This window comes from Saccopteryx bilineata, chromosome 3 (assembly GCF_036850765.1).
Source record: "Saccopteryx bilineata isolate mSacBil1 chromosome 3, mSacBil1_pri_phased_curated, whole genome shotgun sequence".
NCBI classification, from domain to species: Eukaryota; Metazoa; Chordata; class Mammalia; order Chiroptera; family Emballonuridae; genus Saccopteryx; species Saccopteryx bilineata.
This window is the reverse complement of record NC_089492.1, coordinates 282,976,246-284,085,303: the sequence shown is the minus strand read 5'-3', so window position 1 is coordinate 284,085,303 and position 1,109,058 is coordinate 282,976,246. Positions and strand designations below refer to the sequence as shown.

Here is a 1,109,058-nt window from a genome sequence, read left to right as displayed (position 1 = left end):
CCCAGGGTATCGATTATTTAGGAAAAGGAATGGAGCCCAGGTGGCCAGGCAGCTGCCTTGTTAGAGATTCTGCTCCTGTCGCATTTCACCCAGAGGGGAGAGGAGGCACGAACCTGCAGCAGGGAAGAGGCACTGTCCCCGTTGGATCTGGTCTGTGTCTCGCAGATAGCGAGCCAGCTGCTCTGATTCACCATTTTTGATTCATCGAGTCCTCTTCATTCCCGGGGCGGGGTGGGGGGGAAGACATCCACTGTCACCCTGGGGCTCCTTGGGAGGAATCACTGTTCTTTGCCAATTACACTCAGTTGCTTCTGTGTTGTGCTCCTCGGGATGATGGAAGTGGAGCGCACGTCTCTGCTGGCTGCGCGTGGGCGAATTCGCACTTGGCCAGAGCACGGTATTTCTCTGACTAAGCCGGTGGGTTTGTTTCCTCCTCCCCACCCGGCCCCCCTCCTCGTTCTGAGGTTGTTTCTTCCATGCTAATGAGCCTGGGAACCCTGGGGAGGAGTTTGGGGCTCCTCTGCATTCAGGAAGCACTTGGTTGTCCCATTGCAGTCCCAGTTCTGAGGGGCCAGCCCAAGAGAGAGGAAAGGAGGACCTGCGGCCGCACCGACCCCACCGTGGGCAGCAGCCCAGCTAATGCCCGCCCTTGATGCGCTGAACGGCCCCCACGACCCGTGGTGGCCGTGTCCTCGTGGGAGGGGGGCAGGCAGACCCCAGAGCTCTGTCAGAACCTGGACCAGTGGCCGGCTCTCTCGGACACGGCTGACCCTGTGAAAGGGGAGGATTGAACTCAATGAGGGTAGCAGTCTGCTTGGGCTGCTGTAACGCAACACCACAGACTGAGTGGCTTAAGTGGTAAAGATATTTTCTCACAGTTCTTGGGACCAGAAGCCCAAGATCAGGGTGCCTGTGGTTTGGTTTCGGTGAGCCCTTCCTTCCTGGTTTACAGACGGCCTCCTCCGGGGCCCTCCATGGCCTTTCCTCCATGGTGTCTCTGCCTCCTCTTACGAGGGCATCAGTCCTATGGAATTAGGGGCATGCCCTTCTGATGTCATTTAACCTTAGTTACTTCCTCTAAGGCCTTATTTCCATATATAGTCACAGTGGGGGTTATGGCTTCCGTGTGTGATTCTGGTGGGGGAAACGCAATTTGGTTCCTAACAAGGAGGAACTTGCAAACCAAAAAGGGTGGTTGAGAGGAGGTTTTTGACTCCTTTGCAGGGTTATTAGTTATTGGGTGAGGGAGAGGACTGTGCCCCATTCCTGCTTAGAATACTCACGCCATAATGAGCCGCTATGTCTGACAGCCCTGTCGCTTCCCTTCCGTGTGTGCAGTTAGTTGTACAAGCTCAACTGGTTGCCCATCGAACAGGATTTTACCCCCTCTCCTCTGCTTGCAAAGGTGTCTACCCAGGGCTGCACTGTAACTTATGAGTCCTAGGCACTGGGGACCCTTCCTCTAGAGCAGTGGTAGTCAACCTGGTCCCTACCACCCACTAGTGGGCGTTCCAGCTTTCATGGTGGGTGGTAGCGGAGCAACCAAAGTATAAATAAAAAGATAGATTGAACTATAGTAAGTTGTTTTATAAAGATTTATTCTGCCAAACTTAGTGAAAATCCGACATAAAGTACTTGGTAAGTAATTATTATTATATGCTTTAACTTGCTGTAACTCTGCTTTATAAATTTTATAAAGTAAAGTTACTTCCCTACTTTATAAATCACCATTACTGTGGAACCAGTGGGCGGTTAGAAACTTTTACTACTAACAGAGTTACAAAAGTGGGCGGTAGGTATAAAAAGGTTGACTACCCCTGCTCTATACAAATATTTTAAAATTATACAAATGACCGTTGAATTACATAACACACTTACAAAACTTTTCTTTTTGTGACCCCCTAACAGTATTGTTGGCTCTAGGCCCTGTGTTTACTCTGCTTAATGGATAGGTCGGCCCTGTGCCCACCCTTCCCCCACCTTCTGCCGGGAAGGGGGACCTTCCAGCTAGTTCCACAGGGAATCCGGAGTGGGAGAACCGTTCCTATTCCCAGTGACCCTCGCCATGGGACGCTCTCTGACTGGCGAGATGGAAGGGGAGTTTCCCTAGGAAGCTCCTAGAAAGAATTTCATTTCTCTGCATGACAGACATGAGGGAGAAGCAGCTCTTCTTCTCCTGGGCCTTCTCAGGCCTGTTGGTGGCAGCCCTTTTGTGATCATGAGGCAAAGCTGACTCCCTGAGGGTGGCAGACAGACGGAGAAAGAGACCTGGGGCCCAGACGGTGATGCTGAGCTGTGGAGTCAGCCAGCAGTGGAGTTACTCTATTGCCCTTGTTCCCTGGGCCTACATCACAGTGCACACAGAATGGAAGAGTCAGCCACAGACGCGTGCGGTCTTACGGTGCTGAGGCCAGAAGTCCAAGAACGCGGGGTCGGCAGGTCTGTTCTTTCTGAGGGCTGTGCGGGGGAGCCTGTTGTCTTCTCGTTTCTGGTGGCTTGCTGGCAATCTTTGGCAGCCCTTGGCCTATGGAAGCATCATTCCAATTATTCCAATTTCTGCTGTCATGTTTACAAGGTGTGAAAATCTGTGTCCAATGTCCCTTTTGTTGGACATCAGTCATATTGGACTAGGGCCCACTCTAATGATCTCGTCTTTAACTTGATTGTCTCTGTATAGACTCTGTCCCCAAATAAGATCACATTCTGAAGTACTGGGGGGTCAGGATTTGGATATATGAGTTTCCGGGGTGGGGGTGGGGGAATTCTGTTTGTAATATGTACACCTTGAGGCTAGTTATAAGATAAGTCCCCTCATTGTTCAAGCCTCTTGAGGTGGGTGGTTGTCACCTGCCGTCCACCTGAACTGCTGAAAGAGATCTCAGTCGGGCTGCCTGCTCTAACCTCTGGCGATGTGGGCTTCCCTTCTCCTTGCCCGGTCCTACTAGGAACTATCCTGGTTCACTTTCTTGCTGTTGAAGATTTTCACGTGTAGACACAGGAACTAGATTCCCCGGTGCCAACATCCCCGTCCAGGGAAGGAACAAAAGAAATGAGCTAGTGCTGACATCTGCTGGGAATAACCAGTCCCTTCTCCGTGGTGGTCACACGCTCCTGTCCTCAGAGTGGCTCTTTCCACTGTGTCCCCAGCTGTTCTGTGTACGGCAGGTGATTGCTGTCACTGTGGTGAGGTGAGGAAGAAGACTTGCTTCGGAGCCTGAGGCCCGGGTCTGGTCTGTGCTTAGACCACATGCAGGGTACGGACAGCTTATCCCATTGATCTCAGGGGACAGGAGGCTTGGGGCCAAGTGGGGACAGACCGGTGGCCTGAGGGTGATAAGCACAACTTCAGGGTCTGGTGAGAGGAAGGGGATGTGGTGGGGGGAACAACCTGTGAGCCCCCCTGAACACAGGTAACACTGGGCATGTTTTTCTGAGGAAATTAGAAGGCAGGCTAGGACTCTGTGGGCCGTGTTGTGGTTGGGGTGCTGGTCTGCACAGTATGCAGGATGCTGTCTCTGGTTGTACTTGTTTAGGATTCAGATCTCCAGGCGGGTGTCGGCTGCAGCTGAGTCAGCGTGGTGCCCTAGGAGTCCGGTGCACGCTCGGGTTGGTTAGAGCTCAAGGTGGATGCACACCAGGTGGTCCCTAGCCAGGAAGAACCTATATCCGTGTCCCCTAGAACAGTGGTCTCCAGCCTTTTTTGGGCCACGGACCAGTTTAATGTCAGAAAATATTTTCACGGACCGGCCTTTAGGGTGGGACGGATAAATGTATCACGTGACCGAGACAAGCGTCAAGAGTGAGTCTTAGATGGATGTAACAGAGGGAATCTGGATATTAAAAAAAAAATAAAACATCGTTCAGACTTAAATATAAATAAAACGGAAATAATGTAAGTTATTTATTCTTTCTCTGTGGACCGGTACCAAATGGCCCAGGGACAGGTACTGGTCTGCGGCCCGGGGGGTTGGGGACCACTGCCTTAGAAGACAGTATGGCCTAATGACTGATTAAATTCCCTGTCAGTGCTAAACCTACATTTGATTCTGAGCTCCTCCCCGACGAGCTATGAAAACATGGGCAAACCAGTGTTTTTTCCTGAAGAAGTTTTTTTCATGTTTAAAATGGGAGTAAAATATATAGTTTTACCCAGGATGGTGGTGAGGATTAAATACGATGATGCCTATGAAGGGCTCGGTTGTGTGCTTGGTACCCAGTGTTCCAGCGCAGTGTTGCAGGTGAAGGATGGGCAGTGGGGTCTAGAGGCCATCGGCCCGTGTTGGAGCCTTGCCTCTGCCCTTGACCTGCTAGTTGTACGGGACTGGGCCGTGCTTCAGTAGTTACATCTGTCAAATGGAACCACAATGCCTTATTGCAGAGCTGCTCAGATTATTAGTGCTGATATGTATGTGAGGCCTGGCTCAAATGATTCTTCTGTCACAGATGTGGGCATTACACTTGAGTCAAGCTCTTGTGGAAGGGACTGTATTAGTTGCCTCTTGCTGCTGTAACAAATAACCCCAAACTTACTGATGTAAAGCAACACATTTATCCTCTCACAGATATGGAGGGCAGAGGTCCAAAATAGTTCCCCTGGGTTGGGTGTTAGCTGGGCCGCTCTCCTTCCAGAGACTCTGAGGGGAGGGTCCATTTCCTCGCCTCTCTCGGCTTCTGGGGAGCACCACATTCCTTGGCGCGTGGCCCCTTCCTCCATGTTCAAAGCACATCACTCCAGCAGTCTCTGCTTCTCTCCTCACACTGCCCTTCTTTTATGTAATTACATTGGGCTCCCCTGGGTAATGCCCAAGGGTCTTTGCCAATGTTTTTAATGCAATCACATCTGCGAAGTCTTTTTTCTTTTTGTCATAGAAGGTAACCTGTTCTCAGGTCCTGGGGATTAGGACATTGGAGATCTTTAGGAGCCATCCTTCAGCACAACACAGAAGAAGGTTAGGCTGTATTGAGTTTTTTTGTGGTTTTTTTGTAGCGCAATGGCTGCTTCCCTGCCCATTTCTGCTCCTGGCGTAGAAGTGATTCTTTCTACTCCCTGGAGATGAGGTGGAGGTGGGACGTGGGGTCAGCATACAAAGCTGTGGTCCTCACAGCGTGGCTCCTGGTCAGCAGCATGCGCAGCCTCTGGGGGGCCTGTCAGAAATGCACATCCTCCGGCGCCTGTGCTCCTGCCTTGACTTTAAATTTTGACATGGCATTTGTCCTGAGATTTTTTTTTTTTTTTGGCATTCATTTGACTTTTTACAAACACATTGCAGTAACCTGTTATTTGTCTGGATTCTTGAGGTTTTCGGTGCCTCCTTGACTTTGGCGTCTGAGGTGAGTGAGGCCCCCGGGGGGAAACGAAAGGTCATCAAATCTCGCACTGAAATCGGAGTCATCACAGAAGGTTCGAGGACTGTAACAGAGACACCTGACCTACTGGCCTGGTAGGAGACAGGCACCTCAGGCAATAACGTCAGAGCTGAGAGCGGGGCCGGGAGGGGTCAGCTCAGTGGGGACGGGGTCAGAGTGTTTCAGGCACAGGGAACAGCGAGGCCCCTGGAGGGGACATAGCAAACAGAAGGAACCTGGAGAGACATTGTGCCATGTATTTCCTTGACAAAGGACAAATGTTTCCTACGCTCCTGCAGCTAGCCCCGGAGCCCTCTGGGCTGTATCCACCCTGGATTTCAACCCGCATGTTGACCTGGGGGAGCCGGAGAGGCAGCCAGAACAGAGGTTAGGTCTTGGCATGCCTGCCTGACGCTGGTTGTCACAGAAGCGTGCCGCAGGCGGTCCTTCTCCCAGATACAGTACTTGGCGCCCAGCAGAGGAGGCAGGGCAGGACAAAAGGCCAGCACAAAAGGTGCATTTAGCCTGGGTTTCCATTTCAGACCTCATAAGGTGAGCTGTAAGGTAGAAAGTAAAACACAAGGACCCCGTTTTTTTATAACAACTGGGCTGAGGACACAGCTCTTGTCTGGGGTGGGGGGGGGCTTGCTTTAGGTTGGGAAGTTTCTCTACCCAGTGAGGTGTTGGTCCCAGGCTAGCTTGTAACCTTACATCCCAGTTTGCCTAGAAGAGTGGTACCAGTATCGTTGTTAATGGTCTCCCTTTCATCTTCAAGTGCTCCAGTCTGGGCAGTAAATGACACGGTCCCCAATCCCCGTGCTGAAACAGGGATGAGGAATCTAAGCCCAGACTTGATGGGCTCCCCACCAGTTCCTTACAGAAATTTACCCTGCCCAACCCTGCAAAACAAAGAAAATAAAAAAACAACCACCAAATCTCAAGACTGGATCTATTTGCCCCTTAATGTTTGAGGGCTTGCTCATGCCAGGCACTGTTCTAAGAACCAGACAGAAAGACCTCCTAGGAACTAATACTGCAGTTTTGATTGTACTCGGGGGAAAAAGCTTAGGTAGAACAAGGGGACACAAAGACATCGCTAAGATAACATGGCGTCCATTTCATGTAACAGCTCACGTCTCCAGTGTTCAGCTTTCCTCCAGTAACGGCGGTTGGGGAATAGAAATCCTTCTCAGTGAAAACTACTCTCTTGCCCCAATTCAGTGTTTAAATATAAATTAAAAAAAAAATATATATATATATATATACACACACAACCTTACAGCTTAGTGCTAAGCAATTGTCCTACTGCTTTATGGTGAGAGTCGTTCAGTTTGATGTCTGTACACCTAGGCTTTGAAAAGTGAGTTTTATCAAAGTATAACCACAACAACAGAGCTCAGAATCTACAGGGGAGCTCCCTTCTCCGCGGAGAGAACATCACAAACCCCCCAGGAGGTCCACCAGGGTCCTGCCGACCACTCGCCCCTTCCTCCCCAAAGACTACCGCCACCCTGACTCCATCTGCCGATGAGTGTGCGAAAGTACACAAGTCAAAACAAAGGGAGCCACCCACGTGTTTAACGTCTTGCTCTTCCTTTCAGCCTTGAGAATCATCCGTGTTGTAAGTCTCCTGTCCACGTTCGTTCCTGTGTCTATCTTGTAGGAATATACTCATTTATCTCGTCCTGCTGATGAAACTCAGGGTTGTTTGTAGTTTGGTTCTGTGACTATTCTGTACCATCCTGGGGCACATGCACATGTGTCTGTACATGCCTAGGAGCAGAAGAGCTTGGTTAGGGAGTGGGTGGATAGAACGCCAGACTGTTTTCTTTTTTGTGTGTGACAGAGACAGACAGAGGGACAGAGACTGGAACAGATAGGGACAGACAGACAGAAAGGGAGAGAGATGATAAACATCAATTCTTTGATGTGGCACCTTCGTTGTTCATTGATTGCTTTCTCATACGTGCCTTGACCAGGGGGCTACAGCAGACCGAATGACTCCTTGTTCAAGCCAGTGACCTTGGGCTTCAAGCCAGCGACCTTTGGGCTCAAGCCAGTGACCATGGGTCATGTCTATTATCCTACACTCAAGCCGGCAACCCTGCATTCAAGCCAGATGAGCTCATGCTCAAGCCGGTGACATTGGGGTTTCAAACTTGTGTCCTCTGCATCCAAGTCTGATGCTCTATTTACTGTGCCACTGCCTGGTCAGGCCAGACAGTTTTCTAAGGTGTTCATACCACTTCATTCATCACCACCAGTGTATGCGAGCTCCTGTTGCTCTATAGATTGCCAACACTTAAAATTGTCAATCTTAAGTTTTGGCTATTATGGTGGATGTGTGTTAGTATTTCATTGTGGTTTCAATTTGCGTTTCCTGTTTGAAACACACTCTTTTTTTTTTTTTTTTTTTTTTTTTGTATTTTTCTGAAGCTAGAAACGGGGAGAGACAGTCAGACAGACTCCCGCATGCGCCCGACTGGGATCCACCCGGCACGCCCACCAGGGGGCGACGCTCTGCCCACCAGGGGCAATGCTCTGCCCCTCCGGGGCGTCGCTCTATCGTGACCAGAGCCAGTCTAGCGCCTGGGGTAGAGGCCAAGGAGCCATCCCCAGCGCCCGGGCCATCTTTTGCTCCAATGGAGCCTCGGCTGCGGGAGGGGAAGAGAGAGACAGAGAGGAAGGAGAGGGGGAGGGGTAGAGAAGCAGATGGGCGCCTCTCCTGTGTGCCCTAGCTGGGAATCAAACCCGGGACTTTTGCACTCCAGGCCGACGCTCTACCACTGAGCCAACCAGCCAGGGCCGAAACACACTCTTTTAATGAAGTGCTTCTCTAAATCTCTAGTCTGTTTTAACTGAGTTCCTTGTTTTACTGATTTGAAGGAATTCTTTCTATGATGAGAGTTGTAACGTTTTCTTGTCTATAGGTAATTTGTAGTTCTCCCTTTCACCAAGAGACGCTAATGAGGAGTGTGAAGACAAGCCACAGAGTGGGGAAATGTTTAACTTTGACGTCTATCAATCTTTTCCTTTATCGCTAGTGCTTTTTTTGCATTCCATTTAAGAAGTCATTGCCCGCCCCAAGGTCATAAAGATATCCTCTATTATAATAGAAAAAAATTTGTTTTAATCTCACAGTGAAATTTACAACCTACCTAATAATTGATATGAGTGTGGTGTGAGACTGGAATCAAGTTTTACTCCCCTCCGCCAATAGGATTTTCAGTTGGTTGAGCATTACCACTGCTCTGCAGGGATACCTTTGTCAGAATGCACAGTTTGTTTCTGGACCTTTATTCTCATCTGTGGGTCTATTTGTGTGTCCTTGAGCCAATACCCTCTTCTCTTAATCACTGAAACTTAAACTGGATAATCTGGTCTAACATATCCTCTCCTTTTTGGTTGTCTTTGAGAAGTTTTGGCCCTTTGCCTTTCCAGTTAAATTTTAAGAATCATTTGGTCAATTTTCACAGAAAACAGGATCAAATTTTAACCAGAGCAACTCTGTAGACCAACTTGAATAGAATTGAAACTTGTACAACATCAAATAATCGAACCCATGACTCAATGGTGCATTTCTTCATATATTGTATATTTAGATTTCTTTTTATCTTTTATAGTTTTTTGTACAATGGTTTTTCTTGAGTGTTTTTCATTAGATTTATTCTTGGTTATTTAATGTTTTGATGCTATTATGTTCTATCTTTAAAACTGCATTTTCAGTTTCATTTATTGAAATACAGAAAATACAATTTATTCTTTTATGTATGCCTGCTCTATAGCATCCTTGCTGAATTTGTTCTAATACTTGACCATAGGGTTTTCCTTTTGAATTTTCTATAACAATTATGTCATGTACAAATAGGGAACTCTCTCCCCATCTCATAAATTAACTCATTCAATAAACAAGTAAACACTGAATGAAGGTATTATTTTCCTAAAAAGTAGGCTAACAAATTAGCTGATTGAAACCCAGAACTGGGATTCTAATAAAAGACTATTTCAAAGCTGTTATCCCCTCTACTTTAGTGTGAAAGGAGGAACCTGAGCCCTCCTTTGAGGTGAACGTTTCTTTGCTGCCTCATCCCCTAACTTTCTTTGCCTCAAATTTCTCTTTTTTTTGTACTTTCAGGATAATGTTGAGTCGAGGGGATGATAGCGATCATTTTTTATCTCATTCCTCATCTTAGGCAGAAACTTCCAATACTTCACTATTATGAGTCAGGTTTTCTGTAGACTTTTTGTTGTTGAGTTTTGACTATGTGGCCCATTTATTTATTTGGCTATTTATGTCTCTATTCTGGCTGGGAGGAGACCGGTTACATTTCTTTTTTTTAATAGATTGGGTTTTTTTTAGAGTGGTTTTAGGTTCACAGCCAAATTGAGAGGAAAGTACAGAGAGTTCCCATCTGCCCTCTGCCTCTGCACACAGCCTCCCTCCTCACCGACATCCCCCGCCGGCCTGGCGCGTTTATCACAGACGCTGACGAATCTACACTGACCCATTGTTATTGTCCAGAGTGAATAGTTTACATCAGGATTCGCTCTCCGTGTCGTACATCCTGTGGGTTTGGACAACCTTATAATGACATGTATCTGCCATACAGAGTATTTTCACAGCCCTCAATCTCCTGTGCTCCCCTAGTCCTTCTTCCTTATAGACTTTTTAATACAAATTATTTATCAGATAAAGGAAGTTCTTTTTTACTCTTTTGATATTTTCTTGAGACTTGATTTAAAATCATCTAGGGACAATTTTTGCAATGTTTTGCGCTTAAAAAAAAAGCATGTATATTCAGCAGTTGTTCGGCACAATGATCTATGTATGTGCCTTGGTGAATGTGTTTATTATGTTCAATTTTTCTATAATTTTTGCTTTTTATTTAGTTTTTCTATTTTTTTTTTACTTATTATGGGTTTATTTTTCCTTGTAATTCATCAGTTTTTTTTTTTTGTTGTTTCATGTTTTGAGGCTTCTTGAATTGATCAGTTTGTTAATATGAAGAACATTTTTGGTTGCTAGAACTGGTTTTTAAAATTTTTTTATTTAAGTTTACTTAGGTCATAACAGAGGGACAGCAACTTTTTCAGTTCCTTTTTTCCCCCCTTTTCCAAGGGAAAGGAGATAGACAGACTCCCACATGCGCCCCCACTGGGATCCACTCTGCACCCCCATCTGGGGTGCCCATCTTGATCCACGCTTGAAACTGAGCCATTTTAGTGCCTGAGGCAGAGGCTCCATGGAGGCTATCCTCAGTGTCTGGGGCTGATGCACTCAAACCAATCCAGCCATGGCTGCGGGAGGAGAAGAGAGAGAGAGAGAAAGAAAAGGGGAGGGTGGAGAAGTAGATGGTCACTTCTCCTGTGTGCCCTGACTGGGGACTGAACCTGGGACAGGCTGACACTCTACCACTGAGCCAACCGGCCAGGCCCTCTTTTCAGTTCCTTTCTTACTCCTTTCCTGAATTATTTTGGCTTATTTTTATATTCCTTTCCCTCTTTCATTAGTCTGGTGATGGTATACTCTTTTACTATACGTTCAGTGGTTATACTATAGCTCAGGACTGGTCAACCTTTTTATACCTACCGCCCACTTTTGTATCTCTGTTAGTAGTAACATTTTCTAACCGCCCACCGGTTCCACAGTAATGGTGATTTATAAAGTAGGGAAGTAACTTTACTTTATAAAATTTATAAAGCAGAGTTATAGCAAGTTAAAGCATATAAATAATAATTACTTACCAAGTACTTTATGTTGGATTTTCGCTGTTTGTCAGAATAAATCTTTATAAAACAACTTACTATAGTTAAATCTTTTTATTTATACTTTGGTTGCTCCGTTACCGCTCACCATGAAAGCTGGAACGCCCACTAGTGGGCGGTAGGGACCAGGTTGACTACTACTCCTCTAGATCATGACATGCATTCGTGGCTATCAAGGTCTAATATAACTTGATACCCCTGTTTCTTTTCCTGGACAGTATAAGAATCTTATTCCATTTAACCTCTTTCAATTTCTAAGCTATTTCTACTTAGTATTAATTTCTGAGCTGTTTTTACTTAGTATTTTATTTCTGTATCTACTTTAAACCCTATAAGTGCACTATTGATATAATCACATATAATAAATGATTAATAATTATAAATTTGATTGTATAGTAATAATGCACATTAATATTAATTTAGATTTAGCTACGATTAGCCTTATTGCTGCTCTTTGTTGCCTGGGGTCACTTTTCTTCTCCCTGTAGAAACTCATTTTAGTATGTTTTTTGAACTGGGTCAGCTGGTGATAGATTTTTTTTCCTAGATTTCTTTAGTCTGAAGATGTCTTCATTTCACCTTCATTTTTGAAGGGCTGTTTTCAGTGGGTGTAGAATTCGATGTGGCCATTATTTTCTTTCAGCTCTTTGAAGGTATCATCTCATTAACCTACGGCTTCTCTAGCCTGTGTTGCAGGCAGAGATCAGTCTCCGCTGTGCCTTTGAAGGTCACCTCTTTCCTTCCCGCCACCGCCAGCTGCTTGTAAGACTATCTCTGTTTTTGGTTTTCAGCGTATTGCTGCGATTTGCCTAGGTGTGCTTTTATTTTTTACTTATCCTGCTTAGGGTTCATTGAGCTTCTTAAATTTTAACTTGAGCTTTTCCAAATATTATCAGCAGTCTTTTCTGATAGAATTTCTACCCATTTTCTCCTTTCTGTTGTTTTTCTATGCTTCATTCTGACTTCCTTTTGTTTTTCCAGTTCAGGATGTGTCTAATATTCGTTTGGTTACCTCCTTCTCTGGTTTAGTATCTTTTTATGGTTTCCATTGCGCTGCCAAAATTCTTACCCTGTCCCATTGCCCTGAGCATGTTTAGCCAATTTCTTATAGTTTGTATCTAATACAAGAGTTATCTAGATTAGCCCTGGTTTATTTTCTGTCCTCTCTTTGTCTTGCTTTTTGATCATGTTGCCTTTTGTTTGGTTATTTCTCTCACACCTACAGAGAAGTTGCAAAGCATAATACAAAGAACTTTTCCTCTACATGCCTTTTGAAAGTATGTTGTGGATGCTCCATTAGTCCCAAATAGTTTTGGGAATTTTTCCGACACATCAAGGGCTCTCCTCCTTAACCACAGTATAGCCATCAAGCTCCAGGAATTAACACAGATCCATCACTACCATGTGTAATCCACAGACGCCATTCAAGTTTTATCGGAACGATTCAGGATCACAGAGGTTGCATTTGGTTGTTTTCAATCTGGAATACTTCTCAGATTTTCCTTAACTTTTATGACCTGGTAATGACTGCAGATTACGGAACAGTTATTTTGTAGGCTATTCCTCGGTTTGGGTTACTCTGATTTCCTCCTGATTAGAGTCCTGTAATAGATCTTTGTTAGGGATATTATATAAGTCATTATAGATCTGTCTTACTGCATCCTAGTCTATGATTCTTGATTTTGATTGATCCTATAACTAGTCATGTTAACTTTGGCAATTGATGAAGGCGGTGGCTTAATCACACTTCCCTCCTGTAAAGCCACTGCTTTTCATCTTGGTAATTAATACATAGTTTGTAGGGACATAGTTTGAGGCTAAAATCTATTGTTTCTCACGTAACTGTCATCCACTTGTTTTGGCATTCATTGATGTTTCCTGTCTGACATAACTTTGAATGGCTGTCAAAGGGCAATTTTCTAATTACATTTTTTTTGAATTCGTTTGCTGGTTGGCATTCTAGAAAGAAGAGCTTTCTCTCTTATCTACTTATATATTTATTTATGTGTTTATGTGTGTAAGTAGGTATCCATCCATCCATCGATTGATTCATTCATTCATCTATCTATCTATCCACCTGGATACATAAGTTTCTATTTAATGGGTTAAATTTATTATCAGCATTTTTTATGCTCAAATTATTTTTGATTTGGCCAGTGCAAGCCCTGTTAAACTGGCTTCTGTGTCTTTTTGGAACCTCTCCATCCATCTTTGAGCATTTCTTACTTTCTGGCTAAATAAGATGTTAAGCTTTTAAGTTTTCTTTGTCTCAGCCCTGGAACCAACCGACTCGGGGTCCTCCAAGGGAAGAATGATAGTTCAAGCCTAACCTCGGTTTCTGTGAGTGCTCATTGCTGTGGGCTGTCACTGCTCCCAGGCCTTCCCAGTGGACAGAATTGGGGAGCCTAATGGGTGTATACTGACATACCACACACATACACACGCGTCTAAATCTAGATTTACTTCTCTAATATAGAAAACTACGGGTTCACACCAATACTCACCATTCCCATCTAACACCATACCTTTTATTCTAGCTTTCCCCTCTTCTCAAACAGTGAGAAATCTGACTTTCATCACTTCAGTGTGCTGGCTTATTTGCTCAGTACCCCTCTGTGTGGAGCCAGTCTCCCGTTGATGTCCCATGTGGATGCCTTCCTCACAGCCCTGGCGCTCTTACCCTCCTATCCCCCCCCCCCAACTTACAGCCCCCCCCCCCCTGGCTTGGGTTCTAACTTGGCACTGGGATCCACCACCCACACCTTGGGCATGGACTTCCACTCATCTGCCTTGTCCCATCTTTTGGATTGAATTGAATTATTCAGAAAGGAAGGAGGGAAAGTAGATAGTTGGCTGTTTTTGATTCCAGGTGGGAAAGTATATACGAAATGACAGAAACAATTTAAGACCTCGCATTTATGAAGTTTAAGTCCTATTCCTCCAGGCAAACATTATGTTTACTTCTGCAGGTTCTATTTTGACAGAATAAATAGGGCAATATTATCTCTTTTTGGCCTGAATTTACTGATCAGTGATTTCTGTAACAAAAGAAAGGGTTACCCTTCTAAATGAACCTCTTTAGAAATTGAATTAAGATCCTTTGGAGCAAATTACTCTTTTAGCCTTTGCTACCTTTAAGATTACTAGGATATAGCTTAGTACCTAGTACTGCATCCAGACATGACCGTGTCACATGTGTTCTGTGGGTCTGTTCACGTGAAAATCCCAGATAGGGACATTTATGGAGACGTTAGTCGATTAATGGTTGCTTAGGTGGGACGGGGCGGGGTAGGTATGTAGGAGCTGATAGCTAAACGTGTATAGGCGATGAAAATGTTCTAACAGTGACTGTGCGCATGGCTACACATATTTGTGCCACTACTAAAAGACAGTGAACTGTACACTTTAAGTGGGTGAATTGTGTGGCATGTGACTTATACCCTGTAAAGCCAGAAGCCATGGCCAGGGCCACCATCAGAGCAGCCCGGCCCATGCAGGTTCGCATTGGATTCGGACAGTTGGTAAAGAAACAACGGAGCCACAAACTGGTGGGCCATAGTCTTTAATTCTAGCTTGCACCCGGCGGGCAAGTAAAAACACACACTGGGCTCCAAAACCCACTCACATTCAGTGCTCACAAAGCCACTGACTTATCCGAGTTTCCTAGAATCAAAGGTTTCTAGCTCACCAGCCTTATTCTCCTCAGTTCCCCATCTCCTTCCTTATCCCAGATACAAACTCGGCACAAACTGGCATCTCACTCAGCACTCCGCCATCTTGGCTGCTTCTCCTGGCCACATGGCCTTTTTCTGCTCTCTGCTCTGCTCCCTCTGCTCTCTCATGCTAATCATCCCAGGAACCAAGAGGGCCAACTCCTGTTCTGCCCCCACTTTATACTGTAGCTTCACAACCTCTAATCCAATATACAAAATAGGGAAGTCTCTAATACAAAGTCACTTCTCTGAGGCATGATTGGATTGTACCACCCCACATCAAAAAGGGTGGGAAAGGCTTAATCCCAAAACCAAGCCCCAGGCTACAAGGATTCTCAACACACATTAATATCACCTGGGCGATGGCCTCACGTGGGCAGCGGAGCCATCTTTAACAAAGTGAGCATAATACATTTTATCTGCCCAACATACCCTAACAAAGCTGTTGAACAGTTTTGTAAAAATGAAGATAGTGATTGTGACATGCTGGGAACCTTGAGTCCATATGGAAAACTTTGTGGAATGTGAACCAACACCATGACGACTGACAGGAGCAGGTGGCAGCCCCTCACGGAGCACGGAACCCACAGAACCCTTCGTCCGGCTGGTCAGCCGTCCGTGGCTACATTGTCCTCTGGCGAGTAATCTTGGGCAAAGTGCTCGACTGTCCCTAAGCCCAGGTTTCTTCATCTGGGCAGGGGGCGGGTTAGTACTTGTTATTAAATAGGAATGTCTGTGGACATAGTACAGCTCAGGGCACTTAGCAGCCTGTACTCAGCAGTCTTGGCTCCGAGCTCGGTGTCACGGTTCTCTGAGTTGCCTCCACGTGCCTATAACGCCTGGCACTCTGCACCTTTTGGGAGCTGTGGGTGATAACAGCTGGTGGATTGAGCCTGATCAGTCAGAGAATTGGCTCTCAACTCCTCTGGGAGTAGGAGTCTGAGCAAAGTTAAGGGAGCTCCCCGGGGCAGGTCAATTTAAAGTTTACAGGACTAGAAATGTACCAGGGGAGAGCTTAAAAATATAGCAGTGACCATTGATTTGAAATAGAGAAAAATTGATATCCTTCCCATTCTAAAGAGCCCTAAGTAGACTTTAAAACCTTTTCAGTGTAACTAAGCATTTAGACTAGCCTCACCCAGGTGGCCAGCCTGTCCCAAGCCCCCACCCCCAGCCCAATCTTGCCCTTCTACTGACGCAAATCCCAGGTATCTCCTTAGAGCCAGCTCTGGCACTCCCTCCCTTAAAGGTTTCCCTAAAGGCACTAGCCCTCATCTGGGTTGGAATGACAGGAACTTTCATGACCCTCCTGTTTACAATGTAGAATGAGTTCCCACTTGTTTGGTTATCAGTCGTTGTGTTTATCATGAGTATAGAGATTACCTGTTGTTTTTCCCACTATCTCCTCATCACTCCATTCCTGCCGCTTTCCACGTCCTCCTATTCAGTCTACTGTGGTGGAGGGGCAGGTACCAAACAGATCTTTAGTGAATGATCTTTATCAGCACAGCTGCAGCAAGAGTCCAGTAAGTCAGTTAATGTTGTCTCTTCTGTGGGGTATTGCCTGTGTATGTGAGGTGAGAGAGAGAGAGAGAGAGAGAGGACAGACAGAGAGGAAAGGAAAGATATGAGAAGCATCTACTCATAGTTATGGCACCTTAGTTGTTCATTGATTGCTTCTCATATGTGCCTTGACCCATGTGCTCCAGCCCAGCCTGTGACTTCTTGCCCAAGCCAGCGACCTTTGGACCAGCAACCTTGGGCTTCAAGCCAGTGTCCTTTGGGCTCAAGCCAGTGACTGTGGGGTCCTGTCTATGATCCCACACTCAAGCTGGCAACCTCACCCTCAAGCTGGTGAGCCTGTACTCAAGCTGGATGAGCCTGTGCTCAAGCTGGTGACCTTGGGGTTTTGAACCTGGGCCCTCAGTATCCCAGGCTGATGCTCCATTCACTGCGCCACCACCTAGTCAGGGTGTGGTTTTCTTTTGACCTTTACCTTTGGAGATGTTTCTATACCTGACCACATCTCTATGGGGAACAGGCTTGTGTTGTAAGGTGTTGGGCAGATAAAATGTATTATGCTCACTTTGTTAAAAATGGCGCTGCCCACGTGAGGCCGTGGCCCAGGTGATATTAATGTGTGTTGAGAATCCTTGTAGCCTGGGGCTTGGTTTTGGGATTAAGCCTTTCCCACCCTTTTTGATGTGGGGTGGTACAATCCCATCTTGACTCAGATAAGTGACTTTGTATTAGAGACTTCCCTATTATGTATATTGGATTAAAGGTTTGGATTTCTACACTATAAAATAGGGGCAGAACAGGAGCTTGCTCTCTTGGTTCCTGGGATGATTAGCATGAGAGAGCAGAGGGAGCAGAGCAGAGAGCAGAAAGAGGCCATGTGGCCAGGAGAAGCAGCCAAGATGGCGGAGTGCTGAGTGAGATGCCAGTTTGTGCCGAGTTTGTATCTGGGATAAGGAAGGAGATGGGGAACTGAGGAGAATAAGGCTGGTGAGCTAGAAACTTTTGATTCTAGGAAACTCGGATAAGTCAGTAGTAGCTTTGTGAGCACTGAATGTGAGTGGGTTTTGGAGCCCAGTGTGTGTTTTTACTTGCCCGCCGGGTGCAAGCTAGAATTAAAGACTATGGCCCATCAGTTTTTGGCTCCGCTGTTTCTTTACTGACTGTCCGAATCCAATGCGAACCTGCATGGGCCAGGCTGCTGTGATGGTAGCCACGGCTGCTGGCTTTACATAAGGATACAGGCTGGGTTTGGTGTAATGGGAGGGCACAGGTCCCAGAGAAAGGGGTCCCCTGCCGTTCTAGCTGATTTTGTGTGAGACATACAGGCTCAACTCCGTCAAATCAGACTTGTCCTGAAAGATCTGAAACCCAGACTTCTGAAAGTGTTGGTCACTCACTCTAGAATGTTAGCCCTGACAGCGTGGTACAGGGAAATCGGCAGTCCCGGGGCGAGCTCAGGAACAGGCCCCTGTCTGTGGGCACTTGATCGATAACGACAGAGGGGCCGCAGGGGGAAAGGGTGGGCTGGGAAAACAGGGTACTGGTAAAACTGGTTCATAACTATTGGTCAAATAAGTTTTTAAATATGATATCTATGTTTGCTCACTTATAGTTCGTATTGGGTGTGGGGGACAGGCTATAGGCAGGCTGGGTCGTTATAGCCTAAGGCTTAGTTTTAAGACTAAGCTTTTCCCTACACCCTTGACTGATTGAATGATGTTGGGTGGTGCACTCTCATGAGGAATCCCATTATGCCTCAGATAAGTGACTTTGTATCAGAGACTTCCTTGTTTGTATATTGGATTAAAGGTTTTGATTTCTACACTATAAAATGGGGGCAGACCGGGAGCTTGCTCTCTCTCAGTTCCTGAGAGGAGAGCAGATAAAGGCCGCATGGAAGAGAGGAGAGGCAGCCAAGATGGCAGAGTGCTAAAGGAGAAGCCAGTTTGTGTAGAGAGAAGGAGATGGGGAACAGAGGTTGTTGGGCAGATAAAATATATCATGCTCACTTTGTTAAAGATGGCGCTGCCCACGTGGAGGCCGTCACCCAGGTGATATTAATATGTGTTGGGGGCGGGCTGTGGGCAGGCAGAATCCTTGTAGCCTGGGGCTTGGTTTTGGGATTAAGCCTCTCCCACCCTTTTTGATGTGGGGTGGTACAATCCCATCATGTCTCTGATAAGTGACTTTGTATTAGAGACTTCCCTATTTTGTATATTGGATTAAAGGTTTTGATTTCTACACTATAAAATAGGGGCAGAACGGGAGCTCTCTCTTGGTTCCTGAGATTAGCATTAGAGAGCAGGGAGCAAAGAAAGGCCACATGGAGGAGGCCAGGAGAAGCAGCCAAGATGGCAGAGTGCTGAGTGAGAGGCCAGTTTGTGCAGAGTTTGTGCAGGGAGAAGGAAGGAGATGGGGAACAGAGGTGCATAAGTCTGGTGAGCTAGAAACCTTTGATTCTAGGAAACTCGGATAAGACAGTAGCTTTGTGAGCACTGAATGTGAGTGGGTTTTGTGGCCCAGTGTGTGTTTTTACTTGCCCGCCGGGTGCAAGCTAGGATTAAAGATGACAGCCCATCAGTTTTTGGCTCCGTTGTTTCTTTACCGACTGTCCGAATCCAATGTGAACCTGCATGGGCCAGGTGGCTGTGATGGTGGCCCTGGCCTTGTATACTGGCTTTACAGAGGTGAATAAGGCTGGCGAGCTAGAAACCTTTGATTCTAGGAAACTCAGATAAGTCAGTAGCTTTGTGAGCACTGAATGAGTGGGTTTTGGAGCCCAGTGTGTGTATTACTTGCCTGCCGGGTGCAAGCTAGGATTAAAGGTAATGGCCCACCAGTTCCTGGCTCCGTTGTTTCATTACCGTCTATCTGAATCTAATGCAAACCTGCATGGGCCAGGCGGCTGTATAGTGGTGGCCATGGCTACTGGCCTTACAGTAACCTTGAGAAAAACAAAGCTGGATCCTACCTTATGCCAGATCCACCAGCAGGCTCGGAGAGGTAAGGACTAGGGGTGAAAGGTAATGCTTACAAAGGAAGCTGACTTCGCAGCCTGGGAGTAGAGTAGGATGTGTTAAGCAGGACCCTCAAAACAGACTGTAAGATGAAAGAGCCACATATAAACAAAGTCCTTCTAGTCAAGAAAAGACACCAGGGGCACAGTTATTAGTTGGATGACTGATTGAGAGACGATATTGGCCCGGTGTAAACGACTATCCGGTGAAGTCAAGGAATCTGTCTGTGCAAAAGGAACAGGAGTCAGAAAATAGAAAAATGACTGGGAAATTGGGCAAAGGCTCTGAGCAGGAAATCTCCTACAGAGGAGATAGCAATGGTTAATAAGCTTTTTCACAGCATGCTCAATTTACTAGTAATTAAGAAAAGGCAAATTAAAACAATGATATAACTTTGTGCCTATTCGATCACCCAGCTTCCTAATTTCTGCCAACAACAGTCCTGGGCAGAGATGTGAGAAAGTGGGAATGCATGTGCTGTCCCAGTGGGGGTGGGCACCAGCACAGCCATTCTGGGGTGTCATCTGGCAGTGTTGAATGAAATCAAAATTTGCATAAGCCTTTGAATAACTCCTCTCCTGGGTATGTAGCCAAGGGAAATTCTTGCATGTAGCCTTTCCTCCCAGTCGATGCTCACTTATCCTGGTGTCATTATTCATAGTGGTTCTGTTTGTTCACTCCAACGTGGGTGACATACTGATGACTCACCATTAGGTGGCGTCGAAACTGCTGTTGACAGTAGCAGGGCATAGGCCAGAACCCCGGAGCCTGATGCTAAGGCAGGAGAGCGAAATGTTGCCGATTCGGTCTATGGGACACCCAAGTAGCAGGGAGAAGCAATGGCCTCACTGTGCAGAGAAGGGAGAAGAAAAACTACGGGTTTTCCGGACCAGAGACATTTGCAGGTTGAATTAGTGTAGAAAGGTTTAGCTTGAATTCTTTTTTTTTACGAGCAGTTTTAGGTTCACAGCAAAATTAAGAAGGAGGTGCAGAGATTTTTCCCTTATAACCTTTTCTCTCCCACAATGCACAGCCTCCCCCTGTCATCAGATGGTACATTTGTCACAGTCCTTGAATCTACACCAGCACATCATTATCACCCGAGGTCCACAGCGTACGTTAGGGTTCGTGTTGTACATTCTGGGGGTTTGGACAAATGTGTGATGACAGGTATCTATCATTATAGCTATACAGACCATACAGAGAATTTTCACTGCCTGGAAAGCCCTCTGTGCTCCCCCCATTCCTCTTACCTTCTCCATAACTGGACTCGGATTTTTTTTAGAGTCCATTGCTAGGGTGCATTAAAACTCACCTAGTCACCCAGATGTGGGAAGCCAATCCATTTTCCAACCTGCGTGGGGTTTCTGCGGTTACCAAGAGACCTGTCTTCTCCTGACGTTAGTCCTTGATTGCCTTAGACCGACAGGCAGAATGGTCTCTGATGTCCTACAATTTTAGGACTTGGAGGAAAACCTCATTCCATTCAAGAAAAGGGCTCAATAGTTCAAACTGCTTTAAAACATGAAGTAGTAGATAGACGTCACTTGACTCTTGGAAGCATTTTCAGTCTTCCTCTTCACTTTGCCTTAACCATCCCAGATAACCCAACAAATACCCCTGAGCTGCAGCCCTTGCTGGCAAAGAGTTCGAATGGGAAGAGCTTGGGTTTGAGAGCCTTCCGGCCCCCAGATCAGTTGGAACTTAACCTTCTGTATCTTATATACAGAAGAGGCAAACGGCTTTTCCACCAGATCCTCCCGGGGAAACAGATGTGGGTCTTCTGACTGCTTGCTGCTGCGCTGGGTCACCTTCTCCCTCCCCTGGTGGCTGTGCTGCTGCCAGCATCCTGCCAATGGGGCAGCCACACCCCCCAAAAAAGTACCCCAAATGCGGGATGGAGACACTGCAGCGTCTCTCCGAAGTTAGCATCGCTGTGATCAGCAGACAGGTTAGTCAAATAAAGACGCAGCCCCCACGGAAACAGCTGTTGTAATCATGTGAAAGGCTTCTCCCTCCCTTCCCCCCTTGCCAGGGGAACTGCCCCTTTTGGTTGGAGCCTCAGACTGATTGTTCTATGCTCAGAACAGGTCTGCGCTGGATAAGAGGAAGCCCCCCTTCCCAGACCATCTCTGGGTCACAGGAGCGCTGTGGGGGATGCATGGCCTTTGGCGTCTCTTTGGCAGTTGATCTTTGATTTCGTGGCTGGCACTCGCCCTGCCTTCCCTCTGTCTGGCACCTCCTGGGTTGTGGGCATGAAGAGGTTACAGCAGCCAGGAGCCTGCTGAGCTGAGTTAGCACTTCCCTCGGCATCCAGAGGCTCTCCAAGTAAAGGCCCTTTTGCATCATGGCAAAGGGGTGGTGGCGTGGGCTGGGGGGCCCGCTGCAGTAGGCCCCCGCAGGGGCTCTCTAACCGCGTCTCATTCCCCTCCCTACAGCCTGGCGGCGAGGAGGGGGCCGCGGGAAGAGAACGGCATCCGGAGTGAAGGATGAACCAGGGACACCCTGTTCCAGAGCTGCAGAGTGCCCGTGCTGTGCTCGCCGCCTCTCCCGCTCTCCTGTCTGCAGCTGGCCGCCCAGGGGTGCGCGGACCCTGGACAGCGGCGCTCACGCCCCGGGAGGACGAAGACCCGTGCTGGGGCTGCCCGAGCCGCCAGAGCGCTGGGCCTCTGTGGCCAGCTCCCCGGGGAATCCAGCCGCGCTTTTCCTGCAGCAGGCGCTGGGGCCCCAGCGCCCTCCAGCCAGCGGCCGGGCTGAGCAACCGCGTGGACCCTGGGAAGACTGAGTGGGGGACTGGGTCCCTGTCACCCCTCTTAGACAAGAGAAAGCAACTCCTGCTGGGTAAAACTTAAGATTTTCCTTTTGCATTAAACTCCTGTAGCTGAGCGGGCTCTGCTGAACCCTGTGGGGTTTCATTTTCCACTTGGTTGGTGTTTGAAGAAAACTGCAAGGAGGGGTGACAACAGGAAGAGGCGTTATAAACTTTGGGGGCAGGGACATTTTCTTGGAAGGGACGAGTAGCCCCAGACCTACAGGTCCTGAGCCAGTGACGTCGTCATCCTTCTCTTGGACGCTCCGAAGGGTCTGGGCTCTGCCCTGTGACCAGCACCAGAGATCCCGGAGGAGCCATGGAAGCCACACTGGCGACGTCCAGTTCCGCCACAGGCCCGGTCACCTTCTCCCACGTCTTCGGTCAGCAGTGCCAACTGATGGAAGCAGGTAGGAAGCGTGTCCTGTGGGTGGCGGAGGCCCGTGCCCCTGCTCCGTCTCTCCTTTGGCATTTGGAATGTGAGGTTCAGCTAGCCAGTGACGTGATCGTCTGGCATATTTACTGTAAAGTTTTGGGGACATGCCCTGAGACTACATGTGCCCTTTGGGCAGGATGAGGGAGCGCCCCACCCCATTTCTCTCTTGTCATCTCTACCTATGTCTGTCTAGATGATGAGGAGGAATCTGATGATGTGTTGGCTGGGGTCACTATTTGGGGGGCAGGTGCCAATCCTAGACTTGTCGTCTTTCTGCCAGCTTGCCCTCTGTGCTGCTACAAGTCGCATTTAAGCCATGCCTGTCCAGTCATCGCTGGAGTAACTTAGACGCTCAGGGTCGCGTCGCCCCGAGCAGCTTCTCCCAGCCTCTCCCAGCCCTGAGCTCTGCGGTGGGGACTCCTCACTAGTCTGCGCTCATGACTTCGTCTTCCCAAAGGCTCGCTTGGAGTGGGCTGCAGCCTTACCCGGGGCCAGCCATCTTGCTGGGACTGCGTTTGGTCACAAACAAAACCAGGTGAGGGTGAGTGGCTTGGCACAAACGGTCACTGTGGCGGAGCCTGCAGACTGATGCTTGGCACATGGTTACAATTATGCTGGAGTCACCCCAAGAAACAGGGTGCCTGCTTCCCTGCTCTCTTGGCATTCGCTCCTGTCGTTGGGGAAGGGGTGATGTGTTTCTCCCATGGTTTCCTGGGTGTTAATGTGTTAATTGCGTGTTTTGGCTGTGAGTTCTGGAGGAAGGGCACCATACTGAGTGGGTGTTAAATGCTCTCATTTGGTGGCTACAGACCCTACACCTTTCCCTTGGGAACCATCTTCAGCTGGGAAACAAGAGAACTAGGCTCCAGGCGGCCTGGGCCCTCGAGGCCTTAGCTTCTATGAGCTCAGAGGAGCCTGGTGCAACAGGGAAGACAGACGTGAGCTGCTGCACAGGCAGGCAACTCGCGGGGTGGGTAAGTGAGGGCTCTCTTACTGGACTCCTTGGGTTTGAGTCCCAGCTTCACCTGTTATAGGCTGCGTCACCTCAGACAAGCTGCATAGCATCTCTGTGCCTCGGTTTTCCTCATCTGAAAAATGGGGATAATTAAGTGCCACTCCATAGGGTCATTGCAGAGATTAAATAAGTTAATACACGGAAAGCATTAGAACATTAGTGCCTGGCACCTAACCAGCGCTGCTTTGAGTGTCAAGCGTGTATTACTATTTCTAGAAGATGTGGGGGATGCTGGGCTCGATCTCTCCATGGGCCAGCCAAGACATCTCCGCAAAACCCTGGCTGGCCAGCTCAGTTAGTTAGAGCATTGTCCTGATACACCAAGGTTGTGGGTTTGATCCGTGGTCAGGGCACGTACAAGAATCAATGAATGAATGCATACATAACTGGAACAACAAATCAATGTTCCTCTCTCTCTCCTTCTCTAAAAACAAAACAAAACAAAACAAATCTCTGCAGAGTAGTGTAGCTGCCTTCAGGCCTAGAAGGTCTGCACCCACAACTGGATTCTGGCTCGTCTGGAAGGTGGAGAGTCTCCTGTTCCATAAAGCTGTGGAATATGTGGTCTTCCATGTCTCAGCTGCCTCTACTTCTACACCAGAAGGAGCACTTGGGGGGTTCTCCTGGGTCGAGGCTTTTCACGCCTTTCTACTTCTCTGACGTTATTGTGGGAAAGCAGATTGGACTTCTAAAGTGCCCCGTGGCTTTATTCTCTATGCTTTTTTTGGTGGCATCTAAGCTTAAATCAGGCTGTAAAATCCTGTCTCCTTTTTTTGTAAATAAAAATGCCCTTGATGTCAAGAGACGCAGGCAACATGGAATAACAATGACCAGCGGTCTCAAGGGAGAACACGGTCTCCGGAGAAACGCAGAGAGCAATCATTCACCTTGAAGTCTAAGGAGCTCACTCAACTAGGAGGTGGAAGGGACCGGCAGCAAACATGGTTATGTTTCCAGCCAGACTTCTGCGGTCCGATTATACAGCGAAGGCGATCTCTGATGCAGGGCTGGGCAAACGATCCCACAACCCCAGGGGCTTAGAGCTGTGTTACTCAGTTTTTTCCCCACCTGGGAGGCAGTGGTTGTCTGTATTCACTGAGCACCTTTGTAATTTTCAAAAACCCTAACCAATTTCTACAGGAGAGGGAAACATTCAGGGGGTGCCTGCGTGCCCAGTTTCATACAGCTGGGACACAGCTATAGGGGAGGTTGAGCCCTGGTCAGGTGCCCCAGACTGTGCCTTTGACCTCTAGAGCAGGGGTCCCCAAATTTTTTACATAGGGGGCCAGTTCTCTGTCCCTCAGACCGTTGGAGGGCCGGAGTATAAAAAAAAACTATGAACAAATCCCTGTGCACACTGCACATATCTTATTTTTTAAGTAAAAAAACAAAACGGGAACAAATACAATATTTAAAATAAAGAACAAGTAAATTTAAATCAACAAACTGACCAGTATTTCAATGGGAACTATGCTCCTCTCACTGACCACCAATGAAACAGGTGCCCCTTCCAGAAGTGCGGTGGGGGCTGGATAAATGGCCTCAGGGGGCCGCATGTGGCCCGAGGGCCGTAGTTTGGGGACCCCTGCTCTAGAGCCTGTGGTCTCTGGTGGTGACTTGGGTTAATCCTTTGCATCTGTTTCATGTCGTAGGAGAAGTTGACTCCTGAGAGATGGAGCATGCTTAGTGGGGTGCAGGTGGGGGGATGAGCATAAAAGGGCATATTGAATTGAAGGGGGCAGGAGTAGACCCCTGGTCGCTAGGCTGTCACTGGGCATGGGTGGGGCCATCAAAGACTAGAAAGATCTTTCTCCTTCAGAATCAGTTCAGTTGTTTGCTGTCTGTGTAAACTTGATAAACTCCAATTCCCTATACTAGGGTTTGCAAACTATAGCCCTGGGGCAAAGTCTGGCCTACTGCTTGCTTTTGTAAATAAAGTTTTATTGGTACACAGCCATGTCCATTCATATACATTTATTTTTGTCCATGGCTGCTGTGTGCTCTAACAGTAGAGTTGGGTAGTTGTAACCAAGACCATGTGGCCTGAAAAGATGAAAATATTTACATATTTTGGCCTTTACAGAAAAAGGCATGCTGAGCCCTGCCCTAGACCAATGTACATAGCATAGAATGGGGGTAGACAGACTCTGTGGGCCAGGGTAAAAGGGCTCAAGCCTGGGAACTGGGCTCTCCTCCTGCCTCCTTGCAGGCACCTCCGATGCTACCTGGTGCCTCACTTTTCTCATACCCTACCTCATACACTTGTACATTCGGAGTTGCTTCAGGAAGCATTTAGAGAAGATCTAGAAGTCCTCGTAAGAATAGAGTTCCCACCATGGGCCCAGATCTGTAGCACCTGAGCTGGGCAAGGTCACATCGACCTCCTCTTCACGACCACCCTGCAGATAAATGGTTCACTTCCTATTCAATAAGTCAAGTTTAGATGTGGGCAGAAGTTTAGATGTTCAACTTCAGTCAGCTAACCTCAAAGTCTGTACTGAAAAAATAGCCACAGGGATGTAAAGTACAGTGTAAGAAATATGGTCAGTGATATTGTAATAACTCTTCATGGTGCGAGGTGGGTACTATCCCACTTCCGAATAATTAGTGCTATGAAGTTAATTCTCCTCTTTTTTCTACCCCTATCCCCAACCTAAATTTCTTCCCCTTTCCTTTGACCTCTGCTGTAGCGCGAAATGGGAGGTGCCGTGTTAGCCTGGCCGGGCAAGTGAGACGGACGGAGGCCACCTTCTCGCGTCTTCCTGCCCGAGCTCCCCTCCCTCAGCTGCGGGCCTGAGGCCTCATTCCTGGGCAGGCCGTTGGCTGACTTCACAGAATCCTGCATCACTCTGGTTTCTGGCTGTTTCTGGCATCTTTCTGAGGATGTTGGGGGAGTCCTGGGGGGATGGGCAGCATGAACTCAAGCTGTTGGGTACTGTTGGGCCCCAATACTTGAATGACGCCCTTGCTCATCTCCTTCTTGGCCCCCGAAATGTTTGACCATTTTGACCTGGTGTCTGATTGTGTCTCTGCTGACTCATCTTGACCATCTGGTGGTTGGGGGATCCCGGCTTGCAGCCATCGCTCCTGGGGACTTGATCTCTTGCTCTGACTTCCTAAGCTGTCCCCATGTCATCCTAATTGATTTCCAACGTGTCCCGTTGGAGCGGAAAGCACTCCTGCAGGGTTCCTTTGCTGGATCAGTGTGCCAAAAGTCATTCTGTCCAACATGTCCTGCCGACACTGCATGGCTCCAGGCGCAGCTCCGGGGGGAGGGTGGCTGAGGGGACAGCACAGTGAGGGGACAACATGGAGCCCCTAGACTGCTCCTGTTTGGCCCCGGGTCCTGGCTTGCAGCTCAGAAGCCACCGCAAGCTTCCCTATTTGCATCACCCATTTTGGATCAGTCACCAGCTCCACGTCACGTAAAAACTCAACTATATGTAAGCTGTGTCTGTCTGTCTGGTAAATCAGGCTGATACCTGGAGCCAGGGTCTCATCATCTTTTGACTTTATTACCTTGTTCCTTCTGATGGCTGCCAGCTGAACCCCTTTTCCTGCCTTTTGAACAATGGGGGATCCATCTGAATAGATGGGCTGTCTGTACTTGGAAGGCACTTGCCTTATTTAGAACCAGGAGAGGAGACGGCTAAGATTTATGGCTTTAGCTGTGAGCTGAGCAAATTGGGTACTTCTGCAAGATTCCAGTGGGTGAAGATGAACAGAGAGGAAAGAGCCTGCTTCCCGGCTTCCATGTATGAGACAGGAACCTGGTTTTATGGTTTCCTTTTAGATCCCAGACCTGTTTCTTGCCTGGAGGTTTCTCCAATGGGAACAGAATGTTTGAACATTCTGGGCAAGGAAGGATTGTAGTGGCCATTGGCAACTGAGCCTAACCGCAGCTGACACTTATACTGAGATGGCTGTTGTGTAAGTACTAACATGTTAACTAATTTCGTCCTCGTTACATTCTTGGAAGGCAAATAAAATCACCCCTATTTTATAGATGGGAAAACTAAGGCCCATAAAGGGAATGAGTTCTCTTCACTAGTTAGTGGTTGAGACAAAATTCAAAGTCAAGCCATCTGGATCCAAAGGCTCTCCTTATGTCTGTTCTTCTGTCTGGATCTCGTCAAATTTCCTAGCTCCTCCAGGAATTCAGCAATGTTTGTCGAACATCTGTGCCAGCAAACGATTGTTTGCTGAATGTGGAATCCGCAGTCACCAGAGATACCAACAACAATGTCCATCCCGAGGAGTTTGTTGCTTAGAGGAGGCGTGACCGATATCTTCTCGGCTTTCACATTATTCATCACGTGCTGTATTGAGTTGAGTTTCCTGAGGTCAGAAACTATACCGTTTTGGTCATGTCTGAGTCCCCCAAACTCTGTAGGGTGCTGGCAACATTGCTGTGTTCATCCGTGAGATGTTGACGGGTTTGTTTTAAACCAAGTCATTTGTCCTTTCACAGGACGACCGTCATCCCCACGAGGAGCTGTTAGCATGACTTAGATGTTAGTGGAGTCTGGCAGAGCCCAGTGCGGTGATGTCCATTCTCATTCTCAAGACCAGCTCCTCCCAGCCCTCGGGTTAGCTTGCGGAACCAAGGGCAGCGGGGGAAACCGTTTATCCCGATGGTCCCTTGGGCTGCTCAGTAAATGACTCTTCTCTCCAGGATCGAAGGGTACGAGGTCTACTTCTTGGGCACAGTGGACGGAGAGGTGGGCATAGCTGTTTACTGCCCTTTTCCTGCATCTCCCTGCCCATTTTTTGTCCCAGCAGAGGGTTTTCTCAGCATACTGGTCATCTTCTTAGATGCAGGTACTGCCCCAAAATCCCCTGGACCATCCCCGGACCTCAGAAGTTCCCACTGGTACTGCCCCCAAATCCCCTGGACCATCCCCGGACCTCAGAAGTTCCCACTAATGGTGCTTGTGTGAGGGAAAAGCTGGGTCCTTATATCATACTTGCAGTAGCCCCGGCTTGGAAGTAGCAGTCATCACAGGTCATTACATCAGGAGCAGCGGCTGGTTTCTCATTGACTTACTTCTCCAGAGACTGACTTGTCAGAGGCAGGGGCACATGGTTATTAGTAGGGACTGTGAGCTCAACTGCTTGGGTTCAAATCCCCATTCTGCTGTTCACTAGCTGTGTGATCTTAGTAGGTGAGTGCCTTAGTCTCTCTGTGCCACAGTTTCCTCACCTATAAAATGAGGATAATAGTGTTTACCTACTGCATAGGGTTGTGCTGAGTCAGACAATACATCGATATGCGTAGAGTGTTTATCACAGTGACTGACATGGAATGCATGATATATAACATTTGCTGCCTGTCTTGTTTGCTCAGGCTGCTCTAGCAGAATACCATAGACTGAGTGCTTAAGCAAAAAACATTTAATCCTCACAGTCCTGGAGGCTGGGAAGTCTGACATCAGGGTGCCCACAGATCCGTCGTCTGGTGAGTCCTCTTCTTCTCTTTTCACGTGTCCCCATGGGGCAGAAAGCAGAGAGAAAATTGTTCCTTGTGGCCATGTCTTTCCCACCAGTAAGAAGTTGCTACCTTTTTTTCCCACTTGGCTAATCATTGTGCTTCAAAAAATCCCCCCTCCAAACTCAACATTTGTTCTTTTCTGGACTCCCAGTGCCAGGAAACACCACTACCTCTAGGAAAATTTCCATCTACCAAACACAAAGTGTGTGCAAAGAAGGTCCTCATGGGACCCAGCTTACCTAGGATGGGTCCGGTTCCTGTCTCTCTTCCCAGTATGATAATCAACAGCACCTGCATTCAGTCTCAAGCATGTCCTCGTTTGTACAATACACCAGGTGGTCAGCCTTAATAAGGGCCAGCTGAGTAAGTGAAACTCAAGTGTTATTAATCAAAATGTGGAACATCTGCTTCTGGAAGCAGTTGTTAAGGTCAAAAGTTAGTGAGTGGAAGAAGCGAGTATTTGGTTTGGATCAGGGTCCGGGCGGGCCAGGTGAGCGGGGCTCCAGTTCTCCGTGTGCTACGAGAGTGTTGAGTGTTGCTAGGTCTTACTCTCCGAGAGAAGAGCTCCGCTTTGCATTCATAGAGATGCCCGCTATATTTTGAATGTTTGGTGGCATTTTCCAGTCCCCTGTATCCCTTGAAAAAAACAAAACAAAACACCAGTCTCAAGGCCAGAGAGAGAGGGAGAAATGCACAACTCACCCCAGTGTGCTGCAGCCCAGAGGCCTGGAGGTGGAAAACGTCCAGGAGCGCTATCGACCTGTGCCAGGAAGGGGCCTTCTGAAGCCCTGTGGGGCCGAGGCTGGGCTCAGCTCATGCTGACAGGACGCTGCTGTCTGACATTGTTGCACTGGCCCAAGTGCCCCCCGCCACCTCTTCCCAGTGTCCAGTTTGCTTTGGACCATTCCTGACTTTGCCTCTTGGTCTTCATATGTGTGGATGATCCTGGTTTCTGCACCCTTTTGACCCTTAGCATGGTCCACGCTGACCACCAGTAACAGACCGTGGGTGTGGTCCTCACTATCCCCTTTGCTAGAAGGCCCGGACCAGACGCTCACCCCGTTGTGTTTCAGGAGCTCACACTGTGCCGGATGGAAACCGCCAAAGCCCGAGTGCGCAGGACCGGAAATGAGCGATACCGCTGAGTCCGCCTCCTCTGCAGCCAGGGGCAGCCCGCCCACGGGAGGGGGCTGAACGCATTAACGGAAATTCTCTCCTGGTGAAAATTTTCATTCCTAGGGACCGCTGGGCAAAAGGACCAAGAGATTGTATCATGCTTCTTGAAACTCTTTGGAAGCCAAGACTCACCAGCTTGTGTGAAGACCGTTGCAAAGAGAACCAGCCAGTGCCCTTTGGTAATGTGGGGCCTCCCGGCTCCCTAACCCAGGGAAGTCAGAGCCTACGTGGGCGGTTTTGTTCCCACCTCTCTTGAAATCATGTCCCTGTCCTCCGTTAGAGGCTGGAATCTTGATGAAAAGTATTTTTTTGAGCTGGATTTTCCCCACCTGAGAGGTCATCACCATGAAAGGGAACTTTCTAGGACTACAGGGCACCCCCTTTCAGACCCAGGGTTCCACCGGAGGCCAAAAATGTGCTCTCTGTTTTTCCCACCAGTATCTGGGACCAATTTGCTATGCCCTCTGCAATGCAATCAAGTGATGCCCAGGGAACCCCCCTGGGAGTGGGGCTGGGAGCATGGCAGGGTGGTCTCTAGGGCCTCAGTTCACTGTCAGACAGCAGGGGCTGGCAGGGAAGACCCCTTCCCAGGACTCCAGGCCCAGACCTGGCAGAGGGATGCCAGGACTTAGCACCGGGTCTTCCGAGGGGGGATGTCCTGGAATGATATAGGCTGGCATCACCTGAGTACCTGCCACCCTCAGGTCCGAGCCCCCATCTCCTGGTGGAGATTCTAAAGACAACCAGTCCCTGGAGGCATCAATGTCACCTCCTTGTCCAGCAGCCCTTCCGCCAGCAAACAGAACTTCCGCTGTTCTCACCCGGTTTCAGAATGTTTTCTGGGAAACACGAGGCCGGGTTGGTCTGGCTGCCTTCAGGTTGGGTTCCAGTGAAATCTCAGTCTCCCTATGAGAAGTTTCTAAATGGGGTTGGGAGGTAACTTCAGCTGTAACACGTTTTGACTTATATGTGACTAGTCTGGTGGCCCAAGCTGGGTGACATTATACGACTGTACAGTTCGTAGGGAACAAGAGGCTGTGCCCGTCTTACACGATAGTTGGTTCTATCAGAGATTCACCGGGGTCTGAAGAAAGCGGTCCCCATCCACAAATGTAGACTCCAGATTAGCAGTGGTAGAGACAAGAGGAGCCCAGGCAAAAGGCCGTTGCTCTCAGCGGGCCTGCAGAAACAGAATAACGTAGATTAAAGAAAGCTCTGGCTACATTTCAGCAGCAGGTCAGTCTTTTCCCGCTTGGAGCCAGTTCCTGGACTTTGTTGTAGACGTAGTTGAAGACGTAGTTGATGTTTAGATCCCCAGGGAGCCTGCGACATGGGTCGTTTGGAAGGCTGGACTGCCGACGAAGCGCCGGCCCCAGAGATGTGTCTCGTGGTCTAGGAAGGCTCTCTTGCCTGCTCTAGCATGAAAGGCCAGCCATTTGCCTTTGAGGTTAACGAGAAAGGTCACGAGAAAGTCAAAGGGTTTTAGAGGAGCACAGCTTTCTTGCACAAAGCCTATTGCCGCTGGCTCAAAGTGTAGCTCTTTGGCCTTGACGACTGGTTGGCTAAGAAGGCTCCCGCTGAAATAGCTCAGTTCCCCTGAGTACCAAGTGTTCATTAAAACTCCAATTGGCCAGGTGCTACCGCCCTTGGTTGTCCCCGATTTAAACAAAAGTTCCTTTGTGTCCACTGGCCCTTGGGACTGGAAAGTTGGAGCCGTGTTGGGGCCAGAAGGCAGCCGGCGGAGCCTTCACAACTTTCCTCGGAGAGGAGTTGATCCCTGATAAATGAGGCCCGGGTGGCTCAGGAAGAATGCTTTGCTATTTTCTTGTCTCCTGGTAGACTTGAAGAATTGTGAGGCTTGCGCATCACTTTCAAGAGTCATCAGCTTCTCAAGGGGTGAGACAGGCAGGCTGAGCCAGGACGCTGAGCCGCAGACGCTGTTGTGTTCGCAGACATTGGGGGTAAGGGGACTTGACCCTCACCCCAAAGAGCATCGTGGCAGAGCCGCTCAGGATGTCTGTGAGCCGGACAAGAACGTAGTGTACACACGTGTCTTTTTAGACCAAAGAGAGAAAGGCAGAGGCCACTGCTTGGGCTGCCGTCTTTTGCAGAGTGGGTAGAGCTGGAGAGTGTGCTCTTCTGGGTCTGGAGACCTGGAGACAGGTGAAACCTACCAACTCAGCACGGGGGTAGGGGCTCGCTCCTCCCATTGAGACCGCTCTGGGAAGGAAGGTGGGCACTGGGGGAGCTTAGGTGTACCAGTTTCTTTTGCAAATACAAAGAGACTGAGGATTCTAGTACCCACCCTGAGTTGTGGGATTGGTCGATGTACCATTGAATTGCACCGTTTCTTTAATAACAACAAGAACGTGTCTGCAAGAGAGACAACGGTCTGGGCGATGTTGGGGTAGTTTCAATTAATGACTCTTTGGGTCTTTTTCCCTGCTTGGATGCCTGCCAATAAAAATGTCTGTAACCTACCACAGGCTGTATGCTTCTTTCGGGCAGGAGGGGAAGGAGGGAGGTACCGACGTCCCTCTCTTTCCAAGTGGGGAGGGGCAGTGGAGTCTAGGCTTGGAAGGTGGGAAGGTTGTGAAGGAGGGAGACTGCCCGGATTCTCTTTAACCTCGGCCCACCCCGCCCCCGTGCTTTTGCACCTGTTTTATCTCCCACCTGTTCCCGCACCCACATTTTATAAAGAGAATCACAAATCAATATTCAGTATTTGGGCTTATTTAGGATAAGATGTTTTTTCTTGGCTTCCCATGATGAAAGCCTGGTTTGAAAAATGGAGCAGGCCTAATTAAGCATTTATGAAGGGAGGGGAATCCTTCCTTGTCAGCCTTATTGAGTGATTCAGTCTGAGCTAAAAACCTGTAAGAGTCAGGGGAGGGGTGGAAGGGAGACCAGAGGCGGCTCTGGCCCCTGCTTTCTGGGTTGGCTTTAGGAAATTCATTTCAGAGACTGGGATGCCTCATTCCAGCCTAGATGGTGGTTGTCAACTTCACCCCTGTGAGTTGGGATGGCTGCTCAGGACAGGCCCTGGATCTACCCCAAGAAGTGGGCATTCAGACTGCCCCCTTTAGGTGGGTACTAACCCCCGCCCCAGGACTGGGGCACTTCCGTAATGAGATGAGGTCATCTTCCTCCTTGGCTGGCCCGGAAGTGCTGGAGGTCGGCTTTCTGACCGTCGCTGCTCTCGAGGGCTAGCCTAATTCCACTGTCTTTGGAAATCTCGCCTTAAAATCTATCCCATGACTTCCAGCACCTGGAAGCCCGGGCAGAAGCATTTTGACTAGAAAGTTATGTCCTCAAGAATTTATAAAGCACGATGCTACCCCGCAAAAGGGGAAGGTGTGACTGGTGAAGACGACCGTCTGCCAGAAGTCGGGGCTGGGGTTGGACCTCCAGAAGTCCTGTCTTGGTGATTTCGCAAGAGCAGAGAAGTTAAGGGCAAGGGTTTGCTGTAGGATAGGAGTTCAAGTCATGCTCTGCTAATTGACTGACTAGGTGACTTTGGATAAGTTGTTTCCCTCCATTGCTATTGTTTTAAATCTCTCCAAACCACAGCTTTTTTAAAATGTAAAATAGTGATGGCATCTTCGTAGGTAGGAACTCTGAGGATTATATAAGAATGCACAGGGAAGTGTTGGAGGACCACGTGCTTGGAGTCGCGCAAAGATGGCTGTCGTTGACTAAAGGCAGCATGAGGTGCCTGACCCTCACCGGATGCCCCCCTGCCCCAAGTGCATGGACCAAGAGTCACTGTTGGTGAGCACCTAGGGTGTCAGTTCCTCCACGTCAGAAGAGAATCCACTCCCTCCTCCCAGTTTCAGGAGCCCAGTGAAGTTCCTCATCAAAACTCCTGTTTATTTGGGCTGCTTCAGTGCCTGTGGGGTTGGCAATTCGTTCCAGTTGTGTGTGAGCACACACTCTAAAAAAGACCCCCTGAGTCTGTCACTAGATAGGATCAACAGGCACCATCTAATTCCCTCCCCTCACCTGTAGAAGGCCAGGACCAGGGCGGAGCTCCTGCTCCTCCCAGTGGAGGAAGAGGCTGAGACCTGAGGGTGAGGCTGGGGTTAACCCCACACTGTCACCTCTTATCTCGGGGAAAGGAGGACTTGTGTTGGGGGAAAAAAATCAGATGGTGAAATTGATGAGCTGTTGACTGGCGTTTCTATGTGCGTCTGTAAATGAAATACGATCGCAAATTCTGTTATTCCACCCACGATGTACCGACTGGCCGGGCATCGCAGAGAAACCGAGGGGAACCCAGCTGCGTTCAGGAGTGGTGTTCTGACAGGCAAGAAGTGGCTGGAATGGAATTGGATCTCTCTCGCCATTCTGCTGGTCCAGGCCGCTGAGGCCAGGGTGCTGGACCCTCCTCTACTGTTAACATGAGAACGATGAGAGGCACTTGTTAAGCTCCTGAGTTTCCCCCAAGCCAAGGTCTTGTGAGCAGTGGTCCCCAACCCCCAGGCCGCAGACCGGTAATGGTCCGTGGGCTATTTGGTACTGGTCTGCAGAGAAAGAATAAATAACTTACATTATTTCCATTTTATTTATATTTAAGTCTGAACAATGTTTTATTTTTTAAAAATGACCAGATTGCCTCTGTTACATTCGTCTAAGACTCACTCTTAATGCTTGTCTCGGTCACGTGATACATTTATCCTGAAGGCTGGTCCATGAACATATTTTCTGACATTAAACTGGTCTGTGGCCCAAAAAAGGTTGGGGACCACTGTTGTAGAGCATACGGAAGAGGCACCGTGCCTCGACCTCCCGGCTCAGCTCAACAAACACTGGAAACCACGTGAGAGGGGAGAGGTGGCCAGCTGTAGGAACTAAGGGAATGTTCTGCGTGGCCTCTGTCTGGTCGGGCAGAGGAGACTTGCGGGAGGTGGAAGGCCTTGAGGTTCATCTTTCTGGACTCTGTGTGCTGTGTATTTGATCTCTGGGTAGGAATCTTAGGCTCCTTATTGCCTGGAGTGCTGCTCCAGGCAGGCAGCTGGCCCTGCGAATACAAAAAGGGTTTGGTTAGATCCGAGGAGAGTTCTGGGCCGTGTGAGGTCAGGATTGATTGTATGGCTGCACTGTTCCCCTCAGGGACTTCTCCCCTTCCAGCCAGGCACTTCTCGCAGACTGGCACGTGGCCTGGTTTTCTTCTGATGTTTGGGGAGCTAGCCGCCAGTGCCATTCAGGGCTCTGCTCTCTGCTCTCCGATTGGCTAGGACCCCTCACACTTTTCCAGTGCAAGCCTACTGTGGTCAAGCAACAGAGCTTGGAGGCGAGGACCATTTTTTGGAGTGGATTCGTGACTTTTGTGTTTTTGTAGTCATTGGGAAGTTTGTGTAAAACACAGGCTCACAGCCCCACCCCAGGGTCTCATGGCTGGTTTGTTTTATCTACTCAATGAGAATGCAAATCAGCCTGTGGTGGCACAGTAGATAAAGCATCAACTTGGAACACTGAGGTTGCTGGTTCGAAACCCTGGGCTTGTCTGGTCAAGGCACATATGGGAGTTGATGCTTCCTGCCCCTACCCTGCTTCTCCCTCCCTCCCTCCCTCCCTCCCTCCCTCCCTCCCTCCCTCCCTCCCTCCCTCCCTTTCTCCTCTCTAAAATGAATTTTAAACAAACAAACAAACAAAAAAAAGAGTTCAAATTATACGTGGCCAGCATCACTTGGGAACTTGTTAGATGTTCACATCCTCGGGCCCCACCTCAGACCTGCTGAGTGAGAAAGGGGGGTGGGGTTGCTGGGCCCTCCTGGTGATTCTGACGCCCACTGAGGCTTGAGAACCAGTGCTCCAGGGTCTGCAGTGACCCAAGCCGTGCTGAGTGCATTTCAAGGCCACTCATGCACCACGTGCTCCTGGGGATAGGGCACCCCACAGCAGTAGCAGCAGGTGAGGTATAATTTCTATCAGGTACAAATCTGGTATCATTAGAAAATCCCAGGGAAACTAAAAATTAGAGGGAAACTTGTACGTGCTCAGAAGTTTCACTGTCGACCTCCTGTATTCCTGGGAGTGTCCCTGTGCACTGTCAGCACTGGCTTGCGAGCCTGGGCAAGTTACCGGGCCCTCCAGAGTGTTCCTTTTCTCAACTGGAACATGGGGGTGACGTAATTACTGTTCATCTTGAAAGGGTGACGACATGTATGAATGGCAGAGGACAGGGCCTGGCGTAGAACAAGCCAATGCAGCTACTAATACATATTTGCTAAAGATCTTGTGGTAGGCAGAGTTCCAAGGTGACCCCAAGGTCCCCACCTCCTGGTGGGTGGCATCTATCAGTATAATGAGAGGTCGCTTTCTTTTTTTTTTTTTTTTTGTATTTTTCTGAAGTGAGAAGCAGGGAGACAGTCAGATAGACTCCTGCATGCGCCTGACCGGGATCCACCCAGCATGCCTACCAGGGGGCAATGCTCTGCCCATCTGGGGCATTGCTCCATTGCAACTGAGCCATTCTAGCACCTGAGGCAGAGGCTACAGAGCCATCCTCAGCGCCCTGGCCAACTTTGCTCCAATGGAGCCTTGGCTGAGGGAAGGGAAGAGAGAGATATAGAGGAAGGAGAGGGGGAGGGGTGATGAAGCAAATGGGCGCTTCTCCTGTGTGCCCTGGCCGGGAATCGAACCCAGCACTTCCACACGCCAGGCTGACGCTCTACCACTGAACCAACCGGCCAGGGCCGAGAGGTCACTTTCTTGATTAGGTTATGTTATCTTGCAAGGGTGATAGGATGTTACTGTGTGATCACATTAGGGTTAGTCTCCTGCTGACCTAGAAAAGTAAACAGCTGTGTTGTGGGAGGGCCGTGTGGCAAGGACCCGGGAGCAGAGGGGGATCTCTGAGTGGCATGTAGCATGAAAACAGGGATCTCAGTCATACAGCCATTGCAGTTGGAATGAGCTTGGGTGCAGAGTCCTGCTTAGAACCCTCGAGTTGAAGCACAGCCTGCTGACACCCTGCTGCAGCCTCACCAGCCCTGAGCAGAGGACCACGTCATGCTGCACCTGGACCTCGGCTCTATGGAAACAGCGAGGAGAAGTCGGTGTTTCCTCAAGCTGCTAATTTTGAGGACATTTACTACACAGTAATAGAAAATACACACAATTGTGTGCATGTACTAACGTATATATACATGCATAAAAGAGACATGCACATATGTGCGTATAAATGTGTATGTAAATACACACCCCCACACCCTCACACCCCAGTCAGCAGTTTTCCTACAGTGGAATCAGATGAACGTTAGCATCTCCTTGGGTAGACAGCAGATGCCACAGGACCTGTGGACCACAGTGCTTTTAGGAGCTAACAAAATTGTTTTAAATTTCTTTTAAAGTCAGAAGGAAAAAAAGTACAGGCCAACCAAAATGTTTCCATCTATAATATAATATTAAACATTAAACTATATTTACCTTCAAATACTGAAACAGTTGTGAACTATGATTTTCAGTATTTTTATGGACGATGGGACCTGAAAGGCAAATGTGGCTAATGTCCACGGAAGTCATCACGTAGCCCCTGGTGGACGGTGTGGTCCTGTCCTTTCTGTGAAGCGTCTTGTTACTACTTCCCGCTTCCCCCTCACCCCCGCCCTGGCGCTGTGTGCACTAGGGTTGCCTCCCCACCCCCTGGCGCTGGGCTATATGCCTGGCTGGACTGTCCCTGATCCGGTGCCCATTCTACTCGATGAAAGGGGAGTGTGGGAGAGGACCCAGTGCTTGAGGTTGCATGCCTCAGTGTGGCCTTCTGAGCACTGGGGTGGGGACTGCCCCTGGCCTTGGCTCCACCTCCCTTTTCTCTGAACGCCTTTGCTGCGTGCTGCGTGGCACACGTGTCAGCGCTTTCTCTTCCCTTTGGTTAGGATTGTTTGGTTGTTAGCGACATAAAAACTTTTGGATGGAGAGAATGAATCAGGAGCCATTGGGGAGGTTTCAGAGAATTCAAGGACAGGTGTAGAACCAGGCCTTGGAAAGGGGGTGGGGGGTACCTCAGAGCAAGGCCGGTGCCGCAGGGTCTGGGGGTTCCCCAGCGGGGTGGGCCGCCCCACTGCTGCTCTCAGTGCTGCGGGCCAGACGTGGGTTTCCGGGAGCCAGGGGCTCCGTGGCTGAGCTTTGGTCCTGAGCTCACCTTTCCTGCTGGGAAGGGAGTGTCCCTGGATGGAGAGTCCCCGGAGCTGCACGCGACAGACCGGGGCGTTAGAGCTTCAAGTGGAGGTGGTGGGAATGTAGTCAGAGTACAAGCCAAGAGTGGGGGCCAGGATGCCAGGCAGAGGAGAATTTGGGCATTGTAGACATGCGAGGGTGTTTAAAGCCGCATTTCAAACTCTTTCACAAAGGGGAATGTGCTCAGTGTGATGGACGCCTTGATTCTGGCATTTTCCTCATGAGCTTCTTGTGTTCAAGTGTTTTTTTTTCTCCCCCTTTTGGAATAAGATTGAGATGAGATAGTGGGCTTTTCTCACGTTCTTACTTAGCAAAGCAAACAACGCGTCACCTTTGTCCACACAGGTGATGATGAAATTTTACGAATTGAAGTAAAATGTGAACAAAAATGTGCACAAATTTGAAGGGCAGTGCGCTACCACAGAGTGAACACGCCTGCGTAACCGCTGCTCAGCTCACACTGTATAACGTTGTCTACGCGTGGACACTCCTCCTCCCTTCTTTATGTCACCTCCCCACCTCTTCCCAAAGGTGACCTCTGTCCGGGCCTCTCCCATTATAGCACAGTTCTGCCTGCTTTTGAACTTCTACAAATGGAATCACAGAGTATGCTTTCCTTTCTGTCTGGCTTCTTCTGCTCACCCCATTGTGGGATTCTTCCATTGTCATGCAGCAATAGTTGGTTCTTTTGCATCACTATATAATATTCTGTTGTAGGAACACATCACACTTAATATGTTCTGTTGATGGTCCTTTGGGTTGTTTCCAGTATTTGACTTTTTTTGCGTGTGTGACAGAGATAGAGACAGAATTAAACAGAGAAAGGGACAGAAGGGGAGAGAGATGAGAAGCATCAACTCATAGTTGTGGCACTTTAGTTATTCTTGATTGCTTCTCATACGTGCCTTGACCAGCAGGACCCAGCCGAGCAAGTGACCCCTTGCTCTTTGAGCCAGAGGCTTCTGGCCTTAAGCCAGTGACCATGGGATCATGTTGATGATCCCATGCTCAAGCTCATGACTCAGTGCTCAAGCTGGTAAGCCTGCGCTCAAGCTGGTGAACTCAGAGTTTCAAACCTGGGACCTCAGCATCCCAGGTCGATGCCCTATCCACTGCGCCACTAATGGTCAGGCAAGTTTTTGAGCATTTTGACAGTGCCTCTGTGCTTTCTTGCACGAGTCTTTCGGTGTATAGTGCACACAAACGTCTAAGACTGGCTGTGCCTGTGTTCATCTTTAGAGGCTGATGACCTTCCAGAATGTGCCAGTTTACACTCTCAGCAAAAGTGTACGAGAGTTCGTTGCTCTGCATCATTTGTCAACACTTGATATTGTCTTTTACATTTTAGCCGTTCTGGTGGGTGGCCATACAGTGGTAGGTCATTGCTCTTTCCATTTGCATTGCCCTGGTGACTAATGCGGGTGAATGTCTCTTTTTATTGGCCATCCAAATATCTTCTTTTTCTTTTAATTTTTATTTATTGATTTCAGTGAGAGGAAGGGGGGGAGAGAGAGAGAGAGACAGACAGACAGACAGACATACAGAAACATTGAACTATTCCTGTGTGTGCCCTGACCAGGAATCAAACCAGCAACCTCTGTGCTTTGGGATGATGCTCTACCAACTGAATTATCTGGCCAAGGCTGAATATCTTCTTTTGTTGGAGTATTTGTTCAAAGCTTTTTGTCCATTTCCTTATTGGGTTAGCTTTTTCTTATTGAATTGTAGGAGTTTACATGTAATATAGATAGCTGTCTTTGGGTCAGATATGTTTTCCCACTGTGTGACTTGCCTTTTCACCCTCTTACTAGTAGAGTCTTTTGATGAGCAGACATTTCTAATTTTAATATACTCCACATTGTTGCCTGACTAGGCGGTGGCGCAGTGGATAGAGCGTTGGACTGGGATGCGGAAGGACCCAGGTTCGAGACTCCGAGGTTGCCAGCTTGAGCGCGGGCTCATCTGGTTTGAGCAAAAAAAAAGCTCACCAGCTTGGACCTAAGGGCTCTAAGACTCTCAGTCTGCTGAAGGCCCGCGGTCAAGGCACATATGAGAAAGCAATCAATGAACAACTAAGGTGTCGCAATGCGCAACGAAAAACTGATGATTGATGCTTCTCATCTCTCTGTTCCTGTCTGTCTGTCCCTGTCTATCCCTCTCTCTGGCTCTGTAAAAATAAAAAAATATATATATATATATACTCCACATTGTTAATCCTTTCTTTGATGGATACTGCCTTTTGTGTCCCATTTAAGAAATCTGTGCCCACCATGAGGTTTTCATATTTGGTTCTAAAATATACCTGAAATTGATTTTTGTGTGTGTGTGTGTGTGTGTGTGTGTGTGTATGGTATGAATTATGGGTCAAGATTCCTCTTTTACAATGTGACTATCCTATTGACCTAGCACCATTTATTGAAGAGATCATTCTTTCCCTCACGCCCTGCAGTGCTCTGTTTGTCATGAATCAAGTGTCTACGTGGGCGGTGGGTCTTAGACTCTCTATCCCGTTCTCTTACTCCATTTGTTTGTCCTTGTTGACACACTGACATACCAATACGCCACATTGTCTTAGCTACGGTGTGGCATGGGTCTTGCCCTATGGGCGTGAGTCCTCCCGCCTTGCTTGGAATCCCACTAGTGAGCTTAGCCAGGTGGACAGGCCAGCTGCACAGCTGAGAGGAATGCGACCAGCACACCTGGAATGGTGAAAGCTAACTTTCCCGCATGCCTGCTGCACAGAGACCCACGCCGAACCCCCTATGTGCACCATCTCAGTTAGTTTTTGAGGGTCGTGGTCCTCTGAGGATGGCCGATACTGAAAAAGCTTTCTCAAAGTTAGAGTGGCTTGGTTGTTCTTGGCCCTTTGCTTTTCCATTCTACATTTTACAATCAGTTAATCAGTTCTCACAATAAAATCCTGATGTGATTTGATTGGGATGTTCTAGATTCACAGTCAGTTTGAGGAGAATAGGTGTCCTTTCAGGACAATCTTCTAATGCAGGGGTTTGGCAAACTTTTTCTATAAAGATCTGACAGTAAATGTTTTGGGCTTTGCAGGACAAGTGGTGTCTGTTGCAGCTACTCAGCTCTGCTCATGGGGAATGAAAGCAGCCATAGACAATATACAAATGATTGAGTGGCTGTGTTCCAATAAAACTTTATTTATAAAAAGAGGCTGTGGGCCAGATTTGACCGTGGGCTGCAGTATGCTGACTCCTGACTCCACGAGCACCTCCTCCAAGTTCTTTCACCTCTTCCTGCTCTGCGAACTGCAGACTTCTGGGGACCGTGTCCTGTTACCTGTCGCCACACTGTGGAATCCCCTCCTCACGCTTCTGCCTGGCACTGTAGTTTATTTATAGTTTTATTGGAGTTGCTGATCAGGTCGTGAGCCATTTGAGACGAGGGACTGGGTTTTCCCCCATTTCTCTTATTTCCATGCTGTCCTGCCCGAGACCTGGCACGCAGACTGGTGTGGTAAGTTACTTGGACGTGAACGTGAGGTTGAAGAGGAAGTGGAGGCAGAGGGTTGAGAGGCTCACCCTTGGGACCCTGGCTTTCTCTGACTTTTCTATGGTGTTTTAGGGGAAATCCGAGTTTCTACCATTTGGCTCTGTCCCTCCCTTATGGCTTATCCGCGTCCCTCCTCTTGTAGTCTTCCAGGAAAATTCCAGGTCCTTTGGACATGCAGAAACAAACACACGTGTATCCGATTTTGGGTGCTCGTTTATTTGTCTCCTGGCCCCTACCTTGGCACGCCAGCTTTGGAACAGACGGATGGACTGATGGAAAGAGGTGGAGCTGCTATTTCTGTTTCCCATTGGAAACCCTTGGTCAGATCTCCAGGGATCACATTGCCATCAGAATGGGGGCAGCCCGCACCTGGCTTCCTCAGCAGGGTCTGTTTGGGGCTGCTCTCTCAGCGCCACCTGGCAGGGCCCCTTGGGCACCCACTCTGCACTCTGGGTTTTGCTGTGGTGTGACCTGAGTGGGCAGGAAGAGAGCGGTGCCTGAGCACAGCCTGGGTGACCTTCTCTCCCTAATTCGTGCAGGATCGCTGGCACAGCTGCTGGTCACCCAGAGGAGATGTGACTCAGCAGATCACAGCCCTAGAGGCCGATGGGGCCCTGGGGACATCTGTCACCAGGACGCCCTGTATGGCCTGAGTCAGTTTTTCACTGTTAGAGTGAGTGGCAGGCCACGATCCCGGACTTCCCAGCTCAGGTCAGAAGTTGGGCTGTCTTGGAATGTTCTTTTCCTTTTTTTTTTCTTCTCCTTTTTTGGTTGTTTTTAACATTGTACCGTTTTACTTCTCTAGTTTAGTGCTTAGAACATTGATTAGCACATCGTAGTTGCTCAAAGACTTTGGCTCTAACTAGTGAGGTGTGGGCAAGCCAAGGGGATGGCTCAGGGGAGTAACAGAGCATCTGGGAGGTCAGTAGCTAATGTGTTCCTGTGTGCTCCCTGCATGTGTTCCAGGCCCATGCCACACCCTCCACATGCCCCGCCTCCAGTACTCTGTGTCAGTCAAATGGCTGAGACTGGAAAAGGCCCCTCAAAGTAAATCCATGTAACTGAGGACAAAAGTTGCAAAGTGAATACTGGTGATGTTGATGGGGGGTGGGGGTGGGCAGTGGTTTGAAAAGATTTAGGTCTTTCGTGTTAAAACTACAATGAAAAACTTTAAAAAGAAATTCCTTTGATGTGACTGAGTTCAAGTTGGGGAGAGGGTATGGAGGAGACTTCATGTTCATTAATGCTTTCTCTTATTAAAGGAAATCTGAAACAAATATGGCAAAGTGATCCTTTATACATTGTGAGTGATATATTCCATTTTGTTTGTTTATTTATTTATTTATTTATTATTTAGTGAGAGGTGGGGAAGGTAGGGTGGCAGGGAGACAGACTCCCGCATGCTCCCTGACCAGGATCCACCCGGCAAGCCCCCTGCCAGGCGATGTTTTGCCCATCTAGGGCTGCTACTCCGTTCGTTCGTTGCTCAGCAGCTGAGTTATTTTAGCATCTGAGGCGGAGGCCATGGAGACATCCTAGCGCCTGGGGCCAACTTGATCAAATCATTCAAGCCATGGCTGCAGAAGAAAAAAGAGGTATGTGTGTGGGAGACATAGAGAAGCAGATGGTTGCTTCTCCTTTGTGCCCTGACTGGGAATTGAACCCAGGACTTCCACACGCCAGGCTGATGCTCTACTGCTGAGCCAACTGGCCAGGACCCCCCCCTTTTTTTTTAAATCACTTTATTGAGATGTAACTTATATACCATACAATTCACCCATTTGAAGTGTACAAGTCAGTGTTTTTAGTATAGGCACGGGTTTGTGCCACTGTCACCAAAGTCAATTTTAGAGCCTTTTCCTCACACAAAACCCCATCATACGCTTTGTTAATTACTCCCCTATTCACCCCAGCCCTAATTTGTCAACCACTAATTTGCTTTCTGTCCCCAACCACTAATTTGCTTTCTGTCCCCATATATTTACCTGTCCTGGACATTTTTATCAATAGAAGTACATAACGTATGGCCCTTGGTGTCAGACGTGTTCCGTTTTGCGTATCGCTTCCCGGGTTCTCGCTTGTGGTGGGCCAGTCTCAGTGCTTCCCGTCATTTCATAGCTGGTGGAGTTCTTCATACTTTTCTTAGTTAAGGAAGTTGCCCAGCCTGGCAGGATGATCTGTGGTGGGTATGTTGAAGGCGTGTTCTCAGGTGTGAAAGGTAAATCAAGCAGGGAGGTAGGAAGGCTGGGGAGTGTGAGGGGTTGGGTTCAGCTGCCAGTTGGGTGGTTGGAGAAAGCCTCGGAGCAGAGGTGACATGTAGCTAAAGCTTTGAAAGAGGTAGAGGACCTTAGAGAGGGTGCGCAGAGGTGTGGCAGGTGTGAAGACCACAAGATGGGAGCCTTGTCTGGTGGGCAGTGGACAGGTGGGCAGCAGTGGCAGTGAGGTTGGCGAGGTAGCAGAATGTGTGTGTGTGTGGGGGGTATGGAGCTCACTTGGGACCTGGTAGACTGGTGGGAGAATCTGGCTTTTCTTCTGTGTGAAATGGGAAGCCGTGAGAAGGCTTTGACAGGAGGAGCGGCTTTATTGACAGACAAGTTCAAGGACCCCTGTGGCTGCGGGGTTGGCAGTGGACCTCAGGCCTGGAGGGCACGGATGGGGAGTCCAGTCAGGAAAGAGTGAGTGTGGCCATGACTTGGATTCTAGCACAGGGAGGTGTGACCGGACGCGGAATATATTTTGAAAGTGGTGCCCCCAGGATCTGCTGATAGACTGAATGTTGGCGTGGACGGACAAGAGAAGAGACGGTGCTGACCTAAGGGTCTGCCCCCCGTGGCCACAGGAAGGGGTGGCCATTGGCCAAGACGGAAGAGACTTGAGAGAGGCTGGTGTGGGTGATAGGGGAAGGTCAGTGGAAATGGCTTTGACAGTGTTCTCTGTCAACCTTTACGTCTTCATTTTATAAAGTCTAACTCTGACCTAGCCTCTTCAACATTGTTGAAACTGCTAGGCTTGGTCTCCACTTAGAAGTCATTTTTTTCCCAGGAAGCTTACACCCATTCCTCCTAAAACTGGGTTAGGGTCCTGCTGGTTCTGACAGCCACGTGCTTCCCTGTGGTCCTGCGCTTACGGTGTTGCTATTGCACAGGCGGGCAGGCCAGGTGTGACCCTCTGCCCTGTGCTGGCTAGGACCACCAGCAAACATGGCGCATGCCCACTGGAAGCATAGAGGATGCTTACTGTTAGTTTGGTGATATCCCTGCCTCTGTCGCAGGAGGGCACTTCCCTTTCTCTCTCTGAAAGTCTCTTGTTCAGTGTTTAGGACAAGAATGAAACAAGGTACAGTCCTCAGTCGAGTTTCTAGGTCTCCCAAAAACTTTCTTCTCCATTTCCTCATCTTTTTAAAGCTATTTTTGGTTCTGCTCTGGGCGAAGACACGCACACCCGGGAAGAGACGTTGGGTACTGATTAAAGGGAAACTGACAGCTCCCCGCTATTAATGAGTAAAAATAACCAGACACTGAAAACGAGAGAGGAAGATTTATCTTTGTTTTAAGAGTTAAAAATCTCTTGGGAACTTCAGTACATTACTGAAATAAATGGTTGTAAATTTTCCTGAGCACAAATCAGTATTTTAAGGTGACAAAAGGCTGGCGAGGGTGACAGATTTTATTTAATATTGAGGTGACAGGTGAAATAGCATCCTCCTCATTTGCTATTTTTCCAAGTTAGGGTTTCCAAGGGAATAAGTGAGGAAGACAAGAAACATTTGTCATCTCGGTTTTCAGTTTCCTTTTCAAAGGTTAATGTTGCTGTTGTGCTTTATAAAGACCCTGCAATAATACAGGTCTTAATTATGCATTTGTTTTAAAGTGGCAAAAAACAAACAAACCCTGTCACCCCTTTATTTTTCACGAAAACCCTTCTGCAGGGCTTTGTCCTGGTAGCCTGGTGGCTGAACTGATGAGAGGCCAAGTTTTCAGTGTTTTCCAGCTGGGTCCTTTATTTGCCAGGTGACCCCATTTTCCTGGTCCGTAAATCCCAGTTCGAAGCCTTCTAAGGTCAGTGCTGCAGCCTTGGGTTTTGTTCACAGAAGTATGATGCCAAGGTGCATGTGCTAATAGACCCACCAGGCAGGTCCAGCCACCTTACTTGGGATGAATCTAGTCCCAGTCACATCAGCAAAGAAGGACGTCCAGGAACTGGAGGGTCATGCAGGGACCTAGAGGCAGGTCCTGGACCCTTTCTGTCTGAGACACAGCAGCGCAGACCTCACCTGGGGCCTCCGAGCTGTTTTCAGGATCCCGAGAGGTGTCCAGCCAGGGGAGGTCATTTGTTCCTCACATCTTCTCAGAAGTGGGGTCACAGCAGCTGGAGAAGAGCCAGAGGGGGTGGTGGTGGTGGGGAGCTTGGTCTCAGCACCGAAGGGGCTTAGATCTAAGTCCAGACTTCACAGTTTCCTTCCGCAGCTCTTACTTTTATTTAAATGTTTATTTATTGATGAGAGAGAGAGAGAGAGAGAGAGAGAGAGAGAGAGAGAGAGAGATTTGTTGTTCCGTTTATTCATGCATTCATTGGTGGATTCTTGCATGTGTCCTGACTGGGGATTGAACCTGCAAACTTGGCATACTGAGACGACACTCCAACCGGCTGAGCTACCCGGCTAGATCTTGTATTCAGCAGCTCTTGGTTGAGAGTCTGTTTTGAAGCAGGTACTTTTCCAGGCATGGAGAATACAGTGGGCATGGAGCAGAGAAGGACCTTGCCCTCACGGACCATCCATCTTAGTGGGGAAGGCAAGAAAGAAATCCAAGTTCAGATGCTGAGAAGGTGACATAGTAAATACTATAACAGGATGGTTTTGAGAAAACTGGGTGTGTGTGTGTGGGGGGTGGTGGAAGAGAGCACTGTGTTCCAGGTGTTCAGAGGCCGCTCTACCCGGGTCATCATCTGGGCTGAGAACTGAACTATGACAGGGAGCCCATCACAGGGAGGTGGAGGGGAAGGGCGCCCGTCACAGGGAGGTGGAGGGGAAGGGCGCCCGTCACAGGGAGGTGGAGGGGAAGGGAGCCCATCACAGGGAGGTGGAGGGGAAGGGCGCCCGTCACAGGGAGGTGGAGGGGAAGGGCGTCCGGCAGCGGCAGGATGAGTGCAGACACCTTGGGGGGAGGCGGCCTGGTGCTCAGAGTTCAGACTCAGAACCACAGGCTGCACTGCTCACACAGGGAGCCATGAGGGATGTGTTCCTGTGGACCGGTCAGAGGTTGCATCGCTCTGGCCGCTGTGGAAGGGTCAGCTTCATGCGGTGCGGAGTAGGGGCCCGTCATTCCAAATTCCTGCAGCGTCTGAGTTTCTTCTGAAAGGGCTCACCTGGGGTGTCACTGACCTGGGTGGGGACCCCACTGTGGGTTCTGGACAGGTCACAGATAATGATGATGATGACAAGGATGACAACTACAGCTGTCACCCAGCTTACTCTGAGGACTCTTATACACTTGACACGTGGTGTGTCTCCTTGAGTCCCTTGAAGTTATTTCTGTTCCCCTATTGTTCTGGTGACACTGAGGCTTAGAGAGGGCAGGCGGCTCGCCCCAGGTCGCACAGCGTCAGCCCTGCTCCTAGCACCGTGCTTGTCATTCGTCCTCGGAACTGCACACCAGGAGGAAGTAGAGCTTAGAAACTCACCGTGTCCAGGATGCCCTTGTCTGTGCTGCGTGTGACTTAACAATAAAAGGAGATTGGAAAACAATTCTCATCATGAATAAAATAGTCATGCAGTGATCTACACAGCAGTGATGGTTGGCACAAATGTGGGCGTGTTTTTTTGGGGGGGCGATTGGCCTTTCAGATGGGAGAATATTATGATCTTTAATGTTTGAATGAACATATGCCTTGGGGCAAAGAAAAGCTCCATTTGAGGAAATCGTTTTTCCTTTTTCTCCCCCCCTGCCCCATATCTTTTTTTTTTTTTTTTGTATTTTTTCTGAAGCTGGAAACAGGGAGAGACAGTCAGACAGACTCTTGCATGCGCCCGACCGGGATCCACCTGGCACGCCCACCAGAGGCGACGCTCTGCCCCTCCGGGGCATCGCTCTGCCGGGACCAGAGCCACTCTAGCGCCTGGGGCAGAGGCAAGGAGCCATCCCCAGCACCCGGGCCATCCTTGCTCCAATGGAGCCTTGGCTGCGGGAGGGGAAGAGAGAGAAGAAGGAGGGGGTAGGGGTGGAGAAGCAAATGGGCGCTTCTCCTGTGTGCCCTGGCCGGGAATCGAACCCGTGTCCCCCGCACACCAGGCCAACGCTCTACCGCACACCAGGCCAACGCTCTACCGCTGAGCCAACCGGCCAGGGCCCCTGCCCCATATCTAATTGCGCTGGAAGAGCCAAAGTAGGGAACAGATTCTATTCCTTTTCCTGCCCCCAAACTAGCTGTGTGACTGTTGACACTTCCCCTGGGAATTAGCTTTCTAGATTGCAAAATTGTCTGGGTCTGTTGTAACCCAGACTGGCTCAGCTGCCATGCTCTTTAATTCTAATTACGGAGACCAAGGAGTGGCACCTGACGGGCACCTGCCCGTGTTTTATCTAGAACATCTTTGTCTCAGTCCAACCCGGCTCAAAGCTCAGGCTGCAGACATGCCCCATGCATTCCTGTGGGAGTGAAGTTGGCTCCCACCCTGTGCTCTTATCTCCAGGGCTGCATTCTGGCTTCCAAGGAGGAGATGGATTATCCAGGAGGCGCACTGCGGCTCCGAGCCTGCAGCCATCCATCACCGAGACACCTTCTTTACGGGCGGAATGACTTTGGTGACACGCGCATCAATGTCAGCCTTGGGCTCTGGTGCCTGATGCGAGCCTGGTGTCTGGGGCCATTTTGAGCAGCTGCTGAGGATCCACTCATGGTTCAGAAAGGAATCTTATTCATGAGATAAACTGTGCCAGCTGATTGCAGGGGCAGCTGGGGAGCCCGGCCGTAGGAGGGTTGGCATGGGTAAGAGATGGGGGCTAGGACGTGACTGGGGTTTCCTGGGAGAAGATCAAATAGACCAGTGCGTGAAACTAATACATACGTTTACTAAGCACTTGCTGTGACTAGACCCTATGCTAAATGCTTTCTTTGTAGGGACTGTTTTTATTAAATCCACATGGTAACCCTTGGAATTAGGTATTATTGTATGTCTGTTTGACAGATTAGGAAGCTGAGGCAGGGAATGAGTCACTTCCCCAAGGGCTCAATCGTAGTGAGGTGGAATAAAAATTTGTGTTTAAGCAATCCAATTTTGAAGTCTAATTTTTTTTTGATGGGGGGGAGAGGGAGAGGGGGAGAGAGAGAGAGAGAGAGGAAGAGACAGATAAGAAGGGAGAGAAATGAGACGCATCAACGCAGAGTTGCAGCTCCTTAGTTGTTCATTGATTGCTTTTCATATGTGCCTTAACTGAGGGAGCTCCAGCCAAGCCAGTGACCCCTTGCTAGAGCCAGTGACCTTGGGTTCAACCCAGATACTTTGGGTTCAAGCCAGCCACCATAGGGCCATGTCTAAGATCTCATGCTCAAGCTGGCGACCTTGGGGTTTCCAGCCTGGGTCTTCAGTGTCCCAGGCCAACAACTCTATCCACTGCACCACCGCTTGGTCTGGCTGAGGTCTGATTCTTAACCATTACCTTCTGCTTACCTGCTTCTTCACTCCATCCTTGTGTATTACATATCCACACTTGTTGCCAAGTGACTTTGCTGTACATCTCAATATCATTCCTCCTCCCCCCATTATTTCATGTTGAACTTGGCCATGTGACTTGAGTTAGCCAAAGACATATTAGGGAATGAGATTCCAGCAAAGGCTTGAAATGTGCTGGTATGATTTAGCTTGGATTCTCACAGTTTTTCCTGCTGTGATAAGAATATGACCCAGAAAGCCACTTCTTGACGTGTTGGACCTAAACCCAACCTGCAGCCTGAAGCTGAACTGAGCCACAGCAGCAGAACACAGCCTACCCACCAAGAAATCTGTGCTTCTCAGGAATCACTAGGTTTGGAGTTGTTACACAGCATTACCATAGCAATAGCTTGCAGATACAATGGGATCTGCTCAATCATTTTCTTTTTCTCCCTTTTTTCTTTTCCTCTCTTCCATTGAACAGATACTGTGTGGCAGGCACTCTGTGAGGGTTGGGGAAATCAGACACAGTGCGTGTCCTACAGATCTCAGTCCTGTGGGCAGATGAACTGAACTGCTACACTCGAAACACAAGCAAAGCATGAGAGTCATTGACTCAGCCTGGGAGTTTGGGGGACGTCTCGCCTAGATGAGAACATTTGGCCTGGGCTTTGAAGGATTCATAGGAGTTTCCCAGAACTGCTCTTCTAGAGTAAAGGAAGTGCTTTATATACTAGTCTCTGCATCCCTGGGGTCTGGTATATGACAGCCACCCAGTCATGGGTTGGAAGGAGAAAATCCTGAAGGTCGTCAGGAAGGTCTGGCCTGACCTGCTCAGCCAGCCTAGATGACTCCAGCAGATCTGTCCCAGTACCTTGTGGGTCTTGAGCTCTATCCCTTTACCCCTAGGAAGACTCTCTTATTTGTTTGAACTAGAATGAAGCGCAAAGCAGCCCCGTCAGGTTTGCAATAAAATCCTGTGGTCAGAACATCTGTGTCCAGGGCCTTTGGTTTTTGCCTGGTTAAATAATGAAGCACCGTTCATCTCTGTTCACGCTGGAAGAGTCCAATTCTGCCAGTTAATGTGGGTGAATTGCAAAATCTAAGGGGTGCAACAGTTTCTGCAAAATAAAAGCAGTCACCGTATTTGTATGCTGCAACTGTAATGGTCCAAGAACATGGCCGTGACTGGGTCTGTGAACTGTGAGCACACATTAGTGATTCTCCTTCCAAATGCCAGTGCGACTTCCCTGGCACATTTTAATTGCCGTGCTCTGTGGTGCAGGAAAGCCCGGCAGGGTGTGCCTGGAGCAAATCATTTCTTTAGGGATTGCCCATGTACTTCAGCTAGAGGGGCATGTGTGTACGTACGTGTGTGCACACACAGACACCTGTCTCTTTCTTGAAAGGTGCTGGGTTGAGGCCTAACGTTGCGGTCTCAGGAAGCTGAAGCCGGAAGCAATCACATACTACACGGTGTCTTGACTTCCCCATTATCCAGCCTAATGAGGGAAGATCAGGGGCGTGGATCATCGAAAACAGGGACCATCCCCTGCGATTGTCATTTGTGTGTGTGGGTTTGGCTCCTGGCCCTGCTAATGTTAATTATTATGGATGGCTTAGACTGAGCCAGTTCAGAGCCATAAATCAGGATGCAGATGTCTCAGGATTAAAATTTCCGATTGGTTGATGTATTTATGAGAAACACCTTACAAAGGTTAACTTTAGCGTTGAACAACTCAAATCAACAAAAGAAGGAATTAGATTAGCTGGCTCATCTTTAATTCCATGTCCCAGACACAATTCCCAGCTTTCTAGACAGATTAACTGAAATAATTCTTATATTATTCCCATGACATGGGCACTGTTTATATCCCAATGTTATAGATAAGGAAGTGGAGGTCCAGAGAGGATGAGTTATTTGGCCTCAGTAACACAGCTAGTGAACGGGAGAGTCGGGATTCGAACCGAGGTAGTCTGGCTTCGGGGCCAGTGCTCAGGATTCCCAGCAGTATGCACTTGTTGACTCGGGTTTGACAACAGGACTGTCCCACTATCTGGGAAGAATGACGCTGTGCACACGCCTTCTGGTTCTCCTTGAATCCTTCCCGTTACTGCTGCCATAATCATTGCAGTGGAGCCTCAGCTACTTAAAAAAAAAATTATTCCAAAAATAAGAAGTTTATTTTAAAAAGGTGCTGGAGCCCTGGCCGGTTGGCTCAGTGGTAGAGTGTCGGCCTGGTGTGCAGGAGTCCCGGGTTCGATTCCCGGCCAGGGCACACAGGAGAGGCGCCCATCTGCTTCTCCACCCCTCCCCCTCTCCTTCCTCTCTGTCTCTCTCTTCCCCTCCCGCAGTTGACCCAGGTACTGAGGATGACTCTGTGGCCTCTGCCTCAGGTGCTAGAATGGCTCTGGTCGCAACAGAGCAACACCCCAGATGGGCAGAGCATCGCCCTCTTGTGGGTGTGCTGGGTGGATCCCGGTTGGGCACATGCGGAAGTCTGTCTGACTGCCTCCCCGTTTCCAACTTCAGAAAAAATACAAAAATACAAAAAAAAAAAAAAAAAAGAAGGTGCTGGGAAAGATACTATTTTGTTTTTGTAAGTAAATAATTGTAAGGAATAGTTTTAGATTTACAGAGAGGTTGCCAAGATGGTACAGAGTCCCCGCATGGCCCTCACCGCATCTCCCAATGTCATCTCACATGACCAGGATACTTAGACTGAAAAACCAGCACTGGCATGTTACCATTATGTGATCTTGAGGCTTTATTCAGATTTCACCCGTGTTGCCAGCAGTGTCGTCTTTCTGCTCTGGAGACCTCCACATAGCATTTATTTTCCCCTTTAGGAAAAGTATCCATCCACTCTGACAGGGTCTGGCATGTACTGAGGGCTCGTTCATTCATTTTGTCGGGGTCCACTGAGCCCCCGCTCTGTGCCTGGCTCAGCTGCAGCACTGGGAACACCGCCACAGATGGGACACACCTGAATCCTGCCCTCCCGGCACTGCCATGAAACGACTTGTTGAATGATCCCTTTTGTGATGAGAATAATGGCTGAAGGTTCACTGAGCACTCGCTGTGGGACAGGCTCACTGAACTGATGATGTTCTGACCCAGTGAGGTGACCCACGTTCAGAAAGGCCAAGCCCGCTTCCTAGAGTCATTTACCTGGGTCGTGGCAGATTAGGCTTTCTGCCCCAGGGTCTGTCTGCCTTGAAGGCTAATGCCCTTAACCACTGTTTGGGAATGGAGGAATGAATAACTCCTTAAAGAATGCCACTGGAGACCAGCATTGTATTGAATGCCAAGAGGCAGCTAATCTGCAGTCAACTCCCCCTCCAGAAACAAAACAGAAAGACTTCCAAGAACATCTCCCCACCCCTGTCTCTGGATAAAGAGCAGTGGATTGTACTAATCCATTTTAGGGACGTAGGCATTTCCCCCTGGTAAGTAGTCCAGAACAGATGAGTAGAAGATCAGAAACAGCAATGAATTGTTGCTAGAGTCACAAGAGCAAAAGCAGTGATTGTGTGTGTGTGTGTGTGTGTGTGTGTGTGTGAGTGTGAGTGGGTGAAGAGCCCCCACCTCAAGACTTCACTCCTGAAGGGAGTTTCTAGATGAAGCTGCCAAGAAAAGGCAGTGTGAAAGAGAAGACTCTCCCTTGGCTGGTGGCAAGTCATTATCTATGAATGTCATGTCGGCTGTTCTTCTGCCAAAGACCATGAACTTCCTGTGTGGGGGATAAATGAGCAAGGTGTCGCATGCCACTGGGAGCATCTTCCTGCATTGATACCAGGAGGAGGGCACGTTTCCCATCTAACCCCTGCCCTCCAGGCATGCCAGCCTCTCATTGACCTGTTCAGATGTCCAGTTTTATGTGATTGTGACTTTTGTTTGTTGTTTCCCTCTTTTTTCCTTCTTCCTTTTCTGTCTTCTGAGACCCGATGTGGGAAGGAGTGACTCTCACCCCTGGGCTCCTATTGAGTTCAGGCTTTGAGCAAGACTCACCCTGTCCCCTTGGGTTCTGTTCACTGCCCTGGCTTCCCTGAGGGACCGAGCACACCTTGAAGGGGGAAGCTGGGTCTTGCTCAGTAATCTTGTCCCCAGGCCTAGCCCAGGGCTTCCCTCAGCAAACAGTCAGTGAATGTTTTCACTTTGAGATGAAGTGGAATTGAATTAGTATAATAATAATCAGCCTTCAGTACTTACTTATGCTAAGCATTTTACATATATTCTGTTATTTTACCCTCCCAACAGGCTGAACTATTTTAATTCTCATTGTCTGATGCTGGAACTGAGGCTTAGAAGGGTATCAGAGACCTGCGACAGGTGCCGGAGCTAAGGCCATCTGGCAACAGAGCCTGTACTCTTCTTTTTTTTTATGAGAGGAAGGGAGGTAGAGATAGACTCCCACATATGCCCTGACTGGGATCCACCTGGCACATCCACTAGGGGGTGATGCTCTGCCCATCTGGGGCCCTTGCTCCGTTGCAACTGGAGCCATTTTTTAGCACCTGACATGGAGGCCATGGAGCCATCCTCAGTGCCTGGGGCCAACTTGCTGTAACTGAGCCATGGCTGCAGGAGGGGAGGAGAAGAGAAAGAGAAGTAAGAGGGGGGAGGAGTGGAGAAGCAAATAGGTGCTTCTCCTGTGTACCCTGACCAGGAATTGAACCTGGGACATCCACACTTCAGGCCAACGCTCTACTACTGAGCAAACTGGCCAGGGCAGAGTGTGTACTCTTAAAGGCTGCCCTGTGCCACCACCAGTCTACTCAGGAGAACTTACTGGATTTTATCTAAGAACCTTGTCTTTGGGGATGTGACATTTCTAGCAGACAGAACCAGTGCTGGTTTTTAATCCCTAAACAAGTATGCAGTAGCACCCTGAATTAAGAAAGCCCAAGATGAGCCTACCCTGTGGTGATGCAGTGGATAAAATGTCGACCTGGAATGCTGAGGTCGTTGGTTCAAAACCCTGGACTTGACTGGTCAAGGCACATGGGCCAAGCAAAACCAAAGCAATACACAACTAAAGTGAAGCAACTATGAGTCGGTACTTCTCGCTTTCCTCATCTGTAAAATCAATAAATTAAAATAATAATAATAAAAAAGAAAGCCCAAGATGTAAATATCAGAGCCCCATTCTCCCATCTAGTTTTCTGATTGCATATACATATCAGGTATAATCTATAAAAAAGAATCAATGACAACTCTATTACTAAAAAATATTGTAACTAAGATTAAGTCAATATCTGAAACAGCAGAAAATAAGGTTAGTGACCTGAAAAGTTAATAGAAAAAACAGGTAGTCCTTGAATGTGATTAGAGTTGATAGAATTTCGGCTGTGATTCTTAATGGAGGATGATTTGGATTCAATTTATTTTTAAGAAAAAATTTCAGAACGAGTTGTTACAAAAATTCTTAAATGGAATTTATCTGAAGTAGCTGATTAATATGAATTTTATTTATATCCAACAGGTCTGAAATGCATCTCTGATATTAAGTACATTTCCCCCCTTAATATCTGCACGGTCAATCACTACTATGCAGGGAAAATTGAACTTCTTCATACCCGCTCTTTCAAACACCCTTCTTCCCTTCATCAAACATTTACTGAGTATCTACTATGTGGATAGGGCACAGCTCAGGAAACTGGAGGTCATCCCGTTGCCCATGGTCACCCCCACAGCGATTCTTGTTTAGGTGAGACGGGCTTCCTCTCTGCTCAGCTCTCACATGGCCAGCCCAAAACTTGCCACGTCAAGTCAGGGCAAAGTCATTGCTTGGCAAGTGCCGAGACAGAGCAGCTGGGACTTGTGGATTCTTTCCCAGGAAGCACCCTCTTCTGGGGGCTCTATGTCCTGGAGTTTTGGCAGCAAGTGACACTTTAGAACATACACAGCTGTGCTTCAGATTTTCTTTCTGGTAATGGAAAAAGAAACTTACTGCAGAAAAATGTTCCCACTGAGAACAGCTAGAAAAACTAGCCCTGAATAAAAACAAACAAATACCCCCCCACACACAAAAAAAACCCCAACCACCATTGCCACCACCAGCAACCAAACTCGTGCATTTGAGAACTTCAAAAAGCCACCAAGGCCATAACTTAGGGAACCTGGAGAGAGGAGAAGCCCAATGATGTTAGTCCAGTATTCTTCTGTGTCTTCCCCCGTAAGGCACTAGACAATTGCAAGGTGCGTAGAGTTGAGAGGATGAATAAAAAACTGGGTAGAAAGAAAGCAGTGGTCAAAAGTCTGGAAGACCAAGCAGGATGTGTGGAAGTCTCATGGGTCAGGGAAACAAATATTGAAATTCGGGTCTGCTGAGGAAGAGGGTTCCTGGTAAACACTCCGACTTCCAGTTAGTGCATTGGAATGGCTGCATTTTAAGACTTAGAATAAATTGAAAATAGAGCAGCCCTCAGAGAAGCTCAGCTTCAAATTCCTCAGTCCTCACCTGGACTCAGGTCATTCACCTCTACCCCAAAGCAAAACAAATCCTTTCTGAAGGAAGATAGAATTCATCAGGACCTCAAGTTATCTTCATACTTTTTCATCCACAATATCTTGCATTCAATATAAAAAAAAAATCCAGGCATATTAGAAAACAGGATCAAATAACCAGAAACCAAGACAAAGACTTGGAGTTACTTTTAGACATGGACTTAAAAATAACTGTGATTAATATACCTAATAAAATTTTTAAAAAATGGAGAATTTTTTAGAGAACTAGAATCTATTAAAAGCATATGGCAATTCTAGAACCGAAGAATACTTGGGCTGAAATTAACTCAATCTATGGGTTTAATGACAGATTAGACACAGTAGAAAAGAGGATTAACGACCTGGAAAATAAGGCACCCACTGAAGCATGAAGAGAAAAACTGATGGCAAATGCAGAAAATTGTGTAAGAGGCACATAATGCACAGGGAAAAGATCTAATATGTGCAATTGAATTCTCAAAATGAGAAGAGACAGACACTGGAACAGAAGCAACATTTGAAGAGACACTGGTCAAGAATTTTTCAAAACTGGTGAACATCAGGCCATAGACCTAGGAAGTTCTATAAACCCCAACCAAAGTAAGTGCAAAGAAGACTATTCAAGGTACAATATCATAAAATTTATGAACATAGATGACGAAGAGGAAGTCAGAGTCTTCAGATGAGCAACCAGATGAACATCTATCTGACTTCTTTAAAGATGTGGTGACAGTCAGAGATGATGCAACAATATCTTTGAAAAAACAATATCTTTAAAGAACAAAAAGAATAGCAACTTAGAGTTTCATATCTAGAGGGAATAACCTTACAGCCCAATGGGCAATAAAGGTGTTTGAGGGCAAACTAAACCTAGAAAATTTGTTGCCAGCAGATCATGATAAAAGAAATGCTACCCCACAAAACGAGTGTTTTTAGGCAGAAGAAAAATGATCCCCAAAAGAACAGAAATGCTGGATGGGATTAAGAGCAACTCCAAGGGTAATTATGGGTAAATCTAAACATATGTTGATTTTGTAAATAAATAATATATACAAAGACAAACAATCCAATCAGAAAAAGAAGCCTATATGTCCTATAAAAGATAAATACAAGTGGCTAATAAGCACATGAAAAGGTAGACAACATCGTTAGTCCTTAGGGAAATACAAAATCAAGTCACAATGAGATACTATTTTTTTCTTCTTCTTTTTTGGTGAGAGGAGGGGAGATAGTGAGGCAGATTCCTGCATGTACCCTGACTGGGATCTACCCAGCCTCCCTGTCTAGGACTGATGATTGAGTACTGAGCTATTTTTAGTGCTTGAGGCTGATGTGCTTGGACCAGCCACCAACTGAGCTATCCTCGGTGCCTGGGGCCACACTCGAACAAATTGAGCCGCTGGCTGCAGGAGGGGAAAAGGGAGAGGGGGAGAGGGAGGAGAAGAAAAGCAGATGGTCGCTTCTCCTGTGTGCCCTGACCAGGGATCAAACTTGAGATGTCTATACACCAGGCTGACTCTGTATCCACTGAGCCAACATCCACCGAATGGCATATGGCCATTCTAATAAATGAGACAGGCAACAACAAATGTTGGTAAGGATGTGGGGAAATGAGAATCTTCATGTAGTGCTGCTGGTCAGAATGTGAAATGGTACATCTACTTTGGAAAACAGTTTGGCGGTTTCTCAAAAAGTTCAACAATTTCACTTCTAGGTATCTAGCCAAGAGAAATAAAAACAGACATCTACCCAAAGACTTTCGTGCAGATGTTGATAGCCGCATTGTTCATAATAGTCAAAAATATGGAACTACAGAAATGCCTACCAGCTGGTGGAATAGACAGTTGTGGTGTATCATATGATGGAATACTATTCAGCAGTAAAAAAAAGAACAAACTATCGACACACGCTGTGTCATGGAGAACCCCCAAAAACATGTTAAGTGACAAAGCCAGACACAAGAGACCACACACATTGTGATTCTTTTTTTATGAAATGTCCAGAAAAGGCAAATTTATAGAGTCAGAGCAGATGAGGGGCTGCCTGGAGCTAGGAAAAGGAATGAGGAATGGGGTTTGGCTGGGGGGATAAAATGCTCTAAAACTCATTTATGGTGATGGTCGCCCCACTTAACAAAATTTATGAAGAATCATTGAATTTCATCCTCGAGATAAGTGAGTTTAATGATAGGTAAAATAGACCTGACTACAGTTGTTTAAAATATAGGGGAAATTAAAATACATAACCACAATGACACAAAAGCAGGTCCAATTAAAGGGTTTACAGTTAAAAATATCTTGAATTGGCCACAAAGTGGTAAGAGTAATAATTTACATTAGACTCTAATAGAAAAGTCAAAGGTATGTGTCATTATCTCTATGGTAACCACTAATAAAGGAGTGAAAATGTGTCACTAAAAAGCTGAGAGGGATACATATAATAAAAATACTTGAATAATCAATGAGAAAGCAATCAATGAACAACTAAAGCATTGCAACTACGAGTTGATGCTTCTTATCTCTCTCCCTTCCTGTCTGTCTCTTGCAAAAAAAAAGAGAAAAACAAATTTGAATAATTAAAAAGAAGTAAAAGAAAAGATAGAATAAGCAACATGAAACAGTTTGACAAATAGAAAACAGATAGGAAGATAGTCGATTTAAACCCAGAAATGTCAGTGATTACATTATATGTGTAAATAGACAAGATAGTGGAATTAATAAAGAAAAATTCAACACTATGTTCTTACAAGAGATATACCTTAAACACAAGCTACAGAAAAGATTTACAGGAAAGAGAATAAAATATACCAGGCAAATACCAGCCGAAAGAAAGCTAGGGCCATTTCGTTCACAGAAGACGAAGACAGCCTTAAGACAAGAGACATTACTAGATATAAGGAGAAATGTTTCATTAGGATAGTAAAGACAGGCTCAGTCTACCTGAAAGATGTAAAATCTGAAAGATAATGAATTTAAAAATTCACATGCACGTATTAACATCATCACACACGATACACACACACACACACACACACACACACAGATCATAGAACTCAAAACAGTGGGAATTCTTAACACAGCTGTGCCTCAGGATTACTATTTTTTACACAGCATTTGCCGTCAGTGGTGTAGACTACGAATGAATGAGTGTTCGTGGCAGGGGGTGGTGGTGAAGGAGAGACCGACCTCACCGAGAGTCACTTAGACAGATGAAACTCCTCTATTTTTATATAAATCCGGAGCTAGCCTTTCTGCATTCTTTCCCTGGTCAGCAATTTCTGGTCCTTTTCTATCAAGAGGAACATTCTTTTGGCCAACCTGAGTCCCTCCTGTCATGATTTAGGTGCCTTTCATCTGCTTACCACAGTCTTACTGACAGAATAGGGGGAGCCTCCGAGAGCTGCCTTTGGAAACTAGGTTTTATTTCTTGGATCATAACATGCATCACGGAGTGAGGCAGAGTCCAGAGCCTGGAGCCAGTCTTCCTGGGTCACAACGTAAGATGCCGCTCTTATCGGCTGTGTGATCTGGGGCAAATGACTGCTCCTGAACACAGAAGTCTGCCAACATGGTGGGTAACAGCGATAGTTGTGCTTGTAGTCAAAGCATTGTGATGATTTCACCTGTCTCCCCGGCACCGAGGCTAATTCTCGCCATCTAGTATGCTTTTCATAGACGGTTGTTGAACCAATATTCCGAAAGGACCATGCTCTCTGTCTCCGTGTGCCGTAGCACATGCCAAAGACCCTGACTGGCTGAGGTTGATATTCCTGGAGGTAATGTACCACTTTCTTCATCTGTCTGGATCCAAAACCCTATTTGCTAGGACTGGAACCGGTCCCAGCTAAGAAGCCTCATATTTTAAAATTAGGCAATGTATTAATTTCCTGGGGCTGCAGGTGACCACAAACTTGGTGGCTGAAAAATGACAAAAATGTATTCTTTCACAGTTCTGGAGGCCAGAAGTTCAAAATCAAGGCCGAGCTCCCCTCTAAGACTCCAGGGGAGAACCCCTTGCTGGACTGTTCCAGCTTCTGGGGGCTCCAGATGTTTCTTGGCTTGTGGCAGCATCACCCCAGTCTCTGCCTCTGTGATCACATGGGCTCCTCCTCTTTTGTGTGGATTTGTCAAGAATCCCTCTGCCTCTCTCTTATAAGGACACTTGGGATGGCATTTATCACTTACCCAGGTAATCCGGGCTAATCTCCCCATCTCAAGATCTTTAACTTGAATCACATCTGTGAAGACCACTTTCCCATGTAAGGTAACAAACATCCAGAGGGCCCAGGCATTAAGAACTGATTTCTTTGAGTAGCCCTCATTCAGCCACTACAGGTAGGGAATGGAAAGCGCAAAGGACTATGGGAACATCAGGTGACTGAAAGTCAGCCTGCTTGGGGAGGAAGTGCAGGTGGAAACATTTTGTGCAAGATGGATGGAGCCTTCTAGCATTGAAATCCAGTTGGCGTCTTGAGCCTTACCCCCAGAACCTCACTGGAACCTTGAATGTCGTGGAATAGTTCTTTCTGGAAACAATCTCTTTTCTGTGTCAGTGATCCGCCCATGGTCTCCTGGTCTCCCCTCGACATCCCGGAAGCACTGCTGGCTCCCGTTTGTTAGGCTGCCACTCTTGGAACTGCAGGTGTGGTTCACGTTCTGCCCCAGGCCCTTTCCCATTTTGCAGAGGGGAAAATGGAGGCGTGGAGAGCCACGTGACTTGCCCAGAGTCACTCAAGTAGCAAGAGGCAAAAATCTCAATGGGACTTGGTGTGTGACTCAAATGTCCCAGCTCCGTGGCAATGCGTGAGCTGCCTCTCTGGTTTAACGTATTATAGCACCCAGCATGTACTAGATGCTCAATAAATATTCCAATAAGTGCTGAGTCAGGCAGAACAACAAACATAGGTCTTCTGGATCTAATTTCGTTTTCTTCCCTGCCAACATTTTGGAAAGACAGGAGGATCACCCCCCCCCCTCCCCAGGGAGTAGCTGTCCCTGAAATTGCAGTTCCTCTGAATTTCATTTTCAGCAGCTCTGATTTTTATGTTCCGGGACCATACTTTATTATTGCAAAACATCTGCCAGGACTAAATGCCGTCTTGTTCCTGAATCATTCCCAAGAACGCCCCATGTGTTCTTGTACTTGGAGACAGAACTTCTGCAGTGGCCCCGGGCCAGCGGAAGCACCTCCTACTTCAGTGGCAGCAGGAGACCCAAGGTCGGCTGGCTTGGAGCACGATCATTAATTAGATTACTCGGGGCTTCGTAAAAAGATGAACTTTCTGAACAGCAGGCAGTGGTCCTTACTAAACATTTAATAACGTCTGCATGGCTTTTCACGAGCCATCTCTGATGGAGACACCATTAAGGTGGGATTTCCTCCCCCCCCATGCCTTTCTAGGGGACTCCATAATGATCGAAATAGCTCGCATGTACCGAGCCCTGTCCCCATGCCAGTGTCTGAGCACTCCTTGACCTTGATTGCATTCCCATCCCCCCACGATGTCCTCCAAGGTCTGGGCTGTTACCACCCCCGTTTTACAGAGAAGAGATCGGGGTCACTGAGTTGCCTTGCCCAGGCTGACCCAATTGGTAGTGGGAAAAGGATCTGGACCCAGACAGGCTGACCCCAGACCCTGCATGGTCGGCTTCCGGCCTCCAAAGTCCAGGCAGTGGGGACCTGCCGCTCAGAACACAACTGCAGCGACCCGCGATTGGCAGCTCGGAGGATTCCTACCACGGCCGTTCAGCGCAAGGCTGGGTTTAACATCAGGACGAGGTAGGTTCGTGGCTCAGAAGATTTTGAGTTGCTGGGACCTGTGAGGTCCGAGAGCCTTTGACTGGCTCGTAGGGGCCAGTCATCCCAGCCTTGTCTTCAGCCCCACCGTCCACTGCTCCCCACCCCGCAGACGGGCTCCCGAGCGCCGGTCTTTCCCAGGACTCCGTCTTCGCTTTTACACGCGCCTTTGCCTTGATGGTCGTTTCTCTGCCCTTGGGTGGAATTGAGTTCCGAGGCCTCCCTGCTCCCCCAGGGGCTCTACCATGGCGTGCTGGTGTCCTTATGCCTTCCTGAGCTCCGGGTGGCCAGTGCTGGCCTTCCCCCACAGCTCCCTGCACCGCCCCCAACCTGAGCCCTTAGTGCTGGCATTTTGCACCTGTCCCTGGAATGTGATTGTCAGCCCCGCCAGGCTGTAAGCTCCCTGAGGACAGGGACTGTGCCTATTCTTCCTTACTGCAAGTCCCAGCCTTCTGCACAAGGCTGGGTACATAGTTCAAATTCAAAGTCATTTTTTGAATGACTGACTCTTCTACTTACACGTTGGCCTCCCCAAGAAACTGACAGGAGCCCTGACCGGTTGGCTCAATAGTAGAGGGACAGCCTGGCGTGTAGAAGTCCCAGGTTTGATTCCTGGCCAGGGCACACAGGAGAAGCACCCATCTGCTTCTCCACCCCTCCCCCTCTCCTTCCTCTCTGTCTCTCTCTTCCCCTCCCGCAGCCAAGGCTCCATGGGAGCAAAATTGGCCCAGACGCTGAGGATGGCTCCATGGCCTCCGCCTCAGGTGCTGAAATGGCTCTGGTTGCAACAGAGCAACGCCCCCTGGTGGGCATGCTGGGTGGATCCTGGTCGGGCGCACGTGGGAATCTGTCTCTCTGCCTCCCTGCTTCTAACTTCAGAAAAATACATAAAAAAAAAAAAATTAAAAAAGAAACTGACAGGAAGGCATCCGCGTGTTCAACTGGGGTTTCGGCGCTCGTAAAGACGGTGTACAGAGGTGGGGGCGGGATGAAGGGTGACCACACGGGAGCGCGCAGGGCTGTGGGCTTGTGCAGACGGAGGCATTACAGCCCCCAGGCTGGAGTGGCAGGGGAGGGGAGGGGAGGGGCCAGCCCACGGCCACCCGAGGGGAGGGCAGAGGGAGGAATCCCCACACCCCCCTGACACCACCGCCTCTCATTCTCTGCCCTCCGAACCTGCTTCCCATTGGCCACTCACTGAGCCGCCATAGGACAAGGGGGTCCGCTTGTGCAGTCGGCATGGGTCTCCCTCTGGGGCTGTACCCAGGGTGACGTTGTCTATCCAGAACCGTGTTAACTGGATATGGGAAGGAGCGAATGGCCTTCCCAAGAGACATGATGGTGTGGAGTTCTATGGAAATTAGGAGAAGAGAGAACAGGAAGTCGCTGCCTGCGCTTGTGGGGAAGTGACCTGCCTGGCGTCTACAGGCTGTCTCTGACTTTCAGCCTTTCCTGTCTATACCGTGTACTAAGATTCAGATTTAGAATTAGCAGCAACAAAATAGCATTGCTGGGTGTAGAGGAGGGAACATGGTGGTGTGAATCCGGTGCCGCTTTGGGGATCAGCCCCATCTGTGTGTGCATCCTGGCTCCAGGAGAGTCAGTATCATAATGGTTAGGGCGTGGGGCCTGCAGCAAGGCTGCTCAGGTTCAAATCCTGGGTCTACCACTTCACCAGTGCATGCCTTGACTCCCCCATCGGTGAAAGGAGGACAATGACATTTGAGGATGAGATGACCTACCACGTGTGATGCACTTCGAACCATACCGCACATCATTGGGTGACCCCCTTCCTGGTGAGCACGGGGCAGCCCCAGAGCATGCCTGCTCTCCTGGCATCGTTATTGTATTAATTACACGCTTAATAACCACAGCAATTATTATTATTAGCCTTTTACTCTCAAAGGAGTTCTGATTTGGAAATTACTCATGTGTTCTTACACCCAAGAAGATGTTATTCAGGCTAACTAACCGCTTGACCAAACTACTGAATTGCTCTGAGTCTTAGTGCAAGAATGGGGGTCATGATCATACTTTGTTGGGCTGATTTGGGGGTGACGGATGAGACAGCATGTCTGGTACAGGGCGGGTCTCAGTTATTGTGATGCTGTCTGTGGTCCTTCAGACCCCGCGTCCAGACAAGAGTATAAGATCTTTACAGCCAACGCAGCACGGGGAACAGCACACCCAAAGCCCTCCAGCCTCCTGAGGGGAGGGCGTGGCCCACAGCCCTGGTGGTTATCTCACCTGGGTGCCTCCTCCATTCATGCTCAGCGGGCAGTGCTGGCGTCGGTTCCCGGGAAACGTGAACCAGGTCAGGCCCATTTGCTGTTAAGTCGAGCGATGTCTTAACCCAGATTCCCCCGCGGGCCTGTGGGAGCTGCTGATTGTTTGAGGGTTGATATGTAATCTTCTACTTTCCAGCAGTTTATTACCTGAATGGGAGAAGGGGTTTCATGGCTCCTTAGAGCTGCTGCCTTTTTATTTTCCCCCCAAGACGCCTTTTGTGCTCCAAATACCCCGTGCCGGGCCTCTTTGTAGGGAGGCAGAGAACAGACAGCAGCAAGCTGGGGCCGTGTCTTCAGGGAGCAGACACCACCCCAGATCCCTTTCTGGGGCAGCAGAACCTTCAACTCAGGGCACTCTATCTGCCAAATCAGTCTCTGGACTGCAGTGTGAAGTGATGTCCCACTTTCACTGCTGTGACCATGGCCTGAAACTTCTCTCCCTTAGATCATCACAGAAAGCGCCCCGCTGAGCATGAATGTTTCTAGGCCACTGGCTAACCTGTGTGCAAAGATTGAATTCCAGCAGTGACCACTGACAGGCAAGGCTGCTCTGTGACTTTGGGGGGTGCCTCTTTCCCTTTCTGGACCCCCACGTCACCTTCATCAGGAAGGGATGAATCAACGCGATCTTGACTTCCCTCCTAATTATACAGTTCTTTTATTCCTATGATATAAGGAGATGAACGTTTAGCTCAACATAAAGGACTCTCCAATAGCCCAAACTGCCAGCAACCAATGCGATGGGCTGTCTCGGGGTAGTGAGAAGCCCGTGGTTGGAGGCATTCAAGCAGAGGTGACGGAAGTCTGTGGGGAGCTATAGGAAAGCTTTCTGCCTTGGCTGGGCCACTGGCTGGGGGCCGGGGCTCACAGCTGCTATGAGTCTTTCTGTTCCTCTCTCCCCTCTCCAGTGTTGGAGGTGGGTGTTGGGTACCTGGACTCAGGGAGGCGCCATGGCTACTCCAAGGAGCCTGGGATGCTCTACGTTGGTCCTTAGCTCTGAGAACCTGGAAATTGTGTTTGGCCAATGGAGTGCCAAGCCTGACCACGGGAGAGAGAGTGTGGCGAAGATTTTAGAAAGGGTCTCAGGCTGACCTTTCTGAGTAGTGATATGCCCACATTTTATGTTCATTGCAACATTGGACAATACCTGTCTGCGTCCAGGATTCCTGATTCAAAATAACATTTCTTCAGAAATAGACCCTTTGTCTCCCACACTTGGTGTTGCCAAGGACATGTCTGGTCTCGGTTGGATTTTCTTTGCTATGTTGGCAATTTTTTTTTTTTCCCCTGGAAGCCTTTAGGGTTTTTCTTTTATTTTGTTCTGAAAGTTCACTGCTGTATTTTTAAATATGGATCTAGTGTCGTGAAGCCCATGGCTTTTTGACTCTGAAGATTTCTGTCTTCAGCCTCTCTCTCCCTCCCCTCCGACGTTCAAACCACTCTCTCCTTCTACACTTCCCGTTAGACCTGTGCCGTCCGGTACCGTGGGCACTCGGCCTGTGCCTTTTCAGCACGCGAAGTGTGGCTAGTCTGAACTGAGATGTGTCGTAAGTTAACCAATACACTCCAGATTTCTAAGACTTATTTTAAAGAAAAGAATAGAAAACATCTCATTTATTTTTTTTAATCCAGTGAGAGGCAGAGACATGTGCCCTGACTGGGATCCACCTGGCAAGCCCACTAGGGGGCGATGCTCTGCCCACCTGGGGCTATTGTTCCATCGCTCAGCAATGGAGGCATTTTTTTAGCGTCTGGGGCAGAGGTCACAGAGTCATCCTCAGTGTCCAGGGCCAAGTTTCTCCAATTGAGCCATGGCTGTGTGAAGAGAAGAGAGAGAGAAAGAGAGAGGGAGAGAGAGGGAGAGAGAGAGAGAGAGAAGGAGAGGGGGAGGGGTGGAGAAGCAGGTGATTGCTTCTTCTGTGTGCCTCGACTGGGATTCAAACCCGGGACTTCCACACGCCGGGCCAACGCTCTACTGCTGAGCCAACCGGCCAGGGTTTCATTTTTATATTGATGACATGTTTAAATAGTGATATTTTATATAATATGCCAACATGTATTGTCAAAATTAATTTCACTCATTTCTTTTTACCTTTGAAGTAGCTACTAGGAAATGTAAAAGTTACACGTAGAGCTTGCATTTTATTTCCATTGGTATAAGACACCTATTGGGACCTCTAGGGTTTTCCTTTGCATGTCTTTCTTCTCTCTTACACTTTCTATAACTTTTGTGTCTTTCTCTCTGCTACTTTATATCTCTAAGATTCTTGAAATGAATTTTTTTGGGGGGGGACTTCCTGCTTCCTGAGCTCAGTCTTCTAAGTTGCTCAATTAATTTGCCGATGTGTCTATTTTGCTACTCTTCCTCCTACTGGATTTTTACTTCAGACGGCCATGTTCTCAAATATTGACCATTTCTAATTGCTTGTGACTATAAAACTTGGTTCTTATTTTAAAGATTTAATAGACTCTGTCATTTTGAGGCTACTAATTATACTCATTTTTTTTTAAAAAAGTCATGCTTTGCTTTGTTATTTCTACTTCTTCGGGTGTTCATTCCTTTCTTAGTTCAATTCGGAGCTGCTTTTCCCAGTTCCCTTGGGGTGTGGGGTGAGTCTCGCCTAGGCCTTCTCCTCGGGTTGGAGATTCCCTGTTTCTCCCCGCGACTGTCCTCTCTGTCCACCGCAGTCCGTGTCCGGGGGTTGTGAAAGACGGTGGGGACGTGCGACTTGGTGGGTAGGCCGGTCAGTTTATCTCCCAGGGGTGGGACTCTGACCTTGCAGGAATCTGTTGGCACGTGGCCAGCTCACTGGCCCGGGGCCCACACTTACAGTGCGGGTTAGGAATGCTGTCCTCTGCCCGCAGAGCCGAGGTGCTGGCGGGGCTGGCTGCCCGCATGCCCTTTATTCACGTAGGGACTGCCCTGGGGCCCCGCCCCCCCCCCCCCAGCGCTGATGTGGGGCTCGAGCCTCATGCACCAGCTTCTCCCTCCGCAGCGGTCCTGACCCGAGTGAAAGCCTTGGGCTGTGGCTCTCTCTCTCGTGTTAAAGTCTTCTCGCTCATCTGAGCTTCTCTTTCTGCAGCTTTCCAAACATTTTGGCTTGCTGGTAAAATTTATTTTTATCCTTCAGAGTTTTATGAATTCTTTCTTTAAGAAATTATTTCCTGGATGTGAGGGCGATCTGGCTGCGACATCTGTCACCCCATTGATAGCCAGGGTTGATTCGGCTGATCTGGCTGGCTAGGCGTGTGTCCCCTTCCTCCCTCACCGCTCCATGTGCGTCCCTCCCGAAGCTGCACGCTCGGTGGAAGAGGACGACCTTCCCCGCTAGAGGAGAGGACCATTCTTTGGTCAAGGGTATACGAGTAGCTGCGCTCCCCTGCTAGAACCCCAAACAAGTCTCAAGCTCCATTTGTAGGAGAACATAGGGTAGTCAAGCTTCCAAGACTCCAGACACATCCAAGTGAGGCGCTGCATGTGGCAGTCTGCCTTTCTTTAAAAAAAAAAAAAAAAAGAAAGAAATTATTTCCTGTTTCTTTCAATAGCATTGGGGAACAGGGACAGGGAGGGCGGAAGCAATAAGCACACGGTTTTAATCTGTGGTCCTGTGCCAGACTTTCCACAAAGAAATGAGAAACTTCTAAGTGATCCTCACTACACAAGTCTCTTTGTACCAATTATGATTCCACTGACACCTCATGGAAGTGCTCTGAGGAGGACCCTCGGGAGGGGGCAGGAGGCAGCGGAGAACTCACCAAGGGGGAGAGAGCTGACTCATTGGGCCTTCGCCCTTCATCCCAAGAGGTGGAGGGGGTGCTGTTCCCGAGTTCAAGTCCTGGAGCCGTGCGCATCCCACAAAGGTGTTCTCCAAGTCAGGAAGCCGGGGAGGAGAGGGGCGTGGGGAGACCTGAGATGGGTCTGTGTGAGCACGGTTTTCATGAAAGTTTCCCACTGCGTTGGGGCTCACTGGAACTTCTGTTCTAGTGGGAGACCTTGCTATGATTAGTATTCTGTCTCAAAAGGGAGTATATTTCTCCGATGTGAGCACAACCTCTCTAACTCCAAACTTTAGGGTAGGCTGGAGAAGGGGCTCTGGAGCAAGGTCCAAGGATCTTTTTACTGTCCCTTCACTGGGATGGGGCAGCTTTCCTGCCAGGGGCTGGAATGTGCTGTCCACAATGCTGGGTCATACCAGGACATGTTTTCCCAGGGGACTCATCACTGGCCCTTCTTCCCAGAACCTAGGGAGACTCGGGGTAAAGGTTCTGGAAGGCTGTCAGATGAATGAGCGATAAACGAATCAACCCCAATTGGGATCGGACAGTATGTTCCCTGCTGAGACCAGCTCAGCAGTGGTGTGCACGAAAGGAAGGCGCTGCAGGACTTAAGAAAAACACACAAGACACAACATACAGAAAAGATGGGTCCAGGGGACTCCCAGCCTCGAGGACCAAGAGCCTAGCTCTTTACAGCCTCATCATATTTATTGGTCTCTTTGCTCATCAAGCAAATTAGCAGAGCCTGGGTTCAGGTGCAGAGAAAGGTAATTAACTAATACTTTTCAGGTATGTAGGGAAAAGGCCATAGGGATCAGCTGTTTCCTTTAAACCAGTGGTCCCCAACCTTTTTTGGGCCACGGACCGGTTTAATGTCAGAAAATATTTTCACGGATTGGCCTTTAGGGTGGGACAGATAAATGTATCATGTGACTGAGACAAGCGTCAAGAGTGAGTCTTAGATGGATGTAACAGAGGCAATCTGGTCATTTTTTAAAAACAAAACATCGTTCAGACTTAAATATAAATAAAACGGAAATAATGTAAGTTATTTATTCTTTCTCTGCAGACCGGTACCGGTCCATGGCCCAGGGGTTGGGGACCACTGCTTTAAACAATCTTATCCGGGCTTGCAGGGCAGCGTTCTGCCCCCGCAGGACTTGGTGTTCCAAAGTCCTCACCAAAGACTTGTCTCAGGTCCACAGTCTAATTCCCAGCCATGTTCCTACAGTTCCCATTTTAACTAATGGAGCTGAAGTTTGCTTTGCATGCGTTCTGTCTACACAATCAGTCTGTGTTTTCCATGGCTGGCTTTCTCTTTGCTCTTGTCGTCCCTAACTGTACGCCTTGCAGGCTGGCTCTTGCCTGGCACATCAACCTGCAAGAATTTTTAATGGTATCTGCAGGTGTCACCCCGTCATTTCTGTTCTCCATCATCTCTAGAAGCATCACGTCGCTCCAGTTCCAGCTCTGGTTCCCTGAGTGGATTTACTGGGTGCAGCCGTCTACTCAAAGACATGTGTATGTGTCTCTGCCCTTTCATTCCTGCCTGTCCGGGGCAACGACGAAGCAGTCCTCCGGGTCCCCGCCAGCGTGCATTTTGAAAGGAACTTCTGGGAGAGGTGTTCACCTGACTAGGTGTGGCGTCCTCACCAGACCCTCCGCGTATTCACTCACTCCCACTCCGGGAAGTTGCCAAACGAAGTCAGCCTTTCTCACCAGACTGGGAGCCCCTTGAGTACAAGTCCAGGGTCAAATTCACTGTCTTGGCCCTGCTGCCTGACACTCATCCTTTATTCAGTGCTTTTAAAAGCACCTAGTAAATAGCCATTAGAAAATAATTTGTTAGAGGCCCACTATGCACCAGGCACTGCCCCGAAAGCTGGGGAGGAAACAGTGACCAGAAAAAGCCAATACAGGCAACTTCTTCTCCTTTCATGTATAGTTGAAATTGTTTTATCATAGAAAGTTTTTAAAAAAACTGTCCTTGCTTTCATGGAAGTTACAATCTAATGAGAGGAGGGAACCATTAGTATTATAAAAGTTAAATAATTACAAAAGTTACCATTAGAGATTATGTTGGAGATTTGGAAGAGAAGTGATTATTTGTAGTTAACTTGGACAGCTCTGAAGACTGTGCTGGGCACTGTCCTCAGAGTTCTGTGCACATCACTCATTCCATCCTCACAAAACGTCTATGAGGAGAGCACTGCTGTTATCTTATTCTGCACAAAGGGAAACTGAGGCAGAGAGCTTTGCCCGAGGTCCCAGAGGCAGATGCGGCTGGAATTCTATTCCAGGTACCTGATCTTTAGAGCCCACCTTTGCTTGATCAAGTCCATCACATTTATAAAGACACACTCAGGTCCTGTATGGCCGAGCAATTCTGGAACCAGTCCCGAAGTTGTACTTATGGAGTGCATTTCCCTACTTGCCCTGGCCACAAGGACAAGTGAAAATCAGAACTGACTTCAGTCCAACTGGTCAATCTCTTGTGCTGTGTGCAGCCACAGTGACCTCTTGTGGTCAAAATGTGAATGGCCTGAATACACAGCATGCATGGAATGGATGCTTGTGAAGTAGGTTTGTATCTTTTGGAGTCAGTTTGTATTTCTCACCAGGGTGTACTTGTGCGGGTGTCTCCAAGGACCTGTGGAAGGATAAATCTTCTAAGGTGGATTTTTCCCAAGCTGCGCATTGCCTGGGGCTGTGGACGGGGACTGTGAGATGTCTCTGCCCCCTCGTTTTGTCCAGGCCTGCGGAAAGCCCTGGAAGTGGCTCATCCCAGCTCCCTCTCCTGGTGACTCGGGTCAGGACTCTGTGGGCTGTGACCTGGGAGGTTGACTTCAGCCTGGCTCACGTAGTCACAGCTTTTGTAGGCATGAGTCCTGGCTGAGAAAGGACCAGCTTATTAGTCATTCACCCATTTGACCAGGTATTTATTGAGCACCTACTATGTGTGGGGCATGTCCCAGGTCCTGAGAGTAAAACAGAGAATAAGAGAGACAAGAGTACTGCCTCCTTGTCCCCCAGGTTAGGAGGAAGAGGTCTCTTTTCTTGTTCTCCCTCCACTCATGACCCCACCCCTCTCCTTACTTACAACACTGTGTAACAATTTAATTCTTAGGGCTTGTATGTGTGCAGAGTCTGCGCACATGTTCAGAGAAAGGAGCCTGGCTTCTACCCCACTGAAAATAAAGAATATGAACCAGAAAGCCATCACACACACTCTCTCTCTCTCTCTCTCTCCACCTTCATGATGTTTACCTTCTAGTAAAGAAAGACAGACAGACAAGTCGATGATGATATACGTCACAGAGAGAAGTAAAGTCAGTTGAGGGTAGAGCAGAGTGTTGGGTGGGTGCCATTTTATGTGGAGGGGGCTGGAAATCTTGCTCATAAGACAACATTTAAGAAAGGTCAGAGTTTCCTGGGGGCAATGCAATTTTTTTCTCTCTCTCTCCCTCTCTCTCTTTCTTTCTCTCTCCCCCCTTTCTCTCTCCATCCCCTTCCCCCTTTCCCCTTCCCATGGAATTACCCAGAAATGGTGTTATTTTTTGTTTTATTGTTTTTGTATTTTTCCAAAGTTAGAAGTGGGGAAGCAGTCAGACAGACTCCTGCATATGCCCAACCGGGATCCACCCGGCACGCCCACCAGGGGGCGATGCTCTGCTCATCTGGGGCATCGCTCTGTTTCCACCGGAGCCATTCTAGTGCCTGAGGCAGATGCCATGGAGCCGTCCTCAGCGCCCGGACCAACTTTGTTCCAATGGAGCCTTGGCTGCGGGCGGGGAAGAGAGAGACAGAGAGAAAGGAGAGGGGGAAGGGTGGGGAAGCAGATGGGCACTTCTCCTGTGTGCCCTGGCTGGAAATCAAACCCGGGACTTCCACACGCCGGGCTGATGCTTCCGCTGAGCCAACTGGCCAGGGCCCAGAAATGGTGTTTTTATTTGTTTGATAGTCAGCAGATCTAGAGGTAGTGAGTCAGGGCAAAACTGAAGTTAAAATTTCCCCGCTGGACTGTTTGCCTCGCAGGACTGCATGCTTCCCCGCCCTGCTGGTGCGGGGCCCCTGGAGTTGGACGGAGGGATGTGGGTAGTGGACATCTGGAAGAGCATCCTGGGCAGTGGGAACTTGTGCAAAGGCCCTGAGTGGGAGCTTGAGGAGCAGCCAGGAGCCAGTGTGTCCGCTGGAGACCAGGGAACAGAGGGGGACAGGAGGTGAGGCCAGAGAGTTGGGGGAGGGAGGTGAGTGACCGTTCTATGGGGCTTTAGGGGTGCATGGCCTGCACTGTTGGTGGGACTCATTTAGGCTGTGTATATAAAGGCAGCACCTCCTCAGAACGGTGAGTGCTGACTTTGCCCACACAGCAGGGAGCTGTGAGACCAGCCCAAGGCTCAGGTGCCCGGACGCCATGTGGGGTTCTCAGGGGCTGGTCATGGTTTGGAACTATTACCTATATTATTTCCACTTGATTTTTTACAACAGCCTGGTGTGATGGGTGTCATCCTACACATTTTCTAGATGAGAAAAATTGAGGCACAGAGAAATGTGGGGGGAGGGAGAGTTCCAAGTGGCCGGAACAGCTCATGCAAGGGCACGGTGAATGGAGGGTCTGGGGACATCCCAGCGATGGGGAGAGTGCCTGGTGGGGGTAGGGCTGCGGGGAGGAAGCTGACGAGACAGTCTGGGGCCACTCTGCAGGGACTTGTGGGATAAGCTTGGAAGTTAGAACTTGATCTTGATGTGGGCAGGAAACTGAAGGAGGGGGGCCGTGATCATGTCTGTGATTTAATAATCACTGTCATGTCAGTTTTGGTGGCGGGCTAGAGAGAGGCGGGCAACGGAGTGGAGGGCTTAGAGGGTCAGGGAGACAGATGGGAGGTTCTGGCTCGAGTCTAGGAGAAAGCTGTTGACCAGCTAGAAGAGATCGAGGGCTATTTTCAAGAGAGAGACAACTTGATTTAGAAAGAGATCAGAAGGCAGGGAGGGAGGTTAAGGGAAAGTATGTAGTTTTTATCTTCTGTCCTCATCTCCAGATGGGCCATAAAGCAAGCAACATCTTTTGTACCCTGGACAGTTTGTGCTAGAAGATGTTGCTTTAGTTACTCCTCTGGCCCCTTTAGGAATGAGCCTATCATGTAGGCAATGAAATATGTTTCTAAGTAAATAACAACTATCTCTTACCTCTATTAAAATTCTATTCATGCTTTGAAGTCTAGCTCAACTACTATCCCCTCCATGAAAATTTATTTCTCTCTCTCTCTCTTTCTTCTATGCTTTTTAAACTGGTTAAACCTTTCTGTTCTGGGCTCTGTGTGTATGTTTGGGGAGGGGGGTGATGGCAGGACAGTAAACTACGTGGGCATTGACGTCAGACACCTGGGTTCTCATCCCAGCTCTGCCACTGGCCTGCTGTGCAACTTTAAGCTGGTTGCTTAACCTCTCTGAGTCTTAATTTCCTTATTGGTAAAATGGGGATAAGAGCACCTATCTCATAATGTTTTGAATAAGATCATTAATCACAGAGTTTGGCACAAGGCTTATTTGTTAGGTGCTCACATAATGGTGGTGGGGGTTATTAGTATTCATTCATTCATTTGTTTATTCTCCAGTTATTTAATAAGCACACATTGTTCTGGGCCCTTGGGGCTGCATCAGAGAGTAAAACACATATCTGCCTTCAAAAGGGTATAATTCTGTATAGTCTAGTTGAGGGAGAAATAGTAGATAAACAATGAGAACAGCAGATAAGTATATTTCATATTGTATTAGAAGGTGCTAAGTGCTGTGGGAAAATATATAATGCAGGGTAAGGTGGTTGGCAGTACTTGGTGTAGGCATATCAGTTAGCTGCTGCTGCGTAACAAATAATCCCCCAACTGATGACTTGTAAACAAGCACTCTGTGGTCCAAATTTGTATGCTCTGTGAGTCTGCAGGTGAGGCGGGGCCCAGCTGGGCACGTCCCTGCTCTTGGGTCTGCTCACCTGCTGGTCCAGGATGACTTCAGTTAGGACAATTCTGTTCTGTGCCACATGGTCTCTTATTCTCTCGCAGGCCAGTCCAGGCTTGATCTTATGGCAGAAGCAGGGTTCAGAGAGAAAGAGCAGGTGCACTCAAGGCCTTGACCAGGAGGCATGTGTCATTTCTGCTGCATCCTAGCAGCCACCTCTTAAAGGAAGGAGCTGAAAAGTGACAGTGCAAAATGTATGGGCATGGAGGAGGGAGGGATAGACCGCTGCAGCCATTTCTGTAAACAAACCACCTCCATGAAGAGCTGCAGTTTGCAGCATAGAGGAGAGTGATGAGAAAAGGTCTCTCTGAGAAGGTGACACTTGAACAAAGACTTGAAGCAAAGGAGGGAGTCAGTAGGCAGGAAGTCTAGAGAGGTGTGTCCCAGCCATTAGGTGCAGCTGGAGCAAAGGCCCTGGGGCAGGTGTGCGCCTGGGACATCCCAGGAGGAGCAGACTGGGAGGCTGGAGGGCAGAGAGAGGATGGGGGAGATGAGGACAGAGAGACCACCAGGGACCTTTGCCACTGAGTGTCATGAGTGGGGGCACTGGAGGGTTTTTAGTGGAGAAGGGACAGGACCTGACTTGCATTTTCAAAGGGTGATTCTGAGTTGCTATTTGAGACTAGGTTGCAGGGGACAAGAGTCACAGAGCGAGTTCTGGGAGGATCATGAAGTGACAGGGAGAAGAGATGGCAGCTTAGGCCAGGGGACAGTGACAGTACCTGCCTCCTAGGTATGGTGGGGATGTTCGCCTCCTGGGACTGTTTTAACACTTGAATGGAATGTGGAGTGTGTGCTCGGTGCTCAGACGTGACCGGTGTTCAGTAATGGGAGGTGGTGGAGGTTTCCGTTATGGTGGGAGCTGTTAGTTATTGTTAGTTCAGAAGGAATCACTTCTGATACTTTGGACCTGCCTGCGTGGCCCTGACCACCTTGCAGCATGACCATATTCTGCCCTGCTTCTCTCCAGCGAGACTCCAGCGAGCGCCCAGAAGTCAGAAACTATGTCTGCACAGACTTCCAGCTCGGGGCACAATAGCCAACCTAGGGCGGGCTCCTGGGCAGGTGAATGGATTCACTGCTGTGAAATGCAGGCAGCCAGAGCTGTGTCTTAATTACCTGTTTCCACAGGGCAAAGTCCCCTCGTAACCAGAAGGTCCACCCCATCGAAGGACACTGCTCTCACATCTTCTGTGTATGTAACATGTTTCCCTCTGAAGTAGCTCTCCCGGGCCACCCAGGGTTCCTGATTCCAGCTGGTGCTCTGCCCAGCTGCCGGTCCCCTGCACCGGAGCTTAGGAGATCCTGACTCTTTGATGCAGGACTGTTTGATGCAGAGCCAGGAGAGGGAGGCAGAGTACAGGAGTACAGAGGACAGGAGACCGGAGCTGGCGAGGGAGCCGCTGTCTGTCCTAGTGTTTGCCATTTTCAATCAGGCCCTTTGGGGGCAGTGCTGCGGACTTGGACCTGAAGGCAAAGTCAAGCTCTGCCAAGCCTCTTCTGTCTCCCCCCAAATCCTGCCCCTCCCCCCACCCCTTTCCCTTCTTCTCCTGCCCCTTCCCCTTCTTCTGCCCCTTCCCCTTCTCCTCTTGCTACCTCCTCCCCTCCTCTCCCCTCCCCCCTCCTCCCCTCTCTTTCTGCCCTTGCGCCCCCTCACAGCCCCTTTCTCCTGCCTTTCTGTCCCTCATCCCTCCTCTTTCTGGGAGGCCCCGGTTGCTCCTCAGCACACCTGAGCTGCTCTCCTGCCAGGGCTGCTGAGGGACCAGGTGAGGACCAGTAACGGGATGGAGAAGGGGAAGGGCCATCTTCCCCGGGACAGTGATGGGGCGAGGGGCAGGGGACCCCACTTCCTCCCTTGGACCCCGCAGCCCCTGGCTTGGGCTTCTCTTCGCCCTGGACCTGGCCTGCCCTGGGTAGCAGTTGTCCTAGCAGCAGCGCCAGCTCACAGCCCTCTCGTCTCTGGGTCCTGGGGCGGTTGACATGTGAAGGTTGTGTCATCATCCTTGTGGGGACCCGTGAGGTGGGAGCCGAGGCTTAGAGCGGTGACAAGGCCTCCCCAGGGCCACACAGCTGGCGAGAGGTGAAGCCAGGGTGGGAGTCCGGGAAGTGTCCGTGCAGACCTGTGCCCTGCGCTGTCCGCCTCCGGCCCCTCGCCGCCTGTTGGGCACTTGCGGGGTGGCTAGGCTGAACTGAGGTGGCTGTCAGAGTGAATATACCCCCGGCTTGGAAGAGTTACATGGACAACAGGGTGTAGAAGGTCACATTTGTCATTGTTGATACTGAGACTACCTGCTGATATGATTTTTTTTGGGGGGGTAATTGGGTCAAATAGGTTCATTAAAATTATTATTATTATTATTTTTTACTTTAAACGCACTAATAGGAAAGTAGAAATTATGTATGTTGTTCACATTATAAAATAGTTTGGTTAGATGTTAACTTTTAAATCACTGTGTCATCCTGGGTCTGTATAGCTGCCCCCCCCCCCACTCCCCAGCCCCCAGCCCTGGCCTCAGGTAACCTCTAAGCTTCTGGAAGGCAGAACCCAGGATGTATTCACTCTCATTTTTTTATGGCACCTTAGGTGGGGTGTGGTGTAGACTAGGTTTCTGTGTCTGGTGTTTTTTTTTCTTAATTTTAATTTTTATAAAGTATAGTTGGTACACAGCATCGTGACTCAACGTGTATATCCCTTACGGCAGGCTCACCACGATATGTCCAATATCCATCCATCACCGTGCAGAGTGATTACGGTACTATTGACTGTATTCCCCACGCTGTGCTTGACACCCCGGGGATTGAACAGCCAAGTTGTAGCAGCCATCTAGGTGTTCATCAGCAGATGGATGGATGAAGAAGATGGGGTGTGTGTACATATATATATATATATTATTATTATTCTTCAGCCATAAAAAAGAGTGAAACCTTGCCATTTGTGACAACATGAACCTAGAGCATATTATGCTAAGTGAAATAAGTTAGACAGAGAAAGACAAATGTCATATGATTTCACTTGTAAATGGGGAATCTAAAAACAAAAGGAAACAAATGAACAAACATAGTAAGACGAGCACAGACTCAGGAACTGAGGACAGAGGGCTGCCGGGGCGGAGGGGGGTGTTGAGGGGGTAGGGGGAGGTGGAGGGGGGATGGGCGAAGAGGCGGAGGGGTGTAAGGCACAGAGAGGCACTCGTGTTGTGCATTTTACTATGTCTTTTGAAAGCAGCATAAGCTCTCAGGAAGTTGCAAAAGTTGTGCAGAGGGTTGCGGGCGCCCCTCACTCCGCTCCCCCAGCGGAGTGAGGTGGTGGAGAGGTTGGGGATGGATGTGTGTTGATTGGCTCAGGCCTGAATGAAGTTGGCACCTGCTGTTGTCTACCCTGCAAGGAGTGTGTGCCGCCCAGGACTGCAGTCAGGACGCGGAGAAGGACTCTGCAGCTGCCGCTTGGGAAGGCTCCCCGTGGGCCCCAGTCATACGCTGCGGTGACCCTGCGGAGAGTGCTCTGGTGGCTAGCGTCTGGCGGTAGAGACGTGGACACCGTGTGGCCTGGAGGGGAGAGGGAGAGGTCAGGGGCCAGCAGCCCGAGTCAAGCTCCTGCTGTCACCACTTAGGCCCGGTGACCTCTGCACTTCACTCCCAAGCCTCGCTCTCCCATCTGTAGAATGGGGCCAGTGATAGCACCTTACCCCGTGGCCCATTGTTTGCACTGACTGAGGCAGTGTGGGCTAGGTGGCAGCATGCCCTCCCTGCTGGTGGGGACTGTGGTCAAGGGTGAGGTGGTGGCTTCCCTAGCTGGCCGGACTGAGATCCCAGTTGAGACCTGCAGGTCCTGTTTCCCTAAGAGCCCAGCCGGGGCTTCACTCAGCAAGGGTGTGTCTGTTCTCAGTTGCCAGGAACAGATGCAGCTGGTACCCGCACCTGCCAAGCCTGGCTCTGCTTTTCTCCCACATGGCCTTGAACACAGATGGGCCAGTGACCTTGGCATCGAAGCACGCGCCTCTCGGTGGCTTTCGGCGGGGTCGGGTGTGGTGAGGAACATGGAGGCCTCCCTGTGCTCTCCTGTGCATGGGCAGTTCCCAAGGCAGCAGGGAGGAAACCACGGAAACCGTGGAGCTGGGGCAGGAGGCTCCTCTCCCTCTGCCTCTGAGCAGCACTCCTCCTGGGGCTGCTGGTCCTTGGTCCTCATCCATGGGTGTCCCCAGGGGTCTCCCCTGCCCCCCAGCGCCGTTACTCCAGGGTGTGTATTTCCCGCTGTGATTTCTTGGGAGAGAAAACGACTGGTTTAGGGATGAGGTTTTTTTTTTGTTTTGTTTTGTTTTTTGTATTGTTCTGAAGCTAGAAACGGGGAGAGACAGACAGACTCTCGCATGCGCCCAGCCGGGATCCACCCAGCACGCCCACCAGGGGCAATGCTCTGCCCACCAGGGGGCGATGCTCTGCCCCTCCGGGGCGTCACTCTGCCGTAACCAGAGCCACTCTAGCGCCTGGGGCAGAGGCCAAGGAGCCATCCCCAGCACCCGAGCCATCTTTGCTCCAATAGAGCCTCGGCTGCGGGAGGGGAAAAGAGAGACAGAGAGGAAGGAGGGGGGTGGAGAAGCAGATGAGCGCCTCTCCTGTGTGCCCTGGCCAGGAATCGAACCCGGGACTTCTGCATGCCAGGCCAATGCTCTACCACTGAGCCAACCGGCCAGAGCCAGGGATGAGTTTTAAACTGCTCACTGGAGGCTCTGGCTCTGAGGAGCACGTTGCCCTGCAGACACTCAGCGGAGGTAGCAGAGAAAGCAGAGTGGTTTAGGGCAGCCGGGGACTTCAAGTCACTTCTTAGGGAACCTGCAAGGCCGTCACTGAGGGAACTGAGATGTCTGAAGGGGTGATTTTAGCCAGGATGGTTCCCAGCAAGTGGCCTCTGACTTTCCTGAACTGAGGGGACAGCCTTGCTGGGTTTGTGAGGGGGTCTGGAAAGAACCAGGTCTTTGGAGCTTGTACGGCGCACCCTGAGATGTAAAATGGGCCAGAGCTGTGAAGAGCTTCCTCCTTCCTCAGTTTTTTAAATATTTTATTTATTGATTTTTAGAGAGAGAGAGAGGAGAGAGAGAGAGAGAGAGAGAGAGAGAGAGAGAGAGAGAGAAGGGGGAGGAGCAGGAAGCATCAACTCCCATATGTGCCTTGACCAGGCAAGCCCAAGGTTTCGAACCGGGAACCTCAGTGTTCCAGGTCGGTGCTTTATCCCACTGCACCACCACAGGTCAGGCCTTCCTCAGTTTTTAATCCTAGCTGCCAAAAGTCTGTCTTTGACCTAGTCTGCCACTGCCCTCTCTTCCCCATTCACAGCCAAACTCCTCAGAAGTCTCGTCTATCCTTCTTGCCTCTACATCGCCACCGTCCGCTTTCTCTTCAGCTCCTTCCAGTTGGATCTCGTCCCATCTGTCAAGGACATTAATGACCTTCTTTTTCCCAAACTCCATGGGTGGCCTTTCTACCTGGCCTCTGAGCAGCACCTGACACTGGTGATCACATCCTCCTGGAAATGCTTTTGTTTTCTGGTTTATGAGACACTAGACTGTTCTGGCTTTATTTCCTGACCATGCTCATCATTTGTTCCCAGCCTCCTTTCCTGGATCCTCGACTTCTATTTGAGCTTTGAGTGTTGGACCATCTTGCATCTCTCTCTCTCTCACAACTGCTACTCTGTGGGTATTCTCTCCTCAGTGAGTGTCATCTAGTCTCATGGCTTTAAGAGCCACACACTTGCTGACGATTCCCAAATCCGCAAGATTCTATATTCAATTGCCTGCTTGATGTCTCTGCTTGAATTTCTAATAAGCCTCTCAAACAAGGAGTCTAAAGTGAGTTATTTGATTTATACCTCTACACATTCTTCCCTCAATCTTCTCTATTCATTCATTTACCCAATAATACTTTTTTTTCCAGCATATGCTATGTGCTAGGGAGTCTTCTAGATACTTGAGATATGGCAGTAAACAAAAAACAAGTTCCTGCCCTCATCGAGTTTATAGTCTAGTTGTGTGTGTGGGTGGGTGGGTGGATGTTACGGGTTGAATTTTTGTCCTTGAAAAATTTCTATGTTGATGTCCTACTGCCCAGTACCTCAGAATATGAAATTATTTGGGAATAGGGTCACAAATATCATTAAAGTTAAAATGAGGCCGTAGTGGAGTAACATGGGTTTCTGATCCGATAGGACTGGTGTCCTTATGAAAGAAGATTTGGAAACAGACGTGCACACATGGAGAACGCCACATGAAAATGAATAGTAGCTAGTGATAAATAACAGCTATTGACTACTGACTCTTAAAAAACAATCCTGGGAGACAGGCAACTCCCATTTCATAGAAGAAGAAACCAAGGCTCAGAATGCTTAAGTAGTTTGCCTACAGATACACAGCTGGTAAATGCCAAAAACAGGTATAAGCCTCTGCTCCTTTGGTGCCAAGGAAAATTCCACTTGTCTGAGTGAATTAATATTCCTGTGCATTTGTCAGCCATGTGCCAGACTCCAGGAATATTTAATCTAGAAGAGAAGGAGGCTTAAAAGTCAAATAATTATATTCTTGGTCTTTAAGCAGAAGGAAGATGAATTCCAAGTATCATCTGTTGCTGGTCTCTCTTCTGATGGGAGAAAGTGATATCTATGGGTGAATGATGAAGGTGTTAAAATATCAGCAGAGTGCCGATGAAGGCTACCCATCGCTGACATTGATGAGGGTGTTCCCCATGCGAGGCCATGTGCTGAGCCCGTCCACGCTTCCCCTAATCTTATGATGACTTTGGAAGGACAGGCGGATGTGTTCTCACTTTACAGGTGAGGAGACAGGCTCAGAGTGAAGTCACAGCCTGTGCTCACATGGCCTGCTCATGGGAGAGCCATAGTATGAACCCAGAGCATCTGACACTCATGTGTTTACTCATTAATAACAGAACAGGTGGACTCTAGGCTGAGGTGCAGGATCTGCTACTGTGTGTCTGCGGTGGGTTAGAAGGGATTATGTTCAGAGGTTGGGGAGGGGGCAGTGGCAGATATGATCTTTTCCTTGATCTAAATATATATCTTTTGTTCCAACACCAATGCCTATCCTTAACAATGACTTTCTTTGAGAGACAAGAGCTGTAAGGCTTTGCCTGATATATACCTTTACTCTGATTTGCTGTCATGGCCTCCTGACCTGCTTCTTCAAATCTTGATCTAAAACAGGCTATCCCAGTCCTCTTACAGAATTGTAGCTTCTGTCTGAGCCAATCTATATACTCAACAATGAACAAAAGGGCATAGAGATGTTCCGATTCTGATGACGGTAATGAGAACTGAAAATGGCAGTGCTGAACTCAAACCTCTATAGGTTTGTGTAAAAGTGAAGAATGTTATATTGTGTGTGTCCATTACCTGTTGCCACAAACCATCCTAAAAACTCTGCCTTAACACACAAGGTTTGTTCAGCTCACTTCGGGTGGGTAATTTAGGCTGAGCTCAGTGGGGAGGTTCTTCTGCTCTCTGGTGGACTCCTCATGTGTCTGGGAGCCAGAGGCTGGTGGCTGATCTAGGTTGGTTTTGGTTTGAATGACAACCAGCTCTCCTGCCATGACTCTCACATCTTCCACCAGGCCAGCTCAGACATGGTTAGGCAGGTACCCTCTGTCTATACCATGTACCAAAATTCCAGACTCTCATAAGGAAAGTAGGCATTCAGAATAAACCATATTGTTTGTATACACAGTCTAGGCACAGTGAGATGCCATTACCATTTAGAGGAATTCTTATATCAGTGCACAATTCTAGCACTCAGGTGCCCGCTGAAGTGGATCGAATGATATACCCCTTAAAGATCTGTCCATGTCTAATTCCTGGAATCTGTGAATGTGACCTGGTTTGGAAAAGGGTCTTTGCTAATGAAATGAAGAATCTGGAGATGAAAACATCATCCTAGATTATCTAGATGGGCCCTAAATCCAATGACATGTGTCCTGATGAGAGGCAGAGGAGAAGACACAGAGACAGAGGAGACCACGTGAAGACGGAGGCAGAGACTGGAGTGATGCTGCCACAAGTCAAGGACCCTTGGAGCCACCAGAAGCTTGAGATAAGGAACAAGATTCTCTTGTAGAGTTTCCAGAGGAAGCAAGGCCCTGCCAGATTCAGGACTTCTAGCCTCCAGAACTGTGAGAGAATAGATTTATGTTGAAATAAGCCACCCAGTTTGTGATCATTTGTTATGGTAGACCTGGGAAATTAATACACCAGCCAAGGGCCAACCATGCACAGAGGCTGTCTGAGGATAGCCATCTCAAGTCTTCAAGTTCACTCTTTTTTACACTCCCACCCCGACCCTGGCAATGTTATTTGCCACCATAGGACCGATCTGCTATCTTTCTAGCACTGTCTTACCCTAAACATATTGTTGCCTAGTTACTCATGTAATGCATATTTACTGATTATGTGTTATGTTCTAGGCATTGTGCTAGGTTGTGAGTATACAGTGACAAGAACAACAGGGGTTCTGCCCTGATCGATTATACAAAGAGAAACTATAACAGAAAGATGGACCACCACATTTTGGGCTAGTGGCCGAGTCAGCTGCTTTCATCCCAAGTGTGTCTTAATTAAGTTTATCGCCTTCCTGCTATGATTCAAAAGGCAGGTGGGGCTGAATTGTTTGATTGTTTGGCACATGGAGATCCAGGTTGTTACTTCATCATAGCCCATATGAAAAGGGTCTCTTTCTTCTAAGAGCATCTGAGTCAGACGGGAGCATGAGCTATCACTGGGCTTTGGGGCAGTGCTCCACCAGGGTCCAGTCTTTGCTCTGGGCTCAGGCCCATGGGCTGCAGAGAAGTGCTGCACGTGGACATTTCCCTGTGCCTGTGTGTAGCTTGACCCACAGTGTGGACTTTGTTTATGTACGTATGCATTTATTCATCACATGTCTTCTCTACTAAAATTATAGCTACTTGAGGATCCTCATATGTCCCCATTGCTCGGTATGGAGCTTGGCACATTGTAGGTACTCATTAAATATTGATGAAAGAATGAATGAACTACACAGTCCCTTTTCATAGGATTTACCACACCACCAGATCATGCAATTATTGTCAATTTATCTGTCTTGCTGCCAGCTTGTGAGTTCCTTGGGAGCACCAATCATGTGTTAGCATTTTTTGTGGTCCTAGCACAGAAGGGGTCAGTCAAGGCTTAAAAAAATAAGCAAATGAATTTGGTGAGTATAAAAGCACATGTGCAACAAAACCCAGTTCTTTTTTTTTTTTTTTTTTTTCTTTTTTCTGAAGCTGGAAACGGGGAGAGACAGTCAGACTCCCGCATGCGCCCAACCGGGATCCACCTGGCACGCCCACCAGGGGCGATGCTCTGCCCACCAGGGGGCGATGCTCTCCCCTCCGGGGCATCCAAGGAGCCATCCCCAGCGCCTGGGCCATCTTTGCTCCAATGGAGCCTTGACTGCGGGACGGGAAGAGAGAGACAGAGAGGAAGGAGGGGGGGAGGGGGGGAGAAGCAAATGGGCGCTTCTCCTATGTGCCCTGGCTGGGAATCGAACCCGGGTCCCCCACACGCCAGGCTGACGCTCTACCACTGAGCCAACCGGCCAGGGCCAAAACTCAGTTCTTGAAAAGCATTTTGATGAAAAAAAGAACAACGTCAGAGCGCTTGGGAAGTCTCTCCAAAACTCGGGCCACTTTTCCTCTGCATTTTAGATGTAGGGTACAACGAATGTGGTCCAGCCCATCACAGTGTGCCCTGAATCCAGAGGCCTGAGTGACTTTTTTTTTTTCTGGAACTTTGGCCATTAATCTCATGAGACTGGTTCCCACAGTCTCTGCTCTCTGTATTGCCTGGTGCGGCATCTTCGAGTCGGCCTCTAGGACCTTAGCTTCCAGACTATTTTCCCACATGTAAGAATGACCGTCCTGTCTCACTTTTATCCTTAGTATTTCCTGATGGACTTTCCAAAATCCATTCACGCATTTGATCTTTGAAAGGAGCAAACGTGAAATGGACTAATAAAGATCTGTAATGTAGCAGTTTTAATACGTCAACCTGTGCTCCGCATTCCCAGAACGAAGCTTTCATTGCACCATTCAAATACTCATCAGACGAAATGACCTCCCCGTCAAGAAAAATTACTCCGTATGGTAATGCAATCACAAAGGAGAAACATTATTTTCCTATATATTATTTCCTGAAGAAATTGGAGTAAGAAAGCCATCATATTAAAAATATCTGGGATGCCGAAATTTCCTGTTTGCCAGCCCGGAGTTTCATTTTCTTTATGGGAGAGGCAAGCTCAGTTCTCATTGGCAGCGTTTTATTTGAAGGGTTCATTAGGCAATTGTACATTACATTTGGACACCTGTGGAAGTGTAGATTATATCTACATGAATATAAATGCCTTTGTTATGACTCACACGATTACAGTCAATAACAGATGCCTTTTTAAGAAGAGACACTTAAAATGAAGTGTGAATGGATGCATCCACATATCTCCCTTAAAATGCTAGGGGCAACGTTGTATGTTTTTTAAATTTAGGAAGTCGGTATGAGGAGATACGAAAGTAGCTCTACTCTATTAAGCATCATCTTCTGCTAAAAGTGTTTTACTAGTCAGAAAAATGTGTCTGTGTAAGTGGCATCTTACTTAATGAATCCTCTCTTTGAACCACATTTACTGCACAAGAAAAATATTTTTCCTCATCTTAGTAGGGCCATGGAGACAATTCATCCAAGGTTGAGTTGAGCTAGGAGCCCTCCTGTCTTATGAATTATTCAGTAGTATCCCACTTCATAAATATAGATCAGCTCTCTGTTGCTGGCGAGGAGCTGAGGAGAGGTAGAAAGAGCTCTGCCTTTGCAGGAGAGGGGCATAGTATAGAGAGAAACCATCCTTTATCCCTGTTTTTTTTTCTGAATGCAATTAAAAAAATTTATTTAGACAACTAATTTTAATGGGTTGACATTGATCAACTAGAGTACATAGATTCAGAGAGAACATCTCCAGATCATTTTGACATTTGTTTATGTTGTATCCCCATCACCCAAAGTCAAATTGTCCTCTGTCACCTTTCATTTGGTTTTCTTTAAGCCTTTCCCCTCCCCCTACCACCTCCCTCTTCTCCCTTCCCCTCCCCCTGGTAACCACTGTACTCTTATCTATGTCCATGAGTCCCAATTTTGTGTCCCACCTATGTATGGAATCATACAGTTCTTAGTTTTTTTCTGATTTACTTATTTCACTCAGTATAATGTTATCAAGGTCCATCCATGTTGTTGTTATCCTTGGTGTTTTTTTTTTTAACTGAGCTCTTTTGTTCCACGTGTTACCCAAAGAGAGAGTGGGTGGGGAGATATCAGTGGCCGATGGGGAAGAACGTGGAACTTGAAGGGAAACTTAGCCCTGCTACTTGAATGGCTTCTCCTGTTAAATAATTGAAACCCTCTGTGCCCCAGTTTTTCATCTGTGAAACAGGGATAATTGTATCTACTGTACAGGATTGTTCTGAGGTTTTAAAGAAGTAATATAAAACACTGGATTCTACTGAAGTACCCTGGATAGACTAATCCTCCCCTCCTTGTGAAAATAATGATAAAACCAAATAAAATACACTAAAGGGGAGGGGAACGCTCTGAAGGTATCAGAGAACAACCAAGGTCACCAGAACCTGAGAGGCTGTGTCCTGAAGAGAAGAAAATCTCATTCAGGTAAGCCCAGAGGCATTTCCTGATTCACAGCAAGAGGGGATAGAGTCTCATTCAGGTAAGCCCAGAGGCATTTCCTGATTCACAGCAAGAGGGGATAGAGTCTCATTCAGGTAAGCCCAGAGGCATTTCCTGATTCACAGCAAGGGGGGATAGAGTCTCACTCAGGTAAGCCCAGAGGCATTTCCTGATTCACAGCAAGAGGAGATAGAGTCTCACTCAGGTAAGCCCAGAGGCATTTCCTGATTCACAGCAAGAGGGGATAGAGTCTCATTCAGGTAAGCCCAGAGGCATTTCCTGATTCACAGCAAGAGGAGATAGAGTCTCACTCAGGTAAGCCCAGAGGCATTTCCTGATTCACAGCAAGAGGGGATAGAGTCTCATTCAGGTAAGCCCAGAGGCATTTCCTGATTCACAGCAAGGGGGAGATAGAGGTTCAACAGAAAGAGAGGATGTGGGCTGCAGCAGTCTTGACAGTTTGGGGAGACAGAGAAGGGTTAGAAATTGTTGATACCAAGACAGTTGAGATGTCCTAGAAAGAAGGAAATGACAGAAAAATGAGCTCAAAAGCCTATGTACAATTTCACATCGATTTAGTTGGTGAATTGTTAAGTTGCACACCTGTGGGGCAAGACTCAGACATTAAACAAGGGCCAAGCAGCTGCTAGGAGACTCACAAGCTAAGCTGCAGTTAAATAGATGTCCTCCCATTTTTATATTCACAGTGTCTGGCATCTAATAAGTGACCACACAGATAACAAATAGGACAAAGTGACTAGAAACCACAAGAAAAACAGATTATTGGGTTATCCAAATATTAGAGTTTTCAGACACACACTTTAAAATAAGTATGGTTTATTTGTTCAAGAAAATAGGAATAATTTCACCAAAATAGTAGAATATATTTTAAAAAACTAGATGGAAATGCTGTACCTTAAAAAGAAAATATATGAAGTTAAGAATTCAATAGATAGGTTTAACAGTAGATTAGACACAGTAGAAAAGAAGACTAGTAAACCAGAAGGTAGATGTGTAGAAAATATCCAGATTGAAGTACAGAAAGAAAAAAGGACGGGCAAATGCTGAGCTAAGAGTTTAAAAGACACATAAGACATGCTGAAAACTTGAACATATGTGCAAATACCATTCTGTAAACAGAGGAGAGAATGAATGGAGTTGAAGAAAATACTGACTGGAAAATTTTTATAGTCATCAAAGGCATCAAGCCCCAAATTTAAGAAACTACAAACCAAGGATAAATACCAAGAAAATCACTCTAGGCACATCATAATAAGTGATGATAGTTAAATAGTACAAGGGGCATCTAAAGAGCATAAAGAGAAAAAGATGCATAACCTTCAAAGAAGCAACAGTAAAGCCAACAGCCAGTTCCTCAGCAGAAATAATAGAAACCAGATGATAATGGAAAGGCATTTTTAAATCACTGAAAGACGTCAATGCCCACTTATTATTCTACATACAGAAAAAAAAATCAAAAATTTTGAAAAAGAAAAAATTCAGAAAACAAAACAACTGTACTAAAAAAATACTTAAGTCAAAAGGACAGTGCTTCTAGATGAAACATGGTTATCCAGGACAGATTCAAAAGCGTATATTTATGGTAAATCTAAGTGAAATCTATCAACTTAAATAATAATAGCAATGTCTTCTGAGTTTTAAAATATACATAAAATTAAAGTTTGTGACAAAAGTGGCCAAAAAAGGCAGAAGGTGGGTAAAATGTTAGAGGGTCTTGGCATTGTCCAAGAAATGGCAATGTTCCAATATAGGTAGATTTTAATAAGGAAAACATGGATATTGTAATCTCTATGCTAACCACCAATATAATACTAAATATATATAAATGAGAATTGGATGGGAGGAGGAAAGTAAAATAATAAAAAGTACTTGAATAATTCAAAAGATAAGAAACCATAATAAACATCGAATAAAAAACAGAGAAGACAAATATTAAAAAATAGTGAGAAATTCATTTTATGCATCAAAAATTACACTAAATATAAAGGGACTAAATATTTCAATTCAAAACAAATATTGCCGGACAAGATTTTAGAAAGATAATACCTGTATACTGCTTATAAAAAATATCCCTTAAATACACAGATATTCAAAAACTAAATGTAGTAGGGTGGAAATTGAGAATTCTATAAGAATATCAGACAAAGTAGACTTTAAGACAAAAAGTTATTAGACACGAAGAAGTATTTTTATAGTGATAAAAGGGAATATATAACATCTAAATTTGAGTGCAGCCTGAAAATATATAAAGCATTATAAACATAATTAAAAGGGGAACTAGATAAATGTATGACCATAGTTAGAGACTTTAATTTTTATTTACTTATTTTTACAGGGACAGAGAGAGAGTCAGAGAGAGGGATAGATAGGGACAGACAGACAGGAACGGAGAGAGATGAGAAGCATTAATCATCAGTTTTTCATTGGGACTCCTTAGTTGTTCATTGATTGTTTTCTCATATGTGCCTTGACTGTGGGCCTTCAGCAGACCGAGTAACCCCTTGCTCGAGCCAGCGACCTTGGGTCCTCGCTGGTGAGCTTTTTTTTGGCTCGAGCCAGATGAGCCCGCGCTTAAGCTGGCAACCTCGGGGTCTCGAACCTGGGTCCCGAACCTGGGTCCTTCCACATCCCAGTCTGACGCTCTATTCACTGCGCCACCACCTGGTCAGGCCATAGTTAGAGATTTTAAGTCAGGGTTCCCCAAACTACGGCCCGCGGGCCGCATGCGGCCCCCTGAAGCCATTTATCCGGCCCCCACCACACTTCCAGAAGGGGCACCTCTTTCATTGGTGGTCAGTGAGAGGAGCATAGTCCCCATTGAAATACTGGTCAGTTTGTTGATTTAAATTTACTTGTTCTTTATTTTAAATATTGTATTTGTTTCCGTTTTGTTTTTTTACTTTAAAATAAGATATGTGCAGTGTGCATAGGGATTTATTTGTTCATAGTTTTTTTTTATAGTCCAGCCCTCCAATGGTCTGAGGGACAGTGAACTGGCCCCCTGTGTAAAAAGTTTGAGGACCCCTGTTTTAAGTACTTCTGTAATTGATACAACAAGGAGATAAAAGAATCAGGAAGGAAGGACAAAATATTTGAAAAGCGCAATGAGTAAACTTCACATGATTGAGATGTATAGAATACTGCAACGAGAAACTGCAGAATACATATTCTTTTCAAGAGCACCCACAACCTCAACCAAAATAAGAAAAATATTTACCCATTAAGCAAATCTCAGTAATTTCACTGGTTTCAAATCATACAAAATATATTCTCTGACCACAGTGGAATTAAGCAAGAAATGAATAATGAAAAGATAAATTTCCGAGTGCTTAGAACTTACGCGATACACTACAGAAAAAACCATAAATCAAAGAAAACATTACAATGAAAATTAGAAGCTATTTGGAACTGAATGACAATGGAAACATGACATCCAAGCTGTTAAAATGCAAGTAAAACAATTTTTTTAAAAACACAGAAAGCACACATTAGAAAAAGAAAAGTTGAAAAAAATAAGCAGTTCAAGTTTTCATCTCAAGAAACAGAAACTAAACTCGGGTCGGGAAATGAAGAGACTGTGATGTTTAAAGCACATGGAGTGGTTCTCTGGTTTCAGCTCCAGCTGAACTTCAACTCTCTTGTCAAATAATCAAATCACCGGCCCTGTTTAAGCTTCTTCATTGTCTCCTCTTTATCTTGAGGATAAAGTCAAAGCTGTCTCGGAATAAGTAACGAGGCTCACGACCTCCTAGCTTCCACTCACCAGTCTCTAGCTTCCTTCCCGACCCCACCCCCACCCCCGTTTTAAAGTGGAGGCTGTTTCAGAAGAACCAGGGTGGTGAATTGCTCACCTTGACCCCCCCCCCCCCCCCCCGCCACACACACACATGCCCAAATTCCTGCAAATCACTGGCAATTTCCTGAATGCCCTGCACTCTTGTTTGATTTTGCACAGGTATACAGGTATTGTTCTGGAATATCTACCCGCTGTCTTTTCTTTTTGGCTAAGTCCTCTTCTCCCCTTTTAGACCTCAGGTCAAGGGTCACATTTTCTAAGAAGGCTTCCTCGTCTTCCTCCTGCCCCCACCCCTGCAACTTGTGTGACCCATGGAATTCTGGGCTTTATCATAAGTCTTACCACACTGAACTGATACCATTTAACCCCTCTGTTAGATGGCTAGCTCCTTGAGAATAGGAGCTATGACTTTTCATTTGTCTTGGTATCCCCAATGCTTAGCATAGAATGGTACCTGGCAGATAATGATTAATAAATGCTTGTTGGATAAAAGAATGTATAAATGGGTATTATGATGGGTAGAAGAACCAAGGAAGGTTATGGCTGGAAGGAACCATAGAGCAATGGTTCCCAAGTAATATGCATCCCTCCATTTCTTCTTGGATGAGCTACCAGAACCGAATTCATCTGTGGAATGTATTTATACTTACTGCCTACAGTGTTGTGAGGGTTACATGAGTTAATAAGTGTGGAATTCTCAGGACAGCTCTTGGCACATTGTATGTGTTCCAGTTATCTACTGTTGGGTAATAAACCATTTCAGAGCACAGTGGTAATTTATTTGATGTTCTTTCTTTGGTTGTCTCTAAGCAGGTCTGGCTTGGGATCTCTAATGTGATGGAGTCAGACAGTTACTGGAGCTGGGGTCCTCTTGAAGGCTTCTTCACTCAATGTCTGGAGCCTAGACTGGGGAGGCTCAAATGACTGATGGTTAGAATAGCTGGGCTGATCGGGTGTCTGTCTGTGTCTGTTGTCTTTCCAGATGGTCTGATCAGCAGGGCAGCCTCTGGCTAGTCAGACTTTAGCGGCCCTGGCCCATGCATTTTCAACAGACATGTATTGTCCTCTGGGGATGAAAGTTGGTGCATGGGGAGGTGTGAAAAATACTATTTTTTTTAATGTAAAGAAAACACTGATGCACATACAGTAGAAGAAATATAAGTGTGGGCCCTGGCCAGTGTGCATAGTGGATAGAGTGTCAGCCTGGCGTGTGGACATCCTGGGTTCAATCCCCAGTCAGGGCACACATGAGAAGCAACCATCTGCTTTTCTTCCTCTCCTTGTCTCCCTTTTCTCCCTTTCTTCCTCTCACAGCCAGTGGCTCAATTGGTTTGCATGTCGGCTTATGGTGCTGAGAATCGCTTGGTTGATTCGCGATCATCAGCCCCAGACGGGGGTTGCTGGGTGGATCCCATTCAGGGTGCATGCAGGAGTCTGTCTCACTATCTTCCCTCCTCTCACTTAAAAAAAATATAAGTGTGGGATAAAATATTATGGAAGTGAGGAAATAATTAGTTAAAAAAAAAATGTCTAAAAGGCTTTTTAGAGATGCCATAACGAATATGAAAGACACAATGACCTGGTCTGAGAAGCCCCAGAGTGTCAATTCAGATATATAATACTCTGTTGCTTGAAGCCTTTGCAAGCCTGCCCAGACTCAAGACCCCATGTGAGAAATGTAAAAAATTTTGCTGCTGTATTTAAATCTGCCAGAGTAAACATCCTGTAGATTCCCGCAATTATGGAGCTCTGTCAAGAGCAAAGAAGTGAGGAGAGGGAACCTATTCAGAGGCAGAGTTAACCTGAACCTGTGACAAAGCAAGCGGTCTTGTATATAAGCTCACATGAGAGCTGAGGCCTCCCTTGTGGGGAGGAAGGGAAGGCCAGGGAAGCCAGAAGTCTCCACTGCTAGCCTCAGAGTCCAGAAGGGGCCCAGGCAGGAGGACGCAGCGACTGGGTGCTTCTATGGATATCGGGAGGTGCTGTGATAGGTCACAGTTATGACCGGGTAGTAGTTATTGCTGACTTGAATATCCCTATCTTAAATATTATTGGGTAGGACCTCCTTATTTGACCAACCAGAAGACTGACCTAGAGGACAAAATCAGCTTGGCTGAAGTCACACACAGAGGTGCAGGCGCGTGACCCTGCTTTGCTAGGTTCCCACTTTAATGTTGAGTCCCATGCCTTAGACTCAGAATAGTTAGAGGAATCTTTGGTTACGGATTGACTGCAGTTGTCACAAGGCAAAGAGCCAAAGCCTGGGGGTGGGTGGAGGACTCCAGTCAGACCAGGGCTGACTCTGGGCAGGGGACAGAGCCACGGGCTCTGCTCAGGGGACTGTGGACATACTCCCCCTCTCAGCGAGGATGGCTGCCTTGTGCCGCCCTTCTTGTGGGTACCTCCATTTGTGTTCTTGAACTTAGTGCACTCATTTACCTTTCTTTTCGCCCTTCCACAACTCATGCCTTTCATTCATTATTTCAAAAGTAACACATGTTCATTTTTGGACACCGTCTTTCCTTTTCAAAACTTAAACTGGCATGTGAGTTGAAGGCACAGGGTTAGAAGGTGGGTGTGCCAAGTGGAGAAGTCCTTATAATTCTTAACTTAAATTTCGTCCAGCCTCAACATGTTTGGGAATGGTGTTAGAAGTAACATGTCCTGGGCTGCCTCCCTTTGGATTACCCTGTATCAGGCAGCCGAGGAATCCTCGGGGGAATGAGCGATGGGCTGTTCTTGTATGGGTGAGAAAGACCAGACTGCCAGATTATTCGTATTGCAGCAAGAAATACTAGAAATAAGAATGCCTAATTCTGCTCTATTAGTCAGGGCAAGTATTGCTAGTGGCTATAACACACAACTCAAAAATTATGGTGGTTTAAATTTTAAACTTTAAAACATTATGATTTTACCTTTGCTTACATGAGAGTCCAAATAGGTGTTCAACAGACAGCTTTCTGTGTGGCAATGCATGGGTCTCAGCTTCACTTGTCATAGGCGATTTTTCTAGGACCTCTCTGGATTGCCCTGGACAGGACAGACAGGGGAGGGAGGAGAAAACACACGGAGTATCAGCCGCCAGGTTCCAGGGCTCAGGTGAGGAAGTGGCAAACCTCACTTCCCCACATTCCATTGGCGGGAGCTCGGTCACGTGGTCTCATTTACTTGCGAGGGGAGCTGGAGAATGCAGTCAAGCTGTGTAACCAGGAAGACAAAGAAATGGACATGGTGCTCATGTAAGCAGTCTCTGCCAAGTCCTTGACTCATAAGAAAAGCAAAAGCAGCTTTGGTTAAAATATACCTCGGTGAGTTTTTATTTTTTTTTTGTATTTTTCTGAAATTGGAAATGGGGAGGCAGATTCCCGCATGCGCCCGACCGGGATCCACCCGGCACGCCCACCAGGGGGTGATGCTCTGCCCATCTGGGGTGTTGCTCTGTTTCAACCAGGGCCATTCTAGTGCCTGAGGCAGAGGCCATAGAGCCATCCTCAGTGCCCGGGCCAACTTTGCTCCAATGGAGCCTCGGCTGCAGGAGGGGAAGAGAGAGACAGAGAGGAAGGAGAGGGGGAAGGGTGGAGAAGCAGATGGGCGCCTCTCCTGTGTGCCCTGGCCGGGAATCGAACATGGGACTCCCGCATGCCAGGCCGTCGCTCTACCACTGAGCCAACCGGCCAGGGACCTCAGTGACTCTTTACATGCCGTGGGCCACTGGTCCCTCTGATAATATGTTAAGCTGCTTGCTCTAAAACAAATATACTTGTGCAGACGTTGTGCGGACAGTCTCAGGAATTCAGGATACTCCTGCCATGTGAGGGTCCCAGGTTAAAAACCCTGGGTGTATGTGGACAGCAAAGGCCGTGTTGACATGTACTGAGCAGCTACTATGTGCAAAGCCCAATACTGGGTACTGTGGGGGTTACACTGCTGAACTAGATGGAGTCTCTGCCCTAGGCCTCCCACTCCTCAGGTGGGATTGGAGAAGGAAGTGTCACCTAGATCAAGTATCAAGTATGATCCCTGCGATGCTGACCCCCTAGAGACCTTGAGTGTAGGCCTCCATAACTCTAGGCCAGCATAGAGAAGTCAGTTCTTCAGGGTTAGCTGACAAAGTAGAAATGGGACTAGCCATTCATTCATTTGTTCCTCCAGTTCCCACTCCGTTCTGGGCATCGCTAACTCAGTGAGAGGGAGCAGGGGGAGCCTGCTGTCAGGGGAGCTTGCAGTCTAGCTGGGGAGGCAGGGAAGGAGGGAGGGGACACTGATAAAGACAGATGTTTTCAAGTGGCCCAGTGCCTGAGGTCTGGGGTGAACCTCGTCAAGTATCGACTCAGGGTTGATTCCGAGGAGAAAGATCAGCAGGAAGAGCTGCCTGTCAGACTTTACGGCCACCTTGTCCCCATCCTTGGAGAGGACCTGGCAGAGCTGGGCAGGCTGCTGTGGCCCTAGGCAGGGCATGCCTCACCAGATCCAAATGGCTGGGACCATCTGAGCCTTTTCCCTGGTAAGAAAAAGCACTTCAGTGACAAACTGCAGAGAGGATGTTCCAGATGTGGGGTTAAAATAATAAGATGTGAAGCCAAAAGAAACTTTTCTGAACCATCAGTAATAATAATAATAATGATAATAAAAGGTTCACCTCAGAAAACAACAACAACAGCAGCAACAACAACAACTGGATGTTTGCTATTCAGCTAAGCCTACAGCTGCTCTTTGACCAAGCATGTCCAGTTTCAGGTGTCTGCCCAGGAGAAATGCAAACCTGTAGCCCCAAAAGGATTTGTACAAGAATGTTCATAGCAGCTTTATTCAGAAGAGCCACAAACTGGAAACAGATCAAGCGTCCATCAACAAGAGGATGGATAAACACATTGTTGTATGTTTATACAAAGGAATGCTACTCAGTAATAAAAAACACCACACTTCTGACATGGTCAACGATGCAAAAGAATTTCATTAACATTATACTGAGTGAAAAAAAAAAGCTAGATAAAAAAGAGAATATACTATATGATTTGCTTTTTATTAAGTTCTGGACTGGTAAAGCGAATCTAGGGTAGAAAAGAAGGTTAGCGGAGTGGTTTCCTGCAGAGGAGCGGGGGCAGGGATTGACGGAGAGGGGACCCGGATCTTTCTGAGCAACGGTAAGGCTCTGTATGCTGTCAGTGGTTTGGTTTTCACAGGTGCATGCGTTTGTCGAAACTCACAATGGTCCCCTTAGGATTTATGTATTTCATTTTATGTAAATTTTATCTCAAAAGAAAAATAATAAGTTGATGGTATGCAGGCAGAAGTGTTTGAAGTAAAGTGTACTGATGCCTGCAACTTTGAAATACATAAAAATGAGACAGATGGACAAATGGGATAGATGCGTGATAAAGCAAGAATAGTGAAATGTTAATTGTAGAATCAAAGAGGTGGATAGTTGAGTGTTTATGGTATGGTTATTTCAATTTTTCTTTATGTTTGCAGGTAGTCATAATAAAATGTTGGGAAGAAAACAATTATTGCTGAATAATAAACCACCCAAAAATTTGGTGACTTAAAACAACTATTATTTCTCAGAGTTCTGGGATGTGGACTGGTTCTGTGATTATTCTGCTTTATATGGTGTCGGTTGGGGCACGAAGATAGCGGGAAGGTTCCAAATAGTCTCACTCGCCTGGTGTTGGGGCTGGCTGTCAGTTGGGAGTTCAGTGGAGGCTGTTGGCGTGGGTCCGAGTTCTCTCCCATGTGGGCCTCTCCGAGTGGCTATTTGAGTTTCCTCACAGCATGGTGGCTATGATTCAAGAGGGAAGTTTCAGAAGGAAAAAAGCAGAAGCTGCCTGGACTGGGAAATTCCACAGTATAATTTTTGCTGCATTTAGATTCAAGGGGAGGGAAAATAGAGTTTGTATCTCAGTGGGAGGAATGACAAGAATTTGCAGCCATCTTTAATCTACCCCCAAAATTTGACCAACCATCCCGCCAGACAGCTTGCCTTATTTACTTTACATTTTCTATTATATTATAAAATCATTATTAAATGTGGAGTCAATCAAGGGAGACTATTGTCAAAATGTGTAGGGAAAAAGGATTGTGAAGGTATGTTAGGAAGTTAATTGATAATATTATTATGTCATTTTTCCAGATTTTTAAAGATTTTGTAACATTTGTGTTATTTACCGGCTTCTAAGAATGGTTTATAAATCATTTCTTTTTCTTTCTAAACAAATGTGTATTTTTAATCTCATTTCAAATTCACAATTTTAAGTTCATTTTCTTTAAAAAGGTCTCCGAACTGTACATGTTTCACTCTAGGCAAACCTGGATTCATCTCTGGGTCAGAGTAAGATATTAATTTTATTTATCTTTGCCATCGAGCAGCTACACATGCTCTGCTCTAGGTTTATGGCTAAAGTCCAAGTAACTTAATAGCATCATAATTACACAATTCACGCCTGTTCTAGTCGGGTTGCCTCCTTACAGACATTTTTTTTCCCCAGTAGTGAATATGCCCATTTGAATGATTAGTGCTTTATTCCAGGCTGATGGTTTAGAGTGTTTAGGTTTCAGATCAGAGCACTGGAGGATAGTTTATCAGTGTGAGGACCGTGTCCTGGGGTGCTTGGGACTGTCCTGGTTTATGCATGTTGTCCTAGTCCAGTGATGAGCAATCTTTTGAGCTTTGTGTGTCAAAATTCGCCAAAACACTGAGCATAACTCGGGTGGTGTGTCACTTCGAGAAAAAAAACCCCCATAATTTCACAATATTTATAGTTTAAATAACAAAAATGTATAATTATAATATATAACTGTATTTACTAAACCAAAAACTAATTATTTAACTTATCTGCTTAGTGACTTCTTTGTTCATCTGTCAGTCGGTTTCTTTTGTTGGTCTTGATATTATTTAACTTGTATGGGGTGCCGTGAAGTAAGCTAAGTGTGTGTGGGGGGAATTCTTTAACTAACCTGCCTATTAGTGACATTTTTTTTTGAAGTTTTTTTTTTTTTTTAATTTTTATTTTTTTTGTATTTTTCTGAAGCTGGAAACGGGGAGAGACAGTCAGACAGACTCCCGCATGCGCCCGGCTGGGATCCACCCGGCACGCCCACCAGGGGCGACGCTCTGCCCACCAGGGGGCGATGCTCTGCCCCTCCCGGGTGTCGCTCTGCCGCAACCAGAGCCACTCTAGCACCTGGGGTAGAGGCCAAGGAGCCATCCCCAGCGCCCGGGCCATCTTTGCTCCAATGGAGCCTTGGCTGCGGGAGGGGAAGAGAGAGACAGAGAGGAAGGAGGGGGTGGGGGTGGAGAAGCAAATGGGCGCTTCTCCTATGTGCCCTGGCCGGGAATCGAACCCAGGTCCCCCCGCACGCCAGGCTGATGCTCTACCGCTGAGCCAACCGGCCAGGTATTAGTGACATTTTTGTTGCTGAATTTCATTGGCTAAATCTTCAATTGAAGGTTGGTATTTTGTACACTTCAAGCCCAAGCAAGAGCTACTAACTTCATCTGTCAATCTGTTTCTTTTGTTGGTTTTGATATTATTTAATGCTGAGAATAAGGTCTCACAAAAGTACGTAGAGGGAAAAATTGTGAGTAAAGTCATTGCTATATTTTTCAGGGTGCTAAACGTGTCTGGTAATTGGTTCCAGGCACTCCAAATTTCCTGTTCGTAGTGGTACTCCTCTTGATTCTCCAAGCGGCACCTTTCCAGATTCTCAAGCTTTGATCTCAAGTCGACAAACACCTGAGCCCAGATGCTGTCTTGAAATTCTGCAACTTGCATCTTATGTAAATTAAGATGGCTGCCGCTATTTCTAATGGCGGGAAACGCTACCCATAGCACAGGCCCTCGCCTCTGCCAGCCTCCCCTTCACTTATCTCAGTAATGATGGTCAATTAGAAATCCACGACACCCCAGAACAGTAGATTGGATGATGGTTGCTGTGGTTATGTGGTTGCTGGTAATGGCGATCACAGGGCCCCCAAAGATGCGTCCTCCACGGCATTCTGCTGCTCCCTGCTCTGCCGGCCGGAAGTGAGGTCAAATTCCCTAATGGCCTAACCGGAAGTCCCAGAACTAGAGGCTCTGTGCTGGAGTTCTGTTGTTTTGGCCTACAGACCTCCAGCACAGAGTGTCTACACTACAGCAAATGTTTTATCCTCGGCTACTGCACCTGGCCATGGAGGAGCCGAGGACGAAACGTCCTTCTCGGCATGCGGCCCCATACTTCTCTGGTATGCGGCCACATGTGGCTGTGTGTTGTCGAAAATGGCTATGCGTGTCAGTGCTGACACACATGTCATAGGTTCGGTCCTAGTCTAACCATGCAGCTTCCCTCTGTAGAATGCCCGGCTTCGGATGATTTATATACGATACCTCTGCCTCTGGAATTCTTTTTTCAGAAGTGCAGTTGTCCTTATGCGAGGGGTGGCTCAGAAATACCTGCGTGCCTCAGCCTTTCAACCAGAGGTTCATATATATGTTTTTCAGCTTAGGTGAATGTATAATTTATTTTTTAATTATGTTTGTATTGAATTTATTGGGGTGACATTGGTTAATAAAATTATACAGGTTTCAGGTGTACAATTCTATTGATATAATACATCATCTATATATTGTATTGTGTGTTCACCACCCAAGTCAAGTCTCCTTCCATCACCATTTATCCCCTTTTGCCCTCTTCTACCTCCCCCCACCCTTTCCTCTCTGATAGTCATCGTACTGTCACCTGTGTCCATGAGGCTTTTTTTGTTTTGTTTTGTTTTTGCTTCATCTCTTCACCTTTTTCAGCCAGCCCCTCAACACCCCTTCTTTCTGACAACTGTTAGTCCATTCTCTTATCCATGAGTCTGTTTCTACATATTTGTTCGTCAGTTTATTTTATTCATTAGATTTCACATATAAATGAAATCATATAGTACTTGTCTTTCTCTGAATGTCTTATTGCACTTAGCATAATGCTGTCCATGTCCATCCATGCTTTTACAAAGGGTAAGATTTTCTCCCTTTTTAATGGCCAAGTAGTATGCTATTGTGTAAATGTACCACAGCTTTTTAATCCACTCATCTACTGATGGGTACTTGGGTTGTTTCCATAGCTTGGCTATTGTTAATAACACACTACAATAAACATAAGGGTGCACATATCCTTTTGAATTAGTGTTTCAGGTTTCTTTGGGTATATTTCCAGAAGTGGGATCACTGGGTCAAAAGATAACTTCATACTGCTTTCCACAGTGGCTGCACCAGTCTGTATTCCCACCAGCAGTGCATGAGGGTTCCTTTTTCTCCACATCCTTACCAATACTTATTATTTATTGGTTTTGTAAATGATAGCCATTCTGAAAGGTATGAGGTAATATTTCATTGTGGTTTTAATTAGCATTTCTCTGATGACTATTGACATTGAGCATTTTTTATATTGTCTGCTGATCATCTGTATGTCCTCTTTGGAGAAGTGTCTATTCAGGTCCTTTGCCCATTTTTTTTTTTTTTAAATCAGGATGTTTGTTCTTTTTGGTGTGGAGTTTTATACGTTCTTTATAAATTTTGGATATTAACCCCTTATCAGATGTATCATTGGCAAATATCTTCTCCCATTCAGTGGGTTGTTTTTTCATTTTGTTAATGGTTTCCTTTGCTGTGCAAAACCTTGTAGTTTGCTGTAGTCTCATGTGTTTATTTCTTCCTTTGTTTCCCTTGCCCAAGAATATATATATATTATTGCTATAAGAATGTCCAAGACTTTACTATCTATATTTTCTTCTAGGATTTTTATGGTTTTGAGTCTAACATTTAAATCTTTAGCCCAGTTTGAGTTTATTCTTGTCTGTAGTGTAAGAAGGTGGTCTGGTTTCATTTTTATGCATGTATCTGTTCAGTTTTCCCCAATTGTTATGTTCCTGCTTCCTTGGTCAAATATTAATTGACCATAAAGGCATGGGTTTATTTCCTGTGTCCTTTCAGAGTAGAAGGTTCTTTCAAAAGATCATGCCCATTCTACTCTTTGGTTATTTAGGATTTCTGTTAATCTGTTTAATGTTGATTTTATTGTAGTTGAGGTAAATCCTATTTCTGAAAATCATGACTACCTATTAGGGTTTATATGTATTTTTGCTGCTTTTTTGATTTTTCATTTTTGAAATCTTTAAAATGGGTAACGCTGTTACTTCGAAACAGAGATGAACTAACGGACGGTGCTTAGGGCAGTAGTAATGACAACGTCAATGATGGATTCGGCAGCCTGGAAACTGACGCAGGGAATGCTTGGGTAACTTGCCAAAGGTTACACAGTAAATATGTGGTAAAATGGGCACAGGTGGCATCTTCCTTTTTTCTAATGAAAGATTTTAACTGTTTTAATTCAATAAAGTGTTTTAGGGGCAGTATGTTAAGACAAGGGTTTCCCATTCATTATAGTCCCTTTGAAATTTTCTTATCCAGCTCTCCCATTTTATAGATGAGAAAACTGAGGCATTGTTATTATTGGGAGCACAGCAACTCAGGGCTTAAATTGTACGTCCTGGAATTTATTCATGAGGAAGGGGGAAGAATACAGTATATTCCAGAACAAAGATGTGCCCTTGATCTGGAGAGACTTGGGAAGGTAGAGAGATGGGATTTGTATGTATCCATGTGTACGTGATGTGTGGCTTGGCGGGATGAACGTGGAGATGGGGTAAAGAGCAAGAACCAGGAAGGGAGGGACAGGTAGTGTGTTGATTTAACATAGCCTGTGAAATCAGTGCTCTGCTGGGGAATATTAACAAGCAGCTCTTGGTGGGAGGAGTGAGGGGTGGGTGGGGAGGACTGATGTGCAGCATTTGCTAATTTCCATGCTGTGCCTACTCTCACAGTGACTGATGGCCTGCTGCCACTGTGACGTTACTGCGCATGGAGTGGGAGCCATAATATTTCTACCACACAGATAAAATAAACGTAAATCTAATATTTCTACCGCGCACATAAAATAAACGTAAATCTTCTCAAGGACAAAGACAGCACTAAAATGTAAAATAACTAATGCGTTCCGAGTATTTACTATCTTTGTTTTTAATGTAATTTATTTAAATGCAAATTTATATCATTATGTGTAACTACTGGCTCACAGGATTCCTGAGCGTGTAGTAAGTGCAAGCTGGTGAGGGCCATCTTCAGCATGCCACTGCGGGGACCCACCGAGCCGGTTCAGGATGTCCCAGACCAGGAGTGTCTTAGATTCTGGGCAGCGTGTGCCCGGAGAGGTGGAAAACCACAGCAATGCCACGTTCTGTTTTGGAAGGGACCCTCTGATCTTGCCAGGAGCAGAATACAAGTTGACATCTCAGAGAGAGAAAGTTTATTGGGTTTAATGTGGAGCAAATATTCTTTCCTTTTGTGCTTTCTTAGTGGTCAGCCGTTCCTGTAGCTGTGCTTGGAGTCTGACGGAGAGAAGGTGCCAGCTAATTGCTTCCACTTGGGATGGCAAAGATGGGATCATTTTTAATGACCACGAAGCAGAACATCTCTCAGTCTTCTGGAACCCCCTCTCACACTCACCTCCTTCTCCCCGCCCAGTTTCCTTCAGCGAACATTATGGCTGACAAGGCCCTCCTTGAGGGGCTTCCCTCTGCAGGCTCGCCGCCCCTGTGTGTGCTCAGAGCCCAGCGCTGTGAGCTGGGGGTACAGGCTGCACAGAGCTTATTCCCAGCCCTCAGCCTTCCTCGGCCTGTCCCCTCTTCCCAGGTGCCTTTCCCCCATAATGGCCACCCCCATCCCACCAACCACTGCTCCGAGTCCCCCCCAGCTAACTCCTACTCATTCTTATCTCTGAATTTAACACCTACAGGTCACCCTCAAATTGTCCCAGCTGGACGAGTAATTATTCCACTTCAGAACAACCTCACATTTTACCCTTCATGGAGAATATTTGTTGTCTTCCTGCTGGACTGTGGGCAACCCCAAATACTTGGGTTGTGCCTTTCAGACCTGTTTTCGGGGCATCAACACTACGTCATTGCACACAGTCAGAGTTTCATCGATGCTGCTGAATTTGGGCATCTTTATTTCTTGGTCTCACCGTGATGACTCTCTTCCCAAGTGCTTCCGTCCATCCCATTGACGCAGCTTGAAGTCGGGCGTCTTGAACTCTCCTGTCTTCACGCTTCTTTTCTGGCATCCCGTCTTAGTCTCTGAGAAGACATTCTCTCCTCCTAAGCAATGAGTCATAGGAGGGGAGAAATAATTTCCCGAAACTGGTGGCTCAGAAGAATACCTTTCACTGAAAGGTTGTTCCCACAAGCTGGCTGCTTAGCCACACCAGCCCGCCTTGAGATAATGTCACTGAGAATTGAAGGCATGCAGGTTCCAGAATCGTGCCTCTCGATTAGAGGCATGTTGTCCATGAAGGTAAAGGGGAAGCCTCCAGGAAGGATGCTGAGCTCTTGGGGAAGCGGAAGAGAAGGGGCCTGATAAGCAGTTACTTGACTGATGCTGCCTCCTGGTTGGAAGCGGGCTAAGTGGTCCTCAATCAGAGGGCTGCTCTGAGTGTGTCTGAGGAGAAGTATCATCTCCTCTCCTCTGTGTCTACAAGTGCAAACTACTGGCACAGTGTGGTCCCAGGTGGCTCTCAAAGGTAGAATGAGAACAGCTCTTCTTTATTTTTGTTTTGAGTATGGACCTGGAATTTCCCCATTGTCCTTTCTCTTATCAGCTCCCAAAGCTGAAAACACAGTGTGATGGAGTGTGTAACTGGTCAACCAGAAATCTAGCTCCATTCCTATAGGGTTGCACCATGCCAGTGGTGTCAGGTTAGACCAGGGGTCCCCAAACTACGGCCCGCGGGCCACATGAGGCCCCTGAGGCCATTTATCCGTCCCCCGCCGCACTTCCGGAAGGGGCACCTTTTTCATTGGTGGTCAGTGAGAGGAGCACATTGACCATCTCATTAGCCAAAAGCAGGCCCACAGTTCCCATTGAAATACTGGTCAGTTTGTTGATTTAAATTTACTTGTTCTTTATTTTAAATATTGTATTTGTTCCCGTTTTGTTTTTTTACTTTAAAATAAGATATGTGCAGTGTGCATAGGGATTTGTTCATAGTTTTTTTTATAGTCCGGGCCTCCAACGGTCTGAGGGACAGTGAACTGGCCCCCTGTGTAAAAAGTTTGGGGACCCCTGGGTTAGACCATGTGATTTGCTTTGGCCAAGGCATGTGAGTGGAACTAACTTGTGTCATGTCAAAGCCCAAGTTTAAAGGGTGAATGCCTGGCTTGCCATGATCTCTATTCCTTCCACCATGGCTGGCAATGTCCCCCGTAGAAGCTGCTCCATCTACGTGAGTCTCAGCTTGAAGACAGCATGGGGTAGGGCCATGGTTGACCTGGGGGTTGGGGGAAATGTATGGCATAAATGAGAATGAAGTCCTTATGGTCATTAAGTCTTTGTGGTGTGGGGGTTGTTTGTTACTGCAGTGAATCTTATCCTAGGCTGATTGATACACAGTCAGTAAAAGGAGTTTACCAGATAACCAGATTTCATAAAGAAATAAAGGGAAGGAGTTTAACTTAAAAAAAAAGGCTTTAGTCAACATTAATTTATTCAATGTTTATTTTAGAGACAAGTGAATTATTACATAGCAAACATTTCCACTTAATATACATAGTTGTTTCTAACCCAGCGTTTTCTTTTCCATTTCTGTAAGTTGATTGGTAGTTGGTCTGGTTATTTTTTTGCATGAATATGGATCAAGTGCCTTCTGTCAGCCGAGCATTGTGGTAGGTCCTGGGTCACAGTGGTAAACAGAGCAGATAAGGTCCTGGCCTCCATGAAGCTTTCACTTTTGTTGAGTTAGGCAAATGAGAAGCAAATGATCAAATAGTAAACATGATCGTTGCAGAGACTGATTAGCTCACAAGAACGATAAAGCCGGGTAAAGTGATGGAGGCTAACTGTGAGGTCAGGGGAAGGGCTGGGGCTACTCTAGGGCGTTTTGATCCATCATGTGGATGTACCTCTTTTTACACTAGACAGAAATTGAACTGACGTGTACAAATGACTTGTTTTCTTTCTAATGGAGTCATCGCTTTATGTCAATCCTTTAATCAAAGCACAGGGAGAATTTTAAGCTGAGAGCCATTTTGTTTTACAAATGAGTCACACTGTGATGTAAACATTCCTCTTCTAATTTATCTGGAGCTCAGTCTGAATGTTCAGCCCTCAAAGGAGCTCCTTTCCAACGTTGAAGAGAACTCTTCCCGGGTGCCTCGTAAAGGACTCAGTCTCTGAAGCAGGCAGAGCAAATCCATGAAAGGGCAGTTAACTTTCATTTGGTTCCAGAACATGGGCCCCATGTGCCCCGTAAAGCTCTGAGCTAGGGCATTCCATTTTCTGACAGCAGGGCTCCCCTGTGGACCGGTTCCACCATCTGTCTCCAACAAGGCTGAGATGAACTCAGAGTGCTAACGGTCACAGTCACAAAAGCGCACCAACTGCCTTTTATGTTTTCAAGTTCAGCAAAGCCAGCGGAACCAGGAAAGTAGAGAAGAGTTTGTTCACGCTCATCAAAAGTTGACTCATATCATCTGCCGCAATTCTGTTCTCCGGTCAGAAACAGAACATGTTGAAGGTAAAAGATGCGAAGCTTCTAATTTTACAAGTGTGGAAACCGAGGCCAGGAGTGATTAAAACGAGTTGTCTGAGTTGGTTTGTTTATTCTAATTCATTTATGCATTCAGCAAGTATTTATTCAGCACCAGCTCACTTGGCACTGGGGCACTGAGCTGAACTCTGGGATTATAATGGGGAACAAAATAGTCTTTGTTCCTAGGAAGTTTACGGTGTACAGCGAGTCTAGTGGCGTTGAGAGTTGTGAAGGAAAGGCAGATGGTCCTACGAGAATTTATCCTTTAAGAGCCTGATCTGAAAAAAAAAAAAAAAAAAAAAAAGAGCCTGATCTGGTCTTTAGGGCAGTGACCAGCAGAGGAGACTCTGAGGAGATGATCCTCCCTCCAGCAGAAGTTTGAAGGATGAGTAAGGTTTACCAAGGAGACGGGCATGTAAAGAGGGCGCCGTGAGAGCCTTCCAAGGCAGGGGAAAGGCACCTGCAAAGGAACTCTGGTGATGGGAGTGTGTCGTGATGGCCAAGAAACGGAAAGTAATCCAGGTTGGAGAGGAGAGGGCAAGGAGCACAGTGTAAGGGAGGCTCTAGAAAGGGTCATGGACACAATCAAAACCTATGAGGAGCCTGACCAGGTGGTGGCGCAGTGGATAGAGCATCGGACTGGGATGCAGAGGACCCAGGTTCGAGACCCCGAGGTCACCAGCTTGAGCGTGGGCTCGTCTGGTTTGAACAAAAGCTCACCAGCTTGGACCCAAGGTCGCTGGCTTGAGCAAGGGGTTACTCGGTCTGCTGTAGCCCCATGGTCAAGGCACATATGAGAAAGCAATCAATGAACAACTAAGGTGTCGCAACGAAAAACTGATGATTGATGCTTCTCATCTCTCTCCGTTCCTGTCTGTCCCTATCTATCCCTCTCTCTGACTCTCTGTCTCTGTAAAAAAAAAAAACAAAAAAAACAAAACCTATGAGGAAGGAGTGATATGACAAACTTTCTATCTGAAAAGAACACACCACCTAGGAATAGAAAAAGGGCACTCTGTCAATACAATAAAAATCGACGAGAAACCAATAGCAAACATCGTTCTTCCTGGTGAAGCATCGAAAGCTTTTCTCCTGGACACCAGGAATAAAAGAACCAGGATAGTCACTACTTTTTAGAAGTCCTAGATAGTGCCATAAGGGTAAAAAAAAAAAAAAAAAAGTAATGATTGGGATAAAAAGGTCTGTTACTATTTGTGGGTGAAAATGATGGCGTGTTAGAAAATCCCAAAGAATTTACAGACAGACTATTAGAAGAAATGCAAAAACTAGGCAAGGTTACTGGATACAAGAGCAGTATACAGAAACAAACTGTTTTATATGCGAGCAGATGTAAAACAGTAAAGTTTTAATAAAGATATGTACATGGGCATGAAAATGGAATACTGATAAATAGATTTGACAAATATTTTTCTGAAAAAGTGAACCATGAATGAAATTTAGAGACAAATAAATAGATGGATTCATCATATTTGTGAACCCCCCAAAATGCAATATTGTTAAAATATCAGTTTTACCTAAATTATACATTCAAGGCAATCCCCGTCAAAACCTCCCAGATTCTGGGGGTAGGAATGGACACTAGATGATTCTAAAATCTATGTGGAAACGCAAAGTGCGAAGAGTAGTCAAGGCAATCTAGAAGCAGAAAAAGTAGGTGTAGGACTTACACTACTAGACCCAAGAACTACTCACAACTCTATAATCGTGCCCGTGACGTCCTGACAGCTGTATGGACAAAACGGACCACTGGAACAAAATAGAGGACCCAGAAGCAGACCCACACTGATATAGACACTTGAATTATAAGGTAACCCCCACAGTGTGGTTCAGAAATGATATTTAAAAAAGATTTTTGCTGAGTCAGTTGAACATTCTTATGAAAAAAAAAAGAAGCTAGGGGTTTTCTAGACCTGAACTGTGAAAGGCAAAGCAAGCAAAAACACCAAGCCAAAACAAAAAACAAAGCTGTCTTAGAAGAAACTGTGGAAGGGAAGCTTTATGATCCTGGGGTGGGCAAAATAATTGAAAATAGGATACAAAGTCTCTAACCATCAAGGGGAAAAGAATCAATAAATTGGACTACATTAAAATTAAGAGCTTCTGTTCTTCAACAGACACCTTAAGGGTGTGAAAAGGCAGTCCATGGAATGAAAGAAGATATTTGCAATGCACATACTTGACAAAAGACCATTTCCATAATATATAAAGATGCTTATGAATCAGTCTTAAAAGGCAGGTGGCCCTGGTCAGTTGGCTCAGTGGTAGAGCATTGGCCCAGCATGTGGATGCCCTGGGTTCAATTCCCGGTCAGGGCACACAGGAGAAGCGACTATCTGCTTCTCCACCCCTGCCTCATCTCTCTCTCTCTCTCTCTCTCTCTCTCTCTCTCTTTCTTTCTCTCTCTTCCTTTCCCATAGCCGTGGCTCAAATGGTTTGAGCAAGTTGGCCCCAGGTGCTAAGGATGGCTCCATGGCCTCACCTCAGGTGCTAAAATAGCTTTAACTGCTGAGCAACAGAGCAGCAGGCCCAGATGGCAGAGCATCACCCTGTAGGGGCTTGTTGGGTGAATTCCAGTTGGGGTGCATGCGGTAGCCTGTCTCTCTGCCTCCCCACCTCTTACTTAATAATAATAATAAAAAGGCAGGTAACTTAGAAAAACAAGCAAAAGATTTTAACACCCCACAAAAAGAAGAGATCTAAATAGCAAAAAAAAAAAAAAAAAAGTTCAGTGTTATTAGGAACCAGGGAAATACAAATTGAAAGTACAATGATATATGACTGTACCCTCACCAGAATGGCTAAATTGAAAATGACAGACAGTGTCTAATAATGTTGAAACGAATGTGGAACAACCAGGACATGCATTCACTGCTGGTAAGAGCATAAATTGGGGCCCTGGCTGGTTTGCTCAGTGGTAGAGTGTCGGCCTGACATGTGGATGTCCTGGGTTTGATTCCTGACCAGGGCACACAGGAGAAGCGCCCATCTGCTTCTCCACCCTTCCCCTTCTCCTTCTTCTCTCTTTCTTCCCCTCCCACAGCCAAGGCTCCATTGGAGCAAAGTTGGCCCAGGCGCTGAGGATGGCTCCATGGCCTCCACCTCAGGTGCTAGAATAGCTCCAGCTGCAGTGGAGCAATGTCACAGATGGGCAGAGCATAGCCCCCTGGTGGGCATGCTGGGTGGATCATGGTTGGGCGCTTATGGGAGTCTGTCTGACTGCCTCCCTACTTCTAACTTAGGAAAAAAAAAAAAAAAAAAAAAGAGTGTAAACTGGTACAACTATTTTAGAAACTGGTGGTGTCCACAATGTTGAACGTGTCCCCAGGCTATGTATGACCCTGCACTGCTGCCCGCGGGTCTAGACATACCCATCAGAAATGCATACATATCAACACCAACGAAAGAATAAATAAATTATGTTCTTTTCAGTTAATAGACCACTGTAACAGGGAGGGTGTTGGTGACCAGAAGAGTCACCCTGAGGGTTCTGTAGGGGTCTAAGTGGTGGTCTGTTTCTTAACCTGGGTGCTGGTTTTGTGGGTATGTTGACTACATGAAAGCTCATTAAGCTGTACCCTTATGATTTGCATAATGATTTTGTGCATAATGTTATATTTGAATAAAAATTTCACTTTACAAAATGAATGTAATTACTGCAGAGTACAGAGGATAGTAGACTCGGCATGTCTTGCAAGAGGAGTCCAAGCTGATGGTAATAAAGAAACAGCAAAATAGGTTCCAGAGGGATTGAAGAAGAAAACCAAGAAGCCTTGGTAGTGAATTGGCTGAGAGGCAGCGTGAGAGGCAGGTGCCTGGGAGGCAGGTGTCAAGGCTGACTCTCAGAGTCTGACCTGTGTAACCAGAAGAAGGGTGTTCACCTTTCCGGGGGGAGGGGAACATTGACGAGGACGAGAATATCATGAAGAGCAGATGTTTGGCGTCAAGGTTCAGAAGAGATAATCTAATAGACTTACGGTGTGGATAGTTGGGTCTGTAGGTCTGGAGTCCAGAGGAATGGCCAGGGCTTGTTGAAACACTAAGCTGTTAATAAATTGACATCTAAGAAATCGACTTTGAACTGAATATTTTGGGTAAAAAAACCAATTATCTTTTTGCCAGGCACCATGGGGCTCAACACCTTACCTGCATAACCTCATTCTGTTTCTATGTCCATGGTAATACTATGAGTGTGCAAGGGTGCCGGAGAGAGAGCAAGGTAAGGTTCAGAGACATGACGTCGATGTGTTGAGCTTCAGGCAGAGCTAGGAAGAAGGACGGTGGGGGTTTTCAGAGTCAGATTTTCTGAGTTAAAGTTCTGAGTGTCGCTGCTGAGCCACACTGCTCCATTGGGTGGGTTTGTGGTGCCATGGACCCCAGAGGAGCAAACAAGGGCAGTGGTAGAATTTCCACTGGAGCCCTGGTCGGCAAACCGCAGTTCACGAGCCACATGCGGCTCTTTGACCCCTTGAGTGTGGCTCTTCCACAAAATACCACGTGTGGGCGCTACCTCGATAAGGAATGTACCTACCTATATAGTTTAAGTGAGTGGTAGTCAGTCAACCTGGTCCCTACCGCTCACTAGTGGGCATTCCAGCTTTCATGGTGGGTGGTAGTGGAGCAACCGAAGTATAAATAAAAAGATAGATTTAACTATAGTAAGTTGTTTTATAAAGATTTATTCTGCCAGACTTAGCGAAAATCTGACATAGAGTACTTGGTAAGTAATTATTATTATATGCTTTAACTTGCTGTAACTCTGCTTTATAAATTTTATAAAGTTACTTCCTTACTTTATAAATCACCATTACTGTGGAACTGGTGGGCAGTTAGAAAATTTTACTACTAACAGAGATACAAAAGTGGGTGGTAGGTATAAAAAGGTTGACTACCCCTGGTTTAAGTTAAAAAAAATTTGGCCCTCAAAAGAAATTTAAGTCGTGGTACTGTTGATATTTGGCTCTGTTGACTAATGAGTTTGCCGACCACTACACTAGAAGAAATCTTCAAGAAGAGACTGCATATATCCATCAGTCAGTCTGGAAAGGAGCTCAGAGATTTGAACTCCATGATTATCCCATGTCAGGTTTAGAAGATAAACTGCCCGTGTTCAAGCCTAATTAAGCCACCTGTCAGTTAAGTGATGTTGGGCTGGCAAAGCGATACTTAAAATCACTTAACTCGTCCATGCCCGTGTTAGCTCTTTATTGCTGCATGAAATATCACCACAATGTCACACAGCACATGTTTCATCTCCCGGTTTCTGTGGTCAGGAGTCAGGGCACCGTTCAGCTGGGCCCTCTGCTCAGGGTCCCTCACAGGCTGCAGCTCAAGAGGTCGTCAGGGCTGCAGTCTCATCTGAGGCTTGTCTGCGGAAGGATATGCTGTCAAGCTCACTCGGTTGTTGGCAGGATTTCAGATCGAGGGCGTCAGCTCCTTGCTGGCTGTTAGGTGGAAGTCAGCCTTAGGTCCTTGAGATGTAGATCTCTCAGTATGATGGTTGACCTCATCTAAGCCGGCAAGGAGGGTCAATAAAAAGAATCTCCTAGCAAGATGGGAGTCTCCAATTATATCTTGGAAGTGACAGCTTATCACCTATGTTGTAATCTATTGATTAGAGCAAATCTCAGGTCCTTTCCAAACTCAAGGGGGCACAGGATGTGAACACCAGGAGTTGGGGTTTATTAGGAGCCGTCTTGGCATCTGTCTGCCCTAACACCTTAGTGTCCTCCTCTATAAGATGGGAATGTCACTGGTACCTTCCTCACAAGTGGTTGCCTGCTGTAAATGAGATAACACAGGAGACGCTCTTAGCACAATCCCTGGGACATAGCTTGTGCTCCAAAAAAATAATTAGCTGCTATTCTTATTATCCTAACTCTGCAATCACAGGGCTGTATGAAAGGATTCTTTATTTATATAAATAGATTCACTGTGGATGGAAAGCTCCCTCTGGTGCATTTGAAATATCCATTTTCAAGCAATCATGCACACACCCCTGGGCAGAAAGAGATGTGGGCCGCAAGGTGAGGCTGACCCCTAACTGTCAGGTGGCATGGAAAAGAAGGGAATGGGATCCAGGTCTGACATTTGGCATGAAGAGCTAGTGCCCCACTGTCTGACGGAGTCTCCACTCACCTTTCTGTGGATGTATGAGCCACGGTTCTATCCCCTTAGTTTCCAGCTCTGTAGCAGCGTGGAGATGATGTTGATTCTTGCTCATCCGTGTGCAAGTATCGGTATCCGTTTGTCAGAGGCGAGTAAAACATGTGTTCTACTAGCTAATGCAGATCGGCAGGCTTACACAAGTCCTTGGGATAATGGTTTTAATGGTAAACCATCAGGAGGTAAAGGAAAGAGGCTGGGCCACAAGTCCGGCATCTGGGGTTTGAATCCTGACTCTACGGACAGTGACCCGTGTGCCTTCGGCCCAGTTACTATCCTGGCCCTCAGTTGCCTCACCTGTAGTATGAGAGGTGTATATTGTTTTGTTTCCATGTGTCACTTGGCTGGTGCATTTCTTTGACTTTAAATTTGAATGTCACGTTAGACTTGTAGTTCGGCCAGAGGTAGTAGGAGATGGGGCCTGTATCTTCTTCTGTAAAAAAGATCAAGGCTTGTGCTTCTCCCAGTTCCTGTGTTTAATGTTCATTTGCTAACCCGAAATTTAAGATGGTCATGCAGGAGCCTCTTGTGCCTAAACGCTTCTGAGGATGAAAATAACTTCCAGTGAGTTCTCCCCAGGGGTGAGCAATTTCCCCGTGCACTAGTACCCTGAGCCGCCGCACAACTTCTCGCCATCCTTCTGATCTCCCAGTGTAAGGAACGTCTTCCTAGAGTGCTAACATGTTTTATGGAAGGGAGACCAGGGCTGACATAGCAAGCCTGCTAGTGCCATTATAGTAACAGTGGACTTTACACAGAATTTTGGGTGGGGTTCACTTGTTCATTCATTCAAATATCAACCGAGAACTCAGTAAGTCGCTAATGTGTGTTGAACCAGAGTACCAGATTATGGTTCGGAAAAGGGGGTTCAGTCTTAGGAAACAAAAGTTTAGTGGGACAGGCAAATGAAGAGATAACTACATAGACATATAACCAGATGGGTGATGACCTTATTGCTTTAAAGTTTTGCTCCCTTTTGGTTGAGGGTGAAGATGTGGATGAGGAGGATGAGGGCCTGGTGCTGCTGATGTAGCCAGGCACTATTCTAAGTGCCTTCCTTGTATTAGCACATTTAATTTTAACAGCCACCCTTTGAAGTAGGTGCTATTTCAATTCCTAAGTCCACTCATTGAACACCTAAATGTGCATAGCACATGCTAAGTGTATTATTATAGGTATTACCTAACTTAGATGAAGAAGTTTGAGGCAGAGAGAGTTCAAGTCACACACTTGCTCAAGGTCACACAGCCAATTAAGAGCCCATCACAGGCAGTCTGCTCTTGATTACTCTCCATACTGATGGAGATGTTCATTCAGTGGGCGTTACCGTCCATTCACTATGGGCTAGGGCGTGGGTGCACCAAGGATATGTTTTCTGTCCTGGAGGACTGCACCGCCCACCGTGCACAGGCTCATCAGGAGAGGAGGCACAGAGTGCTCTGGGGTCAGACCGGAAGGGGACTCTACACCCGTACAGGAGGGGGCGTGTGTGTGAACACTGGTGCCCCACGTGTCCATGCCGAGGTGAGGGAGCAGTTTCCCTAATAACCAGAAACACCCCTTACCCCCTATGTACTTTTTAAAAAAATTTTTTTAATTTTTCTATTTTTTGGTATTTTTCTGAAGCTGGAAATGGGGAGAGACAGTCAGACAGACTCCCGCATGTGCCCGACCGGGATCCACCCGGCATGCCCACCAGGGGCGACGCTCCACCCACCAGGGGGCAATGCTCTGCCCCTCCGGGGCGTCGCTCTGTTGCGACCAGAGCCACTCTAGCGCCTGGGGCAGAGGCCAAGGAGCCATCCCCAGCGCCTGGGCCATCTTTGCTCCAATGGAGCCTCGGCTGAGAAAGGGAAGAGCGAGACAGAGAGGAAGGAGAGGGGGAGGGGTGGAGAAGCAGATGGGCGCCTCTCCTGTGTGTCCTGGCCGGGAATCAAACCCGGGACTTCTGCACGCCAGGCCAACGCTCTACCACTGAGCCAACCGGCCAGGGCCCCCCTATATACTTTTGACCCAACATGTAGCACAGGATGATTGCAGACAAATCTCAGAGGTTCAAGAAACATCTGAACAGAGAACAGACTGACAGCTGTCGGGGTTGGGGGTTCAGGGGCTGGGTGAAAACGGTGAAGGGATTAAGCAAAGAAAAATGTTATAGACACAGCAGCGTGGGGACTGCCAAGGGAAAGGAGGATGGGGAGGGGAAGGGGGGTGGGTGGTGATGGAGGGAGACTTGACTCGGGGTGGTGGGCACACAACGCAGTATACAGCTGATGTATTGTAGAACTGTGCACCTAAAACTCATATAATTTTATTAACCAATCTCACCCCTATAAATGCAATAACAAAAAACAAAACAACAAAATTCCTCAAAAAGCTAGTCGACTCCCTCCCCCCCCCCGCCCCACAGAAACACTTGAATGGCTTTGTTGGTGACGCCTTCCTTGTCAGGATTGTCTATATTATCACCTGAATAATGATTTTTAAAATACGACTATAAAGAAATTATTTTTACACTCATCTAGCTTGCAGAGCTAGCCATATTTCTTCCCGATATTATACATAAACATAGATGCACACCAGTTCAAATAAACACCATCCACGCTCCTTACAAAAATCACCTGTGACTTGCCACGGAGGAGCCGCTTGCTGTGTTCTGGGCTTATTTTTGTTGTGATGCAAATGAGGTGCCATCTTCTGGACTTCTACTGTTTTCCAGGAACAAGGGCTGGTGCCACCTTCGAATACGAGAGTGCTGACTTCCCGACACAGGGCTTTCAGTTACTGTCGGAGTGGTGTTTGGGGTAAAGGCTCAGGGATGGAGGAATGCAGGGTGGGAGGCGTCCACCGTGGGAGGCGGCCCTCGCTGGCTCAGCTATCGTTCCCAAGTCTCGCCACCCTTTGTAGTCAAGAGCGGCCTCTCCGCATGCAGCCTGCCCTCCGCCTCGGCCTGAAGCTGGCATTTCAGGCTTTGTCCTGCCCTTTTAGGAGCAGGGTGGACTCCTGTGGCATTGTCAGGCAGTATTTGTTACGTGTGTTCCCGATGCTTTGAAAGGTGTGCTTTGACTCCCGGCTGACAGACATGCATTTAGGGGGTAGACAGCAGACGTGCTGAAGGCCATAATTATCAGAGAGAGCCTGGCAGCCTCACCGAAAAGACCCTGCTCCTCAGGTCAGGGGAGACACTACATGCCCAGAGGAGAAACATCAGGCTAGGCAGGACCACTTCTCTCTCTCTCTCTCTCTCTTTTTTTTTTTTTGTGGCAGAGACAGAGAGACAGAGGGACAGATAGGGACAGACAGAGAGAGAGAGATGAGAAGCATCAATTCTTCATTGTGGCACCTTAGCTGTTCATTGATTGATTTCTCATATGTGCCTTGACCGGGGGGCTACAGCAGAGTGAGTGACCCCTTGCTCAAGCCAGCGACCTTGGGCTCAACTTGCTCGAACCAGATGCGCCCGCACTCAAGCCGGCGACCTCGGGGTCTCAAACCTGGGTCCTCCAAGTCCCAGTCCGACGCTCTGTCCACTGCGCCACCGCCTGGTCAGGCTAGACAGGACCACTCTTAAGAACATATCCCTTCACCACGGGCCGGAACGTCCTGGTGGCGGTCCAGCCTTCAGCCATGCTCCCCCTTTCCCTCCAACCTCACCTCCTTTCCTAATCTCCTCCCCCCACCCCTCCATGTGACCGTCTCGTCCCCTGCTCCCCCACTGACCTCTGCCCTGCCATTCTACCTCCCTTCTTTGTCATTGAAACTCCAGCTGAGAGGCAAGAAGGTCTGTCTCACTCTGTCACTGTCGGGAGGGTGTGACATGTGCTCTCGGTGTCCCAGGGTGGGATTGACAACACAGGAGAAAGCTTGAGTTGGGAAACTTCAAGTTCCTGCCCGCGACCTGGGAGCCCCTCCTGGGTCTGGTGGCCGCCCTCCCTCCGGCTCTATCCTGCATCCTCTCTCTGGCTCATCGTGCTCCAGCACCGGGTCCTCGCACTCCCCCTCGATGCCTCGCTCACATCTCTGCCAGTGGTCAACGCCTCTGCTAGGGTCCTCCGCCAGTCTCCGCCTGGCCACTTCCTGGGCATCATTCCGGTCTGACCCCTGATGAGAACCCTCCCTGTCCCCTCTGTCTAACAGAAGTCCTCCTCACCTCGCTCCCTCCCATCAGTCTTACTTCTTTCACCACTTCTTCTTATCTTCAAGTATCTTTTCTAATTGTCTTTCTTCTGTGTGTATTGTTTATCTTACCGGTCAGCATGCCTCTGGAGGGCAGAGACCTCTGTGCTGTTTCCATATATATATCCCTGGCGTCTAGAATAGGACCTGGCTCAGATCGGTCTGCAAGTACTTTTTGAATGAAAGAATGGATTTTCCCATCTCTCGCACATCTTGTGAACCATCTGATGTCAAATGTTTACGGTGGTAAAAAAAAAAAATAAAGATTTATAGGTCTGATTGTAATTTTTTTTTTTTTTGCACGGTTGAATTTACACTGAATTTGCAAGGAATACAATTCCATGCAATTAGAGGAAAGACCATGGCGTGTTTTATTTGGAATTTTACTAGGCAGTATTCCCCACTTTGAAAATATCCCTGGAAGGTACACACGCCTCACGGTGTGTGAGTCCTGCAAACAGCCACCTCGAACCAGTGTGCCCCTGGTAGCTGTCGGGGTGAATCTTTACACATGCCACCAACAAACTGACTTCTCATTCCAGAGTGCCGAATGTGAAAACAGTGTCAACAATATTCAACTGCTTCTCCCCCTGACTCCAAATGAAGTGAGTGATCTTAGAGTTGTCCCGCCTGAGAACTTACTTTTTAAAATACAGGTTATTTTTTACCATATGCATTCCTTTCACTTTGTTTCTCCTTTGCAATTAGACGGGGGAAGTGAAAGGGGAAGTCCAATGTCTGTTATAAAAAGAGGACTCGGAGTCTGGCTGAGGTCAGCTTCCCTGCCCTAGGGCGCCTCTCCGTTGCCACGAGGTCTGCTTCCTAACTCCCTTTCCCCATGACAGCTCTTCAGAGATTTAGAGATGGTGGCTACATTCACCTGCTCACCACCCGCCCCCCATCCCTGAGTCTTCACTTTTCACCAAAATACACATCTTCGTTTTCCTGAACCGCTGGCACCACGTCCCTGTCCTTACCATATTTCTGTGGCCCCACAATCAAGTGGAAGCTCTGCTGACCCGTGTTGTCCCGGTTGAGACGGAGGCTCTCCCACAGTGCGCGCGTGCCGGGACCAGCCCTGGCCGCAGGCCTCCCGCTCTCGAAAGGGTCCTCTCCAGACAGGCAAGACTCTGACTTGACCAGGCCACAGATGTGCCGGAAGCTTCCAGATCATGATGATGGTAGCTCTGGGGTTTTCAGGGCCCTTTGCCAACCTGGGGTTGGCCCAGGGAATTCTGGTCTGAACGTGACATCTGTAGCCCAACAAAGGCAGTCAGCGCGGCTCTCCCAGCCCCCACCTCCCACCCCCGCAGGTCCTCGGGAAGAGTGCATTCTGGGCCTCTGCAACCCGTAGCCCCAGGGCGCTCTGCTTTGAGAAGTATTGCATGCTTGCTTTGTAATTTTCCCACGTCATGTCATGGACTCATGACAACTCCACACCCCTGCCAGCCTACCATTGATGTCCTTTTCACCACACCAAAATGAACCACTGGCATTTTACACCAGAGAAAGGCTTGGTGGCATGTGGCTATGTCTGCTACAATTTTATTCAGCGTAATCTGGGATTTCCTGGCCAACTGAGTCAGCCAGGAACAGAGTCTTTCTCAGAAGTCTCAGTTACCTGCGCTAGGGCACTTGAGCAAGAACATGGAAGTGACATTATTCTCAGTCAGATAAGAGAGAATCCCCCTCCAGAATGTCAGAGAGGAAGGAGGACACTGAGCCGCCCCAGGACCCAGGGTTAAGAAGGAGAGAATGCCGGGATGATTAGCTCCTGATGCTTCTGCCAGGGCCGGAGCAGAGACCACGTCAGAAGACAGAGTGAGAGGCAGTGAACTCTGGCCGGGGCTTCAAATCCGGCTCACAACCCCGTTTCCTTCAGCCTTCAAGCTGAGAATGGTTTTTACATTTTTAAATAGTTGGGGGGGGAGTCAAAAGAAGAATATTTTATAATTCATGAAAATGATGTGAAATTCAAATATCAATGCCCATACAAATATCCTTGTTGGAATGTCTGGGATGCAACATCTAAATAAAAATGATGTCTTGCAGAAAAGTCTGAGACAGTGGAGCCATGTTTAAAATGAGCTCCCACCATGTTCGTAAGATAACGTCGACGGACTGGCGCTGCCCCGATCTGATTGGCCCTGAATCCCAGGCCGAGACGCATTCTTTGGTTGAAAGAAAATGTAGCCTCAGTAATGCTAATAATTTGGACAATTTACCAAGTGATAAGACTAATGTAATTTATTTTAATTTTACGATGAGATATCTTCCCTCAGCTTGAGAAGGGTTTTTATTGCCTCTAGCCCCACGATTTCACTCTTGTTAATATTGATTTTGCTATAATCTCTATCCCCCCCCCCCTTGTTTTTAACACTATTCAAGTTATTTCTTGATTTGGACAGAATTCACATTTTAGCACAGTTGGAGATATAAAAACCAATCTCCGAGAAAACGTATTATGATAATCATATTTTCCTACTGCTGGCCCCGTATGTGTGTGCTCACAGAGAAAAATGTGTTTTTAGGTTGCTAGACTTTTCTCTCTGCTTTGTTCATTTTCTGGCTTAGAGGAGGAGCCCGAGTGGACAGGAATGCCCCCACGGGGGCCCCATGGATCAGGAAGAGCTTTGTGAAGGTACCTGGGAGCTGGAGACCTGCATACCCTCTGAAGGCCAACACATGGCTGGCAAAATTCTTTAGCGGTTCCCTATTATCCTGAGTTATTGAATGAGGCAAAGTGGGTTACATCTGTAAACCTGGGAGGCAGGTGGGATTCATGGCGGAAGGTTACAGAGGAGAGAAATCGGGTTCATAGAGCTGACGTACTTAACCCGGGCTCCCACAGCGGCGGCAGGACACAGTGAGCCGTCACGCCCCGGCCCATCCCAGTGTTCCGTGATCTGTCCACCACGCTGGGACTCAGGGCCTCCTCCCTAGGAGGCACCGCCACGTGACCCGAAACCCTGGACCTCAGAGGCCTGGAATGCAAGGGCCACATGCACTCAAACCCGCACGTTCAGTGTCTCTTTAAGAGCAGGATCGTTCTCAGCCCCGTTGCTTGGCTAGCTGTTTCCAGGCAAACTAATGAGAGCATCTCTCAGTTCCGCACATTTCGGGCTGGGCCGTGCACGTCTCTCCTCTCCCGAGGCGGGAAGCAGTGCCAAAGCCTGGTGTTAAATAAAAAGGGCAGTTTGGGGCCCCGCGATGAACTGCTGCGGTATTGATTAAACATTGCGCACACGTTTCACGTGCTTTAGGGAAGATGCAGGGAAGCCCCTCCGCCCGTGTGCGTATGTGAGGTCCAGTGCGTGCTCACGTGAGCCCAGGGCCCCGCTGCTCACAAAGCACTTCCATGCACGTGACCCTAGGAAAGTCCCTCAGGTGAAATATTACATCTCTGTCACAGGCGAGGACATGGAGGACCAGCTGACTGAGGTAATGTCCCCGAGTTGCATAACTTTGCACGTTGATGAGGTTGTGCCTGACCCCTGGGAGCTCTTGAGCATCTCAGAGATGCTCCCTCGGGGGACACTGTCCAAATTTCCTTTTTTTTTTTTGGGTCAGGCTTCCACTAGCTGTTCCCAAACAGACTTTTTTTGTGGTTCTGCTTCTCTTAGACCCTCATCCTCGTGTCGATGGTCTTTATTTCCCACTAGCTGTTCAGAGTCGCCATGTCATGCAGACCTCAAAGAAACCTGCCGTTTTTCTTGAAGATCTAGAAAGAAAAGAGATGCTGGGGTGTCCCCTGGTGTCGCTCCAATTGCACGAAAAAATAAGTGCCGTAATCTCTGTGTGCGCATTGGGGATTTTATTTTCGAGGTGAATTCTAGGGCCATTCCCATGAATAAACATGCTTTTCCTGCTTTGGCAGAGTTTTGGAACTAGTTTATCTTAATCAAGCTCGTCTCTTACAGGTTCTTTAAAAAAATGTCTTTTTTGAGATTAGTTGGCAATGGTTCTTGGTCTGTTTCCTGTCCGTCTGGCGGAAGGCAAGCAGAGCACGTGTCTTCCCTGCTCGTCTCGGTAATAGGTGTATGTTCGCAAAAATAGATCACATCTCTTTTAGTTTCTTGTGAGCACATCTGGCCAATTTGAGGCAGAGGCTGTCCCTGACATGTTTCCACCCGCTTTTTGTGTCTTTACTCCTTCGTTTCATTTATTTCTTTACAAAAGACGCAATAGCCATGGATACATGCCTGTAAACATTTGCCTTCTGATTCAAGCCTGGATTCATGAAGTACCTGGTACAGGTTTGCAATGCCAATATAGAAACGGACTTCTCCTTCTTAAAAAAGGCAGCGGGGCTGGGTGGGTGGGTGGGTGGGTGAGGGAGGGCAACCTACATTAACTGAGCACTTACTATATTCCAGTGACATGCGTTTGTTCTCGCCATAAACCTCTGTGTTCTCTGAGCTTATTTTTACAGGCTTGGGGAGAAGATGACTTGCCCAAGTCACTTTACCAAGTACATGGTAGACTAAGATTTACCCAGGCTCATCTGACCACAGGGTATATAGTCCATTACACTCTGACGCCTCAGAGGCTCTCTGTTAGGTTAAATGCAATTCTTACTCTCTTGACTAAAATCTTCCATTGTGTCCTAAGCCTTCCTCCCCTCCTCCAACTTGACAAAGCGTTCATACATGCCGTGTGGAATTTTTCCTGCGTGGGAGACAACCATTGGTATTCTGCTCCCACTTGTCGAGCATAAGCAAAGCGTGATTTATTTCCACCCAGAGCTGTTGTGCCTGGGTGCATGGGTGCCAAGCACTGTCGCCAGCACTTCGCGGAAGCCACATGTTGTTGCTACGCTCTGGACACCTGAATGCCGGTGAGCGGCCGGGATAATGGTCACAGTAAGAACGGCTGACGTTCACTGAGCATGTCTGCCTGGCACTGACAAACGCTTTCTGTGAATTAACTCGTTAGACTCTGGCAACATTCCTGTGGTCACCTTCCTATCCCCGTTTGCCAGATGAGGAAACTGAGGCGCAGAGAATTTAAGTTAGCACTGATCACTGGCAAACCTACACTTGTTTTATACTTGACTTATGTATCTGTCACTCCCTGTAGAATGTAAACTCCACGAGGGCAGTGTAAACTCCAGGAGGTCAAGCTGTTTGTTTCTGGTTTGTTCACTACTGTAGGAAGATGCTTGGCACATAGTAGATGCTCCATAAATAGTGGAGGAATGACCTCACCTAGACGAGGGACGGAGGGAAGCCGTGCAGGCTGCAATAGAATGTTCTCTAGAACCTCCATGTTTTCATTTGTTCACTGGCCAATGAGCTCAACTGACCTATGGTCCAGGGGCATCCAGAGAAGGTGAGTCAGGTACTTCCCCATAGCTGCCTCTACCTGGGACAGTTGTGACTTCCCAGGTTCTGTCTGGTGCCAGGTGCAATGCCTGGGATTTAGCAGGAATGAACAAATAACTAATCCCAATGGCAGGAAACCCTGTGAGTGGAAATGTACCAGAATGAGTCTGGGGTGGGGATACTGAGACTGGGTGGCTGCTCCTTAGAGGAACGTGGTCACTTGTGGGCTGTGGTGTCCACTTGCCGAGGAACGTCTGTCCAAATAGGCGTGCCACTCAGCTTTGGTTAATTTCCTGCACGGCATTGTGTGTGGTAGAGAGGAGAATTACACTTGAGGCAAGGAAATAGATGAGACTCTAGAGGAAGAAACAAACAAATGGAAAAACCTGAAACAGAAAGCCTTTTTCTTGGGAAACGTTCCTATCTTGCCTCTCCCCGCCCCCACCTTCTTTCCAACCACCTCTATCCCTCCCTTGATCCAGCCTGAATCAAGCTGTCACACGTTCTGATGTACATTTCCCCAACAGATGTTTCTATCTCTTTTTCCTAAATCATTTAGATCGTGTGTGTTTTCCTACCTGTCAGTTGGTTTTGACCAATTAGCAAACCACTCAAAAACAAATACCAATAAAAAAAATCCTCCAAACAACACGGAATGAGCTTGCTGAAAGCCCATATTGACATTTCTATGTGCAAGATTTTTTTTTAAAAAACAGCAAACCGGGCTGTGTTTAGATTGTACATGGAATTGGGAGGGGCTCGGCTCATCACATGGATTAATGCCTCGTAGGAGAGTTTCCCCCGAGGGTCTCTGAGAAGACTCATTTCAACAGGTGAGCCCCGTTTTGATCACTTCACCCAGGATATTCTCATAGGAATAAAATTTCACTTGTGGGGGAATTTGAGGCAACAGGGCTCCCCCTTCCTTCTCCGTCCTTCAACCTGTGCGCACACGCACACCAACACACACATCCACAACATCTCGTTCCAAGACAGATGTGTGTAAAATGTGCCCGTGAGATGTTGAACCCACAGTGGAGGGGAGAGGAGGGATTGGGCTTTGGCGCAGCTGGGCAGATGTTGTCTGGTTAATGAATTCAGCAAAAAATTAAGAGCTCTTCGATGTGTCTGAGCTGGTGAGGCGCCTGGCCTTTCTTGCCAGATGTTGTGGTGCCTGTCTGCAGTGTGAAGTTTGTTTTGATAGCTTGTGGCCCACCACATAGTGGGTAAATTAGTACCATCGATGTGGTGATATTTGTTTCTAGGCAAAATATACTGACAAGCGAGACAAAAGTCAGACAGAGAGCTTGTTAGTCTCCAGATGTAGACCGGGTGATCTTAGGCCTTCTGGGTGACATTGTAGCCCCAACAATAACTGCTATAATTCGATAGTCACGATAATCTGTGCATATGTGGCACTTAAACTTTCAAAAGCTCTTTCTTGTAAATAGAATTAATTAGTACTGACTCACATAAGGCCGATAGAAACTTAATTCCTACTTGCGAGTGTAGTGTTTAGAAATGATTTGCTTTATTTAACATGATTTTAAATCTATATTAGATGTTTGAAAATGCCACACCCCCCCCAAACAGTTTATAACTGCAGTGTTCCCACCATGTTGCTGTAACTGGAACCACCTCTCCTGATGATGGTGGGCTGCTGTTTTCATAAAATTCGATTGCGTTTCTCCATGCATCTGTTTTGGACAAAAGGGCAAAGTATATCAGCAAACAAAGATCCCAGTGCACAGTTGGTTAGAACTGACAGTTCTCCTCTTATCTGAACCCCCGCTTCTTGCTTCGCAGCCTGTGGCTAAGATCAAGGGAACCCACTTGCTTAAGTTAAAGGTTGGTTCAGTGGCCAAATGGTGAGGACTGTCGGGCCCATTTATTCATTCAGTGGCATGGTGTCTTGGGGAATGCCAGTTGCTCCTAAATCTTCAAGTGACAGTGTGAGGACTTGGTGGGGTGGCTGCCCTGGCCGATTTGAATGTAGCTCAGGGTTTTGAGTGGCGGGCCCGCAGCTGCTGGCAAGAGGAGCATGACTAGATCTTGCCTTGTCTCGGGGTCCTCTAGAAGCACCCCAGTGGATTGGAGTGCATTACTCTGGGTCCTATTCAATGTAAGCATAACCCAAACTGGGTTAAGCAGACAAAAGAGTTACTGGTTCAAAGCAGAGGTCTCTCATGAGACTGTTCAGGTTTTCGGGAATCACCAGCCTCTTAGGACTTGGTTTCTCTTCTGCTCTGTCCTGCTCCACACGTGCTTCGCCTTCCGACAGGTTCTCCATGGTGAACACCCCTCACAGTGACATCCTCATTGACGGCAACCTCTGCAGACAGAGGCCTTCCAAGGAAACCCAGAATGAAGGCTTGCTGACCTGACTCAGATTAAGGGGTCCATGTCTGAACAATTACTGAGCCTCTGGGGCTGGGCTGTCCTGATTGGCCGGGTATAGGTCACGTGCCCACTTCTGAGCTTTAGAGGGAGGAGTCAGTCTCTCCTGGGCCCGATCACCAGAGAGCTGGGTGTTCTTCAAGAGGAAAATGAAGCACTGGAGGACGTAGACACTTGAGATTCTCCAGAGAAGCCAGTTTGTTCCAAGGGCTGCCTTCCAAATGGAAATTCCGAAAGCATTTATAATTATGAGATGCACACCGGGAATGGTTTGTTCTGGGGTCAACATTCTTTAAGAAGAAATGGGAAGTGGATAAATATGCTCTTTCTGGGGGTAAAGACTCCTCAAGTGCAGTGTATCTGTCTGTTATGTGCTCAATAAGCATCAGTGTCAGCCAGAATTTCCATGCTGTACCAGGTAACTAGAGAATGACAATTGATTTTCTATCCTGTTGTGTGATAGTGGGGGTAATGGGGTCTGCACAGTAAGTAGAATCCTTGGATTTGGTGTGTGTGTGTGTGTGTGTGTGTGTGTGTGTGTGTGAATACTTACTCTTTCTAGCCTATTCTTTATACAGGACAAAAACCTGATTTCTCTTTTTCTTCAGCTCATTAAATTCAGTTATGGTGTTTATATCTAATCTGAGTGGTTTAAAATCTTTTTCGATAACTTCACCTGTGCAAATTCATGGTAAGCTTTGTATAAATGTGAGCCCAAAGGCTGCAATTATAAGGGAACGGCAAGAACAGGATGAACTATAACAAGCTTGATTATTAAAAAGCCTTTGACGTATATACACTACAGCTCTCAAAAAGAACAGAGTGCATGACAGCACTCTCTTTTATTTAAAGCAAAAAAAAAAAAAAAAAGCAAACAAAACTAACTTGTACTTCCTGTGTTATGCGATGTAACATTTCTAGGTTATTGTGTTAGGATCTGGAGAGCAAAGACTGTCAGTAGTCCTTATTGATACTGTGAACACATCTCCCAAGCTTGTCCTGTTTCCAGTCTTGCCCTTTCTTCTTCCAAATGGCTTAAATGGTTAGACAGTTTAGCACAATAAAGATTTCCAGATGTTATTGAGGGCGAAGTGGGCTAGTCTGGTGGAAAGATACTGATTATTTTTGGGCTTGTGATTGGCTTGGGTTTAAATCCCATTTCCACCATGAAGTATTTTTGGTAACTTTTGAGCAGGTCCTTTCACTGAATTCCTGCGAGGTGGTTTTGTTAATGTCATCATTCCATCCCACAGATGAGGAAGTGCTCCTCTCCGGGCCTGCGATACCCTGCCGACCTGGGTGACACAGCTGGAGAATGACACCGTCAGGATTCGGACCACAGTGCTCTAGATTTGGGTTTGCGATCTTCACTCATAGGCTGTGTTGTGTCTCTTGGGTGGATCCTGGCTGGAAAGTGACCTGCCTAAGAGAAGATGCTGGAGGGAGGGGTTAGTGGAGGTAAAATTAAGGAAAGGTGAAAGGCAGAGGGGTCCTTTCAACAAGCAATGGCTGGTAGACTCGAGTGGCAGGAAGAAAAACTCAGTCCTAGGAAGAGAAGTGGGGAAATGAGGATGCAGGCTCCCGCTCGGGTGGCGATTGTGGCTGGTGCTACGTGTGTGGTCGAGTCTTGCCACCTCTTCTGTTGATATTTCCTCTGAGGAACTCTGACCAGAGTCTGAGAAATCAAGACAGAGACTGATGGGCAAACCTTCAGAGGTCACACAACTCCGGCTTCTTAGATCACTGGGGGCTTTGGGTTGTCATGATAACTGAGGGACATAATTGGTATCTAACGAACAGGACAGAGATGCCAAGCTTCCTACAGCACGTAGGGAAATCACACACAGTCAAGCATCAGCCCAGTCAAATACCTGTGGCACCCCATTAAAAAATCATAGGTGATGCAGCTTTGGCTTGCCTGGGTAGGGATCTCACCGCAGAAAGTCTCTCACTGCAGCCTTATTGATCAACAGCAACATACGGAGGCAACCCAACTGCCTGACAACATGGAAGTCAATCACGATTAATCATCTCAATGAAAGTTTATATAGACCGACAGACTTTTAAAGTGATGGCCATGAAAACTATGTGGTATCATGGGGAAATGTTGCTGATATAAAACTCTTGCAAAATATCAGCATTCTTTGAAAGATTGTATGTATTCATGCCTAAGGATAAAGAGGAAACAAAAATTAAAACAGCAAATTCCTGCCTGACCAGGCGGTGGCGCAGTGGATAGAGCGTCGGACTGGGATGTGGAGGACCCAGGTTCGAGACCCCAAGGTTGCCAGCTTGAGCGCGGGCTCATCTGGTTTGAGCAAAAGCTCTCCAGCTTGGACCCAAGGTCGCTGGCTTGAGCAAGGGGTTACTCAGTGTGCTGAAGGCCCATGGTCAAGGCACATATGAGAAAGCCATCAATGAACAACTAAGGTGTTGCAAAACGCAATGAAAAACTAATGATTGATGCTCCTCATCTCTCTCTGTTCCTGTCTATCCCTCTCTCTGACTCTCTCTTTAAAAATAAAAAAAAAACCCCAGCAAATTCCTTGGTGGTGGTCAAGTTATTGGACGATTTATTCCTTCAAACAATAATCCAGTTGGTATCGTGTCATTCATGTAGAAAAACCGAGGGATACATTCACTCCCTCTCCCTGTGACGTGATCATCGGGCAAGGGGCAAGGACAGGGAGAGGGTGTCTCTCCCCGGTTGTCAGGGCGCAGATGGAGCAGGTGTGAAGCTCAAAGCCAGTTAGACCCAGGCTGTCCGTGCAGGTGCAGCTGAACATGGAGTCAGGGTGTGGGACACGCCCAGGGGAGGAGCCACACGTTGGTACAAGGGGGCTGGCTTTCAGAGCCCGGGAATCTCAACCCTGGCTGCCCATTGGAACAAACAGGAGAGTGCCTGGGCTCTACCCACGACCAAATAAACCAGCCGCTGGAGGTGGCGAGGAGGCATGAGTACTTTTAATAACGTCTTCAGCTGATTATAATATGCACTTGGGGACTGAAAGCCAGGGGTTCAGAGGGGGAAGGAACAGCCTCAGAAAGTATCCCAAATGAGAGTTTTGGTGAAGGATGCAAAGAAAATGAGGTCAGATCAAAGCATACCTTCTTTGTCTTAGAGGTTAACAGCCTTTGGAATATCTTCCGTGTCCCCTTCAGAATTCTAAACCCTGCAGGCCACTGGCGCGTTGGCACGTGGGGGAAGACACTTCTAGGATTTGGATTTGGATAGCCCAGGGTGGTCAACATGGTGACTGTCACACGTCTCACTCAGCGGGCATCCCTGGATGCCGACTGCTCTTCTGAGGACTCCACTCCCATTACTTCCCAGCAGACGATCCCTGGGCAAGTGCCCAGTGAGCCACAGTTTATACGGAAACTTGGCTCAGGCCCATCTTAATCAGATTTGGAAATCCCTTATCTTTCCAACCCTGTGTGTCCATGATGACAGTCGATCTTCACTCAAAGTGTGGTTGGTAGACCAGCAGCGTTAGTATCACCTAGAAGCAGAAATGCAGAATTCTGGGCCCTACTGCAAACCTACTCTGTTGAGATCTTCATTTTAACAAGATCTCAGGACTTTCACGTGCACACTGACATTGGAAAGAGTTGGCCATAGCCCAACGCTATCCAGTTAAACTTTCTGCCGTGATGGCAATGTTCATATCTGCACTGTCCTATATGGTAGCCGCTAGCCCCATGTGGCCTTTGAAATGTGGCTAGTGCAACTGAGGAACTGAATTTTCTATTTAATTTTAATCATGTTAAATGTCAATAGCCCATAGGGCTAATGGCTACCATATTGAATGGCTTCATCGTACCTCTCCAATGGGCCATCTGCACTATGGCTAAGCGTCTCTCTAAAGAGAAAAGAAAAGAAAAAGCACGCTGTCTAGCCATCGACTCTTTAGCTGAGGGCAAAGAGTGTGGAGCTGTGCTCTCTCTGTGTGTGGGGGCAGGGATCTCCACTGTCACTCTCTCCCCCCTGCTGAGCTCACCTTCGCCTTATGCCACTAAGACGGACCACAGCCATGACTGTAAAATTCTGTTTGGGGAAGAAAAGCAAATGTGTCTGTATGAAGAAGAAGAATATTTAAAGAATGTTAGAGAATAATAAGGATAAGGTGTAGACTCTTTTCTGTGTCCCAGGCTAAGTTCCTTATATGCATCTTTCTTTTAATCCTCACAATAAGAGGATAGAGATTTTTGAGGTTTTGGTCACTGTGGGTTCCCAAGTGCTTGGAAAAGTGAGCGGCACATGGTTGATACTCAAGTGAAAACCGTCGAATGAATAAACTAACATCCCCATTTTATAAATGACAAAATCGAAGCACAAAGCAGTTAAGTGACTTACCTGAGTCCATAGAGCGGCAGAGCACGGATTTAAGTCCCTGTAGTGGGGACTACGTATTCCACCTCAGCACCATGCATGGGTAATCGGCCTGTCTTGTTGCATTAATCAATGATGGCCCAGCTGCCAGAAGTTGAGATATAAAAGGAAGGTTCAACCTTAAAATATCTATTGAGTGCCTGCCTTTGGCCACACTCAAGGGAGGCAGTGGTGTGTAGCCGCATTTAGTCTTTAATGTATTTATGAGTATCTTGCTAAAATGCGGATTGGTTCAGTAGGTCGGAGGTGGGGCTTGAGATCCTGCGTTCCCAGCAAGCTTCCCTGAGAGGCCAGTGCTGCTGGTCGCTGGGCTGACAGTGGAGAGTGAATCTCGCAGCCCTTGCCCTCAGGGAACTGGCTCATCAGTTAGGGTGGGGGGAGGGGGAGGGAGTTCACAATGACATTGCACAGTGACTTTGCTCTGATAGGATACAGGAGGGCTTGTGGGGCTCATGGAGGGCTGGGCAGCCTGGCAGAAGTGACATTGGAGCTGAGACTTGAAACAGGCGTGGGAGGCGAGGCAGGTGAAAAGAATACCGGAAGAGTGCTCCCGGGAGAAGGAACAGCACGTGTAGTGAATGGATGGGAGGCTTACGCAAGGATGGGGCGTATGAAGACAGCCTGGACCTCCTATGGGGCACCTGCTTCTACTTTATCTACAGGATGGTGTGTTAGGTTTCAAACCCAGACTTTCCTGGGCTGCAGGCTGGGTGGAGCCCTCGTGGCCTGCAGGTGAATAGCTTCTGCTGAGTTCTATCCTCAAAGCACTGCTTGGTTCTAGTTGATAGTTCTGATTTCCCGTTTGATGTTTGGAATCCTCTTGCCCACTGCTCCTTAGACCCATGCAATGAGCTGGCCTCCCCTGGAAACCTAATGAGGCAGTTGCTGTGGCAACCGGGTGACATCCCTGTCGCTGATGCTAATGCCACAGCTCCCCAGACCCTGTGCCTGTTTCTCTCTGTTTGGTGAACTAATAACATTTAAATGAAACATATTAATTTATTTCATGTCAATTAATTTGTATGTTAAGCTGCGAGCTGGCATCACCCTCCCCACCCCCCTCCCCAACACCCATTAATTAACTCCAGCCAAATTGGGAGCACATCAGAGAAGGTTGCAATAGCTTCCAGCAAGCTGCAATTACAATACTCTGCTCCTCTGTGGAAAGTAATCAATGTCAAACTAATTGCTTTTCACAGGTCCACAGTCAGCTGTCTTGTCAGATACTTAACTTATAATTATAAGCATTTGAATTTTTAAAGTAAAATATGTTGCCGAAATATTGGAAAGACAAGAGGTGGCAGCTATATGAGGACTGTTGAATATCTCAGTATCTCCCTTTTTGCATTCCCCCCCTCAACATCCCACCCTCCCTTTCTAAGGCTGGCAATGACTCCCCACCCCACCCTGCCCCCACCGCCCAGGGAATTTGGCAGTGTTAGTTTTAGGGACTGGGGTTCCCAGCGCATTTGTCATGGAGAGGAGTCGGACATGTCAGGGGTGCAGCCGGCACCCAGTGAGCCTGCTTTTGCTCTTTATTTTCTGTCTTTGTAGAGACAGTGGAAAAACTGGTTCCTCCCAATGAGACTATGTGCCTAGAATCTGCTGCTCCCTGGAGGGGCACGGGCGCTGCTACTGCGCCTAGTGTGAACCAACTTGGAGTGGCTGTTCCCGCCCTGAACTCTCTCTGCAAAGCTCTGAGCACGCACTGGCCTCTTTCGCCAAGTTCAGGGGCCCAACTCCTTATGGTTACAGACTGATGTCTGGGCAACGGCATGTAAGTGAGCGCCACCGACATTCCCAGCAGCTTGTCGGCAGGTTGATGGGCATGCACAGACCTCTAACCATGAGCCAATGCTGCGCTTTTTCAGATCGGGTGTGCCAGGGGCCTGCTCATGGCGTAGCCTAAGGTATGATGCGTGACCCCCTGGGGGATCCTGCGGCTCCACGCACATCCGGCCAGCCTCTGGGTGTTCACCAGGTATATCCTTGCCCACGCCTGCCTCTGTGTTCTGCTCTGGGGACTGTGAGGTAAGCAAGGGGCGTCTGCCCAGAGCCCACCCATGTGAAAGCTGAGACATGACCCTCTTCTTTATTGCTGGGATGGAGATATATATATTAAATTAAAGAGCAAGACAGATTTATCTGCTGTTTCTGCTATCAATTTTTATACATTCATCAAAGACATTTGTCTTTCGAAGTCAAATGTTTTCTCTGCCCAAGCTTGTTCCTGTCTGCAGTTTCCAGAGGTTTGTCTTGGGATGTGAATGAAGGGAAAACCCTGCAATGTCTGTACTACATGCACACGCACCTCAGCCCGTCCGTTTTCCTTGAGTTACGACGGCCTCTTCACCAGCCTGGGCAGACAGATGTTTATGACCCGGGTGAAGAGTCGCAGCAGACGAGGGTGCCACAAGTTACTAAAGATTTAAGGACAGGGTGCTAAAAATAATGACGCGTTAGGTTTTACAAGTGCAGGGGAACTACCTGTTTTATGTATGCAGGGAAATTGAATTCTCAATCTCCTCTAATGCAGCAACTGTGGCTCTTGACCTGGGGACTGCTGCACGTCAGGACGTCATGAATATTTATTTTAAGGATCTGTATTTCTTTATGTCTTTGTACAAACCTCTAATCTATTTTGAGCCAGCTGTTTCTCCTGATTTAAGAATAGATACAATACATCCCTTCTTAAAGATGCATCAGGAGTTGGTTGAAAAGCCATCGTAGGACATCCCCGGCCACCTGGCCTGCCAAATTGTAGCACTCACAACTGGAGACTGGACTACTGTTCACTCCTAATCTAACTGGGATTAACAGGCATTTGTTTTGTAGGGTTGGGTTTGGAGGCACATGAAGAGGTATAGTTATGTCCAGAGACCTCGTGTGAATCAGGAAGTTGACTTTATTATGTAACTATAATTATATGCAAAAGAAAAAAATGAAGTCGATCAGCAGGACAGGGAGGTTTCCCAGGACAAACAATTTCTGTTTCTTTCCTCATCAAGAGGCTCCACGAGCATGTTCCTACCAAGCGGCCCGTTATGGCCAGATGAAGGATGCTCAGTGTGGATGTTGCAACTGACCAGTACCAACACAGTGCCTTTTCCCAGAGACAGAATGAATGGCTCTCTTTGTTCTAGAAACACTTGGGGAAGTTGTTGCTTTGGCCTTGTCTGACGTTCGAAGAGGATGAGAAGATACATTTCAGGACATGCCCTGCTCTCCTCTGTGAATAAGAGGCAGAAAGCTTCCTTTCTGTTCCATGGAGGGCTAGATTTTTTGCCATAAGATTTGGAAAATAATGGAATCGGGTTGTCATGACAACGCATCTCATGCCGTCGATTTGATATTGTGGCTGCTTCCCCGACACTACTTTTATTTCCAGAATTGCTGGAAGTTTCCTGAAAGCCTGCTTCAAGGGCATGAGGGCGGACGGCTTTGGATGTCAGGGGATGAAGCAAGCAGGTGGCTTGCTTGCCTTCCTGGGGCCCCGTCTACAGGGCAGCATCCTTGAGACTGTGCTACAGAAAGCAGGGTAAAGAAACTGGATTTTCTTATTTAACAAAACTGCTTTTGTACACGGAACATCTGTCTGAAGTGCCGGGCCAAATATTTTTTCTCCAAACATGATCATTTCTACTTTGGGAATGTGTGTGTTAGTGTCTGATGGCTGGTGGCTATCAAACCATTACTGAGTCCTTCTGGTCTGTCTACGGGGTCCCTAAGCCCTGTTATTTCTTGGAACAAGAAACAATGTGTTGAGTGCTATCTCAGTGTTAGACACCGTGCTAAGTGCTTCACACGCATGAACAAACCACCTGACATCCACCTTGTGAGCTGGTAACATTCCTCATTACCTTTGCTATGTAGATAGGAATACTGGGGTGGGTGGGTCAACTTACTTCTCAAGGTCATGTAGAGCAGGAATGGCAGGGTCAGGGTTCAAATCCGAAGCTGGTGCTCTTGACCCCTGTGTCTGCCTCTGGCTCCTCATCTGTCTCCTCCACGCCTGTAGGATCCACCAACCTCTGTCCTTGCCCATCACCAGCATCTCAGCCGAGAGCCCCGTCTCTTGCTGATAGGGTCTGCAGCCTCCTGAACTTGTTCCCCTCTCTCAGTCTGGTTCGCCAGAGTGAGGGTTCGGAAGTTCCATTGTAGTTACACCCCTTCCCATCCGGGCTCAGCCCTTCCCATGCAGCCTAATTCCTTAATGAGCATATGACGACTGTGTGTGCCAGCTCCTGCCTAAAATAACAGTGAAACTGTCCATGGCGTTGAAGACGACGGGAGCTGATACCTACTAAGCATGTGCAAAATGTCGGATGCATTATGGGGACCATGTTGCTGGATCCTCTCAACAATTCTCACTGGAACTGGAGTGGCTTCAGACGAGGACAAGGTGACTCCCGGCCCTGGACTCTTAGCCTTCTCATCTGCTCCCCGTCCTGGGCCTTCCACACCCCGGTCTACCCAGCAACTTAGAGTCCCCCCGAGAGCCACGTGTTTTCTTACCTCTGTCCCTCTGCCCTGAGCCTCCCTCAGCTTAGCACTGTGCCCGGCACATAGAGACTTCTTGTTGAATGAATGGAAGAGCTTTCTAGAATACGTCGTATTATCCAGAACTCACTGTTGCCACTAATGAATCAGAAGGGAAACGACCCCGATGAAACAGGACAGCGCCAAATGAGAAGCCAGTTGAGTGAAACCAGGGGTGGGCAAGGGTGGCACTCACGAGCCACAGGTGGGCAACTAGTTTTGTCTCCCACCTGAGAGGTAACATTGGAAGTAGACAGCGAGGTGACCAGTGGTCAAGAGTCACCCCAGGAGGCTCTGGACGCCACAAGCCTGGGGTGGGGGGCCACTGAGAAGTTCCTGGAGACAGTAAAGCAGCATTTCTGAGCTTGAGGACTGGCTTCCCTCCCACCTACCGAGTTACGGGTCCCCCCCCCCCCGCACCCTGGAGTGCAGGTACCACGTCAGGCGCAGGCGAAGGCTGAGGCGAAGACTTGTCACGGGCCTTGCCAAAGAGCCTGCGGTTTTATTTGCAAGCTGTGGAAAGTAACTTAAAGCACAACAGTTCTCCCCAGCCGACCAGCATTCAGGTTAATACCTAAGTTGCCAAAACTTCTAGAAGTCCCCGTCAGTCAAGCAAAGCAGGTAAAATGGACGTGGGCATCTCCTCCCAGCAAACCTGTTTCTCTCCATTCCCGCCCCAAATCTCTGCACAGCGGGCTCCGAGGCTGTACGGGGAAGCATACCGGGGAAGCAGTGTTTAGTTCTGTTCACCGGGCTCAGGCTTGGTCGGGGATTCACACCCCCACCCAAGTGGGGCGGGACAGTCGGAGGGAAGAGTAGAGAGGCTCTGGGCTGTGTGGGGTCGGGCCCAGCAAGGCTCTGTTTCCATTGAGAATGTCACCTGAACATAGGTCTCTCCCTTTCTCCCTTGCTTAACAGATCAACACCTCTTCTTGCCTTGATTGTTCAAACAACCTCTATCAGGTGATTGTACAGAATGGTGAAGCCAGACCTGTACCCACCGCACAAAAGAAAAAAATAACTCTGTGATTGCAAGCCGATTTTAGCGATGTTGGAGACACGTGGTCTTTTCTGTCAGCTAACTATTTTTTTTCCTCCTATGCTTTTGCAAAAACTTTCTGAGGGCCCTGGGAGACATCATCTAGCATGGCTGTTGACAAAAGAATGTGAACTAAGGACAGAATGGACTAATTCTAATATTTCATCATTAAGGGAAGCCATTTCTTTTCTTGTGGAGCCAAATTGAATTAATTATATGCATGCAGAGTATACTTAGCAAACAGCATAATTCAAAGGTCCAGAGCTGGGTCATGAACAATTTGGTTCTTTGTTTTCCTACTGAACAAGGCATTTGCCATTTATACTCTGAATTAAAAGTGCTGGATTTTAAGATTCTAGTGGCCATTAATGTTGGTCTATGGGCTTCCGTGCAATTTCTTCCCTTCAAGGTCAGCGATTTTCAGCTGGTGTGCCACAGGGATTTTTTTTTTAAAACATTCAGTAGCTGACTACTCAGGGGCACTGACCTCTTTCTCTGTAGGTTGTCAAATAAAGAAATAACAACAGTCAATGCAACTAGCTGTCTGGTGTGAATGAATCAAACTGATACTTTTTCTTTTGTCAGATTGGCAAAAAAAATATCTATTTTTTGGTGCACCGCAGAATTTTAGTAATTAGTTTATGTGTGCCACGAGATGAAAAAGGTTGGACACCACTGCCCTAGATGACATGCAGAAAGCCACAGACGACCACCGGCACGGTCGAAGCTCCGGGAGCGTTCATGGTCCATTGGGCACGTTTAGCGTCTGATCAGAATGCAGAGTGCCCTCAGTCCAATTATTCTTTGATTAGCAGCCTGCTCCATGTCGTTAAGGGAGCCTGGCTCACTGCCTTTCTTCACCCCGTAAGGACTGGTTGGGGGCATTAAGGACAGAAGACAGAGTTGGCTTTGTGGTGACAATCCTCATGTTACTTACCGGGCAGGTGAGGATGGTGGGGGAAGGCTCTGCACCCTCAGCATGGCACGGGGGGCATGACAAAGCTCTCATTAGGTGACAGAGAGGCAGTGTTCTCAAGTTTCTTCCTCTTATACCCTCCTCCCCCCCACCAGGCTGAGTCTTGATGAAGCAATAAAGTGTGTCCCACATTTCCCCTCTGTCCCCAACATGTACCTTCTTCTGTTCTTTCTGCAGGGACACCAGGAGGTGTAACCACACCGAGGTTCTGGTCTCTGAAGTGGTCTTAAGGCTTATGGAGAGGGCAGGCTGGCTGCAATTTTCACTACAGTGTGATGGGCAGCTATGGGCGGTGTCTCTGGCTGCTAAATGGAATTATATTGTGATTGACAAACATTTGCCAATAGGCAGCATTAGAGGATGTACCCTTTCCTTAATGCCAAAGGCTATGGGTTCATAAGGCAGGAAATAACACAGAGTTCTCCCTATTGGGGGGACAGCTTCTCAGGTCTGCCCAACGGCCCCTGGGGAATCACAGCTGAAGGAGACTCACTTGTCGCACCGCAAGGGTTTGGCCAGATAGGAGGTTTCTTTTGCCATTCTCGTGTTGACCTTGTGACTCTCTTTCCCACCCTCTCTCTCACTAGAGTTTCTCACTATGGGTCTGCCCACTTATCAGATAAAGTATCTTTTGGGGGGAAAAAAAGGGTTCCAATGTATTTATTGTGAGATGGAGAAGAACCATTTACTAGAAGCATCCTTCAGCAGGCTCAGGAGGTGATTGAGAGAATCTGGGAAGGCTTCTTAGAGGAGGTGTCATTTGCGCTGGTCTTAGACACATGCCAAGAAGTTTTCTAGGCACACCTTGAAAGAAAAGAGCATCCCTGGCAAGGAAACCAGTCCATGCAAAGGAGAGGAGGAGTATGCCGTTGGGACAAATTTCAGTTTGGCGGGTGGAAAAGAAGCTGAGCTAGACAGAGGGCTTCGTGTCCCAACCTAGGTGGCCTCAGTCAAAGGCATGCGAGGACTTCAGCAGTTTCGGGTGGAAAGACGGAAACAGGGATGGACAAGACCCGTACTGGGAGGAACAGACTCAGTTCCAGAGGCCAAAGCCTGTGGCCACCCCAGCTCAGTGTGGTTCAGCGGGCAGAGCACCTGCAGGTTCTGACCATGCTGGGTGAGTGTGCTGTCCCGGGTGTGGGCATGTTCCTAATTCCGGGGATTAGCCTAACGTCTGAATGTCAGACTCTTTTTTTTTTTTTTCATTTTTCCGAAGCTGGAAATGGGGAGGCAGTCAGACAGACTCCCGTATGCGCCCGACCGGGACCCACCCAGCATGCCCACCAGGGGGCGATGTTCTACCCCTCTGGGGCGTTGCTCTGTTGCATCCAGAGCCATTCTAGCGCCTGAGGCAGAGGCCACAGAGCCATCCCCAGCGCCCAGGCCATCTCTGCTCCAATGGAGTCTCAGCTGCGGGAGGGGAAGAGAGAGACAGAGAGGAAGGAGAGGGGGAGGGGTGGAGAAGCAGATGGGCGCTTCTCCTGTGTGCCCTGGCCGGGAATCGAACCCGGGACTTCTGCACGCCAGGCCGACGCTCTACCACTGAGCCAACCGGCCAGGGCCAGACTCTTTTTTTGACAAAGTTATCCTCGTTGTACAAAATTTAGAAAACACAGTAGCATAATATTTGAATCCTCTATAACCCCATCATTTATAGGTAACTACCGGTAAACTTTAGGGGTTCATGGTTTATATAAACACATTTTCTGAACAAAATAGGATCACATAGTAGGGATTCTTTAATGTATAACCTGCTTTTCCCACTGAGTGTATCGTCTATGTCTTTCTCTGTCAATATGTTCAGTTCTACCAGACTAGATTTAACCACAAACGGAACTCCCTTGACAAGATGTGTGGTCATTTACGTATCCAATTGCCGACGGTTTGACATTCAGTTGGCTCGCCAGCCCTGTATCCCTCTACCTGCCTTCACTGCGCCCACCCCTTCTTCTCTAAGTCCCCCGAAGGCTGTTCCCGCTGGTGTAGAAACACCATTTCCCAAGTTGTTCCTTCTTGCTGTTTGTTCTGTCTCCACGCCCCTTGCCGGCCAGTGGAGGACAAGGGGCCGGATTTAGAACCCCGAGTCCGGCGATGCATGGCTCCCGCAGCCCTGGCGATGGCTTGGCGTGGAGGGAGACAGACTCTGTGATTTAGGAGTGTCCGTCTCCCTCCTCCCGCTGCTTCTAAGGACCACAGCGGAGAGGCAGCTGACAGCTTGTCATGGTGCGTTTGGCACGGTGGCAGGCTAGCCAGAAACAAGTCACCCACGTCGTGGAGAAATGAGGTTCAATTAAGCTTCTTACGTCTCCCAGCCGTTGGTTTTTTTCATTTGCGTCCATGTGCTGCAGAGTCTGAGTAGGGCAGCGTTTCTGCCCCAGGGAGTTTCCTCAGGCTGCTGTCTGACGGGCCTGTGTGGGGTGCAAAGCTGGGCATCCACTGCGTGTGTGTGCTGGTGTGTGTGTGTGTGTGTGTGTGTGTAGATGTCATAGTGTGTGTGCACCCTGGTGTGTGTGTGTGTGTGTGTAGATGTCATGGTGTGTGTGCACCCTGGTGGGTATGAGTGTGTGCACCCTGATGTGTGTGTGTGCACCCTGGTGGGTATGAGTGTGTGCACCCTGATGTGTGTGTGTGTGTGTGTGTGTGTGTGTGTAGATGTCATGGTGTGTGTGCACCATGGTGTGTGTGTGTGTGTGTGTGTGTGTAGATGTCATGGTGTGTGTGCACCCTGGTGGGTATGAGTGTGTGCACCCTGGTGTGTGTGTGTGTGTGCATGTGCATGTTTCTATGTGTTTAAAGAATGGCACCTGGGACCCAGGACCCTGGCAGAATGAGCCCGGGGAACAGAGCAAAAGGAGGCAAGGTCTGAGCAGGAGGCTGCAGCTTGTCCTTCCCCCTCAATATACCTTTTCCTGTTACCAGGAACTTGAGCACAGCGAAGGACAGCAGTTGGGTCGCGGGAGTGGGACAGTGAGGAGCTAAGTGCCAACTGCAGACATGAGCACCTTCCATGCTGGGCTCCCTTGAAAAGATCCTAGGGGGCAGGGTCTTTGTAGACCTGCCCTTGGTCAGGAGTAGGATGGAGTGCAGGTGGAGCCAGGAACCTGCAGCGGGAGGCAGCGTAGGCAGAGCACGGGACTGGGAGTGAGACCAATGGATGTGGGTTTCCACTCAGTCTCACCATCTGTAAAGGTGGGGATTGCAGTAATTGTTGCTATTTGAGTGCAGTGTATCTACGAGAGGAAACTGAACCTGCTACATTCATACCAGCCGCAGTTGAACGGGCTCTGTCTGCCTCGGAGTTCCACCATTCCTTCCCGCCTCTCCTGCGCTCCTCAGACAGGCGGGGAAGACTAAGCCAGCTAATATGGTATTTGTAAGAGGCTGGCAGATGGTCAAGTGCTGGATAAATGCACGTTGTCATTGTTATTATAGACGGGGCATGGGTTAAGTTCTGCGATGACCCTGGCATCCAGCAACTGGAAATTGTCCATATTAGTTGGCAGTGGCCTTAGAGTGACAGCTGAGCCTTCTGCCACTGAAGGTCACAGAGGCACTCAGCCCAGCTGAGCCCGGTTAATAGGTTGTATCATCATGTTTTGCACTTAAAACTATTATTTACACAGTATGGTTTAGCAGTGGCTGCCACATGTACATTTTGCTAATTGATTTATGTTAACTTTCACACGGGCTTTTGGTCAATGCAAATGCCTTATGCTGTGGCATCCTTGGAGATTTGGAAGGAAGCTCTCTCTCAGTGCACTTGGCATGCTGAGCGACCTCTCCGGTCCTCTCCTGCGCAAGGAAGAGGAGTGCAGATAACTGGATTATCTAGATTTCCCCACATTGCCATGTCTGCCTGTTTCCAATCCATCCAGATAGACAAGCTTGTCCTGCTAATCCAGTTCAGCACCAAACTGCGGGGAACAGTACTGCCATGCCTGTCACCTGCAGGGATGCTTACGAAAACCTGTAGGAAATATTTGGGCAATAAATTCAGTTGGCTGGACTTGGTGGAAAGTGTGTATGTGTGGGGGGATTGTTTGTTTTGTTTTTGTTTTTGCCTGTGATATTTGAACTGGACAGTTCTTATGTTTACCTGGGTCAGGCCATAACCTGCCTGAATCATTTTCACCAAATATGCGTGCCCAGAAATAGCACTCATACCTGATCTTTTCTGACTGAAAATATCTGACTCTGAAGCTGGAAATTAAAGCTCATGGAAGAGAGAGAGGCCAGGCTGGGAGCCTTCAGAGCTCCAGCGCACGCTGCTGGCGGGGGGTGGGGTGGGGTGGGGCGGGCATCTCCTTCCAGCCCACTTCAGAGCGCTCACATCCTGGCTGAGGTCCCTGAGGGTCCTTAAGGCAGCTGGCTGTTCTTGCTCACTTTAGACCCTCTTCTGATATATTGAGAGTTAACATAATTGCTATGAAAATCAAATTCTATTTTTACAGTGTAGAAAGAAGCTATTTTTTATTTTTGAAATTAATGTCATTACAGCGCAAAGCATATGTGTAGTTAAGCCTCAAAGAATGCTGAAAGGCTTCCTAAGGAAAAGACAGCGGAGCCTGGTCCCTGCAACGCCCTCCTCCATCCGGCTCCCGGGAAGCGGCCGCCTCCGCCTTCCTCTCACCGTGTCTTCACCACGTCTTCACCTTCCCCCCTTCTTTCTGAAACACATCAGCCTCTTAGATCTTGAATGATCAGTTTTGCACCTTGTCCGCTGTTCTTCTATTCTGCATAGGTGAAGATTTCTGAATGTTTTTATACAGCTCCTTCCTTTCTTCTCCCTATGCCCTCAACAGTATAATTCCGTATTTTATACTTGTTTTTTCTAGTATTATTACGACGTAAATATTGTTTATGGCTTTAGTCAGGGAGAATATTAGGATTAGACTTTTATGATTACATTTCATTTTTCCTTAAATGCATTTAACTTAATATATATATATATATATATATATATATATTTTTTTTTTTTTAAATTGAATTTAGGCCCTGGCCGGTTGGCTCAGCGGTAGAGCGTTGGCCTGGCGTGCGGGGGACCCGGGTTCAATTCCCGGCCAGGGCACATAGGAGAAGCGCCTATTTGCTTCTCCACCTCCCCCCCCCCCCTTCCTCTCTGTCTCTCTTTTCCCCTCCCGCAGCCAAGGCTCCATTGGAGCAAAGATGGCCTGGGCGCTGGGGATGGCTCCTTGGCCTCTGCCCCAGGCGCTAGAGTGGCTCTGGTTGCGGCAGAGCGATGTCCCGGAGGGGCAGAGCATCGCCCCCTGGTGGGCAGAGCATCGCCCCCTGGTGGGCAGAGCGTTGCCCCCTGGTGGGCGTGCCAGGTGGATCCCAGTCGGGCGCATGTGGGAGTCTGTCTGACTGTCTCTCCCCGTTTCCAGCTTCAGAAAAATACAAAAAAAAATTGAATTTATTGGGGTGATACTGGTTAACAAAAGTATGCAGGTTTTAGCTGCACAGTTCTACAGCACGTCTTCGGTACACTGTACTGTGTGTTCACCCCCCCAAGTCGAGTCTCTGTCTATCACCATTGATCCTTCCATCCCCTCCTCCTCTGCCTCCCACCCCGCTCCCAGCAATCACCACGCTGTTTTTCTCAACCTACTAATAAAATCCTCATTCTTCCATTTTCTGGATTTATTTTGAATCTTTGTCACAGTCTTCTTGTATTTGCCAACAGCTATGAAATGCCTCTCAGTACAGCTTCTGCTTGGTCAAACCTGTCAGGTAATCTAACAGTTCCGTTTCTTCCCCCCTTGATCTCTGTTCTGGAGCCTCCCCTGGCCCCCTTCCTCTGCTCTCACCTGGGCCGTTGCGCAGATTTCATCCTGTGGCTTCTCTTCTGTTATCCTGGGCTTCTCTTTGCTCTCTTGCAGAATTCTGTGTTTCCTTGATCTTTCTAATTTTTTTAAAGCTGATATCCCCATTTTAATGCCATTCCTTCTCCAGGACTTGCCTACAGAGTATATGAGACTTTGTGACCCTGCATATCTAAAACTGTCTTATTTTGCCTGACCTGTGGTGGCACAATGAACAAAGAAAGCATGGACCTGGAGTGCTGAGGCTACCGGTTCGAGACCCCAGGCTTGCCCAGTCAAGGCACATACGAGAAGCAACTAGGAGTTGATACTTCTCGTTCCCCTCTCTCCTCTCTCTGTAAAAATCAATAAATAAAATCTTTTAAAACTGTCTTATTTTACACACACACACACACACACACAGACACACACACTGATGAATAGTTTGGCTGGGTATGAAAAATCTACCTAGATTTTTTTTCCTCTTAATTTTTTTCAGGTATCAATTATATTCTGGCTTCTGGTATCATTTTTGAAAATTTCTGTGCCACTTGGTCCCTGATCCTTTGTATGTGACATTTTATTCCTCTCTAGACGTTTTTAGCATCTTCTTGATCTCTGGTTCAGGAATTTCATGACGACGAGTTTTAGTGTGGGTTTTCTTGCATTCATTCCCCTAGGGCTCATATCTGGTATAGGGGAATTTTCTTATACTGTATCTTTGTTAGTTTACTCCCTGTTTTCTCTGTTATCTCCTTCTGGAAACTTTTTAGTTACCAGTAGGGCTTCCTAGATCAATCTTCTAACTCTTTAATTTTTTATTTCTTCCTTTTTCCTCCCATTTTAGGACATTTCCTCAGGAAAACTGTCTACCTTTTATACATACATATATATATATATATATATATACACACACACACACACACACATATATACATATATATATACACACACACACATATATGTATATATATAGCATTATGCTCTTGATTGCAGAACCCTTCTAGTTCAGTTTCTTCAGAAAATGCTCCTGCATCTCCTAAGCATCAAGGAGGAGTAGTCACTTCTCTATGCTGGGTTGGAGGTGGGCAGGAAGGCTTGGAGTCTAGCAGCTCCTTAGCCAGACTTTCCCTCAGCCTCTTGTTTTCAGCCCTCATCTAAGCCCATCTATTTTGTACCTGGTGCCTCAGAAACCCGAGTGTTTCTAGGGTTTGCAGGGAAATTCAACTCACTTTTCAATGAAGTGTTTCCCTGCCAGGACTTAAGTTAAACTCTCTTCTGCTCCCTCAGTCTACTTTCTCATTTTATACACTGCAATCTAGTTTCACCCAAGCTGCCCCTGGGTCTCTCTCTCTCTCTCTCTCTCTTTTGTTCTCCTTTTGGTTGTAAATAGATTTGTGAGAGGACAAGGGATAGAGGCTTCTCTAATCAATGACCTCAAAGTTGGAAGCTGACTATGGAAAGAGTTCTTTAAGGCGCTCCTTTGGATAGTAAAATGAAAGATTATTCGATATGTGACTGACCGTGCCTTGTACACTTTATTAGCATTTCAATTTTCCTTAAATAACAAAAAATGCCCCCGAAGTATCATCCCTTCAGGATTTTTTTGTATGTTACTAAACTTTAGCAGTGAATGAAAGTGCTATTCCTGCTCGCTTAACCGGCTTCAACTCTCTCTTACTGTAATGACTGTAACCAACTCTTTCTCTTTCTTTCTTTCTTTCTTTCTTTCTTTCTTTCTTTCTTTCTTTCTTTCTTTCTTTCTTTCTTTCTTTCTCTCTTTCTCTCTCTCTCTCTCTCTCTCTCTCTCTCTCTCTCTTTCTTTCTTTCTTTCTTTCTTTCATTTTTCTTAAGTGAGAAGTGAGGAGGCAGAGAGACAGACTCCCACATGTGCCCAACCAGGATCCATATGGCATGCCTACTAGGGGACGATGCTCTGCCCATCTGGGGCTGTTGCTCCATTACTTGGAAACTGAGCTATTTTAGCACCTGACGCGAGGCCATGGAGCCATCATCAGCACCTGGGGCCAACTCACTCCAACTGAACCATGACTGCAGGAGGGGAAGAGAGAGAGCTAGACTGAGAGAAAGGGGAGGAGCAGATGGTCGATTCTCCTGTGTGCCCTGACCAGGAATCAAACCTGAGATATCCACATGCTCTACCACTGAGCAAACTGGCCAGGGCCTGTATCAACTCTTTAAAAACTATTTTAAAATAATTGTGGCAAAATGTACATAATGGAAAATTCATCGTTTTTAATCTTAAGCGTGTAGTTCAATGGCATTAAGAGCATGTATATTGTTGTGTGATCACTGCCGCCACTCTCTCTGGAACTTTTGCATCTTCCCAAACCGAAGCACCGTACCTATTGACCAGTACCTACAACAGGGCTGAGATGAGGAGCAGGTGAACTAAGATATGTAAGCGCTGAGAATAGTGACTGGCGTTTAGTAAAGGTTCACTCAGTGGCAGCTTCTATTACTGTTACTATTATTATCATTACAGACTGATGAGTACCATAGGTTAAACCAGGAGACTCCCTGAACGGGGAGTTAGTAAGTGAGCCTCCCCTGTCTCCGTTTCCTGTGGAGCCCCTGAAGCTGATGAATATACTCTCAGTCTAGAGATGAGGTCATGTTATGGCAATGCTTGGCTCCTCCTCTCAGGAGCAGTGATCCCACTGCTCCCCCCCCCCCCCCCCCGCCCCGGAGCTGAGCTAGCTGTAGTGATTGGCTCGACAATCACGAAAAAGGGATGTGATGGGATTTCCAAGGCTAAGTCAGAAGGCTGGCACTGTCTGTCCTGGTAGCTTGAATGCAATGCTCTGGGGGAATCCAGCCACCATGTAAGAAACCTGTCTACCCTGAGACCATCATGTGGAGAGAGTTCCTGGACAAAGAGGGGCCATGAGGGAAGAGACAAGCCAAGGGGCACTGTGGGCCGGCTTTATAGGTGACACAGCCATCTCGGAAGTGGACCTCCCAGCCCCCCAGCCGCCTCTGCTGATCCCACATGCCTCCAAGGTGAGCAGCCCTGCAGAGTTCTTCCTGAGCTCCTGACCCTCAGAACCCAATAAAAGGGGTAGTTTGTAACAGCACTACTGTAGACGACTGGAGACAGGAAATATTTCCAGTGGGTGAGTGTTTGTGCAGAAGGGATTCAGTCACGTGGGTGTGAATCCAAGCTCTATCATTTGCTAATTGAGCAAGATCCTTACCCTGAAGCCTCACAATCTGGTTGCAAGAATTAAATGAAATACTGGTAATACATTTGCAAATGACTGGCCCACAGTAAACACTCAGTAAATGTCTACAATGACTATTACCAATGCTAACAGATAGGAAGTCAGGATCCATGTTTCCAGAGTCCAGTATGACACATTCCTGGGGAGCTAACACCCAGAGAGAGAGAGAGAGAGAGAGAGAGAGAGAAATCAGGGAGCTTTCCATCCAGACTTTGTCATTTCCTACTTTGCATTTCCACAAGCAGGGTGCTTATCATCGAGCCTTAGTTTTCTCCTCTATAAAATGGGGATTATGATAGCAGGGTTGTTGTTGAACAGGTGAACTACGACAGCTGCTGTTTTCCTGCTCATACCAGGTGTGATATGAAATTGTGGGGGCAGACAGGAAGACGTGCCATTGGAGGAGAGCGGGAAAGTTTCATCTCATTGTGCAGAGAAAAGACAAGGTCCACTGGCCCCGGTTTTTCTATTTCTAGAGAAGCGCTTTTTCTGTAATGTCTCCCTCCCAAAATTAGTTTCAATTATCTAGTTGGAAATCGCCAGCAGTTTGATAAAAAATTTAATAGGAATCACGAATGGTGGGTTCATCATGAGTGTGCCGTGATAGCATCTGCTAGAGCTTCACCGAGAACCATTTTCAATATGACACACTCCTTCTCACCAAATGAAAAATTAATTAACCCCCCTCCCCACCCCGTCCCAGATGCAGCCATAGCAAACATTCCTGGAGCCAAAAAAAAAATGGGGAAAATACATCCAAACTATAGAAGGAGATGGTGCCCTTGTCGTTTTTTATTTAAATTCATGTCTGCTGTTGGAAATTTCAGCAGAAATAGGCATACACACACACACACACACACACACACACACACACACACTTATTTGTTACTATTTTTTTAATCCAGAAAATAAAAAATAAAAAGGAAGGAAGAAAGAAGCCCCAGGGTGTATATGTGAGGTCCAAATAAACTATAGCATCCCTCCTTGTTTGCTGGCTTCTGACATGAAATGGAAGTCATTTTTCCTCCCATTTGGAATTTTGCTTGCAGAGATTACTGAAGACAGCTGCACGGGTCAGACCCAACAAGTGGACCCGCAGACGGTCTCCCTGCACTGTTTTTACAGTAGATGCTGGAGGCTTGTTTACCAAGATATGCATGGCCAGTGTCCAGGACTAGCCAAGCTCCTTTTCCTCACTATCACCAAGTTTCCCAGGACAAGAGTGTGCTCAGGGCCTGGGGCTTGGCCCTTGCTTCTCTCAGGGTCAACTGGCCACAAGCCCTGTGTGTTATTGTTGGCCTCAGAACTGCCCCATTAATTCCTGAGCAAACATTAACTAAGGCAGCTGTTGTGCCAGGACGTTCATTCCTATCAGAGGCAGATGATCTGAAATGACCTTGTAATCTTTTGGGATGTACCTGGCTAGGAATTCAGATGCCAAGGATATTTGTACAAGCTTTCTATGCCCAGTGGGTCTATTTTACTTGTTTCTTTGTCCATCTGTTCATTTGTCCACTCCTCCCTCCCTCCATCCTTCCCTCCATCCATCCATCTGTCCATCTCTCCCTCCCTCCACCCATTTATCCATTTATCCTTCCATCCATCCATCCATCCATCCATCCATCCATCCATCCATCCATCCATCCATCCATCCCTTCCTCCATCTATCCATCCATCCCATCCCTCCCTCCCTCCCTCCCTCCCTCCACCCATTTACTCATCCACTCACCTACCCACCCACCCACCCACCCATCCACCTACCCACCCATCCACCCACCAATCCATCCATCCATCCATCCATCCATCCATCCATTTTATATTCATGTTTACAAGTAGAACTGATGAAATTGTACACTGCAGCCTGGCGCTCTGCCCTGACAGAAGTGAAGGTGGGAAACATAACACCTCTTACCTGCTCCCATCCCCAGCTCTTGAAGCACCTCTCCTGAACTCTCAGCTCTGAGGAGCTCACCTTGAGAACCACTGACCTTGGCCATTTTGTCTAACCCTCTACTTTCATTCCCAAGTTTATCAACCAAATATCTATCTAGGTTCTTTTCGAACTTGGGCTTGAATATCCAGTGGCCCATTGAACATCCCCCTGGATGACCCCACCATTGCTTAAACACAACAACTTCCAGTGAGACCCATCACCCTCAAACCTCACTCCATACAGGCAACCCTTCTTCTACTTTTAATTAATGGTACCACAGATCACCCTTCGTTCAAGCCTAAATTTAGACCTTTTATTAAAAAACAACAATAACAGTATTTCTAGTGCTTATATAGAAAAGGTTTAAAACACTGGACTGTGAGCTCCATGAAGGGATACAGAACTCACATCCTGGGTGACTCTGTCTCATGGGTGTCTCTTTGATCTAGTGGCTAAAGGTTTGGGTCTGGAGCCCTCTCTACCAACCTCTAACTGTGTGATTTGCCCAAATCACTTAACCTTTCTCTGCCTCATTTTCCCCATGCACATGAAGGGAGAGTACTTACCTTGGGCATTTGAAGATTTAATGGTATAGTATTTGCTACTCCTTTGGCATAATGGTTGGCAGAGAGGAAATGTTTGGTGAATACCTGTCTCGTCAGGTCCCAGTCAGCAATTCTGGCCAAATGATTCTCAACATTTCTCAGTTCCATCCCCTCCTCTGCATGTCTGCTGTCACTGTCCTCTCTACTGTCCTGTCTGGACTATTTACCAGCATCCTGCTCTGAACAGCAAGACTGACTCTCTAAAATACTATCTGACCACATCACCTCCTCCTTCCTGTTTAAAACCCATCAGTGACTCTCAATGAGCTTCACTCCATCAGCAAGCAAGGAGCATTACATCATCCATAATCTCTGGGGGTACCTCTGCTGTCTTCTTTAGCCTCAGTACCCGTTACTCCATGCCAGTCCTCTGTTCTCCCCTCCCCTCCCCTCCCCTCCCCTCCCCTCCCCTCCTCTCCTTCTGTCCTTCCTTCTCTGGCCCAGCTGAGGTTTGCTGAGGCCTTCAGTGTGCAGGGACCTCGGCCTGGAGCCAGGTGTGATGGCGAGAGAACACACACGGTGTCCCCACTCTCGGGGGGCTCACATGATAGGTAGATGGAGATGCAGACCCTGATGAAAGAATCATGGGACAAGCGTCCAGCTGTAGCTGTGACAGTGCCTCCCTGGAGGGCCTGAAGTGGTAGGGACGTAGACCTGGTCGAGGATATCAGAGACGGCATCCTGGAGGCAGTGGCCCTGCCTTAACTGAGGAGTTAACCAGGCAGAAGCAAAGGGGGAGGGGCTGTGCGTATTTTTGTGCTGCATCGTAATGTGAGGTCCTGGCCACTGCTGTAAAGGCCAGCCCCCAAACTGAGTTAGGTCCCCCGAGCCCAGCACCACTTCCACCTTCCCCTCTCCCCTCTGCGATGGCAGCCAGCGCCGTGGGCAGGCCGACCGATGTGGCAGTGCAGAGGGCAGGCGTGTCCTTGGCGAGCCTCCCGTCACCACCACAGCCCGGGCCCACCTTCACAGCCTCAGAACAGAGCAGGAGCTTAGGGCTCTATCTGGAAAACCCACAATAGGACATTACAACAAGCATCATTTGGTTGAAATGATCTCAAAAGGTATTGGGCTTTTTTCTTTTCTTTTTTGCCTTGTTTTGTTAAAGAGAAATAGAGCTGGATACTAGTTGAAGGTGATAGACAGGTTTTATTCAGGACCATCTCAATAGGGAAGAGGCTCCAATAAAACCGAGCTCAACCTCACGTGCAGATGCGGACACACACACACACACACACACACACACACACACACAGCTGGGGACTCACAGCCAGGTGCAGCGTGTGGACGGAACACTGCTAACAAGAGACCCCAAGGATAGAGGGATTCTTGCCAAGCTGGCCTCACAGGATTTGTGTGGAAAGACAGGCAGACAGGCAGACAGGCAAGGGACTTAGATATCAAAAGTGAGGGATGGGGGACGTGCTCAGGTGCTGAGGGTGATCAGCTTGTCAAGGGTGGTGGGATTGTTGCTAAGTGGACTCAGCAGGATGCTTGCTGAAACTGAAACGGGCTGGGCAGGCCAAGGACAGGGTCCAAGGACGAGATCCTAGTGGAGAAGAGCCCAAGTTGGGTTGGGGGAGAGTTTTGGTCAGTCTGTTGTTGTTGTTTTCTTCTGTGCGGCCATTAAGGTAAACGGAGCACACAACGGGGGGGGGGGGGGGGATGACGTTGGCAGCGTGCACCGTGGCCTGCCGATCTCTGTTTCTCTTCAACTGGAAGGTAGGAGGTCCAGGAAGAGCCAGTGTTTATTAAGTGCGCCCGCCTGCAGGAACTCTGCCAAGCCTGTGTCCGCTCACCGGCGCGTGGACAGGCACAGCACGGAGGCTCGCAGCACACTCCGGGTGTCGCCGTGGTCCCTGGATGGGCTGTTTGGCCCTGGTTGGAGTGTCAGGTACCTGTTCTCCCCCTGCTGGGGTGGGGGCCGCTTCCATGCAGAACCTGACTCTCCACAAACAAACAAAACAAAACAGCGAGTCCTATTCTATACCTGCTTTGCTATAAAAATGAGTAGAATCCGGCCGGATTTCATTGTTATATGTGTACTATTTACATTTCTTCTGATAAGAAACATCCCATTGTTTTCACGGGTCCTCAGCCTGCATCCACGACGCCGGATGCGTTAACCACCCTGGCCACCACCTCCCCAGCTTGTCGGCCGCTTTGGAGTATTCAGGAGATGGGACGCGTAAAGGACGACGGGAGGAGAATGGGATGGAGAGGTGGAGAACGGGCAGGAGAGGAAGAGATGGAGCACACTGTATCTCCATTAATAGTCACGGAAGCTCTCCCGTGGGCTCAGGGCTGGAGCTACGGAGGCCACAGGGAGGCGTGAGGCTGTGTTTGCCTTCTGGAGCATTCTGTTGTAATAGTGGGAATGAGACAAATATCCTAATGATGATGAATTCAAGATAGAAAATGATAAAGGTCAAGGAGGGGAGAGGATGCACCATTCATGGAAGGAGGAGATTCTGATTCTGGGAATTACTCATTCATTTGTTGGTTGGTTGGTTCATTTACTTAGCAAACCTATATTGAGTTGTAGGTCATGCATGAGAAATATGTGCAAATGTCTATAAGAGGTGGTCCCTGCCCTTGAAAAACTCACAAACTAGGGAAGGAGACAGATGATTTTAATACCGTGTAGCGAGGGATGGCAGGAGAGCCTGTCCGAGAAGGCTGCCCGGGTGTGGAACCTGGTTTCAGTGCGGGGATTCTCAGCCTTGGCACTCTGGACACTTGGGCCGGATGATTCTGTGTTGTGGGGCTGTGCTGTGCATTGTGGGATGGTGAGCCGCATCTGTGGCCTCTAGTCTCTAGATGCCAGTAGTAGTCTTTATTGAGTGAGAACCACTGTTTTAATTTTTTTCATTTTTCTTTTTTTTTTTTAAGTGAGAGGAGGGGAGGTAGACAGACAGACTCCCACATGCGTCTGGACTGGGATCCATCCAGCAATCCCCATCTGGGGCCAATGCTCAAATCAACTAAGCTATCCTCAGTGTCTGAGGCTGATGCTTGGACAAACTGAGCTATCCTCAGTGTCCCTGTTCAATGCTCGAACCAATCAAACCACCTGCTGCTGGAGGGGAAGAGAGGGAGAAGGGGGAGTGGGTGGGGGAGAGAAGCAGAAGGAGATGGTCACTTCTTATGTGTACCCTGACCAGTGATGAAACCCGGGATGCCACATGCTGGGCAAACACTCTATCCCCTCAGCCAACTGGCCAGGGCCAAGAACCACTGTTTTAAAATTGACTGTGTAACCTAGGGTGAGTTGTTTAATTTGTAGGTGCCTCTGTTTCCTTATCTGTAAAATGGAGGACAAAAATAGGACCTGTTTCACAGGCTCATAGCAAGGATTAAACAAGATACGTGTAAAACGCTCAGGACACCGACTGGCACAGGGTAAGTCCTCTCTAAATGTAAGTGGCAGTTGGCATCATTGTTGCAAGGAGAGGCTCTGGCATGCGGTTTGGAATGGACCACAGCCTGCATTTCACAAAGATGTGGGTGTTCACTACACGGGTTGAGAAGCCTTGCGGTGTAAGACACGTACGGGTCAACTGGGTTGGGTGAGTGAAAGTTCTGGAGAGGCCCCACCACCAAAGGAAGACACCCGTGCTCTGTGTCAGGAGAGACAGTGATCCTGAGAGTTCGGTGTTTAGTGAGGAGTGGAGATTATTCATGCATCCATACTGGGGGGGCCCCGGTGCCTCTGCTGAGTCACCAGAGAAAGGGTTAGCTAACAGTTCCCTGTAAACCTAAACCAGGGGTCGGGAACCTTTTTGGCTGAGAGAGCCATGAACACCACATATTTTAAAATGTAATTCTGTGAGAGCCACACAACGACCCGTGTACGTTAAGTATTATCCAATAAAAATTTGGTGTTATCCCGGAGGACAGCTGTGATTGGCTCCAGCCATCCGCAACCATGAACATGAGCGGTGGGAAATGAATGAATTCTAATACATGAGAATGTTTTATATTTTTAACGTTATTATTATTTTTATTAAAGATTTGTCTGTGAACCAGATGCAGCCATCAAAAGAGCCACATCTGGCTCGCAAGCCATAGGTTCCCGACCCCTGACCTAAACTATTCAGGGCCACCCAAACCAGAAACCATGCCATGGCTCTGCAGCAGGCAGGCTTGGGGATCTTCCGCCAGGAATGGGATGAATGAGATCGTGGTGGGCCCAGTGCTGCTTCCTGGAAAGCCCACATGGTTAGTCCACGGGACAGAGGGGAGGGGATGCCACTGTTTCCGAGGGAAAGCCCGCCTCGAGGGTGTGCCCTGGATTGGACTCTGCAAGAGAACGTTCGCTCCTAACTTCCTGGGGGAAAACGCTACTGGGTCTATTTTCTTTTCCCAGGGTCTGAGTCACCCCTCCTGGTCAACCTGGCTGCTTTCTACCCCTTCCATCCCCACCCCGATCCCAATTCAGAGTTTTTACACTTTGCTCAGTGACTCATAACCCACCTTCTCCTTGGCCTCAAGTTCCAGTTTCCCCCAAAGCCTTCTGCACTAGGAAAGCAACTCACCTTCATGGGGCCCCTGACATGTGCCCGGTGTTTGCACCACTGTGGTGGGCTGAAGAGTGCCTCCCCTACCCTCCCAAGATGTCTTACTCTATACCTGGAATCAGGGACTATGTCACCTTACATTCACTGGGGATTGGGAAGGATGGAGAGGGGAATCCACCCATTGGTTGGTCTCTAGCAGGCAAGTAACAAAGGAAAACTAGTAGTCTTTCAAATTTGATTCTATGCCCCTGGGTTGGTGTGAAGCCTGGCTCTCTACACCATGAAGGCTGCACGATTAGTCTATCTGTTAGAGCTGTTTGGATGCAAGCAATGGAACCAATTCTGGCTAACTTAATAGAATAGTATTTATTGGAAGTGTACGTGAGTAGCTCACAGGGGGAAGGAGAAGCTGAGAAGGCTTTGGGAAGAGCAGAAACCATGGAAACTGCGAAGATCCAGGAAGCAGGAACCGGTGGACACTCAGGTGCGTCCATCCAGGGGGCCACCACAGGGTGATGCATCTCCAGCCATCGTCTGCCCTGGCTTTCAAATGGTCAGAGGTGGGGGGGGGGTGTCTTTTCTTTTTTTAAAATTTTATTTACTGATTTTAAAGAGAGGAGAGAGAAAGAGAAAGGTGAGGGGGAGGAGTGGGAAGCATCAACTTGTAGTTGCTTCTAGTATGTGCCTTGACCTGGCAAGCCCAGAGTTTCAAACCAGTAACCTCAACGTTCCACGCTGATGCCCTATCTGCTGTGCCACCCCAGGACAGGCGCTGGGTGTCCTGATGGACAGTAATACCAGGACTTTTTGTGATGGAGAAACAATATATTCTCAGTGGAATATCAAAGGACTGTTACCATCAACCAATGCCCACCTGAATTGGCCAGCACGCTTTGCCAGACCAGCAGCCGATTCAGTTCCCTCCGCTGTTGTCTCCCCAGAGCCCTGGGCAAGGGGGACCCATGCCGAGAGCCCATGCTCCAGAGGGCCCTGCTGGTCAGACCACCAATGGAAAGACTTTCTTTATTTGGTTGGTTTTGTAAGGAGGCATTTTCCATGCTGGTCAACCATTTGAGCAAATGGGCATTGTGGGCAGGAACTGGGATAGCTGGATGGGGTTCCCAGACCAGAGGATGCGGAGCTGAGAGCGAAGGGGTGGGGCGGGGCAGGGAGGGTACGGACAGGAGACAACTGGAGGCCCAGCCTGGGGCAGTGGGGGCCATGTTGGTGCTTTTGCATTCCGTGGCCTGCCCCAAATCACCCCGACTGGGGCCCCCAGATGACTGGGTCTGCCCCTCCCCTCTGCTTGGACGGTGTTGTATGGGAAGTATGTACAACTACCGAAATCCCCGGGAGGCAGAGAGGAACCTGTACACCTGGCTCCCTGGGGAGCTGGCCCAGGTCGGTCCCTGGCCCAAGTTGGGTTGGGTCTAGTCACCCCCAGGAGTCCTGGCCCCTGGCCCAGCTTCTGTCCTGCCCGTCCTTACCTCCACTTAGCTTCCCGGTCAAGAAGGTGGGTCTCAGGGAGTAGGCTGCGGGCCCTGGGTGGACGGGTCTTGTTTGTAACTTCTAAATGTTTAGACATGACGTGTCTCGGACTCCATCTGTGCTCTTGCCCTGGGCTCTGCAAATGCTCTGGTGAGACGTCCGCTGACAACACGGCCCTTTGGCTGGAGTGCGTGCAGGGTGGTGAGGAATATGGCAGAAATTCTCGCCAGGGGCAGTCTTTCAGTGTCAGCTTCTGTTCTGATAGCTTGTGAAGACACACAAACGGCAAAGGGACAGGGGATTTGGAAGAGATGAGCTGGGGTGAATGTGGCATGGTTTCTGTTCCAGAAACCTTAGAACAGAAGGCATGTTCACATGCATGCACACACACACAAACACAGGCATGCAGACGCACACACACAGGCATGCACGCACATGCACACACCCACGCACATGCACACACACACCCACATGCACACGCCCACACAGGCGCACACACACACACACACACACGCAGAGGCATGCATGAGAACAGGAAGAGCAAACAGCGTTTTGGGGGTAAAAGAGGCTAATGCATTTTGAAAGGGGCACTGCCAGAAAGATTGCTCGCCTTTGAAAGCTAAAAGGCACGATTTGAATCTTTTGTGCTGCTTTTCCTATTTTCCTAAGCACATGTAAGCTACTGTCATTCTAAGATCCTGGGCCAAGTCAGGAATGCCTTGAAGAAGGAAGCCCGGGGGAAGAGCTCCAAACAGCACAGAAGAGGCGATGTCTGATCTCCCCACTACCTGAGCAGGGTCCAGCCGGGCGCCTAATCCATACTGCTCCTGACTGGTTTGAGAATCGATGCACAAGACAGGGGCCCTTGACATTTCCTGACGGTCTAGGGCAGGGGTCCCCAAACTTTTTACACAGGGGGCCAGGTCACTGTCCCTCAGACCGTTGGAGGGCCGGACTATAAAAAAAAAAAACTATGAACAAATCCCTATGCACACTGCACATATCTTAAAGTAAAAAAAACAAAATGGGAACAAATACAATATTTAAAATAAAGAAAAAGTAAATTTAAATCAACAAACTGACCAGTATTTCTTTTTTAATTTTTTTATTGATTTGTTTATTTTTTTACAGAGAGTGATTCAGAGAGAGGGATAGACAGGGACAGACAGACAGGAACGAAGAGAGATGAGAAGCATCAATCATTAGTTTTTCGTTGCGACATCTTAGTTGTTCATTGATTGCTTTCTCATATGTGCCTTGACCATGGGGCTGCAGCAGACTGAGTAACCCCTTGCTCAAGCCAGGGACCTTGGGTCCAAGCTGGTGAGCTTTGCTCAAACCAGATGAGCCCGCGCTCAAGCTGGTGACCTCGGGGTCTCGAACCTGGGTCCTCTGCATCCCAGTTCGATGCTCTATCCACTGTGCCACCGCCTGGTCAGGCCTGACCAGTATTTCAATGGGAACTATGCTCTTCTCACTGACCACCAATGAAAGAGGTGCCCCTTCCGGAAGTGCAGTGGGGGCCAGATAAATGGCCTCAGGGGACCGCATGCGGCCCGCGGGCTGGGCTATAGTTTGGGGACTCCTGGTCTAGGGGCTCCGCTGCAGGCCTGCCAGGGGCTTTTCTCAAAGTGGGAGGGGAAGGGCCATCCTTCTCTCGTTCTTGCTTCTGGGGAGGTTCTGGTCATTGGTCCAGTGATGATGAGTCTTTCTTTACTTTCCTAGGCAGGAGAACAAGCTGTGTATTGTATTGTGTGGTTGGGACATGTTTTTGGCCCCGTAACCACCAGAAGAAAGCCCGTCCCTGCACCAGGGCCCTGAGCTGTGCCCTGAGGAGCCCTCAGGGTTGGTCCCTCAGCCTGCCCCCAGGTGCTGGATGGCAGTGGGACCGCTGGGCTCTCTGAGCAGGTACCAGGGACTGGCAGGCAGAAGCTTCGTGTCCCGGCCCCTGCTCCATCCTTACTAGTGGTGATGTCACAGGGAAGCAGGGGTCAGACGAAATTCTCCCCGTGCACAAAAACAGACCAGCCATCAGGCCCCGAGGCCCCGGGAAACCCATGCCTAGACACGCACTGAAGTCCTGGCTTTCTGTCTGTCTGGCGGGGGTCCCACAAGGACCTGCGTCAGTGGAAGGAATCATCATTTTGACTCATCTTACACGTCATTTGCTCTGAAATGCCTTCCTTGACTCTTGGCGTTCTAGTAGCTTCCCATCCCTCCAACCCCAGTAACTGGTGACAAGCACATTACCCAGTTTTATTTCAAAAATATATAAGACATGAACACGGGGATCTGTCTGTCTTGTTAACTGGTGTATGCCCAGAGCCTAGCTCAGTGCCTTGGTTCATGGTAGGCACTGAGTACATGGTTGTTGAATGAATAAAAGAACTCCTTCATGCTCCTTTCCTTTGCTGGCGTTACTGTCTGGGTACGACGTAGAGTGTGACGCTTTCCCCCATCCTTTGGGAAAAGAGACAAGAGCTATGTTAACTGCACCAGTGGGGAGACGACTAAAGCTCGGACGTTATTTCCTGGCCTTCCCCACGATTGCAGAATAGAACTGTGGGTTCCCTACCAGCCCCTCCCCCCCCCCAGCAGTGAAGTCCGCAAACCCCCAGTCATCTGACTGTGTCCCATGCTAGACGCTGGACTTCTCCAGAGCGGGGACCAGAGTTTATTTATTATTGTATTTCCGGTGCCTGACACATTACCCAGTGTCTGTCGTTCCTGACATAGTGGCTGGTGGGCGCTCTTGTTCAATAGTTTTGGCTTCTTCCACCTTCCGCCCAGGGTCCTCACACTGCTCCCCGGCTTCTGGGCTTGGCCTGTTGTATTTCCTGGGATCTTTTTTTTGTATTTTTCTGAAGCTGGAAACGGGGAGAGACAGTCAGACAGACTCCCGCATGCGCCCGACTGGGATCCACCTGGCACGCCCACCAGGGGGCGATGCTCTGCCCCTCCGGGGCATCGCTCTGTTGTGACCAGAGCCACTCTAGCGCCTGGGGCAGAGGCCAAGGAGCCATCCCCAGCGCCCGGGCCATCTTTGCTCCAATGGAGCCTTGGCTGCGGGAGGGGAAGAGAGAGACAGAGAGGAAGGAGAGGGGGAGGGGTGGAGAAGCAGATGGGTGCTTCTCCTGTGTGCCCTGGCCGGGAATCAAACCCGGGACTTCTGCATGCCAGGCCGAGGCTCTATCACTGAGCCAACCGGCCAGGGCCTCCTGGGATCTTTTGATTGACAAGAATCAAGCTCAAGCTTGGTACAGGGTCAAGGAATAAAGAAAGGGAAGGGGGAATTAATTTCTTTAGTATCCTGAGAGTTCTGGAGCAACCACAGTGGGCCCGGGGCTCCACCAACGTGATCGGTCTCCCTGTGTCAGACAAAGCCACCCGAGGGGGAGGCCCTCTTCCCGGTAATCCCCGCAGAAAGAGGAGCGGTCAGTCCCTCGGGTGCTGGGAAAATTGGGATGGGCCTAACTGGTTACCCACGCATCCCCGAACCAGTTAGGGCAGTGTTTCCCAACCTTTTTTGTGCCATGCCCCACCTTAACCTTTCTAAAATTTTTATGTCCCCCCCTATGTAACATACATAATTTTTAACATTAAAAAATTGATTTGCCTGACCAGGCGGTGGCGCAGTGGATAGAGCGTCGGACTGGGAAGCTGAGGACCCAGGTTTGAGACCCTGAGGTGGCCAGCTTGAGCACAGGCTTATCTGGTTTGAGCAGAAAGCTCACCGGCTTGGACCCAAGGTCTCTGGCTCAAGCGAGGGGTTACTCAGTCTGCTGAAGGCCCGCGGTCAAGGCACATATGAGAAAGCAATCAATGAACAACTAAGATGTCGCAATGCGCAGCGAAAAACTAATGATTGACTGCTTCTCATTTCTCTGTTCCTGTCTGTCTGTCCCTGTGTATCCCTCACTCTGACTCTCTCTCTGTCTCTATTAAAAAAAAAAATTGATTTGTTCACTTAATAAACATAAATGATAGGTTCTAGGAAGAAATCACTATGAAATTGTTAACAAAACACAGTAAGTAAAATTTCAAAACATATAATGAAAAACAGAAATTTAAATTCCAAATAATTTTAATACAGATTTTTCTATATTAATTTATTATTTTAATTTAGTGTGATCCTTGCGCTTTGCACAGAGATTTTATATTAGGTTCCAATTTGGTTAGCTTTAGTCTCAAGTCTCCACGTTGTGTTATATCTAGCCGATTTCTTTTTTTTACCAGTAAATCATTTACAGCACTAAATCCACATTCAGCTAAAAATGAAGATGGAAATGGTAGCAATAGTTTTCTTGCACATTTGGTTGAATTTGGGTATTTGATTTCTGTTTCCTCACAAAGCCATGCCATCACTCCTTTGATATTAAATAAAGCTTTAACTGACTCATCATTTTGCAATTCTGCGAGTTCTTCTTGATACTGCATATTTGATATATCAGACAAATCCACTAACATTGGCTGCATCATCCATGTTGGGAAATCAATTTGTTTTAAATCAGAAAATCTTTCTTTTAAATCAGCCAATAGAATATTCAAATGATTGACAATAACAAGTAAAGCGGTATCAGTTACTTCACATTTTTGGAGCCAATGAAACTGTTTAAAATTTTTATTGTTAATATGTTTCTGACATAACTCAATATTGGTAATGAAACCAAATATCTTTGCTTTTGCATCGACAAGAGTTTTATTTGTTCCTTGAAGTTGCTTATTTAATATATTTAGTTTTTCAAAGATATTGGCTAAATAACTCACAAATGCTTTACCATCTATTGTTAACAGATACTTCATTTCAGGTTTGTCGCTTAAAAAATCACCAGGAGTATCAAACAGTTCCATAAATCTTTTCAAACAGTTTCCTTTAGATAGCCATCTTACTCCAGTATGAAGTATATAAAAGTCTCACATGGTCTTCATTTTGTTCTTCACAAAATAGCTTGGAAAGACGCTCACATTTGGCATTAGCTTTAATAGCATTAACACACTTTATTACTGTATGTAATACTTCATTCAGAACAGGTGAGATGTTTTTAGCTACCAAGTTTTCCCTATGAATAACACAATGCACAAGAATATATACATTTAAATATATATACATTTAAATATATATACATTTAAATATACATCAGAAAGATTCCAACATGCAGCCAGGTGAGGAAACCACTGGCCTAATCCAGGAATCCAGGACTTTCTGTAGCTGCGTAGGGGGAAGGTGAGGGAGAAATTGGAGGGTTTCAAGGACTTCCACTGCCCATCCAATCCTCTTACAAATGCAGCTGTCTGTTCCCTCCGCAGCGGACAAGGCTTGCTCTGACCGTATTCTTCAAGGTATCATGTCTGACACGGGGGGAGTGGGAAGTTGCTGAGTTCTCACCCAAGGTCTTCAGCTAACTGTCCACCGAAGGTTCTCGTAATTGGCCTCGAAGCTGATTAGAGTCCACGAGGCAGGGTGGACCCTAGTGAGTAGATCTGTAGCTGCATCCCAGCGGGTGGCTTCGTGGGCTAAGTGCGGGGAGGGACAGCTTGTCCTCAGGCTTTGCCGAGCGGAACAGTTCCGTGGAGTTGGTAGCAGGGTTTTGTGGTGAGAAGTACTCATCCTGTGGTGGCTCCTTCTGGAACAACTACAATGATCCCATGGATAAGGGTGGCCAGAGGTCTTCAAAGCCAGTCACTGATAACGCCTCGGGACTCAGGAAGCTTTTACTCAAGCTAAAAATGTAAGATCTGTTTCTTTCCAAGCCAGTGTAGCTACACTTACCAAGTCAGCTCTGCTGGACAGATACAGCCTAATGAGAGTGACCTGGGGACACTACCCAAATGGGGACCCGTCGGGCCACATTTCTGCCCGGGGTCATGAGGAAAGCCCCACATCTTGTCTAGTGTACCTCAGCTTTTTCTCATCTCTCATTTTCGTTTCTGAAAAACGTGCCTTGGGTTTGATGAGAGGCAGGAGGTGTTCGGCAGGAAGGGAGGAAGCTAAGGCCACCCTGAGAGAAACCGGGGGACCCTGTAGATGTGTCCACTCCCTGTTGCTCTTTGTGTGTGATTAGGAGGAGGGGAAGGAAGGGAGGTGGGGTATGCCAATGAAGACATGACTTTTTTTTTTTTTTTTTGTATTTTTTCTGAAGCTGGAAACGGGGAGAGACAGTCAGACAGACTCCCGCATGCGCCCGACCGGGATCCACCTGGCACGCCCACCAGGGGCAACGCTCTGCCCACCAGGGGGCGATGCTCTGCCCCTCCGGGGCATCGCTCTGTTGCGACCAGAGCCACTCTAGCGCCTGGGGCAGAGGCCAAGGAGCCATCCCCAGCGCCCGAGCCATCTTTGCTCCAATGGAGCCTTGGCTGCGGGAGGGGAAGAGAGAGACAGAGAGGAAGGAGGGGGGGTGGAGAAGCAAATGGGCGCTTCTCCTATGTGCCCTGGCCAGGAATCGAACCCAGGTCCCCCGCATGCCAGGCCGACGCTCTACCGCTGAGCCAACCGGCCAGGGCTGACTTTTTTTTTTTTTTTTGCGACAGAGAGAGGGACAGATAGGGACAGGCAGGATATGGGAACACCCTCCATGTTGCTGGGGATTGTACCACTGACCGGCTTGGGGGGGGGGCATGAGCAGGAGGACCTCCCTGACATTCTGAGCGACTGTTCACTCCTCTAGAAAGTGGGATAATACTGAATAGTCCTTGTCTCTTAGGGCGGATGTGAGGATTAAGTGTAGAAAAAACATGTGGCACACTTTATAGTAAGAATTGCAGAAGCCCCAGTACCCACCCACCCGTGAGAGGCAGTCCAGGGGGCCAGGAAGAGCATGAGGGCCCACGTCAGACAGACAGAACCGGGTTTGAGTCCTGGCTCCATGACCTCTTGGCTGTGTGACCCACGCAAGATGTGGAACCTCTCTGGACTCTCGTTTCCCTCTCCTGCAAACTGGCACAATGACACCTCCCTCCCAGGGGGTGTCGGGAGGAACCGAGATAATGTGTGCCCCAAGCGCCAGAACCTGGTGGGCGCCGTAAATACTTTCTCCTCACCTACCCAGGCCGGGACCGCTCGCCTCCCTGAAGTCACTCCTGCTAGGCAAAGGTCGTGGGTTCTAGAGGCCGTTTTCCCACTGGGCAGGCACACTGCCCGGAGCCGTTCCTGACCAGGGCTGGTCCTGAATGGTCAACAGTAACTCTTCTACAGCTCTGGGCAGGAGGCGCTCACAATGCAGTGAAGGACGCAGTATTAACATAATGGAGGGAGGAGAGAGAGAGAGAGAGAGAGAGAGAGAGAGAGAGAGAGTCAATATTTATAATGCTTTCTGAAATCTGAGAACCCAAGATGCAGGTTCTTTGTGAAGGACCGGCCGTGTGTGTGTGTGTGTGTGTGTGTGTGTGTGTGTGTGTGTCCTCAGAGCTGAGGGCTAAGCAGTCGCCACCAACTAGGGCCCCCACAATAAATGCTTGCGGGGAGCGCTGTGGAAATGAGACCTAAAGACGTTCAGATGGTTTGCTATTTCATTGCCGTTCATTGCCTTTCCTTTCATTTCACCTTATTATCTATCTGCTTATTTTGGCAAATGCTCTGAAAATGGAATGAAACACTCCTGCTGGTCCAATCCAGCCCTTGAGCACCTACTGTACCTCCAATTAATTTCACTCCTAACGTTCGTGGCACCCAGGACAATATTGCAAAGGAAGACCCACCCAATCTGTCTAAATATTTAGAAGTGATCAATCAAGTTAATGAACTGGTAAGTTCAATCTGCTCCGGCACCCTCCCTTGCAGATGCAGCTATGTACTGACCTGGAGAGGCAGGTTCCGAGGTAGGCTCTGGGTTGCTCTGTGCTGGGATAGGCTGGCTCCTTGGCCTCTGCCCCCCAACCCCTAGGCCCCTCTCCCCTGCCCAGGCTCTGTTCTGCCCCATAGGGAGACTCCAGCATTGCACAGGGACATACTAACCTGCCTGCCCACAGTCCATCCACATCCTCCGCAAACAACGGCCCTTCATCCCTCGGGCTGGGGTATACACCAGCCACGTGACCTTCTCCCGGGGTTGAAGCAGTGGAAGAGCCTGCCGCAGCCACAAGGGCTTAGGGTCGTTTGGCAGGAATTCTAACATCCCAAGTACTTTGAAGGTCTGGACAGCTGGGGACCGCGTGCTCTGAGTGGGCACATCCCCATAGTCCTGTGGACTCTGTGCCCCGTGGAGGGGCTCTGCTGGGGCGGGGGGAGGACCAGAGCAGCGCCCCTCTCCCCCAGGTCTAAGGGCAGAACTGGTCTCAGACGTCTCTGGGGGCTTCTAGGCACGCACGCGATGTCTGAAAGAACCCCGGCTGCACAGCCTGGCAGCGGACTGAGATGGGGGGTGGAGCGCCAGGCAGTCTCTGTGGCTGTCTCCACGTCTTTGGACAAATTGCTTCTCCGCGGGCCTCCGCCGCACGTTCTCGTTAAGGAAGTGAAGGTGCCGCGCGGAGTCATCTGTCTGTCACGTGCTTTTCCACCCGCTGAGTCTTTCCAACGCGTTTGCTTTCCTTTGCATCGACTCATGATGAACTTCGATTCCATGCACAAGTTAGGAGAGAAAGTCATTCCTCCATCTGCTGTTTTATTTCTCATTTGAGAACGGTCTCCTCGTGGTTCTGGTCACTCAGGAGAAAAGAAGTTGGAGGAGGGGGAACGCCAGCAGTGAAATAATTGCTAATTACTGGTCACCATAAGCGGTTCTATAATGGGGAACTTGAATAGAAACCCGTTCTCTTTTTAGTCGCACACTTAACCACGTGACCAACAAAAAACCCTCAGCCGCAAGAGTTCATTTAAATGATAATTTTGATATTTTTGGTAACCCCTTGGTCTCCCTGCTGAAATACACATAAGTCAAGGTGACTATAGCCAGGGTCCCTCCTGAGGCCGCCCGCGGGGCTCAGGCTCCAGCAAACGGCTGTTTCCTGTGATTTATTTCTCTGGAGTATCACCTTTGTGGTGAGAGAGGAGAAAATGAATTCCTTTAGAAGTAGAATTAATCTACCTCTGCCCACATCAAGGTGTAGAAAATAAAACTCCAGCAGTGCTTGCTGAGAATTTTGAAGCAGGACAGATAAAGATTGGAAACGGAACGTGAAGATGGTAGAAGGAATTGACTCTTTTAAAACATTAATTTGGGTAGACCTTAAAAAAAATTATCAAAGCTTTTGAACACAGGCAAGCTCAGAACAAAAACCTGTAAATGTCTTTACAAGCAGTTATTTTGCCCTCACCCTGTAAGCAGTCCTACCTTGGACAACTCTGTGCCAGGGAGTCTCAGCCTTGGCGAGTTCGACATTTGGGCAGAGTAGTTTTTTGCTGGGTGGCTGCCCTGTGTATTGTAGGATGTGTATCAGCATCCCTAGCCTTTACCCAGTGGATGTCAGCAGCTCCCTGTAATGGGTTGAACTGTGACTCCTTCCCCATTCATACATCAGAGTCCCAACCCCTGGTATCTCAGAACATGACCTTTTTCAGAAACTGGTTCATCACAGATGGGAACGTTAAGAGGAGGTCATTGGGGTACACCCCAATCCCATATGACTGGTAACTTTATGGAGAGGGGGAATGTGGACATAGGCTCCCAGGAAGGACGATTTGTGAAGCTGGAGACAGAGATCAGTCTGGGGCACCTGTAAGCCAAGGAACGCCTAAAATTACCAGCACAGTGCCAGAGGTTTGGAGACAGGTATGGACCAGATTTCCCCTCATAAACCTCAGAAGGAGCCGACCCTGCTAACACCTTGATCTTGGACTTTTAGCCTCCAGAACTGAGAACACATTTGTTGTTTAAGCCCCGCCCCCACCCCGGCATGTGTGACTTTGTTACAGCACTGTAGCAAACGAACACAAAGCCCCTAATTGCGACGTCAGCCCTAAACAGTCCTGAAGATACAGAAGGCACATTCCTTGAACTCACCATGCTTGTCACCCTGGGAAAAGCTAATGGACAGAAACATATTGATGTGTTAACAGTTTGAGACCTTTCTCCTAAGAAAATCTTTTAGCTAGCCAGGGCTCATACACCTTAATTAAAAATTACCCAGTGGATACATCTCCTTCCATCACTCTGTGGGAACACATGGAATTTGGGGTTGCTTTTTTTTTTTTTTTTAAGGAAATAACATTTTAAAACTCATCCTTCTTCAAATAAAACCTTCATTTGCTTTATTAGGCAGGAAAGCCTGTTGGCTATTCCTTGTCAGTTAAATGTAAGTGTTCATTAAAATGGGGCTGTCCAAACCCTCCTAAAACTCAACCTGTCACTTGGGGCCCCCATGTGGAAGATGACCCTTATCCACCACTGGGTACCTATTTGAGACACAAGAAAGAAGACTCAAGATTGAGTTTGCGGCCCTGGTCAGTTGGCTCAGCGGTAGAGTGTCGGCCTGGCGTGCGGGGGACCCGGGTTCGATTCCCAGCCAGGGCACATAGGAGAAGCACCTATTTGCTTCTCTACCCCCCCCCCCTTCCTCTCTGTCTCTCTCTTCCCCTCCCGCAGCCAAGGCTCCATTGGAGCAAAGATGGCCCGGGTGCTGGGGATGGCTCCTTGGCCTCTGCCTCAGGTGCTGGAGTGGCTCTGGTCGCGGCAGAGCGATGCCCAGGAGGGGCAGAGCATCGCCCCCTGGTGGGCATGCCGGGTGGATCTCGGTCGGGCGCATGCGGGAGTCTGTCTCTCCCCGTTTCCAGCTTCAGAAAAATACAAAAAAAAAAAAAAAAAAGATTGAGTTTGCTGTGAAAGAATTGTACCACTCTTCTTTTTTACTTTTAAGGTGAGTTGCCTTTTTAAGATGATTTAAACCAAGTGTATTGCTCACAGGTCACAAACACTGTCCTCTCCCTGATTTGGTATGATCTTTGTGAGCTAAGAAGTGTTTTATATTTTTGAAATGGGTGAAAATAACCCAAGTGGAGTGACAGCTTTCACTATTTCATGGTACGTGAAAATCATATAAAATGGAAATCTCAGTGTTCCTTGAATCAAGTTTTATGAGGACACGGCTATGACAATGTATTAATGTAGCGTCTGTGGCCCACTCGTGACTTAAATGATCACTGTGACGCCTGAGCTGAAGTTGAGTACACACACATATGCTCACATGTACACTTACACATGCATGTGCACTCGCCGTCTCGTCTCCTCAACTCTCTCCCAGAAGGCTGCGTGGACACCAAACATTCCATGGCGTGTATATCCCTTGGAGTGGTGATGCAGTGCGAACCGTAATGGAGACTCACCTGTGAGCCTGTGAGAAGTGAGCTTGGCGCATGGACGCTGATCCTCGAGGTGTGCTGGGACCCACTTCCACCTCTCAGAGCTGTGTGCACTCGCACGTCGTCATCCCGAAGGAGGGATGCTGGGACCCACTTCCACCTCTCAGAGCTGTGTGCACTCGCACGTCGTCATCCCGAAGGAGGTGTGCTGGGACCCACTTCCTACCTCTCGGAGCTGTGTGCACTCGCACGTCGTCATCCCGAAGGAGGTGTGCTGGGACCCACTTCCTACCTCTCAGAGCTGTGTGCTCTCGCACGTCGTCATCCCGAAGGAGGTGTGCTGGGACCCACTTCCTACCTCTCGGAGCTGTGTGCACTCGCACGTCGTCATCCCGAAGGAGGTGTGCTGGGACCCACTTCCACCTCTCGGAGCTGTGTGCACTCGCACGTCGTCATCCCGAAGGAGGTGTGCTGGGACCCACTTCCACCTCTCAGAGCTGTGTGCTCTCGCACGTCGTCATCCCGAAGGAGAGGAAGACCAGCCCTTCCCCCCTGCAGTCCAGGCAAGGAGTGAGAATGGGGAACCCGGAGGGGCCCAACGTGGGGCAATGAACACCTCTCCTTGTCTTCCGAGAAGGGTCAGACAGTCTGGGATAGATTTACTTCCTACACAGCTGTCCTGGAACACAAGTCAGCCTCTGGCTGCATGCTGTGGGGAGACTGGATGGAGTGTTCCAGGCATCAGATAACAAAAGTACAGCTGATGCCTCAGGGACTGAGTCTTGGGTCAACTCAGAGCAACCTGGTGAGGCAGGCAATATGTGACCTTGCTAAACCCCCAGGCACTGGGCCTCGCTCCTCTAAACACCTGCTTCTTCCTGCGCTTGCCCGGCTGACCTGAGGTTTCCCTGCCACCGCACAGACACTGATGGTTGGGGGGGGGGATCTTTTCTGGGAGGACCAAACCCAACTGTTCTCACCCTCGCATAGCCTCCTGCTGTTTCCAGCCTCCCCAGGATCTCTGCGTCTTAGTTCTTCTGTGCCTGTAGCATTTTCTCGTAACTATCAGTTCAATGGAACTATGTGACAATAAATAACATTGATGGGTAGGATAAGGATACATTGTAGTATAAAGCCCATGTGGAAAGCAATATGCTGAAGAAATTGAGTGTGCTCTGGAATCAGCTACCTGGAATCAAATTCTAACTTCATCCGGTACTTGCCAGCCATGTGCCTTAGGCAAGTTCTGAACGTCTGGGAGCCTCAGTTGTCTCTTCTTAAAAGTGGGAAGAGGAACAGCACCTGACGGCATGACACTGAAGGGTACGTGGTTGGTGTGGACGCCCGGCACCATGCCCGGCTTGGAAGAAGTGGTCTGGAAGTGGCCGATGAAAATGGCGCTACAGTCCTGTCCAGGCAACAAAGAACTTTTCTATCAGTTTGTCCAGGAGTGAAAAGCATCTGAGCAACTTAGACCTAGCAACCTCTCCCTGTTTTGGTATGATCTTTGTGTGCTAAGAAGTGTTTTATATTTTTGAAATGGGTGAAAATAATCCAAGTGGAGTGACAGCTTTCATTATTTCATGATACGTGAAAATCATATAAAATGGAAATCTCAGTGTTCCTTGAATCAAGTTTTATGAGGACACAGCTATGACAATGTATTAATGTAGCGTCTCGTCTCATTAACCCTCCCTGTAGGAGGGTTTCGGGAGCCATCTCTGTCCTCCGCCGGAAATACATGTCTGCATCGAAGTCCTTCCCCTGAGCCCAGGGTGGCTGGAGTGACAGCTTCACATCAGCCGACTCACGGCCTTGCTGGGGCTGACGTGGGCCCAGCTGTTGTTTTCCACATCGTTCCTCCTTTCCCTTTATCTTCATGAAATCGAGCCATCTTCCCACACTGCCCTCGTTTAGCCAATGGTGATTTAAGGCCAGGAGCTGCTGCGGTGGCCATGCAGGTTTGCATTGGATTTGGGCAGACGGTAAAAGAACCATGGAGCCAGAGGATGGTGGGCCATTCCATTTATTAAAGTCTCAATAGGGCAGATGAGCAAACAGGCAGGGAAGACTGCTTCCCTCTCACTTGGGGTTCCCAAAGCCCTGACTCATTCTTTGGATTCTTCCGGACTCAAAGGCCTCCACCCAGCCTCAGCACCCTCTTTCTCTCTGCTCTCTCTCTCTCTCTCTCCCTCTCCCTCTCTCTCTCCGCACTCTCTATCAAAACAGGCTGGGGAAGAAACCCCTTCTTCAGCACACCATAGCAAACAATCACCCCTCCCAAGCAGGAAGGCAATCTGCAATTTGCAATCTTCCGCCCTGAGGGCAAGCACCCCGCAGCCTTCCATAGACTTCCATACACTTGTGGCACTGGCCCAATACAAGCTAGCAAAGTTAGAAAACATTTGTTTACCCAACAGTTACCAATCACCCGCTTGTCTGGAATTGTACTAGGAACCGTGAGCAGAACAGATATGGTCCGTTCTACCGTCCAGTAGGAAAGCGGATGGACATGAATCACATCGTCACACATGCATTCACATTTTTAAAGACTCATCTGGCCACGGTGAGGAGAGTGGATGGAGGCAGGAGACCCTGCAGGGGACTAGCTCAGCCCCTTAGGAATGAGACGATGGTGGATCAGACGGAGTCGTGCAGCAAGGTGCTGAGCAGTGGCCACGCCCAGGAATGCTCAGAAGGTACAATGAGAAAGGCCAGGGCGGGGTTAGATGTGGAGTTGGAGTGGGTCAGGAGTGATCATCTGGTTTCTGGCTTGTGGCCCTGAGTGAGGGGTAGGTGGAGAAAACTCCAGAAGAAGGCCAGGTCGAGGGCAGAAGGTATGAGTGCCACTGGGGTAACTGGGTGGGGGTGCTAGTCCGGTGTGGCTCTATGAGCCCCAAAGGCATTCTCTTTACTACTATATGTGGCACAGGAGGGATGAGTAAGAGAAGGCATCCCTGAATCTCTTGATCCCACACGTGTGCACCTGTGTGTGTTGCACATCTTTCAAATACTGTGCACATGACAAAAGAAGTCAGCACTGACACCCTGGGGCAGCCAGGATGTGGGTGTTGACCATCAAGGAGCAAGAAATTGGATCCTGACCAAAAAGAGAGGCTCCCTGAAACTCGGGGGGCCTCGTCTAAGTCCCAGAGATGATCCCTGGGTCTTTCATTCAAAGATTCCCAATGCTCCCTAGTAGATTGCCCTGTATTCCCTCGAGCAGACAGCCCCACTGACCGTGTTTGAGTGAGAGTCTGTTCATCTCCGAGAACCACAGTGGCTTGTATGAGGAACATCATTTTGCTCTCTCTGTAATTAGGTAGTTCTGAGCAAATTGGACGACGATTTTTTTCAGTGTGCTTTTGTCACTTTTATTGAGGTGTCATTTACATGCAATAAATCAGTCGATTTTCAGTGTACGACTCGGCGAGTTCTGGCCATGTGTGTAGTCTTCTAAGCACCACTCACTGCATTTGGGATGTAGAGCATCCCGTTATCCTGAGCTCTCTTGGGACCCTTCACACTCGGTCCCTTCTCCCTGACCACCCTTGACTGCTTTTTAACAGGCTTGCCCACTGGAGAATTTTGTATCATTGAAATTGCTCTGCGTGCGTGTCAACGTGTATGCCTAGCTTCTTTCCCTCAGCGTGATGCTTCTGAGAGTCGTTCATGTTGGACCGATACAGCACTTTGTTCCTTGTGATTGCTAAGTAACACGCCGTCTTATATGGCTGTATTACAGTTCACAACTGACGGACATTTGGGGTTCTTTCCAATTTTAGACAATTAGGAATAAAGCTGCTGTTGACATTCACCTACCAGTCTTTCTATGGACTGTCGTTTCTCTTTAATACACACCAGGGGTGGGATTACTAGCTCACAGGACCAGTATGTGTATAACTTTTATAAGAGGTTCTCAAACTGTTTTTAAAGTGGCTGTAGGAACATTTTGCTTGTGCCTTCAGCCACGTATGAGAATTTTAGTTTTTCCGTACCTTCTGCGATACTTTTTAATTATAGCCATCCAAAGGGTAAAGGGGTGGAATTGCCTAGTGGTTTAAATTAAAATATTCCTAGTGATGACTGCTGTTGAGCATCTTTTTATATTTTTATTTGCCATTATCTATATCTAGTTTGGGGAAGTGCCCGTTCAAATCTCTGGACTATTTTTTATTTGGTCTCTTTTGTTCGTTTTTCACTCCATATAATTCAATGTTAAGAGGTCTTCATGAATTTTAGATACAAATCTTTTCATAAATACATTTTATAAATATTTTCTCCTTGTCTGTGGCTTGCCTTTTCATATTTTTAACCCAGTCTTTTATTATTATTATTATTATTATTATTATTATTATTAAGTGAGAGACAGTAAGGTAGGGAGGCAGACACAGACTCCCACATGCACCCCAGATCTACCCAGCAAGCCCCCGAGGGGGCGATGCTCTGCACGTCTGTGGCCGCTGGTTTGGTGTTTAGAACTGAGCCATTTCAGTGCCTGAGGCGAGGCCATGGAGCCATCTTCAGTGCCTGGGGCCAACTTGCCTGAATCATTCAAGCAATGGCTGTAAGAGAGTAGGGGAGAGAGAGAGAGAGAGAGAGAGAGAGAGAGAGAGAGAGAGAGAAGGGGAAGGGGAAGGGGTAGAGAAGCAGATGGTCACTTCTCCTGTATGTCCTGACTAGGAATTGAACCAGGACAGCCACACACTGGGCTGATGCTCCACTACTGAGCCAACCAGCCAGGGCCATTTTATATATTTTTTAGTTTTTATTTATTAAATAATTTTTTTAAATTAAATTATAGTAAAAGACACATAACAGAAAATTTACTATCTTACCACTTCTGTCGATGGGTTGTATCTCCCCATTTCTTTTCTTTTTTTTTTTTTTTTTTTCATTTTTCTGAAGCTGGAAACGGGGAGAGACAGTCAGACAGACTCCCGCATGCGCCCGACCGGGATCCACCCGGCACGCCCACCAGGGGCGACGCTCTGCCCACCAGGGGGCGATGCTCTGCCCATCCTGGGCGTCGCCATGTTGCGACCAGAGCCACTCTAGCGCCTGAGGTAGAGGCCACAGAGCCATCCCCAGCGCCCGGGCCATCTTTGCTCCAATGGAGCCTTGGCTGTGGGAGGGGAAGAGAGAGACAGAGAGGAAAGCGCGGCGGAGGGGTGGAGAAGCAAATGGGCGCTTCTCCTGTGTGCCCTGGCCGGGAATCGAACCCGGGTCCTCCGCACGCTAGGCCGACGCTCTACCGCTGAGCCAACCGGCCAGGGCTCCCCATTTATTTTCATTCCTCATAATTTTTAATTGGATGTCTGCAGTGTGACAATGACATTGGCAGCTGCTGGATTTTATTGTAGTCCTTTTGGTTTTGTGGGATGTTGCCTTGGAACACATTCAAGTTACTTGAAATCTGTTTGACTGTTTTGAGATTGGCTTTTAATTCTAGTTAGGGTTGGTCCAGGGAAGCCTTTAATTTAGGGCTAGTTTGCCTCTACCACTGAGGCAATGCCTACCCGGGAGTTCTACCCAGTGCTTCATGTTTGCACCCTGGCTGTTGGAAGCATAAATTATCCTCAGCCCCCTGGGCACAGAGGTTTGCTCTGTCTACTCCTCTGGTGTTCTTCCTTGACCTGGAGTACTCTCCTCCCATAGGCACACTGATCAATACTCAACCAAAACCAGAGGGAACCCCCGACAGATGTTTAGAGTGCTTTGCCTGTGTAGTACCCTCCTCTTTGGGATCTTGTCATTGCAAATCCAGCCACCTTGACTTCCCCCAAACTCCAAACTCTGTTTTGTCAACTTAGCAGGGTCACCAGAGGCTGTTTGGTCCTCCCTTCATGGGACTGTGGTCTGAAAACTCTCTCCAAAAAGGAAGCTAAAGAAATGGTAGGGCTCGCCTTGTGTATTTCTCTTCTCTGACAGGTAATTCTCCTGTGCTGCTTGTTGTCTAATGTCTGGGGGAAAAGAAATTCTTTTTGTGCTTGACCAGGTGGTGGCGCAATGGATAGAGCATTGGACTGGGATGTGGAGGACCCAGGTTCGAGACCCCGAGGTTGCCGGCTTGAGCATGGGCCCATCTGGTTTGAACAAAGCTCACCAGCTTGGACCCAAGGTCACTGGCTCGAGCAAGGGGTTACTTGGTCTGCTGAAGGCTCACGGTCAAGGCACATATGAGAAAGCAATTGATGAACAGCTAAGGTGTTACAACAAAAAACTGATGATTGATGCTTCTCATCTCCATTTCTGTCTGTCTGTCCCTATCTATCCCTCTCTCTCTGACTCTTTCTCTGTCCCTGTAAAAAAAAAAAAAAATTCTTTTTGTTAGTCAACAACAGTTAGGAAGGCAGATGTTGCCTGGGGTGCTCCAGCATAGGGCAGAAGTAGAAGTGATGCCTATTACTTTACTTGCATATATCTATATAGCTACAGGTAAAAGACATCGATTATTACACATCTTACTGTCATATGTCTTAAAATGTCAAAACATTTTGTTAATGTCTACATCTTGCTAATGGCAAACTCATAACTATTTCTTTTTCTATTTCAGTGGTTCTTAACTTTGGGGGATTTATGGATTAGAGAATCCATGGACGCTTTCATCTGAAAAATGCCCATTGCCATGCATATAGATATTAGCATGCAAATTAAAAACTGCATGAGAATCCCTGAGGCTCCCCGTGGACCTTGGGAGACTATTTAGACTCCAGGTGAAAAAGTCTTCCCGATTCACGTTAGCTTTGCTTGTTACTTTGATAATCAGAAAATTTATAATTTCTTCCTAGTCGTACCTTGGAAGGCTATTGTGAAAGATCACACTGGCTATGTCAAAATACTTTAAAAGGGTATGGAAATATACCTTCCTTTTTTTTTTCTTTTGGTGATGATTATTGCTACTATTGTTACCATCATTATCATTTATAATGCCTTTAGGTAGCTTTTAAAATGTTATGGTTAATTCTTGTAATAGTTTAGTTTTTTTTCCCTTAACTTTACAGTAAACTTGTACACATACACACACATCGCTTTTGTTTTTTTAAGTGTTTACAAGAGGGTAACTATCTATTTGCTCAAAAACACGGTTCCTGTCCTCTTGTTTTGTCCCCTCAACTTTGTATCTCCTGGTTGAGTAGTCATCTGACAGATTTATACGGTTTATGCATTGATTTACAAGTAAGTGTTGTGTAATGTACTTTGTGAAATTCATTTCTCTATGCTATTAGAATCAATAAAAATGCAATTTGTGGAATAATCTTTTTTAGGTATCTTGCTGAACTAGTTATGTTTTGTTCTTCGGGGCTGGCTCTGCATGTTCTGTGATGACGCAGGCACTGACCTGGGTTCCAGCCGGCCCTGTGCTGGGCTTTCCCCCTCTCCCCCTCTGTTAGCAGGACGGAAGCCGCGACTGCGTCCACCCTCTAATGTGGTGCATGTGTTTCCTCTGTGCCCGTCTGCATGTTGCCACTTCTCTCTACCCTCCTCTGCTTCCTGTCCCTTGCCATCCATACCTGTGCCCCCTTCCCAGGCACCACCCACCCGCATTCTGTTCCTCCTCCTCTCTGGTAACTCAATCACTCCCATCTTTTAGATTCAGCTTGGGGCGCACCTGCTGTAGGAGGGCTTCGTGACCACCTGGACCCATGGCCATCTCCCCTCCTCAGAAGCCCCGACCATGAACTGCTCTATTGGCTTATTGTGGTTCTCATGTTCAAAGTTTAAAATTTGCTTGTGGAAGAGATTGTCAACTCTTCCGGGGTAGGGGCTGTGCCATCTCACTGGGACGCCCCTCCAGAAATGTGATTGCTTTATAAGAGACACTAAATACTTACTGAATCTAATTTATTTGAACAAATTTCTTCCCTCTCTGCCTGATATGGCAGATAAGTATTCCCAAGACCTCTGAATAACTACCCAGGAAAAGTGCAGAGACAGCTGCGATGTCCTCAGACACCGTTGGTGAGCACAGAAGTTAGTTAGTTTGGCTGTTGTGCAGGGTAATCTGGCAGGCTCGGCTAACATTATAAAGAGTTGTCTCAGCAATTCATCACCTGGGGAAATGCATTCAGGAGAGTCAAAAATTCAAGGACAGAAATTCTCCCCTGACATATTGTTTGTGATTGAAAAAAAAAAAGAAAGAAAGAAAGAAAAAAAGCAACATCTAAATGTCTGTCAATATGTAAAGGTAAGTACAGTTTATTCAAACAATAGGCTACTATGAAGCTGTTAACAAGGCTTAAGTAGATCCTTATCTACTGGACATAGTAATAGACAAAGTCTCCTATACAGGTTTCAAAAACAGAAATAACATGACTAGACTATACCATTTACAATTTGAAAACAAATCCCCCCAAATCTATAAATTTCTATGTGTTTGTATTGATGGAACCTTTCTATTTTCTTCTAGTAGGATGGAATGTCACAAGGGAAAGAGGTTGTAGATAAGTCAGTAAGCAAGGTGACAATTGGAAGCAGTCAAAATGGATTTGTACGACTCCTTCGGGAGGTGCTGTTTGGGGGCAGGTCCGACAGTCTGTGACTGAGTCGACACAGTTTGCTATTGTTTCTGGCCGTGTTGCAGCCAGTGACTGTTCCTCCAAGCACCAGATGGAAATGGCAGCTTGCATTTAGGGGGGCCACATTGTTCAAGCAAAAAGTATTTTGGAGCTGCTGCCACCATGACAGGCCCTGTGAAGCCGAGCCCCAGCAGTGTTTCCCTGCAAGGCCACCTAAACATTTAGGGCAGGACAGCTGGAGTGGGGTGGCGCTGTGCATTCAATTTCTCTACCTCACTGCCACGGGTGTTTGGGTTTTGTTTTGTTTTGTTTTAGATTTTATTTCTTGATTTTTAGAGAGAGGAAGAAGCAAGGGATGAGAAGCAGAAAGCATCGACTCATAGTAGTTGCTTCCTGTATGTGCCTGGACTGGGCAAGCCCAGGGTTTCGAACCGGCGAACTCAGTGTTCCAGGTCAACGTTTTATCCACTGCACCACCACAGGATAGGCATGGGTGTTTTTTTTTTATCACCATCCCCTTCATTGCACAATGATATATTCTTCCAAATATTTCTAAATGTCCCCTAGGGGGCAGTATTGCACCTGGCTGAGACCCCCAGGAGGTGGATCCTCCTGTCCCAGCTCACTCTGGCTCTAGTCTAGGCAGATGCTCCCTGAATGCAATGGCCATTGAGGTGAAATCACCTGCTCTGTTTATTAACTAGGATCTAGCTTTCACTTTTTTTTTTCCTTCCTGAGCCTACCTAGTTGAATTCACATAAATATTTATTTAGTTACCTGTTAATTTATGACAAACCACCTAAAACATAGTGTGGCCTAAGGAAGCCCTGTTTTATTATGTTCCTAGCTTCTACATATAGATCAAGAGTTCGGAGAGGACCCAGTGTGAGCCTCTGCTCCACAGTGGCTGGGGCTTTGGGTCTAAAGACTTGAAAGGCTGGCTTGGACCGAATGGCTGGGGGCTGGAATCATCTGGGGGCTTCTTCACTCACTCGCTGTCTCCTGGGATCCTGGGCGTTTTAAGGATAACTCAAAGGCTGGGTGCGGGTGGGGCTGTCAGCCTCACCCGGAGGGGTCTGGAGCATCTGCACGTGACCTTGTAGGGGAGGGAAAACTCTTCTCCTCTATCCTTTTAGGTTCAGTGGCTGTGAACCCTGCAAATTAAGCTGACGGAAGACAGATTAACAAGAAAAACAACAACAGTTTATTAACACATACAGTGCATATACACCTGGGAGAAACTCAGTGCCAAGTAACTCAAAGGGGTGGCGGGAACTTGAGGCTTATATGGCATATTAACAAAGAAGAGTGCATGTATAGAGAAGCAAACTGATGGAGGAAAAGAGGTTTGGACTTCTAGGGGCTGCAGACTGTGGGAAGGTAAATATATGGGCACACTGATGGAAGATAAAGGCTATTTTAGAAAGGTTTGTTACGTAGGTGCCTCTCAGCGCCATCTCTGGGCAAAGAGTCTAGAGTTGTCTCTGGTGTTTAAGAGTGTAAACATGTTTTTTATACAAATGGGGGTGAGGGGAGGCAGAGAGTTTTTGTGTTTGTTTTGTTTCTGCATCTACTGTTCCTCAGTTGTCTTTAACGTGGTATATTCTGGAGGACTAGATCCTGAATAGCTTCCTCAAGTGGCTTGGGGTTCTTCACAACATGGCAGCCTCAGACTTCTCACTCAGTGGCTTCTGGGCTCTAAGGACAGGTGTTCCAGCTCACAGGCAAAAGGTTCATGGCCTCTTATGACCTAGCCTTGAAAGTCGGTGGTGTGGTGGTATTTATGCAGACTCTACAAAGTAGATCAGCTGCTCTGGTTCAAGGATTTTCTACCTACCCGGAAGGCACTGATATTGTTCAGAGAGCGACAGAAGTAAGCAACATGCACCACCACCCTCCCCCCGTTACAGAGTGATGCGTGTGTGTGTTGATGTGGAGGGAGCTTTCTCTGAGGAAGGTCTGATTCATTCCTAAGTTTGTGAACTGAGCCTGGAGTTTGAAATGCCTCATCCCTCCCCTATCCAGTCATTTGGCTAAAGCTCGCTTTCAGATGTGTTTATCTTGGCCAGCATTTTGTGTTACTATCCAGGGGCGTTCGGTTAAGCTGGTGGAAGCCATCAGTAAACTCAGGCGGAGAAGTTCAATCAGCTCCTCAGAGGAGTCGAGACCTAATCGTCTTCCTTGCATCTCCTTGGACATAAACGTGCTCTCTTCAGGGGGGTGGGGGTATGACGACAGTGGCAGGAGTCTTGGCAGCTATGAAAACAGTGACAACCAGCATTTGTTGACTGTGCGGAGGCATTTGGAGAGCCTTACGTGCATTATCTTGTTAGATCCCCACCACGATCTTATAAATGGCCATTTCTATTATCCCCATTTAACAGAAGAGGAAACTGGGACTCAGAGGGGTTAAGTTGCCCAAGCACTCCCCCCACCCCCCCAGCCAGTATAGAGCTGGGGCGTCTCACCTGCTGTGTGTGCCCCCTGCCTTACCTGAGGCCCTCACACCACCTGCTGATTGCAGTCTCTTCCACGCAGTTGGCGTCTTGGTGTCCCTGGCTACAGACCAAGCCTGTGACTGTGAGCATGACCTGAGGGTGTGGCTAGCTGAAGGGCACCTGCCCATTGAAGCTCCCTTCCAACCAAAACAGGGCTTTTTACTCCTGTTCAAGTTAAGTAGGTGAGATGAAATGGGTTTTCTTCTGCCAGTGGTTAATGAGGGTTGAATTAACCTAGGTAGTTTGTTTCTTTGAGGCTGGGTCACCCCTTGTGATAGAAGGCAAATAGCGGTGACAATTGCAACATTATGTAAGTGACCGCAGGGAAGCGGGTTGCCGTGGGCAACGGGGGAGTTTAAGGAACTGGCTCAGTTCTCCCTGTGTTTCTGCCGCTGGCTGCCCTGGAAATGCCCCCCAGCGTCGCCTGCCCAGATGTGTACACTCTATCTCTTCTTCACCTGATTTGTTCCTTCCTCCCTCACTGCTCTCGGGCTGTAGCCCTTTGACCTCCCTTCTTGCCGCTAACATGATCTGAGACTGTGCCTTTAAGATCTAACAAGCATCTCCGTGCATTCTGGATACCACAGAGCTTCCCTGAGGCTTCCAGCTGCCTCATTACCCAAGACCTGTCTTTGATTTACTTCAATTTATAGTCCCGTGTATAAACCTTCTGCTTCCAGCCTCTCTGGGGAATGCACGGGGCTGCAGTGGGAGTGGGAGTGAGCGCGGTGATAGCGACTGCGAGCTGGGTAGCCATGCCACACACACACAATTCAAAAGGCATGGGAGGCAGATTTTCCTATCTGCCCATTGGCCCCCAGTGGAGGGGTTTTTAACACCTTCTGCTGACTGGGGTTTGGTGAGTGTGGCTCAGGCTCAGGCTTGGGGAGAGGAGGGGTCTCGATCCCGCTTGGGATTTGATTGGGTAGTCGGTCTTATTGTGACAGCTCTCCAAGAATTGTGGCGTGAAGTACACCCCTGTGAAGCAGAGGTGAACACAGGGGAAGCCAGGGCCCTTTGCTGGTTGATGGGGGCTTTAATCTCAGGATATCCCTCCTGTTAGATTCTAGAAACATCTGTGTAAGGACAGGGTAGGAGTCAAAAGTTTAAAAAGCCACGATTGATCCTTTTTTCTCCTCCCTCCCTCTTTCCCTTCCTTCCTTCCTTCCTTCCTTCCTTCCTTCCTTCCTTCCTTCCCCCTTCCCTCTCCCTCTCCCTTCCCTCTCCCCTCCCCTCCCCTCCCCTCCCCTCCCCTTCCCTCCCTTCTCCTTCCTTCCTTCCTTCCTTCCTTCCTTCCTTCCTTCCTTCCTTCCTTCCTTCCTTCCCCCTCTCCTTCCAGAATTAGTCATTTGGAAATGGCTATAAAGTAAAGGAGAAAACAGTCACGTGAAAACCACATCGACAGCCAGCATACTGAGAGTAATAATGACCAGCCCTCCTCCTGGCCACCACCATTTCACCAGTGCTAGCAACTGGCCCCCAGTAGCTCCAGGATATGGCACTATTCCCTGTTGGTTCCCCTCAGCCCTGCCCACACCTTAATGAGTAACCTTTTATTAAAGGCTCTTTAAACCCCCCACTTGAGGTGGCCACCTGCGTCCCTCTGGGACCTGAATGATTCAGAGTCAGTATGTGGTAGAATTGGGATTAGACCCCAGCAGCCCAACTCCAGAGAGATGCCCTGATGTCGGGAGGCCCCAGCTCCACCCCTAGGTGCAATGGTTCGGAGGAGGACTCGCAGGACCCTGGCTAGGCTGTATCACTGTGAAAGGCTGCCAAGCAAAGTCACAGGGAAATGGTTCATGGGGGAAGGTCTGGGGGAAACCAGGAGCAAGCTTCCGAGAGTCCCTGCAGTGGGCACTCACAGCACAGGCTCAGTTCCCCAGGAACGAGTTGTGACAACACGTGGGAAGTGTTGCCAACCAGGGAAGCTCATTAGAGACTCAGTGCCCGGGGTTGCATTGGGGCTGTTCTTGTAAGCACCCTCCTGCCTGGCATGTGCCCAGATTCCCACCTACCCGAGGGAAAGCAGGTGCTTGGCCTAAACTGCATTGTTTACACAGACACTCTAGGCACAGAGAGCCACTCTGACCACTCAGGAAATGTTGGAACTCTCCCCACATCTAAGTGCCCGGGCGCCGGCCAAGGGCCAACTCTGCAAGCTGGCCTTTCGTACAATAGCCGTCACGCCTGCTTGTTAACTCTCTTCTGCACAGCTCACAACCAGGACACCACCGCTTACTACGTGTTTAACGCTTGCAAGGCGCTGCATTCAGAGGATAACACCTGTCGTCTCCATGACTGCTGGCCCACAAACTCAGTACTGATTTTATCCCCTTTTACAGATGAAAAATTAGAGCTGGACTGCCTTGCTCAAGGTGACACAGCAAGTATATGGTGAAGGCAGGATTAGAACTGAGGTTAATCTGACTCCAAATGATATAGAAGGCAGGTGGGGGAGGGGAGGAGGGAGGGGTTGGAGGGGTGAAGGGAGGAGAGAATGTGGACATTAGTTCTTCCCAGGTGGTGGCATGATGGATGATTACTGGTTTCTTCTTTGGTTGTTGGTATTATCTAATCCCCTCCCCCCATAAATGTCCATTGTTTCATCAGGAAAATTAAAAATAATTTATGTAGAATTTTTGGTGAGCTTCCTTTAATATATATAAATAAACCCAATTACAAAGGCAGATGGACTGTTGGATACAAATGAACACTGCTAAATTACTTGAAGCCAGTCTGTTCTCTTAAGCAGGTTAAACATATTCCTGGGGATACTGTTTACACATCGCATTTGCTTAGCTAAACCTTTTTCCTAGACCGGGCAAAGGTAACCGTCGGCCGGCCCAGCGGAATGAGTCCAGAGGGGAAAGCGCTTGATTAATACTCATTGCAAGTCAAAGATTCGTCTCCCAGCAATCCTTCAAACCTCCCAAACTGGGAAGGCGCGCAGTAGATATTTTAAAATAATTGAACTATAAAAAAGGACGGAGTTTAATTCTCACCGACTTCACGGAGTGATTTCCCAGTGTCCCTACGGATGGGGTCTTCTTTCACGGGGCTTTCACAAGGATGTCAAGGAGAGAAAAACCAGCTGGACCCAAAGCCAACTTTCTTTTTTATTTTTATTTATTCATTTTAGAGAGGAGAGAGAGAGAGTCAGAGAGAGACAGAGAGGAGAGAGAGACAGGGGGGATGAGCTGGAAGCATCAACTCCCATATGTGCCTTGACCAGGCAAGCCCAGGGTTTTGAACCAGCGACCTCAGCATTTCCAGGTCGATGCTTTATCCACTGCACCACCACAGGTCAGGCCCAAAGCCAACTTTCAAAAGCACAATATCCAGGATCCCAGGGAAGCCACACTGGGAGCCCTGGCATAGACTCACCTGGCCACAGGGCCTCTGTGCCACTCAGAGGAATCAGGACCCACTGACCCTTGTTAACTCAGACAGCCAGAGCCTCAGAGGGAACTGGGTGGTCCCACTTCCGGCTGTCTGACCACCGGCCCCCATGCCTTTGGTGCAAACCACTGCTGGCATCCTCTGTCCAGGGGCCAGAGTGTTCACCCGGGCTGCCTGGCCTGGTTGGCATCTCACAGACCCTTCCTTTAGGATAGTGTTCTCCCATCCAAGTTTTAGGGGGCATCCCAATATTAGCTTCCTAGGGCTAGTGGGATAATCTGCTGAGGCTGCCATGATCAAGTACCAGAGAATGAGCGACTTAAACCAGGGAAATGTATTGTCCTACCATTCTGGAAGCTGGAAGTCCAACATCAAGGTGCCGGCAGGGTCAGTTTCTTCTGAGGCCTCTCTCCTTGGCATGGAGATGGCCATCTTCACCCAGTGTGCTCGCGTGGTGTTCTCTCTCTGTGTGTCTGTGTCCCAATCTCCTCTTCTTATAAGGACACCAGTGAATGGATCAGGGTCTACCCGAGTGACCTTGTTTTACCTCTTTAAAGACCCTGACTGCAAATGTGGTCACATTCTGGGGTGCTGAGGGTTCGAACGTCAGTGTATGAAATTTGGAGAACAGGAGACACAGTTCCTAACAGCTGCTCTAACAGATGACCACAAATGTATTATTTCATAGTTCTGTAGCATTCACTATGGGCCAAGCTCTGTGCTAAACAGGAGACACAATCCCTTGCCATCTAGGAGGGTCAGCCTGGCACAGAAAGAAGGATATAATTTACACAAACACATAAATGAGCTCATAGTTACAGATCAAGAGAACCAGCTTGAAGGAAGAAATGGGGTATTTTGAGTGTATATAATAAAAAGAAACCAGCCTGACTTTGGGGTGGCTGGAAAGGGTTCGAGAGGGCTTCTACTTGGCCAGGGATTGGAGTGTGAGCAATGTTGAGCAGAGGAAGCATAATCTATACAGTTGGAATAGCATGTGCAAAGGCCCTGGGGTGGAGAGGAGACTTGGTATGTTTGTGGAACCGTTCTGTTCCTTCTGGCTGTCTGGTTCCTGACTCAGATGTTACTGTGACTCACCTTGCCCTGGAAGCCCTATATTTCTGGGTCCCATCCATATCTTGCCAGGACATTATATCCTGAACCCACTTTTTTGAAGAGTGGCTTTATCTGGGAACTCTTATCCAACAGTGACCTCAGTAGAACACAACCAAAAAGACAAGCATCTGCCTGGTTTTCCCAGTCTGATCTATGACCACAAACACTTCTCTGCTTCTTCCAAGGAAGACAATCACCTAGGGTTTCATGACTTGGTACCTCAAGGGACTGCCATCGAGATCAACTGAGTTGAGATGTTTGAACTACTTGGAGGACTCTCTCGAGCCACACAAGTTTGTTGAAGTATGCTTCTGGGGACAGAGTCCCTTTTGGAATGCCAGATAAGTACATCTCCCAAAAAGGAGCTGCGAGAAATTGATTTCAGAGTTGGATTTGAAGTGATGGGAGGGATATATTTAACCCAATAGATGACATCCTTCTGTTCCCCTTGCAACGATCTCTTGATATAAAATATTTGAAATTGACTTAGTCCCTATGACATTGCCACATCATGTTTGGGAGAGAAAAACAACAGACGATTGGAAAATTAGGGGAGACTGCGTCCTGTTGAATTCTCTATCCTGCCATCAGTGAAACCAGAAGGGGAGAGTAGCCGGAAAACACCAACACTCATGCTGTTGGCAAGTCTTAGGAGTTTCTGGGGATTCTCCAAACCTCCTGACAAAACCCAACACGACTCTGCCCCACGCTCCCGCTCCTTCCCGGTGTTTGCAGAGAAAACAAACAAAGGGATGCGGTCTTTACAATCCCCAGGTGGCCCTAGAAAATGGATGTAACAGCTGTGGTAGGAGGCCCGGCTCAGCCAAAACTTGTTACATGTTTATAACAAATAGTCTCCAGGAAAGCTAGCCTGTGTCCCGATGTGGCTGCTCCATGTATTCCCGCTGGGGCCTGCCTCCAGCCAGTTGTCCCCTGCCCCTGCCCTGGCCCTCCAGGACTGCTTCCTCCTGCTCAGAGCCTCCTGGGGGCTCCAGGAAAGCTAGCCTGTGTCCTGATGTGGCTGCTCCATGTATTCCCGCTGGGGCCTGCCTCCAGCCAGCTGTCCCCTGCCCCTGCCCTGGCCTTCCCGGACTGCTTCCTCCTGCTCAGAGCCTCCTGGGGGCTCAGCCTCCCCAACACCCTCTTCCTCCTCTGCTCCCTCCATGTCCACATCCCCAGTGTTTGGTGGGGTCCACCTAAGAGTAAAACTTATTTTTAAATCAACATCACCGGGGTTGAATGATTGCTAACCCCATCATTCACAGAGAGGCGTTTTTATTTTGGCTAAGTCGGTTGACCCAAGTGAGGCTCCATTCGGTGGGGTCCCAGAAGGTGTGGGACTGTGATTTTGAGATAGGGAACGTTCCCTGGTCGCCTGAAAATGGGAACGTTGCCGCGCCTGCCTGTGCGTAGGTGTCTGGCTACCACTGGAGGGGGCGGCGCACGCAGAAGAAATCCTTCTCTCCCGTGTTCTGTGAATTCACTCAGTCTTTTCTCCTTTCCTCTCTTCTTGACATCCCATCCTCGCTACCTGTTCTCGAAAGTGTGTGTGTGGGGGCGGGGTGGAGGGTGGGGGTGGGGACAGGGTAGGCTCGTCTTCATTGGAGAGCTCTCTCCGCAGGTTCATTTGGAGCCCGGGTGCAAGGGCTGGCATTTTCTGAATCTAAGGAGTGCCTGGCCACTGACACCAGTCCCCACCGTCTGAACTCAGCCCCTGGATCCGGTGTGGACCGAGGGTGGCAGGAGCCAGCCACGTGGGTCAGAGCCGTGCCGACGTTCTTGTTCGCCCAAGAGCTTCTGCCTACTTTGTTTTTTTGCATCGAGATCCTTCCCTATGGTGGGAAGGACCTCGTTAGAGTAATCTAATGGGCCCAGCCCCAGGCACAGCCGCATTTGTGGGTAGGAGAGCGGCTGCGATGAACACATGTCAAGGACCGGGGAGGCCTCGCGGAAGGAGGGCAGATGATGGCATGCGTTTCCACGTGTCGGCATTGCTGTTCTCAGACGGGCTTCCACGTCAGGCCACTGGGGTTGATTTCCCACCTCGTTCAGGGGTGTGAACGATGAGGATGCGTCTGCTTAGGAAGGGTGGGTGGAGATCCTCGGAGACAGTGTGGGTGGAAGCCCTTTCTAAACTGGATTGTGGCACATAAACTCCCGAGCTCTCTATGTTGGGCTGGGTGCTTCAGGGAAAACTGCACCTGTTGGTGACTTTCCAAGTGGAAAGGGGACCCGGGAGTCCCTCGGCTCTCTAAGGCAGCCCCCTCACCTGGATGCAAGAAACCTACCCGGCCTGCTTCCGCAAGCCAGCTTTGTGTGTTCGAGCAAGGGTGTTCTCTCTGTGTGCGCCTTAGTTTTCTTTGGCAAAGCAAGGGCGTTGGGCAAGATTTCCGAGACCCTCTCTCTGCTCAGTTTCTGAGTCTGTCTATACGGGACCGACCTCCATTAAGTCTCCTCCTGCTCGGCCGCGAGAGTGTGCACTCTGAAACACGCGTGACCCAGGCTCTCCCTTGCCTGAAACACATCTGCTGTTCCCTGTTGTCTTCAAGGTGAAGTCTGAGTTTCTTAGCCAGGAGTCCGTGGCCCTTTAAGACCTGGCCCCTGTGGTTTTCTGTCCTGTTGCGTCCTGCTGTCACCTGCATTTTGGACCACACGAAGCTCTGGAAGCTTGCCATGGCCCCCAGCTCCTGGCAAATGCTGCTTCCCCCGCCTGGAACCCCTCCAGCCCCACCTCTCCTTCAACCGGCTGCATCCTACTCACCCTTCAGGTCTTAGCCTGAGAGCCACATTTTTTTCCTGAGAATCATTCTCACCACCCCCTCCAAACCTGGCAGGGGCTCGTGTCCAAGGTGTTCCTGGGTCTGCTGTCATCACAGTCTTTACTATGGACCAGTGTGACTTCCTGTTACCCCTCTGTCTCTACCACCTAGAAGGACGGGCTATGCCCGGCTTGCATTGAGCTCCTAGTCCCCAACACAGTGCCTGGCACATGGCGGATAAGCAATCAATATTTGTCACCTCAACCGTTCTTAGGAGGCTGTGCTGCTGCCCAGAACATGGCACTGTGCCCGCACATCGCTTGCTCCCAGGAGGCGGGCAGTGGGCCACATTTCCAATGCTCCCTGGTGAACCCATTCAAGCTGTATATTTGTAAACGACGGCCATTTCACTTTGCGAAACATCCAGCTACTTCCTAAGGTAGATTGGACACTGTGTGTGCCCCGTCCTCTCACGTTCCCCCAGAGTGGCCCTTTATCTCTAGAACGAGCTGGGAATCAAGTGGACTTGCTTCTTTTCTTCTTTTCCTTTTTTGAAGCGCAACGTTCACGCTCCGCCAAGCACGCTTGTCCCGTTTTAGACACATCCTGGCAAGCTGATTTCCTGTTCCCATTCAGTCAGTCATCTCCCATCTCTGGCAGGAAGGCAAGAGCACACAGCTTTGCATGTGCCAACCCCAACATATTTCTAATTCCATCAGGCACGGGCGGCTACGTGCCGCCGCCTTTGCAGTTAGGGTTTTAAGATGCTTTCAAAAAACCGTGCGTGTGTGAGCGTTTCACAGCCCGGGTTAGGAGCGTTCAGGCCAAGCCAGGAACGCACCGTGGCCAGCGATCTAGGAAGAGGCTCTTGTACCTCGGCCTCTGTGGAGGACCGAAGTCCCCTGCGGCAGTAGGCACGAGGCCACACTGCTGAGGGTTGCTGCCGTGGAGCGGGCGGCGGGGGCCTGGGCGGCAGAGTCTCCCGAGGGAATGATTTACAAGTGAAGCGCATCGAAGGGCAACAACCTCCAGTCCGGTGAGGTCATGGAGAGTCGACAGGTGTTCCCGGTTCATTCTGCGCAGGAAAGAATGCACCCGGCGGGGGGGGGGGGGGGGGGGGGGGGGGGCACCACGGGGGTTTGTGCCGGGGCGGGCTGGTGGCCTTCACTGTTGGTGACGGTCCGGTTATCCATTTCAAGTACTTAGGATGCTGTGAAAACCGGCCCTCCTTTTGAAGTTCCTTCTGACCACAGATGAGTCTAGAATAGATCCACCTCTTGAGGACTTTGCTGTCTATCTGAAGAGTGTGTGTGTGCGCGTGTGTGTGAGTGTGAACCTTCTTTATCACTTTCTTAGCCTTAGGTTTCTGCAAGCGCTTCCCACAATGCATCATAACCTGACTTCTTCCTCGTCCTTGACTCTCTGCTAGAATCCACCATGTCCTTTCCGCCCTGTGCAGTGACTTTGACCTTTATTTACCCTTCTTCCTCCACGCGCTGATATTTTTCTTCCTTTTTTTTCTTTTTTTTGGACATAAATTTGATTTTCTTCTTGCATGGCCCCGCACGCAGCTGATGGCAATTACTCTCATTTGCAGCCGCATCGGAAGGGTGACGGGCGAAGACCAGATTGGCGATTTCCATTCACCTCAACCCCGTCCGTCACCTTCGGGCCTCCCCTCCCAGCGCCAGCCCTGCTCAGAAAGTCAGGAGCAGAGAGTAGTAGCTGCAGGAAGATCTTATTCACGTTCCCCTTTAAGCTCTCTGATGGCTGTGAATATCTGCTCTGGGGGGACAGAGGAGGCTTCCCCCCTTTTCCGCTTCTGTCTGTGTTGATTTTGCTCTTTTCTCGGCGTCCACTCACGGGTTCTTCGGTTCTGTTCTCCGCCGGATCCTGGTGTTCCACACCCCACATTGAACCAACCAGCGGAGCGATAATATGTTATGATTAATAAGTGGCTTGGCAGGCAGGGGAAACTCAAGTCCTATTCATTGCGCTGGTGGCACTGTGCAAATTTGCTTTTTTTTTTTTAAATATGTTTCATTAGCAGGATGGTTTTTATCTGGCTCCGGGGCCCTCAGTCCTCCCATCCCCCAGTGTTGGCGGCATGTTCCGTTTCTTTTCACCTGCAAACTCCGGGCCTGTGGTGCTCAGGGGTGAGTTCGGGCAGTGCTGAATGCCTTTCCCTGCCGGGGTCCAGCCCCGGCGGTGATCCAGGGGTCCCACAGGAGGAGACGGCGTCGGCGAAAATGGAGTGAGAGAGCCGAATTCTTTTCTTTCTCTTTATTCTCCGGTTAGCATTTACTGCCAGGCATCTCTACCAAATGCTAGTATAGCTCCCTTTTTATACACGCACACCGAGTTACAATCACATGGTGTTAATTATTACTTTTGTTTCACTATGTTTTCATGTTTCCGGATAACAGTTAATTTACATTTATGAGTCACAAATCAGGTAGCAAATCATTCAAAATACAAAATAACTTGAACAGCGATAACAACATCAGTAAAAGCTTTTAGAGTATTAGTTCTAAAAGTTAACTAACTTTACTACTGTTGTGAGTTAAGGGGCAGAGAGAGATTAGCAGACGACAACAATGGACCACCGCTTGCTCAGGTAAATGGCCTTGGGTTTATGTAGTGTCCTACTTTTTCTCAAGATTCTAAAAGGCTTGCCTCTAAAGAAATTAACATAACATCAAGAATAGCTTTCATCCAAAGATATGCAGAGTGCACTTGCAAGATAGCCCAACAGCAACACAAGACATTCCATGGATTTCCCTACATGTTTAAATCTCATGAAAACATCTCATTGAGAAAGCCTAGCAATTGCCTTTAGTCAAAAGACAATTCTCTTAGTAAAACCTTCTTATCTTGCTGACTACGCTCTCATCCTAGGCCACACAATGGGCCATTCTACTATACCTTACCTAAGATACTATTGTCTAGTCAAATATTACTTATTTATTATATTTAAACACTAGTTAAGTTCTGACTCTATTCTTCTCAGAATATACCACTATTTGCAAATCAAAGAAGAAAGGAATGTTTCTCTACTTACCACCATGAAAAGGCTAGGGAGGAAAATGTTAAGTGAAGGCCTAAGGGTGCTCTGTGCACAGCCACTGCTTCCTACCCATTCACAAGTCACAATCTATTCTTTTTAACATGATTAAAAAGGAATTCTTCTACAAACTTAACCCTTTATGAGGGATATCATAGCCAGCCTCTTATGTCTATGAGCCCAGTTCAGGGGGCTTACAGGCTTTTCTGTGGAACTTACACCCTCTGTCTCATATCCAAAGAAATCACTACGAATCTACAGGGAAAGCACGGTACTATTATCCCTGTGCCACAAATAATAGCACACACCCAGAAAAAGGGGGGATATAAGGCCAGATTAATTCAAAAAGTCAAAGGGGGGAGTATCGTTGTGCCTATCTTTTGTGGTGACTTTGTCACCCCACAGCCATTGGTCTTCACTGCAGTGACTTTGTCACTCCGCAGCCATTGGTCTTCTCTGCTGTGACCTTGTCAATCAGCAGTTTTTGGTCTTCTTCTGCTGTGACCTTGTCAGCCAGCAGTTGTGGGTCTTCTCCTGCTGTGACCTTGTCAGCCAGCAGTTGTGGATCGGCTCCCGACATTTCCCTACCTGAGGGACCCCTGTGGCTGGAGGCTGCCTCCCACATCGCAGAAGCTATGCTCACACACATCCACGCCCCACTCTACGTGTGGTTTTGTATAGCTACGGGAGAATTCAGACTCGAGTTGCATGGGACGGGTTGACACAGTAGATCTTAACTGTGTACCAGCTCCTCTCCTGGGCCGGTGTGAATAGGGCTCCCCCAACAACCCACATCAACGCAAGGAGCTAGATGCTCTGAGGACCAGAGTAACTTTCTATTGTGTGGACCTCGCTGCTACGCTTATCCATTTCTCTTAGGGGGTTTTATTTGAATGATTTAAAATTTTTAAAAAAATTATTTTTTTTAGGTCTCAAGAATTATTTCCCCCCCCCCCTGGAAATCAGAGGCTCTAGATCTGCTTTCTCTAATATGAGAGCCATATGTGCACTTGAACTGTGCCCGTGAGTGTAAAACACACCCTGAGTTTCAAAGACTTAGAACAGAAAAAACAACAACACTATAATGTCTTATGAATTAACCATATTGATGTCTTTTAATGCGGACGATGCGACAAGACAATAAAGCTACAGTTTTGGTGATGTTGGTTAAAAGCAGTAAATGCATTAATAATGTTAATATGTCACCTGTGTTTGCTCCGCCAATGAGGCTACTAGAAGGTGTAGATGGCATCCACGGCTCACGTGCTTCTGCCACGCAGCGTTTCTCTGGACGGGGTGCTGACGGGCATAGGGGTGAAAATGGCCTCGTTTGGTTCCTGCCTTCCCAGGAAGGAGCCAACGCTGCTAGGGAAAGCTAGGGGTACATCCGGTCTCCACCCATGTCACAGCCATCCACTGAGGACCTGCTCTGCACCAGGTGTCAGGCAACGTGCCGGGGATGGGGTGGGAAGGGCAGGACCCACAGCGTCTGTGCCCCGGCCTCTGCACCCGGGGCCAGCCCAAGGGCTCATGGGATTGCAGCCTGGTCCATGCCTTTCCCATGACCCTGGGAGTCTGGGCAGACTTGCTGCACTTGAAGGAAGTGATTCCTTCTCCCTGTCACACAAAGGGGCAGTTTCTCTCCAAACCATGTCCCTTGGAGGCTGCATTCGTCCATTGGGGCACCTTGAATAAGAACCTCTATGGCAGAGGCCCCCAAACTTTTTACACAGGGGGGGCCAGTTCACCGTCCCTCAGACTGTTGGAGGGCCAGACTATAAAAAAACACACAACTATGAACAAATCCCTATGCACACTGCACATATCTTATTTTAAAGTTAAAAAAACAAAACGGGAACAAATACAATATTTAAAATAAAGAACAAGTAAATTTAAATCAACAAACTGACCAGTATTTCAATGGGAACTATGCTCCTCTCACTGACCACCAATGAAAGAGGTGCCCCTTTCTGGAAGTGCGGCGGGGGCCGGATAAATGGCCTCAGGGGGCCGCATGCGGCCCGCGGGCCATAGTTTGGGGACCCCTGCTCTATGGGCATCACCAGCCCTGTCTTTGCCCACACAGAGCAGGTGCACTGAGAGTCATGGGCACCTAAGTGGCTGCGGGAGCCCCATGCCTGTTGCCCTAACTCTTGGCCTGGACCCTAACCTCTCGTGTGAGTCCCCGAGCCTGATACCCTCCAGGCCTCCGGGCTCTGTGGCTGTTCTGCCTTGTCTGACCGTGAACTTGCGACATAGGCTAGTCAGACCTCGCTGCGTGATCTGCCCCTGTCAGCCAGCAAGGAGTCTCCTTTGTCCTCTTTCCGTGTCTAAAGCTCTCGTGCTCTTGACTGTTTTCCTGATTCCTCCTCTAGAATGCGAGCGCCTGACCTGCGTGTTCATGAGTTGCCCCCGCAGCGCCGAGGGCCCTGCAGGCGTGGACAGCATGCTCCGTGACCCCGTGGTGGTGAGTGCCAGCCGCGGCACCTTCACCTCCCTGCGGCCACTGTGTCTTCTCGTCCGTCTCAGTTCCAAGATTTGATGGCCCAACTTTTAGGAGCAAAGACTTTGCTATGAGCGTGGTGCATCCTCTCCCCTCTGAAGCCTTGAGGACAGAGCTGCACCTACGACTCAGTCTGCTGGTTCCCTTGTGTCTGCCGTCCCCTTAGCCGTGGTCTCTCTCTCCACCTTCCCTAAGCAGCCTGCTTTTTACAGCAGCCCAGCCCCTAGCCCCGTGCCGTGCCTGGCATGCAGAAAGTTTTGGGCAACTGTGCTCACACTGAGCACCACTGTGGCCCTAATGGGGAGTCCCCAGGGCAGAGGCCACGCGCAGTGCTGTGCCGACGAAGGCAAAGCCTGCCTGTCACTCACAGTATCCCTGCATTCCCTGGACCCAGACTTTCACCAGGTGTCTGAAAGCGATACATTGTTTCCTCTCCTCTGGGTGTTCCTTAAGAGTTTCTCTTTGAGCTACTCTCCTGTGCTCCAGGATCCTGAACTCAAACTTTACTTTTCGCCTCCTGTTTAGGGCAAGGGTTTTTCAACTGCCCCTCCGTGGATCGGTTCCGCCCAAAATGTCATGCCTGTCTACGAAAGAATGAACCACCCTGATGTATGAGGATTATAGACCCAATGATCTTAGTTGGATTCACTTATGTTCAGGGTGATTTCTGCTGTAGCGGTCCCCGAAATAATGCTTCTATTTTCACTCATCTCCAAGCATAAATAGGTTGAAAACCATTGATTTGGGGAGAATTCTCCCCTCACCTGGGGCATTATTTCTCTTTTTGTGGTTGCTCCCAGGTTGGCTGCTAATGGTATTTCCACATCCTTGGATGGTGCGTCCGCTTTCACATTGTTCTCAGCGGGTGTGGTAGAGGGCTCTGAGCTCTGTCTGCATGGGGGACATGGAGGCCACCATTCTGGCCTTGGGATTCCATTTCTGACCATTTATAAGGCACCATGTATTCACTTACTGGTCCTGTGCTGGATACTGGGGGTTCAACCAAAAAGAGACAGAAGACTCCTCAAGTCGGGGGAGCCTTATAACCCTATAGTCAGGAAACGAGGGGATTGTGCAGCAGACGTTTATGAAGGGCCCCCGCCACACGGCGCTGCACAGCCCACGGGCAGAGCTCAGAGGAGTGAGTGGCCAGGCTTCAGTATCGCCTCCGTCAGGGAGTAAACCCACCACGGAGGGTGCCCGAGAAAACACTGCTTTCACGGACCAGGGTGTGATTCACAGCAGTGCCCCCAACCCCGGAGATTTTCCATTGGCGTCATTAAAAGCAAAATCTATACCCGGACGGCTCTCTGAGCTTTCCTATCACTTTATTTATTTTTGGTTCTGTTTTGTTTTTAAAATGGAACACGCAGCCGGTGACGAGATTCGTGATGAATGGGAGAGGCATTTAGCTCAACTCTAGCTTGCCCCTGCCGGTGTAAGTGGCCCTCTGGAGAGTGTGGCAGAGTGGGGACGGGAGAGGCAGCTGTCAGCAGCAGGGAGTCAAAGCCGAGCTCTTTGCATAGGACGAGGACATCATTTCCCGTTTCACAGCATCCCTCCCTGTGCCTGTCTCTGCCTCCTCACGGTCTGTCTCTCAGAAGTGACTGCCTGTTCCTTGGAGCGTGTCTACAGATCTCACGCGTGTCTGGTTTGAGCACCTCCACAAAGAGGCGGATGTAACGGCGGGCACACCAGGTGCGCGCCCTGAGCCCCGACTTCTGAAGGGCCCCGCAAAACCCCAACTTGACACTCTTTTCTAATGACATCAAGCTTGGTTTCATATGTACAATTTTAACATTAATAGTACACAATATTTTTTACCTATTTGAAAATATGGTTAACATGTATTTTTATTTTCCCTCTCTCTCTCTCTCTCTCTCTCTTTTTAAGGGGCCCAATATTTTCTTCTGCACCCGGGGCCTCAACCAACCTTAATCCGCCTCTGGTTTGAGGACACTATGGAGATCAGACCTGTCACTCTCCTGAGTCAACCCTCCGTGGGTGCCCGTCCTAGGCAGGTGGCATCCACACTCAACCGCCCTGGCTCTGGGGTCCTAAGTTATCGCGGTGCCTGCCCAGCCTCAACCGTGGCTGCCCCTCCCCCCACTCACCACCTCTGCTCTCTCTTCTCCGCCGGGACACCCCAAGTTCATTCTTGCCTCAGACCCGTTGCACCAGTGGGTCCTCCTGCCCAGAGCACTCTTCCTTTTGTTACCCACTTCCTTCTCAGCTCTTTTTCAGGTGGTTGAAAGTCACTTCTTCAGAGACAGCTTCCCTGACCACCTCCTCTAAAGGAACAACCTCCTTCCAAATAGCCTCCGTGACAGCCCCCTTTGGATTCCATGTCCTTCAGGGGACTCATAATGAGCTCGAATGATCTTATAAAGTTTTTACTTGTGTGTGTTAGTCTGGGCTGAGGATTGCTAAACTATGTCCTGCAGGCCCGGTGTGGCCCACCACTTGTTTTTATAAATAAAGTTTTATTGGGACGCAGCTACTCACATGCATTTACTATTGTCTGCAGCTACTCGCTTGCTATCATGGCAGAGTCAAGTGGTTGCTACAGAGGGCGGCAAAGCTGGGAATGTTTGCTCTCTGGCCTTGTACGGGAACAGTGTGCTCACCCTGCTCAAGGCTGTATGGTCCTGGACCTTATTTTGTAGAACTTGCTCACTGCTGCATTACCAGGGCCTGGTGTGTTTCCCAGTAAGAGTGAACAGGAAGGAAGGGAAGAAGGGGAGAGGGAAGGAAGGAGGGAGGGAGGGAGGGAGGGAGGGAGGGAGGGAGGGAGGGAGGGAGGAAGGAAGGAAGGAAGGAAGAAAAAGGAAGTCTAAGATCAAGGTTCCGAGTAATTCAGTTTCTGGTGTCAGCTCTCTTCCTGGTTTGTAGGTGGCTACCTTCTCCCTGTGTCCTCCCGTGGTCCTTCCTCTTTTTATAAAAACACTGATCCCAGCAGGAGGGTCCTGCCCTGGGGAGGACCCCACACATACTGGGGGTTAGGACTTCTGTGTATGGATCTGGAAGACGCAGTTCAGTTTCTAGTGACCTTGCTGCATGGAAGAGGTTCGACAGACCTCATCAGCAGGTGGGGAGGTGAAGAAGAGAGATGGTCTCTCCTTTAGACCAACCTAACCTGGTTCTGAGTCCCAGCTCTGCTCTTAGGAGGCAGTGACTTTGGCCAAGTCACTAAGTCTTTCCTAACTTTTATTTCTTCCTCCAACGAACAACTGGTGATGAGGCTGGCATGCACCTCATGGTGGTAAGGGGGGCTCTTTGCAGGGAAATTACTGACTGTTGCCCAGCCATGATAAGCACACAAATGTTAGCTAATTAGCAATGGAGACAGGCTGCTCCTGCTCAGTCTCTGCCAGCTGGACGGTAATAAGAATTTGTCATCGGTGTGTACTCTTTTCCCAAACGAGAGCTCAGCATGGAATTGTGTCGCCCACTCTTCTGATGTTAGAACCGTACCCCAGGGCCAAGGACGTGAGGTCAGGACACATGAGCGACAGCTGTCTGGTGAGATCACAATGGGAACACCCAGTTTGCAAGGAGAGCAGACAGGGATGTTCTCCTCTTCAATTTTCCAAAGTGTTGGAAATGCAAGCTTTAGATTCAGAACGACATGTATTGCCTACTTCCCGAGAATCAAGGTCCATGCTGGGTCCTTTTTAACACCTAAGATCTTATTTAATGCTTACAGCGAGAAACCAATCCATAGCATGGGTTGAGGTTCCACGGTCAAGCCCCACGGTCAGACAGGTACGGGTTATTCCTGCTCCCCTGCCCCTTTGCACCACCCTGGGGTCTGGTACTTATCCTAAAGGCAGTGTGGTTAGATGGCTGGGTGCCAGCCTACAGACATACCATTGGCTCCTTTCTTTGTCTTGCTCGGTGATTCTCAAATTCTGGAGTGCATAAAACTGGAGGCCCCGGGCTGAGTAAATAAAACCCAAAGCCAGGTTCCTGGTGGGCAGTTCTTTGTGAGGGTAATTTTTGCCTTAGGTGCTGACTATGGATGCTGACCTTTCCTTAGCCACAGAGCATCCATGTGCATGTGCCATATCCGAGTTCATCTGGTCAAATGTCCCCATTTTTCAGATGGGCAGACCCAGCGGCAGGGGAAATACACGGGTTGTGGTGGGCTGCAGTAATCGCTGGGGACTGGGCTGAGCTGGGGTGCTTTAAGGGAAATAGATTGTTTGCTGATTGAACCTCGGACCTGGAATTTGACTCAAAATGCTCAGGGTTTTTATTTTTATTTTTTTTTTATGTGACAGATTGGTTTTCTGGCTTCTCTCCCCAAGTTGTTGGAAGAACAGTTGGCTTTAGATTTGCCAGGGTAACCAGAGAGGTACCCATCACTGGTAGACTTAGGGTCCTCCTGTGTCCAAATCCTTTGCTGAAACCAATCTCTTCTAAAGAAAAACACAAGGTAAGATGAGTCACCCATGAAAAACATTCAGTTGTAACCCCTCTTTATAAAAATGTCTTCTTCCCCATAGGCTCAGATTTGGGGTTTTTGTGATGAGAAGGCTGTGTGTCTATCCCAGGGATTAGCAGGGAGCAGGCTGACCCTTCCTCACTGGCGATGTGGAGAGCACTTCCTCCCCGTCCCCAGACTTTTTTTTTTTTTTTTTTTTACCGAGACAGAGAGAGTCAGAGAGAGGGATAGACAGGGACAGACAGACAGGAACGGAGAGAAGCATCAATCATCAGTTTTTCGTTGCGACACCTTAGTTGTTCATTGATGGCTTTCTCATATGTGCTTTGACTGGGGGGCTACAGCAGACCCAGTAACCCCTTGCTCGAGCCAGCGACCTTGGGTCCAAGCTGGTGAGCTTTGCTTAAACCAGATGAGCTCGTGCTCAAGCTGGTGACCTCGGGGTCTCAAACCTGGGTCCTCTGCGTCCCAGTCTGATGCTCTGTCCACTGCGCCACCGCCTGGTCAGGCCCGTCCCCAGACTTTTATCAAGAGTCACAAGCTCAGCGCAGAAGCTCGGGTGTCCCCACTGCTGTCTGCGCCACCGATGTCCAGAGCTTGGACCTCTGCCCTCATCAGAGTCTGCAGATGCTGAAGGCAGGTCTGAGATTTAAGCTGACCCCATCCCCATCAGGGTGGCCTTTTCCCCTGCCCACAGAGTTGATTATCGGACACTAAGAGGTCCTGAGTGGTTTGCAGCAGCCTGGCCGGTTCATGTGCACATGTGGTCTTTCGTTCTACCGCACTTGGATCAGTGACGAGAGTCTCCCCCCCGCCCCCCGTCGTCTTCGCCTTTGCTCACCTCAGCCCCCCCCCCACACACACACACTCTCTGCCTCCTTTCTGTTAGTGGTCAACAGGCAAGGGCTGGAGCAATTTACCGACTCGATGGGTTCTCTTTCTCTTGAACCCAATCCGGTTTGGGACGTGCTTCGAGGTGAACTTGTAAATGTCCCCGCGGCTGACACTCCAGGATAGCATTCCCCTTGTGGAGACAGAAGGGACTCTCAGGCCAAGTAACATTGCACACATGTGTCCTGTGCCACGAGACCTACTTCTGTACTAAGCTGGTTACTCACCTCTGGCTAATAATAACAACAACAATAATAATAAGAGTTGTGAATAATCACTGAGTCGTTGCCGTGGGCCAGGCGCTATCCTATGGGCTTTGCGCGTATAACCCAGGTTCATCTCCACGGCAGCCCCGTTGGGTGGTAAACACAGGACGCCCATTTCCGAGGTGAGGAAGTTGAGGCATGGGTGCTCTAAGTAGCTTGTCCACAGTCACAAGAGTAGGCAGTAGAGGAGTCAGTTCATAATGGATAGGCTATTCACTCCTGTATATGTAGTTTTCTTCTGAGGTTCAGGTTTCGTGTCAGTAGATGCTAGACCCTCCTCTTTCTTCCCAGGACCAGGGGTACCTGAATCTGTGTTCCTATGGAGCAACTCCGTGGTGGACTGTAAATACGTGATGGAGGTGAGGAGGAAGGCCATGCCGACGGGCACCGGCAGTGTTGTTGGGACAGAGGGCACGTGCTGTTCTGGACTGTGGTACCCATGCATCCTTCTGCTGAGAAGGGTGTCTGACCTCGCTTTCTCTCACGCTCAGCCTGTGTGCCCTCAGAGGGGCTTCATCTTTGACTTAAGACACATTTTTTTTATGTCATAGTACAAGCAGTAGTCTCCTGGTTATAAAGTAGCTAACTGCACCTACCATCCTCAGTTGCGTCATCCACATGGTCTGCGCCGTGAGCACATTGAAATCCGTGAAACGGATTGTCCTTCTGAAGCTTCTCTTTCCATTTTTGTACCTTCCTGCAGCATCACTGCCTTAACACCTGCTGGGTTGGCCCTTGCTTCTGTGCAAAAATGTGCGCATGTTACGTTCCAGGGGAGTCGCGTGCTTGCCTTCGCCGCTGTCGTCTGCTTTCTGGTTGTGGACGCTGCGGTGTCGCTGACTCTGGTCCCAGCAACATGGTTAGTGATCTCTGAGAAGTCAGGTGTGCCCGCCTTCCTAGTATTTTTTTATAAGCAAAACTACGTTTGACAGCAAAGCTGGGGAATGGGTGGTGGCTGGCCAACTGGTGCTTTTAAAATCTTGAAAAGATGCAAAAGTGACTTGGGAGTGTGCGCCGCATACCAAGCCAGCTGCTTTTTTTGGAGTTTTTGTCATGACTTCTATGCCACCAGTTGGGCAACCAGATGGAGGGACAATTGTTGGGACAGTTTCCGAGCTGGGGTTGTCATTGCCATTTCCCTGCAGAGGATGAAGCCTCCCCCCACCCCACCCCAGTTTCTGCACCCTGACTCTACTCTGAATGCATAAAATGAAACACAAAGGTGTGATTTTCTTTTTAAAAAGCTGCATCCATGAAACGATCAGGCCACAGATGTAAACTAAGTCACGAAATACGGATGTAGAGGTTTCCGTGAGGGAGAGGATGGTCCCGGCGGTTGTCAGCCTTGTGACCGTGTGCACACCAGACGCTCCAGCAACAGCGCTCAGTCATCCCTCCCAGCACACCTGGGACTCCCCCCACCCTTTTTTTTTTGGCAATGGAAATAAATGCACTATTGTGCAAAAGAGAATCACTCTGAGCAGTGGAAATGCAAACGAGAGAGGCTTGGAGGGAAAAGCAGGGAGGGTTGGGGAGGTTCAGGCATCAGCTTAGGAAATAAATAAGCAACGCCCATGGCGCTAACCACTTCATGCCCGGATTGTGGCCACAGCCTGCGAGCAGGGCTGCTGTCTCCCGCCGTAGTCCCCCTCCCATCTCCTGGCCGTTCTCTCTCCCTGAGATTAATCTCCCTTCATTGCTGTGGTGCTCTCCCATCAGCCAAGCGTTGGAAGGATGAATAGACAGAGCACAGAGGGTTTTAAGGCGGCGAAACTACTCTGTGTGATCCCGTAATGATGGAAAATGTCATTACACATTTGTCCAAGCCCGTGGAATATACGACATCAGGAGTGAACCCTGATGGAACCTGTGGACTTTGGTTGGTAATAACATGTCAGGGTAGATTCATCAGCAGGAAGAAATGGACCGCTCTGGTGGGGGGTGTTGAGATGCTGACAATGGGGGAGGCTGTGCGTGTGCTGGGTCAAGGAGTCTACGGGAAGTCTCCGTACCTTCACTTCAATTTGTTGTTGTTTTTTTTGTGAACCTAAAACTGCTCAACAAAGCTAAAATCTTTTTTAAAATGCCTTGAGTGACCCCTGATACTATCTTTGCATGATACAAATACTCTTAATTGCAATGGTCAAGGGCAAGATGTAATTGGACTCCACCTCAAACCATCCATACTGCTACCCTCTGCTGGGGCCTCCACGTTACCAACTCCCAAGTGGCCTAGGCTTCTTCCTTCATCTTCCAAGGACTACTCTTTTTTTTTATTATTCATTTTTTAGAGAGAGAGAGAGAGAGAGAGAGAGAGAGAGAGAGGAGAGAGAGACAGAAAGAGAGAAGGGGGTAGGAACTGGAAGCATCAACTCCCATATGTGTCTTGACCAGGCAAGCCCAGGGTTTCGAACCGGCAACCTCAGCATTTCCAGGTTGACGCTTTATCCACTGCGCCACCACAGGTCAGGCTCAAGGACTACTCTTATGGGGCTGCCCCTTAGGAAGACTCTCCCCCAAGACTACCCCTCCCCACCCACCCAGACCCAGGCCAAGGTCATGGTCTATTTCTTCTATGATGGATTTTTTTTAGCATTTGCTATGACTTGTTTGTATCTTCCAAAGTGATACGTTGAGGTCCTAACCCCCCCCCCCCGCAATATGATGCTATTAGGAGGTGGGGCTTTGGAAGGCGATTAGGTTTAGATGAGAGCATAAGGGTGTGGTCCCCATGATGAGATTAGCACCCTATAAGAAGAAACATGAGAAAGCATGCTTCTTCTCTCTCTCTGCCCCCTCCTCCATCTCCTCCTACCCCCTTCTCCCCTCCACCCTCCCTCCTGCTCTCCCTCTCTCTCCCTCCCTCTCTCTACCTCTCCAATATGAGGACACATCAAGAAGATGGCCATCTGTAAACCACGAAGAGAGTCTTCACCAAAACTAAATCTGCTGGCACCTTGACCTTGAACTTCCCAGCCTCTAGAACTGTGAGAAATCAGTGTTCTTTAAACCAACTAGTGTGTGGTGATTTATAACAGCAACCTAAGCTGACCTAAGATTGCATTTCGCCCTTTTCTGTGTAGCAGCTTGCTTTCTCTGGCCACACTTTGCCTGCCACTCGTCAAATATTGTCTTATCAATGTTTAGTTTTATCTCCTCTCTTCCGATCTAGGCTTGGTGAAGATAGGGATAGCGCTTTCAACTTTATTTATAACTATCATGGCGTTTACAATCCTGAGCACAGACTAGACATGCATTAAACCCTGGTGTTGACGTAAACTTGCCAGAGGGAGAAGAAAAATATGTTCTTATTGTCTGAGATCATTGGAAAAGTCGACCTCAATATATCCACTGGCATCCCTCTCTCAGTCTCTGAAGCCCCATCAGCACCTCGAAGGGCACAACCACATTAGAAAGTTGCAGGAGATGGTTAGCAGGAATGGTGTATCTGGGTACCACCCCCTTCTTGAGTATCCACTTGTCCATCCATCCTCCATCAACAAGAGTTTAGGGCATCCGTTCTGTTCTCAGCACAGAGGTACGGTTCTGAAAGAGACTAAGTCCTGTTCTCCTGGAGCCTGTGGTCAGGCTGGTGTGCATGCGTGTGTGTGTGTGTGTGTGTGTGTGTGTGTGAGAGAGAGAGAGAGAGAGAGAGAGAGAGCCTAACAAACAAGTGAACAGAGGTGATGTCCATTAAAGACACCTGCTCTGAAGGAAACTCAGCGTGGGGTCGCAGAGGTGAGTGGCAGCACTTTGGACAGGGTGATCAGGGATGGCTGTGGTAAGGCTTCTGTCACAAGACAGGGTCGCCTGTGGGCACGTAGAGTGGGAGAGCCTCTGAGGAAGAAGGAGTGGCCGGTGCTAAGGCTCTAAGGCACCGCTGCCCAAGCTCGGAGCTATTGGCATTTGGGGCCGGAATAATTCTGTGTGGTGAAGCGGCCCTGTGCATTGTAGGGTCATTAACAGCGTCTCTGGCCTCTATCCACTAAATGTCAGCGGCATACTCCTCCCCTTCCCTCGCCAGGTCACGAGAGTCAAAAATGTCTTCTGACACTGACTAAATGGGAGTAGGGGCTGTAGTGGGTGCAGTGGTGACCCCTAAAAATATATGTCTATGACCTAACCACTAGAAACGGTGAATTACGCCTTTTTTGGGGGGGGGGATATTCACAGATGTAATTAAGTTAAGGATTTTGAGATGACTTCATCTTGCATTATCCGGGAGGCTTAAAGCCAAGGGCAAGTCGAGGCAGAAGAGGGCAGACAGGTGCGGAGGAGAGGTCACAGTTAATGGGCAGAGGCTCGCGCGATGTGGCCACAGGGAACACCCAGGAGCTGGAGGAGACAAGGAATGGATTGTCCTCTGGAACCTTGGAGGGAGCAAGACCCTGCTGACACCTCGATTTCAGACTTCTGAGCCCCAGAGACTGGGAGATAATCAATTTCCGTCAAGTCCCAAGTCTGCAGGGATTCGTGACAAGCAGCCGCAGAACAGGGGCGCAGGGGACGGAATCACCTCTGTTAAGGGTCCTTGTTTCAGGTGGAGAAGACCAGGGCCGGCGTGAAGGGCTTCAGAGCAGGTGTGATTTGGAGTCTCAGTGAGTCCAGCCTCCGGGGTGAGGAAGTCAGAGTTTTGGGATGGGTGTTAGCGCTGAAGGCTTCCAGAAGCCAGTGAGATGCTTCAGTTTGCATATTCAGTGGATGTAGCAAAAATTTCCCCGCCAGCTTGTGACGGATAAAAGTAAAGTTGGGACTCCTCAGGAGGAGGCTGCAGTGGGCTTTGACCAGGTGAGCCACGACAGGCTGTCTTTATTAGCACAGAGCAGGGCATTTACCAAATTTTACAATCACCTGTAAGATCTATAGTGTAACTATGTCACCCTTATTTTATATACACAACAATTTAAATAAATAAATAAGGAAGATCAGAGAGGTGAGGCAATTTCCCCAAGGTCTCACAGCTTTAAAACGACGGATCTGTCTATCTGTCTTAGCCAACCCCGGGTCTGACATCCCTGCCCAAAGGGAACCCACCGTGACCCCTGCTGGGTCTTAGAGAGTGCGGACAGCAGCCTCAATCTTAAAGTCTTCTACTGTGGTCGCTGCCTCCGGCGGCCTCTTTCCAGCCTGCCAGTTTTCAGTTTATGATTACATGTGGTCCCTTGCCCTTCAGGCAAGTTTCGATTTCATTGTCCAGCTGCAAAACTGTTTCACAGCGAAGGCGACAAGGAAGAAGGATGGGGGTGGGGGGTGGGGGTGGGGAAGGAGTTCATATAGGACATGCTGCATCTGAAAACAGTTTTAGCGGTAATGTGGGGTCCGTGAAGCCCATGTACGTTTCCTTAGAGCCGAGGCAAGCATTCCCCCGAACTGTTTTCAGTCCCAGGGTGTGTGCTTTGTGTCACATAAAAGTAAAAGCTCACGTATCCTGTCGCGGAAGCTGTGGGGAAACCGGAGGGCTGGGAGATTGGATGCTAATAGCGACAGGGTCCTTCTCACTCAGGGGAAATTAGCTGCGCCTGCTGTGCTGTCATCCGAATCTGTGTTCGATCAGAAGGCGCTCCAGGGTCTTCTAAGCGTCCCCCTTCTTCCTTGATAAGAGAGAAACTATATTCTGAATAAATAATCTGAAATGCTATCGCTTGCCTCTCCAGTCCAGCCTTTAGAAGCGTGCACTCAGGTATTAAACACTGTTCGTTGTCTAGCCGGCCTGCACATCTGATCACGGAACAGGTCTATCCTCAGCACCCACACTGCGTGCCAGGCTTTGTGTGGGCGCTGGGGGCGCGCTGGCCAAAGGGAGACCCATGCTCTCCGCTCATAGAGCGGTTCAGTCGGGAGAGAAGGGAGCTTTGGAAGAGCGTGTGACACTGTGACATGCACAGAAGACCCCCGAGTTCGCTTGTGGGGCCGGGAGGGCCCCAACACCGAACACTGAATACACCCGGGGGCAGGAGGAGAAGGGGTCATGGATCGGGTGGCATGATAGGCCCAGATCTGAAAGCCCCCAGGGAGGCTGACCCGGCACGGAGGGGCTGAATGAAAACATCCACATTATACGGAGTGAAATAAGTAAATCAGAAAAAACCAGGAACTGCATTTTTCCATACGTAGATGGGACATAAAAGTGAGACCAAGAGACATTGATAAGAGTGTGGTGGTTACGGGGGGAGGGGGGAGAGGGAGAGGGAAGGGGGAGGGGGAGGGGCACAAAGAGAACTAGATAGAGGGTGACAGGACAATCTGACTTTGGGTGATGGGTATGCAACATAATTGAACTTTAAGATAACCTGGACATATTATCTTTGAATATATGTATCTTGATTTACTGATGTCACCCCATTAAAAATAAATACAATAAAAAAAAAAAAGGAAAAAAAAAAAAAAAAAAAAGAAAACATCCACGAGTAAGCAGCTCAGTGGAAGTTGCTTCCCATGGGGCTGAGCGAGGGCTGGCCCGGCGCTGTGCTCCCGCTGATGGTGCGTTCCGTGGAGGGGCTGTGAGCTCCTCAGGGATCAGCCCAAGCGAACCACCGCAGTCAGCGCGTCCTTCAGGCTCCTGGCTTGAGGATGGAAGGCACGCGTAGAGGGAAGGATGCTGTCTTAGTCTGACCTGCCTCCCCGGACTCTACCATAGCCACAGACAGTCCTGGAGGCAGAAGTCCAAGGCCAGGGTGCTGCTGGCAGGTTGGTTTCTTCTGAGGTCTCTCTCCCTGCCTTGTAGATGGCCACCCCCTGGCTGCCTCTTCACGTGGTCATCCCTCTGTTGTGTGCACGTCCCTGGGGTCTCTCTGTGTGTCTTGATCTCCCCTTCTTATAAGGACACCAGGGTTAGGGCCCACCTTAACAGCCTCATTGTCATTCTCTCAAGGCCTTGGTTCCCCACAAGGCCACGTTCTGAGGACCTAGAGGATTAGGATAGCTACGTGTGAATTGGAGTGGAGGGCACGGTTCAGCCCACCACCGATGACTTTTGGAGAGCGGAGGCTGGAGCCCACGTGGGAGGGAAGCAGTGTATTAACCACAGCATTAGGAGAGCTCAATTTTTGTCTTCAAATCTGTCAAGACAGCCCCATGAGATCCCGCATTTAGTGCACACCAGCCCTCCTGGTGCTCAAAATACAAATCAGGCTGTATTTCTAGAATTACCCTAGAACTTAGCCCTGCCGTCTTCCTGGGGATTGCCGCGTAAGCCTAGCAAGTGATAATGCCGACGCATTTGTTTCCTAACTATTTATTGACGGACCTGCTTCTCTTGCTAAACCATGGGCTCCTAACAGACAGGGACTGTGCTTTGCTCTCGTCCTAACCTACCACCCAGAACCGAGCCCTGTGCCCTGGAGGGCTCTACCTGTGGAGCTGAATTGGTTGAAGTCCCATTCAGAGTTGAGCGGGTCTCTGGACCCAGAGAGGAGGACCTGAAAAGGGATGTTTAATTGGAGGCCAGATGATGGAGATGCTGGACACACGTTCGCCTTTGGACCCTGGTGTTGTACTCCACCATTACCCTGATGCTCTGGTCCCCGTGAGCCTGTCAGTTAGTTAAATGGGACGTGAAAGGCGGAACAGCCATGCGCCTCGACCTTCTCCCCAGATCCTCCGCTGTCCATGGGGAGAACTGGCAACAAGGGCGGCTCTGGGCTGGCTGCCCGCCCGTCTGGGGAGCCGTGCTGTGTCTTTGCAGAGCTAACCCTAGTCTGGGGCTGCAGCTCGGGGCAGGGAGCATCCTTCTTGGGGCTCACTTAGCTCACTCACCCAGCCTCTCCGTACTCCTTGAGACAGGTACTACAAACCACTTCATTTTCCCAGCAGCCCCCGGGAAAAAGAGGTCCTTCAGTTGGAAAAGGAGAGAGAGAGAGAGAAACGTGTGCTTCCATCCATTTGTGTTTCCCGAAATGCTGGCCTTTGTCCAAAGGCAAACATTTTACATTTCCGCTGCCTGGTGGATGAAACTCATCAGATCAGAAAAATAAATTGAAAGAGAGGCAGGCCTTGTCACATTTTATGCCTGCAGATAATGGAAAGAGAGTGAACAGACTGAGCACTCGGCTCCTGGAGCAGCTTACGGGACAAGACTTCCTTCTTTAAATAAGCAAGATTCAAAAACCATGTCAATTATACTTTGAGACAGTCAGTCTGTCTTTTATTTTTAGTTTCTTTCTGCGTGCCATAACTGAATTAGTGCTTTCTGATGAGAAGCTTGCGTGCCTCGGGCCAAGAATTTAAAGAGAGACTACCTATCCCCCGGTTTCCTATCTTCCCTCCTGTTAGCTCTGAGCACAGCATTGTGGTCACTCCTTCCAAATGTGGGACAAGCGGCTGAACCCCTCCATCCAGTCCTTCAGTGAGGACGTGGTGTCACCTGCTCCTGCCAGCCATGCCCGACAGCTCATTCTGTATGCAACGCAGAATGGTGCCTGTTAAAACAAGAGCCTCGTCATAGAGTTTTCACCATTAATAGGTCTATCATTTTCTTATTTAAAATAAAAAGTTCTGAGACCAGTTATTTCCTGCTGCCTGACTCGTTTGATTCATGCGTGCTAAGCCTGCAAAAATAAATATTAATGCAGCTTACCTTGCTGGAGCAGGTCTTTGGGGGAGATTGGGGAACCTGTGTAGAGCACATCTGAGCCTTCTGCCATCAAGATGATAATTAGGTTTACCTTGAGTGGAAGACGTGGCTTGGAGTTATTATTGAAATGTAGCCGGAAAGTTGTGAATCTCCCTTTCACTGCCTCTGGGGTCAGATGATTCTTTCTCAGTGAAAGCATCTTTTTGTATGTGGGGGGTCCCTATATTAATGCTTTGTGTGCTGATTGTCCTGTCAACCCCGTGATAGAGAATGGAGCACTTCATGCATCTGAACAGAAGATCTTTTTTTTTTTTTTTGTATTTTTCTGAAGTGAGAAGCAGGGAGGCACTCAGACTCCCACATGCGCCCAACCAGGATCCACCTGGCATGCCCATCTGCTCCATTGTGGGCGGAGCCATTCTAGTGCCTGAGGCAGAGGCCATGGAGCCATCCTCAGCGCCCGGGCCAACTTTGCTCCAATGGAGCCTTGGCTGCGGAAGGGGAAGAGAGAGATAGAGAGAAAGGAGAGGGGAAAGGGTGGAGAAGCAGATGGGTACTTCTACTGTGTGCCTGGACCGGGAATTGAACCTGGGACTTCCACACAATGGGCTGATGCTCTACTGCTGAGCCATCCGGCCAGGGTCTGAACAGAAGATCTTTTAATAAGAGTCAAAAATCCAAATGGCCAGAAGGTAGGGAAAGGGTAGGAGAAACAATGACTCAGCAATGAAATGTCATTGGTTGTTGACAATAGAAAAATGGTAGTGTGACAGTGTGACGAATAAGGAAGGTCAGAATAAGAAATACTGTCACTTGGTCTCTTCTTAGCCAGCTAGCTTTGCACAAATTCATTCATTCATTCATTCATTCATTTTTATTAGCCAATTGGACTATAGAGTATAAAGAGATCTTCAAGTTTGTGTCGTTTTGCCTCCCAAATGCCTCAAGACTAATTCATTGTGGAAGGAAAACCTTCCCTAACATCTCAGGTGGATGTTTGATTGTGTTTTACTTGAATCTCAACAACCACGAGGAGTTTAACACTTTGCAAGGCAGGCTTGTAGAGTGCTAATAATAGTTTGAAACTTACCTCTTTATGGTCTTAGTTTAGAATCTTTTGGTTCAAAGGGTAGGGAAAGAATTACTCAAACTAATGACACTAAAAAGGGGGCCTAACCTTGAAGACTCCAGTTAAGATGGGCTTCAGGTGTGGCTTGATTCAGGACACAATGCGTATTGCCAGACCCCATCTCAGCTCTATTTCCTCCTGGTCGGCTCCCTTCTCAGCCTCTGTTTAGTGACTTCTGACAAATTCAGGTTCATTTACTTTTCATGACACTAGACCCATGGTTCCTTCTTCATTTAGGGAATTTTTATTCTCTCATTGGCCCAAATTGAATAATATATCTACTCTTTAATGACTTAGTTTGGGTCTCCCCTGACCCACAGAGCCTGAGACTAGGACTTGAGTGCAAGTAGTTAATTTGGGAGGTGAATGAGGGAGGGAGGGAAGGACGACAATAAAGATTACATCATTGAAATGGTTATTGCTGGGGACAAACTCAGGTCTGTCCCATTGGGGACTCTCTGAGAAACTATATAGGATGTGTCTCAGAATTGTTCCTCTGAATGAGAAGACAGTGGATCATCCCCAGGACCCCTTGCTTTAGGATTATCCTTAGGGACCATTTGTACCCTTTTCCTATTTCCTTGAAATCACACTGAAGGAGCAAGGGTAGGAGGTGAGCCCTGGCCGGGTAGTTCAGTTAGTTAGAGCATCGTCCTGATACACCCAGGTTGCGGGTTCAATCCCTGGTTGGGGAACATACTGATTGCAGTAAATGCATAAGTGAGTGGAACAACAGATCGATGTTTCTCTTCTCTCTCTCCCTTCCTCTCTTTCTAAAATCCATCAATAAAGAAAACACAAAGAAACATGGTTGGCACTCAAGGAGCGATGCTACAGTGTCTCGGGGACTGGGCACCACAGCTCAGCCAAAATCACAGAGACTGTCGGCCACCACCAACTGGAAACTGCAGCCTGGAGACTGTATTGAACTGAGTGGCCGAAACCCTGATCATGGGCTATGTCCTTGCAGCTGGGAATGGAAACCACTCAAGTTACATGTAATGAGATGGAAGAAAGCATCTTCCAAGAACAAATCCAGAATGCTATTGCCACAACAATGCATGTTGGGAAATAAAATAGAAAAATATCCACCGTACTTCTGATGCATGTCTCCAATCCAGGACAGATACAGTTGCTTTCTTTCACTGTCCTTTATATGCCATGGTTTCTAGACCCTCGATGGTCCTACTCAACCCCCACCTGATACCCTGTTTGTTATACTTCCTTCCCTGTCACTAAGATGGGGTCTGCTCTACCACAGTAGGGCTAGACATGCACCAAGATGACCCTGGGGTCAGGGTAGTGTAGATGTCCTGTGACATGACAGTGAATATTTTATTATATTCCGGGTATTTGACAATAGGTAAACTATGGATAATTCTCTGTTAGCCAGAAACTGATTTGCTTCTACATTATCCTGTGATGGCTAACTCCCGGCTATTATTGATGCTTAGAGTGGTACTGACCCACTTTGTAAAGTATTCCTCGGTGGACCAATATTGGTTAGGTTTACCTGGCATCTCTCTCCCTTCTTCTGGTGCCAGAATCCTGAATGGCCTCTGTGGGGCCAGGCCCACATCTGTGCTCAACTGGTGAGGTTTAGATGGACCATTGGTGAATATGTGATTTGTTCTTGTACAGGGTCTCTATGCCTGCTCCAAGGGTTTGTTGAGAGGCGGCTCTCTGGCCTGGCTAATTGTCACAATCCTATCACTGGCCACTATGATGGGTTCATGGATGAGCACATGGACCCAAGATGGAATGTCTCTTGAAATATAGGCCTGTAGATACGGGCAGCCATTTGCTCCCATGTGGAGCCTCAGGACAAAGCCACAAGGAGAAGCATTGGATGACAAGAAACCAAATTAATCACACCATTTTGGCTTCTGAGTCCTCTGCGGTTGACAGCCTAGTGTGGACTATTCGTTACATGTGACAATACATCTCTTATTCCTGCTTTTGTTATAAAATGAAGCCTAATTAATAGGTTGGTGACAATAAGATAGTGACTAGAGTGCATTCAGCAGTGGGAAAGGAAGTCAGAAGTTCTAGGATGTAGCCCGATGACACACCACTCTCCAGCGAGGGATGGAGTCTGGTCCAACCTCCTCACCTCTGCACCCAGGGTTCCACGTCAAGAAGATCAAACCTGGATAATATAAAGTGGTAAAAATGAAGAAAATAACAAAATATAGGTATCGCTGCCTATTTTTATTAAACGACATAGTTGAAAAAAGAAATCCCATGAGTCAGAATGGTTAGATCAATAGCTCCATGAAGACACAGCCCCAAAAGGATCATCCCCAGATGTTGGGACAACTATGGACATTCACAGAATGCTTCCCATCTGCACCCTGCAAGGCCTTTTTAGGGGGTTCTCTCGTTTAATCTTAACAGCCCCATGATGCAGGTACTGCTCTTATTCTCAAATCAAATAAGAGGAAACTGAAACTCAGGAAGGCCAAGTGACCTGCCCGAGGTCATGCAGCCAGGACGCAGTAGAGTCAGTGTCTGACCCCCGACAGGGCACCTCCAGCGCAGGTGGGCTCGGCCACTGTTGTAGCGCACGGTTGCGTCTCAGCAAACATTCCATTAGTGGTGGAAATCTGTGTCTTTTCTAGTTGGCGTGCCCACAGCCTATAACGTTGGCGAGTAAAGGTGAGGAATTCATGACTTTGTTTTCAAAGTAAGATAGTAACTACACGTTCTTCCCCATGCGGTGCACCCTGCGCTTCCGGTTTCCGGGCCTTTGTCTCGGTGGTGTCTCGGGTCACTGGCCTTCGTTGCCTGCTTGTCGGCCCCAGCTCGACTGTTATTATTAATTGCACAGAACAATTTGACAGCAATAAAAAGGAGAAAGCAAAAAAAATGGGAAATTGGCTTGTTTTAAGTCCGAGATTAAATGCTGCCTTTCCAAGAAATTGTCCTTGGAGTGTCCTGTTTCCCGCACACGCGTGCGTGCATGCACACGCACACACACACACTCTTATTATATATTAGATAGCATTGTGTCATCTTTCTCTCACTGACTCGCAAAGTCACTGCCCATGCCTGCTTCACCTCTGCGTCTCCCTTAGCACCCTGAAAGGGGGCCACGCCCATATGTTACCTGCTCAGTCCTTACTGCTTGAGGTCTACGCAGGAGATAGTAAACTGTTACAGTGAGCACAGTGAGTAATTTACACAGGTTTAAAGTCAGCCGAGTTAGCTGGTCTCTGGCTCTTGGTCTTGGCAAGGCTCTGGGTGTTTCTCAAAAGTCACCGTTCTTCCCGAACGCACCGTCTGGCTGCACGGGCCCCTCGGGGAATAAAAATTAGCCTGCTGTCTGAAATATTTATGAAAACAGCTCAATGTAGGCGATCAAGGGGTTCAGGAATCCTGGAGCCCTTGAGGTGGAAGACTGTGCTGTTATTCACAAGCATCCTGGACAGCAAAGATTCTTCTCCAAGACCGTTTCCTTCCAAGGGGTTGAGTGTCTTCGTTGGAAGCCGTTTTAATTTCTCATTAGTGGGCGGAAATAAAGCAAGACCTCATTGGAGCAGATGACTGGGGCATTTCACTTTTTCTTTTTTAATCATTGTTATTCCTAACTTTTAGAGACAAGGAGTGCTGCTTTCGATGAACCGGGAATGACTTCCAAAGGGGAAGCAGGTCTGTGGCTCCAGTAGAATGCGTGGATTCACTTGCCAGCTCGAATCAGAATGGAGCCTGCTCAGAGGAGCTCCAAAGGGTGTGTTTGCCGCAGTTTAGCTGAAATCTGGGGAGGGGGCTGACGGCACGGAGTGAGGAGACCTGCTCTAAGGAACGCGTGCATGGCAGAGAGCCACTAATAGAAATTTAGTTCAAGCCGGGGGAGGGGGGGGGCTGGTGTTACTTTGGCTGGTACCTCAGCAGTGAATCTCTTCAGGAGCCTTTGCAGGATAAGGGGAGGGACAGGGGATGCTGAGGGGAGGAAAGGTGGGAGTGGGGATGAAGTTCTTTGTGTAACCAGAGCAAAGTGGGGAATGCTGCTGGTGAAAAGGGGGCTCTTTGGCAGGGTCACAAGAAGAGCATTTCCAGGGACCCACGGATGGCAAGGTGAGGTTTAGGGGGAAGGTTTAGTATAGAATTAAAATCAGAGACCGGTCCTGGGTTCAGCCCATGTGTCTCATCTCTGTCTGCTCCACTATGGGAAAAGCCCAGCCTTGTCTTCATTAAGCCCAGAATACAGACCAGTGTCCAAAAATTCTGAGCCGTTGGTTCAGTCCAGTTCAGTCCCTGTTCCCATCCGGCTGGCTTAGTCTGTATTCCCGGCTGCACTCTGGCTAGCGGTATATATACCCAGGCCCCTACTTGGAGCCCGTGTGGCTGCCGGCCCCCAGGCAGCTGTCAGGGCTGCTGGGCTGCTATGGAGAGAAAATGCCAGCACATGGGTGAGCCCGTTACAGAGAGAGAGCACACACACTTTGTTAAGATTAGAGTCCTATGTTATCTCAGGCTTGGGAAGGACCAGACCTTCCTTCAGACTAACCAATCCATTTCCCAATTTTTCGTGGGCCTGCACTGGGTCCTTCCCCTAACCAATCTATTTCCTAGAGCTTCCGAAATTCTGTGTCCCTTATCCAATCCAATTCTTTTCCCAGGCTAGGCTCCGCCTCTTATGGTCACCGCCTTAATTCCTACTGCACACGTGCTTACCTCCACCTGAGCCATCTTGAATTCTACTGGGCATGTGCCCAGGAGAGGAATTTCTCCTTTATCGTTTTCTTTCCCTGGGTAATCTGGGATCATTGCTGGTTGAACCCCCAGGATATTGGAAAGCTGGTCCTTCCTCCCTACAAGGGGGAGGGAGGAGTGTTAATCCCCATGACTGGACAATGCTGTGATCCCCTGGGGTGTCCGAAGCTGCAGCTTCCTGGTGAAGCAGGCTTTGTAATGTCTGCTTCCCTTTGCTCCCTTCCTTATTAATATCTAGCTACCTACACTCACAGGAAGGTAAAATTGCCGGTGTGCCTGTTTCCAAGGTGGCTGTGGTTTGCACTGCATGTCTGTTGGGGCAACGAGTGTTTTTTTTTAGGTTTGCTCGCTTATATTGGAGCAGCACCATGTGTGTAGAGTCTATGGAAGGCTGCAGGTGCTTGCCCTCAGGCCGGCAGATTGCAAATTGTGGATTGCCTTCTGCTTGGGAGGGGCCGTTGTTTGTTATTGTTTGCTAGAGAAGGGGTTTCCCCCTCCAGGGCTGGTTTTGGCCGAAGAGTTCAGACAGAGGCAGGGAGAGAGCTGAGGGGCTTGGGAGCCCTGAGATTTTGGCCCAGCCTGTTTTGCTGGGAACTGCTGAGGCTGGTGGGGGCCTGTGTGTCCAGGAGAGTCCAGAATGCTGAGGGGCTTGGGAGCCCCGAGTGAGAGGGAAGCGGTTTTCCCTGCCTGTTTGTTCGTCCGCCAGTACGAGACTTTAATAAACGGAATGGCCCACCGTTTTCTGGCTCCACCATTCTTTTACCATCTGCCGGAATCCTGTGGGAACCTGCATGGTCAAAGGACTGGCCCTACAATGTCCTTCTGGGGAAGGGGTTTGAGGCGTTACTGGGAGCTCCGGCTCACTGGGCACAGCGCGTCCTTCTCTGGCTCTCCCGGTGCCTCCATGAACGTGGGCAAACTGTTCAGCCTCGCTGAGCCTCTCGCTGCCTCACCTGGAATGACGAGAATGACCCCTCAGACTGTCCAGGGAACTAAACAACCCGATGCACGTAAAGCTTATAAGGGGCTGACACCGGGCCTGGCACATTCGTATGAAACTTCTGCAAAGCGTCTGAGAGAAAATGCCAGTGGGACGGTTTGCTGAAATGTAGTGACTTGGCGGCAAGGTCCTCCTTAGTCACGCCAATAGGACAGAACGCTGTGGAAGGCATTCTTGCTTGAATGAGTCTGTCTCAGCTGACGAAGGACCCAGGTGCCCAGAGCACTGGCAGGAAGCACGTAAGATGCTACACTAAAAATGCTGCTGCCTCCGGACTCCCTGTCTATAGGGGTAGCTGCTTTGTAAACAGAAAGCTCCAAATTGCCATCTTCTGCCAATCCCCTGCCCAGATGGGAAGGCCCTCTAAAGAGCCTTCTTGTTACAGCCCTGGCCGGTTGGCTCAGCGGTTGAGCGTCGGCCTAGCGTGCGGAGGACCCGGGTTCGATTCCCGGCTAGGGCACACAGGAGAAGCGCCCATTTGCTTCTCCACCCCTCCGCCGCGCTTTCCTCTCTGTCTCTCTCTTCCCCTCCCGCAGCCGAGGCTCCATTGGAGCAAAGATGGCCCGGGCGCTGGGGATGGCTCTGTGGCCTCTGCCTCAGGCGCTAGAGTGGCTCTGTCTGCAACATGGCAACGCCCAGGATGGGCAGAGCATCGCCCCCTGGTGGGCAGAGCGTCACCCCATGGTGGGCGTGCCGGGTGGATCCCGGTCGGGCGCATGCGGGAGTCTGTCTGACTGTCTCTCCCTGTTTCCAGCTTCAGAAAAATGAAAAAAAAAAAAAAAAAAAAAAGCCTTCTTGTTACAGATCACTGCTGTGGACAGAAAAAAATAAAGGCGGGGGGGGGGGGCACATATGATACTAACCCTGCCGAGCTCAGGGGAGGCCTGCGTGGTAGCCTCACAAACTCAGAGACTGAAAGTAACCAGTAGTCATGTCCTAGGGCAGTATCTTACCTGACAAAGATCATATTCTTTACCACCATAACTGAGCCCATTTAAGGTCTTTTTGCACCCATGACAATATACCTTTGGAATGTCAGGGCAATTTCCTTTTTCCCAGATCCCTCAGGGCACAAGCACCCACCAGAGCAGAGACCACAGGCCCCTGTCATTGTTACTGTTATTATATTAACTGTCCACTGTTAACTGTCCAGCAAATATAATAGATAAGAAGTGTATGTCTACTCCTTTTCCTTTTGATTCAGTCCCAGAGATTTCCCCACTTTGCTCTCTCCCCTAATCTATCACCAATGGATTTCATAGACCCCCCCGAAAGGAAAGGCTTCCCCTTTGATTTCGAGGTAGAGAATAAGTGGGGAAACTGCCATTTTCCGGAACATTTTCTCAATCTGTTGAGACTTTGCTTCCTGGCAGTTGTCATCAGTTTGGCTCGAATAAACTCATAAGAATTCTCTGCAGGTTCGAGTGTGTCTCACAACAACACTGACGTGACTGAGGACAAGGGCTGGAAGAGGAGGGGGCAGACTAATCATCAGGGGACAGAGTTGAGGTCCAGGCCAGGAGCCACTAAAAGCCGCCCAAAGCCAAGGGACAGAAAGCTCTGGTGGCCAACCAGGCCACTCTCTTTGGGGCCGGGAGTTTCCCTTGAGGCTCTGGAAGGAATTTCTCCTCTTGGTTATCTGAGGATGGAACTAACTTGTCCCTGGTTTGTTCAAGAGTTTGCTTGGGAGTGATGAGAGCAGGGGAAACTGTCCGCAGATGTGAGGGAAACACCTCTGTCACAGAGATCCAGCCCAGCCCGGCCCAGCCCAGCCCTTAGGCATTTTCTGGGGGGGGGTGTCATTCATACCAGATGAGATGGATCATGCAGGTTCAGACCCAAGGGTTTCTCTCTGGCCTTCAAAGCAGCCAAGAGCTATACTTTTTTTTTTTAAATGAAGAATTCAGTGTTTTATTATAGCAGATTTCAAGGATCTACTTGTCTTGCAAGAGTATGCTTTTATTTTTGTTATTGACTGTATTGGGGTTACATTGGTTGACAAAATTATATAGGTATATGTTGGTCAAATAAGTTTGCAAATATGATATATATGTTTGCTCGCTTATAGTTTGCATTGGATGTGGGGAACAGGCTGTAAGCAGGCAGGGTCCTTATAGCCTAAGGCTTAGTTTTAAGACTAAGCTTTTCCCCACACCCTTGACTGTTGCATGGTGGTGGTGGTGGGGGGTGCTCTCTTGTAAGGAATCTCATTTATGCCTCAGATAAGTGACTTTGTATCAGAGACTTCCTTGTTTGTATATTGGATGAAAGGTTTTGATTTCTACACTATAAAATGGGCAGAGGAGCCCATACTGGAAAAGAGCAGAGAAAGGCCACGTGGAGAAGAGGAGAAGCAGCCAAGATGGCGGAATGCTGAAGGAGAAGCCAGTTTGTGCAGTTTGTGCAGAGAGAAGGAGATGGGGAACAGAGGTGAATAAGGCTGGTGAGGTAAAACCTTTGATTCTAGGAAACTCGGGAGCCCAGAATGGAAAGGGAAGTGTTTTCCTACTGTGTGTATTTCTTGCCCGCCGGGTGCAAGCTAGGATTAAAGCTAATGGCCCACCAGCTCTTGGCTCCATTGTTTCATTACCATCTGTTCGAATCAAATGCGAACCAGGCGGCTGTGATGGTGGTCGTGGCTACTGGCTTTACAGTATACTTCTGAAACCCAGAATGTACGTTCCAGTAAGAGACAAGATGAGATGGTTGCTCTGGGGGTACCAGCCAGCAAGCCCTGCCGCCCTGACCCTTCCAGGCACGTGCTCAACCACCTACTGTCACAGCTGGAGATGTCTGGTGGGCAGGATCCTCGCCGGGAGCTTTGGGGTCAGGCCGCTTAAGTTCAGATCTTAATTGCTACCACCTCTCAGCTGAGCGTCTTTGGGCAAGTTGCTCAACCTTTCCATGGCCTGGTTTCCTCACCTGCAAAATGGGTAAATATAATACTTATCTTGTAGGACCACTGTAGGGATCGCATCCGTCCAGGTGTATAAAATACCAACAGAATCCGGCACAGGGTAAGCCTTGGACCAAAGTGAGCTATCCTTGTTATTCTCCAAGCAGCTCATTCCCAACAAGGTCAGGCCTAAATGGTTGGGGAATTCCTTCTTCAGGAGGGCATTGGTGTGTATCTGGGCTGTACCACATCACAGGTATGTCAGTTTGCACCAGGGAGTTACTCTTTTCAAGCTGTGGCTCCCCGTCTATAAAATCGGGATGACATTAGCGTGGGTTTTGCAAGGTTGTTGGAGAGATTCTGTGCGATGCTCCATGTCAAATGCTTTGTCCAGCCTTAAATAAGCCTTGCGTTGGTGGCGCGTGTGTATGCATGTAACTTATCTGTTCAAGATGCCTGTAATTGCCAGTGATAGTAGAAAATGTGCCTGAATCCGGCTTAAACAAGACAGAAATGTGTTCTAGCATCCGACAGGAAGTTCCAAGGCAGCAAGGCAGAGTGAGCGTCAGGGCTGGTTGATTCAGAGGCTCAGTGATGTCATTTAAGGACCCAGGTCCTTCCCATTCTGTTGTCCCGCTGTCCTCAGGCTGATAGACAAATATCTTACACAGATCTAGGAGTCATACAGGTAGGACCACAGATAAGGTAGAAAAATAATGAGGTCTCTTAAGAGCAGGGGAAATGCCCTAGAAGTGCCCTACCCCCAGCGGAATTTCCCTACTGTCTCACTGACCATATTTGTGACTCATGCTTATTCCGGACCCAGTGACTAGAAGAGTCAATGCGATTCCCTCTGATCAGTCAGCCTCCCCTGGTGCCAACCTGAGGTTCTTCCCGTAAAGTGGGGGTTTGGGATTGTGCTAGGAATGAAGAAGGGGGAGCAGATACTGGGAAGGCAACAGTTCATCAATTAGCAAGCATGATTTCGGACAATCTCTCTCTGCCTTAGTTTTCTTATCTGAAAAACTAGGATAATACGAGGATTATGCTTGGTAATGTACCTAAGGTATCTCTTACAAGGATTAAATCAGATAATCTGTCTGAGGCATGCAGCATAAGGCCAGGCATATAGACAGTGAAATAATAATAATAATTATTATTAGTGAACATCTTGTTAGACACGAAGATGAAAACACTCAAATGGGAATCTCTTAGGTAATGTCTGTATGACTTCCGTTCCCTTCTGGGAATACACACACTTTTAGGGTTCTGGTACAAGAGAAGAGGCAACCCTCTCTTTTTTGCTTTCGTATATTTTTTTCCCCATTCCTTCTCGACTTTTAAATGAAAAATAACTCAATTCTTCGTTTTAAGTTTTAAACACATTTTTATCGCTACATAACAGGTTTTTAAACCCACTCCACCGGTGGTTCTTATAGATCCTCTCCGGAAGTTCTGGGTTTCTTTTGATGTCCACCCTCATAATGACTTCCAAGGACAAGCAGCCCAAGCCTGTGCCTGCCCAGGTGATGGGAGACTGGCTGAGAAGATGCCTTCACTCTCCGGGAAAAAAAATGCATCCTGTCTAATCCTTGGCAAGCAGTGGAGGAGAGAGGATGCTTGCAGACCGGTGCCTCCAGGATCTCGCCTGCCAAGAATGAGTGGCATGTGAATGAGGCCCCGCTCCGCAATTCTGGGCAGATGCCCAAGTCCGGCTAGGAGGGTCCCTACGGCCCTGGAGGAGTGATGCCAGGAATCTGTGCACTGCCAAATAGCTCTCCACCTCGGGCGCCGTTCTGGCCACGCAGCTCTCCTGCCAAGCTGTTTCTAGATTGCTCTCCGAAACTTCCCCAGAAAATTCCCAGACAAGCCATCGGAAAACCTGGAAATTGCGGGAAAGCACTTGGATGTGTTTCCATGGCACTATTGAAATGATTACTGTTAAAAACAAACAAAAAAAAAACCCCAACAACTAAAAATAGTGGCTTAGAGAAAATGACGACTTGCCACCAGGGGTCTCAGGAGCCCTCGCGTGGCTCCGAGAAACCTGGCCTCTAGCTCTCATGGCTCGTGTGCCTGGTTTGTTTCCTGGGGGCTGGAGGGGAGGCATGTGGGCTGCAGGTTTCCAGGGCAGCCCTCCTGTAGACACCAACCCTCTCTGGGAGTCAGACCCATGGGGCTTCTTAGGGAGGTAAAATACCTCTTGCTGATGGAACAAGACACAGAAAGGGTTGACTCACGAAAAATTCCCGTAGCTCCATAGTTCCTTCTGATAACCCTGGTTATACCAGAGGTCTAAGATGGGGAGGGTGCTGATGCTGGCCCTGGGCCTCGGAACACTGAAGTTAGAGGCGAAACCACCTGGAAGCCAATTTGGTTTCGATGATTTGAGACCCAGCGGGGGCGAACTCATCTCGGGACTGTCAGTGAGTGGTCTGAGCCCGTGACAAACTGAGGGAAAGTAGGAAGAAGAACACGCACAGCTTGGCAAGGATACATGGCGGAAAGCAATCGTTTGAAGTCCTGCAGACAATTCTTTGTGTTGTGAGGTTACACCTGTGCACGGGTAATGGCGTATTTGTGTGTGTGTTACCACGGCGTGTTTCAACGTCTCAGCCATTACTGAGATGATGGAAAATCGCCGGATGCTGTTAAGTGTGAGGCTGTGAGTGAAAATGAAAATGTTAAGAGATGGAGCCTGCAGGGAATGGAGTTTGTTTTTTTTTTTCTGTCTCATTATATGTTCTCTTATTGTAAAGGGTAAACTTTGGATAGGAAGTCCCTGTAAGTTTATTTAACTACTCTAGAAACAAGATTTTTTTTCCCTCCCCTCTCCCTTCTTCATTTTCTTTCCCTGTCTTTCTTTCTTTCCTTTTTATTTCCCCCCCCTTTGGCTTGCTTTAAAACCAGACGGAGGTAGATTTACAGGCTCAACCTGAGACCGCGGCGTGTCCCCATCATAAAGTATAATTCAGGAAAAGGCCGTCTTCTACTGAGGCGTCTAGCTGTGTCTGCTTGAAGTCTTTAAAATCTCTGTGTTCAATCCCTCCCCATGCATTCACAGTTAGCAGTGTTTAAAATTCCAACAAAGTACACAGTCCAAAACATGTCTCAGCTCTAGCTACCAGGTTATTCCTAACAGAAAGCGTAAATAGATGGAGAGCCATAGCTTCCTAACAATGACTCTGGGCCACTTGTCAACATCATTGCACGCACCAGGCAAGCGTTTTCTCTTTTTAAGAGCCACGGTGCGTTTTGCACGGTGTACAGCACACACACATTTACCTGCTATGCGGGGCGGCTGCCACTCATGGCTGGGGGTGGGGGGAAGTGCCAGGTGTGTGCATCTCTCCCATTCCTGCCAAGTCTCAGGCATGAAGAGGCACTGGAGTTTGAAGGACTGTAGCCCCCGGCACTCGCTGTTTGCTCTTTGGAGAGCGGGAGAGCTTTCCAAATTAGATTTGTCTTAGCTCATTTTCATGGCCGCCATCGTGGGGCCTGCTCTAGCTGGAGGGATCTCTTGTGTGCATTGAAGGTAGTGAAAATCCCTTCTCCACACCGCCGTGGCCCCTCAAACCCGACAGCCGTTGCACAAAGTGTGTTTGCGCAGAGCACTGAAGTGCAGGAGTTGCCTCTGTAATTAAGCTGTTAGGAGAAGCCACTCTGAGCTGCACATCCAGGCTCTCGGACAGACGGGCCCACATTTCTTCTCAATTGTTTAGGTCCTCTGGCTGGACTGCCACCATGCAGTGGTGACCCGGGAAGGAAGGACATGTCTAATTGAGGTCAGCATGAGTCACTGTTCACAGTAATTATCTTGGGGATGGAGCAGTTAGAGAGGCGACGCCACCTAATGAGGGTTTTGAGGCTGCCCTCAGCTTGGCCCCACGACAATCAACGGACTAATGCCAGGGCCAGGGAGCACCGCTTGAAACAGCGGTTCCTAAATTTCACATATTTAGGTGAACCTAGCATTGTTGCTTGAGCCATAGCCATATAATAATTTTTAATCTAACTTTTGGTTGTATTTTAGGGTGTATGCTCGTACATAGTTTTTAAAGTCAAATAACTCTCTGAGTTGTGTAATGAAAAACCCCAGCTTCCTACCTACTCTTCTTCTCACAGCAATACTGCTCCCCTAGGAGACCACTGTCAAGCCCAAGCTGATTTTTTTTTTCAGGTACGTACGTCCATATTTCTATTTATTTATTTATTTATTCATTTTTAGAGAGGAGAGAGAGAGGGAGAGAGAGAGACAGAGAGGGAGAGAGAGGAGAGAGAGAAGAGGGGAGAGCTGGAAGCATCAACTCCCATATGTGCCTTGACCAGGCAAGCCCAGGGTTTTGAGCCAGCGACCTCCGCATTTCCAGGTCAACGCTTTATCCACTGCGCCACCACAGGTCAGGCCCGTACATCCATATTTCTAACAAACATACTTACATTATGTTTTTGTTATTTGGGGGATTTACATATTACATATTAATTGTTAATGAGGATTCAGATCTTGGATTCTCCTTGCCCCTCCATACATACACTGTGGGGCAGATAAAATATATTACACTCACTTTGTTAAAGATGGCGCTGCCCACGTGGATGCCCGTCACCCAAGTGATAATATTAGTTGCTCTTCTTGCTTGGGATGGGCGTGATTATACTAATGTGTGTGTGTGGGGGAGAGATCACGTTGTTCCGGGGAAGAGTGATTACGTTCTAGGAAGAGCCCGTGGAGGCAGGGCAGGGAAGCCACGTGGAGGAGGCAGCCAGAATGGTGGATTAGGAGAAGGAATGGGGAACAGAGGTGAATAAGACTGGTGAGGTAGAAACCTTTGATTCTAGGAAACTCAGATGAGTCAGTGGCTTTGGGAGTCCTGAATAGAAAGGGAAGTATTTCCCGCTGTGTGTATTTCTTGCCCCCGCCCCCGGGTGCGAGTCTAGAATAAAGGAAAAGAAACACCAGCTTTTGGCTCAACTGTTTCATTACCATTGGTCTGAATCAAACCTGAACCTGCGTTGGCCAGGTAGTTTTGATGGCAGCCATGGATACTGGCAACACACACACACATGCGCACACACGCGCACACACGCACATGTCCTCACTGCCTTGATTCATCCAAAGTGATTACGGTGGTACCTTGAGATACGAACAGACCAACATACGAATTTTTTTTTAAGATACAAACTGCGACTCGGTCCATATTTTTGTTCGAGAGCTGAGCGAAATTCCGAGATACGAGTCGTGATTCGGGAAGCTGCTGCTAGTTGGCGCATTGGCGCATGGCTCCAGTATCAGCAGATTGATATATGAGTTGACTGACTTATGAGCTCGGTTACAGAATGAATTAAATTCGTATCTCAAGGTACCACTGTATATCCAAATTCTGGTGAAATGGCTATTCAGGGTTTCTGTTAATATAAGAGAATATATATTTTATTAACATCTGAGTCTTCATTGTACTCCTTGTCATCCATATATTTGTTTTCCCTGAAGTTTATAATTGCCTCTTTTTTTTTTTCTTCTTTCGTTTGCTATGTATCTATCAGCCGTTCATACTGGAACTCTCTGTGTTTGTAAGTCTCCTCCAGATTTGTTCAGGCACATCAGGTAGCCTCTCATTTTCATTTTTCCAGTTGGATGTAAGAGTCCTTTATCCTCCTCCCACCTACTCAGACCAGCGACCCTTGACACCTGCTCCCTCGCCATTGCCCTGGGGTTTCCCTTCATCATCACTCTAGACATTCCCTTGGCCTTGTGCTCTGTGTCGGATCCCGCACTTCCTGAGGAGCAGCTCACCATCTTGTCCTTGTGTATTCTCTCCCTGTACTAGATCACATTTTCCGGAACTTCCCAGAGAGAGGGTAACTTTTCCTTGAGACTCTGGATATTTGGACATCATAGATATGTCCCTTTTAGCTTCTCTCTTGGTTGCTTTTGCATCATATCTATCTTTCTTATTCTTTCTGATAGATAAAATGGCTACTCAGCCACCATTTTTCTTAAGAACAATGCAGGCCTGAAGGAGGAAGAAGGGCTGGCCTATTCAGTAACCTGGCTCAGACCTCACCTTGCAGCTGGATGCTGATAAGGGACGATTGAATTAAGGTGCAGACAATTTTGAGGAACTGTGGTGCCACTCCCAACCACAAACAGAAGGAGTTATCTTGCAGCTGACTTTGCCAAAGGCCCTTTGATGAATCCTATAACTCCTATTTCAACCCTCCCTTGGGGCTGACACCCTTTACTGGTCTCAGCCCACCTGCACCCAGGTGTTTTTAAAATAAACTTTCCTTTTGGAACACTAGCCTCGTGTTTTTGGTTCGGCCTGCAGTTTCTGCCTTTCTCTTTCTTTTTTTATAAATGCATTTGAGACTGTGTCTCATAAAAGGAAGCTATTACCTTAAGGCAGGGCTCGGGAACCTATGGCTCATGAGCCAGATGTAGCTCCTTTGATGGATGCATCTGGCTCGCAGACAGATCTTTAATAAAAATAAAAATAACGTTAAAAATATAAAACATTCTCATATATTACAATCCATTCATTTTCTACTGCTCATGTTCATGGTTGTGGGTGGCTGGAGCCAATCACAACTGTCCTCTAGGACAACAAAAAATTTTTATTGGATAATACATAACGTACACGGGTCATTGTAAGGTCAGGAAGTAGACTTCCCTCCTTTTAATCAAGTCGTCAGCTAGCTAATTGCAGAAACCCTTTTGATGAAGAAGATGGCTAAAAGAAAAAAAGATGAGGAGTATCGTACTTTTCAGCAGGAATGGAGAGGAATTTGCCTTTGTGGAGAGAGCAGGTTCTGCAGTGTGTTTAATATGCAATGATAAAATTGCATCGATGAAACGATCAAACATATTCGATATTTGCATCGAAATATCCAGCAGGGGACAGCAGGAAGAATGCATGTCAAGAGCTACTGTGCAGAGTGCAAGCTAGTCAGCAGCAACTCTGTGTTTGGACCCAACAAGGTGATTGGAATTCGGCTAGCTTTGCTGGTGCTTTAGCAATTGTGAGAAACGGAAAGCCATTCACAGATGGGGAGTATGCCAATACATTAATGCTTGATGTTAACAATGAACTTTTTGATGACTTTTTGGATAAAGACAAGATAATCAAATGAATAAAAGACATGCCTCTGTTAGCAAGAACTGTTCACGATGTACCATCATGATGGCAAATCAAATTGAGGCAACACAAGTGAAGGACATAAATGCAGCACCATTCTTTTCTCACTCTTTGAATGAGTCAACAAACGTAAACCATTTATCCCAGTTCAGAGTGATTGCAAAGGATGCTGTCAGTGACACACTAGGTGAGGAAAGTCTTGCTGTTTTTCCTATGAAAGAGACAACAAGAGGGGAGGATTTGTTCAAGTCTTTCACTGAGTTTACTAAAGAAAAAAAATCTATTGATGGATAAACTTATTTTGGTGTGTACTGATGGTGCTCCGTGCATGGTGGGGAAAAACAGAGGATTCGTAGTGCTTCTTCATTAACATGAGACCCATCCTAAGTTTTCACTGCATCCTACATCAGGAGGCGCTTTGTGCTCAGATATGTGGCAAGCAGCTTCGTGAGGTGATGTCGCTGGTCATTTGGGTGGTCAACTTTATGGTTGCCTGAGCTTTAAGTGGTCATCAGTTTAAAACAATGCTGGATGAAGTTGGGAATAATTATCCTGGTCTGCTTCTGCATAGCAATGTGCGTTGGTTGTCAAGAAGGAAGGTGCTCAGCTGTTTCGCGGCTTGTCTGAGTGAAATCTGGACTTTTCTTGAAATGAAAAATGTCGAGCATCCTGAGTTAGCTAACACTGAGTGTCTCCTGAAGTTCTACCATCTCATGGACATGACTGAACATCTGAACCAGCTCAATGTGAAAATGCAAGGTGTTGGAAATATAGTCTTATCCCTTCAACAAGCAGTGTTTGCATTTGAAAACAAGCTGGAACTCTTCATCACCAACATGGAAACAGGTCATTTACTACACTTAGAAAAACTGGGAGAGTTTAAAGATGCATGCACAGCAAGTGACCCTGCTCAACATCTTGAGCTCCAGCAGCTAACAGGCTTCACATCTAATCTCCTGCAGTCATTCGAAGCGCGCCTTGGAGAATTTCATGAGCGCACTCATCTTTTTTTTTTTTTTTTTTTCATTTTTCTGAAGCTGGAAACGGAGAGACAGTCAGACAGACTCCCGCATGCGCCTGACCGGGATCCACCCGGCACGCCCACCAGGGGGCGATGCTCTTCCCACCAGGGGGCGATGCTCTGCCCATCCTGGGCGTTGCCATGTTGTGACCAGAGCCACTCTAGTGCCTGAGGCAGAGGCCACAGAGCCATCCCCAGCGCCCGGGCCATCTTTGCTCCAATGGAGCCTTGCTGCGGGAGGGGAAGAGAGAGACAGAGAGGAAGGCTCAGCAGAGGGGTGGAGAAGCAAATGGGCGCTTCTCCTGTGTGCCCTAGCCGGGAATCGAACCCGGGTCCTCCGCACGCTAGGCCGACGCTCTACCGCTGAGCCAACCGGCCAGGGCCCGCACTCATCTTTTTAAGTTCATCACCCATCCACACGAGTATGCAGTGGACAGCGCCAACCTGAGTTACATCCCCGGTGTCTCCGTCAGAGATTGTGAGCTACAAGCTGCTGACCTGAAGGCCTTAGACATGTGGGTGAATAAGTTCAAGTCACTGAATGAAGATTTGGAAAGATTTGCATGACAGCAAGCAGAGTTGGCGAGCAAACACAAGTGGGGAGAAATGAAAAAACTTCAACCCGCAGACCAGCTGATTGTCAAAACTTGGAATGCACTTCCTGTCACATACCACACTGCAGCATGTGAGTATTGCTGTACTGACAATGTTTGGCTCTATGTATGCACATATGTAGTCTTTCTCACATCTAAAGAATGTTAAGACCAACCTATGATCACATTTAATGGATGGAAGTCTCAATGCCTGCATGAAGCTTAACTTAACCATGTATCAACCAGACAACAAAGCCATCAGCAAAACCATGCAGCACCAGAAGTCACATTAATGGTAAGAAGTACTTTATTCATCATTGGTTAGCAACAGCATAACAACGGTATTAAAAAGAATTCAGAGACTTATTGTACTTTAAAAGTGTTGGTCTTACATAAAATGCACACATTTACTTGTATTTAGTGTTAAACATATTTTATGGCTCTCACAGAATTATATTTTAAAATATGTGGCATTCATGGCTCTCTCAGCCAAAAAGGTTTCCGACCCCTGCCTTAAGGTTATGTTATAAAGTACCGCACCCCAAATGCTGAAAGGTACTGTACCTTAATTCCATAGGTTTACATAGAGACACCAAGTCCAGATGAATTTTGAAGAGTTTTATTAAAGGAGGAGATTTATTAAATATGCTGGCTGCATATAGCTGACATGGGGCAGTATGGAAACCCGAATCATGTGCCCCCAAAAACATTTCAAGGGCTGTTTATATACCCTTGATCACACACAGACCGGGGAGAGCATGACATCATGGCATAAACTTACAACATTTCTTTAGGGGATACACAGAAACATTAAGACTTTTAAGGTAACACAATCAAAGATGTTTACAAATCTTTTAGGGTTTATCTTCCCTCACTAGCCTAAAGGTATTTTACTCTCAAGATTCCAGGAAGAGGGGAGGAACTTCATTCAATGCAAGGTGGTATGTAAATTCTGTCTCCTATTGAAAAAGAAGAAATTTCTTGGTTAACCTTTATTTTAGATTTAAAACTAAATGGCCCATTGTTCTTGCAAGCCAGAAACTTCTACATTCTTCTCCTTCCCCTCCCCAAAGGAAGGATGGGACAGGAAAGCCTGACCTTTCTTCCCAGAACATCAATATTAATTTTGCAGCTTTTGGTACCTTACAACAGTTATTACCCCTCCCCTTCCCTTCAAAATGGTGGCTCTTCTACTGCCAATGTTATCTCTCTCTATTTCTCTCTCTCTCTCTTTGTTTTTATTGAGAAATTAATTAAATGGGGTGACATTGATCAATAAGAACACATAGGTTTCAAGTAAACATCTCTATAGCATTTGAACAATTAATTGCATTGTGTGCCCATCACCCAAAGTCAAATCATTTTTCCTGCACCATATATTTCTTCCTCTTTACTCTCCCCACCCTCTGATAACCACTTTACTTTTATCTGTGTCTCTGAGTCTCAGTTTTATATCCCACTTATGTGTGAAATCATACAGTTCTTAGCTTTTTCTGATTTACTTATGTCACTCTTATGTCACTCAGTATAACGTTCTTAAGGTCCATCTGTGTTGTAAAGGATAGTATGTCACCATTTCTTATGGCTGAGTAGTGTTCTATTGTATATATTTATACATATGTGTCACATCTTCTTTATCCTCTGCTGAGGGACACTTTGATTGTCTCCATGTCTTGGCCACCATGAATAATGCTGAGATGAACATGGGGGGTGCATGTGTCTTTGCATACCAATATTTTTGATACTTTCACAGTAAAACCTTTCTGGATACACAGTAATTAACTCTGCTTAGCATATAGCTTTACAACATTGTGGGTAAATAGTTTGCCTTGCTTACATGTGCTTTCTTTTTTATGTAGCTTTTTCCACTATCCCTTTGGAATTATTTGTTATCTTTTTTTTTTTTTTTTTAGTCTCTTAACCTCCCCCTTTACTTCTTTCTGGATAGCTTTCCCTCAGGACCCCTTCCTCCCCACTTCCCTGCTCTAGTCTTTCTGCTCACCTGGATGACCGTGACTTCCCTTCGATAGTCTTCTAGTTGCGATCACTGTTTCCTGAATCCCACAGACTCTCTCTAATCTTCCTCCTCCTTTGCTGGAGCAACCCCTAAATAACTTTTCAAGAAAGAGGATGCCGAGGTAACCTTTCTAAAACATCTTATTTTGTCCTCAGAGTTGACTGATAATTTGAGTGTGGGATTGTAGATCAAAATTAGTTTTTTCCTGAAAACTTGGAAATTACTGCTTCATGGTCTTCTAAATCTTACTGGATGCTGAGAATGATGTAATATCAGTCTACTTTTCATTCTCTTATTGGTAACCTTTTTTTTTTTTTTTTAATTTCCCCTGGAAGATTTTGGGATATTTTCCTTATCCTTTGTCTTTTTGAATTTCAAAATGCTATGTCTAAGTGAGGGTGTTTCAGGACTACTTAAAAGTGCGGGTTATGGATCCATGCATGCCCGAATCTAAATTTCAGTGGTCCCAACTGCTATTGTGGGTAAGTGTCTTAACTGGTCAATGCCCTAGTTTCTCAGCGGCAACATGGGGATAAGATCATAGCTGCCTTGTAGATTTATTGAAAGGGTTAAATAAGTCACTCCATGTAAAACCTTTGAAAATGGTGCCTGGCACATAGCAGGTTCTCAGTAACTTTTAGCTAGTATTACTGTGATGGCCACTTATTATCACGGTCTCTTTGAAGGTCAGGTTCATTCCTGCCATGCTGAGGTGAGCCACCATTATTGTTTCACGATTGTCTTTCTCTCTGCCTTTCCTGTCTCCACTGCTCTCTTCCTCTGACTTCCGGCATATTCTCTCTGCTGCTGCTCTTTCCCCCCGATCTTTCCCTTGACTTTTTATTTTCCTTGCTGGACAAGAACCTTCATATTGAACACCAAGTCTCTAGATCGAACTGTTCTTTTGACAATAATAGTTTTAATTTCCAAGAGCTTGTCATTCTTCTCTGATTGTTCTTTGGCCACACTCCCCCTTTCCTGTTTTATGGAGAAAATAGAATCTGGGTTCTCTGTTTTGTTATTGTTTTTGTTGTTTGCTTGTATGTTGTCTTCTGCTCTTAAATGCTTTGTTTCATTTTGTGAATGTCTCTCATGTTTCAGACTGTCCTTCAATGTCAGGAAACTAGTGCTGCTCTGTTTCTGCTTAAGATTGAGGAGATAAAAACGCGGGTGAGTCTGACCAGGCGGTGGTGTAGTGGATAGAGCGTTGGACTGGGATGCTGAGGACCCAGGTTCGAGACCCCGAGGTTGCCAGCTTGAGCACAGGCTCATCTGATTTGAGCAAAGCTCACCAGCTTGAGCCCAAGGTCGCTGGCTTGAGCAAAGGGTTACTCGGTCTGCTGAAGACCCACGGTCAAGGCACATATGAGAACGCAATCAATGAACAACTAAGGTGTCGCAATGAAAAACTGATGATTGGTGCTTCTCATTTCTCTCTGTTCCTGTCTGTCTGTCCCTCTTTCTGTCTTACACACACATACACACACATAAAATAATAAAGAAAGAAAGAAAGAAAGAAGAGAAAGAAAGAAAGAAAGAAAGAAAGAAAGAAAGAAAGAAAGAAAGAAAGAAACCGCGGGTGGGGAGCCGCATACACATCTGGCCTGACTTGGCTCTACGGTCCCCAGGTGGGGCCAGTTGTCATGCCAGGGTCCCCCAGATGCCAGGACCTCTGCAGCGTTGCCCCCGGGTGCCCATACCCACATCACATGCCCTTACTCTCCCCAGAGAGTTCATTTCTTTCCTTTGACAAAGAGCGCCCCTCCGTGTGCTTGTTGGATTTGTTTCGGCCTTTATTCTTTGGTCTGCTTGGGTGAGTCCCAGCTGCAGAGCACTGGGTAGTTGGGGGTAGAGGTATGAGCTGAGGTTTCCCCGCACAACGCTTCAGTGACCCTCCCTGCCGCAGGTGCATCCTCACTCTGTCATACCTGACATTGCCAGGTCCCACGTCACTCCAGAGCTCCACAGGGCACAGGGGCTGCTGCTTTCACTCAGTTCCTCCCCCTTCCAGCCCACCATTACCGGGGCTCGCGCGATGCTACAGTCCTCAGGCATCCTTTGATGGACACCACTCTGTCATTCGGTCTACAGCCCACGGAAGTGTGTTGGAAGCTACGCTGCTGAGAGCCTCCGTTTTACGACAGTGGGTTTCTGCTTGTAAAGCCAGTAGCCACGGCCACCGTCACAGCTGCCTGGCCCATGCAGGTTCTCATTAGATTTGAACAGATGGTAATGAAACAACAGAGCCAAGAACTGGTGGGCCATCATCTTTATCCTAGCTTGTACCCGGTGGTCAAGAAATACACACAATGGAAGAACACTCCCCTTTCCATTCAGGGCTCCCAAAGCCACTGACTTATCTAAGTTTCCTAGAATCAAAGGTGTCTACCTCACCAACCTTATTCACCTCTGTTCCCCATCTCCTCTCTGCACAAACTGGCTTCTCCTTCAGCACTCCGCCATCTTGGCTGCTTCTCCTCTTCTCCACGTGGCCTTTCTCTGCTCTCTCCTCTATTGCTAATCTCAGGAACCGAGAGAGAGCAAGCTTCCAGTCTGTCCCCATTTTATAGTGTAGAAATCAAAACCTTTAATCTAATATACAAACAAAGAAGTCTCTGATACAAAGTCACTTAGGGTGGGAAAGGCTTAGTCTCAAAACTAAGCCTTAGGCTATAATGACCCTGCCTGCTTACAGCCTGTCCCCCACACCCAATGCAAACTATTAGCGAGCAAACCTATATATCATATTTACAAACGTATTTGACCAACACTGCTCCTTTTACGTCCCTACTTCATTGTAATGAGCAGGGTGAGGATGTAAGTAAATATGAGCCCATGTCCTTGATGGAAAGCCATGATTTTTTTTAAAAGCCTAATTGAAGAGCTAGGATATAACGTGGAAGGGCAATATATTGTTTTTAAAAATGCTCATTATTTGGGGGCTTGATTTGCATGTGGGGCAACTCACAGCTGCAACGGAGGAAAACTCACCTCGCTAATGACTAAAACACTACATTCTGAAAACCCTTGAATATTTCTCTGTGGGTTCAGAAAACGAGGATGCCAGCACAAGAGTCACAACAGCGGCAACACCGTGTTTTGTATTCCCCAGCGTTTCACGGTTTCTCTCAAAGCACTTGCACAAGCAGCGTCTCACCTCACCCCGGTTTCTTCCTGGAAGCACTATTCCCCTAATTTTTTCCCAGAGACTCCGGTTCTGCCAACGCTTGCGCAGCAAGCCTTGTTGACTGTTCCTTCCTGCGTGACTTTCCCCCAACCAGAGCGCGGCCCTCTGTTCCTCAGGGATTTACCCTGCGCTAGCTAGCTACACGGCTGGCTCAGCTCCAGACTGGTTGGTGCCCAATAACTTGTATAACGTGATACAACCTGAAACCTCTACTTCTCAGCCTGGTATCTCAGGGGCAACTTAATCCTCCTCGGCGGGACAAGGCTTCCCAAACCAGAAGGCATTGTCTCTGTGTGAACCAAACCTCTGCTCTTTCACTTGGCCCACAACAAAGAGCCGTGTGCCCTCTGAGCGTTCAGACTCCACCCTGCCACCCGAAATCGATCCTTTCCAATCTGCTCCTTTGTTTCCCTCCAAATTATCACCTGAGAAACAGTCCCTACATCGTGTATGTCCATTGGTATGCTAATACAACGGGGCCTGTGAAAAGATGCTATCAGGTCCCGGGCCAGCGCACATATTATTGGTTCCCTGTCTGGAGAGCGAAGCTCTCACGTTCCCATCGCTCGGTCCTCAGACCGCTGAGTTGCGACCGCGGGCTCTGGCCTCACTTGGCGATAACTAAGGAGATAGCATCGAATGCAGGCATGCTTTTGTGCTTTCTGATAATTCCTGGCACTGGCTCCATTTTTATTTTTTTTAATACAGTCAATAAAGAACTATCATCTAATTGCATAGCATAACTAATGTAAAATCAATGAGGGAAATTAAAAATAAGGACACAGAAAAGGAGAAGATCTGTCACAAGGAATAGCGTCAAGTAGCAATAAACCCTGCTAACATTTATATATATTATATTTATATATAATTTATATGTTATATAGAGAGATAAATATTCTATGTATATGTATATATATCTACTTATGTACATATATACTTTATGTATTTATATGTAAATATATCACAGAACCGTGTGAACAGGGAATTCTGTTCAGTTTGATTACGAACTGAGGTCACACTGCTCACATTTTGATATATTTCCTCATGACATACTATCTTCTTCTACAACATTATTTAAAACGGGATCATAGGAACTCATCTTCACTTACTAATTTTACCTCCTATTAGTTATCTATTGCAGAATAAAAAATGAATAGCTTAAAACAAGAGCCAATCTTTATCGTCTCCCAGTGTCTTTGGGGCCAGAATTCTACATGGCTTACTAGGGTGGTTCCGGTTCTGTCGTCATGTGGGCTGGAGTCGTTGGGTAACTTAACTATTGACCGAGGGCTCTGTTTCCAAGATGGTGCCCTCGCAGGATGCCCTGACAGCTGGTTCTGGCTGTCAGCAGGAGGCTCAGTCCCTCACCACACAGACCTTTTCATAGACTTAACTTCAGGGCTCATAACAGGGACTTCCCACAGAGTGAGTGACCAGAGAGAGAGCAAGGTGGGGGGCCTCAGGGACTCTTATGATCTAGCCCTAGAAGTCAGATGCCAACATTTCTATAATATCCTGCTATTATCACAGGTCCACACTATTCTGTCTAGGAGAAAACCTATAAGGGTGTGAAAACCAGGGGGAGAGAATCATTGGATGCTATGGTGGAGGCTGGCTCTCTTGATCCACCTTGTGCCCCCTAACAATTCACATGCAACATATACTCCCTCCCTCGAAGATGCCCCCATCTAAATGTCACCCTGTGAGCATCAGCTCAAATCTTGTCATCTCGGTCAGGTCCAGGTATATAACTATAATCCCTAAGCACAGTTTGTCAGTACCATTCTTCTCAACCTGAAGACCTGTGGACTAAAGAGGCAAGTCACCTTCTTCCCACACGTACAGTGGTGGGGCAAGCATAGACGACTACTGTGGACACCCCTGTTCACCAGGGGAAGTGCCAAGCACACAGGAGTCACTGGGCCATACAAACACTAAGACGCGCCAGGCACAGAACAACAGGTCCTTGTTAGGACTCAAGGAGTGGGAATAATTCCTCACGGCTTTGGGTCTCCCCTCTGAGCTCTCAGTTACGCCTCTGAATCACTGTTCTTTTTACATAAACGATAGATCTTGGCCCTGGCCAATTGGTTCAGTAGTAGAGCGTCGGCCCAGCGTGTGGAAGTCCTAGGATTGATTCCAGTCAGGGCACACAGGAGAAGCACCCATCTGCTTCTCCACCCCTCCCCTCTTGCCTCTCTCTCTCTCTCTCTCTGTCTCTCTCTTCCCCTCCTGCAGCCATGGCTCAACTAGAGTGAGTTGGCCCCAGGCACTGAGGATGGCTCCAAGGCTTCCACCTCAGGAGCTAAGAAGAGTTAGGTTGCTGAGCATGTTCTTCATCTGACTTTTGCTGGTAGAACTTGGGATCCACAGACAGACATTTTTTTTTCTTCATATTGTCTCTGCCCCTCACAGTCCAAGCTGATAGTGCATCTACCAGAACTGCTCCCTCTCTCCTTTTTTTTTTTTTTTTTTTTTTAAATTGAGTGAGAGGAGAGGAAGCAGAGACAGTCTCCCGCATGTGACCACCTGGATCCACCCAGCAAGCCCACTGAGGAGATTCTCTGCCCACCTCGGGCGTTGCCTCATTGCTCAGCAAGAGGGGAAGGGGCGGAGAAGCAGATGGGCACTTCTCCTGTGTGCCCTGGCCGGAATCAATCCTAGGACATCCACACGCTGGGCTGACGCTCTACCACTGAACCAACTGGCCAGAGCCAAGACCGCTCTCTTAAAACATCATGAGTCTACTGTGAATCTCACTAGAGTTTTTTCCATGAGAAAACACCACTTTCCACATATTGTGATAATGCCCTTTTCTACCCTGGGTTTTTACTAAAACTGTTGGGGGACAACCTTAGCCTTCTTAGAAGCCCTATTGTTCGACTGATGATTCTAAGGCACCACCTTGAATATTTCTAAGGTCTGAACAAAGGATTTTTATAACCATACCCTTGGCTTTATCTTTATATAGAAACTATGGTTTCCTGGAAGAGCCCTGAAGTTGCTCTTTGCCCCAGAACCATTTCTTAATTTTAACCCTGTTTGGCCTCTGGAGGAAATGGAATTTCCAGAACCAGTAAAGTCTTGGATTTTTCTTTCTTTCTTTTTTTAATTTCAGTATAGGCTATATATAATAATACATTAGTTTCAGGTGTAGAATATAATGACTAACATATATATATGTGATCACCTCACTAAATCTAGTAATTTTCTGCCACCTTGTAAACTTATCATAATATTGCTGACTATAGGCTCCTTCGCCTTTTCTACCCACCTCCCCACCTCCCTCCCTTCTGTAAACCATCAGTTTGATGTCTGTTTCTGTGAGTCTGGTGTTGTTGTTTATTAGCCACTTCACCATGTGACCTGCTTGAGTATTCTCATGACATGGCAACTGGCATCCCTTAGAGGGTGTGATCTAAGAGAGAAAAATACAACGTCTTTCTTTTAGATCTGGCTTCAGAAGAAACACTCTCCGGTCTCCACAAACCCACTGGCCACACAGATCAGCTCTAAACCATGTGAGAGGATATTACCCAAGGCTGGGAATGCCAGGGAGGCAGGCATCATTGGGAATTCTTAGAATACGGCTTTCTGTGCCATTTTGGACTAGTAGGTGTGAAATTCAAATTCCTGAGACCCATACATTAGCAATCACTTCTTAAAAGCACAACGTTGAGACGAACTGTGTATCCAGAGGCAAGCACTCTCAACTCTCTCTAGTTGTGTATTCAAAATTTTTATCTCTAGATGTCAAAATCCCATGTCTGTAATGTTCCCTTGATTTTCCATTTTTGTAATGTGTTGATTACAGCTAAGGAAGAGGAGTATTTAGCTCTTCTGTAACCCCCTCCCCGAATACACACATCTGTACATGAGTTGGTCAGCTCAGTACGCAGTGCTTATGTTATGACTGTGTGCGTACAACCATGGTGGTCCTGAAGTGTATTCATTCCTGTTACTTTCTTGCACTTATTTTTATATTGCACCTTAGTGTTAAACATTGCATTTTTTTTTCTTGTTTAATTTTCTTTGATTCTAAGAATAACTTATCTCTGAACTTTTCTCCTTGTCTAAAATCTTCTCTTGCTCTGGCTGGGTAGCTCAGCTGGTTAGAGCATTGTTCCAATACACCAAGGGTGTGGGTTTGATTCCTGGTCAGGGCACATACAAAAATCAACCAATGAATGCATAAATAAGTGGAACAACAAATTGATCTCTCTCTCTCTCTCTCTCTCTATATATATATATATATATATAATTATATTATATTAATAATTTCAAACACACTAGGTATTTCATCAGCACCAACCTATGGCTTAACTACAACTTCATGAGGGACCCTGAGCCTGAGCCACCAGCTAAGCCACTCTCAGATCCATGACCCTCAGAAACTGAGATAATAAATTTTGCTGTTTTATCCTGCTAAGCTGAGGATTAACTTTTGATGCAGCAACAGATAACTAATACATGAGGCATTTTCCCATCTTCTCTCTCTCTCTCTCTCTCTCTCTGATGGCTTATAGGATCATCTCTTTGTTTCTTAATGTCTAAAATTTTATGATGATATGCCCTCTGTGGACACCATGAGAATTTTAAACTTTTTTTCTGTTCTTTCTGCTTTCCTTTTTTCTTTTCTTCCTTTTCCTTTACCTCCTCCCTCCCTCCCTTCTCTCTCTCTTTTCCTCTCTGTTTCTTTTATTTCTCTCTCATTGAAGATTTTCCTCATCTATCTGGGGATCCTTTGCTCTCTGCTTACATATTTCAGGGGAGATACTCCATAGGTCCTCAGTTCTAAGCACGTGGGGCAGCTTGTGGACTGTGGGCCTTTGTATGGTTATCTGGCCGGGCTGTGTCATCAGAGAATCCATAACGACTGCATCTCACATCTCTGGGGCCGGTTCATTCCCCAGGAGACCTGTCAGCCCCGTACTCTGAGCATAATCTTCCCGTCTGCTGTGGACCTGAATTAAAACCCTGATTTGACCTCTTAATGTATGATCTTGGGGAAGTAAGTTAATCTCTCTGTACCTCAGTCTCCTCTTATGCAAAATGGAGGGTATTTGTAGAATCTAACCTCTGCCTAACAGTAGCATTGTTGTCAGGATGAAATGAGTTAATCTACATACATAAAGCACTTAGCAGAGTCCCTGGCACATAATAAGCACCAAGTAGATGTTAGATGGTGCTGTCATCGTCGTTAATGTCATCTTCATCAGCGCTGAGTGAGAAAGGAAGACTGTGGTTCTCAACAATTTAATATGTTAGCCAACTTTTATAAGGTGACCAACTTTTTTACAATGACAAGGAGGACAAAAATAAATAGAAGAAAACAATATCGTAAATAAAAGAAACGTTTTATTCATTGCAACAATAATACACTATAATATGATAAATGCATAATAAAAAACATTTGTAATATTTTATATTGTAATTATGCTTACATGCCTATTAATTTTTAATAATAATTGTAAGAAAATGCACTCATTTAGTAAAACTAAATATCAAACAAAACCACTAATGTGGAGTGATATTTGGGTATATTTATCATTTTCTAATTTTAAAATGTCTGTTTTATGCAACTATTTAATCAAAATGCATTATTGATAGATATGGTTTGAGTTTAGATTTCCACTTTAAAACTCAAATTTCGGGAAAATATTTGTAAATAAAATTATATGTATTTGGAAATTATTAAATAGATAATGAATTAATAAAACATGAATTGTGCTTACCTGTCTATGATTGAATGTTCACTGAGAAAGATATAATCGTGAGTCTACAATGTCGTATGTGCCGTGTCGTGTTTCAGTAAGAAGTACACAAAGCCATTTGCCCGCTCAGTATATCGTGTGCTTTCTCAAAGCCTCCCGTGCGGAGTGCATGCGTCTCATAATCGCGTCTCTCGTGGCACTATACTGTACTGATCCTTGACGAATTGTCATGTCAAATACAAATACGTCACATCACATGCAATGGATCGACTCTGCATTGATCGAATACGGACATTTACAGATTAGTCCTCCAATATCAAAAAGGAGGACATGTAGGAGGACACTTTTTGAGGGAGGACGGAACTTATAAAAGAAGGACTGTCCTCCTTAAAGGAGAACGATTGGTCACCTTAAACTTTTATTGAGCCCCTTATTTTTCATAAGGTACCCCTTGCGTTCGACTGTGCCTCGTGTCCCCAAGTCCAGAGACTCCCTGTCTTACCCTTTTCAGAGGGTAAGTCTCCAGTGTCCAGCCTGGGCTGGGGACAGCCGTCTCCTGGCGGTGTGGACACAGGCAGACGTGGAGTCAGACTACCGTTCTCTGGCCTGACTTCCCTCTGACTCCCCAGGTGTCTGACTGTCTGACGCTGTCACTGGGCTGTTTCTCAGCCTCCTCCTCGCCTGGCGTCGGCGTCTGGTGTTCTAGGCCTGCCTGTCTTTCTGCTTCAAGCTTCTACATTTTGGTTTTTCTAACCCCTTTATCCTTTTCCTTTATATTGTAGATTTTATTAAATGTATTATTTTAACTGGCTGTTGGGAGAGCGAGCAGGAAAATTCATGGGTTCCACCTCTCAGTCTCTGGCTGAAAGTCTGAAATAGGTCTATTAAAGAAATATTTTCAAAAGCACTAAAAATTAGGTGGGCTTCAAGCTCAATTTGGAATTCTTGGCACTGCAGACAGGAGCAGGTGCGCCCTAGGAAACCATCATGGGAGGTAATAAACAGTTATCCGTGTGGGCCTGGGGGATGTTTCAGAGCCGGGTCTGCATGTGGGTGTGCCCTCTAGTCCTGTGCCTCTGTCCTCTGGGTCTCAGGACCTCCTCACACTTCAATCACCCGTTCACTGTCTGTCTCCCTTTCCACGCTAAGCTCTGTGAGGGCAGAGGCCATCTTCATCTTGTCTGGCGCTCTATGATATGGAACTTTAAAAATAACCTTGGAGTAGTAGTCATTATTATCTTCCTTGAATTAGTAGCACCTGTAGTAGTAAAAACACTCTAAGTTCACTGAGTCCCTGCGGTGGGCTGGGCACTATTGTAAGGCATTGATAGTAACTCGTTTAGTCCTCACAGCAACCCTGGGAGGTAGGTGGTATTTTATCTCCACTGTACAGACAAGGGAACTGAGGCTTGTGAAGGTTTCCGAGGCCTGTAGTTAGCAAGTGGAAGAGCCCCAATTTAACTTTCCATGACTTTGGCCAGATGGCTCAGTGGATACACTGTCATCCTGGCACACCGAGGTTGTGGGTTTGATCCCCGGTCAGGGCACCTACAAGAAGTAATCAATGAGTGCACAACTAAATGGAACAACTAAGTGGAACAATAAGTTGATACTTCTCTTTCTTTCTCTCTTTCTTCCTTCACCCCCTCCCTTTCCCCCTCCCTCTTTTTCTCTCTCAAGTCAATGGAAAAATTTTTTTAATTAAAAAAATAATAAAATTTCAAAGCTTGCCTTTTAACTATAATGGCACTATGTTTGTTGACTGAAAAATTAAATGTGGGGTCTTTCAATCAAAACAAATTTATCTGGAAAGAAAAAAAGAGGTTATTCTCACTAACTGGTTTCTTCATTGTTTCTATAAATCTCTAAACAGCCCTAGGCTAAAACCAGAATTTATTTGATATGCAAATGATTTCCTGATGAACTTTAGAATACAGGTGAGGATATAGTGAAATTAAATGTATTTAAAATACTAACAGACCCAAAGTAATTGAATAGTATAGGGAGCAATTAAAATCAAGAACAAGATTTTCTTTCTTTTTTTGTGTGACAGAGACAGAGAGACAAAGAGAGGGACAGATAGGGACAGACAGACAGTAAGGGAGAGAAATAAGAAGCATCAATTCTTCATTGCAGCTTCTTAGTCTCCTTAGTTGTTCATTGATAGTTTTCTCACGTGTGCCTTGACTGGGGGCCTACAGCAGAGTAAGTGACCCTTTGCTCAAGCCAGGAACCTTGGGCTCAAGCCAGCGACCATGGGGTCATGTCTATGATCCCATGCTCAAGCTGGCGACCTCAGGGTTTTGAACCTGGGTCCTCCACATCCCAGTCTGACGCTGCATCCACTGCGCCACTGCCTGGTCAGGCAAGATTTCCTTTGATAGAACTTTGCTCCTAGTGAAGAATTAGCAACAGTTTTTAAAATTAATTAATTAATTTTTACTTTATTATTATTTTTTTAGTGAGAGGAGGGGGAGATAGTGAGACAGATTCCCACATGCTCCCCAGCCAGAATTCACCTGGCAACCCTTGCTTGGGCTAATGCTCAAATCAACTGAGCTATTTTTAGTGCCTGAGGATGATGCATTCAGACTAACCCAGCTATCCTCAGCACCTGGAGCCATTGCTTAAACTGATGAAGCCACTGACTATGGGAGGGGAAGAGGGAGAGAAGGGGGAGAGGGAGGGGAGAAAAGCAGATGATCTCTTCTCCTGTGTGCCCTGACAGGGGATCGAACTGGGACATCTATACACCGGGCCGACACTCTTCTACTGAGCCGACCGGCCAGGACCTTTTTTTCTTTTTGTTTTTTAACAACAATTTTTAGGAATTTAAATAAAACAGTACAGAATCTCCAAATTCTTTTTTCATTTCTTTAGTTCACACTTTTTTTTTTCAGAGAGCTGTGGGTTCATAAATTACACCTTCTGTTTGGAGAAGGGGAGACCCCATTAACTGTTGTCTTTTTTTCTTGAAAAGGATATAAAAAATATTTATTGAACGCTGACACTCCCAGTCTCACAACCATATACAGACAATGAGATGACCCTTAAATTGACTATAGTTCTTGTGGGTGAGATTGAGTCTTGCAGTTCTTGAAAGTTGGCCCAGGTGCTAGGTAGGAGCTTAATAAGTATTTGTGGGTCAGTTTGTCCATTGCAAGATCAACCTCTGCTCGGGCTCTTATTAAGAAGGCCGCATTAACGTAAAATGATCTGTGGGAAGAGGCAAGCCTGTCTGGAAGCACATTGTGTTAGAATTCACGCCATCTCATGGACATAGAGACCTTGAGTTCCCTCTTAAAATAGAGAAAGAAGACTAGGTGTGGGGAGTGTTTCATTTCTAAGGATATTCATTTTGATATTTTGGAAGTAGCTCTCTCTGACTGAAATCAACTGTCAACAGGGAACACTGTAGATTTTTTCCCAAGCTGTTGGTCTTCCTAAGGGTTGATTCAGATTTGGAAGCACAATTGTATGATAAATTGTGGCCAAAGGGTCATCGTCTTTTCTCTTTACAAATTTCTGTCTCGATGATGTCTTTGCAATTTTTAATTTCTCAGTGGTCACCGAGTACCGGGAATTGTGTGTCACATTTGCATAGCTACTTTTATGTATTGTTGAGAGGTCAGGACTGTACTTTTTAGTTATGAACCTTTCCTCCACTTTTGGTCATAGGGAGGCTCATGTGCCACCACTGAGCCCTGAGTCCTGGTCATGCTGTGCGTAGGTCACGGATGGCCCGGGAAGACTATCCTTCCCAAGGAAAGCCAGGCTTCCAGATAATGTGGCCTGGCCCCCACCCCAACCCCAGTGCAGGTCTCCCCATGAAAACGCAGAAGTCACCGGAGCTATTTAATATGCGGGCTGCATCTCCAGATTCGGGCTTGCCACCTCTGGCCCGGGATTGCTGGCAGGAAGCCTCCTGTTCACAGCTCACCCAGTGAAATTCTGCGAGTTTCTAAGTCGCATTTGCATGCAGATTGTGTCCTTGAGCTCCACAAAGCTGTGTCTGGCCTCGCATAATAAAATGTCAACAGCCCCTTGACATCAGGTGTTGACGTTACACTGCCTCCCAAAGTGACGGGAGCCTCTCAGGGTGGTTTCTCTCTCGATTCTTTCTGGAAAGAAAAAGAACAGTCTGCGTCACCCACGCGGTCTCGGAGGGGTTCCCATCGCCTGCCTTCCAGGAGCGCCTGGGATCTTGGGTTTGAGCGCACAGTTCCCAGCTTAGCCTCTTCAGGGGAAGCTCCTGACAGGGCCCCGCGAGAGGGACAGGCAAACCGCTGGTGCCAGGCAGAGAGGAGCCGTGCAGCTGCTGCCCACGGCCTCCAGGGGCGGCGCCTGTTGTCCTGCTGCAGGCTCTCCAGCGCTCTCTGGCAGACGGTGCCGGGAGCTAACATAGGGTGGGGTGCGGGCAGGGCCAGAAAGGAGATGCTTAGCCTCCCCAGGTAAAAATAATTCACAGGGGGCACACACCTCACGTCATAATCTGAAAGCAGGTGACTTGGCTGATGCTGTCACGTGCTGGTCCACCAGGGCCTTGGAGGTGGACAAAACGGGGTTTGAATGCCAGCTCTGCCCTTGAGTGCCTGTGTAACCTTGAGCAAGTCATGTCCCCATCTTCAGGTTCCTCTTCGATAAAAAACAGGTCACCAGGCCCTCACCAGGTTTTCATCAGAATGAGGACATCACACACAGGGAGTACGGCTCCTGAAACACAGCGAGTACTTGGTGAACAAGGACTGTTGTTTTTATTCTGACAGGAAGTTGGTGCTAGTAGGAGTGTTACTACGAGTCAGTAAGAGTTATGTGTTGTTATTATTAGGAAGTGTTCGGTAAATACATTTATACTGCATTTGAAGTGCACCAGAGTTCAATATTTCAGTACCAGCCCAGCATCTTAGTAGTACTTATTTAGGTACAACTGATATGCCAATTGCAAATAGGATGTTATTAAAAGTGGGTCCCCTGGTTTTATTCACTTATGTTTGATTTACATTGAGTTTTACATACTTGGAAACATATTCGCCTTTTCAATTTATTTCATTTAGACTTAAAAAAAAATCTCTTCGGTGCTCAGTTAGCAGCTAAAGATGAAGTCGCCCAGTCTGTATGACGAGGTGAAGGGCCACGGCCCACTCTACGCTATGTGAAAGGGCCACGGCATGCCCGGACTGGAGGTTTACCACCTCCAGGAATCTCAAACTTGCCCATCAAAATACAGCCGACGGAGAGGAAAGAGAACTGAAACGCCCTTCCCTTCCCACTGTGTCAGGACAGAGCAGGGAGCTTCTTTGACATTCTGCATTTTGTTCTAAAATTCCATGTCAGTTTTGCGCTCCCCTTCCTATTCCGTTGTGCTTGTGTTATCAGAGAAAACAGGGCCGGCCTCCCCCCGGTCCACCCAGCCCCTGGGCCCTGGGAGAGAGAGCCAGCCACGTTCATCCTGGGCCAAGACCCCAGCAGTCTCATTTGAAACGCGAGGCTAAGCTATTGCCATCAACGCAGAGGTGAAATTTGGGAACACGTGGAAAATAGAATTTAGAGAAATAAGAAGGAATAAAGGAGGGAAAGGGTGAAAGGTCCTGGGGGTGGGGGAGGTCCAGGCTGGAACTGGGCACAGAAGGACTAGGGCGGCCGGACCTGTCAGCCCCCTAACCCGTCTTAGGATGCCGACCAAACAGAAACGGGACAGGACGGGATGAGAGCGTCCGCCGAGCACGGGCCTCTCTGCTTCTTTTCAGGAAATTAATTGGTTCCAGGAGTGAGGTTAGCCTCTTGCCAATGGAGAGCAAGTTCCATCAGGACCACAGTTACAACATTCAATCTCCTGTCACCATTCGGGTGACACGTCCTTGGCTCCGTTTCCGCCTCCTCCAGCCAGCGTCCGTTTTTCCGTTGCAGTCTGCGCCCCCGCCCGCCCGCCCGCCCGCCGGGGCAGTGACATCCGAGCGAGAAGCCGTGAGTTCTGCCCCCGGGGCCAGGTCGTCTGGCGCAGCGATTCTGCCACAATCCATTTCTCCCAGAGCGATTTGATTGTCGTTTATTCCCTTGCAGTTTCTATTAGGTCGGAGTGGAGTTGGCCTTGGTAACTGGGAAACCTGCACCTGAAGGGAAGGGCGGCATTTTTCCGAATGCCGGGGGAACAGTGCACGGTTGGATCCTGTCTCGGTGTGACCGCAGAGTGATGGAGAGTTCTTGAGCTCTGTTCAGCCCCGCGGAGGGAGGGAGACCTGAGAGAGAAAGCGCCTATTATTGTAGCGCAAACTGGTGCTCGTGTGCTGCTTGCCTGCGTGAGTGTGCTCCGGGCCCTGTTCCGAGGGAGGGACCCTTTCTGTGTTAACTCTGAAGGAAGTGGGGGACATTGGCAGGCTCCCTGCTTTGTCATTGCTCCCGCGGAGGGAGGCGCCACCAGGTACAGGCCATGGGACTGTGTGGCCTGGACATTAAATTGTTGGGATCTTGGGACTCGTCCTTCATGGATTTTAGTAAAGCAACAGATTGCTGTATTTCTCCTTCTACCTGGAAGCATCTGCCCAGCGCAGTGGGAGAGCCAGAGGGCCATGGGGGCTCTTCACAGCGTGTGGCTGTGTGGCTGGGGCCAGTTTATCAATACCGCCGAGCCTCAGTTTCCCCAGCAGAGGGGCGGAGCCGATAGTGCGTACCTAAAACGTATGAGTTACACGAAGACGAAATGCGGTGACGCACGTAAAGTATGTGCCTAATCAAGGGCGCCTGCCATTGCTGGCGGCGGCGGCTGAGAGGTTGCGGTCATTATTGCCACCATCCTCTGAGCAAGGCATGGGAAACACCAACCTAGCGGGGGAGCACAGCCCCCCTACAGGCGGGAAGCCTTGAGGAGTTACAGGCAGCTGGTGTCGGTGGTGCGGAGACGCTCACATGTGGGGCCTGCGTTAGTAGGGATCTCTTCACATAGAAACCGCTTCAAGCAAGCAGAAGGGAAAGGAGGGAGTTTGTCGGGAGGTGTCAGGATGGTCTCAGAGTGGTCTGAAACCCAGGATGAGAAGGGTGGTGGCCTCGCTCCTGCTCCGTGTCTCTCCCCTCCCCCCACTGTCTTTGCTTCTCTGGCTGCCTTTCCGCATCCAGACTGTGCACTGGGATTCGCCCGTCCATTCAAACAGAGCGCCCCTGCTGGGTGTCCAGCCCGCCCCTTACCTCCCTTCAGGTCTCAGCCCCTATTTCAGAGCCCTGGACGGTGTTGGTCAGGGACAGTGGCTATGAGTGGACCGGAAAGGGTGTCTTGGTAGGCTGGGCAGATGGCACTGTGAGAGTGGTCAGGGTCGATTCCCAGCAAGCCTCCAAGGCTACCGGGGCGGTGACCCCCGAGAGCACCCCTCTGTGGCAGAGTGGACTCAGCACCAGACCAGGACTAGGCTGGCTCGAGGCTCATGGAGATTAGGCAGTGGCCACAGTAGTGATCATGACGCTGATAGCTGAGTATTATCACCGAATACTAACAGGCCAGGCACTGTTCTAAGAACTTTATTAGCTTGAATCTTCGTCACTGTGACATAGACATGGCTTTCTATCCACGTGACACGTGAGAAGAGCGATGTCCAAGGACATGCAGTCCCTTCCTCACATTTACCCGTGCCTCCTGGAAGATGTGCCCCCTCCAGTGGGCTGTGGCAGGATGGGCTTTGCCCAAAGAGGGACCTTCCCTCCGGCCACAGGCGTGGGTTTCTAAGACTTGGGTCACATTTATCTTCCAAGACGTCCCGCTTCCCCTCGGCGGGGTGCACGCCAGCTCCTCCTGGACGTGCAGTCCCTCAGCTCTGAAGCCCCTGCTGGCTCCCTCAGTGCCCGCTTCCGTCACCGCCTGGCCTGGACCTCCTCCACCTGGCTGCACACGTTGTCACGGCTCTTGTCTCAGCCTGTGTTGTCACTTCTGCTGCGTCCCTGCTCTGCCTCTAGAGCCACCTGCATTTCTCAGCTCCCACCGCGCACTTCTGGGTCTCTAGCAAATCTACCCATTTAAAGAGGTTGGAGGTAAATCCATTATTAACATGTCAAATCCTCGCTTCTAAGGTTTTATCTTGGCGCTTACTGTTGGGCCCGACCGGGTATGTCACTTACATCTTTTCCGTTGGTGCCAACGTAACATATGTATGGGGTCCCGCGTTCCTTTTGCCGAAAGGCAGAGCCCAGTTGTAGGGGCCACGGAGTCACCCTTACATCCTTATAGACGACTCAACTGTCTGGTTCGGGGAATACGTTCCAGTATTGATTTTTTTTTTTTAAGTGTATAATCTTGAATTGGTCACCCAGCTTTTGGTGTGTGTGTGTGTGTGTGTGTGTGTGTATGTGTGTGTGTTGTAAAGTGGAAATTACATAAACCTTAGCATTTAACCATTCTATAGTGTATAATTTAGGAGGATGTAGGACAGAGACAGTTCTGTGTGATCCCTCACCTCTGCCTCGTGTCAGAATACCGTTATCACCGTGAAGGGACGCTCTGCACCCATTACGAGCAGTCGCTGTCCCCCACCTTCTCCTTGTCCCGTCAACCACGGCTCCGGCTGTTTCTGGGGGGTTGCCTACACTGGACGTTTCGCACGCACGGACTCACGCCATGTGGAGCATTTGTGGCTGGCTTCTTTGGCTTAGTATAATGTGTTCCAGGTTCACCCATGTTGTAGCGTGTGCCAGCCCTTCCTTCCTTTTCATGGCCAAATAACAGTCTACCGTATGAAGCCCGCGTTAGGTTGACTCATTCATCAGTGGAGCATTCGGGTTCTTCCCACCTTTGGCTACGGTTAGTAGGGTTGCTGTGAACATTCATGGACAAGTGTTTTCTTGGACACCTCTTTTCAATTCTTTTAGTTACATACCTAAGAGTAGAGTTGTTGGTTCGCATGGAAATTCTATGTGTAGCTCACTGAGGGGACGGCCGGACCATGTTCCACAGCAGCTCCACTGTGTTCCGGTCCCACCAGCAGTGTATGGAGGCTTCAGTTTCCCCACATCTTCACCTCTGGTATCAACTTTTGACTTACAGAATGAGTTTTATTATAATAGTTGGGGGAAATAATACCTGAATTGTTTAGGCTTTATTTATTTAACAAGACCCTATTAAAGCAAGAAGTAGAAAATGCGTGAGCATTTTAATGCAAGATGAAACCTAGAATTTGAGCTACGTGGAAAGCAAAGGTTGTTTAACATGTAGGGGTGAATTTGATCATTAGTTCATCTGTATGGACCATATACATGACAAGATCATAAAACCCACAGAGCTTCTTGTGGCGAGGCGTGACTCCATGATGTGGTTGGTTTGCTATACTTTTCTATAAAAAAAGGTACAATAGCCCATCTCAGTGACAGCTGGACTTGTCTGCATAAAATGAGTGTTGAGGGTCATATTATTATGTCATAGTCTTTACTTAATCTGACCTAGAAAACAGAGACCCAGTGTGGTGAGCTGCTATTCCTCTTCCGAAAACATGAAGACATTTTATGTGTGCCTTCTATTTTGGCTAATGACATAAAATGTTGAAACTTGTTAGTTTTCTCTTCCATCAAACTGTGAATGTGCCATCCTTATCTGAGACCCAAATAAATACTCATTAATGTACAGCGAAATTCAAATGAGCCCTTCACGTCAATAAGCCAGCTATAGAAATATGTGTTTCCTCAGATTTATAGACCAAAATAACATGAAATACATTTGGCATCATTTCACATTCAGTACCACCAACCCAATAAAGCATGTTTTTATGACTCAATATCTTAAACTCGTGTAGGTAAGAAAGCGTATAAATGGCTCTTCATCCCGTAATCCATCAAACAATTCAAAACCAGTATTATTTGGTTGAAATTTTTATAGGCCAAATGGAGAAGAATGTGCCTAACACCTGACTCTGGGGGGATCGGATGGCGGAGGGGACAACGTGGTGTGAACTCGGCTTTTCCCTTCACTTACTCATTCTTTCTGTCCCCCATTGGACAACTGTTTATGTACTTAAGGACTACGATGTGTCAGGTACCATGCTTAGACCTGGGTAGTGGTGGGATTTAGCTGGCTCGCTCCGGTTCGGCAGAACCAATACCTAATTTTTTTTGCTGAGTTCAGTGAACCAGTTGTTCAAATGGCACTTGTCATCAGGGTTCTCTCCAAGGTGGGCACCTGGGCAGCCGCCCCATGTGGAAATCACACATTTACACTCCTTACTCTTTTTTTTTTTCTATTTTTCTGAAGATGGAAAACGGGAAAGACAGTCAGACAGACTCCCGCATGCGCCCGACCGGGATCCACCCGGCACGCCCACCAGGGGCAAAGCTCTGCCCACCAAGGGGTGATGCTCTGCCCCTCTGGGGCGTCGCTCTGCCACGACCAGAGCCACTCTAGCGCCTGGGGCAGCGGCCAAGGAGCCATCCCCAGCTCCCGGGCCATCTTTGCTCCAATGGAGCCTTGGCTGCAGGAGGGAGAAGAGAGACAGAGAGGAAGGAGGGGGGAGTGGAGAAGCAAATGGATGCTTCTCCTATGTGCCCTGGCCAGGAACCGAACCCGGGTCCCCCGCACGCCAGGCCGACGCTCTACCGCTGAGCCAACCGGCCAGGGCCTCCTTACTCTTTTTTAACATTCATCTGCACAACAGCGTATTCTAAGCGCCCGTAGGTTGTGTTTATCCCGTCCATAGGTGAAAAAAATTATAAGTGAGGATGCCCATCAAGAAGCAATATGGAACTATCTTACATAACCGTTTTATTGTTTGATGTCAGGTATTAATATTTTTTTCATTAATAGTTTAAAACTCATGACATAATGTAGTTTTGTGTGCCTCTTTTATTGTTTTTATTTAAGTCTTCAGTGCATGAACTAATAAGCTACCTTTTGGTGTATCATTTTTTTCATACTTAAAGCGGTCATTAGGGCAGAGAACCGGCTGTGAGATTATTTGAGGCTCACCGCTGGAGCTGGGGATACGGTATGGGCGGGAAACACGCTGGTGCTGGTTTCCTGGGACTCGCAGCGAGGGAAGGTGGGATGGTTACCTACTGCTGTGTGACAGACTGTCCCAAAGCTGAGTGGTGAAGAGCAGCACCTCCCTGGGCTGGTGATTTGAGGGTGCTCCAGAGTGACTGAAGCCCCATCTGGGGAGACTTGAACTTGAAGGTGGCTGGGGCTGTGGGTCAGGAGCCTCAGTTATGGCGATGGCTGAGTCTTTGGCTTTTCTCTGCATGGCGTTCTCTGCATTGCCATGTCTGGGATGGCTTCTTCACTCCCGTGCCTGGAACCTAGGCTGGGTGGATGGTGGGAAGAGCTGAGGCTGGCAGGGCATCTCTCTTTCTCTCTCTGTGTGTGTGTGGTCCAGGCATGTGGGTTTCTTCAAAGCTTTGTGGGCTCAGGGTAGTCAGGCTTTTTTATATGGAGGCCAGCTTCTCCCAAAGTAAACGTTCCATGGTATGAATAGAATCTGCAAGGCCTCTTACGACCTAACCTTAGAAATCCCAGAATGTCACTTCTGCCCCTTCCTGTTGGTCCCCCACGTCATTAAGGCCAGCCAGACTCAGAGGGAGGAGATTTCTGTTCTACTTCTCTCGATGGGGAAAGTAGACAAAATACGAGATCCTCTTTAACCTGCCACTGCAGGAGACAGACACGGAAGAAATAATCACATGCATAACTCTTGCGAAGAAAAAGTACACGCTTTTAGGATTGCAAATGACAGAAACCCAACTCACACAGGCTAATGAAAAGATGGGAATGGACTGACTTGCCTCAGAAGCCTGTGGCGGAACCCTGATGCTGTACCAGGACGGATAAGAGTCGCCTTCCCTGTCTGTCAGTGATGGCTGCCTCTTTACTCAGTGGGCTTTGTTTTCAGGTTGGGCTCCTCAAATGACAGCTACAAAGGCCACCGGCAGATGTACACATGACCTGTTTAGCAATCTCGACTGAAAGAGTGGCACTTTCTCACTAGCTCTAGCCAGTGGTCCTGGGCTTAAATCTTATTGGCTGAGTTTGGGTCACATGCCTTAGGACCTAAACCAACCGCTGTTGCTGCGCAGATAAAATTCTTGGATTGGGCAGACCTGGATTCTACGCCCACTTCTGGGACCTAGGAGGGGCATCAGCTCTACATGAAACCCAAGGGGGGGATGGGTGTTTCCACAGAAGGGAGGGTTTCTTTCATTAGAAGAAGAGGAAAAGAGATGCTAGCCAGAGAAATGCGCAAGTACCTGTGACACAGCTGGACACAGGTGACAGGCCTTGAGGATGAGGTCCACACATAGACACACGGGGAGGGCATTCCTCCCTGCTCCTGTTACTTGTAACTCTTCAACTTGCAGTTACTAGGTTTTTCTTGCAGGTGAAGCAGCTTAACTGGGGATCCAAAATAAGTAGACAAATGACTAATGGAGGGGAGGATTCAAGGGACCTGGAAGCTAACTCATCAAAGAAAAAGATATGACCACTAGGTGGCAGTAGCACACACAGGCTTTCTTGGGTGACCTTTGACAGATTTGTCTGGAAGTTCAGGGTCAGACATTCAGAAGGGGAGGAACGCAAGGGAACTGACTCCTAGGGGAGGGGAGGACCCCAGAGAAGACTTATAAGTCTAGGTGCTGTCACTCAGCAGCACAGCAGGGAGTCTCTGGGTCAGAGAGCAGCCAGTGACTAGGAGTCTTTATTTCCCAGGGCCAGCAGATACTGGGCACAGTTTTGTGGGGTATGCAAAGCAGAAAGTCTCTAAATTGGTCTTTTCCAACTGTCAGTTTGTGGACGGCTGCCAGAAACTTCTTGCAGGTCCGCAAAAGAGTTAACCACCCTGATGTATGAAGATTATAGACCCAATGATCTTAGTTGAATTTGCTTGTGCTCTGGGTGATCCTGCCTTAGTGGTCCCTGAAATAAGTCTCCTATTTTCCCTGGTCCCCAAGTGTAAACAGATTGAAAACCATTGCTCCAGATAGCTAAAAATCTGCTTATTTGGGCTATATTGTAAACAATGTGTAAAAATTTGAGTTTGGCACTAGTGGGCTTTTGAGCTAATGGGTCTCAGCACACAGTGAAGAAATAAACAACCTACCAGCCAAGAACCTCAGGCCATCTTTGGCTTCTTTATATAAGAAGGAGTTCACAACCAACCCCAATTACAAACAAAGCAATTGGTTAATATCAGCAAGTTAAAAACTTGAGGTACAAACAACTAAACATTTAAGTAACTCACCCAAGGTTATACAGCCAGCTGGAGGAGCAGACAGGATTGAGACCCAGGACGGCCATCTCCAGGATCCATAGTCTCACACTGACTGCCTCAGCATCTCAGAGAGCTGAGTAATCTTTCTCAGTTTCCCTACCTGTACAGAGGGATGGCCAGGTGGGTAGTCTGGCACTCTGGACTCGTAGGATTGCCCTGTGTGGCCCGGGCTCAAGTAGTGTGCGGGCGAAGGAGTTCCATGCAGGGGCTCTGCCTAGGTGTGAACCCTGCTGCTCTCACTGACTCGGGACATCATCTTGGGCAAGCCAGCCACTTGATCCAAGTGTCCTTCATTTGTAAAATAGGAACATTCATCACGACACTTTCTTTAATAGAGCTGTTGGGGTGATGAAATGTGGTAATGCCTGTTAAACATGTGGTGCAAGGCTTATCCCATAGTGAGTCACCCATAGATGTTTGCTATCACATTATTATTAATCATAATTATTGTAATCAGTGAAGGAACTATGAAATGGGCAGAAGAGGTTCAAGAAATGTAGGTAGGGAAACAGCAGGGAACGGCTTCAAATCTTCACCATTTTTAGAACATGCAGTGTTTACTATCTGCTAGGAACGCTGCAATCTGCTTGTTTTTGCAAAAAACTAAGTCTGGATATGTTCTCTTCTCTTACTTTTATTGCATCCCACTTGGCTGGTGTTGGTGGTATATCATCCGACTCATGTTGTCTCTAAGTAGACATTATTCTGGGTCAGGAGTGTGGTGTTATGACAAGATCATGAAAAGTGGCGTTGGAGAATCATGGCCGTGAGTCTCACCTCTGACGGGCAGACCTCTCTTAGCTACGATTCCTCATCTATAATAGATCATTACCAATAACAACAGCTAACACTTATTGAGCGCTCACACTGTGCCAAGCACTGTGGAGTGTAGAGCAACTTGTGTTAGGTTCACCCAGTTAGAAAATGGTCAAACTGGGTTTGAACTCAGGCTTCTGACCCCAGACCCATGTTATTAGTGATTCATCATTCTGTATAAAGACTTTAAAAGCCCCTGGCATATGATAGGCACTCGATAAACTATAATTCTTGTCTTTATCCTCATTACAGCTAGTCCGAGGGGCAGACAGGATTGGGACCCAGGCTGTCTAGCTTTAGGATCTGTACTGTCAAACCAACTATTTATTTATTGAATACACATTTCCTAATTGTCTCTTTTTTGTTGAACACCATGATACACGGGGAACAAAATTCCATTTTTGCTTGCAGTGAAGTTACCATCTAGCCCAGAGACTGTGCAACAGTCAGCATTTACTAGCCTATGCTTCAGTAACAAGCATGCCAACACCCCCCCCCGCTGCCATCTTGCTGCTTTATAGTAGCAATGGTTGGTTCTTCACTTACGTATCTTCTTTATTGTAAGATCTGGCTGTCCTCATGACAAAGGAAAAGAGATGGTTGTGAACCCACCTGATGGCTCTGAGAGCTTCTGCTTAGACATGGTATAGCTCATGCCTACTCACATTTAATTGGCTCAATCAAATCATGTGACAAAGCCCAACAACATTTAAGGCAGGAAGTATGTTGCTATACCAAGAAGGGTCACTCAGAGGGATCTGTAGGTTCAAAGAGGAGCAGTTTTGGAACCAATCATTAAGTTGAACAATTTCAATTGAATATGGTAAGTCCTCTGATGGAATTTTCTACTCTTTAAGCATAGGAAGATAGTGCTTAACTCCTTTTTTTTTTTAAGAGAGAAAGAGAGAGAGAGAGAGAGAGAAAGAGAGGAGTATCAACTCATTGCTCCACTTAGTTGTGCTTTGATTGCTTCTCGTATGTGACTAGACTGGGGGTCAGACTGATGACCTAGGGCTCAAGTTGAGCCAGAGATCTCAAGCTGGCAACCTCAGGCTCAAGCCAGTGACCTTGGACTCAGTGGGTGACTCCAGGCTCAAGGCACCGACCTTGGGTTTCCAGCCTGTGACCTCAGCATTCTGGGTTGACACTACCCACTGCACCACGGCCAGTCAGGCAGTGCTTAATTCTTTTAATTTGTCTTATAAATGTAGAAGAAACTTAAATTTAGAGTAAATTTTAGTTACTGAGTCTCAATTTTCTGGAACAGGAATAGACGCAGCTGTAATAGATGCATTTTGAGAACTGCAACTTCACTAGTTTAGTGAGAATCAAAATCATTGACAGTAACTCTTCCGGAAACCAGAAAAATGAGCTCCAGGTCTGGCTGCCTGTCGCCATGAGAACCAATTACGTGACACAGGTGCTAGCACGGTGAGAAGGAAAGAGGTCTATTCAAGTGCCAGCCACTTGAGGAGATGGGGGGGGGGGGAGACTCCTGTCCTCAAAAACCCATCTGCCCCTTCGGGTACAGGCATGGGTTTTTATAAGGAGGGAGAGGGAGAGGGAGAGGGGAATACGTGAAACTCAAACAAAAGGATCAAAAGGAGGGGGATTGAGAGCTCTTTGCTGAGGGTATTTAACACAGCCTGTTCAGATAAGTGGATGAGGGTCCCATATCTCTCGAATGTCGCTGGCATGTGTGAAGGTCGGAGCCTGTTGGTGCAGGAACTGGAGCCAGCAAGTAACATAAATTAGGATTTTTGTCTCCTGTAGCACACGTCCACAGATTCCCGCAGTCAGGCCGACCTCTTTGGCCTTGAATGAGAATCAGAATCGCAGGCCCTAGCTTGGTGGGGTGAGGGGAAGTGGTGATTCTTCTTGCTTGGATGTTAACCCTTCATGTGCGTCAGCCGGGGAGGAGCAGAGTGGTTTTCACGGTCGTGAGAGCTTGGCCAGACGTGGAAGTACAGGGCTGATTATATACTTTTGATTTGTTACAGAATATATAACTGTGATTACCAAAAACTAGTAATATCGGATCACGGTTATAAGAGCAACAGGCTGGATTTAACATTTTACAAGAATCCTTTGATAAACGTACTTTGTTAGTATGTTCTTATTTAGCTCTATTTTAGGGCTAGTCAGACTATAGTCAGTAAATCAGTAGTCTAGCATATGTATTCCTGGCTACCTTCCCTTCTAAGAAGTGAGATGAGGAATTTTGTTGATAGCAGTCTCTATGTGTTTATAGGCACAGGGCTTGGGAACTAGAGTATCCTCAGAATGACTTAGGAGGAAAGACTTGTTCTTGAGAATATCATGTCCGTGGATTGGGAGGAAAGGGAAGGGAAGGTAGGATTGTCGTGGAAAATATGACAGGAATCTTCCAGAGATTGGCCCTAGAGCCTGGGCCTGTTCAGTTGTTCTCTTTATGGTTCATTGTGCCCCAAGCTTCCTATGCCAAGCTATATAAGCAGGATATATAGAGAGATAAAAGCTTACAGCCACAAAGTTATTTGTTGCTGTTTTTAACTCTCTTTAATGGAAGTCAACCTAGATCTGGAACCTACAGTTTCACTGATGGTAACCCAGTTACTTCTAATTGAAAAGTTAGTAGCTGCTGGATAAATATAAAATCAAATCAAATTGCCTTTTCTTTCTCTTTCCCTTCTATTTGGGTTCTTGGGAAGCTTACGTATCGTCCTATCTCAGGTATGTGCACCTGGTCCGTGAGTATGTCTCTCTGGATGTTTCTGGACTCCGTGGAGGTATCTCCAGCCCCAGGGGTGCGCGTGAGCCTGGGCGTGGCTGGACAGTAGAGCTACCTCCGATCTTCTTTGACTTACAATGCCACGTGGCTACCATTTCTACCCTCAAGTTGGCTGCCTTGAGAGACTAGCCCACCCACCTTCCCAGGACAGGATGTAAGACATTAACTCACTCGTGCTTTCAGATCCCCAATCTGTGTGGATTTTTCCCACCATCTCCTTTGGAGAATATGGCTTTGGGGTAGGCAGGACTCAGGCACATTCTCTCTTGTTCATCTTTCTCTGTCTTAGCCAAGCTCCACCTCCAGTCCATGAAAGCTTTTAGCATCTTCCTGTGCAATGAGAAACTGCTCTGCTGTCATATCTTGTGCCCTTCTCCTGTATGGCTTGTTGTTGCAACTCTATGCTCAGTCCTCCGAGTTTGATTCTCCATGAGCCAAAACCACCATTTATTTATTGATTATTTGTAACATTTACTGGAGTATTTACAATATGCATATTTAACAGGGCCCACCTTCACATAACATGCCACTGTATGCATAATCTAGAAACCTCACAAGAAAATACTTCCTTTCGCTCCCTCTCATTCTTTACGCTGTTGTCCTTTTGCTTTTATGTGTGTAATCCATACCACATTGTTGTTGTTTTGCCTTAAATCATCTATTTTTTAAACTAATTAAAATATGTTTTCATGGCTCACATATTCCGTCTTTCAGCATCCCTTTTTTCACTTTTTTTTTTTTTTTGGTAAATAAAAGTTTCCCGGTAATATCTTCTACCTTCTGCCTAAAGAAATTTCTCTAACATTTCTTTTCATGAGAGTCTGCTGGTGATGGGTCTTCTCTGCTTTGGTTGACCTAAGAGACTTTATTGCACCTTTACTTTTGAAAGGTGTTGTTGGTTATAGGATTCTAGGCTGACAGGTCCTTTTTCCTTCAGAACGTAGAAGACGCACAGATTGTCTTCCGGTTTGCATAGATTCTGCTGACAAGTCTGGCGCGCTCCTTGTCTTTTTCTCTCGAGGCAGCGTGCCTTCTTCCTCTGGCTGACCTTACGATCTCTTTCTCCTTGTGTGGTTGTTTGTTTCCACGGATTAGAACCATCATGGTGGGCCAATCGTGGTGCCGCCTGGTTGCTCCGCTACCGCCCACCATAAAAGCTGGAACGCCCACTAGTGGGCGGGAGGGACCAGGTTGACCAGCACTGCAAAAGTGGGCGGTTTTTATAAAAAGGTTGGCCATCACAGGATTAGAATATGCTGTAGTGTAGTTTTCTTCGTGTTTATACTGCTCGGCATTTATTGAGTTTCTTGGATTTGTAGGTTTGTAATTTTATCCAACGTAGAAAGAATATTCTCTCCTGTTTTTTGAAATATTGTTTCTGCTCCTACCCTGACCCTACCCCCAGGCTCCAACTGCATGTATGTCAGACAGCTTTACATTGTCAAAGATCTATATAGTTTTATTCCTGTAATTTCAAATTCATTGTCTTAATTTTTTTTTTTATTGATTGACTTTTAAAGAGAAAGGAAGGGGGAGAGAGAGAGAGAGAGAAAGAGAAACATTGATTTGTTCTACTTATTTATGCATCCACTGGTGAGCCTTGTATGTGCCCTGACCAGGATCAAACCCGCGACCTTTGCATATCAGGATAATGCTCTAACTAACTGAGCTACCTGTCCAGGGCTGAGTTCATTGCTCTTTTCTTCTGCATTGTTTAATCTATAATCTCATCCAATAAAGTTTTATTTCAGATAATGCATTTTTCCTCCTTAGAAGTCCCATTTGGTTCTGATTTGAATATTCTGATTTTCTTTTCATTATAATTGTGTTTTATTTTACAACCTGGAACACGGAAAACATATCTATAATAGCTATCTTAATAGCCATGTTTGCTAGTACTGTTGCTTGTTATTTCTGGCTGTGTTTCTATATACTGATTTTCCTCAGGGTCTGAGTCACACTTCCTTGCTTCTTTACAAGTCTGGTTATTTTTGTTGACTATTGAGCATTATGAAGTTGGTATTTTGGGGCACTTGATTTCTTTTGTACCCCTGCAAAGAAATAATACTCAATGTTTCTTCTGGTAGGTATTTAGTTACTTGCAGATTAGTTCAATCCTTTCAAGGTTTACTTTTAAACTCTTTTAGACTGACCTAGAGTAGCCTTTTTTTTTTTTTTTCTTCTAGGAATCACTTAGTATCTAAAGCCCGTCCCTTCTAGAGTCCTCACTGAACATGCCCTGCGTTCCAACAAATCTCCACTTCAGCTGGTGGACGGATAAGCGACCTGTGGCCTTGGGAGATCCCCTGGGCTTATTTGATTTACGGCTCCCCAATCTGTAACTGTCCTGCCCAGGAATATTTTCTTGCCAGGTCACGTAGGATTTCCCCTTGCCCACATGCAGGATTGACATGCAGCCCATGATTCAGTGAACCCCTGTGCCAGTTTCTGAAGATCTCTCTGTAACTAACACTCGCCCCTGTGGTATTCTGTCTTGAGAATTTTTAGCAAGCGTATGCTTTTCCATCACTTTATCCTCAGTTCAGTGAGATTACTGGGCTCTCCTTTGGGTTCCTTTGCCCCAGCTGAAGTCTGGAGAGAGATTTATAATATATATTATATATTTAATATATATTAAATTTATGTATATATATTTATTTTTCAGAATGCCTGGTGTTGATAGAACTCAATTTGTGGTTTTTTGTTTGTTTGTTTTTGGTTTTTTTTTGTTTGTTTTTACCCTCTTTTCTAAAGAACCCAGTTGTGCTGTCTGTTGTTCAATGTCTACACGTAATTGTTTCTAAGACATTGTGCAGTTTTCTACTTACTCGCCGCAAGAAGCTGATCTGAACCTTTTACCCCTTGTGACCAGAAGCAGAAGTGCTCTGTCATTTTATTGGGAACTAGTTTTTGAGACGTATTTTCACCCTCAGAACGGCGGTCAGTGGGCTTCCATGCTCGGAATTGTGCAGGGGCTTTCCTGAGTATCCCCCAGGGTGACTTATTCTTAGCTTGAAAGGAATAAATTTACCCGAACATTGTAGAAATTCTATAAGAACAGAAAATTGTGATTCAAGGAAGCGTAAGGAAATTAATTCAACAATATTTATCGAGCACCTTCCATTTGCTAGGTGTTGTTCCAGTTGTTGGGGGATATAACCATAAACAAAGAGATTTAGAAAAACATCTCTGCTGTTCTTGAATGCATGGCGGAGAAAGAGGCAGCAACAAGCATGACAAATAAGCAGGATCTTCAAATTACGTAGATGGCAATGCTGCGTGAATGACAGAGAACTAACCCTCCCGGCACGCACGTGGCACTGATCAGCAACCCCGACCACTGTCCCTTCATCAACCTTAATGACGGAGGCCATCTGTTTAGAGGTAAAATAGCCAACTCTGTCACGGCAGGTGTAAATCTCATCTAAGGGCTGTCCCTTTGTGTCCTGTGACTCCCTGTAATTCACAAACACGCTCGTTGCAGAATCATCTTCCTAGACGTGTTTGCATAGACCTTGCTTCTCCTGTTTCCCCAGCACAGCTGGCCACTCCGTGAGTGCAGGCACAGGCACCCAGTCTGGCTTTGTTCAGTTCTATCTCCAGGCACCCCATGTCCACTTGGCCACTGAGAAGGTGCTCGGTAAACATTTGTTGGCTGTTAAATGCATGCATCGAGGAGATCAGTAGACGAATCGGGTTCCTGACCGCTGCCTGGTTTTTATCGTAGCTTTCCCCTTTAAAATGACGAGAACCTTGCTTCCCTTTGAAAGTTACCTGTTGCGATTCCACTTGGCTCTTTTCTCTCTCTCTCTTTTTTTTTGCAGCGGTGCAATCATTGCACACCCTCAATGACCAGATATCCCATTTTATTGTCACCAAGTCAAAGGCGCTGGAGGAGGACAAAGACCCCTTTCTGCCCGCGGAGAAGGAGACCCTGAGGAGTTCCATGAGTCTGATGAGGCACCTCCTGGTGGACGCCCAGGTACCGAGATCAGCTGAGACATCTGTCACCGGGCGGGCGGTGGGTGGCTGGAATCCTTTTACGTTTTTTTGGTGTGAGCCGTGCAAAAATGTCCAACTACTACCACACGAATTTAAAACCGCCGTTGTGATGAACAGACATTCTATTTTGAGAATAGAGCGTATTGGATTTCTAATAGGGTATTAGTTGGGATTTGGTATTTTAAAATAGCTTGTTTTTAAGTCAAAGTCATCGGGCTTAAAAATAATGCATGTGTTGTCTCTGAGAATTGAACAGATCTCCCATTAGCCTTGGAAAAGTGAAACCCCATTAACATACAAGCTTGGCAGGCGTCAAAGCTGGCAGAGGCTTTGGAGGAGAGCGGTGCTTATTCCCAGCAACATCGCCGAGTAACTAATGAATATTTTGGTCCATGTGATATGTGCCATCCATGAGTGAATCAGCACTGGGTTGGGGTTTGTTTTGTTTTGTTTTGTTTTGTTTAATGCTAGCAATAAATTAATTACAAAAAGTATTTAGCTCATGACACACTATTGTTGAGATGTTATCCTTCAAGGTTTCTCCTTGTGTACTCTTCTACTGAAATATTTAAAAAATAATCTATTTATTCCATCTGGCTTTGTTGGTGGGTCTCTCCAGACATGTTGATAAGCAAACACCAGGTGTTTTAAGAGCTTTGCTGGTTTTCTTTGTTAGTGAAGGTAAGCTGAACTAGATTTTATTGTCATGCCTGCCTCTTCAGTATCTAGAAATGCTTCCGAAAATGTCCTTTGGGGTTGGGGATCTGGTGTCAGCTTTCCCTGGAGCGTTCTCCGAGAGCCGGTTTTCCGTGCAGGAATGGTGAAGTCGGAATGGCTGGTGAGTTCCCGCCTTTAGCTCCGCATTCGAGTTTGAATTGGGGTTTCTTTGCCTTTGTGTCTACCATGGTGGTGTTTGATGTTTTATTTCTTAAATCAATTCTGAAGCCTGGATCTTGTACCAATAAGACTTTAATGGGTACGGCTTTTGTACCCTTTTCACTTGTCTGTGTTTGAAGCCTCCCTGCGGGACTGCTGAGCCCCGATGCGGAGATGGCCCGGATTATGCCAAGCCATTCATTTCGCTGTCCCCATCACGATGAGTGGCCCAAGTGTCTCCTTTCTCCCCGGCCCTGTCTGGTGGGAAGAGGAAAGATTCTGAAGCTGGCAACAGCCAATTTTAAAAACACAAAAGAAAGAGAAATGTAAAACAATTTACTAAGTAAAAGAAAGCAAATGGTTCTGGAAAGGGTTGGGTTTCCTCCATGCCTGAACCCAAAGCCACAGCGAACACCCCAGCCAAGGACACTGTCCGAATAAACCCCCAAAGATACTGTGTAAACTCCAGTTTTGCAAAATCGAAGGAAATAAAATTCATTCACCCTTTCCTTCTTCTTCACAAGTATGAACAGACACTCGTGCCTAGACCTGGACGGCGAAAAGGTCCGACATTGCTCAAGGACGCATCGGCTCCCTCCACACGCCGAGTCCGTCTGACAACTTTTATCCCTAGTGTTGATTCCCAGTCTTTTCCTTTCTGTTTGTCTGATGGGACTAAAACAGTCAATACAATGTGGTGACTGCATAGGAACATTTTACCTGCTTCTCTCCTGATCCCAAATCTGTGCCTCCTAGAAGTTTCTCGTTTAAATAGTTAGAAAAAAACATTAGCAGAGTAGGGTGGGTCTCCCCCTACCTTGTACTGTCTGAAAGGAAGGTGGCTTGGGTCTCCTCCCAGAAGGAGAAAGAAACATAGAAAGTCAGGTAGGAGAGTAGTGTGGTCTCTGGGAACAATGTTTCCTTTCCCTCCTACTGTTCAAAGATTTCCTCCCTTTTGTCTCTCAGACTAATACAGAATGAGGGGGGCTGTGATTAGTTTAATCTAATCAGGCCACCCTGGTTTCTTTTCTTCTAAAACCCCTAGCTTTTTGAAACATTGTTTGTGGTTATGAGTCTAGGTCCCACGGCTGGTTAATTAGAAGCACATTACCAAGAAGACTCGCAAGGCTCAGAGCACCTCTGAAATACCTCTCTGTACAATCAGCGGTTGCTACACACATATAAAATGCTAAGGAACCCCTCCACGTGGGGGAGGGCCAGGGGGGGACTGTGTTTTCAGTTTTTGGGTAGACATTTAGAGATCCGTTCCTTTTGATGAGAATCTTTATTCAGCCTTTTTAGAAATTCAGCTACTTTCCATTCATTTTTGACAATAATTTTTTGACATGACTTCTTACCTCAGTCCCGAAGATGAATGAATGTACTTATTGCATATTCTAAGTCCATCAATAATGGGAGGGCCACAGAATGTAAATAGCAAGTTCTAGGTAGCGCCTTGCTGTCGGGCTGCATTTTGTGATATTAGTAGATGTCTGGTAGGCTTGTGTGTTGCAGGATGTATGAACTCCTCAAGGGGGGTAACCGCACCCCTTGCTTTGGTTGGGTCCATCCTTTTTTTTTTTTTTTTCAGAGACAGAGAGAGAGTCAGACAGAGAGATAGACAGGGATAGACAGACAGGAATGGAGAGATGAGAAGCATCAATCATCAGTTTATTGTTGCAATACCTTAATTGTTCATTGATTACTTTCTCATATGTGCCTTGACCGTGGGCCTTCAGTAGACTGAGTAACCCCTTGCTTGAGCCAGCGACCTTGGGTCCAAACTGGCGAGCTTTTTGCTCAAACCAGATAAGCCCACGCTCAAGCTGGCGACCTCAGGGTCTCGAACCTGGGTCTTCCGCATCCCAGTCCAACACTCTATCCACTGCACCACCGCCTGGTCAGGCAAGTTGGGTCCATCCTTAAAGGACTCCAGATGGTGTTCGTGTAATGATGAAATACTCTGACGTCAGCTTACAAGCTGAATGAAGTCAGACCAAAGGTCTTCCAGCGAACCCGGGGGCTGCTTCCAGAGTGACTGCTCCAAAAGCCATAATCGATTCAAGTCACATCTGTCTTGGAAGCAATAAATCCTGCTTAGGAGAATGTCAAAGGAAAAAAAAAAAAGAAAGAAAGAAAAAAGCATCGCTGGGGTATGAAATTCCACTCTGAGGATTATAAAACGGTGTGCACAGAGCAAACGCATCTCCCAAGTATGACAGGGTGCCGGGGATGATTGACAGGTCTGACAACCCACCTCAGAGCGCAGAATCGAGAACTCTGGGCACACACACAGGCAGCCAGAGGCCTGCAATTATTTATTCTTTCCCTAAATGTTTCCACGTGGGGGTGTCCGAAAGCGGCAGAGTGCCTCTATTTGCATTCCATTCCCTTTGTCCTTCGCAGCCCCTACCCCACCCCACCCCCCAATTCAATGAAGTGTACCACCATTCAGATCGCCTTGAAACCCGAGCTGTAGCTTTTCTCCCTGAGAGCTCTGGCTAAGCCCAAACTGCCGACTCAGCCCCGTGAGCGATGGGATTCATAAAGCGGGCGAGGCCATTCTTTCTGGTAGAGATTAATTCTTTTACGCGTACTGTGTGACTCCGCATGCTAAGAGGGGTTGATTGCAGCAAATTAAATCTCCTATTGGCAGTTTTCTCCTTCTCTCCCCCCCACCCCGCCCCCCTGCCGAAGACCGAAGGTCATTATTTATCAAAGGCTGAACAAATGCTTGGGCAAACAATGCTGGCAGTTAGGGCCTCCTCTCTCCAAGGCTGAGTACTACGGGAAAGGCAGAGACGTTGGTTCCACGCTCTGTGGGGGCCCCTCCAAGGCAGGCCCTGTGTCCCCCTGCCCCTCGGGGCTGCCCGGCCCGGCAGTTAGTGAGGCTTCTTGTTTGAAATGCGCTTTGCCTGGATTCAGAAGGGGGAGTGTTTTTTTTTTTTTTTTAAAGAAGTCTTCATCTTTTTATTTTTTTAATTTTTATTCATTTTAGAGAGGAGAGAGAGAGACAGAGAGAGAAGGAGGGGAGGAGCAGGAAGCATCAACTCCCATATGTGCCTTGACCGGGCAAGCCCAGGGTTTCGAACCGACGACCTCAGCATTTCCAAGTCGACGCTTTATCCACTGCGCCACCACAGGTCAGGCAGGGAGCATGTTTTAAGTGAGGCCAAGTCACTGGTGCCCCCTTCCCAGAGGCCCAGCTCTAGGAATGAAGTACCATACCTTTAGGGACACAGAAGTAAACTGCACCACCATCCCCGCTAAGCATGTCTGTGCTCTCAACCTGACAAAGTCAGATGTGTTGGGAGGAAAAGAAACGAAATCCACTTTCTCTTCCGCGGGGTCCTCGCCTTCCCCAGCCAGCCTCTTCCTTTGTCTTCTGCTTTCCTTTTTCTTCTCCTGTTCTTCCCATCGCCCTGCCCCCGCCCCCACCCCCAATGCACCAGCATGTCCCCTCCTTCCCTCTTACCCTCTCTTCCTTTCTTTCTGCTCTGGACTGACGTGTACGCCTCCCGCCCAGCCGCCTGTTTGTCCCCTTTGCAAAATAAATGTCTGTATGGAGTGGGACTCGGCCCTTCTGCTCCCTTCCCTTCCCTGCTCCTTTCTCATCTGTCTTCCTTCCTGTTATTTATGTTCAGGGAACTTGAAAATGTCTTTGCCAAAGACCTGCGTTCCCCTTGCCAAGCAGGAGGGAGGGCCGTGATGGGCAGGGGGCGAGCCCGGCATCGGGCAGGCGGATGGGGTGGAGGGGGCACTACCAGGGTCGAAGCTGCAATATGATTCGGGTGACTTCATTTTCTTTTCTAGAATGGTCTTAAAAAAAGTCCTCTGGATGATTATGCCTTCGGATTAATTTCTGACCAAAACAAAATAAAACAAAACAAAACAAAAAACCAGACTGATATGATATGAATAGATCGGCCGTTTGAGCTGCCTGGACACTCTCGCTGCCTAGACTGACCTCACATGGCGAGGTGTGGTTGGGAGCTGACACCCCACCAAGAGGAAGCCTTGGCTCGGGCTCCCGACAAATAGGAGGGTTTGCTCTGCACAGTGGATGTGATCTTGTGCCCTGATGGGGACCTTGAGGCCCAGGTAGTTTGCGTACTCATCACAGCTGTGCTTCAGGGTGCTTTCTCCCATGACTAGCGTTTTCCATTCTTCATGTTGTCTGAAGCCAGCCCCTGCTCAGGAACGGACGTGTGGTTATTACCAGTACACTTGTGGGGTGCCTTTGAGCTGCGGTGGGCTTCAGTGTCCTGTCCGTGAGTCTGACCTTGTTGGCAGCCCTAGAGAGTGCCTAGCCCTCACATTGCACAGATGGGGGCACCTGGAGGGGGCTTGATTCCTCAAGGTCACAGGCATTGGCTGTGGCTCTGAGGAGGACCCCAAGTGTAGATTTTTCCTACTCTCTTTTGAAATGTGACACATGGCCAGAGCCAGGGTAGACCTCTCTCCCTCAGTTGTGACAAGCAGAGAACAAACTCTAAAATTAGAAGAAGAACAAAGAGGCAAAACTTTCATCCTAAGGAAATGACCCTGGGGTATTTTCATGTCTATTCATACCATCAGGTTTGTGCCTCTTAAAGGCCACGGGAGAAGGAAAGAAATAGATGCTGAAGGATGTTGCTCCCCTAATTACAGAGCTCCCAGGGTAAAGCAGATTGGTCCAGGGAGCCTCAGCTCACACCCTCCAGCAACGGTGTTTGAAAAGACCTTGCTTATTTTTCTTCTCAGATGCAAAAAGTATAAAAACAGCAGGCCTGAAGCAGGCACCTTATATAACTTGTGCAAGCCCACTTCCCATTCTGCCATGGTGGTTTTGATTTTCTGAAGTTGTTGTTGTATCTTTTTTTGAATGAATGAATGAATGAATGAATGAATGAAAGAAAGAAATTCGGCCTGCAGGCATCGCCAGAGATGCCATCCCATTAGTTATAGAGCTCCAGTTATCGCCTTTCTCATACAGAAGAAATAGAGGGTGAGACGTGAAATTGCAATGCCGTTCCCCTGGCAGGCTGATGTTTAGGTAAATTTTTTTATTTTAGGTTCATAAAAAAAAAGCAGCCTCTCCTGAGACCTCTGCCACCTTTGTAAAATCCGTAAGACAGAATGTTAGAGGAAATTCTGAAATATTAAAAGTTCTTGGCCCTGGCTGGTTGGCTCAGCAGTAGAGCGTCGTCGGCCTAGCATGCGGGGGACCCTGGTTCGATTCCCGGCCAGGGCACACAGGAGAAATGCCCATTTGCTTCTCCCCCCCCCCATCCTTCCTCTCTGTCTCTCTCTTCCCCTCCCGCAGCCAGGGCTCCATTGGAGCAGAGATGGCCCGGGCGCTGGGGATGGCTCCTTGGCCTCTGCCCCAGGCGCTGGAGTGGCTCTGGTCGCGGCAGGCCCTGGAGGGGCAGAGCATCGCCCCCTGGTGGGCGTGCCAGGTGGATCCCGGTCGGACGCATGCGGGAGTCTGTCTGACTGTCTCTCCCCATTTCCAGCTTCAGAAAAAAAAAAAAAAAGTTGTCTGTGTTTACTGTGCAACGATCCAGGGAAAGAATAAACTCCTGTCCATTGCTTTATTCTGGGAGGAAAGAAGAGGAGCATCTCTTAGGACGGGTCACATCTGGATGACATAGTCTCTGTCATCGGGTAGCCTCCCTGGGTCTGTACAGCGCCCCAGAGCCATTTGTGACTTTATTTTCACACCCATAGAACCTTTATGTGACACTGCGAGAGGTCAATGGTTATTGTTATGATATACATTTTCAAATGATAACAAAATAGAATTTCTGTCGTTCTAGTAGCAGCCCATGGGACATGTTAAGGTGAGGGGGATCTGACGCAGTTACACAATCAGGGAAGGACGTTTAGGGGTGAGGAGAGGCTGGGGCTCTTCTGTTGTCAGCCACAGAGACCAGCTCTGGTTGATGCAACCGGGGCGCATGTTTAATGGAAGCCGACAGAGGCACGTGCAGGAAAAGCCAAAGAGCCTGTCTTAGGCAGGACAGGGAGGAAGGCAGCTACGGAGACTAAGCTATCAAGAACTAGGGAGCAGTTTTGTTTCAGGGTGTTTATTTTATTTTTTTTTAACATTTTTTTTTAAATTTTCTTTTTAGATTTTATTTATTCATTTTTATTGGAGAGAGAGAGAGAAGGAGAGAGAGAGAGAGAAGAGGGGAGGAGTAGGAAGCATCAACTCCCATATGTGCGTTGACCAGGCAAGCCCAGGGTTTCGAATCGGTGACCTCAGCATTCCAGGTCGACACTTAGGGTGTTTATTTTAAATAAATAAAAATAAATAAACAGTTTGCTGTTTAAAAACTATTCTTTTTCATTTTGCAAGAACTATGCACACTGAAATCCTAGACAGATGAAAATGCTGAGTTTGAGACCTTTTGGGGGGTGGGGAAGGGAGATACAGATATCCTGTGTTGGGGATAAGTCGGCTCCCAACATTTCCCCTCTGTGTGTCCCTTGGATCAAAAGCCCAGTTCTTAGAAGAGTTTGGCTGGTCTGTCTTAGATCATTGGGCGCTCCTCCCCCTTGACTGTGGGGGAGTGTGTTCGCACCCACCTGAACCACAGGCAGTGTGGGAAGAAGCGTCGTTACCACAAGAAGGGAGAGTGGACGCTGAGCAGATGGAGGCAACAATGAATCTATCGTGCATTCCACACACATGAACTTGGTGTTCGGGTCCCAAAGCAGAGCTTGGCACCCCACGCAGCTCTGGGGCTTGCCCTAGACCAGGGGTAGTCAACCTTTTTATACCTGCCGCCCACTTCTGTATTTCTGTTAGTAAAATTCTCTAACCACCCACCGGTTCCACAGTAATGGTGATTTATAAAGTAGGGAAGTAACTTTACTTTATAAAATTTATAAAGCAGAGTTACAGCAAGTTAAAGCATATAATAATAATAATTACTTACCAAGTACTTTATGTTGGATTTTCGCTAAGTTTGGCAGAATCAATCTTTATAAAACAACTTACTATAGTTAAATCTTTTTATTTATACTTTGGTTGCTCCACCACCGCCCACCATGAAAGCTGGAACGTCCACTAGTGGGAGGTAGGGACCAGGTTGACTACCACTGCTCTAGAGGGACTCAGGACTTAATGGGGTGGGTGGCCAGACATCAATGTGCCCTGTGGTGACTACTGATGAAGCCACGTGTGGAGGACTGTGGGAGCTCAGAGAAGGACCCAGCTGATATTTGCAGATCTCTCTACTGTTGACAAAGCATTTTACTAGCATTTCCTCCTCTTTCTCTCTCAGCCATGAGTGCTACCGGAGGTTTGGGTGTTATTATCTCTGCTTTTGAAAACTGGCTATTGAGCTATAATAAAATAGCCTTTTTTTAATATTGTTCCATCTGGCCCATCACAAAGCTGGCACAGTTGATTTCCATCTTGCAATGGGTGACGCCAGAGTGTTTGTGTCCTGAAGGAGGTCTTAATACAGGAGAAAGGAAGATGTAACTGGGGGGAGGGCGTACTAAAACCTGGCTTCAGATGTACAACAGCACTCATGATTCAAAATGTTTTTTTTTTTTTTAATTTTTAATAAATACACAATACATCTCTATAGCTAAGCTTTACCTTCTCAGATTCCTAGAAAGCTTAGGGTTCCGAGAACGTGGTTTTCAAACATCTTTAAATAGAATAAGGAAGATATTCCATTCTCTCCCCTCCCAAATAGTTTGTCCTCCTCATAGTGCCCTATTATCATTTGTCAAATATGTGGCTCCCAAAATAATACCCAGCCCCATGGTCACCCTTTCGATGAGTGTTTCTCAGACGAGAGAGGAGGAGAACAATTTTTCTCTCCACCCCCAGGGGCATTTGGCAATGTCTGGAGATATTTTTGATGGTCACAACTTGTGTGGGTTGGTGGGAAGGGGAGGAGGTACTACTGGCATGTGGTGGGGAGAGGCCAGGCATGTTGCTAACTTCCCACAATGCACAGGATGGCCCCTCAAAGCACCTGTCCAGCCCCCGATGCCAGTAGCCTCAGGGTCAAGAAACCCCGCTTTTAGATCCCGAGGCTGACTCTCTCATGGGTCATGGAACTCCTCCCACCTCAGAACAGTTCCCGTCGGAGCCCCAAAGTTGATCATAATTGGTGTTGAGTATAGGTCTTAGTTACCTCTTCATTCATTTTCTCACTCCCTTTCGGAGCCTCTACGGTGTGCCTAGCACCGTGCTAGCCTGTGACGCAGTAGATAAGGGTTCTCACACTTTTCCTTTGACAGTGACATCCATGCTGAGATCTGAAGAGGGTGCGAGGACAAGAGCAAGGGAGGAAGTATGACTTCCGGTCATGCTGTACTGCCCCTGTCCTTTAATTTAGTTGCGTGTATTTAGTGCTACTCTGTTGCAGTGACTGGAATCAGATCCCCTGGGATGTTGAAAAGATCGAGGCAAATTATTTATTCTGGACATTTACATTTAACTTAGAGAAAAATAAGAAACCCCAGGGAGCAGAGACTCCTTTTATCCTTCGCCTGCGGGTATGCGCAGAACTGGGGTCCTTGTCTCTTTTTTTTTTTTTGCTAGATGCTAGGTGGCTATAGAGACACACACAGGGAAGGCTCGCCCGAGCTCTGTGGGACCTGGAAGGCAGGTGGGTAAAGGGAACGCAGGGGTGTGCAGACTCATTGTGGACAAGACGATACCGACGTGAGGTTTGCAGTTCCTTAACCGAATCCTGCCAGGCAGAACCTGGCCAACAGTCAATTCTCAGTCACACACTTGTAGGTCAGGGACTTAATGGGTCATCTGTGGACAAAGCGTACCTTCTCCGGTGGCGTGCACTCAGGAAATGTAAACCAATGTTAGCCTGGAGGAGACAAAATTATTGACTTGTCAATATAGGTATTTTTTACCATAATGGAATTCAATCAGAAACTTAGTATTGGTCACTTGGTTGTTGTTTTTTGTTTGTTTGTTTTTTTAATGCTGTGGTTCCCATCCATTAGTCAGATAATAGAGAACCCAAAGTTTGCCGTGTAATTATTACCCTAATTTAACTTATGCTTACAGCAGTAATTCTTATACAGAACTCGTGGGGCCTCCTGGGTCACGTTGAACTCTCGCAGTCCCTGTAGAACAGCCAGGTAAATTGAGGCATGGCTTTGCTAAAGTGTCTTCATTCAAATCTGATATGGGAACAGAGCCAGAAAATCTCCTTGGTGCCAATGCAAGCCAACAGTCCATGTGCCTCCAGTCCCTGGCCCCTGAGTAAAGCACAGCGAAAAGCAGTTCCACGGTGAGACCGTAAGTTGACTGCCAAGGACTCATGTGCTCCTGTGGGACTTGAAACCGACTCGCCCACTTTGGCCAGCTTCGAAGGCCAGATAGTTAACTCCAGCATGGGTCTTCTTGTCTTGGCTTATGGATACAACCTTCTTTTTATTCCCTCCTAAAGTATATATAAGACAAAGAGAAGGAAGCTTGATAGAATTGATCCTGAGGATCATGGCATGGATTTGTGTCAGGTGACGACCGCCGCGTAACAAACCATCACAAAACCGAGTGCTTGGAAACAACCGGCTATTTCTACAGGTCAGTGGACTGAGTAATTCTGCTAATGCGGACGGGCGTGGCTGGTCTTGACTGGGTCCCACTCAGATCTCTGCGGCCTTGGCTGGAGTGACTCAGCTCTCCTGCAGATAGTGTCTCTATCCTTCCAGCAGGCTAACTCTGGGGTCTTTTCACAGTGGTGACAATGGTCCATAAAAACAAGAAGTAGACAGAGAAATCATTTTTACAGCTCATGTTTGTTTGCTATTATTTAAAGGGTCTCAGCAAGGTCAGGTTACCAAGCCCAGAGTCAGAGGGTGGGAAGCGACCACCAAAGGGAGGCGTAATACAATGCCATTCATGCAATCGATCACACACACACACACACACACACACACTGAATCAGAAGAAGACTTCTCAGCATGGCTCTCGGCGATCTTTGATCTCTTGGAAAGGGGGGTTTGAAAGTGATTAGCAGGCACCACGCACGTTCTCGTTCGGAACGACTGCTCCAGCCAGTTTATTTAGAGGGACGTGGATTGTGCTCTCCTGCCCTCACACAGGCACAGAGAGCGGACTGTGTTTGAACATCTGGTGGGTAGATTTTAAGAGGGCTCTATGTCAGGCTTGGACGGGATGATTTCAAATGGGCCTGTGACCAACTGTGACCAAGCGTGAGAGGCATGGGCTTGTGCTAGCTCCAGAAACATGAGGAGCCATTAAAAGACCATTGTTCTAGCTGGTTGTTCAAGCCAGGTGCATGGTTAATTTGTTCAATGAATGATTCCTGAGCTTATACCAACCACATGAAAGGCGTGAGGGTAAACACTGCAGAGAGATATGAAAACTAAAAGTGGTGAAGGACCAGTGAGTACTTGCCGTGTGCCAAACACTCTGCCAGGGACTTCCCCTTACCTCCATGCCTCATTGGTGAGTGATGTGTAATCACCTGTTTCACGGGTGACGAAACAAGGCTCAGAGAGGAAACTTATTTAAGGTCACTTGTCTAGTGAGTGGCTGCACTAATTTAATTCCAAAAAAAAACGTCTGTAATTCTTTACTTCTTCCCTTTGCAATATGCATCTGTAGCCTTCCTCATCAAGAGCTAGAGTCTGTCTCTCCACCCCTTGTATCTGAGCTGGCCTGTGATGTGCTTTGGACAAGAGAATGTGGCAAGTTGGTAGCTTAGTCCAGAGCCTGGACCTCAAGATGCCTTGCGTGTTTCTTCTCTCTCTCTCTCGAAACCTTGCCTCTCCTATGAGAACAAGTCTGGGCTAGCCAACTGGCAGGGGCGAGACCACATGGAGTCTCCCTGCTGAGCCCATCATAGACCAGGCAGCCCCCAGCTGACGTGGTCAAGTACCCATGCAGGACCAAGCCCAGCTAAGGTCAGTTGATCTCAGCCCAGAGCAACAGTCCTTCTGTAGACCTGTAAGAAATAATGAGTGGCTTATTTCAAGCTTCTGGTTTTAAGGTCATTTGTTACACAGCAAGAGCTAACTGATAGAATAGCAGAGTCAGGTCTGACTGATAACCAAGCCCTATAACTGGAAGAGAGCCTGGGAAATGTGGTCTAGCCATGTTCTCAGGAGAAAGAGAAAATGGATTTGGTGAGTTTTCAGTCCGTCTCTGCCACATGTGCCTTCTAGTTTTATTATTTATTTATTTATTTTTGTATTTTTCTGAAGCTGGACACTGGGAGAGACAGTCAGACAGACTCCCGCATGCGCCTGACCGGGATCCACCCGGCACGCCCACCAGGGGCGACGCTCTGCCCACCAGGTGGCAATGCTCTGCCCCTCCAGGGCATCGCTCTGCCGCGACCAGAGCCACTCTAGCGCCTGGGGCAGAGGCCAAGGAGCCATCCCCAGGGCCCGGGCCATCTTTGCTCCAAGGGAGCCTTGGCTGCGGGAGGGGAAGAGAGAGACAGGAAAGGGGGGGGGGTGGAGAAGCAAATGGGCGCTTCTCCTATGTGCCCTGGCCGGGAATCGAACTCGGGTCCCCCGCACGCCAGGCTGACGCTCTACCGCTGAGCCAACCAGCCAGGGCCATGCCTTCTAGTTTTATACCACACACTTGTCCACTTGAAACCACAATAATGGTGGGGGACCCATTTGATGTTTTCCGGCAAAGGGATGACAATATGTAGTTGGGTGTTTGAAAGGTTACCATGGAGGAAGCTGGAAGAATGGGTTGACCGGAGTGAAACTGAAGACAGGATACGGTTTTTCTTGGCCAGAGATGGTAAGGCAGGAAACTGCAGTATGGGGAAGGAGGATAAAGAAGAGGGCACACGTTCAGGGAATGTTTAAGAAGTAGGACTGTCACTAATTGAAACTTGGGAGGGAAAGAAGGAGACAAGTCTCAGAGGAGTCTCCAACTTGAGTGGGTATCTGGGGACATGATAGTGTTTGATAAAGGAAACGGGAACAGCAGACTTGAAGGGGGACATTACAGGTTGGGTTTGAAGTCTCTGAAGATTGAAGGACCTGTGGGACATCTGGGTGGGGCTGTCCGTGACACCGTCCAGTGTCTGTCTTCAGCTTCAGAGAGCTCAGGCTGTAGGGACAGACCTCAGAGTCATCAGCACACAGACTGGTATATTGGAGTCAAGCTGCATTGGTCACAGTGATCAGTGGCAGTCAACAGAATCTAATTTAAGGAGAAAGGCCTTTAAAAGTCGTTTCAGAGACTTCTGAGAGTTCACAGATCATCTTGAAAACCAGGTTTGGAGGCTACATAGCCAGGAACCCCACCGCAGTCATGAGAAATCGGGCAACTGCCCTACAAGACTGTTCATGGAAAGTAAACAGCTACGTGTCACAGCACGGACCCCGAGGACCCCCTCCAGAGCTACTCTGAAGGACCAGGTGCTCCTGCCTCCAGCTTGCTCAAAGTGCCTGTTTCCCCCGCCTGGCGGCAGCTACCTCAATGCCCACTTGCATCTCATTCGGGAGGAATTTAGGCTAACTGGGGAGTTTAGCCACAGGGGTCTCTGGGAAATGTAGTTTTAGCTTTCTATGCTCCGCAGTTCAGGAAAGTGGGCTAGAGGGTGTTAGAGTGAATGTGTGTGGATGAGCCAATTACCAAGTGGCCCTACCACATATGAGTGTTTAGGAAATGGTACAGGAAACCAGGACAGTGAGGACCAGAAGGGAGTGCTCTGTGGAGTGGCCTACAAAGTCCCCTTTTTGCTTCAACTGGATTGACATCGGTTCCTGTCACTTGCAAACTGAGGAAGCTTGACTGATAGGGTGTCCAAACTTGACAGAAATATCAATAGTATCCTTGCTACCCAGGGTCATCCTGTCACTATGTCATGTGTTCCTTCATGGTTCCTTTGTAAAAAAAGGGACCAGCTGAGCCAAGTGTGAGCCCTCTCTGAGCAGAGGCACCCGGACACTTGTCACGGAGCTCCAGGAACCTTCTTGCCCGTGCGTTTATACACCTCGGCAGCCCTGCACGCTCACTTAGGCATGAACGCCGTCAAGCAAGGGGTCTGAATTCGAAGAAGACCAGTCTCAAGTGGCAATCGTTTTAAATCAGTAACCTACTAAGAGGTTTGACTATATGCACAGAAGGGGCCCACAGAGTTTTATCCCTGGGCCTGGACAAACATAAATAAGTAAAACAACACAACTTTTATTCTGGAAGCACAAGCTATATACGCTGGTCTTCCTTAGGGATGTGTACCACACTGGAGTCTATGTGATAGGTTTTCAATGTATTTTTGAAGTGAAATTTGAATCGATGCTTGCAGAGCCCTTGAACTCCCCTCGACAGAACCCCGCAGCTCACGCAGGACACGCCTGAGCATGGGTGCCCCTATGCTGCGTTTTCTCTGGCTGCTTCATGAAAGGGGACCCACTCCTTTGTTGCGCATTGAATCACATCCTCCGTAAAAGGTGTGTTGAAGTTCTAACCTGCAGAACCTCAGCATGTAGCCTTATGTGGACATGGGATCTTTACAGGGGTAATCAAGTCAAAACGAGGCCATGAGAGCGGGCTCCTCACCTGATAGGATGGTTGTATCCTTCTAAAGTTGGAAACGGGGAGGCAGTCAGACAGATTCCTGCATGCGCCCGACCGGGATCCACCCGGCATGCCCACCAGGGGGTGATGCTCTGCCCATCTGGGGCATTGCTCTGTTGCAACCAGAGCCATTCTAGTGCCCGAGGCAGAGGCCATAGAGCCATCCTCAGCGCCCGGGCCATCTTTGCTCCAATGGAGCCTCGGCTGCGGGAGGGGAAGAGAGAGACAGAGAGAAAGGAGAGGGGGAGGAGTGGAGAAGCAGATGAGCGCTTCTCCTGTGTGCCCTGGCTGGGAATCGAACCTGGGACTCCTGCACGCCAGGTCGACACTCTACCACTGAGCCAACCGGCCAGGGCTAGAACAAGATGTTTTTATTTATTTATTTTTATTTTTTTTATTTATTTATTATAGAGAGGAGAGGGAGAGACAAAGAGAGGGACAGAGAGAGAGAGAGGAGAGACAGAAGGGGGGAGGAGCTGGAAGCATCAACCCCCATATGTGCCTTGACCAGGCAAGCCCAGGGTTTCGAACCGGTGACCTCAGCATTTCTAGGTTGATGCTTTATCCACTGCGCCACCACAGGTCAGGCTAGAACAAGATGTTTTTATACCAGGCACAATGTGGTTTTAGTAGGGGTGTATTTCTTCCTTTATTTAATAGAATCAAAACGATTGCTATTGAAAGCCAACCTGTATGTTCTATTTTTTTTTTTTTTTTACTCTCCAAAGAGTAACAGCCTTGAATGCTGAAACAGCCTTGAGAGGTGTGTATTTCATCCAAGATTAGTGAAGGGTCCTGGAGGAGCCCGGGTGGCCTAGCAGGTGGCTGTGTTTTATCAGCAGTCGCTGTAGGTGGCACCACGGCTGTTTATGTCGCGGATGCCGACACGGCACGTAATTTGTTGATTCCCTATTGTTGGTTTCTCTGTGTGACGGGGAGTTGTCACCTGGCTTATTCCTTTCTTTTCATCCTACTTACCGCCTCCACTCTGTCATCCTTCCAACTCTAAATCAAAAGGAAGTGTGTCTTCTCTCATCTGGGACAGATCCTGGGCGCGTATTTTTAGAACAGAGGAACGTTTGACATTTCAGATCGTCATTAGGGCTTCTTCATCAGGTTCCGCTGCAGCTCTCCGCAAGTAAACAAGCGGGCTGGAGACCGATCGGAGTTCACCGGCAGTGGGCGCCCTCCTCGGACAGAGTCAGGCTGCTCCCCCGAGAGGGACAGGTCTCTCCTGGCCTCCAGCATCCGGCTCAGTGTGGAGAAGCTGGTTGGCACCCTCCCTTCGCCCTCTCCTGCCTTCGGGGGAATCATGGAGCAGGTTCAGAAAAGTCACCGCCCCTGTTACCCCTTCTCCCACCTGAGGCTTCTGTCTCCCTGGCCCAGGTCTCTTGCTGCGCCCCCCTCAATCAGGTGTGGCCCCTCCATGCTGTGTTCTGTGCCCCCAGGAGCACCGTGTCGCACCAGGCCTGGGGAAGGCTGCAAATACCCTCTCCTGTTTGCACCTGGAAAGTGCGGTTTTTATTTGGGGTCCGTTCAGGGCTCATAGTGCATCTGATGGCGAGGCTGCCCGTTCTCCTTAGCTCTGTGGCGGGGTGAGGAGTACAGCCGGCCAGAGGAGCTGGGATGCTGGGGGGGAGGGCAGCGAGCTGAAATCAGCACAGCAGCGGCAGGAAGGGGTAAAGGACCCCGGCCAGTACTTCCAAACGGAGTCACAGGGGACAGAGATGTGTCATAGAATTGGGCACCTGGAATCTGTGTAACTATGTTAACCGGTGTCACCCCAATAAACGCAGTGAAAAATACTGTAGGCCCTGGCCGGTTGGCTCAGCGGTAGCGTGTCGGCCGGGTGTGTGGAAGTCCTGGGTTCAATTCCTGGCCAGGGCACACAGGAGAGGTGCCCATCTGCTTCTCCACCCTTCTCCTTCTCCTTTCTCTCTATCTCTCTCTTCCCCTCCCACAGCCAAGGCTCCATCAGAGCAAAGTTGGCCCGGGCGCTGAGGATGGCTCCATAGCCTCTGCCTCAGGTTCTAGAATGGCTCCGATTGCAGTGGAGCAACGCCCCGGATGGGCAAAGCATCGCCCCCTGGTGAGCTTGCCGGGTGGATCTCAGTTGGGCACATGTGGGAGTCTGTTCTCTGCCTCCCCACTTCTAACTTTGGAAAAATACAAAAAAAAAAAAAAACCCAAACAATAAAAAAAAAAAAAAAAAAAAAAAAGGAGGAGTAAATCTGGAATGGTTGGGCAACACTAAAGTCTGGTAAGAATAGAGACTTGGGGTTTGAAATCCCCACCACTTTAAGTGACTGCCCACTCAGTCTAGCTGTGGGACCACTGTGTGCCTCTTGTGCTGGTGACCCCTCTCTGGATCTTGTTGGCATTTGCGAGTATAGCTTTTATTTCAAATGGAACGCAATTACACTGTTGGCACAGCTGACCGGGAAATGCATTCTGGCCAAGGCGGTTGGCCCTTTGGGAAAGGACTAATAATGTCTTAGAGAAATTTTCTATAGAAACAGTGTTTTCCAGAGGAAAAAAAGAAAGAAATCTTTCTTTTATAAGCACATCTGAATTTCTTTTCATTAATTGAATGCCTGTTTTTTATTTCCCACCATGGGCAGTTTTCTTTTTCCAAAGCCAACTGATTGGTATCATTTTGTGTCACTGGACCTACTATTTTCTCCCGTCTGGGCATCCAGGGACCTCACACACTTTGCTTTGACCCTATGTGACCGACAGCTCTTTGTCTGTGCCCAAGTGTTCCTTAGGATTTGGTCCCAGAAGCCCAGAGAGGAGACGGTAGAGGGACAACTGGCCTGTCTGGAGTGGCCCATCTAAACAAAACCAGAGAATTATCTGTTGGGGGGTTTCAATTACAGACATGACTCACAATTTTTAAAAATCACCAAACATTTAAAAACCGTTGACAACAAAATAAGACAAATGATAGAATCTGAGACTCAATACAAAGAAAAGATTACATCTGAGAAAATAGTTAAAAGAGCAATTGGAACAGGGTTTTACAATAAGTATAATTACTATCCTCCGAGGGATAACGTAGAATCCCGCATCCAAGAAATCAGAGCAGAAGTCCTCCGTTTTCCCCTCATTGATGCCCCCGGTATTTGGGGAGTTCCTACCACTACGTGTCAGGCACAGCTCAGGCACTGTGGCAGCAACAGTAAGTAAAGCTCAGCCCCGGTCCTCACAGAGCCTAACATCTAGTCTAGGGGAGACAAGAACACCCCGTGAAACAAGGAAACGTATCAGGTGTCAGGTGATTCCGTGGGGAGAAATCAGGCAGAGCTAGAGGTGTAAGAGCTGCGGGAATGGACACTGTGCATACCGGATGGTCAGAAATGGCCTCAGGGATGGGAGGGGCTGGATGAGCCAACTGGATGTAAAAGGGAAGAAAGTTCCAGACAGAAGAAATGCAGGCGTCAGATCCCTGAGCCAGGAGGATGTCTAAACTCTTCAAGGAACAAACCCGGAGACCTCCCTATGTGGTTGGGGTAGGACAGAGTCGGGAACCTTTTTGGCTGAGAGAGCCGTGAACGCCACATAATTTAAAATGTAAATCCATGAAAGCCATACAACGACCCATGTATGTTACGCATTATCCAATAAAAATTTGGTGTTGTCCCAGAGGACAGCTGTGATTGGCTCCAGCCACCCGCAACCATGAACATGAGCAGTAGGAAATAAATGGATTGTAATACATGAGAATGTTTTATGTTTTTAATGTTATTATTATTTTTTATTAAAGATTTGTCTGCAAGCCAGATGCAGCCATCAAAAGAGCCACCTCTGGCTCGCGAGCCATAGGTTCCCGACCCCTAGAGTAGGATGAGCAAACATGTGAGTCTTTTTTTTGTGTGTGTGTGACAGAGACAGAGAGAGTCAGACAGAGGGACAGACAGACAGGAAGGGAGAGAGATGAGAAGCATCAGTTCTTCATTGCAGCACCTTAGTTGTTCATTGATTGCTTTTTTATATGTGCCTTGATGGGGGGGGAGGGCTACAGCAGGATGAGTGACCCCTTGCTTGAGCCAGTGACCTTGGGCTCAAGCTGATGAGCTTTGCTCAAACCAGATGAACCCACGCTCAAGCTGGCAACTTCGGGCTCTCGAACCTGGGCCCTCAGCTTCCCAGTCCAATGCTCTATCCATTGCGCCACCACCTGGTCAGGCGAATGTGTGAGTCTTAAGAGAATAAGTCAGAACAGCTTTGAAGGACTTTGGCTTTTACTCTGAGCAACAGAGGAAGAGGCCATGGAGGGTTTGGGGCAAAGGCACTCTGTGAAGTACCAAGCACCAGTCTAAACACGGTGCCTACGACAATTTACTCCATCTTCACCAGGACAGACGGGGACATGCGTGAACAGGGAGGTTAAGTAGGTTCCTGTAGGTCTCCCAGCCAGGCGGTGGCTGGGCCGGGATGAGAACCTGGGTAGTCTGGCTCCAGAGCACGCGCCCTTCAATCAGTGCCCTCTGGGTCTTGGGACGAGCACAGAGATGATCGAGAAGGTAGGGAATGGGTTTGAGAGGAGTATGGAGGCAGCACGAACAAGGGGACAAGGGTGAGAAATGATTCAAGAACGATTCCTGCATCTTTGCCTTGAACAGTTGGTGGTGCTTGTATCGTTTCACGTTGCTGCAAACTCTGACTGCTCCCCACTGAATCTGGAATAAATCCACATTCTCTTCCGTGACTTGCAAGTCTCTGAGTTAAAAAACCCTGCCGGAAAAGGTGGCCGATATTCAGTCTGCTCAGGACCACAGGGTTCTAAGGACACAAGACTTGCGATTTAAAGCTGGGAAAGTCCCAGGCAAACCAGGATGAGTCCATCACCCTCCCGCCACTTCCCTGACTCACATCTTGCCCAACCCACACTGTTGGTCATTTAGGTGGGCGGGACTCTCCCTCCCTGGGCCTTTGCGTGTGTCATTTCCATATGTCGTGAGCTTTCGGTCTGGTGGTTTACATAACTGTTTCTTCTAGTCCTCTGCTCTTAGCTTAAACGTCACCCCTCGAAGTGGCCTTCCCGACTACCTGACCTTATGTAGCCCACAACCAGCTCTCCCCCCGCCACCCCCAGAACTTATCACGGGGTCGTCGACTTTACTGATTTACCTGATTACTCCTGGGCTCAATTACAAGCTCCATGATGGCTGAACTCATGTCGGTCTTATTTACCTGCATAAAGCAGGCGCTTGGAACATACTTACTAAAGAGAAATCAACCACCTTTGCAGCTGGGGACATTTGACTGGGGCATCAGGGAAGACTTCCTTGGTCCTGGCTGGGTCGTTCAGTTGCTTAGAGCATCGTCCCTATAGACGAGGGGTAGTCAACCTTTTTATACCTACCGCCCACTTTTGTATCTCTGTTAGCAGTAAAATTTTCTAACCACCCACCGGTTACACAGTAATGGTGATTTATAAAGTAGGGAAGTAACTTTACTTTATAAAATTTATAAAGCACAGTTACAGCAAGTGAAAGCATATAATAATTACTTAGCAAGTGCTTTATGTCAGGTTTTCACTAAGTTTGGCAGAATCTATCTTTATAAAACAACTTACTATAGTTAAATCTATCTTTTTATTTATATTTTGGTTGCTCTGCTACTGCCCACCATGAAAGCTGGAACACCCACTAGTGGGCGGTAGGGACCAGGTTGACTACCACTGCCTTATACCAAAGTTGCGTGTTCAATCCCTGTTCAGGGTACATCCTAGAACCAACCTCCTAGAACCAACCAGTGAGTATATACATAAGTAGAACAATGAATCGATGTTTCTCTTTCTTTTTCCTTTCTCTCTACAATCAATAAATTTGAAAAAAAATTTTTTTTAAAGACTTCCCGGAAGCATCTAGAAAAGAAGCTTATAGCAAAAATGCATGTAGAAATTAAGGCTTGTCATTATGTTCTTAGTATCTCCCCCCCCCCACCTCTGCCCTCTGTCCTGCCCTTGTGCCAGTACAGAGCGAGCTCAGAGCCCCACCCAAGTCTTGGGCTCAGTGACAGGACAGATGATAAATCCTGCAAGCTGTTTTCTACCTGACACCTTCCTTCAAGTTGTTCCTACTAGAAAGAGCACAGCTGAAATTTGGGGAAGCTACCGCTTGGGGTTACCCATGTGACTGACTATTCCATTCCTTCACATCACGGACAAAAGTGGGCAGTAGTAATGTACTGTTATGTTTCTCTGACACATGTCCTAGCCAGTCTTATTTTGTTGTTAGATTTTATATATTTATTTTTAGAGAGAGAGAATGGGGGAGGAGCAGGAAGCATCAACTCCCATATGTGCCTTGACCCAGCAAGCTCGGGGTTTCAAACCAGCGACCTCAGCGTTCCAGGTCAATGCTTTATCCACTGTGCCACCACAGGTCAGGCCCAGTCCTGTTTTTATACACTTTTAAAAGTTAACCCTCGCTCATAACAGTGAAAAATCAGAAACTGAATTCAAACCCAACACTATTTGATTGGGTAAATGAATTTGGACTCATCCCTCAAGTGGGAATACTCTAGAACCATTAAAGACAGGTAAGTAGATCTATGTTTACTGACATGGAAACATGTCTGTGATAAATAAAAGAAAAAAAGACAGATGGAAATGAGCAGAAATGTTCACAGATGTGATCTCTGAGTAGTGAGATGGTAGATTTTATTTTCTTCATTTCGTTTTTTTTTTTTTTTTATTTCTACAGCGAGCATATATTAGTTTCATAACCAGTAGGGAAAAGATCTTTGCAATATGGAAAAAAATAGAACTTTAAGAGAAAATAAATGTATCTCATTAATATTTATTATCCTATGGAACTACCTTTAGTCTCCTAAGAATTCAGCACGAGCCTGGTTCATCCATGTATATAAATATGTAGTATATATGCCTTTTGTAATGTAGTTCAGACCATGTATATGCAAGTGTGGAAAACATACTATTAAAATGTATTATAGCCCTAGCCAGTTGGTTCAGAGGATAGAGTGTTGGCCTGATATGCGGACGTCCTGGGTTTGATCCCTGGTCAGGGCACACGTGAAAAAAAAAAATCTATAATACTTCTCTCCCCCTCCCTTTTCCCCTCTCTCTCCCCCTTCTCTCTCTCTCCCCCTCCCACAGCCAGTGGTTTGATTGGTTTGTTTGGTTTGTTGGCCCTGGGCACTGAGGATAGCTCAGTTGGTCTGGGTGTCAGCCTCAGATGGGGGTTGCTGGGTGGATCGCAGTCAGGGCTCATACGTGAGTCTGTCTCTCTACCTCCTCTCCTCTCACTTATAGAAATAACTAAATAAAATAAAACAAAACAAAATAAAATAAAATGTATTATATGACACATGCTTCATGATATAGGCATGTTTATATAAATAAATCTCTTGCTATGTATAATTTATTTTATTTTATATATAATTTATCTACATATATCTTCTCCTTAATTCTGTATATGTTTTGCTGGATTTACTTTTCAAAGTGAAATACTTAATGCACATCCTATCCAGATAATCAACTCATAGTCTTATTCTGCTTGTCACACCTGTGCTACAAGTGAACACCCACCTACAGTCTTGGGTTACATTCTTTTCTTTTTAAAGGAGACATGATTGAAAGATAAAACACCCAGCTAGCTGCTTCTTCCAAGGACCATGGAGCACCTGGTGGCATCATTGGTGTTTGTGACTCAAATACAAGCTTTTCTTCACACACCTGGGTTTCCTTTATTCAATGGGCATGTGGCCTCCCCAGCCCAGTATATCCTGGGGTAGGAGTGGGTGGCGTTGGGTTAGATAATGAATGATGAGCAAAGTTGGCTGTTAGAAATCCAGTTTTGCACCTTGACTATATTCTCGCCTCCCAATGCCTATAATTAGTATTTTTAAGGCATTTTTTAAAGATTTTATTTATAAATTTTGAGAGAGAGAGAAAGGGGGGGGGGAAGAAGCTGGAAGCATCAACTTGTAGCAGTTACTTCCTGTATGTGCCTTGACCAGGCGAGCCCAGGGATTCGAACTGGTGACCTCGGCATTCCAGATTGACGCTCTGTCCACTGCTCCAACACAGGTCAGGCTGAGGCATTTTTTTTTTAATTTTTTTTTTTAGGTCAAGCTCTGGCCTTTTCTCTTTTCCTTTCTTCTTTTCCTCCTTCCTTCTTCCTTTCTCCAACTCCAAGTCTCCTTCTCTCTCTCTCTTTCTCTCTCTCTCTCTCAAAGGAGTACAGTGCATGCTCATCAGTCAATGTCAGTGGTTGAGGGATCCGGAGAGCTTCGATGGCACCGAGCTCCCTAGCTCAGGGGCCTTGGCAGGACCCAGCCGCTCAGACAAGATGCTGGTTGGCATTGGGCCCTGGTTGCCCCGGAGCAGCTGGCAGAGTCTGGCAGCTGTCCTACAGGACTGGCTGCCCTCCCCTACCAGCACGCCCACCCCGGGCTGGCCTGGCTGCCCCTGAAAGTCACCTTTGTGCGTGGGCTCCCAGGACAAAGCCCCGGCACACGCTCCTCTCGTAGCTAATTCCCTTTAACACCAACTCACGCCCAGAGCAGTTCCCCGCCCTGGTACATTGCTCCTCTCTTGTTTAATCATTTTCTTTTCACAAATACAAAGTGCTTCCTAAATGCCAGGCCCTGTTCTCAGCACCTTTATATATTTAATCCGATGAACAACTCAGTGAGGTAAGCATTAAATTTTCCCCATATGATGGTTGGACAATAGAGGGGAAGAGGGAAGTTAGTGTCCTGGCCAAGACAATGACACACAATAGTGTGGGAGGGAGGATTACAATAGAATCAAGGTTCTGGATGCAGGAGCTCCTGCATGTAACCTACGTCCTAGGTCCTTTTCATCTGGGTCAGAACCGCACAGGAGACGTGACTGCCTTCGGCTCCAGCTGGGTCTGATTCGGAACCACCATGGGCTTCCGTTCATTCTACCCCCCAGAGGTGTTCGGGGCAGGCGTCCTAAATGTGGGACTTGCTGAGACAGCATGTCTGACCTGAGCTTGCCCGGCGTAGGGAATTTCACTGGGAACAAGCTTGTTCAGAAGGGGAGCTTCTCCCCTATTGTTTCAGAGCTCCTGACCCCCCAGGCACTTGGGGATAGCACAGGGAAGGGGTGGGGAGAGAAAGCTGCAGGTCTAGTCCAACTACCAACTTGCTAGGGGACTTTCTGAAATGCCCTTTAATTTCTAGGGCCCGTGGTCATGTCTGCCATGATGGGGACAGGGTCATTTTAGCTGGCGGCCGCGGGAGTGCAACAAAGGAGGCAGCTAATACTGTGCCCGGCATACTCTGCTGCAGGTTGCAGGAATTGGCACATATTCCCATCCGAAGTTTGCTGTGACCATCTAAGGATAAAAATCATGATCACAGATGGGAAACTATTGTACCAAATTAAGTGCTCTGCAAACATAAAGAATTATTCTGATAGAAAAGTGTTACATTATGCTAAAAAAAATGCATCAAGCGGATCTTGGGAGAATGCAGGGCAGGAGGAAGCTTCCAGCACCCGAGCATAGTAGGTGGGGTCAATAAGTACTTAATTAGAAGTGGGTAACAGGGAACAGCTTCGGGGCACGGCCAACTTCAGGAGTTTTGACCTTTCCCATCTGAGTATGGACTTTAGGGCTGAAAGCTACACCCTGACACCCTGCAGTCATCTGTCTTCGCTCCTGCGTCTTTTTCTTTGAATTTGGTTTGTGTTCCTTGCCCTCTTCTGGGATCTGACATCCTTCAGGCTTAGGTTTGGGTATCAGAACATGTTAGGGACTTGAAGAAATGAAGGTATTTCAAGCAGAGGAAAGAGACGGAGGTTTTGATCTACAGCAGAGATTCACGTGCCTGGATTTGATGAAGGGATAACTGACTCAGAGTCCGGGGCCTTCTGGAATGACAGGCCTTCACTAAAACCAAAATGTTGTCCCATAACCCAATAAACTCAGAAACAATTCAATATGCGCTAAAGTAATTTGAGAAGCCATCATTCCACTTCAGCAGTAAATGCCGCTCAAAGTGGTATGAATGTCCTATTAAGGTGATGTGGTTGGGAAAGTGAAAGGATCTTTTGGTACAATCAATTTATTTTAGTGTCCTGAATGTGCATAGCAACAGGAGCAAGCACAGTGGCAGCTGCCATTGTGGCCGGTGTCCTGTCACAGAGGGAGACGAATGGTCCTCTCCTTAGCCACCAACCAGCACCCCTGCCTTCCCCCAACAGAGGCCCCATCCATTTTCTCTGGAGAATAGAACTCATATTTGGGTATGTTGCAAATTAAACTTTTAATAGAAAACCGAAGAAAGCAGCATCGCTCATCTGTTTTCTGGGTTGTTGCTTTTGAACGGAGGAGGGAGGTTGGGAGTGGGAACGGCACAGGTGAGCCTCCTTGAGCCATCCTTTGAAATTTTTCCTTTTGAAACCTTCGCTGGTTTTATTCAGCTTGGGGTCGCTTTCCCATTTCACTGTTGTTGTTTTTCTTTTCATTATTTTTTAAACAATCACTGGCAGCAGCTTCTTTGCTGTTCTTCTTTCTCCTCATAAACAAGGAGAATAATTGCTGATCTGCATCTTGCATAGGACGTGGCAGGATCCATTTGTCACACCGTCCCCTGGAGAGGAATCTCGGAGCAGAGAAAGGTTAGTGCAGGGATTTCGCCTTCAAAGGAGGAACGGCCCCCCTGATGGCTTTTCAACTGCTAAAGTCTGTATTTTCAAATAGTAAGTAAAACTGAGGTGAAGTTATGACATGTTAGAAATGGAGCAAGATTTTTTTTTTAAATGTATTTTCTTGTTCCACAAATAGAAACAGAAATTTATCTTATATTTCCTCTCTTTCTTTTCCTCTTCCATACTCATGTCCATGTAAAAGGAGCAGTATCCTGTTTAGTCCCATGCTGTTACAGTTTTTGACAAGTGCTAAAAGAAATGTAAAATAATGGCTCAACTTCTGGCACAATAAGAAAAAAATTATTTACACACATAGAATTCCATAATTACAGAACTGACAAAGCATGGATGAACTCATTGTTTTTGCTGAGGCACAGAAAGTAGCAGATTTATGGCATTTTAAAGATGGCATAGCTCACATGATCGATGAGACCTCTTGGGGAAAACGCACTGTTGAAGCTCTCGGCCATCAGCCTTTTGAGGACCCACGAGAAGGGAGAAGAGCTGAGTGTATCAGACAGTGCTCGCTGCTGTAACACACAAACCCGGAAATCTCGGCGACTTCATCAGTAAAAGCAGATTTCTTGCCAACAGGAAGTCCAAAACAGGAAGGTGTGCCTGATTTCTTGGAAATCCAAAATAGCGTACAACCTTCCTTGTGGTCGTTCAGGGACCCGAGTGCCTTTCACAGCCCCCACCCTCCATGCCGCCTACTCTGCGGCATTATATATCTATAATATTCAGTAATATTATAGATGGGAAAGAGGCTGGACATTGCGTGCGGGAGACCCAGATGGACCGTGCGTGGGTGTCAGTCACTTAGACCTACGTGTCACTGGCTGGCACTTAGCCACTTGGCTGTGATGCTGCTGTGTTCTCAGGACTAGGAGGCAGTGTAGCCAGCTAGCCTAGTCTCTGCCACAGAGGAGGAAGTTCTTGAGGATGAGGAATGGAAAGTCGGGGTTTGAAAGAAGATGCAAGAGTTGGGTCAAGCTAAGGGGAGAGGGACTTATCAAGAGGTAGTGAAGGGGCCTAGCATTGCCATGCAGCTGATGTACAGCCCTGCCCATGGGGCCAAGGTCCCTGACAGCATCTTCATTCTTTCTAAACAGAAACTTCCTGTTTAATGTAAAGATTTTTTTTAATGGAAATTATACCTTGCGGTGGTGGACACAGGATTTTCTCTAGAGCCAACATTGCTCCAACACATTATCCTACTGGTGAATGCATAGATCTGATTATAATTCCCTCCAAGGACAGGTATTATTACTACATGGACAGTATAGACTCATCCCTCAAATCAATGAGAAAGAATGGAATAATTCTAGAAGCAAGTTCCCACCCACATCTTTCTTCAACTTTTCAATGATGTGACTGTATAAAAGAAAATTTGGAATATACAAGTGGTTGATATTTCATCCTATCTATTTTGTAATTCATCTATTATAGTCAGTTAAAAATATTTTTTGAAGGCACATACGTACCTGCAGAAAGGAGGCAGAGCTGTATTTATATTTGGCCTGCATTTTGGGTTTTTGGTCAATAATAAGAGAATAAATTATAGTTCTTCCTCATCACACCAGTAGAGGAAAGGAAATCTTGGAGGACTGCACTATTCTCTTTGTGGGCTGTTCGGAGATTTGGTGTGAACCCCCCCCCCGAATGTTATAGTCACCATGGCAGCGATCAGACACCCCCACTTCATCTCAGTTAAACACCCTTTGTGTATCCGTATAGACTTTGTAGGGCGCTTTTGCAAGCTAACGTTACTCCATGAGCATTTTCCAGTGCCGCGAAGCCTTCTTCAACATTGAGTGGCTAACAGCTTCTGTGACGTGGTAGAAAATAGATGGTCCCTATCCCCCAGTTTGGGCACAGGCCTGACACCCCTGTGGTCTCCTAAGTGATACGAACACCAGCGACGTCTTCTGTTGTGAGAGTTGGTCTTAGACCCTGTCCCTCTCACAGAGCTCCTGACACCCTTGGACTTCCCAGGAGTTCTAATGAGGCGACACAGGGTAGCTCCTGGATGGGGGCTGGCCACCAGACAGACCAAGCTGTGCTTAGAAACTTGCAGTTTTCAGCCCTGCCCTCCACCCCCAGCCCATTCTCGGGAGAAGAAAGGGTTGAAAATGGAGTTAACAACCCACCATACCTTCATGGTGAGGCCTCCATAACATCCCAATGGCATGGAGACAGAGAGCTTCTAGGTTGGTGAACACATCCGTGTACTGAGCGGGTGATGTACCCCAACCCGGCGGGGACAGACCTCACCCTGTGTGTCCCTTCACCTGGTCATTCATCGTGTCCTTATCACATCCTTTAATAAACTAAGAATGTGTTTCCATGAGTTCTGTGAGCTGTTCTAGCAACTTCATTGGCTCTGAGGAGGGCTGCAGGGGAATCTCTGGTTTTGTAGCCAAATCGGAGAACAGACGCTGCGGGGAACCTGGGGACCTACGCCTTGCGGCTGGCGTCTGACGTGGGCGGCAAGCAGTCCCGCGGGACCGAGCCCTTCACCTGTGGTACCTGACGTGGTCACCAGGTACAGAGTGTCAGAACTGAGTTCAATCACAGGACACTCAGCTGGCGTCACAGAATTGGATGGCGTGTGGGAAACCCTCCGCACGGGGTGACCAGAAGCGAAGTGTTCTGTGTGAGGAGTGAAGGAGGTACCCGGGCAAAGGAGCCCACAGGACGGGAGAGCCGGGCCGTCCCTCCCAGGAGGAGCACTGTGGGTGTTTGCTAAGACCACAGCCGCGTATAACGCACCTCCGCACATGTGCATGCGCGCGTGTGTGTGTGTGTCTGTGTGTGTGTGTGGGGGGGGGTCAGCATTTAATTAAGTATTTCTTTCTGACTGGACTCAAAGGCTGTTTCCAGGTTTGTCTTTTCTATAAATAACTCTAAGATAAATGTCCCTGTAAATGAATCTTTGGGTCCATTTATAGATTTCTTCTCACAATAAATTGTTAGAGGTTATACGAAGATGTCGGAGAGAATGAACACGATTGTAGAGGATTCGATGCTTATTGCCAAGGTCCCGACCTCTAGAATATGGAGCCCATTTGCTGGTGGCGGCTGTGACTGTCCTCTCCACACCTGAGCATCATGTATTTCAAAACTTTGCCAGGACTGCGAAAATATCGAAAACAGGAATCCAGACTGCACCCAACCCGCCGCTGCATTTTTTTGAATTCACTCAGCCCACTGAATCCTGACCACATCAGATCCTGTCTGTATTTCAGATGCTGATCTTTTGTACTTTATAGATTGTTCTCACACGAATCTTATTTATTTATTTATTTTTTAAACTGTACTGAAATATTTATCTTGCTCACTGAGCTTTCTGGCCTGCCACCCCCCGCCCCCCCGCCCTTCTGTTTCACACGGAAAGGTGAGTGCCTCATTCACCTCGCTCTCACCCCAGCCTCGGCGACTTGATCCCAGGCCCCGCACCAGGCATTCTGATGTGCCCAGGGACATTGTAGTACCCGGGAGGGAGCATCTTCGTGCCCAGGTGATAGGCTGAGGCAGAGATCAAACCCAATCAAACACGGGAGCTCTGTCCGAGCCCTCCTGTGGGGTGGTGTGCACACCTAGTATTTCTGAGTGGCTGGGAACACGCAGGCTGAGGAGGGGCCCCTCTCGCTGATGGCAGGAAATGGCCATATCAGAGCTTGCAAACATTTGAAGCTTTAGCGAACACTCCATGCGGATCCCTCCTGAGACCCCCATCTCCCTCCCCCCCCCATCAGTTAGAAATATCGTTTGCCAGAGCCGTGTGCCCTATTAGTTTTGGCTTTGATCTTTTTGAATCTAATTACACACTAAAAGTGTCCATGCTGTTTGTGCTGATTTAACACCAAGGCAAACAAGGATTATCTGCTGGATCCGTAATGACAATTCTCCGTCCCCTGGGGTGGCGGAGACAAAGGCTAATGGTTGGCAGGAAGGTGGCAACTGGGCATGTCCTGCTGGCTGGCTGTGTTTAGGAGTCAAGTCCCCGTTGTAATCCCGGTGTGTCTCCCACGTCAACGTGCACACGGTCGTCGGCGCTCGAAGCTGAATAGAAACAGCTTATGGGCAAATTTTCCAGGAAGACAATGCATGGGACAGTAAATAATAACTCCTTGCATTCAGTCATTCATTCAAATTTTTTTTTTGTATTTTTCTGAAGCTGGAAACGGGGAGAGACAGTCAGACAGACTCCCGCATGCGCCCAACAGGGATCCACCTGGCACGCCCACCAGGGGGCGACGCTCTGCCCACCAGGGGGTGATGCTCTGCCCCTCCGGGGCGTCACTCTGTCGTGACCAGAGCCACTCTAGCACCTGGGGTAGAGGCCAAGGAGCCATCCCCAGGGCCCGGGCCATCTTTGCTCCAATGGAGCCTCCCTGCGGGAGGGGAAGAGAGAGACAGAGAGGAAGGAGAGGGGGAGGGGTGGAGAAGCAGATAGGCGCCTCTCCTGTGTGCCCTGGCCGGGAATCGAACCCAGGACTTCTGCACGCCAGGCTGATGCTCTACCACTGAGCCAACCGGCCAGGGCTCATTCATTCAAAATTTATGGAGCACTCCTTACCTGCCGGGTACTGTGACCAGTGTCTGGGCAGGCAGGAGCGAACCCAATAGCTGCTGGTCTCCAAGGCTGGAGAGTTCACAGTTGGTTGAGAAAGAAGGAGACAGTAAACAAACACAAGAATCAATTCGTGATCACCGTGAGTGTGAGGGGAGAGCGGAGTGCCGAGTGCCTTCTAACTGCCCGCACACTGCCGCGCGGGGCTTTGTCTTATGCTCAGAATAATGCTGCGACGTGGGTGTAATTTTCTGCATTTTCACTGATGAAAAAAATAAAGTCTGGGGCAGACCAACAACGTGCCCTGGCTGTCAAGAGCTAGGTAAAAGCAGGGGGTGGGTATATAACCTGGGGGGGGGGGCAAGGGGGCAGCATTGGACCTCGTCCCGTATCTCTCTGCCTCTTCAATCATTTGTTAGCAACCCCCAACCCCTTGTCCATGTGAGGTACTCATAGGCTTGTGAATGACACTCCTGCTTTCATCTCTTGGAGTTTGGAACCGTTGTGAGAAGTAAACATGGCAGCCTAGCAGGTGGACAACTCAGCACCCCGTTTGGATAAAGCTGTTTGGAGAGCATGGCTTTGCTGGGCAACTGCAATGCTGTTCATCCTCTCTGTTCCACCCACGCTCTGCCGCCCCCACCTGCTCTGGGACCCAGGGAGCCTATCCAGGGAAACTGGAACCTTAGGGGGATGAAGGTAGGCGGCTGACCACTGTCACAGCCCCCTGCCGACCCATCGGAGAGGGAAGAAAAGAGAACCCTTGCTGAGTGCTCACAGATTCTTTTAGATCAGCTCTACCCCACCAAGAGACAGGAACCAGAAGCCACGGGCTGTCGCCCATGGGCTAGGTGACCTGCTCGCTGGTCCATGGTGCGGCATGGAGAGAGCTAGCTCATGAGGCCTGGAGGTCCCTGCATGTGGAAATAGAAGAGTCCGGGAGGTGTTTGTCCCAACATACACCCATTTCCATCTATGCCTTTCTTGGTCACAGTAAGTAAAACCCTCTATGGTTTTTGGGTGACTGTACCTTCAGAAAATTATCTGCCCGCTGTTCACAAATGCTTCTAAAATTTAGGCGTGTTTTCTTTTATAGAGATAAGGATGATGATAAATTAAGGCACATGCACGGCTTTAAACGTGCAGGCGATTACTTGTAGATTAACTGTAGGGCAAGTACAACCCTCATAAACTCACCACTGACCCTTCATCTGTGGACGGAGACCCAGGTCCCAGTTTTCTAGGCAGGTGACTATCGGGATGTCACAGCATGTCTCTAAAGCTGGTCATTGTCGTTTTCTGGGTAGCAGTCCAATACCTGTTATCAATATGCATTTGGCTGGGGGTACCCGTGCAGAGGCGACCTGGACAGAGATGCTTTTGTCCCAAGAGATGCACGAAGATGAGGCCATGGACTGCACTGTGAGGCCAGTCCCACTGCTGGTCCCGCCTTTCAGATGAGGGAGGGGTGCTGGGATCATAGGTTTGATGTCTCCCTCTGGTGTGACTTGGTTCTCTCCCTGCCAGTGATGCCTTCAGTAAACATTCACATCCTGGCTCTGGGCCAGCAGCGGCGCTGCTTCCTGTAGCCTCATGAGCGCGGGAGGCCCATTGACAACCGTCTTCCAATGGGAAGCCAGCTGTAGTGGAGCAAGACACCTGTGGGCAAGAGAATCTGAAGCTTTTCTCTAGTGAACACGTTAGTTGGACATGCATGCTCGTACGGCGGTGGTTCTCAGACGCGCTGGTCTCAGAGCAGAGCCATCCCTACTGTGCCGCTGACATTTGTGTTTACTAAGGACCTGTAAGTGTTTTTTACTTTATGTGTGTTAAAGCTGTCCATAGTGGCTATAATAGCGCTTAAATCTGAGGAATTTTGAAATTACTAATTCACTTCAAAGCAACAAGAATAAGTCCACTGTTATCTGTTAACATAAATAATATTTATGGAAAATGACTATATTTTACTAAACATAAAATACGGGGAGGAGTGGCATTATGTTACATTTCTGCAAATCTTTTTAATGTGTGGCTTAATAGGAGACAATTGGAGTCTGACATCTGCTCCTGCAGTTAATCTATTGTGATGTCTAGGCCCTGGCTCAGTGACTTAGTGGATAGAGCATCGGCCCAGTGTATGGGTTCGATTCCCACTCAGAGCATACAGGGAAAGTGACCATCTGCTTCTCCTCTCTCCCTCTCCCCCTTCTCTTCCTCTCCCCCTTCTCTCCCTCTTCCCCTTCTCTCCCTCTCCCCCTTCTCTCCCTTTCCCCCTTCTCTCCCTCTTCCTCTCCTGCAGCCAGTGTCTCAATTGGTTTGAGCATGGCCCCAGGTTAGCGCTGTTGGAGCACATCAGCCTCAGGCACTAAAAATAGCTTGGTATTCGAGCATTGGCCCTAGATGGGGCTGCAGGGTGGATCCTGGTTGGGACACATGTGGGAATCTGTCTCTCTATCTCCTTTCCTCTCACATAAATAAATAAATAAATAAATAAAAATTTTTAAAAATCTCACATCACGTAGCCACTGAAAACTCCACTGTGCCATCATAAAAGAATAAGAGTGAAAAGATAAATCATATCTTGAATTATTATAAAAATACTTTTGTCCTCCCAGGGGACAGGCAGAGTTTCCCAGGTGACATTTTGAGAACCCCTGTTACATAGTGTTTTGTTATAGGTGTGCATGTATTAAAGGCACTCAAACACCCAAATCTGATATGATTCTTCAGAACTCAGTCACAGGGTTCAAATATTTGTCTAAAATTCAAGCCTGAATTTTTTATTTTCATTGTGAAGACAGGGCAAATAAGATTGGGCAATACATTGATGGCAAAGAACTAGAGAGTCAGTGGTGGTGTTCTGGAACTGGTTTATATGAGCTCAAGAAATCTAGTTTTTGAATATTCCGGCATTTTGCCAGTTACTAAACTCTGACTAGTCTGAAACTGGCCATGGTGGGGATATTTACACCATGGAAATAGGCAAGGCTATACACATCAGGGCTTTTTATTTTCAGAGAGCTTGTTTATCAGCCCACCCACCACTAGATTTTACACCAGATTCAGCGCAAGACATGACCCACTCCATGTGCTTTTTTGTGTGTGTTTTGGTATAGTGAGAAGTGGGGGGAGGCAGAGAGACAGACTCCCGCATGCGCCTGACTGATATCCCTCTGGCATGCCCACCAGGGGGCGATGCTCTGCCCATCTGGGGCATTGCTCCGCTGCAATCAGAGCCATTCTAGCGCCTGAGGTGGAGGTCATGGAACCATCCTCAGCACCCGGGCCAACCTTTCTCCAATGGAGCCTTGGTTGCGGGAGGGGAAGAGAGAGATAGAGAGAAAGGAGAGGGGGAGGGGTGGAGAAGCAGATGGGCACTTCTCCTGTGTGCCCTGGCTGGGAATCAAACCCGGGACTTCCATACACCAGGCTGACGCTCTACCACTGAGCCAACCAGCCAGAGCCTCCATGGGATTTTTTTTAAAAAATGTACAGTATTATTTTAAAACTTTATTTATTTATTTATTTTAGAGAGTAGAGTGACAGAGAGAGAGAGAGAAGGGAGGAGGAGCAGGAAGCATCAACTCTCATATGTGCCTTGACCAGGCAAGCCCAGGGTTTTGAACCTGCAACCTCAGCGTTTCCAGGTTGACGCTTTATCCACTGCGCCACTACAGGTCAGGCAAAAAAATGTATTATTTTAATCTGGATGCACTGACATAGGCAGGCACGCTCTATATTTCCATGCCTCCCTTTACCCAGTGCTATTTGTCCTGACCCTCAGCGTGACCCATGTTTTAATCCGGACTCTTTCACACAAGCCTCGTCCCCATAGGCATTTGACATTCGTGTTCATCTCTGTGGATCCAGGTCATCCTCCTTTGCGCTGGGGCTGGAAAGTTTCTTCTGAAAAATCCATGGTTTTCACTCCTGCCCGTGATACTGTAGGATGGCGTTTGCCACCAATGTTTTGGTGAAATTATTTAAGAACAGCAACCAGTCCTCTTCTCTGGAAGACCAAGTAGCCCCAGCACCTGGCAGGAAGGATGACACGCAGACCGCTGGCATTATCCCCTGCGTCGATTTACTATTATTCGGAAGTTAATGACGGCTCCGTATTTTCGGGAGCAGGTTGGGGAGCTGTAATTTATGACCCTCCCTCTCACCATCTGTTCACCTGCTTCACTGCTTTTCACAGCCTTAAAAGGGGAGTTGTATAATGTTAAACGGTCGTACATTTTCTTTCAAGTTGCATTGTAAAGGGAAACAGGAAAGGCTTGTTTGTAGAAGACACCTCACTCTTTTTCTGTAGGTCAGTATGCCACAGATGACCAACTAGGAGAAAAGAGCAAAATGGGCGTTTGTTGGGCTTTGTATTTAATTAAGACCTACATCATGATTCTCTTTGAATGGAATGGAGAGTGACACCAGCTCGGAGACCTATTTGATACATTTTGTAATATCCCGGACTACCAGCAGGGAGCTGAGCACAGGCAGGGGTGTGCAAAGGGGTCTCTTACATCCAGCTGTCAGACGCCAACACCAGCACCAGACAGGAAATCTCACTGTCTCCAACTTCCTGCCTCAGGGAAGGAAGCAGATTATACTTGTCTGTCCCCGCTCATCAAACCTTTTAAGAATCTTGCCTTTAAAAGTTCTCTGCAGGCCCTGGCCAGTTGGCTCAGCGGTAGAGCATCGGCCTGATGTGCAGGAGTCCCGGGTTCGATTCCCGGCCAGGGCACACAGGAGAAGCGCCCATCTGCTTCTCCACCCCTCCCCCTCTCCTTCCTCTCTGTCTCTCTCTTCCCCTCCCGCAGCCAAGGCTCCATTGGAGCAAAGTTTGCCCGGGCGCTGAGGATGGTTCTGTGGCCTCTGCCTCAAGCGCTAAAATGGCTCTGGATGCAACAGAGTGACGCCCCAGAGGGGCAGAGCATAGCCCCCTGGTGGGCATGTCGGGTGGATCCCGGTCGGGCACATGTGGGAGTCTGTCTGACTGCCTCCCTGTTTCCAGCTTCAGAAATATGAAAAAAAAAAAAAAAAGTTCTCTGCAAACCCACCGCCTTGCTAATTCTAAGGACTCTATGCCCGGATAGTATGCAATTCAAATACATGGAAGTCCAGTTTTATATGTGGAGTTAAAGAAGTTACTAATGATTTACTCTATACTGGGATTTTTGTAGGATCCCTTCCAGTAATAAACTCTTGTAGTGAATTAAAAAATGACATCTGGTCTTCGGAAATAAAATGTATGCTCCGCTTTTCTGGGCTGTGTTTATTTTATAAAGCCGAGCACACACCCCTGCATTTAACAGTCTTTTCTTGGGAAGATTTTCTTACAGGTAAATTTTAGATATTTGTTTAAAGTTGGCTTTAACAGATTATTATTTTTTTAAGTAGATATAAGAAGAGCATTCATTTCTGCAGCACTTGTATCTTTTTTTTAACAGTGTCTGATATGCAGGGTTGACTGTATCATATTCCTCAGTTGCTGGCTCAGTGTCATCGCTGGTCCATGCAGGTCCCCTCCGTTGTGCTTCTAATATATTTATATTTATATATATATATATATATATATATATATATATATATATATATATATTTTTTTTTTTTTTTTTTTTTTTTTTTTTTTACCTGCTTCTCCTTCCATTCCCTCCTGCCCACACAGGAAGATAGAGCCAGGAAGCATAACGGAATATGCAATGGAGTAGGAGTTGCAGTTTCCCATAGGATGATCTGGGAAGGCCTTTTTGGAACATAGACCTGAAAGAAATAAAGGAGTGATTTATGGAGTTATATGGGGAGGAGTTTTCAGGACCAAGAAAAGCAAGTGCAAAGGTCCTGGGGCCAGAATGCACCTGCTGTGTTTGAGAAGCAACATGGAGAATGCTGTGGTTGAAACAGTATAAGCTGGGGAATGCAGGTGAGCCAGTTGAAAAGGGAACTTTTGGGCCCCTGTGAGGAGGTTGGCTTCTACTCTGGCAAAGAGGGTCATAATTAGAAGGAACACTATAATAGTGTGCGTGGAGACTCTGTGGGAGCAATGAAGATCAGAAGTGGGATGACTGGCTGAGAGGCTACTGTGGGGATCCAGAAGAGAGATGGCGGTGGCTTGGAACAGCACAGTAGCAGTAGAGGTGTTCAGAGTCCACGTGTATTTATTAAGAACCACCCAGATTTGGTGGATCCTATGTGGGAGGTGAAAGAGCAAAGAACGAAAGGAAGTGTGGGTGGAGGTGGCCATTTGCTGGGGGAGTGAAGATATTGGTATAGAGTCCAGGGGTTCAGATTTGGATTTGCCAAATTTGAGATGCCTGTCAGACTTCTAGGGGGTGATGCTGGAGTAGGCAGTTGGCTATGCAAGTCTCAATTCAACCTGGAGGTTGTCATCAGTGTATAATTGGTGCTTAAAACTGTAACATTGGATGAGATCATCACAACTGTGAATGTCAGTGAATAAAGAAATGGTCCAAGGACCTTGCTCTGGCACACATTCCCACCTCAGGGCCTTTGCACTGGCTGTTCCCTCTGCCTGGACCACTGTTTCTTCACATAGTTGCCTGGTGTCCCTCCACACTCCATTCAGATTTGTGCTTACCTTTCACCCCATTAGAGAGTGATGCTTTGGCCCCCTTATCTGGAAAGCAGCCCCCCATCCCCATTCCATCTCACCTCACTCTACCTTTGGTTTCCTTCAGAGCGCATATCATTAACTGTCATGGTGCCATGTTATGTGCATATGCCCACTTGCTTGTCTCCCCCCCACCCCAGGCAAGGTCACTCGGGGTGGGGGGACTCTGTTGTTTATGTGCTTTAGCCCAGCACCAGAACAATGTCTGACACAGTATGGTCAATAAAAAACTGAATATAGAAATCCCACGGTCATCTTCACCAACACTCTCAACCTGCTCACTCTACCTCTTCCAATACAGGCTTGTTAGAACAATAAGTAGCAAGTTGTACTGGTTCTACTTTCAAAATATACGATTTCTTATCTTACTTTCCCAGAGCCACGTGAAAATAGTTGTATTACCTAAACACAATGGGAGAGAAACAGAGGAGGAGGTGCAGAAATCTGAATAACCGGGGAAGAAAGTGGACCCAGTGATTTGCTCCATGAGCATTGACCGTCAGCACCTCGCGTCCGAGGCCCTGCGCTAAGGACTAGAAAGCCAAGCTGAGCCGCGTGCAACCCGCATCCTCAAGAACGTACGGCTGGGAACGGGACTCTTTCTGTTCCTTTCCTGCAGCACGACCAGGATACCCTGACCGCCTCCCTTCCTTCCAGTGCCCCGTTAGTGTCTGTGGGCTGCTCTTTCCGCCCCATGGTTATGCTCACAGCTTGTCCCCTCTCCAGTCCCTTGCCTTGACCTCATCTGACATCCCCTGCACTGTTGACACTGAACTATCTAGCAGACTGTGGCCCTGTCGGAGCCTGAGACACGTGCTCCTGGCTCACTGCTCATCCCTTCCGGGTGGCCATCTGTCACCTCCAAACTTGTCACCTCTAAATTGACATGCCCAAACTGAACCCATTTTCTTACCCAAACCAAATCTCCCTCCTGGCTTTGCCAATTCAGTTAATAGCTTCTACACCTTCCTGCTCTTGACTTAGAATCTTTGACTCATCCCTGGCCGCCTCGCAGTTGGATGGTAGGACTTGGGAATCTTCTGTTTTCTCTGTGTCCAGCTTACTTATGAACTCTTTGAAACTTCCACGTGTGTCGAAATGGACTTCATCCAAACCCAGCGAGAAGGCTCCCTGTGGTGGCTTGGTTGGCAAAGTCCACCCTCATCCTCTGCTGGATCCTGTTACCTCTGCATGCCATTTGATGACAGCATTCTCAGGCTCTAGACCAACACAAGGCACTTTATTCCGCTAACTTGGGTGATGAGCACAGAGGTGACATGGCCACGGGCACGCTCTAACTCGCTTAAGATGAGCCAAGTTGCAGGTGCTTCCTCTGTGGAGGTGGGGGCTGTCAGTGTGGGCGGCCCACGGTTAGCCCCCAGCGCTCTGCTCCTGACCAAACTTACGCACACGTCAGGTTATTTTTATTTCTGCTGAAGAAATAGTCTAAACTTACATTGATTGAAAAAAATGAGGTTATTACTGGCATGACAGCTGTTGTTGTTTGTGCCTGGAGGTAACATTTAGGTTGAAACAGTTTCATCTATTTATCCATTTGTTTGTTTATTCAAAAAGCATTACTGAATGCTGACCATGGTGGTGGGTGCTACCCTTAAAGGGTTTACATTCTAGGTCATGGTTATACTACTTCGGTTCGCTTGCTTAATGTTAATTGGCCATAAGAAGCTGGTCACTCCATCCATCTATCCTTTCATCCATTTATCCTTCCTTCCTTCCTTCCTTCCTTCCTTCCTTCCTTCCTTCCTTCCTTCCTCCCTCCCTCCCTCCCTCCCTCCCTCCCTCCCTCCCTCCCTTCCTTCCTTCCTTCCTTCCATCCATCTATCCATCCATCCACCCATCTACCCACCCATCCATCCATCCACCCACCCACCCATCCATTCATTCACTTCCATTCCAACCTCCTCCTCTCCTATGTTCCTTTGCAAATAAGTTTCAATGTGCTTTGGATTCCTTCACAACTATATTCAGCAGATAATTACTAAGTTCCAAACATAATACGGGTTCTGAGTTACAGCCTGAAAATATAGTAGTAAACCACCAGCGGGACCCCTGCCCCATGGGTCTTCTGTTAATATTATCCATGTTTCCATACTAGCCTTGTCCTCTAGGAATTTGTTAAAAATCACCATGGTTGTAATCACGGTCAGCCTAAATGATTGTAGTTGTGTCTTTTTGCATCGACAAGTTGCTTCCAAGAGGGGAAATGATATGTTGCATAAAACCTCTCCTTAGAAACAGGCATTTTAGGCACTGTTTCCATAGGAAGAGTTTTCCAGCTAGGATTTTTTTCTGGCAAATCACAGCTCTGATACTGTTCAATGTTATTGCAAAAGTGTTGTAAACAATACAGCCACACAAACAAGACAGTAATCACATATTACTGAGTGCCATGTAATTTCTCTACTTTTTATCGAACTTTAGGAAAGGGGGTGGAGAAAGAATTTCTTAAGTGCCATGGGTAACCAAGAGTGTTTTTCAAATGTGCCTCTTAAATATATGCCCAGCTTCCCTTAAATCTGTCACGATAAAACATCTCTTGTTAGTTGATGTATGACAAGGCAGCAATCACAGTTAATCAGAGTGACACATTTCCATTTCCTTTATGGAGGAGAAGGTAGATGAAGGTCATGAACAAGAAAACACAGCAGCCTGTGGTCCGTGATGTTCTGGGTTTCTTTTAAAATTCATTTCCTCAGGAAGTTCACAATCTGCCTTTTTCTTCTCCCGGAATCATTCTCCCAAATTACCTGAAGTCCTTGTTAGTGAAGGCAGAAGAATCGTGTCTTCTCTCCTGAGTAGTGAAACAGGTTCATTTGCTCTAGGTTCTTTGACAAATTGAAAGGTGTAAAACCTCAGAGTTTCTGGCTCCAGAAATTTCTGGCTCTTCAGGGGATATCATTTCCATCCTCTGTGTCATAAAAGTTTTCCTGCAAGGTGAACGTTCCAGCTGGTCACAGCCGTGTCCGTGACAAACAGGGAGGAGAGGGCCAGAGGTGTGGTCTTTGTTAGAAACAGACATCGAAAGCTTCTCTCCGATCGCCCCTCTCTGTATTTTATCACAGATAACTATTCAATAGAGTGCCTGGCAGTTCCCAGGTGCCTGGCTGAACCTTGACCTCCCTTGGATGCCGCCTTTTGAAAAGGAACACATTTTTCTGATTTGGGGGCTGTGGTTGGAGTAAGATGCGGTGGGATTATGGTTGTGAATCATAGTCCTGGTGCCATTAGATCTGGCTTCATGCTCAAATACTTATAGAACCTTCTAGAAGTCAGCGTGATACCCCGCTGTGCTTTGGAATGTTCTCAGAGATTGGTAGTGTTTATCCCTGGAATTAAAATAGAATGCGATATTAGGGGACATCTTGGTGTTGAGGTTCCAATACAGCTCTGTCAAGGGGACTGTAAGTTTATTTGTTCTGAAATCTGAGTATGACACTCTTCAGCTAACAGATTGCGTCTGTGAATCCATGATGCCTCAGGATGCTGAATCTGCAAATATCATGATGCCTAGGCATCCTGAGGTCATTTTATGATCCAGTAGTTAACTATTCCAATATCTGTTATTGTTATTATTGTTATAGTTATTGTTATTTAAACTGGGGAAGTTAAAGAACTGTGGAGCAATGGTATCAGGCATCCCCAAACTACGGCCCGCAGGCCGCATGTGGCCCCCTGAAACCATTTATACAGCTCCCGCCGCACTTCCGGAAAGGGGCACCTCTTTCACTGGTGGTCAGTGAGAGGAGCACTGTATGTGGCAGCCCCCCAATGGTCTGAGGGACAGTGAACTGGCCCCCTATGTAAAAAGTTTGGGGACCCCTGGAAGATGCTAATTATAAAGATGTAAAAAACCCTAAAGGGAGTACTAGGGTCCAGGGACGGTGCCCAGGGAAAGGCCAACATGGAAGTAGGCCCCTTCCCCAGATGGGCCCCTGCAGCCCTCATCGGAGAAGGTGGGATTGCGACCACTGATGGTGGAGACGCTCTCTGGGCTGCTTGGTGCGGAGGTGGACCCCAGTCATCAGAAAAGCAAAAACAGCCGCTAAGGCCCGGAGAGCTTCTTGTCCTGCGGAAGCCAAGATGGCAGCCTGGAATGGTTGCCTAGCAGCAGGCTCTTTGGAATATGCTTCCTTCCCTGAGCTTTGAAGAAATCAAACTCTAGCAGGCTTTTTTTCTGGCATGAGCTGTGTGCCCCGTGCCAACGCCTGAGGAACATATGCAGTGGCTACTTGGGGTCTGTGTAAAGCCAAGCTTTACAAGCCCTGTCATCAGCGAGCCACTTGAGAGAGACCCCCCTCGGTGCCACTTGATGCTGGCTTGCCCACCCTGTGCGTGTCCTGCCCAGGCCCCTTTGGTGTGGCACAACTCCGTAATCTACAGTTATAATTTTCGTTTTGTGTTTCTCCTTCCTTGTGTTCTTTGAACAGTCCTTTTTTATATACAAGAAGAAAAAAAAAAAAAGCCAAACTTGAATGTTCTCAAAAAATTGCTGTTTTTTTCCCCCCAAAATATTAGGCCAAATTTGACCAGGAAATCATGCTTAAATTGCTGTTAAGCTTCTTTGAACTGATTTTTCAGATAATACAAGAAACTTGACCATGAAACTGGTCCAAGAGGAAAAATTCTGGGTCGGTTAGGACTGTGTGCATACGAGGAAAATCTCATCGATTCGGCTGGAGGGATCAAAAGGGAAGGGGGGGTCTACAAAGTGTCCCACGGAACCCGGCCTCAGCCAGAGCCTGAACCCGCGCTCTGGGAAACACTGGCTCCCTCTGTCTGCTTCTCATTCATGCCTCTTGCGGAATGTCTGACCTATTCCTCTGTCTCATAGTCTTTGCATTTACAATATTTTTGCTCAAGTGGACTAGCCCCCAAATGCACTAAAATCTTATTGATCTCTTAGGACTAATTTGGAGTTCACTGAAGAAACACTGTCATGGGTCCAGCCTGGTCATCAAAAAAAAAAAATTTTTTTTATTGATTGATTTTTAGAGAGAGAGAATGGGCAAGAGAGAAAGAGACAAATGGATTTGCTGTCTCACTTAATTCATGCTGTTATTGGTTGATTCTGGCATGTGTACTGACCAGCGATTGAACCCACAACCTTGGGGTGTCAGGACGATGCTCTAACCAACGGAGCTATCCAACCAAGGTCAACCCTGGGTCCAACCTGCTTTGGCCAGAGGGGCAGGGCCATTTTTGGTAGAGACAAGGCTGTTGGAAGCCCACCTTGGCACGAGAAAGGGAGATAATCAGTGTGAGGTAGGAAGACACCCCGAAAAGGATCTTCAACAAACACTGAGGGGGGCATGTGCCATTGAGAATTTATGATGGCCGGGGCATGAGCACTGACTCTCTCAAATAAGATCTGTTACTTTTTTATATTTTAGCATGGCAGACTTTTTAAAAATACACTTCTATAGATAGATCTTTAAGACTCCAGGGTAAATGACTGTCAAAAATGAATTTCTGATATCACTCCCCCCACCCCAACTGCCCCTGCTTCTGATGTGGGAGTGAAAATGTATCTTAGTGTAATGTCTGGGATGCGTCCGACAAGCTCAGACTTGATAAGGCTAAAAGGAGCAGGACGTGTTCAAGGGGGAATACAGGTTGGGAACAGATGGGAAGAAAGGCAGACCAAAGCAAAGAATAAAGAGTAAGATATGTTAAGGGCCACCAAAGTAGAAACCATTTGGATTTTAAAGGTTATACCAAATTAAACATTGAAGAATAGAAGATTCATCCCTGGACAGTTGGCTCAATGGATAGAATGTCGGCCCGGCATATGGATGTCCAGGGTTTGATTCCCAGTCAGGGCACACAGGAAAGATGACCATCTGCTTCTCTCCCTCTCCCTCTCCTCCTTCTCTTCCTCTTCCCCTCTCTCAACCAGTGACTCGATTGGTTCAAGCATCAGCCTCAAGTGCTAAAAATAGCTCAGTTGATTCAAGCATCAGCCCCAGATGGGGGTTGCTAGGTGGATCCCGGTTGGGTGCATGCAGGAGTCTGTCTTAGTATCTCCCTCCTCTTATTTGAAAAGAAGAAGACAACGAAGAAGAAGATTCTAGGAGAAACCAAAAGAAATTGCATTTGACTTTTAATGGTTATGTCAGGAGCAAGAAGATAAAAATGGAAGAGGATACTGAGTAAGCCACTGAATGCTAGAGAAAATGCAGCTTTGCCTAATTTCTTTGGGTTTCATTTTCTCTCAAGGAAAAAGAACAGTCTGTAGGGGTTAGAGCTAAACTGGATGTCCTAGTCAAGTCCCCTTGTGTTAAAAGAAACTGCCAAAGCCAGCCAAGAAAAAGTGATTACAAGAAGGCTCCAACAATCTTGTGAAACTGAAGGAATGAAGACCAAATCCAGCCAGATCTCAGAAGAACCAGACAGATGCTAATGGAATTGACAACCCTGCCTGGGTTTCAGGGGGAAAAAAGTACCTAACTCAGTGGTTTCAACCTATCAGACCCCATGACCTGTTTCTATAACAAATACTTTTTCAACGTCCCTTATCCTATCTTGAAATAAACTTCATAGTTAATGTAATTTATGTAAAAACTTTTTGTGTGTGTGTGAGAGACAGAGAGAGACAGAGAGAGGGACAGATAGAGACAGACAGGAAAGGAGAGAGATGAGAAGCATCAATTCTTCGTTGTGGCACCTTTGTGTTGTTCATTGACTGCTTTTTCATATATGCCTTGACTGAGGGGCCACAGCACAGCAGAACAAGTGACCCCTTGCTCAAGCCAGCGATCCTGTGCTCAAGCCAGTGACCCTGAGCTCAAGCTAGTGACCTTGGGCTTCAAGCCAGCAACCTTTAGGCTCAAGCCAGCAATCATGGAGTCAGGTCTATGATCCCACACTCAAGCCGGTGACTCCGCACTCAAGCTGGATGAGCCCGTGCTCAAGCCAGCGACCTCAGGGTTTTGAACCTGGGTCCTCTGCATCCCAGTCCGACGCTCTATCCACTGCACCACCACCTGGTCAGGCTAATTTACATAAACACTTAATTCAAAATAACATTGGTAGAATGCCCAAACTGAAACATGAAAGAAGACTATAGGGAAACTAATTTTCCTAAACAAAAAGACATCGATTCATATGTAGAAGTTCAGACAGAAGAATTAGTGAAGCAGCCAGGCATTGGACCTGTACATAGAATCGCCATGAATGTGACAATTACAGACACACCTGGACTGAGTCAAAGTGTGACGGCCAGGGCCTCAGCGAGGGGGGACTCCAGAAGCTGGCCCTGGGGCAGCTGATGCTAAGAATGACTTCCAGTGTGGCTATGCTTCCCTCACTTGCCTGGACTCTGTGCTGGGAGGTTGGAGACCAGGCTGCCTACATATGGTGATCCTTCATGGTCATCTCAGGGTGGACGTGAGCTCAGGGCTCCAAGGCCCAGGGTCCCTGCAGAAGCTGCACAACCTTTTATGACTTAGCCTCCGAAGTCACACAGCATCCTTTCCGCTGTCCTCTTAGTCAAAGCAGCCGTATGGGGTGGGGATGGGAGGTGGGAGGTGGGAGGTGGGAGGTGGGAGGTGGGGAGGGTCTCAGTACCTAGATCCCGCCTCTTGATGGGAAGGACTGTTAGAGAATTTGCAGTGATGTTTGAAACCACCACAATGCCCAGCTCTTAGCAAATTTCCAACCAAACAAACTGGCCGGTTTGAATTGGAATTCAGAGTATATTGAAACCTCGTCAGCCATATGCCGTGTGTATATATCATACGGAGTTAGATTTAAGCTTGGTCTTTAATACACATTTGTCCAGCAGGACTTTTGAAAGCCACGAGGACGCAGGATGCTTCTCTGTTGTATACGATACTCCTGTATGTTGCAGGCTGCTCAGCATGCTTGGCTTGTGCCCACTGAGTGCCAGGACTGCCCACCCTGGTCATTTATCTCTCTCTGTAGGTGGTTTCCTCTACTTACTCAGTGCATTGCTTATAGGCCCAAATGGCATTTTCAACCACGAATCTACGAGCCTTTGAGCTTCTCTCTCCCGCTCGACTGGGCGCTGCTGATGGCGATGATGGTGGTGATGATAACGATGACAGTGATGATGATGATATTGATATTGGCAATGCTGGTGATGACAATGATACTGATATTAGTGATGATAACAGTGGCGACGATGATGATATTAACGATGACAGGACACCAGCAGCTAACATTACCAAGTGCTTCCGTTTTGCCAGGGGCTGCATTATACGAGGTGTCACCTCACTCTGCACCAACGACAACTTTAAGGCGAGTACAGTTGTCTTTGGTTTTCAGATGAAGAAACGGAGGCTTAGGAAGCTTAAATGACCTATATGAGCTCACACAGCTAGAAACTGGAGAACCAAGAGGTTCAATTTCTCTTCCAAGCTTCTGGACTGCTTCAGATGACACTGTGCCTCCCTCCAGTTAGCTTTGGCCGAGGGGATGTCCTGTGTGTATCTGGGAGCCCTTCCTCAGGAGAGGGCTATGGGCAGGGGGCAGGTGCGATGATCAGCATCTCTGGAAGAACGGATGAGAGGCAATGGAAGTTCAAAATACATAGATGCGCAGTCATAGAACATTAGCCTGCTCTCTGGGCCAGCTTAATTACTACTTCCCAGTCTCCGAGGAAAAGTGGCAGAATCACTACTCATAATCTTTGGGCGTCCCAGAGAACAAAGCAAACATGATCCTCATTTTTGAACGAAATTTTCCCCTTTTCAATTTTAGCCTAAAATGTTGAATCACCTTATGAGCAAGGAAGCTGGCCTATCCATGGCTTTCTTTTCTAGGAGGTATCTGCATTGTTTCCTCCACCCCATTAGGGGCCCAGGTGTCCCTGCCTTGGCCACCCTTTTGGTCTCCACTGGCCCACATTTCCAGAACACTTGGGTGCTACCCATGTGACTCATCGAACTACACAGTTCCATGCTGGTGGGAGAGCTTGGAAGATCTGTGGTCCCGCTGAAGAAAATCCGAAGCCTTGGAAATGCTTCATGTCCCTGTGTATCTACTAATGAGTTGGCTTCGTTCAGCAAGAAAGTAGTTTATAAGGCTCTGTTTTATGTGATCTTTAAAAATGGGAAAAATAAAATCGCACCATGAACTGTGAAAAGACAAGGAAGAAAAATAGCTTGCTGTTTCTTAACTCAATTGCAGCCAACTGGATTTCTCTCCTTAGCTTTCTTTAAAAAAAAAAAAAAAAAGCAAAATGAATTTATAATATAAATCCTTTTTTTTTGGCACATAACATATCCTGCTTTAACGACAAATATCTGTTTTATAAAATTATGTTTATAAAAGCCTTTGAGTGCTTCTTGGAAATACAACAACATTTTTGGAAGGAAGTGTTATTGATGTGTTATTCTCTGAATTAAAAAAAAAAAAGATTGACTATAACATATTTTATGGCCATGTAACATATTTTATATAAAAATATGGTCATATTGGTGGGGGAAACGCAAAAGATAGAACAGATGTGAAGAAAATACATATTCCTGTTTGCGTTCGGACCATTAATTTTACGACAATGTCTCTAATGTTTTAACACAGCAGCTACAAATATCTTATTCGGGGACCCCCTTATGATGTCCCTTGCTATATCTCAGTAGTCACTTGGACCCTTGCAGGGTCCGAGCGCTGGACATGAGTCAAGTACTTAAGGGATGCCAGCCTTAGTTTGAGATTTCCTGTCCTGGGGAACCTGCTGTCATTATTTAAGAAATATCCACACAGGAAGATATTCTGAGTGATTAGCATCTCTCCAAGGAGCAGTAGCTTCTCCTAGATACAGAAAGACCCCAGTGGCTCCTGTGGTCCACCGCCTGCTCCCAGCAGAGCTGCCTGCTAATGGCCCCAGGCAGGTGAGTGGGTGCCCCGTGTTCTTTCTGACACCGCTCTCCCCCTAGACCCATGGTGTCCGACAGAGCCTTCTGCAGTGATGGGACTATTCTGCATCTGCTCTGTCCAGCGGGGTAGCCACTGACGTCATGTGGCTGTTGCATACTTGATATGTGGCTAGTGCAACTTAAATTTAAAATTTAAATAGCCTCCTATCTAGTGGCTATCATACTGACCTATTGACCTATTGACCATGCAGTTCTAGAAATTGGCAATAGTAATGATACTGATAATGATAATAATAATAATAATATAAAAATAATAAAAACAAAAAATCACAAAGGTGAAAATAATCAGAGTTTGGTCTGATTTGAATAATAATCTTCCAGGATTACTTTATACAGGAACGTAATAACACTTGAAATAAGCCATACTGTTTATTAGGCACCACAGCTAAGAGCCAGACAAGGTGCAAGCTAAGAGCTTTAGCAGCATTATTTTATCATTTTATTTAACCCTCATGGCCTCCTGATGAGGTATCTCCACCTGCCTTTTTTATTAGCAGATTAAAAAAAAATGTGACTTAGGTTAAAGCTACAACCTGTTGTTAGCAGAGGGAAGCTTTGAACTCACGACTGAGTCCAGTGCCTGTGTGTGGTTTTGCATTTTGAAAAATATTTTATTTTCAATTGCAGTTGACATAGAATATTATTTTAGGTTCAGGTGTACAATGTAGTGATTAGACTTTTTTTTTTTTTTTGTATTTTTCTGAAGCTAGAAACGGGGAGAGACAGTCAGACCGACTCTTCTCGCATGCACCCGACCAGGATCCACCCGGCACGCCCACCAGGGGGCGATGCTCTGCCCACCAGGGGGCGATGCTCTGCCCCTCCGGGACGTCGCTCTGTTGCGACCAGAGCCACTCTAGCGCCTGGGGCAGAGGCCAAGGAGCCATCCTTGCTCCAATGGAGCCTCGGCTACGGGAGGGGAAGAGAGAGACAGAGAGGAAGGAGAGGGGGAGGGGTGGAGAAGCAGATGGGCGCCTCTCTTGTGTGCCCTGGCCTGGAATCGAACCTGGGACCCCTGCACGCCAGGCCGACGCTCTACCACTGAGCCAACCGGCCAGGGCCTGATTAGACATTTATATATATAATGTGTGAAGCGATCGTCCCATAAGTCAGGTGCCCATCTGACACCCTGTGTAGTTATTACAATATTATCAACTCTATCCCCTATGCCGTACTTTACACCCCATGACTGGTTTTGTAATGGGAAACTTGTACTTCTTTTTGGTTTTCAGTTTCATTCATCTGGGTGACACTGGTTAACCCAATTGCACAATGTTCGGGCGCCCAGGTGAACACAGAGTTTGTACTTCTTCATCCCTTGCACCTTTTCCCCCGGCCCCCAACCCCACTCCCACTTGGGGTCCATCACTGCGTTCTCTGGGTCTATCAGTTTGTCTTGGTTCTGTTTGTTCACGTTCTTCCTAAATAGCTCGTCAGAACCCACACTTCCTCCTCACTGGAAATCTGGAAGGCAGTGCTGACTGAGAAACATGGAGCTTCTTACTGGCAAGTTCTCTTTCCACCTGAGACCCTCTGACACGATTATTAGCTCTGCCACAGAAGGTGACCTCTAAGACACCTGAATTGTCCACTAGCCCCTTGGCGGCCCTATTTTTCCATTATAAAAATGATTTATGATCTCTTGAGGTGCTAGAAAACATTGCATTTGCATTTTTATATAGTCACGTGACGGTCCAGCTTGCTGTATTAGATCACCAATTATGGCCTCAAAGATGTCTAAATGTATAAGGGCATCGTATAACCTCAGACATCTTGCTTCATCCTGAGGACCTCTGCTTTGTCGTCATTAAAACAGGCGTAATAATAGTTCCCACTTCTTGAGTCCCTTTCTGTGTGTCAATGAAAGAATGTATTTGAAGTATTTAGCACGGAGCCTAACATAAGTGAGTAAATGTTAATATGATTGTTACTGTTACTGCTGTATGTCCACTTCAGCTCGTGCAGATTAAAACCACAATGAGGTATCACCTCACAGCTATCAGAATGGCCATCATCAATAAATTACCACCCTGGCTGGGTAGTTCAGTTGGTTGGAGGATCATCCTGATATGCCAAGTTTGCAGGTTCAGTCTCCAGTGAGGGCACATGCAAGAATCAACCAATGGATGCATGAATAAGTGGAATAACAAATCAGTGTTTCTCTTTCTCTCTTTTTCTCTCTCTCAAATCAATCAATCAATAAATTTTTTAATAAAAAATAAGTCAACAGACATCAAGTGTTGGTGAGGATGTAGAGAAAGGGGGAACTACAAGCACTTTGGGTGGGGATGCAGATTGGTGCGGCCACTGTAGACAGCAGATGGACCTGTAGGTGTGGTGTCCACGTCTACAACAGTTGTGTATTCAAATGACAAGACTCCCTTCTAGCTTTCTTTTTTTTAATTCACTAATTTTTCTCAATTAGAGTTTGTAATTTAATATTATTTTGTTTTGGTTTCTGGTGTCCAGCATAGCGGCTACCCAATCGTATTCTTTACAAAGTGTCCCCCCTGATATTTCCAGTGCCCACTGGGGCCATGCGTAGATGTCACAGTACTGCGCTTTACATCCCCGTGACTATTCCATACCTGCCAACCTGCGGTGCTCAATCCCTTCATCTCTGTCACCCAGTCTCCCTTCTGGCTTTCAAGCTGAAAGCAACCCCCTTCACAGTCAGCTCCTGTCTGCCTTCCGTTTTGCCGTCCTGTGGTTTTATTATTTATATTTTTATATTTATTGGATTTATTGGGTAATGCACAATGAAACATCATCTGCCCAGTGCGTTATGCGCCCATTGCCCCAAGCAAGGTCGCTTTCCATCCCCATTTTCTCCCCCTTTGCCCATGTCCACCGAGCCCCGCCCCCTTTCCCTCTGGTGATCACCGTTCTTTTCTGTGTCGATGTGTTATACGCATGTTCTTTAGCTTAATCCCTCCTCCTTCTTTCATCCAGTCCTTCCCTTCTGACAGCTGTCAGTCTGTCCCATGTCCATGCTCTGTTTCTACTTTGTCACTTTATCTTGTTCGTTAGATTCCATATATAAGTGAGTTCATATGATAGTTTTGTGATGGGCATTTGGGCTGTTTCCATTTCTTGGCTATTGTAAGTAATGCTGCAGTGAACATAGGGTGCACATATTCTTTCAAATTAGTCTTTCGGATTTTTTATGCTATATTCCCTGAAGTGGGATTGCTCTATATTTAATTTTTTTGAGGAAACTCCATGCTGCTTTCTGCAGTGGCTGCACCAATCTGCATTCCCACCCACAGTGCTGATAGAGTCCCCTTTCTCTACATCCTCACCAACACTTGACATTTATTGACATTTTTTATTAAAATTTTCTATTTATTGATTGATTTGAGAGAGAGAGAGAGAAACATTGATTTGTTGTTCCACTTATTTATGCATTCATTGGTTGATTCTTGCATGTTGCCCTGACTGGGAACTGAACCTGGAACCTTGTCATATCAGGATGATGCTCCAACCAACTGAGTTACCTGACCAGGGTGGTGATTTATTGATGATAGCCATTCTGATAGCTGTGAGGTGATACCTCATTGTGGTTTTAATTTGTATCTTTGTGATGATTAGTGACATTGAGCATCTTTTTTATATCTGTTGGCCATCTGTATATCCTCTTTGGAGAAGTGTCTATTCAAATCATTTGCCCATTTTTAAATGGATTGTTTGTCCTCCTGATGTTGAGTTATACACTAATAATAAACTATCAGAAAGAGAAATTAAGAAAACAATCTCATTTATTATTGCAAAAACAACAACAACAACAACAATAAAAGGAAGTAGGAATAAATTTAACCAAGGAGGTAAAAGACCTGTACTCGGAAAATTATAGGACACTGAGGGAAGAAATTGAGGAAGATACAAATAAGTGGAAGCATATAACATGTTCATTGATTGGAAGAATTAACATCATTAAAATGATAAAAGCTATAGGTTCAGTGCAATTCCTACTAAAATACCAATGGAATATTTCACAGATCTAGAATAAATATTCCAAAAATTTATATGGAACCAAAAAAGACCTGAATAACCTCAGTGATCTTAATCATGAGACAGAACAGAATTGTAGGAATCATAATACCTGATATCAAGCTATACTACCAGGCTATTGTAGTCAGAACAGCCTGGTACTGGCATAAGAACCGGCATACAGATCAATGGAACAGAACAAAGAGCCCAGAAATAGGCCCTGGCCGGTTGGCTCAGCAGTAGAGCGTCAGCCCGGCATATAGAAGTCCCAGGTTTGATTCCTTGCCAGGGCACACAGGAGAAGCACCTATCTGCTTTTCCACACTTTTCTATCTCCTTCCTCTCTGTCTCTCTCTTCCCTTCCCGCAGCCAAGGCTTCATTGGAGCAAAATTGGCCCCGGGTGCTGAGGATGGCTCCATGGCCTCCACCTCAGGTGCTAGAATGGCTCCAATTGCAGTGGAGCAACCGTCCCAGAGGGACCAAACATTGCCCTTGGTGGGCATACCAGGTGGATCCCAGTCGGCGCATGCGGGAGTCTGTCCATTAGCTTCCCCCCACCACTATTTCTCACTTTGGAAAAAAAAAAAAGCCCAGAAAGAAACCCATGCTTTTATGATCAACTAATATTTGGCAAAGAAGGCAAGAGCATACAATGGAGTAAAGACGGTCTCTTCCATAAATGGTGCTGAAAAAATTGGGCAGGTGTGTGCAAAAAACTGAAACTAGACCCCAACTTACACCATACACCAGAAGGAACTCAAAATGGATAAAAGGTTTACTGTAAATATAAGTCACAAAACAATAAAAATTCTAGAAAATATAGGCAGGAAAATCTCAGACATCTCTCGTAGCACTATTTTTGCCAATATAGCTCTTTGGACAAGGGAAACAAAGGAAGAAATAAACAGATTGGACTACCTCAAACTAAAAAGCTTTTGCACAGCAAAAGAAACCATCAACAAAATGAAAAGTGAACCCACTTGAATGGGAGAACATATTTGCCAATGATACACCGGATAAGGGGTTAATTTCCAACATCTATGAAGAACTGTTACAACTGCATGTGGTTTTATCAGGGGAGGGAGGTCTTAGAGACCCCGCGGTGCTCTCTGAATCCTCTAGATACGTCTACAACTGGGAATCAAGGCCCAGCTCACTCTCAGATCCCAGGAGAGAAGGGATGGTTTTCCTTCTCTTTCTCTTCCCGTGATGGCGAACCTATGACACGTGTGTCAGCATTGACACGCATAGCCATTTTGATGACACGCAGCCGCATGCAGCCGCATACCAGAGAAGTGTGGGGCTGCATACCAAGAAGGATGTTTCATCCTTGGCTCCTGCACGGCCAGGTGCAGTAGCCGAGGATAAAACATTTGCTGTAGTATAGACACTCTGTGCTGGAGGTCTGTAGGCCAAAACAACAGAACTCCGGCACAGAGCGTCTAGTTCTGGGACTTCCGGTTAGGCCGTTAAGGGATCTTTGACCTCACTTCCGGCTGCCCCCAGAGTCTTCCCCTCATGTACTAGGGTTGATCTCTTCTGAAGATAACTAGGAAGAGATTATCACCCTCCCCTCACCCCAGGGGCGTGGCTGCTCTCAGTCCCTTTTCCCCAAAGTGGGTTATTAACTTGATGCTTGGGCTGAAAACAGACCAGAGTTAACACCCTACTCAGCTAATCCGGTCCCATTTCAGGTACTTTCTTCATCAAAGATCTAGCAATTTGGGATCAGTCCCATCCTCTGCCAGAGTTTATAATGAATATGTATTAACACAAGGATATGTTATTGAAATCATGTGAAAGAAACAAAATAAACTAATCTATAAGCTAACACTAAAAATAAGCTATCTACAGAGGGAAATGTCCCAGCAAATACCTTTCTTTTTACTGCTCTGCACGCATTTCCTCACCAGGCGAGTCCTGGGCGGGAGCCCACTGAAGGTTCAGTTTTAGGGGGATGGGGAATGTGAAGATGCTTGAATTGGGTGAGGCTTCGGTGGGAACCCCGTTCAGCAGGGAAGCAACGCACGGGAGGAAAATGTTGACGAATCTTTGGAGTGTTCTGGACTGGCTAGTGTCTTTTCCCATTAACACGATCCCTAATTAGCTGAGCAGCAAGCCAGGCCCGGAGAGCCCCGAGGACCGACTACTTAGGACACTAACTGCAAAGAGCTCTGACCTTTTGCTTTCAACCTTTTCCGAATCCCAAGAGATCATTTTTAACACTCAGTGGTCTTCGGCCTCTTCCACCTCCAGGTCCATTTGGCAAGTTCAGTTTGTGGGAACTTTTCTGTGAATGTCCGCAATTTTGGGCCGCCCTCTTCCTGGGGGTGAGCCCGGACCCTCTGGGGATGATGCAGTGTACAATGCAAGTCACCCAGAGCAGCGGCGGGGCCCCTGACGAGAGGATGGATCGGGGTATCAGTGCACTAAAATAATCCATGCAGGTAACTCAGTGTGAGGCCGTGGAGATACGCAGATGAATGCTGAACCCTGGGCTGCACACTGCCTCTGGGAGCTCATGATTGGTCGAGACACAAACAGTGTATGGTCTGTAAGAACACCAGTGATGAGGCCAGAGAAACCTACTTGGGTTTCCAGCTCTGCCACTTACAAGCTGAGTGACCCTGGCAATGGGAACATCGTCTGTCTCAAACGGTTCTTTTTCCAACTTATAATGTCTGGGATGGAGCTCATTCATTTTCAGCCTTCCTTGTTTTCTTTTTTTGTTTTGTTTTGTTTCATCTTTTATTTTATTAGAAAATCAAATTTAACATAGTGACATTGATCAATAAGAGTGCATATGTTTCAGGTAAACATTTCTATAGCATTTGAACTGTTGATTATGTTTATATACCTATCACCCAAGATCAAATCATTTTCTGTCACCTTATATTATCCTTGCTTTCTAGCATGCAAAGTTAAGGCACTACATGTCTCTCTTTAGCAGCTTCCATTTTTTGTTTTTTTCCTGAAATGAGAAGCGGGAGGCAGTTAGACAGACTCCCGCATGCGCCCGACAAGGATCCACCCGGCATGCCCACCAGGGGGTGATGCTCTGCCCATCTAGGGCATCGCTCTGTTGCAACCAGAGCCATTCTAGCACCTGAGGCAAAGGCCATGGAGCGTCCTCAGTGCCCGGGCCATCTTTGCTCCAGTGGTGCCTTGGCTGTGGGAGGGGAAGAGAAAGACAGAGAGGAAGGAGAGGGGCAGGGGTGGAGAAGCAGATGGATGCTTCTCTTGTGTGCCCTGGCCGGAAATCAAACATGGGACTTCCATACACTGGGCCAATGCTCTACCGCTGAGCTAAATGGCCAGGGCCAGCAGCCTCCAACTTTTATTTAAAAAAATATAAATAAATAAATAAATAAATATATATATATATATATATTAACATCTTTAGTGAGACATAACACACCTACCCGACAAGGCACCCATTACCGAGTACAACTCCACAGTGCTGAGCTGTGTGGCCATCCCCACAGTCAGTATAGTACCTGCCACACAGGGTCAGTTTGGGGGTTAAATAAGATCAAGCGAATCCACCACTAGACACAGTACGGGCGTTTTGTAGGCATTTTCCGCTGGTGTCTTTTGCTCCTGCTGATGGGGTTGGTGCTGGGGCTTGTGTCAGGGAAGAGATCTGCTGTACAAGGTAATGTCTAGAGTTAGTAACACATATCATGTACTTCAAAGCCTGTTAAGGGATAGACCTCATGTTAAGTGTTCTTACTACAAAACAAAACAAAATAAAACAAAAAACCAAAAGGACATAAGGAAACTTTGGGAGGTGCAACTACGTCTATTTTCTTGATGTTTGCCTATGCCTGAACTTCTCCAATTGTATACGTTAAATATGTGCAATTCCTTGTCTCTCGATTACACCTCAATAAAGCTGCTTCAAGAAAAGACTGATGAGGTGACCATCCATTGGCTTCAAGGGCACTGGGAGCCCTGGCTGCCCTGCCTGGTTCTCCACCTTCTACTGGTCCTGAGAAGCCCATGGTGTCACTTGTGGGTCAAAGCACTGAAAGTGACTCCTAAACACACGTCCGATTTGGAAGACAGAGCAGCCCTAGACTAGGAATAGTGAACGTAGCCAGTATTCATTCTTTCACCAAGTAGTTCCTGCGTGTCTGCCGTGAGCCCTTTCCTTAGCTCGCCGAGCTTCCGTTCTTCCCATTTGACAGATGAGGAAAGAGAGGCTCAGAGGGGGGACTTGACCAATGCTACAAGGGCAAGAGGAGATCTCTGGAACCAGGAAAGGATGCAAGTGAGCTCTGAAAGAAACCTTGAATTCCTGGCAAGAGTCAGTAAATAGAAGAACTTGATTTTTCATAACATCGGTCTTTTAACAGCAACCCAACTTTTCAAAAGCGTGTGTGATGTTTGCTTTTTATTATCCATCTCCTTGTACCCGCTGTGTACCCCAAAGTGTGCCAGACTTCCTTCCTTGTTGGGGACAATTTGGGGTCTTCCATAGAGCGGCTGCAGGGGAGCCCTGGAATCCCATGCACAAAGCGTTTGCTTGATGTCACTCTGCTCTCTTTTCTGACCTGTTGCCTGCGAAGTAAGTGCCACCTAAATGATGCTCCCCGGAAAGCGTGGCCCAGGACCACACGTTCCTTTGGCAGGAAGGCTCGGATTCTCCCCTGAAGACGTGTCCTCCTCAGATCCTTAACACTTATGTGAGGTGGAGGAAAACAAAGTACAGCTGTCCCTCGCCATATTGCGGTTCACTTTTTGCAGTTTCACTGTATCGTGAATTTTTAAATTGTATATATCTAATTTCATATCATGGATTTTTTGCTATATCACAGGACTTTGCGGTATATAGGTATTTTTATGTATTTATCATTTCAATTCTTTATGTGGTAAAATAAGCAAAATAAGTGTGGGAAAGGTTGATAAGTGTGTGGAGAGGGTTTATAAACCCTTAAATATATATATATAAGAAAATAAAGATAAGGTTGCTACTTCGCGGATTTTCACCCATGGCGGAGGGTTCTGGAACCTAACCCCGGCGATAGACGAGGGACCGTTGTAGGTGCAAAGATGATGAACTGTCCAACCAAGAGGAGAATGACACGGATAGAGGAGGATTAAGGTCGGTTGAGGCCCCAGGCACAGAAGAAAATATTGGGCCCCTTAAAAAAAAGAGAGAGAGAGACAGGGAAAATAAAAATACATGTTAACCATTTTTTTTTTCTTTCTGAAGCTGGGAACAGGGAGAGACAGTCAGACAGACTCCCGCATGCGCCCGACCGGGATCCACCCAGCACGCCCACCAGGGGCAATGCTCTGCCCCTCCGGGGCGTCGCTCTGCCATTACCAGAGCCACTCTAGCGCCTGGGGCAGAGGCCAAGGAGCCATCCCCAGCGCCCGGGCCATCTTTGCTCCAATGGAGCCTTGGCTGCGGGAAGGGAAGAGAGAGACAGAGAGGAAGGAGGGGGTGGGGGGTGGAGAAGCAAATGGGCGCTTCTCCTATGTGCCCTGGTCGGGAATCGAACCCGGGTCCCCCGCACGCCAGGCTGACGCTCTACCGCTGAGCCAACCGGCCAGGGATGTTAACCATATTTTTAAATAAATAAACAATATTATGTACTATTAATGTTAAAATTGCACATATGAAACCAAACTTGGTGTCACTAGAAAAAAGTGTCAAGTTGGGGTTTTGTGGGGCCCTTCAGAAGTTGGGGCTCAGGGCGCGCGCCCGGTGCACCCGCCATTAAATCTGCCTCTGGACACAGGTAAGTGGGTGGTACCTTGTCTGGAGCAGCCAGTGTGGAAAAAAACAAGCGATAATAGATGTAAAACCTATAAAAACCACCGTGTGTACAAGGAGGGCAAACTCAGAGAGGTTGTCCGAGGTTTTCTCGGGGAAGCCCAGCCAGCGTGAAGAACCTCTCCCGTGGAGAGTCTCTTCCAGTGCGTGTGACCCCGTTTCTCAAGGTGAGAAGGGAAGAAAAATCCCTGAAAAGAAATTGCATACTTATTTGAACAACCACTATTTACTGAGTTGCCGTGTTGTACCAGCTGGGATTAGGGCAGTGAACAAAGCAGAGGAAGGCCCTGCGCTCCTGGGGGTGGGGCTTCTATTTGGGTGAGGGGACAAAGGGGAAGGAAGACAAGAAGTTCAAGTGCACTATCTCAGGGATGATGAGCACTAAGAAGGAAAAGCAACTATCGACCCAGAGGCCTCTGCCTAATGCAGACCGGTGTGGCTGAGGCACGCAGCTGGCTTGACCTTGGACTTGTTTGCTAGTTCACATGCTCCCCAGTCTTTGCTGCCTGGGTTTCAGAACCGTCTCACCTCCACACCTCCTGTGCTGTACCCGATCTGTCCAGTGTAGAACGCGGGCCCTCCCTCTTTATCTCCCTAGGCAGGTACACAAAAACCCAACCGCGCAAGCCAACAAGCAAAACAAAATTAAACAACAGTGGTACGTGGCCGCCAACAACCCCCAAAATGATATCAAACAGTTAAAAGTCCCCCAGTCACATCCCGCTGGGCCCCCTGCCGCATGGCTGAGAAAACACCCTCCCTGCCTTCACCTCACCACCACACCCACCAGGCCCACGCATTGCGTTTCTGTGTTCTGTTTGGTTCTCTGGTTTGTAATTGTTCCTGCTCTGGGGCCGTCCCCGGAAACTCAGCATCTATCACTTTTCTTTGAGTGCACATCTGTCCCCTCACCTCTGGGCACCTGCACACACACCTGAGAGATTTTTCAGGCAGGTGCTCTGCTGACCTGGGGAGTCCTAGGCTGCACCCCACTTTCCCACAGACCGAGGTCCATTTCCTTCCTCTGTCTTTTCCCCGAGCTCTGAGTGGAGGGGGAGAGATGGGGAGATTATCGTAACGTGGACAAATGAATTGTGCTCCTTCGCTCGGAATGGAAGAACAGCTACCTTTGGCTTGGGTTTCCCAGAGCACTTCCCCTCCTGCACGGTTGCTCTCAGCTCTCCAGATAAAGTATGAAGCAGGGAGGGAAGCAAGCCGTGAAAGTAGTGTTAAAAATTTGCATGTAGTCAACAGTACTGTATTGGGCGCTTAAAAATTCGTTAAGAGAGCAGGTCTCATGTTAAGTGCCCTTGCCACAATCAACATAAGCAAAGGAAATGAAAGAATTTGACAGCCTGTGAAACAGTTTGTAAAGGAGTGTCTGCAGCTGTTGCTAGGGGCAACCTTATATAGATCTGTGTAAATTTATGACAAGGTCTGTGCTGGTAAGAAGAGAAAAGAGGCTCTAATCTCACTCTGGGGAGAACGAGGAACAACACATGGAAGGAACAATGCATGTTTCGAACTAGTTGGGGTGTGGGGTCCCGAAGTCCCCACCGTACAGAGGACAGACATTGGTGACCGTGATCACAAACCGCACGGCTGCGTGTGGGCCAGGGAAGGCAGGGCTTCCTGACTCCACCCAAGCCAGATGTGTAGAACCGAGCTCCCAGTTTTGCACAGTCCGTTCATGTTTGTTGTTCAGATAATAGAAAAAAACATCAAACAGAGAAAAAGAATCATTAAAAATCACCTGCAAGGCGGCCCCCGTAGGAAACACGATCACCTCTTGGGGTATGTCCTTTAGTTCCTATGGTTTTTAGTTCCTTGGACGCTTTTAATTTTTTTTAAAAAATTCATTGATTGATTTTTTAGAGAGAAAGGAAGAGAGAGGGAAGGCCTGGAGGAGGAAGAGCATTCGAGGCAGAGAGAGCATGTGCAGAGGCCCCGGGGCAGAGGTATACTGAGGAGACTTATAGAAAATTGAGAAGTCAGGGTGGTTGGATCAGGGTGAGCAAGTGGGGATGTCAGACAAACAGGAGGAGCCAAGTGAGGTCTGACGATGCAAGGCATTGGAAGGCACTGCAGAGTCTGACTTGCATTCTGAGTGACACGCAGGCAGTGGAGCATTTTAAATAAAGGCGTGCCACAAGCTGGCCTGTGTTTTCAAAGGTCCATTATGGCTGTCGTGTTAAGAATGGGCTGCAGGAAGACAAGGACAGGAGAATGTTCTGGAGGCTTTGGCCTTTACTGGGGAAGAGAAGGGGAGGCCGGGGTCATGTTGGTGGCACATGCTTGGAAGCGTTTATGCGCGCATGCACACACACACACATACACACACACGCTCACTCAACAGAGCGAATTTGTATTCATATATTCTATTCCATTTCTGCACTCCTTACTTAACAATATGTCATCCGCATCTTTCTATATCAATAAATATGGAGCTACCTCATCATTTTAATGTGTTTGTATTATTCCCTTGCATGGATGCACCGTAATCTATCTAGCCAGCCCTGAACTAAACACTTCGGTAGTTTCAACATGTTTTTAGTGATAAACAATCCTGCTGTGAACCGGCCCTCCTGAACACTCACTTGTCCAAGTGTTTCTTTGAGATGGAGTTCGAGTCTATAAATGCTTGGAGGCTTTGGGGACACATTGCCAAGTTGCCGGGAAGAAAAGAAACCACGTCCCCACCTGCTCTGTGCTGCCTCCCCCACCCCACCCAGTTTTACGTGTTTGTTGCCAATCTGATAGATTCAAATGTGATACTATAGTTGTTATTTATTGCCAGTTTATGGCTTTGCTCATATATTATCTGGGCTATTGGCCCTTTTTCTTATCCATTTTTAAGAGTGTGCAACATATTAAGACCTATTTTCATTAACGCCACAAATGTTTAAGGATTTTCCCCATGTTATCTTTTTCTGTTTTAGAAATTATGATATATAATGTCCATGCAAGATATATAATACACTTATGAAAAGTATAAAGAATTACCGGTAAGCAAAACAAACAGCTGGGTCCCCAGCTCATGGATGGAGTGTTTCCAGTACTTTCAATAGCTTTCTCCCGCTTCCTCCCCTAGTCAAACTCATCTCTTTCTACCGCAACCAAACTAATCACTCTCCTGGACTTGAGGGGGACGATTTCCTGGTTGTTCTTTAGTAGACTTAGCTAACACTAAGTCTTCCCAAACAATGTGGTTTCCGTTTTACAAGGTGGTTTTGCGCTTTGTGTTGATAAAATCATACCGCATGCATGAGTTCATGATCTGGTTTTATTTTTGCAAACAATGCATGTGTCTGTTTTCTTCCCTCTTGAAGCCGAGCTGCGGTTCACCCCTTTTCCTGGTGGTATGGGGACCGGGTTCCAGTTCCGTGCCCTTGACTCACACATTCTCTCACACGTGGGCTCTTTCTGGTGCTGCCGAGAGCCCTGTCGCTCATCTTTCCCAGGACGACTGTGCAAGAACTTCTCTAGTAGTAAGAGTTCCGAGACCCAAGGAACGCATATCTTAAAATCTGCTAGTTCCTACCAAATTATTCTCTGAAGTAGTACTTACTGATTTATATTCTGGTAAGCACTATATGAGATTTCCCTTTGTTTACAACTTTGCAAAGACATGGTATTGTCAGACTTTTTAACTTTCTTTTCCTAGTCCAGGGAGCATGTGATGGGAGTAGACAAGCAACACATTTTTTAAAAAATTATTTTTATTTTTATGGTATTTTTCCAAAGTGAGAAGTGGGAGGAGTCAGACAGACTCCTGCATGCGCCCAACCAGGATCCACCCAGCATCCCCACCAGGGGGCGATGCTCTGCCCATTTGGGGAATTGTTCCGCTGCAATCAGAGCCATTCTAGTGCCTGAGGTGGAGGTCATGGAGCCATCCTCAGCGCCTGGGCCAACTTTGCTCCAATGGAGCCTTGGCTGTGGGAGGAGAAGAGAGAGAGACAGAGAGGAAGGAGAGGGGGAGGGGTGGAGAAGCAGATGGGAACTTCTCCTGTGTGCTCTGGCTGGGAATCAAACCTGGGGCTTCCACATGCTGGGCCGACGCTCTACTGTGGAGCCAACTGGCCAGGGCCAGGAACACTTTTGATTAAAAAAATAAATATAAGCTCTTTGAAGAGGTGGCTAGATTTTTAAAAATATGTGATTTTAAAAAATTTACTTTTTTGTTCGCTCCTCAAATATGAAGAAGGCACGCTAACACTTATCTCTGATTAGGCTGGAAATGATCAGAACTTACATTTGAAATTGAGGGGATATTAAAGCCAGAAAAATAGACTATCTGGTAGATTATTTCCAGGAGGAGATGCTTGCATATTAAAAGGTTGCCGACCTGGCAGGTTAGCTCAGTTGGTTAGTGCACCATCCCTATATACCAAGATTGTGAGTTCAATCCCCGGTCAGGAGACATATAGAAATCAACCAATGAATGTATAAATAAGTGAAACAGCAAGTTGATGTTTCTCTCTTTCTCTCTCTGCCCCCACCTTCTCTCCCCTTAAAATCGATAAAGAATAAAATATAAGAGGTTGACAGCTCTCCTATTTGGGAAGTGATCAGTGTTAGAAGGCACTAATTTCTGGACTGACATTTGTAAAACATTTGGTTTGCTTTGGTACACAAAGCAAAGTGGGCAGGTCAGTAGGTCAAGAGAAGCACTATTCTCTAGGAAGTACGTGCTGCTCAACAATACCTATGACACGACATCGTGTGGTGTCTAAATCAGGGGTCAGGAACCTTTTTGGCTGAGAGAGCCATGAACACCATATATTTTGAAATGTAATTCCGTGAGAGCCATACAATATGTTTAACACTAAATACAAGTAAATGTGTGCATTTTATGTAAGACCAACACTTTTAAAGTACAATAAGTCTCTGAATTCTTTTTAATACCGTTGTTATGCTGTTGCTAACTAATAATGAATAAAGTACTTCTTACCATTAATGCGACTTCTGGTGCTGCATGGTTTTGCTGATGGCTTTGTAGTCTGGTTGATATGTGGTGAGGTTAAGCTTCATGCAGATGTTGAGACTTCCGTCCATTAAATGTGATCGTAGGTTGGTCTTAATGTTCTTTAGATGTGAGAAAGACTGCTCACATGCATATGTAGAGCCAAACATTATCAGTACAGCAATATTCACACACTGTAGTATGTGGTATGTGATGGAAAGCACATTCCAAGTTTTGACAATCAGCTGGTCTGCGGGTTGAAGTTTTTTCATTTCTCCCCACTTGTGTTTACTCGCCAACTCTGCTTGCTGTCGTGCAAGTCTTTTCAAATCTTCATTCAGTGACTTGAACTTATTCACCCACATGTCTGAGGCCTTCAGGTCAGCAGCTTGTAGCTCAAAATCTCTGGCAGAGACATCAGGGATGTAACTCAGATGGTGCTGTCCACTGCACACTTGTGTGGGTGGGTGATGACCTTAAAAAGACAAGTGCGCTCACAAAATTCTCCAAAGTGCACTTTGAATGACTGCAGGAGATTAGATGTGAAGCCTGCTAGCTGCTGGAGATCAAGATGTTGAGCAGGGTTACTTTCTGTGCATGCATCTTTAAACTCTCACAGTTTTTCAAAGTGTAGTAAACAACCTGTTTCAATATCAGTGACAAAGAGTTCCAGCTTGTTTTCAAATGCAAACACTGCTTGTTGAAGGGATAAGACTGTATTTCCAACACCTTGCATTTTCACATTGAGCTGGTTCAGATGTTCAGTCATGTCCATGAGATAGTAGAACTTCAGGAGCCATTCAGTGTTAGCTAACTCAGGATGTTCGACATTTTTCATTTCAAGAAAAGTTCAAATTTCACTCAGACAAGCCGCGAAATGGCTGAGCACCTTCCCTCTTGACAACCAATGCACATTGCTGTGCAGAAGTAGACCAGGATAATTATTCCCAACTTCATCCAGCAGTGTTTTAAACTGGCGATCATTTAAAGCTTGGGCAACAATAAAGTTGACCACCCAAATGACCAGCGACATCACCTCACCAAGCTGCTCGCCACACATCTGAGCACAAAGCGCTTCCTGATGTAGGATCCAGTGAAAACTTAGGATGGGTCTCTTTTTATGTTCATGAAGAAGTGATACGAATCCTCTGTTTTTCCCAACCATGCACGGAGCACCATCAGTACACACCGAAATAAGTTTATCCATTGGTAGATTGTTTTCTTTAGCGAACTCAGTGAAAGACTTGAATAAATCCTCCCCTCTTGCTGTCTCTTTCATAGGCAAAACAGCATGACTTTCCTCACATAGTGTGTCGCCAACAGCATCTCTTGCAATCACGCTGAACTGGGATAAATAGCTTACATCTGTTGACTCATCCAAAGCGAGAGAAAAGAATGGTGCTGCATTTATGTCCTTCACTTGTGTTGCCTCAATCTGATTTGCCATCATGATGGTTGATCGTGACAACCGACAGAGGCATGTCTTTTATTCATTTGATTATCTTGTCTTTATCCAAAAAGTCATCAAAAAGTTCATTGGCAACATCAAGCATGAATGTTTTGGCATACTCCTCATCTGTGAATGGCTTTCCATTTCTCGCAATTGCTAAAGCACCAGCAAAGCTAGCCAAATTCCAGTCACCCTGTTGGGTCCAAACACGGAGTTGCTGCTGACTAGCTTGCACAGTAGTTCTTGACATGCTTTCTTCCTGCGGTCACCCCTGGATATTTTGATGCAAATGTAGTATGGTGTGTGTCGAAGTGCTGCTTTATATTTGACCGTTTCATCAATGCAATTTTATCATTGAATATTAGACACACTGCAGAACCTGCTCTCTCCACAAAGGCAAATTCCTCTGGCCATTCCTGCTAAAAAGTACGATACTCTTCATTTTTTTTCTTTTAGCCATCTTCTTCATCAAAAGGGTTTCTGCAATTAGCTAGCTGACTACTTGATTAAAAGGAGGGAAGTCTACTTCCTGACCTCACAAGGACCCATGGATGTTATGCATTATCCAATAAAAATTTAGTGTTGTCCCGGAGGACAGCTGTGATTGGCTCCAGCCACCCACAACCATGAACATGAGCGGTAGGAAATAAATGGATTGTAATACATGAGAATGTTTTATATTTTTAATGTTATTATTTTTTTTATTAAAGATTTGTCTGAGAGCCAGATGTAGCCATCAAAAGAGCCACATCTGGCTTGTGAGCCATAGGTTCCCAACCCCTGGTCTAGATTTTGTTCAGAATATTTATATGCAGAATTCTTTGATAAGATAGAGTTCTGCATTTGTGACAGGTTCCTGGAAAGGGAAGCTAAGCTGTTCACAATGTTCTCAAACTCTTCAGAACAACCGCTCACCTTTCTGTTTTGGTTTCTCGCTGGCGGTTGGTCCCCTTGGATGTTGGCCTGCCGAGCATCTGGCCTCTGTGTGTGGGCAGCCGGGGTTCCTGCCCCGCACACCTGGCGCGGAAGTGCAGAGCCCGCTGACCAAATGCATAAGCTAATGAGGCGCACACTGTGCAGTCGGCCCCCGTTTCTGCAGCTGTCGGATGCCGCTCCCAGTCTACAGTTTTCTTCCCAGGTTGAAAGCATCACAAATTAGTAGCGAGTTTGGAACGCCACAGGTTTCCATGGCGGAGGTTGATGGCACAGGTGCTCCTGGGCTGGTGACCACCATAGGCAAGCCTCCCTGAGTGCCCACTTGGGGCTTTATGTTTGAAACAACTTGGTGGTGTAAGGGGAGTGACACGGGCATTTCAGACAGGACGTGTGCATTCTAGACTCCTATCAATGAGCACGGGACAATGAACTTCCCTTCCTGGGTCGGTGCTTTCTCATTTGCCAAGTGAGAAGTTGGATATTTACACTAAGTATGTTTTGTTTTGTTTTTGAGAGAGAGAGAGGACTGAGAGAAAGAGAGAGAAACATCAATTTGTTGTTTCACTTAGTTGTGCCATTGATTGCTTTTCATATGTGCCCAGACCGGGGCTCAAACTAATGACCTTGGGGGTCAAGCTGGTGTCCTTGGGATCAAGCCAGCACCCGTGGGGTCAAGCCCTGACCAGGGCTTGAACTGGCAACCTCAGGGGTCAGCTGGAGCCCTTGGGATAGAGCCGGTGACCCTGGTCTGAAACCAGCAACCTCTGCACTCTAGGCCAGGGTTTTATCCACTGTGCCACTGACCAGGTCAAGCACGTATTTTTTTTTAGCATCTTCTATGTGCCAGGCATCAAAATAATAACTGTGATAATAAAAAGCATGGTTTATGCTTCTTTGGATATCCATAATTTGGAGACAAGTGACCAAGAAGCATAAGACAATTCCAATGTGTAGAGAGACAGGCAGAGCAAACTGACCCTGAGCCCTGAGTTCGGAAGTTAGGAGATTCTTCAGGAGGTGCCATGCTACAGAGCCATGGAGGGTAAAGAGAGAGTAGCTGGGAGGACAAGGGTGAAGGGAGCACGGGACCTGACAGGAGCAATGTGCAAAACCACGGAAGTATGAGGTTAGCATGCTGCATGCTGGTGCTGCTAAAACATGGCCCCAAATTCTTTGATACTCCTTCTATGCTAGCTGGGCATCTGTGTCCCCTCCCCTGAATCTGGGAAGACTTGGAAGCCTGGTGGAGGGTATGCGATGTGAGGCTAGACCGTGAAGATCTGCTTCAGTCTTGTTCACTGGGACATTCATTCTCAGAGCCTTGAGCTGCCATGGAAGAAATCCAGCTATCCCTACTCCATGCCGTGAGGAAGCCCAAGCAGCCACAGGGAGCGGCCATGGGTGGTTGCTCTGTTCAGAAATCCTAGCCTTTGTATCATGACTTCCCAGACACCAGATGTGTGAGCAAAAATATCTGTCTGATTCCAACCTCAGAGGATTCACATCTTGCCTGCAGAGATCCTTGCCATCACAGAGCAGAGACAGACCGCCCCCACTGTGCTCTCTGACCCACAGGACCCGTGGGCAGTGTACTATGGTTGGTGCTTCACACCATTACATTTCTGAGGGCTTTTCTGTGCCACTTTAAAAGATGGGAACAGGTCCCTTTCCGCTCTCAAATGTGCTTATCCTTTAAAACCCAACTATATCCTCCTCGTCTTCAAAAAGAAATCTCTGAAGACATGAACAGTTGGTTTGAAGAAAAAAGGCTGCAAGAACATCGAGACTGACGCTGAATTCTTCAGAGAAGTCCTAGTGAACATACTCATCAATCGTATAAGGAATTTATGGTTTCACACAACTGGGAAGGTCAAGGTGTGAGTCCCTTAGATCAGGATCCGGGTGATCGCGGGGTGATTGGCACCTGAGTCTCTCCACTTCTGCGAACCACTCAGCTCTGTGGGGCCTTCATTTCAGGTGCCCCCCCCAGGTGGAGGCGAGATGGCCACCATCGGCACCCACAGAAAAGGAGTGTCTCTTTCCCAACATTTCAGCGCATCTCTTGGGGGTGGCTGGTGTCCCCTGGCCTTGACTGGACCCCAGTTCAGATTTCATACCCACCTCTGACCCATGACTATGAACGGCCATGGGAGAGCAGCACCCTGAGTGGCCAGGCCTGGGCCTTATTTCTACTTTTTGAGACAGAAAACAGTGTGCATGAATGCCTAACAGCAGAAGGTCCTCACTTCTTGTCTCATTACAGTCTCCGAGAGACAGATGCTCACTAAATGAAGAACAGAACCACCCTCTAGGCAGAGACCTCCTGTTCTGTCCACAGCCACCCATTTGGCATTAGCTGACACCACTCAGTTTTCATAGAATGACCCCTTGTACAAGTCTCCTTAACACCAAAGCGAGAAAGCGGATATTTCCCAGACTTACAGAGTTTGGGGGCTTCCTAATACTCATCCATTCATTTGTCAGTCTTTCTTTCTGTAGTTATTAATTAATAAACCTTCCTAAATTTTAATGATGGGTTCATGTAGGCACCCTTTTATTTATCACTAAAAATTAAGACAGTGTCTTTGAATTTCCTTCAAGATAATAGCCCGTTGTTGAAAAGCAGTAAATACTTAGCTTCATGGACCTTCATGGATTGTTATGTTTTGCTCAAGTAATACAATAGAAAGCCCCACGCTCCACAGACGCAGTCCTTTCTGCATGTTCTTTGGCTTCAAAGTCTTCCTGTTGCAGCTCGCCGTGGGCTGCGGGCTTCTGAGACACACATGCGTGGGATCTAGGACTTTTTCCTGGGGCTCATCAATAAAAGGGAACAAAGAGAGAACAGGAATCAAGACTCAGCAAGGCATTCAGAAGATCCCTTATACACCTGGGACAAAAGGTGGGGAAGACACACAGCTATCTAAAGAGGGAGAAAAACAACTTGTATCATAAGAAATCTTATTATGAGAGTTAAAAACAAAAACAAACACCCACACCCTGTCCCGTTAGTTCTCTCCCACGTCCCCCTTTGGTTTCCTTCCGAATGCGGAAGAGCAGGGGTGGCTATCTCACTGGTGTTTTTACTCCCCGTCTGCTTGTTCTCCCGCCCCTGTGACAAGGTCAGGTCTGTGCATTCGATCTCCGATTCTCCACTGTGTCTGCCCCTGTACCCGGCACAGCGCCTGGTACACAGTGAGCACTCCATAAATCTACATTAAGTGTGTGACTCCATGACAAAAGGGTCCAGGCAAGGACCCCAGAGAAATGTGTCCAGTGTGAGGTGCTGCTTTGGTTGCGTAGCAAAGCCCCCGAACAGTTACTGAGGGCCACGGGAGCGACCTGCAGCCTCCCTGGGGGTTCAGTCAGGCCCCTTGTGTGCAGACTGGGCTCTGTGATCGCGGAACGGTGGCTCTCTCGCCAGCTCTTTACACTCCTCTTCGGGACCTATCACGTACGCAGTCCTGTGCACGTGTACAAACATCCCGTGGGGGGCATGTGCCCTCACCCCCCGCTTCTCAGGTGATGACGCAGAAGCTACATGTCTTGGCAGAGGGGTCACAGTCAGGCTGTGAATGTCTCAGGGTTGGCACCCACTTCTGTCTGCTGCTAAAGCCCGTTCCCTCCTCCAGTACGACACGGCCCCGGTCCACAGGGCCTCCGGCCCCCTCGTGCAGCTTGGGAAGCTTGTGAACTTTGCCATCTGTAACACCCCCACACACACACACTCCCCCCACCCCCCACCCCACCTCTATACACTTTCTCTTCTGCTTTGTTTGCAGCCAGTTTCTTTTATTCTCTGGCTGGCTGGTCTTGGGCACGTTACTTAACTTCTCTGGGCTTTGATTTCCTTACCGACAGAAGGCAGATGATAACAGCACCTAAAACGACGGCTATTGTAGGGATTCAAATCCTTAGACAAATCCTTCGACACCTACCCGGATGGGCATTAGCTATTGATATAATGATAGCTACTATATTAGTCAGGGTCATAATGTTAGTTGTGTCAACAAATAGACCTCAAAATCTCAAGGGCTTAACCCAATGAAAGTTCACTGCTCACCTTGTAATTCAGTGCAGGTCAATGGATGGACGCGGTGTCCCCGAACACTGGGGCCCCAGGCCCCTCCCCTTGTTGGGTTCTGTCATCTTCAGCAGCTCAGAATTCACCCCCCCCCCCCAGCTGTTGAGCTGTCTGCATCTGTCGGTAGTCGAGAGGGGGAGGGGTAAGGATTGAGCGGGAGGTTTCACAGTCTGGCCAGAGAGTCTGCCCCGTGGTGGCCCCGGCTGACGGATGACCTGGGGGTGGGGACGTGTGGTCTAACGGTGCTCCTAGGAGAGGAGCCCACGGTGTCGGTGAGCACCGTCTCTGCTGCCGTGTTATAATCCAGCCATTGTTTCCAAGCCCTGAACCCGTTTTAGCAAGCCACCTGGGCATGACTTCCCTAAAACGTACCCCCCACCCTGCCCGAGTTCCCTGCCTACCCCTTGATACCTGTCTGTCCAGGGGTCATATTTCTTCAGAACTTCAGAACCACGATGGCAGAGAAGTATTCCCCACAGCAGAATACTTCTTCTTTTTAAGCCCTTTGATCTGAGCTCATGGCTGGTGATGGGCTCCTGGATCTTTGTCCTTAGCACTGTGTGCATTTTGAAGTAAGTTGCTCAGAGGGAAGGAGGAACCGAGTTAGTAGGGCGAGATAGTCAGGACTTGACAAAGGGTGACCTGGTGACCTTGTCTTTTCAGGGAAAGCCCAACTGGAGACCTTGATGGGAGCCTGGTTTTCTTTCTGTCCTTTGTAGGTGTAATGGTCACTTGTGGGCAGGGCAGGCCACCTGCTTTCCTATGGATACTGGGGCTTTCTGCCGCCCACAGCGTGGCTTGCTCCACTCTCCCCTGTTCAGACAGCCAGCAGAGGGCTCAGCACACGGAGCAGAGCTCACGCTCCCTGTGGGCGCTGCCTCCGTTCCTCCGGCCGTCCCTGACCCGGCCGTCCCTCTGCGGCATGAGGCGCCCCAGCATTATCAAGCCCCGAACACCCAGCACGTGTTCCATGCGTGGTTTTGGTGAGCAGGGAGTCATTCTGTTTCTGTAATAGGGGGGAAAGGCACATATTTCTGGGTTAAGCGATTTTTTTTTTTTTTTTGAGTTTATAAAATGTCTTAACTGGCAAGTCACTCCGTGAAAATCTGTCCCCCGATCTGATCCACTTTCATGCATTTTTCTATGCTTCTGGTTTTCTAATTAGGAGGAAAGAAGAGGACGCCTCTCCCCTGTGCCCGCTGTAGCACGTGACCATGTTTCAAATATGCTTTTCTGTCGGCTGGATAAGGATAATGAATAGATCTTTATCAAATAATTTGATAGACTTCGTTATTTCCAGCCACTGGTGCTAACAAGAGGCGCTCGGGATCTCGGGAGGTGTGCGAGTGTCGCGCTGATGCCCACGGGAAGTCCGGGAGGGTGTCTCGGAGATCAACCCCAGTGTCTGTGACCTGCGTCTCCTCGCTGTCCCCCGCCTGGTTTCACAGAGGTCGAAGCCGCTCGTGGCCTTTCCTTCTGTCAGCAAATTTGAGCCAATGGTCAAATTTGGCCCCCAATGGTCTTCTGAACGAAAGAGCAGTGATAACAACTACAGAACAGTAGGGTGAGGTTTGGAAATGAGTGAATAAGATAGAAGTGTCTAAATGGTTGAAATCCAGTCCTTTACAAATGCCCAGACAGTACATAATGTTGTCCCCCCCCCGAGAACTAGCAAAGATGGCTCTTCTGTGGGTTGTAAGCGCCCAGTGACAGAGTGAGGACTCACGTCAGGGGCTTTCATATCTTATATGAACCTGTCATATAATCAAACATAGTCAGCCCCACAAGCAGAGACTCACACAACCTCAGACCCATAAAGGAATCGCGTATCCGGTTCTGCCATCTCCCATTCTTCATCCGACGCATGTCGAGTGGGGTGCTGGGCAGTTACCTGCCCTGTCGGAACGGCCCACACCTCCATCGGTCCATGTTGGATCTATCTACACTGGTGAAGTCGCCCCCAGCGAATGGGGTGCAGTGCGACTTTCCCAGTGGATATTCACTGTGTACTACCAAGGGGGCAAACCCTTTATGAGTGTTGGTATCATTGTATTTTTCTAAGAACTCGGTGAGTGAGCTGGTTTTATGGATGGGGATATTGTATCACTGGGAAGTTAAATCATTTGCTCAAGGTAAAAAGCAGTGAGCACAATGAATTTGAACCAAGGTCTGGCTGCCTCCGAAATGGGAGCCCCTGGGCTATACCACCACGTGGGTCATCACTGAATACCTCATGCTGGACAAGAAAATGGCTTGAGCCTGACCTGTGGTGGTACAGTGGATAAGGCATTGACCTTAAATGCTGAGGTTGTCAGTTCAAAACCCCGGGCTTCCCTGGTCAGGGCACCTGTGGGAGTTGATGCTTCCTGTTCCTTCCTCCCTTTCTCTCTCTCTCTCTGTCTTTCCTCTCTAAAATGAATAAATAAAATCTTTAAAAAAAAAAAAAAGAAAGAAAGAAAACAGCTGGAAAGAAAGATGGTGTTTCTTTTCCTGTGTGAACTGGACTCTCCCTGCTCCGGTCTCCCTCACCCCAGCTGTCTACACACACTGGTTCTAAAGAGAAGGCTCTTCGCCCGTTGGTTTCTAGTTCGAGCGTTCCTCTTTCCCTGACTCCAGAGCCTCTTCTTTCCTTCTCTTCAGCGCTGTTCTGCACCTGCAGCTCAGGAAGGATGAGGGCTCCAGCCCTGAACCCGCTAGCTGGTCCCGGCTCTTCAGGCCTTTGCAACACGTGTAATCAGACCTCACGTGGGTGTTTCCTGGGCCCACAAAACTGAGCCGCATGGCTTTGGCCACAGTTAGTATTGAATATGCACACGGATACCCCGTCTCACCTCCCTTCCCCTTCAACTTCTCTGTTTGGAAGTAATGGTCTCATCCTCACATGAAAAGGAAGGGAAGGGCCCTGGCCGGTTGGCTCAGTGGTAGAGCGTTGGCCTGGTGTGCAGGAGTCCCAGGTTCAATTCCTGGCCAGGGCACACAGGAGAAGTGCCCATCTGCTTCTCCACCCCTCTTTCCTCCTTCCCCTCTGTCTCTCTCTTCCCCTCCCGCAGCCAAGGCTCCATTGGAGCAAAGTTGGCCCAGGCGCTGAGGATGGCTCTGTGGCCTCTGCCTCAGGCACTAGGATGGCTCTGGATGCAACAGAGCAACGCCCCAGAGGGGCAGAGCATTGTCCCCTGGTGGGCATGCCGGGTGGATCCCGGTCGGGCGCATGTGGGAGTCTGTCTGACTGCCTCCCCGTTTCCAGCTTCAGAAAAATGCAAAAAAAAAAAAAAAATAGGAAGGGAAGAGAGGGATAGAGGAAGGGAGGGGGGAGGGAGGGAGGGAGGTAGACCGAGAGCACTGTGTTGCTCACCTGTCCCCCGACAGCACCCTCCGGGTGATGCTAGGACAAAATGGCAGGGAAGGAGGCATCGGCTTCCACGTCAGGACACCTCGGGGCGGGTCCCTTCTTGACAATGCGATCAGGCAACTCATTCACCTCTCCTGAACCTTGGCTTTGTCTTCTGTACAGTGGTAAAAGTATTGTATGCACCCCACAGAATTGTTACAAGACTCAAATGGGGTGACATATTTACTAGATCAGGTGTACCCACTCCCTCCCCACCCCCCCACCCTCCACCCCACTTCTCAGTTTAGTTCCTTTCCCCAGGAAGGGCTTTGAGTCTTCCCTGCTCGCCAATTCCTCACCGAACTACAGGATCTGGAAAGGAGCAGAAGTGCCCCGTTTCTCTAGTAGCTCTTCCTCTGCCCACGCCCCGCCCCACGAAGTACGGCGGGAATCCCTGCTACGTGTCCAGCACCTGACAGTCAGCGTCTGACTGCCTGATTTCCTTGTTCCAAGGCCATGTCAGTGCTTACTGACCCTGTTGATCAGAAAATCCCTCCTTATCTCATTTGTCTCTTCTGCTATAAAATTCTTTGTGTGTGTGTGTGTGTGTGTGTGTGTGTGTGTGTGTGTGACAGAGAAAGACAGAGAGAGGGACAGATAGGGACAGACAGACAGGAAGTGAGAGAGATGAGAAGCATCAATTCTTCATTACAGCTCCTTAGTTGTTCATTGATTGATTTCTCATATGTGCTTTGACCAAGGTGCTACAGCAGACCGAGTGACCTCTTGCTCAAGCCAACGTCCTTGGGTTCAAGCTGGTGAGCTTTGTTCAAATCAGATGAGCCTGTGCTCAAGCTGGCAACCTTGGGGACTCAAACCTGGGTCCTCCACATCCCAGTCCGATGTTCTATCCACTGCACCGCTGCCTGGTCAGGCTAAAATCCTTATTTCTGCTTGTTTAGTTCTGAATGCGGGATATGTCTTTATTTTTCCAGGCAACACTGAAAAGAAGAGGGAGCAGGGTAAGTAAGAAAGTAAACAAACAAACAAACAAACAAACCAAAACAAGGCCGTTTAATGGGCGCCTAGACATTTCTGTGAAGCGCCAGGACCTGAAAGGAAAGGGAAGGGAGGGGAGACTGAGACCCTCATGGCAACGTCTCACAATGAGCCATCCTTAGTCCCAAATTATACTTTGAGGAACATTTCAAGATTATTACTTTCTCCCCGCCCCCCTTTTCAGACAGAGGTCCACTGCAATGCTGAGAGAGGGACCTCTCTTGCCATTGGCTTAATCGAGACTCCTTCCCGGGGAGAGCCCAACGCGCTGGCTGGCTGAGCTGGTTTGACTCAGAATATTAAATTCATTTCTCAGGAGTATGGGTTTACGGCAGCAAGTGGTTGGTTGTTAAACCACCCCGGGTTTACATCATGCAAGTTGCTTTTGATTCCGGGATCTCACATGAAAGGCCGCTGAATGACCTCACAGGACTGTGTGAGGATGAGCTGACGTAGTGGAGAAAAGGAGACCCTGGCGCTGCTGTCTTCACGGGAAATGTGCGACACATGTTTATTGTGCTGGAGTTTAGATTTTGAGAACAGAGGTCGGAATAGCTTTACGTATGGGGGTGGGGGTGGGAGGGTCAGGGGAGAGGTAATATCCCTGCTGGGAAGGTAGGGAGACCCGAATGTCTCCGGGGTTATTGGCACAGGAGAGGAGACACAGAGCAGGTGAGTGACAGGCATGCCTTCCACGCAGAGCTGGAGTCACAAAAGCAAATGGTTTCTGTTTAGATGGTTCCTGCTGTGCTGGGCGGGACAGTTTGTTCCAGATGCACACAGCTGTGAGCCCCTGAGCGCCGAGGGCCCAGGCTTTCTGTAGGAGGAGTATTGTGTCCCCCCCTGTCCCCGATGGGCCCGGCACAGGCTCCCACTGTTCAGAGCTGGGACAGCGGCCACACCACGAAGAAAGGCACATGATGTCCCCAGGAGCCCCGGGGGACAAGATCTCCTTTTTAACTGTCCAACCCTCTCCCCTTCAGCCTTCGGAACATTCTAGCCCTCCTCCCTGAGTGTCCTGGCAAGACCTCCATCCATCACGTTGACCTGGCTCTGGTTCAGGAACCATCTGGAAGAAGCACCATTCATCACGTTCATCTGGGGTGAATCAACCTCTCCAAAGGAGATGTCAGAAACTCCGGACATGCGACAGACTCTGCTCCCTTTTCTGTCCCCTCCTCTCAGATTAAGAAATCATAGAGGTGTGAAAGGAATCTTTATGACACGAGACTAGACAAGACAGTGGCCTCTACTCCTTGAGAAGGCTTTGGAAGAATTAAGAGTGTCCTCTCTGAGCCCCAGAAATTCTCAGTGACTTAATCCTCCTCTTTGTGACTCTGACCTCGAGTGACCTCGAGCCTTTTGACAAGGTCTGGGAAGCGTGCATGTGGATGAGATGTTGTTGTTCACCCTCCCTCCGGGCGTATAAGTGTGCTGTTACCAAATGGTGAGGTTTTACAGAGGAACAAAGCAAGTGGATCTTCCTTTTGAAAATGGAATGATACTGCCAACTCCCTTTTTATTTTGTTTTCTGCGTCGGCTGTTACCACCGTTTCTGATTCACGTCCTCCTGAAGTCGGGCCTTCTTGTGTCTTGACAACTGACTCAGGGAAGCTCCTCCTTTCTTGGCTTCCTTTACTTCTTCATTCATTCAATGAATGTCTGCTAAGGTCCTATGATGTGCCAGGCACTTCTCTAGACACTGCGGATACAGCAGTGAGCAAAGAAGGCATCTATCCCACCCTCTTGGAACTGATATTCTAGTGAAGTAGGCAGGCAACGAACAAGAGAAACAAGTAAAAATATACAGATTGTATGGAGAACAGAAAGGCATACAATGGACGGAGGGTGGTTTGGACATTTGTGCCAAGATTTGAGGAGGAAAGAGAACCACTCATAGAGCACTCTAGGCAGACAAAAAAGCAAGTGCAAAGGCCCTGAGGCAGGAGCATTCAGGTGTATCTAAACTCAGCCAGACAGCCAGTATGGCTAGAGCAGAGTGAGCCAAGGGAGCAGTAGGAGAGTGGTCAGCGGGGCTGGGGGAGGTAGGTTAGCAGGGCTGGGGGCGGCGGGTTAGCGAGGCTGTGGCAGAGGATGTAGAATGACTGAGTGATACAGGAGCCAGGGGAGGGTTTGCGTCTTCCTTACATGTTAAAACACATCCTCTGGCTGCTGTTCTGAGAATACACCACAGAGTGACAAGGATGGAAACAGACTAGTTAGGAAGCTCCGGCTGTACAGGGGCTGGGAGAAGAAGGGGGCTGGACCAGGATAGTAGCAGTGGACATGGCAAGAAATATTCAGAAGCCAGAAAGATATTAGGGAGGCAAAATGGACAGGATTGGAGGGAGGAGAGAGGAATGTATAGTCATGGTCAAGTTTCCAGCTGGATGGAGGTGTCACTTGCTATGACCCCTTGAAGAGGACCCGACCCTGGCATAGCTCAGGTTTCCACAAGCTGGCAGGTGGCAGGCTGCTCGGCCGGGCACACCCGCAGGTTGTCTTCACAGCAGTCACTATGTGCCAGGCACTGGCGATGCCCTGTGCACACCGTAATGAATTGAACCCTCATCGCACACTTGTGAGATGAGCACTGGGATCGTCCCGTCTTGCACATGAGGACACGAAGGGCTGCAGATGTTAAGTCACGGGTCACAGGTTGCACAGCTGGTAAAGTGAGGCATTGAAATCCATAGGAGGCAGTCAGCCTCCAGGGTGTGTGTTCCTGCCCCGGGGCGGGGGCGGGGGCGGGGAGGCAGGGGGAATGGAGCAAGGCTACCTCTCTGCTGGCTTGGCGGTGATGTCTGTCATACTAAATGCTCCTTACATGTGAACATACACATTTAGTGTGCTGTTACATGTATGATATGTTCTGGTTTTAATACTGCTCTCTGGGAAGGAGGGAAGCAAGACAGTAACTATCTGCAAGACATTGTGGAACTCAGGTGAGACTCTTCAATGGATAGGTTTTTAAATATCTCTAAGTCCATTTGGGCACTTATAACAAAATCACCATAGACTGGGTGAGATGTCCAAGATCAAGTCACCTACAGATTCAGTGTCTAGTGAGACCCACTTCCTTAGTTCATGGACGATCATCTTCTTGCTGTGTCCTCACATGCAGAGAAGGAGGGAGGAAGTTCTCAGGGATCCCTTCCCTAAGGGCACTAATCCCATCATTAGGGCCCCATCCTTATGATCTAATCACCTCCCAAAGGCTCCCCCTCTAAACACTCATGAAGCAGAGGTTAGCTTTCAGCATATGAATTCTAGAGGGACACAAATATTCAGTCCACAACACTGTTTAAGAAGGTAGAGTGGGGAGTTGAACTTCCTGGGTTCAAATCTTGGCTTCGTCACTTACTGTTATGTGACCCGGATAAGTAACCTCACCATTCTGCACATGGTGGTATGGATTATATTGTGGTTCCCCCTCCACGATCCTCAGTCGATATATTGCAGCCCTAAATCCCAGTATCTAAGAAGTAGGGTTATTATGATAAATATAATTAAAGTTAAGGTCACACTGGAGTAGAACAGGCCTCTAATAAGCCATTACAATAGTGTCCTCATACAAGGGGGGAATTTGAACCCAGACACGTACACACACAGAACGCTATGTGAAGATGGAGGCTGAGTTTGGGGCGCTGTGTCTACAGCCCACAGAATGCCAGGGATTGCCTGCAAACCACCAGAAGCTGGAGGAGAGGCCGCAGCCCCTGTGTCACAGGAGGAACCAGCCCTCGTTGCCTTGACCCTTGAACTCTGCCCATAGAACAAGATGATAGCTCTGTTGTTTAAGCTCCCCTGTGGGTGACACTTTGTTTGAGCGACCCTTGCAAACTCATACAGATGGGGCTAACCAGAGTGTGAACTTCCCGAGATATTATCAGGTTAAATAAGATCATGTATTTCAATATCCTCGCACCCAGTAATAAATTAGTGTATTTCGGCTCTGAACACCACCATCAATTTCTTACTTGGAGGGCAACAGTTTACAGTTGTGAGTATGCAAAATAGTTTATTCTTGTATTACCATATTTTTCATTCCATAAGACACACCTGACCATAAGACACACACACCTAGGGTTTTAAGGAGGAAAATAGGAAAAAAAATATTCTGAACCAAAAGGTGTGTTAAAATATTTAATAAAATACTGTATTTTTTGCTCCATCAGATGCACTCCTCCCCCCAAAGTGGAGGGGGACATAAATGCCCGTGCATCTTACGGAGTGAAAAATACAGTATATATTTTTTTCTTTTCTTTTTTTTTTTTTTTTGTATTTTTCTGAAGCTGGAAACAGGGAGAGACAGTCAGACAGACTCCCGCATGCGCCTGACCGGGATCCACCTGGCACGCCCACCAGGGGCGATGCTCTGCCCACCAGGGGGCGATGCTCTGCCCACCAGGGGGCGATGCTCCGCCCCTCCGGGGCGTCGCTCCGCCGAGACCAGAGCCACTCCAGTGCCTGGGGCAGAGGCCAAGGAGCCATCCCCAGCGCCCGGGCCATCCCTGCTCCAATGGAGCCTTGGCTGCGGGAGGGGAAGAGAGAGACAGAGAGGAAGGAGGGGGGGTGGAGAAGCAAATGGGCGCCTCTCCCATGTGCCCTGGCCAGGAATCGAACCCGGGTCCCTAGCACGCCAGGCCGACGCTCCACCGCTGAGCCAACCTGCCAGGGCCAAAAATACAGTATATATTTTTTTCTTACAAACAACTGTAAACCGACTGTTGGCCACCCCTGTATTATTGTTATACTCTTGGCCCAGGGTGCTCTGCACCATGCGTCAGTGCCCAGGACATGGGCTGGGCTGGGGCAAGCCAATGGAAGCCGGGCGGTTCCCACCAGCCCCACAGGAAGGGGTCTGCTTTCTCTGCTGCTGATTGGCCACATGGCTTTTCCTCACGTTGCTTCACCTTCCCTCGTACTTGTTTTCTACCCATGAGGCACTCAACCCTTCCAGAAGGACACGAGGAGATGGAGTAATCATTTGCAAGATCACTTTGACATTTGGGGAGTGGAAGCGGCCCTGTCACCACGAGGCAAAACTTCTTCCTTCCAGTCACCCTGCAAGCCCGATGGCTACTCCTCTTGGGAAAGTCACCTGTCTTGGTCTAAGGGTTTCCTGTGATGCTTGAGTGGCAGCTTCAACAAATTGTTCTAGAAGTTCTGTCTTGGGCCACGCAGCTACCTCTGTCTCCTTACTTGCTCAAGAAGTTGTGAAATTCAGTAGGAAGACTCGCAAGAGCCCCGCCTCCCATATTTAGTCATTTATCCTAAATGTCACGGTCCCCAAATGGTGAAGGGTTGATGACCGCTGTACATGGGAGGCTTTTAGCGCTGGAAAACTAAGGTTTTAGTATTCATGTACTTAGCCCATACATATGAGAAGAGATATAACCAATATATCAAGCCAGTGATATAAATTTTTAAAATTAAATTTGCATAAGAAAAGTGAGTTTCTTTTCTTCTGTATGTGCAGAAAAATTATTTTTTACTTTTTAAAATTTTTCATTGAACTTATTGGTGTGACACTGGTTAACAAAATTATACAGATTTCAGGTGCCCAATTCTGCAATACATCTTCATGCACCCATTCCCCCAAATGTGAGTTCACTCCCTCCCCCGTCAAGCCTCTGTCCATCACCATTTATTCCCCCCCCCCCCCCATGTCCTTGTCAATATTAAGCAAATCATCCAAATATATAGTACAAAGCGAGGGCAAAAAATCATCAGCATGATTCTTAAACGATTACCATCTGGAAAAACATACGAGGCGCTGGATAACCCGTATTGGTCCCCTGGGTACAGAGAAGGGCAGCTTTGACACCGAGGGCTTTGGAAAGGTGAGGCTTTCTGCGGATGGCCTGTCCTGTTGGCCTCTTCCCCTCCGCTTGCCCCCCTCACTCGTTCTCCCCGGGCCTGGTTTGGACGCGCTCATTTCATACTGTGGAGTTCAGACTCGTAGGATGGGTTGCCTGCTTTGGATGCTCTCCAATGTCATTTAATAACTGGGAGGACCCCCATGATAAAAAAAAACAAAAAAACAACACTTTAAATCTGTTCAAAAACCTTGTTAAGCCTTCTTTTCAAATTTATTGTTGTAAACTGTTCTGTAGTAAAGAATACAGGCCTTTCGGAGGGCCGTTGCTCAAGCCGGGAGGCCGTTTGCAGGAGCTGTAAATCACTCTGCCCTTGCTCCGAGTGGTAGGTCGGCGAAGCCTCCAGCAGTGCCATGGGGCCTGTGGCTGGAGCTGAGGGTGGGGGTCCAGAGGCGGGTGTTTCGTTCTTCTTTAAAACCAGAGGGAAATTGTGTCCCCTTCTGCTCAGCCTCTGCCTGTTGCCACTGAGTGATCCATGAGTTATATTTCTGGGTCAGACCATGAAGGGATGTGTGTGTGTGTGTGTGTGTGTGTGTGTGTGTTCGATTTGCAAGCTGATTCAAACATTACTGATCACCATTTACAACGTTTATAATTGTACCCCGAGGTTCTGGGGCTAACCCAAGTCGTATTCTGTGCACTTTGCAAAACTCTTTGAGCTCAGCTTGACCACCCAGGGCTTCTTCCCTTCTCTCTCGGCTCCTCTCGGCCTCATCTGTGTTGGGTGGAGAAGATAAACCGATGCCATCCGAACAACAGCTAATTACAAAAATCAGTCCTTATAGCGACTCGAAAGAGGAGCTGGTTCTAAAATGAGGAAAACAAGTGGGTTGCGTGTCCCTCATGTTTAGATGGCACACTGAAATGTCACAGGGGGTGCCCTCAGCTGTCAGCTTCTAATCTAATTAGACAGGATAATTGTGGAGGCCGAGCCTGTTTACGGCTGACAAACATATTAGTCTAATTCTGTGCCCTCTAACACGACGCTGGTGATGCGAAGCTTCTCTTGTCATCACATCAGCCCCGGCTGGCCCCTATCACCTAGAGAAGGGTTCTGAACTCAAAGACCAAACTCTGGTTTGCTCTAGGGGTGGTTTTTGGGTATAGAGGTCATTGCTAGGGGCTCTGGGAAAGTAAGTGTGTGTTGGGGAGTTCGGTGTGCGCAAGATTATTATTTTTTAGAATTTTATTTTACTTATTTTAAAATTTTTATGTCTTGATTTTAGCAAGAGAGGAAGTGAAAGAAAGAAAGACACAGGGACATCAATCTGTCCCTGTATATGCCCTAACCGGGGATCGAACCAGCAACCTCTGCATTTTGGGATGATGTTCTAACCCAGTGATCCCCAACCTTTTTTGGGCCATGGACTGGTTTAATGTCAGAAAATATTTTCACAGACTGGCCTTTAGGGTGGGATGGATAAATGTATCACGTGACAGAGACAAGCGTCAAGAGTGAGTCTTAGATGGATGTAACAGAGAATCTGGTCATTTTTAAAAAATAAAACATCGTTCAGACTTAAATATAAATAAAACAGAAATAATGTAAGTTATTTATTCTTTCTCTGCGAACCGGCACCAAATGGCCCACGGACCGGTACCAGTCTGCGGCCCGGGGGTTGGAGACCACTGCTCTAACCAACTAAGCTATCCGGCCAGGGCATCAAGCCAATCTTTAAAAGCAAACTAACAGTGAAGACAATTTTTGATTGGATGAGGTAGAAAGCTAAACCAAATCGCTAGTTGCTAGCGAGGACTATTTCTTTGATGACTTTTAAGGACATGCCACAAACAGAGCTGAAGTTTATAGAACATTGTTACCCAGGAGTCCCTTTTAGAGACCTGTTGCATGAATAGCTAAGGGTGATTTTTTGCCACCTTGTCAGTTCTTCACCTGCAAGGCCACTCTCCAGTACTCAGGACTCACTGGGTGGGCCTTCGGGTCATTCCGACCAGTAGGCCATTTTTTTCTGGCCACGTTGGGTACTAAATATTTTTAATTACAGCCAGCCTGCTGTATTAATTTTCTATTACTGTGGTTACCAGCTACCATGGATTTATTGGTATGTAAAATGACATGCATTTATGACCTCACAGTTCTGGAGGTCAGAAGTCTGGGTGCAGCGTGGCTCAGCTGGGTCCTCTGCTTTGAAGAGACCAAAGCTAAGAAAGTATCAGCAGGGCCTTGTCCTTTCTGGAAATTCTAAACACGGACCTGCTCCCAAGCTTGTGCGGATTGTTGATTAAATTTCGGTTCTTTGCAGTTGGACTGCGGTCTCTGTTCCCTTGCTGGTTGTCAGCGGGATAGGTCTTTGCTCCTAGAGGCTGTCTGCCTCCTTCTCCCACTTCCTGTGCATCCTGTCTTCCAGCAACAGTGGGTGAGTCCTTTTCATGCTCCAAATCTCTCCAATTCCCTCTTCTGCCTTATTGCTCTGACTCCAAAGTTCTCTGTCTTTTCTTGTAACTAGATTGGGACACTCCCAGATAATACTGGAGAATCTCCCTATATGGAAGTCTATAACCTTAGTTATGCCTGCAAAGTCCCTTTGCTGTGTAATAGAACACACCCACAGGGTCCAGGGATCGGGACATGGACATCTTTGAGGATGGGGGATAAATCAAGTGGTTTCCACATGATCATACATACATGATCTTCTTAAAGTGTCTTCCGCTAGGTCTTATCTACATTAATAATTTCAACTTGGCAAGTGCTTCCTTTTTCATTGATAGTACCAAGTTCAACTGTGGCCCAGGCAGTATTCCAGCTGCCACTCATTTTGAACTATTGGGGTTCAAAGTGAGGAAGGCTCACAAAGGAAAAGAGGAGGTCTGATATCATTGTGGCTAAAGGGGTCTGCCTGGCCTCCTTGTAAACTCTCAGTTTTGTGGGTTCAGAGGTGCTAACACTTTGGGGATCTAAGCATTGGTTTAATTAAACAAATGTGAAAGGTCCGTTCAATGGAAAATGGCTATAAAAAACCACAAAGATATTATGCCACCCTTACTCCCATCAAAACCAGAGTAGGTATGGTGGGGACTGTGCAAACTTGAGAAAAAAGGAGCATCCACGGCTCCTGACAACATGGTAACACACGCAGAAGTGATGAAAACGGGAAGAGCTCTGGCCTCAAGCAGGCACCTCCAGGTCTGCTCAGGTGACCATGAGGGTCGTTTGGCATGGTCAGCAGGAGGCTTCCTTACAGCTCTGTTTGACCCAGGTTTGGCCCCAACAGGTCAGAGAGGCAACCACTTTGCCCCCACTCCGTGTCAGCAAATCAGAACTGTAATCCTCAGTGTGGAAGTTTTCTGCAATCCCTCCACCCCCACCAAATCTATTTTTATATGTGCCTATGGTCTTCTGTGACTTAGGAAGGAACAGATGTAGGTAGTGATTAAGTAATTCATCAAAGATGACACCATGGCAGAAATGGGACCAGGACTTAGAACTCCTGATTCTGGCCGGTGGCGGAGGCTCTCTTGTGAGTTACCAAGCAGGTGGTGATTTGCATTTTTCCTTGACTTTTACTTTTATCTCTTAGTGAATCAACCAGAAAGTAACTAACCATACATGACTCTGCAAAGAGAATAACTGACAGGTGTTTCAGTTGGGGACTTACCTGGATTGGACACTCCCTGGAGTGTTGCTCCTTTTAAATCAAAGATGACAAGTTTGGAAAAAAAAAAAGACAAGTTTGAATACTGCCTCCACTTGATGTAAATAGCTTCTTTTTCCTCAGTGCCCAATGTCTAGCAATATGGATGGATGGAAGAATGGATGGATGGATGAAGGATGGATGAGTGGATGGATGGATGAATAGATGAAGGATGGATGGATGGGCAGATGGATGAATGGACAGATGAATATAATGGATAATTATGACTTGATGTGTCTTTACCTATGTGTGCCTGTGATATTAAACTTAACTAGGCAGCCAAGATGCAACTACATCAAAATTATGGGCATTGCTATTGCACTATAAAGACATAGATTAAAATGATAGCACTTTTGCTTTAAGGAGAAATATAAAATATATATATAATCATGATAAAAAGAATAAACCAAGCTATACCTAGAAAATCTACCAAGGCCTGACCAGGCGGTGGCGCAGTGGATAGAGCATCAGACTGGGATATGAAGGACCCAGGTTCAAGACCCCGAAGTCTCCAGCTTGAGCGCGGGCTCACCTGGTTTGAGCAAAGCTCACCAGCTTGGACCCAAGGTCGCTGGCTCGAGCAAGGTGTTACTAAATCTGCTGAAGGCCCACAGTCAAGGCACATATGAGAATATAGTTGTTATTGATATAGTTCATTGATAGTTGTTCAGCAATCAATGAACAACTAAGGTGTCACAATGAAAAACGAATGATTGATGCTTCTCATCTCTCTCCATTCCTGTCTGTCTGTCCCTATTTATCCCTCTCTCTGACTCTCTCTCTGTTTCTGTGAAAGAAAAAAAAAAGAAAAGGAAATCTACCAAGTATATGGTGCCTTAATTGTTTCTGACAGATAATCATTTTTGTGTTCTTGGAGCTACAAACTCTTCTCATGGAGTCAGCACCCAGAATACACTACACTGTTAGATGTTAATGATCAGATTAGTGCTGGAGGTAATCAGCAATTGTCTTTCTTTACCTTCTTTGCCATCTCACTCAAACATGTGCACATTCTTGGTATGGTAAGGAGCATGCTGTTCCATCATGTTCATCACATCTTTGTGTCGATTTTGAATGTTAACTAACCACTTTATTGAGCTCTTGTGCAAGAATAAACAGAGGATAATTCTTACTGTGAAAAGGTGGTTGTTAAATGCTGCTGGTTAAGAATCAGAACTCATGTCTCTACCCTGGGTGTCTCTTGGCAACACCATTTCCTTCCACTGTAAATTCCTTTATTGTGGCTCCTTGGTCTAAGGGGCTCCCTGTCCAAATCATGTCTTCCCGATTCACAAAGATGAGCAAGTGGGAGTGTGGGAAAGGGTGGGGGGTGCTTGGTGGGGAGCCATGAGTTCCCTTGGAGTCCTTCTCAAGGACAGCAGTGGCACCTGCGACGAATACCTTCGGAAGTTAGTGTGTCTCATCACAACAACTTTTTCAAGTAGAAGTTGCCACCCCCATTTTTCAGATGAGAAAATCTGATCAAGATGCCAAGTTAAGCTGGAAGCCAGCTCACATGTCACAGCCTTGGAGTCTACCAGTCCCTTAGGGTGGGTCACCTGCTCATTTCTTGGTGATGTCTCAATACCCTGTGCGCCTCTCCATGAGAGCACAGGGATGATGGGATGGCACCTGTCACCTAGCCTGAGTCATCCTTTTGATCTGTGAGCACAGGGATGCAGGGCTTTGCCCAAATCAGCCTGACAGCACCGTTTTCGGAATGACTGGATGAGGCTCTTGGAGAGCACAGGGCTGTATTTAAAGGGTTTCTCCTCCTCTGAGGACGTAGGAGAAGAGCCCCTCCTGAGGAGGGGCCACCCCAACCTATTCTTTACTCTCACACACCCGACACGTTTTCCTTAAGTGGCTTTCTTAAAAATAATGTTTTCGTTTTCTTATATTTTCACACGCGTTTTATCACCCACCACTACTGCTCAGCGATGATAGCACCTATTTTTAAATAGTCTACGTTAATTTTGCAACATGACCAAAATGAAACTGGAACTAGTCCTTTGGCGTTTCCCTGCCGCTTCCGGGTGAGCTTCATGAACAAAGGCCCCGGATTGCTAGATGTGGTCGTTGGTTTATTAAAAACGACGAAGGAGGCAGAGTCTGTGGCCAGGCCCTCAGTGTGCAATGGAGTGTTTGTATTTTACCCATTTGAGTGAGGAGAGCAGCAGTTTATGCAAAAGGTTTTGTTTGTTTCTCAGATGTAAACTAGCAGAGAGGGCAAGTCCAGAGGCCGGCAGTTCTTTTTTTATTTTTTTATTTTTTATTTTATTTTTTTTTTATTTTATTCATTTTAGAGAGGAGAGAGAGAGGGAGAGAGAGAGAGGGGGGGAGAGAGAGAGGAGAGAGACAGGGGGGAGGAGCTGGAAGCATCAACTCCCATATGTGCCTTGACCAGGCAAGCCCAGGGTTTCGAACCAGCGACCTCAGCATTTCCAGGTCGACACTTTACCCACTGCGCCACCACAGGTCAGGCGAGGCCGGCAGTTCTAAGGTGCCCTCAGGGACTCGGGTCTCTGGGCTTTTGGATAAACTGATTTCAGAACAGGTCTACCAGAAAGTTCTGTCCGTTTCCATCACAACAAGTTTCGACACGTAAGCACGTTTATTTGGCGCATGTGTGCCTCTCTATTTTTATCACTTAATGTATACATACTGACGTAGCAAATTAACTAAAACAAAGTTGATTCACGTTAGTCTTATGTGTGAGGCCATAGTGTACCCATGGCTACTGATAAAGTTCATTTACGCCACTGTCATTTTTACGAATTTCAACAAGGAAGAAATACTACAGAAGCATGTCTGTCGCATCCACCATATTCCCCGGACTTAGCACCCTCCGACTATCACTTGTTTTTGTCCTTACAAAATTTTTTGAAGGGCAAAAAATTCAAAAATGAAGAAGATATCAAACAAGCACTGGTTCAATTTTTCGCATCAAAAGATAAAACATTCTTCAAAAATGGGATATACAAATCGCCCTCACGCCGGCAAGAAATCATTAATAATAATGGCAACTATATTATTTAATAAAGTTTATTGACGGTAAGAAAAATTTGTATTTTGTTTTATTCCAAAAACGGACAGAACTTTCCGGTAGACCTTATATTTTCATTCTCAAGGTCACCTTATTATCTGCAGGTGGCACTGAAGCTTCTGACTGCGAGAGCGTTTGATAGAACAGAAGTATGTCACAGGACCCCTGCACACAAGGGAGGCCGCGCCATTTAATTTTTCAAGCCGAGCACATTGCCATATCAGAATAGACCTGAAGTTGTATTAGTCAGGAAATAAGAAAAATGGATAGTAAGTCTACAGCCAATATAGTCTACCACACAGGTATTGGCCATAAAATAAGTCAATAAATACAGTGATGAAATTTTAGAAAGAGCCCCTTTTCCCAGTGCTACCTCTTTAGGATGTTAATATTGAAATAAAACTTTGTATCCAAATAAACAGAAAGACCTATTTAAGAGATAGAAACGTTTCGAAAGATAAAAATAAGAACAACAAAAACATGAGGCCCTATAGAGACTAAGATTTTAACCAGAACTCATAAATGTGCATTGAAAAAAAAAACATTAAAAATTCCCCAAAACAATGGAGTGTTTTGTGGCACCTCATTTACTCCCGTCCAGGGCGCGTCTGAGCCAAGGCACAGGTGCCGAGTCCCAGTGCACCTGCGTTACAAGCCTCATCACTCCCCCTTCATTCAGGACTTAGTTACTGGGGGACAACCTCTGTTTGGAAAAGCTCACCTCTGTTTTTGAAGGTGACACATCACCTGTGGGTGATTACTTCCATCTCCTGTGGGCAAAGGAGATTTAGAACCTGCCCTCACAGGGCTCACAGGCCAGGGGAGGCGGGACTTGTGAAAAATGAAAATATGGGTCCCCTTGTTCAAAAAGGAGAGAAATTTCAAGATAGCAACCATCGAACATTAAACCAAGCACGGGACCCTGCTCAACGTGGGGCCCATGTGACCACACAGGTTGCGTGCCCACACGGCTGGAGACAGATATTAACATGTAGACAGATATTAACATGTATATGCATCTCTAACCATGGCTGTGGTCAGCACAGGTGCTATGAGAGAGCCACCAGAACCTCCTGGATTTCCCACAATGACTACGTTATATCTTGCACGGAGCATACTCAAAAATGGACTCGTTGATTGACAGCTCCCAGGGTCCTGATGTTGCAGGAAGGCTCCCCATGGGAGGCCGCGGAGACTGTGATGGATTATTACACTGATAACAGCTAAACCGATGGACTGTGGTTGGCAGCACTGCCTGTGCCACGCACTGCATTGGGCCCTTCTTCCTTTCTCGTCGACTCACCACCTACATGGTCCTGTGTGTTAGGAATGATGTTGTCATCCCTGTTTTTCAGATGAGGAAACAAGCTCTGAAGAGCCTAGGGAACTTCCCCCCACAGTTCACCCAGCTGATAAGGGACGGAATCTGGAAGCCAACCGCTCTTTGCCTGACATCTAAACCTGTTTTGTTTGTTTTTTTAACCACCGTGCTACATGTCTCTTCAAGGCCAAAAGCAAATATTTGGATGTCTCTTCATTATGTCCCACCTTACCCCACTCTTTGAGAGGTTCTCAAGCTTATTTTGCTTCCAGTTAAATCAGATCGGCCAACATCTAAGGAACCCAGACCCTGCTCTGTGTGAGGCAACGAGAACCCTCCAGCTACCTGCAACCAGGCTAGGCAAATGCTGCTAGTTCCACTAAGTAGCAAACATCCAGGGGTCAACAGCTAGGTCCGGTCCATCAGAAGGGGTTGCAAAGACGAAAGAAGTTAATATTTGTAAAGAGATTTGTGTAGTTCCTAATCCATAGTGCTCTGCGAGAGCTAACTATACTGTTAATGTTCTTCTCATTGTATCCCAACATCCACTGTCGATAGAACCAAGCACCTGGCAACCACTCGCAGTCTCAAATGAGTGGATGGAAGTTAGGGAGGTGGAAGAAAACCCCAGGAGTTATTGTATAATACGGTTTGAAAACCAGAGGACTTTTTGTATGGGATGAGAAGGACGATGCTACCTACCATAATGGAACTGCCAGTATGTATAAAAGGAGGGAGAAATTAAATAGCACAATGAGAGGAAGGAGTTAACCCCGAGAGGGGGTGGGGAGGAAAGGAGAAAATCTTACACTGGGCTCTCACCTCTGTTTTCAAAGGTGACACATTACCTGTGGGTGATTACTTCCATCCCCTGTTGGCTTTCAACTTGAAGTTTAATAGGATGATGATAGATATGTATATAGAAGACCATGAAACCAGAATTTGACCTGCTAGGTTAATCAACACTAGCAGCGACTGTAAGTCACAAATTACAGGCCCCAATTTTCACAGCTGGGTTGCAGGCATTAATTAAAACTGGTGTTGCAAATCACAGCATTGCAGAATGCCTGCAATGTTTAAATTATCCATGGTGTTGCTACCTTAATTTAAAAAAAGCAACTTCCATCATTTTTCAAAGGAGAGTACCCTAAGCCCAGTAAGTCTGTCTCTCATGCTTGCTGAGTCATTAATGTTCTAGAAGCAAATGAAGTTTTTAATGTCTTTCAATATGTTTGGGTACAAATGACCAGACTTCTTGCTCCTGAGGCCAACTCTGCATATTATAGAGTATAGAATAATTAAAGAGGTATTGCTAAGCGTAAGATTTTGGTTTGGCTGGGTTCTCTCTCTCTCATGCATTTTCATTAGGGGCAATATTGCCCCCAAAGGGGTAAAAATTCATTCTTGGAGAAGGCACTTAGATATAACAGTTTCATGGCCTTTCTAAGGGCCACAATATGCATAAACAGATATGCAATGTATTTATGGCATTAAAATTTCATGAGATGAGTTAGTAAATAGGAAAAAATATACTTAAAAAGACTCCTCAGAGAGATGATAATGATTTTTTTTAAAGTTTGAGAACTCTACTAATAGAATGGCTTAGGTATACTTGATTTCAAACCACCCACCCACTTGTGAGAGTGAATATATCTTAATATTTTCAAATGGCACTGAAATGGACTGAATGTTTCTTCCCACCCCCCAATAATTCCTATGTTGAAATCCTGTGACCCATATGATAGCATTAAGAGGTGGGGCCTTTGGAAAGTAATTAGGTCATGAGGGTAGAGCCCTCATGAATGGGATTAGTGCCCTTATAAAAGGGACCTTGAAGAACTCTCCTGTCGTCTTTCAACCATGTTAAGACTCAATGAGAAGGAGGCCATCTGTGACCCGGAAGAGATCCCTCACCATAACCCAACTATGCTGACATCATGATCTTGGACTTGAGCTTCCAGGAGTGTGAGAAATAGGTTTCTGATGTGAGTAAGTCCCCCAGCCTATGGTGATATTTTATAGCAGCCCAAACTATCTGAGGCATTATAACAGACACGTGAAGAAGTTGACTTCTAAAAACACAGAGATAAAAGGTGTCGTTTGTTGATATAAATGGTGAACATCCTGCTAGAGAACCGGGAACACCTGAGGCTGAGAGAAAAGAATAAATGACAAGAACCTAGAACTGGAGGACAGTGGCCAAATCACAGGGACTGGGTCAGGGGCAGAAAGTGATGAGGGTGGGGAAGAGTTGTGAAAGCCACAGAGAGTGGGTTTGTGGGAAAAATGGTTGGAGGTGACAGCAGGGAAGCTGAAGGACATATGGCATCAGGTAGAGGGTAGAGGTTAACAACCTAACAGACAAGACCATGAGGCTGAGCTAAGGCCGGGCCAGGACAGGGCATTCGCACACATGATCTTTAGAGGATGGAGCTCAGCTGATGGGTGAGCTAATGGCTCCCAAATCTCTCTGGTTTGTCCAAAGGGTGAGGTGCACCTCCCACGGGATCAGCTTGAATCGTGTGCGCATGCCTGATCAACCACTCTGGAATACCCAGCCCTGGGTCAGCGGCAGTGGGACACAGGGAGGTGGAGGAAGGGGGCATCTCCAAGGAAAATGAGAATGTGTTACTGCCAAAAAGAACGAAGAATGCATGTTGGGGGAAAAGCAACTGACATTGACGATGGTGTCACCCAGAGCTGCTTTCCAATCCCGGCTCGAGCACCTTGGACAAAATACTTCTTCACATCCCTGAGCCGCAGTTCTGTCCCCTACAAGAATGTGGTTGGTAACAGAACCTGCTACATAGGATTACTGTGGGGCTGAGTGATAGGAGGGAGGTCATGTGCCTGGCCCCTTCTCAGTTCTCAGGGAGTGTGACTCTTTTACCTCATCACTGAGGAGTTCTGTCCTACCAGACAAGTGTGGCTTGTGCTGAGTAGCATGTATCCACACTAATCAATTGAATGCATTGGATCAGTGATGAAATTCATAGTTCATTAACTGTGCATTCAGTGAGCTTATGAACCCGCTAATTCTCCACAGGGTTCTTTTTCCTTCTCTTTCCATCTCTTTGTTTATTTGTTTTTCTTCTGGACCTGACAAGGCACTGATACACTCGCATCTTCCTTTCAATGTGTTGCCTTGCTCTACTTTTGATATTTTCCCCTTCCATGCTCATTTGAATAGTGCCTGGTAATGACATGGTGTGTTGAGAAGCGGGGTACAGAGCCTGAGGAGGGAAGAATCCCCACGGGCAGCAAGAAAGCGTCTGCCACTGTCCTTGTCCGCTCAGGTTGCTGTAGCAAAGGACCGCACACTGGGAGGCTCTGCTTCCGGAGGTCTGAGATCACGGGATTGGAGGGTTGGTTTCTGCTGAGGTCTCTCTCCTTGGCTTGTAGATGGCCGTCTTCTCCCTGCATCCTCACGTGGTCTTCCCTCCGTGTGTGTCTGTGTCCTAATCTCTCTTTATTAGGACACCAGTCCTAATGGACTAGAGTCCACCCTAATGAAATCTTTTTTAAAAAGATTCCCAACCTCCCACCCTCCTTGCCTTTGGTGACCATCAGCTTGTTCTCTCTATCTATGGACCTATTTCTCCTTTGTTTTGTTTTGTTTTTAGATTCCACATATAAGTAAAGTTATATGGTATTTGTCTTTCTCTTCTGACTTATTTCACTCAGCATAATGCCCTCTAGGTTTATCTTGTTGTCACAAAAGGCAAGATTTCATTCATTTTATTGCTGAATAATATTTCATTGTATGTATGTGTGCATATACATATGTGCGAGTGCACGTGTGTGTGTGTGTGTGTGTGTATCATATCTTCTTTATTTATTTGTCTATCACTGGACACCTAGGTTGCTTCCTATCTTGGCTATTACTAGTAATGCTGCAATGAACATAGGGTGCATATATATTTTCAAATTAGCATTTTTGTTTTCTTCAGATAAATATCCAGAAGTGGGATCGCTGGATCATATGGCAGCTCTATTTTTAGTTTTTTGAGGAGTCTCCATACTGTTTTCCACAGTGACAGCACCAGTCTGCACCAACCCTGCACGTGGGTTCCCTTTTCTCCACACCCTCGGCAACACTTGTTTTTTGTGATTTATTTATTGATGAGCGCCATTATGACAGGTGTGAGGTGCTATCTCATTGTGGCTTTAATTTACATTTCTCTGATGATTAGTGACATTGAACATCTTTTCACATGTCGGTTGGCCATCTGTATGTCTTCTTGGAAGAAATGTCTATTCAGATCCTCTGCCTGTTTTTTAATTTGGTTGTTTGGGTTTTTTTATGTTAAGATGTATGAATTCCTTATATAATATAAATATCAATCCCTTTCAGATATGTCATTTGCAAATATCTCCTCCAAGTTGGTAGGTTTTTTTTTTCATTTTGTTGATGGTTTTCTTCACTGTATAAAAATGTTTAGTCTGCTCTGGTCCCATTTGTTCATGTTTCCCTTTTTGGCACTTGCCTGAGGAGACAGATCCAAAAAGATACAGCAAAGAGAGATGTCAAAGAGTTTGTCACCTAGGTTTCCTTCTAGGAGCTCCTACTGGCTTCTTTAAAGACCCCATCTCCAACATAGTCACATTCTCTGGGATTGGGAGGTTGGGTTTCAACATATGAATTGTGACAGGGGACATAATTCAACCCATAATAGCCACTTATGGGCTTTGAGCCTGTGAACAAGGCTCCTAATCACTCTCTGTGACTAAAGCTCTTTTGAATGCAGGGCACTGAAACCCACTGAAGCCAGCGCAAGTGAAAGGCATGTTTACTGAGGAGTTGCAAGGTGTAATCTCCCAACTCAGTAACTGAAAACCAGCCATCCTCTCTCATTTCTCAGGACGGACAACATGGCTGTCATCTCCTCTTTATCACACACTCTCTTTCCTCCTCATCTTTAACTCTATTTTCAAATGATCCTGAAAGGCAATTAATTCCAAGTTCATATGACCTTTTGTCACAAAATAGTTTTATTGCCTAAGTCTTCATTCAGATTCTCAAGAGAAAATCTGATTGGTTATTGGCCAGCCCTGATTGGTTGATCTTGAATCAGTTGCTGATTGCTGGTCCAATCAGCTGGGTCTCAGCCGTAGGCAACAGAGCAGGACTGTGTAATACAGAAGGGGTTTCCCAGGCCAGCCCATTAGCAAGTACTAAGGCAAGGGAATTCTCATGTGTGGGGCTGACATCCCAAAGTCTGGGGCGACCAATGTCCCAAATTATGTCCACAGCATAAAGTAAACCTCAGCATTTTCATTTGTGAAGTAGCCATGATAATACACAGTTAACCGTCATTCTGAAGAATAAATGAGATAATAAGTTGCAGAATTCTTTGGTGACATGCAGCAAATGAAGATTCTGTTGAATTGAACAAGAGCCTATTAATCACATTGCTAAGTTCCTGTATCAGTTAGCTCATGACACAAAATTGCTGTATAACAAATCACTCTAAGCATCAGTGACTTAAAATAACATTCATTTATTCTCATGGATCTGTGGGTTATCTGCTGTTGACTGATCTAGGCTGGGTGACTGTGCTCCAGATGTCTCTCACCTCCTCCTGGGACTAGTGGACTAGCTGGGATATGTCTTCCTCATGGTAATGGCAGAAGTACAAGAATGTAAGCAGAAGCTTCCAGGCATCTTAATGCCTAGGAATCTGTCTTGAGTTTGTTTGTGTGTTTTTTCCCTATTTAAATGTGATACCATCCTAGGTGGGCCATTTGGGTCACAGCTTTATTAGTGTCACATATGTAGCAAATCAATCATTTATACTATCATGGTCAGTATGAAATATATTTGGAACTCATGTTTTGAGTTCCTATTAGTATATGATTTTCACAAGGACCCCATACTACCAAGAGCAAGGTATATAATCTCAGCATTCTTGTCAATTCAATCAAATGCTACTTATTCCGTGATCTTTACGCTGAATTCTTTACTTATGCTATAGAACTCAAAAACATTCAAGCTCCGAGACTTAGGACAGACCTAATATTTCTCTTTTGTCTCACAGTTAGGGGGACTGAAGTTTAGAAAGAGATGAGATGACTTATCCAAGGCTTCAGAACAAGTTCCAGATACATACATTATTGGGCTCAAGGAAATACGGATCCGATGAAGTCTGGAGATTCTGATGCTACCAGGGAATTGCAGATTAATATTAACACCTCTGAGAATTTGTTACTGTTTTTGTTTGAGTTAGCCCTAACTGGGTTTTACTGAAAGACCATCACCATTGCTTCTTAGATTCTATCTAGAAGTCTAGGAACCAAACAGAAAAGTAGGGGTTGTCAGGTGTGAGGGGAATGCAGGGACCATGCAGTCGCCAAGTTGGGAAGGATCACGTTCTGCCTGCCCTCCAGGTTTGCACCAGCGTCCTGGCCCTAAAACTGCCGCTGAGCCAACACTGAGTGGCGTATGTGTATGAACCTCTAACTTTTAAATTGCTTATTTGTGTTTCTCTGCTGTGGGGATTTCATTATTAATCATGACAGTATTACTGGTAGGGGAATCAGAGGTTAAGAAAATGTTTGACAATCGCCTAATTTAAAAATTATACACTTTCTATTCAAAGCTCAGCACAGACTTAAGGGCTGGAAAAAAAAAATGCTAGGAAATATACAGAAAAGGAAAAACACATTCTAATATCCTCCGCCGCCTTAAAACACATGGAAGATGCCGGGTCGTCTTCCTCCCCAGGAGCCCTTGATAGTTATGTCCTGTTCCTGTCTTCTTCTTGATCTTGACCAACATTATCCTTAGAAGCAAGATTTTTCTCCAATTCTGAAAGCTGGGGAAACTATTTTTATTATTCTCTCAGGCCGTTGGTGAAAATGAAAAAGATCTTCCAAGTGAAAAGCGTTTGGATAAAAGTAACAGATTCGAAATATGCAAATGATGCAACCCTCATTCTGTAGTCATATCAGGAGCCAACTCCTGCTGCTGTGAAATGAGGTTCTCCCATCTGGGAGGCCTGGAGGTCTGCTTCTGCTGTTTATGTATTCCTTTCCAAGGTAGCCTGTGCGAGGGACAAAGGGCTGCAGCCCCTAATATGATTCTGACGTTTTTGAATATTAAGGAGGATGCCGGTTGTGAGCTATAATCATTGCCTCAGGATTAGTATCATGGAAATGTGCACATCTCCAATTATTATGACTCTTAAGTAGGAACACTGTCTTGTACAAAGTCAGAAAGCTCCTTTGCTGATGTCATCACTGTCTTACTCGTTTACATCTCTAGTCTTCCTGGCTTCTCTTGTTGAGTATATGTGACCAGTCACACCCCTTTCCACCCCGACTCTACCCTGCCTTCATGTGGACACATTCTTTTTTTTTTTTTTTTTTTTTACAGAGGCAGAGATAGACAGGGACAGAAACAGAGAGAGATGAGAAGCATCAATCATTAGTTTTTTGTTGCGTGTTGCGACTTCTTAGTTGTTCATTGATTGCTTTCTCATATGTGCCTTGACCGTGGGCCTTCAGCAGACTGAGTAACCCCTTGCTGGAGCCAGCGACCTTGGGTCCAAGCTGGTAAGCTTTTTTTTTTGCTCAAACCAGATGAGCCCGCGCTCAAGCTGGCGGCCTCAGGGTCTCGAACCTGGGTCCTTCCGCATCCCAGTCCGACGCTCTATCCACTGCGCCACCGCCTGGCCAGGCTGGACACATTCTTTACAATACACATGTCCACCTCTCAAGAACAGGCAGAATGAGGCTGGCCAATGATCTGATGAGTTCTGTCATCCATCACAATCCGGCAAAGCACTGGTCCCGATTCTGGCTTCATTTATACATGAGCATCCCCAAGGAGCTTGATCCAAAGCAGATTCCAAGGCCCACCCGCACAAAGCTGACTAGGATAGGCGGACTCGAGCCTTGAGAGTCTGATTCATCAAACACTTGGAGCAGTTTTGAGGCAGGCGGTCTGTGGCTAAGACTTTGTGAACCACAGTGTGGTCGCGGAGAAGGGGGCTCTCAGCCACCCAGCCTGAGTTTGAGTTCCAGCCCCTACGTGGAATGATGTGAGAACAAGTTACTGCTCACTTTGTCCTTTGTTCCTCTCATCTGCAAAACAGGCTGATACCACACACACTGCAGCACCGTCTTCAGTGGGGAGTTCCGGTATCTGGGTGGGACTCAGTGCATGTTCCTTTTTTTTTTTCTTTTCTTTTTTTTTTTTGGTTCTGTCTTTAATATTTTTTAAGATTAACCCAGTTGTCCATGACTCATTTCTAACTCAAGAGTATGACTCAACACAGGAAAGTCAGCATTGAATAGAATGGTTGCATGAGACCTTTATCTTCTCTCCTTGTTTTTGAAGTGTTTACATTTTTAAATTATAAAATAGATTATGTTTACAAAAGTGTGACTATAATGCATACGTATGTTTTAAGGAATAATTTTTAAAAGATCACTCGTGCCAAATAACCAGGCACCCGCCGCCCATTCAGTAAACAGGTCACCGCCCATATCTTTGACATCTCCCCTACCACCTGCTGACCACACCTTCCTCCCACGTCTGCGCAGCCGCAACCTGGTATTTGGTATGTATCATTCCCGTACATTTCTCTAAAATAGAGGTTTGCAAAGTATAATCCCTCAACCGGCAGTATAAAGATCATCTAGAAATGTGCTAGAAATACAGGGTCTCAGGCCCCACTCCCAGACCCCAGACCCATGGAATGGGAAACTCCAGGTGAGCTCCAGGAATCCAGGTTATAAAATTCCTCCAGGTGATTCTGACACACACTGATGACCTCAGCTCTGTGGTCCGTACAGCGTGTGTGTATGTGTGTGTGTGTGTGTGTGTGTGTGTGTATTTGCGCATGCGCGTGCATGCCCCTAAGTAATCAACACTTTAATTTTCCCTGATTTTGACCTTTGACTCAATATATTCATTTGCTCATTGGTGTTTCCCCCTGTATTGTGTTTCTGAAGTTCATACATATTCACACGTGTATTTATAGGGCCTTTCACCTGACAGTGATGGAGTGTCAGAGTTGAATACATGAGAATTTATTTAAACATTTCAGAGCCAGTAGGCAGTTGGGTTTGTGCTGAGGTGTTGCTATTTTGAGCACATGCCACCATGAACATTCTTGAATATTTAACTGATGCACCTGTGCAAAAGCGTGTCTCCAGGGAAGGGTTTCCTGGATTGTTTTTCATGGCAGAGTGAACATGGAAAATGGAAATATTTGTAAACAGGAATAAACAGTCTTCTCAGGGTCCACAGTGGGTCTTTAGGTTTGGTTCTCTGAACGGCAGTTCAGTCATCCTTCTATGTAGAGAAGATGGAAATCGAAACAAAATCTCGGACTGCCTCATAGCTAGGTTTCTAGAGGCAAATGAGATCTTTCCAATTAAACACAAAATGGAGAAGGACTTAGAGGGGCCAAAGCCCCCCACAGACCTCCCGCTGCTCCTGGCGGAGGTTCTCTGTGCCCTCCTTCATGTGCTGGAGTGACAAGAAATACCGGCAGGGGAATGCAGATGACAAGCGCCCATCGATGGACGAGTGAACAAAGAAGAGGTGGTACATATATACAATGGAATATTAGTCAGCCATAAAAAGAGTAAAATCTTTCCATTTGTGACAACATGAATGGACCCAGAGGATACTATGCTAAGTGATATAAGTCAGACAAAGACAAATGCCATATGATTTCACTTGTATGTGGAATCCACAGAACAAAATAAACAAACAAAACAGAAATAGATGCAGAGATACAGAGAACAAACGAGTGGTTGCCGGATGGGAGCAGGGCTCGTAAGCTGGGTAAAAAAGGTGATAAGAGAAAGAAGTGCAAACCGGTAGTCACAAAATAGTTATGGGATGGAAAGCGCAGCATAGGGAATATCGTCAGTAATGTTGTAATGACTGTGTGTGGTGCCGGGTGGGTACTAGAATTGTCAGGGGGGGTATCACTTTTGGAATTACATAACTGTCTAACCACTATGCCACACAGTTTATATAAAATAATATCGAATACCAGATGTAAGTGGAAAGAAAAAGGTCTGGGGGGAAAAGAGACCACAGTGAAACTGCCACTGAATACCCACTAGGATAGCTCCAATCAAAAAGATTGACAATAGCAAGTGTCGGCAAGGATGCGATTGCTGTCAACTCACGGCCGATTTTATTTCGTTTCAACTTACAACTGTTGCCCCCTCCAAGTTATTTTGGAGTAACTCCTAGGCATTATATAATTCTAATTTAAAATTTTTTCAGTGTGTACGTCCAAATGACAAGGATTCTTTTCTCTAATGATGCTACAGAACTTTGCCATGCTTCAAAACGAACAGTTCCTTAATCTGACTAATTAATCAGTGTTCAAGTTTCCTACATCGTCTCATAATTTTTTTTCAGCTGTTGATTTATTGGAATCAGATGCAAACCCCACAGGTGGCATTGAACTGATTTGCCTCCAGATTTTTTTTTTTTACATCTAAGGTGTTCCTTTCTCTCTTTATTTATTTCATGTGGGCTGCTGATTTCTTGAAGAATTTAGGTCGTTTACCCTTATCCTGTTCCCACATTCTGGGTGTTTTTGAATCCACACATGGTGTCAGTTAACACTTTTTCTCTTCTCCTGTGTTGTTCATCTCCTTGTGCTAGTTAGACCTAGAGACTAGAGACCTGATCCGGTCCAGCTTCATTTTGGGGGCGGGACTGGTTCCTGGGTGTCCCTGGTGACTGCACAGTGCACCAGTCAGAGGGCACAGAGTGTCTGCAACACTGCATCTTCCCACAGATTCTTTTTTTTTCTTCTTCTTCTTTTCTTTCTGAAGCTGGAAACGGGGAGAGACAGTCAGACAGACTCCTGCATGCGCCCGACCGGGATCCACCCGACACGCCCACCAGGGGCGATGCTCTGCCCACCAGGGGGTGATGCTCTGCCCCTCTGGGGCGTCGCTCTGTCGAGACCAGAGCCACTCTAGCGCCTGGGGCAGAGGCCAAGGAGCCATCCCCAGTGCCTGGGCCATCTTTGCTCCAATGGAGCCTTGGCTGCGGGAGGGGAAGAGAGAGACAGAGAGGAAGGAGGGGGTGGGGTGGAGAAGCAAATGGGCGCTTCTCCTATGTGCCCTGGCCGGGAATCGAACCCAGGTCCCCCGCATGCCAGGCCGACGCTCTACCACTGAGCCAACCGGCCAGGGCCTTCCCACAGATTCTTAAAGCGACCATATAATCTGTATCTATCTCTGTATCTATGGTAGGTTTAGGGAATTTTAAAAGATGTAACATCTAGTATATTATAAATGTTGACACGTTATTTGTTTAAATGTATCCAAGGTCATCTAAATATTCAAGTAATTTTATATCCCCTCCCCCACCTTCCAGTCAAGAACCCCCATTGCCTGGCAGGGGGCAGACAGACTGTGAGCTCTTTCTTAGCAGGCAGACCAGGGAGCTAAGGGGAGGAAGAGGGAGGAGGGAGGGGCTAAGCCAGGCACGCCCAGTCCTTCATCCCAGCTCACCAATCAGCGAAGATACTGAATTAGGGATGGAGAGAGGCTAGGGGTGTTTCTAAACTACTGTTCCTCCAGAGGAAAACACGAAGTCAAAAGAAAAGAGGGCCTGACCAGTGGTGGCGCAGTGGATAAAGCGTCGACCTGGAAATGCTGAGGTCGCCGGTTCGAAACCCTGGGCTTGCCTGGTCAAGGCACATATGGAAGTTGATGCTTCCAGCTCCTCCCCCCTTCTCTGTCTATCTCTCTTTCTCCTCTCTGTCTCTCTCTCTCCCTTTCTCTCTCCTCTCTAAAATGAATTTTAAAAATTTAAAAAAAAAGAAAAGAGGTTCCTGCCCTCTCCACCGTCCTAGTTGTAATCTTTAGGGGAGTGTTCCCAGATGAAACCAGTCTCCTTGGAATCACAGGAAAGCAGCAGAAGCACAGGGACACCAGGAGAGTCACACTCAGAGGTTCATGGAGGGGCCTTGAAGCCTATGAGGCAGACACATCTGGTTAGTCCGGTACTGGCAGGGGTCTGGAATGGTCTAGAAAACCAGCAGTTATATGGATGGTACCTTGATCCAAAGACAATAGCTTCGGGCATAAACAAAAAAAATTTTTTTAATCATAAAACAAGATAATGATGCTTATCTCCTAGAGTTGTTTGAGGATTAAATGAAATGGCACATCTGTTCACTCAATAAATATTTATGGAGGGTCTATATTGTGCGAGGCGGTGTCCCGGACTCAGATGGGCAGGGAGGGAGGAAGATGAAGTCCCTAAACCAGCAGGAAACAAGGACGTGGGATGGAGGCTGGCAAGCGGAGCAGGAGGTCTTTGCTGGTCTACCAGGTGGGGGCAGTACAGGCAAAAAGCGCACAAGTCTAGAAGGTGGATAACTGTTCTGGGCTAGATTCTATCTCCTAAAAACTCATATAGGCATTCCCTAACCCCCAGCACCTCGGGATGTGACCTTATTTGGAAACAGGGTTGTTGCAGATATAATTAAAGTTAAGATAAGGTCAGACTGGAGTGAGTTACAACCTCATCCAATACGCCTGCTATTCTTTTTTTTTTTTTTTTTTCTGAAGCTGGAAACGAGGAGAGACAGTCAGACAGACTCCCGCATGCGCCCGACCAGGATCCACCTGGCACGCCCACCAGGGGCGACGCTCTGCCCACCAGGGGCGACGCTCTGCCCACCAGGGGGCGATGCTCTGCCCCTCTGGGGCGCTGCTCTGCTGCGACCAGAGCCACTCTAGTGCCTGGGGCAGAGGCCAAGGAGCCATCCCCAGCGCCTGGGCCATCTTTGCTCCAATGGAGCCTTGGCTGCGGGAGGGGAAGAGAGAGACAGAGAGGAAGGGGGGGGGGTGGAGAAGCAAATGGGCGCTTTCTCCTATGTGCCCTGGCCAGGAATCAAACCTGGGTTCCCCGCACGCCAGGCCGACGCTCTACCGCTGAGCCAACCGGCCAGGGCCTGCCTGCTATTCTTATAAAAAGGGGGTAACTTGGACACAGACACATGCATCTGTGTGACTGTGAAGGCGGAGTTCAGGGTGATGCTCCTACAGATCAAGGAACAGCAAGGATCGCCGGGAAGCCACCAGGAGTTGTGAGAGAGGCTGGAACAGATTTGTTATCACAGTCCTCAGGGGAAACTGACCAGCTGACATCTTGGCCTTGGACTTGTTGCCTCCAGGACTGTGAGATCCGTCTCGGCTGTTTAAGCCACTCGTATAGCAGCCCTAGAAAGCACATAGTGTCACATATAGACATTCACTGGGTAAAATGACAATATTCCATCTTTACTGAGTGACTACCTGCATACATGGCAGGTCTGCTACCTGCTTTGTCTCATTTATGCCTCATGACAACCATAGTGGGTAGGTACTAATTATTATCCCCATTTTACAGAGGTTAAAACTGAGGCCTGAAGGTTAAGAAACCCGTCTGATGGTCACACCGGCAGGATTCAAACCCAGCAGGTCTGTGGGGCCCGTGCTCTAAACCTCCAGGATCCCACTTCAACTGAGAGCACTGGACAGTTGTCCACAGGCATCAGATAAACCCATTTCACTGGATATTTCTGAAATGATTTCTGATTGTTCTGAGCTGGCACAACACCACGTGGAGGCCACGGATTTCACTTGGCCTCCTTTGATCTGGCTGTGGTCAAAACAAAAGGCCACGAGCCACTCCGGTTGGGTTTCTTGAATGAGCTGTGTTTGTCCCCAAGTCTGCAAATCCCCAGCCCTGTTTCTCCACCAAACCTGAGGGGCAGAGGCCACTGAGGTGCACACTGTCCTGCAGCAGCCGTAGCCGTAGCCGTGGGGACGACTGCACACGTAGACCGAGTCGGTTGGACTGGCATGGAAGGAACTTCGGGGCTGTCGAGCAGAGTGGAAGTCCCAGGACAGCCATCACCCAACACGACCCAGGACCCAGGGGACAGCTATGTCCCCGAGTCACTGCGCATGGCCCCGCGTGCAGCATGAGGCTGAGTCCTCTCTCCTGCCTTCCCAACTTGAACCGTACCAGGCATCCATCCCCCAGAACTGTACACTTTTGTCCGGGGCTGTGCGGAGCCTGGCCCCCAGCTGTGGATTTGGACTCTGGGATTTTGTTCCGAAGCAGGTCTCATCCGGAGCCAGAAGTGATTGGGCGCCTCCAAGCCCTGGAGTGGATGGTGGGTGGGCAGCAAAGGCACGTGTCACTGAACAGTGTCCTGGCCAGTAGTCCCGGCAGGCGGCAGGGAATCAGAGCCAAGTCAGCCCATTGAGAGGAGGGTAACCCGAGGCGTGTGTGGAAGGTAGCAGGGAAGGTGGGGATTTTGAGGGGTCCCCTTGAGACACACAGGGTAGAGTGGCAGGCTCAAGGGTGCTAGAACAGACACCTCTGCGTTATGGTCCCCACTCTCACGCCAACTCATTTTCTTATGTCTGAATTCTAACTCATGGGTTTCCTGAGGTAATGCATATGAAGCATCTGGCCCAGGGCCTGGAACATTCTAGAAGCCTGCTAGATGTACCTCACCTTCCCCCCTTTTCTTCCTGGCATTTCTTGTATGACAAGTGGTGTTTAAAGTAGCTTCTGAAGTCTTATGTCATTTCAATCGAGGCAAAATTTATTAAGCGCCTTCCGTAAGCAAAGCACAAAGCTTGGCTCAAGGAATAAAGCAGTGGATAGCAGAGACCCTGGTTCCTACCCTCATGCCACTCACTGGAACGAGGCTCCCACGGAAAAGCCAGTGAGCAGAGTTCCTACAAGGATGGCTGACTGTCCCAATTTGCCCAGGACTGAAGGGGTTCCGGGACCTGTTAGAAAAGTCCTGGACAGACCAGGAATTGCTGGTAGCCTTCATTCCAACACCTCAGTCCCCAATTCCCCCCCCCCACACACACACACACATACACATAAACAATCCAGTTTAAGTAATCCACTAGGGTCAGCTAAATTCTTTTATCTCTTGTCTGTGGTGAATTTCCAATGAATATTTTTGTCTGAAAGAAGTTTCTGGTACCTTAAAGGAAATTTTGTTTGACACCTTCGCCTTTGTGCTCTGTTCTGTGGCTGCTTCTTGCTCAGACAAGGGGCTCACACCATGCTGCAGACCTAATTCAAACGGTGGACAGGACACACGGCCGAACTACTCGCAGTCTACAGAATGGGATGAATGGCGCTCGCTTGGAATACCACCCAGGGAACGGCTCACATCGATTCAGACTCGAAAACTGGCCCCGTAAATACAACTCCAGCCTGAAACAGGTGTCTGACGGCAGGAAGTCCTCGCATATCAACCGCATACCTAAACTATGCTTTATTCCGTATTCATTATTATGGAAGGAAACCTTATTCCTGAGAATACAGAAGCCACAGTCTACCTCTGCCACCCTTTGTGCCTGAGTGTATTTAAGCATCTTGCTTTGCAAGGCTATTACTAAGCATCTCTGTTGTTCTGGGGATCCAGGCCAATGGTCCTCATTAAAGAATGCTCTAATTCCTTCCAAGACACCGACGCCCTTCTCTCGGCAAAGACACAGAGGCTCCCGGGCTCTGAGCATTCCCGTGTGCGTGGAGACAGTCTCACCAAGGAAACGGGAGCTCCGTGTGGTGCGAAACCTCCAGCTCCTGAGACTTGTCCCACTGCAGAAGTCAGAGCGGCTTGGCACCCACCCCCACCTCTGTCCGCCAGGTTTCCTTCCTGCCTTTGCCAGGGGCTCATGCTTCCTTCATAGTGTTGCCTTTTCCTTGATACTGGCAGCCACCTAGGGATGCCTTGTGCCCTTTAGGGAAGAATCCAGCCAGGAAGATAATAGATGCTAATGTCAGAAGTGGAGCCCTGGAGGGGGGGGGGGAGGGAAGGATTAGAGAGGATCACCTTGGGAGAAGTGGAGAGCTGTGTCTGTAATTTCCCCGGAGAATTTCCATCTGCCCTTGCTGGGGAATGAGGTCAGACGCGAGGTTTATTTATTCTCTAGGGTGACTGACACAATGGAGAGGGTCGTGGCGTCAAGGCGGACTTAGGGAGCAGACCACAATTACCAATATTACCCAGAACTTGGTGCTTCTGAAAAAAAAAATTATTTTCAGCTCTCACAGACTATTAACTGGGCTGCCGTTTTTCAGACAAAACAATTCCCCGACGTCTGAACCTTCCCTTCTGGAGTTGCAGACTCTATCAAGGCATTTTTGTCAAGTCCCCAGGTTTTAAATTAATGTTTTAAGGCCAAACTCTTGCCTATCACGAAAGGCACGTGCCCTTTATTCTAAGAGGAAAAGCCTCGTTTTCCTGGGGTTTCTCTTAAAGAGGCTGTTGATAGCAGCCTTCTGACTTCAAGAGGAAATCACTCCACTCTGTTAAAAAACGGGCACAGGATCTGAGCAGACATTTCTCCAGAGAAAATAAACGAAGGGTGAATAAACATATGAAGAGACGCTCAACATCATCAGCTATGCAGAAAACGCGAATCGAGCACCACAAGGAGATGCCAGTCCACGCATACTTAGTCGGCTGTGGTCAAAAAGTCATAATAACACGTGCTGTTGAGGATGTGGAGAGATTGGAACCCTCCTACGTGGCCGATGGGAGGGGGAAACAGTCTGGCCATTTTTTAAAAGGTTGAACGTAGAGCTACCACGTGGCCCAGGAATTTCACTCCTTGCAATATATTCAAGAGAATTAAAACCATGCATCCTGTGAGAGTATTTCTGGGCGAAGTTCGCATGTGAATCAATGGATTCAGGAAGTCAGTTTGCCCTCCCCAGTGTGAGTAGGCATCATCCAGTCCATCGAGGGTCAAAATAGAACAAAAAGGCAGAAGGAAGAAGAACTTGGCTCTTCCTGCCTATCGAAGTGCATCATCTGTCTTCTGCCCTCCATGCTCCTGGCCCCGAGGCTTCCAGACTCAGATTCCATCGCATCTCCCGCCCTCCCGGGACTCCAGCCCACAGACAGCAGGTCACGGCTCTTCCCAGTCTTCATACGTGCATGAGCCCATGCCTGATCGTAGGCCTCTTCCCTCACAGATCGCCAGAGAGGACCTGCTCGTTCTAGAGCTCCCTGACCAGTACAGGGGAAAACACAACTCAGGCTGCAACAATGTCTCAGGGACAAAGACTGCTTCTTAATAAGAAGGCAGTGTGGATGTGACACCCTGGAACCTTGAGATGGTAGCGTGTGTGTGTGTGTGTGTGTGTGTGTGTGTGTGTTCCCACAAACCTTCACACAAAGGCTTCACTCTCAGACTTGGACACAGGTCTGCCAAGCCCACATTAATTCCTGCTTTTCCACTCTGCTCAGCTCCCACCCTGCTTCTGTTCCATCCAGCAAAGCACCACGTGCGTGGCACTAAAAGCACAGGGGATAAAGGGCACACCCGTCATCCCAGCTCTCACTAGTCACACCTGTAGAAGGGGATATTCTCCAGGACACTGCAAGGGTGATATCCGATAGCTCATGTAGAACACTTAGCGCAATCACACTCGATAAATAATCACTGCTGACCGCTCTCTGCGGCGCTCAGGTAGCCCTGAAGGACCCAGACGCGCCATCTTGGAATTATGGATAAGTTAGCTCTCAAGAGCAGGGAAGCTTCCAGGACAGAATTTTAATCCTACTTTATGGATCCACCAGAGCCCTAGACTGACATTCCTGGGTAACCAAATCCCTGGTGTGTAGCCCAGAATCCACCTGACATTCTTGACAAAGAGCACTCATCGCTTGAATTTTCTTTATCTTTGTCTTGATTTTTAGTCTTCAAATTCATGGACCTGTGGTTATGATCATAATCTTGGCTGCGCATATGTATATGAACTGCGCTAATGGATCTTGACCTCTTTGTGTGTGATGTGCATGGGGAGAGACAGTAAGAATTGAGGGAAAATTAAATCCGACGTTGAGGAGAGTAATTGGAATATGACTGAGTATTACCTATGTTAATATTTACATAGTGTTTGCAAAGCCAGCCCATGACTTTGAAAGTGAATGAGAATTTCATGCTGTCCAGGTGATCCTGGGATAACAGGAACTTTTAGAGATCTTAGATTTTACTCCCCTGACACAGGCCTCCGGGTTATGGGCAGATACTGTAGGTCTGCTCGCCCAGGGCCCGTGGCCACCCCCAACCCTCTTCCCATGCACCCCCATCCTCTGCTCCAGCTAGAGGGAGTCATGTGACACTATTTGGACCAGGGAGACCTAAGAAGATGCCTTTGGAAGGGGATGATACCAGAACACATTTTCATTTCTGAATGAAAAGAAACAGAAGATTCTGGTACCAACAGTCCCCCCCCCCATTTCATCCTGTTACCCTTCAATGCAGGTGTCAGGTGTGGGGCTGCAGCAGTCACCTTGGGGCCATGAGTCATCAAGATGGTGGGGACGGTAGACAGCAGAGACAGAAGCCTTGGGCAGTTGAGCCAGTGCTGAACTCCTTGTTATGTGAGAAACACAGACCCTGATTTGTTTAAGCCCTTGTTGGTGGGTTTTCCAATATTTGTAGTCACATGCATTCCTTTTATTTTTCCTTTTATTCAGTGAGAGGTGGGGGGAAACAGAGACAGACTCCCGCATGTGCCCTGACTGGGATCCATCTGACAAGCCCACTAGGGGGTGATGCTCTGCCCATCTGGGCCATTGCACTGTTGCTCAGCAACCGAGCTCTTCTTAATGCCTGAGGTGGAGGCCATGGAGCCATCCTCAGCACCCAGGGCCAAATCGCTCCAATCGAGCCATGGCTGCAGGTGGGGAAGAGAGAAAGATAGAGAAAGAAAGAAGTGAGAGGGGGAGAGGTGAAGAAGCAGATGGGCGCTTCTCCTGTGTGCCCTGTCTAGCAATTGAACCCAGGACATCCACACAGTGGGCCAATGCTCTACCATGGAGCCAACTGGCCAGGGCCCTCACATGCATTCCTAATGGCCATGTGGTTCAGTGGACTTCCTCAATGCCTTACAGAACACCCTGGTAGAATTTTTTAAAATATATAATCCAAAGAAACCCTGCATGAGAGATCACTAGCCCCCAAGGGGAGTAGCTTGGGCAGCTACCTAAGGGCACCCAGCCCAAACAGAAGCAGTTGGACTTACGCAGTGAGAAAGCAAGAAGAGAACTCTGGGGCTGGGGGTGGAGTAGGGGGTAAGGCAGGAAGGAGAGCCCAGGATGGCTGCGGAAATCCCCTTTCCTCTGTGCGGGCATCTCAGCCGTGCTGGAGCAGAGTGGGCCGCCTCGTCCCTGCCTGTGTGTACTGTCCGGTCTGCTGACAGGCCCCGTGCTGCCATGTCACAGGAGCAGCGGAAAAAGCCGGACGTGCGCATCGCTCTGCAGTTTGCAGAGTGTTTTCTCATTTCTTTTATCTTCTGAGCAGACCAGCTGTTCCGTGCTCTAGCGGTTTGAAGGGGAAGGGGACGTGAAGGAGATGGATGGGCTGAGAGGCTGGGTGGCACCCCGAGGAGGGGCCTCTGGAAGAGTCACCCAAATGGCTGAGGCCTCCCGTGCTTGGAGGCTGGGAGGAGGCGAGGCTGCAGGACAAGGGGGCCGGCAGAGTCTCACGGCAGATGCAAGCTGGCGGAACGATCACTCCCCCGTGAGTCAAGGCAGGGGCGCAGCTGCTGTGCGGCCTCCCCGTGAGCATCCGCCTCTCCGGAAGCGGCCCGCCCGGCCTCCCTTCCCCTGCAGAGGCACAGAGGAGGGGCTGGCAGGCCCGGGTGATGAATGGGCTCCAGCTTCCCCACCTTTCCTCTTCTCTGTGTGTCTGTGCACCGGGGGCACCATTCCTCATGTCAGCCATGGGCTCATGCTGATGAATGAGCAGAGTGCTGCTCCTCTGTGCACCTGTCTCCTCCACCCCCCCATCCCTTCCCCATCCCTCCTGCATCCCTCCCCACCACCACCACCACCGCCACCACCAGGGCAGAAATCATGGCCTCTGCTTTCATTCTGACCAACGTGAAGATCTTGGTAGAACCAAGGGCAGCTTCGCCAGGCCGGAAGAACACCACAGGGCGTGCCGTTAAATGCCATTAGGCAGAATGAACAGATCCTGGTGACCTCTGAGCAGTGCTGGGAGGGGTAAAGGCTCAGTGAATATGCATGGCGCCAACTGTGAGACAGGTGATGTGCAACCTGGTCATCTTCTCTAAGACTCACACACTCGGACAGCTTCAAGGCCCATTCTGCAAACAAAGAGACGGTCTCAAAGCAATTGCACCATTTATTCGAGTATCAGGCATATATAGCTGCTACTAAAGGGGGACAGCCAGGATGTAAGCCCATTTCTCCAGCCCTGAAGTGAGCCACGGGGTCGACGTAGTGTTCATGAATACCGTTTGAAGCTAAGGCTCTGTGTTCCAGAGCCATCAGGGAGGCTGCAAATTGGTTTTCATACCTGTCGTTGGCTTCTGCATCTCAAAAGCGGAAGCGCCCACTGCGGCGGATCTCCGTCCCTGCACATCGTGAGGGTGTGTGATTGATCTGCGCTCCACTCACCACACAAAGGTCCTTGAGCTCAGGGTTCTCTGTCCAAGGGTCTGAGACCTCCTGTAGGTTCACCACAATGGCACCAAAACCAATAGCTTCTGCCGTGGTTGTCACCTGCCGTGGGCCCAGCACCATGCCCGACCCTGCAGATAGTTATTTTGTTTAAAGCCCACAGCATCCCTGCAGGCTGCTGCTCTGCCCTTTCAGAGATGACGCCATGGAGGGTCAGAGAGTTTTCATGACTTACCCAAGCTCGGGCAGCTGGTAAGAGAGAGACCTTGAATTCACACCCAGCTGTGCCTGGCCCCATCTGAGAGGTGGGAAGGGGGTCTTACAGGGAAGTCGCACAGGCACTGGTTTTGTATTTCTGGAAAGTCACGCCAAGTAGATTCTTATCCATCAATAGAAGATGTCTGCCAATGCCAGCACATGTGTGCTTCACCCACGAGTGCTTTATGAGGCAGCTCTCTGTGGGAGTAACTTTTCTGTACCAACCCAAGTGCCCAGGTCACAGACAGTGCTCTGGAATCATAGCTCCTTGGCCAACCTGGTTCAGATCTTCCTTGAAGAGCCCAGGACACAGAGTTCTCGGTGGGTGTGGCCACGCTCAATGGGATAGGAGGAGAGGGAGTTCTGGAGTTCGGCAGACCTGGGCTTATGTTCGGGCTCAGTCGCCTGCAGCCATGGGGCCTTGGACAAGTTATTTAATCTCTCTGAGCCTCAGTTTCCTCATCTGTCAAATGAGGATAATGCTATTTAACTCTCAGGGTGGGTGAGGGTGTAGAGAAAATGATTATCCTTATTGGGTTGCAAAGCTGTGCCGTTGGGTCCTCGTGACCTTCCTCATCCCCCAAGCCTGTGCCAGCATGCTGGTCTTCAATAATTTTTATCCAGTTATTCAAAGATACAGTTTGTTGTCTTCACTGCTCAGTTATTTTTTATATGCTGCTTCTACTGCCCATACCCTGCCTAAACATAGACCCTCCCAGCTTCTCCCCCACCAAACATACACATGTGCACACAGCACACAGAAACACACGCACACACACATACAGAAAGACTCACAGATACACTCCACAGAGAGAGACACACACACAGACACATACACACATGTTCAGGACACACACGTGCTGCCTGGTTAACCCTTGCACGTTCTCTAGCTCTCAGTTCACTTCCTTGAGGACCATTTCCTGACGTTATTTCCATTCACCTGTGTGCATTCCTGCACTGCCCTGGGCACTGCCTGCTTCCCCACGTAAGAACCCCATCTGCACTTGCTCACCACCGCCGATGACTCCAGGTGAAATCCTGACTCCCTCACTTACTGTCTGAGTAACCGGAGCAACGTCACTTCTCTGTGCCTCAGCTGCCCCATGTGTGAAATGTAAAGCCCACCTCACAGGGCTGTGTGAGCATTAAGTGAGTTAACACAGAATGGCACTTAAAACGGTGCTGAACTTAGAGGAAACACTATGCAAGAGTTGGCTATTATTATTTGATGAGTGAATAAATGAATGTAGGTATGTATGACATAGAGAAGACAATAAATGATAGCTATCATCATCATCATCATCATTATCACACCATCATTATCACACCATCATCATCACACCATCATTATCACACCATCATCACCATCTTCATCATCATCATCCTCATCACCACCACCACCATCACCATCATCACATCACCATCATCACCATCATTACCACACCATCACCATCATCACCATCACCATCATCATCACACCATCATTATCATCACCATCACCACCACCACCACCATCACCATCACCACCATCATCACACCATCACCATCATCACCACCATCATCACCAATACGATCACCATTACCCCCTCCCTGTATGTGGGCTGACTTTAGGTAAGTGCTGCAGTGATGGGTCCGTTTCTTTGCTCGCTGTCATGGATGTGTTACTATATACTATAGCATTATTTCCACCCCTCAGTGGAAAGGCATGCACATGCAGTGGGTGAGAAATTAGCCTCCACATAGGTCTGGGTCTACACCCCATGCCCATCACTCCCAGTCGTGTAGCCAGTGCTTCAGTCTCTGCAAGCCTCAGTGCCTTTCCCCCAGGCTCGCGTTCTGAATGAGGTAACACCTGGACTGTGACCGGCTTGGCTCTTGTCTGTGCCTTGCTGATGGCCAGCACTCAGAGAACACAAGCCCCATTACTGGTAATGACCATGAAGTATTACCCTTGTTCTCGCCGTACATCTTAAGAGTATATACTCCTTGGGAATAAAGTGGGGCTGAGTTTTTACACTTTATCCTCAGCTTGAGTTGTGTCATCGCTGCATAAAAAGAAGAGCTCAGTTCCATATATGTGTGCATGCATGTATGTATACATGTGTATGTGTGTGGGTATGCATGCACGTATGTATATGTACATGTGTGTGTGTGTTTATGTGTGTGTCTGTGTAGCATGCCACACCACATTGGAATCATCTGGAGGCAAAGGCCCTCTGGCTTTAGTCATATCAATTAGCAATGATTTCATTTGCAAGAAATAGAAAACCTGCCTCTGGGACTCAAGCAGGGGCCTTACTTGTCCCTCCCTAACAGGAAGGCAGGTCGGCAGTGGCCAGCAGGGCTTGTGTCCCCTCCCCGTGGGGGCCGCTGTCCTACGGTTTTCCCGATCTTTCCCCAGAGTGTTGCTCCATTAAAAGGTAAGGGTTGGATTAAATGCCAACATCATGTTCACCTCAGGCCAGGAAAGGGCAGAAAGGTTGGCATGAGCATGTCATCCTCTCCTGTCAGAAAAGCAAATGCAGATTTCTGCCGGTGTCTCATTGCCAGAGCTGTAAGTTTGGGAAAAACACTTGCAGTGCTGCGGGGCTCAGGTGGCTCCTGCCTCCCCCCCCACACACACACACACATACAGGGCTTCCTCCACCCTCCCCACTCCTCCCAGCAGTGGCCTGGTGACAGAATTCTTTCTCGCCCACCATCCAGCTGCAGAGATCCCTGGGAAGCAAGCACACCCCGTCCCCCATCACGAGCTACAGCTCTGTCTCCCCTTTCACTCTTGCTCGTTATGAAACAAACAATATGAGGAATGGCCATCAACTTGCTCACATTTATGTTAAAAACGTAAGTCTTGTACAGACCGAAGACTTTATCATAAGTGACAAATGATCGGAGACACCTCCTAGGGTTGTGATGCCGAGGTTGGCAGTTGCCGCTCTGCAGAGCAGATTGATGCGGCCAGCACGCAGGAGAAACCAATTCGAAACAGGTTAGAATCGGCTCGGTTTGAAAGGGGGCCATTTTATATGGTCTTCCCTGTACATTGTCCAAAAATCAGCCCAGTGCCCGTGTCACTGGTTGAATCACCTCCGTGTTGCTGTCTGTCTGCTCCCTGGTGAAACCTCAAATGTCTCGTGCATACAAATTCAACAGACCATGTTGAAGATGGAAGATACTCCTTTGATTTATGTTTAAGGGAACGTAATTCTTTCTCTTTATGAGTTTAGATTTATGAACCTCCTCCCCTCTCTCGCCTCACACACACATAAGTTTGATGTTCTTTTGATAGATATCTAGGTATGTTCTCCATTCCTCTTATTTTCCTTTAATTACTCAACAGATGACTGGTAGTCCGCAGATTAAAATTTTAGAAAAGAATAAAAGTTGCCCCCGGCACACAAAGCCCACGATGTCTGCTTGCTGCTATTTCTCTGTACAGATCTCCGGATATTTGGAAATGGGTGGAGGCAGGGGGTCAAGCTCCCCCTTGTTTTAGTATAAAGTAGAGAAGTAACTTTACTTTATAAAATTTATAAAGCACAATTACAGCAAGTTAAAGCAAATAATAATAATAATTACTTACCAAGTACTTTATGTCAGATTTTCGCTAAGTTTGGCCAAAGAAATTATAAAACAACTTACTATAGTTAAATCTATCTTTTTATTTATACTTTGGTTGCTCCGCTACTGCCCACCATGAAAGCTGGAACGCCCACTAGTGGGCGGTAGGGACCAGGTTGACTACCACAGTTATTATTGAAACAATGTTGCATCACAAGCCCCTCAGGTCGGAAAGCCCAGGGGTTTACAATAGCAGGCTCTTGTTTCTTACTCCCGGTCTTCAGGGAAGCCATGGGTGGGCCTGTTGGTCTCAGCCCGGCTTGGCCTTGGACCACAGGTCAAGTTAGGTTTGCAACACAGGACTCTCATCCTCCTTGACCGAGGGGCACCTCGGAGGCGTTCTTCTCATGGCGAATAGCAGGCGTGCAAGAAGGCAGAGACGGCCTTCCGAACACATTGAAAGCTTCTGCTCAGATCACATTTGCTATAGTCCATAATTAAAACACATCACATGGCCAAGCCCAGAGTCAGCAGGGCAGGGAGTACGGGAAGAAGAGGACTAATACTTCCCACAGGTTAATCGAGTCCACCACAAGCATTAAGGAGAAGGAAATGACTCTGATGGGGGTAGGGAGGCTGTTTTATGTGACATGGTTAGGAAAGGTCTCTTTGCGGGGACTTGAAGGACATTGGAGCTGAGAAGAAATCTACTCTGTGAAGAAGGGGAAATGGTGCACTCGGCAGACAGAGACCATCTGTGCAAAGGCCCCGAGGTAGGAAAGTGCTTGCAGTCATCCTGGGGTAAAACTAGAACAAGGTGCTCAGAGCCTGGAGAGCCAGGGGAGTGGGAGGCGAGAGAGATAAAGAAGTAGCCTTGGGTCAGCTGCTGAGGGATTAAGAATTTGGCTTTTATTCCAAGTTCAGTGGTTTTAGGTAGTGGAGTGATGTAACCTGATTTGTCTTTCCCGAGGCCCCTGTAGCAACACTGAGGACCACGAACCAGAGACAATGGTCTTGACAAATATGGTGGCATCGTCATTGGAGAAGAGCCGATAGGTTGGCCACACAGGCAAGAGGTTTGATAGCCCGATACCACAACACCATTTCTTTTTTTTTTTTTCTGAAGCTGGAAACAGGGAGAGACAGTCAGACTCCTGCATGTGCCCAACTGGGATCCACCCGGCACGCCCACCAGGGGCGACGCTCTGCTCACCAGGGGGCGATGCTCTGCCCCTCCGGGGCGTCGCTCTGTTGCGACCAGAGCCACTCTAGCGCCTGGGGCAGAGGCCAAGGAGCCATCCCCAGCGCCCGGGCCATCTTTGCTCCAATGGAGCCTTGGCTGCGGGAGGGGAAGAGAGAGACAGAGAGGAAGGAAGAGGGGGGGTAGAGAAGCAAATGGGCGCTTCTCCTATGTGCCCTGGCCGGGAATCGAACCCGGGTCCCCCGCACGCCAGGCCGACGCTCTACCGCTGAGCCAACCGGCCAGGGCCACAACACCTTTTCTTGAGAAACCCAAAAGGATGGCTCTCCCATAAATTCCTCTGATAGGTGATAAAATCTGAGTACACCTCAGAATCTGGTGTGTGTCACCCTGTGAATGCCCGCTGTCACCTGAATTGGGGAGGGGAAGTTGGAGCGTATATCTGACCTGGATGTGGAGGTCCACACCCCACTGGAGTCTGGCCCCATATTGCAAGCCTGCAGCTTTCAGCATCTCGGGAAAGCAACCACATTTGTACGATGTCAGGTCAGCCTTGGGGGCGGGGGGGGGGGGGCTGATACAACTCACATGTTGGGCCAATGAAGCCTTCCACATGAGAACCCCTGGAAGCATCTTGGACCAGAAGCTCGGCCTCCCAGCCCAGTGAACCCAGGAGGTTACACACTCAGACCACGGGTCATTCACAGCTGGGATTGACGTTTCACTCAGAAGGTTGATGATGGCCACATGGACACCCCTGCTAACCCGCATGTCCGGTAGCTTTTTTCATACCTGCCAAGTGGAGAAGGGGTGGCCGTGGAAACTCTCGGCAGAGTCACTGGACGGGCTTCAATCCGAGTGGCCACTAGCCCGGTGGCTCTGTAGACCCACGGCTCTCCCTTCCTCACCCCTGCCCGCTCACCGCACCTTCCTCCAGACCCATCCGCTTGGGGAAAACATCTGTACAGGTTTCCATCCCAGAAGGGCTCTTGGCTGCTCTCTAAGCCAGCCCACTGGGGTCGTGTGGATGCACCCCTTCAGAGCGGACTGGGCCTGACCCCACGAGGATCTGTCTCTTCCCCTGATTCACACCAGGCTCTGAGCACCCCCCTTCACCCTCTGACAAGACTGCTCTTCCCATCGGGAAACTTGGCTTGACGTGTCCCAGGACTGTGAGCAGATGAAGCGAGACATATGCCAGCAGCAGGAAGCACGCATGAAACACAGCCGCCCCTTCAGATCACTATGTACCGCCCTGCTCCGTATAGCAGACACTTGCAGGCCTTCACGTGGGCCACGTCCCAGGCACGGAGAATCAATCCAGTGCGAGACAGTCATTCCTTTCCAAGGCTGGGGGCCCTTCCTATCTTCTGGGTCTCAGCTAGATGTCACCTCCACCAGGAGGACTTCCTGGAGTACTCATGCCAAAGTCAGGACCCCTGTGTCACTTACATCACCTTGTTTTCTCTTTGTGGCACTGGAACGGACCTTGCTTATTTGTATACTTGCTTATCACCTGTCTCTCCCAGTTAGACTATAAGCTTCATGCGGACTGGGCTCTCTTTCTATCATCACTGTATCCTGCTATCTAGCCTGGGATCTCACACTTGGACATTCAATGGATGCACATATACATGAATGGGAAAAAAAATGGGATGGGCACAGAGAAAAACAATGACTTCTTATCAATAATATCTTTGTCTATTTCACAACTGACAGGCATCCGCTGGAACATTTCCAACTCAATGCTGTGATTGTAACGAGTGACACATTTGGGATCTGAAATCTCTGGAGTCACAGCAGAGAGTTGGAGAGAGCAGACAGGTCTGTAATGAAATTGTCACTTATTCTCAAATCAGGGCAGATGGTACTGTGGAAGCAGGTATGACACCTCTCATCTTGCACCAGGAAGGACTTGAGAGAGTGAGTCAACATCAACAGGCAAGTAGGAATCTCAGATGGAGGTTCGTGAACGTTTCCTCGGAATCCCAGAGAAGGCTGAAGACACGGGCAGATTCACCCAGAGGTTGCGTGGATAGAATTGGTAACATTGGAGGAACTGGATAAATAGAGGTCAGGCCCCTGGGTCTAACGTGAATGCTTTAGTTGACCATTCCTATTGGAATCCATGAAATTATGTGCCGAATGGCGTGTACAAGTGTTCCTATACCGTTAGCTGGGTCCAGGGACCATACTTTTCTCAAAAGGGTCTATGATCTCTAAAAATGGTTAAAGATTGCTACTCATAGGTCCCTTATGGAAAAGGTTGTATTGGTAATAAGTCTATAGAACCTAAAGGTAAAAATGTATCTTACTTCTTGGTCACCAAAAATCACCCCTTGCTTTGATTTGCTGGTCACCGCAAACAGCCTGAGTTGGAAGGAGTTGGTTCAATGGGGTTTGGTGTCAGCTATGATGTGGCTGGACTCTGTGAATGGTGGCTGCAGTATGGTGGGGACAGGTAGAACCTGACATTGGCTAGGACACTTTTGGATATGTCTTGACCTGCGTGCCTTGGTCTTCCACTTCCCATCAAGTTGAGCTCTTCAGAGTACATTTCACTTTAGGTTGTAGATTCAGGATTCTTAGGACCATATCCCTGCTTAGTTTTTTCAATGATCAAACAATGGAGCCGAAAGGAAGTAGATGTCAGCGTTTCGCAAGGTGTGGCCTATGGACTACCTACATCGGAATCATCTGGGCCACTTGCCAGAAATGCAGATCTCAAGGCTCAAGCCCAGGCCAACTAAATCAGGGACTATAAGAGTAGGGTACAGGAACACCCACTTTTTTTTGTTTAGATTCAGTGAGAGGAGGGGAGGCAGAGACAGACTCCCGCATATGCCCTGACTGGGATCCACCTGGCAAGCCCACTAGGGGATGATGTGCCCATCTGGGGCATTGCTCCATTGCTCAGCAACAGAGCTCTTCTTAGCACCTGAGGTAGAAGCCATGAAGCCATCCTCAGTGCCTGGGACCAACTCACTCCAACTGAGCCATGGCAGCAGGAAGGGAAGAGAGGGAGAGAGAAGGAAGAGGGTGAGGGGTGGAGAAGCAGATGGGTGCTTCTCCTGTGTGCCCTGACTGGAAATTGAACCCAGGACACCTACATACTGGGCCGACGCTCTACCACTGAGCAAACCAGCCAGGGCCAGGAACCTACACTTTTAAGAGGCTTCCCATGTTCCAGGTGTAGCACCTCAACATGTTAGCATGCCCATTTCAGATTCTGCCAAATAGAAACCAAATAGTCTTAGGTTGCCAACTTCAAGTAGCAATGGTGGGAGTGTCATGCCATTTGGAAACCCGACTATCCTCCTGCTATTTCATCTAGTTTCCCAAGGCTGCCCCTCCTGTTGGTATTTCCTCTTGAAAGGGTAGGAAATGGGACCTGAAGAATTTGAATTACATTCTTCAGTGCAAAGAGTTGGTGCAAAAAACTGGCTGGCCACAATTGTTTGCAAAGAGCTCACAGCCTTTTCCCTACCCATGTTTGACTTTCGTCCAGCACCTCAACAGGACACATTTCTTTGAGGCTCAAAGACTCCAAGAAAAAGGTGTTAAGCTCAGCATTTTGCTGAGGACTCAGGTGACCTTGAGAAGGGGACTGTCTTCGAGGCTCAGCCAAAATGCGCCCAGGATGGCTGCTCGTCCGCATGCTTTTCCTACCTCGATTTCCATCACTCCAGGCCTGGAGATCTTCAATAAGCTTCAAAGAGCATCTGGAATTTTGGAAGCTTGTTAAAATCACATTCCATTCTGAGAGAGTTGGGTTCATTCCCCAGCCTCATGTCAAACACGGCTATTTTTCTTTCAGAGGTCATTCGAAAGGGACTGGACAGTGGATTCATTTTTGTGCATTTCAATCATCTGGTGGGCGTCTGAAACCAGCGGGCTTAAAGTATCTTCCCAAGGGTACATCTACGCTGTATAAAACCGTTCCAAACGTCCTTTCTAGCGCGTGCGGCATTATCACAGCACAGTCTTAACACATGACATAATTTACTTTTGCATTTTCCTTTCATTCTTGAACAATTGGCCTGGTAGCTGCTCCTGGAACTCATAACAGAGATGTCAACTGCGGAGGTTGATGACGCCCCAGGACTGTGTCATCTTTCATCAGAACGTTCTTTTTGGAAGCCTTAAGAGGCACTATTGCTCTGCAGCCAAAAGTTTTTTGTGTTTGTTTGTTTTGTTTTTACATAAGAAGATAGATCTATGGGCCTTTGAAAGAAGGATTTGCATTTTAAAAATTAATAACACACCCAACTTGGCTCTTCTCTTTTCCTGCGTCTCCACACACACCCCTACATTTTGGAAAGGATAGACGTCGGCTGCCTTTCCATCAGCCTGGGTCCGCGAAGAATTTGCAACTTGGATCAAACTGAGCACTGCCTAGCTAGAAGGCAGCTGGCTGAGGGAGAGGCTTCCGTCTTCACTTCCATAATGCGCGACCCCATAGAATCCAGGTTGGGCGCAGAATCGGCTCCCACAGTTCGGGAAACAGTACCCCAGCCGTGGCATCAGCATTATACTGCACAGTGTGTCCGTAAAGTCATGGTGCACTTTTGACCGGTCACAGGAAAGCAACAGAAGATGATAGAAATGTGAAATCTACACCAAATAAAAGGAAAACTCTCCCAGTTTCATACCTATTCAGTGCAGTTCGATGTGGGCTCACGCACAGATTTTTTGGGGCTCCTTAGGTAGCTATCCCGTATAGCCTCTACAGACTCGTCACTGACTGATGGCCTACCAGAACGGGGTTTCTCCACCAAACTGCTGGTTTCCTTCAACTGCTTATCCCACCGAGTAATGTTATTCCTATGTGGTGGCGCTTCATTATAAACGTGCCGATATTCACATTGCACTTTGGTCACGGATTCGAATTTAGCGAGCCACAGAACACACTGAACTTTCCTCTGTACCGTCCACATCTCGACTGGCATGGCTGTGGGCTGCTCCGCTGTATACACGGTGTTACATCACCATCTGCGCATGTGCATATGCTGCCACATCATCCTGCAGAAACTGGGAGGGTTTTCCTTTTATTTGGTGCAGATTTCACATTTCTATCATCTTTTGTTGCTTTCCTGTGACTGGTCAAAAGTGCACCATGACTTTACCGGACGCACTGTAGAAGCGGTTTGTGTCTTGGCGTTTATGGATATTTAGGAGGCTCTGACGCCTCCAGGAACTGAATGTGAAACAACTGCAAATGTGTATGCAAACTTGAGTCTCAATGGGGAGAGGGTCTCTAACTCTCATCCTATTATCTGCAATCCTGGAGAAAAGGTTGAGAACACAAACCCGACGCTGCATTCAAGACCAAGTGTGTGCATTTGGCGAACCCGACAGCAGGCCGCCTCACCTGTCAAAGTGATAGGAATTCTGAAGACCGTGGAAAAAACATCTGAGGTAGAAGTTCCCCCCGATCGTGTAGGGTAGTCCGTTGGTTGTCTGACCGCAGAACGATGTAAGCAAGGAACAGGAGTCAACTGTTGTATCTTTTAAATTCATAAAACTCCCCAAACAAATGGGCAGCAGGGTCTCTGCTGGTAACCCGAATCTGAAGATGAATTGACCTCAGCTCTGTTTTTAACAGGCTCACAGTCTATAGTGAGAGGCAAAGCATCCTCCTTTGCTTCCAACATTATGGCTCTCGTGTCTTTGCTCTGCCGTAGGAGGAAAAATCCAACAGGAGCACCTTGGGTTCAGCGGCAAGGAGCTCCGACGTTAATGGGAGGGACGGGGGAGAATCTCTTGCTGCTTTTGGAAACCTGACAAACGTTCAGAAAACATGAGCTCTCTCCCTCCCTCTGAAAAGCACACTCATCCTGCCTGTCTGCTCCGTGTGCCTTCTCCCCATCAGGGGAGGAAACATAACAGTCTCTGTTTTGAGAGATTAAATTGCTTGGCCGACTGTTGCAGGCCTGGTGGGACGAAGGCAGACGTTGCTAATGGAATGCGTAGCCACATTTTTTGGTGGATCATTTCGGAAAGTATTTAAGTGGAGAACATTAGCACAGCTTGGGCAAAAGTGCTTTGTGGGAAAATTAAATCCCCATATTTCTTCATCTCTGCAACTGCTCCCCGAGCGTGGCTTTTAAAGGGGGCTTTGGCGAAGGCCAAACCCTTGCAAAACCCTCGCGGGCTCCCGCGGCCCGTGGACCACGCCCACGCTCAAACCCAATTGGTCGTTGCTTTGTGGTCCTCGCCGCTCACGTCCAACTACTCAGAGGCACTCCGCCTCTGCGACAGGCCACCTAGAAAGACTTGAGAGGGATAATTCGGTAGAAAGGAAGTGAATTTGGGGTGGAAGGGGCTCTGGCCTCCCTCTTCAGCCCTTCCTGAGTCTAACCTACCTGGACCTATGACTCTGCTACTGAAAACTGCCCAGCCCACCCTCGCTGTAAAAGTAAGCCTTTCTTGGCCACTTCTGGAAAATGAGTGCCTTGTTTTACACCGCCACATGGGCTGGTCCCACCCCCTGACTACAGCGCATGGCAACTAGGGTAAGCAGAGTGACCAAGAGCAGCCAATCCCAGGCCAAGAAATGATGGGTGAGCTGCTGGGATGAGCTCTCCCAGACAGGGTTTAGGGTGCCAAATTTAGCTTCAAAATAGCAGCACCTAAAACCTCTTGTGCTCTACCTACAAGGTCATGTTCATAATCAAAGTTCATTCTTTGAAGCACAGGTTAAGATTTGCTTTCTTGGCATTTGGCCCTATTGGAGGCTTGGGGGTGAAGTTAGCAAAATTTGACCTCCATGTTCCCAATTGTTTTTATTTCATTCCATGTTAGGAGCAAGGGGCCCACGGCTACCACTCGTGCCAATTCACTTGCTCTCTGGGATCCGCTCACCTTGCCGTGTTGAACCCTAAAGCACGCAGCAGAAAGCAGAACCACAAAGGGGATTTAATAAGTGGCCCCACAAGTCCATATGCTGCCACCTCCTCTGTGAAGTCCTCCCTGATCCTGCTGCTGCAATAAATCACTGCTCCCCTCCCACACTTGCCAACCTCTGCACGTGTCTGGCAAAGCACTCTACACAGCCAGGGCATGACTTCCTCTCTCAGATGGGACCCCCATTCGGCATTCTCCCAGTGCCACGGGAGACTTGCAATAACTGGCGTGAACATTCTGGTTCATTATAAAATCTACACAGCCCTGCTGTTTGGGGCCCCCTTTCCCTTTGGTGATAATCACGCAGTGATCGCTGGCACCTTTGTGGTCCAGGCACCCTGTCGACATGTCATCTATCCACTCCTTGCTGCAACTCTCTGGAGGAAGACATTGTCCTTATCCTCTTTTTCAGGTGAGGAAACCGAGACTCAAAGAGATTATGCAGCTTTCCCTGAGACCATTTGCTATTTTAATGCCAGAACTTGAACTCCAGCCTACTCAACCACAAAGACTGTGCTATCAACCCCCTTGGGACAGAGCCTGTCCTCAGGTGTTAAGTTGGAAAACAAACCCTACATACAAGAAAGCAATAACATATAGTTGGTTGGCCACGGGTGGATGCTAACGCAGAAGGTGAAAGTTCGATGTGAAACAGTGGCATGTGTATACAGCCTCCCAAAGCATCGCCACATCAATTATTTTTTAAATTACAAATGGAAATATCGTAACTTGACACTGGAGAAATAGGCGGATATGACGGATATGACCTTAACCGAGTGATCAAAGCCAACACCATCAGGATTGGCACAAAAGGATACCTTGTGACTCCTGGTATGATGCGCTGTGAAGGACACATCACTCTGGTCTTTCTGCCAAAAATAAAGAACTCGAATCTAGTTATGAGGAGCCACTAGAAGCATGCGCCACAAAACGGGCTGCATCAAGGAAGCTCAGAGAAAGGCAGAGGCGCGGCTCCCCACAGAAGGGCATGGCAAGTGCCAGGTGAAAGGCAGCCAAACCCAGTCCCTGCTCTTGGATTTGACCCCCAAAATAGCTATAGCTCACATTCCTGAGACAATGTACGAGATTAGACTATGGCCCATGAATTAGATAAGTGTCATATCAATATTAAATTCTCTGGTTTTGGTAGCTGTACTGTGATTATAGAGGAGAGTATCCTTAGGAAATGCACACTGTAGTAGTTAGAATTATAGGGGCGCAATTATCTGCAACCTAGTGGCTCAGGAAAATATAATATGCCCGTGTGTGTGAACTACATAGAAAGAATAAGGCACGTGAGACAAAATAGAGAATAAATGAATCTGGGTAAAGGCATAGAGGAGTTTAATGTATAATTCTTGCAATGTTCCTGTGATTTTCAAAGTCATATCAAAATTAAAAGTAAAATAGCCCCTGGCCAGCTGGCTCAGTGGTAGAGCATCAGCCCAGCATGTGGAAGTCCTGGGATTCAATTCCTGGCCAGGGCACACAAGAGAAGCACCCATTTGCTTCTCCACCCTTCCCCCCCTGCTTTCTCTCTCTCTCTCTCTCTCTGCCCCTCCTGCAGCCAAGGTTCCACTGGAGCAAAGTCGCCCGGGCACTGAGGATGGCTCCATGGCCTCCACCTCAGGCGCTAAGAAGAGCTCAGTTACTGAGCAACAGAGGAGTGCCTCAGATGGGCAGAGCATTGCCCCCTGGTGGGCATGCCAGGTTGATTCCAGTCAGGGTGCATGTGGGAGTCTGTCTCTGCCTCCCCTCCTCTCACTGAATAAAAAATAAAAATAAAATAAAGTTGTATAATGTTTTAGATTACTTGTTGAAAAGACAAGCTCTGGAGTTGGACTATCTGGTCTTCAATCCTGGATCTGCCAAGAATGGGCTGTGTGACCTTGGGCAAGATACCCAACCTCTCTGTGTCTCAGTTTCCTTGCCTGCAAAAGGGAGCTCAGGGAGGATTTATTCTTGGGATTTCCTGATATGTAAATGGACTACTTCACATGGAGGACAGCCTGGAGCCTTATAAGCACTCACCAGGTGTTAGCGAAGATTATCGGTCAGCCGTACCACTCGCTTTGGTATTGCCCTGGTATGGATGGATTCCTGGCTTGTCAGCCTGTCTCCAGGGATGCAGTTCTAAAGCAAACTGTCACTAGATTTGGAGGCTATTTCATCAAACACATGCTGTCCTTGAAGGGCTTAAATGAGGTGCCGTTAACAAGAATTAATGAGAAATTGGCAGCCTTGCATTTTTGGCCCAAAGTGTGTGGACTCTGGTTGCTAATTAAGTTTCTGCATTTTTCCCAGAGCAAAGCCACCTGTAGATTTGCCTGATTACATATTTATTTTTCTAAACGGCAACAACCTGAGAGTTTCAGGAACCTAAGAAAAATAACTAGAATTCTGAAAAATAAATAAATAAATAAATGGGTTCTCTCCAAGAGGTAAAAAAAAAAATAGACCCTTTATAATAATAATAATAATAATAATAATAATGGTTAGATTTTTGTGTTACGCCATTCATTTGTCTGCACCTTCAATTGTAAGCCAGAGAGTTGTTATCCAATTCATAAACATTGAATTACACCACTATTTACAAGGTATTGTGAATGGCACTATTGAGGGCTTGAAGGTAGGTAAACTATGACCCTGTCCCCAAGCTATAGAGCGGAGGACCTGAGAGACTGGAGCAAAGTGACCAGAGTGATGGAGTGGAATGAGATAAGGCAGAACCAGGGCCCAGGACCAGGTATCAGGGCCTTGGGGGCCCTGGGAAGGAATTTGGAATTGATGTTAAGTGCCTCAGGAACTAACTAGAGGGTGCTAAGCCTAGGAGTGGCATTAGCTGATTTGCATTTTGAATATATACATATTCCAGGAGTTGTATGGGCCAAGTTCAGAGAAGGCAGATCTGAGAGCCACTTTAGTTCTTCAGACAAGAGACCACGGGGCTAGACAAGGGTGAGGACAGTGGCGAGACACCCGTTCCCCATCAACACTTATTTTGCAGATAGAGTCATCCGGGACTTGCCAGCGAGATCGGGTCGGGTTGGAGTGAGGGGCGGCGTGGGAAAGCCAGGAGCCTGGGACGATCCTGGTTTTTAAAGAAGAATGGGGTTTGAGTGTGCAGGGGATAGGAAAGATATTTATTTATTTATTTATTTATTTATTTATTTATTTATTTATTTATTCATTCATTCTAAAGTTAGAAGCAGGGAGGCTGACAAGACTCCTACATGTGCCTGACTGGGATCCACCCAGCATGCCCACCAGGGGGCGATGCTCTGCCCATCTGGGGCGTTGCTCTGCTGCAACCGGAGCCATTCTAGTGCCTGAGGCAGAGGCCACAGAGCCATCCCGAGCGCCCGGGCCAACTTTGCTCCAATGGAGCCTTGGCTGCAGGAGGGGAAGAGAGAGACAGAGAGAAAGGAGAGGGGGAAGGTTGGAGAAGCAGATGGGCGCTTCCCCTGTGTGTCTTGGCTGGGAATTGAACCAGGGAATTTCAAATGCTGGCCCAATGCTCTACCACTGACCCAACTGGCCAGGGTCTAAGGATAATACTCTAGGCAGGAAAGTGTGAGCAGAAACACATGAGGTGAGAAAATACAGCCTGTGCCCAGGGAAGTAGGAGTAATTGAAATTTTTATGGAGAATAAGGTGCCAAAAGGAAGGAGGAGGGAAATGTGGTTGGACAAGACCGGAAAACGCCAGGCTGGAGAAAATGAATTTCTTTCTGCAGGACATACGGAGCCACCACAGAACCATGAACGAACCAGAAAATTCCCAGCCGGCCCACACCGGCCAGCACGAGTCCACCAGCTTCCCAGTTACATTCTTCTGCTCAGTAGCTTCAAGAGTGTTTTATGTGTAGCATAAATCTCTCTATTGGTTCCATGGAAAACACCCACACCTGCACGTTGCCTACCTCGCTGGTTTTTAAAACGGTTCCAATTGCCTTTGAAGGCTGCTGGTGGGCCGGCATGTTTACCAGGCTATTGGCAATTTCACACGTTCAAATTACGAACTCCGACTCCTGCAAATAAAAGAGCTTTATGTTCCCCAGTTGTGAGATTTACTCGCCATCTCTATGCAGAGCTTTCCATCTGCATCTGCCTTCGGAGCGGGCGAGCCCGTCAAAAAGAGAGTTTTGTTGGAAAAAGGACCGGCAGCCCCAGTTCTTTCCAAAGGACGCCTCACAGACACTGGGCTGAAGTGGGATTGTCCCAAGAGAGGCACCAACCCTGATGGTGTGGCCAACACATTGGAGAAGCACAACACCAAAGGAAGCCCGTAGTGAGATTCATCAAGCTTTTGTGTGTGTGTGTGTGTGTGTGTGTGTGTGTGTGCACGCATGCATGTGTCCTGTTTGGGGCTTCTGTGGGTCATTTCTGACTCTCGGTAAATATTTAAAATAGTGGATATGAAAAGCCTTTGTACCTATGGTGAGAAATTAAAGGTTAGAAGCTGTTCTCATCACTTCTTGAGTTGAGGTCCAACACTCTATGCTCCATCACAAGAGGAAGAGTGAGGTATGGAATGAAGGTTATGAGCAGGGGGACTTGGCAGTCAAACAGACCTGGGTTGGAGTCCAGCCTGTAGCGTTTAGTAGTCACGAGACATTGAACTTGTGGAGTTGTTCGGATCATTTGATAAAAGTTATTTGTATACAGTTTTTAATCCTATTAAAACCTCAACTTTAATCTTTTAAGCTCTAAAAATCCCTTTCTCTTTTCACTACGTTGAGGGCATTTTTTTCTGCATGAAGCCATTAGAGCAGGGGTAGGGAACCTATGGCTCATGAGCCAGATGTGGCTCTTTTGATGGCTGCAAAAAAACAAATCTTTAATAAAAAAATAACATTAAAAATATAAAACATTCTCATATATTACAATCCATTCATTTCCTACCACTCATGTTCATGGTTGTGGGTGGCTGGAGCCAATCACAGCTGTCCTCCAGGACAACACTAAATTTTTATTGGATAATGCATAATGTACACGGGTCGTTGTGAGGTCAGGAAGTAAACTTCCCTCCTTTTAATCAAGTAGTCAGCTAGCTAATTGCAGAAACCCTTTTGACGAAGATGGCTAAAAGAAAAAAAGAGGAGTATCATACTTTTCAGCAGGAATGAACAGAGTATTCGCCTTTGTGGAGAGAGCAGGTTCTGCAGTGTGTCTAATATGCAATGATAATATTGCATTGATGAAACGGTCAAATATAAAGCGGCACTTTGACACATGCCATACTACATTTGCATCGAAATATCCAGCGGAGGACAGCAGGAAGAAAGCATGTCAAGAGCTACTGTGCAGAGTGCAAGCTAGTCAGCAGAAACTCTGTGTTTGGACCCAACAAGGTGACTGGAATTCGGCTAGCTTTGCTGGTGCTTTAGAATTGTGAGAAACGGAAAGCCATTCACAGATGGAGAGTATGCCAAAACATTCATGCTTGATGTTGCCAATGAACTTTTTGACAACTTTTCAGATAAAGACAAGATAATCAAATGAATAAAAGACATGCCTCTGTCGGTAAGAACTGTTCATGATTGTACCATCATGATGGCAAATCAGATTGAGGCAACACAAGTGAAGGACATAAATGCAGCACCATTCTTTTCTCTCGTTTTGGATGAGTCAACAGACGTAAGCCATTTATCCCAGTTCAGCGTGATTGCAAGGTATGCTGTCGGTGACACACTACGTGAGGAAAGTCTTGCTGTTTTGCCTATGAAAGAGACAACAAGAGGGGAGGATTTATTCAAGTCTTTCACTGAGTTCACTAAAGAAAAAAAATCTACTGATGGATAAACTTATTTCAGTGTGTATTGATGGTGCTCTGTGCATAGTTAGGAAAAACAGAGGATTCATAGCGCTTCTTTGTGAACATGAAAAGAGACCCACCCTAAGTTTTCACTGCATCCTACATCAGGAGGTGCTTTGTGCTCAGATATGTGGCAAGCAGCTTGGTGAGGTGATGTCGCTGGTCATTTGGGTGGTCAACTTTATTGTTGCCCAAGCTTTAGATGATCACCAGTTTAAAACACTGCTGGATGAAGTTGGGAATTATTATCCTGGTCTGCTTCTGCACAGCAGTGTGCGTTGGTTGTCAAGAGGGAAGGTGCTCAGCCATTTTGCGGCTTGTCTGAGTGAAATCCGGACTTTTCTTGAAATGAAAAACATCGAGCATCCTGAGTTAGCTAACACTGAGTGGCTCCTGAAGTTCTACCATCTCATGGACATGACTGAACATCTGAACTAGCTCAATGTGAAAATGCTAGGCGTTGGAAATACAGTCTTATCTCTTCAACAAGCAGTGTTTGCATTTGAAAACATGCTGGAACTCTTCATCGCTGACATTGAAACAGGTCGTTTACTACTCTTTGAAAAAGTGGGAGAGTTTAAAGATGCATGCACAGCAAGTGACCCTGCTCAACATCTTGATCTCCAGCAGCTAGCAGGCCTCACATCTAATTCCTGCAGTCATTCAAAGTGCACTTTGGAGAATTTCGTGAGTGCACTCATCTTTTTAAATTCATCACCCATCCACACAAGTATGCAGTGGACAGCGCCGACCTGAGTTACATCCCTGATGTCTCCATCAGATATTTTGAGCTACAAGCTTCTGACCTGAAGGCCTCAGACATGTGGGTGAATAAGTTCAAGTCACTGAATGAAGATTTGGAAAGACTTGCACGACAGCAAGCAGAGTTGGCGAGCAAACACAAGTGGAGAGAAATGAAAAAACTTCAACCCGCAGACCAGCTGATTGTCAAAACTTGGAACGCACTTCCCGTCACATACCACACACTGCAGCATGTGAGTATTGCTGTACTGACAATGTTTGGCTCTACGTATGCATGTGAGCAGTCTTTCTCACATCTAAAGAACATTAAGACCAACCTATGATCACATTTAATGGATAGAAGTCTCAACGCCTGCATGAAGCTTAACCTCACCACGTATCAACCAGACCACAAAGCCATTGGCAAAACCATGCAGCACCAGAAGTCACATTAATGGTAAGAAGTATTTTATTCATCACTGGTTAGCAACAGCATAACAACGTTATTAAAAAGAATTCAGAGACTTATTGTACTTTAAAAGTGTTGGTCTTACATAAAATGCACATATTTACTTGTATTTAGTGTTAAACATATTGTACGGCTCTCACAGATTTACATTTTAAAATATGTGGCGTTCATGGCTCTCTCAGCCAAAAAGGTTCCCAACCCCTGCGTTAGAGGGACAGTGATGGTAATGGGGCTGTAGACATTGAAAGAGGGGCAGCCCTGCTGCTGTGGAGTAATCCGGAGGGCGTGTGGAGGCCAGATGCTGTAGCTGGCAATGAGCCACAGGGAGCATGTCCACCGGGCTTCGTCGTTCTCTCCTGTAGAATTTAACACAACACATTTCAGTTGAGATATGACTGACTATAAAGATCAGGGGCCATGCCTGATTCTTCCTTGGGGTAGTTCCAGTGCTTAGCACAATGCAAGATGTCCAGAAATGGATTAGTAAATATTGGATAGATGAATGGATGGATGGATGGATGGATGGAGGGATGGATGGATAGATGTTGACTAATGAATGGAAAACAGATGGATGAGTGGATGGATGGATGAGTAGATCTAAAGAAATAATATAATATAATATAATATAATATAATATAATATAATATAATATAATATAATATAATATAATATAATATCCTAAAGAAGAGGAACAGCAATGTAATGTACGGAGAGTTATGACCTCTTTTGGCTACTAATTTGATGCTTGAAAGAAGGGATGTATGATAGGGAACTGCAGGAAATTAAGTGCCCCAATATTATAATGAAATTCAGGGCCCTGTGTATGCTGGAAAGAGAATGTTAACCTGATATGGATGTCAATCGGGGTGTCTTTCACAGAAGAGTGTCAAATGAAGAAAGAGATGTCAGAAGGGTTCACCTTACAACCATGCAAAAAATACCCTAGAGGGGACAGAAATAAGAGGGCAAAGCCAGTCAGTGGCTACTACAGGGAATCAGAGAGTGTAGGGAATGAAAATGACTTTGGAGCCGGCAAGCCCAGGTTCAAATCCGGGCTCAGCGGTATGACCTTAGACAAGTGGCCTAACATCTCAGAATCTCTGTTTCCTCAAAATGTCTGGCCTTATAGCTCTTTTCCCTTCTCCCTCCCATTTAAATTACTTTGGGATTATCTGTTAAATAATAATAAATAACTGAGTACTTACTTTGGGACAGGCCCTGAATCTGGGCTTTGCAGGAATTGTCTGCTTTCCTTAACTGAATAGTTACAACAGTTCTAGGAAATAGTCGTATTATCCCCATTTCTTAGATGGAGAAACTGAGATTTAGGGCAGTTTAATGACTTCAACATTCTCTCTTAGCTAGTGGGAAAGGCATGCCTGATGTCTGAGCTTGTATTCATCATTTTAAAAATTTTACTTTTATGTGAGTGATGAGTAGCCTTCTAAAATGACTCCCAATGATTTCTCCCTCCTGGTCTTCACAGCCTTTGAGTTTGGACTGGGCCTAGTGATGGGATTCTAAGGAATAGACTATGACAAGTGATGAGATGTCACTTCCACGATTAGGTGGCCAGTGACTGTAACTTCCATCTTGGTAGCACCCTCTCTATTTCCTTCTTGGCTTGTACGCCTTAGTGAAGCAAGCCGCCATGTGGGAGAGGCTCATGTGACAAGGATGGGCTCTGGCCTACAGCCAGCCAGCAACTGAGGAGGCTTTAGTCCAACAGCTCACGAGGTACTGAATCCTGCCCACGACCACATTACAGAGTGGGAAGCAGAGCTGCCTCGGTTGAGCCTTGAAATGAGACCACAGCCCGAGCCAACAACTTGCTTCAGAAGCAAAGGGCCCAGGTCAGCTATGCCTGGATTCCTGACCTATAGGAGCTGTCAAATAATGAATGCTGTTGTTTTCAGCACCCATGTCTTGGGGTAATATGTTAGGCAACAATAGATCATTAATGCAACATACCTAGAGAAAAGTTTGTAAATCACACTTGTCCAGCTCAATGAAATTTTCACCAAAAAAAAGCACACCTGGAGCACTGTCACTGAACTCACTGATGAATCAGTATAACCAAGAGAGAGGCCATCGCCAGCACCCCAGACGCTGCACTCATACACCCCCCTCCCCAGTCCCCATGACCCTCCACTCCAAAGAACATCTCTCTCCTGATGTAGAGCATCATGGTTTTGCCTGACAGTGAACTTTATTTATTTATTTATTTTATTCATTTTAGAAAGGAGAGGGAGAGACAAAGAGAGAGAGAGAGAGAGGAGAGACAGAGAGAGAGAAGGGGGGAGGAGCTGGAAGCATCAACTCCCATATGTGCCTTGACCAGGCAAGCCCAGGGTTTCAAACCAGTGACCTCAGCATTTCCAGATCAACGCTTTATCCACTGCGCCACCACAGGTCAGACAGTGAACTTTATATAAGTGTCACCCTGAGGCAAGTGCTCTCTTCTCTCTGACTTCTCCCCCCCCCCCCCAGTCCGTCTTCTCAATTACTCCCACAATCTCCTCATCAATGAAGCAAATGAACTTCGGTATTAATCTTACCTTGCTATAATTCTCATCTATCCCCTATAATCAATCCTGTGTATTTTGATCATCCCATATAAGTAATTCTGTGCATGTATTTTGTATAACCAAATACCCCCAAAACATAGCTGGAAAAAGAGCAGCTTTTCCTGCCTGCAAAGATGTGATACTTGTACTTTTTTACAAACCTTTTGAAGAACTTGGACTACCTGACAGGGATGGTCTATCCTTGTCCTTATCTGCCCTACATTCACTAGGAGCCCCTGGGCAAGTCACTTCACTTCTCATCCTAGGCAAAAGGAGGGAGTGTGACCTAAGTTGAAGTTTCAGCTGTGGAGTCCTGAACTTGTTAAGAACTTCCAGTCTAGATCAGTGGTCCCCAACCCCTGGGCCGTAGACTGGTACCGGTCCATGGGCCATTTGGTACCGGTCCGCAGAGAAAGAATAAATAACTTACATTATTTCTGTTTTGTTTATATTTAAGTCTGAACGATGTTTTATTTTTTTAAAAATGACCTGATTCCCTCTGTTACATTCGTCTAAGACTCACTCTTGACAGTTGTCTCAGTCACGTGATACACTTATCCGTCCCACCCTAAAGGCCGGTCCGTGAAAATATTTTCTGACATTAAACCGGTCCATGGCCCAAAAAAGGTTGGGGACCACTGTTCTAGATCATGACACACCCCATGCTGTCACCCTTGTTACTCAGACACGTTGATGACTTGAAGTAATCTTCCAAATCTAGTTTAACTTTAATTATCCCCCAAACACACTCAGGGTGGAGAGAGATTATGAAACACAACAAATATTACGTAGGATGTGAATTCTGAAAGGATTGGGAGTCATGGGCCCAGGGAAAAAGCCTGATGGCCAGGCTTTTTCAAGTGGAAAATGAGGCCAATAAAGACAAATTGCTGTGATAATTGCCTACTTCTGATCAGCAGCAAATTATGGGTAAGTAGGTAACTGGGCAGTTAGTCCCAGAAAAAGCCATTTGCTCTGTGACAGCAGAAACAGCTTTTGAAAATTGAGCCCTGAATAAAAACACTTTCACTTGCATGGGCGATTTCTTTCCACATCTGTACATGTAAATACTGTCTGTGGTTATTCAGAGAGTGTACAGCCCTGTGCCTGACTGTTCCTACCCCAGGAAGAAACTGTACTCCTTCTAACCAGGGCAGCAAGATCTCCGGGGTGTGTTGTGCCTTGAACCTGGGGCATCCACTCGGGTGCTTTGCGGCTGCATTCACCGACAAAGTCTACGATAGCTTGTTACTTCAAGCTGACCAAATTGGGAACTGTAGACTCTCGACACCTTATTTACCAAATCACTTTATTTTATTATTATTATTATTATTATTATTAAAGCAAATGAAAGAGCATCATCCAAGCTTGTTACTCTGATGCCCCGCTTATCAATGATTTTCCTTTCTGTGGTTTTGGTGACTCGTAGTCAACAGCGGTCCAAAAATATTAAATGGAAAGTCCCAGAAATAAATGATGTATATGGTGGAAATTGCATGCTGTTCTGAGTCGCACGATGCCACCCTGGTTGGGACGCAAGTCTTCTCTTCGTCCAGCATCTGCGTGCTGTCTGCACACCCCACCCCTTACGTGGTAACCAACTCGGTTACAGTTGTCGGGTCGATTGTCACGGTAGCACAGTGCTTGTGTTCGGGTAGCCCGGACTTTATGTAATAAGGCCACATTCGCACAACTTTTATTACAGTATCTTGTTATCATTGTTCCATTTTATTTTTAGTTCCTGTTGTTCATCTCTAGATGTGCCTAACTTATAAAGTTAAACTTTAACATAGGTATCTATATACAGTGGTACCTTGACACGTGAGTTTAATTCGTTTCATGGTTGAGCTTGTGACTCAATTTGCTCATGTGTCAAATTTCCCCCAAAATGGGGAATCCAATTTCCCCATTTAAATGAATGGGAATGCAATTAATCTGTTCGGACCCCAAAAAACCACACGAATTTTTTGTTTTATATGCTTTTAAATAAGAAAATGTACTTTATAAAAAACATACATATATACATACATAATAAGAGAGAATGTAAAGAAGTAAACTGGTTTATGAAGTGTACTTACCTTCAAGGACAGGCGAATATGCTGGCGGGGGAGAGGTTTTCATTTCGTGCACTATCGCTTACCATAACTTACTGTCTACACACTTAACGCTACATTTAATTGCAAAATTTAACTTACACACTATGTATGATATGTAACTTTATCACTAAACTTAATTGCTACTTTTTTACTTTGTTTAATCGTCATCATTTACTTCACTGACTTTTGGTTTTTTTGCCACACTTTCCTCCCGTTCACTTAGAGGCTGTTTCAACAAAAACCTTTCCATGGAAGTTTATTTCTTCCTCCCTTTCAGAACATGCAGCAGGCCATCGAGTGGAGGGTGGCAGAAGCTCGTGATTCAAATATCCACCCGTGACTTAAAGCAAAAAAATCCCATGAGTGACTGCACATCTCTCAAATTGCTGGTAATTTAAAGTGCCCGTGTGTCAAGGTACCACTGGAGAAAACAGTCGCTGTGGTTTCAGCATCCTTGACGGGGGTGGGGAGGAATCTTGGAAGGTATCCACAGTGGATAAGGGAGGGGAAGGGACTATACCTGGTCTGGCCTTCTTCATGTTTATGTTCACAGACTTCATCGTGAGTCATCCTGGCCTCCTGTGTCCTGGTCACATGGGATTCCCCTCAGTTCTTAGGTGCAGACCATTCTGTGCTTCTCGGCCTTAGTGGCATGTGATTGGCCCCTTCCTACAGCTCCTCTCGAGCGGCGTCCCCTGCCCACCCTGCAGGCTGGCTTCTTGACCGTTCTCTGTTTCTGCATCCTGCTTCTCACAATGACGTCTCATCATTCTCACAGTCACTTTTTTTAGTTTAAAAGTAAAAACTCTTATGATTCACATGCCGTTAACTTCACTCATTTGAAGTATGCACATCAGTGGTTTAGAGTCTATTCACATGGCTGGACAATCATCCCCACTATCTATTTCCAGGATATCTTCATCAGAAAGAAAGCGAATGCACCCATTGGCAGCCACTCACCGATCTCCCTCCCTCCAAGCCCTGGGACACCGCTAACCTACCGTCTGTATCTGTGGATTTGTCCATTCTGGACATTGCATACAAATTGAATGCTGCAGCACATGGCCTTTTGTGTAACTACCTTATTTCACTGAGCGTGATGCTTTCAAGGTTTATCCACACTGTAGCGTGTGTCAGCATTTTATGCCCTTTTAGAGCCAAGTAAGTTCCACTGTATGGGCAGGCCACAGCGTGTTGTATGACTGTCCTACTCTTTGTTCATTCATTCAGCAGGTGATGACAGCTGGGTTGCTTCCACTGTGGGGCTATTATGAATAATGCTGCTATGAGCATTTCATAGACAGATATTGGTGTGATAGTCATTTTCTTCCTTTAATTCACTTGTTCTTTATCTGTCTGTACAGCCACGATGAAATGTCCAGGAACGCAAGTCCCTCATCTGTCTCATGCACTGTCATTTCCCCAAAGCCCAGCACAGTGCCTTCACAACAAAACATGTGATTAATGAATACATAGGAAAACAAAACAGTGATGCAGATAGCTTTATAGAACAAATTGTTAAAAATCAGTTCTATTGTTACCCATAAATCTTATGCAATATGTATAGCTCTTCAACCAATAAAACGCACTTTCCATGTACAATTTTATATTTTGACAAATGTCTCTATCTCTATAACTGCTGTCGCCACAATCAAGATGTAAAACACTAGAGTCAAGGCGTAGAACAGTGATATAACCCTACACTATTCCCCTGCGCCCTTCCCAGCCCCAGGCAAACACTGTCACAGAATCACATAGGATGCTTTTGTGTCTCCAGTCTTTTCCTTAGCATGTCTTTGAGATTGACCTCTGCTGCCACATTATCAGTATTGTGTTCTTTTTCATTAGTGAATAATATTCCATTGTAAGCGCATACCACAGTTTGTTTATTCATCTGGTGATAGATATTAGGATTGTTTTCAGTTTTCCACTTTTATGCACGGGCTGCCATGAACATGCACATACAAGTTTTTGTGTGTTTGTGTTTTTATTTCTCTTGGGTGTGTATTCACAAGTGGAATTGAATTGCTGGGTCTAATGGAAAATGTTACTGAACTTTATAGAAGCTGCCCGGCTTCTGTCCAAAATAGGTATGTTGTTTTATATTCCCACCAGCAATGTTTGAAATTCCCAGCAGCTCCACATCCTGACCACACTTTATGTTATCAATCTTCAAATTATAGTCATATGATTGCTTAATGTTATTGAGCATCTTTTTTTTTTTTTTGTATTTTTCTGAAGTTGGAAACGGGGAGGCAGTCAGACAGACTCCCACATGCACCCGACCAGGATCCACCCGGCATGCCCACCAGGGGGCAATGCTCGGCCCATCTGGGGCATCACTCTGTTGCAACCAGAGCCATTCTAGTGCCTGAGGCAGAGGGCATGGAGCCATCCTCAGTGTCCGGGCCAACTTTGCTCTAATGGAGCCCTGGCTGCAGGAGGAGAAGAGAGAGACAGAGAGGAAGGAGAGGGGGAGGGGTGGAGAAGCAGATGGGCGCTTCTCCTGTGTGCCCTGGCCAGGAATCGAACCCGGGACTCCTGCACGCCAGGCCGACGCTCTACCACTGAGCCAACCTGCCAGGGCCAGAGCATCTTTTCATATGTTTTCTGGACTTCGGTGAAGTGTGTCCAAAACTTTGGTGGTTTATTTATTTATTTACTTTTTTAGTTATTTCTTATTGAGTTGTAAGACTTCTTTATATGTTCTGGATATAAGTTTTTTATCAGATACACGGACGGCAAATATTTTCTCACAGCCTTTGGCTTGATTTTTCATTTTCCCAATGGTCTTTCAAAAAGCAATGATGGTCAAATCCAATTTATTATTATATTTTTCCTTTATGGATTATGTTTTTTTGGGTCCTCATTAAGAAATTTCTGCATGCACCAAAGATATTTTTCCTGTGTTTTCTTCTAGAAGTTTTCTAGTTTTAGCTTCTATGTGTAGCCTAGAATCCACATTGAGTTAATAGTTGTGTATGATCTAAAATAAGGGTATTCATCTATAACCAACTAGTCTAGCATCATTTATTGAATAGACTGAGAGCATCATCCCAAAACACCAAGGTTGTGGATTTGATCCCCCATCAGGGCACATACGACCAATGAATGCATAAATAAATGGAACAACTACATGCTTCCTTCTCTCTCTCTCTCTCTCTCTCTCTCTCTCGTTCTCTCTCATACACACTTCTCTCTCTCCCTCCCTCCCCCCCTTTTCTCTCTGCCTCTCTAAAATCAATCAATTTTTTAAAAAAGGAAAGAAATACAAGGCTATCATTATTTTCCCATTTAACTCCTTGGCTCCTGTTGAAAACCATTTGACCATACATGTGGGAATGTATTTTTGAGCTTCAATTTCTGTCCCACTGATCTGCATGTTTGTCCTTATATCAATATCAATACTATACTTTCTGGGTTACTGTAGGTTTGTGGTGAGTCTTCAAATCTGGTAGTGAATGTCACCAACTTTGTTCTTTCTTAAAACTTGTTTTTGCTATTCTGGGTTCTTGGCATTTCTATGTAAATATTAGAAAATCTTATTGATTTCTACAGAAAATCTAATAAGATTTTGATTGGTATTGCATTGCATGGGCAAACCAATTTGGGGAGAAATGGCACATTAAAAATATTGAGACTTTCAATTCACAATATGATATATTATCTCTCAGGGATTTTTTAAGGTCTTCCTTAAAATTTCCAGTAATGCATTGTAGCTTTCAGTATTTAGGTCTTTATAGATTTTGATGTGTTTACCTCTAAGTATTTTATGTTTTTATGCTATTGTAAATTGTATTTTATTTTTTAATTTTTTATTATTATATTTTTATTGATGAGAGAGAGGTAATGAGAGAGAGAGGGAGGAGAGAGATGAGAAGCATCAACTCAAAGTTGCTTTGCTTGAGTTGTTCATTGATTGCTTCTCATATGTGCCTTGACCAGGGGGCGGGGTGAGCCAAGCCAGTGAGCTCTTGCTCAAGCCAGTGACCCTGCGCTCAAGCTGGTGACCTTGGGGTTTCAAACTGGGGACCTTAGCATCCCAGTTCAATGCTCTATCCACTGTGCCACCACTGGTCAGGCTGTAAATTTTATTTTTTAAACTTAATTTCTAATCATTGTTAACATATAGAAATAGAGTTGTACCCTGCTGTCATGCTAGAATCACTTATTACTTATAGTAGCTGTTTAAAAAGATTCCTTTAAATTTTCTACATAGCTGATTGCATCATCTGAAAATAGTTTTACTTCTTTTTGAAATCTACATGCCTTTTGTTTTCTTGACTTACTATGTTGCCTAGGACTTTTTGTATGCTGTTGAATAAGAGTGACAAGTGTGGGTGGACATCCTTTTTTTATTCCTGATCAAGGGAATAACAGTCAGGTTTATACTCTTAAATATACCTGTGTAGGCATCCTTTATCAGTTTGAAGAAATTTTCCTTCTAGTTCTACTTTGCTCAAAGTTTTTATCCTGAAAGTATATTGAAAATGTCAAATGCATTTTCTGCGTCTGTTGAAGTGATCTTATGATTTTCACCTTTATTCTGTTAATAAGGTGAATTACGTTGATTGATTTTCAAATTTTAAAACATCTTGGCATTCCTGGGAAAATTCTCACTTAGTTATGGTATGCTTACATAAATTTTAGGATTTTACTTGCTAAAATCATATTAAAAATTTGAGTCACTATTCCTCTCATTTTATTTTCTTAGAATATCGTTGTCTAGTTTTGATGCCAAAGTGATTCTGACCTCATAAAATGAGTTAGGAAAGATCTTTCCCTCTATTTTCTGAAAAATATTTGTATAGAATCAGTTAATTTCATCCTTCAATGATTGATAGCAGTCATGAGTGAAACCATCTGGGTATAAAATTTTATTTATAATAAGGTTTTTAATATCAAGTTAATTTTTAATAGAGAAAAGGACTATTTATATTCTCTATTTCTTGTTATCAGTGTTGCTTATTTGTGTCCTTCAAGGAATTTGTGTAATTTCAATTTAATTTTTAATTTATCAGCAGAAAGTTCATATTTTTTCTCTAATATCTTTTCAATGTCTGTAGGATCTCGAGTGATGAAGGATCTAGTGATGTTCCTATTGCTTTTCTAATATTGGTAGTGTGTGCGACTTCTCTTTGTTTCTTTTTTTTTTTTAATTTTTCTGAAGCTGGAAACGAGGAGGCAGTCAGACAGACTCCCGCATGCGCCCGACCGGGATCCACCCGGCACGCCCACCAGGGGGCGATGCTCTGCCCACCAGGGGCAATGCTCTGCCCATCCGGGGCGTCGCTCTGTCGCAACCAGAGCCACTCTAGCACCTGGGGCAGAGGCCATAGAGCCATCCTCAGCGCCCGGGCAAACTTTGCTCCAGTGGAGCCTTGGCTGCAGGAAGGGAAGAGAGAGAGAGGAAGGAGAGGGGAAGGGGTGGAGAAGCAGATGGGCGCCTCTCCTGTGTGCCCTGGCCGGGAATCAAACCTGGGACTCCTGCACGCCAGGCCAACTCTCCACCACTGAGCCAACCAGCCAGGGCCCCTATTGCTTTTCTAATATTGGTAGTGTGTGTGACTTCTCTGTTTCTTTATTAATCTGGCTAATAGTTTATTATGTTGATTTGTTTAAAGTTTGGTTTCAGAGATTTTTCTTAATGTTTATCCATTTTCTATTTCATTGATATCTGTTCTTATTTTGCTTCCTATCCATTTTGGGTTTAATTTTCTCTTCTTTATGTAGTTTCTTAACGAAACATGCAGATCACTCTTTTTCAAGCCTTTTGTTTCTTTTTTATAGCATTTAAAAGTATAAATTTCTAAATTTAAATTATGCTTTTATTTTAGGTTAGTTCAAAGTATTTTTTTTAATTTTCCATATGATTTTTTTGACCCATGAATTATTTAGAAGTATGTTCCCTAGTTTCTAATTACCTGGGGATTTTCCAGCTATTGCTTTCTCATTTAATGCTATTGTTCTGAAAGAACCTAGTCTGTATAATTTTAAATCTTTTAAATTAATTGAAAGCTTCACTAGGGGGTTGGGAGAGACCAGCATGTGATTTACTTGGTGAGAATTACTCGTGTACTTGAAATGAATGTGGACACTGCTGTTCTCTGTTGAGCAGTCTGTAAATGTTACTTAGGTCACGATGGTTAAAAATGTTGCTCATGTTTTCTCCATATTTACTGACTGTGTGTCTATAATATAATATTTCTCCCGTTGATTGCTGAGAGGAGAGTGCTGGAGGTTCCGCCTATATTTGTGGAAATGTAGTTCTGTCCATTTTTGTTTCTCAAAGATCAATTCTGAAGCACTGTTATTTAGGATCATTATGGCATCTTGATAAATGGACCCCCTATATCATAACAGAATATTCCTCTGTATTCCTGTTAATGTTCCTTGTTCAGAAGTCTATTTTGCTGATGTCAATATAACTGTTGTGGCTTTCTTCTGTTTTTTGTTTGCATGCTATACCTTTTTCCTGCCTTTGACTTTTAACCAATGTGTGTCTGCACATTTGAAGTAGGTTTCTTGTGTATAATATATAGTTGGGTCTTGCTTTTTCTATAGTCAGTTTGACAGTCTCTGCATTTTAACTGTGATGTTTAGATCACTTACGTTTGATGTAGTTACTATACATGTCTGTGGAAGTCTACATCTTGCTGTGTTTTTTCTGTTTGCACCATCTGTTCTTTGTTCCTTTTTTTTCCTCCCTGTTTTTGGATTGTGTATATTGAAGAGTTCCATTTTTTTTCTACATTAACGATTGACTAGCTATAGTTCATTTTTAAGGGTTATTTTGTGGTTTATATTATATAGCTCTCAGTCATCACTGCCTAACTTCAAAGGATGCATTATCACTTCATAACCTTATAACAAAACACCATTCCCTCTCTCCCATTTTTCTGTGCTCCTGTTATCATAGATTCATTTCTACATATGATAACTTGCTATTGTTTTTACTTTAAATGGGTAATTATCTTTTAAAGAAATTTAAAATAAGAAATAATTATTCTTATATTTGCCTGTTTATCATTTCTAGTGTTCTTTATTCATTAGTACATTTATTTCATATCTCTTGGAATGCAGGCCTTTCAGTGATAAATTCTCTCAACTTTTGTATGTCTGAAAGTCTATTGTGCCTTCACTTATGAAAGATATACTGCTCACAAAAATTAGGGGATCGGGTGATGTGCAGATACCCCAGTACTTTCAGCCTTTTGTATCGTGCGTTTTCACCAATGAAATAAGTTGGTTTTGTATCTCATTTGCATAATTGAACAACTTTCTTTGACTTGTCGTTTGCTTTTCTGATGTTCTTGTTTAATAAAAAAAAAAAAAATCAAATGCTTCTCTTTTTTTATTCATATTCATTTTGAAATATCCCCTAACTTTTGTGAGCAGTATATTTTTACTGCTTTGAGAATTCTATACTAACTGTTTCTTTTTCTTTCAGCACTTTAAAGATGCCATTTTGTTTACTTCATTACATAGGTTTCGACAAGATACTTGTCATCTTTTATATTGGTTCCTCTGAATTTTAATGTCTTTTTCCCTTCTGGTTTTAAGATTATTTCCTCTGATATTGGTTTTCAGTAATTTGATTATGATATGCCTTGTGTTGGTTTTCTTTGTGTGCATTCTTTGGGATTCATTAAGTTTCTTGGATCTGTGGTTTTTTAGTTTTCCTCAAATTTGGAAAATGATTTCTCCAAGTATTTCTCTCCTTCCTTTTCTCTCTCCCATGACACATTTGTTAGGCCCCTAGGTGTTGTTCTGCAATTCAAAGGGATTCTGATTCTTTTCTCTGTGTACTTTTTTTTGGACAGTTTCTATAGCTACATCTTCTAGTTCACTAACATTTCTCCCTCAGTATATAATTTACTGCTAATCCCATTCAGTGAATTTATAATTTCAGATATTGTATTCTCATCTACAGAAGTCCAGTTGGTTCTCTTTATATCTTCAATTCCTCTTCTCATTATATTGAAACTTTCATTTAAAGACTTGAAAATAGTTAAAATAACCCTTCAAACCTCCTTCTCTGCTAATTCCATCACCTCCATCTTTTCTAGACCAATTTCTTTGATCAGGTATTTTTTTCCTTGTTATGGGACCTGTTCCTCTGATTCTTAGCCTGTCAGGTAATTTTTGTACTAGGTGTTGGACATTATGAATTTGACATTTTGAGGTTAAATTTTTGTTGTCCTCCTTTGGAGAGTGCTGACCCCTGTTGTAGGGGTCAGTTCACATACTTACAAGTCAGTTTTGTATTTTTGAGGCTTGTCTTTAAGCTTTGCTAGGGCAGGTCCAGAGTAGCCTTTATTTACTAAACTATAGCTATGTGTGGGCTCTCCAGGGTCTCTGCTGAATGAGCCTAGTAGTTACGGAACCACCAATGAGCGGCAGCTCTGGCTGGGAAGGATGGTGCCTGCCACCTGTGTGAGCTTGGGAGCTATGCAGCGCACCGCTCCCAGGGTGGTCTTTGCCTGCCTCTGGGGGCTGCATCCTCCCACGTGCCTGGCTCCAGGGGACCCCCATGCAAATTTCTGGAACCCTTTTCCTACAAAACCTCAACCCCTCCAGAATTCAGTCCTCAGGTTCTCAGAACTCTGATTTGTCTCCTTAACTTAGAGAATCCTCTGAACCCTGCCTGGGAATACCCTGCCCTCCCCCCTGGTTGGCACTATGCCTCCAGGCAGAGAGTCAGGATGATCACAAGCCTTGCCTCCTCTGTTTCCCGTCTCCCAGGGATCGCAGATCAGATCTGTCCCTTGTCCAAAGTCTGAAAACTGTTGTTTCGTCTGTCATGTCCGATTTCCCAGTAATCGGTGGCAGGAGGGAAACCTGCTTCCTGTTTTCTAGTTATGACTGGAAGCAGAAGTCCTTCCTAGAGCACATTTTAAAGCAGAATCTAGTTTGATTATTTTATCCCTAACACTGACCCATAAATAATCTATTCCAACTATAATCTTGTGTATAGATTTGTCCAGAATATTATTGTCATTATTGTTGCTATTGTTATTCAAGTCATAAAAGAAAAATAACTATCAGTGATTAAATGTTTATCATATGCCAGTTATGGTGCTAGGATTTTACACCTATTACTTTTATTATCACTATCTTAACATTGAGGAAACAGTAAGGGCAGAGTCAGGATTCAAACTCAAATGCTATTCTTTTGTGACTATCCCTATGTGTCTTTTCTTTTTTCTTTTTATTTTTTTTAAGTGAGAGATGGGGAGATAGAGAGACAGACTGCCACATGTGCCCTGACCGGGATCCATCAGGCAAGCCCTGCCTGGGGCTGATGCTCGAATCAATTGAGCTATCCTCAGCACCTGGGCCGACACTCAAACCAGTCAAGTCACTGGCCGTGAAAGAGGGAGAAGGGGGAGAGAGAGAGAAAGAGAAGCAGATGGTCACTTGTCATGTGTGCCCTGACTGGGGATTGAACCCGGGCTATCTGCATGCCGAGCCAATGCTCTATCCACTGAACCAAACAGCCAAGGCTCCCATGTGTCTCACACTTACCAAACCTCTGCTGGCACGAGGAAGGGGAGGGCATACATGTAATTAGAGTAACGGAAGCTCTATACCCAGGGGTCCCCAAACTATGGTCCGCGGGCTGCATGCGGCCCCCTGAGGCCATTTATCCGGCCCCCGCCACACTTCCAGAAGGGGCACCTCTTTCATTGGTGGTCAGTGAGAGGAGCATAGTTCCCATTGAAATACTGGTCAGTTTGTTGATTTAAATTTACTTGTTTTTTATTTTAAATATTGTATTTGTTCCCATTTTGGTTTTTTACTTTAAAATAAGATATGAGCAGTGTGCATAGGGATTTGTTCATAGTTTTTTTTTATAGTCCAGCCCTCCAACGATCTGAGGGACAGTGAACTGACCCCCTGTGTAAAAAGTTTGGGGACCCCTGCTCTATACCCATGTTTCCTGAATTGAGGCTATGCGAAAAGGACATGGTTTCCTTGGTTCTATCTCAAAATGTCTGCGTCATAATTTCTGAGCAATTATATTTATAATCTGTTTTTATACAGGTTCCCAGGGAATTCTTATACACAAACAGATTTCAGAACCACTACTCTTATGAAACTAGGAATTTAAGCTGTTTCCTAACACCAGTCTTACCTTTAACTGATTCCAAACGATCAAGGATTCTCATTCTTTACCTCACACACCTGTCACCCCTCACGACTCCCAGTTCTAGCATCAAACAGCCGAACTCTAGGACCTGTTCCAGCCTCCGTTCCCCCCAAATCAGAAAATAAAGAGGAATCTCAACTGTAAAATCTGTTCCATGCTGAAAAATTAAACGTTTCCTCGCCATTATCTGTTCTTTGTCATTTGCATATAAATCTAGAGATTTTTTTTGTTAGAAAATACCCAGAAATCTGCAGGCTTTTAATTAGCCTCAGGTTTCCCCCTGCTTTGAATCTTAAAGCTCCCAACTACAAAGTCTTGCTTATATTAAAACATAGCGTTTTTTTTTTTTAATCTTTGGGTTGACGCACTCGACTCTATAAAGGCCTCAGTTTCCACGGTTTTCAAGTTAGTGGGTTAGATATTTGAAGTCTCTTGCAGCTCTAAATATTTACTGTTTAAAACATTAGCTGTTATAGATAATAATAATAAAAAAAAGTTATCACTATTCTCGCTTTGTTTCTAAGCTATTTTAAAAATCCCTTTCTCTGGAATAAACATGACATTTCCTGGCAGTCCCGGGTGGGAGAGGGCACCAGGAGGCACCCTTCCCACGAGCACTTCAGCTTGTCTGGCCTCTCTGAAGTGCACGGCGTGGCTTACAAAAATCTGGTTTGTTGGGGTAAAGAAGATTTATTGATCGAGGTCTGAGCGAACAATCAAAGAAAATGTGGAGTGTTTGTCTTTCAAAAAAAAAAAAATCCATCTCAAAGTCAAAACCAACCAGAACATTTTGTATTGAGAATGTCCAAGCAAAGAAAAGAATAGAGATTTTTATCTGTGTTAAGAAGTGGTTTTTCCCGAGTCTCCTTTGTATTCAAGTGGGGGTGTCTGGGTTAGAAGACACTATTAATTGTTGAATGGAATGGCTCTTACTTACAGGGTAGCGTAGAAGGTATTTAATTACAAGAGGGACGTGTAGCATCTTTCAAACCTGAACCTGGATTTTATTACCAAGGATGTGAAAGCTAGGAACGGAACTTAGTATTTATAATTTTGTCCCCTACTCACGGAGTCAGCCCTACCCAGCTGTGCGAAGTTATTTGCATGTATTTGATCAGAAAATGATCGTTGTGTACTATAAAAGCATCATTCATTTTCTATTACCATTGATCTCCCGAGAGTTTCACTCTAATCTCGCCAGGAATTTTAAATGGCATGTGGTGGGCCTCTATTTTCCTATGATTAATTATATAGTCCAAATTCAGTGATTACAGCTCATTAAAGAGAGCAGATTTCCTATTAATGAATACTTAGTGCCTGAATTTAGACCCAGAAGTTACAGACCTAGAAATAAGAAAGACACTGGGTTCTGAGAAACAAGTCCTTACTCACGGGCATCCCAGGAAAAGCTAACCTTCCTGGGGCTCCGCTGGGTCCTATTGGAATACAACCCACCAAGGGCTTGTTTGCTTCAGTAACATACATTTCACATTCTCGTCCCTGACAAGACTCTGCAGCCAAATACGATTGTGAAGACTCAAGATCTGATCTCCGAAGCTCAGACTCGCCACTGCTTGCTCAGTCCTAGCAAGCTTGTTAGAGGCTGTCTGAAGCACTTGGCCTGAAATCCAAGTGTGGAGCGATGACGTGACATTATCTAACTAGTTGGGTTTGAACCGTAGAAAATGAACTTGTGCCTGAAGCAAACTCCTGTTCGCATTGCAGACTTAACTTCAGCTTCTTTGGTCATCTCGCTGCTCAGACAGCCTCCGAATGGCCTTCTGGGGTCAGTCCCATTTGTATCTGACCCTTTCTACACACAGCCTCTTGTCTGCAAGTGTGACAGGCAGTGACATCGAAAAGCTACTGTTTCCCATCTTTTACCCAAAGAAAAGGCTTCTCATAATAAGCAGAATGGACTAAATCTGCCCCAAGTTTAGTGATTTATAACAATGAAGGATAATTTTTTTGTTCAAACTATCTTTCAATTCTGAGTCATAGTGGTGGCAATGGTGGTATTCTAATGTCCTCTCACTCGGGAACCAAAACCAATGGACTCTTTATCACCTCGAGTCGCCCCCCGTCGCTGTGGAAGGGGCTGGAACATGGCAGATAGCAAACAGCATACTAGCTATTAAAGCCTTTCTCTAAGAAGTTTTTCCACTTGCAATTCACATGGCCAAATCAAGTCACATGGCCACATCTGCTGGGTGAGCAGGGCGTGGGACCCTTCCATGGGCCCAGGAGGAGAAGACTCAAAAATCTTGATGAACAGCACGAATAACTACAGTGTATCGTTCCGCTCACCAAATCACTTTTCTTACACACAAAATACCCTTATCCTCTTATGAAAGTCCCCTTTCGGGTAGGACGTCCGGTTCAAGGTCCAGGATCTCAGGGTGACTGTAAGATCTCCACTTCAGTTCTGGATCCAGAACTCAATGAGGAGGCTGCCGCTCACACATCCAATACATACTGGTAGCATGGGGACAGGGGTGGGCACGATAAATACCCCCCATCAGAAAGGGGAGGGGCGCTGGTCTGGGGCAGTTCTGTAATCTTCCTGTAACACCTGCAGCCACTGAGAGGGTTCCCTCCGCAAAGGTGAGGGAGATTCCCTGAAAGGGCCATGATTCATGCTCTGGGAGGCTCTCCCCTGCCCATTGTCCTTTGTGGACCCTGGCTCTGTGCTCTGAAAGGTTCTCCATTTGCAAATACTTCCCTCGGCTACATCTGAATTGGGGAACGAGCCCTTCTTGGGAGATGAGCACCTGTCTCAGCTCACACTCTGCCTGGACAGAGGGGACCTGGGGACCCCAAAGGTCATCTGAGGTCTAGAACCATCACATCTTCTAGTCCCAGCTGCTGCATCTTTTATTCGTACAACCCTCCCCCCACCAGCATTCATTTCCTTCATCGCTGTCATCCATTCTAGAATAGAGTCTTCATACTTGCTCTATTTCTCTGCATTCTCACTGTCTCCCACCTCCTTTATCCATCTGACCCACTATATCTTGAACCTACCACGTGTTGGTGAGAGAGTCCCATGTTTATTGTTTCTCCCCTGACCTATTTAGGATCCCTGCATCTTTAACTTGAGACACCTTCACCCATTCAAAGGTCTGACCCGTGGGTATGATGATCATCCCTTCCATCTAACCCTGCCACAGATTGTTTTAATTGGCCTTTACTTCTCCATAGTAGTGCCGAGTTTAACCGGCAGTGTACACAGTAAAAGAAGGTTGTTCTTTCCGACCTTACCAGTCTTTGAATCCGTGGATCCCTCTTTTCCTTTTCTTTTCTTCTTTGTAAACTGACCAACTCATTCCTGAATTTATCTCGTACTTGTAACACCTTGCCAAATGTGGCCAACAGCAACCTCCACACCCTAATTATATTGTTTTCCAACCTGCTCACCTAAACACGTATGGCCATTAGGAAAGTGATGTGCTTCCCAGTGTGACCACATGGAAGGGACTCCCAGGCCGTCCACAAGGCCCTACCTGCCCTGGCCACCCTTCTACCTCCCACCGCACCTCACTCCACTCCCTGCCTCCGCTGCCCTGCCTGAGCCACGCTGGCGCCTGAGTGGTCCTCGGCCACCCCGAGCACTGCCCTGCCTCAGGGCTTTGCACGCGCTATTCCACCCAGTCTCTGCATGGCTCTCTCCCTCGCTTCCTTTTGGTCTATGCTCATCTGTAAGCTTCTAGTCTTCTCGGGGCAGTTTCCTCTGATTACTTCCCCTGCCCTCAACTCTTAGCTCCCCTCACCCCCTGTTCTGCTTTAGTTTCTCCAGAACACCCCTACTTCACATTTATGCATTGATTTGTTCATCATTGGTCTCCTCCTAGCCAATGTTAGCTTCGTGCGGACAGCTCTTAGCCTTTTGGTTTGCATATCCCCAGTGCCTGGAACAGTGCCTGGAACAGAGGTGGTGCTTGGCAAATGTGTATTCAGTGACTGTAGAAATGTGTTAGCATAAGAGGTATGTCCCCAAGGTTTATAATGTCTCTTTGGATGACTTGTGATTCATTTTATTCTCTTAAATAGTAGAAAAAAGGGTGGAATTATAGCCAGCAAGGCAGAAACCCCTAACCACTCATATCCTTGGGTCCAGCACCCCCAACTCTGCTTACTATTATTCCCCAACATGCCCTGCCCCACCTCCTTCCTGACCTCCATGCCTGGAATGCCCAACCCCCCTCGTTGGCCATGGCTGACCGGCTCCATTCCCAGCTCTGGCACCGCCTCCTCAGGAAGCCCTTTCATCCCCAGCTGGCCACCCTCTTCTCGTCTGTCCCCCTCAGAGCCAGGCTGCATCCCTTGTCTGTCATTGTGGTCAGTAATTGGGCGCCCGCCTTTCTCAGTTTCTATGGTCTGATTTTTTGAGAGCTGCCTCCCTTTCAGGGCTGATTGCCTCAGAGGACCCTAAACATAGGTGGCTGTCAACAAAGATTTGGTGAATTGAAAATCTAGGAAGTTGCAGTAGACTGACTCCCCACCTACAGCATTTAAAACCCTTTCCTGGGACCATGGATGTGACCACTCAGTTTTCTCAAAAGAGAACAGGCTGTCCGGGGCTCCAGAGTGTCACCAGGCAGCCCACCTGCTAACTGCACAGGCAGCTGCAGGAAAGGATCCTCCTCACAGACCAGGTGCCCGCGTAGGGTTGCTTAAAGAAGGGGGGAATTAAATAAGACGGTCTGCTAAGCGATCTGGAAGAGAACCTTTCAGGATAAAGTTATGTCGGCATCAGAGAGTCTAATATCCAAGCCCCTGGATCCCTCGCTTTTTTCCTCTGAGTATATTTGGATGTTCAGTGAGCAGAAGTGTCTCTGGCTCGTGTAATGGGAATCACTTTTGATCTTTTCCTCCAACTGTAGACAAAGCAGACAGAAAAATCACCTGGTTTTCTTCCCTTCAGCAATGCCCATACTGTCCCTCATCTATTACTTCCAGGCTTTCTGCCCCTATTCCAAATGTGCCTCCTTCTCCCCATCTCAAGTCTTTTAGCTGCAATAGATGCGAATGTGTGGATTTCAGAGGAGATATAGTGCTAGTACTTGTTATGCTTTTTCATTTCTCTCGGTATCTCCTCTCTGCTCTCAACCCCCTCCCCCGAATTCCCTTAACTTTGAGACATTGTGTGTGTGTGTGTGTGTGTGCACGTGTAAACATTCCTAACTGAAGAAGCTTTAGATTCTATGTACACATGGTAGACCTAAGGATGTGCTTCATCAAGATATTCTTATAAAACTGTATCTCCTAAGACAGTTCCTTCTGCAAAATTGGTTGAGAGCCAGCCACATTTAAGAAAAACATTAGCAAAATGATTACTCAGAGAAAGACAAGTGATCAGAACGTAGAAAGATATAGAACATGTATTCAAGACTCTTTTGGATGCAAGAAAAGAAGTATACAACTAAAACGACCTTAACCAAAAGAAGAATTTGAATGATTCAGATAACCAGTTGAACTGTTTACCAGCTTCTGGCATAGTTAGATCCAGGTGCTGAAACAACATTGTCAGAAACCTCTCTCCTTCTCTCAGCTCTGCTTTCCCCTTCATTAAATGAGCATCAGTTTTAGGGATGATCTTACCATAAGACAATGAGATGGCTGAGCCAGCAACCTGCTAGGTGAGCAGCTTCCGCAGGAGGAAGCTGTGTTATTTCAATGGTGCCAGCAGGTCCCAGGGAAACTGTTCACTGGTCCAGCTTGGGGAGTGGGGAGTGTTCTCATCCCTGAGCTGGTCATGTGGTCAGGGAAGGAGATTGAGGTCAGTGCCAGCTAAACCCCAGAAACTGAGCTTGTGAGGGGATGGGCCACCGAGGAAATTGAGTGCCATTCCCAGGAGAGGGAGTGGATACTACCAGAGAAACATGACAAATAATCATTCTGCTACTTTGTATGAAGAAACATTGAACGCAGTGGAGAAGGCTTAGGGGGGACCCAATCGCACACCTGGGACGTGATCTCCGGAGGGACGCAACAGAACATGGGTCCGTGGGACGAGCCCGGTGTGCCCACCTTCCAAGCCTGTGTTGGTTCCTCCCATCCCTGCTGAGCTGCAGAACTCAAGGGCAAACACCAGGGGGCGCTCTCCGACCCCTCCCCTGCCGCAGGATTCATGAGATTTTTGATGCAGGATGATTGCCTTGTGGGACAGAAGAGTCTCATTTCACAGAACCCTCAATTAAAGAATTCCTAGCACTTCCTGAAGCTTGCTAATCACACACCATAACAAGGACAGGGTGTCGCCGATTCCAAACACCTGGAAGCTGCCGGGGCGCCCTCGGCTGCGCAGCCGTGACCGCTGCTGGGTTCTGATTCTCTGAGTCTGTGGTGGCACCTCTGCAGAAAGAAGCAGAAGAAGCCCATGACAAAGCGAAAGAGCTGTCTTGTTAGATGGGCACCGGCAGGCGAAGGGAGCACCGCTCACCTGAGAGAATTTTGTTTCCGCTTTGTGCCCCACTTTTATGACCCCACTGACGAAGACCACAGCGGCACCGGCTCGGCCCCTGAGAAGCTGCGCCGCGAAGGTCAAGGAGCAGACTGACGACTCTGGTGCTAAAGTGGGGTAAGGCCAGTCCGGGACTGTCACTTCTCATCGGGAACAACGTCTCTCTGCTTCACAATGACGTAAATACGTGCATGCGGTCATCAGATCTTTCTGAAGAGCCCAGGCAACTGGAAAGCAAACAGAAGTGTTGATGAATAGGGAGGTGGTTATGTACATTAAGCTACAGACAGGCAATGGGATATTGTTTAATTATCACAGAGAATGAGATGCGTATGTGCTAATTTGGAAAGACTTCTTGGATAGATCGCTAACTGAAAAATTCAACCTGCAGAACAGCAAGAGTGTATGTAGGGAATATACAGTTTCATAAATAAAGGCGCATGCACATACATGTATATATGGTGTAGATACAGAAAGGAATACTAGGATCTCTGGATTTTATCGGGGGGAGGGGGGTATGGCCTACTAGAATAAAGACTATACTTCCCAGACTTCCTTGCAGCTAAGATTTGCCCTGTGGTGTGAGCATGTGATATGTGCTGTAGAGGAAGGTGAGAAACCTCACAAGAAGCCAGAGCCTACAGGACAGGACGCTATGGGCCTTCACGAGAACGGTGGCTTTCGTCCTGCAAGAAAAGGGGAGTCACTTCAGGGTTATGAGCAGAGGAGTGAAGTGATGAGGTGGCCACCAGAAAAGTTCATTCATGAGACTGTTGGCAGGAGGCTTCAGTTCCTGACCACACGGACCTCTCCATGGGTTTGCTTAGGACTTGGCAACTGGTTTCCCCCAGATGGAGACAGAGAAACAGATCTCACCTCTGCCTTATTCTGTTCTTTGGGAGCAAGTTGCTAAGTCCAGCCCACACTCAATAGGAAGGGACTGAGGACACAGGAAATGAGTACCAGGAGGTGAGGAACATTGGAGACAACCTTGGACAAAGAGGCGAAGGGTAGAGACTGAGCATTGGTTAAAAGTTCCTGCAGGATTGAGGGAAGAGCGGCCGGGCTGTCTCTCACCTGGCAGCGGGGCAGCACTGGAAGGAGACACCACTGGGTTCTGGGACAGAGTGTTTGTAGAGCCGCCAGGACTTCCTGCCTGGCTAGATGTGGGGTATGGGAATTAGAGATGTGGGAAGGGCTGATCCTAGGCTTTTGTCCTCAGCTACCAAAAGGATGCCATTGCTGTTACCTGACGTGGTATGATTGTAGGTAGAAAGTTTGAGGTAAGAGGAAAAAATAGGAGTAAGAGTGGACATGTAAGATGAATAGACAGTTTGGGAGGAAAGATTCACATTCTAGGGGGAGCAAATTTGGGTGGCTTAGCACGGCTAGATGGCCTTTGTTTGGTCAGGAGAGGACAGGGCTTCCCCCACTCCCAGGTGATATTCACTTAACATTGAGTTGGGTGTAACATTTTAAAGTGTACATTCAGTAGCATTTAATACATTCACAGTGTTGGCAACTGTAACCTCCATTTAGTTTCGAAATATTTTTGTCACCCCAAATGGACACCCTGTACCCACTTAATAATTACTTTCAATTCTCTTCTCCCCCAGCCCCTGGACACTGGGAGTCTGCTTTCTGTCTCTATGGATTAACCTATTCTGGGTATTTCATATCAATGGACTCCTACAGTATGTGACCTTTGTGTCTGGCTTCTCTCATTTCACATGATGCTTCCAAGGTTTTTCTGCATTGTAGCGTATGTCAGTACTTCATTCCTATTCTGTGGCTGAATAATATCCCATCATACGGACATATCACAGATTGTTTCTCGATTCTTCCATTGATAGACACTTGGGTGGTTTCCACTTTAGAGCTATAATGAATAATGCTGCTATGAACATTCATACACAAATGTTTGGCTGTTTTCAATTCTTTTGGGTACATACCTGGGAGTCAAATTGCTATGTCGTGTGGTTATTCTGTGGTTAACTTCTTTTGTTTATTTGTTTTGACTGGTTGACTTTAGAAAGAGAGGGAAGGAGAGGGGGAGGGAGAGAGAGAAAAATTGATTTGGTGTCCCACTTATTTATGCATTCATTGGTTGTTTCTTGTGTGTGTTCTGACCTGAGATCAAACGCACAACCTTGACCTATCAGGATGATACAAAGTATTACTGTGTAGGTATTGGGAAAATTAGAATGGGTGGAGCTATACATGAATCAAGGTTCTCCAGAGAAACGGAATCAACGGGATGTAGACACATATAGAGATTTATTGTAAGAAATTGGCTCACGTGACTATGGAGGCTGACAAGTTCCAACACCCGCAGAACAAGTTGAAAAGCTGCAAACCCAGGAGAGCTGATGGCATAGTCCTGTCCGAAGGCTGGCAGGCTCAAGACCCAGGAAAAGCTGATATTTTGGTTCAAGTCTGAGACAAAGGGAAAAAGAAAAAAAGAAAAAACCAAACAGTGTTCAGCTTCATGACAGAACATTAAATAAGAAATTCACTCTTAGTTGAGGGAAGCCAGCTTTTTGCACTATTCAGACCTTCGACTGATTAGACAAGGCCCACCTGTATTAGGATGAGCAATCTGCTTTACTCAGTCTATCAATTTAAATGTGAAACTTATCCGAAACCACCTCAAATGTTTGGCCAAGTTTCTGGACACCCTGTGGCCCAGCCAAGCTGGCAAATAAAATTAAATCACAGGCAGCAACAGAGTCTCTCTAAAAATACAGACCTCACTCCTTCCCATGAGTTGTCCTTCCACCCTTCGCTTTTTGTCACAGTTAACAAGGCATCTCTCAATTGGGAATGCAAATATCTACAAGATCTCTATCTTTTTATCCTGCTGGTTGGAGCAACTCTCCCACCAGCATCCTTGCCAGTATCCAAGGCTGCAGTTGTCTGTGGACAGTGGATGCATTTCCATATCTGGATGTTCCATGCCCCTCCTTACTGAATATGCATGGACCTGGGAAAGGGGGGGGGTGTCTTCCATCAGCATGCTAGATGAATGCATTCAGCGCATTCTGAGCCTTTGCACCGTGCCAGGCTTGCCTTTTGCATTGTTAAATTGCTGGCTTATTGGAAGCTGTTTCTTATTTATTTTTGGGCCCCCCGTGCCCTACTTCCATGTTTTGCACAGCGCAGACATTCAGGGGATAGGTATTGATTTGGATATTAAATTATGCAGTTCTTTTGAGAAGGTTACTGTAGTACATAACCAAGTTTTGCTGCTCTCCAAATCTCTAATATTTCAGTAAGTTTCTACAGTAGCAAATGTCAGAAGCTGAGGGCACTAACTCGAGAGTCCAAAAATCCCACCTGGATTCAAACCCCATCTTGAGCAGTTACTAAGTGACCTCCAGTATGTATCTTAATCTCTCTCGGCCTCTAATCATTTTTTTTTTTCCTGTAAGGAAAAATGTGCATTTCAGTTCAAAATTATGCTTTATCTATCCCAGGTTAATTTGATTCTGATTGTGTGTAAGTTGTAGACAACTGATGGCAATGCAAAGTACTTCTTGAGTGCGGACGTGCGATCCATGCTCTGCCCGGTGGGGGGAGGGGTACCACTGACTTCCCGACCCACCGAGGAACAGGCCAGCTCGGCCACCATTTGCTGTTCGTTCCAGTGTTCCTGAGCTACAGATGTGTCTTTGGCAGAATCCTAACATTTGCTTGGTTCCCTCTTTCTGAGTAAACTGAACATTTTTTTTTTTTGTATTTTTCTGAAGCTGGAAACGGGGAGAGACAGTCAGACAGACTCCCGCATGCGCCCGACCGGGGTCCACCCAGCACGCCAACCAGGGGCGAAGCTCTGCCCACCAGGGGGCGATGCTCTGCCCCTCCTGGGCGTCGCTCTGTTGCGACCAGAGCCACTCTAGCGCCTGGGGCAGAGGCCAAGGAGCCATCCCCAGCGCCCGGGCCATCTTTGCTCCAATAGAGCCTTGGCTGCAGGAGGGGAAGAGAGAGACAGAGAGGAAGGAGGGGGGGTGGAGAAGCAAATGGGCGCTTCTCCTATGTGCCCTGGCCAGGAATCGAACCCGGGTCCCCCACACGCCAGGCCGACGCTCTACCGCTGAGCCAACCTGCCAGGGCCTAAACATTTTTTTAAAGCATATGTTTATTTTATATGTGCAGGAGAGGCATTATTTTACCTTTTTAAAAAATTAGCCTTTACAGCACTCTTCTGTGAAATGGGAAGAGGATGAGGATCTCAGGGCGTTGTTTCAGGGATCAAAGCTGCTGTCCTCCTGCACGTGATCCTCTCCGCCAGGTTCTTCCCAGCACAGGCAGTGACCCTGCTCACCTGAAGTCAAGTCTTGTCCCCTGACTCACAGCTCTGCAGTGGCTCCCAGCTCACAAAGTGCGTATGTGCTCTCGCGACTTCCCACTGTACTTGGGTCCCACACATGTTTCCCTGACTTCTTCTCAGATGCACAGGCCACTTTGCTTTCAGCCAACACACAAGGATGCTCCTGCCTCAGGACCTTGGTGTTAAGCCTAATCCGGAGGGACTCGAAACATTGAAGACACGAACAAAATCTGTCAATTCCACACCAAAGCTTTACTGTCTAGCTTGGCCAAGCGGCGGCAACTCCGACAGAAATCTGAGGGAGAGCGCGCCGGCCCTTTGTTCTACCTAGTTTTTATAGTTTTGCAAGCAGGAAGTATAGAAGCAAAAATTGTAGTTAGGTGCCCTTTACCACTATTGGTTATAGTCATATGTCCTTTAACATGATAGGACCATGTCCAATTTGCAAGCCATACATCATTTTGGAGAAAACAAAATTTACAAGTCAACACAATGGTAGAAAGATGTCTCTTTACACATTAAAAGGCATTCCCATATTCTCTAATGTTTATCCACCATCTCTCTGTCCAGAGTCACACACACTAACCACATGCATTCACAAAGGAGAGGTAATTTCCGTGGGGACAAATACCCACAAATGGCTCATTACTCTAAGAAAAGGTTTATTTTGGCTTTTCTCTTCCTGCACCTGGCTAGCCATTCACCCCTTTCCCCACAAGTGTGGTGAAATGTCAGGGAATCCATATTTTCCTTCCCTTTGCATTTACAATACAATGCCAAGGGCCATCCTGGTTTTAGGCCAATCACACAGTACAGAGATTATTCACAAAATTTCTCTGCACACCTTAACCCAAATTAATAAAATGTTCTTCAAACCTCTTAAAATATTAATATTAATTCTGCAGCTTTTGGTACTTTACAACACCTGCGGGTGAGGTGGCACAGTGGCTCCTCAGGGCTCCTCACTTGGCACAGGTCATTTCTTCTACTTGGATTACTCTGCCTCCAGTCATCCATGTCGCTGACCCTTCTGTTTCCTCAGATATCACTTCCCCAGAAGGTCTCCCCTCGATGCCCATCTAGAATTTAAATCCACCTGACACTGGAAAGGGACCAGGCCTGGAGCGGGTCTGCCTCAGGCCAGCTGGTAGTGTGTAGATTCTTGACTTGGTACAGGAAAGATCTCACAACATAGGTCTAGGTGGCTGTGAGAGTACATTTATTACATCTGGGGACAGTGCAACGAAGGAAGGGCTTAGGATAGAAGCAGCAGCAGGAGGGAGAATAGGTATTGCCCTGCATTGGCCTCTAGAAACATTAGAGGAAAGAAGTGAGTCACCCTGGGCTGCATGAACTCCCTGAGAAGTAAAAGTCACAGTGACAGAGCCAAGGTAGAGTTGCTGTCAGCTCACTGGAAAGTCAGAGAAAAAGAGGGACTTAGAGACCAGGTTCAGGGGGTGAGCCCGGGACAAGCTGCTGCTGCCCATTGCCCCCCTGGTTGCAAGTCTCATGGGGACACTTAGTGCTTAGGAGAAAGAGAGCAGAGATACACACCTGAGAACGGAAATGGGAGAAAGGCCTGTGTCCTCCCTCCCAAGGGCTTTTAAGGGCAAGGATATTAGGGCAGGTCCCAGGGAAGGCTCTCAGTAGAATACTTATCAGCTGTCCGGTGTCTCCTTTCAGGGTCATTAGTCATCCCAGCTGGTCCTAAGGTCAGGCGTGGCATTGCCTTGTCTGGTTTTGCTACTTTTCTGGGCCTGGATCTGAAACACAGCTGAGGCCTAAATGTCATCTCTAGTTTGACCAAAACTCTATCTCTGTGGTCAATAGATCCAAGGCTTTGTTTCTAAGAGTATTTGATTCGGGTCAGAACTTCATTGTCCTGTGGGCTACATGCTTAAAGGGCTGGTCCTAAAAAGAATTTCATGGGAGGGGGGTCCTATGGGGTTATTTTCCGGTCCCTTGTTCCTCCTCTAAGGGGCTCTACCACATGACTAGTAACATTCTAGGGGAGGAAAGGTCACTCAGGAAGCAAAGTCCTTGTTTTCCTAGTTTTGCCCATTGCTAGGCACCCGGGGCCTTCTGCTGTGGTGACCTTCCTTACCTGGCCCATCATCCTCGTTCTGCTCATGCCTGTCTACTATACACACCCCTCCCCCCCACCAGCTCTTCTTGTCCCTCTGTCCTGCCTCATTCTCCTTAGTGCTGACCACCACCGACAGTCTATACCAGGGGTCCCCAAACTTCTTACACAGGGGGCCAGTTCACTGTCCCTCAGACCGTTGGAGGGCCGGACTATAAAAAAAACTATGAACAAATCCCTATGCACACTGCACATATCTTATTTGAAAGTAAAAAAAACAAAACGGGAACAAATACAATATTTAAAATAAAGAACAAGTAAATTTAAATCAACAAACTGACCAGTATTTCAATGGGAACTATGGGCCTGCTTTTGGCTAATCAGATGGTCAATGTCCAGTTCCATATTTGTCACTGCTAGCCGTAACAGGTGATGCAAGTGTGCAGCGCCACCACATACAGTACTCCAGGAGCACAGGATGCGTATTTACAGGATGCATCCTGTGCTCCTCTCACTGACCACCAATGAAAGAGGTGCCCCTTCCAGAAGTGCGGCAGGGGCCGGATAAATGGCCTCAGGGGGCTGCATGCGGCCCGCGGCCATAGTTTGGGGACCCCTGGTCTATACTTTGTACTAACCTGTCGCAGGTATTTCCCACTAGATGTAAGCTCACTGAGCGCAGGGTGTTTTGTCTGTTCTGGTCACTGCCGTATCCTCAGTGCCTAGAACAATATTTTGCACATAGTAGGTCCTCAATAAAGGAATGCTCTGAGCCCAATGTTGGGCACATAGAAAGGGGCCAAAGTGTCACTTGTAAAAGGAAGGTAAAAACAAACTGAAAGGAGGTTGGGAGAGAAAGTGGATTCCTGACAAATGAGAATGGGGGGGGGGGCAGGTCACCTTCAGGAACACATACAGGATGAGAGCCATCAGAGGGATATCCGAGCCGGCTTGTCCCTATTAGGTGTGCTTTTCATTAGCCTGTGTCCGGTAGGCACCATTGTGCTTGGCTGGCACATGCCTTGTTGCAGCTGGTGCTGTCTTCGGATGGAAGACACCCTAAATGTGAGAGAGCGTTGATAGTTGGGGACGGGTAGGGGGCACTCGAGGGAAAAGGTTAGAAAGACTGTTTGCACCCACTCTACCCGTGTTTCCACTACACTCACGCAATGTGGGGAAATTGGCACAAATAAGTGCAGATTGCTGCGCATGGCAGTGCTTGACTGCAGGAGGGCAGGATAATTTTTCCTTGGTTAAGAGCTGTTGATAGGAAGGTCGGCCGATGAAGATGTGGGGGACGGATCGCTGTGACCACTTTCTACATCCTGCTGCTGTCCCCAGGGCTTCCTGTTGGGGGCAGCCCTGGTCCTAAAACCTGAGGCCCGTTAGTGAGCAGCCCTCAAGGGCATGATCATTTTGGTCCTGGAAAACCCTACTGTTGAGGACCATGTAAACCAATCTGTATCTATAAATATTTACATTGGAGCCACAAACTGAATTTTGTTCATAAAATAGTTTGGAAAGCCATAGAATTAAATATGTATATATTTTCTTTTAATGAATTCCTCTGCTAATTAGTTTTAGCACTGATGGATTCTGAGACCCATTTGGAGACACTTGTCACCAGCAGGAAGCCACCTCCCTTTCGTCTCCTCCAGAAAACCCATCCGATTAAAAATACATGACAACATCTTCCTGTTAAGCAGATGGGGCGCCATTTTGTTTTCCAAACCTCCTGTACCGTACATAACCCCTGTGACTGTTACCTGAGGTCCCGTTTCTGAGTTCGCTCTGCTCAGATGTTCCTTCTCTTGCTGGATGATGGTTCCCACATGGAACCCTGTCCTCTGGGCCTGTTGGCCGGAACTGTTACTCCTCCACTGGTCGCCATCGGGCCATGTTCCAGGTTCTGACCCTGCAGGTTATGGGCATTCTCACCTCTGGAGAAGGCTGTTTGTTCATTTAGTCACTTGTTATTTCCCTCTTTCCTCACATGCTGACTGAAGGGCAGCTACGCTAAGCTGGGCCCCATCCTTGTCAGGCCTAGGCTGTCTGGGACAGTTGCCACAAGCAGCACCTGACTGCTGAGCCCTTAAGCTGACCCTCGCTGAGATGTCCTGGAAATATATGGCACCCCAGACTTTGAAGGCCTTCTGTGAAGAATGTAAACTACCTCAGTGGTTCTGTGTGATGGTTACAAGTAGAAACAATCCCACTTTGAATACATTGTTAAATAAAATACATGATTAAATTGTTTCCACCTGTTTCTTTTCTTTTTTTTTCTTTTTTCTTTTTTGAACAGAGAGAGGAAGGGGAAGGGGAGAAGGGAGAGACAGAGAATGAGAAGCACCAACTCCTTGTCCCATTTAGTTGTGCATTCACTGGCTGCTTCTCCTGTGTGCCCTGACTGAGGATCAGACCCGTGACCTTGGTGTGCCAGGACAATGCACTATCCACTGAGCCACCCGGCCAGGGCCTCCTTTTATTCTCTTAATGTGGCTACTAGAAAATTTTTAAGTGTGTATGTGGTTCATATTACATGTCTATGGAGCAGGGCTGGTCCAGGTACTGAGGAGCTAGCAGAAAAAACAACAAAAATTTCTGTCTTCATGCAACTTCCATTCTAATGGAGAGAACAGAGACCGCAGAGAAAATGAAAATGTATCGTCATATTGCGGTGAGGGCTACGGGAGCAATGCAACGAGGTGGGAAGGAGGCTGGAGAGTGGGAGGGGAGAGGCTGGTTGTTTAAAGAGATGTCAGGAAAGGCCTCCTTAAGAAAGAGAGGGGACGGCCAGTCCTAAGGGAGACTCTTTGGCAAGAGGCCAACTCAGGGAAGGAAAGGTTACTAGGGACCCTGTTGGTCAGGGCTCTTAAGCTGACACAAACTCTTACTAGGTTAAGGAAAAAAGAAAAATTTTGGTCTAGTTCATGTAGATAGGGAATACATGCCTTCAAGGCCTCTACACACGAGTGCGTGCACATGTGCACGCATACACACACACCATTCCCCACCCCCTCCTCCACATCCTTATTCCCTGCTGCAGGCAGACCTAGGCCCATGGTCATTGGGCTGCAGCTGCAACAGCACCACCTGGAGGGCTTGTTAGGACCCCTATTGGCCCGAAGTTTCTGATTTATCAGGTGTGGGGTGGACCCAAGCATTTCCTTCCTGTTGAGTTCCCAGTGCTGCTGCTCCTGCTGGTGGTCCGGGGAGCACCTGCGAGCACCACTTGTGTTAGATAATGTCCAGTGCAGAGGAATCGGCGTGGTCTTTGAGAGCTTGGCAATGACAACATGAGAAGTGATGGCTCCAAAAGCCAAAAGGGTTTGTTTCGGAGAAGGTGGGCTCAGCGTGAGCAGAGAGGGGCCCGGGGCTACTATTGTCTGGTATAAGCCTTGTGGTTTTGTTTGGCTTTTCAAAACTCCATGTGTGTGATTTTGATAAAAAGAGCAGGTGGATCTTCAGAAAGGTGATCAGAACATAGCAGGAGGTCAGGGCACGAGAAGGCTAGGGAGTATGGATCTGGTGCAGCAGACACTTGGGAGCGTCGTGTGTTGCTCAGGTGCGGTGAGAGCACACATTGGAAGACAGACCAGGCCAGGCTAAGGCGCGCTGCCCCGGTGGATTCAGCTGACCCCAGCACCCACCTTAGAGTCAAACGGGTGGATCCAAGATGTGGCCGCTGATTACCCACCTTGAGAAAAGTATTTAAATTCTCTGAAGTCTTCTTCAAATCTTATAAGACAATGATGGAAATAATGCCTAACCATATTACTACTTAACAAAATCAGGTGTGATGAGGGTTTGGCACAGAGCCCAGCTCCTAATAATGCTTGTCTTCACTGTTGTCATCGTCATCGTCAATAACTTAGCCGGGTCTAGGACAGTGCTCATGGGGAAGGGCATTTGTCCCCTCAGGGACACGTGGCAATGGCTGGAGATAGCTTTGGTGATCATACTGAGGGTGCCCTCAATCTTTGCCACATGGCTGTCTTCAAAAGCAACCGACGGTACCTCCTCAAGCCAGCAGCAAGGGGGAGACCCTCACAAGGCAGACATCAGTCTTGTGCAGCACAGTCACGGCGAGGGCATGTCATCGCTTTGGCCCTGTTTCGTTAGTGAGAAGCAAGTCACAGGTGCCTCCCACCCTCAAGGGGAGAGTGTCGTACAAGAGAGTGAAAGCCAACGGGCTGCAGGTCTAAGATGTGCACCTACTGTGCACAAGGCCTTGTTCTGGGATCTTCACACAGGCTGTGGAGCTTACGTCCCCCATCTTGGCTTTACGATCACAGTGATTATCCCCATTTCATAGATGGCTGAACTGAGCTCCGAAGAGATGAAACTGTTTGTCTCACTTCCTCCAGCTAGAAAATGGCAAAACCAGGATTCAAATCCAGACCTATGTGACTCCCGGTCTTATTCTTCTACCATCCCGACTAACATTCGCTACCTTACATACACAGTTGACACCCAACAACGCAGGGGGCGAGCGGTTGGTAGGGGCCGAAAACCTGCCTGTATCTTTTGACTCTACAGTCAGGTCTTGGAATACCTGGACTCAGCCAACCGACCGTGGATGGAGACCAGTAGTTTGGGTCCTTGGCTGGGGGCCCACAGTTAGGTCCATGAAAATAACTGTTTTCCATCCACAGTTGGTTCTGGGAATGTGAAACCCAGGATTAGGAGGGTCCACTATATTTACTGACCAAAAAAAAAATTTCTGCTTGTAAGTGGATTGGACCAGTGCAAATGCTTATTGTTCAAGGGTGGAGTATAGTGAATTATCTGTCTTTATTTCACCCCTTGGAGACACTTCACAGCTAGAGGTATTGGTTGGTGAAGTTCCCAGTGGAGGGCCGGCCAGCGGAGCCACTCCGGAAGCCCAGGTCACGCCTTGGACCCCTGCTGGTGCTGACATCACCTCTCCCCCTGTGAAGGAGCCACCACTTTAAATACAGACCTCCGTGAACTGGCGCTCTGCTCCAGAAGCCCTGCAGTTTCCCTCCAGGGAGCCCTGCTTGCATTTTTAAAGGAGGTCCAGTTCGGTGCCCATAGAAATCCCCATTATCTTGTGAAGGTTGGCAGCCGGGGACTCTGAAATAGCTGAGATCTCCACAGACTGCCCCTGGCAGGCGCCCACCTCAGCCTGGAAGGGAGAGGAGACCGTGTCAGGTGCTGTTTAAACATCCACGGCCCCCCAGCCCACTGGCGGAAGGACACTCTCAGGCCTGGGTGGTGCTGTGGACAGCAGGAGCTCCGCGTGGGCTCCCACCGCCCACCCTCTGGCCCTGAGCCGTCTCCCCTCTAACAGAACATGGCACTGCCCAGACATTTATGTTTTCTCATTTGTTCTGTGGGCAGCACTCTGGGGGAATGCACAGAATTTGGGTCTGCCGTTCCCGGATTTCTGACAGTGCATATTTCAGTGCCCTCCTCATGAAAAGTCACACATCAAAAGTTGTCTTCCAGCCCTGGCTGGTTGGCTCAGTGGTAGAGCATCAGCCTGGCGCTCAGGAGTCCCGGGTTCAATTCCCGGCCAGGGCACACAGGAGAAGCACCCATCTGCTTCTCCACCCCTCCCCCTCTCCTTCCTCTCTGTCTCTCTCTTCCCCTCCTGCAGCCAAGGCTCCATTGGAGCAAAGTTGGCCCGGGCACTGAGGATGGCTCTGTGGCCTCTGCCTCAGGCGCTAGAATGGCTCTGGTTACAACAGAGCGACGCCCCAGATGGGCAGAGCATCGCCCCCTGGTGGGCACGCTGGGTGGATCCCGTCGGGCGCATGCGGGAGTCTGTCTGACTGCCTCCCCATTTCCAACTTCAGAAAAATACAAAAAAAAAAAAAAAGTTGTCTTCCCTGCGATCTCTCCGCTCTGTCCCTCCAGGGGGTCAGCAGACTTTGGTCAGCAGGCCAGAGCCCACCAACAGCCAGCAGCTTCTTTCCTTATGACCCTCAAGCTAAGAATGTTTGTGTTTTTACATGTTTAAAATGTTGTAGAAAGGAAAGCAAAGACAAGTGACAGAGACGTTATGTGGCCTGCAAATCCTCAAATATTCACTGGTTCTTTATAAAAAGATAAATAAAAATTCTCTGTGCCTTGCTCTGGATTTTAATAGTGTCGTACACAAATCATTCTATGGCCAAATGACATGGGAACCACCAGACTAAAACAATAAAGAGGGTCTTGGTGGGGTTTTGGGGGGGGATGTAAATGCACACCTTATCAGAGCCTTTAATGACATTTCTGAATCTTAAAGAGAGGAATATAATATGATGATCCCACTCTGATTTTGCCTCCGAACTCTTTTTTTTCTGTGTGAGGAGGTTCGGGGACCATTTATATTAAGGCCGTCTTCATTAGACATGTGCTGTTCGTAGGGTCACTAAGTCTGGCTGGATGACTGACGTCCTGCCATCAGCCCTGACTGGTTGCCTTGTGGGTCTTTGGGCCTCTGACTCCTCAGAGACGAAGAGTGCATGGTTATGAGCGAGGGTTCTGAAGCCTCCCTAATTTGAAACTTCCTTCGCTGAACTACCTGTGGGACCTTAAATCCATTCCCCTCCCTGTGCCTCGGTTTCCTCCACTGCAAAATGGAGGTAATCATAGCAGCTGTCTCCTAGGGTCATGGCAACAACCATGGGAGGTGATGTCTGCCCAGCTCTGGAGAAATGCTGATTCTCACTGTTATTCATCTTTAGAATGGGAACCGAGATGCCTGTGGACAGAGCTATTTGGCATACTAATGTACAGGGAAGAGATTCATCAAGAGAGAACAGTGTATTTTCCTAGTAAAATATTACCTACCATGAAAACAAAACTGTTATCATTCTAAGAAAAAAAGAAAGTTTTACTTGTGCTAAGGAAGTGTATTGGTTCCCCTGGGGCTGCCATGACAAGGTACCACAAATAGGATGGCTTAAAGCAAAGGTATGCTTTCAGGAGGCCGGAAATCTGGAATCGAGGGGTCAGCAGAGCCCCGTTCCCATGAACCTCTAGGGAAGGGTCCCCCTGGGGGACCTCCTTGCATTTTTAAAGGAGGTCCAGTTCGGTGCCCATAGAAATCCCCATTATCTTGTGAAGGTTGGCAGCCGGGGACTCTGAAATAGCTGAGATCTCCACAGACTGCCCCTGGCAGGCGCCCACCTCAGCCTGGAAGGGAGAGGAGACCGTGTCAGGTGCTGTTTAAACATCCACGGCCCCCCAGCCCACTGGCGGAAGGACACTCTCAGGCCTGGGTGGTGCTGTGGACAGCAGGAGCTCCGCGTGGGCTCCCACCGCCCACCCTCTGGCCCTGAGCCGTCTCCCCTCTAACAGAACATGGCACTGCCCAGACATTTATGTTTTCTCATTTGTTCTGTGGGCAGCACTCTGGGGGAATGCACAGAATTTGGGTCTGCCGTTCCCGGGCTCTCACAGCTTCTGTGGCTCCTGATATCCCTTGGCTTGTGACAGCATCACCCCCAGTCTCGGCCTCTATCTTCACGTGTATTTCCTGGGTGTCTGTCTTCACGTGGGGTCTCCTCTTCTTATTAGGGCACCAGTCAGTTGAAGGGCCCGCCCTGTTCCAGTGTGACCTCATCTTAACTGATTACATCTGCATGATCCTATTTGCAAATACGGTCCCCCAGTTCTGAGGCACTGGGTGTCAGCACTTGAACATATCTTTTTGGAGGCTCACTTCAACTCACAACAGCAGGGTTTTTGCAACCTCAGCACTAATGACAGTAGGGATGAGATGATTCCTTGTGGTGGGGGCCATTGGGTGCCCAGTTGGATAATTAGTAGCCCCCTCCCCAGGCTCTACCCACTTTCTGTGTAAGTTAATAGCACTTTCTCCAGACATAATAATCAAAAAAGTCTTCAAACAATTCCAGATATCCCCTCAGGAAAAAGAACTGTCCCGGTTGAGAACTACTCGGTTAAAAATATAATCCTTTCTAGACCAACTCCAAGCAAAGCTGTTTCTCCTGTGAGACTGCAGAAGTGGCGGGTACGGCAGCGAGGTCGCCAAGTGGTGGATAGTCCCCCCTATGGCGGGTCGCTAATAATAACTAAATATTTTGCATGGCTTAGCAGATCTTTTTTTGCTGAGATAAGTTTCCCTACCTGGAGGCCACAGTTATTATTGTTAGTGCGCAAGCCGATCGTGGCTTAAAATGTAAACTACTTGGAAATAAACCAAGGCGGGTGACAGGAGGATGAAAAGGAAAATCGATTGCTCCAAGAAGACCCATCTGTTCGGGAGAGCCGTCTGCCCGGCCACCACAGCTGCCCGCGCTCCGAAGCCTAAACATCTAAACATAATCCTTCCCAGGGCGGAGTCGGTGGAGAACGTGTTCCTGAAATCTGTGGAAGTGGCTTGGCATTTCAGTGTGGTTTACGTGGCCCGTGACTCTGACGGAGCCCTCTGGGAGAGGCGAGCGGAAAAGACAATGTTGTGACTGCGTCGCCATGGAGGCCGTCGGCTATCCAGTGTCGCAGGTTCACATCATGCTGGGATAGGGCAGGGGCGGCAGTTTCCCTGGACAATTCAATGGTCAGTCCCTCCTTCGTATACTGGAAACTTGCAAGATTTTCGAGATAAGTGTCGTAGCTACACTGGCAGTGACCCAGCTACCGGTTACCTATGTCCCCCTCTCTCGGGCAACAGGGATAGAGAACCTATGCTGGCTCCATAACAGTGCCCTGTCACTTTCCACCGGCGTGCTTGGTTTCCATGCCAACCAAACGCTGAGCCCTCACTGGCTTTGCGCAAAGACTGGTGTCCCGCTGAGTCATGTGATTTGGGGGGAGGGCCTCACGGAGGCCCCGCCCCCACACGCGCACCTCCACCTATTGCCACTTTTACTGTATTTCCTGAGCGCTGCCGTTTCTCTCAGTTCCCTGGAGGTGCTCTGGTTGGATTGTCTGAACCCACTGAGCGCACCACATCTTTCAGAATGAGCCAGGCCACACTGAAGTACGAGAGGCCTGACAGGAGAAAGGGGCGGGGAGCGAGGGCTCGGAGTCTGACCTGAGTTCTAACTCCCGTTTCACCGCAGAGCCTCCGTCACTTGCAAAAGTGAGGGTCAGCATCCAGGTCCGTGGCACGGACCCCAGTGGCTGTCCACATCTGTGTCTGTACAGGCAGACCCAGCAGATAACAACGTCCAGGGTGACACCCCAGACGTGGGGCATTCAGCCTAGGTTAGCTGACTGCTGCATGGGTGCAGGGCAAGGAAGGAAGACAAGGAACAAAGACAAACGTGGCATCTTCTCAGCCACCACCCGGAGGCACCACCCCCCCTCCGTGGCTCTGGAACGCAGCAGTGAGGACCTCGTGAATCTGCCCACTGACAGAGCTCACCTAAAAGCCAGAGCTTAGCTTCCGAGCATCCGCTGTTCAGTTTGTTATCAGAGTGATTATGAATGATCCATCCATCAGCCCTAACTCAGCCCCCATGGTGGTCCTGGGTCTCCGACAGTTTTACCAACCACGGAATCAACTCTCACACCGTGTATCCTCACTGGACCCTCGCAACCGCCTCTGGGGCCTGGGACATCAGGTGTGTTGACCGTTCATAAGCAGACATGCCCTCTGGGTGATTTGCGTGGGCAGGTATTCCCTCTATGATGTGTCGGCCAGGTCTCCCACTCCACCCAGTGTCAGGCTGTCCTATGCCCGGTGTCTGTCCTCTGCCTGGACCATGCAGCCAAACAATTAGGAAGAGAAACATTGCTTTCATTTTCAGCAACTGCGTTTTCTTCAAGTGTCCAAAGCCATTCGTTAGATTCACAACTTCTTTACCTGCTGGAGAACTCATTGTAAAAAAAAAAAAAAAAAAAGATGTTGAGGGATGGTCAAGTAGAGAATTACTTTTTTTTTTTTTTTTAATTAATTCTCTCCAAGCACCATAAAGCGCCTGTGTGCGGCAGGTTCATTTCCAGTGTTCATATTTCCTCGCTCACCTGCCTTCGGCCCATGCTTCAAACAGTGGCTAATATGGAGCTCCAGGCGCCCTAGGAGTTGAATAAAAAGCATTGACTTCCATTAGCTTGGAGGAAATTGCAAGAGGTGGAAGGTGCTTTATACCAAGAGGTGTTTCTGCAGAATAGCCCCAGGAAAGAGCCGCGCTGGAGACTATTGCTAACTGCAAAAGAAGTGACCCTCCATCTGAACATTTCTTTCGGAGAGAAAGGTTCTTCGTGCTGTGCCTAGGAGGTCAGAGCTGTTGCCACTGCCCCCGGGTGGCAGAAATGGCAGAAGCGGATTGTTCGTTCTTTAATTTCCTCACTCAAGGCAGGGTCATTAACTTTCACACCGTCCTAGTGCATTCATGACCGTAATTCCCTGTAAAGGATGTGTGTGAACCAGGTGTTTAAAATGCAGGCATTGCAGTGGGAGACACCCAGGAAGCAAAGCTGAGCTAGGACCCCCACCCCTCAGGGAATAAATCTGACCGCAGGGCAGCCCTAGAGCCCTTTCCACAAAATACATCTGACATCGCAGGCCTGTGGGAGGATGAAGAATGGGAGACTCTGCTTTGAGATGCTAATTCAACTAAAACCCTGTAAGTCAGAGACAAATCATTGTTACAGTCCTTGGGGTTCTCATGATGGTGCATGGTGAAAGTCACCATGAATGAAATGGCCACTGTGCAGTGGGTGAGACACTTAGCCCTCAAGAGAAAGCTGGAGCGTCCAGCACAGTCGTTCTCAAACTGGAGCATCAGAATTGCCAGAAGGGCTTACTAAACGCAGGTGGCTGGGCCCCACCCACCCTCAGAACTTCCCTTTCCATAGGTCTGGTGTGGGTGAGGTCAGTTAACAGCGCACCTCTAACAAGTTCTCAGGGCACACTGCTAGTCCTGGGATTCCCGTTGGGAGAGATTGCTCTCCCAGGCTCTAATGCAAAGTCAAGAAACATCTCTCCTAGTTATAGAGGTCTTCATTGTGACATTGAGACATGAACTGTGTGCTTGACCCCACTTTGCGAAAGTATCTCATACGAAAGAGAGTATACTTGTAGAGGCCAAGGATAGGGCTACCCCAGCAGCTGAGCGAGAGTCTGAAAATTATGCCCATGGGAGATCTGGCCGGAGATTATCAAGGGCTGAATCAGAGATGTGTGGTCTTCAGGTCCTCCCAAAGCATCCCAGCCCCTTCCGGAGGCCACATATTCAAAGAAAGGAGTTTCCTGGTGCACGTTTTGCAGATGTTGATAATATGTCTATATGACAAGGAAGCACCTCATCAGCATCAATACATATTTATTGGCCTCCTGAAATGTTTGGGTTGCTCAGAAGCAGATTGCTCAACCATCCAAGAGATACAGACTGTGTTCTCCAAAGAGACCACAATCTGAAGAGAAAACCAAGACACAGGAGCATTATCTGTGGGAGGCCAGGTGGATGTGCCACCCGTGAAAGGTTGTGGTTTGCTTTTCACAATGGAAGCGCAAACATCAATCCATGCTGTTGTGAAGCAGGTTGGATTTCAGATGCACGAGAGGAGCCAGCTGTTGGAAGCTGGCAGAGGATCCCCGTGGAAAAACAACACAGGAGTCCCTTCCTAATGTGAACAACCAGCCATCCCTCTCACTTGGAGACCGCAATAGCTTCGATTTTTCATTCTGGTGGAGCTGAGCAGTCTGAAAATGCAAGTCAGAGGCATTTCCTTGCGTTCTTACTTTGGGAAAAGCAGCTGACAAGTCTGTGTCAGAGATGTATTGTCAAATGTCTACCTGTGTGTTTTATCAGGTCAACTCGGGCCACCTCTGCGATGCCTTAGAGCAGGGGTCGGGAACCTTTTTGGCTGAGAGAGCCATGAACACCACATATTTTAAAATGTAATTCCATGAGAGCCGTACAACGACCCATGTACGTTATACATTATCCAATAAAAATTTGGTGTTGTCCCAGAGGACAGCTGTGATTGGCTCCAGGCACCCACAACCATGAACATGAGCAGTAAGAAATGAACGGATTGTAATACTTGAGAATGTTTTATATTTTTAACATTATTATTTTTTTATTAAAGATTTGTCTGCGAGCCAGATGCAGCCATCAAAAAAGCCACATCTGGCTTGTGAGCCATAGGTTCCCGACCCCTGCCTTAGAGTCACAATGCTGTGGGATTATGATTTCTGTAGTAGCAACCTGAAGTCAGTGGAATGAAAACGTTTCTTTAGTCACCAAAGAATGATGACTTGTGTTAAGTAGACTTTCTTGGAGGTTAAAGTTTTGGACATGGGAATTGAGATATGGTTTGTGTGATCACTCTCAGAAAGGGTTTCCCCACCTGGGCATTGTTCACATTTGGGGTCAGACAGTTCTTTGTTGTGGGGTCTGCCCTGGGCACTGTAGGATGTAGCACCTCTCCAGTTGTGACAACCAAAAAAAAAAAAGAAAGAAAATGTCTCTACACATTACCACATGTCATCTATTGGGGGGACGGGCAATGTGGCCCCCAGTCAAGGACCACAGCTCTAAGATAGCCTGGATAGTCCCAGTTAGCACCCCTATTCTCAGACAGCTCTGTGTTGCATTTTCTCAGAACAAGGTACACATCATGAGTGGAGTCCCACCATGCAGTTCGTTGTTGATTCTGTCACAAGTGGCAGCGGGAGATGATTCTGAGTCATTTCATTCATTCACAAAATGTGTGCTAAGCACCTACTATGTGCCAGGTACCTGGTCGATGTGTGCAAGATGAGTAAGGTTCCGGTCCATCAGTGAGATGACAGTCCAGTGGAAGAGTCAGTAATCAGTGAGTGAACAAAGTCATCATTATAAAACCTAAAATCATGTGATAAAACAGAGGGTGGAGTTAGAAACTAACACAGAAACAGCCCATGTAGGCAGAGTAATCCTGAAAGGCCTCCCTGGGGAGGTGACATTTAGGTGGAGGCTTGGGGGATGAGTAGAAGGCAGCCATGGGAATAGCTGAAGGCTTGGGGGATGAGTAGAAGGCAGCCATGGGAATAGCAAAAGGACTGAACCAAAGAACGAACAATAGACAAGGAGTGTAAGAGGCAGTTTCCTAGGAATGAGATACAGCCTCAGAGAGCAAGCGCAATAGTCCTCATAGGCCCGTAGGGAAAGGGTGCATCCCACACGGTCCTGGAGCCCAGGGAAGCAGGCATGCTGTGGCGTGTTCCCTCTCTAGTCCCAGGCTTCAGACTTCGCAGCGAATTGCAGATTACTTCACAGATTCAAGTTGTGCCTCTCCGCTAGGTATAATGAAATTTGCTAGGGGCTTGCTTGTCCAGGTTGTATACTAAATGGATCTTGTATAGAAGTGAAAAAAAGAAAAAAAAGAAAAGAAAAGAAAAGAAAATCCCTCCCCTTCTTGCAAATCTGATTATATAAACTGACCTAAGCCAATCTGAGCATGCTCACCTATTAAGTTATTTCTGGTAGTTATTGACAACCACTCGCAGTTGGAGGGGGTTGGGAATTAGCTACTCTCCTGCAACCCGGCTACCAGGTAATATTGAAAGCCTATTTCAGACCAAAGGCAAAACGACCTACAGACATTTACTAGCACGTGGATGCCAGGCTACAATTTGTTGTATAAACTCCACAGAAGTCCACCTACCTGTGCCAAAGGTGCTCTGACCACACCTCCCGTGGAAGCCTCACCCATGGCTGACAGGAGAGTTTTAAAGAGGGAGAGGCTAGAGCTTAGCGCACAGTGGGCAGTGAGCTAACAGAATCCTCCAAACCATTTCTGGACGCAGGACTGCTTGGGCTCAAGTCTCAAGCCCCCTCCCAAAGGGAGAAGGGGCAAGGGCCTGTGAGATTCTCCTGTCTGCTTCGGGAAAGGTTAGGGAGCTTCTAGAAAATGTTTTGGCAAACCACACATCATGAATATCACCCACTCCACCAAATAAAACCCACTTCCGGTATCCATGATGCGAAGTAACAAGCCCGGCTACAGCCCATGAAGACCTGTTTGGAAACTTCTGAGTTCACTAGCAAAGCCGCTGGTAGTGATCAGGGGTCAGAAGTAAAGAAAGATGAAGTCCTTGTAGGAACCTTCAGGTGTGTGCTCCTTCTGAGCAAAATCTGGGGTCCACTCCTGAGGGGCAAGTCCTGACCCTCTGAGTATAGACATCGTGTGCTGAGTATAGACGCAGGAGCTGAAAATAGATTGTGTGCATCAAACCAGGCAGACCCGAGTTGAGTCCATCCCGGGAAGGGCGTGGGAGAAAGGAGGCTGGTGCATTGAGTGAACTGAGTAACCAAAAGTGACTTCATCCTTCCTATCGGGACTGCCACTTTCCAAAGAATTAAAGTGTGCCTGAACCAAGCTCTGGGACAGCTCAGCCTCGTGAGGGCCACGGCCCAGACAGACTTCCAGCCTGGCTCTCACTCAGGGACCCCTGCCGCAGCTCTGCGTCAGCAGTCTCTGGCCTTTCCCAGCAAGACCACCCCAAATTTCAATGACCTTCGCCGGAAGCCCTCGGTGCTTCAGTGACTGTTAACTGAAGAAATCGATCGTGGGAAAGTTGTTATGAATTCAGCGGTACTTTCAGCTTGTCTTTTGTGAGTCACGCTAGCATTTCTGCACACACTCGAGAAGAGGGCAGGAGGTTAGACTCAAAAAGGAAGGGGACATCAGGAAGGCCTTCCCCCAGGAAGACCCCTGGTGCACTGGGGACCTCCGCACCTCCTCTCTGTTGGTCAGTCCAATGCAGCGCCTCTCCCCAGCGCTGGAGCAGACAGCTCTTCCGGGGTGAACTGGGTGGCTTACATGTACGGTGAGGTTGTAGGAACACTGGGCATCTGAAGGCCCACACACTTCCTGTGGCAAGAGGCCCACGCTGACAACTGAGACCCACTGTGACTCACGTTCTGTCCCATACTCACCATAAGGCTCAAGGTTGCCTCATAGAATGACATGTGGAGTCAGATATGTCCATCATCAACTCAGCACAAAGACAGTCCTTGGAGTCCCCCTAGCAGATACTCCCGAGGAGCCAGGACAGGTACGACTCCAGGTCACTAGTTCACACACAGGTAAGAGTGAAGACAACACCAGATAGAAAAGATCTAACCAGTTTGCAATATATGTGTCTCAATCACATCCACCTGCCTTACACCTTACACTGACACAGTGCTATGTGTCAGTTATATCGCAATAAAATTGGGGGGAAAAATGTAAAAATAAAAAGGAAGGGGGCGTGTGCCAAGACCCAGCGCCTCCATGCAGGGATTGGGGGCGCCCCGTCGCTCTCTGTTTCATGCGCAAGCTTTACCACCTTGATCCCCATCAAGAGGGTACATTGAGAACCTGATGGTCACTGGCCAGGACGTGCCACATATCCAGACAGAACACATTCCAGTAATCAGAAATAATACCTAAATCGGTATGAGCGTCCCTGGGTGCCGCAGCCTGGCGGTTCAATCCCAGGCCAACCACCTGAGCACCCTGACCATGTGGCATGGCTAACCGAGATGACCCGGGTGAACGGCAGAGTAGCAAGTGCTCAGTGTAGGGTAACCAGCATGTTAGTCAGGAGACTTCGGCTGTGAAACCATTGCTCAGGAAACTGCAAACTGCAGCCACAAACCGGAAAGCACGAGGTGAGATGAAATCGGCCTGGCTGCGCGTTCTCACCGGCGGGGCGGGTACCCCTGTGACGTCCTGAGTCTGCTGAGTAGCAGATGTGATTTGTTTGGTATCAGATCTTTCCTCTCAGCCAGACATTTATGTGTTTGTGTTTTTTATTTTGTTGTTGTTGTTGGAGAAGAACCACTGTTTTGCATAAGAATTGAAGAAAAGTAGCTACATACCAGTTCTCCCTTTCTTGATATTTCTGAGGGAAAGCTAATAGGAATGAGAACGTTTTGTTGCAGTGTTTAAACAGGTGACATTCTCAGGTGTCTAGCTGCTCAGGATATTAAAAACATTTTAAAACAGCGCGGGGGTGGGAATCAACCCACTGTAAAGGTCTTTTTAACCGGCAATTAGTTTCCTATCCATCAGTCGGCCGTTCCGTAGGCTCCTGTCTGTTTCCAGCGATGACAGATGTGAAGCAGCCTTGTAGAAAGTGGAGGGGCAGGTCCGAGGCCACCGCTCTGGTGGGAAGATCATGCATTATGACAGCTGTCAGTCCCGCTCCCCTTTAGTTCAAAGAAGTGCTCTCTCTCCATGGCAACACTGACTGTCAGAAAATGTACATGTTGGCGATTGCACCAGCCTCTGCCCGCTTCAGCTTTCATTGATCTCGACTCCTCTAAACTCCATTTTCACCATGGGACCGGTCCCCTGCGGCCGAGAGAGCTGCCCGCACAGCTGACGCAACCCTGAGCCAACTGGTGAGTCATCGGCAGGCTTGGCTGCCCAGAACCAAGCTCTCAAAACTGGAAGTCTGTTAGGGACAGACAAGTGACCTTCCTCATGGGGAGAGCCACTGCTAACTCCAGTGCAAACGTTAGGTCCCAGGCTCTTAGTGACAATTTCCTGTTTGGTTTGGGTCAGGGTTTCTCAGCCTCAGTGCTATTGGCTTTTGGGGCTGGATCATTCTTTGTCACGGGGACCCCCACCCTGCACATTGTAGGATGTTTAGCAGAGAAGACAAGAAATCACAGCGAGGAAAGACATTCTTTCTTTGACAAAAGTTTTGGAGGGAGAAGGTGAGGGTATATAAAGTGTGTGTGTGTGTGTGTGTGTGTGTGTATATATGACATCCTCTCTAGTCACTGCGATGACAATAATAAGGCAGGACTGAAGAGTACCTTGACTGGTAGAAGTGATGCTTTATTCCGCATGTGGCTGGATTCAGTCATATTGATTAGTCAGTCTTCAGGCATTTCGTGAAGGCCACTCTGTGCCGACCCTGTGCAGAGTACTGGAGACAGCACTCCACAAGGCCGCCAGCTCTCTGGCCCTTAGGGGCTTTGGTCCAGCCTCCAGTTTCCCAATCAGGGCATCACGGACATGTGGGGCCACATCACTCTTTGTCCTGGGAGCCATCCTGTGCACTGTAGGAGGTTTAGAGCATCCTTGGTCTCTACCCCAAGATAGCAAGCCCCCTGCCAGTGGTAGCAACCAAGAATGTCTCCAAACATTGACAAAGGTCACCTGGGGGGTGGGGGGTGGGCAATATTGCCCTGACTGAGAACCACTGGTCGGGCCCAAGTGACTCAGAATCCTGTCTCTTTCTGGAATTCCCTGGGTGATTTTAATGGGGGTCGGGCAGAGCACTGCCCCCATCTACAGACTAAGCACATCTGTTTTCTAGTTGGGAGGGAGGGGATGGCTCGCCCTCGGCCTTCCGTCTTCTTGGGGGCTGTGTTTACGCATGTGCAACATGGTCAAGTGCAGGGAGAAGCAGGCGCTCTGAAGCCCCTCCCTCCGGCTCTTTTCTCTGCCGAATAGTCGGTCCAAACACAGCTAGCATTTTCTTGAAGGTTCAGTCCCAGCTGCTCTGGGTCCTGAAGTGTCTTGCAGGCGCCCATTGAGGACACTCTTCCTCAAGTGGTCAGCCTTCTCTGAGGGCCACAGGGCTGGTCGGAGCGCCGAGTAGGCCCCTTTTCAAGCCTCTTTGTCCCAGGAACGTTTTGGCATGGCACCTCCACCAATCTGAGAACCTGTAAGGTTCTGAAGTGCCTGGCTCGGAGTAGAGGACCACCCCAGGGTAGATGTTGCCTGGTTATCCTCCTCACGACGCTCCCTGAGATGCGGCATTGACAGGTCCTTGCTCAGAAGGTCCCCAGGACCCTGTGGCTGTCATTCAGCACCCGAACTGGCAGAATTCCTGTTTCTAAAAGTCATACAAACTCCTTGTGGGGAGGAAAGCTTAGGAAAAAAATAGTCAGAAAGCCCTTACACTACATTTTAACAGTGTCAGCAGATGTAGAGTTTTGCTGGAAGGATTCTCTGATCAAAGGCAGCTACCCCGGGCTTTGGATGTCCTCCTTCCCCCAGAGGTGGGACAGAAGGAGAGCTCCCTTCCTGAGGTGGGGACTCCCCAGTCCGGCAGGACAAGGGTGCGATTGGTAAGCCCAGCGGCGTTCACGAGGCTGGTGGGCCTGGGCCCTTGGTACATCTGCAAGCTGGGGGAGCTGGGGAGGGGTTAATAACACAGCACGTGCACTTAGTTCCAGGTTCAGGATGACCACGGCCTGGGACCCAGGGACCCTCTCGCCATCCCTGCCATTTCAGCAGACAGATTGACTTCCGATGGTCTCCCAGCCAGACTATTCTAAAGGCTCCCGGTAAATGGATACCGAGGGGGAGCCTGGGATAAGGTGGGGTAGGGAGGTCACCTTTCCAGCGAGACAAGAAAACTAGGAAGAACTTCTTGAAATCCGCACCAACGTCATAGATTCATACAGGCCGGTGTGTGCTTGGTACACCTTATCTGGAGACTTATACACCTTATCGTATTTAATTGTTATTATAAACCCCCTGGGGAAAGGATAAGAGGTATTTTGTAGTAGCCCCACTTAAACCCAGAGGTTAAGTTGCTTACCTTAGATCCTAATACTCCTCATCACCAAGTGATATTGCCACTGTTTTCTCCCACTGGAAAAAAAAAAGAAAAGAAGAATCCCGTTGTGTAGTGTATGGGGACCTGCGGCTGGCCTTGGGTGCTCTGCATGTATGATCTCACTGGAAGCTCGTCGGAACTCCAGGAGGTAGACACGAAGTGTTCCTGTTTATAGATATGGGAACAACAGCGGATAAGTCCGACTAACATGACCAAGGTGACAAGCTGGCGAGTGACAGAACGGGGATGTGATCTAGGCCTTTGGACATGACCCTCTCCTCAGTCAGGTCTACTTTGTGCTTCCAGCATGGGTCAAGTTCGAGGCCATGAGCTCTGGAGTGTCCAAGACTGTCTAGCTCATCTCTGTCTCCCTGGAAGCCCGCCCAGGGCCTGGGCACAGAATGGAGGCAAGTTAACTAGGGCTGGGGAAAGGGGAGGTGGGGGAGGGGAAGGGAGGGGTGCCATTCCGTTTTAGATGCGTCTGCTTGTCTCTGCAAAGGGAACAAGAAGTCTGCGTTGAAATTGTTATTTTATTAACATATAACATATTCGCCACAGTGTTGCATTAGTCAAGGTCCTGGCAGGAAATAGATGCACGATCAAATGGGATCGTTGAGGAGAGTGTAATTTAGCATCTAGTTACACAGGTGAGGCTGGGTGGGTTTAAAGAGAGCCGTAAGAGCTGGTGAAGCACTCTGGGCCCAGTGGGAGCTCTTACCGTCTGCCAGCCTGAAGTAGGGGTGGAGAGGGGCGAGGAGGTGCTGCCTCAGAGAAGGCACTGTGCGGGCAGAGCTGGAGAAAGCAGCTGCTGCCCTGCTGTTGCAAAGGTGCCGGGGGGGCTAACTTATACCAGCTCCTTTCCTCTCGCCTTTCAACCCCTTCTAGCCCCTCCGCCACCCCATGGCCAAGCCCAGCGGGAAGCCAGAGGGCAAGGGCATCCTCGGTCCAAAAGCGTCATCCTCCCAGGGAAAGGTGGAGAGTGGGTTTGAGGGGCTGCAAGAATACCCCGCAGGGCCCTGGCTGGTTGGCTCAGCGTCAGCCTGTCGTGTGTATGGCCCAGCTTTGATTCCTGGTCAGGGCACTAAGGAGAAGCAACCATCTGCTTCTCTACCCTTCCCCTTCCCCCTTCTCTCTCTCTCTCTCTCTCTCTCTCTCTCTCTCTCTCCCTCCCCCCACAGCCATGACTCAATTGGTTCAACCACATCAGTCCCGGGTGCTGAAGATGGCTTCATGGAGCTTCTACCTCAGGCACTAAAAATAGCTCAGTTGTGAGCATGGCCCCAGATGGGCAAGTGCATCAGCCCCATATGGGGCTTGCCAGGTGGATCCCGGTCAGGTTGTATGCAGGAGTCTGTCTCTCTATCTCCCCTCCTCTCACTTGGAAAAGAAGAAAGAAAGAAAAAAAGAAAGAAAGAAAGAAAGAAAGAAAGAAAGAAAAGAAGAAGGAAGGAGGGAGGGAAGGAGGGAGGAGGAGGGAGGGTTGGAGGAAGGGAGGGAGGAAGGAAGGAAGAAAAAAGAAAATCCACAGTTAGAAAAGGGATGAGTAAATTATCGAACCACCAGTACAGCAGGGGGCGCCAAACAGAACTGGGCACTGACCATCAGAGAGCTGGCAGCCAAGATGTGCCTTCATAAGACTTGAGTCTTCCACCGCATGCACAAAGGTGGGCCCTTGGAAAAGGTATGCACCTGCCTTCAGGGGAATTCACACAATATGCTCACAGCTTCTCTACCGTGGCCACACCTATAGGAACGGCTGCGCCATCAGCTGTGGCTTAGCCAGGGAAGAGCCAAGGCCCTGCCACACACAGACCATGACCCAATGGCTCTCAGACATACGGACTCAAAAAAGAGGGAGGGAGAACTGTGCTCTACCTAAGGCCAATGTCTGACACCTTTTCAAAACTTGGTGAAGTTCCCAGAGCTTTGGAGAGGCCCTCCCGTCAGACCCACCCTTCTTACACGGGATAAATTTCCAAACTATTTTGACAGGTGAAATTGCGGATGATTAGCCTGGCTCTCCCAACGGGAAATTACGGGGGATGACCTCTGGCTGTGAGCTCGAGTGCCTGGAAGACCATCTAAGACGGATAACCGGGCCAGGGAGGTCCTTGTCTGACCCCTGTAGCGCCCCATGAGAAATGTAGGCGGGGGCTCCGGGTCGGTCCTAAACCCCTGCGGTACATGTGGGGACGTGAGCCACCCCATGAAAGCCGCAGAGCCTGGATTTGTTGAGAGCAGTGAGGTTGAGAAAGCGCTGTCCCCTGTGTGCCTTTCTGCTGATGTCACCATCCTTCAGACAGGGTCCGTTGTCTCTGCTCTAGGAGTCTGTTCATGGTTTTCCTTAGGACAAGGTTGACATCTAAAAAAGTAAAGGAAGAGAGGTATAAAGGATATGCCTCCATCTCTGTTCCTGCCTGTTCCTCCTTGGGGGGGGGGGGTCAGTGACGTCAGATTTGGAAGGCTAACCTCTCTAGAGAGAGCCTAGCATCAGCGCGCATCTCTGTGGGTGAGTTTCATTCGTGGGGCCACTTGGTTTCTCCCTGTAATCAGACCCTTTCCCCTGTGACTGTAGGGAAGGGACTCCTGGAGAGGTGGCATATAATCCCCCCCCCCCACGTGTTTTAGCTCAACCACCATAACAAAACACCGTAGACTGGGGCTTCAGCAACAGGCATTTATTTATTCCTCATTGTTCTGGGGTCTGGAAGTCTGAGGCCAGGGTGCCAGCATGGTTGGCTCCAGTGAGACCTCTCTCCTTAATCTGTACATAGCTGCCTTCTCGCTGCATCCACACGTGGTGGAGAGATCACTGACCTCTTTCTCTCCTTACAAGGACACTAATCCCATCATGGGGGCCCCCCTCACCATCTCTTCTAAACCTGACTGCCTCCCAAATACAATTGTGTTGACTCTATATAATATCATGTGGCTCACTAGGGCCGGTAGAGTAAGGCAGAGCCCTCATGATGCCTCTTACTTGCTTGCATTGCAAGAGGAGAGGAAGAGGCATACAGACCTAAGCTTCCCCAGCTAAGGAGGCCTACTTATTTCCAGCCAAAACAAATCTCCCAGTTGATCCATAGCTGCACAAATGAGCCTAGGCAAGATCAATCAAGCTTGGCTTACACTAACAGATCACTAACCTACCTACAAATGCATGAGTTAGTAATAAAAAAAAAATTGTGCTTTTACATTGCTACATTTTGGGGGTGGCTTGTTATGCAGCAATAGCTAACTGATAACAGCTTGGTTACTAGAGAGTCATTATTCTTTTACACTCTTCCTAGAAAGGAAGTTAGTATAGTATTTAAAAGCAGGGAGTAGATCCAAACTTCTCACATTTTATTCCTGCCTCTGCCACTTTCTGTTGTTGAGTGACCCTAGGCAAGACGCATCAATTTCCTCATCTGTAAAATGGATACAGTCACAGTATCCCTTAGGGCAATTACAAGCATTAAAAAGAATAACACATATAAGTGTATACTTCGGACAGCGCCTAATGCAGAGCAAGCGCTTGAGAAGTGCTTCCTGTTATCCCTTTCAACCGACGTGGGACCTGGAGAGAGCTGGCTGGAGGCAGAGTCGGTTGATACCCAGGTAGCATTAGCTCTGCTATTAGATAAAGGGCTTTGATCTTATGTCTTAGCATGAGATGAGCTCACTTTTCCCAAAATAGGAAACGTAATCAGGACCGCTCCGGAGTTCTCAGAGATGACTATTTTCTATCTTCGCTGAGAAGCAGGCATTGGCATTTTGCTGGCACTTTTTCGTTTCCCTGTGGAGCGATGATGCGAGAGAGAGGATCTGTCACCAGGTGGCTCCAGTGTGGACAGTTACTCTGAAGGACACGAACCCCTTTTTGTTCCTCCCTCTCCTCCCCGCGTCTAGGCACTCAGAGTCACTATACTTCTGCAACCAGGGTACCCAGGAATTTCATCGCTCTTAAAGTCTCAAGGCTGCCATCACCTGAGATGCCTATTCAGGGTACTTGCAACTTCTAGAACAAGATTTTTTAAATAGCACCTAATTTGTTACCCCCTTTAAGAAACCTATGTGCTGCTTATTGATATGTTTCTTAAATAGAATTTTATCATGGAAACCTGAGTGTAATGGTGGAACAACTTGATGGGCATTGGCAAAAATAACTGAAGGGCAGACAGGCCTTCAGGACTCTCTGGACACCAGGCAGGTGGCCACCCATTAGAAGCAGTCCTCCTGAGTCTGTGTCAATGCACTGAGCTCAGTCACATGACCGCCCCACAGCCCTCAGTCCTGAGTAGTGGCGGCAGATGTTCATGACGTTAATGGTGGTATCCTGCTGCCCCTCATTTTCTCATCTCAGGATGGTGGCACCTGTACCGATCCTCCTCCCCAGCCCTCTGCTCTGCAGTCAGAAACCCAACCTCTGCTGCCCTGTTCCGTGTCACCTCCCCCAGGAAGGCTTCCCCGAGGCTGCAGCTGTCAGCTACCTCTTCCTCCTCTGGGTTTCTCTTAGACCTTTACCAAGTCTCTCCAGCCCCCGGCTGAGCTGTGAAGTCCTTGAAGACAGAGCCATACTGTGTTCTCATCACTTCTCACGTGGCTTAGCAGACTTACATACCAAGCTCTCAGTAAATAGCTGTTGAATCAAAAAGGAAGCAGAAGAACTGACCAGGCGGTGGCACAGTGGCTAAAGTGTCGGACTGGGACACTGAGGACCCAGGTTTGAAACCCCGGGCTAGCTAGCTTGAGCACAGGGTTGTTGGCTTGAGCATGAGATCAGAGACATGACCCCATGGTCGCTGGCTTGAAGCCCAAGGTCACTGGCTTAAAGCCCAAGGTCGCTGGCTTGAGCAAGGGGTCACTATAGTCCCCCCAATCAATACACATATGAGAAAACAATCAATGAACAACTAAGTTGCCACAATCAAGAACTGATGCTTCTCATCTCTCTCCCTTCCTGTCCTTCTGTCCCTATCTGTCCCTCTCTGTCTCTGTCACACACACACACGAAAAAAATAAAAGGAGCTGAAGAGGAAGAACGAGTGATTTCACAGTCATTTCATCCATTTGGGAGATGCTACCTCACTCTTTTCCAGATACGTGATCATTCCCAAACCCAGGCTTTTGCTAAGCTCCAGCGGATTCTAAATATACTGAACCACTTCCTTGGGGCATTGGGACAGAGACAAAGTATTTATTCTCGGAAGCTCCTTTTGCTCACGTCTTTCTATAATGGCAGCTGAGGCGGTATTTGTCTTTGGAGAGTCACACAGGAAGACACAGCAGCATCTTTAAGAGTAACTCGACAACAGCTTGGCGGAGAGAAGTCCTGCCGTCAGTGAGCTGAGAGCCTGTCCAGCCGGGCTCTCGGTGTCACGCTCCGCACATTTTAAACTCTCACACATCGTAAAGTCATGGGACTAGGTGGACATTTAGAAATCATCTGGTCCCATCAACCCATCAAAATACGCATTCCTCAGCAGGGGCTTTCTCCCAGAGCCTCTGCATTTTGCAGAAGGGTGTGGCCCATGAACACAGGACCAGTAAATAGTAGGGCTGGGACCGCAACCCCACTCCCCAGCTCCTTAGCTACAGTGCATGCACCACCCCGCACTGAGCTGGGATGGCGGGGGAGGGGCGGGTCCCTGTCTCCAGGCCGCGCTGTTGACCGCTGCGGGTGGGCGCTGTAATTATGTGTGCACAGAGGACTAAGCCTCTGTGACAATGCAGAAGCTCTATTTGGCCCATTAATCCTCAGGAAATGCTGTGACCTACCTGCACTCTCCCAGGCCCCATCCTCCCCGCACCGCCCGTCACTTTGGAACCTAAGTAATGTTATTTCTTGCCCAAGAGCAAGAAGGCCTGGCCAGATGTGCCTGGATTATAAGAACTGGCATCAGAAACTGATGGAAAGTGAAACCGTTTTTCTCATGATATTCCTGTTCGCCTGGTGTGTGTGTGTGTGTGTGTGTGTGTGTGTGTGTGTGTGTAAGCAATTGTGTTATATAGACATTCACCTGACCGATGTATATGGAGCATTTAGGAGGAAGGCCTGGTGGCAGGCACTTTGAGAGGGGTGCGATCACATCTGAAAAATGAGGCACAGATACTACAAGCTTGGAGCAAACCGATTGATCTGAGGCCGCCAGGGAGTGAGCCAGGGTGCTGGAGGGGGAGGCGACAGAGGGAGAGGACTAGAGGGTGGTCAGAGAGGAGTCCAGTAAGGCTGCACAGAGGGCAGGGCGCTGGGAGGGACCTGGGAACTTGAGAATTCTTTTTTTTCAAATCAGGGGAGGAGAGAGAATTCCAGGTCGACAGGAGGACTTGAACCCAGAGATGTTAAAGGTGAGTTTCACCAAAGCGTGGAAAAATGCATAATCCCTTTCTGGTGCAGATGGTTTAGAGTTAGACAGAACATGAGAGAGGAGGGAAGACCCACTTTAGGAAGCTTCCAGTACAAGAACGTATCATTATAATCCAATCTCACTTACAGATCACAGATGGGAAAAGCCCTTCAAAGGGCATCAGCAAATTGAACTCAGGAGGTTATTACAATAAGTACACTGCGGCTAATGGGCTTATTTAGCCTAGGAAGGCGAGAATGGCCTGACGTTTTAAACTCTATCAGTGTAACTCAACACATTAACTAATGAAGGGGAATAGGATAGCATGATTAATTCCGTAGGTGTGGCATGCGTGATCAATACATTTCAACACCTATTCGTGATTTAAAAACAAATGGAGAACCTCTCACCAAACTGAAAATAGATAAAAAAAAATTTCCTTAGCCTGACAAATTAACTGCCAAAAGTTGAAAACAAACATTGTATGTGATGGTGAAATGTAGAAGCATTTCCAGTAAAACTCGGAACAAGGCAAGGACGCCTGCTTTCACATCTATTATTCAGAATTACAGGCGAAGTCATCACCAATAACACTACAACAAGAAAAGGGGAGAAAAATAGGTCTCGGAATTGGAAGGGTAAACAATGTTTCCATTATTTGCAGAAGTTAAACTGCCTATGTAGAAAACCTAAGAAGACCTACACATAAAATTGTAGAACTAAAAACAGAATTCTAAAAGTTGGTTGGCTACAAGGTGTACATTTTAAAAAAATCAATAGCTTTTTTATAAATCATAAAATGTTAGAAAATATAATTTAAAAAGCCCATTTACAATAGCAACAAATCTATGAGATAATATTAATTGCTAATACTAATTGAATTCTTACCAGTGTTCTAAGCATTAACATTCTCTGCCATATTTAGTTGTCAAAAAAAGACTGTGGCCCTGGCCAGATAGCATGGTTGGTTGGATCGTCCCAAAGCACAGAGGGTGCGGGTTCTATCCCCAGTCAGGGCACATACAGGAACAGATCGATGTTCCCCTCTCTCTTTCTCTCTCCCTTCCTCTCTTGCTAAAATAAATAAATAAATATATAAATAAATAAACACTTAAAAATAAAGACTGTGACCTAATTTAACTATGACTGAATCTAACAAAAGTGTTACAAGAATGTTATAGACAGAGTTACATATGTTATTGAAGTGCATAAAGGGCTCAAATAAATGGAAATACATACCATATTGTTTGATGAAAAGACTCAACATATAAATATAAAATGATCAATTCTCCCCAAATTAATTCATAAACACATTAAAGTTTAATCAACATCCTAACAGAATATTTTCTTAGAACAAAACTGGGCAAATCCAGAGTCTAAAATTTGCATAGAAGAGTAAACATCTAAGTATAGGTCCCCCAAATCTGAAGAACAAAAGGGAGGATGTGCTCTCTACCACTTACCTAGACTACGGCTATCATAATGGAAATGATGCCCTTGTAATGCAGAAATAGATTAATAGCTCAGTGCAAGAGAATAAAGATTTGATAGACACACACACACACACACACATAATCTTATAAATATTATAAATTTTATAAATATATAAAATGTATGCTAGAATTGGCATTGTAAACTAGTAGGGAAAATATAAACCATTAAACACTTTTACATTGTAAACTAGTAGGGAAAATATAAACCATTAAACACTTTTACAAAGGATGCTGAGACAATGAACTTTCCATATGAGTGAAAAAACAAAAATGAAATTATATCCCTACCTCACACCACCTACAAAAATAAAAACCAGGAGGATCAAAGACCTATGTGCAAAAACAACAACAACAAAAAAAAAACCCAAAACAACAACAACAAAAAAACCCACCCCAAGATGGGCAGAGCATTGCCCCCTGGTGGGCATGCCAGGTGGATCCTGGTTGGGTACATGCGGGAGTCTGTCTGACTGCCTCCCTGTTTCCAGCTTCAGAAAAATACAAAAAACAAAAACCCACAACAGAACTTTAAATCTATTAAAAGAAAAAGAAACAAACAAAGTATCTTTAGGCTAAGGACAGGTTCTTAGTAAAGACCCCCTTATTCTCCCCACCAAAAATTTAAAAATCAGCTAATAGAAACAATAAATTTTGTTTCTTTCAATGGCAAGCATTTTGTGAACAAAATTAAAAGACACACTACAGACTGGGAGTAAATATTTGAAATATATATATATATATATAACTGAACAGGTAACTGGAAGATGTCAAGAATTTTCTACACATCGGTAAGAAAAAGTCAGACACCCAGCAGCAGAAGACACAGAGCAGAAAAGGGTGTGAACTGGTTGGGAAGGTACACCTGGAAGAAGAGAAGCAACCTCCTTAGTCCTGTGGGAACTGCGACTGGCAACAAGGTATCACTTCCCAGGCACCCAGTGAAAAGAGCTTAACACCGGACTCCATCAAGCACTGGTAAGGGGTGGGACAGTGGGCACCTGCATTCACTGTCGCTGGGACAGCTGCCTTGTGGAGCATTTCCGCAGTATCTAGTTGGTATCTAGTTCAACTGAAAAGGGACATTCACTACAGGTCAGCAGTCCCATTTTAGTCACAGACTTGGGAGAATTTTTCCCGCCTGCATTTCCCCCATCCGTGAAGATGTTCACTGCAGCATTGTTCACCCTGGGAAAGAAAATGAAAACTTAGACACAACTTAAATGTCTATAAAGAGAAGAAAAACAATGTGCACTATTCAGAAGATGATTCTCTAACAGTGAAAGGAATGGACTATTGAACACTCTTAAAGTAGATAACAGATGACAAAAGCCAAACTGGGGAATGAAACATAGAGAAGGAAATGAAAACATATCATCGTCAGCATATGCACATGTAAAAGAATAAGGAAGGTTTGAAGGGCACTCAGTTCATTTTTATAGGAGACACCAGGAGGCACTATGCTCCCTCAGGTGCCTGACATTTTTGTCACATGTTGTAAAGATGCCAGAAAAAACATGTGCTCAGCCTCCCTGCTGGGAGAGCTTGTCTTATTAGATGCTTTTATGCATCCTTTATGTCTTTTTCCATTGCATTAAGGTAGCTAAGAAATATCTTCATCTTTGTGTGTGGTTGGGGGTGGGGGTGGCGGCGACATTGTGTGTGAATAGACCTACCTCTTTCAGAGACCTTCTGAATCACATGTAAGAAATGCTGTCAAGCTCAAGACTTTGCATACTGCTGCTCAGAACAGACCCAGGCTGTATGTTGTCATAACAACAAACACAATGATTTGAAATACAGATTCTTCTTTTCCTCTGATAGCAGCCAGGGAGAAATACAAGGTACTTTGTATTGGAAATGAGCCTGTTAGAGTCCGAATGTGATATTAGAAATTGGTCATGTGCCCAGCAGAGAAGAAAGTGTCTGCTTTGTGAAGCATCTCAACTAAGAATCAGATAGGTTTTCAGGAAAGGCTGTTCATTTAGATTATACAGTTTTGATGCTTGCAAATCCTTTCTGAAGCTTAGGAGTCTTTTAAGAGTGGTTGTGTGTTGTGTTGGAGAGGCAGTGAGGTAGAATGGGTAAGCACTCTGGCTCTACAGTCTGACAGACCACTTCCTAGCTGGATGGCATTTGAGCATAACTTACGATGTTAGTTAGGGTTCTCCAGAGTAACATAAAAAATAAGATGTATCTATGTACATAGGAAGAGATTTATTATAAGGAATTGGTTCACATAACTGTGAAGACTGACAAGTCCCAGGAGCTGCAGAGTGAGTCGGAACACTGAAAACCCTTCAGTGGAAAGGCAATTAGGCAGGAGGAGTTCTCTTTTACTCAGGGGGAAGGTGAGCCTTTTTGTTCTATTCAGACCTTCAACTGATTATATGAGGCCCACCCATGTTAGGGGGGGCAATCTGCTTTATTTGGTCTGCTCATTTAGATATTAGTCTTAGCCAAAAAGTACCCTCACAGAAACACACAGAAAAATATTTGCTTAAATATCCAAGCAGCCAGTCAATATGTAAAATTAACCACCACACTTGCCTACGAAGGGTCCTGGTTCCCTCATCTGCAAAAGGCAGCTCATATTAGTAAATAGCTCGTAAAGTTGAAGTGAGGAGTGGTTAGTTAAGATGCTGTAAGTGAAGAGCAAGCAGAAGAGATAGGACTTAGCAGATGCTCAATTAATATTTATTAAATAAATTAATGCATTGACTCCGAGTGCAATGTTGTCAGAATTTTTTTTTTTTTTTTGTATTTTTTCTGAAGCTGGAAACGGGGAGAGACAGTCAGACAGACTCCCGCATGCGCCCGACCGGGATCCACCCGGCATGCCCACCAGGGGCGATGCTCTGCCCACCAGGGGGGCGATGCTCTGCCCCTCCGGGGCGTCGCTCTGCCGCGACCAGAGCCACTCTAGCACCTGGGGCAGAGGCCAAGGAGCCATCCCCAGCGCCCGGGCCATCTTTGCTCCAATGGAGCCTTGGCTGCGGGAGGGGAAGAGAGAGACAGAGAGGAAGGAGGGGGGGGTGGAGAAGCAAATGGGCGCTTCTCCTATGTGCCCTGGCCGGGAATTGAACCCGGGTCCCCCGCACGCCAGGCCAACGCTCTACCGCTGAGCCAACCAGCCAGGGCCATGTTGTCAGAATTTTGAGTTTCTCATTTTCTTGCCTTCGTTGTATAGTTTTACAACATATCCCGTGTAAATATCAAACCAATAAATTTGCTTTTGTGTGTGTGTGTGTGTGCTTTATAAAAATGGTAGCTTTCAGAGACGCACTTTGTTCACTCAGTAATATGTCAGCAACATTCATCCTCTCAATGGGCACTCCTTTCTGGTTTCCCCATTTTGAACAACAGTCCTGTGAGAAATCTTGTCTGCGGCAGCTGGAGCACCTCTAAGATTTTCTCTAAGACACGCTGGTGGGAGAGGAATGGCTGGGTGATAGGGTATGTTCGTGTTCAGTTCCACAAGGTCGGGATAGATTTCTCCCCATTGTGGTCATTGGGAATGAGGAAACAGTGATCAGATATCCTCCTGCTGGTCATTAAAAGAGGTGTTTATAAAGATTATCCAACAACCAGCAAAAATAGCTTATGATGTTAAGTGTGTGTGTGTGTGTGTGGAGGGGGGGGATTCAAAGTTGAATGTGACCACAGTCCCATAGAAAAAGAAGATGGTTCAAAGCAGTATAACAGCAGAATTGTAAAAAAAGGCTTGACCAGCACCTGGAATCAGACTGACCTGAGGTCAAATCTTCATTTGCCCACTGCTTCTCTGGGACCTTTAGCCAGTTACTTGACCTCTCTATGCCCTTGTGATCCCACTTTTAAATGGGTATAATTAATCACACATTGTTCGGAGTGTTGCTTAAATTGGGATCATGCATAGAGTAAGTGCTCGATAAATAATGGTTAAAAAAAAACAACCCGAGCGTCGGCCTAGCGTGCGGAGGACCCGGGTTCGATTCCCGGCCAGGGCACATAGGAGAAGCGCCCATTTGCTTCTCCACCCCTCCGCCGCGCCTTCCTCTCTGTCTCTCTCTTCCCCTCCCGCAGCCAAGGCTCCATTGGAGCAAAGATGGCCCGGGCGCTGGGGATGGCTCTGTGGCCTCTGCCCCAGGCGCTAGAGTGGCTCTGGTCGCAACATGGCGACGCCCAGGATGGGCAGAGCATCGCCCCCTGGTGGGCAGAGCGTCGCCCCTGGTGGGCGTGCCGGGTGGATCCCGGTCGGGCGCATGCGGGAGTCTGTCTGACTGTCTCTCCCTGTTTCCAGCTTCAGAAAAATGCAAAAAAAAAAAAAAAAAAAAAAAAACAACCCAACCAAATATACCTTTAAAAACCAGACAAATAACACACTAGTATGATTACTGTGACTTATGGTAGGTTTATTATGAATGGTTTATTTTTTTTTATTTTCTATATTGCTTATAAAATTAGAAAATTAATTTGTTGGGTTTTTTTTTCTTCAAGATTCCATTCTTTGGTACTTTGTGTGGGTTCTGTGTGCAACTTTAATTTACTCACACAGCTGTCAGCACAATGTAACACCTCTGTGGTGAGCTGGGGCGTGGCTTTCTTTGGTTTCTGTTCAAGCAGGCAGATACCTAGTTCCACAAGGACCTTTAGGCCAGGGCTTGCACATGGTGACAGTGACACCAAGTAAGGACCTGTTAAGACATAGATGAGCAAATTAGTTCAAAGCAGAGAGGAATGTGATGATATATTTAGCGACACGGGAGATGTGCAGATTCAAGGATTCAGCATTTCCGTTTCCAGGAATATACCCAGAATAGACTCCCACGTGTTCATAAGGAAATTAGTAAAGCCAAAGAGTATTTATTGCAGCACAATTTGCAATTTTTTTTAAATATTCATTTTTCTAGTGGTGGGGTAGAGACCTATACTTAATCAAGAGAAAAGTAGGTGAATAACTTGTGTACTCATACAATGGAATACCATGTTCCAACAAGCGTGCAACTGTAAAAACAATGCTGAGGGGGAAAAAGTGCAGAATGATTTATGATTTATTCAGCGTGATGCCAATGTGGTTTGTATGATGCCAGTGTGGTATGTTTGAAAAAACATCAAACAATCTTACATGCACATACCTACCTGTGTGCATAGGATGTATCCATATGTAGCAAAACAGAAAAACAAATAGAGAAATGATGGCAGGTCAGCCCCTCTGGGAGGACTGCAGGACAAGGAGATCCACAAGGAACACACAGGGAGCTCCAATGTGTCTACAGAACTGGAATGCTATTAAGTAAGTAATAAAGGAGTTAGGCAACATCTTGCGCTGTGACGCTGCTCAATGGTACATGCACAGTGTTCGCTACATTAATCTCTACTTTTCTGGCATGCGTGAAGTATTTTATTATAAAATAGTTTAATGAATTAGTTGAAGTAGGAAAACCAGTCCAGATGCTACAGTATTAATGCAACGAGGAGAGGGGCGGCAGCAGAAGCTGAAGGAGACATGGACGGAACCAAAGCCTGTCTTAGGGCTCAAGCCGATGACGGTCTGGGGTCAGCTTGCTCTCTCAGGGACAGCAGGTGTAGGATATGGTCACTGTTCCCTGTCCATATTGTGTGGCTCTTTCCAGAGTTGATTTCCAACTGTCCGTGCTTATGTGTCTGTGCTGAGGGGCCTTCCCCCACCCACTCCGCTGCCCCAGGTGGTAGACCAGATGGGCTGAGGAATGCAGCCCCCTGGAATGGGCATGTAAACATCCCAGCCCCCTCTCCTCTCAGCTGGGATCATTCCGAGCCTTGTGCTTTGCATGGGACCCCAGAGCTTGCCCACGGAGTCAAGCTTCAGGTGCCCTTGGTGGTAGCAGGTTTAACCCCCTTGGGCTACGTGGACCCCCTTGGGCTGCCTTCCCTTCCCTGCGCCCCTCCCCCACACCTCAGTCAGTATTAGCTCCACTTCCCCAGTGAGCTGCTCTCACTGTGTCCTTGTCTCTCAACTGCTAATGCGAGAACCCGGTTCGGCAACGGGCATCCTTTCAAAGTGCGCCCACTTCCAAGGCGTGCCCACTAGCCACCAAGCACCTCCGTGCTGTGCTGTCACTGTCAGGCTGGCAAGAAGAGGGGGAACAACAGATTCCAAGGGCTATAGCAGGCCAATGGGGAGATGCCCATGAGCAGCAGACAGCCTTGCTGAGGGCAGGAGAGGAGATGGGCGGCTCAGGGATCTGCAGGGAAAGGATGATGCCTTCCCATGGCATGGAAGTCAGTTCCCTCCCAGGTTTGGTGGGAGCAGCTCTGGACCGGTGCCAACATTTGCACCGTCATCTCCGGGGGGCTCCCGGGACACAGAGATTTAGCACCACCTGATGATGTCCCATCCTGTGTCTAAGCCACTGTAATGTAATTTATTGGCATTCGCATTCCAGACACGTCAGCCGAGCAGGATTTGGAGCTGACGGATTCTGCTTTGACAGAAAATATTAGCGACTGCCACTAGGGAGTAATTTCTTGATACAGCATCAAGTCACCGTCCAGTTTCCCCAAAATGAGATTGCGGCAGTGAATTAGAAAACATTTGTCTTGACTGTCGCATAAAAAATGATTGCTTAAGGTGTTCATTTTATCATATGCAAACAAACAAACAAATAACGGCCCCTCTGTATTCTCATCATGTGTTACGCTGCTAATAACACTTCACCTTTAAGCAGGGTAATTTTTTTTTTTAACTCTAAAATCCATTGCACCTGGCTGTTGTTATCAACCGTCAAAGCATTGCCGTGCCGTGCAGCTCTTGGCATCTCTCTGGCAGCTGATTTGGAAGGGAAGATGCTTACTTTGACTTCACCTTCTCACAAAAGTGAATAAAGAAGTCCCCAGGGACACCAGCCTTGGCTGCTCAGTGTACAATGTATGAAACAGTGCCATGGAGTTGATGAGATGCGTCAGCTCGGATGACCATTAGGGAAGCCAGCCTGAGATGCCGTCTTCTCCCCGCCGGCTGGACGGAAGCAGGAAGCCGGTGGATACTGAGGGGACAGGCTGGGAGAGGAGGCTCTGAGAGGAGCAGTCCTTAGCTTTGAGGCCATCGGAAAATGCCATCGTCTGAAGGGGAAACTCCACAAGAACTGCACGAAGATTTTCCACCTGTAGCCATACCTGTGACAGGAATTGGTCCGTACAAGGTAGCTCGTGGAACCGGCTCATAGCCCATAGCCACTGAAAGAATCTGTGGGTCCGATGGACGTGTGCACTGGGGCACTGTGGGAAGATCTTACTGGAGGTTGGGCGGACGAGAGGTGAGGAGCTCAAAGTCAGGAAGGTCTGAGTTCAGATTTCAGCTCCGTCACTTCATAGCTGTGTGATCCCAGGCAAGTTATTTAACCTCTCTGAATCTTGGTTTTCTCATTGGTGAAATTGAAAGCCATGCAGGCTTGCTGCTGGGATGAAAGGAGATGATACAAGTTAAACAGAGATGGTATATGTGACAGACAGCATGTTACAATGTGCCTGGCACATAGTAAGCTCTCCATAGATGGGGGCTAACACTGTTATTGTTGTCAGAATATAACCAATAGGGAAAACAGTCTACCTATAGGAAATTCTATAGAAAATTCTACCCATGGAAGTAGATTTTAAATTTTCTGGTGCTCTCGGTGCAAAGAAAAGGAAAAGAAAACTTTGAGATTAGGGTTTGTCAGGTGACCCTGGCTGAGGACTCCCAGAGCCCCTGGCTTCCCCCTCCGAGCCTTGTGAGTCTGGTTAGTTCAGTCACCAGGACACTTCTGTGAGTGCAAATAAAAATCGGGAGGGGGATTGGGGTGGCCACCTCCACACCAGGGACTGTCCCTGCTGGGCATTCTCGGCTGGAGTCCAGCCCGGCCCTCGGATGCAGCTGTCCACACTGAGTGCCCAGTACGCACATGGGAAAGGGCGGCTGATCCCACATCATCCAGTCCTGCGTCAGTGTTACGGATTATTTCCAGTGGGAAGAAACCTATCTCCTGGGAACTCCCTGTTGTGCTGTGCCCACCAGGCCAGCCTCTGCCAGGCACTGGAGGACGTGCCCCTTAGTCAGTCTTCACAGTGCCCCCGGGAGGGCACTGTTCCCCTTCTCATTACACAGATGAGAATACCGAGGCGCAGAGGAGGTCAACGGCTTTCTCAGAGCCACGCCGTGGGAAATGCGGATCGGAACCGAATGTGGGTCTGACGTCCCTGTTCTTGTCACCCTGTCTGCCAGCGCCCATCTCTTTGCCTATGTATAGCCACGCCCCTCCCAGCTCCTCTCTCATCACAGGCCCTGAGCGTCCAGGACCGTGCTCTGCCCAGGCTGCGCCACAGAGCATGCGCCTTTCCCCTGGACTTGTCCAGGCTCGGGGCACGTTTCCTCTGCGGCGGGGTTGGTATTGCACAGTGCACCTTGGGGGATAGCTAGCACTCGACAGCAATTAAAAGGATATACATAGTTTGTAATCAACTTATATGAATTATAAATAATTGTTTTCTCACATTATTCGGGGAAGAGATTCCAGTGAGTTTTAAAATATTAATTGGAGTCATCAGTGGAACGGCTCAGATGTGGCGTGAGCACTGCTAACCCCCCAGTCAGCACTTGGTTACTGACTACATATTGTCTTAGGTTCTCTTGTTACAGGTGTGGTTGGGGTGTGAGGATCTGTCTTCCAACAGTGCCTTTGAACTCTCTGTCCCCGGGGGACACGGGACAACTATGCTGATCCAGAACACATCTTCATTTCTAAAACTGGGGAGGACTTAGAACAGGGGTCCCCAAACTACGGCCCGCGGGCCACATGCGGCCCCCTGAGGCCATCTATCTGGCCCCCCATCGCACTTCCGGAAGGGGCACCTCTTTCACTGGTGGTCAGTGAGAGGAGCCTAGTTCCTATTGAAATACTGGTCAGTTTGTTGATTTAAATTTACTTGGTCTTTATTTTAAATATTGTATTTGTTCCCGTTTTTTTGTTTGTTTGTTTGTTTTTTTACTTTAAAATAAGATATGTGCAGTGTGCATAGGGATTTATTCATAGTTTTTTTTTATAGTCCAGTCCTCCAACGGTCTGAGGGACAGTGAACTGGCCCCCGGTGTAAAAAGTTTGGGGACCCCTGACTTAGAACGTGCTTTCCGTAAAGAGCCTACTGAGCGCAGCTGATTGTTTTCTTTGGTGTTACCGCATTAGGACAGTGAGAGGACTGTGATGATGAGACATGGCATGGGCAGTAAACCATGTTTCCCCAAATAGCAGTCTTTGGCTAATAAGCAGATTCTAAAACTGTTTGGAAAATTTTGTGCAAAAGTAGGTTCAATTCTAAGACATCATTACCTAAAAGATGCATTGTAAGTAAGGCTATAAAATAATAATAAGAAGAAGAAGATAAACAATATAAATAAATAATGCAATAATTAATAAATGCATGATACTACAAGAGTAAACTCTGTTTCCCGTACTTACAACTGTAATCCGTTGTATAGTCAGAAATTCTCAGAACCTATGTAGTGTCCGTGGGCATTCTGACTCTCCACAACAGCCTCCCAAACTCGTTCAGCCACAAAAATTTTTGTGTCTATCTCTTGTATTTGGCCCGACTCACTTTTCAAAATGCTGACACAGACCTGGAATCCTCAAACTCCAATGTAGAGCAGTGAGTCTGGTGTAAACTACTTTCTAAGGTCTAACTAATCAAAAACACATGAACTTTGAAACTGCAACCTGTTTCCAAAGTCGTTTTCTATTAGGCAAGTAGGAATGACCACCCAGCGAGATTGGATCTATAACAAAGGAGTGAACGTATTGCGTGGCACATGGACTGTTAAGCTAATCCTCCAAAACCATGTCATTATTTTGCAAAGTGAGTCCTGTCCGCCCCAGGGTCTGGGATTCAGAAGGCCTGTCCTGGGTGTTGCCAATGCGCATTGGCATAAGGTTCTGAGAAATATCATCAGTGAAGGTACCCCGTCAATCAAAGTGAACAAAGAAGGAAAGAGCAGATCATTATTTTCACTAGTGTTATTTTGAACTTGAACTGTAGCCTGTGTTTTGGCCTTGGCTGGAGAGTGTCACTTTCTGTGTTCTGATGAGGTCTGTTCTGAGTGCACTCAAAAAACGTCCCTGAGCTCCCGTGTTTACTCAGCGGACTGCCCTGAGCACGCTTGCTCAGTGGCCCCAAGGGCATGAAGTAAGTCATTACAACAAGCCCAACAGGGAAGAGCCTCCCTTTTTCTTCAAAAGTACAGGTAGATGGTTTAAAATATTAGCCTGACCCGGAAGAAAGCGCTACAGAGTAGATAACACACGTGCAGGGTCAAACTGCCACGCCCAGCCCTTCTAGACTTAATCTTCAGTGACGAACCCTAAGCAGTTGTCTGTACTTAATTTCTCTTCTGACCTCTCCCCTTGCACATACAAGGGAAGGAGGAAAAGGGGAGAATCTCACGGTGTGGCTGAATTTGGCCCAGATGCTCACCAAAGGGTTAAAAACAAATGATGCCTTATATTCAAATCAGATACATGGTAACTGCTAGCCTTATAGAAACTGGTTTGAAGATCCTAAGGCCCCACCTGCTTCCCATAATGCACTTCTTTAGAACCCTGGTGCCCTTGGGATAGAATTTAAGAAATATTGTCTGATGACAAGACTTCCGGACTGAGTGTCGGGAAGCTTGGGTTTCATCAAGCTTGACCACCAACCCCAGGCTGTAATTGGTTATTTCAGCTCTCGGTCTCTGTGTTTTCTCTTCTGTAAAATGGAGGAAAACAGCACATGCCCTTTTTTTTGTTGCAAGGTCATTAGGAGGAAGCAGATATACCAAAATAGTTGGCATCCTGGTCATTTTATACATTTTTTTTTCTAAGTGAGAGGAGGGGAGATAGTGAGACAGACTCTCACATGTGCCCTGACAAGTATCCACCTGACAACCCTGTCTGGGGCTAATGCTCAAATCATCTGAGCTATTTTTAGTAGCCGAGGCCTCTGTTATGACCAACAAGCTATCCTCAGTGCCTGGGGCCCTGTTCGAATTAATCAAGATGCTGGCTGTAGGAAGGAGAGGAGGAGAGAAGGGGAGAGAAGGGGAGAAAAGGGGAGAGAAGCACATGGTTGCTTCTCCTGTGCATCCTGACCAAGAATTGAACCCAGGACATCTGTACACCAGGCTGACGCTTTATCCACTAAGCCAACCAGCCAGGGCCCGTTTTATACTTTTTAATGTGTTTTTACATCTCTGTTAACTTGCTGTCTTATTAAAACACCCCTAAGAGAGCAATAGGGCAAATACCAGTACATAGGAAATCTCTTTGGGAAAAATTCAAATGCTATCCACAAATCAAGCTTCTTGAAAACTGCAGCTACCCACAATGCATGCAGTCACAGTGATAACCACAGGCCTCTTAGATGCCATTTATTGACATGACAGGCACTGTTGGATTCAAATCCCCTTTCCAGCCCATACTCACTCAGTAACCACAGAAGACCCATGACGCTAGAACCTAATCCCTCCTTCATATTTGGTCCACGTTGTTCAAATTGCTTTTCTTGTAATGGCCTGGCTCCAGGGGTGGAACTGTGACCCACACCAGGACAGTCAAAGCTCTCTCCTGGGACTTTAGTTGGGATTGTTGGGAAAGAGGCACTTTCTCTTTGAAAGAAGACAGTTACTGAAGGCCACAGAAGCCAGGAACTGTCCACACCAGCCTTGCCTATGCAGAGAAAAACCACGATTGAGAATTAAGCCAACAACAACAACAGCCAAAGAGTCAAAAGTGGATGGGGATAGACAGAGTACGAGGCACGTCACTTGAGCTCCTGGATACAGCTGTGCCTGCAGCTAACCCTGGACAACTTCTGTTATCTGACACAACGCATACCACTCTTTGGCTTGAGCCAGTGTGAGCTGAGTTTCTAGCACAATCGGGACGGTCCCAACGAGCACAGTAACCCAGGCCTGGTGGTTAGCCTCTCTAAGCCTCAGCTGTCCTCTCAGAAGATGAGGGCACATGGCTCACAGGTGTTGTGAAGATTAAAGGGGATGATGGCTGAAAGGTCACACTCAACACATACTGTTTGCGGGGCTGTCACCTGCGTTGTTTCCTTTCATCGTCTCTGTGGCAGAGCCTGGAAGGTAAATTATCTTCATTTCACTGGTCAGCTGACTGGCAGAGGGAAATTCTGCCCTTTCTAGGGTCTCACGCAAGTTATGGGGTAAGACTTTGAGCCCATGTCTGTCTGACGCCATAGCCCAGGTGCTCAACCCAGGCACCTGCTCCCCAGTGAGCGAGTCCCTTCTCCGGCAAGGCTGCATTCACCCCCACTGCTCAGCCCTGTTGAGGGTCCTTCATATGGACGCTGACCTAAATGGTGCCCTGTGGAGTTGTGCATGGCACGGCTTGCCCACAGAGGATAGTCCTAAAAGTCACAGACACCCAGGGAACTTTGTAAGGACAAGCGTCAGGAAGATACTCAGGACAATTCCATCACAAGGGACCCATTTGCTCATCTAACCACGTTCCAGTGTCTTCCCCCAGCCATGCCACTCCCATTCCCCACACCTTTGGCCCAGGCCTCCAGCTGGCCCCGCTAAAGGGCCCTGAGCTGCACGGCCAGGGGAGAGAAGGGCCCAATAGATCCCCAGGTCCCCACCGCCCGTGAGCCCCCGCCAACCACAGCCAGGGGCTGGCAAGTCTGCATTGGTTGAGCATAAGCTGTTCTGATATCACAGATAAATCATCCTCTGTTCTTTGGCTTTCTCCAGCAGGGAAGAAAGTTATGCAAAAACACATAATGAAAAACTATAAGTCACTTTAATGGAGTTCCCTCGGGTCCTCGCGGATCCCTGCCCAGATAGGTTTCTGGGACTCGTCGAAAGTCTGGGCGGAAGCCGAGACAGAGGCGGGAATCCCTTGGTCCGTGTCTTCCTCGGAGGTCAGCCTGAATGCAGCAGGCAGGGCTTGGCCAAAGCAGCCCCGTGGCCTCACCTTGCGTTTGCAAAGGGTCAGGCCGCAGGAGACCGAACCCGCCTCAATCCCTGCCCAGGCCCCGGAAGCTCCTGCCACAGCCGGGGCTGTGGGCTGGTCAGTCTTTCTGTGTCTCCCGAGCTGGATCTCCAACTGTGACATCCCCTTGTTACCCCGGGAGCCAGCTTACCAAGAACAAAGTTTGTGGTGAGCTCAAGAGTCGCCCTGAGACCTCAGTCCCACAGGGTCCCAGGAGAGACCTAGCCATGACCTTACAAGCCCCAGCTGGGGTGCTGGGAATGGGCATCAGCTTTCTAGAGGACAAAAACAGTATCCAGGCCTGGGGATAATGTTCCACAATTGCTAAGCACTTCGGTCCTCCCGTGGCCTTGGAGGGGAGGCATTCTGCATCTCATTTTATAAGTAACAAAACCTCTGAGAGGTTTCATGGCTTGTCCCAGGTCTAGAACGGTGCCTGGTACATGGAAGCGTTTGATAAGAATGACTGAATGAACCAATAAATGAATGATTCACTAAAATCCTTGGCTGACTCGACTGTGAGGGCCCTTTTTATGGGACGTCACTGATGTTTATTTACCCAAGAATCAATTTATCGGGCATGCTGAGCCTGAATGCTCCCAAGCCAAGGTGCACAGAGACCTCTCCTTGGGCCTGCAGGGCCGGGACGGTCAGGCAGGGGACAAGGGGTGTAGAGAAGCATGTCCAACTCCTCTGGCTCCAGCCCAGTGCCGTCCGGGTTGCGACACTCCGAGCTGGGTCAGGAGAAGGAAGTCAGCCCAGGAATGCCTTGGCTGTTTCCAGCTGTATCAACAATGGCTTTGGGAACTGCTGTTCTGGTCCCTTTGTTCCTTCATTCTTTAACTTCTCTCTCTGTCCCCTTCTCTGGGTTATTCTTCCACTCAGCAGTTCTGGATAAAGTACCCACTGTGTGCCAGGCATATAGCTAGGCACTGGACGTGCAACGGTGAGCACTGTGTGTCCAGGACCCTTTTATTGGGGAGGCTGATACTAACCTACGATCCCACAAATAAACACAGAATCGTTAACTTTTATGAGGGTGGTGAAGGGATGTCCGGAGAAAGCACCGGCCCAGCCTGCAGAGGTCAGCAAATGCTTTCCTAACCAAGGGACGTTTGAGACGGGACCTTAGAGTGTGTATGAGGGGTTCACAGTGTCGGTCCTCCTTCCCTCTGGCTTCCTCAGGCAAATTACTTATGTTCCCTTTGCCTCGATTCCCTCACCTGTATAATGGGGATAATGATAATAGTTCCTGCCTCTTGGTGTTGGGAAGGTGTTTAGTGTACATAAAACATTTAGACTGCAGAGTAGCAACTATTATAATCACTTTTCATAGTAGTTTTCCCACCTCACCCAGCCTTTTGACCAACTGTAAAGAGGGGGGAAAAATGGATAGCAGAGCCTCTAATATACGTGTGAGCTGCTGTGTGTGTTTATATCTGTTAGTACAAGTACAAAGTGTAGTCTGTGCCGAATTGATGGTCGCTGTTGAGTGAGATTTACGATCTAGGGAGAATCTGGTCGGGTTGGTTATCTGCTGCTCACCAAGTCCACGCTCATCGCAAAGCAAAATGACACAGGTTCCTTTATCCGGTGGTTGCATTCAACGTTGCTGGGTCCTCATTAATATAAATTATTACTCAAATTCATAATGGATTACCTGTAAATGAACTTCAGACTCTGTTCTTCCTAATGCATTCTACTGCAATGGGCTACGGCTCAAGCTCTTCAGAATGGATGTCTTTCAAGTTGACTGTTGGCAACAGCCTTACTCAATGGCTTCAATAAACGTTTGGCTGGTTTCCTTGACTTGAAATCGATCAAGTTTGAACGAGGGCTCTGGCAAAGTCATAGCCGTATTCTATGTAAGTCTCACATTCTGATTTGTGCCAAGTCTAAATGCCATTTATGATAGCTTATCTTAATTAAAGACTGTCAGGAGGAATGAACTCATTCAACGAGACTGAGTTAGCACATTCTCTGATCTTAATTCCTAAATATTCCATGACTCTTTAAGATGCTATGTCAGGAGTTTAGATGAATAAATGAGCTCAGGAAGGCCCACGGTTTCAGTCAGGGGAACAGAGATGGCACCTAAGCATCTAAGCGGGTTATGCCCCCCCCCCCAAATTTAAATGTCCCTTTGAGCCAGAAACTATAATTCTTTCTAAAGAGTCCATGTAATTTTTTTGCCATAAAGAAGTTATAGGAAAACCATGAAAGAAATAGAAACATTCAATCAGATCAAACAAGAATTCAGCACAAATAATTCATTATATTGAACACCAGCTCTGTTCTAAATTCTGCAAAGCCTTTACATTTGTTCTGTCTATAGACCAGTATTTCTTCCTTCTGGACAAGGGCACAGTTCCCGGGCCCACGCCCAACTCGTCCATTTTCCTTTCCATGAAAATGATCAGAATTGCCTCAGGAAATCTCTAAATGTTTAGGTCTTTACCAGTACTTGGAATTTGTGATGGCTTTTGTTCAAAGAGGGACAGTGTCATATGGTTTTAGGATCTAGAAGCAAAGCTCTAGAAATTTGGGGTTGAAGTTATAAACAGGATGGAGAGGATGGCCACCTCTTGAGAAGAGTGGCATGAAATCCCGTCAGCATCTCCAAGGAACGGGACCCTGCCCAGCCCTGCTGGGTCTCTGAGCTCGGCTCCTGTGAAGGGCTGAGGCCAGAAACCTTCAAATGCTCAATTCTGTCCTCCCTTTTGCTCTGGTTTGGGTTGAGTAGAAAGTGCTTAATCATTGAAGTCAGACGGGCCTGGATGTGAAGTCCTCCTCGACACCGGCTGGCTGTCGGACACTCAGCGGGTCACTTCAAGCGTCAGTTGAAAGAGGGGTGGGACCAGAAGGCTTGACTTGGGGGGAGGAGAGGTGAACACATAATACAGTGTACACAGAGATGTGTTGTAGAATTAGGTATCTGAAACCTGTATAAATGCATTAACCAGCATCATCCCAATCAAGTCAATTAAAAACAAACAAATGGAAAAAAAAAAGGTGGGACCTCTTTTCCACATGGGTTGGGAAGTGACTTACAATGAAAGTCACTCATTGTGACAATGCGCACAGCTGGCCTCTGTTCACAGCTGGTTCTGACTTCTTTTGTTCAGGATGTCACTTTGTCTGTAGGGAAATCCAGGCAGCCAGTAATTGTAGCCTCTCTGTGTCCAGCATCATAGAGATCAGACAAGAGTGGGCCAGACAGCTCCTGGTCCACTGGTCTAAGCTCTCTGGGGCTTAGAGCTGAATTGGGGGGTAAGACACACAACTTGGGCAAAGTATAACATGTCCTGTTCTCTCATAGGTGGTGCGGTATAGACTCTATCAGGTGTCCCCAAACTACGGCCCACGGGCCACATGCGGCCCCCTGAGGCCATTTATCCGGCCCCCTGCCGCACTTTCGAAAGGAGCACCTCTTTCATTGGTGGTCAGTGAGAGGAGCACTGTGTGTGGTGGCCCTCCAACGGTCTGAGGGACAGTGAACTGGCCCCCTGTGTAAAAAGTTTGGGGACCCCTGCATCCTACAGAAACCCAAAGCAGGGTGCTGAGCACAGGAGGCCTCATTGGAAAATGACTTCATAGAAAGGACAGAAACAGAAGTGGGAGGAAGGACAAAGCCCATTTCTGACTGAGAAACTTTCTGGACAAAGACTGGAACGGGCAGGTGTATGAGAAGCTTATTCTCCCCATCCTTAGACCTCAGTCACAAGCCTGCTCATCGGGAAAGCCCGCTCTGACCCCACACCCTCAGTTTTAGGCTCTGCTCTTACACAGCTAAAAAGCTATGTTCCTATTCTTCAGGAAAGAAATTATTACAGTTTGTAATTATAAGTGTTCAATCAATATTTACCGAGTGGCTGAATGAGTACACGAACGGATGGGTGAACAAGACACGGGCACACTACAGAAGAAAGTATATAAAGATAGGCCAGCACGGCTAAATTAGGTGAAGAAGTTGGGCACTGGGTAAGAAGAAGCACTTGGGCCCCTGCACCCGCCTGGTGCTGGCCGTGGTGCTAGGCAGTGTCTCAGAGGAGCAGCGATGGGCATTTGGGGATCTATTTTGTAAGTGGTGAAATTAACAAACTTATCCAAGGCTAACCCCCTCATAAGTAGTGGAGGCAACGTTCTTACTCAGCATTGAGCTGTTCCAAGCCCCCGATTGAAGGGTAGGTAGGGAAGATGTGGGCAGACTAAGGGGGACCCAAGAGCCAGCACAAGTTCCCCCAGAATCACTCTGGAATCAATGACTTTGTAACTTTTTACACTCTCCGTTATACTTCTGCTAGCAGAGAGAAGGGATTGGGGGCCAGAGTATGCACCCCTTTAACTTCCCAGAGGGACAGCTTTGCCTAGTAACTGCCGAAGATGTTATCAAGCTGCCAAGAGTCATGAAATCAACTAGGTAAGTTGGGAAGCACAAGTCCTAGTTCCGTTGTGCACCTGTGGAATACAGAGGTTTATTTCTCACCAAAATGGAGGAGAAAGGCTAGGAAGGAGCTCTCTGAGATGATAACTCAATGGTCAATGGCCCCTGGAACGGCATGAATCTTCCAGGCTGGGTTCAGTTCAGCCAGCCGTGTGGACGCGTCCACCGCCGGCAACGCCTGCGTGGTTTCCTTTCTAGGTAATCTCACAGATGGATGAGACTCCTGCTGAGGGCTTGGAGTATACTTCCCTTGGTTCTCTGATATATCGCTGTGAGTGGATTTAGTTTCTTTCCTGAAACTGTGTGTATATGTATGTGTACATATAGGCGGGCGTGTCTATACACACATACAAAGTGAAAGTCTCCCTCTTTCTGTTTTCCTTAGACCTCGCTACACTCCTCTAGCCCTAGTTATTTATTTTTAATGCTGTTTTTCATCGAGGTGGAATTTACTTGAGCGGCACATAGTGTACAGTTCAATGGACTCAGCCCTGTGGAACTGCTCCCCCCGGTCAAGATCTGGAACGTTTCTGTCTTCCCAGAAAGTCACCGCTGCCCTCTTCCAGTCAATTCCTACCTCCCCCAGAGCCAACCTCTCTGCTGAATCTATCATCAGAATTTTGTTTTGCCTGTTCTAGAAATTCATTTTAAAATTAACTATAGGGTACAAACTATTTGTTGACTGGTTTTACACAGCAAGATATTTTTGGGGATTCACCCACGTGATTTGTTTTATCTGAAGTGCACTGTGATAGGCTGAATGGTCGTGTCTCCCCAGAATTCACAGGTTGAAGCCCTAATCCCCACAACGGGAGGGCATTTGGAGAATGGGGCCTTTGGGTGGTGATGAGGGTTAGATGAGGTCAGGAGAGGGGGAACCACCCTGATGAAGTGAGTACCTCTAGAAGAGGAGACATCAGAGAGCTGACACTCTCCGTACATGTAAAAGGAAAGGCCACGTGAAGGTGGTAAGAAGGCAGCTGTCTACAAATCAGGAGCTGAGCCCCGTCAGAACCATCGCCACCAGCACCCGGATCTTGGGCTTCCAGCCTATAGAGTTGTGGGAAAACGAATGTCTGTTGTTGAAGACCCCCAGCCTCTGGTAGGCTGTGACAGCAGCTCAAGCAGACTGTTTCCCTTCCATCCCACTGCAGGAGTATCTCCAATCCATCCATTTGTTCTCCTGGTCACAGTCATTTGGGTTATCTCCTGTTTGGGGCAATCATGAATAAGGCTGCTATACAGGATCAATCTCGTACAGTGTGATTTTCTCTCTCTCTGCTCCCCCTCTTCTCTCCCACCCTGCTGCTTCCTTCCCTTGCTGGTTGAGAATTCGTGTTTGAACTTGGCCACAGTCACCTGACGTCCCCACAGGGTCATGTCTTAGAAAGATGCTCAGGACAGATGTGCTTGTCACCAGATGTGCTCTCCTGTGCTTCCCTCGCCCCCATTCTCCACCCCACCCATCAAAGACTGCAGCCGCGGAGAGAGGGGGATAGGAGGAGGAGGAGGGTCGGGAAGGGAAGCTGCAGTACGCAAGCTCCTCCCCTCCCCCTCTAACGGCTGATAAATGTCTGCATTCTTGCCGCTGCCCTTTCCCCAGACTCAGCCAACTAACTACATGCATTCAGGTGATGGCTGGTTCTGACCCTTAACGGGGCAGAACGCGCTCTGACCTGGACTTGGGGATCTCAGCAGCGAAGGCGAAGGGCAGAATGGGGGACAGGGAAAAGGCAGAGAGGAGGCGTGTCAGCTAATATTTCAGCAGAGGGCAATATTTGGGGGGCTATGTCAAATAATAGGAGGTATGCAGAAGAAAACTCGCTCATACATAGCAATTAATTTTTTTAATTTATTGATTTTAAACAGAGAAAGAGAGAGAGAGAGAGAGAGAGAGACATTGACTTGTTGTTCTACTTGTCTGTGCATTCACTGGTTGATTCCTGTATGTGCCCTGACGGGGGATCAAACCCACAACCTTAAAGTATTGGGATGATGCTCTAACCAACTGAGATACCCAGCTAGGGTGTTAGCACTTTAAAGTAAAAATAAACACACAGGAAAAAATATATATATATAATGCAGCTAGCACTGAGGTAAAAAAAAAAAAAAAAAAAAAAAAAAAAAAGTGAAATAATCAATTCACCGGATGAAAGGCAAGGATGCTGAGCCCTTCCTTTGCCGGAGCTGAAATCCCGCTGCTGCACCCCACGTCAGCTCCTCACCGGCCCTGAGCGCTCGCCGTCCACTCCCCGGAGGGGCTGGCGTGTGCTGGAGACATGCTGCACCTCTGTGATCAGGTCCAGCGGGTCTTCTTACCAGGAGACGTCCCCGCCAGATCAAAGAGGAGAGAGGCACGTGACCGGCCTCCAGGGGGTTCCCTGTGAAAGGCTCTCCAGGAAACTGGGCCTCTCTAGGACTGCTGTTTCTTCCCTGAGGCCTTGCTTCAGAGAGGGTGAGATCTTTGAGAAAGAACAGTTGGCTCTTGGCTGTTCTCCAAGGGAACAGCTAGGGATGGGGGTCCACTTGGCAGAGAGACCCGGGTAAATACAAGCGCTGCTACTCAGTGATGTCAGAGTCGCCCGGCGCCGTATTTCACGAGTCTTTGGTGGGGACTAGTGCTGGGAATTCTCATGAAGGACAAAAAGGGGAAGAGGGATGTACATTGATAGTTGGGAGAACTTTTTCTGCACCGAACCGTTTCTAGTGGATTCTGTAGCCCCCTGCAAGACCAGTTCTAGTGCCATGGGGCCAACTAGCGGGCCGCCACTGTGTCATTACTGGAAACGGAGCTGGGTCCCTGGAGAGCAGAGTAGACCCGCTTTGGGGAACCTCAGTCTGGACTGGGGTGTTTAGGACGTGAGGCTGGAGGAGAGCTGGTTCAACACAGGGAGCACAGGGAGCAGGAGGCACTGCCGGCGTGACATGAGGCCGTGCCCCTCCCCCCCCCCCCCCACGCGGATCCCGGAGGTGGGCGGGACCAGCTACACTAGACTAGATGGTGCTCCTGGTTACCCCCCTCCACGGTGCCTGCAAGGACGTTTATCACAATACCCTGAATAGGGCAGGGGTTTTCTTCAGAACCCAAACTCTTTAGCTTCTGGCTCCTGCTCATCATGACATTCCCTATCCTCAGTTGCTATTTCTAGAAAGTTCTCCCCTTGCACACTATGTCTCCCTACTCTCCAACCACACAGAAGGCCTGCCATACCCCAAACATTCCCTGAACTCCCCCCCATCAGGCCTCGACCCCCACAGCCCCCTGTAGTGCCTAGCCTTCCCATCCCTGGATGAGTGTCCTGTGAACCCCTCCACCACCACCCCTCATGGTCTGGCTCAGGTGGCTCCAATTAAACCTCTCCATCCGTTGTGCTCCTGAAGCACCAGGTGTGGAGCTCTGGCCCCGGTCCCACACTGCCTCCTCTGCACAGGTGTGTATCCGGTTACAAATCCTGTGAAAGCAGGAATCCAGCCATTCCTAACACCACACCCTACACATGACGGAACCTTGGCCGGGGCTTGCTTAGTTCAATGAAGTTGTTAAACCTGCCGGCCCAGCTCCATGCAACTCTTCCCCTGTTCTCAGACTTCTGCCTTCTGCACCCCTCAGGTACCGAGTCTCTGGTCCCATTTGTCTGCAGGGCTCAGACCCGCTGTTTACCTTGATCCTGATAGGTTGGCCCCAGGCCTGCCGGGCTTCTCAGTTTGAGGCCACTGTAATGCTAACCTTGGCTTCTCCACTGACCATGCATGGTGGCTGTAGTGAGTGCTATTGGTGTCCCTCCATATCCCCTCAGCTTCCTAATGCTTGCTGAAAACTCAAGGGTTCTCCATAGGTCCACACATAGGACAGGCTACAAATGACAGGGAGTCACCGCTCTCAGGAGCACCCTCAGCCAAATGGCTATGCAAGAAGGAAGACAGTACTTCATCATCCTCGACACTGCGGGACAGCTCAGATGACTGGTGCCACACAGAGTCTCCCAGTATAGCTGAGTCCAAGGTGCCTGCAGCGGTGTCCTGCTCCTCATGGACCTGCTGGCTTCCTCCCCTTCCTGGCCTCCTTCACCACCTCTGCCACTCCTCCCTGGGCCCCACCCACACTCAGATCCTGTCTTCAGGGCCCCTCTGAGAGCACACAGCCCCGGGCAGTGGCTAAGAACACCGCTTGAGTGTTAGCCCTTCAGCACCTGCCTTAAACCTCAGCTGCCTTACCTGAGAATGGAGATCGTGACAGGGCCTAAAATTCATGGTGACTGTGCACGGAGCAGGACCACTGGCAGCCACTGAGCGGCATCCTCAACACAAATTGTCTCATTTTTTAATTTTTGTATTTTTCCGAAGTTAGAAGCAGGGAGGCAGTCAGATTCCCACATGTGCCCAACCGGGATCTACCCGGCATGCCCACCAGGGTGCAATGCTCTGCCCATCTGGGGCGTTGCTCCGTTGCAGCAGGAGCCATTCTAGCACCTGAGGCAGAGGCCACAGAGCCATCCTCAGCATCCGGGCCATCTTTGCTCCAATGGAGCCTCTGCTGCGGGAGGGGAAGAGAGACAGAGAGGAAGGAGAGGGGAATGGGTGGAGAAGTAGATAGGTGCTTCTCCTGTGTGCCCTGACTGGGAATCGAACCCAGGACTTCCAGAATTGTCTCATTTTTGCCTGAATCAAATCCTATCGTGATCTGATCTTATAGATGAGAACCCAGACACATGCACAGTTAGCTGACCTATGGAGAGGCACTGAGGCAGTATGTGGTAAAGCCAAGGTAAAATAGGATGATGATGTAAACTCCACCCTAACGTGAACCCTAACCCTAGACTTAACTCTAACCGTAACCCTCACCCTGAACGTAATCTTAATCACAGCCCTGACCTCACCTCAACCCTCATTTAAACATGGGCCCTAACCTCAAAGCTAACTCTAACCTGCTCCTTAAACCTAACAACAAAAACATATGTTAGAAGATGAGGAAGATGGTGGTGGTAGTGAAGACGGTGGCTGTGGTGGTGGCACCCAGTAGTTATTGGGGACTTTCTTTGTGGCAGGAACTTACATACACTTTCCTGTTTAAATCTTAAAGGCAGATACTCTGCTCACAAACATTAGGGGATCAGGGAACCTGCAGATACGCCAGTACTTTCATCCTTTTGTACAGTGGCTTTTCACCCATGAAATAAAAGTTGGTTTTGCATCTGATTTGCATAATCGAACAACTGTCTTTGACTTGTTGTTTGCTTTTCTGATGTTCTTGTTTAATTAAAAAAAAGCTTCTTTTTTTTATTGCTTCATTTTCATTTTGAGATATCCCCTAATGCAGCGGTTCTCAACCTGTGGGTCACGACCCCGGCGGGGTCGCCTAAAGCCATCAAAAAATACATAATGCATATCAGGTATTTACATTCCGAATCATAACTGTAGCAAAATCACAGTTATGAAGTAGCCACCAAAGTTATTTTTTGGTTTGGGGTCACCGCAACATGAGGAACTGTATTGCGGGGTCACGGCATTAGAAAGGTTGAGAACCACTGCCCTAATGTCTGTGAGCAGTATATTTTTATACCCCTTTTACTGAGAGGAAAGCCAAAGCCCTGAGAAGTTGAGTCGCTTGCTTCGGGCAAGCAGCTGGTCAGCGGAGGCAACAGGGTTCAGCTCGGGTCTGTCTGACTCCAGGGTCTGCTTCTCAACCAAGACGCTATGTGGAGACACCACCAGCACCCTCGGCTGTTTTAATGTGATTTTATTATCATTATTTTGGGGTGGGGGGTCCTATTTCCCTGTCTGACACTTTTATCTTCTCTCATCACCTACCCTGGATCAAGACCTTTTGTCCTCCCAGGGAATTTGATCAAAAATGTGTCTCATTCCTCCTCCTCTCTGCGTGAAGCTCAGAGAAGGAGAAGTTCTGAAAACACTCAGGCTCTCTTGATGTGTCCCAGTTCCAGCCTGTGTGGAAATTCGGTGAGTCAGAGAGCCCCATGTCTCCCTGAGATAAAATCACATCCGCTTCTGAGGCGAGAATCACTTCTCCCATTGCTCCAAGGCATCTTGACTCCCGCTCAGAGCCCCACAGCCTGCGGGGTGGGGGGGAGGGTGTTTGTCTAGCTGGCTCATGTCTATTACTGCTCCTTAACTCAGAAGACTTGAGCACATTTACTGTCTTGAGGATAATTTCCAGAACAAAGCCGGAGAAATGTGCGTGTTTAAGGGCCTCGGCTTCCCTTTAAAGTTCTTGCCGAGGCCGATGAGCAATTTCCAGCCATCATCAGAGGTGATGCTTGAGGCCAGGCGAAGAGAACGAGACAGTGAGACCTTGTCTTCCTTCTCTCCCTTCCTCTCCTCGCCCCCGGCCGTCAGACACAGGGCATTGGGGAAATAATGGTCCAATTTTTCCAACACGTTCATTTGCTATAATATTATTATTATTATTATTTTAAAGAAAGAAAATGCCCTCCAATGCCCTCTCTCCTCTGCCCCCTCCCCGGCCTCCACAGTGCCCCGCAACCTGGGTCGGACCGAGAAGCCGGAAATGCTTTCCCCGCTGTGATGTGTGCGGGCAGCATGAGGCTGGACCAGACTTCAAAGGGAGTGACTGTACCTCCCCCTGGTATATTTCTACCCTGGCGACTTAAATGAGGCCGAGAGGGCAGCGTTTGAAGTGACAGCCGCCGAAGGGAAGATGAGGAAGAGGGAGGAGGAGTAGGCAGAGGAGGAGGAGGAGGAGATGCTGTCATCTCCGGAGATGGAATGACAGGTTCCCACTTTCTCGTGTCCTCTGAGAGGAGGTAGCGCGTCTGAGCTCCCCTGAAAGCAACAATTTAGCTCTCAGCCCAAAGTTTCCTCCATTTCTTGTTGCCCTTTTCACCCCCCACCCCCATTTTCCCCAGTGAAACTGTGCAATAACGTGAAGAGTCCTGATTTCCCTGAGGCTGAGAGGACGTGGAGAAATGCCCATCTGTCCGTGCTTCCTCCTGTGTGGGCGCTTTGGGTGGTCTCTGGGTTAAAGTCCCATGGACACACTCTTAGGTTGAGTTATTCAATACAGACAGTGACCAAGTGTCCACCATGGGCCAGGCACTGTTTTCTATGCTGATGACACCTCAAAAAACAAAACTAAATGAATATTCCTGCCTGCCCTCTGGTGGCCGAGTCTCTAGTGAGGAGAGACGGTAGATAGACAACAAGCAAGATAATCTGATATGCCGGGTGGAAAGGCAGAGTAAGGGGACAGGGAGTGCAGGATGGTCAGGAAAGATGCTAGAGGAGGTGAGGAAGGAAGCCATGAGCCTTCTAGACAAGAAGATACAGCCAGTGCAAAGTCCCTGGGGCACAGGGGCCTGGTGTGATTGAGAAAGCGCAAGGGGGCAGGGTGTGGCGGGAGCACAGGATGTGTTAGGAGGTCAGTGTGTCAGGAGAAGTGAAAGGGTTAGGGAGCCTGTCACGCTGGGCTCTGCCGGCCGTCATGAGGACTCCGGCTCTCACTCTGTGTGAGATGTCCCCTTAACCTTGTGAAACCAATGACAAACTGTAACAGGGGTCAGGACGGGTTTGCGACGTGCTCGCTACAGGCCTTCCACATTTCTCATGGCTGATGAGATGCACAGGAAGGTTCTTCACAACCTGGGGACTTCTCCTGGCACCTGCTGTCACCCCACAGCAGCCTTAGGGCTAGCAATTCCCAACCCCTCTTCTATTTTAACTTCCTTGGCGAATTCACCCCGCCTTGGGTCTGGTTTGCCGTCCACGTTCTGACAATGGCCACGTGTCCATATCGAGTCCAGACCCTTCTCCTGAGCTCCAGGCGCACTCCATGTCTCCGCTTGGATGTCTCATGGACAGGAACTCAGGGCGTCCAAAGCTGGACCCCTCTTTCTCCTCTGGTAATGTAGGACTTGGCATCGCCATGGCAACCTCTTTGTTTTCTTTCATACCCCATATCCCGCCCATCAACAAGTTCTGTTGGCTCTACACTCAAAGCATCAGACCTGGCCACGTCTCACTGCCCCTCTGCCGCTGCCCCGCCCTAAGCCACTGCCCATAACTCTTGCTCTACTCACAGCAGCCTCCTCACTGAGCTGCCCGATTTTACTCGCCTGGACTTCATCCTCAACATAAAAACCCAACCGCCCTTTCTCTGCTCAAAGCCTACACGGCTCCCCATTTCTGCCAGAGCCAGAGCTCAAGGCCACACCAGGCAGTCCACTCAGAGCACTCCACCATGGTGGAGACACTCTCTATCTGCAGTGTCACACATGGTGGCCACTGGGCACATGTGGCATCTAGTGAGCACTTGGAACGTGGCTAGTGCGTCTACATTTTCAAATTTTTTTTATAATTAAGTTACATTTAAGTAGTCACATGTGAGCCCTGGCCTGGTAGCTCAATGGATAAAGTGTCACCCTGGCATGGCAGAGGTTGCTGGTTCAACTCCTTGTCAGAGCCCATATGAGAAGCAATCAATGAGTATACAACTAAGTGAAACAATGAACTGATGCTTCTCTCTCTCTCTCTCTCTTCCCCTCCACCCTTTCCCTTTCTCTCTCTCTCTCTTTCTCTCAAATCAATGGAAAGAATAAATAAACAAACAAATAAATAGTCACATGTGACCAGTGGCTACCATATCAGACAGTGTAGTCCTATAAGGCCCAAATGAGTTGGCCCCTCCTTGGGCCTCTTGTCCTGTCCTTGACCTCTTCTCCTGTCCCCTGACCCCCACACCCACCCCACTCCAGCTCCTCTGACCTCTCACTGTTTGTTTCTCAAAAGTGCTAAGCTCAGTCCTGCCCTAGGCCCTTCCTACCATGTGCTCCTCCTGCCTGGAAGGTCCCGCCCGATAGCGGCGAGTTAGCACCTCATGTCCACGGGTCCCCTACTGTTCATCCCACCCGCACCCACGACTCACCCCCCACCCCGTACCCCCACCTCCCACCCACATCTGCTCCCAATCTGCCTCACCTGACACTACCTTTGTCACATTCCCACCCACTAACAAGTTACATCATTGACTTACTGCATCTATTGTTCTGTATCTGTTCTCTGAAATGCCAGCTCCTCCAGGGTGGGGACCTTGACCTCCCTAGTTCACTGCTGAGTCACCAGCACCTGGCAGAGAGCTGGCATGCAGAAGGTGTTTGACAGTGTTTTCTGGGAGAACTAAGTCAGAGAAGTCTGGTCCATGCCCTGCCACGCTCCACCTCTTCACTGGGCATGCTCACATTTGTGCCTTCCTCCCGGAACATGCCGCTTACCCAACTCTATTCATTCATCAGATGATCTAAGAGAGGCCCCTCTTTGCCAGACATGGTGTTAGGTGCCAGGGGCACAGCAATGACCAGAGCGAGCAAGCAGCTCTACCCTCGGGGGAGCTGACGTTGACTTCAGAATGCAGACACTGAGCAGGCAGAAGAAAGCAGAGGTGTGATGAGTGTTGGGAAGAGATGAGCGTCATGATGGGAAAAGATGAAGGCACAGTGGTGGTGAATCTGCAGAATGGAGGGCAGTGTGCAAGAGGAGAAGGGCCCCATGCAAGAGAAAGTAGGAGAGTGTCCCACGAAGAGGGGAAGATACAGTGAATGGGGACAGCTGACGTCCAGGGCTCTGAGGTGAGAAGGAACAGGCTCTAAGCATGGCGGGATGGGATGTATGTGATGACCTGGTTGCCTGTGACATGAGATGAGGCTGACCACCAGGGACAGGGCCCCGGTGATACTGAGGTTCATTTCTATTATTTCTTCTTCTATCACTGAAGCTGGCTTTTTCAGTCTCCTTCGCCAAATACTTAAGACATCCATTGCCTAAGATGTCTTTCTTTCTTTCTTTTTTTTTTTTTTTTTTTTTTTTTTTTTTTTTTTTACAGAGACAGAGAGAGGGATAAACAGGGATAGACAGACAAGAACAGAGAGATGAGAAGCAATCATTAGTTTTTTTCATTGCGACATTTTAGTTGTTCATTGATTTTTTTTCTCATATGTGCCTTTACCATGGGCCTTCAGCAGACCGAGTAACCCCTTGCTCGAGCCAGCGACCTTGGGTCCAAGCTGGTGAGCTTTTGCTCAAACCAGATGAGCCCGCGCTCAAGCTGGCGACCTCAGGGTCTTGAACCTGGGTCCTCCGCAACCCAGTCTGATGCTCTATCCACTGCACCACCACCTGGTCAGACCTAAGATACCTTCCTAACTGCACGACACTTGCAGGTGAGATTTTATGCAGATACCCCCAAATAACAGGTGTGAGTGGAGCTATTCTGGTGCTGGGTAGAAAGCCTGCAGCCACACCTTTGGTGCCACTTCTTGGGTCCCCTGAAGGCCTCTCGGGAAGCTTGGTGCACCCCAAAGATTCCAGGAGCTTTAGTTGGAAACTCCCTGGCTTGTAGCACGCATGACGTCAGGGAGCTCAGCTCTGCCTCTTCTGGTCCGTGCCTGCATGGGAGTCTTATTTCCACACACAGATTGTCGCCTCCTTTCTGGTGGGGAGATGTCCTCTCTGACATCCCCTGACAAGGCTTCTTGAAGCGCGGAGTATTCTGGAGAGCACACTGAGCGTCATTATCCACTCAGTGAACTCTAGTAGTCGGCCGCCCCACTCTGGCCCAGGTCCCCAGGAACCTCCTCACACTGCTGTGTGTTTAAGATTTACCTGAAGAGCAAGTTTAAAAAAAGTGTGCAGATTCCATAATTGAGGGGGGCTTAGGAATCTGCCATTTTAACAAGCATCCCAGATGATTTTCATGCAGGGAGTCCGTGGACCACTCTACACGACACTGTCTTGAATGACATGCAAATCACCCATCCCTTGAAATTGTCTAGATTTGAGCTCCTCCTGTTCTCATCAGCCAATTAGAGTCAGGTATTTGTCGAGTTCTATTCCAACAGCAAGAAAGGTTTGGTACCATTCAAGGATCGGCGTAGGGAGTTGACTTATCACTTAAAAATAAATCTGACAGTGTCGGAACTACCGGCTTGTTTGACAAGCCTCTGGGTGGCAGGGAGGTGAGAGAAAGGCGTGTTAATGGCATTACTTTGAGGAGCGCTAAACTTAGCATGAAAGCGATGTTCTCTGCGGTGGGGACTCCCCCATCCTCCCACCGTATAGCGGGGTGAGGACCCTGGTTCTCCTCGACTGGGAATCGGGGAATGCAGAGCTCAGTACCAACAGCCTGATTGGTGTGGCAAAGAAATCATCACCATGGGCGTGAATAATCGGAGGTGTTCTGCCCCATTCTCGCTTCACACACCTTGTCCTGGTATATGCATTCTGTGTTCAGACATCTTCCTTGGCAGGAACCCCAGCCTGTGAGATTGAGAACCTCTAAATGCCTGGTTCAGTATTAGACACTCAGTAGGAGCTCAAAAGAGACTTTTCGGATGACTTCATTGAGACCTCAGCAGAACCGGCTATGTAATTTGCAAGGCCCAGTTTGCAAAGTTAGACTATAGGTTCGAACACTATTAAGAATTTCACAGTGGTCACAGCAGAGCATTAAACCCAACTCGGGGTTTCCTCTGTGTGGGGGACTGTGGGTCCACACGGATCACACATGAGTGAGGCCGGCCCTGATCATCCCTGATGCTCTGGACTCCTAGGCTACCTGCACCTGTAAAGGCAGTCCCCCCACACACACACACACCAACGGGCCTGCAACTCTAACAGCATAAAAGCCATTGCCTTTGAGGCACGGAGTGACTCAGATGACCCTCTTCTTTCCTGCCCCAGGCACGGGCCACATAGGGTCTATGACAGGGATCGGGAACCTATGGCTCACGAACCAGATGTGGCTCTTTTGATTGCTGCATCTGGCTCGCAGACAAATCTTTAATAAAAAATAATAATGTTAAAAATATAAAACTTTCTCATGTATTACAATCCATTCATTTCCTACTGCTCATGTTCATGGTTGCTGGTGGCTGGAGCCAATCACAGCTGTCCTCTGGGACAACACCAAATTTTTACTGGATAATGTGTAACATACATGGGTCGTTGTATGGCTCTCACGGAATTACATTTTAAAATATGTGGCGTTCATGGCTCTCTCAGCCAAAAAGTTTCCCGACCCCTGGTCTATGAGGCCGCAGGGTTGTAATGGCCTGCTCACTTCTCTGTGCCCCTGTTGGATGGAATGGAACAGAGAGCTTTGGGACAACAGGGACCAAGCCTGTGAGTTCCCAGGAACGTGAACAGACCCTGGAACATTTTCAGCACTTAATTAATGTTTGTTTAGATGACTAGAGGGTAAATTAGTAAATTAAGCCCAGATGGCAATGTTGGCTTCTTATGGCTTGTGATAGGCTTTTTTAAAACTATCTTCTGCATTAACTTCCACGAGAGCCCTAAAAGTATATTTAAAAAAACAAAACTAAAAGAAAACACTGAAGTCCTATTGAACCCCTATTAGCTGTGGCCGACCAGCCAAGTCTCTCCCTGGTCCCCATTTTTCCTCCGTCCCTGACCCAACTCCTTGACTTGCAGAACCCTGAAATGCTTCTCTTGTCCCAAAGATCGTTTGGGCTTCCCAGGTAATATATTAAAAGATAGGCTTTATTTTGAATTGTTTTGTTTTGCAAATCAAAATTATATCTCTAGTCCCTCCCAACTGGGCCCCAGCGCTCCCGGGAGAATTTCTGCACCGCGAGATAAGGTGGCAGGATGCCACAGGGCCACGGGATCTTCAAACGCTGCTTAATTAAATTCCAGCCAACAGGCTATATCCACGGCCAAGGGGCTCTTGGAAGATAAGATACTAAAAGCAGCCAGAGACGAAGGGCTGGGCTTTGCACATGTGATGAAGTAAATCAGGGGCCTGGGCAGTCCATCTGCAAAAGTGTCAATCGTTCTAGCAGGGGCCCCGCCCTCCTCTGAAGGAGCCGGGAAGCCTGGCCCTCGGATGCCAGGCTAGCTGGCCTTTCTGCCCACTCTCCGTGGCTTGATGGGGTGCAGTGATGGCAGTAATGTGGATGGGAAGATAAGGGGAGACATCCTTAACGGAGGAGAGGGTGTCTTCTCAGTTCCAGAAGCTAATTCTCAGTGACACCTTCCTTCTGAGACTCCCACGGGGATGTGGGGGCATCAAAGCGCGCTGTTTCTGTTGTTTACTCCCATGACATACGCCTAGCTTAGAATTCTAATTAAGTTCTGCCGTCTTCCTATGGGCCGAATCTTTCTGGCTAATTTTGCTGTATGTTGAATATGACTTCCCAGGGTTTCAATTCTCCTTCATGACTTTAAAATATATATATTAAAATAAATAAGCATAGCCCCTATGCCCCAAGAAATGATCACTTTTTCACAGCTTAGAGATAGGTAAATTGGAAGTTGTGTAACCGAAGGGATTTCATCACCTAGACCCCTTCCCTGACTGCCAGTGTACTTATTTTTATATTTTCTTTCTTTCTTTTCTTTTTTTTTTTTTTTTTTTACAGAGACAGAGAGAGAGTCAGAGAGAGGGATAGATAGGGACAGACAGACAGGAACGGAGAGAGATGAGAAGCATCAATCATTAGTTTTTTTTGTTGCGACACCTTAGTTGTTCATTGATTGCTTTCTCATATGTGCCTTGACTGTGGGCCTTCAGCAGACTGAGTAACCCCTTGCTCAAGCCAGCGACCTTGGGTCCAAGCTGGTGAGCTTTTGCTCAAGCCAGATGACCCGGCGCTCAAACTGGCGACCTCGGGGTCTCGAACCTGGGTCCTCTGCATCCTAGTCCAATGCTCTATCCACTGCACCACCGCCCGGTCAGGCCCAGTGCACTTATTTTTGAATGTGCCTTAGCTAGATCTTAAGAGTAGAGTTCTTGATAGGCTTCCTCGTGCGCGGTACCTTACAGATACAGAGTAATTCTCAGACTTGGACTCTCAAAGGCTTTTGGTGAAAACCTCTACAGAATATACAGCCAGTCTTCGAATGGCATCATCTTGCTAAAATGTTGATGGAAAAAGAAAAATTGAGTCCCAGCTGGTTTGTGCAGAGTTGGCACATTCTTCCCACGTCTGTGTGGGTTTCCTCTGAACACTCCGGTGTCCTCCCATATCCCAAATGTGCACACGAGGTGAATTGATGTCTAAATTGTCCTCGTCTGAGTGTGTGTGTGTGTGTGTGCACGAGCGTGCCCTGCGATGGAAAGGCGACCCGCCCAGGGTTAGTCCCCACCTTGCACCCTGAGCTGCCAGAAGAGTCTCCGGCCACCCACAGCCCTGAACAAGAATAAGTGGATTGGAAAATAATTATCTTCCTGGTTTTTATTAATCTTTCTTAAAATGTGTGTATAGCTGACATATATCTCAATTGTTAATGTTAGAGGTGTTTACGGGTCTTCAATCAGGAGTTTGATGATGTTTTTGTAACCAGAAATATGCTGTAGGACCTTCTGTCTTGTGTATATCCATCAGCCTGTGGTGACGTTGGTTGTTTTATAGGCCATTGTTTTTAAAGTTGCAGTTTCCAAGAACCCAGTGGCAATATTAAGTGAAAACTTAATGTACACCCCGTAAGGAAAATGATGTCAGAATCCATACCCGATGGTGAGCCTTACCCTACAGTTTCTTTTGGGGTCACCTGCCCTCTTCTCCTCCCGTCTCCAAAATATACTAAATTCATGACTTTAATTCAAACAAATTAAAATTGGTCTAAAGAATTTCTTGGCCCTCTTTGTCAGAGGAGGGGAGCAGAGGGTCTTGCCTCCTGAAACTCCTCAACTGTTCCAAGGTGGTAAAGCCTCCGGTTACAATGTACCGTGTGTCCACTTCCTTGGGTGATGCCTATGACGGCACTTGATTTCATTCTCCAGAAACCTGTGCTGGTGCCTTTATTCTGAGCTCCGGCTTTTGGCGGCACTGCCTCCTCCCACAACCTCCACGCGAGCCTGAGACTCGTGCCGTTCCAGCCCATGCCTGCCCTCTGATCCCGCTGCCTCTCAGAAGATCACTCTCCAAGTGCAGAGCCAAGTGACAAGTGGGCACAGCCATTCCATCTTCCACGAAAAAAAAAAAGAACCTCTCCAGCTTGCATCCTCTTGATCTGTGGGGTTCAAACATGAAGCGCAGGACCAGCCGGGGCTGAGGGGGCCTTTGTAGAGGAGTGAATCGGCCACCGTCAGAACAGCCCTCACGGCCGAGCCGACGTGTCCTCAGCACCAGACTCTGAGCCCGGCAGGCCCCTTGGTGACACCGGAGGCCAGGTCGGCGTTTGCGTCCGGGGTTTTAAATAGAAAAAGCAGCGTGTTATTGCAGTGAACTCCACAGCCCTGCCATCCCCTAGGATGAAAACCCACTTCCTATTCTATTTCCCAGCTCAAGTTTTCCAAGTGAAAAGCTGAAAATAAATTAACGACCTAGCTCTGCAAGTTCAGGGGTCACCTCCCCTGATGGCTGGTTCGCCCCGGTCTGTGCTGGGCGGCAAGCCACCGACACCGGCGAGAAGCGATGCTTCCATGAAGGCAGCCTGGGCCCCCGGGAGGCGCGGGACTCCTGCAGGGCCCCAAAGCGTGGGCTCCTTCTACACCGCAGGTGCCCTACTGTCGAGCAAGAGCTCGAGAACGTGAATGGGTGTACTAACAGCCCCAGCCTTTTACCTGCTGTCTCGGTTTGGGCTACACTGAAAATAGACCCCGGATCAAGGGTTTGGAGGTGAGCAGTTTATCTGGGTGGTGTGAAGGGCTGAATTGTGGCTCCCCCCAAAATCCAGTGTTGAAGCCCTAACCCCCAGCGCCTCAGAATATGGCCTTATTCAGTAGCAGTGTCATTGCAGAGGTTATCAAGTTAAAATGAGGTCATTAGAGGTGGAACTAAGCCAGGAAGACTGGAGTCCTTACAAAAAAAGAAGGGAAACATGGGGACAGAGGCGGATTAAGGTCGATCGGGGCCCCGGGTGCAGAAGAAAATATTGGGTCCCTGACATTAGAAAAAAGTGTAAAGTTGAGGTTTTGCGGGGCCCTTCGGGAGTCGGGGCCCAGGGCACGCGCCCAGTGCGCCCACCATTAAATCTGCCTCTGGACAGATGGACACACAGGGAGCTACGTAAACAGCAAAGCAGAGATCAAGGTGATCTGTCCATGAGACTAGGAACGCCAATGATTGCCAGCAGAGCCCCAGGAGCTACAGGTCCTTCCCAGACGGCTCTCACACTGCCCGCCCCGCCTGCCTTCGCTCTCAGATTTCAGCCTCCAGAACCATGAGACAACAAATTCTGTGGTCCAAGCCCTCCACCCCAAGTGAGTGGCACTTTGCTGTGAGCAGGTGGATGCGGGTCATGACCCCGGCAAGCACTGGATGGAGGGTGGGAGCATGTCACAGGAGAGAACTGTAGGGAGTAGGTTCCACTGTGGACAGCTGAGGCTCGGGCACCCCGGGGAGCCCCGGTAGTCAGGGCAGATGCCGGCCTCAGAGGGGCGAGGAAGCGGGGGCATCCCTCCTCCCACTGCCATCTGTGCAAACTTAGCAACAAGCAGTGGTTGACCTGGGCTGGGACGGTGAGTGCTGATGTAAGTGTCGGTCGCACACACTCATGGAGTTTAGAAAACGATCTAGTTCCAGACTAAATGCCTTATTCCCAGCTGAGCAGTTCCCAGAGCTCATATATATATATATATATATATATATATATATATATATATATATATATATATATGGCAACCCAGGTCGGCATCCCTACATGAGGGATGGCACCGGAACATCCCTCCATGTAACAGCAAGACCACAGCGGGGCCCGGTGGCATCGGGGAGAGGGAGAGAAGATGAGAAAGATCCTGGTTGCACCCTCCCCGGGGTGCTAGTTGGTGCACCCCTGTAGTCCGGAGCCCCTAATCTGAACGAACTCTAACCCAACAGGGAGACCTCTCCAATGGACGGTTACTTGCAGCATATGCTGACCATGGGGAGACACGGGTGGTCACCTGTCCTACTGGAGGTGACTTTCTCCCCATTCAGCACATCCAGAACCTCTTGGTACCTTTTTCCCCGGAAGCTCTGGGTAGAGGCTCCAGCTCTTCGTTCAGGGGCGGCTTGACCTTGTGAGAACTCCTCCCCTGCCCTTGTGAGGGGCAAGTTCAAGTCCTGGGCCGTGACCACAATCACCGGTGTACCAACCCGTTCCCGTGGGGTTGCTTGAGAGGAATCTGCAGCATATATATGGTCATTCTAACTATTTCTGGGCCAGGACAAGAGCTCTGGATGCCCCTGTCAGAGAAAAATCTACCAAACACATGTTCCAGACCGCAGGAGTCTCCTCTCCCTTCCAGGCTTTCCCAGCAGCTCTGGACTTGACAGCAGAGAGAGGAGAAGAGGTCATTGGCACCGGAACATCCCTCCATGTAACAGCAACAGAGGGGCCCGGCTCAGGGTTGATGGAGGCAGGCACCGACCCGGCCCCCCGGCCCCGCCGAAGGACCCAGATAAGAGTCTGATTCCTTCACCTCCCCTGCCCTGTACAGACAAGCACACTGTTGGCTCTACACTTCCTGTGTCATTCACAGGTGGCTGGGGGCAAGTGCATACTTCAGCTCCTCATCACGGAACTGGAGAACTGGAGGCAGAGAGCAGAAACTGAACTGTCAAACGGGCATCACACCCAATATGCCCCCCCCAATACACAGATGGGAAAACGGAGCGCCATAAAAGAGACATGGCCAAGGTGAGTCCCAGGGTCAGATCTGGCCTAGATCAGAGGTTTGGGGGACTCCTGCCCTGGTCCGTCAGCTACTACAATGATGGTGACTACGTGGGTTGTAAGTGACAGAAATCCAACTCAGAGAGACCTAAACCAAAGAAGACTGATCCTCCCCCATAACTGGAAAGTTCAAGGCATGATGGCTTCAGGAATAGCTGGATTGGGTCTCTGGCCATGACGTGAGGACTCAGTCCCTTCCTCTCCTTCCTCTGATTTCTTCGGGGTTGGCTTCATTACCATGTAAGCTGCCCCATGAGCAGCCTAAAGGGCCACGGGTAGTTAGCTCCTGGACTCATGTCTTTCCACCATGGCCCCACACACCTACCCTTTCTCCAGTTTGTGCATCTCTTCCCGGAGACTGAGCATTTTTGCAAAACAGAACACCAGCCTACAGGAGACTTTCCCTGTCACCCTCAGAAACTTCAGTAAAGGTCTTGCATGGACTCCTAGCTCAGAAGTTCTTCACATGGGTAGTGGTGGGGAGAACCCATGTTTCCCTAGACTGCAGAAATAGGAATACTTTCCTAAGTGCAACTCAGTGAAAATTGTGTGTGCTCATACACAGAGGTGTTTGGGGGAGGGGAGAGTCACATGCTCTCTGAGGGTTAGAGAACTAGGAAAATGAGTGTTTGCTTTGGGATTATTTGCATAACTTGACTTGGCAGGAGGGCTGAAGTTCGAATCTTGTGGTCTTCAACCCATATCACCTAGGAACAAGAGATGTTTGCAAGATCAGGGGCCATCCAGTCTGCTGTCTCTTGAACATCAGGCCGCTAACAAGAGCCGTTTGTTTCCTCCCCGACTTCATCTCCCTTATTTCATGCTCGCTTGGTGAGTGTGTGCGTTCCGCGAACCACTCTGACTCACCACTGGAAAAATGACGCCATATATTCCCTCCCAGCTTCATGTGAAACTGTGGTGAGAAGAATTCTGCCCAGTTTTACTCTTAATGGCCTCTGGAAAGAGGTATATTATTCTGTGCCTGGCCCGACTTGATGCTCCAGCTTGCCCTTCCGGGGCCAGTGCTCTCCTGCAAATATGAGACTTGACATCCTCTGGCGAGGCCCCTGCAGCACCCTCTGCCTGTCACCCACCTGCACCTGCCTCTCCTTCCTTGGCTCTGTCCCTCCCGCTGTGCATTTATTGTCTACCCCTCCCTCCCCCCCCCCCCCACTGATGGAGGAATGGGATGTGGATTCAGGACCAGCTAGCCCAGGGCATTGGTGTGAACAGAGCTGCTGAGTGGCAGGGCCATGGTGACAGCGGAGGGGAACAGGAGAAGCATTAAAAAAATGCTTCACCATTTTTTAATGTCATATACACCTCAGGGATCAAGTGTGGAAAAAGCAAGGCAGGCTTAAGGGAAGGGAGTTGGCTTCTTCGAGACCACCCAACTGTTACCCAAAACACATCCCCAGCCGCCTAGAAGCTTAGCCTTGGAAACAGCGTCAAATACCCGTTATTCATCACACATGTTGGATGGAAAGTGTACTGATGACTCAAAAAGGCAGTTGGCAGGAAATTGTACATACACCCCGCATCTGAGCCAAGCCCAGGGCTTCGTTTCTCTGGGCGCACACGGTTACGAACAACCGACATGCACTAGAGCAAAGGAGAAGTTCTGGGAAGGCCTCAGGATCCACAGAGCTGGTGGGAGGCCAGGGGACCAGGCCTGGAACAGAGAGCAAGAGCTGAGGCATCAGCGAGGAACAGGGAGCAGCAGGAGGCCATCCCTGGACACTCCGATGGGCATGTCGCCAGGACAACACGTAGAGCTTTGGTCCTGGGAAGGGAGAGTCTGATTGGCTGAGCTGAGGTCACGTGCTCACCTCTGGCTATACTAGGGAGGAACTGGTCATTTCCCTTTGGGGAAATGTTTGCTGGGAAGCCCACCGCGTGCACTCACACGCACAGTGGGACAAAAATAAAACAAATTCTGCACGCAAGGAGTTAGAGAAACAGCGCCAAGCACAAAATGATTAAAAAAGAAGGCAGCGCTATATAGCCAGCATGGTCTACTGATGTAATAAGGTGCTGATCACGCAGCACAGACTTGTATGGAATGAGTGCTTCTTCACCGGCAGGAGTGGTGGGAGAGAGGAGACGCCAACGTGGGCCGATGTTTCAGGGAAGTTGCACCAGAAAGCCGAACTGGTCTGGGTCTCGAAAGCGGAGCAGGGAACAGGAAGTTGGAAGGAGGCGAATGAGAACATTCCAGGGGGGAGGGAAGAGGGAGGCATTGCGGATGGATGCAGCAGAATTCTGGTCACTTTTGCAGAGAAGATGGCACAGCAGAGCCAGCCGCTCTGGGTTCGAGTCTTCACTCTAACGCCGTGAGACTGAGCGGGCTGCTTCATGCTTTGGGGTCTGACATTATCTAAAAGATAGGGCGCACAGGCCGTGTCGCGCAGGGCAGGATTAGGTATGAAGAGCGCCTGGTGCCCTGCTCGCTCATATGGTCAAGATTTGGCAAATGTCAGTTTCCTTTTTCTTTCTCTTTAATTCTCTTCTCTTTGTATTAAATTACATTGGTTCATAGGTAAGAAGGCCTTCAGATTCGGAATTTGAGAAGTGAAATCAGGTCCGTGTTGAATAATGATCAGAAAGTGCGGTGTACCTAACATAAGGCTATCTGCACACTCACTCTAGAGTTGATTCTATTTTATTTTCAAAGTTCGTCTTTGCTTTCACCCAAGAGACTTTATTTATCAAAGCATGGCGGGTCTGGGTGGCAAGGACAGGCAAAGGGCACACACAGTTCCGGGGCTCAGTCACCACGGACCTTCCAGACCTGGATTTATGACCGGGCACTGAGGTCCTCTGGGTGGAGCCAGCGGCTATTTGGCTGACGCCGAGCGTGGAAATATGGGCATGGTGGAGTCGGCACGCGGACAGCCAGCCTAGCAGCCCCACCCCCGAGTCCCTCCCTAGTCACGTGTGCACTCCAGTTACCCTTGACTGCATTTTATGGGGGAAATTATATGCTACAATGAGGACAGAGCATCAAGGGATTCCCAGGGGTCCTGGGAAAGAGCCATCTCGGGGTCTGTTGCTGGGGTCGTGGACATAAATGCCTGCAGGGACCGGGCACAAGTGACAGTAATGAGTAGAAGCAGGCCAGAAATTAATGTTTCACAATTCCCATTCTCAGTGAAATATGTGCCTTTTTATGTCTGCTTTTAATTTTCCCATTTTTGGATAGAAACATGGGCAGAAGGAAATATTTCTCCATTATAAGAGATTTTTTGTAAGTGCTCCTTCCCCATAATGTAAGGGTAATAATTGAAAATGTAAATTTGCAATTATCACTTAATTAAAAACAATAACCACACCATGCAGGCCAAATTTATTCTTTATTAAAAAAATGTACACACACACACACACACACACACACACACACACACACTAGTTAAGACATCTGGTCTACCATGGGTGTGAAGCCTGCTCTACTTAGTGTATTCTGCATTGAGTGGTCAATCTGTCATAAGCCCAAACCAAGAATATAAATAGAAGTGGAAAAAAAAGCTTCTAATGTAGCTTCTTCTATTACCATGTTCAACAAAGACATAAAAGGACCTTGCAGAGAACTTTTAGAGCATGCATGTTTTAGGATGGTATTATAATGAGGTTCTAGTATATTTCACATGCAATGAGCCCTTTCTTTCAACTGGACATTAGGGTGGCATAAGCCAATATAGGAAATTCTCCACAGAGCTTTACAGGTTTGAGAAGTTTTGGGTTAATTTTCTCTGGGTACAGTGGGGGAACTAGGAAAGAGAGGTGTGACTTTACCCAGGAATGGACATGGGGGATTTTAAAATAATCTTTCACACTCACATAATTTTCACCATCATTAATTTGATAAGAAATTATTTGTCTATTCAGTTATCATAAAGTTGCAAGTTCCACCTGTGTGCTGAGAGTATCATCTCAGTTTCTGGTTTAGAAGTCATATTTCTTCAACTAGATTCTAATAAGTTACTTCAGAACAGAGATACTGTGTCTCATTCTGCATTCCCCAGATCATCTTGGACCTTCTACTCTGCATCATAATGGCATGACTAACATCTCCTCCATGAGAGAGAGCATGTGTTTATTCATCTCTGTATCCCAGCCCACAGGCATTGCCTTGCCCAGAATTAGTGGGAGCCCAGTAAACATTCATTGACTGAATACATAAATGAATTTCACTGTCAGGCATATACCATTACTGAGCATAGCAGTGATAACTGAAAAATTGTTCAGTAACAAATAAATCACCTATTCAGTACCTATTCAGTTGGTACTGTATTTTTGTGGGGGGTTTTAGGTGAGAGAAGGGGAGATAGTGAGGTAGGCTCCTGCGTGTGCCCAGACTGGGATCTACCCAGCAACCCTTGTCTGGGGCCAATGCTCGAGTACCAAGCTATGTTTAACACCTGAGGCTGATTCACTCCAGTGGAGCTATCCTCAGCATCTGAGGCCACGCATGAACCAGTTGAGCCACTGGCTACAGAAAGGGACAAGGGAGAGAAGGGGGAGAGTGCAGGGGGCAGAAGCAGGTGGTCATTTCTATATGCCCTGACCAGGAATCAAACCCAGGATGTCCATACTCTGGACCAACATTCTATCCACTGAACCACTGAACAGGGCCCTCACTGTATTTAGAAAATGACAGTGCTCTTGTCTCTGAACCATGTAGGTGTTAGCCATCCTTGGTCAGAAAAGAAGAGTCAGGTATGAGTTATCTATTGCTGTAAAACAGACAACCCCCAAACCGTGACAACAGCAAGCATTTGATACCTCACAGTTTCTGGGGATCGTACATCTGGCAGCAGCTGAGCTGGATGCTTCTGGCTCAGGGTCTGTGACGGGGCTGCAGTCAGTCAGGCTATGGTCATCCAGGGCTGCGGTCCTGATGAGGTTTGACAGGTTGGAGGCAGGTGGCATCAGTGCCTCACTTGGTGGGCCTACCCGAGATCTGTTCATGCTTAGCAGTGGGTTTTCCCGGGGAGACAGAGAGATCCAAGAGCAAAGAGAGTGTTCAAGACCAAGGCTCAAGCATTTTATCACCTGTGATCAGAACCAACACACCATTGTGGGAGAGGACCAGAGGAGGGCAGAAACAGCTGGAGGCGGGGATCACCAGGGGCCATGGGGGGGGTTGCACTTGTTAAATGGGGCTATTCAGTACCAGCGCTGATTGCAAGGAGGCGTGGGGACTCCTACACTGGAAAACAGGAAAATTCTCTTTTCCACCGTCCCCTCCTCGGCGTCTCCTCTTCTCCTCTTTACACTGGCTGATAAAATGGATTCTACTTTAAGGGCCGAGGCCTGTTAGCTTATAGGAGTAAATGTGAACGGTGGTCGGAAAGAAAACATGGTTCTGCAAGTTGACCTGCCCCATGTAGTTCCAGGAAAAGCATCGGCGTGATAACCTTTGTCCTCCCAGCTTCACAAGGCCGTGTAAAGACCTTACACCTCATTGTGCGACGGGGACTGAGCCTGCCACCCGGGTGTGCGGGTTCCTCAGGCTGGAGCAATTCTGCTGGACCCGACTCCTCAAGGGCCTGGACGGGGTGTTCCGCTCGAGCCCCTCTGGCTCAGAGGGGGTTTGCCCGTAGATGCAAAATGGCCGTTTTCTATGAACTCTCTGAAAACAGGTTGTGTTGAAAGAAAAATTTCTGTTAGAGTCGGCACTTAATGAATTATTATTGAATGAACAAGAGACCGCAAGTCAGATCCTATCATAATAGACCAAGCTCCCCGATATTGTTTTGGTCCTGGCTCCCAAGGGCAGAGTTACCATGGTTTCAAGGGAAGCTATAAGTTTGAAATACCTGATGCCAATGCCTATGTACAGGTCTAGATAAATACCACCTGCAATTTCCCGCAACTCCCTTGCTGGAGACCTCATCAGGTTTTTGTGACAATTACACACATATTTCCATCTTTCCTGGTTGTGTATAGGCTCCCTGAAGGCAGAACCAGCTCTCTCTTGTCCAGGGCTCTTTGTGGGTCTTTAAATATTGTTGAATGAATGAATGAGGAAGCCATCCTAGAAACTCATCTCATTTAAAACTGGACTCAGTCTTTGATGGGTCTTAAGTCAGCCAACTCTGAAAAAATCCAAACCTGAAGAAGAGGGACGCTATGGCAACCCTTGTTTCCTTTTTGTTCTGCAAACTGGGTGGCCCCATTATGTGCTTCCTGCCTGGCAGCTTCAGTGATTGGACTCCCCAAGGTTTGGCCCATTTCCTTAGCTTCAATCCAAAAAAGAAATAGACCCTACTGCAGGGCACACTCACGCTCACTCCCCGCTGGTGGGCTCTTTCATGTCCTTGGTCATTTGTCCACAACCTGTAATTCCAGACCTGCTGCTGCTCTGGGGGTTCAGATTCAGGGAGAGGTAAAGAGAGAGGAAGGGAAAAGGGAGGGAGGTGGGGGTAGGGAGAATACACAGGAAAACTTGGGGTGTGTGCACAGCCTCCAAAATGCTTTGCTCCTAGCTCTGCATCGCTCCTTCGTGAGCCAAAGCTCTCTGATCAATATGAAGCAGACATTGTGGTCAAAGGGGGCGGGGGCAGGGGAGGCAGTAGGTCTCTGCATTCTTTCCTTAATCAGATTAAGTTAAGGTGGCAAGAAAGGAATTAAATCAAGAATGACACATTGTTTTTGTCTTGTACCAATTTCAATCGATTGGTAATTGGCTGCCTGGGCTGCTATATCATGAAGGATGCTGAGGCTGGGTTCCTCCCAGCTCAGCAGAAAAGCAAGACCGGATCAATGAATAATGTCTGCCTCCCATGGGCACAGGAAGGGTGAGGGGCAACTCAAGAACCAAAAATAAGCCCCAGGGAGATGCTGGTCCAGTATCATCAGAACAATGGAAGAGCTAGAATGTTCTGGCCTCCAAGGAAAAACAAAGGCCCTTGTTTATTGCAACATAAATACATAACTAAACAGCTGTCTTTCACAGATAGCAAGGGAAGAAGGAGAAAAAGGCAAGGTTTCAACCACGGTCACCCATGTTCTTGTTTCTGTGGGGTTTTCCCCTTCATTTTCCTTTCTTTCCTTCCTTCCTTCCTTCCTTCCTTCCTTCCTTCCTTCCTTCTTTCCTTCCTTCCTTCCTTCCTTCCTTTCTTCCTTCTTTCCTTCCTTCCCTCCCTCCTTCATGTGATTCCATGGAAACCAGAACCGCTGGAGTAATTAATACTCAAGAAGAGGCATGTTAGACTTAGGGTGTAATAGCACATCAGTGTTCTCTTACCCACCAGTTTCAGGGAGTTGGTGCATCCGGAATATCTGAGCCCAGAAGGTGCTTTGATGCCTGAGCCCTGGATCTTGTTAGCTGACATCACGTATCTGTTCATGTATTGTGGCATTGCCATTCCGACAGGATGCCAGGACACCAGTTACTCACAAGACAGCATCTGGCCGAGCACCCAGAGAAGCATAGTCCCCCTCCACCTTTCAAACCAATCCCCGTGTTGGATGCTAGGTCCAGGCAACCCTGGGAAGCTGCCCCCAGACATTAGGCATTATCTGGGGCCCCATGCGTTCATTCATACAGGTGAGTGCCCGTCAGCCCCATGGGCAGACCCTACCCACAGCTTGGAAGGAGCCAGAGGTCAAGCACGGCATGAGGATCCAGCCTTGGGGTTCTTACCCTCCAGGGATATTTGTTTCTCTCCCTCTGGCTCTGCTCACCCTTCAAAGGGCACCGGCACCAACTTAGACCCTGATCAGAGTCCCCAGGCTGTGTTCGGTGGGCCTGTGACCTGGCTTCCCGGCCCAGATGGTCCATCAGCATTTACTGCAGGCCTGCAATGCCCCACCCCAACTCTCTGACATTCTCTCCCCTAATTTCCTGTAAGTCCCTGTCCAGGATGCCCCTTTATTCCCTTCGAGTCAAGCCGAAGCCCCCCAGATGGCTGAGGAGGGTGCTGAGCCCCTTGGTCATCAGGACCCTCTGATCACGAAAACAGACGCCTCACTTAGATATGGCATTTTGCAGCTCAAGAACATGTAGCAAATCTGATCCCACCATTAATTTGATCTCATCAAAGCACAGAATGCCTTCTGGTGGGGGTGGGGGTGGGCAGTTTATGGCCATTTCTGTCAGAAAACCGAGTCACAGGAAAGTAAAATAACTTGCCCGAGGCCATGCAACAAGTCAGCAACAGAGCTGACCTCCCCGGAATCCACACTTGGCCTCTGTGGGGGGAGGGAAAGGCATGAACCCATCTCCGTTATGGCCTGCCCATCCAGTTATATACAGAAACATATAGGTTCCACATGTAGCCAGGAAAGGGTTAAAATAAAGCAAATTGAGAAAAGAGAAACTGAAATCATTCCTGGGAGGGACCCGCTTGGCTCTTAGGCCATCAGCCGAGGTGCCCCTCCCACAATAAACATGAGGAGACTTCTGGCTTTGAGCACCTCCATTCTCCGTTTCACCACATGTGGAACTACAGTGTTCTTCTCCATACAAGGGAGGGAACTTAACTTCTGGTTACCCTCTGTTTTTCCCCCAAACTCCTGGCCATCAGGGCAAGGAGCTGAGAGTGGAGAATGCCTGCAATTTAGCTGGGAAAGCCGGTGGGGCTCAGTTAATTCTGGACACCCTGGGTGTCCAGGAAGCTTTACTGAACACCAAGCAGATTTTCCACTTGTGTATTTCAAAGGTAATGGAAGCCAATATTTTTATCAACCCCACTGAGATGACTTTCACTCTATCAGGCTTAGAACACTGTCTTAGCATCTCCATTCTAACCTTGATCCCAAAGTCCTTTAATCCCACCTAAATACCCTCCTCAGCATGCAGCTTCTTTGACCGGCCCCGGCTTCACCTGATTTGAATCTCTGTGAAGATTGGCGTGGTTCTGTAGAGTGCTTCCAGAACAATTCCTGGCATGCAGTAAGCACTCAATAAATGTTAGTGATTATTATTAGCAATATGGACCTTGGAATAGGCAGCATATGTTCCTTTTGAAATTTTGATGTGTAGAATGACAATTCCCAGTGTTCTACACTTAATTACTATTGCTTCTAATCTCAACAACAAGATGAAGTCTGGGCACAGTCCTCAGCCCAGCAGTCTTTCTGTATGTAGTAGGGAGAAGCAGGCAGTTCTCTGATCTCTGAAATGCCCCTTCCTCTGAGGTCAGGGTATGTCAGTCAGCACTCAGCTCAATCCAGCCCAGCTCAGGGTATGTCTTACATGAAGAACAAGGCATTCTGGGGCAAGGACCCAGTTCCGTTTCCTCCAGGACACAAAACTAGACTGCATTTCCCAGACTCCCTTGCAGTGGAGCAGGACCACATGACTGGATTCTGGCCAATGAAATGTGAGCAGATCTAATACTATATAGGACAAATGGCCAGGTCTAGCCTATCTTAAAAAAAAAATCTCCAATGCAACCCTCCGTATTTGAGCCTTTCATGTACATGGGACTTGAGCGGAAGCACTCCAAGGCCCAAGGTAGCATCAGAGACGTGAGAAAGAATGAGCTTGACCTCCAGGTCTCTATTGGGAGGGCAACAAAGAGTGGTCCGACCTACATGCCCATACTGCCTTGTTGCATGAGCAAGAACAATTTTTTTTATTATTATGTTAAGTTACTTAAAATTTGGGATCCTTGGTTACAGCTATTAGCCTACCTTAATTAATAAATATATCTTCAGTCATTTAAGAGGCAAACTAAGCAAATTATTGAGTGTGCCGCCCCAGCAAGTTCTGATGAACATGGACCTCACTTTTCATACTTCTCTTCACCATAAAAATGTGTGGTACAAAGCAATTGTTCCTGGCAACCACGAACAAATGAGGCAGATAAAAGGCTCGTTGCTCTGAGTGAAACTCGGGTGGAGGGCCGGAGGGTTCTCTCCTGTCCCATCCCACAGTGGCCTGGCATTCCCAGGGGTTGTGGGCTGTGATTCTGCTAATTCTGAAGGGTCCATCCTGAGAACTCACTGAAGCCGTTAGGCAGTATTGTTTTTCATTTCCGTTAAATGTAAGAACGGCTAAGGGGCCATCTGTCTGAGAAGTCTCTGTTTTGACCAAGCCCTGTGGGTCACCTCAAGAACCCTGGACACATGGTACAGACCTGGGCCCCAGCCTTTTTCAGGATGTTAGCAAATAGCGGAAACATAAGCATGACACACACCCTGTCTGGATGGCCGTTTCCTCATCATATCTGAGGGCATTGAGTCAGACTACAAACTGGTAGCCGGGGAGAAACTGCAGCCTGTAGGTGTGTGCTACTGGCTTGCAAGGTAACATTCTAATTTTTTAAAATTAGTTCCCAACAGTGAAAAATTAGAATTTTCTTTTTGCATTAAAAAGTCTGACAGCTCTTGAAAAATCTGGAACACCAGACTTGTGTTCCCTCAGGGCAACTACTGGCTTCCCTCTCAGACATGACATATGCTCTCTGGTTTATACAAATCCTCCCTCCTACCCCAGATCACTCATCCGTTCACACTGCCTGCCTGGATGGCCCTCCCTGGCACTTGAACTTAAGACCCTAAGTCTAGATGGCTCTAGTGGACTCTTCTGTCTGGTCCAGATGAATAAGGTCACGTTATTACATTATATAGCCTACTGTTGTATAACAAACTTCCCCATGCAATGGCTGAAAACAGACCCTGTTTGATCATATCTTGTGACTTTGTGGGCTGGGAAGTCAGCAGGGCTGCATGGGCATGCTTTCAGTTTCATCTCGTGTCAGCAGGGGTCACACGCTGCTGCTCAGCTGGTGGATGAGATGCTATGGAGGGTCCTGGACGGCTCTTCTCACATATCCAGGGCTTTAGCCATGAGGGCTGGAAGGCTGGCCTCTGCTTGGTCTGTCACCTGAAGCACCTGCATGTGTCTCCCCCAGCACAGTGTGGAAGGGGGAGTCAGACTCTGGGAGTCAGGCTCCCAGAGTAAGCCTTCTCAGAGATCCAGGCAGAAGACACAAGGCCTCTTGAGACCTGGGTTCAGAAATCCCAGAACATTGCTTCTGCTACATTCTACTGGTCAAGCAAATCCCTGAGGCCAGCCCAGTCACAGGGAGGGGAATTAGATTCAATAAGAAGATTAGAAAAGAATATGTGGCATCTTTAATCTACTACACGTCTATTATCCAATTCTGCTCTTCTGAATTAGAAGATACTTATTAGGCTAAAGAAATGTCTTCTAGTAATTTGCTATGTTTCATAAATACAATGCCTCTGACCCCAAAAGCGAAAAGATAGGTTTATATAGGAGATAGCTCACTCTCTTGTGCTCCCTGACTTTTTAGATGTCCCAATGGCATGCAATATTTCATAGGACATGTTAGAATACAAGAAATAGAACTTTAAGCTTTTATAAGAAAAACAAGAAGTTAATGATTCATACCACTAAAAGTAACTACATAGGTAAATATGAAAAACAGTATAAATGTATTTTTTAATTATTTTCTCCTCCTATCTGATTTAAAAGACAACTAAGCAAAGCAATAATTATAAAACTGAGCCAATGCCTTATGTATAAAAATGCAATTTGTATGATAAACATTGCATGAAGGAGGAGAGAGGGAATTGTGCTTTGTTTGAAGCAAAGTTTCTGTATACTATTAAAATTAAATTAGCATTAATCCAAATTAAATTCTTTTAAGTTAACATGCTAATTACAATCCCTAGGGCAACCACTAAGAAAAATGACAAAATAGATCATAAAAGAAAGAACACAGGAAGTAAAATGGTAAATAGAAAATATTTAACACAAAATAAGTCATTATTGTAGAAACAGAAGAACAAAAAAGACATGAGGCATACAGAAAATAAATAGCAAAATGGCAGATGTAAAGCCCACCTTTTCAGGAATTACATTAAGTGTAAATGGATTAAACACCCCAGTCAAAAGGTAGAGAGATTAGTATGGTGGATTTAAAAACAAACAAACAAACAAACAAAAAACATCATTTAACTATATATTGTCTACAAGTGACACACTTTGGATTCAAAGGCACAGGTAGATTGAAAGTGAAAGGATGGGAAAGAAAAGCTTGACTCATGTATCCAAAAAGCTAAGGAAAAGGCCTTGCACCAACCTCCACTAGATCTAGGAGTTTGAATGATGTTGTCAAGATTCAGTCTCAGCCTGACCAGGCGGTGGCGCAGTGGATAGAGCGTCGGACTGGGATGCAGAGGACCAGGGTTCAAGACCCCGAGGTTGCCAGCTTGAGTGCGGGCTCATCTGGTTTGAGAAAAAAGCCCACCAGCTTGAACCCAAGGTCCCTGGCTCTAGCAAGGGGTTACTTGGTCTGCTGAAGGCCCGCGGTCAAAGCACATATGAGAAAGCAATCAATGAACAACTAAGGTGTTGCAACGCACAATGAAAAACTAATGATTAATGCTTCTTATCTCTCTCCGTTCCTGTCTGTCTGTCCCTGTCTATCCCTCTCTCTGACTCACTCTCTGTCTCTGTAAAAAATAAATAAATAAAAATTTAAAAAAAATATTCAGTCTCACACCTTTAAACTTTCTTCTTTGGTAGCTCTGGCTCAGGTCATTCAATTTCCCATGGTTCCCTGCCCCAAACCTCCCTCACTCCCCCTCTCATCCCCCAAGAAGCATCAGGCTTAGCAAATCCAATGGAAAATAAACTTCTCTTTCTGTACTATACTAGCCAACTTCCTGGTGTGGGTTTCATTGGCCTGCTTGAGTCAGATGCCCACATTCAAGCCAGTTTCCTTAACCAGACAGGAGCCATGTGCCCTTATTTGGATTCAGAGTAAGTTTGGCTTAGCCTCTCCTGAGCCGTATGCTGAGAATAGGTGAGGGGTCCTACAGTGGAGGCCAGAGAGCCTTCTAAGTAGAATAAAGGAGATTGAATACCTGGCCGGCCACTAAACAGCAAGTGCCCACCACACAGGCATTGGGTTGACTTGGGTTAGAGGACATTCTCTGGCTATGGCAAAAAAAAGCAAAGCTTAGTAAACTATGAAGAGTGTAAATTTATATCTTTATGTTCGTGTTCTAATTGTCTAAAAAGAGTTTCTCCATTAACTTCAGAAATCCGTTTAGCATGCTTAACTCATGGCACATGGGGTTCTATGAGATTAGGAAACGGGAGGAGAGCCTCTCATATTATGCAGCGCCAGCTCTGCACCAGGTAGGCTTTACCTATCTCATCTCACTCACACTATGTAAAACTCTGTGGACCGGGTGGCAGTCTCAGCCTTTTGAAGATGGGGGGAACTGAGGCACAAGCTGATCAATACTTTGGCCAATATGCCCATTTGGAAAGGGACAGAGTCTGGCTTGCCAATTCAGGCCGACCCAGCCCCCGAGCCTGAGGCTTTCTCCCCACTATACTTCACATCACACACGGGGCCATGGCGACGTGTCTTCCTGCAAGTCCATGTTCAAGTAAGAACTGGGCGGAAGCCAAGAACATGTCCAGGGTGGGGTTTGGCTTCTCCACACGCCCAGGCTTAAATGTGAGGATTAGAGCTCAATCAGGGGGATTGACAACAGGGCAGCAGCAAAGCACAGAGTCAGAATTTCTTGGCTCTCACTTTCCTGAAAAAGTATTTCACCATCAACGTCTGATTGTTGGTGGTTTGTGTAACTTGTATGTTCGTGTTTCGCCTGGCTAGGCATCTCTTCCGAGGGGGCGGCAGCAGTTTGCAAGACAGTCTGCTTGTGGCCAGGGCTCACGAGTCTTGCTTTTATCCTTCTCTTGGTTCCAGTTCCTATCCAACCGAGTTATCAGTCTTTGGCTTCATCTAAGTATGAGAGGTGGGTACTACAGGATTGTTACGGTTTTTTCTTTCCCTTTTCATCCTCCTGCCTCGTCTTTGGCAAAGGTGGATAACCAAGTTGGAATCAGAGAGTTCCCTTCACCCAGCTCTTTCTTTGAAAATGCTTCTCTCCTTGTTGATGGATTGAGGCAGCCGTTTCCATAATACGTTCTGCCGAACACAGTTACCAAGCATGTCTCAGCCATAAAAACGTGGAGTGAGGCTGTCAGATTATGGTGGGAAATATACCTGGCAGACTCCCCCCGCCAAAAAAAGCATTCACTATATTCCCTATGAAGTTATAAAGTATTGCAATAGATCTTTTCTATCAAAATTATTTGGCCAGCCGTCCAAGGACAGCCAGCGTCTCAATGTGAAATGTAGCACTTTTCTTCATCAGGAATGAAAACCCAGTTCCCACCCATGGCTCTCGTGAAAACAACTGGAAATTAGGAAGTTGGCTTCACAGGAGCCATGAAACCTCTTTCACTTGTTTCCATTCCATCCCATTTTTTTCCCCATGAAATGAAAGGTTATTTTGCTAGCAGAAAACTGTTATTGTTGCTGAATTTGCTAAGAAAATTGGGCAATTTATCAATGAAGTTGGCAACAGCAAATACACAGGGTTGCTCCAGGCATTATTTTGCTATCCTCAGCAGCATTAACAAGTTAAAAAAATAAATAAAAAGGGCCCTGGCTGGTTGGCTCAGCAGTAGAGCATCAGCCTGGAGTGTGGAAGTCCCGGGTTCGATTCCCACACAGGGCACACAGGAGAAGTGCCCATCTGCTTCTCCAACCTTACTCCTCTCCTTTCTCTCTATTTCTCTCTTCCCCTCCCACAGTCAAGGCTCCATTGGAGCAAAGAACTTGGCCCCGGCGCTGAGGATGGCTCCATGGCCTCCACCTCAGGCGCTAGAATGGCTCCAATTACAGCAGAGCAACACCCCAGATGGGCCGAGCATCGCCTCCTGGTGGACATGCTGGATGGATCCCAGTCAGGAGCATATGGGAGTCTGTCTGACTGCCTTCTCACTTCTAACTTTGGAAAAATACATACATACAAACAAACAAAAAGGTGTGGGATCCAGGGTGGCAATAATGAATTTTGGTCTCCTAGGCAAGAAGGTAGATAGAAGATGTGTTTTCTACTGAGTATGTCCTGGTGTGGGAACCAGAGTTTTTTAGAAAAGGGTCTGTGATGTCAGATTTTTATGATCGTTAATGACGGACTGCTTGACAAAATCTCCGAACCTTACAGTACAGATCTCCTTGGAGGATTTGGGATGAGCAGCCAGGATTAAGTGACTATTTTGCTTGTCCTTGCTGGGCGAGCTCTTCCTTATTGGCATTCCGTGTATGTTTGGGGCTTGAATAATGTCTTGTTTTGTAAAACACCAAGAAATAGTGTCATGATTGGGAGCAAAATGGATGGTGTTGCGTTGATACGGTGAACACTGTTCAGAGGAAATAAGCGAATCCGGGTGGCGATAATGTTGAACACCAAAGCTATTGTTATTGACCATTTTATAGGAACAGGTTCTTTTTAAGGCTGTGTGCTTACATATTTCATAAACAATGTGCTTGAGAAATGTCTAGCAGGATACAATGGCTAGAATAAGAATGAACGCCGCGTTGAGACAGCCCGTTGGAAAGCCCCGTTGTGAGAACAGGAAATATAGACCCAGGCGGGATATTATGTCAGCCGGATGGATGGAACACAAGGCAGCTTCCTCAGAAGGCGTGTGTCCATGGTCCCCTCTGTACTTGGCGGGGGGGGGGGGTCCCTTAGTTGGTCCTTGGGGATAGCAACAGATTGTTGGGAAAGATAGAAAAGATGTGGCCATGGAAATGGACCAAAGCATAAGAAAGGAGGTGGAAGGGGGGAAACCAGCCATTCTGCCTACGCCCAAGCACAGAGCAATGGCATGCCAAACCCGCCCTTGGCCGATGCCCACCCGCCAATGATGGTGGGCAACTTACTTGAGAGGGAAGGTTGGACTGAATGGCAGTTTGCTTATTCCAATGGAAGAGCCCCCCTTCGCCAGCAGTTTGTAGCTCTCTTGAGAGGAAAAAGGATGTTTTTCTTCTCGAAAAGTCTGCCCTGTTGACCAGTTCACCTTGTTTTCGGGCGAAGGAAGGTTTGGCTGAGTGTGGACAGTGGGCGCAGATCCCAGAGCTTCTCCCCGCATCGCCGTCCTTCACAACAGAAACAGAGTCAGTCTCCAGTTTGGCTCCCAGCAACCCTGGCCCCTGTAAGGTCGGTGGATAATGGGGAAAGGTCAGGCCTGGGAACTTTGGCTAGGACCACCCACAACCAAGCGCGCCAAAAGAAACTTCCCAGGAACCCTTTGGAAAACAGGGACCGTCTGCCAGCCAGTGAGATTTCACCATGTCATATTAGCTCGACCACCCTAGGGACCCTTTAAATATCCCTCACACGGGTCACTCCTTGCAATTTCCCTGGCCTCCATCTTTCCCTGGGGCCAGGGAACCTCGCCGGGCGGGATGCGCGCTCTGTACTCAATAAAGCCTTTTATTATTCCACACTTCGTGGCTCTGGCCCCTTCCTTCCTTCTCGGCAGGGAAAAATACCTTACAGCCCCCTGTTACTTAGACCTGCCACCCTGAATAAGGATGACTTATATAACCAACAAAGTATAGTGTAACGACGGAGTGTAACTTCAGAGACTAGGTCCTAAAAGACATTATGACTATCGTTTTGTTCTCTTAGATCATTTGTTCTGGGGAAGCCAACTTCTAAAGCTAGGAGGACCCTCAAGCCACCCTAGGGGGAGGCCATGTGGGGAGCCACTGAGACCTCCTGCAAAGAGCTGTGGACACGCACCAACAGGGACAGGAATCCTCCAAACACAGTCTAGACTGTAGGTGACTGCCGTCCAAGCCAGCATCACGGCTACAGACATGTGACACCCTGTGAATCAGAGCCACCCAGTGATGCTACTTCTAAATTCCTGACCCGCAGGAACTCTGAGGTGATAAATGTCCTGTGTCGTAAGCCACTAGCTGTTAGGGTGACTTGCTATGCAGCTGCAGCTAACTTACTACCACAGCTGGCTGCACTTCTTGATTTGGGATGTGCTTCTACAATTACCATTTTAAAGCAGTTCAAACTTGTATATGAAAAGATAATAGAGCAAGGAACATAATTAAGGTATACTGAAGGTAAAATTGCATACACTAATTTTAAAATTATGCACCCTATGCAATAAAAAAAAAACAAAACAGATAAAGCAACATCCTGCGGGTGTAATTTCATCGGAAGGTCTAAAGCTACATCACATACAGGGCCTAATGGGGCTCGTATAGACTTTGGATTTTGCTCTGAGCAGGATGGGAAAGCCATTAGAGGATTTTGAGGACAGAAGCAACTTCACGGATGTGTCCAGAAAACAACCTGTGTGCTAAAGTGTCTCTAGGGAGAGAGATGATCTGCCCCTGCCCCCCAGGTGTTCCCCGGGCTCATTTATACTCAGCCTCACCTAGAAAACTCCCACTCTTCCCCCTGGGTCTGTACCTCGGGCGACTCCATCCAGAACTAGGAAGAGAGAACAGGGGGAGAATCAGAGCATCCCCATTTCCTGCACATGTGCAGAAAGCTCTCTGACAGTCCTGCCCTTGGCTATGAAACTGCCAGCTTAAGTCTGAAGAACCATCCGTGCAAATGTTAAGTGTTCCAGGCTCTCAGAATCCCTGGGCTTGTGTCAGTTGTTTGTGCTGTGATTTTAAACAAACCCCAAAGCTCAGAGCTTAAAACAATATAAAGTTTCATTCCTGCTCATGCTCCAGGTCCAGTGCTGGGTAGAGGAGTGTCTGCTCACAGTAATCACTCCAGCACCCAGGCTGGGGGAAGGTATGCCCTCCCACGACATCACCAGCATGAGGCTTCTGGTTGGCTGCAGCCAAGACAAAGGGCTGGAGTTAGATGCTTTGCCCACACCTCCCCCCCACCCAAATCCTGCATGGCACGTGGCATTTCTTTTTACCTTTCATTGGCCCAAACCAGTCACATGACGACACCACCTTCCAGGAGATGAGGAAGTGTTATTCACACATACCTAATAGTGGAAGAGAACAGAATATCCATACATCAGTAATGCTGGCAGTGAGGAAGCTTCTTTTTTCTTCTTCATAGTTTATTGGAAAGAATAAGACAAGAGAAAGTCAGGAATCACACTTTTAAGTTCCTGAGATCTTTGTCAACGAGATGGGACAGAGTTAGGTGAATGCTAACCTGGATTTTCTCACTCTTAACGAATTAGCACTTGTTTACTAAGGACCCATATATCGTATATATGTGCGAGGTACTGTGCTGGGTGCTTTAGGAAAGATAGAAAGTCAATTAGGTATGATCCCTCCCTTAAGAGAAACATATGGCCTCTGAGTTTTAACACAATTATGAGAGTAAATTGTCTAGAATAATCATCATTTAATATGTTCCAGACATATATACACTTTTCAATTTCCTAGCATTTTTTCCCCCAAGTAGATGGGAATGAGTGATAATTCAATTAATTGCCAGTTCCGATTTTTTTCTCTGAATTTTCCTCGATGAGCAGGGGATGGCAACATGGTCCAGGATTCCAGACTATGCCACACACTGCTCAGATTTGGGATGTTGTCTTAAACAAGGTTGCCCGAGAACATACCAAATGTTCAGGTGAATTAGAATTTTGAATTAACAGTAGAGCATTTTTAGCATAAGCATGTCCCATGCAATATTTGGGAAATACTTCCAGTAAAAAGTTACTTGTTGTCTGTATAAAATTCAATCTGTAGCAATTCAGCTATCTCTGGGTATCATGCATTTTTATTTGCTATAGCTGGCTGCCCTGTCTTAAAAACCCCCATTGTCATGGAAGCCCCAACCACCTGTAATTTCATTCTGTCCTATTCCCCTTGCCACCACCATACTAATGTGCCATGTCAGCCACACTGGCCTCATTTCTGTTCCTTGTTCACACCTGGCATGAGTCTACCCCAGAGCCTTTGCATATGTTGTTCCCTCTGCACGGAACACCCGGTTTTCTTAAGAGGCCGACTTCCCCTTTTCTTTCTATTTCTCAGTTCAAATGCCACCACCTGAGAGACCTTCTCTGATCAGGGGATCTAAGCCACACCCTCTTGCCCTGTCTTCATCCCGTGGGAGGACTTTCACCAGGAGAGGAATATGCCCCTTGAGAAAATCACTTTGGTAGTGGTGATGAAAATGGACTACAGAGAAGAAACACTGGGGGCACGGACACCAGATAGGAATCACTGCAGTTGGCCAGGCAAGGAGGATGCCAAGTTGGTCAAGGTTTAGCATTGGCAAGGGAAAAATGAGGGAACAGATTTGAAATAAAGTTTTGGTTAGTTAATTAATGGAAGACTACATAAGTGAGTGAAAGGGTAGATTTCTCAGTGGCTGGTTAGTGGATGGATGGATGGATGGTTTGGTGGATAAATGGTTTGGTGGATAGATGGATTATGAATGGACAGATGGATGATAAATGCTGGGTGGACAGTAGATGGTGGCTGAATAGATAGATGGATAGACAGATGGACAGATGGTCAATAGATGAGGAAGTAGTACATATTGTTCAAAGCCCAGGCTCTGGACCCAGATCAATCTCCTTTTGAATCTTGTAGCTGATCATTGAAGAAGTAGCTTGCCTTTAATAAGCCTTACCTTCTTTATCTAAATAAATAGGATAGTCATGTGTGTGTTATCAAAATGATGTGAAGAATAAAAGAGATAATGTCTCCTGGCTCATCAGACCAACCGGAACACAGTGTTGTCACTCACCTCCGTGTCTCACCCATCAAACTGTAACTTTCAAGTTGTCTTTTTGTGGCTCTCGCCATCACTTAGTTCCATTCCACTCAGTCTCCCAGCCTGCAACCAAACCCAGTACAAACACACACACCTTTCAATCACGTTTAAAGTTTGTTTTTTAGCACGAGAAGGAGATGGTGGCGTGTGGGAAGTGCTATAAACTAGGTAGCATTTCAATTTTTTTGACTCGAGGTCCTGAATTCCCTTGGATGGTTTTTTACTATAGGGAGGGCTCTTGTGAGTACGTGTGGATAATTAAACTTTTTTGAATTTGGCTATAAGTTGGAAGAAGTTCAAGTCACTGTCAAGGATGTGAGGCAAAGGAAAGCCCAGTGGGCAGCTTTAGACACTAAATAACTTTGTGGGTTAGTATTATTATTCCTCTCTTCTCAGACATCCCGAGAACATAGGCTTTGGAAGGGTCTTCCTCACTGTGCTTTCCTGTCTTTTGTGTTATTTTGATGAACCCTGATTGACAGAGAAAGGAGGAGGGGGACTAATGAGGATGCTATCACTGTCTGAGCATTGAATATGCACGCAGGTGAAGAGCTTCACATCACTGTCATGGAGTGGTGCTCCCAGCCACCCAGGACACAGGCTGTACGACCCTTCCCACGGTGCAGGTGAGTCAGCTGTGGCCCCCACGGGGTATGTGTCCTGCCCAGGGGTACAGCAGAGATTCACGCAGAGTCCCGTCTGATTCCAGCACTGGCCTCTTCACCATGCTCCTAGGCTGCTCCTGGGTTGGCTGCTTGGCACTGAGTCATCTCTCGGCATTATTTACTGTGTTTATTCATTCTCTCTCCTCCTCGTTGGCTGACAGCTATTGATTTCTGTGCCCGATTGTGCCCTTGGTCTCAAATAGTTTTGCAATTTCTTTCCCTATTTTCAAGTGAACTTTATCATCCCTTTGCTTAGTGAAGCTCGCTTTTGTTCTCTGGGCAATAACAGATGATTCAGCAAATGGCATGTCACAGAGCGGGAGACGTGTGAGGGCGACCTTTGTTAGATTAAATGCTCTCCCTATCCAGTGCTCTACGGCATCCGTGGAATTACGATCGCAAAGCGGACAACAGGGAAGGAGCGGTATGCAGCCATGAGCTCCTCCAACTTGTCTTGGTAATTACTTCTCTTGATATGGTTATAATCACCCATAATAATTTCCCATAAATTGTAACAGTTAATACATCAATGCAGTTCGGATATTATGGATTTAATTTGCTTAAATGTGCTTCGGGATTATGACTTGACTCTCCGACACAGCCATTATCATTCGACATCCAAACCTAATTCCTATCTAGCACCCCACTATTCCCCGTCTGGTTGGGAGACAGAGGGGAGCGTGTAGCTGTCAGATGACCACACTGGCTTGGTCAGTTGTCTTTCCATCATGTATGTATTTGCTATCTTTTAATTACCTAAACGTAGCTTTTCTCTTTCACCTAGTTGAGTAAGTCTATAATGAGTAACATCTACTTCAAATGTTTAAGAGGGAGGGCTGCAGTGCCCAACCACCCAAGTTCAAATCCCACCTCTGCCTCTCATGTGCTGTGTCATCCTCAGCAACTTTCCTGCCCACGTTGTTCCTATGTCAGTCCAGTGGGGATGGTCAGAGCACCTACTTTATGGGATTTTACGAAGGTGAAAGAAGTTATAATATGAAAAAAAAATGCTTTTAAAGCACCTGACACATAATAGGCCTCAATGAGGTTAGCTGTTATTATTAAGGGTTTTGTGGTCATCATCGTTGTTTATGTGACTACACCAGGCATCCCCAAACTACGGCCTGTGGGCCACATGCGGCCCCTTGAGGCCATTTATCCGGCCCCTTCTGCACTTCTGGAAGGGGCACCTCTTTTATTGGTGGTCAATGAGAGGAGCACTGTATGTGGCGGCCCTCCAACAGTCTGAGGGACAGTGAACTGGCCCCCTGTATAAAAAGTTTGGGGACCCTTGTACACAATGGCTCAGCGCTAGTGCTCATTTTCTAGAACATGCTAAGAAATATGAGAACTTGGTTTAACTAAGATAGAAGGCAATTCCATGGTCTATCCACTGAACTTCGGAGATCAGTGGTAGCGATCATATTTGATTCCTAAAAGCTGTGTTTTTGATCCCAAGTTCTCAGATGGCAAGGGGTGGGCCTCACACGGCAGGACACTCCATCTTCTGAGATTAAGGACTCACTGAGCACCTACTGTGGTTCCGGATTGTCTCTGGGGACAAAACAAAACCCTTGGAAAAATGGGGAAACTGTGCACAGGGCAGTGAGAAAGTCCCATGAGGGAGAACATTAAGTAAGAGGTGGGCTTCAGAGCGGGCAGAGGGGATGCTGGAGGATGCCTGTGAAGCCGCCCTGGGCCCTGTCTCCCGGGGGAGTGTTCTGGAACACCGGTCCCCAGGTAGCACACTGACCGTCTGCAGGTCAGTCCAGAGAGACACAGGCCCAGGAGGGCGGGAGGGCTCCACACCCGCACGGCTTCCCCAGCCTGGGCAGCGCTTCCCTGGGAGCTGCGCAGGTGTGGCCCTGAGAGCAGCCAGCCTGTCGGGATGCCTGCGGCTCAGACGGGATGCAGCAGGGGGCGCCGGGGAGGATGGCCAAGGACCAGGTAGGCGGGAGGCCACCTCCTGGCTGGGCAGAGGGCACCCGCTGAGGAAGAGTCTCAGCAACTCACCCTCTACCCCTCCGGCCTGGAAGAAAAGCACAGAACTCCTGCCCCAGCTGGAATTCCTACCACGACAGGAGAACCGGGGTCCAGCGTCGCTTCAGGCAGGATGCCAAGTCCCTGCTCCAGCAGATTCCCAGAGCAAAAACGAACCAGGGAGCCCTGCACACAGACAGCAGACAGAACTCAGGGTTAAGAATGTGCAAAACAAACAAACAAAAATCCTGACCAGGTGGTGGTACAGTGGATAGAGCGTTGGACTGGGACACGGAGGACCCAGGTTCAAAACCCTGAGGCTGCCAGCTTGAGTGCAAGCTCATCCGGCTTGAGCGTGCAGTCACTGGTTTGAGCATAAGATCCTACACATGACCCTGTGGTCGCTGGCTTGAAGTTCAAGGTCACTGGTTTGAGCCCAAGGTCGCTAGCTTGAGCAAGGGTTACTCGCTCTGCTGTAGCCCTCCCGTCAAGGCACATATGAAAAAACAATCAATGAACAACTAAGGTGCCACAATGAATTGACGCTTCTCGTCTCTCTCCCTTCCTGTCTGTCTGTCCCTATCTGTCCTTCTCTCTGACTCTCTCTTTGTCTCTGTCAAAAAAAAATATGGGTGCTCCAAAGTATCAGAAGACTTGTCACTGCACTGCCTCTTCTGAGCTGATCATGTACTTAACTTCTTCTAGACTCTACTTGCTCATCTGTAAAATGGACAAAATCATAATACCCTCTAATTGTATGTGTTAAATAGAAATATTGCGTGTAAACCCCCAGAGGGCTTGTTTCAATATGCAAGCCTTCAATAAATCATTAATATCATCATTAGAAGTGGAAGAAGTTGGGGAGGGGTCTTGGGGCAAGACAGGTTGGTGGGGGGTCTTCACGAGTTGCTGGTGGTAAAGATGCAGGAGGATGCTCTCTCATAGGTAGCACATGGTGGGAACCTCCATAGCCTGTTGAGGGGACAGAAGATAGGGTTGAGGTATGGACTAAGCATGTGGTTCCCATGTACTTTAAGGCAGTCAGAGCTAATGGAATTTTGTAGTCAAGGTCATGGGCTCCACCATCCAACTACCTGGATGTATATGATTTACTAGCTGGGCCAGTGTCCATGACAAGTTCCATGACCTCCCTGTACCTTAGTTTCCTCATCTGCAAAATGGGAGTAAGTGATTCCTATTTCAGATTTATCCTGAGGCTCAAATGAATGAGCATATGCAAAGAGCTCCTCTAAGCTCCCCGGCCCTCCGGCCTGCTGTAAACACGAGCTATAACTGTTCTGATCTTACTTCCATCCAAGTTTATAGTCCAGCTGCTAGAACCCCTTGGGATCTCAAATCTGATTTCTCTTCCACCAACAAAATCCATCCAAACTTCAGGCCACTTTCCAGCAAGGGTGAGTCACATTAAAGTAAGAATGTTAAAGCCACCAATATTTACATGAAGATAGAGTGTGGGGCCTCCTACTCCAGGCACCCTGGAGAATGTCTCTCATTTGTGTTTCAGAGAAGAGCAAAAACAGCAGCAGGGGTGCCCACAACCCACAGTTCAGGGCTCACAGCACAGCGAACGCTCATCGACATTAGACAGCAACCTATCAGAGATGAGACATGGGACAACTTCTTTGCAGAATATAGTTCATGCTTGTATTTTTTCTTGAATCAAATATAAGGAAAAGCAACTTTATATATCTTGTATCAGTTATCTCTTGTCCCAGTAATGCTACATAACAAACAACCTCAAAACCTCAGTGGCATACAGAAAACGTTTGTTTTGGTTCACGGGTCTGTGGGCTGGCTGCCTGGGTCTGCTGCTCTGAGACCGGGCTCAGCAGGGTGCATTCACAGGTCCACAGTCAGCTGCCATCTTGGTTGGGCTCTATCATGTATCTGGGGCCTCAGCTGGTTGCCTCAGCTTTGCTCTGTGGGTCTCATCCTCCAGCAGGCTATCTTGGGCATGATTCTACAGCAAAAGCAAAAAACTAAGTGAAAATATCAAAATGCATTATCAAAGTTCTGCTTGTCTCACATTGGCCAGCATTGGCCTTGGCCAAATAAATCACACGATTGAGCCCAAAATCAAGGGATGGGACAGAATCACCCCCCCCCCACACACACACACACACACACACATGCACCCACACACAATGAGGAAATAGTACAAAGTTATATAGTAAAGGGTTTAGGGCCTGGAAGGAATAAAAGAATTGAGCCCATCTGTGGACCAATATCTCACATATACGAAAGAACTTGCCAACACTGATTTCAGGAAAGAGAGAGAGAAACCACGAGCGACAAAGTCTACTGAAAGGGAAGCCAGAGTGGCCCACAAAGTCAGCACCCTTGGAGGTATTAGATTGACCTCTCCCTTCTGTGGACCTGTTATATTCAAAGAAACGCCAATTCTCACATTTCACTCCGTGCCGTCTTTAAAATCTCAAGAGTTCTGATCCCACCTTCTTTGAATGAACCCAGACACGCCTTCAGAGGATAGTTTTCCCCACCATCCTGCTCCAGAACCTTAATAGTCCAGGCATTACCATAATCCAAATGAAAATAAATGGGAGATAACTTCAAAGAAATTAAAATTGCTCCACATTTCAGAGATGTTTGACTCCAATCTATGGATGAACATTTGAGAATGTTACTTTTGCCTTCTACCAACTCTTGGTTGAGACCCAGTTGGGTAGGTCATAGAGGAAATGATTTTGAACATGATATATAGGCTGTGGGACTCTTAAGTCCTCGCCAGCCATGCCTTGTGGCTGAAATCCTGGTGACTGCTATAGATTCCGGGAAAATAAATTGGAGATGAAAAGTAAAATTCCACGATGAAAATTGAGAGTCAGAACTGACTATTCCAGCGCCATCAGCTTCTCGTGGAGAAGCTGTCTGGGGAACCGCCTTCCTCGCCGTCTGTATTGTGTTATAAGAGGAGCCGGCCACTTGAATGACCTGTACATTTAAGATCCATAACAGATCATGTACAGCAAAGAGGGATGTATCGGATAGATTCAGCAGATAGACATTTTGGGAATTAATTTTTAACTAAGGTGATAAGAGTTGATAATATCATACCCCTAATACCCTCTAGTTTCGGGAAAGAATTCTGTCCTTTGTCCTCTGTGGTCAAGTCCACGGAACTGCCTGGCTGAATTCCAAAGTACTACTGACCACCGGGAAGCACCAGACATAATATTACGCTTGACGGGCCATTGGTTTGACCTCGATCCTAAATTCCTTAGCAGTACTTACCTATAAATGATGGGTTCTGTCACTTTATCTGAAGCAATTATTCACATTTAGTGTGGGGTTTGCTTGTGGCCAAGCTGAAACAGAGGAATCCATCAGCTGTGTGTGTATTTGGGAAGAGTAACTTTTTTTTTTTTTCCGTGGGGCTGAAAATGGTCTAGAGAAGATTCCATAAATCAGCACTAACAGCTACAGTAGTGAATTCTCCTGTGGAACTTTAGGATGCTGGAGCTAAATCGACTGGGTTACTATTTTCGACTACACTTGGTTGAAAGCTCTTGATTGAACACCAGCATGAGGGCTCAGGGCACCTCCTTACTTCCTGTTTCATTTGACCTGGTTCTTTGGAATACCCATTGGGAAGGAGAAGGCAAATATCAGTCAAATAAAGTTTTCCATATAACTAAAGGGCTCCCATTCTTTAAGGTGTGTCCCATAGGTAAATGTATTTTATTCATTTCCTTTTCTGATACTACGAAGCTAACACTCGTTCACAACAACCAGTGATACAATTCAAAAACAGATGAGATAGTTACATTTTTTTTTTCCTGATCATGAGAACTTTTAAGATCTGCTCACTTAGCTAGCAACTTTCAAATATACAGTTCAGTACTATTATCAACTATAGTCACCATCTGGACATAGACAAGCATTCCATTGTACACCTGAAACTGATATAATGTGATAAGTCGATTCTGTCTCAAAAATACACTGTATACCTGGAATACAGATACACACGTTTCCCCATCTTCATACCCACATGTAAAGAGGAGAACAGTGAAAGGTGAGGGAATGAGCTAAGGCGGGGCTAGAGACACAGAACTTTATTTTGTATTTGTCTTAGTGTAAAGGGAAAATCCAGAGGGCTTCAAGTAGAGGGAGCGTTATGCCCGCTCCACGTGGCTACTGAATGGGTGCAGACATACCTTCAGGAGGCTGTGGTGACTGTCCGGGAGAGATGTGACAGTGGCTGGGACTGAGGTGGAGGCAGTGCAGGTGGAGAGGTGGAGATATTTTATAGGAAAGGCTAGATAAGATTGGAAGATGGACTATGTGTCATAGGAACAAAGGTTGTTTCTGGTTTGTGCCTCTGGGTTGCTGGTGCTGCCTGTCCAGGAAAGAGATCCCTGAAGGAATGGGAAGCTTGGAGCAGAGCTCAGGGTTCAGGGTGGGATGTGATGACAGGGAGACATCTCCCCAGGGGACTTCCTGTGGAGAGCTCATATGGGCTGTTGGCTCAGAAGAGAGGTATGGGTTGGAGGCTTTTGACTGAGAAGACAGGAGGGCATCCCTAACAGCTCGCACAGTGTCCTGGCCCATTAGATGCCCAGAAAGTGTTTATCAGATTAAGAGCTCAGAGCAGGGATCATAGAAGAGCCTTTGTGGAGGAAGACTCTCTCCCTTTCAGGTTCTCCAGACTTAAGACTCTTCAGTATCATGCAGAGGTTAATAATTTAGCGCATCTTCAATACGCTATTCTTTAAATGTCTATTCATTAGTCACTTGTTTATAGGAGAAGCTCAAAGCTGCTTAAAGTGGCAGGGAGGGAAGGAGGATAGCAGGGTGCTGAGGCAGAGAATGATGACATTTCATGCCCTCGAAAGCCCTGAGCAATTCAGCTCTGACCCAAATATGCATGCTCCACTCTGGAGAGGAAATAAGAGCAAGGGCTCCAAGATGAAACTGCTTGGATTCAAACCCTGGCTCCACCGTGTGCTGGCTGTGTGCACCCAAGCACATTATGTGACCACTCGTCCTGTTCCTTCATCTAAAACAGGGGTCCCCAAACTTTTTACACAGGGGGCCAGTTCACTGTCTCTCAGACCGTTGGAGGGCTGGACTATAAAAAAAACTATGAACAAATCCGTATGCACACTGCACATATCTTATTTCAAAGTAAAAAAAACAAAACAGGAACAAATACAATATTTAAAATAAAGAACAAGTAAATTTAAATCAACAAACTGACCAGTATTTCAATGGGAACTATGCTCCTCTCACTGACCACCAGTGAAAGAGGTGCCCCTTCCAGAAGTGCAGCAGGGGCCGGATAAATGGCCACATGAGGCCCACAGGCCATAGTTTGGGGACCCCTGATCTAAAACATGGGGTTTGTCATCATACCAACGTCAGAGGCTTGGTCTGAGGATTATGTGAAACAGCACAGTTAAAATATTTATTAGAGCACCCAGTCCATCGTGAGCACTCTCCAAATGTTGGCTGCTGGCATCCTTGGCCACATCTTCCTCATACCCCACAAAATGCCGTCCCTGAAAGCGCTTCCAGGAGATAAAATGTTCTCCATTTCATTGCATCTCGTGAGATGTTTCTGCCCCAGGTGCCCTTCCCACTGGTCCTTTGCACCTGCCTCTAGCTTCTCATTATCACTGGCCTCGTCTGCCATGTGTATGGCCTTCCTAGTTGGTGTCCAATCTCTTTTGTAGGATAATTCCGTCTGGAGGGCCAGGACTAGTGTCTTGTCTATCTATCTAAGCACTGCTCTGCTGCCCTCAGCCCCATGCCGTATGCACAGCGAGGGTTCAATAGCATTTATTGCAATTACTTTTATTGAAATTCCCTGAATTGGGAAAGGGAGTGTGGGGGGGGCAGAGAGAGCAGGAAACAGAGATATCACTAGAGTTAACTTTCTCTTTCGGGAGCCAAATTCCTTGGCAATAATTATTTGCTTATTTTTTTTAAGTAACACCGGCATGTCCTTATTATTGAAGTAATTTCTATACATTGTAAAAATTTGAAAAAGTGAAAAAATATAAAATATAAAACAATAATTGTCGATAATCCCACTAGAGATAATCACTAGTAATATCTTGGGATTCTATAGACCAGTGGTCCCCAATCTTTTTTGGGCCACGGACCGGTTTAATGTCAGAAAATATTTTCACGGACTGGCCTTTAGGGTGGGACAGATAAATGTATTACATGACCGAGACAAGCGTCAAGAGTGAGTCTTAGCCTGACCAGGCAGTGGCGCAGTGGATAGGGTGTCGGACTGGATGTGGAGGACCCAGGTTCGAGACCCCGAGGTCTCCAACTTGAGCGTGGGCTCATCTAGTTTGAGCAAGGCTCACCAGCTTGAACCCAGGGTCGCTGGCTCAAGCAAGGGGTCACTCGGTCTTCTGTAACCCCCGCCCCCTGTCAAGGCATGTATGAGAAATCAATCAATGAACAACTAAGGAACCACAATGAAGAATTGATGTTTCTCATCTTTCTCACTTCCTGTCTGTCTGTCCCTGTTTGTCCCTCTCTCTGACTCTCCCAGTCTCTGCTACAAAAATAAAAAAAAAATTAAAAAAAAAGAGTGAGTGTTAGACAGATGTAACAGAGGGAATCTGGTCATTTTTTAAAAATAAAACATCGTTCAGACTTAAATATAATAAAACAGAAATAATGTAAGTTATTTATTCTTTCTCTGCGGACCAGTACCAAATGGCCCACAGACCGGTACCAGTCCGCAGCCCGGGGGTTGGGGACCACTGCTATAGACCTATATCTAGTGTGTATGTCTATATATCTCTATATACTCTATATACCTATATTTGTTCTATATGCCTATATAAATTGGAATCAAATTAAATAAACTTTTGAAATCACTTCTTTATTTAACATTACTTCAGGAGAATTTTCTCACAGTTCAAGTATTATTCAAAACATGATTCTAATATTAATCTCTCCCATGAATAACTGTCTTTGTATACAAGTCTTTGCCCACATATGTGACTCCTTCTCCACAACAGACTGCCTGGGAATGGAATTTCTTTGTCAAAGGATATGAACACAGTTTAAATCTTCGCTATCTATTGTCACATTGCTTTTGAGAAAGAGGGTAGCACTTTAAGTCACCAGCGGCCAGAGAGGACCAAGGCAGGTGTTCTCAGCCTCTCCCGCCTTCAGTGTTTCCACCTTGGACGGTTTGATTGGCATGACAAAGCAGTGACTTGATTCGTTCATGTCTTTGACTGGTAGTCAAGTTGAACTCCTCTGTGAATTGTCTGCTCCTATCTGTTGCCCTTTGTTCTACTAATGGGGGCAAAAGCCCTTTGTTTGATCTTTGAGAGCTCTTTTTATGGGAAGAAGAAATGTATCCTTTTCTTACATTCATTAAAATTTTGGTGCAGTTTGCCTTTTAAATGATTGAGGAAATGTTAAGTGTATACATTTATTTGAAGAGGATTGACATTGTCACAAACTGTATATTTTTCTGCTAAGAAAGGATAGAAGTTCATATGTTCATTCATATTTTATTTTGTGTATCTCAAGAGTTTTCTCATTTTCATCATGTTGACTAAAACGGGATTTTACCCATTTCCTGTAATGTTTTCCGTAAGTATCTTGAGTTTGCTAATACAGTTAAGAAAGTGGGGGTTTCCCCCCCCATGTAGATATTCTAACTGGTTATTGCTGGTGTTATTAAAGCTATTTGCTTTTCCTCTGTTTTGTATTTAATCCATCCACGTTATAAACACCGATAAAAAGATTCACAAGTGACTCACTTGATATCACCAGGGACACTTCGCTTTTCCCTAATTTTAATCAGAATACCTTCTGGGTTCACCATTAAAGATGATGGTAACTGCTGCCTTAAGCTAGATATTATTATCATGCTGAGTAAGTGGACTTGCATTCCTAGCTCTGAAAGAGACTCTGTCCCCCTTTTAATTAGAAGTGGGTGTTGAATGTTATCTAGCATGCGGTCAGGGCATGGCTATTTATAAATGCCATGATTATACCTTTTATCTTTATAAAGGTCCCCCTTTGTTCTGTTTAATAGTGCTCCTCCCCCCCCTTTAGAGGTCTACCTCCTCTGAAATGGATACCGCCACCCTGATTTTTTTTTTTTTTTTGGAATCTTTTTTCTTCTATGATTTGTTGAGTTTTGCCTGTCTCTCCATTTTTAATCTGTCCGTACCATCGATCTTCGGCGTCTCATTCAGTTAGACATTTAATAAGTACTGACCACATTGCCTCCTTTGTGCCAACCACTGGATTAGGCCCCACAAAGATGAGAAAGAAGATAACACCTCCCAGAAGAAATGCCCCGCCTCCCAGACGGAAATGGGCACGGCTGTGGGCAGGTTTGGGGCACCAGTAGCTTTCAGGAGGGCCCGGCCCTGCTGGGGGTCAGTGTCCAGCATGGTTGCTCGGGTCGAGAGGAGGCTTGTGCCAGAGACATGCTCACAAGATAACCCAAAAAGTGTCAGTCAGCTGGGCCTCGGGGAGAAGAGGGGTTTGGATGCTTCTGAGACCAGACAGCTTCAGGACCCCATGGAATTTGGGGTCTCACACGAGGGCACCCCCATTCATTCAGGAAGCTAGCTGCTTCTCCTCTACCCTCTGTCTCTTTCTCAACTTGGTAGTTTCTGCCTACTCATAGCTCCTGTCTCATTCATTCACTCATTCATTCATTCTTCATTCATTCTGTCAACATATAATTCTTCAGCGCCTTCTCCGTGTCAGGTGCCATTCCAGGAGCTGGGAAGTCAACCACTAAGAAGATGTAAACAGTAGCGGCCATCACAAAGCTTATAGTCTTGAGGGGGGAGCAGACAATGGCAGGGGACAGCACAGGTCATTTCCAGTGGTGGAAGTGTCCTGACAAGCCCCCTCTAACGACTTCTCATTAGAAGAACCCCCAAAGCTCACCTCAGGGCTCCTGGGTCCTACCTAAACCAACACCCTCCCTCACCCCCACCACCTTGGCAAACTCCCTCTCTCTCTGAGCTCCACTGTCCTGGTCTCCACAGTCCTCAAACAGGCCAAGAGTGCTTCTTCCTCAGGGCCTCTGCACTGGCTGTTCCCTCTGCCCAGATGCTCTTCCTCGAGACATCCCGTGAACTTGCCCTCTGTCTCTCTCAGGTCGATCTGAGCATCACCCTTTCTGTAAGGCAGTGCGCCTCCCTCCCATCTCCTCACTCTGATCCTTTGCTTTGCTTTGCCTCATCGCTCTTCGCATTGCCGAGCCCTGTAGGATGTCTGCGTATCTGTGCCTTTGCGCGTTGTCTGTCTCTCTGGCAGTGAGCTCCGTCAGGGAAGGGATTCCTCGGCAGAAGCCACAGCACAGAGAAGAGCCCAGCATGAAGTCAACACTCAATGAGCATTTGTTTGAAAGGCTGGATGAAGAAAGCTGTCTATGGTGCAGGTGGCGATGGTGCTGAAGACTGACCTGGCTGGGGCAGGGGCAGGTGCAGGTAGGCAGATCCCAGGACGGGGAGGGCAAAAGAGCTGAGCTGTTCAGGCTTCCTTCATCTCTCAAGCTCACCACGCAGGTAACTCGCTCCACATCCTTGGGGAAGAGTGTGAGGTGGGACCAGGAGAACAGGGAGCCCTCCCTCTCCACCTGGCATTTTTGTCCCTCTTGTGTCAGACTTATAATTATTTTTGTCTTTATTTTTATAATTGAACTTTTGTTGAAAAGTGTCTAGGAATGGTACCCTTTTCGTTGATTTTGCCTGAAACCGGATATAGCATTTCTGTCCGCTCCCTAAGGTCTTCGCTGGTTACAGGAAGATGTCTTATATCTTACATTCTTATGTTGTATTTCTTTATAGATTTTTCATCTTGTTCCCTAGCATTCTGGGAAAGCGTCTCAAATTCATACGCAGGTCATTGGTTTAGTTTTCTGCAAGTGTCAGTTCTGTTCCTTTTCACGTCAAGAGTGAATCTTAATTCTGCTTCTGCAATGTTGTTTCTTTTCAAGATTTCCTTGTCCATCCCAGTCCTGTCTCCAGGTCAGATCTGTGCTTTAGACATTCTTCAACCTCAACCCCTTCTCCCCTGGGATTCTCTACTTCTCTTCTCTGCAGGCATGACCTCTTGCATGGTCTTCTAACCTTTTCTAAACTTTTCTTCTGGTTGCTAGAGTAAATCATCTTCAGAAGCATATATTTCTTCTGAACATTATGGATGTTTCATTCCACAGTGAAATTTGTTGGCTGTCTCCCCCATAGCTAGCAAAGAACTAGGTCCCAGGAGACAATTCATAGTCAGCAAGTCTCTGTCCCCACAGAGGGTAGTGTTAAATGGGGAAACTGATCAACCATACAAGAAATTTTAAATTAATATGACAAGTACTATGGGTAGGACAGGTAAAGGGTGATATCAGAGCACATGGTGGGAGCACATAACCTTGTTTAGGGCAGAGATGAAATGGGAGGGGAATGCTACCCTCTCTTACTCTGAAGTACTGTTGTTGTTTTTTCTCATAGCCCATATTGTTGAGTTTAAGTTTCCTCTCCCTTACTTTGACCACTTCCAATGAGATGGGGTTGATAGGGGCTTCTGTAGATAGAGGCTACTTATACAGCTGGAACATCGAGTTCCCTTTAGCTTTACTTGTGTTCCATCTGGGTAGCGTTTCAATCTCCTTTCAGATGTCTAGGCAGGTGATGGGTTGATGTTTACAGCAGCTGCTCCAGTCTGCAGCATAGAGACACAGATATTCCTACTGTGCCTCTCTGCTGACACTAGGTCACTAGGTAAGACCCTCAGCCCCCAGGGCCTTGCTCCCTGACATCCTGAATCAATCTGTGTTGTCCATACAAAGCCAAAGTCTCCAGCAGGTGTTTTTTCTAGGACACTTCTGTCATAAATAAGTTGGTTGTGGACAATTTTTTTTTCTCCAAAATATGACCCTTCCTAGGATGTATCGAAACGTATTTGGTATGGTGCTCAAGGAAACGACAGAAGGCATGTTGTATTTCTGATGCCCTCTGATCAGTAGTAGAGATAACCTGGGCGATATGGACAGGCACGCAAGTCGAGGAACGGCCCCCACAGCAGACCCACTAGAATGTGGGGCCCAGAAAGCACCAGTGAGTCTGATTCTAAGGAAGGGAAAACCCCTCAAAAAGTCACTTCTCTGAAAAAGGAAGAAGAAATAAAATGTAGGCTAGTGGAAAATAAAAGGAGGACACAGCAAGGTTTCAAGGCGTCCCGATAAATATTTAAACCAGGAGGAGTAATGAGTCTCCCAAAATGGCGTGCATCATTAATTTGTCAGCAGTCAGGTTAACAGTGAGCTGATAGGGAGATGGCGCATTGAATTATTCTTTTAATGAAGTTCCTGGGTTAAAGTAGATTTCACTTAAGGTCAATCAATAGACTATTTTATTCAGGCTCAGTGATTAAAAGAAAACCATAAAGAAGTCATGTGACAGTAATCATGTTGGCTCAATCAGACCTCCCATCAGACCTAGAGAACAATGGGTGACGGCGACAGCCATGGATTGGAGCAGGGACTCCAGACCCCATCTTCCATCAAGCTGCTCAACCCCACCCCTTTAGCCAGATGGTTCAATCCACACCCCCAGGCAAAGAGAAGAAACTTCTGTTCTTTTCTTTTCTGGTAGATGGGACACATTGGAGTAATTGTGTCACCATTCATAGGAATGGTGTGGATCGAGTTTATTTCTTGAATTCCAGATGGTAGGTCATGGAGAGTTAGTATGGGTTAGAATTTCAGTTGGATGGAGGTGATTTTACAAGGTTCCTGTGAGTCTCTGGGCCTCTCTAGTTCTCCTTCTTTAGGGGAGAGGTGGTCTTGAGAATCCGGGATGGAACGAGGTGCCTGGGAATGCCCATCTCAGTGACCCCCCCCCTCCCCTTGAATAGGTGAGGCAGCTAGAGTAGAAAGGGTTTCTAGAAAATGAGACGCCTTCAGATCTTGCAGACTGACTCAAGTGCTTGCAAAAATGCATCTAGTAATAGCATTTGAAAAAAAAATGGTTGAGGGGGTTGTCTTTCCTTTCTCCATTAGTCATCTTTAGGGAGTCAATGAAACTTTGAATTATGGATCCTTAGGCGTGAAATATCATTCCTCTCTCTCTCTCTTCTAACAGTCCAAGACTTCTTCTAGAAATATGTTTTACCTGATCCAGCATTTTGAGTTTATTAGACAAGATTTTCCAAAGCTTCCTATTTATTTTCATAGACTCACATTTCACCGAGTCAAGAGAATGAAGAAGAAAGATCCTTGTTTCCATGTTCGTGTGTGTGTGTTTAAATAAATCATGCTTTAAAGGGCTGTTGGTTGCCAGATCACACACACACAGACTCAAACCCGGCTAGTTTTCATATTAAAAAAAAGCAAATTCCTGCTGTGAATCTAACAAGGAAAAAGGTTCTGAATCTCTCCTCCTTGCTTATCAAGAATCAAAATGGAAACAAGGAATACTTGAAATGATACAGAAAGGGCACTAGAAACGTGAAATTTCCACGGGGAAAGGAAGAGATCCTGTGTTGTTGAGGGGAGCTGATGCGCATGACTATATCCTCCAGGTTGACATTCATAGGCCGGTAAATAAAGTAGTGGGAGGCAAGAGGTTTCAGTCATCGATGTTTTTATTTTTGTGAAGGCCAGAAAAATTACGATGATTCCTTTGGAGACGAGAATAGCTTCTTGGACGACTTTAATTATCATTGTTCTTGAGAGGTTTTGTGATCCCTTTTAGATACATTTGTTAAACATGATGGATGAGAACAGGGACAAAGAAAAGAAACTGCTAATTTTCCATTCCCTGGAAATGTTCAGCTCTGAAACAGCTTGGCAATGACGTTCAGAATGTTGCTTGACACTCTAAAGCCCACCAAGACAGCCTTTCGGAATCAATAGGTGTGCACCTGAGTGCCAAGCGTGAGGCTCTTCAGGGCAGAGCATACGGAATGAGCGTTTTTCAAAGGCTTAGCAAGAGGGCAACAGGGAATTCAAACCCAGAAACTGGGAGGAAACTGCGGAAGCAACTTCACGTGAATCCGGAGAGCTGCTGGCTCCCTTCTCTTGCATTGATCTTAGAACTTGACAGCTGAGAAACACATCTTTATCATTCCTTTATTTTTTTTTATTTCTGCTTAGACCAAAGTATTATATATACTTGAATGCAACGTTGTGTTTTATTTTCCAACTCTGCCAAGATTCAATCTCCTGGTATTGAATATCCACCAAAAGAACGCTAGACAATTAAGAGCATGCACAAAGGAGGTACAGAAAACCCCATAAGCCTCGTTCTCTTTCCCAGTCTGATAGCAATGAAACGCCAGCCCCACCCTTTTCGCCCTGGGATTTCTGACGAATAAACAGAGACAGAAGAGAAAGTGAAATGGAAGCTCAATTATGAGAGATATAAGGGAATGGGTGCTTTTATTGCATTTATGGAGTTTGGTCTTTTATATACTTTACCTAATTCTGTTATAAAAGAAAATATCTCTTTCTTAAATTCAGCGATAAAAACCCAACGAGATTTGAATAGCAGTAGGCTGTAGTAAGTCACTTTAAAAGGGAAAACAGTTCGCAAAAGTAAATCAGTCATTTCACTAACATTAGAACTTGAGTTTCTATTACTTTCCGGGTGTTTTCAACTTCGGAATGAATAGAGGAACCAGGAAAATAATTTATCTGAGTTGAAAGTTGGCCATGGAATAAGGACAGAATTTAAAACAGAGTGAAATAGTAGGGAATTTAATACTGCTTGTCAAAAACGCTTATCCTGTTCAGCCTGTGAAGATATATTATTTGGATGACTAGATTTCCACAGGGAATTGGGAATCTGGAATACTTAGAAGGTTAGGACTTGGGTTCTAGTGTGGCCACCGGATCAATGCACTGATGGTTGAGTGGGCCCTTGGGAACTGAATAGTTAATCCATTATGCGATGTACTATAGTGTCCACTATGTGGATAAAAAGACAGAGTGACCAAAACCCATAACACCCTTTTTTTCTTTAGGTAAGAGAAAGGGAGATAGTGAGACAGATTCCCACATTCACTTGGCAACCCCTGTCTGTGGCCAATGCTCAAATCAACCGAGCTATTTTTAGCACCAGAGGCTGATTGATGCTTGGACCAAGTGAGCTATCCTAAGTACCCAGGGCTGATGCTCAAACCAATTGAGCCACTGGCTGCAGGAGGGGAAGAAGGAAAGAAAGGGGAGTGGAAGGGGGAGAGAAGCAGATGATGGCTTCTCCTGTGTGCCCTGACTGGGAATAGAACCTGGGGCTACTATACACCGGGCTGATGCTCTATCCACTGAACCAGCCAGCCAAGGTCCATAGTGCATTTTAATAGCTTTCCATGACCTTCAGAAGGTTCAAGGTCAAATTTTGCAACCTGACACCCATTTCTTCTAATGATTCGTGATACCTCCCATTCCTGCACTTGTACAAGCTGCTTCTTCCTCACCTAACGCATGCGTAGTCTATATCCAGAATTCAGCTTGAGTGTCTTTCTTTGGAAACCTCTGACCTTCTCCCTGATGGCCTTCATAAGCGTTCCTCTTTCACGTCCCACAGCCCCCTGAGCTTACATGGCTAGATGTCGGTGCCTCTGTATTTCCCCCCAACTCTGTCGCGAGTTCCTGGCCCACAGATGGGCTCCTCTATCTCCACGATCACTGTGTGATTCTGATTATTGTCCACTCGCCACTGGAGCCGCATCCTCCCCTCTCTGCTCCCTGCGCTGTGTCCCCACCCATTCCAGGAGGAAAACCATGCAGCCTCCTTGCTCCGGACTTCCGGCAGGGTTCGGCTCACCGTCTGTTGGACGTTTTTATAAAACAAAAATATGCAGAACTGGACATTGCCCCATGGTTTCCAGATAGGAAGGCACAGATGAGAAAGGGAAGATGGAAGGTGGGCAGGAAAAGGAGCCAGGGCATTTATCATCATGGCTCCCTCCCTCTGAGCCATGGGCTGGCCCTGGCGGTGGGCCTCTATCTCAGACCACTGCTCCAGTGAGGCAACCACACCCCCGCCGTTCCTGCTCCCTGATCCTGGGAACTTCTCCTTCCCCCTGTCCCTTCAGGCCGGGGGATGGTAACAGCTTCTACTTCTCCCGGATTTCCCCAAATATCAAAGAGAACGTAGATGCAGAGACTCCGAGGCACATGCCCATTCTCTGACCCCAGTGCTGCCACATGCAGCTCGGTCTCCTGCACACTTTGCTTGAGGAGAGGTGGATGTTCACCTCCCTCCCACCCCCAAGCCCCAGGTACGGAGGACACGTCTGCCTTGAGGCTCTGTGATCAGATCGATTCCTACTAAGCCGAAAGATATTGATCCCCTGACAATTGCTGTCCTGCCTTTCTTTGTGTAAGAGCTCAGGATTGGTTTAGGGATTGTGCACCAGGGTGGGATTTCTAAATAACAATGGCCTATTGTCCCGTTATTGATTATTCTGCAGCCTAACTGGGTGAGAGCTAGAGCACATTCCATGTCTTCTTCCTCTCCCTCCCTCCCTCCTCCCCTCCCTCCCTCCTCCCCTCCCTCCCTCCTCCCCTCCCTCTGCCGTCCTAAAGCACACCAAAGCCTTTAAAGAGGGAGGGGCAGGTGTAAACACAGAGGGGTTATTTCATTTCATGTGAAGGTGCCCGGCTCCTGAATGAATACATTTTTATTTGTTTTTGAATGCTGGAAATGGATCAGGGGCAGTAGTCCTGGATTGGTCAGAGTGGCGTGGGCCCTGTCCTCTTGTCCAGAAACCTCCACTGTCCTGTGAGGGTCTCTCACTTCTGGGGGGTGCTCTGTGCCTGTCTGGCTTCTCCAGGAGGGCCCAAGATGGCTGTTAAATGTGTGACATTCAATTTCTTTTAAACTCAGAAGAAAAGGTAGAGTAATAATGATAAATATATAACAAATCCAGCCTGGATTATATTTGCTTTATGTCGATGTAGTTGTAAAATATAGAATTTTTTAATATTTCCTGTGAAAGAAAGGACCCACAAGGGCAAAGGTACCTAAGGCCCCACAGAGTCATAATGAGGCCCTGCTCCGCTGGACGCCAGCCCTACAGACTCTCCTTAGGCAAATAAAATGTGGGCACCCAGGGGCCTCGCTACCCTCCCCCCCCAATCCAGGCCGCACCCCAGCAGATCAAAGGGCCCAGCCGTCTCACAGCGAGAGAATCTGCTTCACTTGTTTAAGCCAGCTAGTTCCAAAGGTATTTGACCGCGAAATCCTTGGGGAAGCACCAATCTAAACTTCACTTGTTTTGCTTATCTTTTTCACCCAGATAACTCCTCAAAACTTAAGTGGCATGGCGAGAAGAGGCTAGTACACACAGGCTAAATAATCCATTGTGCCCTGGAGCCCACTGTGTCCTTAGCCCTGGGGACCAAGCCCCTTAAGGAAAGAACTGGTTCTTCCAGCCTCTCCCCAGGATAAAACCAATTCATACCCAGCTGATGGAGGGAAATGATTCTGTGCTTTCTCTTTAAGGAGTATGCAGTGGAAGTCAGATGGTGACCATAGAGACTTGTCAGTCTAGCCTAAAAATGAGATCTGATTGGTCAGTGAGAGGAACCAACACAATCCCGTAAAATTTTGAAGAAACTGCTTAGTTGGCTTATAGGAAAGCTAGTCCTTTCCAACCCCCAAAATATAAACACAGACTTTCAAAGCTCTCCCTCACTCTTCCTGCTTGTAAACCAGCTTGCCCCACTTGCTCATTCGAGGGGTCTCCAAGCAGCAGCCATGCGTGTGGGCTGGCAGCTGGATGGTCTCCCAAGGACAGGCTTTGAGCTGTGCCTGGACTGGACCGAGCTTGGATAGGGGCTAAACCATGGTGCATGGTGCATGGTGCAGAGTGTCTGGACTTTGGTCTTGATACTGGGCTTAACGAAGACAAGATTGGACTTTTTCCTTGATGAGACAGAGGGAAATGAGACACTGGAAACCTATGAGCAGCATTCTGTTCAACCCCAAATAAATCTTACTGCAAAAGCCTATGGTTCTCTAAATGCAGGTTGTTTGAAATTTCTCTCTCTTGACAACACGGCCGAACCACATCAGAACCCATATCAGTACAACTATGTATTTATTTCTTAAACACCCTCTGAGAAACGTATAGCTGTAAGTTCCCATTTTTTAACAGACGCGAGATCTCAGATCGATAACCTAAACTTTCACCTTAAGAAATTAGAGAAAAATAAGAGGAAATTAAACCCAAACCAAGCAGAATGAAGGAATAATAAAGATTCGAGCAGAAGCAAATAAAAGATAGACTAGAAAAACAGTTGGCAAAATTAACCAAACTAAAAATATCAACAAAAGTTTTGAAAATATCAAAAACAAAAAGAAATATTTTAAAAGATCAACAAAATGGAAAAAAAAAAAACTTTATCCAGCCTAATCAAGAAAGAAAGACAATGTAATTAACTAAAACCAGGAAGGAAAGAGTAGATATTCCTACCTACCTTACAAAATTAAAATGGATTATAAATAAAACAAATTATAAGGGGACAGTATAAACTGTTATTGTATGCCAACTAATGATATGGCCTAGATGAAATGGACAAAGTCCCAGGAGACACAACAACAGAAACTGACTCAGAAAAAATATAAAACCTAAATAGAGCTATCTAACAAGGAAAGAAATTAAAGTACTAATAAAAAAAAACTTCCCCCCCCACACACACACAAAGAGGCCAGGCCCCATACCTTCACTGGTAAATTCTACTAAATTTTTAAGGAAGAATTAATACTAATTCTTCACAAATTCTTCCAAAAATTAGAAGAAGGAACACTTGCCAGTGCATTTTATGAGGCTAGTATTACCCTACCCTAATAGCAAAACCAGACCAAAAAATCACAAGCAAATGAGACTAATATCCCTTATGAATATAGATATAGTCTCAACAAAATACTAGCAAACTGAATCCAAAAACAAAGGAATATATATTATGAAAGAGAGAATTTTAACCCAAGAATGCAAAGTTTGTTCAACATACAAAATTGATCAATGTGCCTGACCAGTACTGATGCTGAGGACCCAGGTTCGAAGCCCAAGGTCACCAGTTTGAGTGTAGGCTCATCTGGTTTGAGGACTGGCTCTCCCTCTTGAAAGCAGGATCGCCAGCTTGAGCATGGAATCATTGACATAATCCCAAGGTCGCTGGCTTGAGCCCAAGGTTGCTGGCTTGAGCATGAGGACACTGGCTTGGCTTGAGCCCCTCAGTCAAGGCACGTATGAAAAGCAATCAATGAACACCTAAGATGTTGCAACTATGAGCTGATACTTCTCATCTCTCTCTCTCCCTTTCTCTCTCTCTTTCTCTCTCTCACACAAATTGATCAATGTAATTCACTATATTAATAAAATAAAGAACCAAAGCTACTTAATTATCTCAATAGATGCCCCGCCCCAAAAAAGCATTTGAGAAAAATCTAACACCCTTTCATGATCAAAACATTCAACAAATTAGACACAGAAGGGAACTTCCACAACCTGATCAAAGACACCTATAAAAAACTCACAGCTAACATCATATGTAATTGTGAATGTTTTCCCTCTAAGATCAACAAGACAAGGATGTCCACTCTCACCACTTCTATTCCACATTTATACTGAAGGTTCTAACCAGGCTGATTAGGCAAGAAGAAACAAATAACAGGCTTCCTGATTAGAAAGATAAATCTATTTACATATGTCGTGATCCGGTATCTAGAAAATCATAAGGAATTCACACAAATACAACTATTAGGATTAATAAATGAGTTAATTAAAGTTTCAGGACACAAGACCAATATATGAAAATCAACTGTATTTCTTCTCTATACTAGCAATAAGTAATCCAGAAATAAAATGAAGAAAACCCCTTTTACAACAGAATAAAAAAGAATAAAATGCTTAGGAATAAATTCAGCAAGAGACGTGCAAGACTTCCACACCAAAACCTCTAAAACACATTGAAAGAAATTAAAGAATACTGAAATAAATGGAAATGCTCTCCCATGATCATGAATTAAAGACCTAATATTAAGATGACAAGCATACCCCAAAGCCCAAACTGATCTACAGTTTCAACACAACAACCTCTACCCAAATCCCAGCTATAATCAATCTGAACAAGGGGATGATACCCAGCCACGAAAAGCAGTGAAGGACCGGCGCCTGCCACAGTGCAGATGAACCTTGAAAACAGGATGCTAAGTGTGAGAAGCCAGACGCAAAAGGCCTCGTGTAGTGTGACTCCATTTACCTGATGGTCCAGAATAGGTAAATCCATAGAGATAGGAAGTAGATTCGGGGCTATCAGGAGAGGGGAGACTGGGGAGTGACTATGAATGGGTACAGGTTTTTTGGGGGGGGATGACAGAAAAGTTCTGGAAGTAGACAGTAGTGATGGTTTCCCAATCTGTGAATACACTAGGGCAGACCTGGTCCCTGCCCTCAGAGAGTATACAATCTAGCTTGTACTCACTTGAAACTTAATTCTGAAGTAAGATTTCCAGGCCATCATCTTGTAGGGTGAGGGGAAGAGCGAGGACAGAAAAAACAATGAGCTTTTTCATTTAGAGCTTTTGATTTGGGTATCTGGTAGACCCTATCCCTCGGTGTCTACCAAAATGTCACTTGTTGGCAAAAGGTCAGTGTAAAATGTTTACCTTTCTGATGCTTTCTACATTTTAGTTGGGGACTCCTGAAGAGTGGGGAGAAGACCCCAAATATTCATTGGGATCCTGGTATATTTGGGACACTCTGTGATGATCACACCCTCCCTGCAAGGTGGGTCACAGCTACAGCAAAACGAAACAGTCAGTATCGGCAGAACATAGATCGTGCGTCAGATACTGCACGGGGCTCTCATGAGCATCATCCGGTTTCATCTGCCCAGCATCTTTATGGGCCCCTGTTTTATAGCCACCCTTCAGAGAGACTTGCCCAGTGACACAGTTGATGAGTTGAGGAGCCAGAGTTTTCATTTCAGCTCTGCCTGGCTCCAAAACCCATGAGCTTTCTCCTCTCCTGCAGTGCCTTCTGGGTTCTGCCTTCAGAATACCTAAACGCTTTATAGATCCAAAAGAAGGAGTCTCTAATGCCGGCTCATGGGCCCTGGGGCAGGTAGACAGGATGCTAGTGGTTTGGATTTCTGGCTTCATTAGCTATGTGTCCATGTATTTGTTCCCTCCTTCGGGCACTGGGTCAATAGCGATTCCAATATAGAGGGGCAGTATTGCAGCTAAATGAACTGATGTGTGTATATTGCTTACAGCAGGGTTTTGCTATACTAGTTGATCAATAAATAATAGCTGTAATCTCTCATCAAGCCACATAGACCTGATAGCAATTACAATAGATGTGTGTGATTGACTTACCAGATGACTGACACCATGCTGGATGTGTTCCACCCGCCATATCCAACCCACTTAACCTCTGCTCTCCCATGATCATGAATTAAAGACCTAATATTAAGATGACAAGCATGCCCCAAAGCTCAAACTGATCTACAGTTTCAACACAACAACCTCTACCCAAATCCCAGCTATAATCAATCTGAACAAGGGGATGATACCCAGCCACGAAAAGCAGTGAAGGACTGGCGCCTGCCACAGTGCAGATGAACCTTGAAAACAGGATGCTAAGTGCAAGAAGCCAGATGCAAAAGGCCTCACGGAAGATCAAGGGGAGTCATCCTTCTATTCTTCCCATTTTACAGATGACAAATCGAAGGACAGTCTCACACAAGCTAAGATGCAAATCAGATTTGACAAACTGAAGCCATTAGCCTCCTCTTAGAGGCGAGAACCATTGCATCCCTTAGGAAGCTTGAAATAGCTTCCTTCTCAAGAAAACTTCTCACCCCCAAGCTCTGATTACATGGTGGCATCTGAACAGTCCCAGGGAGTAATAATACCAGGCTGTAAGCTGGGCCCCAACTAGCGGGAGACGTGTGAGGTACCTAGGACACAAAATTTAAGGATGCGCCTGGCTCATCTTACCCTAATCCCAGCCCTGACTGTAACCCCACTCGGGAAGCCCCCAGACCTTGTCATAGTGGGGACAAAGTGTCATGGTCTGTGTTTGTAGCTGACAAAATCCCGGCGTCTCTCAACTACAAAATGGAAAGAGACGTGGGGGTTATAGGGAAGGAGGAGTCCTGTTGAGTCCAGTATCAACCAGAGGCTGGCACTGGCCAACTCCACACCGACCTAAAGCTGGAAGAGAGGGAAATTTGAAGAGAGCCAGTAGCCTTGCTTTAGAATATCAGAAAGGGTGGGATAATCTGTGGAAGACGTGGGATCGGCACAGTGAGGATTCATACCGAGCCTTCTGCTGCATGTGGAGGAAGAAGGGCCAGAGTAATCATTTCCGAGGGTGTTCTAGCTGGAACACTGAATTCCAGAAAAGAAGTCAGGACCCTGGCCGGGTGCCTCAGTAGTAGAGCATTGGTCCAGCGTGTGGATGTCCCGGGTTTGATTCTCAGTCAAAGCACACAGGAGAAGTGACCATCTGCTTCTCCACCCCTAAGTCATGACTCAATTGGTTCGAGTAAGTTGGCTTCAGGCCCTGAGGATGGCTCCATGGCCTCTGCCTTAGGCACTAAAAAATGGCTTCATTACTGAGCAAAGGAACAACGGCCCCAGATGGGCAGAGCATCACCCCCCTAGTAGGCTTGCCAGGTGGATCCCGGTCAGGGCACATGTGGGAATCTGTCTCTCTGCCTCCCTTCCTCTCACTAACATAAAAAAATAAAAAGAAAGAAAGAAAAAAAGAAAAGTCAGGAGAAGGTGCAAAATAGAGTGGAAGCAGCTGATACAATGGAATCAGTTGCCCAAGGAGAGGTGAGGGCGTCTGAGAGGAAGGGTCATTTGTAGGAAGAGAAGTGAATCATGGGCAATGGGCATCAGGAGGGAAAATGCTTCGGCAACAACATGTCTTCCTGTAGCAACTTTGAAATAAGGTACCGCTCTATAAATTGTCTGGGGTGGCATCTTCTTAAAATTCCCAGAGTTCTTTGCAAACATTGATCAAGAATTCTCCCCACCAGGTAAAGAGCTGTAGGTTGAGTTTCTTCTTCCTCTATAATTGCCAACTATGTGGCTCAGATGGAGGTCAGCAGAGCAGGGGTTTTATATTCTTCCTGTATTAACTGAGACTCTTTTGGTATCCAGGGACAGTCCGTGACTTGAGACAGCAGAAGCAGAAAGGAGATCTGATTAGAAGGTTAAGGGCATCCCAAGGGCAACAAGTAGCTGAGCCCCGGGAAGGAAACATCAGCAGAAACTAGAGCTCTGTAGAGAATTCTGGACGCTCTCCCTCTTCCCCATCTGCTTCTCCATCTATAAAAGGGCTCCTCTGCTTCTTGGCCCACCTGGTGGGAAACGACCACCTCCAGGAGGTCCCCACAGGAAGTCTCCCCTATTTCTAAGAATAGCCATACTGATGGGACTCTTTTGATCCCACATCCAAATTCCCAGAGAAGAGGGTCATGGCCAGCCTGGATCAGAGGACATCTTGATTCAATCAGCCGCAGCAGGAAGGTAGGTCTAAATCTGGCTCCTCCCCTTGTAAGCATGTAGGTCAGGGGTAGTCAACCTTTTTATACCTACCGCCCACTTTTGTATCTCTGTCAGTAGTAAAATTTTATAACTGCCCACCGGTTCCACAGTAATGGTGATTTATAAAGTAGGGAAGTAACTTTACTTTATAAAATTTATAAAGCAGAGTTACAGCAAGTTAAAGCATAAAATAATAATTACTTACCAAGTACTTTATGTTGGATTTTTGCTAAGTTTGGCAGAATAAATCTTTATAAAACAACTTACTATAGTTCAATCTATCTTTTTATTTATACTTTGGTTGCTCCGCTACCGCCCACCAGGAAAGCTGCTAGGGACCAGGTTGACTACCTCTGATGTAGATGGAGGAAGAAGAGGGGCAGGTCCTAGAAGACCGGTCCTAGGCTGTCAATCAAAAGGCATCTACTGTAGTTCCTCCTCCTGTGACATGTGACTTCACCCACAATTGTTGGCAGTATCGACTAAAGCAACAAAAACACGAACACTCAAAAGTTAACTGGGGTTGAAGGTACTATGCTAAGTCAAGTGGGCCAGACACAAAAGGATGAATAGTGAATGATTCCAACGTGGAGACCAGGGGCTGAGGGGAGGGGATATAGGGAGTTACTATTTAATAGCTACAGAGTTTCTGTTTGGGGTGATAAAAATAGTGCCAGAGAGGGGTGCTGGCCACAGCTGCCCAGCAGGGTGTGGATACTTAGTGCCGCTGACCAGGACAGTTAGGAATCGTTAAGCGGTACATCTCCAGTTCTGCAAGTTTTTCTGCCATAAACAAGACGCTGTCTAGGAAGTCAATGGCGGGCAGACCACAGAGATGACACAGCCTGCCACTCAGTGGGCTCTCCCCTTGGCTTGGGATGCGCTCTCTCTTCTTTACCTGAGGAACTCTTAGTCGTCCTCCAAGACCCAGCCGACATTACCCGCCTCTCGTCAGCCTTGCCCTGCGCCCCAGGCAGACTCCACCGTGTCCTTTCTGTTTCACTAGCAGCATATGTGGCGTATGCCGCTCGTCCTGTATGTTATATGCCGATACCATGGTATATGCATGTGTCTCTCCCACTAGCCTGCACAGCCCAGGGCAGGCCAGTGAGAACAGGAGAGCGTGGTCATTCCAAACAGACCCCAGAGCCCAAATCCCAGCCTGCCACTCCCCCGGGTGTGACCTTCGGCGAATTACTTTCTGTGCCCTAATCTCTCTAACTGCAGTAACGAGGATCATGACCATATTTACCTACACGGTTGCTATGAGCAGTAAGTGAGGAGCCTGCAGAAGGCCTTGTACAATAGTGACACATCGCAGAAGTGCTCAGTAAGTTCTGCCTCTCTTTGTCCTCATTACTCGTTCTCACTCCCGGTTACAGGCAGGGTCAGGGGCATGGTGGCAAGTCAGTGTTGAATGGATGCACAAACTAAGGGAAAACTAAGACGGTGGGTTGTGTAGAAAGGAATGGTCAGTCACGACCGTACAAATGGAGACAAGATTAGGAGGAGGTACGCTGGCTGCCTGTCACCCTTGACGGGGCGGCCTCCGCTTTGCTAAGGAGGGCGGAGATGTAGTGTTTCCAGAGGCAGGTCAGGACACCTTAGAGCAAGCACTAGGGAGGACTCCGGGGAAAGCAAGCTTGCCATCCCCCTGAGGCGCATCTGCAGCTGCAAGGAGCCCAGAGTGTCCCTTTCCAAACATAGATTTTTATCCCACTTCGCTGCTATATCCTTTGGCTGTGGAGAACAGGTTGGTACTTAAAGATGCACAATGCTCTTAGATTTCCCCCGGGAGCGAGATCGAGATCACTAGAGCCCCCGTTTATTTGCGGAGCAGGGGTTTAATCATGAGCCACGTCCGTCCTCTCCAGCGCTGGCTCCCTGGCTTTCGAGACCTCGCTACTGCCTGAGGCCCCTCTCCGGCCCCCTCTATTTTCGTTTTTCAACCATTCCGACTTTGGAGCCCATAACGACGTGGAATAAAATGCTCGTTTCGGTAGAATGGGGGCTTTGTTTCCTATCACGGACGTCCATCTCGGTGAAATGACTTACAACAGCTGCTCTGAGAAGTAAAATCGGATAGGAACTGGAGCCTGCATAGACATAAACATAAACATTAGTTTCTATGGAAACAAAAGTTGCAGAGCGTTGGCTGGAAGACCGAAAGAGCCGGTGCTCCAGGAATCCAACGCTAAATGGATAGCGAGTGCGCCCACTGGGGATCACACCAATAACACCAGATTCTTTCTGGGAGTAGATCAGAGCGCGCATCAGATTTCGACTCAAATGGATGCCACCTAGCAGGATCAGTGTGAGGGAAGGAGAACCTTTCTGCCCCCAATTGAAACCGTATTTCTTTTTTAAATTGAAATCTCAAGGCAGTGAATCGTGCGTTGATGGAATCCAATCACCAACGACACCCATGGGCACTTCCCTCTGGAGTCAGAGAAAAGCTCTACTGCCCGGATGAAGGTCTGAAGTCTGACTCTCGGAGCAAAACGTTCCCAAGAGCCCCCTCCAATGGACCCGCCGTCCCTGTCCCCGGCAGTGATGTGCGTCCCACAGGGCATCTCGCCCCCTATCTCCCAACCCCCATCATTGCAGGAGTCCCCAGAGCAGTCATTATGCCTGAGGCTGAAGGACTTCAGTTTAACGACACTGGACATGTCACCCCAGGAGAGACAGTCATGGGGATGTTAGGTTGAATTTCAGGGGCCCCTGAGACAGCCAGTGAGAGCCAGCCTGTCCGTTCCAGCTACTATTGTGTTATCACAAATTAGTGCTCCAAACGTCGTCCCCGGCGAAGACCTTTTCACTAGGCTCACAGAGGCTGTGGGTCAGGAATCTGGGCAAGACATAGCAAAGACAGCTTGTCTCTGCCTCATGATGTCTGGGGACTTAGCGAGGAAGATGCAGCGTCTGAGGGTGACTTTTGGCTGGGCGATGTGATGACCGAGGGTTGGAGACCTCTAGAGGTGCCGCTCGTCTGATGGCTTAGTGCTGGCTGTCAACTGGGACCTCAGCTCGGGCCATGAACTGAAGCACCTACATATCTCCCCAGGTGGCTTGAGCTTCCTCACGGCATGGTGGCTTGAGGGTAGTCAGATTGACGTGATCATCATCAGGGCGCAGTAAACCAGTGCAAATGAGGCCCTTTAATGACACAGCCTTGGACGTCACAGAGCAGCAAAGCTCTGTATTCTGCTGTATTCTGTTGGTGACAAGTAAAGTTACTCAACCTACTTGCTCCCCAAATCAAGGAGAGGAGATATAGTCTCTCACCTCTCAGTGAGAGAGTGGGGATTCCTGGGCATGTTCTAAAGTAGCCATACCAATGTTAAAAAGACAATAATAAAACACAGATGAACTTTAAAACTTTAATGAAACAATTTCAGGCTTTAAAAGAAAACTCCCTAATAGATGGAGAATCATTTTTGTCCGTAGCATAACAGTAACCTAGTGAACTTCCTGGTTTCAATAGAAGGTCTCTCCACGTAGCCCAGAAGTCCAGATGACATCAGCACTGTCATAAGAGGGGGGTTTAAAGGACCCCGTGTCCAGGTTGCATCACCCGGCATTTATGTGGCACGCTTAAAGCCCAGTGCAAGAGTAATCACATTTGCTCTTTGGACCTCTCCTGTCTTCCCTTCGTAGTTTGAGAAATATCTCGGCCATAATAGTTACCATGGCAACAGCAACATCTCTGGCGGATCCAGCCCGGAGGATATTTAAGGAGCTGAACCTGATCAGACAGGAATGGGTACCAACCTGGGTGCAGGCAGGACACAAGCAGGGTCTTTCCGGGATCAATGCCTGCTTGTTCTGTCCTCTAAAGCAGTGGTCCCCAACCCCCAGGCTGCGGACCGGTACCAGTCCGTGGGCCATTTGGTACTGGTCCGCAGAGAAGGAATAAATAACTTACATTATTTCCGTTTTATTTATATTTAAATCTGAACGATGTTTTATTTTTTTTAAAATGACCAGATTCCCTCTGTTACATCCATTCTAAGACTCACTCTTGACACTTGTCTCGGTCACGTGATACATTTATCCATCCCACCCTAAAGGCTGGTCTGTGAAAATATTTTCTGACATTAAACTGGTCCGTGTCCCAAAAGAAGTTGGGGACCACTGATCTAAGGAAGCTGACAGCACAGAGCTGTACAAATGGAGCGATAGGTTTATTGGAGCCAGCAGAAATTTGGAGCAAGGATTACAGAGACCAGGTGAACAGAGCAATGAGAAAGAAGAGGCATACTGTATTAGCAGGAGATGCTAGGCGAGGTGGAGGGGTTTAACTGCCTCTGAAGCACAATGTACCACCAAGGTGTTCGAGAGAGCCCTGCATGATGAGTTAGCTCCGCAACTACTCCTTAAAGGCCAAGTCTTCACCAGGCCCCAGACTGGCGGCTTGCACGTATCACTGCATTTCATCTTTCACTATATTCCTAAAAAATGGGGTCTCCTCTCCCTGTCATGTAGGTAAGAAAGTCGAGGCTCAAAGAGGAGGTGACTTCACCAAAGTCAAAGCTGAGGGTGAAGCCCAGATCTTCCGATCACCCAAGCTCACAGTCTTTCCAACAACCAACATGGGGCGTCCGCGGTGGGTGCAACAAGACCCAGCTCTCCCAGCGGGTGGCACTGCCACGGGCTTTGCACCAACAACGAGGCTTCCTGGGAAAAGGCTCCATCTGGGAGGACACTGAAGGGGAAGGCAAGGAGCCTTGTGGGCCAAAGAAAGGCTGGATTTCATTCCGAGAGCAAAGAGGTTAACACTCACGCATTCACAAGTCATTCCCTGGGCTTGCCGCACACCACACCTGCGCCAGACCCTGGGGACGAGACTGACAAGGCCCCGCATCCCTTCCCTGGGAGAGCCAGGCAAAAAAGCTAGGGAGCAGACAAAAAGTAAATATATATTTAGCTTATGACGAGAATAAAACAACGACCTGATATGGGCAAGAGCTCTAAGGACGGGGAGAGAGCTTTTCTCTGAGGGTGAGACCTTTGAACTGAGACCTGAAGAATCACAAGAAGCTGATACTTTTTTGGTGTAAGTATGCCTCAAATGTTTCATGGGACATACTTATACTACAGGGGGGAAAAATGTTTGTTGTTGGTCTGAAATTCAAATGTAACTGGGCGGCCTGCATTTTTATGTGCTAAATCTGTCGACCCCACACAGTGACCCCTCGGGAATAAGTCTAAGAACAATGGGGAGTCACGGAAGGGCTCTAAGCAAGGAGTGACATGAACTGAGTTACATTTCTAAAAGATTGTTCTGGCTACTGTGTGAGAAACAGGTAGTCAAGCAAGAGGATTCAAGGGAGAGAGTTGTAGACACTCAGGAATAAGACGGCATAAGGCTTGCTGAGGTGGCGGGGAAGGAAAGAGGTCAGTCAGCTGATCCGGGATATGAGTCAGAGATAGATCCATCTCTCTTTCCTGGTAGCAGGAGGGGAGGTGTGTGTATTGGGGAAGGGGGCTGGGAAACGGGAGAATTCGGGATGATTCGTAGCTATGAGAGCAGACCATCATCCGCATCTTGTGCCTAGGGCCGCCTCTCCGATGTAAGACGTTAACCAGCCCAAGACGTCTCTTTGCTGGTCAAGACACACAGCGACTTGGGTGGTCTTCGATGGTCCTCCCTAATTCTGTAACCTTGGCCGACGCTCTACCAGTCGACCGTTTACATGTTCGGTCACACGTCGTGGGCTGTCGAGCTCTTCGGGGGGGAACCCCACTTTCCGTGCTGCGTGTGATCCTTATTCCCGCTCGCTCCGGTCAAAGCCAGGAATAACAGACATCTGAGGCTCTGGATTTTTCCATCTCTCCAGCCAGTTTTTGAAAGATGAGGTTACTCTAAAACCTGAGCTACAATGACCTTCACCCAGGAGAGACACAACAGTTCATTAAGTGCTTGTGGGCTTAACTTAGAGAGACACAGACTGTAGCCAAGAAGAACGTATTAGTGGAACACCACCTTCCGCTGCCAGCCCTCATCACCGCAGGAAGTAGACTCCAGTCAAAGAGAGTTTGGGGGGAAGAATTTAGGGAACAGATTCTAAATATGGCAGAACGAAACAAAGAAGCCCTGTGTTCCTCAGGTCTGCGTGTCGCTTTCAAGACACTATCCCTACTGTATGCTTTCACAAAAGCTGTAGAAATCATCACAACACATTTATCATTCACGGGGCAGAATTATTTTGGCAAGAAATCTATGCCCCGGAATACATTATGCTTACTGACAACATATTCTGGAAAAAAATGTAGATTTTCAAAGCTGGTAGGTGCTTATGCAACCATGTCGGGCCAAGGGACTGAGTGATTATGTCATTATCTGTGTGTCAGATAGTTTGGATAAATATTAAACGATCCGCAAAGTCAGGTCTTGTTAATGTAGGGAGTGGAAACCAGCGGCTTTGACAATCACATATTAAAAGCCAGACTGATGGGGAGGTGGATTTCACTCCAGGCTCCTGAAGAAGAATTCATAATGCTCTGGGTACGGAAGGCTGTGTTCGGCATGAATAAATGCATTAGTTTAAACATTGGAATTCTGAGGACTAGAACAAAGCTGCTTCACCTCCCTGCCCGGCTCTGGCAGCTGGAGGAGGCCACAGAAGAATGTTTCAGGGGGCGGCAAGGGAGGTCAAGACGGGGCCGTCCTCCTGGAGGGGACGTGGATGGGCACGCTGCTTCTTTTCCCGCCTGGTGCACATGGCGTGTTCACGTGAAGTCCTCATCGCAGATGCTACCAGCTTCACAAAGTGTCTTTCTCCCGAGGAATTCACACAGAACATAGCTCTTCAGATGCCTTGTCGGGTGTTCAGGGGACACAAGGAGGGAGTTTATCTGGGACGTGTCCTACGTCCCAGCATGTTGACTTGGAGGGACGATGTGAATTAGTGTGTAATTGACGGGTTAAGGCAGGGTTTCTCAACCTTGGCGCTAGTACATTTGGGGCATGACGCTTCTGTGTTATGGGGACTGTCCTGCACATTGCGGGATGTCTGGCAGCATCCCTGGCCTCTGGCCACAGGACGCCAGCAGCACTCTCCACCTAGTGTAACAGCCACAAATGTCTCCAGACATTGCCCGATGTCTCGTGGGTGGCATTGAGAACCCCCGTGTGAGAACCACTGATTTGGGTACATAGGAAGATTCAGGACACTGGACAGCCAGCATGCCATGAATCACTGAAAGGCAGAGTGAGCACCAAGCAGCTCCATCTCATCCCCTAATTCCACAGGCATGACAGCAGCCCCAGACCCTGACTGGGGAGCTCGCTTGGTTAGAGCATCATCCTGATAAGCCAAGGCTGTGGGTTCAGATTCCCCAGTCAGAATGACAAGAGTCAACCAATGAATGCATAATAAGCAGAACAACAAAGCAATCTCTCTCTCTCCCCTCTTCTGTCCCCCTTCTTCCTCCCTTCCTCCCTTTCTCTCTCATCAATAAATTAAATTAAATTAAACAGAAAGACAGAGAGAGAGAGAGAAAGACAAAAGAAGGAAGAAGGAAAGAAGGAGGGAAGGAAGGAAGGAAGGAAGGAAGGAAGGAAGGAAGGAGGGAAGGAAGGAAGGAAGGAAGGAAGGAAGGAAGGAAGGAAGGAAGGAAGGAAGGAGGGAGGGAGGGAGGAAAAACAGCCTCAGAGAAGAGAAGTGCAGGTTAGGACCCAAGGTCACTGCCAGCCGGGGACTGAGCTGTGCTTCCTCTCTCTGCTGGCACGTTCTCTGTCCAGATTCATCTCACTGGGTTTATGAGTGAAATTAAGGCAGAGATAAAGTCAGGCAGCAGGTCGTCTTATTCCCATTCATGGCAGCACTTGCGAAAAGGTACAAGTTGATTTGGACTTGACAGCTGAGACCTCATTCTTCCAGCCACGCCTTTCATAAGTAATCAGGCAGGCCTGTCTTCCCGGTAGAGAGAGTGCGAGTCCCCTCTGTCTCAGGGCTGAGAAGCAGGAAGGTTTGGAGGGCAGTCCCTCCCTAGGTTGTCTTCCTGATCAGCTCAGGAAACAAAAATAGCCCCCACATATCACAGATGATGAGTTGATTTAGAAAAGATTTTTTTATGGTTTGATTTTGCTGTCTGGTGATCGACAGCGATGCCCGGGCCACCTCCTGGGGTGACTCCAGGCATGCTTCTTTGCCCCTTTCCCTTGGGGATCTGCCCAATTTCTTCTGCCTTCAGGAAGAGGAGTGTTGGAGGGCCCTGCCTTTCCTCTGGGCGTGGGACATCTAATTGTTCTCGCCTCTGATGTCAGCCTCCGCCTCCAGTCTTTGCCTGGGAGGTGTCTCTGACTCCCACAGCATCAGGGAGAAGTCCTCAATCTTTGGTTACTATAGTTCTACTTAAACCTAGACCCCGACTCACTGGGTGGCTGAGGAGAGTAGCCATTTTCATAATCCCAGATCACAAAACCGAACACGCTTGTGTTGTGTTCTCAAGAATTTCCAACCAGGCCCTGGCCGGTTGGCTCAGCGGTAGAGTGTCGGCCTGGTGTGCGGGGGGGCCCGGGTTCGATTCCCGGCCAGGGCACATAGGAGAAGCGCCCATTTGCTTCTCCAACCCCCCCCCCCCCCTTCTTCTCTGTCTCTCTCTTCCCCTCCTGCAGCCAAGGCTCCATTGGAGCAAAGATGGCCCGGCCGCTGGGGATGGCTCCTTGGCCTCTGCCCCAGGCGCTAGAGTGGCTCTAGTCGCGGCAGAGCGACACCCTGGAGGGGCAGAGCATCGCCCCCTGGTGGGCAGAGCGTCGCCCCTGGTGGGCGTGCCGGGTGGATCCCGGTCGGGCGCGTGCGGGAGTCTTGTCTGACTGTCTCTCCCCGTTTCCAGCTTCAGAAAAATACAAAAAAAAAAAAAAAAAAAGAATTTCCATCCAATGAGATGCCAAGCTAAGGCAACCTCTCCATCCACTTTTTCCCCCTCTTTCTGGTGTCACAGCAAACAGTGAAAGAGAGTCAGTGTCACATGATACGGGATCCTACACCGATTTAGGCAGCCCTGGTAAACAAAAGAGAAAACTTGAGTCTCGAGGCCGGGTATTTTATATAAACTAGATAACGAAAACATCTAATAGTAAGCATTTTAAAACAGATATTATTTCAACTTTACATCCTAAAAATGATGTTGTTAGGCAGGATAATTACATAATAAATTTGTTGGGGGGATATAAAGCAATAAAAATGGTGGTTAATGGTTTGTCATTTAATAGCTGAGTTGTAAATGAGTTTTTCAGCATTAATGTAGCAGGTTGCTACAGTTAGGAGACCGTTCTTAAGGGTGTGTTTAATTTCTAAAATGAAGGTTTAGTATCATTCATTTCTTTATTTGAAGATGTGACATAGTAACCATTTGAACTCAGGAGACAAGGGGATTTTTGAGGACTAAGAACCATCTGAACCAAAAAGAAAAAAAAAAGGCAACAATAGCAAGCATCTGTGTTCATATGAATAATTCCACCTAGGGAGAGAGGGTACCATAGTGGTTAAAATACGGGGTCACCTGCTTACAGTTACATGGCCTCGACCTATGACTTTATCTTCCTGTGTCTCTTTCCTGGATCTCATTTATTCAACCCACCTGATATGGTTGGTGTTTGATTAGGGTCATTGTTTCGTGTTGATGGATTATATCAGATGACATGCAAAAAGACTTAGCCTGGTCCATGTCTCACAGTGTGAGCTAGAAAGAATGGTAATTCCTGCTTTTGCAATTGTCATCATTTGTGAGGCAACACATGTCACTCTGGTCTTACCTTTTTGTTTATTCCAGACTTTACTCCACTTCCCAACCTTTGTCCCCAGGTGTCCAATCTTCTAGAATGAACAGAACTTAGGAAGACAGATTTCCCCCCAAATCCACCTGACGCTAGACCATAATCCCCTTTCTCGCCAATGAAATCAGGGGGAAAAAAAACCCATTTTTTTCTTTATATTTAGAAATGAAATTTAATGGGGTGACATTGATCAATAAGAGTGCATACGTTGCAGGTAAACATCTCTAGCATTTGAACTGTTGATTGTGTTGTGTTGTTGTAAAGTACGCACCCCAGATGCTGAGAGGTACTATACCTCGCTTATGCGGATTCACAAGGAAACACCAAGTCCAGATGAGTTTTGAAGAGTTTTATTAAAGGAGGAGATTTATTAAATATGCCAGCCGCATATGGCTGACATGGGGCAATTGCAAACCCAAATCATGTGCCCCAAATACATTTCAGGGGCTGTTTATATACCCTTGATCACACACAGGCTGGGGAGAGCATGACTTCATGGCACAAGCTTACATTTGTTTAGGGGATACACAGAGACATTAAGACTTTCAAGGTAACACAATCAAAGATGTTTACAAATCTTTTAGGGTTCATCTTCCCTCCTTTGCCTAGAGGTATGTTACTCTCAGGATTCCAGGAAGGGGGAGGAACTTCAATCCATGTAGGGTGGTATGTAAATTCTGTCTCCTATTGAAAGAGAAGAAGTTTCTCAGTTAACCTTTATTTTAGATTTAAAACTAAATGAGACCCATTGTCCTTGCCAGCCAGAAACTTCTACATTCTTCGCCCTCCCCTCCCCAAAGGAAAGACAGGACAGGAAAGCCTGACCTTTCCTTCTAGAATATCAATATTAATTTTTCAGCTTTTTGATACCTTGCTACAGTGTGCCCATCCCCCAAAGTCAAATCATTTTCCATCACCGAATATTTGTCCCCCTTAACTCCCCTCCCCCCAACCCTTTCAAAATGAACACTGAATGGATAAATCTGCACTATACATGCTCCCCTACATGATCTTGCTTCATGCTTGAGATACCCTAAGAGACCCTTATCATCCTATGTTCAGATGAGCGGTCCAATAAATCAAAGCAACTTCTTGTCCAATATTCCTCAGCTACAAGGTGGAGGAACCAGGATCTCAACCCAGTCCTTTCCCCTGGACCACACTCTCCCACTATAGGAAGCACAGGATGTCTGACAGTGTGCATGAGGTGGAGTGGGCATAGCGCATCCATGAACGACTCAGATCCAAACCATCTCTCATTCCCCATGAACAAAGCACTCAGGATATTCAGGAGCAGCACATTTCTCAATGCAAGACCTGGCTTCTGCCTGCCCTCTGTCCTTCTGGTCTACTCCCACCCCCTTCTCACTCCCTGTGCTCTAGTACACTGACCCTCTTTCTGGTCCTCGGCCATACCAAATCTATTCCTGCCTCAGGGCCTTTCCTCGGAGCCCTTATCGCTATGGGATCTTGATGGCTGTTTATTCTTAAGTCCCAGTTGTTACCTTTCTTGATAATCTTGCTATCTATCCAAAGGGCTCCCTGGGCTTCCACCACTGGCCACTCCACTTTATTTTCTCCCAGGCAGTGGTCACCGCACAGATGAAGTTCTGCTCAGGAAGTGAGTCACTTGTGTTCTCGCTCCCCCCACGAGAACGTGAGCTCCATGAGCAGAAATCGTGCCTGCCTTTTCTTCCTATCGTCACTCTGGTTTCCCTAGGACCTAAACGGTGCCTGGGCACATGGTAGATCGCAATGAACACTTGTTCAATAAAAGGCTAACGAGAGAATGACTGATGGGAAAGGAACTTTGTTGTATGGAGGTGTTTTGTCCTGTAGTTTTGCAGCTCTGACTCTGTTCCCAACTCTAAGCTCCTTGTGGACAGGAGCCATGCCATCTTGCCTTCATACTCCCAAGGGAAAGAAACGAAACCATCCTGACCTCAGCTGACCCACCCACAGCTCCATGTCTCTAAGCAGGACCAGGCTTCCTCTGCTTTCTGTCCCCTTGAATCTCTGCACATGGACTTTCTTGGTGAGAAAAAACAATCAGCGAACTCTTTTCTTGAATCATCTGTGTCCTCTTAGAAGTAAGGGGCATAGTTGTAGTGGTCCTCTGTTGTTTTGCCTGCCAAGCATCCGGACTATCTCTCTGGCAATAGAATATTGGTTTTACATGATAGAACCATCCCTGCTAACTAGCAAGTCATAGTGGTTTTGGTGGACCCACCCAGCCCTACCCCTTGGATCCAGAGAGAGAGAGAGGCATGTGACCTATGCCTGGCCAATCGGTGTTTTCTATTCCCCCTGGCCATAGTGATTGGTTCAGAGATGAGCGTGAGACCCAAGCCAGACCAATGAGACTCCAGTCTGTGATTTTATGCAAACTGTTAGCAAGCAGAGCTCTCTTTTTCTGTGGGCGTGCCTGGCCTGTGAAATGTAGGGATGCCACCACTGCTGATCTAGTCATCATTCTGCCACTTCAACGACATGCCTGCAGGAGAAAGAAGCCAACATAGAAGCAAGCAAGGCAGAACAATACTGAGAGAAAGGAAAGAATGACACCGTTAAAGCGCCTAGATCCAGCCATACCTGAAGCAGTCCAGTCTACCTCTGGACTTTTCAATTAGTGAACCAAGAAAAATCCCTTTTTATTACTTGCACCATTTGAATCATTTTCAGCCAAAAGACTGATAGACTGATGTAAAAAACAAATATGATGCTCAGGAGGCTGGAACCCACACCTTAGCACAATCCATGGCTCACAGGATGCGCTGAAGTTCTTCCAAGCCTGCGTATACTACACATTGGCCTCCGATCATGAGAAGCCCCATACAGTGAAAGCTGGAAATATTTGGGCAGGAAAGAACACTTGTTTATCTTCCGGCTCATGCATGGTGGCTTTGCAATTCTAATCTCTTTTTAAAGGGCAGTCCTTTGGAACTGGATGCTGCTTAAATATCAGGCCCAGAGAGCTGCCAAGGGGAACATCATCCCGTTATTATTTTTTCAGTGGTGGCGGAGCGGATGGATGGCCACACATTCTTTCGTGGCCGTAAAACAAAGTGGAGGAATGTCGATGGTGTTAGCTGTAAGTGTGTGCTCGGCCCTTGGGGACAACGTAAAGCAGGAAGAGGGGGAGAAACAAAGCTAGCTTTGCCAAACCCCTGCCTGCTCTGTGTCCCAGAATCAGAAGATGCCTTAGGCTCTGAAGGCCACTATATTTGGGGCCAGAGTCCTGGATACAAGCCCACGTTCTGCCACTGATTGGCTCGAAGACCTTCCCCAGCCAGTTAGCCTCTTCGTCTGTCAAGGGGAGTAGTAAACAGCTTTATCAAAGGGCTGCGCTCAATTTACCGAAGGCTATCCAAAAGCGTTTTGAGCGGAAACGTAGGAAAGCATTAGTCGCGTAAGCTTAACAGCATCCCAGGTGATACATCTGCCAAGGAAACGATGATCTAGTCTCATCTCCTGAGCTCCCATAGCTCTGGCTGGTGATGCGTCTAAATAATTGAAAATTAAATGTTTTTTTTTTTAAATAATAATAATAAAAGAGAAAAGTTTCTAGGGTTGAAGAAACAGCGCCTGGCTACACAGCTCAAAGAGAACCCATTGAGAAAGAGAGGAGAGCCCGTGCAGAGGACGGAAGCCCAGTTTTGAAGTTTGCAAAGAAAAGAGGCCTCCGCCCCGCTGTGCATGACCTCACAGGCCAATTCTTTGGGTGGGAAGGCAGGAAGCATGGCACAGCCGCAGAAGGAAGGAGGCAAAGACGACAAAGCAAAGAAAAGCAGCCAAGAGCAGCGGGAGGGGCAGGGACAGCTTGGGTGCTGGGCACGAGACACCCTCGCAGGCCTGCCATCTAGTCAGGCTTGGCCCTACCCCCAGGTGCTCCTAACCCTGGAGCATTCATGACCCCAGGGGAAAGCGGGCCTGGGACAAAGCAAAGTCTATCTTTGACCTTCACGTCTCAAAAGCCTAGGCCCCGGGCACAAGGCAGAAGTTATGGGAGCCTAGAGGTGAACATCTTCTCACGGGAAGGAAGAAGGAGAAAAAGGGGAAGCAGAGGAAATGTGGGTGCCAGGGGGCCCTAATCAGGGCCCTGCACTTTGCAATACCCCCCACCCCGGAACCTCAGAGAGTTTAGGACATGCCCGCCCACAGATGGGCCTCAGAGTCCCCTGCATCTGGAATGACCGACCCAGCAGCAGAGAAATGTTTGAGCAAGGGGTGGATGGACCTGGGACAGCCTCACATGAGTCCCTGTGCCTGGCATGTCATCGGAGCCATGTAGCGTTCCCAGACACCCCCGGGGCCACAGGGTGGCATGGAAAGCAGGGGTGTTCCCCAGAGCCCAGGTGATCAGCACAGGTATGTCCCCTGGCTTGCCACAGGGGGTGACAGGAAGACACCCTGCAAATGGGGAAAGAGAGGACATACGGACATGACAGCCTGGTGACAGAAGACAAGATGGAGATTGAGAACTTCAGACGATGATGCCACTGTGACACAGGTTCCAGTGGGGTCCGGGCCTGGCATTTGCTCATTCCACAGACATTTCCCAGATAGTCCCACGGTAGACGAGGTATGGCCGAGCTGGAAACACAGGGATGAAGATGCCCACGACAGAAATCACAAGCAGGAGCAGGAGGGAATGACAACATGATGAGAGAGAAATGGGCATCATATCTGCGGGAGCCAGGCCTTGGTCCAGCTGTGTGCAGAATGCCAGGCACCCAGCAACGGGGGGGAGGGGGCTGGGAAGCAGACAGAAATGCACACTGATCCTGCCTACGTCACCATAAAAAGTAGCAGCTTAGAGGACAGCCACCTCGGCACAAAGAACCAACCAGAGTTCCCCTCCCTAAACAAGAGCGTATCCACGGGCCAAGGAGGAGGCTCGGAAGAGCCCAGGCCCGATCTAAGCACAGTTGGGCTGCGGTTTGCCTCTGTCCATCCCGGAAGTTCCCTGCTTTCTGCAATGGGCAGAGATTGGAACTGGGCTGAATGAAGCGTTAACCACGTGAGATCATCCTTCGAAGGTCTCCCCACCCCACCCCCACCCCCACCCCCGCTGCTTTGTTTTAACACCTGTGTGGCTGGTGTCCACTCAAGATAAACAAACAATACCCTGGAAGGAAAAGGGAAAAACCAAACCTGAGGGGTAGAATGACTCCAGGACCAGGAACAAACCATTGTTCACTCATTCAGCTCGATGCCCCCCCCCAAACTTGGTTCTGTCGGGACGGGACGGAGGGGTGTGAGCGGCTGGTGCTGAGACACACGTGTGTGGCCGCTCTGGAGGGAGAGGGAGAACAAGAAAAAGAAAACCTCCCTGGGGCTTCCCACTCTCAGGAACAGCCAACAGGAGAGCCCAGGTGAGCTCCTGTGTGGCCAGCCACAAGGTTATGTGGGCTGATCAATACTGAGAGTGGGGGCCCAGTGCGCAGGAGTGGTCACTTTCTTGAAGCAGCAATGAGGAGAAATGGAAATAAAGACCGGGCTTGAGGGGCAGGGGTCTGAGGATGGCCCCTGACACGCTGGTCAGCAAGGACTCTAACATTTACATAGGTGCCCGTGACCGCATTAGCCAAACGCCTTCCTGCCTGGTGTGCCCAATGTGATATTTAAACAGAAATGTCACCCTCGTGGTGTTCATTTCCCCAAATCCTTCAGAGTCACGTCTTTTTGTTGAATTGGCTCATTTGCAGTCTCTTCCTAGAGCCAGAGTGAAAAGGGTCCATAAAACCAGGGAAAAAAAGAAAAGTTTGGACTTTATGAACTCGAGATGAAATCAGGCCAGTCTTCAAGTGCAATGTGAGCATGGCGGTGCTGGGACATTAGCAGAGCCCTTTCCTTCCCAAAGCATTGTGCCTGTCGTCACCCGAGCCTTGTGCTGAGAGGATGAAACTTGGGCAGCACCAGGGAACAACTCAAGGAAGACGCCAGCCGCGCACCTGGCTCTGGGCTAAGAACTGGGACCCACCTAGCCGCAGCAGGAGGCTGGCCAGGGACGAAGTTGGCTTCATCTTGTGTCTGAACTACTGGCGTTTTGGGCTGGTTGGTTGGTTGGTTGGTTGGTTGGTGAAAGTTAGGGAAAAAGAAGAAGCAAGGTTACTGAATATTGAATCACCTTCCAGCTGGGGGTCAAATCTCTACATCACGGTTTGGGTTATCAGAACTGATTTTTTAATTTTTTATATTTTTGACAAGTGTACACGAAAAGCCACACTTTGAAAAAGCGGGTAACAGCATGCCATAAAAAGAAATTCACATGCGTAGGCATCAGCACATTTCAGGAAGTGTTGTAGCTAAATTGGAAAGAATGTGCACTTGTGAGATTTCTAGTGCCAGTGCAAATTTGTGCTAAGGAATGGCCATCGAACTCTGTTCTTCCAAGTCTCGCACACAGGCCTTCAATACCAGGAGTCTCATCAACACCTGGAAGTGTGTGGGCTCACGCCCTAACTTCCACAGAAGCCCCTTCCCTCTGCCAGGGAGGTTTTCTGCTCCCTCATCAGCTTCGTTCTTTAAGTGAGACACTGCTGTCTGCTCTTTCTAGGTAGTCATGACTTTTGCCGTCTCTCCTTTGTCCCCCGCCCCTCTGCTCCTCCCCCCATAAAATGGCTGCAAGTGACCTACCTTAAACAAACGAACACACAGACAAAGGTTCTGCATCCCAGCTTCAGAGGAACAAGCCATCTGAGACCTATTTACACCCAAATGTCTCGGCTGGGAGATTCGAGTAGGTGCAGCTTCTTGCTGCTGCTGTCTTCTTACAACTCGACCAGGATCCTAGCAATGAAAGGTACTGGGAAACAGGCTCCTCCAAAGGCTTGGCCGTAAGTTGAAACCTCTGATGTATACCCTTTTGTAGGTTGGGTTATGCAGTAATTCTTGAAGTTTTTAAAAACCTGTTTTTGCTTTGTTGTTATTGTTCTTGTTGTTTTAATGAGAGAAGGGGAGATAGACAGACTCTCGCATGCACCCTGAATGGGATCTAACTGGCAACCCCCATCTAGGGCCAATGCTCTAACCAACTGAGCTATCCTCAGCACCTGAGGTCAACACCTGAACCAACCAAGCTATCCTCAGTGCCCAAGGCCAACGAACAAACCAATTAAGCCACTCGCTGTGAGAGGAGAAGAGACATAGAAGAGGGAGAGGGAGGGGAAGAGAAGCAGATGATCACTTCTCCTGTGTGCCCTGACCAGGAATTGAACCCAGGACTTCACTCACCGGGCCACTGCTCTATCCACTTGGCAGACCAGCCAGGGCATAGCAACCTGAGTTAAATCAACAGCCAAGAACAGGAGAAATGCAAATGTGTATTGGTATGGACTGCCCACCTTTGGCAGGAGCCATAGAACACAGACAGCACCTACAGCCAAACAATAGACAGCACATGCACAATTACCCGGATGCTCAGTATGCATCAGACAACTCGTGGGGAAGAGAGAGATTTTTGTTTTTCGGATGTAGAAAGAAGAAATGAATCACAGGCCACAGACTCAGGTGTGGAGTAAGTATCAAATCTCTATTTTCTTCCAAGTAGCTTAATTTCAACCATGGTTTATTTCAAGCCATCGTATAGGCAGGAAAATCAACTTCACTGGTTTTTCGAGCTCCCTTATGCCCACCCTAGAGGGTCTTTTAGTAGCACCAAGGTGCGGGAGGGTCCCCCCATCCCCCAGTCCTCCCCTCGACTCCCCAGCATGTACAAGCTGTGAATCATCAGATCACACTGGTTGCCATGGAGACAACATCATCCCAGTCTACTGGCCCCTTCAGGTCTGGGGCTGCCGCTCCCACTGCACACGTGGAGGCTGGGGGATCGTGGTGAGGCTGGTGGCACCTTGCCCTGTCCCTTGGTGTGCTCCTCACCCTCCTGGGATGCAGGCTGTTAGTTCCCCTGACTCTCAGAATCCTCCTCTGTTTATGGCCCAAAGAAATCCACTTTTATTCAAAGGCAATCTCTCTTCTGTCTTCATGTCTCTCTGAGGTACTCCCTCTAGCCCCAAACCTATCCACCGTGCTGATTTTCAACGTTGACAAGCCAAGCCAAAACCAGAAACTCCAACTCTGCGCCCAGTCCTGAGGCTCCCCGCTCAGAGCTTGTGACCTATGGGAAACTGAGGAGCCTCCTGCTCGTTATCCGTCGTCGCACAGAGGGTGAACTTGCTACGTTCTTCTGCACCACAAGCAGCAGCCTTCGCGGGCTCTCCGGCACTTTCATAGCCTTGTCTGTCTCCTGGCTCCTCTCCTTAGCTGAATATGTCATTGCATAGTCCGTCTGCCATTCCAATGTCTTACTTCTCTCCCGCACCCCCACTTAGGTGACAGCAGGGCCGAGCGTGGATGGAGCTGCATGGCAGACAGATCTCATGGTCCTGAGGCTCCACAGGGAGGGCGGAGGCTGTGCTGTTAAGGGAGAGAGCCAGGGAGCATGACGCAGCCACATGAGATGGAATAAAAATGCCACGTACATGACACAAAGTGAACACCTAAGGGAGAGCAATGTGTTATTTGGGAAGCATATACCCAAATGGCTGATTAGACGTTACTTCTGTACATCCGTGCATTGTCCAGGGTGGGGGGAGACAGGTTGAGGGGCTGGGCCCAGAGCCAGGGGCCAGCGGTCTAGCCCCAGCCTTTCCACGAAGGGGGCGTACAGCCTTGAGGAAGCCATCCCCGATCTGATCCTAAATCTGCTCCTCTCCAAAAATAAAGGGATGGACCAGTTCATCGCCAGTCCCTCTTCAGCCTTGATGGTCTTCGGTGCAAGTCTTTTCATAGATAATATTTTTAAATGCCTTTGTCTGGTGATCAGGGCCCCTCCTCGTTACATAATGGAAGACCTTACAAGGCTCTAAACCCCCAGGCGTGCCAGCCCAATGCGACTCTGCCTTCGCCGTTGGACTCTATAAACCCCAGCAAACTCTATAGGCATTAAAGTTTAATAGCGGCGCAAACGAAATGTGAGCAGTACCTAAGGGGTGTTTTATTCATGTCAGTTCTCATACGTATGATAAATAGTGCCTGCACCTGATTTTGTAATGGGAACAGGTTCTTAAAAACTCCAGCCCATAAGCAAAGCAGAAATCTTCTATTGTAAAGAAAAGCACTGAAATATTCATGCATTCTTTTGGAGACCCAGCAGGTTATGGAGAGAGCCAGCTGTTTCCAACCTGGCCAGACACATTTGCTTCCAGCGCTCTGCTCCACACCCAGGCTGGGCTGGTGCTGAGCAGCATGACATGGCCTTTGGGCAGCAGGTCACCTAGAGCCACCTGGGGGTGAGGGCAGGGGCGGGGGTCAGAGCAGATGGTATATGTATGCAATTGTGTCTGGGTTGTCCCACATATATGTGCATGGATATGTGTTTGAATACGTGTTTGTATGTATGTGTGTAGAAAGAAACATGTATCAATACATTTAAGAAGGGGTAATAGCCAGTTATGAAAGCCATGTTCGAATGTGTTGCTTGGGAAGTAGTTAGTTTATTATTATTATTATTATTATTATTATTATTATTACTATTATTGTTTAGAACAAAGATTGGCATAATTTTCCTGTCAAGGGCCAGGCAGTAAATATTTTTGGCTCGGGAGCCACCAGCTGTCTGTTGTAACTGCCCACCAGCCCTTCCTCGCGGGGCAGAAGCCGCCATGAACAATATGGAATCAAAGGAGCATGTCTGTCCACCAGTAAAACTTTTAAAGGGACACTGAAATCTGAATTTCGCCTACTTTTCACAAGTCACAAATATTAGGCTTCTTTTAATTTTTTTTTTAACCACTAAAAAGTACAAAAGCTATTCCTAGTTTGTGACTCATGCACAAACAGCCAACAGGCCAGATTTGGCTGATATATAATTGTCCACATATAAGTTAGCATGCCATTTCCACAGGGACCAAAGGAACTGTAGATGTTGTTTGGGCTACCAGATCAATGCACAAAGGCCCGTTCAATCCATGAAGAACCTAAAACAGGGCCATGAAGAACCTAAAATAGGGCGTATACAGTAACTAACAGTTTTAAATGTTTCTTGACACTTTGTAGCTCTTTACAGCTATTACTTCCCTTGACGCCCAGTAAAATCCTATGGGGAAATGGGCTTAGAACGTTTCAGTGGCTTGCCCATCTCAGGTAAGAGGCTGCAGATCTGGGATTTGACCTTGGGATTTGAACTTGGGATTTGAGCTTGGGATCTCAGACCTGTGATAGTCACAGTGAAGCTACCCAGCCTGATTACAGAATAGGGAGACGATGCCCAGTCCCTGTCTGCTAGCTAGTGAGCCCTCAGGGCAGGTCCATTGTCACCATGATTACTAACCGTTCTACTTCAACACCACCAAATCGCTGTGGGAAATACCATTCCCTCAATCAGAGTACCAACCTGGAATGCCCTAAACATTTCTCTTTCCCTGGCTTGCAACACATGGGCAGTGCCATTTTGCGGAAAGGGGTGGAAATTCTCCCACACAGGTAGGACTGAATGTTTAATTATCCACACGTCTGCCTCTGCCTAAGAGCAGGCAAGCCGGTCATTAGACATTTGGAAGGAAACATTCCATCCTCAGCATCATCAGTAATATTTTAGTATGTGTGCAAGCTGCAACGTTTGCTGAGAACAAGCAGCCCTCATGGTCAGCCACAGATGAAACTGACAAATTGAGACAAAGATGTAAGTGAATATATTTTGTCCCTCTTTCTATTTTTATCTCTCTGCTCTCAGCTCCAGTCTTTTCCCAATTTCATGGTGAACCTTATTTTTAAGTGTATCCATCCCTCCCTCTGTCCTTCTGGGTACCCAAAACCTCATTGCCCTGGAGCCATTTCCAGACATCAGCAAACTACTTCACAGTAAAGTGTGGGAGAGCTGATTAGTTTTAAGGTGCCCTCCTCCACCCACCAAATAGTATTGACCTCAAAAACAGTTCACCCGTCAACCGGAAGTGATTTGCTCTTAGTGTCATTTGGGGCAACATGGCGGGCCACCAAGAAAGGGGTTGTAGGGCAGAGATCTTGCTGAGATCTTCCTGATAATTTCATCCGATTCACCTACAACTAAACCTAATCCTCCTCTTAGACATAGTTAAGAGAATTATAAACTCTGACATTTGTGGGCTGAGATCTATGATTGCATGAGAAACCACCCCAAAATTTAATGGATTAAAAACAGTTTATTATTCTGTTTCATGATTCTGTGTGTTGACCAAGCTCAACTGGGTGGTCCTCGTTTGGGGTCTTTATGAAGTTCTAGTCAGATGGTGCCAGGGCAGCGTTCTAGGGGAAGCGCTGTTAAGTTTGTTTAGTGGAAGCTTCTGAACCTTTTAGCCATTTCCTGCATACCTGCAAGGTTTTAGCTAATCATCCCTCTCTGTTCCTGAGCCTATGCTCTGCTAACTTGCTTACTGATTAAAGAAACAAATAAATATGCTGAAGCTGCAGAGATCTGGGCTCTCAGTCCAAAAGGCTAGGAGCCCCCTGTACCCCATCTTTTCTTGCTGTGTGTCTTAAATGTTTTTGCTTTAAGTCCTGCAGTACCTTTCTCTCATGCACACCCACTGCAGAGCTGATCTCTGCAGTCTCCGATGCCAGGAGGGCTGGCGGGCTCCCCTCTGCTCAGGGAGAGGGAGCAGGAGCAAGAGGAACAATAAAAAAATTTGAACATTTCCCCAAATCAGACTGTGTTAACCCCAAAGGGCCTGCTCCAATCCAAAAGAGACTGGGCTGCCACCACCAGGCAGGATGCAGGAGGGACCCCTGTCCACCACCAGCAGAAGGCAGGCTTCCTGAGCACGATAAGACCATTTTTAAAAAGCTACATTTTGGCCCTGGCCGGTTGGCTCAGCGGTAGAGCGTTGGCCTAGCGTGCAGAGGACCCGGGTTCGATTCCCGGCCAGGACACACAGGAGAAGCGCCCATTTGCTTCTCCACTCCTCTGCCGCGCTTTCCCTCTCTGTCTCTCTCTTCCCCTCCCGCCTCTGCCCCAGGCGCTGGAGTGGCTCTGGTCCCAACATGGTGACGCCCAGGATGGGCAGAGCATCGCCCCCTGGTGGGCAGAGCCTCGCCCCTGGTGGGCGTGCCGGGTGGATCCCGGTCGGGCGCATGCGGGAGTCTGTCTGACTGTCTCTCCCTATTTCCAGCTTCAGAAAAATGAAAAAAAAAAAGAGAGAAAAAAAAATAAAAGCTACATTTTTTTTCTTTCTTTCTGTTTTATTTTCTTTTCACCTCTGAGCTGCAGAATATAAAGCTTCCCACCCTCCCCCCACAGGACCCAAGACCCAGTTTTCACGAACTGTGCAACACATCCTTTACGGAAACTTCCTGTGAGCAGGTCCAAACTAATCTATCTCGAGCTGACCTTCTGCCTGGCTGTCAAACAGAGAAATAGCTGTAGAACTTTCTTCCCACATATCGAAGCTCCTCTGAGACCACCCAGTTAAACCAGTGTAAAGCTATAAGGTGCCTTTCTCACCTAAAAGCAAACGTCATTACGTCCACCATCTCAGCACTGGAGGTGACAGCTAAGCGGGCTCAGCACAGTCTGTACTCAGGGTCGCTCTGGTGCGGACGGCATTCTAACCTGGGAAATGTTTCCGACAGCCTGGGCGTCGGGAAGCCTCTGCTGGGTGGAGTGAGGGAGGGGGGTAGAGGGAACTTGGCAATTGTAAAACTTTGATTAATCGACTTTATCTCCCCAAGGCTCTCGGCTTTCCTTAATCGTAGAAGATTTTATCATCGTCATCATCATGTTCAAACTACCCGACATGTTCAATTGAACAAGGGAAGCTTTAAAATTAATACAGTCATCTCTCCCCATATTGCGGTTCACTTTTCGCGGTCTCACTGTATCCCGGATTTTTAAATCGTATATATCTAATTTTGTGTCACAGATTTTTCACTATATCGCGGGATTTTGCAGTACAGTATATAAGTATTTTTATCTATTTATTATTTTTAATTATTTTTGCGGTAAAATAAGCATTTTCTAACCTAAAAGATTTAAAACGATATAAAAATATATTTAAAATATTAATTAAAACATATTAAAATAATATTAAACTGAAATAAAATACATAGTGTACCGCAGAGGAGTATAAAAGACTCGCAGGTATGGAAAACGCACCTACAGCCGCTTCTGCTTGAGCTAGTTTGCCCACGTGAGATCGTACAGGGCATACTATTGGCTGGTGGGTGGGAGGTGACCAACCAGAGCACTGTGTTCTGTATCCTGGGCGCTGATTGGCTCAGCAACCGTAGCCTTAATATATATAAATAATAAAATAAATATAATGTCTCTGCTTTGCGGATTTTTGCCTATTGCAAGAGGTTCTGAAACCAACCTACGATAGATGAGGGAACAGTGATAATATAAAGGTTTCTAAGGGGTTTTACTATTAAACATAAAAACGTTTCACATACGTTTTCTTCTTGAAGCATTTTAGACAGCGATTTTCATACTGTGCTCCCTGGATCCTCAAGGGTCCCTGCAGTTTTCACCCACCACAGGCAGACGAGAAGAATGCAGGGAAGGTCCGGGTGCCCAGGACTCCCACCTCCCACTGCGATTTCAACCAGAGCAGCGGCTCAACTTTGCTGAGTTTCCCATGCCCTTCATAAAGTGGATTCTTAGGTTTTAAACAAACAACAACAACAACAAAAAGCTGGGCACTCACTGATTTCAAAACGGGGCATGAAGAAGGAAGGTGCTGAGCCTCCCATCTCACTTAGAACAGCTTGTCACCTTCTTGACCCCTAACTTCTACAACGCCAGCTGAGTCCCTGAGAGAAGCAGTATCCCGCCCTGTCCCACCCCTAAGGCCCTGGGTTCTCAACCCCATTCACAAAAACCAAGGCCTTCTCTCCCTCCAGGTGCCTAAGTTCCAGCATGACTCAGACAGGCCTTAGCAAAACGGTGTAATTCATGATCCAGGGACTTTCCGGAGGCTTGTGCCTTATTTTCCAAAGGGCATCGATCGCCGTTCTGCTTAAATGAACTGCATTTTTTTTAAAAGCTGAGTTTCTCTCCTTTTTCCAAAATAAGAATCAAATTACAATGGTGGCCTGCCACCTGAGAGCATTTCCTTTTGGGGCACTTCATAGAATCCTTAATAATACAGAAATGGCCCACAGCATTTCACACTGAGTTATGAAGTCATTAACATTTCTGGGATAAACACAGTTCCCCAGGACAAGTTATTAGACGTAGAGGAGTGGGGGAGGGGTGATGATAGTCATTGACTAGGCCCCAGGTCTGGCCACTGCAGGCAGAAAATGCACCTGGTCCCGGTGAAAGGCGGCAGAGAATGGCGTGCACCTGCAGCCCGGGTGGCCCTTGCTCTCCCAGGCGACTCTGCATATTGGGTATTGGGAAATTGCACACATGTCAGCATCCGAGGCACCAAGGCCAGAGTGCTCTCCAGACATCCGGCCCCGCACACGGCCTCAAGGTTTCTGGCGCTGATGATCTATCAGGCCCTCAGCAGAGTGGCTGTTCCCCTCACCCCACAGTCTACTGTGGAGCCCATAACAAATTTTATCTAGCCGCGCTACTTGCTTTTAAATTAGCAGGAAAACCCATCATGTACGCGCTCCACTTCGCGCCCCACACTTCCTATCCCCGCCTGTCCTGCGCCCGCTCGGCTGTCAACGGGCTTCCTAGAGATTCCCAAAAGGCCGGCACTCGGGTTTTTCGCTCCTTTTGATAAACAGCTCTGGTGTATTTTAGCAGGAATTTTTCCGTGGTGGGGGGAGGGGGAGCTTTGGCATACTGTATCTTGATTGTTGTCTAATCCTGCATCCACATAAGAATTGATGGTCATGAAAGAGACCCCGGCGGATTGGTTGCGCAGGCTTGAAGGGAAGCATTCTTGCCGCCATCGGCATCCTGCGCGGAAAGGGAAGCGCCCATGCAGATTGGAGGTGGTCTCAGAGGTTCTGTTTCCTTATGGGTTTCCCTTAGACTGGACCGTGCTGAGGTGATGTTCTCCTTCCCTGGGGCCCTTCCCTGGCTACTCCAGGGAATTCCTTCCAGAAGGATGAGGTCCAGAGGGTAGCATGTCCCCGGCAAGAATAATTACATTGTCCCCTTCGTATCTACTGCACATACCGCTAACTCACACGGTGCCCTTTTAACTTGGAGGGGAACTGAGGTGAAGGGTATATGGAAACTCTCTGGATTAGCTTTGCAACTTTTCTGTAAATATAACGCTATTCTAAAACAAAGAGAACACCTGATATCGAAGGATTAAGAGAGGTCCTTGGGGCTAATAAGACCCCCCCCCCAGATATTTTTGTGAAACTTGACTTGAGGGTACTGCTTATGAATGTCCAATGTGAAGTAAAGGATGAGAGTATTCTAATTTTCTGGGAAAATATGTAGCAGGTTAAAAAAAAAATCCTTGGTTGATTCATTTCCTGTTAATTCTTAGAATTAGTGCCTAGTTGCATTATAACCTAAATTATGTTAGATGCAAGGTAAATTAATTTTCATAATTTTTAGTTTCCTTTTCAAGATAACAGCCCAGTCCCGGTTATACAATATCTCCACTGCTTACATGGAAAACACCCCTCCCCGTTAAGGGAATGCGTTTTAAGTCACCGTTCTGTGGTCCCAATGGTAAGTGAGGAAGTGAACTCCCCCTCCCAGTGGGCACCAACCCCCCCCCCTTGACATTCTAAGTGGGACTCTAAGTCATGCTGGGGGCATGGGGATGTGAGAAGTCCGGAGAGGACTACATTGCTTTATCCAATAAAGGGATTGGCAGCTCCAGGAAGTGTTGCTGAGTGAAATATGATGTCATTTCATGTCATTGTCCCCAAGAGACCTTCAGTAAAATCTACGTTTCTGTATCCGTGCTTCGGAGTGGGAGTTTGTTTTGCTTTGGGTTTCCATGAGACATATGTTGACATTGGCCTTCAAGACGGATGCCAGATGGTGCAGTTCCGTGATGGATACCCCACGAATCCGGCATGGATTCGTGCTCATCGCCCACTTTGTCTAGTGTGAGCGGGTATCACCTACAATGGGCAGACGCCCCCACCCGCGGAGGGTTACGCAGGCTGAGGCCAAGCGCCGCAGGCTGGGTGATGGGACCGTGGGGAGTTAGGGGAACCGGCCCCTCCCCAGGTGGTAGCCACACGAAATGTGGGTCTGGTGCAGAGGACCCATCTGATTTTTTAAAAGAAGCTAGGATTCTAGATTTTGAGGTGCAACTCCTCCATGGCTCTTTTCTGTTTGGGTTTAAAAAAAAAAAAAAAAGATAGAATTATCAAATAAGTGCCTGACCAGAGGGTGATGCAGTGGATAGAGCATCGACCTGGAACGCTGAGGACTCAGGTTCAAAACCCCAGGCTTGAGCTTGGAATCACATGACTCCATGTTTAGTCGCTTGAGTCCAAAGGTTACTATTGGCTTGAAGCCTAAGTTTGCTGGCTAGAGACCAAGGTTGCTGGCTTGACCCCAAAGTCACTAGCTTGAGCAAGGGGTCACTGGCTCGGCTGGACACCCCCCCCCCACCAAGGCACATATGATAAAACAATCAATGAACAACTAGAGTGCAGCAGATACGGGTTGATGCTTTTCATCTCTCTCCCTTCCTGTCTGTCTTCTTTGTCTCTGTCCAATATTGGTGGGGAAGGAAAGATATATATTGGTATATATATATATATATATATCTCAAATAAGTCAAGTCTGAAGTCTGTGTAAAGGCGACCCTTGAACTATGTGGGGGTTTGGGGTGCTGACCCCCCCATGAAGTCAAAAACTACATACAACTTTGGCTCCCCCAAAACTTAACTACTATACTAATTGCTACAGTTGATCAGAAGCCTTACCAATAACATAAAGTTGATTAACAAATATTTTGTATATTATGTGTATCATATACTGTATTCCTACAAGGTAAGCTAGAAAAAAGAAAATATTATTATTTAATATTATATTTAATAATATCCCTTATTAAATATATTCCTTATGATTTAAATTATAAAAATCATAAGGGAGAGAAGATACATTTACAGTATTTGTGAGTGGGGGGGATAAGCAGACCCATGTAGTTCAAACCGTGTTGTTCAAGGGTCAACTGTACGTTCAGGGGCAGCCATTTCATAATCTCTAGATAGGGAAAATATTAAAATCCAGGATAAACTTACATAGTAGTTTCCCACTACTTTAGAAGATAAATGTACTTTGTCCTAATCCAAGTGATCTCTACTTTTTCCTCTCTATATTAGCAAAATCTAGGTCACAGTATATTTATAATACATGAATGCATGCTTATCTATGTCTCAAAAGAGATTCTAGCTCCTATGCTGCCTTTCAGTTCTCTTCCCTCCGTTCTTTAAATCCCAGTAATAATCAGACCAATAAGGAGAGGAGCTTTAGGTACTTATCAGATGCAAATTCTGTGCAAGAGGTCGCCCCATTTCTGGCGTGCGGGCGGCAGACCCCAGCGCCGCACTGTGTTCACCTACCTACTCAAGTGTACAAGCCAATTTCCTTTCTCAAAGAAGGTATTAGTCAAATGTAGCTCTCCCAAGACCCAGCTATTTCCAAAGGTGCTTGAGTCGTCAGTCAGCAGATAACCACACTGACACTAACCATCCATCTCATGCTTCTGCTTCCCTTAAGGACAAAATGAAAAAGCTACAAAGTAGCTCGGTGTTCCAGGTGGCAACAGCAAGGCCAACACAGACACCCAATGTAATTTATGGGCTGGGCGAATGAGAAAGGAGCCGAGGCCTGTAGCAGTGATTTGTGGATAGGCAGTAAGTTCTTTCCTGGGACATATAAACGTATGTTTTTCCCATTTTCAGTCAGAAAAGCATTGAGGTCAAGGCTAGTTCAGTTTCAGACAGTGAAGGTGAACCCCAGACTTGCCTTTTCCAGAGAGGCACCTGGGCCCGGGGCACATCCAGAATTGATGGAGACACCAGGTAACCTTGAGTAAATCACTCAGCTTTTCATGCTTCCTCTGAACGCTGCCAAGAGTTGGGAGAGTAGAGCAGAGCTGCTCCCGGGAGGGTCCAGAGCATTGCAGGGGACCTGGGGTCCTTGGGCCAGAGCTGGCCGCTACCTGAAGCTCGAGCCTGGCTACTCTCATGAGTGTTTCTGTCTGTCTCTGGCTCCTGGGTTCTGGGTTCTCCTCCTCTGTTGTGATTCTCAGTGTTTTACTTCACAAGGAAAGGACCTTTGTTTTCCTTTCCTGAGGCTGAAAGAGGCTAGATTGCTGGTCAGTCTCCCCTTTAAAGGCAGTCTTCTCTGTCACATCGAGGTGTTGCATCTGGTGGTCAGGAGTGTCCAGTCCAAACTTCCGGCTCTTGGCTTTGGCAGCACAGGGACCTGACTTCAAGGTGGGGCCTGCTGAGGGATTGGCCAGCCTCTCCGATTTGTCCCAGGACATCTCCCGACAGCAGGGGTTGACGGACAGCTGGGCTGTGTGAACTTCTCCCAGAAAAGCAGCAACTCCCTGCTCTGTCTGGGGGTGTCCTTTAGACACAGGGGCTCGCTTTGCTCACACAAGCCCTACTAATTCGCTAATACAAATACCGTGAGCACCAAGCCTGACCGGGCGGTGGCGCAGTGGATGGAGCGTCGGACTGGGAAGCAGAAGACCCAGGTTCGAGACCCCGAGGTCGCCAGCTTGAGCATGTGCTCATCTGGATTGAGCAAAAGTTCACCTGCTTGAACACAAAGTCACTGGCTCAAGCAAATGGTTACTCGGTCTGCTGAAGGCCCGCGGTCAAGGCACATATGAGAAAGCAATCAATGAACAACTAAGGTGTTGCAATGAAAAACTGATGATTGATGCTTCTCATCTCTCTCCGTTCCTGTCTGTCTGTTCCTGTCTATCCCTCTCTCTGACTCTCTCTCTCTGTAAAAAATAAAATAAAATAAAAAATTAAATTAAATTAAAAAAACAAATACCATGAGCACCAAAAAGGACAAGGTGTAACAACTATAAATAGATGATAGATAGGTAGATAGAAAGATAGATAATAGATAATTCTTATTTTATTGATCCTGAAAATCGAACAAAAAGGCAGCTGCCTGTCTTTACTTCCTGCTCAACCTCAGTGTTTCCTCACTCCGGTAGCAGGGGAACAGCAAAGTGAAATGCCCTTGGGGTCGCAGAGTCGCCACACTGCACAACTCTAGGGGGCGCTGTTCACGTCATCTGTGGTTATGCCTGGCTCAGCCAGCCCAGCCACGATGGCAGAGTTGTTACGGGGTGTGGAGAAGATGGAAGGAACAGGAAAGGATACTAGTGTTACCTAGTATGTGGGTGGGGGGACGCCTCCTTTCAAGCTGTGCTCCTGGACGCAGGCTGGTCACCAGCTGGGGGACCTTGGACACTCCTCTCCTTTCAGTCTCATTTCTTTCTCATCTTTCATTGGGGGACACAGCCTGTGTAACAATGTACTTGAAAAACCTCTTATCACAAACAGTAGTTTTCAGTGTATATAGAGGTCGACAGCAACCCACACCCGGCCTAGGGTCAGCTAAATGGTACTATATTTGAGACGCCTTTATTACAAACACGCACTCCGGAGGCGGCTGCGTAAGCCCCTCAATGCGCACGCCAGAGGGTTTGTCTATCAGCATAAAGGATGTTACAAATAAATTGGGTCAGAAAAATGAAGTGGTTACCTAGAAGGACTGAAGGGGCCTGCCACTGCTGTGCTAGGGATAGGCGAGGCCCCATCAGTGACGCCCCAGTCCCTGTGGAGCAGCCTCGCACCCCACGCTTCATCAGCGCTCTGCCTCTACTCCGGAGAAAGGACCCCTGACCGGAGCACCGTGGAGTTGGTTGGTCATCGAGTGAGCCTGTCATGCCAGAGGGCTGGAGCACCGACGGGGGTAGTGCGTGTCCTCCGGGGCATTCAGTGGCCCCCTGCTACCTTTCCAGGGGTCCCCAAGCTTTTTACACAGGGGGCCAGTTCACTGTCCCTCAGACCGTTGGAGGGCCACCACATACAGTGCTCCTCTCACTGACCACCAATGAAAGAGGTGCCCCTTCCGGAAGTGTGGCGGGGGGTGGGGGGTGGGGGGTGAGGGGGGTGTAGATAAATGGCCTCAGGGGGCCGCATGCGGTCTGTAGTTTGGGGACGCCTGCTAGATAAGTCTCCACTCCTTAACAGGTGGCCTCCTTCCCATGGGTGGGGTGCCCTTTCATGGTTAATAGCACACACTTTCCATTTTGCTAGAGAACTTGCCTCCTCCTTGGTGCGCTGATGCCGAGGCCAGCAATCCACAAGACTGTGAGTCTTGTGCCGAGAGTCACTTCCATCTTAATGTGAGAGCCATCCGCTTGGCAGTGTCGGGTCACCGCAGACTGCCGTGCTGTGAGTGCTTCACACGTTAAAAATAAGAACACGGGAAGTTACATATACTAGAGCCACTTGTCTAAGCAAATAAATCAATAAGGGATCACGGACTGAGACGACCAATTAAAGGAAAGGACTACCCGGGCATTGTTAGTAAGACAATTAATTGCAGGGTTCTCCCCATCCTCCGTACACTTCGTTGCCTATTAAGATAATGAATTGATTCTCTGAGGCTGGGTCTAAAAACATGTTTAATCAGACTCCGCTAGGCATAGGATCGTTATTTTATGACTTGGTGAAATGGATATTTTTACCAACCAATTTTGAAAGAGGCTTTTTCCAAAGGTTACGCGATGGGAGCTCTTACCATTTCCCATAGCACCGATGGAAATCCAAAGTTTAAAGGAAAACCTCGTTTTTATAAAAAGAAGAGTTTGTGGAAACGAACACCTAAATCTTCCTTTGTTTTAGAAAATGCTTTGAATAGAGATTTCTGAATAGTGGGTTGGGGGAATATATATATTTATATATATATTTATTTTACTTTATTTTTTCTCCTCCTAGATGTTCTCAGATTATCTCGAATCCCAACGACAGTGTAGGCAAACCATAGATCAGCACTGTGAGGTTTTGAGGGGGGGGGGGAGTGATTGACCTGGTTTTTGTTTGTGTTTTGCTTTTTTGGGGTCTTCTCTTAAAGAAACTTCTCACAAATGTGAAAAGGAGGTAAAGCGAGTCCCCTTTCATCCCAAGCGGTTAAGAAATTTGAGCTGCGAGGATCCAAATGTATAAAAATCACAAAGATACGCAAAGAGAATATTTAGGCTTCTGTATGACAGTTGAAAATACTAGTGCTTCCCTTCTCGCTTGGGAACGTAAGAGAGACGGTTTTAGGATAAATGAAAGGAGGCTCTATTTTAAACAACTTTTTCTTATGTAAGAGGTAAGTATGGGCTAAAAATACAGCGCGCTCAGGAGGACCGGACAGGTCCCAGGGCTTCACGTCTGTGTCAGGTGGTTGAGGAGGAGCTGAGGGGCTCCGATGACATCCCCACCCTTGGATGCCCCGATCCAGCCTTCCCTGGCACCTGGGCTGTTCAAAGCGCCCCCACCCCACCATCCCAGAGAGTCTCCCTCCCACAGCACTGAGCACATTCATTTCCGTTCATCTCCCAAGCTCAGGGACAACGTCTTAAAGAACATTGAGTCCACCGCATACGGTCTGATTCAATAAATACTGGACCAAACTGAATGTTATGACAGACGGTTTCCCTCATGCACTGCCCCAAGATATTTCTTATCATCATACTACTTTTTTTTTTCAAGTTGCCCCTAGAAATAAGCTCAGGCTGTTCTTCAAGGGCAGAGCAGCTCCGCCTCCCATTCCTGTACCTGGTTCTCTGGTGTCATTGGCTTTATTAACATCCAGCCTTGATTGGGAGGGCGGGGGGGGGGGGGGGGGGAAGCAAGGCAGGAGGGGAGGTGGTCAGAGGTTGATTTTAAAATACGTTTTTTCTTCTTCCCCATGTGCAACAGTCCAGCTTCCATAAACAGCCTGTCGAGTGCTGGGGTTTTATAGCGGACTCTGGGGACAGTTTGCCCGAGTTGGGATCCTAGGTTTGTCATGTGCCAAGGGTCTGTGATCTTGGGCAAGTTGCTTCATGTCTTTGTGCCCACAATGCTGCCTCAGTAAAAGGAGGATAATTATCATGTCCATTTCCAAGACTGTTAGAAAAAATTAAATGTGATGATCCACATGCCAGTGTTTATCTGTTTACCCAACCCATAGTAAGAGTTTAGGCCCTGGCTGCTAGGCTCAGTGGTAGAGTGTTGGCATGGCATGTGGATGTCCCGGGTTCAAGTCCCTGTCAGGGCACACAGGTTAAGTGACTATCTGCTTCTCCATACCTCCCCCTCCATCACTCTTTCTGCCCCACCCTCTGCAGCCATGGCTAGATTGATTTGAGCGAGTTGGTCCGAGGCACTGAGGATGGCTCCATGGCTTCTGCCTCAGAAGCCTGTTACTGAGCAACAGAGCAATGCCTCAGGTGGGCAGAGCAACGTCCACCAGTGGTCTTGCCAGGTGTATCCTGGCCAGGCACATGCGGGAGTCTCTCTGCCTCCCCTGTTCTCACTTAATTAAAAAAAAAATTTAATAAGTATGTATCTGTCAGTATAGGCTAGGATATACTGCAGTAACAAGAGGGACAAAGCTTTACTGTTCATTTATGCTACAAGTCTATACAGGTAGACAGGGGTGTCTGTTCACTGAAGTCACTCAGGAAACAAGGCTAACGAACGAAGCAACCACCTATACATCATGTCCAAGTGAGGAAAGAGAAAGTGGCAAATTACTCTGGCCCTTAAATCTTCCACCGGAAGTTATACATGGCACTTTTGCTCATATTCCATTGAACCAAAGCAGGTCCCCATCATGTGACCTGCTGAAGCAAGGAACTGTAATCATACCATGTGGAGAAACTAGTAGTGCGGTCCCGCGGAGCACCCCCAGGGGCTAGGTGGTATTTTGATAATAGTGGCTCATACGCAATGTTCCGTCAGTGTTTCACGAGTGACAATGTAAAACATCAATGACACAAAGCCAGTAGGTTCCCGCCACTGAAACTGACCCTCCAGTCTCTATCCTCGCCCAGCACAGGCGGCAGCAAAGCACGTGTTCTCTCCCAACCCCGTCCCCCCAACTGCCACGGTCTTTTGTACTAATACACCTTGTCAAGAGCCAGTCCTTCCTGGGCAGTCTTCATGTGGACGTTTCATTGTGTTTGCTCGACAGATGGAGAGAGAATCTTCCAGGGGAAAAAAGGGAAACAAAATTCTCTTTTCTTTCCTTCCAAAGTCTAAGGAATAACCCACTTAAGAAAAATAACCCTCAGGTTCTTAGTCCTGTCAACTAGTTTAATGTGAAGGCCTTTTTTTTTTTCCTCATTCTGTATGGGGTAAGAGGTGCTAGAAGCTCCCTCCCCAATCCTAAGAGGCTTCCTCCATGTTTTTTTTTTATTTTTGGTGATTTACGTAGCAAATAACGAAAACGCACAAGGAAGCCGGTAACTTCTCATTTAATCTTTCCTGTCGGGAAGACTCAGCCGATAGGCTGACTGGGTGGCTTCAGAGGCCACTAAACTGCTTTCTATTGATTTTACACTAAGATACTTTATCACTCCTGTTGCTTTAAAAAGAAATGCAATCTGTGTCAGAGTCTAAATAGACTTTCCTTAAAAAATCAGGCCCCGCACTCCGCTCTGTGGATGGAGGTGTGGGGGACGGGGGTGGAAGGATGTTTATCAGCTTTGGCAAATCAACTCTGAGGAGTTTTGGGTTTTGTTTATTTTCTGTGAGAAGCACCTCTCCTCATGTAACACCCCAGTGTCTGAAAGGGTCGGGGAAGAGCTTCCCTCCGTCAGAATACACTCTGCTGGACCTGGGCTTCACCTGGAGAGGCCCATTGTCCGTCCCCTCCCTGCGCGCCCGAGGCCCGCGGGGTGTTAGACACGTGCTCGAGTTCACTGGTTGAGCAGGAGACACAATCCAGTGAGCCTCAGTGTCAGTAACTTTATCCTAATGTCACCAAAGGAAAGAATATGATGTCACTTTTTTTTTTCACCTTCTCAATGCAAGCTAACTGTGGCTTATTTCCTGTGTCGATTTGGAAAACCATCTCTCCTATTTTAAGAAATGCAATACCTAGAAATCCTCACCTACACAGCGAGCACATAGCAGAGAGCTTTCATTCTGAGAAACGGTTCTCTGTGAGGAAGGACCTCAGTTCTACTCTTGACGTTGCCACTATCCGGGATATGCGTCAGCATCAGTGAGATGGAGGGGTCGGAGTAGGTCATCTTTAAAAACCGTTTACACTGGACATAGTTTCTGAATTGATTACCTGCATCAAAACCAGTTTCCCCAATAGCTTTTATTTAAATTTACAAGAAAAAATAAAGGTTATAAACAAAACTACAATGAACATTCACAAAGCCACTACTCAAATTTAAAATCTAAAACATTAGCCTAATCAGGCAGTGGCGCAGTGGATAGAGCGTCGGACTAGGATGCAGAGGACCCAGGTTCAAAACTCCGAGGTCGCTGGCTTGAGCACAGGATCATAGACATGACCTCATGGTCGCTGGCTTGAGCCCAAAGGTCAGTGGCTTGAGCAAGGGGTCACTAGCTCTGCTGTAGCTCCCCAGATCAAGGCACATATGAGTGAACAACAATCAATGAACAACTAAGGTGCTGCAATGAGGAATTGATGCTTCTCATCTCTCTCCTTTCCTGTCTGTCTGTCCCTATCTGTTTCTCTCTCTCCTTCTCTCTTTCTTTCTCTCTCTCTCTCTCTCTCTCTCTCTCTGTCTCTATTACAAAAAAAAATGATCTGAAACATTAGACTCGCATTTGAAGCCCTCTCTGGGTACCCCCCACTCTGGCCCAGCCACCCCCTTCCCTCCACACCCCACTAGAAGTTACCCTACCACGAACATGGTGCTGATCATCTCTGATGAGCATGCATTTCTTTACCGTTTCATGCGTCTGTGTCCCTCAACAGTATACAATTCTGTGTTGCATGTCTTAACTATATATATATAATACATATATGAGTGGAATAATACTGTATTTCTTTTTCTGTGACTTGCTTTTTTTTAGCTTAACACTCTGTTCCAGAAGCCGCCCTTGTGGGGACAGTGGCTACAGTTCATTCTCACTATTGTAGGTTATTTCGCGGCATGAGTATACCAAGTTTACTTACATCCTCTTGTGGACAGAAACGAGGCTGCCTCTTCCTTTTCACTGTTAAAACGCCCCTGCTATGAGAAGTCTTTAATTTGTCTGCAGGGTACATGGGAGAGTTCTCCAAGACGGTGCCTCGGAGTGGAATTGTTAGGACTTAAGGTGTTAGCTCCTTTTACCTTCATGCCACTGATTGCTCCCATCCATAAACATGACCAATCTCTCCATTTAAGTCTACTAGTATCTCTTTGAATAATTTTGTAATTTTACCCACAACTGGCTTGCATACATATTGTTTCATTTACTCCTGGATACTTTATTTTATGTTGCTATCCTACATGGTTGCCCCTCTGTGGAGATGCAATTAATTTTTATGGACCGCTCTTGTAAGAGCACGCATGCTGGTCTCACTTATTAATTCTAATAATTTTCCCCCCGCGGAGTCTTCGACATCTTCTATGTAGATAATCATCTTATCACGTCATTTTAATTCCTGCCTTTCTAATCCTCACATCTCGGGCTGACAACACTGGCTTCCTGGCCAGCGAACCACGCCTCCCGCTTTCTGGTCAGCGGGATCCAAAATTATTCTCTTGGCACTACGCCAGGCAAAAAAAAATAAAAAAAAATAAAAAAATTCTCCACCCAGGAGTCTTGCTGCTGGGAGAGGGGAGGTGCATGGGAAACAGTTCTGGCCAATGGAAACGGATTTAATCCTTGGAGGTGAAGAATTAGATAAAAGACCATGCTTTGAGAGCAAAGATTTCTGGGGCTCCCTTTATTCTCACCCGGGGTGCAGACATAGGACAACCCCCGTCAGAAACTGCTTTGCATTCCTTTCCCACCGTAAGATGTCCGGGACCACAAGGCAATGCAAATCTGAACCCTGAACTTAGCAGCAGGCCAACTGTTGTTGGGAATTCTAGACCAGGACAGAACACGTGCTCCCCACCTCCTTTGGACGATGGTGGATTCCCCATGATCCACAACCGTTCAAGAATCCCACAAGGGCAATGGCCTCGGATTCACCTTCCCACCTTCAGCAGGTCCAGGCCGGCGTCCTGTCTCCACTGAAAGCCGGGCCTCCCAAGCATCCAGATCGTCAAGACTCTCCACAGCCACAGCCTCCGCCCTCGCTCACAGCTCTGGTTTCTCAGCTTCTTTATTTTTGGTCCTTGGAAATTTCCCTTCCTTCTTTTGCCAGCTCAGTGAAGCATCAGAAAGGAGATTTGTTACAATATTTCTAGATGTTTTCTCCGTGGGAGAGGTTTCAGATTGGAAATGGCAGTCCCTTCTGCTATTAATTTAGTTCATGGTTCAGTTGACAAGATCCGTACGTGTGTGCGCTTGTCATGGGCACATCTGTGGCATCACCGGGCCTGCTCTCATTTGCCACATGCTTACATAGCCCCTACCCGGGCCAGACACTACCTGGCATCTGGATACAGAGGCGAACAAGGCAAACCAGTTCTCTACCCTAATGGAAATTACATTTAATACAGAAACACGGTAAGTTAGGAAACAAAGAAACAAGAAGACTTTGTTTTTTATTTATTTTTGAGTGAGAGGAGGGGAGATAGTGAGGCAGACTCCCACATGCACCCCGACTGGGATCCACCCGGCAACCCAATCTAGGACCAATGCTCAAGTATTGAGCTATTTTTAGTGCTTGAGGCTACGCTATCCTCAGCACCTGGGGCAACACTCAAACCAATCAAACCACTGCCTACGGGAAGGGAAGAGGGAGAGAAGGGGGAGGGGGAGAGAAGTAGATGGTTGCTTCTCCTGTGTGCACTGAGCCGGGGTCAAATCTGACACATCCGCACGCCAGGCCAACATTCTATCCACTGAGCAACTGGCCAGGGCCATAAGAAGTCTTTAGAGAGAGAGAAATGCTAGGACAAAATTTAAACAGAGTAATGCAAAAGAGAACAGAATGGGATACAACACCAGCCAAGGTAATCAAGACGTCAGACCTGAGGCCAGAAGCTCAGGAACCGGCCAGGTAGGAATTCCAGGTGGACAGATCAACAAATGCCCAAACCTAAGGCTGGAAAAAGGTTGACTCGTCTTTGCAAGGCTGGAGCAAAGCACACGTATTTCTTCCTTTTCTATTCTATTTCTTCCTGGAGCCAACAGCATACGACTTATTCTTCCTGCTTGGAGAGCGCTCTTATTTAGACTAGGGACATTTTGGGCTTTTTTTTTTTCTTTTTAAGAATAAGTTTATTAGCAGCAGCTAAAAAATGAACAGCCTGGGTTCTCATCAACTCATTTTTTTTTTTTTTTTTTAAGATAACCAAAGAGAAAAGAGAATGCAATACTCAGTCGATCCAGTCATCAAAACCCACAAAGACGGTGTTCCGCTCTGGAGAGCCCAGCACAGCAGTGGGGCTGCCGACAGGGCAACACTGGGTCCCACAAGTACTTCCCTAGGTTCTGTGGGGATGGCGGAGGGAAGACATGGCCACTGCTCGTCCAAGTTTTCAGCTATTTTCTCCGCGGCCAGGTGGAGAGAGAAGCCTGAGTGAATTGGGGCCGAGCTGGAGAGGACCTGAGAGAGGGCGATGGTGTGAGCTGAGCCCTTGATGGAGGGTGAATGTTAAAGAAGTGGGAAGAAGCAGAGAGTTTCCCAAATGACAGACTGGCTTAGACAAAGAAGCAGGAACGGAAGTGGCTGGTTGGGGGGACCAGGGCTGCTGGACTCTGGCTTTACCGCTTACAAGCTCCGTAGCCTCAGGCAGCTCCCATATCTCTGGACTCTAGACTCCAATATCCTTATCCTTTCATAATGAGATTGACTCCTGCTATTCCTGGGCCCTGTGGCAATGAGCTTCTGACCCATCGCCAAGCTGGTCCAGTTCCTCCAATAAGGGGATCATGACAATGACTCCCTCATGGGGCACGAGCAAGAAATGAGATCATTACCGGATGGTGCCTGTCACATGCCGATTTCTAAACAAACCAGTGCCAGGATCGCCATCATGATATGTCCCTGGTGTGGACAGTGTTTGGCGGGCGGAAGCCAGGGTGCAGGCTGAGGAGACGGGTGGTACCTCACTCTGATGGGCATGGGAGCAATGTGAGGGGTGGGAGTCCTGCCCTGAGGCCAGCTTGCATGCCCTCTCTCAGCCCTTACTCACAATCACCCCGGGATCAGACTGAAATTATTCAGTGAGGCAGACCCCCAGCCTGAGGGGTGGTCACCCCTTCCCACGCTGATTCTCTTGAACCAACCTCTCCCCAGCCCCCTCCATCCAGGATGCGCCCCTCCCCCCGTCTCTCCAGCAACGCCTCTTCATAAGCGGCACCCTCCCCTCCTCCTAACCTCAGTCCTCCTAAAGCATCCCTTCCCACTAGGCTGCTTCGTTCACACTTCTCTGCTCCCCGTAGATATTACTTTATTCAGCAATGGTGCTGCTTATAAATCAAAATGCAAATAGATAAACCCTAATCTGAATGTCCATATACATAAAATATATCACAAACATAAAAATATAAGGCCCCATGGGTCTCGAGTCCATCGGCCCTCTTAATCTTCTGCCCTGGATAATCAGCTTCGGACCCATCACAAAGTCAATATCCACCGATCCTGCCTACACTGGTGATTATGGGAGGCCAATGATCCGCCTTCCCTTCCTTACCACGAGGAACAATTACCAATGGGTCGTTCTCCTTGTAAAACTTTGCACGGCTCTCGAGAACAGGAGGAAGCAAATTAAACCCTGTAAAGGATTTGGGGCATCTCTATGGTATGCAGCCAGGCTCGGCACAAATGTAATGATATTCCGTAAAGATGCTAAGCTCTGCACAACCCGTGTGTGTGTGTGCACGGCGCCTTGTCCAAAGGCGCTCAGTAAATGTCTGTTGGCTGGTGGGTTACAAATAACAAAGCACCACTCTATAGCAAAGGGTGTAGTGTTATCTGCTATACGTGTTGATTGCATTCTAGGTCAAGGCCTTCGATATGTGAATGTGGCCTGAGTTGAGATACCAATGAGTCAGCTGGTGAGTCAGCCATGGGGGTAATTAGATAAAGAGATTCTCAGGTTTGAGGCATTGAAGCCGCCCAGCCTGGTCCTTGCACTCAAACCCCAGCAGAAAGAGCAAAGCTTTTCAGTGGCGGTGTTTGGCCACAAGGGCGGGTGATTACTGGAGAAGGGCAGTGTGGGTGTAACACCGCCGGGGCTGAGCCTGCTCATCCTGCCTTCACCCCAGGGGGCACAAAAGCAGCGTGACACCGTATTCTCTTCCCTGCTCATTACCTTCGAAGAACATTGAAAAGGGTGCCTCGCTCGCCTTTCCTTCCCCACTCTTGCTCTCGCTCTCTTTCTCTCTTTTAATGCATCATTTGTCTGAGTGCCCTTGACCAAGATTTCTAGGACTTGACTCAACACTGAGGATCTGAATAACTCCTTTTGTGCCCTTAAAATATAATTTACCCTTTAGAATATAAATGGTTTGGAATGAGTTCAGCCCCAAGAATCGGACAAGGGTTTCTTAGAGTTGGCAGCATTTCCCTCTTGGCCACCGTCCTCTGGCACTCCATTGGCATATCACTGGGTGGTTCTGGTACAGGACTGGGCTGGGTGAGCAGAGGAATCTCTGCAGGTAGCAAGGCTCTATGCAGACAGCGGCCAGGCAGGAGGGGTGGAGCCACTGCCTGGGGCCCCCACGCCACCTCCACCAGGGGCCCCCTACCCCACCTCCACCCTCTGCACATGCTGCCTTCCCTTCCAGCACTTGCTGCTGCTCGGGTTTCCAACTGCAGAGTGTGCCAACCTGGAGTGGCAACTCAGGGGTTGCCAGGGAAACCACTCTCTGTTGTTTTCTGGTGGAAACTGGCTGGTGGTGTGTGGCAGCCAAGTCTGGGGGAGTGAGGGGCATGTTTAAAGGGGGGTTCCCCCTCCCATCATAAAAGCTGGAGGGGAGCCCCAGGAATGTCTCCATGCATGAGTGGGCATGGGCGTTCCAAGGGAGGCAGCTGGACCCAGAATGTCTGGAAAAGAGAGAATAATAGCCACAGTAAAATACAAGAAGAATTTCTGTATATTGACTACCATGGACCAAGCAACAGTTATCCATGTAAAAAACATAGTATGTCATTTAATGCTCAGTGGACAATCGCCAATTCACATGGCCCTCCAGTCCAGACTGGAGTGAGAGAGTAAGGCCATGAGCTGGGGGTGGCCTGGGACCCCCCATGCCCCACCAGAGAGCAAGCTGAAGTCTGCCCAGGTACCATGCCCACCAGAACCAGAGTAGGGTGTTCAGGCAAAACAGATCAGGATTTCAAAGGGAAGCGGGAAACATGGATTTTTCTTACATAATCTCCTGATACTTAACACTTGGTAACTAATTCAAAACCAAGTTCAACCCATGCAACTGAAAGTCAGCGTGACTCAGAGCCAGGCCTTGGTCACCAGTTTATAACCTTGGCCTTAGGAACTCTATATGGAAAAGGCATGACTTCCGTTTTTCAGGTGGGAAAACTCGGTCTCAAAATGCTCCTCCGGCTGGCCCAGGGCCACACGGCCAGTGGAAGTGCCACCTTGGTGCTCAGCGGGCACATTTATCTGGGCTCCACAGGTTTCTGAAACCCCTCTCCTGGGCTCAAGGCTCCCAAGTGCCACAGGTTGGCATCACCGCCCCTTGGAATGGTGGACGACTCAACTCCAAACACCATCTCCCAACCACTGGGCTAGACGAGAGGCGCTCAGGCCGGGGCCACACTGGACTCGCCCTGCAGAGCTTGGTGATTACCAGGGCCTGGGCCCCCTCCCCAAGAATGATGGCCTCATTGTCTGGAGTAGATCCCAGATCCCAGGCCACGGTATTGTTTTTAAAAGCTTCCCTCTGTGATTCTAATGCAGGCCCATGTGTAAGTGCCAAACCCAAGCTTCTGGGAATAAGAGAAAGTAGAATCAGGAGCAAGGATAGTGGAGCCAGACGGGCCCAGTTCAGCTCTCTGACCGTCAGTATCCTCTTCTCTGTAATGAGGGCAATAGTAACCGCTCCTCTGGATACTGCTGAAAAAGACATGGTGATCTGTGGAAGTGAGGTGGGAGCTGGCAGCACTACATCCAGTAAAACGCAGCCTTCGGCCAGGATGGCCTCCAGCCCCAGCCGCCCAAACATAGGAGCACAGAGCAGGGAGCCTGGGCGGAGTCCAGTGGCTGGGATCACATCCCTGTGTCACCCAGGCAGGTGCACTAACTTCCATTCATAGCCCAGCCCGGGACAGCCTTGGGGCGTGCACCCTGATGAAGTTAGCTGCCCCACGATGGAAGGGGTTTCCCTGGGGAACATCTCAAAATCCCACCTTTCATGGCCCTCTCCTTCAAGCCAGAGCAAGAATCTATCTACAGGATAAGCTGGCCCGCTTATGTGTCCCCTTTGAAACTTTCGAAAGCCGAGTCCCTTCTGCCACCAGCATCTTATACTAGATATGATCTGAAGAAGACAAAGGCAATGTAGAGGAAAGCATTGCAGGAATATTAATCTGGTACTTCAAGTCTGTGCAATGGGGAGTCCGCATTTTCATAAGCAAGGTAATCCCCTAAAATTAGATTGCAACTGCCGTCTCTTGTCTAAATGGACTCATCTGATAGAAACCCTTCCTGCTTTCCCAAGCCTTCTAAGCCTCCGCTATAACAGATCATTTTTAGCAGTCAAGTATTCACACGAAAGCACTGAGTCACCAGCCAGCCCAGACTGCACAAACCAAACTGTTGCTCCTTTGAATACACCTCAGGGGAAAGACCAGCTCCCCCGACCCCCAGTCCTGGGGTTTTATTTATTCCAAAGAACAAGTTGTTAATAGCTATAGTTATAACCATGGAGCCAATACCATCAAACATGTGTCCAAGAGTTGTGAGGTTGGGTCTCGGACCTGCTGGCATAGACCAGGAGTGTCATTTCACCATGCCCTTACCCCAAGGTTGGAGGTCCCCTTTGCCGTTCACAATGGGGCTTGCATAGCAGGTCTGCATGGCACAGGTTATCACACAAGGCCAGCCTGCACCTGCAAGTATGCAAAGCAAGGCTGCTTCACGCTGCACCTGCAGCCTTGGCACCTACACACTTTGGGCAGGGGCACAGGAAACATAGATTTTCAGCAACACCAGTGCGGAACACTGATCACAGTGTAGAAGAATAGGCAAAGGGTTCCTTTAGCCATCGCTGGTGACAGTGACTGGCTGTGGACATATTTGCCCAAAAAGGTATAAGTAAGAGATCCCCAACCTTTCTGCCATCGTGGCTTCTCGGCACTCTGTGTAGTTTCCTGGGAAACGCCTCCACTCCACATGGCGCCGTCTGAAGTAGCTTTACTTCGGGAACTACAGTGAGTCTGCATTAAAGATGGGAATCCTTTCCGACATCCCTGGACGTCTAAGTGCTGTGTAGGACAATAGATCTATAATGGAGGGGGGGAAAGAGTGATTTCAGGGCATATTAGAGCCATTTGCTTTATTTTATAAATAAAAGAGCAGATAACTGAGCCACCACATAACAGAATTCTGTTGAGTTCTGCGGGAGCTCCAACTATGTCAAGGACTGTATCTGTCTGGTTTACTCCTGAATCTGCAGGCTTCACTCAAGGTCAGACAATGGTTTGTGCTCCAGCTGTATTTGTGCAAAGCAGGGGTGTGTGCAATGGGCTAGCCTTATACTTATGAGGCATTATAGCCACAGAGATTAAAAAGTTGCCTTGAAATGACCATTTAGATGGTCTCCAAACAATACATGTACAAAATAATTCCATTGGGAGTCACTTGTGTGCATGGCTTCCCAATTGCACATGCGGTGAAATGATGTTGGTAGCTTGAAACCAGCCATGGTAGGAGTATTGACACCACAGAAATTGGCAGATGTCACAAGTCACAATTTGTGTGTGTGTGTGTGTGTGTGTGTGTGTGGAAGGGCAGTTGTTAAACATTTATGGCACACCATTAATTCATATCTATGTGAAAATTAAATTTTTATATGGGGCTTGTAGAAGGGTAGACCTAGATCTTTTACACTATGAGCCAATCAACTGAGTGCCCTTTCCTCCTCTTTCTTTTCAAATTTCCCATGAAAGACCAAACATTTTTTTTTTTTTTTTTGTATTTTTCTGAAGCTGGAAACGGGGAGAGACAGTCAGACAGACTCCCGCATGCGCCCGACCGGGATCCACCCGGCACGCCCACCAGGGGCGACGCTCTGCCCACCAGGGGGCGATGCTCTGCCCCTCCAGGGCGTCGCTCTGCTGCGACCAGAGCCACTCTAGTGCCTGGGGCAGAGGCCAAGGAGCCATCCTCAGTGGCTGGGCCAACTTTGCTCCAATGGAGCCTTGGCTGCAGGAGGGGAAGAGAGAGACAGAAAGGAAGGAGAGGGGGAGGGGTGGAGAAGCAGATGGGCGCTTCTCCCGTATGCCCCGGCCAGGAATCGAACCCGGGTCCCCCGCACGCCAGGCCGACGCTCTACCACTGAGCGAACCGGCCAGGGCTGACCAAACTTTTTTTTTTTCCTCCAGGATGGTTTTCTCAATATTTTCTGTTATCCAAAATTATAGTAGCTCATCATCAAATAAGTAACTATGCAGGTGAGAATTCCTGTATCTTCCTCTTATAATTAACGGTGAACGGGTGGTCTTGAGTCCCTTTGCTCCCCTCTTAACCTGAGTGTCCCCATCTCTAAAAGAGACATTGAAAATAGATGAGTTTCCATGGCCCATTTGTCTCTGGGCGTCCTGATTCCTGATTCTAATAGGAAATGCTTAATCCTTGATTTTAAATATTCCTAAAGACCCCGGACTGGCTGTCTGGTTTGTCTTAAAGAACAGGTTGTCGCCATATTCAAAAAGCAATAAATGGAGGACCATTTGAGCTATTTTGTGCCCAAGAACAGCAGGTGGGCACAGGAGTTTCTGAGGACTGCAAACACAGCAAAATAAAGCTACAAATGAAATGGTTCCAGGGGGAAAATAGGGGGAGGAAGAGGACTTTTTTAAGACCAACCAAAACAGAAGTTCTACAGGCATATATAGTGCAGATGAAATTTTAGCAGACCGCAGGAAGGAGAGGAATATGAAAAACAAAATCACTGTGGATCTTTAATTGGCCTCGACCCCTGGTAAGAGCATCCATTTTTATTTTAACTAGAACAATTGGGACGTCTGCATTGGCCCCATTTATTTATCTAATGGAGCTCTTTGTAAAAGGTTCTTTAGTGTAACCCACTATCCACGTGGGGACCAGTTAGAGGAAAAATCTCTCAAGTCACTGGAACAAAGATCAAAAACTCTAGTGTCCCTGAAGAACCACATAGCACGACATCAAAAAGTGAGAGTCTAGATATCGGAGAAGTTGGCGTAAACACATTTTCCATAATGATATATTTGTAATAAAATAATGACTCTTATAAACACATCAAGGTATATATATAAAGAATAGTCTTCAGCTACATAGAGAAATTTAGCTCTGTTGTTTCTTTTGACAAGTATGGTCCTCTTGATCCATTGTTTGCTTTCCTACTTTCATAAAAACACAAAATATGCAAACCGTTTATTTCTACCTGTAGATAAAGAGGATAAGCATGGAGGTGCTTATCGCGGGACGGTAGACCTTGGTGAGAACCATGAGGAAGAAGCAAGCTTTCTCAGCTAGAGGAGACAGCCACCAGTCAGTGCCCGCTGGCCATGGCCATGGGGGACGGGCATGGTGTTGTTTGTGACCAGATCGTTCAAGTTTTTCAAACATTCCAAGAGCCAGATCCAAGAAGTCCATAGGGTACAGTAGCCCTCTCTCCTCCCCAGACCACCAATTTGCAAACCTTGCCCTAGACTATGAGTTCCATGACAAGTGGGGAGTGACCCTGTATGTCTTCTTCATGATTGTATCCCCAGTTCCTGCGCAAGAGCCTGGCATTCAGTAAGTAGTTGGAGTTCTGGTTAACGCCAGACTAGGAAGCCAGCAGGTGCATTAGACAGAGAGCTTGACTTTCATAAACCCCTCCACTGAGAGAGCACAGACCACTTTGCAGATCTAACTCGTGTTGTTTGAGAGCTTCCAAACCAGGGGTCTCCAAACTATGGCCCAACGGCCGCATGCGGCCCCCTGAGGCCATTTATCCTGCCCCCGACGCACTTCCGGAAGGGGCACCTCTTTCATTGGTGGTCAGTGAGAGGAGCACATTGACTATCTCATAGTCAAAAGCAGGCCCATAGTTCCCATTGAAATACTGGTCAGTTTGTTGATTTAAATTTACTTGTTCTTTATTTTAAATATTGTATTTGTACCCGTTTTGGTTTTTTTTACTTTAAAATAAGATATGTGCAGTGTGCATAGGGATTTGTTCATAGTTTTTTTTTATAGTCCGGCCCTCCAACGGCCTGAAGGACAGTGAACTGGCCCCCTGTGTAAAAAGTTTGGGGACCCCTGTTCCAAACCCTGGCATCGAGGAGGATAGCAGCCTCCTCTGTCCCTAGGACACACTCTTTGAATAACACACTGACCTAGGAAATGACACCACGCCAGCCTCCCTCCAGGCAGCCCGGAGGTGGGTGATGGGCCATCCTCTTACAATGTTCTGCGTCAAAGGTCCAGCTCCGCTCTTTGAATGTGGAAAGCTTGTCACCAGTTGTTTTCAGTAACGACCCCATCTTAGAAACAGTGCCATTTTATCTTCTTGTCACACAAGGCACCAAAAGGAACCGACACCAGCAAAATCCAGAAGGTAACTAGACCGGCAGAGCAGAGCCGGGAGGGACAGTGACAGGTCTGCTTCAGGACCCGCCCACCCGCCCCTGAGGCAGGTATGCAGCCTCCTTCTTGTTTTGACTACTGGTCACTCATCTGGCCCCGAGGAGTTTAGCCAGGATTAATGTTAGTTAAGTCCTAACCCGAGGACGAGCTGTCGGATGGGATACATACAAACTGGTAACACTGATGGAGTTTATAAACGCTTTCCCAGCGGGACTTCTTTTGGTTTTCTATTCTTTTCAAACATGGAGTCATGCCCTGTTTCTGGATCAGACGTCCGAGAGGAAGTCTCAGAGCTTCTAGCTTCAGCCTGTGAAGGTGCGAAGTTCACACAGTAGCACACGGACTTGCACGTGTGTGCGTACAGGCGGTGCTGTCTTCTACCCGGTGCTAGAATGCGTGCCTCTTTACGCATGCGGTGCACGGGTCTCCGTATTCCTCCAGCATCTTGCCTAGAGTGTGGTCCAGAGCAGGCTGTCCCCAGCAAGGGTCTTCTCTGTGGCCCAGAACAGAAATCCACTCAAACTAGCTCAAGATAAAAGCAGGGCTTAGAAAAGGCATCCGATGTCTCCTGGGGAATGGGGCCTCGAGACTCTTCTTTCTTCTGCTATGGCTCTTCTCCCCTTTCTTTTCTGCCTCCACCTCCTCTCTGCCTCCTCTGCTTTCTCAGCTTGCCTGTCACCCAAAATGGTTGCTTCAGTCCCAATGAGGTGCTATCCAAGGATGCGTGATCTTTTGGCTCAAGTATCGGCTATGAATTGGGTCTTTTTTTTTTTTTAATCTGATTGGTCCAAGCCAGTCTCTTGGGTTTCATATTCCAATCAGCAGAGCTGGGTCTGAGGGGAGGGAGCAGAGATTCAAGATGGGTAGCGTTGGTCCTTCTAGGGCTGGACGTAGAGGATGGAAATATCTATTCTTATGGGTGTTTGGTAGCAACTGCATGTTGAATCAGCTCACTGACTAGAGAGCCTTTCCTCCTAACAAAAGGAGGAAACGAAGTAACCAGTTGGAGACAAGTTACTGACACCCCCATTCCAGAAAGGCAGGTCTCGCAGTCCACCCTTCAGGACAGCCACGTTCCATGATCAGGACAGGTGACACTGGGACCTCTGGGAAACCTGCCTTCAAGTCACTGATGGTGTGATCTGGAATGAGTGATACATACTCCCTCCGAGCTGTGGCTCTTCCATTTCTACAACGGGAGCAAGATGACCTGCCTCCCAAGATAGTTGTGAGAACTAGAACAGGTCAGTAGCAGAGGACGCTATACATTGTCACAGCCAGTCTTCCGTGCCCAAGGCCGGGGCTTCCAACCCATTGCCATGGAGGACCCAGAAAGCATGCTTTTACAGAGTTCAGTTCTCACTCTTTGGACGTGAAGACCTCCCAGGAAATAATACTGTGTGTAGCTTTGGGAATGAAAACACCTGGAATCACATTCCAGAGCTGATTGTCACTCCTTGTGTGACTTCCACAGAGTCACCCACCCTCTCCGGGCTGCTGCTTCCTCCCAGGCAAGACGGAGAATTGGAAAAGACATCCACCTTTCCAAAAGCCACACTGATCCAGGTCCGCATTTTAATTGCTGGCAACAAAATTTGGGGGTGGGGAGAATCACTATAGTGAGTTTTCGTAGGGCTGGCCTGATTCAGTTCCCGGGACTGTGCTTCATTCCCTCCTACTCTCTGTATGAAAGGGCCCGTGGCTAATGGGGGGCAGAGGTGCACTCTGTTTATACCCTCCTATCTTCCTCTCGTGATGACATCAGAAGCTGGCAACCCCAGGTCTGTCCTCCGTGCTTATTTCTTTTTATTGGCCTGTGAAATCCCACGTGAAAGTTAGAGGACACGACGACCTCCACAGTCCCTTTATGCTCTGCCGGAACCTGCTCCCAAGCTTCTAAGGGAGGCCAAGAGAATGCACAGGCTCGGGAGCCAGATAGCCAGGATGCCACGTCTGACCCCACTACTGAAAACTGTGACCTGGCTTCTTTGTTACTCATCTGAAAAATGGGAATAGTAATAGCTCCTACTTGACAGGGTTGTTGTGAGGCTTTGACATGCACGAGGATTCAGAGGGCGCTGGACACAAAGCAACTGCTCATTAAAAGTGAGGATGAGGGTGGGAGGGGAAGAAGGGAAGAGGAGGGGCAGAAGGGCGGGGAGAAGGTGTCCCTCCCTGGTCCAATCAGCAGAGGCAGGGGCGTGGCCAATTCTTGAGCCCTGTGAGATCTCCCAGTGAAACAGGAGTCCTGGTGGGGACTCACTCTGATGTTTACTGGTAACTTCCATCCAATCCAGGAGATAGAAGGATCAGAAAAGGCTTTTGAGGAAGGCAACACAAGAGACCCAAGGTGAGAATAAAGGAAATAACAATCGTAAGGCTTGTTTCACAACTCTGGTTTGATTGACTGCTTTGGGGATCACACATGGTCCAATCAGCTGTGTAGGAGGGGCGGGTTATGTGACCAGAAACCGGGACCAGTGACTTCAGGTGGGAAGCCTCTTCTTCCCTGAAGCTGGAGAAGATCAGTCCAGGACCAAACAGGGGGTGTAGAAAGTTTCAAATGGCCCCTGAAAGTCCTCCTGGTTAAAAGGGAAAAAAAACAAAAACAAAAAACTGGCTCCTCAAAGGGAAAGCCTTTAAAACTCCCAGGAGCTGAGGAGACTGATTTGCCCATCAGAGGCCCAGAAATACCAGGTAAGTGGTAACATCTTAGTCTTTTAATAGGTGAGCACCCACTCCTTTGGGGATGGGGGAGTGCCATTCTGTTTGATCAGCAAAGAGGTTGAAATCTTCCAGCTAATTTGGAGCCACCCATGCTACTAATTTCTAATTTGGAAAAGAGAAAACTAGTGGTGAGCCATTGCCTGGGAGTCACAGCCTCTGGGACCAGACGCCACCATCAGGGAAGTGGAGAGAAAATGGGTATGGAATCTTTGGGGTGCAGAAGAAAGCATGTTGGCTTTGATTTGGGGGGCCGGTAATGGGTGCTAGTTCTGAAGCTGAAGACACTTTGTAGCGTGACTCCCTAGATCAGCACAACTGTGGAGACCTCTGCGAACTACAAGAAAGTTTGGTTCCGAAAGACCTGTCTCTTTTCAAGATAGTGGTGGTCCCATCACAGGAGCTTCTCAGTCAGGTCCTGAGCTGATCCTGAAGTCCTCTGATTCCTGGGTGGATTTCTCTTCCATCAGGTTTCCAGTCTCTGAAATACCTGTAGATGTTCCATAAAATGTTTTTCTCCTGATTTTCACGAGTGCAGGAACCATGAGTGGGTCACTTCAACCTATCTCTGCTGATGTTTGTTGAGCACCTACTAAGTGCGAGAACACCCTGTGCTTATTTTTTCCAACCCCTTGCAGTAAACATTTCTTAATGAAAGAGCTTTCATTCTTCCCAAGTATCCCTATGGCGGAGCCTTCCAGAGAGCTCCCACGGAAAGCAGGAGTGGGTTGTCTTAATGATCGGTGGGCCAGAGACTGGATTGCATGGCCCTCTGAAGTGCATTTACTTAAAACAGCCAATTTGTGGCCCTGGCCGGTTGGCTCAGTGGTAGAGCATCAGCCTGGCGTGCAGGAGTCCCAGGTTTGATTCCCGGCCAGGGCACACAGGAGAAGCGCCCATCTGCTTCTCTACCCCTCCCCCTCTCCTTCCTCTCTGTCTCTTTCTTCCCCTCCCGCAGCCAAGGCTCCAGTGGAGCAAATTTGGCCCGGGCGCTGAGGATGGCTCCGTGGCCTCTGCCTCAGGCGCTAGAATGGCCCTGGTTACAACAGAGCAATGCTCCAGATGGGCAGAGCATCGCCCCCTGGTGGGCATGCTGGGTGGATCCCAGTCAGGCACATGCAGGAGTCTGACTGCCTCCCCATTTCTAACTTCAGAAAAATACAAAAAAAACCCACAAAAACAAAAAAACAAACAAACAAAAAACCCCAGCTCATCTGTGAGGGCATTTGTGGGAGAGAGTGTTGTGGCTCATTTAAGCAGCCTTACAAGTGGCTCTTTGACATATCTGTTAAGTGGCAGACACAGGAGGGTCAGGGTGAGCTGGGACAAAGGCGTCCTCACTGCTGTCATGAGATTCCCATGATGACCGCTCCCTGTACAAAGGAGAAGCCTGCTGGGGTGGGGTAGGGGGGTTCCCCTGCAAGTACCAGGGCCTCCGGCCACTGGTTCCCCCAAGCGAGTGAGAAGTCACCCTCACTTTCACTTAGAACTTGATCTGTCCTTTCAATGAGGGCACCAGTCACAGATGGCACATGGGGCCAGGTTACACCCCCATGGGGCCTTCTTTGTCACACACAAGAGTCATCTGGGATCCTCTCAAAGATGAGAAGATGAGGATTCCCAGGGCTCCCTTCTAGAAATTCTGGTCCCATGGTGGGATCTAAGAAGATGTCTGAACTTCCGTCAGATGCACCGCCCCAGGGACCCCAGTCAGGTGTCCCCCAAGTGACACTTTGAGAATAATGTCTCATAAGATGCTCTCTCATGGCCTCCCTTCTAAACTCCTGGCTTGAATAGTCTACATGTATACCAAGCCATTCTAAACTTATCATGGTGAATTCGTCCTCTTCAGGATTTATCCTGCTGGGTGCCCCCCCATCCCCGCTTAAGCCAGAAGCTTGACAGTAGGTCATTCATCACCTCCAGCACGTCCCTCTCCACCACTCTCAACTCTCATCAGCTCCACCCCCCGAAGAGTAATCAGATCTATTTGTTCCTCTTCGTCTTCTTGACCTTGCCATAGTTCAACTGCATCCCTTCTCTCTCTGATTATTGCAAGAGCTTCTCCACTGCTCTCTTTATCTTGGGTTTTGTTTGCATATTTTCATACGGCCAATAAAATTATGCTTTGAAGTGCTAGTTGGATTGTCATGCTTGCTCAGAATCTCGGAATGTGGTTCAAACTCCTTAACCTGGTGCTATGGTAGAATGTTAATATGCGCCTGAAATTCATAGGTTGAAATCCTAATGCCCTGTGCGATGGTGATAGGAAGTCACGAGGATGGAGCTTTCATGAATGGGATTAGGGTTCTTATAAAAGAGACCCCAAAGAGTTCCCTTGCCCCTTTCATCATTCAAGGACACAGGGAGAAGGCACCAGCTATGGACCAGGAAGGGAGTCCTCACGAGAACGCCTCCATGCAGAGCCTTGATCTCGGACTTCTCACCTCCAGACCTGTGGGAAATAAATCACTGTTGTTTGTGTGCCACCCAGCCTGTGGTATTTGATTATAGCAACCCAAGCGGACCAAGGCACCTGGCATCTGGGGCCCTTAGTGCACCCTTCCTGCCTATCCATCAACTCCTTATTTTTTGTTTGTTTTTAAGACTTTATTTATTGATTCGAGAGAGGAGAGAGAGAGAGAAGGCGGTGGGAAGAGCGGAAAGCATCAGCTCGTAGTTGCTTGTCGGGTGTGCCTCAGGATTTCGAACTGGTGACCTCAGAGTTCCAGGTGGACGCTTCATCCACTGCGCCACCACTGGTTAGGCCACCCATCTACTCCTGTCTCCCAGGGCTGCCCTGCCTGATGACCATGTCCTGGAATCACTGATCCGCTCTGCAGCATTCTCTTTGTGAGGAATGCCCTCCCCCCCTCTGTCCACCTGGTGAACTCCTACTTATTTCCTTTTAGAACTGAGACTAGAAACTCTCCACCTGGGATTGTGGATCTGTATAGAACACAGCCTGGGTAGTGCCTGGGGCCAGACTGTCCAGGTTCAATTCTCAGCCCCACCACTTAGTAACTCAGTGGGTGCAGAGCACACTCAGTGAACACTTGCTGAATGAAAAAACAGCAAAACGTGCCACAGAACATTCACACGGATTTGCTCATGTCCCCGATACACTTCTGACAGCTGCCCAGTTTTTTTCTAAAGCGATCCTCTTTACAGTGGTGCATTTTTTTTTTTAACTCTTTTGACGACAGCTAGGTCTAATGCATGAGTTTTATGTAACAGTCATAATTATTGTACAAGGGGGAAAAATATTTCAAAAAAATGTGTTAGGTACTCTTCTATACAATCGTTTCAAAAGTTCTGCAATACAAAAAGTTATGTTGTACAAACTGCTGCTACATTGAAATACTCAGAAATTTCCACTATTTCCCATTTGAGAAATTGTCTGTCTGAAATCACTAGTCAGTGACACCTGGAGACGCCCCGTCAGTTGGGAGGGGACCATCAGCTATGGTAACTGTAGCCAGAGGGTCGGAACCAACTCAGAGCCGAATTCTCCAGTCAGTTTTCCGCTGAAAACCAGGATGCCCAGCTCAGGTTCCCCGTCCTCAGAGTCAGGCTCGCGTCCCAGGTTTTGTTAACTTCCTTCATTCCTCTGCTTTTGTTTGTCTTTTTGAAACAGCTTCATCAGGGTATACATTATATACCATAAAATACACCCATTGTACGTGTACAATTCAGTTATGTTTTATATATTTACAGAGTTGCGCAGTAATTACTCTCTGATTCTGGAACATTGTCCTTACCCTAAAAGAAACCTTAAGACCAATTACTCCCATTCCCAACCCCAACCCCACCCCAGATGCCCACTGATCTACTTTCTGTCTTCTCTGGTTTTACCTATTCTTGGATAGGTAAAACCTATAGGTTTTCACACAAGCAGATAGGACAATAGGTGTTCTTCTGTGTCTGGCTTTTTTCCTGCACATAATGCTTTTGAGGTTATTCCTATCAAAGCACATGTCAGTACTTTGTAGCTTTTTATTGCCAAATAGTGGTCCATTGTGTGGATATACCACATTTTATTTGTCTGTGCATCAGGCCTCGGGCTGTCTGGCTGTGGTGAATAACGCTGCTCTGTATGTTCGTGTACGCGCTGCTGTGTGGATGTGTGTTTTCATTTCTCCGGGGGCGGAGGAGGGGGAATACCAAGCGGTGGAGTTGCTGCGTCATGTGGCGATTCGGTTTAACAGCTCGAGTACTTGCCAGACTGGTTTCCAGAAGGACTGTAGCATCTTCCATTCCAACCAGCAGCCTGTGAGGGTTCCAGCATGTCCACCATGCCTCTGTTTTAAATGACTGGCTGTCCTGGGTTTTCCCACTCTTTACTCCTGAGCTCTAGATCCTTGCCCACCTCCCCGGAGCCCTCAGCCCTGGCCGTTCCCTGTGCTCTGCACACTCGGAACTTTAACTTCCACCTCACTGCTGATGTACAAGCTCGTCTCCTAAGCCCCGACCTCCACTGAATGATCCCAAACCCCAATTTTACTGCCGTCCATAATCTGGGCATGACAAAAATCCTTCACTGAGATTTTTCCTCTTCTTCTTCTTTGTTTGGGTTTTGTTTTTTGTTTTGTCTTTTTTTTTAGCAAGCTAGAGGGAAGAAGAAACAGGAAGGAAGAGAGATGAGAGGCATCAATTCTTCGTTGCAGCTCCTTAGTTGTTCATTGATTGCTTTCTCATATGTGCCTTGATCGGGGGAAGGGGCTACAGCAGAGGGAGTGACCCCTTGCTCAAGCCAGTGACCTGGGGCTTTGGGTTCAAGCCAGTGACCTTGGCATCATGTCTATAATCCCATGTTCAAGCCAGTGACCCCGCGTTCAAGCTGGTGAGCCCGCGCTCAAGCCGGACGAACCAGAGCTCAAGCCGGCGACCTCAGGATTTCGAACCTGGGACCTCAGTATCCCAGGTCAACACTCTATCCACCTGCTCCACCACCTGGTCAGGCAGGATTCTTCTATTTTGTTTTAAAAAACAAAACTAAATCTAACCTTGCAAAATGTACATAGAACTCAACACTGAGGGCTGTGAGCACAATCAGTGTTTCAGAATGCTTTTGCTTTTTTGTGACGACTACTGAGGAATAACCCTCAGTCCAGGGCTGAAAGACTCAGAACAGCGCCCCTTCGTGCGATCAGAGCGCCGAGGAGAAAGAGGCGGGTTGTCGGTCCCGTCGTTGTTTACCTTTCTCATGGATTGAATGTCTGTCCTGTGCTCACGGAATTCTCTCTGCAAAAATTGCCAAGTACTCTTAAACCGCTTTTTTTTTTTTTGCTTTGGCCTAATTCAGTAAAAGGGGCTCTCCCAGGGAAGGGGTTTAATCTCCCTTGGCAAAGCTGGCTCCCCCGCCCCACGTGAGATCAATGGCTGCACGCACCTATGCTGTGTGCACCCTGCGAGGAGTCTTTGGCACGTCGGTGGGAGGCTCAGTAGACCAGCGTGAGAGCAAAGGCCGCCCCTCGCATCTGGGCGGTCCCCGTGTTGCATTCATTTGTGCTGCTTGAATGGGGAATACCACGGGCTGTGAGAATCCAGGCCGGGGAGAACAGCAGCGCCTCCCCTGCCCAGGATCCCACGGGGATTTAGCCTGGAGCGGATGCCCCATCCCTCTAGCGGGCTGGCCACTGGAGCCAAGCAGTGAGGAGAGAGCAGTGCAGGAGGAGCAGGGCTTGCCTTCAGTTGGCACCAGAGAACACGCTGACAGTAAATGCAAGGTCACTACCTCACCTGGGACTGAACCCAGAGCCTGCCACACTCTTGGGCAGAGGGCTAGGGGGACACAATTCTGATGTCCTGTTCATCTCCGGGGATGCCTCCTGGCAGAATAGATCCCAGCCAGTGCTATGGGAAGGCTGCCCCCTGCGGCTTCTGGGAAGGTGCCCCTTCCGTCATCCCTGCTGCCTCTCTGTGACCCGCCCTGGTGAGGCTGGCCAAGTCATTTTTACCATGTAAAGGATGGATGGGAAAATTTGGAATGAATGACTCAGTAGGTAACATTGGACCTTCAAACGTGGCATTACAGGTTATTTCAATGACGGCCAAGGAACATTAGGGGTTTCGTATTTCTTGATGCAGCTTAGGGATGTAGCAGACAAAGGCTGGGCATTCACGTGGCCAGTCATCAGCCGAAGGGCCTCGGGGGGCTGGCACCAGTTCAGAGCCCAGGGGAAGAAGGGAAGGGGCTGCACAACCCCCCCTCCTGCAGGCTTCCCGGGTGACAAGGGCCCCAGCCAGGCATCAAAAGGGTTTTCTCATCTCATCCCCCAGAGGAGACCCTCTGTTATGGCGCCCTGTCCCCAGATCTCTGTTCTGTATGACTTTGAGATCTCAGCTCAGGCCTGGGAAGCAGCAACATAGAGGTTTCCAATGCAATCACCTTCTGGCCTCTGTGTCCCTAGCCAACAACTCAGTAGTCACAGTGAGCCTCTTCCTGCTGCTGTGCAAGGACAGTAACACAGCTGCTGCCCATGACCGGGCAGAGCATGCAAAGGCCTTTAAGAAGTGTGCAAACTTTATTTGTGACTTCTTTAGCACAACTGACTGCCCCCTACTCTGGGAAGAACTGCAGATGCCTAGGGTGGCAAGATTCAAGAATAAAGAATTCCTACCTGGGCTCTTTTGTTATTGACATCAGCACACACACTTCCCGGATGGAGCAGGTATGTAAGCATCCGGTGCTTTCTGTATACCTAGTCCGCCTCTGGGCATTGCTGAGTCAAGACACCAAAGGAACAGAGAAAATGCTCCCTGCCATGCAGAGTGCTCGCATGCTACCTGGAGAAACCCTTCTGAAGCAATGATGTAACAGACCAGAAAATGTAACAAACTGTTCAAGTGCCCATCAGCTGGGACGGATGGGGAAGAGGCTGGAAGGCCTATTTCATGCATGAGAAGGGATACACTTCTGATTCATTAAGTTCCTCTCTGGGGGGGGGGGGTGTCAGTAAACCCACTCCTCCCAGACTGCTCTCTGCCTGTGAGTACCCTCCCCCTATGTACTTAGGGAAATTTAGCTGAACAGTTTCAAATGATGCAGAGCGCACTCATCAGAAAGAAATTAAAGCTTTGTACAAAGCCAAGTACATTTTCAGGAATCTACTTTTTTGCTTTCCCATAAACCTGTTTTCTGCAAAATGGAAGCATTAGAAATACACTTAAACCCAACTGAATGAGTACAGGTCAGAACTCAAAGCAAGCAAAGTTCAAGTATGTTAGAAGCCTGGCAAGTAGCATTCTCACATTGTGTATTTAATGACTTTTTTGCTTGAGTCGGCTGGTGTATTTTACTCCTGAGATTGCCACTTGAAACAGAAAACATCTTAATTGAGAGAAAATACCTTAAACCAGTGGTCGGCAAACTGCGGCTCACGAGCCACATGTGGCTCTTTGGCCCCTTGAGTGTGGCTCTTCCACAAAATACCACGTGCGGGTGCAACCTTGATAAGGAATGTACCTACCTATATGGTTTTAAGTTTAAAAAATTTGGCTCTCAATAGAAATTTCAATCATTGTACTGTTGATATTTGGCTCTGTTGACTAATGAGTTTGCGACAACTGCCTTAAGCTAATACTTACTGATGTCAGAGGTGGCTCAGCACTCTGATTCTATCCCGGTTCAACCATCCCTGTTAGTCTAGTTGATTTCTGTCTAAAAATGCATGGTATTGGTCCACGTAGCTATGACTTCATGACCCAGCACTTCCCTTGAACACCTGTCAGTGTGCATCTCAGAAACTCTAACGAGATTCTGGAGAGTTTTCTATCAGGGAAATTTAAGCATGAATGCTAAACGGGATGGGAACAAGTCACCACCTAGCTGTGTGACTTTAGGCAGGTCCACTGTCCTCGCTAGCCTGGGTTTCCTCATTTATAACACAAGGAAGATATAATGTCTCCTCTGCCCCAGACTTCATCAACAGCCATGAAATAGAGTTGTCTTTCTTAAAAATCCAGAGCAATTGTCTCTGTCCACATAGAGCTAGCTTTGCCTTCGTTCATTCGACCATCGTTCATTGAGCATCCACTGTGGTCAGGGCTGGATGCTTAGGTACTAAGGTGCAAAGGTGAGGGAGGGCTCGCTCCTGCCCTCGCGATGTTTCAGCCAGTAGGGGGCGCTGAGAGTTGCGGGGTGAAGGAGGAAGTGCCATGATGGAAGGTTTTCCGGGATGCTCTGAGAGAACAGGCCAGGGGATCTTTCTCTGTTCAAGCAAGATGTCAGAAAGGAACTGGCTCTGAGTGCACGGGGTAGGAGGGGAAAGGGTAGATGTTCAGGTGAGGGGCTCTAGCAGAGCCAGTAGCCAGTGGACAGATGCGGGTGTGTGAGTACGTGGTAGAGGGAAGAGTTCTGGCAGGCAGGGACGGGGACTGGGTCCAGATGGGCCCCTTATGCCCATAAAGGAATTTGGGTTTATTCCTAAGATGGTGAGGATCTGTTGAAGGGGTTGAGCTGAAGGGGTTAAGAGCTGATTAAACGGTAGCCCCTGAAGGCTACTCTGGCAGCATGATGGAATTTCAGTTGGTTGAGCAGCGGGGCAAGACTGGAACTGGCGTTCAGGGAACCAGTGAGCAGGCTACTGCAGCAATCTAGGTGACAAGATGACAGTAACCAGTCACTGAACGAGGCCAGTGTCGTTGAATAGAAGAGGGCAGAGCTGAAAGACACTCAGGAGGTGGGATCTTAAAGAGTCCTCCCCTCACTGAGAGTTCTGAACATTACCCCACGGGTAATGTTGTTCAAGCCTCTGAATAAAGTTACTGAATAGTGGCCCATTGTGTGTCTCTCTGCTAGCCTGGGAGCTTGTGAGAGGAGGGGAACAGTGTCTGTGCCTTTCTTGTTCATTGTTGTGTCTCTAGGACTTAGCATAGTGCCTGGCACATCAATGGGTGAAAACTCATTCCCTTAGATGAATGTGTGGTGGGTGGGTGGGCATTTCTCCTTTCAGATATTAAGCTGGTTAAACATGGACAATTCAGAATTCTTACCTGAGGCAGCCAGCTTAGTAGCAGAAGGGATAGGAGCCCTTGACTTGGGGTTGGAAGATGGACATGATGAGTCCCCACCCCTCTCAAATGATCTGTGTGACTTGAATAAGTCACTAAAACCTCTCTGAACCTTAGCTTCCTCACTGGTAAAATGAAGGTGATATTAGTACTGGACTTTACCGATGGTGGTGAGAATGAATTGAGGTTATCCAAGACAAAAGTTTAGCAGTGTCTGACACAAAATAAATACTCAATAAATGCAAGTTATACTAGAAGGCTGGAAGAATGGTGGGGATGGATGGATGGATGGATGGATGGATGGATGGATGGATGGATGGATGATTGAGTGGGTGGAAGGATGGATGGATGAATGGATGGATACATATATTAATGGATGTGTGGGTGCATTGATGATTGATGAATGGACAACCCAAAGGAACATTCTGAAGAGGTGGTATCTACCAGATCACCCTTAATCCCATTTTGTGGGCATCTGTGTAATACATAGATTAGTCTGAAAACTTAAAAGCCACCTGCTCCTGGTTCCTTTGAAAGTCTTATGGCCTGCTGCCATTGTATACTGAAGATTTAAATTTCTTATTTTAGGTTCTGTCTAGACACCTCTCTAAATAGGAACTTTATGCTAATCTGCAGGTGTTGCTTATGAACAGGTTATTTCTAAATAGTAGCTGGTGCATTACCAAAAAATAAAATAAAATCCAACAGCAACTAATAAAACTTACCGAGGCTGAAGTCTCCAATGGGAAGACTCCTAGTCAATTTGTCCACTCCTCCCATCCCACCTGGTTCCTGCCTAGACCCTACCCAATTACTGGCAAATCAGATACTCACAGTGGGTGTAATTAATTAAATGCATTTTTCCTAATTGACTTAAGAACAGTTAAATAGGGACCCTCTTTGGTAGTTTGAAGATTTAGCTATTGGTGCCGCCGATTAAAATGCGACGGGACCTGGCCGGAAACTCACATGTAACGGATGGGAGTGCTTTCCCAGCATTTCTTTTAAGGTTTGTCAAATCGTATCCTACTGATCTTGCTAACCTCCTTTAATCAGTGAGTATAAACTTTGTCCAAGAGCATCAAATATATCTGGCAGTGGCATACATACATCAAACCCCAAACTGAACATTCCAAATAAATCGTATCGAGATTTTGTCACAGTCATTGATTTCTGCTTTTCAGGCCGGTTTCTGTAGCAGCCACATAAAAGTTAAATACAAGCTATCTATGGGCTCATCGGATTGCGGTCACTCATTAGGCCAGCAGTGGCTTTAATAAATCTAAACATAAAGACTGCCTCCACGGACACCCTCAGCTCGGAAATGTGCCACTGATCAAAGGGGGTGGCAGGCCTAGTCTCGTTGGCACACAGGGGAGCTGAGAAGTAGCTCTGGAGGGTTGCGAAGGGCTGACTCTCCAAGGGTGGGGTTGGACTTCAGAGTGACATCAGATCTCGGGGGGGACACACAAGCTCCTAAGGCAACAACGCCTCAGCAGCAGGTAGTGAGCACACAGGCAGTGCCAGCCCAGGCTTCTTTGAACAAAGCTGGGTTTAGTCCTTAAATGTGAGCCCGCTCATTGAGTGATCTTCATTCAGTTCCACTGATTTCCCCAATCGTGGTCACTTCCCAACGATAGTGATAATCATAGGGTTCCTGGGCAATTTGCAAAGCATTTTCCCATCCGGTGACTTCTTCAGTCCCCGTAGCAATGCTGGGAGGGACAGGCCAAGACTGTTCCCTCCCCATTTCACAGATGAGAACACCGAAGTTTAGGAAGCCGAGTGATCTGCCTGAGGTCTCACAGCTGGCAGAGCCGGGGCCCACAGCGTAACTGTCACCAGCTCAACCTCCAGGTGAAACCCCAACCTCTCGGACCCACTTACTCAGAGTCCTTGTTGGGTGAGTTACTCAACCTTTTAAAAACCTCCTGTTTCCTCAACTGTCAGGTGGAGATAATCAGAGTCCCACTTGGGGGGGTTTAATGAACTCTTACTGATCAGGTGCACAGTGAGCACTTGACACCCGCTTGCTGTTATTCACAGAGAAGAGGAGGCTGTATCAGAGACAAAAACCAATTGGACAAGGCCTGGAAAGTAACAAGGGGAAATTTCAAGTTCTGTTTCACACCCGTGGTGGAAATCCTCGCCCTTGTCACGCGTTAGCCTTTTCCAACCACGAGGCTCCCTTCTCGGTTTTCTCCGTGGCGTGTGTTAAAAGAAGCCCGTGATGTGTCGGTTTCATTCAGCTGTGACTCATTATTGTAAATAGCGGAGCAATGAGATGAGGAAGGAATTTACATACACCATCCGACAGAATTTTTAGGGAAAGTCACCCCAGGAAGATAAAGAGCAATCAGAAAAATTTGCATAAACCCTTGTGATGTCAAAAGTTATCGATTTGGCCTGTCTACTGATGGAAATACATCTTTTTTTTTTTTTAAATCAGGGTAATTATTTAATTGAAAAGGAAGGAATTTAAATAAGTGAAGTCTTAGGAGCTGAGTAGATTTATGTCAACTACAACACCACCCACAAAAAAAAAAAAAAAAAAAAAGAAAAGATGTTTCTCTGGGAGAAAATTGGTCCATTCCTATCGGAGTGAAGATTTAAGGAGTGGTGCGTTTGGCCGTTTGTTAGGGTTTGGTTCAACACCTTAAAATATGTTGATATTAATGTGAATTATGAATTTATTTTTTTTTAAATCATTTTCCTATTACACCCTTCGGTCTATTTAGAAAAGAGAATAGTTTCATATCCATTAATTTACTTGAACTTTACAATGACCCTCGAAGGTAAGTATTATCACTTCCACTTTATAGCAGAGTATATATATATACTTATAAAGGGCAGGGACCAAGACCTTTTGTCTTTTTTTCTTTTTATCCCCAGTGCCTGACTAATAAAAATGTAAGCTGAGTGTGATAGCAGCACCTCCTAAGAGTTCTGCTTTAGACATCAGTCTTTTTTTTTTTTTTTTTAAGGCAGCATGGAGCAGAGGTTTAGACTCTGGCTCACTCTTCAGTTTTTGAGTTCAAACCCCAGCTCTGGCACTTCCTGACCATGAGATCTTCAGAATTGTTTTCTTGTAACTTCAGCTTGTTACTGCAATAGTGTTGATGCGAAAAGGAGAGGAGAAATGTGGAAGTACTCAGTGTGAGCTCTGACACATACATGTTCATGCTCTTACACTGTAGCCTTCACTGTCTCCGGAGTATACTCAGGAACGCTAGGACAGGCATGCCTTTGACCACACTGCTGCCCTGTCTTTTTTAAAGCAAGGGTAACCGTCTGATTTGAAATGAACAGAAACACTGAGCGGGCCGGTGTATTGCGAATGGGGAGCAGAATCCAGGGGTCCCCCACAGCTTCCGGGCAGGAATTCCTGGTGCTCCTGGGAAAAGCCTCTTTAATTTAACACAACGGGCTGATACTGAGAGCGGTGGGGGACCCAGTGTGCGTCTGGCTGCTGCTACCTTTCATAGTGGTTCCATTCGCTTTATTATTTTCTAGGACACTGTGTAGAGCTTTTGCCATGTTGGGGACGTGGAGGGGGGGATCTGCTCCTTTAATTTCCACATAAGAGATCATTAGTACTGATCATGATTCAGAGCTACAGGAATCCAACATCTTTTATTTATTTATTTATTTATTTATTTATTTATGTATGTATGTATTTATTTATTTATTTATTTTATGGCGTACTATTAGGACATGTGCAAAATTACTGGCTGTCTCTGGGACTTCCAGGGTAATTAAATTGTGTTGTAGTCAGCTCAGTTTTCACCGCCGCTGGTCTCTTTAAAATATACAAGTGGCGTAGCCATGTGTAATAAAGAATTGTGCGGCTGAGATGCATAGATGCAGGGGATTAAGGATAAGTGACTGATAGCTGTGAGCTGAAGAGGTTGTGTGGTAGGTAAAGGATTAGGAGGAAAGGGACTTTTTTTTTTTTTTTTTTTGAGAGAGAGAGAGAGAGAGCAGGGAGAGAGAGAGACAGGGCTCCTATATGTGCCCTGACTGGAGAATTGAACCTGCAACCTCTGTGCTCCAGGACGATGCTTCAACCAACCAAGCTATCCAGCCAGGGTGCTTAATTTTTATTGATTTTCAGAGAGAGAGAGAGGAGGGGAGAGAGAAAGGGAAGGGGGAAGGGAAGCATTCACTTGCTGTTCCACTCAGTTGTTCCACTCTTTGGTTGCTTCCCGTGTGTGTCCTGACTGGGGATCGAACCCACAACCTTGTCATTTTGGGATGACACTCTTAATTGACTGAGCTAACCAGCAACGGTGGGACTAACATTTAATGAGCATCTACTATGCACTAGGAGTTAAATGAGGTGCTTTTTCTGTGTCCACCCCCCTATCCTCCCAGCACGCTGGGAAATCCTCATCGGGGCCACCGGTTTTCCGCATTGCCAACTCCTTTGGTCACTCTTAACTCTCATCGCCGACGTGTCCTACTGGAAGGTTTCAACCAGGCCTCCTTCCAACACTCTCTCTACGTGGCTCTCAGGATCTCACAACTACTTTTTCCCTCTGCGCGCGCACTCACCCATTCTCTTTGTTTCTCCTTATGCTCCAACCTCTAAATGATGGCAGACCCCGGGGCTCAGTTTGAGGGTCCTTTCCTCTCCTTTGATAGACATTTGTTAGGGGATTGCATCTGGTCTGAAGCCTCCAGATAACACCTAGATGCTGACAATGTCTGAATTCACGTATTCAGCTCACACCTGTCGCCTGAGCTCCAAAGCACGCATCCCACCCACTGCCCGCTTGCTATCTCCCTGTGAATGTCTAACATGCACCTCAAAATGAGCACACACCCTACCCCCAAAGCTGTTCCTCTCGCAACCTTCCCCGGTAGGTAAGAGAGCTCCCCATTTTCCAGGTGCTCAAGTCCAAAGTGCTCAGGTCATCCCTGACGCCTCTTGCTCCCCCCGTGTGTCACATCCAGCTGCCAGCAAATCCTGTGACTCTGTCTTCAGCATCTCTCTAGCACCCTCTGCCTCTCTCTGTGCTCTACCCCTCTGCCCTTCACCCTGCCACCTTGTTCCAAGTTACCGTCATAACTCGCGCGACAGCGATAGCTATTGGTGGGCAGTGGTGTGGTGGAGGTGGACACCCGGGACCTGGCTCTGCCCAGCGTCTGGTCTCCTTCTGCTACACCCCTCTTTCTCCCAAGGGCACATGCTCCTTCTGATGCCTTGCACCTCCGGTGGGGGCACCAACCCGATTTTCCAAGACCTCCAGGATAGGCACACACACAGGCCTGCTCAAAGTGGCACCGTGCACTGGCCCAGGGGCAGGCCACCTCTTCCCTGGGAGCCACGAGAGAGAAGCTTCTTCCCCCGAGGTAGATGAAGTAGGATGGTGGAGGCCAGGAGCCACCCCGGCCCACCAGCCTCCTCTGTATAGAGAGGCCAACGGCATAGGAGGGAATGGGTGGTGAGGCCAGCCCACAGGGAGGAGGGGGCAGGAGGGAGGCCTGCTGGCAGCAGCTCCGGGGACTGCTGCTGAGGTCAGCCCGACCGCTAGACTTCCCAGTCTCGTGAGCCAGTCAGCCTGCTCAAGTGCACCTCGATTCTCTTTACGTGCAGGTGGCATGATGCCTGTAAGACAAGGTGCTCGTTTCTGGGATGTATTCGTCAGTTTTTGCTGTGTCACAGCCTCAGAATCCCAGGGGCTGACAACAATACTCTTGTTTTCTCGTGTATGAATCTGCACGTTGGTGAGGATATCGCTCGGGTATGGCTACGGCTTGCTTGGGATTTACTCTGGGCCGTAGGTCTGCTTCAAGTTTGCTCAGTCTGGGGCTGAGACTAATGAGGCAGTTACCTGGGGCATGTTCTTCTTGTGGAGGATCATGGGAGTCTAAGAGGTCAAGCCAAACTGCGGAAATACTAAGGCCTCTGCTTGCTGCAAGTCTGCTAACGTTCCGGTGGCCAAAGCAAGGCGCGTGGCCAAGCCCGATATCAGCGGGGCAGGATGGGGTTCTCCCCCTACGCTCGTAAGGGGTACTGAAAAGTCACCAGGCAAAGGGCAGGACAGCAAATACTCTTATTGGAACGGAGCGAGGGGTTAGGAGCAATAACCCGCAGCTAGGCAAGGAGACTGCGCAGAGGGCGCTCAGTGATTCCTGACGCAGCAGAACATCCTTGATGACAGCAACGCAGCAACCGACCCTTCCAGAAATCAATATGCACTGCCACACCGATGGCAGCCGAGGTCTCGTGTAGCCCACGCTCCCAAGGGGGCACCAGCTTCAGCTGCTTGTCTGTCAGAATGACAGCAGAGTCAGCTGAACCCCAGCACCTTCTCAGCGCTGGTACCCATCTCGAGGCCACAGCTCCGTGTGCAGGGAAACCGGATCCTTTAGGCGAGATCAAAGTCAATGTTAAATAGACACAGCTATTCCCTAGCAGAGGCGTCCGGACACAGGGAGAGAGCAACAGGAAGTGGTGCCTTTCTTTTTTGTTTTAAGTTGTTGGAATAAGTGGAGAAGATTTTTTTTTTTAAGGTTTGCATATTGATTTCTGGAAGGGTCGGTTGCTGCGTTGCTGTCATCAAGAAAAAGCCGTCTGAGATCAAAGGTGCGCTTCTCAGCAGAGATTTTTCACCTCATATTGCGTTTGGGAGCTTTTCACAACAGAGCGATCAGAAATAGAACTAGTTTGTTTTTTGATGTGCCCTGCCGATGGATAAATGAGTGTCACCATTTAATTTAGTTCAACAAATGTTTCCTGAACCTCTCCCGCGGCCCTGTGCTCACTTATACAAACAGATAATAATAATAGTGAGTATTGCCCCAGGCGTCTGGGTCACCTGGGCAAAGGATCTTCCAAGGTCCCAGGTTCTTCAGAGGTAAACAAAGCTTGTTTGACCTGTGAACTCTGAGGTCCCTTCCAAGGTCTAAAATTCTCAGGTCCATAAAGGGGGAGGTGGGGGAGGGGGGGGGGTGATATTTTTTGCTCACCTGCCAATAATTAAAATTAAATCAGACCTGCTAATGCTCTGAGCATCGTAGCATTGAACCCGGATGTTCAAGTTTCTTCCCTTGGTAAAACTAAGCCTTCCTGGAGCAGATAACCCAGGGGTCGTGAACCTTTTTTGGCTGAGAGAGCCATGAACGCCACATATTTTAAAATGTAATTCCTTGAGAGCCATACAACGACCCGTGTACATTACGCATTATCCAATAAAAATTTGGTGTTTTCCCGGAGGACAGCTGTGATTGGCTCCAGCCACCCGCAACCATGAACATGAGTGGTAGGAAATGAATGGATTGTAATACATGAGAATGTTTTATATTTTTAACATTATTTTTTTTTTATTAAAGATTGGTCTGTGAGCCAGATGCAGCCATCAAAAGAGCCGCATCTGGCTCACGAGCCATAGGTGACCGCAACCCCTGATAACCGATGATTGTGTTCCTAGTCCTCTTTCCTCTTCCCCCCACCACTCCAGGAAAAGGTTTATTGTTCCACTGTCATTCTCACTAAAGGTCTGTGTAAACACCCCGACTTTACTATTCTGTTCACCACTACGAATGACAATTTGGGGGCTAAGGAGGTGATCATCAAAGGCGTAATGAAGTGGAGTCTGTTGGCATCTCATTGAGCCAGGACCCAGCTGTGCCACTTGTTAGTGGTATGACCTTAGCTGAGTGACTTAAACCTCCCTTAGCCTCAGTTTTCTTATCTGTAAAATGGGGTTACTCGTGGAAGCTTCTTCCTCAGAGGGTTGTTGTAAGGGATGTAAGTTAAGTACTTAGCATCGTGTCTGATGAAAGAACGCACTAGAATTATTAGTATCATTATCGTAGCACGTCTTCCTTGCATACTTCCAGGCAAAACCAGATTCTGAATCTGTCAGTTCCTTTAGCCTCGTTTTGGGAAGTCTAGAGTTTCGAGAAAGCACGGACTTACACCGCCACTCAAATTTAATGAAAAGCGTCAAATAACTTTATTCAGGGCTCTTCCTATAAAAGTTTGCATGGGTTTATAAAAGTATGTGTGGCTTTGAACTAAAAATAATAACAAAAAGATCTTTTAAAAAAAGATGATAGAATGTATGTAGTTCCACCCAGAAACCCTCTTGAGTTAAGGTAAAAATCCAACTGGTGATGACACAGGTGACCGCTTCCTGCGCACCTTCCAAGGGGAACGCTGACACAGAGTGCTGGGCATCCGTCCTCTGAGTCTGCCCTGGAGCAGGGCTGCGTCCACCTGGAGGAAGGGGACAGTCTTTCCTCACTGGCACCAAGGGCCTCTATGGGCTAGCCAGGGTCCTGGACCGGGCCAGCTTTCAGGTGGCACTGAGGGTCACACTAGTTTGACCTCTCCTAATGAATGACAGGACAGAAACGGAGACCTGTCTTTCTTTGCTTCCCAAAAGCTGCCTAGAGGACGCAGCCTCGCCAGTCTTCCCCGAAATTCTCAGGCTCCCAGGACTCAGTGACTCTCTGCCGGACTCGTCACGGGCCAGGGGAAGAACGCAGCTCTGGTTCTTCCTTCCAGAGCTCCATCTCTTTGGCAAAGGGCAGCTGTCTCAGAACCCGGATGCATGCGTTCCGGCTCTGAGGACCCCGTGGTATGAGGGGCTAGGTTGGAGCCCGTGTGCTGGACGGAGGGTTCTGGACTGTGGACATGGGTGCGGGATGCCAGAGGTCGCTTGGTGAAGAGAACGAGTGAGCTGCTTCCCTCGGCACTAGGTGGCCAGCTGGTCCTGGGCAAAGGGGCCTGTCCTGCTAGCGGGACAGCTGAGGATGCTCGGACTGTGCTCTGAGCCAATGCCGTTCCCTCCTTAGCTGTACACATGCCTAATGACGTGGCCCTGTGCTTCCGAACACTGGAGTAGAAATTGTTTTCCATCTCCCCAGCATAAAATTTAGGCAGGTAAACCAGGAAAGGGGTGATCAATTAAGATAAATATAGCAACTTCACAATTTACTGGCTAGTGACACATTATCCCGATGAGCTGAGCATTGAACAAAATAGCTCTCTTCTAATTCCGTACACATGTGGATGGCTAACCCTGGGTGTCAGGGCAGATGGGTGCAAGTGCAGCCCTTTGTGACACACTGGATTGAGCCGTTCTAAACAATTTGGCTGGTAAATATGTTCCCCCAGGGCGCAAGGAGCAAGATTCCAAGGCCCTTTCTTGCAACTGACACATCCAATTCCTGAAAAGGGATCACACGTGTCACTGTATCTGAGACGTCTTTGTAATGGGTCGGCAAGGGGTGTTTGGGTCTTAATTTCCTTAGTTGGATTGGTGCCTAACAAGAGTGTCTCTTCTGGGGCCATAAGTGAGGGCCACGCTGCTCTTCATGTCTGTGTGAGGAAGCATTAATCCTGAGGGGGGTTCTTAGTGCAAAAGGCATCCGAGAGTAGAAAGAAGTGAACGGGGAGGGACACAGAAGCCCACACGAGCCTGAGCAAAGAGTGGGGGTGGGAGAAGAAATGGGGGGAATGTCTCCCGCTGAAGATAGCACTTAGTGAAATAATGAGAGACCCAAATATGGAGAGAAGTGACCCTGAAAACCCCAGTCTTAGAAAATCCCTCTGTTCCTTATCAAGTCAAATGCAAATATAGATATATATCCCCATCTTCCTTACCCCTCACCCTGCACTATTCTAGAAAGTAGAGAAAATAATTTTTATAGGATGGAGACCACAAGAATAATGCTCTCAGTGAGGAAAGAATAAATTTCCCACTTAGGGTAGGTCTGTAAAGCAGAGGTCCCCAACAGTTTTTGGGCCACAGACCGGTTTAATGTCAGAAAATATTTTCACGGACCGGCCTTTAGGGTGGGATGAATAAATGTATCACGTGACTGAGACAAGCGTCAAGAGTGAGTCTTAGACGATGTAACAGAGGGAATCTGTTTATTTTTAAAAAATAAAACATCGTTCAGACTTAAGTATAAATAAAACGGAAATAATGTAAGTTATTTATTCTTTCTCTGCGGACCGGTACCAAATGGCCCACAGACCAGTACCAGTCCATGGTCTGGGGGTTGGGGACCACTGCTGTAAAGTATTCCAAGCCACTGGGGTACCGCTTCACGAACCAACAGAACAAATTTACCTAGTGGGTCCCCAGGGCCTGGAAACAAAAGCACCAGCCACCGAAGAGTGGCTCCCTCAATTTCTCTGTCAGATCAGCAGCTGTTACAGAGGATGAAGGGTGTGGGGTTGGGAGGGACACATATGGTGTAACAGTGCACATGGGGATGACACTAATGGGAAATAGGGAAGAAAAGGCAGAGACCTTAGAATCAGACACACCTGGCCTTGAATCTGCTTCTGCTACTTTTCAGCTGGGTAAGTGAGAGCAAACCTCCTGCACCTGAGGTTGTTCCTGATCTGCTGAAAGGGGAGAGTGACACCTGTGTTCAGTACTGGCAGGGCTCTGCTTGAGGTAGTGGAAATAATGGATGAGCCAAGTGGTGGGCCACAGCAGATGCCCAAAGAATCAGAGCTGTCCTTACCATTACCACTGTCAGCATCATTGTCATCTCCATCCTCACCATCATCATCTCCGTCCTCCCCATCATCATCTTCATCCTCACCATCATCATCTCCATCCTCACCATCATCATCATCTTCATCCTCACCATCATCATCTCCATCCTTACCATCATCATCTCCATCCTCACTATCATCATCATCTTCATCCTCACCATCATCATCTCCATCCTCACTATCATCATCATCTTCATCCTCACTATCATCATCTCCATCCTCACTATCATCATCATCTCCATCCTCACCATCATCATCTCCATCCTCACTATCATCATCATCTTCATCCTCACCATCATCATCTCCATCCTCCCCATCATCTCCAGCCTCCCCATCATCATCTCCATCCTCACCATCATCATCTCCATCCTCACCATCATCATCTCCATTCTCACCATCATCATCTCCATCCTCCCCATCATCATCTCCATCCTCCCCATCATCATCTCCATCCTCACTATCATCATCATCTTCATCCTCACCATCATCATCTCCATCCTCCCCATCATCTCCAGCCTCCCCATCATCTCCAGCCTCCCCATCATCTCCATTCTCACCATCATCATCTCCATCCTCCCCATCATCATCTCCATCCTCCCCATCATCATCTCCATCCTCACCATCATCATCTCCATCATCATCTCCATCCTCCCCATCATCATCTCCATCCTCACCATCATCATTTCCATTCTCACCATCATCATCTCCATCCTCACTATCATCTCCATCCTCACCATCATCATTTGTATCATCTGTCTGCATCACTGGTCACATCTATTGAGTTCTTTCCAGGCCTTCTGCCAAATGCTTCACATGCATTGTCTCATTTAATTCCTCGAGTCTATGGAGTGGGTAGTAACATTATCCTATTCTACTCATGAGGAAATTGAGGCTCAAAGAAGTTCAGCAACTCATTGAGTGTCACATAGCTAGTGGCAGAGCTGGGACTTGAATCCTTGTTTCACTCCAAAACCTATGCTGTGACTCCACTATTGCCCTCAGAAAAGGGCAAGCTTGTTGGTGACATCATTCAGCATCCTCCAGCCAGTCACTGTAGAGAGGGGGTTTCACTGGGATGAGGAATTATAGCTGGAGACTGAGTGGCCGGCAGACGTGACAGTATTCTCTTTGGCTTTGCTGCAGGAACCTCCCTGAGCTCGCTCTCTGGGATGGAAAATAAAATAGCTCCCAGCACTTGGAGAAAGGCAAGACATGAGAGGGCAGGAGGCAGAACAAAATACCTGGGGGTCCGACCAGTTCTTTGGGGTGCAGTGATGGTTTTCTACAGGTGGACACATTTGTCTCAGGGGTTGTATTTTGCTTGGCTGTTATTAGTGTCCACGGCCACTCTGGAGGCTGTGACAGAGCCAGGAGCCTGGGCCGTCATGCACACTCTCCTGTAATCCCCAAGTCACACCAACAAAGAAACTCATTTAAAAAAAAAAAAAAAACAAGGAAGAAAAAAATTGCACTTCTGTCAAGAAATCAGTGCTTTAAGTATATCTGCTTATGTGTTAAAGTCTGAGGTTAGTGTGTATGCATCAAACTTATCTATTTCACACATAGGAGCTTCTGCTTATAAGTACATATTAAAGGAGTGTTTGCAAATGAAAATTAAGCAGGAGGGAGCGGGTTGGCTAAATGGGGTGTTAAAGCTAAGGGATAAAATAAGAAGGGCTGCAGCTGACCAACTGTCTGACCTTCAGGTGACAGAATGGTTGGGATGCCAAGAGGAGAATGTCACCCTTCTCCCCAGTGCTATGCTCTGTGTCCACACCGAAGAGGCATGTGCTAATGACAGGGTAATTCCGAGAAATGTGTCGTTAGGCAATATTGTCTTCGTGTGAACATCACAGAGGCGCTTACTCACACCTAGGTGTACAGCTGCCTGCACACCGGGCTATATGACACAGCCTATTGCTCCCGGGCTACAAGCCTGTGTAGCATGTTCCTACACTGAGTGCTGTCGGCAGCTGTAACACAACGGTAAGTAAAGGTAAAACTATGGTATGCCGCGCTTTTATACCACTGACAGCGCAGTGCGTTTGCTCGCCCCAGCGTCACCACAAACACCTCAGCCATGCATTGTGCGATGATGTTACCACGGCTACGACGTCACTAGGCGATAGGAATTTTTCAGCCCCATTATAATTTTATGAGGCCACCGTTGTATATGTGTTCCTTCTTTGTGCTTCAAAAAAGTCATTATGCAGTGCACAACTGCGTGTGTGTGTATGTGTGTGTGGTGTGTGTGTGTGGTGTGTGTGTGTGTGTGTGCGTGTCTGCACACATACTTTTCCGTCTCATGGCTGTGGCTGTTTCCCTAAGCCCCACAGTCCTCTGCCCTGTTTTTTCCTCCTGTTTTCTTTTTTGCTTCATTCCTTCATTCTGCAACTGTGGTTGGGAGAGTGACTGTGGGGGGAGGCCGGGGGCAGTGCTGGGAAGGGGATGTGGCATAGTTGTTGGGGTTCACTGTCTGTTCACTCCTCTCTGTGTCTGTGGCTCTGCACACACACACACCCCCCAGCCGGTCTCCACCCCGAGCCTTGAGATCTGGTTGCTCACGTCAGAGATGCTTTGCCCTTTTCCCCAGAGCACATGATCAAACCCACTTAGCCAAAGTAAACCGTGTAAACGTACAAAAGATACATCTCCCAGATTGGCCGGGGTTCGCATGTGACAATTTGAATAAACAGAGCATCCATCTGCAGAGCAGGAGGGGGATTCCCCGGGGCCCCTCTGGCGGAGGGCTGTGGGAGGACATGGACCGCCGGCATCTGGAATAGAGAGACAGACAGCCCTCGCAGCCATTCCTGAGGCTCAGAAGGTTCCTACGTGTGCCCAGTGCTTATGAGGACCGGGTGCCTGGAGCAGTGAGTTCAAATGTCACTGTGCACCAGACACCCCTGGCCAGCTGGTTGCACACACAGGTGCCCAACACTTCCCCAGAGCTGCTGGTTGGTCTGGCACGGAGCCCGGACCTACATTTTAACACGTATCCCCTGGGGACTCCACATCAGGGGTCTTCACCTCCACTTTGAAAAGAACCAGCCTGAAGCCAGAGACGTGTTTCACAGAGTCTGGCGGGAGACACGGTCAGCAGGATGTGACCTTTAAAGGTGAAGAGTAGGAGGCAGACCACAGTTCCCCGAAGGGCAGCATCGGGGTTTCTCAGGGCCTTGACCCCGGGCCGAAGCTCCGTTACACCCTGGCGTCTCCTTCAGACCTTCCCTTTGCCACCTTGTCCTGTGTGTGAACTTCACCTTGAAGTGGGGAGCCCACGAAGGCTGCCTCCCACCCCTGAGCCAGACAGAACCAGGTCCCTCCCTGAGACAGAGAGAAAGCTGGGCCACGGGTGGACTTCCGAGACCCGGTCCCCACCTCACACACTTGTCAAATATGTGCTGAGCACTCAGGGAGAAGAGGAGGAAGGACACGGGCATGCACCTCCCCTCTGGGACCTTGTAGTCCAGTTCTATGATCTTGGGACAGACCCCTCAGCCTCCACTATGTCTTAATCTGCCCCATGCAGATTGCGGGCACCCCCGCTACCTGATGGATTTTTGCAAGGATAAAACAAGAGACATCTGAACGTACTTTGGAAAGTAAGACATGACTAGAAGTCCTGGGACAGACGGAGGAGGAGAAGGGCTTTAATGAGAGAAGCGAGGATCTTTGTGGATGTGCAGTTACAGGGGTGGAGGGGCGAACTTGCTCGGTCAACTACAGGCTCTGTGGTGAAGCACGTATCTAGCACCAGGCAGCGGAGGCAAAGAGAAGAACTGGACAGAAGCCCTGATTTCCTGAGGCTCACGGAGCAGCTGGGGGGGGGGGGAGCACGTGGTCATGGGGGCGGGCAGTCTTAGCCTGGGCGTTATTGGATGGCCTGCAATAGAAATCATCAAAATAGCCCCAGAAAAGGGCATTTATTTCTTCCGAATTCCTTGGAATTCAGGACAAAGCAGAATGAGCAGGCTGGCCTTGGGCACCTCTGGGTCAGGCATCGATAGACCGTCACCCCAGTGAGTCAAACCTATGCCAACTTACCTCTCAAATCCTCAGCCGATCGTTCAAATGAACAAACCAAGAAAACAACAATTAGTGGCAATGCGTGCTGTGGAATAAATCCATGTTGTGTTGCATCTAAGGGATAAAAAGAAACATGCAGAGAGAGCCAGGGAGATTATTCCAGGAAGAGGCAAGAAAAACAGCAAAGGCCTCCAGGTTGGAAAGAATTCAAGTGACCAGAGTGTCGTGAGCTAGGGGAGTGCAGTATGAGACGAAGTCAGAGGCCAGACTGCGCATGACCGTGGGCCCGCTCCTCCCCATCCAGGACTTGGAGGTGCCGTGTGCTCCGAGGGGCTGGCGTGGGCCTACAGTCCACTCCGCCGGATTTCTGCCAATGCGATGCTGGGCCATTTTCTAAACACTCTGGTGTCCACCTTGCCCAGCCCCTTTACCAGCACGGCTATAGTGTTCCTTCCTGTCTCTCAGTCTCCGTTTCTCCATCAGTTGTACCATGAGGACGCTGGAGGACATGATCCCAAAGTTGCAAATCACACCGTTTGGTTGTAGAGGTGAGCCACCACGTCTATGGCGTTTCCTGGGACAGTTCCAACTTATACCACGTGTCTCGGTTTCATCCTTCATAGCACCCTCTTTCACTCTCAAAAGTGTCCCAGTTTGGGCATTAAATTACAAGGTCACTCTCTCAATTTATGGGAGAAGGGAGGTGTGCGTGAGACATTGCTGTCAGCAACGGGCTAGGCTTTTTGCCTTGGTTCTGATGAGGGATTTTCTTTTCTTTGAGCAAGGATGGTTTTGCTCTTTCCAAAATCCCCAGACAAGCCTTGACGGGCATCAGACTCTCTTGGCACACTTTGCTCGTTCTGCTCGGAAGGATCAGATGCTCAGTAAATACTGGTGGGGGCTGGTGACGGCCTAAGGACCAGTGCACTGTTTGAGCCTTGGATGGTGTTTGGCTGCTAGGGAGAGACGACAACCGGTGACCCTGGGAAAATGGCGGTCAGTCCCTACGAAGCGACTCCATTTTCTGGCTCAGTTCTTAATATCAGATTACTGAGGGGTGAGGCGGGGACTACCTTAGAAACATGAAGGAGGTTGGCTCCGGAAACAGCGCGCACGCACAGTACTGCCAAATCCTCCTCGTTGTGGACTCCAAAGAGAGGAAGCCGCGGAGAACAGACAGCTCTGGAGCCCCTCCCCCAACGGTTTGCATGTGTCTCCCAAGAAGTGCATATTAGCCTCCAGATAAGCATGTGGGGCTCACATTAGGCTGTTAGGCAAATAAATGGGAGAGGACAAGGATTCTGTGACTCATTTGTTACCTGAGATCACCTAGGGAGGAGCAGTGATGGAAGTTGGAAGGGGGGGAAGAAAGCTAGACTAGAAAGCTTTCTGCTTTAAATCAAGTAGATTCTAGAGGCTAATTGATTTCAGACGTTCTGTCTGAGATCTGGTCCTTTTGTATGTGGGTGAACATAAGGAGACACAGCTGGGGAAAGCCCCTTTTTTCCATGTTAAGAAAAAAAAAATCTCAAGAAATAAAATTCCTTATAATCCTAGGAAGCATCCCAATTGTTTCTAAAGTGAGTTTCTTGGAACCGTAATGGCTGTACCACAGTTGGGCAAGACAGAGGCAGAGAAAGGAGAAGGGGCCCAAGGAATGATGGATCTTTGCTTTCTTTTTCCCCTGTTGGGTATTTTGTTTGGTTTTGCCTTGATTTTAAGATCCTGGTGTGTGGGAATAACCTCCCTGCAGAGGAAAATGAGCAACACTTGGTCAGTTTGTTGACGGCACAAACGGGCTCAGTTTCATTCATTTGCAGAATGCTGACTCTAGGTTAGGCGGCAAGGATGCTTCTCCTGTGCAGAAGCTCACAGTGAGGGGAGAGAGACAGGTGAACAGATCAGGTGCAGTGCCTTCTGATGAGGACTGTACCAGAGGTGTGAGCAACTCCCCCCCTCCCCTCACTCCCTCTCTCTCACGCACACACCTCTCCAAACAGAGCTGCTCTTGTTTTCTCAGGCTCATTCCCAGAACCTCCTTTTTGTATTTGCATATATGTGCCGACCTTTATTGAGTTGAAATTCACATAACACTAAAACTAAGCATTTAAAAGGGAACAATTCCATGGCATTTAATACAATCACAGTGTTATACAACCACAACTCACGTCTACTTCCAAAACATTGCATCACCCCCAAAATAAAGCCAGGGGCCCGTAAGCAGACATGCCCCATGCTTTCTGTACCTATGGATTTGACTTTCCTAGATATTTCATATCAGTGGAATCATATAACATGTGTCTGGCTTCCTTCATTTGGCATAACATTTTTGAGGTTTATCCACATTGTAACTTATCAATATTTTTTTATGTTCCTGTTCACGATTGATTAATATTCCATTGTGTAGATATACCAGTTTGTTTACCCATTTTTGTTTGTATGATTTGTGGACATTGGGTTGTTTCCACCTTCTGGCTATTGTGAATAGTGCTTCCATGAATGTATACACAATTTTGTCTGAATATGTTTTCAACTCTTTGGTGTACATGCTAAGGAGTGAAATTTCTGGGTCATACGGTAATTCTATGTATAACTTCTTTGGGAACCACCAAACTGCTTTCCCCAGTGGCTGCACCATGCCATCCCCCCTTGCAAACACCCACAAAGTTGTATCATTTTGATGCCCCTCCATTAACTTCACTGAAGAACTTCAAAGAACTGAATCCTGATTTACAAATACTCTGAGAAGTCTAAATGCCTATGTTGGGCCAGTGGGTCAGAACTTGCACTAATGAGATTCGGGTCAGGATCAACCCCCAGCTGACCTGTGAGCTGAGTAGAGTTGGCAGAGTGAAAATTGTGCTGCCACATGCTCCACCATCGAATTCTGTCCTGTCCTCCTGCCAAAGATTTTTAGTGGTCACAGGGGATGGAGCAAGAGTGCACGTTTATAGTTCCCTATAAAAGGACAAAACAAAACACTGCCCAGCCTCCAGCACCTCCTGAAGGCACAATGGGACTAACTTAGAATCAGACGATCACTTACTTCTAGTCCTGGTTTCACCTGATTTCTGTGGACACCTTGGGTAAATCACTTAAACCTGTCCATAGCCTTAGTTTTCTCATCTCTAAAATGGGAATAATAATCCTTACGCAAGGAGATGATAATGCCTAGTGAGCACTTTGCACACAGTAGGCTTCCAATAAATGCTGTTGAATCTCCAGGGTGGCAACCTGGGTTATGCGAGAGCACAGAAAGGGCTTGGGCAGTGGGCTCTGACTGCGATCTGCTCCCCGGCTGGCCAGCTGGAATGGTGGCGCACGGGTTACACTGGCTGCTTTAAATTGTCCTATTTGCATGGAATGAAGCTTGCTATGGTAACAAGGTCTGGTGGCTGGAATCCAGGGCCCCAGTGAAAAATGCAAAGCCTGTGCTCTGGGAGAAAGAGGCACTGGATGGGTTTATCAACTTTAAGGCTACCTCGGGTCTCCCGTGAAGAGAGTGGGTAAGCTGAGGCAGCTGGGCTCCAACCTCCTGCTCCCGGTAGGAGGAGAAAGGGGGAAGTCCAGCTGATGCCTTTCAGCTTTCTCTTTCGGCCTCATCCCTCTCGCCCCTCACCCCAGCTACGAAGCCTGGGACCTGGCTAAGGCCACCCCTCCACCTCGGACGCGCACACTGGGCTTCAGGTATGAGGGGAGGCCAGAGCGCGAACGGCCCACCCCTGGGGAAGGACCGAGCGCTCCTTCGCGGGGCTGAGGACAGTGCGGGATGGGGCGGCGAGGTGGGGTCGGGAGGGGTTGGAGAGTGAGGCACGCGGGGCACCCGCCCAATTCCACACTGCAATCTCCTCCCCGCATTTTAAGGAACCCGCAAGCAAGAACTCCACTCCCGAGTTCGGACAGGCTGCCCGCTCCCCTCCGAGGCCTCTTTCCAAGCACCCCTCTCTTCCAAGCACCCACCTTTTCCCAGCCCCTGCTCGGCGCGGGGCGCTAGTTCGCCAGGGCGGGGGACGCCCCACCGCTCGAAGGAGGGGACCGAAGACCGGCCACGGACCAGGCGCTCCCCAACCCTTGTGGGGGGCGTCACCTCGGCCCACTCCAAGCCTCCTCCTGTCGCTCCCACCCCCCTGGGGGAGTATCTCTTAAATGGGGGTCGCGGGAGGCCGAGGGTGAACCCAGGCCGCCGGCCCAGGCCCCCTCCCGAGCGCGCGGCGAATGGTAGGCTCCATTGAAAGAGTGCCGGGCGGCGCGCGGTGTCCTTCTCCGAGCGCTCTCGGCGCTGGGGTCTCGGCGATTGCTGCTCCTCCTTCTTCTCCTTCTCCTCCTCTTTCTCCTCCTCCTCCTCCCCCCGCCGCCTTGCTACCGCCGCGGCTCCGGCTGGAGGCGCCGCTGTCATTCCTGCGCCGGAGGAGCCGGCGCTGCCGGTGCCCGGGGGTCGGGGCGCGGGGGAGCCGGGCCGCGGGGGACCCAACAGGTAGAGCCGGGGGGGGGCCGGCCGCACGCCCCCCGCGCATCATGCAGCTCTTTGTCACCTCTCTCGCCCCCAGGCCAAAATCCTGAGCATGATGGAAGACAATAAGCAGCTCGCGCTCCGCATCGATGGGGCGGTCCAGTCGGCCAGCCAGGAGGTGACCAACCTGCGAGCCGAACTCACGGCCACCAACCGGAGACTGGCGGAACTGAGCGGAGGCGGCGGCCCCGGTCCGGGCCCCGGCCCGGGAGCGGCGTCCAGCGCCTCGGCGGCAGCAGACTCGGCGGCAGCGGCGAACATGGAGAACCACCAGCACGGCGCGCAAGGTAGGGACCGCCCGGCGCCCGTGGCGGCGGAGAGGCAAGCGAGCAGGACCTGGGCCTGGAGGTGGCCGGGGGCTCGGCGTCCCCCGTGCCCGGGGCGACATCGCCTTGCGTTGTGGCTTGTAACCCTTTCTCTTCGGCAGTGTTCACCGCTGCTCCCTCGCTGGGAGTTGCAGGCTACTGTCATTAACGAAAACACGAGCTCAGTGTGCACGGGTTCACACGATCACACCGGCCCTGGGCGGCGCGAGCGAGGCGCAGCGGGCGGGCCCCTTCTGGCATCGGAAAGTGCCCTTTAGATGACACACAGCCCCCAGCTCCGTGGGCAAACTTTTCTTGCCCGGGCCTTTGCCCCCGCCCCGGCAGGGGCGAATGCCGTAGCTCTCCCCGGTTCTGGAGGCTGTTTCCTTTGGAATGACTCCCTGAGAGCGAGTTCCAGGCTCTGCTGCCGTGTTTGGGGTAGAGAGGATGGGGCCGCTATGCACTTTTCTCCCCGGATATTAAATCCCTTGTCTCGGTTGCATCTGGACTTTATTTCCTCCCCACCTGAGATCGGGCAGCCAGTGGAATGTATCGATGCAACAGTAGATACCCCTGCTCAGCAGGGAGTTTAAATTTCCAGCAAATATAAACACCAAGAGCACTTTCCAGGGGAATCTTAGATCTCAGAGGCTGAGTGATGGGCTCCTGTCGAAAAGACAGCTTAGATGGTGGGCTGCAGAAAGCTGCTGCTTGAAGGGGACTCTTTGCAGTCAAGGAGCGAAAAAGGACAGCTGGTCTGTGTTGACATTGACAGCGATGGAGCTCTGAACCCCCCCCCCCCCCCTCAGCGATGGTTAAAGGTCAAGGAAGCATCCAAAAAATGTACTGTTTTGTTTTCTGTGAATTGAGAATAGGGTCTAAGCTGGCTTTTCATGCTTTTTCTATTTTTTTCTTTTTCTTGCCTAATTGCCCTTTAAGAATCGGGTGTCACTGGTTATTAATATCATTTGAATTGTAAACTGAACTGCTGAAATCCAGAACACGACGGAAAAAAAAATTCAAGTCTAGAAGGGTCACTTGTATAAATATGTCACTTGATGAAGTATGAGGTACCAATGGCTCAGCGGCTCAAAAAGATTCTCTGGTTTTGTTGTTATTTCAAGAGCTTCTCCTAAGTGTTCAGAGTCTGTTTTCCTATGGACGCCGGCTGTCTCTTGGTTTCTATTCTGCTTTGCCTTCCCAGGGAAAGTATGCTTTTTTGGGTGTGAGATGTTAAGCCTGAACATAAGCAGTTTTATGTTGAATTCCAAGTCAGATCTGAACTTGGTACTTCAGGAGTCTGTCTAAAAAGTCTTAGGAATCGGGGCAGTCCTTTGGTACCAGAGTAGCCATGACGTCATCATGGTGGGAAGGTGTTGTGAGCCTGGTGTTTGCAGCACAGCGTTTAAGGTGAATGGCTGGTTATTCTGTCATTTATCCCTTACTAGGTCACTGTGTGTGGAAGATGTTTTTCGCTGGAGTGTGTGTGTGTGTGGGGGGGGAGACAAAAAAATTGTCAATGTTTTACTTTTAATTAGCAGGGAACTCTTCCAACATTAAGAAATAGCCAAAAACTGGCCTTTTGCTAAAACTCAAAAGCGATAGTAAAGGGGACTGAGCAGTGCTGGTTTATTTCCCACCATCTGCTCCTGTCCTGGGCCAAGGAAAAGTTAAGTGGCTTTTATCCGAGTCTAGTTGCAGGAGGAGCATGCTAAGGAGGTCAGTGCCCCAGTGATCACACACTCAATTTGGAAGTTGAGATACTTAGCTGATGGTTACATTGTAGACCTGTAGCAACAGAGGGGCCATCCCCCCGCCCCCTACAAAAATACACCAGGCTGTGGCAATGGAAATGGCTTTTGGATCTCTTGCTATTCTTAAAACCCCACAACACCAGCAGCTCCCTCATGCTCTCGGGCCTGCCTGCCCCTGTTCGTGGCTGGCTGTGGGTAGCTGGGTGAAGGCTGGGCTTGATCCCCCCCCCCCCGCCCCCTCCCCCGCTGTGTACCACTGGTATTTTTCAAAATCTTTCCTAGGGGGGCATTTAGTGAATTTACAATCAGAAAATAAAAATGTTAAGGGTTTTAACTCAACTTAATTGTTGCCCACATAGCCCTCTAAATTGATGTGGATTTAAAACCGATGTGATGGTTGAAAAGAGAGCCAGCCCCCCCACATAAATCCAGTGTGGGGTCATATACTCCATCCACAGCCACAGGACGTCAAGCCGCATGATTTAACCTCTGTTTTTTTTATTTTGTTTCATTTTGTTTTTCTCCTGAGCTTTTCTCAGTGGTCCTCTAGAACGGGAAGCCCGGGCAGAGGTGGACTGGTAGCTTTTTCCTCCAGTGCCTCCCTATACCCGGAGGAAAGTGCCGGGCTGGGCTCTCGCAAGTTAATATTCACATGTGGTTGGTTGGTTTCCTCATGTGTGTTGGCTATAAACCTCCAGGAAGGCTCCAAAGCTCAGTCCCTGGGGGTTCCTGACTGGTCTTCCAAATTAGTCTTCTGTTTTGATTTCCTCTTGTGTTTGGTGCGATTCAGTGTGCTCAGCCCCTGAGAGTATTTAGCATTATATTGAGTTATCAGTTTTCAAATCAAGGTTTTTGAATGAAATGAGTCTCTTTCAAAATGTAACTGTAAGTCATCTTTTAACTAAAGGGCATTATGCACATATTCAATGCATGCTGGTGTACTTTTAATAATATTAGCACAAATGGTTACAGGGAAGAGTCACCTTTGGCTCTCTCTGCCAAGACATTGTTAGATTTCTTTTCATATTTGAAAAAAAAATTTTTTTTAATGAATTAAACTACCTCATTCACCCACCATTGGGTGGTTTGTTCTAGTGATGATAGGTGACAGTAAGTTGATGAAGAAAACTTGGGTTTTCCTAGAGGGTTAAGGCAGTGTGTCATCTAAACAGAATATGAACGTGGTTGGTACCCTCTGTGAGCTGGCACGGTTGCTATGTAACAGTCTAGAAAGTGAACGGCTGAAAATCTGGGCTTTCGACACTTTGCAGGATCTTCTTTCGGAATCTGTGTTGAAAGAACACTTGGCAGACAGCCCATCCTCCCTCTCCCTGCTTCAAGTGAGTTAGATAATCCCTAATGAGGATGCTGGCTACAGTGCGGAGGGCACCCGTGCAGGGTGGCACATTTCACGGCTCCAGTGGCTGTCTCCTAGGTCGGTGGGGTCAAAATCGCCTTTGACAGGTGGACAGAAGGAGCCTGGGGAAGAACAGAGCTAGGCATTTGTTCCAGTTCATCTTATTGTTGGTAGCCAGAGAATGGATTTGTTTAAAGTAACATTTCTAAGCTGTTTTCCTCAGCCTAACATCTCTCTGGGAAAACCTGTTTGAAAATCCTTGCTGTTCTTAGAGGGGAAAATGTAGCGGTTTGTTTCTCGGAAATTGTTTTATCTGATGAATGGCTAATATTAGATTCAATTGGTTGCTTTGCTGTGCGTAGAATGAAACAATTAAGCGCCATCATACCCAATTCAAATAGGTGTTAACTCTATATAACATAAAATACTTATGGCCAATAAGATGCCATTAGTTTATTGTTTTATTTTTATTTTTTTAAGGAAATAATGTACTTACATGCCTGTGCAAGTGGAAGTGTTGATAGCATGTTTCTTGGGTGCTGAGGACTTAGTGTCTATTGCATTTGTTAGGATGAGGGTGGGAAGAAGGGTCATTTCCTATTCCTTTATAAATTTCCATAAGTAGGTGAAAATTTTATTTTATTTTTTTCTCCCCAGGCATTAAAATGAGGTTGTTACTTCAGGTCCAACTGCTCTTATGTAGCATGACTATAACCCTGGAAACCCTTTGGTGACGTGTAAATTACCCTGGGACTGAATCGAATGTGCTATTAGTCTGCGGAGAGCTAGACACTGGTGCTTTTGCAAAATAAGTTCTGTTTTTGGGTATCCCCTTCCCAGTCCATCCTGCCTCTGCTCTTAGTTTCCCAAGTAGACTTTTCCCTTTTCTGAGAAAGAAGAGTTTTCCAGTGCAGGGAGGGCAGAACCGAATGCGGCAGCATCCCTGGGGCCTCCGGTGAGCTCGGCCCTAAGTTGCAGAGCTCACTGCACCGCCCGGGCCTGGGTTCTCCAGCCACAGTCCTAGGATGAAAGAGACAGGAGGGTGTTTTCTGGACCCGGGAGGCTGTCTGTCATGAAATGGGGCTTCCAGGTTCTTCCCGAACATCGCCATGCATGGTCACACAGAGAGATAGATTACTTACAGATCAGTACAGCATGGTTGAAATGAGTTATTGATCGGCTATTATTTATTGTCTTTCCACTGTCTTTGGAAAATACCTTCGGAGGACCCCTTAAGTCAAGTTTCTGGTTCTGGTTAATTTCATGCTTTCAAATTTTTATGATTTTTTGAGGTTTCTCTGAACTTCTTTCATATGAACCAGAAGTCTAAGCCCATCTGATTTTTTTATAAGAGCCTCATCACTTATCTGCCCTGTGTAAGGCAAGGCCTATTCTTCCTATTCCTTTACCGCCCCCCACCATCCGCACCCCATCCCCCAAGACTGCTGGCACTTTTCAGGAATCCTGTGGGTTATAATTTGTGACTTCTGGCTGCCAGTGAGCTTGTAGCAGATGGGCTTGGCAGGTGGGGCGTGCTTATTGGAATGCCGCCTGCTCACCGTGCAAGTCATATGGGGCCCAGAAGGTCAAGCTTGGGGTGTTGGCCATATTCATTGCATATTATATCTGTGGGGGAGGTGTGTATGCCTCCGTTACATAGCGAAGGACAGTGAAATCAACACGAATTCCTCAGCTCTAGTGAGACCTTTTCCAGGATTGGTGTATATGAGCCTTAGCAGTTGGCTTCTTACCCTCTTCCATCCATCAGGCAAGAACAGAACTCATTCTGCCTGCTGAAGCCAGGGAATGGGTTTTTAAGTGATCTTGTAAATGAAAATTAGTCCGTTCTGTTTGGGCTGGATAGCAGGGCGAGTGACACATGGGATGACAAGCAGGGCCGCCAACAGCCGTCATTGCAACGTGGCAGTCATCTGAAATGCAGGCAGAGAGGGTTCCAGCAGAACCATTTAGGAGGAGACAGCTCCCCTGAAGCCAGCAGTGTGACCATCCGTTGTGGCAGATTGCACCTGGCGACTCAGAGCAGGTAAGAGTCCTGCTGGCCCGTGTCACTTTTCATGGTTCCCTGCCAGCCCCGTCTCGCCTGCGGGGGAGCTGGAGCAAGACCCAGCGGAGGGATCTCTTTCCCCTCCCCAAGTGGCTGGATGAGGCCAGAACGTTCTTGCTCGTTTGGGGCGACCTCAGATCTAAGCTGCGGGGTCTGGGCTGTGCCCGGTGGGTATTCCTGCTTTTCCCTTGGACTCCTAAGCTGCTAAAAAAGATGAAAGAGGCCCAACATCATCTTAATGAGTTTGGCAAGAGCAACTGTTTGAGCAGGTGGCTCTTGTGTGGTGGGAAATAGCCGGTTCTCGATTTGCTTTGGTGGCTTCGTTGACTTCGGCTTTGCCGGACCTTTGGGTCAGACGTCTGAAAAGCTCGTGTCCCCTTCACTCTCTGATGAATGGAGACCCGAGCACAAGAGCTCAGATGGAGCTTGTAACCGGCAGGTCTGTGAGCAAAGTGTCCCCCAGGCCCTTGGGCTCCCCTCCTGTGCTGTGCAGCCTGGCTCGGGGGAGGGAGAGAAGTGGGAGAAGGAGGTGCCCCGCCCCGTGCCCTCGCCTTCCTTCTGCCATCGGAGCAAGCACCGGAGTGCCTTTGCGGGGACGCAGAGACCTTCCATTCCTGACACTATCTCAGCTCTGCACATCCTTACAAATCATGTGAACCATTAAGAGCCGAGAGCCGCCCTCTATCAGAAGGTAGGTAGCCCAGAGCTACTGCAGGGGTGGGCAGAAGGAGGTTTACAGTTGTGATACAATGATCAATAATATAAGAGCAGGCTCTGTGTTTCACATACACACAACTGTAAACCCACTTGTGCCCCCTGCCCTGTGTCTTAACGCTCAGCTTTGGTGCTGCAATACGGTGCACGGAGCTCACTTCCTGGGTGCGTCACAGGGCGCAGGGAACGCTGGAACCGTCCTGACGCCGTGTGGTGTTCTTCTTTGGGGGAAGGTGATGTAGGCTGATATGACCGCTAGTTTCAGTGCTTTTGTCAAATTTTTCAGAAAGCAGTGATAAGGACTAACAACAATTCAAGTATTGTCCTGAGTGCTTAATATCCATAATTGAATCCAGAGCCCAGTGAGGTAAGTGGCCACGATTATACCCATTTTTCGAAAGAAGAAACTGGGACCCAAAGCCACTTGTCTAGCATGACACAGTAATGACTGTGATGGTGACAATGACAGCAAGCTTTGACATAGTCTTCACTCAGCGCCAGATACTGTCTGTTCTAAGTGCTTTAATGAATGCATTCAATCTTCAAAATGTGTGAGGAGGCAGGTGCCATTGCGCCCACGTTACATATCAGAAAACTAAGGTGCAGCAATATGGTACTTGCTGCGGGGCCATTGAGTGGCCAGGCTCTGGCTGCAGCGTCCGTGCACATCCTGGTTGTCCTGGATGCCCAGGGTCCCTCGGCTGGCGGTGACCGTCCCAGGGGTGCAGACCCAGCAGGTCTGTCTGCTGTGTCCCTCCCCCCCCCCAGGTGTGCTGCCCTGTGTTGTCTCCAGAGTCAGAAGCATCCCTGGGTTTGTTCCATCAGCCAGGCTGGGGGATCTGTCGGCTTGTCTCGGTGCTTGATCATTCTGTCCGTAGTCAATGAATGGCAGCTCTGGGCCCTCAGGGTGAATTCTCATGATGGAGAGTTAGGGAAGCACCCACACCTCTCACTTCAGTGTGAGATTAGCTGAGGAAGAGGGAGCTGGCTCATCTGTCACCAGTGAAGAGAAGCGCTTAGATCCTGGGCGTGGGGCCTTCTGCATGGATTTTGTATGTTTCTCTTTCCTGGGGAGGATGTTTCCAGGCAAAGCTGGAAATGTGTGGTCCTCCTATTCTCCATCCAAGCCATGTCCTTCCCTTTCCTGGGTTCTCTCCCTGTGGACTCAGTAGTCTCCAGTGGCCCAAGACCATGCCCTACAAAGGAACTATTAACTGCCTACAGCTCCCCTATGTGAGCGTTTCTCAGCCCTGGTAGTTGGGACATTTGGAGCAGATAATTCTTTGTTGGGGGGAGACCACCCTGTGTGTTTAGCAGCATCCCTGTCCTCTGCCCACTAGATGCCAGTAGAACCCTCCACACACCAGCTGTGATGACCACAAATGTCTGTAGAAGTTGCCAAAATGTCCACTGGGGGCCCAGATCCTCCCGGGTGCAGAACTGCTTTTTAAGCCAGGCGTTAGGGGAGCCCTGGTTGTGAGTCCTAGAGTGACAGCTTCGTGAGAGCAGAGTTTTGGCCGTCTGTTTTCTGATCCATTCATAGCGCCTAAAGCCGTGCCTGGCACATAGCAAAAGCTCAGTCAACAGATGTTGAATGAACGAATGAATGCATGAGCCCATGAATATTAAACTACAGAGCATGCGGAGTTTGGTCTGCCTGGCACATTATACATGGTATCATGCAGATCACTGCTTTAATGATAGGTGGTTGTACTGTCGACCTGCTGTTGACCAATACTATTCTGAACCCTTTCACTGTGTGATCTCAGTGAATTCTTGACCTTCTGAGTTGAGTGCTATGCTTGCCATTTTATAGATGGGAAAATTGAGGTACAGAATGGTTCTGTGAAGTGCCCAGAGCCAGGCTACAAACATCAGTCAGTGTGACTGAGAACCTGCCTGCTGTCCCAACCAGGACGCTGGACAGCTTTGCAGAGTTTTTTTCCGTCCCTGCCTGAGAAATCATTCTTGTTCTAAAGCCAACGCTGTGGCAATTGTAATTAGGGCTTGCATGTCAGACTCTAAGTCATTCGTCGTGAATCCTCAGAGCGCCACTGTACAAAAATCTGCTTTGTCACCGCCAGAGAACCTGCGGCCAGGAAGAATCGGTGTCTGCCCAGAGGTAAGAGGGCAGCTTGGTGACCGAGCCACGTTCAAGTGCCAGAGTGTCTCTTCCTTTTGCCTCTCTGCTGGACTTCAGCTGGAGACAGTTGCAGAGGGACTTAAACCTCTTTCTGGTCTAGAAGAGGGACCTGGACCCCAGAGCTTCTTAGCAGGGCTGTGGTTCATCCTTGGAAAAAGGAATGGTCCAGATGAGAACTGGACCTGAGAGTTGAGTAATAGCAATGGCCAGTGTTGGCTGAGCCTCCTGTGGGCTCCCCCCACCCCCATGTAGTGGGCGTGGCAAACATTTTCTCATCTCACTGTGGTACCAAGGGGAGATTCTGTAATGCGATCACCTCCATGGCCCAGAGGGAGAAGCGGGGGCTTAGTGAGGTTGTTCTTCCAAGTCCTGGAAAATGGTCATCCACTGAGTACAAGGACAGGGGGTGGGACACAGATTCAGCTGACCCCAGAGCCTGCCCGCTTCGCTGCGACATGCACATCGAGGGGTCCAGGCAGCCCAAAGGCACGCCCGCAGGGTGGTTTGCCCTTTGTGCTCGGATGCCTCCGCCACCACGGTCTCTCTCCTCTCTTCTTCTCTTCCTGCTTCCTCTCTCCTATCTCCATCTTCCTGAGAGATTGGGCACTGGCTCGGGTACCGCAGGTTTAATAACATGGGACTTGGTTTATCTTGGTGATTACAGCCCAATAGATGTGGCTGACATGGAAACATAATTACATTTTATTAAAAAAAAAAAAAAGGTCTAGACAGGTGTGATGGGAAAATAGATGATGGTGTGACAAATACAGAAGCTTTCACGGAGGGACAGGACAGTGGCAATAGGTCATAAAAGCATGCTGGGAAAACACATTAATTTCACTACTAACAGGTAAACCGATCATAAGAGATTATTAAAGAGTGCAACTTTTTGGTTACTTTGGGATTGGATACTGCCAAGACTGGCTGGAACCTTCTCTCCCCAAAGAGCACTTTTTTAAGAAGAAGGAAGAGGTGGACGATACAAGGTTTAGACCGTGAATAATATGTTGGTGTTTTCCTTTCCTCCAAAGAGAACGAGAAAAGTACATTTCAGTAGTCCGTGCATCTTTTCAAATAAGCTCTCCCCATCTGCTACCTTCCTGGCCAAGGCTGGGTCTTCTCGAAAGCTGCAGCAAATGAATTCGATCATTCTCTTTAATTAACTCAAACTTTTCTTAAACCATCAAATGGTGTATTTGCTTTAATTTGGTGAGTGCAGCTTGGAGCACAGTGGGATTTATGTCCCGTCCCCCGCCCATGCCCTTTGTAACTCTGGGCTCACCATTTCTTGATGACAGCAAAGTATGAAGCTCAGAAACGGGATTCCGACCCTGGAGAGCAAGTCTGTGGTACCCCAGAGTGTGATGAGTAAAGGCGGGCACACTGCCCTGTGATTGTACGGACATCGATTATCTTAATTAAGGCATTCGTCAAGTGTACCGCTTTTCCTACTCCTACAAGGTTTACTGTGAGAAGTGAAAAAAAAATGGGACTAGGTGAGACAGCTTTAGATTCAGGTAACAGAAAGGCATGGGAGCCGTCAGCCAAGTCTTAGTGCGAGTGTTGCGGAGGATGGTGCTTCCCGTGTCAGCCGCTCTGTGGCAACGGGCCATCGCCACGGCCGGTACAATATGGAACCTTTGTAAAATTCAGCTGGCCGATGTACAGTTTGGTTCTACCAGGGGTCAGGTCCAACACCTTCTTTGTTATCAGCTTGCCTCTAAAGCAAAAAAGCTTGGTGTAGCACCCTCCGCCTACAAAGCCCCTTTTTTTCCAGGACTCCATTTATGCACCATCCTTTCCCTTGCATCCGGGAAGGCGCTAGGCAGACACTATGGTTTATCACCCAGCTCTTCGTGGTCTACAGAGACGTGCATGGGCATCATCTCCCTGGACCCTCCCAGCCGGCTCGTGTGATTGAATTGAGGTGGACACAGCAATATATTTCTCAGGTACAGAAAGGGAGGCACAGTGATTTAAGCTGACTTGTTCAAGATTGTTGAGCTGGTCACGGAAGCACTTCTCTCTCCCAGTGCAAGGTTGGGCCCGGCCGCAGAACGGCAGACGTGGGCTGCCCTGGAGTGTATGGTTAGATGAGGTCTGACTGTGCCTCTGCCTCCGCTGCTCCCTCTTGGGTCCGGTACTATGGCCTCCATGGTGACATCATCACCCCAAGACTGTGCTCTCTCATTCTGAGCCCTCAGGTCCAATGTCCGCTCCTGGCGAAGGGAAAATCCAGTTTTACAAATTTAACCCCATTTTCCACACAATGTTCTTTCATTATCTCAGTTAACAAATTTCATCGCAGGGACTGTTTCAGTGACCTGTCTTCTTAATGGCTGGCCTCGGAGTTGCTCCTTTTTGGCACCCGACACCACCATCGTTTAGGGTTCTTGAACATGGGAAGCACAGGTGTGTGGAGACCTCTGGTCTTAGCATGTGAGTGTGTGTACTCTGCAAGTGTCAGAAGTAGAATTTAGTCATCACCATAACCAGCCTAATTTCTCTTTTTCTATTCTCCCTTCAGGGAGACTTCATTAAACCTTTAGGGACATTGTACTCAGGGTCTGTGGGTTACTATGCAACCAGAAATGTTGGTTTAAGTGTCTGCCTGACTTGTTGGCTGGGTAGGGACATCCCCTCCCTTCGCTGTGGTCGTGCAGCTGGAACAGTAGTGGGTCGACTTCCTGCTGTTCCGGGGTTACCCCTACACCTTGTACTCAGGGCAGTGGAATTTCCTCTATGCACCAAAGGCCAGGGGTGTGGCAGAAAATGGGGTCTTTTGCTGTGCATTTTAGCAAAATGGAAGGGGAGTATCACCCTGGCGGCCTCTGTAGTTCAGCGGACAACCAGCGGCGGTTAACTGACTCCTACGCAGCTAACCCAAACCCACTGGGAGACTGATCTCCCTTTAATCTCAGTGCAACTTGCAATCAGTTCGATGGGGAACATTTGGGCTTCCTAAACCTCTGGCAGCAAAAGAGGAGTAACGAAGCTCAAACTGCATTTGAAGAGCTATTTATAATGGGCCCTAGAAAAGCAGAAAGTTTTTTTTTTTTTTTTAAGCAGAAAGTATTTTTAAAGATCAGCGTGCTTTGGTGCTTTTGAGTTTTAGACTTGAATTCGCATTATACACTTAAGATTCCCTCTGCTGCCAATAGGTATTATTTTTGTATATTTGTGACAGGGCTTCTTGATTTGGTTGGACGTTCACAGCAATGCTTTCTCTTTCTGGTTCGAATGATGGAGCTCATAGAGGAGGCGTTAGCAAACTTCTTCTGTAAAGGGCCATAGAGTATCTTTCACAGCATCTCAACCCGGTTGTAGTATGAAAGCAGACACAGGCATTAGGTAAATGAGTGAGTGTGGTTGTGTTCCAACAAAACTTTATTTACAAAACAAGGCAGCCCTGGGGCTATCGTTCGCTAACCCCTGAACCTTGTAGTTCTCTTTCATTTGCCTTCTGACCCATTTACATCCAGCATCTTGATGATGTTCAGCAACCAGGAGGAGCTTAATGAATGGTGATTAAATGAATAAGCCAGTGAATTAAATGTGAGCAATAAAACCACTAGGTTACGATGTTAAAGGAGCAGAAACGAGACGTTAACTCCTCGGGTTGTAATGGTTAACATGTGTTGGTAGCTCTGTGGTTCAAAGTGAAGTCACTTGTGTTCAGTCATCATCACTGTCTTAAAAGAACTGTGAAGGAAAAGGAGTAAGATCCAGGGTGAGACACCTGGCCGCTGAGCCTCGGTTTCCAGATTTATGAAATGAGGAGGTCACTCCCATCTTCAAGATAATGTAACAGATATTTGGGTTTAAGGAAAGAGACAGGCCTGGTTCAAGTCTGGTGATACAACTTAGGCTTTGTGGGACATTCCAGCTCTCAGTGTCCACATCTGTGACAGGAGGCTGGTAACGCCTCCATTGTAGGGTGTGAGGCTGGTAACGCCTCCATTGTAGGGTGACGGGGTGGTTTGATTCAGGGTTTCTCAACCTCAGCACTGTTTGCATTCAGGGCCAGAGGATGCTTTGCTGTGGAGGGGACTGTCTTGTGCATTATAAAGCCTTTAGCAGCATCCTTGATCACTCCCTACTAGGTATTAGTAGCATCCCTATAACATGACAACCAAGAATCTTTAGACATTGCCAAATATTTTTCCCTTGGTGGTGGGGGACCACTCCCTGGGGAGGAACCACTGGTTTAACAGAATAACACAGTATGTCTGGCACAAAGCATGGCAGACTTTAGGATTCAGTAGCTAGAACTCTTCATTATTAATAGCGTATTGTATTGAACTCTGGAATCTCCATCCTTTGATGAAATTTCCTTTAGTTCCTCAGCTGATTTCTGACACCCAAAGGCAAGATTGTGTACTTTTGTTCTATATCTTTCTCCAGAAATTTCTATGTTGCTTAGATGCCTTCCTCCTGGGAGGAGCCAAACTTCCCATGATGTCCTGTTCATGATGCTTTCTAGCCCTTTTTTTAAAAAAATATTTTTATTTTTAACTTTATTCAGTTTTTTTTTTTTAGAGAGAGAGAGAGAGAAGGGAGAGGAGCAAGAAGCATCAACTCCCATATGTGCCTTGACCAGGCAAGACCAGGGTTTTGAACCAGCAAACTCAGCGTTCCCAGGTCGACACTTTATCCACTGCGCCACCACAGGTCAGGCGCTTTCTAGCCCTTTTAACGTGCATGTACCCTGGACATACATTTGAGGTTATGGTTTGAATCCATAAATGGTTCTTTAAGAAATCATCCAGATGTCTGCAACATAAACAGATTGGGAGGGTTAAGAACTGAAAAGCTTAACTCACAAAGGCTGGTGGGCTGAGGTATTGGGTTGTACTCAAAGGAAACATAATGTACCATAAACCTGCACCAACAAAATGATCACTTCCCCAGTGAGCCTGTACACACTTCTAACATTAGTTAGGAGCCAGCTTTCGATAGTTTAAACTTTAACCAAGATGGCAATTGCTTACCATCAGTTTACATCTGCATTTAATGCTTCTGCCATTCATACTCCCACTGGGATAGTGGTCCCAGATTTTACATACACCCTTTTTAATGATAAGAGAGAGAGGGAGAGAGATTGATTTTGAATGAATTCTACTCCCTACATATTCATAGTTTATTTTTTCCTATCTGTTTGGGAAAATACAGAAACACAAAAGATGTTGAACTTAGTAGCATTTCCAAATGGATGCTTCTTTGCTTCTTCTGCATCTGCATATACAGTGTGTCCATAAAGTCATGGTGCACTTTTGACCGGTCACAGGAAAGCAACAAAAGATGATAGAAATGTGAAATCTGCACCAAATAAAAGGAAAACTCTCTCAGTTTCAGACCTATTCAGTGCAGTTTGATGTGGGCTCACGCACAGATTTTTTAGGGCTCCTTAGGTAGCTATCCCATATAGCCTCTACAGACTCATCACTGACTGATGGCCTACCAGAACGAGGTTTCTCCACCAAACTGCCGGTTTCCTTCAACTGCTTATCCCCACCGAGTAATGTTATTCCTATGTGGTGGCGCTTCGTTATAAACATGCCGATATTCACATTGCACTTTGGTCACGGATTCGAATTTAGTGAGCCACAGAACACACTGAATTTTCCTCTGTACCGTCCACATCTCGACTGGCATGGCTGTGGGCTGCTCCGCTGTATACACGGTGTTACATCATCATCTGCGCATGCACACATGCTGCCACATCATCCTATAGAAACTGGGAGGGTTTTCCTTTTATTTGGTGCAGATTTGTGTTTCATATTTCTATCACCTTTTGTTGCTTTCCTGTGACCGGTCAAAAGTGCACCATGACTTTACGGACACGCTGTAGACCCTTTGTCTCCCACACTTGGTGTTGCCAAGGACATGTCTGGTCTCGGTTGGATTTTCTTTGCTATGTTGGCTTTTTTTTTTTCCTGGAAGCCTTTAGGGTTTTTTTTTTATTTTGTTCTGAAAGTTCACTGCTGTATTTTTAAATATAGATCTAGTGTCATAAACCCCGTGGCTTTTTGACTCTGAAGATTTCTGTCTTCAGCCTATCTCTCTCCCTTCCCCTCTGACGTTCAAACCACTCTCTCCTTCTACACTTCCCGTTAGACCTGTGCCGTCCGGTACCGTGGGCACTCGGCCTGTGCCTTTTCAGCACGCGAAGTGTGGCTAGTCTGAACTGAGATGTGTCGTAAGTTAACCAATACACTCCAGATTTCTAAGACTTATTTTAAAGAAAAGAATAGGAAACATCTCATTTTTTTTAATCCAATGAGAGGCAGAGATATGTGCACCGACTGGGATCCACCTGGCAAGCCCACTAGGGGGTGATGCTCTGCCCACCTGGGGTCATTGTTCCATTGCTCAGCAATGGAGGCATTTTTTTAGCACCTGAAGCAGAGGTCACAGAGTCATCCTCAGTGTCCAGGGCCAAGTTGCTCCAATCAAGCCATGGTTGTGGGAAGAGAAGAGAGAGAGAAAGAGAGAGAGAGAAGGACAGGGGGAGGGGTGGAGAAGCAGGTGATTGCTTCTTCTGTGTGCCTCAACTGGGATTCAAACCCGGGACTTCCACACGCCAGGCCAACGCTCTACTACTGAGCCAACCGGCCAGGGTTTCATTTTTAAATTGATGACATGTTTAAATAGTGATATTTTATATAATATGCCAACATGTATTGTCAAAATTAATTTCACTCGTTTCTTTTTACCTTTGAAGTAGCTACTAGGAAATGTAAAAGTTACATGTAGAGCTTACATTTTATTTCCATTATTTGAAAAATAATGGCACATAGATGAAAAATGATTCATTTTGTCTGCAGGCTGCACATTGGAGATGTGTGGATTTTGGACTCCTGTGGGCCAAAGAGACTACCCAGAATCTCTGTGACCTACAGATTGGGAACTTGCGGCTACCGAATGTATTTGGACATGTGTCCATCACATTCCCCGTGGTTCTCTGCAGTGCCACATGCAGCCAGGTACTTAGTAAGAAAGTATGGCTACTTGCTCTGGGCCGTTGGGTCTCTGCTGATTCTAAAGGATTCTTCTTCTTTTTTTTTTTTTTTTTTTCCATTTTTCCAAAGCTGGAAACGGGAAGGCAGTCAGACAGACTCCCGCATGCGCCCGACCGGGATCCACCCGGCATGCCCACCAGGGGGCGATGCTCTGCCCCTCTGGGGCGTCGCTCTGTCGCATTAAAGGATTTTTCTGTTCCTTAAACTCAACTCTTCCTTGTTGTGATACAATCACATTAATCCATGATTTGGGCCCTTGACTTAAAAAACAAACAAACAAAAACTCCTTTATTTCTGCACAAGTTACTACAGTGACTTCCTTGCATGAATATTGGAAAGCACCAGTTACAGTCAGAATAACAGAACTGGCCCTAAACTAGATTTCCAGCAATTCGATTTGATCGGCCAACTGCCATCACTAACTAGCATCATCCTGCCCCATCTCCAGCTAACTCCTAAAACCCCTCGAGCATATGATCCATCATATCATTTTCTCATTTATGCCAGCGCCGGATAATGGCCTAATCTCTCCAGCAGCATTCAGATTTATTAGAGGAGATGGCATTTACAAAATCATTTCACTGTCCCACTGCAAACACCCTCAACTGCTCTGCCTGTTCTTCTTATCAACCTACCTTCTAACAGTGGTTTATTACCTGCAATTAAAATCACCTGAAAGGCCTGACCAGGTTGTGGCGCAGTGGATAAAGCGTCGGACTGGGATGCGGAAGGACCCAGGTTCGAGACCCCGAGGTCGCCAGCTTGAGCGCGGGCTCATCTGGCTTGAGCAAAGAGCTCACCAGCTTGGACCCAAGGTCGCTGGCTCCAGCAGGGGGTTACTCGGTCTGCTGAAGGCCCACGGTCAAGGCACGTATGAGAAAGCAATCAATGAACAACTAAGAAGTCGCAACGCGCAACGAGAAACTGATGATTGATGCTTCTCATCTCTCTTTGTTCCTGTCTGTCTGTCCCTGTCTATCTCTGCCTCTGTAAAAAAAAAAAAAAAAAAAATCACCTGAAAGACCCAAGGAAATGGTTTTCACTTCTTTGGTCGTATTCAGCTGGTGGCCCAGCTAGGACTTAGGAGTGAGGCAGGTTAGAGAGGGGCGTGTTCGGCTCACGGAAGGGCCTCTTGCCTTTGATGAGAGACCTCTACGGGGAAGGAACATGGTCAACTAGAGCCGAGGTGACCATCTGCCAGGAATGTTAGCAGAGCTGCTTCCCTACTCAGGTCAGAAGAGAAAAAATACGTGGGACATCAAAAGGGATGTGGTTGAGAGGATTCTTCCCGTTAGTGTCTTGCATTCAGCTTGGGCACTGAAGAAAATGCTAAGTTTAGTAGCCACAATATGCCGTCGCTTGGGTCCAACCCAGAGAAATGTTGAGAGGCAGTGACTACCAGAAAGGGTTTCACTGGCTCCAAGAAAGCCAAATGACTTCTTTGAACAAGTGAATATGGCCACCCAAGTTCAATATTTATAGCTTGGGACCTAAATCTCTGGAGTCCGTTGTCTGGTTGCAAATCCTGTTCTTGTAACACTGATTAGCTGTGGGAGGTGGACATGTTGTTTTCCAGTCTGTTTCCTCCCAGAGATCACACTGATTCCCACAAGGAAGGGCAGTTGTGAGGCTGCAGGATAAAGGTGTGTGCAGCAGTGACCACCGTGCCTCGCCCTTGCCAAGTCTTCCGTAAGTGTCGTAAATGCCGTAAATGGGTGCTGTAAACGTGCGTTACTGTACGGCCTCTCAGCAGGCCCTGGGGCAGGAGGCAGAGCTTGTGGTTTTGTTTACTATTTCAATTAGCAGTCATTGAGGAAGTTTTCTGATTGACAAGCAAGGTGCAGGGTGCCAGAGATGCCAGGGCCAGGACAGAGCAGCAGGGGAAGTGCCCAGCGTGAGACTCCAGACAACTGGGAAGTCCCAACCTCCACAGTGGCTTGTGAGGCCAACTGTATGACCGAAGACATGTGCCACATCATTTGCACGTCCAGCCCCCTGTGATGTGTAAGAGAAATCCCAGAGGGCTGCTTAGGAGCCAGGACAGGGGATCAGTCGCAATGAGCTCGCAGCGTTAAGACCTTGCTGAAATTCCACCTATTTCTGAATTTCTACAACTTGCGACCATTAACAATATCACCGAATCAATCAGAATCACGTTAAAGAATATCTTACCAAGTAGATAAGTTTTTTTTGTTTGTTTCTTTCTTTTTTAATTTGGGGAATATTGCCTTTCCTGGGTTAAGCAAAGGTAATGTAAGCCCGTGACTCCCCAATAGATGTGTAGGAGAGGGGCAGAGAAAACGGGGGTGGAGAGAATATGGAAGGGAAGCAGAAGAGAAAAGAACGTGGGTGGGTTATAGAATCACATAACAGTCCACTAGGATGGACATTGGAGACTGTCTCATCATGCCTTTATTTCGCAGTAGGGGAAACTGAGTCTAGAAAGCACAAGTGAGCTGACAGAGGTCTCACAGTGCTTTGTAGCAGAACCCAGGCGAGAGGGGTGATGCTGGCTCTCTGGTCCAGGATGTGTCCTGCTGACCTCACACTCCTCGTGCAGTGTCTGCTCTGGAGCCCAAACACAGGTGCATGCTGCAGACCCCACCAGAACCCTTCGTGCATCATAAACACGTCCATCTGAGCCCTCAAGGAACTTCCATTCTGAACCCGGCAAGTGGAAGACAGAGGAGCCCTCTGGTGTGGAGGTTATGGTTTGGTCTTGTTTACCACCCAGCATAAAAGGATGGTTTTCAAAAAAAAGTAAGTAAATAAAGCACAAGCCAGATGCCCAAATTAAAACGCTAAATTTTCTTGGAGTTTATGTGCTCTGGGCAATGTAAATAAAGGTGAGGGCTGGGCCACTCTGCTGCCCATAAATCAACCTCAGCCAAAGGCTCCCTCCCCTGGTTTGTCTAGGCATTTTAGCCCATCACCCACACCTCTCGGCATTTCCAGGACACAAGGGGGAGGCTTCCATTTGTCATCCTGATTGTCCTCCCCTGGGCTTCTTGGAGCAGCGATCTCAGTGTTGCCTTTTGCATGAAATATTAAGCTCAGGGTTAGAACCAGGGCATTTTCATGCAGCAGGACACACTTAGGCAGGCTGGTTTTCTGCCCTTGTGGCCTCATTTGCATTTATTTTGTTCCTGAGCGTTTGTAATATAGTGGTGGATGTCCATCAAATAGCTATTAACTCTTCCTCCAGCTCCTGCAGGGGCCGCCGGGGCTGCCTCTTACAAGTTCAGAGGATAACATGGTTCATACCTTTGGTCATTTCCTTGGTGTCATGAACCACTGTGGATGTTAGAACTTCCCATTTCTGTCTAGTCTCTCAAAAACCCTGCGAGACCACCTCGGTTGTATGACAACATCCCTTTAACTGGACTCAGATTCCTGGGTTGAACCAACCACTGCTTCCTAACATGTCATCTTATTGGGTCACATAATGGATGTTTTCTTGTCTGTGATGGGGCTGATACCTATGGGTTTTTATAAAGATTAAGTGAGTTAATATATCGATACGTGAAACCCTGTGCTAAGTGCTTGGCGCCTGTGTGCTGAGGAGTGAATAAGAATCAGCTGTGTGTATTTAAAAATCTGGCCCCAAAGTCTCTCACAGACGACCCCTAGTGCCCACCATCATTTAAGGAGGAGCTAGTTTATGTTGGAATCTTGAATTTTCACGTATCAATCTCAGAGTGCTTGAAGCCTTAATGCCCTCATTTATTTTGTGGTTTGATCTATGGGGTTCCCCACTTGGCGGTGGTAGAAGGGACTCCCCGAGTGCCTCCTGCTATCAGTGTTCACCTTAAATACGCCCAGCCAAAGTCTTAGCTCCGACAGCTCACGCATCCTCCTCCCTGGGAGACAGCGCCCTGCTGACTCCCTGACAGACCCTCTGTTAATTCCTGGATTATATTTCCTCAATTATTTATAGCTAGCCTGCTGATATTTCAAGCTCTTGTTGTTAAGAAAAGAGAGGAATGCTTTAAGATAGTGCTGGGAGGTGGCAGCTGAGTCCAGCCCTTGCTTCATTCTTATTGGTCAGTTTTGTTTGGGTGGCACGAGGTGGGGGATGTGTGAGATGTGCAGCCCTGGTCTGTGGAAACACCCTGGGATGTCGCCCTGTCCTAGTGACAATTGAGGATTCGACACGGAAAGCCCACGATCTCCTTCTGGTTCCATCTGGTTGCCCAACTGGACAGATGACTTTCATGTTTGAGCCTCAGTTTCCCCATCGTTAAAATGAGAGGAAGAGAGTATATAGATTGTAGCTTCATTTGGCATATATTTCTTGGGCATGTGCTCGATGGCAGGCTCTGTCCTGGACTTGGGAAGCTTATGAGCCACTGGAGGTACAAGAGGAAGATGACGGCATTGGCCAGGGCAGTTGTGACATTGACATTTACTAGTTTCTTACGCAGGATGAAGCGCTGTTCTGAAAGCTATCCATGCATTTCTGTGTTTAATCCTCACATCAAGTATTACTAGGCCAATTTTTATAAACGAGGCAACTGAGGCACAAGTAATATCTCCATTGCTTACACAGCAGGTGGAGTTTAGATTTGAACTTTGGTCCAGTTACCCTTAAGCCCATATTTTAAACCAACATCTATGCCTCTCTTCTCTGGAAGCATATAATTAACAATACACATGACAAGTATCGTGATAGTAATACCTGCAAGGTATGCAAGAGTGTTGACAAGGGACACTTTGCCCAGGCGGAAGTGAGGGGCTCAGTGGTCACCTTCCGAGGAGGATGTGCTCGAGTTGAGTCCTGAAGGACAGGCGGGTCTCCTCAAGGCAAAGAAGGTATAGGAGGGGGCTCTGGGCAGGCCTGGCCGCAGGGGGACTGGCGCAGAGGCGCATGCACGGCTCGCAGGGGGACAGCCAGTGTTCGGACCGGGCTCCAGGTCTGGCTGTGACGGGAGAAGTGAGAATTGAGAGAGGAAGAGGATGAAGGTGGGGATGCAGGTGGAGGGGACAGATTTGGAGAAGGGTCTTTTAGATCAAGTTAAGGAATCTGGGTTTTACCCCACATGCAACGGAAGAGGCATTGAATTCCTATTTTTAATTGTGGTAAAAACTCATATAACACAAAATTGACCGTTTTAACCATTTTAAAGTGTATAATTCAGTGGTATGAAGTAGGTTCAAAATGTTGTGCAGCCATCAATCAGTACTCTCTAGTTCCAGGACGTTTAATCTCCCGGGACAGAAAGAATCCCTGCACCCATGAAACTGTCACTTGTGTCCCTCCCCCCAGCCCCTGGCAACCACTAACCTGCTTTCTGTTGCTATGGATTTGTTTATTTTGGACATTTCATAAATGGAATCATATACGAAGTGACTGCTGATGTCAATCAGGTTTAATTCACTTAGCATAACGTTTTTAAGGTACGTCCACGTTGTGGTATGTATCAAAATTTCTTTCATTTTCATGGCTGAGTAATGTTCTACTCTCTGGATTATACCACATTTTAATCTATTATCTAACAGGTATGTCGGTTGTTTTTACCTTTTGTCTATTGTGAGTAGTGGTGTTGACTCATTTTAAGTTCAGTTTTGACCTCAGCTCCTCAGATCAATTTACTCTGAACCCTGATCCCATGAGGTGTTAGTTGACCCATCTGGTTAATGGTGAGATCTGAGGGTACGTGCATGTGTTTATATGTGATGGCACAGTGTCTGTAAAAGCATACCATCTGCCTCTCTGTAAATTATGACAGAAAAATTAGATAACTTTGAAATTGTCTGAAGCTCCTAAAATCCTATTTAAAATCAAAGGCTAAGTTTCCTCAGGCATAAAATAGGGCTGGTAAGACCCAGCCCTCGTGAGAGTTGTTGAGGTTATTAAATGCGCTCATGTATGGACGGCATGGGTTATGGTGCTCAGCAAATCTGAAGCACCCCTGAAAGTTGCCGTGATTACCACTGCAGTGCCATCCTCGGTGTGATTGGCACAGTCCTCACTGCGCCCATGTTCTCAGGCAGCAGGATGCTGGGGTTGGTTTCCTGGGTCTCGGCCTATCCGGGAGGGAGCTCCACTGGATAGACTGTGGGCATACATTGTCCAGAGACCTGTGAGAGAGTACCTGTAGAAGCAATCCTCTTCTTCCTACCAGTTCTTTCTAAAATATATACTTACTGGCCCCTTGCTATGGGGCTGCACTGTGCCCAGTAATGGAGGTGGGCAGTAGTTTAGATCTGGACTCTGTCCCGGGCATTTATAATCTAGTGCTGCTTCTAGCAACAGACAGTGGTAAGCCCAGGCCCCAGAGTGGACGGCCTGGATCTCAGTCTCTTCATCACTGCTGGTGTACTGTGTGCCCTGGGCAAGTGACTTAACCTCTCTTCTGGGCCTCAGTTTCTCCATCTGTAAAATGGCACAGTACAGTGGTCTAGCTATCCTGAGGTTCAGAGGAGGTGGTGAATGGAAAAAGCATACAATGCCTGGAACCTAATAAGCTCTGACCTGATTTTTTGTTTGTTTGTTTGTTTTTTATTTTATTTTATTTTTTGCATTTTTCTGAAGCTGGAAATGGGGAGGCAGTCAGACAGACTCCCGCATGCGCCCGACCGGGATCCACCCGGTACGCCCACCAGGGGGCGATGCTCTGCCCATCCGGGGCATCGCTCTGTCGCGACCAGAGCCACTCTAGCGCCTGGGGCAGAGGCCACAGAGCCATCCTCAGTGCCCGGGCCATCTTTGTGCTCCAATGGATCCTTGGCTGCGGGAGGGAAAGAGAGAGACAGAGAGGAAGGAGAGGGGGAGGGGAGGAGAAGCAGATGGGTGCCTCTCCTGTGTGCCCTGGCCGGGAATCGAACCCGGGACTTCTGCACGCCAGGCCGATGCTCTACCACTGAGCCAACCGGCCAGGGCCTGTTGTTTTTTTTTTAAGAGGAAAAAACATTTGTGTATTAATTATGTAGTCTAAGTCAGACTTTCTAAGAACAGCTTTAACATCCTTTGGAAGTTCAAAGGAAAGGCAATATTTCTGGCTAAAACAGAGTATCTCTGGCTAACTCGGGACCTTGTGAAGAAATAGCACTCCCTCGGAATTTTTAGTGCTAGCGATGCTCCAGGAATTGGACTATAGGCACCTCTAATTTTATCCCATTTGACTATATACGTATAATGCGGTTCCCTTTATTGGGATGGATTATGTTTTTAAACCTGCTCAACAATTCTACCAGTGTGGATTATCCTCAGTTTTTAGATGAGAGCAAGGCCTTGCTTGCTCAAGGTCTCCCAGCTTATGGGGTGAGGAAAGGAATTGAACTCAGGTCGGTCTGTCCCCAGAGTCCCATTAGAGGGTCACTTGAAAGTGATTGCAAGTGGGTAATCCTTGCAGACAACCAAAAACTGCTTTGGTGTGGGTAATCCGCACAGCGATTCCCCTTTTGCAAGGAATCTAAGCTGAAAGTATGGAGATTTGCATTCTGTGAATTGAACTCATAAATTAAAAAGAAGCCGACCTGGAATGCAGAGGGTGCCTGATGCTAGCTAGAATATCACCATGGCCCAGAGGCTTTGGAATCAGACTGGCGTGGGTTCAAGTCCCAGCCCTGCCCCTTGCCAGCTGTGTATGACCTTGAGCAAAGCACGTGGTCTCATGAAGCCTCAGGTATATCATCTTTAAAATGGAAACGAGGACAGCACCTACGCTCTAGGGTCATCGTACAGGTCCAGGAAGATGGTGCACATGGTGGTCTCTCCGCAGAGCCCCTCCCCTCACACCTACTCAGCTAGAGTGTCCTCCTCCTCGTCTGTGTGCCGGTTCAGTGGCCCAGATGAGGCTCCACCTCTCTGATCGTCCTAGAAGCGAGAGCCGTCCCGCCGGCCTCTCTGTGTAGGAACTTCCTTGCTTGCCTGGAGGGGGGCCCACAGAGCAGATGGGCAGCTCCAGGGGGACCCTTTCCTGGAGCTCCGACCTCCCAGGAGAGCTGCCCAGTGAAAAGACAATTACCAGCGAGGAGGCTGAATCCTTTCTGTACTGGTCCTCCGGGAGACTGGACCACGGCCACCCCAGTCATTTGTCATCTGCTAATGGGGCTAATCAATGGCTGGAGGGTGGAAGGGAGGGGGGCTTCCTGCCTGCAGCAAGCTGATCCATACCAGGGTCTTCAGGGTGATTGTGCTGCTAGTGTGTTTTCCCCGACGATGGACGCTGCCTTTTACGGATGGATTTATTTTGCTTCTGAACGCAGGAAGGATGTGTTTAACCCACATGAGCATTTCAGTAGAGCTCCGACTCGACTAATTTCTGCTTCGTCTTTTCACCCTCTCCGTTTTGCAAGATAACAGAGTATAAGGAACAACAGAGGCCATTTCCTCCCCTCCCCCTTCCCCTACCCCTCCCCCTACCCCCTCTTCTCTCCCAGGGACACACCGGCTCCTGAAGGCCTCTTGACTTCACTCTGACTCCCAGGGCACAGTCTGCTTTCTTTGCTTCCCTGCACCTTCACCTGCCACCTGCCACTGCCAGCATTCACCCCCGAGACTGGCTACAGAATGAGACCATTTGCCCAAGCCCCTCTTCTCAAAGCTCCCCCCAAAAGACATCGGCCTTTGCTCTGCTGAACTCAGTTTTGCTTTGAAGAACCAGACAGAGGACAGGAAAAGAGCAAGCCCGGAATGCTGCAAACCCTAGGAAACCTTACATGGCCTGTACCTCCCGCTTTGGCGGAGCATGAAGTGCGGGAGCCCAGGGACCGGCCTCTCCTGACCTCGCGCACCGCTGACCGGCAGCTGCTGAGTCAGCGCCTCCGCTCCAGGCACCGGTCGCACAGCGGGTGTGGGAGAAGCACACACAGATGTATTTCCTTCTTGACCTGTGAGCTTCTTGAGGTCTGATATGCAGTGACTTCTTTCGAAATGCAGTGGGCATTGAAGACTGATCAAATGTCCCTAAAGCGAGCCCGCAGAGACTCCGTCTTGGGAGGGGAGACTATATGGATATGTTTTGATTGCAAAGTATGGGTTTGCTTAATATTAGGCCTTCATGGGACATAAAAAAAAAAAAGAAAGAAAGATAAATGACATTATGTTAAGGAAAATAAGGTACCCTTTGAGATTTCTTGTATTTTCATAAAGTATTAATTAATACCTATCAAACTGTCTACTTCACCTTTAAACCTTACCCGAAATGAAATTCAGGTCACCTATGTCATCTTTTCTTGATTAACCTTATGGGACGTTGTTAAAAGTTTTGTCTTTGGAATCCAACAAACCTGGTTCAAATTCTGACTGTTCACTTACCTGGCTGTCTGGCCTCAGAACATTTGCTTAACTTCTTTGGGTGTCAGTTTTCTTACACACACACACACACACACACACACACACATATAAATATATATATGATATATATGTAATTTTTTTTATAACAAAAGTAAGAATGTTTTGAGGCTTCAGAGAAATGTCCAAGGACGCCACCTGGCCAGCACCATGGGCCTTGGCTACCTAAGGACTCAGTAAGGAGAGTTCATTCGTTTGTTCAACGAACAATGATTGGGTCCTTACCACGTGCTGGGCACGACCTAGTTCCTGTCTGTAGAGAGTCCACATTCTTGCGCTTCCATGGTGATGAGCGCTGTCGCAGGCATATGGCTTTCTGCGTTGGGCTAGGCCCAGGAGCACAGGCCCTTCTCGTTCTCTTCAGCTTGCCCCTTCCACCAACCCCTTCCACCGACCCCACCTGCTCTCACCAGACATTACCAAAAGCTTCCCCTGGGCAAACAGGAGCAACATTTAGTTTTTGATGAGGTGATGTCTGATTTTTTTTTTTAATTAAATATCCCAGGTAAATTGCTGGTTTGTGCCAGAAACCAAAATGCAGGCATCACCATCATTTCTAACAGAAGTGCCTGAGCCCGGCCGGTGTCACCGGAGGGGGCCCTGCACCCCTAGGTAGCCATCAGGAGGAGAGCCGCGGCCGACCCCAGGGCGCGAGGCCTTGTTGGCTTCCTTCGCTTTCCCCTCCAGCGTGCTTACTGCATGTGTTGAATTTCTTTAAGCTTCTGCACACAGTTCAGAGGGTAATACCCATTAATTAGACCAACAAGGTAATGTAATGAAAGGTACAAGCCTTCCCAGTATACTAGATTTTTCCCTGATTAGCTGAGTGCCCTGATTGTGCAGCCTTGTTCTCCGCTATCCGAGGATAAATGCTCCGATTGTAATTAAAACCAGGGAAGAAATTTCGCTCTTCTCCGTGAGTGGAAAATGAACAGTGGAAAAGCAGAGGACCAAGCTCATCACTCGGAGGAGTCTGAGAGATCTTCCCGAAAAAGCCCCAAAGAGGTTTGACTTATAATTAGCGGCTGAAAGATCTCCCGTGATATTTCATCAATCTCTGTTAGGGGAGGGAAAAAAAAACCCAACAAACTTTAAGATTATTTTGATAAGATCAAGTTTTGACTGAAGTTAGGGGAAGCTAAAAGCATTACTTTAAAATGGTAATTACGTGAAATTTCAATTATCATCCTCGATTCAGCTGACAATTAAGGGTGTTGAGGTTTGCAGCACGGTGTGCATTGTGATTTCTCCTTCCCAGGGACGGACTCGCTCAGTATAATGGACTGTTTCCAGCTTCTTGGAAATGAGAGGCTGTGTGGAGGAAGCAGTCAGTCATTCGGGCTAGCAGAGGAATCTCAACACTTGCAGCAACCCTCTCTTCTCCCTGGCTGCACCCATATTCATACCTGGACACCCACTGGCTTTTAAGGGGACCTGAGAGATGCCGAGTGCCATTTGATAACATTGTAGATGTAGATCCCAATGCGATGCTGTTGTCCCCAGAGTATAGGCTTGAGCTGGTGTAGTTTTTTTTTCTTCCTGACTGTACCTGGGGCTGCTGGAGAATGAAGGCATCAGCCCGTTGGACTGAGCACTGCTGGGAGAGTGCAGGTGCCATCAAAAGCCTTTCATTCTGCCCTGTTCCTCCCTTGCCACCTGGAGACGTTATCCCGGATTAATGCCTTTTGGCTGTCCGTCACAGGGCACCGTTATTCACGTTCTTCAGAGTTTAGGTTCTGACACATTCGCTAAGTGCTAAGCGAGGAGGGAAATGTGCGGCTGCAGCCATTCATTGGCCCGTGGAGCCTGTCGTCACCATAGCAGCCCGCTTCTGCAGAACACTTAACTGTGCACTCCACCCGAAAGAACATTATTTACGCAGATTCGCACAACAGGCTACTGTGCCATTCAGGAGGCGTGTTTGGCGAGTAAGAAAATGGAGGTGCAGACGGAATGGGTGACTTGCCTAGGGACACTGGGGCTCCTGAGACAGGGGCCAAGGCCCTGCTCTCTCTGGGGCTGCCATCCCGGCCGGGGGTCTCGGCACCTCTCTGCACAGGCTCCCCCCTGCAAAAGCACCCTCTAGTCTCTCATCACATCTGCTTCCTCCCAGCTGCAGCTCGAGTGAGCCTTCTAAAATACAAGTTTTCTGTGGGTTCTGCTTCTGGAAACCTTCTGTATGGCCCTTCATGGTTCTGGATCAAGCCTGAGCCCTCACGGTGGCTCCGAGGGACTGACATAGGGCCCCCCGCCCAGCTCTCGTTCCGGGTCGTCATCCTATCCGGCCTGCACTCTAGCAGCACTGGGATCCTCACAGCCTCTCCGTGCTGTTCATGCCTCTTGCAGTCAGCCCTCTTCCCTGTTCGCCACTGAGACAACCTCCAGTGAGTCTCATGCCCCTTCTGGGAGGCCTTCCAAGCTCTGCAGAGACTGTGCTCCTGCTGTGTGCTCCCATAGCACCCGCCAGTCTCTCTTTTTTTTTTAGTTTTATTTATTTATTCATTTTAGATAGGAGAGAGAGAGAGAGAGAGAGAGAGAGAGAGGAGAGACAGAGAGAGAAGGGGGGGAGGAGCTGAAAGCATCAACTCCCGTATGTGCCTTGACCAGGCAAGCCCAGGGTTTCGAACCGGCGACCTCAGCATTTCCAGGTTGACGCTTTATCCACTGCACCACCACAGGTCAGGCCCGCCAGTCTCTCTTATCGTGACTCTTGGTAAATGTATACTGAGCCCCTGCTATGTTCCAGGTGCTGTTAGAGGCTCTGTGGGTAAAGCAGTGGACAGATGGACGAGTGGGGCAGACAGACAGATGTGTCTACAGTGTGGCGGGTGATGCTAAGGAAAGGAGCCTGCTGGGGGGACAGGGAGAGGGAGGGGTGGGGGCTCGTCTAGATCGGGGTCACGGGAGGCCCTGCACAGAGAGCGGGAAGGGAGTGAAGGAGTGAGCCACAGGGCTGTGCAGGGACAAGCATCTACCCAGGAGGAAGAGCGGGTGTAAGGGCCCCTGAGGCTACAGCTGCTCAGTGTGTTTGAGGAACATGAGGAGGTGGTGTAGCCAGAACTCAGCAAGTAGGGAGGTCAGTAATAGATGAGGTCAGAGGGCTGGCTGAGCCAGAGCTACAGAGTGGGCAAGATCACGGAGCCAGCAAGCCAGGAAGCCTAACCAGAGGAGGCATCTCTGCACAGGCCTGATGCGATCTGGCTTCGATGTAAAGGACTCAGTCCTCGTGCCCCTTGCATTGCTGGTGCCTGACTCTGCTTTCTTTCCTGCTGTCCCGGAAGCCCTGTGAAGGCAGGGTCTGTGGCTGGTTTCATCACCATTGCATCCCAAGGACTTAGCATGGATCCTGCCTCCTTGACGATGCCAAATAAATGTATGTGAAATAGTTCCCAGCCCGGCTGGCTTCTTCTGGGACCCCATAGCCATTGACAAAGCAGAGGCAGAGTATTCATGCTCTGTGTAGTGTGACCCCACCCCCTAAAACAAACAAACAAACAAACAAACAAACAAACAAATAAAAACAACCAGCCAAAGGGAAGCTCGGTACCCAGGCTTGGCAGGCGCTGTGCAGGTACGTGCAGGTTCATTAGGAGGCTGTTCTCAGAGGACACAGGGTCTCTGCTTCTCAGGCCCGGAGTCGGCATTTGGGCTCATTGCAGATGCAGATACTACGTCTAACAGCTGATGACCCTGTGGGCAAGGTGACTCAGAAGCTGCCTCACCCGTCTGACCTGGCCTCCTCCTGCACAGGAACTGGCAGCGTCTGTCCACTCAGGAACACATCAGATGTCGTCTCTGAAGTTCTTTCTCCCCTTGGGCTGAGGCCTCCAGGTCCCCGCAGCTAAAAGCACTCGGTCTGCAGCTCGGCGCTGCTGGGGGATTGGATTTGGGCGACTCTGTGTGCCATGTGTGCGTACGGGGTCTGTTTGAAAGGACGGCCTTTTGTTGGCAGAGTAATTTCAGTTTTAGTTGGCGCACCAGACAAAGCGGTCTTTCAATACACCCCGCAGCCCATAGGCAGCCGGGACTTGTTCAATGAGATTGCAGGAAATTTGCCAAGTCGTTTTGGGGCCTGTAAATTAGGCCTTGTTTAAAAATTTAGATAAAGCCCAATGTGAGAGAGAAATGCTTTCATAACACGAAACGTGAATTACGCTGAAAACCCCTTTCAAGCTAAATGGAACTGTTCTCTGGAAGCCCAGAGACGTGAAATGCCTCGAATGTCAAAGGAGTTTCCATTCATTGTCCCGAGTGAAAGGAGGGCGCTGGATGCGGTTTACTGGTTCAGACGCACATGCCGATGGAATCCATCTGCAGATTGCGGGGCCGTTTGGGCGTCTGTGTTCACAAACCCGCCCGATTTCATTTCATCTTGGCTGTCGCCCTGCGAGGGGTGGGAGACCACATCCCCGTGTCAGAGCTGGGGAGGGACATTCCTGTCGGCCACCTTCCTGCCACCAACATGTCCTGCTTCTGTTGTCAATCCATAACAGAACAGTATTTTGTATTTGGAAGGATTGTCACGTCTTAAACATTCACCTTAAAGAGACCGATTTTGGGGCCGTCTGGTAGGGGCCTCATGGGTAACCCAGGAAAGATGTTGGCTCCTGTTTGTACATGTCTGCCCTGGTAGGAAGCATATTTTCTTTCTCTGAGAGCCTTTTGTGCATTTGTTGGCCTTACTGACCGCTGCTTTCCCAGGACAGCCGCCTTCCACGTAGGCAGGTGCCTCTGGGGTGCGGCTGTGTCACGTAAGATGGGATTAGTTGCAAGGGACAGAAACTCCAAGTTAAACTGGCTGAAATGGTACGGGGCTCTCAGGATTGGAAGCCTCCAAGGCTTCCAGCACTTTCCATGCATGAGCAGCATAGTGCGTTGCTGCAGCTCAGCTGAGATGACCAAGCTCTTCCTCACTTTGCTTCCCGAGTGTCACTTCTCTCACCCACAGCGACCTTTCCCCTTCCTGCCCCAGTATGCCCGCTGCTGGCTTCAGGGTGCTTGCTTCCTACTCACATCCAATGGGTAAGAGCTAACTGTCCCATCTGCAGGAAAAAGTCCCAGCCCTGGGCGGTGGCGCAGGGGATAGAGTGTTGTCTCAGAGTGCTGAGGTCACCAGTTTGATCTCAGGATTGCTGGCTTGATCCCAAGGGCATTGACTAGACCCCAAGGTCACCCTGGTCAGAGCACATATGAGAAACAATCAATAGGTGCACAACTAAGTACATCAATAAGTTGATGCTTCTCTCTTTCTCTCCATCTTGCTCTCAAAAAAAAAAACAAACAAAAAAAACCAGTCCCAGACTTAGACTTAGGTCTGATTGGATCAGGTGGGTCACATGGCCAACTCGGACGCAGCCACTGAAGCAAGGCTGGAGGAGCACAAGAGGGAGTGCATAGGCTGAACTGTGCTGTTTCCTCAGACCTAAGCCACATGCTCTGGACCCTGGAGTAAACCTAGTGGCATGCTGGTAAATGATTAACAGCTAGCTCTTTAAGAAACAAAAAAAAGGGGGGTGGGGGGAAAGGTGCATTATTTGCAAATTACCTGTGGTGTAAATATTCCTGCCATGATAATTTTCAGTAACCAGTGCAATGCTACTGAACATGGAGCCGGGAACAGAAGCAGATAATTAGCTCTCAGACCAGTACAGTGCTGTGTAACACTTCCCCTAATGTTTATGGACCACGGAGAAGTCAGGATGGATCCTCAAACAAAAAGTGGGGGGTGGGGGAGACAGGGAGGTGGGGCTGCTAAAACGAGCCTTCCAAGGGGGGTCTGGGCCTGGCTTGCTCCTGACGCTGCATTCTGCCCGATCCTTCCCAGGCCAGCTGTCAGCCAGCTGCTAGCGGGTGTTTGCTGTCTCTTTATACCACTGTGGAGAGTGGAGGGGATTTCCCTAGGACCAAGAAGTCCAGGGTCAAGCTGGGCCTCTCGGGCAAGTACTGACCTTTTGTCAGTACCTTCAACTGTAAAAAGATGGTAGGAATAATCTCTCCCCCAAAGAGTCGTAGTGCAGATTCGATGGGATGCCCACTGTCATGCTTTGAAAACCATGAAGTGTAATATATATAAATACATATATATATTGCAATACATACATTTATATATACATACATATATATATATGAATATATATATGAATTCATATATATATATATATGAATACAAGGTGTGTTCATTATGGCTCTCAAATGTATCCCCTATGTAGGCCACGAATCACCACCAGTGTAGTCCAGCAGACAAGCCATGAACTCTGAAGTGAGACAGGCCTGGGCTCAGATCCCAGCACTGCTATTTATGAGCTCTGTGACTATAGGGAAGACACTTCACCTCTCTGAAACTTTTATTTCCTCATCAATAAAGTGAGGAATAGTTACCTTATCAGGGTAGGGGGGGGTCATTACAAGGATTGAATGAGACAAATATAAGGGCGCAATACAATATAATTATATGTAAAAATCATTATTATTTTTTTAAAATTTTTCAATTTTTTATTTATTCATTTTAGAGAGGAGAGGGAGAGACAGAGACAGAGAGAGAGAGAGAGAAGGGGGGGAGCTGGAAGCATCAACTCCCATATGTGCCTTGACCAGGCAAGCCCAGGGTTTTGAACCGGCGACCTCAGCATTTCCAGGTTGACGCTTTATCCACTGCGCCACCACAGGTCAGACCAAAAATCGTTATTTTTAATAATAGAATTTCATAGCTAGTGCACGTTGATCACCCCTCCACCCAAATTCATTGCTGTTCTGGCAATAGCCCCCAGTTTTGGTTTGAAGACCCATCTTTCCCTGACTTTTTGGTTATGAGATTCATGGAATATCCTGTACCTGCTTCCCTGAACCCATGTTCAGCCAGGCAGCATAGTCACATTCCCTGACCGTTGTGAATTAGTTTAGAGGTCCAATCAGAATGAATCCAGGAGATTCTGGGGAAGCTACTAGGTGGTGACTCCCTCTGCACTGGGACCTGGGAGACAAAGAGCGTGGAGCTGCTGCATCCATCTTGCCACCACGAGATAAGATCCAAGGAATATGAGTCAAGAGATGGCAGAAGCTAGCCCAGTTTCAGCCTGCCTCAAACCCCTCATCCTTGCATATTCCCTTTGCATACACCATATATTCTTTAAAAACTAGACAACAACAAAAAAAACTTAGTTCAAGCTGGGAATTTCTATCAGTCCCAACCAAAAGAGCCCTGTTTGATACATTACACCTAGACAAACTGAGCCTCGGAAAGGTCATGTGGGCAGGAGGAGGCCGCCAGACCTGTTGATGGGGAAGCAGAGATGCTGGCCAGCCCCTCCCGCTGCAGCTCCTGTCCCCTCCCACCCCAGGGCCCCCTGCCTTGGTGGCAGGAGGACCGTTCTCAAGCTTCCCCTCCAGTGGCTCCTGTGTGCATGGGGGAGACATGTGACTCTAGATTGTGCACATCACAACTTCTTACATCACACTGTGTACTTAGAGCATTCGCGCTTATGAGCCTCTGTGCAGGACCGCTTGGATTTCTCCCAGGGAAACCAAATGCTGGAAATTAAAGGCAGCCGCCCCCGCCACGGTCGAGGAAACGCATGGATAAAACGCGCTCCTCGTGTGCTGCGCACCTCCAGTTCCGTGCTGTTCTTACAAAGGAGGGAAGAAGCAGCCGGGGGTCAGCTCTCCATACCCCACCGCCGTCTGGCAAGCACCCCCATGATTTTAATAAATGTTATTTTGATTGGGTTTATAGGTTTGGAGGCGACAAAGTGACACATTTTCACAGCTCCCTGTCAAACCAAAGCATGATTGGGCCAAAGTGTTAAAGTTAAAAAATAAAAATAAAAAAGGAGAGGAAGCAGCGTTTGTCAGACATCTCCATGGCGATTTCAGGTTTCTCGGGGCTTTGCTGTAATTCGCATCCCCCCCCCACACACACACACACAATCCCTTGCAGGTACAGCTCACTTGGTGGACCCGATGCTGCCAGGGTGCGCATGTGCTGGGACCCGGGAAGGGAAACGTGGTTTGAATGTGGGGAGTGGGGTCTTTGGTTTTATTTTAAGGACAATTTCATGAAGCATAGCATCCTTTCATTGGTTTCTTTTTAAAGGAATTAGATGTGAGTCTTTTTGTAAATAAAAGTATCCTTCTATTGGGGCAAGAAATAACCCTGGTGTCTACATCAGGAAATGCTTCCGTGGTAAAGTTCCAGAATTTTCCGAGAAAGTTGGACAATCTTTCCTTTTAGGGTGGCCTTTCTGTTTTTTGTGGGTTTTTTTTTTCCTTTTTTCCACTGGTTTGCTCATCTCAGCCCTGCTCATTTTCCTGCCTCACTGAAGCCACAGTGGCCGTCAGCCCTCTTCCCGTCCGAGCGAGCTGCGTGGTTCTCAGCTGAGACCGGACAAATGTAGCGGAGACTCCGAGGGTAAGCCTGGCACAGGTCCCTCGTCTGGCTTTGTCCTGTGGGCACCTTCTACATCCCTAACCTTGACCCCCTGTGTGGCTGTCCTTCCTTCACACCGAGCCAGGTGTGGGTTGTGGCCGGATTGGAGCAGTTGGTCACCGGTCCTGGACTGCGGGAGTGACTCCAGATACCCACTCTGGGTAACAGAGCCCTGTTTGGGAGAGGGGACAAGAGGCACTTAGTGTGATTAGATCTGCTTCTGACACTGTGGTAGGCAGCCCGTCAAAGATGTCCATGTCCTCAAGCCCAAAACCTCACATGGCAAAAGGGCCTTTGCAGACGTGAGGTGGGGAGACTATTCCAGACTGTCCCAACATCATCACGGTTCATTCTTAGGAGAGAGGCAAGAGGGTCAGCGTCAGAGGGCACGTGGTGACGCCAACAGAGGTCAGAGAGATGTCCTTGCCAGAAGGGGCCTGCCGCGGAGGGATGCAGGTGACCTCTAGGAGCTGGCCAGGGCAAGAAGACGATTTGTCCCCTGTCATCTCCACAAGGAATGCAGCTGTCGATGTTAGCCCTGCAAGACCCAGTTTTAGACTTCTGACCTCCAGAGCTGTAAGATGATAAATCTGTGTGTTCTTTCAAAGCCACTAACTTTGTGGCAATTTGTTACCACAGCAACAGCAAATTAATACAGACATTCACTGTAGAAAGCATCAGAATAACACACATCCTTAACGTGCAAGCTCACAGCACATAATTCATTCTCTGATGATTTAGAAGATACTGTAGGTTCTTACAGTGCCTTGGGGACATGATTATGAAAATAAGTTTCCATTATATTAGTGCTGGTTAAGAGACAGCTTTGAATAGACAGAACATGAAACCAGTTTTGCTTTTATTGGACTTTTTTTTTTTAAGCACAATAAATGATAATTTGGAGTGGAAAGAAAAATGTGTCCACTGCTTACCCCAGCACTTGACACAATGGTGAGCTGTTCTGTCCCGGTACCTGTGACATCGTGCCAACCTCTCCTGCCCTCGGAGGCTCTCCTTTGGGAGTGCCCCAACGCCACGGGACTGGAGACCACGTTAAATATGGGCTTGGCAGCAGGGGGCCCATTCTTTTCCCACTCTTTGCATGCCTGGTTCCTATTAATGTCACGAGGAGTTATGTGTGTGTATCTAGAAGGCAATGGGTCCCATTTATTGTAATACAACCAGTGTACAAAATGCCGCTTACTCCGGGCCCGCACTTGAACTGTTTCTTCCGAGGGAAACTTCTCCCCAGGGATATGGATCAAAACCCTCCCAAACCCATTCTTTACCAAGCCTGGCTGATAAAAGAAGAAAAATCACGAATATTTTTTTTTTCTCTTTTGCCTGAAAAAAAAAATGTCCATTTCATAACCATTCACGGAGAATCTGTCTTCACAAATGGACCCTGTGTGAGCAGAACGTGGGCTATTTAGGAGATAGTAAGCCTGTAGCGCTGTAAGTGAGGTATATTATCTTTTCCAATCCCTGGTCAATTGACCAATAGTTGGAGAAGATGGTGAAGGCAGGAGGAACCTGGTTCTTGTCTGCTGTGGGGCAAAAGGGGCTCTACCTGCCTTCGGGGTTGTGGGCGCAGACAGCTCCCCCCCTCCTCATTTACATCCTGTTTATGTAGGGCAAGCTGGTCTTGTTCTTTTCTTTTTTTAAAGGATACCCCCTTCTTATTTTTATTTTATTTATTCATTTTTAGAGAGGAGAGAGACAGAGAAGGAGAGAGAGGAGAGAGAGACAGAGAGAAAGAAGGGGGGAGGAGCTGGAAGCATCAACTCCCATATGTGCCTTGACCAGGCAGGCCCAGGGTTTCGAACCGGCGACCTCAGCATTTCCAGGTCAACGCTTTATTCACTGCGCCACCGCAGGTCAGGCTGATCTTGTTCTTTAAGGCAGTGGTTTCCAACCCCCGGGCCACGGACCAGTACCGGACCGTGGGCCATTTGGTACCAGTCTGCAGAGAAAGAATAAATAACTTACATTATTTCCATTTTATTTATATTTAAGTCTGAACGATGTTTTATTTTTAAAAAAATGACCAGATTCCCTCTGTTACATCTGTCTAAAACTCACTCTTGATGCTTGTCTCGGTCACGTGATATATTTATCCGTCCCACCCTAAAGGCCGGTCTGTGAAAATATTTTCTGACATTAAACCGGTCCATGGCCCAAAAAAGGTTGGCAACCACTGCTTTAAGGGATGGCTTTCATAAAGGACGGCAGGCAGGGCGGTGGGGGCTTTCTGGTGAGCCGAGGCCGGCTTTGGACAGGGCTCCTCAACGGCACAAACTGCTGACCGGGACAGACATCAGCCAGGGCTGGAATGCCCAGGGCGCCACCGGCCCGTCTTTCCTCTGCGACGGTCTACACCTCTTCCTCAGCAGGAACCCACGCCAGGGTTGGGTGGGTTGGAAGGTTCGCCCTGGCTTCTTAAGCACACGTAAAACATGTTTAGGGGGTCAGTGGGTCAGAATCAGGCTGTGACGTCCAGCTGCTCAAGGTAGAGCTTGGTTTTGCCTTGTTATAGCCAGTGAACTTGGACAAGTCCCCAAACCTGCAAATGTCAGCTTCCCCCTCTGTGCAGATGGTGGGGGGAGAAGAATAGGACCCACCCCAGAGGGGAGGGGGGTCGGGGCTAGCTATTGAATATCAAGTCATTGGTATTGGCTTGTGCTAAGTGTGTTCAGTAAGCATTAGCTTGTTTGTGTGTGTGTGTGTGTGTGTGTGTGTGTGTGTGTGTGTTTGGTGTTCATTGTGTGAGATGATATAATGGATTAAACACACAATTCTGAAATTCAGAAATCCTCTGTGCGGTGTCCTAGCATGGGGGCTTTGGGGGCTTTGGGCCAGTGCCTAACCTGCTCTGACTGGGGTTCCCCTACCCAGCCCTGAGGGCATGGTGTGAGATACCTGACCAGTGCCTGGCCAGTGGTGGGCGCCTAATGAGAACTAAGTCAGGGTTTCTCTCCGCTGGTGTTATTGCTTCTCTTTCTTGTTCTTACTACCATCGTTTGTCCTGAGATATCTTTTAGTCCTCCCTGAACGAGGCTGTCCCTTGGCCAGGTTCTCTAAGGGGATTGTTGGAAAGGCAGCTCCACTGGCACTGGCGGCGTCTGCCTGCTGCAGGTAGAGCTGTGTATGTGTTGCAGCAGTTGTGAAATGTTCGGATCAGTGGTTCTCAACGTGGGCAGCTTGGTCATGTCTGGAGACATTTTTGGATGTCACCACTAGGGGGAGGTGCTGCCAGCATCAAGCAGGAGAGGGCCAGTGGTGCTGCTGAATACTCCACGATGCATAGGACGGCCCCCGATCCAAATGTCAGTAATTCCAGGGTGGAGAAACCTTGAATTAGATGACACCTCTGGTGACATATCAGTTCTCAAAACCTTGATTTGGTTCTATTCCTTCAATGGTGTCTGCTTCCACTCAGGTCTGTTGGCGTGTGGAAACACTCATGATCATCAAGGAAAGGAAGGAGGAAAAACAAAGCCCACTCCACCCTTCAAAAACAACCTCACCAAAACTATTCCAACCCCAAGGAAGACTGTTAGTGGGAGCCTGGAACACCGGGATTCTGGTCCCATCCCTAATGCTTTCTAGAGATGGGGTGGTTCGGGGCAAGTCAGCCTCCCTCTCTGGGCTTCAGGTTTCTCATCTGTCAAGTGAGCGAGTGGGGCTAGGTGGGAGTTACCCTTCTGCTCGAAACCTCCTAAGGGTAACCTTTACAATCCAACCCAGTGGTTACCATGTCTAGTACTGGTGGGGAATAACTTGGACGGTAGAGTTGACCCCATGCCACAGTGATGCCTGAGCCACTTAGATTGGGTTCTACTTGTGTTTGTTGGCTTGCCTCTGCCCCTAAGAACTCTGAGACTCATGACAGAAACAACAGCAGCTGACATGGAGCCCTCACTGGGCTCCAGCACTATTTTTTATTATTATTATTCAGTGAGAGGAGGGGAGGCAAAGACAGATTCCCACATACACCCCAACCGGGATCCACCTGGCAAGCCCACTAGGGGGCGATGCTCTGCCCATCTGGGACATTGCTCTGTTGTTCAGCAGCCAAGCTCTTCTTAGTGCCTGAGGTGGAGGCCATGGAGTCATCCTTAGCACCCAGGGCCAGCTCGCTCCAATCAAGCTCTGGCTGTAGGAGGGGGGAGAGAGAGAAGCAAGAAGTAGAGAAGGAGAAGGGCAGAGAAGCAGATGGGCGCTTCTCCTGTGTGCCCTGACTGGGAATCGAACCCGAGACATCCACATACCAGGCTAACACTGTACCACTGAGCCAAGCAGCCAGGGCTGCACCAACACTATTTGAACACAGCCCCTATATGAAATCACTCAGTCCACCATTAGCCCCATGAGGTACAAGCCATCATTTCCAGCACCTTACAAACGGGAAAAATAGAGGCAAGAGCAGGCACTGTTCACAGTTGTTGATCTCAGGTCCAGGAGCTGGGCGGTCTGGTGTCAGAGGCTGCTCCCTCCACCACATGGAAGAGACACGCTCACCCCAGGTTGCACAAAGCCATGCCTTTCCCAGCAAGCCTGAGCCCACGCCTACTCCTCATCCTGAGCAAGGAGAATCTAAAGACCTTCATTTCCTGATTGGCGCTAATTAGTGAGAGGCAACCCTCCTCAGGAAACAGGGGTAAATCCAGGGGAAATTTATAAAGAGGAGAGAACGCCCTCCACATGCACAGGCAGGCTCGTGTGTTTTTATAAGAGGAAATCCGACCTGAAGTTCAGACATTCTACAGGAAAACAAAACCTTGGGAGTTCGAATTTCAAAGGAGAGCTCCGGAGAGGCTGGACATCGTTGTCTGAGCAGACGCGTTGTGCAGGCTGTGTCCGCCTGGGAAGTCCAGCGCTCTCCCGACTTGCCTTCCTCATCCCTTGGCTAGCCGGCTGCATGCTCTCCCTGGGCCGGGACTCGCCCTGCACCCTGGGTGTGCAGTGACAACAGGACCAGAGCTGCCGGGGGGCAGAGCTCACCGGGAAGTGTAAGGAGACAGAAATGGGGACGGGCAGGGTCACTGGCGACATGATTGCATTCGTAGGGACGTAGTCACACAGGCTTTCCCGCTGACTGCGCACCTCCTGCAGCCGGGGACTGGGCTGACATCTCCACTTGCATCATCTCGTTTCTGTGCCCTGACAGTCCCAAAGGGGCAGGTAGGGTTGGTGTCCCTATTCCACAATGAGGAACAGAGGACTTGCCAAGGTCACAAAGTGGACAGTGGGGGAGAGGCAGGTAGCTGAATCCCAGAGCCTGTGCATTTTGGTCACTGCCATCCCTGTCTCTTACAACATTGGTTCTCAAGGCTGGCTGGCTGTAGAGTCATCAGGAGCTTTTATAAACAAGTACTCTCCGTCTCTGCCTTCTGAAGATTCTGGGTTTAATTGTTCCGGGGGGGGGGGGGGAGGGGAGGCGGGGCAGGGCACAGGTATCTTTCCTAAAGATCCTCAGGTGATTGTGCATGGGGGAGCAAGTTCAGAACCAGCGTCATGTATGAATGTGTGTGTGTTGTATGCAGGTGTATATGTATATGTACATAGATATGTGTATGTATTATGTTAGTTTGTAAGGGCTGTTGTAACAAAGTGCTACAAACTGGGTGGCTTAAAACAACAGAAACTTACTGTTTGGAAGGCTGGAAGTCCAAGATCAAGGTGTCGGCAGGGTTGGTTCCTTCTGGAGCGCGAAGGGAGACTGCTCCCTACCCCTCTCCCAGCTCTGGTGTTCCCAGCATCCTTGGCATCCCTGGGCTTGTAGACTCATCGCCCCAGTCTCTGCTTGTGTCTTCGCACGGCCTTCTCCGTGTGTCTGTATCTCTGTATGATCATTCGTCTGCTCATGAGGACTCCTGTCATTGGATTCAGGGCCCACCCTACTCCAGGATGACCTCGTCTTCACTAATCACATCTGCAGAAGTCCTATTCCAAATAGGGTCACATCTGAAGTTCCTGGTAGACATGCAGTCTGGAGGGCCGCTGTTCTATCCACTATGTGTGTGTGTATATGTGTAAATAAGCAGGGTTGTGTTAAGACCTGGTTGTCCTGTAAGCGTAAGACCCTGTGTGCCATAGAAAGCCATTGCGTGTGTTTGCAGAACGTAGGGGGGCAGGGAGGCGGGTCCTCTCCCCAGGGCTGAGGTCCAGCGCACCTCTTGAATGGGACTTGTGCCCTCCTTCCTTCTCCTTCCTTCTCCTTCCTTCTCTTTCCTTCTCCTTCCTTCTCCATCCTTCTCCTTCCTTCTCCTTCCTTCTCCTTCCTTCTCCATCCTTCTCCTTCCTTCTCCTTCCTTCTCCTTCCTTCTCCATGCTTCTCCTTCCTTCTCCTTCCTTCTCCATGCTTCTCCTTCCTTCTCCATCCTCTCCTTCCTTCTCCATGCTTCTCCTTCCTTCTCCATGCCTCTCCTTCCTTCTCCTTCCTTCTCCATCCTTCTCTATCCTTCTCCTTCCTTCATCCTTCTCCATCCTTCTCCTTCTCCTTCTTTCTCCATCCTTCTCCATCCTTCTCCTTCTTTCTCCTTCCTTCTCCTTCCTTCTCCTTCTCCTTCTCCTTCCTTCTCCATCCTTCTCCTTCCTTCTCCTTTCTTCTCCATCCTCTCCTTCCTTCTCCATCCTCTCCTTCCTTCTCCTTCCTTCTCCAAGCTTCTCCTTCCTTCTCCACGCTTCTCCTTCCTTCTCCATGCTTCTCCTTCCTTCTCCATGCTTCTCCTTCCTTCTCCTTCCTTCTCTATCCTTCTCCTTCCTTCTCCTTTCTTCTCTATCCTTCTCCATCCTTCTCCTTCCTTCTCCTTCTCCTTCTTTCTCCATCCTTCTCCATCCTTCTCCTTCTTTCTCCTTCCTTCTCCTTCTCCTTCCTTCTCTATCCTTCTCCTTCCTTCTCCTTCCTTCTCCTTTCTTCTGTATCCTCTCCTTCCTTCTCCTTCCTTCTCCATGCTTCTCCTTCCTTCTCCACGCTCTCCTTCCTTCTCTATGCTTCTCCTTCCTTCTTCTTCCTTCTCTATCCTTCTCCTTCCTTCTTCATCCTTCTCCATCCTTCTCCTTCTTTCTCCTTCCTTCTCCTCCTTCCTTCTCCTTCCTTTTCCATCCTTCTCCTTCCTTCTCCTTCCTTCTCCATCCTCTCCATGCTTCTCCTTCCTTCTCCTTCCTTCTCCTTCCTTCTCCATGTTTCTCCTTCCTGCTCCATGCTTCTCCTTCTTTCTTTATGCTTCTCCTTCCTTCTCTATCCTTCTCCATCCTTCTCCTTCTCCTTCCTTCTCTATCCTTCTCCTTCTCCATCCTTCTCCATCCTTCCCCTTTCTTCTCCTTCCTTCTCCATCCTTCTCCATCCTTCTCCTTCCTTCTCCATCCTTCTCCTTCCTTCTCCTTCCTTCTCCTTCCTTCTCCTTCTCCATCCTTCTCCTTTCTTCTCCTTCCTTCTCCATCCTTCTCCATCCTTCTCCTTCCTTCTCCATCCTTCTCCTTCCTTCTCCTTCCTTCTCCATCCTTCTCCTTCCTTCTCCTTCCTTCTTCATCCTTCTCCTTCCTTCTCCATCCTTCTCCATCCTTCTCCTTCCTTCTCCTTCTCCATCCTTCTCCTTCCTTCTCCTTCCTTCTACATCCTTCTCCTTCCTTCTCCTTCCTTCTCCATCCTTCTCCTTCCTTCTCCTTCCTTCTCCATCCTTCTCCTTCCTTCTCCTTCCTTCTCCATCCTTCTCCTTCCTTCTCCTTCTCCATCCTTCTCCTTTCTTCTCCTTCCTTCTCCATCCTTCTCCATCCTTCTCCTTCCTTCTCCATCCTTCTCCTTTCTTCTCCTTCCTTCTCCATCCTTCTCCATCCTTCTCCATCCTCTTCCTTCTCCATCCTTCTCCATCCTTCTCCTTTCTTCTCCTTCCTTCTCCATCCTTCTCCTTCCTTCTCCATCCTTCTCCTTCCTTCTCCATCCTTCTCCTTCCTTCTCCTTCCTTCTCCATCCTTCTCCTTCCTTCTCCATCCTTCTCCTTCCTTCTCCATCCTTCTCCCTTCTTCTCCATCCTTCTTCTTCTTTCTCCTTCCTTCTCCATTCTTCTCCTTTTCCTTCCTCCTCCTTCCTTCTTCCTTCTCCTCCAGCCTTCCCTACCACCATCGCCACCACTACCACCACCAGCACTACCACCGACCCAGTCTAGGACACCATCGCCTGTCACCTGCGTAAACGGCAGCAGCCTCCCGCTGTTCTCCCTGCCTCCTGCCTTGTGTATTCTGCAAGCCGTGCCGCACCCCACTCTGCCAGCAGCCAGTCTTCTGACTGATAAGCCCATACTTGTTACTTCTCAGCTTAGGGCCCCACAGTGGGCCCAGTGGCCCTCCTGGTACCCTCCTTTGTCTGTGTCTCCAGCATCACCCAGGGATGTGCCCTCCCGAAGTTCCTTCAGTTCCTGAAACACATCTCTATGGTCTTTCGTCCGGTCATCTTTCGTATGGTCCCTCTGCCCGAGGGCTGGGCAAGCGCCACCCGACCCAAGTCCCCCGATGCCCTCGGCCAGGGCTCTGGTTCCCCAGGGACCCCAGCTCGGGGGGGGGGGACAGAGCGAGAGGAGGAGGCCTCCTGTCTGTGCCTCTCCCTGAAACCTGGAGGAGGGCGAGGAAGCTAGGAAACACCCCCCTGAGGTTCCTCCAGCCTCTTTCCCTGCTGGGAATGAAATGACCAGCTTACAAATGTTATGCATAATGAAGACCAGCTTAATGGTTTTCTGAAACATTAAAATTTAATACTGAGGGCCCTGGCCGGTTGGCTCAGCGGTAGAGCGTCGGCCTAGCGTGCGGAGGACCCGGGTTCGATTCCCGGCCAGGGCACATAGGAGAAGCGCCCGTTTGCTTCTCCACCCCTCCGCCACGCTTTCCTCTCTGTCTCTCTCTTCCCCTCCCGCAGCCAAGGCTCCATTGGAGCAAAGATGGCCCGGGCACTGGGCATGGCTCTGTGGCCTCTGCCTCAGACGCTAGAGTGGCTCTGGTCGCAATATGGCGACACCCAGGATGGGCAGAGCATCGCCCCCTGGGGGGCAGAGCACCGCCCCTGGTGGGCATGCCGGGTGGATCCCGGTCGGGCGCATGCGGGAGTCTGTCTGACTGTCTCTCCCTGTTTCCAGCTTCAGAAAAATGAAAAAAAAAATTAAAAAAAAAAAAATTAATACTGAGCATCAACACTTTTAGTGGCCGGTGCGCCCCCAGAGCCCCCCGTCTGGAAATTGTCCTCATAGGGGACATTGGGGACCATGGCTGTAGGCCTGTTTGGGATGGCATGAATGCCTTGTGGAGCAGACATTAGGGAGGTGACCTGGGCTTAGACGGCCCAGGTGAGGAGAGGCTGGGCAGCTCTCTCCCTCCCATCCCCTGATCTCTGCTCTCTCAGCTGTTTGTAAATTTCAGAGGGTTTTTTTTGTTGTTGTTTTTGTTTTGTGTTGTTTTTACAACCCAGCTTGTTTCTCTTCTTTCAGTTTTATATGCAACATGGAGGGTAGGGCTGTGTGGGAACCGGTGTGGCCAGTCCACGTGGCCACCGGCCATTCAGGCCCATCTCCTCTGATTATTTTAGCCACCCTGGGCAAGGAGGTAGTGCTCTCGTCCCCAGCGGCTGCCTGTTGCTGCCTGTAGGGTGCCCATCTCCATTGATCAGCCTCGACTCTTTCTGGCTCCCAGAATTTGTAATTTCCGGCTCCCCACTTCCCTATCCTGACGAGGGAAGAGAGAAGGTGACGGGCAGCGATCACCTGGGGTCTTCTCTCTGAGGTGCCCAGTTGCTAAGCATCCCAGGTGGAGGTGGAGGTGGAGGGAGGGACGGGCACAGCTTGGACTCTGGAAAGCCACAGAGGCTGTTCGAGCAATGCATGCTCTCGGTTTGTTGGGCCCGAAACAGCGATATTTTTTGAAACCCAATCAGCTGCTCAGCTAAGTTTGAAAACTCACCCCTTTATATTTTAGATAATAACACTCAAAAGTATTCACTATATGAAAAGCAGTGTAATAAAATTATGGTCTAACGAGTTGCCTGATTTTTGTTTGCCAGGTTTCAGCTGCCTGGGACCTGCTGGGCTGTGGTCTGATGTTGCTGATTGAGTCGTAGGCAGAGTAAGGCTCAGCTCTGTGCTCATGAGGGGGGCAACGAGTTGGGGTTTTCATCATTCCATTCAAGGCCTCTAAGTGCCCACGCCTTTCCCAGTGGCCACACATGCAGGGTCAGAGGTCCAGAGCAATCTGTGGTACCGGGCAGTCTTTAATTGTGCCCATGAGCAGGGGACAGGCATGGGAGAGCTTTGCTCTCCTTGGCTTCTCTGCAGGGTTTACAGCAGGGGTCTCAAACTCAACTCAGCATGTGGGCCGCAGAGCAAGATTACAGCCGTTCAGTGGGCCACACTAGGTCTACAAAAGGCAACTGTTACGCAACACTTTTCAGTGTCACAAAACGACCAGAAACTGTAGTTCATGGATTAGTCTGCGGGCCGCACAAAATTGTTCAGCAGGCTGCATGCGACCCACGGGCCGCGAGTTTGAGACCCCTCGTTTACAGGGTCACCTCCCTAGGTAATTAATAACTTCTTGTCTTAATGTTTGCCAGAAGTGTCTATCGGGTGCTTTGCAGATTCCTTGGCAAAGACCCTAAGAGACACAGTGTAGTAGGATCCCACCCTTTCATTTGAAGCTCAGTCCAAACTGAAAGTTAGCAACCTGTGCCTGACCTAACAGTCAGGCTGCCCCTGGGCCTTTGCACATGCCTCTTGCTCTGCCTGGAAAACTGTTTATCCTCACTCTCCATATCTTCATCATATTAGTTCCTATTCTTGCCTCAGGTCTCAGGTGTGATGCCTCTTTGTTCAGAAGGGCTCACTGAGGCCCCAGGTCTCTGCCCTGAGTCTCTGAGCTGCGGCTAGCATATTTCCCTGCATCGCTTGGCTCTGCCTTTTGCTGGGCAGCCTGTCTCCTCAGGCGGACTCCCTCCTTAATAGCAGAATGGGAATGGGTGACTGTGAGCTCATGTTCCTCCAGTGAACCACAGGGTCTCATTCCCAACGGTTTCAGCAAAAGTCCTGGGTTATTTCTCCGTCACCGAAGTGATGTCACCATGAATCTGGCTGGCCAGGCCTGCGTCACGGACCTAAGATACAGAATCCATCCACCACAAACCATATGATTTTAACCCAGTGATACCCTGTGGTGGGAATACCAGAATCGGGAGGAACACTTATATTGTTCATATGAAGATGAGGGGATCCACTGGGCGAGCAGGCACCTCAATAGCCAGTGTAGCCCCCAGAAGCCCACAGGACACCTGGGTGCGTTTCATGAGAGACCCCTGTATCTGTTTACATCAGATCCATCTGGATTTGCTGAGGGTGACAGAAGGTCCAAAATAACACTCGTCAGTGTTAAAAAACAAAACAAACAAAAACACTCATTATTCTCTCTCACGAGACCCAGAAGTGGACAGTCCAGGATGGGCCCGTGGGCTCAGCTCTACGCAGCGACTGTCAGCTTTGCCCTGTGCTGTCCCTACAATATGGCCGTAACCTCGAGGGCCAAGGTCTTGCTGTAGCTCTCACAACCCCACTCCAAAGAGCTAGACAGAAGAGGCTAGAAGAGGGAGCAGAGGGAGTACACAACTGACAGCTACCGCGGCGCCCTGTTCACATTCTGCTCACCAGCACCCGGTCACACGGCCACCCGGGGCTACAAGATGTGGCCGTGGGCCCCGCGAAAGTTCTGTTACACTTGGACGCGATACCACAAGCACCTTCCACAAGAGACAAAATTAAATTAGACTATCAGAATTGTGAACTTTTCCTCTGTGCCAGACACTGGTAAGAGAACAGAACAACGAAAGCAAAGGAGTGAGAGAAAATATTCGCACGTCACAGACCTGACAGAACACTCGTATCCGGAATAGATAATGAATTCTCATAGCTCAGCAGGCAGAGAACAATCCGGTTGTTTAGGTGGGCAAAAGACTTGAACTGACACTTTGCCAAAAATGTTGGACATATGGTAAACAAGCCTGTGAAAAGGCATCCAACATCATTGCTTATTGGGGAAATGCAAATTAAAAGCATAGTGAGCAACCACAACACACCTATTAGAATGGCTAAAATTCAAGTGTGGACAATACCAAATGCTGACAAAGTTGCCAGGCAACTGGATCTTTATGAGAATGTAACACATCACAGCCCTTGTACAATATGGTTTGGTGGTTTCTTATACAATTAAACGTATGTCCACCAGATAACTCAACCCTCTCACTCCTGGATTTTGCCTTTGAGAAATAAAGACTGACCTTCACACAAAAATGTGCACCTAAATGCTTACGGCAGGTCTATTCCTAATAGCCCCAGTCTGGAAACGATTCAAATGTTCATCAACAGAAGAATGGATAAGCTGATGGTGGTACATCCACTCAGTGGGAAACTGCTCAGTAGTGAACAGTGAGGAGTTATCGATGCAATGAAACACCGTAGATGAATCTCAAAGCATTATGCCGAGTGAAAGACACAGCCCCCAAAGGTGACATACTGTGTGGTTTCATTTACCTGACGTTGTCCAGACGACAGAACAGGAGTGAGGGAGGGGACATGCACAGTTGCCAAGGGGTAGGGGTGGGCGAGGGTGTGACAGTGAGGGACAGTAGAGGGAGGTTTGGGGGTGATAGAAGTGTTCAGTGTCCTGACTGTGGTGCTGGTTAACGCGACTCTATACGTGTATTAAAATTCATAGAATTGTGCACCTGTCAGAAGTCAATGTTATTGTAAAGAGTGCTTTGTTCTGATGGGAAGGAGGTGCGGAGCTGGGGCGGTGGGGGAGGGGGACAGTAGCTCTCTGACCTGACCGCCTCTGCCTTGTGTTCCAGCACGTTCCCTGTGTTGGGCCAGGGCAGGGTTTCTCCAACCCGGGAGCTACTGACTGACATTGGAGCCAGATAATGCTTTGTTTGGGGGCTGGCCTCTGCATCGTAGGACATTTACATCCTCTAGCTTCTACCCTTACATTTGCAAGGTATAAGACGGATACATCTGAGGACAGCCCCCCCCTCTCCCCCCAGGGCACATGAGACTGCTGACCTTCTAAGCTCCTTGGAGTCTGGGGCAGCTGTCCCAAAGGTCTCACCTTCTCCATATCCTATGTCTTTATACCCTTCTCACCCCCATTTTGTCCTCATAGCCATTACCTGGAAAAAGAAGACTTGAGTCCCAAGCCGGTACTGCTTCCTAGCGGTGCAACGTGAAGCCTACATTTCAGTGACATCTTAAGCCATCGGTATTTCCCCTCGGCTCGTTTTAAAGCTCAGAGAAGCCATTCCACTGTTTAACTATAGAAGAGGAACATATTTTAATAATCATACCCCGGGGCACAGTTCTTCCTGTTGCATGAAAAAAATTAATGGCCACAACAGCCCGCAGCCAATTGCCAAATTACGTAAAAGCGAGGAGAAGAAATCCAAACCCGCACGCCTTCCCGCCAGGCTAGACCAGCTTTCCTGCGTTTCCTGTTTCGCATCCTCCCCGGCCCAGGGTGGACGTCGTGGAGCCCAGCAAGTGTTTCTTTCAAGAGGGATTTACTGATTCCAAAGGCCGCCCAGGAGTAGGAGCTAGAGAAGGACCGGTTCATTTCCGTCTTTAACTTAGGGACCAGCGATGGAGTTCACTGCAGTGTCTTAAACTCAGGAGAAGAGCAGAGGACCAGAAGTTACTTCAGGACATGGAATCGTAAACGCCAGCGCTGGCCGACTCCGCGCTGGTAAATAAATGGTGGAACGGGCCAAACGCAGAGTTCGGTGGACTGGTTGATGGGTGCCGGCCTGGCTGAAGGTCAGGGTGCCTCCTCACTTCCGTGGGATTGTTGCCCCGTGGAAATGCGGCCCAGGGTTGTCCAGTCGTGTGTGTTTTTGGTAGAAGCAGCAAATCTGAATCTTTATTTGGCCTCTCCTGATCTGTAAATCTCATAATAAGTTCAGATGGGGAAAAAAAAGCCATGTATGCAGGCTGGGTATGGCCTGGGGCTCCCGAATTGTAATGGCCCCCCCATGCCAACCCTCTGAAGGTCAACTCTGCAGGAAGCTGGAGAAGGAGGCTGAGCAGGAAGTTCAGAGTTGTCCCTACTCTCCCCCCCCCCCCCATCAACCTCCATCGGTTTCCTGTCTCCTCCCGGTCCTCCTGGGTCTCCTTCCTTCCCAGGAGGCCCTTTCAGTGTCTCCTGCTGCCCCGGCTCTCCAGCCGAGACGAGCACGAGCACCCTCCCCTTCACTGAACTGAGAGCTAAGGGGGAGCTTTTCCATGGGAACCATTCCGTGTAACGCTCATTGCGGCAGCACGAACACGTGCACGAGCCAGGAAGCCCAAGGGAAGAAAGCAGAGTGTGAAGTCGCATGGACGGAATGATCACGTTTATGTAAAAATCACGACCAAGAAATTGGGATTGTGAATCGGGGCAGCCATTACGGAAAGCAGTGTGGAGGTTCCTCAAACAAAGTGACAATAGAACAACCGTGTGACCCAGCAATCCCACTTCTGGGTATATAGCTGGAGGAAATGAAGTCACTATCTCAAAGAGCTATCCGCACCCTCCAACAGCCCCCCGTGTTCATTGCAGCATTGTTCACAATTACAAATATGCGGGAACACCTTAAGTGCCCATCAAGGGACGAATGGATAAAGAAAATGTGTTTGGGGGGGGGTGTATTCCATCTATATATGAAATATTACTCAGCCATCAAAAAGAATGACGTCTTGCCACTTGTGACCACACAGATGGACCTTGAGGGCATTTTGCTAAGTGAAATAAGTCAGAGAGGAAGACAGATACCATATGACCTCACTTATATGTGGAATCAAAAATACCAAAGAAATATCATAGAAACAGAGACCAGACTGGTGGTTGCCAGAGGCAGGCGGCAGGAGTGAGGGAATGTGTGAAGGTAGTCAAATGAGACAAACTTCCGGCTGTAAGGTAAATAAATCCTGGGAACATAAGGTACAGCATGGGGACTATAGTTAGTAATATATTAGATGTTTGAAAGTTGCTAAGATCATAGATCTTAAAAGCTCTCATCACAAGAAAAAGAAATGTGTTACTATATGAGGTGGTAGATGTTACGTAGACTTATCGTGGTAATCGTAGACTTACCGTGGTAATCGTTTCACCAAATGCACATACATCAAACCACTACGTTGTACATTTTAAACTAGTACGATGTTACTGTCAGTTATACCTTAGTAAAACTGGAGGAAAGACATCATGCATAGAAAAAGGGCTGGAAGGAAAGACAGTCAAATACTGATAGTGGTTAGTTCTGGGCATGAGAATGAAGGTCTTTTCTTTTCCATCAACTCTCCTGTATTTTTTGTTTTCCATGCTGGAATGTGCTATTACTAATTTACCGTGGAAAACATTTTTAAAAGGATATCTTGCTAAGTGAGAAACAGAAAAAGAGAAGTTCAACAGCAACGTTCAGTGAGTGTGGCTTCTTTGATGGATAGCCACAGGCTTAGTCATCATGCCCAACCGTGGGTCACCTGATCTTAGCCAGTCTAAAGAAGAGCCTGCTCCCCCTCCGTCCCCCAGCGGCACACATCCTGGATGAGAGCTGCAGAGGGGTTGGGCCTGACCTCTCTCCCCGTGGAGTTCTGAGGAGTAGGGGTTGGGACTGAGGCGCTTCAGAGGGGAGGATTTCAGAGTCCCTCATTAAATACAGGGAGGGGCAGAGCCTTGATCGAGAGGGTTTTCCCTTCTGTGAATATTTAACTGGAGTGAAAGAATGGGAGTTGCTACTGTAACAGCAGGAATGATAGAGCTTGCTAATATTTATATAAGGTGCATGCTGTAGGTCGCATGCTTTCAGCAACTGGCCTGTACCCTGGGTGACTTGCAGACGGCTAAAGCTAGGTCTTTGGGACATGAGGCCATTCTGCCCTGTCTTAGACAACTCAGTTTGTATCTTCATGTTAAAAATAAGCGCTTGGATGTACCCAATCTTTCATATTTGCAGCAGAGGAATTTGAATGAACTCATCAGTTCTGTTGACACATTCAGATTTTCCAGAATTGTTTCCCAAACCACTTGGAACAATGGAGTATGCCCCGTCTTATTTGCCGTTGGATCTGAGCATGCCAAGGTAGAGATTGGTTACCTTAGCCCACGCTCCGCTTTATTGCTCTGATGGTGGCTGGGCCCTGAGTTCTTCAGCCCAGCAAAATTTTGCCCTCTTCCCAAAGCCTGATGGGTAAGGAGCTCTCAGACTCACATTCTTCCAGAAAGCCTATCCCTTCAGACCCACCAGTAGGGTACTTTCTTTATGCCAATCCCAGTCCTAAATTCTTTATTTACACTTAAAAGCAGAGGAAGGCGCTATTGTTTTTCACACTCTACAGATGGGGCCTCTCAAGCACAGAGAAGTTAAGCAACTTGCCCAAGGTCACACAGCAAGTAACGAGTAGAGCTGGATTTTAATCCAGGCAGTGTTCTCTGGAGTCCCTCACCTTGGGGGAAGTGGTTGATAGCTTTCATTATGTCCCCAGACCTGATGGGTTCACATTTTGATGATTACAGTGACCGAGGATGTCTGTCTATAAGCACTTGGAGCCCAAAGAAGTCGAATGAGTATCGGCTTTCAAGCTGATTTGAGAGGTTGCCTTTTGAAATCCTGGGGGCAACCAGATTGGAAGCACGTGGTTTAGGGAATCAAAGAGAGGACAAATCAAGCCCCCGGCCCCCGATGCTACCCATGCGCATGGAGCAGGAGAGTTTGCTAGCTGGTCCCGCCCTGCTGCAGGTCGGGCGGTTTGCCTAAAACTGCATGCATCTGGAACTCAGAGGACGTCCCTACCCCTCACTCAACACGTTTACAATCCAGAGCACCACGGAGGTAGACTCGTTTGTTCTTTAAAACGACCGAATTAGGCAGATCGCAATTAGTGCTGAAGCCCTTCGCCATAGTCCCTCGTCTCATTTTCAACCTGCCAGGCCTGGCTCTGTGAGCCTTGAGAAAGGAGCTATTGTTGAAAATGGAATGTTGTTTGCACTAGCTGTGGTAATTAGAAGAAATATTTAGACTTGCTCCAGTGACTGGAAGTCCAGCCTTCCTTTATTTTGGGAGGGCTGGGGGGCGGGAGGAGATGTCTCCGCGCACGTGAGCTTCCTGTCCGTTTGCTAGTAATGACTGGGGAGGCTCTCTTCCGCGTCGATATCTGTCTTCCCTGTTGGTGAACCGAGACCAGAGGGATAATAAGTGAGAAATCAGCCTGCCCCCTCCTAACTTCGCTACCACACTGACGGGTGTGTGTGTGTGTGTGTGTGTGTGTGTGTGTGTGTAAATCCTGAGGGACGGACTTGATCCCCCTTCCTGCCCCCACCAGGCAGGAATCCCCTGGTATAAAACCATTAACTCAGTCTTCATGAGCCTTAAGCATCATTGAAAAGAACACTAACTTGATTAGATTTATTTTTCAGAATTTTGACCGGAGGATAATTGCAGGGTCTACATCAGGGGTCCCCAAACTACGGCCCGTGGGCCACATGCGGCCCCCTGAGGCCATTTATCCGGCCCCCACCGTACTTCCGGAAGGGGCACCTCTTTCATTGGTGGTCAGTGAGAGCAGCACATTGACCATCTCATTAGCCAAAAGCAGGCTTGTAGTTCCCATTGAAATATTGGTCAGTTTGTTGATTTAAATTTACTTGTTCTTTATTTTAAATATTGTATTTGTTCCCGTTTTGTTTTTTTACTTTAAAATAAGATATGTGCAGTGTGCATAGGGATTTGTTCATAGTTTTTTTATAGTCCGGCCCTCCAATGGTCTGAGGGACAGTGAACTGGCCCCCTGTGTAAAAAGTTTGGGGACCCCTGGTATACATGAACCATCTGAATTCCAGCACTAGGTAAAAAGACGGATCAGTGTAGCTCAGGACACCAGGGCTTGGGTTCATGTGTCATAGTCATCCCTCATTAAATGGCCAATGCGCATGAACCTAGAAGCCCCTACTCACCTTTCCAGCTCCTTCCCGTAAGAGAGGGTGGTTTGCATGACGCTGGTGATCCCGTGAGATGCTTTCTCCGAGGAAGAGCCCCCGCCCAGAGGAAAACCATCAGCACTCTGCAGGGGCCTTTGGCCGCTTTCATTCCTGTGGAGCAGGGAGGGCACTTTGAGCCTGAAGTGAGGGCTGCACAGGGCATACCACCCGGCCACAAACCAGGGCTGACATCAGGCACGGAGATCAAAAATATATAAAACGAGCTCAGAAGCTGCGGACAGATTCTGTTTAGGAAGCCGCCTCGTTGTGTGTGCAGGGACGCACCCCAGCCGTGAAATCGCGATCCTGTTACAAGCCCGTGACAAGTGTTCTTCACTTTAAGTAACTAGCCGCACTCTTGAAAACTTACGTGGGATTTTACCCCAATTTGCTCTCATTTAAAATTGCCATTTCGGAATCACCGCGTTAGCTTCACTCTTCATTATTTCTCGGTTGGCTGCGGCTGGGATTCTCCTGCTTCTTCCTCCCGTGTTCCTTAATGTCAGTGTCATATGTTTATTTGTTGGGTCAGCTATCTGCCCACTCTTCCTTCCTTCCTTCCTTCCTTCCTTCCTTCCTTCCTTCCTTCCTTCCTTCCTTCCTTCCTTCCATCCATCCATTTATCCTTCCATCCATCCTTCCATCCTTCCATCCATAGAACATTTCATTGCTGTCTGTGCACCAAGCCATGGACCAGCTTAGTGGTTTTCAAGTGGAGGCAGTTTTGCCCTCCTGGGGCAATGTCTGGAGACATTTTTGGTTGTCACCACTGGAAGTGAGGGATGCTGCTGGCTCTAGTGAGTAGAACTCAAGGATGTTGCTAACCATCCACAAATAGAAGATGTCAAGGTTGAGAAATTCTGACTCGGACATCAATAACTGGGTCCCCGGCCCTACAGAATGTACAGGATTGCAGGGGAAATGGACCAGTAACTCGGGAGATTGTGCTGACGCTACTGGTGAGGTCGTGGGTGTTTCACACCATTTCTCCCTTGTTTAGTGTGTTTCAGAAACGAGTCCCCATGTGGGTCTACGAGATTCTTTTCCAGAGAGGGCCAGGAGGATCTGGAAGCGGGGAGAGGTTGGATGACAAAAGGGTCGCAGATGGAGGTTTGGGACATGCTGTGGGGGTGAAGCTGGAACCTGGAGCGGGTGAAGCCTCCGAGGCAGAGGTGACAAGTGCATTCACCTGCAGGTACCAGGCGGGGTGACAAGAGCAGTGACAAGTGGCAGCTGACACAGCTCCCCGAGGAGTGTTGGGGACGAGGGCAGACCTCAGAGCAGCTGAAACGGGCAGCAGGTCCAGTCAGTGGTCTCCATCTAGGAATGCAAGCCCAGCGTGGCCAGACCCTTCTGACTTTTCAAGAAAAAATGAGAAGTCCAGACTTTATATGAAGTCTCCTGTGGCTTAAATATTAACAACTAATTCAATATTTGTTTTGAAACAAAACAAGAACCAGAAGCACTGCTCAGGCTGAACAATGCATCTGTGGGCTGCATCCCCTAGAGTTTCGACTCTGGTTCTCAGCAGTAAATGAGGAAGGGCGGATGACACCTGGTATGCTACCTGGGAGACAGCAGGTGCTCAGTAAATGTCGGTCACGAGTGGTTGCCTAAATCAGGTGTTTTGATATTCCCAGTGTCAACCTTAACACGCTTCACATTTGGAGCTGGCTCATTCTTTGTCGTTGGGGCTGTCTGTCCATCCTAGGCTGTTTAGAGGCATCCCTGGCCTCTACCCACAGATTCCAGTAGCATCCTCCTCACCCCCAGTGGTGCCAACCAAAATGTTTCCAGACCTTGCCAGCAAAGTATTTGCCTAGCAAGTTACAGTTTAACTCAACGTCGTGACTTCTTAGCTCTGGTCTCTTGACGGAAGGGTCAGCCCCAGGTGGAGAACCCAGAAAGAGAGCATTTTTACATCCTCCTGGCCTCCCCGGGACAAGCACCCTGGACAGAGGTCATTTTGTGGCTCTGTGCTGCTTCTGAGACCTGTGGAGTTTGGCCTTTCAAGGTTAATGTTTACAGAAGCATTTTGAAAGACTGGGCATGCTCACACCTGCACACAGTCTGGCCCACCCACCTATTGGAAAGGGGCTGGAAGAATAGGCCCTCTATCCAGGGACTGCAGTGCTGCCCGGGTGACCACAGGGAGGAGAAGGCCACCCTCTCCCCTGGGTCTTCGATGCAATCAGTAATGAAAGCAGCAGCTGTCAGCTTTGCTGAGCAAGTGTAAGCCCTTCCCCGACCCAAGCAGGCGGTTCTCAAAGTTGCGCCTGAGAGCCACGTGGAGGGCCAGTTAAAAGGGACTGCACACCCCTCCCCCTCCCCCCACCACAGTTTTTGACCCACCTGGTCTGGTCTGGAAGGGGGTCCCAGAAAATACATACTTCACAGTTTACTGGGGGGCTGTTGCTGCTGCCGCCCCCAGGGCCACACTTTGAGAACCACTCACCTGGACTCTAGCAAAGATCCCAACTCCCCTCCTGCACCTGGTTCATCCCACAGCAGAGAGAGCAGAGCACAGGGGGGTGGGGCAGGGGCTTCAGGGATGGGTTCCCTACCTGGGGCTGACCGACCCACCTGCAGACCACAGCCAGGTACTCGTGACATTGAGTTAAACTGTAACTTGCTGTGTCAGTGCGTTTACATGCCTCCCAGCTTCTTGGTGTTTTAATTATTTTCCTCTCCCCTTGATAATGCGGGGTATTTGGATGGGTCTCCCAGTCATTAGAGTGAATTAGTGAAATCCCTCTTTATAGGTTTGTGTTTGTTTGAGCTTAACAGAGGTGGTTTAAATCACTGGCCGTGTGCACCGCCTTCTCCGGCGAGTGTGGGGATAATGCTTCATTATAAGCAGGCTTAGCTGCTGGAACCAACGGAGATTAGAACAGTTTGCTTCTCTGTTGATGGGGAAACTGTGACAATTTGGTGGCTCTGACACGGAGCAGTTTTTCAGAAAGGGAAAGCCTCTTGCGTTTGTGTTTGGTTCTACATAGGTTAGCCCTGGGTGTCTACCCGCTAGAAAAGGCTTGGGGCTGGGACGCAATCATGGGGGGAGGGTGCTTCAGGTTGGGGGGGGGGTGAGGTCTCAGAGCAGAGCGACTAACTTATCCCAGTTTGCCTGGGGCTTCCCCAGTTGGAGCCCTGAAAGTCCAGGCTTGGAAGCCCTCAGTCCCAGGAACTGGCCAGTTGGTGAGCCCCGTTCAGAGGAGGAGGGTGGCAGGCAGAGCTCAGAAGATACCAAAATTGTCATACGAACCATGACCACCCACGTTTCATACTCACAGACCAGATATTTAATCCGTGTGTCTCATTTCACCCTCAAAACAATGCAAAACTGCCCTTTTCACCATTTCCCAGGCGAGGAAAGCTGAGGCTCCGAGCGCCCGCTGCTGTCACCGTGACCCTGACAGTGAGGAGCAGAACCAGTCCTGGGCGGGGACTGACCCTCCGCCTCAAAGCTGGTGGCCTTAGTCTCATCTTGGATAAGTACCAGCTTCCTTGGGGGCTTGTTAACATGCAGATGGCTGGGCCCCACCCCCAGCTCCTGATTCAATAGGTCTGGGTTGGGGACAATAATTTGTGTTTCTCACAGGTCCCCAGGTAATGTGGATGCTGGGGCAGGGACTACATTTTTGGGAGCACTTAAGGGCTGTCTCACTCTGTGTGGTAGTTGTCACTGGCACTGCACTGACGACCTGACATTTTTTATTTATTTATTTTTTTGTATTTTTCTGAAGTGAGAAGCTGGAAAGCAGAGAGACTCCTGCAAGTGCTTGACCAGGATCCACCTGGCATGCCCACCAGGGGGCGATGCTTTGTCCATCTGGGGCTGAAAGCAACCAGAGCCATTCTAGCACCTGAGGCAGAGGCCATGGAGCCATCCTCAGCGCCCGGGCCAACTTTGCTCCCATGGAACCTTGGCTGTGGGAGGGGAAGAGAGAGATAGAGAGGAAGGAGAGGGGGAGGGGTGGAGAAGCAGATGGGCACCTCTCCTGTGTGCCCTGGCCGAGATTCAAACCCGGGACTTCCACATGCCAGCCTGACACTCTACCACTGAGCCAACCGGCCAAGACTGAAGTCCTGGCATTTAGGAAGCATCTTCCCAACCCGAACATGCCTGAAGGTTGGGGTTTGCCAGGTTGTTATGTGACAATTAGGGGCTTTCAAGCTGAGTCTTGGGCTCCTTGACGCAAGAGTCAGGTCTCTCTTGATCCCAGGTGCACCTGTCCTCAGAACACGTATCAGGCGCTGTGTTCTCAGCTCTGTGCCTGTGGGTGGTCCTCAGCTTCTCTGTGCATCCTGAGCGTCTGAGGTCATGAGCGTCCTGTCTGTGAGGACCTGAGATAACTCATAAATAGTGCCTGGTATGTAGTTTGCACAACAATTGTGAGCTGACATTTTCATCCTCATTATTCTTTACCATTTAACTACCTCCAAGCCTCAGTTCCTCTATCTGTGTAAAGGGGGAAAACAGGATAACTTAGCTGGCTGTGGAAGGGGAGGATTAGGTGAAGCAGTGTATAGAGTGCTGTGCCCAGGTTCTGGATGCCTAGAGAGCCCTCAGCAAGTGCCGGCTGATGTTATTTGATCTTTGAGAATTTTATAAAAACTGTAGACTTGGGGGGGGGGGATATGTATATATATAAAACGGTGGTTTGCATATCAATCAGGGGCTCTGGCCCCCTAAGCCATCTCTTGAACCATTGAACTATGTTTAGAATCTCTGCTCACAAAGTAAGTCCCTTAGACCACTGCCCACTGGCGAGTTCTCAGTGCCCCCGTAGCCCCCGCCACAACCCGTGGCCCCCTCCAGCAACCGCACAGTACTGTCTCTCCCAGGTGTGTCCTCTGCCTGCTGTATCAGGACACTCCAGGCGATACTGGAGTTATCCTAATTCACAAGGGATGTTTAGAGACTGGCCAGAGCTTCTACTTTTACCTGCCATGACAATATTTATGTTTTAAAGGAGGCTGCCAAGAAAAAAAAAGGCTAAGAATCTAGCCAAAGGAATATATTGCTAATGGTGGAATTAGATCTGGTTTTATAGGTCATCAAACAGAAGAGATGCCATTTAGCCTTGATGAAATCTAGGTCACTATGGTTTTTGGGGGGAGTGGGGAGGATGTAATAATGGGGGAAAGTATTGAAAGGGAAGGGAATAATGGTCATCAGTTACCCAGCCTGTCTGCTCACCGGTAAGCCCAATGAGTCCCTTCTCCATTCTTGCTCAGGCAGCACTAGATGTGTCTTTTATAAGTGGAAATTTCTAAAATTTCCTTGGTCTTGCCCGGGGAAAATAAAATTTTATGTTTTTCTGTAAATAGCAGGTAGACGAAGCATTCCAAGCCTCCCTGAATTTTTATATCATCTTACAGCGGGTTTGCTGCTTTAGAAGCCATGATCCCTATTGGCCCTACAACACGGCAATTTTCAAACAAGGCAGGTCCTAGCTTCTGGGAAGACGGGCTGCTTCCTTTGTTGTCAGAAAAATCATTTCAAAATAGAAAAAAAACCTCCATCCCAGCCCCCAACCATCTCCAAAACAGTAGGCATTCTTTTAAAAAAAAAAAAAGATCCAAACACCCAAGCGATAGACAACACAAGATCCAACACATGACTGTCCATTAGGAAGGGTTGGGTTTTTTTTTCTCCCCAACTAAAGGGAAGAAAGGGCATCATAATTTTGTTTTCAAATGTGTTTAAGAACCTGTTATTAAAACGGAATTAAACCCGAGTCCCAGGGCAGCAGCTCTGCTACTACTGGGAGATAATCTTGATAATGCGATTAGCCTGCTTGCATGGGGCTGGGAAGGGGGGGAAAGACAGCCGCCCACTGAGCCACTGCCCGCTGTCCGCCCGCCCGGGCTCTGAACACAGAAGCTCAGTCTCCCTGTGAGGGTGCAGCTCCCGCCCTCCGTCATCCGGAGATGTTAAGGGCTTTAATGATAAGACGAATCTACTCGCTGCTCCCCCTGTACTGGGCAGTGTGTGCTTGCTGAACACTTCCTGTGAGATTTTTTCATTGCTTCTTAGATACTTAGTATCTAAAGCAGATACTATTATAGCCATGCACTCACCGCCCCCCCTCTTTTCAAGTGCAAAAACCCAGGGGCTGTAGCCTCGCTGAAGTCACCCAGCTGATGAGCGACAGAGCCGGGATTCAGACCAGGCCAGCCAGTGGTGGAGCCCTGCTGTCCACGGCCGTAAGTGAGCTACAGATCAGGCGGTTGGGCACGTCAGTGCAGGAGATTCAGCTCTGTTAGTAAACTGATTTAATAGTAATCCCCACCCCCATCCAGCAACCAGATAGCCAGGAAGCTGTGATCTCTGCTTAAACGCTTGCCGGTCAGGTGCAGTCAGCGGCTCGCAGGTGAGACGCTCCCGTCTGTGGGGCATTGTGCCTCCTGCCTATCTGTCTATCCCAAGAGGAGAGTCCGCTCTGGGCCTCGCCCTCTTTCCACCATTCCATTTTCCCACGCACAATATTGTATATTTACTGAGCACCTGCTAGGTGCCAGGTACTAAGCTGGGTGCTTTTTACTCATAACTGTATTGCAATTACACAGTAGGACTTCTTATTCCTATTGGCAACTGATGAAACTGAGTGTGAGAGAGGAAGGGAACTTGGCTCCCAGGCCAGCTAGACAAGGTGCAGGAGAGTTGGGAGCTGAACTCAGGCCCACGTGACACAGAAGCACATTCTTTCTCTCTCACTCACCACCCTGTCCCCTCCCCTTTTAACCAGCCCTCTGCAGAGCCAGTGTTCCGGGCTGTTTTTCATACACACACACATGCACGTGCACACACAACACACACACACACACACACATACATACACACACACATAGGTATTTATTTCCAGTAGAGTTGGCTATTCCCTGTCAAGTTAAAAAGATACCAACATATTTTATATCCTTTTGTTAAGAGAAAATGAGTTGCACACATCAGGATGGCTATTATTTAAAAAAAAAATTAATGGGGGTTGGAGAGAATGTGGAGAAATTGGAACCGTTATGCAGTGTAGGAGGAATGGTAAAATGGGACGACCACTGTGGAAAACACTATGGTGGTTCCTCAAAGAAAATAGTAATAGCAACAGAACTACCATATGACTCAGCAGCCCCCCACTGTTTGGTCTGTACCCCAAATAATTGAAAGCATGGTCTCGAGATGATTTGTACACCGCCGCTCACACCAGCATCATTCACCACAGCCAAAAGGTGGAAGCAGCCCAAGTGCCCCTTAATGGATGAATGGAGAAACATAAAGTGGTACGTGTACGCAATGGAATAGTATGCAGCCCTCAAAAGGAAGGGAATTCTGACAGATGCTACGACATGGATGAACCTTGAGAACCTTATGCTAAGTGAAATAAGCCAGTTATAAAAAAAAAAGAAAGAAAGAAGACAAATCCTGTGGAATTCCACTTACAAGAGGTACTTAGAGTAGTAAAATTCATAGAGACAGAAAGTAGAATGCTGGTTGCCAGGGGCAACTGTCTCAACATCAGTGTGACCAGTCTTCTGTTTTATGAAAACAATTAGCGACTCTTACTCCTGTGTATGCATCAGACCACTATGACAAATAAAAGGTGGATTCCTGACTTCATTTCAGGTCTCTGCTGGTGGTGGGGCCCAGGAATCTGCATTTGTATTATAAGCTTTCAGATTCTGATATGAAATGATGGCAAACCACCAGCAAAAACAATTTCTGTGCCCAGGAGCTCTGTATTCTTAGCACCTCTATCTTAGCTGGTCTATCCTTAGACCAGCCCTCTATCCTTAGCAAGGCCTCTGGAACTGCCCGTGTGTCCTGTTCTGCCCTGCCCCCACCAAGTTGGTCCTGGTCACACAGACACTGTGACCAGAGGCCGAGACAGCCCCAGCCTGCATCACCCCAGCTACATCTCCTGTGAAAAGAACAACAGGATATTTCAGGGAACAGGAGATCTGAGCGGACTGAGCCAACTTCTCTCTTTGTTGCCTTCTAGCAATCTCCAGAAATGTCCAGCAGCTGCCTTTGTTAAATAAGATTAAATTAAAAAAGCTTTGGAAATGTGTTGTTACTGTTTGCTGTGCAACCGTGTCATCCCACGGAAGAGTTTGGCATCAAGAAGTTGGCATTTATTGACTCCACTGGGAGAGTGATTGATGAATAAGTTATGCAATGGTTTAATTTCCTAACAAAATCAATTATTTAAGTGCCGTACATTTATATTTGCTGTAGAGAAGTCTGGTGTTGCAAGAGTCCACCCCTGGGTGCTAGTTAGGGTTGAGGTTGGGGTAGGGAGGCCGGATGGCAGCTTAGGGCACAGGCACCGAGGGCCGGGAATCAAAGCCAGTTCTTCTCGCTCAGGGAACTTGTCCTCCGCTGCACGGTGTCCCAGTAGGGAAGCAGAAGTGACTCTCGTCCTCGCCCCCCAAAATTTCGACTAGAAAAAGCCCACAGAGTGTTGGGCATGGGACTATTGCATTGTCAAGCATTGACTTCTCCTCAGCTGTTACCATCACAGACAGCTCTTTGTATTCTCGGGGTCTGTGAAAGCACAGGGCCACCTCATTCGGGTAAAAGTCAGCTCCTCACTCTCTACCATTGGGGTCCAAAGGTTGCATCTTCCTTTGACAATCTGGAGGCTCCAGAAAGAAAGGCATTTGGGGAGAGAGAAACGGGGAGATGCACTGTTGGGGGAGAGGCACGTAAGGAAGAGACAGTGTTAGCTTCCTAGCGCTGCCGCACCAATGTGTGCGGCGAGGTAGAACAACAGACATTTATTCTGCCGTGGTTCTGGGGGCTGGAAGTACAAAACCGGGGTGTCAGCAGGGCCAGGCTCCCTCTGAAAACTCGAGGGAAGGATCCCTCTCTGCCTCTGCCGCTCCTGGTTGTCCCAGGAGTTCCTGGGTCTATGGTGGGCAGCACTCCGATCTCTGTGTCCAGCAAACACGCCTCTGTTCTTCTTCCTCCCCCTGCGTCTCTCTGGGTCCTCCGCTCTTCTCGCAAGGACACCGGCCACTGGATTTAGGGCACACCCCGAATGTTAAGAAGATTTCATCGCTAGATTCTTACCTGATTACTTCTACAAAGATCCTCTCTCTCCAAATAAGGCTCACATTCCGAGATTCTGGGCAGATGTGCATTTTGGGATGACGCGATTCAAGCCACTATAGCTCTTAACTGCATTGCCCGCCCCGAGACCCACGAGACAGATGAGGAACAGGCGATCGGAGCCATCGCTTTCTCAGGAGCCGGAACTGGCCATCGGTGTCCTCAGAGCGCTTGGTCTGCAGCTTTCCTTGAAGACCTGGCCCTGGGGTCGGCTAGAAGATGAACATAGTTCGGGCATCCTCTCAGCCAAGGACCAGTTTGCCTCCAACTGCCTGAGCCCATGGAAGTTGAAGAAATGGTTGTTTTAGCTAGAACATCAGAGGATCGTGCTGTCCTCTTAACCAGGTACGTCTGAGTAATGCGTCTGAGGGACTGAACTAATAATCCACAACACGGGCTCACTGACTACATCCTGCTTTCCTCGTCGGGCTGGCTGAACCAATCTGACTTGAACCCCAGGCAGATGGAATTAATCTTCAAGCAGAGAACTCGGGAAGGGGCACCCCAGTGGGAGCCACGGCGCATCTCCTCTGTGGGAGGGATCCTGCTGAAATCCTCAAAGCACGGCGTCCTCACGTTGACCAGATAACTGTTCTGTGTAGATGAGTCCTTCGATAAAGAAAAGGGATGAGAATAGATTTCATTTTCAGATCAGAGACCCCTCGAGATACAACTCTCAGTGATCAAACTGCTCCGTGGAGCCAACCATCCCAGAGCAGAAGCCTGCCTCCCTCCACTTCACACCTTCAAACCCATCTTCTTCTTCCTGCTTTTGCAAAAGCAAAATCCTTTCAGCCCCAGGATGGAAATGAACTCTGATGTAAACAGATGCTCAGATAGGGAGAGAGGATCAAGGGGAGAAACTACCCATTCTGATGTGGCTTTAACAATGCTGTGCTTTCGTGGCTCCAAGGAGAATCTTCTGCACCTTTAAATAAATTCTTCAGTTGACAAGAAAGAAAATGGTGGTGTGTGTGGTGGCAGGGGCAGGGAATCAAAACCTCTAAGAAACTCGGAACTTCAAATGTCATTCTCTCTCTTGCAAGTGGCAGGATCTTGAATGAAAACTTCCGACTGCATCCCATTCCCCCTGGTTGAGCAGGGGCCAGCGTCCTGCTTCGGAAGTTCCGCACTCATCCCTGAGCCAGTCCACTGGGGGCTCGATGCTCATCCTCTGTCCCCTGCAGATGGACCCCTCACTACGTGCCTTTACTGTTTGCAGCCCTGGCTCCTATACTGAGCATTTTTAAGGGAAGAGAGGCAGGTTCTCACCCCTTCATTTCTCTTGAGAGATGTGGAGCGGCTCTGGAAATCCAAGCTGTGCCTCAGAGGGACCTCGTCAAGTCTCCAGGCCCCCACGGTGCCATGTGGCTCCCTTTCCTGAACCAGCGGTGCGGGGACACGGGAGCCGGTGGCTGTGGGCAGTGCTGGCGATGAGGGGCCGCTGTGGCGTGGCTGACCTCAAGCCACGGAGGACGTCCACGCCCTAGAGCAGAGGCCACCCTCAACTGGACCAAGAAGTGTCCCCCCCCCCCCGCCAAGAGTCTGGAGGGCCAGGCTCTTGCGCGGACACGGGATTTCTTCCTTCATCTCATGTGGCATTCTCACCCTGCGGCGTGCCCTCACCCGCAGGTCCTCACGGGACCTCACAGGGACCCATGCGAAGGGGCAGGAGAAGGATTTGGGGCCCCCTAGCTCCAATGAGGAAGCAAAGGTCTAAAGTCACAAAGTGATCTCCGAAGGTGTCCTCACCTCAGCTCAGAACCTTCCTGTGCACCAGCCGAGGGCCCGGGCCCAGAGAGCCTGGACCGTTTCCTCCTCCCCGCCCTCCCCAGCTCACCTAGATAAAGAGCAGCCTCCTGCTTCCTGCTTCTCCTCCCTTCCCCCTCATCCCTCTGTGTGAAGCAGGAGGTGTTGCCCCCTTCCTTCCTCTCAGGATGCTGACGCTGCTTTCAAAATCAGTCAGCAGCTGCTTACCGGAGCCCGTCCGGGCAAGGTGGGTGTCTGTCGCAGAAATTCCCGACTGTGTGCACGACCTCCCCTTCCGTGGTGTGCGTCTTAGAGCTCTTTATTTTTGAAAATAAATTAAAAAAAAAAATGGGCGTTTGCTCAAGGCATACTGCCGGCTGCGGCTCACGCCTCTTGACTTCAATTTGTGTCTGTAATCAGTTACGTGTTTAAGAGGAGACAGGTCGGCCCTGGCCGGTTGGCTCAGTGGTAGAGCGTCGGCCTGGTGTGCAGAAGTCCCGGGTTCAATTCCCGGCCAGGGCACACAGGAGAGGCGCCCATCTGCTTCTCCACCCCTCCCCCTCTCCTTCCTCTCTGTCTCCCCCCCCCCCCCAGCCGAGGCTCCATTGGAGCAAAGTTTGCCTGGGCGCTGAGGATGGCTCCTTGGCCTCTGCCTCAGGCGCTAGAGTGGCTCTGGTCGCAACAGAGCGACGTCCCGGAGGGGCAGAGCATCGCCTCTTGGTGGGCAGAGCGTCACCCCTGGTGGGCGTGCGGGTGGATCCCGGTCAGGCGCATGCGGGAGTCTGTCTGACTGTCTCTCCCCATTTCCAGCTTCAGAAAAATACAAAGAAAAAAAAAAAAAGAGGAGATGGGTCTGGTGTTCTCTCCTCTCTGGGCAGTGCACGGAATAGAAGGCACGCCGGGAGCCCAGAGACCCTCTCAGACAGAGATCATTTATCATGGACTTGTGCAGGGGAGAGGGCAATTCAAAGATTTATGTTATTTGCAACTATCTTTTAACCCATTGTTACCAAGAAGCTTTTCCTGTTGCTTGGGAACAATGGGACAGTGTAGAAATAATTACAGTAAGGGTGGGAATCCCCACTGAAGGCAAGGAGCCCTGTCTGGGTGTAGCCACGGCCCAGCCCTGCCCCCACTCGGGAAGCGCTCGCTCCCTTCTCAGGAGGACAGATTTGGTTAGCGACTTTAGTCTGCTCAAACCCACTCCGTGGTTCTCCATTCTCTGGGGATTTTGAGCGGACACCGAGAACAGGCAGATGAGGCTCCGAGCTTTGATCCGCCAGGCCCGACGTGTGACTGACTCTCATGTGTGGGAAGCAGATGTGGGCATGGAGTTAGCGCTTCAGGAAATGGGTTAGGGAGCAGCGGGACTGAAGGGCAAGAGGAGGAGGAGGATCGGGCAGGGATGGCCTTGGCAGAGACCTGACAAAGCTCGGGACAGCCCGAAGGGATCCTGGGTCGGGAGCCCGTGGAGGGGCTGTGCTGTGTGGGTGACCACGCCAGCCCTCGCCCTGACTTGCTCCAGCCTTGACCAGGGCCACCCTGAGAAGAGCAGGACCTTGGCTTAAACCAGGGGTCGGGAACCTTTTTGGCTGAGAGAGCCATGAACGCCACATATTTTAAAATGTAATTCCTTGAGAGCCATACAGCGACCTACACATTATCCAATAAAAATTTGGTGTTGTCCGGAGGACAGCTGTGATTGGCTCCAGCCAGCCGCCTGGATGAGAACCCCTGGATCACAGGCAGGAAGGGGCGAGAGGAAGAGTGAAATCAGCCTCAGTGTTTAAGCCAGGGGTCGGGAAACGTCCCCAGTGCGGAGGTTGAGAAACCTTGCTCTAATCCAGCCCTCTTGGTCTTCAAGTGATAGGACGGAGGCCGTTAGTACCTGGTCTCCCACATTGAAACGTCTCTTAGCGGAAACTCTCCTTTGTGCCTTTGTCTGTTTTGAAATCGTTTGGTGCAGTGAGAATTAATCGCCACCTGGCCGACTTTTCCTGGGCGCCGCCAGCCTGTTACGGGTTACCAAGAAGTAGAGACGTGTCCTCAGGGAGATTACTGCTGACTTGAGGAGTCATCCGGGTTTTTCTTAGAAAGAGGACAGCCGTGTAGGGTACCATCCCCTCGCGGGATGGCAAGGTGGTGGCCCCTTGCCGATCTGGTCTACAGCGGTGTTTTATTTGGCTGACACGTTTACTTTTACCTTTATTTCTCCATTCAAATGCCACAAGCGAGAACGTAGACTCTAATATACTACAGATCCTCCCAAGATATTGCGTCTTTATGAGTCCCGTGGGTGCAAGCCCAGCAGCCCCTGAAGACAATGGTGATGGTAAACCCCCTCCCTGGTCTAGGACAGTGTTTCTCAGACTGGAGCTGGCTTAGAATCAGCCGGAAGCCTCGTTAAAACAGATTGCTGGGCCCCCGCCCTAGTGTGTCTGCTTCAGGAGGGCCGGGGGGGGGGGAACCCTGAGAGCCTGCATTTCTAACAGGCACAGAGAGGGTGCTGACGTTGCTGGTCTGGGGACCACACTCTGAGAACCAGAGGTCTGAAGCATTGATTCTCAAATGTGAGTGCGCATCAGTTATCTGGGAAGTCGGCTAAAAACACAACTCAGACTCAGACTCTGACTCTGTAGATCTGGCGGGGGGGCTGGCTCTCCCTGCTTTGAACAAGTCCTCCCGGTGAGCCTGATGCTCCCCGGGAGTTTGAGAGTCATTGCCGTAAGGGTCAGATGAGTGGTGTAAACCGGTGGTTTTCAACCTGTTTACACTGGGGGACCAGAGAAAATAGGAGAATTATTTCGAGGACCGCTAAGGCAGAAATCACCCTGAGCGTAAACAGATTCATCCAAGATCATTGGGTCTATAATCTTCATACAACATTGGGGTGGTTAACTCTTCCGCAGAGCAGCCTGAAATGGACCGGCGGTTGAAAACCACTGGTGTGTAGACCACTGCTTCTCAAATATTTAACGTGCCTCTGAATTACCCGGGGATCTTGTTAAAATGCTGATGTGGAGGAAGTGGATCTGGACACACCCTGAGATTCTGCATGTCTAACCAGGTCCCAGGTGATGCCCGGGTTACTGGTCCAGGGACTTCCTTTGAATAGCAAGGTTAATGACCCCGTGGTTTTCAGCTAGGGTGCTTCTACCCCTCAGAGGACATTGGTGATGCCTGGAGATATTTTTGGTTGTCACAGCTGGAAGTCATAGGTACCACTGGCATCTAGTGGACAGAGGCAGGGATGCCGCTAAACATCCCTCAATGTACAGGCGGCCCCACCGCAAAGGGTGACCCAACCCAAAATGTCAGTTGTGTTGAGGTTGATAAACCCTGGGCAGACAAAGGCATTGAGAAGTTGGCTGACCACTAATAAACGGGCAAAGGGCTCCCTGGAGGAGGGAATCAGGACCATGGTCCACTAGGCGGTTTCTTTCAGGCACAATAGGGCTGACGTGTCATCGTGACATTTCAGCCCGCCCCAGATCCTTCCTGTCCCTCTTCTCTGTTTTATTCTTTCTCCGTAGCACCTGCTGCTACCTCCTATACCTATGTTGCCTCTGTGCGGCTTATTTATAACCTGCCTCCCTCGCTAGGATGCTAGGACGTAAACTCCAGAAGGGCAGGGACTTCTGTTTGTTTGGTTCACTTCCTTATCGACAGCGCCTCGAACAGCGCTTGGCACATAGCAGGTGCTCAATAAATAAAATAAATAGTTACGAAATGGATGACTGGATGTCAAGGTCTTTGGGGGAAACAGACAGGAAATTGGTGCTGGGCTGCAGGCCAGGGGAATGGCAGACCACCTATGCCATCCTTCCCTCGTCTACCCATTCACGTGGCATACATTAAGGTCTTGCGTTGCACTGGCCTCCTGGGCACACACTCTTGATTGGTTCATGGTCAGGCCACGAGATACGCCCACCATCTACTTTCCTGGCCTTTCAGACATTCAGAGAAAAGCGGTAGGGTGTTCCCCAGTGGGCAAGAGCCCACACCTTTTTTGTTTGTTTGTTTGTTTGTTTGTTTGAAACATCCTAATTACATGATGCTTGCCAAGAGATCTCTGTATAACAGAGAAAAGTAAAAATGAAAATAAATGTCTACCTCTCCTTTTAATTCACTGCCTTCCTTTTTCTTTTCTAAACCTTGTTTCTACCCAGAAAGATCTTGCTCTGTATTTTCTGAATATTGGAAAGTGAGACCCTTATCACGGGTGCGTCTGTGACTGCCGGGGAGCGCGGTTCAAAGGACGTCCTCTCGGAACATTCCCTCTGCCCATTAGCGCCGGTCTCGGACACCTTTGTGTGACCCTCTTCGGAGAGGAGACTAGTACAAAAAACACGAGCTAATTATGTTAAGGTTGACCCTTGGTTACCTTAGCACTCCTGCAGCCTAGAAAGGGACATCCTTGCCTGAGAAGTTTGTCCTTTCTCTTTTTAGGGGGAAGACGAGTCCCCCCCACGGGGTTATTTATGGAGCCCGAGCTGGCGGGATGTGTTAGTGTGTGTGACGTCAGAGAGGTCAGGTCTGCAGTGGGAAGAACAGCTCTGAGCTCCCCTGCACCCCCTTGGCTGGTTTGGGGACAGAAGCCCCCCAGCCCGTGCCTCGGCCTTCACTTCACGGTTCACTGATTTTGGTTCATTTCCTCCCAAATTGAGTAGTAAGTAGATTAAGAAGGGAGGAAAATCCATTTGTTTTCCCCTCCATTGTCCTCTGTCATATGGACAGGCCATTGCGGCATCAAGAGAAGGAAGAGCCCTTGACCGTGGTGCTGGCCCCAGCCCTCCTTGTGACAGGTCGGTTCCGTCACTCTCCGGCTCTCTCCTGAAGCCTACCCGGGCTGAGGACCTCTGAAAGCTCAGCCGTCAGATCCCGCCCAGAGAATCAGCTGTCCCCACCCTGGCGGCAGCCGGCGCCTCACCCGTGCTTTGGTGCCGACGACAGACTTGGCTCTCTGGCAGACTTAAGCAGGCAAAGGATTTATCAAAGGCAGTCAGGGGGCTTGCAGAACCTTCAGGATGTCAGGCGACAAGGGGCAGCAGCTACACAGCAGGGGGATGGTAGGCGCTGTGTCGAGATCGAGGCGAAGAATTGATTTGTGGAGATGCCAGCGCTGCCACCGCTGGGCACAAAGTGCAGCCCTGGTGCCAGCCCCAAGCGACACCTCTCAGCGGCTGTCAGGGACCGTCTCCGGGAACTGGATGGAGTGGCTGTGCCCTTGCCTGAGATCGGCCTCGTGCCCGTTTCTCCCGGCCACAGGCTTCCCCTCGGGCTTGAACACAGTCTGATGGTTGGAGCCCAGGTGACATGCAAAGGAGGTTGAGAAAGACAGTTTCTTGCTTCTAATTTGGAAAGAGGGGGGCTGCTAAGGCAGGAAGCTCTCAAAACACAGAATAGGGCCCCGGCCATGGGCTCAGTGGTAGAGCATTGGCCCGGCATGTGGAAGTCCCAGATTCGGTTCCAGGTCAGGGCACGCAGGAGAATCAGCCATCTACTTCTCCACCACCTCTCTCTTCTCCTCCTGCAGCCATGGCTTGAATGGTTCAAGCAAAATTGGCTCCAGGTGCTGAGAATGGCACCATGGCATCAGCCTCAGGTGCTAAAATAGCTCAGTTGCTGAGCAGCAGAGCTGCGGCCCCAGAAGGGTAGAGCATCACAGGGAAGAGAGCTTGCCAGTTGATCCCAGTCAGCGCGCATGCAGGAGTCTGTCTCTCTGCCTCCCCGCTTCTCACTTAATAAAAACAAACAAAAACACAGAAAAGATGTTAAGCATCCAGCATGACTCCAAGGAATGACCGGTGCCCATAGCCTGGACAAGGTTACTCCAAGGAATGACCGGTGCCCATAGCCTGGACAAGGTTTTATCTTGATTTTTTTTTTTTTTTTTGCATCATAATGTGCTAGAGGTTTCAGGATACATGAGAGGGACACCTGTCAAAGGATCTTCAGTGCCCCCTGCTTCCCGGCAGAGGCAGCAAGCAATGAGCAAAATTGCATCTCGATTTACTGGCCTCGTGTCCAGTCCTTAGCCAAAGGTGGGTCCTGCAAGGGGGTCCGCCAGTGCTAGACCCCTGGGGACACAGCGCCAAGCCCGCCACCCACAGCAGAGCTGCTGGACACCCTGGTGATGGTGTCAGGTTGGCCAGGTGCTCCGCCCTTTTGTTCCCTTCCCAGAGTAGCCACCGCAGGCTCGCGATGGCTCAGTTATTTCAAGATAGGAACCGATGATGGATTGAACAAAAGGATGCACAATGTCAGAGCAGTTTCTTTACTGAAATCCAGGAGGATGGGGAGGAGGTGACTTTCTAGGTCATTGGGACCAGTCCCACGTTTCACCACAGGAAGAGCAGCCAGGGAAGGTAACACGTGGGAGGCTGTCATATCCATCGCTTGCCGCACCGCCTCGAGGGCGCCGGCCGAAGAACTGGGGGCCAAGGGATACCCGAGCATCTGCAAGTGGGAACCCACCAGGAGTTGGTCCAGGGCAGCGTCCTCCTACAGAATCTTCCCTGAAGTCTTGTATACTGCGCCCCGGCTCCACCTCCAACTTCTTCCCAGGCTGAGGAATCTTAACACCTGTATCATTCAGAGTCTTTTAAAAAGGATCAAGTCCAGGGTTTCCAAAGCATGGTCCCCGGTCCTCCGGGATTTGATTCATCAATGGACCTCGATCAGAATGCAGATTTTCTGGTCCTGTCTCCAGACCTACTGAATCCAGCTCTCCCTGAGGGAAGGGGGTGCTGCGGGGGGGGGGGGGCGTTGTCAGTTTCAGCAAACGTCTCAGATCATTCGTGTGCATGAAGAAGTTCTCCAACCACGGGTCCAATCCAGCCTTCTTGTCTGATGGATGAGAAGACAGAGGCTGTATCTTCCGTGGTCCAGTTAGTATCAGGAGGCATTGAGGGTGAACAGCAGAACTAACAGTAAACCCTGTTTTATGCCAAGCAGACCGTCCCTGCAAAGGTGCAAAGTGCCTCGTCCTCTCTGCCAGGCAGCTGTGGTCCCCAAAAGGTCCGCCAGCCAACTGGGCATCAATCTGACACAGTTTAGTGGACTTGTTGCTAAAAGCAAGCCTCACCCTGGACTCTGGGATGGGGGGGGGGACGTGTTCTGCATACCAGGGTGGCACTTAGTGGCTTACACCCCTCCTCTCCTTTGATACTCTGTGTCCGTGGGAGAGAGGTTACCTTCCCCAGGGACGTGTTACTCGTGCAGCCTCCCAGGCTTGCCCCCACCAGAGAGCTGGGCAGTTCTAAGCTTGAACAGAGGCCTGAGGCTGCCCAGCTCGGCCACTGGCTCTTGGCTGATGTTGGGATGCTGCAGTCCATGTGTCCATGGATGGCCGCGGGCGTGGGCCCTTAGCTAGAGGTAGACGGAGGTTTGGTTTACAAACAAAATCCATTGGGAAATCACTTTGTCTAGAGATGTGCTCAGCGAGATGTTTTTCCCACCATTCCGAGTGCCTTGTGATGGTATCGGGGTCCTTCCATCGTGTCAGTTACTTGAATAGAGTGACTTGGCTACAGTATGTTGTAGAGCCCCTGGGGACAGCTGGTTTGTTCCTCCTCCGGGGGTTGTCATGGCTGCCAGGAGCAAAGGCCACAGGCTGTCACCAGGCCGTGCTGCATTCATTCTGTAAGATTGGTCACACCCTGACCCAACATTGGAGGGACAGATGGGAGGGAGCCCCAGAAGTCACATCCCGAGAGCGAGTCACAGATGCTCAGCAGCAGGAGGGGGCCTGCGGGGTAACCCTCAGGCATCTGGTAGGAGCTGACTAGAGAGGTGGTGAGCCAGGCCGCGGGGCCTTTGGGGGTGCTCTCTACGTCTCCCCTCCTGCTTCTGCTGCTTGATCTCACGTTTGGACCCATCTGCTCGGAAGACACTTCTGGGTCTGTCAGGCCTGTGTCCTCAGTGCCCGGACCGGTGTGAGACACCTTCTCCAGCAGGGCATCCCGACAGCCCTCGCTCTCATTTCTTTCCTATTATTTCTTCTTTTTCTTCCCTTTTGTTTGCACCCCTATTATCTGCCTCCATCGCGAGAATTTGGATCTCGGAGCTGGGCCCTGTCCGTCTTCTTCTGAAGTTGTCTTCTGATTTTCCCAGACCTGACGCGCTTGGTGCAGAGGAAATATTTCGGTGAACGTTGAATAAAAAGTGCGCTCTCAAACAACCATTTGTTTGTCGCATGTGAAAATCGGGGCCTTCCGAGAATAGCCAGGGTTGTTCTCAGAGACACCGTGGCCCTGCCTTGGACGGGGTGCAGGCTCCCCTCCTCCCCACGTGGGTTGTTCTCTCCCAGCTTCTTCTGCTCGGATTGCTGATGGCTTTCATGTTGGCTTTGCCCTTTGTCGCATGGATGGTCAGCCCCTCCAGGTCTAAGCACAAGAGAACAAAAAAGGGGTACCTGACACATTGGGAACGGCGGAGGGAGCCTCCCCTTCAGGCTGAGACCGGGTTGTCCCTGGGCTTTCCGGTTAGTAAGGATGGGCTGCTTTTCCCCTGGGACGCTGGCACTGGTCCACTTGGAATCAGCTGTTGACTCCTGTGCTGGGCTTACGAAGCAGGATGATCTTTAATTACGCTCATGTCTCTGTCCGCAAGGCTGAGCCAAAATGATCTCCTTCTTATCTCACCCCGAGATGTTGACTCATGAGCTTGAGATCACGAGGATGGTCCTTGGTCCGATGCATGTGTCGGGACAGCTAAGTGACCTTACGGAGGTCACTGCACCTCCCTAAGCCTCTGTTCCCATCTCTGTGATGGACAAGATCATACCTGGTGTGTTTCTCCCACACGGAGGGTTGTGAGGATTGAATAAAATAATGAACGGGCACTGAAAAGTAGAGATAACCCAATGTCCATCCCCTCAATGAGCGTCTAAGCATAAGCAGTATGTCCGTACTGTGGAATATTACTTGGCGATGAAAAGGAATGGAGTTGTGATAGATGCTATGACATGGACAAACCTCCCAATCTCACTAATTGATCAAAGCCAAACACGCAAGGTCGTGGATTGTGACTCGTTCAGAGGAAATACCCAGAACAGGCAAACCCGTCGACAGAAAGCAGATGAGTGGTTGTCAGACTGGGGAGGGGAAAGGGGAAAGAGGGGGGGAAGTGTGACCACTGATGGATACGGGGTCCCTGTATGGGCCGATGAACATGCTCTGGAATTCCATAGTGGTGGTGCTTGCACAGATTTGTGAGCACACTGAAAACCACTGACTTGTACACTTTAAAGAGTGAATTCTGTGCCATTAGAATGACATCTCAATAGCAGAAGAAGCATGCACACAATGTGCGGGAGAAGGGCTGAGTGAGCTGTCAGGATGCAGGTGGCCTGTGGAAATGTCCTCAAGAGCATCCTCGTCAGAGCCCAGTGTTTATTTAGTGCCTACTGGGTGCCTGGCACCATGACAAGAGCTTTGTGTGCCTTGCTTTGCATAATCGATCTTGTTGTTTCTATTTTGTGAAGAAGGTTGAGAGGCAAAGAAATTACGTCATGTGACCGAGGTCGCTGGGCTGCTGAGAGGCCAGGCCGCGGCCCAAGCCTAGGTCGGTCTGACCCTTTTCGTTTACCCATGCTGCTATCCCTTGGGTTCATGGACTTCTGGATGTATTCAGATGTTGTACTTATTTGGAGACCCCGGCCATTGTCTAACTGCAAGTGGTTCTTAGAACCTAAACGACCCCCTCCTAAGACTCGCAGTGGCAAGACAGAAATGTTCCCATGCTCAGTTGAAGTGAAATTGCCTAAAGGAACTGGCTCACGGACTGCTCCCACAGGAGACTAGCCGCCAGCCTCTTTGGCCTGGGCTGTGAAGAATAGAATCTCCAGCCCTGGCTGGTTGACTCAGCAGTAGAGCGTCAGCCTGGCTTGTAGAAGTCCCAGGTTCAATTCCCGGTCAGGGCACACAGGAGAAGTGTCCATCTGCTTCTCCACCCTTCCCTCTCTCCTTTCTCTCTATCTCTCTCTTCTCCTCCTGCAGTCAAGACTCCATTGGAGCAAAGTTGGCCCGGGCACTGAGGATGGCTCTATGGCCTCTGCCTCAGGTGCTAGAATGGCTCCAGCCGCAACAGAGCAACACCCAGAGGGGCAGAGCATTGCCCCCTGGTGGGCATGCCGGGTGGATCTCGGTCTGGTGCATGCAGGAGTCTGACTGCCTCCCTGCTTCTAATTTCAGAAAAATACAAAAAAAAACAAAATAAAGAAACACAATAGAATCTTCAATTTCCAAGAGTTGACAACAAAGTCTAAGGCACCCCAAGACTCGTTCCCAGGCGTTGGTGATGACAGGCACCCGGCACCCCAAAGCCAAAGGCAGCTGCTTCAGGGGTCCCTCTGGGAAGGGTTGAGAAACAGCTTGGGAATTACATCAGATGGAGATGAGGCCACTTCCAGGCCCGGGAATTATCGGTGGGGGTCCCTTGAGCCAGTGCCCATCTGTGAAGAAAGACACAAGACGTGGCCTGCCAAGTCCCAAATAGCATCAAGGTCTGCACCAATAAATATATCAGAAAGCTGCTGAGTGGGGACAAGAAATGGTAACGACCGAAAACAGTGTCACTGGGGAGAGCAAAGAACAGCTGCCGGCAAGGAGGCATCCTAGAACCTCCTAGCAGAAGGGACTGTTCAGGGGGCCTGGGCTGCTCTCCATGGCTTACAAGATCTTGACCCCAGATTTGGGGCTGACTGCCTGGAATGGGAGAAGGGCCCTGAGCGTCAAGGGCCTTGACCTTGGCTCCTTCCTACCCAGATGGGCTGTGTGGTGTGAGGAGTCACTGCTCCTCCCTGGCTTAGATTTCACTATCCAGCAAAGGAGGGCCTGGCCTGTGGTGGCGCCCTGGATGAATTAGCATCAACCCGGAGCGCTGAGGTCGCCGGTTTGAGACCCCTAGCTTGCCTGGTCAAGGCACATACAGGAAGCAACTATGCTTCCTGCTTCTTCTCCTTTTGCCTTTCTCTCTCTCTCTCTCTCTCTCTTCTCCCTCTCTCTCTTTCTCTCTCTCTCTCTCTTGTCTCTAAAATCAATAAATAATCTTAAAAATAGAATGAAGGAGGGGCTTAATGCAAAGCCAGTGTATCCTCATTCATTCATTAGGTCTTTGCTAAAGCCCTCCTCTTCCCGGGCCCCTGGCTGGGTGCTGGGGATATAATAGTGATTTTTTTTTTTTTTTTTTTTGTATTTTTCTGAAGCTGGAAACGGGAAGAGACAGACAGACTCCCGCATGCACCCAACCGGGATCCACCCGGCACGCCCACCAGGGGGCGATGCTCTGCCCCTCCGGGGCGTCGCTCTGTTGCGACCAGAGCCACTCCAGCGCATGGGGCAGAGGCCAAGGAGCCATCCCCAGCGCCCGGGCCATCTTTGCTCCAATGGAGCCTCGCTGCGGGAGGGGAAGAAAGAGACAGAGAGGAAGGAGAGGGGGAGGGGTGGAGAAGCAGATGAGCACCTCTCCTGTGTGCCCTGGCCAGGAATCGAACCCGGGACTTCTGCACGCCAGGCCGACGCTCTACCACTGAGCCAACCGGCCAGGGCCTAATAATGAATTTTTAAAAATGCACTTTGAGTTTCCTTCTTGGAGCTTAGAGGTTGATGGGGGGCGGGGTCAGCCATTGAATAAATAATCCCCCTAAAAATACTGTAGCACATGCTGTGGAAAAGAAGTACCAGAGGATTCTATTAACGCACAGACTCGACCTTTTGAAAGCCTACTGTGTGCCGGGCACTCTTATCATGCTTATATTAATTACAGTGTTCCTGGAATTCTGACTTTATTTAGGTATGACAGAGCCGGGAGAGCAGGAGACAATTACTGTTGAAAAGATGGTTTGTTGCCTATGGTTCCCCCAAAGAAGGGGCCCGTGCTGCACCACAGAGAAGTCCCGGGGTGGGTCAGGAGGCAGAGGAGGCAAGGAGAGTCCTGGGGCAGAGCGTCGTTGGGGGGTTCTCAGGAAGGAATAGGTGAGGCAGGCTAGGTGTGCCGAGTAAGTTTAGTATTAGATTGTTTGAATGATTGTGGCAGGCTCTGGGCTATCTGGGTGGTCCTTTATTGCCTGATACCTGGCCTGGGGCAACTTGGGGTGTGTTTGATAAAGGAGGTGATTGGAGGTGTGGTCTCTGGCTTGGTTGGTGTGCACTGTCATTGTTGACAGCCACAGGCAAGTTGTTCGCTGTCTCTAGGAATTAGTCAACCCTGGATAGGACAGTCTATCCCCCTGGGCCCAAAGGCCCCCCAGGATATCAGAGCATCATAAAACATAGAAAATTAAAACCATAGTTAATGCAGTACTTTATATTTCTGGATTGACTTCTGAAGTCCTCACATCTGCCCTCCGAGGTAGGTGCCTCTCTGTTTTACAGATAAGGAAACTGAGGCATAGCAATTTGCCCAAGGCAGACAGTCAGGCCCCACAGCGTGTACTCCTAACACCCGCATTTCTGACCTCTGCACGAGAAAGAACTTGGTCTAGTCTTATTGAGGCGCGTTTGGGAAGTGACTTGTGAGCTAAGGTTCAAGGAGGTGCCATCTGCCTCCTCCCAGGGTGAAGAATGCAGGGAAAAGGGGGTGTGGAAAGGCAGTGCCCACCTACACGCCAGCGTGGCAGGAGGGAGACCACGCCGCTGGCCTGTGGACGTGTGAAGCCCTCAGGTGCTGGGCTCTCACTCCGGGCTTACTGAGCCAGAGTCTCCGGGGTGGGGGTGATATTTTTTATAAACAGCCTGAGTGATTCTTCTTAAAATTATCTTTTCAAAAATTGTGATGTAACTTACATACAGTGTAGTGCATAGCACTTAGGTACACAGTCGGATGAGTTTTGACAAACGCGTACCAAATATTTCCTTACTCTAGAACATTCCTTCGTGCCCCCTCCCCACACTGCCCCCCCCCCCATGCAACCACTCTTCTGAGTTCTGTGAGTATAGATTCGTTTTGTCTGACTTCGAACATCATGGAAACAAACCTTACCATATGTACGTTTTCCTATCTGGTTGCTTTCGCAATAGCAAACTGTTTTTGAGATTCATCCAAGCCTTTGAGTGTTTTGTGACCAAGGAGTGCTCAACTGTACGGATATCCCACGGTTAGTTTCTCCCCTGTCCTCTTGATGGACGTCTGGATCGTAGCCAGTCGGGCTATTCCGAATAAAGCTGCTGTGGACATTGGTGTATTAGTCTTTTGTGGAATTATGTTTGCATTTCTCCTGGGGAAATACCTGGAGCTGGCGTGGCGGGGTTGCCCCTGGCTGATCGATTACAACGAGCCCAACACTGACATTTCAGAAACTCTGGACTGACCAGCTCATGACTACACTCTCTTTCAGGTCCAAAGTCCCATGTCTCTATTTCAGTCTGAAAAGTGTCATTTGCCATTGTTACTTTTTTTTTATTGTGGCGAAATATACATAACATAAAATTTACGATTTGGACCATTCTGAAATGGGCAATTCAGTGGCAGCAAGTACAATCACACTGTGGTACAACCATCACCACCATCCCGCTCCAGAATTTGTTCACCTTCTCAAACTGAAGCTCTGTCCTCATTAAGCACTAACATCCCATTCCCCATCCCTCAGGCCCTGGCACCCCACCATTCTGGTCTGTGTTCTATAAATCTGGCTTCATCTCTGTGGAACCGTACAGTTTTATCCTTCTGTGATTGGTCCATTCATTCAGCATCATGTCTTCCAGGTCCGTTGGCGTGGAGCGTGTGTTAGCATTTCCTTCCTTTTTAAAGGCTGAGTAATATTCCATTGTGTGTTACCCTGCACTTTGTTCTTATATTTTTTAATGGAGAAAATTATCACTTACTAAAAAGAATTTTTAAAAGAATGTACCATTCCCCCGACCCAGAAATGCTGTAGGTCCTTCCCTTACGCACTCAGGACATGTTTGGCCCGGTGGGGGCTCCTGATGTTCTAGAGCAGGGGTCCCCAAACTACAGCCCCGCTGGCCGCATGCGGCCCCCTGAGGCCATTTATCCAGCCCCCGCCGCACTTCCAGAAGGAGCACTTCTTTCATTGGTGGTCAGTGAAAGGAGCATAGTTCCCATTGAAATACTGGTCAGTTTGTTGATTTAAATTTACTTGTTCTTTATTTTAAATATTGTATTTGTTCCCGTTTTGTTTTTTTACTTTAAAATAAGATGTGTGCAGTGTGCATAGGGATTTGTTTATAGTTTTTTTTTTATAGTCCGGCCCTCCAACAGTCTGAGGGACAGTGAACTGGCCCCCTGTGTAAAAAGTTTGGGGACCCCTGTTCTAGAGCCAGGAGATCTCAAAACGCCGTCGCCTCAACACAAGGTAGAGCCCGCAGCCATTTTCATTATAAAGGATGGGAAGCCTACGGACTGTCACCGGATCACCGGTCACCATCAGCACCTCCTCTCTCTCGTTTCATCTGCTTTTCCAGTAAGTCCACTAAAATCCTCCCCATTTCTTTGGCCAGAGTCTCAAAAGAACATTTGTTTGTTTATGTTCCCTTGGCTGTTTTAAAGCCCTATCTGTCACATCTGACACACACACACGGTGCCTTTGCCATCCGACGCGAGAGGAAGCGCCTGCCGGACGGGCGAGGGGTTGGGGAATGTGAGCCGCCAGCCGTGTAGACGCTGACCCCCGGTACCTTCCCGGGGACTGGGGGCTGCCACGTGTCTCGGGGGTGGGATTGGAACCGGCAGAGCCAAGAACAGGCGGAGCTCGCTTGGCTGGACGCCGAGTTGCTCCAGAAATGCAAAGAAACAATAAAGGTCTTCATTAAAACCCTGTCACTCATATTTGATGGTGATGCCCTGTCCCCACAAAAGATGCGTAAGTCGAATGCACAGGTGGTGGGAATGGGATGTTAGTGTGGATGTGGGGCTAAGGTTTCTCACCCCGTTCTCCACCTGGAGGGCGCGTCTCAGCCGTGGGACCCTCGCTCCTCCGCTTACCTCGCAGTTTTCTCGGACCCTCCAAGGGGCACTGGAGTACAGTTATTTAATGGAACTAAGCTGAAGATGAAATTGGAGTGAATTTTTTTTTTAATGCTGTTCAATTAGATCTGGTGGAGACAACTACAGGGAATGATGGGGGAGGAAGAACCAGAAGGTTCTGGGAAGGAGCTGTTTCTCCCCTTAAAGAAACTCAAACTGGAGGTCATAGATGAGGAATCACGGGGGTGGTGTGTGTGTGTGTGTGTGTGTGTGTGTGCGTGCGCAAGTCTCATAACCCCAAGAGGTGGGAATATTCCCATTTCACTGATGATCTGTGAAGAAACTGAGGCCCGCAGAGACGCTGCTTCTTAATAGATTGGAAACCCGAGAAATCATAGCAACGTCCGCCCCCACCCTTCATCATCTAGCAACGACGACAAAGCAGAAATTCTGGGCAGTCACCCTCTGCTTTGCTGGACATCAGGACGTCGAGGGAGGCCCGGAGGGTGGCCCTGGCCCTGGCCTTGGCTTTGCAGAGGCCTCCAGATCTGGGCCCGCGACTGCGGCGGGAGGAAGAGTGCTCAGAACCCCAGCCCAGGGCTGCTGGCCCAAGGCCTCCGTGTGGGCCCTGAGCGCCCTAGTCAAGGCTGGATATGGGGAGGAGCTTCCCCTGGAGCAGAGCTTGTTAACCAAGCTCTTAGCACCCCCCCCACCTCCACTCCAGACTGGCTGGGTTTCTTCTTCCATTTTATATGGAACTCCCTGCAGAGGTGGTTGGGGCCCAGAACTCAGCCCCGGACAGCCCAGCCGGTCTGACAAGGGAAGGGGCGCCTGGAGACCTATCAGCGGACTAGTGAGGGAGGGCTGGTACACAGCTCCCCTGCAAAGGGAAGATTGATCAGCTCACGTTGTGGTTAACAGCATGCAAAGGTTTTTGCAAAGTTGCCTTTCTTGTTCTCATTAAGGTTTTATTTGCTTTTTTTTTTTTTTTTTTTTTTTTTTAAGGAAATACCAGTTCCAGTTGGCTGGTATGGTAATTCGGACACTTGAACGTTCAAGTATCAAAAGGGCAGCCTTTTATGGGGCTGGATCGAGGAGGACCCGGACCCTGTTCCTTTACCGTTTATTGTGTGCCCGCTGCGGTTGGGCCCTGGGCAGCTGCGGGAATGGAGCTAAGACGTAACCTTGTGTTGAACAGGAAAGATGAGTGAACAGACACGTGGTAAGTGCCGTGAGGGAGGCACACAGAGAACTGTAGGAGCCAGAACGCGGACAGCTTCTCCAGCTCTGTGTGTGTGTGGCGAGGGGGAGCATATTAACAAATATGTGACTGCTGAGCTGAGTTGGGAAGGATGAGTCTGGATTGGCCAAGCGGAGAAGGTGCATGAGAAGAATTTCGGGGAGTTTGCTGTGGCCGGGATGTAGGACAGAAGCCAGGAAAGAACAGGCTGCAGATGGAGGCATATTTCCAGCCGTGGGGCCTTTGGATCTTGCTAACACGCTGGAATTTGACCCCGGAAGCAGTCACTGGCTGTACCCGCTTTGTACAGAACGGAACTCAGCTGCCAGCAGGAGGCGAGGGACCCGAGTGACTTATCCATGTAATCAGGAGTCACCTGTAGGAGTTTTCTCTGCATTTTCACGGGGCCGAAGTGCATAGGCACACCTGCTCTTCAGTTTTCATTATGCAAACCCAAAAGGCAAAAATTATTCTCTTCGTTTTCAACATGGCGACTGAAGTCTGTGCACTGGCCCCACACCGAGGACTTGTGCAGGGATTTCATAGCACTCTGCTGCATGGGGCGGCCAGGGGCCTAGGGTCCACCACTGATGTTGGATGATGCCACCAGGTCCTGGGTCTACGCCTGCCCACAACCTGGACATGTCTCTTTTCCTGGAGCCCTTTGCTGTTACCATGTCCCTCTTCCCACCCTCCCTCCCTCCCTCCCTCCCTCCCTCCCTCCCTCCCTCCCTCCCTCTTTCTCTCCCTCCCTCCCTTCCTTCCCTCTGTAAAGAAACCAAGTTGAATGTACAGTTATTTAATGGAACTAAGGTGAAGATGAAATTGGAGTGAATTCCTTTTACAAATGCTATTCTCCCTCCCTCCCTCCCTACCTCCCTCCCTCCCTCCTGCTTCTGCTGGTCTTCATATCCAGCCTCGAGGACCAAAGAGAAGGGTGGATGGACATGGTGCCCGTTTGCAAGTTGTGTTCTAGGTTGTCCAGCATAGTGGGAGGAGCAAGCTTGGTTCCAGCTCTGGGACCCTGGGCATGTGTTCTCACAGAGCCTATTTCCTTGTTTATTAAAGGCAAGTGTCAAAGCAGGCAGACTCTCCATTGCTTTCAGAGGCTGTGTCTGTACTGTTCACCGCTGTGCCCGTCAGTGCCAGGCACAGAGCAGGTGCTCTGTATCGATCTATAGAATGAATGTAGGAACCCCCATCATGTGCAGCCTGGCCCCGGGCTTGACATCAAGGGGAATAAAACAAAACCCCTGCCCTCAAGTGTCTAGTGGGAAGAATCAATGTGGAAGTCAGTAATTAGAACACGGTACAAGTGGGTATAGGACACACGTGAGTAGCACGTACAACAGCTGCCGGTGAATGGCCATTGTGCTCCGCGGAATCCTTTGACCTCGATGCACTTCAACGGGGGAATCTTAGCAGAAGAACTGTGCAGCGTGCGAGCGTGCACGGACGGGAACCTCACCACGGGCGCTGGACGTTCAAGCCTCCGTCATCTCCCAACTCACGGACACAGTTCCATGTTCTTCCCTGGGCAGAAAGTAGCACTAATGATACACGTGGTCCATGCTGCAACCGATAAGTCACACTTGGACAAGGTCATTTTTTTGTGACAGTGCCAGTAACAGTTCATCGGCAAGACCACGCTGAGGTTTATGCCTCAGAGGTCGTGAGCCTGACACCTGAGAAGCTAGCTGCTTTAGGACCTGGTCTGGCGAGTGAGTCACACCCAAGTGACAGCTGCCAAAGGCAGTGAGATCCTTTTTCCCCACCCCTGCCTAACTGTGGAAGCGGCCCTGAGCTCCCCTCTCGGACGAGGTTTGGGTGAAGGTGCCAGAGGATGTCCCCAACAGGGGAACACTTTCTGGGCCAATGTATGCCATCAGAGCTCTCGCTTCTGAAGGGGCTGGAGGGATTCACAGTAACAGCTCTGCCTGGCTTATGCCCCAGCAGGACCCTGCTGACCCAGCTGGAGGATCCTAGAGTTATTTTCCCTGTGAAAACCTAAAGTGGCCAAGAGGAAAAAGGAACAGGTGCAGGGCCCTCACAGCCACACGGCCCTGGAGTGTCCTTCCGCCCACCTCAGCAGATGGCAAGGAGCCACGGGTCTGGAAAAGCCCACTCCCTCCTTCGGGCTGCTTAGACCCCTGCAGGGATGTGCTGAAGCTTCAGTTCATGGTGTTCAACTCCCCCAGGGCCCAGAGAGCATGGTGAGACCTTCAGACAGCAGGGGACACGTTGAGACCAGCCGATGTGAAACAAACACTACGTGCAAAACCGGGCACGTGTGTCTGCGAGCAAAAGAACACTGTTTCACGGGGTTACTCATTTTAAACGGAGTGAAATGGACGTCAAGGTGCCAGCAGAGCTTCCAGCTTGTTTCCGGGAAAGAGACTCACTTGATGATGGTGGCGGCTTCCCCTTCCAAGCTGACTGCATGGTGACAACATCCGTTTCCAAAGTTGGATGGGATTTCAGAGACCCTGCTCTGCAGCGGCGGCGGCAGAAACATCCCTTTCTGGCCGAAGCGACCCACTGACACCCGTCACGTCCTGTAATCAGGTAATTGGCAGTTCTCCGGGAGCAGATGAAGGTGGGCAGCACAGATCATCCAGGAGGCTTGTCACACTCACAGTCTCAGCGCTCGCCGTGAATTATGCATGCGCGTTTCTGCCTGTGTGAGCCTGCAGGGTTTCTTTCCTCCTCTTCCCTTTCTCAAGTGCTTGTAATAGACAGGGCCCCGTAAAAACACATACTCGGCACAATCTCACACGACAGTGAGCCCCAGGCAGCCCGTCTGATGTTTTCCCTTGGAAGCCCGGGATATAAGGAGGCCGCGCAGCTGAAGTCCACGTTGTCATCACCAGGGAGAGACAGAGGAGGCGCTGCCTTGACCCGTTCGTGCTGAAGACTCAGCTGGGACTTCTCTCTGCGAGGCCTGTCTGTCTGCAGTGGAACTTCTGGACAGGCTCCCTCCTGGTCCCCAAAGCGGTTCACGACTCCAGGGGCACGCCTGGGGTGACAGCAGCAGCCCCTGCAGATGTGGGGTGGGGGTGGGGTTCCCTTTATGCTCTCTCTCCTTTTCTGGTTCTTTCCAACCTGGAGGCAGAAGACACTGATTTGGTGTTGGCCAAAGCCATTCACGGAAAAGGAGCGCTGCTTCCAAAACAAACCTGCAGCTCTTTCCTAGCGGGAGAGTTCACTTCTATTCAGGCTGTCGTTGCGCGCCCGGACGTAAAACTCCTTAATAATGCTGCCTGAGGTGGGACTCGGCGATCCATAATTCATTCAGGACAGCGGACGCCAGAGGCTGAGCTGTGGTTTATTTCCATTTCTTGTCTAATTACACTCCCCCTCCGCACACAGCCGGTCCACACAGTGATTTGCGGAGACATTGGGATACCTGGTGGTTATTCCTCACTCTTGGTCCATTATTATTCCTCCTAATTTTGCAGAGTCATTTGCTGGGTCAGGCCATTTAGAAAACAAATGCATATTATAATAGCTACTGTAGAATTTACATTTCTATATCTCAGGTGGCTAGGGATAATGATGTGGTAATTTTAGGCAAATCTGTCATTTTTAGTCATGACTGGGGATTACTCTGCTGACAGACAAGTGCTGACTTCGATAGTTAAACCAATGTTAATTTTTTTTTTTTTTTAGAGCTCTGGGGATTTTTAACTACTGATGGACAGCTCAATACTTTCAAATATCAGTGTGTGTGTGTGGAAGGGGAATAACCCCCTGATTTTGCACTTTACATCTAGTGTGTCAATTTGTGTTTAGGTGTCTCAGAGAAAAATGTGGCTAACTCATTGTATTCACATACAATGTATTGATAAGTTCACCAGGAAAGTTATCAGCAGTATGTATAAGCTATGCACCATGACCTCACATATGTGCGTGTAAACAGACTACACACAATATACACATATAGGTATCGTGTGTTGTGTGTACAGAGGTGGGCAAAAGTAGGGTTTGCAGTTGTAATACAAATAAATAATACAATAATTAATAATACAATAATAAACTTTCACGTACTCATAACTGTAAACACATGTATGTAGTATGTACACATATACACAGAAATATATTAGCATATCTATTTGTTCATCCTTCTAGACATCTTTCAGTGCATATATGGAAGGATAAATTACAGAACAGTAACACAGGTCAGCTCTGGGTTTATGGGGTTTTGCCTTGTGCATCTTTAAGCAGGATTATTTATTCCACAATCCTTATGGAGAGCTCACTGTGCGACGAGCCAGGTAGGGGTGAACACTTGATCCGGACCACCTGAACAGACAGTAGAGCTCATCACGGTTCATTCCTGTCTTCTCAGTTCCTTATCCAGGACCGTTTGGGTCCTTATCCAGGGTCGTTTTCAAAGGGAACGGACGTAAGTCTCTGTGTAGGTCACTAAGTAACTGCCTTTGACTTTGGTATCCAAAAGCTCCACGTTGGTTCGTGAGGTGCAGCAGGGATGATCATGTCTCCACTGCCGAGTTCAGTGGTCTTCACACTGTCTTGGCCTCCGCACCACTCTGGGCCACTAGGACAGAAGGACTGGCTACTGCCCTGTCAGCTCCTGCCTGGGTGCTGCTCTCCTTAACAACTCCGGAAGAGAACACGGGGGGGGGGGGGGGGTGGAGCTCCTTGATGTTGCGCTCGGCAATGACTGTTTTGGATTAATATCCGAAGCACAGGCAACAGAAGCAAAAACAAGTGGGACTTCATTAACCGCAAACGTTTCTGTGCAGCGAAGGAGAGAATCAACAAAATTAAAACACTCCCTAGGGAATGGGAGAAAATATTGGCAAACCATGTCTCTCATAATGAGTTAATATCCAGAACATGTAAGGAACGCATACAACTCACAAGCAAAATAATAATAATAATAATAATAATAATAATAATAATAATTCCTAAACTGATTTTTAAAGTGAACAAAGAACTTGAACAGACTTTTTCCCAAAGTAGACATATAAAGGGTCAATAGCTATGTGAAAAGATGCCCAACGTCACCAGTCAGCAGGGAAATGCACATCAAAACCACAGGGAGACATCACCTCACACCTGTTCAAATGACAGTTGTCAAAAAGCCAAAAGATAGCAAGCGTTGGTGAGGGTATGGAGAAGAGGTAGGCATTGTCGGTGGGACGGTAAGTTGGGGCAGCCACTGTGAAAAAAACAGTATGGACACTTGAAACCATGTCAACACAATAAATTAGAAAAAAACAGTATGGAGATGCCACACAAAAATAAAAATAAAACTACCATACATTCTAGCAATCCCATTTCTGTGTATGCATGCAAAGGAAGTGAAATCACTACCTCAGAAAGATATTGGCACTCCCATGTTCATTGCGTCATTATTCCTGGTAGCCACGGTAGAAAACAACGTGTCTGTGGATGGATAAATAAAGAAGACGTGATGTGATGTGTGTGTGTGTGTCTGTCTGTTTATGAATCTTATTCAGCCTTAAAAGATAAGCAAATCCTGCCATTTGCAATAACGCGGATGATCCTGGAGGACACCATGCTGAGGGGAAGAAGCCAGACAAAGACACATACTGAATGGCATCAGTTATATATGGAGCCTAAAAAACAAAGCAACAACAAAAACATCGAACTCACGGTAACAGAGTAGAACGGTGCTGACCCGCGCCTGGGGGTAGGGGCCATGGGGAGATGTTGATCAAAGGGTCCAAACTTACCGTTATAAGACTGAATGAGTTCTGGAGACCTACCTAATGGACAGTGTGGAGACTACAGTTCGTAATAATATGACGTATGCTTAAAAGTTGCAAAGAGAGTCGATCGCAGGTGTTCTTGCCCTTGAAAGAGGTGACTATGAGGTGAAGATGATGTTAATGAGCTTTACTGGTGATAATCACTTTACAATATATGCATGTGTATCGAAACATCACATGATACACCCTCAATACCTACCATTTTTGTCAGTTACACCTCAATAAAGCCAGGAAAAAGGAAGCACACCCTCTGATCAAGGGGGGGCAGTCACTTCTCCTAGCTGAGGGAGGCAAGAAAGCCACATGGATCTTGTTGGGAAGGTCAGAACTGCAAAGTGCCGTTCAGTAGACCATGCATGGAGAAGCGTCACCTCTGGGCCCCGTCTGCAGGCTGAGAAACTCTACTTGGAAGAGGAATACAGTAAGTCCTCACTTCATGTTGCCAGTAGTTCTTGGAAACTGGGGCTTTAAGTGAAACGACACATAACGCAACTAAGCAGATGAACTGACGTAGGGAAGTATGCTGTCAGAACTGAGCTCTCATTTATATCAATTATCTTATGCCAAAATTGGCTGGAGGTCACTTCCAAGGACCTGTTGATGACATGAAGTGAGGACTTACCTATTCTAATGTTAGAGAGGGAAATGCTTCAATCTGTGGGGGCTGGACTTGTTGTCTTGTGTTATTTTCACCTGAACTCAGACAGCAAAGCAGATTCGTGGGGCGTACTTGCCTGGACCTGGGGTCTAACCACTGCTGGCGTAGAAACTTAGACTTTATTTGTTTAAAGAACCTGCTTGATCACCCTCACCTTGATCTTCCCTCTTCCCCCATAAATCTGTTTGTGTGTATGGGGGGGAGGGGTCAGAAGGGAGGAGGTTTGTGCAGGGTTCAGTTTCTGCCATATATGTCACTGGGTGTTCAACAGAGGCCGTGATGGTCACTTTATTAGCAGGGGCAACCCGTCGTCTTGGGTGTTTGGAGGCAAGTCCAGAAGTATACCCCAGGGAGGGGACCAAATAGTTATTTCTCCATTCCGTGTATTGAGTTGTGCTTGTTGTTCAGGCATTGGGCTCAGTCCCCATTAAAAAGACGCAACTGGCCCTGGCCGGTTGGCTCAGCGGTAGAGCGTCGGCCTAGCGTGTGGAGGACCCGGGTTCAATTTCGGCCAGGGCACACAGGAGAAGCGCCCATTTGCTTCTCCACCCCTCCGCCGCGCTTTCCTCTCTGTCTCTCTCCTCCCCTCCCGCAGCCGAGGCTCCATTGGAGCAAAGATGGCCCGGGCGCTGGGGATGGCTCTGTGGCCTCTGCCCCAGGCTCTAGAGTGGCTCTGGTCGCAACATGGCGACGCCCAGGATGGGCAGAGCATCGCCCCCTGGTGGGCAGAGCGTCGCCCCTGGTGGGCGTGCCGGGTGGATCCCGGTCGGGCGCATGCGGGAGTCTGTCTCTCCCTGTTTCCAGCTTCAGAAAAATGAAAAAAAAAAAAAAAAAGACGCAACTGGAGAATTGTACTAACGTGCAAGAGGTGTGGGGGGGGGCGAGAGCCTGCCCCACCCTGCGATGGTGGTGGTCTGCACCGTGGAGACAATTTAAAATGGAGCACGTGGGCGCCAAGCGTCGTTTTAACTCAAGGCAGTAGTGTGGCTTTAGTGCCAGGCTAGGAGAAGGTGATCTATTAATCCTTTCGACATTCCCTTTTAGTAACATCGTATTTCAATCCTGTTAAGCTGTGCGGCCATTGTTTATTGGACTCCATCCAAAAAAGCAGGACCTCTGTTTTGCTGCTGAAGCTGCAAAACACCCCCCCCCCCAGCTCTGTGCCTTTAAGAGGACAGTTGGCTTCAGCCTGTGAGCTGACCTCCCCCTCGGCAGCCCGGGGATAAATTCGGGCAGCGTCCAGCTGCCTCAGCTCGCCCATCTGTCAGTGACCAAGCAAGGGGTCAGTGGGCCTGGTGCCCTTCAGTTGGAACATTGAGAAAAGGAAGGAGAAAAAGCATATCTGGAAAAGAGAAAAGAAAAAAAAAACAATGGGAGGGGAGGTTGTAAGGCGCGCTGAAGAATCTAGAATTCCAATTGTGACTGTCCCCACGCCTTCGCCCTTCCTGGTTGGAGCTCCTCAGCTGAATTGTTCATTCATTTGTTCAGTCACCAAACATCTGTTAAGCCCCTCACAGTGCACTGTGCGAGGTGCCGCAGATCCAAGGATGAACAAGGAGCAGATGAGGACTGGGCCCTGTTGACCCACCGTCTAGGAGGGAGATGGCTGTCGGCCAGAGCGGGAGGTGGAAAGTGTCAGGAGTACAGGATTTGGAGATAGGATGAAGCCTGACTCTGCCGCTTACTCTGCGTCTTAGGGGGAGAATCACTTCACCTCCTCGAGCCTCGGTTTCCTCATCCATAAAATAAGGCTAATAGCGGTACCTATCTGACAGGGGTTTTGAAAGGTCTAAATAAGTTGCTGCAAAAGGAGACATCCAGTAATCGTTGGGTTTATTATTAATATATGTTGTAAATCGTAAGAGAGCGAGCCCATGGTGTGAGGGAAACGTGTGATGGGAACGTGGCCTTATGTTGGGGCGGGGGTGGGGGGTGGCAGGAAGGTGTCCCTATGATGGGCCATTTAAGCTGAGAGTTGGAAGTCAGTCTCACTTATTGTTCTTGCTCAGGATTTACCCGTCCACGTGAGTTCACCAGTGTCTGCCAAGTTCGGGCTTAATTGGATCCCTGTCTCCTCTCTGCTAGATGAGAAGGTCCTTGCAGGCAAAGAGTACACCTTGCACATCTTTCTAGACCTTTCTACCACAAAGGAACACAGTGTAGTGCTTGCCCTTCGTGGAGCAGCCGGAGAAGTGTGGGGCCGATTGGCACCCTATGCACAGACATGGGAGGAAGACTTGCAGATTTGAATCTGTTACAGTGTTATAGTGTAGTCCCAGGGACAGCTCCTGCTGGCCTTGCAGAGGCACGGGATCCGTTTGTCATGTCACTTCCTGTTTGTCCAGTGAGTCACCAGGGGCAGAACCCAGCGCTCTTTTTTTTTTTTGTATTTTTTCTGAAGCTAGAAACAGGGAGAGACAGTCAGACAGACTCCCGCATGCGCCCGACCGGGATCCACCCGGCACGCCCACCAGGGGCAACGCTCTGCCCACCAGGGGGCGATGCTCTGCCCCTCCAGGGCATCGCTCTATCGCAACCAGAGCCACTCCAGCGCCTGGGGCAGAGGCCAAGGAGCCATCCCCAGCGCCCGGGCCATCTTTGCTCCAATGGAGCCTCGCCTGTGGGAGGGGAAGAGAGAGACAGAGAGGAAGGAGAGGGGGAGAGGTGGAGAAGCAGATGGGCGCTTCCCCTGTGTGCCCTGGCCAGGAATCGAACCCGGGACCCCTGCATGCCAGGCCGACGCTCTACCACTGAGCCAACTGGCCAGGGCCTCAGCGCTCTTGAAATATCATCAAGGAGGGACCCCACAGGCTGCCCTCGTGCGCAGGGCGTTAGAGGAATTCAGGGAGAGGGATGCAGGGAGCTCGGGGCCCCAACAACTGTGGAGTGTCACCTCTTTTCCTCAGCCTCTGCCCCTGCTCCGATCTGGTACATCATTCACTCTTACAGGCTTTCTGGGTGCTGTCACACACACACACACACACACACACACACACCACCCCCCGCCACACACAGCTAGCATGCATGTACTTTGACTTATGCAAGAGGTGCGATCTTGATGGCCGGTTCATAAATCTTGCTTGTTTTGGTTAATACATTAAAAAAAAAAAAAAAAAAAAAATCCTTTCTAGAGAAGTGTTAATATACAACAAGCTATGCATAATTTAGTTTTCCTTTAGCTAGTCAATTAATTTTGCATGAACCGTGTTTTTAAATTGCCACCCATGCTGAGCTAGCTTCTTGCCGGGTGCACCTGAGACCTCGGAAGGGTCTGGAGACCATTCACTCATCCCCCTCCTCCCGGTGTCAGTGTCTGAGCCCTTTATCCCCTCCAGAAGTATCAGGGAGCGCCCGCCCTGGGCGCCGCGCCCGGTGCTCGGGAAAGCTGGGAGAGTGTGCCGAAGGCAACCTCATCACCGGGGAGTTCAGAGTCAGAAGCAAAGAGGTTTTTCTACAGAGAGCTGCGCGATGTGTGTAGGGCATTCATGGGGTCCCCAGCCTGGGGTGTGTGTGGGGGGGGGCATTAGGGAAAGGATACAGGCATTCCAGGCAGCGGGGACAGCCCAATTATGGTGGACGGTGGGAGACCATGCGGTGTGAGGGGTTAATGCTGAGCTTAAGTGAGTCAGCAGAGAGGGGCTGGTAAAGAAGGAGCCAGAGGTTGAGGGTCTGACCCATCGTGCCAAGGAGATGGGCAGCGACATGCCGTGAAAGGGATCGGAGTTTAGACAACAAAGCAGTGACTCGTGCCCCCTACATCCTCTTGAGGGTGGCTTTGCTGTTTACGGCGGGAGCATCCATACCACAGGCCAGTGGTCCTCAAACTTGAGTGTGTTTCGGAATCATCCAGAAGGTTTGATGAAACCCAGGTGGCTTGGACCCACCCCGGAGTTCCCGACTCAGATCTAGGGCAGGACGGTGAATGTACAACTCTCAGAAGCTCCCGAGTGACATTGATCCCGCTGGCCCAGGGGCCATGCTTTGAGAACCGCTGCTCAGGCATTCGTGAGGTCAGCCAGGGGGAGTGATGTCCCCTAAAACCAGCAAGAGCCATGTAAATGCAGCTGCTCCCAGGCAGGGGGTCCTGGAGCACAAGCGCCTGGCCCCAGGTGACAGTTCCCAGGATTCCTCAGCCCTCCCCCATTCAGAGAAGAGAGCGCGGAAGGGTTCAAGCGCGCAGGGGCGGCGGCTACGTTACGGAAAGAATCACCTCCTTTCTCATAGCTGTACCTCACTTGGCCACATCTGGAAACATAACCCTGTTTTTCCCTTTTTATTTTCAATCATCTCTGTTCTCTTGGAGAGTAAATACCATATGTCAAAGGCCTTCTTTTGGGAGACCATTTTTCTCATTGATGTAAATTCTTCTCTCTCGTGGCTTTCTGGTCACCTTTGGAAGCGTCATGAACGGTCAGCAGCTCCTACCTAACGTGGCAGCTTCACCATCCAACCCCCCCCCCCCCGCTCTGGTCCTCAAGTGTAATGATCCATCAGACGCTTCAGCCCGTGGACAAGCATGTTGGTGGGAAGGGGCCCAGAGACAGAGCTTTCTTTTGATCAAGGGAATCCCCAGTGCCAGATTTTCCTGTCGTGAGACCATGATTCTGGCGTCTCAGCAGTACTGCCCCCGTGATGGTGCCCTCTGTCCCGGGCCACCTGCCTTTCCTTCCTCTTTCATCTTGTCTCACCCCTAGTTCTTCCACGGTTCTCGCTAGAGGGCCCGGCGAAGCCTGCCTCCCAGAGCACGGAGCCATCGGAAGTAGAAATGGGTGTCGTTGAGGTGGCGTTGCCAGGAAACCCCAGTGCCCCTTCTCTGGAGTGTGAAACAGGCCTGACTAGACCTTGGCCAGGCTCCTGCTGGTCACCTGTGTCTTCCTCAGCTTCCCCAGAGTCCTCCCCAAAGGCTGTGGCTCCTGATAACTATGGCACAGGACTGATTCTCAGTCCACAAGAATTAGTCACATTTCTTATGCACATTTTTTTTTCCTGTAAAACGTTTCCAGCTTCAAGCCCCACTTAGCCAGCACGCTGGAAATGTGCCATTAGGCAGTTCAGGTGGTAAAGTGCCCAGGGGTTGGGGCTAGGATGGGTGTGGTGGCAGAGCATCTGCTCCTGATGTCATCTGTGCATCCAGACGTCTGCTGAGACCTCGTCATCCTATCTGGTTCCAGGCTGTGAGCCACATGGCCGCTGCGGGTGTGCCCTTCGGGTCAGGGACTTGTCTCATGGCCGTCTCATGGCATATGGAGATAATCCCGCTGCCCCACCCACGCGGGACCTCAGCAGGCTCCCCTCACAGGGCCCCGTCAGACTCTGTCTTCTTCACAGAGTGATCCAGGGTTCCCCCCTTGGGAACGTAGGAGGACGTCTGTGAGTGACACCACTCAGCAAAGCTGTCCCATGTCGGAATCCTCTATGTGTGGCTGCCTCTGCCACCTCCTTGGGAGATGTTTCATGTCACCACTCCCAGACTGTAGCCTGGGGCCTGATGGAAGAGGGACCAAGGCAGAGTTTGCTGACTGAAATTGCAAAGAATAGCCCAACACCTGGAGTGGCAAACCCCGGTTCTCTCTCCCTATTCGTCCTCTTTGATGTAACGAGAACGAGCAAGAACATTTGGCTTGAGCAGGGACAAGGACACAGGGCTTGACAGGTCAGGTGACAAGAGGTACAGTATCTTCTGTAAGTCCCATTTGTAGCTACTTTTCCGTCCTCTGGCCATGGTAAGAAAGAAAGTTCCAGCAAATGACTCCTGGTTGTCCCTCAACAGGACAGAAGTGATACTCAAACACCCCCAGGAGACTCCCTGACTGAAGATCCAGGATCGTGGAATCATGATTGACAACAGGAGGTGACCGTTGTTTAGCTGGCCTTGGGCGAGCTGTCCTTGGTGGAGAATTGACAGACAAGGACAAGCTTTTGGATTGTGGGTTAGACCAGGGAGGACCTGGAACACTCTTGGGCCCCATGCCTTGAAGGCTCACTTGTCCCAGGAAGGAGTGTCTGCTCTTCCCCGACCCCTCCCAGTGAACTGGAGGCTGAAGGAACTGACTGTCACTCCTGTGTTTGCTTCAGCAGACACGCATGGAGTGGGATGCCCGACGCTGTACTAGGCCTGGGGATACAATAAAAATAAAAACAGGCTGTTGGCTGCTCTCTAGAGACTATAGTGGGGAAGGGTGTGCCCTCCAAAAACTTAGCAGCAAATAAGTAACCGCGTTACAGATTGTGAAAGCTCTAACCACAATTGAAACAGGCAATGTGTGACACACACACACACACACACACACACACACACACAAGGATGATGGGCAGGAAAGCTTGTTTACATTGGGCAGTAGCAAAACCTTTTCTGAAGATGTGCCATTTGAGTCGAATGCTGAATGACAAGAAGGAGCCATCCCGTGGCGTGCTGGTAAACAGTTCTCTCTTAAAAGAAAAGCTCGTTTAACAACCCTCTATTAAAAGGAAAACAAAACAAGCCCTGATTTGTGGAGTTTGCCAATTGCCATGGTGTCAATATTCCCACCGTGGCTGATTTCAAGCAATCGCCCTGATGTCATGGGAAAAGATGTGCATAGATAGCTCTTGTGAGCTGGTGTTCATTGCACAGCACTCATTAGAGTGAGCCCTGCAAAGATCTGGAGAATGAACAGTCCAGGTGGTGGAAAAATAGCAAGTACAAAGGCCCTGAGGCAGGAGTAAGTATAGTGTGTTCAAGAAATAGAAAGGAGGTCGGTGTGGCAAGGAGGTTATAGTGAGCAGGGGATAGAAGAGTCATGCTGGAAACAGGCCTGATCACATGGGGTCTTGTGAGCTGTAGGAAGGAATTAGAATTATGAAAGTCTCTGAAAACCCTAAATGGCGACGTCCGTGTACTATGGTGATGCTGGCAATTTCATCAACAGTGGCAAGAGCAGTACAGCATGAGGAGGACTGGAAGGACTTGCCCAGTCATTGTTGAAAATTTGTCCTACCCTGACTGGTAAAACAGTCAGACTGGGCTCATGTCCCCAGTTTATTTCCTACCCTTCCAGTATCTGATAACACGTGCCTATTAAAGAGGGTTGGCCATTTCAAGTTAATATATATTGTTGTGACAAATGAATCCTCACACCCTCCTTCCATTGAAAATGTCACTGGGACGGAAGTTGAGCATGTGTTTGACTCACAGCTAAAAAAGCAACAGTGTGACTCACGGGGCAGCAAGAACCCAGGAAAGATTCTGACCCAGGCGGCTTCCTGGTACCTGCTGCCTTCCTCTTTGAACAGTCCTGATCACAGAGCCAGGAAGGAGCCGGCGAGGAGGCAGTGAGAGCCGAGAGCCAGCTCTTAGCCAGGAGTCCGCCCCTCTGAGAAGTGGGTCGGGTCCAGCCCTATCCAAGTCGAGCGAGCCCTCTCGACAGTTCTTGTTTCCGGTGCCTGCTCATCCCGGGAAAACTCCGCACGCTCAGAGGGACCGGCTGACACGAACGGACTTCAGGGGGAAATCTTGTTCGAATGAAGAAACCAGAAGAGATTTCAATTAAGGCTGCTTATTTATTTATTGGTCTTTTCAAAAGATATGCTCCCATACCCTCTTGTGCATGGGTGTATAATTTAAAACTTACATCATTAGGGTAATTTTTAACCTTTTGAATAGTATGAACATTCATGTACGTCCTCGTGCCTCCTGACCATCCAGAGTAAATGGAACTAATTTCATTTTTTGAAGGAAAAAAAAAAACTCACTACCAGGGGTCAGCGAGCATGAAAAAAACTCACTACTCAAAGGGTTAAAAAGCAAATTAGTAACATCTATCACAGTGTTTTTCAACTGCTGTCCACCAGAAATTTCATACAGTCTGCAAAAGAGTTAACCACCCTGATGTTTTATGAAGATTATAGACCCAGCAATCTTGGTCGAATTCGCTTATGCACAGGGTGGCTGCCACTTATCAGCCTGTATCACCGTTGGAAATGCTATTGAGGTTGTCTCAGATATCTTTGGACCTTGTGGGCTCATTCAAACAACCTTCTGTACCGGGCAGAGCATTTACAAGTCATGCACAATAAAAAGCATTCAAACTTACGTAGTATTCAATGCAGCATGCATGCGGTGTTCAGAGATCAAGCACCAGCTTATACTGTGTTGCACTGTTATATGCTGTAAGATAAAATTTTATTTGTTGTGTGTTTCCGTTTCCGGCCAGCTAGGTCACTGGTCCCCAAGTGTGTAAAGGTTGGAAACTACTGCTGTACCAGGTACTGTCCACCAGGACTCCACACTCGGATGAGAGAGGCTACAGGGAGAAGGTGGCCGCCTCGCCCTGTCCTTGCCCCATCTCATGTCTCCATTTCCATCCAGGCTCTCCCTCCACCTCACACACGTATGCCTGAGCTTGTGGCCGCCTCCTGATTGTTGCAGATGTGGAGGAGATGGTGCCCTGCGTGGGTCTCCACCGTCCTCGCTGGACTGGGGCCCCTTCCTCTGCTCCAGTACATGCTGAAGCACATCCTGGCCTCAGGTCGGTTTTTGCAAATGGACAGATGGGTCTGCTGTCTGGTTACTCTTCACCAGCCCTACCTGGAGAAGGCTGAGGGGGCGGAGACTCACTGAGGGGAGGAGGGGTTGCGTTCTTTGTTTACCTGGCATTTCTCTCTGGCTCCTGAATTCCATGTTTTCTAAAGGTTGGGAGATCTGGGGAGATCTGGGGAGCTAGGGAGGCTGGGAAAACAAACCCACTTCTAGGAGGTCTGAACTTAGAGAACTTGGAGGGGCTAATGGATTTCCAGAGTGCTTTGAAATTGTGTGTGTGTGTGTGTGTGTGTGTGTTTTCCATGAAGGTAGCTCTCATCACATTCTCAAGAGGTTTTATGGGTTTACGACTCCCAAAAGGTTAAGAGTAAACTGTCAAGAGGTACCCTCCCCACCAGACAACATGAAAACACACACAAATTGGCACACAATCACAGGAGCTTCGTAAAGGCCCCGGGAGGCCCCATCTAAACCCCCAGACCTGGGAAGGCAAAAGCCCCAAGGCCTGAGCCAGAGAAGAGGAGAGCTTGTGTCCCAGTGGCCGGATCTGGAAATTGCTCAAACTCAGACCCACGGCCCGGGAGTCCGGAAAGGGACACTCAGCGTCCTGATTTAATTCCATCCTCCCTCGGCAGGGTGAGGCCCGCCGCAGCCCCAGGAGCCAACGCTCTGTGCCTCGTTCTCCCTGCCCCCCAGTGCCTGGCGCACAGCTCGGCGTGGTGGGTGAACGGCGCTTCATTAAAGGGGGATGCCGTGGGACACAAACCAGAGACGTGAAACACCGACGGACTTCGGACGACGACTCCGACCACCGATGGACATCCAAACCCCGTCCTCTCCGTCAGGGCTGGGGTTGGGGAAGGACGGTGGGCCAGCTGGTGGCGGCCTCCTCCTCCTCTTCCCCTTCTCCTGGTCGGCCCTCTGCGAGCGCATCCTGCTCTCTCTTCCCCTCGGAGGCACCAGTCCTGTTGGATCAGGACCCCGCCCTGACGGCCTGATTTTGGTTTAATCTCCTCTTTATAGAACTTTACCTCCCAATAACCACAGTTACACGCTGAGATCCTGGTTGGGCTTTCAATGTACGAATGGGGAGGGGAGACACACTTCGGCCCCTAACAGTTCCCTTGCACCCTTTATGAATCGCTTTATCCCAGTGTGAGCGTGCCATCGAGTTCCTGCCACCTGATTGATAACGGGGTACGCTGTGGGCTGATTCCCTTGTAGAGGTGGGTAGCCAGTCGCCCACTTGTCTCTCACTGCCCTCGTCCCCCAAATTGGAAGGAAGGTGTATGAACTGGGGCCGAGTTTATAGCTCCATCAAACCCCTGCTCCGACAAGGCCTGCGCTCCCGGCCTCTCATTGGTAGGGTAGGATGGGGGAACACAGAGTACAGCTCCCCCGGGCTGAGACGAGAGGCCTTTGCATTTGGGGTTAGTGAGTCCATAAAAGGATACACAGTGATAAACAGTTCTCTGCCAACCACGGCCCCTGGGGCTGGGTCAGAGAGTCAATGTCGCCATAACCATGGAGGCATGGGAATGCCTTCTGAAGAGGTGAGAATCAGTGGCCGTCTGAAGAACTAAGTCAGGCTATCATCAGCATCCTGGTCTTAGCTGGACTCTTCCAGAATTCTCCACACCGATGTGGTTGCAGTAGGTAGGAGGCTGTCTTCCTTGGAAATCATTATTTCCCACCCTAACTCCCAGCTCATTCTCTCACGATATTGGAGAGCAAGCCCGAGGAGCTCTTGAGCATCCTGGTGTCGTCATCGGCCACCGTTCCGGGTGCTTTGCAAACTAAGATCTGGCCCCAAGCCTCCTCCCCCCCACCCTCCCGTTCTCTTATATTTGTCTGTCCTGTCGATTGTCAGGAAAGCCGGACTGTATGTTTCTGATTCGTTCCCACCAGGGCCATCGGTGGTCGGAGTCGTCGTCCGAAGTCCGTCGGTGTTTCACGTCTCTGGTTTGTGTCCCACGGCGTCCCCCTTCAATGAAGCACCGTTCACCCACCATGCCGAGCCGTGCGCCAGGCGCTGGGGGGCAGGGAGAACGAGGCACAGAGCGTTGGCTCCTGGGGCTGCGGCGGGCCTCACCCTGCCGAGGGAGGATGGAATTAAATCAGGACGCTGAGTGTCCCTTTCCAGACTCCCGGGCCATGAGTCTGAGTTTGAACAATTTCCAGATCCCACCACCGGGACATAAACTCTCTTCTTCTCCAGCTCAGGCGTTGGGGAGTTCGCCTTCCCAGGTCTGGGCAGATGAGCAGTGCATCCAGAGAGCCTCGATGCACGCTCTTCGAAGCCTTCACCCAGGGACCCCGCCGTGCCTTCCCGTAGACGACAAGATTCAGTATTCACCCAAGTCTGTGTGGATGCCCGCAGTGCGGCTGGAATGAGGATGTTGGCCCTGAAATTCCAGTGAGGAGAACGCGGAGCTAATTCACAGGAACAAGTGACATCCTGCTTCTCTGGCCCCACTTCACAGCCTCAGAATAGGACCTTGACCCAGGCCTGGGTCTTGCTAGTTTCATCAGAGCACAGAGAGCTTTTTTCCTTGAATTACCCCAGAGAGGATAGGAAGATGTTTTCCTAAACAACCACCCTCGACTTGCCTTTTCCTCCTGCACGTGCCAGTGTCTGGTTAAGAATTATATAAGGGCCCTGGCCGGTTGGCTCAGTGGTAGAGCATCGGCCTGGTGTGCAGAGGTCCCGGGTTCAATTCCCGGCCAGGGCACACAGGAGAAGCGCCCATCTGCTTCTCCACCCCTCCCCCTCTCCTTCCTCTCTGTCTCTCTCTTCCCCTCCCGCAGCCGAGGCTCCATTGGAGCAAAGATGGCCCGGGAGCTGGGGATGTCTCCTTGGCCTCTGCCTTGGGCGCTAGAGTGGCTCTGGTTGCGACAGAGCGACGCCCCGGAGGGGCCGAGCATCGCCCCCTGGTGGGCAGAGCATCACCCCTGGTGGGCATGCTGGGTGGATCCTGGTCGGGCGCATGCGGGAGTCTTTCTGACTGTCTCTCCCCGTTTCCAGCTTCAGAAAAATACAAAAAAAAAAAAAAATAGAATTGTATAAGGGTGGCCTCGGGGGCAGACCCCAGTTGTGGAGGGGCGGGTGTGCTCAGTGGTAGGATTCAAATAATTTCACAACCGGTTCTCTGCCCTAATGACCGCTTTAAGTATAAAAAGAGATATACCAAAAGGTAGTTTATTACTCGTGTGTTGAATACTTAAATAGGAACAATAAAAGAGGTACACAAAACTACACTCTTAAGAGTTTTAAAAATATTAATGAAAAATTATTAAATAATACCTGACAAAAAACAATAAAACTGTTATTTGGGATATTTCCATATTCCTTCTTGACTAACATCCTCACTTGCAAGTTTTTTCACCTATGGACAGAACGAACGGGCTACAGGCGCTTAGAATACACTGTTGCGCAGATGAATGTTAAAAAAGAGTAAGGAGGCCCTGGCCAGTTAGCTCAGTGGAAGAGTGTCGGCCTGGCGTACAGGAGTCCCGGGTTCGATTCCCAGCCAGGGCACACAGGAGAAGCGCCCATCTGCTTCTCCACCCCTCCCCCTCTCCTTCCTCTCTGTCTCTCTCTTCCCCTCCCGCAGCCAAGGCTCCACTGGAGCAAAGATGGCCCGGGCGCTGAGGATGGCTCTGTGGCCTCTGCCTCAGACGCTAGGATGGCTCTGGTTGCGACAGTGACGACCCAGATTGGCAGAGCATCGCCCCCTGGTGGGCATGCCGGGTGAATCCCGGTTGGGCGCATGCGGGAGTCTGTCTGCCTCCCTGTTTCCAACTTCAGAAAAATACAAAAAAAAAAAAAAAAAAGAGTAAGGAATATGAATTTGTGATTTCCACATGGGGCAGCTGCCCAGGTACCCACCTTAGAGAGAACCCTGATGACAAGTGCCATTTGAACAACCAGTTAATTGAACTCAACAAAAAATTAGGTATCGGCTCTGCCAAACTGATGCAAACCGGCTGAATCCCATCACGGCCTATGTGCTTGTCTGTGACGCCAGTGGCCTGGCCCCGGGTACAGATCGTGGAGATGGGGAGAGTGTTCTGATGCCACTTCAGAGAAAAGCCAGGACTGGGTGATTCGCTGGGCGAGCCCAGGGTGGCGCTCAGGGAGAAGATGCCGTGAAGCTGATTGATTTGAAGGTGTCAGCAACTCTTGCCTCTGACTTTGGCCTGAAGGGCGGACTCCGGAGATGCTTTGTTGCTCCAGGTTGACGCCAACAGTGCTTGAATTACACCGTCCTCATCATAGAAGAGGTTGATGCTTTCTGAAAAGCAGGTGGGAGTGGGGCTCTGACCGCCGAGAGGGAAAGCCAGGCCCTGGGAAACAAGAGCGCTTTGCCATCATTCCGGCTCCGAGGGGTCCCAGGGCCTTCCCGAGAGCCATGAGCTGGAAGCTGCACTTGATTTCATGAAAGGTCACTCTGGGTCCTCACTGGCCCCTGTCCCTGACAGTTGTCCAATCATTTGTGATTACTCAGAGAACCAAAGCTGGGCCTTCATGAGGAAAGAAATGACGAAAGTCAGAAGTTGGGGTCAGAAACAACCCAGGCATCGGGCTGGAACGTTCCCTAGTGCAATCCGTCGCTAAAAATCAATCTGCAGGAGCTGCAGAACGCATGCTCCCTGCCCCCACCCCCCCACCCCCATGCTCCCTCATCACCACAATAAAGAGCAGCCAGGTCCCCCCCTCCCCCCCTCCCTGCTGGTGCTGGGATTGAGGATGTCCAAGTGTGACGCGACACCTTCCCCATCCGTGCTCACGGATCAGTTTTTTTTGTACGCTCATGCTTTGTAACAAACCATTGAATAACCATTGGTGTATATCGCTCACATGTCTGGACCACTCCGACCTTGACTGAGCATGCTCCATACCTGCGGGTCAATCTGGCGCTCTGCTGGGGTGACTGGGGTTACTAGGCTGTGCTCTGTATATCTCTGGTCCTTCATCGGGCCAGCTTGGGCTTGTTCTCGTGGCAATAGCAACGAGGTGCAAGAAGGAACAAGCTGTATTGCACAAGTGTTTTCAAGCCTGTGTTGCATGGTTTCTGGCAGCCTGTTGGCCAAAGTCGGTCACATGGCCAAGCCTAGGGGTAAAGAATGGGGCTTCCTGTGCTCTTCCCTAATAGACACACACGGCTGATTGTCTCCGCTCCCTCCGGCACCACCATTTAAGTGCTCATCACTGTCATTTATGGAGCCGGCCCTGTGACTATTTCATATTCACCCAGTGACTCTCAACTAGGGCTATTCTGTCGTCATTGTTACCCCCACACACACACACACACACACAGACATTTGGCAATGTCTGAGGACAGTTTTGGTTGTCACACCTGAGGGGCAGGGTGCTACCGGAATGTAGTAGGTAGAGACCAGAGATGCTGCAAGGGACAGATTAGCCCCCTTCCCAGTACTGACTTCTGCACACTGTCTCACAGTTTACAGAGTGCCTGTAGGGACCTTCTCTCCCCCCCGCCATAGTACCCCCAGCTGAGACGGTGATATCATCACCCCCTTTTCGGAGATGAGAAAACTGAGACTCACAGAGGTTTCAAGGTTTGCCCACACGTGAGGTGACATGGCTGAGCACTGAACCCGGGCCACCCATCTTCCGGTCTTGTCCTTTCTCCCTTTAGCCCACGGTTGCTGTCTCCCCTGCCTGCTCACACCAGGCTTCCTTCTGTCCCACGTAAAATAGCAACAATACAGACGACGTTCCCCGTATCCACGGGGGGACTGGTCCAGGACGCCCCTCGGATACCAAAGATCACGGCTGCTCAAGTCCCTCTTATAAAATGGTGTAGAACGAAGCGTGTAGACAGCCCTCTGCATGTGTGGACTCCCAACCGTGGGTCGAAAATACACACGAGGGCAGGGACTGAGGATACAGTTGTGGACACTGGGGGCAGGGGTCTTGTGAGCTGTTCTAGAATTCCACCAGCCACAGAGGGAGAGGCACAGAGCAGGTGTGAGGGGAGCAGCGTGGGGACCCCACCCAGCTTGAGTGTGCTGAGGGAAGGCTTGTCCAAGGGGTGAAATAGACGCACCTAAGCTAAGTGGTGGGAGGGGGGCCCCCAGGTAAGACGCCATGTGTAGTGTAGCACTGACTGAGGTCGGGAACAATGACTGCTGTGGTGAGGGGAGGAATGGAAATCGGGGGAAAGGAGATGGCAGAGCTGAAGCCAGAGCTTGAACCTTATCAGATGTTGGAATCCCCAGTGTACAGATGTGGAAACTGAGGCTCAGGAAGTTTGAGTGAATGCCCACAGTCACTCAGAACCAGAACTTGAGCATATCCGGAAACTCGCCCCCACGCCACAGGAAACCCCGCACATCACCTGCACGCTCCCACCCTCAGTTAAACACAAGAGGGAGCCTCTCGGAGCCACTGGCTTTGTTTCTGCGTTTGGCTTGCAGGCACTGCACTGGTCACACCTGTGTGGCAATGCGTGCGAGAACGTGATGTTCGCCAAACCAGTGACTGGAGTCTTTCCTTCTTTAGTGAGTAGGTTCTGTTAGTGATGCTGTATCACTAACACAGTGCGGTTTTAAGAGCATTTGTATCTGGTGTGTTTTACCAAATTACCACGTCGTGTGCTTTCTGGAAGCAAGGTGTGTGTGCTTTGGCCTTGAAGACATAGACTTAAGTCTCAGAGCCAGCAGGTTAGCTGGCGGTGAATGTGCAGCCCAGGCAGGAGGTGCTGAAAACTGGTAAGGGGGGTCGGGGGGTAAATTTGAGGACGTGATATCATCTTTCCAGCCACCTCTTAGTTAAAATGTACGAATCACTGAATTTTTTTTTTTTTTTTTTTTTTTTTTTTAGTAGAGAGGGAGAGATAGGGAGAGGGAAGGGGGAGAAAGATGAGGAGCATCCACTCATAGTTGCAGGAGCATCCACTCATAGTTGCAGGAGCATCCACTCATAGTTGCAGCACCTTAGTTGTTCATTGATTGCTTCTCAGATGTGCCTTGACCTGGGGTCTCAAGCCGAGCCAGTGACCCCTTGATAAAGCCAGCGACCTTGGGATAACGTTGATGCTCCCATGCCCCAGCCTGTAAGCCCACACTCTGGCTAACGACCTTGGGGTTTTGAACTGGGGACCTCAGTGTTCTGGGCTAGTGTCCTATCCACTGTGGCCACCACCAGTCAGGCCATTAATTCTTGTTTTCTTTCAGCTCCGCCACAATGGGTGAAAGTAATCATAGCTCTTTCCGAAGTGCCTGTCATATGCAGAAATGTTATTGCATTATCTCATTGAAGTCTCACACAATATCCCATCTGAAGAAGTAGTTTCCCCCTATTTCACAGATGAGGAAACTGAGACCCAAAGAGGTTAGAAATCCTATCTGGAAAGTTTCCAAACTGGGGACTCTCCATCCCCGTGATCAGGGCAGATTGGACATCGCTTGCCTGGGCTTGTCTGCTCTCATGAAAGTTCTGGCCCTGGGCGGCATGGGCTCCCTTGTCCATGGCCCCTGCAAGTCCTGCACCTTCCTGCCTTTCAGCCGCGCCCTGGCTGGGGTTTAATTCTGACGCTTTGCCTGGGTTGAACTGTGTAGGACAGAAAAGGCCAAAGGCTTAGGGGCATTGCTCTGGATACCCACCCACCAGCCTCTGTATCAAGGGGACCCCGTCCCAGCCTTTTGAGAGCCAGTCTGGTGGGAAGGACACGCTCTTTGTTTCTGCACTGTACCTTCCAGCAGAGACGGGCCAAGTTTGCCAGAAGAGCAATACTTGACGTCAGAGAACGACGCTGCCTGGAAATGACACTGTTGCCGCCACTCGGGGCACAGCTGTCAGAAGCAAGCAAGCGCTGCGTGCATTTTCCCAGGATGGGGCCCCGTCCGAAGCCTGGCACCCGGAAAACCGAGGCTGCGTGTTCAGCTTGGTGTCAGAGGCTGGCAGACACATCAGTAATGGAGTTTCCCATCTCATGAGTGTATTTTTCTCACTGCGTAGGCTTTAATTCAGGTTATTTTTTCTTTACTCTGAAGGGCTCTGCAGCACATGTGCCGTCAGAACCATTTTCCTGATGGAGCTAAACGTGTCGCAGCTTCATTTTCTCTCCCCTTTGGGTTAAATCAATATTTAAAAGGTATTTCTGAGGAAGGAAATGTCGTCTCATTTAAAAAGCTCCATCACAGGGACCCTGGCCGTGGTGGGTGACAAGGTTCCAGGTTCCTGTTCCTATGCGGGGAAGCCGTCTCCACCTTTAGCTGGACGCTGAGCGTGTTCTTGCGCTGGGAGGGAGGCGGCTCGGCCAAAGGTCTTTAATCAAGCTGTAGTCAGCAAATAAGGGGAAGTGACATTTCCCATGAATCACAGAAAGGTTCGGATTTCTGCATTGGGAGTGTTTTAAGAGCAGACCCTGGGGTTTATTGAAGTAGGACATTAGCTTCCACTTGCCAATATCTACTCCCTTTCCTGGATCCCAAAACAAATGTGTGTGAGCATGTGTGTGCATGAGTGTGTACGCAAGCATGTCTATATGTGCATATGCACACATAAACTTGTTCATATATGTGCATGTATGTGTACAGATATTGTGTGTGTGCACGCAAATGTGTGCACAAAACATTGCATGCATGCAAGCATGTGTGTGTTTGTGTGCACTTTGTGTGTGCATGTGTGCTTGTGCATGTGTGCAAGCGTGTATGTGCATGCATGCACACAAACATTGTGTGTGTGTGCACATGTGCATGTACTGGTAGGGGCTTCTTAACCTCCCATCCAGTATTCTCTATTCCCAAAGCAAGTGTGGAGGTCGTGGCTGTGACAAGTTGAAATTAGAGCAGATTTCTCCAGCCATTTCTTGCTGGGGCTGGGGCATCACAGCGTCCTCTCTGAGGTCCCTGACGCCCAAGTGCCAGTCTTTTAGTGCCATCTTCATCTCTGTCCTCACTCGAGGGCATGCAGTCAGCCGAGCAGACGTTTTTTCCCTTCCCAATCTCTCCTCACATCTCTCTGCTCCTTTCCTATTCCCACCGCCACCCAGCAGTCAGGCCCCGGTAATCCTCCCCTCGGACCTTGGCAGTCACCTCCCTGTCTGCAGCCTCCCCCTCCAATCCGTCCTGGATTCGGCCGGCAGTTTAATTCTCCGGCAGGCAGCAGGGCTCTGAGCTCCCTGTCATCAAAGCCGGCTGCTCGGGGCTGAGTCAGAGCACCCTGTGGGCTGGCAGTAGGTGTCAGCCTTCCCTTCCCACCTCTCTGCTACCCCCAGTTCACGTAAACCCTCCCCTCCTTCCCGCGTGTAAACTGCACTTGGGTGGGGGGTGGGGGCGAGGGACGGAATGGAGAGCCTGCTCAGGCCCGAAGCATGGCTGTTTCCACGGCAGCCAGTCTCACTTGGTTTGTGAAGTCACTGCACAGTCACAGCTTCCTTCCCTGGGGGAAGATATGTGCTCACTGCGGTTCCCTACAGGCATTTTGCACCTTCTGTTCCCTGTGCCTTTCTTCATGCCACACCCTCCCTCTGGAATGCCTTTCCTTTCAGCCCTACCCTTTGCTCTTGAGACTCACCAGGGTGGCCAGCATGTATTAGAGCAGGGGTCCCCAAACTACGGCCCGCGGGCCACATGCGGCCCCCTGAGGCCATTTATCCGGCCCCCACCGCACTTCCAGAAGGGGCACCTCTTTCATTGGTGGCCAGTGACAGGAGCATAGTTCCCATTGAAATACTGGTTAGTTTGTTGATTTAAATTTACTTGTTCTTTATTTTAAATGTTATATTTGTTCCCGTTTTGTTTTTTTACTTTAAAATAAGATATGTGCAGTGTGCATAGGGATTTGTTCATAGTTTTTTTTTATAGTCCGGCCCTCCAATGGTCTGAGGGACAGTGAACTGGTCCCCTGTGTAAAAAGTTTGGGGACCCCTGTATTAGAGGGAGAGGCAGCTTCCTTGATCACCTGGCCGGGATGTATCTGCCATTCTTGGGCGCACAGACTTGTAGCATCGTCGTCTCCACCGCCATTCCTCCTCCACTCCCTGGAGATAGAATCACTGAGCCTGGGGTTATCTCGTCCATCTCTCTAATCATGCATATCACTCACTCACTCATTCACTCATTCACCAAACACCCTGAGCACAAACACCTTCCGGTAGGAAGATGCCAGGGATGTGGCTGATGAGTAAGAAAGACATGTCTCTATGCTCACGGATCGTACCTTCTAGCTGGGAGAGTTTTAGAAACATGTACGGAGCTGACAACTTTGTGAGAAGAGGAAGGTGAGCCACAAAGGAGAATCCTTTGTACCAAGTGGTGTGTGTGTGTGTGTGTGTGTGTGTGTGTACGGGGTACTGGTTAGGGGCCACGGAACCTGGGAGGTGTCAGCTGAGACAGAGATGAGTCGGAATGAGCTGGGGGGGGGGTCTGGGTGGAGGACCCTGGAGGAACATGCTTGTCCCCTGCATCAGTTTATAGGAAACCTTGAGTGGGATGTCCTCTGAAGCCACACTGCACCTGTGAGGTCATTGGGCAGCCATCAGTGGGGGGGGGGGGAGGGTGAGGGGCAGTGCAGGGTGAGGCGGCCTATGGGCTGGATCCCTTGGCAACAAGAAGCTCCGGGCCTGGCGCACAGTGGGTGTTTGTAACTGCACTGGGTGGGGGTGGCCTGGGACCCCGCTGAGTTACAGTGGGTGAGTTCAGGCATGAGGCCACGCAAGGGGAGGTACTTCTGAGGGTGGAAGCTGAAATGGGAGGAATAGAAACAGCCCCTCCTCTACATCTGGCCCCCACGCTGCATGGGGTCACTGGTTTTTTTTTAAGTGGCTGTACTTGTTTCCTAGGCCTGCCGTCATCAACTGCCACACACTGGGTGACCCAAAACAAGAGAAATTTATTTTCTCTCCATTTTAGAGGCCAGTGATCCAAAATCAAGGTATCAGCAGGGCCACGCCCCCTCCGGAGGCTCTGGGGGAGGATTCTTATCCCCTCTTCCGGCTCCTGGTGGCTCCTGGGGTCCTTGGCTGGTGGGAGCATCACCCCTTCCCTGTGTCTCACCCGGCCTCCTTCCCTGTGTCTGTCTTCCATCTCTTACAGGGACACTCTCATTGGGTTTAGGGCCCGCCCTAATCCAGCATGATCTCATCTATGTCCTTGCCTTAATTATATCTGCAATGATCCTTATTCCGAATCAGGTTCTAAGGTTCCGGTTGGACATGAATTTAACCCCCGACAGTGGCCCTCACAGCATCCCTGCAGGATTAACAGACAGGAAAGTGGAAACTGGGACCCAGAGGAACACGTTGTCCTGGGCCTCACAGATAAACTTAGCCCAGCGAGGGCTCCGATCCTGCCTTTGACCCCAGAGTGGGTGCCCCTCCCCGGCACGCGCTGCCCCTCTAGAAAGCCTGTCTGACCACTGTCTCCTAATCCACGCTTCTCAGCGTGGTCCGTGGCTCAGAGTCCAAGGACCATCTGGGCCTCCCTGCCCTTCAGGTCAGAGGCCAGGACTGCAGCCATTGGGATAGGGAGTCCCTCTGCCAAGCCTGGGCCCCGTCACCTGTGGCAACTCAGGGAACAGTGCCAAAGGGGTCACTACACCAGAGGCTGTGCTTCGTGCCGCTTTGTGTCTCATTTTCTGTGTGTTTTATGTTCTTATCTCCCGGCTGCTGCCGTCACCACACCTCAGGGTTGATTCCGGTTTTTTTGTAGAGAAAATGTGCCACCTCCACCCGTCTGTGCTGCCGCCAGACTTGCATTCAAACCGTGGTGGGCAGTGTGCCCTCCTGACTCCCCGTAGCATGCTGCATGGCCCCTCAGTCATCTGCTTTTCAAGTGACATTGACCAAATTTCCCCCATCCCAGCATGCCAATATTCTTCATGAGGACTTTCCTTTTTTTTTTTTTTTTTTTTTTTTGTAATAAAGAGAGGAGAATTGCTTCCATTTTCACAATTGTGGGCCCTTGCAAGAATAATTTTCTCTGAACGGTATGTGATTCTCTCTTTTTATGTGTCCCTGACGCTGTCTGCATGCGGGTGCGGCCGCTCAGCTGGCTGTTAGGTATTTGGTCTCTGCTGCTGCTTGGTTTGCCATCTGTGGGAGTTCAGCCCAAACCGGAAGTGAGTGCAGGAAGACCTTCCTGTGGGGAATGCCAGGGGCTTGCAAGCTCCAGAGCAATGGAGGAGGCGGCAGGTTAGGGGGTTAATTTAACTCTGAAATTGCCAAACCTCCCCCTTCCCTTTCTGCCTTTCTCTTAGAGGAGTTCTGGTGGAGGCAGAGGGATTCCCAGGTGTGCCTGTGAGGAGGGTGTGGTCAACAGGGTTCAGAATGGGAAGGTAGGGCCCTGGCCGGTTGGCTAAGTGGTAGAGCATCGGCCTGGCGTGCGGGAGTCCCGGGTTTGATTCCCGGCCAGGGCACACAGGAGAAGTGCCCATCTCCTTCCTCTCTGTCTCTCTCTTCCCCTCTCGCAGCCAAGGCTCCATTGGAGCAGAGTGGCCCAGGTGCTGGGGATGGCTCCATGGCCTCTGCCTCAGGCGCTAGAATGGCTCTGGTTGCAACAGAGCAATGCCCCAGATGGGCAGAGCATCGCCCCCTGGTGGGCATGCCAGATGGATTCTAGTCGGGCGCATGCAGGAGTCTGTCTGACTGCCTCCCCGTTTCCAACTTCAGAAAAATACAAAAAAAAGAAAGGGAAGGTAGGGGGTCTAGCGCAGGAATGTCTGCGTCTTTAAGAGTGCAGCCTTTGTTTCCTGACTGCAGCCTTCCTTTCCAAAAGTGGTGGGAACCTGGGGCTATTGCTACAGTGTACTTCCAATCACCATGCGATTAACCCATGCTTAATTTGGCACATGCGAGTATATGTCTGTCTGCTTGCTAGCCTCAGGGATTATGTCCAGGGTGCAACATAGTAGGTGATGAATAAACCTTGGTTGAATTAATGAAATAATTGTCATTATTATTATTAATGGAAAGATCCATTACCTTAGTCAATAAATACTATGTTGAGTGCCTAGTGTGTGGCAGGTATCTGTGCTAGATGTGGGGATACTGCAGAGAATTTACCAGGGAGGCCCTGCCCTTGTGGGGCTGAGGTTTTAGAGAGAGAATCGAGGCACTAAAATACGTAGGTAGATTGTATTCAGTGGTCTGTTAGAAGGTGACAAGTCCTATGGAGGAAAAGGTTGGAAGGAAGATTGGGGGGGGTGCAGTTGTAAAAAGAGCGATCAGGGTGGGCTTCTTTGAGAAAGGGACAAATGAGCAAAGATGAGAAAGAGGGGAGAGAGCCTTGCAGGTGCTGCGAGTTGCATTCCAGGTAGGGTAAACAGGCAGTGCAAAGGCCCTGAGGCATGTTTGAGAAGCAACAAGGAAGTCAGAAGGACCCAAATGCACAAGAGGAAAGGCAGGAAAGTCAGAGAGCCAACAGGCCATCCTCGCTGCCATGGGTAGACGAGGCAACTGAAGCTCAGGGATGTTAGGGGGCAGACCCTGAGCCACCCAGCTAGTAAGTGATGGGGTAGAACCCAGGGTTTAGATTCCGGTTCTTGTGTCACCTCTCACCGTGACAAGAGGGTCTAAGGGAAGATGGCACTGTTTGTGGCACGGCACCCTCGGGGCCTGACTGATGCAGCTGGAACTTGAAGAGGAGAAAGATTACATTTCCCTTTCTTGCTCCTGTGAGCCTCTCCAGCCACGGAACAAGTCTTGGTGGCCTCATTGTTGCAGTCCAAGCTGTCCTCAGAATCCCCAGCCAGACCCGAAATGCCCCCCGACGTCCCCAGTCGGCTTGCTTGTCCAGTGTCATGGCAACTCAGATTCCTCTCCATGTTTCTCTGTCTTGCTCCAAAAGAGGTTCTCGTCTCCTTCTGGAATCATCCTCATCATTGCGGCCAGGAATAAATTTAATCTAGGGCTTCTACCTGCGCCGTCGGTAAATTACTTTTGCTCGTTCGTTCTGACAAAACCATCTTCCTCCGCTGACCTTTTCTGCCTGGCGTTCTCAACATTTTTCTTCGCTTAACTTGCCATGCAATCTCCTTTTCCATTTTCCCCTCTCTGCTCTTCTTATCATTGTCACAGACTGTCCTTCTTTGGTGGCGGGGACCCTCCGTTTTCTCCTGCTGCCTCATCCTCACTTTTGAAGATGTCTTTTTTTTTCCCCCTGCCTCCTGGGCAACTGAATGACTTTGGAGACCCTCTGACCTGTTGATGGGTAACCTTCCCCGTTCTGGGTTGACCCCTGCCTTTATTTGTGTTACCTGCCCAAAGGCAGGTGCTTCTACCTGCATGGAGCTCTGTTCAGCGTGCCAAGGACACCAGGGCTGGGCGGTGGTCCTGATGGCTCCCATGATGGGGAAACACAGAGCTTTGTGCAGCTGGGAATTAGCCCAGGACCCTTGAATGCAGCCTTGTCTGTCATCGAGGTCGAGTTCTGGTCGGGGAAATCCACCTCAGAGATGACATTTCTGTTCTGACAGCGAGTGTGCAAATCAGCGCCGCCCTTCTGAAAGGCACCTTGGAAGGTGATGTCTGCTCAGATTTTCAACACATTGCTGGGCTTTGAGAAGCACCAAGCAGGTTTTGCGGAGATGTGCGTAGGAGACTGCCGGCCACAGCCTGGGCTATTGTAAGACTGAATTGCAATCCTAATTGTCTATCAATCCATCACCAGACTGCCCTAGATAAATATATAGTGGTACATAAACTCTGGAATCCTGTGAGGTTGTGAACAATGGTGAGGACTGATGTACATGGGCCCGGTAAGATGACCAGGAAACGGTTAAGTTCAAAATAAGCAAGTGGCAATGCCCTTGTCTATGGGGCAACCCGTTTTTGCAAAATAAAATTATATTTTCACTGTAGGGCCGGCGTGATGTTGTCATTAAAAGACATTAGGTGCTTCCCAAATCTTAACCATTATAACATTTTCAGGTCATGAAGTGGTGAAACGATTCTAGCTAGTTAACATAAAAAGTAAGTTTAAAAGCCCGAAGAAGAACATGGTTCGTAGTCCAGGTTTATTTGGTTGGACAAGAAGCAATGTCCATTTGCTGGAACCTTGTTTTGTTTCAAATAAACATGAAAAAGTGTTACCTTCAAAAAGTGATGTGGTATCTGGATAGATAATGCGTACGTCGTAAAAAAATGATTGAAAGGCGTGTCTGGCCCCTCTGCAGGCGGCTCCCCATGGATGGAGGCCGTGTGCACGGGGAAGGCGGGAACAGGAGCTTTTCACAGCCTAGACTTCTGGGTTGCTGAAATTCTTTTCCCAAGAGCTTGGCTTTTTATGATTAAAAAAAAATACATAGAAGGACATATTTCACTTCGCCTTTGACTTCGTAACTATTTAACTTCTGATTGCAGAGAACATGCGGGGCGGACAGCCTAGTAGAGTAAATGCCCACGTACCCATCACCCACCCTCCACAACCATCACCCCTCGGCCGGGCCTGCCCCACCAAACCCAGGTCCCTGTCCCTATCCTGGTCCCTGTCTCTGCCACTGCTCCTGTGTGAGGTTAAGGCCAATCCCAAGTGTCATGAAAACATCTCCGTTTCCCCCTCCTGACACTACTAACCTGAATGTTGCCTCCTCAGATGCTGAGCTGTTACAATGAGGTCCGAATCCTTACCTCCAGGTCCCCCTGCCTGCTGTTTGTCCCCACAGCGTCCCCAGAGTGACCTTCTTACGTCCTTCCTTACATCTGAACCTTGCCTTAAAATACAGCTAGTGCTCAACTTACAACCACGATTGGTTCTGACAGACCGGCCATAACATGATTTGGTCGTAACTTGAGTAGGCTATATGTACAGTACTGTGAAATGATGTTATAAAAATCTTTTTTTTTTTTTTTTGCATTTTTCTGAAGCTGGAAACAGGGAGAGACAGTCAGACAGACTCCCGCATGCGCCCGACCGGGATCCACCCGGCACGCCCACCAGGGGGCGATGCTCTGCCCATCCTGGGCGTCGCCATGTTGCGACCAGAGCCACTCTAGCGCCTGGGGCAGAGGCCACAGAGCCATCCCCAGCGCCCGGGCCATCTTTGCTCCAATGGAGCCTTGGCTGCGGGAGGGGAAGAGAGAGACAGAGAGGAAGGCGCGGCGGAGGGGTGGAGAAGCAAATGGGCGCTTCTCCTGTGTGCCCTGGCCGGAAATCGAACCCGGGTCCTCCGCACACTAGGCCGACGCTCTACCGCTGAGCCAACCGGCCAGGGCTAAGTCATATTTTATCATAATTTTCTTTCATTATTGTTATATATCATAATTTTCTTTGTTCATTTTATGCCATTTGTATCATCTCTACACCATTTTGTTTATTTTTATATTCGTCAGGTTTAAGTAAAACACTGCATTACCAGTACAACTGGTTTAATATTTGCAAAACATACAAAATTACAAAATACAGGTGCATACAAAAATACAAAATACAGGTGTAAAAAATACCATAGGAAACATTTTCCCAATTGCAAAACATATCAAAATATATAAACATGTACTAAACATTTTATTGGCCAGCACTGTCATACACCCAGCTGGGCAACGCTTGCACTGCCAGACGCAGAGCAGTCGTGGCTAGGGATAGTGGTCGTAGAGTCGAATGGTCGTAAGTTACATAGGTCGTAAGTCGATCAATACCTGTACATCTATCAGAACCCTCCAACTGTGACAGAGGGTCACAAAGGGGTTTCTGGTGCACCAGGATACAGTGTCCTCTGGGCAGTAGGCAGGGCAGCCCAGAGAGCCTGAACGATTCAAGACTAGTGTGAGGTGTACCAATATTATCGTATGTCTGTGTGTCATGTCACAGGAAGAGTTGGAAGTACAGAAACATTCAGACTCTGCTGACTTAGGATGAAAGGCCTCAGTCTGTCTGTCCATCTCAGCTGCCTGCCCTTACTCCCCTGCACCTGTCTCTGCTTTTCCCCCAGGGCTTGTGTGCACCCAGGGGCGAGCATCACCAGGTGGACTTGGGGAGGTGGTGACCAAACGTTGCACATGATTTCCTGATGGCGGTGTTCCTAGAATGTCGCTGTACCTGGTCCAGTTATATCTATTCTGCTATGATACCAGGTGGGCACCTCCTATGTGCCAGGCACTGTGTTAGGAACTAGAACTCTAGACGTGGTAGGAACAGATAGAACCACTGCCCTTGTGAAGTTTCTACACACCTGAGAGCGTAGAACGATGTTTGCAACATCCTCCACCGGACACGATGGTGATCTTTGCACACTGTCATCTTTGCAATTTTTTGCATTTGTTTTCTTTAAAGAGAACGTGTTTCATTTTTAACACCCCTTCTCAATTTCATTTCAACCAAAAAAAAAAAAAAAGTGATTTTTAAAAAAAAATAGAAACTACAATCAAAAATAATAAACGGGGCCCTGGCTGTTTGGCTCAGTGGTAGAGCGTCGGCCTGGCGTGCAGGAGTCCTGGGTTCGATTCCCAGCCAGGGCACACAGGAGAGGCGCCCATCTGCTTTTCCACCCTTCTCCCTCTCCTTCCTCTCTGTCTCTCTCTCTTCCCCTCCTGCAGCCGGGGCTCCATTGGAGCAAAGTTGGCCCGGGCGCTGAGGATGGCTCTGTGGCCTCTGCCTCAGGCGCTAGAATGGCTCTGGTTGCAACAGAGCAACGCCCCAGATGGGCAGAGCATTGCCCCCTGGTGGGCATGCTGGGTGGATCCCAGTCGGGCGCATGCGGGAGTCTGTCTGACTGCCTCTCCGTTTCCAACTTCAGAAAAATACAAAAAATAATAATAATAATAAATGCCCACAGAGCAAGAAGTTAACAGTGATTAATTCTATCTAGGTAGTGAGAAGATGCAGTTATTTTCTTATTTTTTTATGTACTTTTTAAATCCCCCCGTCAATTTTTGAATTAAAAGGGGGAAAACAGATAATGGAAAAAAGTGAATTTTTTGGAATTGGCAATGAGTCAGCCACCAAGCGAGTGATGAAGAAGATATATATTTTTCTTCTTCTATCTGCACAGCGGCTGCAATATCGCTGCCTTACTCCGGGGCACAGATGTGGGAAGGCGGAGATTACGGTCCCCCAGCTCAGTGGGGCTTTCTCTAAACCACCTTTTTGTGGCCTTAATTCCATGAATGCAAATAATAATTACCAACCTAAGTAGATTACTCAGAATAGCTGAGATGCTGCCGGGTCCCCAAATGAGTCATGTTATTGACTGCTCACAATTAATCTAAAAGAAATTAAACCAATTGCCTTCCTGGTTCCTTCGTCCCGTTTTGTGCCGGGATGACATTTCCGCTAATTTATTGCCTGAGCCGTATTCCTTGCGTGCTGTTCCCATTAGTTTCCAGAACTGGAACGTTTGGTGAAGATGAGCTTGTTTCCCTGCCGGGTGTCTGAGCTCCTCTCCTCGCCCCTTCCCTGCCTGGCACAGTCCCTTTAGCTTCAACGGGCTGCCTGCCGGGGAAGCAGGCTTCCTGTTTGTCATACTTCCATGGTCTATCTAGCTTTTCTTTTCTTTTTTTCTTTTTCTTTTCTTTTTTATTTTCCCCCTTCTTTTTCAAGTGAGAGGAGGGGAGGTAGAGAGACAGACTCCTGCATGAGCTCTGACCAGGATCCCTCTGGCCAACCCTGTCTGGGAACAATACTCTGCCCATCCGGGTCCATGTTTGCAACTGAGCTATTTTTAACAATGGAGGTGGAGGCTCCATTGAGGTATCCTCAGTGCCCAGGGCTGATGCACTCAAATAAATCGAGCCATGGCTGCGGGAGGGGAAGAGAGAGAGAGAGAGAGAGAGAGAGAGAGAGAGAGAGATATTGAGAGAGAAAAGGGGAGGGCTGGAAAAGCAGATGGTCACTTCTCCTGTGTGTCCTGACCGGCAATCGAACCTGGGACATCCACATGCCAGGCCAATGCTCTACCACTGAGCCAACCAGCCGTGGCCCTGTCTAGCTTTTCAGCTACTCCGCCCACTCCCTCTGTCCTTCCTTACTCTGCTTCATCAATTGCCACTTCCCCTGTCAAGTCTGAGAGAAGTTGGAGCTGTGGTGGCCCCAACGCCCCAGCATCCGTCGTGTAAGATGGGAATCAGAGAAGGGCTGAGACGACGAAGGACACGGAAAAGTCAATTCAGAAGTATTTGTTGAGTCCCTGTTAGTACAAGGCATGTAGGAGATGATGGCCAAAAAAAAAAAAAATTATCTCTAAATGCAGAGCAGTGGGGAGGTCATTTGTTGCCCAGCTACAGATAACTAATACACTCTCTCCCTTCCTCGCTGGGCACCTGCTGTGTGCCAGGGGCTCTCGTTCCAAATGTAGTCACCAGTCTGGAACATTCTTCTGCCTCCTCACCTTCACCTACTCTCCATCAGGGCTCAGTGTGGTCGTCACTTCTTCAGCCCCCACCCCTCCCAGGCCCTTGCTGGCACTCGGTGTATTTCTCCTTTGCGACATTTACCTCAAATGTGAAGTTGTCATTTGCTCATATAATTCTTCAGGATTTCTCCGTAAGCCTCACGGGGGCACGGCAGTCTCCCCTTCCTTTCCTGTTGTGTCTCCAGGCCCTCTCAGTTTCTGGCACATGGTGGGAAACGAGAGCATTGGTAATGAAATGAATGAAGCTTCCTAACAGCGGTATTATATTGCGTCCATTTTACAGATGAGGAGACAGAGGCTCAGAGAGCGTAAGGGGATGGATTACTTACAGTGGTCGCCAGTCTGGGGGGCCGAGCTTCAAGTCTCACTTTTTCACGGCCACCTTCCCCAGTGTGCCCCCAAACTCGGCGCCCTTTAAGCTGCGGCGGGCACAAGGACCAACTGGGGGTCTTGTTAAAATGCAGACCACGACTCAGCAGGTCTGGAGTGGCCAAAAGGCTGCATTGCTGACAGTCTCTGGTGATTCTAACATTGCTGGTCCTGGGCCACTCCGAGCAGCGAGCTGCAAGGCCCTGGGTGTTATCTGCCCGTAGCTGGGGGGGGGGGGGGGCAGAGTCAAAGCCAATGAGCAGATTTGCATAGAGTGTCCAGGCGGCACTTAGCACCATCCTCTTTTGACCACAGTCCAGTACTCTGAGTCTCTGCAAGGGTAGTGACTGTCTCGACGTTCAAGCAGGGGGTGCAAGGACTGGGGGGTGTTCTGAATGCCAGGGTCACCACACCTGCCATCAGCTTTGGGAATGAGGCTTCTGACAGTTTGGTTCCCTGGGCGAGGCCACTCACAGGGTTCTAGAAAGGGGGCTGTGACCAGTCCTTGTGGGCCGAGCTGGGCCTTCCCGAGGAAGCTGCTCCCCCCTGGGCAGGGACAGCTGGCGCTTAGGAGAGGCAGATGTACACCCCACCAAATGACCAGGAGAACCGGTGCGCAGATGGGGTCCGTGCAGGCTGCAGAGGCCGTCGTCACCAGGGAGCCCCTGCTTCCTGCCAGGTGTGTTCCCAGCATCTCGGCATCCTCAGTGTGCCCTGTCCCGGGGCGCTCCAGCACCTCCCCTCCTGAGCCATCGGTGGGTGGGCACTGCCCAGGGAAGCCCTTCCCTGAGTGGTTGTCCTGTGAGGGCAGCCTGGGCTGGGCTGCACTGAGACCGTCAGAGGCTGTGAGCCCACGCCCCGGAGCTCTGGGCAGCTTTGGGGTGTGTTTGGGAGTCTGCACCACGGCGGAAGACATCAAGACCCTGGTCTAGAATTACTAGACTGTCCATTTTCACAGCTGCTTCCCCACTAGGACCAGACCAGGACCGGCCTGGATGACCATTGGGCAGCAGACACATTCCCAGGAGGAGCTAAACTGGCTCCACCTACCTCTCCTGTCCTCCGTCCTTGTCCCAGGGTGCTGAAGGGGGACCACGGTACACAGTGATCCCCACCCCGGAATTCTGAATCATGATTTAATTAATAATAAATACTCATTGGAAAAGTGTGCAAAAACAAAATAAAAGCAGCTGTGAATCTTCAAATTATGGTGCCCCCTACACAGAACAAAAGAAACAGTAAACATTTATGTAGCAATTATTGCGTGTCTATCAGACACTGCTTTAAATAGTTACTATATATGCAGTTCTCAGAGTGAGTCCCCAGACCAGCAGCAGCAGTGGCATCACCTGGGAACTTAATGGAAAATGCTTTTGCAGAGGTCTTGAGCCCGCCCGCAAGCATGACAGCCTGGCACGACCCTTCGGGGCACAGAGTTGAGGCTCAGAGAGTCACAGGTTGGATTCCTGCTTCCGGTCCTCACGATCTTCATGACCCTGAACAAATCCCTTCACCCCTCTAAACCTCAGTGTCCTCATCTGTGGAATGGGTGTGGTGATAGTCCTCCTCTCAGAGGGTCCTTGGGGAGGATTAAATGATTACACATGCATGTTTGGTCCACATTTAAACACTTCAGTAAAATCTTCTAAATGAACAATGGGCACTTTTAGTGTCTCCCAAAGGTCACTTGTTGGGAATCTGTGGGTAAAAATTGGGAAGTCCATTTCGTACGTACCTTCTGGGTGACAGATGGAGAGTCTCCCCAATATGGACTCCAGCACTGCCCACAAAGTTTCCTGCCCACTTTCTGCCCAGTGCTCTGGGCACTGCCACTGAAGGTTTTTCAGGCCCCTGGACATGACTATGACTAGGGCCTTTAAAGGTCACACGGGTTAGCAGAGAGATGGGAGACAGACCAGGCTTTCCTCATCCCCGTGGTGACCCGGAAGAGACTTAGTGGCTCTCTCACCTGGCCCGGTATAGAAAAACTTAGCGGGCCCCTCTCATAAATAATCACTTGATCTGACAGCTTGCATTTATTCATTGACACATAGAGTTCTAACTACCTATCTTTCCCAGTTTTTAGCTCGTTTAATCCTCCTAACAACCCTATAGGATGTGCACTCCTATAATTAAATAACTTTACCCATGGGGAAGCAGAGGCAGAGCGAGCGTCCTGTGATCTGCCTTGGATCCTGGAGCCAGCAAAGGGCCGAGCGAGGACACAAACCCAGGCCGCCCGCCGCCCGAGCTCGCACTCCTGATAATGCGCTAGCTTTCCTGACCAGAGTCTGCACACCTTTATCCCAGAGGGTGGGGCCCTTAGAGTTTCCCACGCAAAATGTCCAGGTCTCTTTCTGAGAATTAGGGCCCATAGGGACTGATGCCTCCTCAGACTCTGGGGAGAACAGTCCCTCCCGGTTTGCTAATAAGTGGCACAGCTGGGGTGGGGGCCCCAGGCCTCTGTGACCCCATCTCCATGCCGCTCCTCGGTGGCGGTCTCTTCTGCCACGTGGGCGCAGACTCTCTGGTGCCTACTTGGGCACCATGGGGAGCTCGGGTGCTCAGGCCTAGTGGATGCCAAGGTTCCCCTGAAGCAGCAGCAGCCCCGTTAGCAGGAGAGATGGCCGCGGCTATTGTTCTGTTCTCGTTCCTTTGTGATGTATTGTTGCGCAGGAAATTTATCCCTTGACAGTTTCCCTTGGGGCCCTTTTGACGACATGGGGCTCTGGAGGACTGTCGTTAGCTCTGATAAACACTTTCCAGTCCCCTCCTGCGCAAATGGGAAGGCCTAATGAAAAGGAGCACCGCTGAGTAATTAAAGAGGCTGGTGGGGGTTTTTTAAATTTTTTTTTTTTTTGAGCAATTAAGACTAAAAGCCCTAATCAAGCAGCACCCATTTTTCCCCATCTATTTTGAACTCTGTCATTTAAAAGACATCATCGTCGTCGGCACCATCAGCTGCAGGCCGATGGTCAAGATGCCCAAGCCAGCTTGGCTGAGCAGGAAGTGGAGGGTGCCAGTGCCAAGCCCTGTGATTTCTCTGAGGTCCTAAAAGTATTGCTGCAGGGCCTGCCCTTGGCTCTTCTCTCCTCTCCCCTCTTTTCCCTTCTTCTCCCACTCTTCCTTTCACTTCTTGAGAGGTTTTGCTGATGGGTTAGTGCTGCGTCTTCCTTACATATCCGTGATCCCTTGTCATGAGGACCGTCCATGTGTAAAATAGCTGCCCAAGGCGTACAAACAGCAGCTGTGGACTAAAGGACCAGAGAGGTTGAAACACTCACAAGGACACACAGCTAGTGAGTAGCAGAGCCTGGACTGGAACCCGGGTCCTTGGACTATCCTGGGAATGAGGAGGTGAAGAGCAGGGCTCTCTGCCTCTGCTTGGCCTGAGTGTGAGTCCCAGCTCTGCCTGGTGATCGTAGGCAAGTGCCTCCCCCTTGTGAAGTATCAGTTTCCTCATCTGTAAAAGGGGATGTAATAGTGGTCCTTCCCTCATGGGGTGGGTACAAGTATGGTAAGTGCTCGTTAAGTTCTTCATGTTCCTGGTTTCCAAACGGTCACCGAGGCACCCAGCGTGCCACACTGACGTCACTTGGGGTGCTACAGGACATTCTTAATTTTTAAAGAAAACCTACCAACCCCTGCCAAGACACTGAAAGAACGACTAACTGAAGGTCGTTCGCTGTTTCAACCGTGGACTCCACTACACACATTCCTTTGGATGACATCATTTCTTTGTGAAGCTGGGGTCTTGGCAGTTCCTTTGATTAAAAAGCAAATACCGGCAAAACTGCTGCGGAACGAGAAATGTGTTTGGTGGGGTCCAGTCTGAGTTCAAGGTCGAAGGGATTGTGCAGCACCCAACAGGCACACACAGTCCACGCGTGCGTACTTGTGATTATTTAAGAACAAGATAAACTATTGTCTTTTTTTCCTTTCAAAGGACGAATGATATTTCCTTTCAACTGGCTATTAAGTCGTACAGCATAAATGCTTATTAAGTCTTTGGCCTCAACTACTTAATAAACAAAAATGTGTAGGGATTTTGGGGGGAGCCTCCAGGTACCAGGAAAAGAATTACATACTTAGACTCTGAGAGTGCCGTGAACTGAGACAATTTGTTACCTTTTGCCAGAAGTGGCTTCCCAGTGTCCTTTGCAAATGATTTTTCCCTGTAAATGTATTTTGAATGAGCAGAGAAATGGAGGCATATCTGTCTTCCTTACCTGGTTCGCTGAGCAAGCCAGAGAGCTGCCGCCTGACCCTTGGGAGTCCATGGAGCCCCTGTCTTCAGAAAGGAGGTCCACACGGCATGGCTGGGGGCTCGGCCCTGAGAGACCGCCTTCTGAGAAGGTGAGACCTAGGTGTTTAACTCTTGCCCCCTGTGTGTTTTTTGGGACCTGCTGTGGCATCGCTGACAGCTCCGATCCCTGCTCCCAAGCTTTCTGGCAGAGGGACTCCCCCCCCCCCCGTCCCGCTGTGAGTAATTAAGCAGTTTGGGTGACTGCAGAGCGGATCGTGTGTGTTCCCGGCAGCCCGTGCTGGGGGTTGAGATGAAAGCTGGGCGCGACCCGTCCTGGAGAAACTTAGCCATTGGAGGGCACGTGGGATCTGTTCCGAATACACAGCCCTGTGTTTGCAGTTAATGGGAGGAGGACGGAGTTCTTTTCCCACTCTGTGCTCCTGTGCTGTGTGGGTGTTCAGGTCCTACGGCAGAACCCCGGCCACAGCTGCAGGGGGGACCCTGCCAATGCAGCCACCTGCCACAGGGTGACACCTAGGATCCCAGAAGGTCCCAGAGATGCTCCTAGGGCGATGTCCAAATGGCCCCTTCCCACAGGAGTGATCAGGAGTTCTGGAAGATTCAGCACAAGGAGCTCTTCTCCAAGAGTTAGAGGCCCCATGTTCTCCCAGGGCTTGTTTGATGTTCAAGGGACCCGGGGGACGTGGGGTGCTTCAGAGCAAAACGTAGCCTGAGCCATTGGAGCGCTGTTTAGCGGTTTCTCTGGGGGCTCTGATCCCTGCTGGCCTCTCCGGGTGGAACCTTCCTCTTGCACACTTTGCAGCTCAAGCCCCGGCTGGTCCAGGCGGCTCTCTGGTCCCTGTGTGTTCAGGGCCGTGCGCAGCTCCTGCCGCGGCTCAGTCTGCTTCCTCCGCCCGGGTGCCCTCATCTGAACACCTGCCCTTTGCAGACTCTACTCAAGAGTCCCCTGCTCAGCGGGCGCACGTCAGAACCGTGCTCAGAGTATCTGATCTCAGGTCATACCCTCACACTCCTTACTAGCCCCTCTGGCCTCCCTCAACTCCCTGACCCATAAAAATGAGCATAAAATTGCACCCGACTCAGTTCCTCTCAAACGACCGGGTGCACCGGAACCACTCAGGAATCCTATTGAACTGCAGGTTGGGATTCAGCTGGTCCAGAGAGGAGCCTGGGGAGGCTGCGTTTCTAATGAGCTCTCAGGCGATGCTGACATGGCTGGTCCAAGGGCCACACTCTGAACCTCAAAGGCCTTTCTCCTTGCATTATATGCAGTGGGACAGGTGACATGCTGAGGACATGCTGTGTGCATTGCAAGCCCCCCCCCTCCAGCCTCACCCCCCTATAGTGGCTGCTCTTGCGTGTAATGTGAGGCTTCCTTGGCATACCTGCCACGTGTCCTTCCGCACCACGTGTCCTGGCTGTGTGTCCAGAGCATCTCACGGTCTGAGGTTAGTTAACGCTGCTAGCGCCTTCTCCCTCTTCTGTCTGCAACTCCCAGCCATTCAGTTGGGTTCCCCAACCCCCATGCCGGTCATAAAGTTCCTGAGGCCTGAAGCATCCAAAAGGTAATAGGCGTGCCGTGTGAATTCAGACACCCATCTTGGCTTTTACGACGCGAAACAGGCCGTGCTGTTGTTTGCAGAGAGGCATTTCTTTTTGAAGGGGACACAGGAGAGGAGTGGGACTGCCTTCTTCTTCCCGTCAGCCCCACCCTGGTTTTCGCCCACCTTGGGTGTTTGGGCTGGGCCCCGAGCCTACCCTCTGTCCACAAGGGCCAGATACGGAAACCATCCAGGCAGCCGGGTGCTGAGATAACACGCCAAATCTTTGCACGTCTACGGATTCATTTTCGCCCGGCAGTCCCCAGATGGAAATCCAAATACCCAAACATCAGAGGGCTGCTCCAGGCAGCAGCAGCAGGAGACACGCAAGCTCCTTATCAGACGCTTTCCATTATCCCTGCCACCTGTTCTGATTTCCAAAGCAGCACCCCGGGTAATAGCCACTCTCGCGCCAAAAAGGAGAAACACCGATGATTTTAAGAGCGAGCTCCGTCGTCGCGCGCGCCGGGTTTTATAAGTTGTAAAAGGGGGCTTGCTGTGAAATAACCACTTACCGTCCCTGGGGACATTGTGATTTGTCAGTCTCAAGCCTTAGCCTGAGTTTGGCGCCACAATCTCAACCTGTGGCCGTAGGGGAAAATCGTTTCAGGGAAACGGAGCCGCCGCAGGTAGATGCGTTACCTCCGAAGAGTATAAAGCTTGGGGAAGATCCAACGGAAATGTAATCTGGGGACGTGACAGACCGGCTGAGATTCCCAGTCCATCTGTTCACGTGCAGCCAGTGTGACTGGCTCTGTTCAGACCGGTGGACGAGGCAGGTTAACAACCGGAAATGGCCCACAGCCTCCAGAGGGGGGGGATGGGGACCAGAATGGGATTCAGGGGGTGGGGTGTATTTTTAACAAGCTCCCCAAATGGTTTTGGTGCTGGTGGTCTGTCCCACTGGTCACACTTTTGAGAAATACTGGCTCTGGTGTCTTTTTTTTCTATGAAAGCCCAGGGGAGGCAGTTGTCCAGGGTGCTCAAGGAGCTGAGTGGCGTGTTCTAGAATAGGTTCGGAGAGACACGGCTGTCGCCCAGGTCTCCCATTCATTCACGTAACAAGTATTTTTCTTGAATACCAACCGTGGGCCCGCTGCTGAGGATGTAGAGAATCAGACAGACCCCAGTCCTTGCCCTCGAAGAGCTCGCTTTCTTAGGGAAGAGGTCACAGTTCAGAAGCTAAGCAAGGCGCTGTGTGCGCTGAGCACATCTATGAGCGGATGGGAAGACCGGAAGGACTACAGGAGGGAACGTCATCGGCAGAGAGGATGGTGGGAGCAATTGCTGCCACCGTAAATTGGGAAGTCTGGGACAGTCTCACGGAGGGTGACATTTTTTTCATTTTTTTATTTTTCCGAAGCTGGAAACGGGGAGAGACAGTCAGACAGACTCCCGCATGCGCCTGACCGGGATCCACCCGGCACGCCCACCAGGGGGCGACACTCGGCCCACCAGGGGGCGATGCTCTGCCCCTCCGAGGCATTGCTCTGTTGCGACCAGAGCCACTCTAGCGTTTGGGGCAGAGGCCAAGGAGCCATCCCCAGCGCCCGGGCCATCTTTGCTCCAATGAAGCCTCGGCTGCTGGAGGGGAAGAGAGAGACAGAGAAGAAGGAGAGGGGGAGGGGTGGAGAAGCAGATGGGCGCTTCTCCTGTGTGTCCTGGCTGGGAATCGAACCCGGGACTCCCGGACGCCAGGCCGACGCTCTACCACTGAGCCAACCGGCCAGGGCCGGAGGGCGACATTTAAACAGAGACCTGAAGGATGTGAGGCGAGCCGTGTGACTCTCTGGGCTAAAGCACAAAGACCCTGAGATCTCTGGGCTCCCCAACCTGCAAGGAGTGATTAGGTGGCGACATGGTGGGACGTGTGGGATGGAGAAAGAATGGGGGCTTGTCCAGTTTGTCCAGGACAGTGCCAGCGTAAGCTCAGAATGCCAGCCTAATGGTTAATGGTTCCTCATGTTACTCTCAAATGTTTTCAGTCTGACCAATAACACATATGATCCATTGACCTGTTTAGAGGTCATTGTAAGGATTTGGACTCTGAGGGAGGTAAGAAAGCTTGGGAAAGATTGAGCAGAGGGATAATGCAATTTCATTAAATTATAAAAGGCTCCATTTGGCAGCCAAGGTAAAAAAAAAAAGGAGGGCATTTGGGAGGCAGTTGTAATACTCCAGGTGGCCCTGTGGCGTGATAGGCAGAATAATGGCCTCCTAAAGATTTTCCCATCCCAACCACTGGGACTTCTGAATATACCACCTTAGATGGTAAAGAGACTTTGCAGATGTGATTAAGTTTCTTCAGTTGGGAAGATTATCCTAGATTATTCAGTTGGTTAATCTCGGTATAATCACGAGAACCTTTCTAATGGGGAGGCAGGGGGGGGCATGTCAGAGGAGAAGCAGAGGTTGGAGTGATGCACTTTGACGTTGGAGGAAGGGGCCACAAGCCAAGGAGCACAGGTGACCTCTACAAGTTAGAAAAAAAATGATACAGATTCTCTCCTGGAGCTTTCAGAAGGATCATGACTCCACTGACACTTTGATTGTAGCCAGAAAGACCCATTCAGACATCCAGCCTACAGGACTGTAGTAAGTTCATGTTGTTCTAAACAGTTATGGTCATTCACTACAGCAGGTGTAGGAAACTCGGACAAGTGGCCAGGGGCTTTATGAAGCAGCACGTCTACTTGTAACATCCTGCTACCCTGTCCTTAGAAATCATTGGCTTTGCAAAGCAGGACTTCCCTTTTCCACACTCTAGAACAAAGATGAGCAAATTACAGCCCACTGCCTGTTTTGTAAATAAAGTTTTATTGACACGCAGCTTCAGCCATTTATTTATGCAGTGTCACTCTACAGCGCCAGAGTTGAGTGAAAGAGTCCTCCATTATCCAAGGTTTCGCTTTCCAAAGCTCTGATGACCTATGGTCAGCCGAGGTCCGAAATATTATATTTTTCCAGCCATTGACAATGTCTGCTCCTGACATTCAACCACTGACATCATCCTAGTTTGGTGATCCAGGACCACCCAGGTAGATGATTCTCCTTCTGACATATCATCAGGTCAATGGTAACCTAATCCTACGTCACAACGCCTGTGTCGCTCACCTCACTTCATCTCATCACATAGGCATTTTATCCTCTTACATCATGACAACGGTGAGTGCAGTACAATAAGATATTTTGAGAAAGAGGCCCCATTCCCATAACTTTTATTATAGTATATTGTTTTTTTCTAGTTTGTTTTTTGTTTTTCGTTTTTTGTTTTCAGGGACAGAGAGAGAGTCAGAGAGAGGGATAGACATGGACGGACAGACAGGAACGGAAAGAAATGAGAAGTATCAATCATCAGTTTTTCATTGCGACACCTTAGTTGTTCATTGATTGCTTTCTCATATGTGCCTTGACCGTGGGGCTACACCAGACTGAGTAACCCCTTGCTCGAGCCAGCGACCTTGGGTCCAAGCTGGTGAGCTTTACTCAAGCCAGATGAGCCCGCGCTCAAGCTGGCGACCTTGGGGTCTCGAACCTGGGTCCTCTGCATCCCAGTCCGACGCTCTATCCGCTGCGCCACCACCTGGTCAGGCTATAGTATATTGTTTTAATTGTCCTATTTTATTATTAGTTATTTTTGTTAATTTCTTACTGGGCCTAATTTACAAATTAAACTTTATCACAGGTGTGTATGTCTATATGGGAAAAAAACCTAGTATATGTAGGGTTTGGTACTATCCACGGTTTCAGGCATCCACTGGGGGGTGTTGACACTTATCCTCTGTGGATAAGGGGGGACTGCTGTAATAGACAAATGCTACATGGTCCTTAAAGTCCAAAATATTTACTATCTGGCTCTTTATGGAAAATGTTTGCCAATCCTTGCTCTAAAAGACCCTTTGGGGGTATTCACCTTACCATGAGGAACCCACCGGGGATGAGCCCACCCTGGTAGAGTTGCTACACCATTCACAGGTGAGGCCATGCAGGGCAGCCACACTGAGCATGTGCTTGCCACGCCAGCTGCTACAGACTGAATCAAGCCAGGCTAAGCAGACTCTCTCTTGGATTTAGGAACTAGATTTCAAAGAAGGCTTCGTGGCTGGAACGGAGAGCAAGCCTTGGCCCTCGTTGCCACTCTGCAGGTACTTTTCAAATGGGTGACTTCGTTTGGGAGATATAGGGTGGACCGCATCCACAGGGTACAGAGAGAAGTGAAGAGGTCAAGCTACAGGGAGAGCACACGTGGAAGCCACAGGGCTGGAGGGCGGAAGGGCTGGGAGTGCAGCCTGCCCTGCCTGGTGCCCTTGGTGTCTACTGCTGAGTAACAAACCACACTGACACTGCCACACAGCTCCTGCAGGTCAGAAGTGCAGGCGCAGCCAGGCCAGGTTCTCTGCCTAAGACTTCATACGGCTGAAATCAGGTGGCCGCTGGGCCGCGTTCCTTTCTAGAACCCCGGTCTTTCTTCAAGCTTGCTGGCAGGATTCTGTTCTCTGTGATGTGGGACCGAGGCCCCCATTCTCTTCATGGCTGGTGGCCGGGGCTGCTCCCAGTGCCGCAGTTCCGTGCCGCGTGGCCTCCTCTTTAAACCCTCAGAAGTTTCCAAACTCTCTGGGAGGGAGGGTCCCAGGCCCTATCAAGGGCTCACCTGCTTAGTCCAGGCCCACCTGGCTTCTCTCCCTTTTGATTAACTCAAAGTCAACAACCCTGGAGGTGGAATGCCATCACCATTGCAGGTTCTGCCTGTACTCAAGAGGAGGGTGTCAGACCAGGTGTGTATACCAGGGGTGGGGATCCCGGCGGCTACCTTAGAATTCTCCCTTCCCGGCCTCAGTTCCAGCACAATTCCTGGTTCCCAGCCCTCAAATGGCAGAGGCGAGCCTTTTCTCCCTGGGACCCCACAGGATGCACCCCAGCTCAATGTGATGAATGACAGCTTTTGCTTCAGCTGCCCCCCACCCTGTGAATTTCTGTTAGAGAGCCCTGGCGGAGACTGTGATGGTGTGAGCATCCCAAAGCCCCCACCTCAGCTGCAGCCTCGCTTGGCCATGGCGTGCAGGAACCTTCTCTCCCCAGGAGCAGACAGAAGGAAGCAATCACGCTTTCGAAATGCTTTCTGAGCTGCCCGCGGGGCATGGCAGGGAGGACAGACACAGCTCCGCCATGAACCCTGGCGGCCGCCCCAGCACACTCAGTCCTAATGTATTGACATTGGCAGCCTTTGTCTATCTTGCCATGCCAATAAGGTAATTGAAATGGAATTGTCTCCAAGCGTCCAATTAATCAGCAAATAAATCATAAACCTGCAGCCATTCATTCAGGGAGGCCAAGAGGAGAGTTCTCTCTGCCTTCCTGGCCACGGGACCGATTGTGCGTCGAGTTTTCGAACCTCTGATGAGTTTTAGGAGAGGAGGAAGGTGGCACAGGTGACTGGGAGGCCAGAGCTGCCGAAGCCTCGGGAACTGTGTGCTTTCTGGGTGGGATCTCCTGCTTCCCTCTTGGAGGTTTGCACACAGACTTCCATTCATGAAGTTATCCTCTTGAGATAGGGATTATGATCCACAGTCTACAGAGCAGGAAACTGAGCCCCAGAGAGGTTATGCAAATTGCCAAAGTGAGTAGGGGGCAGAATACGGGTTTAAAACTAGGTCCGTCTCGCCTTGGCCAGGTCGCTGTTGGTTAGAGTATCATCCCGACATACCAGGGTTACGGGTTCTATTCCTGGTCAGGGCACGTCCAAGAAACCACCAAGGAAAGCATAAAGAAGTGGAGCAAATCAGTGTTTTATCTCTCTCTCTCCTTTTCGCTGTCTCTAAAACCAATCAATAAAAATAATTCAAAACTGGGTCCATGTAAGCTATAAAAGCCTTGTCCTTTTCACTCGACGCTGTGGCAGAAATGTAGGTCTAGATAAGAAATAGATTCAGTGGCTGAGCCATATTTTAAGTCGAGATCGTGCGAAGCGAGGAGATATTTGAATGGGTGTGGTCTCTCCACAGCTCCTGCAGCTCAGCCCTGTCAGGCGCTGGCGTCGGCAGCCACAGAAGCGAGGGAGAGGGCGGGGCGTCCTCTGGTGGAGTGTCACCCCGGTGGGAGCACGTTCTCGTGTTCCTGTGATCACCAGGCACCTCTTAAAAAGCCCTTGAGTTTCCCAGACACTTCCCTGAGCCAAGTGTTCCCTGCCCTTTGAAGGGGCGGGGCCCTGGCTCGGGAAGCAGGGGATGTGGTTTTCTCACTTTGGGGATGCTTCAAAGACCTTCCAACATTTTCACTCCAACTCCGCCTCCTTTTTCTATTCTGCAAAGTTCAAAGCAACAAGCTAAATGGATTTAAGGGGCAGAGTGCCCGAACAAAAAGCATAGGGCATTCAAAAGAGTGAGAGAGAGAAAAAAAGGAGTTTCCTCACTTAGTCTTGAAATCGTAAAAGGCTGACCTGTCCACCTGCCTGCCCGTGTGCAGATGTGTACCCAGCCCAGGACGGACTCCTGAGTCCACTGATGGAGCTTTGCATCTGCGCTGGGGTTTCTACCAGCAGACAGGAGGGTTGTGCTCAGGGTTGGGAGTTAGCCTGTGGAATGCTGCTGTCGGGGGTGTGCCCACAGTCCTCCTGGTTGAGGACTCGGGAAGTAGATGCTGGTTCACTGGGTGGCTTGCTTGCAGTGGGAATGGAGAGAGAAACGAGCCTTTTCCTGAAGGTGGCACCGAGACGCAGCTGCAGGGAGCAGGAGACCATCTGCCCTGCCAAGCTGGCACCTTTGTCGATCAGAAACAAGCTGAGTGCGCTGGAGCTGTGGCGGGCACCCAGCTGCTCTGGGAGGTAACCGAGTCCCTCCCCAGGGAGCCGTGGCCCCAGAAACCCTTGCCTCCCCATGAACTACCGTAACCGGCAGGGCGATGGAAGAGCACCAGAGAGGCTGGGCCGTGCCGGAGAGCTGCAGCCCCTGGCGCACAGACCCTGTGCCTGGGCAGGAGGCAGCTGAGTTTGACAACATCCAGAACCTTCCTCCACTCCCTCCTCCTCCTCCTTGTCTTCTCTTCACGGTTACAGAGGTTTGCTTCTCCTCTCTGAATGATTATAACCGCCGGCCAAAGTCTCTCCCACTCTGATTCCATCCTGCCATTTGTCTGGGAAATATATGAATCTGGTCATATCAGTTGACTTCGTTCAACCCCTGCGTCACGTGCCCCGGGCCCCACAGACACCCCCCCTTTCTCCGCAGGGCTGCCCCCACCCTCCCCCAGGCTTCAGGCCACTGCAGTTCTGCCACGTGCCAGGCTGGGCTCGCCTTCCTGTGGAGTTCTCCCTCCTTCGCCTGCAACTCCCTCTTCTCCCCCCACCCTGCCAGCCCTCAGGAGAATGGACGGTTCTACCTTTACTGGACTCAGGGGTTGCCAGTTACTAAACCTGAGAATAACAAAGCCCTTGGGAGTCCCGTTTTGTCATTTCCTGAGAATGACCTACACTTTCCTTTCACTGTGCCCATCGGGCTAGGGGTCTTACCCTCTGTTCACAGGCAGGGAGTGAGGGAAAGTTCTGTGGATGATCATTCTGAGTGTTTGAGAGTTCTTCTCTGAGGGGTACACCCCCCCCCAAGCAACTAGGGCAGAACTATGCCCTCCTTGTTTCCTTCCTCATGCTCCTGGGCAGGTCCTGGGTACTGACCAAGCACTTGCTCCCAGATGTTGGAGCTGGTGGTTTATCTGCCCTACTGTGTGCAGGGCACAGTATAATTGGTGCTTGATTTTTGGATGGATGGATGGTGGATGAATGCATGGATGGTGGATGGATGGTGGATGAATGCATGGGTGGATGGATGGATGGTGGATGAATGCATGGGTGGATGAATGCATGGGTGGATGGGTGGATGGATGGTGAATGAATGCATGGGTGGGTGGATGGATGGATGGTGGATGGATGGTGGATGAATGCATGGGTGGACGGATGGATGGTGGATGGATGGTGAACGAATGCATGGGTGGGTGGATGGATGGATGGTGGATGGATGGTGGATGGAGCAGGAAGAGGGAAACAGGAAGGGCATGCATGAGTGAGTAGATGGATGGATAGATAGAGTTGTCTTTCTCCTCCTGTTTCAGGGTGGGGATCCTGTCTTGATCCTCTCTTCCTCCCCAGCACCCAGCTTAGTGCCTGAAGCACCTAATTGCTTGACAACTCTCAGATGGAAGGATGCTGGAGGGTGTTGGCTGGCAGCACTGGTCATGGTGGTTACTTCAGCCTAGGCAGATCCCATGGGCATTTGGAGATCCAGAGACCTAAAATATCTTCTAGGCTTTGTTGCCTTGTAGGGTCCTAACAGTTCTGGCCTCTTCTCTTGGAAGGGGCTACATAGCAGAACCTCCCGCCGGGCTCAGAGGGTTGAGGGAGCAACACTGAACGTGGTAGAGGCTGGTTTGGGTAGGGCACTGCTGTTTCTCCATCTGTGTGGTTCTGTCTCCTCCTAAATGATGCTGAGCTGCTCTCTGAACTACCACGGCGAGGGAGCAGACAGGTGTCAGGGCCTGATCAGCCTCACCACCAACAGATGTCTGCTTTTCACTCAAAGACCAGCTTTCCAAAATGGCCTCCAGAGACGAAGACTCTTTCAAGGTTAATTAAAACAAAACTAAACCTTGATAAAATTTCATTTTGGTGGTATATTTTACAAGAAAGTGATGAAGAGCCCTAAAATATACTTACAATCTTCCTATTTGAGCCAGAACTCAAATATTGCCTTCCTGTTAACTAACTCAGTGTTGCCTATGGAGTGTGATTTTCTTTCGGATTTTCCCTGCAGGAAGGCGCAGTTACCTTCTTTACGCTGTGAGATAAGTAGGTAGAACAACAGAACCATCCTCAAGCAGTAAGATTTCTCACGCTCGGACAGAACCCAGTGTGGGCAGCAGTTGACTCCGGCATTTAAAGGAGCAGGATGCACAAAAGGACAAACCCATTAGACGGGTCCTTTCCCGCCACTGACATCACTGACATGGCAGCTCCGTGAGGGTGGGGGCAGGGTGCCTGCTTATCCGTCCTGCTCACTGCTTGTCCCCAGCACCTCGAAGGGTGCTGAATAAACACTTGTGAATGAGCTGCTAGATTACAGGCTCTATGATGACAGAGACCACTGCCGTGTCTGCCCTGTTCATTCCGGTGTGGCCGCCGCTTAGCACCACAGCAGGCACAAAGTAGAAGCTCGTTCATTCGCTGAGCAGCTACCATATGCCAGGGACGACTCAGGTCCCTGGAGTAATATCTGTTGACTTCACCAATGCATACATGTGTGCATGATTGAATGACTGAAGGAACGAATGAATGAAAAAAAAAATGAGCCAGTTGATCCATCAACCGATAAGCAGTGTCATTTCTCTCTGCTCCAGTTCTGGGACAATGAGCCTGGAGCTCTCTCTCTCCCTGCACTTTTCCTCACTTGCTCTGATTTCCCTGATGCACCTGCCCCCTCTCTGCCTACCTCCCAAAGCCCCCACGAAGTGTCGGCTCAAACCACAGTCTTTGAATCACCCCATCTGGTGAGAAGTGAACTCGCTTGCTTCTGAATTGCTTTGTTGCTTTTTATCTCAGCCACACGGAGCATAGTTCAAAACCATTTGCTGAGCCCCTCGTGCAAGCTGCTGTGTGGACAGGAGCCAGGGACGCAGAGATGACAGAGCCAGCCCGAGAGTCCCTGGAGCTCCACTGTGTCCTGCCTGCCCACCCGCCCACATCGTCAGAGCACCCGTGGCTCTGACACAGGCCTACCCCTCTTTGTAACTGCACGCAGCACCAAGCACGGAGTCTGGGCAAACAGACGTTCCCACGATCACGCGGGGAATGGACACATGAGACTCACAGCCTTTGATGTCTTTGCTTTGGTGGACTCATATTGCGGGAGGGAGAAGAGCAGGCCGCGCTGCACTGAGCTTGAGCAAGAGTGGTCTGTCTCTGGCAGGGGCTCAGAGGAGGCTGGGACTGGAGGAAGGAGCCTGGGTCTGGGCCCCACGGACCTACGTCACCTCCACTCAGAGGTACACTAATAGGTAAGAATAGGTCTTGCAGTGGTGAGAGTGAGGACGTTTTTATTCTCAGCCCCAATACTCTAAGCTTACTTAACCAAGATACAACAGGACAAAACTTGAATTAGGCCCCAGCCCCGAGGAGCCGAGGTCGGCCCTGGCATCGGGGAGGCTCGGCAGAGCGGCTGCCGCCTCTCCCGCTCTCAGCACTGCGGTGCGCGGTGCGGACGCGGTCTCAGGCGGCTGTCCTCTGGGGCTCTCCCCGCCCTCTGCTGTACTTGAACCCTTTTAACATCGGTAGTTAGAAGATGGAGACACTTTTCCAGTAGTTCCAACAAGAGTCCTTAGGGTTGATCCCAGGCTCCTTATGGCCAAGGGGTTGGAATATGCTGACTGCCCAGCCTGGGTCAGGTGCTGACCCACGGGACGGAGAGCAGGGCCGATGTTGACCCAACTACAGGGACTGACAATGGGGTGAAGTTGATTCTCTGAAGTAAAATCAAGATGTGAGTACCACCAGAAGGTGTGGCAAGTGCAAGGGGGCCACCCCGATATCACTCCTGATCACTGTGCAGAGGGATTGAGAGGTGCCCGTGAGATGCCCCACGCCCTGGCCCTTGGGCCTGGGCCCCCGCAAGCCATGCTGTGGTGTTGGAGGGGACCCTAGGGAACCCTGTCTTGTGGTTTATGGAACGAACACTTCCTCAGGTAAGATGAGTCTGCCCTCTGGGCCTCACTTCCCTCATCTGCAAAACCAAAGGATTGGGGAATGTCATCAAATAAAACTTCACCGTGTCTAAGAGTTGACGACTCTCTGATCCTGTGGTTTTAAGGATGGAGCCGCCGTCTGTGGACATCGTCATGGCCCTGACCATAGCCCAGAATGTGTCTTGTGTCCACGAAGCATTAACATGGCCCTTTTCACACACCGATACTAACAGTTAGCAGTAGCATAACGACTCCCACCATGCCTAATGTGGCTTCGATGCTCTGACCAAGTGCCACATTCAGTATTCTTCTTAGTGTTGATTGCAACCTATTAGGTAGGAACTGCTGGCCCCACTTTACAGATAAGTTAACTGAGGCCTAGAGAGCTTAGTTCATAAATGAACATTTAGAAGGTTCTTCACCCACACAAGCAGCCCTGAAATCAAGCAGCACAGCTCCGCCAGCTTCCAGAGGCACCCACGGCTCCTGTCAGTCACTGTCTGTCCCCAGGGTAGCCACTGACAGGACTTCTGGCGCCAGCGGAGCCACAGCTGCCCAGGGTGGTCTGGATCCCCAACGGCGGTCCTGGCCTTGGTGTCCCCCACCCGTGGGCAATGATGTCACCTCGTCACAGACTAACTCGCAGTTCAAGCCTCAGGAAACGGCACAGACGGAGGGAGGTCATTGCCTCATGACCTAACCTACAGCTTTGGCCAGAAACCCAGACAGAGCCTGATGCGTCCATGCCAGGCAGACCCCGAGCGCGGACCAGCCCGGCAGCGAATGGGCTCTCAGCAGGAAAAGAGGGAAAACTTGACTTCCTTCCACTAAGGGGCTTCTCCACAACTGTTTCTGAATGATAAGCAGTTTAAAATAAACACTTCTAAGGAAGATAGTGCAAGAAGGTAAATAAAGAATCTTCTGGAACAATAGTTAGTAGGGCTTTTTTTTTTTTTATTTTTGCTGCCAGTAACAAAGCCAAGAGTAATTAGCACTGTGAGAAAGGGGGGAAGTGACTGCTGCTTCTACAACACTCTAATTAACAGTTACTAATAGTCATAATAAAACTGAAAGGAGCTTTCCTAATCGTAGGGAGGAGGGACTGCTGGGCTGGCAGACGCTGAGCAGGAGGCTTCCACCGCTTCTCGGGGCCATGACCTTGGACCAGGGTCACTTCTCCAGTGTGGTTAGGTTGGACGGCGCGGGGGGGAGGAGACAGTGGTGACGTAAAGAGCGGAGGGGGAGGTTTTCGTTGCCCCTGGAATTATCACCACTGACGACAAGATCGACAATGCACCCGTCAGGGCTTCCTCTAGGCACACACTGACTTAGAGACTCTTTTTCTTGTTTCTGCTACTTAGACACTGTTTCTTTTTTTTGGCTGTTGCCCTCTTTTGGTAGTTAGTTCACATGCCTGTTGGGGGAGGAGCGGTTTCATTCAGCACGCACGAGCAGGTCGTCCAGCCCTGTGCAAAGCCCTCCACTGGGCAGCGGGCATGCAGGAAGCCAGCAGCCTCCACCCTCATGGAGTCGACAGTCCAGCAGAAATGAATTAAAACGGAAGCTGGCCCTGGAGGAAGCATCTTAGCTGGTGTGCAGTCTGATTCGTCTCCAACTCTAACCGGCCTGAGTTAGAAAGCCGTTTGCGCACGCACACCCCAGACCAGGTCATCAAAGCTCAAAACCTCCCCAGAGTCCTTGATAGGCTGATGTGCAGGGGTGCATATCACCTTCTGACTGATAAGTGTGACAGTCTCCAGTGTTAAGGTCCATGAAGACAGATAGTCTTCTCTTTTGAAAACAATATCTAGGCCCTGGCCGGGTGGCTCAGCGGTAGAGCGTTGGCCTGGCGTTCGGGGGAACCTGGTTCGATTCCTGGCCAGGGCAAATAGGAGAGGCACCCATTTGCTTCTCCACCCCCCCCCTTCCTCTCTGTCTCTCTCTTCCCCTCCCGCAGCCGGGGCTCCATTGAAGCAGGGATGGCCCGGGCGCTGGGGATGGCTCCTTGGCCTCTGCCCCAGGCGCTGGAGTGGCTCTGGTCGCAGAGGAGCGACGCCCCGGAGGGGCAGAGCATCGCCCCCTGGTGGGCAGAGCTTTGCCCCTGGTGGACGTGCCGGGTGGATCCCGGTTGGGCGCATGCGGGAGTCTGTCTGACTGTCTCTCCCCGTTTCCAGCTTCAGAAAAATACAAAAAACAAACAAACAAAAAAACACAACAATATCTAAATTTTTATTGAGTGATAACTGACAAATATAATCATGTATATTTAAAGCATACAGGGGGATGATTTGACATAGATATACATTGTAGAATGGTTACCAAGATCAAGGTGACTAACCCATGCATCCCCTCACATAGTTAACTGTGTGTGGGGGTGGGGGGGGAGAATGCTTAAAGTCTGCCCTCAGCCACTTGGCAGTATGCAATTGCTCATTGTCCCCTGTAGTCACCATGCTGCCCACGAGATCCTCAGAACCTCTAACAGAAAATGTGTACGCTTTGACCTCCCTCACCCCATTCCCCGCCTCCTCCAGCCCTTGAAAACCGTCATTCTGATTTCTACTTCTATGGAACTGGCTTTTTTTTCAAGATTTCACCTATGTGATGCCATACAGTAGCTGTCTGTCTGGCTTATTTCACCTGCCATAGTGTCTCCCAGGTGCATCTGTGCTGTCGCACACGGCAGGGCTTTCTCCCTCCTCGTGGCCGAGTGGGGAGCGGTCCACTGTACGTGGGCATACAGCCTCCTCTATTCGCACACTGGCTCCCGTGAATAATGCTGCAGGAAGCATGGGTGTGCAGTGTCTCTCCAAGAAACTGAAACTTAATAGCCAAAGCGCTAATAATCCAATTAAAAATGGACGAAGGACCAGAATAGACATTTTTACAAGGAAGATATGCAAATGGCCAATAAGCACACAAAAAGGCGCTCAACATCGCTAGTCGTCAGGGAAAAGCAAATTCAACCTCACACCTGTTTGGGTGGGTTTTTTTTTTTTGTATTTTTCTGAAGCTGGTAACGGAGAGAGACAGTCAGACAGACTCCCGCATGCGCCCGACCGGGATCCACCCGGCACGCCCACCAGGGGATGATGCTCTACCCCTCCGGGGCGTCGCTCTGCCACGACCAGAGTCACTCTAGCGCCTGGGGCAGAGGCCAAGGAGCCATCCCCAGTGCCCGGGCCATCTTTGCTCTAATGGAGCCTTGGCTGCGGGAGGGGAAGAGAGAGACAGAGAGGAAGGGGGGGGGTGGAGAAGCAAATGGGTGCTTCTCCTATGTGCCCTGGCCGGGAATCGAACCTGGGTCTCCCGCACGCCAAGCCGACGCTCTACCGCTGAGCCAACAGGCCAGGGCCGGGTGGCTTTTTTATCAAAAGCAGAAGATAACAAGTATTGGCAAGGATGTAGCGAGATCAGGGATGGAAATCGGTTCAGTCATGTTGGAAACCAGTATAGAGGTTCCTTATAAAGTTAAAAATTGAACTATCGTCTTGTCTGGAAATCACACTCCCGGGTATCTGTGTAAAGGAATTGATATCAGTATCTCAAACAGGTGATTTTCTCTTGATTCTCAGACCAAGTTACTCACGCTTTTCAAAATGTAGGTGGGATTTCTGGAGGACTGAAGAGTCATGTGTTTCCTTACCTAACATGTCACCGAGGGGTTGAGAAGATGCCAGGCTTCTAGCAAAGGTTAGGGAGATTAAAAGTGTGAAAGACGCCTGACCTGTGGTGGCGCAGTGGATAAAGCGTCGACCTGGAAATGCTGAGGTCGCCGGTTCGAAACCCTGGGCTTTCCTTGTCAAGGCACATATGGGAGTTGATGCTTCCAGCTCCTCCCCCCTTCTCTCTCTCTCTGTCTCTCCCTCTCCTCTCTAAAAATGAATAAATAAATAAAAATTAAAAAAAAAAAAAAAGTGTGAAAGACTTCTGCCTCTGCTTCCGGCATCTTGGGGAAGGCGCCAGTTGCAGACAAACACCCAGAGGCAGACAGCATGCTTTAGCAAGTCATGAGGGCTTAGATGATCTAGGAAGGCTTCTCAGAGGAGGTGGCCCTGAAAGCATCAGGTGTATATTGAGTAACAGCAAAGGTATGAGTGGGGGGGGGGGGGATGCATTTCAGGTAAAAGCTGGAGAGGGAAGCCGAAATGGAAGCCAGCGGGCAGAGTTGGAGGGTAGTGAGGAAGGCAGCCCATGCGGGTCCGTGAGAGTCAAAGAGTCTACTGTGGGTTCGAGTCAGTGGAAAGTGGGGTGACGTTAAGGATGCCTTAGCACCAGAGGCTGAAGCTGCCCTTTAGGGACACTGCTGCAACTGGTTTCTTATTAAGTGTGTGTGTGTGTGTGTGTGTGTGTGTGTGTGTGTGTGTGTGTGTATGTGTGTGTGTGTGTGTGTGTGTGTGTGAAAGAGAGAGAGAGAGAGAGAATACACATAACATTCAACTTTTAATCATTTTTAAATGTACAGTTTAGTTAGGCTTTAAGTAGATGCACAGTGTTGTGCAACCATTAACATTATCCATGTCCCGAATTTTCTCATTTTCCCCAACAGACACTCTGCACCCATTAAACACTTAACTCCCCACCCCTGCCTGCCCCCAGCCCCTGGTGGTATCTATCCTACTCTTGTCCCTATGAATTTGACTACATACCTCATGAAAGTGGAATCACACAGGACACGTCCCCTTGTGTCTGGCTTATTTCACTCAGCAGAATGTCTTCAAGCCTCGTCCAATTTGTAGCGTGTGTCGGAATTTCCCTCCTTTCTGAGACTGAAGAGTATTTTTCATTGTCTGGACCTTCTGTTCATCCGTTCCTGCATTGGTAGACATTTGGGTTGGTCTCACCTTTCGGCAATCGAGAAGAAGGCTGTCGTGAACCAGGGTGAAGTAGCATCCACTTAAGTCCGTACTGAGAAGTGGAGCTGCTGGATCATAGGGTAATTCTGTGTCAGACTCTTGGAGGAACTGTCAAACTGGTCCCACAGCGGCGGCACTATTTTCTGTTCCCTCCAGCAGTGCACAACGGTTCCGATTTCTCCACTTCCTCCCCAGGACTTGTTATTTTCCATTGTTCTTAGTAATAGCCATCCTAATGGACAGGATGTAGTATCGGGTTTATATCTGGCCAGACAGCTTCTTTGGGTTGAGCACTGTCTTTTTTAGGTTTTCCTGATTTTCCAACTTTTGTTCCCTTCCTCTCGAATAAAACGGTGATGAGATGACTGGGGAGTCATCCTGAGAAGCTAAGCTGTCAGTCATCGGGGGCGCCCTTGAAAAAACCAGCCCAGCCTTCGGTCCCTCCTCCCTGGGACTTGGATGGCAGTTGATCCAACAGACCTGGGTCCATCCACTTACTGGACTTGTGACTCTCGACAAGTTGACCTCTTGTGGGGCGGGGTGGGGTGGAGGTTATCCACCTCTTTTTTCCTTAGTCTCTTTGTGCCTCAGTCATCACATCTGTAAAGTGGGGATAATGATTGCTCTATTTCCTGTGGTTGTTGGGAAGATTCCGTGAAGAGAGACGCCGGTGAGTTACCTGTGAGCAGCTGGCAGAGCGTGTCCACTGTGCATCTGTTCAATTACATCCATTTGTCTCTCAGCCCCAACGTCCCCTGTAAAATGGGGCTGGCAGTGTTTATGTTTCCAAGGTCGTTGTGTAGACAGATGGAGCGAGTGCCTATGAAGCCCTTGTCCTGGGCCCAGTACACAGTCATCGCCCGATCAGCCTAAGTTCATGTTGTCACTCCCAGGATGGCTGGTGCTGACCCCCAGGCCCCCTGGACGGGCAGAGATTCATTCTTAGCTCAGAGGAGTGCGATGATAAGCCAGACTCAGCTGATGGAGCCATCGCTTCTGAGAAGAAAGCTTTGCTAGTGTCACAGTGATCTCCTGAACTCTGTGGGGAAAGGAATATTATTAATTAGTCAAAAAAAAATGTGTTCTATTCTCTGTTCTGTCTTCAATGTTCCTTTCGACTCTAGACAAGTCACTTCAGTCTCTTGGCCTCAGTTTCCTGTTGTTCAAGGACTCTATTCAGGGTGGTAAATAAACACGGTCCACTAGACAGCGCACCCCCCATAGCAGACATTACTAAATGATCCCAGCACCTCTTCCCTGAGACCCGTTTTAACCTCAGAATCCCTCTTGACACATTGCCACAGGCAGCAGCTCGCCAGCAACTGCCATTGGCTGATGAGTGGAAACCGAGTGGATGTGCTAAGTGGACCTCCTGATTCTGTTATAAGCTCTTTCCCTGCAGCACCAGGCACATGGGCCAACGTGCTAAGACTTCTTTTAAAACTGCCTCATCAGATTTAACCACTGGATGTCTTCAGTAGGCCAGGTGCCTGAGAACGTGCTCGATTTTCACAAGAAGGGCTCTTCGGCCACTCCAGCCTCCTCCAGGAGAGTTGGCACAAGGAGGCGAATGCGAGTCAAGGAATTAGTCGTAAGGGGAAGGTGACAGGTACCCGGTGTAGCCCGGCTCTTCGGGCTCTGCCCAGGTTGATGGAGGAGAGTACGCTGCAGGGGCGGGGGCTCTACAGTTTCCAGTGGGGGAGGGGGAGTGTTTCTTCTTAGGTTGGTTTTTCTGGGCCCTCTGCTTTGGTGCTCAGGACCGCATGTCCCCACAGAGGCCACCAGTCCCTGTTCTGGTTGTTTGGGGGCTAACAGCATTGTCTGTCTGGCTCCCCATTTCCTGCCTGCCCTGGAAGGTGCTGTCCTTGGCCTGTCCCGAGGGATTATACACGTGGGGCATGTCTTTGTTCCATGGAACAAAGAAAGAAAATGAGAGAGAGCAAGAGAGAGAGAGAGAGAGAGAGAGAGAGAGAGAGAGAGAGAGAAAGCTGGTGAGATCCAAGATACTGTGACAACGTCAGTTCCTTGGTTTTCTACTCTGGTTCTGACGATGCCACCTTTGGGAGAAGCCTTATTATGGCCACAGGGAACCTCTCTGTACTATGTCTGCAACTTTGTATTCTATTATTTCATAGCAAAAATTTCTCTTCCGGTGAGATCCTTGAAAATGCATTAAACAATTTCATCACGGTCCTCCTCATGGGCTGTATCCGCAGACGTGAGCGCCTCTCCCTTCCCGGGAGCTCAGGGGGTTACTACAGGAAAGCAGGGTGGCCCTGCCTTTCTAGCATGGGTGGCTGAACATTTCACTCCGTCTCGCAGGTCAGCTAGGTACCTGAGTGCCCAGGGGGGTGAAGTTCCCGGTGCTCCCCCTTCCAGATGTGAACACTGAGGCCTTGGGCAGAGCAACCTCATACCCTGGGAAAAGCATCCAACCCCCCCCCCTTTTTTTTTCTTCAAATACATAATCCAGGCTGCTCAGGACCTTTCTATTTTAAATAATTGCTTCTTGAATGTCTATACAGGACAAGATTTCTTTTCTTTAAAAAAATAAAAAAGAAGAAGAAGTCTTCAAAACCCATTTGTCTTCCATTCCCTTTGCACAGCCTGGAGGAGCCCAAGGCCAGGGAAGAAATTGATTAATTCGAAGATTTGTTAATTACTCTTGTGTGGAGGGAACCTCGAAACCTACTCTCACTCCCGCAGACGGCTTGTATTTGGGCCGGTGCTGCTTGGTCAGGTGGCGGCGAGCAGGGTGTCAGCGCTTTTGGAAACACACAATTTTAGAGATTTTGCCCGGAGGGTTCTCACATCATGAGACTATCCCTGGACATAAGCAGCAGATTCTGCTTGGTTAGTGGCCAGGCCCAGCTTAGCCCCTCAGGTACCATTTTTGTTCCCAACGAAAAGTGGTCCAGGCCTGGTCCCAGTGAGGGCTGGCCTGTCGTGTGGGGGAGATCGCTTCTATTGCCTGAGACTCCGATCTCTTGCCTTCACAGAGGAGATGGGAGGCTTTGTGTGTCTGCTTGTTTGATGATACGCACCTACTGTAAGTTAATCCTAAATTCCAACCACCCAGATATAATCACAGATAACATTTTGAGCGTTCCCCTTGATCTTTCCAGGCCTTTGGACACATACGGTTATAATGTATCAATGTGGCTATAGTGTATCCATATGGATTCAATGTATACCTGTAAGCTGTTCTGAGCCAACCATTTTCATTTGCATTATTAGTGGCATGACAGTTCTGATCTTCACTAGCACTGAATTCTAACCTTTTTATCACTAACTGACAGCTGACATGCATGTAGCACTTATACAAGGTTAGGCGCCATTCCCTCAACGTCGCAGATTATCTCATTTAATCCTCATAACATCCCTAGGAAATGGGTACTGTGTTTGTCTGCATTTTATAGCGGAGGATACTGAGACATGGAGAAGGTATGAGACTTGCCCAAGGTCAGGGCATGGATCCAGCAGTCTGGTGCTAGAGTCTATGCTATTAACTGCTGGGCTACACTACCGTTCAACCCTGAATCCTGGTGTCACTGAACTCATCTGGCCCTGGGATGGCAAATGCTTGACACACAGAACACTATTCACTTTGCTAACATGGCAGACATCGCTAATCGATCACAGCACAATTTTTTCCTGAGGATCCCAGCCAGATACAGGATCCTTTCTGATATACCATCATGGCAGCCTTAGCTGAGCCGTTGGGATGGGCTTGCAAAATGGTGCCTAAGTACTTTCCCTGACCCATTTAATGTGGTTCTCTCCTTTTAATGGTAAGGAAACAGGGCCCAGACGGGGAAACGTCAAAACTAGACCTCGGCCCCCTCCATCACTAAACCCACTCTGGGCCCTGTTTCTCCAAATCTAACAAAATAGACAAAAAAAAAATTGCTACCTTTGGGGACACATCCTCACCAGAATTTTGTTGCAGCCTAACTGCATTTGGACAGCTCAGTGTTAACTAGGGAGGGTGGATGGGCCGCAGAGAACCCTTCCATCACAGTGTGCTTTGTAGCTGTTGCCAGAGAGAGTGCATTAGCAATATCAATATTTTTTCATTTATAGAGTGGCCACAGCTCAGAGGGCAGAAAATCTCAGTTGGTGTCAATTGCCAAGAGTTGACTGAGACTGTCCACAGTTGGAGGGCACCTAAGGGGATCCGGGAAGCGTGCCTTCAAATGGCCGACGCGCTCGCTCAGCAAGCACGTATTGAGCACCTCCTGTTTACGCAGAGAAACTGGGTTTCCGCATCTGAAACAATCACAAATGATACAGGATAGTATTTGTGGGGTTTTATTTAGAGAGGACCCTTTTCCTTCTGTCCCCAGATTGGTCTCAACTGACCATTAAAGACATGGAGGAAAGACAGATGGAGATCACAGTCCTTACCAACTGAGCCGATTGGGAACTAAGGCTTGGGTTTTGACCATTTCTCTGCCACAATGGAAGGCAGGGCCTTTGAGACTGCAGGTCCCCGACTCTCCGTGCACTGGAGCTAAATCTTTCCCGAGTTTACCTCTGGCAGAGCACAGGCCAGAACGCATATGTCCTGTGGGCAGGCAGGCTCCGGGCAGGCCCTCTTCCTTCTCCCAAGTCCACCAGCCAGACAGGCGTGAGTGAAGGGGCAGAGGGGGTCCCGAGTGTGGGTGACTGAGGCTCCATCCATGGGGACACTTGGCCAGGACTTGGGGGCTCTCCTCTAATAAGCCTGTGATGAACAGGCACAGGCCTCAGAGGGTCAGAGGAGGAGATCAGCGTCAGCTCCAGTCACTGGTAAGAGTTCTTGGTGCCGGGCTCCTGGTCTGGGCTGAGGATTTGGGCAGGTTGGGGTCAACGGGCTGCAGAGCCAGCACCCTGGGCTTGAATGTAGATGACAGAAGGGCAATGATTTATGTGGGAGACAGTGAGGAGGCCGGTGGAGGGGTTGTATTGGCTGTAATCATTGATAAAACACTGCCTTTTAAACCTTGGGACTTGAGCGTGAATCTACGAAATTCAAATCCATGAATCTATATTTTTAGATAAGTTCATGTTGGGGGAGGAGGTTCAGACTTCCTGGCATGTGGAAAATGGTCTCACATAAGGAGAGGGACATGTGTGTTGGGGTAAAGAGAACAGGCTGTGGAGCCTGGTAGATGCTCAAGCAAATCCCAGGTTCCCTGCCTGCCAGCTGTGTGACCTTACACAGATGACTTAACCTCTCTGAGCTCCTTCCTCCATTTATAAAATAGGAACAACGACATGGATCTCCCAGGCTGAAGAAAAAAAAATCAAGGAATTAAGGCTTACAAAATGCCATTGCTGTGCTTGGCCCTAAATTCCCTTCCACCTCCACCTAGAGGATTTTGATATCAGCTAGAAAACTAACTCTTAGGTGGAAAAATAATTTGAAAAGCTTTCTGTAATATATATATATATACACATGAGCTTAAAAATCAACATGTACATCATGTGGTTGTAGCTTATGTTTAAAGAAGGAAGAAAAGGGCCCTGCTGGGAAGTTAGGCTCCTCAGAAGCAACTAAGGCTCATTAAGAGGGCGTCTCAGAGTGGAGTCCCACAAGCTGCAGAGGAAGAAATGAGATGCAGGCTCAGATTTGCATAATCGCAGAGGTTTGCTGCGCATCTGACACTTTGCAGGGGCCTGGGGTGAAAGGCAACCCCTTCCTGCACTGGAGGCCCTCCCGTGCCCATGCTCTGCGGGGTGCCCCTTGGAATGGTGCTTTAATGATCACTCAAATAGCATTTAGGGTCCAGTTAAGAGCGGAAGGGTGGAAAGCACTGACCGAGTGGGCTGGATGTTACAGGGACTTTGTCCACTCAGGAAAAACCTGGAGAATTAATGGGCACTCAGAGCTACCACTGGCTGGAGCAGATGCCTTGAAGGCTTCCAGACACCCCACTGGCTGGAGAGGAAGTTGGCTGCACGGTTGACCTGTCTCTAGCTTGGCCTGAACTTGGGAGGCCATGTTCACTGCGTCTCTGCGTGGATTGGTGCCTCCTGCTTTCTTCTAGTATCTTGTGCGATGGTCAGAGGCCCTTCAGAAGTCGGGGCCGCGGCCTAGCGTGCAGAGGACCCGGGTTCAATTCCTGGCCAGGGCACACAGGAGAAGCGCCCATTTGCTTCTCCACCCCTCCGCCGCGCCTTCCTCTCTGTCTCTCTCTTCCCCTCCCGCAGCCAAGGCTCCATTGGAGCAAAGATGGCCCGGGCGCTGGGGATGGCTCTGTGGCCTCTGCCTCAGGCGCTAGAGTGGCTCTGGTCGCAACATGGCGACACCCAGGATGGGCAGAGCATCGCCCCCTGGTGGGCGTGCCGGGTGGATCCCGGTCAGGCGCATGCGGAAGTCTGTCTGACTGTCTCTCCCTGTTTCCAGCTTCAGAAAAATGCAAAAAAAAAAAAAAACAAAAAAAAGAAGTCGGGGCCGGGGGCGCACGCCTGGTGTGCCCGCCGTTAAATCTGCCTTTGGCTATGGACCAAAGGTTTGTGTCGTCCCCCCACACTCTCCCCAAAAAATGTATATGTTGAAGCTGTAATCTCCAAGGGGATGGTATTTGGAGATGAGGCCGAGCTGCGGACGTAATGTCTGCTGTTGAAGCCCCAGTCTGTGGGGTCCTTTATAGCAGGCTGAACACCCTCACACTCGCCCATAACAAGCCCTTATAAAAGCACACCATGCAGATGATGGTAAGCAGTGGAAACCAGCTTGCCCAGGTCAGACTCAGGTTTCAAACCCAGGTCTTTCTAACTAGAGCTGGGGTCTTCAGTGTCTGAGTGGACGTACTGCTCTTGAAAGAACCCATTGGCAGCCCTCCCTCACCATTTAGGTATCTTTATTCTTCCCCCATCCCAGGCCGCCCATGGGCTGCTCTCTGCCTGGCTGAGGCCTCACTCTGGGGGCAGCGAGTTCAGGCAGGAGTTACGGAACGCCAGCTCTGTTCTGTTGATCCACCTTCGGCCTGACCCCAGGGGTCCCAATCAATGTGATCATTAATATGGCATATTTGGGTGTGAGGTTTGGAAGTGATCCCTCTGGTATCAGACCATGTCTTTCATGCCCACTTATTTCCCATTATAAAGCACACATCAGTAAAAGGCACCGTGAGCTGATAGTGGGGACAGGACCTACTTCCTGGGGCACAGAGCTCTTCAACAGGCAGCTGGGGGCACCGCCAGGTCTCAGCTGAAGCCACAGGGGCCCCACCTCGCCTCTTTCCTGCCCCAAATCTATGCACAGTATAGGGAGGGGGGGGGGGCATGGGTTTTGAATGTCTTCTTACTGAGGAGTTTGCTGATAGAAGGACAATTAATCTCTTTACCATAACTGGCTTGGCCACATTTCAGGACTGAAAAGGAAAAAAAAAAAAAAAAAAAAAAAGAACAAAACTTTTTGTATTTCTGCCAGCAGAGAGGTAAGGGATAGGCTTGTCGTTTTGTAGACATTTTTGGTTGCGTGGCCTTTTACCTTTTAATCGATGTATTGAGGTTTCGGATATTTTGTTGCAAGGGGGAGAAACTGTCACACCTGGTCTGTCTGGCAGAGGGTTAGGAGACTCTCTGAGGATCCCTGTGCAGAAGCTCAGGACTTTACAGAGGGCGGACTTCAAGGCCCATGTCACCGCTGTGGATGACCTATGCCTTAAATGTCACCCAGTCTTGTTCTTCTGCTCCCACATCCACTGGAAATTAGTAGTGTTTTTTTTTTTCCTAGTGTCCACAAGCCATATTCTGGCCCTGTATGACACAGAATTATGAATCCTCACAGCTCATGGTTCACTCAGCTCCTGTCTGTCCCCGCTTTCTCTGCAATGTCCCGTTTCTGAGCGGTGGCAGAAGGAATGTCTGAAGCCCAGGGGAAGGATCGGCACAGGCTGGGAAGAACAAAGGAGTTACAGTCTAAAGACTGGAGTTTGAGGTCCAGAGCTTCAACTTATTAGCTCTGTGACCCTGGGTAAATCAGCCAGCCTCTCTGAGCTTTGGTTTCCTCCTTGGTAAAACGGCCTCAATAGCAACCACGTCGTGGAATTTTATGGCTAAAAAGCAGGTACAACTTGTGGGAAGTGTGTAGCGAAGAGTTATACAAATATCAGATGCTGTCAGTAGTTTTATTACGTGGAAGGAAGTCTAGGAAGCAAGCCACTGCTTTTTAGTGAAACTAATTGACTAAGATGGAACATTATAGTAGATCCATGTCACTCTGGTGTCATATTATTGGAAGAATCAAAATTTCTCCTATGGGCTCAGGGGTCTCTTCTGATGTTAACGCTTGAGTAGGGATTAAGAATTTGTGTTTTAGCATGTTCAGCCTAATTGCTTATATAACCTCTTATTGTTGTGATTTGCCTTCTGTTTATGAGGGAGGGAGGGAGGGAGGGAGGCAAACATTGAGACAGTGACCCCATTGTGTTGACTGGAATATGTGGTGGGCTGAATTACTGGTCCCAAGTGTCCTCTCCCAGGAATGGTGTTTCATATCCCTACTGTCGCCATGGCCACATGGTGGGCGGAGCCGACTTTCCCTGGACTGTAGACCCAGCCATGTGACTTGCTCTGGCCAATGGGCTGTTCACCAATGGGACACAGGCAGAAGCTTGACAGAGGTTGGGCTCTTGAATCTGCTTGGCTGTGGAGGTCTCCACTCTGATGGTCCTTGTGCCTCCATCCTTAGGATGGGTTAGGAAGCAGAGGGAGGAGTTAGAACCTCCAGAGAGATTGAGACTTGGGGGATCAAAACAGATCTGGTTTTGCCTTTCAAATGATGAAAAGGTATGGCCTTGGTTACTCTCATTTGTCTGGAAAGCAACCTTGTTCAATCAGGATCCTTGGAGTTCAGAAATAAACGGACAAGAATAGAGAGAAAGAGAGAGAGAGAGAGCGCCACACAGACTTCAATCTCACCAGTTCACTTGGACCAGGAGCTAGTCCGGGGCTAACCTAGGAAACCCTGACCAACTAAAGGCAATTTTAAGAAGGGAGACCAGGTTCTCTTAGAGAATAACTTCAGGCTTTGGGTGGTGAAGCCTTGTTGGGCTTTAAATAAAAAGCCCAAGGTGGGGGCTTTTGTAAGGCTGCGGCAGCCGGGTCGCGAGAGCTGGCGTCCTAGTATTTATTGCCTGCCCAGGCCAGACGTTTCTTATTTTGATAATCGATGTGGCCCAGTTGAAGCTTGTCACAGTGAGAGCGTGCTGCCGTGACTCTGCTAGAGCCCTGGCCATGTGAAGAGTGAGAAAAATCTATTTCCACTGTCCACGGAGTGTTGTTTGATTTATTGCTGCTGGAACAGGAAATTCTTTATCCCCCCCCCCCCCCCCGTCCCCCACCTCCTCTTGGAGAGGACGTTTTACAGTCTGCTGTTAGAGACACTCCATAAAAAATTTTTTAAAAAAAAGTTATATTTATCCAAACTTTGGTATTTTGATAACCTCCTCTGCCTGATCAGAGAACATTGAACATTCCCAATTTTTACGATCGTCCTTTGTTTTTGATTAGGCAATTAGGGGTATTAAAAGACAATGTGCCTGAGTCCCGCCCCGGCAAGATCCTTTCGTGAGCAGTCGGAAAGCTTTCATTTCTTATGGCCATGGAGGGCGGGCGGTGGGGGCTGGGGGAGGGGTCCCTAGAAGAAAGCGCAGAGGCGGGGGTTTGCAGTCAGATAGCGGTGGAATCCTGACTTCCCATAGATAGCAAGTCATCGAGCCCCAGGCCACGGGCCTCAGTCTCCTCATCTGAACAATGGGTGTGTGTAGAGGACACTCCACCCAGATCCCCTCCCATCCCTTTAAGTCTTTTCTTGCGCATCACCTCCACCTGCTTCCCATGTGATTTTGCTTTCACTTTCCATACCCTGCCCTTGGGGCACCTCTTCCGAAAATCACCCTTGGCCTCTGGAGTCATTTTGCCCACCTGCCCACAGAGCGGGAAGTGCCTGGGAACTGATATCTATTCAGAGCAACCCTCAGCCAATAACTGAGCAATGTGGGACTGAGCAATGTGGGCCACGCTCTGAGGTGTAACTGACGTTCCAGAGCTCCCCTACGTCCCCCACCCAAATCCCTATTCAGGCCGAGGCTCCCTCCCTTCCTTCTGTGCCCGCCCCCCTGTGAGAGTTCTTTCCTAATCACCTGTGTCCCCATCCTCGTCTCAGGGTCTGCTTCTGAGAATCCCACCCTGCAGAGTAGATGGATGTTCCTTGCCAAGTTTTACAAACTCTTTTATTAACTGCTCTTCAACCCATTGGTGTGCTAGGCATGGAATTGAGTGTTGGAAATGCATAACCTCCCTTAACGTTGTAATGGAGGAGCCGGGTCTCTGGAAGTACTTTGCACAATGACCAGCATGTGGCAGGAACCCAGCACACGCCTCCAGAGCCGTCTGGTCTCGTCAGGATAGGGCCCCAGTCTTCTAGGCCCGCAGAGGAGTGGCCTCTTTGACGCGGACTCCCACGCAGGCTGTGTTCACGTGGGTCACTGAGAAGCAGCTCAGGTGGAACGAGGTGCACAGGAGAGTCACTGGGGAAACTGCCTGTGACAGCTGCAGGGGAGGGAGTGGGAGGAGGTAGGGAGAGCCTCCAGGTCGGGCTGAGGGTCGGACACGTGTGAGCGGAGAGGGGGAAGGGAGGAGTGTTGGGTAGAAAGAGCCGTGTCCCCCAGCACAGCACTGAGTCAGTCTCAGCCAGGGCCGCCTGTTAGAAGAGTCCCGCAGCTAGAGTCACTGAGCTGTGACATCCAGGCCCGCCCTGAAATCCCAGGGAGCATCCAGACCCCGGATATCGGATATCGTGTTGGCTGTGGGAGAGGCGCCCGCATGTCCCCTCTTTGCCTCCCTCTGCTGTTGCCATCCTCCCTGCCCGCCACCCTGCTTCAGGGCACCCAGACCTTCCCCAGGTGGGTGCAGCACAATCGCAATGTTTGTTGTCACAGAATCACACACGGTTCTGAATCTGCCTTCTAGACATTACACTCAACTGAATCTGCCTTCTAGACATTACTCTGTACAGTGCCCTGCTGAGCACTGTACAGAGAGCAGCCCATTCAACTCTCCCAACAGCACTGTGAGGTGGGTATGTTGGTGTTTACCAGACACTGTTTGGGGAGCAGAGTTTTTCAGAACTGGGGTCCGCTGGCGAATGACAAGGGGAAATGCTGGGTGACGTGGCTAGGAACCGCCTACTTTGCTCCTCATCCATCTGTCACAATGCCCTAGTGGCTTTAGGGAAAGACGGAAGCTTGTTGTATGTTCTGATTTTCTTTAAAAAATACAAAAGCGGCCCTGGCTGGTTGGCTCAGTGGTAGAGCGTCGGCCTGGCGTGCAGAAGTCCCGGGTTCGATTCCTGGCCAGGGCACACAGGAGAAGTGCTCATCTGCCTCTCCACCCCTCCCCCTCTCCTTCCTCTCTGTCTCTCTCTTCCCCTCCTGCAGCCAAGGCTCCATTGGAGCAAAGATGGCCCGGGCGCTGGGGATGGCTCCTTGGCCTCTGCCCCAGGCGCTAGAGTGGCTCTGGTCGCAACAGAGTGATGCCCCGGAGGGGCAGAGCATCGCTCCCTGGTGGGCAGAGCGTCACTCCCTGGTGGGCGTGCTGGGTGGATCCCGGTTGGGCGCATGCGGGAGTCTGTCTGACTGTCTCTCCCCGTTTCCAGCTTCAGAAAAATACAAAAAAAAAAAAAAAATACAAAAGCCACAGAGACAGCTGCCCTCACTCAGTTTGCACAGTGGTGGGAAAAGCAAGGGCAGCCCCCTCACCCCAGAGTCCAGAACGGGGACCTCCACCGGTGGCACACGGCATTGAAGCTGGTGGTCCTCACTGAGGTCCCCATCCCGGTGGATGGCAGCTGATCTTCCTTCCCGCCCAACCCCCCTTCCCCCTAACCAACCCACAGTGACGAAGGGAGCCACTGCCACCATCATGGCCAATGGCTCTGGAGTCAGGTGATCTGGGTTTAAAGCCCAAGTCCCTCTTTGTGCGGCTTTGGAGGAGGTTTCTAAAATCCCCTGGGCCTCCGCGACCTCATCTGTAAAATGGGGACAATAGCGATCAATCCCTACCTCACGGGATCGTTCTGAAGCTCAGATGAGCCAAACGTGCGCATCTACGTGTGCCACCAAGAACAGCCCTTGGCGTGTGGAAAACACCGTAATGATGATGACGGGCCGTGAATATTCTCATACTTCCACGCGGTCCAGGCTTTCCACCGGCTGGCTGAATAGAAAGATGAGTAAACAGTCTGCATGCTTAGAAACAGGAGACTGTGTATTGCTCTGGGGGGATTTAAAGACTTCTCTTCCCTGGAGTCGTGTGCCTACTTTCTAAGGGCCCTGAAAACTAAGGGCCTTTCCCTTCCTCTCCCCAAAGACAGCGTGTTTCCATTATAGAGAAAAGCCTTCTCTCTTAGTCTCTCTCCAGCAATGAGATGGGGTGGATATCAGGCCACCCTAAATAAGCTCTGAATCGCATAATGTCAGCATTCCTGTCCTAGTGTGTGACCAGTTATTGCACGTGCTGGTGACATCCAGCCCGCATGTTGTCACCCCGTGAAGGATAGGGCCCAGAAGAGGCCGTGCTGCTAAGATGCTCTGAGTAGAATAGACTGTTCTCTGATCCAGGGGCCTGGTATTTCCACGGAGAGCAAAACTCAGGTTAATTCGTCTCCCTCCCTGCAGCAGGGCATCTGGGAGGAGCCTGTACCCTTCCAGACACACCATTACCCGCCCCGGAACTGACGGGCAAAGGCTTCCTAAAGGAAGAGCTGCTGCTGCCTGCCCACGCTCAGGATTATGCATATGGGCCCCTTTCCTCCCGTAAAAAAGAATGCATTCCCAGGTGTTCCCGGCGAGCAGAACCCAGTCCTGTCGGAGTCATAGTGGGAGCATTAAATAAATACCTATTGCATGCATGAATGAAAGTAGACACAAGTTGTTCTAAAAGAGCATCCTTATGACCTTGATTCAGGCCAAGCTGCAAGCTCCTTGGGGGTCAAAGCCGCCTTGCCCTGCTCACAGCTGTACCCCTTGCACACAAAACCCTACCTGATAGTCGGTAGCCAGCCAGCAAATATTTGCCGAATAAATGAATCCGTGGACTAGGCATCCCCAAACTATAGCCCGCGGGCCACATGAGGCCCCCTGAGGCCATTTATCCGGCCCCCACCACACTTCCAGAAGGGGCACCTCTTTCACTGGTGGTCAGTGAGAGAAGCACTGTATGTGGCGGCCCTCCAACGGTCTGAGGGACAGTGAACTGGCCCCCTGTGTAAAAAGTTTGGGGACCCCTGTGTGGACTGTCCCTCTGCCTTCAGACATATCCATCCTTGCCCATTGTCCTCCTGGGTCTTCAGAGGCTCCCAAGGCGATTTTGACTTGCTGACCACCTGCACGAATGAGGGTCTTTGGGGGCTAGGGGCTGTCTTTGCCCCTCCTACTTCTGCAGGCCTATGAGCAAGAATGGTTTTTCTCTAGACCGTGTCTGTCCTGGCCCCATCAGCTCTCCTAGCCCTGCACCCTGGTGGCATCCAGTGCAGACAGAAAAACAGCTGGATTTCAAGGGGCTGGACTGGAGCTCTTGGAGAACAGAGAGGATTTCCCATTTATGTACTTCCTGCTCCCTGGAATTCAGGGCCATGGTGCTGCCTAACTCTAGGTAGGGGGCGCTGTGGTCAGGACAATGTAGTGGGAATGGGGTTCCCTGGAGTTGTGCAACATGAGGGCCTACGGGCACCCGTGGCAGCTGCCGATCTTTGAAAGGGACCCTCCTTCTCCTGGAGCCCTCTGAGGTCTCACAAACCTTCTCAAAGAGCCTCCAGGAAGCCACAACTTGTAGATGAGATGTTCCGCCATGCCCTCCCTTCCCCAGTGCCAGACACTCAAAAGAGAAGGTGGAAAGACAGGCAAAGGGCTTTGAGATGCTCACAGCCTCAGAGAAACAGACAACTAAAAAGGGAAAGGGAGAGAAGGAAGGAAGGAAGGAAGGAAGGAAGGAAGGAAGGAAGGAAGGAAGGAAGGAAGGAAGGAAGGAGGGAAAAGGACACATTATCCCAGGATATTCTGGAACGTGTGATGAGAGCACGTTGCCCAGTGCCCTGGGATGACGAGAAAGGCCTCGGGCAGCTGGAGGAAGCAGCTCTGGGAAGCTGCACCTTTCACTGGTCCCTGTGGCGCATTTATCCGGGAAGACGAAGATGCCGAGGGCCAGTCCTCCCCCTGCTGGAGCCCACGGCCCAGAGGCACCAGCAAGTATAAACACTGTACAGCAGGAGGCAGTGTAGTACAGTGGGTGGCGTGGCTGTTGCTCTTAACCACTCTGACCTCAGTCTCTTCATCTGTAAACTGAAGATCCCCAGTGGTTTCTCTTAGAATCATTGCAAGGACTAGATGAGATGACAGCTGTAAGTGCTTATCCCATCTTGTGTGTGCATACAGTCAGCGCTTAACAAACTCTAGCTGCTATTCTTTCTAAGCTGTTGCTGCTATAATGGAGGAAGACATGAGATCTGGGGGTAAATAGGGGCTGGGGGAATAAATCAGTTGGGGGGGAGGGGGAGGGGGCATGGCGGTTCACTGAAGAGTTGCCTCAGCCCTGAATCTTAAGAAGGAATCATGGACCCGGCACAGCGGGAACGTGGGGATGCCTTCTGTTCCCCTTTTGCATTCTGCAGACCCTGGTGACTGAGGTCGGTTACTAGGTCAACGCGGTGTCAGCATGGCTCCTGTGGGGACGGTAGGGTGAGGGGGGACGTTGGTGGTTTTGCCCAACAACAGCAGTCTAACAACTATCTCCTCCACGGTTGTTTGGAAATTCCCACCACTCTGAATCTGTCCTGCTTTCTACCTGAACTGATGACTCTGTGGGGACGGAGGGGGGGGGGGGGGCTCTTATACAAAACCCACAGCCAAGGACCAAATCCGCCTGCCCCAGATAGCTCTATCTGCAAGGCGGAGACCCAGAGAAGCCAGAAAGAGAGAACGTGGGATCCCACAGAGCAAGCGAGCGCTGAGCCTTTCTTTCCCCGGAGATTTCATTAAGCTGATAGGCAAGGCCTGGGCACATGGCGCGTCCACTGTTTGCAAGAGCTCCAGCTTTTCTTAGGATTTTGACTCAGTGCAGGTCCACATAACATCGGAGGGGGGGCGGGGGGTCAAACAGCTGGACTGGGAAGCACGTCCTGCCTGGGGAAAAAGCATCTTGGAAGAGTGTCTCAGAGCAGCCAGAGACCGCAGGGAAATGCCGTGGCGGGTGCACCGGATTTGGATGGGGTCCTATCCACAGGCCTGTCGTCCTCGTTTGTCCTTGTGGACCGGAGCTGTGGGGTGCTCAGGGGACAGGAGCAGCCACCATTTGGCTGACAGTGGGAAAGAGCTTCAGCAATTGATGGCCGAGGTGAGCACCTGAAGGCAGGGCCTCCCGGGCCAGGACTCCGGGATGTTAATTGAAGTGCCAGGGTGTTGGAGCGCTGCCCCGGAGTGATAGCCCACGGGGAAATAAATGTCACTTTCATTCTGGAGAATATTACCGAGGTGCCTGCAAAGTTCAATTTTCCTTTCCAAGCCTTTTATTCCGTCACAGGGGCCAGGTTCAGGCAGAAAGGGACAAGCTATATATGCCTTAGTCTTTGTTTGGTCCTGATGTAATTATATGTCACTGTTAAGATTTAAATCCTTCTTCATGATCAGGGACCAAAAAACCATTAGGAAGCCCAAGAATCTGCTCTCACTCCAGTATGCATTCCTTTGAGCATTTTTTTTTTTTTTTTTTTTTTTTTTGGTAAGGAGCATGGATTCTTACTGTGACCAGAAAAATAATTAAATCATGAGAATGGGGAAAAAAAAGATGAAGGTAAGAGGGGTCAACGTAGCCCACTATTTTAAGACGTAGTGATTCGTTACCCATGAATCTGTGAAGATACAAACAAAGGCGGGCATTTGTACCACACTCCTTGCGAGCCTGGGGCCTTACGTGCAGGATTGGTATAATTCTTGTAACAAATTCTGCAGTGTTGTGGGTGGTCAATCACACCTGCTTCATGAGTATGGGAACAGAGACACAGGGAGTTTTAAGTAGCAAGCCCTTGTGCTTGAATCGGTCCTGTCCGTCTGTCGAAAAGCTGCCTGAGACTGGGTCCTCGCGATAAAATGCAAAACCTCTGAGAACCAAGCCAATGCAGGATTTTTAAGTGGTCTCTGCTCTCTGTAGTTTCTTCTCTCTCCCTAGTTTCGGGGGTGGGGGGGTGGCCCACCTGGAGTGAGAGGCAGGCACAGTTGGGGTGTTCCCTATGAGGTCCTCAAGAGTAACTAACCTCCGTGTCTGAGTGACCTGCCAATCATCCCAGAGCAGCTTGGAATGCCGACCCCAGCGCCTGCGGGAGCCGGAAGCCTGGCAGGAGGTGGAGACCCCGGAGGTTGGTAGGGAGGAATGAACGAAGAGAGAGAGAGCTCACCTCGTCCACAGGAAGAAGTTCCCGCTCGGCTCCAGCTCATTGCCGGCCTGCAGAACTGCAAGCCAGTGTGGCTAAATGATTTACTTTCTCAGGAGAAGCCCGCAGAGTTGGGATAGGCAAAATCTCCCGTTTCTTTTCATCCTTGGCACCTCATCCACAATATTTAAAAAGCACCCCCGCAGAGGGTTGAACTTGGCCCACGGCAGCCACCTCTCCCCTGGAGCCTGGCAGAGTGCTTCACAGCTAGTCAACTTCCCCTAAACACTTTTGCATCAACAAACCAATGGGTTCTAGGCAAGGGGCCGATCTGAAGGCCCAGCCCTTTGGACATGCCTTGCTGCCCGTCAGCATCGTGCCCAGCAACAGAAGGAAAAGATCTTTTTTTTTTTTTTTTTTGTATTTTTCTGAAGCTGGAAACGGGGAGAGACAGTCAGACAGACTCCTGCACGCACCCAACCGGGATCCACCCGGCACGCCCACCAGGGGGCGATGCTCTGCCCACCAGGGGGCGATGCTCTGCCCACCAGGGGCGATGCTCTGCCCCTCCGGGGCGTCGCTCTGTTGCGACCAGAGCCACTCCAGCGCTTGGGGCAGAGACCAAGGAGCCATCCCCAGCGCCCAGGCCATCTTTGCTCCAATGAAGCCTCGGCTGCGGGAGGGGAAGAGAGAGACAGAGAGGAAGGAGAGGGGGAGGGGTGGAGAAGCAGATGGGCGCTTCTCCTGTGTGCCCTGGCCAGGAATCGAACCCGGGACTTCTGCACACCAGGCTGACGCTCTACCACTGAGCCAACCGGCCAGGGCCAGGAGAAGATTTTTGAGTCGCTCCTGTTACCGATCGTCCTCGCCCTCCACTTCCCCGACGGATCTGGCTTGCTAGTTAGTGGCACATGAGTTTTGCTTGGGCTGTGATCATTGCTGTCACCCCCACCTGAATTGTTGAACCTGGTGACTGAACTTGAGGAGGTTTGGAGAGTGCCCCGGGGGGTGGGAACTGTTTCTTGGTCAGACTTGCCCCCTTTCGGGTCCTCAGCGTCATGTCTTACCAACGGGAGGCTCTCAATTCGTGTTGACGTGGATGAATAGAATGAAAGGTGGTCCTTCATTTGTCCATGCATTCAGTGACTATGGATTGGCCTTCTACCACATGCTGGCAGTGGGGGCCCAGAGGTAGATTACAGACTTGCTCAGTTGCTGACAGTCTGGTGGGTAGGTAGGTAGATGTCAGAGACAGGTGTCCTGAGTTTGGGACAGAGCTATACGACCCTAAGTGTATAGGGTGTGTACGGCTTAGCTCGGTGGTCCGAGTAGGCCCTACAGAAGAAGACCCCTTTCTTAAAGCCCTGATAAAGGGATAGATTTTCTTTTAAAAGGATATTTTAAGGATAAGTGAAACTAAGGATATAAAATAATTCTGGTCTTGCCTGACCAGGCAGTGGCGCAGTGGATAAAGTGTTGGACTGGGATGCCGAGGACCCAGGTTCGAAACCTCGAGGTCCCCAGCTTGAGCGCGGGCTCATCTGGTTTGAGCAATAAGCTCACCAGCTTGGACCCAAGGTCGCTGGCTCCAGAAAGGGGTTAATCAGTCTGCTGAAGGCCCGCGGTCAAGGCACATATGAGAAAGCAATCAATGAACAACTAAGGTGTCGCAATGTGCAATGAGAAAGTGATGATTGACTGCTTCTCATCTCTCCATTCCTGTCTGTCTGTCCTTTTCTCTTACTCTCTCTCTCTGTCTCTGTAAAAAAGAACAACAAAAAAAAAACCCCAAATAAAATCATTCTGGTCTTGAAAACAAAGATGCCATCAAAGCAAACAGCCTCTCTGAGATGCCAAGGAGGGAGGGCATTACTCTCGTTAGGGTGACAAAAATACTTAACCTGGTGGAGGGGGCAAGACCTTCCTAAGGCCTTTCACCAGACTCTCTTGGGGCCTTTGACTGTTTTTTCTTCTCATTTCGCATTCAGCATTTTTCTCGCTGAGTCCTCCCCTCCCCGGGGAGAACTGGGACTCAAACCATCAAAACACACCCCCCTTTGGGAGAAAGGTCTCCATTCCAGCTCCCTCACTGGCGGCAAAATGGCCTGTTTCCTCCTCTGGGAAATGAAGTGACGTTGACTTTGCAGGGTCCCAGGGAGACAGAAATGAGTTCAGGTGCCATCTGCCAGCAAGTGTCTTCCGTCCTCTTCCCGTTCCGATCCCGCGAGTCCTGTACCCATCGCTGGCGCGTCTGTGCCGCCGGTTTCCCGGTGGCGGGCACCTAGCCTCCCAGAGTGGCTGACAATGGGCCCCGCTGGCTGTGAGCCTCGTGGCTGTGCTCTGTAGTTAGCACAGCCGTCCCCGCGAGCTGTGGCCAGCCCAGACCAGTCCTGGTCCTGTCCCTTCCAAAGAAAACTCCATCCTTCCATCCTCATGTCGCTGGAGGGGGGGGGGAGGACTTGGAGGAACAGGACAACGAAAAGCGGTCAACACTCATTATGAAGAAGGGGCTGTCCCTCGGAGGGCCCTCCTCCCGCTGCCCCTGCCAATGTGGGCGTCCTTTTCCTGCGCCCCCCTGAGTGCTGCCCCCTTGGGGTTTGCGTTAGACCAGCCAAAGGTGCTAGGGACTCAGCCCACGCAAGACGCCACGTCCTCTCTTTCTCAGTCTAACTTACCTCTTCCCCCATCGCCAGCTTTCTTCCCTCTTGTCTTTTCACTCTTGTGTCCCCTGAGAGGCAGGGGAAGGGTTGTGAGAAGTGGTTTTAGAGTCCAGGAGGAAGTCGAACCCCAAATCTGCGACTTACTGGCTCTGTGAGCTCAGCAGGCTCACGACTCAGAGTCTCAACTTCTCTGTAAAATGGGATCGTCACGCCGGCCCTGCCGGCTCATGGGGAGGCTGTATAGGAAGCGCTTGGCCCAGCGCCCTGTGTCCATGGAAACTCAGCAAATGGTCCTGAGCTTTGTCCCTTCCCTGTCGCCTTCTCACATGGCTCTCGTCCTCAGGACGCTTATTTAGTTTGCCATTGTTTTTGGTGCTTAACCAGATTCTTGGTCTCACCTGTGATCCGCACGCCGTGACTGGCTGCCCCAGAGTCCTGGGACACCTCTGAGACGTTACCTGGAGCTGCCCACCCCCTCTCCCTCCATCCCTCATACGGTATTGACTGAGAGCCCGTCACATCATCGGTGCTTTGCTGGGCTGCCCCCTGAGAGCTTCCGGTCCTGGAGGAGGCCAACCTCGCCAGGCAGACCCTGCTTCACGGACACTCTGGGACACCAAAGAGACTCAAGGGTGCCTTAGAGTAGTTCAGCCCTCGATACCGGACGGACACCCTCCAGTGTGGGCAGCAGGTGTGACCCCGCGGACAGAGATGGGGAGTGAGGACCAAAGAGCTATTTTCTTCTATCATGTTCAGTTTCCTCCAACATCAGAACCCTTAGTAACAAGCGTCCTCATAGAAATGGCTTCCATAATAGGTAAGTGTGACAGAGCCCTTCCAGGGGCCACCACACTAGGGTTTTATGGGCATGCCGACATTTCAGCCCTGTGGTGGCCCTCCACGGGGACGGACGCTGCTCTCTCAGTTGGCAGATGAAGACACTGAGGAAGGAAGGTTAGTCAACATCCCCATGGCCACCCAGCTGTAGAGTGTCGGGCTCACAGTGACCTCCCAGGTCAGCCCGGCCTTGGCGTCCACACCCATGCAATGTGGGTAAGGCAGAAGGTGGAGCTTGGAAACCCTTGCCCAGAGCACAAAGCTCACACGAGAGGTCAAGAGAGGCCAAGAGGAAGACAAGGACCTACATCGTGCGCCCCGATGCTCTTGACCCCTGCTGGACAGGCCACTCTTTTACTCTTGGCCTGGAGCCTCCGTCACAAAGGAGAAGCGGTCGGTTAAGAATTCATTGTGCCCTTGAGGTCCACGCTGGCCAAACGCGCAGAGAAAGCTCAGGTATCCCAGGGACGAAAGACCGCGGAGAAAATTCTCCGAGAGGGCGGGTCCCCGTAAGGCGGTCACTGAGTCGCGTTGCTACACTCCGAAGCCTTCTCTGGCCCTTTTCCCACAGCTGGGGACACCCAGGCATTTTTCCCGGGGAGCCGCCTGGTGACATTGTTCTGTGTGATTGCCACAGCCCTCTCCCAGCCGTCTGTTCTCAGCATTTAGGAATGGAGAGAATGATGCAGGTGGAGGCGCCTTGCCCTTCCCAGTCGGTGGCACAGACCCAGGTGTCTGACCATAGGAAGTGACCCGGACACCACTCCTCGCGATCTGCTGTCCTTGCCCCAGGTCAGCCCGTCCCAGCGCTCTGCATTAGGGCCAGAGACCAGGTCTCCCTTGAATATTTTTCCTTCTTATCTAGTCCAGTCTACTGGTTGCCGCCCGACATAGCTACCTGCTACTTACTGTCTATCGTGTACCTGCTACCGGCCAGGTGTTCGCTGAGTGCATCATGATATCTCTCTTTTTATCTTCTTGAGAACTCTTAGAAGTAGACACTAACTTTCTTTATTCCTTTGATCTGATGGAGAAAGAGAAGCTCTGAGAGTTGCCTCGGGTCCTAGAACTAATAAGAAAGAGCCCCTGGATTTGAACTCGGGTCTAGCTGACTGCAGACTCCTTGGGTGGACACACCCTCAGGCCATAGCTGCCCCTCCAGGGGCTCCTGTTGCTGCCGAGAGGGACGTCAGGCTCCATTCAGTGGTCCATGCGACTGTCCCACGTGATCGGGCCCCTCCCTCCCTGTGCACCTTACACACCTCCACTCCCCTCTGGTTCCTTCTCTCCTTCTAGGGCCTTCTCTCTGCCCCCCACCCCCCACCTAGCCAGGCGCCTTCCGGGACGCTGTGACTGCTCTCGCTTCTGGGAACTGTCTCCTGCCGGCCCTTCCCATCACTCCACCTCCTCATCCGTCATTCAGGTCTTCGTTCAGATATTCCAGAGAGCCCTGCCCTGCGTCTTGGTCAAAGCAACCCCAGGCAGACACTGCTGCCACAGGACCCTCCTTTATCTTGGGAACACTTTTCCAGAGCTGCAGTTGCCCTATCTGTCTCATCGTGTTCCCTTCCTGCTCCCCACCCCTCGGGGTGGGAGTCCCACAAGGGCAGGAAGTCCGCACTTTGCTCGCTGAGCCAGTGTTCCCGGAACGGTGCCCGACAGGCACTTGTGAGTGTGTCCACTGCTTCTCCCCACTCTGTGGACCCTCCAGGTTGCTCAGGGGCCTCAGGGTAAAGCTCCCATGAGGGACTGGCCCCAAGCGGCTCCAACTGCTAACTTCACTTTCAGAGAAAAGAAGAGAAAGTCTCTTAAAGGCACCTCTGAAGGCAGAGGCTCAGTAGTAATAAAGGGACAACACTGTCCTTTTCTGTCACGACCCCTCATCCTCACAAGGTCCTCAGACTTTGCCCAAGGCTCACATGCATCAGCAGCCTTGGTTATGACCCAGTGTTTTGGTTCTCTTTTGCCACATAACAACCCCAAACCGGGCAGCTGAAAACAGGCATTTGCTTGGCTCACACATCGGTGGTCTGACGGGGTGGTGACAAGGCTGGCTGGGCGGTCCTGCTCTGTGAGGGGTCAGCAGGGAACCCACGAGGCTGCACTCAGGTGGCTGCTGGGCTTCACTCCTGTGTCCGGCACCTGGGAGGGGGCCCCGGGAGCCGAGGCCTCTCTTCCTCTCTCCATGTGCCTCCCGACATGTGACCAGCTTGGGCATTTTGGGATTGCGGTGACACATCCCAAGAGTGTTGTCCCAAGTCAGTGGCAAAGGTAGAAACTGCAGATCGCTTCAGACCCACATTCGAGAGCAGGACAGGGACCACACAGATCCAAGGTCAGAGGAAATAGTCTCCACCTGTCAATAAAGCCACATCACTAAAGGACATGTGGGATGGGAAACATTGTTGTTGTCATCTTTGGAAACACAACCCACCATATCTAATTTCCCAATTAATTTAGACCACAGGATCTGTCATTTACTTCATGTGTCCTGTCTCTAGCAGCCGCTGTGGGCCCCTCTGACTTTTCTTTGGGGCTTTTCTGCTGCCTTCCCTGGCTGTGGCATAGGAAGGTAGAATCCCGAGCTTCCAGGGGGCACTCCAAGAGCCCCAGGATCTTTGCACGTGCTGCTGCCTTAGCTGACAATAGGACCTCACCTCTTGCTGCAGGGAAGCTCATGAATATGTTTATCTCTGAACCTAAGAGCCATAATGGACCAGCACGGGCTCGCGACCTCGCAGAAATATTGAGCAAACACGATGTAGGTCTGCAGGGCAATTGTTTTCATTTTGACTTCCTGGGATGATTACTGTTGATTATCTGCTGCACTCTTGGTTGATTTTTTTTTTTTTTTGGACAGCCTCTCTTCTCTGAACCATTCCTGGGAAGGGTTTGGTTTGGTTATTTTTTTTCCTGCATGCTCAACAATCGGATCATTCAACAGAGAATTCATTCCACTTCCTTTTTTTTTTTTTTTCTTTTGGCGGCTGGTTTACCAATGACTTCTTCCACAGTGAAGTGACAGGCACCCAGCATGCGAGTTTACTCACCTGTACGAAGTATCGCAGTGCCGGCGGCAGGGTATCCGTGATCTCCTCCTCTGCTCATGCTAATTGCCGTGTACCTGGGGTTAACGCTCATTGTGCAGTAACAAGTAACATTTAGTTTGTGTCAGGCTCGCTGCTAACTGCTTGTCATGCTTTATCTCATTTATTCCCCCACACACACCCACGAGACGGGCCCTGATATTGTCCCCACGTGTGGTAGGTGTCCGGAGGGGGGGGGGCTTTAGAATACGCAAGGGCTCTTGGGCGTCAGAACCAAATGTGTTTTTGTGCGCCCAATGTGTTTCCTCTTTAGGGCTTTTGAACTTGATATTATTGTCTCTGCCTCAAAGGCGTGGCCCGGTCTCTGCACTGTGCACCGTCTGTCCGTGTCATTTCTCAGGTCTCTGCTCAGGCGTCACATGTCAGAGAGGCGTTGTCCCTGGCCAGCCTGTCCGTCCCCAGCCTCACTTCTCTCACCACACCCTGTGTGATTTCATTCCTAGCACGTATCTAGCCGGCAGGTACCTACCTCTTCCGTTTGGAGGTTAACAGCATCTCTCCTCCGTCCTGATTTGTAGGTGTTCACTTCACCAGCTCGAAAACCATCTGCTGAGTGAACCATGAACCCATTTCCTCCCACTCACTCAACTCACTCACTCACTTCTTACAGGACCTTGGCAAATTACAGAATTTGGAGCCTCAGCTTTCCCATCTGTCAAATGGGGAGAGCCATGCTGCACAGAGCTGGTGTGAGAATTAAGTGAGCTACTAGAAATAAGCTTCCTAGCTCCTTCACGAAACATAGGCATGTAGCAGTGAAAACACTGTCCTATGCTGGATGCTCAGGATACATAAGGACAATGAAATCTAGAAAATGGAGTCTTTAGCACAGCACCTGACGTACTGTGAGCACCCAAAGGTGATTGTTCCTTCTGACGATTTAAGGACAGTGACAGATATCACCAGCCAGGAGTGGATTGAGTCCTGAGCTCTACCGTGGACTGAGGTAGAAACCAATCAAACTTTCAAGTGCAGAAGTCTTCCTTATCTTGAGTTAGAAACGGAGAAGGAGAGGCGCTCAGAGGCTCTGGTGTTCTGAAAAAGCAAATTAGCTTTTGCAGGATTGCAGCCCCCCCGCCCCCCCCCCCCGCGCATACACACACACACACACACGCACACGCACACGCACACGCACACACACACACGCTGTTCTAGGAGCTCCAGGAGGCTAACGGGGGGGGGGGGGGACCTGAGAGAAAAGAACATCCCCTAACAGGCATGCAACATCAGTTTCAAGTGCTCAGAAATCTTATCCCCCCCCCCACTCCATTTTAAAAACTTCTTTTTGACCACCAGATTTTAAAATCAGTTATGGCATTTTTCTAAGCACAAGGTCAATGTCAGAAGAGAATTCTTGCAACTCTAAGCGTTTGTGCCCAAACAGTCGTTTTTGGATCTGCGTGCAAAGCAAACAGCTGTAGTGTGGCGTCATTTGTAATAACACACGAGGATGCTGCAAACAGAGGGTGCGAACAGGAGGTGGGCTTTCTCAGTCGGCAGGGTAATTCAAGGTTGGGTGCTAATGACGGGGCTCTTCAGCTCCCCCAGTCATCGGGTGCACCTTAAAACCCATCAGGAGTGCAAGTGACGATCTCTTTGGGCCTCAGTTTCCTCGTGTATAGAACAGGAAGAAGAACAGCCCCCTCTACAGAGGGTTCTGAGAGTTAACGAGAAACATAATGCAGGAAAAACACTCAGCACAGTCCCTAGCACCTGAACAGGCTCCATGAAGATAAGCTCTTGTTATTTTTTAAGTTAATATTAATTCAGTCCCCAGTAATAAAAAGTCTCCGCTAATCGGTAGTTCACACGTGGACTGAGCTCCCCCAGCCATGCTGTGGGCCTTCCAGTCATGGCTCCATCCGGGAGCCACTGGGCAAGTCCCTCACCTCCCCAAGCCTCAATGTGCCCATCTGTAAAATGGGCACAAGAACACAGCCTGCCTCGCGACCTGTTGTGAAGAGTTGCCACGGTGCATGGCACGTATGAAAAACATTAGCCACTGCAGGATGTTTGCTATTATTAGCCTCAGAATAATTCTTACTGGGAAGCAGCAGTTGAAAATGCCAAGAAGGAGACATTCGCCCTCTTTAGGCAAACCCATTTTTACCTGTTAGCCAGTGGCTGCCCGTTCATGGTTCTTAGCTCCTCACTGGGACCTGCCTCCCATGAAAACTTGGATCAGGGTACAAGTGTGTTCCCTCACTGGAGTCATGGAAGAGGCTCATAAAAGCAATAAGATATATACTTAGGTTTCTATGGAAACAATTATCTAATTAGATTTCCCTTTCATCAGAGGAGTCCAAATTTAGGAACTCTCACTACATTTCCAGATGAAAGCCACTGTGGTTTCCCCCGAGTGGTGGCGTCTCCCCCAACCTCCCCGCACGTGTTTCCATTTGGTGGTCGATGATGGCAGCAGGCCTGGTACTTCTTCAGAAGGGCTCAGTTCTCCTGCCAGCCCTGCTAAACTTTGTTTGCTGATGACCCTCCTCCCTCTGGCCCTTCCCAGCAGGCAGAGAGAGGCAAGGACTCGGCTCTCATTCCCTTGATGGTGACTTTTCAAAAGACGCAGGAGGGACACCCCCTGGAGCCAGCAGGGGAAAGGGAAAGCCGCTGCCCTCGGCGCCCAGCCTTGAAACGCACAGCGCAGCCCAGCTGAGATGGGCTGTCACGTGTCAGAATGTGATGAGATTGATATTTGGAGTTTGCTCCTCAACCTAGTCCTTGCAAAATGCCATTTCCAGCACCTAATACCTGTCTGGGGAGAGATCAGAACATTTAGTTTTCATCTTAAAGGTCACACAGGAATTCATCCTCATAATGGAGCCCCCGAGCCAGGCGGAGACGCCGCGGAGATCTCACGAGCAGGGGCTTCTTCTGAGGACCCAGCCCCTGCCAAGCGGAAAAGTTCCAGTGCCCGGAACTGATAAGGACCAGCAGGCCTTTTCAAGGTGACCCTGAGAAGCCAGGTGTAATCAGACCGCCTTCTGCTCTAGAACATTCCCTCTGCAAAACTGGGATCTTAGGCATGGATTGCCTACACTCATGCATTTATTGAACAGAGATTTATCTATGTGTCAGGTTCCGAGCCAGGCCCTGGAGCTAGGAAACGAAAAGATAAAGATAAACTCTCTGTCCTCAAGGCGAGCATTGTCAAGCCAAGGAAATAGAAAATGATTTTAAAAATGACCCACTGCTGTCCATTGGAGTACAGAGGGTCTAAAGCACTGTGGCATGTCTGAAGAAATCAGGGGAGGCTTCATGTAGGAGGTGGGCATGAACTGAGACCTGGCTAAGGGGTAGGTGTTTTCTAGCCAGTAATCATGGTGAAGGGCTCCCAACAGAAAGAAAAGCTTCCAAGCATAAGGCATATAATAGGGGTGGAGGGCCATGCTGAGACCGGAGCCAAGGAGCATGTGAGTGTGAGTGAGTGTGAATGAGTGTGAGGACCAACTGGATACGTGGGTTGAGATCATGCCCAAAGGCTGGTCCTTACATGTGGGCAGCAGGGAGCTCGTAAGGAGGGTGTACTGGTTCTTCCAGTTGGAGAAACGGAACCAGTAGGCGATGTAGATTAGGAGATTTGTCACAAGGCAATGCATGTATTGCAGAATGAGTCTGAAAGCTGCAGGGAAGGTTATCGAGAAGGGCAGGCTGGGATCCTCCAGCACAGGGCGATGCTGACATCACGGCACAATTTCTTCTTCATCCGGGAAGCCTCGGCGGTGCTCTTGAAGTCTTTCCACTGGTCGAATCAGGGCCACCAGGTGACCTAGGTGTAAAAATCTCCTTTACTTGCCGTCGACTGATCCTGGATGGTAGTCACATCTGTAAAATACCTTCCCAACCGCACCCAGATGCGTGTTTGGTTGGTAACTGGAGACTATGGACTAGGCAGGTGGATACCTGACATTGACCACCGTAAAGACGTTCCAGGGAGTCACTCAAGCTACTGCTCCTGTACCAGAGAAAGCCGCTAATTAAAGTGGGGTGACCTCTGGACTGGCAGGAATATACTGTATGCAGGTGCTATGCTGGAGTGCTGTCACCTCCCCCAGGCTGCGGGCCAGTACAGGTCCGTGGGCCATTTGGTACTGGTCCGCAGAGAAAGAATAAATAACTTACATTATTTCCGTTTTATTTATATTTAAGTCTGAACGATGTTTTATTTTTTTTTTTAATGACCAGATTCCCTCTGTTACATCCGTCTAAGACTCACTCTTGACGCTTGTCTTGGTCATGTGATAAATTTATCCGTCCCACCCTAAAGGCCGGTCCGTGAAAATATTTTCTGACGTTAAACCGGTCCGTGGCCCAAAAAAGGTTGGGGACCACTGACCTAGAGGACAGTCTCACCAGGCAACTGGAGATATGTAGCTCCAGAAGTCCAGTACATCTAGTAGTCCAGCTTGACTACTTTACATTTTTTTAAATCTATAAAATGAGATATTACCTTAGAGCGATGTTGGGAGGTTAAGATGTAAACATTAGTCAGGCTTCCAAAAGGTGCTTCACCAGCAGCAATGGTTGTCAGCTAAGATTTATTTGGCTGCAGGTAACAGGGACCGAGGCAAGCTAAATTAAGTAGACGGGGGAATTCATTGGAGGAATATTGGATTCCAAAAAAATGCGGACAGCCAAGCCTCAGGCAAACTAGGAAGCAGGGCAGCCCTGTGGACTTTCCCAGCAAGCTCTTCCCTTGCCATTGACCAAACTCAGCACTCAACAGGCATCATCGGGCTCGGTGCCTCTCAATTCAAGCCTTGACAGAAAGAATCCTGTTGGATGGTTTGGGGCAGATGTTCACTGGAAATCCAACCAGCAATGGCCTGAGAGTGGTGTCATGCGGACTGTGGCTGCCGAGTCTTAGCCCTTGGACAGAATGGGCATCTCAGGAGCGGTCCATTCTTCCAGCATTATAGTGGGAGCTTCTCGTTGCTCCCTGTCCCCAGTGACCTTCCTGCCCTGACCTTGACTAACACCTTTTCATCTTTTCTCTATCTGCAAAGCCCAGGACAAATCAGTTGCCCTTTCCAAGCCTCAGTCTCCTCATCTTTAAAACGGGGATGAAAATAATACCTATCTGATAGAGAGGTATTGCAAAGATTGCATGATACACATTCAGCTCTTAGCTCTTAAGATTGGTGTTATTGTTTCCATTGCTGTTACTGTTATTAATGGAGGAATGGCGATGTTTCTCACTGCCTAGCTGGGCTTAGGGAGAAAATAATGAGAGCACGGGGCACTGTGAGGATCTGAGGGACAGGCTTGAGAGCCAGCTGTATCTGGATTGCAACCTCACCGTGCCATTTAGTGTCTATGTGACAAATCACTCAACATCTCCCTTGCAACATGAAAGTGGAGCAGTGATCATGCAGGATCCTTAGGAGGACCGAATGACATCCCAGGCGTCATACGCTTAGCAAAACGCCTGGTACGTACGAGGTGCTCAATAAGAGGAAGTTCTTATCACCAATTATAATTAGAACCCTTATTAAACCACTTAGGTAGTGCAATAGGCTCCTAGGATATGACTCCCCAAACTCGATCGTACAACAGTCCACCGACACACTTTCTAAATCTGATGTCATTTGTGTCCTGGGCACCTGCAGAACTGACCTATAATTTCTCACAGTTCTGGTTCAAATGCCTTCTCCCATTGGTAACGCTATAGTTAATATTTCCCGAGCTGGGCAGCGTTGTCATCAGCTTCAAGGACGTCTGTAGTTTGGGGAGCTGCAGCGTGATTTTGGCACACAGCATTGGAGCGACCCGTCCTTCACTGAGATCGGAGGTAATTTGGAGCCCACACTTCCTCAATCACAAGTCCTCTGTGAGCACACAGAGCCCAAGCCCCACGCTAGGCCAAGCCAGGCATGTGATTTGGCACCCTGAATGGATTGCCAGGAAATTAAGCTCCAATAAGGAGCCCTTGGAACAGCATATTTAATTTTCATCTGCCATTTACAGAGAAAGGCCACTTGCTCGGTCTCTGAATAACCCGATGTCTGTCTTTAAAAGGTGCTCACTCGTTCCCCGTTCCCAGCTCAACCAAGATAAAGGGAAAAAGAAACACGATTGTCTGCGGGGGGTGGGGGGTGGTGCCTGAGGGATTTGCACACCCTGTAATCTCACCTCACCCTGGCACCCTCCCCTGCGCTCCTGTGCGACATTTCATCGGGAGAGGATGTGCTGACATCTCACAGCCAAACGATATTGTTACTTCACAGATGCTCCAGGGTGAATTTTCTAGTCAACAATGAAGTACCGTGAGAAGTACTTCGGAATGACCCCTTTCCGAGCAAACGAGCAGCATACATTGAGGAACAAGAGTCAACATTTTAAATTGTGTTCTTCTGCTTATTAATTTATGACTCTTGACTCCAGCATCGTGGGATTTAGACCCGCGGGTCCGCTCTGTGGATGTACTGTTCCCACTCAGCGCGTCCTGGTTCCCTGCCTGGGGGGTGGTACGGCCCAATGGTTAAACTCATAGAGTAGGCAGTCTGATTTTCTGGGCTCCAGTCCTATTTCAGCTACTTTCTACCCATGTGACCTTGGGTGTGTTACTATTAATAATAGCCAGTGCGTTGTTCACAGTGGCCAAGACATGGAAACAACCAAAAAGCCCTTCAATAGAAGACTGGATAAAGAAGATGTGGCACATATACACTATGGAATACTACTCAGCCATAAGAAATGATGACATCAGATCATTTACAGCAAAATGGTGGGATCTTGATAACATTATAAGGAGTGAAATAAGTAAATCAGAAAAAAACAAGAACTACATGATTCCATACATTGGTGGAACATAAAAATGAGACTAAGAGACATGGACAAGAGTGTGGTGGTTACCAGGGGTGGGGGGAGGGAGGACATGGGAGGGAGGGAGGGAGAGAGTTAGGGGGAGGGGGAGGGGCACAGAGAACTAGATAGAGGGTGGCGGAGGACAATCTGACTTTGGGCGAGGGGTACGCAACATAATTTAATGACAAAATAACCTAGACATGTTTTCTTTGAATATATGTACCCTGATTTATTAATGTCATCCCATTACCATTAATAAAAATTTATTTAAAAAAATAAATAAAATAAAATAAAATTTGTATACAAAAATAAAAAAATAAAAAAAATAAATAAATAATAGCCAGTGCATGTATTAACACATATATTGTACTTGGCTTATATACTAAGGCGTGTTTTTATGTATATTGACCCTCTTAATCCTTAGATGTACAGCGCTAGGAGGGAGGTATTCCTCTTCCCGTTCTCATGTTAAGAGTAGAAACCCACGGCCCAGTGATGCTGAATAACCTGCCCAAAGTCAAGATGCCGTCCTGAACAAGGTGGCCTTGAACCAGAGGTCTCTGGAATCCCTGTTCTTTCCTTGAGAGCTCAGCTGAACCTCTCTGAGTGTTATCCTTCTACACAATGACAATAGTGCTCATACCTGCTTCTGGGGTGGTATGAATGATTCACTGTCTGAGCAAATGCACACAGAATGCTTTTGCATTGCTACCTGGAATGCAGTGTAAGCCCAGCTCATGTTGGCTGTTCTGCAATTAACAGTTGCTTTGCAGGGCCTCTGCCTTGCACATCTCCAGGCGCCTTGGGGGACCTTGCACTGTGGGACTCAGATGACTGGCGCCCCTGGAGTTGTGCCGCACAAGAGCTCTGTTGACTCGGAGGGGACAGAGGCTGGAGGCAGGGAGGGCTGTCAGGAATCCAGAGCATTCAGCCGGTACCCCAGGGCAGAGGTGGCCAGCCCACACCAGGGCACTGGCCGAGAGAGAGAACGTGAAGGGAAGTATATACATAATTCTGTGACGGCATCGTTACCAGTGATTCAACTCCCTGAAAGGTCAGCCAGGCTTAGGGCCGTGTCCGTGGCCCCAGAAGAAACCCAGGCCAAGTCTCCCTGCAGGCCCCCCTCTAATTTGCAGGACCATGCAAAATGGAAACTGGGTCCCCGTTTCAAAAAGTATTAAGAATTCCAAAATAGCAACAGCAGCACATTAAACCAAACACAGGGCGTTTCTAAGCATGGGGCCCTGCGCAGCTGCAGAGGTCACACGCCCAGGGTGCCTGCCCTGCCTCTGTGTCACTGTCCCACCCCACGGGCTAGAGATGGGCCAGGGGCGGCACCCAGGCCTCCAACCTCATGAGCTCACCTGCTGGCTTAGCCTGAGATTTCTTCCTCCTGGAGCACGGACAAAAAACAAAGATGGAGCAGGTGGAAAAAGATGGTTTGGACTCCAACTGAAGTGGGTACGGGAGGGAAATTTTTCACCCAAGTAAATTGTGACCAACCATGGGTACTAAGGGGCACTTCAGGGAAGCCAGGATGGGTACATTGACTTCTTGGGGTGACAGCTCCCAGAATCTTCAGGGGCAGTTCCTTTCCAAGAAAAATTGATGCATGCAGCACAAATGCTCATAAAGTTTCCTCCCCCCTCCATCAGGCTGTTAGCGTGATGACGCGTGAGTTGCCATCACCTGTCTGTGTGTGTGAATACAGGATGCACAGAGACCCAGCGAAGGCCGAGGGCACCAGCAGCGACGGGCCCCTGATCAAGCATACAGTGCAGGGGACAGGCCACAGGGAGGCGGCTGCTGCCAGCACTCACCTGCCAAGCCAGGGATGGCATTTTTTCTGCAACTGTGTCACCCTTAAGATGCTTGAGCACTGGGCAGGCCAGGCCTTAGAAGAGTGACCCTATGGTCTGAGGCCTGTGGACAGACACCTCTGCCCAGCACTCCGGGGCCTGGGATGCCGCCATTTGAATCCCCTGGGTTAAGACTTCCCGCAGAGAATCAGTTCCCAAATGCCGTCATCTTACTGGGGAGGGTTACCATTTACTTCTCGACATGCTTCACAGGAAACCTCAGCGAGGTCATCTGACTCTTTTCTAGCAGCAACCTGAAGATATGGGGCACTGGACAGGTTAGGTTTGGTATGGAGATGAGGGTCTTACAGGTCAGGAGCGTTCATTCATTCATTCATTCATTCATTCCTTAGTTCACTCATTTATTCTCTCACGTAATATACACTGAGCATCTTTCAGGGACATTCCCACCAAAGCTGAGGGCCGTGAGGACAGGGTCCTGCTGGGAATCTGGTGGGTGGCATGGTGGTAGGGAGAGCTCCCCAAAGCAAACCTCACCCGCCTCACCGTCTGTAACCAGGACCGCCCCCGAGACCAGGAAGGACACACCGGATCAAGTCATTCCCTCTGGAGAACCTAAAATAGACCGAATCCACCCCATGCCTGTCAGCCGGTAGGAAGGCCCTATTCCCTTTCAGACCATGTGCTCACACACACACACACACCTCCTTTGCAGGTAAATTAAAACACCTTGTATTTTCCAGCCACTGAGCCTTGGCTCCTGCTGATCCCTCCACCTGGACCACCTGTCAGGATGCTCCCCATCTTTCGAATGGGGAGTCCATCTCAGACCCTGCGTTCTCCAAGTCTCAACCCCTGGCCCCTGGGCTCGGATGGGACTTCACCCTCTGTCGGACCTCCTTAGAACCGACCCCCGGAGCCTCTCTCACTGCCCATGGCATGTCCACCTCCTGCTCCCATAGTTGGTTTTTTTTGTTTTGTTTTGTTTTTTGTATTTTTCTGAAGCTGGAAACGGGAGGTAGTCAGACAGACTCCCGCATGCACCCGACCAGGATCCACCCGGCACACCCACCAGGGGGCGATGCTCTGCCCACCAGGGGGCGATGCTCTGCCCCTCCAGGGCATTGCTCTGTTGCTACCAGAGCCACTCTAGCGCCTGGGGCAGATGCCAAGGAGCCATCCCCAGCGCCCGGGCCATCTTTGCTCCAATGGAGCTTCGGCTGCAGGAGGGGAAGAGAGAGACAGAGAGGAAGGAGAGGGGGAGGGGTGGAGAAGCAGATGGGTGCTTTTCCTGTGTGCCCTGGCCGGGAATCGAACCCGGGACTTCCGAACGCCAGGCCGACATTCTACCACTGAGCCAACCGGCCAGGGCCCATAGTTGGTTTTCTTGTCTTACGTCCCATTCGTTCTCTGGGGCTCAGGCTCCAGTCTCTACATCTGCCTTTAGTCCTGAAAGTCTAGACAGTGGCGGGCGCACCGTAACGATGTTTGTGTAATTGGAGTTTATCCCCTAGCTGAGAAATGCGGCAGGTACCCAATAGAATCCACCTTCCGCCCCACCGTTTTTCAAAGGGTTCTTTTCTTTGTGGAATATGGTTTCCTTTAACTGACTTACCACGTCTTCGTGTTCCTTGAATTTTCTCACCTGGGGTGGGATATGGAATTAAAGGGGCTTTTCCCACTTTTTCTCTTATTGTGATATAATCCACATACCATAAACCCCACCATTTAAAAGTGTTTATAATTCACAAGGTTGTGTAACCATCGCTGCCCTCTGATTCCCGAGCGTTTACAGCACCCTACACAACGAGGGGCCCGTGGTTAACTCTTAGTATGTTTAGAAGTCATTGGTGTCATTGTTCAAATCCCTCCAGTGGGGGCCTTGGCTTTCCCGACCCTGTTTCCGAAAGGACGGGTGTGTTCTGAGGGGGTGTGGGGGATAGGGGTGCCTGCATCTCATTGCCCTGCTCCCTCGGCTTCTGCCTCTATCCTATTCCATTCCCTTTCCTGCTCTCAATGCACTTAATGGAGAGTCCAGCCCTGGAAACGGCCTTGAGACGCATCTAAATCATCAAAAGCGGTCCCTCTTTGAACTCCGTCCCGCCGCCATTAATCTGTCTGGACAGCCTTTCTCCTGGTACCGTTTGTTACGATTGCATTCCCTGGAGACCAGAGCTCGCATCAGGGGCCTTGATGAGTGGGGCGTCTTCCCATTTCCATGGTGTTATGGGGGCAGGCTAAGTGCTGGGACGCCTTCACAGGGGACACGTCCACCTTGGAAACCACTCTGTTTTGCTCCTTTTTCTGTCCTGAAATGTCACTCTGGGCTTCCTCCTCAGACAGCTCTTTCTCAAGTTGTCTGTCTGTTAGCTCATTAGCGCCACAATTTAAAGGGCTTCTCGCTGAGTCCATTGGCCTAAGGAGCCAGATTGCTGTACTTAACGTGTGATTTCCAAACCCCACGTCTCAGGACCTGTTCGAGGAGTGCCACCCCGTTCTCTGGCATGCCCTCCGCCCCCGTCACCTCCTTCCACTTGCCCGCAAGGCACCCAACAGCTTTGCCGTGGCAGGTCCAGGACACCCAGAGGATGAGTGGGTGGGGCTCAGTCCCCAGGAGAATGCCAAGGCGGGGGGTGACCGGGGAGTAGGGGGGGGGGGCTTCCGGAGCGGTTCCTGGGCCCCCGGGCCATTTGCCTGACGTGTGGGCCGGAGGAGGAAGGCACCGCCAGCTTTGGTCTCCCTGTGCGCAGACGTCACTCTCAGGGCGGTGTGGTCCCATGGCAGTGGCTGCAGGGTTGCTCTGTGACTGCGCGGTGTGGAGGTGGGTTCGCCTCTCGGGGGGAATCACAGCACTAGCTGTTTGACCTCTATCTGTGCTGCGGGGACTTCAGTGGTCACGACTGTGACTATACTTTCGAAAAGCCTGCCCTCGCCCCCTTTCATGTTAGTCCTGACTCTCATCTTTGAATACTCTCCCTCACCCCCACCAGCCCCCAGAGCACAGGGAGTCTTTGGCTGTCATATTTAGGACATGAGTCAGAATGGCTACCTAGTTGAAAAGCTAGATAATCCAAAGGTGGTTAGCCACTCATCCATCCATCCATCCATCCATCCAGTGGTTATTTATTGAGTACCTACTATGTGCCAGATACTATGCTGGGTGTTCAGGGAACAAAAAGTACACAAGACACAGTCCTGCCCCAAAGACTCACAGCCTATCATGATGGCAGGCAGACAAGCATATCAGTGACCACGCAAGGGTGGTGAGTTCTGTGCCCATCCCAGGGAGGAGTGGGAGCCCCAAGGGTCTCTTACCTCAACCTGGAGGTCAGTGTCTCCAGAAGGAGGGGAACCTTGACTAGCATCATCAAGTATTTGTAGGTGCAGAAAAAGGGAGGGGATGTTGGTCCAAGCACAGGGGACAGCACGGTCAGAGTCACTGAGACAAGGAGAGCAGTATGCATTTGGGGCGATGCGTGTAGGACGCGGTCATGTGACTGTGCTGTGAAGACGGCAGGGGGTGAGGGGGGGTCAGGTCAGCGGGGCCGCATGCTGCTCTCAGGCAGCGGAGCTAGTGACAGCCGTCTGCAGGAGAGAGATGGAGGTGGACGCCCGCTGTGGCGATGCGGAGGAGGCGAGGTGGAGGCAGGGACCTCCGGGAGACAACTGCAGTGGCTTCCGTAAGAAATGACGAGGGCAGCAAGTCGGGCCTGGGCGACAGCGTCTTTGGGGGCAGCCTGGCTGTGCTGGGGGGAGGAGGGGGAGGCCTAGAGCCCGAGTACCAGCAGCATTTCCCCAGGTTCCCCTGAGAATGGTTACACCACATTTGGAGGATCTCCTAGTGCTGCGTGGCTGACCTCTTCATCCCCCTCCCCCGTGTCTGTTAGTGGTCAGGGGTCGGGCATCTGGAGCCAGTCTAGCTGGGTTCAAACCCCAGCTCTACCACCTACCAGCTGTGTGACCTCAAACAAGTGACTGAACCTCCCCCTGTACCTGTTCACACGGCTGTAATGAGATGAGCATCGTGAGAGTGTCTAGTCAGAGGGGCTTTGAGGGTTCCGTGTGTATCCATATATATGAAGTGCACGGTACATAGTACGTGCTCAATAAATATTTGCACTTCCTCTTCCTCCGTGGAGCATTCTTATCCTCTGCGGCACAAGACGGCTCAGGACAGAGCTCAGCTTATATTTGAAACCTACAGGGACCTGGGGTGTAAGGGACCCCTGGTCAGCCCCAGAGAGTGCCCTGTGGGTGGTCTCTCTTTGGCAAACAAACCTTTCCAAGGCAGGCTGCCCCCTCCCATGAGCGCCCTGCACACCCACACAGCCTGCAGCCTCTATTCAAGCAAATTAAAAAGCTGGATTGGTGGGGGTTTTTTTCAGCGTAATCAAAAGTAATATCATGGGGCCTGGCCTTTTGCTCACCAGCAATTATACAAGTGGCATTTGCTGAAGTCTCACCTTGAGCCTCTGCTTCCTCTGCCCGCCTCTCCCTGCTCGGAAGGACGCAGCCTGGTGCGGGGGTGGCTCCCGCGCCACTGCCCCCACCCCCCCGTGATGATAGCCTTCAGGCGTGAGCCAACGAGCCCACCCTCTTCACGGAAAACCCATCGGGGATTTCTGGCTTTAATCAAAACCAGACAGTTAGGAACCAAAAGACATGTGGAAATCCCTAAAAATTCCCATGGCATCCAAAATGAAATCTCAGTAAACGGTCGCTAGAGGGGCTGCTACTGGAATCACCCACCATCATCCACAGACTGTCAAAAAGGCAGCAGATCTCTGGACTTGGAGCACTGCTCTGGGGAGGCTGGTAGTGGCATTCACCAATTCCCATGGTATAAATACTTAGGCTCCTAACTAGACGTCCTGGTGGCAGAGCTGGGAAGAGATGCACTCAGTGAGTCTGAGGAGCCGGGGACCCACCCCAGCACAGCACCGGGTAAGACAGCACCTGCCACACAGGCCATAAGGGTGGAATGAGAAGCAGTAAGTGTACACACAGGTCACACGGGGAGCAGGTGTGCCGACGCACTGTCTAGAGAGCCCGGTCTTACAGCAGGCCGGCAATGGGTCTAAGCCAGCTGCAATCTTCTACGTATGCAAGGCGCCTTTCATATCGTTTGATTTGCATATTTGCTCTCCTATTCGCAGTTAAGTTTATTTTCAAATTGAGGCTTCATGGTGCCCTCAAAGTGCGTGCTCTCCACCGTTCGTCAGAACCTCCAAAATGTGACTTCATACTGCCCACTCCCCTCCCTCCCACTGCTCTATGGGGTCTGGTTCCTGTCTAATCCTTTGCCTCCCCTTCTTGCCACTCGCCCTCATGCATATTCTGTGTGCACGAGGCCTCTGGCCTCTCTGTCAAGCGTTCTCCTCCCCAGGGCCTTTGCACATGCTGTTTGTTCCTCTTCTGGTTCCCCCATCACTCAGGTCTCTGCTCAGATATGACTTTTCAAAAAGCCTTGTCTAAAGTATAGGAAACCGTCACTGGCACAGGCATTCTTCATCCCCACAGCCTGCCTTTTCTTTCTTTCTATTTATATTTTATAGGTTTGTTTGTTAATTTGTTTGTTATCGATCGATCCTCCCCCACCCTACTAGTGGTAAGCTCCTCCTGGGAGGAAATCTATCCCCTTCTCTGCCGGCCCCGCCTTTCCTCTGTTCTCCAAACGGAAATGCCCAATCAGCTACTTTCCAGCCTGCATTCCTTGTTCTGGCCCCTGCAGCCCCCAGAGCTTGCAGTCCCAGGGACTAGCCTCTGGACACCATTCCTGCACCTAAGTACCAAATGCCTAATCCCGACTTGTGCACGGGTCTCTCCGGCACCTCTCCCCCCTCCCCAGCCTGGGCTCTCCCCACCCAGAACTCAGGCCTCTGCTCTTCGAGCCCAAGGCTCACATCTTAGTGAGCTACATGTCCCTCTCCTGCACCCAGACCAGCCATGACAACCACATCTTCACCTGCCCACCTGGACGGGAGCTGCATGGATGCAGGGACCTCATCCTCTCCAGCTCTGGTTCCCCGGCCCTACAACACAGCCCAGCGTTGGAGGCGTAGGGGGAAGACTGGGGAAGCTGGCCAGCCCTCCTACCGCCCGGAGCCCTCCCCGGAGCTCGGGGTGCGTTTCCGCGGCAGGAGGGCACAGAAGAGCTCGGCCGGCTCTGCCCTCCCTGTTGCCGTGTTTCAGAAGATGCCGTCGGACCGTTAGCAAGCCTGGCACTGAGAAAGTCTCTCCATTGGGTGTTTCTTCACAGAGCTGCCTTTTTGTTTTTTCTTTGTTGCATAGCATTAACAGTCCTCACCTGCTATCTCCTGAAAGCATGAGAAAGGAGGGAGTGAGCTTAGGAAAGATAAACTTTACAGGAGAGGAAAACACGCTGGAACAGATGGTGTGACCTGCCCCCCCCCCCACACACACACACACATCTGCAGCAAAGAGATGCAGGACTCCAGTCAGCGCAGTGATGAGGGCAGCTCCCGGCTGGACCACGTGCAGAAAACAGTCCCTGAAGATGGTGTTGTGGGCTTCAAGGCCGGGAATTAAGCTATGTGGACAAATTGTTTGGCAGGCACTGGGATAACACCCATGAAGGCAGAAAGGGTGGGGGAGCGTTTTAATTTAACTACGTTTTGTCTCAGAGGAGCGAACAGGATAAAAGTGCAGTGGGGTCCTGGAACCCATCCCAGGAGACAGAAGTCCACGCGAAGGGGTCAACATGGAGGATGAGAAGAATGCTGGGCCTGACCAGTGGTGGTACAGTGGATAGAGCCTCAACCTGGGATGCTCGAAACCCTGAGGTCATCAACTTGAGTGGGATCATCAACATGATCCCATGGTCCCTGGCTTGAGCCCAAGGTCGCTGACTTCATCAAGGGGTCACAGGCTCGCCTGGAGCCACCACCCCCCCTCGTCAAGGCACGTGTAAGAAGCAATCAATGACCAACTAAAGTGGCACAACTACAAGTTGATGCTTCTTATCTCTTTCCCTTCTTGTCCCTCTCCTCTCTCTCTCTCTCTCTCTCTCTCTCTCTCTCTCTCTCTCTCTCTCTCTTACTAAAGAAAAAGAAAAGAAGAATGTTGGAACCAGGAACGCTAAGGGGCTGAGTAAAGACTAAGCACAGACAGTACCTCAGATACCCCTCACCCGAGCCTCTTCTGTGTTGTTCTTCGATGGAGGGTCTGCTGCTTCGAGGCCGGGGCGTGGCCCTGGAGTCAGGAAGACCGGGCTGAAATTCTGGCCCCACCTCTGACTAGTTATCGGATCCCAGGTAACTTAGCTCTCCAAGCCTCCCTTTCCTCATCTGCAAAATGGCATCAGAACATGCCTCCTTCAGTGAGCTGTTAAGAAGATTCAACAAAATATTCCTTAGTTTAGTTCCTACGTCAACACCCAAAAGGTGACATCATCATTTGTATATCCAACACAGTGTCCACGATGAACCAAAGATCCTTCTGGGAGCTTGACAGGCACTGCTTCATGACTCTTCCTCATTCACCAGGATGCGGGACTGTTATCTCCCCACTACACTGATGAGGAAACTGAGGCACAGAGAGGTTAAGAAAATTATCTGAGTCACACAGCTTGGGAGGGTGCTGGCTGAAGGATTGAAACCCATGCATGTACCCTCTCTGTGTTGTGCTCTGCTGCCCATAACACAGATTTGGACCATGCTTGGCCCTGGGGTAAGGTACCAAAGCAAATGGAAAAGTGGAAAATCCAGTCCTACCTTTATATGGCTTGTAGTGTTAATAGACAGCTCATTGTCTCGTGAAGTCCTTTGTTTATAACGCAGAAAGTAATTCAGCAGCACAGCAACCAAGCAACTTTGAAAAATTCTGTTAGTCAACACCTTTTTCTCTTGGCAGAAATCAATGGTCCTAAACAGGTAAACTTGACTTCTTTTTTAGGGTTAGATGAACAGAGATGCAGTAAGAAATAGGTGCTCTGACATTGGTGGAGGGGAGGAGGGGCTGCTTGTTACTGCAGAGTAACCTCCCTACCCCGCCCACCACCGCCTCCTAGTACTACTCCCTGTCTCGGTCTGGCAATGTGTGTTCTGAGGGGCCATGCAGCAAACACTTGTTGGGTTGAGATGAACCCGGTCAACCAAGCTGCTTGAGGACTGCAGAAGCTGAGATGGGTGTTTCCATCTCTTCTGCCCAGAAAGGCGTCCTTTGCGACCCCCGTGGGAATGACTGTTGGGCTTTCGTCTTTGACAATTTTCCAAAGCTTTCATTAGCTCTGATAATATATTTCAAAAAGGGGGAACAGCTGAAACCTCGTGAGAATATTGACATGGTCTGGCAGTAAACGAATGGAAAAGTACCCCAGGTCTGAGGCTGACTTCCGCTGAACTGGTAGAGGACCCAGTCGAGCTCTGAAAATGACCAGAGACGGGCCTGGCCAGAGCCGGCTCTGCAAGGGGATGTGATTATCTCCCAGGCCATTAACTTAATCAGATCAAGTCAAGGAAACAAAACTTCCTCACGTGACACTAAGGCTCAGGATATAATTAACAAGCAGATTTGACTTCTACACGGAAGCCCCTGAAGAATGTTTCATTTCTTTTCTTTCTTTTTTTTTCTTTTTTTGAAAAGTAGGCTTTAACTAAATAAAAAAAAATTGATGTATGATTTAGTTTCGTTTCTGGAATCTTAAACAATATTTTACAGGAAGCCTTAGAGACCTAAATCAGAGTTCCTTTCCCTTCATTTTCGTATCTTCATGCAGCTAATAAAACAGCATTAGATAATAGAGGTCCCAGAGGCCATATTGAAGCTATGAGTATCTGACATGTTTCTTCTACTTTATTACCGAGACATTGTCAGAATATCTTTGTACCTAGAGAACTGGTGCCATGGGAACTCAAGCTGAAGCACGAAGAGCTTCTAAAAGATGTGCGTGCACGTGTGTGCGCATGTGCGTGTGTGTGTGTGTTGAGAGTTCCATGATGAGCTAGACAGAAAGACAGCAGGGTTGTAAGGTGGCCCAGAATCCCCATCCCAGAAACACCCCAAGACTGACCCAGCGTGGCAGATCTCAAAGTTTGTATGATACCAACACCAAAAAGCACAAATGACTCAGCCGTCCCATGCCTACACACATATGTCCAAGAGAAGAGAAAACCTGTGTCCGCACAAACGCTTGTCCCCGCAGCATGACTCAAAATTGCCGAAAGGCGGAAACAAACCAGTCTGTCCACTGACGAATGAATAAACACAATGTAACGTGTCCATTCAATGCAGTACTTTTTAGCCATGAAAAGGAGTGAAGCCCTGACACCTGCTATAACGTGGGTGAACCTTAGAAACATAGTAAAGCATCAATCTGAACGCTGAGGAGGCCAGTTCGAAACCCTGATCTTTCATGGTCAAGGCACATATGAGAAGCAACTACTATGAGCTGTAGCTTCCTGCTCCTCCCCTACCCCTTTCTCTCTCTCTCTCTCTCCTCTCTAAATTTAATCAATAAAAAACTCTTAAAAAAAAACATGCTAAGTGAAAGAAGGCAGACACAAAAGACCATATGCTGTGTGATTTTATTCATGAAATATCCAGGATGGGCAAGTCCACTGAGACAGAGAGCAGATCAGTGGTTGCCGGACGCTGAGGGGGAGGAGGCCTGGGGGCCATTGCTAGTGGGTTAGGATCTCCTTTGGGGTGATTAGAGTATTCTGGAGTTAGAAAATGGTGGTGGCTGCACCGCTTTGTGAATATACTAAAAACTGCTCCATTGTATACTTTAAAAAGGTGTATGAGTGGTATCTCAAAAACAAAGGACTGTAGTGACATGATGAGCAATTCCAACTGTCGCAGCAAACAGAGCCAAGCAGTGACTGCAGATGCTCTTGACAGCCAGTCTGCCAGAGCCAAACGCATCAACCTCGGGCTGTTGCCACGGCGTTGCGCCTCTCTTTCCCTAACCTTTCTGCAGGCTCCTAGGAGAATGATTTGCTCCTATGGGTGCAGAGTCAAGACCAGGAGCAAGTTCATGTGGTTGAGGCACACCTTTCCCGTCCGTATGACAAGGAGCCGTGACGCAAACATGGCGCACGTGAAGTTGCAGGTGACTTTGTCCCATCCACACCTTACAAGTGAGCTGGGTCTCTTGGCCAGAGGACATCCTGGGTCCTCCGAGGGCCCAGAAAGAGAAGAGATATTGATTTAGGATGGGCTAAATTATCCTAAATGAAACCGCCACACCCCAGGAGGAGGGGGAGGATGGTCCTCTGGAGATGGTGTCTGTTTCCCTCACCCTGGGCTTCATCGGGGAGGCAGTGACAGCCTGCCGTGCCTGTCACACACCAATGGTGAGTCTACCAACACAGGCTCACTACGGGTCTCTCTGAAGTTCCTCCTTCCCTGCCCTAAACAGGGCTGTCCTCTTGTCCCTTCCAGAAGCTCCTTCTGTCACACCCTCAGTTCTCACCATGCAGTGGTTCTCAATTGGGGGCGCTCTGGTCCCCCACGGGACACGGGGCGGTATCTGGAGATACATTCAGTTAACGGTGTGCGGGGGTTGGGGTGCTGCTGGCACCTAGTGAGTGGAGACCAGGGCTTCTGTTCAGCACCCACAGTGCACAAGACAGTTCCCACAACAAAGGAGGATCTGGCCCCCATGTCAGCACCTCCGTCCGTCTCCCTGCATGGCCCCTGGCGTGTTCCGGCCGAGTTTACGGTGACGACTTCTTCACCGACATGGACGTTGTTGCGCCCGCTGACTTCCTGCAAGGCTTAAGTGAGAGCGTGACTGGGACCCGGGGCCTGGCACCCAGGAAGCACCGTGGTGGTGCCCCTTATTCTTACCACCATCTCTCTAGAGGGCCAGGTTCATGTTGGCACTCACTGGAACGAGTGAACCAGGAGTGAAGGCCACTGGCTTTGTCCCCAGCCCACATGGGGCCTCGGGAGAGCTACCCAACCTCCCAGGGCCTGACCCCACATCGCTAATGTGCACTCACTCGCCCGGCCCCTCCCTCGGCGGTCATGAGGGCACAATGAGACTATTACGCAAAAGTGGTTCACAAGAAAAGAGTCGCTATGCCTAGCGCCATGTCACGGCTCCCACGGACTGAGGGCTAAACAGCAAACGCTGCACCAACGGCCTCCCTGCATCCATACCGTGTCCCGAAGAGGAAAGTTTCATTGTCCTCATTTTACAGATGAGGAAACTGAGGCTCAAAGAAGTAAAGCAGGTTGTCTTACTGATGCAGACTCAGCGAGTCTTCATTGCTATCCCCTGTTGTCTCCATGACTGAGGAGCCACCCCACCCTCTGGCCAGCGCCGGACCCGACTGTCCCTACAGCCCCCGTGCTTGGCAGCCCGGACGCTCAGGACCAGAAAGTGCTCACATCCAAGGCCCCTGAAAGCAGGGCCAGGGATCCACGTGCTGAAGCCGCCCTCCTCCTCTGGTCCCCAGTGCTGCTGTGGGGGGCCCGGGCCTGTGCGACCGCCCCCTGAGCGCAGGCTCAGTCCCCGGTGCCCGCTGTTCGGGCTATCCTCCGTAAATGATGTCCGCTGGGTTCCTGCATCTGAAATGAGGCAGAGACAGGACTGGGCCCCGTAAATCCAGCTCCATCTGGGGAGAGGTTCGCTCCACTGCTTTATAACCGCGCTTCCCGTGCGCTGGAGAGCCTGACCGGGCCTGGAGAGCGAGTGCCAGGCCTTACTTCACTGCCCCTGTGCCAGGGCCATTGGGCACGGCTAGCAGGCAGAGCCTTGGTGGCCTTCTTTCTGTGGCCTGGTCCTTGTGCCAGGACATACAGAACCCCAAGGTAGATCCTGTTCCTCAGTTCACAGGGGGCATCCTATCTGAACCCACCTGCATGCCAGAACCAGCAAGACAGACACCCACTCCCCTCAGACCTGGTCCTTCACCCTCGCCCCAACCTCTCTCCTGTCTCTCATCCCATTCCTGGGCCTGCTGGCACCTGACCTGGCAATGTTGATCTTGGAGACGAGCTCTGGCGCTTGCCGAGGGTTTGTTTGGAATCCTAGCTGTCATCTCTGGACATGGTCTGTGCCACCACCCTCGGCCCTTAGCTCAGAGCAACTCGAACAATCAGGCAGGCTTTGCAAGGAAGGGAGACCAGCCCTGGAAAAAACATAAACAAAGGGGAACTTGATTAGGAGGGTGTTTCAGCGTTCTCCAAATCAGAGGCAAAGCTGATGAGCCAGTTTGCGGAAGGTCAGCACTCAGGGCAGCCCAGAATCCCTGGTGCCAGGGACCTGTGTGCAGTCTCATCGGGATCTGCTGCTGGGATGATGAACTCTGGGCCCTTAAAGACCTTGCGTCTCCTCACTAAACTCCAACACCAGGAACAGGGTTCGGTGACCTGACTCAGGCCCAGTGGGGTCAGTCAGACTAAACCATGTGAGTTGAGAGTAAAGAGGAGACCCCCCATATAAAATCTAGGTGCTACTCTCAGAATAGGGGATGGGGGCAAAAACAAGTATTAACTCATTACTTCTATTTATTGTACCTTGACACACACCCCCCAAGTCCCTAATGACCAGCTTTATAGAAAATAAGAAAGCCTCCTCCCTTTTTTTCTGTTTGGGAGGAATACATCAGATTCTTTGTCCTAACTTTTTTTTTTTTTTTCATTTTTCCGAAGCTGGAAACGGGGAGGCAGACAGACTCCCGCATGCGCCTGACCGGGATCCACCCGGCATGCCCACCAGGGGGCGATGTTCTGCCCCTCTGGGGCGTCGCTCTGTTGCATCCAGAGCCATTCTAGCGCCTGAGGCAGAGGCCACAGAGCCATCCCCAGCGCCCGGGCCATCTTTGCTCCAATGGAGCCTTGGCTGTGGGAGGGGAAGAGAGAGAGAGGAAGGAGAGGGGGAGGGGTGGAGAAGCAGATGGGCGCCTCTCCTGTGTGCCCTGGCCAGGAATCAACCTGGGACTCCCGCACGCCAGGCCGACGCTCCACCGCTGAGCCAACCGGCCAGGGCCCTAACATTTTTTTTTTTTAAGATTTTTTTTTTTTTCCTGAAGCTGGAAACGGGGAGAGACAGTCAGACAGACTCCCGCATGCGCCCGACCGGGATCCACCTGGCACGCCCACCAGGGGCCACGCTCTGCCCACCAGGGGGCGATGCTCTGCCCCTCAGGGGCATCGCCCTGCCGTGACCAGAGCCACTCCAGCGCCTGGGGCAGAGGCCAAGGAGCTATCCCCAGCGCCCGGGCCATCCCCGCCCCAATGGAGCCCTGGCTGCGGGAGGGGAAGAGAGAGACAGAGAGGAAGGAGGGGGGTGGGGGTGGAGAAGCAAATGGGCGCTTCTCCTATGCGCCCTGGCCAGGAATCGAACCCGGGTCCCCCGCACACCAGGCCGACGCTCCACCACTGAGCCAACCGGCCAGGGCCCTAATATTTTTTTATAATGCACAGACTTAGGTAAGGATCCATCAATGACCTACAGAGGGAAGCATGATCTGCTTGAGTCACAGCCAGACTTGAAACCAGATCCCAGCTCTGCCACTTTTATACTGCTGTGATTTTGGGCAAACCGCTTAACCTCCCTAAAACTTGGACTCCTCCTTGGTAAAAGGGGGAGAGCATCGTACCTATCCTGCAAGGTCATTGTGAAGGTTGAAGATATGTTAGTTGAGATGCAGGGTAAGATGCTATAACAAAAGTCCTTAAAAGCAGTAAACAAGCTACAAGTATGGTTTTCTCTTTTGTAGAAGTTTAGAGGAAGTCCAGATAGGGTTGCTCTGTCCCATGGGGTTGTCCAGAGACCCAAGTTCCTTCTACCTTGTTGCTCTGTCATACACTGAGGCATTGCCCCTTGGGTGACAATGACTCCCCGCATCCCCTCTGCTTCCCATCGGAGGGAGGAAGGGGAAGTGGGGGCAGATTCTTTAAACCGGGTGTGCTCTGTAAGTCCATGAAACTCTACTGGTCACTTTTCCTTGACTATAACATGCCATGTGGCCAAACTGAACTGTAAAGGAAGCTGGAAAAATGGAGGCTCTGAGCTACTATGTGCCCAGCTAGCTTAGTGGGGTTTGAGGGGCAGAGGCAGCGGGGAGGGGACAGTCCATAACTGCACAGGAAGAGGGAATGGATGGATAATGGGACGCAAATAGCCATCATTGCCACTAGCGAGAGAATGCAATTAAAGGGCGTTTAGCACAGCCTTCTTGTGTAATAAGGACTCAATGAATGGCAGCACTCATTTTTAGAAGAATCATTCTTAGGAGGAACAGGCAAATTATCTCTCATCTCAGTGTGCCAGTTCTGAAAGCCAGACCAGAACACAGATGTGAGGGCACAGCCTCTGATGTTCTTCCTTCCAAGGCCACGTTCTTCCTGCGACAGGCCCCGACAGCAGGAGGAACTTCCCATGGGCCCTGTGGCTGGCAGGGGAGAGCCCCCAGCCCGTCCAGGACCTGGCCACACTTCACCCAGGTGCTCCGGACACCTGGCTCCTTTTGTCTCGGCATCCAATGCCAATTCCTTTTGATCACAGCAACCCAGCAACCCAGAGGGGTGGTTACCATGATTGGTTACACATGATCCTGTGGGAGGGGTCTCGGCAACCACCAGCTTGGCATTTTAGCTGATGCCCCGTGTGTTCATTTTTGTTGACATTTAATTTTATTTTATTTTCATCAGCTGGCGGGCCAGCTTCCTGACAGGACACTGAATTATGCTCGAAGCCAGTCATCCCCTGCAGACACCTTCTTATTTGGGCCTTCTCAGATGGATGGCCCTCAGAGGAAACAGACACGAGTCTGATTGGCAGGGAAGAATCTCTGGAATCAGTGATAAAACAGGCACCACCTTCTGTTTTCTTCATTGCCATTGGCTCCCATTCAAACCCCCAAGGCCTCTTGACAGTACAGCTGTTAGGAGTTTGGGCATAGTCATTTGTTGAGTTCTGGGTGTCTGAGTTCCTGGTAGCAAGCAGGAAGCGTTTGAATGGAAGGAATAGTTCATCCTTGTAACAACCATACAAGATGGGTCCTATTGTTATCCCCATTTTATGGATGAAGAAACTGATGCACACTGAGTTACATGGCATGCTGCAGGCTACTAGGCTAGCATATGGCAGAGCTGGGTTCTAACCCAGGTGGTCTGACTTAGCATTTGTACCCATAGCCACCATGCAGATGGGTGTGAAGGATATGAACTCATCAACCATTCCACCCTCATTTTCATGGGCCTGCCTGTCCTGCAGAGGTGAAAAAGCTGAGAGCTTGGTGTCAGGACTCCCTTGCAGCTAGAGTTCTACATGTGATTCAGGGTTGGCCAATACAGATGAATTCACATAAGGTTTGGAAGGTAGATATAGGAAGGTAGATATACCTGCTGCTTCTACAGTTCTGCTGAAAAGCGTGTTCCTGAGGCACTTGCTTTCTCCGCTGTCACTTCAGTAATGATCCCTGTGCAGTATAGGACCTGAGAGGTGGTTTACAGCACATCCATTTTGCTGGTGTTAGTCCTGGAAAGTACAGTGTGGTTGCAGAAGGAGCAACCTCCTGATTGTGGCCAAGGAGGTAAGATTCTGGGGCTGCCAGCATCTGATTCACGGAAGAGGCAGCAGATCCCTTGGTGGCTCAGATCAGCAGCATGGGTTTGCACTCCTGAAAGCTCTGCTCTGCAGCTCTCCCTACAATTCCATAACCCACTTAATACCCTCTAATAAACACCATCCTACTTCAAGTGGCCAGAATACGGTCTGTTCTCTGAACTGACCCTGGTCAATGCTGAACCAAAATACCTTCTCCATGTCTGAAAAAGCTAATAGTGGAAAAATGCGTCCTGTGTCCCCTAAGCAGAGGAGCCCCCCTAATTAGACCTATTTGCTCACCCAGACACAGGTAGCACTGGCCTAGAATAGATCTTACTCCCCTAGGGGCAGAGGTTGCCCTTCAACTCCCAAGTTTGTGGAGGAGCACAGCAGAGTGTAACCCTCCTGTAGGCAGCTCACCCCCTAAGAGGAACGAGAGGGAAAGGGCTGGCTATAGGCCCAGTCCTTTATTCCGTCCTCACCACGTAAATTAACCAGCCCTACCTGGGACTGGGCAGGGATGGAGACAATGGCAACGAAGGAGGAGATCGTGGAGGAAATTGGCTGAAAGTGCCCTTTTTCACTGTGGAGCTTCTGTGAGTCTGTGAATGGGGAACGTGAACAGTAAGTCACTGGGTGGAAGCAGAGACGGTGCGTGTCATAGGTACACCTGTGGTGTGATTGAATAGAGTGATTTTGTACTTTGGGGAATCCTCAGGGGTAGAGGACAACATTCTGGATTGAAGAGGTTTCTATACCACTGATGTTGTATCCATTTTAGAGGTGACGCTTTTTAAAATGTTAACCTCTGGGAATGGACACCTTTCTGAGAGGTAATATTACAAAAAGAAACTATTATTACTTCAGATGCTTTGAGCTACCAGTAACAGAATACCCTACTGATAGAGGCTTAAACAGTAAATGCATTTTATGTCTTATGTAAAAAAAAAAAGTTTTCAATTTTGCAGAATTGGTTTAAGGCTCCACAATGTCACGGAGGACACAGATTCTTTCAGTACTTTCTTCCTGTCATCTTTAGCATGTTGGGGGGAGGGGACCTTCCCTCATGGTCACAAAATAGCTGCCGCGGTTCCAGGCATCACATCTTTCCTCACAAGCCCCTTTCTCAAACAGGAAGAAAGGAGTGGTGGTAAAAAAAAAAAAAAAAAAAAAAAAAGATAAAAAAAAAAAAAGAGGACTTTTCAGTCATGTGGCTCTCTGCTTTATCAAGAAGGAAAATCTTCTAGAACAGGGTCATATGCCCATTCTTAGACTAATCACTGGCAAAAGAGAATGGGATGGCCACGGCTTATTTCACCCAGTCTTAGAGCTGAGAACCTTATCTCCCAAACAAATCGGAGTCCTGGAGGCATGGGATGAGGGGGGTGGTGGGTATTGGTGGGAAGGCAGTAACAGTGCAACCAGACCTAGTTTCTCATTTCTGTTCTGTGTGGTACAGAGGCACCCAGAGAGAACACGGGCTTTAGACTCAAACTGCTTTCCGAATTCTTCGTTCTCCCACTAGGTGACATTGCTCTTTTCCTTTGCTGTCAGGCCCATCCCCCTGCCCCCGTCACTTCCTGCTGCACCTATGTGCCCATTAGCACCGCTCCCTACTTCCGATTTTCCCTTTAACCGTATGAAGGTCTAGAAACATGAAGAGAGGACTCTTTTTGGACCCTGACGATGTCTGTTACTGGATTCCAGCTGCACTGGTCTAGAAGCATTTCTGAATTCATTTTCCCCAGAGCTGGCTAGAACCAGCTCCAGATTCCTATTTTGATGATTTTTTTTTTTTAATCTGTAGTTAGCAAAATAAGCTTTACCAGGATAACCTAGACTGGGAAGGGAGGGCGGGGACCTGACGCCAGCCTCAGCAGTGCACGCTGTGTACCTGGGCATCACTGTGTCCCTGCATTTCATGGAGAAGGCAGGGGCTGTGGGTGGCCGGCTCTCTGATGTCACCCATGATGATGGTGGGCCTGTTAGTTGTCCAGGTCCCTTCCATTAAGGGCTTTCCACAGTCCTCAGCTCTGTTAACTATCACGAAAAACGTAACACCGGGTAATGGGCTAGGTCAGGGTTTCTCAGCCTCAGCACTATTAACATCTGGGGCCAGATCATTCCTTGGGTACTTCTGCAAGGGGAAGAGGAGTAGGTGCTGTCCTGTGCATTGTAGGAGGCCTAGCAGCATCCCTGGCCTCCACCCACTCGATGCCAGTAGCCACTGCAGCCGGTGATGATGATGATGATGATGATGATGATGATGTTGATGATGATGATGTCGATGTCGATGTCATCTCTAGACATTACCAAATGTTGTCTGGGCGTGGCTGAGAACCACGGGGCCAGGGAATCATGAGCTGGGGGCTGAGGTACCTTGACGTTCATGGCCTTCCCCCGTGGCCTTCCCCAAGGTCGCACCGCAGCGCCCCCACACCCCCTCACTCTCCAGTTCCATGTCTTGCTTTATTTTCTTCATAGCCCTTATCACTCTCTAAATGTGTCTTGTTTGTTTGTTTGTTTGTTTGTTTGTTTACCGGCTCGTTATCTGTTGCCAGCCCTGGACCCTACGTCCTGTGGGAGCAGAGCCCAGATCTGTCTTCCTTCGCACAGAACCTGGCGTGTAGTGAGGGCATCGGCAAATACGGGTTGAGTACAAGTCAGAAGGTTCCCCCAGGGGGTTCCGAGCAATGAGCATCCCTTCCAGACACCTGGATGGACAATCCCCCTACCTTGGCTCATTCGGCCGTACAAATGTGGACACTAGAGGACAGAAAAGTCCAGTTACAAACCACTGACAAGGGATAGAGGCAGGATGTCAACGCAGGTCTTCCGATTCCAAGGTGTGGCTTGTTTGGGGACGCCAGCCCGGCTGCCTCCCTAAGGACACGAGGGCAGCTTGAAGGGGCTACTTCCGGCTCTGTGACTGGAGCATCCTGAGCCAGGAGCCAATGGCCATCTGGGGGTGGATGGGTCAGTTCCAGCCCAACCCGCCAGCCCAAGAGGGCCGAGAATTCAGCGCTTGTGTCCTGTCCCCTGGCACAGCGCCAGGGCTGGCTTGTCCTGCTGTGGACACAGGACACTTAAGGCCCTAGAGAGCTGACTGGTTGTTGTTGTTTTTTTTCAGACTAGAGGAATTATGAATCAACAGCTCTTTGGTGGCCTCCGAACTATTTATTTGTCTCTCCAGAGGGAAACCGCAATCCAGAGCTCTCAACCATTTCCTCCCTCAACACAACACGGGGAATGTGGACCCTGGAGCCTCCCCTCCCCCGGCCCACAGCACACTGTGAGAAAGTGCTGAGACTGAGCAGGCTCTGCGGCCTGTTTCCTTCCCCGCCCCCTCCCCGCCCCTCTCCTCCCTGTGATTAGCACTTTGGCTTTCTCTTGTGGTATTTATGTGTTTAGACAACACAGTTCATTGTTTCCAAATGTTAGTCAATTCTAACTGTAAGTCAAGCCCCAAATCTTGAATCCCAAATTCAAGGGGAAACTCACAAGTTGATTCTATACGAATAAATCCTCAGAGGGTGGGAGAGTTGGAGATACGGAGAAGCCACCCAGATGCCTCCATGTGGCTTTCTGAACTATGTGTGAGAACCTTAAAATGACTTACATGAGACTTGGGATGCTCTAACAGCACATTGGTCTTTCAGATGAAGTCATTTGAAAGTTAATCCATGGCCCTGGCCATTTGGCTCAGTGGTAGAGCATCAGCCCAGTGTGGATGTCCCAGGTTCGATTCCTGATGAGGAAGAAGCGCCCATCTGCTTCTCTACCCCTCCCCCTCTTGCTTCTTTCTCTCTCTTCCCCTCCTGCAGCCATGGCTTGATTGGAGTGAGTTGGTCCTGGGCTGTGAGGATGGCTCCATGGCCTCTACCTCAGGTGCTAAGAAGAGCTCAGTTGCTAAGCAACGGAGCAACACCCTAGATGGGCAGAGCATTGCCCCCTAGTGGGCTTGCCAGGTGGATCCCGGTCAGGATGTATGCAGGAGTCTCTCTGCCTCCCCTCCTCTCACTGAAAAAAAAAAAAAGTTCACTCATCTAAGAAGAGTTAATATTTTTAGTGCTTTAGAGTTTACAAAACCTTTTTTTTTTTGCACATTATTTAGTTCAGTCTTTCAGCACATCCTTTTTGTATAGGGAGGCAAGCTATTTTACTAAATTCCATCAATTTGAAGACATTTCATTTCTATCTTTGTCTCAGAAATCAGGCTCTGTCTTAGAAACAAAAGCATGTTAGTTGAATCGGCAGCCATATTTCCTTAGTGATGCGTGAAAGAACGGCGCGTGTTATAAATAATAGCACGTTCAATTTCATGAAATGCACATCATTCTGATCCACGTTTCCCAGGGGAGGTGACAAGCCCTGAGATGTTGCACTCTTCATTCAGGGTCCACATAGATGGAAGAATAAGAACTTGAACCTGAGAGGGGTAAGATCTTCAAAGGGCATATAAATACCCCAGAGATAGGTGATCAGTGAGTTAGTCCACTATGGAACATGGTCCAATAACTGAAGAATTTTTTTTTCCAGAACATTTTTTTTTTATTTATTCATTTTAGAGTGGAGAGGGAGAGACAGAGAGAGAAAGAGAGAGAGAGAGAAGAGAGACAGAGAGAGAGAAGGGGGGGAGGAGCAGGAAGCATCAACTCCCATATGTGCCTTGACCAGGCAAGCCCAGGGTTTCGAACCGGCGACCTCAGCATTTCCAGGTCGACACTTTATCCACTGCGCCACCCAGGTCAGGCCAATAACTGAAGAATTTTTGTTTTTCTGAACAGAGTATGCAAATTTGGAGCCCAAGCAGAACTGCTTGAGTCATGAGATGGGAGACCAAGAGTTGTCACGTTCTCTCTCTCCACCTTTCCCTCAAAATGTGTGGTGTCTCCCCTGGGTCATGTAGATAACATTGGCTTGAAGTTTGCCCCAGCACAAGTCTCCTCTGGAAGTTTAAGCCTGCATGGCTATCTTGAGGAAATTAGGAAATGGCACCCTGACTCCAAATGGACTCAGCCCCACACCAGGACACAAGGAGCACAGGCTGAGTTTCAACCCCTTTGGCCCCTCAGCTGATGCCCTTGGACAAGCGCACATCCTGAGCAACTGCCCACAGCGTCCTGTGCCCCGGGCGCCCACACGCCTCCATCTGGTCTCCAGAGGAGTCGTGCAGGACAAGAATGATTGACAGAGAGAAGGAAACTATCACAACTTCAGGAATTTTTTTTTTGTAGTCTAGATCAGCGGTTTTCAACCTTTTTACACTTGGTGACCCGTGAAGACAGGAGAGTTATTCTGGGAGTCACTAAGGCAGAAACCACCCTGAGCATAAGCAAATTCAACTAAGACCATTGGGTCTACGATCTTCATACAACATCAGGGTGGTGAATTCTTTCGTGGACCAGCACAGAATTAATTTCTGGTGGGCCAGTCCATGAACCAGAGGTTGAGATCCCATTTATTGTTTAAGCCTGGTTTTTGTATGTTGATAAAGTCTTAACTTGTGAAAACTGACCAAGCTTGGCTCTTGCTAAAGAAACCGAGGCCCTGGCTGGTTGGCTCAGCGGTAGAGCGTCAGCCCGGTGTGTGGAAGTCCCGGGTTTGATTCCTGGTCAGGGCACACAGGAGAAGCGCCCATTTGCTTCTCCACCCCTCCCCCTCTCCTTCCTCTCTGTCTCTCTCTTCCCCTCCTGCAGCCACGGCTCCACTGGAGCAAAGTTGGTCCCAGGCGCTGAGGACAGTTCCATGGCCTCCGCCTCAGGAGATAGAATGGCTCCAGCCACAACCAAGCAATGCCCCAGATGGGCAGGCATTGCCCCCCAGTGGGCATGCCAGGTGGATCCTGGTCGGGTGCTTGTGGGAGTCTGTCTGCCTCCCCACTTCTAACTTCAGAAAAATACAAAAAACAAAACAAACCTGAATGCTTGGGAGAAGTCATATAGTCTTAAGAAATTCAAACATGGTCTTATTTTTGATGACTTTTCTGTACCTATTTCTTGAAGATACACCCTAGTAACTAAACCAATCAATCTTTATTATTGGCTTGCTGGTCTGAAGAACCACTTGGTAGAGTAGAAAGAGCTTATTTATGTTCAGGGCTTATTCAGAGCTGGGTTCCTGTCTGGGTCTCTGCTACTTTTTTGCCCATTATGGCGACGTGTTAAATGTCTGTGAAACCTCAGTCTCCCCGTTTGTAAAATGGGTGTAGCAGGTTGAAGAAAACCACATGTTCCTTACTCCTATTGAGAAGTGGAATTTAATTCCCTTCCTCTTAAATCTGGATGAGCCTTGATGACTTGACTGGCCTATAGAATGTGGCAGAAGTAACAATCTGGGACCTCTGAGTCTAGGTCACATATGAAACCTTGTCGTTTCTATGGACCTGGACATCTTGGAACTCCGCCGCCATGTTGTGAGGTGCCCCAAGCAGCAACTTGAAGAGGTCATCATGGAGAGAAACAGGCCCAGGGCCGCAGCCGTGCAAGTGAGCCATCTTGGAAGTGGGTCTTCCAGCCCCGGTTGAACTGTCCTGGTTGATGCCACGTGGAACAGAGATAGGCTGTCCCTGGGCCCACACTGCAGACTTGAGAGCAAAGTAAGATTGTTATTTTAGGTTAGTAAGTTCCGGGGTGGTTTTTCATGCAGCAGTGAATAAATGGGTACAAGAACTGCCTCGCTCATGGTGGTGTTGGGAATGAAAGGAGGTCTGGCACGCACAGCATTTGGTGTGCAGCCCAGCGCATGGTAGGCACTCAGTCAAGCCGACTTCTCTCATCCCCCTTACAACTAAGTGCATAATCCACTCAGTTACTAGTTATTCTCTCCACTGGACTAGCCTGGTCACCCAGTTGGGGGGCAGGGCATCCTCATGACTCAGAGTGGGTTAGACCCCACTTGGCTCTCTACTTGGCTTAGGCCGGCATCATCGTCAGCCATCATGAAGCTCATGTCTATTGGGTGAAAGTCATCACTCATCCATTCCCCCTGATGTCCATGAGGGAAAGTTCCCGTGGATTTAAAGTTGATGTCTCTCCATGGTCACCAAGATGGTGAATAGGACAGCACATCAGAGGCTATCTTCTGTCCATTCTGCCACCTGCTTCTGCTGGGCGCCCTGACCACTGGAAACAGGGACTGGCCTCCCAGTCACGCCGGGACTTTTTCATAGACCCCCACAGGGGCTCCCTCCCTACCCTGTTCCAGAGCAGAGACTCTGTGCCCAGCCGTCAGCACCGCTGGCCCAGGGCCATGGGGCACCCCCAGGCTTCCTGCAGCTCCTGGAGCCCGTCACATCCTCAGTGCCCCAGGCAGGGCTCCGGCCCAGCAGACAGTGATGGAAGACATTAGGAGTAGAGTGGGGACAGCTGAGGGGGCTTCACACCCACCCGTGAGACTGTCCTATTAGGGCCTGTTCGTTCTGGGTCCTTCTCACACCCCTACCGATGGGGCAGGGCTGATGCGTGTGGCCTGCTTGGACACTCCCTACACAGCAACAAGATCGCACAGTAGGGGTCTATGCAGGTCACCGGGAAGGCAGTCACATGATCCTGGTAATGCCGCATGATGTGTAATGGGATCAGTGAAGAAGCCAGGAACTTGTCCCGCTAGGTGTTGGGTGTCACCTGAAGCATTCACATGGTGGCACCAGTCAGTTGGCTGGCCCAAGCCTCGGCTTTCTCGCCTATACCATGGGTTACCCAGAGCACCCAGCTCCCAGGGAGCGGAGGGGTCGCGGGGGACGCTGATGCAAGCCCCTTTTCCAGCCCTGGTGTAGTAGAACCTGTTCCTAGTAGGGATTCTGGATAACAATGGCAATGATAATCTCCCAACAGCCTTCTCATGTGGGTCCTGTTTCCTCCATTGTGCCAGGGAGCCGGAGGCTCAGAAAATTCGGTATTCATCATAGCGATTGCAGCGGGGTATAGTTACAGGGGAGGGGCAGAGCGAGTCAGTTTCTGGTGTATCAGAGACATTGGAGCCATTTCAGAAAAGGTGCTGAAATCGCATTAGGCAAGCCCAGAAACAAACCGGGCGGCGTCTCCCTTTCTGCGCCCGCGAACCTGGGCAGTTACGAGTGTCCGGGCAGATGGCGGAGGCTGTGCTCTGTGGCCCCGGGGGCCCCCGCGTCGGCTGGCACAGGTCGCACATTTGCCGCCTGCTTGACGAGGAAGCGAACAGTTCGTTAATGGCTGGCCTCGTTGTCCCAGGTTCAGGGAAAATAACGGGGCTCTCGCCACTTCTCTCACGCCACCTCTCAGCTGCAAGGAAGCGGCTGCAAGTGTGGAGGCGAGTGGACCCCCAGTGCGCACGGCGTGGGGTGTCTGTCCTTCCAGGACGCAGCTGTGGGTGGCGTTTCTCATCAGCAAGGCTGATGTTGCTGCCGGCCCGGGGCCTCTCAGGATGACCACTTCTGTCCAGGGTGGGGATGGGTGGAGGAAGAGGAGGGGTCAGGGAGACTTAGCAAGTCTGTCTGTCCTCAGCTTTCCTTCACCTCCATCTTTCAGAACCTGCTACGCGCCTCTGTCTCTTAGCAATCTATTGCTCCAGAGCAAATTACCACAAGCTTAGTGACCTAAGGCAGCCAGCACCCACGTGTTACCTCCCAGTTCCTGGGGGTCAGGAGTCCAGGGACGGCTAGGTTAGGTGCTCTGCCCAGGGCCTCACCGGGCCACAGTCAGGGAGGAAGCTGGGCCACGTTCTCACCTGGAGACCTGACAGTGGAGGAATCTGCTTCTGAGCCCCCTCATTTCCTGTGGTGAATGAGTAAGGCCTGACACCTTGCTGGTCGTTGGCTGAAGGCCACCCTCAGGTCCTTGAGGTGACCTGCAGTTTTTTGCCACATGGCTTCCTCTGCATGGCTTGCTGACTTCATGAAGCCAGGAAAGAGAGTCTCTCTGATGTGTACAAGCAAGACGGAGTCATAGATAGATTGATAGGTAGGTGTGTGTGTGTATGTGTGTGTGTGTGTGTGTGTGTACAGATAGACAGGTAGGATAGGTAGGTAGATAGGTAGGTAGGTAGGTAGATAGATAGATAGATAGATAGATAGATAGATAGATAGATAATAACCACAGGAGTGACATCACAACAGCTTTACCATGTTCTGTTTGTTAGAAGCAAGTTCACAGGTCCTGTATGACCAGGTCAAGAGGCTATCTTAGTTTTGCTCTGCCTTTCCCTCATAGCTGCTGAAGTTGGGCATCTTTTCATACATCTGTTGGCCGTCTGTGTGTCTGTCTGCTTGGGAGAAGTGCCTGTTCAGGCCCTCTGGCCAGTTTTTAATTGGATCATTTGTTTGGCGCTGAGTGGTATGAGTTCCTTATATATACATATTTTGGATATTAACCCCTTGTCAGAGTCGCGCTTTGCAAATATCTTCTCCCCTTCGGTTGGGTGCCTTTCTGTTTTGTTGGAGGACGGAAAGAGATCTGACTTTAGGTGGCAGGCATGCAGGACAGACACAGAATGAATAAAGCACACACCGTGTGGTGTGGCGCCAAGGTGACTGCGGCCTTCTTCTCAGGGTGGCCTGGCCTTCCGTCGTCAGGGTCCAAAGCAGTGACTGGCACCTCGCAGGTGCTCTGTAGTATCCATCAATTGCTGCTGTAGCCCCCTTGCATGGTATGCCTTTGCTCTCAAAAATCATGAAAAGATGAATTGGTCCAGAAACTCCAGAGAAAGTCATTAAAAGCATAAGAGCACCCCAAGCCAGTCTCAGAAGTCTCTGATGCAGCCTGCATCGCTAGCACCTCCCTTTCTGAGCAGAGCTTTGAGTGGCAAAACCGAATTTAAAAAAAAAAAAAAAAAAAAAAAAAAAGAGGCCCTGGCCGGTTGGCTCAGTGGTAGAGCGTCGGCCTGGCGTGCAGAAGTCCCGGGTTTGATTCCCGGCCAGGGCACACAGGAGAGGTGCCCATCTGCTTCTCCACCCCTCCCCCTCTCCTTCCTCTCTGTCTCTCTCTTCCCCTCTTGCAGCGAGGCTCCATTGGAGCAAAGATGGCCCGGGTGCTGGGGATGGCTCCTTGGCCTCTGCCCCAGGTGCTAGAGTGGCTCTGGTCGCGACAGAGTGACGCCCTGGAGGGGCAGAACATCACCCCCTGGTGGGCAGAGCATCGCCCCTGGTGGGCGTGCCGGGTGGATCCCGGTCGGGCGCATGCGGGAGTCTGACTGCCTATCCCCGTTTCCAGCTTCAGAAAAATACAGAAAAAAAAAAAAAAGGACTGTGATTATTAAAATTGTATATATAGGAAAATTTAGCCTTTCATTTGAGGTGTCCTCATGACACTTCAACAATTGCCGGGGAAGATAATAGGGTTTAGAGCGATTACACAGCCCATCAGATACCAAACATGAGTGGTTCGGATGCATGCTCGGAGCTGGAGCAATTCTTGCACAGCTGTTTCATTAAAAATATTTTGGCACAGTGTTGCAAAGTGGGCTGGACTGGCCATCCCTGCATTGGAAGCTTAACTCCTTCCATACCCCATATCACCCCGTATTGTCCACCTCTCTCTCCCCCCACCCCTAGACCTCCCCCCACCTTTGTTACTGCTTGGCGAAGCTTTTGAGCAACAGTGTTTGGGAGTTAAGAGTTGACCCCTTAGTTGAAAAAAAAATGCTGGGTTTCATGGCTCCTGAAGCTGCTGGAAGGTTCTGTGTCTTTCTCACTGTTTTTGATTCAGTCAGTAGGTATCTTTCAGTCGTGAGGGGGCCAGCCCCGTGTGTGCTGCCACGGTGTTCGGGGGGTCAGACAGCCGAGAACAGATGACTGTGTGATTTGGAGAGAGTTCTGTCTTCGTTCAAGCTGCTGTAAGACTTCTATAGACTGGTGGCTTGAACAGCCAACATTTATTTCTCACCGCTCTGCAGGCTGGGAAGTCACACCGTCTAGGTGCCAGCAGGTTCAGCGACTGATGAAGGTCCCTTCCTGGTTTGCAGTGTCCTATAAAGGAAGGAAAAGAGACCATCTTTCTTGTGTCTCTTCTTCTAAAGGGCACTAATCCTACTCATGAGATCTCCACCCTCATGACCTAATCACCTTCCAAAGACCCCACCTCCTACCACCATCGCATTGGGGGTTAGGGTTTCAATTTACGGATTTGGGAAGAATATATATGTTCAGTCTAAAGCAAATTCAATTAAAGAGCAGTTTCCGAGGGCTGCGCTTGAATGTAGAGAAACCCAGAGGGACAGTGCAGTACCCCGGGGATGCCATAACAGGGAGCTGGTTGAGACCCCTTTAGGTCTTAAGGACAAGGGACAGGGAGCAGTTGACAGAATGTGGACGGTTTACCTGTATGCAGTGGGAGATAGCTCAGAGGAGCTGCAGCTCTGAGTTCAAGGCATGCAAGCAACCCCCAACAACAGTGCAGGAACTCCCCCCACCCATCTCTCCTCCCACCCTCCAAGCTCCTCCCGGCGTCTCCCATTGGCCAGACTCACCTGGAGGCCAGAGGTCAGGGAAGGCCACAGAAGCACTCCATACAGGGTGGCCTTCCAGAGCTTTGAGAAGGGTTGAATTGACGATATCCAGCACAAAGGGAGTCTAAGGAAAGTAGGCGTGTCCTCTGCCCTCAGGGGTGGACCTCTAGCTGCAGACAAGACCCTTGGAAGCACCTAGTCATGTGGTTGCAATATAAGGGACATGTTAGTTAGATCACCTTGAATCTATTGGGGGTTCACTGTAAAGGGACCTGATGGGAACCCAGAAAAACCAAATGCCCAGACCGTAGGACAGGCTGGAACTGGCCCTCTGTGGCGGTTAAATGTGCGTGTCAGCCTGGCTATGCTCCGGTGCCCAGCTTTTTCCTCATATGCTAGTCTAGATGTTGCTGTGCACACGTTTTGTTGATGCCATTACCACATATACACAGTTGTCTGTAGGCAAAGGAGACTACCCTCAATAGGGCAGGTGGGCCTCGTCCAATCAGCTGAAGGCCTTAAGAACAAAAAACTGTAACAGCGAGATCCTCCCTGAGTTCCCAGCCTGACCTGCCGACTTCAGACTTGCCAGTTCCCACAGCCATGTGAACCAGTTCCTTAAAATCAACGCACAAATAAACATCTCCTCTCAGTTCTGTTTCTGGACAGAACCCTGACTGATAACGCCCTCCAGCCCCTTCCCGTAATGTGTGAGATGACCGCGCCTTCCCAGGGCCTCCAAAGCCTCCTGAGGCCCATCCCCCAACTCCCTGCCTCCTCCCTGATGCCATTACCTCACCCAGTGGTTCTCCGAAGTCAGTCTGCTCAGGGACCACCTGGAGAAGGTAAGGATGGGCAGTTTCTGTGAGAACAGGTTCCTGGACCTCATCCCCAGAGATGCAGGCCCAGGAGGAGGAGGCAGGACCCAGGATTTGCACCCTTACAAGCTCATACCCAATGCTGCTGACGCTGCTGGGTCCAAGAGCGCCGTCAAAGTGGCTAATCCGTTTATTTAGCCCACTGCACCTAATGGTTTCCTCTCTCCAGAGCTTTGAGGGTTACTTAGCTAAGTCATCGTCTCTGCTCTTGGAGCCATCTACCAATGTCAAGTGCCACATCATCTGAGCATCCCGAGAGCCCACGTGTGTCTGCCAGCCTGCACACCACCGTGGCAGATGCGAGGTGTTCCACGGGCCCCCGCTGGGTTTGTTCTCTCAGCCGCAGACCCAGGGCCTGGGCTGCACGGCAGGCCTGAATAAAGTTGGAATACCCAGAACGAGCTGACAAGAGGACCAGGTTAGGCTTCCCACTCTCACCTGCTAGGAGGCGGCAATGCCTGGCTAAGTGGGCTCTATGGTTTTTGAACCCGATCTTGAAAGGTAGGATTTTAGAAGGAAGATGAGGGTCCCTATAAGGAAGGCATTCTGAACTCGAGCAGAGGACAGAGGTGAGAAGATGCAGGTGAGGTCTGGGGACGGTGATGATGGTTTGGTTTGGATGAAGTAGAAGGTCCCGTGGAATAGTGGTGGGGTTCAGACGTGGGTGGGCCTTGAGGGAGAGTGCGGAGCCCCTGGAGGTCTGACGCAGGAGAGGGGCACGACTGATTGAGATGGGAAGAGACAAGAGGCAGAATGAGCCCAGGACACTGAAATGGAGATTTTGGAGTGCAGCTGGTCTATGGTCTATTCCGTGGCGGACAGTAGGGAGCAGGCAAAGAATAAAAACCAGGCAAGATAATTCTGAGTCTGCGTGCAGAAGAGAAGCCCCATTGACCAAATTAGTAGAGTCTGGACAAATAACAGATAGGTGATGGGTTCATGGGTTTGAAAGGATCCTTAGAAGTATCTTCTTTAGGCTTTGTGTCCAACACACACACACACACACACACACACACACACACACACACACCCCAAATTCATACAGCAAAGTTCCAGCCCCCAGGACCTCAGGCTGTGCTGGATGTGGAGATAGGGCCTTCAAAGACGTCATTGAGGTAAAATAAAGTCACTAGGGTGGTAGGGTGGGCCCTGAGCCAATCTGACCGGGGTCCTTTTAAGAAGAGGCGGTTAGGACACAGCCAGGGAAGTCCACCCAGCAAGCCTAGGAGAGAGGCCTCAGGACAAACCAACCCATTGGACACCTTGATCTTGAACTTACAGCCTCCAGCGTTGTGATAAAATACATTTCTGTTGTCTGAGCCACCCAGTCTGGTCCTTTGTTATGACAGTCCTGGAGGATGAAATATAGTCACCCAGCTGAATGTCATTTCACAGGTGGGAAGATGGAGGGCAGGGTGTACCTCCCTGCGGCTGAGGCCCCCCCCCCAACCATCCAGGGGCTCTCGGCTCCTGGCCAGTGGCTGTTTCTCACCACACCACGCCGCCTTTTCCTTCATGAAATATTGACCATCTCCCTGACTGCAGTTCAGTTTGTTCAAACAATTTGCTGCCACTAAAGCAAACTAACCTCTGTTTTGTTTTGGGGTTTTTTTTTTCTTCTTTTCAATAATGATTTTCTCCCGGAGTTCTCGGATTCCGCGCTCTTGCTCCCGCTCTCCTCAATTCCTGGCCCTGGTGCCCTGGGAAAGAGCGCGTCGGTCCCAGCCAAGGGACGTGGTGGGGAGCCACACCTGTGACCCCTGGAGCTGGAGGGGCAGGTGGAGCATTTAGGCAGAAAATTCCATGAGGCCGTCAGGACTAACTGTCGTCAGGAAAGGGATTGGACTGGAGATATCGATTTAGGAGCTGTCAGCCCGGAGATGGGGCTTGGAGCCCCGTACGGACATGAAACTGGAGAGGCAGGCGCACGAGGGAGAAAGAGGAGAAAGGACGTCTCTGCCGAGACTCCGGGTCCTGAACAAGAGAATCTGCCTCAGTGGCTTAAGCCGTGAAGGAGGACTTGCTGGGAAGACCCTGGAATTTCACAGAATCCACAGAGAAGGTGGGCATTCACGGCCCAGGAAGGGTGAGATCCCGAGACTGAGGAGCTGTAGCCCAAGCAGCCCAGGCAGCCCCTCCTTTGGTCTCTGACTCCGGGGGTCATGTGTCGTTTTGTCCCCGTGCGTTAGTGGGTGTCTTGGAACATAACAGAAAGCTCTGACTCAACCAGGATTCCACACAATAAGGAAAACGGATGTCCCCACAGAGTAGGCCGTGACATAGGGTGGCCCTCGTGGGTTCACAGAGGCTACGCAGTATATTCGGGTGTCTGGCTTTTCCCGTGTCTCCGCGCTGCCACCTTGTAGTTGGCTTGTCTAGCTCGCTCCCTTCATGGTCTCAAGGTGGCTGCTGCATGGACAAGGGTCTACGTCTAATCCGAGAAGGGGACCATTCTTTCCCAGGTGTCTCTCTCATACCAGCTTCCCAGGGGCTTCCTCCAGCCTCCCCTCACGCCTCACTGGCCATAACCGGATCCCATGCTCATCTCTAGTCAGCGACCCACAGGAGGACTAGGATTAGCCTGGGGTCCTACGGGGAGAGCGGGCTTCGCAGGCAAAACGGGGGTGGCCAGCTCCGTTCTTCCTCGCCCTGTGGAGCAGCCGCCTCTACACGTGACACCACCTGTCAAGTCCACCTCACCTCGGATCCCACATTCCTAACTCCTGGGAGACTCAACTGTGACCAGCTCCAGGCAGGTGACAGCTTCTGACCAATCAACCGAGGGCATCACGGTGCGGCCATGCCAAACACCGCTGTAGGGCCACACCCCCGAGGGCAGGGGATATGTTGAGAGGAAGGAAGTTATGTGGTGGGAGGGGCAGCCTGCGAAGAAACCTTAATGGGGTCTCCTGGGAAGCTTTGGAGGATATGGAGCTTTAAGAAGATAAATCCAGAGGTTGTCAACCAGGGCTGGTACCCCTCCCTACCCCTTCTCCCACCCCACCCCCACATCACCACCACTATCCCTACAAATAGGAATTATTTAGAAATAGGAAGGGGGGAAGCTTTGGTTGTCACCACCCTGGGCCATCTGTTGGCATTCAGAAGGTAGAGACCAGGGATGCTACGTGTCCTGAACTGCCGGGGACAATCCTGCACAACAGAGAAATGTCCTCCCGTGCCATGTGGAGAAACTCCAGAGACAGAGAAGGGCTCGTTTGTAAAGTTTGGGGACCAGGGGACAGATAGTGCAATGTATGGAAGCCAGAATGGGGGAGGTCTCTTGGGCCAAAGGCTGGAGGAGGAGAATAAATCTTAGTGCTCCCGAAACCCCAATAAGATAAGACCTCAGAGCGGGCAGACCGAGGCCCGTGGGCGGTGGAAGGGGAAGCATTTTGATGCCGAGTCAGGCAGGGTGCGTGCGCATGCGCACATGCGGAGGGTTTGCTAGATTCTGCTGGTGACCCTAGGAAGGCGGAGGAGGCCGGAGGGCGGGCGGGAGGGAGGGACAGTCAGGGAGCCTTGGGTTATGATTGACGTGAACTCTTTCTGCAGACACTATCAATGACGTTGGTCCCGAGAGGCATGTTGCAGAACAGCAGCGATAGCCCTTTGCGTGCTGTGGCCCGCAGTTGAAGGAGCAGAGAGTTCCCCAGACCTGGGCCCACGGTCCCGAGTAGGTGATAGAACTGTGGTGTGAGCCCAGCACTGAGCAACCCAGGGCAAATTAGACAGATTTCGGAGTCACAGGACCCGGGCTTGCATCTGGACCTTCACTTCTCCGCTCCTAAAGCTGTTCTGAGGATTGAGTAAAAGAAGGCGTCTGACGCCACCCCCAGAACAGGGGAGCTGTCCTGGAAGTGGTGGCCCAAGGTCATCTGTACTACATTAATCAGTCACCATCTTCATCATAGCCGTGCTCTTAGCACCTCATCAAGCCTCAGGGCTGCCTCCTGTTACGTGAGGGCTCTCTGTGGCATTAGTCATGCGTGCTGGCAGCCTCTGTACTTCCAGTTCGTAGGTTGGTTTCATCACCCTCCGCAGCAGTGAATTTCTCAGACGGTTGTTTTTAAGATTCTTTTTCTCAACTTCTCCGCTTAGCGGCTGGTTCGGGGCAGACTTTTTCTGCAGGGGACGGAGGCAGGCCTTGGCGGTGGGGCTGGTGGCGCGCTGCTTCTTGCACGCGCGCGGTGTTCCCCTCCCTGCTGGGAAGCGCAGACGCTGTGCCCGTGCCTGTGACGCTCAGCACACTCTCCCACTAGAGCGGCTTGCCCACAGCCGCCCCTGCGCTCTCGCTTCACCCCTCACCACTCCATAGAGAGGCTCACGTCTTTGAGCCAGAACCGCCTCTTGATTCGTGTGATGGGCCGTAGAGCAGCTTTTTCCGAGGTGCTTGGGCTGCTCTGAGACCAGATGCCGGGCTCTTACACCTCTCCTCACCTGGCTGCTGTTGTTGCCACCGGGAAGGGCTTTTCTGGCCGGTACCTCCCCTCAGCTGTCCTAGGACATGCCACCTCTGCTCTTGGCTGTGGTTTCCCTGTCCTCGGTCACCCCGCACTGTCTGTGGCCTCTATATATGTAAATAAGCGTGTACTGGTACTGTGCCGCCAGCTAGAGAAACACCGCGGCCATGTCATGAGCGATAGAACAGCCTCTGTCCAGGTGTCCCTGCTTTCTTTGCCTTTAGAGTTCGTGTTGTCCTCAGGAAACCTCAGCCACTGAGCCAGCTGCTTTCGTCCTCATGCCACTCCCCTGAGAGGCAAACGGAGGCACCGAGAGACAACGTCACTTGTCCAAAGACACCCAGCACAGCATGTGACAAGGCTGGGACTGGAACCCAGGCCCTCCACCTCTAAAGACGGTGGGTTTAACCCCCAAGCTGTTTTGCCCCTCTTCGCCTGACCAAGCACTGCTCATCCATCCTATGGACTTGACCCTGACCTGCCCTTGACCCTGAAGGACTTGCTCTCCTGTCCTACCTCTCCACTCCCAGGTGCCTGTGACCCCAGCCCTCACTTCTCACTTGCCCTTGTCTGTTCAGTTCTCTGTCTCTCGGGCCTGTGCTCCCACAAGAGGATACCGGGGTGTCTTCAGCATTTAGCCCGAGGCCCGCCCAAAATAGGTGCTCAGTGAACATGTTCTGAATTAGTAGACAGCTGGATGGTCACAACACTCCCAGAGGTTAAATCTCTCTGCCACGGCCACACAGCAAGGGAAGGGGCTGAACCTGGGTTCTATCCGAAGTCCCGGGGAATAAAAAAGCAGGTTCACCCTGGCCTCCGAGTCCCCCTGCCTCTCAGGAGCCGCGTGGAGAGGTTTAGCGGCAGCCCCTCGCTTCCCCATCCCAGGCTGCCTCCTCCTTGGACGGTTCCTCCCAGATTGCAAAAGAGGGAGGAGATGAAAAGTCAGGGCGACGTCCCAGCATCTGATGACAGGCGTGGACGAAGGACCTGTTGATGCCCAGGATGGGCAGGAACTCCTCTCATTGTCAGACACTCCCCCGGGCTGGCCATCTGGGTTTATTTTAGTCAACTTTTGTATTGTGAGAAGGGGTTGCTGTTAAACACAAGGTGAGTCATCGCTGGGCTTCTGTCTGCATTGTTCCCCAGGCGACACTGTTTCCACCAGCGTTCTCCGAGAGCCAGGTTGCAATTTCCAGAAATTTCTGCGGAGCTCTATTTGCTGCTCCCTGGGGTGAGATGCCCTGTTCTCTGGGAGTGTCACCTCCCCCCTCCTTTATGTTTTTTGAGCCTGGGTCTCCAGCTCAGCCCCTCCTCTCCTAGATCAGTGGTTCTGTCGATTTTTTTTTTCCATCTATTTCCCCAACGAGACTATACATTCCTCTGGGGTGGCGGCTGGGTTTCTCTCGTCTCCGTTTGTGTAGAACCTGGCACACCCACATCGCCAACACACACCTGTTGGAGGATGAATGCCGATGCTGTTTGTTTGACCATGGCTGTGCCTGGCCGGAAACCTGGGTTTAAAATAGTCCAGGTGCTTTTGCTTTGATCACGCACATGTATTTTCACAGAGAACAAGCTGGTGCAGAGAAAAGAATCAAGACATGCGGTCAGACCAAACGGGGTTCACATCCTGGCTCCGTTGCCAGCTAATTTGGGGGTTGGCCAAGCCCGCCGGGTCTCAGCATCGTTATTTGTACTGTGAGAATTTATCTCAACTAATGAAACTGTGGTAAGGGTAAAATAAAATAACACACACACAGCTCTGCACACATTGGTCTTTCCCCTCACCTGGGAGAAGGACACGGACTTGTGGGCCCAAGCCCGAGGCATCTGTTGCCAAAAGTAACCTTCCCTGATGCAGCCTCGGGAGTTGGACCGAGCTAGTGAAGACTTGAGAAACATCAAAAATGAGCTCTGAGCCTCTGGGTGCAGGGTTTTGTTTGTTTCATCCTTCCTGTCGGGCCGGGCAGGGCAGAGGACAGAACTGCTCGGGCAATGGCTGTAGGAGTCAGAGCGGTGTTGTTAGGAAACAGACTTGAGTTACGTAGACAAATTCTTTGGAAAGCAAACCCCAGAGACATCTGAGCAACCACCACCCCCCGTCTCCACGGAATGTTCACAGAGGTCTTTCTGCCAGCAAGCTTTCGTTTTCTGGAGAAAGCAACTGTCTAACCATGGAAGTTGGGGAAACGGAGATGAATGGACGTGTTGATGGGATTTATAAGCCTTCGGCCCTTTTAAGGATGACCTTCCTAAGGTGGAACAGGAGCCACAATCTTGAGTTTCACACGTTGTCATAGGAAACACTAGACATAGCTTGGGGTTCCTTTTATTCCCCCTCTGTTGGCACAAAAGTTGGCTGTGCCTCCTTTTAGTCAGGTTTAGGAGTAACTGATACGGCTGGAAACAGAGGCTACTGCTTAAGCCAGAGATGACAGACGCTAGCACAGCCCTAACTCAGCCCTCCTCAGCCCTAACTCAGCCCTAACTCAGCCCTCCTCAGCCCTAACTCAGCCCTAACTCAGCCCTCCCCTGCCTGCGGCAGACATACACTATCGATTGCTGCACTATCCATGCCGCCCTTGTGTTGGGATACCAAGTGACAGTTCAAGGAGCTTTCAGGCCAAATATGTGATTATTGCATTTTTTATTAACTAACACTTTCTCTTTAAAAAAGGAGGGGAAAAAAAACCCCATACATATTACAGTTAAAACATGTACCACTGCACTGCATAAGTATCCAGGACCCTGGGGATCCCATCTCAGTGGTCTTATTATCAGCCCATTTTATTTGCATATAAACAATAAATGCATTGCAGATTATTAACAGAAAACCATGTTTAGGAATTACAGTGATTACTGATCAATTGGATGGAATAATTAGTACAATCACTGGGTAATTAGATTCTTCCCCGCTAGACTGGGGAGCGTATGAATTCTGGGATTCATTCCTCAGCCTGACAGAGTCTCAGGACCCAGAAGAGAGAGTCCTGAGCTCTGCGGTGGCCACACTGGCAATTGTAAGTCAGGGTGGCGGTCCCTCGCACCCCCCGATGAGGAAGGTCCACGGCTGTCACAAACATGTGCAGCTGAGGAAACCCTGACTGCAAGCAGCTTGACTCTGGGGTTTATCATTTCTACCAAATAAGAAATCCTGAGCTTGGTAGCACTGGACTGCTGCCTCCTCTTTTCGTCTTTCTGAGCTGCCATCCAGAGGTTGACGATTTGTTGCTTCATGGTCCCAGAGTGGCTGCTGATGCTATGGGCACCACAGTCACGTTTGAGGCAGGAGGAAGGCAGAAGGGATGGTGACAACCACGTTTGTCTTTTTTTTTTTTTTAATCAGGAGAACCCTAAAGAGACTTCTCTTTATGTCCCATTGGCCAGGACAGGGTCGCATGGATACCCTTGCTGCCAGGAAGGCTGGGAAGTGGGGGACGGGATACCTTGGTTGGCTAGACTAATCATGATCCTTCTGGTGCCAAGCCTATTTTTACTCTGAAGAAGCAGGGTTTTATTAGCAAGAAAGGAGGAGAACCTGGAAGTTGGGTCAACAGCTGATAGAATCTGTGACAGATTCTCAGGGAGACCATACCCCCCCACCCCGTCCCTTTGAGACATGAAAGGGCAAATAGTAGAGCTATGGATGACTTTGGTGTTCCCTGTTTATTCATTCATTCATCATTCATTCACTCATTCATTCAACACTCTTCAGGTAGGGGGAAATAGCTTTAACTAAAAGAAAAGACAGGGGAGGATAGTAATTGGCTGCACATTATTAAGAGGTCCAAGGGTAGTTGGCCTCAGGCACAGCTGGATCCAGGGGCTCAAGTGATGTCATCAAAAATCTGTCTCTTATTTTTGGCTCGTTCTTCCATATTGATATCCTCATTCTCAGACGGGCTGACCCCGAGTCACACCAGTGGCCATCAGAAACTCAGGACTTGTATTCTATGAGCCTTGGGCCTCAGAGGAAAGAGCTGCAGTTCCAGCTGAGGTTCTAGGGAGAGCTGTCTTTGGCCCATCATGGATGTCATGGCCGTCCCGAGGGGTGCTGGGCTGTCATCGGCAGTCCAGAGTCGGGTGCCTCTCCTGGGAGCCTGCAGAGTCAGCTCAGAGAGAAGGAAGAAATTGGGGTACTGGTTTGCTCAGATAGACTGAATGCCAGGTGGCCCCTCCTGCCTCCTTCTAACTCCGCCTGTTCTTCTCTGGACCACACCTGTGTTTACTGGGCTTCAGCCCTGCTGTGTCCCTTTCTGCTGCCCATGCCCCAGCCCTGATGACTCACAGGAGCCCCACGTTGACCCTCGGTCCCCCTCCGCCCTGGCCGGGAGTGCTTCCCAGGCTCTGCATCATTCCTGGCCCCCGTTCCCTCTGCTTCAGTCGCTGTGGCCCCCAGAGGAAGATGGGACCCCTCCCTTCTCATCCCCCACACCTCCCACATAGCCTGGCTAGCATCGCCGTCTGATTCTGTCTTTAATAAAGAAAAGATCCTGACGTCTCCCCTGTTGCATGAAGTGGAGACGTGGGCCCTGTACGTGGCCTTCTGTGCCACGGTTTTTGGCAGCCTCGCCCGCGGACCGTCATGGACGTTCTGATTTATTCTCTCCAACACACAGCACTGACTGTTAGCATTATTGGTCGGACCAGAAACATGGAGCCTACCTCCTCCAAGGTTTCACCAGAAAAACAGAAACAGATCCCCATCTGGACTCTGTTAGAGCATTTTGCCCACTGAATGGGAAACTGAGGCGGAGCAATGACAGGCAGCTTTGCTGAGGGGCAGGTCACCTCTGCCTGTCCTTCAAGGCCGCCTCTTGTGTTACCATCTCTGGGATTCCTCTTCTGAAATCCTCACTAGGCTATTCTGGGCTCTTTGGGTTGCGAGTGACAACAACCCAACTCAAACAGGCACAAACGAAAGCAAGTGACTTTATTAGCTCTTGCAAGTGAAAATCTAAGAGCGTCTGGCTTCAGGCACAGCTGGGTCCTAAGGTTTAAAAGATGGCGTTAGGGCTCCATTCATTTTCTCTCTCTCTTTCTCTCTCTCCGGATCTCTGGGATCTGCTGTCCTGTATGTGTGCTTCATTCTCAAGCAGAATCTCTCCCATAGTTAGACGCTGGAATTTCTAAGACACATTCTTACAATTTAGCAGCTTCAACAAGGTGAGGGTCCCTCTTCCCCGAATTTCCTAGTAGCCGTCCTGCAGCCGACAGTCATTGTCTGTGACTGGCTCGCTGTTCGTCGTGGATTTAGGGTCTAGACCAGTCCCACCTCCCGTTTTTTTTTGCATGGCCCACACACTAAGAATGTTTTTCATACCTTTGAATGGTTGGGAAAACTTCAAAGAAGAACAGTCTATCATGACAAGTGAAAATTGCCTGGAATTCGAATTTCAGGGTCCACAACGATTTATTGGCACTCAGCCATGCTCGTTCGTCTATATACTTATTGTCTACAGCTGCTTTTGTGCTGCGGCACGGGGCTGTGTGGCCGAGGCAGACCACGTGGCTCACAAGACCACACGTATTTACTATCTGGCCCCTAATAGAAAACATTTGCTTGCCCTGACCGGATAGCTGGGTTGGTTAGAGCATCATCCTGCAGCTCAGAGGTTGCCAGTTCAATCCCCGATCAGGGCACAATCAGGAACGGCTTGATGTTCCTGTCTTTCTCTTTCTCCTTTCCTTCTCTCGCAAAAAAAAAAAAAAAAAAAAAAAAAAAAAGTTTGCTAACTCCTGGTAGGGAAGAGGGGAGTGAGACAGGGAAGGAGAGGAGAGAAAAGAAGGCCAACATAGGGTAGTACTATGGGCAACTAGGTTCACACTGCCAGGGAGCTCTGGGAGGCAGTGTGGGGCACACACCTCACAGGTCCCCATCGAGGGTCAGGGAACCTGGGTGCTATCCTCCACGCCCTCCAGCCCCTGCTCACTACGCACAGGGGTTCCTTCCTTTCTGGGTGACCAGGAAACACTTCCTTCTTTCAAACCCCATTCAGTTAGTGAGTGGCTAACAAAGTCTTCTCAATGCATGGACCCCTGGGAGAAAGCGTGAGCAGTTACTGAGACCCTGGAAATGAAGGCTCCCTGTTGACCCTTCCCAGAAACCTTGCCCAGAGACCCTTGGAGTGTGCTACGATGTCCAGGCTGTGGTGAGCCACACACTGAGCCCCGTTCAGTTCACACCTGGGGTTCCCACTCAGGAAGACATCCCTGTCCTGAGTAGCATTGTACGACCTCCTCCTTCCCTGCCCTTTGTCTACGGCAAATATTATTTACAAGAATGCGATACTTTAGATGCCAGTGTTTTGAAAACCACACAAATGTCATAGAAATCATCACTTGAAGTTTATTGTTATTAGTTCCACAAAATTATTGAGTGCCTCGTGCCAGGCACTGGGAATATACGAGTGGGGAAAAAAGTAGTAAAAAATTTTATGGAAACAGAGAGCCTAGTGCAATTATTATTATTATTATTATTATTATTATTTTATATAATAATGACATAATAGTGGCTATTGTTATAGTACTGAGTCTGGATCAGGTAGATGTTAAAGTGCTTGGTTGGGGCGTTCTTCCGTTTTATTTGATTTTTCTGCCAAAGAAGACTTCTTTTAGTGGGACCTATACAAAGGAGTTTTCCTAATGGTTCTGAGTATATTTGTATTCAGTTAATGCTTTCTGAGCAAGCAGGTTTTAAAACAGCCTGACACAAACAGAGGAGTGTGTGTGATATTAACTCATTAAAAACGCCCATCTCTGGCCTGACCAGGCGGTGGTGCAGTGGATAGAGTGTGGGACTAGGATGCAGAGGACCCAGGTTCGAGACCCTGAGGTCGCCAACTTGAGCGCAGGCTCATCTGGTTTGAGCAAAGCTCACCAGCTTGGACCCAAGGTCGCTGGCTCAAGCAAGGGGTTACTCGGTCTGCTGAAGGCCCACGGTCAAGGCACATATGAGAAAGTAATCAATGAACAACTAAGGTGTTGCAACAAAAAACTGATAATTGATGCTTCTCATCTCTCTCCGTTCCTGTCTATCTATCCGTCTCTCTGACTCTCTGTAATAAAAAATAAATAAAAAAGCCCAGCCCACCGGTGGGACTGAAGTTCTGACCACTCCCGGGGTGATCCTGCCTTCCTACCCAGTGCGACTGGTGACAGAATTGTCTACCTGTGTTTCTCTCTGCTTTGCCTTGGGGTCGCCACAGACATCTGTCGCCTCAAAGGCGGCAGTGGGGAGATGATGGCATCTGTGGCTGGCTCGAGACCGGAGGAAAATTTAAATTCACTGTAGAGTTTTATGGGTTCCTGAAGAGCAAATCCAAAACGAAGGAAAGAATGAGGAATGGGTTGCAGCTCCAGACACTTACGTCCCAATTTCTTTAAAGTACCCGCAGACGGGCCAGAGGAAGCCCCGGGGCAGGGTGTAATCCGAGTGTCTCCCTCTGAGCCTGACTTGAGCACTGGGATCAACCCAGCATGACGTCATCCACCCACCACACAGCCCCACTAACGTTGGTGTGATTAACCCCATTTTTTTTTATATATATTTAGGAAAAATATTCTTTTTTTTTTTTAATAAATTTTTATTAATGGTAATGGGATGACATTAATAAATCAGGGTACATATATTCAAAGAAAACATGTCTAGGTTATTTTGTCATTAAATTATGTTGCATACCCCTCACCCAAAGTCAGATTGTCCTCCGCCACCCTCTATCTAGTTCTCTGTGCCCCTCCCCCTCCCCCTAACTCTCTCCCTCCCTCCCATGTCCTCCCTCCCCCCACCCCTGGTAACCACCACACTCTTGTCCATGTCTCTTAGTCTCGTTTTTATGTTCCACCAATGTATGGAATCATATAGTTCTTGTTTTTTTCTGATTTACTTATTTCACTCCGTATAATTGATTAACCCCATTTTCAGAGAGAGGGAACTCAGACACAGAGATGAAATTATCTGCCCAAAGTTATACTGTGGTAAGTGGCAGAGCTGGGATTCGAACCCAGGTCTCTGTGTGAACACGTTGTTTGCCACGAGCTGCTCTTTCATCAGAAGGGGAAATGGATGCTGAGCGCTGGGGGCTCCTTTGGTCCCTAAAGCCTCTCTCTGCCTCCTGCCTCTCTCTGCCTCCACCTGCGCCCAGCCCTCGGCCAGGACTCCTCCCCTGACTTGCACATAGCCCGGGGAAACCCTCCCAGGAGCAGCTCCTCTGGCTGTCACCTTCTTCCTAAGTATTGGCAGTCGAGGGAACCAATAAATGCTATTCCAGTTTCCCCTGCTGATTCATAACCAATGTGATTGAAAACAAGTGTCGGCAGAGAGAGACCAAAACAGTACCTCTCTTACTGATAACCCTCCGGCATTGGGGACAGAGGAGCTATTATTTGTCTCTTACTCAACCCCGTGTCCTTGACGGGCAGCACAGAGTAGGTGCTCAGCTTGGGAAATGAAGGCTCCCGGCTTGGAAGCGTGACAGGGATGCTGCTCTCTCCGCAGAGCAGGGAAGGCAGAGGAGCCAGCCCGCCGGCACTCACGGGGTTGCAATCGCTCCGAGGGAGGAAGAGCCAAATGGTCTGTTGTCCCGCACGCACGCGCTGCCCAGGGCCGGTACCTCATCAGTGCCTCCAGAAGTTCCAGCCAGATGCCAAGCTGGGCCTCCCGTCCCGCCCCCCAGTCCTTTATGTTTTCCGATCCTCCCCACCACCTGGTGTCACAGGAAGCTGACTCCCTCTCACTGTGCGGTTCACATTGGTGGCTTCCAACAGAGAATCTCTTCTTTTTGGTTCCTAATTGAGTCCGGGAGAGGGCATGCACGGTGATTGCAGATGTGAGTGCCAGCCTCTGTGGAGGTCGACGGTGTTCTTTATTTAAATCACGACCACTGAGGTGATCAGATGGCTGGGCCTTGGCAGGTCTGGGGCGGGGGAATCCAATCATACACAGACTTGCTGGCAAAACACCTCCTTTTGGCCTTTTCTCCCTAATCGCACACTGCTCCTCCTTTTTTTGAACAGTTGGGCGCATTGCCCACCTCCTCCGGGGTCCGTGTCAGTGGGGACAGAAGTGCCAGGGAGGAGACACGTTTAGGAAGCACGTTAGATTTCTCTTGAATGTGGACTTGAGGATGAAGGCTTTCCTGATGCCAAGCAGAGGCTCTGCTGTACACTGTCCGCTGAGGCTGCTCACGGTGAGCAACCGTGGGGCTCTGGGGGTGACGTTCTGAATGGTTAAGTCGGGGTTACCATTTGACCACTGTCTCAAGCTGGAAAGTCTGGCCCTCCTCTACGTCTAGGTGGAAAGAGCCAACGCCCCCACCCCGGTCATTTAGCCTCTTACTAACTTGCCTTTTGTCGACCATGATGTCACTAGTCCTCGATGGAGATGAAGTTTTCAAATCCATGCGGCGGGGGGTGGGGGTGGGGGGGGTGTCATTTATTTAAGTGACCTTATTGTAGATATCAGACAGAAGGGCCATGCATTCATATTTATTAAATGCATTCCCCCTGTGCAGGGGGTGGGAGTTCCTTTTCAAAATCACTGTAATTCTAAAGGGTCAGTGGCCAGGCACAGGCGATAGGGTGCTCGGTGCTGGAGCTGGGCCTGAATGTGCCTATCCCTTCCCAATTCTGCAATGTCACTATGAAATCAGCAAGTGGTACAAATCAGGGATTTAAAAAAAAACAAAAAAAAAACATTTAGCAGCACACCCCTGACTACAGGGCTTCCCTGGGAACGAACACACTGGGCAACAGATTGGATCTGCCCGGTTACCTCCTTCACTTCCTGTGCTCTACTCGCCTCTAGCCATCCCGTTCTAGCCACTCCAGCCCCCTGGCCGGTCTCTGAACAGGCTGGAAGTGCTCCAGCCTCCAAGTTTTTGTATTTGCAGCCCCTTTCTCCCCCGACATCCACAGGCTTGGCTCTCTAACCTCCCTCAGGCTTGCTGAGATCGCCCCTTCTCAGTGAGTCCCTTTCTAGACGCCCGCCCCTCCTATCTCCCTCCCGGCCCTGTCTTTCAGTGTAGCCCTCAACGCTGTCTTACTTCTGCTAGCTTTTATTGACTTATCATCATTTATATTCTCTGCCTCATCCCCAGCTAGAAGGCAAGTGCCCAGAGGAAAGGGGGATTTTCGTCCTTTTTGTTCACTGTTTTATACCCAGCACTTTAAACCCTGCCTGGCCCACAGTTGGTCTTTGCTCCTCTTGTGTCAACACATAGGGGCAAACGGCCTCTGGATCCCTCTGCCTGGTGGAGCCTCCTGTCTCCGGGACAACGATAGACCTGCAGGGTCAAGCAGATCTCAGTGAGGAACCCGAGGCAGCACCATGAATGGAATGAGGGCCTTGCCTGCAGCCAAACATCCGTCCATGGTCCCAGTCGGAAGGGGACCCCCACAGTGGCAGGGCCACTTGGTCCTACTGTGTGACGTGGCAGCTCTGGAAGCCTCTCATTGTCTTGCATCATCAAGTGGAAATATTCCCTCCTCCCCCCAGAATTTAATAGCTAAAAGTCACGGCTGTGCTGACTGGCATTGACATCCGTTTACATGCTTCTCCCCTTGCTCATTTCCCTGGGAACCCCGTCCGCTTTGATGCCGTACCATCGTTTTAGGGCAGGCTGCACGGACCGATCAGAGGAGCCGTACAATTCACAGTGGGATTTTTTTTTTCTCCTTTGCGCTTTTCCTTATTTCTTTTTACTTTTTAACTTCTACCAAAGTAGCACATGCACATAATTAAAAAGATCAAAGAGTACTAAAAGGCTCATAATGAAAAATGCCACTCCGGCCCAGCCTCCCTCCCCCGACTCCAGCTCGCAGAGCCTACTGCCTCCCACACGTCCGGCTATTTCTCGTGCTCCTCCTCTCCGCACTTTGAAACGATATGTACATTGCCATTTCTAGGCGTATCCATTCCAGACATTATCTCTTGATGTCCTGTGCTGGGGTGAAAACTTAGCGCTCTTGGGTCCCCCTTGACCGGCCCCTCCCTCCCTCCCCAATCCTCCCCACGCAGTTGGGTCACGCCTCATAGTTGCTATCTGTGGTCGGTGTTGACATTTTTCACAGCCGTGTGCCCTGTGGAGTCCAGGAATGTACTGGGTTCTCCCAGCGTGGCTGTCCTGTTCGGATCTGTGCCTATTGCGTGCGTTGATGTGTGCCAGACTCAGGGCAGGGGGCGTGGTGACAGGCGGGACCCAAGAAGAAAACAAATCAGAGAGAGAACCATAAAGGACCCATTTGGGTGGGTGGTGGGAGGAGGTGACATTGATGCTGAGCCTAGAAGGGTGATAAGAACACAGTCAGCCGAGGGCATCTGTGGAGAGGGGTGGCTTTGCAGGCATGAAGAGGACCATGGGAGGCCCCTCACCTCAGAGGTTAGAACTTCACAGTTGAACAGCCAGAAATGAACTTGGGCTCGCTGGGGGAGCTGGCCTTTCCACTGAGCACTGCAGATGAGAGAGGTTTGGGCGGCAGGCTGGAGTGGAGGGTCATTCAGGGCACAGGGACTAACACAGGTCAAGACCCAGAGGTGGAACCCGGCCCCCAGTCATTGGGTGTTAACATCTTCATTTTATAACCTTATGATTTAAAAAAAAAATTAATATCCCTCGTCATACCACCACCCTGCCCCCCCCCCTTTTTATTAAGCAAGAGGAGAGGGAAAAGGAACAGACACAGACAGACAGGAAGGGAGATGAGAAGCATCAATTCTTCATTGCAGCATCTTAGTTGTTCATTGATTGCTTTCTCATACGTGCCTTGACCAGGGGGCTACAGCAGACCGAGTGACCCCCTGCTCAAGCCAGCGAACTCAGGGTTTCAAACCTGGGTCCTCATCATCCCAGGCCGACGCCCTATCCACTGTGCCACCACCTGGTCAGGTCCGGCATCTCTTTGTATTCTCCACATTTCCTTGTAGTCTTCATCTCTCTGAAGACACTTTTACGCAGTTGTCATTGTCATTGGTCTTGAGTTGGCCAAACCCATCAATGGACCTCCAAGAACTGGGAGGCAGGGGTGGGGGAGGTTCTTCACACAAATCTCACCATGGGTGTGTCTTTGCCGTGGCAACCACTCAGCCAACCAGAATAGTTTTTAAAACTATTTGGAGTGTTGCCCCTCACCCTGCACCTCACAGATACAGAGACCAGACAGAGGGCCTCCAGGGGGATCTGGTTTCCTTTCCGAAGCGTGGGCTTTGAGCTCTCGCCGGCAGCCTCCGACATCTGGTCTAGATTGATCCCGTTCCTGTCCGTGGCCCTGCCTCAGAGCCTGCTGTGAGCATGTGCAAGAGCCCGGCCTCAGGGAAGCCCCAGCAATGCTGTCTTTTTGAGACTCACCTTTTAGTCAGGTTGCTTTAGCTCTCTGGCCCTCAGTCTCTTCATCTGTAAGGTGGGGGTGATAACTAGACCTACTTCCTCTAACAGTTGCTATGGGGATAAAGCGAGGTGCTGTGGGTTAAGGAAGGGAGCAGATGCCTGACCATCTCTTTTTTCACCTTCCCCGTTATCAAGAGCAACTCCCCGACACAGGCTTCACAGTCTCTCAGCTGCACTTTGCATAATAGCATCCTTCCTGGGCCGAGGTGTGTGTGCCTTGCAGACATCCCTTTGGGGCACCGAGCCAAGATTTGAACGAGATTGTTCTCCCTGAGGAAAATGTGAGCAGCCATAGGATATATTTTTATCTCATCTAAATGGGAATCAACTCGATGACAGAGTCATATTTCAATAGGGAGGACGGGAAGCTTCTTCCACAGTCTCTTCTTGGTTTCCCCTGGGCTATCAGGGCAGCTGAGACTGGAGGATTCACAGTTGGGATGTCAGTGGTTTGTCCAACGTCGCATCATGGTGCTTGGTTGGTTTGTGGGTTGGGTAGGTAAGTTGATGGATGAGTGTATGTTTGGTTGAATGGATGGAAAGGTAGGTGGGTGGGTGGGTGGATAGATGGATGGGTGGGGGTGGGGGTGGGGGGGTGGCTGGATAGATGGGAGTGGGGGTGTGAAGGTGGGGGTGGATGGATGGATAGATGGATAAATAAATGGGAGTGAAAGATGGGCTGAGCAGCTCCTGTCTTTAGTTTTGAATGTCCTTGATGGGCTGGCTGTTGGTTTCTCAAATTGTCCTTTACAGCTGTGTTTTTCAACTGCCGGTCCGCATACCGGTCCACCAGAAGCTGCGTGCCTGTCTACGAAAGAGTCAACCTCCCTGATGTTGTATGAAGATTGTAGACCCAATTGTCTTAGTCAGATTTGCTTATTCTCAGGGTGATTTCTGCCTTAACGGTCCCCGCAATAATTCTCCTACTCTATTTTCATGGGTTCCCCCAGTGTAAAAAGGTTGAAAACCACTGCCATATGATACACCTGTATTCCTTGTGATGTTAATAGATGTTCTTCAAGAGGTGTGCATCCGTCCAGGTCCTCCAAGATGGGAGTAAACACGTAATGATTCAGTTGGGGGAAATGCCCATGTAAGGGGAAGTGGAGAGAGAGCTGGGAAAGTCTGGGGAGTCATGGCGCAAGTCGGATCCCAAGTGATCAGGAGAGGGGGAGGGTTGGGTGGAAGCCTCCTAGACTGCCTTGCCACCTAAGGAAGGTTTGGCAAAGCTGTCCAGGAATCCTCAAGCCAAAGTCGGCCGTCAGCTCAATCCCGTGTCTTCCAGGAATGGGTGTCACCTGGCGTGCCTGGCAGACTTCATCCCTGTCCGGGAAGCACAGCCTCTGTGCAAAGGCAGCCTCTGGGGCCCTTGGTCACTGACATCCCCTGTATATGGAAGTCATCAAAATGCATTCTTGTGGTCCCCATGGAGGGGAAAGTTCTACAGATATTCATGCTTTGGAATTACTGACTTCTACAATTCTTTTTTTTTTTCCGAAGCTGGAAACGGGGAGGCAGTCAGACAAACTCCCGCATGTGCCCAACCAGGATCCACCTGGCATGCCCACCAGGGGGTGATGCTCTGCCCATCTGGGGTGTTGCTCTGTTGCAACCAGAGCCATTCTAGCACCTGAGGCAGAGACCACAGAGCCATCCCCAGCGCCTGGGCCATCTTTGCTCCAATGGAGCCTCGGCTGCAGGAGGGGAAGAGAGAGACAGAGAGGAAGGAGAGGGGGAGGGGTGCAGAAGCAGATGGGCGCCTCTCCTGTGTGCCCTGGCCAGGAATCGAACCCGGGACTCCTGCACGCCAGGCCAATGCTTTACCACTGAGCCAACTGGCCAGGGCCGACTTCTACAATTCTTGGGGACTCGGGGGCGCACCTTGGCACGGTGGAGTTGCCAAGAAGCCCTGATATAAAGAACAGTTGAATTCAGTGTTTCCTGAATGTACTTGATTTTGGAGCCTTTATTTTTAATAGAATGGTTCCAAATAATAAAGTTTGAGATCTCATGGTCTAAGTGCAGCCCAGGAGTTCCTGGGCTAAGGGAGAGAAGAAAGACAAAGAGAAGGGAACAATGTGAGTGAGAGAGAAAGAAAGAAATAGCTACACGTGAACGAAGGCAAAATGAATAATACAAAACCACAAATCAAGGGAGAAAAAGAATGTCACTGGTTTTTTTCAATAAACCACGAGATACCAAAAAATATATATATATGGAATCCAGGTGTTACTGGTCTGGGCTCAAGGATGACACAGGAAACAAAATCATTTCACTGGACTGCATAACAATCAGGCTTCCTGTGTGCACACTACAGTTTATAAAGCCCTTGCCCATTTGCCATCTCCTGTATCACCCCAACCCTGTGAGCAAGTCCCGGCTGGGGACTTTTAATCCTCATTTTGTCCCTAACAATGACATCAGCCACGGTGATGATAACTGTTAGAGTTACTGAGCACCCTCTCAGTGCTGGGCACCCACCTACGCCATTCCACTTGCATTAGCTGTATCCTTCCTGCACAGCAAAAGTGACTGCGGCTCAGAGAGGTTAAGTGACTGATTCAATGTCACACAGCCAGCAAGCGGCAGACCCTCCTCCGAACCAGGGTCTGTCTGAATCCACAGCCTCCACCAGTGAGTTTGCCAGGCAACTCCCTTCAGCCCCTCCCTTGCCCAGAACAGCAGCAAGAGCCTGAAACCCCCTCTATATGGGGTTTTTATAACCTGCTCTCTATCACAGCAAGGAGTGGGCTCAGGGAATGTAAAGTGGGTCGGGATTTTTCTTCCCCATTCTTTTACTGCCTTTGTTTATTGAGAGACAAATCATTGCTGTTTTCGTTTGCGTTTCTAACACAATAAAAATAAAAGATACACCGGCAATCTGTTTAAAAGCTTATGCAATTCCAGAATTTGCACTGGCGGATTCATGCCGCATGCTGATCCCACAGACATCACGGTGCCAGCGCCTGAGCCACCAAGGGCTCCAGAAGTGGCTGTTATCAATCAACACCAGGTGTCCACGAGCTCAGGGGTTGGCTGTGGCCACCTTGCTGGCTCCAGCTGAGGCCCGTGAAGGACAGACATGGGCTGCATTTACTTGGCTTTGCCCAGAACCTCAGGTCTCTTGGCAGCCATCTTGGTTTAATTGTTGCAGTCAGTTTGGGGCTATACCAGAAGATGGGTGCCAGGCCTGGGAAGGGTCTGCTCTTTGGACTCCCACCTCCACATTCCAATCTGAGCCTTGGGTTCACAGTAAAGGATGCGTGTCTGCACGTTGCAGCCTCTCCCACCAGCAGATCAGCTCCAGAAGGCTGGGGACTGTAGCTGCTCCATTCAGTGCCCAGAGCAGTGCCTGGTACACAGAAGGTGCTCAATAAATATTTGCTGGGTGAATAAATGAATGTTCTGTGCACATGAAAGACAAGGACACATTGGAGCCATGGGCCAGGGGGCAGGCATCCAACTGGAGTATATTCCTCTTCTTGCTTCTCCCTTTCTGCATTCAAGCCCTCCCGAGCCCCGCCTCTGCCTTCCTAGCTCTCTTCTCCTTTCTCACTTTTCTGCTGCCTTTCTTGAACTGTCTTCTTCTGCCTAAGATGAGGCTACCAAGTTCAGAACATGGCGATGACTTGGGGGGAAAGCTGCCAGAACAAGGAAGCACAGTTCTAGCTCTGCCTCTGATGGGCTTCGGGCCTTAGTTTCTTCATCTATGAAATGGGGAGAATGTGTTCTTCACCCTGCCTCCCACACAGAGGTGCGGCAAGGACAGGTGGGCGAATGGAGGGGTCAGGAACATTGGGGGAGATACCTCGCGCTCACCTAAGACCCCCTCTTGTTGAGGAAAGTAGTAGCTCTCTCTCTGTAAGGTGTGCATGTTGGGGTTTGGTTTTAGAGTTCAGCATGAGGGACCCCGAGAGGGAGCATGGACATCTATCTACTCTTAGAGTCTGTGAGTCTACAGATGTCACCTGTCAGTGAGATCGACAGTCCTGTTAGGAGCTGCCCGCTCTCTGCCGACGATTAGAATGTCGCCGTTCATCCCACGCATGGTACCTCACCTCACCAGCCCAGCTCTTTGTTGAGGGCCGTGTGCATGCTGGGCTTCCCCGTCACGTTCCCCTGGTGCACGGAGGCAGAGTGGGTGGGAGACATGGGTGCGGTGTGTTCCCTGGAGCACCTTGGATACAAAAGCAGGCGAGAACTTGAAAGGCAGCGAGAGGCCATGAGGTGTGGCTCCAGGGAGCAGGGCTGGGCCCGGGGAGGCCTCTAGGGAATCGAAGCTGGGGGGCCTGGGGATCATCCAGTCCAGTCCTGGCCCTCATTTCGCAGACCCGCGAGCTGAGGCTGAGGCCGATGAGACCCGTGTCTGAAGTGAAGGATTATGGGTGAATTACCATCTGCCTCCCCCAGGGCCAGGCCTCTCTAAGGTCAAGTTGCCAGTGGGTATCGTGCTTGTTTGATTCCAAGATGCAGCAGACAGCATCTCAGGGCCGTTGGCCACCCTGAGGTTAGAGCTGAGGTCTCCCGCCCCTCCCTTGAGTGTGTGTTAACTCCATCTTTTATTAAATTCTAATCATCATCGCAGCCGCCCACACAGTAATAGCCATAACAGTAGCGATATCAGCTAACATTTACTGAGTGCCTACTTACTAGGTACCTGGCACCGGGCTAAGCTCCTGACACACATTAACAGAGATTTCTACTGTAATGTCACAATGTGCCCCTGAAAATGCTACACTCTATCAAATCCTGCACTGAAAATAGCAGTGCTCCTGGGACTAGAGTTGGGAGGGGTTTGGGGGTGTTCCAAAACCTCGGGAACTTTGTAACTAGAGCACACTCAGAAAAGATCAAGATCCCTGTGAGAAGACTCTCACACAGTTGAATTTGTACCCAGCTTCGCCCCGGGGTCCCTTTTATGCGTCCTTAAAGGACACGTGTAAGAGCTTGTGCTTTCTCTTTTGAGATGTTGATCCCGGAGGGCATTCGCATCTGATCGAGAGTATTTTCATCAAAATTAAAAACCGGATGCAGGCGGCTGCCTTTGTCATTCACTCATTGTTTCCACACAGGGAGAAGTGTCTCCCAGCCTTGTCTGCTCACTCAGAGCTTCCCCAGGTAGCTCAACACAGTGGGCCGGCACGCAGTTCTGGAAGTCACTAACTCGGTCACTGCTTTTGCCATAAAGAAAGGTACATGAGTAGGTTTTCCACTTGTCATTGTTGCTGTTGTTAAGATCTTCATGGTCTGTAAGGCAGTGGTCCCCAACCCCCGGGCCGCAGACTGGTACCAGTCCGCAGAGAAAGAATAAATAACTTACATTATTTCCATTTTATTTATATTTAAGTCTGAACGATGTTTTATTTTTTTAAAATGACCAGATTCCCTCTGTCACATCCGTCTAAGACTCACTCTTGACGCTTGTCTCGGTCACATGATACATTTATCCATCCCACCCTAAAGGCCGGTCTGTGAAAATATTTTCTGACATTAAACCGGTCCGTGACCCAGAAAAGGTTGGGAACCACTGCTGTAATGCATTCTCTTTAATTTTGAGACAGCTTGCCCCTGATTGCTTCCAAATTTAATGTGCTGGGGAAGGTCCCCCATAAATCAATCAACAGGACCCCATTCACTTATTGACCAGCCACGTGGGTGGAAGTCATGACAAACAGACTGAATCTTCTTAAGTCCTCACATCAACCCAAGGAGGCAGGGGCTACTAAAGTCATCCCCACTTGACAGATGGGAAAGGCAAGGTTTCAGAGAAGTAAGTCGCTTGCCCAAAGTTACACAGCCAGGAAGTATAGCAAGACTCTGCTCCCGAGCAGCCGGCCTCTGAATGTGGGGCCCTGGCCACCATCTGTCCGCCTCTCTGCCACGCTGGTCACACGTACGTTTGCATTAGCTATTGTGAACTCCTGGGCAACGGGCTGTGTGTCCTGTTCCTCTTTGCGGCCCTAGCATGCAGAATGACGCATGGCACAGACCAGACAACCGGAAAATGTCTGCTTAGAAGGCTGTCACACTAGAGAGGTTTCACCAGGGAAGTCCCACAGAGATGGTGGGGAGAGGGCTGTCACCTGCCTGGGAAGGTGGCTGTGCCACCCTGACCACCAGACCCACCCCCTAGTAGCCTGGAGCTCCCCGCGTCCCCCGGGTCCCCGGCTCTAGCAGCTGTACATTGGTTTCCTGACTCGAATCTCAGAAGGAAACCTGAGTCTTCCTTTGGGGTGTGGCGCCCAGGGCCAGCCTCACCGCACTTACAGGCGCCATCGTGGTCTTTCTTGGCTCCGTGTCCCCGGGACCCTGCACAGCACAGACTCAGAGCAGCTCTCCCCAGTGTTCACCCAGCAAGACAGACTAACTGCCTTTGTCGAGCCGGCCCTCCCACTGTCGGATGTGCCTTCCTTGACCTCAACCCCCTTCCAGTCTCCACTTCATCTCTTCCTCTTCAGAGAGGTCTCTTCAGCCCCACTGGAGAGATGCTCCCCTTCTGAGCCCACTGTGATGGAGCCGACGCTGTGGGTGGTGCTCCGACACCTTCTAATCCCGCTGGGCTGAGCCCTACCCAGGGGACCACTGCCCAGACGCCAGCTGATGGGATTGTGTCTTAAAGCCGGTGGGTACCAGGCCTGTTGGCCTGTTGTGCTTGCCCACAACTCAGTGCCTCCCTCAGGGGTGGGTGGTGGCCCCACTCCCTCCCTCCCGGCCACCAGCTGTTCCGTGCCCCTTGCTCCTGGCACAGCCTCTGGAGCGGAATGTCCTTCCCTCTGACCCTGCCCCAGCACTCCCAGGGCCTGAGCCTCGCCCACCCTGGATCCTGAAGGAGGGTCGCTGTTACGGCTGAGCGGGAACCAGGCCGACCCCATGAGGGGCGGGCAGCGGGAACAAAGGCACCCACTACATAGAGGTTAACAGGGTTTCCAGCTAGGGGGCCTGAAGAAGTGGCTAAAGCCAGGGACTAGGGCTTTGGGGTCCCCTTGGTGAGGCTTGAATAGTGGCTCTCCCCCCTATCACCTGGACTTGTCCTCTTGGGGCCTCAGTCTTCCCAGCTGCAAAGTGGGGTGGCAAGGCCTGCCTCAAAAAGTTCATGCATGTAGACCAGGGAGAAGGGCGCCCGCCACATAGACAAGCTCAGAAAATGCTCTCTCTTCCCGGGGGGCTGCATCTTGGCTGTGTATCCCCCTAAGGAGCTGTATCTGGGGGGGTCTCCGGGTCTGCCCTTTCTTCCCACGTGCCTCCACCCTAGGGCCATGCACCTGGGCCTGGGCCAGCATCTGCAGAGCCCCAGGTGTCTATGGTTGAGGTTTTGGCTTCCCTGGGGCCTCAGGGAAGAGGGGGGGATCCACACAGCCCCGGGAGCCAGCAGGTGTGGACACAGCACTTTTCCAGGCTGCAGTCCGGCTGATGTTGAATGGGGAGTCCAGCTTCCCAAATCAGCCACTTGGTGATCAGACCATGCCAGAGGGCCTGTGAGGGGGGTGGGACTGAGAGCCCGGTCCTGCCTGGGGGGCAGCCGCTCTGTGATCACAAGGTCCTAGACCCCTCTCTAGCTGTGAGCCCCGCCCCTCCCGCCAGACGCCCACACAGGGGGCCTCCACGTCTAGGCTCGGTCAGAGTTTCCAGCCTCTGCCCATGCCAGGATGGATCGGCAGTGCTGGGCGTCTTTCCAGAGGGCCAGATGGCCTCGCTGGGTGCATTTGCCCAGAGTGCATGCCACCAGCAGGAGACGACAAATGTGGGCTTCAGAGAAGTGGCTTTGAAATGGGGCTCAGGGGTAGGGGCTGCGACTTCTGTGATCGGAAACGTCACCTTCTCTGGCCCTGCAATAAGATTATCATAAGAGTTACCTTTTATCGAGTGTCCCTGTGTGCCAGACTCCAGATTATCTTTATGTCAGTGAGCAGGGCCTCTTGCTCCTTCAAGCGTGGCCCCCGTGCCGGCGGCATCGGCAGCACCAGGAGCTGGTTAGCAATGCGGAATGGGTCCCGGCCCTCCCGGCCCGGCTGAACCCGAGTCTGTATCTGCACCTGCTCCTCCGGTGATTCCAGTGCTCGCTGGCGTCTGAGGAACACCCAGCCGGACTTGACATTAGTGCTCCCGGCGGAGAACCCGAGGGTCCCAAAGCAGAAACGAGCTGCCTGAGACCCAAGAGTTTGGGGACGGACAGGGCTGGGTGGGATGTGATGTCATCATCTGGCTGGCTGTCTCCAAGTCCGGACACATGCTGCGTTCGGGTAGCAGGTTCTCCCGGAGGACCTGTGTGTCATGCTTGGATCCAGAGGATTCCACGGTGAGCCAGACTCTGTCCCTTCCTTGGGCCCTGCCGTTTAGTGCGTCGGGCGTGTCACTGCACAATGGAGTGATCACGACACAATGTGGCAACTGCTGTGATGAGCAGGCGCACAAGGCAGGGGCCGCCAAGGCCAGGAAGGGTGTCCAACAGGAAGGGACAGGAGAGACCTGAGGGACACCCAGATGCACAGCGCGAACCTGCCAGATAGCACCTACTAAGTGCCAAGTGCTGCTCCACACCTTGCGCCCACTGGGTGAGATGAGGACGGTCTGCCACCCCATTTCCCAGGGGGGGGTGGACGTCTGAGGCGCAGCTCACCTGTAGGTGGTAGACGTGGGACTTGAACCCAGGTAGTCTGCCTGTTATCCTCACACAGTCCTGCCCCTCGGCAGGGGAAGAAGAATGTTCCAGGCAGGTGCAACAGCATGACCAAAGTAATGTAGTGTCCTTACCTGGTGAATGTCTGACTCCAACTTGGTGACCACACTGAGCTTTGGCCCTGTCTCTCCGCCCCTCTTTCATCCAATCCTGACACTGACCCGGAATCAGAATTACTCAAGGTGTCTTGGGGGGCCTGGTGTGGGGCCCCTTGGCCCAAATTGGTGCCAGTGCATGAGCTCTCCACCTGCTCCAAAGGCTCCCACTAGGAATGAGACACGGCTGATGGGGACCAGCCATCCGTGGGCCACCCGTGGCCAAGGAGCAGAGATCAGAGGGAGAATGAAGATAGCCTGGTTTGGGGAACAAGGCTACGCTTCTGGTGGGGCCGGCCTGGGTTTGGGTCCCGGAGGAACTGCAGAATCTCACAAAGGGACAACTCAGCTGGCCTCTTGTGGACTGAATGTGAACGCCCCCCTTACCAGCTTGCTTAGAAGGCCACCGGAGGACACAGGTCACCAGTCTCAGTGCTGTGGGAACCCCAGGGAGACCATCTGGCCCTTGGTGAATGCGCCCTCCCTATCTGCAGAGGCAGAAAAGGGGGCACAGAGAGGAAAAGGGACTTGCCTAACCCACGGTTGTTGGGCCAGCACGTTGGCTAGTCCTTGGGGCTACTCTGGTGCATCAGACGGACCCAGTCTGGGGAAAGGCTCTTGTATGCTGCGTCTCCCTTGCCGTGTTTGAATCACCTCTCCTCGTTCTCGAAGGGGAAGGGAGGGATCTCTTCTGTAAGCCGTGAGGCTCAGTTCAGAGAAGGAGAGCTATATTTTCCAGTCACTTGAGTGTTTCGGAGCTTGTTGGGGTCCAGCCAATGTCCTCAGGACGCAGACTTTCAGAATTAGTAACACTAGATAGTGTCACGGGCCAAAACTCACCTGGTCGAAGGAGCTGGCTGGAGACAGGTGCAATTATTCTGGGAGCCTAGGAGACCCCCCAAGTGCCGAGAAGGTGGGCAGTAGAAAGGTGATTATCTTTTTTAATTTAGCCTTGCCATCAGGGGTCTAGGGAATGTGACTCAAGAAATATACGAGGGCCGTTACAGCCGGTTTCCAACCCACTAAACTGATTATGGCTTTAAGAATAGCATGCTTCTTTCCCATAGTCCCCTGCCCAGGGTCTGTCTTCCTGCTACACCGCAGTTATTTTTATCTGTTGCCTATTGTTCTGCGTGGAATTACTGTTTCTCAGCACTGCTGATAAGGAGAGTTTCTAAATGCATTTGCACTTTGCTATATGGTTCTGTGGCTGCCGTTAGTGATTTTTGTTGGCAACCCGCAGGCTCTGCCCAATACCTCTCCGAACACACACACAACTCCCATCCTTGCAGCTGGGGTTTCTCCTCTGCTGATTCATTTGTCACCCAGATGCACAAGTGATCATGGGACGTTCTGCTCCACCAGGCCAGTGCCCATGACCTGGGTGAGATGTAATGGGGTCCCCCCTGGCCTTGGCATCAGCCTGGACCCCAAAGCCGGTGGCTGTCATACATCTGGGAAGGGACGTAGCTCATATGAGAGCTGTTCCTGTGGGGGGGGGGGGTTGGGGGAGTGCACTTTGCACAGCCCAGCAAAGGACTGATCCTGCTTGACACCTGGAGATCCAGAGCCCCGGCAGAACTCGCCCAAGTGCATGCGGTGAATGGTGGGGCTGAGATTGGAACCCACCTCTGAGGTCTTGCCACTGCGCGGGGTCACCAGCTTGCCCGCGCAATGGGAACCGAAGTGTCTAAGAGTAAAGAGGAGAGAAAGGCTGTCTCTTCTTGGAAAAGAGGGAGAGGCTGCTCCCTCCACTTCTGTCAAAGCCGTTCCATTGAGGGATTGATTTTTCAATAAAGCCACCAAAATGATGGTACACTGACTACATACGTTACTGACAAGGAGCACAGAAGTAATTGGAATCCGCCGTTGGGATATGGCAGGCGGGTAATAATATGACTTACACCTCGGGGGCTTAGGTTTAAGTTATGCGGTAGTTCTTGCCAGGGCCAGCGCCGTAAAATCAGAGGCGGATAAACACCACTGAGGTGCTGGGAGATGCCGCGGCATCTGGAAGGATCATAGCCACAGAAGTTGGGGTGGGGGGGTGTGGACACGGGGAGAGTGGCCACGTGCGTGTACTAACTAAATGTAAAGAGGACATATTCCCCGGCTCATATAGAGACCAGTCCTGGAGGAACCTGTACTTTTCATACGTTTCTTAAATCTGAGGTTATTCTCAGAACGACAGTAGTCATCGTGGCCACTGTTCCACGATAAATACGAGCATATACAGTGTGTCCGTAAAGTCATGGTGCACTTTGACCGGTCACAGGAAAGCAACAAAAGATGATAGAAAAGTGAAATCTGCACCAAATAAAAGAAAAACCTTCCCAGTTTCTGTAGGATGATGTGGCAGCATGTGCACATGCGCAGATGATGACGTAACACCATGTATACAGCGGAGCAGCCCACGGCCATGCCAGTCAAGATGTGGACGGTACAAAGGAAAGCTCGGTGTGTTCTGTGGCTCATTAAATTCGAATCCATGGCCTGACCTGTGGTGGTGCAGTGGATAACGCGTCGACCTGGAAATCCTGAGGTCGCCGGTTCAAAACCCTGGGCTTGCCTGGTCAAGGCACATATGGGAGTTGATGCTTCCAGCTCCTCCCCCCTTCTCTCTCTCTGTCTCTCTCTCTCTCTCTCTCTCCTCTCTCTAAAAAAAAAAAGAAAAATTCGAATCTGTGACCAAAATGCAACGTGAATATCGACGTGTTTATAACGAAGCGCCACCACATAGGAATAACATTACTCGGTGGGATAAGCAGTTGAAGGAAACCAGCAGTTTGGTGGAGAAACCCCGTTCTGGTAGGCCATCAGTCAGTGACGAGTCTGGAGAGGCTATACGGGATAGCTACCTAAGGAGCCCTAAAAAATCTGTGCGTGAGCCCACATCAAACTGCACTGAATAGGTATGAAGCTGGGAGAGTTTTCCTTTTATTTGGTGCAAATTTCACATTTCTATTGTCTTTTGTTGCTTTCCTGTGACCGGTCAAAAGTGCACCATGACTTTACAGATACACTATATTTGTTTTCGGGCTCTTGAAGCGAGCTCAGTCGGAGCATGTCCCGTCCAAGTAGGAACTCAGAACCCTCCTCTCCTGTCCTCGCTTGATGCTTCTCTTTGGGAGGAGAGTTGCTTAATTAGGCAAAGAAGAAAGTCCAGAGACGCTTTGCAAATCACCTCCAGCCACATGCAGGGCTTTCCACAGAGGAGACTGATCTGGACGCAGAACAGGAAAAAAAAGGAGCTTAAATACATCAGGGGAGTTGTGGGTTAGGTGTCAGGAGAAAGAAGGGATGCAGAGGAAGACTGCACACGGCTAAAAGAGCACAGGTTCCGGAGTCGGGTGGGTTTGGGGGTCACGACCTCCCTCCTGTGCCCTTGCTTCTCTGAGACACCTTTTCTCCTTTGTAACCTGGGGGTTATTCATCACATTCAGAGGTCCTTAGGAGGACAGGGTGAAATAATGTCTGTCAAGCACCCAGCGCAGTGCCTGCCCAACCTAGAGCTCACTGGTAATATCACCGTTATGGAATTGTCGCACGGTGAGCACCGTAGGAATGCCCGACACACCCTTGGGAAGGGGATAGATACAGAGAAGCAGCTGGGTCACAAGCCCGCAGACAGAGCTGCAGCCGCCCAATGCTGGGATTGTAAGGCTCTGCAGAGCGGGGCTCAGGGACACTCGGCCCTGGGGCCCCCCTCTTGTTGCAGTGCTGAGGATGCCCACAGATTCATTAGCGTTACAATGGCTGTCCCCCAGAGCCAACATCTATCTGTTGTTCCCTGACTTGCCCCCGAGGCTAGGCTGCTCGTTATCTAGGAGAGAGCATCTCAGCTTTCCATTCAGAGTCCCTTAAGCGAGGCTGATGGCAAGGTGGCCCACTTTATCTTTTCTTGGAATAGTTTTATTGAGATATAATTCACATACTATGCAATCCACCCACAGGGTACAGCCCTCGGCAACCTCTGCGGTACTTTCTCTGTCTAGAGATTTGCCTATTCTGGAAATTTCACAGAAAACAGACTCATATGATACCGGCCTTTTGTGATTGGCTTCCTCTGTTGGCGGCCGCGAGAACAGCACCGGGTGCTAGACCAGTGGCATCAAGACCAGACCTTGGCTCAGCAACCACGGAACTTGAGTTCTGGCTAGGAAAGAATTCAGCGCCAAGACTCAAACTGTAAGAGAAAGTGCATTTAGAAAGTCACAGAAGTGGCCTGGCCTATGGTGGCACAGTGGATGAAGTGTCGACCAGCAATGCTGAGGTCGTTGGTTTAAAACCCCAGGCCTGGCCCTGGCCAGTTGGCTCAGTGGTAGAGCGTTGGCCTGGCGTGAAGGAGTCCGGGTTCGATTCCCGGCCAGGGCACACAGGAGAAGCGCCCATCTGCTTCTCCACCCCTCCCCCTCCTTCCCCTCTGTCTCTCTCTCTTCCCCTCCCGCAGCCAAGGCTCCATTGGAGCGAAGTTGGCCTGGGCGCTGAGGATGGCTCTGTAGCCTCTGCCTCAGGTGCTAGAATGGCTCTGGTTGCAACAGAGCGACGCCCCAGATGGGCAGAGCATCGCCCCCTGGTGGGTGTGCCGGGTGGATCCTGGTCGGGTGCATGCAGGAGTCTGTCTGACTGCCTCCTCGTTTCCAGCTTCAGAAAAATACAAAAAAAACAAACAAGCAAACGAAAAAAACCCGGCCTGCCCAGTCAAGGCACATACGAGAAGCAACTACTATGAGTTGATGCTTCCTATGAGTTGATGCTTCCCTTCCCCCACCTCTCTCTCTCTCTCTCTCTCTCTCTCTCTCCTCTAAGATTAATAAACAAAATCTTTAAAAAAAAAAAAAGTCACAGAGATAGAAATGAATTGTAGAAGAAATGGGCTCAGGGAACAAGTTACAGAGGCAAAAGAAGGGCCCTGGAAGCTCAGGAGAGAGAGAGAAGCCAGGAAAACACGCCGGGGGGAGGGGTGGGAAAGGCGCTCTTGTCCCACAGAGAGAGCGGCCTGGGTCCTCTGTCTTGCGCTATTATTTATCTGGAGCTATCAAGGGAGGGTCCCAACAGAATATTCATCAGATCTCCAGGTGTGTCCTTTCAGGGTCCTGCTCTCCACTGATTGGTCAGCACCAGGGCAGGGGGTCATTAGTCAGTGCAGCTGGTCCTGAGGTCAGCCCTGGCCTCGCCTGTCTGCCTTTGCTGCTTTTCTGGACCTGGAGCTGAGACACAACTGAGGCCTCGATGTATTAGATGTGGGTCAGAACCTCATTGTCCTGAGGGCTTAATGCTTAAGGGCTTCTCTCTATGGGAGTCTAGCCCACATGACTAGCAGCATGTGAGGGAAGGGAAGATCAGGGCAGGGTGTGAGCCGCCTGACCAGCGCTATGCTAGGGCAGGAAAAGCCATCCTGGGGGCGAGGTCCTTGTTTTCCCAGTTTTGTTCATTGCTAGACCCCAGGGACTTTCCACCTTGGTGACTTTCTTTACCTGACCCAGCGTCCTACTCTGCTTTATGTCTGTCTGACTGCCTACCACGCCTTCACTCCCTATAATGTTTTCATGGTTCATCCATATCGTAGCCTGTGTCGGGACTTCCTTCCTTTGCATGACAGAATAATATCGCACGGTCTGGATGGAGCCTGTTCTGTTTACCCCTTCGCTAGCCGACAGACGCTCGGGTTGCTTCCCCGTTTTGGCCATTGCGAATCATGCTGCTAGGACCATTCCTGTACCATTTTCCAACTCAGTTCTGCCTCTCTCTGACAAAGACATCTCCATGGAAACAACTAAGTATTGACAACATGAACTAGAGTGACAGCGAACACACTTTAAGATGATGCACATTTAGAGACAGGTATCCAAATACCTCTATGTGCATACTTATTCCATTGGCATGCACCCCGGGGCCCCCGCAGACCAGCCTCCAGATCTCACCAGCAGGTTGACTGGGAAGAAGTCATTGCAGACATTGTCCCCCGGCCTCATCACGTGCACCCTGTGACGATCCAGGAGATGACTTTTTCTCAAGTCAGTGTAATGAGAACTGTTGTTTGAAAGAATCGATTCCCTTTTAGCTTGTGGAAGCTGCATCTCAGGGCTGCCCTGGCTTGCCTTCGGCTGTGGCCACTGAGGTGTCCAGAGGCAGGTTACCAGGCCAGCGCTGACGTCGGCTCCATGCAGGTTCCGTCCCCAGCACGCTTCACACACTAGCCCGTTTTGTCCTCCAACAAGCCTGCAAGATGCGAGAGCTGTCGTGACTCCTGTTTCGCAGATGAGAGATCAGAGGCGGACTTGGCCAAGGTCACCGGCAGGAGGTGGCAGAGCTAGGATTTAAATGTAGTTCTTTTTTATGCTCAAGTCCGAGCTCGGTACCATGACCGCAGGACCGTGTGCAGTTTCAAAAAAACCACCTCAAATCATCTCTGAGACGTGGAGGAGAGGAATAGAGCTCCTTAATCTTGAACTTCCTTCATTCACTGCTTTTTTTTTTTTCCCACCCCTGATCTAATCTCAAATCTGATTATCACTCACCTACTCCGAACCTAATTAGAACGTCCTTCCAGTATCAGGAGAGCCTGATATCAACAGCCCTCATCTGTCGGCCCTTCCTCTCCACAGCCCTCATCCGTGGCTCCAGCTGATGGGGAGGGCAGGATCAGTGTGTTTTCTGCGTGTCTAAAGCATCCTGGCTATTCCTCCTTCCGTTCCTGCTGCATATGGTTAGGTCTCTTATATCGACTCCACCAACTATCAGTGAGCGAAAGTAATTAGAATGTAGGGATGGGACCATTCTGCCCTGAAGCCTTACCTGGGTGTGCCCCACCCCAGTCACTGCGTCCTGGCACCGAGTGAATCCCGGGCAGCCAGGACACGTGAGGGAGAACGTCATGGTCTTCTCAGCGGTCATCTCCAACGGGAACAGAACCTCTGCTCTCTGGGCCAGGAGACCCCCCTCCCCTTCTCCAGGTACAATGTGAATGGAGCCTTCTTAACTATTTCCCTTTTTTTCTGGCACTATGGCCAGGGAGGGAGTGCTGTAGACTCTCTTCCAGGACATACTGAGGTTTTCCTTGTGGTCCTAGGATGTAAATAGCCCATGGACTTGTGTGAGAACATCGGTGTCTTATGCTTGGTACCCACCAGTTTACACAACACACGCGTACATACTTTGCACTCAACACACGCGTGTGCTAGGTTGAGTTTGTTCATTGCATCTTCAGACTACATCTAAGCAAAGCAAGGTTTATCCACTGAAATTATAAGGTCTTTTCTCCAACAGACCTAAATTAAATTATTGGAAGACGCTGAATCTAGTTAACAAAGCATCTGCCTGCATCTTGGCACGCTGTGGCCGGTCATGAAAACAATGACTTCTTATCAGGTTCAAGTTGCCAAGAAGGGCTGTTTTGCCTTCACTCGGCCCTCTTGTCTTAAAGTGCATGTGACTTGCAAAGCCCTTCCTAATTAGAAGGAACGGAAATACAGAAACAGAAGACAGGACCCCTGCCCTAGAGTGACGGAAGGAGCAGGAAAGGAGGACAAATGACGAATTACTATGATTGTGTCTTCAAGAATTCTGACAAAGGACCCAGCTTCCTCTCTGATGTTTCTGACTTCGCTGAGTGCTAACAGTAGACCTGCTGTCTTCTTTTCACTCGCCACCCATCCCTCTGATTTCCTTCCAGGGAATCACCCCTCCCTGCTGTTAATCCACTTAGTTCAGGTGGTATATCCAGTGGCGAGCATGCCGGTCTCCAGGCTACCCTGATTGGTTCACGGATGGGCACTTGACCCAATCAGAACCAGGGAGACACAGTGAGGCTTTTACTGAGGCCCCCTGGATGAGAAATACATACTTACCAATGAATGAACTTGAACAAGGGAGAAGATGAAGCGGGAGCTGCTGGCAGCCCTTTTGCCTCCAGGAAGACAGAGCCCATCAGAGGAGGGGACCAACACCAGGAGGGAAGCTGAGAGACAGAAACAGGCTGGTGGCATTGCTGAGCTCCTTGGCCAATTGACATCTGAACGCAGAACAACCCTTAGACCTTCTGGTTATTTTTTTTATCTTATTTTTATTAACTTTAGTGCAGTGACATAGATAAATCAGGGTACATATGTTCTGAGAAAACATCTCCAGATTATTTTGACATTTGATTATGTTGCATACCCCTTACCCAAAGTCAAATTGTCTTCCGTCACCTTCTATTTGGTTTTCTTTGTGCCTTTCTTTGTGTCTTTCTCCCCTCTCCCCCACCCCCTTTCTCTCCTTCCTTGCCCCCTCCCCACCCCCCCCCACCCCACTCCCACCCCTGTTACCATCACATTCTCGTCCATGTCTCTGAGTCTCAATTTTATGTCCCATCTATGTATGGGTTCATATAGTTCTTAGTTTTTTCCGATTTTCTTATTTCACTCCGTATAATGTTATCAAGATCCATCCATGTTGTTGTAAACGATCCGATGTCATCATTTCTTATAGCTGAGTAGTATTCCATAGTATATATGTACCAAAGCTTTTTAATCCACTCGTCCTCTGACGGACACTTGAGATGTGCCAATAATTTTCTTTCTCTTTAAACCAGTTTGGGTCGTGTTGTCTGTCACGTCTAATTGAAAGTCCTGACTGACACCGGTGCCTACGGAGTGTGCCGGACACGGGAAGGAAGGGGACATTAATATGAGCAAGCAACAATCCTGCCTCTCGAGGCTCTCACAATAGAGAACAACACAGATCCGAAATCATAATTAAAATGCAACTTGACAATTCCTGTAATAAATGTATGAACCAAATGCCGGGGGGGGGGCCAGAAGAGGAAATGAGTGACTAACCTTTTTGTTGTCTATCTCCCAGTCAAGGGCCTTCTCAAAGCCAGACAGGTTTAGGGGCACCTGTGTGGAGCTGCTGAACCCAGGAGGAGGCCCCTGCCTCTGGGGGGGGTGCCCTAGGGCCGAGACCCACGTGGTTTCCCATTCCAGGGAGCTTCCAAACAGTCCCTCCCCTGTTCCAATCAGACCTGGTAGGGGTTGAATTGCTTTGGATTGATTTTTGCTGGTGGTGCCTTCCAAACCCGCAGCCCAGAGACAAATAGAGATTAGTCACGTCAGGGAGGCCTCCCTCCTGACAACAGCCCCAAATCAGCCAGGGGTGAAGTCATTTAAATGAAGTTTAAAAATCAGCATCCCCCTGTGTACCTCGCCTATGGACAGGCACTTTGGGTCAGTGAAAACACAGCAACGACAATCATAGGAGCCACCGTTTTTATCTGCTCCAAATAGGCTGACATGGGCTGAGCCCTTTGAGTCTATTCCAGGGTGTACACACCTCCGCAGACCGGCACACGGGGCCAGTTTCACCAGTTACTGACCACTGGCACGGCGCGTGGGCTTGATCGGTTATTAGTTGTTTGTATTATCGCCCCTGCGTGCGGTCTCACTTAATCTTCATGACAACATCGAGACAAGGGCTGTGCTGTACCCATTTTACAGGAGAGGGAAGAAAGGTTAAGTTACCTGCCCAGCTAAGAAGGAACAAAGCTGGGATTTGATCTTAGGTAGGTCCTATCGCTTATGCGGTTCCATTTATGCCAAGACAAGACCTTTTTCTGCAGCTGGGTCTTTGTGTCCCTGGAACCTTGCTTTGAAACACCTGGAGGGCTGTATGCCCTGTTGTTCTCGCATGATTGCCATCGGGACAGGACCCAATGACCAGCCAAGAGTTGTCCCTCTGTGTGGCCAGCAGACCCTATCTCAGCAGCAGGCACCTGCCTCCTCAGCGGGACTTTGAGACTCTGCAGTGTTGGGGGGTGAGATGTAGTTGATGGAACCTCTGCTCTCACCTGGAATGTTCCAGAAAACAGGTGTCTGTGTTTCAAAGTCAGCTTTGAGCAGAAGTGGAGACTGAGTGTCCGTGGACATGGTCCTTACCTGTCTCCCACTTGGCCAGAGACGTGAAACTTGAACTTCCCATTTAATTTTCAAAGACTTGCATCGAACACTAGGTTTGGGGAATCAGAGACAGATTGGATTTGGCTCCTCACCTTGGGGAACCCTGGCTCACCTGTCAGAGAGAGAGAGAGAGAGAGAGAGAGAGAGAGTTGTCTTAATGACCACAGTACAATCCCAGCTTGACGATGACGTCTGGTGTGCAATGCGGAGTGCTCTGCGAACCAGGAGAAGGAATGATTCACTCAGCTGAGGAGTTCATTTCAGGGGAAAATTAAGGACGGTAGGGGTCCATTTGGTCCTCGAAGGATGAAGAGGAGTTTGTGAGTAGAAGTGAGGACACAGGCCTTTCAGGCAGGCGGGCCCACCCAGGCAAAGACACAGAGATTCAGGGTGTGTGTTTGGGGCAGTAAAGAGTACCTACGAGCTGGACCGTGGTGGTGGTTGGGGGGGGGGGTGGTGTGTGAAGGGAGAGGCGTTGCAGCAGAAAGGCAGCGGGTTTGCTCATTCATTCTTTCACTCGTGACTTCCTTCTGTCCTGCGAGGGGGCAGTTGTTAAGTGTCTGTAATGAGTGAGGCACAGGTCGGGAGAGGAAAAGTCCAGGGAACTAGGTGAGGACAGAGTCTCTCCCCAGACCAGAATGCTCGGTGAGGGGCGCGGGGGGCACCAAAGAGCTGAGGCCACAATGGACCAGGCGAGCTGAAATCATTCTATATAGTTAAAAGTTTAATGGCAAGGGACTATTTCTTTTCTTCTTCTTTTTTTTTTTTTTTTTTACTTTTTTTTAGATTTTATTTATTTATTTCTAGAGAGTGGAGAGAGAGAGAGAGAGAGAGAGAGAATGAGAATGAGGGGAGAAGCAGAAAACATCAACTCATAGTAGTTGCTTCCTGTATGTGCTGGACCGAGCACACCCAGGGTTTCCAACCAGTGACCTCAGTGTTCCAGGCTGACACTTGATCCACTGCGCCACCACCAGGGCAGGTCAGGCTCAGGGACTGTTTCAACCAGGGGGGGATTTGCTACATCCAGGGTGGGCGGAGCACAGCCTTAACCCTTAAAGCTGAAATGGTGGCAGAAGCCAGGCCACGGGGGAGCCCCACTCTGAATTCAGATTGCCAGGGGCCGTGTATCAACCGCAGCCCTTTCGGGCTGTGTCACTTCCGCTCTCTGGACCTCTGTCTTCCCATGTGTGAAGTGGAATAAGACAACACCCAGCCAGCCAAGCGGTTCTGATGTTCTGAGATGCGGAAGAGTGAATGCAAACCCCTGGTCCATTCCTGCGATGGGATCTTTCCCCTCCACAGTGTATTGACACAGGCAGCAGGATGCTAATCAATGTTGAATGCAAAGATGCTGGGCCATGGGGGAACTTTCTCCCTCCAGCCCCTGCCCAAGGTCAGGGACGCCTCTCTCCACGCCAAACATCACATCTGGAGATGCCAGGGGACAGGCTTTTTCCAGGCAAATGTGGACACAGTGCCTTCCAAGTATGAAAACAGGTCACCCCCCAGGCTGGAGTAGCTAATGGAGATGACAATTAGAATTGCTTATTAGGACCTGTCTTCTAAAGTTCCCTTGTGCTTTATATAGAATCTACAATGTATCTGCATGGATGGCAGGTCTTCTTGATCTGGTGTCTTTTAAAACCAGATCTTAGTACCCTGGCTGCTCCTGGTCTCCCACTCCCCCACCTCTGTGGTAGCCCCCCCCCCCCAGTTCTTTCCCTAGCCCAGCCCCATGTCCCCTGTCTGGCCCCAGCTCAAGATCTCAAGTTAGATGAGATACCTTCTTTGGTCTCCAGACCCCCTCTGTCGGACTCCCCAGAGCCCTGCACATCCCCTCCTGACACTCACCCCACTTTATCATAACTGTGTGCTCAGGTCTGTCCTCACCACTAGACCTTAGATTTGGGAAGGCACCGCCACCGTGGGTCCTGTCCCCTGGCTCACCCCTGGCACTCAGTAGGACCCTGGGAGGATTTTGTGCGGTGGTAGTTGAATTGAGCAGTAGTCCCGGCCGCTCTGAGTGGTAGTCTGAGCCCCTCTGGGCCTCTGCCACCAGCTCCACCATGGGAGACAAGACGGCAGCCACCATCATCTCTGCCTTTGCCACCAGAGCCACTGTATGATCCCATTCCACTAAAGGTTGTGGGGCTCAGCCCTTGTGAGTGACACATGTCACCTCTGTGGGATAAGGACCCTGTGTAGTCAGTGCTCCGGGCCCCCTGCTCTTCTCTTTTGCAAGCCCTTTGCTCATAGGTGACTATTTCATGAACTACCATATTTAAAGCAAGGTGACCAGCACAGATATCAAACATCCTGGTTTCCCCCGGGAGTTGCTACAGCCCCTGCCTCGGTCCCACACACTCCTGGGGGGTAAGATCTATGCTCGTCTTATCATCCCTTTGTCCCCAGAGCCGGACACTGAGTTGAGAAACAGCAGAAAAGGTTTGATCCTAAACTCACTAAACCCAGAGAAATCAGAAGGTTCTTTCATCCTTTTGAAGGCCCCAGACCTGGCTGGCTCTGTGAGCATCCGATACCTACCCCAAGGCTCCACGCATGGGTTTCCCTGTGGGGAGACACTAGTCTCCGGAGAACTCCATTATTGACACAGTATAAACTTGGACTTGAAGAGACAGAACAGAAACAGGAACTAAGGATGACCATTTCCCCGCGCCTAGCACGGTAGACACTTCCTTGTCATGCCCTTCTCCTGAATCCCAAGTTCGGGTGTTCTTTCCCCAGGCCTCCTCGGTCTCAGTGCTTGGCCATGGCCCTGCCGGGGTCCCTGCGGGGAGGGGAGCCAGCCTGGTTCGAGGCCCCGATCCATGGAGGGACCTCAGAACCAGCCTTGAGCTTTCCTCCCTTCCGCTTCTCCTTCGAAAATGTGTTATTTTGTGAGGCCAGCATGAGTGTGATTTGCTCTGCGCCCAGGCTGTGAGTGGGCGGGGAGGGAAACCGACAACCAAAGCTGCACTCCACTTAGACCAGGGGCATGAAATAGAAAGCCCAGAGCGTTCGCTTCCCCCGGTTCCCACTCCAGCCACTGCACCAATGACAGAGTGACTGTTGGGTCAGGGGACGTCCATCCACCGCCTGGACCACGGGCAGGCAGCCTGTTTCCCTCGCCTGCGTCTGTTTGCTGCTCTGTGATGGTGAGAGGACGGAATGACATATAGCACATAGTGGTCACTGATGGGGTGCTGTTGTTTGTGGTGTTGATGATAACAGCAGTGCCCTCCCTTGGACTCAGCTCTCTGTGTCCGTTTTGCCCGGTGTCTTTGAAGACCCCCCAGAGTGTGGAAGCATGGGGTGGACTGCGGGCGGAGCAGCTGGCATGGCCCTGGTCCGGGAGTGCTTGTGCCTCCCGGCTCTGAGTCCTCAGGTGTCCCCCGCTGAGCCTGCGGTGTGAGGCAGGCTTTGTGCTGTGCTCGGGCGGGCGGAGGGGAGACAGAGACGCCGTCGTGCTGCAGGAAGGACAGGAGCACACGGGGTGACCACGGAGGCTGAGCCAGGGCTGCCTCCAAGGCCACCGGAGGGGAAGTATTCAGACACCCCAGAAAGCATCGGCTTCGCCGCCACTGCGGACTGCTGCTGCACCTGTCGGGCACTCACGGTGGGCCACCACTCCCTGGGACCCAGGCTCGGAGAGTGGAAGCAGCTCTCCCAAAGCTGCACAGAAGAGACCTGGGATTCAAGCCCTGGGTGACTGACCCCAGAGGACAAAATCCCACCCATTTGCTGGGAGTGAATGCCCCACCATGGCCCTTTTCCAGCGGGCAGTGCAGACCCAGAACAGCTGGGCAGGACTAGGGGTCGGGGATTCCGGCGGGCCCTTCTGTTGCTGGCCTCGCCTCTGCACGTCCTTCCAGAAATGGGAACAGAAGGTGGACATTGAACCCCGGGGCCTCTGATCGGCTTCGCCGTTTTTCCTCGTTCTTCCATCTCCCGTCCCTCCCTCTCGAGGACCCCCGTGATATTGTTGCCATTAAGAAAACACTGACTGCCCTGGCCGGCTGGCTCAGTGGTAGAGCGTCGGCCTGGCGTGCAGAAGTCCCGGGTTCGATTCCCAGCCAGGGCACACAGGAGAAGCGCCCATCTGCTTCTCCACCCCTCCCCCTCTCCTTCCTCTCTATCTCTCTCTTCCCCTCCCGCAGCCGAGGCTCCATTGGAGCAAAGATGGCCCGGGCGCTGGGGATGGCTCCTTGGCCTCTGCCCCAGGCGCTAGAGTGGCTCTGGTCGCAACAGAGCAACGCCCCGGAGGGGCAGAGCATCGCCCCCTGGTGGGCAGAGCGTCGCCCCTGGTGGGTGTGCCGGGTGGATCCCAGTCGGGCGCATGTGGGAGTCTGTCTGACTGTCTCTCCCCGTTTCCAGTTTCAGAAAAATACCAAAAAAAAAAAAAAAAAGAAAGAAAGAAAGAAAAAAGAAAACACTGACCAGGAAGCCAGGACCCATTCACCAGTCCCTGTTAGCATCTCGGGATGCTCTCCCAAGGGGGGATGCCAGTCCCAACAAAGCCTGGCAGCCGGTTCTTGTTCCAGCCGCAGCTTGTAATCAAAGTACTCCAGCTCCTCCCATGATTCCTGCCTGTTCTGACCCTCCAACCCCCACTTATAAGTCAGACTGTCCCAAGCTTCCCCAGCCGCTGATGTTTATTTCTCACTGCTCCAGTGAGCAAGCGCCCTTCGTGCGTGGCCTTCCCCTGTGGGAGCACAATGTGGGGGGCGGGTCCAGACCCATCCGGGAACCTCAGTGCGGGGGCGGGGGGGGGGTGCTGTGAGTGTGGATTCAGCACCGCGCTGCCCTAATTACAGGCTGCTGCCGGACACTGGTCATTTCATGAGTCGGTAGGACATGGGGCCAGGCTTTATAATTTCTTGACGCATTCTGTAATTTTTCTATCTTTACCGATGATGGTGTTTTCCATGAAGCAGAACACATAGGGATGGGGGGGGAGTGATTGTCACAGCCCCCAGACTGTTTCCAGCTTCGTATTAAAAGGGTCTTCTCCTCCCCGCTCTGAGGAGAGAAATACTGATGCGGATGGGGTTCGAAGCATTGTAAACTGGCCTGTGTCTCCGTTTCTTGCTAATCGATATCCCAAAGCCGTGATCGGGGGTCACGTGTGTGCACTTGATCCTGTTTGCCTTCATGTTGGCAAATTACAGGCGTCCAGGTGAGGCGCCTTCATGCCAGAGCCTGTGAGGAGCAGGTTTAATTAACAAGCAGATTTTCTGGAAAAATCCAATGATATTAAGAGCCTTGCTCTATGTGGTGGCCGCTAGGCTGTGCTAGCCCACCCTCAGCAGCCCCCCAATATCTATCCCCCCCCCCGCCCATGACTTTGCCACTAGTCCTGAGGGATCAGGGAAGAGGGAGAGAGGGGTGAGAAAAATCACAAGTTTAGATTTTTTTCCCCACTGAGATGAGGACCAGGGCCTCATCTCTGCAGACAGTCCCAGAATTTATCCAAGCCTTGGATCCCTTGGCTTTGACCCTTGCAGGCCTGCTGGGCAGGTGCATTGAGGATGAGGTCCGTGGGCCCAACTCTGGGGAAATGAAGGCCCTTCTACGCAACAGCAAACAACTGCAGGTTTTGGAGTTAAGATAGTTTGAGGGTTGAGTCCCAGTTCTGTTCATTACTTGCTGTGTGATTTTGATCAAATGGCTAACTTCTCTGGCCCTCTGTTTCCTCATCTGTAAAATGGGGCTAATTACAGTGACTCCCTTATGAGTTTGGCACAGGGCTTGTCATGCGGTCACTCTCTCCCAAGGGGAGCTGCCGTGAGGTGTGTACCGTGGTGGCTCTCCTTGTGGTCCTGTCGTTCCCATTATTACCCGTACAAATCTTACTCTGCAACCAAGTGTGCCAGAAGTCCTACTGGGTTCAACCCCACCACCATGGTAAGAAGTTAAGACTCATCCTTTGGTTGGGTCCCTCCACGCCTGCCCGGGGTCACACGATAATCCAGAAAGTGTATCTGTCATCTGGACTGAGGAAGGGCCTGCAGTCTTTCATCCACAGTGGTCTCGGCTGACCTGCTCCTTGTCCAAGCCCACCTGACCCCCCAGAGACAGACAGCACTCTCGCCTGAGCCTGGCGTGTCTTTGTTTGAGCCCCCGTGTCCAGGGTCTAGACCCACTGGCCCCTACCTGGTGCCTACATGTGGCCATTCCCCTCGTAAGTCCCACCACCTCCTCAGCATGAGGGCAGAGACCCAACACAGGTCCCCACTACTGACAGCCCAGCACCTTGCCTTCCACGGATTGGGGAATCAGCCATCTCCTCTCTTCTAGAATGTTTTATATTGCTACCTCCGGAATTATCACCACTTCCTCTCCCCTGGCCCGATTCCCTTCGTGAGCTTCCTGTCTGAGAAACAAAGGTCAGGAGGGAGGTGTGGCTTCAAGTAAGCTCTGCTTTTCTTTCTGACATGCAAACCTCCCTGAGGCCAGGGGGCTGACTTTCCTTCCGATTGGGAAGGGGACCTGGCGAGACTTTGCCGACAGCTCTGGCCTGGTGTTTTACAGCAGTGAAATCAATCACAAGTTATTATTTTAATACGGTGTGCCTCACCATTATTATTAGTAGGTCTGTGACGGGTGAGCAAAGAAGAAGCTTTCTGGGCATCTTCCCTCCACCCCACTGCCCTAGTCTGAGCCACAGAAATCAGCTGCCGTGAACCTGTGACATCTGCATGAGCAGTGGTGTGTGTCTGCACGTGTCCAGTGCTGAGTAGCATTATCAGTTCTACGACCTCATACGACTGCATTCATTCAATCAGATGCAGTGCTCTGATTGACCAGACTTGAGTCACACGCTCACTCCTGGAGCCAGATTGGGCTTATCCCCATGGACTGAGAGTACGGGAAATAAAGGAAGCCAGTGAAAATGGGGGTGCTGTTGTTAGAAGGGGGCATGAGAACTGTACAGACAACAGGGCAAGAGGCCACCCCCAGCAGACAGAGCCCTCCATTCTTGTATGAGAAGCTGAATTCAGGTGCGAGTCTGCAGGGACCGGACCCTTAAATTGCTTTGGGAAAACACTGGGCTTGGAGCCAGAAGGCCACACTTCAGGTTTTCCATTGTGTCACGCTATCTATGGGACCTCTCTGGGTTTGTTTCCTTCTCTACAGAATGGGAACTAAAAACTACTTCACAGGATAGTTGTGCAGCAGGGCCATCCTAAAGAACCATCTACAATGATAAACATGTCCTGTCTCTGCACTGCGTACCGTGGCGGCCATGAGCCACATGTGGCTACTCAGTCCTTGAACTATGGCTGGAATGACTAAGGACCTAAATTTTTCATTGTACTTAATATTAATGAATTTAAATAAACACGGTCGCATGTGGCCTGCAGTGGCCATATTGTACCGTACAGTTACGGGGTAGTCAGTAGGCTCATGAATGCAAAATTGCTTCATCAATGGTGAAGTGCAGTGAAGGCTTTGTCATCGCATGTTTAAGTGGCAAGAGGACCAGATACTGTGTGATAAAGTCGGGATCATGCTTGTGATCCTCGTAACTGCTGGTCTCAGGGAGACCTACGTGGGGAGCTGGCGGTGAATTCCGAGAAAGGGGAGATGGGAACTGCTGTATGTTTACATTGTGTTGACAGTAGACTCTAGGAAAAGCTGAAGCAGATGACCAATAAAGAAGCCTTTGCAGTAATCAAGCCAGAGGTGATGGTGGCAGGGAGCAGAGAAGGACAGGGGGGGTGGGGTCAGGGTCTAGTTTAATGGAGAGCCAGCGAAACTCACCGGTGGGTCAGATATGGGGTAGGAGGAAAAGAAGTCAAGAATGACTCCTGGGATATAAGCTGGAGCGACTGGGAGGAAAGCATTTCTATTGGTTGAGACAAGAGAGGACTGGGGCAGAAACAAATTAAAGGGCAGGAGGCAGGGGAAATCGGGAATTCAATTTGGGGCAGGTTAAGTGGGGGATGTCTGTTGGTCATCCAAGAGTTTGAAATTCAAGGAAGAGATCAGAGCTGGTCATATAAATTTGGGAATCATCAGCATGGAGTTGGTATTTAAAGTCATAATACCACCAAGGAAGTGAGTGTGGATAGAGAGAGAAGAGGCCTGAAGATTGAGCTCTGGGGTCCTCCGACATCCGGGGTCAGGAGGAGCAAGAGGTTCTGACAAAGGCTATGGAAACAGAGCAGCAGGTGAGGTAGGAAGGGAACCAGTAGAGAGTGAGGTCCCAGAAGTAAGGTGTGTCAACAGAGAGTGAGTGGTGGACAGCCAGATGCTGCTGAGAGGTTAGGGTGGAGCTGGAAAATTAGCCACTGGGTTTAACAGTGTGAAGGTCAGTGGTGGCCTTGGGTTGTTCAGAGGAATGTTGGCACGAATAACTGGATGGATGGATGGATGGATGGATGGATGGATGGATGGATGGATGGATGGATGTTAACTAATGCAGCTGACTGCAGCATCCTTTGTGTGGATCAGCACATAAGCAGATGTTGCCTGACACCCTGGATGCCAGAACCAAACCTGTCAAGATCGATCCCCTGCTCACTGGAGGATTAGAATCTTGGCACCGTCCAGTTTGATCATCTTCCTTGGATTACCCATGATGCTCTCAGTTGAACTTTTTCTGTTTTTGAGGCTTGAGAAGGGAAGGAAAAGCAATAAAATGAGAGAGGAAAACCAGACCTGGGATTCTGGGTTTGCTTGGTTTTGTACTGCATTTGCCAAGCTGTTTTTACCTTGCCAAATCACCCTGCCTTTTTGGGGAGATCAGGTTAGCGGTGCCACCCACATCCACAAGGGGGTGGCCCTGGTGATGTTCCTCTCCTTTAAATCCAAGGGAGAAAAGGGTTGGGATCAGCTTCTCAGTTGTGGTTAGGGAGTTAGAGGTTTTATGTAGTGTGTTATTTATCTTTTCATGGGTTTGTTTGGTTGCTCTCATTCCTCAGTCAAGGACAGAGAATGGAGCCTGTCTTGCATTATTACCCTTAGGCTTTTTCTCAAAGCCCTATTTCCTATAAAGCAACCTCTGGCTTCTCCTCATAATGAAAATCAGGTGACTTGGGAGGCATGAGGCTCAGATCTCGGCTTAGGCTCATGAGAGTCAAGGATTAACTTTCAGGAATGCCCTGAGAGTCACGTTGGTAGTTTGAAATTGGCAATTGATGATGGAGAGAGTATTTACACCAATGCAATTGGCAACCACTACAAATCAGGTGTCCTCCCACCTCCAGAGCTGGTCTTGAACATTTTACCAGCACACCACTGCCCATGGTCCTCAACATTAGGAAAGAGATCTTCCGGGATCTATGTGAAGAGCAGTCTCAGGAATTTTCTGCTTTCCTAGCATGGAAGAGATTTCAACCCAGGTGACTGCCACATAAAGAGATATGCTCAGGCCTGACTAGATGGTGGCGCAGTGGATAGAGCGTCGGACTGGGATGTGGAGGACCCAGGTTCGAGACCCTGAGGTCGCCAGCTTGAGTGCAGGCTTATCTGGTTTGAGCAAAGCTCACCAGCTTGAGCCCAAGGTCTCTGGCTCGAGCAAGGAGTCACTTGGTCTGCGGTAGCCTCCCGGTCAAGGCACATATGAGAAAGCAATCAATGAACAACTAAGGAGCCGCAACAGAGAATTGATGCTTCTCATCTCTCTTCCTTCCTGTCTTTCTGTCCCTATCTGTCCCTCTCTCTGTCTCTGCCACAAAAAAAAAAAAAAAAAAAAAGGAGATATGCTCAGAAAGATGTGTTGCCCACCAACTTTCAGAGTTGACATCCTGCTTCAAGCTCTGCTAGGCGCTGACGGTGTGACGGGAGTGAGCTGCTCCACCGGTGAGTGGGGGATGAAAAGCATCTGTTTGGCTGAGAAGAGGAGGAAGGAGAAGACCAAGACAAGCTGAGTGGGGCCGTGATCGTCACAGATGCTAGGATCTCATCTCATTAGGGCATCTCAGAGGCTAGCTGCACAGACGGGAACAACGGATGAGGAGAGGGCTTTGTGGCATTGTCAGTGTTATCAGTTCCCTGTCCCCGGTCTGATCTGCACGATCATCGCCTCCATTGTCACCTGTCCAATTTACAATCTTGTAGTGGCAATCTCTGTAGTAGCAATCAGGATGGCATCGGGGACTGTGGCTGCCGTGGACTCTCTATAATGCACACTGAAGAGGGAGCTCTAGGCAGGTGATGAAATGGGTTCCTGGCAACAGAGCCGAGAACGGAGAGTTGGGAGGGCACAGCTTGGGTGTGCAGGCCAGAGCTGGGCTTATAACCATCACTTCTCTGCAGGTCTTTGCAAGGTAAGCAGACATGGTGTTCAGCAAGGGGTGACGGGTGTCTGGAGCTAGATTGCATGGATTCCAGTCTTGTTCTACCACTTACTCTGTGACCTTGAGCACGTTTTACCTGCTCTGTATTCCTTACTCTGCCCACCTATAAAATGAGATGATGATAATGATGATACAAACAATACTGTGCTCATGAAGAGTAATGAGTCATCTATGTACAACACTTAACACAATGCCTAGTGCTGGGGTTTGGAAAAGCCCAGTCTACCACTTAGGATATTCCAGAGCCATTCACACTGAAACCAGAACTTAAGAAAACAAATAGGTCTTTGGGCAAGTTAAAAGCAACTTGTATTAGTCAGATATCCTTGATTTTCAAGTGAGGAAATTAACCCAAACTATCTAAAGCCCCCCACCCCCAAATTGAAAATATCTGGGTGGATCCTTCAGGCATGGCTGGATCCAGGATTTAAGCAATGTCACCTAAATGCTCTTATACTCTCCCCCAACCACCAAGCTCGTGGCTCTGTTTCCCTTGGTTCCCTTATATGTTGGCCCCCTCTCCCCTACGGAGGAATCCTCCTCCAGGAGCTGAGAAGGTGGCCTCAAGCATCATCCTTACATCTCGGGATCTCCAGGGAACAGACAGCATAGAGAGAACCCTGATTGGCCCATTTTTTTAGTCACATCCCAATCCCTAATCCAATCATAATGGCCAGAAGGAGAGAGCCTGTGATAGACCTGAGTCTTGGGCCAATCCTTGGGCTGAAAGGGAAGCAGATGGGATCAGCTCTGCCTAGCCTAGCCCATGGGATAGGGAAGGGATGGGTTTCCAAAGGCAGAGCATGGGACAGACACACAGACCAGGTTCACCACAAGGCCATGGTCAGAGGAAAGACTCTGAAGGCCTCTACAGTTCAGGTTCAAATCCTGGCTCTTCACTTAGTAGCTGGGTCACCTAGGACAAGGTCGCTTCTCTTCTCTGTACTTCTGTTTCCTCATCTGCAACATGGGTATAATAATAACACCTCCTTTAGCTGCCATGAGGCTATTGGGGACAAAGCAAATTAACAAATGCAATCTGCTAGAACAGTACTTGGCACTTAGAAAACAAATGAACTGATATTCACAGTCATCATGACGATCTTACAAATATTTTCATTAATTCAACAAATATTTTAGTGCGCGCTATATGCCAGGCCCTGTGTAGGTCCCACGTGTCTTGATGGACCCGACAGCAGGCTGGGAGAAAACAGACATTAGACAAATGATTGCACAATACCGAGGGGGAGGGGTGGACTTCTTGTACGAACTGGCGATGTGGAAAGGCAGGAAGGCTGCATTCAAAGTCAGACCGACCTGCAGATGTGGTTTCAGACTCCGGCTCTGACCCAGATTGTCTGTGTGACCGAGGACAAGTCATTAGGTCTCACTCAGTCTCAACTTTCTTCTCTCGAAAATACAGTGACAATTTCTGGTGGAGTCTGACCCCCAAGTGGCCAACTTCTCAGGGCCTGCATTGACCGGCAGACCGGGTCTCCCAGGCCCAGACCAGGGTTCCTACCTTCAGCCCTATTGACATTTGGGGGCAGGTTATGCTCTGGCTGGGGGTCATCCTGTGCATTGTAGGATGTAGCAGCACCCCCAGCCTCTACCCATGAGATAGCCCCAGTAGAGACAACCAAAAGTGTCTCCAGACATTGTCAGCTGTCCCCTGGGATCAGCCCAACTTGAGGACCACTGCTTTAGAAGAATTTCTCTGATTAACTGTTTGGACTGGGACTCCACTCCCTGGGCCTCAGTTTCTTCATCTATCAAATGGGCTTGGCCCAGGAAATGGGTAGCCATAGGCCTCTCCAGAGCAAAGTTTTCCCCAACGCCAGAGTTCATGGTGAAATCCAGCCAGGTTCCACCAGCAGACAAGGAGGACAGGGTCCATTTGAGCCTCGGCTGGACACAGGCGGAGGCCTCTAGATGCCTGGGCCCTCCTCCTGGCCAAGTTTCCTGTCGGCCACCATGTTGGCCCGGGGGCTGGGAGACACCTTTCCCTCCCACATCCCACTGAGAACGGGAGAGTCGGCCTGATGTTAATTAACTCCCTGGTGAATGCATAGTTGATATTGATCTGGTTCCTGACACCTGAACTGGCCTCATCTCTCCCAAGTGGCCTCTTAACCCTGGTTCCACATTTTTGGGGGAACTTCCCCTGGTTTTCCTGAAAGGTGATCTTCTTGTGGTTCAACATCGCCAGGAAAATGAAAACCTTTTCCCGTCCCTTTCAGTCCCCGCATGTGCCCACCGGGAGCGGAGGAGCCCCCGTCAGAGCCACGGTATCACATTTGCACTTGGGCTCTGGTGTCGGAAGATCTCGGTTCAAATCCCAGCTGGGTCAGTGCCTGGTTGGAGACCTCAGACAGATCATAGGTTCTCAGAGCCTCAGCTTTCTCATCTGTGTAACAAATAATGGAATAAATATCCCATTCCTGTGGGGCTGTAGTTGGAATGAAATCAATTCTAATATACGTGTGCAGCACTTAGCAGAGTTCCTAATATATGGAAAATAGTACATAATCTTTTATCAGCAGTTATATATTTATTTTTTGATTGAGACGTCTAATAGGATTATTTGTATCCATCACTTTGTCAACTGTCCACTGCTACGTACAAGAGTAAATAATGCGGCCCTGGCCGGTTGGCTCAGTGGTAGAGCATCGTCCTGGCATGAAGAAGTCCCGGGTTCGATTCCCAGCCAGGGAACACAGGAGAAGCGCCCATCTGCTTCTCCACCCCTCCCCCTCTCCTTCCTCTCTGTCTCTCTCTTCCCCTCCTGCAGCCAAGGCTCCATTGGAGCAAAGATGGCCCGGGCGCTGGGGATGGCTCCTTGGCCTCTGCCTCAGGTGCCAGAGTGGCTCTGGTCGCAGCAGAGCGATGCCCCGGAGGGGCAGAGCATGGCCCCCTGGTGGGCAGAGCGTCGCCCCCTGGTGGGCGTGCCGGGTGGATCCCGGTCAGGCACATGCGGGAGTCTGACTGTCTCTCCCCGTTTCCAGCTCAGAAAAATACAAAAAAAAAAAAAAAAAAAAAAGAGAGAGAGAGAGAAAATAATGCTAAGATGTTATCAACTTTGCGAATATCACACTGCCAGCTTTGCAGAGGAGAACGGCCGGGTGTGCTCTCTCGCCGTCGCAGTCCGTCGGCGTCACACAGTGCTCCCTCTGGCTTCAGGGTCAGAAGCAGCCTGGGTCTCTAACGGGAGCAGTCCTGCAGGACGTCCACTTGATGGCTCAGACTGACTCCAAGTCCCCGCTCTGAAAACTCCACCCCACAGAACTGGACTCACGAGGTCCAGCTGGGCTCCAGGATGGACGATTAGTCTACAATTTGACGTGTGTGATTTTACATGACTGTAGACCCTCCCGCACGGAGCGGACGTGCCTCGGATGTGGTCGGGCTCAATCACATCATCCCAGGGACAGCGACCACGTGCCATGGACCCAAGTGCGAGCTGCCACACTAAGGCTGTGGCGTGCATTATCTCGTGAATCCTTACGACAGCGGACTAACCGAAGGCGCACGGCTCAAGGGTCTTTAGGAACCAGCTTTAGGATAAGGGTCTGTCGTATGCACAGGGGGATTCAGGGAGTGGGGGAAGTGAGTCTGATAGGACCAAAGTGAGGGGCCCCATCACATTCTGAGCTGATGCTAATGGCAGACACATACTGAATGCTTTAGTACATTTCCCCACTTAGAGCTTGCAACAACCCTTCAAGACAGAGTTTCTGTGGATGCCCATTCTGTAGATGAGAAAGCTGAGGTCTGCAGGGGTTCAGTGACTTGGCCCTAGGAAACGTTTATGATAATTGGTGGAGCTAGGATTGGAACCCAGGCAGTCTGGCTGTGGAGCTGTTCTAGTTTCCACGGCTATATGACACAACAATCCAAGCTGAGTGATGTAAAACACTAATAATTTTATTATGCTCAGGAATTTTGTGGGTCAGGAAATCAAACAGGGCTAGAGTGTCATGTTACGGCTTTGTGACTGAGCCTCAGCTCCGGGTGGCTCAGATAGCCGGGAGCGGAGGGTCCACTTCTAAGATGGCGTCTTCACTCATCTAAAGATGTGAGCTGGTTTGACTCCAAAGCTGAGCTCTGCTGGGACTGCTGATCAGAGCACCTGATCTCTCGAGGTGGTCTCTCGAGGTCACCTGGGCTTCTGAGAGCGTGGCATCTGGATTCCAAGAGGGAGCTTTCCAAGAGAGCCAGTTGGAAGGCGCAGTCCTTTTACGACCTAATCTTAGATGTCATAGTGCATCCCTTCCGTATTTTGCTGGTCAGAGCAGACACAAGCCAGCCCAGATTCGAGGAACTGGGACATAGTTTGTAGTGGTCTCTGGGCAAGTTCCAGGGATTGAGAGAACAGTAAGACAGACCCTGATCCTTGGGTACGTCCCAGTCTGTGTGGGGAAAACAATGGAGCCCAAACAAGAATGACAGTGCAGCATGCCTGTGCTCTGCAGGCCTCTGTGTAGTGCTGTGGGCGGGAAGCTTGTCCTTGGAGTGCGGGAACTAGACTCAGCCAAATTGCCAGCGATGCCTGTATTTGTGGAGTCACTCATGACCAGCTCAAACTGGACATTTCCAAAGTAAATTCCCTCATGATAGGCAGGGTGTTTTCTGTCATACCAGAAAAGCCAGAGTGACTGACTGGTCAGATAGCTTTCCAGCAAACCACTCCCAACGCTTGTCACAACTATTTGGTGCAGAAACAGCCAGTGAGACCCTGGCCCAGGGAGGCAGAACTTCTTTCTGAGGCCCTGCAGGCACAAGAAGGACCTAGAGCACAGGCTCTTGGCCATCAATACCATGGCGCTGTTTGCCACCGGGCCTCTATTTCCATTGTTCCGTTATTCCTTCATCCCACAAGTGTTTACTGAGTGCTGACTATGTGCTAGGCATTGTCTTAAGCCCTGGGGATATGGTGTTGAGCAAAGCAGGGATGTCCCTAACCTTGGGAGATGATTAGTCTCATCATGGTCTGAAGTGACTTCAGGGCACTGCATGGTGGGTTCAGGTTCGGGCTCTGGAATCATCACCCAGGGTTGAGTTTCTGTCCCACCATGTACTGGCCAGCAGACCTCCTGAGTTATTGAACCTCTTTCTTGCTCCCTCTGAACTTGTCTATTCATCATTATGCTGGAAATAATAATAGGCTTTTCCCTGTATGGCTGTTTAAATGAGATTCTAGTTTGCAAGTGGCAGTGGCGGTGGCGGCGGTGGTGGCGGTGGCAGCGGTGGTGATGGTGGTGGCGGTGGCGGTGGTGGCGGCGGCGGCGGTGGTGGCGGTGGTGATGGCGGTGGCGGCGGTGGCGGTGGCGGCGGTGGCGGTGGTGGCGGTGGCGGCAGCAGTGGTGATGGCGGTGGCGGTGGTGATGGTGGTGGTGGCAGTAGTGGTGATGGTGATGGTGATGGCGGTGGTGGTATCAGCTTCCTCTCCTCCTCTGTACTTGCTCGCTGTAAGCTCCTCCTGCGTGTCCCTCGCCGTCTGCCATTCTTGGAGCTGGTGCTCTACAAATACCTGTTGAGTTATGATGGCCAAACCTCAACTTTGTGACTCTGAAGGTCATTTTGGTTTTATGATTTTTTTTATTATTACTTTATTTTAGAGAGAGAAGAAATGGGGGAGAGAGAAAGAGAGTCTCTGAAGGTCATTTGAACAATCCTGGCTGGACCATATTTAGCAAAGTTTCAAATTTATTTATTTTTTTTTTAGAAAAAAAGCCCATTGGAAATCTCTGAAGGGTCGCCTGGTAGACAGACCTGAATTTGAATTAAAATTCCTCTTCCATGTTGTAACTCTCGCCAGGGGCAGGTGGTTTAATCTCGCTAAAGCTTGCTCTGTTGTCTGCAGTAAGAGGACAGGCCGGTGAGGGAAGGGGGCTGTTAGACTGTGACACGACCCCTAGATAGCCCCTTGCTTGGGGTGGGGTTGTCACTATAGACCTGGGACCGCCGTTGGGCCTGAGTTTCGGGTGTGGGAATAAAGGAGTCTGTGCAAAGTGCAGCGCTGGCCGCCAGGGAGCAGGGTGCTGATAGAGCACTGTTTCGAGTTCATGCTGTCAGAGCCCATCCATCAAAACCATGCTCTTCTGGAACCCACCTCGTCTCCCGGCACTCAGGAGGGAATCAGATTGAGCGCCAAAATAAAAGCAATTATTGGACATTAAAAAAAAGTAATTGGAACCCTGGCTGGTTGGCTCAGTGGTAGAGCGTCGGTCTAGCATGTGAAAGTCCCGGGTTCGATTCCTGGTCAGAGCATATAGGAGAAGCGCCCATATGTCTTCTCCACCCTTCCGTCTCTCTTTCCTCTCTGTCTCTCTCTTCCCTTCCTTCAGTCAAGGCTCCATTGGAGCAAGGTTGGCCCCGGGCACTGAGGATGGCTCCATGGCCTCCGCCTCAGGCGCTGGAATGGCTCCGATTGCAGCGGAGCAACACCCCAGATGGGCAGAGCATCGCCCCCTGGTGGGCATGCCGGATGGATCCAGGTCAGGCGCATGTGGGAGCCTGTCACTCTGCCTCCCTGCTTCTTGCTTCAGAAAGGTACAGAAAAATAAAATTAATTGGTATTTATTGAGCGCCTAGTACTTCCAGAGGCTGCTCGAGCAACTTTTAGGTGGAATATTTCATTTAAGCCTCTTAACAACCCCTGCAAGGTAGATATTGCTATCAATCCCCCTTCTACAGATGAGAAACTGAAGCACAGACAGTGAAGAGATTTGTCAAAGGCCATTTGGGGACTATGCAGGGAGCTTGAATTCAAAGCGAGACTTCCCTCTCTAAAGCTGCTCCTTCACTGACAACGTCAGCAGTGGTCCTTGAAGCTCTGTTGTCGAGGGGCGCAGGTCCCCCTAGGAGTCTCATAGAAGAGATGATATCCCCACCACTGCCCCAGAAAGTGAGCACAGTGCATGGCTGGGCACGGAGCAGCTCCCCCAAAGCTGTGCCCTTTCCTAAAATGAGACTTGGAGGCACAGCCCATGGGGGGTGGGGGGGACACTGCTCTATGCCCCACCCTCTCTTATCCCCAGGGGAGAATCTGGCATCACTTCATAGAAGAATGTCAGCTCATCCCCTCACTGGCCCACTAACAAGTATTTCAGTTAAGAATCAGAAAACTATTTCCTAATAGAGACAGTTAGGGGTCTTGCTTTATCTCTGAGCTACAATTCTGAAATTAGCATATCACTTACTTGCCTATAGCCTGCTTGGAAATCGTTTGCTTTCTTTTTACATCATTAGTAAACATCCCCCTGGCCTTACTGTATATAATTAGGAAGCCCCTGTTTTATTCCTTAGGGCCCCAATCTGTTTTTGCCGGGTGGGAGGGGGGGCAAGAAAGAATTGGCTGCAGGCCTTGCACACTTATACACGCCTCCTTGCATGCCCACACAGACCCGGTGAGGGAGACCTTATTTTCCCCATTTCACAGATGAAAGAACTGAGGCCAGAAAAAAATGGGTCTCTTACTCAGGTCTCAGCCTGTCAATAAGGAGGCCCACTGAGCACCCAATGCCCACACGCTCCTTCTGCCTTGCCTCTGAATGAAAGAAGAAAATTGCATTCAGTACCACATGTGTGACACAAGTGTGGACTCTACGGCTCTGCTGAGAATATATATACTGTCTGCTTCTCCAGGTCGGGGATGTTTGTTGCTGGGGTCATCCAAGCCCAGAGCTGAGTGCAGTTTTGAAGATCATTTTGCTGCGCTTCTCAGCTTGGTGTGCACGGCATTGACTCGGGCGCCTTGCTCAAAGGCAAACTGATTTGCTAGCTCTAGAGTGGGGCCAAGATCCTATGCTTCTAGCAAGTTCCAGGTGAGGCCGGTGCTGTCAGTCTGGAGGCCACACTCTGCATGGCCAGAGGCAAGACCTGCACCCTCCCACCTTTCCCTGGTCAGGCCTTGGTGACCGAGCAGGAGTTCTCTAAGAGCTGCCAAGGGGGGAGCGTGTGGCATGGTGGAGAAGAGGTCCCCCGCCGGCCTAGGGCAGAGTGGCCGCTAGCCACCAGCTGAGACCGAGCACCGTTTAACAAGCCCCATAAAGCTGTGTTCACGGAGGGGAACAGCCAGGGACAGGAGGATGTTACTGTCTGCAGGAAAATGGCCGGGAGGGAGCTATTATCCCTCAGTATTGTCTTCTCTGAAAACATTTTAACAAGAAATCAAGAATCAACAAAAATAGCATTACCCCCCAGGTTCTCCTTCATTAACCTGAAATGAGGAGGTAATCACCTAGTTCTTGCTTGTGTTAACCCAGGAGTCCAGCCTGAGGAGGGATGCCCCCCCCATCTACCCTCCCACAACCCATTTCCCTCCAGCTTCTCCAAGCTCCCAGGTCCTACTGCCCATCCCCGCCACCTGCCCAGCTTCTTGCCCCAGAACGCCCTCCCCCTTCTCTCCCTCTGGTTGACTCCAACTGTCACTTGTGGTCCCCTTAAATGTCCAGCCCTCCCCAGAGAAGCGTTCTCTGATTCCCCAATCTTAGTCAGGGCCCCCTGTCCCTGCACCCCTTAGTTTTTCTTATAGCATTCAGCTACACAGCGACATATATTAGGCACACGGTCATTTGTTTAATGCCTGCCTTTTGCACTGAAATGTTGCAGGTCTCCTGTCTCTTCACCATTCTGCCCTCAGAACTCAGCATTTTGCCACAGCACGGGCTCAAGGGTTCTCTCCCAAACCCACCCTCTCTCAGCCACTCTTCAAACACTCACCACTCTCTGAAGTATGTAGATACACACCCATGTGTGTGAGCATGTGTGTGTCAGAAACATGACATTGGAGGCTAGATCGTTCTTTGCCTTGGAGGCTGTGCTGTTCATTGCAGGGTGTTTGCCAGCATCCCTGGCCTCCGCTAGCTAGAGGCCAGTAGCACTGCCCCCCACCCCATCATGACAATAAAGTCTCCATAGTCCCAAATGTCCTCTAAGGCAGTGGTCCCCAACCCCCGGGCTATGGACCAGTACCGGTCCATGGCCCATTTGGTACCGGTCCACAGAGAAAGAATAAATAACTTACATTATTTCCGTTTTATTTATATTTAAGTCTGAATGATGTTTTATTTTTAAAAAATGACCAGATTCCCTCTGTTACATCCGTCTAAGACTCACTCTTGACGCTTATCTCGGTCACGTGATACATTTATCCGTCCCACCCTAAAGGTCAGTTCGTGAAAATATTTTCTAACATTAAACTGGTCCGTGGCCCAAAAAAAGTTGGGGACCACTGCTCTAGGGGGCAAAATCATCCTCGATTGAGAATCCCTGCACACACACACACACACACACACACAAACACACGCAGACACAAACATTTAACAGTTTAAGTGTATCTGTATGTGTATATAACTAAATATGCGTGTGTCCGTGTTTATTTGTTTATGAAAGGTTCTATACGGGCAGGGTTCTTGTTTTGTTGGATGCCCTATTTCCAGTACCGAGAGCAAGAGTTGGTGGGTACTGTAAATAACTTGCTTCACGAGTGAGTCAATGAACCAGCACCTCCCCCATGTGATGTAAGGATTCAGCAAGGTGATGATGTATTACAGTTGGCATAAGTCAATGACCAATAAATGAGCTAATTCTTTCTTCCTCTTTTTCCCCACTTTCTTCTCCCTTTCTCCAATTGCCAAAGACCGTTTTATTATTTCACTCCTTATGAACCCCATGTTTTGAAAGATTTCATTCCTAAGCTGATGAAATAATAATTGATCTCCTCGCCCCGCCGTGTAATAGAGTCGATGCAGGGTCAGCCGTGCAGCCGCGTTGGCCTCCCCGTGAGGCCCTCTCAGCAGGAACACCACGATCCCAGGCATGCCATGAGCCACCCCTGAAATCCCAGAAACTCACGATGTTATCAGCAACCAGTTAGATCTCTGGTTGGTGTAAGTGAGCTAGGTACCTCTGAGCTGATGGAATTCTAGCCCTAAACAAAGAAACTTGACAGTTTTGCTTTGTCTGCCCATGCTGGGTTATCAGGAGTAAAATAATCATTTCCAACCTGACCAGGCAGTGGCACAGTGGATAGAGCATAGACCTGGGACACTGAGGACCCAGGTTCAAAACCCCGAGGTCGCTGGCTTGAGTACGGGCTCATCTGACTTGAGCATGGGGTCATAGACATGACCCCATGGTCACTGGCTTGAGCAAGGGGTCACTCACTCTGCTATAACTCCCCCCTATAAGGCACATATGAGAAAGTTATCACTGAACAACTAAGGAGCTGCAACAAAGAATTGATGCTTCTCATCTCTCTCCCTTCTTGTCTGTCCCTGTTTATCTCTCTATATCTATCTATCTATCTCTCCTTCTCTCTCTCTCACTTAGATAATAATAAAAATAATAATTAATAATAATTTTCATTAAGCATTTTTTTTTAATTCTTGAAACAAACCCACAGCCCTCCCTGCAATTCCTTTCCCCCAGGAGTACCATGAGGAACCCTGGTTTGGGAACCATCAGCCTTGCTATGGTGCTCTTTGTCCCCATGTTCTTGAGGCACTGAGAGGCACTTTTCAGGGCGCACCTACTCGATCACTTTCCTTCCCTGCTCCCAGTAATGAGCTTCCAGGCCTAATTAGAATAAAATGTGTTGTTTCCCTTCCTCCTTTGTCTCCATAATGATCTTTATCATTAGGATGGATTAGTTTCTGGTGCCCTCTCTCTCTCTCTCTCTCTCTCGCTCTCGCTCTCGCTCTCATTATGGTTTCATCGTGATGTCTGTGTGAATGTGTGCGTGCCTGAATCTGTTCACTGTGTAGATGGGAATAGTTAAGGACACCACCCCAGCACTGAGAATAAAGAAACAAGAAAAAGAAGAAAAATGACAAGGAATAAAAATGGCACCAGGTGAGCCTCTTTGCCGACAGCCTCCTGGGTGGTCACTGAGAACCAAGATGCACAGCACAGCGCAACCACGGTTGTCCTCCCTCAGGGCGTGGCTTTAATGAGAAAGGGAAATTAACCGATCCCCAGGGACAGTTCTGTCACCTTGCAGTGCCTGCAGCACCATTGTGAGGTCCCCATGAGCTCACCTCACCAGAGCTGCACCTCACGAGTGCAGGAGGCTTGGGGCGCAAAGGCCTCTACCCTGACCTGCTTCTCCTCTCTCTGTTGAGTGGCCTGACTTGACCATATTCTCCCCTCCCCAACTTACATTTTTTTCTACAACATGTCAGAACTGGGACCCCCACTCTAAGACTGGAGTCTCCAGGCTGGCCCCTCACTCCCTCCTGTACCCTCTGTGCAAAGGGGTTCACTTCAAAGGCCTGCAGGAAGGGGAGAGGAAGTGAGGGACCCCAGAAGTCAGAGAAGAGATGCTAATCAGTCCCCCAAATGCTAATTTTCTCCAAAGTTGTTATTGAATTAATCACTCTCACTGCACACACTGGACAGGGGTGATAGTAACCCTGTATAACTTGTTCAGGGTGGCTTTATGCATTTTACTGATTAATTCAGTCTCCTAGGAAAATGCCTGCTCCCTCTGCCCCCTACACTGGAAATCACTGGGTTGTGGTAGGAAGAGCATGATGTATCAGTTAGGATCAGCTCAGTTACTCTGCAGTAACAAATGACACCAAAAGCCTTTCAGCAACAAAGGCTTATTTCTCACTCGTGCTCCATGTCCAGGGCAGCTCACAGTGGCTCTGCTCCGTGTCATCTTCCCTCCAGGGACCCAGGTAGATGGAACAGCCTCTATCTAAGACATTGTCAGGAGAAAGAGAACGAGACAAACCACATGCTGACTGTAAAAGCTCTGCTTGGAGGTGACCCACATCAGATTCTGTTCACATTGCATGAGCCAGAGAAAGTCGCTCAGCCAAACCTGCCATCATTGGCGGACAGGTATTATAACCCTTTCCCATTGAGAAGCAGTGAATGTTATTGAAAATTCATACAGTCTACCATGATGGAGTTATAGCTTATAATTAAAACAATAAGCAAACGAGCCAACAAAGAAATTTAGGAGCTATGATCCAGTCACTTTAATGGGCTAGTCATGTATAATGGAGACGTGTCTGCACTATAGCTGCGTACACAGCACGGATGGAGCTGAGAAGTGAAATGTTGAGTGAAAAAAAGGAAGTCACAAAAAAAAAATGTCTATTTGGTACCATTTTTAAAAGCTCAAACATAAAAGTGGAACTCAACAGTATATTAAGAATACCCATTGATTAGATAAGATAGGTTTTAAAGAAGCAACTAACAAACCTCAAGACCTCTAATAGCAGCAACCTGTGATGGGGGAGGCAGGGATGTTGGACAAGGGAGAGGCAAGTAGGCAACATCCTGATGATATTGATTGGCAGGTGCTTGTTTCATTGTTATGATTCATAAGCTACCACATATTTTCAATTTTTTTATCATAATACACATAACATAAAATCTATGATCTTAACCATTTTTAAGTCTGCAGTGCAGTAGTATAAAGTACATTCTCACACTGTTGTGTAACTATCACCACCCTCCGTCTCCAGAGCTCTCTTCATCTTGCATAACTGAAACTCTGTACTCAGGAAACACTACCTTACTCTTTCCCAGTTCCTGGTGACCACTCACATATCTTATTGTCTATGTATCAAATATGACATAAAGAATTTATTTTGAAAGAAAGAACATGGGCTTTGGAAATAGACATGGGTTCAAATCCCATCTCTAATGTTTATTAACCTTGGGCTCTGCCTAATCCAGGCCACTAACCAAGAATGATAGACGCTCCCTCCCAGGATGTCCGCAAGGATTGTGGATGACATGCAGAGAGCATTGAGCATAAGCCTCGACCTATAGTCTGTGCTTGGAAGAAGTCAGTAGATATGATATTATTAAGTGGTGATTGATTAATGAATGGTTGGATCAAGAATTGGCCCTGGGGACATGGCCTTTCATGGGCACGTAAATGGGCAATGGCTGGGTTGAGTTTGTCCCCCCGGGTGGGTGAGTACACAGAGGTCCTGCCTTCAGGCACGGGGAGGAGGGGGCCAAACAGACACAGCAGGGTAGCCCACGAGGGTCTCTGGCCCGTGGTGGAGAGAAATTGTACTGCCAAGGGGATGTGGGACCAGGTGTGACGGATAAGATGAACTCTGGGGTCTGAAGCCAGCAGAGGGGGCAGACTGGGGGACATGGAATGGACTGGGTTATGGGGGCCAGATCAGGACTGAGGCAGAAAGTGATCCAAGAGCATTGCTGGGGTCTGTTTAAAGGAGTCGGTGTGTCGCCAATCCGTTAGGATAACAGAATCGTGCAAGGTCTCTCCATGAACCACCCTCCTGATGGGAGAATCCCCAAAGAGTGGAGGATGATATCTGCTGTCTTGCCCTTGTCACCACGGTTCCCCAGAGGCAATCTGTGGACGGTTCCCATTTCCGCTGGTGACTTTCTGGGTCTCTGCCTGAGAACATCTTATGGCCACAGGTTGGGCTCATTTCACCTGCCCATGAGTTACTGCATCAGGAGTGGCCTCAGGCCATGGGGTCCAGAAATTGGAGAAGAAACCCTGCAGGCCCTCCCCTCCCCCATAGAGAGAATTCTGGGTGTGCTCTACTGCTGCTCAGAGGGTCAGAGGGTGGACCCAGTTGCCACAGCACTAACTCACCTCGCCTACCCTCCCTGCCTCCCTTCCTCCTCCCAGCACCCTTTCCCTAGTAAACACCTTGCGCCCAAGTCCTCGTCTGGGGTCTGCTTTGTGGGAGGAACCCAAACTGAGACGGCTTCCAGGCCTGGTGCTTGTCCAGAGTGACTCGACACGCAAGTCTCCCAGGACAGAATTCCCTGTGGGAGACAGCTCCAATTCTGGAAGAGTACCCACCCTGACCCTTCTGTAAACTACAGCCCATGGCCCAAATCTAGCCCCTACCCCCACCTGTTTTTATACAGCCCACCAGTTACAAGTAGTGTTTACATTTTTAAATGGTTGGAAAAAATCAGCAGGAGAATATTTCCTGATGCGTGAAATGTACAGGAAATTCAGACTTCTAATAAATAAAGTTTTATGAGAACACAGCCAGAACACAGCCGTGCCAGTTCATTTATGGATTGTCTAAACTGCTTTTGCCTTCAGATCTGCAGAGATGAGTAGTTGGAACAGAGACTTTATGGCCTGCAAAGCCCAAAATATTTCCTCTCTAGCTAGTACATTACAAAAAAATAAAGAAAAATTTGCCAACCTCTGTCTTAACATTTCATCAAGCCGACTCTCAGACTATCACAGGCAGTAACATCAATGAGAGAGAGGTACCTTGTAAGTGAAAGCCAAACCCTAGAGTCAGAATTCAGTTTGAGGGGCCATGGGAACCCCCAGGGGACCTCTCAGAACTTGCCAGTCACCTTTTTTTTTTTTTCCAGCTTGGCAGGTTTGAGGTTAGGGTGAGTGAGCGAGCTTGGTCAGCAGCAATGCTCCTGCTGGGAACAGGCTGATCCGGGCGATTCAAAGTTCTCTTTAATGGAAGATTGAGCAAAAAAAAAAAAAAAAAAAATCTTTTCCATATGGCCCCCTAGGGAAGGATCATTGAGCGGCGGGAAGCCCGGTGTCCTGATGGAGAAGTCCTTGCAAATGTCACTAAACCTCTCCCTGGCCCCAGGATGGTGGTGTGCTCACCGCTGTCTCCCTCGCGTTCCCCCATGGCTGGGACGTTGTCTGTGCTGCAGAAAGTGTCGGACAAAGAAACCAAATCCACCAAACCCATGGCATCCCCTCGAAGCTGAATTGGTTGTTTATTTGTTTTTTTCAAAAAATATTTTTCTTCTTAAAATAGAAACTTTCAGAGCAAACATCCTCTGCTTCCTCCCTTGCTCTGGACGACCCCTGTGGTTGTGACCTAGACCCCACACCAGCAACAAGCCAGGAGATGGACTTTGTAAATTATCAAGTAAAATATAAAGACACCTGGCAAAACATTTTTGCAGCCAATATCTCTATGCTCAGTACCTATAAAAGCTGATTTTTTTTTTTTAATTCCCGATGTCAAATTGAAATCGTTTTTCTCCTTTGTCCCCCTTCTAAAAGGTACAGGCCCTGTAGGTCAGGACTCTGTGAATCAGTCATTTGGAGGCTTTTTCTCAGTATATAAACTTCTAGACCCCACAGAGGATTTACCGCTGAGGCCCAGGAATCTGGTTTCCTGGGGTTTCTGATGCAGGTACCGAAACAAAAATCACCTGTGTAAGCTTATATGTACCTACGGGAAAATGTCGATGGACTACTGTTGGATTTTTTTTTTTTTTTTTTTTTTAAGTTAAGATAGCCTGTGTAATGCGATCTGGTTCCTGGAAAATTCTATGTTGCCATATGATTGTCTGGGAGGGGAAAAAGCCACTAAAAGTATTAATAAGGATAGTGGTATTTTATGGGTGATTTATACTTTTTTCTTTTTACTTTTCTGACTTTGACTTTTATGCAAAGAGCATTTTTTTTTTCCCCCGAAGCTGGAAACAGGGAGGCAGTCAGACAGACTCCCGCATGTGCCCAACTGGGATCCACCTGGCATGCCCACCAGGGGGTGATGCTCTGCCCATCTTGGGGCGTCGCTTTGCCGCAATCAGAGCCATTCCAGCGCCTGAGGCAGAGGCCACAGAGCCATCCTCAGCACCCGGGCAAACTTTTGCTCCAGTGGAGCCTTGGCTGCAGGAGGGGAAGAGAGAGACAGAGAGGAAGGAGAGGGGGAGGGGTGGAAAAGCAGATGGGCATTTCTCCTGTGTGCCCTGGCCAGGAATCGAACCTGGGACTCCTGCACGCCAGGCTGACGCTCTACCACTGAGCCAACCGGCCAGGGCCTTTTTTTTAATGAGAAAGTCTTATTTCCTAGCTGGGGGTGGGGGTGGCACCCTGGCCCCTGGGGTAGCTGGGGTCCAACTGGTGCCGGCGTTAGGCTTTCTGCTGCTCTCGGACCCGGACCCGCCTGGTGGTGTGGCCAGAGCTGTGGAGAAGTGTGGGGAGAAGCTGGCCTTCCCCCTGCCCACCTCCTGCCTTAGGTCTCCAGCCTCCTTCCCTCGGGTCTGTGAGCCATGCAGACAGCCAGAAGCGACAGGCAAAGCCCAGACAGGGGTGGTGGCCCTGCCGTCATCTGTGCTCTCACTCCCAGCTTAGACAGAGTTGTGAAGCCCCTGGGAGCCCTGGCCCAGCACCTGCCACAGTGCTGAATTCTCCCAGAGCTCCAGGGAGGATACACTCCTGCCTGAGCAGACTTCAGCCCCTGCCCGGGGGCTTGCCGGTCGGCACTCTCCAATGACCCAGGCCTCTGGCTGCTTGCCCTGTGCCCTCACTGTGGGAAGAGAGGCATCTTTTATTTATTTATTTATTTATTTATTTATTTATTTATTTATTTATTGTATTTTTCTGAAGCTAGAAACCGGGAGAGACAGACAGACTCCCACATGCACCCGACCGGGATCCACCCAGCACGCCCACCAGGGGGCGACACTCTGCCCACCAGGGGGCGTCGCTCTGCCGCGACCAGAGCCACTCTAGCACCTGGGGCAGAGGCCAAGGAGCCATCCCCAGTGCCCGGGCTATCTTTGCTCCAATGGAGCCTCAGCTGCAGGAGGGGAAGAGAGAGACAGAGAGGAAGGAGAGGGGGAGGGGTAGAGAAGCAAATGGGCGCTTCTCCGGTGTGCCCTGGCCGGGAGTGGAACCCGGGACTTCTACACGCCAGGCCGACGCTCTACCACTGAGCCAACCGGCCAGGGCTAAGAGAGGCATCTTTTAGAGGCACCTTTTTCTCTCTCTTTCTCTCTCTCTCTCTCACACACACACACACACACACACACACGCTTTCTCTCCCACACAGACACACAGTCACGCACACACACGCATGCACACATGCACAACCCTTGGACTGGTTGTTTAAAGGCCAGTTTCCCCTATGACATCCTAAAGCATTCCTGTTCTTTCCTGACAGCACACAGGACTCCACCCACAAATGTGTCTCCCAAGCAGACTTTTGCATTCCCTTCTGACTGCACCGTCGCCCACCATTCTCGTTCAGGCCAAGGCTTAGCTTTTGCTCAGACAGGTGAGCCCAGGAAGCTTCTGCCATCCGGCCGCGGGGGCCTCCTGCGGGCCCTGCCATCTGACTCATCTTGTATCCCCAGCACCTACACAGAAGTTTCCAGAAAGCAGAAAAAAAGGGAGGGAGAGGAAGGAAGGAAGGAATCATCTATCTCCCAAGATTCCTCCTCCCTTGTCCATCCTTTCCACAGGATGCGTAGGGGCTCCTACAATACGCCCAGTGTGGTTCCAGCGGCTAGGATGTAACAGTGCATACAATTAGATCTGTTCCCTACCTGGAAAAGCTGACAGTCCACAGGAAGAAGCCATAATTAGCAGATAATTATTGAAAAAATAGACATGGCCCTTTGACAAGAGCTACAGAGAAGAGGTAGAGGCCCTTTGATCTGGTCAAGGAATGGGTGGGGGGCTTCCCTGTGGGAGCAGAGCCCTCCACCCTCCCTTCCGCCGCACCCTAACTTTAACTGACCGCCTGCTCCCTCCCCTGCTGCCGTCACACCCACCCTCCGCGACTTGCCCTCCCCAGGGCAGGCTGGGAAAGCTCTGAACTGCACAAACTCTCCCTGGGCCAGTTGTCTGGAGCGTTTTATGACCTAAGAGGCCAGTGCTGTACTTGGAAGCCAGAGAGTGTCAGAGCTCAGAGTGGGCAGAATTGATCTGTCCCCTTGAAGCCTGTGTTTAAGGTGCAAGAGTTGTTAGGACAGTTCCTTGTGCGTGGAAGGCACCCCCTAATGTAAAAATCTCATCCCTGCTTAGGGAGCTGACAGCCTTGCTTACCGAGGTGTCTCAGAAGTTGTGTAAATGACAAGCTCATTTTTAGCTGCAAAGAAGACACATCTGAAATATTGATGCGGTAGCCGGAGCCCAGCTCCAGGCCCAGCTACAAAGGCAAGTCCTAAGTAGTTGGTAAAGAATATAATTAATCAGTGGCGATGGCCCTCTGGCTGAGGGTTTCAAGCTAACTGTTCCCCGTGCACAGGTCTCGGACCCTCCAGAGCCTAGGGTGCTACCACTCAAAGCTGAGACAGCGTGAATCAAAGCAAATTTCCTGCCATTCCACCAGGCCCAGCCCTCCATCTGTGCCCAGCCCACAGCCCCTGCTCTGGCCACACCTGCTTCAGCCCCCAGTGCGGCTGCATCTGTTCTCCCTTCTTCTCAGAATCTTTTCTCCTCCTTGAGCACCTAGCCCACTCTGGCTCCTGGCTTGCCTCTTACCAGCTGTGCAAATGCCAGCAAAGTTCCTTACTCTCTTTTGTACCTCGGTTTGCTCATCTGTAAAATGGGGAAGCTGTCAGAGTCACCACTGAGCAGGGTCACTGGGAAGACGTCATGTGAGCGTGGTCAAGGGTGTAGAGCATTGCATAGCATGTAGCATTTGCTCTGTTGACGTTAGCCATGGGTTGCACCTGTTCCTTCCTAACTCAGCTCATGTGTCACCTCATGGAGCCTTCTTGGCGTCCCTATCTGTGGCAGGTGTCCCACTGCGCCCTGTGTTACACATAATTGCACTGTCACTTGATTACTGGTTTGAGGTCCTTGCTAGACCCTTTTTGGGAGCATCATTCATTTCTGTGTTTCTAGTGGCGAGTATTGAGTACACAGTAGGTGCTGAATGAATGAGTAGGTGGATGAGTGTGTGAATCTCCACGCAGACCCTTTGCTTTCACATCGGTGGTGACGAAATCAACTCAATACTCCAGGAGTCCATAACTTGAGCTGCAGCCTGTCCCGCTCTGGGCGCAAGCCAGCCCCCTCACGGGTGCGACAGGTCTGCTTATCCCGCCGGCCTTCTGACTCAGCAGCTCTCTGCCCCAGAGCGACTTGTCCATTAGGTGTGGTGGCCACGGAGTCTGGGTCCGCGAATGTCACGATGCAGCCTGGTCTGCCAGCGTCAGTTGAGGCTGAGTGTTGGACAGCGAGTCTCGGGATCCATGTCCCCTCCTTTGGGAGTAGGCTGTCTGTACCTGGCCCCTCCTGACATTCGCCCTTTTATCCTTCTTCCTCTCACTATCCCACTGGTGCCTTCTCCTGTCATCCATGCCTCCTGCTCCCACTACTGGGGCCCTGGGCAGCCCTAGAATCTAGGGTGCGGCCATGGGCTGTTTGGGGTTTTTTTCCCCAGCACTGGTTCATTCTCCCTCCCCACGCCATCCCCCACGCCTTGCATGCTGGGCCCACACTCCAGGATCTGGGCAACTCCGCCAGCAGGAAGTGCAGCCCGCCTTGATTAGTATAAGCGACATGCTTTCCTTGGAGGGGTCTGGAGCTGTCACAGCCTAATTAGCAAAGCCGCCAGATCAGCAGGCCCTCTCATTAACACTGATCCACTCCTGTCTCAGCTGTCGAAGCCCCCATGGCTGTCCCTCAGCAGCCTCCCCCCAGGCTCACCGTGACTCCAGGAGGGAGGCGGGGGTGACAGCCAGCAAGGGCCATGCCACACCTTGTCATCAACTGATGTGTAACCCAACCAGGACTCATCTTCTGAGCTGGGGGTGGGGGGCAGGGGAGCCTCTGGAAGTTCAACGCAGGCCTCACATCCCAAATCTTTTCAACCCTTTCATCCTACAGTGACCCTGTGCTAAGTATTGGAAAAGGTGTGGGTGCCCAGGCTCAGAGAGCTCTGTCCTTTGCCTCGCCCGAGCCACTCCGCTCCCTGGCCCGGACATAGCCACAGTCCCTGGCACTGACCAGCCCCAAGCAGCTCAGCTCAGAGTGCCTGAGGCCAGAGTGTGAGAGCGAGCAAAGGAGGAGGAGAGTGCCAGTGCTTAGGTTTTCATAGTTAGACAGGCTTCTCAGGAGGTGGCAGTTCAGCAGAGACTTGAATGACAAGAAAACGTTGGCCAGGCAACAATGCGGAGGAAAGGTCTTCCAATACAAGGGGCAGTGAGTGCTGATGAGGAAAACGATGGCTTCTTTAAGGAGGAGGAAGGAGGCCAGTGTGCAGGAGCCTGGCAGAGGGCCAGCTGGGCCGGGTTATGAGATGAGAATGAATGAATGAATGAATGAATGGATGGATGGATGGATGAGTAAATGAGTGAATGCTGTCAGAATTGGAAGAAGTGAGGCCACTGGGACCTGGAGGAGTTGGGGATACTTTCTGGAAGACATGAGGCTTCTCTTCTGCTCCCCCTTTGTAGAAGCAGATTCTGTGCAGTGAGAGAGAAGAGAGGCACCCATGGAGGGTGGCAGGTGAGATTCGGACAGGTGAGATGGTACCCACACATGGCGACTCCCTCAGCTGGTCTATGACACGTCCCAGGTAATGAGCCAGGTGCTAAGTAAGCATTTGACATACCTGAGTTTTGACTGTCACAACAACCCTGCAACAGATATCTGTAGTTATCACCATGTTACAGTAAGGAGACTGAGGGCCAGAGAGGTTGAGTAAGCAGCCCAGGGCACAGCCCTCATAAGTGATGGAACTAGGTGTTGAGCCCATGTGCTGGTCCCTGAGCCCGTATGTGCTCCTAGTCATTGTTGGGAGTTTGCCTTTGCCGTTGGCCAGGGGGCCAAGGCACCTGCTGTGCTGCAGGACTGGCAGCCCAGGTCTCTTTCAAAAGTCACGTATTTGTTCCTGAAAAAAACTTGTGCCTGGACACTGGGGAGCTTTGACCCGTCAGACCCACTAGTAAGGAGCCTTGGAGTGGCTCTCCAGTGTGCTGAGTACCTTCCTACAGTAGATACAGTGCTCACAAAAATTAAGGGATCAGGGAACGTGCAGATACTCCGATACTCCAGTACTTTCAGCTTTTTGTATAGCACATTTTCACCAATGAAATAAAAGTTGGTTTTGCATCTCATTTGCATAATCGAACAACTTTCTTTGACTTGTGATTTGCTTTTCTTTTTCTTTTCTTTTTTTTTTTTCATTTTTCTGAAGCTGGAAACGGGGAGAGACAGTCAGACAGACTCCCGCATGCGCCCGACCGGGATCCACCTGGCACGCCCACCATGGGGCGACGCTCTGCCCACCAGGGGGCGATGCTCTGCCCATCCTGGGCGTCGCCATGTTGCGACCAGAGCCACTCCAGCGCCTGAGGCAGAGGCCACAGAGCCATCCCCAGCGCCCGGGCCATCTTTGCTCCAATAGAGCCTCGGCTGCGGGAGGGGAAGAGAGAAACAGAGAGGAAAGCGCGGCGGAGGGGTGGAGAAGCAAATGGGCGCTTCTCCTGTGTGCCCTGGCCGGGAATTGAACCCGGGTCCTCCGCACGCTAGGCCGACGCTCTACCGCTGAGCCAACCGGCCAGGGCCATGATTTGCTTTTCTGATGTTCTTGTTTAATAAAAAAACATCAAATGCTTCGTTTTCTTAACCGCTTCATAGTCGTTTTGAAATATCCCCTAATTTTTGTGAGCAGTATATTTCTCCCTCGTTTGGGCCACACAGCACACAAACCTCCTTTCTGCACTTAAAGAAGCCCCAGTTGCTTTACGGCAGACCCCGCTTCCCTCAATCAAGTTAAGAATGCCAGCATCCCTTGCCAGCATTGTTTTCCCAGCTTCCCTTGCAGCCAAGGAATGGTCATGTGACCTAGTTTCCACCAATCTTTGCCACCCTCTTACCCTTAGAACTGGAAGCCAATACCCAAAGGAGTGACCAAGAAGTGCAAATTCAGATTATTCAGTTTGCAAAGGTGGCTGTGTCAACACCCATGGGCCCGTCATTGGCGGTGGCAACAGACAAGAGAGAGTATCTGTGACCAGCAGTATGGCCTGGTCATAAGGACTCATTCTGTGGTGTGGTTTGGGGCATTAATTTTGGTTTTACACCCTCCCAGCTTGGCCTTCCACCCTCCAGGAGATGTGTGAGCTGGCCAGACAAATGTGCCTTTTCTATTTAAATTGGCTGGAGTTGGTTTCTGTTGCTTGTAATCATCAGCTCTAACTGGCATGCTGTCATTAGGCCTCAACAGGTCAGTAGAGGATTAAACTGTGAAGGTTAGAAGCACGCTCAGGCTGGACCATGCAGATCCGGGAGTAGCCTCAAAACTCCCAGTGGTGAGGTAGGGAGTTCGTCATTTCTGGGACCCAGAGAGGGACTTTGGAAGACACTCCTGAGGATATGAGACTGCCCAGCTTCCTGCGGCCCCACCGGATGATGTTTCCTTGTGATCTGGCTTAGAGTTAGAGAAAGGCAAGAATGTAACTTTATTTTCCACTACATAACAGGGTGGAAAAAGAAAGGTTTGGGATACAAAGGACGTGGGTTTGGATTCCGGCTCTTCCACTTACTAAACCTTTATGGGCCCGAGTTTCCCCAAAGGTAAAATAGGGTAGAGCAGTTTCAATGCTTCTTTTTTTTTTTTTTTTTTTTTCACTTTTCTGAAGCTGGAAACAGGGAGAGACAGTCAGACAGACTCCCGCATGCGCCCGACCGGGATCCACCCGGCACGCCCACCAGGGGCGACGCTCTGCCCACCAGGGGGCGATGCTCTGCCCATCCTGGGTGTCGCCATGTTGCGACCAGAGCCACTCTAGCGCCTGAGGCAGAGGCCACAGAGCCATCCCCAGCGCCCGGGCCATCTTTGCTCCAATGGAGCCTTGGCTGCGAGAGGGGAAGAGAGAGACAGAGAGGAAAGCGCGGCGGAGGGGTGGAGAAGCAAATGGGCGCTTCTCCTGTGTGCCCTGGCCGGGAATCAAACCCGGGTCCTCCGCACGCTAGGCCGATGCTCTACCGCTGAGCCAACCGGCCAGGGCTCAATGCTTCCATCTTTAAATACTCAACACCCACCTCCAGCTGGCATACAAAACAAAGGTGTTTACTGAGTCATGACACTGCACTCAAAGAGGTAGGTCAACTTGATCTGTGGCTCTGTTTCCTTTCCTGGTGACTCCCTTGGCTCTGCCCTCCCCTGGGTGACAATTCCATCCTCGGGCTGGAGGTGAGACGGCTGCTAAAGTTCTGACATCACATCCAGTCACAATAACATCAAGAAAGAGAAGGTGTCCCCCTATAAACCAGAGAGTTGGGAAGAACTTCCTCAGCAGCTCATAACCAACCACTCTGCCCATCTCATTGATCCAAACAGAGTCACGTGCCCTTTCTCCAACCAATAGCTCTCACCAAGGGAATGCTACATGCTGATTGGCCTAAGCCTGATCTCCTGAGCCAATCACTCAGGGTTACGAGATTGTGGTGACTCAGGACCCCCGTGGTACACTTTTAAAAATTAGAGAGGACTCCGACAAGCTTTTGTGTGGATTATATTTATCGATGCCTATTACCATTTCAGAATTTAAGACTGAGAAAGATTAAATATTTATCCATTTTAAAATAACAATAAATGCATTACACATGTTAATATAAATAACATCTTTTATGAATAATAACCATACTTTCCAAAGCAAAAGAAATAAAAAAAAACTGTTCGTGAAATGAATGGCATGATCTTATACTTTTGCAAATCTCTCGAGTCAGGCTCCAGGGAAGACAGCAGGATTCTCATACCTGCTTCTGCACTCGGGCTGTGGTGCATGGAGAGAACCCAGTCTCCTACAGATAGGCAGTAGGGAACAGGAAGCCTTCACAGACCGCCTGGGAAGGTCTCAGGGACCCCAGCAGTCTTCAGGACACATTTGACAACTACTCGCTTAAACTAACCAGGGCCTATCCCGGGAGCTGGCCAGGATCAGGTCCTGCAAACTACCTGGCGGCTACACCCGGGGAGGATTGCATGGCTGTTAGAGAGACACCCTGCCATCCGGTTCACAGAGATAACAACCACCTCTACGTCATAGGGTTGTTTAGAAAGACCTAAGGGAAATTATGTATGTAAAGCACTTAACACGAGTCTCAGTAAATGGTGTCTGTGAGTGAGGAAGAACTTCAGGGAGCACAGGTAGAAGCAATAAGCCATTCCCCAGATGAGCTGATGTCTCCGTTCCTTTCCCCGGGGTCCCTCCACCCACACACATCCATTATGCCACTCTCTGGAAGCAAAGACATACCATGATAATTGCTACAGAAAGGAAAATGGGGTGTTGTTCTGCAGAGGGGAGGGTCACACCAAGCCATCACACTCAAGCACGTGAGTTTCCCAGATCAGAATGAGTGACAAGATGCCAGAGTTGGCATTGGCTGGGAACCAGAGCCAGCCTCAGATTTTCTGATGGTCCCAACCTGGACAGTGGCCATGTGGATAGAGCGTGGTACAGTCCAAGGTCCAGCGGTCAAAGCAAAGTGTCTGATATTGGCACCTGGTCTGCAGGTTGGGGTTGGGGACAGGAAGCTGAAAGCTGGGTGGCATCAGGAAGTCAGAGCAGGACAAGAGAGAGCAGAGGGGGCTTTGAAGATTTGAGAGCAAGGATTTTTAGAAAGAAGTCAGAACCTCCAGCATGCAAGGGACCGCTGATGACGTCTCCCAGACTGGCCCCTGGTCCCAGGAGTAGCATAGGAAACCTGGAGCTGACAGTGTGTTTGGATCAATCGGTTGCTTCCCTTGCAGACCATGGAAGGAGCCTTGCTCTGTCGATGGCGAGACTCTGGTTCTAGCCCCAGCTCTGCACCAGGTTGCTGTGTCATTTAGGGTTTGTCACTTTCCCTCTTGGAGACTCAGGTCTCCCACCAGTGGTGGCTGGAGTCCTCAGAGGGGGGACCCCTGAGAACCTGCGCTGAATGAGGAGCTTAGGATCCCAACGACAAGGAACACAGAATGTTGTACTAGGTCAGGTTCACAAGTGGGACTAGGGAGGAAGGTTGTCAGCCAAGAATGAGGGCACCTGGGAACTTTGGGTCAGGGCTACTGGTGACGTGTCCCGTCTTGGTAACCCTTTTGTAAAGCCCCCTTTACCCTGAGTGACCTACAGAGATATTCGCCGGCCTCTGACTTGATGTTGCTCAAAGCCTCCGCCTGGGTTCTAGGATAGAGGCCTCCGGTAGCCGAGGCCCACGAACTTTAGCCTGGGCTTCCGAGAGTGATTTGAAAAAGCCATTCATCCTCCCAGGCTCAGTCACCTTCCAAATGCAGGATTGGGGAGGTCCAGAGTGTCTACCTGTGCTATGTCAGGCCTTGCTTAGATGCTTTAGCTACATACATGACTTTCTACCTGTACGATCAGTATCGGTGTCCCAAGAAAATTGAGAGAGGGGTGCAGTATTTTGGCCAAGATCGTGAAGCCAGGATTTGAACCTCCCTTCCCCTAGGCATTCTCCTCCCCAGCTCTGCCCTCCTGTCTCCTCCTTCCTTCCCCTGTCCTTGGCCTTCCTCTCCCCTCCTTTCCCACTGCCCTGCTTCTCCTCCTCCCTCCTGTGTCCTCCGCTGACCTGTCCCCCTCTCCCTCTGGGCCCCGTGAGGTGCCCAAGCCCCCACAACCACCTCTCTCCCTCAGGGGCTGTGAGCAGTCCTCCTGAGAAGCAGTGTCCTGATTTCACTCTCCCCTTTGTGACCCTGGGTTTCCGCCCTGGGCATTCAGAGTGACAGTTTTCTACACCCTCTGCACTCTGCCCACAAAAGCCAGCCTAATCCTGCCTTCCAGCCTGCCTCCTCCATCCCCACAGTGATGTCTTTCTTCCAGCATCCCTCCTCCCTGCTTCGGCCCTGGGGCTGCTCTCTAAGCAGGCCTGTGGGACCCGGCCAAGTTTGTCAGGAAGGCCTGGGATGGCTGGGGACGCAAAGCCTGGTGGCCTGTGCCCCCCGGGACACACTGTTGAGCTGCCTTGCTTTGCATCCCAGCGCGGGGTTGGTGAAGATGTGGGGCTGCCAAGGGGAGGGAACAACCTCAGGGCCTAGAGGGCCCGAGGGCCCATGTTCTGCCTCCAACTCAGAACTGCTTCTTGGGGAGCCGTGGTCACCCTCCCCAAGCCCTGCTCAGCGCTCCACACTCTGAGCCCCCCGGGGAGAGGTCCTGGACTTCTAAGATGCGCATGCGGACAGACGGGGTGAGAGCTCTGGCTCTGCGGTCAGTCTGCCACTTTGCATAAATTGAAGCCAGTCTGTGGCTCTGTTTTGCCGGCTGTAAAATGGGTACAAGAGTAGGAAATACCCAAGAGGGCCGGCAGGAGGACTACATGCCTGTGAAGAGCTTAGGCCCTGAGTCTGGCTCACAGGAAGGGCCCAGGAGGTGGTGCAGCCACTTCCATGACAAAGCTCAGCCGGCTCCTTCTGCAGCCTAGAGACGGGAAGTCCCTGGAAGGGAGGGTTACCGGCATGTTTGGTCCAGAGGAGAAAGTCTTCCAATCCAGACTGCTGAGACCCCAAGGTTGGATGCAGTGCCCACCCAAGTATGTTGCACAAACTGCCCACAAATTTATATATTCAACAAATAATTGAGCCTCTGTTCTGTGCCAGGCACTGTGGTCCTGGACACAGTGGTGACAAGACACAGATGGCCCCTGTCCTCAAGGATCTTACTGCGTGGTAGAGAGGGACAACCAGTGAGCACGTAACAGATGATCTCAGAGATATGCCAGTGCTGACACAAAGAAAGCATAGTGACCAGTTGGGGACAGCTGGGAGAGGGACTTCTTCAAATGAGGCTGTGGGAATGGCCTTTCATGAGAGATGGCATCTGATTGAGTCCTGAGTGGGGAGAAGGGCCTGGGTCCAGGACAGACAGGGCAAGCTCACTCCAGAAAGAAGGTATAGCACGTGTCAAGGCCCTGAGGTCGGAAGCAGCTTGGCTTAGTCACGAGATAACAAAGCCAATGGAGACTAGTGAATGAAGTCAAAAGTGGGAAGGAATGAAGCTTGAGGTGGTGGGGGGGAAGAGCAGGGGGTGGGGCAGGGATCATGCCGTTTATGCCATGGTCAGGAGTTCAGAGCTTATCCAAAGAGTAACTGGAAGTCAGAGTCGGGGTCTAGGCAGGGGCGGGTCCCATGGTCTTACTGGTGATAAGTCTTGCTTTTGGATGGAGACTAGATAGAAGAGGAGCAAGATGGAGGAAGGGAGGCTACAGAGAAAGAGAGAGAAATGGTCTCAGAGAGAGAGAGAACGGTGCTCAGCCCAGGACAGCAGCGGCTGGGGCAGTGAGAAGCTGTCAGATTCAAAAATACACGTAGAGGTGAAGCCAACAGGACTGACGGTGGGATGGGTCCGTCCAGTCACACCATAAGAACAGCCACAGTGCAAGAAGCTCCCTCACAGCTGAGAGTCCAAGGTCAAGGTTATTGGAACGATTGAGTCCCCTCTCTTTGGATTGCTGCAAGGATCTGGGGGTAGCAGGCACTTTCCACTAATAAACCCGAGAAAAACAATTGACACGGGTGTCTGTCTATAAGATGCACCCGCGGAGGCAGCTGATCTGGGGCGGGTCAGGGACGTAGGGACCCCGCAGTGTGCGCAGTGCCCGGCCAGCCAGAGCAGGCAGCTACACGTGGGCGCTGAAACTTGCTGCCTGGGCCGGACACAGAGAGCAAACAAGGACTGAGGACGCACCTTGATGGGACACGATTCTTCATTGGTTTGAAAATCCGTAGTTCTGAGAACCACACTTATTTTTATCGTCTGTGTTATTTCGGAGGGGAGCCTAGTATGCAGCTAGAGCCAGAAAAATATAGGTCCCCTTACCAGCTTTACAGATATTCTGGAAAATGGCCAGGCGAATGCTGCAAAAGTTCTTGTACAAATCTATTCAGTGGAGGTGGGGGCAGGGGCAGGGAGCCACCAGGCCCACCCACGGGGAAGGAAGGATGTGGACAGGTGGATCCCCGGAGCAGAAAGTGTTCTGTGTTTGTTGTTGTTGGTTGAGAAAATTGAGACAATCGTCCTCACAAACAGCTAAATTATGAATTATTTTTTATTCGCACCTCTACCCTCACCCTCCCCTTTTACCTACTGTGGTCTCCCAGGTCACCCACTTATGATGACAAGTATAGGAAATGCAAGAAGCAAAATGCAGCGATGACCACATCTCCACGTGCTCATTTGCTCAGACATGGAGTCAGACTGTGCTTTTCCAGGACAGAGGCTGTGAGGGCAGGTTTTGTTCGCTGGCCCTGGCACCGGTTGAGCAGCAGCCACTGGTACAGAATTCCCTTCCATCCCAGCCTTGCAGATGGGTAGCTGGGCGGGCACCCCAGCTCTCCGCCTGGGGGATCTCCCTGTGGCTGCAGGGACCAGGCTTTGCTGTGTGTCCTCGGGGGACGGGAGCTCAGGACTCCTCCTCCCAGTGCACTCGCCAGGTGGGCAGAGACAAGATGGACCGGGGAGGCTGAGCCCTGCTCTATTGTCTCTCTGTGGCCAAAGATAGGGTTGTGTGAGCATGGTGTGGGTCTCTATTTGCAGGGCTGAAAGACAAGTGCATCACACTCTCTGCCATCCCTGGGCACAGGCTCCGTAAAACGTTGCTTTGTTTGAAAACCAATTTTAAAACATTATACTAGAGACAAATGCAATTTAAATCATTTAATTTAAAACATCACCATCCCATTAATCTAAGATTAATGGATAACATTTATTGAATTCTTACCCAGTGGCAGATGCCGTTCTAAGAGCTTGATGTGTATCTAGTCCCTTCATCCCACGAGGGAGGCAGCATTATTGTTCCATTTTACAGATGAGAAAGCTAAAGCCCTGGGAGTTAAGCTATATAATAAAGGTCAGATAGCTAGAGCAGGGCTCTGTCTTAAGTTTGCAGTGCCTGGCACCCTGTAGGCACCCAGAGAACATGGGTGCTAGTAGGAGGTTGGCTGATCCACAGTTGGTTAGTTGGGTGGCTAGCTACTTGGACTGGTGAAGCAGTGAAATTGTTAGGGGCCCAGCACCCCTCGGTTTCAGCGTCAGCGCAGTCACTTCCCAGCTGTGTGGCCTTGTGGAAATCACTCCCCCCCCCCCATGTGCCTGAATTTTCCTCATTCATAGGTAGATGGAGGAGTTGTCCCACCTTTGGTTGAGGATTGAGGAGATAAATGCATAGAAAAACCTGGTGCGTGATAACTGCTTAATGATGGTTGCAATGCCGACTTCCAGCTATGAATGCAGCTTTGCAGCCCAGTTCCCAACAAAGGACCCCCCCCCCCCATGTCCCACATGGACGTCAGCTTGTAGGATTCAGGACACAAGCTGACAGTCCAGGCAGCAGCAGAGACAGCCCTGCGTGCCGCCTGTCAGATGCGGGACAAACCTCTGCGTAGGTCTCTCCAGATGCACGTGGTCCCTGGACCTACAGCAGGAGCATCTCCAGGGAGATGATAGAAAAGCAAAATCTCAGGCCCCACCTCCACCCCCTCCACCCCACCTCCGGAACCTGCACTTAAACAAGATCCCCAGGAGACACCGATGCAAGGTGGAGGTGGAGACGCCCTGGGATGCTTCCCGAGAGGGCCACCTGAGTATGAAACAGGGCATGATTGCTCTGTCTGGGCATGTCCTGAGCTGCTTGCAGAAAGAAATGTCCTCTGAGCAGGGCTGGAAGGGGTTTAAAGGAGGCGGAAAGGAGAACATTCCAGGTGGTAGGATGCGGAGGGTGGACAGAGTGATCAAAGTCGTGGCGAGGTTAAAGAGCGTGGGAGGGGGCGGCATAGGGGGAGGGGCTCAAGAATAGCACGTGAGAGGTGCACTTCCGGAAACCTGGCTCAGGTGTCTCCGCACCTGCGTGGAGGTGCCACCCCTCTACCCCACCTCCCCAGAGCCGACCACCCACACGGAGCATCTAGGGTGTCCTGCTTCCATTAGTGGACCATGCTACCTGTGACGTGTGACTCTCTGTCGGGTGTCACAGGGGCAGGCCAGCATTGTGCTGGGCGCCTTGCCTGCTTTATTTCATTGAATCTTAAGGACAGCTCTCTGAGAAGGTTCTAGAGAGGTGAAGGGCACATATGCAGGAACCAGGCTGCCTGGGTCACACCCCACCTTCATTACTTACTTACAGTATCCTGGGGAAGGTATCGTTAATTTATAATACTTAGCCATCTCTCAAAGTGTCCTCTTCTGTAGAATGGAAATAGTAACAGTGTGGTACTTCGCAGGGTTGCGGTGAGGATTAAATGCATCCCAGTAGTTTGGTGCTTTGACACATGGTAAGTTTTATATGTGATAGTTGGAATGACCCTTATTGTCCCCATTGAACAGGTAGGGAAACTGGGGCTCTGAGAACGTCAGTGAGTCCTCGAAGGTCACCGTGCTGATTATATATGTGCACTGCCTCTATCCAGTTCCCCCATGGCTGCCCCCACTCCCTCTTAGCTGGGTGTGGAGACCCCTTACCCTCTGCCCACAATCTCCTCTAACAACATCATGCCCCTGCTTCCCATCCAGCTCCCCTCCCACCCAACAGAAAGCATGTCACCTCCAAGGTGTGCCCCTGAGTCTGGTACTGCCACCGCAGCTTTGTGTAGGCTGTTTCCTCTGCCTGGAACGCCCACCTCCTCATCTCTGTCTGCCCTGAATACAGCTTCCAAAGCTGGAGCCAAATAACGCCTCTGCAGATGCACCTGGCTGGAGGCGCCCCTTCCTCCCCTTACCTACTTCTAACATTCACTATGGACCTTGACTCCCAAATGGCTGTCATGATATCTGCTTTGTCCTGAGTGGCACCAAGTGAGTGCTCCGGACCCTTGGCAATGACAGAAAAGGGCTTGGTCCGCAGGGCTGGCCTTTCCCTGGTGTGAGTGACCAGTCCTTTCAGGACCCTGTTCCTGGCTCTTGGTGTCACTTGGTTCAGCTTGGGGTTTCTTAACCTCGGTGCTACTGACATTTGGGGCTGGATAATTTCTCCCTGAGGGAGCAGTTCAGCACATTGTAGGAAGTTCAGCAGCATCCCTGGACCCTACCCGTTAGATGTCAGTGGCACCCCCCTTTCCCCGATTGTGGCCACCAAAAATGTCTCCAGACGTGACCAAATGTCCTCTAGGGACAAAACTGCCCCCAGATTAAGAACCATTGATAACCAGAATCCATCCTCCCTCCCACGGGTGGTCAGACTGAGAGACGGGGTTACTTCAGCTCCACGGCTGCAGAGGGGGGTTTGAATTCCCCCAGCCTACACACAGCGCAGGGAAGGGGGGCCTGGTGGGTGAGGTGGGGGGGGCCCAGCTCCCACCATCATTGCTGGCAGGTTGAGGGGGGGATGTGGTCCAGCTTTTGCCAGATCTTGAAACTCTTTAAGAAAAGCCAGAAATCCTGTCTTTTATGTGAAATCCCCTGATTCTTAAATGTTGGCAACTAATGTGAATTATTTTAAAACACGGTGGGAAAAACAAAATATGTCTGTGAGCCAAATGTGGGCTGCTGTCTGCCAGCTTTGCGACCTTTCCTATAAACTGAGCTTCCATCCTCGAAGCTCCGGGCGGCTCACGCCTGCGGGTCCCCGTTCTCTTTGCCATGGTTTGTGTCTTAGCCACCATGTGCAAGCCTTGTGCTCAGCCTCTGAACCAGACAATCCCTGTCCATGTGAGTCACTGCAGCCCCCCTCTAAGGCCCAATTCCAAGAAGTTGGAGGGTTCTACATTCCCAAGGGAGAGATAATATGGGAAGTGCCCCAGGAAGAGGGCGGAGAAGCCTGAGCTGGTGCCAGCTCTGGTATTAGTTTCCTGTGTGACCCTGGGCACTCACTCCCCCTCTCTGAGCTTCAGTTTCCTCCTTCGTCAAATGTGTGTAGGATGAAGAAAGAGAAAGGAGGTCAAAAGCATGATCTCTGCTTCTGGAACTTAGATGAGCATTTCCCCTCGGCAGTGCAGAGCACCAAGTGGCTTGCCCAGCACCCAGCAGGCACCTCGGTCCTCAGACTGACCTGGGCAGGGACACGCTGGCTCCAGCTCCCAGCTCAGGCATCCTGCATTTCAGAGTGGGGAGGCTTGGTCTTCTCTGATGAGCTGTCTCTTCTGTGTAATTAGGTTATTGGTGTGGGAGGCTGCTCCAGAGGTAGAACAAACACCCACATCTCCTGACTCCCTGTCCAGTGCTCCTTCTGACCTAGTACATCAGGGTCTCCCAGGAGCGGGCACTAGTGAGACGTACAAGAGAGACAGACAGACAGATGGACCCAGGACAAGCACTGAATTAGCCTGGAACTAACTGTGGCCGCAGACCAGGGGTGGTGAACTCCATGCCTAGAGCACCCAGGTGGGTTGTGCCCGTGAACAAGGGAGGCAGGGGTAAGAAGACAGGGAGCAGCGGGGATGACTGGGGGGGCACACTGTGACCATGTGGGATGGCATGGGGGTTCGCTATGACCAGCCCTCCTGATCTTTCTGAAATAAAGCTGAATATCTGAATATTTGGGTGTGACTTATCCTACCTTTAACATGTTGGCCACCAGTTTCTTTTTTAAATTTGTTTTTGTTTTTTTTTAAATAGAGTCCTAGGAAAAGAAAACACATCTGCAATTTATATCTGGCTCTAGGGCCACCAGTTTGCAGCCTCTGTTCCCTTCTCTTCCCTCAGTTTACTCTGCTTTAAAATGGGTATAATAACAGTAACTCTCTCTCAGAGGGCAGTTGAGTAATTAAGTGAGATGATTCCACTAGAGGGCCTAGCATTCCTCGGGGCCCACAGTCAATGATGGCGACTGCTATTCAGACATGGGTACTTAGGCGGAATGGGAATGGCAAGGCAACTCGGAAGCCCTGAGCCGGAACCTGGGACCTTTCTAGCAATCCACACATTCAAGTCTAGGCTCACTGTGTGCCTGGCTCTGCAGACATATGTCCATTTAAGACCGGCCCCTGCCTTGAATTTACAGGGGAGGTAGGCTTAGGCCCATCCAGCAGCTCGTGGGGCTGTCCCTCACCCCAGGAATCCCTGAGTGTCCCTCCTTGGGGCCCTGGTTTGAGAGAAACGATGCACTTTCAAATGTCAGGTTTCTAAACACAAGACTGCAGCTTCTATCCCATTTAGCAAAACACATTCTTCCTTGTTTGTTTTAATGAGAAGCTTCGGGGGAAGGTGCCAGTCCTTCCTACGTATCTGTTTGACAAATCTGCCTTCTGAAACCAGTTCCAAAGATATTTAAAGGACAATTCTGGGAAAAAGAAGAATTTAGAACAAATTCTAATTAGTCCCATCGGGACCAGGGGCCGTGGCAGGCTTCTGCCCGAGAACCCGGAGAGCAGGGCCTCAGGTTACCATCTGATGTCCACAAGACAGAATGTTCTGCCTTCCTCCTTAGGCTTGGCCCATGCTGGGGCAGCTGGAGGCAGAGCAAAGCTGGGGAGGGCCTCTGCAGCCACGGAGCCCCCTCATCTGCTGTGTGGTGATAAAGCAGGCCCCACGTACTCCATCCCCAGTTGGAAAAGCCCAAGTCCCTCTGGCTGACATGCCCAGTTCTGGTGGGCAGGCGGGTGGACAGGCAGGCGGTCGGGCAGGTAAAGCCCATAATTATAAAAAAAGGCAGCCACGGGCGTGTGCAGACAGGCCTCCTGGATTCCAGGCAGGTGGCCTCCTGACAAAGGAGGGTCCCGGAGTTTGGACTCTGGGTGCAGAAAGCCATGGGGATGGGGGTGGGGAGTTATGTAACTATGATGCCATGGCCTGAGAAAGTGACTGGCTACTCTGCGCTGCCTCACCCCTCCCACTCAGAAAGACACGAGGACCTAGCAGCCCTTTCTTTAGACACAGCAGCAGAGGCAGCAGCGGCCTTCAGCTTTGTTGGCGTCAGGGTTACCGGCAGACCCACCCCCTAAGTTTCTGACTCAGGAGGTGAGGGTGGGGCAGAGAATTTGCATGTCCCATAAATGCACACAATGGTGCTGATGCAGCTCATCCAAGGGCTATTCTGAGAGCCAGTGCTCCGGGGCTTAGTGAAGTCAGTCTGCCTGGGCCTCTGATTTACTGTGTGCCTCCAGGCAAGTGTCTGAGCCTCTCTGGACTCCTGTTTTTCTCAGAAGGGGAAGCCAGCTTTGTCTTTGAACAACTAACTATATCGCCCCCCCCTCGTGTTGAGATGCCTAATTACCATTTGCAGGCCACTCAGAGATCTTCATGGGGCAAGAACCCCAAGGTTCCAACTTGCTCCTAGTCACGGTGGGAGCTGAGTGACTCTAGCAGCGATGGACACTTTAAGCCTTAAAGGTACAAGCCAGGCAGGCCAGCATCTCTGGGTGTTAACACTCACCCTGCATGCAAGAATCTTGAAGCAGTTCACTAGCCTGGTCTTCGGGATTATTTTGTTTCCCTCAGCGATGATTAGTCTATCTCTGTGCATTGGTAAATTAAATAACATTGAACTGACAAGTGCCTAACAGAGTGCCTGGCTCAAAGGCAGAAGTGCTCAGTAAATAGTAACCATTATTCTTACCTTGGACACTCACTGGCCCATGGCCCTTTGTGTCTATTGAATCATACATAGGAAGTGGAGACCAAAAGTTCTTAAAAGTGCAACGGTGGGCATAGGTCCCATTCCCAAATGCCACCAACCCCGGGGGGTGGGGGGGGAAGGGGCCTCAGATGGGGAAGATGAAGTACCACCGGTGGTCACCAGGGGCAGCAGAGAATCCATCCCACACCACTACCTGCAGAGGGTTTCCTAGAGTCCCTTCCTTAGGAAATAGTAGAAAAGGGTTGGCTATTCCACCCTGTCCAGGCATCATCCTCCATAACCCTAATGTGGGAAGCATTTCCCAAAACACACTCCTCCTTTCTGAGTGTCAGACTCTCTACCCTACATGTATCAGCCACATCTTCTTGGATAAGTCCTTTTGCCTCCTTAAACCTCACTTTTCTCATCTGAGCTTTGGGGATAAAGGGTTAAATGAGCTCGAAAGGACAGTCCCTGGGGCAAGGTGAGTGTTCAGTCAATGACACCTGTTGCCAAGGTAGCACCATGACTATTAGCATGGATTCTGCAGCCAGACGACATAAGCCTCAGGTCTGCCTGCATCACACACTGGCTGGGGTGCCTTTGGGTAAGTGACTTGACCTCTCTGGGTCTCTTTCCTCATCTGTAAAATGGGGGTGATGATAATGGTACACGAATCTCTCGGAGTTGTAGCAAAGACTAAATGAATGTGTAAATCAATATAGTAAATGCTACGTCAGTGGTTGCTAGTATTGTTATTGTAAGTGGGTAGAATTTTTGATGTTACTGTTTTTGTTCTGAATAAGTGGCAACATTTCAGCTTCCTGCAGAAAAGGGGGCTTAGAAGAAACAGGAGAGGTGTGGCCCCTGGACATGGAAACACCTTTTCCCTTGCTGCAGTTGAGAATCTGAGTTGGCAGCCTAGACAGTCCCGCAAGTGGGGCCAGCTGCGCTCTGTGAAAATGCTTTGATGCCCAGCCCTGGGCTAAGCCTCTGCCTCTAAGGCAAGTCCTTTGGAAGCCCCCCAGAGGGGATCAGGCTCTTCGCCAGGTCATTTAGGGCCCCAGAAAGATTGTCAAAGCATACCGGTGAGCCTGTGGCAGGCCCACAAAAGTCTCCAGCCAGGAAGGCCTCACCAGGACAGATGGCAGCATAGACCTGGGATAAAACCCTCTGTCCCCCCCCCCCGCCCGCCCAGGGCAAAGGTCTAACTGGGTTTGGAAGAAAGCCCCAGTCTAATCCTTCTTGCTGCACCTGTGCCCCAGAGCCCTCCTGGGATAGCCGGGGAAGATTGGCACTGTCCCTGCTGGTGGCCTCAGCCACAGAGACATCCCAGCACCTGCCAGAGGACCTCCAAGTCACTTTGGAGTCCCCAGGAATGGATCGAAAGCTGCAGATGTCCATGGAGACAGCAGCCAGTGCCTGTCGGGCTTGGAAGCAGTGGGCATGTCACTCGGGTGTTCTCCAGCGATGTCTTTCACTCCCATTTTTCAAGGGTTTGCCCTGTGCCCACAGGCACCATTCAGAACTCTACTCGTGCCTCTTGTCATCAGAACTTTCCACCACGACACTACAAGATGGCAGCCACGATCACCTCCATTTTACAGGCTGAGGCTTCCAGGAGCCAAATCGTTTGTCTAAGATCATACGCTACTGAGTGTCACAGCCGGGATTTCAGTCCTGATCCTTCCACCTCCAGAGAATGTGTCCTCAGCCTCCTGGGGCGGGCTGCCTCCAAGATGGCCCTCAGTGATCCCTGCCCCTTGGTATTTACACCTTCCGGTAATCTCACCCACCGAGTGTAGGAGGGAGTTAGTGATGCATTTTTAGGAATAGAATTTGGGGCGGGGGGGGGGGTGATAGCTGTCAATTCCAAGTTAGGTTACAAAGAGACAGTGGTTTCTATCTGTGCACATCTTTCTCGCACACACTGGAGCCCTCTGGAAGAAGCAGCCTGCCTTTTGTGAGTCGATGTATAGCTCTATGGCAAGGACCTGACGGCAGCCTCTGGCCCACAGCCAGTGAGGAACTGAGGGTCTCAGTGCAACATCCCGCAAGGAACTGAGTCTTGCCTAGAGCCACACAAGTGAGCTAGACCCTCCCCAATGCAAGCCTTGAATTGACTGCCACCCCGGCTGATACCACGACTAGAACCTATGAGAGGCCCTGAGCCGGGACACCCAGCTCAGCCACCCTGGCTCACGGAATGCCGAGAGATAATAAGTGCTGGGCGTTTTAAGCCACTGAGTTTCGGGGTGACTGGATACGTAGCAATAGGTAACTAATACATTTGCTGTCACTACTAACAGCACGCACAAAACATACCCACACGACAACCGTTGAGAAGGATATAAAAAAGTCTGACTCAGCCGCAGCAGGCAGAGCGGGGGGAGCCCTCCCCGCGTCTGCGGACCTGGCCCCTCGTTTGGCTTTCACCGGTGACGGCACCCAGATGACCTGACAGAGAGGCAGGCCCTTTTCCAAGGTCACACACAATGTGGGGACCTGGCATGGTTGTTGAGGTCTCCAGACTCCTGGAAACTGTTGCCAGGAGTTCACAAAGGTGTTACCCACAAAACTGTGCGTGTCCCTAGGAACCCAGAGTTGTTACCGTGTCTTAGCTCCAGGTGCTTGGGAGAGTATAGTAATTTGGCTGGAAGGTCTCTATAAAACTTCTGCAAATACTAAAATCACAGCCAAGAAAAAAAACCCTGAGAAATTCCGATGGGCTCAAATATTCGACTGCACGCAGACACCAAATACAGTGGGGTCCCTGAGTGCAGTGTTTGGGGGTTTTGTTCCTTACGCCCCATATTTGCTGTCATTTTCTCCTGTAATCTAAAGGAAGCTCCTCTGGGGATGAGGGGGCACTGTGAATGAGGACCGCACTGACCCTTTGTGTCCCTGTCCCCAGACTTCTTTGTGTTTTCCTTGGTGGTACCCTGGTAGCCTAAAGTCAGGGTCGTGGGGACAGGGTCTTGCTTCAGAGCTCAGATCCAGAGCAGCCCCCTGCCCCCTGGCTGGACTGCCCAGTCCCCCCGCCCTGAATTCCCATTAAGCCTCTGCTTCTTGCCGAGATCTCTGGAGGACTGGATGGGGACAGTTCCCGCAGCCTTTCCCCACCCCCAAATCCTCCCTTCCTGCTGCCTTGCAGAGTCTGTACACTACGTGCCTTGGAGGAGGAGAGAGCGAGCCAAATCCCAGGCCCAGCTGTCTCCAGCATCTTTTCCCAGCAACCCTGGGAGGCTGGGAAAATCTTCTGGGATTTGGACCAGCTACATAATTTGTGGATCCCAATGCAAAATGAACATGCGAGGCCCCTGGTTTAAAAGTAATTCAGAATTTTTTTTGTTTGTTTATTTTTTTACAGAGACAGTGAGTCAGAGAGAGGGATAGACAGGGACAGACAGACAGGAATGGAGAGAGATGAGAAGCATCAATCATTAGTTTTTCATTGCACATTGCGACACCTTAGTTGTTCAATGATTGCTTTCTCATATGTGCCTTGACCACGGGCCTTCAGCAGACTGAGTAACCCCTTGCTGGAGCCAGCGATCTTGGGTCCAAGCTGCTGAACTTTTTGCTCAAACCAGATGAGCCCTCACTCAAGCTGGCGACCTCGGGGTCTCGAACCTGGGTCCTCTGCATCCCAGTCCGATGCTCTATCCACTGCGCCACCACCTGGTCAGGCAAGTAATTCAGAATTTTAAGGCGACAACAGCAGAGCATTAACTCAGGTGCAGGGCCCTTGCGCACAGGTTGCATGCTCAGATGCAGGCCTGGTGTTGGGTCTCTAGAAAAACCCACTCTGAGTTGCCCTTCCTGGAGGGCCTGCCCAAGCTGCTCAGGACAGAGTGTGGGTTGTCATTTCTTGGCTCTTGGATGGCGTGGTGCAGAACTGAGCAGAAATGTCCCCTGGGCCCTGGGTGTCCTCAGTATCAGAAATATACCTGAGTGTGGGGACACAATGCATAGCCAAGCCAAACTTTTCTGAGTAAGGAGAGCAGTAGAAATTCACCAAGACTGTGGGCTTGAGAGACAGCTTGGATTGCTGACCTGCAAGTTGAATACGTGCTGACTTCTAAGAGGCTGCAGAGGGAACCGATAAAGGTAGCAGCAGTAAAATGAGCACGGTAGCCAATGGGCTGAATAGAAACTTCTCCACATAGTTTGTGGTACTTTCTCCTCCCTCTCTTTTCCCCCCTCCTCTTTCTGCATCTTAAGTTTTTGTTAAATGAGTTGCCAACATTTCAAACTTAGATTTCACATAAAAACTCATATTCCTAGTAGCTGTACAAAAACAAACAAACAAAAAAAACAGTTAGAACCTCTGGTAACACTAGAGCCAAATTCCTGCATGACAACAATCTACTCCCTTCTCTACAGGGACTAGTGGCCTCTTGTTTGCCACAGTTCCCACCACTCCCTAACGTCTCCCTGGCACAGAATCCAAGTGATCAGTGCTACATATTTGTGCCTGTGCTGCTGTTTTCTTGTCTTGGAGTTAGGAAGAAAGTGCATGTCTGTATCAAAAGTGAGAAGACAGAAGGTGGACCAAAGTTCCGTGTTCTTCCAGAAATATAGGAAAGAACATGTTTCTTTGTGGAAGTGAAGAAGCTCCCTGCATGTTTTATATGCAAAGGGTGTCGAAGTCAAAAGAATACAACTCAAATGCTCTTATGGAACAAACTACAGCAGTCCCTGCCCACCTCACTCATTCCTGTCCCCTGTTGGGCCCCTGAAGGCATCAAAATAGAGGCCCCTAAGCGAGATGTCTCCAAAATGCTAGGGCAGTCTTAGCCTATCCACCCAGCAGGGCTCAGAGCCATCTTTTGTTCTCTCCGCCCATTATCCCAGCAAAGGCAGTGGACTTGGGGGATTCCCAGCATTTCCTATCACTTGCTGTGGGTCAGTTTCCTTCCCCTAAAGTGGCGTGGGTGTTAGCCCCGTGGGTAGTTCTCTACCCCAGCTGGGAGCATCATCAGCATTTTGGCCTACTGGGCAGCCCTCCCTGGGGCAATCGGGGTTCCAGTTAGCCAGGGGAAGGAGGTCAGAGGCTGCCCTGTGTACCTCCACAGCTGGCCAGTTTCACAGTCGGTGGGAGGGTGAGGAAGGTGTGGGGGTAGAAGCTGGGAAAGCCGTGATGGATGATGGTCAGGCCATCAGGCATGCTGACAGGTGGGGCTCCTCACCCACACACAGGAAATTGACAAAGGGAAAGGTTTTAGGGACCTAGTAGGGAAAGTAATTCGGTTTCCACAGCTTATTGTAGAGCCATAGGCCAAGGACCTAGGAATTGCTCGGGCCTGGGCCAGTGGGAGCTCTAGGCTACCAGCCAGGCCTGGGAAGGGTGGGGTGCATGCTGCCTGGAAGGGGAGGCTGGGGATGCCGTGGAGAGTGTGTGACTCCTCACCTGGCCAGGTATCCTTAATTCCCCCTGTCTACAATGACTGTGGCAGGAGGGGGAGACCAGATCTGCCTTCTGGGGCTTTGGGGATATAATTAGTCCTTCTAAGGAGAGGAGCATCCTGATCTCCAGATCTGAGGGGGCTCAGAGCTGCAAACCCACTTGACAGTGAGTGAGCACGGCTAGCCAGGGCTCCAGATTTTCAGACCCTCCAAGGTGCCACTTCCTACAGGGCTCTTAGCTGGCCTGGTAACTGGCTGTCTACCCACTCCAGAAGTCCAGGCCTCGGCCTCACCTGCCATGTGGCTGCCTTACTTAGAGAGGAGTCCATAAGCAGCACCAATGATGGCCTGGGGTGGAAATTACTATTACCCCATTTTCTAGATGGGGAAACTGAGGCTTGAAGAAGTGAGGTGCAGTCACAGGGCTCCCCCACCAGATCACATCCTCCTCAAGGGTACAGATCATGTCAGTTCCCCCTCGCCTAGCGAATGCCCTCAGCAGTATATTAACTTACAGAATGACTGGTCACGGTGTACAGGTGAGTGAAGTTCAAGTCCCAGGGCTTCCACCCTCTTCCCTGCCCGCTCTTTCTGCCCCCTCCCGGCCAGTTACTGGGACTACAGCTCTTCAGCATGGATGTCACAAGGGCATCAGAAGAGTGCACAGAGATATGTAAACTGGGGCGCCAGGCAGCCAACCTCTGGATGTACTCGCTCACTTGGAGCTTTCAAAGACCTGGGTTCGAGCCTATCACTTCCGACCCCTGTAACACTGGCCATCTTTCTGGCCGTCAGTTTCTTCACGAATAACCAGGTTAGGGACGCACCCAATAGCCAGGGCTGGGCGCGCAGCAGTGTTCCCGGAGGCGCTCGGACGAGTCTGGGCGCCTCCGAGGGGCCTGGGCGGGGCTTGGGCGGGCTCTGGGCGGGGCCAGTGGCCGGCCTTGGGCAGCCCGGAAGGAGTGGGAGGAGGAGCCGCGCGAGTGAGAGTTGTTCCCCTGTGAGAGGCTCCGCGACCGAATTCCTCGCGTGCAGCGGCGGCAGACGGCCCGGCGTCCGGCCGGGGAGCCCTGGTCCGGCGCGCGCGGGAGGCCGGGCGGGTGCCGGGGGCGGAGCTCGGCTGCGCCCCGATGCGGCGGCGGCCTCGGGGGCTGTGAGCCCGGCGTCCGCCGTCGGAGCACCCCGCGCCAACTCGGGCAGCGCCCCCCGGGCACGCGGCATGCGGGCGGCCGACTCGGGCAGCTGGGAGCGCGTCCGGCAGCTCGCGGAGCAGGGCGAGCCGGCGCCCTCCTGCGGGGCCGGACCGGCGCGCCCCCCGGGACCAGCAGCCTGCCAGCAGTGTACGGACGCCGCAGGGCCCGGCGATCGGCCCCGCACCCGAGCGCCCTGCGTTCGAGCGGATGGCGACTGCAGCCAGCCGGGTAGGTGCGCGTCGGCACCGGAGGGCGGTGCGGCCGCAGGCCTGGGGAGCCGCCCGGGTCGGGCGCGCGGGGGCGCTCCGGGCCGGGATCGGAAAGCAGCTGGTGGCAAAGTTCTCGCTGTGCGCGGAGCACGGAGCGCGGGGCGGGGTGCAGGGGGAGAGGCGCGGGATGCGGAGTTAGTTTTTCAGCGTGGGGGCGGGAATCTCGGGGCTCTGTGGCTTTCTCGCCGACCTTCTCCCCACCCCCACCACCAGAGGCTGTAGAGGGAGGTCAAGGCCACGCCTGCCGAAGCGGTGAGGTCCCGCGGCACCTGGAGACCTAGCTCTGGGCGGGATCTAGCGCCTGTTATGGGAAGCGTGGAAAGGGGATAGCTCCGCGCTAAGTATGGACGGCCCCCGTGACCGCACCTGTAACCCACCTGGTAGCCCCATAAAGTGCGCAGAGAGCCTTGCTTTACCGAGAGGAAATATAACGATTTGTCTTTGTTGGAAGCTAAAAGATTTCTCGTACACTTCCTTGAACAGCTAATGCAGAAAGCGGAATCGCAGCGGTGGAGACAAATACTGTCGTTAGCTAATCCGCCCCAGACGAGCACAGCGTTTTAGTGTTAAAATATCCCGAGTGGGAGCGCCCATTCCATTCTGTTCCGGTCTCAGCTGATCCCTTACCTAGTTTAACCCTTACCGAACCCCGCAAGTTGGGCCTGGGGTGGCACAGGAACCCCTCGACCCCCTTGATGTAAGGTAGGCAGAAATTTAGATGGAAGACTATGGAAGTCAAAGGGCTTCCGAGAAATATCTGTCATCAGCAGTTTGAAGTTTGAATACTTTTCCCCAGGAAAAATTGGAGGGGAGCATACATGATTATTCATTAGTTCTTGAACACCTTTTGTGTTCCAGTAATTTATATGCAGTGTCTCCTTGAGTCTTATCACAACTCCGGGAGTGCAGCTCTGTTATCTCCAGGAAGGTGAGGACAGAAAAGGCCTGAAGTTAATCAGCTTGCCCTAAGTCCCACTGCCCTAAATCTTGGTGCTGGAATTTCTAATTTTGTCTTTCAATTGACACCAGAATACCTCTCCCAGGCTGCAAGTTTACCAGCTGGGAAACATGAGGCTTATTTACCTAATTTCCTGTGGGAAAAAGCCAGCAGCAAGGCCCCCTTCTTCCAGGCTGCCTGTGTGGGTCTCCCCCAGGGAATGGAATCCTGGGGGTCATAGTCACGGGGACTGGGACTGCCAATCAGCTGGCTAATTATCTGAGCTGGCACTGGTGTCCTGGAGCAACTGAGATCTTGGGTCACCAAGGGTCTAGAAGAGGGACACTGGGCTCTGGAAGGAGCTTGAGTCCCCTGGTCCTTTGGCCTTAGGACTGGGCCAGCTAGAGATACCCCCATCTTCTCCCTAGCTGCATGGAACAGTTAGAGTCCAGGACTTGGTACAAAACGGCATAGATGCAAAGAATAAGCAACTGGCGGCAGAGCTTGGGGAAGTTGCTTGATCTCTCTGAGACTCAGCTTATGGAAATGATAACAGTGTCAACTCATGTTTGGATCATTCAAAGCTGGTGTCTGCAGAGCAAGCACCTTGCCTAGTTCACAGTGGATGCTTAATGAATTTTCATTGCCAGCTTCACGGACAGGGCCCTTTCAATGTCCCCATTGACTCAGTTTCCCATTAGGATGAGATGCTCTCTGCTCCACCTCCACTCTCCTGAACTGTGTCATGATGACTTTCGTCTGGCTTGTAAAGTATTTGAGTGATCCAAGGCTGGCTGTCCTGCCAGTGGAGGTTGTTATTATGTAAATGTTTGGAAGATGGCTGGGTGCAGATATATCTGTTTACTTTGTGTCTATATAGACTCCATTGCTGTTTCATAATAACAATGACCTAATGACATGGTGTAGCTGAGAGCACCTGTCAGAGGTCTGGAGGTGGTGGTTATTCCCCTGGCCCTCGTGGTCGCCCTTTAAGGCAGAGGCAGTGCAGAGCTGCTTTCCTGATTGCCAGGTGACATCACTGGCCTGAAACAGGATCAAACCAGCAGTAAAACCAGAAAGTTTGGGGTTCTCTCTACCCCACCACCCTCCACCCTCTTCTGGTCTGGTTCTTAAAGACCAAACACCGTTTCTGAGAACTTCCCTGGTGTCCGGGCATTGAGCACAGCCTGTCAGGGACATGGGTTCTGAAGACCCTAGCTGTTACAAGGGGATTTCCTCTGGGAGATAAATGGGAACGCCTCTGGCTTAGAACCACAATACTGAAATGAACATTTCAGCCAGGCACTGAAGTGACTCGCCCCAGGATCTCAGCACATTGGTCCCTAGTTGAATGTGATGCTGTCTCAGGAGCTGAAAGAGTGCCCCGGTGGACGATGGGGTTCGGTGTAGGGAAGGGGAAAGGGAGAGGGGACCCTTGGTTGGCAGGATGGTGGGCTGGACGCCTCGGCATCACTCATGGGGAGTGTTGCCCCGAGATCACAGGGTGACAGCTGTGGCCTCCAAGGTGGGGCCCCTCCAGGGGAGGTTACTGTTCTTTGCACACAGACTGGGTACCAGAGCAGGAGGTGTGGACATTAGATTCTTGTTCTCTCTGCACCCGGTTCTGCCGAGATACTTAGTAACTCAGTTTCCCTCTTGGTGCTGCGAGAATTAACTCTCTCTGAGGGGAGCTCATTCCAGAGCCCTGGCAGGAAGTGAACCACGTGCTCACTGGGGGTTCCTGGGCTGAGACCCTGAATTGTTCCGTTTCTGGTTGTCCGTTCACTCAGTCGTATTTCTTGAGCATCTATTCCTGCCAGGTGGTGTTGTAGCTGCCAGGGACGTAGCGGCACAGGAGACAGCCGCAGCCCTTGTTTCCATGGAGCTTACGTTCTGTGGGACGAGGTTTCCAGGAGAGGCAAAAATATACACGGGATGTGTCAGGAGTGCTAAGTGCTATGCAGAAAAATAGGGCCAGGTGAGGGGTTAGCGTGGTGGAGTGGGAGCTGTTCAGTATTTAGGTATATGGTCAGAGAGAGAGCCAGCTGGAGAACCAGGTGCATGGGTGCCATGTCCCTAAGGCAAAGGGAGTGTGGCCAATCAGTCGGAGGAACCCGGTCATTGTTTAAAAGTTCTTGGCAAATTAGTATCTTTGTAGATTGGGCACTTTATCTGTCCACACCTGAAGCCCATGCAAACTTCCAGGCCCATTTCAGATGAGACTGTCTGCACTGAGCTCTTCTTTCTTAACCTGCAGCCTAAAGTGCCCGAGGGCCCTCTGGCCACTTAGCCCTTCCGCCTTTTTTATTAGTCATTTGAGTTCCTAGCTCCTCTTGCCCCTCCCCTCCCTTAAAGTGCAAGGAAGAGGGGACCAGGCCTTGGTTGACCTGGGCTGTGTTGTAGCTCCCAGTGCTGTACCCTTCCGAGTCAGGCTTTGTCTTGATCGGTCGCTCAGCAGTCCCTGGGGAAGGTACAGTTGCTCATCCCCTCCATCCCTGGGGAAACTGGTGCTTGGAAAAATTTAGTAACTTGTCCAAGATCACACAGAAGATGTCCCAGCTAGGCCTGATCCTAAAGATCGTGGACTTTAGCACAGTGTGGAAGGACCTGGGGCTCTGATCTTAAGAAAGTATGTACATCTATATTAATTTTCCAATTTGTTTTTTTCTGTAAAGTTTTATCTTGGTTAAAGAGGTTTGTCCTCTCCTTGACATTCCTTGTTTTAAAGCAACTCAAGCATTTGCTTATCTTTGCGCCTTGAGCAGTGTTATCCCGTCTGGAAAGGATGTCTGCTGGGTGAGAGGTAAGATTAACTCTCCACTTGGAATTGGGATGCTCTTAGGAAGCTGCCACTGGGGCCACGAGGGTGTAGTGTGAACTTCCTTGCCTAATGGGTGGGACAAAGACAATTGGGGGCTTGGCTGTCCTGGCAGTCAGGAGTGGAAGTCGTTGTCCTTGAAAGAAATTCCGGTTGGTTTTCCTCGGGAGGTCTCCTGTGGCCTGGCAGCCTGTGTGACTACTCAGTGAGATGGGTTGAACCTTCCCTCTGCTGGAGCATGTGGCACACCATAGTGGGTCCAGGGCACCGGCTTTGGACACAAACTCCCTGGTTGGAATTCACCAGCTCTGTTGTTTACTAGCTTTGTGTTCCCAAGCAAGTTATTTAACTCCCCAAGCCTCAGTTTGCCCCATCTATAAAATGGGAACATATTACCCACCTCAGAGCTTTGGGCAGGAATCCATAGCAACCTTATCCCCATGGAGCCCGATGCTACCTATCCTGTAAGAAGGAGAGGGAACGCCCATTTATCCAGAGTCCACAAGACTTGAATGCGTGCGTGTGTTTGTGTGTGTGTGTGTGCGCGCGCGCGTGCGTGTAAATTTTTAATTTCAAAATTTGAAATACTGGGATTTGGTGACACAGATGATTCTGAAGGACTGCTAGCTATTTATTTGGCCTTCTGAATTGTCTGGAAATTTCCGTAAAGGTCATGAGGCACTCTTTATATCCTTTGTAATATTTCAACTGACTTAAGTGGACAACTTGTTAGGATTTTCCAGCCATTCTGGAGAAAGAAGAGTCTAGTTCTCTTTTAATCATTTCAAGAACCAGTGAGTGCAGGGGCTGAAGGAAACTAGCAAACACACCCCCGGAGTCAGCCTCTCCCATCACAACACAGCCAGCTGGCAGAAGTGGAAAATCGGGTACGCAGATTTTAGCCCCGGCAGATAAACACACCCAACGTGTCATTAAAGCTGGCCAAAGCAATCGCTGTGGGGAGCCCGTGTTTGCAGTGAGTCACCAAGGGCTATAAACACTCCAGAGAGGGCGGCAGGCCGTGGTTACAAGGTGTGTGCGTGCCTGTTGTGTGTAGTTATTTGCACCTAAATGCATTTCACGGTGAACGTGTCAGATGAGTGCCTGTCGGGGAAGAGAAAAGTCAAGATTGCCTCCTGTTCCCAAGGACTCTCTCTGGGCCCCTGGCAGCAGCCACCGTGAAGGTGAGGACTTCAGCCTTTCTCTTCATCTGCTATTTGGATCCCTTCAAGAGGGGCAATTCCTCAGAGCCCTTGCCAAGTGACATTAGCCCATTAGGTGCTGCCACAGCCCCCAAATTGGAAGAAATTAACAGCCAGGGGGGTCTGACAGGTAGGTGAGTCCACCTGGAGTCCTAGCCCAGAACTGGGTGGCACTAAGCCTGGGCCAAGGAGAAGGGGAACCTTCGGGTTCCGTGGTGGCATCCCTCTGAGCGCGTCCTGGGTTCACGTGCTGGGCTTTGTGGACTGTTTTGGGAAACACTCACCACGTGGTCTCCTATGTGCAGGTGCCCAGGGCCTCGGTTTTTGTTGCTGCCTGGATTTGCGCATTTCTTTAGGCTCCCAACTAGTTTGGGCTGTAACTTGATCATAGGCATTGAGTGTGTTCAGTTACGTTTAATTGTGCAGAAGCTTCAGGAGGCTCTTCCTGGGGACAGCAGCTGCTGGCTCCCGGGTGCTGTGCCCCCTCGCCTCCCCGCTCTGCCTCACCAGTGTGCTCCTGACTTTGACGCCCTCTGTGCCCAGGCCCCATGGGCAATGAGGAACCATGTATGAAGGGCCAGCGGGCCACCCAGCGCTTTGTGACGTGACGCGCTGCTGCTCTTGCCTCGCCCCTGTGAGATACCTGACACTGCCCGCCTTCCAGGAGACCTGGTTGAGGCTGAAAGAGGCTCCACAGGTGGTAGTAAGTGGCTGTCCCACGCTGCCCTCATGCCTGCCCCAGGACCTTTGCGTCTTCTCCCTGCGGCTTCCGTAGTGGGCTGATGATAGCCCGAGGATACCAGGGCACCAGAGGCTGTGACTGTGGGAGTTGTTGGATTCTCTGCCTGGCTTCTTCTGCACGCAGCTGTGATCAGCTGGGGCAGTGTTGGGATTAAGGGTCTCTGGGACCTAGACTGCCCCCATCCCGCTCCAGGAGACCATGCCCCACTCACACACACACCCCCACCCCCACCCAGACCCCCCAGCCAGAATCAGAGAAGCCAGGTGGTCGTTGACAGGAGGGCCAACCCTAACCCTTCAGGGACCGGAAATGCAGAGTCCCGAGAGGGAAACCTTCGCAGCCATAGGGGCAGCTGACTCCCTCCACAAGGGGAGGAAACTGAGGCCCTGAGAGAGGACGGGACTGAACTGCTGTCCTAGGCGGTGGTTTCCAGGGTCAGTGTGATAACTAAAGGCACACGGGTGTCTTGGCAAAGCGGCAAGTTTTCCCTCTTCACCCTCTTCCCTGACTCCCCCAGACTCAGCCACTGTGGTCTGGGGTGCGTTTGTCAGAATGCAGGTTCTCAGGCCTCGCCTCCATTCCGATTCTGTGGGTCCAGAAAGGGCCCAGAAATCTGTATTTTTATCAAGTGCCCATGGGGATATTTTATGCAGAGGCTCCACAGACCAAACTTTGACAACTTCAGCCCCTTGCCTTTCTGGGATCGGGCTGATTTTATTTGTTTGTTTGTTTGTTTGTTTACAGGGACAGAGAGTCAGAGAGAGGATATATAGGGACAGACAGACAGGAATGGAGAGAGATGAGAAGCATCAATTATCAGTTTTTTGTTGCGACTCCTTAGTTGTTCATTGATTGCTTTCTCATATGTGCCTTGACCGTGGGCCTTCAGCAGACCGAGTAACCCCATGCTTGAGCCAGCGACCTTGGGCTCAAGCTGGTGAGGTTTGCTCAAACCAGATGAGCCCGCGCTCAAGCTGGCGACCTCGGGGGTCTCGAACCTGGGTCTTCCGCATCCCAGTCAGACGCTCTATCCACTGCGCCACCGCCTGGTCAGGCGATCGGGCTGATTTTAAAGTTAGAAACTCAGAGGCCTTAGACCAGGGGTCCCCAAACTACGGCCCGCGGGCCACATGCGGCCCCCTGAGGTCATTTATCCGGCCCCCGCCACACTTCTGGAAGGGGCACCTCTTTCATTGGTGGTCAGCATCCATATCCTGTGCTCTTGGAGTACTGTATGTAGCAGCGTCGCTCACGTACAGTACTACTTCTGGTGATGCGGGATGCACGCCTCACGGCTCCGGAAGCGCGTCATATCACTTGTTACGGCTAGCAGTGACAAATATGGAACCAGACATTGACCATCTCATTAGCCAAAAGCAGGCCCATAGTTTCCATTGAAATACTGGTCAGTTTGTTGATTTAAATTTACTTGTTCTTTATTTTAAATATTGTATTTGTCCCCGTTCTGTTTTTTTACTTTAAAATAAGATATGTGCAGTGTGCATAGGGATTTGTTCATAGTTTTTTTTTTATAGTCTGGCCCTCCAACAGTCTTGAGGGACAGTGAACTGGCCCCCTGTGTAAAAAGTTTGGGGACCCCTGCCTTAGACCCTGGTTGACCTGCTGCGTCCCAACATCATCCTCCGCGGCACCCCCCACACCCACACACACACAGGTGTCCGGGAGTGCATGGTAGGTGTCTGGACGTCCCAGTTAAACCCCACGATTGCTATTCTTGTGCAGTCTCCACTCCCCCTGTCTCTGGTCACACAGCCTCCGAACCTAGAACGAGGCCCAGGCATCTCTCTGGCTTGTGCACTCAGGACATGTGCAGTGCTGAGAATGCCCAGCGCCCCTTTGTCTTTGCTGTGAAGCCCCGCTCCGTGCCCGGGGCCGTCAGCAGCATTTCCACGCCTTTCGTTCAACCAACATTCCTTCTTCCTTGAGCTCCAGGGGAGCCAGGCTCTGGGCTGGCCCTGATGGGACAGAGGAGACCACACCCTTCATCTCGCAGATTCTTTAAACTTGGCAACCCCCCCTCCCCCCACCGTGGGGCCTGCTCCTCCAGCCCCGCCCACCGCCCACCCTCCCTGCCCTGCTTGGATCTGTTTTGTTGTTGGCCCCAGCGCTGTGCACGGGGCAGGCGTGTTCGGTGAGCGGCTTGTCGGAGCCTCCTCCACCATCTCTCACCGCGTGGATGCACAGAGGAGAGCCTGAGCCAGAGAGCTCTCTCCCTCTCTCTGCAGGACTTTCTCAGCTCCTCCGGGTGGGAGGCCAAGGGGCCGGGTGGTGGGGTGAGGAGGAGGCTCTGCCTGTGGCCCTCCCCCGCGTGGGAGACCTGCACAGAGCTGGGTCTCAGGGGGTCCATGGACTCAAATGCAGATTCCCAGGACCCACCTCCAGAAACCAGCTTGGTCAATCCTAGGTGCAGTTGGCGGCCCTGCACTCCCCCCCTCTCCCTTTTTCTTATTGTGGTAAAATACATGTAGCATCACTAACCTTTTAGGCAGGGGTCCCCAAACTACGGCCCGTGGGCCACATGCGGCCCCCTGAGGCCATTTATCTGGCCCCCGCCGCACTTCTGGAAGGGGCACCTCTTTCATTGGTGGTCAGTGAGAGGAACATAGTTCCCATTGAAATACTGGTCAGTTTGTTGATTTAAATTTACTTGTTCTTTATTTTAAATATTGTATTTGTTCCCATTTTGTTTTTTTACTTTAAAATAAGATATGTGCAGTGTGCATAGGAATTTGTTCATAGTTTTTTTTATAGTCCGGCCCTCCAATGGTCTGAGAGACAGTGAACTGGCCCCCTGTGTAAAAAGTTTGGGGACCCCTGCTTTTAGGTGTACAGTTCAGTACCATTGAGTAGAGTCACAGTGTGTGTAGCCAGCGCCACTGTCCATGTCCAGGACTTTTCTTCTATCATCTCAAACTGAAGACCGTATCTCCCTGTGTATAAGACGCACCCTTTTCCGAAAAATTTGGGGTCTGAACGCTGGATGTGTCTTACACAGTGGTTGTAGGTTTTTTTACTTGTATTTTCCATAGATGGAACTGAGGACGAGGCAATATATGAAGACGGTGATTCGTCATCAGACACAGATGAGGACAAGCTAATGGATGGGAGTTTTGACAGTGATGAGTTGTATGAATTTTATGATGAATAAAAACTTGAGTTCAATAACTTTATGTAATACTTTTTTTTTTTCTTTTCAAATTTCGGGCCCCAAAATTAAGGTGTGTCTTATACCTGGAGAAATACTGTATGTGCCATTAAATAATCACCCCCATGCCCCTCCCCCAGCCTCCGCTAGTCACCATTCCACTGTCTATCTCCTCTGCATTGGCCTGTTTAGGCACCTCAAGTAAGTGGAGTCACACAGGATTCACAGGACCCTGCACTGCTAACGCTGCCCACCCCTCCCCCTCTGCTGATGGTCCTGGGACTTCCTGTCAAATCCCCCATCCGTCATCCCCAGTGTTTCTGCACCTCCTCCCTGAAACCCGGCCAGCCGCCTCACAGGTGTGCTGGGAAAGAGTGGGGAAGCAGAAGCTCGGCTACCTTTTCCCTGTGATTAAAACCACTACATTATCGATGCCTCTGCCAGCGTGAGGCATTCAGCACGTCATTTTTGTTTGGTTGATTTTGTTCAATGTAGATTTTTTTGAAGAAGAGGAAAAAGAAGAATGGCTTAGGCGCTTCCATTAATCTGATTTTCCAGATCCTGCTTGTGGCCGCTAAGCGGAAGGACCCCCTCAGGGCCCTGGGGACCTGCCTGGGGCAGGAGGGCCGCTGATGCTGAGAGGTGTGGGGAGACAGCGCTCCTTCTGGTGTTTCTGGCTCGGGCTGGGGGGGGGGGGGGAGCGTTCATCAGCGCTGGGGTGATTATGAGGCCGAGGCCAGCATTCCACTGAAGTGCTCAGCTTTCCCATCCAGGCCACCAGGCTCCGGGCTTGGGGGGGGGGCAGTGGGGAAATGGACCAGGTGGGTCTGTGATTTTGCAGCCCAGACTAGAGCCACCTGCACACCCTGAGTATCCTCTGCTGCCTGTTGGCTGCAGACATCTGACCGAGGCTGGCGGGCATAAGTGATCCCAGGGCCGGCCTTCCTTCCTCCGTCCCGCTGGCCTTTTGCTGGACAGCCCTCTGCAGCGTCCCCTGGCCCAGGTGGGCTTGTGCTGGGACTTGCCCTTTTTTGCACGGCGGCAGCCCTCACTGTCCTTTGCTCCTTGGTGGCCCTTCTGGCTGCACTAGCAGCCGGCTGGGGGTGGGGGGGATGCAACCCTGAGGTTCCCTCTGCAGGAACAGAGGCTCTTTCCTCTCGGTTCTGGGGCCGACGAGGAGGCCGCCCCGGCCGCGTTGGTGCAGGGGGTCTTTAGGTGTGGAATGGAAACATCTCCCGTGGCGGAGCCTCTCCTCCCTCTTGCACCCTGGGAAAATTCCAGGAGGAGCCTCTTTTTAAATAGAAGGGGAAATGGCCCTGGCCAGTTGGCCTGGCGTGCAGGGGACCCGGGTTCGATTCCCGGCCAGGGCACATAGGAGAAGCACCCATCTGCTTCTCCACCCCCCCCCCTCCTTCCTCTCTGTCTCTCTCTTCCCCTCCCACAGCCAAGGCTCCATTGGAGCAAAGATGGCCCGGGCGCTGGGGATGGCTCCTTGGCCTCTGCCCCAGGCGCTAGAGTGGCTCTGGTTGTAGCAGAGCGACCCCCGGAGGGGCAGAGCATCGCCCCCTGGTGGGCAGAGCGTCGCCCCTGGTGGGCGTGCCGGGTGGATCCCGGTCGGGCGTATGCGGGAGTCTGTCTGTCTCTCCCCGTTTCCAGCTTCAGAAAAATAGAAAAAGAAAAAAAAATAGAAGGGGAAATGGGAGGCAGACAAAACGTGATCTCTCCAGGCCAGAGTTGTCCGCTAGAACTCTCTGTAGAATGGGGCATGTTGTATTATCTGTTTTGTCCACTGGACTTAAAATGCAGCTCATTGTGACTAAAGAACTGAATTCAAATTTGATTCAAGTGCACAGGACCCCATGTGGCTAGTGGCTACAGTCTTAGATGGTGCAGCAGGCTCTGATTCAGAGCAAGGGACTGCCGGTGTCTCTGGCCCGTCACACCCCCAACGCCTCTGAGGGGCTTTTGCCACCGCGCTCCTCAAAGGCTGCGTGCTTCTCCGCGTGGCCCCCGGAACCTGTGTCAGAATCACTCCAGAACCTGTTGTGGTTTTAAAGTTCCCAGGCCCCCTAACAGACCCGAACAGTCAAAAATCTCTTGGGATGGACCCAGGAATCTGCATGTTAATCCCAGCTGATGCGGATCCACTCTGAAGTTTGAGGCTTCCAGTGCCTTCCGTCTTTCCCCCCGTAGGTCTTCACAGCCTCTAGTGACCCACTGGTGTCCTTGTGCCTTTGTCCCCCATCTCCCACTACCCCATGAGCCAGGCCACCGATTCTCAAGATGAGGTGCCAAGACCAGCAATGCCAGCCTCACTGAGGACTTGTGAGCAGATTCTCAGGTCCTCCACAGAGCTGCAGAGTCGGAAACCGGAGTTGGGTCCAGGAGTGTGTATCTTAACAAGTTACCCCAAGGCAGGGCTGATGGAATTACACCTTGAAACCCATCACTGAACAACACCATTCTAGGAAGCTCCTTCCACTAAATCTTTTCCCCCCAGTCTTTCTTTCCGTCTTCTCCCTCTTCCCCTCCCCTTCTCCTGCACCCTGGTGTGTTCTCTTACCGGCTGCCAGGACCCTTTCACTCCCAGGGACTGCTGGGCGTGTTGTGAGATGATCTTGCCTTTCACAAGGGCCTTCGGAGATCCTGGCCTTCGCCCGTCCCCAGGGCGGCCATAATTGGGATGTTCCAGGAGAGGCAGGCACAGCAGCAGCCAGCAGCACACGCCCCCCCCACCCCCCCCACCCCCGCCACCACCGTCTCTCCCCGTGTCCCAGGTGGTGACCGTCTGCTCACCCTATGCCACAATCTCAGAAGACCGAGGGCCAGATGACCCCATTTCCCGGGGGCCCCTAAAGCCGTCTCCTGGGGTCAAGGCCTCTACTGCTTCCCCCAGCGTCCCATCAGCCCGGATGGAGTCGTGGAGTCGGCACAGCCCACAGCTGTGCTCGGCAGACAGCAGTTGCCTATATGACCCCGTCTTCTCGGTGTGGTGCGTACAGAAAGCAGGGGAGGCAGAGGCCAGGCCATCAGACCTGCTCTCCCACTGCGGGACCTTCCTTATGCATGTCACTCCCCTCCGAACTCCGGTCTCCCTGTTCCGTGAAACGAGATCTGCTGTACCAGCCCTGCATAGCTCACAGATCTGTGGTTCCTTCACACGCCTGTGGGTCAGGATAGGCTTTGCACACTTTGAGGCACCTTACAGATGTAGTCGGTGCCATCGGTGACCTTGGTCCCCCTGGGACCCTGGTGAGGACAGACCTGTGCCGAGAGTGACCACCTCCTCCTCCTGGTCCGTCTGCAGCTGTCTTGGGCACTCAGCAGCCCTGCTGTCCCGGTGCTTACATTCTACAGCAGGGCTTTCTCGGTCCGGAGCCTTAACCTGTATCCTGGGGATGTTCCCCCTCAACCCTCCTCAGATCCAGCAAGGTTCCTGGTTCATCCACCTGGCGGGGTGGGGTACCTGCTCTGGCCTGTGTTTGGTGCTCAGAACCACAGCCCCTCTTCTGACTCCTGTTGAGGAGCTGGGGGGGGGGGGTCCTCACTGCCTCGTGAACCAGCGGGCTCATTGCCACTCCTCACCAGTATTATCTTTCCGTCTTGTACTAAGTTTCGTCCTGCCCTGGGCCCCCCGGCCCTTCCACAGAGCCTTTCTTTCTCACCCCCTCCCCTCCCTGTGAGTCCCCGCAAGGCCATGGATGTGTCTCACGTGACACAGCGTAGCCCAGACCTGGTCCTGCGGGAGCATTTTTGGAGTTACCCTGAGCACTCCTCCTGACCTGTACCCCTCCACAAGGGCCGGGACCACGGGGCACACCACACCTGTCCCCCTCAGGAGGAGTCCCATCGGTACACTTTTGGATGAGCCTCACCTGGCGGCCCCTGAGAACACCTGCAGCCCATGAGTAACTGGGGCGGGGTGTGGGGTTTAGAGGGGTCAGTAAATACACTCCAATTCCCTCCCAGAATGTAGGACCCTCGCTCAGAGATAGAGGCAGGAAGGGACAGGTTGGGGTGTGGCCTCGGAGCTGCCAGGCGGGCTCCCTCATCCCACAGCCCTGCACGCCACCGTGTTCTCAGGTTGGACAGCCACAGGCTGGTGAAAATATGGAGAAAATGCAGAAACACACCTACGGGGCCCTGCAGGCCCGTCCGAAGGAGGAGCTTACAGGCGGGAGCTGCGGGAGGGGCACAGAGTCGACAGTGACCTCAGGAAGGGAAAAAAGAGGCTCTCCTCCTGCCAGGATGCTGGAAGTTCAGGAAGTTCAGGGCGTTCAGGGCTGGCTGGGGAGAAGGTCACTCCCTAGCCTGAACTTGTCCTCCCTGCGTTGGCCCTTGGCAGTCCACTCTCAGTTCTGCGGCCGACACAGTGCGGTCAGTTCCCTCACTGAGCAGACCCCGTCCCCTGTGGCCACCAGTTCTGATGCTGTAAGGTACTGAGGTCACTTGGTTTTTCCCCCTACCCTTGTCCTTTGTGTCTCCTGGTCTCCGTATAACAAGTGGACAGTTTGCGTTTCAGTCTCAGGCCAGCCTGAGGGTTCTTTTGTTCATTTATTCTGCATAATGGCCACGCTCTTGCCTGGACCGGAATCCTTCTTAAGTACCAGGGATACAGTCGTAGGTAAAACACAACCCTGCCCAAAACTCACCCCTCCATCCCTTGATAGTGCTTTCAAGTCAAGAAGATTGTCAGAAAGTTAGACTCCGAAGCTCTTTTTGTGTTCCCATTGTCGTTGAAAATTTCCTAAACTGCCTTTCTGATTCCTCACCTTGGTTAACAGGGCGAAGGGAGCCCGGATGCTCCTTCTGGGGTCCTGGGCTTCGACAGAGTTTCTGGGTCCTAACTCAGAACCTTAGGACTGACTGGTGGTCAGACTTGGCCACTCAGCATCCCCTGCAGCCTGGGTTCAAGAAAGTTAGACTCCATTGCATCCACGAGTGTTTACCTGGTGACTGCTTTGTCCTTACACCTGTGGACAGTGGTAGCTAATTAAAATTCTGGTTAACCGGATACTGTAGCCACCTGGGACCTGGTTCAGGGGGGGTTGATGGAGTGTTTGGGCAGCTGCAGGAGCATTGGAAGTGACCAGCAGCTACTTTCTTCTCTTTTTGTGATGAGCTCTTAGCTTAGGCTCCAGGGACTTCCTCAAAGGCCATGTGTCATTGTGTGACCTCGCTGAGGTGACTGGATTTAACTCTGATGACCTCTGGGGCAGAGCCCTGCCCTCTCTCTGTGCCCGAGACGGCCTCGCCTTCTTCCTGGGCTGACTTGCTGGTCCTGTCTACTGGCAGTGAGCTTGATTTCTGGGGTGCCACTGGCCTCCCAGTTCACCGGGTCCATTTCAGAGACTTGCCGTTTACCAGGTGGGCAAACCCATGTTCTGGGTAGTTGTGCACTTAGAGCAGGGGTCTCAAACTCAACTCAGCATGTGGGCCGCAGAGCAAGATCACAGCCGTTCGGCGGGCCGCACTAGGTCTACAAAAGGCAACTGTTATGCAACACTTTTCTCACTGCAGTTGAAAACAAAAAAAAATCAGTACAACAAGCACAATTGTACATGCAGTTTACTCAGTGTCACAAACCGACCAGAAACTAGTTTGCATCACAACTGCTGTTAACTAAGCTAATATCTAGCTAGGATGCTAGAGAAATGAAAAATACAAGTAGGCCCCTAGGCTTAATTTTATCCAAAATATTTTGAACTTCGTGGATTAGTCTGTGGGCCACACAGCGGGCCGCGAGTTTGAGACTCCTGACTTAAGAGGGACTCTTGTGTTTCTCCATCCACCACATCGCCTTACACGGCCCCTATAAGGTTTGACGTCACTTTTGTGCACTTGGGGTGACAGTCACGCAGGGGAACTTGATTTAAGGACCTGCATTAAGCAACCCCAATAAATTCGGTTCTTAATCACCCCATTTTACAGATGAAGTAACTGAGACACAGGGAGGTTGAGAAACTTGGCCCAGTTCATAAAGCCAGCAATTAAGAGAGACAACCTGCAACCCACGAGTCCAGCTGGAGCCCGTACTTGCCACCGCTTTCCTGTCCCTGCGGCAGTCAGTCAAGTCTGCGGCGTCTGTGTCTGTCCTCAGCTGTGGCACGGCGGAGTCAGAAGTGAGGCATAACAGAGGGACTCAGAGGTGACAGGCATACCCCTTCTGTCCAGGTCCCAGCCCTGGTGGGGGGCTCCTTGTGGCTGCCACCCTGGACTGGGCCCTTGGGAAGTGGGAGGGTCTTGAGGCAGGTCTGTGAACTCCAGCCAGAGGCTTAGGTATGCGTAAGTTCTGCACAGGTGTCCCTGAGAGCTGCAGGTTTTCTGCTGCCCTTGGCCTCAGCACGTTAAAGATAGCAGAGGTCATAGGAGGGTTCAGGGACTCTCCTGTTCACCCTGTGAGGTAGGGAGGTGTGATCTCCATCATTCGGGGTTGGAACCTGAGGTTCAGAGAGGTCTGTGCTTAGGGCGCAGTAACTGTTCATTAATGGAAAAACTAACTTTGTATTGTTTGCACTCCCCACTTTCCTACCACCTACCCAGACGGTCATGTAGTTACGGGGCTATTTTAGTTGCAGCTGTTAGAAGCACAACTGGAACTGACTCATAAAAAGAGAAACGAGTAGCTCCTGTAACTGAAATGATCAGAGGTAGGGCATAGCTGCATCGGGGGCTTACCGGATGTCATCCCCCAACTGCCCTTCATCTGCTTGAGCTTTATCCTTTCTGGTGGCAAAAGCGGCCTAACAAGTCTAAGTGAACTTGACCTTTCTAGGGTTCCAGTGTAGGGAGAGTGCTTCATTCCCAGTATATCCAGCAGAAATCCCAGGGCTGACTCTCATTGGCTTAGCTTTAATCATGTGACAGCTCTGAATCAATCACCTGTTCCAATAGTATGGAATGCATCGATTGACCTGGCCCAAGTCATGTGCCCTTCCCTGGGAAAGGTTGGGGTGTGAACCTTTAGGGAAACACACAGACTTAAAAAGGGGTTTTTCCCAAAAGAATGTTCATCTCTGAGAACAGCAGCTGTGAGGCAGATTCAGAAACTGTCTGTCCCCTGCAGAATGTGGTGATGATTCCTTTAGCAACCGTGAGTTTGTGACCCTGGCTAGATATTGTAGGATTCAAAGCAAAGACTCAGATGTAGATCCTGTCATTATTTTGCAGATTTTCTTTTTTCTTTTTTTTTTTTTATACAGGGACAGAGATAGAGTCAGAGAGAGGGATAGATAGGAACAGACAGACAGGAACAGAGAGAGATGAGAAGCATCAATCATCAGTTTTTCGTTTTGACACCTTAGTTGTTGATTGATTGCTTTCTCATATGTGCCTTGACCGCGGGCCTTCAGCAGCCCGAGTAACCCCTTGCTCGAGCCAGCGACCTTGGGTCCAAGCTGGTGAGCTTTTGCTCAATCCAGATGAGCCCACACTCAAGCTGACGACCTTGGGGGTCTCGAACCTGGGTCCTCTGCATCCTAGTCCGATGCTCTATCCTCTGTGCCACTGCCTGGTCAGGCTGCAGATTTTCTTGAGCACCTGCTATGGACCAGACCCTGTTCTAGATCCTTGTGGAGGAGTTTTCTCTCTTTAATTGTCCGTTCTTTCTGCTCTCTTCCTTCTAAGGACCAGACGAACAGTTGCCACCTCTTGGATTCCTCTGCACTCTCCTGGCCATAAGTAACACCAACACCTCCTTTCCCTCCCATCCCTCTGTTTATGCTCCTTTTATCACACCTGCCCCTGGTGACTTGTTGGTTTCCTGAGTGGGAGGCCCGGGAGGGGTTGATTTGAGCACCCCCACCCCAGGGTGCCTGCTCCCTCCTGGGCTGGCATAAATGTGTGCAGCGACCAGCCTCCTGATACACATCCCCATGGCCGGCCGAGCACACTGGCTGAGCACACCCAGATCAGCTCAGCAGCTGGTGCTTCAGGCACTGTGGACGGCACCTGGCTTCTCCCAGCCTTCCCGGAGGGAGTCGAGTGTTCTGGCTGCATCTGGAGCTTGGCCCTCTCCCTGGAAACCACTGATTGATCCCCTGCATATGCCCCGAATCCATACCCAGCAGGCAGCTTTGGCCTTCTACCAGCAGAGCAGGGGCTGGGCAGCCTGGGAAGTAGGAATTCAGCCGAAGGGCACAGGGGGCCTGCCTCTGAGCCTGGGGTCGTTTAGGGCGCAGCTGCTGGCTCCCCGTTTCATGTGGAGGAGAGTGAGCTCCCATACTGAGACAAGTTCCTAGACCCAGGGCTCTGATGCGGGGACATTGGAGACGGGGTACCAGATGCTCAGGGCTGTGGGGCCAGGCTGCTCGGGTGCCAGTCGTTCCAAGCTGCTTTAACCGCTCTGAGCCTCGGTGTCTTCATCTGTCAATTGGGATGCTGTCCCTATCTAGTAGGGGTTTTGTGGAGGTCAAAGGAGGTGATCTGGGCACTGTGCTTGGCACATAGTAGGCCCTTTATAAACATCCCCTGTATTAGCTTTACACCAAAATGGGTGCTGTAGTGATAGGAGGTGACCAGGCCCGCGTTGGACAAACCCAAGTTAATGATCAGTAGGAGATAAAAGCCCTTGGGGCAAGGTGAGGTCTTGTCGGGGGGAAAAGTTCCTGGAGGTAGTAGCGTCTGCTCGGGCTCCGCTCGCCCACTCAGGCGAGCGTCTGGCCGCGCTGTGTCGGAGACGTGAGAGTTGAGGGATGCCCACACCGGGCTCCCGGCCAGGCTGCTAAATAAATCTCCCTGAGCCTCGGGTTCCTCACCTTCCAAAGTGGGGTGATGGAACCCACACTGCAGGGCTCGGTTGCACTTCGTAGATGCTTAATAAGTGGAGCTTCTGTTTTGTTACCTGGGTTGCACATAATACGATGTTTATTAAGCATGAAGTCTGCATTGGCGTTGGCAGTAAGGGAGGCGCCTTTCCACAGGGTGGAGGATGCACTCCAGGGTCTGTGCCCACCACACGCTTTCCTGCCTGTTGGGGTACTGGCAGTCTTGGCCATGACGGAGCTTTGTTCTCTGTGGTACACAGTCAGGGTCTGGGCTCTGTGCCGGGCAGGAGGTATATGTGGATGGCACACACAGGCTGTGCGTGACCCCAGAGCCAGAGGGAGTGCGAGGTGGCTGGGGGAAGTCCTAGGGCTTGATCCCCTTTACAACCTGGTTCTATGGCATTGGTTGAGCCTTTGCCCGGCCTGGCTGTCCCCCAGGGAGGGCCCTGCACCCCCACTGCAGCCTTCCCAGCCAGGGAAGCTCAAGTCAAAGGAAGGCTCATTGTAAGGTCACAGCAGGCAACCTCAAGATGTCTAACACCAGCCACACAGGGTTCAAACAGGAGCACAGGGAGGGAGCCTGGGGTCATGCCCTCTCTCCCCCTCCCGCCTCTCTCCAGTCTCCCCTCAGGGATTCTCCCTGGCTGTCCTCCTCTGCCAGGGGCCCCCTGGCCTGGCACAGAGCTTTTCAGTCTCCTCAGTGCGTGGGAGACAGAGACCCTGATTGGTCCTTGCCTAACCAGTGGTTTGGCAGAACCTGGATCAGGTGACCACCCTGCCAGGGTACCTGGGGTATCAGCTGCTTCTTCCCAGGGGCTGTGGGAAAGTAGTTACTTAGGGAATGTGGTGCAAGGAAGACTGATTGACTCATAAAGGTGTTCCCCTTGAGCTTGCATGCCATCAGGTCCGGGATTGGAACTCACTTCCTCTCCAGGCAGCCCCTGCAATTTCTGATTCATTTTAAGCATTCACTTACCCTTCTATTGAGCCAAAAATCAATCTCACTGTAGGATCCCTCTTCTGGCCCGCGCCCTACCATTTGAGACTCTTACCCACTCAATCTGTTTCCTCGATATAACTCCTCGTACAGGAGAAGACAGCTATGGCGGCTTCCAGCACCAGCTTTGTTTCCCCAGCTGTCTTTCCTCCCAGCCTGGATGGAGCAGATGGTGCTGGGGAGGAGTGGAGAATAGGGACATCTTGCTTTGATCCACCCAGCCTGACCAGCCTTAGATTTCTCGTCCCCCACCGGGAACCCTTTGTAAAGTGGATAGAGCTGCTGGAGCCAAAATCTTTCCTTGCACGTCAAAGGAGAGAATGATCCCGGTCTGAGCTGTGTGTGTTCCAGGCTCTCCTGATGTTTATTTAAGAGGACTCAGCAGGAGCCTCAAGGCATCAGGAGGTCCTCCGGGAACAGGCAGGGAGAGAGGGAGCCAGAAACTCCGTGGAATGCTTATAGAGCAGGTGGGGCGGGCACAGTAGCCTGCGCCAGGACAAGTTCTGGAATGAGGACTCCATTCCCCTTTTTTTTGCAGCCCACCCTGCCCTACCCACCCCTGTGCTAACAGCTCTTAGGCCAAAAGCAACGCAAAGACATTCAGTGACAAGTTCACATACTCCTTTTGGAGTCCATAAGCGGCATCCACGGCCAAATAAACGGCACTCACCACTTGGCAAGAGGGTCCCGTGAACATTTGCATGTAGCCGAGGGATTTCAGAGGAGGCAGCGGCAAGAAAAGTAATACGTTAAATGCTGACCATTTGAAAAGGAGATTGAGTTTCTCTGCCTGGAAATGTTGAACTTGAGTAAGCTGCCTACCTTCTAGGACTGGCCAGCCTTGGTTTGGGGTTTGGGGTTTTTTTCTTTTTCACTTCCCCCAAATTAGTTTTTTGCAGGTGTGCACGCAAAGAAAATCGTGATTGGGAAGGAGATTTATAGCTTTGTCCAGAGATCAGGAGCAGGGGCAATTTCCTGAGCAGCGGGGCTACGCGGGCTTAATTTTCATGGTTCTGAAAAGGATCTTGCTGTAAGCTCGGGCTCTGCCCATGGTCTTTGCTGAGGTCCATGCTGTCTGTTCACCTGCTGTCCCCCTGTCCTCTGGCCTCCTGGGTTTGGGCTGCGTTGTCCAGGGGCTGAAGGCTGACGAATAACCAGAGCTTGCAGTGTGTGTTTTGGGTTTTTTTTTTCCCCTGGAACATCTGCAGCTGTGTACCATCTACTGCTGGAGATGAAGTGACCTCATGGCCTGGCTGGTGATCAGCCTACAATTCCACAGGGACATGGCAGCAAGCCCACATGGCCTTTTCTTGTTACAAGTCCAGTGACAATGCAAACACCTGCTCCTGCTTAGGACACTTCTGCAATTGGCTTTATTTTTCTGCTGCTTTGCCCAACCATGGAGGCAATTTTAAAGCATCCACAAACTGCGGTGTGTTTGTGTGTGTGTGTGTGTGTATATATATACGTCACTCACTCGCCAGTCCTGTGCACCCCCCCACACACATATCTACTCTCCAGCCCCCTCAAGTAGCCGCGAGTGTCCACAGTATTTCAAACATGTCAAGAAAGCGGTCCCAGCCTAAGGCTTGAAGTTGCTGGACTGGGGAGAAGAAAGAGGAACGATCTAGAGAAGCTCAGCTCAGGAGAGTTGAGCAGGAAGAGAAAAACTCAGGAGGATAAAAAAGGGCCTTTGACCTGCTCCATCCAGAAGGTCCCATCTCGCATCTTTGCCGACACTTCCCTTCTGGGTGTCCTTTTCTCCTGGTTATGTGTGCGTGAGGGGATGAGGGGGAGGGGCATGGTAGAGGGGAGAGGCTTCCAGGAAAAGCATGTTTGGTCTTAAAGCACCTGTGCTGGGACAGTGCTGTCCTAGGGGGGCTTTGGCCTGATCTAAGGCACCCTTTGCCCTAAGCTTGTGCCCTTGGCTGAATTCAGCTCAACAGGCCCTTCTTGGGCCTGGCTCCTGTCAGGAGGTGCTCCGGAAAAACCCTGGAAGGATGCTGTCCTGTACAAGGGATTTCCTTATCTGGGTTGGCAGGGTCATTTGTATTCCTCCAAGGAAAACAGCCTAGGGGCCAGTCACCACTGCTGAAAGTTCTACCTCGCCTCTTTGCCTGCCTACCTGTTTTTAAGATAAAGGTGCAGGGACTGGGCGGTGGGTTCTGTCGGATGCGTGGGTGTGAGCCCGGAGTGTTGCGTACTGCGTGGGAGTACGCATGTGACTGTGTGGGGGCGGGGTGGGGGGGTGGAGAGCCATGGGTTTTTTTCAATTTACATTTTTCGAATAGTTTTCTCCTCTGCTCTCGGAAGAGGCAGCATGCAGAGTGGAATGAGCATTTGACCTTTGCGAAATGTTGGTGGAGTGGGCTGGACAGACAGGGGCAGCGTTTGGGGGCAAGGCGGCGGCCGCTCAGAGCAGGAATTAAGTTACTTCTCCACCTCTTTCAGTCCATAAACTGAGGACGGTGAGGGAGGCAGGCAGCAAAACGGAGGGAGCTTCCCAGGCCCCAGGCCACCAGGTCAGGACCACATGGGCCGCTTCCTCCGCGCCCAGCTGGTGGGAGCCCCACTCCAGACGCCCCTCAGACAAGAATGTTCTACCTGGGGGGCCCCAGTCAGGAGTTCCAGGAGAAGTCCCCGAGGGATCCGGGGACAGGACTGCCGGGCAGGGGCTGGTCTCAGAAGCACAGGCAGCGACTCCCAGAGGGGAAAGAACAGGCACCTACGTGGCTCTTGGCATGTGCTGAGCACTCGTCTTTACATGTAGTCACTATGTGTGCATGGTCCCTCATTTAATCCTCACAACAACCCCGTCACATAGGTACTGTTATTGCCCCATTTCATAGATGAGGCAACTGAGGCACAGAGAGGTTAATAAGTGGTTGGCACTCAAACCCAGAGCGCCACACCCATGCGGCGTTTTCAGCCACTGGGAGGACACTGCCTCTCCATCTAAGGTGTTCAGCGAGTACTTGTCAAAACCTGAATTCAGGTGTGCGCAGCTTCCGGGTTAGGGTCACGTTTTCCTGTGGGGCTGGGAGGAAGGGAGGTGGAAGTTCTGTCTACAGGGACGCGATTTTGTTCTCCTCATCCACTGCCCCCGCCAAAAAGAATAACCCACATTTTTCTGTGTCTTGATTATACGTTTGGCTTACAGACCACACTGCTGAGACTCCCCAAGGGAAAGAAAGGGGTTTTTCTAATTGGTTTGTTCATTTTTAGTCTTGATGTGTGTAGCCTGGTGGGAGGAGGGACAGGGCTATGGGGTCCCCTTTGGTCTTCTACTTGGAAGTCTCAGAATCTGTGACCGCGGAGGCCTCTGGAGATACCCAGCCCTCTAATAGACCCGGGGACAGGGGGGTCAAGGAGGACAGGAATGGACAGAACAGCCCAGAGAGGCAGGGTTGTACCCACGAGTCTGCGTGGATGGATGAGAAAGGCCAGGGTAGGACTAAGTGGGGGAACCGGCCGGGCTCCCTGCCTAAGGAGCTGTGTCACTTGGGCCTTGGGCTGACTGTCCTTAGTGGGGACAGTAAAACCCGCCATTGTCATCTTCCTAGTGGGTGGGGGGTGGATAGCAAACATGATGGAGAGCACTTTGCACTTTGGAGAAGAAGTTAAAAGCGTTCGGCTAGCAATATCAGCCCCACGCACGTGGCCTGCACAGGAAAATGCCATCTTGTTCTAGGCGAGGCAGTGGGCCCCTGGCCGGCCTGAGCTTCCCTTTGTATTGTTAGCATTTGGGTCTGGGGGCCCTGTGGCATGTTGCAAAACAGTATCCTGGGAGGAAACACTGCAGGGGGCTCCAGGCGGCCCGAGGGACCGTGGCCCACGACAGCCTAGGTGTGGGCCCTTGGGCCTCCCTTAGTCTTTGGGGTGGCTGGGGATTGCACAGGACGTGTGCTCAGCACGCAGAGCGTCCCCTCTCTCCCTGGAATGCTGAGCGTGGCTCCAGGCCTTCCAGCTGCAGGTTGTTAAGTCCAGTCAGGCTGGGACCCGAGGAGGGTTTCCTGTGACCCAGCCCCTGTGGCCGGGGCCTGCTCTTTCTCAGCCCAAGGTAATTTTTCAATTAACTCGATTGGCTGGAATCCTGGGCACCCTGGGAGTGTGGGAAACCGTCCCAGGCCGGAAGGGCCCTCCCCTTTGCCCCCACTAGCTCAGGGCTTGACTTCCAGAGGGAGGATCCAATTTCATATCAGGACACCAGGATGTGATCCCAGTGCCCCTCTGAAAAATCCCAGATGGCGCCTTCTGGAAGCCCCAGTGGGCTCCACGCTGGCGGCCAGCCTGCCCTCCCTCCCCTCCCCCCACGGGCTCCTCAGCCAGGCCCCGGCTCCGGCGGCGAGAGCCTCTTGTTACTGACTTTATTGCTAAACGATTTAGAAAAGCAGCCCTGCCAGTTTTCATAAGTGAAACATTTAAAGTATGCAAAGCATATTTTATTCCTTCCTGGAGCAGCTGCTCAGTTGGGCTGGAGAGCGATCAGGAGTGAGTTATATGAATTGGTGAGCTGTCCCTGCAGCCTTTCGGCCTCGGGCACCTCCCAACCGGTGACCTCGGAGGACTGGGGTGGCTGGAGCCCAGGACGCCCTCTTCCTCTCCCACCCCCTCCATGTGGCCAGGCATCCTCTGTGATGGCATCGGAGCTGCTGCCAGTGTTTGCTGAGGGTGTATGTGGTGCCGGTCCTCTTTATTCCTGTCGTTCATAGAACATCACAGTGGCCCTGGGAGGTGGATCCTGACATTAACCTGCCCATTCCCCAAAAGAGACAAGAGAAATGACCTGCTGGGGTCAAATGCGAGGGCAGAGGCAGGATCTGACCACCCCCACCCCACCCCACCCCCGTTTGTGACGCGGGAATTTCAGACTTGTCGCACCCTTGCATTAGGAGAGCCGTTGGCTGGACCCTGATGGCCCACTTCTCTGCATAATTGTTTACATCTGCGGGGGCCCTCGGCAGCCTGACACAGTTCAGTGCATTTAACCCCTGATTGGATGGGTGAGTCAGGCCAAGCAGCACGTTCTGGCCAAAGCACGTTTCCAGCTTGGCTTCCAGGTCACGGTGGCCGGTGGCCGAGCGCTGCTCAAGGTTGTGGATTCCGGACACCGTCCTCTGGGCTTCAGTTTTCGGCTGTCTTGTAAAGTGGGGATAGCCGCGTCTGCCTGCCCCCAGTCTTTTTAGGAAGGTAGCTGTCAGAGATCAGTGAAAACTAAGGTGCCACAACTATGGTTGATGCTCTCTATCTCTCTCCCTTGCTGTCTCTCTGTCTTTCTTTCTTTTGCATGTGCTCACGCTAAAATAAAATAAAAAAATGTAAAAAAAAAAAAAAAAAGGCATGGATGTCATCTGGACTGAAACGTCTGCTATTCCATCCAGTGGGTGATAACGAGGAACTGAAAAGGTAGGATGAACCAGCATCCCAGAGGAACAGTGGCTTTGAGACCTGGCTTGACAAGAATGATACGATTCCTCCTTGCACCGAGAGGATGTCCCAGGACAGCCACCGTCAGCCCACTTGACACGATGAGCTGGCCGTGGCTCACTGGTTCTGAGTCCCAGTGGAAACGGTGTTCAGTAAAGGCCAGAGGAAGCAGCTGGCCAGGCCCTGAGGAAGGGCCGGCCCTTTCTTCTCCTTCCCTCCTGCCCAGCAAGTGGACAGGAGAGGGTTCCTCAAGGCCACCAAGGAGGCCTGGGCATTGGGCTTTGGGGCTGAGCTATTATTGCTGCCACTGCCCATCAGGGACTGTACCACCCCGGTGGCAGGAGAGTGCCGGTGTCTCCCGCCCGCAGCCAGATGGTGTATTTGGTGGTTCCTATTCCTCCAGAACTAGAGCGATCTTTGCAGACCGCCAAGGACCGTGGGTCAGCGCTGTGGTGGCAACAAGCCACAGCCCCAGAAAGGCTGCCAGAGGCTGTCCTTCCTGGGCTTGCAGAGCAGGGGGCACAGAAGGACCTCGAGTGACAAACTGGCACATTACAAGGATCGGGCCAGGCCACTCGCAGGGACCACATCCTGCAGCACCGGTCCTTGAGTTTAGTTCTGCCTGAGAATGAGGGAGCTGTGTGTCCGGGCTTTGCAGTTCCTCGGCTTCCCTGGGGTGTCTCGCATTTATTTTATTTTATTTTTTTAAGATTTTATTTATTTACTTTAGAGAGGAAAGAGAGAGAGAGAGAAGTGGGGAGGAGCTGGAAACATCAACTCCCATATGTGCCTTGACCAGGCAAGCCCTGGGTTTCGAACTAGCAACCTCTGTGTTCCAGGTCGACGCTTTATCCACTGCGCCACCACAGGTCAGGCTGGCGTCTCCGCATTTAAATCTGTGACCGTCACTCTTCCGAGGCAGGAGACTCATCCCCACCCCTGGTGCCTGGCAGGCATTGCTGGGTCAGTGCTTGGTGTGGGGGAGAATGAAGGATGTCGCTGTCCCTGGGGAAAATCAGATCCCTGGGAGGAGGAGTTGGGTGGGCACAGCTCTCCTGTGGGCCCCTGAGATCACAAAAGAGGATCAGCTTGGCAGCGGGGCCTGGGGCGGCCTGGGCATGAGGTGCGTTTATCGGCCGGCACCTGCACTGGCACCAACTCTGCGGGCAAAACAGATTACACAGCGCCCAGAGGGGAAAACAGTGACTGCAATATGAGAAGAACACAAAGGCTGTGTCGCCCAGTACCTGCAGTGCCCGCCCCCACCCCCACCCCACCTGCAGTATGAAGCCCTAGGCGGCTCTCCCAGGCCTGGGCACAGCCCTGGGATCAGTCCCTTTGAGGGGTAGCTGGGTGTTATTTGAGAATCTGTAGCTCCCCAGCAGCCCCAGGACGTTTAAGTGTCAGAGTCAAGGGACCCAGAGAACATGAGATCTCCAGCAAACAACAGTTCTAGCTCTAACCTGCCTGCTGCCGGGCCCCATTCTGGTCAAGTGTGTCTGTGTCCGCTCAGAGTGGGGCAGGGGGAAGGACAGGAGAGGCTGCGGGGAGATTGGGGACAGAGGTTCGTTTGCAGTTTCTCACACAGGGACCAGGCAGGAGGGGACACCTGGGCTGGCCCTGCGGGGGTGACTGAGCGGAAGGAAGCCATGCCCAGGCTTGCCTCACCCGTCCCATCCCAGGGTGGCCAGTGGAGGCCTGCCTCTGAGGCTGCTCTTCCCAGGCCACGGTTCTCAGCTGTCAGCCCCCACAGGCAAACCTTACATCCAAGACCCACCTGGCTGAACTTCCCTGCGGCAGCTCCGGCCATTTACAGAGCTTTGAGGTCCCTTCAGGACTGGGCCGGGCTGGAACCAAGGGCCACATTGCTGCTCCAGAACCCAGCACTCCCAGCTCCACTCCGATGCTCATCATTTTGGCCAAGAGGCTGAGGTTCTGTGACCTCAGGCCTCCCTGCCTGGAGAAAGGATGCCAATGGTGGGAACCGTCCAGGGGGGGGTCAGAGGGCTCCCTGAGAGGGAGCAGGAGGCTCTGCCTGCCTTGGGGGTCAGCCTGCAGTCTGGCGGCTGTACTCGCGGGAGAAGGGGTACCATACTGTTCAGTGGGGACAGGCAAAGGCCCTGTGGCCAGACCACCTGGGTTCAACCACATGTTCTCTCCATGCCTCAGTTTCTTCTATGAAGTGGGCACGCCCCCTGTGGTATTGTGAGGACCGAGAAATAACGCACATGAAGACTTAGAGCGTTCTGATGTACACAGGTAGAAGACTTCTAGAGACTTCCAGATTGGCCGGGCTCCCCTTCCACTGGGGCCCTGTGGAGGGCCTGGCACTGCTGGGCTTTTTACCTGAATTTGGGAGGAAGGGTTATAAAAATGAGTTTTTAATGAAAATCTGTGATCTGTTACCCCAAATGTAGTTTTTTTTCCCCTTGAGATATAATTTGCACGCAGTGACGTGCACAGGTCTTACGGGTCCAGCTTGAGTTTGGTGAGTTTTGACAGATGTGTGCTTGGCTGTTGATCAAGGTGTCTACTTGTGACGGGCAGGCAGGGGCCGTTGCTCCCAGCCTGGGTTCCCTGACCTCCCGCAGCGTGGCTTCCACTGAACATGCCCGGTGCCCTCTGCCTCCGGTGGTCATTCAGCCTCCTGGGCCGTGTACGCCGTCCCTCCGGAGTCAGGAGGCCCAAGGCCAAGGCCTTGCAGTTATTGAGTCCGGCCCTTTTTTTCAGAACATCAGGGAGGCTTGCCCTTTTCTGTGACGATGATCATGACAAGCTACGTTTGACCTGCATCTGGAAGCTTCCATGGTATTTTCACTTAGATGATTGCTTTGTTTAATGTTTACCCCAGGCCTTGGAGACTGGTCCTGGCTCCGTTTTCAGATAAACTCAGAGGTCACTTGTCCAAAGGTCAGGTAGCTGGGACATGGGGGAGTCAGGAGCGAGTCCTGGCAGGCTGGCTCCAGACCTGCCTGTCCCGTCCCTGTCCCTGTCCCCGTCCCCTCCACCCCCCACCTAGGCACCTTGCTGAGCGTCGTTGTGGAATGCTGCAGGAGCCTGGTCCCGGGCTGAGCTCTGGGTGCGCAGTGTGAGCGAGACAGAACCCTGCCTGTGTGGGACATATGGGCTGGCAACGAGGTCTCACCCTTCCCCGGGGCTGCCTGGGGATGGGCCTCTGGTGGACGGCCGGGAGCACCATGAGAAGGGGCAGGGGCTGGCGCACTGGGACCCAATTCCACTACGAAATAGGAGCACACTCCTGCCCTGCTAGGGGGCACATCTGGCACCCACCGAGGAGCCTGCTAAGTCTCTGGGCTCCTTCCATGTCCCTCCCCCACCCCCCGCTGCCACCGCCACTCTGCAAGTGATGCAGTGCAGGGGTGAAGCCTGGGTGCTGGGCCAAGGCCACCCAGTTCAGACCCTGGCTCTGCTCTTTACTTGGTATGACCTTGGTCAAAGTTGAACTCCTGTGCCTCAACTTTCCTGTCTGTAAAATAGGGTGACGGATGATGCTGAGACCTACTTCAAACTAGTTCAGGCGTGTAAAATAGTTCAGAGCCTGGCACACAGAGTGCGTGCTAAAAGAACATTAGTAAAGGAGCAATTGCTATTGTGACACATGGTAATTATAAGATTATTGTTATTATTGAGGCCTTGGCTGCAGAAGGCGAGGCCTGCAAACCTACGACTCCTCAGGAGACCTAGGAGTCTGCTAGTCCCCCTGAACAAGGCTTGTCACACACTGAGGGCTCTTCCCCAGGGCCAGGAGCAATCACCTCCCTTCTGCTCTATGTTGATTCCTCGCTGTTCCCACTTCCTCCTCCTCCCACTCCCTGGATTCCACAGCAGCTGACCACAGGACAGACCTGCAGAGGCTGCTGGCCCTTAACCAGCTGAACTCAGACTGAGAATCAGAGAGAAATCAAAGGCTGCCCTGTGCCAGGCAGCCCTGCCCAGCCGCTGCTGCTCCAGGTCTTGATGCAGCTATAGGGCTGAGCTGTGTTGTCCAGGCCCTGGGCTGTATTTTCCCTCCTAGGTGTGTTTTTTACTCTCTGCATATTGCCTCCTTGTTACAAAGTGGCTGCTGCAGCTCCAGCCCAAGTTCCCTTTCCAGGCAAGAAGGCAGAATAGGGGCAAAGCCCTTTTTTCTTCAAGAGCAGTCCTCCCAAGGGACTTGGTTCTACATCTCACCGGCCAGAACTGGGTCACATGGACAACCCTAATTGCAAGGGAGGCTGACCAATGGCATTTTAAGTACTAGATACTCATCGCTCTGGCAAATAAAAAGAGATGCGCCAGAGAAGGGAAGGGTCTGCCCCAGCTTCCTTTGCCACCTCTGAGGGGGTATGCCACACCCCCTTGCCCTAGGGAAGAACCCACCCCCACCCCCGGATTCTGATGCTTGGCCTGCCTGTCTGCATGTAAGGCCTCCGCCCCGCAGGGCATAACCGCTGGCAAGAGAGCCCCGTGGTCTGCCTGCTGAGTCTGCTGCTGCTTTGATGACACCCCGCCCTTTCACTGCTCACCGCCCACCCCCCACCCCCACCCCGGGTGTGAGGACACTGTGGTTGCCCCAAAACCGCATGAAGATACACAGATGATCTTTCCTGTTTCTGACCTTGGGCAAGCACCGGGACAGTTTCTCCAGAAGTGGTGGCCCCTTCCTTTCTGTCCTTGGGCTCAAGGCTTCCTCCTGTCCCTGGGTCTGTGGCCTGTGCTGCCCAGGTGCTGGACGAGCACCACCCTCCTCCTCCTCCATCCTGTGCCCTCTAGACTAGCATTGGCCGGGAGAACTCCGTGCAGTGATGGCAGTGGCCTCTCTATGTGGCACTTGAAATGGGGCTCGTGCAATAGAGGAACTGGGTTGCTTGTTTTAATTAATTTACACTTAACCACACGTGACGAGTGGCTGTCTTACTGAGCAGTGCAGTTGCAGACTAGAGCAAGGACCCTGCTCCTGCCAGGGGGCGGGGAGATGCATAATCGATAACATTCATCTAGATTCGTAAAGAGTGGGTCCCTCTAAGGGAGCTGATAATATGAAGGCCCAGAGAGGAACAGGGACTTGCTCGAGGTCACACGGCGAGGTAGCAGTCCCTCTGCGGCAGAAACCCGCGTCTTCCAACTCCAGCTTCTCCACTGTTTCTGAGGAATGTCATCGCTCCCCTCCGTGCAGATCACTGTGCCGATCCGAGCCTTTCTAAGTGTATTACAGGCGGTTCATTCCCATCACTCCCATTTTACAGGTGAGGCAACTGAGGCCCAGGCGAGGAAGTGCCTATCCTCAGTCCCAGAGCCCAGAAACAAACGGGCTTTGGTCTCTGAGGCTCTCTGTGATTGCAGTGCCGGAGTTGTCACGGATCTCTGCCCGGTTCACACCCCCAGCGGGGCAGGGGCAGTGAGTAAGCTAGCTCACACCTCTCTCTTTCCGTGGAGTTGTTTTTCCAGCCCGGTCTCCTAAGACTTGGCTCCTGCAGGTGCCACACCTGGTGTCCCGCCCTCCTGCTTATTCAGGACAAGACTGGGGTGGGGGTGGGGGGGCAGGAATCTAGACAGGGGTGGGGGGGACAGGAATCTAAGTGTGTAGAGCACACCTGTTAGGAGGTGAGCGCAGGAAGAATGCGCCTTCGCCAGTGGTCGCCCAGGAGCCGGGCACCCGGCCCCATCTTGCTCCCTGCTCTCTCGTAAGTGCAGCGACAGAGAAGCCTGTGCCTTTGCCACCGTCCCCGGAGGTGCTCCAGCCAAGCCCGTCCTGTGATCGCTCAGTTCGCTGTGCCAGAACCCCCGTGGGATGGGAGGAGGGTTGCTGGATAAAACAACCTGCCCAGCTGAATTTGCATTTCAGATAAACAACAAATACATGTTGAGTGTGAGTCTATGTCCCTGTGATATTTAGGACATACGTATACTAAAAAGTGATGTCTTATTTACCTGAAATTCAAACGTAGTTGTGCATCTGGGGTTTTCTGTTGGTTTTGCTTGCTCAGTCCGGCAAGCCTTAATTGTTGGCATTTACCCCCGTGCAGTGTGCATGACAGCCGAGACCCGGACAGACGGCGGGGCTTGTGCAAGCTCACGGTACAGCCCTGCCCAGGACTGGCTTCGAGGCCAGGTCTCTTAGAATCCTCTGCTGTCTGCGTAACCACAGTTAACAACCTCACTGCCTTCCTCAGGGCCGTTTGCGGAAGCCCAGAAGTCACATTAGAAAAAAAAAAAAATCAAAACAAACCTGTTTTCTGCCTGTCAGGATATGTTAGCAGTTACTCACACCTTATTCTGAAATAGACTTTTGGTGACAGTTGAGTGAGGACAGACCCTGGCAGGATGGGCAATTGAGGAGAAATAATGGAGGAGAGTGTGTCTTAGTCCATTCGGGCTGCTGTAACTAAAACACCATAGGCAGGGTGCTTATAAACAAAAATGTGTTAAAGTTCTGGAGGCTGGAAGTCTAAGATCAAGGTTCTGGTAGATTCGGTGACTGGCGAGGTCCCTCTTCATGGTTTATAAACAGCTGTCTTTTTTTTTCCCCTGTGTCTTCATGTGGTAAAAGGGGCAAGGGAGCTCTCACTAGAGTCTCTTTTAGAAGTGCACTAATTCTATTCCTGAGGGCTCCACCCTCATGACTTAAACACCTTCCGATTTAATCACCTCCCAGAGGCCCCACCTCCAAATATACATTGGGGATTAGCTTTCAACATAGGGAATTTGAGGAGACACAAACTTTCAGTCTACGGCAGGGGACAATAATGGAAGTGCTAAAGTCTTAGAGCGGGAGATGGTGAGCCAGGGCTGGGGTACAGATGGGTGGTAAGGGTTAAGACCGTCTATGATCTGACCCCAGTGAACCTCTCCAGGCTTCCTCTTGCTCCTTCTCACCTTGTACCCATTCGCTGGTCACCCAGGGACCTCTGGCTCTCCAGCCTCTTGGCCTTTGCTCTTGCTGTTCCTCTGCTCACCACCCTCCCCAACCCATCTTCCCAGTCCCACCTCCGATGTCCTTGTGCCCTAAGCAGATAGAGCCCCTCCCTTGTATTGTGCTTCACTGTGTGTGCTCCTCCTCTACCGCTGGAGGCTTCTCGAGGCCCAGGCTGTTCCCTGCCCCTTTCTGGACACCCTGTGCCAAGCCTATAGTGAATGTTTGCTGGCATGAGGGCAGGAGAGGGACCCCCAAAGCAAACCTCCTACTTTGCAGCTTTGCTGAGAGACTTGGACAGTTCCCAGCTTGCTTTTGAGTTGATCTCAGAGCAGCCAGACACTCCCGTGCAGACGGCCTGCCTCCCTGGGGAGTGGGTTTGGGGCCCTTCGACCCATGTTCAGAGTGGGGGCTAGCCCGAGGATGGACCTGTCTGTGACATTCACCTGGGAGTTCCTGGTACCTAGAGCAGCACCTGGCATGTGGCAGGTGCCTAGAAATTTCTGTTGGGTGGATGCTTGGGCGGAGGGAGTCATTCACGAGTCATGTGTCGTCACACATTGGGGCACTTGGGACCTCGTAGTGACGGGTACAACTAGGCCCGCACTCAAGGACCTGTGCCCACCAGGCACACAGGTGACAAACAAGTGGGCCTCCCTCATAATAAGTGGTTTTTGTCCAAAGTGCTGTCACAATTAGACACCAGGCTGGGGCCACTTTAGGTCTCTTGAGGTGACAGTGGGGCTGAGACCAGCCAATGAGAAGAAGCCTATGGAGGAAAGAGGGAGGCTCTTCCAGCCCCCGTAAATCCAGCACCTTCCAGAGCTGAAGGACACTGTGGCCTCGGGGGGCTCAGAGAGGGCCACTGGACAGATGTGTCCCAGGATATCTGTCCCGGGAGTGCGGCGGGCAGGGGAGGTGCTCAGCACAGGGGAAAGGTGGTGTGCCCTGCATTTAAAGGGCCCCGCAGGCTCCTGTGGGGGAGTGGAGGGGGGCGGGGAGACCTCCCTCGCACCAGTGGCGGCTGGATCCAGGTGGCCTCAGAGGAGGAGGTCAGGGGCCACAGGGGAACCACAGTTTCCAAGGCCTCTGATGGTGGAGCGACAGCTGTCTTCAAGGCCTCAGCCCTGGTTCCCTCAGCCTGTCCCCGCCCGCAGTCCCCAGACCTGGCTGGGCCTCCAGGCCCTGAATTCCCAGGAGTCCCGGTGCCCAGGAGAAGGGGCAGCCTCCACCTGATCAATATTGAGCGCTTCCTGTGTATGTTGAGAGCAGGCTGGGGACCACATCTGACGTGAGGAGGGTGTCTTCCTGTCTCCTTGGAGCCACACCACCTGATGCAGTTTAGACCCATTTCACAGATGGGGTGTCTGAGGTTTAAAGGGGAAGCGACTTGCTCATGACCACACACCTGGTCGGTGGGGGAGCCAGACCGGAGGCCCGGTGAGTTCACAGGCGAGGACTGCACCCCCAGATCCCGTGGCCATGTGAGACAGGACGGTGGGAGAGGGCCCCTCCTTGGAGGTGCCGTGGCCTGTGTCACAGTGAGGAGGCCGTCACAGGAAGAACAGGGACTGCAGGGCAAAGGCGCTGAAGCTGGAAGAGCTTGGCATGTAGCCGAGGCAGAGAGAGGGGCCCGTGCGGCGGGAGGGTGGGGGAGAGGGCCAGAGCAATGGCTGGGTTTTGTGTTGTCAGCGGCACAGGCCAGACCCTCCGGGCCTGCTACCCCGAATATTTCAGGGTCTCCTTTAACCCATGCGGTGAGCATTCTGGCCACGAGTGTGCGCTGTGTTAAGGGTTCACACTGCAGACGGTCGTACAGCTAGTGAGGCCGCTTTCCCCTGCTTGCAGCACCCTCTGCAGCGTGGTGTCTGCTATCGCTCAAGTGAGCAGACCCATGGGTGGACGTGCCAGTCAGCCGGCACTGAGCTGGCTTACGACCGCTGTGGGACAGAGGTGCACCCTCCGGGTACCTTCCCAAGGCTCCCCAGCGCCTGAGGGGTACACGTTCCCCGTGGTCTCATTCTGGGCACTCCCGTGTACAGGGCTGGGTTTAAGTGCCGCAGAAACCTCTGCCCGTGGTGTTGCCGTTGGCGCTGCTCATTAGAACCCGTTTTCCTGCACATTCAGGTGTGAATGCCAATGTCCTGTTTCTTCGGGGTGCCTGTATTTCCGGAGACGTGTTGAGTGTGCCTTTCTAGGGCTGTTTCTCAAATGTCAGACCAGGGGCTTGGGCTCTGGAGTCAGCCAGGTCTGGGTTCACAGCCCAGCTCTGCTGTTAACTAGGACTTCGTGGAGCTACTTCATCTCTCCAAGCCTCCACGTCCTAATCTGTGAAGTGAGGTTAGGACAGTACCTGTCCAGGAGGTTTGGGTGGAATTAAAGGGGATCACGCATTCCAGCTTACCTGGGCACACTGCTGGCTCGGGGTCAGGGTGCTGACTGCCACCAGCGCCTCAGTCCACCCTTGCTCCTCCCCTTGGAGGGGAAGACCGTCGGCCATTGGAGTGGGCGCTCTCGGTGCCGTGACAGCCATGGTGGGGCCCGGGAGAGCATGGTGGGGTGTGGGGGTCCCACCAGGAGCGCGCTGCAGGCTGGGAGTGGGCCCAGGACCAGGTCTGGCGCTCTTTGGGGGTTTTCTTTCTGCACACACGTAGGAAAGGCCGTGAAGGCAGCGCGGGTAGGAACAGCCAAGGCACCTTGGAACTGTCCCCAGAAGAAGTGACCGAGCGCAAGCCAGCGCCCCTTCCTCTAACCCTGTGCCCTTCTCCCCTAGCGCTCCTGCGGGAAGAGGTGACCCGGCTCCAGGAGGAGGTCCACCTGCTCCGGCAGATGAAGGAGATGCTGACCAAGGACCTGGAGGAGTCGCAGGGCGGCAAGTCCTCCGAGGTCTTCTCAGCCACCGAGCTCAGGGTCCAGCTGGCCCAGAAGGAGCAGGAGCTAGCCAGAGCCAAGGAGGCCTTGCAGGGTGAGTGACAAGTCAGCATGGTCCCTCCGTCCCTCACCTGGGGCTCAGGCACAGGCCACGGGCATGCTGGGAACCAGGGTCCAGCCTCTGCAGGGGGAGTGATGCGGGCATGGGGGCGTCCCAGCACCCACAGCCCCAGACGAGGCTGCCCTGTCCCTGTTGGGGTGGATAGCTGCCTCTTCCAGGGTTGGGCACATAAGTCATCCCCTCCTCCCATGTGACGTCCCCTGTTTTCCATCACGGCTGGTTGTGGGGCTGCTCCCCCCCACCCCACCCCCTGAGGCAGGCTTGGCAGGTGGGTGAGCATCTTCCCTGATGAACCAGGGTGCTGACCCAGCCACTAGGTCTCCTCCCTCCCAGCAACCTCAGGGTCCTAGTGCACACCTCTCACTGGACCGTGTGCACAGGCCATGTTCTCTGCTGGAGGACACGGTGGTTTCTTGCACTTCACTCAGGCTCACTGTGCTGGGCTCTCCCAGTGGGGGGCTCGGTCCTCTTGTTGAGTTGCTTGGAGGTCCCCCCAAGAAGGGCAGCCTCCAGGCCCAGGAAGGTGGAAGAGTTGGGAGAGAATGTGCTGTAGGTGTCCAGGTCGTCTCCTGACAAGATGGACCACGGAGCCATCAGCAGACACTGCTCTAGGAAGCGAGGACACCCGTGGGCCCACCTGTCAGCCTGCTTTCCTCGGAGCTGGCCTGGGACCCCAGCAGCTACGTGCCCACCCTCTGAGGGTGAGGAGGGAGCTCTCCAGCAGAGACACAAGGAGAGACTAGTCTTCAGGGTCGGCCTTGATTCTCTCACGCTCCCCAAGTGTCTTTGTTGCTGGGGGCGGGGGGGGGGGGCAGTAAAACTTGGCACCCTGCTTTCCACTTACATTTCCTAGAACAATCAAGACTCTGTGAAGACTTTATTTTTGAAGCCAGAGCAGGTTGATTATGTAGATTGAAACAGAGACTCCCAAACAGGGGGGCTTAAAGAATCCATTTGGCTCTCTCCAATGTCATTGTTGGTCAAATAAGTTTGTAAATATGATATATATGTTTGCTTGCTTATAGTTTGCATTGGGTGTGGGGGACAGGCTGTAAGTAGGCCGGTTCGTTATAGCCTAGGGCTCTGGGTTTTTTGGGTTTTGTTTTGTTTTGGTTTTTTTTACAGCTACAGAGAGAAAGTCAGAAAGAGGGATAGATAGGGACAGACAGGAACGGAGAGAGATGAGAGCATCAATCATCAGTTTTTCGTTGTGGCACTTTAGTTGTTCATTGATTGCTTTCTCATATGTGCCTTGACCGGGGGGCTACAGCAGACTAAGAAACCCCTTGCTCGAGCCAGCGACCTTGGGTCTAAGCTGCTGAGCTTTTGCTCAAATCAGATGAGCCCACACTCACGCCGGTGACCTCAAGGTCTCGAACCTGAGTCCTCTGCATCCCAGCACTATCCACTGCATCACCACTGGTCAGGCACCTAGGGCTCAGTTTTAAGACTAAGCTTTCTTTTCCTCACACCCTTGACTGTTGCATGATAAGGGGTGGTGCACTCTCATGAGGAATCCCAGTATGCCTCAGATAAGTGACTTTGTATCAGAGACTTCCTTGTTTGTATATTGGATGAAAGGTTTTGATTTATATACTATAAAATGGGGCAGAGGAGCCCATGCTGGAGGAGAGCAGAGAAAGGCCATGTGGAGGAGAGGAGAGGCAGCCAAGATGACGGAGTGCTGAAGGAGAAGCCAGTTTGTGCAGAGAGAAGGAGATGGGGAACAGAGGTGAATAAGTCTGGTGAGGTAGAAACCTTTGCTTCTAGGAAACCCAGATAAGTTAGTGGCTTTGGGAGCCCAGAATAGAAAGGGAAGTGTTTTCCTACTGTGTGTATTTCTTGCCCGCCGGGTGCAAGCTAGGATTAAAGCTAATGGCCCACCAGTTCTTGGCTCCACTGTTTCATTACTGTCTGTCCGAATCAAATGCAAACCTGCACGGGCCAGGTGGCTGTGATGGCGGCTGTGGCTACTGGATTTACAGTCACCATCCCGGGGAGCACTTCCAGATAGTGGGTGGTGCTGCTCCCTTCGCCTGGGAGAGACCCAGGGAAAGAGCAAGAGTTGAGGGCCAGAGAGTCCCTCCTCTGGCAAGAGCTTGGTCTGAGGCCGGGCGTGGCCCCAGGGAGGGTTAGGCAATGTCGTTCCTGGCTGGGTGTCCCTGTCCAGGCTCCACGTCTAACTGGGGGCCGTGGGATTGACTGCTGGACAGTTCGCCGGCTCTGCTGTAGCGGTTCCCCAACCAGAGGGGAGATGTGGGCAGCAGAACACTAATGCACTGGCTAAGCAGGCCGTCCATCCCAGACCCTGCTGCCACCGATGGTCCCGGGAATCCTGGGACATCACCTGGGAGGGTGATACCTGGCCCAGATGTCACAGCACTCTCTGTGTATGAGTTCTTTTCAGCAAAACAAATTTACTCTCAAAATCGGGGGTTTTGTTTCCGGTGGCATCTCCGAGACAGTCTTCTGGGTGGCCTCTTCACGCCACAGCAGGCAGGCGGTCTGTGTGTGGTCCGGCTGACGCTGCGTGGTTGGGGGGTCCTGGTGCCAAGTACGCATGCTTCCTCTGGGCAACCGTCCATCCGTCCAGGCAGATCTGTGTGAGCCTCCCTCTGAACGTCCCTCCTCTCCCCTCCCCCCTCCCCTTCCTCCTTCTTCCTCTTCCTCTTCCCTCCTCCTCCCCTCCCCAGGATGAGACCCAACCTCAGGAATCCCTCTGAGGAAGCGCCTCAGGGAGAGAGCTGATGTCCTTTGGACTCTAAGCTTTGTGAACCTGTGGGGACTGCCTCAGGAAGCCACTCTCAACAGGATGAACCCACCTTCCATGTCTTTGGTCAGAGAAAGAATTTCCCACCCATATGCACCCTCTGGCCCTATGGGGAGCAGAAGAAACTCGCCACTCTCAGGCCAGAGGAACTGGCAGGGGAGCGAATGGAGGCTCGCTTACCCCGCTCCCCAGTCCCTGGGACAAGCGGTCTGTCTTCTCCAAACCTGTTCTCTGTGCTGCATGATGGGACAGCCCTGCTGAATTAAACCACATCCTGCCTTGTGCAGGTGACCGCACAGCTCCTGCTCCTGCGGTGAGAGCAGGCTCTTCTCGTGATGTGCAGGCCCACGGGGTGCAGAGCGGTGCACGCGTTTCTTCCTAACTCTGCACCGTGAGACTTCTTATCCATCATCAGAAGTCTTCCCAGGGGTCCAGAGCACACCACCTGACGACGCAGGGACTCCTTTGTGGGAACAGTCATCTCATCCACGAGGACCTGTCAGTGTTCCTTAGAGGAGAGCTTTACCAAGTACGTACTGTGTGCCGGCGCTCTTCTGAGCACTGGATCTACCGTTCACCTCAGTCCCGTGAGGAGGCCGGACCCCCTTTCACCAGTGGAGACTGAAGGGGGCTCAGCAAGGTTCAGGAACCTGGCCAAGTTTATGTAGCTTCTTCAGAAACTTTTCCTGCTACACCAACACAACCCATCTTCTCCAGGGATTGAAGTCAGCCTGAACAACAGAGAGGGGACATGGCGGTAGCTCAGGAATAGGGACAACACACTCTAGAATCAGGTCTAGGCTTGCATCCCAGCTCTGCCACTTCCTAGCTGTGTGACCTTGGGCAAATTCCTTAACCTTGCTGAACCATAATTTCCTTACTGAGGATAAACAGGGACAATAACCAGTTTTTTCTTGTCATTGAGGCTAATAACAGTAGCTATTTCAGAGGGTTGTTGTAAGGATTACATGAGATAGAAAGGACTTGGCCCAGTGCCTAGAACCGTTAGTGCAAATACTTAGTGATTAGCACGTGCCTGAGAGGGGCTAGGCAGACTTCCTTGGATCTGCTTGGAGATTTGGTCTCCTGACGCCCATTAGAGTGGCCCAGACCTCAGGGCCTGAGCCCATCCGAGCACCCGGTGAGCCGTGTTTCTGAAAAGCAGTGACGTGGGCACCTTCAGCTGCCCGAGCATCCTGCCTGGCAATCCGCACAGTCTTAAGTAGGATGCTTCCTCCCCGGCCACAGCACGTGGTAAGCAAATTGCAGACAGATGTGGGCAGAAGGAGGCCGGGGCATGAGAAGGGATTTATATGCCCGTAATGAGGAGAACGAGGATGAATGCACAAGCCAAGGCAGCGGCAGATGTTGGATGACACTTGTTAACCACCAGTGTCCTTGCGGTGGGAACACGCAAAGATCTCCACAGACTGCTGGCAGGCCCCCCTCCTTGCCCACCCCCAGTCTTTGGTATGGGGTTGGACGAGACCAGAATTTTTCACCACATGAGAATTAGGAAGTCAAACAAACACCCGAACAGCAGCCCATGGTTCCAACATCAAAGCAGTGAACAGAATCCAGTGGGGGGGGGGGGAATGGGGTTAGAAGGTTCCTTCCTTTGTTTCTGCGGGGATGAGTCCAGGAATGTTTGGTTTAGGATTTTGGTGTTCCTGTGAGTTTACGAGCAGAAGCAGGGAGTGATTGTTTAGAAAAGGACGGTGTTATTGTGAGCATGAGCGTGTGCTTATGTGCGTGCACGCGCGCGCCTGTGTAAACATACCCGAGGTCTCGCGTGAACGCAGCTCCACACAATGTGGTGAGTTTCTGGCCCCTGGGACCCCTTTGGGGTTTCTCTTGACTTCCCCGGGCCCTCCCAGTTCCATTGGTTTCCCTGAGAATCAAGGCACTATAGAAATGAGGATCGCAGAAATTTGCTGCTTCCCTTTTTTTTTAGTCACTTAATGGCATGTCGAGGATGTGTAGCATTTTCTCACAACAAGAACTACTCTTGGAAAGCATCATTTTTAATGACTGCATAATGCCCGACCAAATGGAGGCACCATAATTTATTTAACCGTTTCCTCATTGTTGGACGTTTCAGTTGTTTCCACTTTTTTCTTTTTTGTGTTGGCTGTTCTAGAACACTACACTCAAGATCTGTGTGTGTAACACACAGTGGTTTCCTGAGGACCACATTTCTCAAACTCCCTGGTTCCCAGACCGTGTTATGCTCTCACAAAACTGAGGACCCCCCCCCCAAAGAGCTTTTGTTTATATATGTGGTTTAGGTCAGCCGTCATTTACTGTTTTAGAAATTAAAGCTGAAAGCATGTCTGAATCTTCAATCCTTTATTTTAAAATAACAGTAATAAGCCTATCCCATGTTCACATAAATTATTTTTAATGAAAAATAACGATATCCCCCACCCCTGCAACAAAGTGATTTAAGTAGGAAGGGCAGCATTGCTGTATATTTTTTGCAAAAACTTTTCCACGTCTGACTTTATAGAAGATTGCTGAATCCTCCTGTGTGCGCCTTCATTCGGGCGACTGATTTTGTTGCTTTGGTTGAAAATCAGGCATCACCTACACAGCTGGGAAAGGGAGGAAGACACTAAGTGCCTTATGAGATAATTGTGGATATTCTTCTTCGCTGTCACACTAAAACTCACCAAATGGTAGTTTCTTAGAGGTTTGCTGAAGTCTGGAATCTGAAACCTTACTTTTCTGGTATGTTACCATGGTCAAAGCCATTGATTGGTCTAATTGGCACTTTGAATGGATTTTGTATCCACACATAATTTTTTTTTTTTAACAGCTAACATTGTTCACTTGGAAAATATTGGTTCACTGAGTAATGCAGATCTTCCAAATGTTGATATATTTCATTATCCATTAAAAAAAAAAAGAGTCTTTAAAATCTTTAAGCCTTGAGAAACTGTTAAAATCACAGTGGCAGGTCACATTTGCCAGAATTCTAATTTTTTACTCAAAAGCTTAAGTTTTATCATTGGCAGCAAATACTGTCAGTTGTTTTCCTAGAAGTAACAGGCTCACTCACTTCATTTGTTAACTTAGGTTTGGTAGTTTGCCAGATGCCAAAGTTTGTATGTTAGTCATTCCTCAAGTGCAGATGGTGTTCTATGAAAAAGTGGCTAGTTTAGCTAGCAACTCAGTCACACAAATGTTTTCCCTTGACTGTTCTTTGCTATGCAGCAAAAAAAAAAAAAAAAAAAAGATTTAAGTATACTTCCCATTTGATTTAAAAGACATGTATTTGGGAGTCAAGTGTTAATAGAATTAACCTGTTTATTACTGTTTCATCAAGAATATTTATAAAAACTGTGCCCCTTTCCCCCCCTACTATGAGTGCATAGGGTAAAGAACGTAATGACCCAACTCATACTATTTGGTGCCACTGCTGTGGTTTTCTACTAAGATACCAGCATTCTACCCAGCCTTGGCTTTTGTACCAGCAGTGCAAATACAAACACAGTGAAAAAGGCAAATAGCATCAGCGTATCGTTAGGAAGATAGTTTTTTTCTCTTGGACACCCCACCCCCACCCCCGAATTGTTGGTTATAGTGATGGTAGTGGTGACAGCTAGCATTTCTCAGCACTTTTTACATGTTAGCTCATTTAATCCTCAGTACGAGCCTAGGAAGTGGGCTGTGAATATGCCAGGATTACTCAACAGCACCTGGTTGGGGCCAGGTTCAGACCTCAGCAGGGGCCCCTGGAGTCCTGAGCTGATGGGCTTCAGCAGGGGCATCTGGAGCCCTTGGGTGATGCTGGCAGGGACAGAGAGGGTATTCCTGCAGGGAAAGAGCTTGAGCAAAGGCGAGGAGGTCAGCCTGTGTGTGGGCAGTTGAGGGGCTGGTGGGAGATGATCGTGGTCCTCAAGGGCCACAGTCTGAAGTTCAGGGACCACAGAGGTTTGGAGCAGGAGAAGACAGTATGAGAGATGGGGTGTTTAGGATGCCCCCAGTCCCCACTCTCTCCTTGCCTTTGCAGCCTCATCTATCTCCTTCCAGCACACGGACATACCTGTGGCTCTGTACACATGGTTTCCCGGATGTGCCTGTTCGAGCATCTCCCCTCAAGGTCTTTGCAATGGCTCTTCCTTCTCCCCTTGCCTCCTATCGGTCCCTCCTCCTCCAAGTCCTGGTTCAGGTTCTGCTTCCTTCAGGACCTTCCTAGACCTTCTCTACCTGATATTTCAGGGCTTGAGGTTGGCAGAATCAGGCCCTTTCATCCCCAGTATGTCTTCATTCTTATTCCCATCTAACCTGGGAATGTGTTAGATGACGTGGCAGAAGGAATCAAGGTTGTTAATCAGATGTTCTTTAGATGTGGGGACTATCCATTGGGTTCAATTTAATCCCAAGGGTCCTTCAAAGTGAAAGAGGAAACAGAAGAGTCAGTCAGAGAAGGGGGAGTGGCCACAGAGCAGAGGTCAGCAATTCACTGTGAGGACCCCCCCTACCATTGTTGGCTTTGAAGATGGAGGAAGTGGCCCCAAGCCAAGGCATGTGGGCACCTCTAGAAGCTGGAAGAGGCAAGGAAACAGCATTTCCCCTAGAGCTCCAGAAGGGACACAGCCCTGCCCACACCTTGATCTTAGTTCAGTGAGACCCATTTCGGACTCCAACCTCCATAACAACAAGATAATAAATGTGTACTGTTTTAAGCTACTAAACTTGTGGTAACTGTTACAACAGGAGGAGGAAACTAGTCGGGACCACTCTTTCCTGTACCTCACACACCTAGACACTGACCTTCCTTGGGACATAGCACAGTGAGAGATGTCTATTTCCTATCAGGCTTGTCACCTGCCAGGCTCCTGCAGGGCACAGTCTCCAGCACAGAGCTGGCCTTTTCATCTGAACCAAGCAGATGATCCTTTAGTGCGGGGGAGAAGAGATGTTCATGTTTTCTCTCGTTAGCAGAAGGAATAAGGCCTTTGGGAGCTTTTTCTCTGCCTCCAAATGAGTCACCTGCCCTAGCCTGAGCTCTGGCAGGAACTGAGCCTTTGTATTTAATTTGCTCATTCAACAAATGTTCCCTGAAAACTTACCTACGCTGGAACCCATGCCTGTGGCTCACAGGATTTAGAGGAAAATCGGACCCAGCCCCGCCCAGAACCCAGTGACACGCCTGAAACCCATAACATATTCAGTATAAATTAGTTGACTAGTATTTTTTTATGGCCAACCCGGCCTGCAGGTGAGGATCTGCCACAGATATTCCTGCTCCAAAGAGGTCAAGGGTGCAGACAATGTCTTGGGCATTGGGTAGGAGGGGACACCAGTGTCCTTTATGTTTCTGGCAGGTGTGGCCACAGCCTGGCTGCCTTTGCAAATGTAACCAGGCCTGTAGACAGTGGCCCGAGTGGCTATCAAATGGAATGATGTGTCACCAGGCCTGCAGACAGTGGCCCGAGTGGCTGTCGAATGCAATGATGTGTCATCGGCACTGGGATGGTTCTGCCCACCTGCCTTCTTACACACACACCCTTGTCTCCATGGCGTTGTGTGGGTTTGAAAAGCAACTTAATGTTTCCTGTTTCCCTTCCCACATCCCCACTCCATTCTTTCTCTAATCCCTACCCCCTGGCCTGAATTTATGTGCTTTTCTCCAGTAAGCCATACGCAGAGAGCTACACTCGGCCCCCAGATCTGGCCGCATGGCCCTGCGGGCTGCTGCAGAGGCCCACGCAGAGCCAGCCGCCCTGACCCACAGCGGTGATGTGGACGTAAATCTCAGAATTCTGTGGAAGCTCCCGGACAGTTTTAACTCGACAGATACACTATCTTCTTCCTGATACACTAGCGACAGCTTTTAATAGTTAACAGATCCCCCTTGAAAGCTTTCTGGACTCTGAGTTTGACCCAGTGGACAATAATTTATACTCAGGTGGAAGAAGTGTCCGGAATCTTTGCTGTCTCCCGACAGCTGCTAGCCAGCCACGGGTCTCCAGCAGGTGAGCTGTTTCATATGGCTGCTGGATTCCCAAAGGGGCACGTGCTGGGGTGCATGTGTACCTTTTTTTTTTTAATAATACACATTTTCTTTTAGGGTAGTTCAAGATTTACAGAAAAGTTGCAAAATCTCATATACCCAGTTTCCCCCCATTGTCAGCGTCTTAGATTACCTTGATATGTTGCATAAGTGCTTTCCAAGCTATTAGTATGCAACCTTTGCTGATGTCTCATTGGCCAGAGCAAATCACATGACCAAGCCCAGCTGCGTGTGAGCGGAGACTCGGCAAGGCTGTGGATAGGAGGAGGCCGGGTTTCTAAGCTGCAATTAAGAGCATTTTAGCCCTGGTGGGATAGCTCCATTGGTTGCAGGGGTAGTCAACCTTTTTATACCTACCACCCACTTTTGTATCTCTGTTCGTAGTAAAATTTTCTAACCACCCACCGGTTCCACAGTAATGGTGATTTATAAAGTAGGGAAGGAACTTTGCTTTATAAAATTTATAAAGCAGAGTTATAGCAAGTTAAAGCATATAATAATAATTACTTACCAAGTACTTTATGTTGGATTTTTGCTAAGTTTGGCAGAAGAAATCTTTATAAAACAACTTACTATAGTTAAATCTATCTTTTTATTTATACTCTGGTTGCTCTGCTACCGCCCACCATGAAAGCTGGAATGCCTACTAGTTGGTGGTAGGGACCAGGTTGACTACCACTGGATTAGAGCATCATCCTCTGGGTACACAGAGGTTGCTGGTTCTATCCCAGTCAGGGCACACAGAAAACAGATTAATGTTTCTGTCCCTCTCTCTCTCCTCCCCTTCTTCTCTCTCTGAAATCAGTAAATAAACTTTAAAAGTTGGAAAAAGTATTTTAAACAGAATCCACTCTGGAATCTGCCCTGGAGTCTGGTGTTCTGGTGAATGACAACCATTGCATCCCTTTATCCCTTTGGACTCCTTTGCTGTTTACAGGGTGGATCCGTGAGTGACTAATGTCCTCTCTCCTCAGCCTCATCTAGGGTTTCTCACACTGAGTCCTTGACTCTGGGAGTCGGAAAGGCAGCTGGTCCAGTCCGCTCCCCCAGCCCCGCCCTGTCATCCTTCCTGCCTGCCCCGGGGCCAGAACCCCCTCCTTGGCTTCCCTAACAGATGCCCTACCGGCATCTCCTTCAATGCTTTGGGTCCAATTCTTGGTAAATTCCACTATGTATTAGTGTTCTAATTTTAGAAATCCTCCATCTATCCTGAGAAAAACTAAGATCGGTTTGTTTGAAAATACTCAGGCTCCCACCAGGGTTCACCCCACACATATCTGATACTCGTTTCGGAAGCATGGACCGGGGCTTATCCTCTCTTCCCTATTCAGGAATACCTTCAGGTGCACCCATTTGATAGTTGGGATGACTGAAGTGTGAACACAGTGCATTGCTTTTGAGCGGTAATCATCTCAGCTAATGTTTATTCAGCGCTTGCACTGAGCTGGGCACTCCCCTCTTTGCCTGGCCTGCATGAGCTTATTCACCTTCCCAGCAACCCTTGTTAGTTAGCTGGTGTTTATCAGCCTTGGTTTCCCCTTCTACAGAATGAGGATGAGAGAGGTGAGGATTTTTCTAAGGTCTCCTGGCCAGTGGTTTTGAAACCAAAACTTGATCTTCAGTGAGTCTGGTTTCCAAACCTCTGTTCTCGGTGAATAATTAACCAAGTATTTGGGCGTCTTGGGGGGTGGCCATCACTTTGGAGAGGAAGGGAATGAAATGAGAATGAGGAGGAGGAGCTGCACAGGGTGTTTGGTTGTCACTTAGGGGCCCCTGAGGCCCCGGGATTTGTGGATTTCTTCCCACTCTTCACTCTGGAAGTTGCCCCAGGGAACAGAGGCTTGGAGACGGGTCTCTGCCACATGAGCCAAGAGCTCCTCTCCCTGCCCCTCTGCGTTCCCTCTGCAGTTCATGGGACACAGTCCAGCCCCAGTGGGCTCGGCTGCCACAGGGGCCATATTTAAGGCAAAGGGGGAGCTTGGGTGGCAGACCTTGAGCCTCTGCTTTTGATTATTTTCCCCACTCCCTTCCCAGAAAGGGTCAGAGATCGATCCGGCTGAAAAGAGAACAGAACTCGGTGTGAGCAAAGCCAGGTTCTCGAGCTGCCTGTCAAGACATCGCCTGAGACCCTGTGAAACTCTGGAGCCGTGGCCTCTGTCTCTGCGCAGATCCTCATGCCCACCTTGCCGTGATGGGGTCAGGACATGGCCCTGCACCCATGGCAGGAGAAAGCCACACTGGCCTCTGTCCTGGTACAAGCTGGGGTGTGGGGGGGTCCTTTTCAGACTTGGCCTCTGACATGATACAGGCTGCCCTTGCTCTGGGGCGGCAGTGCTTGGATGGGGCGTGGACTAGCCCAAGGTGGCCGTGGACACGGGGTCAAGTCTGATGGGGGCCTCTGCTGTAGTTCCCGTCATTCCTGGTTGGCTTTTTAGGAGCTGCTGTCCTGGCCTCAGACAGGGATCTGGGGGCTGAGCTTCCTTCCTGGAGAGCTGCCCTTGATGGTGATTGGTCAGGAAAGGAGGAAGCAGGGCTCTGTAGACAGGGAGTGAAACATGGTGAGGGTAGAAAGCAAGGGCGATACAGATTTAGCAAACCTTGTCAAGGACACTGTGGGACCAGCCCTGTGCTGAGCCCTCCACACACCTTCTCTTCATGTTATCCTCAGAACAACCCCACGACATAGGTGGGGTTAGCCTGACTTTATCACTGGGGAAACTGAGGCTCCAAGAGGGTTATATGACATGCAGGTCTCAGTGTGGTAATTTGATGTCCCATCCCAGACCCAGGCCCGTTATTCCTGCACCAGTGCTTTTTTTTGACCTGTAGAAATCTCTTCATTGTAAATGTAACCTTAACCTAGAACTCTACTCAACTGTTTAACAAACACTTGAGGTCCTACTATTTGCCAGGGCTCTTGGGAACACATGATCCATTTCTCGTGGATTTTACATTCTAGTAGGGTGTGCCAGTTACTGTCACTGTGTAACAGAGTGCCCCCAAATATTAGTGGCATAAAATAACTACCATGTTTCTTACATGTCGTGATTTTGTGTGGTGGTGGCTTGGCGGGGCTCAGCAGGGCGATTCTTCAGTTCCATGTGGTTTGTGGAGGGGAGGGTCACATGGTGGTGTTCTGCTGGAAAGTCCAAGACAGCTTCCCTCACATGTCTGCTGCCTTGATGGGACCTCTAGTCTAGGCTCTGCTGGGACCAGAGCACCCATTTGTGGCCCCTCCAGCATGGTAGCCAGATCTCCTCCATGGAGGCTCAGGGCTCCCACCAAGAGGGTTTCAAGAAACCACGGTGCAAATTGCAAGGCTTCTTGGTCTCTGATATCACTTAGGGTCACTTCTGCCACGTTCTGTTGATGTGACAGGCCAGCTACAAGGCCAGCCAGATCCCATACTATAAAAAAGCATGTGATACAGGAGGTATTACTATGTTCATCTTTGTAAAAATACCATCTGCCACAGCAAGGAGGGAGGAGGCCAACACTAAACTATGAACATAAATAAAAACCAACTCGCGTGGGTTAGAAGATTGTAAGTGCTATGGGGACATAGAAATCTTACCGTGGAATAACATCAGACCCAACCATCCGCTCCTAGGTGTTCACCCACATGGGAAATGCAGACTTGTCATAGCAGCTCTGTTTGTAAAAGCCCTAACCTGGAAGCGGCCCAGATGTCCGGCAGCAGATGAATGGGCAAACACACGAGTGCATCCTTCAGTGCATTTACAGGACACACTGAAGAGCAGACCGCTGAGGCTTGCGGCATGGTGGATAGTCACGCTGAGGGACAATCCAGAAAGGAAAAGTACATCCTGTCAGGGGTCTCCAAACTTTTTACACAGGGGGCCAGTTCACTGTCCCTCAGACCATTGGAGGGCTGCCAAATACAGTGGTCCTCTCACTGACCACCAATGAAAGAAGTGCCCCTTCCAGAAGTGCAGTGGGGGCTGGATAAATGGCCTCAGGGGGCCGCATTGCGGCCCGCAGGCCGTAGTTTGGGGATACCTGTGACCTGTATGATTCCATTGACATGAGATTCTAGAAAAGGAACACTCATCTGTAGGGTCTGAAAGATCAGTGGTTGCCTGGAGGTGGGGGAGGGGAGGGACAGGACCCTAGCTTACCAAGGGGAGGAGGAAATGTGAGGGTGGTGGTTTTACAGGCGTGTCCTCATGCCGGACCACCTTGAATGGTAAATGTTAACTATGTCCAGTTTGTTGTATGTCATTTGTTATCAATAGAGCTGTTTCGAAAAGAGGGTAAGCTGGACTGGGAATCCTGGGGGTGAGGCGTTTTGGAATGGGAAACATTTCAGTACCCCACAGGCCACATCACGTTGCCCTCTTGGCTGTGTGCTGGCCTCAGTGGGTCACAGAGGAGACCCAGCCCCACGTGGGAAGAGTCTGGACAAAGCCCTGTCCCGTTGGGGCCCCAGCACCCAGGGCTCCCGGGCTCGCATTCCGGAAGCAGAGACCAGCGAGTTCGGATGCTGCGTTTGCTGTGGTCTGGGCTTCCAGCCCAGCTCCTTAAATAGCTCTGACCGCACGGACTGTCCAGTGGCTGAGACAGAAGCTGCTAACAACCAAGCGAGCTGGACAAGCCCTCGTTTTGGAGCGGGACGTGGGGCCCAATGAAAGAAGCATTTTGGGGCACTGAGCTTAAAACTCAGACCAATTTGGAATGTTCTCGTTCAATTTGGGGCCAGGTACTATGGCAGGGAAAAGGTTGGAGTTAAAACTCAATGGCCCCATAATATTTTAAAAGTTAATATTTAGGCCCTGGCCGGTTGGCTCAGCGGTAGAGCATCGGCCTGGCGTGCGGGGGACCCGGGTTCGATTCCCGGCCAGGGCACACAGGAGAAGCGCCCATTTGCTTCTCCACCCCGCCCCCCCCCTTCCTCTCTGTCTCTCTCTTCCCCTCCCGCAGCCAAGGCTCCATTGGAGCAAAGATAGCCCGGGCGCTGGGGATGGCTCCTTGGCCTCTGCCCCAGGTGCTAGAGTGGCTCTGGTTGCGACAGAGCGAAGCCCCGGATGGGCAGAGTATTGCCCCCTGGTGGGCAGAGCGTTACCCCTGGTGGGCGTGCCGGGTGGATCCCGGTCGGGCGCATGCGGGAGTCTGTCTGACTGTCTCTCCCCGTTTCCAGCTTCAGAAAAATACAAAAAAAAAAAAAGTTAATATTTAATGTATATATAATTAATATTACTTCTAAGTATTTAATGGATGTTTTTATGGGCCAGGAATCCATGGGCTATAATGAATGAGCTCATAATCTCCCCACTGTTCAGATGAGAAGATTGAGGAACAGGAGTAACTTGCAGGGAGGTAGAATTTGAACCGAGGAAGGTGTGCCTCGCTTGCTCTGGGACCTGGTGCTTTAGCCAGTGCCTGACACAACCCCATGGGAGCCCACCGCTGTTTAAGTGGTTCATGGGTTTTTTTTTTAACAGTGAATCATTTGTGATGTAGATCTCAGGGACAAGCTGGGCCTGTGAACCAGAGGCAGTGGCATACTGGAGTCAGGAGTCTTGGGCTCTCCATCAAAGTTGCCCCAACCCTCTGCAAAGGTCTCGTCTGGAAAGGGGGAGGCTTGAACTGAGTGTCCCCACGAGCTCCTTTTTAATGTATCACAAACAGCATGCTCGGGGTGCAGGGGAGAATACCTGAGTGAGTGGGGGGGAGTGGAATACCCCAGCCTCTGGGAAAGACAGACAGCCTAATGCTGTCACCTGGCTACAGAAGCAGCCCTATCTCTGGGTCATGCCAGCTGGCCTCTGCCTGCCGCGGGGCCTGCCACCCCCACCCCCGCCCAGAGAGGAGCCTCAGGACCTACACCCCGGTGCCCAACCTGGCAGCCCGATGACCTCTGCAGCCCCTGAACTCTGGAAAAGTTGCTCACCCGTAGGCTCTGGACCATGAAGATCTAGAACTGTTCGGATCCAGGCTTTGCCTCTAGAGCAGTGGTAGTCAACCTGGTCCCTACTGCCCACTAGTGGGCATTCCAGCTTTCATGGTGGGCGGTAGCGGAGCAACCAAAGTATAAACAAAAAGATAGATTTAACTATAGTAAGTTGTTTTATAAAGATTTCTTCTGCCAAACTTAGCAAAAATCCAACATAAAGTACTTGGTAAGTAATTATTATTATATGCTTTAACTTGCTGTAACTCTGCTTTATAAATTTTATAAAGTAAAGTTCCTTCCCTACTTTATAAATCACCATTACTGTGGAACCGGTGGGGCGGTTAGAAAATTTTACTACGAACAGAAATACAAAAGTGGGCGGTAGGTATAAAAAGGTTGACTACCCCTGCTCTAGAGTATGGTGCCCAAGGAAAGAGAGGTCTTTACCAGGAACCCAAAGGAGGGGGATGGCTGAGGGCCAGTCAGTGTCCCCGACCCCTGCTGAGCCCCAGGAATGCTGGGGTTTGCTTCTTAGCTGCCTGGAGGCGGGGCCAGCTGGCTGCAGCCGGACACTCGCTGGCCTCCTGGGGCTCTCAGCACTTCTCCCTCCCACCCGGTGTTCAGTCAGCCACACGGCAGTGCTCAAAGTACGGGTCCTGAGATGAAGGCACAGGGTGGAAAACAGCATGGAGACTGGGGGACTTTCGCTTCGTCAGGGAGGTGGCTGTTGACTCGGCATGTTAAGGCTGGGTCAGGTCTGAAGTGTATTGTCTCTGCGTCTCTGCTAAGACATTCCTGCTGCTAAGGCGTAAGCGAGGCTGGGGAACAGGGAGCCTGCCAGGCCTGCGGGGGCCGGCACCCAGTAGGTGCTCAGGAAATGGGTGAGGAGCAGAGGCAGGGCCCACACCCCACAGGTACGTGCCCAGGGCGCCCAGTCAGTCACAGATTCCGGAAGGTCCCCATTGCTTAGGCAGCATCCCTCAGCCTAGCCTCTGGTTACGTGACCTGTGGGTGCTGTCCCGAGTTCAGGCCTCGGTCTCTGCCAGCGAGACCCGTGGATTGCATCAGGCCCCGTGCCTCTGAGTCACTTGGGCAGTCTGTGCCTGCCAAGGTGCAAGCCGGGTGATGGTGTCAGGGGAGCAGGAAGCCGCGCCCCTTTCTTTCTTTACCACGGTTCGGGTGGCCGCGGATGTGAGGAGCTGGGCTCAGGTGGCCCTGGGTGGCACCCAAGGGCTACAGAGCCTGGGAGGTGCGGCAGAGGACCTCCGGCCGGTTCTGCCAAACCAGGGCCGTTTTCTGGCTAGAACTCCCAGGAGAGCATGGCTTCAAGGGCTAAAAGCTCACACACGCCCCTGCGGAACAATGTTGTCTGGGAGATGCTGGGGGAAGACCTGCTTCACTGGAGAAGAAAGGTAACCAGGAGCGGGAGGCCAGGCAGGGGGCCAGGTGGGGGGGATGACATGCCCCAGCTGAGCTAGGAGCTGAGGCCTAGACCCCTGTCCTAACTCCCAACCCTGAATGCTCACTGGGGTTCCTCACATTTTATTGTTTCCGTTCCTAAAGTAGATTTCTAATCTTTTAAAATAGAATTTGGACTCAGAAAAGCATAGCTGCACATTAAAAACTTTAGTTCAAGCCTGACCTGTGGTGGCGCAGTGGATAAAGCGTTGACCTGGAATGCTGAGTTTACCGGTTCGAAACCCTGGGCTTGCCTGGTCAAGGCACATATGGGAGTTGATGCTTCCTGCTCCTCCCCCCTTCTCTCTCTCTGTCTCTCTCTCTCCCTCTCTCTCTCCTCTCTAAAAATGAATAAATAAAATAAAAAAATAAAATAAAAAAAAATAAATAAATAAAATTTAAAAACTTTAGTTCAAAAAAAAAAAAGAAACTTTAGTTCAAAACATATAGGCCCACCACTAACTTATGGGTTGTAAATGCACACTTTTTGGTATTAACAGACCCCCACTGGCCTACAGGGAATCTGTGCAAATTGGAAAAAAAGCATGAAGACAATTTAAGAAAAGGCGCCCCTTCACTTTGAACACCGCCCTGCTGACCCTTAGCCTATGACCAGTGTTTCCTGTGAGCAGCGGGGTCTCCGGGGGTGGCAGCCCTGCACCAAGCTGCACAACATCATCTGAATTCCAGCCCCCGCTCCTGACCCTGACCCTGACCCGGGCAATGCACGAGCTGTGCAGCTGTCCATGAGCTCTGGGTGTGAGTCACGGTCATCTTGGCTGGTTGTGGTTGGCCAAGATGACCAACACAGGCTCCTCTCGATTTCCTCTTAAGAATTGGAGGATGGAAAAGGTGCAGCCACGCCTTTCTACTGGGTTTGCCTCAGATTTGCTCAGACCACTAGAGACCCAACTACGCCCAGGTACGGGGTACCACCCAGGGCAACTTTCTCAGTCGGAAAACATGAGAAGGAAAGCACCTGTTAGAAGGGACTTCTCCTCATCAGCCAGCCAAGGTCTAGAATGGGCCTATCCCCTGGAGGGAGTCAGCATTTATTAAATACCTACTGTGTGCGGGACCCCATTTGCCACTTTTACAAATGAGGTAGCTGAGGCTCGGGGCTGGGAGGAACTTGCAGGGTACACACGTCAGGTTGGAGGTGGAGGTCCTGACTCCAGCCCATCGTGGCTTCGGGCCCAGCCCTGCAAACAGTTACACCATGAAGACCAACACCTGTCTGCTGACACTTGAAGTTTCTCTGTGTCCTTAACATGCAGCCGTTGGGTGGAGGTGGGCAGGCTTGGGAGGGATGGCTCCAGGGCTCCTCATCCGTGCCCTGAGACAGGTACTGTTGTCAGCACCCTGAGACCCTGAAGGGGCAACAGGCCTGGGGGCCAGCCAGGAGCGGTGACCGTGCAATGGCAGGGAGGGCTGGAGGCCAATGCCAGATCTCTCTACTACTGAATTTCTAAAGGCACCTTCCTGTGGCCCTAGAGCCTGGCAGGGGATGCTTAGGCACTGACTCGGAGGAAAAAGAAGTTCCAATTAGTAACGCCAGCCCCCTCCCCCTGCATTCTTATCCTCCTGCTTGGAGCACTGGGGAGGGTGCTCCTGGCTTCGCGGGGTGAGGGTGGGGGCAGCTTGTCTTCAATTATCAGAGCAAAAGGCCAGCACTTCGCTTTCGCCTGTTGAAGGCAGCAGCAGGGAGCCTCTGTACTCCAGAAATGAGAAGGGTAGGCTGCTGAGGTTTCTCCAGACACACGAAGCACTCCTTCTCTCCACCCCCCTCAGGTGCCAGGGTTCCACATGAGCATCGTTCCTTCGTGCCCGGGTGGGTGGGCAGGCCAGGTGAGGCTGTATACCCCCTTCACCCTGTGGGGATGCCCAGCTTAGCACCGTCAGGATGAGCCCCAGGCTTGGCTGCAGAGCCAGAGCCTTGGTCCCAAGGCTGAAAGTGGGCACAGTAGATTGAGTGTTCCTGAAAATGCCAATCAAAGCTACCCTGAGATAGTGCCGCACCCCTCTCAGCATGGCAATAACCCCAGATCGTTTGATCATACTCTCGTGGCATCCCCGCGGGGCACAGCTCTCCTACACGCAGGGTTGGAAAGGCAGGGTGGTGTGAACCCAGCGGAGGGAAACTGAGGCCTCACTGCACAGTCCTGGGCGCATTTACCCTTGGACCCACAGTTACTCTCCCAGGACTTACCTTGAGGACAGCACTGCACAAATAGGAAAGAAGGTGCTCTCCACGCCATGGAGCACCTGCACAGGCCTGAAAAGGACAGAAGGGCAGGGAGCAGATCTGAAAGTTTCTGTAGCAGGTTTGTGAACAGTGCTCTTGATGTAACCATTCTAGAGTCGTTTTGTTATGATGGGATTGAACGAGTGAGTCATTCTACACAGTTACGTCCCAGGTTCACACTCGGGCCAGGACGTTGCTTAAAACAACACCAAATTTATTCTTCTGTAGTTCCAGAGAGTCAGAGTCCAAAATAGGTGTCGGGGGCCAAAACTCCAGGTGTGGGGCAGTGGAGAGGAACAAGGTGTGACTGGAACGTCTTGTTCTGGAAAACAAGGATGTTCAAAGGCAGACGGGTCAGAAGGACCTGGCCTGGCTGGCCCTGGCTAGAAGGGGCTTCGGCTGACAAGAGACCGTTCAAACCTCCAAAAGAATCAAGGAAGAAGCATTACTTAAAAGGGGGAAAGAAGGGGAAAGGTGAGCACTAGTTTATCAATGTAGGAATAATTAGGAAATCACCAGTAATGGACAGGGAGCCATCATGGGCTTGCTGTAGGATGCCGTGAGGACCATGAGGACACAGCATCACCTGTGGGTTAACTGGATTGGGGGCAGGGCAGCCTCGATGTCAGGGAAGACCCACCAGAGACAAAGAGACCCTCCTAGCTTGCACCCGAATCAGGAGCCAGAAGAATTTATCGCAGTGTGTGATCCTGGGATCCTTGATGGGGGAGGGGCGGTGTTAAAGCCATAGACGCAGTTATGGGGACAACTGGGGACTTGGTGTTAGGTGATATGATTACGTGAGTGGCAACACAGCGAAAACTGTGAGTAGCAGGCTGTTGAGAATGGAGGGGTCAGGGTGGGCCCCTGTCTGAGTGCTTGTCCTGCAGGCTCTGGCCCTGCATTTTTGTCATTTAGGTGTGGGTCACGTTTGCTGCCCGCGCCCCCCCCCCCCCCGTACCCTGGTGTGCTAGCCGCGCACCAGGAACAGGTGTTAGTACTTCTTTGCAGATAGGAAACTTGGAGGTGGTGATATCACTTCTCTTTATGAATATTTTAATAATTCAAGCAGCAAGCCCCAGAAAGTGCTGACCTGCAGCTTTTCGTGGTTGGCCTGTTCCAGGCGGTGCCGCTGGCCTGCTTGGTGCCAGCCTGAGCACATGGAGCCTTCTGGGATGGAAGGTGGAAGGGGCGGGGCTCTAGCGCGGTGCTCCGCCCCTCCTTGGGTGGGGCTCGCAAGACCTCAGGGGTTATGACCTGCCATCGTCTTATTTTATTCTCACTTCAGGAAAGTGGAGCTCAACTTAGAATCTAAGTAAAGGTGCCAGTGATCAGTAGATTCTTAATGAGCAGTCGCTGCCGCCACAGTCCAGTTTGATTTAGTCGGATATACTGTAGCAGGCACTCTGCCAGGTATCCGAGACACCAACAGTCATGCATTCCAAAAATATCGACTGACCCCTGGCCTCGGGCCAGCCTGGGGCTGGGTGCCGAATCCACAGAAAGCGGAACAAACTTTGCCACCTCCTCCCAGCCCGGCAGTGTAGAGGGGAAACAAGTAATCAATTAGTAAACAGACAAGAAGAAGATAAGATAGCGCATGCAGTAAAGGATTAAATTGGGGCCCCGTGGGAGATGGAGAGGAAGCTCTTAGGCTTGGCGCAGGCAGAGAAGGCCCCTCTGGAGCAGGGACCTTTAACCCAAGGCTGACGGGAAGGAGCAGCCAGCCGTAAGCCGAGCTTTCCAAAGGCAGGGGGACAGAGGAAGCCACTGCAGCTCAGGAAGGTGAAGGACAACGAGGGACATGGGGATGAGATGACTGGGCATTTCACATGGGGCTCCGCAAACTCAGTGCGGAGTTTAGATTTTATTATTCGCCTGGCCCGATGCGCCGGTTTTAAGCATGGAAGCAGAGGGGGTCTGATCTGCATTTTGAAGCCGCCCCTCTGGCTACTGCATTGTGAACGGCCTGGGGGGGGGGTGCTACGGGAGCGGTGCATTGTGGGAGACCACCGCATCCCCCCAGCAGGCCAGGTGGGAGAGTCTTCAGGACTTGCAGATTCGCTGTGGGAGGGAGAGAGGAGAGGACAGACGGATGGCCTGCGGGAATGGGGCTTGGGTGCCTGTTACACGGTGCTCCCCCTCCAGCCTGAGGGCTCTAGGGGGCCCTTGCAGGCTTTAGGCTGGGAGTGAGAGGATCAGATTGGGGTTTAGAAAACATGACCTGGGGCTGTAGAGCTGAACTTTTGTCCAGCCTGGAGCAGTGCGGGGGGGGGGGGGGGGGCCTGCAGGCAGGATCTGTGTCCTCCTCACTGGTGGTCTCAGGCCCTTTGCCCAGGGATCCTGCAACATCACCCCCATCTCCTCTTACTGGCTTCCTCCATGCCCTGTGGGGGGGGGGGAGTGCTCCCTTTCCTTTCGGGGACCTCGTTCCCAGGCAGAGTTTCCAGGGCGCTAGTTCCCATCCCAGCGGCTCTGCCCAGCTCAGCCCAGCCCAGCCCTGCTGGAGGGAAGTGGAATTAAACACCGGCGTCTGCACTTCCATGGCATGCTGCCCTCCTCGGAACTGCCTTCCCAAGCGCTGCTTTTCCTGCTGCCGAGAAATGCAGTAACTCCGGGCTACTTGCAGTTGGATGTAGGGCTGCATGGTAACTCCAGACTACGTGCGGTCGGTTGTAGGGCTGCGTGGATCATGTTGTGGGTCTGTTGCAGTCAGTACCTGTTTGGGGGACAGAGCTCACTCTCCTGAAGATTGCATAGTTCACAAGGGCCCTGCCAGGCCTGGGTGGGGTCATATACGCAGCTCAGCTCAGAGGCCACCGAGTTGGGTTATTGGGGCCATGGAGAGAGGAGGGGTGCAGGAAAGACTGGCTGCTGGCCACATGTAAGACCACCTCCCCTTGCCTGGGCTTTTGGGGTCCCCACACGCAACACTGCTCTGACATTCACTGTCCACCCTCCTGCCTCACTTACCACCAGCACCCTCACAGGTGTTTACTGAGGCCCTGTTCCCGGGGCCAGAGCCACCCTGGTCTCATTTCACCATCCGGGACCTCAGCTCCCTGAGAGCCCTGTGCACCCCGCCTGCCCAGCCAGCCTGGGACGAGCTAGGTTAGCATTGCTTCGTGACTCAGTCACCTGGTGATACTCATTTGTGTTCTTGGGAATACGTGGTTGCACCATTGTTTCGTTTTTGCTTGTTTCTCTTTCTCTTTCTTTTTCTCTTCCTCTCGGGCTGTGGGTTGTTGCTCCCCTCTCTTGTCATTGGGTCTTTTCTCAGCATCGATGGAGGCAGTGCTGTGTGGGGGCTGGGGTCGTGGGCACCAGGTTCAGATGCTGCCTCTGATGCATTGTACCGGCAGGACCTCAGGCCAGTCGCTCAGCCCTCTGAGAGTGAACTGATCCACCTGCAGCGTGGGGATGAGAGTAGCAGCCGCCAGGTAGAGGATTGAGGAGGTGGACTAGAAACACACTATCCCCAGGACTAAAGTGGCACCTAGACTCTAGGCACCCTCTTGCCCACTGTGCCATGCTTCCGACCCAGTGCAGAGCAGGCCATGGGCCACCAAGGCCACCAGCAATGGTTAGCAGTTAGGACGGTCCTCCCTGGGCAACCGGAGGGAGGCTGAGCTGTTAGGGAAAGTGCAAGCATGGACTTTGAGCGCTTGACCATAGAATGAGGCTGGCTGGAAGGACAACTGCCTGGGCAGAAGGGAGGAGCTGACAGAGAGGTGTGGTATGTCTCCGAAGTGAGGCCTGAGCTCCATGCAGAGCCTGCAGGTGCATTCCTGCGATGAGGTGTGACCCTCATGTCTGTCCTGTTTGGTGGCCCCGGAAACTTCCACGCCAGGAGCCCATGTGACTTTTCCAGGGGTTCCCTGCAGAGTCTGGTTGACAGCCAGTGCTCCCATTCCAATTCCATTAGACCAGGAGCGTAGGGGACAACTCCCTGTGCTATGTCACTGTCCCCATACCTGTGCACTCAGAGAGGCAGGTGCCCCCACACAGGGTAGCAAGAGGAACAAAGCAGGGACCTGGCTAGAGGGGCGGGAGGCAGTCTGTCCAGTTCTCTTCCTGACTTGCTCCTCATTTCCTGCCGTCAGCATTTTGTGCCACACGCCCTCTTTCCAGAAGTCCTCTCCTGCCCAGCCCAAGTGCCTTTGGGTGTCTCAGGCGCAATCACCTGTTTTATTTACCTTCCTTGATTCCAGGCTGTAAAACTGGTGACTCACAGATATGTTCTCTGGAGCCTGTGTGCTGCTTGTTTAATTTTTGAATGTGTTGCTGTCCTTTGAAAATCATAAACCATTCACAGTGTGGATTGTTACCTTCTGGGCAGAAGGGAGGGGCTGGACAAGCAGGTCCAGCCATCCTGGACCCTATCTGCCCCTTTCTAAAGACAGCAGATGCCGGCCGCCAGCAGCCCTGCCTTGCTCCCGTAGGGGCTCGGGTCCCTGTGCAGCCGACCTGAGGACAGACCTATGTCGTTTCCCAGTCTCTTCCTGAGAGCGGAACCGGCCCAGCCTTGGGCGCTCTGCTCTTCAGTGCCCTGCAGTGTCCAGCTCCTGTGACATGAGGCCACTGGGCAGGTTTTTCTCCCCTTTTCCTCTGACGCTGCTTCTCCCCACCACCTCGCCTCCGTCCCTCTTTCTCTCATTCCCATGTACCTCCCTCCGCCCAGGCTGGCGAGTGAAGTGACTCACGCCTTCCTCCCCTCTGTTGCCTGGGTCCCTTCTCTGGTGGCTGGGTTTTAATACACTGGGTGTATGGCTGAGTCAGGACCCAGCTCAGGGCCTGGCCTACAGTGGGTGCCCCAGGAATGGAGAGGGCATGAAACGAGGTGCTGTGAAAGCTCCCAGGTTCCCTCCAGGACTTCCCCTCTGAAGTTCAGAGAGAGATGGAGACACCCTGACCGCGTCGTGCCTTGGCTAAGGGAGAGGTAGCGACGGGCTTCACAGTCGGCCCCCTCCAGGGGGCAGGCAGGTCAGCCAGGGCAGGGCTGCCTGAGCGGCTGCTCCCCAGCAGGTCTGGGAACCTCCGCTGAGCCAGCTGCCTCCCATTGGCTGCTCCCCGGCCCTGGAGAAAAGGCTGATCTTCCCAAAGACATGCCACTTGCAGGAAGCTTGGGGCCTCCTGTTTGGCACCCCAAGGCCTTGTATGTGGGGCGCTGGGAGGGAGGTACAGGGGCACCCACCCAGCTCCCTGCCAGTCAAACGGTGCTTTCTGTTCCTCGGACACCCTAAGGCCGTTCACTAGAGCAGTGGTTCTCTAAGTGTGCACTAGGGCGGCCTGGTGCACCTTACCGTATTCCAGAGAAATACGTGCCTGTTGGGGCCAAAAAAACCAACAGGGTTTTTGGAGTTTAGATTTGGGGGGGACAGAGGTGTAGGGAATTGGCTGTAAGCTGATAGTCTACCCAACCCCCACCTCATTTGCCTGATTAGGTTGCAAAAGGCTGTTAAGCTGTGGTGCTGGATTGTTTACACTACCCCCCATGTTCCCCGGAAAGACTGGAAGCAAGTTTCTTCTATCCTTTGTTTGGTGTAAAGTTAAGATGATATGTATGGTGGGGGTTTTCTGCACTTGGTAAAATTCTTGGGTTGCCTTGTAAACGTGATCAGAGACTGTTGATTTGCTAATGGTCACACTTTGCCCTATAAATAAAGCAAGATGCAGTTTTTGGGTGCGCTTTGTTCTTGCCAGCAGCAATTACAGGGCCCTCCCGACCCCGTATTTTCTTAATTCCGTCTGTTCCCACTTGGGACCTAGAATTACTAGCTGCGCTGGTTTGCAGCATGTGCCCAGATCTAAAAATAAATATAGTTACTCTATTATACTGTTTCATTATGGAAATACCACTCTTTTTATTAACACATCATTATTATATTTATTAACACATCATTATATTATTTTTAGATAAATACACCCAAATAAAATGGATAGATTTCTCAAAAGGAAGCGTGATATTGAAGAATCTGATTCTAGAAGTGAGCAAGAGTTAAGTGTAAATAAAATAGGACTTGAAGGCTGATGGGCAGAATTTAATTTATAGCATTTTCCATCACTTAACACTGAACAATATGATTGGATTAGAAACCCATTCATGGAAGCTTCAAGTGATTTTTGGTTTAACATTAACAGAAGAAGAACTGGCAGCTATATCCACTGATCATGGATTAATGATTAAACATAAGGAATTGTCTCTTGAAGCCTTTTGGATTTCTATAAAAGAAGAAAATGTGGCAATATCTAAAAAGGCTTCGAAAATTTTAGTCAGTTTTCAACATCCCATTTATGTGAATTAGGATTTTCTACACTCAACACAATTAAGAGTAAAAAGAGAGGAATTCCTCAATGTATTGACGAGGAAATGAGAGTTTGCCTTTCAAATATATGCCCAAACATTGAAGAAATCACTAGGACACATCAGGCTCATGTTTCTCATAAACACAAGAATGAAAAAACACATTTGCACCAGGACCCGCCGAATTTACTAAATCTTACTAAGAATGTATCTAATATATATATATATATATAAAAAAAACTTTTTTGTCATTTTTTAAAATTTTTTAACCCTTCTTTTTTACAAATTCTAAAAAGCGTAACTCAAAAACTGTAACATAAAAATGTTTTTTTAATGTCAAGAAATTTAATTTTGTCGTATTTATTTCGTTTAATTACCATAAAAGCATGCTTGGACTTTATATTTTTTCTTTAATATTTGTCTTAATTATTATAACATATATATCAAAAATTTGTATGTAGTGCGCCTACAATTATTTATAGGATTTTAAATGCACCCTGACTTCAAAAAGTTTGAGAACCACTGGGTTAGGGGGAGGGAGCTTTGCTTATCTCTCAACCTGAAATGTTCTTCTCCAGCCTTCCCTGGCTGCTCCTCCTCATGGTCTCTGCCCTAATGTCACTCGTCCTTGGAGCTCCCTCTGCCAAGGAGGCCTGCCCTGTGGCCCATCCGTCCGCCACTTCATTCCGTCTCAGGATCAGCCTCAAATGCTTCCTTCTCTGTATAGCACCTTTCAGCTTTTGTTCTCTGCATTGGGGCCTCAGTTATTCGCGGTCAGCTGCAGGGAGGCAGAGATTCCTGCCTGGCTTTTCTCAGATCTGTCCCTGACATCTGTCCCTCGGTTAAAACGTAGGGGCTCCTCGTGAGCTGTGCTGGAAGAACGAGTGGGCGAGTAGGCGGGCGCTCGCTTGGATCAGCCCACTGAGGAGGTGGGACCACAGGGCCTTGGCCAGGAGCTGGCAGCTGAGCCTGGAGCCTCAGGGGCTGACCAAGACCCTAGGCACTTGGGGTCCACTGGGGCCTCACAGAGTAAAGGCATCTCAAGTCCCAGCTCAGCCACTTGGTTGCTGTGTGGCTTTGGGCAAGTGACTTAACCTCTCTTGACTCCAGCTTCCTCATCCGTGAAACGGGGGTAGTACCCTCCAACTCACAGGCATACTGATGAGACTGTGAGAGCAAGGCCTTTGGGACGTAGCCCTTGGGCAGGCTGAGCACCTTGTGAAATTGTTGTCCAGTAGTGAACTTGATTTTTAAGTGTGTTTAGTTTGGAATGAGGCGGACAGGGAGGAGCAATGTGCGTCTGCGCTCGGGAATGAAGTGAGGCTTGGATGCCCCCTGACCCTTGTGCCCTGTCCTTTTTGTTCCCCAAGAGGCTCCGGCGTCAGCTCAGGGCAGAGCAGGAGGTGCTCGCTGACTGACTCACTTGTGGTATTGCAGCTAAAAGATGATTCAAAGATTGGCCTGCGTGGTCTTGCGGAATATCTGGGGGTGGAGGCCCTCTCCTTCCTCATTCTGCATCAGCACAAAGTAAAGGTGTTGCTGACTTCTGGGAAAATAGCCGAGAGAGCAACCCCCACACACCCCCCCCCACCCCGCCGCCAGGACAGGACAGTTGTGGGTGGAGTTTGGAGGGTCAGAGTGGTGTGAACTGGGGCTTCCTCGGGCTGTGGCACTGTTCCAGCCCAAGCACGCCGCCTGATTTGACGCATTAAATCCTCACAACATGGGGCAGGTGCTTTTATTGGTTCCACATTACAGATGAGGAAACTGAGACACAGAGAGAGACGAACATCCCCAGGTTGATAGAGCCCGGATTCAGACCCGGTCTGTTGAGCTTTAAGGACTTGCACTGTCAACAACCACGCTATCCTGATGGGAGCGGCATACAGCAAACATTTGTCAAGTTCACGTGTTAAATTCAGTGGTCATCTGGGTAAAGTGGAAACGTCTTTGAGTTCGACGAACCTGATTGGAATCCCAGGTCTTAATGCCCTGTGACTTTAGAAAAGTCACTTCACCTCCCTGAGCTTCCATTTTACTGTTAGGACAAGGGACATAAAAATGCCTCCTTTTCCCTGGCCAGGTAGCTCATTTGGTTAGAGCGTCATCCTGATGCACCAAGGTTGCAGGTTCAATCCCTGGTCAGGTCACGTACAAGAATCAATCAATGAATGCATAAATAAGTGGAACAACAAATCAGTGTTTCTCTCTATATATCTGTCTCCTTTCTCTCTTTAAAAAAATGAAAGATAGAAAAATGGAAAGGAAGAGAGAGAAGAGAGAAGAAAAGAAAAGAGAAGGAAAGAAAAGAAAAGAAAAGAAAAGAAGGGAGGGAGGGAAAAAAACCTCCTTTGCAGGGCTATTTGGAAGAAGGAAGGGAGGGTAGGAGGGTAACATGCAAACACCCCCCAGGGTGCCCCACGGTATTTGTTTACTCCCTTACTCCAGATTCCTCCCCCCCACCGCGTGCCTCAGCCCCAGGTACTGGCCCCGGTCCAGAGCCTGACCTTGGCCTCGAGTTCCGAGAGGGCTTCGGAAATGGCTCTGGCCGCTCCGGCGGAGGGAGCTGCCCCAGCCGCTCGCAGATCAGAACTTCCGCGGGCGCCCCTCGCCAGCCCTTTCATGTTGTTGCTTTATTTCACAAGAGCCCCGGTGTTTGTTTAGCGATGGGTTGGTATTTTTAGAACTTAAAAGTACTTCGGCTCTTCGAGGAATGAGCCTGTGGATGTGGCCCCAGCTGGAGCCAGGCCTGGACTGGAGGCATGTGGCACTGTGCCCTGGGTCTCCCCACCCCACGCGGTGCTCCCCGGGGGGCCCTTTCCGTTGGATTCAGGGACACCCTCAGTCGGCCTCATCAGCTCAACTCCTTCCTACCTGCTCTGGGCCCTGGGGTGCCAGTGGGGAGGGGGCACAACGATTCCAGCCTGCAGTTGCCAGTGAATAATGGCCCCCAAAGATATCCACAGTCAGGTCCCTGGGACCTGTGACAACATCACCCCATATGGCAGAAGGGACTTCACAAGTATAAGTTAAGGATCTTGAGAGAGGAGGTTCTCCTGGATTATCTAGTGGGCCCAGTTTAACCACAAGGGTCCTTGCAAGAGGGAGGCAGAAGGGTCCGAGAGAGGGAAGTTGTGATGCCGGAAGCGGAAGTTTAGAGTCAGAGGAGATTTGCAGGCCCTGAACGGCTGGGTCTGAAGACGAAGGAAGGGGCCACAGGCCAAGGAATGCAGGCGACCTCTAGAAAAAGGACAGGGATTCTCCCCTGGAGCCCCCCCGGAGGGAGCACAGCCCTTCTGACATGTGGATTTGGGCCCAGGAAACCTATTTTGTACTCTGACCTCCAGAACTAGGAGAGAATACATTTATGTTGTGTTTAGCCATTAAGTGTGTGGCTGTTTGTTATGGCAGCCGCAGGAATCTAGCATGCGCTCACTTCAAGCTCTGTCTGCAGTGTCGTGCAGGGGCCAGTACCACCTGTGTTCACATCCTACTTGGCCTCCTTAACTCCCCAAGCCTCCAGTAACACATCGTGAACAAGGTTCGTTCTTCCTGGACTTGCTGGAAAGAGTTTTTGAGGATATAAACACCTGCTCCAGTCCCTGGCAGTTAGCGTGAAAATATTATATAGTCCTATACCATGCTGGTGTCTCTGCAGAGAAGAGGGTGAGCAGTTAGCACAGCGGTTGTGTGTTTGGGTCTGTGTGTTGGAAATCTGAATTCAAATTCCAGCTTCACGAACTCGGGGAAGCTATTGAAGGTCGGCAAAGTGGCAGTGCCTCTGAGCCTCGGTTTCCTCATCTGAAAGAGGGGAGAACAGTGACCCTGGGACAGTGAGCACAGAGCCTGGCCCGCCGCACTGCTGCTGATGCACGCGGCCGTGCTCTTGTTTGGTCAGCTGTGCCGATTTCTCTCCACCAAGAGCTCCGCCACGCGCCTCCTTCGACAGCTGGAGGGCTCCCGGCCTCCAGGGTCGACCTCTGTTGGATGCAGCATTTTCCCACCATGTTAATCATCATCTGGGAAGACCATGAGGGTCGTCGTCAGTCCCACCGTGGGCGGTTTAGGGCAGGAAGTGGTTTCTTACTGTGGCATCCCAACTTGGTCCTGCAGAGCTGAAATCCTAACTGAATGCTTTGGTGGGGGCTGAATCCCCCCCCTCCCCGCTCCTGGCAGAGGCCCCTGGACCTCAAGGATGACACATTTGGGGCAGGAAACCTCTGGGAGGTGTGGGAGGAGAAAGGCCCAGAATGGGTCTCAGATGTTCCCTGTCCTGGCCAAGTCTCCCGTGCCGCATCTGTGAGGACGCACACAGACTGTCAAGAAAGGGAGGAATGGAGCAGAATCTACAGAGAGACTCTGTACACATAACCTGCTCACACTGTCACCTGGTCAGTTTGGGCAGAAGCCACCGGGCCTGCAGCCGCCAAGCCCAGGACACCTAGTTGCATCGGGCTCTGCGTTCCTCGTGCCCCAGAGAGGACGGCAGCAGGGTCAGTGAGGAGCGCAGGTGTGGGACAGGACTGTCCAGGTTAGAGCCTGCCTTGCTCAGTAACCTCGGTGACCTTGGACGCGTCACTTAACTTCCTATTTTTAAAAAAGCCCGACATCCCAGCTTCATCTCCATCTAACACACGGAGCGCTTACCACATGCCGGGCACTGCTCTGGGTTCTCACCGTAAAACCTGTGAGGCGGGCGCTTCAGTTGCCCTCAGGCGAGGAGGGGTGCACGGAGCGGGAAAGGAAGGGACCCAAGCCACACCCGGGGGAAGGGGCAGACCTGGGACCTGAACTTGGGTCGCCTGCACTCCTGAGCTCCGTAACCTTCCCCCCCTTGGACGCTGCGTGCCTGGGCCTCAGCGCACGCTCAGGGCCTGTTCCTGTGTCTGTTCCCCAGATCAGCGGAGGTGCTTAGTGACTGGTGTCTGGGACCTGGGTCAAAATCCATTCAAACTTTCGAGGGCCATGAATGCATTCACTGTTTTGGTTGTGGTGGTGATGTCAGGCGGCGGTCTATACACGGCCCAGATGCATCTCATTGTGTGCTTTCAATAATATGTAGGTGGTTTGTTCTATGTCAGTTATACCTCAATAAAGCTGTCTTTAAAAAATGCAGAAAGTTCCTTCTGCCCCGTGCGTTTGGCCAACTGAGGGCCAGCGACGGGATGGCCCCTTTCTGGGTTAAGGCAGTGTTCTCCACACTCAAGTTCTAGCATAAAAGAGAGGATGCAGAAATGGGGGGGAAGGTATCCATCCTTTGTTCTGGTTGTCACGGCATTGGCCTTTCCTAATCTCTCAGTGTAGGATCAGCACACACACACACACGCACACACACTCCCTCTCAGTAGTTGGAAAATGTTGCCGCAGTGTGTTTTACAGAAAACACACCTGCCTGCTGTACTGAACTTTCACCCTCTGTGCCTGGGTATCACCCTCGGTGTCCCCTACCCAGTGTGCTCCAGGAGTCCTCTCCTTTGTGTCCCACCCCCTGGCTCACCACCTGGTTGGTGGCATCTGCTGGCAGGGACAAGCCGAGGCCCCGTCCTTGCTGCAGGCCCGACCTCGCGCCTCCCGTCTCCTTTAAGGAACATTTCCTCCGAGGCACTGTGTGGATGGTGCCGGGGGTACCCGGATCACAGGCACAGCTCAGTGAGGTGGACAGACATGAGGCCAAGTGTGTCCAGCCTTGGCCTCCGTGAGCTGTGTGATCCTGAGCTAACCCCCAGCCAAGTTGGGCCTCAGTTTCCCCCGTGCGCACAAGACTTGGGGTGTGACAGGGCTCTCTGCCAACGCCCCTTCACACAAGTGAGCCTAGGGGTCCCAGTGAACTGTTCATGGATAAAAACCAAAAGCCAAACGCTTTAGAGTTTACAAAACACTTGCATTCAGCATCTTGTTTAAACAAGAGGATTCCCGGCTGCAGGAATAAGACTGGGGGAGGGGGGGTGGTTGGCTCAGGTTTTCCAGGCGATGTATGAGCTGGGTCTTTGCTGGGCTGAGGGCAGGTGGGTGGTGACCTCACAGGTGCCTGGCACGTAGTAGCTGCTTGCTGAGAACTGACGGGATTGGACTGGACGTGAGCAAGAAACACGTGAGCTGGGCAGGTCCTGACAGCGGCGGGATAGATTAAATGTGGTGTGACCTCGTCCCCCTGTCCTGTTTCATCCCGTCCACAGGGCTGACTGCTGGGTTGGCTGAGGAGTGAGGGCGTTGATGATCGTTCACTTATTCAGTCCAGAGGTATTTATGAAGCACCTACTATGTGCCAGGCATTGTTCTAAGCACTGAGGATACACAGCAGTTCATAAAGCAGACGAAAGCCTCTGTCCCCACAGAGACAGCACCCTCCTTGGGCTGTGGAATAGAAAATAAACAAGATAAATAAGTAAAATATGCGTTGACACTAGGAGGTGCTAAGGGGGAAAAAGCAGGGAAGAGGGGTAGGAAGAGCCAGGGATTGCAGTTCTAGAACCTTCCAGGGGAGAAATGATGTCAGCAATAACAATAGCTGTGCTTGCTCAGTGCCCTCGTGAGGCGAGGCCACACGCCCTTGCACAGAAACCAGCAAACTGGCGCAGCCTTTGGTAATGGCCCTGAGGGTCAGTTACTCCCGGAGGCCGGCAGCCCTCGGGAACACGACGCTGGGGTGTGGGCCTGGAGCCCAGTGGCCGCTGTCCTGGTTTGAATCCAGGCGTGCTCCTTGACCTCACTATGCAGACCGCCCCAGGTTCTCCAGCTGGGAAGTGGGAAGAGCAGTAGCACCTACGACCCACCGGAAGTGGCCGAGGATTAAATGCGTTAATGCTTTCAGAATGCCCGCAACCCGTTGTACAAGCCCGTGCATGGTAACACTTTGATGAGTATAACTCTCCCCATTTGCTGTGGAGAAAACTGTCAGCGATGAGCTGCAGACTCCAAATCCGAACCCAAAGCTATCACTCCAAACCCAGCGGGTTAGCAGTCCTGCAAGGCCTAGACCAGGGGTCCCCAAACTACAGCCCGCAGGCCACATGCAGCCCCCTGAGGCCATTTATCCGGCCCCCGCCGCACTTCTGGAAGGGTACCTCTTTCATTGGTGGTCAGTGAGAGGAGCATAGTTCCCATTGACATATTGGTCAGTTTGTTGATTTAAATTTACTTGTTCTTTATTTTAAATATTCCCGTTTTGTTTTTTTACTTTAAAATAAGATATGTGCAGTGTGCATAGGAATTTGTTCATAGTTTTTTTTTATAGTCCGGCCCTCCGGCGGTCTGAGAGACAGTGAACTGGCCCCCTGTGTAAAAAGTTTGGGGACCCCTGGCCTAGACTTTGTGGTCTCATATTACAGATGAGCACATTGAGGCACAGAGCAGTTGGCCAGGAAGTGAGGAAGGTGTGCTTCGAGGCCACGGCTGGCAGGCATGGCTGCAGCCCAGGCTGCCTGTGCCTGGACTCCTAGGGAGGAAGAGGGAGGTCCTGGCTGGACTTCTGCTGGGCCGGGCAGGTACCTGGCCTGCCTGCCTTCACAGCAGATGTTTAAGAGGCCCTGCAAAGTGGATGATTCCAAACCGGAGGAGACTGTTTGGGAACAGACTGCACTCCTCACTTCCCCACATAGCTGCTTGCCAACAAGTCCGATGGCCGCCGCCCACTAAACTCCTGGGCTTCGATTTGCATAAGAAGGTTTTTCCCTGGCAGGTTTATCAGCTCAGAGCGTCCCCTGTGTCATGTGTGTGCGCAGAGGTTCCATGCCCCCTTGGCAGCACAGGACGGAGCTCAGGGCAGAGGGTGAGCCTTCCTGCCAAGTTCTAGAGCATAGGCACCGCCTCTCTCCCTCCCTCCCTCCCTCCCTCCCTCCACGTTAATAAAATAACTGTTTTGTCCAAGAGGCTTAATGAGGATCTGGAAGCTTTATCTGTCTCCAGCTGTGGCTTACGGAAGCGGATCGCAGCTTTCCCTGGGGGGCTCCACCCGCCCAGAGCTCATTACCGTAAGTCCAGCAACGGGGCCTGACCTCACCCATCCAGACTTCACCATCTCAGAACCCTGAGACCTGCTTGTGATCCTAGACTCCAGCTGCCAATGCGTGGCCTGAGGTTGCACAGGCTGCAGAGGGTCCCTGGTCTCAGACACAAGCCTAAGGAGCAAGCCTTGGGCTCTCACTAGCTATGTGACCAAAGGCAAGTCATTTAAGCTAGTGGTTTGCAAACTGCTGGGCCACAGACTGCTGCCGGTCCACCAGAAATTTCATGCTGGTCCGTGAAAGAGTTGACCACCCTGATGTTGTATAAAGATTATAGGCCCAATGGTTATAGACTCCATAATCTTCATATACTATCAGGGTGCTTAACTCTTTCATGGACCGGCACCGGCCTGGGGACCTGCAGTTGAAAACCGCTGATTTAAGCCATCCAAGCCTTACTTTGCCCATCCATAAAATGGGACATTGGTACTCACTGAGTTGCATACAGTTGAATGAGATACCTGTATTGAGGAGCGATAATGCCCCACCATGTTTGCACCTCACTTTGCAGTTTGCAGAGCACTTTACAGAAGTCACAGTAAGTAAACCTTAAAATCATCACCCCGTCTTCGCAGGACTAAGTTAAGCAGGATCAAAGATCAGAGGTTACGTGACCTGCCCAGGGTGTCACAGGGCCTCTAACCTTGGTATCTGGCTCTATGTCTACAACTCTTAATCCCTTGCCCCTTGTACCTTCCAAGCTCAAGGTCTACACAGAAGACACTGCAGTTACTGTGAGAGTCCGCCCAGGTCCTCAGTGGCCCCCGTGGGCCCTGGGACAGCAGAGTTGCCGGGGTTGGGGACATTGAGAGATAATGCTGAAGTCCCACTCTCTCCTGGTCATGTCCCGAAGGCCTCTCCTCATCACTGAGTTCTGTTTGTTTGGGCTGTTACTAGCTCAGTTCCTGTTATTTCCCCCCCAGACAATTGGCCAGGAAATTCTTCACTTTTGTTTCCTTAAGGGGTCAGATGCTTTTCTCTTTGCAGAAGTAAATAAGTCCTATGAGCTGAGTTGGCAGATTTTCAGGGCAGGACCCCAGCAGTTCAGCGGCGGCTTCTGCCCTGCGGCTCTGCCAGCCCCACCCAGGGACTCGGGCACCAGGAAATGCAGCAGCCTGCAGCCCGACCTCCGCCGTGCCTACCAAGATGGAGACAATTTTTAAACCAGAGCCAGGGCTGGAGCCCGGGGTGATGTGGGGCAGAGACTATGCCTGTTGACATTAGCACCGGTTGCTTCTCCCTCCCGTGCCCAGAATCTGGATGGGAATGAGGGTTGCCCAGTGACACGACGCTCCCCGGGGGTCTCAGGCCGTCTCGGCTCTGCGGAGCATACCGAGCACCAGGAAGGAAGCGAAGCATGCCTGGGGACAGGCAGGACCAAAGTCACCGCTCCTGGGCACTTCTCAGGTGGCGCCTCTTGCTCGAGTCAAGCGCTGTCGTCAGGCCCACCTCAGGGTAGAGCGGACGAGGCTGCTGCTGCGAGCGCTCCTGCAGGGGAAACGGCTGTCGGCCGCATGGCGGAGGAGGCGAGAGGGAAGGACTACAGAAGTAGCCGACTTTATACAGCCCCAAAGTCGGAGCACGCGGCAGAGACATGAGTTGTCCTCTGCCAGCCTTGGTGGCATTTTTTTTAGCGGAATATTTTCATTATATCCAGAAACAATAAAGGAACGAACCCCTTATATCCATGCCTGGCCCCAACATTGTCACCCCCGTGGCTGATTCTGTCCCAGCCTCACCCACCCTCTCCCCCTACCCCCCCATATTATTGTGAAGCAAATCTCAGGCACATTATATCATCTGTAAATACTTTAGTATGTCAGTGTTAAAGAGAAGGACACAAGTAATAATAATAATAACCTCCAAACCATTATCACACCTAAAAAAAAAACCAGTGAAGATATCCAGTCATGATTCAAATTTCCAGTTGACTCCTAAATTCATGTTTCAAACTTTATTTCTTGGACTCAGGATCTATATAGATAAGATCCTTGCAGTATGGTTAGTTAATGTCTAAAGGTTCTTCATTTTATTTTTTTATTTTTTATTTTATTTTATTTTATTTTGTATTCCTCTGAAGCTGGAAACGGGGAGAGACAGTCAGACTCCTGCATGCGCCCGACCGGGATCCACCCAGCACGCCCACCAGGGGCGACGCTCTGCCCACGAGGGGGCGATGCTCTGTCCCCCCGGGGCATCACTCTGCCGCGACCAGAGCCACTCTAGCGCCTGGGGTAGAGGCCAAGGAGCCATCCCCAGCGCCCGGGCCATCCCTGCTCCAATGGAGCCTCGGCTGCGGGAGGGGAAGAGAGAGACAGAGAGGAAAGAGGGGGGGTGGAGAAGCAAATGGGCGCCTCTCCTATGTGCCCTGGCCGGGAATCGAACCTGGGTCCCCCGCACGCCAGGCCGACGCTCTACCGCTGAGCCAACCAGCCAGGGCCTTCATTTTATTCTTTTTATTATTATTCTTGCTAGTTATGTGTTGAAGGTGCCCTGCTGTTGGTCTGGTATGTCTCCCAGGAGCTGTAGTTTGCTCGTCGCATCCTCCTGGTGTCGTTCAGCGTGTCCCTCTGTCCTTTGAATTTCCTGTAAGTTGGTAGTTCTTCTGCAGCCTTGACCATTTACATCACTTGTTTTTGGTTTGGTTTTTTGCAAGATTCCATCCAAGGAGACACGGGGTCCTCCCCTCTGGGACACGTGCGGTCCGGTTGTCTCCGTTGTGATGTCGGCGGCCCTGGGCGTGCGGTGCCTGAGTCCCAACCTTCAGCAAAGGTGGCAGCTTGCTGTCGTTCCGGTGTGTAGCGCCTCCTCGTTGTAGGAGCTGCGTCCTTTCTCTGCAGGACGGTTTGGTTGCCCACTGGTTACAGTGCATATAGGAAGGGCAGGATAAAGCCTCAGTTTTTTTTTTTGTTTTTTTTTTTTATTTACTGGTGTTCAGAATAAAGAGTTGAATCCTCTTCTTTCATCACTCCGATGATCAGGAAATGGTTTAAGTAATGCATTTCTAAAGGACCCAATCGTTTAGGAAACTCAGATAACCAAAAACTGCTGCCTCAGCTGAGAGAGCTAAAAGTGGTAAGCAAATGTTGTGGGTATTAGCATGTCAGTAAGCAGTGCGCGCGCGCACACACACACACACACACACCCGCCCCGGCCCAGCCTTTGGAGAGAGAGAAAACTCGTTCCCATGCGGTGGTAAGACTGAGTGGACCTGCCCGGTTTATGGAGCCAGTCAGCACACGAGCCCAGATGCTCTGCACAGAAGCAAGTACAGAGACAGAGTGGTTATACGCTCGTGTCGTCTCAAGAATCCAGGCCTCCTGACAGGGGTTGAGGATCCAGGCCCTCCATCCCTTGCTCACCAGGCACCCTGGAGTCTGGCGAGGGCCCAGTGTCCCTGTGAGCACAGAGTGCCACCACCGGGACGTGCAGCCTCAGGAGGCAGTTGGTTGCATTGTTGCCTGACTGGCAGGAATTGGGGAAAGGCCCCGGTCTTGCCTCTTTCCAGAGGCCTTCTCAGGGGTCTCTCCAGCCCATGATCTCCGTCTGACTGCCTGTCTCCTCCCCAGCGCTTGTATTCCCATGGCCTTTATTATGTCCCCTCACTGCCTTGGGTTGTTACTCAAGATTTTAGGTATCTTGTTTCTTTTTTTTATTTCTTTTTTTTCTTAGCGAGAGAGATAGAGATAGAAACAGACAGGAAGGGAGAGAGATGAGAAGCATCAATTCGTAGTTGCGGCACTTCAGTGGTTCATTGATTGCTTCTCATATGTGCCTTGACTGAGGGGCTCCAGAGGAGCCAGTGACCCCTTGCTCAAGCCAGCGACCTTGGGCTCAAGCCAGTGACCGTGGGGTCAAGTCTGTGATCCCGCGCTCAATCCGGCAACCCCGCACTCAAGCTGGTGAGCCCACGTCAAACCGGACGAGCCCACACTCAAGCCGGCGACCTTGGGCTCAAGCCAGCAACCATGGGGTCATGTCTGTGATCCCACGCTCAATCCGGCAACCCCGCGCTCAAGCTGGTGAGCCCACGTCAAACCAGACAAGCCCACACTCAAGCCGGCGACCTTGGGGTTTCGAACCAGGGTCCTCAGTGCCCCAAGTTGACGCTCTATCCACTGCAACACCACCTGGTCAGGCTTTTGGTATCTTGTTTGTGCTACTGTGGTGCCAGGCTTAAAGTAGGTTATAAAGTTTCCATGAATGAATGAATGAATGAATGAATGAATGAATGCTAGTGTGTTGCCAGGCTTAAAGTAGGTTATAAAGTTTCCATGAATGAATGAATGAATGAATGAATGAATGCTAGTGTGTTGCCAGGCTTAAAGTAGGTTATAAAGTTTCCATGAATGAATGAATGAATGAAGGAACGAACGAATCAATGAATGAACAAAATAAGTAGACATGCCTCTCATCATTTGTATGTAGACCTTCTTGCTGATCTCACAGTAAATTCCTCAAAAGCAGAAAGTCTGTCTTCCATGAGGCTGACACGGGGCATGCAGGGTCACAGATGAGGCACAAAGAAGTTAAGAGACTCACCCAAGCCCCCCCCCCCCCCCCGCTAGCAATGACAGGGGCTGGGACTTGAACTAGGTGGCCAGCTCCAGCCGCATGCTGGTGGAGAAAGAGGGTCCTGCTCTCAGAGCCTCCCAACGGTATCTGCGTCTTCAGTGTTAGGAAATTGGGTCGAAATGAACCCAGTTAGCCCAAGTCACTTCCCTCGCAGGCAGGGATGGGGGGGCTGAAGGACAGTTGACCCTGGGCCTCTGGGTTAACAGAACCCTGCACACTTGGAGACATCAGCTGTCACCTCGCCCAGCTGTTTGCTCTATGGCTAAGCCACCCCGGGCTCTTCCAGGCCCAGTGCGGGGCACAGCTCAGGCAGAGGGCGGCATGCACGGTAGACCCTCCTTAAATCCTCTGAGCCCCCTGCAGCGGTCCCTCCTGCCCCAGCCCACGGCTCTGAGGGGTGTCTGAGCTGCTGTGCCAGAACTACCCGCTGCCTCTCAGCCGGGGGCAGCTCTCCCCACTCCCAGTTTAGTGAAGGAAGTTCAGGCAACGCAGTGTTGAGTGGGGTTCTTCAAACACACCGGTTTCCGCTGCTTCCACGGCTTTGCGGGCGCCATCCCCTCCCCTGCAGTCACCCCCCGCCCCGGCTCCGTTTGCCAAGCCTGGCAGCTCAGACCCTCCCTCCTGGAGGCCTCTTCTGTCTTCCTGCCCCCTTTGTACCCTGTACTCACCTCCACTGTGGCCCCGTTGAAATGCTTCCACAAATATTTATGGAGCATCTTCTATGTGCCGGACCCTGGTCTCTGCTGTGTGCACAGCAGGAAACAAAAAAAGCAGAATCCCCACCCATACTAGATAATAACCAAGTATCTGCAAAACATACGTGATGTCAGATGGAAAGATGGTCTAGAATAGCGGTTCTCAACCTGTGGGTAGCGACCCCAGCGGGGTCGCCTAAAGCCATCGGAAAATACATAATGCATATCAGGTATTTACATTCCGAATCACAACTGTAGCAAAATTACAGTTATGAAGTAACCACCAAAATTATTTTTTGGTTTGGGGTCACTGCAACATGAGGAACTGTATTGCGGGGTCACGGCATTAGAAAGGTTGAGAACCACTGGTCTAGAAGGAAACGAGTCAGTGTTGGGAGGTCAGGTAACACGGCAGTTTTAGGGATGGGAGGACACAGTCCAGGCCTCTCCAAAAAAGTGACAGTGAATCGAGACCTGAAGGGGGCAGAGGAATGGGCCATGTGCTCGGGATTGGAGGGAAGGCCTTTCAGGCAGACTGGGTGGGACGTGCAAAGGCCCTTGGGCGTGTGAGGGAAGTACTTACCTTGCTGTTCCGAAAGTCCTTGCTTGCCAGCCGTCTGTTTCCTCTGCTCTGTGTCTCGCCACCCAGCACAGCAGCACATCTTGGGAAGGAGGCTCCAGTGAGCGGACCGCCGAGAGCCTCAGGAAGCTGGCACTCGGTCCTGGGGAGGGTTCCGCCTGGGGAAGCCACTGGCCCAGATTCACAGGCCGAACAGGAAGTGGGGTTCACTCTTGAGTCCAGGAAAAGGCTGAAATCAAGCTTTTGGTCCTTCTGGATAAGTCCTAAATCCTTCGGGTTACCTCTATGCAGAGTCAGCCTTATGGGGGTTGGGGGGGAAGGCAGAAAATTTGCCTAAATTTGCCTTCTTGGAAGTCTATGATTTTTTTTTTTTTACAATCTTTTTTTTTTCATTTTTAGAGAGGAGAGAGAGAGGGAGAGAGAGAGAGACAGAGAGAGGAGAGAGAGACGGGGGGAGGAGCTGGAAGCATCAACTCCCATATGTGCCTTGACCAGGCAAGCCCAGGGTTTCGAACCGGCGACCTCAGCATTTCCAGGTCGACGCTTTATCCACTGTGCCACCACAGGTCAGGCAAGTCTATGATTTTTAATTCAGCCTGGTCTCTGATTTATTTGTGAACAAGTGACTAACTTGCTGAGCCTCGACTTCTGCACCTGGGAAGTGGGGCTGGAGGGTCTCCTCCTGCCTGCAGAGCAGGGCGTTTCTAGGCAGGACCGGGGTAGTGTTTGGTAGGACAGCGCTCCACAGCAGAGGTGATGGATGATGCCTCTTGCTGCTGCTGTGGGTTTTTGTACAATTCTGTCACTCGTCACCATGTCAGTCGGTCTCCAGGCCAAGTCTCCAATCAACCAGTCAGGCGCTGCCGGATTAACTTTTAAAAGCGGGGTACTTCTAGCACACTGGGAAAGAGACCCAGAAATTCAGCTCTGTTTCTTGTGTGTGTTTTTTTGGGGGGGGCAAGGGAGACTCTCTGGCTCCCAGGGAACTCTGGGGCATTTGTCACTGTCAGGAAAGCTATTCCCCTGGGGAAAGTTTTGGCACGTGCCCTTTGCTTAGAGGGAAGCTGCTGGCAATTCTAAAGGGACAGTTGGGTAGTCGGTTTGTACCCGCCACCCCCCCCCCCCCCCCGGCCAGATTCCTACCCCTTAGCGTTCCTGGCTCTGGTTAAATTGTTTTCTTGAGTCATGAGAAATAAGCCTCTGAAGGCTGGTGCTTTTCTGTGGTGGGACCTTGGCTGCAGGATTTAACCTCTCATCAACCCGTTTTCTCGTCTATAAAATGGGAATAATAATAGTGAATAACGGCACCTTCTTCATTGGGACAGTATAAAGATGAATGATACAGGAAGTACTCAGAATACTGCTGATACACAGTAAACACTATAAACTATTAAGTTGTGGGGTTTTTTTTAATATATTTTAGGTTTATATGAATCGGATGGGCTGTGATGTCTGGGGAGGGGTGGCATTTCCTCGCTACATTCCTTACATTCTGCCCTTCAGGTCCAAAAAGTCAGACTTCTCGTGACAGACTCATGTGAGTCACACTCATGAGAGACTGATGTTATAGCCCGTAAAACCTGTGTGTCCCCACCAGTTAAAGGAGTGGTGTCAGGTAGCTTAGGGTTTCTTGTCTGGGTGGCAGCGAGGTCCTGCAGTCTGCCAAGGGACGGCCTTGGCCGGGGTCTCCAGTTTTTGGCGGCACTGCAGAAAGTAGCCGGGGCGGACAGAAAAGAAGAGAAAATTGGTTTCTGGGATTTCTGCCGGCCACACCTTGGTTAGCTGCCATCACTGTCCTCCTAGAAGAGGGGGAATCAGATACAGTAACAAAAATTAGAAATAGTAATGGTTGCTGCTGAGGCTTTAGTGGGTTGATAAATAAAACACCCTTTTCTTCCTCCTCCGAATTAGGAAGCGGCGGCAGAAGGTCTCCCGGGAGTCAGATGACAGGTGAGCGCCAGGCGAGTTTTGTGGCTGCAAAAGCTGATCTGAGAACGTGGCTCAGATCCGTGGACACGATCGCTGGTGAACGCATTTGCCAGAAGTAATCAGACTTACCACCCAGACTGCACGGGTGGGCAATTGTTGTAACACCTGTCTTCCCCCCTTTGAAGCTCTCTGTGAATTATAAAGTTCATCTTCAGGCATTTCTCAGTCTGTGCAGTTGGCAGGATTTTATTGTACTCATTCCACAGAGGAGAACACCGAGTCTCCAAGAAGTACCATGGCTTCCCAAAGGCACACAGCCGGTAGGAGGCAGGGCGGGACCTAATCCCACACTTCCTGCTGCAAGTCCCACCTAGACTGTGACCCGTGTTTTCCCAGCAGCTGTCTGGGTCCGTGACTAAGAAGGCCCTGGGCCAGGGGCCTGCAGGAAGTTGGAAGGTTTCACGCAACACGGCCGTCAGGCTCCACTCCCCCACGGCCAAAGCCAGCATCCACTCAGTCATGCTGCACCAGGTGCTGCCCACCTGGACAGAGTTAGGAGCGGGAGCTCTGAGCCAGAGCACCGGGGCCGAATCCTGCCTCCATTTACCAGCTGGGTCAGTCTAGCCACACTTGGCCTCAGTTTCCTCACTTGTAAAGTGGGGACTGTGGTGGTAACTACTTCTCAGGATGGCTAGGAAGGAAAATTCAGTGAAAACTTATAAGACATAGAATAATAATTGACCCTTAGAAAATACTCAATAATGTTAGCTGCTGCCATTGTCATCACCATCACCACCACCATTATCCCCAACACCATCACCATTATCCCTACCCTCACCATCACCACCACTGTCATTATCACCATCACTACTATCACGTGACATCACCATTATCACTGTCACTGGGCTAGGCATGCCCAGGCTGACTCATCACGTGATCACTGTCTGTGCCCCTTCATAAACATCTTTCCCCTTCCATCCTACCTCAGTCCCACACGAAGGTGCCATTTTTGCCCGTGAGGCATGGAGCTGGACTTTTTTTTTTTTTTTTTTTTTTTTTACAGAGACAGAGAGAGAGTCGGAGAGAGGGATAGATAGGGACAAACAGGAACAGAGAGAGATGAGAAGCATCAATTATCAGTTTTTCATTGCGACACCTTAGTTCAGGAGTCCCCAAACTAGGGCCCGTGGGCCGCATGCGGCCCCCTGAGGCCATTTAGCTGGCCCCCGCCGCACTTCCGGAAGGGGCACCTCTTTCATTGGTGGTCAGTGAGAGGAGCACATTGACCATCTCATTAGCCAAAAGCAAGTCCATAGTTCCCATTGAAATACTGGTCAGTTTGTTGATTTAAATTTACTTGTTCTTTATTTTAAATATTGTATTTGTTCCCGTTTTGTTTTTTTACTTTCAAATAAGATATGTGCAGTGTGCATAATTCATAGTTCATTTGTTCATAGTTTTTTTTTATAGTCCGGCCCTCCAAGGATCTGAGGGACAGTGAACTGGCCCCCTGTGTAAAAAGTTTGGGGACCCCTGCCTTAGTTGTTCATAGATTGCTTTCTCATATGTGCCTTGACCATGGGCCTTCAGCAGACCGAGTAACCCCTTGCTCAAGCCAGCGACCTTGGGTCCAAGCTGGTGAGCTTTTGCTCAAATCAGATGAGCCTGTGCTCAAACTGGCAACCTCGGGGTCTCGAACCTGTCCTCCGCATCCCAGTCTAAAGCTCTATCCACTGCACCACCACCTGGTCAGGCTGGAGCTAGACTTTGAACCCAGGACCAACCCCAAGGTTATGTTCCTCCTCAGCCCCATTACACTTGCAGGATTCATGAGGAGGTAGCCACTCCCCTTGCCCACACCTCGAGAGGACATTTCGTGGGGTGCCCCACCTACCCCCCATGATAAGGACCGACATCCACTGAGTGCTCCCCATGCACTGCGCCAAGCATGTTGCGTATACAGTGTGTCCATAAAGTCATGGTGCACTTTTGACTGGTCACAGGAAAGCAACAAAAGATGATAGAAATGTGAAATCTGCACCAAATAAAAGGAGAACTCTCCCAGTTTCATACCTATTCAGTGCAGTTTGATATGGGCTCACACACAGATTCTTTAGGGCTCCTTAGGTAGCTATCCCGTATAGCCTCTACGGATTCATCACTAACTGATGGCCTACCAGAATGGAGTTTCTCCACCAAACTGCTGGTTTCCTTCAACTGCTTATCCCACCGAGTAATGTTATTCCTATGTGGTGACGCTTCGTTATAAACGCGCCGATATTCACGTTGCACTTTGGTCACGGATTCGAATTTAGCGAGCCACAGAACACACTGAGCTTTCCTCTGTACCGTCCACATCTTGACTGGCATGGCCGTGGGCTGCTCCGCTGTATACACGGTGTTACGTCATCATCTGTGCATGTGCACATGCTGCCACATCATCCTACAGAAACTGGGAGGGTTTTCCTTTTATTTGGTGCAGATTTCACATCTCTATCGTCTTTTGATGCTTTCCTGTGACCGGTCAAAAGTGCACCATGACTTTACGGACACACTGTATAAAACCAGTCCTGTGAGGTGGACGCTATTTTAAAAGCTTTTTATTGAAGAGTAACGTCCGTATGGAAAAGTGCCGGTCTCAAGTTTACAGCTTGGTGAATTGTCACGAGTGAACACGACTATATGACCAGCACCCACATCAAAAGGAGAGCATCAGCCTGACCAGGCGGTGGCGCAGTGGATAGAGCATCGGACTGGGATGCGGAGGACCCAGGTTCGAGACCCCGAGGTCGCCAGCTTGAGCACGGGCTCATCTGGTTTGAGTAAAGTTCACCAGCTTGGACCCAAGGTCGCTGGCTCCAGCAAGGGGTCACTTGCTCTGCTGTAGCCCCACGGTCAAGGCACATATGAGAAAGCAATCAATGAACAACTAAGGTGTCGCAACGAAAAACTAATGATTGATGCTTCTCATCGCTCTCCACTCCTGTCTGTCCTTATTTATCTCTCTCTGACTCTCTCTGTCTCTGTAAAAAAAAAAAAAAAAGAGGAGAGCATAATTAGCTTCCTGAAAGTCCTCCTGTATCCCTTCCTGTCACTGTCCCCCTCCGTGGACAGCCTCCTCCTGACCTCTCACCACGGAGATTAACTTTGCCCGTCTCGCGTGCTATGAAGGGCACCATAGAATACACACCCTCTTGGGTCTGCGTCCTTGGCGCTCCACCTGGTGGCTCACGCACGCTCTGTGTGGCAGTAGTTCTCTCCTCTCGTTAGATCGAGTCTTTAACCAGGTGATGAGACCGCCATCGGTGCAGCCCTTTTGCTGAGGGGTGGCCCAGTGGTTTCTAGTTCGGAGCTTTTACAGGTAGTGCTAGCGTGAGCTTTTAGCGCAGGCCCTTTGCTGGACACACCTGTGCCTGCTTGTGGGAGATGTGCTGGGGTAGGAGCTACATTTATCCCTCTTACAGGTGCACAAACCTGGGATAATGTGATTCTCTGCTGGTCACAACTCTAGTGTGTGGCTTCAAGGTCACCTCCTTCTGCACTTACCCTCCAACAGCCCTGCTGGTTCTCTGTTGGAGATCAAGCCCCAAATCACTGGGTGCTGAGGGCAGCTTCCTGAAGATCCCAAGGGTCTGATGGGCCATCTTGAGGGCATGACACCAAAACCCAGAGATGATGTGTGAGTCCCTCAGCCACACAGCACACCGGCTTGCAGCCTGCTCTTCTGCCCCCCTGCCTCCCTGGCTCCCTGGCTCCCAACCACTGCCTCGAGCTCCTCCTCTTCCTCTCGGGGCCAAGGCGGCACCCAGTCTTGCCTGAGAATGATCTCACGTACCTCCACCAGCCTTTAAATAGTCCTTATTGTGTGGGGTGCGGGACCTGGGGCCGATGCTTCTTTTCCAGAAGTCCCCACCCCCCCTGAGTGCAGGGAATGTCAGTGATCTGGGCCCATCCCGGACCACTATTTTTAGTGGCAATTCGGAGGAAGGAGGACTTTTCCTGGACTCGCCTTCACAGGCTGGAAAACAAATACCACCCCCTCCCCGCCAGCCCTCTCATTTCCCTCAGCAGGAAGAGGGGGCCTGGCCGCCCGGGCCGGCCACCCTCACACCCTCAGGCCTCCATGGAGGTGCTGAGCAGACCCAGAGCCGAGGGCTGGGCGGCAGTGACAGTAACCCCACTGCCAGTAGGGACCATGAACAGCCGGGGGAGGGCTCCCACTGCCCCCATGGCAACTCTTATTATAGTATATCTTCAGGTGTCTGATTCCCCCCACCACCTCTGGGTGGTCCTCACCCCTCCCATCTAAAGTTTCTCCCCTTGGGAGCTGCGGGGCACCCATGCCTGTGGTGGAGTCCCTGCAGATGGCTAATAAAGGCACCCAGCCTCCGCCCACCACCCCTGCCCAGGCTCCAGGACGCCATTGCACCCAGTGGTCCCGCAGCCTCTGCTCAGATGCCCCCAACAGGGTGCCCACTCCCTGTTGAGAGGGGTCAGCCCCCCCTGCGAGGACTGACTGTGTGTGAGACGTCACTTAGCAGGCAAACCTCAGCAAAGCAGCGGCGGTTAAGAGCTTTTGCTCTCATTTCATACTCACCATATGGAGAGGGGTGGAAACTGTTGTCCCCACTTTGTATGTGAAGCAAAAGGCACAGAGAGGTTAAGGAACTTACCCAAGGTCACACAGTGGGTAAATGGTGGGGATGGGCTTTGAACCCAGGTGTCTGCAGAGCCTGGTCCCCCAGTCACGTATGGATCCAGATCTCTCCTGTGCCCCCTCTCTTCTGTGGATACCTGCTCCGATCAGCGGCCCGGCACCCATGTGAGGCCCACGGACATGGTCGGGTAGTATGATTAATTGCCAATATTGAAAAATAAGGAGCCATTTAAGACATAAAAAATTATGATAATCTAGAGTTTGGTATTCTCTTGAGAAGTCAGGAGGTGTGGCACTGCTGGGCCCCGCTCAGTCGTGGCACAGCTGCTCGTTGCTGGCAGGAGTGTCTGGGCCCCCTCCTGCCCTTCCTCTCTCCCTGATGGCCCTGGGCAGGGGCCTGTAGACAGTCATGTTCCACCTGGGAATGATTGTTCTGTCTTCTCTTGAGACCCTGGGAATTGAGCCTCCCCTACCTCACCCCACTCAAGTCCCCAAAGTTATCTACCCCCCACCCCACACACACACACACTTCTTCATCAGCGTGGGCCACGCCTCATGCCGGCTCCTGGTCATACTGTCAGATGAAGCCCAGGCCCTGCCTTCAAGAGGCTTCTAGGCTGGTCCAGGAGGCTGAGAGGCCCTGAGCTGTTGTTGGTCTGGTTTCCAGGCTGCTGGTGCAGCCTCCTGTGGGGGTGGGCAGGGCTGGCAGTGCATTGGGCACTTGTGCACACGTGCAGCATGAGCTGTGAGCTTTCCAAACCCAGAAGGAAGCATCAGTGAACCCTGATAAGGGGGATAAGGCCAGGGAGCCCTCAATAGGCAGGCAGAGGTGCTTAAACGACCAGTTCCCTCAATAAAAACAGAAGATGTGGTGTGAGATGTTGGCGAGTTCAATGCATAAGGAACAGGGAAGGGAGTGAGGAGGGCGTCCCAGGAAGGCTTTGCTGAGGAAAGACATTCGAGTGAAGACCTGAGTGAGTGAGGGAGTGGAGCGGGCTACACCGACAGGAGGAGGTTCCAGGCAGAGGAACAGCCTATGCAAAGATCCCGAGGAAAGAAGGTATCTGCATGGACCAGGAACAGCAAGGAGCCAGGTGGGGTCAGTGCGATGTGGGCAGGTGGGGGGGGGGGGTGATTGGGAGAGATATGAGGTGCGGAAAGGGTGACAGATCACATGGCCTTCGTGGACCATCCTAAGGACTTCATGCTCATCCTAGTGCAGAGAAAGTGACATGGTCTGACTTGCATTTTAAGGGACACCCCCCCCTTGCTGAGTTGACATAGCCTTAAGTTGGACTTAGACCAGGTAAGAGGCTACGGCATGATGCAGACACAGTTGGTGGTGACACAGACCAACGTGGTGTCTGAGGAGTGGCGAGAAGTGGCCAGATTCTGCTAACATGTTGAAGTTGGAGCTGCCGCGGCTTGTGGCTGAGTTGCGGGCGGGGTGTGAGAGAAGTAGCATCAGGGGAGATCTTGGGGTTTGGGGCCAGAGGAACCAAAGGTGGCAGTCACCATGGAGTGAGTTTGGGGAGGCTGAGAGTAGCACGTTATGGGGGGGACTGGCCAGGGACTCACTCTGGGACACATTAAGTTGGAGGTGCTGTTAGATGGTGGAGGTGTTGGGTTCAAGGGCGAGGTCCAGGCTGGGAACAGCCAGCTGGGAGGCATCAGCATGCTGCTGGATTTAAAGTGAGGAGGCCGGACGAGCCCAGCTGGGAAGGGGAGGGAAAGCGGGACTGAGACCTCTACTGCTTGGAGGTCAGATGTGAGCAGAAATCAGCAAAGAGACTAGGACAGAGCAGCAGGAGACGGGAGGAGGAACCAGGAGAGAGGGGTCAGGAGGGCAAGAGAAGAAGGCGTCACCTGTGCCGGCGGGGCGCGATGAGCAAGGACTGTGGAGTCACGGCGCAGAGCTTATCGGTGACCTTGAGCACGTGGTGGAGAAGTCAGAGCAGCACCAGAGAGGATGGGAGAAGGGAGGTGGAGGCACAAGGACACACAATCCTTTTATGCATGTTTGCTCCAGAAAGAAAGAAGAGAAATGGAATGAGACCTGGAGAGGGAAACAGGATTGAAGGCGGGTTTTCTGTTAAAGATGCAGGACAGAATGAATAGTATGTGTATGTGTGACACTGGGGAAAACCCAACAAGGGTTCAGTCACTCATGTGAGAGCCAGTCTGTATTTACTGAGCGCTCATTATGTACCAGGCACTGGTCTAGATGCAGGAGATACAGTAGTGAGCAAGGCAGTCCAGGGCCCCGCCCCCAAGAAGCTTATGTTGCTAGTCAGGGATGCACTTAAAAGATATGTAAGTAAACCCAGCGATCCTTCATTTGTCTTCGACCCAATCGAGAAAGGTCACCTGCTTGCTCACCTTGAAGCACGCAGGTTGGAGTGTGCTTGCCACCATCCCATCGATATGAATGTGCTGGTTTTCCAGTACTTGAGAGAATTGCCTCTCGCTCTTTTGGTTCAATGGAGTTGACCTTGGTTCCATGGAGTGCAATGGTACTTCGCACAGCGTGGACCAGACAAGATTCTTTTGTTTGTTTGTTTTATTTTTTACAGGGACAGAGAGAGAGAGTCAGAGAGAGGGATAGATAGGGACAGACAGACAGGAACAGAGAGAGATGAGAAGCATCAATCATCAGTTTTTCGTTGCGACATCTTAGTTGTTCATTGATTGCTTTCTCATATGTGCCTTGACTGCGGGTGTTCAGCCTACTGAGTAACCCCTTGCTCGAGCCAGCGACCTTGGGTCCAAGCTGATAAGCTTTTTTGCTCAAACCAGATGAGCCCACGCTCAAGCTGGTGACCTCGGGGTCTCGAACCTGGGTCCTCCGCATCCCAGTCCAATGCTCTATCCACTGCGCCACCGCCTGGTCAGGCCCAGACAAGATTCTTAAAAATGCCACCTCTGATCCATCGGTGACGGCATCTGCCTTCTCATCTGAGCCAGAGCTGGCAAATCTGCATTTCTTCCCATGCCATGGCAGACATCTCCAGTCAACCCAGATTCCTCTAGAGCAGGGGTCCCCAAACTACGGCCCACGGGCCACATGCGGCCCCCTGAGGCCATTTATCTGGCCCCCACTGCACTTCCGGAAGGGGCACCTCTTTCATTGGTGGTCAGTGAGAGGAGCATAGTTCCCATTGAAATACTGGTCAGTTTGTTGATTTAAATTTACTTGTTCTGTATTTTAAATATTGTATTTGTTCCTGTTTTGTTTTTTTACTTTAAAATAAGATATGTGCAGTGTGCATAGGGATTTGTTCATAGTTTTTTTTATAGTCCGGCCCTCCAACAGTCTGAGGGACAGTGAACTGGCCCCTGTGTAAAAAGTTTGGGGACCCCTGCTCTAGAGCTTGGTTGATTCATCATGTCTGCATGGCCACAAGATTTAAAAATGAGACCTGTGTTCCTGTTATTTGCCTTTCCTACCCAAGCCAGGAGGCTGGAAAGGGCAGGCTGCCTAACTTTCTAGGCCGCTCTTGTAGAGAGGAGCTGTAAGGATTCTGGAAAGATCATGGGCCCAGACTTCGAAGGACTGGGGTTTAAATGCCAGTTCCACCACTCACTGGCCATGGGAGCTGGGCAACCCACTTTACCAGGTGGTGAAAAGAAAAAGTGGGGCTTCCATTCATGAGGACCAGAACTGTCCCGGGTCAGACCCTGGACCACCTAGCCACGTTCATGTCTAAGCAGGCCTGGCTTGGCAGGTACGGTTTACTCCACTGGAGGCTGCCACTTGTCCAAGTGCACGGTTGGCATTTCTCTCTTACCCGAGCGCCAGCCACCTAATAGGTCTAGAGCTTGCTTATTAACCTTTGTAAAGTAGGTTGAACTCTAACCTATTCTTAAGTCACCTTGCTCAGCTTGCAAACAGGTAAAAACAAACTAAGCAGGTGTATGCCTGTCCCCGCCACAAGTCTGCAGGCGGTTAGCGCGCTTCTCCGGGCTGTGCTTGACTCCCTGCCCCTCCCACTCCGGGCCTCTTCTCTGGGCCCTTTGCTCAGATTCCAGCCTGTCGGTCGAGTCAACCTGTATTTCCTCCTGGGGTCTGAGGTCAGGCCAGGGAACCTGGGGCATGGGGGGACAGGAAGAAACGATAGCATTTAATGACCACCTATTGCATTCAAGTATTGGGTGATGTCACATGGGACCTTAACAGCTGGCAGACTTGCTCAGAGAAGTACATGCAGGGTCTGAGTCCCTCCAGCTGGTACTGGGCAGAGCCTGGAATACAGGGCTCTGTGCACCTGAGGCCGTGTCTCTGAGGTTCTCTGCCCCCCCCCCCCGGGTGCTCAAGATCTGCATCTGATCATTCTCGTGGGATCTGGCCATCTGTTCTGTATGGGGCAGAATGATTTATACTATCGGCCCCCATTTTACAGATGAGGAAACTGAGGCTTTGACAGGCAGATTCTAAAGCCAGTGCTTTTAACCCAACTGCGTTGGCCTAAGAATCAGGAGTCCTGGGCCAACTTGTTGCATGATAATGGATATTCTCTTTCCTTCTCTTGGCCTCAGTTTCCCCATCTGTAAAAGGAAGTTGAACAGGAAGAAAATGTTGGTGGGTTGTTATTATTATTCAGAGTGGCTTGCCAGGCCCTTCTGACTTCCGCCTACTCCACCCCCTTTCCCAGAATCTGTAGATGCTGAAGGCTCAACAGGTTAGGAATGTTGACTGGAAGAGGAATGGGGGCCCCCTGCTGGCAGCATCTGGGATTGTCACAGACTGAGGTCTACCCCTTTCCACCTGAGTCTAGGTTTGTCTGGGGTCCAGCAGGCTGGAAATTTTTTATCAGGGCTGTTAGCTTTGGACCATCCAAAACTAGGCCTGCAGTCTTCTGAGCTCAGACCAATAGATGATCTGACTGTGTGGAATGAGACTGTGTGTGGGGCTGGCTGGGGATCCTTCGAATGAGAGGGGGTGACTGGTGGAAGATTCCTTAAGAGCTGCTTACTCACACACCTTCCAGCAGCCAGCGAGCAGTCCCATGGGGTGCATGCGAGAATGCCAAACTGCCTTTAATGGAAACCTCGGAAAGCCCCCTGGGACGGTGACTGCTGTAGGAGCAGCGAATCGTAGCAGGAGTATCTGGTGCGAATATCTGGACCATCCGCTGGTTGTGCGGATCGATGCAGGTTCTGCTGTTCACAACTATGTGCTTTCACGGGGTGAGTGAAGGAGTGGGAGGGGTCCCAGAACCGAGTCCGGGATGCAAGTCCACGGTCTACTGCTCGAGCCGTGTGAGTTTTGATGAGTAAGTGAACCCTTAGAACCTCGGTTTCCCCCTCCGTAAGGGCTGTGCAGGGTTGGTTGGGGGTTGGCAGCAGATTTTAGAGGCAGCAGAGTAGCGGGGCAGCAGACTGGGTGGGTACTGGGGCCAGGTGGGTGCTGCCACTCACTACTTAGCTAGGTTCCTTCATCCCCCTGGGTGCCCACTTCCTTGTCCGTCGCGTGGAATGACTTAATAAGGTGGTTGTGAGAATAAGTGACAAAAACCCATAAAATGCCTGGCATGTGGGGATCATTTTTCATGTCTAGGAAACTGAGGTCTGGGGAGGCAAATGACTTGCTCAAGGTCTCGGAGCATGGGGCAGAACCCAGACCCTCCGAGCCCGGACCGATGCCCATCCCGCCCTGCTGTGTGGTGTTGATCACAGCCGTTGACGTGTTTGTGGAGTCTCCTGGGATCTCGGAAGCCAAAGGAAGCTCGCAGAGTCTAGCATATTTGCTCTGGGGGGAAACTGAGGCTCAGAGAAGGGAAGGCTGAGAACCTGGCTCCTCACTTCCCAGCAAGGTTCTCACGGCAGGCACTGCTTCAGTGGATACAGAGAAACCCCTCATGCCCAGAAGCACTCTGTAAAATCCCTTTCTTTCAGACCCCCAGTGCCTAGGAGCTCAAAAGAGTGCAGAATTAAGCTGTCCCATTCTCTTCGCACGTCGGCTCCAGCCTCCTTGCCTGGGCCTTGGAGGTGAGGGTCTGCTCTGTCCCAGGGGAGAGGGGTCGGTGCAGAGACCTTTCTTCACTCTGCTCCCCGCCCGCCGAGAGTTACAGGTGCAGAAGTTACACGGCTGCTGGCGCTGCTCCACGCTGCCCCACATCTGGGTTAGAGGTCTGCCGTGGAAAAGCCCACCTTGGAAGCTTGAGACAAGTGACATCCCCAGAGAAGTCCCGTCGACGTGGGCTGCAGCTGGGCCCCTGGTGGCCCCCTTCCTCCAGGCGTGCACCCGGCCTCCCCTGAGTTAGAAAAAATAGGTCCCTCTGCGCTCACCCTCCCTCCCGCCCCAGAGTCCCCACATTCCAAGGAGCGAGGCTGGTCTCCTTCCGTGACCCCGCGGGGCCTGCCAGGCGTGACATCACCCGTCACCATGGCAGTGGTTCCAGTGGCCTGGCTGCCGGAATTGGGACATGCCTGGGCGAAGCCGCTGTCTGGGAAGGGAACGGGGGGCTTTGGGCCGTGGCAGAGAGGGCCGGTCATGCCTCGCAGACCTCCGCTTGTGTGAGGAAGGAGCATTTGGAGAATGTTGAGATAGGGTTTTGAAGGAGAAATAAAAGCATATACCTATGACAAAGGGAAGAAAGGAAACATTTCATTGTGTAATGTGCATAACTGGAATTAAATCTTGGAGGGTCTGTCTTGCTGAACCTCCTTGTTTTCTCAAAGAGTTACCATGCCAGCGCCCCCTTTAGGGAGCCCCCCCCCCGTGTGATGGGGGCAGCACAGTGACATCGGCAGGCTTTATGGGAACCACAGCCCCGCTTTCCTGCCTCACGGGCGCAGGAGTCCCCAGCTGCTCCCAGGCCCTGCTCGTCCTTGTGAGGTTCCTGGAGCAGGTTGTGGACATGCGACTTCCGAAAAGCTGGCGGAACACACAGTGGCTGCCTTGCTCGCACCATGGTGTTTGTTTTTAGGTGGTCTTCACTTGGCATTCATTTCCAGAGATTCAGCTTTCATGTTTTTTTGGTCCTCCCCCTGGCAGGGTCCGGCCCAGAGCTGGGCAGAGCAGGGGACCTCCCCAAGGAGAGCTTGTGAGAAGAGACCATGAAGCAAAGCCATTTGTAGCCCACCTTGAGGGGTCTGTTAGGAGTGCATTGGGCTGCGAGTAGTGGGAAATCCCATAGACAATGGGGTTTATGTTTCTCCTGTTATAAGGAGTTCTGGGCCCTGGCTGGTTGGCTCAGTGGTAGAGCGTCGGCCTGGCGTTCAGGAGTCCCAGGTTCGATTCCCGGCCAGGGCACACAGGAGAAGCGCCCATCTGCTTCTCCACCCCTCCCCGTCTCCGTCCTCTCTGTCTCTCTCTTCCCCTCCCACAGCCAAGGCTCCATTGGAGCAGAGTTGGCCCTGGGCGCTGAGGATGGCTCCATGGCCTCTGCCTCAGGTGCTAGAATGGCTCTGGTCGCAACAGAACAACGTCCCAGATGGGCAGAGCGTCACCCCCTGGTGGGCATGCCGGGTGGATCCCAGTTGGGCGCATGCAGGAGTCTGTCTGACTGCCTCCCCGTTTCCAGCTTCAGAAAAATACAAAAAAAAAAAAAAAAATCCTAAAAGGAGTTCTGGCCTGGGTGATGCCGTCAGCAGCCCAGGCTTCTTCTGTCTGTCTATCTGCTTCCCATCTTCAGCTTGTGTCTTCATCCTCATGCTTACAAGATGGCTGCTGTGCCTCAGAACATCACATCCATATTTCCAGCAGGAAGAAAATGGAAGGGCAAAAGGCAAGAGTTATTGCCTGCATACTGTGACCTTTTTCTATAAAGAACACAGCTGAATTCCCAATAGACTTCTGTGTCCGTCTTAGTGGCCAGAACTGGGACACACATGCCCCCTCTAGCTGCAAGGGAGCTTGGGAAACTGAGCATTTCAACCAGACACAGCAAAATTGGGGCTCTCCTGGGAGGGTGGATGGAGACTCATGTCATCCACGTGTATATGGGTTTGCCTCCTCAATCAAATCTGCCACCACTCAAAAGGGAGGGACTGTGTCTTGCTCACCCTGTCCCCCCACAAAAGTGGGCATGGCACTTGGCACACAGAAGGTGCTTAATCAAACAGTTTGGGGGAGCTCTCACTTCTTCCTTAAGGTGAAGCTACAACTAATCTGAAGGCAAAGGTCCAACCCTTGCTCTCAGGGAGCCCCCAGTCAGAGGGGGAAGGCATAGCCCCCGGCCGCCCCCACTGAGGTCACCAACTCCTAGACATGTGCTCGTGTGCAGCCCTCCACTGATGGGCAGAACAGCGGCTCACAGCTTCAGCAGCGCCAGCGCAGACATGCAGGGTTGGAGCGAGGAAATCGTAGAGGCCAGCAAGAGGCTATAGCCTCACTCCTTCCCGGGCCATTTGGCAAAAGTGAAGGAAGGCCCGGCAAAATGTTTTCAAAGTTCATCTGTGCTATAGCATGATTCATTAATTCTTTTTATTGTTGAATAATATTTCATTAAATGGGTACACTATGTCTTTAATGTATTCATCAGCTGATGGACATGTGGTTGTTTCACCTTTGGGCCACTGTGATGAGCCCTACTATGAACATTTGTTTACAAGTTTTCGTGTGGACAGTCCTTTTTCTTGGGTACCTGCCAAGGAGTGGAATGACTGGGTCATAGGGTAGCTCGATGTTTACTCATTCAAGAAACTGTTAGCCTCCTTTCCACAGTAGCTGCATCAATTTCCATTCTCACCAGTGCTGTATGAAAGTTCCAACTTCTCCACTCCTGTGTCAACACTTGTTATTGTCTTTTTTATTTTAGCCATTCTAGTGAGTGAGAAGTAGTATTTCATTATGGTTTTGATTTGCATTTCCCTAATGACTAGTGGTGTCAAGCACCTTATTATGTGCTTATTGGCCATTATTTTGGTGTAGTGTCTATCCAGATCCTTTGTCCATTTTTAAAATTGGGTGATTTGTCTTTTTATTATTGAGCTCTAAGAGTTCTTTATATGTGCTAGATATAAGCCCCTTCTCAAATAGTGATTTGCAAATATTCTCTTCCATTCCCTGAGTTGTCACGTTACTACTTTATGGATGGTATCCTTCAAAGCACAGAAGGTTTTAATTTTGATGAATTTCAGTGTATCTTTTTTTTCCTCAGTTGCTCATGTTTTTGGTATCATATGTTGCTGTGTGTTTTTACTCAAACTCTCTTCACTCTGGAGGAAACGGGGCAGATGATGGACTGGTGGGCTGAGCCGGGTGGTTCTGGTGGGCTCAGATGCGCCCTAGGGGTTCACTTCTGCAGGGAATCAGCGTCCTGTTAGCTGCCTGGGCCATGGGGTCACAGGCTCACCAGGCCTCCAGCTCCCTCATGCTGGGCGGGAACAGATGTTTAATCAAGGACTCACTCCCATGGTTGGATCAGTAAAACTGATTGGTGACGATAGGAACTCTAGAGACAGATGGACCTGGGTTCAAATTCTGAGAATGTCACTAAGTGACATGGAAGCCTGGGGGAGATTCATCTTTCTGTGCCCTGTTTTCTCCTCTGCTAAATAGGGGACAGGAGGCTTGACTTGGAGGAGTGAACACACAGTACAGTGTACTGGAGATGGTGTTGTGGAATTGCGCACCTGAAACCTGTATAATTTTGTTAACCAAAGTCACTCCGATACATTCAATTAAAAAAGGGGGGATAGAAACAGGTCCTCTCTCAGCTCCCGGGGCTGGCAGACAGCGAGGATCTCGGGACTAACTCGCTCCTCTGTCCCGCAGCCATGAAAGCCGACCGCAAGCGCCTCAAGGGCGAGAAGACGGACCTTGTGAGCCAGATGCAGCAGCTGTACGCCACGCTGGAGAGCCGCGAGGAGCAGCTCCGCGACTTCATCCGAAACTACGAGCAGCACCGCAAGGTCAGGGCCCGCCCTCCCCACGGCTCCGCCCTCCGCAGACCCCCGCTCCCCTCCCCGCCCCGCTGCACTGAGTTGTGGCCTCTCCGATCCCAGAACACAGCCACTTGAGCTCCCTTGTGGGGGAGGCCTCTGACGTGTGTAGCCCGGCCTGGGCACTGAAATGAAATGGGCACAGCTCGTGGCTGGGGGCTCCATGGCTCCTGGGCAACAAGCACGGACACGATGGCTCAGTAGGGTGGAGCAGGGACAGTGGACAAAGGCTGGCCCGGGTTTAGATCCTGGCTCCCTGTGTATGTGCCCTTGGACATCTCAAAACCTCAGTTTCCCCATCTGCTTAATGGTGAGGATGGCGCAGACCTTGTAGGGCTGTGATGAGGACTGTTAGAGATGCTCACTGTAGAGTGCTCAGCAGGGTGCCCAGTGTGTAGTAAGCGCTCAGGAAATGTTAGCTGTGCATCTTGTTACTAATACCATAATAAATGTGTGAGGAGAGAGCTGGAGAGCACCAACGAGAGAGCAGAAATTGTGTATGCAGGGAGACAGTCTTGGAAGGCTTCACCGAGGAGGTGACTATGAGTTGGGCTCTGTGGGATGAGTAGGAGCTTATGGTCAAAAAAGGGAGGAACTTGGTTCAGCAAATATCTGCCTGGTATATGTGTTGTGGATATGCCAATGTGGATACCAAAACTTTAAGAAAAAAGAGTTAGTTCCCCCAGCCGAGCAGGCCTTAGTGAGCTGCGGCATCTGCAGGGACAGAGTTGTAACCTTCTGCTGTGCAGGGCAGGAAAACTGGATAGCTGCTCTTCAGGTGCGTGACACCATATGACAAGGGCTGTGACCCAGGTTCCCATGTACTGTTCCCACGGGGAGAAAATGGAGGCTGGGGGTTCATTCAGCTTTGTTGGCCATGGAAGGTTTGATAGTTCTTTGAACAGTTGGTGGCGGCAGGCCAGTTACATGAGTGCATTCACGTGTGTTGTCTCCGAGTGGAGAGACCAGAGTGTCAGAGATGGGATTTGAATCTAAGCTTCATCCCTGCAGCCATTTTGGTCTTCCCCAGTAGTGACCCTCCTCTCACCATTCACACGAGCAATCCCTCCCTCTCCCCGATGGGACAGCCCAGGAGAGCTCGCTGCACCAGGCCATCCACACGGCCAGTGGGCTGAAACTTTCCTGTCCTGGGTGCCAAGCCGAGCAGCAGGGCCCCGGCTTCCGCTGCCTGCGTCCTTCATAGTGGGTGAGCTGGGTCTCTCTGGAGATGGCCTTCCCAGGCTGGTCACTTCAAGACAGGATGTGGCATAAGGAGAAAATCTGTGGAAGCAAAGAGGAGGAAAGGGAACCCAGTGCGGCCTGTCTTCCTGGCCGTCTTTTAGGTCTCAGACTTTTCACTGTGTTCTCACATGGTGGGAGAATGAGGGAGCTCACTGGGTCTCGTTTATAAGGGCACTAATCCCACTGAGGAGGGTTCCACCCTCCTGACCTAAGCACCTCTCGGAAGTCCCACCTCCTAAACCATCACACTGGGCATTAGGATTCTGTGTGAATTTTGATGGGACACAACATTTAGACTATGATGTGCCCTATAATGATGTCTTAATCAAATGACAGACCACGTATATGACAGTGTTCCCATAAAATTATAGTGGAACTGGGCCTGACCTGTGGTGGCGCAGTGAATAAAGCATTGACCTGGAAATGCTGAGGTCGCCGGTTCAAAACCCTGGGCTTGCCTGGTCAAGGCACATATGGGAGTTGATGCTTCCAGCTCCTCCCCCCTGTCTCTCTCTCCTCTCTGTCTCTCTCTCTCCCTCTCTCTCTCCTCTTTAAAATGAATAAATAAATAAATAAATAATTATAGTGGAACTGGCCCTGGCAGGTTTGCTCAGTGGATAGAGCCTTGGTCTGGCATATGAACATCCTGGGTTTGATTCCTGGTCAGAGCACACAGGAGAAGTGACCATCTGCTTCTCTCCCCCTCCCTCTCCTGCACCCAGTGGCTCGATTGGTTTGAGTATGGCCCTGGGTGCTGAGGATAGCTCAGTTGGTCCTAGTCCATCAGCTTCAGGCACTAAAAATAGCTTGATTGATTTGATCATCAGCCCTAGATGGTTTTCGAGTAGATCCCAGTTGGGGCGTATGTAGGAATCAGTCTATCTCCCTTCCTCTCACACACACAAAAAAAATTATAGTGGAACTGAAAAATTCCAATCGTCTAGTGATATCACAGTCATCATGATGCTATAGTGCAGAGGTTGCAAAAATCAACAAGGCTGTGATCAGATGGCAAACAGCTTAACCCAGCATGGGTGAGGTTGGCATGGAGGAGCTCCTAGAGCTGGTTCCAGAGAAATTGACCGAGTTGTTGGAACTGGAGCAGGAAGAGAAAAGGAAACTAGGAAAAGAAGATACACTGATATCATTATGTAACAGTTGCCTACAGTATTTAATACAGCAACATGCTGTACAGGCTTGTAGCCTAGGAGCAATAAGCTAGACCATACAGCCCAGGTGTGCAGTGAGCTGTCCCATCTAGGTTCGTGTAAGTGCCTCTGACCTTTGCACTTACGGATGAGATCACCTAATGACACAGTTTTCAGAAGGCGCCCCGTCATTAAACGGCACAGGACCATTTAGCCTTACCTTTCGGTCCACTTCTCGCCTTTCTCCTTCCCCCACTGGAGGGGCCCGTGAGGCATGATCGTTCCTCTTACCCCCATTTTACAGAGGCAAGAACTGAGACCTCGTTGAAGTCACTTTCAAGGGGGTCACAATTATGAAAGGGGGACAGGGTACAAACCCAGGGGGTCTGGCTCCAGAGCCCACTCGTGTGAGCTCCCACCCCTGCTGGCCTTCCATGCTCTGCTCCGTACATGTGCAGAGGAACACATGAGTTATTTCTGCTTTTGCTGTTTAGAGGACAACCCAAGCAGACCACGGAGATGAGGTCGTGGTTGTCCCTGTGTGCCGGGGCTGTTGTGCTAGGCATTTCAGTGGCGATGTGGCCAACCTGGGGCGTCATAGGGCGTCAGATTTGTCTTTGTAAGTGTGCTCTTCCCTGGGGATGTAGTCACCACGGAGGCCCCCTTTCCCAGCACCCTGCCATTCTTTCTTACGTCACAGGTAACCAGGCATCTCCTGAGGGGCATCTCTTGAGCTCAGCCAGCGTGGGGGTGGGGGGACGTGACGCTGCTGAGTGATCAGAGGCCCTGCAGGTGTGGCGGCCATGGGCAGCCACTGATGACCACTGCAGAGCCAAAGTGTCAGTGTTCTAGAATGGCTTCACAATACCGTTTAGATTCATTCATAAAAATGGAATTTGGAAAAGACTTATTTTTTTATCTTTTTTTATTATTATTATTTTAGTTGGGTGGAGGGAATATAGAGAGACCCCCACATACTCTCTAACCAGGATCCTTCCAGCAACCCTCTCTGGGGCCAATACTCGAGTACCGAGCTATATTTTTAGCACCTGTGCTCCAATGGAGCCATCCTCAACGTCCCGGGGCCACGCTCGAGCAGTCGAACCACTGACTGTAGGAGGAGAAGAGGGAGAGAGAGGGAAGGGGGAGAGAAGCAGATGGTCGCTTCTCCTGGGTGCCCTGATTGAGAGTCAAACCTAGGATGTTCATACGCCGGGCCGACGCTCTATCCACTGAGCCACTGTCCAGGGCCAGAGACTCACACCCAGGCATGCTGACCCCAGAGTGCTGGTGCCAATGACACATCCTGGAAGGAATTGTCCCCTGTATCTGCTCCTCTAGAGTTCACTGAGAAGCAGGGGCTGGTGACATAGAAAGCATGTCCTCCCCTCACCCAAGCTGCCAGAGCCACCGTATGGCAACCTTTGCTGTGCGTCACAGCAGCAACTGTGTGCATGTGCATTTAATCGGCAGCATTTATCAGCTGCTGTGTGCCAGGCTGCTGCCCTGGGGCCCAGGTGTGTGCCAATGAAGGAACGCGGCGCGTCACTCCTCACGCAGGGCATGCGCACAGGAGGGTGCCTCAGTGTAAGCTCCGTGGCGCGGGGGCTTTGTCCGGTTGGGGCCTGCTGATGGATCTGTGAATTTTGACTGAACGACCGATACCAGGTACCAATACAGAACGCGGGGTGGAGAGAACGCAGGGCCGCTCCCTGAGGTGGGTGGTCAGGGAAGGCCGCCGGGAGAGGACATCTGAGTGAAGGGACTGAGCATCTGTTGTGTGCCCGGCGCCCTGCTGAGCTCCCCGTTTGAATTACCTCACTCAGTCCTGACAGTAACACCCTGATGTACATCTGGTGTCATCCCCGTGGTTCAGATGAAACTGAGGCACGAGAGTCATCACAGCTCATCCTTGAGAAGCCAGAATTCAAGTCAGACTCTCCCCGGAACCTTAGCCAGATAGCATAGCTAAAGCCCTGGGACAACCAACGGGCCAGGTGTCTCCCTCAGCCTCCTGGTCCCCGGCCATCCGGAAGTCAGGCCTTCGGCGACAGGGCTGTTAGACGAGGCAAGATGGCCACCTCTCTGCATTCCCGGGCCACAAAGAGACTTTGAGTTTGGGTCTTGATTTGGGGAATGGGAAGGCCATGGTTGGGTGGCTGGGCAGGACATCTGCTGTTCTGAAACCTGGGTCTTACCCACCGAGGTCAGGCACCTGATTCAGCCACGTGTTCCTTGCCACTGAATGCTCCGGAATGGCACAGCGAGGGTCCCGGGCCCCTCCGTCGGCGTCACGGAGAAAACGGGTGGGGATGCTGGCCGGGAGCTATGCTGCATTCAGACACAGCAGCTAGCTGGGGGGTTCGGCCTGTTTCATTATCAGTTGTGACCTTGTGGCATGGTGGCACCCCATGGCAGCCAAGGCTGAAGGAGCTGGTGGCTGCAGGTGTCTCCTTTGTCCCTGTTTCCCTGTGACAGACATATTACCAAACTACCTAACAAAGCCCCAGACCCACTCATTGACCCTAACTTTCAACAGACTCTGTTTAAATATGTCCCTCCTGTGAGTGAGTTCAGTCTCTATAACAAATTCTTGAAGACAGATAGTATTGACACCCCCACACACACACCCACCCATTTTAAATACAGAGAAACTGGGAGACCAGGTGAAGTTAAGCAACTCACCTATGACATGCGTTGGCTCATTTAGTCACTGAAAAATATGTATTTCCTGAGTACCTACTAATGGTCTGTCTGTGTTCCAGTCTCCCAGTTAGTTTGTGGCAAAGTCGGGACTCGAACCCAGGGCTTTCCCATTGCAGAGCCTGAGCTCCTAGCCACACCACGTCTTCCTGTGGTTGGGGGTCAAGGCCCCTCCCGGCCGAGAGGAGTCCCTGCACACCCCGTGGTGACGCCCTGGCGCTCTCCCCCTGCAGGAGAGCGAGGATGCCGTCAAAGCTCTGGCTAAGGAGAAGGACCTGCTGGAGCGGGAGAAGTGGGAGCTTCGGCGCCAAGCCAAGGAGGCCACGGACCACGCCACGGCGCTGCGCTCCCAGCTGGACCTCAAGGACAACCGGATGAAGGAGCTGGAGGCCGAGCTGGCCATGGTGAGACCCCTCCCTTCCCAGCCCTGCCTTGACACACCCAGGACACAGGGCTCGTGCTGGGAGACAGGGCACCACCGACCTTGGTTCATCCAGGAATCCTAGAGTGGAGTGGAGTTGGGCAGAGCAGGACTGAGGAGGGGGCAGGGCTAGGGGTGGGGTCTGTGATGATTGGCATCTTCCCACAGCAACCCTGAGCCTGGGGCACCCTTTCACCCACCTGCCTGGGCCTAGGGTATGGGGTGCTGAGAGACCATTCACTCTTGCACACTCCCCAGGCTACTATAAAAACAAAAGCCCATTTTTGTTTAAAATATACATATTTATGTAGGAAAACATTTGGGAAGAAATACACCCCAAAATTAATGGTTATCTCTGAATACTGGGGATTACAAGTGAGTTTTATTATCCTTTTTTGCAGGGGGAGGTGCTATTTTTATCTATAGTGAGAAGGTCTTACTTGGGTTGTCAAGGAACAAAGTGCTACTTTTTTTCTAATCTAGAACAAACCTTAAAAATACTTCCAAAGGCTATTTTCTGCTGTGATGCACAGCCCGCCTGGGGGGACAAGGGGCCCCGGTGGTGAGTCTGGGCAGGGCGGAAAAACTGAGGTCCAGAGCCGTGCAGTTCTGTTCTGCCAGTTCCTGTGTGACCTCAGTCTGCTCACTGAACTTCTCTGGGCTTCACTGCCCTTTATCTGGTACTAGGGTGGGGCTGACGGTCTTTGTCCCATCCTGTCAGCCCCATGAAGTGGCTGGGAGACTCTGGGGGCGAGGGGCTGCATGGCTCCACGTTCTCCTGCAAAGCACTGATGCAAGCTGGTTGCAGCCATGGGTTCTGGGTTCAGATCCAGCTCCCATAACTTTCTAGCTGTATGACTTTGGGCAGAATCCTTCACCTCTCAGCCTCTGTTTCACCAATGGAGGATAATTATATATATCATGGGGCTCTTGTAAGGATTTCAATGAAATAACGTAAGGGAAGTGCCTAGCACAGTACCTATACATGGTGAGTGAGGATATGATGAGACAAAAGTTTTCTACAATCACTTCCTCCAGGACCCTGGGCGGTCAAGTCCTGGTCAAGATCCATGGGTCCGTCTTGGGACCCTTTCAGCGTTCTGCCACCTGGGTCTCCTTGTCCGATGCTGACCCCTAGTGGTGAAAACGGCCCAGGGCAGGAAGAAGCGGCAGCTGTCAGATCCCATCCTGGGCTTGGAGGCAGGCGACTCCCCAGCAGTGGGGTCAGCAGTGCCGGTGCCTTCGCAGCCTGCCACCTGCAGCCCACACCGAGCCCTTTCAAGGTGCAGACCTAGAAAGCAAGGTCCCTGTTCTCCCAGGTCTTCCCAGTGCCCTGTGGGCAGACAGATCTGTCTTCCTTACCTTGGGGCACTGGCCTCAAACCTCCTGGGGAATTCCGATGTCTTTCAGGATTGAGAGACTCTGCTTCCACTGTCCTCTTGACCAGACCACTCAACTTGCTTCCGTCCTGGCCAACAAAATTCAGGTTCTATCCCCCTCCTTCTGACAGGCCACAGAGCCCTCTGCTGAGTATGAATAGTCAGGGTGAATGTTTGCAGCTCGGGGGTGGTGGGTTTGTTGTAAGAAGACAGAGGGCTCAGAGGCAGAGGGAAGGGGCTCTCCTAAGAGCCCCGACAGCCTCAGTGTTCTTGGGGTGTCCGCCTGACCGGAGGTCTTCCCCGTTGCCTGCCATCTGCAGGATTTCACCTCCTGGAGGCCCCCGGGGCTGCCCGCCCCAGGTGGTGTTGGCCAGCTCCCCCTACAGCACCACTGGCCAGGGCGAGGCCAGCAGGAGGGCCCCTTCCTGCACCTGTACCTTACGTCCTTGGGTCGCAAGCCACAGAAAGCCTCCAGCCTCATTTCAGTCTCACAGCATGCATTGGAGGGACTCGGGGGCCCAGGGGCGCAGTGGGAAGGTAGAAGGCCAAAGCCAAGGCCCCACAGAGGGGGGCCAGCCGGGACGCCACGCAGAGTGGCCTGCTAGATGCCCCCCCGCTGAGAGGAGAGGATGAACCAGGCGCCACCACGCGTGGGGGGATTTCACCCCTGTAGCCACATTGGCTCCATGGCACCACTCTTGTTGGGTATAGGTATATATTTTTACATACGTTGTTTTATTGAGATATAATTCACATACCATAAATTCATCCTTTTAAGATGCACGACTCAGTGGTTTTAGTGTGTTCACAAAGTTGTGTAACCATCACCACTATCTAGTTCTGGAACAACTGTATCCCTCTCAACAGAAGCCCCGCACCATTAGCAGTCACTCCAGTGAGTTCTCGTTGTGCCCATTTCACACGTGTGGAAACAGACTTGGGGCTCCCCAGTGAGGTGGGGGCAGAGCTGGGAATTGAGCGGTCCCAAGTTCCATTTTTGCGATGGCTTCGCTTCCAAAGCCTTTGAGGGACGTCCAGGTGCTGGCCCAAAGGAGGCACCATCACATACAGCGGGCAGGCGGGCGGGAGGTCATAGTCTTCCCCCAGCATTCATCCTGCCCCCGGCCGCCTGATCACGCTGAACTTGCTGGCTGTCGCCACTGCTAAAATGGTCTTACATTGGCCACCACTGTGTAAATGGGGCTTCTCACCCTCGGCAGCTGGGGCCGGGAAAGTCTGCCATGGGCCATGCTGGGCACCATGGGGTGTGGCAGCATCCCTGGCCTCCAACCATACATGCCAGTAGCATCTCCCAGTTGTGAAAAGTAAACAGTCTCCAGACATTTCCCAGTGTTCCCTGGAGGATTCACTCCGGCCAAAAACCAATCAGTCATCTGGAAAGTAGGATGTTTCTTAAGAAACGAGTGTTTTCAACACAGTTGAAACACTGTGGCCAGTTGGTTTCAACACAGTCCCAGGTTGGGTCCTGCCATTTTCTGGGACATAACCTTTATGAGCCTCAGTCTCCACGTGTGTAAGACCCTCATGGGGCGATGGTGAGTCACTGTGAATGCACGATGGATGCTCAATAAATGTGAGCTGTGATTACTGATGTCCTAGGCCAAGGGTCCCCAAACTTTTTACACAGGGGGCCAGTTCACTGTCCCTCAGACAGTTGGAGGGCCGGACTATAAAAAAAACTATGAACAAATCCCTATGCACACTGCACATATCTTATTTTAAAGTAAAAAAACAAAACGGGAACAAATACAATATTTAAAATAAAGAACAAGTAAATTTAAATCAACAAACTGACCAGTATTTCAATGGGAACTATGCTCCTCTCACTGACCACCAATGAAAGAGGTGCCCCTTCCGGAAGTACAGCGGGGGCCGGATAAATGGCCTCAGGGGGCCGCAGTTTGGGAACCCCTGTCCTAGGCCCATCCTGTCCTCAGGCCACAGGGGCGAAGGGACATGGATTCTCGTGTCTATTCCAATAAGCAGTCACTGTGTGACCTTGAACAAGTCGGTTTTAACCTGCCTGGACCTCCGTTTCCTAATCTGGCCCAGGTAAGAGGCAGGCCTGGTGAGGGTGACTGAGAGGCAGGGTCCAGCAGGGTGGAGCCGTGGCCATGGCCCGAGGCTCGGTTCCTTTTTGACGGCCATGCTCCACGCAAGCACCACTTGCCGGCCCCTCCTGGCCTGGACCACTGCCGTCTCGGACCAGCGGGCCAGCCTTGCCCTGAGCCAGCTGCCAGCTCTGGACCTCGCCTCGGCCCTGGCCCCCGCACGTGAGGTCAGAACCCGCCCAAGCACAGCACCGTCCCCTGGGAGTCTCCCCCCACCTCCGGAGCCTGTGTTTGTTGGAGATGGTTTGGAGCCTGTGTTTGCCTCATTGGTTCATGTTGCTGCCTCCGTGCCAGACCTGTTGCCTCCAGCGGCCCAGAGCTCTGTGAAAGGGGCCCAGCCACTACTCAGCCCTGGAAGAGGGTAGTTGTGTCAACTTGTAGCAGGCGTGATACCTGTTTGATTAAGATGCAGTCTGTTCCAGTGGTGTTGACAGGAGCTTGAAGGTTCTTGTGTTTTTTGTTGTTTGTTTGTTTGTTTTTGGAAGGTTCCTGCTTCCAGATCTTCCCGTCCTTTGGGCCGGAGGGAGGTGCCCTGGACAGGCAGGAATCCCGTGAAAAGCGAGTGAAGGACTCGGGTTAGCAGGACTCACAGCGTCCCCACGGGCAGGCTCTCTCTCTGACATGGAAACACATGCTGGCCCCCAGACCAGCAGGCCCTCCAGGCAGCTGGGGGCCTTCCTCGGCCTGGCCCAGAGAGTGGACGAGGGCAGCGCCCTGCCCTTTCTCCCCCTCCGCCTCCTGAGTTTTATCACCTCATCTTACAGAAGACATAAATAATCCTAAACACCACCGTGACTGCTACTTTTTTAATGTGACAATAGGCCAGACGGTATCCCGGGCCTTCACGTGAATTATTCCACATCTGACTCCTACTCGTGAAATACTGTTTCATAATAACACTTATCTTTATTGAATATCTTTACCATGGGCCACACACTCTCCATAGCAACCCTGACGAGGGCACAAAGGCACAGAGAGGCGAGGGGCCTCTCTCAGGATCCCCCGCTAAGGAGGGGCAGGACTGGGACCAAACCCAAGCCATCAGTGTTCAGAGCTCAGGCTCTGGAGGCAGTGCTGGGCCAACTCATTGCACAACTCCAGGGGGCGCCACTTACACAGAAATGATCCCTCTCGGTTTTCTTATTGTACCAGGGAGGATCCTGAAGCTCAGAGACGGACTGATTTGTTCAAGGTCATACAGCAGTTAAGTAGTGGAAGTGGAGTCTGAACCGAGATGTTTGGCTTTTGTCACGTGGGGGTATTTGGGCGACTCACCAATTCCCAGGGGCTCCAGACTCGGGGGTTGAGAGGACGCAGGCAGGGTGTGAAGGCCCAGAGAGGAGCAGAGGAGTGTCAGAGCGTGCCAGAGCTCCGGAGCTCCGTCAGACATGCTGCGTGAACTGCCATGGGGGGCGGGGGGGGGGGGCAAAGGAATGGGTGATAAGTGTGAGCTTGGCCCCCCCTTTCTGTTTACATTGCTGGTCTCGCTTTGTGTGGTCACGAGCTAAACTGCCACAGTGTGTGTGCAGATTTTAAGATTTCACCTGCCTTGTGTGTAGCTCACGCCTCTGTGTGCCTCTGTATCAGAGGTGCAGTGTCCTCAGTGGGCGGTTTGGGAGAGGGTCCTGCGCCTCAGCACTCACAGGGACACCGCCCCAGCCTGTGGGACCCACCCTAGCGCCCCGCCCCGTTGTCAGGTAGCAGTGATGTCAAGCTGCCTGCCGAGTTAGGAGGTGCCATTCCAAGTCCCCGGCAGGTGACGCTCCACCCGGGGGGAAGAAGGCCGGTGGGGACAGGAGCGTGGCCCTGTCCAGTCCGCTTCCTGTGCGGCCATAGAGGGCAGCTGGGACTTTCCTGGGCTTCCCACGTGTCTAGCTGGGAATGCTACACGAGGGCAGGGCAAGGGTTAATCCCCACATAACAGGAGGCCCGCTGGGATGCTCATTTCTCTCCCGATCCCCTTCTGGGCAGCCAGGATGGACTGGGCAGGAGGAAGGGAGCAGGGTATCCCCCCAGGAGCATCCCCCCAGGATGGTCCAGACACATGTGCACCCGGAAGGAAAAGCAGGTATGATCACGAGTGAGGTGTAGGGGTCCAGGAGACGTGAGTCTTCACGAAGCTGGGGCTGCTGCCGGCACGTGGCAGCTCTGAGACACCCCGGGCTCGATGGCCCCGGCAACAGAGGGGTCGCTCTGTTGCTCTGGTTGTGAGCCAGCGGAGCTGATTCCCTGGGCCCTCGGCCCGACACAGCAGAGACCTGCTTCCACTTACTCTGCGGGTTTTTACCAAGTGCTTCCCTGGTTGTGCCCAGTCCCCAGCCAGGTGCTGGGGTTCCGTGGTGACTAGACATGCCCGTTCTCTGCCTCCTGGACTGGGTCTGCATCCCTTATGCTGGTTGTTTTTTTGTCCCTCAAAGCATGGGCACCGTGGAACCCACAAAGGGTTCCCAGTCAGACACCCAGGCTTGGATCTCCGACTTGGATGTTATGCCTACTGTGCACTCTTAGAGGACTCACTTAACCTCTCTGAGCTTTTAGTTTCTCTGCAGTCAGGCAGAGATCATTCCACACTCCCTGCTTGAGACTCGGGGCTGTTGCGCTGAGTACATGAAAGTTTTCTAAGTGAGGGAAGAAATTATTATCTCACTTTGGGGTGGGGCTGACACTCTCAACTTGACCCTCCCCCCCGCCACATAGGTTTAAATTCTCCAGGGGCTTGTGATGGAAGGGGGGTGATTTCACACACTCCTGGTGTGTCTGAGCTGGAGGCAATCCTAAAGAGTACTTGGTCCAGGCTTGTCATTGTCCAGATGTGGAAACTGAGGCTCAGAGAAGGCAGTGATTTACCTAAAATAACCCAGCTCCTCAGTGTGATGAGGGTGTATCAGGCTCTAGGCCAAGGACTGTCCGTTTATCTGCTGGAATCTCTGCTCTGCCAGGAAGACCCTGAGGCCTGAGGCAAGATATGGCAAGTTCTGGAGCAGGAAAGATGAGATAAAGTCTTTCATTTTATCTGCGTTCACATTAGGGGCAAACGGAGGCAGCTCTGCCTGTCACTGCCCCTGGGGCATCAGATTCACTGGAAATTCCAGTGCCAGACCCTTGGGCCCTTCTGTATGTCCCCCCTCAGCCCTGGCATGAGCCTGGGAAGCTAGCTGGGAACTAGAAATTGGTGAGAAGAAAATGCATTAATACGTTTCTAATACGTGCCCTTTTTCTCTCCCAAATAATTTGAGATTGTTTCTAATAAAAGCCCACATATCCTGGGGAGAGGTAACCCAAAGTTAAGGAAGACCTCAGTCATCAGCTAGAGAGAGGAGGAGCTGCCTGCCTGTCCCACCCGTCCTAACTCAGCCCCACGCTGTCCCTGGTCTCCCTCGCGTCCCGGGCACTTGCATCCTGTGATCCCGAGAGCCGGGCTGGGTGTTGGCCCTCCCCAGCCTGCGTTATGCAGGACCTTGTGATGGGGGGAGGGTGGGGATCACAGGTTGAACTTGGGAGAAGGTAAAGCAATGGAAGCCAAAACCCCGTTTTCTCGCAGTGTCCTTCAGATCCCAGCTAGGCCCTGGAGAGAGCCCAAAGGAATGGGTGATAAGTGTGTGCTTGCCCTCCCCCTTTCTGTTTACATTGCTGGTCTCGCTTTGTGTTGGTCAGGAGCTAAGAGGTATCCCCCGGCGAGGCCTGCAGTTGCAGATGCTAACTCACTGATTGGCACTCGATGCAGAGCCAGAGATGATGCCCGGGGACAGAAGTCAATTCGTGGGTTTCTCACGATGGTGAGTGATGGCCGAGCAGCAGGCCAAGAGGTCCCCTTGATCACGTCACCCTCTTTCTGTTTCCTGGCTCTCTCTCTCTCTAGGCCAAGCAGTCCTTGGCTACGCTGACCAAGGACGTCCCCAAGCGGCATTCACTCGCCATGCCGGGCGAGACGGTGCTCAACGGCAACCAGGAGTGGGTGGTGCAGGCGGACCTGCCGCTGACCGCAGCCATCCGGCAGAGCCAGCAGACCCTCTACCACTCACATCCCCCCCACCCTGCAGACCGGCAAGGTGAGTGCCCCCCAGCCCCTCCCCCCCACAGCTGTGGGGGCTTCTCAGGAGGGCAGCCTCTTCATTTGCACTAAGCTGCTGAGGGAAGCGTGGGGCAGGAGCCACGGGCTCATGTAACTGAAAAGTCTAAGAGCCAGACCTCCGACACGGCTGGATCCTGAGGTTTAGACGGTACCTGGGTCTGTCTGACTGCATCTCTCAGCTCTGCCTGCCGCCAATTGGCTTCGTCTTTCATTTGTCTCTTTCCACGAGGCAGCCAAACATTCCCCAGATGGTGGATTTTAGCTTACAGCTCAAAAGTCTTGTGATAGAGAAACTTTCCCTCTATGTACATAGCAGACCCCAACGAAGGACTCTTGATTGGCCAGCCCGAGTCACATGCCCACCCCAGGACCAATCACTGTGTCTAAACTCCAGACTGGGTCACATGGCTGGCATCCTTTGGCAGAGGAGACAACTGAGCTCCCTGAATGACAGCTTCACACAGTCACATAATGTGTGGAAAAGCCAGAAATAAATGGCATAGGTGTTTGCTGTAGGCACTGGGTACGGGGGTGGGGGGTGGGGGGGTGGTCAGCCTCTGGGCAGCACCTGCAGCCCACCTGGCTTCTGGCTTCATTCTCTGTCACTCCTGTGAGTGGCTGCCTTTGTGAGGCAGATGCAGTTGGGGGGCAGGCAGCTAGACTTTGGAGGCCCCAAGTCCTGCTGTCACGTCACCTAGCTGAGAATCAAGTTCTGACTCCAAAGCCCCTCTGCCATCCACCTCCCCCCCTAGACTTTATGGCCATTGGCAGCAAGGACTGTCTTCCTCAGTAATATAGTCCTGCCTACTCACGTGCTATCTGCACACAGTAGGCCCTCAGTCAGTATTGCTGAACGACGTGCTTCCTCCACCCAGAGCCTGTACCCACTGCCAGGGAAGCAGTCTCTGGGGTCCTCTGCAGGCTTCCAGCTGTGCATGCTTCCAGCTGTGCCTTCTGAGCTGAGCCTTTCATTCAGTGACTGTTGATTCAGCACCTACTACGTGCCAAGCACTGTGAGCTCTGGGTTCAGCATGGATAAGACACCCAGGGTGCCTGCCCTCATGGAGCTGGCATTGTAGGTGTGAAGACAGACAACACACACATAACTAAGCTGGCACACAGTGATTAGATTGTAATTGACAGAACACAGGTGCTTTGATGGGAGGAAGGCAGTGAGAGGGAGACTGATCATTGAGGAAGGCCTCTTTTGGGACAGGCCTGAATGATGAGAATTCTCCCAGTGGGTAGCAGGACCAGCAGAGACTGGGGCAGGAGGGAGATGGCATGTGTTGGGCACTGTCAGAAGGCTGCTGTGACACAAGCAGAGGCTGGTGGGGTGGGCAGGGCTGTATCCCTTCTGGCCTCAGAGGTCAGAAGGAAGAGTGTGCATGTTTACCCCCAGGGTGACCAGATGCCTGGCTTTCACTGCAATGTGAGGCATGGAGGAGGGAGGCCCCTAGGAGGCTGCCATGGTCTACCAGGAGAGAGATGGGTTGTCTTGGGCTGAGTTGGTGGCACTGGGGTTGGAGAGAAGCAGACAGATCTGGGTGGGGTTTAGAAGTGCTGATTATGATTGGTGTGGGGGGGTGCTGGTGGTGGCTCTAGGCTTCTGCTTGGGAAGCTGGTGTTTACCAGCAGTTAGGATCACATCAGGTTTAGGGAATGTCCAGGGGTGGGAGCACTGTGAGGACAGTCACTGAGGTCCCTGGAGACTCTACCTCTTCTTCTCCTTCATCCTGGTTAGCAGGGGCCTGGGTGGATGCAGAGGCTGTGATGGGAGATTCTTCCTGGAACCTCCACTCCGATGACTTGTGTGGCTGCTGAACAGAGGGGCGGAGAGCTGGGCAGGCGCCTTTCCTACGTCTCAGTGTTCTCGTCTGTATAATGGGGGCACTGGTGGAATCGCCTGCAAGGCAGTCAAGGCGAGGACATTCTCTCTGTCCCTCACTTACCAGCTGTCCCTGCTTTCCAGCGGTCAGGGTGAGCCCCTGCCACTCCCGGCAGCCCTCTGTCATCTCGGACGCGTCTGCCGCGGAAGGCGACCGGTCATCCACGCCAAGCGACATCAACTCCCCTCGACACCGGACGCACTCCCTCTGCAACGTAAGGCCAGCAGCAGCAGGGCCCGGGCCCTGGGCCCTGCCCGGAAACCGCTGGGGCGGGCGGAGGGGTGAAGACGTACTCGTTGTTTCCTCTCGTCCACCCAGGGAGCACTCTGGCGGAGGCACTTCCTGTTCTGTTCTTTCCTTTTGCAAGAAGAGATGGATGTGGGGAGAGAAAGGAAGGAGGCCCATTTGCTCCTTGTGTCCGGGAGGGCAAGGAAAATCCAGAGGAAGGCGGGCCTGGGTCGGCCGTGGGGTCTGTGCAGCCCGGGGTCCCTCTGGTGGGCTGCGCCTGAGACCGCGGGCTCCTCCTCCCGGACGTTACCCTCCGCAGCTCAGGGCCTTCCCAGCACACCTCATTTCTCCGTAGGGCCAGCTTGGCTCGAGGCTCCAGCCAGGAATGAGGCAGGATTTTTTGAGCTTCAGGAAGCTTTGGCGTGTTTTGTCTCTGGAGCAGTATCCATGAATTTGTTCTAAGTTTGTTTAATCAAACACGTTTTGGTTGCATACTGGGTGCCAGCTACCAAGAGGCACATGTCCCTAGTCACCTAACTCCTGATGACTAGTAGGGCAGCAGACAGGCTCCCAAGAAGTGAGGGGGCGGGGTGCCAGATAAACAAAGGTGGGTCAAGTGTCTGAGGACAGGAGGATGCCATATCTAGGCTCTGACATCACACAGGGGTTGGGTGTGGGGGCCATTCTTTATTCCTGTCCCATCATGCGGTTGAGAATACAGAGGGCTCCCGGCTGTGTCCTGAAGATTGAGACATACTAGGGTAGGTCTTCGAATGCATGGGAAGGCTTTCTCAAGAACACAGTGAACGTTGCTTTATTAACCAGTGAGATAGAGAATTAAAAAAAAAAAAAAATGAGGTGAATACAGTGGGAAAGAAAGACAGAATAGCCATTCCTTGCCGATATGACTGTCTACCTGGAAACCTCCGGAGAAGAACCTTGAAAACCTATTAGCACTAATAATAAGCTTGTGCATAATGGTACTGATTGAAAATCAATTCATAAAAATCAGTATCTTTTCTATCTCATTTGGACCTGATTTCTACAAGTAATCATAATGGAAACTTTTTTTTTTTCTATCTACAATAACAATGAAAGCACTTATAAAAACGGCTAAGACTAAACATAAAGTAAGCTGCCTCAGTGTGGTGGTGTGGGCAGCCTGACTGCTGGCCCGGGGCCTTGGTTGGCCCATGTCCTAATGGGGAGAAGGTTGCCTGCAGGCCAGGGGCCCCACTGAGGGCTGGGATTCTTTTTTAACTGGGGCTTTATGAAAGGAAGCAGTGTGTTCTCTCATCCCCAGGAAAGCACCCCGGTGACAAAGGCTTTCTTGACTGACCGAACAACGCAAAGAAGGTGGACCACTAAAGGGGCCACTGACATCTATCTCTGGTTCTGAGGGACCACTGTTAAGTTATACCTACAGCCAGCATCTTACAGTGCGGCCCAGAATCCTCTAGTGCACGTAGCCCAAATGAGACTACCTTCTCAGGGGCCTTTTTTTTTTTTTTAATCTTCTCTTGATGGGCCCAAAGAGGGTCTGACAGCCCAAATGCTGTTGGAAAATTCATTGTATAGAAAGGATTCTCTAAAGGCCTCTTGAATTACATTGGCACAGGCCTAACCTTTTCCCCAACTTGGCCTTGGCACATACCTGCTGCTAACAGATGTCAGGTCCAGCACATTTATTTCCAGGTTCACCTTAGAGCCCTATAGCCAGAAATACATACTTTGATGAGCCAGTTGTCTGGATACAGGCATTTCAGTGGGCACTGGTCTTATTCTCTTCCCCATAAATTTAGCAAAGATGTTTTAGCTGCCTACTATGAGTCCCATTTGTAAACTTTGAGATAGGACTAAAGGCTAAACTACCATTTGTTCCATTCCTGCCCTCCCTCAACTACTTCCATCCCACATATCAACAGATGTGCACACAGGTAAGGCAGGAAGAGCCGGCAAATAGCTCCAGGTAACCCTCTGTTCTCAGGCATTTGACCTGACAACAGCAAGAACAGCCAGTGCAGTCTGGACTGAGGATCCTGCCCCCATCCTCTCATGCTCTGGCCACTCATTTAAAGCAGAAGTGGCAACTCAGCACAGAGAGGTTGTTAGAGAACATTGATGGACATGGCAAGTGATATAGACTTTGTTTCTTCATGGGTACTTTGCCTGCAATTCTGTAAACAACCATCAGTAGTCTCCCTAGTAATGACTTTCACGGTCCAAATGATCCTGTTTGCCCCCAGGTGGGACAGACTGATTTTGGGGTGTAGTGAAAGCTTTTGTACATCCACTTTTGCACACAATAAGAAGGAGAACTGGACCAGGAGGAACCAGACTGTCCCAAATTTGCATTGTAACTCTGCTTTTAATTAACTCCATGATGTTGGACTGTCTAGAGCCTATGTAGCTATAAATCAGGCTAATGAGTCCTTCTGTACTTATACAAAAATAAAAGATTCATTGGGTTTGTGGGGGGAGTTAGAGGCTACAGAGTATTTCTAGTCTTCCTGTTTCAAAATCCTTTCTTTTTATGCTTTTTTTTATTCTATAAAAGTTGTATTTCTTTAGGAAAAACACCAAGTGTAACCAACCTCCAGTTCTAACACACTCGACCAATTGGGACAGGAGCTTAGAAGCCTTTGAGTAACTGATTTGTTGGGTCAGAGAGTGTTGGGGGTCAAGAGGTCAGAGCGGGCAGTAGGGCACCCCAGAGCCTCGGGCCAGGACCCCTGATCCAAACAGCACGTCAGTGAGCCCCAGGTCCTCCCCAATGAGCCATCCGGGAGTGTCTGCTTCAGGGGTGGGTGGTCGGCCCCGCAGTACGAAGCAGGGTGGTACCTAAGGGATGGCTTCCCTTCACGAAAGATCCCGTGCTTCACAGGCCACCTCTGCTTGCATGTGTCTGTCCTGTGTCTCTGCTGTTTCATCTTTCTCTTCTGCTTTGGCTATAGGGCGACAGTCCCGGCCCAGTTCAGAAGAACCTGCACAACCCCATTGTACAGGTAGGTGTGCCTTCTCTGGGGTCTCGGGCCCTCCCTTCACCCCACCCTATGACTTCATCCCCTGTTCCCCTGGGCCCTTGCCTCCCCCTCTTCAATACTTGGGACACCTCAGGCAGAGAGGAAGGAGTTAAGGCGCTACGTCACATGTGGATTGGTGCCTAAATCACAGTTATTACCTGGTCTGCCCTTCCGTGCCCTCATTTGGACCTGTACACCTACTAAGAGTATCACATCAGTATCCTCCATTCCTGCTGCCCTGGTAGTATCCTCTTCTGGCAGCCAGTCTGATGACCCAAGCCATGAGCTCACTGGGCCCCTCATTGCAGAAAACTTTTACTTATTTTAAACATTTTTATATTCTATCATCAGGGTGAGGAGAAGAATCTGCAGGGAAGAGACCAACATGAATTTGAGGGTCAGAAGGGGGTCTCTGAGATGTTTTCTAGTTCTGGGGTACCCACATGCTGGTCTATGCAACCATTCATTGCATCAGGGTCCATCAGGAAAGTTTTTCAAATGCAGACTTCTGGGCCCTTCAACATGGAGATTATGATCTACCAGGTGTGGATTGGGCCTGAAATTTAGGAGATATATTTTGAGCACCATCAGTCTAGTCTATTCCCTACCTTTTTGTGGGAGAGTGGTACCCCATGTCTATACAGAGCACTTGACAGTCTGCAAAGCTCTCTGATAGACACGGTCCCCCAAATCCTTCTAGTTATCTCATAATCAAGGCTGGAACCCAAGCCCCAGTCTCCCCCTCAACCTTGGCCACTCCTGCTTTTTGTCCAGGACCTTCAGGTCCAGGGTCCTTTCTCTTGGCTGACCCAAAGCTCAGGTGTCCTCCCTCCTCTCCGGGCTCTCCCAGGCCTCCTTTTGCAGAGACTCTTTCACAGGGAACTTGTGCCCTTGTGCAGTGTCCAGTTGCCGAGCCATAGCCCAGTGCATGCACGCAATCTTGCAAGCCCTCAAGAGGCACTGGAAGGTGTGGGCAAACAATTTACATGATGATACAGGCATCACCAGCAGCTAAGCAGGATGGAATGCATATTGTGCGCCAGGCACTGCTCTAAGCGTTTGTATCCCCTTCAGTGACATCCTCATGACAGTCTTGGATGAGTCCTTCCGTTTGTCCCTGAGGTCCTGTAACTGGCCCAAGTTCCCTCAGACCCTGGCATTCCCGACCACGGGTGGCCCCTTCCCCTCCCCCAACGGCCGTCCCCGTCCCTCCACGACGCGAAGCTCCCAGCTCAGGTTGGCTTTGTTCTTTTCCCCTTATCTCCACTACTTGGCCCCGACTCCTCAGTCACTAGAGGATCTTGAAGACCAAAAACGAAAAAAGAAGAAAGAGAAGATGGGATTTGGCTCCATCTCCCGCGTCTTCGCCAGAGGGAAGCAACGGAAGTCCCTCGACCCAGGCCTCTTTGATGGTACCGCCCCCGATTATTACATAGAGGAGGACGCGGACTGGTGATACCCGCCTCCCTTCGCTTGCTGCCCGGCAGGCGTGGCTGTGCGTGTGGACGTGCCTGCGTGTGGACGTGCCTGCGTGTGGACGTGCCTGCGTGTGGACGTGCCTGCGTGCGTGTGTGGGGGCGTGCGTGCGTGTCAGTGCGCATGGGCGTGGGTGCTGGGCGTGGCCAGGCGCAAACGCGTGTGACCCCTTCCCTGTGCGTCGCCACCTCTGTAATTGATGTACATACTACAACCGTGTGTGAATATGTCAACTCTCTGTCGTCTTCAGCGCGATACAGTTGTGTTGTTAACCTGGGTTTGTTTTTGTTTTGTTTGTTTTTTTTCAATGTTTCTTTTTGTTTGGTTCGTTGGGTTGGTTTTATCCCCCCCCCGTCCCCCTCCCCTCTCCTCCTTTTTATGAAACTTGAAAACTTGAAGGACTGCTGTGTATTTGTAAATAACAAAAACTATTGTGCACTCCGTGCTTGTAAATGTCCCTTGTCCAAACTGCTACTTCTGGAGCCCGTCTCCCCAAGGATGTGGTCTGTTTTTGATGTCTTCCCTCTCCCTGCCCTCCCCTCCGGTGTGAACGTGTGGGACCAGACCCTGTTCTCGGGGCGCGCTCAAGTCACTTTAACCACAAAACGCCACCGTCGTCAGGGTAAGGTCCGCTCTCTGCAAGAGTCTCCAAAGCCCTGCCAAGGGGCCTTGTCTTGGCTGGGTTTGTTGAGGTCAAATGGGCTCTTTTTAACGGCCTGCCAGTTTTTAAATTGCGTTGCCGTTTTTTTCTTTATGGAAAAAGGAAAAAGGAAATTGTTCCGTTTAATTTATTTGCACAAGTGCAGAAGACTTATTCTATCTAAATTATTACATAAATATCGGAATGTATATTTTTCCATGGGGCGGGCGGGAGGCGGGTGTTTCTGTTGACTTGTCTATTCTCTTATCATGCTGCTGCCAAACTGCGCAAGGTAGAGTTTAGGGTGGCCAGAACCCAGGGACTATGGGATTTCAAAGCTTGCTTTTTTTTTTTTTCTGTTCATTCTTCTTCTCTCTCCTCATTCTTCCGCCCCTGCATGGAAGTGCGCTCCACCTTTCTTCCCACTCATAGCTCTCTTCAGGTCTTTCTCTGTAGTATATTTATTTATCTGAAATACAGAACACTGACCTCAGTAAGCAGGGCGCCTACTGTAATGGTCACCTTCTCTTGGGTCTGTCTTTTGATTGAGGTAGAATACAGGGGTAACAGCCAATCACATGACCATAGGGTATGACCACAGGGACCATACGCTGAGCGGTTCTACGAGGGTCCTCCGGCGGCATTCCCTGCAGCTATGTCTCTCTCGTCCTTGGTTTATTCTGCACATTGGCCAGGCAGGTGTTATTAGAGGAGGTTCTCCTCTGAAGGGAAGGGCTGTTGGGGACATAGTGTCCAGCTCCAGAGCCCCTGCCCTCCCATTCTGGTTAGTTCCTCCAGCCACGCTTAGCAGAATCTCTCTGAATCCCTTTGGCCCTGTCTTACCAATTGTCACAGCAGCCTGAGCCCACTCACCCCAGGAGAGAGGGCTGGAGGCAACATCTGCCTATTTGGGGAGCAGTGTTGGCCCCAGTGAGGCTCACCAGCAAGGAGCGTGTGCTTTAAACGTGGGCTGATGGAAATCATGTAAGCTAGAAGCCAGCGCCTCCTCCTGAGGCCTCAAACTAGCCTCCCTTTCCTCTTGGTCTGTGAATCCTTCCCCGCCTCTCCCCCAGTGCTCCACCTTAACTACTAACAGTTCAATTCACACACTAAACAACAGTAGTTGAGCTTTCTGCTAACAATAACATTTTCAGCTCTTACAAAGAAAGAAGTGCTGGTGCGTCTCTACCAGAACTGATAGGGTATTTTGTCCACAGTCTCTGAAACAAACAAAAGCTGCAGTCGGCCTCTCTCTTTCCTTCTGACCTGGTGGGGGTTGGGAAGGAGCCAGCCGGGCACCTATTAAGGCTCTTCCTGGCCTCCTTTGGCTAAGCTGTTTAACCGAGACCGGAGCTGGCATCCTTCTCTGCAGAGATATTTTAGAAAACACTTTCTCCCCCATGAATTTTTTTTTCTTTTGATTTCTATTGTTTTCCCCTTATGAGAAAATAAGATTGCAACCACTCCTGGTAATGATTCAGTAGTTCCTTTTTCATTTCAGTTTTTGTAAATTAGGAGATAATTCTAAGAGTTACTAAGGATGATTTATTTAAGAGAACTACGTCAAATAGCGAATGAGTTATGGGTAACATTAGATGAAAATAACCTTTCCCATGGGAAAGGTTTCTCGAAGGCATGGATGCAAATATAAAATATAAAAAAAAATCTAAATAAAGCTTATTTTAAAATATTACTGAATTCTATGTTATTTGATTGCTTTTATCTTGCTCCGGGTGGGAGGCAAAGCCCCCATGAGCTATGCCCTGGAATTCCAGGCCTGGGTCCCAAGGGGTGATGGGAAGGGCCGAGGAAAGCTGGATGGATTCTGGGCCCACGGAGGGGCTGAGGCCCAGGTGGTCTCCCGGAAACATCATGTCTTTGCTGGCTTCGCTGTTGGCATCCAGGGCTGCCCATGTTCCTAATGCACCAGCTCCCAGCCCGGCACCCTGGCCCTGCATTCTCCAGCTCAGCGCCCCCGTCAGCTTTCATCGGCTTCCTCCTCCCCCCTGCACACTTTCCAAAGGCCCAGACGTGGGGCCTGGCAGTTTGGGGCATGTTACTTCCTACAGACCTCAGTGAGGCCTCTGCATCGTCCCAACGTCCCACCTTCCCTGGGGACTGAACTGAGCTTAAGGGAGAAACTGAGCAAGCCATGGGGCTTCCCTGATGAAGCCAGAATAAGTCAGGCTTTTCTGAACCCCAGCGGTTCCCCCAGACACAGCCCAGCCCAGTGGAACTCCATGGTATGAGAAGAGGCCAGCGGGTACCCCAATCCCTAATGGCAGCCTGTGCCCTCAGCCACTGCCCAACCTAAACGTAATGCTGCTCCAGCAGTAAAACTGAAGGAAGGCTGGCCTTTTAACTGCCCTGTCATTTCTGCTGGAAGAAAGCGCAAAGCTCCGTGATGAATAGACCATGCCGAGAAGTTACAGAGCTCAGGACTGCAAGGAACTTAGGGGCATGCGCTCCAGCAGATCTCAACCTGGCCCCACATTACAGTCACCTGCGGAGCTTTCAAAAAAAATTACCGAGGCCCAGCCGTAACCCTGAATCAGCGTTAAACCTTCTCTGGTGATTCCAAGGGGCAGCCAGGCTTGAGGACCACTGGGCTAATCTGAGGAGGGTAAGTGGCCCCAAACTGCCATGCTACCTTCTCCCTGGCCTGGTGCAGACATTATGAATCAATCACAGAGCCCAGGGCTTCTGATTTCTTGACTTTACAGAGCCTCAGCCGGCCACTGCCAGTCAGTCGGAGTTGGCGTACAAGGAGAAAGCCTATTTGCCATCCCAAAACTAACCCAACCCCCACACTGGACAGGTGGGGAAAACGTCGGCCCAGAGAGGAGTGGCTTTAACAAAATCCTAGTTATCGTCCCTACAGCCATGTGACCTCATGGGCCGGGCCACACCTTACTCAGATCTTGGTAGCGCTACTCAAAAGCTACTCTACCTCCTTTGCTAATCTTCACTGAGACCTTGTCCCCAGTGGTCCAACTTCAAGTCGGAAATTGAAGTAGGGCTGCCCAGGGCATCCGGGGCCACTGCACAGCTCCCCAGGCTGTGGGCTGCGTTACTCCGTCAGCCCCCGCTCCGTGCGGGGGCCCCATGTCACGCAGTGCACACCCGCAGGGCTGGCACACCCGCAGGGCTGGCACACCTGCAGGGCTGGACTCGGTGGCCCTGCTGCATGCTCTCCCACCCGTACCGGTAGGCGCCAACAGGTGTAACCTAACAACAGCCATCGTAATCACAGCTAACGTGCATTAAGCACTTACCATAGGCCAGGGTTCGTGCTGCGCACTTAACATGTATTAACTCAGTTAACCCTCCAACAGCCTACGTTATTGAGAAAACTGAGGTTAGGTCATCCAGAGTCAAGGAGTCCTGTGAACAGTACAGTTGGGCTGCAGACCTAGGGAGTCTGGTGCCCGGAAGCACTGCACCACTTGGTCAGTGAGGGGCCTGGACCGAGCAGGGGGGTGCTGTAAACACTTCGGCCCGGCATGGTTTGAATCTGACCTCACCCCACTGTCACCCACCAGCAGTCTCTGGCACAGCTTGGTGCTTCCTTGCCTTTGTGGCTGTGCCTATTTTCATCAGCTTTTTACCCGCCAGGCCCAGAAAACAGCCGGGAGAGGAGTTGGTGGGGAGGGTAGGCGCAGAGGACCGCCTCCATTTGCTCTGAGGTGACCCCTCCCTTGCTGAACCAGAGCTCTGCCCACAACACGAGGCCCCTCCTGGCGCAGGAGGAGCTGCCTCACACCAGGACCCCAGCTGTGGGAGGCAGCCGCTGTGCGCCTCATCTGGGCTCCGGGGAACCCAGGTGCAGCCGGGCTGCCACCTGTGGGTCATCCGCCATTTGACAATATAAGTTTAAAAATACCTATGGATCTTCACACCAAACACCTGCATTTTCACAAAACGGGCCTCACAAGCATCCCCTCCACACACAGGTGGGGCAAACCCTGCCGGCCCCTTCCTCCCACCTGTTCCCACTTCCCAGTAGAAAATGAGCCTGCTAGTATAGTAATAAGGACAAGAGGGACTAGTTACAATTAACTTTTACCTCCTGGAAGGATAGACTCATAATTTTATATGATAAAAATATGTCCCATAAACTTAAAAATAACTGAAGAGTTTGATCCTCACTGTACCTTAGAAGTTGTTTAAGTATCAGAGAGCATCGCTAATGAAGTATCACTGAACAAGTAAATTCAGGGTATAAATCTTGATGGCTTCTGGGGTACAGATAATTCAAACCTGAACCTCCACTACTTTAAAGCCCCCCCCATCTGCAAAAACTGGAGCCGTGAGAAAATGATCCCAAGGATATACTGGTCTTACTAGAAGCAAGAATAGCAGCCACTGAAAACCTTGACCTATTTTTCTTGCAAATGGCAGGACTTCCGGAACCTGGTGACATTGTCTTGTCACATAATGTGCCTGGTAAACACTGGCATTTCTGAGTTTGGGGTTTTAGAAATCTCTGATTGCTTTTTTTGTGGGTTACCAATAGCAGTTAATTGCTGCAAAATAACTAAATCTATAAAATGGCACATCATCTTCCATCTGGAGGACTTTGCCACCCACTAGGGGGGCCAGGCCATGCCTGGCTAATTGCTCCAGCCTGTGGGCCTGCATCGGATTTCACATCAGGCTGTATGACCCTGATGTCCCTGGAGCTGTGCCCAGTCCTCAGAGCCCACCTTCAGGTCCTTTGTTGCTTTGGGAGAGAGAGAACCCAGGTTTCTCTGCCTGGGGACAGGAAGGGTTTGAGGCATTGCCGCTGGAACCCACCAACCCCAGCTGCATTCTGTCTCTCAGGTCACTAGACACATACTCTCTGTTGTGGCTACACAGGCCTATTTAGACCGAGAGAAGTAACCAGGTGGCCCAAGGCGGGGATCTTGAAATAGAGGTCCCAAAGATCACCGTAGGACGGCACATTTGGAAGAAGACATGTCAGAGCCCAGAGATGGCCTGGTCTGGCAGCGGCGTGCCTCAAACTGCCATGATAAATACTGCTACCATCTTCATTTATAGATGAACAAACCGAGGCACAGAGAAGTGAAGCTCTTGCCCCAAGTTACATAGTTAGGAAGAAACAGAACCAAGATTCAACTCCGGCCGCCTGACTCCCAGAGTACCTGTTCTTAGTAGCTATCGCGTAGTCTCTGATCAGCCATAGGCCACCAAACCAGGACAGCTGATCAATAGGAAGCCTTACCTCACCCCACTGTTGCCTACCAGCAGTCTCTGGCACAGCTTGGTTCTTCCATGCCTTTGTGGTTGTGCCTATTTTCATCAGCATTTTACCCCCATCCCCACTCCCAGGCCCAGAAAACACCCCAGAGAGGAGTTGGTGGGAGGGTGGAAGCAGAGAACTGGCTCCGTTTGCTCTGCCGTGACCCCTCCCTTGCTGAACCAGAGCTCCGCCCACAACACGGGGTGGAGACCTGGCCTTCACCAACCCTGTGCAGGCTAGCTCTTTGGGGCTCAGTTTCTCCTCTCCATGGAGGAAGAAATTGGAATAAGTAAGGGTTTGCAAACTGTGTTCCGTGGAACCCTTGCGGGTTCTTCAGAGGTCCCTCACGAGATTGCTATAGCTGGTTAAGGAACTCATAGGCGGGGCTCCAACCCCACCTTCAGCCAGAAGCTCTGCTCTTATCTCTCACCCGGTGAACCTCCATGCAAGAGTTTATCCGGAGTCCTCTGATAGAAGGAGAGTGAGCAAGAGGGCAAGAAAATGAGAGATTTGAGAACCACCCGTAGGTCAGTAGCTGTGAAACCCGAACAAGTCTTGAGCTGTAAGAATACAGATTCCCAGGCCCCGACCCTACCCACTGGGTCGAGGAGCTGCGTGGATATTTAACAAGCTCCCTAGGTGGACTCAGCTGCAAGAGAATACACGGGGAGACGACCCGGGGGTCTTCCCGGGGGTCTCAGCTCAGACTTCTGTTGGGAAGCTTCCCCAGGGGGCCATCACAGGCAGGTTGTGACCACCTTCCTGGGGCAGTTCTGGGTAGCTGGTGACCAGAGCCCTCGCTGGGCCCTGCTGAGTAGAACAGAGGGGATGGGCATGGTGTATCTGCTGCCCCCTGGCAGCCCTGGGAGCCTGCTACAGTACCCCTATTAGAGTCACAGAGAGGTTCCCCGATTTTCCTAAAGTCACACAGCCAGGAAGTGGCAGGGCAGGAGTCGGACCTACATGAAGTCCAAGTTCTGAGGGTGATGTTCATCATCTCAGATTTTGCCTGTTCTGTGGCTGACTTGAGACCTGTGCCGAGCATTGGGGGGCTCGCTGGCCATGGCCCGGGGCCAGTGGTGCCCCACCAATGCCAGGTGATGAACCCTAAATTGGGAGTATAGCAATCCAAGCCGCACTTGGGAGAGGTATGGGGTGGACCAGCTGTGGAGAGATCTGCCCAGACCCTGCCTTTAGGCCCCTGAGGAGGGCCTGGCCTTCACCACCCCGAAGCCCACCACCCTCAGCCCAGGGCAATCAGGAGCCCTGAGCCTGGCTCTGGACTCCCAGTTCCCAACTGGGCCAACAACTCGCTGTGCATCCATGGGCAGTCAGTCTCCCTCTAAAACAGACCAGGACAGTTATTACCCATCTGTGGCCTGTGGAGTCTTTTGAGTCCCTGGTGACCTAGGCCACCTCCCCTGTCACACTTGCTACCCTTCAGCCCAAAGCTTTGGTTTACTTTTAGCTATGATTTTATTTGAGTGACGGGTGTGCAACGTCAAGCCAGTGTGAAATCCATGAGCCGGGTCATCTCTGAGCTCCCTCCAGGGGCCTCCAAGGTGAGAGGAGGCAGGAGCTGCCTAAGGCTTCCTCCTACCCCCTCAAATTGTGGAAAAGTCACTCCTTATGGGCCCCCCCAGACTTTCCCTGTTCTCCATCAGAGAAAGATGGTCCAGGCCTCCTCCCTCCTCAACCCTAGCAGAATAGAAAAGTGAGGGCTGGTCACAGCCTTCCCCCAACCCTTTGTAAACTAAAGGACACAGACACTCTCCAGGAGGCCATGACGTCCCCTGGGTGAGCCGCAGTGAGACGAGACCACATTGAACAATGCCCCTCCCAGGTTATGGCTCTCTACAGTTACAGCGCTCTTTCAGAGGCAGGCCAGGGTCAAGGTTAGGAGTATAGATTCTGGGCAGACTCTCTGAGGTCAGTCCAGACATATGCTACCTGGTGACCTTAGGCAAGTTACTTAATCTGGCTGTGCCTCAGGTTCCTCACTTGTACACTAGGGATAGTAAGATGTTGTCAGAGGGTGGTGCTCTTCATATAAAAGGCATATCTAGGGCCTGACCAAGTGGTGGTGCAGTGGATAGAGCGTTGGACTGGGATGCAGAAGACCCAGGTTCGAAACCCCGAGGTCACCAGCTTGAGCGCGGGCTCATCCGGCTTGAGCACAGGGTCACTGGCTTGAGTGTGGTATCATAGACATAACCACATGGTCGCTGGCTTGAGCCCAAAGGTCTCTGGCTTGAAGCCCAAGGTCGCTGGCTTGAACTAGGGGTCACTTGCTCTGCTGTAGGCCCACGGTCAAAGCACATATGAGAAAGCAATCAATGAACAACTAAGGGGCTGCAACAAATAATTGATGCTTCTCATCTCTCTCCCTTCCTGTCTGTCCCTATCTGTCCCTCTCTCTGCCTCTCTCTCTGTCTCTGAAGCAAAAGAAAAAGGCTTAGGTAGGGTAGCAGTAAAGAGCAGCCATGGCAATGATGATGAGACAATGACAGTGATCTCACATCAGCCTGTCACCAGCCCTATGTAGTAGGCAGAACAGAGCCCTTTGTACAGATGCAAAAACTGAGGCCCAGGTAAGTTCAGCAACTCACCCGAGCTGCCTGAGCCAGCCCAGGTGTAGGACCAGAGGAAGCAAGAATTCTAGAACTGAGAGGGCTCTCAGGGGCTTCTCACCCACTCCCCTCATGTTCCAGGAAAAGACTGCCCACGGCCATGCAGGGCACCAGTGGCTGAGTGGGTTCCAGAACCCTGGGCTCCTGACTCCCAGGCCAATGCTGCGCAGACCCCAAGATTCAGCTAGAAAAAAAAATAATGTTTTGAGTGTCTCCAATCCGTAGAGATCAACCCAACCCATTAGCTGTCCAAGGCTCTGACAAGTTCTGCAGTGAAGAAAAATATTTCACTTTGTTCCACCTCATGTTTTCCAAACGTGACGGGCCACAGAACCATGCTTTTTTATCTAGTTCTGTGGAGCAACCTCTGGGAAATGTTGGGATGGGTGACCCCTTCAGCTGGCTTTATTCCATGCTTGGAGGCCCTACGTCAGTGGCTCTTTGAGGATCTCCCAACCTGCCACATTTCTGACACTGTTTAGCCATGGAGAGTCCCCATGGTTTATGTGGGATTCCCGTGTGCCTTAAGAAGTGGAGTGAGCCAGGTGCGAGGCCGGGTGGATCCTGGACCTTCCGTCCAGGTGGGCATCCCCTTTGCTCTGAAGGACCCTGAGTCAGTGTGCAGCATCAGCAGAAGGAAGAAGGGCCCGGGCAGATTGGCTAAGAAATGCCAGTCAGGAGATGTTCATTTTGCTGCTGTCCCAGGTCCCAGGTGTAGGCAGAGGGACCGAGCCCATTGCCATTGGAACGTGGTGCAGGGAGAAGAATGGACAATCCATCCTGCCAGGACATCTGGTCCAGCCAGCCCTGTCACCCCATTAGGTCTTAGGTGCTTAATTGCTCCCTTGGGGACAGGCCAGCAATGTTGGAGTCACATTCAAATTGGCTCCTGGCCTGCACAGTGCCCGCATCCTTCCTTGTTAGGAAGCCGGTATCTCTAGGGGTGGCGTGGAATCTATGGTCCCAGGCCAAGGGGGGGAAGGCCACCTCTGACAGCTGCTGCTGCTGCAGGGACCGGCGCTTTGATGACGAGAGGAGGCTCTCTATAAACCCGAGGGGATTTGAGGACCGTCTACAAACTGATTGCAGCCCGGGTACATGAACTATTCCTCGGTTCCCTCGGTCTCTTCATGTATGTGCAAGAAACAAACTCATTTTAGCAGCAGCCTGAACCCGGCAGCATTTATAAGAGTCATGCGATACAGGGAGGTGTCAAGGAATAAGCCAGGCTTCAGAGCCAGGTCTTTGGGTTTGATCACTTAGCTGTGTGACCCTAAACCAGTCACTTAGTCCCTTTGAGGCTCAGTTTCCCCCTCTGTAATATGGAGATCAAACTGCCTATCTCCCGGGGCTGTTGGAAATGAGAAGAATATTGGAGAGAAAAGTCTAGCCCAGCACAGCTGCCACACCCGGTGCTACAGGACACTGGCCCGAGAGGAGGTGTGGGCCAGGCCAGCGGGATAGGACACAGGCCCCGGGGCCCAGCTATGCCCTGGGCTCCGCATTCTCGTCTGTAAAATGGGCTTCTGGTAATCTCGTGTCCACCTCCCAGGGGAGAATGCAGTATGCTCTCACCCACGAACCATAGAGATCCAGGCAAGCGCTAGCAGCAGGACTGTGAGGCCTCCCGGAGGGACAGGAATGACTGACCAGCTGCTGTTTTAGGTCAGCTCTCACGGCCCCTCTGCTGAGAATGTCGTGGGTGAGGATGATGAAGACCCCCCTCTGGGAGCCCTCTCCGGAGCCGTACTGGGTACTTACACACCTCACTCCCACTAAGGTGTTGCAACGAAAAACTGATGATTGATGCTTCTCATCTCTCTCCGTTCCTCTCTGTCTGTCCCTATCTATCCCCCTCTCTGACTCTTTCTCTGTCTCTGTAAAAAACAAACAAACAAACAAACAAAACAACAAAAAAAAGATGGGCAACTCATGTTTTTAGAATTTAGTGTCCTTTAGGAAAAAAATATTCCATGCCCCATTTTGTCTGTGGGCCACCAGCTCTGCCACCCCCAGTCTGGATTCTGTTGGCCAGCCCGGCCAGCCCTGCTGGGCCTTGTCTTTCCCCTGATCGGCATCCCATGGCCTGCCTGGCTGCAGGTGCATCTCGGTTGGGCATTGTCCTTCTTCACCAGGGCCCCGAGTCCTTCCCTCCTGGACGGCAGGCAGCAGAGTGGCCACACTCATTTCTGAGCCCACAGCAGTGTGCCCAGGGCTTGGGGGGTTCGGGGCGTAGCGGCGAGGTTGCCCTCGGGAACCCAGAGTCAGCACAGAAATGCCGAGCCCATCCAGCGTCCATACGGCCAGGGCCGCCGCAGGACCGGGGTCAGCCCACCCGCAGCCTGAGAGCCCACCAAGCGACTCAGTCCCTTCTGGTGGACGTGGCCAGCCTCTGAGGGACCCAGAGTTCACAAGGTGGGAAGCAGGGAGTGCTTCCTCTTCAGCAGAGGTGCTGATGGGCCTGACAAAAGGGTGGCCATACTTCACCCAGAAGCCCCAAGAGGGATTCATGGTCATTGATGTGGAGATGGCTGCAATCAGAAGGCGCAGGGAGAAGGGGAGAGTGTAAGGCTGAGAACTGAGGACAAAGTCGGGCTCCTGGGGGGCCGGGGGAGTGATGAAAGCTGGGAGAGAAGAGGATGATACGACTGGCTACATTTACTGAGTGCCTACCATGCCAGGCGTGTGTAGGTACTTCACATACACTCATGAAGTCATTCAACAAACACTGGCTGACCACCTCCAATGGGCCAGGGCTAGGGCTAAGGGCTGAGAATGCCAATGGTAAATGATGAGATGACGTAAATGATCCTAATACAGTCCTCACCAAAGCCACATGAAGCATGCACCATTGTCTTGGCCTCACAGATGAGGAAACCGAGGCTCAGTGAGGTGAGGTGAATGGCCAAGGATACCGCCAGGGACTGCGCATTCAGGATGCATGATGGCAAAAGCCAAGACTAGTACCGGTTTTATCCTTGACATTTCCTGCAGGTATCTAAGTTGTCAGGATGCCCCCACCACAGCTCTCTTCATTTTGAAGGATATTAAATAAATACTGCTCATCAACATCGTTGCCATTCACAAAATGGCCTTTGTGCAGGAAAGAAGTCCCTGACCACGGGCGCAGGAAACTTCCTGGAGGCAGTCAGGAGGCATTTGGAGGGAGGTGGGAGATTGGACAGTTTGCATGAACTGTTCAGGATGATTTCATAGAAGGCCTTGCCTCCAGATGCCTTGCCCTGAGCCAGGGGTCCCTGGATCTGACTTGGCAGTGATCCCCATGTCCCAGTGAGCAAATGGACAGGGTCTTACGGCCAACACAGTGACCACAGTCCAGGCTGCTCACGGAAGCGGGCTGAGCTGAGCCAGAAGGAGTCTGGAAAGTGCTGAGGCCCACGGGGCAGCCGGCGGGTTGGGCAGGGAAGAGGTGAGACTGAGAACCCAGTTAGGAGCCCGGGGGTAGCTGGGGCAACAAACCCCAGAGCAGCCCACCGCTCCAGCTCTGCCTCCCCAAGAGCTGCACAAGCGCAGGCTGGCATGGTCTCATGGGCACATGGAGAATCGTTGTCCTGCCCACAGCCTCTGCTCAAAGATCCCCTCTAGATCTCCCGGCACACTCACCTTTCAGTGCCCCCCCTCCCAGCCCCCTCTGGTAGAAAAGTTGGCCAGGAAAACATGTTGGGAAGAGGGCTAGATGTGGGGATGCATGGGGAGACTTCAGCTGCAAGTTAGATTCTCAGAAGGACTTCCCAAACATGATCCTATTTAGCATTAGGACAGGTTAGCAAGGAGGAAAAGGGGAAGTTTGGGTTGATGACTTTAAAGCATACATACAGTGGTTGTCATTGGATGGATACGTGTTTGCCTTTCCAGGTCTCTCCTTAGCATCTTCCTCCTGAGTCTGAGAAACGGGAAATACTCGCAGAGTGTATCTACCTGGGGGATGAGGACAGAGCAGCTGGAGCCTTGCCAAGCTAAGCCAGGAAGTCAGTTCCCCTGACCACCTGGAAATGTCCCGGGGGGTGGGAGGAGAGGCTGGCGGGAAGACATGATCGGAGGCAGATTCCTCTGAGGTGGAGGACACAGGGGCTGTCAGGCCAAAGAACAGACGAGTGAGCACAAGCTTAGGCCCTTGCCAGACAGCGGCACCAAAAATGAGCGAAGAGGAAAGGATATGATTTTTTCCCTTAAAGCACGAAGTAGTTATCATTGATAAAAACAAACAAACAAAAAAAAACAAAGTGTGTTGGACTTCCCTGTGTACTTTATGGGTCAGTGCACTTTAAGGGGCTCGTGAAGGTGGGAATCATTAGCTTTTCAGCTCAGAGCCCCATGCGGCCGCGTGGCCCTGGGGTCAGGGGGACTATGCGTTGATGGCACCCTCTCACCCAGCCCGGAGTCATGCTGTCCCCAGCAGCTGCAGGCCTAATGGCTCGTTGCTATTTGAACCTGCACCATCTGATCCCCTCGGCCTGCCCCCCTGAGGCTTGTCCTCCGCACACATTTTGCAGGACCTGTGAGGAAAGCTCCAGCACCTCCATCCAGCGGCGGCCATTATTGGGCCGTGAGATCTCACTTCTCTACATTATAATGATAGGGTTTAAAAAAATAAGGATTCAGCTTTTGGCTTGAAAAGTACTGGCAGGGGCTCCCCTGCCACTGCCCCAGGGCCAGGAGCTTCTTCTGTAGCTGACCACAGGAGCAGGGCTGGTCTGAAGACGGAGGGGCCCCGGGGCAGGAGGATGAGGGAGCTGGGAGCAGGCACACTGCAGGCCCCCGGGGCACCTCCCACAGGCCGCTCGTGGGTAGAGGCCAGGGATGCTGCTTAACAGCCCACAGTGCACTGGACAGCCCTCATGACAAATAAGGATCTGGCCCAAATGTCATTTAATAATGTCAAGGTCGAGACGCCCTCCATAGAGAAAAAGGAATGGGACCGTGTGATGCAATCGAGGGAGCGCAGCAGCTTATGGCTGAACGGTGGGGTCGGCAGAAGGTGAACCGACAGGGGGAGGCCTTCTCCTACCCTCTTACGTCCCTTTCTGCCTGCCTTCTTTTAACCAAAACTGATAGAGGTCCTCCTGCCCCAGGCAGCAGTGGGCTGGAACTGGCTCGTCCAGGCTCACGAACCGATTTCCATGTCGTGTCCAAGTGGACTCGTGTCAGTAACTAAAATCGGCCATGGTCGGTAATTTTGTTGTTTTTTTTAACTGGTTGTTAAACATTTCCCAGCACGGCACAGCTAGGTACCCAGGATACCTAGGGCACAGAATCAGGCCCATCTCCTGACGTCCTGGAGTTTGCCATTTAGTAAGAGGCACAGACACTCGTCAAATCATTACACAACCCTTAATGAATTTCAGCCATGAGATGTGCGGTGCAGAACGTGCCTGGATGAATGTGGAGCGTGTGACTGTGAGCGTGAATGTGTGTGTGCATTTCAGGAGGTGGCTGGCCTACACTAGGTAACCAGAGAAGGGTTCCCTGAAAGAGGTAACAATTAAATGGGATCATGAGGGTTTCGTAGGAGTTCGCTAAGCAGAGAAGACAGCAGCAGGCCACCTTTCGGGCAGAGAGAGCAGCAGGTGGAGCAGATAGGGATGGGGGTGGGGAGGCAGGATCGTTGGGGAAGTGCAGGAAGCCAGTGCCCAGGGTGCTGGGGGCCGGGGAGAGACTGAGGAGAGGCTGGCACTGCCAGCTGGTTCCCACAGAGTTTGTCATGTAAGAAGCCTGGGCTTCACCCAGGGAGCCAGGGAAGGAAGTTGAACAGAAGAGGTGCCCGAGCAGATTCAAATTTTAAAAACAAATGGAGTGTCTGCCTCTTTCCCATAATTTGGGCTTTTACCACACTGATGGCATTAAGCATCACCATGAACCAGGTCTGGCTGATAAGGAAATGAGTAGACTTGACTGCTGACCTATGGACTCCCTTGGGGGCAGTGCCAGCAGAACAAGAGGGGTGGGTGGACAGTGATGTAGCAAGCAGATGTCCGCTGGGGGCAGCGTGGAGGAGCATAGGTTCTGAAGGGCCTCCCTCTACAAAACCACTAACTCGGGAATAAGACATACTTTTTTTTTTTTTTTTTTTTTTTTTTTTTGTATTTTTCTGAAGTTGGAAACAGGGAGGCAGTCAGACAGACTCCTGCATGTGCCCAACCGGGATCCACCCAGCACGCCCACCAGGGGGCCCATCTGGGGCGTTGCTCTGTTGCAACCAGAGCCATTCTAGTGCCTGAGGCAGAGGCCATGGAGCCATCCTCAGCGCCCAGGCCAACTTTGCTCCAATGGAGCCTTGGCTGCGGGAGGGGAAGAGAGAGACAGAGAGGAAGGAGAGGAGGATGGGTAGAGAAGCAGATGGGTGCTTCTCCTGTGTGCCCTGGATGGGAATCGAACCCGGGATTCCTGCACGCCAGGCCAACGCTCTACAACTGAGCCAACCGGCCAGGGCCAAGACATACTTTTTAAAGCATTGCTGGCCTCACCAAAAGGAAGCGAAATGCCCAAGGCCCCTGTCCAAAACCAGAAAGCTCTGAGCCAGTCCCAGAACAAGAGCAGTGAGTGATAACCACATGTAAAAACGGGGGTCTGTCCTGGGGACAGGTGCTGATATCAGGACTGTTAACAGGGGAGGAAACCCTGGGGTGTGGCAAAGTATAGGAACAGAGCCTACCCCTCTCTCCTTCTCCAGGATGCTAGATTCCCATAAGATCAAATATGAGTTCGGCATGCATGGGAATCAGTAGAAACAAACAGCAAATTTAAACCCTTCCAGGCCTTTCAGCTACACTAATTGTCAATACCAAACTCAAAATAATATGAATGTAATATTTAAAGAAATGTAAGACAAAATCATAGATATGCGCAAACAGCAAGAGATTATCTAAAAAGACCAGGCAATCTTGATCCTGGCCTGTTGGCTCAGTGGTAGAGCATTGGCCCAACATGTGGATGTCCCTGGTTTGATTCCTAGTCAGGGCACACAGGAGAAGTGACCATCTGCTTCTCTCCCCTTCCTTCTCCCCCTTCTCTCCTTCTCCTCCTGCAGCCAGTGGCTTGATTGATTGGAGCATCAGCCCAGATAGATGGGTTGCCGGGAGGATCCCGGTCAGGGCACATGCGGGAGTCTGTCTCTATCTCCACTCCTCTCACATTAAAAATATTTTTTTAATAAATAAAAAGACTAGGCAATCTTGAAAAAGAACCAAATAGAACTTTTAAAAACAAAAACAAAAATATATCATTGATAGCATTTAAAAAAAATCAAAGGAAGGGTTAAAGAGCAGAAAAATAGCTGAAGAGAGAAATTTTTAAATAGAAAATAGGTCGAAGGAAACTACCCAGAATGCAATGCTGAAAGAGAAAGTTGAAGAAAACGATGAAGGAAAAATTAGAGCTCTCTGATCCAGGACAATAGCCACTAGCCACATGTGGCAATGTCAATGTATATTTGAATTAATTAAAATTAAATAAAATTTAAAACTCAGTTCCTCAGTTGCACCAGCTACATTTTAAGTGCTCATAGGCACAGATGGTTAATAGCTGTCATATTGCACAATGTAGATTATACAATATTTCCATGGTTGCAGGAAAGTTCTTTTGGACAGCAATAAGTTATGAGAAAAGGGAAACATAAACTCCAGTTCCAGAAGGAAGCAAAGAGAGCGGAGAAGAGGTCATATTTTTAAGAGATGATGGTCAAGAATATTCCAGAAATGGACCCACAGATATAGAAAGCATAATTCCTATCAACCAGAGTAAATAAAAAGAAATCCACATCTAGCCACATCATAATGAAACTGAAGAACACCAAAGACAAAGAGAGGATCCTTAAAAGTAACTAACCGAGGAACAGTTAAACTGGCAGCTGACTTGTCTTTAGCAAAAAGGGAGACAGAAGGCAATGGAGCAATGTCTTCAAGGTACTAAAAGAAAGTAACAGTCAACCTAAAACGGTGTGCCCAGCAAAAACACTTTGAAAAACACACACACAAAAAAGAAGAAAACAAGTGAAATGGATTTTAATATATTTTATTTAATTCATATACCCCAACTAGTATTATTTTAATATGTAATCAACATAAAATTATTATTATTATTATTATTATTTTTTGTATTTTTCTGAAGCTGGAAACGGGGAGAGACAGACAGACTCCCGCATGCGCCTGACCGGGATCCACCCGGCACGCCCACCAGGGGCGACGCTCTGCCCACCAGGGGGCGATGCTCTGCCCCTCCGGGGCATTGCTCTGCCACGACCAGAGCCACTCTAGCGCCTGGGGCAGAGGCCAAGGAGCCATCCCCAGCGCCCGGGCCATCTTTGCTCCAATGGAGCCCTGGCTGTGGGAGGGGAAGAGAGAGACAGAGAGGAAGGAGGAGGGGGGGTGGAGAAGCAAATGGGCGCCTCTCCTATGTGCCCTGGCCGGGAACCGAACCCAGGTCCCCCGCACGCCAGGCTGACGCTCTACTGCTGAGCCAACCAGCCAGGGCCAACATAAAAATTATTAATGAGATAGTTTACATTATTTTGTTCAAAGTCCAGTGTGTGTGTTTCATGCCACCAGCATGTCTGAACGTGGGCTAGCCATACGTGACATGAGCCTGCAGGTGTCAGTGACACTCAGTCACTCAGTGCTCACTGGATGCCAGGCTGAGCGTTTTGTGAACTTCACACATCATCTCATTTAGTCTCACATAGACTCGTGCGACTAGACATAATTATTATCCCATTGCACAGATATGCAAAGTAAGGCTGAGAACATTTCAAACGTTTTCCCAAACCAATATTCCAATGCCAACCTCAGAGCCTCAAAGTTTCTAAGGATCATCTCTACCAAGCCAGACTAAATACTTTGGGGTTCTGCACCAGACAACCTGTCACTGCTTCCCCAGCTCCGCCACCGCAGCAGAAAGGTGCCTTAGACCACATGTAATCAAATGGGTACAGCTGTGTCCCAATGACATTTTATTTAGAAAAGCAAGTAGAGGGCTGAATTTGGCCCACGGGCCACAGTTTGCCAACCTCTGGGCCAGGCTCCCACAATCGCTTCTGTGGGCAGGGTTTGGGGAAAGGTCTGTAACTAACTACTGACACCCCGTGGTGCCTGTGTTGGAGATGGGAGGGAGGAGGCAGAATCTCTCTTTCCAAAGTGACCACTATCCCCGCCCGGTGTTCAGAAGGATCCAGAGCGGCCACCTCTTGGTGGCCCGTCCTGAGACTCGGCCAGGCCCCTTTAAGTCCTCGCCCTCACTGAGCTGCCTGGCTATAAACATGAGTTATCCCCACTCTCAAGGCTGATACAAAAGGGATATAAACGCCCGGACTGATAGAATCCAGACATAAAATCTGGCACCATGACGGCAGCATTTGGAAATTGCCTGTAATTCATGGTGCAGGACCTCCAAGTCGCCTCCTCCGCCGTCCATCTGCAGTATCTTCTTCCGCAGTCCAGTCTGGGGCCGTGGGCTGAGGGCGCGGGTGCCCAAGAGCTATATTCTCTCGGAAACCGACATGTGTGGTTTGCTCATTTGAACTCAGTCTGGTCTCTGGCACTCCTCCAACCCGGAGTCCATAAATAACCGGGATCACAAAGCCAGGTCCCCGTGCAGGCCTGGAGCCCGCGAGCCGCAGATCCGGCCGCGCATGCTCCTAAAGACGCATCGCGCTCAGGAAAACACGCTCAAAGCAAGTTGGAGGTGGTTGTTCTGTCTGTCCACTAGTGTGCCATTGCCTCTCCACCCCCACGCACTCTCTCCTCCTTCCTGTCTAGCTCGCTGTATTCGTTGCTGCAGTGTGATTTCCTGAAGGCTCGCACTTTGAGTCTCTCTTCCCTCCGCTCCAGCGTCTTCTCTTTACCTCTCTTCCCCTCTCCCTCTTTGTCTCTGTCTTTCTCTGTCCCTGTCTCTCTGACTCCTGCTACCCATCTTCGGCCATCTTCCCTCTTCTTAGGCCCCCTTATCTCCCTTACTTGGGGAGACAGAGCCAAGCACTGCACACAGCCCACCGCTCACCTTGGCACAGAACACACAAATCCAGCCCTCACCTCACAGACGTTCCTGCCCCTCCCACCTGGACCAGACGGGAGTCTGGCTGGGGCAATGAATTCCTGCCCAGGTGGGATCCACAAGGATGGGGACGTGGTTCCCTCCCAAAGCACCTGAGCTGAATTCAAGCCACATTTTATCCTGGGACTGCATTGGGACCAGGGCAACCACAGCTGCATTCTAGGTGTAGCCAAGAAGTGCCCAAGCCTCTAGAGTGGGGCTCTTTATTACCAATGACAGCCTCCCTTGACTGAATGCCTACTGTGGGTTCACATTTAAAATTTATAAGAGTCATATTCATCTAGGAGCTATATTATTATACCTAATGTATAGATGGTAAAACTGAGGCTTCAAGCAGTAAAGAAATTTACCCAAAGCCATGGTCTATCCAACTCCAAAGCCTGGACCCTTCCTGCAGGCCTGGCCCAAATGGACAACAGGAGCTGTGTCTTGGAATTCTGAGTAACCAGATTCTCCCAGACATTGTCATCAAATAACAGAAATAAGACTCAGTTATAGGGACAAGACAGAGGCTCCCACCTCTTTCCAACCCAAGGAGAACAGGGTGTTTGTGTGCCCTGGCCAATCCCTATAGGACCCAGGCAGAAAGACTTCCCTGCAAGCTAAGCCTATCCTTGGGAGTCTGCCATCAGCAGGAGGGGGCACCTAGGCTGGGCCTGTGCACCCCTCAGGGAAACTCACCAAGAAGAACTTGGAGTCCCCAGGACCAGCTGCAGAGACAGCAGCTGTTTCCACAATCCCGGGTGCCATGGCAACATGTGTGCTCAGACTGGTGACCTGCAAAGTGCCATCTGCGTTTCACCAGGGCCAGAGAGGCCTCCACCCACCTGAGAAAGGAAGTGTGGTAATGTTGCAGTCGCACCCCAACCCCTACCCGCCCTGGCATAGCGCAGACCTGTCTGTCATCCCCTGTCACTCGGTGATGCAGGTGGCAGGGAGCAGCAGCATGCCAGCTTTACAGAGGTGGACACTGAGACACGAGGAGTCACCCTTGCCCGTCCAGGTCACTCTGCCTGGCATCTTGCTGGACCGTGGGTGGCATCTTCCAGGCTAGGTTGCTGTGGGCGCTGAAGGGCTTTTGTCTGGGCAGTTAGTGGCCTCCAGGCATGGGGAGAAAGGTTTGGGGGGACCTGGCATGACATAAGAATGTGTAGTCACCAAGCTGATGTCATCTTTCCTGGGGTCATTCAAGGAGTTTAAACAGAGGGAGGTAAAAGAAAAGGGGGGAAGGGCTTTGTAACTTGAAAAAGTGAGATTTCCAGGCTGTGGGGTGATTTTTTTTTCAAATTCAAAAGTAATATAGTCGATGCAGCAAAATTGGGAAACAGAAAAGTGTGCAGACACAAATACTCTGGAACACCCACACATTTGCACGCACACACACACGCGTGTGCGCGCAATTACCCATCACCCCTTTCCAGAGATAAAAGACTTTAACACTTATCCATCTAGTATATTATATACATATAAATTTATATACACATTTATATATGTATATCCATGATTACAGTTATACATAAGAGATTATATATAATTTTAAAAATACTCTTGGGAATCCACTGTACCTGCTGCTGTCTTACATGGGGCTTTTTTACTTGGCGATAGATAGACTGTGACCATTTTCTCATGTCAAAAATATTCTCCTGTGACCAATTTCTCACCGCATATATTCCAACATGTGAATGGACCAACATTCATTCAGATAAACTCCCATCAATAATCATTTATACTGTTTCCTGGGTGTTGTTGTTTTTTTCCAGTTATTATCCATGTATACATGTTTATAATGGAACTTTGGCATTACGCAAAGGCAAGAAGGAAATAACCATTCTTCCCGGATCCCAAACTCAGTAACTGTTAACATCTGGGTGTTCTTCATGCCCGTTCTTTCAACGGCATGCCTGATTTTAAGGATAAGGATTTTTTTTTTACATTGTTATGATTTACAATATACAATATTGGTCCTTCTAGTCAGGCTTACTGGTTAACACTTATTGTTTCTCATGGTATTGAGTTTGTCTGTTGGGTTTTCATTTAACCCTGCTCTATTTAGGAAGGAGATACTCTCCCCCGCCCTGGGCTGATTCTGTGCAACCTGAGCTTGGTCTGTTTATCAGGTGGTGATGCAGCTGACCGTAGATGGAGGACTAGGGTTAAAACATGCTGGCGGAGAGACTCTCTTATCTGGAGGGCCATTCTGGAAACAGGCTCCGATGTGTTAAAGAATGAAGCTGGGCTCCACCCTCCTAAGAAAAGATGCCCAAAGATGACTAATGCTGCGTTGTTTGCAATAGTGAAAAATGGGCAAGGACCCTTGTCCTTCAACAGGAGGCGGGGGAAACGCATGACAGAGCATCCATCCCACGAGTCCTGTGCAGGCAGAAGACATTACGGGTCTTTCTGAGACGGAAGGATGTCCCACAGTGTACATAAGAATGGCATATTACAAAACGGATCGCGTGGTGCGTGGGTCTGTGTGTGTTTGTAGTCGGGAAGTTGTGTGTCCCAAAGTACATTTAGCTAAACACTAACAGCTGCTATCTCTGAGTGTGTGGAATTTGGGGCGCTTTTCACTTTCTGTTTTATTTTTATTCTTTTCTGGATTAATTTTTTAATGTTCTTTTCTTTGAGGGGTCATAGATTACTTTGGTAATGGGGGAAGGGTAGAAAAACAAAACAAAAGCCACTTTGATTTTTGATAGAAGAAATGCATGGGGGGAAGACATCTCTGCCTTCCTCCTGCACCCGGGAATGCACACTCAGAGGGTACAGCCTGCCTGTCCCTGCCCCCCTGCCTCGCACCCTCCCCCCCAGCATGGCCCTTGTGCTTGTGTGTTGCAGACTCGGACAGTCAGTGCAGCCCCACCAGGCAGAGCCTCAGCCTGTCGGAGGGCGAGGAGCAGATGGATCGGCTGCAGCAGGTGGAGCTGGTCAGGACCACCCCCATGTCCCACTGGAAGGCCGGCACCGTGCAGGCCTGGCTGGAGGTGGTCATGGCCATGCCCATGTACGTCAAGGCCTGTGCGGAGAACGTGAAGAGCGGGAAGGTAGGGCACCCCCGGTCCCCAGTGGGAATGCCCCCTGGCCCTCCCATGGGTGTTACCAACCCTGAGCTGGCCGCCCCCCTCACAATTCGCACCCTCAGGGTTAGGAGGAGGTGTAATCTAGGAGCCAGCCGGCTGGCCTAGGTTCAGGCCCCGGTGTTCCTAGTAAATCATCATGTCTCCCTAACAAGACATGTAACCCTCCTGAGCCTCAGCCTCCTCATCTCCAAAATGGGACTAGCCTCCGTTTACCTGGCCAAAGGGAGGCAGGACTCTCTGGAGGGCTCTTTGGCCTGGGAGGTGATCCACCTACCTCCTGGAGCCCTGGCCCGCGGCAGGCTGCAGGGATGCTCCGGGTGCTCTGCTCTGACCACGGGGAAGGTGGGCAGGGAGCCGGGGAGAGGCCGTCCCAGCCAGCAGTCCCCTCTGGGGCTCAGCCCCGGCCAATAGCAGTCCTGGGAGGCCTCGGGTGTCCCTCCAAACCTCCCTTCCAGGCTCTCGGTCCCTTCCTTTCTGGGGAACAGGTGCTACTGAGCCTGAGTGACGAGGACCTGGAGCTGGGCCTGGGCGTGTGCAGCTCCCTGCACCGGCGCAAGCTCCGGCTGGCCATCGAGGACTACCGCGACGCCGAGGCCGGCAGGAGGTGAGCCCGGCCCCACACGCACCCTGCCTGAGTGGGCCCCCAGGGAGAGGGAGAAAGTCCCCCCAAGATCTCTGATCACACAGGTGGGGTGAAGGGGCGCTGTAAGCTGGGCCAAGTGTGTGGAATGACAGGTGTGACTGAAATGGTCCCAGATGCTACTAAGCAGGAGGCCTAGGCACATGCTTGTCCCACTCACGGAAGATGGAGAACAGGGAATAAGTGAGACCCAAGAGGCCCTATGATCCCCCCAGTGCAGAAGTCGGGGAGAGCTCATGCCACCCCCAGAACTCTTCTATCTCCAAGGGTGGGCCGGCCAGAGTGGATCTGGGAATTTGGCCACAACGTCTGTTCTTCCTGCTTCTAGCAGAAACCCCAGCTCCTACGGTTCCAGGGTGTAGAAGGCAGCAGAGACAGGGAGGAGGGGGTCGGGACAGAGGAAGGAATGGACAGAGCGGGGCAGGGGTAGGGGTGAGGATGGGGGTGGGGGTGGGGGTGGGGGTGGGAGGGGTCTCCTTTCAGAAAGCACACCAGGGAATGGCCAGAGGTCCCTCCTTCAGGTGTGTCCCCACCGCTCTCCCCCCATTGCGCAGAACACCCCCACTGGCCTACCTCCTGCCTGCCTCTCTCCTGACCTTTTGTGAGCAGGACTTGTTGAGGGGCCCTCATTCACCAAGCAGCTTCAGGGAAGAGGGGACGACCTACCCCCCCCCGTGTGTGCACGCACTCACACACACACACACACACACACACACACATACACACACACTGAAGTGCTCAGAGTGCAGAGAAGGAACAAGCTGGTGAATCTGACACTTTTGTTTTGCATAATTATCTCCTTCACTGGTTTCGCCATCATTTTTGTGCAGTTAATTAATCAAACATGGCGGTGTGTGCTATTATTTGCAGAAGCAGATTTATGGATTTAAAAAAAAAAAAAAGGAGGAGGGCGGGGCAGGGCTGGGCTGGGAAATCAGGCTGGTTTGGAAGCAGGAAGACCAAAAAATGTGTGTCTGGGAGATGCTGGGCATCATTTCGTGGTGGCAGGGAATGATGGTATCAAGTCAGAAACTCAGGTAGCAGCTGAAAGCCAGCAAAGCCAGAGTCAGGCCCCTGCTGGTCCTACAAGGAGGAGCGGCACCCCGCTGAGATTCCCCTCCTGAGATGTCCCACAGCACCTCACACTCACAACCCACTCCTGACCAGTGACTTCCTCGGGACCCCCAAAAGTTCTCACCATCCGTGATCACCCCAGCGGGAACCCCCTCCCGCCCTCTGGTCCCACTCATGACATGGTCAGAAAATATTGCTTGTATTCACCAGACAGGGTAGGGCTGCCTGCTTCGCCTCTAAAATGTGGGCTCCCTCACATTCCCCCTGAAACATGGCTGACCCCAAGAACCTCTAGGAGCTATGATTCTACGGGGTAGATTCAGATCAGCAGCCAGATGTAAATGGTTCTGGAAAATTACAAGAGCTGTAAACAGGACTGTTTCCAAGGATTGTGAGCCCAGCCCTGGACACTGCAGGGCTTCCTGGGGAAGGAGGGGCCTTAATTCAAGGGTTTCAGTCATTCCCCATGGAAATCTGGCCTGTCTCTAACTTGCCATGTGACCTTGCTCTCTCTAGAACTAGTTTTCCACCTCTGAAGTGAAGGAGAGTAAATTAGACCAGTGGTTTTGCAACTTTTGGGGGACCATGGCCCCCTTGAGAATCAAATAAAGACTTTTAGCACTTTTGCCAGAAGAAATATACAAAACTTCACAAATTTGCACTCTGGGATCTTCTGACCCACCCATAGATCTCTAGGGTAAGAACCCCAGTGAGGTCATCATACAGAACACATCCTGTGTGACTTTGGGCATGACATTGCCCTCTCTGGGCCTGCTTCCCTTATTTCTAAAATACTGGAAACAAAAAATTCACCAACACTTGCCAAACTATCACCTGCCACTTTGGATACGATTTTATTTAACTGTCACAACACCAATGTAGGATAGGCATTTTTACCCCCATTTTAAAGAGGGAGAAAATGAGGCCCAGAGAAGTCATGGGCACAGAGTCACACTACAAGATATCTGACTTTGACGTCAATTCCCTTTCCAGGACCCAGTGTCCCCTTGGTGTTAAAACAACAGCAACAGCTCCTCCTGCTATTACTGATGGAACACTTAATGTGTCCCAGATCCTGTGCTAAGGGTTTTCCCTTCTCTTACCATTTAGTCCTCACAACTCCAGGAAGCTAACACAATTAGCCCCATTTTACAGATGAGGAAACTGTGGCATGGAGGTGTGAGGTCTTGAAGCCAGCATCTGTGTTGCATAATGACCCAGATGTTCACTAAATCTCTGTCCGAACTCAAATTTCAGGGCCTAATCTAGCCCGTTTGGGGAGGGAGGGAGCAGTGTCAAATTTTATAAAATGCCTTAAATTACTTGTAAGGTCATGCCATTTTTAGTCAACTTGGGCACTTCCAGTAGCTCAGAACAATAGCTGAGACAGTGTTGCCAAGCTGGGGCCCCATGGGGACAACTTAATGAAAGGAGAACATTTTGGAGGGCAGGGGTGCATTCATTGTCGGCAGGGGGATGGAGATTGCTGATTATGAATGGGCCTCTCTCCAGTAGGTTGGCGAAGTGCCCCGCCCACCATGCCGCCCCACAACTTGTTGTAACACTGATTTGCTGGTCGTTCTGGTCTCCAGCGGGGACAGCCCTGGCCCAGTGGCATCTGATTCAGAGGTCTGGGACAGAGGGCAGTGATGATTGTGCCTGCAAAGTGTCCCTCTGAAGTGACAGGATGAAGCCTGCCCTAGAGGGACCGGAAGGGGGTCTGCCTGCATCCCAGAAAGGAGCTGGTCTTTGACAGAAGGTTCCAGTTCAGGTGCTCAGTCCTGGGCAGCCTCCTAGTAGACCGGAGTCAATGCTCCACTCACGCTGTCCTCCATGCATGGGAAGCTATTGAGCATAAACTCGGAGCCAGGTGGGGCCCCTGGGTGTTGATCTATATGCCACACCAGGTCCTGCTCTCCAGGAGCTGATGGTCTAACAGGCAGCTGACCAGATGAGCAGCCGTTATCCAGGGTGACAGGTATAGGGATGGGACTCCCTGGAGGCTCTGGGCACAGAGAGGTCCTGACCCAGCAGCAGAAGTGACCTGAATGTCTTCAGAGAGAGATATCTCTGCAGAGTCCTGTGAGAGTTAGGCAGGTGCGGAGGGTGAAGTAGGCTGGAGAACAGGCCTCCAGACAGGGAGATGAGGAGGCCCTGGCCGCTGGGATCAGGCACAGTGGTTCCCGGTGGGTGAGGGGCGGGAGGTGACACCAGGAGCCCACACTTCTTGTAATCACTCTTTCAATGTAGAGTCTGCTGTGTGTGTCGGGCACCAGGCTGGCTGACTCGCTGAGAACAATCCCTGTGCTCAAATCAATTAATTTTCAAGTTCCATGTGTGATTAGAGCTTAGAAGGGAATACTTAGAGGCAGAGGGCTTGGGCTGGGGAAGCAACTTCAGACAGCACAGCCTCTATAAAGAAAAAACTGAAACTGAGGGGCTGGGAAGTGAGCCTTGGGCAGGGCTGGAAGGGACCGGGTGCAGGGGGAGGCAAGGACAGGCGCCCCACAGCGGGAGCGGCAAAGCGATCAGCGCACGTTGTAAGTCCCCCAGAGCCTGCCCCCCCCCCGGAGTGGGAGGGGAGGGCAGACCTTGTTAGGACCCTCCAAGGACTTCCGATTTTATTCCTGCAGAGGAAGGTCACCGCAGTTTTCTTGTATTGTTTTATTTAAATCTACATTTTGTCCTTCTTTTTTCGACTTTCACTTGTTATTAGTTGAATGTTCCCACTACTGGCTTATGAACTGTACTTCTTTGTAGTTCTAGGGTTTATAGCAGGGGTCCCCAAACTACGGCCCGCGGGCCGCATGCAGCCCCCTGAGGCCATTTATCCGGCCCCCACCGCACTTCCAGAAGGGGTACCTCTTTCATTGGTGGTCAGTGAGAGGAGCATAGTTCCCATTGAAATACTGGTCAGTTTGTTGATTTAAATTTACTCATTCTTTATTTTAAATATTGTATTTGTTCCTGTTTTGTTTTTTTTTACTTTAAAATAAGATATGTGCAATGTGCACAGGGATTTGTTCATATTTTTTTTATAGTCTGGCCCTCCAACAGTCTGAGGGACAGTGAACTGGCCCCCTGTGTAAAAAGTTTGGGGACCCCTGGTTTATAGTATACACAATCACCACTGTCTTCCATTACTATTATACAACTTTGTCCATAGTATGAAATGACTTGCTCCCCTGCCTCTGTGCTATGGTTTCCGTATGGAAATAATATGCTTCCTTATACATTGTCCTCAAGATTCACCCGTGTTGGAGCATATTGCACAATTTCCTTCTTCTTCAAAGGGTGAATGATAATCCCGTTTTATGTATTCACCACCTTTTGTTCATGCATTCGTCTACTGATGGACACTTGGGTGGCCTCCTCATTTTGACTATTGTGAATAATGCTGCTGTGAATGTAGGTGTACCAATCCCTCTTCAAAGCCCTACTTTCAATGCTTTGGGGTATGCACCCAGAAGTGGAATTGCTGGGTCATATGGAATTCTATTTGTCATTTTTTGAGGAACCAACGCACTGTTTTCTACAGCGGCTACACGCTTTTACCTCCCCACCGACCACGCACAGGTTTCCGGTTCCTCCGCAGCCTCAACAACATGCGCTGTTCTACGGGGGGGTTGATAGTAGCCATCCTAATGAGTGTGAGCTGGTATTGCATTGTAGTTTTGATTTGCATGTCCCTAATAATTGGTGAAGTTGAGCATGTTGTCACATGCTTACTGGATATCTTAAGAAAAATGTCTGAGGAAATCATCTGCTCGCTTGTGAATCGGGTTCTCTTTTCGTGGTTGAGTTATAGGAGTTCTCCTTTTGATTCTTTTGTGTGGTCCAAATTTCCACATGGCCATTATTTTCTTTCCTCTTAAATTCCTTTGCCCTTTCTTGGAGTTCATTCCGCTGCTGATGAATTCTTTCAATTTTCCTTGTTAAAAAAAAAAAAAAAAGCCTGACCTGTGGTGGCGCAGTGGATAAAGCGTCGACCTGGAAATGCTGAGGTCGCCGGTTCGAAACCCTGGGCTTGCCTGGTCAAGGCACATATGGGAGTTGATGCTTCCAGCTCCTCCCCCCTTCTCTCTCTGTCTCTCCTCTCTCTCTCTCTCTTTCTGTCTCTTCCTCTCCTCTCTAAAAAATGAAATAAATAAAAAAAGAAACAAAGATTTAAAAAAAAAACAACAACTCTTTGCTACCACCCTCATTATTTTAAGACTCTTTTTTTTTTTTAGGTTCACAGAAACATTGAGGGGAAGGCAGAGAGATTTTCCCATGAGCCCCCTGCTGCCACACATGCATGGCCTCCCTCACAATCACATCCCCCAACTGGGTGGAACATTTGGTCCTACTCAACCCGCATCGACACGTTGTCACCACCCAAAAGCCATAGCTGACATTAGGGTTCACTCTTGGCGTGTGAGTTCTATAAGTGTGGGCAAACCTATAATGACACACAGCCGTCCTCACAGTATCAGGCCCGTGCCACTGCCTCACACACCCTCCGTGCTCCACCTGCCCGTCCCTCCCTCACTCTCCCTTCCCCCCTCAGCCCTGACGACCAGTGCTCTTCTTTCTGTCCCCATAGTTTTGCTTTTTCCAGAATGTCACATAGTTGGAATCACACGGCATGTCATCTTTCCAGACTGGCTTCTTTCGCTTAGTAATATGCATGGAAGGTTCCTCCACGGGAGGACTTTAAGCAGAGAAATGACAGGATCTAACGGATGTTTTTAAAAGTCCGCCTGGCAGCCGTGGGAAGAGTACATTAAAGGGGACAAGGCAGGTGGGGCAGTCAGGAGGCAGTGGCGGAAATCCATGCCAGAGGTGGTCGTGGCCTGTACCCAGAAAAGGAGAGAAAGGGACAGACGCACTGACCACTCTGATAGACGGGCAAGGTGGGAGGGGGAAGAGGCCAGGCAGGTGAGGACGTGGAGCTGGGTGACGGTGGGGGGTGGGGAGGCGCAGGATGAGGGGACGGGCCATTTCACTTGGAACCCATTCAATGTGAGATGCCTGTGACAGCCAGATGTCAAGGGGGCAGTTACCCAGAATTTGGGACTCGGAAGAGAGGAGAGATGTGAATTTAGGACTTCTCATTTACAGAAATAACCGTGAGCTCTGGAGATGGTTGTCCCCCAGAGATGGAGGGCGTCAGGGTGGAGGAGGAAGGGAAGGGCTCACAGGGGAAGATGTGCTCGCTACACGGCAGCACCCAGCCCAGGCACAGTGCTCAGTGGCTGCTCTATGCACATTTGTGGGATGAAGGAAGGACTGGGAGGAGCCAGAGAGGACCAGCGGCAGGAGGAGGCGTAATCTGTCAGCTCTGTCCCAGGGAAGGGGCTGGGAAGGGCGCAGAGCAGGGAAGGGCTCACAGGGGGAGATGTGCTCGCTACACGGCAGCATCCAGCCCAGGCACAGTGCTCAGTGGCTGCTCTATGCATATTCGTGGGATGAAGGAAGGACTGGGAGGAGCCGGAGAGGACCAGCGGCAGGAGGAGGCGTGATCTGTCAGCTCTGTCCCGGGGAAGGGACTGGGAAGGGCGCAGAGCAGGGAAGGGGTTACAGGGCAAAGTCTGGGGGAGAGAGGATGGTACCTGGAGGGAGCAGGGAAGGGGTTACAGGGCAAAGTCCGGGGGGGGGGGGAGAGAGAGGATGGTACCTGGAGGGAGCAGTGGAGAGTCAGAAGGAGGAAACTGAGTCAGGTGGATTTGAAAATCCAACCCAGGTCTCCAGCTGGGTGGATGTTCCCAGCTGGGCTGGTAGAGCCCATGAGAAGGGTCAGAGACTCAGGGTTACCTCTGGGGTGGATGGGAAGGTGGCCCCCAGAGTCTCTTACCCTTCTCACGGGCTCCACCGGCCCCAGCTGGGATGGAGGAAGAGGGTGTTCCTTCTACCCGGCAGGGAAAGGAAGGATGCTCACTGGCCCTGATCCCAGGCCTGGGAAGGAGGGCGGCATCCTCTGTGAGTCCATCATCATACACGGTCCCCTGCTGCTCCCACTTAGACCGTGCTGCTCCCCTACCGACAGCGCCTCTGGTCATTTCCCTAAGTCCCCGCAGGTGGGAGGTGCTGTCCTTATTCCTTCTGCGTGGCTGCCACCATGTGGCCATCAGGGAATGACAGCCGACTGCACTGCCCTCACCGGGCGCATCTACCCTTTCATGCCTTTGAGCCGTACTCGTGGTGCACCTACTATGTGTGTGGCATTGGGAAAGTTTTTGTGTGGGGTACAAAGAAATCTGAGGTGTGGGGAGGAGAGAGGACTTCGAATAGAAACAATGTAGATTTTTAATTCTGATTCCAAGACATGCCACTGTGTGACTCTGGCTGAAGTGCAAGCAGAGATGGGCCAGGCCAAGGCCTTGGGGACTTCGGGGGTCTGTAGAAGCCCCAGGATGGGCTGGGCAGGGCTCTCCTCAGAGGTGCTGCTTCCTGCTGCATATGTCCCTGCTGTCTGTTACTGTCTCTTTTCACGGTTAGTGTCCGAATGTGGTCTCTTCTTGTCCTATCCTCTCTCTCTCTATTGTTCCATTTTTGGTCTTTGGGGCTTTCTCTCTTGATTGATAGAAAGACAGACAGATAGATGGATGTCTCTGTCTTCTTTTTCTCTCTGGTTTTTTTCTGTCCCTCTCCTCTTTCCCTCTCTCCCCCCACCCCGCTCCTTTCTTCCCTCCCTCCCTCCTCTTTCTCTTCCCTTATCCCCCTCTTGCCCCATTTCTTCCCCTTTATCTTTCCATTCCACCCCTGCTCCTGTCTATCTCTGTACCTTTCTTGGTTCCCTGCCCCACCATTATTTTCTCCCTCTGTCTTCATCTCTGTGCCATTTCTGCCTGTCCCTCTATTTCTTCTTCCTTTCCCCACCCATCCTTCTCTCCGGCTATGTCTCTCCTCACCAGCCTGTCCAAAGCCGCTGACCTGGACCATCATTGGGTGGCCAAGGCCTGGCTGAATGACATCGGCCTGTCCCAGTACTCCCAGGCCTTCCAAAACCACCTGGTCGATGGGCGGATGCTGAACTCCCTGATGAAGCGAGACCTGGAGAAGCACCTGAATGTGTCCAAAAAGTTCCACCAGGTCAGCATCCTCCTAGGCATCGAGCTGCTGTACCAAGTGAACTTCAGCAGGGAGGTGAGAACCAGGATGTGGGGTGCAGGCTCCTCCCACAGCCTTGCTTTTATCTCTGGCATTCACTGTCCATGCAATCATCTTCCCATTCATCCATGCACCCAGGCATGTGTGTGTGCATGCATGCATCCACCCACCCATGCATGCATGCATCCATCCAACTATCCATCATCTTTCCCTCTCTCCATCCCTCCACCCCTTCATCCCTCTACCCCTTCATCCCTCCACCCCTCTATCCTTCCATCTCTCTATCCCTCCATTCTTCTACCCCTCCATCCCTCCACCCCTCCATCCCTCCTTCCTACAAGTGCTTATAGCATGGGGCAGACCCTGTGCTCAATTCAAGGGAAGCGGTGAATGCTCACTCCCCAGTAACTCACTACTTATCCTCACACAGGCACTCTGAGGAAACCGTGAGCACTGTGGCCCCTCGCTCCCCATGTGACCTCAGCATGCTCCCTTGTCCCCCAAACTGACCCACTGTCTCCCTCCCCACCAGGCCCTCCAGGAGCGCCGGGCTCGCTGCGAGACACAGAACACAGACCCTGTGGTCTGGACCAACCAGCGGGTGCTCAAGTGGGTGCGAGATATTGATCTGAAGGTGAGGGGTGATGGCGTGTGTGACTTCAGGCAAACGTAAGCCCTGTATTTTTTGTGCGTAAATCAATATCCATTTTTGAGTGAGTTGAGGCATCCTTACCCAGGCTGGTAAGAATAACCCACCTCCCGTCACTAAAGAGAGGCAGGAACTACTCACCCCCCCCAACAGGACTCCCAATATTGATGCTTTCCTCATAGTGACAGTGGGGTGCTGGGCCATCCTCGCTCTCTAGAGCAAGCGTGGGGTTGAATTCAGGTCCATTTTCTCACCTAGGTACTACGGGATGCTTGCCAAGGTCTGGGATAGGTCAGTGACAAAATAGTCTTGGTCACTGCCCTCGTGGCCCCAAAAGAGTAAGGCTCAGTATTAAAATGACTGGTCCCCAAGGGGCCAAGCCTTGCTGTTGGGAGCATATCCCTATTTGGAGCTGGGGCCTCCGTGGGCCAGCGGGCTGCCCCATCAGGTCAATAGAGCGGCCCTCGCAGGTTAACAAGCCCCCTCTCAGCCAGCAGGGTGGCCCCCAGACTAACCCACCTTGTGCCTTCCCTCAGGAGTATGCAGATAACCTGACCAACAGCGGGGTCCATGGCGCTGTGCTGGTGCTGGAACCCACGTTCAACGCTGAGGCCATGGCCACCGCCCTGGGGATCCCCAGCGGGAAGCACATCCTGCGGAGACACCTGGCGGAGGAGATGAGCACCGTCTTCCACCCGGCCAGGTGCGCATGCGCCGCCGACTCCGACTCCCGGCTGTGGAAGCGGGCAGTCCTGCCTTCCCATCCCGGGCCCTCACTTAACTGGGTCCCGCTCGGCTCTTGCAACAAGGTGGTTGGTCTCCTTTTACAGATCAGGAAACAGGCTCTGAGAAGTGATGTGCTTTAGCCCAAATGTCATAGATGTGGAGGTGGAGGGACAGTCAGGTCTGGAATAAAGTGTGGGGGTTAGGTATCCCGTCCCGTCCCCCCACCCTCCACCCCACACTCAGCAACTGGAGAATGAGAATGAGAAGAGGCCACGTGGGGTGGGAGGAGCTGGGGAGCATTTGCACTGGCCCAAGAGGTAGAGGCGGCCATTCGGGCAGGGATAACTGTAGGGACAAAGGGTTGGAGATTTGGGGAAAGGGACAGGCATATTAATGGTGTTTATGGTCCCAACGAACAGGCTGTGTCAGCCTACCCACCCTAGTCTCCTCCTCTGAAAAATGACCAGAGAATAAACACCTGGACAGATAAACCAGGCTGTTCCCGGTGGAGTCTCCCCCTTAAGATGACTGCAGTTGAGGTTAGATGATCCTTTATTGAGCACTTGCTGTATACTCGAATAGAGACCGGGCTAACCCAGGACTGTATCCCAGACTGATTTCAGGCAGGGTGAACTATGGTGATGGGAGTAACAGCAACATGATGGGAATAAACAGCATGTTTATTTCCTACGTTGTCACCAACCAAGTGTTGTCACATATCATTTCATTTGATCCTCTTCCCTATGAGGGAAGCTTAATGAGAAAGGATCATCACCCCCATTTTATGGATAAGAAAACTGAGACTTCAGAGAGAGGCAATGACTTGCTCAAGACTGGACAGGGCCCATGGCAGTGCTGCACCTGCCAGCAAGGACAGCAGTGACCTCCACTGGGAAGTCTCTGGCAGGGCTGAACAGTACCTAGCTCCACTCCCTATTAGACATGATCCCTGAGGCCCTGTTACAAAACTTCAGTGAGGCCGACGGCATGCTGCGTGCCTGACACGCAGGTGCCCCAGGATAACCAATAGTTCACGTCCCCTGACCTCACACCTATGTCAGTGAAGCGCTTTCCTCTTGAGTCGGTTACGTGGGCTCCAGGTTCTCACTGGCATTTCAGTGGAGAAAAGTGATTTTTTTTTTATGAACTCAGAAACCCGACTCTCACGCACTAGTGAGATTCCCCCACCATCTGTGTGATTTTAGCAGGAAACTTGCCCTCAGTTCCCTCTACCTGAAATGGGGGTAATCACTGCTCCTTCTCAGGGCTTCTGAGGGGGTTCCAGGAGCCAGCATGGGTGAGGGCCCTGGCGGCAGGCCCAGCACACAGTAGGTGGCTAATCAATGATCTTTCCTTCCTTCCCGGGCTCCTAAACCCTCGTCTGATTGGATGAGACTTAGCCCTCAGGTCAGCCCCGCTGGCAAAGGTGACTCCATGCCTGGAAGGCCTCCCTTCCCGTGCCACAAGGCCTTTTCAGTGCCCGAGATGCCCCCTGCCTTGACTCAGGAAATCCCACTGGGGTGCCCTGTTCTCTAGAACCTTCCCTCACCCAAATTTATCCTTCCAGTGCCCCATTCCCTTGAGGTCTGACGAAGTGACTAGAAATGTCCAATTAGCTATGTCAAGCCTCCAAAGACCTTAGTTCTGTACTTGGTGTATTCCTTGAAGCATTTGTGTTTTCTGGAGTTTTAATTCAAGGAGTCACAAAGTGGGGTTTCAGCGGCTATGGGTAAAATGAGGGAGAGAGTTTGGCATGGCAGTGGCAGGGACGTCCCCAAACTCCTCTGTCTACACTCTTTGCACAGGATGTAGCTTGTTAAGACCAGACTCGCTTACCGGGCCCCATTGTATGGATGAAGAAACTGAGGCCCAGCTAGGTCATCAGCTGGCACAAGGGCACAGCTAGGGACTCAAACCAGGTCTGTGCTCCACACAGCCTGTGCTGGTCACAGTGAGATACAGTCATAGGAACTATTCACGGTGGGCCAGCCTTGTGGCCCAGTGCATGCATCATCTCAATCCCTTATGAAAGAAATGCTATTGTGACCCCCTCCCCCAACAGAGCACACAGCTAAGGGGCCAAGTGGGACCACTGATGTGTGAGTATGCGCATCTCTGGAACACAGGTGATGACTGGACAACCTCCCCCAACTCACTTGAAATGGGTCTTTCCCCAGCTCCACAGGCATTCGGGAGGCTGAGCGGTTTGGCACACCCCCCGGGAGGTCCTCCAGTGTCCCCCGGGCGGGAAAGGAGGAGAACAGTGGCATCAAGTACAAGGCTGGCCGGGTAAGTCACTCTATGCGTCCCCCTGTGAGTCCTGCAATCTGGGAAGGTCTTTCTGTCATCTAGACCCACTCTGCCCTTTTCCAGCTCCTGTGGAGGCCTGTGGACAGGGGGCTCCCAGGCCAGGTCACAGGTGCAGCTGGGAAAGAGGCCCTGGAAGCTGCCTTCCAGGCACCGGTATGATGCTGAAGCCCCACAGGTGTAAAGTAGTGGCTCAAGGTGCGGGTCTCACCTGCCTGCATCAGAGTCACCTGGCGGTTGTTTATCATGCAAACTCTGGGACCCACCTGGAGTCCTAAAGCTGAGAACCTCTGGGGTGAGGGGGAACCCTGCATGCAAGCTGCCCAGGGGATTCCAAAGCACCCCAAACTCTGAGAGCCGCTGACTTAGATTTTGAACTCATGACCTGACCAATCACAGCAGATGAGCCTCTGATGTGAAAACATGTGTACATGTGGTGTGGGGCTGATCACAGACTCAGACCAACACAGAGTCCTGAGCGGACCCAGGCGGAACTACAGTGTTTCTCCTTGACCTGGGAATGCAGTCAGACCTCATGCCCATGCTCAGACGGTCTCTTCTTCATCATACCTGATCCCAATTGTCCTCCTGCTGAGGAGGAGGGTGGGAGATTTGAGGATAATCAGAGACTATGTCTGTCCTCACCCTTGGTAACCAACTGATTCCTTTCTGTAGGGAACACAAAGCTCTCTCCTAACGTTAACTCACAAAATTCTCTCTGTCTCCCTGAGCCATGGAATATTATTACTAATAGGAAAAGCACAGAGAGGTTAGTTAATTTACTCAAAGTCACACAGCAATTAAAACTGGAGATACCACATTTCCCAGACCCAAACATTCAATTCCTTTCTTCCTCTGTATTTTGGTCTCATTCCTCTCTTCTCAGCTGCCCCTGGGGAAGATCGGAAGGGGCTTCAGCAGCAAAGACCCTGATTTCCATGATGACTATGGCTCTCTTCAAAACGAAGACTGCGGAGACGATGACCCCCAGGGCAGGCCAGAGCAGTGCCGCCTGGAAGGCTACAATGGCCTGGAGGTCACCAACGTGTAAGGAATTGATGCTCTGCCAGACCCAACATGGGGACTCACATGGAGGAAGAGTGGCCAGATGCCATAGCCCCTGTACATAGTGACCTTGGGCTGAGGGGGCTCCTCTGGTCCTGGGGGACATCCCAACGGACTGCTGCAATTTCAGAGGGGAGCACAAGGGATGAGGAGGCGCCTGCCATGGACTTCCTGCTCAACGGAAGTGTCCCGGCCAAAAGGACCTGTTACAGCTCCCAGCCCCTCCAAATTCAGCCCCTGCCTCCGAGTGATTATCAGCCATTGTCCTGGAGCCTTGAACTGGGCTGTCAAGGTGGAAAGAGACCCATGATGCCCCAAAACTCCCTCCCAGGAGGAGCAGGTGGGACTCCACCCAGACATGCAGAGCCCAGCAGTGACAGCTATCAGAGCAGGCAAAGCCTGAAGCCGACCAGTCAGCATGGGACCCAGCCAGCGAGGTGGCCGGCGAGAAAACGCTGTCTCATGCTGAGATGTCCATCCTCGCTCCAGATGGAGAACGTAGCTGCTCTTTTGGGTCACTGCATCTCTCTTGGGAAAAAGCAAAAAGGGGGAGTCATTTCCCCTACCCTGAAAGCCCCGTGTCACGTGGGGTGGCTGTTTGCTCCATCCTCCCTGGAGCTGCTCCACAAGCTGGGGCCCGAGCAGTGATCCATGCAGGGTGGGGGTGGGCAGCAATGTTCCCAGGAAATGCAGGTATCGTCGGGGTGAAAGGTATGGCAGATAGCAGGGTCAGGGATGACTGACTTAGGTTCATGACAACTGTACCAAATGTGCCGATAGATCTGGGATTGGGGGACAGGGAAATGTTCACTGTTAACCCGGCAAACCTTTGTTGTGATGTCTCTGTCAGCTGACACAGAGGTGTGCTCACCCAGTGTCCTCACTGAGATGAGTCTGGCAGAGCAAAGACATTCAGATGGTGGAGGGAACCCCCAGCCCTCTGCTGGATTCTGCCGCTGTTCTGCTGTGTGGCTTCTTCCCAGTGGCCTCACCTCTCTGTGCCTCAACCTCTTCATCTACAATACTTCTGGTTCCCTCCCAAGGATGTTGTAAGGATTAACACTTGCTAATGTCTGTAACATGCTTTGTAACCTCTCAGGAGACGGGTGGGAAGTTAGGGGTGGAGGGGCTAATTTCCCATTTCTAATGTTGAACTGCTTCTCTCTAACTGTGTTATGTTTGAAGAAATGTGCAAAAGGAGGACAAGGAATGTTTCATGTTTCAGCTCTCTAGAGCCCCCTACTGGGCTTGATGGAACAAAGAGAGAGAGAGAGAAGTCCCGTGTGCACAGTCCCTTAGAAACCAGTCTGATTTAAGTGTTCAGACTTGAGTTCCTGGACCTCCAGGCTGAGAGATGATTTGGGAAGGACAAATGCACTGGGCTTCTACTTTCACTTCAGTTATCAGCACGAGTCATTTGTTGGAACCACGATGCTCCACTTCTACCGAAGCCGTTTGCTCCAAGAGTCGAGGAGAAGCGTGAATTTCCAACACTCGCAGCAGGAGTCAGCCTCCGAGAGCTCTTCAACTCAGCGAATTGAGAATTGAGCCGAGGCTCAAGGAACTGGAGCATTCCTTCCCAACTCCGAGACCAGGGTGTTTTCTCTAACCTTAACAGAAGCACAGCCTCCTACCCCGGGGGAACCAAATCCCTAGTGGGTGGACAGGTAGACGCCCCCTTCTGTCTGAATGTCTGGCCTCCTAGGGACTCACTTCAGATTCCAGGGCCTGGGGGTGAAGTGCTGGCACCTGCCTTGGATTAGCTGAGGCTCCAACGTCCAGTCTCTTTACGGGGTTGCACGTGGGGCCCGGCGTTGCAGAGCCCGGGCAGGAGAGCTAAGCTGGTGCCGCAGGTCATTCCTGAGGCAGCTTCCAGGCTGGGTGACCCGGCGACCCAGCATCTGCCTCTCAGGGGGGCAGCAAACCAGGAGGGCAGTTACTCCCGCAGGGTGAGCAAGAATGGCGACTGAGTGCAGACCTGGTTATCTGAAACTGATGTTCACCTGACTAGTCAGAAGTGAAGCTCTCATTGTTCCCTGACTCCCTCCCGTTGGGGACAAGATGGGCGAGCAGACAATTAGGGATCACTGGCAGGGATGGCATTAGGCCGGAAAGCTTGGGGCAATGTGGGCAACCTCAAACGCACCTTTCGGTCCAGATGATGCCCTGATCACACCTTCTCTCCGATGTTCGTATCCCTGGCAGCCAGGCGAGCGCTGGGAGCTGGCTTTTCAGCAGGAGAGCAGGTTGGCTGATAAATAAACAGACTCCACAGAGTCACATCAGGTGGGCTTTGTCTGCTGGAAAAGCCCTAAATGTCAACTCTGCTGCAAGGGTGGGCAAGAAGAACAGGGGGTGCGGACAGACTTGGCAGAAAGATCTGGTAGCTGATCGGCAAAGGCTGGCAGAGTGGCCGCCTACAGAACACTGACCTGCCATACCCTGTCCAAACAGCCCGAGTCGTGGTCTCAGTCCTGAAAGGGGGACATGGCATCTGACTTGGGAACAATACAGTGTGCTTCTCAAGAAGGTGTTGTTGCCTGTGCCTGCAGGTGCTGGCCCTTGGAAAGGGGTGGTTGGTGCCAGAGGTCAGGAAGAACCAGGATAGAACAGGTACCCCATGTTCCTCCCAGGAGCTGGGGGCAGAGCCACCAGAAGGCACCTGCTCAGCTGACTCAGCTTTCTGACCCCAGACGCCTCTCTGAAAGACCCCTTTGTCCTTGGCTGAGCAGAGCCTTTCTCCCAGAAATCTGTGTGTCAGCCTCGTAGTCTCCGGGGCTCCAGTCTGCAGAAGGCAGGGCATGGCCACACGAGAGCCTGACCAGGGTGACGTGAAGGGGAGGGGTCCTTACAGCCAGTGTGGAGGGGCCTCGAAGCATTCTTGAGGTCACTGAACTGGGTCTGGCAGCATGGGGTGACCTGGGCAAGATGTGACTTCCCTGCTCACCACGGAGCATGCAGAGCTCTCTGTTTCTCCAAGTCCCGCTCTCCCTTGCCCATGAACATGGGGTCATTGGGGGCCCCTCGCCTCTGCACTGCTCCTCGAGGCTCCAGCAGGCTCCTGGCGGATGAGAGGCAAGGAAAATCCACCATGGAAAACAGCATGTTGGAATCTCACACTGTTGCCAATAAAATGATTGGCTGGTGAGGAGAATCTCCCGAGCCCTCGCCCCAAGGTCAGGCGGCTGGGGGGTGTGGCCGAGGAGACAGCTTATCCATGAACAAAGCTGACGTTTCCGGCCTTTGGTTGCTGGTCAGGGCCCCGAATGTCTTCTCAAGAGTGAATTTTAACACTGTAACAATAAATACTACTGCACAGCACTTTTTCCCAATGAGGTGGCCTTTCTCTCTGTGTGTTCTCATTTAATTTTCCCCAATAGCCTTCTTGAGAAGATTATTCCTCCATTTCATAGATGGAGAAACTGAGGTTGAAAAGGCCGAGGGGCTTGCCCAGCTCTATAAAACTAATAACGGATCAGAAACTCAAAAAGTCATCTGCCTCCAACCCCCAGGCTGCCTCCCTCCCCACGTCCCCCCCCCACACACAGCCCCCCCCCCGCCACAGGCCACCCCAACCCCCCCACCCCCGCCACTGCAATATTGGTGATCCCACACTCCTCCCACCTTCCAGCCTGGGACTTACCTTACCAGGTGGTATCCCTTAAAAATGGAGTTCAGGTGTGCTCTTTCCTGCCGGAAAAGCTTTTCCAACTGGAAAAAAAAAAAAAAAATTCTAGGACAGGCCAAGTGGGATATCTGTATTAGGCAGTGAAAAGTGACAGAAACCCAACTCAAAACTGGTTTAAAACTAGGAAGGATTTACTGGTTTATGTAATGAATAGTCCAGGACAATGACTGGTTTGGACAAGGCTGGATTCCCTGTCAAATGACACTTCCGGGATCTTCATCTCTCCGTATCTCTTGGCTTTGCTCTCCTCTCTATCAAGCTTATGCCCAAACAGGTTGTCCCCTTCTGCTGGCACACTGGCCAGCAGTCACACAACCTCCCAGTTTAGCAACCCTGCCGAGGGCGGGGCCTCTGCCTCTAGTTCCAGCAAAGTCTTAGGGTGGAATCTCATTGGCTTGGACCAGGGGTGGGTCCGCATCAGGCCGCACGGCACTGGTGAGAGAGCCAATGTCCTATGGCTCTTGGGGGACAATGAGGGATCCTTTAATGTGGCCAGAGGGCTTTTCTCTTTCCTGATTGATGCTTCCCTCCCTAGCAGGTGGGACAAGGCAGCCGGACCTCAGGGAGAGTCACCCCCTGATGTTCAGAGAGGAAAAGAAACTGGAGTCTATGCACCCAGCAGTTTATAGGACTGCCCACAACAGAACTGAGGCTTCAGGGGCATCTGACCCAGAGGTCAGGTCTACAGACAGCTGATACAGGCCGGACACTGCCCTGTCCCACGCGGCAGGGTTCCTCAGCCTGGGCACTGTTGACATTCTGGACAGACTTTCTGGAGACAGAGCTGCCCTATGCATTGCAGGATGTTGAGCAGCATCCCGACCTCTACTCGTTGGGTACCATATCGCCCGCTGTAGTCATGACAACTGCCGATTTTTCCAGACACTGCCACAAGTCCTCTTGGGATGCAAATCACTTCCCCCACCCCCCAACCCTCGTTGAAAATCACAGCAGTGCATGGTTTTGCCCATTTAATCCCCCTAGCAACTTTCAGGTAGGTATTGTTTTTCTCATCTGACAAATGGGGAAACCAAAGCACAGATAGGTTACATGAATCCCCAGAGTTCTGCGCTATGAGTGGGAGCCAAGAGTCTGACCCAAGGTTGGCCACCACACCCAGCTGTTCTCAGTAAACAGTTTCCTCCACAGTATGGAGATGTCATTACTAGCAGGGGTCTCCAAACTTTTTACACAGGGGGCCAGTTCACTGTCCCTCAGACCATTGGAGGGCTGCCAAATACAGTGGTCTTCTCACTGACCACCAATGAAAGAGGTGCCCCTTCCAGAAGTGCAGTGGGGGCTGGATAAATGGCCTCAGGGGGCCGCATTGCGGCCCGCAGGCCATAGTTTGGGGACGCCTGCTAGTGCAAGCTGGCTCTGCCCCCCTTCACCCGGCAGAAAATTGCTCTATAAATTATAAAGTTAAAGGGGAAAGACAGCTTCCTGAGCTCCCAACTTAAAACAAGGTAATCACTCAGGGACTAGAATGGTCTGGTTGAGTATTTATACCAGCTAATCCCATACCGCACCCCCATCAACCTCATTTTATTAAAAAAAAAAAAATAGGACACAAGCAGGAAGTTTCCACACTTGCTCAGGCTTCATAGACAATTCCGGATGGAGCCTGAGGGCAGCTGAGGTGAGAGCCGCCTTACTCTTCTCACCACGGGCTGGCGGTCCCCAGCTCTGCCACAGACACAGGCTGGGCGGCCTTTCCCTGTCCGGGCCTCAGGATCTCTGCTGAGAGAGGCTTCCCTGCTTCTGCCAGCCTTGGGGGACGGCTGTGCCCCCACTTCCTATAATTCTTGAGGGTGGGGGTCTGATGATCATACTGCCCCTACTGCCTCCACCCCCTCCACTCCACCCTCACCTTCAGGGAGGTCACATGACCCTGTCTGGACCAATTGCAGCCCTGCCGCCCCCTGGCCCTGGGATGGTCCTGGAAGAAGGCACCGAGATCCGATAAGGGAAACCAGAATCCTTACCTGTACTTTTCAGAACTGCCAGCAAAAGGTTAGTTCCCACTTCCTTTTAGATCTTAAGCTATAAGATGTGCCCCAGAGCTGCAAGCTGCCTTGTCCCTCCCACAGGAGATGCCCAGTAGAACGGGGTCAACCCAGAGCAAGAAAACAAGATGGCAGAAGGGAGCCAGGAGGGTTGACATGTGCCCTGGATCCAACTGTCCCTGCAGCTGCATCCACTCCTGCTTCCTGAGGCTAGGTTCAGTGACACCCTAACCCATCCTCCCCACCCCATTCCTCCACTGTATTATTTTGCTGGGGCTGCCATCCCAAAGTTCTGGGGGCCTTAACCAACAGAAATTTAATTTCTCACAGTTCTGGAGGGTAGAAGTCCAAGATCGAGGGGTGAGCAGAGTTGGTTGGTTCCTTCTGAGGTCTTTCTCCTTGGCATGTAGATGGCCATCGTCTTCCTGTGTCCCCCCATGTACTTCCCCTGTGTGTGTCTATGCCCTCATGGCCCCTTTGGAGAAGGACAGTAATAGTGGATCAGGGCCTGCTTTGATGACGTCATGTTAACTTAATTATGTCTTTGAAGTCCCTGTCTCCAAGCATAGTCACATTCTGAGGCACTGGAGGTTGGGGATTCAACATATGAATTTTGAGGGGCACCATTAGTCCACAGCACTCCCACTTGGTTAATTCCATTTGAACTGGTTTTCAGTGGTTTGACCCTAAGAGTCCCAGTTAAACTACCCATCATACACTGGGCTTGACCCCAAGTGACTCCTGTCCCTTCTCCTAACTCCCACATACTCATACCTGTGCACACACATGCACATACCGTGCATACACACAACCTCCCCCTGCATGTAGAACCTTCTAGCAGCACCACACAGAACAACATAAAGGGTGAAATAATCCTAAATTCTTTTTCTTTAAATTGACCCCGTCTTCCTAGCTAAAGCTGCCTTTCCCCTTGAGCCTGTGACATTGCAAAGTCACAGGTCAATTGGTTACAGATATGATATTAAATATTACATTTTGATATGTTTTCATGCCTCATTTGCCACTGGAGTCAAGGACAGACTCACATCTCTCATGGAATGGGGCCCAGATTTGTCCACACATAGTGTTTTATTACATGCCTCACCCTCTTACAGGGGGAGCGACGAGACCTCGATTCTTGTCTTGCTTGAGAGAAAGAATTCAATCAAGGCACAAAACGCAGCAAGAAAAGGAAGAATTTATTGGCGAAGAAAGTTAGAGGAAAGGGGGCCTTGGAGACAGATTCAGGGGGTGAGCCCGGGACGAGCTGCTGCTGCCCGCTGCTCCCCTGGTTGTGAGTCTCATGGGGTCCCTTAGAGCTTAGGAGAAAGAGGGAGGCAAGAAACCGACTGACCTGTGGGGGGAAAAGAGGAGAAGAAGGAGGGGGAGTGAAAGGCTCGGGAGTGCCCCCAGAAAAGGGCACTGAGACATCTGTCCTAAGGATTTTAAGGGTGGGGATTGTAGAGGAGGTCCCAATAGACTAATCATCAGCTTTCCAGGTGTGTCCTTTTAGGGTCGTGTTCTTCACTGATTGCTGTTCCGGTGCTAGAGCAGGGGCGTTATAAGTCAATGCAGCTGGTCCTGAGGTCAGAGGTCAGCTGTGGCTTACCTTTGTCTGGTTTCCTGCTTTTCTGGGCTTGGAGCTGAAACACAACTGAGGACTAGATCTTATCTCTAGGGGTTAATGTTTAAGTGCTATTATTCTCCAGTTTTCTTGTTCCTTCCTCCTCTAAGGGGGTCTAAAACCACATGACTAGCCATATGCCAGGGGAAGGTCCAAACTCCATGACCAATGATATAAAATCAAGGGGTCTAAACTGCATGACCAGCTGAGCAGGAAAGGTCACCCTGGGGCAAGGTCCTTGTCCCTGTTGCTAGGCACCTGGGCCTTTTCACCCTGGTGGCCTTCTGGCCTGGCCTATTGTCCTTTGCTCTGCTCATGTCTGTCTATCCAGATTAGGGAAGGATATAATATTGTAGTTGACACCTGGGTTCAAGTCCTGCTTTTATTACTACCAATTGTGTGACCTTGGGTCAATGTCTTAACTTCTTCCCGAGTCAGGAACTGCTAACCACAAAACTGCATCTGTGGGGAAGAGGCAACCCTGTGTCACCCCACTGCCATGTCACCATTTGGACACCCTGAGGAATGTCACCCTTATCTGGTTTCCTGGTGGAGGTTCCATGCTGCCGTGTCCAAGCCAGGTTCTTCTCCAGGATCAGTTCACTCTAGCTGACAACAGAGATCAGACCAGAGCCGAGGACAGAGCCAGCGTCCCCCTGATGACACTGAGCCTGAGGACACCTGGAGCCGGGCCTTGCCGGAAGCCCTGCAGAGGCAGGTGACATGCAATAACGTCCAACGGAGAGCTGTGGACAAGGCAGAACCTCTGGCCTCAAATAACAGGCAGAATGGGCCCTGGCCGGTTGGCTCAGTGGTAGAGCGTCGGCCTGGCGTGCAGAGGTCCCAGGTTCGATTCCTGGCCAGGGCGCACAGGAGAAGCGCCCATCTGCTTCCCCACCCCTCCCCCTCTCCTTCCTCTCTGTCTCTCTCTTCCCCTCCCGCAGCCAAGGCTCCATTGGAGCAAAGATGGCCCGGGCGCTGGGGATGGCTCCTTGGCCTCTGCCCCAGGCGCTAGAGTGGCTCTGGTCACAACAGAGCGACGCCCCAGAGGGGCAGAGCATCGCCCCCTGGTGGGCAGAGCGTCGCCCCTGGTGGGCGTGCCGGGTGGATCCCGGTCGGGCGCATGCAGGGAGTCTGTCTGACTATCTCTCCCCGTTTCCAGCTTCAGAAAAAAAACAAAAACAGAATGACACCTGTTGCCTGAGAGCAGGTGTTGTGAGGAAGACAAACACAGGGGACAAGGGGAGCAGAGCACAGGAAGCACACACATCAGGTGGGCAAGGCACTGAAGGGCAGGTCCGTGGGCTCCTTCCGTGGCTGTGGCTTCGCGACCACGTAACCCAATGAACTCCAGAAGTCATTGGTGGCCTCTGACTGGCTCACTGACGATGGCAACCCCTTTCACAGAGGCACCCTCCTGATTACATGAGTGTGGGGGTCACGGGGTGCAGTCTACACTGGTGGGCAAGCAGCATCCAGTATCACCGTGACCAGTCTCCAAACCCATGTGGAAATTTTCTCTGAAACGCATTCCCCAGGACCACCCTATTTCTAAATTTACTTCTTGTCTTACTCTGTTCCAGCTGCTATAACAAAGTACCCTGGACTGGGCTGGGGCGAGGGTGTACTTCTAGACAACAGAAATTTATTTCTCACAGAACAAATCTACAGGCTGGAAGTGCAGGATCAGGGTGCTCCCAACAGATTTGAGCATTGGGACTGTTAATATAGGACCTTCTCCCTAAGGGCCAGGCCCTGTGCTAAGTGCTTTATGCATGACCTCATCGAGTCCTCAAAATAACCCCAGTAGAGAGGTGCTCTTCTTTCCTGACTCAGGAAGAAGTTAAGACATTGACCCAAGGTCACACAATTGGTAATAATAAAAGCAGGACTTGAACCCAGATGTTAACTATAATATTATATCCTTCCCTAATCTGGATATTATGCTTCTAGTAATATGACCAAATATAACATCAGCTTTTTAAAAGAAGTCCACCTCCCACAGTTGTCTCATTTAACCTGTGGACAACTGAGTCAGTGGTTTTCAAGTCAAGTGGCCATGAGGGCTACTGAGGAAGTCTTGTTAAGAATTCAGATTCCCAGACTCCCAAACCTAATAATTTAGACTTTGTAGATAAGGCTCGGAGATCTACATTCTAAAGCTAAAATGTCGATTTCCAGGCCTCAGAGTTTCTGATGCAGTTGGCATGGAGTGGAGCTTGAGTCTATGTATGCTTTGAAGCCTCCTCTGATGGTTCTGTGACATAGCCAGGTGTGGACCCCAGCTCCTAGCTAACGAACTCCAGTGTAGACAGTTCTTGGGCCACCGCAGCTCAAAGTTCCACCACTGTCCGCTAGATGGCGAGATGATACGTCCCTCTCAGCCCCAGCCCAGCTCAACTCTGGAAGAAGCAAACCAGCCCAGACCACCCAGGAGATCCCTGCCCAAGAGGTGGGGTTCAAAGGGCAGTCTTCTTATGATTCCTAACCCCTCCCTGCATCCCCAAAAGGATGGTTCTTGATGGGGAAAAAAAAATGTCTGTTTCCCCCACAGAAGACAAAAAACACATCTTCAGTGGGAAAGGCAAAATTTGGGTGCTGGCCTCAGGACAGATCCCAGTACCTATTGATCTACTGAGAGTCCATTCCTAATCCAGCCGGGAGGCCTGGATTAGGAGCCCAGTACAGTGCTCAAGGGTGACAGGCTGCCCAGCCGGAAATGAGCTAAGACAAAAGGCCTTCCTCTACTGAGGCAGCTCCAACAGGCCGCTCCAGCTGTTTCCCTTGCTCTGAGAGGTCCCAGGCAGCTGGCCTCCAGGAGCCTGACCAGGCAGCTAGGGAGCAGAAGGATACTTTTAAGGGCCATTGTTCCCAGGGAGAGAGGGCTATAAAAACAGCCCCACGGGACCATGTGGCAGCCCTGAGGAAGCCAGACGCACAGTTTGGGCACCTGAAGAATAGCCATAAGCTTCACCTTGCCCAGCCACCTGCCCCTCCTCCTGTTTCTACAGGACAAGTGAGTCTTCCTCCGTGCCCCCGTGGGTGCCAGGACACCACCGGGACAATAATCAGGTAGCCAGGTGTGGAGAGGGGGAGACCCCGGGGGCAAATGAAGACATGTGTGGAAGAACGCTGGTGGGCTGATTAATGAGCCCCCGAAGATGTCCCGTGCTAATCCTCAGAAACTGTGACTGTGTCACCTTACATGGCAAAGGGGAATTAAGGTTGCGAATCAGCTGATCTGAGAATAGGAAGATTCTCCTACTTTAGGATCTTCTAGGTGAGACCAAAGTAATCATAAGGAGGCTCAAAAGTGACTGAGGCAGAAGAGGAGAGTGGAGAGAGATGTGACTATCAAAGAAGGTCAGAGTGATGTGATGTGAACCAAAGTGTGATGTCGACCACTCTTTCTGGTTTTGAAGATGGAGGAAGGGGCCACCAGCCAAGGCACGCGGGTCCCGCGAGAAGCTGGAAAACACAGGGAGACATTCTTCCCTGGAGCCTCTAGAAAGAACTCAGCCCTGCCAACACCTTGATTTGCAGCCCAGTGAGACACAGCTCAGACTTCTTATTTGCAGAATTATAAAACAATATATTTGTGTTGTTTAGGGCACCCAATTTGTAGTATTTGTTGCAGCAGCTCTAGGAAATTAATACAAAGATAAGGCGGACGGTCAAGGTCAGTCACTCTTGATCTTCAGCTTAGCCCCACTGGGGTGATGAAAAGACCTCCATTTCAAGGTGATTCAGTGAGTTTGAATAACAGGCAAGTTTCACGTAGTGGAGTAAGAGGAAAAGTCGCCCTGATTCCAAACCCACGCTCTTTCCAATGTCCGTGATCTCAAAGTGGGGTCCAGTGTGGCGAGCAGGTTCTAAAATGGCTCCAGCGCCCCACCTCCCAAGGAGGAGGCCCGGGGCACCTCGACAACATTCCTACTCCAGGCCCTCTCCGCCCATCCTCAGCAGTCTGGCCCCAGCTGCGTTCCACCCTCAAGCTCCTGAGTTTTCTGGGTCAGAGAAGTGGCCCCAGCAGGGGGCCGGTGCGGGTGCCGAACAAGGCACTCTTCAGGAATCTTCAGAACTGATCAAGAGGGGAAGATGCTCCTCACCAGCAAAAAGCAGCAGAGGGTCCTGAGACCCTCTTTGTTTCTTGAACGGGCCGGCTCAGGGATATGGGAGCTGGCCGATGGGGCCTCGGTCTTTCTCATGGGCAGTGGAATTGTGTGGTCGGAGGAGGACACATCACAAAGGAGGAGATGTGGCTTGCCCAAGGTCACACCGCTTGCTGAGGTCAGAGCCAGGAGTAGAGCTAAGAGTTGGATCTCACTCTTCTGAGTCCTGGAGGAGAGAACAGCTCTACAGCCATTGCTTTAAGAAGAAATCCCCCAAGCGCCATGGTCAAACTGTGCTCCACAGAACGCAGGACGGCTCCGAGGAGGCTCTCAAGCAAACCTAGGAACACACACACTTGACTGACCAGGAGGCCTTCTAAGCAGGCCACGAACACTCACTGATGTCAGGCTCTGCCCTCCCTGCCCGCCCAGGCACACGCAGGGGCACCAGCCAAGGTAACAGGATTCAGTGCCCAGAGACCTGCCTTCCATTTGGTCCCACCACTTACCTACCACCTGCATGCATGACCTTGGCCTCCATGAGGACCCAACTTCAGTCACCCCATCTGGAAAAGTGACGCTGGTACAGTTGTACCTTTCTCTCCCTGCGTTGTTGGGAAATTGGATTAGACCCCCATAAAGGAGCATCGTGAGCAGTCAGCCAAGTTATTGAAATGCCTCCTGTAATCGCCACCACTGAGCTCATCACATACCCACGTGCCAGACCTCAGGACTGGAAGTGGGTCTGGCTGGGAGGGGGCAGGTGGAGGTGGAGAGAGAGTACAGGGATTCTATCTGGAATGGAAGTAAGTCATGCCGGGAATTTACATATTCATTCACCAAACGCTATCAAGTGCCTAATCCGGATGGGACCCCAAGTGTGGTGTGGGCAGGAAGGTAACAAACGGAACAAGGTCCCTCCTCTCAAAGGGCTTACTTTCTACTAGAGGAAGACAGGGGTGCTGGCAAGTTCCATGAAGAGCAGGGAGCTCTCGTGAGTCACCCAAAGCCCAGAAAAGGGGGCCAAAAAGGGGCACCCTGGCCTCCTGAGGAGGGGCTCTTCGCTGTGCCTGACTGGTGGGCACAGAGAGACAGAACAGCTGCCCTCTTGAACCGAGTTTGAGAAAACTGTAGGAAAGGGCAGTGGCATGTCAACGCAGAGCAGAAAGGGCCCTATTCTGGCAGCCAGAGCACGAGTTCAGGTCCAGCATGCCTCTGATTTGCCGTGTGATCCTGGGTATAGGAGCCACCACCTGCGCTGGTCTCAGCGTCTTATCCAGAGATGAAAGCAGGTGGAAAGGGCAGTGTTCCCAGCCCTGACACAGGATTCTAGGAAAGATGGTGATGTCATCATGCGGACACTCGGCCAAAAAGACCCTGAACTTGGCTCAGCTGGGCTGTGTCACCCAGAAAGGCACCCAGGCCCCTCCCTCAGCTCTGCTCATTTACCCCAGGGGTGTCCACTCTTCAGAGGCTTGTCCCCCAAGTCCTCGTGGCTCTTCTTGAGAAGTGAGGACCCCTGTAATTAATGTTTACACCACACCTCACCGGGGCGATGAGCTGCTTAGCACGGCCCAGACTCGTCAGAAATGACCCGTGCCTGATCGCCACCATGGGGGAGAGGGGGTGGCCAGCCGAGGGTATACAGTGGGTCATGGCTTGCAGGCTCTATTGTGTGTGTCAACCACGAGGGTTCGTCATTATCAGGACTGCCACCACTCCCTGCTACCTGACAGCATGTTTGTCACACACCACCCATTTGCTGTACTAATATTATTATTCTGGTTCAGGAAATAAAATGGACTTGGAACACAGAAAATGGAAATAAAAAGATAAATGTACAATGTGCCTAAAACATAAGGATTAAAAGGCAGATGTAAATATTTTTCTAACAACACAAATTCTGTTAACCCTGGAATCATTTTTTTTTTTTTTTTTGTATTTTTCTGAAGCTGGAAATGGGGAGAGACAGTCAGACAGACTCCCGCATGCGCCCGACGGGGATCCACCCGGCATGCCCACCAGGGGTGACGCTCCTCTGCCCACCAGGGGGCAATGCTCTGCCGTGACCAGAGCCACTCTAGCGCCTGGGGCAGAGGCCAAGGAGCCATCCCCAGCGCCTGGGCCATCCTTGCTCCAATGGAGCCTTGGCTGCTGGAGGGGAAGAGAGAGACAGAGAGGAAGGAGGGGGGGTGGAGAAGCAAATGGGCACTTCTCCTATGTGTCCTGGCCAGGAATCGAACCCGGGTCCCCTGCACACCAGGTAGATCGAACCCGCTCTACCACTAAGTCAACCGGCCAGGGCCCCTGGAATCATTTTTTGTTTCCTATCTATAATCTTAGAGGGGTTATTGAAATGGTCTGGGTACTTACATATTGGTCTGGTACTTTCTTTTTTTTTTTTTTTTTTTTTTTTTAACAGAGACACAGCGAGAGTCAGAGAGAGGGATAGACAGGGACAGACAGACAGGAAGGGAGAGATGAGAAGCATCAATCATTAGTTTTTCATTGCACATTGTGACACCTTAGTTGTTCATTGATTGCTTTCTCATATGTGCTTTGACCACAGGCCTTCAGCAGACCGAGTAACCCCTTGCTTGAGCCAGCGACCTTGGGTCCAAGCTGGTGAGCTTTTTGCTCAAACCAGATGAGCCTGCGCTCAAGCTGGCGACCTAGGGGTCTCGAACCTGGGTCCTCAGCATCCCAGTCTGACGCTCTATCCACTGCGCCACCACCTGGTCAGGCAGTCTGGTACTTTCTATAATTAGATGAATTGAGCAGGTATTTGTGGGCTAGCTTGGAAAAGCACCTTGGTTTTAATAACATTGTTGCAATAAGAAAATATATTCTGATTCCCAATTTTGCACCAGTGGTTTTTTCCTGTCCATACATAAATACCTAAGATAAAGTTTGTTTGTTTATTTGTTTGTTTTTTAGGTGAGATGAGGGGAGATAGGGGGGCAAACTCTCACATGCACCCTGACCAGGATCTACTGGGCAACTCCATCTGGGGCTGATGTTTAAGTACTGAGCTATTTTTAGCACCTGAGGCTGATGCACACCAACAGAGTTATTCTCAGTGCCCCAGGCCACACTTGAGCCAATCAAGCCACTGGTTGCAGGAGGAGAAGAGGAAGAGAAGGGGAAGGGGTGGGGGGAGAATCAGGTGGTCTCTTCTCCTGTGTGCCCTGTGCCCTAACAGGGAATCAAACCCAGGATATCCATACACTGGGCTGATACTCTATCCACTGAACCACCATCCAGGGCCCTAAGATAAAGTTAATTTTTAAGTTACTCCCAGTAAGAGATTAACAAAAATAATAAAATAGAATAATTAGAACAATATGCTATAATAGAAGTTATGTGAATATGGTCTCCTCTTTCTTAAAATATCATACGGAACATACAGTGTGGAAACACTGGACCAACGGATGATTCACGTCCTGGTGAGACAGAGTGGGACGGTGCACGATTTCATCATGCTACTCAGAATGATGCACAATTGATTAATTAATTATTACCCTGTATATGTGAGCACTAACATATAGCCTTGGGAGAGAACAAGTTTTTTCTTTTTTTAAAGATTTTTTAAAAATTTATTTTAGACAGAGAGAGAGAGAGAGGGAGAGAGAGAAAGGAAGGTAAGGAAGAGCAGGAAGCATCAACTAGTAGCAGCTGCTTCTCATATGCCTTGACCTTGACTTGGGTTTTGAAACAGCAAACCTGATGTGCAATTTAAAACTTATAGATTATTTCTGGAATTTTCCATTTAATATTTCAGAGTATGGGTTTCCTTAGATAAATAAAACTGGGAAAAAAACACTGAGGATTAAGAGGAACTACTGATCTGCATAATTCTGTATATTTGAAGTTCAGAAAGAGGCAAAACTAATTTATGGGGATGAAGGTTAGAACTGAGGGTACTCTGTGCCGGGATCTTGACTGGGAAAGGCTCTGAGGCAGCCTTCTTGGGTCCTGGGAATGTCCCAGATTTGGATCTGGGTGGTGGCTACACAGCTACGTACATTGGTACAAACTCATCAAGCTGCCCACTTAAGAGTACCTCACTGAATATAGATTACACCTCAATGAAAGAGAAAATAAAAATAAGTAAAAGGCTGGGACCAGGAGGGAATCCCAGCGTAGGATGGCCCTGCACCATCCACAACAGGGCATTTCCACAGGCTGGGGTAGCGGTTCCCAGCTCTCCTGAGCCCACAAGGTCACTAACACAGAAAGCATACCTGTCCACCGCTTCCTCCTTCTGAGCAGCAGAGTCCCCAGAAGCAAAGGGACTCAGGGCATGGCTGCTCTGTCCCCAGGCTGCCTGTGCTCCCCCATCACCCCCCTACCCCTTCCCACCTCCCACCCTGCTCCTGAGAGTCAAGGCCTCAGAATGGGTCCAATTCCTCCATCCTTGGCCTGTACCCCCACCCCCACCCCCACAGTGTTCCATAATCCCAAACAGGAGGGACAGGAGCCAGCCTGGCACATTCTGCCTAGCCTTTGTGCCACTCAGAGCGCACTCACAGCTGGTCTCTCTCTGGTGCCAGCCAAGACACTGGAGAGTCCATTCAACTACCAGGACTGTGTTCTTGGCACTCAAATCATAATTGTATAGAGACCAGTGACCCCGACTCAAGAGCAGCGGCCCCATCACCCCACCTCCTCTGTGACCCAGGACAGTTTCATTCACACTGGGAGTTTCTCTCCAGAGAGAATAAGAGCCTCCTTTTACAGAATGACTTTTCATAAATGAGAAATTGCCTGCTGTGTTTTACAGACATCGACTTGGTCAGAATGATCACTAACCCCATTTAACAGATGAGGATGCTGAGGTCCCTCAAAGTTAAATAACTCACCCAAGGAGCTATACCCAGAATTGCAAAGCCAGGATCTGATCCCAGGCAGCTCAGCCGCAGGGCCATGTGCCTAAGCACCAAGTTAGACAACCTCACGTATATACATAACTCCAATCAAGTTAGTGCTGGCTCTGTGAATGGTGACTGGTATTAGCTAAAAGGTGAAAGAAATGGTCACGTTTCTAACAGGAAAATATCACAATCCCAATTAATACAAATTTCTAAACTTTGAATTACACTAAATTAAAAAACAAACAGAAACACCCACCACTTCCCCTTTTCTGACCAGTTAGCTCAATGGTGCTGTCCAAACCAGGTCCAGATGCCATCCCCGAGAAAATTCAAGGGCATGAGGTAGGTCTGTCTTTTCCCAGGGCTGCACTGATGTCTTGTTCCCATCCCTGGGTAGGCAGAGGGCTGGAGGGACAGATGGCTCATCAGGTGCTCCTTATCAAGGATGAGGAAGGAATGTCCCGGTGCCCAAGTGCTGAGTGAGAACAGCTCTTCTGGAGCCGCAATGATTAGAAGCTCATGGATTGTTAGCAGGGCCCTTGGACAGGAGACAGCCAAGGTACAGTGTAAGAGGACAGGGAGCTGAGTAGAAAACCCAGGGCTGCCCGCTAAACTCTACATTATAATTGGATTTTCGGAGAAATGGCTTTGTCCAGCTTGCAAGGCGAGCTGCTGATTTGCAAATTGACAGCAGCCAGCATCTACCTTCTCCTTAACTGGATTTGCCAACTCTCGGATTCAACCTCTTGTTTCATCCTCCTCTCTTTTTGATCCCTGCTCTTCTGCAGGGAGTCCACGTGCGCTAGCTGTCTGGACTTGCACACCGCGGTTAGGGCGCGGAAGGTCAAAATATTCTACGATGTCACTACCGAAAACTGTCAGTCACAGCCACCCTGCCAATCATCTGAGTAATAGGCGGGTCTTAGGGACACTTTAACCAATAGCCTTTCACTTTCTCCTAGGTAAGAATTCTGATTGGCTGCTTCTCTGTGTACGTGAGCAAGAGCCTGGGAGTGCAGAAAACAGAAAAGATTGCATGAAATAAAGCCCTTCCTTTGTGGGAACTGAGTAGCTAAGAGGATAGTGTGAGTCCAAGACCCAGCTCTGCCTCTCGCTGTTGACTTGGGACAAACACTTCCTCTTTCTTAACTTCATTTTCAATTTGGGGTTGAAGTGAAATCATGCACGTGAAGAGCTTAGCACAGCACCTGGCACATACAAAGAGCCTCTCCATCCTCAAAATTCAGGCAGCTGTTGTCATGGCTCCAGGAAAGGATGACACAGTGAAAACGAGAACCAAACAGTTCTGACTTATGAATTTTGAAAGCTGGGGAAATTAAAGGAAGCCGAAAGGACTGCTGTGTAGAAACAGAGTAGGTTCGGGTGTGGGTGGAGTCGAGACACAGATGTTGGACTACCAAGGTTTCCTGCCTCTCAAGACAAAATAAAGGTCCCAGATCAGGAGGGGGAAGGATAGTTTGGCAGGAAGCAATGGAAACCGAGAACCAGGGCCCTGGCCTGTGTTCCATTGTGTCCTTTTCCTGCGTGGAGCCAGGGAGGGCAGCAAGGTCCTGGAATGAATGGCCATTTGATTTATCTAGGCAGATGGGTTTCTGCGCCCCAGCAAGGAGCAAGAGGGAAATGGTCCCCGGGGACCCAAAAGTGACAGAGAAGTAGGAAAGAGTGAGGATTGCCAACTCAAGTGTCTAGAGGGGCCAGGCAGATTTCAAAAATGAGTGAATCCGGGCTGGATGCACAGTAGGGAATGGCGGGGGACTGTGGCAAACCCACAACAGGGGCATGCCTGGTCTAAAGGAACAGCCACTACCTAGTTGGGTCCAGTGGATTGCTGACCCATTGGGATGTGTGCCCGGAGTGATCTGCTCCAGCTCTCTGGATTTCTTATGTGAAAATTCCCACTTCAAACATTGGCAGCTAATTTCTTAAAATACTGTATGGGCCAAATAAAATATATCTGTGGACTACACGTGAATCAGAGGATGCCAGATAGTGTTCTCATTCTGCCAGTTTTCCCTCGGGCTCAGCATGTTATGGGAGTTGGGTTGAGGGCCAGCTCAGCATGGACTTTCAGGGGCCAACAGCCAGTCTGGGGACTCTGAGGGGTGGCACCTGTACCAGATGTGCCCTTGGGGAGATTTGGCAAGACATAAGGCTTCAGAATTTAGATGCAACCCCAGCAAAAGGGAGGGGAACATTTCCACCATCTGGCAGAATAGGGGCTCAGAATATAAATTAGGCTGAGTCATGGAAAAAGTTATACTTCCTGTTCACTGAAGTGTGTGGTCTGAACCTCTCACCTCCTCTAGTAGTGTAGGGGACTTAACTATTTCTGTGCGGCACGTGTTTTTGAGATCTTCCCCCCCCCCTCCATGTCCCTATGTAGTTATTTATTTATGTGTGTATCATTTGGGTTGAAATCTTTATTTTGGCCTGACCGGGCGGTGGCGCAGTGGATAGAGTGTCGGACTGTGATGCCGAGGACCGAGGTACGAGACCCCGGGGTCACTGGCTTGAGTGCGGGCTCATCTGGTTTGAGCAAAAAGGCTCACCAGCTTGGACCCAGGGTCGCTGGCTCAGGCAGGGGGTTGCTCGGTCTGCTGAAGGCCCGCGGACAGGGCACACACGTGTGGGAAAGCAATCAATGAACAACGAAGGTGTTGCAATACGCAGCGAAAAACTAATAATTGATGCTTCTCATCTCTCCGTTCCTGTCTATCCCTCTCTCTGACTCTCTCTCTGTTTCTGTAATAAAAAAAAAATCTTTATTTTGAAATAATTATAGATACACAGGAAATTTAAAAAAAATAGCAATAATTGCAGGGGAATCTTGTGCCTCCTTCACTTAGCCTTCTTCAACAGTAGCATCTTCTGTAAGTATTGTATAATAAATATCACAACCAGGAAATGGATATTTTTACAATCCACAGAGCTTACTCAGATTTCATGTTTCACATGTATTCATTTGCGTGTGTGTGTGTGTGTGCGTGCGCAACCAGCACCTCAGTCAAGATCCAGAACTGTTCCATCCCCACTCTCACACTACTCCCCTCTAGCTACCACTACCACCCCCATCCCCAACCTCTGGCAATGTTGTTCATCTCTATAATTTCAAGAATATTGTATAAATGGAATCATACAGTATGTAACCTTTTGAGATTGGCTTCTTTTTTAGCATGACCCCTTGAGATCCATCCAGGTTAGTGACTACATCAATAATGTGTTCCTTTTCATTGCTGTGTAGTATTCCATGGTATAGATATACCACAGTTTAAACATCCACCCATGGAAGGACATTTAGGTTGTTTTCAGTATTTGGTGATTATGAATCCTTATATATTTATAAAATTAATTTTGAAAATGTCCACCAGTGGAAGCTGTATTCTGAGTTTGGATGGGAGCAATATTTTCTGTGATCCCTCAGCCATGGGAGCTTGATAGGTTTAGGAATGGGCTCTGACTCAGTTCCGGCAAGGGACAGTCAAGGAAATTTACTAGGAGTTTCTGGGAAAGATTTCATCATTGATGAAAAGGGGTCATAGGAAGGAAGAGTGAGAGCATGGAGCCTGAGGGAGTGATGAATAAGGAGGCTGAGCCAATCAGAAGGGCCCACCCAATTATGAAGAGCTGTGTGTCCTTGTCAAGGAGTCTGGACTGGGTGCAGAGGGCAGTGGGGAGCCATTGCTCAGGTCTGTTTCACACTGCGGAGCATGCAGGATGGAGAATGTATTCAAGGGAGAGAGCTTGGGAGCAGGACACCAGTGAGGAAGTAGCAGGATGGATTGCACTGAGTATGAAACCAGAGGGCAGTTCTACAGGCTAGGCACAAAGGAATGTGGGAAAGATTTCATCATTGGTGAGAGAATTGCTGGCTGGCTGGGCTCAGGGGTCTCATGCCCTAATTCCCTGAGTTCCTTACTAGCTCCACTCTGGGCTGTCTGATCCGTCTGCACAGGCCCGGTTACATTGGTCAGTCAGGTAGAGATGTATTCCTGGAATGAAAATTTTTCAGGAAATGGGGTGAAAATTGCTTTATTTAAACTAATGGCCCCACTCTCCAATGTTACTTCGTAATGTATGAGCACAGTTGCTCTGCCACGCAGACCTGATTCAGCCTTCAGAAAGGTTAGCCAAGATGTCACGGGTGATACCTGTACATAAGACATATCCTTTCCCAGTGACTAATGTGAACAGTGCCTGATGAAGGCCAGGTTACAAGTACATGGACTGTGTGATTTACCGCTGACTTTGCCAGGAGTCACACGGCAGAGACATTGCTCAGTGACTCAAGGGTTCAGAAATGAGAGCCCTCATAATGAGTAAGTGGGAAGAGGAGAGGGGTCACCTGCTCAGAACAGAGCAAAAGAAAAGGTAGAGGGGGGAAGACCACAGCACTGGGGCAGACGAAGGAGGGTGCACTCCTGGTGGACAATACAGGTGGCTCCTGGCTTCCTTTTTTCCTCCCTAGTTTTTTATTATTAATTTAACATATTCTTATATATTTTTTAAAAACCTCCCCCATCATACACTTATGCATGCATGTGCAGACATATACACACCCTTCTTCTCAATTTCTAAGGCTAACCACAGTTTGACTTGGCTCCTCTCACACATCTTCTAGGCGTAATCAAATCTATATGTGTCTTTATCTTTTATATATATGTAATAATCAGAAGGGCCCACCCAATTATGAAGGGCTGTGTGTCCTTGTCAAGGAGTCTGGACTGGGTGCAGAGGGCAGTGGGGAGCCATTGCTGTCTATATATATATATATATATATATATACACACACATATACACACACACACACATTATCATGCACAGTCTCATGTCTTTCTCAGGGAATAATGCATTTTGAGTATTCTTCCCTGTCAGATAGCACTACATCCTTTTTCAAGACTGCATACTATTCCAGAAGAACCTGTACCATAATTTTTTTTTCTGTACCATAATTTATTTAGCATCTGTCCTACTTGTGACAATTAGGTTGGTTGTAATTTATCACCATTATAGATAAACAACAATGAAAAATTCTTGACCACATGTTCTTGGGCACATATATGAGTTCTGCATGATAATATGTTCGTATAAGTAGGTTTTTCCAGCTTCACTTTCTGACAGATCGGGGTCTAGTCACTGTTTTAAATGAGCCATTAGCCCACTTATCCAGAGCAAATGCTCAGAATAGCATCATCTCTTCTCTGAATCCAGACTTTCAGAACTGGACAGGTTCATGCTCCGAGTGACTCCTATTCAGATTATACTGGTTCACCTGACCCTCATCTTGATCCTTCAAAGTAGGTATCATTAGCATAACTTTGACAGATGAGGAAACAGAGAAGATACCTGCTGAAGATCACACAGCTCATAAGAGGCAGAGGACTCAGAAACCCAAGACAGATCTGACAAAACCCAGCCTTATTTCTAAATCCATAATACATGAAATAAGTTTTAAAAAATAAATCCATAATACATGGTGCCACTTATGAGAAGAGCTTGATGGTGGTTAGCTGAAAAGGCTGGTGAAATAAACATCCTCCTACATGGCTGACTGCAGGACGTATTAGTTTCCTGTTGCTGCTGTAACAAATTGCCACAAAAATTCAGCTTAGAACAGGGGTCGGGAACCTTTTTGGCTGAGAGAGCCATGAACACCACATATTTTAAAATGTAATTCCGTGAGAGCCGTACAACGACCCGTGTACGTTACACATTATCCAATAAAAATTTGGTGTTGTCCCGGAGGACAGCTGTGATTGGCTCCAGCCACCTGCAACCATGAACATGAGTGGTAGGAAATGAATGGATTGTAACACATGAGAATGTTTTATATTTATAACATTATTTTTTTTTATTAAAGATTTGCGAGCCAGATGCAGCCATCAAAAAGAGCCACATCTGGCTCGTGAGCCATAGGTTCCCGACCCCTGGCTTAGAACAACACAAATCTATTATCTTTCAGTTCTGCAGGTCAGAGGTTCAGAATTGATTTCACTAGGTGAAAATTAAGGTGTCAGTAGAGAGTGTTCTTTTTGGTGGGTCTAGGGCAGTGGTTGGCAAACTGTGGCTTGCAAGCCACACGTGGCTCTTTGGCCCCTTGAGTATGGCTCTTCCACAGAATATCACGTGCGGGCACTACCTCGATAAGGAATGTACCTAACTATATAGTTTAAGTTTAAAATATTTGGCTCTCAAAAGAAATGTCAATCATTGTACTGTTGATATTTGGCTCTGTTGACTAATGAGTTTATCGACCACTGATCTAGGGGAGAATCCACTCATGACCTTTTCCAACTCCTAGAAGCTGCCCACACTCCTTGGCTCATGGTTCCTTCCAGCCATCACATGACTCTGACCTCTGCTTCATCTATCACGTCTCCTCTGACTCTAATCCTCCAGCCTCCCTCTTATAGGAATCCTTGTGACTATATTAGGTCCAGCAGGATAATCCAGGATGATCTCCCCATCTCAAAATCCTTAACTTCATCCTATCAGCAAAGTCCCTTTTGCCATGTAAAGTAACATATTCCCAGGTTCTGGGGATTAGGATGTGAACATCTTTGGGAGGCCATTATTCTATCTGCCAGATGGGGTTACCAGGGTAGTGATTAAGAGCCAATTCAAATCTTGGCTCCACCACTTGCTAGAAGACCCAAGTTCATAACTTCCTCTGAGTTTTAGTTAGCCTCATCTGAAAAACTGGAATAACAGAAGATTCCTTCTAAGGCTATTGTGAGGATTAAATAACACAATGTATGCAGAGCAATGGATGAGTGTACAACTATATGGAACAACTCAGTGAAACAGCGAGTTGATGCTTCTCTCTCTCTCTCCCTCCCCAACCCTCAATCCATGGGGGGAAAGTGGGACTCAGTTAAAGGTAACTGTCGTCTTCCCCACTGCTTATTATGGTAATGGGCAACAGAAATCCCATCATCCCAGATTTATTTCTTTGGCCCTTTCCTCAAGCACATATATCCCCAGCCCTTGTCAGCTGACACTCAGTGGAATAAGTTGGCAAGTTAAATTGAGTCAGGCTCCTCCGTGGGACATTAGAGAACCTGAGATTCAGAGAAACTAACCACGTAGAGAAGAGGGCACTGAAGGGATGACAAGAGAAAACTGTCTCCTTCTCCAGCTTCTCAGTTTTGCTGTGGCTCAGCTATGGCTGAGAATTTCTCCAGCCTCTCCCCAGATTAGCCAGGGTAAAAGCCAGCCTGAAAGGGACGCTCTGAAGATGGTGTTCTGAGATAGACAGGACCTGCCCAGCTGGGTTTGCAGCAGAGCGGGGAGAATCTGGAGTTGGATCCTGGCATGGAAAAGTACTGAAGCTCTTTGTGGGAGCAGCTGTCAGAAGTGATCATCTCCAGTCCGGGCCTCTCTGAAGTCGGTCTTGCAGAGTGAAATGAAAACCAGATTCCAGTTTTACCTGAGAGCTATGTGACTGTTTCCCACCACTCCTTTGGAGCTTGGAAGGTTCCCAGTTCATTGTCTAAACTTTGTGATGTGTCCACACAGATCTCAACCACGAGCATGCTATCACAGGTACCTGCTTACACAGAGGGCTCTCCCCAGTCACTAAAAATGCTATTGGTTGGGGCTTTCATTCATTCAACAAGTATTTATTAAGCACCTGCAGGGAGCCATACAAAGTAACAGGGGCACAGAGATCCCGGTCCTCAAGGAGATGGGTAAAGAATGACATCACTCTGCAGAGAATGGGTCACTTCCTGACCAGCAGACAGGGGAAGCAGGGGAAACTTGTCACAGAGAGCCTGTGTAGACTGACAAGGAATTGTTTCTGAGCAGAGAAAGCGCAGCTTCTAGAACTGGAGTCTAACTCTTGATACTTCCCAGCTGTGTGGTCTTGGGCAAATGACTTCACCTCCTTAAGTCTCTGCTTTCTCTTCTGTAAAGTGGGTGAAAGCAATAACCGTCTCAAGGATTGTTATAAGGATTAAATGAGATGGTGCAAAGGAAGTGGGTCCACAGTAAGGATGCCAGGAGTAGCAGCTCACGAAGACCCACTACTCTGTTGCCCCTAATGCCTTCCTTCCCCACCCTCAAATCACAAATCTGCCTTTCTGTGAACACCAGGGTCCTGTGAGACCCATTACTGTATGAGCTAAGAGGAAACAATGGGGAAAAATACCCACCAGCGATAACTCTGTAGGTGTACAAACACATGGAGACCATTTGTACCCATGAATTCAGCAATTTGGATGTGAACTTGATTGCAATTCCACTAGGGTGTCTAATTTCTGTCCTGGACATGGTAGGTTCCCAGTAGGAGGCGCTTTCTGTCCTCAGCTCCATTCTCTGACACCTGGCCAGCTGCCTATTGGCTTTTCTCAGGGTTTGAACTTCAAAGAACTGGACACTCACCAGAGAAAGGGACTCTGGCCTGACCTCTCTTGGAATTCAGATAGTGTGAGCTAGTGAGAGGAGGCGGGCTACTTTCTCCCTCTGTTTAGAACGTAGATTTTTGGTGGTTTGGCTGAGATCAACCCAACCAGTTTGGACGCCAACCTCCAGGCAGGGACCAGAGGCAGAATTGCAGATGAGAGGCACCTTCGTAGAGCTCCGGGTTCACACTCCCAGGAACCAAGCCTCCGGCAGCAGCGCGTGGGCGGGGGCTCGGACTAGAGCAGAGGCGGGGCACCCTCCTGCTGCCAGGTAGGCAGGACAGCCATCTGTGCTTCCTCGGGAAAGTTCTCTGCAAAGTTGGGAATGGGGCCACAGCAGGGGAGACTCCCGGGCCTGAGCGCCTCCATCCCGCGCGCGGGTACCGGCATCCAAAATGGGTTCCACCCGGGCGGAGGCCCAGGCGTGCGACCCAGAGGGCGCTCAGAGTACTCAGGAGGGGGTGGGGAACCGGGCCCAGGGCATGAGCTGACTCGCTATTTAAAAACTTGCTTCGCAAACCTCCGCCCTTCAGTCACCTCGCAGGGCACAGCCCTGGCCGGTGCAGGCGGGCCCCTGTGCCCCAAGGGTGAAAGGGAGGCAGCCGCCTCCCCAGGAGGAGCCTGGAGAGGACCGCGCACCTGGCGGCCAGGTGAGCGCCGGGCCAGAAGGCGCGGCGGACCGGTCCGCGGAGCTGTGCCCAAGCGCTCGCGCCTAGGGTGGGGCGACGGTGGGGGAGTAACCCGTAAACACACGGACTCCCCGCCCAAGACCTCCCCCACCCCACCCCCACCCCACCCGACCATCACGGCCCTGGGCAGCTGTCCCCTCTCTCTGCCCCGGCTCAGCCAAGTTGCTTGGCGGGGTCGGGGGAGGACCTGGGCCTAGCGACCCACCCACCCCAGCACCCGCTGGCCGACGCGAGAGGTTGGGTACCTGCCCACTACAGGCTGGGCTCCGCGCCCCGCGCCTTGGGGTGGTGCGGTGGGCCGGGAGGGAGGGTCGACGGGGGCGGTGCCTCTCCCCGCGGGAGGCAGCGCCGGGCCGGCACCGCCCTCTGCTCTCGCGGTCCCTCCCTCCTGCACGCCGGCGCTCCAAGGCCGCGCTTCCTGCGTCCCCATCCCGGTCCCGGAGCGGGCGCTGCGCCCTCTCCCCACCGCCTCCTTCCACCAAGATTCCGCGGAGCTCCCTGCCTCGGGCCCCAGCACCCCGGGGGAGGCAGCCCGGAAGGGCCGGGGTCGTGGAGTCCCCTGGCCCGGCCGGCTGACGAAGACCCAGCTGGACCCGCCGCCTGGGTGAGTCTGCGCCGCCGCGCTCGGCTGTTGATTCCAGGGAAAGGAGTCAGGGACTGTCGCGGTCTGTCCGTCCGTCCTAGAGTTTATGCCCCGATTCTGGCTCCGGAAGGACTTCGTACCCTCATCCACTGGGGCAGTGCCCTTCCAGTGTGGGACACCCCCGCCTCCCTGGCATTGCCCTGGGCCAGTTGGCCTTAGCTAGGGCAAGGCAGCCGGCCTCCGGGGCCCCTGTGTGCGCGGACAAGTGCTACCTGCCTGGCGGGTTTTGAACTCCTGACCTCGACAAAGAGGCACCTTACACCGGTGCTTAGAGCAGAATTTCCCAGTAGGTCCCTGAAACCACCCTGGCGCTGCCTGCAAGATCTCCCCTCCCCCACCTCTTCCGCCTTTCTGGAAATCGAGGCTGAGAGAGAGAGAGTGTGTGTGTGTGTGTGTGTTACGCACTAGAAGCAAAAGAGTAAAGAATAAGGCTTGAGCAAAGTTTTGGTGAAACTCAGTTTCTTCACTGTAAAATGCTAATGATAACCACCTGGGGTGAGGTGGGGCACTCATGTCTAGCTGGTAGCAAGTACTTAGACCCCCCCCCATCAGATCCATAGTCTGCGCCCTGAAGGGGTGACATGTGGCCGGGAGTGCCAAGTCTGATTTAGAGGGTTGGTTATTCTCAGAACCAAGGGACAGGGGAACAGGAAACCTGGACCTCCATAGGTTTCCCCAGCACGGCCCCAGGCACTCCCTGGCCGGAAACAGCGCTGGGCACCTGTGTAGCTTGCAGAAGAGCCAGGGTGACCTGGGCTGGGTCCCTCTTAGTGGCGTGGGTGGTCCAGGCACTGGGAACCCTGGCAGGGCCCCTGCTAGGTGGGGTAGGCAGGAGAGGGATTGCTCTAGGTTGGCTTCTGGCTTTAGCTTTTTGAAAGCTTCTCCCGTGGGAGGTTGGCTCTGGGACCTGAGAACCGCTTTTACACTTTGAAAACTTGTCGCATTGGATCTTAACCTAAGCTGACCAGGCCAAATGGAACTTGGCAGGAGCCCCTTTCCCTCCAGATATCTCTCGCCACAGCCTGCTAGAGTTGCGTGCAGATTGGGAGGAGAGGCAGGAATGAGAGGAAGGGGAGGAGGCTGGCGGTGCATCTGGTCCTCACCCGTCTGGGTTGGCAGTGGTTCTATGATTAGGACCTCCCAGGGCCACCCCTGACCCAGGGCCAACAGGCCTCAGACAGCTCCCAGCCTAGTGAGTAGTAAATGACAAGTGTCCCAGAGAAGTGGCGATATGGTTAGGCCCTACCACTCCCAGGAGTTTCTCTGTGACCCGCAGTGGGCAGTCCCTTTGCCTCTCTGAGCCTTGGTTTCTTCATCTGTAAAATGGGAATGATAGCTTTATAGAGTAGGATGGGACATTCATGCCCAGCACACGGCACGTACTCTAGGCAGGGAGGGATGTTACAGGGCTGGGGGGAGAACAGAAGAAAGAAAAGAACTCAGGCTGAGGCATGACTGGAGGTCCTGCTAATATTGAACAGTGAATCGGAGTCACTCAGAGTGCCTGGGAGGAAGGGTGTCTGGGCGGATGGAGCAGCATAAACAAAGGCATGGAGGTATGAAGGTCATGGGGTGCTCTGGGCAGGGGTACTCAGGCAGTGGCTGATGGGGAAGGTAAAGGGAGTGGAGGGTCTGGAATGAACCGGACTGGAGAGGTGAGGCCAGGTCCCTGCAGGTCAGTTTTATCATGTAAACAGCTTAGAACCACTCAGCAGATGAGGACCCCAGTGCTCTGTGTACACCGAACAAGAAAAACTCGAATTCCATTAAAGTTCTTTAAGCCGCGGAGTCACTAAGTCCTAGTGATAGTTAGGAAGGTAATTCCAGCTGCGCATTGGGCGGAAGTTTGGAGAAGGCTGTACTGCAGGTGGGAGGCCCTGGGAGTGAAAAAGGGGGTGTGGACTGCAGCACCACATGGGGCAGCATAATGTGTGGTCTGAACATGTGACCACTAATCAAAGGTGAGATTTGTGAGTTGGGTGTGAGGCCCCACACAGCCAGCTGGTCTTCTACCAGAGAGGTGGCAAGTGCCTGGCACCTAGACAGGGCCCCAGCCCGCACCCCTCCCAGCCTCAGCTGTGGCTCTTGGGCTCCAACAGACACGGGTCCAGGAGTTTCTCTTTGTGAGGAAAGGCAGATGTGCTCTGAGCAGCCTGCTCCATTGGGGGCTCATGTTTTACTGGGTCACGGTTCTGGTAAATGTCCCCCGCACCCCATAGCTGTGCGCTCTTTGAGGATAACAATTACCCCTTAAAACTCGGGCTAAAGGAGACTGGAGTGTGAGTAGCTTTGGTTCTGGGCTTCTCTTCCCCCAGCTCCAAATTAAGGTGGAATTTGAGCGACTGAGAACAGTTTTCTCCCTAAGGGCCTGGAATGTTCCAGAAGCTCAGATGCCTTCTGCTGGGGAACATGGTGAAGGGTCTCCTCTGGCTACTGGCTTTTGCTTTCACTTTTGTTGGGTCTGCTCTGAGGCTTGGAGGAGGCCTGGCAATCCTGACAGCTGTGAGAGTGGCCTTCTCTGCGTTAGAAGTCTCCCTTGGCTTGGTGGGGGACCACACTCTGCCCTTTACCTGCCCTTGGGTGAGGGGACCACTCTCATTTGACAAAGGAAACTCAGAGAGGGAAAGAAACTTGCCCAAGGACACACAGCAAGCCAGCAGCAGAATCAGGACTGGCACCCAGCCCTCCTGACCCCTCTGCGGTCCCCTGCATTATCCCAGGAGGCCCGGCTGCATTCAGGACAGACTTGTTTAAGCCCCAGTGTACCTCAGGTGATTCTCAACATCTCCATCTTGCCGGCCTCTTTGTAGAGTCTTGCTCTTCCTGGGCCCAGACAGGTGGCCCAGCTTTGCCTGACAATGTTTTTTGCCCCCTCCCTTCTCCTGGATGGAGCTGTTGGCATACTAGTTGCCCCCCCTTCCCCCCAGCTCTGGCTCCCCAAAGAAACAGGCCACTTGTCTGGTTTTCCCTGCTTCAGGCCAGACTGCCCTGCTCCCTCTCAGTCAGCCCTGAGACACAAGCCAGAGGCGCCTCTCTGAGGGTCTCAGCTGAGGCCTCAGGCTGATGCTCGACTCCTCCCTCCCCTGAGCCCCTGCCCTCTGACCCAGTGTTGTTGACTCAGTCTGAGCAGCTGAGAGTCTCCTTATTTTCTCTCGCCCTAGATTTATTGGGCTTAGCAGCCCTTAAAACTGAATGCTGGTCCCTTTAGCTCTTAGAAAATGGAGCCAGAAAGGACCTTAGCCATCAGAAAGTCCAGTCGGTGTATTTTACGAACAGGAAAACCGAGGCCCAGGGCTTGCCTGAGACCAGAGCCAGGGTTAGAACCTGGTTTCCCGATTCTGTCTTGAATGATTTTGAGGATGATTCTTGGAAAAATAAAACAAAACCTCAGAGCATCCGCCCCCAAGAGCCCCCTTCTCCCCCTACACTCCACACTGCCTTTTGGAGGCATCCAGAGTGACCTGTCCAGAGGGGAACATGCTGAGGCCCCTGGAAGAAGACGCGCACACATTAAGGACTCGGCATCTTGATGTTTTCAGTTTCTGTTGGTTCAAGCTGGCATTCACGCCAGGGAGTAAACTAGTGATCGAACGTACTTGCCACTCTTTCACCATACTTTATAGTGTTCCTCCGGGTGGACAGGCTTTTAAAGTTGTTTTTAATCCCCAGATTACGACAGAAGTTTGTGTTCATTGTAGAAAACTTGGGAGGAAGCCATCCCACTACGCTGGCTGCCCCTGTTGGTGTGTGAGTTTTACTTAGGGTTTTGTTTGTTTGTTTGTTTGCTTGCTTGTTTGTTGTTTCCTATCCTGATTTTTCAGTTCATCATCTTACTGTGTGTTTACGTGAGTTTTTCACACTGGCTCTAACCCGTCAGACTTATATCCTTCTTGCATCTCATGGCTGGGAGGTATTTGGGAGGCCAGCTTTCTGGGTTGGTTCCATCACACCACTCCTTTGGCCAAAATTCTGTAAAGCTATGCAAATGATTCACCACTGTGGGACTGAGGAGGCCATTTCTCTACGTGGCTGTGATTCTTAGAAAAGGGCTCTGTTTATAAAAATCTAAAGCAAAACTGATTCTCAATGAGCCTCTTAGAATTGGAGGTGGTCAGCCATTCGGGGTGGGACGGGTGTGATCCGAAGATTATACAGAAGGAAGGAGAAAGCTTCTTTTCTTCTGAGTTTTTGCTGAATGGGTTTTAACCCAGCCAAATGTTCCCCACCCATTGTCTCCATCCCTTGCCCCAAATCCCCCCAGGATTAGTCACTGGGGTGGCAAGTGTATGGATCCCTAGAAAAAATCAGCGTGTGACCTGCTCATCTCTCAACCCTGCCTCTTAGAGAACAGATGTTGCAGTGGCAAAGATGTACGGAGAATTTCTTACCTACTCGGGTGATGAGGTTGGTTATTCCACCTTGGGGACAGGATCTCCTGGCACCTCTCATTCCCTGACGGGGTCCCATGTGGAGTGTCAATTCTCACTACTAGGCGCAGTTGCAGGGGCCCCCTGGGCTAATGTTTACAGACTGTGGGCAGCAACTTATTAGTCGGTGTTTAAATCAGTGAGGTGGCCCTCCACTGGCTTTCTGAGAGTGAAAGAGACGAAAGCAGGCGTGAAGACAGAGTGCATTTCCCGTCACGAGGGGAGAACTCAAGTAAAACTCGTCTCCGTTACATGTCCCTGGGAATGCACTGAGTCACCAGATATTTCCAACAGCTTGGTGAGGACCTTACGCAGCACTGCTCGCTCCAGTGCACTGGGGTTTTATTCTGCGGATCCTGGGGAACTTGGGGGGTTCCTTGGATGGGTCCGAGAAGCAACTCAGGGTTTGCAGGGACAGGGCTGAGTAGTGGGAGGGAGTCAGGGCCCGCTGAAAGGAAACTCCGCTTACCGATGTTCCAGAGGTCTGGGGTGTGAAAGGTCCATTTAAAAAGAATCTGCAGCTTCAGAAATAAAACAAAACAGCAGGTTGAACACCACTGCTAGTCTAGATGCCTCAATTCTTAGAAGAAGAAACCAGGGCCAGAAAACAGAGAGGCCAGGACCTGTGCAGGGCAGGTGGGTTCTCAGGCTTCACATCAATGAGGGTCTCCAAATGTAGACCTTTGATGCCTCCCCCAAGAGGCTCTAAAGTCAGTGTTAGAGCTACAGGGCCGAACCGCGTGCTCCCCACGCAGCCTGGGTGTCCTGTGGGCTATACTGGTATTTGCACTAGGAATTAATGTTTATCATAAAGCCTCTAGCTTCCGTGCCAACGGCCCCGTTTACATTGCCACAGTGCACTGAGCATTCATTTGTTTGATGCCAGCATTTAAAACACATCACAGGGCTGGGAAGTCCATTTTGGCATTTCTTCTTTTTTTAATGTCCCCAGAGCTTTACTAATGGAAGCATCCCGGAGGCAAGGGGCTCAAGGTCACCCAGCAAATCCTAGCAGATCCGGGACCGGAATGCACCACACAGTGGGCAAGTGCCCTTTGTTAAGATCGTGGTCTCATACGAGGTGTGGTTCTGCTATTGCTTCTGTCATGATACAGAACCACATGGTCCTAATTCCCGGAGAATTGTATGTCTTTGCCACTTTTTCTCTTTACATCTGGTCTTGGAATGAGAGAGAAAGAGAATTTACTTACCCTTCCCCACACCCATGGGCCAGGCTTGCAGGCTTCCGTTAGTTAGGTTGCAGGCATGCTCTGTTGCTACTTGATATGGCATAGAGGGTTTGATAAAACTCAAAACACACTTTTAGACCCCAAATGTTACAGCTTCATTGGCTGCCTTGTGGAGGGTGGCGATTATGTAGTGGAGTTGCCTTTAGGTAACTGTTTTTAAACAGTGACAGATGCAGATTATCCTGTACAGGTTAAGTCACCTTTGGCTCTCCACAGACTGTCCCAGAGGTAGAGGTAAACTGAAGATGGCCAGCCCTCTAGCGGATTGCCCTAGGGGGAGGAGACTTCTGTGAAAGGGCCATTATAATACAGATAGCAGCGATGAGGAAGCCCTGGAGCCTGAAGGAGAAGGTTTCACTCAAACTTGGAGAGTCAAGGAAGGATCTTCAGAAAGAGTGAAGTCTAAGCTGAAATCTGTACCTGGCAGAGACAACAGCCTATGCAAAGGCCCTGAGGTGGAAAGAGCTTAATTTATGGGCTGGCATTAGATGTGAAGGTCAGGAATGGGGGGAACAGTTTATGTAAATCATTCTTAAAAGTTATTTTGGCCCTGGCCAGTTGGCTCAGCAGTAGAGCGTCAACCCAGAGTTTGGAAGTCCTGGGTTCAGTTCCCGGTCAGGGCACACAGGAGAAGTGCCCATCTGCTTCTCTACCCTTACCCTTCTCCTTTCTCTCTGTCTCTCTCTTCCCCTCCTGCAGCCAAGGCTCCATGGGAGCAAAGTTGGCCTGGGCACTGAGGATGGCTCCATGGCCTCCAACTCAGGTGCTAGAATAACTCTGGCTGCAAGGGAGCAATGGCCTAGATGGGCCGAGCATCGCCCCCTGGTGGGCATGCCTGGTGGATCCCAGTCAGGCATATGCGGGAGTCTGTCTGACTGCCTCCCCGCTTCTAACTTCAGAAAACAAAACAAAAAAACCCCAAACAAACAAAAAGTTATTTTGGCCTGACCAGGCTGTGGAGCAGTGGATAGAGCATCAGCCTGGGATGCTAAGGACCCAGATTCAAAATCTTGAGGTTGCCAACTTGAGCACGAAGTCTCCAGCTTGAGCATGGGATCATAGACATGACCCCATGATCCTGGCTTGAGCCCTAAAGGTCACTGGCTTGAAGCCCATGGTCACTGGCTTGAGCAAGGGGTCACTGGTTTGGCTCAGCTGGAGCCCTCCAATCAAGGCACATATGAGAAAGCAATCAGTGAACAACTAAGGTGCTGCAGCTATGAGTTGATGCTTCTCATCTCTCTCCCTTCCCATCTGTCTATCTCTGTCTGCCCCCCCAAAATAAATAAATAAAATTTAAAAAATAAAGTTATTATGGAAGCGAGAGTCCTTCATTTAAACAGTATTTGTGGTGTTTTCTCTGCAGGCCCAGTGTGCTGGGGTTTAGGGGAAACAGCCCTTTAATAGAGACGCCCTCCTGCTCTCATAGAGCTTACACCCTATTAGGCAGGGGGAGGAGTCAGTAAGTCAAGAAACAAACAAGTAATCTAACAAACCAAAAACCCTATCACACATGGAGCTAAAATCTTGGCTGATTCCTCACTGCCTGTAGGATCCAGTCTGGGCCAAGTTTTTAGCTTTCAAAGCTCTGAAAACTGCACTCTTTAGAGCAGGGGTCCCCAAACTTTTTACACAGGGGGCCAGTTCACTGTCACTCAGACCATTGGAGGGCCGGACTATAAAAAAAACTATGAACAAATCCCTGTGCACACTGCACATATCTTATTTTAAAGTAAAAAAACAAAACGGGAACAAATACAATATTTAAAATAAAGAACAAGTAAATTTAAATCAACAAACTGACCAGTATTTCAATGGGGACTATGCTCCTCTCACTGACCACCAATGAAAGAGGTGCCCCTTCTGAAAGTGCGGTGGGGGCTGGATAAATGGCCTCAGGGGGCCGCATGCAGTCTGCGGGCCGTAGTTTGGGGACCCCTGCTTTAGAGTTCAGGCTGTTTACCTTTCCAGACCCACTCCGTGGTCCGAACGCCTCCCCCATTGGATACCTCAGTCACAAGGAACCAAGAACTACTTCCCATCTCCACCTCTCTCCACCCCGCTCCCATATGCCATGAGTTTGATGGCTTCTTTTTCTTTGCTATTCCTTGTGCTTTTCTGCTTAGATGGTTCTCTGTCCTTGTCAAAACTCTTAAAAAAATCAAACCTTTTATTTTGAAATACTTTGCATTTATAGAAACATTGCAAAAAAATAGTACAGAGACCCTTTACTAAGAAATTCACGTCGTGGCGTGCTGAGCGCCCCTTCCGGTGCTGACAGCACCAAGATGGGCCTCTCACCACAGGCCTGCCACAGTGTGGGATGTAGCGCGGGTCATGGCCCCCAGCTAGCCTATCGCCAGGCACATCTGCGATCATAGGGAGACCTCTGCCTACCTGGGACTGAGACACCCAACCTTTCCCTAAGCGGATGCTGCAGGGCATTGAGGTCCCAGCTAGATATCAGCGGGGCTCCTGCCAGTTACAGAAGCCGACACGGAGGAGGAGCTGGCTGAACTGGGACCCCTGCTAGGAGCGGAGGGCAAATGAGGACTTGCCAACCACAGCTGAAGAAAGGCAAGCATGCCCAGTGTCGGGGGGGGGGGGGGGGGGGGGAGGAGGTACAGGTCCTGACACTTGCCCTGCGGCCCGCTGTGCCGCGGAGAAGAGGGAGGAGTTTGTGGATAAGGTCAGGGAGGGACTCCGGAGGCTCATCCCATATGATGTGTTCCCGGACTGGCTGGGGACAGTGACTGCCTGGTGTACAGCCACAGACCGCCCGTGTCCTCCCTGCCAGCCTGCTTCAAGAGTGCCTTCCACATCCAAACAGAGACCTGCAACATCCGGACCCATTTGTTTGGTTCTGTGCTGTTTGTCTGTTTGGGAATCTTGACCATGCTCAGACCAAATGTGCCCTTCACGGCCCCGCTGCAGGAGAAGGTGGTTTTGGGATGTTCTTCTTGGGCACAGTGCTGCTCCTGGCTCTCACACTGCCTGCTGTCCCTCAGAGACAGTCAGTCTCTCACACTCTTTCCAAACTGGATTGCTCTACTGATTATGGGGAGCTTTGTCCCCCAGACCTGTTACTCCTTCTGCTGCTCCCCACCGCCAGGGCTCAGCTCTACCTCTTCATCGTCTGTTTCCTGGGCCTTTCCGCCATCATCGTGGCCCAGTGGGACCGGTTTGCCACTACTAACCACGGGCAGACGAGAGCAGGGCTGCTCCTCGGCCTTGGCTTGAGCGTCGTGTCCACCATGCGCTTTACTATTACTGAGGGCTTTGTCAATCAAGGTCCCCACTGTGGACCAGGAGGGCCGACTCTTCCCTGTGGCTGTGAGGTACATCACTGGACTGGCCTCTATGCTGCTCCAATTCCTGAGCGCTTCTTTCCTGGAGAGTTTGACAGATGACTCCTGGGGCATCAGATTTTTTGTGTCCTGAGGGTGACAGCAGCCTTCGTCCACTCCTATGGGTCCTCCAACCTTCAGGAATTCTGCTCCGGCCTGGAAGGCAGCTGTGCCGACGACTCTTCTCTGAGCCCCCCCCCCCCCCAGCCTGAGGCTGGGAGGGGAACTTCCCGAGTGCTTCTAAACATAACTTCTCTGCTGCAGCGAGAGGAAGTTCTAAGCTCCCTGTTTCTAGAAGAAACCTCTTAGAGAATTGAGTGCCCGCCAGGCTTCAGGCCGCCTTCCCACCCCAGGTCTGCGTGATAAACTTCCCTCGTCCCTCACTGAAGAAGGGGGTGGTCCACCTGGCAGCCCCTCTTCAGCAAGACAACTCTGTCCCCTCACACAGAGTACTTGGAAGCTCACTTGAGGTTTTACCCCCTCCTCCAACCATTTTGGGGGGAAATGATGAACTGGGACTCTTTGGAAATATATACATCCTTACTTTGTAACCTGGCTTAGAAGAGGGCATCGGTTTGTAACAACACTTTAGAAATGATTGTGCCCCAGTCCCGTCTTTCCGGGGCCTGGAGCTGCTGACAGCAGGGAGTCAGTCACCAAGGTCGGTGAAGGCCAGCTAAGCATGGAAATGTGTCTGGGCTTCGGATAACTTGAGTTTGATTTTTTTTTTTTTCCCTTGTCAGAGGAATGTAACATTGAAACGGGGAAAAGATGTTTACTGTTGAATACTAAGCTTTGAAAAGAAATCTGCTGTCATTGCTGTGTATCTTGATGCGAAGACTACGGTGATGAAAAGACAGTTTGCATTCAGAGATTTTAATATAAAAGAAGAAAAGAAATTCACATCGCTATTAACAGAATGATAGACTTTATTTGGATTTCACCCATTTGTTGTGTTTCTGCTCTGGGATCCGGTCCAAGACACCACATTGTATTTAGGTGCGGTGTCTCCTTCATCTTGACTGGCCTACGACAGTTTCTCAGTCTTTCCTTGAATTCCGTGAACTTGAGTGAGAGTTTTGAAGAGGACTGGGCAGTAGTCTGTAGAATGTCCCCCGGTTTGGGTTTATCTGGTGTCTTCTAATGATTAGACGCCACGGGGTTTTGGGTTTTAGGAAAGAGTACTACAGAGAAGTGTCCTCGCTGTGTCACATCCGGATATACAAGATACCAGCCTGACTTATCGGTGATGCTAACCTTGGTCACTTGGGTCAAGTGATGTCTGCGAGGTTTCTCCGCTGGAAAGACACTCGATCCTCTTTTTGGAAGGGGCTTTTAAAGTACAATAGTAAAAGGTAACATTATAATAGAAATGATTGAAAATGATTGATACATTTAAAAACTTAGATACAGCAAATGATAAATTGGAGCGATATTTGCAAGACATGGCAGACAAGGGGCTGGCTGTTTTCTGAACACGTAGAAGAGCTTTTGCTATCAGTGAGGAAGGCTGACGGCCCTAGCTGAGACGTGGGGGAGAAGAACTCCTGTTGGCCAACGGGCACCTGTGTGGGGGAGAGAAACTATGTTCAACCTCACCATGTTAATGAAAATGCCAATGAAAAGAAAACCATCTTTCACATATGGCATTTTAAATGTTTGGAAAAGTTTTAAAATTTGAAGTTGAAAAAGAACACTCATGTTGAGAGGCGGTGCTTGCTTAAGCTAACGGTGGGAGTGTAAATAGGACGGTCCTGCAAATGCACAAGAAAAGCTTTGAAAAAATGTAGCAGTTTCAATACCAGGAATTTATCTGGAGGAAACGTGATTGCTAAGGAGTTTCAACATTGTTATTCTTTTTATAATAGAAATAAAATTAGAAACCAACTATGTGTCCCTCAACAGAGGCGTATTTAAATTATGGGTCCTCCATGTACTGGAATATTCCTCAACCACTGAAAATTAAGATTTAGATAAATACTGATGATGTAAAAAAAATTGTTCATTATATAACAAAATTTAAAAAATTATGTCACAAAATCATATTGTTGTAAGATCTCACTTTTATAAAAAAAAGTGTATGTTTAAAAAATATATAAGAAAGTCTGAATAGTGTCATAAATATTATCAGTAGTTGTAGATGGTGGGGTAATATGATGATTTAAAATTTTTCTGTTAATCTAGATTTAGTAATTTTTGTTTAGTAAACAAGTATGGTTCTTATGACAGGAGGAAACATTTTTGTTTTTAAATAAATGTTTTTAGCCTGACCAGGCGGCGGCGCAGTGGATAGAGCATCGGACTAGGATGCAGAGGACTCAGGTGCGAGACCCCGAGGTTGCCAGCTTGAGTGCAAGCTCATCTGGTTTGAGCAAGGCTCACCAGCTTGAGCCCAAGGTCACTGGCTCGAGCAAGGGGTCACTCGGTCTGCTGTAGCCCCCCCTCTCCCATCAAGGCACATATGAGAAAGCAATCAATGAACAACTAAGGAGCCGCAATGAAGAATTGATGTTTCTCATCTCTCTCCCTTCCTGTCTATCTGTCCCTATCTGTCCCTCTCTCTACTCTCTCTGTCTCTGCCACACACACACAAAAAAAAAGGTTTTAAAAATTATTTAAATAAGAATTTTGTTGTGCCGTGGCTGGTTGTCTCAGTGGTAGAGTGTTGGCACAGCGTGTGGAAGTCCCGGGTTCAATTCCCAGCCAGGGCACACAGGAGAAGCGCCCATCTACTTCTCCACCCTTCCCCCTCTTCTTTCTCTCTCTCTCTCTTCCCCTCCCACAGCCAAGGTCCTATTGGAGCAAAGTTGGCCTGGGCGCTGAGGACGGCTCCATGGTCTTGGTCTCAGGCACTAGAATAGCTCTGGTTGCAGCTGAGCAATGCCCCATATGGGCAGAGCATCACCCACTGGAGGGCATGCCAGGTGGATCCCTGTCGGGCACAGGCGGGAGTCTATCTTTCTGCCTCCCTTCTCACTTCAGAAAAAAAAAAAAAACCCAATTATGTTGTGGCTCCTGTAAGGGTTACTGTTAGGTAAGTTGCTTGGTGAGCTGTGGAGGGCTTTGCAAATATTAGCCACAATTCTAGATGGTTCTTTTATGATTGTTGCCTGCAGCTATAAAAACTGCCTGTTGTGGGCTGATTTTGTGTCTGCCCCACATTTGTATGTTGAAGTCTTAACCCCACAGTGTGATGGCGTTAGGAGGTGGGCTCTTTCGTAGGTGATTAGGTGTAGACTTGGTCATGAGACTGAGGCCGTCAGGATGGGGTAAGTGCCCTTCGGAGCAGAGATAGAGATCAGCAAGGCAAGGCCATATGAGGACACACTGGGAAGGCAGCCATCTATAAGCTGGGATGCTGGTCCTCACCAGGCACTAAGTCAGCCGGCACCTTGATCTTGAGCTTCCAGCCTCCAGAACCAGGAGAAATAAGTGTCTATTGTTGAAGCCCTTCAGTCTATGCTATTTGGCTATAGCAACGTGAGCTGGCTCAAGACACCACCCTCCTACGATTATGTTTACATCTATAAATATTTTTTAAATTTTATAAACAGCGAAATTCACCTTTTTTCACATACCATTCTATGAGTGTGACAAACGCACAGTTTTGTAACTGCTACCATAATCAAGACACAGAAAGATTGCATCAGCCCCCCACATTCCGTCATGCTTCCCCTTTGGGATCAACCCCTCTCCCACCCTGTCCTGAGCAACACAACACCCGATGTCTGCTGCCCACTCAGTCTTGCCTTTTCCAGGAAGTCACATAAGTGGAATCACACAGGGTGAAGCCTTTTGAGTCCTTTACTGACCGTGTAATGCCTTTGAGCTCCCACCCTATAGGCGTATTCCATGGTACAGTGGGCCCCGCTTTGTTTATTCCTTCCTTGCGGAATTTCCTTGCGGAAATTCATTTGGAGTGTTTCTAGTTTTTGGTGGTGATAACTCAGAAGTCACTGTAAATGTTTGCGTTTGGGTTTTACGGTGAACATAAGTGTTTTGTTCCTCTGGGGCAAATCCCTAGGAATGGGATTGCTGATTGCTGGGTTTGTGTGGCGCCTGTGTTTGTACGAAATGGCCAAGCACAGACAGTTTCATGCTGATGATAGAGGGAGGGTGGGGCGGAAGGGATGGATTCTCAGAGCACCTACTGTGTGCCTCACACAGAGCCAGGAGCTTTACACGTGGCCTCATATCATCCTTACCACAGCATAGGAAATACTGGACTCAGCCCCCCCCCCCCAAGGATGACCCACAGAAAGGGCAGTGTCATGTGATTGGACCTAATTAATGCACAGCTACTCTCTTTGAATTGGGGGGAGGGTACATGTAGGGGACTGTTTAGGCCAGGGATCCCCAAACTTTTTACACTGGGGGCCAGTTCACTGTCCCTCAGACAGTTGGAGGGCCGGACTATAAAAAAAACTATGAACAAATCCCTATGCACACTGCACATATCTTATTTTAAAGTAAAACAAAACGGGAACAAATACAATATTTAAAATAAAGAACAAGTAAATTTAAATCAACAAACAGACCAATATTTCAATGGGAACTATGCTCCTCTCACTGACCACCAATGAAAGAGGTGCCCCTTCCAGAAGTGTGGCAGGGGCTGGATAAATGGCCTCAGGGGGCCTCATGTGGCCCGCGGGCCGTAGTTTGGGGACCCCTGGTTTAGGCTCTAGTACATGTCCCCACCTCTATCCATCCCCCTCCTTGTTCTAGCATTGACATGTCTTTATAACCTCGGTCCTCCACAGAGTCGATTTGCTTACGTGTGCACCCTCTAAACTTCTGTAAGAAGGTTCGGCCACTTCCTCTCCCTGGCACTGTGGCTGTCTAGGGACCTAATGAAATATTAACAACTTTTCTTTCCTCCATCCAGTCTGAAACTTTAATGACCTACGTTGAGCATTGAGTGGAAATCGTTTGTCATCTTTCCTTGAGTGAGGTTTTGTCTTTTCCCGCTGATGTGGGTTCAGGTCTCTAGGTACCAAGTTGACCTCTTCCCCGCTGTGACCCCTCCCCTTCCCCATGTCACAGGAATGAGAGTGACAGTGGGTTGTACACAGTGCCTCACTTAAGTAACTTTCTTATTAACTCTTTTTTGTGTAATTAGACAGTTAGTTTAGTTTTTTTACACACTGTGTAAAAGAATGTCCTGAAGGATATGCAATGAAAACGATACATTTCCCTCTCACCACAGACCACCTGAGCACTTTTTCCCAGAGGTAGCTATGCTTCCAGAAATTTTCTTTGCAGATAATGATGTTTCTAAATGCCTGCTCTGAGATGTTCTCCTGGTAGTCAAAGCAATAAAATATTATAGTTGTCAGGATTGGTATGAAATTGTTGGGTAATTTTAAACTCGTAATAACTTGTACCAGGGTCCTCAGATTGCCTTTGAGGACCCAGGAAGCATCTGAAATTTTGGCAAACCTTCCACCTCTGAATGTTTCTATGGAGGGTCAGTAGCTGTCGGATTCTCAAAGGGGTCTGTGCACAAAAGAAATAAGAAGAAAGAAATAAAAATCATGACTCATAAGTATGGGGAAAGCAACCTTTTACAGATAGATGGTAGAGATAAGCATGTAATTAGCTGGGGGTACAAGCTCTGAATTTCTGGGTCATTGGTCCTTGGTTTGGGGGTTGGAAGCTGATGGAACCATTGGCTGAACAGCGTGGTCTCGGGCTAAGGGGAACTGCGCCTGGCTGACCAACAGCGATGAGGTTAATGGAGTTCTTCGGCCCTTGTGTTTCTGCTGACTCACTGCAGGTGGGGAAGCGCGTCTGCAACTTTAGAACATGTGTGTGCTTTTGCCCAGGATGAAATTGTCCGGTTGCGGGAAACTTCTCACAGACAGAGGCCGCCAGATTTGCTTCCTGCAAGAGGGTTTCAAGGCTGAAAATACTCAGAAAGAGTTTAGGGAAATTCCGGAGAGGCAGAGACATATCCGGTTAGTGATGGAAGTCATAAATGTTTGGGAAACTATCCCTGATGGGGTCAGTACCCTTGATGGAATCGAGGCGGAGGCATCCAAGCCTCCCCATCCCCCTTGTCTTGGGGCAGCCCTGGAGGAGGCAGGTAGCCTGGGCTGGCTAGTGAGAAGGTCTGACCCTACTGGTTATTTCTAATGTTAGTGTTAATTTATGTAACAATTGTGCCAGGCACTATTCTAAGCATTTTGCGTATGCTAAATCATAGATACTCGTAACAGTTCTATGATTTGGGGAAACTGAGGCAGGAGTATGCTAGCTACTGTGCAAACAACCCTATACCTCCACCACATCTTAAGGGCTTAAGATAGGCAGGTCACAGTTACAATTTAGTGTGTTCGGTGGGGAAGGTAGGGTCTTTGTTCCACATAATCCTTCTGAGACCCAGGCTTTTTTTCAACCTCAGCACTTGGTTTCCAAGTGCCTGGTGAGCAAATAACACCATCCACAGCCGGGAAGTGGTCATGTGGGGATTTGAACCCAGGCGGCCTGTTTCAGGGCCTGTATTCTTAACCACTACACCATGGTGTAGTGGCTTTTAATTTCATTTACCTGGGAGGTAACCTCAGAACTGGGAAGTAGGGAGAGAACTTGGGATTCTGGAGAACATGTGCTGCTTGTTGCCAAGGAAACAAGCTCATCTTTCCAAACAGTGAGATGGGTAAATCTGAGAGACATCTGACTTTGTCTCTCAGATTGACCTAAAAATTAGAGCTTTTTGTCCTAAAAGTTTGTACCTGAAATAAATGTGCATCAGCGACGTTGCTACCTGGCCCTTGGGTCTTTCCACCACAAATCTCATCCCTCCAACACTGATGTGTTGCTACTTTGTGTAGGGAGGGGTTTTGCTAACTGTTAGCACCCTGATCAGATGTTTTTCACCAGTTAAAATGTCTTCTTGTGGAAATAAACCAGAAGTCCAACATAAAGGCCTGGAAATGGACCATGGTACATCGATGCAGAGGAATCCCATGTGGCCATTAAAATTGGTGGTGATGGCCTGACCTGTGGTGGCTCAGTGGATAAAGCGTCGACCTGGAAATGCTGAGGTCGCCGGTTCGAAACCCTGGGCTCGCCTGGTCAAGGCACATATGGGAGTTGATGCTTCTAGCTCCTCCCCCCTTCTCTCTCTCTCTCTCTCTCCTCTCTAAAAAAAATGAATAAATAAATTAATTAATTAAATTTAAAAAATTGGTGGTGATGGAGAAGACTTTGAAGGACAAAGATGATTCTAATCTGTGAATGTAACAAAGGAGATTATGACAAAGCTGGCCCCTTTAAAAAAATTTTAAAAAGAGGCCCTGGCCGGTTGGCTCAGCCGGTAGAGCGTCGGCCTGGCGTGCGGGGGACCCGGGTTCGATTCCTGGCCAGGGCACACAGGAGAAGCGCCCATTTGTTTCTCCACCCCACCCCCTCCTTCCTCTCTGTCTCTCTCTTCCCCTCCCGCAGCCAAGGCTCCATTGGAGCAAGGATAGCCCGGGCGCTGGGGATGGCTCCTTGGCCTCTGCCCCAGGCGCTGGAGTGGCTCTGGTCGCGGCAGAGCGTTGCCCCTGGTGGACGTGCCGGGTGGATCCCGGTCGGGGGCATGCGGGAGTCTGTCTGACTGTTTCTCCCCGTTTCCAGCTTCAGAAAAATACAAAAAATATTAAAAAAAAAAAAAAAAAAAAAAAAAAAAATTTAAAAAGATACAAAGAATTCAAAAATTTGAATAATTACAATTTCTAAATTCCTAAACATGTATCACTTCGTATTAAAGGAACAGATGTAAGTTCAAGTGTGGGCTCTAGTGACCTCGGTGACTCGGGCAGTTAGTTAATTTCTCCAAATGGGGAGAACAGTTTTGAGATTTTTGTGAGGATTAAATGAGCTCTACGTAAAAAGTGCTTAGCATGTAGTAAATGCTCAATAAAATTCTAGGTGCTGTTGCGATCATCATTTTTTCCGAATCTTTCCATTCTGATGAGCCACGCCACCTCCCAGCTAACCGCTTCCGGTGGCCCATGGGGCTTTGTCTCAGGAAGACTGTATATTCTCACACAGGTTGTTTTCAGGACAATCTTCCTTTTCCTGGCTCTCGGTTCACACCCCAAGACATCAGTTCACATCAGTATCACTTCCTTATTTCTTCTTTAGGCAAATTTCACAAATTCCATCTTTTTAAAAAAAAAAAAAAGAAAAAAAATTCCATCAAGACTGTTCCACTCCCAGCCTTGCTTTATCTCAGAACTCTCTTCCTTAAACCTGGAAGCTTTGAAGCGTTTGCCCCCTGCCAGACATTTCCATACCTGTCTTGCCTTTGCTGTCTGTCATTTTGACGCTCGGTGAATTGTGGTGGTCTCCCCGGTAGAACAAACTACTTTCCCCAAGAAAGCGAGTTGGAAGGTTCTGTCCTGGCCACTGCTCCGCGGATCAAAGCGGTTGCCTCCTGGGCCAGGCTGTTGGATAGATGGAGCCTTGGCTTGGAAGTGTGCTTTTAAAGAAGCTGTTATTCCCAAAGCAGGCAGAAGCAGCAATCAGGAAAACAGAGGGGTTTGCACTTCAGCTGCAAGGAGAAGGGAAGGGAAGGGTGATTTTCACGGTCTGAGAGTGGGGTCTGGGGGGACCTTTCAAGAAGGGCTGTCAGCCTTGGGCAAAGGCTCAGAGACAAACGTGCCGGGCACCTCTGAAGGAAATGCAGGGCACACTTCCACGGGATTCAGCGATATGATCTCGCCATTTTACGCTATCTGTCTCAACTCTGAGACTTTTCATCCTGGGGACCCATGCCATCATGTTTGTTGAGACATCCCCATCTCAGTAAAGGGCCTGGCAGCAGTCAGTTCGGGCTGTTGTAACGAATACCATAGACTGGGGGTTTAAACAAACAAATTATTTTCTTCCAGTTATGGCGGCTGGGAACTTCAAGATCAAGGTCACGGTCCAGTGAGGGCTCACTTTCTGGCTTCAGTCAACCAGGCCTGATAACTGGGAGGGAGATGGATGGGGCAGGAAGAATCACTGAAAGGAAAGGCTTCGCAAAGGAACGGCCTGGGGACCCGCTGGCCGTGGGTTCGGAGTGCACGTGTCCGCACTGAGGCAGTGCGGCATGTCACGGAGGGAGCGTGGCCAGATGTGGGAGAGCAGGGAGTGGCAAAGACTGTGACAGAGTGACAGGCAGGCCCCTGCCACGGGATGGGATGGAGCTGTGCCCCAGCACCAGCTGCTTATTGCATGGGAGGACTTGGGCCAGGGTGACCAGATTGTCAAGTTTTGTAAATGAGATTACCCAGGTTCTCAATGCTGGAAACTACTACCCTATAGCATATAAAATAAGTAGCACTTCACAGGCCAAATAAGCCATGTCCACAGGTCAGATACAGCCCTGGGGCAGCCCATTTGAGACCTGCTGTGTGTGTCTGTGTTGAAGGGTAGACTGAGCAGGAGAGAGAATGGCCAAGTCGCTGAGACTTCAGGCCCAGGTCACCAGGAGTGACCGTGCCCTTGCACGGTCATTAGGAAGTCTGGGGGAGATGGGGGGCATGGTGGATGGGAGGAGGTGGGGAGTGGAAGATGTTGAAGGGACGTGGACGGTCATATGACAGAAGGGGACACAGAGAGACAGAAACAGCTCTTTCTGGGGGGAACAGCTGATTTTCAAAGGTGGTTGGTGGGAGAACCGAGGGGCGGCCTGTTGGTGTGGTTAACTGATAGTGGGTATAGAGGTGGTCTCCCTCGAACCCTCTCCCGGAGTGCTTCTGTGCGGGGTTTATTCTATTTGAGATTTTGGAGTTTTTTGCTTGTTTGTTTTAGTTAAGATCACCTGATTTGCATCCGAGTCAGTGACAAACATAAAGGATATGGGTGTTAGAGCTTTAGAGACACGGGTTCTAATCCTGTCTGGCTCCTTGGGCAGCGTGCCTTGGGGCCCCCTTTCCCGGGCATCTGTCACACATAGATAGGAACGCCCTCTTCCCAGTTCTTGTGTCCCATGTGCAATTGTTCAGGTCATCATCACCTTGGGACAACCTTCACCCTCACAGTGCACCCGCCTTTTCATCTGAAAACGAGGGACTCGGGGTGGGGGGATGAATCCAGGCTCCTTCCTGGCTCGACTCAGCCCGCCTGGGCCTCCTGAGAGAGCCCCTGAGATCTGAGTGCACTCTTGCTGGAGGGAGAGGGCAGAGGAGGGACCTTCGGGCCATGCAGGCCGCCCTACCCCGCCACCTACCTAGAGGCACGGTACACCCTAAATGTCCCGGGAGAACCTCCTTTCACTGTGAGGAATGGTCAGCCACTGGGGAGGAGTCCCAAGGAACAGTTATCAGCCACCTCCCTGGTCAGGGGAGCTGGAGACCATCCTGAGACCCCAGATGCCTGTTTGGATGTGGTTTTGTCTGACAAGGGTCCTGTCCTCATGGGGGGCTTACAGTCTGGCGTGAGGGAGATGACACAGGCCACTTAGGAGATAACTCTAGTTCACAGTTTGTGATGATGTTTGCTGAGTCGTTCCTGTGGACCGGGCAGCGCCTTACGGGGTTGGTGTGCGTGGTTTTACTTGAGGGTCACAACAGTGCGCTAAGGGAGGTTCTGATATGACACCCACTTTCCTGATGAGGAAGCTGGGACTCAGCGGTGAAGTTGCTTGCTCCACTGCCCTCGCTCAGGCTGCAGAGCTGGGCCCCCTGGCTCTCAGGAGACCCTGCTGTTCAGCTGGGTATAGCTGAGCAAGTGACAACTTAGGAGCATCCCGGAGGAGATGGATTCAAGCTGAGACGCAGAGGAGGGAGAACACAGCTGCAGGGAGAAGGGCTGTGCAGCCAGGCGTGGGAGACAGCCTTGCCCCCCCCCCTGGGTTAGCACTATTTGTCACTTGTCAGGAGTCACCAGCTGCATCCCCAAACCTGAGGGGGAGCAAGATGAAGGCCATTGCATCAGTAACGACCGTGTGAAAGGCGCCCGGCGTGGTGTCCAACGTTTCGACGCGCTTGAGCGCCTGACTGCCCTCTGACAACTCCGTTAGGGAAGCACTGCTTTTCATTATACCCTCTTTACAGCTCGGCTGAAGCGGCTTGCTCAAGGTCATCCCTCCAGGAAGTGTTGGAGCTGGGAGTCACACCGAGGACCTCCGAACTCCCCAGAACTTTTAACCCTGGCCTGATAGTGCCTCCCTTGCCAAGGTGCGAGGACTTTGCCGAGTTGACCCAGAGGCCACGGAAGGGAGGCACGTGTGGCTGGAATTCCTGGGTCAAAGCCGGGAGGCAGTCTGGGTGGAGGCATAAATTGGTCCCCAGTCCTCCCCTGGACCATTTCCACACTGTGCCTCTTCCAGTCCTCAGCTGTCTTTGCTGGACCTTTCCACCCTGCCTGTCTCTGCATCCTCAGGTCTGGCTGACTCCCCAGGTGCGGCCTTCGGTCCACGCTCCAGGGTGAGTGTTCAAGGCTTTTGTGAGCATCAGGGCCACTCGGGACACTTGCTAAAAGTAGACCAGATTCTGATTCTATAAGTCCACAGTGGGACCCTGGAACCTGCAATTCAGCAATCCCCACCTAGGCTGCAAGGTAGGGGATGGAGTGGTCCTCAGGTAACAACTGGTCTCTAACGACTGCTCCCTCTGCCTCCCAACCCCACATACTGCTCAGCTGACCACAGCCACCTCCCTTTTCAACACCCCAGATTGTTCATCCTCTCTCCAGTATCATGAGATAGGACGGACAGTGTCCCCATTTTACAGATGAAGAAAACAAGGCTCAGGAAAGGGAAACAACTTGGCTAAGGCCACCCAGATAGACACAGATTTTAATCACCGCCTTGCTTTTCCGCCCCAGCTAAATTGGCATTGATACCTTCAGGGGGGCGGTCCCTGGTGGGGTTTAGAGGAAGGGCTGCGACTGATCCATCTTCATTAACACATCCAATCTGTCCACTCTGGGACAGAGGCATGAAATCCCTGTCAGTGCCTTGGCAACCAGAATATTCCTTGTGTTATCTCCTTGGGTTTTTAAGCCGCAGTATGAAAAGCTGACATCATTAGTCAGAACAAACCACCCAGGGTCGATTCAGGTTTCAAAACTAACTGTGAATCAAAATGTGGACTAACTCAAGGATCACTGGTTAGGAAATGGTTCCTCTGTGACCCAGAGCAGTGCCTGTCACCTCTGGGGGCTGGTCACCTGGATCAAGGGCTTGCAGAAGAGCAGGCTAGGGAACCCACCCCTGCGAGCTGCTGCAGCACTGGAGAGGGGATCAAAAGAAATGCTTGCCCGGTGCCCCAGCAATGCCACCCCAAGGGATTTATCAAGAGAGGTGCTAACATCTGCCCACACAAATGTTCACAGCAGCTTCGTGCACAGCGGCCCAAACGAGAAAGTAGCCCAGGTGTCCATCAGCAGGTGAACAGACTGACTGTGGTATATCCACACAAGGGGCACCATTCAGCAGGGTAGAGGAACCAAATGAACTACAGATACGGGCAACACCATGGACGTGCAAAAGACTGAGATAAGAGCACAACATGTGTGACTCCATTTTTAGGAACCTCTAGGCCCTGGCCGGGTAGCTCAGTTGGTCAGAGCATCGTACTGATATGCCAAGGTTGCGGGTTCAATCCCCGGTCAGGACACATACAAAAATCAACCAATGAATGCATAAATAAGTGGAGCAACAAATGGATGTTTCTTTCTTTCTCTCTCTCTCCCCACCTTCCTCTTTCTCTTATATCAGTCAATAATTAATTTTAAAGAAAAGAAAGAAAGAAAGAAAGAAAGGCAGGGAGAGAGGGAGGGAGGGATGGGGAGAGAGATTGAGGAAGGAAAGGGAAGGAGGGAGGGAAGGAAGAGAGAAAGAGGAGAGAAGGAAGGAGGTCAGGGGAGAAAGAGAGAGAGAAAGAAAGAAACCTCTAGCACAGGCAAAACTAACATATAGTAACAGATAATGAATGGGTCAGTGTTTTTCTGGGCCTGGGGTGGGGGTTGGGGGTTGATTGGAAGAAGGCACACAGAGAACTTTCTGGGGTGATGGAAATGTCTTACATCTTGATCTGGGTGGTGATTCCAACTCGTCAAATTGTATCTGTGCATTTCAGTAGATATAAATTAGGCTTTAAGTAAACAAGTAAATGAGCAGATGCCTCCATCCAGCCCCTGGCAGCTCAGTCCGCAGTCTCGGGTGGGGCTCAGGGGCATCTGTATTTTCAACCAGTGCCACAGACAGCACTGTCCTCCAGCCTGGCAGAGGTGCTGGCAGGCACCTCCCAACTCTAACCGTTAAGGTGTCTTCTGTCCAGGGCAGTTGAGTTTTAGAAGATGTCAAGGACTTACTGCTAGTCTGTTTTAAAGCATAAGCCAACTGGGGGGTCAAAGTCTGGTCCCAGGGATAACTCCCAATAAATGCCAAGACCAGCCCTAAGCCACAGACAAAGCACCCTCAGTCACCAGGCTGATTCTGGACACATGCCAGGCATCACAGGGTCTGCTGTGCTGGGAACAGAGGGCAAGACTCCCGTGTAGAGCTGTAGATGTCTGCCAGGCACTGGGCATCAGGCAGAACTAGGCAGGCCCTCATCTGGGTTCTGTCTCCATGGCCACCCTTCAAATGATAATAATTTTGGCTGTGGTTTGAAGCGCTATCATATTATAGACACTATGCCTGTTGGTTTGTGTATGTGTTGAATTACATAAGAGGATGCATTGCGCAGTTCTTAAGAGCCTGGACTCAAAGTCCGCCTAATCCCCAAATCTCTACAATTAGCTGTGTGTCTTTGTACAAGTGACTTAACCTCTCTGAGCTCCTCATTTGTAAAATGAAGAAAATGGCAATGCATCTTTCTTTACAGGGCCTTGAGCGTGGGAGCATTTAGTAAATGTTGGTTATTATTAGTAGTATCTGATTTAATTCTTATAATAACCTTGTTGGTTTAGGTGCTATTTTTGTCCCCCACTTTACAGAGCAACAACTAAGGCTCAGAGAGGTCAAGTCCCTAACCCAAAGTCCCACAGCTAGAAAATGGAGCAGCTGGGATTGAACCTTAGGTCTGCCTAACCCCTGATGCTTTTCACTGCACCACAGTGCCGTCAGCTCTGGGAAATGGGGCTCACAGCAGAAGACCCTCATGTACTGGAATGAGCATCCATTGCTGCTTGAACGAGAGACGCCCCTGCTTCTGGAAGGCTCTGTGTTGTGGCCCCCAAAGTAGTTTCACATTCTAGCTCTTGCAGCTGGGGGACTTGGGACAAGATGCCTCACGGCCTCAGTCTCCTCAATCTGTAAGACAGGGGTGCTCATGCCAACCTGAAAGGCTATGGTGGCCATGACCTGAGTCAGTAGGGGTACGGTGTGCAGAATGACACACAGCACACAGCAAGCCCGTCATGCTCGTCCGCTTACTCCACCGTCATCTGCGAGGCTGCACACCTCTGGGTTCCTGACTGAGCTGGGTGGGGCTCCAGGCTGCACCCGGTCAGGAGGTTGTCCTTCATGCCTTCGAGGAAGTGACAGGACAGTCTCCAGGGCGTCTGTTGCAACAGGTGTGACATACAGCCGTTGTGAACCACGTCCAGGGAACCCGAGGTTCTATGATTAAACCCTGTCTTGGATTGCCTCATGTTAAAAACTCAAGGCTTTCCGCCCAGCCTTGTCCCAGTTTTCTAACCATCCTGTGCACTCCGTTGGAAGAGATTCAAGCAGACAGTCGCTGTCACGTCTAGGTGAACGGCAGGCTTCCTGCCATACCGACCCGGCGGCTTGCAGACTGGAGGTGGAGCGGCGCGGCAGGTGCTCGACAAGACCGAGCTCAAGGTGGACAAACAACGCTTTTGTTTGTTGATTTTTGTGTGTGTTTTGTTTATTGTGCCCGCATCTGGGGAAACCATGTGGGTTTCTCAAGCTGGTCTGTTTCCTTTGGATTGAAAAGGAAAATAGAAGGGAAACGATCAAAGCGTGACATTCAGCTGCCCGCTTGAGACTCCATGGGGGCTAGTTTATAAATTAAAAATATGTGGCCAGGCTAGGCTGAAAGCAGAGTGGCCGCACAGCATGTCACTGTTCAAATCTCTGCACTCGTCTTGGCTGTGTGACCTTGAGGATGTGTCCCATCTGCCTCTCTGAGCCTCAGTTTCCTTGTCTGTAAAATGGGCACCCGCCTCATAGGGGCTGTTATGAGGTCAAGCAGCAAGGGTCTCAGCACAGCACAGTGCCTGGGCACATGGTACAGACTCCATAAGCGTTAGCTAACAGGATTCTTGGCAGGCTGGGACCTTTCTGAGTTGAACTGTTCAAGATCTGGGTCTCTTGCCAACTGACTGTGTGACCGTGGGCAGATCACTTCATCTCTCTGAGCTTCAGGTTCTTCATTTGCAAAACATTGAGACTCCCCCCTCCCATGTTCCTTACCGTAAGGATTGTCCTAAGGATTAAATTAAGGGAGGTAACTTTCAAAGACAGCCTAACACAGCTAGTGCTCAAGAAATAGTAGTGATTGTGCTGACGATGTGATAATTGGGACACCTTGCTCTGACTCTCGCGGAGGTTGAACAAGGTTGTACGTGTCCCCCCAGGTGTGCTGGAAGTGTGACGGTGGGGATACCTCGTACAGCCTCAAGGTTGGCGCTCCATGGAGTGAGACAGGGCAGACAGGAAGGGCCATAGAAGGAAGGAAGGCAGTGGGTCTCCAAAGATGGACATTTACTGAGCTGGTGGCTGTGACAGGAAGGTCGTGACAGCCCCACAGAGGGCACAGAAGTATCGACTATTTCTTGGCTTAAATGCGTCTTTCCTGTTGGGCTTGTTTTTGGAGGTGCAATGGTGTATAGCAGCTGTTTTGGGAACCTGTGAGTGGACAGACCTTGCTTACACAGATTCCGAATACAAAAATGTAATTTATGTGAAGCACGTGAAGGGGACCTGATTCCCCAACCACAGAATTCTTTATTTTGTGGAAGTATTCACTAGGATATTCTTTTCAGTATCAAGCAGCCCTGGTGTGTGTACAATGCCATTTGAGTTACAAATAAGAGGGCAGGATTGTGTATCGGTAGTGTGTGCTGTAAGGGGACCATCACTACCCCGCCTGGCCCCAGGTGGAATCCCTGCTCTGCCTTACCAGCTACGAGACTTGTGTCATGTGCCTCTCTTTCCTCATCTGTACAATGGGGATTATCGTTAATTAGTACCTATGTCACCACATAGGTTTCATGAAGAATAAAGGATAATTCATGTGAAGAAAGTCTGCCACATAGTTACACAATATTTGTGACTGTTATTCATTCTAAAAAAATTTGCAGCCTGACCTGTGGTGGCGCAGTGGATCAAGCGTCGACCTAGAAATGCTGAGGTCGCCGGTTCGAAACCCTGGGCTTGCCTAGTCAAGGCACATATGGGAGTTGATGTTTCCAGCTCCTCCCCCCTTCTCTCTCTCTCTATCTCTCCTCTCTCTCTCTCTCTCTCTCTCTCTCTCTCTCTCTCTCTCCCTCTCCTCTCTAAAATGAATAAAATAAATAAATAAATAAATAAAAATTAAAAAATTAAAAAATTTGCAGGTCCTGGTCAGTTGGCTCAGTGGTAGAGCATCAGCCTGGCATATGGATGTCCCGGGTTCGATTCCTGGTCAAGGCACAGAAGAGAAGTGCCCATCTGCTTCTCTACCCCTCCCCACTTCTTTCTCTTTCTCTCTCTTCCTCTCCTGCAGCCATGGCTCAAATGGAATGAGTTGGCCACGGACACTGAGGATGGCTCCATGCCTCTGCCTCGGGCACTAAGAGCTTGGTTGCTGAGCAATGGAGCAATTCCCCAGATGGGCAGAGCATCGCCCCCTAGTGGGCTTGCCGGGTGGATCCCAGTCGGGGCACATGCAGGAGTCTGTCTCTGCCTCCCCTCCTCTCACTGAACTAAAAAAATAAAAATAAAACTTTGCAGAGCGCCCTCTCTGTGCCTGGCCTCCCAGAGCTTACTTGGGGGTGTGGCGTATGGTGAGAGAGACAAAATATAGCATAAACCAAGAAGATGATTGCAAGTTGCCACCATAGCTATGTCCCAAACCAGCAGAGTTCAAAGATAGAGAATCACAAGGCAGTTACTTGTAAACCTTTGGTTTGGAACGCCACAGTGTGATAGTGACATTTCAGTGATAGGTGAGGAGCCTGGTGGTGAGGGGCCATGTAGCTGGAGCACCAGGTGGAGGTGGGGGGCGGGCTGGAGCAGCTCTTTCTGGATGTGAAAGTTCTGACCCAGCAGGTGCAGGGTGGAGCTGAGGTTCTGCCTTTCTCTCCAGCTCCATAGCCGCCACCGAGGCGGCTGGCCCCCGGACCCCACTCGGAGTGGCCGGGACTGGAAGAAGGCAGAAGGAGCCAGGTCTGGAGGGCAGAGCGCCCAAAAGCAGGTGGGGAGTTTGGGCTTTATTCTCAGGACAGCAGGAAGCCGGGCAGGGGAGTGCCAGGGGACAGAGGACCCTTTCAGAAGCTCATTTTGGCTGCCACGTGGAGACCCACTGGGGCAAGGGCAGCGGTTGGGAGAACAGGTTGGAGGTGGGCGGGTGCAGTCGCCCAGGTGATGGCAGCAGCGATGGAAGAGGCAGGAAGTCGGTTTATTTGAGATCTTTGGGCAAGTTAAACTGCCAGTGCTTGCTGAGGTTGAATGTAGATATTCTTAATAATCTTAATAAAAATTATTATGTGTGCTTCTTTTTTTTTTTTTTTTGTATTTTTCTGAAGCTGGAAACGGGGAGACAGTCAGACTCCTGCATGCGCCCGACCGGGATCTACCCGGCACGCCCACCAGGGGTGACGCTCTGCCCACCAGGGGGCGATGCTCTGCCCCTCCGGGGCGTCGCTCTGCCACGACCAGAGCCACTCTAGTGCCTGGGGCAGAGGCCAAGGAGCCATCCCCAGCGCCCGGGCCATCTTTGCTCCAATGGAGCCTTGGCTGCGGGAGGGGAAGAGAGAGACAGAGAGGAAGGAGGCGGGGGTGGAGAAGCAAATGGGCGCTTCTCCTATGTGCCCTGGCCGGGAATCGAACCCGGGTCCCCCGCACGCCAGGCTGACGCTCTACCACTGAGCCAACCGGCCAGAGCCTATGTGTGCTTCTTTTTAAAAAAATAAATAAACCAGTTGTCTGGAGCCGTGGTCCTCAGCCAGGAGTTGTACATGAGACGAATTTAGAGCCCAGAGGAGGAGGATGGTGACTCTGCCAAAGTGGGAGATTGGCAGAGTTCACTGACCCTCCCCCAGCCTCAGTCAGTTGTCTGCCGAAGGCAGAGAGAGGCCGCATGGTGGGAAGGTGAAATGGATGATGTGCGCAAAGTGCCCGGAAATCAGCCCAGGACGGATGGACTAAGGGCTGGACAGATGGACATTATGAGCCAGGGCTGTATCCTGGGGGCAATAGGGAGTGATGGAGCGATCTTGCATGAAGATGGTGTGGTTACATTTGCCTTTTGGAAAGGTCCCCAACTCCAGAAAGCAGTGTGGAGAGAGGAGGCTGGGAGGCTGGGAGGCCACGGAGGGGACCTTTGGGGTCTGTGTCCAGGTGAGCTGTGAGGTCAGCCTGGACTAAGCAGGAGGTGGTGGGCCATTCGGGGGCGTGGGCTCTCCCCAGACCCTGCTTCCTGTGTCCCCTTTGTGCTCGGGCAACCACTGCGATGACTGGAGGGGAGCAGGTGTGTGTCCCAGCAACCCCGCCCTGGGCTGGCCTATCTGTGTACACAAACCAGACGCGGGTTCCGGCCCCTGTGATAACTGCTGGGACAACAAAGGCCTGCCAGCTTACCCGGGGGGAGCACGAGTTCCCAGAGCCAGAGTCACCTTCCCTTCCAGAAATTGTCCCCACCCCTCTGCGCCCCCCCCCCCCTCCAGTCTCCCCAGCCACTCCCTGACCTCCACAGGGACCGGGTCCTCATTCCTCCTGCTCCTGCCACCTGTTCTCCTTTCTTCTTCTCCGGTTTTACTTATTGTCTCTCCTTTGGATTATTGATGCCACTTCGTCCCTTCCTGCCCTCGCTCCCCCGTGTGTCACCTTTCATAGTCTTGTCCTCTCGTTGCCCCTCTTGGTGGTGCAGGCTTGAGGGCAGAGCGCTGTATACGGCTGCCTCGGGTCCCAGCACAGTGCCTGGCCCTCGGTCACGTCTGCCTATCCCCGCGTGCCCTTCCAGAGTGTTCCCCTCTTCCTTCCCTTTTCCTGTGTGTGTATCCGCTTGCTAGACGTACTTCTAACGTTGGCAGTAACGTTTTCAAGGGCAGGCCTGGCTCTTCCGCCCCCTAGTTCCTGCTGGCCACCTAGAGCCATTCCCAACCCGGGGATTTATGACAGTATCTATCAGCTGTGTGTCCTAGGGTGGTGGCTTGGGGACAGATTGGCCAACTTTCTACCCTGTGATTGTGACCTTCCTCAATCACTGTCACAGCCACAGTCCTCTCTTAGTAACTGACCCAAATCATCCTCCTCAAAATATCCCCGCCGAGGATGAGATCCAGGAACCCTGGAAACGGGCTGGGACTCAGCCCCGCCCCAGAGCAGCCACCTTGCAGGTGCTTTTACCTGTCAGCATCAACCTCACCTCGGAAAAGAGAGGGTTGTGGGGAAATGGCAGTTTTGTTTTGGTTTCGGTTTTTAGTCATTTAATTTTTTTATTAGGCGGAAGAGGTTATGATTGGTTCATACAACTGAAACCTTAGTAGGTTCAGCTGGATTCGGGGGGTTTGAATGGTGTCCCCTGGGGTCCTGCTCACTCTCCACCTCCGCTCTCATTTCTACCATGCTGGGTCCCTCCTGGGGCAGCCTCTCCCCTTGGGAGGAGCAGATGGCCACCAGCAGTGCTGGGGAGGCCGGGATTCCCCCGCCAGCATTTCCTCCTCCATAGTGAAGGCCTGATTTTATGGGTTCTGGTTGGGTGGGGGGCCTGGCTTTTAGGAGATCTGATTGGCTGTTCCAGGAGCCAACTAGAGCCAGGAGAAGGGGACCTGGAGTCGAACAGGCACCTGGGCAGCCACCTACGCATGGGTCCAGGTAGCCCTGGGCAGCCTGGCTCCCCAGCCCAATGTGGCTGGACACCTGGAGCCCCCAAGGACCCTCCACGGGAGTGACCGGTACAACAAGCTCTGACAGCTTCCCACTGTGGAGAGCCCACAGTGTCCTATTTAGATGTCCCTGCACTGTTTTTCTGTGATAATAAGAAGCATCCCCCAGGTTACCTGTTTGGTGTTTTCCTGTTTGATAATGGTTTTTTTTTTTGTTTTTTTTTTGGTATTTTTCTGAAGCTGGAAACGGGGAGAGACAGACAGACAGACTCCCGCATGCGCCCGACCGGGATCCACCCGGCACGCCCACCAGGGGCGATGCTCTGCCCACCAGGGGGCGATGTTCTGCCCCTGGGGGGGGGGGTGTCGCTCTGCCGCAGCCAGAGCCACTCTAGCGCCTGGGGCAGAGGCCAAGGAGCCATCCCCAGCGCCCGGGCCATCCTTGCTCCAATGGAGCCTTGGCTGCGGGAGGGGAAGAGAGAGACAGAGAAGAAGGGGGGGTGGTAGAGAAACAAATGGGCGCTTCTCCTATGTGCCCTGGCCGGGATCGAACCCGGGTCCCCCGCACGCCAAGCCGACGCTCTACCCCTGAGCCAACCGGCCAGGGCGATAATGGGTTTTTTGTAAGGAGAGGGCATACCTGTGGGGTGCCTGGCAGCAGGTGGTTTGTCCGAGATGCTTGTCGCCGTGTCCCCCAGCACCTGGACTATGGCCTGGCATGTCATGGGTGTGCAGTGAATACTGGCGGAGGGAGACAGCCAGGCAGAGTTCAGCAGCAGCACCGTGCCTCTGTGCCCAGCTTCTCGGGGGCACCCAGGAGAGAGCAGCTATTTTATCATCGTCGTCATTATTATCTATTGTCGTGACTCTTGGGACCGCGTGGCCGCTGTCATTGCTGAGCCCCAAGGTCTCTCCTGGCTCTGGGAGCAGCCTCCACCTCTGCTGACTCTCACCCCTGTGGGCGGCCTCCGCTTCAGTGATCCCATTGTCTTTCTAACTGTGTGGAGGCCCAATTCCTCAGCGGATCTTCGGCTCTAAGCACCCTGCAGGGTGAACCGGGTCCCACCTCACAGAAACGTGTTATAATTCCTGTGCCAGTCAGGCCCCGTGTGGGGCAGAGACAGTGCGACAGGAGGCCAGGGGGGCAGGGACGTGATTAGAACTGCAGAGACCATGACCCCTGCCATGGAGCTTCTGGGAAGATGATGATGGGTGAGAGCCTCTTGTCACCACCCTCAGCCTTGTTCCCTCCTCTTACAGAGGGGACAAGCGAGCAGCCAGGTTTGTCTGAGGGTTTGGGTTTCAGAGATGATTTGCAAAGGTGTCCGGCTCAGTACCTGGGCCCAGGAAGGGTTCTGAGCGTGAGGGTTGAATCACAACCCCCAATGTGGTGCTGTGGCGGCTCAGGGCGGGGCAGAGTCCTTGGACAGGAGGACTCCGAGCAGCCCCATCAGCCCTGAGTCACGGGGCCCGAGCTGGAGGAGTGGCAGAGGGACACCCGGTCAGCTCTCAGCCCCGGCCCTCAGCTGATGACAGGTCACTTCAGACTCTGGTATTCCTTTATCTTTGTCACTCAGGGGGTCTAGGACAACCCCATGGGGCCATCATCCCTCTGCCACCAGCACACTTCTGCTTCTGGCGTTAGACAAAAGAGTGTCTTGTTCATGGAAGCAGTGTGTATGTAGACGTTTCAAAAACTCATTCCTTTTACAGCCTAGCTTGGGGGACGATGAGAATCAGGATTTTAGAGGGACTCTGGACTCAACTCTCTGGTTCACTGCCTTACTCTGCTAGTCATTAACAGGAGACTTGGGGAAAGTTATGGAACCCGCTGGGCCGCAGTGTCGGCATCTGTAACGTGGGGATGATGGTGGCGGCTTCTTCATAAAGATTAAATGAGATGGTCCAGACTCCGAGTAAACCTTCAATGCGTGTTAGCGTTTCTTATCACGATTTAAAGACGCACGCTTCTAAAAACCAAAGGTCCTTTTGTGAAATGTGTAAACCTCCCCCCCTTCAATTTGCAGCCTGACGCCCAGTGTCTGTACCAGGTACACCTGAAGCTCCAGGAGCCAGTGATTTAGGTGCAGGAGTGGGGATATTTCTCTTGGGAGACAGTCTGTGGAAGGACAGTGACCCCCTGAAATTGTGCAGGAGAGTGCCTAGAACCCTAATGGTAGGCTGGATAATAAAATTATTGATGAATAATCACAGACACAGACACACACACACACACACACAGAGACACACACATTCACCTCCCAATCCAGAAGCTATGATTATGTCACCTAACATGGTAAAAGGCCTCTGCAGATTCACATGCACCAGATGGCATGACGTAGGCACAGGAGTCCTTACAAGAGGCAGGCAGGAGGCTCAGTCCGTGATGAGGAGCAGAGGAGGTCTATTTGAAGGTGGGGAAAGGGGCCAGGGGCCAGGAATCCCCGAGGCTGGGTGTTACTGCAGCTTCTTCCCCCTCCTCACCCCTCCCCCTCCAGCTCTCCCTCCCCCTACTTCTTCCCTCCCCCCTATAGTGCATCTAATGGATGGATGTAGTCTCCATCGGTCCATTTCCTCTTTGGAAAGGGCTCTGAGAAGGCCCACAGGACAACCTGCGTCCTTACCCTGGGGGTTCCTAAATTCAGGTCATTCTCAGGTGCCCATGAGTGTGCCTCCCTGGTCCTCCCTGGTCTCCAAGCCGCCCCTGCCTGGAACCTCATGGGTCCAAAATAGCAGCTGGTTCTCAGCCGAGCCCTCAGCCTCCGTACCTTTCCAGCTTTCCCACACATGTGACAGTGACAACCACAGTGAGCCGTCCACCAGTTCTGTGCCAGACCTGGTATAGTGTATGTCTCTGGATCCTCAGAAACAGCGTCTTTCCTTTACAGATGAGGAAACCGAGGCTCACGGAGGTGAAATGCATTGCCAGGGGCGTCCAGAATTAAACCGGGGTCGGACAGAGTCCACATGCCCCGTATTTTCCATGATACCACTGTGTCATGGTATTCCATCCGTCAGTGCTTACTAAGCCTCTCCTGCACATGCCAGGCCTGTTCTAGAACCAGGAGAACGCAGTGAACAAAACAGACAAAAATTCTTATATTGGCGAGCTGTCCCATGGAAATAGAATGCAAGCCCCGTGTGTAATTGTAAATCTCCTAGTGATCCCATTCTTTAAAAAGTACAAAGAACTAGCCCTAGTCTGATAACTTGGTTGGTTAGAGCAGTGGTCCCCAACCCCCCTGGGACGCGGACTGGTACTGGTCCACAGAGAAAGAATAAATAATTTACATTATTTTCGTTTTCTTTATATTTAAGTTTGAATGATATTTTTTTTAAAATGACCAGATTCCCTCTGTTACATCCATCTAAGACACACTCTTGACGCTTGTTTCGGTCACGTGATACATTTATCCGTCCCACCCTAAAGGCCTGTCCGTGAAAATATTTTCTGACATTAAGCCAGTCCGTGGCCCCAAAAAGGTTGGGGACCACTGGGTTAGAGCATGGCCCTGATATACAAAGTTGCCAGTTTGATCCCTGGTCAGGGCACATACCAAAACAGATCGATGTTTCTGTCTCTTTCTCTCTTCCTCTCTCTCAAATCAATACAATTTAAAACAAAATTTTTTTAAAGTATAAAAAAATAGGCAAAGTTAATCATATATTTATTTTCTTTAACTTGCGACAACTGAAATACATCATTTCGACATGGAGTTAATTTAAAGTGAGAACGAGATAGTCTTTTGGATATATCTCAGTCTTGGAAATCTGGTGTTTATTTCTTACTTTTGTAGCATATCTCTGCAGACAAGACGCCTTTCAAGAGCTCAGTGGCCACGTGTGGCTGGTGGTTATTGTATTTGACATAAAGCAAATCCCCGCTGGCCATCCAGACAGTGACCTGGGTGGGATCGGTGTCACACACATCCCCCCCCCCCAGTGGCACTCAGCAGCTGTCCCCTCCTGCCACATCTGGCTGGGGATGACACTGGCCACACCGAGCCCTGTGGCTGGGTTGCTGTGGAATTAGGGACGCAGCGTTTTCTGGTGGGGTGAAGAATGGAAGGGCTGGGCCTCAGCTCAGACGACTGGGTTAATTCAGCCCTTCCATTGTGCCACGTCATCATTCGCGGGCCACATAGGGCCACACTCTTGTTTTATTATTGTGGTTGTTATTTTATTGTCTTTTTCTTCCCTCCCTCACTCCATTTTTCCTTCTCTCTCAGGGCAACCATTCCAGGGGCGTGATGCCCTGATTGGCTAGGCCCCGGGGCAGGTGCCGCCCCTGGAGCCTGAGTTAGGTCAAGCCCCTGGACTGAGGCCCTTCTCAGTCAAAGGGAAACCGGGGTGCTGTCCCTCCGGGAGTGAGAATGGTCGCCGGGCAGGTGAAACAGCAGTATCCTCTGAACTTCTCTAGGGCGTTTGAGGCTGACCGTTGCCCCTCCCTGTTTGCGCCTCCTGCTGGAGCCTATGGACCCTGTGCTTCTGGGTCCCCGGCCTCTGCCCGAGGAGCCCTCCTTGGCCTCTTTCCCAGGCTGTCCCCTTTCTCCAGGTTTGGCGCAGGCTCTGGAATACCCACACTGCCTCTCCCAATGCTCATTCCTGCAGACATGGCACCCAGACCACACTCCATTGACGAGCACTTTCTATGTGTATTATCTCTCCAGAAAGGAGTCATGGTCACCACATTACAGGTGAGAAAACAGAGACTCGCAAGGTGTTAGGACAAAGCTAGTAAAGTGGAGGAGCTGGCTAGTCCCAGCATTCTTACCGTGAACCGCCATAGCCCTCCAATTCCTGGTTCGCGGGTGCCAGTCGCCAAGGCCCCTGTGCTCTGAAACAATGTGCCTCTCCCTCCCGGCGCTGCGTCACCGCCAGCCTCCCAGTCTGTGTAATAGATCCTGTCACTTTTGAGCCTCCCAGTCTGTGTAATAGATCCTGTCACTTTTGCCATATATATATATATATATTTTTTTTTTTTTTTTTTTTTTTTTTTTGGCCAGAAGCAAGCCATAGGTCCCTCCCACACTCAAGCAGAGGGTCATACCCAGCATGAACACCAGGAGGTAGGGACCCTGGGGCCACCTTGAGAGGCTGCCAGCCACACCCTCTTTGGTCACCTGTCTTTGATGGCAGGATAGGAGAGTAGACTTGGAGAGACCTGCCATTTGGCTTTGGGCAAGACCTCAGTTTCCTCATCTGTGACATAGGTCAATGCCATCTGGCTCTTGGCGTTCTTGTGATAGTTAAATATGCTCATACAGGTAAAACTTTAAGCACTGTCCTTGGCATAGTGACAGTCTTATAAATAACAAATTCAGTACGACTAACTCTTCACAAGGTTTGGTCTGCTGTAAGTAATAAAAAGCCCTAAGTACTGACCAGGCGGTGGCGCAGTGGATAGAGCATCGGACTGGGATGCAGAGGACCCAGGTTCGAGACCCAGAGGTCGCCAGCTTGAGTGCGGGCTCATCTGATTTGAGCAAAAGCTCACCAGCTTGAACCCAAGGTCGCTGGCTCCAGCAAGGGTTACTTGGTCTGCTGAAGGCCCATGGTCAAGACACATATGAGAGGGCAATCAATGAACAACTAAGGTGTTGCAGTGTGCAATGAAAAACTAATGATTGATGCTTCTCATCTCTCTCCATTCCTGTCTGTCTGTCCCTGTCTATCCCTCTCTCTGACTCACTCTCTGTCTCTGTAAAAAATTAATTAATTAATTAATTAAAAAAAAAAAGCCCTAAGTAACAGTATCAACAAAATAAACCTTTATTTTTTTATCCTGTGTCAACAATCCAGAGGTCAGCAGTCCAGGTCTGGGAGGCCAGCCCTATGACCTCCAGGGACCTAGACCCTCTCTATATGGTTGTTCTGCTGTCCTCTACCTCATGCTCCAACATGGCTGCTGAGTTCCAGCCATCACTACAGCCTGTAGGAAGGAGGAAGAAGCAAAAAAGAGAAGGCATGTCTCTTCCATTTAAGAACCCTTTCTGGCTGTCCCCCTCCCTGATACATACTTCTCTGCTTATATCCCATTGGCCAGAGTAGTCACGTGGCACAGCTCACTGCCCAAGAGGCTGGGTAATGCTGGGACTTATCTGTAGATAATGAGGCTAGTTTGGTGTCAGGTATTATCTGCAAAGAAAGTGAAAGGAGTCTTTTTCACTTTCAGGAGACCTTCCAGTTAGTGTTTGGGGTTGTTTTTAGGGTTTTGGGTTAGGGTTATTTAAATGTCACCCTTTCCTTGACACGCCATGTTTTGGCACTCACTGTATACCCGGTGCTGTACTCTTAACATGGATAAAACATTCATCCTTTAACCCTATGAAGGTGACACTGTCTGATCTGATACCACTGGATGGGGGGTGTTTCATTCCACCACCACCCCTGCAGCCTGGGCCCCAACACTGGGTCACGGGAGCATTTCCCACACAGGATGCTGGGAGTAGCAAGGGAGAGGGTGTCAGCAGCTCTGGCCATGCTGTGGAGGCTGTGAGCACTCAGCCCAGGGTAGTTCTCCATGTATTTCCTGAAGTGAAATCCAAGCCCCCCAGCACAAGCCCCCCTCTCTCCATGGCCTGTCACTCCCCTCCCCCTCTCGCCCGGGGGCTGCCCTGTTTTAACCTCAATTCCAGTTTTATGATTAAACATCCCAGTGTCAATTATTTACAATACACCCAGATGAATATCAGGGTGGCAGGGGCCCGAGTGACTCACAAGGGGAGGTTGGTTTTTATGGAGGGGAAACGACATGAAGGAAAACAAGGAGCCCTACCTCCTGACCACTGATACTGAGGTCCCCCTGGGGAGGACTTTCAGCAGCGGGGGTGTGGGGAGGGGGCTCCCGTGGGCGTGGGGGGGGGGGACTGACAGCCTGCTAGCTCTGGAGTCAGACGTGTCCAATCTGAATCTCTGCTCTGCCGTGCGCTGTGTGACCTTGAGCAGGTGCCCTGACTCCTTTGAACTTCTGTGTCCTCGCCTGCACAACAGCGCCCATTCGAGAAGCTTTCTCGTCGTGGTTCTGGGGGGACCTCAATGTGATATAATAAATAACATATTGAAAGTCTCATTATGTTACATAAATAATGCTAACAACAAATTCATACACATGGGTAGAATACACTGATTTGACCAATAAAATGAACAAATGCAGTTATTAACGATAATCCAGGCACAGAAGGCACCCAGTATTTAAGGAGAAAGTTAAATGTTGCTGCTACATTTAAAAAATTTTTTTTTTATTTGTAGGGGAAACAGTACAGATTAATTACCAACTCATTCTGAATTATAATACCATCCAATATTATTATTATTTTTTAATTTTTTATTTATTTACTTTTTTAGATTTTATTTATTCATTTTTATTAGAGAGAGAGGGGAGAGAGAGAGAGAGAGAGAGAGGGAGAGATAGAGAGAGAACAGGGGGAGGAGCAGGAAGCATCAACTCCCATATGTGCCTTGACCAGGCAAGCCCAGGGTTTTGAACCGGCGACCTCAGCATTTCCAGGTCGACGCTTTATCCACTGCACCACCACAGGTCAGGCCCAACTGCTACATTTAAAAAATGTGACAGTTGGAAAAAAAGAATTGGGTGTGACAAGCGACTTCCTAAGAATCAAAAGCAGGAGGAGAGCTGGGGCTCAGGAAGCAGGTCCGGCTAAAATGCCTCAAGTAGAAACTGGACGGAGAGAGGGGAGAGGGGGCGGGGAGGGCTGAACAAGGTCAGCCGTGTTCCAGCAGGGCTCTTGGCAGAGGGTTTGGGAACCAGTTTCATGGCAGCACCGTTGCTGGGGCTAAAAAAGAAAATGTCCATTTATAGGCAGGATAAACTTTCCCCGACTGAGCACTAATCTCCGCGATCGGGGCGGACTGCTACAGGCCTGGGAACAGGGAGGGTTTTGCTCCCGCAGGAGTCAGCGGCCCACGGAGGTCTGTGTCTCCTCGTTTTGGTCGAAACATTCTCATCTAAGGACCCCGTAAAATAAATCCCTGGCTCGTGGTGTCTGAGGGCTGAGGAACCGTAGTTTAGAGCCAACAGCAGAGTGAGCGCCTGTGGATACAGACATGAGAGCACACGCCCTTTTATCGCAGTTTTCATCCCGCCACAGAGCAAGTGCAAACTTGGCTCCCTAGCAGAGCCCGGGGTTAAAATGTAAACCGGGGAGAGGAGGGCCAGTGTGCCCAGCCTCCCTCCAACCTGGCTGTCCCAGGAGTGCGTGCAGAATTCACCATGTGCTGATGGGTGTGATCAGGATGAGGGAACCGTGCCCAGCTAACCCAGCTGTTGGGTAAGTGAACAGCCTGGCTGTGGGCAGGTGCCACAGGAAGGTGTGAGCACGCATGCTGTCTGTATGCGCTTCCTGTAACAGATTACTCCAAACATGGTGGCCGAAAACAACACACACATGTCCTCATGACGTTCTGGAGGTCAGAAGTCCACACACAGTCGGTTTCGTGGGCTCAAGTCAGCGTGTTGGCAGGGCAGTTCCTCTTCGAGGCTGTAGGGGAGGATCGAGGGTAGGCGTGTCCTTGCCTTTTTCAGCTCTGGGGACCACCTGCACCCCTGGTTCACGTCCCCTCCTCTCATCACGCCAGCCTCTTGCTTCCATCATCATCTCTCTTCTTCCTTTGACCACTCTTATAAAGACACTTATAATAATAATAATAATTGCATCCCCCTGGATAATCTCCCCACCTCAAGATCCTCCACTTAATCACATTAGGAAAGTCCCTTTGCCACATAAAGTGACAGTCACAATTCCAGGGATTTGGGTCTGGATATATTTGGGGAACCATTACTCAGCCTGCCACATGCCTTTTCCCAAATTCTGAGGAAGATGGGGTGGTAGGTGGCAAAGATCTCGGAGCTGGACCCCATATTCTTCTCTGCTACCAGCACAAATGGGCTTGAATTAGCTCCTCACACCTTCCTGGCCCCTTTAAGAACAGACGGATGCTCACCTCTCTCTGCAGGTCTGGAAATGGCAGCTAGGCCCATGAAGAGCATTTCCTCTCAGCCAGGCACCAGATGACTCCCCTTAATGCAGTCACTTAGTGCTTTTCAGCATCACTGTCTCTGGAAACTGCCAGGCAGGTTCCTGCCTAAGGGCCTTTGTTCAGATGCACTGATCCTGGAATGCCCTTTTCCCAGATATCCATAGGGTTCCCTGCCTCACCTACTTCTAATCTTTACTCAGATCTCTCTTCTCGATAGCTGTGTTTCCTCACCACATTTATTTATTTATTTATTTTATTATTATTTTTTCCTTTTCCAAGTGAAAGGAGGGTAGAAAGTGAGACAGACTCCTGCATGCACCCCAACCAATCCACCCAGCAACCCCATCTAGGGCTGATGCTTTAATCAGCCAAGCTATTTTTAGCACCTGAGGCTGATGTGCTCCAATGGAGCTATCCTCAGCTCTTGAGCCACTGGCTGCAGGAGGGGAAGAGGGAGAGAAGGGGAAGGGGGTGGGAGAGAAGCAGATGGTCACTTCTCCTGTGTGTCCTGACTGGGAATCGAACCTAGGACATCCATATACCGGGCCGACACTTTATCCACTGAGTCACCGGACAGGACTCATATTTATTGTTTTAACTTTTTAAATTTATTATTACTGATTTTACAGATAGACAGAAACATTGATCTGTTCCTGTACATTCCCTGACCGGGGATCGAGCTGGCAACCTGTGCACATTGGAACGATGCTCTAACCAACTGAGCTATCTTGCAGGGTTCTGACCACCACCATATTGAAAATCACCATGTTCAGCACAGCCCACCACCCACCCCCAGGGTCAGCGTTTTCCTCTAGCCTGACTTGCTATAGAATGTTCTCTGTTAGACTGGTTATCCGTGAGCTCCGGGGAAACAAGTCTTCTATCTGGCCATTCCTCTCTCCCCAGCACTTAGAACACGTGGTGCATGAATCTCAGTACTTTGAGCTTGTTACGCATAACAACCTCGTGTGGTGGTTGGGCAGAAAAAACAAGCTAACCCTTCACGGTCAGTGTCCAGGCAACAGGAGCAGCCATTTCCATTGCTGACCGGATGCCAGGGCCAGCAGGCTGGGCCGGGTGGTGGTCAGCGCCGGTGCTCAACCTTGCTTTCCAGACTGAAAGGTAGCTGGTGGCTCATCCCAGAGCCTGGAGAAGGATCAAGGTGTCAGAGTCACTTTGAGTTGACAGTGACAGGCAGGGCGCCCTGGCTGCTGCCCTGCGCCCAGGGGCACCAGACTCTATCCTGGCAGGAAAACACACAGAGATGTCACCTTTCCTGAGAAACACTGAATGTGACTGGAGCCTCGAGACTGGGTCCTGCATGTCTTTGGGGGACCATTACTCAGCCTGCCACATGCCTTTTCCCAAATTCTGAGAAACATGGGCTGGTAGGTGGCAAAGATCTCCAAGCTGGACCCCATATTTTTTATAGAGAAGGTGCCAGCCTTCCCTGTAGGGTCACACGCCAGCCACCTGCTCAGAGAAAGACATCGTGTCAAGCTTCTAAAGAAAACATTCCTGATATATGTGCTTGCTCCTAATGTTTATGGCTCCTGGAGTCTTCAGAATGGATTTGTCATCCTTAATTTCACTAACCCTTAAAATGGATTAGCAAGGAGCCTGGAGATGTCATGTCTTATAAAATCCACCCGTGTTGGGGGAGGGGGCAAGCTGCCTCCTTTCTCTGCAGGAAGTGCTGTATTCTGGCAGAAGCCCTCTCTCCCATCTCTCTGCAGTTTCTGCCGCTGAACCCTGTCCCCTGGAATATCTTAACCTCCTCCTACCCCACCCCCGAACTCCACCCCAGGAAGTTGACGTGTACCTCAGGGCCCTGCAAAGCTGCCGATTACCTTCCTTCTCCCCGTGGTTAAAAGCATGAGTTTTGGAATCAGACAGACATGCTTTATTTCTGCTTGGACTAGCTGTGTGGCCTTGGACATGTTACTTGACCTCTCTGAACCTCAGCATCCGTATCTATAACGTAGAACTGATAACTATTAAGTGATTATGCATGGAAGGAGCTCAGCGGCGGGCCTGGCAGAGTCAGCATTCAACACACATTCACTCTCACACTGATGTTGACCTCTCTCCCGTGAGGAAGAGTCACCTGTCTTCCTGCTGGAATGTAAAAGCATGTCTCACACATCTGTGTGCCCTCCCCGCCCCACTGCCCCAGAGTCCTGGCCATACAATAGGGACCCAGGAGTTGTTAGAATCAAATTCTTTAAAAAGCCATTTTAAAAGAAATGCACGCTTGCCTCCCCTCATGCATTTGTGATCAAATAAATGTCTCCAAGGGTAAACTGTGGGACATTCGTTTCTGGCTTGCATGCCCTGCCCAGGGAGTGGCCCACGGGACTCGGCTTTTCGAGGGCTGGCGTGGTGCCAGGGACAGGAGGTGGACTTCAGTGTCATCTAGCTTTGATTGTGAATCTCGACTCTGCTGTGTACAAGCTGTGTGACCTAAGGGAAAATTACTTAAATAGTGGGCTAATCATTTTTGAAGGGTGGCTGTGAGGATGGGATGAGTTTATGGTCTGATTCATGGTCTCGGTTGCTAATTTTGTTGCTGTGACTGCTGGTGCTACTGTTACCGTCACATGCCACTTAACGATGGGGCACGTTCTGAGATATGCATGGTTAGGCTGTTTCGTCCTTGTGCGGACGTCACAGGTACTCGCACAAACCTAGATGGTACAGCCCACTGTACACACCTGGCCACATGGTCTAGCCTATTGCTCCCAGGCTGCAAGTCTATACAGCAGGTCACTGGACTGAATACCGCAGGCAGTGGCAACAGTAGTATTTGTGCATCTAAACATATCTACACATAGAAAAGGTACAGTAAAAATGTGGTAAAAGTGATGTGAAAAAAATGGTACGCCTGAGCCATGAATGGAGTTTGCAGAACTGGGAGTTGGTTTGAATGAATGGTGAGTAACTGTGAAGCCCTAGGACATTACTGGACACAGCTGTAGACTTTATAAACATGGCCCCACAAGTCTTCCCCCCACGTCCTTTGGGCAGGGTCAGAAATAAAACACCGAAGCTGTCAACGCTGCTCCAGGAGCAGGGATGCGGGCTGGACTGACCGGAAAGACCGAGGAGAAGCTGGCGGGTGAGACGCAGATCACCATCGCCGTGACTGTTGGGAGGGAGGGAAAGTGGCCGAGGATCAACAGGAACAAGAAATCGGGACGGAAGGGTAAGGAACACGGGGGACTGTCATGGCCATGGGGTTTGGCTATCGCCTGTCGGAACAGTGGTCAGTTTAAGGAACTTAGTGGTATTCAGAAAAACAGAAGGTGTTTAACATGGAGAGGTATAGAACTGAGGACTCAGTATTTTGATGTTGGAAATTTGTTTTTGGTTCCGTTGATCCTATCTGGCATAAAAGACTCTCTCTCTGACATTGAACTGATGGAAGAAATAAAACTTATCTATGCTTGACATCATTACAACCTGCCAATATTTCCAAAGTCCAGGGACAGGCTGGCCCCACACGACCACAGGAAGTTTTTTTAAAGTGACAGTGGCACTTAGTCCTTGTTAACCTGTGGACCTGTGTCCTTGTGCACAATCTTAGGTCCTACAGCAGTGTACTCCAGGCTAGGTCTGGGAGGCTGCAGCGCCCTCTGAATACGGAGTGCTTGGAGGGGGGGGCTCCTCAGTGCAGAACCAGGTCCGTGGCCGACAGAAGGACAGGGATGTAACCTGTGCCCTCACCGCGAGGGGCAGGGAGCAAGAGGAGCTCTACCACCGAGCCCCACAGGCATTGCTCCCGTCAGGAAAAAAATCCCCCTGAACCACATTTCCTCCCGTTTCTTACAAGAAATTCAGTCCCTTTATGATCTGATGGGACCACCGTCGTCTGTGCGGTCTGTCACTGCTGGAAACCTTGTTATGTGGTGCATGACTGTCATTCCTACCAGTGCCCTTGCTCTGCCTTGCTCATTACTCAGCATCCTTCCTTCTCTTCTCCCCCTCTGCTCTCTGGGGCGCAGGTCGCCCTCCCCCCCCCTCTACTTTCTGACTCACTTGCCCAGCACTTTGCGTTTTTCCTGAGTGCACGGTCAGTGGACAAGAACCTGTTCTGATAGAACAGGAACCTGACACCTTTTGACCTTGGCTCTTGGGGAGGTGGCCTGAAACTCCCCTGACGGGACAGGAGTGGTGGCGGCTGGGAGCCTTTCTTCCTGGCCCCCCACCCTCCCCACGGCATGCAACTGGAACTCGGGTGACAGAAGTGACTGTGGGCTGAAACTTGGCTGAGAGGGCCCCACTGAATCCTTCCTTTGTGACGGGAGTGCAGCGCAGCCCGGCTCCCTGGGAATGGCACGGGGATCCCTTTCCCAATTACGAGGTCGGGGCACGGGGAGGATGGTCAAGGAGCCTCTTTGTCGCAGGGGCTGGTCATGCTGCCGGCTGCCAAGATCCCGCCCCCCAAAGGCTGCTGGGCTGGACGCTTCCGGGGCTGTGTCTTCCCGGGCCACAGGGCAGAGCTCAGTGGCTATGTGAGGGTCTGGATCAGATCCCTGGCTTCTAAACCGTGATCTATAGAATGTCTGGGCTTCATTAAGAAGCGGGCAAGGAAATGCTTGCTAGTCGACACTTGGGACCTTTTTGCTCTGTTTCAGACAGAGCCATGCTGCTTTCTCTTGTTTGATTTTATTTAAGTCATTGTGTTTATATTAGGTTCACAGAGAGTTCAATCCAGGTGTGGACTGGCAGTGATGGCCATGTGGGTCTCAGCCAGGTGGAGCACACTAATGTCCAGAGCTGTGACTACTTCCCTGTGGCTCTCTCTTCCCTCCCCCCCAACCCCCAAATCCCTCCTGGCTCTGGTTGGCCAGAGTTGTGCATGGGAACAAAGATGGCAGCTGCCCTGGTCCGAGGCGCAGGCTCAGGGCTCTCACACTCCTGCTGACTCCTGCCTGGGAAGATGCGGGAACCGCCGAAACCTCAAACCCCAGCAGGGAACAGTGACAGAGGCACCTGCTCGGGTCAGAATGGAAACCACATTTAATCTGGGCAACCACATTTAATCTGGGCACTTTGCCCATGTGGCCGGGAAGTCATGTGCATATGGTTCGATTTCAGTATCCAGGTACTCCTGAAAATTATCTCTATCTAATCCTCTCCCCCTCAGTGCCAGCCTTGAACGGGGAATTTTCCCTAATTCACATGGGGTATGGGGTTGGACTTTTAAACTTCCCAGATAGTCATTCATTTATTCATTCAGTTTACAAATAGTTTACAACAGGTACCTGTTACATTCTTAACATACTGTGCCAGGTGCTGGGCATACAGAGAAGACAGACAAGAGCCTTCTTTCAGGGAGTTCACACTCTGATAGGGGAGACGGAAAGCCAGCAAGAAAACAAAGCAAGATTGTATAGATGGTGAGGTAATGTCACAGGGCAGGAGAGGAGTGGGGTGAGGGACCGGGCATTTTATGTAGAGTGCTCAGGGAAATTCTTGCTGAGGAGGTAGCATTTGAGCTGAAGGACAGAAGTAGTAAAGAAATAGCCAAACAAAAGAGACAGGTGGAAGAGTGTTTCAGGCAATGGGAACAGCAGGTGCAGAGGCCCTGAGGCAGGATGTGCTTGGTATGAATAAGACATAGAACAGAAGCTGTTGAGGGTTGGTGAGCCAAGAGATGAGATATGAGAGAGGCAAGAGCCCCATCCACTCTGGTAGGATTTGAAGACCGTAGCAAAGGAGTTTGGATTTTTTTTTTCTTTTTTTCTTTAAGTGAGAGGAGGGTAGATAGTGACACAGATTCCCACATGCACCCCAACTGGGATCCACTTGGCAGCCCCCATCTGGGACTGATGCGCGAATCAGCCGAGTCACTGGCTGTGGAGGGGAAGAGAGAGAGAAAGGGAAGAGGAATGAGGAGAGAAGCAGGTGGTTGCTTCTCTTGTGTGCCCTGACTGGGAATCAAACCTGGGACGCCCATATGCCGGGCCGATACTCTATCCACTGACCAAACCGGCCAGGGCCAGGAGTTTAGATTTTATGCTAAGAGTAATGGAAAAACATTGATGGAAAAACTCTTTTGGAAATTCCTGTTACAAAAGAGTATACATAAGAAATATGTGAAATTGGCCCTGGCTGGTTGGCTCAGAGATAAGGCATCAGCCCAACGTGTGGAAATCCCGGGTAGCACACAGAAGCGCTCATCTGCTTCTCCACCCTGCCCCCTCATCTCCTCTCTCTCTCTCTCTCTCTCTCTCTTCCCCTCCTGCAGCCAACGCTCCACTGAAGCAAGGTTGGCCCAAGCACTGAGGATGGCTCCATGGCCTCCACCTCAGGTGCTAAAAATGGCTCCAATTGCAGCGGAGCAACGCCCCAGAGGGGCTGAGCATTGCTCCCTAGTGGGCATGCCAGGTGGATCCTGGTTGGGCGCATGTGAGAGTCTGTCTGTGCCTCTGCCCCCCACCCTTCTCACTTCGGAAAAAAAACCCCGAAATATGTGAAATTAAGGAATAATAAGTCAAAACCTGTGTACCCTCCACCCTTCCCCTCCCCAACACCGTATCTCCTCCAGGGAGGTAGCTCTTATCCTTATCCTTCACCTTAGTTTATGTCTTTGCAGTTCTTTCCAGTATTACAAACAACCAATATATTTAGTTTTGCCTTATGTTGAATGTCATATAAATCGAACCTTACTGTGTGTGGTCTCCCACAACATGCTTTTCTGTTCTGCATTCCATGGGTTAGAATGGCCTGTGCTGGCACATTCAACAATTCATTCATTTTCAGTGCTGAATAGTACTCCACGGCATAACGCTGCCATGGCTTATCCCTCCACCTGGGACTTGACCTTATTTGATTTTCTAGTGTTGAACCCAACCCTGCATTTTTGGTATAAACCCAACTTCATTGTGATGTATTCTTTTTTCCTTCTTTTAAAACATTGTCGGGCCCTGGCTGGTTGGCTCAGCTGTAGAGCGTTGGCCTGGCGTGCGGGGGACCCGGGTTCGATTCCCGGCCAGGGCACACAGGAGAAGCGCCCATTTGCTTCTCCACCACCCCCCCTCCTTCCTCTCTGTCTCTCTCTTCCCCTCCTGCAGCCGAGGCTCCATTGGAGCAAAGATGGCCCGGGTGCTGGGGATGACTCCTTGGCCTCTGCCCCAGGCGCTAGAGTGGCTCTGGTTGCAGCAGAGCTACGCCCCGGAGGGGCAGAGCATCGCCCCCTGGTGGGGGTGCCGGGTGGATCCCGGTCGGGCGCATGCGGGAGTCTGTCTGACTGTCTCTCCCCGTTTCCAGCTTCAGAAAAATACAAAAAAAAAAAACAAACAAAAACCAAAAAAACAAAAAAACATTGTCGGGTTCTGTTTACTGAGGCTTTGTTTAGGGTTTCTGTTTTCTATGCTGGTGGGTCACACGGGTCCGCCATTGTCCTTTCTTGCCTTGTCCTTTTTTGGGGGTTGGTATCAAGATTATCCACATCCAATGACCTGGAGGAGTGTCTCCTGTTCTGTTAGCTTCCGGAGCACTTGTATGAGAAGGCTGGAACTGTGGCAGGGTTTAGGAAATGTAGCAGCCATCGTGTTAGCCTTCTGCAACCTCACTTTTTCAGTATAGAATCTCGGCTCCTTCGGGTACAGCCTTCCCTGCTTGTCCCCCTACCCAAACGCATACCCTGTCCCCCAGAAAAGCAAAAGAAAACACGTGCCTCCCCCATGAGCACCTCAAACCGGAATGCTCACAGCTGACTGAAAAAGCTGTTTCTGGTTTTTTTACAGGTGGGTCCCTAACTCGGGATCTGAGCATGAAGAGTTGTTCTCAGGACTTTCTGGACCCCCCCAGGTAGCAACAGGTAGGTGCCTCTCTTAACTGGTTCACAGTTTTTCGTAGAAGCCCAGAGGATCACTCCCTTTGCCCTTAGGGACCACCTTGAACATGACCCACAAGGGGTCCAGCTCCAGGGTCCAGAGGTGAATCTGGCCTGAGCTGGCACGCCAGGCTGCCTGGCAAGGCAGCGGCTGTTTTAGGAACATGCTGGAAGCTATGTGGGTCCAAATCCTCTAAGCACAAAATTAGCTTCTTTCCATATTTTTCAAAGGGAAAGAACACCATACTAAATATAATTGTGGGTCAACAAGCCAGGGCAAGATAAATAGCCACGAGCTGCCCTTCGGGGAGCCATGCTGCCACATCCCCCAGTGAAGCTATCAAGACCCTGGTCTCCAGAGGGCAGTCGAATCAACGAGCAATTTTAAGCTACCGCTGGACGTGTAACCCTGCCATCAACCCCGCCCCGCCCCAAAACATCAAAAACCTTTATTTCAGTTCCTTTTTCTAAAGCAAGAAATGCACGTCTGTGTTTTCTAATTCTTTTTTTCCCCATGAGAAAAGGAAAGGAAAAAATCTATCTAATCCCATCACACAGAGAAAATAACTATGAATATCATGGTAGTATAATTTGAGTGTTTGTTTGCAACATGCTATAATATATTAAACAGTGTTTCTCAACCTCTCTCACCCACTGTCCCCTAAGGATTTCTTATAAACACTCTTTTTGTAATGTTCCCTGCACCCCCCACCCCCACCCATGAAATTTCATTACCACAGAGATGCTCTGTTTATGGACCGTGGAGGGCCATAAACCACTCTCATGTTGAAGATTATCACACCCCGAGAATCAAGTTTTCCCCTTTGTGGGTGATCTCACCCCATTCTGAACGCAGGCTTTAAATTTTTTTTTTTCTGAAGTTGGAAACGGGGAGGCAGTCAGACAGACTCTCTCATGCGCCCGACCAGGATCCACCCGGCATGCCCACCAGCTGGCAGGCCCACCAGGGATGATGCTCTGCCTATCTGGGGTGTTGCTCTGTTGCAACCAGAGCCATTCTAGCACTTGAAGCAGAGGCCATAGAGCCATCCTCAGCACCCGGGCCAACTTTGTTCCAATGGAGCCTTGGCTGCGGGGGGGGGGGGGGGGGGGAAGAGAGAGACAGAGAGGAAGGAGAAGGGAGGGGTGGAAAAGCAGATGGGCGCCTCTCCTGGCCAGGAATCGAACCTGGGACTCCTGCACGCCAGGCCGATGCTCTACCACTGAGCCGACCGGCCAGGGCCCAGGCTTTAAATATTTAATAACAGACTTTTCTATAAGAACTTGTTATGTGCTGGTTACATCCTGTTTTGGGTGCTTTTATTTACAACTCCCCCCCCCCCCAAAGGAGTGAGTGCTAGGGAGCTTTATCTCCATTTTACAGTTGTGGGCATCAAGGCACAGGGATTAAGTGACCTGCCCAAGGTCACACAGCCCAGAAGGAACGATGTGAGGAGCTGAGCACCGGCAGACTGGCTCCCGAGTTCACACTTCCCCACTAAGCAGTGTGGCCTTGCAGCAACACGCCCTGACTGTAAAACAATTCGAAATACAGAAATAGAGAGAAAGGCGGTACACTTCCCAAGCCCCCTGCCCCAGAAGCCATCGTTATAAATTTGGAATGTGCTCCTCTGTCTGGGATTTTTACACACATTTCTGTATGTGAAAATACGTTCTCTAGTTTTAACATGAGTAGGATTGTCCAGTCTTTTTTCTTTTTTCTTTTATATTCAAATATACATGTCTGTGTATAGAATTTTTTTTCATTAGCATTGCACTGAGTATACCATTATTTTAACCTTGCTGCTTGGCTTTGAAATGTATTGTCAGCTGCCTTGAGACCATAATTGAATAAGTGCGTAGGCCATATTTTATTTCACCAGGCCCAGATTATTGACTGTTTTAAGTGTTTTCTAGCTTCTTACCACTCTCAAGCTGTGATGAGCATCCTTGACTTGCATATTATTCTGAGAAGTTGGAATGACAGTACCAAAGACTGGAAACATTGTTGAAACTTTTGATTCATAAATGCCAAAATTTGCCACCCAGAAAACTCGTATGAAGTTGCCCATCCCAACACCCTCACTCACACTGGGCGTCACCATCTTTTTATTTTTCTTAATTCTTTTTAAACTTTTTTAAAATTTCATTTAGAAAATGAACTTTAACCCAGTGACACTGATCAATAAGAATACATAGGTTTCCGGTAAATATTTCTATTGCATTTGAACTGTTGCTTATGTTGTATACCCATCACCCAAAGTCAAATCATTTTCCGTCATCTTGTATTTGTCCCTCTTGACACCCTTCCTACCACCCAAAGACTTCAACTTTTTTTGTTTTTGTTTTTTTGGAGAGGAGAGAGTGAGAATGTGGGGGGACGCAGAGCGAGAAGCATCAACTTATAGTAGTTGTTTCTCCTACGTGCCTTGACCGGGCAAGCCTGGGGTTTTGAACCGGTGACCTCAGTGTTCCAGGTTGACGCTTTATCCATTGCGCCACCACGGGTCAGGCTTCTATTTTCCATTGTTGGCAATTTAACAAGTCAAAAATGTGTGAGTCCTGGCATTTTCACCTCTGGGGCCCGTTTTACTCACTGACCAAATAAGGCAATGCTTGAATAGAGAATTAATGAGAGGCCATGGTTAAAGTGGCCCCAATCACTGGTTTAATAAACACACCATCAGCCTCCCAGGTACAAGGCCCACCTCCCGGGGCCTTAGTGGGTGCTTAGTCCGTGGCTGTTTCATCTCCTGCTTCCAGCATGAGCCTCTGACTGCACCTCTCCACCAGTGAGCCCTCACCGCGACTCAGATCCATTTGGCACAGCCCAGGCGTTTCTGGGGCTGCCAGAGCCCACATCCTCCCCTTCGCTGGCCGGGAGTGGTGCTGTGCAAAACAATAGCTCTTGTGCTTATGGTAGACGTTCCCAGCTGCTCCCACTCCAACTGTGCAGCGGGACCCTGTGCCCTGCATGTCACACACAAGCCCAGTTGTGCCCATGCGTGCGCACACATGCGCGTGCACGCACACACACACACAGAGGTTCATATGCCTGTACACATGCACGCATATGCACGTATGTACACACGTATGATACACATGTACACACAATGTAGCATGTGTGGGGTGCAGGCAGTGGGACTTGCATCTTGCAGAGACTTTCCACATACCCTCCAACCCAAGTCAGGACACCAACAGCCTGACGGCACAGGCCTCGTGCTTTCCTCCCACTTCCTCGTTATTCCTCGTAGACAGTTCCGCTGCTGGCCTGGAAGCCCCACTGCCCCTTAACTCGCTCACCAGTGTTTTTCTAATGCCTATAACACTGCTTAGCAGATGCACGAGAAAGAAAAAACAAAAGGAAGAGACTGCAAGCTGATAAAGGATGTTCTCCCAAATATTTTTAGAGTATTTCCTAACAAAGTGGTCAGCTTCAGATTAAGCCCATTGTTTAATGAGAAAATACCTCCGAAGGGTCGGATTTCAAGCAGCCTGGTTCGCTGTCCTTTTGGGGAGATCGGAAAGAATGCAGGATTGAAAAGAGGACCTTGCCCATCTAAACATCTGTAAACTTCTGCTGTTCTGCAGAGGCTGCTGTGGCAGGAATAACGTAGTGGGGAGTGGTCATCAGGGGGCCTTGCTTGTCCTCCTTGGCCCCTGCAAGTGTTCCAGCCTAAACCTTCAGGTGACTTGTGCATGTGGCTCACTTGTCCAGCCAACAAGTGGTTATAGAGTCCCAGGATGGCCGGCTGTTCCCTTTAGCCTGAGGTCTCTGAGCTGCTTCAAGGAACGGAGGTTTCTCTTCCAGTGAGCACAGCGGCTAGGATGAGGACTGTGCAAGCTTCTGTCCCTTTAAGAAACAGAAAACTTCATGTGGTTGAAGATAGTGTGTCTTGCAGGCTGGCTTCATGTGGCCTCTCTTCATGTCATTCATTTGACTCAACAGACAGTGTTTAAGTCCCTGCTGCGTTGCAGGCACAAGAGTGAGGAAGATATGATCACAGGAAGAGAGAGACTTGCCACAGTAGAGTTGCTGAGGGCTCACAGGAGCACACAAAGGGACAGCTGAGCTGGGGTGACCACAGATCTGCAGAAATACTGGAGGTGGGTATGCAGAGAAGGGCAAGGGGAGAGATGAATGGGAGAGGCAGGACCAGGTTAGCCGTGACCCTCATTCTAAACAGCCTGGCTTTTCAGCCACAGGGAGCCACTGAGAGTGGGGAAGACCACAGTCGGCTCTCCAGACTGGGTCATGTCATTGACTGATGCCTGTCGCCTAGGCGATTCCGTTATATAATTATTGATCAGGGCTCACGCATGCCAACATTTATACCCCTCACGTACCCAGTGAGGTCTGAAACATGACCGCCCTTCTTTAAATTCCGCAGAATGTTTTAATGACCTGGAGCCTTGACCTTGCTGGCTGCCTGCAGGGAAAGGTTTGGCTTTTCCTTTTCGGGTGGGTGTAGGCGGATCAGCCTTCCTCCTGCAGGCTCCCAGAAGGAGTCGCACGTAAGACATCTGGAATGCATCAAAGGCGAGCCCCGCCGGAGCCCGTGGCTCAGAGCTGCTTCTGAAACTCCTTCAAGAGCGCAGCCGCTGGGTTCGCAAAAGCGTCATGAGTCTAGCTGATTTTCCTCTCTCCTCTTTCTGCTTCCCTTCCAGACCTCCCGGCCACAGCTGTCCACACGGGATGCCTCCTGTTTGCCTGAGAGTCTGGCTGCTGTTTTTTTAGTGCGGCGCAGGGATCCTGTTCAGTGCACTTAGGGGTTTTTGTGGTGTGGTGGTGGCAGCGGCAGCTGCTGCTTATTTATTTTCTTTCTTTGAACTGGGCTGTGCCCTGCTCCTGCTGGCCTGATGGCCCAGTCCAAGGCCAACGGCTCGCACTACGCACTGACCGCCATTGGCCTGGGGATGCTGGTCCTCGGGGTCATCATGGCCATGTGGAACCTGGTACCCGGGTTCAGCACCGCCGAGAAGCCGACTGCTCAGGGGAACAACAAGACGGACATAGGCAGCGGCATTCTCAAGAGCAAGACGTTCTCCGTGGCCTACGTGCTAGTCGGGGCCGGTGTCATGCTGCTGCTGCTGTCCATCTGCCTGAGCATCCGGGACAAGAGGAAACAGCGGCAGAGCGAGGAGATGGCGCACATCCAGCACCCGCCGGGCATCGAGCCGCACGTCCAGGAGGAGGACAGGTGAGGATGGCCCGACCCACCCCAGACCAACCATGGACACGCACTCACGCACGCACACTCACAGGGTTCAGTGATGACAACATTTTAGTCTAGGAATCTTTGCTTTCCCACTCTCTCCCACTAAGCCTCTGTAAAACAGCTTATCCTTTTACAAATCACTTCATACTTCTGTCCCAGAGTTTCCCAGATATTGTGGTATGAGCGGAGAGAGGTGTACCAAGATGCTGACACCCCCCCCCCAGGGAAGCGGCACGGGGGCTGGGGTGGCCAGAGGCCTGCAGACTAGTTGCTTGTCCATTATTCACCCCCATGTGCTGTCGCTATCGGCTTCGAGTGGAAAAGATTAGGAAGCAGTATTCTATTTGATCAAAAACGCCACCAACAGCTTTCAAAGATCAGTGATGTACTAGGGAACATATGATAAAGGCTGATGTCCCAATTATAAAGAAGAGCCCCTGTAAATGAATAGGAAAGATGAACACGCCAATAGGAAAATGGACAAAGGATACAAACAAGCATTTCAGAGAAGTCCAGACAATTGATGTTCAACGTCATTAGTCACGAAATGCAAACACAAAGGTGCCATTATCCCTTGCCTCTTGTGTTGGCCAAGATTGACATCCCTGGTGCTGGAGGGAGCCCAATGGGAACATAACCTTTCTGAAGGGGAATTTTCACAATAAGAGGCAGTATTCAAGATGTGTGTGCCTATTGATTCTGTTCCGAAGAGCTAATCCTTGGGAGACAGTCACACGAGTGCAAAGGAGTTTGTTTATCCGAGCATTGCTTAGAATAGCAAAAACTGAGAAACAACCTAAATATCCATCAATCAAGCTAAATCGTGACATGCCCTTTAGTGACCTTCTGTGCAGTCGTTGCTGAGCTGTACTTGCTAATGTGGGAACGTATCCACCACATTGAGGAAAGTAGGCTGTAACTCACCATCTCTGGTCAAGGTCCTAATCGCATCCAATATGGTGACTGTGGGATTAGGAAAGGATCTGGGAAGGCATGCAGCAGAATGTTAACAGTGGTTCTCTCTGGGTGGAAGGACTTGGGGTGGTTTTATTTTTTCCACTAGATTTTTTCCACGTTCGAATTTTCTATAAGTATCTCTTACCTTTATAGTGCGAGGGAGTTGTTTTCTTTTTGGAAAAATTAAACCAGTTTTCTGACACTAAAACACCGCCGTGCATATGCTAGAAAACTTGGGAAATAGAGAAAAGAACAAGGAAGGAAGATCAGTCACCCGTAATTCCTCACTCTAGCCGTGCATTCCTACAGGGCTGAGAAGAAGTGTAGACAAACAACAGGGTTTCTGAGGTTGGTTATTATCACCCCACAGGTTCAAGTGTAGGGTCCCGGAAAATGGCTGTTGGCATTGCTCCCTAAAAATGGGTAAAAAATATACCCTGCTTTTGGGGGTTTTATTTTAACAGTCAAATGAAAGTAAGGCTAAGGACCTGACCTGTCCTTTGAGTCTTGTGGTGCACCTGGAAGATAACATCTCAGTTTAATGTGAAATACATGTAAATTTTACATTCAGATAGATATTTCTTCTCTACCTGGGTAACAACCATTTTGTTTGTTGCGATTCTATGCATGTTTATGTTGCCTTTGGCCAAAGCACGAGCTGGGCATCAGAATAGCTCTCTTGTCATGTTAAGTGTGAGACTCAGAGACAAGGGGGTATGAACACGTGGATAATACAGTGTTGAGAATGTGGTGTTCAGTTCCCACCCTTTTGCTTCCCGAGGTATGGCTGAGTCATGTAACCTCAACGTATCAGTTTCTCCATCTATAAAATGGGTATAATAATAGTACCTAACTCGTAGTGTCCTTAGGAAGATGAAATCGGTTCATATGGGTTCAGTGCTTAGAACACTGCCTGGCTCAGAGCAAACAGATGAATTATTAGCTTTTATTACTTTTTGGACCCGTTTGTTGTTTACAAGGCTGGTGTCTAGGGGCCCAGTGCCAACACAGGATGTTAGAGTCCATCTTCCGGTGGTTTTAAGTGACTAATACTCCCTGTCCGTGCTCGTTGTCTTGCAGCCAGGAGGAAGAAGAGGAGACTTCCTCAAGGTACTACGTCCCCAGTTATGAGGAGGTGATGAACACAAACTTCTCGGGGGCGCGGGAACCCGACCGGAGCCCGCGAATGAGCATCTCTCTCCCCTCCTACGAGTCCTTGACGGGGCTGGACGAGACCAGCCCCACGACAATCAGGGCCGATGTGGAGGGCGGCCCAGCAAACCCACCCGACAGGCAGAACTCCAAGTTGGCTAAACGCCTGAAGCCACTGAAAGTTCGAAGAATTAAATCCGAAAAACTTCACCTCAAAGACTTTAGGATCAACCTCCCGGACAAAAACGTCTCTCCTCCCTCCATCGAGCCGTTGACTCCCCCTCCACAGTATGACGAAGTCCAGGAGAAGGCCCCCAACGCCCGGCCGCCTGACTGACAGCCCCTCTCTGATACTGTTCCCTCCTGTCACTCACCCTCCGCACCGACAGACCCCAGTGAAGCCACTCCAGCCACAGTTGAGAAGCGAGGGCACAGATGGGTACTGGGCAGTTCTGGATGGGGGTGTGGGTTGGGGAGTCCTGTGAGTCTGGGGTGACTCACATCCACAGAAGCTCCTGTAGCGGGCACATTGGAAAGAGACACCGTCTCGGATCTCATGAAGCTGTGGACCCCATCCAGGGGCATCTTCCCCATCGTCTTCCCTCAACTGAATCATGATGACCGCAGCCTCTTTCCGACTGGGAAAGGCCACCGAGCAACTGGCTTAGACTGTGGTTTTGTTCTGCTTTCACTAAGACTGTCTTGTTCCCAAAAGAAAACAAGTTAGACCTCTGCTTTCTTCACTGGAGTCCTGAACCGTGGGTAGGAAATACAGTAGAAAGGAGCCAGCCGTTTTGTGAATGAAGCCAAACAAATGTTTGGATGACTATGTAGGGGGTGAGGCCCAGGTGAGGTTCCCAGAACCCCGGGTGCCATTGCTTCTTTGAGGGCCCAAGACGATGATGCTAACGATCGTAGTCCTAACCGGTACACGTCACTAGTCTCCCCTGTGGGACGGCAGGGAAGGAAAGCTCGATGGGGTGTTCTGTTCCTTTTAAAATGCCGTGCACCTGAGCTTTTTATAATAAAATATTTTATATGTAGTACGTGTGGGTGCTGAGTTATTTGAGCGGTTCTTCCAATACTGACTTGCTTACGGAGCAGCATCAATGATAGTAACAGCTGATTGGTACCAACACTTATTCTGTGCCAGGCGCCGTGCTGAGCTCTCCACATGTGCTGTCCCGTTTCATCTGTACCCACTTGGTAGGTCAGCTCGAGGAGGCTCAGGTGAAAGTGCCCCATGCCACGCCGATAGTAAGTGGCGGGGCTGGGATTTGAAACCAGGCCATCTGGCTTCAGGGTGTGAATGCTTAAACTCTCTACTGTGCACCACAATTAAAGAGCTTTTTCAGACATTGAATGTGTTCCCCAAGAGCTGTCGCCGTCAAGCCCAGCAGAGAGTTCTGGTGCATAGACAGCAGGTCTCTACTTATCTAAACATTCTTCCTACATCTCTCTCCCCGGGAACTGGCACACGTGGGAGCTCTGCACCTCCTGTCGGCCCCCGGAGCTGGCGGGCTGTGTGATCAGAGGGTGGGGGAGCATGTCATCATGGAGATGACAGAGTGACTCCCTGTGGGGCCCAGAAGAGCAGTTCAACTGATGAGAAACGCCCAGAGGATCGCAGACTGCTGAGAGGCATGGGGATGTCTGGGGTCAGAGACGTGGCCATGGAGTGAGAGTCTGGGAAGACACACTCGAGTCCAAAGGCGCCTTCTAGTATTTGGTAAGCATGGAGCGGGCCTGTTGGGAGACAGCAAGGCTGGGAGCTTGGTTGGAAGTATAAATTCTTAGCCCCTCGGTGTTTCCTAAGAACTCCTGTGGGAGGGAAGTGACAGCAGTTAGGAAGTGAATCGCCTTCTTATCTTGGGAGTGGCAGCAGTTCCTAAAGTTCCGGCCTTTCACTTTCCTGATGCAAATCACCTATAAAAAAGGGAGCTGCGGGGATCCGCTTGCTGGCATGGGACACCGGAGGCTGCTCTGGCCCCAGCTCTCTACTGGGCTGCCCTGTGGCTCTCTATCTCTGGCTGGACCTTTTCTTCAGTTACTCTTTATGCTTCTTCCTGATGGGAAAAAAAAAAGGAGAAGAGAACAGCAAGGCTCCCAGTGAGCTGAGAAACAGCTTTTTCAAAGAACTCTCAACCTGGCCTCTGGTTGACATCTTTTGGGGATGACTGCCTAACCTAGACCCTCCTTGGGAGAAAGACAGTTTTGAGGCTTGTGGTGGGCAGAACGGTGGCCCCCAGAGATATCAGGCACCTGAGAACATGGTGAAGGTTTGCAGATGTGGCTCAGTTAAGGATTTTGAGATGAAGAAAGATACTGGACTATCCGGGTGGGCACTACGTGTCATCCCCAGATGTACCTGTAAGTGAGAGATGGGAGATCACATACATAGAAGAGAAGGAGATCACGTGACCATGGAGGTGACCAGAGATCAAAGTGATGCAGCTCTAGGTCAAGGAAGGCCAGAAGCCACCAGACCTGGAAGAGGCCAGGATGGATTCTTCCCTAGAGTGTCCAAGAGAGCTCAGCCCAGCTGAAAAAAAAACCTTGATTTCGGCCTAGCTGATGCTCATTGTTGGTCTGGCCCCCAGAGCTGGGAGAGAATAAGTTTCTGTTGTTTCAGGCCACCCATCAAATTTGTGGGGATTTGTTACAGTAGCCTTAGGAAACCAACTCAGGGCTCAGTCTTAGAGACCAGCCCTCTTTGACCTGACCACTTCCTGGCTCTTGCTACAGGCAGGAATACTGTGGAAATAGCATGGAGGACCCTATTTGTTTTGTATGTGTGCAAATGATCGAGTAGAAAATTCACATTCAGAGTAAATAATGGATAACTAGCATATAAAATAATCTGGCATGGGTTTGCCGCGGTCTAAAACAAAAGCAGAGAGAATGTTAGCTACAGGCTAGAGTCCTGAGTTGTGCCTAGAGAGGCAAGGAATTCATCTGCAGTATTAAGTTAAAACTACCTGTTTTAACTTTAAAAAGCAGAGTCGTCTTCACCTCAAATTTCCATCCTGTTTGCTCCTTGGTTCAGACCTATCAGGGTTCCATCTGTTGACTACCAAAAAAAAAAAAAAGTTATAACAGTAAAATCCAGAAGACCCTAGCCCTTTCCTCTGCATCACATTTTTAAAAAATTTTATTGATTTGAGAGAGAGAGAGAAACATCAATCTGTTGTTCCACTTATTCATGCATTCATTGGTTGACTTGTTTAGGTGCCCTGACTGGGGATAGAACCTGCAGCCTTGATGTATCGGGATGACGTTCTAACCAACTGAGCTACCCAGTCAAGGCTGCATCACATTTTTGTTCTTATGAGGACAGGGGGCCCTGGCTGGTTGGCTCAGCAGTAGAGCATCGGCCCAGCTTGGGGATGTCCTGGGTTCGATTCCCAGTCAGGGCACACAGAAGAAGTGACTATCTGCTTTTCTGCCCCTCTCCCACTCCCTCTCCCTTCTCTCTATCTCTCTCTATCTCTTCTCCCACAGCCATGGCTCAGTTGGAAGCAAGTTGGCCCCGGGGGCCCTGAGAAAGGCTCCATGACCTGTGCTAAAACAGGTCTGTTGCTGAGCAACGGAGTAGTGCCACAGATGGGCAGAGATTCGCCCCATAAAGGGCTTGCCAGGTGGATCCTGGTTGGGGCACATGCAGGAGTCTGTCTCTCTGCCTCCCTGCTTCTCAGCTTAAAAAAAAAAAAAAAAAAAAGAGGACAGAGATGTGGGAGAGAATTTAAGAAGCCACTCAACTGTTCTTGAGCCCTAAATGGCCCAGGGCTTTGAAAGAGCAGAAAAAAATGCCCACCGAACACTCTCATCCACCAAAACGTAGAATCTCAGCAGCCATGTTTGGTGTCATGTGACCAACACCCTCTCTGGTCACAGCTGATTGGACCTGAAGTATGTGCCAACCTGACCCAGGGCAACCAATCAGAAGCTGAGCTGGGCTAGGACCTTCTCTCCCAGGAATTGGTCCTGGGATGAATGGAGATGCTATTGGATGATGTGGTCTCAGAGATGAGGGGGCTGTTTGGGGGCCATCACAATGGGCCACAGCTGAATGAAGCGGGGGACCCTGCTCTGCAGAGAGAGAATGGAGCAAACTGCTGAAAGAAGCAGACATGAACAATGAGACCTCAGAGATGGCTGTCTGCTGATGACTTTCTGGTCCTTGGTCCTGTCCTTTGGGTATCCCAGCTGTACTTCAGCCCTTGGGTTCCACAAGAGTTGCTGTGTCCTCCCAACAAATTCCCCTTTTCAGCTCCGCCCCTGAATTTAGCCGAAGCCCTTGAAGGCAGGCACTGCCTTTGCGTCGTCGATGGTGCTGGGCCCATAGTGGGCACCCCACCTGCTCTCAGTTTTGATTTTCACTTTTCTCAGACTGGTTACAGTTCCAGGGAAGGGAAGCTGCAAGCAGATGACTGAGGTAATGACAGTAATGACTGGCTGCAGTACAGAGCGCAGCCCGGTATGCGTGCAGCTAAACCGGCTAGATGCATCCACGAATGTGTATTGGCTCCTGTTATATACTAGGCATTGTTCTACTAGCCTCTGGGGACACAGCAGTGAGGCAGAAATCCTGCTCTGCTTGGGAAGGACTCTTGCTTGGGCAGTGTTTCCCAAAGCAGGTCCCGTGGCCTTGGGTGACAATGCCATGGTCATTTTGGACTGGCTATTGGAATAGGGTATGATAAACTTGAAAGCCACAGGGGAGATATGTGTACAGAGAAAGCTGGTCTGCAAGAAGAGGGGGGTGAAGCCGACGGTCGTGGAAGAAACAGCCCTGTGCAGAAAGAGGTAGAGAGATCAGCTGCTTTGCCTCTCCTGGTCCCTGTCCTCCTTAGCCTGGCCACACCCCCTACAGGATGCCCCAAGCCGCTTTCAGCAGAGTCGCATCCTTGCCAGACAAGTTGGAGTGGGTTTCTGTTACTTGATGCCAAATGTCCTGAGACGACCTGGTTCTGGATGGACCACGTGAGGTGGCAAAGCCAAGATCATCTGCGAGTGTGCAGCGAGCTGAAAATGGACTCGGCTGTACCATTGGAAATGGATGGATCGATGGACCCCAGGCTGTGAAGGGCTGCACACAGCTGTTCTGAGGATTAATGGGCTCGGGTGTTGCCTTAAGGGCCCTGACAAGGACCATTTAGCTCCCAGGAAAAACCATACTGCCTGTTCAAGTGCAGGCTTAGGAAAGGACAGCCCTAACTCTGTCTGTGAGCTCAGGGGGCGAGACACGGGCTTCCCAGCAGAGAGGACGTTCTCCTAATCCTAGCATGGCCTCTTCCTAGAGGTTATGATATTGGGCAAGTAATTTGACCCCTCTGAGCCTGGATGGCTTCACCAGCAAAATGGAGGTTACTGATGTAGAGGTGGGCACCTGAGAAAAATACCAGTGCCTAAGCTGGTACCTGGCCCAGGGAAAGCGATGGCTATGTGGCAGCTATGCCTAGACCACAGTCTCCTGAGGGAGAAACCTGAAGACCCAAGCACTTCTCCGAGAGAGTGTGGGCCTTCCACTCATTTCTGGGAAATTCACCAGGTCCCCTGAGCAGTTTGGGAGGGATCTTCACAGAAAGCCAGTTCCCGGGAGACAGCAGCAGGGCCTCAGAATCCAGGCCAGCTGAGCAGCCCCAGGGCCAGCCTGGAGCAAGCCTTGGTAGCCCAGGGCTCGTGACGGCAATTCCCATCACGGAGCGTGGATGGTCAGTCTGTTTGTTTGATTTTCAGTCTAATGCTGCATGGTTGATGCATTCAGAACCGAGTGTCTGCGACTAGGAAAATGAATCTTAGGAACTACAGCTCTTGGGATTTTAGAGACATTCTTTCCTGGTGAGTCCCCATGTTTCCTGGGACTTTAATGGATGGAACTGAAAAGGGCTCCTGATCAGATCCATTTGGACATCCCCATGTTAAACAAAGTCTAGTCATTCAACAGATTTTAACTGCGCACCTGCTATGTGCCCTGGGCTAGGGAGAAGCTGCAAACAAACGGACCAAGTAAGTCCCTGCCAACACAGAGGCTACATTCTGGGGGGAGGAGGACAGACAGGTGGTGAACCAGTAACTAAATACAGTGTGTCCATATAGTCATGGTGCACTTTTGACCGGTTACAGGAAAGCAACAAAAGACCATAGAAATGTGAAATCTGCACCAAATAAAAGGAAAACTCTCCCAGCTTCATAGCTATTCAGTGCAGTTCAATGTGGGCTCACGCACAGATTTTTTAGGGCTCCTTAGGTAGCTATCCCGTATAGCCTCTACAGACTGGTTACTGACTGATGGCCTACCAGAACGGGGTTTTCCCACCAAACTGCTGGTTTCCTTCAATTGCTTATCCCACCAAGTAATGTTATTCCTATGTGGTGGCGCTTCGTTATAAACGTGCCGATATTCACGTTGCATTTTGGTCACGGATTCGAATTTAGCAAGCCACCAGAACACACTGAACTTTCCTCTGTACTGTCCACATCTCGACTGGCATGGCCGTGGGCTGCTCCGCTGTATACACGGTGTTACGTCATCATCTGCGCATGTGCACATGCTGCCACATCATCCTACAGAAACTGGGGGGCGGGGTTTCCTTTTATTTGGTGCAGATTTCACATTTCTGTTGTCTTTTGTTGCTTTCCTGTGACCAGTCAAAAGTGCACCATGACTTTACAGACACACTGTATATAATGTGATGTCAGAAAACAAGTGCTGTGAAGAAAAATGAGGCAGGTAAAGAACAGGGGGAAAGAAGATCAGGAAAAGTCTCTGGGAAGGAACGCTGCAGAAAAGTAACGAGGGAGCCCCCTGGGTGTCTGGGAGCAGAGAGCTTCAGAAAGTCTGGTCTCAGATGCTTGTGCACGTTGGCAATCTCCAGCTGCCGCAGAGCACAGCATTTCCTAAACCATTTTGGCTACAGAACGTTTTTCCCCACAAAGCACAGTCAGCTTTCAAGGATTACACTCCAGGGAGTGGCGAGTGAGCCAAACTCGGTAATTCAACAGGGTAGAAACACGCCAAGAGCAGGCAAGAGACTTGTCCGAAGTCCTACACTCATGGACGAATTTGTCCCGTAGCTTCCTTTGTTGTGTGGCATTCAGATCACGGACACCAGTGAGGGCAAGCCACTTGTCCCAGCACAAGACAGCCAGAGAGAGAACCAACGCCATGGGTCCAGGATGAGCCAGGCGGCGACACAGAGGTCCTCCGGCTCTGAGACCCACTGCAGCCCTTGCAGGGTCTACTGCCCAGCAAGGAAATTTGTGTCTCTAATGGGAAGGCTGCACCCCCTCGTGACAGCCTCATGACGTGATATGCGTGCTTCCCAAAGTTCTTGCCACCTGTGTGGATGGCGGTTTGTGAGACCTCCAGATCTTTCCGAAGCAGCTTTCACATTGAGCCAAAAGGAGAAAGCCGTTCCCCTGTGTCTGATGTCCAGGAGTGCCTGAAGCTGGGATGGTAAGCGACAGACAGCTGCAGCACATCGATCTCAGGTTCTCCAGGGATCAACTGAGTACAGCGGTCGGGGGGTGCAAGCTGACCAAGAGACAGGGGAGGACGCCATAGAAAGAGCACACAGTTTGTGGATACAGACTTATCCAGGTAATCTGCTGGAGAGAGCCCACGTACACCCACACCAGAGGTCTTGAAAATGCAGCCCCTGGCCACAAAAGTTTGCTCCAAGCCAACCGGGCTGCCTACCACGTGTGTCTCATTGACACCAACACTCCAGGGGCAGAGCAGACCCTCCAGAAATCTGCAAGTTCGAGGAAGGCAGTCAGATGGCTGACATGCTGATACCAACCAACCAGCCCACAGATGCTACATGTGGTCAAACATCTCAGCTGCCACTGCTGCTTAAACATCCACTCCAACAAGACATTTCATCTTCCATCTGTGGTTGTCCACCAGGATGGATTTTTGCTGCTCAGGGGGTATTTGGCTATGTCACAGTGGTGGGAGGGGGGCATCTACTAGGGCAGGGATGCTGCTACACATCCCACAATGTATAGGACAGTCCACACCACAAAGAGTTATTCTGCCCCAAATCTCAGTAGTGCCAAGGTTGAGAAAGCCTGCCCTAGAATGAGGAGGATCCATTCTCTTGGGCGGAGAGGGCTTTGGTCATAGACCCTGGCCACCTGTGGCAGCTCCATCAAAAAGAAGCAGGAAACCGTCATCCTTGGAGAACAGCCAGAATGTGGTACTTTTTTTTTTTAACTGTCATTTCTACAAAGACTGTTTTGTTTTCCCTCTCCAAACCAGAACTGTGAATCTAATTCTCCATGGCATGGTAAAAACAGATTTATTTATCTTCCTTTTCTCTTTTTCTCCATCCCCAGTCCCAACCCTGCATTAAAGCCTGGAATTTATGAACTGAAATATAAAGAATGTGGGAAAGATAATGGTGAGTAGTACTTACAAACTCAAAGAGATTTTGAGAAATGTTCTATTATTTGAAAGCGTGCTTGGAGCTAACGAAGGGTGTATAACAAAATAAAACAACTAAAATACAATTTGGGGAACAAAAATTATGGTACAAACCTTTTCTGGGATATAAGCTTCTCTTCTCAGGAAAAAAAAATAGTGTCAAATAATACAACATGCTGCTCAGAGATAAGCTGGGCTTACTGCGGTATAAAATGGGGGAGGTATGTGGGAACTTTAAACCCAAGAAAACACTCAGTGTTTATCCTGGAGATGTCTTAGTTCAGAGCACATCCTTGACAGTTGTGTCCCGTCAAGAAAAATCATTAGCGTCTACTTTAACAAAACACAAATAAGAGAAAGAAATAATGTACTAATGTGATAGCAAGCTTTTACTTTGGGGATAAAACAAGACAAAGCTATGAATATGTTTGGAAGAGCAACTCTTTAAATATTGGATATAAACAGGTGAATAAATGCTGCATCTCCCTTATCTAATTCCTCCCTCTGTCAAAGTTGAGCCAAAAATAAAATAAAATAAAAAGCTGCATTTTTTTTGTTGTTGTTTCTGACAAATTCATTTTAAGTTAGATTCAAAGTCCCAGTCCACAAATGGACTTTTCTGAACGGGAAAGGACACACAATTCCAGCAAGTTGCCAATGGTGAATTTATGTTAGCACCAACGGGGTTCTTTGAAGTCAGCACAAATGCAGCAAAAGACACAGGGATGTGCATCTTACAGGAGAAGTTGTGAGCAGAAGAATGTCCTGCTGTCACAGGGATACAAGTACAGCAGGGGAAATGTACTCAATAATATTGTCATAACTATGTATGGCACCAGCTGGGTTACTGGAAATACCGAGGGGTAAACTATGTGATTGTCTAACCATTAAGCTGGACAGCTGAAACCCATACATAATAAAGTTGAAAGTTAAAAGAAAAAGGTAATGCTAAGTCTGCTGAAAATAGTCATTCAATCAATAAAATGGCAAAGAGAAATTGGAGCCAAAAAAAAAAAAAAATCTGCTATTTAGGAGAAAACTTCACTTGGTTGTTCATCTCCCATGCTTAAAATAATTTTTTTAAGCCCTAAAATTTTCCCATTGACTTCAAAGCAGTAAAATCATCCATTAATCTTCCCTTAGGCCAGTAATAGGAAGGTCTCAAGGGGCCACATAGGAGCCAGAAATAAGACTGCTACAGAAACAGTCGGAGGAGAACATTAGATGGTGAAGTTCTATTGCTATGTTAAAACAGATGATCTCATCGTCCTACTTCACATATAGTGGAATTCTCAGATGTATGCATTTCTATACATCCTTTAGTTGAATGAACATTGAATTAAAAAGAATATGATTTTATCCCTATGGATTAAAAGTCAGAGTTTGTCAGCATTGGTATTGTTGACATTTGGGGCTGGGTAACATTGACATTGGGTGGAGGGAGCCGTCCAGTGCATCACGGGATATTAGTAGCATCTCTGGCCTCAAATCACCAGATGCCAATAGTCTCTCCCAGATGTGACCATCAAAAATGTCTCCAGACACTGTCTGTCACATGTCCCCTGGGTTGATCACTTCCTAAGAGATATAAATGTCTAATCACTATGTTGTACACCTGAAACTAATATATCTTATGTGAACTATAATTTTAAAATAAATTTTAATAAAAGTCCTTGGGGGGGGGGACAAAATATTTTTGATTGTGAACCACAGCTTTAAGTCTACAGCAGGAGAGAGCAATACAGAGAAGTAGAAAAAATAGTATCACGTGGGTGGCAGTTTCCATGTTTGGTAAAATGAAGCCGTTGATAACTGTTTTGGGTCACAAGACTAGGAGAATCAGATGAGAAAACCACATGTGAAAATGCTACAAAACATGGAGTTTTGAACAGAAATGGTTTTAGAATGCATTATGCCCAACTTCCTTGTATGGGGGAAAAAAAACTGAGCCAGAGAGATGTCTGCCCAGTGACCGCACAAATGCGATACAAACATGGATGGTTATAATTCAATATTGCATGGTTCCCACATGCAAAAACAAAGGACGTGGGAGCCAACCTGAGTTAACCCCCGAAACAGCATTGTGTGAGCATCCAACCAATTAATGACGTCAATGGGTTAACACACAGCTACATATTTTAAATCAAAGATTCCTAATGATAGCTTACTTTGGCAGTGGCTTCTTACTCTGAATATTGACACATAAAAGGAAAGAACCAATCACTCATTCTGCCTTCCCTGAACGAATTATGTTGCATGATAAACAGTTGAAGAAAAAGTCTTCCTTATAGAAGAATTCTGGCTAATAATTACCAATGGAATAAGACAGAAAAACATGACTCTAAAACCCCAAAGGAAATAATGGATCTAAGGAATGACCCTCAAAGGACACTAAAACAATTAGGTAAAAGTTGATGAATGAGTAAACAAAATGTGGTATTTATGCATATAGTGGAATATTATTCAACCTTGAAAAGGAAGGGAATTCTGGCATACGCTACAACTTGGATGAACCTTGAGAACACTATGCTGAGTGAAATAAGTAAATCACAAAAAGACAACTACTTGTGATTCCCTTTATATGACAGACAGACAGGAGAGTGGTGGCTGCCGGGGGGTGGGGGAGGGGAAATGGGAAGGGAAGTCGTATAATGGGGGTAGAGTTTCAGTTTTACAAGATGCAGATATTCTGGAGATGGTGGTGATGATTACACAACAATGTGAATGCATTAACACTACTGAGCTGTACACTTAAAAAATGGTTAAGATGGGCCTGACCAGGTGGTGGCACAGTGGATAAAGCATACCTAGGATGCTGAGGACCCAGGTTCAAATCTCTGAGGTCACCGGTTTAAGCATAGGGTCAGGGGTCACTGGTTTGACTGAAGCCCCTCCCATCAAGGCACATATGAGAAAGCAACCAATGAACAACTAAGGTGCCACAACTATGAATTGATGCTTTTCATCTCTCTCCCTTCCTGTCTGTCTCTGTGTCTGTTTCTCTCTCTTGCTAAAGAAAAATGGTTACGTTGATAAATTTATGTTATATGTGTTTAACCACAAATAAAAGTAAAAAGTTATTGGGGAATAAAAAGTGGACGAGGTTGTAATGGATGGCTCAGTCTATTAGCACTGCTCCTTCTGGTCTCAGTGTGTCACAGTGTGACGCAGACAGAAGCACACAGACTGCCTATGAAGTCCTTGACAACAAAAAGACTTTGACTTGCCTGACCAGGTGGTGGCACAGTGGATAGAGCGTTGGACTGGGATGCGGAAGGACCCAGGTTCGAGACCCCGAGGTCGCCAGCTTGAGCGCGGGCTCATCTGGCTTGAGCAAAGAGCTCATCAGCTTGGACCCAAGGTCGCTGGCTCCAGCAGGGGGTTACTTGGTCTGCTGAAGGCCCACAGTCAAGGCACATGTGAGAAAGCAATCAATGAACAACTAAGAAGTCGCAACACGCAACAAGAAACTGATGATTGATGCTTCTCATCTCTCTCTCTGTTCCTGTCTGTCTGTCCCTGTCTATCTCTGCCTCTGTAAAAAAAAAAAAAAAAAAAAAAAAAGACTTTGACTCTAATCAGGCCTCTAGATCTAACTATTAGTTTACAGGAAACATGGTGAAGAGAGGAACAGTTAACAAACCATGAGGAAGCAATCAGACAAATCCAGGGTGTGACTGTTCCACAAGACGGAGGACCCTCCCTGTTTCTCCAACAAATCAGTGGCTGAAAATTAAGGTGAGTGTGTGTGTGTGTGTGTGTGTGTGCAAGGTTGCATGGGGGCAGTATTTGCTGTTATAGAATAAATGAGATTTTAGCGATGCAAACACCAAATGTAATATGTAAACCTTGGCTGAATCCTGATTGTAATAAACCAGTGGGTCAGCAAACCGCGGCTTGTGAGCCACATGCGGCTCTTTGGCCCCTTGAGTGTGGGTCTTCCACAGAATACCACATGCAGGCGCTACCTCGATAAGGAATGTACCTACCTATATGTTGGAATCCATGGGAGTCTGAAAGACCAGAGTTAACAGGCTTTATTGAAAGGAAGAAAGGAACCCTGCTGGGCACTTCTCCCTGGGAGAAGAGCACTGAAAACAGACTGAGGTAAAACTTTATAGGGTTGGGGATAGCCTCGAGCAAGGGTGTGCTGGTATGTTCGGCTTTCTGGAATACTCTTTATTTTTTTTTTTTTTAATTTATTCATTTTAGAGAGGAGAGGGAGAGACAGAAAGAGAGGACAGAGAGAGAGAAGGGGGGGAGGAGCTGGAAGCATCAACTCCCATATGTGCCTTGACCAGGCAAGCCCAGGGTTTCGAACTGGCGACCTCAGCATTTCCAGGTCGACACTTTATCCACTGCGCCACCACAGGTCAGGCATCTGGAATACTCTTCATTGGGGTGATTGACCGGCTTCCTGGAGTTCCTTTGTCCCATGGGCGATTGTCTGGTAATTAAGGGTGGGGTCAGGCAGCCAAGTGGAACAGCAAAAGGGCAGTTTGGAATTCACGTATCTATCACTATATAGTTTAGATTTTAAAAATTTGGCCCTCAAAAGAAATTTCAGTTGTGGTACTGTTGATATTTGGCTCTGTTAACTAATGAGTTTGCTGACCACTGTAATAAACCAAGAGTTCAGAGATATCTTTGAGAAAATCAAGGAAATGTGAGGATAAACTCCTCTGCCAATGTGGGGAGTTAACAGGTATAGTAAGTGGGAGGGAAGGAAATGGGAGGGACAGGATAAAAGGCCCTGGACCTTTGCAAACTGAGCTAGCCCAGTCTAAGATGCCCATACTAAGCCAGCACCCCCAAAGGTGCTATACATCAGAGGACAGGGAGAACTTTAAAAAATATTATTTCTTTTCCTGCCAAAAAAGGGAGCCTATGAAGCAACCTGTTTATTTTCAATGTGGTTCTGGAGGGAAAAATTAATAAAGGCCACAATAATTATAATGATGATTGTCACCCTGAGGATTTGTAACCACATAGATCTGAAGTTTAAATTTATACTCCAGACATTCAAGGGGGAAAGCTCCACCCTGAAGAAGTAAATGCAAGTGGTCACAAGTTATTAGCATCCCTGGCACCCAGCTGAGACAGAGGAAAGCAGCCAGCAGGCGCACCCCTCAGGATTCCCACAGTTAATGTCAACCAAAAATGAAATCGCAATCTAATTATCAAACATCCGAGGAACAAGTCTGTATGTGCCAGAGTAAGCAGAAACAACGAACAATAGATTGAGATCCCTGCCCAAGGGCTTCAAACATTGAAATGATCAGATACAGATTCTAAAATCACTATGTATTAAATATTTTTTATCCTGACCTGTGGTGGTGCAGTGGATAAAGCATCAACCTGGAATGTTGAGGTCATCAGTTTGAAACCCTGGGCTTGCCTGGTCTTCAAGACACAAATGGGAGTTCATGCTTCCTGCTCCTTCCTACTTCTCTGTTTCTCTCTCTCTCTCTCTCTCTCTCTCTCCCTCCCTCCCTCCCTCCCTCCCTCTCCCTTCTCTCTAAAATGAATAAATTTTTAAAATCTTTAAATATTTTTTTAAGAATGATTTTATGATCAACAGGGATGAAATGATCAAATATGGCCAGTCAATCCTCCTGATTGGGTAGCTCAGTTGGTTAGAACATCATCCCAATGTACCAAGGTTGCAGGTTTGATCCCCGATCAGGACACGTACAGGAATCAACCAATGAATGCATGAATGAGTGGAGCAACAAATTGATGTTTCTCTCTCTCTCTCAAATCAATAAATAATTTTTTAATAAATGGCCAGGCATTTGTCTTCAGTTGTTTGTGGGAACAGAGATAGAACAAATTGAGCCCTACACTTCTAAAACTTCTTTTTTTAAAAATTATTTTTATTTATTTATTTATTTTAGAGGAGAGAGAGAGAGGTTGAGAGAGAGAGAGAGAGAGAGAGAGAGAGAGAGAAGGGGGGGAGGAGCAGGAAGCTTTAACTCCCATATGTGCCTTGACCAGGCAAGCCCAGGGTTTTGAACCAGCAACCTCAGCATTCCAGGTCAACACTTTATCCACTGCACCACCACAGGTCAGGCCCACTTCTAAAGCATTATTTTTTATTTTATTTATTCATTTTAGAAAGGAGAGAGAGAGAGGGAGAGAGAGAGAGAGAGAGAAACAGAGAGAGAGAAACAGAGAGAGAGAAGGGGAGGAGCAGGAAGCATCAACTCAACTCCCATATGTGCCTTGACCAGGCAAGCCCAGGGTTTTGAACCGGCGACCTCAGCATTTCCAAGTCGACGCTTTATCCATTGCGCCACCACAGGTCAGGCCCCAGGCCCACTTCTAAAACTTCTATTCTGGTGGGAGAAACAGATTTGTGTACAGAATCAAATTAAGCTGGGGGTGAAAACTCAGGGTTTGCAGAAGCCAGAGAGGAGATGTGAGCAGTGCCATAGGCCGGTAGAACATAGGCTGTATCTAAAGAGGGCAGCCTCATCTTACTCCTAGAAGACTATTGATCTATATGCAAGAATAGAGCCAGGAGTGGCCCTGGCTGGTTGGCTCAGCGGTAGAGCATCGGCCTGGTGTGCGGGGGACCCGGGTTCGATTCCTGGCCAGGGCACATAGGAGAAGTGCCCATTTGCTTCTCCACTCCCCCCCCCCTCCTTCCTCTCTCTCTCTCTCTTCCCCTCCCGCAGCCAAGGCTCCATTGGAGCAAAAGATGGCCCGGGCGCTGGGGATGGCTTCTTGGCCTCTGCCCCAGGCGCTAGAGTGGCTCTGGTCGTGGCAGAGTGATGCCCCGGAGGGGCAGAGCATCGCCCCCTGGTGGGCAGAGCATCGCCCCTGGTGGGCGTGCCAGGTGGATCCCGGTCGGGCGCATGCGGGAGTCTGTCTGACTGTCTCTCCCCGTTTCCAGCTTCAGAAAAATACAAAAAAAAAAAAAAAAAAAAAGAATAGAGCCAGGAGTTACCAGATGTTCCCAAGAAAAGGCATAAATCCAGATTTTAATGTCAATTAAAATGATCTGTACATGTTGGCTGCTCTAGTAGACATCTGAAGTTTCTGTTAACCAAATATCAATTTACCTGTCTTCTAAAGTATCATGATGTTATGATCACCCTTTGTAAACCACGCCTTTCTCCTCATCTCAGTCCAGTCTCTCGGAGATGGAGAGATGATGTTGACTCCTTCTCTGGCTGCAGGCATAGGCATGTAACTCAGGTTCAGCCAATTGCAGCACAGCAGTCTCCTGTTCCACAATAACGGACTCAGGCATGGGCCTATGATCCAATCAGAGAAAATGAGAAGCAGGAGGCCTTTTGGGGAACTTTAGAGAAAAGACTCTCACGCTGAGGTCGCCGGTTCAAAACCCTGGGCTTGCCTGGTCAAGGCACATATGGGAGTTGATGCTTCCTGCTCCTCCCTCCCCCTTCTCTCTCTCTCTCTCTCTCTCTCTCTCTCTCTCTCCTCTCTAAAAATTAATAAAAGAGAAAAGACTCTCACTCTTCCCTACGGGATTTAAAACTGAGAAGGAAGATGCAAGGGCTGGAGCTATGGCATCCTTTCGGTGACCGTTATACAGATTGTCTGTCTGTGGTTGGACCGACCTGGTTAAAGCATTGCTTAGAGCTTGAGAAGGGCCAAGCTCTGATGGCATCACTTGGGCCTGAACCTAGCTGCTCCTTCTGGGGATTTAATTTATAGTCACCAGTGAATTTGTTTTCACGCTGAGGCCAGTTTGAATCAGTTTCTCTGTCACGTTGCAGAAAGGGGCCTATCCCTTCAACTAATTAAAATTCTTTACAAAGTCTGACTGCCAAACAAACATATCTGAAGGCTGACCATGGCCATTTGGTTTGCATTCTCAGCGCCTAGCCTCCCTTCCCCGTCTGTACCACCGTACTTAGCTTCTCTTAGCACCTGTCTTCTTGCCTCTCTTCCCACTGTGCCTTCCTTCCACCATAGTCCTCTCTCCCTGCTCTACCTCCTGAAATTCTACTCCTCCTCATGACTCAGGTCAAATGTCAGATGCTTCCCTTTTTTTAGAGTCTTTCCTGACCATGCTCCCGCACCAAGTCCTGCCTCAGGCAGAAGAATGTACCTCCCCCTCTATCCCCAGGTCCCTGTGAACCCCCCACACCCACACCCACACACACACACTCCCCTTGAGCACTCAGCCCTTCTGTGGAGGATCCTCATTACCCAGCAGCATTCCTGCCTCCCTTGCTTCTTGACAGTGATTCAAATTCAGACTCAGATGAGAAGGGATGATCTTGGCGACTTAAGTTTCCAAAAAACAATCAGCTCTTAGGAGAGGACAGAAAACATGGTGAAAGACGAGGCTTTGGGTGAGGGGTGGGGAAGAAAAGAACAGTTGTTCTGGGAAAGAGAGAGGTCTATGTTAAGGACAGTGAGGAAGGAGGGAAAAAATGGACACATTTAGATCCAGTGAAATGACTCAGAGGAAACCCGAGAACAAATGTCTAGAGAGGTAAGAGGTTGGATAGGAAGATAAAAGCATGTGATGGGAATGACCACCTGTCCCCCCCACCTCCGAATAAAGCTCAAAATAGGAGCACTGTTTAAATGAGAAAAGAATGCAGATGGTAACCAAGATGTTGCAAAGCCTCCAGAAAACAAGAGAGAGGGTGACAAAGGATGAGGTCATCTCAAACCAGATACACAGGGAGCCTTTCTTGGATTGAAAGAGGCTTTCTCAAAAGGTGGGGTTCGTGTTGGCTTGCCACTGAGAGAACTCAGAGCCACCAAGGACTTCTGGAATTTGCTTTACCAGGAGGCCCAGCAGTTGCTAGATGGGGCTTAAGAGCCAAATGGGTCAGAGGTCAAAGCAAACCAGGTGTCAGCATATGAGCTGCCCCAGGTCAGCACTGGCTTCTCTCGGGGGGCCTTGTACACAGTTACCTTGCCTCCTTTCCCAGGAGCCACTGTTTCTTTAGGCGACCAAATAACAAAGCCCTGCATCCAATCACAGTGGCCCTTAACCTTTGTAGGGGAGAAATCTGGCTTAGACTCTGGGTCCTCTTCCCAGACACACGCACGTGGGCTCAGGCACACCAGAATTTCCTCTCAATTTCAGTTCACAACGAGGCCCAGGTCTTGGACACTAACACTACAGGTCATAAATTCATTCATGTAATCAAAAACATTTTTACTGAGTGCCAAGGGGAAGAGCTGATGTAAAAGCGTGTGCTCTGACCAGGGCGTTCATGCATCTCCTGCCGCGCGGAGGGAGGCACCTGGTACCAGTGCTTCCGAGATGTGTTTGGCAGAATCTCCTAAAGCTGGCCCTAGGTGTCCTCTGTGACCCAGAAATTCTACTCCCAAGCATCTATACCCAAGAGACATGGGCATGTGTGCATGCCAAGAGACGCAGACAATGGCTCCCAATTACCCTTTAGCTCCGGGCCCAGACAGCATAAAACAAAACAGCAGGCCCATCCAAGGTGGGATCGGCACTCTTCATCTGCAGTTTTCAAACAGAAGGAATGGACCAACCTCTGTGGCAAAGCCCAAGGTACCAAGGGAAATTGACATTGAAGGCTGATCTGCAATTAAAAAATAAAAAATAAATAAATAAATAAAAGAAGACTGATCTGCGAGAGAAACGAATGCCCCCAAATCAGCAATAGAAGAGTCCCTCTGAGAAAACCCTGGGTGTGTTCGCATTTTTCTGCCAGGCGGAGGGGTGAGGCCAGCTGTGGAAGGCCTCATTACCAGTTATTCTTTCCGTGATTTGAATTTATTTCCTGGTGTGTGTGTGTGTGTGTGTGTGTGTGCGCGCGCGCGCGTGTAAAAACCTGCATTTCCTAAGCCCTTTGGATCGGGTTATTGGCAGCTGCAGGGCTTCCAGGGGGCCCTCTGCTCTCCCACCCAGGCACCCTACTCAACAGACTCAACAGCCCGGCTACTTCCTGCTGCTCCTGCTCTCTTCTAGCGCTTTCTCTCCCTTGTTCCCATCCCGCCATTTCTCTGCTTTTCTCCTACCCCTAGAGGATGGGCAAGCCTCCCTACCTCTCCCAGCGGTGGAGAGGGGGCGGGCGGGGCGGGGCCAGCATGCATTTCCTGTCCCAATGCAAGGGGCAACAAGAAAACCAGCAGGTAGGTCTGGGAAAGGGGCGCAGTGGGTGTGTTTGCCTCAATCAAAGAAGGTGGAGGGGGGCAGAATAAAGTTTAATGGGGGCAGAGGTTCCACAGGAAGGAAACCCAGTGTCTGGCAGGCAAGCTTGGTGGCAGGCCCCAGCTGCCCCCTTGGCCTAAGCCTCCTTTCCCTCTTGGCCTCAAACACTGCCAGGTCTTCAAGACAGATAATTTTAATATCGCAAAATTATTCAGCGATAAAGGAAAGCATGTGTGTCCTGTGGTTGTGACAACTGCCACCTGTAGTCCTGGGTGGCGGGTAGGGGGTACTTTCCTTGTCACACTCACCCAGAGTCAAATCCTGCCATATTTTCTAGCTCTGCAAAGCCTTATTTTCTGGCTAAAATGGAGTGATTTAATAGAAATAATGATCATCACTGACTTTTTTTTTTTTTTTTCTGAAGCTGGAAACGGGGGAGAGACAGCCCGACAGACTCCCGCATGCGCCCGACCGGGATCCACCCGGCACAGCCACCAGGGGCGAGGCTCTGCCCACCAGGGGGCGATGCTCTGCCCCTCCGGGGCGTCGCTCTGTTGCGACCAGAGCCACTCTAGCGCCTGGGGCAGAGGCCAAGGAGCCATCCCCAGCGCCCAGGCCACCTTTGCTCCAATGGAGCCTTGGCTGCGGGAGGGGAAGAGAGAGACAGAGAGGAAGGAGGGGGGGGGGTGGAGAAACAAATGGGCGCTTCTCCTGTGTGCCCTGGCCGGGAATCGAACCCGGGACTTCTGCACGCCAGGCCGACGCTCTACCGCTGAGCCAACTGGCCAGGGCTATCACTGACATTTTTTGAGTTGGACTTTCCTGCAGTGCCCATGGGTGATCGAGGTCAACTCTGAGGCCACCATTACACTTACAGGGATTCAGGGGTTGTTTATAGAGATGAAGAACAAATGAATGAATAAACATCAGTTCTGACAGGGAAGGACAGGCACAGTAGGGTTGTGGGTTTGGGAGTGTCCTTTTCCCAGCACTCGGAAGAAACCCTCATTCTTTCAAAATTATTCATTCCTCCCCTCCACCCCCCACCCCCTCACCCCCGCTC

The 1,109,058-nt window shown here is 49.4% G+C and overlaps 2 protein-coding genes, 1 long non-coding RNA gene, 2 other non-coding genes and 1 pseudogene across 11 annotated transcripts; 5 read left to right on the top strand and 1 right to left on the bottom strand.

Moving 5' to 3' along the window:
• Nucleotides 1-250,226: 250,226 nt before the first annotated feature.
• Nucleotides 250,227-1,010,511, top strand: KAZN (kazrin, periplakin interacting protein). 6 transcript variants are annotated; one of them, XM_066270382.1, is made up of 16 exons: nucleotides 250,227-250,260; nucleotides 585,717-585,966; nucleotides 900,020-900,211; nucleotides 955,112-955,248; nucleotides 960,605-960,775; nucleotides 968,163-968,352; nucleotides 970,348-970,478; nucleotides 973,447-973,497; nucleotides 974,804-974,927; nucleotides 996,413-996,618; nucleotides 997,140-997,258; nucleotides 1,005,265-1,005,496; nucleotides 1,005,993-1,006,094; nucleotides 1,006,646-1,006,812; nucleotides 1,009,013-1,009,124; nucleotides 1,010,029-1,010,511. In XM_066270382.1, the coding sequence occupies exons 1-16, from the start codon at nucleotides 250,234-250,236 to the stop codon at nucleotides 1,010,191-1,010,193; spliced, it is 2,376 nt and encodes a 791-aa protein (XP_066126479.1). In that variant the 5' UTR covers nucleotides 250,227-250,233; the 3' UTR covers nucleotides 1,010,194-1,010,511. The 6 variants fall into 6 exon arrangements, with proteins under 6 accessions (XP_066126479.1, XP_066126480.1, XP_066126485.1 ...); XM_066270383.1 differs by lacking the exons at nucleotides 250,227-250,260; nucleotides 585,717-585,966 and adding an exon at nucleotides 865,781-866,238; XM_066270384.1 differs by lacking the exons at nucleotides 250,227-250,260; nucleotides 585,717-585,966 and adding an exon at nucleotides 871,113-871,218.
• Nucleotides 284,601-284,676, top strand: TRNAI-GAU (transfer RNA isoleucine (anticodon GAU)). Its single transcript has one exon. It is a non-coding gene; the product is annotated as a tRNA-Ile (tRNA).
• On the bottom strand, nucleotides 635,844-639,343 carry LOC136331620 (uncharacterized). The gene is made up of 3 exons (XR_010730513.1): nucleotides 639,245-639,343; nucleotides 636,766-636,900; nucleotides 635,844-635,975 (listed from the first exon to the last, which is right to left on the bottom strand). It is a non-coding gene; the product is annotated as an uncharacterized lncRNA (long non-coding RNA).
• On the top strand, nucleotides 809,277-809,351 carry TRNAP-UGG (transfer RNA proline (anticodon UGG)). The gene has a single exon. It is a non-coding gene; the product is annotated as a tRNA-Pro (tRNA).
• A 24,418-nt stretch (nucleotides 1,010,512-1,034,929) lies between the features above and the next one.
• On the top strand, nucleotides 1,034,930-1,090,490 carry TMEM51 (transmembrane protein 51). Of its 2 annotated transcripts, none has more exons than XM_066270381.1 (4): nucleotides 1,034,930-1,035,205; nucleotides 1,082,028-1,082,101; nucleotides 1,086,785-1,087,317; nucleotides 1,089,373-1,090,490. In XM_066270381.1, the coding sequence occupies exons 3-4, from the start codon at nucleotides 1,086,977-1,086,979 to the stop codon at nucleotides 1,089,779-1,089,781; spliced, it is 750 nt and encodes a 249-aa protein (XP_066126478.1). In that variant the 5' UTR covers nucleotides 1,034,930-1,035,205; nucleotides 1,082,028-1,082,101; nucleotides 1,086,785-1,086,976; the 3' UTR covers nucleotides 1,089,782-1,090,490. The 2 variants fall into 2 exon arrangements, with proteins under 2 accessions (XP_066126478.1, XP_066126477.1); XM_066270380.1 differs by lacking the exon at nucleotides 1,034,930-1,035,205 and adding an exon at nucleotides 1,035,794-1,036,227.
• Nucleotides 1,035,260-1,045,599, top strand: LOC136330083 (adiponectin receptor protein 1-like; annotated as a pseudogene).
• Nucleotides 1,090,491-1,109,058: the final 18,568 nt, after the last annotated feature.

Coding starts and splice junctions, on each gene's coding strand:
- TMEM51 (XM_066270381.1), top strand. CDS start 1,086,977: ATGGCCCAGTCCAAGGCCAACGGCTCGCACTACGCACTGACCGCCATT. Junction 1,087,318..1,089,372: donor CACGTCCAGGAGGAGGACAG/GTGAGGATGGCC, acceptor GTTGTCTTGCAG/CCAGGAGGAAGAAGAGGAGA.
- KAZN (XM_066270382.1), top strand. CDS start 250,234: ATGAGGCACCTCCTGGTGGACGCCCAG. Junction 970,479..973,446: donor GGACGCACTCCCTCTGCAAC/GTAAGGCCAGCA, acceptor CTTTGGCTATAG/GGCGACAGTCCCGGCCCAGT. Junction 973,498..974,803: donor TGCACAACCCCATTGTACAG/GTAGGTGTGCCT, acceptor CCGACTCCTCAG/TCACTAGAGGATCTTGAAGA.